We start from the raw sequence: 980,244 nt of genomic DNA on the forward strand, positions 1-980,244 counted from the left end.
AAACTCCATTGGAGGTTGCATTCAACTATCGTAACCTGCAGGTTGCTCATTTGATTGAGGACAACCGCAAATTGCAAGCAGAGAGTTATACGAGTCAAATTCTAGAGAACACCGAAGGTTCTGATTCACTGATCAATCGCTCAGACTAGCTATTGAACACTATCTCTCAGTATCTATGAAATGACGACTATGAATTTGTTAATGAGTTTTCTTATTATGTCTTAATATTTCACTTATTACATAATTTCATACAATCATTTTCATTTAGGGATATTTCGGTATTGCACAAAACAGGATCTCAACATAGTAAAATAAGGAATTATAGTTTGCAAAGTTTATTTGATGATCAACATACACAGAAGTTCATAATACTTTTCAAAAGTAACTACGAAGTATATTCCGAATCTATGTAATCAGATATTAAAGATATAATTATTCAAATACGTATAAACCTCGACAAAGTTCGAGGTGTTCAGAAAAATAAGAATGAAAATTACGAGTGAAAAGTTTAATTTTTTGAGAGCGTGTGCTGAAGCGACGCGTAAAATACTAAGCACTGAATTGTTATCCCAGGTGGAGTGACTGGTACATAGTCGTACACGATGTCAGCTGCCGCGTAAAGATCTTTGAGCATTGTAACCGCCATGTCCAATTCACTACAAGGTTTCTGCACAAGGTTATGCAGTAATTCAATCATTTTTATCACTTCGATGATAATGTTAGGAATGTTTTGAGTGATATCTTTTTGTAAGAAATCACTATGTGTCACAAGGTATTGTTGCAAAAAGGCATCAATTTTAGTTTTGGCCTCTTGAGTAACTGCTTTTTGCTGGAACGTAAACAAGACAAAGTAGTAATAAGCGAAAGTGTTCTATCAATAAACATGCAAATGAAAGATTCATGTTTTGGCACAGATTATACTTGTGAAAAAACTTTATTGTTTTTCAAGTATGGTTAAGTGAGGTCCATGGTTATTATACCTTTACATTATAATTACCTTGTAGCTACAATAAGTGACGAGCGTGGGCCAATCTTCTTTGCAAGGGATGCATTCACACATCAAGTTTCGATCCTGAAGACGTCCGCGTCTTGTGCTTTTTTCCATCACAATGTAACGGGGTACATAGCTTCTGAATATCTGGAATAAAAATTGAAGTAACTGTACATTTATGAGCCATGAAAGATGTTCTGAGAACTGCTACTTCTTGTTCAACTACATCGCCGACTTCAATCTCATATCGTGGAACCATTTCTTATTACCTGTTCGCCTTTCTCAATAGGATAGGCAGCATACAGAGCAAGGTGGTCTGTATACCATTGTTCTATTGTATTTGGATCACATGAATGATTCGCCAGACGACAAAGAGCCAAAAGTGCAAGTCCGTGATCATAAGAAGCTGAACGACAAGATGCACCGAACTGTCGAATCAAAATATCTCATTAAAGTACAAAGTAACTGATTGGATCTAAAAAAAAATGTCATATCAATGCAACAATTTGTGCACAAAGGAGTTAATTTATGAAATTCTATTTGACGCAATTCAATAGTAAATTGAAGCACTCGTACAACTGTAGCCTTCATTAAAGTAATATCCACGTTTCTCAGCATCAGCTCTCCAACAAATATTACATGTGGATTTTTTGTAAATGTATAATTTACTTCCATCTTCTTCCCGAACATCTCAGTCTCTCTTCCGATCATACATATTGATAAAGCACACCACAGAACACTAACTAGTTGCTTTAGCACAAAGGAAGAGCCAACATTATTTGGCAGGGTATAAATGTTACGGTACTGGTCATTGCAGAATTTTCCATCGTTGCTATTTTCCTTTGTATGTGGACCTGCAAACGTACCCAATGGAGTTAAAATTTATTCCATTAGCTGAATTTGCTGAAAAGAAGGTAGTAACCTCAATCACTTGCTAAACCAGGGGTTTTTCTTTGAATTTCAATGATTGGTTCTAATTTCTAATTTAAATTTAATCTTATTAAATAGCAGTATGACAAATGTATATTTACACCTTTGAATCGATCGACATGTGCAAGCTCTTCCTTCAATGTAGCCAATTTCATTCCTTTTTGTGAAATCATTATAGTGAGTCTTACACCAAGCCAATATTGTTCAGGGACAGAAAAACACAACAAGAATCCCATGATTGAGCATTCTATCTCATGGTATTCGTTCCAGGCTTTGTCTCTGCAAAGTTCTGAGTAGTATGCTGCATAAACACAATATTTACATGGGATCAGGGTCCAGGATATTTGCAAACAGTGTGAGCAGTAAGTATAAATACTCCGTTGGTCGAGAATTGAGCAATGTGGTTTTTCTAAAATCAGAATTTCGCCAGATTTAATTTTCCGGGTAGCAATAAGGTGCCGGACAAGTTTTGCCGAGTGCTCGACCGCAATCGCATCAGAGGCACAGGGAATTTTTACATTTGGTGCAGATATTTTTGGCATTGGATGTTGGGTCACATTTGCTTGAGACTCAGCAATAGCCGCTCGTGGTGTTGTAATCAATGCTTTTAGCTAATTTTCAATTTTGTTCTTCTTATCATTGCTTAGAGATGTCTTATCCAACCAAATTAAAGTTTCTTGAAAAGTTGAATCGACATCAGCACTTCCTAGTGCTGCCAAACATAGTCCTTTTCGCTTGTATAGCTTACTTTTTAATTTGTCTGGGTAATTCAGGTCCAGAGCTCTATTAATGTCACTTACACAGTCCTTGTATATTTTAGCTCAAATAGGGCTGCAGCCCTATTACCTATTGCCAGCGCTAGTTCTTCAGACGAATCTACAGCATATGCTATGCTTTTGGTATATTGTCTTATAGCCCGGTAGTACAGGCCAATCACAAAGCTTTTATTTCCTTTTATTTGAGACTCGAAGGTTTGCGCATCTGAGAAATTAACTTCAGTATTAATAATCTACATAGCTTGAATCAATCAGCAGAGTTTAGTCATAAGTATTAACGAACGATGCGGGATTCGTAAATTTGATCGTTTTTGCATAGTGCAACCATAAAATTAGTGATCCAATTAGGGCTAGCAATATCATATCGAATGAAGTAATTAAAAATAGTTTGTAAAAGTTCATGTGGATACGTTTAATTGTATCACATTTGCCTAAATAATCAAAGCTCACATCAATTGCACAATTCGTTCGTATTCGAAGGACGCCGGTTAAATCGGTATGGCGCAGTAGAGTGATAACTTGGGACGCGGTAGAACGCGGCAGCTAAGGTGGTGATTCCCGCGCTTTTAAGGATCTCTCAGAGCATATACCTAGAGATGCGCCTGCGAGTGAAAGTAGCGATCATTGGTGACGGCGACAATTCATTGCAGTAAAATGCATGGCGCTGATTGGCTCTCACCAAGAATTGGACGAACCCAGCGTTTCCGAATATCGCCGCGACGGCGCTAGTATAGCGGGCCGTAATTTTCTGGTCGTTGGACGTGAGAAGTCACCAGAACGTTCGTAAGCGCGCGCGAAACTGGACGCATTTTGTCGGCGGGCCTGATTTCTTACGATTCAATTGCTTTAATAATTCTTCCAATCGTATCAAGTTAAATCGGCGCAGCAGTTAAAGAGTGAGTTTGCTTATTAACTCGATATACCACATACTTTACGCAAAGTCCGACATAATTTTTACTTTGTTAAACAAATGAGTTTTGCTATTTCGTGCTCGTTGTGGTTTTTGTTTTTACTGATGTTTAATAACAGTTGACAAACATGTAATCAGTGCAGTGATCAGTGATACTATTTTAAATTATTATTAATGCCTATCCCGTTTACTTATTGTAAAGTTGTCTTTTAACATATTTTCCGTATTATGTTGTTATACGATCAGAATGTAAACGCCAAGTTAGATTCATCCGCGAATATTACAAATGTTAATACATTGTTCAGTTTTATTTCATTCCTTCTCTGTGTGCCTTCCCTTACAACACATTGTTTTGCGTGAAAAAGTAACTTTCAGTGAAATAGTGAAAGTGATAATGCTGACCGTTTTCGCGATGTATGCACGAGTACATGAACTTGTACTAGTTGAAAATCGGAGCTTGACAGGTCAACCTTGTGCTATCCTGCAGGAGCTGGTTGATGGGTAAGCCTAGCATGTACTCCATTTTTTTACGTTCATTTCTGCATTATATCCAGATTTACCCAACTCATGAAATTTTTGGATATTGGCAAACCAGTCATTTTAGTGTTGTTTTATAATCTTCAGCTTTTGTGGCCAGATTAGCAATGCAGGAAAAAATACCATCACGTGTATTACTTATTTTCGTGATAAGCAATAAATACATATGATGCACAAGTCATTTTCACCTATCATTATTTTTATAAAAGAATGAAAATACGTATATAGCCATCGTGGCTTCTCAATCGAAATTAACACTAAATTGTGACACTTAAAAGCTTTTCCTTTATTCGAATTGTTAAAAGCCCTTTGATCCTGTGTCCTTTTGGCGTGGATTCAATGCCGTGTGGTTCTGAGGACGGTGAATAACTTGAGCGATTAACTTTTCATAAACATTTTCGAATGCCCATTTCTCGAAGACGACGCAGGGCAAACAGTTGTGATCGCATATCACTTGTAACAAAGACGTGCTTCTCACAAATTGATGGAGTGAAGAAAAATGCATTGCGATTAGGGTTGAACTATAGATGGAGATTCAATTGATAGCACAAAATATATTTATTAAAACAATGAGTCGTGAAACAATAACTAAGATAGGAAAATGAAACAAAGAAAATATGTGTCGTTAACACGTGTAGATATTATGGAATTCTTTCCAGAACACTATAGGAAAGTACTATATCCACTCTGATGTGTAGTAGAAAGTCTGTTACAATATATGATCACACACCTATACATACGCACTATAGATATACATTACGGTGGTTCTTATTTGGGGGATGGAAAAATTTTCATTGGGACGCCTCCCAAATCTTTTCTAAATTATTCAAAAAAACAATGTGTGTAAAGTTTCAAGCCTCTAAGTCAACTGGAACACATATCAGTAAGCTCTGAAAGTTTTAAATGTAAAATACATGTAGTTTTTATGACCAGATATTTCGTCTTCATGAATTTGGTATAAATTGAGGGATCGATTTGAAAGTTGGCAGTTGTTGCTTACAATGATAGGAACAAACCCTGAAAATTGAAAAATTTTATTATTATTGTTCCCTTATATGTAAGCCTAATAAAAGATGCTATTAAGCCATACGTCAAAGTGAAGTAACTGCTTATAAAAACTACATTTAGTTTACATTTATAACTTAAACTCGGGGCTTACACCGATTTTTTTTGAATGAATGATCTGCAACAGGACGGGGGGGGGGGGGGGCGTCGCAATGAAAATTTGTACAACGCCCAAATACGGACCACCCTAATACACATACAAAGTAAAAAGAAAACTGACTCACAAAGATAGGTTGTATCATTTTATCTGTATAAGTTTTGAGAGAATAAATTGGCTGTTTGTAGTATGTCTATCTCGAGTTGATCTGCCGGTTCATAATCGAAAATGGTTTTGTCATACAGAGATTTGAGCATCATGACTATCATCATCAATTCTCTGCAAGGTTTCCGTACCAGTTTATGAACTGTTTCAACCATGTAGGTCAGTTTATTCAATGTTTTCAGTGAGTGGGTATCAGTCCTTATCTGTTCGCCAAAGTCGTGTGGTTTTAACCTGGCGAGTTAATGCTTGGTCCTGGAAGTCAAATCAATGAAGTTTTCACATGTACGCAATACCACAAGTAAAGAAATGTTTTGGAACAAGAATGATAGAATTAGCAGTATGTATTCTCATACAACATACTACATGGATTAGATAGGATTTGGTTAAGGGCTAACAGATGGGCATTCATATGGTTAATTGAAAGTCAATTGTTACCCTGAAGCTAGGTATGTGTTCAATCGTGGGCCAACTTTTTGCACAGCGTAGACATTCACAATTGAATTTCCACTCTTTGAAACGTTCTTGTCTCAGTTTTTTCGGAATTGCTGCGTAAGGTAACATAAAGTAGTTGTCAAATATCTGAAATGAAAGATTAGATGTCTATATTTTATATTTATTTGACTAATTTTCTGTCATGTATTATCAATAGCATCAGTCTATGCAAACTAAAATATGAGTCATCATATGGGTGTTGGAACCGCTAATAATACATCTATAGGCAATATCATTGGGGATAGATAGATATATAGCAAGCACTCCACATGGTATTGGTGGAAATCCAAAAGTGAAATACAAGATTTGTTATGGAATTTTTTATATGAAGGTACAGGTTAAAAAATAGAGCCTCGTTTAAAAACACAAATTTTCAATTATCCCCTATCTGAGATATTATTCAAGTGGCTATTTCCAAAGTACCCATTTTCTGGAATCTGATAAAATTTCAAATAAACTAGTAAAATATAATCAAATATTTGAGCCCTCGTTGCGTCCTCCAGACCTCAAATTCTTGTTCCATACTCTTAGAGCTACCATAAATCCTGCATTTTCTTCTTATCACCACCTCACTACCTTGTTTCCATACCAAGTTAGCAGAATGCTCCCTTTACTGCTGAACGGTAACTCTATCCGATCTCTTGCCTTTTTCCTCCGACGAAGAGTTCCTCTTCCACATCATCTTATTGTACTCTAGATCCTTCATAATAAATGCTAGATTGGGTGTGGAATAGGGGGATAGGTACTTGGATAAATATGTTTTACCTGAGTTTTGATCAATTGTCATCAATGCTTGTTTCAATAAATGTATCTTTTTGCCTTTTTGCGTGGCTATTATTGCCATTCTCATGGTTAGGAAAATATCTTCATTGAGTTCAAAACAAAGCAAGAATCTCATAACTGTGCATTCGACCTCATGGTAATTATCCCAGGCTTTGTCTTTACAAGTTTCTGAGCAGTATGCTACATTGACGCAGCTTTTGCATGGAATCATAGCATAGGATGGTTGCCAACAATTTGAACAGTGTGTATAGATGTTCTGGAACAGCAGTCTTTTGCAAAATGGTTTTTCTACCAGTAAAACTTCCCCAGGCTTAAGTTTTCGATTAGCAATCAGATGCCGGCCATACTTCTGTGAATATGCAATTTCAACTGCGTCAGAAGCACAGGGAATTTTCAGGTTTGGCACAAGTATCTTTGGAGATGGTAATAGTTCTGATTGCGCTTTAGGTTTAGCAACTGTGCAAGGGCTGGACATCAATTGTTTCAACTCAATTTTACTTCTATTGACTTCATTTCTACTCATATCGGTTTTATTAAGTCAAACCATAGCTTCCAAGAATGATAGATCTGCGCCAGGTCGACTCAAAGCCTTCAAACACATTGCCTGTCGTTTGTACAGCTTTGATTTCAGCCTGTCCCCTTATTATGTGGACTACTAAATGACAAACACGTGGATGAGACGTGTTCAGTAAGGGCTGGTAAAAAATAAAAACGAAAAACTTATAGTTTTTGTTCGATTTCGTGAATACACGAGCCACGCCATATTTCGTTAACAGAAATACCTGTTGATTGTTTTTAGTTCGAAAGTTATTTTTTTCGGCCACATTGATTTACCACTTTTTTTATAAAATGAATGATTTCGACTCAAAATTCAACTTCAATTAATACTGAACCTAAATGCGAAAAATAAAGCGTCACCAATAAAGAGTCGCTAATTGACCCCCTCAATCTGATCTCGTGATAACTTATTTTTCTCAGCGTAAACCACGCGCAAGTTGATTACAATAAAATATATATGCCTAGGGGAGGTTATAGATTTGCTAAAATATGCTGATAATATAAAACACAAAGTCTTACGTTTAGTATCTTCTGGATCTCGTTGAAATACTCTTTGAGATAACAGATTTACACGGATAAGTGCCTGGTGCGAACGAAAGACAAAATTGTCGGGTGATTCTAAATGCAGTATTCGCTGTTGGATTTGAGACGCGGCGTCGATTGGTTTCGACGTATGCATATCGGTAATTCCCGTCGATTTGAATTTTTCAATTAGACCAGTACAATGACGTTATCGTAGCTGTCTAATCTCTCGGCGCATTGGTAACTTTTTTTATTTATTTATTTATTTTTTTTTTTTTATTGAAACATCGCGGAAAAGGCCAATCTAATGTCAATCATGGTAAATAAATGAATCTTCAATATTTAGATTAGTCGCAAGCAAGTACTCGAAATTGGGCAAATTAAACGGCGTCACATTGTGTTCAAAATTAATAATGGGTGCTTTTCATTTACTGACTCAAATCGACTTGTGTCGCTATTTCTGGTGTAACCGGCCAATCTGGGCAAAGGAATACACCAGAAATAGCGACACAAGTCGACTTGAGTCAGTAAATGGAAAGCACTCCATGTAGTTATTGAAACAGTCAATCTGTCATATCCCACTCTGCAACGTACATTATCGTGCTTGCTTCCCATGAAAACGCTTTGACTTGTATCTCATAAATGGTCGTATCATTTTGATTCGGCTGTAACCGATAAAAAATGCTCATGATCATTTACACCCTTTTTTTGAAATATACATAGCTAATCAGAAACAACAAATTCTGTTGGGTTTTGCTGAATGATTTCAGCACAGATCTCGTCGAAATAAGCTACACACTTCTGTACCTTTTACAATTAGATGAGTGTGCTATGTAATTAGTTCAATGCAGCCATAATCAAATCTAATGTAACAGGGATTAATAGTAAAATTTAGTTTATTGTTAGTGTCAAACATCATTTATTGAAACAAAAGAAAAAATTTCATTTTCGTACTACTGCTATTAACATACTTATTTGTTTAAAGAATATACGCATAAAAGTAAATAATCAAACAAGTGAATTCTAAGCCACTTTTCATACACTTTACTTATATAGATACCCTGACAAGTTGAGTATTCAGTCGGAAAAAATAAATGCAGTGTACATAGTTAGAGATCGATAATAAGACAAACGTTGTTTTTCTGTTTAAAATTTATCGATTGGTTCGTAGTGAAATATTACATCACTCCACTCGTAGTATTCTTTCAACATCGATATTGCCATCATCAATTCGATACATGGTTTCTGTACATTTTCAAACAGTAGATTAATCATTTTCAGTAATTCGTTCAATATATTTGGCAAGTATCGTATGTTGTCATCGAACATCGCGTTGCATACTTTGTATTTATATATAATCTGGTCCAATTGCTTCTTACTATCTTCAGACATTTTTTGTTTCTGAAATACACATAATAGACAACTGAACGTTCTGGTTAGATCGAGGAAAAGAATCTGTTAGTAATAATCAAAGAGGCACGATATATTCTTACCCTGTAGCTGGGTAGACTGTGCATTGTGGGCCAATTATTTGCACAAGGCAAACAATCACAATTAAAGTGCCAACGATTTAAGTATCTCTGTCTGATTGATTTTTCCATCACATTGAAGCGTGGGCCATAGTTGTCAAATATCTGAAATTAAAACGAAAAACGGATCATTATTTAGGTTTGACAATTTATGATTCAGTAACAACTGTTGGCAAATTTCTGCTTTAACTTAAATTCTGTTTGTCTATGTACTATGTCCCTACTTGAGCAAGCATATAAATGAGTACGTAATTCTATTTATGTAAAATATAGTTAGTGGTAATAATGTGAAGATAGGAAGAACCTATGAGCTGTAAATAAGATGTAGGTATATCAAGTTTCAGTTTTGTGGTTGTGTGAGTACACATACTAGATACTATGCATTCGTTTCCTCAAACTTGTGTGTTTATTTTTGCTAATAACACCAAGAAAGATAGTGATATGTGTTAGGATTCAAGAAACATTGTCAACTTACCTGTTCGCCCTGCTCAATTGGATAGACAGCATATACAGCCATGCAGTCTGCATACCATTGCTTTATCGTGTTAGCATCACAGGAATGATTAATAAGATTAGAAACAGCCATAACTGCATCCCCAAGACTCTGATCCTCCGGATCATGCGATGGTCCAAACTAAAAAATTATCAGAAATTTATTGCACAGTTATGATAACAGTTCAAGTTAACACAATTTTACAGTAAAATTATTTCACAAGAAAACTTTGATCTTCAGTTGGCAAACTCAAACTGTACGCTTATTGACTTTCACATCACGGGTGACAGCCATCGTGCTTTTTTTTTATTCTTGAAATTATCATTATTTTGGTAAAAATATCAAGAATAAGTGGTCAAAAATTGGCACCATGGATATTGTACTATCCCCCTACTCTCGGCACAAGGCTAATCACTTATTCAAGGGGGAATTAGGTCTCTTAAATGCTGAACCTAAATATATACATATACTGAAATTTGAATTGTATTTGATTTAGTACATACGCTCTGTCTATTGCTGAATAAAGTATGTATATTCTTCAAAATCAGCTTTCCGACAAATATAACATCTTGATTTTTTGCCAATGTATGCAATGAAAGCTTTTTTCCAAACATTCGACTTTCAGTTGCAAGCGTGCAGACTGTTATCGCTGTCCACAAAGGTCTAACTATCAAATTTACCGCAGAGCATTTATCAATGTTATCTGTTAGACTGTAGATGCTGCGGTATTTGTCACTATAGAACTTCCCATCGTCCCCATATCCTTTAGTACATGGATCTGAAAAATTGAATAAGAATTTGCAGTTGTTGGAGACTTTATGATGACATATTATATTAATAAAAACTTTAAAATCAAATATAAATTTATAGCATACTTTTAGTAAAAGAAGTACGATTAAAATTTATATTGATATTGATAATTTTTCAAATTTGAGCGTTAGTCGTCATTTTAATAATACCTGTACTATCATCAATGGTTTTCAGTTCCTGTTTCAATGCATTGAGTTTAGTTCCCTTTTCTGTTGCTGTTATAGCCATCCTCAGGCTTAGCCAAAGTATGTTATTGAATCCGTGACCTAGCAACAGTCCCACAACGGAGCATTCCACCTCATGATAATCATCCCAAGCTTTATTTTTACATTTTTTTGAACAATATGCCACGTTGATGCAATATTGACACGGGATCATAGTCCATGAAACTTGCAAACAATATGAGCAGTGTGTATAAACATTTTTCAGATTTAGTCTGGAACAGTATGGTTTTTCGAGAATGAGTACCTCTCCCGGTTTAATTTTGCGTGTAGCAACGAGGTGTCTTCCGAATTTCTTTGAATACTTAATTGTTACTCCATCAGAGGCAGAAGGAATAGTTGGATTTGAGGCGAGTATTGTGGGTGGGAGATGTTGTAGTGCATATGCAGGTGATTTTGAAATCAATCGAACTGAGCTCAACTGCATCAGCTTGTTTTTAGGTTCATCTTTTTCATCTTTTGGCAGATCCATTTTTTCAATTGAGTAGACAGTCTCCTGAAATGATGTATCTCTGCCAGATCTACCCAGTGCCACTAAAGACAATTTCTTTCGTTTATATAATTTTATTTTCAATCTGTCTGGATATTTTAGGTTTAAGGCTCTGTCGATATCTTCTACACAATCAGTAAATTTTCCCAATCGGAACAAAGCTGCAGATCGATTAGCATATGCTATAGCTAATTCTTCAGAAGATTCCGGTGCGCAGACAATGCTTTCAGTGTATTGTTTCACAGCTGTATAATATTGACGACTTAAAAAGCTCTCGTTTCCATTGTTGCGTAATGTTATCGAGTGGTCCAAATTTTTTTGCTGACATGTAGTGTCTAAAACAGTGATGTGATGCTCGATCACTGTTTTCAAAGCAACTTCAAAACGCTCATTTTCAGTTTTGAGCATCCTAAACTTCGAAACCAAAGTGTCACGTATAAGTTCCCTGATAAAGTTGATCTTAGGGAAATCTAAATATTCGGTCATCTATAAAGAAAAGGTTCGATATAAATCAGCCCAGTAAATAAAATGAAAATGATTTGTTTTCCAAGCTTTCGAAACAAAATAACTTGATAATGAAGTATTTCAGGAAGTATTCATCTTCAATTCGCACGTTTCATAACATCTATGCTGAATAGTTGTATACATAAAAATTTCAACAGCTAAAAAAGAACCGATCGCAGACACGACAAACACGTGCTTCCTGAATCAAAAAATCTGTTTTACCTTGTAATTGCCTGCGAATTTACAGTTTCATCGAGTTAATGATATTGTAATAAGTTGTGCGTAATATTGTATTGAGACGCCCAATTTTTCAACGTTGTTTCGTCCAGAGGTCGAATCACGATGCAACTGTAAATTTAATCAGAAACAATGGCTTACTGACGGTGGTGTTGTGAAGCGTAGTTACGGTAAATTTTTCGGTTAGATGTGTGGATAACGCGGGGAATTACCAAATTGCGTCTGTCTTTATAGTCACGTAAAAACCTGCGTATGTCGCGTTCCGAAAGCTCTCTGCCGAAAGAAGCTGTACCGATGAATGGATCCTGTATCATAGACTACTTTTCACCGAGGTCACAAATCGCGTCAGATTCGGGCTGGCTCGTCTGTTTCCACCGGATTTACGGCTCGGATGAGGATAGAGCGAAGTTCGATCTCGTTGGCAGTGCCGAAGTAACCCACTCGACTCTTGTTCCCACTGATCGCGTTTTTGACTCTACCCAGCAATTATTCAAGGTAGAGTTTGGGTGAAAAGTTGGCGTTTCCACCTGGCAGCGCTCACCCCAGCCCTACTTGTGGCAACGTAGCCTGAGCGTTCGGTACTTATATCTGAATCGTCGATTACCTCGAAACGCGACGCACCTTCTAGTCTAGTCAAGATAGGTTTTCACTTTGCGTTAATTCCGTTTTCTTTTTTTTTTTTTGGTTCAATCGTAGGTAGGGTCACTCAATCCAAACGTCCTCAATCTCTCCTCAATCCAAAAGTCTGCCAAATCGGCCCCTTGCTATTGCCGCCATCTTGAATTTTATGAAAAATGGTTTTTCTTGAATAACTCGGCCATTTTCAATTTTAACGAAAAATGGCAAAGATAAAAGTTGTAGGAAATTCAATTTCCTACAACTTTGGTTCCTGCGTTTTTTTTCAAACAATGGATATTTTTCGAATTAAATCTGAGAATAGCGGTGAAGTAAAACTATTGTATTATCTTGTTTAAATTGAATTTCCTACAACTTTCGTCTTTACCATTTTTCGTTAAAATTGAAAATGGCTGAGATATTGAAGAAAATTTCATGAAATTCAAGATGGCGGCGATAGCAAGGGCCCGTTTGGTCGACTTTTGGTTTGAGGACTCCCAGTGACCCCCCCAATGATTGAACCAAAAAAAAACGAAAACGAAATTAATGCAAAGTGAGGTCGATTTTTTACCTATCTTGACTAGACTATTCTATCTCGTCGCAACACCTTTCTTGGCTCTCTTTTCTCTTCTCAGAGGCACTCAAGACAGAACTCTAGTCAAAGATTGTTGTAAGCACGGGCGGCTAAGTTCGGAATGCACCGGAAGTGTCGTTTGATGTTTGGTTTGGCAGCTTTAGTTAATTGAAGAATTGTTAGAATATTCTTTACCGAATGAATATAATGTCCTGGTTAATCGATTGGCATAAAATATAAGTTACTGAATTAAATGCTTCGTTCTGGCTGTATATTTTCTTTACTGGTCTGATATAGCCGGAAATTCATTATCGACTATGGTTTCTTGAATGGGAGAGTTGTAACGCAGTGGCCAGGGGGCAAAAATTCGTGCTCTAGCGTTTGCATCTTTCTCGGACAATTTCTTTCCATTCGTATTTCATATTACTTCATGATCATCACACATGATTTTCATACCATCCTTTAGGCATTTCAGATTATTTGAAACGAATATTATGACGAACTTGCGAGTCTTACCGTTAAAATGTTTTTGTGACTATCTTTTCGCTTTCCTTCCAACATATTTACGTTATTGATATTTCGAGCATTGGTGATTTTTCTTATGTGCACTGGTTGCACTCAACGTGTATTTTCTTCTTGTTTCACACAATGTTAGAAAATGTGAAAATTACACTCACTACTTTGTAATTCACATAAAGTTTAGAATTGGAAAATGGAAAGGTTGGAATGATGTACTTTATAATCGTTCAACTTTATTTTTTAAATTATTTGAAAATTAGTAACATATAATACTGTAATAACGTCATAAAGGTAAAACATATTTTTTTAGAAACAATATTCAATGGATATAACAATCAATTTAAATCTACACGCACAACATATTTGTTCAAGCACCCAGGACTGTTATACACAATATCCGACTTATATTTGTATAAAACAGAATAGAGATTCGTATAAAAACTATTTGATCTCGTCAGTTTTTTTTTCCACAATTACTGTTACAGCATTCTAATCTACTTAATGATTAATGCGTGAATAATTTAAGTACATACATTGTAAATTCGTTGTTCATTGTTCTGTACACGGTTGAATCAGTATCAGAAGCGTGCTGCTTGCTAGCAGTTGAGGTTTAGGTGTTGGATTATTTATCATAAAAAATATAAATGTAACATACATCATTGTTTGAAAAAGTGAACAATGCTGTACACTCCAATGCCAGTATTCAAATATTGAAGTACGCATTGTTTCATTCTTCAAACTGCAGGTTTTTTCACAGAAAACTGTCAGAGACCCTTATTTTTCTTCTAATAGTAGTCAGGCTTTCTTCTGTAAAACAATCGAAAATCACGTGTAAATTTTGAATTCAATTCAAACATCTGAAATGTTTGAATCGATGTTTGTATTACCGGGTATGGTTTGTCTGGTACATCGAATCTGTTTCCTTGCAAGGCATAAACACGTTTTACTGTCTCCACGACTTTATTAATTTCAATACACGGTTTTTCAACAAGGTCAAACAGTAATTCGATCATCTTTACCAAATTCTGCAGCATATTTGGATCGTTCTCAATTTTACCATCATATGCAAGCTCAATATATCTGTGGTGTTTTTGCAGGACCTTATTGAGCCGATTCTTGTTGTGTTGCGTCAAACTTTGTTTCTGAAATATTAATGAAATGTCACATAAAGCCAAGGTAACTTCCACAATAGGTAAAATTCAGATCAAAGTTAATGCTGAATTGTAGAAAGGGTGAACTTATTTGAAACCATATACAGTTCGCTCTGCCAATAGTGCCGCTTCCCCTATTATGTGCTTGAACGGTTCCCCCACCCATGGTCAAGTTCTATGGTTCTTTCAGTAGTGCCACGTGCTAGGTGCATTGTGTTATTGTTTTCGTCATCGAGTCGCGTCGAAAGTGGAGGTACTGCTTAGCTCGAAAAGTTATTCCCATAGACACCCATCCCCAGCACTATTGAAAGAGCGGACTGTATCCTGAATGTCGTAATTCATACGAATGCAAAATTCGAATTTACCTGGTAACTAGGTAATTGGTCATACAACGGCCATTCTTCTCTGCAAGGTCTGCATTCGCAATCAAAGTAAAATTGCTTCCGAAGTTTCTCCTGCCTCTCGTTCTTCACCGTCAAAGCATAGTGTAGCCCATAGTTGTCAAATATCTAGAACAGACATTCGGTGGTATCATAATTTCTAGCGTATTCTTACAAAATATCTATTTGTAACATGTATAATCCCATTAGAGACTAGGGTTAGTAAATTGATAATTATAATTGCGATTTGATTACCTGTTCACCTTCTGCAATGGGATACAGAGCATATAAAACAATATGCTTCGGGCGAGATTGTCTTGTAACATTTGGATCACAACTATGATTGATGAGACTATAAAACGGCATTGCTGCAGCGCCACGTTCATAGTTTTCTAGACCGCGAAGCTCTCCAAACTATGAGAAATTGATATAATTTTTACAGAAGCACTCCTAACAATTTCTACACGCATGACTTTTGAATGTAACGAGCAGAGATTAGTTGATATTACATATTATAGAAAGGATTGACATCAAGGTGATTTCAAATTTTAATATGCTAAAATGAAGGTAGAAAAATGATAACTTTGTCATCATTTGATATAATCATACCGAATGAATATTACTGGGGATTATTTGGAGATGTTTTAATATCAGCCCACCAATGAATCTGACTTTGGGATTTTCGGCCAGTGAATCGGTATCTAGCATCTTTGGCAGTTCCTTGCCAAATAGGTCGCTCTCGCGACTTAGTACGTATGTTATACATGCAGCATTAAATGCCCTGCCAAACAGATCTTGTACCGATCGTTTATCAGTATTTGTTACCAGACTGTAAAGGCTACTATACTGATCACTGTGAAACTTCCCATCCTCAGAATACCCTCTCGTACGTGGATCTGAAAATTCATATGATCATCAACATCTATTCAAGCTATCAAATGAATTAATCAGCATATTATTTTTTGTAAGTTTTTCCAACGTACCTTCGCTATGATCAATTTTGGCGAGTTTTATTTTTAATTCCTTCCAGTTCTTTGTTTTTTCTGTTGCCACGATAGCTAGTCGCATGCCGAACAAGCCCTGCATGTGTAATTGCAAATTTAGCAACGACCCTACAACTCCACATTCCACATCATGATATTCATTCCATGCTTGATCTTTACATGTTTCCGAACAATACATAGCATAGACACAATATTTGCATGGATGCATGGCCCACGATACTTGCAAGCAATTCGAGCAATGTGTGTAAACGTTTTCAGGCATGAGGATTGAACAGAATGGTTTTTCTACGGCTAGAATTTCGCCAGGTTTTATTTTACGAGTGGCAACAAGATGTCTACCAAGCTCTTTTGAATACTTTATCGCCAGCGCGTCTGACGCGCAAGGAACTTCTTTATTCAGACTTATTATTTCTGGCAATTGATATTCTATTGGTGTGGCTGGAAGCTCTACAAATGCACACGGGGCTGAAATAAAGGTTTTAAGCTGATTCTTCAATTTTTTAGTTTTTTCTTCGCTCAAAGACATTTTGTCAAGCCAATTTAGAGCTTCTTTGAATGACAATTCCGCGTCAGGCCTGCCCAATGCTGTTAAACATAAACCCTTCCGTTCAAATAGTTTAGTTTTCAACTTATCGGGATAGTTTAAACTCAGAGCTCGGTCAATGTCGCCTATGGATTCTTCATACTTTTCCATTCTGAACTGCGCTGCTGATCTATTGGCATATGCTAACGCTAGTTCCTCAGAAGATTCTATGGCATAGGCAATGCTTTCGCTATATTTTTCGACCGCTTTATAATCCCATCCTCCAATGAATACTCTGTTTCCTTGTTCTCGCAGTTTTGTCGATTCCTCAGAATTTTTATACTTTGATTCATAGTTGGGCAGAACGTCGTATTTGCTCAACACTTTTAGGGCGAATGTCATCCTTTCTTCGTCAGTTTCAAGTTTGGAAAATCTGTTGACAAGTTCATGATTCTCTTTGGTAGCCAGTATTCTTCGATTTAAGGTACTCAATAGCTCCTCCATCTGAAATATTGCAATTCGAGATCAATAATGATTAGTAAAAGGCTTCAGTATTGTATCTGTTTAATTTATAACGTGCAAATGCAATTTCTTAATACTGTCAAAATAAAATTGTGAAGAATGTGAAGCGTGAGAATATTTTTGTAAATTAAAGATTGAGAAATTAATGACGAATTAGTACTTTTTACCGTGTATCACTTGCGCGTTGGGTGTGATTGATGTTCTGTGTAATCTTACACTCAACGTTCTAATTTTTAAACAAAGGTTCTAGTTTGAAAAGAATAAGAAAGCAATGACAACTAAGTCAATTAATACGGTTGCATGAAGACTTACGACTGTCACAGTTTGGACGGTAATTAACTATCGTTTCAAACTTTCAAGCTTATCGTAAACTCATTAAAGTAAACGATAACACAGATTCGCCGAATTATGAAATATGTATATCCAAATACACTGGGTAACCTAATACGTGTTATTCTTTTTTTAATTCGGCGCCCATTATTCGGCGTTGAATGAAGCGGCAATATAAAGATATTTTAAGCACCGTGCCGACTTCTAGCGCTTTGATTTCAAAGTTATTTGGTTGTTCTACTCGTTCATTGTCCCGGTATTTTAACAATCAGTACCGGGAATTTCCTTTCACGCACATTTTCTGATAGAGATAAAGCAAAAACGATTTCATTTGTTACTTCCGTTGGATGAGCTGGATCTGATCAATCGTGCGCGTGTGTCAACAGAAAAGTATCCGTTGGTGTTAAGGTTGTGAGCCACGTGATATCGATGTTTGATGTCGATAGTAAGACGCGCGCAAATTTTGTAAATTTCGAATGAAAATGTGCGACCGTTCTAACTTTGAAATTCCAAAAATTATTTCGAAATGTCGCCGAGGTTTTCTTTTTTCTTTCATTATGCATATAAACGTAGAAATTATTGATTCATAAATATAATTCTATCCGCGAAGGTCTGTGATCTGATATATATGCATAGGTATAATACAAATCCCATTCTCCTTGATACAAGTGAAGTACATTTTTCATAATAGCTACGCGCAAACGCACGCGCTTGTGCAATGCCGATGGATGTAATCAATTTTTCACTCATCCGCCCAACTTTAAGAGAATAATTTGTCATCTGAAATTTATAGTCAGATTCTCTATTTCTTGCCAGTATAAATTGATTCAAAACGACAAAGATGTCGATGTACACAACTCCGATATTGTACCTGAATATGGGTGGAGAAATGCTGTACGTGTTACAGCAAAGATTAAATGCTCAAGGAATTGATTTCAACAAAAGCATACAAGGCCAGTCAGTCATCACAGTAAAGAATAATGCTGGCACGAGCACCTATACGTTATGCACATTCGACAAAATATACATTTGACCACACGTCCAATAGTGTTGCACATTTTATTTCACTCACGAGTTGTAATTACAAATGGGCTATTTGTTTATTGAAGAATTATATTTTATAGTCTTGGATGACGTAACAGCTGCATTATTAAATCCAAAAATATTAACAACTGTATTCAAGCCATCCGAGCCTACAAGTGTTTCTTGCATTCGCTCCACTTTGGAATGTGTAGCTTTGTCATCAATTATGAGACTCGACAAAGCAAGTATGGATAAATTGTTTGATCTAATGATTATGTTGACCAAGTATCAACTCACCATGAGCACAGGACCAAGAGAAGTGATTCTTCTGATACTCAATCACATTGATGCTATGCGAGAGATTGCGGTGGATAAGAATGCTCACGAATGCATAAATTTAGTGCATCATATGGTCGTTAATGTAAGAGGTTGAATGTTACAATTTCTTACGGGAATTTCAAAAACACTTACAAAAGTCGTAAATTCATCTTACAGTTATATGGTAACATGACCATGGGCCAAGTTTGGCAAACACGAAAAGACTGTTTGAAGGTCCTCGATGATTATCATGTCAGAGTTTCAGTTCTATTAAGATTGGGTCTTCAGAATAATGACGCAACCTTCAACAGAACTTCTGTACAGTACAACGAGAATTACATAAAGTATCAAGATATGCTTGAAGGCGTTAAGCTGAATGACACAGATTGCGAAAATTGTGCTATTGGCTCTTTTGCCTTGTTTGGAAATCGTGATACTATACTTGGAAAAAATGTGTACGTAAATTACGTTTGAGTTCATTTTTGATAGACGGTTGGATTCGTTGTTTCGCGCCACCAATTTTATGGCTGACAATGAATTAAGCATTTTAAGCATAACTGAAAACGTTCCCTGGTATTATAAAATTTTCAGATATTCTCCTTCATATGGGCAAACGCAATATGTTGCAAAGAATGAGCAACATTCACCTAAAAATCTAGGAATCAGAAGGGAATTAAAGATGCTCGAGGCCCAATTGGGGGTCAAGGAAGAAGAACCCGTGAAAACATTTCATCTAAACTTATTTACAGAGGATATTTCTAGCGACGATAATACTGAGAATACTGATAATATGCAGTCCGAAAATACAGATAAAGTTAGTAGCTTGGTTACAGAAGAGCTTAAATCAAATAAGGAATACAAAAACACATTAGAAAACATATACGCAGACTTTGATGTAAGTGAACAGCAAACCAGCATCAATTTACTAGAATTGCTCGATAAAGTTGAATCAAGTTCATCGATCCTAACGACGACTGTGACTTGAAATCAATAAATTTTCAATAATAACCTACAGGCAGTTTAAAATGCGAGCACTAAACTGTAAGTGTACACATATTTTTTTATAGAGTATAAGGCGTGCACGCTTCTTGAGTACCAACTTATTTCATGTTAATACTAATATACCAGCAAAGACTAGATTTCGGACACTAATTAGATCATAATATAAATTTAAAGGAAATGGTGATATTGAATGGCTGCATTAAAATTGAAATTAATAATTGTAGTCAAGAAATTTAATCCTTATCCTGTACAACGTTAGAAATCTATACTATGTCTTATTATTATATATATTTTTCTGTAGTACTTGATCTAGATTTATTTAAATTAAATAAAGATTGAAAAAATTTTATTTTCTAGGTGTAGTTTCACTATGGGCGGATGTATACAGGATCCGTTTACGATAGTTTCGTATAGAAATTATGAAGTGATATTCCTATTTTCAATCATTAGTTGAATCTTGGGGTACTTCACTACATTAATGATATATGTTTGGGCATTGACACGTACTCCCTTATCTTAGTTACTGGTAACCGATTTTATCTTACAGATCCAATGATTTATTCTATTCTTTGGTCATATCTAAGATATATTTCAATCCTGTTTTTCCGACAATGCTAAGGGTATTCATAACAGCTTCTTGATACTTGTTGAAAGGAACAATTTTTGCTGCCGGGGGTTTCAAATTCTTTGAAATAAGTAATTGTGCTAATTCATCGTACATTTCTCTGCGCTCTTTCGAATCAGTGTTGGAATTTGTCCATGCTGTTGCCCAGAACCCCTTCACAGTTATATTCTAGAAAATAAATGATTATGAATTATAGAATAACGAGCAGTCTAACACATTGTCTGCAAAATCTTCTGTAACTTTAAAAATCTGGAAGTCTGTTACCTTAAAAATTAGCGCAGAAGTGGGTACAGTAACTGGCTCTCTAGACATGCCACCGTAAGTAACGATAGTACCATTTTTGTCCAAATGCCTCAATAGTTCCAACGCGCTTTTTCCGCCTATACAATTGAGAGCTAATTTCGGTCTTGGTAATTCATTTTTGAATATCGAAGTTGTCCTTATTTCTTCTTCGGTCAGTACCTCTGTTGCCCCTAAATTTATCAGTTCATCCTGAAAAGTATGAGTAGTTTATTAATATTTAAAAATAATGAATCAATAAGTGGGAAAATAAGATGGTAATTTCTGTGATGAAGTAAGAGTATGTGCGTTCAACACATACTTTTAACTTTGATATCGTTGGCCTGTCGCGAACGACGCTGATGCACTTAAATCCCCAAACCTTGCAGAGCTGTATAACATTTTGTCCTACAGCCGAATTGCCACCGTTTTGAAGAACCGAATCACCCGGTTTCAGGCACTCAAAATCCTTGAGCATTCTATAGGCGGTACATGGGTTAACATTTAGCATACTTGCTTCCAGATTTCCCAATTCCTTCGGAATCTGTAAATAAACAAATCGTTGATTACTGCCGTAACAAAGTCCATGCGTTACCTTTGATCTGTGTAAGTCTGAGAAGACCTGCGTTCAATTTCTATTCGTATGTTAGATAACGAAATGCCTTTAATAATTCCTGCGCGTCATAGACGGCATGTGTTCTCCATGTGCCGATGTGTCCGCTGTTGGGTACAACTTTGTCTCCGAGTTGCAAGTTTTTCACCCCGGCTCCGACTTGTAATATTTCACCAACACCTTCGTTACCAGGTATCGCCGGTAATGGCGGTTTACTCGCATATTTGCCCTGGATCGTGTTTATATCAGCTGGATTGACAGGCGATAGAATCCACTTTACGGTGACCTGAAAAGACAATAATTTAGGCAATAGTTGTGAGTTATCATCTGTGAATCGATCACCGGTTTTTTACTTGCCTGATTGTCGTTTGGCTTGGCCAGTTTCTCCGTATTGATAGAAAGAACCTTGACGGGTTCTCCATACTCTTGATATCGCAAATATTTCGTTGATATTTCACTGGAACAAGCGCTCATTAAACGGGTCGTGACAAAATCCACATTCAACAGAGTTCGCGATGCTGTCGCGAAGTATTTCCTAACCTGTAACGAGGCCATGATGCGAATGCGGCTCTTCGAATATCGAGCAATGTACTATCAAATTATTATCGATCTCGTTGTCAGCGTGTTTTATCGAATTCTCAGTAACATTTTACTACGTACGCTATCAAATATTGCGCATGATTGAAAGAAAAATGTTATCACTATCGGGCCGCAATTTTATCGCGCAAATCACGGGGCCAAAATATGCGTAGACATTGAACAGCCTCGCAGATGTGAAGCGAAACGTCGACATGACGACTAATCGACTTCCGTCAAAAGTTTGCCAAAATTCGTTCGTTACCGCTTAAACTTTAAACTTTAAAGTACTTCAAGAGAGTCGTATCTGATTTTAAAGGCAATTTTTTAACATACTACATTCATTCGAAATTCGCATAATTTGCGACAATGTTCGGACGAGGCTGACGTTAGTAACGTTAACGTAACGCAACATCAATGACAAAATCATTATTGTGCAATTTCGTAATAAATCTCGACGGTATACGAGGGTTAATGCGGTTTAATAAATATACGGCCGGTGAATAATTACCTAACATTTATTATAACATTTTATTTGATTTTCATTATTGATTTTTTTCTTTTAATACAGGTTATTACATAATAACACATTGTATTTTCTAAATTCTTACGTTATATTAATTAAAATTAAACTACTAAAAATAGACTTGATAAAATCAACTGCTTAAAGTCATTTTAGTGACTGGGATCATTGACCAATTTGTTGGATTACTCTGTCGTACGATTTCCCAGCCCTAATTTTCTAACAAGCGCATTTTCAGAAATAAAAAGCTACGTATTCTAGCCGCTAACTTTATTACTACGATGTTATAGTTAGTTTTTATGCTTATATGTAATTATTTTCTACTTAACGTAATCCATCAATTGTGTTCGGAGCAAGGGAATACGGCTGTTCGATAATATAGCTGAATCTGGGAGGAGGGGTTTAGTCGCAAAAAAAAACATCGTTTTTTCCGCACAGTCTAGACATGAAGCGAGAATGGTGGATTAAAAAATAGGAACTGCAAAATGGTAATCCATCGTATTATCTGCACGTGTGGATTACTTTTATGTAGTAATTACCATTTGAGTGAGTAAAATTTGTTTTACCACCGAACTGGTTTTAACAGGAGTCGTAAACTACAGGAGTCATTTTAGAAAAAAATTGACATAAATATGGTTAATAATCGTGCGTACTTTTCAGCAAAACACTGTTAATTTTTTCTTTCTATTCGTTAGCCTTAATACACAGTAAAATTTTTATTTTTATCTTTTACCGTATGCTTTGTAAAGTCTTAATTACGCGATTGGATAGACAAGAGCCTGTGTGAATAATAAAGATGTATAAAAACGCAGAAGAAATAAGCGTTGAGTAAAAATCCTCTCTTCACATTTCTCAAATTGAATCGAGTTTGGCACAAAATCAAAAATTTGACGATAGTTCAGACGCAACTTACGCTGTAGAATAATTCAGCGTCTGTCAACTCTGTGGAATTGCAATGAGGAATATAATTACGAAGGAAAGCATAGATTTTTTTTAATTATTCTGTTATTTGCTATTGCGACGCGTGATGATGAGTGACGGTCTGATCTCTGCTCCGCATGTTGGATCCAATAACTTCTACATAGTATTGAACTTTAATTTTGAATACAGTGGATTTTTTTACCTAAACCCTAGGTCATTTTTAACATTCTCTATAAACAGACTACAAATTCTTATTCAATAATAATTGTATTTGATATAGGTAGTATAATATATTATGATTATATTATATTTATATAATATATGTTATTCATTCATATAATTGGAAATTATTGCCAACATTTTGTGTATGTACGTAACATACGTTGTACATTCCATCTACCCATAGCACAACTACAGGTTATTTCAACAGTCACCACTGGAATCCAAGAAAAGCCCGTGAAAATATTTAACCGTGAAAACAAAAAACGGCGTCAATGAAAGATTATTGTAAGAATTTACGAAAGTTTAATTCATAAAAATCAAAGAGAATTCTTCATTTCCAATTAATTTCTCGTCTCTTTCTGCGGTGACTTTTGAATTAGCCAACATAACGAGTAGTTGTTCAAAAATTGACGTTTTGGTGGCAGCTAATCTTTATTTTATACCGTTGTGTTATCTTAGCTCGAGCTCTCTTTCGAGATTTCGTACGAGAAAATTTCACAACCGGATTACTTCATTACGTGACTCTCTATTCTCACGGGGTAATAATGACGAGTGTAAGTTTCTTCAATGGTTAAAAACCACTTTTTTCGACCCAATCACTTTTTGCGTCCGCTATATACGAATATAGGCATGTTTGAACACTCAGAGGGCAAGTCTTTGCGCCAATTGATCTTGTAGTTCGGATATAATACCTGCGCCCCGAACGGATATTTAGGAAAGTGTTATAAATAATCCTTTGATATGTGCGACTTTACGTCGGGCGCCTTATCGAAATGTTTTTTTTTTTTTTTTTTTTTTTTTTTTTCATTTATTTTACATATTTTTTTAATTCTATTAATTTTCGGCGCAACGTGCCCAATATAATCAGCGTTAGCGAACGAACGCCTTGCTATGTGTGTAAGTACGAACAAAGTTCACACGTATTGATTTCTAAGAAAACGAAAAATAAGAAGATAAAGTTGAAGCAGCTTGTAGGTTTGTTGCATTTTTATGTATCGAAGGGTTATTTTTATTTCAAATTTTACTGGGTCCAAGGCTAATAATAATTACCACATTGATTAGTGTATGGCTCGAGATATTTAACAATGTGCATACGTATGCGGTGAAAAATTAGTAACAGACGAATGTTTCGTGAATGTGCGAATTCTGTTGAACACTGTCATTATTCCCGGTATCAAAAAAATGTTATTTTTTAGCAGTTCGATTATTAACAAACAGCATTTTCGCTGTACTTCCATACACGATGTAACGAACTAGAAAGTAAATTCATCTATAGCAGTAAAAAAAGGATACGGTAGTTTTTTTTTGTTTTTGTTTTATTTGATATAGAAAAATTGCCTACGTCCATGTAAATTTGCGCATTCATTTTTGATATCGTGATTAATAATAACTCGAGATCGGTTTGTATATTACATATAGCAGACTTATATATATATATATATGCATATGTGAGAAGAACCTAAAATAACAAATTGTTTTTTCTTTTGATTTTTGCTGATTATCGTGACATAACGTATATATTAGGTGTGTGGACTTGATGAATCAAGGATGATTAACATATATGTGTATCAGGTTGGCCACAAATTTTCAAGCTTTCCAGGATCCAAGACCCAGCTTTCCCTGACATTTTCCCCAGTTCTAGTAAGTTACTATAAAAACTTAAAATCGTTCAGCTTATTAACTGTATATTCGGTACAAATTCAATTCGAATTGAAAAAAAATTATCTAATTCTCGTGATAGGAAACTGATATTTTCAGTTTTTTCCACAAGCAAAATAAAAATTTCCTGAAAATTCCCGGTTTTCCGTGACAACTTAAAAATTTCCCGATACAGATTTTCCAAGTTTTCCAGATGTGTGGCCACCCTGGTATATGTACACCAATTAGTCGTAACTACATTATTTTCATACGATACATAATTCAAGTTAATTGTATTCGTTCAGATTTATTATTTTACAGAAATTTTCAAAAATTATAATTATAATTCATTTTTGCATGTAGAGTATATATGTATATCAACGTTTAATGTAATGACTCTGTTTACACATATATATGTATATATATTATTATTATTATTTTGATTTCATCAGTTTTTTCTCTTTACAATAATGAATTGTAAACTTGTCCGTGCGAATTTCGGAGTTTTTAATTATTTTTTTTTTTCTTTTTAAATTTCAATGCACAACGTTCAATCTATTTATATGCTCGTGTTCGCAGTGTTATAGGTATATTACAATACATACCGACGTTTGTCACGCTGAAGCAAACTAGACGTTTTTCAATTTTTATTTCGTTAGATATTTTTTCGATGATTTATTAGTAATAATTGATCTTTTAGGATGTAACTGATAGATTGTAAATTATTTAAACGAAACTCAATCTCGGGCATTTAGTGTATTTACATCTGGTGTGTAACGATCATTGTGCTGTTATAGCCTTATTTATTCCAAATCTTGGTTCTCATCCATGTTAAATGTAATGAATAATAAATTTTCTCGGGAACTTGGACAGAATTGATCAGATTCAATTTATCAAAATTTGCAACGTTTCGTTGGTTTTATTTATTTTCCAACTTCATCAGGCAAGCTGTAACAGATGTACATAAACTTTAAAATTAGGTTGCATAAAACAATAGACATGATACATGTAAGTTACAAATTCAGAAATAATAAACTAAACAAAATTGCAAAATATTTACTTTTGAGGTTAAATCGTCGTTAAAATCCTCTGGTCCATAACATCAAGTCAAAATTATGTTTAAATAAGACTAGACAGATATATACATTTTTGTTTTTTTAATAAAATTATAAACTCATTGTGCCAATAAATCAATTTAAATAAAATAAAATGGACAAATATAATGATGGACAAATACACATATTTTCCCGGCTAAAAGACAAAGTGAAGAAAGAAGATAGATCTGGCCTAGTATACAGGATTCCGTGCTCGTGTGGGAAATGGTACGTTGGACAGACCAGGCAAAAATTAAAAGCCAGAGTGAGACAACACAAACTTGACTGCAGACCTGAGAAGTCCATAAAAAACAACAAAACAGCATTAGCGGAACATCACTTTGTTGAAGATGGTCATAACTTTCAGTTCGATGATGTGGAGATTTTAGATCTGGAGAAAAATTACATGAAGAGAAACCTAAGTGAAATGATTTTTATTAAGGCGATGAATTGTGTCAATTTTAGATCCGACACGCAAAATCTTAGTACAATTTACAGCGACCTGATAAATGATGTTAAGGATTTAGTGAAGTCATAGTAATTATTTTTATTTTACTTAGAGGTTGAACTTTCGCGCACAATATAAACAGTACTAGTCATGGACAACAGAGTCATGTTGACAATACAGATAATGCGACCTCCACACGTACTATCACACTGTGTGAGAGTAGTACAGTCTGTGATTTAAGAGTCACTACGTTTGACATGTGTATTTGTCCATCATTATATTTGTCCATTTTATTTTATTTAAATTGATTTATTGGCACAATGAGTTTATAATTTTATTAAAAAAACAAAAATGTATATATCTGTCTAGTCTTATTTAAACATAATTTTGACTTGATGTTATGGACCAGAGGATTTTAACGACGATTTAACCTCAAAAGTAAATATTTTGCAATTTTGTTTAGTTTATTATTTCTGAATTTGTAACTTACATGTATCATGTCTATTGTTTTATGCAACCTAATTTTAAAGTTTATGTACATCTGTTACAGCTTGCCTGATGAAGTTGGAAAATAAATAAAACCAACGAAACGTTGCAAATTTTGATAAATTGAATCTGATCAATTCTGTCCAAGTTCCCGAGAAAATTTATTATTCATTCTTATTTATTCCGTTGCGATTTTTTTACAACTATAATATCCCACAAATTTTCCAATATTAACGTATACGTATTATATATCATGTAATATATTACCTACATGTGAATGTGTATGATTATATATTTAAGAACGAATCAACTCGGCAAGTTACTTTTCTGCTTGCTGTTTCTACACGAACATGCTATATACTTCAAATACTGTCAAGTATTACACGGAATTATATACGTAAATTGATTCGGCCCTGTAAAAGGGTGCGTATACGTATTACCGTGGATTATAGATTTTTCTATTCACTGCGTATCATGAAACTGTTTATCGGATAATTATCAAATGAATTTAACTTCAATATTTATTAATTTACAAACGCAGAAGGTTTTTTTCTTCCCTCAATCAGTGAATTTCATTTAATCAGGGTTACAAACATTTCGTAAACGTCTCGTTTTGCGAATCTCATAGCGAAAAGAAGGAAAATAATTGGTAATATGATAGTTTGAATAATTATTAAATTTAACAACACTGTCTGGCGATGAAATTACTGCAAGATGGAATTTTTTTTTCTGTACTCGTACCGCAGCAGGTGCGGAAGATGGGAAAATTGACACGTTTACACATCGGTTGTACATTATTACGAGTGAAGTTCGAGGGATACTCGTAGAAATTTGATTAAAAATTTTATTTACAACGAGACTCTTACACCGCACGATCGATCCACAACAAAAGCACGATATGTTCCATGTTTTGAAATTTACATAATTTTTTTTTTTTTTCACCCTTCGTAGAGTAGTAATTTACTATTTTTGTAATCGTGTGAATTTACCGATCAATTTCCGAACTCCCGAATTGCTGACGTTATTTCAAATACCGTTTGGTGAATTCCAATATTCGTACATGCGAAGTAAACAACACGATTACAACAGATCCGTACCGCGATTCGATTTTATCGCATCCGCTTGCACAACTCGTAAGTCGCAAGTAATCATTAACGTGTCGACAATTATCTATCACATGGATACGATTAGTTGATTCTAATACTCTACTATAATCTGTCTAACTAACGACGTAACTCAGATTCACTGTAACTCGACACACGACGGGTTTAACTGTTTTTGGCCGCTTCTATCAATTATTCATATACATACATAGATATGACTGTGTAATATCCATGTATGTATATTTATTCTTATTTTGATTCACTTATATATTACGTATAGCAAACCCGGTCGTTGATTACAATCTTTCATCGATCCCCCCTCTCGCGTTATGCATCGTTATCGAAATCGGTCCAACACACGGACAAGGCGACACAGTCAAGACGCAACGAATATTGGCAGTGATTTTCCGAAATACGTCACGGATTTTCTGCACTCGTTACATTACTCTACCTTTGTTACGGAGATTCTCGGTCTATCTCGCAAAAAACATCCCCAAATACCGACTGCGTTTCTCATTTTGTACATAGATGAATTGAAATGCACGCGAGATGGGAGAAATTCTTGATTTTTCATTCACCCGCGTGGTTTTAATTATAGTTACGTGCACATTCGTAGGTACTGTTATACTATCGTTTTTACCATAGCCCGTAGGCCATGATTCGCGAACTATACGTTTAATTTGTACCTGCAGGGGCGACGGCTACTTAATTTCTTCTCTGAGCAGAGCCTCCTCGGTCTCCTTCCGCCTAGCCTTGGCCTCTTTCTTCGCCCTCTTTTTCTCCTCCTTCGCAATTTTCTTCGCCTCTTTTTGCCGCGCCTTTTCCGCCTTCTCCTCCTCCTTCTGCCGGGCCTTTTCCGCCTTTTCTCGCTCCTTTTCCCGTTCCTTTTCCTTCTTGGTTTTTTGAACCTCCTGGGCAACGGTCATCGGCGTTTTTGGCATGGTCGGTGACTTCTTTACCGATTTTGTTGACGATCTTGTCGACCCCGATGGCGTCACTTCGCGTGGCGTTATCACCGGTGTTCCAACATTTGTCGCGTTTCGTGGCGACGGCGAAGCTTCCAGCTGCGTCACGATCTTCTGGGCGCACCTGAGATTCGCAATGAAAATATTGCAAGGAGTGATTCGTTTAGTTTGGAGGATCGACGAAACGAGGGTAAAGAACGGATTCGGATCAATCGAGTATGTTAGAATTTTTTTGTGTACAATACCAAGAACACAATGGCTCACCGTATTCTGGTGGACGCTTTTCCAGCACGATAGTCTCTCTGAAATTCCTTTATCGGGGGCAACCGGCGTTCTCGATTTTCCCTTATTATTTCCTCCTCCTCGGGGACCTGCTGTATAGGGTCTTGATATTCCTGTGCAAACGGAAATAACGAGGAACAAGGTTAAAGTCCCGTCTAATTACCGAGGGCAACGCGATGCCTTGTTTCTCCTATTACATACACTGCGGATATACAGTCTCTTTTTGTAAACTGCAAGTAATTATTATAAGCGATTTAATAATTATTATAACGATTAAAATTTGAAATTATGATAGATTTCGTTCAACGTTTCACGTGCAACGCGTTAACGACTCTTCGTCAACTTCTGTTGATGCAGTTTCGCAGAGTTGACTAATTGTAGAAGTTTTTCCTTTTCTTTTTTCTACTCATCGTAAATTTGGAATCACTCTCATCAATCTCTGTTACGTGCCTACTGCTGGAGTGGTATATGGGAAACTGGTATTTAATTGAAAACAAGCATCATGCTTCCTCAACCATATATGTGTACGAGCATAACTTTGTGCAATGTTCAGCGAGACGAAATGCCAGTTCGCGAAATAACTCGAGCTTTGGATGACTGCACAAACAACCCGGACACAGTTGTTTCGTTCCGTCTCTGTATCCGTCACGGCTGGAATCAATCGTCTTTGTCGTTTCTCTGAGATGAAGTAAAATCCCCTTTCCTAGGATGTCGGAAGCATGAAGCGAGTCGTGATCTTAAAAAATATAAAAAGCTTGGACGTGTGCAATTACTTCACAAAATAAGTTTCACCTGGATTCGAAGTTTCATCGATTGGGTCTGCGAGCGGCGAAGCGTTGCTCCCGTTGGCTGTCTAAGCCTGTTCGGTTTGCCGGTTGAAATCCCAGAACTACTGGTAGAAGCGGAAGTGGCTGAAGATACGGAAGACACCCCTGATGACGAGCAAGAAAAATTTGCTCATTGCCAGGCTTAAAGGGGTTTTGTGGCTTCGGCAACTCGTGTTCAAAGCACAAAGCTTCCCCGATCCTTCGATTACATGCTTAATCCAGTACGTTGGGCTTACTGTCTACTGGTGCAAATTTGTACCAGCCATATTCAGTTCGTTCGTACATCCAGTTAAAATTCACCATTTTCAATAATTGGTTATCAGTGTTGTTTAAAGTTTAGAACATCCCCAATCGAATAGTTCGAACGAGATTTAAAAACGATAGTCGAAAGCTCGATCATAACGACAATAATTGCTTCACGGTTTCAGCAGATGCAGACGAAATACAAAAAACTTTTGTATGTGTAATCGAAGGGTTAAATACGGAGTCTATGCACTCTGAGAGTGCTCTGAGGTAAATTTCATGCTCTGAATACTTGCCTGACAAAGAGGAAGAACCACTGCTCATCGAGTAGAGCGACGCCGACGGAGGCACGCTGCTAGGACCCCATCGGCCACCGGGTCCTGGAGCACCGCTTCCTGCCACGGAAGCCCCCATACTGTAAGCCGAGGCGCTTTGCGGCAGGACCCAGGATTTTCCAGACATCGAATACTGCGATTTACAAATTGCATCAGTGAAACTGCACTGAGAGAAATTTTTAGTTCCGGTTACCGCACAGTCCGTAACTATTTTCATTTTTTACCACAATCGAAAAATACAGTTCGAGGTAGAAAATGAAAATTAGTTTTCTAGCTGTTACCGGAAAGTCTAGTATCCGTTACTATTCTTTCTCATTACGATCACTGTTACTAGATTTTCTTGCAACTGTTGCGAAAATTTAATGCTTGTGCAACAATAAATTGGCGTTGAAGCCTTATTTAACTGAAAAAGTAGAGTAAACCGAACAAGCTGATTTTGCGTGGCAATTACTAAAAAAGGATCGACAATAGCGCAAAATGGTTACGCGCACCTCGTTTTTCGTAATCCCAATAACATTCAAACAGTTTTCTTAACGATACCTGTTTTACTGAATTTTTCTAGTTACTATAACAAATGAAATTTTTTCAGTGTGGAGAATTTTAGAATTCAGGTTTGATTTGGTCTGTCAGACTTGAGGGGAGGATTCAGAACAGCTTGGGAGTCTATGATAGGGATCTTTGTACTTTACTTGACGCCTTTCAAGATGGTCAAATAACGTTTCGTCATTCTGCGCTTTTCCGAAGGGAATTGATATTCCTTACCGTGAAAATCAACTGCTAGAGAATCGACGTTGAAATTATTTTTTGCAGGGTCGGTAGTTCGTACTTACGTCTCGAGGGATGAGGGTTTGTTTCAACCGGAGAATCTTTGCTCTGCATATCACACACCTCAGGGGTAACAGTCGTTGCGATACGGCCATCTGTATTGTCTTGACGAAACACCGTCTAAGAAATAAAATGGAAGTAAAATATAAGGTATTAATTTTTTTTTTTTCATTCTGCCTTCTTTAACGTATTTTCTTACGTTGTGGTACAGTTTGTTTACAGTTCATAGTTTTACCTGCAGACAACCCGGTGGCCACACGGCGCCGTCTGCATCGATGCTCTCGCATTCACACAAATGACGCACTGGAACAGACCAAGATGAAATGATTAAAAAAAAAAACTGTAAGCCGTAAAGTCATATTTTTTCAAGTACCACCCAGCCCACGGATGCATGAAATTCACTTCATCTGATCGAGTTTAGCTCACGCGTTTTACCGAGGCTATTCATCGATTGAGCGGGTTTTCATCCGGATAACGTGCACTTTAACCGGACGCGGTTTTCTATCGTTGTTTTGAATCGCGATATTGTGCACTATCCCCCCTCAAAATCCGTCTCTCTGTATATACGTTATACACCCCGAGGAAGAACGCCGCAATTACTTCTGACAGACGACTCGAACATCGCTAAAGTATTTTTCATCAATTTCATTCCGAACACTTGTCTCGGGGAAAGAATTTTACCACGGGGTTTGAATGGACCGACGAGTCCAACGCGCTATCATCCTGTCGGAATTACGTGGAGCGAGAACTCGATGGAATTTCTGGACTTCTGAACTTGCGATAACGGCCCGATCTTCCTCCATTTCTTACACGCCTTTCACACAATATAACCCGGCGACGATCGTACTTTGGATTATCGGGGGGGGAAAAATTCTGGCCAATAAATTTCTTCAACCTAAGTAATTAATTAGCAGCAGGGAGGAACGCCGGAGGATGAGAATGCGGGCACGGTAAGATTGACGCGTTTATCACTATAATAGGGCGTCGTAAGATAACTACCACAACTTAGTATCATAGAACGTAATCAAGTAATCGGATTTATTATACAAGCTACTGCGGTAATTTAATATCTTAAGATTATCACTGCTCTATTGTGTGATATTCTAATTGTGTACAATTAGCTATGCTCATTTCCTCTTGGCAATTAAACGCACTAGACAAATGTGTTACGTCTTGCACGTTGGAGTGTTAGACGTGTCTACTCGTGACCGCCAAATGTGCAATATCAGCTCGAATATTTGCCAACGCAATGAACGGGTAAAATAACGTATGCAGAAGAGTTTCGTGAGAAATGAAGGATTTTGTTTACACAGTTTATTTACGCTTTGTATAGTTAGGCATCGGTCATAATTAATTTATATTGAAGCATTCGATTCTTCTCGATTCTGGTACAGCTTGTTTAACCTCGATTCGTTACGGTGTGAAGTGCTGGTGTTCCTGAAATATTACAAGTGTTACGCAGTTTTGACTAAATTTATACAGCTATGAGTTTTCCCGAGTGCATAATTACAGACAATTGTTTGTCTGATAAATCGACAAAACAATTGTTCCGGTGTGTCTACGAGTACGATAAAATGAATAGTGATTTAAGGGTTCCTTGAAATGGTTTTGTAATTGATTTGAAAATCTTTTCTGGTAAATTGAGAAAAAAAAAAAACACCACTTCTTCGGGTAGATAAAATATTTTCTGCAATCGAAAAAATCTTGTATTTCGGTCATTCTCAGGGTGTTTACACGGCTGTCCACAAGTTTCCAATCAATCGTGCCCGAGGAACGTCACGGACACCTCCTACACCTCAGAGCTTTCAGGCTGGTAGAACTTTTGTGAAGAAACTTGTACGCCTCCCGCTTCTGCGTCTCATGCACCACAAATGCCAGGAGAATAGCGATGATTACGGTGAAGAGGAGGAGCTCTGCTTTATGTTTGCTGGCAAACTTGTCACCCGACATTGTGAGCACGGTCTGTTTCAACTTGTATTCACGTCATGATCATAAAAACAGGTGCACAATGTATGGTCCGTGATTTACTGGGTGTAAATTATAACCGGATGCAGGAGAACCTAAAGACACATTGTTAGGCACTGGACCGATTATTTTTTAATGTTTCATAACTGTATTGCATGGATATCAAATCTGCTATTATGGTATATAGCTAGTTTTTGCGTAAAGTATCTCGTGGATTTCATTCTGGAGCGGTAGATACAGATAGAAAAAAATAAGTGCATCGGATGTACCGAAAGATGAGCGAGTAAGATCGTGGTAAATAATCTGATGGCGGAGGAACGAGAGTTTCTTGGTTCCTTCATCCCCGAGAAATTACATATCCGGATGTAGGAAACTATTTTTTGCGTTATTCATTGTCATCGTGATATCGGACGATGTAGTTGGAGGAGAAATGAAACTTTTGCGAAAGAAATAAACGAGTGACAAGAAGATTTATCATTCACGTCTTGACAGATCTGAATTGAGAGTGAAGTATACAGGCGCGTGATGAATTTATTGAAATAAAAAAGAGTAGAAAAAAAATGGCCAACCCTGTTTTTGTCAACGTACTTGAAATGCGATCATATTTTATTGAGAATACATCGAAGCCGGTTGATTTAGATCAACGGAGTGGCGTGTGTGCAGGTTGTCACAATATTTGCATTTTCATTTATTACTTTCATTCGCGATTCCGGTCGAACCTCGCGGCTTTCAAACGGCAGCGTGCTCCAGGCATCTATAAAGGATTTTCCTTTGATATTTGTTTATTCGGAGACGGGTCAGGACTGAAGCGAAGCTTCGCAAACTTCATATTTTATGGATACGTCTCGAAGGGTGGACTGAGCAGACGTTTAACCCCAACAAGAACGCCGTTAGTCTCACGCTACTTTTTTCATCACTGGGTTTATACCCTTGGAGAGGAGAAAAAAACCCAAGAAGGAATACGTATATACGTATATACATATATACGTATACACGCATTATGACCTACCTGTCCGTTTCACTTCGATCTTGACCCACCAGCCGTTCCTCGTTCCTTGTCGGTCCTAATCTGCTGTTATATGGCTTATTGGATCGTCGATCAGCCTGGAAGGCCGAACATTTTCGGGCTGGTGCCGAAATTTCGCGAGACCTGATCGTCTGACAATAAGAGTAAGTAGTTCGAGAAGGAAGCTTCGGCGTTGTAGGAAGACTCGCGTGTCTCAAATTACGTCACAGTTTTGTTAGCACTGGGATTAGAAATGAGTGGCAGAAATTTTTCGTCAGATTACATGCACGGTAATCGATTTACCGGAAACTCCGAATCTTGTCGAACGATTCGACTTCGGATTGTTGGTAGCTCGTTGAGTCGAGTAGATGTCCGAATTCCAATCAAACGCGAATTGTCATTTCAATTTCATCCCATTTCGGAACGGAGGAAATTGGCTGAAATTGACAAAGCGTAACGTCGACGCAGTCAGAATCACTTTCGTTGTATGTACACCTTTATTTCCGGCAATATTCTCGCTACCCAACCAGTGTTATCGTTCTATCAATTATCAATGGAGGGTATAAGTAGGCACGACGTGCGTGGCCTCACGATGCAACGACAACACACACGTCTGTTTCCCAGGAGCTTTCGACCGCGTCAAGAGTGCATTGATTGTTAGAATTCCGTAGAGCAGAGGGATTTCGAATCTTGCTCAATACTCCCATACGCTGAAAGAAATTTTATTGGAATATTTGCTTTTCCCCATACACAAAAGTACAATAAAATATACCATTTTAGGGACAATCGCGGTATAATACAGTCGTGAAAAGTACAATAGTGAGTAACGAAATGCACAACATATATAAGAATGTTTCAAAGATCATATAGTAATTCTTGCTTGTCAACATAATATTAATATATGTATATAGAAATAGTATAACGTCTTATTATTCTAGGAATGTTTATGATTGTACCTCGTTTGTCCCTAAAACGCTATGCGGAAAACCAAACATTGCAATAAAATTTCATTCGGTGTACAGGAATCACGCGTAACGCGAATTAAGAAACGAATTCACTTCGATAAACGTGTTTTTATTTAACTCCTTTCCAATCAATCGTTTAACCGACAGTTTATCTACACAAAGCTACATGTATTATAAATTCCAACTGTAAATCCGTCAGCGTTGTCCGTCATATGCAATACAACCATTGAGCACAGGTCGAAGCAGAGCGGGAGTAAAACTCCAGGTACCGCTGTCCGTCTATCAGCGTCTCCAAAGTCTGCGACGAGGAGGTGGAGGACCCCAACCGCCACCGCCACCGCCACCGCCACCGCCCGGCCCCATTCCCATGCCCATGCCCATTCCACCCCCTGCAATTAATGACCCCCAATGGATATACCGAATTAAAAATCAGTCTAGTCTGGAGTGCGGCTTCGCAACTATCGTCCAGTTTCAATTAGATCAGAATTACCATTTTGCGAGGATGCAGTCGTGGTTGTCGTCGTTGTTGTTACCCCGGGCGTTGTGACTGCAGGTGTTGTGCTGGTCGCGTTGGGCGGCATCCCGCCACCGCCACTTGGGTTTCCTCCTCCTCCGTTGTTCCATCCCCCTGGACCACCCCCGCCACCCCCCTGTCCGCCCCAACCACCCCCCGGGCCACCCCCGCCACCGCCGCCGCCTCCCATCGGAGGTCCCTGGGGTGGGGGACCCCATCCGGCTATCTGGAGGAGGAAAACGCTTAGATATGAGAGTCTCGAGTGCTGCGATATAATTTTCCTGCGATAAATTCTAAGCCAGTAATAATTTGCCGAGTAACGCGGAACGAATGCAGCATTGGATAATGCAATTTTCCAACTTGTTTTCCCCGAGTGCCGTGAGTGTAACTTCAGCTAGACAGCTTTTGCACAGCACTGGCGAGCTCTTTCAATTGTTCGCGATATTTCACCCTCGTGGATTTTCAAGCACCCGACCGTTATACACTCGTTGTGTTCTTGTTGATGAAAATGGGATGCAACGTTGCAGGTTGTAAGACTCGCGGTATACTTAGTCGATATTAAACTTTTAATTACGGCTTTGGTGCGCATTAATTAATAAATCTATGTATAAGCGATTAAGCATCTAAGACTTGCTATACTGCAATGTCAGAAGTAGGTATTAAATTTATTTCACTGTGAAAAAAATCTTGTTTTTGAATCATGCAGAAACATCGAATCTAGACATCTTAATTCAAGATTTGCAGATTATAACCGTAGCGATAGAGGACTACGATATAACCTTGCTGAAATCTGAATGTATAACGAAACTATGAAAATTATACGGTAGCGGAAAAGCGGAAGAAAAGGTTCGTGATTGATCGTTCTACTTTTCTTCATTCATCCGTATTTCATTAGCATTTTTTTGCGTCTTTAGTCGGAAATTCTAACGCGAAAGCAATTTTATTAACTGGACTGCACTGCGATCAACTTTTGAAAATCCACGATATTTAGGTCGGATATTTCATATCTGAGGTGATTTGAAAAGTAATGAATTTCGAATATATATATATAACAGTCAAGTGTCGATGCCGACAGAGCTTCGAAGAGCCATGTTCAACTTCCTCTCCAAATTCAAAACCGATCTATTCTGATCACCAGCAGTAATTTCAAAATATCTCAGAACGAAATATCCAGGAGTAATTCTAGTCATGCAACCAAATACTTATTCCGTAACAAAAGCAGTATCGATACCGTGTAATATATAAAAGTGGTTTCATAATTACCGTAACGGCGAGGAGAGCCGTGATTACCGCAGCAAACAAGGTCGCTTTCATGACTCCAAGTCAATGTGGCAATCGCTAAATTTTTCCGTCACTTTTATACCTTCGTATTGTTGGAAAAATCGTAGCACCGTAGCACGACGTGTATTATAATTGAGGCTGATTACAAACCGAATGACATAATTTGAAACACATTTTTGCAAAAACCCAGGAAGAGTTTTAAGCGCTAAATAATAAACGCCCGCTATCGCACAAGAGTTTCAATTATTACATTGTTGCAGTGTCTCTGGGGTAATTTTCATCGTTGAGAAAAACTCCATTTCCGGTTGTGAATTCACAAATTCGCATCCATTCGCTCATTCGTCGTGTCGCACATGGTACATCGCGTCGGGCGGAAGTAGTAATACACATTTATACATTACGTATAACGTAACGCGTAACACGTTGTGTTTTTTTATCCCTCGATAACACCGGAGTTCATTTGCCTTTTCCGTTCGACAAGTTGTCGTTTTTCATTTCCCCATGCGTGACACCGCGAAACGACGGCTAGAGCGACGTAGTCAAACAGCGTTGAAAAATGTCGAACGTATAATAATTCTGCGATATCGGAATCGCGGAAAGATCGAGTGTTTTTCGAACAGGGGTTGGCGTGCCGATATGCACGAGTCGCTTCATCACAAATGTCAACTGCAACGGAGTACCCTCCAAAAGATTCAATTAGCTAATTGATTTCAGCTTTCTTCGAGCGCTATTGTCAAGTGTCATAGCGCATACAAGCCTCGCCATTGTTCCCGTAAAATACTGCAGGCTGGAAAATGTGGGAAACGTGAAGAAATCTCGCCAGACATTGTCTCGTCGTTTCTATAGACGCTTTGGCCACCCCTGCAGAACGGCGCGTGTGACGTCAGATTCTGCGGATACGACGCGCCACGTTAGCACCCACATCCACCTTGCAAGTACGACGCTGTAGCTTTTTTCGATGGATACGAATATCCGGTCTGAATAGAAGCCAGGAAAATAATTACTCCTGAATTGTTGATCGTCAAAATGATTGCAGGGTGTAATTTATACTCGAGCACAACGGATTCATTTTCGTACGAATCAGTGTAGGTACACGTCATTCGCATCTTTGATCGTGCGATAAGAGGAGAATCGAGGAACGTTTAAGCCTCGGGTACGTTCCTTGCCGGAGGTATCGCTTAAACGATAGACATATACAAATTTCTTAATCAGATTGCATTCCCCTTTTGTATCGTCGAAGAGGACACGTCGATATTTCCGATCACGTCTAAACGGCCCTGTATAATGAGCTTAGGAGTTACCAGAGACGGGCAGAGGCCTTGTCAGGATTACGGGCGAAGCGAGGGCGTGCCTAACGAATTAATTAACCGTTTCACTTTGTTAGAGCGTTCCCTTAAAAACTTGGTCTTACCTCGTCTTCTTGGGAGGAGGCCAACTCGGGCTCGTTTTCTTCCAGTTTCGTCAAGAGCTTGTCCTGGAAACAGGCAAAGAGAAATATTCGGTTTGTTAAACGTCACAAGGTTTTACCAGTCTTAATTAAAAACTTACGTGTAGGTACAGTAAGAACTAATTTTCACTAATCGCAATTTACTTTTTTCGGCAAGTTGATTTCATTAAAAATTATGGGCGTCTGCGCGTTGGGATGAAAAGAAATATTCTTTAATTAACAATTTCCCTCAGCCACCGATTATATCGTTTGTCACGTGTCGTCCTGAGCACACGACGATTATACCCTGTAATTTGGTCGTGGGCTGGTGTCAAGAGCGGTGCAGCGATATGATCAAAGCACAGGATTATGTACAGGTGACGTCGAGTACGCGGCGCATGGATTTTCTAGTCAATCTGCATGCTGCACCGGCAGCGTAATTTCGAGATCATCGATATTCGCTTGGAAGACCGAAGGAGTTTCGAAGTTCATATAACACATTGTGAAAGGTGAATAGAGAATTACCTGAAGAGTCGTCGAGTTTGCCTTCAATCTTTTACGAAACTTGGCGAAAAGGAATCGCGATTCGGCCGGTGAACAATATTACGTTTTTGTTTAATCAGCGCGTGGATCTCAAATAAAATGCCAATTGCATACAGCGATATTTTATCGATATCACGCCGGTCGGTGTTTGTTCGTTATCGTATTTGAATCCAGGACACGAGGCTGATATTTTAAATAGTTTGGCTAAGAATAGAAGTCTTTGTGGCTAGACCGATGCAAATCGATAGGTCGGCTATAACGGAGCCTCCCTATCAATGGGCCGTCTAATGACGAGCGCGTAAGAGGGTTGTGCAGAAAACTCCGCAACAATCATTCCCCGAGAGAAAATAACCCGCAGAAATCCTAGTTCAAAAATTTGCGAGCTAGAAGCTCGGCGTCATGGCAGCAGCGGAACCGAAGATCTTTGTACAAAACGTTGCACAGGCGGATCGATTAGAGCGTACTTGATAGGCCTAGGCAAGCTCTGTTCTACAAATCGCCTATTTTAGATTCCACATTACATACCGTGTGCCGCTTATTTATACGCTGGGTAAAACGCGAGAATATATTACGATTCTTCTTTTTTTTTTTTTTTTTTTCATTTTCCTGCTTTTTTATCAGACAATATCAAACCAGTTTGAGTTGCATGTGGGGTTCAAGGTTATTCATGCGCTTGCAAACAATTTATCGATTGTTTTTTTCTACTTGTTAAATATTTATCAAAGTCCTATAGATAATCCTTGCGCTACAATGCGGAGGCTTATTTTCTGTAACTCGAGTAGCGAACGTTCGTGTATTCGCGGTGATGCGATCGTTCGAGTTACGAGTGACTTGACATTCGACTATTTTCAACCCTGTTTAACTTGCCGATGACTTTGTGATCCTCGTTCGCTGAAGGCAGGAGTTTTAAACCTTATTCAAGGCTTGAATCGACGAAATTCTGCAGCGACGTTTATCGTACCGTATTATATGCATGGCGATAGAACGTATGCCACAAAAAATTTGCACGGGAATTTTAATTGCATTAGATATTCAAAAGAGTTCTATTCAATTCGCTCTCCCTACTAAGCCCGCCGTATAATCCCGCTGATATTCGCGACTGCTCCGTAATGGAATTCGCTCCGTTTATCAGGATCATGAGCCTACTCAACTTCATTCATATAATGGGAAATTGCTGAGACGCAACCATGCCAATTGATATTGACAGTCGACTGGCTGAATGCCAAAAGGGTCTGTCGGTGGAATCGAGGTATACCTTAGATGATCGTAACATGTTGAAGTCATTTTATTCACCTTGAAACCCTTGCAGAAACAAAATCTAACAAAGCTAAGAATGTACGCTACCGTAAATTCTCAGTAGGAATTTACGTCGTATTACCTCGTTTCCTCGTTTCCTCGTTTCGTGGAACTTGCGGTCCTGTTTCCTAAACAAAATACCGGAACGAGATCAAAAGGAATCGTGAATCCAATCCTTTTCTCGTCATAGGGTCGAATCTACAAAACTTTTCCCACATCGCAGGATTAATGAACGCGCTTTGAACTTTGTCTTTGACACTGCGAAGCGTTTACTTCTTTAATAAAATTTCGTTGCAGTTAATGTTGAGCAAGTAAATATACCTACTAATTATGGGGAAATGAGGCTGAGAAGATTAAATAAGTACTTGTATAAGATGCAGAAGTTTTACGCAATGAATGCTACATGCGTGAGTGTACTACAGGAATACGTATAGTTAGTCACGAGAAAGTAACGTGGAAGTTGTTGTGGTGATTTCCCCTCGGAGGTTTCTCAGGTTACAGTGCGTTCCAATATAATACGTGTACCGTGTTCGAAAAAATTAAAACAGTTATATTTTACGTCAAGGGGGGGGGAGAAAAAATTTACCAGACGCGTGAAAGTAAGAGTTGTGTATATCACCCGCTGCCTCGCATAGCGTAACGACTTTTGTATCGAACTGGATTGCGAAATATACTTTGTGCTGTAAGAGTTTAGTTCACAATAAGTCAAGGAGGCTAAAGTGGAGTTTGGTGTTCTTGCGAAGTTCAGCGATGGTATATCCCTTCTTACTCCTTTAACCCCAAGAACGGGGACTTTCGTGTCAGCGGAATATGAATTTAAGACTGGCTTCGTGTGTTACGCCAGATGTAACGACAAAGTGAGAATAACCGTAAGACCATCGACAACTGCAGCAATCCTCCGAGCATGGAGATTCCTCTTAAGCGTGCAACGATAGTTTCCGTGACCCGACGTGAGTCCTGACGTGCGTAAAAAGCGTAAAAAGCGTAAAAAGCGTTTAGTGTGGTTTCAGCGATTGAAAAACGTAACGGGTTGATGAATTTAAGTGGTTTTTGATACTGATACGTGGATTGTTTGTTAAAGAACATATTTTCGCGTGTCACGTGTGCAGATGGCGTGCGACACTGGAAGAGTGATCACCAATTGCGATTGTTTGTTCGAACGACTATTTTTCCAGTAGAGTTGCCACTTTGAGTACGACGCGTCGGTGCATTTAAAATAAAACTGCTGACAATCTGACGCCGACGAATTTGCCAGGTCATGAAACTTGGTAGATATTACCATCGCTCCTTTGGATCAGTTTTTAATTTACTGGAAGGTATTCCAGTCCAACGATATTCACCTCCCACGCTGCTTGGTAATTGGGCTTAAAGGCGGACGTTTTATCCGACAATCATGTTAAGGCGGAAACCTAACTCAGGAGGCCGAAAAGTAAGTGGTTTACTGAAATTTACTCGTCAGAGAAAAATTGAATGGATATTTTCTAAGCTTCGAGGAATTTTTATTACTCGTTTGAACTACATCTGGTAATTTTTATCAAGTCGTTTGGACCATAATTGATCGAGTTATTAAATACGTTCCACAACAGCTGTTCATTCTCGTTGGCAGGTTGCGTACATTGGAAGTCGCAACTTTGATCTGAAACCAACCAAATTGAAATTTGTTCCTTGTTCGGATTACTTTTAAGAACCTCCGTTGGTATAATTGCATTGTTTAAGATGCTCCATTTTGAGGCTGTGTAAAGACTGTGAAAAAATGGTGACAAATGAAACGTTCTTTTTAAAACTCGTGTAAAACATTAAATTTTTTACTCTAATGGGTAGATTTAGGTTCATGATCTTAGAAATAATTCAAACAACGACAAAATTTCAGTATCATTGGTTTTAGATTAAAATTGTGACCTTTAGCGTGTACACAATTTGCTAACGCGAATGAAGATTTGGTATGGGACTTGGTTGTAAACTCGATAAATTATGAAACAATTGATTCTAAAAATTTACCAGATGTAGGTGAAACTAGTAATAAGAGATCCTCAGAGTTTAAAGAATATTCACTCAATTCTTCTCGGTCGAAAAACTTTCCGAAAACCACTTACCTTTCGGCCTCCTCGGGTAGGTTTCCCTCTTAAAATGAATCTAATCTGCATACCTAAAATAGCATAAGTTTGCAAATAACATGAAATTCCGCTGGAGTGAGATTATCATCAATTATTCCAACTGTTTTACTTCAGAGCGAATCTGACGTTGCAAAGATTCAATTTTTTGTTCTCCTATACAGGAATTAACATCACGGGCTGTCGAAAATTAATTTACTGTTCAATCAAATCGTTCTGATGGATTTATCGTACGTTGTGTAAAGAGCAGCCATTCTCAAGTTCAAGAACAATATAAAATAATTGTCTGCAGGGACCGGTTGACACAAATACTGTAGAAATGATTCCAGATTTTCTACGCCCTATTCTCTGCATCACCATCACGTTTTTGTTAGGTGAGTTTAACAATTTTCTTCTTTTTAACAAAGGTGTAGAAGGTGTAACGGTAAATTCATTACCGGTAAACGATGAACGTTCAATCAACGAATCTCTCACTTTATAAAAATCACTCGAAATTTCGGAAAAAGCAGGTCCGTGAAATAACATCCCGATTCGCAAGGACCTTCTTCAAGTCACGTTTACGCGCGTGGCTGCCTTAATCAGCGTGCGCAATTATACCATATATTCATTACCAAAAGTAATTATAAGTACTGGTTAGTCTTTCTATCACACTTTTCGTTTTCAGTGTACATGAAATATTGAAGAGGTGTTTCGCTTTGAATGGAGCGCTGATTGGCCGCCATATAATCGATTTCATTATGGTCTTTTTCTCGATGCCCGAAATAAATGTCGCGGTTGTCGTCACGCCGTGCCGACTGCAATTACGTTATAGACCTGGGCAGCTGTTTAAAACTTGCCTCGTAACATCAGACTATCATTTCATGCTTGAGGTACTTGACGTTACACGAAATGATTATTTATTCGAGCCGGTTACTTTCTCAGTTCGCTTCAGATTATCGGTCTGCATTGATCTAAGGTTTCTAACTTCGGTCCCTACAACCTCGGTGAAAAATTGAAAATGCTGCCTTGGTTCTTCGCCTCGTATCTTTGCCGGTTATGGGTCGTGTCCAGAGGTCGGTTGACGCAAGAAAATAGCTTTCTATAACTGATTGCCTGTGTATAGTTTTATCATTCGTTGTTTTTATCTTGGTATTTGTCGGGCGTTTTTCTCTCGTGTTTCATAACTTCACACGGTCCAACAGCAATTTACAAATTGAAGTAAAATAATTTTACACATTGTTTGAGGAGTGGAGTCGGTGTAAAGTGTATTAAAACCTTCGAAGTTCGACTGTTAAGTAAACGAAAAGTAGTTCGATTGATCGGTGGGGATTACAACGTACCTACGGAATCACAGGATTAAATTTAGAGGTCAACGTTCAACTTTGAATCCTGTGTAATGGTAATGCGGTAATTGTTTCCGGTGAGAGCATACAAGTGATGAATCAATAAACCTGTCAGGATATACAACATCTATTCATGCTCTCGTTAAAATTGAATTCCGTTATTCGTTTCTGACAGTTTCAACGTGCTTAAAACGAACGTCCGAACGATAAGTGAGAATACGAGGAACGATATTTTCTTCTTCAACGGTGTGTACAAATTTATCCGGGATATCTCGTTAGCCATAATCATAATTGAAATCGTAACGATTATTACGGAAGTGAATATTCTTCATCATCGGGATTCATTACGCGTGAAAGTAACGTCGGATCTCGCGTTCGGACTGTTATTTCATTTATTGCTAACTCAATTATCGGTCTCGCTTTCGTATAACTTTCGTATAACTAACTGAGCAGCCTTAGTACTCAGAGCCACTTGCGGAACTTGGCCGTGGATCATAAAAAGGAGAGCGGAATGATTAGATAGGCCTTTGATGGTATTAGGAATGAATTACGTTCCGGTAGAGTGACTTGATAATATTAAATCGCAGAGATTTCTCGCAAGGTATAAGCTAAGTGGAGTTTATGTTTACAACAACACTAAGCCACCGATTAAAAACGAATTTAACGGTCTTTTCTCAACAAATTTTTCTCGACTTATCGATACGGCGTATAACGATCACCGTTGTCAGATTTTGTAATTTCATAAATCTCGTAACTGGATATTAAACTTATTATAGTAGCGAAGAGAAGGGTGAGGCGATTGGGATGAAAATAAAATGGCCTCAAGCTATTTCTCTTCGTCTATTGTTCAAGATTATTTCTATCGCAAACAATGCCGACACTATACAATGCTCTGAATTCCTCGATTTTACCGCAAACCAATGAAACCAGTCTCACGTAATGGTGGTGGCCCGGTTTACGGCGAAGCTTATATGGTACACCTCCACTTAAGACTGCGCGTTCTTTAAGGTACGCTGAAAGAGCTTTCGCAATTATCTTTTCAAATTGAATTCAAGGCATGTATTCATTACGCGGGTATATCGCTATTGTTATTTTATTTTCGTACTCGTTAAACGATCGTCTGTGCTGACAATATTTGCACAGCGAATGTTCCGATCATAGGTATGAAATCAAACAATATTATTTTCGAATCACGAAAAAATTATTCCCGGACACTTTTTTCATCGCCTCCCCAAGTCTATCGTAAGGTTCTATCGAGTCGAATTTCGGACTGACACAGTTTAGTTAATGTTGATAATCGTTTAGGGAGTTAAACGTTGACAAAACCTACGATCAAATAACAATTAGAAGCAATTAGCTAAGATTCCGGCGAAGCTCGTCACTTGGGTAAGTGAATAACAAGCTGATCGATAACTCAATCACCGGATAATTAAGGATACCTATTCGTTGTCTTATAACTGCGTACGTTTATAGATTCAAGCCAAATTTAATCGGCAATAGGCTTCAAGTGTATTGTCTAACCCGAGGAAATTTTCACGGGTCCAGGGTAACCAGGCTGATTGTCGCTTGATTAGAAGTGTGAAATAAAAGCGATTAAACCACACAAGAAAAATAAGAAAAGAGAAAAGAAAAGGTTACGCAAGGTGTGCGTACACGAGGAAATAATTGATGCTGTACAATATTTGCACGGCCCCTGTAATTTATTGGCTTGACAAACGACCGCGGGGTGAAAACTGATCGTGGATAAATTAAGAAAGTCGTTCCATATGCAAACAGCTGCCTTGAGACACAGGGGAACAACCTTGTGATGTTATTTTTCCAGTACCGACAATAGAAATCTTTGGCCTAGTTTTCACGAACTGCTATAGTGTACATATTTATACACTCGGTCATTCAAATATAACCGTGAAAGAAAACTAAACTCATAAGTGCGTGGGATTTTGTTTGTTTCAGGTAATAACCCAGCCCACTTTTCACCGTTCCCGACGGGCAATTGCACCCTCTGTTGTCCTATTCAGCCTGATCAAGATATCCAGTATCAGCTTTATACCAGGTAATTCCGTATCGTACGTATTATGCGCAACGAAATTAGGAGAGAAGAAGAGTTATGAGCTACGTATTAGCAATCTTTACATCGACAAACTCTCGCAGTGTCGATTCCAGCTGTATCGTCACCAGCCATCATCACTCGCGTGACTTTATAAAAGGGTTACCGAAGAATTTCTTCTCGATTAAATAATCGAGCTTCTCTGAATTTATTATTCTCTGAGCAATTCTCCAGTTGCTCCGATGGAAATTGAGTTTCTGCTAGTTAGCTTATATTGATTATAAGATAAGGCAATTAGTTAGCTTCAGGTGGTTTGGATAATCTTCCAACACACATCGAGTTGTCCTCGCAGGTTGTTCGTTTCAAAAAGTTAACTATCGTTGCATGATTCTACGACGGAATCAGACGCAATCCGACCATCCCAAACATCTTGGCAATCAATGATGCGACGACCTTGCAAAGGAGCAGCTTCAACAGAAGCAATCCAACCATATTTTACATCCATGGATACAGCGAACGGGCACCAGGGCTAAGTGCGGCGACGATACGCGATGGTCAGTAAATGGATTCCACGTATGTATTCAACTATTATACGCCAAAAAATAGGGTTGTCATTGCTATTGCGCTTTTCCCTTTGGCGATATCATTTGCGGCGTTGTTACAGGCGCGAACTTTCCGAACGGCTGGACCTTTCACTCCGCCTAGGCTTAGCGTTTGATATCACAGTTACTTCTACACCGGGTATATCGATTCGGTGGAACTTCGTACGCAGAGTATTGGACTCATGTCGGACAAACACGATAGCGCAGCATATGTAAAATCTGCAGTTTTTCCAAAGTTAGAAGTCAGTTCTAAGCGGTATATCGTCTTCAAACAGTGCCGTGGACTCTGGCACGTTCCCTAGCCAGTTTCAAGCTCTCACTCGTGTTTTGTGATATCAACGTTTTCAGATATCCTCGTACAGCGCCATCCGCAATTTCACCTCGCCATGTCGATACCAATCGTTTCCTCGTCGTTTTTTTACAGCGTATCTGAGGCGCGGTGAGTACAACGTCGTCCTCGTCGATTGGGGCAAATTGTCGGCACTTCCGTGGTACATTACGGCTGTAAGGAACACCAGGATCGTTGGACCCCACGTAGCTGGTATGGTCAGATGGCTGGAGGCTCAGGGCGCGGTTCCGGCTTCCCGTGTTCACGTGATAGGGTTCAGTCTGGGTGCCGAGGTGGCAGGTTTCATGGGAAAGTCTCTCATCCCGCAGCAGGTGAGACCAGGAACAGATTTAAAATATCGACCGAAAACGGTTAGCGGAGTGAAGAGGCTTGGTTCTCTGGTTCGGTAGACCTTGATGGTCAGAAATCGTCTCTCCGCGTTGCCGCAGAAACATTGATGTGTGATGTTGGAACGACTGTTTAGCAATGAGTTTAGAAGGTGAAACACCCGCCAAGAAAACATTGCAAATTAACTTTCACTTCCCAATTTGTACGTTGTAAAATGTTTTCTTATCGGCCGGCCAAGCGAGTATTGACCGTGACCAAAAACAGCAGATTTTGTCTAACCATGAACAAATTAGTCGAGCGTGTTGGCCAATTATCGCGGCCAAGATCGCTAGTGCGAGCGTGCGGATTGCGAAATTCTAGAAAAAAGTTTTCTCGCTTATAATCGTAATAGTAATAACAGCGATAATAGTAATCGTGGAAATAACGAGCAGGTGGGAAGAATAACCGGACTTGATGCTGCCTTTCCTTTGTACATGAATACGGGGACCGATGGACACTTGACCGCGACCGACGCAAGCTTCGTTGATGTTATTCACACCGATGGTGGCATATTTGGCTTCCCTTCGCCCCTTGGTCACGCCGACTTTTATCCAAACGGTGGAAGGCCTACCCAGCCAGGGTGTACCGCCGACAACATCATCTTCGATGGAATAACACGCGTCCTTAATCAGTACAGTGAGTACTCGATAACAGATTTAGAAGATCATTGAGGAATTTCATGATTTTTCGTAACTGTTCATTTGCAATTACAAGTTCTCTTTTAACATATCGAAAAGGGAAAATAGTAATTCAGCCGACGTCTTGCCGAGGAGATGGCTCGAACCGTGGAGAAGCAGAGTAGGGATGATTAAAGCTTTAAGGCACGCATATTTCCTCGCAGTTAAGTTCCTTGAAAGTGGGTATATAAGGATTCTTGAGATCATGGATTTCGAAAATGGGGTCAGTTCTGAGAAATTTTCAAAATTCAAAATAGCGTATGTAATACGGCGAACTGAAACCGTGAAAGTGATTCAAATGCTTCGGAAATGCACAGTCAAGGGTTGACTCCGATTACCGAGTTCCACATTTCTAGTTCCCATAACTTTCCCACAATTTAATTTATTTTATAAAAACAGGCATTTTCAACACTTTGTTTATTTATAGCGTTCACTAGATTCGCGGAATCGCAATAATCCCTCTTAAAACATCAAGATTGACATCTTAGAAGTTCGATTATGCAAAAAAAAAAAATGCCAGCGATATCTAGTTCGAAGATCGAGACCTTCACGATCTTGGATAGTATCGATTGAATCTATAACTTCTTAAAATTTCTTTGAAAGTTCAGATTCCGTTTCTCGCATCAACATACGCCGTTTTGTTTCCGTTATACAGTTGCTTGCGGACATAATCGTGCCTGGCAATTCTACGCGGAATCGGTGGGAGATCCGAACGGATTTCCCGCCAGCAGATGTTCCAGATGGAGGATAGAGATTCCCGGTAACTGCACGTGGACTCCGGACGCTCGGATGGGATTCGCCGCCGACAATAGGATCCGCGGTATGTTTTATCTCAGGACAAACGCTCAGCCTCCATTTGCCAGGAACACGACGGGTTACGGAATCAGGAGATGAGCTTGCATCGACAAAAAATAACAGCAAATACATGGATGAACCAACAAATATCTGATCGCCAATCGAGGTGCCCTTATTTCTGGTATTTTCAAGCCTCGCGAAACTCTCGCAGTTTTGAGTTTCGGATCATTGCAAGGAACGGACCAACCGCAAGCATATTTTTACGATTATTGTTGCATAGGTAATTTTTCGGTGGATAAATTTGCTCGGGAAATTTTATACCAGACATTGTGTACAACAAAACGTATAATACGTTTCGACGAATCATCGATTTTGTAATTAAACACCACCCTGTTAACGGGGGGGAAAAAAAAAACTAGGGGCTTTAATGTGAGATTATAACGACAGAGTGCATCTGATAATTTCTCGCCGGACGAGTATAACGTGAATATTAATTAAAGCAAACCTTGAATGTTTATAAGGGCCTAGACCAACCGTTCGTGTCTCACGCACCTTTCCGCACGCACAGTCCAGAAGGAAAAGAGACGACAAAAAGTACAAAATGTGAAACCAACTCCGTGATGTAGTATATTTCATTCTTTATCTCGTTCTCAGCGGCATACTTGAAGTAACGCGGTGTAAGGAAAAAGAAAAAAAAATCTCAATGCTTCCACCCTTGTTACTATCATGACTCCTCCCTCTGAGTTGAGCACCGTTCTGCAAACATATTATTCACCGTTCGATGGTGTACATCAATACGAGTAATGTTCAATTTACGATAAGAACCTAAGCTCCTCTTCCGTAACGTTACTCAGTATGACGTACACGTATACCGGAACGTCTTGTACCGAAATTACCCCGGTGATTGTCTATTGGCTAAAGTCAGATTCAAGGTCGTGCTTAAAGTTACATGTCAGATAGATGACATCCAAATTGCGAGTGATTTACCGACTGTTTGTTATTTTCGTACCTCAATTTAAACCACGTTCCGTTTTCTATCCGTATGTCGAGAATCGATAATAATATGAACGTAAAAGCATTGATCTCTATGAAATTGGAAAACTTCAATTTCTCCTCATTGTGCGGTTTCAAAGATCTGTTTACCTGGATGAATCGGACTTTTGTTTATTCAAATTTCGGTCGAATTTTAAACTCGGAATAATTCAAGTACCTTCCTTCAAAGGCAAAAGTATCGGGCATGCACCGAGTTAGTAAATTTTTAGGCATCTGGCGAGAGTTTAGAAAACTTAGCTGTCTAAGTCGTCCTCGTTACCGCATGTCTTTATACATAGACAGATGCAGTATAAGCAGCCACTGAAGGATATCATAGAAGTGACTCTTTATACGCGCAATCACGAATTTCCCGCTTTTGGTTCTCCACATTTCTCGGAGTTGAAAAATAAACCACACATTACAACTCCCCTTTACTCCGCCTCGTCGTCGAGTACGCTACTTGAGCCACTTCAGAGTGCTTTTTCATTCAAAAAAATGTTTCAATGAAAATTTCCGAGCCGTGTATAATAAAAAGTCGTCGGTTATTTTTAATATTCGTTTATTTTTGTTTCATTTCCTCTGCCCTTCGTGATATTTATCCGAACGACGCTGTTTCAGTTTACTCTCACGGTCATCTACGACGAGGCTTTAAAGAGTGTTTAATATACGCCGAATATTACAGGTGGCAGAGAAATTCTAACCTCATATTATTCGTTATTATGAACTTTGCGCCACTCGTATTACGATGCGATCCGCATATACGGTGATTTCAGAGTACGAAATAATCGAGTGAGTGAACTCGGGAGAATGTACATTTTATGTATGTATATATGTATACATCGATGCTAAGAAGTCGTACAATGTCAACGCACGTGTCTCTCGCTTAGTATACATAGGTTATAAATACACTGGATAGTGTCCCACGGATCTAGTAACAAAAAGGCTCCTCTTTTCTTTTGAAAGATAAACTTTCAATTTAGTTAATCGATCAGTGAATACGATCCGCTGTTGCAAACAGCATCGTCGTCCCTCCACCTGCGGCTTTCAATCGCACTAAAAGAAATATCCACACTCTGCGGTAAATTGTTTTCATTATTTGCGACATTACGGTGCGAGTTGCTGCAAAGGTATATCGGAGTTACAATCCGATCAATTTAATCGCGGCGCTGCTCTGTCGACAGAATAAACCGTATACATCGACCTGTACGCAGACACCTTACAACTGAGAAGGCCAACGACGCGGACGCTAACCCCTGACGATCATTGGCTTTACGCTTTCCCGGGGGTACGTAAAGGTACAAAGGTACGCGATGTGTGCACAATTGGCCAAGTGTTTCATCATCGAATCGGTACGTCGTCGTCGGCTTTTCGCTTCCAGCGCCTCGAATCACTCGCCCCAATCAAAGCCCAAAAAATTTGGCCGTTGGTCAATTAACATCGGTATATGCGAAGAGCAGCGAAACTGTAACACGTCTGACTGCAAACCTTGAAGGACCCGAACCGCGGAGACCTTTAGCCGAGAATAAACACGCGACCTTTCCATCCCTCCATTGATTCGCAAATTTCCCTCAACTATCCCAGGGGCGTTTATGACATTAATCGCCATGGCGCGATGACAACCAGCCTCTGGGACAGTGTTGACATCTACGATGTGTTACGCCATGGCTCAGGTGAACTGCAGGCGATATTTCTTTTCGAAGACGTACGTACAGGCATTTGATCACAACTCGCAAGCAAATGTGGCCTCGAATCGACTCGGCGGGGCTAGGGATGAATTAAGTGAAAGATATCGAGTACGTGCAGACGCGACGTGATGTCAGTCGGTACGCGTCAGACGGGTGAGTCAACGCCGTGGCGCCAGGATAACGTGTTGGCGGTTCGTACACACGTGTAACGTCGTACGTGGGTGAATCTAATCGTGTGATTCCAGACTGGTGAGTTACTTAGGCTGAATTTACACGCCGCAGGTAAAGCGGCGTAAAGGTGCACGTTTATTGCACGCGATTTTGCAAACAGTACAACAAGTATGCGTCTGCAAGCGTAAAAAAAAATTTCAAGCAACAATCATTTGAGATGCGAATATTCGCCTTTTTACCCTGACGGTTTTCTACGTGTAACTTTGATTCGATTCTGCTTTTAACAGATTTTTTACTCGACCTGAAGCCACCCCGTATACGCATCGCGATAACGTGATCTTAGTTTTTATAACAAAGCAGCTGCGTCTTCTTCCCTAATGACAACTACGACATATTGAGACAAAAACGTGGCTGGTGACGTCACGTTGTTATTTTTACTCTCATCGCTCTCGCCCCATGTGACTTCCGCGTTTCCCTCTTCGCCGGAGGCTCGCACATCTCATTAACACGTTCGTAAATGAGTACGCTGTCCTCCGTCACGTCTCTGAACCTTTTCCAAGCTCTTATCTGTCACAGCTTTAAAAATTAAAGGCATACTTGTCCATAATTTTCTCGTCGATAATTTATTGTACGCTAAATACTGTAGTTTTATTGTCTTACTATCGCACAGATTATACATCTTACTTGATTTAAAATCGATTCGATTTAATTTATAGTTATAGAACAATTTTGTACGATACGTTTAACCTGTAACTGTGACGAGTTATACTTTACGATCACCCGTGTATGCGTAATGGCTCAAATAATTTTTACGGGTCGACACAGCTGACGATTTGATTGCGTATAGCTGAGTATTTCGCGAAATTGGTTGCAGTCAACGAGCCACCTGCCGTAACATTGATCCAGCTTTTGACGTTTCGGTATGTCTGTCTACAATTAAGCGTATTATATACTTCGGGTTGAGGACACGGTTTTACGTTTCTACAGTTCACCTTTACGAACGTGGCATTAATAAAGTCCCGTCGATAAAATTCGATATGATAGCGGCGTGCGAGTCTGCTACTCGGCAATTGAGCTATTGTTTTACTCGTCCATTTTCTCTCTCTACCAGAGTGTAAATTTAACGCGATAATGAATTTCTTGCTGTAGACAATATTATTATCTTTTTTCTCAGAAGAGGTAAGGATTTTTATTTTTCGCACAAGATGGAAGCTCGCGTCGTATTCTGCATCTTTAACACGTGTGCACCATCTTCAATCGTGGTGATAGGTTGATCGAAGGCATCTCACGTCGTGTTCCGATAAAATAAAAGCAATACCGATGCGACATTTCACGTTACATTGGGTGAGATATTGTCCCGGAGATATTTTCAAACCATGTACGAACGTACGTACGTACATACATGCTGTATCGTATAGGGAATAGAACCTCAGATTGCAGGAGCTGTGTTACAGTCGAGGTATATCCGTAGCGGAATTACCTGCAATCATTCTGGTAAAGGTTAAACGGACAGAATCTTGCACTGCCACAACCACCGTGTTCGAAGCATGATATGAGAACTTCACAAAGCCGTGAATCAGGATCTGTGGTGTTAAGTCTATAATGGCAGCAGTTGTTATCTCGATCGTGATCAATAACGCGAATCGTAGATCGCGCGAGTCGAACTTACATGGAAAATTTTTAACGACGTTGGAAGAAGATCGTTGGCTGATTTAAACCTTTGAATTTTGACGTATGTATTGTAACGAGTAAAAGAGAATTGGTGTAATCAGGGGCAGGGGTTTTAAGAACCCTCCCAACATTTCGATCCCCGTTCCCTCCAGAAGCTCTTTAAAACTTACTGATTATTTGAGATTCCAGGATAGCTGTTTTTAAGCACCACCAACGCGGTTAGAGGGCAACTCGACTTTATTCTTCGACACACAGGTGCGGGCATGCGGGCATCTTATATAATATCCACGTTTAAAGATTTTGACAATAAAAGAGGGTGCTAAAAAAAAAAAAAAGAAAAAAAAAAGAAAAAGAAAACCCGAATGGGAGGATAATTTGAATTACAAAAGCATTAGGTATGAAAAACGTAAATCATAAACGTGCAGAGATGAATTTTTATCGGTATACTGGCGTCAGAGTTCGAAATAAATTATCAGAATATCTATCCGGAATAAGAAAAATAATAAATAAAAATTCAACAACTTTCTATTATCCTGTATGTATTTGGTCCGAAAATTTGTGAAGACTTTGTCTAATCACGATCTAAGTTTGGACGAAGTTTCGTTTTATTGCAGCGGAAAACGTGACTTTAATACTTCGTCGAGGTTGACGAGGTGGAAGGAATGACGAGAAGCTCAAATGACGTAGAGTTTGATAAGAGAACGGTGCCGCGGTATTTTATGCGGTAAGAAGGAGCTCGGAAAAAATTTGGACAGAACTCTTTGGGACTTCCTCGACGTCGTCCGGAGTTTTCTTTCATATACGTGCGTTTTTTATAATATTAGTGGAGAAAACTGGGAGGTAGAGGGCTGCCTCCGGGCGTCATTTCCTCCAGGGAGCGGCAAAAACGCCGGCTCGCAAGCTCGACGGCGTGATTTTTCACCTTCAGCCAAGAGACGGGGAGAGAAATACAGAACAGAGTGGAAAAGAGGGATGTCCTCCGTGTGACGTTCCGTAGAACGGGCTCGATTAATTCTGCTTCGCAAGGGCGCCGTTTGCCGGTACGAAATAAAAACTACAGCGGAGGTAAAAGCACAGGTTCTTGCAGTCTCGGTAAGAGATGAAAACGTACGTATAGCGCGGTATATGCATATACATAGGTACGTATAAGATGCAGAGCCGGCACTGCATAAAAAAAAACCATAAAAAAGAAATGGCGCAAGAACGTCGGAGAAGGGAACGAAGGTAGAAAACCTCGCCTTTCGCCGCGTGGGCGGTAGATAACAAAAGGGTTGGTCGCGTGAGAGATTTTTCCTAGATTGATAAAGAAACTTCCGGAATTCCCTGGGGACTCTGCATACCGCACTTGCAACTGTAAACCCTTATCTGTTTCATGTATGTACGAATGTACACGCCGAGAAAATGAAAGACAAGACAAGGTGACAAAGTCTAACGGCGAGTAAGAGCCACGATGCAGAGTTGGGTGGGAGCCTTACAGTTTTGGGTGAAAAATGTTGAGCCTTTTGTTCGGCGTCCAGGTCTATTCTGGGCGACCAGCTATGGGCTGCTGCTGGCTGTTCTAAAGGAGCTTGACAAATGTTTGAAGCCCGGAAAAAGGACCGACGTCTCTCCCTTCGGTAGATATAATACCGGCCCCTGAAGGAGGATTCGGACGGATTGCGGTTGGATTACAAAGGTGCTGTTTTGCTCTTCACAATGGCCTCGTTGCCTCGGACGTCTGTGTCTCCTAGATAACTACCTAATTCTGGCCGTGTCCGCAAATCACAAAAGATTCCCCCGAGACCAATACACTATCTAGGATTGGCTCTTTTCATCCTAACAGAGATACACACGTTCCGCAGAATTCGAATTGCGGATCGATCGATCGTTTCTTTTTATGGTTCATTACATGCGTAGAATTCCAGATTTCTACTGAACCGTGTACTTGAGGCAAGTGATAACCTAATCGGTGAAAGACTTAGCCAACCGACAGAAGGTTCATCTCCCACTCAGGATTATCTGAATTTCGAATTCCACACACAGGCAGACGGATATTCATACACGTGTATCGAATACTCGCAGCTCTGAGGACGAAATATCGATGAGACTGTCTCTTCTTTTAGGCTAATTCGATGCCGGCGGACCGAATTTTCCCCCGACTTTATGTTATACGAGGTTATTTAATTCCATTCACGTTTCGAGATAACGGTTTCGAGTCGTCGAGTCGATTTTTTATTTTCTCTGACAGTGAAAAACGTCTTTATATACGTGCACGAGTTACAGGTGAAGGAATTATTCGTTATTTCCCAACTGGCTCGGGTAATGATGAACGATTTTATTCGTGGCTCGCGACAGAGCAAAGAAATTATGCGCGATCGGAAAGAAGGGAAAAGCTTTCTGACGTAAATTGAGGGGATGGGCGGAATAGACGTTATAACTCGGAAAATATAGCTTCAAGGTAAATGAGAAAAACGTAGAAAACTAACTTGACTCTAACGACTCTTTACACAATTTAACCGTGGATTGTAGTATAAAATAATGCTTTGGATTATATAAATAAATCCATGAAATGGTTAAGCCTGCCATAATAAAGAAATAATTTAGTTTTCGAGTTATATCGTTTTTTCAGAGAACAATTCAGTTTTTTACTGTTTGGCATATTTTATTGAGACGAAAACTGTGACAATGAATCTGAGGCATGGAAAATAATACAGGGAATCGTTGGTACGCTGTTTCCACAAATTCTGGTCAACGTAGCAACAGTTTATTTTTGAACTTCGGCTCACACTTCTTTGAACATGTTTTGGTACCACAGTTGCGCTTCCTTTCATACAATCGAGTTACACCGTTTTTCCGTAAAATGTGGTTTGTTCAACCCCCAAATATTAAATAAATTTTACCTAAGTTTTTTGACTTTTCAATCACCAATTAATCGAGGCATAATGATTGAGTTGTTTATATCTGCGACAAGTGCAAAGATGATCTGCTAACTTCTCTAACCCATCAGTAGCACGCGATATTGTAAATGCGTTGAGCAAATTGTAATCAGATGGTAAACCCACTAAATTCATTCGAAATCCAGCCGCTTTGTGCCGTGCCTTTTAAATTATATGTATACCTCCGGAATATTTTGTGCCTCGTAGTGATAACCGCAATTCAACGGAAACTGAGGTCGATGACCAGACGACCGCAAATTCATTATTTATCATCGTTCGAGAGAACCTTTTTCCCTTTTCTCCGTAACGCCGATCGGTGAAGTTTGTTGAACTTTCGCTTCCCTGGCCTGACGCCGAATGTGTGATGAGTGTTGATCATTCAATACGTCAATAATTTCACACTTATTGATAAAAACGGTTCGATGTGTAATCACTGCCCTTCGGCTTTGCCGGGCGTATCGATTAACGCGCGGGTTGCGAAAATTATCTTCAAGGAAGATAGTTTGTTTCTTACAGGGAAATAATTGAACTTATAATAAACTTAGAAATCTCATTTTATACGTTGCAGAATATACGGTACAATATTTACTCCACACTGATGTGTGTTTTTCTTTTTCTTTGAAATGTACGTAACTGCGAAGTCCGAAGACTTTGATCTAAACGCTGATACCAAACATACCAGCACATTGTACTTGATGGCTCATTCAGATGTGTACATCAGAGATTATCAGATTCGCCCGATTCGCGAATGCGTAGCAAAGATTTTCCCCATCGTGTCGGTTTGCATTTACCTCGAAAAGAAAATGCCGTTGTTGGTCGTTTCACTTATCGGCAACCTTATAATGGTCCGAGAGCCATAAAGATCTCCAACTTTAGATAACTATGATGATTTTTTTCCCGCTCGCAGCCGATAAGGGCCGTGAACGAAAAAAAATATATATATATATATGCCGTCAAAATTAATCAGAGTCTCCGGGGTGCTCACGCGAAAGCTGAAGGGGTCAGAAGACCCTGAAGTGTTTTCACATTCTCGTCAACCCTTAGCCTTCGCTGCTGCAGAATCAACACCTTGACACTGCACGCAGCAGATACGATCGCCAAACGCGAACTTAGCGTGAGCTTTATCTCGAACTTCAGTCGCAGCCTTGCTCTTGTGTGCTTCTATCGGTGTGCGGTATTTCCATGCCCCCTGTGTTTGAGTATCCGAAGAGCCGGGGGCGAACGTCGAAGGCAATTATGGCTCGACGTTTAAGCCCAGCCATCCTGCCTCTCGCCTCTCAGCCTGAGTAGTTCTAGGTTATGCTCCGCAGGCCAGACAAGGTCCCGGCTGACCAAGGCCTGTTATTCCTCGTCGTTAATACGTTGCCAGTTGTAAATGTTGTACCTCGAGAATTGCTGACCTTTTCAATTTACAACATTGATAATGATTCTGCACGGGAAACTTTTATCTTGCTTCGTTAGTTGGGGCCTCTTACGCCCTTCTTCCGGATGTGTTTGCGTTATTGCGTATGCTTGTGTTGCATTTTAGATAGGTATATGAGCGGTAAAAAGATTAGAAAACGTTTGAGCAGCAAATCGCGCTCAAGTTTGCTTGACTGTGTAACACAGGTATAATTCTACGTCGTTAATTCGTACACCTGAACGCGGTATAACTCCGCGTAATACAAATGGGGGTTGTTATACTGTCCCAGATGGACGTTCATGCCGTTTCAGTTATTGAGAAAGTTCTTTTTTGCACGAGGAACATTCTGATAAGTGGAATCGAATACTCGCAATCAGTCGCGATGCGGAGATAAGATAGTGTCGGACATAAACAAAGTCATAACTACATTACTGGGCGCTACTTTGGTTCTTAGTTAATATTAGCTATTAATAGCATATTATGCATATACCCATGAGGATCTCTGGTGGTGCGTAATGGGGGAAGGAAAGAAGTTGATTAACCGAACCATTACGAGGAGAGTGAGGCAAAGTTGAGTGATCGTCAATCTACTTGGGAGGGTGTGGGGACGAAGGAAATAAATTTCAGTTTTTTCTGCAGTCGCAACGGTAATTCGGTGTAAAGAAATTGGGTCAGAAGAAATGAGATTGGCGAGAATAGATTCGTCGAAAATGACATTTCTCCCACCGGCTGGGCGAGAATCAGGCCTCAGAACTTAGCAAGTGATTGGAAATTATACCTACGTATAGACTTGGGATTCGATTTTCATCCTCACGCGCTGGCCTTCCGCATCTGTTATACAAAAATTTACCTCTCCGTCTGCCACCGTCAACCGTCCAAACGTGCAAATATGCGTACACAAAGCGATGCAAATCTCCGGAATACCTTCGTTAACACAACGCTTCCATCACCCTCCTCATCGCACCTCTTACGATCCCAATTTGCATGGGATATTCAGGTAAGCTCGAGGTCCGTTTGACTGGATTTAATCGGTCGGCTGGCCCGCGACGTGGATACAGACAATAGAGAAACAGATTGCGGGACAACGTGGCGACGAGTCTGGAGTGGCCAATGATGCCTCGGGATTCGCAAACAGAGGTTTGGGGAGGAGACTGGGTAAATCTGTACCTACACTTCACTCGGAGATTGAGGCTCCGAAACGAGAGAGAGCTGGTGGAGTTGGTCAAATCGATACATACACCTACTAGATATTCGAGGCAAACGTGGTCCCCCTGCAGCATTGCCTCTTGTACATTGTATAATGCTGCGGAAATATGCCGAGCGGCGAGCGTCCATTTTGTGCGGTTGGTTTTGTATTATACATGGTGGAAGAAGGCCGAGATGGTGCTTTCGAGGCGGTCTTTCATACATGTCATTTGAATATTTATGGAATGTTCTACGCCGAGGCGAACTACGAAAACAACGCAAGGCAACGCAGCTGGTGAAATCTGGTCGAGAGCGAGTCGCTTGAAAACCACCCTGTCGACGGTATATATGCATTTTCCACTTCTTCATCAAGAATCAAACGTCGAAGTGCTGACCGCAAATTGCACAGAACGCGCGATGACGCACGCTTCTAGTTTTCATCCCAGCTTTCAACCACCGTTCCGTTTGATCACAAGCCCTGGATCTGACGGTGATTGAGACTTGTTTGCGCCGGGAACTCCTCCTAGGGGGAGTTCAAAGCTACTGTCATCGTCAATTGATACCACAGGAAATGGACCGCACAGAATTCGCTCGATGCTTCTGAGATACAGAGGATGAAAAGTATAATTCTGATCGGAGAATTGTACAACTGCGCAAAAAACAACCCGGCGACCTGATCATTGAGGGATGCGTACCGCGGTATGAAACCTTCAAATATCCAAACTCCAACAAGTCAAGATTTTCAAATAGCACGAGGCATGAGTCCGAAGATATAAGGTAGAAAGACGATCCTGATTAGCTGTTGATTTTTCCTTTATGATCGACGAGTTTTCTGGCCTGTGTTCGACGACGAGAGATCGACGAACCTGAAATTTGCAATTGCAGTACTGACTCACTGTGACATCTGTTGTACGTATAGTTTCACTTTGCGGTTTTAAGATTTAATGAAAAATCCTGGCTTTCGACGCGTGTAACAAGCACGAAGTATCCCCTTAACCGTTTAACACGGTTCACCGTGACGCGTTACATGTGCTCCCTTGAGCGAGCTCGGGTGGCGACCGAAGCGAGCCCGGGAACGTCAAAGACGGGTAATTCCCGAGGGAGGATACAGAGATTGCCGGTGAACGGTGATCGCGTTATTCCCGGATAATTTACCGCTCCTTCCGCAAGCCGATGAATCTCTGGCGGCGATAAGGGCGGTTGCGTCGGCCTTTTTGCACAGACTTTCGCGCTCGCGATAAACGGGAAGAAAAAAACAAAGAAACAAAAAAATAAAAATGACCCGTACCACGGAAAATTTTCTAAAAACCTCGGGGCGTGAAACGGCAAACATGCGGGATAATTTCTGGTGCTTCAGGGTTAGGGGTTTAAATAATCAGGTAGTAAGCGGAAGTCCGACCTTCGTTTGGGCTGTGCGCTGTTGTTATACCTGTAGAGAATCACGGATTACGCAAACAGCCGGAGATAAATTTGACAAACCGTGCATATCCCGCGGCCTGCAGCACACTGCTGCTGCCGCAGCATTATACGCTGTTGGTAGAACGTGTGAAAAGTTTACCCGCGGCTCGCCCTCCTCGCTCACCGCTTTTTCCCCTTCCTGGTGTCGCGCCCTCGGGGGATTCACCCTTTTCAAGTATATACCTACGGCGGAGGGACGCTCAAATATTTCCCCCGGTCGGCGGCGTAATCTCGATTTTCGAATCCCGCTCACCGCGGGGAAGGCTGCTGGAGGAAAAACAAAATCCACCGCGGATTCACCCCCGGTCGATGATCGCGTAACGACAGCTGCTGCCAAATTTCCCATCGTACTCACGATTTTATGGTGGAGGTGCTGCAGCTCCCGCTCCGTCACCCGTCGTCTCGAAAGCTCGCGCTGCTCCCGCCTGTACTGGCTGTACTTGTAGAAGAGGTACATCCCTGGCAGAGCGAGGACCACCAACGGCTTCATGATGCCGGCACGCCCCCCCGTCCCACCGGCTGCCCCCGCCGCCCGGGCTCTCAGATCCTCCGGAGGTTCGTCCGAGTCATCGGGGTGTGCTACGGCACCCTCGGCCGGCACTTGGACGACGGCCCCCTCCGCCGGCATTTCGTCCTTCCCTAAAACACAGGGAGATAGATAGTAATAAAAGAGAGAGAAACAACATACAAGAAGCCTTCGGACAGACGCACTTGACGTTTTCACCCGATGATGAGGGCGGCTGGGACAATGGCCTTTGAAGACTGTCACGCCGCTGTAGGGCTTTTGTTACCGACGGTACGAGGTCGTGTACGTTTAGATAATCAACCATGTTTGATACCATTTTTCGACGGTGAACGTGGCGCGTGCGTTTTTTTTTTTTTTTTTTTTTTTTTTTTTTCAATTTTTTCAATCTATCGCCAAGCAAACGCTTATGTATGAGATTTACCTCGATGACTTTTGCGAGGTTGTTTGTGCGAGAGGGTTATTTTATAATGATAATATGGTATTATGACTGTCGTGGTTGGGTGTGGCGGGAGCGACACTTGGGGGAATCGGATTTGTTTCAAGTATCTGACGGTCATGCTTTGCCCGTGAATTCTGGAGGGTTCTGTTTGCACAAAGTGACGAGAGATTCCGGTATACAATACAGAGCGAGTATCGCCTTAATTTTATTTTTCGTCAACGTATATGATAGGCTCCTCGTGCGAAGGGTGTTGAAATTAATATTAATAACAAGTGTTTACCCGTAGTAAATTCATTACCTCACCCTTTCTAACTCCGTACCTTTGTTTGTCTTGCATAATTCGAGTGCGAACACGCGACGATCAGCAGTTGATTTGTTATAAAAAAAATTAGATAACGAGAATCCGTGACTTGAGGATGGCATACTACACAAGGATATCTTTGATCTGCGCATAATTTTTCCCTCCCAACTTCACGAGATTATATTTTTCGTCCAGGGGAATACTACAAGGGTATAACGAAGAAAGAAACGTAACCAGAAACAGTAACGGCGCACCAGACGTAGTCCTTTCAGCCTATTCTTCGTAGGCCAATGTAGCACCGAACATACCATTGAAGTATTGTACAATTAATTTCCGTCCAAAGTTATAATTAATTGTACGGTAATGACGTCGCGCGAAGCTTTTATCCGCGGTATCTCGCGTTGCGACGGTTGTTGAAACAGTAATAAGTTGGCAGCCCGGGTTTCATTGTGGAGATGAACAAGGTGTGAATGCGCATTGTTTCCATCAGACAGAGGCATAAATGAGTGAATGAAAATGCAAGTCTCCTATACGTATATAGGTGATGGTTCCGAACAGATACTCAGATATAGACAGATCTAAGATAATATACGCTTCAGTTAAGGCTGTAATTCTCATTCGATTCCACACCGTTAACGGGCCATCAACCTTTTTACTCAAGAAATAATACCCTTAAATCCCGGAGGACATATCGAGCGGCGCGTTTCCCATTTTCCGAACGTAATTCCGGGGGCTGTCAATTGTTCGTCTAAATTATATTCCGACCGATTTAGTATCGTTATAGGTGCACTCTCTATCCTACATATGTGGGAATGTGTATAACACATATTAAATATATAGGTGTAATAATGTAATTGCACGGGGCTGATAATTCCCGTCGAGTACCTTGCTTCAAAATTAAACCGTCAGTCCTGGTGGTGGCGACGCGGCGTATAACTCACCGTAAGTCTGGCATTCGGAATATTAGATTCCACCGAAGCTTCGAACCGGCTACAACAATGTCATCCCCTAAAATTTATACCCCTAGTAAACTTCGAGCCACGTAAAAGCGCAAGCCAGGCTGTATAACTTGCTGTCTTCTAATCGCAGCCTCTGAGACCAAATGGACCACCCGCAGGGATCAAAGATCGAAGGTTTTCTTGTTCCGCGAATCTGTGCAAGCTGTGCGGAGAAAGCGCAGCGCACGGCGCGCATTTTCGGCTTAATCCTTTAACCTTACTACTCTGATCAAGTTCCGAGAGGGAATTGGACTACGTTATTCTTATCCGTAGCTGGCTCGTTGTCTCCGCAAAACGGTCGCCCCGTCCGGAATTTATAGGTATACAGAGAGCTACCTTCGTTAATCACCGGCCCGTTCACAAGTCACGTCCGTCCGCCCCGTGCCACTTGCAGATCCGCTCATTCCTCAGAGCTTCGTCGTTTGCGCTGAGTAATGCTAATTGCCCCTACCCCCCAAACCGCGGACAAACCGTATTCTTATATTCCGGTCTGTGAATTTTTCACAAGGCATGCAGAGTTTCGAAAACCGAAGTGCGAATCTTTGCTCTGTGCAGCCGGTTTTTTTAGTCAAAATAATAACCCGCGGAACAAAGATATTGGTAAACCGGAGCTTTCACTACACGAAGTCTCTCCTGATATAAAAGAGGAGTATTTTATCTCGGGGAAAGAATAATATCCGCAGTATGCGCCATCTTGAGCCGCCTTTACCAACCTGTGTGTGTGCGTGTGTGTAAATACGTAGTATGTCCGCAAGTTTGGAAAAGCCTCTACGTGTTGTGACGATACGTGTATTGTCGAACCGTCGTATATTATACCTACGTGCGGCAGAAGTTGGGATTGTTGATTTAGGGTGTGCTGTACGAATTTCACCCTCCCTGCAAGGAGAGAGTTTTCTCCGTGACGGAGAGACGGTTGTACACTAATGAAGCCAATTCGTCACCCGGAAGACGAAAGCTCGTTTAGCACCGAGAGAAAACGTATCAATCCTACTTCGATGTAGATGCCTATTGATGGGTTTATCTTGAACTTATTTTAGTTTTTTCGTTTTGTCGATTGGCCAGCTGCATCGAAGAATGAAAACCGGTCGTGATGTCGAGCGAAACGCTTGAAACGTGTCAAGAGAATCGGTGCAGTATATCTTTGAGTTCGTTCACCACTGTATGTGAGCTGTTTAATTCATGGGTCTACTTGCGATCTATTATTAGACGGCTGCTCCAGAAATACCAAGCCCTGCGGCACAACTCGCGTGTATTGTACGGGAACCCGACCGTAGTATATATATTTCTAAGTAATTATGCCCGGTTATATCATGTATATATAATCTCTGATATAACGAGCGCCAAAATTATTACATTTGCCTAACCCAGATTTCTTCCCAACGTGACAATGCAACGAGAACGCTGGGCTCTGTACGCGAGCTGATTTGGAACCCTTTTATTTCAACTGCAGCACGATTTGGCGGTATGGGTCAAGGGTCCTTCAGGGAAATTTTATAATCAACTCTGATCAGTCGACCGAGTGATTGACGAGGCGATAAGCCGTTGATTAACCTGGGGTAATCGGGAAATTGTTCACCCTTTGAAGCATCGGCTTCCATTGGTGGTAAATTGTATAAATTTCGCAGATAAGACAAACGCACAAATTTGACAAGGCTCGTGAAGTTGTGAGATTGAAGATTTTCGACGATTGTAAATTGTTCGGGAGTAGTGAAAAACGGGCATGTGACTTGCGAAATGAGTTGACAGGCTGTAAGGATATCGAGGTGTCATTTCAGAGGCCTTCGTTATTGCGTGGTGACGGTGGTAACTAAAAGTTGGATGTCGAGGACTGGTTGTACTGGCCAGACTTCGAGGACACCGCAGGATAACATCAGCGAATCGCACTACCGAACGGTGACTATTTTCTATTTATAAGCCCACTCGGACCTGCACGTGTCCTACGTGTTTATACGTACAAAACGCGAGTCTGAATCACGGGTATGGATCGTTTAGGCGCGTAAATGGTTAGCTTCCGATGGTAGTTGATACGAACGGAATACGTTGGGGAAACTTGATACCCGCACGCGGCTTCCGTTTTTCACAGTCACGATGCGGCAAAGTGTCGAAGGCTGCGGTGAGTGGCGAATGCCCGAAAACGAGTCGAGAACACATTTATACCGCATTTGGGATTGATATTAATGTACTTTAAATGTCATAACGGGAAGGTCGCACGATTGATCTTTCACAGATATGCCTTCGTCCGATGGGTGAGTATATTTTAAATAATTCACATCGTGATTCCGCCTCGCCACGCTTCGCGGTTGGATATTTTCAATGCCATTGTTCACCTCGGGGGGGTGAAAAGACTTCACTGATTTCCATGCAGCGTCGGGCTTGCAGACCAGACATCGGTTGTATTCATTATGAGAACCGAACCGAACTTTTGGGAGAAGTAAAGAAACAAATAAAGAAAAAGGCGCGAGTCAAGCGTTCGCGCCAAATTAACGACCCCATTCGGTGAGCGTTTGATCGCTTTTAGAGGTTACGAATAGAGCTTTGATATCGAGAATCTCGGTCGTCTGTACGATGAAGGGAGAGGTTGCCAGGGTCGCATGTAAACTCGGACAACAATAGGTGGTGACCAGAGGTCAGTCAGGGGGCGGGGGGTTGAAACACCGAACTTACTTCTTCACTTCACTTTCTACAAGTTGTCAGACAAGAGGACGTGCACGTTGGTGTCGAAAGCTCGTCGGGGGCGAAGAACAGGAAGAAGTAGAAGAAGAAGAAGAAGAAGAAGAAGCAGGAGCTGACCGTCGGCAGGACATTTTACATTGTAGCGAAACGTCACTGGGACCGAGCTTTCGAATGTCCGCATCGGGGGCCGCCTCTTTCAGGGTAGCAAAGCTAGCACTGCTGCACACCGCACGAGCTTCGTGTGGATATTTTACTGCAGTCGCGTAATACGCGGTTAACTTGTGCCGGCGTGGTGGCCGGGCTGCCACTGAGGGGCCGACGTACGCGGGAGGAGGATGAGTGCGGAGGGACGTGGGGGCGGCGGAAGGATCGATAAAGGGAGTGAGACCGATGTAGCATTCGGCTAGGGGCAGGGAGGAAAGGGGCGGCGCAGGAGCAGTGCGGAAGAGGGACCAAAACCGAGGCGCCAAGACGAGAACCTCGCCGAGGACGAGGAGAAGAACGTCGAGACCGAGCGTTATTCTACCTTGTAGGTACCTCGTACGCGGCTCTCTTGACTCCGACGGCGAGTGTCCGTCGCCACTTCGCGTCGCACTGTCGTCGTACTTGTAACGCTTTCTCCTCTCACACCACCTTTCATAACATCCTCTATCCACGATCTTTTCTTTGCAGGACAGACGCGTCGTTCGTCGGTGACGGACGATCTTATTCCCAACTTCTTATACAACGTACACACGATGTATCCTATATGTACATTGCCCGAAAGATCGCTTGCACACTCTGCGGAGAGGTCACCTTGATTTTGTTTAAGCATCTTTTTTTTGTCGCTGCAATGGAGGGATGCGTGGAATCAATTGGACAGAAATATGCTACGGCAGAACTGTCTGGATTTCTTTTTTTTATTTTTCCTTTCTTTCTTACCGAGGACCAAATATCGCGTGAATTCACCATAAACGGATTAGCGTTTTTATGTTTCAATTACTATGCTTTTTACAATTATTAGAGAAACACTCGTAGTTACATACGCTACGCTGACACCGAAGGTATTCAATCTCATGCTAAACTTTCGACACAATTTTTTTTTACTATGGTTTGTAAATACCCTAGAGTATGCGTAGGTGAATGTTGTTGGTCTAAAGCTCTGTTACGAAAGTTCTCCGACTATTTCACGCTCCTTTCCGATGGCGAAGGGGGACTGTTTTATGGAGATCACTTTTATTTTTTTTTATACTACACTGCAGTATTACGGTAACGGCAAGGATGAAACGAGAAGTTACATTTACGACGTGACTTCATTTATAAAACCCCTTCCATTTCGACCCATATATGTTGGATTGGTTTTTAACAGCTACTTCGAGATATCAGATCTGAATGGCGAAAATTCAAAGAGTTAGCGGTAATGGCTGTGCGATTTTTTGAAGCCCAATAACTTGTTGTCTCAGAATCGGTTTCCAGGTACCTTTTCCCGTCAATCGGGACCTGAGGCACTCAAAAGTCAAAACCGGAACATCCTTGGAAAAACCACTGAGAAAATGTGACAAGAACCATTGATCGCAGCAACCTATAAAGCGAAAATGACATTGATGACGCAATTTATTCTAGCGCTTTTTAAAATCGGTCAGAGTGTTGAAACTTTATATGATATTTATCAAATTCAAAGGTAAACAAATTTTGTGCAGTTTAAACACAGAATTGATTCATGGCTTTCGAGATCAAGGGTCTAATCAATCACGAAGGTCGCGCGTTGCCTTCCATTTTAGACAAGTTCAAGTATATTGTAACGCGATTGGAGGTCTTCACCTTGAAACAGATTGTCAAGATAATGGTCTACGAATTCAACACCAATTCCTCAACCTGCGCTAATGAACTAAAATTTGAAGCCAAGACGGATCGTTTTATCGGGCTTTAAGAGTGAGTATGAACCGAGGTATAGGAAACGCATTGGACTTTGTAAACGATTGTACGAGAGAAGAAATACCTGTGGAACTCGATCGAATGGACCCAAACTCGGAGGAATGGTAAGCAGGTCTGGAAGCCCGTCTAATATCTGTTGCGAAGCCAAACCGAGCGTAACTTGATCGTCTAAAACTAACGAACCCACCCCCGACTTATCAGAGCGTGTTCGAAAATGAGTGGTGCTTTTAAAGGTCAATTTAGAGCACCTGACAAGTCACAAAAATTTACTAACCGACGGAAGGTGTCGTCAGTAAATTTTCCTCTTTGCTTTAATCCTCTTGATGTTCTTGTTCATGAACTTAGCCTTCGAGCATCCTCGCGATATCGAATGAACAGTGCCCTGGGGATACGCGTGTCATAAACCACCACGAGAAAGCCTCCGCGATACGGGTAGTATCGGGTTTCAACCACCGTTGTTACGAGGGATGCTGTTCCGAAAAAAAACTCACGGGTTTTCGTTAACGGAGAACGCGAACGTGAAGTATATTTATCGGAAAATCAGGCTCCCACGCTCAGTGGGCGGGTTGAAAATTCAAACGGCTTAAGAAGTCGTTGAGAAGTTCGTAAAAAGCTTTTTCCAAATACCTCGCCGTATCGTAATAAACAGCAGCGCGGAAATTTTGCTATGTAATATCGAAGACTGAGAGGGGTTGGGTACCCTTCTAATCTGCGAGCTTCAATACTGACCTTTAAGCCTTGTCGCCGAAGAGTGAAAGTACATGTGTAAGGGCAAGTATGTACCTACTTTGAAAGCGGAAGTTTACATCGAGGTTGGCAAATATTAAAGGATCCCGGAGTCGTCGAAAGCTCGGGTGGAGAGCTCTCCTCCTTGAGATAAACAATAATACCTATAATAGAAAAGCGCGATCGCGGCAAAATACAGCGATTGGAGTTGGCGGCGACTCTAGGGAGCTGAAGTAGCGGGCTGACGAAAGCTCCGGCCTGTCGGATACCGGAAAATCGGTAATAACGGAACAGACGGAGTGCTAATTGGTACAAGCCTCGCGATTTCGCCGAAATTTTCCGCGGCTTGCACGATGTTCGGAGATTTTGATCTACCGTAAAATCGTTACTGCTCGGTATCAACGAATGCGTTCGGTGGTCGTTTTATCTTTCGCAGTTCAGCTCATGCCATACGCTACTCACTCATAACTTAATAACGGGTTGCGATGTTCGCGTGTCAACTTTTACATAGAGGCGAGTCACACGGTCTTGTTAAATTTCTAACAAGAGCAATTCTCAAGTGTCGTTGCAAAGTGTAATGTCGATGTTTGTACGTTTATCTCGCGCTTTCCTAAGCAACGAAAAAACGGTCGGCGAGCTACGAGGCTGATTAGTATCGATTGAGCTACTTCTCTTATCTAACTATACGATGTACAATTCTGCTCACAATATTGTGCACCGTCTAGCGTGTGTCGTAATATGCCAAGCGATACCTACTCTTTTCGGTTAGCAAGCGAGTTCAACAATGCGACGGAACGTGAATTTTTTCTCTCATCTTTTCAGAAATCGCGTTTTTAATGCGACTCTCACGTTTCAAACTTCAATTTCCGAACCGTGACGATCGCGGAGAAAAACGCTGTGTACGCGTTCACCGCTTGCATTTCAAATTAATCTGTTTTACGACTATTCGGTAACCCGTTTGTTTTCTGCAATTACCGATTTCGTTGACGATAATGCTTGTACGAGCCTGATTTACATATTATAATTAGTTACACAGTTTTTGTCTCGTATGGTTTCGACTTTTACACGGATCAATATTTCCGCTTGCGGAAAAAATTAATTGAAACACAGATAAGATCGGAGTGAATTTTTGGCACGGCAATTGCCTCGACGAAACACGCACGAATATACAAACAAACGTAACGTCGAAAATGTAGCAAAAAATCGTCACACGAATCGTACACTCTTGACAATAAAAATCGCAACGCCGGGTACAGAGATTCTGTAATCAGCTGAGACTTCGTCGGCGATAAAATCGGGCGTAAAATTTCCGCTGCGTAGGATTAAAAATTTCTAAAGGGAACGAAACGACTATTGGTGAATAAAATTTTACGGTTGCGTTCATTTCGGGCCGGCTGCTTTTCTGTTTATTAAAACTCGGCACTCAATGCTCCCTCTCGCCTGTACATCGCAAAGACCGTCTTCTTCTCGCCAGATGCGAATGTACTCCAAGTCGTCTAGACTTTCTCCGAAATTTGTCCCAAGAACTCAAGGGGCTGCTTCCCGGGGATAAATACTCTTGTGAACGTGCCGTTATACCGAACTCTTCCGAGGGTCGCTTGACGCTCGGCAATCTAACCGAAGCCTCTTCCCTCCCGTCGCCCTTGCATCAACCGGTGAAGAGGAGCATCGTCGAGTGCCTGTGAGATAGGAGGACAAAAGCACGCCGAAGTGCGTATCTCAGATGTATTTCAGACGCGTAGTTTCGTAGATTTCCGAAGTAATCCCTCCAAGGTGGAACCTGATCTTAAAGCTATCGATATTTCTTCGCCACATCGGAACTTTGGCTGGAGACAAATAATCCGTGAAATTTCAATAAACATTCTTTTCAATTTATTACAACCCCGAGATCGTCAAGCGTCATCTAAACGGTTTAATCTATTGATATTGGCCTGCAATACGCGGATATAGTTCTTATAAAGAGAAAGTTTTTATAGCCTGTAGTAAAATAAATATTTATAGCTCGGTGATAAATTTATCCGCCGTGTCGGTGTGCCGAAACCTTAGACACGCCATGGGGGCATCTCCTTGACGTACGGTTCGTGCAACATTCGTGGAACATGTATCCTGTGGCTTTCGGCGAGACGTCTCTCCGAGTAAGAGTATCCGCACATCTTCCCACCCGCGTTCCGCGAAAGGGGTTCTAAATTGAGGCCGCCCATTTCGCAGCGTCTTAATTGAAAGCCGGGGAAATATCACTTTTGCCTCTCGAATTATCTCCGAATGGATGTGGCGACATCGAGCACCGCGCATATGAGTGTGAGAAATTTTTTAAACGTAAATTGCGCCTGCAGAAACGAGACAGACGAGCTTGGATCTTACGTTAAAGTTTTCGATTCGAAAACCTCGGTATAAACGTGCAGCCATCGTTAACGATCCTCCTTTGAAACTGTTTTATATGGGGGGTAAAAATTCTTCGGTATAAAATCTAGAATATTTTGCTTCAGGGTAAAAATCGTGCGTCACGCAACTGGCTTTGACCCTTTGTTTTCCACCGGTTATCTCCACGAGTTCTGACGTCGAGTGAACAAATATCACATCTTTCCACTTTAGCCATCGTCGTAGTCACATTGCAGCTTTTGATAAGCCTCGCTTGAATCGGGGACGAGTAACATTGCAGGGACGTGCTGAACTGAGACAATGCGAGGAATAGGTTACAGACCTGTGACGGAAAAACGGAGGAGAGAAAAGAACGAGGAGGAGGCGAGAAAAGTTTTCTTTCTTTCAACGCCCGGTGGTTGTTTCAATAAAAGTTCATAGCCTGTACGAGGACCGGGGTTGAGTATCGGTCGTTACGACCGAACGTTGTGCAGGGAAGATTTCGAAAATAAGACGGAAAAACGGGAAAAAGAGCAGGTCGAAATAGGATATAATAAAGAAGAAGGGGTGGAAAAGAGTACCAAGATTTAGGATAAAGCTAGAGACAGTTGGGAATGAATGTGCGGCAGTCGGTATCATCTTTCTTCGTGTACAAGCACGTGTAGAGTATGAAAAAAAAGGCATGCTTGCACCCGATGCGCGTGGCGTTGGGCCTGTGAATTTAATAAATGTTTCCTGAAACCCAAGGGAGACATTGGCGTGGTATTGAACAAGAGATTCAAAGTCCTCAAAGGAGCTATTGACGGAGAATTTGTGGCAGGCTCACGTGAGTCGAGAGAAAAGTCGACTGATTTATTGATCGAGAGAACGCGTGTGAATACGTTTGTGAGTTTGGCTTGTTACAGGCTCGGAGTAATTCTGTTTAACAGATTAATTATAGCTGCATTCATATAATAACGACGTAATTCCGTAAGATTCGATTTCTCCTCTCTATTCGGGCCTTCGAGGGTGCTACGTGAACCGATAACACCGCGTCTCAACTTTGGCTATGCGCCCGGGGACAAGATTTACTTAATGTCGCGTGAAACTATCGCATAATTTATCCCGTTCGAGCCACGATTTATTTTCTCGATTCAACGCGTGGGCTCCACAAAATAACAGGGTGTTACAGTGCGGAATTTTCATCCCCGGCAAACCGGAGACGCAACACCAAGTGCCGCTAATCAGGGATCGGAATGTTAAATTTCTTCATAGTGTGTTTACAAGTTGCATGGATTTCTCGATGATTTAACCCTTACTTGATACAAGTCGCCTAAAGTATCGTGAGGTGTCCGATTTTTTAGCTAGCGAAATTCTTCTGATACTTCGAAATCATTGCTCAAAGTATAATTTTATCGAGGTACGAGGCACGAAACGAAGGCCATTGTTTTCCCTGGCACTCCTGAGTTTCCTAGGTTTATTCAATTAGGAACGAGGACGAACGAATCGATTGCCTACCGATAAGTGAAAATCGCTTTACCGGAGACGGTAAATTTTTTTTTTTATTCATTTTCCAAATTTTGCACATTTTCATTTACGACTACAGATGTATATCTCAGATCGTAACTGACTTATTGCAGATATATAGATATATTTTAACTCGTTAGAAAAAACCGAGTACTCGATATAGATCGAATCTTAAATAAATCTTGTTTACAACGCAATTGATATCGGACAATGCGTGAACTGTGATATTAAATTTCACATACAGCCGGAAATTATTTTACTTGTCGAGTCAAGAAACACGCGACTCGGAGCTTTCGTAGCTGCAGGAAAGGTTTCCAAACGAAATTAATATAAACACCGACCAGTAAATTCTCCATTCGCGGATCCGGGAAAGGACCAATGGCCATACTAATTCCAAAACCTAGATCATTGTGATTCTTGGCAAATGGTATCAAAGGTCAGACGATCTGGCTTTGAACACCAGACCGCAGGAATTTGGTTTTAAAAGAGACATAGGCACATGCCTACCGCAGATCGTGGCGGCGAATTTGTCCGTGTAAAAAATGCGGTCGTCACGAAATTGGGCCAACCACCCGCTGTAAACACGCAACCGTAAAAGATCTTCCCTAATGTCAGCCCGTTTCTCCGCTCCTCGTTCCAGCCGCTCTCTCGACGACAAATCTTAGCCAGCGAACGACACAATCCTCGCAAATCCGTGCGCGTAGGATATGCTGAAATCGCCAGAGTTTCAGGGTGACCATAAATCAGTAATTGTCGGATATGGTCCACATCTCACAGCCCGCGGTCGGCACTCTTGTATTTATTACACACCTTTGGAAATACATCGTTCACATTTTTCTCGATCGTGACGAAAGTCCGTTGCCATTATTGTAACAGTATCGCGGAACTGTTTCACAAAGACGATTCAGCCGTGGCCCTTTTAGCGGATTGCCGAATGAAAAGAAAGAAATTGTTACGGGAAAAACAGAAAACTGTTCGAATCCGATGGAAGAAAGCTTCGAGATCCCAGACGGTGGATTTTCTCAAATATCAAACAAACCCTCGTTTCTTTCTGGTTTTCTTTTCTTCGTTACGAACCACTTGACCATTCGCGACGTAATCGTTTTTCTGGAATTTAATCGACGAGTAACTCGGACATTTGAGTTAATTTTAGAAAGATTTTAACCTCTTAAGAAACAGTCGTTTCTCTTCTCTCCATTAGAAGGACCGAGATGTCGAGGGATATTTCGGCGCTTGGTATGCGAAATTATTCAAAGTCTGAGTATTCTAATTCACTCCGAATACGAGGAACGGTATTTTCCTGGTTACGTCGAAGCAAACGGTTCAGTAATTTCGATGAATTTTCAACGCCCGCGTAACAAGCCAACGGTTGTGACCCTCAACCCCTCTAATTTCTTCGTCGTTAAAAGTTATTACCGTACACGTGTATCCGAAAACAGCTTACCACGGATAACGAGAAGACGCATCCCTACTTCTGCCGAGCGAATAACGCGGAAACAATATTGGTGAAACGAAAAAAAAAAAAGAAAAAAAACCAACAAAATATCACGAAAATGATTGGTTTTCAAAATCTCCCCTTCTTCATTAGCTGTCGCCCCTCAATAACACTCAAACCACATCACCGTCGTACCGTGAATCGGTCTTCCAGTTCAATGCGGCTCTTTTCGTAACTAGGTACATGCATACATGCATACGTTCAAACACACATCGGCATTCCCGCGCTGCTCGTCATTTGCAGCTGGTCATATCACCTTTTTCCCTCCTTCTCTATTTCTCTTCCACGTACGTACTCTGGTGTTTGACCCGATTCTTTTCCACGGCTGTGACGTCACACGCCTGCAGGAATGTCAGATCAATGGACCCGTGGTCGAGGAGAAACCCCTGGAAATTGCATCCATGCCCTGCATGCACGTGAGGATCCTGCCAATGCTCATCCTTTCCCGAGCACACGAGTTGATCCTTTCGACATTTCTTTCAGTGATCGCACGCATCGATTCAAGTACGCGGATAACTTTGCTTTTCTATCGGTGATACAGCGAGCCGATTTGAATAATTGTAAACGAAGAGCGACCGAAGTTTCGATTTCTGTTTCGGAAAAAAAAATGTTGGTTTCACCCAGAAATTGGCCGAGTAGTACTGTACTTACATTGCATCCCAAAAACAAGTGATCTCTTAATAAATCGAGGCTTTCAAAGCTATGGGAAAAACATTAAATTTCAAGGTATGAAGAAAATTTAACTAAATTCAACCTAACCGCACAAGCTTCGGTTTCGGTTACGGCTTCGGCCGAAATTGGAAGAGGAGCCGAATATTCGGTTTCAGTTTCGATTTCGGCTGACAATCGTGGTTCGGTGACACACCAATTATAAACAACTGAAGCCGGTCGAGGACGAAACGAAATGAGAAACAGATCGTCCGCGAATTTGCGAAATTTAATTGTAAATACCTGATATAGAATATCGTATATTCGACCATCTCGGCTTAGGTCGTCCTGTACGCACGGGGTGAAATCTCCCGCCTTATCATCGCCTATGTGTTTGTCTAGCGCGATACGCGGGCGTACGAAATGGGGATTCGCGTCATGCCCGCAAGGACGAGCCCTCGCCGAACGGGCGAAAAGGGTGAATCCTGCTCGGAGGAGAGGAGGAATTTCGCCAAAAATAGAAGCTTGACATACACGGGCACAGGCCACGCTCCTCGGAGATGTGTAGTTGTGTTCGAAAGCCGACTTCGTCATCCGGTGAATGTGTATCATGCCTTCGCGGATGCTCGAGGGCAATCAGTACCGGGTTTTCCTTTCTCTCTCTCTCTCTCTCTCTCTCTCCCTCTCTCTCTCCGTCGCAAGTCACTTAAAAATCATTTGACTCCTCCTTGGATTAATCTATTAAACTATCATAATTATTGTAGATTCAGCGGTAATTGTACCCTATTCTCTTACCCTTGCTCTATTGGATGTCTATTAAAATTCATGGTATTCCTCTCCGTATGATCGTATTGAACTAACACTAATTACTGTAGATCTAGAGGTAATTTTACTTTTATTACACCTATCCTCCCGCGACTGCGCGGTTATTATTATTTTTATTTTTACTTCTTGACTGCTACTGTTTAATACTGTACCGGCTTCAATATCTCTACTCAACTTTGTCTACCGCATGTTACAAAAATTACTGTTTTCTTGCGTTGTATTATCTATTAAACTAGTATTGATTAGTGTGGATCTAGTTGTAATTTTAATCATCTTTCAATTGTACTCGACGTATTTACTTGTTGCCAACCGCCTGCCATGGCGTAATGAATATATCAATCAATCAATGTCCTTCTCTCTTTCTCTCTTCACATTTTTATTCATTCTCCCGCAACGAACCGTTTTCAGGCCCGAAGAATAACTGTCGCGGCGTCGTGTTATAGGTATAATTTGAAAATTTCTCTATACAGTATTTACCAAATGAAAGTACTGCAGGCATCTGTGGCCTGTGTTTTTTCTTGCTTTTACTTTCGCGCGGGGCTTCGGGACACGAGGAGAAAGAACCGAACAGCCAGCTTTGACAGAGTTTCAGTAATAACGATGTGCGAGCCGTTCGTAGTTGAATTGAATTCTACCATGCTCTAGCCAGGAGAAACGTTCATCTGACGAAAAACGATTGAATTAAATTGGTGCAACAGAGTGTACTTAATTACAATTGAATACCGCGCCGAATTGCTCTGACATTACTGACGTGAATAATTGACGGGGGAAAACCACGGGGGAAAATCACATTAATTGACATTTCGCGACCCTTGATCATTGAATTTTACCGTATTTTTTCCCTCTTACAATTAGATCTATAAGAGAATCGTTCAATTGTTTAATCAAGAACTGAGCTTCAGCTTTCGCGCGATATACGGACAGCGACAAAGAACATAGATTCGTTGCGTGCGTGGAGACATTCAATTTTGTGATACTTGTTCGATGTTGCGTAGAGGAATAACGTGTTGCAGTATTCGCGGAATGAGAGCCCCGGTCATGACGTCACATAAGCCTTAGTGACGTCACAGGAGCGTTCGATACACGAGAGTTCAGTGGTGGGGATGTTTAACTGAGATAAACGGAGAGAGAGCGAGGCAGAGAAAGAGATAGATAGATGGATAGATAGAGAGAAAGAGAGAGAGCGGAATGCAGAAATTATCCTTATTCTAAATTGTTGAATCGAGAGGTTCGAATAAATTCTTCTTTCGCTGATCCAATCAGTCGTGTACCTAGAAGGCAATTTGCAGTTTTAACGAATTCATTAAGCTTGATTTAATTTTATAAACCCCTTCGTGCCACCCACGTGCGATTATAAGTCACGTGTTGTTCCCCCTGACTCGCACACAGAGAGATTTTCACTTAACATGTATGACTTCTTACGTACTTACTTTACTCTACTTTTTCGGTCTTTTCCACTTACACTTAGCTGATACCGTTAATTAAGATTATACAATTCCTGTAATTAATTAGTTTTCACTTACTTTTCGCTTCACTCAAACCTCTGATCTTTAAGAAGATCTTGTACTTACAATCGGATAGCGAAGATGGAGAAGGTGTGATTACCCCGGCGGCTGTCGAGATATTCTGTTGCGTGATTTACCTGTGCGTGAATCAAGATACGTCATAAAAACAAGGGGAAAAAGTAAAGTTCGTGAAAATTTCTCTCTTCCGTGTCGGTCGCGATTTTCAATATGACGTCACGATATTTTCACTCTTCCGTTATACTTGGAAACAAAAGGGATCCGATCACGCGACGAGTAGCCGGAATTACGTGTAACTCATAACTCTTACGCCTTCGAGCGACATCGGTTATTAAGATTTCTCGACGTTGCGTTTCTTTTACTAATGGCAAAAATTGTGGATCGAAATTATTCAAGGAAGAGAAAGCACTTATTGTGCGTTTAAAATTTATGGAATAGCTCGCGGCTGGTTTCACACCAGTTTGGGGTAAATAGTTGCTCAACCACTTTACAATTTGAAAAAAAAAAAAATATCTTTCGAGTGATTCTTTTTTCATAGCAATTATACGCGCTTTCGCTGAATTTGAGAGAGGCATTCAGCGAAGCGAGAGAATTCCAAAGATCGTATATGTGAGGTAATTGAACAGTGCAGGGTACTACTTCTCGACCATCACTTTAAACCTCGGAACACGCGCCATTACCGCTGTCTGAGAAATTCAAAAGCGCATCAAACGCGACGTGATCAATATTTAAACGCGTGGCGTGTTCGTGAAATTTAAAAACGATCAATTATTCATTTGAAAAAGCCATGTCTGCGTGACCCGGCTCTTACCGCACTTTGTATCCACTAAATAAATCCAAGGCTCCAGCTGCAGTGGCTGTTAAGCAGGTTCTTACATCGTAGGATACGTGCTACTAGTAAATTTCAGAGATTAAGATATGCTCTTCCTGAATGCACATCGCGAATAATAATAAAAAATGTTGCCGAGTTACCGCGTCGGCTTGCACGCCTCGGTTATTCTTTTTTCTTTTCCGTACCGCGGGAGTTGTGTTTTGCTGAGAAGAAAAATTTACTGCAATTTGTGACGCGTGGGAGTTGGGTAAAAACTTTATTTTCAAAATTTACTAATTACTCACAAGTTGAGAACTATTGCTGGCTATTTTCATACGCTAAATTACGTGTGCTCTGAATGTACTTACGTAACTGAAAAGAAAAAAGACACCTGACATTCCGCAAGTATCAACATATTTTAATATTTTACGTTTTCGTGTGTGTCTAGGCGATTAAAAGTAGAACTGTACAGTAGTTGCGGAAGATCTAATATACGTTGACTCTCGTGCGGAAGTGGTGTGATTTGAATAATCAATGCAAAAGCTGAATGCGATCTATACACTGTTTCAAAAAATTCACAACAACTCCACGAACATTCTAGACGAAGTAGTAAAGAACTTGAGGTACCTGACTCAAATCCCACAAGAAACCTGGCCGCTTGGTTGTCAATGCACTCATTAACTAAGCTCCAGAACTTAATCGACTACCATGTAATCCATCATTACATAGATGAGCTGTCCAATCTAGTGGGTGTAGAATGGTACTTGTAATCGAGCAATTGGCTTGCTCGTAAATTTGTTATCGTGAAAATTGTCCAAGTAACGAAGCTCGTTACGTGAAGCGTAATTACAATTTTTTAATCTTAATCCCGCAAGCAATACGAATATAATTATGACGCTTTTTAAAGATCCCGCGGAAATACGAGGGGGATATGGATTGGCTGGAAGACTTCTGACGTCACACGTGACAGCAGACGGCGCCATCTTTCAAATCTGGCGGGAAATGCGAAAAGTATAACAAGGAAAAGATTAATCTCTCCAGCTTCAGTTCGGTCAATCACTGCACGAGCAGTGAAATTTACTGCTCCGTCGAAGATGAGAGGAATCTTTGGACAAGAAAATATGTAGAAACAAGGAGTGCTCGGCAGTCGTCCGAACCGTCGCGTCGTTGCTGATGAGATATCGGATTGACGGCGACCGGGCGCCCCGCTGTTTGAGATGCGAGGCAGATCAGCCGCAGTGCGCCATCCTGGCCTCAACCCCTGCAGAAAAATACCGAGTGACGAGGATATGGTGCAGGGAGACGGAGCAAGTATCTGGCTAGCTCCGTCTTTTTCATTAATTTTGGAGCAACGCAGGTCAGGCTCATGAGGTGTAACGAACCCTTGCATGGCTAATTTACACTGGCAAACTTGTATAAATTCCGTCTGCAGCTTAATTACTTGTTTAATATTGAACGATAGAAATTAGAGGATTCATACTGACCGCGCGGATTTCTTACGTTCGCCGCGTTATAGACGGCTATCATATATTAGTGAATACACCGGAAGCGCAAAATATTGTCGGGTGTGTAAGTTGATTAAAATTCAACGCTACTGCGGCAGCGGCGTTAAACCCGAGTTTTGTGTATATCGAATGGATGTTTTCTGCACGTTGTGTGGATGTGAGTTTACGTGACTGCATTCATTCGGTTTGCGGTTAAGCGTGTTTGCCTCTGTCCGATTAAATGGAAACAAACAACCTCCACAAAACGTCACGTTGATTCAACGAAGGGACGTTTCGGTGCAAATCAGGTCGCAGATGTGAAACTTGTACGAAGTATTTGTATATATTGGCGGTGCCGAAATGTGGGCGAGTGGATCAATCCACCGGATGAAAAAGGCGCGCTGGCTATTTGCGGGAAAATTTTATTCGGATCGCATTTGCTTCGGAAACCGTTTAAGCTTGAAAAGCAAGAATTGTATATACGTAGCGGTGCGGTGTGTTTAAAATTCTTCTTCCGCAGCACCGTCTGCCAATATCGATTTTCCTTTGCTTCGCAAGAATTTAAACGCAAACGAGGCTTAACAATTTCGTACAGCGCGCTTCTTTATCGACGAGTATTGTCAACCAGTACTGCTCTCCGGATATTTCAAGCGACTGCTGAAACCAGGCCAAAACTGTCGTGTGTACTTATTCGAGGTACCGGTCGATGGATAAGTAACCGACTGCCAAGAAAATCATTTGATGATAAGTCCGTTGGTGTTATATTTAATATTTTTTTTTTGAAATTAATTACTGTCAACATTTTCATTTAAGGAACAATTTCAAGTCTTGCTTTATCAAAAACTGAAAACCCGGCGTTTTATGTACAATCGAAAAAAAATAAAAAATAACTTTCGAAAATAGAAATTAGTTTTCATCGATGTGTTGTGTGAAATATTGTAAAAACGTTTTTTGTTTTTTACTTTATATCCAATGTTGACAGCGGACGATAAGTTGCAAACATTCAAGAGACACTGATTCATCTGAAGTGAAAACAAAAAATGATGAAAAAAATTGCATTCCATGTTTTATATAACGATTAAAATCACATGTACGAGACAAACTGCGCGTTGTTGGTTACACGTGTAGTAATTATGAATTGACGCAGTGTGACGGAATTCGTTACTTTACATCTGCGATCGGAATTTGAATAATGACCCATCTGTGGGCTTTCATTTATTTACACCGTATACACAGTGTGTCGTTTGCTTTATCAAAAACCAGTGCCAGTTACCAATTAGAGCGATGCTGACGCCAGTATTTCATACATTTATTGCATATACGTATACAATGTCATTATAATGCAAACGATAAGGAGCGATGTCAAACCTCGTGTCTATATGCGTTTATACGTTAAGTACACGTGCTCGTGAAAGATTTCTTAAAAATTGCCAGACGCTATTCACGCCTGTCTATAATCAGCGCTATCGCTGCAAGTGCATAAGAAATCCTCGCCACCGCAGTTGCTTTTCATTTCATGTATCAATAAACGCGATTGTTCGCTGGACATTTATTCAACGTTGACTCGCGAACGAATGCAAGCTGTTTACGTCAGATTTTACGATCCCTTAATTCGAACCATCGGAACGAGCATAAAATGTTTCGTGATCGATTATTGCCATTGCACAAAGGTCGTCTATTGATCGAACGGATTTCGATCAAATGTTCAAGGGATATCACGTTACCTTCGATGAATCCGATATTCCCAGCTGCCCAGTTTTGTTTTGATGGTGAATTCGAGTCACTGAAAAGTGTATTAAAATATCTTTGAATCGGATCTTCTGAATTGATAACCTTTCCTGCACACCGTGGTCAAACGATGAATCGGCAGAATGAAGATGGGTAGCCTTAGCAGAGAATTAAATGGGATTACGTCATGTTTGGTCGAACAATAGTGCGGCTACACCCATCAAGCGATTTATCAATCACGCCGGAGTGAGCATAAATGAATGTGGGCTGACTAGATGCATATCTCGACTAGCTACGACATTAATGACTATCAACATCGGCTTGATGAGAATGCAACGAAGATTTGTTGCCGTCTGATTAATACATAATTACATGGGTTTAACGGCTGTTGAACTCCATTGTGTGCGACGAGCAATTAGTAACTGGAATATCGCATGTAAGCCGCAGAACGATTTTCTCCTCAGTGTCAGGCGGAGAGTTTATTAGTCCTCGCTTTGTCGACAGCGATATCGATTTGACGAACCTTATTGATTACACCTTCAATTTACACTCGGTGGTAAAACCTGCGCTTCGTAGACTCTTGCGACGTATGATTTGAACAAGTTTTACTCATTGTCAAATAGAAAACCACGGTAGTCTGCTAGGCACATGTGACTCCAACCGAGCGTTCGAAGCATGATAAAGTTGACAGTTTTATCTGCCGGAAAGATATTCAATATTTCATCGTCACTTAAGTCCGAGACTAACGAATTTTATTCTGATCAGATGATATTAAGACGGAACGAAGACGGATTAGGATTTTCCGACAGCGTGCTGCAGGAAATAATTAACACGACGAAGAGTCATTTGACAGAAGAAACGGAATTCCAATTGAGGGAAAAAAAAAATATGCAAAGATGAATTACCGTTGCGGAGAAGAAACGATCGCGCAACAACGATCTCTCTAAACATTATATACATGTATATGTATAATATAACACACAGGTATGTAAGAAAATAATGAAGCGGTGACGTGGGCTGCACACGATTCGTCGCCTGGACAGTGAAAGCGCGTAGATAATGACCGTGTAATGAAAATCTGTCGCTTTATTATATAGCTGTAACGATCGGTATTCTCATTATTCTTGTTATATCCTCACCCTAGACGCCTTACAGAGGCGTAATGATGTACGGACAATGAACGATTGGAGAAAAATACCGCACGTCTATGAAATATATAATAATACACTAATTGTAAGTGATAATCGTAACGATCCAAAGATTAAATCTCTCTCTCTCTCTCTCTCTCTCTTTCTCTCTTTCGTGATATATCCGCGCAGCTGCGCAAAGACGAGTGCACAGTAACAATTCGTGGATGGTACGTGAGTCATTAACGCACATAGAATCCGGCCGTTCTGCATGGCGGGTGCCACGCAAACAAAGTCGGCATCTCCCGCTGACCTAATTGGGAAATCCTGTGGACCGCTGTGCCGCAGATTTTAGATCGACTCAACGCCGAGTTTACCCAATTTGCAATTAATTTATCACGGGTTGCGGAAATCTGGGGTCAATCACCGATTGGGATGTTCATTCGTTTGTCAACCCTTCGATATTATTCATTATCGTACTCTCGTGATTTGAACAGGAACAGCAGTATTTTCGCTGCAACATCAGTCATGGAAGTCGAGAGAAATCAAATTCTCTCTATAGAGTGCCACGTTACTGAGGTTTATTTTGAGGCTCTGCTAACCGCCTTCAAAACTCTGAACAGTTTCGATTTCTTCCTTGACGGAAGTAGGGTCTGATCGTACATCTCGTCGTATTAATTATTTGTGACAAATGGAGGAAAATACGGCTTCGACCAGGTCGTAGGCATTCATTTTTATGGTAAAAAATTCAATTTGTCGAGCTAAAGAAAAATACTCGGGTCACGTATTACCCGCAGGGGTTCACAAAAATCATTTCACTTTATTGCTCGTCAGTAATACGTACATGGGTATATACGTATAGGTGTTATCGATGTACCGTTATTCACACAGAAACAGACTCTCTGATCGTTGTTCTAACCTTGTCATTCGTACTTAGATGACATTATTGAATTTCTCTAGTCACCTCGATTCCGGATATCGATATTTGTTTACCCAACGTTCAGAAACGCGCGACGCTATTCGTCTCGTTTTGCAGTAGAAACGCACATTGCGTGCATTATTATGCGTGCATCTCGTACCCCGGACAACTCTGGCTAAATTTGGATCACACACATGACCGGCGACTTGGTATATTCCAGCGGATAAACGGTTAGCAAATTTCAGTTTCCGTTCTTTCGCAGGAGAAGATAACAAGGCTCGGCGGATTTTTTATTGACCGTGATAAAAGACACTTGGCACTTGAAATTGACAACTTTTCGTTCGCGCCGTAGAAACGAGCGTAATTGTAATCAGTATTGCCCGATATATCATAACAACGCGGATGAATAGACACGAGACGACGGTCATGGATTGTGTGTATACAGATGGTGGTATTACTGCGGGTTATAATCGTAACCATCTATGGACGTTTCCCAGAAGAAAGGATCATACGCGTATAATGGCTGTTTTTATTTTCACTTGGAACGTGACAACTCTCGTCATCATTGTCTTCCTTGATTTACCGCGTAAACAGCAACGCTTGTATTCCCTTCGCGATTATTTCTCTTACCCGTAGCTATTATCGAGCTTATAGGTATTCAAGGCGGGTAGCTCGCTAATTTTTTCCCCCGTTAAACATTACCGCGTACTGCGGTAGCTGCAGGGAATTAAGCGTGTAAGTGCACGGATAGAACGTGTCGTGTATTACAGGCAGAGACCGGCAGCTTTCGTTTGCACCAAAGCTGAAAACTCTACGTTTCCAATGACAGGGAGCGTTGACGCCGCGCGCATACCTTTTACTTTCCATTTTCCAACGATTTATAATACCCGTAGAAAATTTATAAATAATGCATTCGCGTATTCAGAGGTACCTATGCATGTAGAATACATAGAGCGTACGTATGTAACGTATGTTACATCGTCACGGTGCGGCAGTTCTGCAAATCAATGATAAAACAGCAAATGATGTACATTTGCGAAACATATACCTTCGGGTTATTGCGATTTAACGACCGTCACTAACACCCGCGTACGATTCTAAATCGTTTTCGTACATCGAGTAGTCGATATATAATGCATCGTGTACACCGTGCGTTTGTGTATGTGACGTGTGTGTACGAGCGATTGCAAATAGGTTCGAGACAATTATTATATATAGGTACCGAGCGTTTATCGATATTGTGTTTCCGATCGAATGCCGCAAATGCCGCAGCTCGTCTCTATATCGAGATGAGCCCAAGGTACAAGCGTATATTTGGCACGTCTATTATATATTTTACTCTGCGAATATTGCACAAAGGCTTTTGTTTCGTAACGGCTTCGTTATATTTGAAATAGAAGAAGAGAAAAGAAGCGAATAAAAGTAAATAAAAAACTCATTGTCAGTCGGTTTTAACTCTCGGTCGTGTATTCACCGTTTTCCGATATTCCATGTATTCCCCATTGTCTCGACATTCAATCTCCGATGATAATTACGACGCGCATATATGCCGTAATACCTGTCGCGTTTAAAATAGAACATGATAATGGAACTGTTTTTCAAATTCGGGTGGGAAAAAAATATACGCATCTATTTTAATACGTTCGCTTTAAAATGAAAATGATTAGTTAAAATTCACCCGAAGTTCCAACTCTTTCATTGTAATTAGCTAATGACTAAAGCGCGTCTAGTCGATGCTCACGCCCGTACAATCTTTTATACATACGTTTGCAATGCACCCGGACTCGTATTTACATGTACGTGTATACATAAAAGAATCACACACGAGTTTGCGAGGCACTTCCTGACTCGTGTGAGTCAAGCGAGCTCCCCGTGACTTGAGAGCAGCGATATCGAGTTTACCAAAATTAACGAAAAAGAAAATCCTGCATCGGACTTGCCGAGCGTGCGCATTTCGCGTTTTTCTAGGCATTTTAAAATTTTTTTATAGGATTTGACAATTCTTCGAGTTGTAATGAGATGTGTAAAGAAAAAAGAAGGGTGCTTTCATTTTGTAGGATTCTGCGATCATGAAAGGTGGTCACCAACTTGGATCAGTTGAAAGAAATTATTGTTAGGTTTCTATCATCATTATTTCTTCATTAGGAACTGTCTGGTTTGTTGTATCTCGCATTGTAAAACGTAGATATAAGTTATTGTATTATTTTATGCAGCGTGTTGAACGAATCAATCTGTGTTTGATCTATTCGCGCGTGGTTTCGATATTACGTTACACACACCGTTGAAGAAATAAAGATTGTACATTCTTTCGGCAAAATCCATGATATTGGGGTGTGGCCGGCGATATTTCACTAAAACGGCCTGTTATACGTACAAGTAAATATCTCGCGGCTATTAACACCAACTGCTAAATCCCTATCGCATCTATTACAGTGCATCACTACAGCGGCGGTGAAGCCCAGCTGTATAATTTATTTTTAAACGTCTCCAATGAGTCACGTGTCCGCGGCTCAACGAACGTAGATATATATATAAAATGAGGATCGCAAGTCTGAATAAAACATATATATCGCACATCACCGACGAACGTCGAATGAGGGTGAAACCTTGATTTTAATTACCATTCAAAGCACTCTCGATTTAAGACCGCCGAACGAGTGATAACTTCGAATTCTCGTCAATATGTATAATAATTCGTAGCAATTAATTCCTGATATACGAATGGCAATCACACGGCGGGATAACAATTGTATTGTGTAGATTATTCCCGCCTTGACAATTTTTTGTTTAATTAACACACCGAACTAGGAGACAATACACGTCGAGAATGAGATCGAAGGACACTCTCGTCGTGTAATATTTCGCACCTACTATATACGCTGACAATAATTCACAGTTTGAATAATATTTCGCGACGTAAAGGCGAACAGGCAACATTTCGTTGAGTACGTATAACGTATTATTCTTATCATCATCATCGTCATCATCATCATTATTGTTGTTGTTGTTGTTGTTATTACTATTATTACACACGTTCTTCCTAAAAGCGCCGTTGACGCAGCGCTGGCGCCATCAGTGACACGTACACGGTTCATCGGAGCCCAAGAGGAAGAACTTTTACGAGGCTTGAGATCGGCGAACCGGACCGGATGACCTACGCGTTGCGTTGTTATATATAGAAAGCAGATGCGGATTTATGACCCCAACTAAGGCCATCGCGGTTTCTTGATAATCGATCTACGTATGTATTTAATTTATTACTCGCGACGGACTTTTATCTCTGCGATCAGCGACGAACCAACTAAGAACTAACCACGTTACCGAGAAAGTCTAGTGAAATGAGTATCGTTACAATAATGGTCTACATATCGTTGGACGTATAAGAAAATTGACACGGTTAATTATTCAGTGTAATTACCGTAGTTCGTAATACTTTATTTTCTGGTTATAGTATGATGGAATCCGTTTAATTAGTTAACTACGTTTTTCCGGTTGAGTGACTTTCTAACAACAATCTTGTTGCACCATCAAAATATCGCAATAGCTGTAGGAAAATATATTGCGAGTGACCACGATAAAAAAAGAATAGCAACGGTTCTGTATTTTTTTTGTTACTTCTTTCTTAGCATTTCGCTTCTCATCCATATTTTGGATATTTTGTGTACTCCAAAAAATCTGGAAAAATTCATGCATGTTCCTTAAGGCGTTTAGTTGCAGGTCCAATCGTTTGTTCTCTTGATTATTCATTTGGGAGAATCCTGCACGCGTTTTAGCATACAAAATATACACATAACAAGAAATCACGCGAGCACGAACGACTCCATGTGACAGGGTAAAGGTTAAACACCTTGCTAGATTCAGGAGATATAATAGATAAAACCTGGTGCTTCAAATTTGTTCTTTTTTCATGAAAAAGTACGCGGTATGCAGTCGGAAATTCGTAGTTTTAATTCATTGCCACGAAAAACAAATTCGACTGCAATAATAAATTTGATAACCGAACGATAAACAAGAGCTACGAGTTTGTCGGATCCAATTCCAGTTCCTGCCTCCCCTAATTCTAACATGGATAGAAAAAGCAAAGAAAGGTAAGGAAAGAGAGGGAAAAAATATGTTATATATATATAATCTCCGCAGAGTATTGTGCTAAAATCTCTATAAAATAGATTTTTTCTCCCTCCTTCTCCCTTCCTTTCTTTGCTTTTTCTTTTCCGTGCGCGTGTTTTTCTTTCGCTCTCGGTGTCCATTTCAACAATAAGAGGAATCCGCTAATACGTCGTCAGACGATACTCCGTTTGATATTCCCCTCGAATTCACTACACATACCTACATATACCTACTGCCCTGCAGTCTCCGCGTCGCCTTGCTGCAGGCTTTTGCACAACGGTGGCAGCAGTCGACGCGTGTTGGTTTAACGGCGACACTCTACAAAAAGCCTCCAATGGATCAGCTACTTTACTGCAGGGTGAGAGCTGACGATGTTTTCTCTAAGGGCCCCACCCGGCCTGCCTTTTCATTTGGGCCTCCACTTTGCTCCTTACGTCTGCCGCAGGAATGTTGCCCCGTATCGCGTTAAAGAAATCGGGCTGTACGAACCAGAGGTACTAGCCTATGTATGTAACATTTGGCAAAGTCCTATAATAAGCACTGTCCGTGGGCCCATTATTCTACATTCTATTGCTTATATAATTTGCGCGCACAACGCTATAATACGTCGTTTGACCCGCGTGCAAATATCCTACGGCTGTACGTTCCGCGATGCAGAGAAATATTTTCACCGAGGTCAAAAACTTCTCTTTACGTATCATAGATGTAGCTTATCGACATTATCCAAGGGGGTACGTGTATAATTGTTATAATTAATATTGATTACTTTCTAGAGCGTTCATAAACCTTCGACGATTTCGCACGTCGCACTACGCGGCCTTTTACTCGATGGTAATTATGTTAATAACCCCAGGTTGATCTCACTTTTACCTTAACGCGCAACGGACGACGTCGAGTGCGGGAGATTAAGCACACTGGTATGTGTAATGCATACATATACATACGTGTACAACCCATGGACAACGGGGATGTGCAATTTGCGAACACGAATCGCTGACCAAGCGAGAATCAAATGTGTCGACTTTTGCACATCACATACACACGACACTCGTCATTCTATTTACATCGTTCGGATTAATGGCCCGTAAGCTTTTACGAGAGACGTATTGCAGGTATGTAGAAAAAATTCGGTGCTCAACGATAGAGAAAGCAGGCTCGAACGTTATATCTACTCGAACGTTATATGAGGTACTTAAAATTTGAAAAAATTCTACAGTGAAAATTGACCAATGTTTGCACAATTGTGCTCGCGCGTTTGTGTGTGTCTGTGTTTTTATATGTAAGGAAAAAAGCAACGATATGTATTTATAATTTAGAAGAAAAAAAACACAGACATATATATATATATGTGTGTGTATAATACTTTCTCCGAGCATTTAGAAAAGTCGTGACCCACGATCATTCGTGTTAACCTAATTATGGATCGACTCCGTAGTTCCGATTTATGGGATGTAAAAAAAAAAAAGAAAAGAAAGCAAAAGTTTGAGAAAATTCATGACGAGGTTCAATCTCGATGAAATATGTACACCTACCAGGTAACGAAATTATAGTATCCCAACTTCGTGTAAATTACTACAGTTTTATTACACGTATACAGGTTTGTTCAACCGCCGATCAAGTGGTTTTATGTTACCCAAGTGCAGCGAGAAACGCGCGATAAACTATACCTATAAACGCGACGCAGCATGTTCAGCGATTCGCCAGTTTTTATTCACATACATACGCATACATGTATAATTTCTCGGTCACTGCCTTCGAGAGTGGTTGTCACTTGGCGAGCTTTCATATTATTATAATCACCATAGAACGACGTCTGATACTCTGTATCTCGATTCAAAATTTAGGTGTATACGTTAAATTATCTCGGCCCGAGGGCTGTAATACCTACATGCCTGTGTATTATATACGAACAAGTGGTTGTCGTATAACTTGAACAGATTCTTACGGAAATCAGAATACGTAGTTTTGTTTCATCGATCGAACTCGAGGATGTTAACTTTATTTTGTCGGTTGTATGATGATGATCGATAAACGAGTTAATGGAAACGAGCAAAATACAAACGAAGAGTGAGAATAAAGAATAAAGAATAATGAACGAAGAGTGAACTTTCAAATTTTACCGTTGGCAACAAAGCGGCTAATCAAGTTCAATTCAATCTCTGTGTCCAGACTTGAAGCGATCTATACTCACCAGGTTAATTGTAAACGTTAAATCTTTATTGTGCATTGGCGATCGCCTTCGGGTTAATTGCGAGCCAAACACTGATATTATACCGCGAGTCATAATTCTAACTAGAGTCGAATGCTGATTGTGCCGAATAGTATAAAGAACAGACGGACAGAAATAGCTGGCGATACGCGGTTCACACCTCAAGTTGAAATTTTTATCGCAGCTAGCCGATCCATATACGTATATATAACGTTGGTAAAAAAGTATGTTACACAAGTACAGGTAAAATTAAATGAAAACTTTGAATATGTAGGGCAGAAAATTGGGATAGTAACGAAAGAAAGAACACTTCAACGACCAAGTTTGTGAGAATTTTTTATGTGACAAGTACAATTAGCACATTAACAAGAAATTATTAATTACTAATAGACGGTGATAATATTATAAATTGTGCAGATGGTGGAATCGGTATTGCGAGTCTGCACTGTTATAATAATATCAACAAAAAAAAAAAATCATTCGTATCAAGAGCTAACCATACCCGTTTTTTTATACAACACACGTACCATACTTACAACTGATTTTCAAATGAAATTATACTCCAGCAGCTCTAGCTGTCATTTTGTTTGACGTAAAACACCATTCGACATCTAACAAGCTCCGCAAGCCGTCGTAGAACCAAAATAAAACGTCAAGTGTGTCAAAGAGCGGCCATTTTCATTTTGCGTCCAACAATTTTTTCGAATCCACCTGACGAATACATCGTATAAAAACGTTATTTTTCTCAATATCGCGAAACTAAAACAAAAAAACGTCGTAAACTATTCCAACGCCGAACATTTTTATCTAAGAAACAATATTCTCTCATCGAGTATTCCGTCAACACATTTTTACGTCCATAAACAAGTGACTCTCTTGATTCGCTTGCAGCAGCCGCAGCACCGAGATTCCGAGAGGGTAAGAATAAGAGGCATCGAACGTGGCTAGCAGTGGGGATAAAATCAGTTGCGGCGTGACGAAAGTCGCCGCGTCTGGTTAGTCGCTGGCAATACGCCCGCCATGGACGACGTCGAGGCGATCCGAGTTGGTCATAACTCGATCCCCGGTAAAACCGCGTGTTGCTCCTTACCGTTTCCCGATGGAGAGGATCGCGGCGGTGTGTGTAATTAAAAAAATAAATATTCTGTGCGAATTATCGTTATTTATTTACGTGGATAAACTCAGTGTCGTTGTCAATGACTGTAACAGTGTACCTCGAGTCTTTTGATTATATCGTGGATTCGCCCGTGTCGTGTAATCTCTGTGTCAATACGCGCCTCGCATTGTTCGGGTGACGGGTGTATCGATATGATTTGACTGTAAAGAATTAGGGGAAAAAACTGCGTTGCATCCGTTGTTTTAATACTGCACCGATAAGAGACCGTCCACTTCCCAGCGCGAGAGCTCATTCTCAGATATAAATCGCAGTAGGCGACCGAGTTTTCGTCCCAGTCCGGAAACCGGGTGAGAAAAGTGTTTAACGAGATAGCAAAATATACCGTATGCACACGGTTCAAGATTGTGCCTGCAGTTCGCGGAACGAACGTTAAGTTAAGGATTACGGTATAGAAAGTAGCGGGCTTGTGTCGTAACGCTGTTTAATAACAACGCGTACCTATTCAATTGTTGAATCATTCGGATAATTTGGACATGGCCAGGGAAGCTTTGGGGAATGATGAGATCGTCGTGAACGCTTCGTGTTTTCTCGTACAACTTTAGTAAGGAAGCGAGTAAAAGTTTGTACGTTACTCGGGTCGTGGAAGAATAATCAATGGTAAACCGATATCTCGCAACAAATAATCAACGGACGAACGAAGAAGAAGAAGAAGAAGATTACCGTCGGACGGTTGCGATCACGTACACAGAAAATTGAGAAGAAACGCGTCTTGTCCCACCTGGATCATTGGAACCTGTGTATTTTAATTGTGTCATCGTCGTGTCAGGGCGATCCAGTGAACGAGTTTAAACGATATGTATCGCTGAGCGAATCACTCGCGTAATTGTGAAAAAATAGTGAAGATTTTGACGAGAAAGGATTAATCGAGCATCGTTAGTCAGGATGATGATGGCTCCTCCACAAGTTGTCGGGGTGTTGTTGAAGAAGCCCGGACAACGCGAAGATTCTCTAATTCATCCCAGAGTGCCGCCGTTGGATCCACAGGAGATAAAAATTCGCGGTGAGTTATTATTTATTGTATCCATTCAACGATTCTGTTCGACTATAATTTTCACATCCGTGACGCTACCGAGGAATTGTTTCCATCCACGTGGATTGAATGTTTGACCGGAATCGAAACAGCCGTCGCAATCGGCAGATGCTCGAGGCAAAAGGCGATTAATCTCCAAGGGGAGGTTCTCGGCCCTTCTTACGATTCGTTGGTGGCCTTGCTTTGAATTTTCTTGGGTGTAACGTAAGTATGGATTTATGCAGAATTTGCGACGAACGAGAAGAAGAAGGAGAAAAGGGAGCAGAGAGAGAGGCGCCGTTGTTTCCTGTATTCTACTGTTATCGGTGATTTGTACAATCGTCTGTTAACGACTAAGCACCTGCTGGACTTGCAGAGGTCTCGATAAACTTTCGGGACTGATTTCCTGCCGATTGCAGCCAGTGATGTATACGTATATAATGCCGATAAGGCTGAATTACGTCATTTTCGATAAATTGTCTTACCTGCTTTAGATACGTGTTGAGATTGTGTGCGGTTTGAGTCGTTACTAAAGTGCGAAATCGCGATTTATGGCACTGTTCAAGTCAATATGTGTAAACAAAGCGAAACTTGGGTTATACGTTATTGCATACAAACCGAAGTTTCTGTATATACGTACTTGCTTACGATTTATCAGAGGTAACGAAATACGGACCTCCGACTTCGATGCTTCTCGGGTATCTCAATTTCAGGATATCCATAACGAAGCTGGATCGTGTGGATATCTTGTACTTTATAACGACGTGTTCAATTACTGTTTTCATGTATTAACTATCGATCAATAATATCTATATACCGCGATTCCGTTGAACAAATCAAAAGCATTCTCGTCGTCTCTTCACCCGCGAATAGCTAACAGCTGTTGGAATTTTTTTCCTCCTCGTTAACCTGCGGAAAAAGTGAATCGTTATTCGTCGATGCAACGAAAATTCGTCCGAGTTTCAGCGTCGGAACTTTCCGCTTAAGAAAATAGGTGAACGGTTATCTCGTATAAACTAATTTGCAAGAATAACGACTTCCGCGTATTTCGTTTACGCGAAAAAGGAAAAACTTGTTTTCGTACGCGCTTTGACACTAAAATGGTTTTAGTCGTCGTGTTTGACAATATCCAGGAAAGTAGCCGACTGCAGCTTTCGCCTGCAATCTCTGTACACGGTAGCAGCTCTGCGTAAGGTCACGGAAGTTTGAAAGAAAGGACCGTATGCTTCGGGTCACGAAATAGCAAACGCCCCCGATATTTCCTCTTCTCCTTTTCTCCTCGGTCCTCCTCCTTCTTCCGGTGGGATCCAGGACTCTGTTAAAATCTCCGAGATCCCCTTACGGCCTTGGTTGGTGGGTAGGCGCCTTATACGTATAGTAGGTTTTGCAAATACTAATGTGATTCCGGTATACAGCTGTGGCAGGGTCGGCTGAAACAACCCTGCGTGACATCGCATATCCAATCCAAACGAACTCCGACCGTGCGGTGCAGTTACTCACTTTCGTACGTGATTTACGAGAGTCCCTTTGCCAATCCGTGCAGGAACAATACAATGCGGATTGTGAGAGTGCCTACATTTTTAAAGTTGTGTTTGAAAAGGGTCGTGGTTGGCCAAAAATCTATGCTGTTCACCAACTTTATTGCGAGATAATATTGAGATTACACGTTACATTGAGTATTTGTCAAACTCTTTGGGAATGCGAAATAGTTAAACGAAACCATAAAATCAGATATGGATACTTTATTTCAAATTATTTAGACGACAATTATCTACTAATTTACTGAAACACTTTTTTTTTCTCATTTCAACATCGTTGTGTATTTAATTTTACAACATATTTTCAACAATATTGATTATGATCGATGAATGGCTATGTTGAATCGTTTACTGTATAAAAAAAAAAGAAAAGAAAAAGAAATTCAGTGACTTTGTAGAAAATGATAGAGTGAAATCGAACGAATCTACTAGATTTTTAACTGACTATCTTTTCTCTATCTATATCTATTAATACAAACTTTCCTAGTTTCATGCAAAAAGAAGGCCGGGAAATGTATTCCTTCCATAAATAAGGAATAAGTGATAATTCCATTACAGGTATTCGTTGTTTTTTTTGGCATCATCATTGCGTCAAACAAAACTTTTTGCTCGGTATCCGGTTTCGACATTGCATGTAGTAAAATTGCGCTGACTGCGGCATTTTATCGTCAGTTATGCGTATAGACTTCTAATAATAATAGTCAAAAATTTACATTCTACTCAGTCGGTAAAGACTGACTATAGCATTCTCAATGGTCAGTTAGCACGGTGAAAAGACACTGCGAGTGCAACATGTGCGCGTATAGCTGCTGTCAGGCCAATTTCGACCTCCGCGACCCTTCTTTTTTGTAACGGCGATGTAATAGCCGCATGTTGGGTTAGCTTTTACCAAACGCATCGGTGCGTTTGAGCGTGTCTTTTTTTTTTATTTTTTATTTATTTTACGAGGAGCATATTATGGAACTTGGGTAGGTCGCAGAAGAGCCCTTTTCTTGTACCCTTATCTGCAACGATCTTGGTTTCATTGCGATTAGCTCTCCGACAGCTGCATGCTGCCCTGCTCTAATGTTTCACAAGTCGAGTTTTGTTTAGCCTCCTGCGTTTTGAGCTACACGTATACGTATAAGCATGGAAAATCGTGTTTCCGACACGTACTGATATTTGTTTATTCATTTATCAGACTACTCGCTGCGGGTTTTGATAAATTTGTTATTTTCATTCGACGCTCTTCGATGAAAACATTTTATCCCCTCCTCTCCTTTCGACGTTTCTATGCCTTGGGTATGTATCCGGAAGTATTTTTTTTTGTTTTTCGTTGAGTATCACGTATTTAATGTTAAAATTTCCAGCGTAACGATTCGTCGTATAATAATAATAATGTTTCAGAGGTATATCAAGCGCAATGTTTGTCAAACAATTACCGAGATTATGCTAATGACCTACCCAAGTATCTCCTCGGCTTGAAATACTTATTCGTTGTGTGTGTTACGTCCAAATCCGTAAGTACGGTTGAAAAAATAAGAACAATTATCAAAACTGATATCGTTCATTGTAATCGTAGAAAACGCAGAGATTATCGTAGAAACAAATTCCTAAGAAAAATCGTCACGCGTTCAAACTCATGGCTTATAATAAAATGTGTTCGTCGTCAATTTTAGGAATTGATAATTCGAGGTTTTTGGTTCATAGAAATAGTCTCTTGGTATGTATGGTATTTAAGTGCAAACAATTCTTCCCAATTGCATGTGCAACGGAGAACCGGAAATGGTTACGGAAATTTTAAACTAACACAATCGGCCTACGGTACAGATTGTACTTCTTGTTACAACGTTGGTCGTTCTCGACGGGTGAATCAGAGATTAGAACGAAACGAAATTAGCCCGCAAGAAGAAAAGGATCATATATCCCCGAGGTTCGTATAAAATCGTCGTCGTCTGGGAATAACGTTGAACTGCAAAGAATCGTTGCACCCCGCTTGAATATTTATCGTGAGAAAACTCACCGAGCTGTAATCGTACGGAATGTTCAATCGCATTGCACCCATGGGGTTAGTAGAATAATTTTGAGTATTTTTTTTTTAACCACGTTCCAGGTTTAATCGGCATCTGAAAATCGTTGAAAATCGCTGCAGCCATTGAAACGTGAAGGAAAATTTTGTTTGTTTAATTGTGCAAAGCCTCACGTTTCGAACCCCTGAAAGATTCAATTGATTTTTACGACTTTTCCATTATTATCCTCGATTCTCCCCAAAGTGTTCGTCGTCTTCAGGTCGTCCCGCCAATGGTGGTTTACTTTTACGATTTCGTAGACCGTAGACTCGCGCACATTTGCGACGCACGCGATTATATTACCCATACGCATACTTCGGCATTTACAACGGCGTTCCCTCGCCGCGGGTCTTTTTTGAATCCTCAAATCCCCGGAGTTCCGTATCGACGGGGCGTATATGGGACTTTCAAACAGTGCCCGTCAGGCTCATATCGCCCATTCGATGCTTTCGCCGTTTTTCAAACATTCGCGAAATGTCACGGGGTCCCATAACGCCGGTGGTGGTCGGTATTGTTCGCGTGGGTCGGAGGGGCCGACTTCCTTTGACGATACATATATATATATATACATCTATATACATATATATATTCCTCTTCTTCCGCTGGACGATCGTGCTGATGAGGCAGAAATATGCTGGACACGTACGTTTAGTTTTCGCAATTGCACATTCCCTTGCTTTTCTCTATACGTAGGTATTCCTACATCCTGAATTACTATATATAGCTTCGGACTTTCCCCTTTGCCCGTGGACGATAACTTATATTATCTATTCTTTATACAACCGCAGAGATTATGTTATACGTACACTTGTCGCACAAATGTATACATGTAATAATACCTAAATGTCAAAGTATGCTGTATGCAATCGGATCATTTATTCTTGATAACATTCAATGCATAATGTGAGACAGAGTGATTTTCAACGGGGGTTTGCGAAATTCAATCGAGACAACGAGTTGGAGGTAAATTCTTAGGACGATCGGGAGATCTTGCTTGCACACCTGCCTTGCATAATAACCATCCAACGCTTTCTTTCCACGTCGCCGATTGGCGTGACATTCTGCCAATCGATAAATCCACCCACAGCCAACGAAACAATGTCGCCTTCTCCTCGCCTTTCGTGCGGCGAGTCGATATCAGACACTCGCTGGTCAATCTAGATAATTCCATGGGATCCGGTGATAGACGCGAACTGATACCTGCCTACGTAGATCCAACGTGAGCCAAGCTGGGAAAAGAAACAGAGCTCCGCCATGATCGGAAAATACTCATTGTCGTATCAGACGTTCGCCTCCGCGCTGATGTAGGGAAACGACGTCGCGCGACGACGAGGAAAAGTTTTCCATATTGGCGAACCCTCAATGTCGTCACCCTGACACTTGAGTTAATCTATTCGAGTGTGGGTATAGACGACGTCTTGGAAAATGTATGGCTGGGCGTATCTTTTTATACTTACGTAAAGGCTATACCGGTTAACCGGTGGTGTTTATCGATACGGAGGCTAGAGCCACGGGCCGTATGTTATTGCAATAACAGCTTCATCGCTCAGTAACTTTGCACTTTACTGTGTACATAAATCGCCGTATTTTAATATTCTGCGCAAACTCGACCGTCACAGTTTACGAAGGTACGCGTGAACCGAAGGGTATGATTCACTTGTCCTTGGATGTTCAGAAATCGGTTTCGCGCAGGGTTCAGGATTTTTGGGATTTAGAAAAAAAAAGAATCCTTCGATGTTTGGTGGATCGAGGATTCCAGTTGAACCTGACACTCATTCTTCCGTAAAAAATAATGCTCCTCTGGATCTTACATTATAGGAACACATTTTGCCATGGTAGGTACTGTGTACAAAAGCTGTCAGCGTTCGCCTGGGCTGGTGCGGACTCGGATCTTATACCTGCTTTAGATGCGACAGCGGACTTCTGTATGCTGGACATAAGTTCATACCTGTTACGTCGGAGACTGTAGATATGCGCGAAGGTGTGCGTGTGTGGGTATCCTAGTAACACTTGGCAATTCACGTTGTCTGCGAAACAAGCTACCGGCTAACTATAAAGTCTGCTTCAGCCTTCGCCTCGAAAACCAATCAACCGTGTTCACTCCAAGTCGTGTGCAGGTACTGGTAGACCTTCCATACCTTATACTCTTTTTGGCCTGCGATATGCCGTCTGAATCAGATCGCTGGACATTGCATGCCGGATAATCTATTCCCTCATCCGTGACGCGGTCAACTTTTAAACGAAAAGTAGATCCTCAAGTGCTTTCTGGCCCGATGTTGACCTCCGCGTGCTTGGATCCGCGTCAAAAAATCATTGCGCACTTTTATGAAGCTACGATGAATTTGAACGATTGTGGAAAAAGATTGTTGGATCATTTTCAAAAACGGTGAGAATCGTACGAAATAGTTCGACGTGTTCAAGCTCGAATCGGATCTTTTGGTGCTATTTTTAGAGCGCGAAGAGATTCCTATCGTAGTTATACGGTGGCTGGATGGTCGAGATGCGCGCTGCTTTCCGATGCGAGGCGGTGTCGTTTGACCTTTCAAAACGAACCCTAATTGCCAAATCAAATTCCATGCGCCCGGCGTATGTCTTTATTGACGCAAATCTTGGCGATATTTTTCATCCTCAACTGTCTCTGGAATGCGGTTTATATTATACGAATTGCTCGATACGGTGTCGATGTTCGAGGGTACGGGAATTCACGAATCAAAACTCGATGAATCGTTTTTATTTATTTCTTCTCGTCGTCCGGATTCCGGATCAACTTGTCGCTACTTTATATAATACATGTGTGTATGTGTGCATATGCATAACGTTAACGCCTAATGCTTCTTGACTGATATGTTTGCTTTTAGAAATGTTTTTTGTTCACCCAGATCGATTTTACGCCCGGGCGAATCGCGTGACTAAATTATTGTTAATACTAAAATTCATTGATGCAGCACGCGAGTTTCCATACAGGCACCTCGGCTCCCCATATTGGCTGCATGCATGGTAACGATGTGACTTTTACGTCGAAACGGTTCCGCCTAACTCGACGACTTCTGACACGCGATAATATATTATCGAGTCGAGTCTTTCTAATGCTTTCAGGTGAAAATAACATCAAAGAAAGCAGGTTCTATTCTCTATTTCTTTTCGTTTTCGTAACCTCCTTTTCTTGGCGTTGACTCACACCGACGTTTGAAAATTCAGGAAAATGAAAACTGTGACTATGACTTTTACAAATTTTTTCAACACGTCAGAGCCGCAGATCTGACCGAGTTGATGGATTTGATTAAAACCGTTGTAGGGAACAGCAATTTAATTACTCGGGGATTTCAGTCGTCTACACCCTGAATAATCTGTCTGTATCTCCTCTCTCCTGCAGGTATTGCAGTGCGCAATATTGATCGTTGTCAACCGAGTGCACGTAGATATATACGTTGAAGTGAAAATGCAAATGGCTGTGCACCTGCACATACATGAATCACAGTAATAATATGTTCGATTCGACGATGAGCGTGAAGTTTGCAAAAAAAAGATATAACAGCAGAGAAGTATTTTGTTTGAATCGCTTAGTCAAGCGGGTTGACATCTTTTATACGTCACGCTTCCATTGGCTAAAAATCATTGTCATTGTCCGATAGTGCACTCGATCGATCATTCAAAATCGTTGCACTGCACAGTAGCAGGATATTCGTAACTGTCACCTTCGTTTTTCACACATTATAACGATTCCAGTGATTTTCGATTGGTTTTCCCTTTGCCGTAGGCGTTTTTAAAACGTGATGTATTATTATCAAACGGAGAATGAGCGATCGGTTGTTTTCGAAAAAGAGTCAAAGCCGGTCAGTGACAGTCGCGTTAAAGCGCCAAATCGCAGCTACTGCTGCAGAAGAAGAAGAAGAAGGAGAAGGAGGAGGAGGAGGAGGCAAGGCAAGGCAAGGCAAGCACTCACTCGGTTTAAGGTATACGGGGATTCATCCACGTGTGAAGACCCAGTGAAAGGCGGCAGACGGAGACGCCTGTGACCGACATCTAAGAATCCTAACCTATCGCATTGATCGTTTCTGTGCTACAGTGCCTACCTACGGGCCCATGGCTGCAGTTACACTCCTCGCGAAAGAGAATCTCTGAAAGTCTCCGAGGCAGGCCCTCGAGCACTTGGACTATTCGGCAAGGCCCCTTCTGTATTTTCTCTCTTTCATGCCGACGAATACTCGGCAAGTTATTTCACAGACGGCGGTTTTTCTCGGGCAATACATATCTTTATATACAAGCTTGAAAATTGGCTGTACGAAAAAGCCAATTTATAAATCTGCTTCGAATTTCTCCGCACTTGCTGCGGGCGGCCAACGCGTAACACGAATTTCTGCGATATGGGAATCATTATACATTAGGGTGGTCCTTGTATGAGGTCGAAAAAAAATGTCAAATCGATTCCAAATGGTGAAAAATAAATTAATTCGTTTTATTTTTCAAGACGACGAATGATCAGACTAAGTTTAAAAAAAATAACCTCAATATTTGCACGTCATCGATTGTGATATTACGTAGCGTTGACTGAATGAATGCTAGTCTTTTGTTTCAAAATTTTTTCTCTCGGATTACGTATGATTGACAAAACGACTTTTTTCCCCACTGGAAAGAAGAATCTCACTGAATAGTCGAGATTATGGATTTTTTTTGCCTAGGAATAAGTTTGAAATAAAATTCAGTACAAAATATAGCGTATGAGCATATTTTTGAATAATTTGAAACTCTCCTCTTAAACAGGGTGACTAAGGGAATGAAATAAAAGTCTGAAAAAATTGAGGATTTTTTTTTACCTCATACAAGGACCACCCTGTTATACATATAACTTATTTGAAAATATATTACAAGTATCCACAAACGAACACATTTCGTCTGCCATTTGTTTGGTTTTAATGTAAGTTTGATTATAGACGTTCCTTGTTCGGCATTCGGTTCCGTACCTACTTAACTACGTAGATCTTTAATAATATGCAACGTTTATAATTTCACTCTGGAATTCACACACTTTATTCCATATTTCCGCAGTTTTTTTGTAAGCGCATGCTTATGTTGCGTAAGGTACGTTGGAGAGTTGGAAAGTTGAAGAAACAGTGGCATTCCGTGAATCGCTATCTCTGCACTCGAGTGTTAGAATCGAATTAAACTGTCAATTTTTTTTTTACCCAATGTGTGCAGTACGGTACGTTATACCTGATTTTATACAAGCCCCGAATTTAAACCGATCTAAATTTCTTCTCTGAAATTGCGATACGCCGTAAACAAAACTGTATGCATGATTACAAGTCCAACGGGTTACTTACGTCAAGGCTGTAAATTAACCTATGTCCATAAGTTCCCTGGCCCCGTTTCGAAGTATAAAGTAATTCCCGTTGCACCGTTCTTTCTAACTTGATGATTTCTATTAGCGTACACCGTGAATTCCGGAACTTGCAACGCGTCGGAGAAAAGTGGTTGTGAAAATTTTCCGCGAACCGGTATACAATACGACGTAGCGGTGTTAAATGGTGTTAAACGGTGTAAAACCGGACGTTCGAGGTGCGGTGACCCCCTGGAAAAATAAATCCTGAGAAAAAGAGTCACGAGGTAGTTTGACGAAAGGAAGCAATCTAGAAACGCAGAACATAGAACATAAAATCTAGGCGGGCACGTAGACCTAGAATTAGGCTACCCTGGCACACTGTTATACAGGTATGTATACGTATCGATTAACGTTTGTACCTGCTGCAACAGTTCTCCCGACTTTCTCTTGTTCTAGGTATGCATGTAACTTGTACCTAGTGTCCTGTTACTCGCTGTATACCTGCAACTGGAGTTTAAGGTACCTAAAACGTATCCGGTATTCGATTATAAACAACGTCACATTTTATCGCGGGCAAAATTTTATCTGCCCTTTGGCAGATCGTTTCTCTCGAAAAATGTACCAGCGTTAGCAAAGCTGACGAGCGCTAAGCACTTCAATCTTTTCTTTGTACTATTTAAAGCAGCCGCGGCTTACGCTAGATCTCGACCCTGTACACATAAGGTACATACGCTGTCGATATTACGAAACGCGTGCATGCGTGTATATCTTCATTTCGTTATCTTCGCGTTTGGTCGAGAGTGATGCGAACGACGGATTAACGGATAAATATAACTAATTATAGGTTCCCTAGAAGAGTGGAAATCAACCACGACTTTCCGATGTAAAGTTGTGAAATCTTCTTCGCCTCGTCGTAATTCCTACCCTCACGTTTAACTCCTCATTACGAACACCATATTCTCGAAGAGTTATCGCTTAATGTGCAGTAATACGTATACGAGCTTATTTAAGCACGTAGTTGTAGTACGACACAAATTTTTGGAAATCTTTAACCAATCTTATGGTTGTCGAAAGCCACATGCTATAATATACGGAATGCGTTTGCATAGTACAGGGTCTTTACGCGCACGCGAATTTCACGCCATTTCAAGAAGTCGTTGAATTTCATATCATCCTTGAAAATTTTCACATCATTATAATCAACGACCCATGCGTGGAAAATGTTTTTGCGTGCGATGATAGATCTCGTTGATTGGTTTTATTATTCAGCCTTGGACAAAGCTGCAGAGGCGGAGGCTGTAGTTAGTCCGTTTGCCAGTTAGGAGCATTGATGTTTTATCACGGTGAGTCGGTGGCAGGAACTTGATAGAGAGTGAGGAGATAAGTCTGTCAACGGTTGCGCTGCCTCCGCCGTTTCGGCGTGGGTGTTAATATACGTATGTGTAAGAAATATTTTCTTACTTCGTTTTTTTTTTTTTTTTTCTTCAACACGAGCGAGTGGATCGTAGACGTCTCGCCTGCATCAACGAGCTCATCGTCGGGGAACTTGTTTGTGAAGCTGTGACGAGCAACGATGGATCGGTGTAGATACCTACTTCGACTTGTGCGCGTCGCACGCGATGCAAAACTTCTCACTGTAAATCATTATTGCACAGTTGAGACTTGGCTAGTCACATTTAAGGGAAACGAGACGCAGCTTTAACGAATAGAAAAATATATATTTGGTGAATGTAGGTCAGTTTCTGAGGAATTTTATTTTTAGACACTGAGGAATCGGTGATACGGAATGACCGGGAAGCGAGAGGGAATTATCGTTTTTCGTAGAAAGACAACTTTGTCCTCATCGCGTTGTGTAAGCTGACGAATTGATCGTTGCGTCTGATTTCACTTCGGTCACGTTAGAGTCTTTCAACTCTTGAGGAATAAACACTATGTCAATATGTCAATATAAACGGAATAAATGTTTAAAATTTGAAAGCTCGAGACAGCCTGCAATTTTTATAATTACCATGACGTCTACTGTCACGCATAACGAATTAAATGTGCTAAAATGATTTTCAGAAAGTTTCAACTTTAATTTATTTCTTGTTCATAAACTTTTAATCGAGTCAGATTTTAAAATAAAATTTTCTAGCTTATTCGCTCGAGAAGGAGGATTTTTTGCCGCATGATCATCGCCGCGCTTTCCAGGATTAAAGGTCGTTAATTTTATTATACCTATCCTGAACTCTCACGTGCATGCGGCGAGACGCGTGATCCATCACGCATTTTTACCGCGACGAAAACTCGTCTTTACAGAAGACGATCGATCGAGATCGTAACCGAGGGTTCGAAGGTTGTTGGGTTGTTAATGTGTCGTTACCTCCGTAGGCTTGCTCTTGAACTCCGACCGACCACTAGGCCTACTCCGTCAAATTTTTTTATTATTTCATTTTCTCTAAACGATGCCATCTGTTGCCTCAATATGCACTAGAGAGTTGAGCGGTCGAACTTTCTGACTTCGAAAAATGTATTCCTGCGACTTTCACCTTTTGTTTTTGCCCGTATATATTGTAGCCTTTTTATTTCTCCAAACTAAGCCTCGAGCGTGATATAATGTCTATAATTTTCACCGCGGTAACTTTGAGATAAATTTTTGTAGGATATACCGTACCTATAGGTATGTACAGAAAAGAGAGAAAAATGTCGAGAAAATATTAGAATATCGAAAAATAAACGAGGCTGGTATTGGTAACTTTAATGCATCGAACACTGTCAGAAAATTCACGGTGTCGATAAAAGTCCACACCGATTACTGTATAATTAAAGGTCATCGGTGTAAATCCTTCGATTCTTGACACCAACTGGTCTTAGAATCAACACCCAAAATAGTGTGGACTTTTAACAGAATATTTTTGGTGTTACATTCAACACTGCATTTCTAACAGTGAAACGTTGAAACAGAAATGACTATTTTACACGCTTTAGAATACCTGGAGAAGATGAATTTACGAAATGTGAGTTTCTTAATGTATTATTAACAGTTTAATAAATTTCAAGTAATCCTAAAGCTAAAGAATAAGGATTTTTTTCTAGAAACGCTCCATACAAACTTCAACCTGATGAAAATAAAACGCACGAAATTTTACTCAATTCTCTTTTACGGAAATGCAGCGTGAACAGTATCCGATCAACGCCTGGCTTCTGCACAATCGACCGGCATGTTAACCCCGTTGATCTTCGACCCTGTTGTCACGAAAGTGTCGAGAGGGGAAAACGAAATAACTCGCGGAATCTCCGCGTCGTGCCACGCAAAATACCTACGACTCGAGGTTGCCAGGGTCGCCACGTGTTTCTGGGAGGAATTTCGTTTTCTCCGCTAACACGACCCTCGGGAGACCAAAAAGAGGATTCTGGATCGCGCGAGCGTGCATCAAGAACCTTGGTAGAATTAGGTGGGCAGGATGAATAGGTTCGCTTTTTCCGAAATCTGTCCTAACAACGCAGGATCAGAAATATTCCTTCGCTACGCAGTAAAGTTTATACGATTTCAGTGAACAGTAACGCGCCAATTTAAACCAACAATTTTCTTTTTACCTTTGCCTTTTTTTTTCCTCATCACCATTTTCACGCCGCTTTATTAAAATTATTGAAATTGGCTTACAGTACGTCGCAGCTTTAATATATTTCCCGCACGCTGTGCATTGCAATACGCGGATTAATTAAACTGCACTTTCTCTGTCTCTCTTTCTCTCTCTTTTTTTCTTTATCTTGCTCCCTTTTTCTCCCTCTCTCGCAAGATTGTAACGAGCACTCGGCGGCGAGCGAAATACATGCCGCTACGGCGTTGTCCGTATATAATAAGCCAAGTCACAAGTGGATATAATTAGACAGAGCTCTCTATCTCGCGTGTGGGGGATGAGAAGGAGAGACGATGGGCGATGAGAGTCCGACGAGAGAAAGAAAGAAAGAGAGAGAGGAGGTCAGGACGTTGCACCGTTGGCTCTGACCCAGTGTCTTCACAGCCTCCAGCGGTCCAGCGCTTCTCCGATTCGGCCCGAGGCTTGCCAGCTTCTCTAGCGAAAGAGAGAGAATTAGAGAGGAGAGACAGAGAGCAGACGTCAAAGTGTATCAAGGACTTTATACTAGTCGTTCCATTTGGCGATGCTCTTTGCGCGACTCTCCCGAGCTGTAACATTCGTCACCGGAATCGATTCGGTTTCGTTTTTAAAAATTCGCCCAATTACGATTTCATTCGCGTATTTTTATTTACTTGTTTTTGTCCTCGTATCTCTTTCTTCGCGTCTCCTTCCGTTCTTGTGCGAAAAGCAATAATCAGATACGGATATTAACAACGAGCTCCACTCACGATGACGGTCGTATTTTTTGCACGACGTTGCAGCGAACACGATACATCTCGAGAACCGCCTCGGCAGTCGGATTTCGCTCGTCGACGTCTTGTATAAAGCGGGTTTTATGGGCCTTGAATGAAATCGCCGCGCACCTTATCATCTCTTTGTATTGAACTGGATTTTTTTAACGCTGTCCTACTGACGGGTATTCGACAAACGGTACTTGCACCCTACCCTCTGCCTTTTCCTTTTTTCTTCTTTTCCTTCTTTTTCATCTTCTTCTTCTTCTTCTTCTTCTTTCCTTCGCTTTTATTTTCTCGGCTGACATTCGGCCCGTCGTCAAGGACTCCTTTTTGGCGAATAAATTATTATAATGTACCGATCGCGGCTTCGAATTGAAATCAACGATAATTTATCTCACGGTTTAATTCCGTTAAAAACCAGGTTCTAAAATGTGTTCTTTTTTTTCCATCTTAGGGCAAAGTTGAATGACCGCGGATTAAATGCTCCGAAAATTTCATCAATACAATTCAGTAATATGGTAATAATAATAATAATAATCAATCGAATCAAGGTGCCAGTTTGAATTATCCTGACGTTTCTTCAATGTCGAAATAAAATTGTACCGAGATTGTGAAGCAACTTTTTTCTTTTTTCATTTCTTCTCCAAGCAGGAACCCGTTTGAAACCTCCACTACTATCTAAAGTTATTTTGATATCGCCGTCACAATTGATGATAAATCTTGAGCCTTACTCCGTTACACCGCGTAATACAGTCCAGTTTATACGCTCATTTACGCACGATGAATTCATCCATTCGGCTCGACAATTAACGGATGACGTGATTGTCGAGATGCGATGGGTTTTGATAATTTTTCCTCTTCGCGACGACACAGAATTACGTCGTTTATTCTTCGGTCATTTTCTTAGACGAAAAATATACAGGAGGAAATGTGCGCATAGCGGAAATTTTCAATATCCGTTTACGTTGATTGGTATTACAGTTTATTTTATTTTTTATTCTACGAAAAAATAAACGTAGGGAAACATGGCTTAGATCAAGTTAAAACCAAGATGACGCTGAAAAGTTTGACGAATTGACAAACCGCCGCGGCTTCAGCGACTGCAGGCTCGGTTAATACAGTAATTTGCGCAACGTGCAGGATGTAGTTTTACTGCCTGAAGCGATAACCGCACACTACAATTGTCTCGGGTTACAAGAACGACGTCCAATTCGTCATTTCTGACCACAGAAAGCATTAAACAAGCTTTACATCAAAGGGTAACACATGAAGAAATAATTCCGTTCTATAATTGCTGCAGAATTCCTATGAACGTCAATTTTTCCAGGTTTTCATTCAGCGTTCTTATTTTTCCGCTGTTGTGTGATTACTGAATTATTACACACGAATTTACCTTACAGTTGACATCATGCACCTTTCTTTATCCCCACTTGACAAGTTGGTACATACTTACTCCAAAGACTAAGAAGATGCAGGTGTTTCCACCGCGAGTGATAAGTCCCGGATATCTTGGCTCCGTCAACGTATCGGTGTCGACGAAATCTCGAAACTTGATATATTTATACTCGTATACCCATATGCATATGCATTATACATGCATGACATGCGTCATATGCAGACGATAGCATAACCTTCTTGGAAGACCTTATATGTTTTCTAAGAACACTTCCATATCTTTATCCAAGTTCAGGTTATTATAGACGCAGGCTTTTCATTCACCATCGTCATGTGATCTTGGTGTTAAAAATAGAATCTATCGGGTTCAGCAGCGCGAGTGCATAAAAGCGATGACTCGTATGCTCCGTGCAGCCGTGTCCCAAAAACTGATGCGTTACGAAGCTTGAAGGTATGAAATTTTTGCGGTAATAATAATAACAATAGTAATAATAATAAGTAAGTAAGTAAACGCATCGCTGATATACGCTCACGTGTCCTGGTATATGGTTTGTAACAAAGTACAGACTACACATTAACCGCATTTTTTTACTCTCTGAATTTTGTCAAGCTCTTCGTGATTTTGCATACATTGATCCTCGGTAAAACCCTGAAAAATGAGGTAAAAGTGGTGGAATGAAAAAGGAGTAGGTATACCACGTCGAGAACAGCTTGTGTAACTTTTTGTCATTTCATTTCATGCACCTTATGGATCGATCGATCTATCCCTCGACATTTTCACGCGTTCTATACGTTGTGGTCAGACCGTTGTCCTTGGCCGATTCCAGCTTCCCTCGCAACGAATCTAAAGGACCTCGCATCACGACGCCACGGATGAAAGTCAACGAGCGTGCCAATCGCGTCCTTGACTTACCTATCAGGAAATACGCGCTAATTGTGCTCGAAATCGTTCAGCATCGCCGTGATACGACGATCGAAAAAGTCAAGTCGACGGCACGATTGGTTTAGAGACAGCTTTGGAATAGAAAGTGACGAATGTCCTCTCGCCGATTAAATGCCGTAGGTGTTAATAAAGTAACGGTTTCACCTTACGATTTTCAAGTCTGCGATATCGGAATAAAATGTGATACACAGTGTCGTTAATTTCAGTTTATTTTTAGATCTCGCGTGTTGCACTGCTCGACCTAACAGCACTGTGCGGTCTTGTAATTATTCTATGGCTCTTCGTTATGGACATTACAGATACATAAGGAAGCTAGACTATTGACTCTTACTAATAGCTAAAATCTCACGTTTGTTTTGCGATGAAATTCGATTCTTGAAATTAAACGGTGAACACAGGACGGCGGGGGAATATTTAACATCTTTCTCCTGATCAGCATAAATAAAAAATGAATCTAAAATAAATACTTTCACTAACTTATCGCCGATCGTGATGTTCGGTTTCTTTACTTACTTGCCAAATCGAGTCAACTCGGCTTTATCGTCGAATATATTACCTATTCTACGATACGGTGTTAACAGCGAATCGTATAATACCTACGGAATATATTATTAAACGGAGACACAGAGCCCGCAGCGTGAAAGTGAAGAGTCGAGTGAGCAGAGGCGGAAGGAACAAGAACACCAGTGTCTCTTACTGTTAATGTTTAGGTTGTTCGCACAGTGCGGAACGTGAAACCTCTTCTCTGCCGTTCCTTCTTGTCCAACGGGTATGTACCGCAACACAACGAGCTTGTCCGAGTCGTAAAAATCCGTGAACTGGGGTAACGTCGCTTACGTTGCTCCTGCAGCAACCGTTTGTCCGTTACAATATTTCGCGTTGCTTATATATAAACGCATCATCCAGCGGCGAGGCTGGACAGCGTCTTTAAAGGCGTCAAATCCCCCTCCTGGTTAGGTATTCAAATTTCGCTCGTAAAATGACGAAATTACGGCCATGCTCGGGAGAGACAAAAAATTCAGGATTTCGAAGGGTGGAAAGTCTCGACCGGGGGCGGATCCTGCCGTCGTAATTCGTTTCTTGGGGTGGGTTCAGCCGACATAGAAGAACCTCGGGAGAATATCACCCTGGCCGGTTATGGGTCTGTTGTAATACGCGAGAAATAGATGTGATTATTCAAAAATAGGGTTCTCGACGAGCAACGACGACGTCCCCCCTTTTTCTTCCGCTATATAGGACAGCTTAGGCGCTTTTGCAACGCTTCTGCAACACACGGTTCGTATAATATGTACATGTGTGAGTATATCTGCGCGAAATAAACGCCTGTGTAACGGAACTGCATCGGTGTTACGCATCACGCTAGTCTCTATGATGTAAAAATGTCGAATTTTGCCGCTGGCGATGCGTATACGTGATTAATAACCTTTTATACATTTTCTACATTTTCTACGACGAATAGAGTATCTTTGAAATGGCCTGCAATTGGCGCCGTCGATGTCGCGTGTGATTCTAAAACGGCGCAATTTACTGTTTCTTCGACATGTGGGAACGAAAGGAAGGACGAGTGAGACAAGGAACAAAGAATGCTAGTCGAGTGTCGATTTTGAAGATTTCCGCAGCATATGTACGTGCCTGAATCATTAACGCATACCTGCACGTATAAGAATGAGAATACACGCAATGCGAAGAGTGCGGAGAGGCATCGAAACTTGCCTGCGATCATTATCATATGCATGTGTATGTGTGTATATATATATATATGTATATATACGTATGTATTCGAATATCGTGAATATTCACAGCCAACGAAATTTATACCCTTAGGGCGCGTGACTAATTCACCTTGCAGGACTTGGTTCTGTTTAAGAAGGGACAACTGTCTATATAGACGAGTCTGCAGCTCGCCTCTAAGCAAATGGATGTCCTTTTGACAGCCAGCTGGCGGTGGCTAATACACGCTGAAAAATCATTTCCGAAAGCATACTCGTATCTAGATCCGAGCCGCACCGCAGGGGACCCAGATAGAGAAAATTGAGTCTTCAAAAACGGGTCCAGAGATTCGGGGCTCGGCAAAAGGAGAGGGGGGAGGAGGGCTTCCAACTCCGCGTGTCCGTCCCATCACCCAATACGACGTATCCTGTTTTTCCATGAGAAAAATCATACCCATGCATGCCTCTATGGGTATAGGTTGAGGAATCCTTCGCGCGGTGTTTTCTTATACAGTCTGTGCATAAATCTTGTTCTAGCTCTATGCAGAACAGGCTTACGAAAATATTCGTCACCGTGCCGACTCCGGACTTCGGCCAGCTTTTGGACCGGATACGTGCTGTTGGAATAAATTAGCCGTTACTCTGGTGTAGGTATTGTTTATAAATTCACCGTACACTTCTTTGTCGGCAAGTCGGGCTGCCTGGCCCACGCTGAAGAAAGTTTCGGTCTTTGAACTTGCAGACTGAACGCGCGGATAAATTAGCCTAGGTATCGGAAGGAACGAACGATTATCCTTGTACAGCTTACGGCTTGTGAAAGGTGTACGATACACGTGCGAAGTTTGATAAATTTTCAACAATTTTTGGAGAAAGTTTGCTGCATATTTATTATTCATAGATATGTATATAAATATTGTGCACGGGTGTGATCGTGAACATTTGTTTATTTCTCACGGTCATTACCATAAATGATTCTACAACGGCGTTGCCGCAACTTGTATAATTCATGTATAGGTCTGTGTGACGGCGATCGGTAACACCGCGGTGATAAACACGTGTCGAAGGATCCATGTGCAAGGAGAGGATTGAATTTAACCGAGGCAAAGTTGTTAATTGAAAGTTCTGCATCGGTGTTGATTAAATTCGAGAAAGCCGATTAAGAGAGAAAGAGATGATTTCGAATATCCACGAAAACTTGTATTTATCGTCGTGATATATATATATATATATATATATACTCGCTGCAGGCCGGTCGCCTCGGGGTTTTAGTGAAATCAAATGAAAAACGACTCCCAGTCGGGCATGGCCGTCCTCTAAACGCAGTTAAATATCGTACGACGCGGCGATGGTAGGATTCATCCTCTTATGTAGCGTCGTTGAAAAACCCGATCTTGCAGCGGGTACGAAATGATTAATCGAGGACTTCGCCAGAAGCTAGAGTAAAGAAAGGGTGAGTCGGTAATAAATGGCGAGTCATCGGTCTGCGCGCATCCGCCGTGTGTTATTTATTTTATTTCACATTGAGACGAGGATGAGAGAACGATGGAGCGCGAGGGTTGAAACGTCACAATATTCAAGAGTACGGGTACGGAATTTGCCGCTTATGGTGGTATTGAGGAGACAATGTAACGCTCCTGCTGGAGTTTTCGCCACTGCGAGATGACACCCGGCATGTATCGTGTACAAAGCCTGGACCTGGACTGGTCACATCCCGTTGTTCCTCTCATACCCCGAGGCTCTCTTGCTTCTTTCTCTCTGTCTACCGGCAAACATGTGAGTTCGACACCTCGCTCAACCCTTGCCGCTTCTTACACTCTCGGCTAAGGAGTGAGGCGACGGTGTCGCGTGAGAAAAGGGCTTTGCGAGGAAGCGCTTACCACTGTGCATAGCTTTGTACTTTTACTCCCAGAAACCACGCCCAATCTAGGGAAATCTAGTCCGGTCTAGTCGAGCCACCAGTGATACACGGTCTAGCAAAACGCCCGTCTTCGGTAAACGGTTTTGGGTCGTTTTTTTAATTTATTTATTTATTTATTTATTTATTTTTTTTTTTCGTTGGAACCATTACAGACGGTAAAATCTGTAAAATTTATTTACGCGTGTGTTTTGCACGACAAGGTACCTAAATCGTTTGAAAATTCTGCGCGTAATGATAGGATTGTCTGAGGGAACGGAGTGAAAACCACCGACGATACTGCACGTTGTGTTTCCACTTAGCTGTACGTTTACTTTACGAAGTAGCCAGATCTTTTAAGAGGAAATATTTGCTCTTGAAACGTTTTGCAAAAAATAACTTTGAATAGACTACCGTGCAGGGTACGCAATTGTCGTAGTTGACGTTTCGAATGAAAGCGTCCGTTAAAGATTTACGTGACTTTGAGTTTAAAGAGTTGACGGAAACTGTGCGTAAGCAGCCACTTCCGGTACCGTACGCGTAAGACGGGTTCGTGTACCCGGTCACATTCTTATTGTTTTCGCGACGAATCCTTGCGGATAAGTTGTCGCGTACAAGTGAAATACCATTTGTGCAATCACTAACCAGTCGAGTTCCAACCGAACCGGCACTGGACTTGTACCGGTGAACGATATTATACGTATATATGTACAGATTTACATATATATATGACGTATCAATACATGCACGTATCAATTGATTAGCGACTCGCTCCGCAGTCTCGTCACTTTCACTGTAAAATCTATATACCGTGTTTTTCTTCTTCTTCTTCTCTCTTCCTTTACCTAGGAGAAATCGAGAACCAGTTGGATCGTTAGATGCCAGTAGTAAAGCACCGGTGTATATTTTCTTGACCCATTACTCGCCGTGCTTAATCACTTTTTTTTATTTAGTTTAAATCCCGTCTATGGTCGTTGGACCGAACCAACTCCGCGTACACGAGTACATGCCCGTCTTACACGATCGACTGTAATTAAAACATCAGCTATAACAAGGAGACGAACCATATCCTGACGATGGTGCAGGGTGACGAAAAACCCTTCCTTCGTGCTCGATTCTACCGCACCCTGTAGCGTCAGTCTGTACATATGAATAACAAACTTAAGCACGGTTGGGCGTATAAATATAGCCATACGCACACGAGTACGTAACGATGTTAAATCGTCGGCACGTATCAATGGACGGCTAAGCTCGTACGAGAAATTCACATGTGCATACATCTAGGGTTATAATTCCGTAACAGTAGACCGTGCGACAATGACGACAATAACGACAATAACGTATCGTATATCTATGAATATATCGGGGTTAGAATTTCAACCCCTTTGTTGGCGTCTCGATGCGTTATGGTTTTACCGAAACTCTATGGTCTGCGGGAAATTGAAAATTTGATTCCCTTCCGACGGGGTCAATGTAATACGGTCAAAAGCCTGCAACGAAAATCGGCTGGTTATTATTATTTACCTGACGCGTTTCGAAAGTTACGTTACGGTGAATTTTAATTTTCTCTTTTTTTTCTTCTCAATTTTGTCAGCTCGCTCACTGTACGCGACAAACCGACCAGTTTCCCTGTTCCGGAATTCCTGTCAAACTCTCCTCGTGCATTGGTGACCGCAGAGTTTTGGCAGGTGGTCAACGGCAGCTGGATAAACTCTCGTGTTACAATACACACGGGGTATACATTGCCAATATTTTGGTCGAGCAGCGGAGAGCGAAGCGGCAGCTAAACCGGAGCAACGGACCTTGACGACATTTTTTTCACGGACCTGTTGCCCCGCCGCTTGGACACTCGTAATTTACACGATTACCATTTTACATATCCCGTACGACAAAACCACGTAACACCCTTTACCGGGAACGCCCTATTTTCGAAGGGTGCCAAGTGAAAATGGAGGGAAGGAAGGCCCCATTCTCGTAATCGCGTATGGAAATTTTCGATCCGGTAAGTACTCTTGTCGAACGCTCGAATGCCCATGAATCGTTTCGAGAGTCTTACGGGACCCCGTTGCATACACGCGCGCACGAGGTTGTGGATTCTCAAGTGCGATTTGAGCATACGTGATTTTGACAAGGGGTTTCAACGTCTCGAGACGAAGGAAGCGTACGGAAGTTGAAGTTAGGCCTGAAGAACCGCGCGATGCTTGTACGACGGTGGTTTTCAGTCAACGGCTTTTCAAACTACCGAACGATAAGATTATATATATATATGTGGTATGCCTGTAACGCTGAACAGTGTATGGACGTGACCGCGTCTGTTCCCCGCCATTCAAATGTCAGCTTCTATCAAGATCAAATTTTAAACGAAGGGTTGAGATAACGTCTGCGCTGTTGTACGTGGTTATTTTTCGTCATTACTACTTCCGTTGCTGTACGATCACACTTTGTCAATAACTAATTCTCACACACCACTCTGCGACTTATCGCGTGACGTGTTCTTACATTTATCGTTACCTTACGCGTTTCATATATCACGCCGATTTCTAGTTATTACTTTTTGACGTTTGCAAAATTATCGCGTGAGATCGCGTCGAGATGTTTTTATTCCAATCGCTCGTTCTCTCTTTTTCTTCTTTCTATTAATACGAATTTGGAGTGTTCTTGAACTACGGAGATAATAAATTCTAAAGAGGAGAGAAATCCCGACTTTCGCTTCTGCCGTATACACGCGTCGTTGCACGGATGAATTAGCTCTCCTCCATTATATATACTTGTAAACTCTCGTCGATGGTTCAAAGTATTCTATTATCCGTGCGCTCGATCGTTAACGAAGAAGTGCTCGATTGAATTTTTATTTATCTACGATGATTTTCAGTGTGAGAACTATCTTGATCTAGAGTGAAAATGATCACCTATCACCGGTTAGCTTAGCTCTAAACGCGTCGGTTATCTCTGCCACAGGAAGAATTCTCCATGCTTTCTCATTTCTCGGTCGATGGAACCAAACTACAGTTCAACGTGTACGGGGAGGGAGAATGAGAGTCGTGGCCAAATAAGGAGAGCCGAATCGAGATAGGGATACCCATGTTGACCCGCATGAAAATCGACACCCCCGTGCGGTTCAACCGGACCCTTCCATACCAAGGCGAACCATGGTCGAGGTCGAAGCGTCATGTTGCAGGACTTACTGACACATGTATAGGTCCCCAAAGCCTGGTGCAAATGCTGGCGTTGTACGTTTCTCGAAATGCATGGGAGAGTAATCCGTTTTAAACCATTTTTCAAAGTAGAATATTGTTCCACGTTATGCCGTGAGAGCAAAAGGACTTCGAATCAACTAAATGTACGGTCACGGGCGATGAAATGAGTATTCATTTGTGTCAAATTAAGATCTGTTGGTCCAACAAAATGTTTAGCTGATTTAAATAGTTGAAGGAGTCGGTTTTTTTAGACCAACAAGTCTTGAATCGATACAAATCAACGTTTATTTCGCCGTCCGCGATCGTACATTTAGTAGATTCAACGACTTTTTTCACTCGGTGTACGCATTTCGATTTCGAATGTTGTTGTACCAGTGCGATAATTAAGGAGACAGCATTGGGCGATCGATCAGGATTACGCAATAGCGCGTCGAATCTTACGAACAGCATTCCCATGATCCGAGGGTAGTTTTGGCTCGTGAAGTATGCGCGATGCAAGAAGTTTGTGACGAATCGTTTAGCCGGGATCATAATCCGGCGGGGTCAAAGTCTGGGGATCGAAATTCATCCTACTACGGCCCCTTCTGTATTCACATGCGAAAGGATCTACGGCGGAAAAAACTATGGGGAAAAAATACTGGTCTAAGCGTATACCGAACCCAACTTCGGTGCAGTCTCTGGAAAATTTTTAATGGACATCCAATCGTGTACATCTCTGTGCAACGACGCCTGTAGATGATCGGTGATTTCTGCCTTCCTGCAGGGTGGGGCTGAAATTTAAGAGGGGATTTCTTGCCCGACGCAGTTCGGTACTATTGCTGATAATTTCTAAGGTAAACAAATTCTTTGTGCCGCACATTGGGGCGGTATTGTTGTACTCTGCCATTCGCTCCTACGACGTATATAATATACGATTGACAAAGAATGTCCCTTTGTGATCAACCCTAGATCATAGATCATTTTTGACAAGCCCACGCGCGTTGCGTTTTATTAATGATTTCGCCTTTTCTCAACGCCTATCGTTTCATTTCGTATAGTGTACCCCTGTTCTTTTATTTCTCACAAATTTCCGTTGGGCGTATTGTGGGCTGACGGCACAAACACGGAGCAAATTTGCTTCGATTGGGATGAAATCAACTTAGGTATTTAGTTTCAAAAGAGTTGTATTTCAATTCAGTGAAAAAGTGAGTCAAGCAAGTTTGGTGCCGTATTTTGTATATTTGCGGATAAATTTCTCTTCCCAAACCCAGAATCATATTACATGTAAATCAATGTAAGACTTTATCAAATTCGTTTACTCTTAAATAGTTATTCATTCTCACGATTCGTCTGCGGTTTTTCACCGTAGCTTAATGAAATTTTGCGCTCAATTAGACGATCAGATCAAATGAAACGATATCCTCTTACATTTAATATGAGTATACAATCGCCGCATATAAGAAACGCATTCGAATGGAGGAACACATGTAGTTTATGAATCGTCTCTCTGTCCGTCAGACGATCAGCCGATAAAACAACCACTGTGATATTTCATTTGCGAGAATTGCCGTAACTCATCTCTCTCGCATCTATAATTGCGACGTGAAAACCCACAAGGAACTCGAAGATGCGCCGACTTGGCACTGAGGCTCGATTAACCGCAATGAGGAAGTAGTTTCTATAATTTGTGGGTTCCTTTTTCCGCTCGGTTTTTCTCAGTCATGCTTGAAGCTGTTTCGCCAGTTTGTATTCCGTTCTTATATGTTCTTGGTAGAAAATCATCAGTCAGTTACAGAAACGCGATGTCGAACAAGGAAACTGTGCTATTCCTAGCGTCCAGGTTCTCCGTCTACGCGACATACAGCGTGTGCTTCTTTATTGGCACCTAATCGACCAAAAGACGTGTGACAATACACGAAGGGGACTGCCGGTGTTCAAAATGGGAACCGATCCTGGCGCCTTACATCGGGTTCAACTGCTTTCGTTCTTCCTCAGTCTCTCCCCTCTTCATTCTATATTTTCTCTTTCCGAAAAAGTCAATGGTCCGGAAATATCAAGCGCGCTTTAACAGAGTTTGCTACTCAGTCAATGGCTACGCTTGGTATTCTTTAAATTCCTTCACGACGCAGAAGGCGCCGGATGAGAAGTGAGTTTCGGGTAACTTTTACGCCGCTATCCGTGCGGGATGATTTTGCGTAAAAACGACTATCGGCAACCCTTTCGTTCGACCGATAAATATTGCGGTCCGTTGCAGCTGCAACGGATGACACGAGCCATTTATTTCTTTGTGCGTAGGTACATATTTTTAAATCAATTTTCCCTTTCGCTTTTGCCGCGTGTTGTTGTCGGTATGATACAATCATCGGTCTGCACGCATCGGATGCTGTCTGAATATAATATTTGCCTTGTATATGAGACGGAAAAAGAAATGCATTTTTCAAACGTTGAAAACCTTACGATGGAATCGAAGAAACCGTTATTGAGATACGAGTACAACGTATGCCAGGAGTGATATGCAACTCTGGCATCATGCAGTAAAGCGGATGTAGACCGCGGTTTAGGGTGGGAAAAAAAAAAAAAACATTACGGCTGCTTAGAGTGAAAAACTCTTCACCAAGCGATAATACACAACGTTTACCCAACGCCTTATCTGCGCTGTGTAGATTTTATAATCTTACTGCATTAAATTTTCTTGACAACGGCATAAATAATACGTACTTGTCGAGTCTGTCTAGTGCAAAGAAAACTCTGAATTTTTTTTTTCTCCAAGTATTCTTCCCCTCTCTAAATCGGGAATCTATTTTTTCCATAATAGTTATAAATCTAATTTCCTGTTACAGAAGTATTCCTTATCCAGGTGATTTTTAGCTGATGTCTATTTTATTCGTAACGTTTCGAACAGTTTCTTCTAATTAGTTTTGAGTGTCTGCATCAGACTTGATTAACGAGAATTATACGACTACACCTGATAGTGACTCGGAATTAACTGAGATACATAGACGAGATTAACGATGCAAACGCTGCTGCCTTAGCGGTAAAATAATAAATTTTTACGGAATGCACGAATTTTTTTTCAGACCACAGCTGAAGATTCTAATCACTGCGTGGACACGACATTAACAATAAGTTTTTAAGTAATTCTAATTAACTTATGTAATTGAATGTGGATGTAAGCCAGGTATAGATGGATGTTTCGGACGTAACGTGTTCACTGAAATGTTATCGTCAGGTGCGTACCTATTGTATGTGATCCCTACCAGGCCAGAGTACCTATAATTTACGGTACTCTGTTGCAATACCCATATACGCCAATATGCACAACCCGTAGGGTAATTATGCATTCGCGATTCGCTGCCGATTGTCGTTACGATTATTTCAATTCCCGTACACACGAAAGCAGTCCGAACTTTCTCTTGCCAGCAATGCTACATTACACACGCGCATGCATTTACAATCGCAAATTTTCTTTGTGCCCTTCTGAATTTTTGTCAGTTCGTTATTTCGTTGCCCGGTTTGTCTTCATCTTCATGTGTGATTGAAAAATCAACAACGACTAAAACGCGTATGATTCCGCTAATATTGAAACCGTTAATCACTCCGGCTTTGTATCGCGGTTTTCTGCGTTTACGTCACTTCCTCCTTCTCGTGCGCATTATTAAATAACTTATCCTTCGTTGCCGCCACGGTTGTAATATGTCAGGAATATCGCGCTATGGGAATTGTATAATTAATTTTTTATACACGTGCGACATTATCGACAAATATAATTCAGCGGTATTTGATTTTCTCTGAAAGTACCAGCTACTGTGCTTTCCGGTTTTCGTTTCTTCGCTCAGTAAAAATTACAGATCATTAGTTCCTCCGGTTCCCAGTTTTTGCATCCACTCAACGACGACGACGACGCACGATATTTCTTTGTTTAACAATACCGATTTTTTTTTTTTCCTAGTGAGAATACGGAGAAAACAGCGAGTTTGTTTAGCATTTCAGTTTTCCTTGAATCATATTTCACAGCCTATTCGTCAAACGAACGCTCTCGCAAAGCACGAAAGCAATGAAAAACTTGCGAGCTTTATATTACTTCTTCGTCAATTGCGAGGGTGAACTTGATATAAAAATTGGACACGACATTTGAGCCCTCGCGCTTCCCGCGACCCGGTGCCTTCAAATACCGGAGCGCCGTCTTACCGCTTACCCTAAAAATAAAATCTCGTTTAAATTCTTCGACCACCATATATGTATACCGAGCCGTTTTCGGTGTCGGTGTCGCGACGCTTTGCTGGTGAAATATCGTTCCGACAATGCTCGTCTTCTCCACCCTGCGTCTACTTCCACTCTTTGTACGTACGTTTAACGTATGTTGGTAGGTATGTATATAGAAACGAGGGAGATTAGAGCCAGACAAGAAACGACATCGAAAACATCGGCTTGTCTTTATGACCGCCAAGTACTTTTTACTCGGGTCAAAAGACAGGACAGGCTCACACAGATCTCTGCGTCTTTCCGCGGGAACTTTTTCTCTTCTTCACGTCACGAAGTAGGTGGTACCAAACAGTGCGGATTTTTTAGTTTTCTTCTAAATCCTACCGAAGAGACTCTGGGTTGTTTAAGCTGTACAAAGATACTCCGATTCACTGTCAAATGAAATCAATTTTGAACGAAAGTTTGAAAAGAGTGAAAGTAGGTGCAAATGGTAACAAAAATTTCTTTTGTCGTTGGACTTTTTTCTTTGACACATTTTAGCATACTTGCTCGGATGCTTAGAACGCGTATCAATCAAATATGCCGAATGATTCGTGTTGCGGCGTGAGAAAAGTTGTAGAAAAGATATCGTAACGTGTACGTACGTACGTATACGTGTAAAGAGGTAAACTTGAGTGTGGAGTACATCGATGACGATGAATTGACGGTGTATGGGGCGGAAATGTGGGTCACTCGTGACATCGGGGCCCCAAAGTACACGTTTGATATTCATGAATAAATTATCCTTACGGCAAGGTGCGGGCAAAAAATCACTCCTCTACAGATGTGTTTGGCTAGGATAAGTCTGTCAGAGAATTGCGCGAATCAATCCGGGCGTATTATGGTGAAAGGGCGGACTCGGCCATGGTGAAAATCTATTCTGAATAGCGGGCTCGATCGCTATTGTAACGACTGGGGGGGGGGGGGGGGGGGGGGGGGGGGCAAAAGCCAAAGAAAAAAAGACGGATAAAAAGTTGTTCCATATTCGAGAATCAGGGTAGAGATAATCACACGAATTGGAAAATTTGTGGTTCCTTGGGATTCGTGAAAAATTACTGCTTTTTCGCTGTGTCCTAACTCGTGGCGGTTGCTTGGCTTGTCGGCACGGGTTAAACGAAGTATACCGTTGACGTTTCTCTTTAAATTTTTTAAACAGCCATAAAATCTTCCCGTAGGGCTTGGTTAGCTCTGGTAATTATAATAATTCATGTAAAACAGTGTTCTCTCGTAAACGAGGCGTGTAATTGTACGACGAGGAATTAATTAGAAAATCTTGAGGACTTCCTTCCGTAATTTCAAATTACAAGCGTGTACGCCTACTCGAATTGAATTTGAACATGTATATGTGCCTGCGTACGCCTACCTATACCAACGTTAAAAGTAGTACTAATTTCAAGTATGAACGCCGTGACTCGATTTTTCAACACAATCACGACCTAACCGTAACATGTTGATTAAAAATATGTAACTGTAAATTAAAAAAAAAAAAACTTTCAACTCTAGGCTGTTTACACGGTATGAAATATCATCACTAATTGCCGTGTATACACACAAACGTTACTCGGTTTAGATCTTAATTTCCTTTCGCGTTGTATTATACCAGCGATTCTCGCGGCAGCTCTCATCGTCATATATATCGTACCTTGCCGCCGATGCATGGAGGGTACCGTAAACTTTGCCAGCTTACTTAATAACTAATATCTCTACCTTCACTTTGTTCATTCTATAGATATATCAAGATAGCTTTCGATTGAGCGCGTGTTTAAAGCGCTCGTTTCCTGTCCCTCGTCTTTCTCTCTCCCTCTATCCTTTTTTTTTCTTACTCTTCCTTGTCCGTCGCATTGCGTTGTGGTTTTCGAGGTGCGGAGAAGGAACATCGAGTACAAGACACGCCCTGTACTCGTAAATGCACTCGAAGTTGAAAAAAAAAAGAAAAAATTGCACGCGCGATTCATCGACATAATAATTTCCCTTAATTCTCTTCCTATAACTAGAGTAATATCAACTATCGTCCGCGCAAAACTTCCTCCTCGGCAGACCATATTATATCCTATATACAGAGAAAGTGTAATATCGCGGTACATGCGCACTTTAATTGGCACACCGGCGAATCCGATTTTGCACGGTTATAACCAAAGCGCGTTCAAATTGCCCGCCAATGGGAAACGCCGGTTCAGACACTTAAAACCCCTTCGCCTATGTTTCCATCCTCCATTCTCGTCACACCGTTATCCCAGTCATCTGGGGAAGCAAACGGTTCCCTGGTATAATACGTGGGGGACAGACAGGCGCCGTTGCTTCGGTGCACAAAAGTTCCGGTTCGGCTCCTTGTTGTTGTGTGTATATTTCACCGAGTTTGTAAAGGTACCTACACAATTATCACTTCCGCGTTGCGCGTGCCTTTACCCGCCGGTCTGCAGGTTACGTTACACTTATTCGCGTGCAATTACACGACTGGCGTTAGAAAATTCTTTACAACAACGGAAACCTCTAGCCGTAACTTGATTTTTTTTTTGTTTTTTATTTTTACTTTTATTTTTATGTATATTTTTTTACCTGTAAAAAATATTTATCACTGTTATGTACAGAAAAAAAAATGCAATATCAGTTTATATCGCGTTATGCAGCTGACCTATTTTTCTTGTTTACCGTCGGTTCAAATTCCCCTACAGCCCCAAGGCTGACCTGATAACGAGAGTGGCGTGCAAACCCATGCCAAGATGACTTTTTGCGAGTTTTTTTTTTCCTAATTTATTCTTGTACAGACACCGAGTGTTTCCGGTGGAGTACGGTGTCCTCGCCGAAGGGTATCATAGGTAGACGATGGTTGACGGTGACGCGCCGCGGCGCTTGTAATGCCTGCTTGTGAAAGTTGGTCGGTTCCAAGCTCTCCACCACCTGCGTGTACGAGATTTCTTAATCTGTAACTGGTTCTTCTCTGTGGTTACGGAATAGATATAGGTAGGTATACAAGGTATATCCTCGGTTGACAGTCGGAAGCTGGAGGGGAGTCGGTGGCAGAAAATTGGAGAGTCGGAAGTCGGGTAAAGAGTGAAATTTGGATTTCAGCTACTATAGATGTTCGCCGTTTGAATCGCCTCTGCACCCCGATCCACGAGTGACAGATTTTGAAAGATGACTCTCACATCATGAACGTGTACGTTTGAGGATGCTTTAATTCCGGGATGATCAGCTCTAACACTCGAATTTTTCGGACCGTTGAGCGTGAAAGTTCCACCCGTAAATATTCCAACATCGAATATATCTTAATTTTTTCCCCTCCAGTATCATTTGACCAATTTCACACTTTGATTCGAAAAATCGATCGGGGACTTTGGGACATTTTCAAATATACAATATTCGCGCTGGACTGATTTCCATATACTTACGAATCTTCTTCGACGCAGATCTTGAATTTGTCTTTCACTCAACGTCCAGGGTCGTCTTTCCGATGAGAAATTTCGTGATTACATACGATTAGACTAAACCGTCACGATGTGAGGATGTTTCTTCTTGCTGTCGATAATTTTTTATCTTCAAGAAAATCAATCGACACTTATTCCCGTCACGTATCAGATGCGGATCCAGCATCATTGGCGGTATAACGGATATGCGGGCCTCGTACAATACACGGCCGGGTTCGAATCGAGTTCATGTGTCTGTGACGTAAAAGCGTGGGAGTTTTCTCCTTCAGAGAATATATATATACCAATTAGGAAAGGTGCCTACGAAATGAGTACAGAAATTCGTAACAGCGCTTTATGGTTTATGGCTATTATTAAAAGATCCGTGACGAAAAGATTTATACTTGTGCGTGTGTGCGGGCGTGCGTGTTTTCAAAAAAGGAACAATTCCTACAAGGCACGAGATGTTGGTGGGATTATACGCAGGGGGAAAGATTGAGTGTCATCCTGATGCAGCTGCATCGGCAAACTTCGCCGAAACGAGAAAATATTGTACACACGAATATATAGAATGGAGAGGGACGTGCAGACGGCAGCCGCCGAAACGCCTCACGAATCCCTAAACTGTGCTTGCGGACTTACACCTACACTCGACGACATTCGTTCCTGTCGCCCACAGTCTAGGTCGTATTCGAATTACTTTACCCAGGTAAAGACAAAATGTGGTGCAGATTAATTCACACATTCTCGTAATCACTCGGATATTAACAGCGTTGCCAACCGTGCTGCATATCTCTTAAGTTTTTATGCAGTGATGACAGAATTAGTCTGACCGAGTGTACGCTACACGCGCCTTCCAGTGTCTGCTCGTGTCTAAAGGCATGTCGTATATGTGCAGAAACGTAGAGTAATAAGTGTATGCATGCGCCGCCGCATCCCCGTCACGCGACTTACAAGGTAGTCATTAATTGGGACTTGGAGATTTTTTGCATATGCTTGAACGATACGCCCAGCCTTTAATGAATGTAGCTATTATGCATAGTATTCGTCACATCCCCTTGATGAGTAACGCTGCATCTATCAATTACCGTTCAGAATCGTATGAAATCGATTTTTAATGCTGCGATAGAAATTACATGTGAGTATAAAGCGTTGACAAGAAAATTAACGGATCATAATCACGGTGTTCGTTACATTACAGTGCACTAGACGCAAAGTTCGATGCCCTGGAAGATTCAAACGGACATTTTTCTTAATTGCGTCGCGACGAAGTCTTCTTCTGTTATATATTCCTCCGTTTCTTACATGCGTGATATATACATATATAAAAGAGACACGGGGTTATTGGAGTGCTGTTGCAGTGGTGCACGCATTTCAGAAGAGTCGGCGCACATGTTCTATCGCCCACGTTGGGCGGGGCGCGAAACTAACTGAGATGAGTGTGTACGCACACTGACACGTAACGCACACGCTGATATATGAGAGACACGACTCACGCACCAGCAGCACCCGATAAAGATAAAGGAGACTGCAGTCTCTCGCGGTGCATCTTCCGATGACGCAATGGCTCGCGGGTGTCGGGTATCTCGTTGAGGAGAACGAGGGAGGTGAAGAGAAGTCGAAGAGCAGAGGGAGAGGGGGGGGGGGGGGGAGACGAGAAAGAGGAGAGAAACGAAGCTGCAGGATGCGGACATCCGCCCTCCTCTGCCTTTCTTTATTTCTCCTCCACTCTTTATGTCCCTTTACCTCCATTGTACCCTGTACCGCTTACATTTTCCATGGCTTAGCTGCCAGTGTCGTCTGCCTTCTTCTATACCCACACATTGAAACAGAGCGTGTTGTATGCACCCAATGCTTTGGCCACGAAATGTCAGGGTCGAAAACGCATAACGTGGTGCAGGGAAGATGAGAGTGAGGGGCGAAAAAAAAAAATAAATAAAAAAGAAACGAGAAGACGCGGTGATCAACCGAGTGCGCACCGTCTGCATGCCGTATGGTGCTTGAACTTCTTTCAATTAACCGCCGACTTGTTGTATATATAATACGTAGAAAGCGAGAACTTCTGGAAGAATACTCCGCGTTTATTGCGATGACGATGGACTCGGTCTTGAGAATTATTCGAGTTCTTCGCTTACACAGCGATCACTTCGGACGTGGTACGCGTAATTCTAATAATCCACGTTAACGAGGAACAATTGCAATTCCCTCGGAGTCATCATCACTCCGCGGACATGCAGTGTTACATGTAACCGTATAACTCTGATCTGAGTTAAGACGACGATGATCTCGCTTGTTAATTCTTCCAGTTAAGCAACAAGTATTCTTGACCCTCACTCAACTTCGTCTGGCTGTGTAGTCACACGGTTCGCTGCTTCTGTTTTGTAAATAATTGCGTGAAATTGGACCGAGGAGACGCGAATCGAGATTAGAATTAATAAATATAACTGATTGAAGAACGAGGCTGAGGAAGATTGCAATACTCTGAGAACAGAACTGTGTCATCGAATAAACGTATATCCTACGCTACGACTATGCGCCGTTCTCGGATCAGTCATTTTGATTGTACTAGAGTTTCGCTGACTGTGGGAGTAACCCGTCAGATGTCCGATTATTCAATGCCTAGTTTGTCGTTTGCATAATATACGTGTGTAGTACATACTTAACCAGCGACCGCTTTCCATCCGAAAAGTTTTGCGCTCGTGTAAAACCTCTCGTATTGCGATCCTCGGCACAATTGAATTTGGAAAGGACTCGAGGCGTGTGTAACGTGACGTATGTTTCTCCGACGTAAATCCGCTTGTATAACCGCGATCGAACGCGTTGCTACATTACCGTAACGCACAAGGTCTTTGATCTTTGGCTTCGTGCTATCCACGATTGATCTTCTCTTAAGATAAATCCGAAATCAGTTTCTATAGAACAACACCTAAGTCTAAGTAAGCGAGTATGTGCTCAATCTCCTCGGACGTTTTTTTACCGTGAACTTTCGCAACGCCGTGTCGGATTGGTCGATTGATCGGAGGTCCGGCCAAAATTAATTTTCATCGCAAATTAAATAGCCGACCAGAACAACGGATCGTAAGGTCTACAGCTGCCGACGCGACGGCGGATCGCCCAACGGCCAGCATTTCCGGTTGGCCCACTATCTTGCCTGCTCATGTATAACCGTAAAAACTGTCAAGCTTCATTACCGGATGGCTTGCGAGAAGGTAATGCGACGAGACAGAGAAAGAGAGAGAGAGAGAGAAGGAGATCCGACTGATTGTGAGCAACGTCTCGTTTCGCTCCTCCGTTTAAATGAAAATCCGAAACGGTGAATCGCTCGTTATCTTAACACCTTGACGACGTCGCTTTGCTATACAAAGCAATTAGCCGGAGCCTTCAATTACGGTCGTTAACAGACTCGATATTTCGCGGTGGCCTTATAATGCCAATTTAAAAACAAAACCAACTCGTTAATAGCCCGCTCTGTTTCTTTCCCACGTGAAAACAACCCAATTACCACACCATATTCATATCTTCTATGGAATCCGTCTATGGCTAATACGGAAAGGGTTCAGCTGATTCGGGGACGAGGTTGAAGCTAGCGATCAAACGTCCTGATCTTCATTCGAATAAGGTAGTGAAGGACGAAAAGAAAATTTTTTGAAATACTTTGAGCCCTCCGATACTTTTATACAGTTGTGAGGATAAAACTGAGATTCATTTTTCCTGTTTCTGAAAAGTTTAAACACATTTGGCTGCTAACTCTTGCTGCTAGCTTCAGCTTCATGATTCGGGGAGTGCAGTGCAAATCAAGATAATGTCAATTAGTGCGACTAGATCGCTTGCTCAGTTCCGAATGTTTTACTACATCAATGGCAGCTAACGACAGGAACTTCGTAGTCAAACGATGCTTGTTTCTTTATCTTTTTCCTGCATTCACAAATACTTATCCTCACTTTCCTGAAGCACCCACCAAGTGACGAAGGTTAAAGAAATTGTGAACTTGGGTACTTATCTGTATGACGTAATCTCTATGAGTACAGCTTTAAGAATTTGGTTAGAACGTTTTCGTGACTCGTCTGTGTTTACTATCGGGGTTTCTTTCGAGTGAGAATGTGGATGGTGTATGTTCCAAAATATCAGGGGACTAGTTTGTATCTGTATATGTCATCGAATGCGCAAATTGGAAATAGACGCATGGGTCTACCGCAATTTCAGATGGGGACTTCATCCGTCACATATCAATATGAGAATAAATTCTCATTACATTTTTCTTACTAATTAAATACTAATACTATTAACAAGATACTTTACAGTTGCATAACTGTGTTAGCTACTTCTTTTTACATGGTATTTCTAAAATATTTATACAAAATTTTATCACGAAACCGTATGAGGTCACTTCCTACTTGAACTCAGCCGACCCGGAATGCTCGTTAAAATAGAATTCCCATTGATAAGTTAGGGGCTTTGATTATAGCCAGCACGGCTCTCTCAGCTTCTCTGTCTTTGTCTTCTTCTCTCTATCTCTATTTCTCTCTTTCTTTCCTCCATTCTTCTCCGACGGCTGGTCACTCAGATCTTAGTCGGTCGAACGTATCCATAATACCTACTCATGAGACAAGGTCGGACGGCCGCTCCTTCTCTCCCGCTTGCATTCCGATATTTCGCAATCCACATTCCAGGTAAACATGACAGATGTGGGGGGTCGCTATACTATCGTCATTTGTGGTATCCATTCGTTGTCGGTCAAATCGATTTTGGCAAGGATTTTTCCGCAAAGAATAAGAAGATGTCGGTGACCTGTTTCTCACTTGCACTGAATAAGGAGGAAAAAATGTGAACCGACAACTGGCAGCACTGGTCGCAATCATTTTCTTATCGTATGCGAGACAGGCTGTGATCCAAACACTATGATCTGTTGCAGCGCTCGTCACTCTAGCAATTTGCGATTCAACGATTGCATGGATATAGGTATAATTGCAAGTGCCGCCTGCGAGGGCTGAGGAGCTGTCATCTGTCACGTAATCGTAACCGCTTGAATATTCATGAAGAAGTAGATACTTGTTATACCTCCAAGACTTCTCTCTTTCGACTGCAGAGACTGAAGAGACAACTTGCAGGCTGAATCGCAATTGTCGAGACAGTACGCAATCCCGCCTTGTGCAGCATATAATGGGGGAAGAATAATTAACGTATCGTTAATGAACGTGGCGATCCTTTCGCTCAAAGTGGTTCTTCAACGCGAACGGAATTTCCAAATTTGTTTCATATGTGAACGTCGCGGCGTCGGCCGCGGTAAAAGGGTCGAAAGAAATTCATTAGATGAAATCTAGGTAACGGTGCCTGGTTCGTAACACGAAACGCTACCGAACATTCACAATTCTAACGATATATTCTCGCCGTAGAATGAATGAGCCGCGAGTTTTTCGTCGTCTTCAATCGACCCGTCGCTTATCGTCAGTCGACGTCGTTGACGGTGCTGACACTCGAGCTGATGTATACCCATTTTATCGTTCCAGGTGAACTGTACGTGGAAAACCTTGGAGAACAGAGGATGGTTACGATCAGGATGGGATGGCTTTGGGTCGAGGGAACCCCGATGAGGCTTCCTCTCAGAGCGCTGAACCTGCGCCAAGCAACTCCAAGTATATGCCAGCCCCACGACTCCGCTCTTGGTTTCACCTTGAGCAATACCCAGAATGGCACCCTGGCTACGTTTTGGGTGAGCTGACGAGTTTTAGGAATGAATGATCTCTGAATGTGACGTCGAGGTGCATGCCTCACGGCATTTCCATACAAGCATCGTGCATGGTTAGCGTAATCGCGTAATGCTCCAGTCACGTAACGGAATAATAATCAAGACATAATCACGCACCGCGAGAGTTTGCTCGGCGCGGTTTCTGACCTAGGGGAACGAGTTGAACTTCTTTGCTAAGATGCACCTGCAGAACGTGCCCGTGTCTTTTTTAGACATCGTGACTTGGCAGCAGTCCATGATACGTCTGATCGAGATGCTTGTACGGTCGTTTCTCGAGACGGAATACCAATAAATGATGATAATACAAAGTAAAAAATCGCACGACGCTACGCATTCCAAGTCAATCATGCGCACTCACTCACACTGGCAACAATACCATGCTATTCGTACATTTATAGACGGACTTGAATCCTGGTATGTACAACAGTTTTCTCGGTTTCGTTTTATACGCGTTTCGTGGGAAACGTTTTTACGTCCGGAATATCTCAAGCACCGTTGCAAAAAGGCTCGGAATGATATTTGCTGGACATCTGATCATCGCTAGTTTTTTTTCTAAGCTACTGATATAACAATTCGATGCAGTAATTCTGAAAATTAAACTTGAATCTTCTCTAAGGTTTATTTTTACCGATATTGAAGTACCCCCGTATGTAGGTACATACTAGGCCAAAAAATCATTTGCAAGTAAACATACAATCGAGGCATTAAACTGGTGATTGAACCCAAGGTATCTTGCGCGTGTAATGCCTTTGAATGATCCGATGCTTACGTAATATCAAGTTGTATATCTACGCCGAGCACATTGATAAGCGGGCACGTATGTAATTTTGCTGATATATAACTGATGAGTTAAAACTAATGGCTTTGTTGAGAAGTCAAGGTCGTCGCCGTCGTCCTCTCTTCCATAAGATCGTTAAGATACAAGCACGTCTATGGTTAGCGTGGGAGTCCGAGATCGCTCTCCCATGACCCATTGTTCAGGATCTTCTCTTAATGCGTATGCATGTATATTCACTCTACACACTTTTCTATCCAGCTGTACACGGCGAGACGTATCTCTGTTGGCCATGTGTGTTTCATTAAGTACAAAAAAAAGTTTGAACTCTCCGAGCCCGCGAGAATGAATCATTCCACTCGAAAGATAGCCTCTCTGTACAAATACGGATGTATCGTGCGAAGAGCGCAACGAGACTGCAAGATAAATTTGATGTTTTATAATTGGTAATTAATGAATCGACGATTTATGTTGGTTTAATCAATACTGGACGAAGCTCAGTAATTCTGTTCTGTATAATCTAATCGAGATCAACGACTTGTATCCACCAACGAGTCTTAGCAACACAATTGTTACCAAACATTTATATCGTTGAACAATATAGACTAGCGGGTCGGAGGTGCACGATTCCTGATCCGGACGCTTTGTAATTGGCGACCGCGACCTTGCAATTACCAAGCAGAAAGTCGCGGGTTCATCCAAGTTTCACATCCGCCGAAAGAACGTACGATGGCGTTGGCATCGGAAGTCGGTTGAATTCTACGCGTAACGTCGTCATGGTTCTCCTGCGATGAATTGTGCAACGTGAAACTTTCCATCGTTGTTGAAACAGTTTTGTTGGATTGAAAAATTTATCGTCGGAGTTAAAATTTTAAAAGCCAATGCTTGAGCGAAACAGTCAATCAAGACTTTTCTCTGCGATATCCGTTCTTTACCCAATGAATCAATCGAGCTTTTCTCTTTCCAGGCCGACACAGAACCCATCTACTGGTCCTGGGTGCGCGCTATCGCTGCTGAACTCGTTAGACAAACACCGTTCCGGGCTCAGCGCTGTTTGAACTTCCTTGAGATCCTGACCATCTGCCCTCGAGGTCCGGTGCCGCTACCGGACAGTCCCACCGAGTCCAGAAGGCGGTCTCGAAGCGAACTGCGCTCCTGGTTCCGTAACTCTTCGAAGGAGCGAGAGGTGAACAGTTCGATCACGTCAGAGGAACACCAGAGGAGAGCCAAGAGCGAGCTGCGAGGATGGTTTAGCAATTCGAGCGACGAAGACGTCCACGTGGAGTTTCGCAGTATTCCTCATATACTCCCGAAGGAACCTGCAGCCACGAGGCCTTGGGCCTTTAGCGAGAGCAGCGAGGGTAGCGACGACAGCTTGCCCTGGGGTGGCGGCCAGTCGAGCGTTGACTCCGTCGACTCCGTCAACGGTATCTGCAAAACAGTTCTTCCAGAGCCGGAGCTCAAGGAGCAGAGGATACAGAGGTACAAGGAGGCGAGGCGGAGGGAAAACGAGGCCCGGAGTCGCAGGGTCGTGGAGGAGGATGCCCGGCGCCGAAAGGCCCGGGCTGAGGAGAACAACAACATCGTGTCTCTCGCCAAGTTAACAAGGATTTGCCGCTCTGCCGAGAGTGAGAAAAACGTCGAGACCAACAACAATAATAACAGTAATAAAAATCACAACATAGTCCTGTTGACTTCGACGAACGGCGTGCGAGCTACGCGCAGGAACGTTTCGGTGTCGCGTGAGAAATTCGCGAAAGATGTCTCCTCGTGTGGTTTGACCACGGTGCGTCAGAGGTCACCGGAGTCGAGGACGACGGCGATGACGAACGGCTCGATTCTCGAGGGTGAAAAATTCGAGGCGATAAAGTCGTCGCTAGTCAAGGTGTCGGGAAACTTTGTGCGGTTCGAGGAGCAGGGGAACCTGGCCAAATCCGCGAACCTCATATCGAGCCAACCGAAAACTGATTCAGTTTCCTGCAGCGTCGGCGAACGCAGAAGCCGCGCCAGAGAACGACGCAGTGTCCGAGACAGGGGCATGACGACGTCGATTAATCACTCGTCGAACGTCGATACGCAGGTCGAAACTATCTGCGATCGCAACGAACGACTGGCACCAGTTTCGTCCAGGATTCCGATATACCAACAAGTACAAACTCCACCATTCGAAGTCTCCGCGGCCACTTTGACCTCCTTGCCCACCTTGTCCTCGACAAGATCCTCAGCACTTAAACACAGAGAAACGGCCCAGCCGAAATCCCCGACCTCCTTTTCCCTCGCCCCTGAACCATCCGAAGAGGCGATTGCCAGGCTCCTGAAGCGGTGTCAACGCGTCGATCACTATGTTCCGGTTCGCGACAAGCTCACGCTTTTCGAATCGTTGTCGAGACTCGGCGGCCGGCTCGCAAGAAGCACCGAGGACCTCGGCAGGGCCAAAGCAAATCCTAGTCCCAGAGGAAAGCAACGGGCGCGTTCTCTTCACGACTTGAACAGAGCCACCAAGTCCGTTCCGGTTAGAGAAATGTGCAGGTTTTTCGAAGGGGAGAAATCCACCGAGGAAACTAATGGCCATTTGCATATACAGAGGCCCAAATTCTGTAGCGACTCTTCTTTGACCAGCCGGAGTCGGACGTGGAGCGATGGCGGCGTTGTTGCTAATCTTAGTCTATCAGCCCCGAGTAGTACCACGAATAAGAAGTCTTCGACGAAATCGACCGGCAGGAGGAGGCAGTACGTTAAATGAACAATCCGATAAACGGAAAAATGTTTGAATTGTGTTTTGTTTCTTTTTGTATCTGTCGAAAAGGAATCCATTATTTGTTGCTATTGAATACACCTTTAAAGGGTGGATTTTTGCGGTAATGGAGTGTCTTGAAAGAATTACCAATGAGAAGTTAACATTATTACGGCAGCTGAGTAATCTTTACATGTATGATGATAATAAAATATCATCGATGTTCGATTGTTTAGCTTAGATTTTGTTCTGGTTTTAATTATATATTCTTGATGTCCCGAAAAGTCACTTCTGTAACATTTGGAAAATCACCAGTCGCGGGTGGTACTTTGTTAATGTTTATTTTTCACGCATCAATCACCAAAAAAGCTACCAGTGCTCATCCAGCGGTGCTTTTTTCCGAACAATTAACGATTTTTCGTTCACCACGGCGACTGCGTTTATTTTGACTGATGACAACTACCGGAGTACCAATCACAGCGTTATCACATGATTTTACTTTGGTGGATCAATCAAACGTTGTTATATTAAAATTTGGCTGTTGGATAATTCCTTCAAGGCACCCCAGTTCTTGAAAAGATACTATTTTGCACATATTGTGTCTTGTAGAACGTATCGCTTTAAATGAAAACTGATAGGTTTACAGGGAAATGAAAAGTACGCGTGTGTCCGAAACGACGTTGTCGTCGCAATTGTCAGATACTGTGCGTTATGTTATTATCGGCAATTATTTACCGCCATTTCGTGTTTCTAATTTTATAAAAATATTTTGTACAATAAATTTTTCTTCGTTAGATTGAAACTGCGAGGAATAGATAGAAGTAATCAGTTTCACAAAAGTTGTTGAATTTTCATGTGGACAATAATTTATAAAAAATTGAAAGAGACTGGTAATTTACGGGCACTATTTATTATACGCGACGTTATTACACGTAGCGTGACCTGGATTCGCTGGGTTTCTTTCCCGTTCAGTTATCTTTGTACATATTAAATTAAATATTTACTTGTATCAAGATTGAATACTTGTATAACTACTCGCAGGAATCGTAGACAAGTTACTTTTAAGAAGAATAAATTTCCAGTATTGACTTCATTCTGTATACATATGTACACATAACTTACAACCTGCCGAGATAGGCGAGAATTAGGCAACAACGCCTGCATATATAATTCGATAATTTGCTGTACTGTGAGCAAAATGTTTAAAGAAATTAATTTCTGTTAGCTAGTTGATAGGTCTACGTAGAAATATTATAATATCGCGGTAACGCTCTTGTAGCCATTTTCACTTTTTGCAGGAAACCACCTGTATATATATCGGAAGTGTGAGTCAGGACGAGTGTGTTTATACGTTCTACATATAATTAATAGAATACATACTACATGTTAATTTCTTATCCTATTTATTTATTGTATTGTACCGCGACCGGTTAAATTCGTTCAAGTATAAATTCTCGACTTACTGTCGAATATCAAAAATTTAATAAGCTCAGGCAAATGCTATTTTTTTTCCCACATGTTGGCACTGCTTTTTGAATCGGAAAATATTCTTTCTTCGAATACTCTACATTAAGGTATATAACGTTCGTTAAGTGTGGCTGATTGGTTGCGTAACACGTTTAATCCAAGGTACAACGGAATAGATGGAATTCAATTTCCGAATGCCCCACGATTAAGAAAGAACTAAAATAAATTGAGAAAAAAGAGAAGAAAAAAAAACAAGAATAAAAAAGTAAAATTAAAAATATTGTTAATTGAATAGATATTATACCTCAAAATTTATAAGACTGTGGCGCAAAATTAGAAAACTCTGAAAGGTCGTAGAGAATTTTTCGAATGAATGAATGTAGAAATGAAACAAATGACCAGGTTCTTTTTAAAACGAAAGTGTGGCTGCAGAGTATTTTTGTGCAACGGTTTATCATTGTTTGACAGTGAACTGTGTGTAGTGTAAGCGCTTGAATGTTATAAATTTCGTGTAAACATTTTTTTTATGTAAGTAAATGTCAATTGTTTGACCATTTAATCGTTATAATTTGTTTGTTTGACTTAAGTCGTGTTTTGTTGACAATAATTAGCCGACGATTTGCGGCAGCGGCCAATCGCCAAAGAGGCCCTCTAGTCCCTCCTCCACAATGTATTTATAATAAATAATAACAAATCCCCCGATCACTTGTCGATTTTGTTCATATATGACTAGTATCATTATCAATACCACTACTATTATTATTATTATTATTATTATTACTATGAATATAATATTATCATCAATAATTATTACTATGAACTATTATTTGTATTTACGTTTGTTGTAATAAAGGAACGAATAATGGCCGTTACATAAAGTGATTGTTGTTAGAAAGTCATCCGTAGCCTTGGTGCATTAAAGCGTACGCTATTTCGTTTATTACGACTATACATGCCGACATCAACCGATCCAACTGGTGAACATATCCGCAAGACGGTGGTATGTACGTACGTAAGTTCGAACGTAATATGTAGATATGTAGATATACGTATGCTGCATGAACTCGAGTTGCACATGCGAGTATATCGGAATCATGTAACCATTATTTCAGGCTAAGAGACTTTTCAAACAAGAAGCAATCGATAGTATTATTTGATTAAAATTAAACCTGTGTAGGTAATACATTATTGCAATCGACGCAACTCGCTTCAAAATTCACGACCAGTGACGTATAATTGTGCCGAACTTGAGATAATAAAATTAATCTGTTATATCGCCATAGGCTGACCAAATTGGAATTGTCGAGTTTTTGATTAACGTCAATGAATTGTTCCCGAATACAAGTGGTTCGGATATGACTTTTCTATTCGTCATCAACGTGTATATCTGATGATTAATTCGCGTAACCGAACGATGGTCGTAATGATTATTGTAAAAACGTGTGCAGGTTCGTATTTTACAGAAATCATAATTGAACTTCGTTCGAAACTATTTGGGATCACTCGGCCGGAGCAGATGAGTGGTTATAACCCAGGGATAACGGTACGGCTATTATATTTTCCAGTCGACAATGCACATATATTTACGCCTCAGTTATGCTTATGCGTTATTACGCACGTACACTTTCATGCAAGACTAGCTGTAGAGCTTAACGATTATTTCCTTTGCTTTACTTCAACTAAGTCCAAAGTATGTAGCTAATTAGCACTCGGAAACTGAAGGTTTTCTTTCGGATAGTTGTTAATTTCACGTGCTAATGTGAAATAACCGAATGAATGCTCACAATCCTTCCTTAAGTTGTTTGATCGTATACGCGTTTTATTAAACTTGCATCCTTGTCCTTGTTCGTTTCGTTCTTATATCTTCTCTCCTTAGCAATTTTTGCCACCCGACAATTCGATGCTCACTGTGTTTTTTTTTTCCAAAATTTCTAGTAGAAATGAAAAACATCAGGATTACAGTGTCGCCTTATTCGTATCGAGGAGCGTATAACAGTTACAACAGTTATTCGATAATTACCCACGATTTTCATTTCGAGTGCTACATACAATGAAGGTTTTTTTTCGTTTTTCATTCCCTAACTAATTGTAACACATTGTCAATGGATGTACCATGTTGGTTTCGTGTAATTGCTAAATTGTTATCCTCTGTCGAGTCACGTATCACGCTTCAAAGCGTCACGGCTGCAATTCCGTTACAGTCGTTATTTGACGCGCGATGTTTTATTTCTATAATATCCATTCTTGTTTTTACACCGATCGTCATAATGACATCCATGATGCATCGTTTTACAACTGTACAAGAGAACTTTTGCCAGGGATTACGCACCTAGATTTTTGCAAATTCATTGTAGAATAAAAATGTTCAATTAGTCCAGTACAGCTTGAAATTTCGCTCCTAAAAATTGATACGTAATTATTGTAAGATTGTAGTGATTTCTTCGGCTTTGTAAAATTCCTTCTCTGATTTCAGCGAATTTGATACCGTTTCCCGTTGAATACTTATCGTCTCTAGTCAGATTTAGTCGTAGGTACACGGAGAGAAAAATCTGAGAAAAATTAGCCTGCTGTTACTAATCGTGATGTAAAAGACACCTAATGCAGTTTTCATTGATGCATGTTACAAAAATTATGGGTTTTTATGAAAAAAATTACTACCTTGCTTAAAAACTATGTATTTCGGCAGCACAAAATTTAAAATGTGACGACGCATTTTTCTGATGCAGCACGGTAAAACTGCATTAGGTGTTTTTTACATCACGATTATAGTAACAGCAGGGTAATTTTTCTCAGATTTTTTTCTCCGTGAACGCTACTCATTGTCAGTTGGTGCTACAAGAAACTCGGATAATAGGATCACTGGCCTTGATATCGTATCGAGTCAGCACCACCAGCGACAGATTCGACTCAGGTGTGCGTGAATAAACATATGTGTAGAGAATAACTTTATATCCATATGCAATGCAGGTACATACATATGTATAGATATACGTAGAGAGGTGATTTCGGTTCCGGCCTATGCAGTGCAATCTAGATCGAACCTTTATGCATTCACGTTGGTACCTCTCTCCCCGTTACTTTTGTTTCATCGAGCTTCGAAGTTTGTCACACGCGATACTACAAGTATTACTGCGACACTGAGGTCACGAGGAAAGACGTTCTGGCTCACACGCACTGTACGATCTTACAGAATACAGAAACATCAATCGAGATTATTTTACCATGCACAGTCGCGGCAGACTTGTATGAAAAAATATTTTTCGCTTTTCGAATAAAAACTATCGATTACACAGACGCTACGCGAACGTGAGTTTTGAAAAAAATAAGTTAAGCATAGTCTGAAGGAACTGTGGTGAGCGAATCGAAAGTAATAGCCGCAAAACAGAAAATATGCTTCGTAATTGCCCAGCTACTTATCCTACGATGTTGTAGTAGTGTTTTTTGCGACCCTGAGAGATCGATTAATCGGAAAAAGAACCTACAAATCCAGTACTGGATTGAGGAAGAAGCTTTGAGAGGCTGAAGCCCCGGGTCCCGCCTTGATAGGGGCTCCGTCTTAGGACATAAAATTTTTTTTAGGAAACTGATGTGTGTTCTGGAACATCGTGCAATAAATCACCATGTTTGGGTGAACCTTATTTCTGTTATATTACAATACATTCTTATTCCATAAAAACCATCAAATTGAGCTCGATGACAATGAAACAATTTTCGATACCAAAAAATTCTCGATGTTGATACGAGACAAAAAACACAGGACTTTAGTGACCAATTGAGACTTGAGACCTAATACATAAGACTTGACACATGAAGAAAAGACATGACACGTGACACATTACAATTGACAAGAACAACAATAACAAACGCGAGAAAAACTGTAAACAGAAATTTATCTGCTGTTTGTTTGGTCCTAGGCTTTTTCCGATGTGATTTTTGCGTGATTGAAGGTTAAGTTGGTGCAGAAAGTATCATACAATTCAATTCTGAGACGGAAGAACTTTACTTAAAAAAGTAAGGTTTTCGGTTTTTGGTGATATTTTGATGTTTTTGCAAAATGCTGGAATCAATTCTTCGCTGTACTATATCGACGTGATTTTGCAATAGGAATGGATTGCGCGAAGTCCGAATACGCTAGGATAACAGATGCAAAGGTGCAGCCGAAAAACGAAGAAATTTCACAGTATTTCTTCAGCTGTTGGTCTTCTGCTGTCCTACGTGTCTATTTTGCACCTGTGGGGGGATCCGATTTCTCTTACGAAACTGCAGAATGAGCAATAATTATCCTATGAACGACAGATAATAAGTTACGGCCGAAAATCATGAAATTTGCGATGGGTTTTCAAAAAGGTAAGGATGGAAAATCAAAAATTGATGCATCAATGTTATGGTTGAATCAATGCGCCTGAATTACGGTACGAGTGTTCGAGTGTCAGTGTGTGTAGTAATTTAAGTATCTGAAAAATAGTATTGAAGTGAGAAACGAAGAGAATTCCACAAAAATTAAACATTACATGAAAAACCTAAGTATTGTACATATGCGGAAATGAGTGTGCAGTATGCATTGTATTCAGCAGAATATGCATGATCTATATCAGATAGTTATTATAAGTGAAACTTCAGTTTCGGTGTATAGGTGCAACATACCTCTGTAGAATACAATGTATGATCTATGATAAAGTACTGTCTGTATTTTATGTAACCTGTATTGAAATAAACAGAAAATTAATTTTAACCGTATTGTTTTGAATTTCCCCATCTGTTGGTTCTTTTGCTGTTCTTGATCTCTCGTTCACACTGCCACGGTTCCGATGAGTATGACAAGAATCATACCAATTCATTGCGAGACAAAAAATAATTGGGCCCCTTGCGATGTGATGTGAATTTGGTCGATTTTGAAAAATATTTAAATCAATTTTGCGATGCTTCACATGGAAAGCAATATTGCATGCGACTTCAGTTCTGCGCAGCCCGAGGACGTTGCGCGGAACGGAACGCAACTGACGTTCAAAAGACGAGTCTGCCTATTATTATTGCATTGCTGATAGTCGTATGCTTTTCATGTAACTTTGCTGAGCTCCTGCGGGTCCGATTGGTCAAAAAGGGTCATACGGATCGAATGGAAAACCTGTGATTTTTTGCTCGTAGATACAGTAGGGCTTAATTTCGCCCCATTGCATTTTTGGCGAAAACTTTCGCGATTTTGAAAAGTGCTGGAATAAATTCTATCATGCACTATTCCAACGTAATTTTGCGAGAGAAATCGATTGGGCGCAGTCCCAATACGCTGCGATCAACGGATCCAAAGTTACAACAAAAAACGAGATCCTGTGTTTTCGACGTTTTTCAGCAGGTGCTTTTTTGCTCGCCATTCCTCTCCTGTTGGTCCTACGCTCTTTTCGCTGCGATTTCTGAGTTCCTGAGAATCCAATTGGTCGAATAAGAGTCATTCAAATCGAATCTGAGACCAAAAGTTTTTTGCCCAAAAAAAAAGTAAGGCTAACCCCTTTGTGTTTTTGGTGAAAATTTTCGCGATTTTGAAAAGTGCTGGAATAACTTCTTTCATGCACTATTCCGACGTAATTTTGCGAGAGAAATCGATTGGGCGCAGTCCCAATACGCTGCAATCAACGGATCAAAAGTTACAGCAAAAAACGAGATCCTGTGTTTTCGACGTTTTTCAGCAGGTGCTTTTTTGCTCGCCATTCCTCTCCTGTTGGTCCTACGCTCTTTTCGCTGCGATTTCTGAGTTCCTGAGAATCCAATTGGTCGAATAAGAGTCATTCAAATCGAATCTGAGACCAGAAGTTTTTTGCCCACAAAAAAGTAAGGCTAACCCCTTTGTGTTTTTGGCGAAAATTTTCGCGATTTTGAAAAGTGCTGGAATCAATTCTTTCATGCACTATTCCGACGTAATTTTGCGAGAGAAATCGATTGGGCGCAGTCCCAATACGCTGCGATCAACGGATCAAAAGTTACAGCAAAAAACGAGATCCTGTGTTTTCGACGTTTTTCAACAGGTGCTTTTTTGCTCGCCATTTCTCTCCTGTTGGTCCTACGCTCTTTTCGCTGCGATTTCTGAGTTCCTGAGGGTCCAATTGGTCGGATGAGGGTCATTCAAATCGAATCTGAGACCAAAAGTTTTTTGCCCAAAAAAAAAGTAAGGCTAACCCCTTTGTGTTTTTGGTGACAATTTTCGCGATTTTGAAAAGTGCTGGAATAACTTCTTTCATGCACTATTCCGACGTAATTTTGCGAGAGAAATCGATTGGGCGCAGTCCCAATACGCTGCAATCAACGGATCAAAAGTTACAGCAAAAAACGAGATCCTGTGTTTTCGACGTTTTTCAGCAGGTGCTTTTTTGCTCGCCATTCCTCTCCTGTTGGTCCTACGCTCTTTTCGCTGCGATTTCTGAGTTCCTGAGGATCCAATTGGTCGGATAAGGGTCATTCAAATCGAATCTGAGACCAAAAGTTTTTTGCCCAAAAAAAAAGTAAGGCTAACCCCTTTGTGTTTTTGGCGAAAATTTTCGCGATTTTGAAAAGTGCTGGAATAACTTCTTTCATGCACTATTCCGACGTAATTTTGCGAGAGAAATCGATTGGGCGCAGTCCCAATACGCTGCAATCAACGGATCAAAAGTTACAGCAAAAAACGAGATCCTGTGTTTTCGACGTTTTTCAGCAGGTGCTTTTTTGCTCGCCATTCCTCTCCTGTTGGTCCTACGCTCTTTTCGCTGCGATTTCTGAGTTCCTGAGGATCCAATTGGTCGGATAAGGGTCATTCAAATCGAATCTGAGACCAAAAGTTTTTTGCCCAAAAAAAAAGTAAGGCTAACCCCTTTGTGTTTTTGGCGAAAATTTTCGCGATTTTGAAAAGTGCTGGAATAACTTCTTTCGTGCTCTATTCCGACGTAATTTTGCGAGAGAAATCGATTGGGCGCAGTCCCAATAGGCTGCGATCAACGGATCAAAAGTTACAGCAAAAAACGAGATCCTGTGTATTCGACGTTTTTCAGCAGGTGCTTTTTTGCTCGCCATTCCTCTCCTGTTGGTCCTACGCTCTTTTCGCTGCGATTTCTGAGTTCCTGAGGATCCAATTGGTCGGATAAGGGTCATTCAAATCGAATCTGAGACCAAAAGTTTTTTGCCCAAAAAAAAAGTAAGGCTAACCCCTTTGTGTTTTTGGCGAAAATTTTCGCGATTTTGAAAAGTGCTGGAATAACTTCTTTCGTGCTCTATTCCGACGTAATTTTGCGAGAGAAATCGATTGGGCGCAGTCCCAATAGGCTGCGATCAACGGATCAAAAGTTACAGCAAAAAACGAGATCCTGTGTATTCGACGTTTTTCAGCAGGTGCTTTTTTGCTCGCCATTCCTCTCCTGTTGGTCCTACGCTCTTTTCGCTGCGATTTCTGAGTTCCTGAGGATCCAATTGGTCGGATAAGGGTCATTCAAATCGAATCTGAGACCAAAAGTTTTTTGCCCAAAAAAAAAGTAAGGCTAACCCCTTTGTGTTTTTGGCGAAAATTTTCGCGATTTTGAAAAGTGCTGGAATAACTTCTTTCGTGCACTATTCCGACGTAATTTTGCGAGAGAAATCGATTGGGCGCAGTCCCAATAGGCTGCGATCAACGGATCAAAAGTTACAGCAAAAAACGAGATCCTGTGTATTCGACGTTTTTCAGCAGGTGCTTTTTTGCTCGCCATTCCTCTCCTGTTGGTCCTACGCTCTTTTCGCTGCGATTTCTGAGTTCCTGAGGATCCAATTGGTCGGATAAGGGTCATTCAAATCGAATCTGAGACCAAAAGTTTTTTGCCCAAAAAAAAAGTAAGGCTAACCCCTTTGTGTTTTTGGTGAAAATTTTCGCGATTTTGAAAAGTGCTGGAATAACTTCTTTCATGCACTATTCCGACGTAATTTTGCGAGAGAAATCGATTGGGCGCAGTCCCAATACGCTGCAATCAACGGATCAAAAGTTACAGCAAAAAACGAGATCCTGTGTTTTCGACGTTTTTCAGCAGGTGCTTTTTTGCTCGCCATTCCTCTCCTGTTGGTCCTACGCTCTTTTCGCTGCAATTTCTGAGTTCCTGAGGGTCCAATTTGTCGGATAAGGGTCATTCAAATCGAATCTGAGACCAAAAGTTTTTTGCCCAAAAAAAAAGTAAGGCTAACCCCTTTGTGTTTTTGGTGAAAATTTTCGCGATTTTGAAAAGTGCTGGAATAACTTCTTTCATGCACTATTCCGACGTAATTTTGCGAGAGAAATCGATTGGGCGCAGTCCCAATAGGCTGCGATCAACGGATCAAAAGTTACAGCAAAAAACGAGATCCTGTGTATTCGACGTTTTTCAGCAGGTGCTTTTTTGCTCGCCATTCCTCTCCTGTTGGTCCTACGCTCTTTTCGCTGCGATTTCTGAGTTCCTGAGGATCCAATTGGTCGGATAAGGGTCATTCAAATCGAATCTGAGACCAAAAGTTTTTTGCCCAAAAAAAAAGTAAGGCTAACCCCTTTGTGTTTTTGGCGAAAATTTTCGCGATTTTGAAAAGTGCTGGAATAACTTCTTTCGTGCTCTATTCCGACGTAATTTTGCGAGAGAAATCGATTGGGCGCAGTCCCAATAGGCTGCGATCAACGGATCAAAAGTTACAGCAAAAAACGAGATCCTGTGTATTCGACGTTTTTCAGCAGGTGCTTTTTTGCTCGCCATTCCTCTCCTGTTGGTCCTACGCTCTTTTCGCTGCGATTTCTGAGTTCCTGAGGATCCAATTGGTCGGATAAGGGTCATTCAAATCGAATCTGAGACCAAAAGTTTTTTGCCCAAAAAAAAAGTAAGGCTAACCCCTTTGTGTTTTTGGCGAAAATTTTCGCGATTTTGAAAAGTGCTGGAATAACTTCTTTCGTGCACTATTCCGACGTAATTTTGCGAGAGAAATCGATTGGGCGCAGTCCCAATAGGCTGCGATCAACGGATCAAAAGTTACAGCAAAAAACGAGATCCTGTGTATTCGACGTTTTTCAGCAGGTGCTTTTTTGCTCGCCATTCCTCTCCTGTTGGTCCTACGCTCTTTTCGCTGCGATTTCTGAGTTCCTGAGGATCCAATTGGTCGGATAAGGGTCATTCAAATCGAATCTGAGACCAAAAGTTTTTTGCCCAAAAAAAAAGTAAGGCTAACCCCTTTGTGTTTTTGGTGAAAATTTTCGCGATTTTGAAAAGTGCTGGAATAACTTCTTTCATGCACTATTCCGACGTAATTTTGCGAGAGAAATCGATTGGGCGCAGTCCCAATACGCTGCAATCAACGGATCAAAAGTTACAGCAAAAAACGAGATCCTGTGTTTTCGACGTTTTTCAGCAGGTGCTTTTTTGCTCGCCATTCCTCTCCTGTTGGTCCTACGCTCTTTTCGCTGCAATTTCTGAGTTCCTGAGGGTCCAATTTGTCGGATAAGGGTCATTCAAATCGAATCTGAGACCAAAAGTTTTTTGCCCAAAAAAAAAGTAAGGCTAACCCCTTTGTGTTTTTGGTGAAAATTTTCGCGATTTTGAAAAGTGCTGGAATAACTTCTTTCATGCACTATTCCGACGTAATTTTGCGAGAGAAATCGATTGGGCGCAGTCCCAATAGGCTGCGATCAACGGATCAAAAGTTACAGCAAAAAACGAGATCCTGTGTATTCGACGTTTTTCAGCAGGTGCTTTTTTGCTCGCCATTCCTCTCCTGTTGGTCCTACGCTCTTTTCGCTGCGATTTCTGAGTTCCTGAGGATCCAATTGGTCGGATAAGGGTCATTCAAATCGAATCTGAGACCAAAAGTTTTTTGCCCAAAAAAAAAGTAAGGCTAACCCCTTTGTGTTTTTGGCGAAAATTTTCGCGATTTTGAAAAGTGCTGGAATAACTTCTTTCATGCACTATTCCGACGTAATTTTGCGAGAGAAATCGATTGGGCGCAGTCCCAATACGCTGCAATCAACGGATCAAAAGTTACAGCAAAAAACGAGATCCTGTGTTTTCGACGTTTTTCAGCAGGTGCTTTTTTGCTCGCCATTCCTCTCCTGTTGGTCCTACGCTCTTTTCGCTGCGATTTCTGAGTTCCTGAGGATCCAATTGGTCGGATAAGGGTCATTCAAATCGAATCTGAGACCAAAAGTTTTTTGCCCAAAAAAAAAGTAAGGCTAAACCCTATGTGTTTTTGGCGAAAATTTTCGCGATTTTGAAAAGTGCTGGAATAACTTCTTTCGTGCTCTATTCCGACGTAATTTTGCGAGAGAAATCGATTGGGCGCAGTCCCAATAGGCTGCGATCAACGGATCAAAAGTTACAGCAAAAAACGAGATCCTGTGTATTCGACGTTTTTCAGCAGGTGCTTTTTTGCTCGCCATTCCTCTCCTGTTGGTCCTACGCTCTTTTCGCTGCGATTTCTGAGTTCCTGAGGATCCAATTGGTCGGATAAGGGTCATTCAAATCGAATCTGAGACCAAAAGTTTTTTACCCAAAAAAAAAGTAAGGCTAACCCCTATGTGTTTTTGGCGAAAATTTTCGCGATTTTGAAAAGTGCTGGAATAACTTCTTTCGTGCTCTATTCCGACGTAATTTTGCGAGAGAAATCGATTGGGCGCAGTCCCAATAGGCTGCGATCAACGGATCAAAAGTTACAGCAAAAAACGAGATCCTGTGTATTCGACGTTTTTCAGCAGGTGCTTTTTTGCTCGCCATTCCTCTCCTGTTGGTCCTACGCTCTTTTCGCTGCGATTTCTGAGTTCCTGAGGATCCAATTGGTCGGATAAGGGTCATTCAAATCGAATCTGAGACCAAAAGTTTTTTGCCCAAAAAAAAAGTAAGGCTAACCCCTTTGTGTTTTTGGCGAAAATTTTCGCGATTTTGAAAAGTGCTGGAATAACTTCTTTCGTGCTCTATTCCGACGTAATTTTGCGAGAGAAATCGATTGGGCGCAGTCCCAATAGGCTGCGATCAACGGATCAAAAGTTACAGCAAAAAACGAGATCCTGTGTATTCGACGTTTTTCAGCAGGTGCTTTTTTGCTCGCCATTCCTCTCCTGTTGGTCCTACGCTCTTTTCGCTGCGATTTCTGAGTTCCTGAGGATCCAATTGGTCGGATAAGGGTCATTCAAATCGAATCTGAGACCAAAAGTTTTTTGCCCAAAAAAAAAGTAAGGCTAACCCCTTTGTGTTTTTGGCGAAAATTTTCGCGATTTTGAAAAGTGCTGGAATAACTTCTTTCGTGCACTATTCCGACGTAATTTTGCGAGAGAAATCGATTGGGCGCAGTCCCAATAGGCTGCGATCAACGGATCAAAAGTTACAGCAAAAAACGAGATCCTGTGTATTCGACGTTTTTCAGCAGGTGCTTTTTTGCTCGCCATTCCTCTCCTGTTGGTCCTACGCTCTTTTCGCTGCGATTTCTGAGTTCCTGAGGATCCAATTGGTCGGATAAGGGTCATTCAAATCGAATCTGAGACCAAAAGTTTTTTGCCCAAAAAAAAAGTAAGGCTAACCCCTTTGTGTTTTTGGTGAAAATTTTCGCGATTTTGAAAAGTGCTGGAATAACTTCTTTCATGCACTATTCCGACGTAATTTTGCGAGAGAAATCGATTGGGCGCAGTCCCAATACGCTGCAATCAACGGATCAAAAGTTACAGCAAAAAACGAGATCCTGTGTTTTCGACGTTTTTCAGCAGGTGCTTTTTTGCTCGCCATTCCTCTCCTGTTGGTCCTACGCTCTTTTCGCTGCAATTTCTGAGTTCCTGAGGGTCCAATTTGTCGGATAAGGGTCATTCAAATCGAATCTGAGACCAAAAGTTTTTTGCCCAAAAAAAAAGTAAGGCTAACCCCTTTGTGTTTTTGGTGAAAATTTTCGCGATTTTGAAAAGTGCTGGAATAACTTCTTTCATGCACTATTCCGACGTAATTTTGCGAGAGAAATCGATTGGGCGCAGTCCCAATAGGCTGCGATCAACGGATCAAAAGTTACAGCAAAAAACGAGATCCTGTGTATTCGACGTTTTTCAGCAGGTGCTTTTTTGCTCGCCATTCCTCTCCTGTTGGTCCTACGCTCTTTTCGCTGCGATTTCTGAGTTCCTGAGGATCCAATTGGTCGGATAAGGGTCATTCAAATCGAATCTGAGACCAAAAGTTTTTTGCCCAAAAAAAAAGTAAGGCTAACCCCTTTGTGTTTTTGGCGAAAATTTTCGCGATTTTGAAAAGTGCTGGAATAACTTCTTTCATGCACTATTCCGACGTAATTTTGCGAGAGAAATCGATTGGGCGCAGTCCCAATACGCTGCAATCAACGGATCAAAAGTTACAGCAAAAAACGAGATCCTGTGTTTTCGACGTTTTTCAGCAGGTGCTTTTTTGCTCGCCATTCCTCTCCTGTTGGTCCTACGCTCTTTTCGCTGCGATTTCTGAGTTCCTGAGGATCCAATTGGTCGGATAAGGGTCATTCAAATCGAATCTGAGACCAAAAGTTTTTTGCCCAAAAAAAAAGTAAGGCTAAACCCTATGTGTTTTTGGCGAAAATTTTCGCGATTTTGAAAAGTGCTGGAATAACTTCTTTCGTGCTCTATTCCGACGTAATTTTGCGAGAGAAATCGATTGGGCGCAGTCCCAATAGGCTGCGATCAACGGATCAAAAGTTACAGCAAAAAACGAGATCCTGTGTTTTCGACGTTTTTCAGCAGGTGCTTTTTTGCTCGCCATTCCTCTCCTGTTGGTCCTACGCTCTTTTCGCTGCGATTTCTGAGTTCCTGAGGATCCAATTGGTCGGATAAGGGTCATTCAAATCGAATCTGAGACCAAAAGTTTTTTGCCCAAAAAAAAAGTAAGGCTAAACCCTATGTGTTTTTGGCGAAAATTTTCGCGATTTTGAAAAGTGCTGGAATAACTTCTTTCGTGCTCTATTCCGACGTAATTTTGCGAGAGAAATCGATTGGGCGCAGTCCCAATAGGCTGCGATCAACGGATCAAAAGTTACAGCAAAAAACGAGATCCTGTGTATTCGACGTTTTTCAGCAGGTGCTTTTTTGCTCGCCATTCCTCTCCTGTTGGTCCTACGCTCTTTTCGCTGCGATTTCTGAGTTCCTGAGGATCCAATTGGTCGGATAAGGGTCATTCAAATCGAATCTGAGACCAAAAGTTTTTTACCCAAAAAAAAAGTAAGGCTAACCCCTATGTGTTTTTGGCGAAAATTTTCGCGATTTTGAAAAGTGCTGGAATAACTTCTTTCGTGCTCTATTCCGACGTAATTTTGCGAGAGAAATCGATTGGGCGCAGTCCCAATAGGCTGCGATCAACGGATCAAAAGTTACAGCAAAAAACGAGATCCTGTGTATTCGACGTTTTTCAGCAGGTGCTTTTTTGCTCGCCATTCCTCTCCTGTTGGTCCTACGCTCTTTTCGCTGCGATTTCTGAGTTCCTGAGGATCCAATTGGTCGGATAAGGGTCATTCAAATCGAATCTGAGACCAAAAGTTTTTTACCCAAAAAAAAAGTAAGGCTAGCCCTTTGTGTTTTTGGCGAAAATTTTCGCGATTTTGAAAAGTGCTGGAATAACTTCTTTCATGCACTATTCCGACGTAATTTTGCGAGAGAAATCGATTGGGCGCAGTCCCAATACGCTGCAATCAACGGATCAAAAGTTACAGCAAAAAACGAGATCCTGTGTATTCGACGTTTTTCAGCAGGTGCTTTTTTGCTCGCCATTCCTCTCCTGTTGGTCCTACGCTCTTTTCGCTGCGATTTCTGAGTTCCTGAGGATCCAATTGGTCGGATAAGGGTCATTCAAATCGAATCTGAGACCAAAAGTTTTTTGCCCAAAAAAAAAGTAAGGCTAACCCCTTTGTGTTTTTGGCGAAAATTTTCGCGATTTTGAAAAGTGCTGGAATAACTTCTTTCGTGCACTATTCCGACGTAATTTTGCGAGAGAAATCGATTGGGCGCAGTCCCAATAGGCTGCGATCAACGGATCAAAAGTTACAGCAAAAAACGAGATCCTGTGTATTCGACGTTTTTCAGCAGGTGCTTTTTTGCTCGCCATTCCTCTCCTGTTGGTCCTACGCTCTTTTCGCTGCGATTTCTGAGTTCCTGAGGATCCAATTGGTCGGATAAGGGTCATTCAAATCGAATCTGAGACCAAAAGTTTTTTACCCAAAAAAAAAGTAAGGCTAACCCCTTTGTGTTTTTGGCGAAAATTTTCGCGATTTTGAAAAGTGCTGGAATAACTTCTTTCATGCACTATTCCGACGTAATTTTGCGAGAGAAATCGATTGGGCGCAGTCCCAATACGCTGCAATCAACGGATCAAAAGTTACAGCAAAAAACGAGATCCTGTGTTTTCGACGTTTTTCAGCAGGTGCTTTTTTGCTCGCCATTCCTCTCCTGTTGGTCCTACGCTCTTTTCGCTGCAATTTCTGAGTTCCTGAGGGTCCAATTGGTCGGATAAGGGTCATTCAAATCGAATCTGAGACCAAAAGTTTTTTGCCCAAAAAAAAAGTAAGGCTAACCCCTTTGTGTTTTTGGTGAAAATTTTCGCGATTTTGAAAAGTGCTGGAATAACTTCTTTCATGCACTATTCCGACGTAATTTTGCGAGAGAAATCGATTGGGCGCAGTCCCAATACGCTGCGATCAACGGATCAAAAGTTACAGCAAAAAACGAGATCCTGTGTTTTCGACGTTTTTCAGCAGGTGCTTTTTTGCTCGCCATTCCTCTCCTGTTGGTCCTACGCTCTTTTCGCTGCGATTTCTGAGTTCCTGAGGGTCCAATTGGTCGGATAAGGGTCATTCAAATCGAATCTGAGACCAAAAGTTTTTTGCCCAAAAAAAAAGTAAGGCTAACCCCTTTGTGTTTTTGGTGAAAATTTTCGCGATTTTGAAAAGTGCTGGAATAACTTCTTTCATGCACTATTCCGACGTAATTTTGCCAGAGAAATCGATTGGGCGCAGTCCCAATAGGCTGCGATCAACGGATCAAAAGTTACAGCAAAAAACGAGATCCTGTGTATTCGACGTTTTTCAGCAGGTGCTTCTTTGCTCGCCATTCCTCTCCTGTTGGTCCTACGCTCTTTTCGCTGCGATTTCTGAGTTCCTGAGGATCCAATTGGTCGGATAAGGGTCATTCAAATCGAATCTGAGACCAAAAGTTTTTTGCCCAAAAAAAAAGTAAGGCTAACCCCTTTGTGTTTTTGGCGAAAATTTTCGCGATTTTGAAAAGTGCTGGAATAACTTCTTTCGTGCACTATTCCGACGTAATTTTGCGAGAGAAATCGATTGGGCGCAGTCCCAATAGGCTGCGATCAACGGATCAAAAGTTACAGCAAAAAACGAGATCCTGTGTATTCGACGTTTTTCAGCAGGTGCTTTTTTGCTCGCCATTCCTCTCCTGTTGGTCCTACGCTCTTTTCGCTGCGATTTCTGAGTTCCTGAGGATCCAATAGGTCGGATAAGGGTCATTCAAATCGAATCTGAGACCAAAAGTTTTTTGCCCAAAAAAAAAGTAAGGCTAACCCCTTTGTGTTTTTGGTGAAAATTTTCGCGATTTTGAAAAGTGCTGGAATAACTTCTTTCATGCACTATTCCGACGTAATTTTGCGAGAGAAATCGATTGGGCGCAGTCCCAATAGGCTGCGATCAACGGATCAAAAGTTACAGCAAAAAACGAGATCCTGTGTATTCGACGTTTTTCAGCAGGTGCTTTTTTGCTCGCCATTCCTCTCCTGTTGGTCCTACGCTCTTTTCGCTGCGATTTCTGAGTTCCTGAGGATCCAATTGGTCGGATAAGGGTCATTCAAATCGAATCTGAGACCAAAAGTTTTTTACCCAAAAAAAAAGTAAGGCTAACCCCTTTGTGTTTTTGGCGAAAATTTTCGCGATTTTGAAAAGTGCTGGAATAACTTCTTTCATGCACTATTCCGACGTAATTTTGCGAGAGAAATCGATTGGGCGCAGTCCCAATACGCTGCAATCAACGGATCAAAAGTTACAGCAAAAAACGAGATCCTGTGTTTTCGACGTTTTTCAGCAGGTGCTTTTTTGCTCGCCATTCCTCTCCTGTTGGTCCTACGCTCTTTTCGCTGCGATTTCTGAGTTCCTGAGGATCCAATTGGTCGGATAAGGGTCATTCAAATCGAATCTGAGACCAAAAGTTTTTTGCCCAAAAAAAAAGTAAGGCTAACCCCTTTGTGTTTTTGGCGAAAATTTTCGCGATTTTGAAAAGTGCTGGAATAAATTCTTTCGTGCACTATTCCGACGTAATTTTGCGAGAGAAATCGATTGGGCGCAGTCCCAATAGGCTGCGATCAACGGATCAAAAGTTACAGCAAAAAACGAGATCCTGTGTTTTCGACGTTTTTCAGCAGGTGCTTTTTTGCTCGCCATTTCTCTCCAGTTGGTCCTACGCTCTTTTCGCTGCGATTTCTGAGTTCCTGAGGATCCAATTGGTCGGATAAGGGTCATTTCGATCGAATCTGAGACCAAGAATTTTCGGCTCAAAAAATGAAGACAAAGTAAGGCTAACCCCTTTGCATTTATGGCGAAAATTTTCGCGATTTTGAAAAGTGCTAGAATGAATTCTTTGGTGCACCATATGGACGTACCTTTGCGCGAAAAAACGATTGGGCGCAGTCTGAATACCCCACGATCAAATGCTCAAGAGTTACAGCTGAAAAACGAGATACTTTGTTCCTGAAAATCTTCCGCTGCTGATCTCTTCTTGGTAACTTCTTCGCCACGGGACCTACGCGTTTTTTTGCGTTTTCTGAGGTTCGGAGGTTTCAGTAACTCACGAAACGGTCGTATAAATCGATTTCCGGACTGAAGGTTACTGACTCAAAAATCGTGAATAGTGAGGCTCACCCCTCTGGATTCCTTCACTCCAAAATGGGATCATTTTGAAACACTTCAGATAAGATATCTCTCGTATATATTAACTAGTCAAATTTGCGAATGGATCTATAGATTTCAATGTTGTTTAAAATTCTTTCGTATGCTTTCGCGATAAATACTTCTTCCACGGAGATAATTTCTCCTTTTACAGTTAGAATATAATATGCAGCATTTTGGCTCCGAAGCTGTGCTATTGACGACCAATCGCCTGTAGCTTAGTTGACAATCCTTAAAGTCCCCACTTATCACACGTTCTACACCCCCGAAATCAGACGAAATGAGGTAATAACACTCCGATCCTTATTCAATAGATTGAGGGTTTCGATTGAATAATAACTTTCGAATATTTGTACAAAAGTAATTTTTATTGAAAACAATGATTAATGGTAAGATTCGTTAAAAATTTACAACAAATTGGTCTAGATGCACCGTTTTATCTTAGTAATGATCAAATTCTACAGTAAATTGGTATATATTCATGTACATGTATACGTAAAACCATTGCATGTGCCCAACAAAATTTTCTAGTAATAAAACATACGGTTCATGACAACAACGTCAAATATTGGGGACATGCAAACTGTGAAAAGTGTCAGGGATGATTTGGCTGTGACCCAGTTGCTGCTGGTTTTGTAATTTTTCATTCCTCATCAACTAATTCAATGTTTTAATGCTTAAATAAATAAAAAAATATCCTCTACCGATCTACACTTACATGTTATTCTATGCATGCGTTATAAGTTAGGGTTCTTAAAAATAGTGAACAGTTTTAAGCAACACTTCATGCGCATTGCAATCGAATTTGTTATACAGTAATAGTAAGTGGCATTTATAAAGTCCATATATTGTCTTGGTTCGCTTTAATGCTGAGCTTTCGCGATAGTTAACTTACTTAGTATCTCCCTCTAATCACGATATTTGTTTGACCATGTTCTGACAGATCAAAATCGATTAAACAAGCGTTACATCATTATTTTCATTTTGTTTCTCCGTTTTGTATATCCTAAACTTAATCAGTATCATATTGTATATTCAATCGAATCTGGCGCTAAGTTGGTCCGCTTTACCATCCGTGAGCAATCGAACCTCATTTGGCAAGAGATTCGAATAAACCAGATATACTTCGCCGCATTCATTCATCAGACCAGCGTTGTGTACGATCGTGCTATCTAAAAGAAAATTGATTAAGGGATGTTTGAGAAGAATCTGAATATCTTAAGAAGTTCATCTTAAAATTGAACAGCGTATTACATCAGACAATTGAGAAGAAAAATGCATGACGCCTAGCTGTCGCGATCAAGCGAATCCAAAGTGTCGTTGCTGGAGGAATGCGTCAGATCGCTGAGTTCATCCAAGTGTTTCTGTCGTTTCCTGACATTCCAATGTAAGCATTCCGCCAGAGAATCAAACCAGTCGGTGATTTGATCAGCTGCACAGATGCTGGGTACCGGATAAATTGAAGTTGTTACTCTCAAGCTGTTGGACAGCAAAATACCTTGGTAAGAATTCATATTGTTCATGTAATATTACAGTATTTAAAGTGTATTTTATGCTTGAGACAAAATAATCCTAAGCATATTTGACAATCCTTTCAGTTAATAGCACCATAATTCGATTTTTCATATTATGAATACACTTCAAAAATTTTGTAAAACTCTGAATTTCATTTCCCAATTTTAATCTATGACAACATTCATCTTCCTCCATATGTCTTCTCAAATCAAGCTAGTAGTCTTATTTAATAAATATATCACCATCACCATCCCATGGTTAACATTTCCCCTTCACCATAAAGTTACTCAGGGATAGTATATGGTACGCAATATTTTTTATTCCAGTGTATGAGATTAATAACTAAGGTCACCATCACCGGCACATCAACGTTGCACAGCAGTCTTGACAGCCCACGTCTCGTTGTAACATTAGTAACATACAATGAAAAAATATTCAACAAAGAGAAGAAAAAAATGGCATTTGTGTAGAGTGAACAGTGATAGATTTTATACAGTGAAAATGTCGAAAAAATCTTGATGAAAAACTTTGTCACGGATATATTACGAACGGATTTAGTAGTGTGACCACGGTATATTGGAAAAATTACATGACCACACCCATGAATCGAATATTTGGCTGAACAAATTGAGGATGGAAAAGTGATATGTGACAAGATATAAAAAAAAGTATATCTTTTGGGACAAACCTATCCCCAACGCGAAGCTCTTGCTGGTTACGTCCGTCGAAGGAGACGTAGGCTGTACTGCGAGCCTCGCTGTTGGCCATTATCTGAAAACGATAAATACTACCTGTTAAAATTTCGTCCTAATAATATATTCATTTACCTGTCTCCGTGGAAAAGCTCCTGACGATTTCTTCCATCAAACGATACCCAAGACGTATTTCTGCTGTCCGGTGACACGGATATCTATCATCATCATAGTTCACATCTATTAACCGCTTTCTTTGTCTATTCGTGTAAAGATAACTTTGACACAAAAATAATAAATTTCGACTCAACTAATCTTGATAAAAGGTGCGGAACAACTGATTTTCTTAGCTAATAGAAGCTAGACTTGTTCGACAACATCCAATTGTTAGATTATATCAGTGAACTCTTGATTTAGAATTAACAAATAAGCATAACAAAAAAAAAAAAAAAATATACAAAAATAAAAAGTACATCATATGTTCGTTAGCATGGAAATTTTTTTTTTTTTTTTTGTTACTTTATGTTAATTTGATAATCCTGCCCAGGAGAAGCAATTTATACACGACTATGCAATTTTGGCTATGCATGTACTGTATGCAACGTCAGTGTTTGAAAATTTTCTTTCTTACACCGGAAGGTTGCGAAGCATCTAACGAAGTGAAAAAAAATGTTGATATTACATGTTCCCTATGTTTACGAAAAAACTTGATATTCTATTCATGTATACTTTTGTGACGACTAAACCTCACCTCAAGCAGTAGTAAATAGGAATAAAATTGGAAAAACCAAGAAAATACTATCAATGTATCGAACCTCTATAATAAGAATATGCTATGACGATACTCCTGGGCAAGAAGACAAGAAATCGTTCTCCTCTCGTGCGGACTGAGATACCTTGAGTTCGACTCCAGCTGGAACAACGATTGGCCTGAAGGACAGAGAGTGCGGACAAATAGGGGTGACCATGATAGCCGGTACCGAGGGGTGAATCATGCTGGCCCCGGCAGCAACAGCGTACGCCGTTGACCCCGTGGGCGTGCTAACGATCAGACCATCTCCTTGGACGCTGGTAACGTGTTTGCCGTCGATGAACAAGTCGATATTCGAGAGGTAAGGCGAGGGACCTCGGTCGACTACCACCTCGTTCAGTACCAGAAGGTTCGTCGGTGGTTTTGCCGGTTGTCCCTCCTCGCCCTTGCGTATGATTATGCAACGAAGACGGCTCCTCAGAGTCAGCGCCGCATGACCTGATAAAAATTCAAACAGAGTTGAGTCAATTTATCGCAAATTTAGTTATACTGATATGGTTGAATCGACAGACAAATCATTTCTTAAAATGTAACACGGTTACAGCAATAATCTTTTCCAACAATATTTACTCGCCAATGCAGCCTGGCGCAAATTCTCATCCGCCGATGTTTGATCAAAGCAAATTGGTAACGTCAACGACGATCTTGGTAAGGGATATGTAATGAAACGATGAATAGTAGTACGTAACACGCAGTGATGGTGAATCTGTTTTTTCGCTTGTTATCATATTTTGTCAACACTAATTTAACCGGGAAGCCCGTATTATCGATCAGACTGCCGTATTACAGGTACATCAGAAATAACCGTACTACAATTCTCATTCGTTGCGCGATCAAGACGTGTCCGATAATTTTCATCGGAAACGAGTGACTTCTCTGATTGTGAGATCATATTCGTGACCCGATGATCGAAGTCTGACGTGTTTTCACCCAAGACGTTTACTCTCGTGAACTCATCAGGTACGTCAGATCGGCGATTCTTAATCTCAAACAACGAGTTGGATTCACTTCCGGCGATTTTATCGCTCTCTAAAAATTCACCCGTGGACTCTTCAATGTCGAAAGAAGTCAGCAGAGGTACGTTAAAGTGTCGCTGACACCTGTTGCCATCCCATGAACAGTAAATTTCTGATGTATCGATTTTCACCTCCGATTCACGCCGATTATTTATAACTTTGCACGAATCTTTCTGGGCAGCTTTCTCGGTTTGAATCTTGTACGAAGTGACGCAACTACGGCTTGAATATTGACGGGAATCGGGACGCTCTGCAGAAGAGTAGGATGCTGGGTAAGGAACGGGAATGAAAATAGACGTGAATAGGTATAATGCGGGCGAATATTCGTTGGCGAGTACTGACCTTCTAGGACGTTGGTGACTTGCTCCTGAAAGTTGTCGAACTCGAAAGGTGTAAGAAAACCCAAGGAACCCAAGTGAAAGGCCATCACAGGCGGTACGGACTGTTGAAATAGGAGGCTGGCGTAGAGGAGGGTCCCATCACCACCAAGGCAGACGATGAAGTCGATACGGTCCTGCAGAGAATCTCTTTAAAATCCGAGAAATATTGTAATTAACGTTTCATCGAGGTTACAGTGAACTACTCCAGGGCGAAACATGTGAAACGCCAAACGTTTGAGAGAATAAATGCTCAAAGAAAGATCCAGAAAAGACATACGAACGTATCGAATTAGGTTCACTTAAATATCAACTACACAGGCATCGGGATATCATCTCTCCTAGGATTATTACAACAAATTTAAGAACCTGAAGATCGTCTGTGCCGTCTCGGAAAGTTTGAAGTCTGTCTCGAACACCTTGGAACCTGGGGTCCCTCGCTAAGGCGGGATCCTCCAGGACGGATGCTTCGACGAAAACCACCATCCGTTTCTCCTAAAAGAATACAGAGTTTGCATTAATTGGCAGATAATTAATGTTTCGTGATTGGCAAATAAAATATTCAAATTCGTTATAGTTTTCAAACAACAGCACAGATTGACTTGAAAATTATAAATAATATATAAAAAATAAACTTATTCCCCTTATAGACTTGAAGTCTCATATCTTCATTCTTTTATTATATCCCAAACTTTAAGACTTGGCTAGATTAGACGCCGACAAGTAATGACTCCTTTTTTTCCACGCAGAGAGTAGGATAAATTTTGCAACGCTATCTTAACCACGGAAATGAGCACCATGAAACACATGGAACGGCAAAGGGGTAAAAATTCAAAGGGGAAGTATACACGAATAAATCTTTGGGCTCTGAAGCCAGATCTCGGATAAGCATCGACCGAACAAGTTAAGGAAGAAAAGAAAGAATTTCCGGCTTACCTCGATCAGCCATGTAACCAGTTGAACGAAAGGTGGCAAAACTGACGAGTCGCGGACCTTCTTGATGACGAGCACCGTTAACGGTGGCTTGTACCACGTCAGCCTCTGAGACGCGGGGTCCTGGATGGTCCTGAAAATCGTTCCGATTATTAGATCAATGAAATTACGAGGCAAGCGAATATAATTCCAGAAAGAATCCGATGTATGTTCAATCGGGTGTACGACGCTTGAAATTAATTCAGGTTTATTATAATGAAATGTGAACGCGATGAGTCTGCTATTACATAATATTGACTACCAATGTGCGTGACAAGTTGGATACTTATGGTCACGTGGCGGTTTCCGGTGAGGCAGCTAGCGGACAATAAGCGGAATAAATTTCCTCTTTTTTCTCGAATTTATTTCTCCCCTGCTTTTTTTGATACCAACGAACCGCTAGATTATGACAAGTGCGTTGTCACCGCGTGAACTTACGTCACCACATATATACTCGACTTCTAAGCGCACGTCAACGATTCTAAGGTATAATTCTACCATGTGACAAATACATAATTCATGGGCGCACGTAACGTTACATACGTAATATTGACCAGTGAAAACTCGAAGTACGTCAAAATAAAACAAAATCGAATCGAGTCGAATAGGAAACGAATTTCTTTTTGTATTTTCTGTATCAGTGTGCAGAAAATAAAGCTGCAGTGAGTATCGATATACTGTCTGAAATGAATGCATGAATGAATGAAACGGGTTTGTTTAATCTAGTTATTAATACAAATGCAAATTCACGCAGAATAATAAGTCAAAGAAAGAGACAAGAAGAAAATTTGTTACAAGTAACGTTTCGTTTCTTTCTTCTGTTGGAAGTGTTTCGCCTGTTACCAGTTGCATTGTCATTAACAGTCTTCAATTGACAGCGATGACATAATCTATGCTTCTTTTGGTATTGTTTAAAGCAAGTATAGAGCTGCTCACGATAAGTCAGTTGCTTATTACCGGGCTTATTGTGAAACGTTTCGTTGAGCGATTCAAGCGGCATTCTCGACCGTATAAAAAGATTATGAATATTTGGAATATTATCATAATGAACTACAAGATAATGACTGTAAAATATGTAGGCCGTTAGAAAGCTCGAGCTTTCAAAGCAAATTCACCACACGAGAAAACTTGGGAAGAACTATTCTGGAATATTCAAACAGGAAATAGTGACAATTTCTCAAATCGATTATGTACACGTGTTAGACTTGCTGGACAAGACTTAACACCCAATTACCGACGCATAATAATCTATTGCCCGATGATCTTGGGCAAGAAATTTTATTTTACGATACCACACTGCCAGATAGTCGTACAATAAATTTGCTCGTCGAATGAGAATTGGAAAAATCTGGCTGTGAAAAGGAAATTTCGCTACTATTTTTCGTTTCTTTTAAATTATGTTTAGCGGTATAGTATCTGTTAAGTTAATATTTTTTTGGTACGGTAAAGTAATGAAGTTAAATTTATAATTAATGAAACTTATGACGAAGGCGTTCGCCTTGAAAAACGTACATAATTGCAAATAATTAATAGAATTTGACAGGGTATCTTGGCTGATCAGAGCGTATCCTACTATAGAGCGTTTCTTACATGAATTACTGCCATTAATGAACCTCGCATTACATTAATGAGCACACAATTTGCCAGACGTCAATCAGCCGCACAATATCCTTGAAACCTAAGAGCGATTGATATTTGTTTGTCTCGCATGCGTTATGACTGTAATATTATAGATAAATTTAATTCATCGATAATTTCAGTAAATAATTCATTCAACCTTTGATGTATTCTCTTCGCAAATTGACAAAATTCTTCGTGATTAGTGTAAGAATCATTAAAATTAACGAAACATCATTCTCTTGCGAAACAATTTAGAAATTCTTCGCAGTGATCAATTATACTTATGTCAAACTGTCAACCACTGTTTTATTTTTTGGTTTTTTGAAAAAGTCAGATCTATTATTAATGTTTTCAATTGTAGGTTTCTACATTGGCCGGATTCACCTTGCTAATTACTAGTATTTTAATTTCGTATCATCGATTACAAAGCTACAGGGATCCGAACCCGTGAAAATCGTCAAATGACTCGACATTTCGAACGATTACACATTTTTCAAGCGAAGTATTATACGAATATTACAGGTACCTCGTTACGTTCGATGTCACAACACCGTTTCAGCCCTGAGCTTTCCCGCAGAAAAAGTACTCATGCGGCACACGATTATAACAGCACTTAACCATTACTCATCATTACTTTCACATAAATAACGTTGTTATAATCAATGATGGATAGATGCGGAGGCCTTCGAGCTTCGAAGGACACTTGCACTGCGGTAAAGAACGTGTCTAAACGATCGGTTGCGATTCCCCGGGACGGTTTTCGAATTTCAATAGGTACATACTTTGGCTGAAAACTTGTTTTTCGAGCGAATCAAAAAATTGATTTCTAGAAATATGGCAGTTCGGCAAGTTGACGCCGGTCGATTCGCGAACGAGCCTTGCAGATTCGCAACAGCCTTGCGTTTGTTACGATTACGCGCGGCAACTGTGAATCGATTTGACCACCATCGGTGTAATATTATCACACGAGTGATATTATTTCATTATTTATGGGTTTAGGATCGAACGGAAAACGCTTGACTCCGAATGAACGTACATAATACATAGAGTAAAGTTTGCGTATTGCTGCAGCGCGCAAGGCGGTGTAAAATATTTATTTGATATAAATATTTGCGATATAGCTTTAGGCAAATGTCGACACAAGGACGCCAGACACGGTACACATAAATTATGGAAGAATGCGAGTGAAATCGTGTTGAGAGTGTCGATCGGAGGTGTTCAATCACAAAAAAAGTGATTGGAGAAGACTTTCAAACATGTGTCTATATTGTACTCGCAGCCGAGAGTTCACAAGATTAAATAAAAATGTTCACGGAATTTGATAGTGAAGTAATGCTTCTTTTTTACCGTATATTCGCTGACCTCTAATCATTCAGCTATTTTCTATCACCCGTCCTACGGCAAGAAAAGCACGAAAAGAGGATGAAAACAACTGTGTTCGTAAACTCACGCCTGTTGACTGTGCATTTTGCGTGAATCCCATCGTCAGTTACGGAAATAAAGCGCAATAGCCGGTATAAAGAAATCACACAAGATATTAAAATTTGGTCAGTAGGCACAATCTTATCTGTTACATTATACAGGGCCACGAGCATCCGTCCGATGCATTATAATATTATAAAGTGGTCAGCGTTTTTTCTTTTTGATCATTACGTCTTTCGTCGTTCGTTTTATTTTATTTTTGTTTTATTTTCGTTCATGAATACCAACGTTGCATTAAATGCACTGAAATGAGCGAAACGAGGTGTTGTCGAGTCTCGTTCCGGTGCACCGTTGCAAAAGCTGTCCGTTTGACGTGCACGGTCAAAAGTCAGGATATCATGAATTGCCCACCTGACAGACGGCGTCCCCACCATGTCGTTCACCAACGAGAGTCGTGGCCCTACTGTCGCGTCCGATGAATTAAGTCACATTTTTTAATGTCAAACAACTCGGTATCGCGCATGCGCCTCCGTATACTCGTCGCAGGTCTTGAAGAAAACGCGGAATCGCTTCGCCTTGTTAATACTGCTACACATACACGCATCTAATATCGATGATAAGCCCGCGCGACAATATTATAAACGCACTCACTTGAAAATTGATATACTTGTACACGCATCGTCGAATACTGTGATTGCGATAAAATGTGTCGTGGAATTGCCAAGTTCTTTGCTTTTCTTCTCGCTTTGCGCTCATTGCGGTGAACCGTAGCGATACGCAAAATGTCTGTAACGACTTGACTCCGGATGGAGAATCGTCAAAAAAATTACATGGTTGCGCACAAATAAAAAAAAAAAAAAAAACAACTTATAAATTATTGGTACTTCAAAATTTCAAAGAACATTTGACAACGTAACTATTTCTCGTCGTGATTCCTGTAATTTTTACTTTTCAAAATTTCGAGTATTTTTTTAGTTTTTAGTTTTAATTTCACACTTCCTTGATTCAATTAAAGTTCATAAGTATTCTTGCAAAATTTGCACCATGATGCGTGAAGCTGTCGGAAATTTTCTTTTTTGGAATGAAATTCATGTGAATTTTGATGAGCTCCAGTAAAATTCGCACGAGCCCTTACAGATTTCAAACTACACAAAATCAAAAAGTTCTTACTGTATATAATTACTGTCCTGCGCGTAAATTCAACGGTTCTTTTTCCGCGTCTCGTTTTGCAGTTAACAGGAATAACCGATTGTTTTTCCATCTATGACGTGATTGTTTTCAGGCAAATTGAAACAATATAAAAATTTATGAATCCTGCAGCGTATTAAATAGAATTGTGGAACGACCGAGTTATCTTTATTCGATGGGTGTAAAATAGTTCGATATTGAAGCAATAGTGCCAACCGTATACAGCACAATTCGACGCATGGTTCTATACGAGTATTGACGAAAACTTGAAATTTACGAAATGCATATTACGGGTATACGTGTACTTACATGACCATAGCAGAGTTCTTCATTATTCGACCGCATGGCCCAAACTGTTGGATCGGACTCGGAGCATTCAGGCTTCTAGTTCTCCTGTAACAAGAGATAATAGAAAACGTCATTAGAAATGTTTACGCATGCCTAAACAATCGAACAGTGATAAAATTGGAAACAATCAAGATCAGATAGCTGTAGAGCTGTGACAAATTGTCTCGACACTCATCGTCAAAGCTAGACAAAGGTTATGTACATATTTATATAATAGGTGATTCAAAATATTATTATAGTCACACTCATCGTCAAAGCTAGACAAAGGTTATGTACATATATTATTGAATCTTGGTGAGCGGTCATAGAAATGTAAAACGTATTTTCGTTAACGTTTCGGCCCGGATATGGGCCCTCTTCAGAACGATTAATTTTTTTTTTTTTTACCTCAAGTTCTGAGGAGGGCCCATATCCGGGCCGAAACGTTGACGAAAATACGTTTTACATTTCTATGACCGCTCACCAAGATTCAATAATATATTATCTACGAGGTCGAGAATTCTCACCCTTCACTTTAAAATTGGGTTATGTACATATTTATATAATAGGTGATTAAAAATATTATTATAGTCATACATATATTACAGTGCACTGACGGGGTGTTGAAAATTATTTTACACAATACATTAACTACGTTAAATTGTATTCTGTTGTAGAAGTGTTGATATTGGTATAAGGTGACGATTGGCCCGCGATAGATTGGAAATTGTTGTAATTAATTTACACCGCATGGCATGTTATCTCACCTACCAAGCGTGTAAAATAAAATGTGATATTTTCGGTACGAGTACGATACCCAAGAGTATCAATCAAGTAACTGAAACATGTTTTTTAGCTTAAAAATCATAGGTACTATCTAGCTGTGTAGTTTTATCGATACAATTTATACAAATTGCTGTGTTACCCGCAATCTGTTCCAGAATGGTTGATAAATTATCTGTTATTCTTTTATTTGTGAGTCGATGAGCACGTGATAGCAGCGTGTACGAACGTATGCAGAGACCCATCGAATGATACCGCGCGTGTGGTGGAAGTCATTCGAAGCCAACAACCTATTGACCTCGGTGACACGGCCTATAAATGCACCAAATCTCTGCACTTACAAAGCGTGACTAAGATATTTTGCTTTGTCCCTTTACCAAGCTGCAAAAACCGTACGAACGATAAGCATTTAATTACATACTTACTTAACGTTTCGTCGTTGTTTGAATAATGGGTAAAATGCGTATTGAATTGAAAATGTGCTCCACGGGAATATTTTCTTTACATTTGTTTTTACATTTCTTTAGGACACTGTAATATATAACGTACTAGCAGCCCATCCCGGCTTCGCACGGGCATATAATAATATTAAGTAATAATATAAATGTTATTTTTCTAGAAACTCACTGTAAACATTGTGTATTTTCTTTTATTATATTATTATATGCCCGTGCGAAGCCGGGATGGGTTGCTAGTGTAGCTTATAGGTATGACACGTTCGTAGATTTACCATAGCAGCGCCATCTATTGATTACTTACTCAACCCAGTCGAAAGGTATCGACATCTGTTAGAATCATTTGGAGTTAACAGATAATTGTGACTGTCAAATAATAACAGACAATTAATTAGCAATAAAATAAAATTGCGACTATAATTTGAGATTTAAACTATCCTATCTCTCAAGTTGGATCGAACTGCACATGGTGTGCGTATTTTATTATAATCGGTTAAGTGGTTTAGGAGTCCATTGAGGACAAACATCGTGACACGAGATTTATATATATTAAGATGTGGAAATGAAAAATTTCTCCAATGCATTCTCTTCTGTTTACAACGTCTATTTTATAAATACTTGTCTATTAGTTTGTGTCACGCAATGAAACGGTGCTTTCTATCGGTTGATTTTCGAGCTCAATTACAACCGATCATCGCAACATCAAAAGCGATCAAAAGAGCTTCAGACGATTATCACAGATTATAAAGACAGTTATAAACTACAATTATTGGTGGGAATAAAATTGAGAAATATTGAGTGAAATTGTAATTGTGTGCTTTATCGCTGTAGCGAAAAAACGAGAAGGTCGAACCGTATCTAGTTATCAAGTTAGAATCGTTCTTATGTAAGGTCTCCAAAATTCAATATCATGATTCCGTTCCGTTCAGTCGAAGAAGCAGGAATGGGAACGTTACCTCAAAACTCCACCTTCGATCTTGGACTGCCCCTCAATCTTTGTCAGATTGATATACCTTACGATTCCCACCTAAACACCGGTCGCGTCTAACCACAAGACAACGTCCATGTCAGTGACTGTTACATACGAAAACAGCCTCATGATTTGAGTTTTCACCTTGGCGCAACCGTGCACTCATTATGCATATATTACCATGTGGAAAAATTTAAGGTCATAATATATGCTTGACAAAAGTGTTCGAAAACTGCGTGAGAGACGATTTTATCAATAAGGAACAAGGAGGTGTAGTACTAGGTGCAAATTCCACTTTATGCACGTAATGCGTAGAGCAACATGTCGAGTCGATGATCCATCATCCTTGTAAGGCCGCCGAGCCGCACATGGCGCTCCGTATGAGGAGAAATGAGATACGAATAAAAAAGAATTTTTTACCTTATTCCGGATCTCATTTCGAGATCTTTGACCGACACATCGCTTCTGTGATCGTGAGTAGAATACTTAATGAGAATTGTCGGCACTTGACGACGAAATTTGTGCTCGCAAAGAGGTCATTTTAACACGAGTAGTCTGCGGTAGTCAGTCTGCAGACGTCTGATTGATTAGAGTTAAATGTCACACATAGAAAAAGTGAAAAATTTATGAAGGAAAGTGAATTGCGCAGTCAGAATAGGTCGTTCATTAGACCGTACGTATTCAAAACGAACTGACAAGGGTATGGAAAACGTCTCGGTCGACGAGATGAGAAGAGATGTTTCAAACTACCTGAGAACCCTGTTCCGAGGACTTCCTAGCGGGAGTCTTGCCAGTCCATTCTCGAGCTGATCAATCTCGTAGGAGCTGTCCGCATGCCCGTTGCTTTCGACGACTCGGAGAGGAGGCACCTGGTCGGCCATCCTACGTTACAGTGTGTCGAACGCGTGTCCGAAGTCCCAAGCACGAAACTCACCTCAGTATCTATCCGTCACTATTCGATTAATCACTATATTCGACCGTCTTAATCACAATCATTCAGTATCGAGCGCGGAAGGAGAATGAAAATAAGAAGGAAAAAATTAGCAACCAATAACTCATAAAACAAACCGGAGGTCAAGGATAAGAATCTAGCCGCGAGGATCCGGTGTCGTAACGAGCTGCGGCGGAATCTTTTTAAACCGCGACGTTTAAAACTTTACGACACGGTACACTGGTTGGATTTTTTCGTTGTTTTGCTCATTCGTCTGGACTTTTTACATACATGTAGATTTTTCACTGGTGTATATTATAGCTGAACAAGAACATACTTAATGCATCGCTTCGAGCTGAGCTTTGAACGACAGTGGTAATCACGTGTGTGTGTGTGTGTGTGTCTCGGATAGCTACAATGAATACCGATGACAGAAGAACGCGTACGGCGAAGTCGTGAAAATTTCATTTGTAACAGAGTTTCGGGTAAATTTTGATTAACAATTACGTAGGTGCCTTCAGGAGTCGTGTAAATTTCACTGCGAATGGAGCAAAGCAACGATTAATTCAAACGATCGCATATGAGGGACGTGTGTTTTGCACGAAACACTATGCAAAAAAATTAAACTGGTAAATCATAATAATGGGAGGATGCGAGCAGGCGGTGGTAAGAAAATTCTCTTTGTAATAAATTTTCACGAAACACGGGATTAAACTGATCGCAAAACTACCGCATAAATGGGCGGATACCAGACAGTAACAAGGAAATGAATTTAAATCGTAACGATCGATATTCCGTCAGCTGTAGATCCGATCGTCAGCACTTCACAAACCGATTACGGCCGCGATGTACAGAGGTTTCGCAACTGCGTTGCACACCGGTTGTCGTCGTTGGCGTATAACGAAAACTCGCTGCGGAAACATCGTCAGTGCGATAAAATAGCGGAGGCACCTTCACAGATCTCGCCTGCTTCATTCCAGTCCGACGATGAACTGAGAAGCCCCCGGCGTCGTCGCCGATCTCGAGGACGTAGGCGTCGTCGCTGGTCGAGTCGTCCTTGAGAAGCCTTGGTGGGACAGGAGTTTCAGCGAAACACAACGCAATTTCACCTGATCTCCAGTCACTGTGCGAACCGCGACGCAAACTCGCGAAAAGCTTCGATAACCAGGAGCTAGAGCGAAGCGCGACAATCTCGAGCTCAGTACCGAGATTCCGATTTATCCTCCAAGTCGGCGGCACAAAGAAACGTCATTTTGCTGATTGCGTGTGCGACAAGGCTGATTGCGAGAGAGATAGAGAGATAGAGAGATAGAGAAAGAGAGAGAGAACTCACGCTGATCGAGACGGAACAACTCCTTTTCCTTAATGTGCTGCTCGACCACTGACCACTGACCGACTGACCGGCGACCAACACGCGTAATGGACGGAAACTTGCCGAGAAACGCGTTTCACTTGAGGCGAACCCGCCACTGGGACTCAGGGCCCCTGTTGCCGGTTAACTGAGAAACGATTTGCCCCAGGGCGGTGGGCAATTAAGGAATTCCTCGGAGATGGCCGAACGTCCCGCCGACCACGTGACGATAACGCGAGGCCTCGTGGTGACGGCTATAACCGACGGACACGGGCTTCAACGACGATGGGGAGATAGTGTCAGACCGGTGGCGGAATAAGCCATTCGTATGTGACGAAACTGTTGTTTACACGAGGCGTTTACGCCGTGGAAATCAGCCGCGGGGCATTCAGATCACAAATTATACTCGCCGCGAACGCGTCGGATCTGAAAGTATGTACTGTGGTGAAAACACATTTTCACACGACTTTTCGTCTCGTCGTAATTGGGTTGTTATACGCCCCTGATAACAGCTGGCGGTTATTACTTCGCCTTGAGATGTAATTAACTCGAGGATAATCATTACGACGTATATATGTGTGACATAACCTTCAGGGTTTTTGTATTTCATGCCGGAAATTTTAAACTCTCACCGTTCGCTGAACGTGATTCAACGCAATGATAAATCGTCTGCGAATTTGTTTGCCGTCAATCTTTTCCAACTATCACCTGATTCGATAACCAGTTTATTACCCCCAGGTGCATAGAGTTTAATGAGAATTCGGTTTCGTGTTTCCAAAATGTGTTTTAACACAGTGGCAGGTACTCGTCTGCACTGGCAACTCTTAAAGACGACGATGAAAATTTTAATAATGATATTTGCATTTTCCAGTTTGAAGAATTGGAAAAACTATGAGAATCTATCGACAGAACTAAGGATACAAAAATAGAATACTCGTACGAAAAATATAGAGTTGCGAATGACAAAAGGTTTACACGCACAATCGAGCTGAGAGTTTTGTAATATTATCTACAACTCGGAAGTTTTCAAGTTAAGCCCGTTTAGCACGATACACTCTTGTGAGATATTGTATGCCGATCACTCGAGTCAAGCGGAATCGAGTTCGGCTTTCTCCTGATCGGCGGAGAAATCTCTAGGAGAAAGAATGGCGGTAGGAACGTTGCTCGATATTATCTTATATCAGATATACCGCAAGCGTCGCGATGATTGCACCCAAAATGTTAACACAAAATGTTCACAACACATTACGAACAAGGAACTCATTATTCGCACCAAGGCGGCTGGTAGAATCGCGAAAAACTAGAGATCGCAAAATATATCAGCCGGCGTATCGACCGCAGGTGCGACGTAAAACGCATTGCGAAAAGTAATGAAGCATTTGACGCGTAGCTTGTATAATGAAGTAATCTTGTAAGCTACAAGAAACATCACGCTTATCACGCTGTTCGAGCTTCGGACGATGCGATATTAATTATCAGTAAGTTATGAGACGTTCTACAGCGTCAAACAGTCGCCGGTAATATCGAATGGATTATAAGATTCGGATTGAGATATTCGTCTGCAGTTCATATAATTACAACTCGTGGATCAGTTGCAGATCGATTTGGTGCCCGTGCATGACTAGGAAAAATATATAAGATGATTTATCATAAGAAAATATTCAATTTTTGCGCAACAATGTCCGTATTTACCTTTTATATGTATATACGTTGAGAATGACAATGTTCTTTGCGAAGTGGAACAATGTAGAAAAAATTTGCGCAGTGAGTCCAACTTCCGGAAAAACTGCTGCTTAAGACACGAGTTTTTATTTGAAGCTTTAATTGTGCAGTCTGGCAAATTTTTTAAACACGAGTAGCAACGATCATCTTGCAAAAACGTACAACAAATACGTTCTGCAATCCGAGTAACCCAACGGACGTGTAGACGTTAAAGATAACCGCGACCAACTGCGTGCTGCGTCAAATTCAATGGCACGCTGAAGATATCGTTCTATCGCTGAATAATATATGTATGTGCCAAGAGGGTAGAACACGAAACAAACAAAACTAACTGTCAGCATTTTCAATGAGTGAAATATTGTGCAGTTAAGAAAAAAACCACGACCTTTTAGTGCTTGATTATCACGAACTAATGACGTAGATATGATACTCGCCGACGTTGAAAACCACCAGTAAACATATGCGCTGTGTAAAAGTCGATGCAATAATAATCGTCGAATAAATTGGATAAAAGCGGAAGTCATATAACTAGGCAAGTGAGTATTTTTTATACTTGATCGAAATATCCCGACGTAAGCAAGTGGAAGTGAAGAAAGCAAGCAAGGAATTCACTCTCACTGTTTTACCACATTTTGCACTGAATCAATTCATTCTCTTGTTTGCCAATCGATCATCACCAATTATCCTTTGCCGAAAGCGAAGGGCTCTAGTTATCGTACTTTCTAATCACAGTAACGAGGAATTCGTACACATGTAACGCAGAGTGAGAAATCTAGCTCGCGTCATTAACCGCAGCATAGTTCAAAATAATGCTAGTGCTTCGGAATTTATCGCAACCCCTAAATTACATGGTTTCGTTTGTACCCAGATGCATTTAATCTCTACAACAATTAACTTTAATTGAGGCGATTGGTAGCTTCTTGCAATAGTTACTAAATGATTAATGTCCGATGTTTGACATACACCTTGAAAAACAGTTCACAAAAAGAATTCGAATAATTTTACACGAAGTGTAATCGATGATACTATTCGAACAGGTCTTTCAAGTTTATCTCTCAAGTCCGTGATTAAGTAATAATTCAAGTGAGTTGAAGTGGGGTCAAGTCACTCGAGACCGTATACGAAGTAATTTCGAGCCACTCAAATTGACGTCAAGTTACTCAGAGACGTCTGAAGTCACGAAGCTTGGAGAAAAATATTGCTGCAGTTGTGTAGTTAGTTGCAAGTGTTTGTTAACGAGTATAATATAAACTTATACCGTGGAAATTGGCGCAGGTATGTGGAAGCTGTAACGTACGCGCCTTCACCAGTCTTCGGTGTTTAAAGAGAGCGGCGTCCAATAAAAACAACGCACATGCCGGCGTGTAAATTGCCTCGAAATTTCGGGAATACCTTTCTCCTTAATGCAGGATCCAGGTGACCCGAAGTCTCGCTGTGTGGCTCGGTGGTTCTAACTACATGAGAGTTAAATTTTCCGAGCCTTCGTAATAACCTCTCAAGTAAGTCACTCGGTTTGGAGAAGTCGGGGAACTTGGCAGATCCAGTCAACTCGGCAGAGTTAAAAATAAATTTTCCCAACCTGTATCATCGTCCGAGAGATAGAGAGAGTTGGTCCTGTTCTTAGACAAAGTAGCCGGTCTAGTTGCGGGTCAGAGGGGCCAAATACCCAACGAAAAGGAGAGATTCAATTTTACTCACTGCCGGAGCAGACGACGCGACAGAGTTTGCAGGTTGTCTCCTACCTTAACTCCATCTCTGCGTCATCGACGAGACTGGTACACCTGGACAACGAATCCATTGATTACAGGCACGTCGTGCGCGCGACGAAACAGGTTGACTATCGGAACGGAGTACGACACTTGTAGCACCTCCCAAGTATCACACTACAGGTTCACCTGCACAATCAGCTCTGTACATCACTTTTCGACGACACCGTCGTTTCGCCGTTAGAGACGCGACGCTTCTGGCGCATCACGGATACTTCGAGGCGGTTTGCGTTCCGACGCACCGTAACGTCTGCGCATGTTCCTCAATTATCTTGGGATCAATTCAAGGGGCCGTTACAAGGAACGCGGGAGGAAGTTCCCTTATGGAAATTGATCAACCAACTACAATGGAGATAGAGAAACAAATGTGTAGATAATTTTTACACGACTTTTACAAACATTGTCGCTAAAGACTTGACATTTTATGATCGACAAGTGTTTACCGTTTGTAGGTAATTGCTGGGTGTTAAAATTGTAACTGAAGCGAAACAAAAATAGATCACCGTCTAAGGTTCGCACGGAACACATGTGTGAATTGGCAAGGGTTCTGCATGGTCAGAGAAAGAGTGGCATCGCGTTATACTTTGATTTCTCGGGTACTCGTTTTTGTCTAAATCGATGTGGAGCCAGAACAAAATCTTTGAGGTAAAAATAACGAGGGATCAAAATCGAGCAATAATTTTAATAATAAGTGCAAAGACAGAATTAAGAAAAAAAAATTTCCGGTACCGGGAATCGAACCCGAGCCTCCTGGGTGAGAGCCAGGTATCCTAGCCACTAGACCATACCGGACATTACGATGGATACGGGGCGTAATGTATACATTTTGAAAATTAACTAAACGAACAGCGTGACCTTCGACTTTGAATTTTTCAATTACACGAGAACGTGACCCGATGGTGTTTTCTCTTTTTTCTTTTTTTTTGTACATTTTGCGCTGGTAGTTACTCGTATCAACTAACAAAGAATTGAGAATCTACAGCGGTTGCATCATAAATATAAAAATTTCAAATTAGTTTGCAACAACAGCAACACCAACAACAAGAACAACCTCAAGACCGGCAATGTATTCGCGAGAGGCAGGCAGAAGAACGCGAAAATATCATCGCAGAAGCACGACAACGAGAAGGCGAACAGCGAGTAGAAGTGGCATCAACCCTGAGAGGTAAATATAACTCAATGTGTATGCGCGCATTGAAGTGTAAACAGAGAATTAAGAGAATCGCGAATTATATAAGGCCGGAACTGTCGAGGCAAGTAAATACCCTGCTACAAAGCAAGAACGAAGAGATCGAAAACTCGCGTGTGAGGCCGGAGAAGAAACATATATTTAGCAAGAACGCTATATACCTATACGGCCTGCAGGCTCTTGGCGCAAGAGACTGATAAGCGCACCGATACGAAGCCGTTCTATGTGTATACCCGGAAGAAAATCGATACCCTACAGAGGAAAATCGAACGTGCGAAACAGCTGCGCGAATACGGGACAAATAACACGCGCTTCACAAAAAAATTTAAAAAGACAAGCCCAGGAGATCAAGGGCTTAAAAATGACGCCGTCTCAGCTTATACGCGCTAGTGAAGAGAGACTAAAATCTCTTCGGTGTAAGGAGGAGGTGCAACTTGCGAAAGCCGAGGCACTTGGACTGAGGCGAGAGTTTGGAATAAACCGTCGAGTGAGACGATCTTTCGGAGCAAAGCGCGCCCTTTCTTCCCTGATGCGACGGTCACGGAAAACTACTTTAAGGGGGCGTATGCGCCACTTCGCGGAAACGAGATTTCACCGAATTTCAACGCGTGGCTAGAACGAATGCAGGAGCACACAGATGCGCATGATTATTCGCAACAACTGGAGCCCGCGGAAATCGAGAGAAAAAAAATCGTATGTGCGATTAAAAAGCTCAAAAAAAAAACGGGGGGAATGGGCCTGAGATCAATAAGAGACCAAACAGAAATTCAGTACGTGAGGAAGAACATCTACCTCCAGCATCACCCGGATATGGGTAACGTCAGAGAGCGATTCCAGAAACTCGCGAAGAAAGGGTGGAGAAGCCCGATCATTGACGGGGAGAGCGTACTGGAAAAATATAGGGTTGAAATACCAGTAAAAGAGGACGATGAGACGGTGAGCGCTTACGCAAAAAGATCGGTGAGAGAGGTGTAAAAAGCGCAGCAAGAGAAACTCATGCGTTCATGGACAGCTCGATGCACTACGCGAGAATAGTGGAGCGGGAGAGCGAAAAAAAAAAAATCAGTTTGCCGGCGCTCTCAGATATCAAGCTCGACGATTTACTATCAGAGCGGTGCTTTAGGCGACAGTGGCTCCGGAATGCAGTTAAAATTCGGTAAAGCGACGATCCTCGCAGAGTACAGCTGGAAAAATCGACGAGTGAAGATATCGGCGGGCGTAAAAGTGCAGACAGATCCGGAACTGTACCATAAGAGGCCGGACATCATCGTGATAGTGCTGACAAACCCGGACATCGTATATATATATATATACGAAATTGCAGTGTAGCGTATCCAGAACATCAGGACGCAGGAGGGGATAAAGAGAGTGCGATACCAGAAGAATTCCGCGGTTCATGTGACGTCGGCGAGGTCATCTACACTGATGAATTTGCCGAGTCCATGCGATGTCTGAGAAAGATGGGTTCGAGCGAGAGGCAAGTAAACGGCCTAATTGATCGATGCAGCACGGAAATCTGTATATGGACGGCGAAAATCCTACTCCGAAGAATAAATCGTCAGACAACGTGATCTCTATTCATTTCTTTGTATTGTTTTATCTTGTAAAGTAGCTTTTCATTTGACACATGTGTGTGTATGTAGTATCACAGAATCTTTTTCCATTGTTAGGCAATTTGCAGAGTCCAAAATGGATATAATTATTGTACATAAACAATGGAAATAAATATATATTTACTAGACCATACCGGATTCGTTGATACGAGTTTGAGAATTGTCGGTCACTAATGACAATTATGCTGTGTTTTAACAGTCTAATTAAGTTTAATCGTTGACTAAAAATTTTTTCAAATGTCTTGTCAACCAGTGAAAGAAAAACTTTCCGAGCAATAATTATTATATCGCTTGTCAACGAACTATTGGTTTACGTTTATCCATCAGCGTCATGCGACTATCGGTTTAACAATAAGCTGCAAACATAACTTCGCAGCTTTTTTCGATTATTTATTGCAACTGTAGCATGACAAGTGGTAGAGATTCTACGGTATTAACACGCGACTGAATCACCAGGCCTTCTACTTGACTGTATCTCCTCACGTTTGCGCGATGAAATTACGTAGGTGGTGAATATAAAATCTAATGCAAAGTAATCAAGACTGCAAAATCAGCCACGTGGATTCGCCACGTAAATCAGTTTTACAGCAAGTTACTATTTCGGCACAACCATCAACGAATCACTACACTTATACGCTACACAATATAATGACGGTAATATCGAATCACTAAGAAGTCACAGAGAGCTGGTCGGATTGTTGAAATTTCAGAGGTCCCATTTTCAATATTCGCCTGATTCCATTCGGACATTATGCGATGATTTATTGACCCGGTTTTCATAAGGTTCCGTTAAGGGGGGAAACCAGTTTAGACCGATCGAAAAATCTTCTTTTTTTATTGCATGAATCGTTAGTACAACTATTCAAGAATATGTGGTCAAAATTTCAAAGCAAAATTCCCATTAGTTCGAATGCAATGAGCACTTAAGTGACCGCCCGTCGGTTCTGTGAAGAAGCGCACGGTAATTATAACGGAGCGGTCGCCCAGACCCTTCTTTTCTAGCTACCTGCCTCAATACCGCTGTACTATTGAATAATAGAATGACGCATATGAGCAAGAAGAGGGATTGCTATATGGTGCTGGAATAGCTGATTAACCGGTGAGCATTTTTTATAATTAATTACTGCCTTGAATTTCTCCTTTTCGCTACATTTTATTTCAAACGCGTTTTTCTCGAAACGACTTTTTTTCGACCAGCGTACATTCTAGCTCAAAAAGTTATTGGTCAATCGTTCTGAAATTTGGTGTAGATATTCTTTATTCAATTCCACGTAACATGAACCAAATACGGGGATTATATTGTTATTAAAAATATATGTTTTTATGCAAGAAAGATGAAAAAATATAGTATAAAAACATGACATTGTGTTCAAACACCTCAAAAACATGCAATTTTCAATTTGTTTGATAAAAATTAGGTTCATATTCTTAGAAAATATGTTTTTAATGAAAAAAAAAAATCCTGATGATTACAGATAAAAACTGCGACGTCAGGGATGCACGCCAGCCAAATGCTCGGATGGCAATCGCCAATGGACTGCACGCGGTAACTCCACTATTTCCGGCGGAAATCGTTTGAAAAAATTTTAAAGTGTACTTGAAAACATAAATAAAATATCCTCCAAGTTTAAACAATTTGTGATTATTCCTTCCTGGTTAAAAAAAAATCATGAAAAACAGCAAAGTTTCGACCTCATAAACCGGTTTCCCCCCTAAAGTCAATAATCGGTTAGAGGTCAATAAAATTATTATAAAACCACAGGCAAAGATTGCAGCCAAAGGAATATAGATCAAAAACGTTTGCTCTATTCTTGATATCGAAGTAGAATCTGACCCCGTATGATTTACATAGTCTTCTCGTGTTTCAGTGCATCCATGCACAGTTCGTACGGCAAGTTACGCCTGGAATAGGTTACATTTAGCACGGAACCGAAGTAAAGAATAAGCCGCTCTGTTATAATCGTTGACCAATCATCAGGCGGACGGATATCCGCAATGGAAAGTACCTAAGGTCATTGTCAGGACAGGAGCATCGCGTGCCTTAATGGTATGGACTCGATATTTTGGAGCGGGAATATTCCACGCATTAATAAGCAACCAGCAGCGCGAGGAGATGTGAGCATGTATAATGTATTATATACATGTATATATGTATATGTAGAGTGGTTAACGCCTGCCTGGTATCATATTGTGTAGACGTCGAGCTTGCCATTCGTCAATTCAAATTCACCCGACAGGATAAATCAATTTGACAGTGATTTATCGCCAGGTCCAAAGTATGGGATCAAAAAAAAACAAAAAAAATTTCCAAACTAACGATCCACTACTCACAATCAGCAGAATCCAGAATCAAATGTTTGTAAAAAGGAATCGAATGTTTGCGAGTCGATAACTACAGGAGCACGAAATTAGTACAATCGTCATACAATAATTGCTGCAAACGTGCAATTTTGTGATATTATAAGATGCAGAAATGTTCCTAGTTTGAATTCTTTCAACGGAAATCCAAACAAGTTTCGAGATTTTATGAACTAATTTTGTGAGTATAGGCGAAATATAGTCAAAAGAGAGAGTCACGAGGTTGGCTCTCAGCGAGGGTTTATATTCGCCGCCGGAATTCGAGTCACAGAAGTGGAGTTGAGAGCTTTGGTAGCATGGAAGAGGTTTGAGGCATGCGCGTCCAGCCGCTGCTGCTTGACCCGCCATCTGCCGGATTTGCCGCGCAAATTACGAATGTTCCAGTTTATCGCGAACGCACTTCCATCGATCATTGTTTACGGTATATGAATTTCATATTAATTCGTACGAACAATTTGATATTAGTACAAAATTGTATTATTTAAATTATTCCAATTATCCATCAACAATTTTAGCGCCGGTAAAAAAAATCCTCAAGCCTTCTGGCTCACGGAGTATCGGCAGATAACTACGGATGCCGAAAAACGATAACGAGAATCGCGGTAGCCGTGCAAAACACCGCTACCGGAAACAGAATTAAGTAACCAGGCAATTTCACATGGAAAACACAGGCTGGTCCATTACAGCTATAATGCACTTCTCGGCAGCCAGCAAATGGCTTTCTATAATATACTCTTAACAGTGGTATAGAACTTTCATACATACGACGGCTCTGATAATTATCATTCGCAAATCTTGAGAGTACACTATAAGGCATCGACCATGGGAAGGAAATTTTATCTAAATTCTTACGACCTCGATAGCGATAAGAATGAATAACTCTTTCTTCGCGTTTCACGGTATTTCGCGCACAAATTTTAAATGGAACAACTTTTTGAAACTGCACACAGCAATGTTGTTCGAACAGTTTCACCTTTTTGTTAATATTTTCACAACGTTCTTTAGAGAATAATACATTTCTCGACCGAAACGAAACTGTTTTAGAACAAACTTTCGAACAGACTATATTTAGTACGTTACAGTCGTATGACCAAGTGAAATAGACCGGAGACGTCAAGCTGTCTTAATCTACAAATGAATTCAAGTACTGTACGGATTCTCCGCTCTTTGGTGTACTTCCAGGAAACACGGACTCAGCAGGGTTTCGTCTTACACCCACGATATTGTTCGTCTACAACGAGCTTCGAAACTTCGCTCCTATAATTGTTTTCTTCATCTTCCTTGTTCGCTTTTCATTGGATTCCTATACTCTGCAATACCGGTGAGATACTTTTTGGTGTGATGGATTTAGATGAAGAAAAAATAAATATCGAACAATGATTTTGCATGAGCGTATAAAACTCGAATAAAAACAAAACCTCGACTTTCTAATAATGACCTTCTTTACTACAATCAAGACCAAGTGAAAATTTCTCAATGTTCGAAGAAAGTCACGCAGGAGTAGGTGTATACCGTTAATTCAATCCTGACACTGAGTGGGAGATAAACCGATCCGAAAGAGTAAAAGGCTTGTCACGTCAGCAAATCGCAGTCCTTAAATTCTCCAACGCGTGAAGTAAGGTACAAGGATAATATACGGTTGTGAGACTCACGGCCATGTACCGGATCGCTTCCGGCGTCTGAAGTCACTTCCGTCAGGATCCTCGTCTTCGATAAGCTTAGCACTCCGGTCGAGTAGCTCGCTGACACTTCGGGTTCGCGGCCTCTCTCTCATCCTCTCCATAATCGACTATCACCTCGCACGCAACAGCATCGCTTTGCCGCCGTATCCGACGGAGAAGATCATCGTCATTGTCGTTTTTAATACCGCTGTAGAGAGATTCCCCGTTTCGTTTTACACTCTCTTCAGGCTGTCCGTGTCTGTGAGAGGCGGCGGGGAAAGAGGATAAGATCTTCGCTCTGTACGTTCACCGGATCAAAAGTGAAACTCCCCTCGTCGCCGAGGATCCGGATTGATCCGATCGCTTCGCTTGGTTAGCCGTCGGCAAATCCGATATGAAACTCTTCGTTTAACCGTCGTTGGAATGCCTCGAGTTTCCGCTCGCTATTCGAGAGTCGCTAATACTTATGACCGAACGGCGCACTTTCTTCGGGACCGGACGGTAGGAGGAATCTATTGCGTAAAGTAGGTACAGTTGCACAGTTGATGACCGATCCCGTTGCTCAGAATCGGAGGTGCTCGGTATCATCGGTCGATCAAGACCCGACAATATATGACGTAAAATTCGCGCTGACTTCGTCTATTTCCTCCTCTTGAAACTGTGTTGCCCAGCGATCGGCTGATAAGAATACACAACGAACGTTGGAATTCCACGCTCCACATCCGTGGCCTCTTGGCTTTTAAAACTTTCTTTTTTAGCAAGAATTCACTAATTTATTCACTCGTCAATCCCCGATAGAAACGAGCGACGAGAGCTTCGTCAATAGAGACATTCGCGCGTTGTTAACAACAGTCCGTAACTCGTCGTCACGTTAAAACGCACCGCTGTATTATTAATTATATGCTCAGCGACTGTCGATGGGTCTCAATTTATAAATATATACATACATGCATAAAAATGTACGTCTCGTATCAGGGTTACGGTACTTCGTAGAGTACAGTGAAACTGTCCGCTGTAGTTACAGACACAAATCCCCGCAATTCAAACCGCGCTGTTTCGCGCGTCAAACGCTATACACACATAACAATATGTGATCGCGATTCTATACCGCTCGTTTGTTGACCTCGCATACACGCATAGTTACAATATATATACAGCCCATTAGCACAAGATATCGCGATTTTCGACTAGATCCGTTTCACACGACACGGGCACAGCTGGCGGTTGTATGTAATACGTAAAACCGTTAGTTACAAGCTACGCGTTCCACAACGCGTCTCGTTTTCACTCGTCGACGAAACCTCCGACTACGACTTCAACGAGTTTACTGGCGATGATCGGAGCACCGACTGAGGTCGGGCAACCAGAAGTCGCCCAGTTGCCTTCCCCGGGGGCTCGCTATCCTCCCCCCTCCCCGCCAACCCGATCAGCCTTTCGACGACCGCGTGTCACCGGAGTAGGTATCCATCTCAACCCTTCTCCCATCCCCATCCCCATCCTCCCCCCTCTGCCCCGTACACAGCATCGTGCAGATACCGTCACGGATTTGTTCTTCTAATGAAATCGTTAACCGTGCTTCCGAATTTGTGCATTTATTATTTATTATATCTACTTCCGAGCTATGTGCAGAAAATTAGACAGATTCTGAAACGTTCGATATCCCTAGAAATTTTACGACCCACGGTGTTGGATGAGCACCGTTTTCACTACCGGCCAAGCGCTTAGGGCCGAGTAGAAAACAAAAAAGAGTCTGCGCCGGACGGCCGGCGATGCAAACGGTGCTCATCCAACACCGTGGGTTGTAAAATTCCTAGGGATATCGAACGTGTCAGAATCTAGGCGAGTTCTGTAAATATGTATGTATTGTACGTGAAATTCGCTGACATACGATATGTATACGGGTAAAAACATGGTACTAAACTTGCTGATCGGACAGAAAACTTGTTCGATAAGATCAAAAATCAGTTGATCCGAATGTTAATTTAGTCAATTTAAATGAGGTGTGGCTGAATAAATTAAATGCAGTTGATGTGAATTTTTTTCCTCGTTTTTGGTGGCACGTATACTTATAATAATATAATGAATCGCCGATTCGCACATTCAGGTATTCTATATATTTGCTGTATGTGGGTAGAATAACAATAATGATTATGTACTTCAATCCTACGATATAGCGAGCTGCACGCGTGCAATTGAGAAATAATTTAACGAATTTATAAGCTTCAACGTTTTCTTGTAGCTGGGCATTACAGAAAAAAGAATAATTTAGAGCTATTTCTGCATCAAGGGGTTATCGACGGCCGTAAGATCATTTGCAAAAACTGAAAGATCTAGAGAATTGATGCGTTACATAATTCTGAATCTTAAGAAAAATATCAGAGTTGAGAACGACTGTTTGCAATATTTCTTTTTTCATTGGGTAATATGACAGGACGTCACCGAAGGCTAGTCTTGCGTTTCGAAGGTATTAGACTTTCAAAATTTTTTCAAAGTACAACGAGCAGTTTATTATTATCATTGCAAACTTGGATGTAACGATTGATCGTATATAATTATACAAGCTATTCAGAAAAAGTTTTTACCTCTATACATTGAAATTCAGTCGAAGCAAAGTTGCTTTTATTAACAAACAAACAAAAAAAGTAGCACGAAAATCAATTTAAAATTTACACTTGAAAACCTAATCACGTATACGAGTAATACGGTGGTCATAACGAAAGCTGGATGAACATGGGGTTGGAAAATTTCCCTGAAAATAATCCGCGGGGAGTCTCTAATACTTTTTATTCTCGTTGTTTATACGCGACGGAAACGGAGCTCGAACTTTCGCCGAATGAATTATTGCATATCTGTAAAGAAGAAACGTGTACAAACAAGCCTGTGTGTGCGTTTCGGGATTGTGTTTACACGTGCGTGTTAGCAGCGTGTATTTACAAATGTGCCACGTAAGGTTCTCTATGATAAACGAAGGACACCGTGCGATAGACTTTCTCAATTCCATAATACACTGCAGGCTATGCGAGGCCGGCCACCAGGTCGCACACACATTGGCCGTAATAGCGGGAATAACATCCAAAGGCCACGGCGGCGTGACGCTTCTAAAAATTAGTCCGCCGACTGTGAAAATCGATGCTCCGGTTCTTCGGGTCAATTTCCGCTCGAAATCCACGCGCGCTAATGCTAATTAATATAATTAATATAACTATAAAAACTACGTGGCGCTAGATTAGCTGGCGTAAAAACCTTCCCTCGCGTCACAAGCTGCGATTGAAATATAGGCGAAAACATAAGGAATGTAATCATGCGTAATATATTTTGTTACACCTGTGAAATTTAGGTCGGATTTGAACGTCGACGCGCTTCGGGCCGGATGCCTCGACTGTGTTGAGCCCCGGCATGCACGGAATTGAGCACCGCTGTTACGTTATCTGGAACTTGAAAAGTTACACTCAACACTATGTTACTAACGAACTAGCTAACGATAAGCGTAGACTATTGCTAACAATAAGTGTAAGCCCTCGGCGCCTGCAGCGTGCAGGCTTACGCAATGCCTTAGATCGTGAATAACCTATATGTACACGTCACGCACGCATACTGACGATGAAAAGAAGTACGGAGTGCAACGTATATGCATACCGTCGCAAAATCGTGTTTGCGCATTCTAGGGACTCGGAAGAAAGGGTTTCCGGTGGGTTCGGGGGAAACCACAGATGCAATAATTCATTGTCCGCATCAACAATTGCTTCGATTTTTCATAGCCCGGTTGTGATGATACTTCTTCAATACCGATCAATATTTGTCATTCTTCTTCAAATTGCGTGAACACCGCTTTTTAGACTTACAGTGTAATAGAATAACGGAAATTAGTCTGAACGGTATTTTTAAGCCTGCGGACAAAGTTGTTAACGAAAAACTCATTAACTTCTTCTGTGTAGAAGTTATTTCGAAGTTTTAGGGAAGAAAATAGACATAAATTAGTTTCGTTGTTTGTTCCGATAAATTTACTTTAGCTTGTTGTTAAGGCGTTTGTAAAACGTAAGTGTAATAGACGCGCGAGAGAAACATGTAATTTCTCCGATTCCTCGATGATCAATACACGACTTTCTTGGACAAAAGTTTTGCGGGTGAAATCAGCTTGAAAATAACAGGTGAACTTAATAACATCTGCATCGATTAACAATTTTCCACAGTCGTGTCGACACATCTGGACTACTTTTATATCGTAATATACCTAAAAGCTGCGAGAATTGCGTACTAATTGCATTTTAATGACACAAAAAGTCGTGGAACATCGCAAGTCACAATCACTTGGTTCCATTCGGTAATCTAATTTTAATTCGTGACCCGGTTCTACGTACTTCTCTAGCTTCTGCCGAATTTCTATTTTCCAAAACTTGTCATTCTCAGGCACGTTTACTCGTGCTCGCAATTTTAATATAATATGTAATATGTATATAATATGTAATACATCTCACGAGAGAAATTTCCGGTATTTTCAAATTGCATATATTGTGCATTGAATGCGTTATATTACTATAGTTCTGCCACATAATAGAAACTTGAATACCCTTAAAATTCAAATAAATTCTTAACGCCACTCACATCAGCGAAGACAAAAGACCGTGAACGTTGATGACTCGTTATTATATACCTATCTTTATTACCAGAAGCTACCTACCTTCAAACAACTCCTACCTACTTTACATGAAAGCACCAAAAGAATAAACTACAATTCTCACCACGAACTTTAATTGCCACAACGAAGCTGTTCGGATGATTTCTAGAGTGAAAGAAACCGATTTTTTGATTATACGTTCGGAAGAATTATAGAGTTTTACTTAGTAGTTTTCATAAGTGAAATATTCCTGTGCGGATTCAGGGGATATTCGTAGTTTGAACACTTTCAATTAACTCAAACTGCAATACGTTCACTGGATTAGAGATAAGCCAGATTTAGTCACGTAATTTTCTCGAAATCTTTATTTCACGAAGGATTTTAAGCATACGACTTCGACAGATATTCATTGTTCAATTTAACATCCAACTCCCGTTTTTTCCCTCTGCAATCCTTAGAAAACTCGGGAACGACTGTCACTCCCGAAAAATTCCAAGTCCTGAACCTTTTTAGCAGGATTTGCCGAAAAGTGATTTGAGCCAGGTAAAACTGAATATAAAGTTGAGAATATACACGGTGATTCGCTGCAGCCGTGAACCGAGATGAACTCTCAACCTCATCTATATTCGTCTATGAGAGAATGAGGTAGTTCATTCTCCGGAGGTGTTGCAGTGCTTGATCATTGTTTTATTTTACTCTTCTACTGATTCTCTCCTTTTTCTCCTATACATAGATCTGAAGTGAGGAGGGCAAACTTTACGTAATGACGACTTGGTCGCTGGTTACTTATACGAAACTCTGCAATGTCATGTAGATAGGCTGAGGACTGGACGATGTGTATTTGAATATATCAATCATCGAAATGTTTTTACATGTTTTTTCATGTTTATTTGAATAATAAAACGTACTTTCATCTTTCAGACATGTGCGATGGTGGTGTAATGGTCAGCATAGTTGCCTTCCAAGCAGTTGATCCGGGTTCGATTCCCGGCCATCGCACTCAAATTTTTTACATCTCCGACCTAACTCTGGATACGTGCAAACTTGGAAGAAAATAATTTTTTCATTCGAAATGAAATAGATTATAAGCATTAGATAGAAATTTTATTTCAAAGTGAAATATAATTGTTTGATTCGTATATTTATACTTTATACGCGAATACCTCAGATGGTTTATAATGAATAAAATATTTGAACCAAGTGAAATATACGGTGCCAAATTTATACGGTGGAATAAAATTTTCAATGTATTCATGAGGAAATAAATTGAACGGTAAATTTCAATCTCATAGCTTTAAGCAGATATGAAGCTTTAATACAGTCAGCGTACCAAGAGCACTGCTGGTGTAGTGGTATCATGCAAGATTCCCATTCTTGCGACCCGGGTTCGATTCCCGGGCAGTGCAATTTTTTTTTCTCCTCTCCATAATTTTTCTTACTCAATGTCAGATTCAATGCAATTTTATGTTTTGTATAAAATAAAACGATCAGATGTGATCTCCGAATTGTGTGTCAGTTTCACTCACCACGTCCACTTATTATTAGACACTGAGGGAAAAAAAAGTAAGCAGATATATAAAAAGAAAAATATCTAGGGACGTTCAGGCAAACATATTTAAGCATTCGACGCTAGTTTTTGCTTCACGGCAAAAAGCTAACGGCTAGCCTTTGTCCGAGCCTACGTAAGTCGCCCGGCGTGACATTGGATCGATTTATAATTTAACGACGCCGGGACAAAAAAAGCGTAGGATCGAATATGAAACGATATGTCGTATGTGTCGGTGTGACAGTTATCGAACGATCGATAATCACGCGAGCCGCGTGAAATTTGACGGAATTTTTTCAAAAACCGAATGAAATCGAGCTGTGAACTTACAACGCGTACGCTACAGAAATCCACAGCCATATTTCAAGGCGCCGGGAAAAATGGTCGTTGTACACAACAATTATAATGCCAGTGTTACACGTCTATGATAGAACGTACACGTAACGCACTTGTGCATGATGAAATAATTTAACGGCTATTGTACCTGATTCCGTTGTTGATAAAGATGGTTCGCGTGCGAAGCACTGCCTTCAAGATGCCCTTCGTGCCCTTCATGACAAGCAACGTTCATTTCTATATACGTTGGTTAGTTAGTTCTTACAAAGCTGCGTCCACCATCGCGCGCAAATTATTTCATAGATAACGCGAACTTCTCGATAACCCTTTGATTTATACATACAATATCGACCGCCGTGACACACCTATACGTACAATGCGTCATTACACACATAAGCGTGTGTCATTGACCAGTCACGATGGATGCCCGAACGATTTTTCGCGAACACTCTCAATTTTCGGCTAATTTTTTAAATTTCTTCATCTACTCTTAACAGTTTCGACGATGCGACAATGTACTTAGTTTAGTTTGACTTTGCCTCTGATTACATTTTTAATCGCTTGACTCACGCGACAAACACAATTATATGCCTAACGACGCGCGTGTTTCTTGCTTATCACATCTACTCGTTGAAGGTACGTCAATATTTGTACCGTACGGCTAATCGAACGAAACTGCGCGATTCCGATAGGTCTATCCCAAATGGAGATACCCACAATGAGCCCGATGCCTGCTAGCACCGCAAAGAGACTTTGATCAGTAACTAGGAGAGCGCGGCTTATACTCTGTACAGATAACCAGAAAACAGACGCTGAACATTTATCAATCACAGTTACGTTTATACCACAAGTTAATATTAAAATCGGCACGGCACACCCTTGGGAATTAGCACCAAGTCCAAAATTACACATTCACAAACGACAAGAGTTCTATTAACGAGTAAGTAGTTTCCACTGAACTTCTGAGTCGTTCTTCCATGCTGTATCCTTGATGACAACAACAAGACTTCGACCCCTACAACCATTATTATACTTTCGCTGCAATCGTATACATGTAATATCCATATAGGTATCATCGGCAATCTGTACCAAGAAATAAACTGGTCGATCTAATCCGTGAACAACTCTAGACGTATGTGACTTTATCGTGGTTGATCGGATACATACATCCATTGTTTGTAATATGCATACTTGCACAATGCGTGTTCCAAGGTGCAGTAATGCTTATAATGTGACGTCACAGAGCGCCACAGAGCACCATGGGAATGTTTCGAGCGAACGATTTTAAACTGAAGTTACGTGTGGTCAGCAATAAAACGTAGACCTGAAAAATACAACGGCGAGCCGCACATTGAACTCTGTTGACCCACAGCCTTCTTTAGCTACTATATAATTCAACATTTTTACCTATTCGCTCCAGATTCGCTACCGTCCCTGCTTGTCTTTTTTTTATCGAATCGACCCAATTGACAATTTTATCAAGTTTCAGTAACCAATGACCACGGAAATCACTGTCACATTATGCAAAAAAGTACCCTCCGAGCGGACATGTACTTTTCGAATTTTTCGTCCGTTTTCATGGACTTTGATTCGGTTGATTACTTGTCTTCAAATCCAATTGTTCGACGACAAGCCGTGTAGTCAAAATCCAATAATTACCGACGGTATTCCGAATGGAAAGGAATGTACGGGAGTCACTCATATAGGGGGCCAAAACTTCACCAGAATTGCGCCCTGAATAATAGTTCTAGAACTGCTTCAAGACAGATGGTTCTTCCTCTTTATTCGTGATACGGATTTCACCGTTTTGCTGAACATATCGAGGTGGAACTACTTTTGTAGGTTCTGCAAGAGTATATCGAAGAAATTCGTGTTCTTAAGCTAACCTTCACACCTGGCAGTGAAAAAACTCCGCTTATTCTGCTAGCGCGATATTAATAGTTGCTACTGTATTGAGCTGATTGTTTTTCAAAAGCCCAAGCTGATCAGACGAGATAAATGAAGAAGGGATAGAGTACATAAATGCGAAAGATCAAAAAGCTGACGGGACGAAATGACGAAAGTCAAATTATGGACAGTTAGTAATGTAGAACGACGATAAATACAAAAATTGTCTTTTAGAAAAATGAAAATTAAAACCGCAACAATGTATAAATAAATTTATACCGACGTGTTTTTGTTTTTGAGAATGGGCACGAATACGAAGGGAAAAATATTGAATTGCGATAATACCGAACAGTCAAAATGCCGACTTTTCAAACGTCAGACTTGTGACAATATAGATTACAACATTTTTTCCCGTGAAATTGAACCTTTTTGCGTATCGTTCGCTGCTGATATTTCAAGTTTCTGGATCACGACGCCTCCGTGCAGTCCACCTCGCTACATTTTCTCCACCTCCACAAGATTAGTTGACGTACACCTCGATTCAAGCGGTTCGTCAAACCGACACAAGATTGTCAGAAATAACAATAACCGTAGACGCGTAACGCCCATTGGTGTGTTTTGCGGAGGAAAAAAAAACCAGTCAGCTGTACATCGACAAGTAGAAGGAAACTTGTAACTGTGTATAATTTATCAGAATACATCGTTGTGAACACACAATAAAAGCTTGTCAATCAGGCGGTCAGACTTTGAAGGTGCGGGTATCGTAATGTAACGGGAAAACATGACGAAAGGAAGCTGAATTCCGACAAGCTCATACATTCGGCAAAACGCCATTGGATCTGGTTTGCGTAGAAAACAGCATTCCAAACGCATGTTGCGATCGACGTCCGATTGCCGAATGTCGCACAGTCCGAAAGAACCTCGTCGATAGAGAGTCTTAACTGGTTTCGTGCTCACCATACGGAAAGGTCCTCCAACGAATGGAATCCACTGCTGCTTGACGGGGAGAGCGACATCCCGATGCCGAAGGTGCGAAGGTGAGAAGGTGCGAAGGTCTCGACCGCCGCGGAGACGAGGATGAGCGACGAGGAGTGTCCGGTCACCTCGACGTCACTCACTGGGCGAAGTTAGTCAGCTCGCGGAACGCAACTGTAATAAACCCCGAGAAAGTGTGTTGACGATTCGATCGTCCCACCCAGCACTTGCCGTATTGCTCGCCTCTCCTCGAGTCTTCGAGGCCGATCGCCGACGGCCACTTCCGCCTAGCTCTCGGAGTGAATTTCGCCTGTCCAGTTATATATCGCTGAGAGGAGAGCCAATTACAACCGGGTGTTATTACGTCACGTGACTCCGCGTCGCTCGTCCCGATTGCACTTCGCGACGATGCACTCTGCGAATTTCCTCGGACTCGCGCGCTGCATAAAAGCCGTCGACGGATACTCGAGGAATTGATTTGACCTGCCACCCTTCTGCGGTTCGATCGTGTCGCCTTTGACGCAAATTATTCACGACATCGTCGGTGACGGTGAAAGACGTGCTTCATATTTATGCGCCAGGCGACGCGGTCTCGACGGATGAGCGTCGCCGAGACCAAGCTTTGGAGTGAAATATTTCGAGTAGTCTGTCACGAAGATAGCTTGAGGTGGTTGGAAATCAGGCCGTGTGCTAGAATTACCTCATCGCCCCGATCCCGACAGTCTTATAGACGAAATGCAACTTTCTAGTTTTTGACCCGCGCACGAAGTTTAATGGTACTGGAGGTGTAAACCCACGCTCTGGTCGGATCCCCGAGTCTCCTCAGGCGTTCACGGTACCGCATTACGGACATTATTAATTGTCCGGAACTGTAGAAGCTTGGGTGGTTGTCGTTGTCTTGAACAAGCAAGCAATTATACAGCCGTTGCCATTGGCGCAAGTGTGTGCTCGATTGTTCCGAAGGCGGATGTTGGCCACGCGTATGCATGCAGCGGAAAAAGTAGTCGCAGGTAAACACTCGAATACCAGTTGCACGTGAAAGAAGAAATTTTTGTCAAATTATTCGTGCAAAGGTAATTCCACCGTGCCAATATATGATAACATACCTTCTAAGTGTTCAAATGATTGAAAGTAAAAGTTCACGGAACAAACCGTAACGACTATTGTATATGTTATAAAAAATTATTAAGCAATACGTAACAATGGAGCTAGTTAAAGTACTGGAATCGTGCAAATTAACGGGGATCGAAAAAATATCAACAATTTAGAGAATAAATATTTGACACACTTATATGTTGAATTGTAACGTGCAATTTGAAGAGGCGTAAAAAATGTCAATCGTACTAATTACCAGCGTTAATTAGGCATTCGCTCTACAGCTAATAAGTGATTTAGACAAATTATGAGTAGATCGAGAGCATCGATAATATAACAAAAATAAATGAAGAAAAAAAGGGAGAAGTAAAACTAGCTATAACATCAAAAACTGCTTGGGGTTAAAATAACATGCAGATGGAGCCAGCTACAAAGTGCAGTCAGAAACTCTTTTACCTTCGTGGCTCCGGCAGCTCGACCGATAAAGCAGTCTGCGATTCGCTTCATGAAAAACGAAAAAGTTCATTAGAAACAGGTTGCAAGTTGGCTGAGAAATTATGCTACTGCAGTAATCGATGTAATTTCCAAATTTCGGTATTCCTAAACAATCTTCGTGCAAAAATTCTCTCGGATTCACTCTCCGTTATGAAATAAATGTTCATGTCGTAAAAGATAAGAGAGTATCGAAAGAGAAGAAACGTGCATCGTGTAATCTACAGCGGAAGAACGTTTTCCTGTAAGTTCTAATAAATGCTGTAAAATGAGAGAATAAAACACTGGTACCATACGCGAATGTAACATTTATCTACATTTGTCGGGGACACTGACCTAGTAACGTTTGACTCTAGCAAGAATCTACATTGCCAAAAAAGAAACACCGCGAACAGACTTTTGGAGCTCCATTCACTTCGCATAACAAATAGGTATAAAAAATATTAGCAAGGTAACTGAGCGTTCGGTACTTGTAATTTTGTTGCACGAGATGGTAAACTTATTTCCGTTTATATCGTTGTACTGAATCCAGATAGTTTAATTACGGTTATAACGAAGCATAAAACGCGTTGTCTTCAAAGCGTTCAAAGTTTAAAACAATGTCGAGTTACTCGGATGAATGTTATCCGAAGCTGAAAAATTGCAATTCACGAATGGGTGTCAATGCATTTTGGATTCCGTATTCGGTATAATTCGAGAAAAACAACAGAAAATTGTAAAAGCTACGAATGAACGTTACACGCGACATACGTGTCATATAAATATGAATTGAGTAGATTATTTCTTTTCTTTCTTATTTCTCGTCTACAATTATTATAGATGTCAAGCGAAAAGATAAACCGCAAATCGGACATGTACCTTGGTGCAGTGATAAATTGCAACGTTAAACCGCGACAGGTACGATACGATAACTATAGAAGGGGATAAGTCAATTGAGACCGGAACCTTGACTTCGATTCGAGTTCTTCGAAGCTCTTGGGAAGCTGAGATGCAAGTAAGCATACCTGTCCGCGTATCTAGGAATAGATATATATTCCTGCAAGACGATTGTTCATAAACTAGATCGATATCGGCGCTTCTAGCTCGCCAAACACAATCGCGTCTTTGTATACATGTATAATGTACAGTTGCCAGTCAGTCGTACACTTTGCCATTCGAACAGTGCACGGTCCATACTCGTCTTTAAAAACGCAACTTATAGGTACAGAAAATGGCTTAATGTCACGTTCCGGCGATGCAGGCTTTGCATTTTATATTTGCACAAGTCTGCGTTGCGGTCATTGTTATGCGCAGTTATTGTTAAAATTTTCAGATCACGTCAGGATATAAAGACTTTATCGCAGGAATGATGCAAGCCGCGGCGTTGCAGGAAAAAAATATTCCATAATTACGATTTTATTGATAGTTTTATAATATGAAGCATAACGGTATCACATAATGTCTTTGGTTGAAAAATATTGTAAGTTGGACCGCAGTATAAACGCGTTACGCTTGGTTGTTAAAATACGATTTCGGGTGAGTGTAAGTCTGTGTTATAGCCGGGGGCTAATTGTAAGTCTTTCGGCAAAGTAGAGAATGTAGTTTTATATTGTTAGTGTTCTGCCTCGTGCAGTGACAACCGCATGGCCGCAGCATAATAGATTACAACTACGACATGACCGAAGTCACAAATCTGAAGTGTCGAACCGCCTAGATTGAATAAATTCTGCCCATTTTATCCTTGACACAGATTCCCAAAAATTATAATGTGCAGAACTTTCGAGCTATTACCAACATCAGCAGGTGACCGATTTCTGCTGGTCATGCGAATCACGCGAATGCCCTGCGACCCCTTTCCGAAAATTGGAATCGACCCGGCTGGAAATTTATTGAACGAATCGACAGACTCACGGGGTATATTTCTCGCGAGCCAATCACGATAACACGCCCCTCGTAAATCTTCAAGGAAAAAATGTTATGTAGATTTTACATCTGCTGTGGTGAATATATGTAGGTACGGCACTTTTTTGGAGTTAAATCTACATCAATTGCGATAGATCTACTTAAGCGTATTGTAACTCTTACTATTAGTAATAGTTTTCAAACACTTACTATCAGAATTATAAATCTTGCCACAATTTAACTCTAAAAAAGTGCTGGCCATGTATTCACCACAGGAGAGGTAAAATCTACATTATTCTTCTTTCCGTATTCAAACGGACTGTAATATTTCCTTCGTTTTATTTTGTACTCGGCTATTCGCTCTAATATGAAAATCTATATTCACTCAAAAAAGTGAAGAAATGTCAAAGCCTGAAAGACCATATGGTGGCCGTGAAATAAACAGAATAAAAAAAATTTCCGTGCGATGGCCGGGAATCGAACCCGGATCAACTGCTTGGAAGGCAACTATGCTGACCATTACACCACCATCGCACATGATCAATGGTGAATAAGCGTGGTATCGCAACAATAGAGAAGCGAACGATTATTAATGTATGAACGTTGTAAAATTGCTTGTGCGGTTTATTTTTGGGTTCAAAGGGACTTTATTATATTATTTTTCTGCTGTACCAATGCAGACTGTGCATTCGTTCCTCCGTGCAAAGAATGCAGGTAACATGTAGCGAGCGAATAGTTTCAAAAATATGATCATATGGACTGTATGGCGTCTAAGCATTTTTGGCTGTATCCATTTTTTTTTTTTTTTGACAATGACTGGGGAGGGGGGGGTGGTGGTATTTCATAAACAAGACAAAAAATTATCAAAAAATTTCCGGTACCGGGAATCGAACCCGAGCCTCCTGGGTGAGAGCCAGGTATCCTAGCCACTAGACCATACCGGACGTTACGATGGATACGGGACGTAATGTATACATTTTGAAAATTAACTAAACGAACAACGTGACCTTCGACTTTGAATTTTTCAATTACACGAGAACGTAACCCGATGGTGTTTTCTCTTTTTTCTTTTTGTATATTTTACGCTGGTAGTTATTCCTATCAACTAACAAAGAACTGAGAATCTACCGCGGTGGCATCATAAATATTAAAATTTCAAATTAGTTTGCACACGGTACTTACAATCTGCTGGCATATCCTGTTAGCAAATAGGTAGTTTTGATAAATTAAAACCAAGATCGTTCGAAGCGGCGGTATGATAACAATAATAATGACAGTAATAATAACACAACAGCAACATTTACAAGTCCGACGAAGTCGGTGGCACGAAGCCAATTATGTTGTTCCGACTTGATCGTTCATCAGTGTCGGATAACGTCGGTGCATATAATGTTAATCGGTAAATTAAGCATATAACGACGGTGCTGCGACGAAGGTGAATAAATCAAAAATCTAAGTTCGCAGGATAAAGGGGTGTAGAGAAAAAAGAAACGCGCAAGTATTGCCAAAAGCAAAACTCAGCACTTTCCTTCAGATTCGTCAGACATACCTGAACGTTTGTTGTTTGTCCTGCATTCGTGAAACGTTGGTTTTCTTGGGCCTCTTGCCGTCTATTTCCATGTCGACCATCGCCTGTGCGAGATGGAGATCCTTTTCGTTCATGTTGATAATGAAGTTATTCAGAAACACCGCGTCAGCCCGGGAGGTTTGAACAAACTCTCAGCCACTGACAATGAAGCTAGCCGCATACGCTGCGCCTGACGGATATAGGTAGACGCGAAGCGCAAAATTTTATAAAACCAATGCACCGATGCGCAAGCACACATGCGCCGTCGATCAGCGAGAGACGCGCTTCGACTTGCCCGCAGGTGCGAGATGCGAGAGCTAACTTCTAACCTAACTAACCGCGATGAAATCCGATTAGTTAAATATTCACAGGGAATTATTACCCGTCAATCGTTGTCTGTAATGCCGGTCGAGGAAGCGGCCGGCCGGTCGTTCGCGCTTTTCGCTTTTCTGCGATATGACGCGCGTCTCGTCTGAACGCGAGGCGAGTTTGAACACCGTTCGGAGTTCGCGCTACCCGTTAAATCGTCAATATGCTTGCGCCCACCTCGCCCACCGAGTGGCTCTGGCGGCGGGGGGGGGGGGAGGCATCAGCTGACTCTCTCGACCGAATCCGCTTTGCGTTGCGCGCCTTTTGCGCTGTCCGTGTCGATCGGGCCTTCTTGCCGCGCAAAATGGAGCGGCGGGGGGGTTAAGGTCTCGCCAATCCACGTATAACGTTATATTTTATGTACTCTAGGTACGAATGTGATTATATTATGCCATTCTGACCTGTGTATTCTCCGTTTCATCGGAGCGTCGTTTTCACGTTTTACATGCACGCCGGGTGTATTACGTTATATATTATGTATATGTAAGGTCTGAACTATGAATTATTTTTAAATCTCTTACTATAGACGCTGCACCGGCGGACTAACAATACCTATGTACGTGGAGCTCGACACGATTATGTTTGTTCATTCATATGACATTCTTTTGTTACTTTTTATTGATGGACGTATTTTACTTGTAAAGCTGTAAATAAGAAAAATTTTATATACAGAAAAAATAAAATACAAATAAAAAAATTCTTCGAGCCGAGTACGTGCCTTAAAATAAATATGAATACAGTTTTTTTTTTTTTTGTTCATTACATCTTTGACCTGCCTCACTTTGCCTCAGTTTCTCCCATAGTTGGCGATGTATAAATTTAGCAAAATAGGGACTTGGTGACCACTTCAGCTTGAATGGGAAGCTCTTGAAACTGGACGACATTTTCATAAATTATTTACTTAAGCACACTTTTCTTTCACTCTGTTTCTACTTCACTCTCTTCTGACCCTTGTTCAATCCCCTTTTTTAAGCTGTTGTCGATTTTTCTTCTTTACACAGTTACCGGTTTTTTCACAGTCTTTTCTGGCACGTGAAATATAAGCATTATTATACAATAGACAATGTCGTGATTGTTATTATTGAATAGAAGAATTAAACAAATGTCTCTTCTCAATACGCGATGCAAATTTTGTCACGCGAGTGTCCGGAAAAGAATCATCTAACAATAAGAATATTTCCGCGTACAAGACGATAAAGTTCTATGGTAATTGTCATCGTGTACGTACATATGTATAACACGACAGTTCGCAGTAAGAACATTTTGCCATAGAAGCTTAGTTCAGGCTACACTAATGATTTTAAAGCAACATATTTTTTTTACACCGATATTGGTTAATCGATTCTTATTCTACAATTGGAATTCTTCTTCTCATTCTTCCTAATGCGTCTACATTCTCACATATCTGAAACTATAGTTTATTTCTTTTAGCCGATAAAATAGTTATACAAGATAATACGTAACGTACTTTGTCGTCATTTCGTATCCCCTGACCCCTTCAAGAATATTGTTTGCTTTAATTTTTCCTGTATATTCGTATTATTTATTATTCAGACAACTTCGCATGAACAGTGTGACCGTCAACTTCTCTAAATAATTCGACGCTCGTGACGGAAGGTCATTTAACTTTCATTAACTCATACCTGTACGAACGAATTTGCGTGATGGAATTAATTTTCATATTTTTTTTAGTCCAGCAGGATCTAACTTCCAACGTAATCACTATTTAAGAATACTCTTCCCAAAATTTTCGTACGTAATGCAGGATTTCGCTTACGACAATCTACTTATTACGTTTTATTCGAATATAGCTTTTGCATGAATCTTAAATTTGAATATCTCACCTCTTTTTGCGCAATAACGCAAGATGGTTATTTACGATACATAACTTTATACATTAGGTATATCATTCGTTCACATCAACAAAATTGCTAAACAAACAAATTATGTCGGTTAAAAATTGAGTTGCGGCTTCAGCTAGTTCAGCAAAAAATTTCTGAAAATATGTCACGACGTCACAGTTGAACTCTGAATATCAGTATCCGCATTCAACTGGTGTTGGGAATTGTATGTAATACCTGTACATGGGGTGGTCTCCGCCAACGCAGCTACTTTTTCTTTAATTCTCTCGGATCTGTTCCATAATTGATTATGGGCTAAGATTGTACGCGACAATGACAATATTATGCTTCCGTGAAGTTCAATGTACGGGATGTCGTTAAGAAAGATCATCGTACAGCTAGGCTGTAAGAAACCACATGACGATTACATGCTTTCGTTTGCCTATAACTAACACTTGGAGAGAACGCAAAATGGAAAACGACGAAGAAATCATCATCAGCTTATCTGTTTTTCGATCTCGGTGCTACTAACGATGGAACACATGACAATTAGATTTTGGTAACAATACAAAACACAGGAATGATAATGACTTCGTTATGACGACTGTTTGCGACAATTCAAAAACAATTATTATACTTTCATTCGGGTATTTCGGAAACGTGAGATAAATCGATGTTTGTCAATTATACAGACGTAGTTTGAATGTTGTAACTTTATAATTACCAAGATACCAACGTTTCAATGACTTTTCATCACTGGAACGTCAACTGGTAGGCTGTACCAATCATTTGTCTTCGTGTAGCAAGAGGTCTTCATGCATGTGTTAACACGAACCCTCGAGTTTGCTATGCAAAAAAATTAAATGCGGTTAATGTCATCGTAAAAAAAGAAAATCTTTATTGTTATCATATTTATCATAAAATGTACTACATTGAAATGATAAAAATAGTTATGGCAATAACAAAATCCCAAAGTTATGGGGGCTATACGTGTAAAATATATAATACAGTATAACGCATGCATCACGGATATTTTATAGGTTACTTATTAATAATTGGCGTTCATTAGTCACGACTGATGAAGAAATGACTTTCCCTTACAACCCCAAGACAAATCTGTATATTGATAACTTTTTACAATAAAATACATTCAACAGTTCATTTCAACAAGAAAACCTACTCACGAATCCTCTACAAAACGTTCAGAAAATTTTTAATTCTAAACATAACTTGCGAGTTTTCTAAACCTTTAAAACTTAACTAACAATTTCACCTCAGCTATTTTTTACGTTATATCGTTTCTTCTGATCATTCCTGAATGTATGTTATTTTACAAGAGGAATCTATTTACTATCAAATTCGCATTGTTATGCATTCTCGTAACATGCGGCTTTTTGTGAAATAAATTCATTATTCTTAAAGTACAAATCTAGCTTCTACGCGAGGGGGGTAGGGTGGGGGGGGGACATCACTCTGCAGCAAAATGCAACGTTGACTTTTAAATAGGAATAACACATCGATCATGTATATGTATGTATTGTGTCATACTATCCAAAAATATGGACTTTGATTTAAATAAATATATCGTGTCCACACTATGTGCCTCGGCGCGCGTATTCGCGCCCCGCAAAATATACGCTATTCTAATATGCAATTTTGTTTACAGGCTGTTTTAACTGCGCGGGACTCGTATATAGCATCCCCGTTCTTAATAAGCTGTGTAAATTTTATAGAGATTTAAATGTGTCCTCAAATACCGTATATGTATTCATAATCTACGCGATATTTGCTTCAATAAAATCAGTTTTTTCATATTTTCCTTGTCAGTGGTTTTTTTTTTCTTCTGTTTTTGTAATATTAAAATACACTCTATAACGTAATGTATAAATTAAAAATAAACTACTCTAAGTACCATATACTAAAAAATGAAGAAGGCTCAGGCAGTGGGCACCGAAATACTGCCGTTCGATACTTTACCATTTTACCTTTCAACTAGATGAATCCCAACACCAACCATTCCACTTGGCAACCAGCATCATCGGTCTTCGTTTCTACAATAGTCACTAATAGCTATTTTAATCTAATTGTTTACTTTCTACTCTCCACTGCATAAATTGAAAAACATTTGTAGAATTTTACTGATTTTTTGGTTACACCATACACAGGTATGTAGTACTTATTGTTCAATTACGGGAAGTGTATATTACAGGATTTTCCAAATAATGGTATTGTATTTGGCCTCAAATATTACCAGATTTTATAATTTACCTTTTAATTTCAATGGACCGAGGGTGAAAAGAATCAATTTGACTCTTTCTCAAAATTTCCAATATTCTTCGGCCGTCGGTCTATATCCGTGTACTACGGATTTCTATCAGATGAAAATCCAACTCAACCCCTAACTTCATCACCGTGGTTTTCCTACCAAGTCTACATAAGTGGCGATTGGTTGAATTGTCGAATTAGTTGAGCAGTCAACCCGATCAGAAATTAAATCGTTACTCAAATTTGGTTTCCAAATTTTCAATACCGATGCTCGGATTAACAATAAACCCGTACAGAACTCCTCAATATTATATCGTACGCGATAATCCGATTATTCCGAATCCTCTAACAGATGATAAGAAAAGCTCAGATTCGATATTCGGTATAGTCATTTACCGAAATACATCTAAATATAATACTTTATCTCCGATCCAACGGGACCGCGAAGTCGCTCTTCGAAGAGCACTTGTCGCTCGAGGACTTCGATGAGCCTTGCTTAGGGTCGGTACAACCCTTTTCGGAGACTTTGTCCTGCCCTCAGTGTTGTTGGACGAGGGTCGGACCACTGGCTGGATTCCTCCAAGGATCGGGTATGTCGAAGTGAGCCGGCACCGTCAGCAAAGCATCGTCGGCAGTCCTGTTAACGCTGCAATTCTTCGGCTTAACTCTGGTGGTGTTTACGCACTCGATCGGCAGCTTGAAGAACTCGAGTTCGTAGTTAAACCCGCGGCTAGTGATCTTGATTATCGTATGCAGTGGGACCTCCATGTAGGGCAACTCCTCGGGTTTTTTGTCCATGAAAAAACCGATTATGCAGCGTAAAACCGCCTGGTGAGATATCACCAGCATGTTCGTGGCCTGTTGAAGGTCAGCCAAAACTGGTTCCACCCGCTGCATTATATCCACGTAGCTCTCGCCCCAGGGGTACCTATACCTTAGCTTGTCCTGGTCACGCCAGGCGAACTCCTGCAATCATTCAGACAAAGATCTCGTTATTTATTGGCCGTTTGTCTTCAATCGCTTACACCTAGTCGACGATACCACGGCTTTCGTTGCGCAGACTCCGCTGATTATTCGGGCACGGCTCGTTCATTGTCAGTATCTTACGTCTACTTGTATATATATGTATATGTATACATGGAACTAGAAAACTAGGTCACAGATTCTCATCATCATGACCTACTACAGACACGACGTATTCGTCACGGCCTACCCCTGTGGGGCATATTTATGTACAGAACGCTAAGTAATTGCGGTCTCACACCTTGCGTGGTTGGAAAAATATCCTAGTTATTAGTACCAGTGCAACACGTGGAGTAACGTGATAGTCGAGTTTGCGCCAAGTCGATTATTGTGGGGGTAAGACATTCGGGGCGAGGATTTTCAAGTCAGAATCCGTGTACAAGAATGCTTTACGTGCATGCATATAGTGAAAAACGTTTACATAAATATGTGACGGTGAGTAGACGACGAAAAATTGCCAAAGGCTTTTGCAGAACAGCCATGGCATATTGGATAGGGTACTAAGCTGTCGTTCCGAAAATAGTATGGGTATTTTTCTTCGAAAAACGTGGAACTCGATACTCTGCAATGATGGAAATTTTAATTTAACGTGGTTTGAATCCTGTAGTTGTTCGTCCTGCTCGACGTTAATCGAAAGAGAATAACACCAAGGTCTGTGTTATTCTACATTACTACTTTAGTTGTTATTGTGGAAAAGAGTTATTTTTCCATCTGAAATGAACTCCAAGCAGTGATATAGTTGACATTACCAAGTATAGGCTGACATAGAAGTACACAAAGCAGTGATAAATTAGCAGAAACACTTTACCACATTGTGGGCGAAAACTGGATGTTAACAAAAGCTGACTGTCATCGCCTTTGACAAATTTACAGTCTTCCACAAACTTGACTCACGCCGTAATTTCATCTTGCTCTAAAGCCTGAATAACGTCAGTTTTATTAATAGAAATATTAACTTTACCCCAAAAAGTTAAGACGCACTGAAACACGTCGGAAGAAAAGAATTAAGAAGAGGGGGGAAAAAAAGATGAGAATCGTGCATCGACGGGAAATATCGTGTGCTTGAGAACGCAAAGTCGTGAAAGCACTTTTAGCAGCAAACAACGGTTATGCGTTTGAAACTTAAAGATTATTCACGTCACCGAACCTGTGGCGCCTTTAAAAACCGTTCGGAGCTTCGCGGTTCTCTTATACATAAATTTGCTAGAAGGTATACACATTACGCCGATGGTGTCAGAAGTTCGGAAAATTACCTGCGGGTATTGTTCCTGCATTTCTTCGTAGGAAAGTCCCTCGCAAACTCCGGCATCGAGCTCGTTCAGCTCAGAAATGTGCTCTTGGGCGGCTTCAACGCCTCGAGCAGTCGCGATGGTCCTCCGAAGTCGGCTAGTAAGGACTCGTAATTCCGGTACGTGCAAGCCGTTGATGTGGGCAGCCAAAGCTTGCGCGTAGCGCTCTCCACGAGCACTCAAAACAGCATCCCCGCCAATTTTTCCGAGGACATTGTACTCGCTCTCCCCATGCTAAAAACCAGACGTGAAAAGATGTTTGACTTTGAGAATTTCGAACAAACCCTGGCAACTGCTCGCAGCACGCATTCACGGCATCGTTACACTTACCCTTGAGAAGTAGAGGGTATGAGGCTGGATCCTGACGCTGCCAAGGTATCCCAAGATCTTGGTCTCGACGTGACCGCTAACTTTGTGCGCTGTGATATCCATGTTGCCAGTGTCAACGGTGATCCTGGGCCAAGTCTTTTCGTCCATGGGTTCGTAGGCTTGGGCGTAATGGGCGACCTTCAAACGCAAGTCCTCGGCCGCTCTGGCCTTGTCCATATTCTTGTAGTCGGCACTGTACGTTAGGATCCCTTGGTAATTTTGTTCCAACGACGCAGGATCGGAACACACGCACTCGATGAAGATGACGCGGTAGCCAAGTTGGCCGGAAAAGTAGTCGAAGACCTCCGCTCGCTGTTCGTGGGTCACCAGAGTGCCGTCTAGGATCTTAAAAATTGTTGGAAATCAATGAATAACGGAATTTTTTGGGTGGAATGTCACACAAAATCACAGCCAACTATCGTAAATGTACGAGGCTGTCGAACGTACGAATATAGTACAACGAAATTGATCTATCTGTAGTTGAAGAAATCGCAATGCCAAACATCGCGGTGAAAGCTGATAAGTTATCTGTTGTTTAAACACAACGCGATAGCTGGAAAGACCCTGCTTTCATCAAATGATATACATGCTGTATAAAACTAACATCTTCTACGTCAGACTATTTTTTTCCTTTTACTGCTAAGTTGGCCAATTGATCTTGAACTCTACAATCAATTTTTATTGTCATGTTATGTGCTATAAGAGACTCACCACGGAATTGAAAAACAACTATTTATAATCCTGGTAGTAGTGATTAAATGTCGTTAAATAAGGTCATACGAATGAAGCAAATTACAGGCTTACAAAACGTAGGATATACCCAAGCTGCTCCGTCTTAACCGCCGTTTCAGATTAATTTCTTAGAATTCAACTTCTTTACTTTTATTAGTTGGTTTATTTATTCATTATTCTTATTTTCGTTATTACTTTTTCCTTCATCGTGCATTTATTCAAACTTAACAAATTATACTCTACTGCGAAAAGGTCAGACGGGGTGTTCACAATCTCTCTGCAATTTTTGTATAATAAGAACTTTTTTGGATCACAGATATTTGCGCAATAATTTTATCAGTCATTTCAGATTTATACACGTGTGCATAATTAATCTGATATATTTAGGTCATCGATGGAGAATTTCGCCCCAAGATCTCCTCCAATTCAAATTACGAATTGTAAGAGGAATTTTCTGACCCGGTATGGGCTGACACCAGTTTCGTTGCTCTTATTTAGGATCGATGAATACTTACAGCAAGACTATTCCCAGCGGCCAACCAAGACGCACAGTCCCGCATGGCGTCCTTCTGAGCAAGGGACCTGATCGCCACATTGGTGGCATGATCTGGCCTGAAGAGTTCATGAGAGGCGTACATGTCCAGTCGTTTCTGGCGGTACACGCTGACACGCATAACTGTAAACGTATTTTCATCGTAAATTTTTCAAATGAAGGATATCGTATGTAACGATCTACACGCGTCTGGAATATTTCATTCACGGAACATCACGATTCCATAATCTGTATACAACGAACACACTATAACGCAACTAACGGTGAGAGGAATGGTCATCTAGGGTCGCTTTCTTTTACTAACCGAAAGACTGACGTTTGTATCAACTTGGCTTATATTGATCAAAGAGCAAACAATCCCGAGTGACGTTAAACGGATTCGAAACGAATTTCGTAGAGTATAATATGACGTTGCTGCTGCACTCAACGATCGATTACCAACATAATGTGCTGTGCCTACACTCGATTAGTAAAATTACAAATGAGATACCGCATGTGCGGTACTCGGGAATTTCACCTTGACTAGCATACACTCGCTATACCCTGCAGCAAAACGCGTTCTCCAATAAGGAAAAGGCTTTCTGGTTGAATGGCTTGTCGACTCTTTATGTACACGAAGCGAGCCTCATACCTGTACTATAACAATATCGACGCGAGTGGGATTGGGTATCTTACACTAATTTCAAATCACCTTTAGCAGACTCGCCGTTCCAGTTCAACCTCCGAGCAAGACAATGTGCGACCTGAGTTTTACCCCTGGCCGGCAAACCTGCCATGGCGACGACAACCCCAGCAAACCTGCGTGGAGGCTTAGCCTTGTTGCCGCTTCTCGCTGGCATTTCCTGGCCGGTTTCTGCAATGAAAAAAATAGGAAAAAAAGGTTTAGCTCGTTATAAAAAACGATGTCGTAATTTTTTTCGTAGTTGGATTGCTACATGCCTATTCCACAACTTGTATTTCATGGCGACGACGGATGTCGTATAAATAAAATCCATGTTTGCATAATTAAGTTGTGTACATATTATAAGGACCGATTCAAGTTCCTACAACTAATATATTAACTTTTAAAGTTCGACTAGTTTGAACGCGTCGAAATAATTTGCTACTGTCGACATTTCCTTACATTAGAGTTGATGGTTCGTCACATTTGAATTCTCCAATCTCTTCTGTTACTTCCTGTTCGCAGCCATTCATTTGTACACATATACAGAGAGATAATTACATACTAAGTGGTATGATTTTTTTCTGAAGATAACATCTGTTCCATAATTGTTCGTCATTTCGTAGAAAACACCGTATGCAATAAGTCACTGTGACGCGGTGTTAATAATACATAGAATCTCGGAGCCTGGTACGTTGTTTCAAATCGCTAAACGTTTGGTATTATTTCATTATTCCACCGTGTCATCGAGAAGTAGCAATAACTTTAACGGATCGTCAATTCTGACGTACTGTGAAGCAAATAAATTACGATGCGTTCGCGGCTGTGTTTGCACTCCGATCGATAGTCGAGACTCATGATTGGCGCTTGTTAACGAACCGAAGTCTATTATTGTCCGAACTCTGTTGCATCAATAAGGTGTTTCGATTTTTTTTTGTTAATCATCGACACAGTCGGATACCGAAAGACAGTTGCGTCGTATCGTGAAGCTACTTTGAACCCATGGTTACTCTTGGTGTAAAGATATATTGTAATACGGTTCAGCTTGGATGGACTCGTGCCAAAGATAGTTCACGATCGACAATTGTAGATCATATAATATATCAACATACAATATATCAAGTGCTTGCAAAACAGCCGAGCACAAAGTATGTGAGAGATAAATCGAGGTGTGAGGCCGCTAGGCTGAAACAAGAATGAGTTCTACTTTTTCCGTTTAAAAGCGAGAGCGCAATTTTCCCAGCAGCTGCCTCGTTGCGTCGATACTTGTCCGTTATTAACACAAAACCGAGCGTAATTGCTACTTGCGGAGCATGGGCACATTGGCTTCGTATTTTTTTTACCTGCCGCACACTCCAAACTAAACTTGCACAAAGCGTTCCTCATTTGGGACCCTCGTTATCTCAAAATAACATACTAAATACTTCGACCGAAAACGCCACGTTAATTCCCAGAGACTTCTCGGAATTTACCGAATATACGTCTTCCCAGCCTTCGTTACAGCTAGAGACTAATCAGTTAATGATAGTTTAAAGACTCGACGGGGATCATCAATATGTATCGTACCGGATACAGTGGATTACGTGGTATGGTGAAATTAGACCGATTTCATTGGAACTACCGACGTCTCAATGTTCTTGGTTTAAACAGGTACGGCATTCGCGTCACTGCCCTCCTAACAATCGTTGTTGACAATTCGCTACAGTATTTTTTTGCATACCGGCGATTGGGAGAAGTCTCTCGAATGTATACTATTTGAACCTGGAGGGGGACGACGAACACGGCAAGAAAACGCTAGCTCCTAAAAATAGGTAAAACAAAAATCGGACCCAGTGTCACGGGATGAATGGGATTAATTGCAGGCCTGTCGGGTGGGTGATTGATTTTGTTTACAGTCACTGTTAAGCGCCTGATAAAATTAAGTGTCATCATCATCGTCGTGGTTATCGGGAGTGCGCTGCGTAACTAAATCATTTAGCGGTATCAATTGATCGTGGCTAAATTTAAGTTAAAAATAAACGTTCCAGGACGATTGATAAGTTTCAGATAGTTGCCATTAAGACCTACACTTACCGCTGCGACACATGTTGAAGATCGGTTACGTAACGCAATTAATCCCTCGGTGTATTATAGACCTTTTAAAAATCTTTTCTTGATATCAACGATCACGCCCGAATGTTTAGAAGTGATTCCTTCGAGTGATCCTTGCGAACTGACTTCTGCGCCGGTTTCTTTGCCAACGTTTTAAAATTAGACAAACTCGTAGGCGATCTCCTGGGGGATGTATAACGTGCAGATGTATCTCTGGATGTATTTTATATACATGTGCTAGCCGTCGCCAAACTCTGACGTAATTGAGGGCGCAATTTTGCGTCGGTATATAACAGGCCAAAGACCAAAATTCATCACCTATGCGCGTACAAAGAGTGAGCACCGATATATGCCGTATACGCGGGGTTTATCAAGCGTTCAAACAGTGAACATTTTCCAAGGTTACACCGCTGGTACAACGATTATAGGTACGTGTAGGTATACTATCGCTTGTAAGTGATCGCTGCTTTTACGTAACTTTCAACTGCGGAGCAGTTTGTTCTGGTCAGAGTGGGAATCGGCAACTGACTGACTCTAGAACTCTAAGACAACATTTGTCGCATCACCAGCCCTTATCTTGGAGCAGGCTTATCACCAGCTATTAAGCTCCCCTGTGTATACATGTTGTTGAAAACCGGCATTTAACGGGACCCACAGTTCTGTAAGGCTCGGAGGACCTTCGAAGGCAATTTGCTGCGGTCTCGCTCGAGTGACAAAGAAAGCGGTTCAGGAATATCAAGGCCTCGTGGCGCGAAATATTTTTGCGAAAAGACGCAGCTTTGCTGTTATCTTGCGCGAAAATCACTCTTGAATCAAGAGATCCGAAATGAGGCGCTGGGCGAATCTTAAGGTCTTTTGCCGGCTGTGATATAAGTTAATGACGTTAATTATGAAAGACGTTTATCAACAAAAACAGGATAACTGTATTCAAGTATTGTCTGGGTTTATATAGATGAAGTGCTCGAAGCGAATGTACCTCTCTCACGTTGTTTTGATAAAAAAATTTATTTTTGATTTCTGCGGTCTGGTATTTATGATAATTGTTCCTTAAGTGCAATAGCTACGAAAAAAAAAAAAAATCCGTCGATTCTAAAAATCTAGGCTGAACGAATGAATTATTCAATTTCCGAACTCTAGTCGTAACTAAGAATCGATCACAACACCCATTGTTCACAGTTGACTTGAAATAACATTCTATTCTTCACTCGGACAGATGATCGTTCAACGGTTAAAAGTTCACTTCACATAGTTGAATTCCTCACGACTAAAGAGGTTTTGTTATACTTAGAAGATTGTTTAGATCTACGGCGTGAGTTGAATCTCGAAAGTTGCGAAAACCGCTTATTACCGTTTGCAATGTGCTTTATACATCATAATTGCCGCCTTACTCTTCTGCGGGATGCAATCCCTCCTCTGCAATTCCAAAGTAACAAGTTACGACAGACGATGCTTGTATTGAGTCGGTACTATAGCCACTACAATTCACGCGTAGAATAAGCATTTACGAAGCGGAAATGCCGTGTCGTGTGAACAAAGTTTAAGATATCGGTATCAGTGGGGCGATAAATTGACTCAAAATATATTTCCGTACCGCATACGTATATTAGAGGTCGACCATGTCGAGTGATGCAGAATGGATTACAGTTCGTAAGACAGTAAAGTTTTTCTTTGCAACCGAGATTGCATAAGCGGGTTTGCGACTTATTTCGACACTTGTTATCGCCGCCTCGAAAGTTATATCATTGAGTTAGCCTATACGCTTGTCGTATTATTTCGTAACCCAGAATGTTGGGTGTAAACTAATGTACGAACACGGTTCGTACAACCTTCGAAGCTACACTCCAGCGGCGCTCCAGGCATTGCATAGCCAGAGACTGAATAAAAGCGCTCGAAAACGAAAACAACAACCAGAAACAAGTAGTAAATTGAATAGAGCTAACGAGCAATGAATACGGTATCGAGAGAAAGCTTTTAATCGAGTCAAAGTATAACAACGAAAACATGTGTCTTGTATTCCATCGTCAGGCCTCAACGAACAGCGGGGATTTACTTGACAAATTCGATCGAAAGTTTTCTCCAATGATTTCCGTCTCCAGACAAAGATTCACGATCCACAGGGTAATAATTTTATTTCAACGTTTCATCGTCAGCTTGCAGTTATAAGCCTGAACTTTAGTGATCCTCTTTACACAAGAGCAGCTATCTGTGTTGTGCACGGTGGACAGTTTCTGGTTTCAGATTGCTATAAACAGACCTACCGAGCGCGTGTCAGTGTGTATACACGAGACGCTGGGGGTCGTTCTCTGATTGGTCGACGAGGCGGGCGCGGCCTTTACCACACCAGCTACAAGTTCTTTAAACACATGTAGATCTGGCGGAGCGGAGTTGCTTTTCAACGGAGAGGGGAAAGCGACGTGGAAGAGAAAGAGAGAGAAAGAGAGATAGAAAGAGAAATACAAGAGGTCGAGGCGCAAATGGTCAGCTCGTTATAATATCGCTGAAGGATAATTAAATGCGGGAGGTCCTGAAAAGCTGGTTAAAATATGTAAACAAACACGTTCGAACCGAGCCACAGAAACGATAATGATGAAATTTAAAAAATTATAATAAAAATAAAAGAATCAAAAAAAAAAAACAATGCCAACAGGCGTCCGTCGGAGTAAAACCGAGATAATTTAGTGAAAGAGAGAGCAAGAGTGTCGCTGTGGTACCTGGGACGACGACACGTTGGCTTGTTTACGAACGGTCACAGCATCGGCGGCCAAGCCTCCGCGGTAGCGGTATTGACGTATTTTCTTGATTGCGTGTATAATTAAAAAGTCAAGTGGGACGCGGTACTGAAATCCACCAGCTTCGTTGCTTTGGACAAATGGTCCAGAAAATAATCGCGACGTGCAGGCGTTTTTTGGCGATTATGGTATACGGAACTCGATCGCGTTCGCGAATCAGCAACTGCACCAGGCGTGCAGAAGTTGTTTTGATCAAAGTAGGGAAACGCGAAACCCCGTTAGCGAATGGAGACGAGTTAACTCTCGTCGTCTAACTCGATGTCAAAGACCCTACTTAAACGCGGTCAATTTAATTCTCATGATTGATATGCATACTGCCGCGTTGGATCATTTTAGCTTACGCTGCGCTATCGCGAGTTATTTTGGGGTAATGTAAAGGTGCGCTACGCTCAGCAACACGCTGCAGACTTCGAGTGCTCGGTTAAGCTGAAACGATACGTCTTGAATAGCACATGTGTGCACTTCCATTGACTCCGTACGCTAGCGGTAATAATATTTTTTAGCGATACAGCCGCGGTGTTGTTTAACCAATTGTTGGTGGCGCGTCTGCGCGTCTGGGTGGAAAAAACATTAACTTAAAAATACCGGGCCTCATTACCAGGAGGCACGTCCCTGAGCATATCACACGTTTGCAGGAGGCACATGTCGGTGGCTGGGCCACCGCATATTTTCTCCTCTTGCTTCTCAGCCTTCTTGAAATTCTCGGCTCAAACAGATGGACCTTCCGTCCTTGTCTATTACAGTCCCTCTCTCGCTTTCCCCTCTCTCTCTCTCTCCCTCTATGCCTCTCCCACCAATCTCCCTCGCAGCATCAACTTGTTTACTAAAAGACTGAGCCCAGTGTCTCCGGTTCCAGTTTCCAGCTGAGAAATTCGAAGCCCAAACGGACGAAGGCTCGAGAGTTGCATTTGTTATTCAGAAGGGAATGTTGCAGTTTACAGTTCAGAATTTCATAGGAAAGACGAGAAGAAGAGCGTGAATTACGGATTCGAAAATAGACAGTATAGGTAAGTCAGTCAGCGCTGAGGGTAGGAGAAAGCGAGGGCGCCATTGATTTTCTGCAAGCAGTTACCGGAGAGCTAACGTCGCAGTATACGTTAGGGAAACATTTGCTTAGTCTCATTTGTTTTTCTGCGATATGCAGCACGGAGACCGCAGATGAGAGCCAAGATTACTCCTAACGAAGCACAGGCTTCCATCTGCTCCTTTGGTATTTACGGTCGAGGAAACAAGAGCAAAAAAAAAAAAAAAACATTGCGAACCGCAGTGGCATCGGGGTACCTACGATACGGCAACGATGGTTATAGGTCAAGCCCAACGCCATGAATAAACCAGGAGGACAAGGCAAGGTGGAAAATCGTTAGGCCACTTTTACGGCTTACCTTTGTGCACCTCTTCGGCACAGCTCTTCGCCTCGACACTCGGTGCCATAGTTTTGGTAGTTATTCCAACCGAAGAGTTCGCGACTACCCCAGCCTCGTGGAGAATCCCAACGTGGAGAGCTAGCTTCCTGACGGCAAGGCAATAGCCAAACAGCGGTCCGGCCAGCAGATCGAGACAGGCGGCTACCCAGGGCATAACAAGGTCGCGTTTTCGCTTCTGGTTCGCAGGATACAATTGGCGAACCGATGCTTTCTCGGATCTCTGCTCCTTCCAAGGGCTGACGACGGGCGGTCCGTTTTCAAAGTAGGATCGGTAACGAACCAAGGAACTATTCTGTCCGTTTTGCGGGAGTCCGGTGGTCGAGGACAATCTCTTGGGTCTCGGAATGGATCGGTTATTTATCACAGAGTAGCGACAGGTACCTAGATAAAACTCGAGGGGTTGCGGGCCTGGGGTTGCCGCTAAAGTTCTTCAGAAAAATGGTCGCTACTTGTGTGACGAATTATCGAGAGCAGATCCTCCCTCATACCAATTTGCTTTATCGTTACTTCCGGAGCCAGTTTGCGAGCTTCTGGTTCAGGCTTTGAGTGAACTTCTTCAATGATACCGGGCTGTTCCGTTTTTCCCCCGGCTTACATAGTCACTGGTTCCCCCCAGTGACGCGAGTTTGGTGTAACGAAGATCACTGACAATGAAACCCCTGAACGGCGGGATTCGCTGAATTGGTCACTCCGAAGACGCGATCTCTGCAGGTACCGTTTGCCCCGTTGATGCACTCAACTATTAATATACACACTTCGACCTTCGTTATTTATCCCCAGTTCTCTTCAGCTTCTTACTAGTGTTCTACACCTACGGGACACCGTCGCTGGTATCGTCTGACTCTTTCCAGTGATTTAACCGGAGAAGAGCAACTACGAAATGAGTCAATATTCGAGAGGAAATAGTCGGAAGCTGTTCTTGTTTACTTGGCTCGCTTATTTCACTGATATCGTCTTATCGACCGTCCACCGCAGCTGTGTATTCTCCGTCGAGCTCTAACCCTGGACTGTTCCGCGCGTCGCCCGTTTCTCCTTTTAGCATCGACCCGGTCGAAAGCCACTCCTCCTCCACCCCTCCTGCCTTGCGTTCCATTATTGGTTGAGTCGTCTGCGCAACTGGCGACGCGGCATCCATGAAAACTTGAACGGTTTATCTCTCGGCTTAGATTACGACTGAATACGGATAACCGCAAACGGGAAGACGGAACGCCGACGGTAGTTGGCTAAATTTTGGCCTTGGTGCGAAACGCGAATATTGGAATCGAGGTTCATCGGAAGGAACGTCGAGGAGTCATGGTTGCAATAAATTATTAGCTCGTCCGGATTTGCGAAAGCTGATTTCCACCGATGAGACAGCTTCCAAGTACGTCGGGAAGTTTATGTTTTGAAAGAGGATTCACTCGTTTGTCACGCAGCTTCAACCTCTTTCCTACCCCAAAGAAATGGTATAAGGGCGTGACAGATCTGGTGCAACCGAAATTGCTCAAAAAAATTGTTTAATTTGATTGCCGCGATCGGGCATCGAAAAAATGTATTACAATATTGGATTCTGGTCATGTCATCGGCGGCAGACCGCCATATGCTTTTATCGTGGCGGTTTGTTTGTTGGCGCCACCAGCTCAACAACCTTTGTCCGGCTGTTTTGTCCCGAGATCGAACGAAGGTCCGCCACCATTCGAAATTCATGCCTCGCTGCCTGGTCAAGGTATAAAAGAAAACGTGTACAGTACACGTGACTTGGTAATTACGTATGCGACGAAAGCTTAAGCACATTCACCGGTCGGCCGGCAGGATGGTTCGTTGAATCACCTGTCGTCGGACATACTGCAACGTTGTTGTACTCCAGGAATACTTTCACGAAAGTACCTATAGGTTCACTAGATGGTTGGTGAATTGAATTTTCAAATTATCAAGTCTCCGTATTGACGAAATCCACACGCGGTATAACCACACGATTTCCAGAGTTGTTTGCCAACGTGGTTATAATGTTTGAACATTTATTCACGCCAATGCGGTATCGAAGCCACCTATTCAACAAACGTGGTTTATTTCAATAATATGGTTTTGATTATTCACATTTCCCGCAAGTAAACATTATCACGGTTTATTTCGAAGGCAAATTTATCACAGCGTTATTTGACTTCTTATTCAAATCTATTAATCGCAGCTCGTTTTCATTACACAGGCAATACATTTTCAGTCTCCTAAACTCATGTTTAGAGACCTTCCAAAAATTGGCTAGTGCTGTAATACACAAATTAATTTATCTTCACTTTCGAACCCAAGTAACTATAACGGAGAGGTATAATTTCCGAGAGAATGATGTGGCGTGCAACTCCTCTGCGATGGATTGATCGGTAGTTACGCCGGTTAACAATCCATGCATCGCGTCGGAATTTCGTTGCGAAATTAATAACATTCAGGTGCATGTGTGACGGGGATATATATGTGTAAATGCGTTAAGAAAATTTGCGCTGTCTCTATTACTAATGGAATACGGCAACCTTGTATAATCCTGCCAGTTTAAGTCATCATTCTTGCACCGAGCTCTGCATCCAACTCAAGTATCATCCATAACTACCGATTCCTCTTCCAAGTGTCACATGGATCACGTGAACCGATATACAGATGAAGAGTAACGGGTCAATGGTATAAGTAACCCCTTTTTCAAGAGGTCTACCGAATCGTAATACTTTTTTTCATCAGCAGCCTTAATCACACTGTATCCACTGGTAGCGATAACTCCTATACCGATAAGGCGAAAGGATAACAGAGGCTATCGAGTGGCTGGTTACGAAAATTTAAAAATTTTATTCGCAGAACGTAAATCTTGCGTTTTGGAGCAGCACCTTTTTCAAGCACTGATATAACGGGTGCACTCCTTTTATACCTGACAAAAGAAAAATACCAATTGACGCAGATACTGGATGCAGTCTAGGTTGAAGATTCATCCTGTATCACGTGACTCGTTGATAGTGTTGTTTACGCATCTACGCGTGGCTGGCATAATCAACTGCGCGTAGCGCGACGGCGCACGTTTGGAAGAGAACCATTGCGGTTAGTAGACGTATGCCGTCGACGGTAGGACGTGTTGGTTTATAAATAGACGTAGCGTCCAAACGAATGTTGCATGTGACCGATGGTGGGACGTCTGAAGCACTTCGCGATTGAGAGTAGCTCTTTAATCTATATCCGAGAAAGGATAAGCCTCACGTAAGCAATGGGGAGCGTGAAAAAAACCAGTTTATCTGGTTTGCAGGATTGCAGGCAACGTCGGAATTACAGGGCAGAATACCGAGAGAGGGGAGAATAGAACTTCATCTTCCAACGGTTTCTACAGGCATTCGTTGCCGCTGGCTTCAGTACGGTGAGGATCGCGCGGTCGTGTGGCTATAGTGGGGCGTTAAGTCCCACAATAGTGTTACGTAAGTTACTCCGACAGTTGTTATTTTTAGACATTGGATTGATAAATCGACGGTGGGCATTCAGAGCTTTCGAAATGATTGGTGTTCTTGGAGCGGTGGAGATGCTCTGCGCTCTCGCAGCCATCCTAACCGGTATCTGGTACTACCTCGTGGGAAACTACGGCTTCTGGAAGGAGCGTGGAGTCCCAGGACCAGAACCCAGGCTACTTTTTGGAAACATAAAGGACATCATGCTCGTAAGAGATTCCTTCGGGGAGTCGTTGAAGAAAATGTGCGATCAATTCCCTGGTGCACCTTTGGTGGGTATATACGCCCGTCGCACGCCCGTGCTGCTCGTGCGTGACCCTGAACTCGTCAAGGACGTGATGATCAAAGACTTTTCGACGTTCTCGGAGAGGGGCAATCCTATGCACGAGAAAATAGAACCGCTCGCTGCGCATCTTTTCAATCTAGAAACTAAAAGATGGAGATCCCTTCGTCCCAAATTGTCGCCATTATTTACCACGGGTAAAATGAAGCATATGTTTGCCCTGATATTGGAGTGTGCGGACTATTTTGAGAAGTATATCCATATCCTCGCCGAGAAGGGTGAGCCCATTGATTGCCGCGAAATCACTGCCAAGTTCACCACGGACGTGATCGGCAGCTGTGCTTTCGGCCTGCAGATGAATGCCATCGGCGACGAAGACAGCGAGTTTAGGAAAATGGGAAGAAAAGTATTTGAGGTTAGCTTGAAAGCAAGGATCTTGCAGATAATGCGCATGGCAGCACCTTGGCTCTATGAATTAATAGGAATATCAGCACTGCCTCTTGATGTGCAGCAGTTCTTCATGTCGTCAATGAAGGAAACGATAGATTATCGAATGAAAAATGACTTTCGCAGAGGAGACCTAGTTGACATGCTAATAGAGATAAAAAACAATCCGGAAAAATTAGATTTCGGTGAGCATATTAAGCGCAATCTGAATCATCGTTATATTAACGTCACACATAGAAATGAAATGGAATCGGAATATCAAGCGGACAATATAGCACCTTATTCTCGACCAATTATTATCGTTCATTTATAATCGCTGTCCTGCTATCACGGTTTTCAAAACTATCTGTACACCTATAATTCCCGATATGTTGACAAAGAATCACCCGATTGCCACTTGTTATCATACGCAGTATTTCTGTATTGTTGACACTTCTATCTGATACCTATTAATCTCATTGTACAAAGTACTTATGAACTCGATAAGTTTACGGACAATTTCTTTCCAACATGTTTTGATCGCTAACCGACCGTACGAGGCGATTGAAAAAGTCGATTACTCAAAGATATTATTCTGTAAAAACAATTCTAGGTCTACGAATTAAAACACTGCCTCAGGAAAACCGCAAGAGTAATAATTATGACGTCATCATCGGGCATTTGATGCCAGGGTAAAAGAAATATCGATTTTATTACAGAGCTCACTGATGCGCTAATTACTGCTCAGGCCTTCGTGTTTTTTCTTGCCGGCTTCGAGACTTCGTCAACGACGATCAGCCATGCTTTACTAGAACTCGCCCAATACCAAGATATACAGGACAGACTACGCAAAGAAATAAAAGAATCACTCAAGGCAAACAATCACAGTGTTACATACGACAGTGTGAAGGAAATGAAGTACTTGGACATGGTATTCCAAGGTACTGCTTATATTAAATTTTCGCAGATGAGAGTGACGACAGTGGATTGACTGTAAGGATGAAAAACGTGATTGATGTTTTGTTTCAGAAACGCTTAGGCTCAGACCGCCGGTTGTGTTTCACATGCGAAAAGCAGTGACCGACTATACGTTTAGAGGCACGAACGTAACGATTCCAAAAGGACAGAGGGTCTGGATTCCAGTATGGGATATCCATCAGAACCCAGAGTACTACCCAAAACCAGAAGTCTTTGACCCGGAACGCTTTACTGATGACATGCGTCAGGCCAGACACCCAATGACGTATCTACCTTTTGGCGACGGACCAAGGAACTGCATCGGTATCAATTTTTGTTCGACATTTAAATGATGATCACTGGTCTCGAGCTTCTTCTCACAAAAATTTACCGTCATAATACTTAACGCTTATTACAGGTGCGCGCTTCGCTGTCTATCAAACGAAATTGGGCTTGATCAAGGTATTGTCAAACTTCAAAGTCGACGTCTGCGATAAAACTTATATTCCATACAAACCTGACCCTAAATCGTTCCTGTTGGCACCCATTGGAGGTGTATACCTTCAATTCTCCAAGGTTAATTAGATTGACCGAACAGTGTCGAGGATCCTTTTTTTAACGAAAATTTTCTAGCTGCTATTTAACTGGTTTATTATTATCAAATTTTGTTAATACGTGATTCTGATGTGATTAATATTGATTGTTTCAATAAAAATTGATCATTTTACTTGTATGTTTGATTCGTGATACTCGTGATACCTATGACCTTGCAATCCTATAGCATACTACTGTGAAATATTTCCAACCAACGTAAATGAACTTTTATGCAGGGTAAGGTGCGGCGTTGAGCAGTTGGCATTTCCATAGTCACGCAGACTCTCATGGCGCATCAGTGATATGTATTTTGGAACCAAAGACTTTTCTCACACAGCTGCGATTCAGGCACTGTTTCCAAGCAGTGAAGAATTTAAATTCTACTGTTGCTAGTACCATAAAAAACAGTTATAGAAACGCGTTTACTTCGTTCTTCTTTCCGTATTTGTCAAGTACAGTCAGTTAGTATGTTTCAGTAATAGCTTATGACTCTTTGATTGCGCAGAAAGATTTTACCTTGTTATCTGAGGATCCTGCATTTTCTTCTATCATGACAACTCTATTTGATCAGCGCAATAATTATAAGAATAACATTTTCTCGGTGTGTGCTTTTGTTATTTCGTTTGAACGGGGAGATATGCAAATAATTAAACCTTCAGCAGCAGACTATCACCAATCTATGTGTCTGATTACTGACGCGAAAGATGATTCAAGTCAGTCGTAATTTGATTGAATAAAGATTACGCGTAGTATTCATGATTATTTATATTACAACCCGTCTTGAGTTTGTATCAAGTTTATCAATGCAATTGAATTAATTATTCCCTACACAAATCAGGTATAGACAAAATTTGGATTGTACTATCGGAAATGTATGAGTCTCACAATGAAATATAATAACTTCAGCAGTGGAATAAATTGCAATGTGTGATAAGTTGACGACGAATCATTTATTTCCCATTCGATGTTATCATACGTAGTATTACTGCGTTATTTACACTTCCATCTATTCTCTGATCAGATCACAATGTTGCCGCAATATCATCCTTCGAACACCTAGTAAACATCTTCCAAGACTTCCACTACTTCCAGTCATTGATAAATAAACTAAAACATGTCATCAAAACGCTGTGAGGATAAAAGTTATAACCTCATTATCGCGTGTCCGATGTGAGTATAACAGGAGTATCGATTCAATCATAGAGCTGACCGACGTCTTAATTGCTGCTCAAGCCTTTGTATTTTTCATTACTGGCTTTAACAATTCTTCAGCTACAATCAGACACTCTTTATTGGAACTCGCGCAGTGCCAGGATGTGAAAGATAGACTAGAGATAGATAAGAAATAGAAGAATCCCCTGAGGCAAATAATGGCATCGTGACTTACGACAGTGTGACTGAAATGAAGTAACTTTGGACATGGTGTTTCGAGGTACTGCTTAAGGCTCCTCGACAACAGTGCATGGACTGTAAAAGTGAACGATACGATTGTCGACTCGATTCAGAAATACTTAGGCCGAGTCTACCGAATGTTTTCTTATTCGACGAGCATCTGCGGACTATACTTTTACAAGCATCACGATTCCGAAAGGATAGCGGGTGTGGATCCCAGTCTGGGATATTTACCAGAACACAAAATATTATCCAAAACCAACAGTCTTCGATCCCGAACGGTTCACGAATGAGATGCTCAAAGCCAGGCACCCAATGACATATCTACCATTTGGCGATGGACCGAGTAATTGCATCGGTAACATCTATAGTTCTACATTCGTTGTTAGATGGCGGTTCGTGTTATATAACTTTCTATTCACGATTGAAATAATCAATATGCTGCTTGATGCTTGTTACAGGTGCACGCTTTGGCATCGTTCAAACAAAATTGGGACTGATAAAGATATTACGAAAGTATAAAGTTGAGGTATGCAGTAAAACTTGCGTTCCCTACAAGCCTGATCCTGGCTCTCTGCTACTCTCACCTGTTGGAGGAGTACACCTTAAATTCTCCAAAATCGTTTAAATCGAATAAAAATTATTTTGATTGTCGTCACTTATCTGCACAAGATGACGTTAATTATCGTGTGATTTGATAGATTATAACTATAGCGTTATTTTTAGTCTTTTACTATGTTATTCTCCATGTGTAGATCGCATTTATCATTAGATTATTAGTTTTAACAAGTTGAATTACATTAATTTTGCGCTACATGTTTTTCTTACGTGATGCGTGCAAAAGTAGCAACTCCATTTTTTTTCTAATAAATATTAATGACTCCTCAATTCACTACAAGATTGGGATGGCAAGCTAGTTCTACCTGGTTACCGTACTGATCAAACAAACGGTAGCAGTAGTTATTGATCTCATCTATAATGCAGTCGGTCTTGTAGTGCATATTTTGCAGAGAATTCAACATCTATGCTTACAAACATTGATAGATTAACTACATGTTACTATGTAAATCAGGGAGTAGCTGTTTGAAAAGAAAATTCGAAAGTTTATAGTTCTTTCGAGAACGAAGCACATGATATTAAGGAACGCTACAGCTCCGAACAATATATTTCCACAACAATTGCAATTCATGCTACATTTTCTGTATCGACAGATCAATTTTGAGGAAATTTGGAGCATAATACGATCGATACAGTATAATAAAGATGCGTGTCTCAATGCTGCGAAGACGCCATTGTATTACGATGCACTGAAATTGGTACAATGGTAATATGTACCATCGTGTAGGTACAGAACGACAACCGTCCTCCTCGGTTGACGGACCTAGGAATTGCGTCGATAATCACTTTTCGTAATTAATTTTAGGATTGGAGACTGTCATCAAGTCTTTCGGTTTGAAAATTGACTGTCGTAATACCTAACGCCTCTTACAGCTACGCGCTACGCCACTACGGCTACCTATCGGGACTGGGCTTAATTAAGATAATGTTCAAGCTCCGAAGTTGACATTTGGCGATGAGACTTATATTCGATACAAGCCCGAACGCCAGTCATTTTTATTGACGTCCCTCGGAGAAATACATCTTTAATTTCTCCGCAATATCACCAAGATTATACTGTCAGTGACGTGGCAGTAATATACAGCTTTACTCTGAAGTTTTCCCAGATGAAGTGCAATCAATTTATTATTACCCAGATTGTTCACTATTGAGTTAATTGCATTCGACCACCATGATTGTATTTCACACCATGTACTCGAGTATTTCATGAAATTATCATTTCATTTAAACGGCAGCTCAATTTACACAAAGTTATTTATAATCGCGTGCACAATGAATGATTTTAATGGACAGATTAAAGACGTCAAACATTGTTTCCAAACAATGAGTACCTCGCTGTCACTTTTAACATACATACGTCCTAGGTAGGTTCGCAAGAACGGCGCAATTGTTATTGGTCGATTTAGAATGGGTGGGGGCATCATTTTTAAGTTATCTAGGGATTACTAATCTTTGAAATATCTTACAGGTAGGTATATATTGCCGCACACTATGCAGTCTGGTTCAATTAAATACCTCTGTGGTCTAGTACGTGTCGTACTGCCGTATGGACTGTAGAACGTTGATTCACGAGTACTATTCAACAAGTTGAGTGTTAAGAATTCCTGCTTGGAATAATTTCGGTAACAAGGACGCGTATTCGTAACACCTCAAAATGGTTGGTGCAATTGGATTGGTGGAGGTACTGTGCGCTGTGGCAGTAATCTTAACAGGTGTCTGGTACTACCTCGTATCAAATTACAACTTCTGGAAGGAGCGCGGGGTTCCAGGTCCGGAGCCCGAGATAATTTTTGGAAATATAAAGGATATCGCGCTCGGAAAGGAATTCTTTGGATTGTCCTTAAAGAAAATGTGCGATCCATTTCCCGATGCTCCTTTGGTAGGCATATACGCACGTAGCCAGCCTGTACTTTTGGTGCGCGATCCTGATCTGGTCAAGGACGTGATGATTAAGGATTTTTCTAACTTTTCGGACAGAGGCATTGAGATACACGAAAAATTTGAACCGTTCGACCTGAATCTGTTCAATTTAGAACCGACGAGGTGGCGACCTCTTCGTTCCAAATTATCACCAGCGTTCACTTCGGGTAAAATGAAGCACATGTTCACTCTGATGACTGAGTGCGCGGAGCACTTTGAAATGTACGTAGATACCCTCGTCGAGAAGGGAAAACCGATAGACTGCCGTGAAATTACTGCCAAGTTCACCACGGACGTGATCGGGAGCTGCGCTTTCGGCCTGCAGATGAACGCCATAGCCGATGATGACAGCGAGTTTAGGAAAATGGGAAGAAAAATTTTTCAGGCGAACCTGAGGAACCGAATTCTCGGTGCATTGCGGATAGCAGCACCGTGGCTCTTTAAATTACTGGGAATTCCTAAACTTTCGAATGATATTACGGGATTCTTCACTACGTCGTTGAAGCAAACTATGGATCACCGAATGAAGAATAATATTCCAAGAGGAGACCTCGTTGACATTCTCATAGACATAAAGAAGAACACGGGAAAGTCTGATTTCGGTGGGATATTCACGCTCAATTTGTATTCGTATTGTAACTCATTCGTAACTTTGTTGAAAAAAGAAAAAATACACTATTCATCGAGCAGACAACAACGAGTAATCTATTTTCGAATGCTCCTACGTCATGCTAATTCTTTCTTCATTCGAGTACTACGGTATTCAAAAGTAACCACATAGCGGTGTCCCGTAATTCCCGCATCGTAAGTTGAATTTATATGTATGAATGATATGTAATCAGCGTCCTCAAAATACAGCGGTTATAACCAAGTTTTAATAAAATCAAATAATTTTTTGCATTTCGAATAGCCATATTGGTTTGAATTTCCGAATTTTTAGGTTCGATTCGTAATCAGAGATATCAAGAACTCCCATTTTTTGAATTTTTAATCAATAAGAGGTAAGGAAATATGTATATTTCAAATGGGTGAATAACTTGCTCACTGTTGCATCATGCGTAGCTTCGTCAATATGCGCGATAGAGAAAGATGGCTTATCTCTGACTATCCTCATGCTTCATGCACAACAGCACTACGGGCTTACAACGCTCGAATTACGGGACATCTTGTACGGTATTTACGTATATAGAGACCGTATTTTGAGTAGTTTTACCTGAGAATCTGAGAGCTATTCGTATCATTCGTACATACTTACAACAAGGTGACACTGATTTATTTATTCGTTACCTGTTCGGTATATCCCAGTCACACTCGATGATTCTGCATTTTTCTCACTTAGGTTCATGTATCTAATCTTTACAGAGCTCTTTGACAATGTTTAATGCTCAAATTAGATACGTTATTCTTTGAACTGAAGAAAAAATGTGGGGTATTATCACGTTATCACTACGTGTTCGCGGCATGATAAAAATTACTTTCATACGATTGCAGAGCTGTCTGATGCGCTAATAACCGCTCAGGCCTTTGTGTTTTTCGTTGCTGGTTTTGAGACTTCGTCAACGACCATCAGCCATGCTTTACTGGAGCTTGCCCAAAACCACGACATACAGGAAAGACTACGACGAGAAATAAAACAAACACTTGACGAGAATAATGGAAGCATCACGTACGATAGTGTCAAACAAATGAAGTATCTAGACATGGTGTTCCAAGGTACTACCCACAGTCCTTACGATCGGATAAAAATTGTAACGAATGATTGATTGTAGGGAAAAGACGGGACCCTCGTGTTATGATTGATATTTTTTCAGAAACACTCAGGCTGAGACCGCCGGTTACTTTTCATTTGCGAAAAGCAATGTCCGATTACACTTTCAGGGGCACAAAAGTCACGATTCCGAAAGGGCAGCGGGTGTGGATCCCGGTCTGGGATATTCAGCAGAACCCAGAATATTATCCAAATCCGGAAGTCTTCGATCCCGAACGGTTCACGGATGAGATGGTCAAAGCCAGACATCCGATGACGTATATACCTTTTGGCGACGGACCCAGAAATTGCATCGGTAGGTCACTCTTTATTCTTTCACATTCAAATGGCAGTCCGTGTTATACGACGCCGATTTGTTTGCTCATGAATTATTTTCCATAATTGCCGGATACTTATGCTTGTTACAGGTGCTCGCTTCGGTATTTATCAAACGAAATTGGGATTGGTCAAGATATTACGTAAGTTCAAAGTTGAGGTATGCGATGAAACTCGGATTCCGTACAAGCCCGATCCTAAATCGCTCCTGCTCACCCCCCTCGGAGGAACATTCCTTAAATTCTCCAAAATTATCTAACTTAAAACAATAGTAATTTACCTACTTACAATTGGTAGTACATGATTACGTTAATTCTTGTATTGCTCGTCAGGCTCTTCATTTTAATTGTGCGTGATAAGCTTAATTCGTGATTTTTATCACATCTACCTGCAACGGTAGAATTATTGGATTTTACTACGTGAAGTACGAAGTAGCATTGTGGACAAATAGAATTTTATTATTTTTTATTTTTGTTGTATATTTGCAGTTTTCACGACAAAATAACGAAGTTATATTCTTTCTTTTTCCAATTGGACAAAAATTATTGCTCATACGACGGATTGATAAGAGCAGAGTTGTGACGTCACCTTGGCTGATTGTAAAACATGTTTATACATAAAACACTGAAATTCAATTGCCTATAAAATTGTTAATTCTTGCTTTTAAGAAAATAGAATAAAAACGCCATAAACATTTCAAGTCACTGTACCAAATGTACCTACTTACGAACATTCGAAATGAAAATGTGGGAAAAAAGTTGGATCGAATGCTATTAAGCACTTTCAAGAACGAAGTAGGTATTGTAACGAATTTCTTAGAACTATATTAGTTTCTATAAAAATAATAATATTTGCAATTGCAAACGGGATAATTGTCGGATAAAAAAAATTTTGTTAAACGTTGAATTTGTAATGAAAATTCAATATTTTGAACGATTAATAATAAATAAATGTAATGTTTATCTTTAGAAGCGTCGTATGCTGAAGATATGTTTTAATTATGATTATGTTGAACCGTCAGTATTCCTCTTATATTGTCAGTTTTCAAAATTTATAATTGCGAATTTATAAATTTCCCAACAGGGTTCGAAGGAATAAGAAGAACAAACGCCGTGATAAAATAATTTATAATATAATACTTTCTAATTTTAAGGTAAGTGTACCGCTTATTGACCTTTTTCGGTTGTATCTGTTTGAACCTTAGTTTTGAAATTACCAAAAAATAAATTTGTAGTATCCAACCCTCTAGCAATTGGTTCTAGTCATCAAGAAATTCACAATTTGTACCGTCAATTTATTATTTTGGAAAATAAAAGCGTCAATAATTGGGTCTAAACGTGTCAATCACCGTTACACTTATCTCAAATCGTCACTCGCTAATTTATGTGTTTACTCTTCGACAGATACCTCTCGACGCCCTGCTCGGCACGATGTAGCGTAACTTCATTCATCGCATTACGCTTGAGCGCTGTATGTATGTATGTGACTACCGCGTTCAAATTCTTACAGTACCGACACTTAGATTCTGACAAGTTCGATATCCCTAGAAATTTTACTATCAACGGTGTTGGATGAGCACCGGTTGGACTGCCTACCACGGGCCTCAGGCTCACCACACTATAATTCATAGTTCAGTGCTCAGGCCGAGCAGCAAATAAAAAAGAAGTTCATACGGTGCTTGTCCAGCACCGTGGGTCGTAAATTTTCTAGGGATATAGAACGTGTCAGAATCAATCTAAGTATCTGTAAATGAAACGAAAAAGGCTGAACCCTTCGGGAAATGAGATTAGTTTCGAACGAATCTGTCCCAGTTCTCGAAATGTAAAAAAAAAACGAAGAAATTGGAAGAAAAAAAACCAGTTATCTTTCAGAAATAGCTTGCTCAGCGTTACGATGCGGTATTTCTGAGAGTGAGACTTCATTTCCACGGTCATGCTGCAATATCTTGATTACTCATGTCTGGTAAAAGTACATAACAAGGCTCGTTTCAGTTCAGTAAGCGGTACACTGGCACGGTAATAGCATATCATTTAACCACGCGTAGAACAACTAGGTTACTTGCACCAACAATTGTTATTCTTATTCATTCACGAATTGGTGTCGTTCGTCGAAATCATTAAAAATGATCGGTGCCCTTGGGCCTGCGGAGTCGCTGTGCGCTGTCGCGATTATCTTGACTGGTATCTGGTACTACCTTGTGGCAAACTACAGTTTTTGGAAGGAGCGTGGAATTTTAGGACCAGAACCTGGGCTGATATTTGGAAACATGAAGGACGTCTTGCTCGTAAGAGAGAACTTTGGAGTGCAGTTGAAGAAGATATGCGATCAGTTCCCTGGTGCTCCTTTGATAGGCGTATACGATCGTCGCACGCCCGTGCTGATCGTGCGTGACCCTGAACTCATCAAGGACGTGATGATCAAAGACTTTTCGACGTTCTCGGAGAGAGGTTTGCCTGTTCACGACAAGGTCGAACCACTAAGTACGCATCTATTCAATTTGGAAACAACGAGGTGGCGACCACTTCGTTCTAAGCTATCGCCGGCGTTCACCTCGGGGAAAATGAAGAATATGTTCTACCTGATATTGGAATGTGCCGATTACTTTGAAGAGTACTTAAACAATATCGTGGAAAAGGGTGAGCCCATCGACTGCCGCGAAATAACTGCCAAGTACACCACCGACGTGATCGGTAGCTGCGCTTTTGGCCTGCAGATGAACGCGCTCGCTGACGAAGACAGTGAATTCAGAAAAATGGGGAGAAAATTTTTCAAGATGGATCGGAAAAGAAGAGTTCTCGGCTTGTTGCGATCGTCGTCCCCTTGGCTTTACGAGTTACTCGGAATATCGGCTATGGGAGATGATATTACGAATTTTTTTTTGTCGTCGGTGAAGGAAACGATCGATCACCGAATGAAAAATAACGTTCGTAGAGCCGATCTTATTGAGATGCTGATGGAAATAAAAAATCATCCGGAAAAATCAGATTTCGGTAAGAGTATATGAATCTTACGTTGGCGATTATCAATACTTTTCGAGTAGAGATTCTGGTACATACGTCACGTTTCGGTACTCTGTTCTTGTATGATAATATTTAAAGTCACGTTGACAAAGATTGTGCCCGTACCGTGTTTGTACGGCTTTGCCAAAGCTTTCATTGCATGCAACTTACTAATCGTGAAACACTTTGCATCATTCTTTAATACTCACGATGAGTCGACACGTTCACGGAGAAAAATTACTGCTGGGTTTACTACCTTGCCGGAAAAATGAGGGAATGGCGCAGTTTTCTGTCGAAATTATTGCAAAAATTGTCCAAGTTACGAGTCCAATTTATCACGGAGAAAAGTTGTAGTTACAAGAATTGTAGTGAAGTCGACAACAAAAGTGCGCCAGTCTTCAATGTAGTAAATGCTACGATAATTTTTTTCCATGCATTCTTTCGTTGGCAATCTTATATGCTAGAACAATATGACGCCTTCCCTGCGCGACGGACAATTCTTGATCCTGCTGATATTAGCGTACGATACACTTCGGCGTTTGCTGATTGCCGAGTGTTCCGCGATATCTATAAGCTCTTGACGAGATATCGGTGGTACTGAAAAGATATAAGTCTAGACAGAGCCGCTAATAGACGATATGCAGATAAAAATTTAAACCCTACCGATTTGATTGCAGAACTGACGGATGCTATAATCGCTGCTCAGGCCTTTGTATTTTTCATTGCTGGCTTCGAGACTTCGTCAACTACCATCAGCCACGCTTTAATGGAGCTCGCCCAAAACCACGACTTGCAGGAAAGACTGCGACGAGAGATAATCGAATCACTTGAAGCTAATAATGGGGATATTACCTACGATGGTGTGAAGAAGCTAAAGTATTTGGACATGGTTTTCCAAGGTGATGCTCAGAAGCCGTACAGATGCGAATTGCGAATACTGAATCAACTTCGAGGATGGATGAGATGTAATTTTCTTTCTACTGGTTTCAGAAACCCTGAGGCTCAGGCCACCGGTTCTCTTGCACATGCGAAAGGCAATGGCCGAGTATACTTTTAGAGGCACAAACCTCACGATTCCAAAAGGTCAAATGATATGGATCCCGACCTGGGAAATTCAACAGAATCCCGAATACTACCCAAAACCAACAGTATTCGATCCCGAACGGTTCACGGATGAGATGGTCAAAGCCAGGCACCCAATGACGTATCTACCTTTTGGCGACGGACCCAGAAACTGCATCGGTAACGTTTGTCGTTCCGAATTGAAATAACACTTGTTGCAATCGTCTTTGTTTTCGCGTTAGTATTTTAATATAATATTCAATGCTTGTTACAGGTGCACGATTCGGTACCTACCAAACGAAATTGGGCTTGATCAAAATATTATCAAACTTCAAAGTTGACATGTCCGATAAAACCAATATTCCATACGTGCCTAACCCAGCAGCTTTCCTGTTGGAACCCGTTGGCGGAGTTCACCTTAAATTCTCGAAAATTAAGTAATGGTCATAAAAATTACCCCCCGACCTAACCTTACAATATCAGTATTTATTCTAGTTTAGTTTTCTAAATCGATGCGATTACGTGAATATCTTTAGCAACTAGTAAGCTTTTTAATAAATTGTCGTAATTATATTTCTAAAGTTAGAATTCTTTTTCATCTACACGAACTATCTTTATCTACTGCAAGTAGTATATTCGGTAAGTAGGTGGAATTTTGTACCTCAGGCTTTCACGACGCATGGGTTACGCCTCAAAGACGAAGAAACGTCCGCACCGATATCGGTTCGTTGTCTGAAAAAGTTTTAGAGTATTTCCTAGGCTCGTCCAAGTAGCGATCACATATTCCTAACTTTATTTCCGTTTCTGGCATTGTATTGCATATTTACATACATACACCTAGGTGTGAGAAATTGTTCTACATAATGCCCGATATTCTTTCGTCGTAACATCGACTTAGCAGTTCATGAATAATGACCCAGAAGGCACCAGAGTCAAACCGTCAAAACGATGGTTAATTAAAAGGGGTCTCGTAACCCGTTTATTGACTTCCAAAAGATGTTTTTCACGACTCGTCGACGTTAAAAAACGGGTCATGAGACATTCAATGAACGTACATTTGCCTATTCTAAGTTTTGCGCAGGCAGGAAGTTTCTTTGATCACGACACACGATGAATGATTTGTTCTGATCTTTCATTGTTCTAGTGTGGAACACGCGCAGTAAACTCAATCCAGCCAGCGTCATGTACAATTGAACATTTAGGATCAGACTATGCGAAGCCCTCGTGTCCGATTTTAAGCTTGCAAAATGTTTCAAATCTATTTCTTGCACTTGGCTGGCATCCAATTCGCAGCAAAGATGATGTTCGTCTTGGAATAGTTTATACGCGCAGCGTTTTCAGACCGGGTTCATAGCAAGAACATTATTTTTTTGGGTCAATGAGATTTCGTATTATGCTTCGTAGTGCCGCTCGAACTCGAATTGGGGAAAAAATATTCTGGCTAACGATAAGCCGAGTAATCCAAAAGAATCGCACAGGCTGATATCACTACGGTTTCAAAAAGTATACACCGTCATGACGGCGAAAAATATACGTTGTTCCAACAACGGTGAATTTGCATTCATCGGATCCTGACGTTATCTTGAAACACCGCTATCATTGTGCAATGAATCGAATCTTTCTTTTCATTTTAATATAATTTTATTTTTTGTGCTTAGTTCCGAAAACATTTGCGAAGATATCGGTATAAATAAATTTGCCTGAAAAAACAACTCGCCAAGTGAGTGTACCTACTTATAAATTAAGTTCAACTGAATAAGAGACTAAATTAAGCACAAACGAAATTCTTTTTCTGTGATGTACGTCAGAACAAATTTACTTGCAAGAAAAATGATCCACAGATTGTCGTCAAACTTTCTTATAATAATAATGATATATAAATAAAAGTGAAAACATGTTCTTTCCCGTAGAGTTCAATCTTGCTTGTTGATACCCACATTATTTTTAAACTAAATAAAATATTTCCTACTTCTTATATAAATAAAACTGAGTATCGACGATCCAACAGTTCCGAGAAATGAAAATTCGGTGCCAAATTTTTTCTGCGCTTTCTAGCTGTAGAAATTAAGAAATAAGACGGCTAATTGGATCATCGTTTACACAGAGTTCATTTAAAGCGAGATTGTGGAAGTTTTATGAACGACATTAGAACCATTCGTTCAAGGCAACTAATATTTTTACCTGTGGGGTGCAAATTTCGAACGCTCCCTTGACCTCTATCTAATTCCCAAACAGTTTCGTGGAAGCTGCTGAATCCTTTAAATAAAAGTTGATTCGCCCTGTATAGGTATATATAGTATTCGCGGTATAGATCTCGGCGTAATTTGATTTTTTTTACTATTTACCACGCCACGTTCAGATTCGGTTTTTGAACTGCATCTATTTTCACTCGGATGTGCTTTTCTTGAAGCTGGTTCAAACAGCGAGTAACAATAATAATTTTCCGTGTTATTCGGAGAAGCTGTATAATCTTTTTTTACGCAACTTTGCGTGAAACAGACGCCTGAGGCAACCAAGTAAAATCTTTCTACATCGGGTTCCAGGTCTTTATGTGCATACTGATATTTGCAAACTTTCAACAAAGCACATTTTGGAAGCCAACAGAATCTCGGGCTGAAAGATCAATATTTAATTTCGTCGTACCAACCGTGAAACGTACGTAAAATTTCAAAAATTATTCATAGCTGCTGTTGCCAGACTCGAGCAAACCGAGGTCAGGCATTCCGTTGTATCATTGAGAGATATTTCTAGATTTTCGTTTCAACAACAGGTTATTTTTTATAGGAAACAGGGTTGTTAAAATATTTTCTGCCCGTTGATTGTGCGAACCGATCATATTCAGATGGTTGAAAAACGGAGAATCTATGAAACACAAGCAGCCGGTAACTCGAGTAATCTACAGTATTTGTGTGTTCGAATGACGGAGGTTTACCTGGTAAAAGAAATCAAGGAGATTTTGGGGAGGCAGATAAACACGAACTTAGAGTCAACCGAGGTTTATAAAACGCAAAAACTATTTATAAACGTGAATTGATTGTCAGACTTGAAAGAATAATAAGAGAGGTGTGAGCTTCAGATTAGCAAAACCTTGAAACAAATATCTACGCGTCTAGAAGCTCAGGAATTATAGAACACTACTAATTAAAAGTGGTGAACAAAAACATTCGCAAAACAATTAGACCAATTCGTACTACGTGTCGATCGAACAGGCAATATTTACCGAATTATCAGTGAGATGATTATCACTCCTCTCACGTACGTATGTCCGGTGAATACTAAGAACGGCTGGTCAAGGTAATCACTCCTAATAACGAAGATTCGCCGATAATTTGAAGAAAACATTGTACCTGATGGTCCGACACGTACGCAGGTTGTATTACGCGAGTTCGAAAAATTTCAAATGCAAATATTTAATCGCAGTAAGTCTACGCCAGTGAAATAAGAGTGATAACAGGCGTGAGTACCGATTTGCACAAGTGCCATGGTTATACAGCAGCGCATAACATGAGATAACGCGTATTAATATTACATTATACAAATCGTTGATATTAATGTGTTCAGCGATTATTTTAATTATATTTTGTATTTCGATCTATATTCTTATTGTCTTTTTTTTTAAACGCACCATATTTTTTATCCGTGACAACAGGGCCGATAGAATAATTCGCTGCTCGGTAGGAAATTTCCTGTATATGTATATACCGTTGATTCTGAAATTGCGAAAGAAATCGACCCTGCGAAAAGATTAGACAAACTGTTAGCTCTTCCACGGGAACTAGAACACGTGCGCTCGTAATAATACGAGGCGATGATTGATTCTAGAGCAATATCTTATCTTCGTTACAGAATGCTGACAGATGAGGTATTACAGGGAGCAGAGAAGGTACAAATATTCGACTTCAATGTGTATATGATTTATCACGTGACCTGCGCAGGTGGACAAAAATAATTGCAGACACGTGCGTTAACAATGTTACTCCGTGATAATTATCCCTTAGACCTTACGACTCATTAAACGTAATTAATCTGATTTCCAAAAGTTTCGTTAGCAATATAACTCTCTACCCAGGTGTTTGCGTAGTGTGATCAAGAGTAAATTTGAAGAACAGGCGCAAGTAATTTATTGTTTATAAGTGTTTGTGTTACGAATTTTTTTTCACTCATTTTACTTATGTTACGCCTGTTTTTACACTGGTAAAACAATAAATTTATTACACAATACAGTAAATTCAAATTACTTTTTCGCTTTAGTCTTATAAATTTTAGTAGAATCAAAAATTTTTATTGTAAGTTTAAATCAAATACATAGTAATTTGTAAACTTGCAACTATCTTTCAGTAAATATACAATCATTTTTAACGGTGTACTTATTCGAAATTGCTCACACAAGTACGCCTTTATTAATTCAAAATTGAAATAATAAAAAAAGCCTGATTCCGATAGCGCGTAAAACGTTTTGCAATGCCAGTGTTAAAATCAATTGCAAAACATCGTTCCAACGTGTTGTTTGGCTGTAATGGCATCTCGCTATTTATCGCATGAACGCTTTAATTTTTGAATACGTGTTACTTAATTGACCCGATTCTCGCGCAAATGCCACCGAACGTTTTTACTTCCACGGGAAGTCGCGTAAACGCGTCGTCAGTCGCAAACAACAACCGCGTCCATCGTCATTTGAGTTTGAATTGCAATGATATGACCGTAGAGAAAAAATAAAAAAAAAAAAAAATTATAAGACAAGAATAATCAACGCGCCCATCAAACGTCGACGTAACGTGACTGTTACGTTCCCCGATCGTTTTTCTAAAAGTGAGAAACGAGCCTCACATCCTCGACAGAAGCCTGGATCCCCCGCGATCCAGCAATCATCGAATCCTACGAAATATGCTACCTGCACATCAGCATTTGCCAAGCCGAAGGCTTTTGGCATACCAGCTGGATACCGGTATTTAAATAAACTGAGGTACACGCACCTGCGAAGAGCATTGCTAATGGGGTCGGATCCTTGGCCTGACTTTCGTCCTGTAACAAGTATCAAATTTATTCGTTGAGAATACTTTGTTATCGATAATTACGAATAAGAGCTGATCGCATTGCGAAGTTCGTTATACATAGAGCCCAGTCACGTACCATAACCGCGATGTCTCAGCTATTGGTACGTTGATTGATAAAGTCCTGAAATGGATTCAGGAAGCTGATATGAATGAATTGGAAGCTTGAAATTTCGATATGGGAGAGAGGACCGAACTCAGCCGCTGATCACTCCGTACTACAACTTTCTCGACGGTATATTCGCGGGTGGTTGCGATACGCAGCGCGGCGATAAGACAAAAACGTGTTTCTGAGGCGTGTCTATTTCGGCGTCCAATGAGTTCGCAGCGTTTTCAAATTATCACAACTAGAATGTACGTATATGAGAGATGATATGGTAATAAACTTCCTGCCAGTTCTCTTCGTTCGACCACATAGGTATAATTAGGAAATCGATTATCGCATTCGTTATCCTCATTTAATCCTGATCCATCCAAGGCGACTTCGTGTTTTCCTCTATCGTCATTTATCGCGGTAATTACAATGTTTTTTTTTTTTTTTTTTACCACACAATTGATCTAGTGCTATAAATACAATCTGCTTAATCTGTAGCAGCGGTTTGGAAAAGTTGCGAGAAATATAAAAATTTACGTTGATGGAAGTAACGTGAAAGCTGAGGCGTCTGAAGTCGTCCTTTGATCCGTTCGAGCGTTTGTCTCGCGTATCGACACCGCTTTTGATATGTCATCGAAATAACAGACACGGGATGTTTTTGAATTGAGAAAGCGCGAAATATCCGATACACAATCTCGATTCGCGTTTTAATCTTATAAATCGTGAGAGCTCCTTCATGGACAAACCAAGATTCATTTCCTCTGGCACAGTATTCCGATTTCCGAGAAGAGAGTGAGTGACATGACACGAGGAAGACATGAGGAAAAGTGGACTGCTTACGCATATCCACGAATAACGCCCAGAAAGCGTGCGATGCTTGCTAACATCTGGTAACTTGTCATCGCGTGACGGAAACGTCGACAAAGACAATACAGCAACTGTTCGATGGTTACACACTGTTCTCGTATAACTTTTCAATTCGTTTGAATTTCCGACAGGTCGACATACATGCGTATTCGCATTATGCAATTTTCCAAATCGTCATAATTCGGTCAACGCCTAAGAGACTCGTGCCATTATATTTTTTCGAGTCAACGAAGCTTGCGTAGAGTTCGAGATCTAGAAGTTGTCAAAAAAAAAAAAACAAAAAAAAAAAAACCTAGTCAGCAAGATTCGCACACGAAGGTATAACCGAGGCCACGGTCGTTGCGACAACTTATTGCCAGAATGCAGTAGGATGGTTAACGTGTACCATTGTGCAACGTGACGTCACGTTGACCTACCGATTACGAAATGAAATAATTTGTACCTTAAACTTGTCTGGAAAAATGTGATAATTTCGATAAGCGAATCGAAACAAGTATTACGCGGATGTCACGGAAAGGTCATCGCATTATCTATCGTGCAATTGGTTCGACGAGCGTTTCGTTAACAGAATATGTATGTATGTATGTACGTACATAGAGATGGAAGTACGTAAATACGTGGGGGTAACATGTAATGTACTGTATGCGTATAATGCATGAAAGTGTGTTAGATACAAATGAAGAAACAAAATAATTGCCTCAACATTTCGACGTTCAAATAACACGTTATATTCCGTTGAGTGTTCCAACGCAGCTGTAAATGCAATTAAATTATCGCCAAAGGTTATCGAACCGGGGACAAGTATCTACCGCTTGTGTTTCAGTCATATAATCTGTCACTTCCCATTTCATTGTGCATCTTGTGGTCGACGCACCTGACTGCAAGTCATTAGGATAAATTGTGTGCGCGAAATCAGAGAAAATGGTATAAGTGGTTTGGTCCAAATTGTGTTATCAACTTTCAGAAGTATTTCTAGAGGCTGGCTTGTTTATATTCTCGGGAAGAAGTTTCGTGGAAATGGCTTGATGGCTTCGCGGGTTGGGGAACTTTATATCCACGTGTATCAAGTGGGAAGGCAAGTCATCGAGTTCTTAGTACCATGCCTAATATACATGGTTGGCAGGTCCTTCGGCGAGTGTAATTTCGTGGCAAAATAAAACTACAAGTTAATCGTAAGACTGGCCATTATCACAAATACAAAAAACAAAAAAAATTAATAAAGGGTCAAAAAATGAACAGTTGATCAGGGATTGCCCGAAATTTAAATTCATTACGTGCAGTTCGAGAATTGAACGAACCTTAAGAAGACGCGTTGTGGTCGTGACGTTATTATCTAGGCGTAAACAAGGTTGAATTGAAATCAACGACATGTGAAACGTGTCGCAAATCGATCAGCTTAATCAGTGGATGACGGTGAAGAAAAAATGGTACGGAGTCCATTTCTCGTCATCGGTCATATACTTTTTTTTTCTTTTCTACGATTGCAGTCTTATCTATTTAACTACATGAGCTGCCTTGAATTGTTATTTACAGTTACAATTGCGGTAACTCTCAGCCTTCAAATATAAAACACGGCACGCACAGGTGTAGTGAATTTTATTTATCTCACGACCTAAAAACGGTTCACTGATCTTATTAAGCGTAGGAAAGTGGTCGATATATGTTGGGATATGTTTACCCCTCGGTTCCTAATGTGTGTAAAGTTAACCCATCGAAATTTAAATATTGCTGTTGTTAACAATAGAAGAAAAATAATTGTTAGTCCATTTTCATTTTTAGATAATAATTTCTAGGAAAAAGGGGTGTGCTTTGCATAAATATTGGTAGAAGGAATCTTCGGTGCGAAATTTGAAAAGTTGGAATATCGCTCTAAATCTTTGATTGCGCATATCGACGGGAAACGACGGATAAGATATGCCTTTTACATTAGGTCTTTACCTAGGATGGATGAACATTATCTTATTCGTGAAAGGCTAATTGCGTACAAAGATCACACTTATACTTTGTGTTCATCGTAATAAGGAGAAAAGTGACTTACGAAAATATGCGGCCGCGTTGCCACGTGAACACCGACACAGATGTGACACGTGGCACAGTTTTCGATGACGATAGATCGATTACTTTTGTACAATAAAATACAACGATATCTTTATCCGAAAAACTTGATGCAAATTGATAGTCATTTTCAAGTTTGTCGCAGTTTACAAGTCAATTAAGGTATGCGAAAATAATTTATAAATATGCCTATACGCAAAAGTTTTGTTCCGATTCAATCAATCGAAAATTTGCACATCTGTATCAGACCTAAAGATAGATCCCCGAAGAACATGTTTTTTATTTCTATATTTTTGTTCAAATAACGCGGTGGATACATCGAATGAAGTACAAGTATTATTTCAGCTGTAGAAATTTGCGTGTTTGGAAATTCTTGTTGTGAAACGAGTTATGCGCAGCGAAATATTCTGCGAATCGTAAGGCTGATATAATTATTATACATATGTACGGCACAAACAGCTCACAATCAGCACCGCAGGTGAGGAGCCCGGCGTATGATCCGACGATAAAATACACAATATCTCATGTATAACTCAGTTTATCATAGGTAGAAACGTCCATATCTGCATCAATATGTGTCTGTTTGACGAAAGAAAATAAAAGAAATCGTGCAAATATAAACATCGGTGAGTACAAGAGGATGCTTTCGGAACACGCGATGATAAAATTCTACAACTATCCATATTTCTTTGCAGATAGTCCTAGCTCTTCTTATATACCTGATAAAACAAAGTACGTATGTGCTGATTGTATCGACGATTTACAACTCTGCTAGTTGTGACGTGACAAAAATAAACATTTAACGTGTCAGTTGTGATCCCGAATGATGTTTGAGAACGCTTTGTCATACTAATGAAATTTGGTTTTATAGTGCTGTTTTGATATGGAAGGTGTTAAATTACCGACGTTGTGCCTAATTTGTTCCACCCCCCGCGATCACTCATCGCATGATAAAGTTATGACTGAATATTTACTTGTAATCCGTGTAGCTTCGTGCAGAACACACTGATAAAAGCGCAAACAGGAAGCCGCAGTTCATTCTGGTTAATTACATACTCTGCACCTGATGTTTACGAGAGTTAAATTATAGTGAAAATTCAGTCATTCTTGATATCCCGCGTTATTCGTCAGTCTCGGTTGCAAAAATACTGCCTAGTCTGTACTAACTGAGCGGACAGCACTTTGGTCACCTTGCGTATTATGTGCCACAGACTCTCTATTCGCACGCAACATTTAATTAACAACGAACATTGAGGAAGAGACGAACGCGATGTGACTTCAATTTCTTATCCGGAAACCATTTATTCACGAGTTTGGACGAACGACATTAATTCAGAGGGTACTTTCAGGATGAAAAAAATGAAACACTTGGGCTTGAATAACAGTGCTCGATGAACTGGGAATTCGATCTGGATCGGTTTGTTGTTATTGTACAATGATCTAGTGATCGTTGAAATGCTACTTGCAAGAACATCCAAGGTAGTTGCATAAACACGAGCCTGTAAGGCTAGCCCAATTTTTTACAGGCATGCACTTATAGACTGTGCCTGATACCATAATTCTAAGAATTTTTAAGTTGGTAAACAAGATTTTGTGAAAAAGCAATAATTTCGGCACAAGGTTAATGGCGTAAGGCTTATAATTGTACCAAATTATTTATTCCTTGATCCGTAATGTATAAATAACTCGTCCTTACCTCGACGACCATTACTCAGCTAAATTGAATATTTCAACCCATGGTCAGCCTCGAATTAGTTTCAAATCATAGGAAGTATGACCTCTTACCACTTAACACTGGTCTGTTGTAATTCGCAGGGGGTTCCTCGTGGAGGGTCAAGGCGAATCTTTTGTCGTGAGAATTCATTCTACAATTAAATATAAGAGACGCATTGTACGAATTTAAAGCAACGTGACCCATTTACGGATAAGACAATAATGACATCGGAGCATTTTATGACACCAAGACTTGCCGCCCAATCCAGCCGCTTTTCAGGGACGAATCGTGGGCCAGGGGCCCCGATACCAAAGATTTTGTATTTCAGATGAGGAGATCGTACAGTTAAAATTATTGTGAAACATTACGGCTTTACTTATTAAGGACATGAGATTCGATATCGTTTTTCTTCTATTTCAATTCGCTTGAAAACGGTGAGAAATTTAATAAACTTGTTCAATTTCTCAGGCCACGATAACTCATTTTTTCTGTAGATAACCTGCTAAATATTCACCATATCTTATATTTTCTTCTCTCTCAATAATCAATTCAGTATAACAATACTGAATTTCTTGATCAAAATCAATATCAGAATAGTTTTGAAAAATGATTTGAAGATAGTGATGTGTTGAAAAAATGTAATTGTGGGATTGTAGAGAATCATCTTCCGAATAAATTCGTAATCTCTTGTAATGAAATTATCCAAAAATACTGCTGGTTTTCAACAGCAAAGTCTCCTTTACTGACATCTTAAGGCTAATGAAAACGTGAAAAAATCATGGCGTAAACAGTGTACAAGTGAAAAAATTGAATTTTCATGTTCGTGTGGAAGAGATGCAGCTTGTTCGAAATGTATTAAACGTACGTGAGTGGATTACTTGCATGGAGAAACGTTGATTTGAAGCTTCGTTTCTTTGCCAGAAAAACAATTTTTTTTTGTTTGCTTTGAAACGCACATTTTGCTTCCATATTTAAATACTTGTATACTGTTTCTACATAAAGTCCCTTACGTTTACACTTACTCCGCATCGTCAGTGAAACGAAACAGTAAAATTTCTGTCCTGGGGCCTCGGGCTTGGATTCGGCCCTGACAGTTGGCGGCTCGGGTTGCCAGCTTCACAATCAACGTCACTACCTATTTTTCTTCTTCACATACATAGTATACACTTTCTCTCTAACATATGGCTTATATGTAAACTGACCTCAATGAATATTATTGATCGCATGTGACTAGCAAAGTGCAAATGTGTGTCTTTAAAAAATATTTACTCGAGACATCTCTCTCTCTTTGTTGTGGTAAAACGGCCGGTCTAAGGTAAACGAAATAGTCACGTGAACGATCAGGAAATTAAACATGCATTAGTAACGAAAGTTGTTTGATACATGTGATACCTGCATAGTATAAAATAGCTGTTTTATATTGTACTCTATTTATCAGGCATTCCCAAAGAAATACAAGTTCTTTTTCTCCCCGCCTTGTGCGTCGATGTATAATCAATACGCCGTTTCTTTGTTACGCCTATGTTGATCAGGAGTCATAAGAAAACCTTCGGATATTGAAGAAATGAGTTTATACATGCGTGAGTTGAAAGCAAGAAAAACGCTACAAAGAATTCTTCAGAGCTGACCAAAGAGGATATAAAATATCTTGTATACTGACGTCGAATATATCGATATCAGGATAAAACAAACATTCTACTCATTGAACAACTGGAGTTTGAAAAAACAGAGAAACTATAACAAACTGACTGATAAGCTGTGTACATCGAATAACGCTTAGTCGAATAGATAATACTTTATAATTGTGATGATTAGTATAAAATTTTAATTTCAGTTATGCATTGAATAGCAAGCAGCAGCGAAATAACGAAAGAGGATTGCCGAAGCAGGTGTGCCTAACTATATGCAGCTTACAATACGTATCAGCTAGTGGAGTAGCGGTTGATTCCATCGATATAACATTTCGTTATTCCCGTGAAGCCAAGATTCAGTGTTTTATTATATAAATTTGAATACGATTAAATTTGGGTTTTAAAAACATGCGAAATTGAAAATGAAACCTACAGGCCCAACTTTCAGCTTAAGACTCAGGTTTTTGTAATATCCATAATTTCGTATTCATGTATTTTTTCAACTCTTGGCCACGGCATCAATTGTTTAATATTTTTAATTTTAGTGCGCGAAGTGTACGACATACGTATATTAGTTACGCAATGCTAGGTATACGAAAGCGTGAATATACATAATCATGATAGAATTTCATATGTAGCATAATGCGCGTTGGTTAAAATTTCAGATATTGTCGTGAGAATAATAACAATTGTGTGTGTTAAAAAGGAAAATAATATATAAAAATTGTTAAGCTGGCAGCTGAACAAATCACGCATATAATAAAGTATGCACAGGTGAGGCGAGTTCAAGTAAATTATAGGTTAACGGTGAATACATAGTTAAAAATAGTGAGTATTGAAAATGCGAATAGAAATAGACGAGTTATATAAGTAGAGATAAATATTGTTATACGAAGCGTTAACGACGATGTAGACCTGTGTGTTAGTATTTAGCCTACAGCCTAAGCAACACGCGAAGACGGATTGCAAGCCATCAATATTGCAGACGACAGAAAGAGAAAAAGATAAAGCCTGGTGCGGTTAATCAAATAATACATGTATAATATGTATAATAAACATGTCTATGCGGATATTGATTAATGGACTATCTTTTCCTTTGTCTTTTGTATGCATATCAAACGCGTTATCGGACAGTATCGTTTTGGCTCGGATGCTGGATTGGCAGTTTGAAATCCTTTTGTTTGCCAACAAAAGAAAATTCGCAAAATTCTGTGAACGTTGCGTGCTCGGTGGCGTGTGTGATAAGGGAAATAATAACGCTAATTCACATCTGCAGGGAACTGCTGTGTAAGCCATTAGTAGCAATGGGGGAAGGGAACAAAGACTCGAATAAATACTAAACTCGATTTCGACAATCACGATAGACGTCAGGAGAGAGAGAAAAACTTAGACGACGAGTAGATGGAATCGCGTGAGGTCAGCTTCGCAACGATCGCGCGGCTGCGGCTGACATTTGCGTCACAAACCTGCTACAAGGAACACCTGCGAGTAGCAGTCAGTGACATTATTCCGGTCCTTGAACCAGGTGGTTTTATCGTTTGTAATTAAGTGAGAGTTTTCGGTATGCAGAACATCGACGATGCTCCGCCCGAAGAGACCGCGATTTACAAAAATCTCGAATTCTGGATGTCCGATCTCCCGCCACAGTTGAAAACATTACCCATAAATCATCTGGCCATACCCGGTACGTTTGGCTTATCAACTATTATGGCCGTGTTCGTAAATTGACTGCCAATACTAGAAATTCGCTAGAACAGAGACAGAGCTGTCCATGAACTCGGCAGCGCAAAAGAGAAAAACGATTGCTGACAGTACTGTCAGTCAATTTTCGAACACGGCCTATATTTCCTATCCGGAGGCGTTACCGCAGAGGCTGCTGACCCGGATTTAAACACTAATTAGGTTATGTCTTCTACGCACATACATAACGACGAAAACAACGAAAACTTATTACTCGACGTAAATTTTTAATATTTCAAATCTTATTTACCTTTCTCATGACGTAGATGACAACGCTCGTTGTAGAGTCCAATTTCTCTTTCTTCTATTCTCCGCCAACTTTTAAGATAATATATTTTGAACACAGCTTTTGTCACTTTGCCACTGTTGCTTGAAGTTGTCACTTAGTAGTTCGTTCACATATTTTTTGCACTGTTTTTGCCCGTCACTCGAGTTACAGTAAAACTATGGACTTCAGGTACAACTTTCATTTGTTTTATGATTGATGCGAAGTCAGGTCATGGTGTAAAAATGTCTTCAATAAAAATCGATGCTGTAAATCAGAAAATTTCAATTACCTGATGGTAGTATATATTTGAATACACATGAACAGGTTCACATGATACAATGACCTACACAATTTCGCGGAAAGGTGAGATTGGACCCGATGGACCAAAATTCTTGAGGCACTTGGGCTGCTTCAAGATGCTAGCGAAGCCAGTCATATTCAATTGGTCGATAACGCAACATGACGACATCAAAGCCCAACTCAACGGAGGAATTCGTTACCTCGACCTGCGAGTGGCAAGAAAAGATGGTGTAAATGAAATATGTTTTTTACACGGATTGTATGGAGCTGCGGTTGAGGAACCACTTGAAGATATTGCTGATTGGCTTACGTCGCATCCTGGCGAAGTTGTGATTCTTGATTTCCAACATTTTTACCAATTCAACGATTCTCTCCACAATATGCTAATAAATATTATTGAAAGAACATTCAAAGGAAAACTGTGTCCAATCTTTCCAAGCTTTACTCACATTTCTCTGCAGTGGCTTGCCTTAGAAAAGTACCAAGTATTCGTAATATATAGAAATGTGGCTGTGATGAATCACACTAATTTTTGGTTCAGTAGTTTATGGGTGACTCCATGGCCAAATACGGTCAACCCGGTACACCTTATTAAATTTTTGGACGAATCACTAGAATCTAGAAATCCAAGAACTGGTTTTGTTTCCCAATGTTTACTTACACCAGATACTTTCTATGTTGTGAAGCATGTTTTTGGAAACTTAGAAAGAGATTTAGTCGATGTTTGTAGAAATAATACTTTACCATGGATACGCAATAAGAAACCGGGCAGCGACGGATTGAACATAGTGATATCCGATTTTGTGTCGTACAATGATTTTTTATTTGCAAAAACTGTAATTCAGCGTAATGTTGAAATGTTAAAAGTATCTAGCAAACAAATCTCTGGAAAATACATAGAGGTTCAATCTAAATCATAGATTCAATCATGTTGGTTTGAAAAATTGGCTACTGTTGATAATAATCCCTGTTGTACAAGGATAGTTTAGTTTAATTTAGTATTTTAGCTGAAGAATTTTTAGCTTCTTTACTTTCTCACTTCATTAGTCGCTACCGGATACCTTATGCTAACAAGCAAAAAATATGTGATACTTTTCTCAAATAAATTTTCTACACCATATTATTTTTTACCAACAAATGATTGGTAAAATACTGATTTTGAGGAGTTTTAAACTTATACTACTAAAAATATTTGACATACCCATGAATTCCTTAGGAGCTAGAGTATAAATGGCATCATACGTTAAGCACTGGTGTTAATCCAGTAAGGTGAACGTTCAATACGTGACAAATTACTTTCTGCGTGCCGCCACAGAGGCTGAAAATAAAATTGAGTATCTATGCAACTAATAATCATGGTTAAAATATTACCCATTGCACAGATTCCAATCATTATACATACTGTTAAGTAAATGATATTGCTGGAATATAATTCTTTGAGATCGCTACAGAACGATCAGGAATATATTACTATAAAGAGCAAGAGACCTGAGCATTATGTTTTGTATTGTTACCATATTTATAGTTAGAAAATTTAATCTTAGTCAATGACAAAAATATTACGCAATTTCAATCACTCGCCCAATAAATACTAAATAAGCTAATTTACCTGTATAGATACGTGCATATATGAAATAAACATTGATTCACCTCTAACTTCAAAGTATTCATGAATATTGGGCATGAATGTTGCATGTGGTGCACAAGTATGTAAGGTATGTTTTGATTGCAAGTATGAGACAAGTATTTCATAAATCAATACCATCATCAAAAAGTCAGTCCACATAACGTTGTCTTCCTGATTTGGGAGACTTGTCAAGTGTTTGTAAAAAATAATTAGATGGTCCTAAATTACTTTTCCTATAAATACACCTATTTAGTGGATGTATATTAATAATTAAATAACCAAAGAGTCCTCATTTATACTTATTATAATAAGTCGATTCTTTTATTCCATGAATTGATACATAGTTAAGGCATATACATAAATACATTCACAAGCACATGTATGTATGTATGCATGTATGTATGTATATTTTTTCGGTTCGTGAACGAAGTGCATTCTTGGAAAATGACACCTAACGTAAGACACGTTACTTCATGAGAGAAATTAATTCAATAATCTCGTAGGGGGGTTGCTCAGGCAGTGAAATTGTATACGTTAACTGTGGTTGTTGAATGCAACTATCTGAACCTCGTTTACAATTGATATTTTGTTTAAAACCGTTTCGCTTGCAAAGTAATACTTTCTAGAAAATTGACGGAATACCGATCAATAACCGACCGCAGAAATTAACGAATATTATGTGGATGTGCCGACGTAATTGGCGTTTTTTTGAAGGTAAATTTTCTTACACTCTGAAAACGATTTAGTTAAAGTACCCGTATTGATTAAACAGCACGATGCTATAAAATAAAAAGGAGAGCGCTGATTTCTTATAGTGGAAACCATTGGTATTAATTTCCCCACATAATTGATTACAAGTAGGGGAGCAGTTCATTTCCCACTCGATTCAATTAATTAACTAACGTGAAATGCACAACGTACTTTGTTTTTAATGTAAATCTCACTTGTATTGCTTTTATTTTGTGAGATTTCAATGAGTGAAAATTTTTTTAGACTAAAACCATTTACTTATCAATATGAAAATACGATAATCGTTCAAGGTATGAAACAGTTTGTGACTAAAGAAATTTTGCAACCTTACGCACCAAATATTTGAAACCATGTCACAATGCCTTAACTTTAAGTTGTTTCATTCTCGGTGCACGTTTTTTAGCGAGCCTCCGCTGCTCTTTTTCCTCCCACTTTCTTTGCTTGTCAGGATCTTCTTCCTGTAGAATTCTTTCTTTTTCTGCTCTTCTGCGATCTTCACGACGTTGCGCGGCCGCTTCAGCTCGGGCCGCATGTGTTGTCTTTAGAAAAGCTTCCTCCACTCGCAAACGATTTTTGTCAGCCTTATTTTTTCCCTGAAATTATTGGTAACTTTAAATAATCCGCCACATTTTATTTATATGACAACAAAGAGTGTTTCGACAGACTTTGAAAAGTTGTTAAAAAATGTTTAGGGTACCGGAATTTTTAAGTTTCATAATTCGCATAAACCTATATTGAATTACAGTTGGTAAAAAAAATTTGTCCTCGGGTGTTAAAAATCTAGTAAGTTATGTAATCAGTACTGCAACTTTGAAAGTACGATTTACCTCTTTGGATAATTTAAATCGACGTAATTTATCCAACAGATAAAATGTCAGCTGCAGCAATGGTCGCATTTGCTCCTGTGCTTCGGGAGTAGATGTTCGACCTTTGATGTTGATATTAAGTCCAACTAGAAGAACCCTCTTTACTTCAGGCATGTTAAGTTGCGACGCATCTCTGTAAATAAAGAAAATAGCCAAATGATTTTCATTCGTTTATGTGTCTGCAGCAGACAATATTTGACCCAGTTTATGAATTAATTTCTGCTTATCTACAACTGAATCTTATCAAGAACTCAGATAGTACGTAAGTGAATTGTAGGATACGAAAAAATATGTTATACATACTCCTGTTGTTTGGGTCCACTGAATTGGTCGCTAATATGAATATAATCGATATATGGAGCATATTTTGTAAATGCTTGTAATACTCTGGTATCCAAGATAGCAGATGCTGCCTCAGCAATTTCTGACATAACATAGAATCCAACTGGAAGACCAAACTTTTCTCCAGGCCGCTTCTCAGGGCAATAAACGCATACATCTGCCATATCTCTTACTAAATGCGTGGCTGTTCTCTTTGCCGCAATGGCTAAGACAAAAGTGTCTACATCATCTTTTGGCAATTCAATATTAAAGTGTACCTGATCGTTTTGTGGTCTTACTAGTTGTGCCAGTACTGCAACCAGATCTTGCCTCTTGATCAACTTCAATTCTATCAACATTGATTCACATCCTACTCTACCAGAGCAGTATAAACTATACTGAGATTCGCTTTCTTTGAGTAATCCGTTTTCAGAGACTTCATCATTCAGTTTGCCAGTGTCACCCACCAATGAAAAATTGTCTAGGAGCAACTGTTTATGGTCATTCAACCATGTTTCGGCAATCCTACAATTTTTAGATCTACCAGCTATGTAATTTATGAAATAAACAAGTAGCCCAGCAACCATAAGAATCTCTAAATAGAAACTATCCCATCTTGCGCGCAGGTGAAGCGGAACTTTTGTGATCGTTAACGTAGATGGCTCGTCTGATTTAGGGCCAGCGTTGATTCCGGTTGCATCTAATCCTTCAAATTCTTCCTCATCTTGGAAATGATCAAACTCGCTATCTCCGTCTTCGACTAGTACGTCGTCTTCTTCGAATCCATCAGTTAATTCAGCCTCACTAAATTGTTCGACTAAATCATCAGGCACGCCAAGGTTTGGTTTTTCTTCCTCAAAATCCTCAAATTCTGCAAATTCATTGTCTTCGGGTAGCTCCTCTTGGAAGTGTGCTGTCACCCATAAATTTGTACCAACAAGCGCTATATGTAGCGCTACCAACCACAGCCTCATTATTTACTGGAACACAAATTACAACCAAATTGAGATTATAATTGTGAAATAATTTTATTGTTCATTAGAAAAAAATTAAGTATAACTGATGCAATGCCCATTTCTCCACATATGCATATAATTGATAGATTGAAAAAAAAATTTGAAAAAGGCTCGCAGGGAAAATAACTACCATTTATAAGACAGCGCAAAAATAGTCAGATGTTATTTCTGAGATATTAAGCTCAGAATGGATTACTCAGATAAGAGCTGTATTTTTTTATCAACACTTCTATTGCAGCAAACGTTGACATCAATTTAGCTAACCCGAATCAAAATATTATGGGAATATCAGTGACAAATAAATGAATATTATGTTGTGACTCGTATCTCCAGCACACACATTTGCTGTTCTTATACTTAGAGGCGCGGTATTGCTGTTGTATGGTTGAAAATAGGTCAAAGTCAAACATTTCTTTTTAGCAACAGCGACAACAGTTGTGATTTGATTATTGAAACACGCCCAGTTTCACTTTAGAAACAATATTAGAAAAAAATCGCTAAATGGTAAGCTGCCGAGATTATTTAGGAACAAAGTAACATGATAAAAGTTTCTCTCCGTATCTTGCATGGATGTAATAAGTACATACCTATATACGTGACTTGTAAGCTTGAAAGTTTCGTGGGAAATATTTTATTGTGAAAATCGAAATTATATGTGTCGTTTTACGTGAGGCACGTCTGTATATGTCATGCAAAAAGTTCACATGTAAACTTGCATAATTTTAATAGTCAGAAATATATCAGCAGCACAGGTAATTAGCTCGATTAACACAAAATACAGTGATCGATAGGGACGATGCAGTCTAAAAGTGATGTGCAATGGTGTAAACATAACCCTAATATGAACTGAATTGATGGGCTAGCCATGTATAATTAGACTGTATTCTTACCTTTATAGATCTAAGTTGGAACGCTAAGTACTCGGTGAATAATTGGGCTAAATTTACGAATTATTATCTACGTGAAAACTATTACATATATATACTACTTAGCAGATTAGCAGAACGGTAAAGTCGTGCCAAACGCCTTGAAAGTGTCTACGAAACGACGTCCTTCACGTAACGTCATGTTCTACGAGAAATTCGATATTTAACACACGCATGTCGCGCACGCTCGTGTACAAATACAAATCGAGACATCGATCTAGTTGATTTGACGGCTCCCTTCACCGCGCAGGGTCGGCAGCGACAGTGTTTGCCAGTCTGCTGGCTGTCTTCGGGTTCTGTCAAAATACGCGCAATGCGACGGGCGCAGTTCGGTGTCGTTAAGCGTTGACGAAAACTATGCTTTGCAGTGAAATACGTGGGATTCAGAGCCCCGATGTATACTCTACCCTACGCAATTAGTGATAAACAAGTCGAGCACATAACCACGCAATGCGTAATGGGTAGATGTTGACAGTGAAAGAGAGTCGTCCTAGAACCAAACAATGGATCAATATCTCGAGGAGGAGGGCAAAACGGCAACGAATTACCCTTCTTCGTGCGTGACGTGTCTTGAGAAGGAGAAAACAGAGCGACGATAAACACGCTCCCGGATCTATCGAAGTAAGCTTAATACTCAGCTAAAAAGACAAAAAAAAATTCAAAGAAAAATAAGTATATATTACGTATCCTGAAACTCACATCAGGCACACCCCATTAAATTAATATTAAACCCGACCGATATTCGATCTGCTTATAATACTCGTGAAATTACTCAATCAGCGTTTAACTGTAATTCGCAACCATCGACATGGAGAAGTCAGACAAAACCCTGAAAAAACGCAGCGCCAGATCCCTTGCGATGGATGGTGGGACACAGTGTGTTCAAGTCGTCGTACGATGCAGACCAATGGACGAAAAGGAGACAGCCAGAGGACACACCAGAGTTGTAGACGTCGTTCCATCCCGAGGAGTAGTGGAGATCCGAAATCCCCGCGAAGATCCGTCCAAGGATAACGTCAAAGTGTTTACATTTGATGCCGTTTACGACTGGCACTCAAGACAGCAGGACTTGTACGAGGAAACTGTTCGGCCCTTGGTTTCTTCCGTATTGGACGGTTTCAACGGGACAATATTTGCCTACGGGCAAACTGGAACAGGGAAAACTTTTACAATGGAAGGCATTAGGGCGGATCCTGAACGGCGAGGAATCATCCCAAGGTCATTCGATCACATTTTCAGCCACATTAGTAGAACAGAAAATATGCAGTATCTGGTTCGTGCGAGCTACCTGGAAATTTATCAAGAAGAAATAAGGGACCTCTTGCATCGTGATCAAAGCCTGAGGTTCGAACTAAAGGAAAAACCAGACACCGGAGTTTTTGTAAAGGATCTATCAACTTCTGTGTGCAAAAGTGCAGCTGAAATTCAACAACTGATGAACATGGGGAATCAGAATAGAACAATCGGAGCTACCAACATGAATGAGCATAGCTCCAGGTCTCATGCAATTTTTTTAATAACCATAGAAATGGGGACCATCGGAGACAGCGCTGGGATCAGGGTTGGCAGACTAAATTTAGTCGATTTAGCAGGCAGCGAAAGACAAAGTAAGACTGGCGCGAGTGGCGAGAGATTAAAGGAAGCTAGTAAAATTAATTTAAGTCTATCCGCGCTCGGTAATGTGATCTCTGCGTTGGTTGATGGTAAAACGACGCATATTCCGTATCGGGACTCAAAACTCACGAGACTTTTGCAAGATTCACTTGGGGGAAATTCTAAGACTATTATGGTAGCTAATATAGGACCGGCAAGCTATAACTATGATGAGAGTCTTACGACTTTACGATACGCAAATCGAGCAAAGAATATTAAAAATAAACCGAGAATCAACGAGGATCCTAAAGATGCTTTGTTGAGGCAATATCAAGAGGAAATAAATCGGCTTAAAGAAAAACTTGCACTGAAAGAAACAGTACAGCGTAAGAAGAGGAAATCAAAGAAGAAGAAAGAAGATGGAAGTCCGGATTCAGATTCTGAAACAGAAGACAGCAGAGATGATAATAAAGTTACTGAAGCTGACAAGAAACTGATTGCAGAACTTTTGAAAACTGAAAAACAGGAGACTGAATTTTTAGTCCTCAGAATAAAAGATCTGGAAAGTAAAATGCTTTGCGGTGGTAAAAATATTATTGATCACACAAACGAGCAGCAAAAAGCTCTCGAACAAAGAGCTATAGAAATTGCAGAGCGTAAAAAACGAGAAGTGGAAATGCAGCAAAAGTTAGAAGAGGAGGAGGTCACTACCTCTGGCGTCAGAGAAACATATACAACTCTGCAGCAAGAAGTGGATGTGAAATCTAGAAAATTGAGAAAATGTTTTGCCAAGCTTCAAGCGCTGAAACAGGAACTGCACGACGTCACCGGAGAATTCAACAGAGATCGAAGGGATCTAGAGGAAACGCAAAATGAATTAATTAAGGAGTTGAAGCTAAAGTACCTCATTATCGATAATTTTATTCCAGTTGAAGAGAAGCACAAAATTCTCTCCAGAGTACGATTTGACGAGGATGAAGATTGTTGGGTTGTAAAAGAGCCCGAACCTTCAAGCGTTGATCTTATAAAACGGCCCACATCCGTCCCTGGTGCTCGCAGACCGATATCGGAATATGCAAAAATTGCCCTTGCTATGGGGAAAGGTCATCGTTATGCCGGAGAAAATATCTTGAACTTGGAATTGGATATGCCGCCTAGAACAACGCTGGATTATCAGGGCCCGGTGATAGCTCCAACGATTCAAGCTGTTCTTGAAGAAGCGTTGCGTGACGAAGGTGACATTGACGTAGATGCTTCCGATGCAAGACTCAGATCTAAGCCACGCCTACAATCGGCAAAAGTTCGTCCTAGAAGCGTTGTTAATAAGGTTCAGCAGATACCAACGCCAGTTTACCCTAAAACTAGAGGACTAGTACCCAAGTAGTTAATGTGTCTTGACTTAAGTTGAAAATTGATATTTTTTATTTTCTGTAAATATGTACTATCACGTTGTATGCTTGTTTAATTTATTTCATTGTTTGTGATATGGCCGTGGGTCTCCATTCAAGGGAGAGACGGAAGAATAACTTAGACTGAATCCTTGTAACTCTCTAGTCAATGTGCAATGTCAGCCGCTTGCTATAAATAATGATTACCCAAACTGCTAAAATAAATCGCTATAATACCACATGTTACTATATCTAATTATTCACTTCTTTCATTCATATACCTAAAAAAAAAAAAACGCATTCTCTTCAGTACATGTTTTGTAACATTTTGTTGAACCACGCCAAACTTTGTAATTATTTAAAGGAATTTCGGAAAGAATAGACTTTCACTTGTGGTTTTCTATGATTACTTCAGACAAAAACATTTATATTGTATTATTGATTCACTAATGACTAGCTTCGTTTTCAACGAAAAATTTTTTTACTATCTATGATTATTATCCTCAGTAATATTAATATCGAACGTAGTAAAATAAAGTCTGTACAGAGAAAAATTAGACATTCTTGATGTACCAAATTTTTATTTAATTTAAATTGCAGATTTAATCTTCACTTGTTTCAAGTGAACATACTTGTGGTTGTAAGATCTGTCAGAGACGAGATGTGTTTTACACCAATGTGTACTTTCAATGTCAACCTAAGGTAACTTGTATTCAAACTGGTAAAATTGAATTCAGAATCGTTAGTATATCGAAAAATAAAGAATAATCATATTCTTATTTTTGAGTATCTAGACTTTTGTGGCCACTGTTATTTACAAAAAGTATTATTCCTATGAATCCTGGATACCTATACTACGTACATACATGATTTAAATACACCCTGTGAATAAAAAACAGTACATTCTTTTTGTAATGTGTAATTATTTTATAACAACTTTATAGAACTTTTGTTAATCATGAAATTAGAAGGCATAAATTCAAATGGACAAACGTGACTAAATAAGGCAGAGAAAGAGTAAGGTTTCGAGCTTATTTCCGTCACTAACAGTAATTAAACTTTGAAACAAGCTACATTGTTCACTTGTACTAAAAATTGTTGAATAAATTGACGTCGAAAGAAGAAAGTATAATTTCCTTACCGATCTACATATACCAAATAAATCAGCGATTGTTTAATATTCTATTTGAAATGTTTACAGCTTACCCAAGAAATAAAATTCAGATACTAGTATTATTTTTCGAATATTCCAATATCGAATTATTTAATGGAATTATGAACTGAAACTGATGATTTATGTACAATGAAGATTTTGACTTATAATTTTTATGATGTACATTAATATGATTTTTATACATGTAAGACGATACCGATACCAAATATTATCATGTTTATTAGGTACTGCCTGCGTGTAGACAATTTTCATCATTTGCAGTAATAATTAAACCTCATTAACCTACATCGAGATTAAAATCAAACATAATAATAACTCATGACAATAATTACATGCATATATACGAAATTCAATGAGAAATATCTGTCGTGCATAAAATGACACCAAAGTGAAGAAATCATTTGAATTTCCTTTAGTATGCCAACAATTGAGCTTTTCATTATGTATAATTCTTCAGTATCCTATTGTATCCATGCTCATGGTATCGATGAATGTGAAAGAAGAAACATTGCCGAGAATCATATCAGTAAAATCGATGTCTATTAAAACAACGAATACGTCAGTTGCATTTCTCGTCATAACTCTATTACACCAGGTAATCACAACATTTTTTTGGCTATCAGTGTAGAATATGGACACTGCAACTTAGAAAAAATAGTATTGAGTTACGAAAACACGGCTTGATGTGATTCTGCACCAAAGGGATAGTTTGGAAGTAATTGGTGCAAGTTATATTATCATCATATGACCGTCCGTCTTCACTAGTAAAAACGTTGCTGTGGCGGATAATTCCCATATTGTTGTTGCTGCTGCTGTTGTGGAGGATAACTAGACAATGGCGGTGGTCCGCCGTAAGCAGGGTATCCCTGTTGAGGGATTTGAGGGTATTGATTTTGTGCAATCTGGGGTGTACCATAAGCATTTTGATTTCCTATATTTCCATATCCTGGATTATAGTTATACCCATTGTTCATATTATAACCAGGATTGTTGTTGTAGGTCTGTTGTGGAGGGTAGGTTTGGAATTGGTTTTGCATATTAGAATATGATTGTGGGGCTTGAGTTTCCTGCAAAGAACGTTGATTAGGTTGATTAGGATTACAAATTTGTTCGTAAGGATTTGAAAGAGTCATAGAACTGGTGCCAGGGGGCCCTAATTCCATGGTTGACTTTAGATCTCTTGACAATGTTTCACGATCTTCTTTAGCGGAAATAGGAGATTGCAAGTGAGACTTTGGCACATATTTATTCGGGAGTTCACCCATAATATTGGCAATAAGTCTCTTTGTCTCATTGAGAATAGCATTGGGATCATTGCTTTTTGGAACCTCTACAGGTTTCGTTCGTGGCGATCGTGAACGCGATCTGGACCATGATCCAGGCGAATTTGAGCGCGATCTCGAATAGGAACGTGATTTTTTCTTAGCTTTTTCATTCTCATTAACATTTTTGTCAGCTGCTTTGTAAATATCTTCAAACGTGTAGTCGTCATCGTCATCGGACAAATCCAACTTTTCCTTAGTCTTTTCTGCTACCTTTTTCTTTTCCATTTCTTCATCATCTTCAGCAAACATATCTAATTTAGGTTTCCACTTGTCCTCGTCATCTGTCGGATTTTGAATTCCTTTTCGTGTTGAGAATGGAGAGCTACTTTTACTAGGTCTTGTTATCGGCGGCTCTGCTTCCGGGGTAGGTGACTTTACAGGCTTTTTTATTGGTGATGGAGCTGCAGGAGTACCCAGATTTACAAATCCTCTTAACTTTTCAACCCGTGCAGGATCGGTTGCTTCAAGTTTCTTAAGGAAATTTATAAGTCCATGTTGCTCGTCTGTACTCAGGTCCTTAAAGTTCTGAAGTAGAGTTTTGAGATCAGAATCTGATAAAGATTCCATTCTAGCAGCTTGAGCTTCCGGACCAGCTGGTTTTGGCGGATCGCTTTGTTGCGCCAAGCTTTTGACAAAATCAGCTGCTGTAACTGGCTTATTGCACTGTTTTGATGCTTCAGCCATTCCAACCACTGCATTTATTAAAGTTTCCAATTCATCGTGAGACACATTCGTTCTTCCCTGAGCTATTAGAGCAGCAGCAATTTGCTGCGCAATGGCAACTTTATCAACCGAACCCACGCCGGGCACACTAACTGGCTCGGATTTAATTGGCGTTACCTCAACAGATCGCGGCAAGATAGTTCTACTAACATAAGTGGGTGGTTTAGGTTCTAATAGTTCTAGTATTTTTCTCTTCTTCGCTTCTTCATCACGCTTTCGCTTGGTTTCAGCAGCCTTGTGCAACAACTGGGCAATGTTTTGTATTGCTGATTTAGTTGCTGAAATGGCCATTTTTTCAATCATTCCAGCAAACAGTTGGCCTTTCAATTTTTCTTTCACTGTTTCAAATAATACGTTGACATCTTCGTCAAACAAGAGTTCCTCCGCAGAATTTGGCTGTGCTTTTTCAGCCGCCAAAGCTTTGGATAACAAGGAAACTACCTTGGGACCGAGCGAGCCGAGCTGTCCTTCTAAAGCTGTCAGTAAACGTAGAAGCCCAACAATTTCCAGATCTTCACTGAGTGGCTCTTCCTTGGCTATTGGACTTGGCGATTTATCTTTAACAGGGTACGGTGTAGCATAGTATCGAGGCCTTGTAGCTACTCTGGGATAATAGCCTCTATAAGATCCTCTTCCCCGAGGATAGGCATACGTATATTCTCTATCCCGTGAATCATGGCGGTCATGATATTCAGTTTTCAGTGTTCTTGTACCAACATATTCTACATCGTCATCGCTATCGACGCGATGTCTACGTTTTATTACTGGTGAACGCTCTCGTTTCGTAGATGATGTCCATTTTTCTGGAGGTTTATCTTCGGGCAATTCTAATCTTTTTCGAATTTCTTCCTTTCTCTGTTTCAGTTGATCATTATGCATTTCGCGCATCCTTTTATTCCAGAATTCGATCCACTCAGGCTTGAAATCATGCTTACTTGGATCTTTTCCTTCTGCCTGTAGCTCTTTGTACCTTCTATTCCAAAACTTTTTCCATTCGTCTGGATATGCAGGATGTTTCTCTGGATTTTTCTCATGAAATTTGAGCGCTCTGTCCAATGCCTCTTCGGCACGTCTAATTTGATCTCTATACTTATCCCACTTGTCCCTTTCTTTAGTGGGTTCTAGTGAATGAGAACGCGATCTGTCCCTGGAATGTTTTCTGTACCGATAACGATTACTCTTGTCGAATGAACTAAGTTTCCTACCTCTGGGTGGAGTGCGAGATCGAGAACGCGAAGGCGATGGACTACTAGATATGCTAGATACCGAGGAGAGGGATTTTGTATCGTCCGATGGTCTAACTGCAGGAGTTTTTTTGGACTCATCCTCATTCTTTTCAACGTTCCGCAAGCTCATTTTGTCCTTCGCAACAATACGAATCTTGAATCCTCTGTAAGACATATGCACTTCATTTCACTTAACAATCAGTGGACATTATTTAGATATTATTCGATTCCAACGCTGAACAAATTATTATAAAATATTTCCAGGTACCCGTACACACTGAGGATTTTTTAAATTAAAAACTATATGAATTTCATTGGTGTGTCAAAATAAAAAAAAATTTCACACACAGTGAATTATTTTTATATCGACAGACTTGTTTGTGAGAAATTGAATATTGTTGAAATACACTAAAAGAATAAAAATCTATGACTTGGAATATTCATTAATGTGTGTAATACGTGATATATTCAACTTACGACTTGGTGGTATCTGTTTTTGATTCTACTTTTTTGGGCGATGATTTATCAGTTTTATTTTCATCTTTCTTGTGTTTGTCTTCTACCTTTTCTTCTGGAACTGAAGATTCTTCATATGAAACATTTCGAAGATAAACGTCAATTGTTAGAGTAGGTAAATATTAATTTTCGAATTAAAAATAAATTATCATACTCACCTTTCTTAGATCCACCACCAATTTCAGCCATCTTTTCATCGAAGTTCGTTACCCACCGCACATCGTAAACTTCCATAAATGTTAATTCGGGCGTTTCCCTGCACGTAGGAAACAGCCACATTGATTTATTGCGCTCGTATTATTACAAATTAAAACTGTCAACATTGCTTATAATCTGAATTCCGTAGGTAGAAATTTGCGCATCGGTACTTTAGTATCTACGGTATTCTAATGCGGTAAAGATTGGTCAGACCTACCTAAAGTGATAGTCTTGGTAGACTCTTTTGATGTACTGCATCTTGTTCTTCTCAAACTGATTTTTATCCACCAACTGGGGCTGAAGCCTGCCAAAACGTTCTTCAATCTTCTTTGCGACTAGCACAGAAATTTCATTTGCTCCACGTTTATAATTAGGGGTACGCGGTAGTTCTGTGATTGCACGAGATATTGTGGGAAAGTGCCGATTCAAGTATGTAATGCGATGATTGTAACTCGTAATATGAGCCATTACAGTCCGAGGATCGCCTCTTTTGTCACAGAGAACACAAGTATAACTTGGCTCGCACGAGTCATTATCAATCAATTCCAAAAGGTATTCCAAGCCCACAAGAGGAGAACTACGATGTCTATCCAGGCTGACTTGTATTGTAGTGGTTCTGGTCATTTGGTCCTCCATACCTGGTGGTACCGGTTCTCCAGGCGCTAATGCATCACCGATAGCTTCGGTTGGAGCAGGTGCTGACTTTTTCACTATGTCTGATCTTTTGGACCACAGTAGAACGGGATATGGCCATTCGTCTAATTTTATCTTGTGTCGATTGCAAGAGTTGTGGCTAATGAGCTTGTGTGCTCCAAACAATGCAATATTGCAAATGTGACACCAAATATCACCGTCATCGGTGTGCGAGTAAACAGGTCTGCGAGTTCCATCCTCAGCGGTAACACTGCTACGCATCAACCTTTTATGGTCAAGTTCCTCCTGCGGGGCACATATACAATTAATTGATATAAGAATGCAACAGATGTTACTTTACTCCCTACAACAGGATAAAATGTGCAACTACACACGCTAAAAGTATAATTGAAATATATAATAACGCAGCACAAAAATCTGAAGCATTTTCGAAACAATTTTTTTTTCAGAAATGAATGAGATTTCATCCCTGTATTGTTTTTCCAAGTTTAGCACTCTTCTATTATGTACAGATTGGATCTTTCAGTCAATTTAACATTAAACAGGAACAATGTGATCCACTTCTCTTCACATGTACACCTCCTTCGTCAGCGTCAACACTTAATGACGTATAATTGGTGCACTGCACTGATTTGAACCAAGGTAACTATTTATATCACGTTTTAGATGTGCTGGTAGCAACCAATGATCTTCCATTGTAGATATAGCGTTTTAGTCACTAAAATGACAACTGTATTACATATTTTCTGTTCAATACATGTATATTATCAATTGCCACATACAATGATATTTAAGGTATATGCATAATTGAGCGATACTTTTTTACATTCATATTTATTGTTCAAACGCCAGGCATATCGTAGCTGTTACCTTTTCTCTATCTGCTTCAGACAAGCGGGAGGGATTCCGTCCCTCAATATCAAGATCATCGAAGTTTGGCATTGTACTTCCAAACGCAGAATATCCTTCCATAACACGCTCTGAAACCACCAATATGCAATCAGATACAAAATTCACTGAATGAATCTCAGATAAGCTTCTTCTTTCCACCAAAAACTTTTATCAAACTTGTGCTTTTCTTATGCAGTTAAACCACAGTCTACTTACCATCGATACTTATACTTATAAAGATCAGTCTTATACAAATTCTTTATTCGGCTTAATTCCTTCTAATCATTCACACAATGATAAAGACAACAAACGTTTCTGTCATTTTACAAAATGTGAGGTACGCAAAAGATAATACACTATTACGATCAAGCTGGCATACAGAAGTTACTGTTTAGACTCAGAAGAATTCATTTAGAATAGGGTGACTCATCCTAATTGTAGTTGTGAGTTTATTATTGCACTGCACCCCAGTAATTTTTTTGAAATACAATCAAAGTAACACATTCCTTATGCATTCTATCAGACATTTTCATGATTACTTAACCGAAGAGCCTTGCAGAAATAAAACGATGACATAGAAAGTCACAGTTTTTGATGATTAATTAGCCGATTAAAATTATCTCAGTTAATTACCTATTTTAGGGATTCTCAGATTTATTATTATTTATACTTGCTGGAACAATTAGATCCTGTTCCAGCTACTTACCGAGCGATTTAAAACTTTGCTTTTTACAACTTATTTATGATAATCTTTTTTTCATGTAGTTCAATTTTGTCTTTGAAAACACTATTTGCACAGTAACTCAAAATATTGATTTCCGATGATAAACCGTGTAACATGCAAAGAATTAACCAACGTTAACTCTGCACAGAAGTCTCCATTTACCCCGGGGCAAAGGCACTGTTACATTTTTTGACGATTCTAATATTTTATGTATAATGTATTTTGAAAAATTAATAAAAATGGTCCTAGAGTTGTGTTTTATAAGTCCAAAAAAGGTCAACAACTCTTGCTCATTGGAAGACCAGTTGACCATACGATTTTTGCTTCTTTTTTCTCTGAACAATCTCAATGGTTCACACGTATTGGAAAGAAATTGTCTGGGTATATTTCGGAGATATAATTAAGTACAATGAGACATATAAATGCGTTTACTGATTTTTGCACAGTTATTTAGGAAAGCTTAAACATATGCTGGTAAAAATCACACAAATGCGTCAGCAGATGTTTTATCAAAAAAGAGCAGGGCTCATTTGGCGCGTAACTGACACGGCATAGAATCGTACCGACCGCAAACACAGTACTGCATAATTATTCTTATACTAGACGTGATATTATTAATGCAACTGAAAATTTATATCTACGTTTTAGATTACTTACGACTAATAGGTACCTATGTTGACTAGTTTATCAGATTATTTTATTAGCTAATATTACTGCTCAGCTATCTACATACCACTGTCGGTAACAAAAAGAAAGCTGTAATCAAATAGTATTTATACACGCAAAGTAATTGTAAATATATTACTTATATTGGTTTCTATTTTATACTTCTTTATGCTTATAGCCACATTGGAAAACTTGTATGCAGAGAAATTCGGTCTGCAATCACCTTCCTCAAAACTTAAGTCACAGAGGGCTACCAGACGAAAAATTGTATAACAAACGTGGTAGCAAGTGAATGTAAGCGTGTGAGCATTTTTATCTTCCTATAGAATATCGAAAACCAAACATAAATATATACATTCACCACTGTACCACAATACGAGTATGTTTACGTGGAGTGGTAAATTCGTAAAGTGAGTCTACATACATACATTACAGAAAGCATAAGTATGGGTTTTACCATTTTCAAATCGCATAATAACGTGGAGGTGGTAAACTGAAGAGTGAGAGGAAGATGAGGAATGTAGATGTTTTATATATACAATTAAGACATAAAATATTTAGCAAACATAACTGAACTATCAGGTAGAGGATAAAGAAAGGTGTGTAAGTATTCAATATACAGCTCTAACTGGGGAAGCTGTTAATATTTTCGGTGACGTCCGCTGAGTCTGCTGCATTTCTTAGGGAATTATTCATACCAGATTTTTTAAGCGTAATGTAAGCTAGACAATTTGTTCAAGACTCACCAAATTATCAGTGAAAATAGTCAGTAATTATTTTACTGACAATACGATACAACTTTTCTTCCGAATGACTCCATCTTGAACGTACCAACAGGAACTGCGATTCCCAAACCCAAGTACACAAAACTTAGAATCGGAATAGACTGAATACGGAAATGAGCCTTTGACCGACGTCGATGCTCTTGAAGCTGAGCTACTGTACCGACTTCAGTGCGCAGTTAGTAAAGTGGAGCCTCGAGACTTCACTGATTTTCGAGATGCCTACCAAGGGTGTGACTGGCATGTAGCACTGATCTCTCATACACACAGTGGTATGCAGTATGAAGGTATCGGCAGCGCTCTCTGGTGGCGATAAGCTGAAACTTTGAAAAAGGCTAAAACTTCGATTCAAATTCGGTTGAAACTTAAAATAAATACTTTACGAACGTTAGCTGTTAGCAGATATCGTTGACTGAAGTTATATACAGTTTCAGCCCTTTTCAAAGTTTTGGCTCACGGCCACCGGTGAGACGCTGCGGACAATTAGGTTCCCTATAAAACGCTTTACGGACACCTAACACGACGAATGTAGCATCACGTAAACAGTGGATAATGCAGAGCGTATTTATCAAAGTGCTCGACAATTAGTTCCGCAAATCTACCTCGGGCTAGAGGGCGTTGGAAAATGAGAACGGCCGACTGGGACATCAGAGATAAGGAACCACAAAGTAGTAATAACTTCGTGCAAGGAACACGTAAAACGGGAATCAGAGTCGCTGTTGGCTGAGAGATTTCACACTTGTCAAACTATTGAAAAAGTTTTAGAATCAAGTTTATTCTGATAGAAACAATGGCAGACGAAGCTGGTACGAGTTCGCAATCGTTTGCCGATAAACAGGCCGAGCGTATGAAGCGGCTGAGAGAACTGCACTCAAAAAGGGTATTCTATTTGTAAATTAATGTCGTATTCTAACCTAGTTTGTAAACATACTGATGATGTATAGTATACATTTGCGTGGTAAACAGTGTTTGTCGTATCTTAATTTTTATACAGCCTTACTAATTTTGGAAAGTTTCTTAAAGGTTTAGACTGTTAAATTTGCAAAACAGTTAGCGCCGATTTACGCAGGTTCACTTCGTCATATAATGTAATCGTTCTTATAGAATGAAGCCCGGCAACAAAATCATAAAGAAGTTATCGAAGAAGACAAAAGAAATAAGTTACCGTCTAATTGGGAAGCTCGTAAGCGTCAGGCAGACTGGATCATGAAAGATGAAGAAGCTAGAAAGGAAGCACGGGCCAACGTAAGGGGAAATAACTTGCCTCTATCTGCCACCTGATATTATATGTTTCATCAGCAATGATTTCCTGTAAGATTATTGTCTAAAATAATTGTCGACTGTGCTTTCAGGGAGAAGACTACGATAGAGTGAAGCTATTGCAAATAGACGCAACAGAGGCTGAGCGCCTGGCTCGTAAACGGAAAAAGAAAAATCCAGATCCTGGATTTGCAGACTTTGAACAGGCAACTATCAGACAATATAATCGATTGGTCAAAGGTATTAAACCAAATATGGAAAACTATGAAGCGGCCAAGGAAAAGCTTGGCGCTGCATTTTATGGTGATAGGAATACAATTCTACAAGGACTCCACGAAGACAAGAAGGATGCCGTTGATAGATTGGTCGAAGATGTGGAAAAACAGTTAGTCAATTTTTTAATCAATGCTTCTATTTTTGCTGCGAATATATGATCAAAAGATTGTGAATATTAATATTGATTATTTGGTAGAAGTTATGAAATATATTTTCATGGGACTGGCTACTTTAATTGCATTTTATTGTTTCAGAATTGCTAAACGTGAGAAATACAGTCGTCGTAGAATGCACAACGACGATGCGGATATCGACTATATCAACGAAAGGAATGCCAAATTCAATCAAAAATTGGAACGGTTTTATGGAGAACACACTCGTGAAACTAAACTCAACTTGGAACGTGGTACCGCTATTTAACGAATTATCATTTCGTTCATGCGAATGTTTAAGTCACCTCTATTGGTGATCATTTCGATTCTATGCCGTGTCTTAATTAGTCACGGCAAGCATTACTCGTATCTTGTAGAGAATTTTTTTAAAAATCCGTAGAAATTTTGTAAAATAATAGAGACATGGATAACATACTAATTAGTAGACGTTACTAATTGTATAGGATGGACCCATCTCTAAATTTATTTTATATTAATTTTCGCTGGTCTTGATTTCTTTCCGTAATCAGCTTTCGCGATACCTCATGACTCATTTATTATTCAGCCACGCGATAATTTGTACGGTTTTACCATTTTGTGCACTTTGGCACGGCTGCACGGAGTTCTGGCGCAGTACAGTTTTTCAATTGAATAACATTATATACACAATCTGTTGGGAACTTAATAAAAAAAAAATCGTACGAAGATCGTTGGTATTCTTGTTTCGGTAGGAAGGAAAACTTATAACAAGTTGCAACTGGCCCAGATTTTGACAAAATTAAATTAAGTCAGAAGATCCCAAACTGCGTACAATCTAGCGTGTGGCGATTCATGCAATATTTATTGTTATTTTACAATAAAAAAGATTAAACTGGACTTAGAATCGGTAGTATTGGTTTGAAGATAACAATAATAATGGTTGAACAGTTGAATGTAAAATACGTATTTCTCATTTTGAATAAAAAATTAAATTAATTTACATTATTACAATATTCACATTTTTATTTCAGTCACTTAAATTCCTATAATTATTTTTATCATTACTATATTATGTATTTAGTTTCTTTTAAATATAAATAAATAAATTATTTATTCGGATATATATGTATACATGCCAGGGTATGTATACAAATATACTTGCATATATGTATACAGTTTTCAGTTCTCTAATTCGGTTTACATCATACCACCCAGTTGTGCACTGTTCCTAGAGAAGAAAAAATGTTCCGTATTTCAAATATTACATTTTCAAAATACAACATGTACTAGTAATGAAAATTGCTATTTTAATCGTTCAGTCATAGACAGATGACGTGTAGTTTGCAACAGGCGAAAGTGAAAATACGATTCTATCTACAATTCTTGCGTTCACAAATGTGAAACATTTGGCAAATGATTTCTGCAGCTCATTGTCGCTTGAATGTTGAAACTAATTTTCTATCATTGTTTAAAATACTCACGCCTTGGTGAAAAATTGTGGTGATGTGTCACTCGTATGTGAATATCTTGCGTTTCACCTATACATGAAAAGTCAACTTTCATTACGATATTCCAAATGCAGTATAGCCCGACGACATTACATCTGAATTTTAATTTATTTAAATTGCAATCTTTTTCTCCTCCGATATCAAGTTTTAATTTTTGCGTTCTAAGCAGATTGATACATGTTTTTCCATTATCCAAAAACGAAATGTTGAGATATAACTGGACAAAAAGAAAGTTTTTCAATATGTAATGGGAATCAGAATATACAAATGTCTTTACTCCGATCCACATTCTTGTGGAGTAACAAAGACACTTACCTCGATCCGCTTGCAAGAATAATAATGCGCAGGTATGATCAAACATCTTGCTGTTAGTTTTATTACTTTCAAACAATTTGTAAAATGAAGCCAATAATACATGGTAATTAGTCTCTTTATTTGCATGGAATGCAAGACACACATAAAATTCTGATAAAACCTTCAGAGTACAATTATTAGGAAAAACATATGCATGGTAGTTAACATTACGACATCAGGTCACATCATACGCAAGTATTCAATAAGGAATTATTTTGTGTGAAGATGAGCCTGCCTCTGCGTATACCTCTAAAAACAAAAGTCTATACATTTGATCAGGTTCTCATGGAGCTTTAATGATAATTGCATGAAAAAATATTTGTACATGAAGCTTATTAAAATTTTCTTTCTTTGTTATGGGGAAAGAAATAAAACTAAAACATTTAAAAAAATAAAAAATTTAGTTAAGTATTCAAACCGATAGAATTGCTGGACGGGGGTTTCCGTTATTATTACTATACACCAAAGAGGCCGGAAACGGGCTAGCGATAAATCATATTAACTATTTACTATATTGGAGTTTATTTTCTACAACGATCTTGTTAACCTTTCAACACACTTTATAAAATATAACAGTGTAACTGTAGAAATACACGTCGCGTGTATAACGTTATACACGCGAATTGCAAAGTAAATGTGGGGGACTGAATTACGGAATGCGTGTACATACATCTGATAACTAATTGGATCGTTCAAGTTAAATCCTTTATATTTACATGACGTTTAGAAATTATCTTCAACATGAAGCGATTGTGTATTCAATTTTAATGAAACGTGATTGACTTATTTATTTATACGTTATGCTTTTAAAATAGGCCTCATTTATTGTGGGATGTATTGCACTTTTCACGTGATGTGTTATATATGTACTTAACGTTTATACATGAGCAATTGTTAATCTATCAAACTGCATTCAACACTTGACACTTTACTTGTAACAGTATTTTTGGTTTTGGGTTCATGCAGCAAAGTTTCAGCTCCGGTGACCCACGACTGATACGTGATTTTTCTCAAAAGTAAAATACAAAAATCATTGGGACGCAGAATTGCAAAACCCCACCGACTTTGGGGCTAGTGAGATGAAAGTGAATTGTCAAATTATAACGGAAAAAAAATTCCCACACTTTTGTATTACATTCATCGTCGTCTAAGAAACTTCTATCGCGTTTCATACAGTTTAGTCATCTCGGTCTCGCAAAAAATTGTTGAGAATTAATATCGAACGAAAAGTTCAAACGCGTTGCTACTGTAAGTCTACGGTCGGCTTGTGACAAGTATCTGTCACTGTTCAAAAACACTGTGTGAGTGGATCTCCCTTTCACATCAAAGCGCGAAACGAAAAAATCTCCAGTGGAAAAACCGAGCTGTGAACGAATGGTTGAAAAATACCGTAAACATCCAATCAAACCCAAAAGGGTAAAGATCAACTGCGGTTCGATCTGCACCAGTGATTCACCGTTCCTGAGTCAGCGGGGCTGTCTTCGAGGCCTGGTCATCACGTTTTTGGGTGGTACCAGAGTTGAAAAGTGGCCTCAAGCTCTCAACGGGCACCAAACACTTTAGACTAGCCGTACCTGAACTGTGGCTGGGCAAACGCGGCATATCGCACTGTTCGCACTTGTCCATAAGCGGATGGTTGTCGAAGGTACACATCCCGCAGACCCACGAGGGTCCGTCGCGTTCTTCCCGGTCCCCGGACGGAATCCAGGCTGGAGGTCGAGAGGGCAGAGGCGGTGGCCTCGGGTTCGTTCCAGCGAAGGGCACGAACGGCTGCCCTGTGTAGATGCTTTGATAGAACTCTTCGTTTGTCTCTCCCAGAGGCACTGCGAGTAACGTGGCCAAAACGTAATTCGAGCTTTTTTTTCTTTACGTTTTTTTTTAATGCGATTCCGTCGTACTTCGTAAGCAACAAATCTTTTACAAGGAAGATATCTCCCAGATCGATCTCGCCGATTTGATTTCTTTCGCGATATGTTGTAGTGGACTAAGAACTAAGCGACACGTGTTTTTTTTTTATCTGTCATTAAACACTTTGAGGGGTGAAACCACCCTCCAAAGTAAGGCATGTCAAACGGTGATTTGACAGTTTTCCCCACAAGAACATAATATTTTTTAACCAATCCAGCTGGAAAAGTTTTCTTGTAACGAGAAATGGAAAATATTAGTTTCTCAATTGAAAAAAAATTAAATAAAAAAAACCGCCAAATCGCCCCTTTACACGCCTTACCTTAGAGGTTGGTTTCACCCCCTTAAAGTGTTTAATGGCATTTACAAAAAAAATAAAAAATCCATGTCGCTTAATTTTTAGTCTACTATAACATGTTACAAAGAAATAAAATCGGAGAAATCTACCTGGGATACCTTCCTTGATAGAATTATTTCGCTGCTTACCTGCCGGGTCTGACGATTGGTCGACTTCGCTAGCCATCCTGTCGCATTCAACCTGGAGTTGGTAAATTTCGCTTCGAAGTTTGCTCTCCAGCTCCTGCGAATTGACGAACAATGAATTTGGTGCGAAGCTGGACATTCAACGGTTACCGAAATGAGAAGAGGGTTGAACAATTTTGCAATCAACCGTATCGCTTGAATCGTGATCGATTAATTTATACCTGCGGGGGCGTAGCGGCGTTGAACGGTCTTGCCAAACATTTCAGTTCCCGTTTCATGGCGTCCAGTTTTCCTTTTTCCGCTCGCAATTCCTTAGCGAGACGATTTCTTCTCACCATCTGCTCAGCGACCAGCTGCTTTTGATGATCCGCCACTGTAACACGAATACGAAAGATAATGCTTTAGCTGTATTAATTATTCATCAACTTTACGAGTAATAATTTCGCGCGTGGAACAAAAGCAGGCGAACTTCACGTCATGTTTAAAAAATCAACTTTCCACATCTGCGCGAGAAATCGATATAAAATTTACATAGCCGAATCGAAAATATGATAGAAATTCTTTAAGAGGATATGCCTCACGTCTTTCGAATTGGTCTTCCATCACGGAGGAGTTGAAAAGTGAACTCGGAAGATGAAGACGAACAATAACGCCCACTACCGTGTTTCGACCGGACGCTACATGACAAACTTCGTCCAATGTTTTTCCACATTGGATTCGCATAGGTACTGATTACGAAACTGTCACGTGATTATTCGGCCTTATCTGTCGGCTGATAAGCCATAACGGGAGTCGGAAGGCTCGACCTCGCATTTCAATGACGAAAAGTCAATTTGGACTTTGCATTGAAAGAATCTAGGGACTTTTGTAATTTTTTATACAAATTTGTTTTCCGTATCTCAGCCGAAAGTCGATATTCCATAAATGCAGACCTCGACATTCGCAGAAACAATCACGTACCTCGTACAGATCTTTTTACTTTCTCTTTTATTCTTCAACACTTCGAAACGGAAATATTTCACCCTAACTTATCTCTTCTGTGTATATTTCCTGATGTTTTCGAATGTGAAGTACAATATTGTTCGACACTCAACGTCCGATAGCTGTAAATATTTGCGAGTCAGCCGATGACGAAAGTCGTGAATTGAACTTTGTCCAATGATCGATTGGCCGTTGGGACAAACATGCAGAAGTGAAAATGTGCTAAATATACCATTCAGGTAAAACGAACAGCTTTCGCGTACGGCGCAGAAACGACAAGTATAATAATACGTACATGCATGCTCTTGTACAATTTATGTACGCACATACGTAGGCAGAAAAGAGAGTAGAAATCCACGGTGCTGCGACCACTTACGATTTCCGTCCGGATTATCCGCGGGTGTATAATAACTCGTGGGAAAAACGCCAACAAGGAAAATCTATTTTAGCTATTGAACGGATAAACGCACGCCTAAACCGAATAGTAAACACAAGCCAATAAATTGGCGCGGAAATAGTAGGAACAGATTCCAACCGGATAGGTCGTAGGTGGAGGAGGAAGAGGGAGCGATGAGGAGGGGCTAATTATACACATTTATAATCACCCGCCCCGACGGCTTCGCACCCCGCCTCCATTTGATTGTCAACGCTCTGCGGACGCACGAAATTAACCCAGACAGAGATTTTTCGAAAAAGGTTTTACCTCCGTACGCCGCGACGGCCTCAACGATGGAAAACGGGACCAAGTTACGCACTCGTTATGCATTCGCAGAAATACGTTGGAGCTGTTCGGAGATTGGATTGGGAAGAATGTGTGAAGACTTGAATGGAGAGAAAGAATTAGGTATGCGGTTAGTTTATCTGACGTTTCTGCGTTATAGTTTTATCGCACTATTTTTCTTCTTTTTTATTGAAATTCAGAACGGATGCACAGACTCGATCTGTTTAATTGGAATCAAATCTGCAGGGAATTTAATTTCTTCACTGTACATAGTGCACATTGTACCTAGTTTCTTTTTTCGGATGCCTGCAGGTAGAAATGTTTTTTCGAATAGATATTTATACCGGTGTGTTTTGTTACGTGACTGACAGTGAGTTATGTCTAGGACTGAATAGTGACGGAGATTAAAATAAAATCATTATATATACAGATCACTGTTCTCTGCGTTGGCGGTTCCGGAAATTCTCGAATAGAGTGTAAATTTACATCGTCGAAACATTTCAAGGATAACAATAAACCGCGGGGATGATCTCTCTCTTTCCCTTTCCCGTTCTCTCTCTCTCTCTCTCTCTCTCTCTCTCTCTCTCTCTCTCTCTCTCTCTCTCTCTCTCTCTCTCTCTCTCTCTCTCTCTCTCTCTCTCTCTCTCTCTCTCTCTCTCTCTCTCTCTCTCTCTCTCTCTCTCTCTCTCTCTCTCTCTCTCTCTCTCTCTCTCTCTCTCTCTCTCTCTCTCTCTCTCTCGCTCTCTCGCTCTCTCACTTTAGACGTCTGCACAGTGAAGCAATCGAAAAAGCAAATCTATTACAAGATTAACGACGACGAAGTTCTCCGTGTTTTCTTGCAAAGCAAATACCTTATTGTTTGTTTGTCAGCGTATCGTACTAGGTACTGTACTGTTTTCTCTGTTTCAGAAGGAATGTTCGCCAATGTAAAAAATGCGGGAATCGTTTCGCCCAAAAATTATGAAGAGAATAAAAAATTTAACAAACGGTACAAGATAAACGAGAACGATCTTCCGTTTCAATCAACAATGCGGAAAAAGTGACGTGTTTCAGCCTTAGATTTTGCAATTAATCAAAGCTCGCGTATAGATATAGCTAATGCCAGACCTCGAGATCGAGTTTAGAAGAAACTTGTACTAAATTGCATCGACGAAGGATATACAAGCGGCTGCAGACGCATAGATCTAGAGAAATCCGTATCACGTTCCGAAGAGCGTCCCGCAAATTCGTTCTCTCTGGTGAACGTTACTTGAAAAAGAGAGGAACTGAAATAGCCGAAAAAGGATAGCCTACAAGTACACGCGCAAGAAGAGCCATCGAGAAGCCTGTACAAGGCCGCAAATTATTCCGTCGACGGGGTTCGCGGGGTCGACGAATTCGTCGAGTCGTTGATAACCGGAAGGCGATGTGCGTCGGATGAACGAACGGCGAAATCGCGTTTTCCCCGCTTCTGAATTCCTCCATGTTCGAGACGGTTTTAGCCCTAACATAACGGGGGCCACCGGGTTGGATCCCAGAGTGCCAGACGGTCAGGTGGCCGACGACGGGGGCGACTCTGACGCTTTTCGAGCGCCCACCAGCCATCGTCATGCGGTATGCGTCGCTCCCACACTCCGGCTATCTATAGTCTCGCTCTCGGCCAGGAATTCATAAATATCACCGACACCGGCCCGTCGACCATAGTTGATCCCGATACCTCGCCGCCGACGCTATCATTCGCCTTGTTCCACACCCGCCCTTGGGCGAGCACCTTCAGTGATACGGGAAGGCGGGTGTCGCGCGAATCGATGAGAATGAGAAACAATTATTTCGAGGCTTTAGGTCATCCAAAAAATTGGCGAGAGATTAGGGTCGAAATAAATTGGTGAAATTTGCCTCGTCGGAGCTTTTTCAAATTCGTAGTTTTACGGAAATTCTTCTCCAAAGGCACGCAGCTTTGATACTCACCTGAAACGGAAAAAAGAAAAAGAAGGGAAGCGCGCGACGGTTTCCATCTCACCTTTGTTTACCGGCGATTGTAAGAAGTCGGCAACGGTCGTGTTCGTCAAGATGGGAGGTGGAGGGTTGGCGTTCGGTGCGAAAGTAGAGGGCGAGGGTGAGGCGGGTGTCGTTGGAAGGCTCGTCGAGGGCGGGAGGCCCGACGTCGTCGGAACGGAAGGCGTCGTCGGCGCGCTCACCGTTGTCGTGGGACGAGGCAGCTGGCTCGGTGGTCCGGCCGGAAGCCCTGTCGAACAATTAGCCATTATACAGTTTGTCGTTGACGATTCGCGAAACGAAACCAGGAACAGCTGGTCAACCCTTGGAGAACACACAGGGTCTGTCTTTCTTCGTCAAAATGAACATTTTTTTTCGATGATTCAACATTTCTGAAGAGGCATTTGAACTACGGTGATTGATTTGACAATATTTGAGGAATATGTAGGAACGTTCTTTCAAATCGACGGAACGAGTAGTTCTGAAAAAAGCACAGGGTGATGGAAAAAATAGGCGTGTACTCCGAAGGTTAACGTCGCTACGAACTTGAAACCCGTGTCAAGTAAAACGTACAAATTTTTGTTAAACTTTGTTGTCTAAAGAAATTTATACCCGGGGGTCGGTGGGGCGTCGAAGCCGGGGGAAGCAGCGTCGTGGGCCTGGTCGGACCCATCGGGGGCCTTATCCTGGCGGCGGCCACGCTGCCAATGGCGCCGGGCCCGATGCTGATTTGAAGGCGACTCTGGAAGCCCCTCGGATCGACGGATGAGGTCGAGTAGGTGAGGCTGGAGCCGTGAGATCTGATGTTGATCGGAGGCTGGGGCTCGGAGGTCGGGGGCCTCAGGGTAAGGCTGACGGAGGTGTAGCTCCGGGAGGTGTCGGCGAGGCCGTTCGTCAGTCCCCCGTTGTGATCGGGTACGTGCCCGACGTAGTGAGGTCGGGGCTCTACCAGCAGGGCGCTTCGTTTACAGGTACCGCCGACTACTGGTATCGTTCGGAAATCTGCACGACCCGGTGGAAGAAAAGAATCGATTTAATCGACGGACCCGATCGTTTGAAAGTCGACTGGCTCAAGGATGAAAAGTTAAGAAAAGATACGAAAAGACCTTGGAAACATCCTCAAGCAATCTTATTTGCGCCAGTGATAGTCTCTGTGCGAGAAAAACGAATCTAAACAAATTCAAATTCGAATGAGACAAAGCTGATATACTAATCTATTCGGTAAAAGGTTCGAAGATTAAAATGCTCAAAATGACGATGAAACTCTGGCGTATCCGATCCGATCCTAATGCTTTTGGGCTTGTTGCACATAAGCACGGGGATGTTGTTTCATTCGTTGTTATTATCGTTAGCGCGAATAACACGGCTTGAGATTTTCCAAGTATTTTTATTTGATTCTCCAATTTATGATTCAGATCGCGGGTCTCGTTCATCCTTAAGTTGGGTCTTAAGAATGTATCGCGTCTAGGTACAGACCAGCCGTCAAAGTGTCGGAGCGCAAGAACCAAGAAACAGTGATTTAGAATCAATATCTGACGATATATCGAATCGTCACAAGTTACGTCGTAAAACGATTCCCACGGTATATCTACAGACGCTTGTTCAGGCATTGTTTCGTAATTCTTTCCTTTGGACGTTGTTTCGACTGGGCTTCTGTAGGTACCTACACGTGATTCATCCTTAGCAAAATTCCAAAGCAAAATTAACCTACACCTTCACCGTCGTTAGCGCAGTTGGAAAATGATCAATATTCTTAAATCGGGTCGTGAAACCTGGAGGAGGTGAGATGAAATCGCGTTTAAGATGAATGAGAACTCTGTGTTTATGATAGAGATGAATGTATGTACCCAATATCCGTTGTTTCTTCGACAGGTTAAATCGGTGTTACTCTCATGATTTTTAACAGCTGTAGTTTACGCTGGCAGTAAAAATTGTAGATTATGTTTTCTAGTTAATATATTTTGAATTTAGATTCTCTGAATCGTGAAAAATAACGCATTTCCATAAATACATACGTATATGTTACATGGGTGGGCGGTGTTCACCTTACTCAACAGAAATATGGTTTTAAAAAATGATTGAAACGTAATACGTATGTACGCCCCGAGGTTGCTACCGTTTGTTCGTTCTCCGTCAATATTATTCCAGCCTGGTGTGCAGAAGAGAAATGATAAAATTCCCGAATTGAATACGAATCCCTTCTCCGCCCACGCGCGACCGATAGAAATAAGTTACCACGCTTTTTTCTACCTCCCCAAACAAAATATATACAATCGTAATTCTCCCTGGGAAGAGAAAAAAAAAAAAAAAGAAAACCAAATCGGCAAGGTAAATCCTGCATATTATTTCGCGCGTTTGCTGTCAAAGGCGGCTTCCTTTCAACGGTGGTTGCGTAACTTATTCATCTCTTTTTCTTAACGCAATTTAGAGGTTCGTACCGCGATTGCCAGCTGCAGGACTGCAGGCTACGTTGACGCTGAGTTCGAAGCCAGCGTTGTTGGGATTCGTCAGGTCGTCGAAGAAGCCCCGTGACGGGCACGCGGCCGGTGCGGATGCGGGGGCGCCGTTTTGGGTGCGAGGACAGGTGTGGGCGACACCGATGTCCAGGGAGGCTGGCCGGTGGGGACGAGGTGCGGCCTGATGATTCGTGGTCATCGCGTTGATCGAGGTCAGGGTGTCGGGGGGCGGTGGGGGCGGAAAGGCGCCCGAAGGCGGCCGCGACTCCTGCGTCGCGCGAAGGCTTCGCGCGCATGTCTCCTTGTCGTGGCTGTTCTGCAAAATACGCCCTCCGATTTTACTCGTCCGTTATCAACTTGCCTCAGCTCCGTAATCCCAACACACCGACAACCGATCGGAGAGTCGACGGCCTTACGCATGCTGAGTTAACGGACCGACTGCGGATCGTAAAGTTGAGACACCCGGCATGCGAGCTCCGCTCGGCCTTTCGCCGACAAATCGTGAAAACATCAATTTCCGGCTCTTCGGTGGTTACACTTTTGCATCGCGACACCTCCTTCGGACCTCCGACTCTTCCATTACCGCAGATCAAGCCTTTAATGATCTTCAACTTGAGATTTTCACGCATCGGAGCTCGCATGTGTCGAATGTACGTACGTCCGAGACCTCGAAAGTAAGGCGTTTGAAGAGCTGGCTGAAGGGTGGGCGAAGGGGAATTTGTCGAGAAGGCATTTTCATTACGGCAATTGATCGCGGACTCTTCACGTGTGATTGTGCCAAGCTTGGGAAATCATATTGAAAACTGTGTACGAAGAGAAAAATATTACAGGTTCGTACGTGAATTTCAAAAATTCTGCACAACGTGAGATGACGGAATCAATTATTGCAGTAACGGAACTGCGCTCGTTGAAAAATTCCACCGTCGTCTCTTCTCTGAAGCTCGCTTTCGAGGTTGGAAAGTCTTCTTTCAGAATATCTTTTCAACACGTGGGACAGAGGAATTATTCACGCCAGCTGACATGCATGTGTAAGTCACGCAAGACTGTCGCTAAGTGTATACATGTGTGTATATGTATATATACAGGTAGCACGACGTTCAGTCTGTTTAAAAATCACATTGCGGTAGGTTCGTAAAAACAATCGTGTTACAACTATATTAAAAAGAGCGTGGATGATTATATGTGGAGCAGAGTTATTGTCATTCGTATAATCAAAGTGTAATTACGTATTGCTACGCACAGCAGGTAAACGAACAACGGCAGCAACTCAACACTGTTACGGTACATACATGTAGAATTAGCAAAAAGAGCAACAACGGGCTTGCGGCGAATGAACAAAAATCACAATCAACGCCAACGACACACAGCATGCAACAACGAAATTTGTGGTCCGGTCACGGTGACGACGAGAATGACGAAGGGTGTGAAAACATGGGTATCGGTATCTCGTGGAGGGATGGTGAACGTGGCTGGCTCGCCTTGGGTACCTGGGCAATGCACTGTGACACGACGTGGTCCGGGAGTGCGGGAAACTGCTGCTTCAGCTCATGGAATAGCTGCATTATCGCGATGTTAGAGCAGTGACAGTCCCCCATCGCAGGCCCCCATCCTCGTGGAAAGGCCTACCTAAGAAGACATCGGATCAGTCACAATTCAGGCATTAACGATAAAACCGGATAAAACGAACGGAACGGGCGATATTGCGTAGGTGTAACGGTCGTTCCTCATATATATTCCCGTACAGGCTACTCTACGGTCCGTGGTCGAATGATCGCCGACGATTGAGAACTCGATTATTTTCATAGAGATAGACGTTGGTGGCGGCGATGGTGGTGGTGGTGGTGGTGGTGGTGGTGGAAGAGGAGGCGGACCGAGAATTGGCGAGGCAGGCGTTTCTCGACTGCGATTCATTCCTCCGATCGCTCGCAGGATGAATCCAAACCACCGCAGACCACTTTTGACTATTTATAATCAGGATTGACCCATTTTTCAAGACCAAGGTATAGTTCATTGCGCCACTGTTGGGTCGCGGTGAGGGCAACGGGCACCTCTGCACACAGACCAAGAGAGTTGGCAGCCGCCTCTCGAGGTGGACACCTGTGCCGCGTGCCAAAGGTGTTCTGCCTGCACGCAATTAACCACCGCCATCATCTCCGGTAGGTATATTTTGTCCTCTGGTGTATTTTACTCATCCGTGAGTCGGATGCCATAGCCTGCGCGAGCCCAACTACGTACCATCGCATCAGCGGTGGTTGGATAAAGAGCGGCGATACCGCCTCATTGTTGGGAACAAACTTCGAGCTATAGACGAAAATGTCTGCAGCTGCGATCCTACGCGTCAAACAAATTATTTTCAATTTTTTTATTTATAATGCGTCGAGTTTCTCTCGTATCTCATCTCTCCGCTGCTGCTTCAGGTACCAAAAGCATCGCGCCGCGGCGGCGGTGATTTTCAAAGAGGACAAATCGTGAATGCAGCTACGGTGCGCAACATCCTTGCGTACCTCGGTCACTCAATTAAAACGATATTTCCGGTTGCAGCAGACTTTGTGGTACATAGACCGGTCCTTAGACCCGCGATAAATTACCGACGTGTTTTTGCTTCATGCGGGGGAGAGTCGCACGCGGATTTTATGCGAGGCATGCAACTCGTCAAGGAACAAAGGGCTTCCTTGTTCAAAAGGCTTCGTAACGCTCGGATTGCGGCGTCGTCGTGCGGTTGGAAAAGCGTTGCTGCTGCTGCTGTTGCAAGTTCTGGCTGAGCAGCGCGTCTGTGGCAAAATATCAGGCGTTGCATCGGAGTAATAAGTATAATGTATATACCCAGGCATGTGATCTACGACCCACGGAAATTCTTGATCATCTTAGCGGGTTTCGCAAGAGTTGCCAGATTACTCGAGTTGCCCAAAGTATATACGCGCGATATGTAAATTGGTTCAACTTATAGCACGACGATGCAGTTCGCGGCTAGAGATCGGTTCGGCTCGTTTACTGCAGGAAATATTACTCGTTCCTTGTCAAAATTAGTGAAAATATATTGATAAACGATCCTGGATACGCGAAGTCTTCCATTTGTCATAACGCATAATTCATAATTATATCCTACTATGAAAATAGAACGCGAAAGTTATCGGCGTTATTTTTCTCATCCAATTATTATTGCGCCAAATTATTTCCAACAACTTGTACGTACAGTACCTGTACTATTCTTAAGTTGTCATGTAAAAAACTTGTGGCACGCTTTTTGCGCGTTGTGAATTATCCAGAGAAGTGTGATCACTTTCCGGATTGTTAGACATAATCGCGTGATGGGGATTCAACGACGAGGAAATTTTTGCGCTACTTATTGTTAGTCACCTGCGTAAAAGCAATGACAATCAGCACTGTTGTTTTCATAGATACATATACTCATCTGCTTTAAATGCTGTGTATACGATATTGTATAATATTTATATAACGTGAGGAAAACTGCGATAAACAGAGAGAAATTACTTTATGCTCGGTGATATGCTTTCGCTCACTCGTCGACGAGCGAAAGCGATGATAGATAAAATCGATATCGATGACGAGTGTATGGCGAAAAAATGTTTTGGCATGCCCGAAACGTTTCTGTGATTCATCTGAACTCGATTTGTTTATCCGTGTGACGTATGTGTAACTTATATAAACAAAACTCGCACGTCAATCGTTGAGAAAATTTGATACAAGATTAAAGAAAAGTGTAAAATAAACGAAACGGTACAATTGTACTAATAATAAGAACGTGAAACCCGGCAAAGTCCAGTAGTCGTGTGATTTGGGTTTTATCCTTGAATGAAGTTGATTTCATGCGTTCTTTTCGGCGTTGCGAAATAGTCGATGAAACACGTCGCTAGCAGACGGATATTTGGAGGGCCCATTTATATATTTTCGCAAAAAATTTATTTAAAAAGTTTGCTAACAATAAGATCTCTGTTTAAAATTTCAGTTAAAAGTTTGATATCGATGAGTGTATTAATAATCTCAAGTGTAGTAGACACGTATGAGAAAGAGGAAGAATTTCATTCATACAAATTCTGTGAAAGATCGAAGTGAAAATAAGTATGTACGGTCCAAGACGTTATATAATAAATTTGAGCACGAAGCGATACGTTTCATAAACGAAATTCCGTCTTGTCGTATTAATCGCGAAAATTTGTTTACTCTGCAATAAATTAAGACAGAATGATGCGCCGCGGTGTAATTTAACGTAGATTAGGATACGGGGATACAGAGAGACGGAGAAAGTAAGAGAAAGAGGCATGGATATGAAGCAAACGAGAGCAAAACCGGCAAATATTTGTAGAGAAAATGAAAAAGGTAAAAGAAAAACGGAATTCTGGCTTGCCGGGAAGATATTTGTGTCACGAAATACCAGCTACGACGGAGGACGTACCTAAGTTCCTACCGACTGCGCTTCGTCGGCGTCTGCAGCCCTCCTCCTCCTCCTCCTTCCTTCTCCTCCTTCTCCTTCCCCCTAAGCTAGAAGACACGCAGGTTGTCGCGCTGCCGCCGCATTCGGAGGCTCGACTCGCTTAATTAACGACCAAAAATTAATTACCATTTTTTCAAACATATTATACGTCGATCGAATTTTGAACAGAAATTTGGTCGTAGAAGGAACGTCGGATGAATTGCGTCGATTTTCCCTTTTCGCGAACAAGAAACAAATTTCAGGGTTAAACGGTTTTTAGATTGACCCGATACCGACGGTTCATTTCTCAAGCAACGATTCGAGATTATACGATACACCGAAACGAATTGTTAGACCCCTTTTGAACTATACATGTATAATAAGAATGTATGTATGAAAAATAAAAATCTGTTGAAAAAATAGAATCCTCGATATGTATTATCCTACGTGGTGAATATTTTTCCAGAGGCCTCGAGGATGGGAATAAAAAGAAATTGGAAACGAATCGAGTATCTCTTCGGTCTGATACTTGGCAAGGAATTAGGGAAAATCCAGGGAACGAAATGTTGGCCGGACGAATTTCTCAGCGCATGGGAATAATAATTAGGATAATTAGCGTCGAGGCGAGCCGATGGCAGGTGGCTGGTTATATTTTGAAGAAAAAGACGTCGTTATTAATTGCCGAACGCGTACGCAATTCGGTCCTGTCTGTAAATGACAGCCGTAACCGCGTGCGAGTAATTGGATAAGTTAGGAGCGAGTCGCTCGCCGCTGCCTTCCTGAGGGATGCTTTTTTTAAACCAGCTCTCGAGGTCTCTCGTCCACCGTCTGAATCGTCCGAACTACACCCCGAATCCCCATCGGACATCCTACTTTGCGAAACATGTCACATTTCATAACCCTGCGAGACACGTACGAACGTAAATCAGTCACTTCCCAACCGCTTATCGTTACTGCGATTTTAATCAAAACGCACGTGTGCCTAATTCTGGATCACCGAGACTTGACGCCCGCTCAATATAATTAACCCTTACGCTGCACTCGTCCTGTGTTTAACGCCGGTGTCGCTGGAGACCCCGCCTCGAAAATCATTGCGTAAAGTTGAAAAAATTCTGGGATACACTTTAGATATGATATTTCAATGCAGATTAGTTATCTTTAGCAAAATGAAACGTTGAATATTGAAGAAAAATTCATAGGACAATAAAAAACTGGAAAATCGATCACTCTAATAAATGTATCGTAACTCATTGAATTTTCAATATTTTCAGCTGAAAGTTAACTGAGTAACTTTCAAGACACAGATATTTAAGAAGAAAAAGTATGGAAAAAAAGTATTCGGTTGAGTGAGTGAGGTTGAATTTTTTGCAATACAACGAATTAACGATTTTTACGATGTTTTATTGTTTATCTTCGATTAAATTAGATTATTTTGGAGGTTTTTCGTATGGAATTTATGGCAAATATGCCCTGGGGTCATTTTGACCATATTGTGCAGCGCAAGGGTTAAATATAATGTATATTTAATTATATGTCTCACGCAGGATTTTTGCCATTTTTATGACCCGATTCGAAAGAATTTTCTACCGCTTCTTTGAGGAATAATTAAATAATCGATGCTGTGGAAATTATGGGTAAGTTGTTTTACTTCGTATTGTTAGGGTGAGCTTATCAAATCACATACTCTACATGGAATGAATTTTGCCTGTCGGTTACTATTACTCAATTACTATTAGAAATTACACTCTCTTCTACCAGTTGAATCAGGGTCTAATTAAATTGATTCGATTCAAATTTTAATGAGGCTGAAATTAGTAACGCTAACGTAATGAAACCTCAGTAAAAATTATTATTGCGCAATTTTGGAATGACTTTCAAGGATTTGCCTTTGCAAAATATGAGTATACGTTATTTATCACGGTTTACAAAATTTCAGACATTCCCAAAGGTGTGAAGTAACAATTTTTCCTCAACATGCATATCTACCGTAGCGTTACAAACTTCATTCTCATAAATTGTAAACTTTGTTCCTGTTAGATCGAAAAAAAAAAGTTAAAAAAATATACAATATCTGACAAATTTTTCGTCACGCGTGCAGTCTACTCGTCAACACGTCTGGATAATTTAATTCCTGTTGGGTAGACCTTGTGAAACATATCTGTGAAATCTCGTCCAACGGTAAAATGAACAGAGAAAATGGTTGTGACCTATATTATGTGTAAAGTCGTTGAAAAAATAGTCAGGGAGAAAGGGGTTAGGAATTTTTTAAATAAACAGAACTCAGATGTTACGCTACTTCTTGTCGTATATCGGTGAAAATTAAACACATCCGCGAGTCCATAACGGCACGTCGCCGATTGAAATTTATCGAGGGTAATTTGTCACACAGAGTTGCACAGGTATCCGTCCGTCCGGTGTTGGGTGATATACCGCGTCAACAAAGTGTGTGATAGTTTTCGACAAGCGTATAGTCAGGTGAAAAATGTTTGTTAAAGACGAAAAAAAAAAATAAATAAAAAATAAAAAATGTCGAAGCGAAGGATTCGCGGATAAATTCCGAGGATGATATTGTGCCGCAGCGGTGTAGGAAAGCGGCGATAGATAAAAAATTGAACAAAGTAAAATATATTTTCTGCCCGACAATCGCAACGGGATATAATTCAACCGCGGTGAATATTTGCCAATGAAGAATTGAGGAGGCGGACAGATTTCTCGTGATAATATTAATATCTTTGCTCATTCCTATGCAGATAAACTACACTACAAAACGAATCGGCGAATGTTTATAAAAAGTCGGCGACAAGGCGGAGAGAAAAATGCGAAATTCGGCGACACCTGTTCGACGCGATGAAGGTTCGTCGTCGCCGTCGGCGTTGCGGTTTTATTACGTCAGAGATCGGGGTTGACGTATGCTTGCTTGTGCCTCCTCGCAACGTAGCTACATAAGTCCATCCGAAAGTATATATATATACACATGATATATACATAATTACATATATACATACATGTGTGTAACGTATACCAACGACACAAATTGTAGCTTTTTTACTATCGTGTGCAAACTTTTAAAAATAAATACAAGCTTTATATACTCCGAGGAGGTTCAAGAGCGCGCTCTCGGTTATTATAATATGTTGTGGCAAATTCTGTCGATCTACTGCTTATACGCGTTATAGATATGTATGATAGACACATGTCGACCTTATAGGGGAAATTTGATGACGAAAAAGTGGCATTTTCACTACAAACTTCACACGCACAGATGCAGATGGGAGAGTTGAATTTTATTCAAAAAAAAAAAATTGCGATGTGCCATGTGCAAAAGACTGTTGATCGGAAGTACGGCAATGAGGACAAGAAGAATTGTGTATTAAAACGATATAAAATTATAGTTGATTTCGATTGGCTCCGTATCGTTTCATCGAATTCCTTCAGAGTGGCACATCATCGTTTATATCACACTGAGAATAAGCCAAAGTAAAAACTACGATCAAGATTCTACAAAGTTAAGCTTGCACGAGTAATCCAGAGGCGACGAAATCGTTATTACCGACAATTTCACGCTCTCGGCGCAACGAATCGATGATTCGTACAATTGTCCGCAAATCTGGTACGAGATTGGCATGAAGTATCGTAGATAGGATACGATTATAGATTTATACTCCGAGTGGAAATATCTGGTGTATTTTATTGATTTTCGTTACTCAAGCGTTCCAGAATTACGATGAATAAATGTATCAACAACCGAGCGACTTTATCTCGTTAAATTTTACGCGTAACAGGACAGGATATACGAAGTGAGATTATTGTGTGGACTGTGGCCAGTATAACGATTTAATTGATGCAATTAGCGTGTATAATGTCGGTATTGCATAATCACAAATATGCATATGTAGTATACATATAGTATATATGTAACAAGACACGTAACGGATATATACACGAATATGTAATTTAATCTGAAGCCAAAGTCTATTTCTGTTCGTCATACAGCCGTGCATAAAATACCGAATAACGTGTGTAAGACGTATAATACGAGAAGAGGGCATATCATAGAAGCAGTAGATCATAGAATGGGGCGAGTCACGTGCGAGGTATTTTTTGAATTATAATATTGACGTGACGAAGTTTCTTCATGTTTTTTTTTTCTTCTTCTTATTATATTACATATATTCGCGGGGCAAAAAAAAACTGCGAGTCTTTTAACGGCGTGCCAAGGTTTCGGGTTTAGAAGTTGTGATCAGAAAAATTAGGAAAGCAAAAAAAGAAACTTGAAAAAGATGCTTGTTCGAATTTAGTTTGTTCTCGCGTGAATTTGAAATTCAAATTTTGTAACGTATAATACGATGAGTCAAGTTATCTCGTGAATTGATAAAGAATTATGCAAGTTGTGTGCGGTGTGATGTTTTTCATCTTTTTCTCTCTCTCTATCTTTATCTCCCTCAGACAAACGTCATCGCTAGCAAATTAATTGTACCGGCGCCGCCGGCGAGTTATATTAATTTTGTTAAATTTCAAAGCTATCCAAGATGACAGGTGACAAATTCGATCAGCTCTTTGATCAACTTCAACTCGTCCGTGATATTGTTTCAAGGTATAGACAAATTTATTGTTTGCTATGTTCGCTGTCAGCGTCAGCTGACCGGTTCTTCTTCCTGTACACGCACAGGCATTGACGATCACACGTGTCTCGCTCTCTTTCTCTCTCTCTCTCTCTCTCCCTCTCTTTCGACTTACACATCGTTGATACAGGCATATCCACGCGTATGTACACACTTAAGATGAGAGCGAGATTCCGCGATCTTGGCCTTGGCAGTGTTTGTGGAATAAAATGACCATAGATTTAAGATGAAAATCATACCTCGTGCGCAAACAATAATTATCACATACCTACGCGCATACTTAACACTACATTCAATCCATGAATCGCGCTACGACGCGTGTTTACGATGCTGGGAATACCGGAATTATGAGTTCAGAATACAACACAATCAAGATCGCAAAGCTTCTCTGTCGGGTAATACAAATTGTCCAGTTACGAGAAATTAAATTACCAATTAAGAAAGTTTCGTATAGGTACATGGTATATGTAAAAGAAAAAAGAAACTCGTCTCTTCCCCTCAACCAGCTGAATAGTACTTAATCACGTGTCGTAAACAACATCGGTTGCAGTCACATGTGGGAAATGTACGCGTGTGGGTTTTTCGGGAGAATTACACGCATGCGAAACAGATCATCGGGTACATTGCGTCTATGACATCAGCCGTCGGCGAGTCAAATCAAACCGGTTCCTAATATCTATCTATCTATCTATCTCTATCTCTCTCTCTCGCTCGTTCTCTCCTATTCGATCACCTCCGCTCTTAGCGTCGGCGAGCGATTTCGTCGGTGAAAATCGAGGCGGTCGATTTGTTTGCCTTCGAATCGATCGTGAACGTGTGCTCCCGTGTATGTTGCTACACTTACTACGTACGTACGGTGCGACACGCAAGCCAGTTAGTTTTAACCTATGGAATAGAGAGGGTTCTAAATCCTCGGGATTGGTCGATCGAGAGCGAAAGCGGAGAGTTAAGAGGTGAAGTAAGAATATTAAATCGCACGAGTACCGCGATCGCTTCGCGCGTATAACAACGTATATGTAGGATGTATGTACGAGTGATACATCGCTCTACCTACCGAATGGCAACCATTGAAACGTCCATAGTTTACAAGGAACGGTCACACTCACTCGGGTTCTACGCACACCGGTATTAATTAGACAAAAAGGCACTTAGGAGGACTGGTAGGTTCGACACCGGGTTGACAACATGTCGCGAATTATTTAGTCCGGGTCCCGGTTCCGAGCCGTGTTTTGTAACACTCTCCGTCTTGCCTCGGGTTTTAAAAATTGTTACGAGCGAGCGGCGACCGTCCGTCGAGACCACTGATCAGCTGTGCACTGCGTTTTGTTACTCGATGTTCAGATGGTCAACTCTGTCGAGTCGCGTCTCGCCGAAAGACTGTCGAATCGCAGCGTTAATTGATTAAATCGAAAATTGCCGGTTATGCGCCCCGTTTTGAGGCCCTAGCGTCGCTTTTACTTCTCTACCGATTTTCATGTTAGCCTTGCGTCAACTAGCGTAGTCAAAATGGCGTCGCTCAGCCACAAGTGACTCGGTTTATGAATGGGCCGGGATAGCAGGTGCCGACCGCAGGCAGTGGCGGGCGATTCAAAAACTTACTTGACGTAAAATATGACGAGAAAGACCAAAACCACGAAAAAAAAAGGAAAACAGCAATTTAAATACTCAACGGTACTATTATCAACTTTGCGGTAGATGCGAGTATAAGAAAGGGATAAAAATTGAACTGAGTGGTAGAATCATAGCGCCAGATTTATTTATTTGAAAGATGTGTATCGGAAAACGCGTAACGATTTGTAGTTTTCAAGTTTATCGTTGTATAAAAATCTGTTCATTACGTGCTTCTTCAGCATCGTTACAAATTTGTTCGTCGATTTAAAATAATTCTGAACATGTACGTACAATGTTCTTATACCGTTTGAACGGGTAAGAAACGTATGTGAAAAATAATTGAGAGATGTGTGTACAATTGCGTATTACGCGAAATGATAAATACGGACATCTACTATAAAATTGACTGTAAACACTGGTATATTGATTCCTAAAAACGTAATAGTATTCGTGATAATATAATCATAATGATAATGATAATAATAATAATAATAATAGTTTCTATTGTACAGTTTCATAATATTTCATTTATTCATAATTTATAGTTATAATCTGGTTTACAGATAATGGAAATTTAATGAGGGTTTTGGATAGAAATACTTTTCTTAACAGTCATGCGTTGTCATGATTCGGTGTATGTAAAAATAACGATCGATATTGAAAATAGAATGATTCATCAAAACATAATACCACTGAATGTCAATGCGATCAACAGGTATGATATACCTACAATGTGTGAGCCCGCGAAATTAATCTTACAGATAAAATAGTACGTTAGCCACAAATTCATGTGCTGCGAAAAAAAAAAAACAGAAATACTTGGGACAAATCCGCGTATGATTCCGTAAGTAAAGATACGTCTATAGTGTATATAATATAGATTAGCGATATCAAGCCGTTTGGGCGAAAGCCGCTAAAAACTAAAGGCGCAAAAAAGTTCCTACTATAATACGATCATTGTTAATTTCTTTTTTTTTCAAATCATTTTTCATTCCTCTCTTTAATACTTAACATTTTATCATAAGATGATAATATATAATGTTAATTATGCTGATATAACAATAACGAAGCATATAGTGCTTTATGTACAGCCTTGTTTCCATTACCGAAATTTTAATGTAACGGTAAGTAAAAATGACAAAGTATAAGTCGTTAATCTAACAACTAGTAAGTAACTTCAAAGCCAGAGAGTGATACAAAAGAAAAACAAAATTACGTTCAATTTTATTTTTCATCATTTGCCATTAATATCTCCGATAGAAACCAGTATCCCGTAGATGGCAGGTGTTGGTTTATTTATTTATTTTACTAAAATGTGAAATGAAAGTCAATATCCGTCAACACGTATCAGGTTGAACGAATATAGCTTCTTTGATTGTATCAGAACGGTGGAAACAGAGATAAATTCTTTACAGCGAAATGAACGGTGTTTAAAAAATCTACGTAGATTTGAGTTTGAAAGTAGAGAAGAAAAGAAACAAATGGGTGATTTTACCACTTTTAATAATTTTGATGCAATCTACAAATCGTTATACGATTCGTATACAAGAAAAAACACAACTCTCGATTCTCAAACTCGGAAAACAGGGTGTTGCCGTTACAGGTTATAATTTAATACCTCGTCGAGTCAAATTTGGAGCGAAAATTTTTTCATACATCTTTACAATAATGATGACAATAATAATAATAATAATATTAATAATCGATACTTAGCATTACGTATCGGCTCTAGTAATGGCGTCGACTGTTTAATATAATTTTTTTTCTTTACACACTTTAGGAAACTGCAAAATCTACCGACAAGTATTACAAAATACGGTATATTGTATCAAAATAATTCTCTGTAGGTAGGGAAATGTCTATAAAAAAATTTAGGCGCAGGCGAGCAAATCGCGTGATAGTATGAAGAAATTTAGGAAATTACGCCGAAAGCGATTGCTGCGCTTTACCGCTTAGCTTAGTTAAGCTATTATTACAGGAGATCGAGAACTTCCGTGTGTATATTAAACTCGTTACACGTAACTTTATCCGCCAAGGAAGTTATTCTCGATCCGACGTCGACGCCGATTATGAATAAATTGGGATGATGAGGTTCTTGATTTCAGTTCTGATAAATCCAGCCCTCTAATCGTCGTTAACCTCGATCGGGATGCTCGTTGTAAACGTCGGAGTCTCCAGCTCTTCGTGTTTCTTCATTTTCATGCTCTGCGAAGCGAACATCGGAATAGATTAAAGATAATTACACGATTAGGATCAAACTCTCGATTTCAAGATTCCCCAACTTTCACGAGTGTGTTTTCGGCTGTTTATCAACCTGGATCAATCTCTCTTCCCAACAGGTAGAAATTTTCCTGCAGATACGCTCTCGATAAATTGCAATAAAATAAAGTCTCGTAAGAATATCGAATGAAACGACGAATTAAAACGTTCAGACAAATCACCTGCTGGAGCTTATAGTGGTTGATGATGTCCTGATCCGCAGGACAGCTTTGCAGGAAGGCGTCGAGCCTGTACATGTGATGCATGTATCTCCATAGGTGTACGAGGGTTTCGGGTATCTCAAAGTCGGCGAAATACTTCCCGGCGACCCTGATGTGCTGCAAACGTGGCATCAATTCGCAATCGAAACAGCACATCGTATCGCCGGTTAGGAAACGCGTTCCCTTGCGCCCGAGATGCTCGTCGATTTTACGCAAATGCGACATTAGCGACGAGTACTTCGGGTCCTTGTCCTTGTCCTTGGCGTTGAGCAGCATCAGCTTCAGTTTCTGTACGAATAATCGAAGAATTAATTACTATCGGGATTTAGATTAAATTAAAGAAAACTCTTCGTTTTCATTTCCGAATCAATCGTGTATTGTGTATAGCTTTACTCACGCTGAAGAGGTTTTCGACCAGCGTGGCGACTTCCTTGTCCTGTACGAAAAGGTTGTGACCACCCGGTACGTTCTTCATGATGTGTCGTTCGATCTTTTCATTTTCCAAAATCGCATCCCCGTTGTCGATCAGGATCGGTGGCGGCGTGGCTTGGAAATTTGTGCGGAAGTCCGGTGGAGGTTTTTGCATATCGACGGTTGTCACTTTCAGGGATATTGTCTTGAGCTCCGCCAGCAGGTACAAATCCATAAAGTACTCTTGGCAAAAGAGGCACGCGCCTTTTCTGCGGCCATCGATAGTCGAGGCCTGAAAACATATTGCGAAAATATACATCCAGAGAGCCTGACAATTACGTTGACTCTTATCTTCGGCTTTTTGGTTCAAGCCCATGCACGTTTGAGAGTCGAAAGGTTCGGTGTCAAGTAGCTTTAAAGCTCTTTTAAGGCTTTGGGCTGCTGCAGGAAACAAACGTATAGGAAATTGGATATCGGATGTCGCGGCAACGAGACACGAAAAAAAGAAGACACTATTCTCTCAGGGTACGTGTGTGCCTCTCTCTCTCTCTCTTTTTCTCTCTCTTGGAATAAGAATTCAAGCGCATGGTAGTTTCTAAAAATAACCCGCGTATTGCTGCCCGTACTTTCTGTATATAATAAGTTTATTTTTGTGTGCCCGATGCTGCATCTCTCGAGGGAAGAAGCTTATGTACATATCATATGGTTATATGTACATACATGTGTACATTCACACACGTTATTATAGGTGCCTCTCTGCATATTATGGCGTTGCCGCATCGCGAGGTATGTCGGTACAGTTATCCTGGCAGATGGCTGCTACAATCTCAAACGGTCTTTTTTTTCACGCTTTTTGTCCTCTTCTTGCTTACCGTGCAAACAACTTGCAGTACCCCCCCCCCCCCCCCCCTCCCCCCGCCGCATCGCGTACCCAATTTTGCAGGGAACGTGTTACTACAGACTCTGTAATTACGTTAATTCAAGCACAATCAATGTTACGAGGTATTACTCTGTTATGTTTTTGAATTTGATTCGTATGAAGAAAATTTTAGAGATTCAATTGCACGAGGAATAAATGCGATTTATGTGTCAACCAATTGCCATTTTGAGAATAATTGTGTGTAGCGGAGTAACAGCATGTAGGAAATTTCGTTCATTTGCTGGTTCAAAAATTAATAACCATGGGAGAAAACTGTTTGTACAATAAATCACATAGACGGCGTATTGTTGTATTCCGAGTGATTTAAGCAATGACAACGGAAAAAGAGCGAAGGGGTTAAAAAAAAAAAAAAAACTAAAACCTTATTTCGAGTACCGAGTTCGGGATGAAAAATTGCGTCGTTATATAATAATGTAAGCATGAAAACGCGATTATGGCACCAAAGAATTTTCAGTTCATCCAACTAATTGTAAATAAAAGATGAATAATCGTTATATTACAGCGACGATAATTAAATTAATGATTCCAACGCGCGTGGAGAATAATTCGGTAGGTTGTGACGTCACTTAATGCAAACACCAAATCACGCATTGTTTGTTATATGTTCCGTAAAAGGTGCGAGCGTGGCGGTAAAGAAAAAAGACGACACAAAAAAAAAAAAAAAATAGTATGAGTAAGAAAAGAAAGAAAAACGGTAGAAACAAGGAAAGAAATATCAAGAAAATGATTCACCGTAACAAAGGATATTATATATATATATACACATATAGGAGTCACATGGGAATATGAAGTCACGGCTTGTTCGTTTCTTTACGGCGACAAGGAGGCGACACGCACGCAACGTGTGTGAAAATATTTGTCGCCTCTTGTGAAAAGCGGTGATAAATTGTAAGGTTCACTATCCTAGGCGAGCGCATTTACACGTGTGTGCATAATTTTTGTTTCGCATTCTTGTTTTTATCTGCAGCTTGAGAGAAACGCATCAGCCGCTTCCTGCCGTGCGCGCGTTTAACTTATAATGCGATAAATTCTAGTCCCAAAATTAACGTAATGGGATGATATTTTCGGTCCACTTTTGTACACCCGGCTTTCCTTGTTCCAGTAATTGTCTGGATAAATTTATTCCCCACTCTCCCACGCAGTACACTTATAGATATTCATGTGTCTGTCCACGATTGCTGAAGCTGATATGGCGATAGTTTAACAACGATTCTGCATTTGCAGAAATTGCGTAGTTTGACCCTGGATAAATCGCGTGTACGTAAATTTTGCAAGTATGCACTAGAAGACTTTTAACTTCGACTTGTCATGGTGTTAGATCGGTTGGATGGATTTAAAAAAATTACAAACTATTTTAAAGGTATTTTTAATTAGGTAGCTGCAGGTGTCATATTGTGTGACCAAACAACCTTGATCATTATACCTTTAATGGGTGATACAACTGCTGTGTCGATAAAAAGATGCCCGCATTCTTGAAGCCCAAATCCATACGGAGCGCGGTGTATTTTCTTTTTTTAATTTTCATCAAGTAATTTTATGCCTGATTATATATTATGATGGTATTAAAAAAGAAACTAAGAAGAATTAAATTAGCCAGTCTGACAGATGACGTGTGACGGGTAAAATAGTTTTTTCTTATTCTATTCGTCACGTAGAAATTAAGCTGTAATTTTCCATCATCGCGTAGCCGTTCGGCTGCTGCGCCGTTGTGAATTTATAGAACCGATGGAACGGTAATCGATCAATTCCCGATGAATCAATCGTAAGTAAGCATCGTAAAGTGGCGGTGGTGAGAAGTATAAATCTTTGATTACTTCGACTATAAACGTTGGCAAAAAAAAAAAAAACAAAAATGATCAATAAGAACAGAAAGATGTGCTGAATTACGTGATAAATCGTTTGTCAAATTTTACTGCAAAAAGAAAATATAACAAATAATTAAAGAGAAATGAAAAATGAAAACAGAAACAGTAACGGCAGAAGCATATGTAATTATACAAAGATGGTACACCTAAATCTTATATTATTTCCACCCGTTGTTCACCTTCGGGGAAAATCATCGTGCGTTTGTAATATTTATTCGTCAATTATAAACGTGAACGTTTGCGGAGATGACTGGCGATTGTCGCAGAGTAAGACGCGCGTTTTCCGGTTGGCAGACAAATCTAACATTAAACCTCCGCACCTCCTAATCGCAAGGGAGATAAAACGTTACAGCTGAATATAAGGCATGGGTTTCAGGTCTAACGGATTCACCGCGAGACTCGTGGTGTATATTTTCTCCGAACGACTGTAATCCTGACGTTGGAATAATTTTCAATTTACACTATGCACGATACGATACGAAGTACGAGGAAGGGAGGAGATTTTAACGAGCGATATTTCTTCAAGTACAAGGTTGTGATACGGACGAAAGCTCGTTGCGTGGGCAATTCGATGACTCTGATACGTGACTCACATGCACGCGAGCAGCCTAACCGCGAATGATTTGATCTCGTACTTTATCGCCAGGAAATTTCCAACATATCGTTTACAGTAATTCGAAAATCTCATTTGCACATTTGAATAACTCCGCAGCCGACGTCGGTCGATGATTACAAAATTGTAGTGTAATCATTCGGTAATTTTTCTTGAATTACATTGGAATTTTGACAGTGAGGTTGAAAAGCGAAGAAAACAAAACCAATTTTACTTATGAATCGTATTTTAAAGCGTCTGCTGCGCTGAAGCTCCGACGGCGACAACAAGAATAACAAATAAACAAAGTAAAACGTCGTGTAATAAATGATAATAATCAAGTATAACTTTTTACCGTATGACGCATAGTTCTCCGCGTTTGGTCTTCGCCGCATTACGTAATTTGAAAGTTAAAAGATCAAGTGTTGACGCTTATTACGCTCTGTAAGAGCGACCTTATTTTTCGGACAATATTTTTCCCGTCGTCATACGTATTCTGGGTCAGCTGGTCGCACGCCGCAGCGACGCTGATAAAAGGTTTAAAAAAGTCAAAAATTGTACACAGCATCGAGCTCGGCACACGCGGTTTTCCAACGAAAAGCATGAAAATTGAACGTAATTCGTATGTTCGTAAAATGTTGAATGATTCTATCGAATCTCGTGAAGTTTCCAAATATTAATTTCAATATTTTCCCTCCTAGTATAGGTAATTATATTATTCAACACATGGTGCGTTACAGGCGCTTGTGTAAATGGTTTAAATATAGCTTTCGCGACTTGTAATTTGTTTTTGAACACTTGCGCGGTCACCTGATTGTCAGGCAGCCGAGCATATGTACGTAGCTTTCTGGTTTTACCAATCTAGTGACGTTTTTAACGCCTCTTCCTTATTTTTCAGACCGCGCTGCCAAGAGCAGATTACATTTCAATACTAAGAATAGAATATATCACTGGTAAAACAATCTTCTTGACAGCTAAGATACATACGTATGGATGCGTTAATATATAATAACTACAGATACATTGATTTATAATTTCGTATGACCTCCAACGATTGGATTATCGGTCAGACATTACAAGGTTTTGGACTATGAAAATGGGCTTTTCATCACCTCAGAATTTAGATCGCGATATTCGAAATAAATGAATGAATGAATGAATGAATGAATGAACGAACGAATGAAACTGTGTAACGATAGCGCCGAATTACAATCGGTTGAATCATACATGTATAATTATACAAATTCACACTCAATATTCTGAGAAAAGATAACGATTTTTATGCGTAGAAAAGTGCAAGCCTTGATTGTTCGCACAGAGCTCGTCGTGATTCAGATTTTCTTTGACTCAATGTTCGTTTGTTCATTTTTACACGTAGGTATATATTTATAATAATACTCGCATAGCGAGCTATTGCAGAGCTGCGTCACCGTCAAGAGAACGTATATATCATACAAGTTTGGTAAGAATCAAATGTCAGATGTAGCGAACCTGCATCTTCGGTTTCCTTTCCTTTCTCCGCACGGCGAAGAAACCATTTGTGAACTTGAATTGCATTACCGCCATTTTTGTTGCTATACAGAAATCACAAAGTTGTGCACTCTCAAATTTCTATGACCATTAATTTTCGTGTATAACACATCGCGAATCATACATTCTGTGTTGCAATGAGAAAGTGGGAACGCAGATTTAAGAACTTTCTTCGACTATCCGTTCGAGATGATTTGGAAATTTTGCACCGTTATGTATTACGCATATTTGAGGCCGCACGTAATGGCTTGGGCAACATCCGAAAACTGGTTATGTAAAATGGAGGAAGAAGAAGAATAAGAAAAAGAAGAAGAAAAAAATGGAAGAAGAGTGACAAAAATTGGTAGAAAAAGCCCGTCTAGATGCTTTTGCGGTATCTGGGTGACGTATTCGAAATTAAAAGGCGGTCAATCGCTTCTCGAGACCGACACTTAATTTTTCGGCCCAATTTAAATCGAGTCGTGCATACCGTGTGTACTATAACTATTCGACTGGATAATTTATACCGTGGTAATTTATCTCCGGTACGTTTCAACGCCGTCTTAATTAACACAGTTTTCCGATCCGATAACACGCAATTCGCCAATTGGAATAGAGGAAGTTTATTTTTTTTCATATAATTATGTAATTTGTTTATCAGCTAAGGTTACACGAGTTAGTAGTCAGTGTGAAATTGAAACGAATAAAAAACAAAATTCCTTAAACTAGGTTTGTATAACAAAAATGAAACGAGGAAAATCACAGATTGAAAGGGGGAAAAAGTCAATGAAAAAATGGAATGAAAAAATAAATTTGCACAGAGCTGTAAGGTGTAAATAAAATGTAATCCAAGATCCAGCGATCGCTCCGATTCTCAAACGAATGGAGGAATTATTTGATCGACGAGGCTTTCAGGAGTTTAGATAGTAGACACATGGACGCGTTTATAGTTTAAAAATGGTACAATTGGATGATCCCGTGCGTACCTAGAGATGAAGATGATTAATGCCTGCAGCATCCCGAGGGAATTAAATTCTGTAACTGTGATAGTTTTGTTACGAGTCGAAGCGAAAGGTTGATCAGCAGTAAGTATAAGGTATACGATATAGGAACAGGTATGCATAACGAGTATCGTATCCTTGCGATCCTATAGTTCGACGATACAAGCGAAGGTTGAATTCCTTTCGCAATCTCTGACGATTCGCTCAAAAATCGCGGCTGTATCGTGCATAAATTGCAGTGCGACATAGGTATATATATATAATATATATATAAAAATAAAAATAAAGGAGTCGGTGTAAAAAATAAAAATTAACGGGGCCGGACGCAATCCGCGATTTATTGTAACACTGAATCGGCAAGTCTGCCGAAGAGAGAAGCCTTCTTGGATTTCGCACTGATGGTGAATTCGGTGAAACGACACGTGGACGCAGGCTAGACGCTTAGGCGTCGTTTTACGCGAATTCTCGCGTTGCACTCACACCGTAACAATTCGATGGTAAGTAGAATCGCGACGAGGTAACTGATACCAAAATTTGAGCATCCGTCGAAAACTGATCCCGCGGAGGACAAGTTTTTCACTAGTTATTTCACGATAGCTGTAACAAGTTTTTATCTCGAATCTTATATTTTTTTGCATAACGAAGATTTCATCGAATTCAGGGTCGACTAATCTCGAAGTAAACAGATGCCATCTATGCCGATGTGTATAATTGGCGTACAAATTTTCTGCACTTTGAATCAATTTAAATTTTTCACGCACCGTAGGTATTTGCACTCGAAATTTTTTTTATTACGATTATATTCTTCAACAGAGAAATTTAGAAACGAAATATTCCGGTTTAAACGACGGATTTTTCCTAAGTAGAACTAAATTATATGCTATAATTAACTCATGGTCAGTTTTTCTAACGTGGCTCTGCTAATTATATCGCGAACGTCGCTTATAAACAGACCCACGCAGTCACTGAGAAGAAACGTAAATAACCGTGTAAAAGTTATTTGCTCTCTGACGGAATAGCAACAAGAGTTTATAGATTAAAAAATTCATTTCAGTCCGAGATTAACAACGGTGACGTACGTCGAATGCAAATCCAGCTAAGCTGAAAGTCTGGAAACTTGGACTAAACCGCACGAGTCGCGTCGCAGCGATCAAATAATTGACTTCGTACGTGTGTACGAAGAAATAGAAAAAAAAAAAAAATCAAAAACAGTGGAAAAACGTCGTCATCGTTACCGTCTGTTATAAAAATAGAAAAAACAATTCAGTTGCATCTCCGTCTCGCATGCAACGCGAATAATAATTCAACAACTAATTCGTCCCATCGTTCATCCATTCATTCGCTTATCAAGAAACATTATTCAATCAAATAATAAGCATTAAAATGCAAAATAATAACCGGATACTAAGAGACGCCGCCACTGTAAAGACCGTTGCTAAAAGGATCGAGGATGAGATCAGCTTACTTCAAGTGTACGGGTAGGCACACGTGTGTTGTGTAGGTACGAAGGTATTTGCATGCATTATACACGCAACTACTACAAGTCCCCGAAACCGAGGGCAATGGTAGAACAGCGAATGCTTACGCACGGCGTGCATATAAACGGCGGTGACGCGTTTCTGTACTTTCCGAAGAGTTCAGACGTGCACCGACGATAGACTCGCAATCAATCTCGTTACGTGCCTCACAAGTCGGGAATACGCCTTTTTTACAACCCCTTTGCCTCACTCGAACCACGAACGATTTCTTACAAATCTGACCGGCCATTATTCGGTAAATTTTCTTAAAGAATTAATGATGATTAAGAAAGTGGCGATGGTGGGAGTAGTGAAAAGAACGATAATCGCTGGGATTCCCGATTACGGCGTTGTCAAGAATTTCGCGCTTCATTTTCAACAAATTTTCGACAAATTTAATGCACATCAGACTCGGTGAAAATTATCATTTTCATAAAATGAATTCAGAACTGTGTAACATTTTTTAAACAAGTTAATTCGCCACAAATCGATGCTTTCTGTTAGTTTCATTCAGAGGTTTGTAGTCAGAGATCGAAGATTTATCAAATTGTTGTATTCGCGTTGAGCAGCGCCGATCTCTTCAACAATTGAAAAATAGAAAGTACTGGAATTACAAATGAAAACGTTTTAAATGTCGATGTTTCGGTTTGAATCGATTCAAATCGATTAAAAATCCAGTAGATCCCTCTGATTTCACTCCGAGATGAGTCGTTTTAGAATACGACTATATTATCTATACAAAATCAGTAACAATAAAACAAATCTATTTTTCAACATGTTACCATCGTTAGATATTTCATTTTACGTAATATTGCACCGATTTTAATTACGACGAAGAAATGGCTACAGTATTAAATCGACAGACGAAGAAAAGAAGAAAAAACTAGTCCTCTGAATAAAATGAGTGAAATCGAAGAAAATCTGCTAGATCTACTTCATTAATTTTGAAGCAATTCAAAAGTATGCGCGGATATCTAGACCATCGATGTCGATGTCGCTATTTCTTATTTTTGTATTTAGAAAAAAAGAAAAAGAAATGTTCGAAGCTACGAACGCAATATTTTGCCAAATACTCGACTTCCTGTTATTGCGAGATAAAATTGAGGAAAAGTACCGATTTTCAGGCAGCTTGTCAAGCCTCCGCAACGAGTCGGCGTAAACGGCTTCATATATTACAGATAAAACAGCATTAAAATATCAACTCGTCGACGTGCACCCAAAAGTGTTCACTTCCGTGTTTCCATTTTTTTATTTTTTTTATTAATTTTTTTTTTTTTTTTCAAAGATGGGGCGAAAGAAACGGCGCGGAGATATTTCGCGGGGTGCATAAAACGAGGTAACGGTACGGCATTATACACCAAAAGGTGTGTGTGAAGGTATAAACCAAGCGGCATAAAGTCGGTGCGGAAAATAAGTCGTCACGAGCAGCATTCGCAGGCCGCTTTCACAACGAACCGCGGTTCAGCATTTGGCACACTTTTTAACCACGAGGACTTCCACCTCCTGCCCTATTGCAAGGTCGGTGAGTCTCCTCGGCCGCAAACTCGTTCGTTATCTCGAATGTATGTACAGTATAATAGTTAGTAACAGGAAAGCGGCTTCCTTGTACGTAGGTGTTCGTGTTGTGTAGTGATGGATACGGACTGCACGTGAGAAAATAAGGCGAGAGACGCCTCGAAGACTTGTACTTTCGTTAATTCAACACTCGAGCCATGCCGAATTCGAATTTTATTAAATTCGGTGGAAAAAGCTGAGAAATTTTTAAGAAAAATTGTGAAAACCGAAAAAGATTGTTTTCAGATCTACGCGATAGTGAGACTTTCACGGAAAATACGTTTCGCGAATTTGTAAAGGCGTTTCTAATCCAACTGACCTCCACGTGACGATATTACTTCAGCCAACGAATGTTAGATCCTGTACGAATTGTGCAAATTGAGGGTATTATTTTTATTAAAGTGTACGGACGACAAAAGAAATGTAATTACAAAATCTAATATACAATATAGCCGCACTTATACGACAAGTATACTGACTATACTTTAAAACAGCATTAGAAAATCAAATTGTAATCCGAAGCTGAGCGCATCTCGGTATAATTTGTACAATAATAAAAAAGCCTCCATCCATTGTAAGCAGATAATCAATTCTTCCCTCGATCATCGCGAGAATATCGAATACGGTTTATGGATTTTTATCGTTTCATTTTCTTTCTTTTAATACAGTTTTATCGTAGAGCTGTGATCAGGCGACGTACTATAAAACGACTCGGGCGGTTTTACAACGATGACTGACGAAAAAGAAGCTGCTTTACAGTTTTACGACGCGGAACCAGTTTGCTATAATTATTTGAAACTAGTGCAGCGTCTGTCACCGGTTTGCTGATAAGAGTAAAAAAAAAAAAAAAAAACTGAATAGTCAACGTAAAGAGAGACAACCTATACTGCACATACCTATATAATATATATTTTTTTTAAATAACATCAATCGTAGTATCAATTTAAGTTACAAAGACGACCCACACTCGTGATATTAAGACTCCGGTTGATGTTTGAAAAGTGTATCTGACAATTTTTCCATTATTAATACAATGTCATAAAATAGTTGTAACTTAATATGAACTCTCATTTTAGGAGAATAAGATTTCCGGCTGATAAATGGCTGTTGTTGTGGATCGCCATTTTAGGGTTGAATATAAATGTCAGGAAAGAAATAATAATTAAAGTGATGAAACGTGTTTTTTTATGAGTTCAAAAAAAAATGCGAAAAAAGAGAAAAGTCAAACGAGCGCGATCTTCCACGTAACCTACAACGTTCATTTTTAAACGGAATCTTTTTTTAAATCTAAAAAAACTACTTTTCAGTTGGTGCCACCTTGGAAAATCGTAAATTATTCGTTTCTGAAAGACCCTACTAAATATAACATACGACGATTAACGCGGGTACAGAGATCATGGACTGACAACGAATCGGTTTTCAGCCGACCGTCGTTACGAGTATGAATATTTATCGTATAACAATATCGTACAGCGACACCTTGAACCCGACGACTTGCCGCGTTGTTGAATAGCGCTTCTCATTCTTCTTATTCAACAATTTTTACCCAATCGCATAACGCTGCACGCATATAAGCCGTTTTGCGTTATGTTATAATAACGTATAAAGAGTCAATTAGCGAAGCGTTCCCACATCGATGCTGTATACCTGTTAGATTAATACGCGTTTAAAGCGTATGCAGCCACTGTTGAACCGGCAGCGGCATTCAGGTGTACGCGTAACTTTGCGATTATATAATCTCTCAAGTACATGTTCGTACGGTATATTACATACTGCTCTTCTCTGCACGGACACCTCGTAAGAAGGTTTAACAAGCTGTTCAAACAAAACGATCGAGAAGCCTGCGCTAAAACTCGCGGGTTCCTCCTCGTTTTGCCAGGTCTGCTATATTCCTGCAATTGGTGTAACTTTCTTGCATACAAACGGAACGAATTGAAATTCACGATATTGCGAATATGCAGTGCAAATTGACAATTCGAAAATACGTCAAATTTTTTTTTGAAATACAGTTATTTAAAGAAATTCGGAAAAACACTGACAATAATCTGTTTTCTTTTTTTCTGTTTCTTAATTGTTTTCTAGACGTTGATAGATGTTACATTTCGTAAGCAGAATTTTTATGCGTTGCAATACAATTAAAAGTGTTCACCGACGATGATGATGACCATGAGAAATATCTAATACTGACATTTTAATGCCACGCGTTTCAGAGTTGTATTATACATATATATATGCATTGGGCAATTCGTTTCAGTCTCATGAACTATCATAACTTAATGTTATTTCTGGCACAAGTGACGCTCGTGTGTACTATTATATTAATAATTATGAAATAAAGATTCATACCGCATGAGAGTTCGTAAGACGCTGAAGCTCGCGGCTCGAAAATTTTGTTACTTTCTTTTTTTCTACAAGTTAATCCTATTCTACATGCGTTGCAAACGATAATTGCAAAAATTAATTTCAATTATACTTTACTATTTTGTACATAATATTGCAATGGGCAGGTATATTTTGACACAGATGACGTCACGTCCTAATTTTTCTCAACACGTTGGAATTAATTGCATCAACTGTGTCTCGAATGAAGAAAGAAGATGAACGACCAAATTATTATTCCCTATAAGACTGATAAAAGTAAAATTTGAAATACGGAGAAAAGGAAAAATAAAAAATTCTACGATCAGCGCTCATTGTCGCACAGTTTATTAATATTCGTTTACAATGTTTCACGTGCGAGGATTACAATTGTTCTATTAACAACGTTATACATTCGTACATTGATTTCACAATCACCGCGGATTATCTTATCGCGTCTAAGCGGTTCTGCAGATAAAAAAACCACGACGAAAAATAACGATTATATTGTACGATCATACATGTCACACGAGCCATTGAATACGATGATATATAAAACTCAGTTGGCAGTCGTAAGTAAATGCGAGGTGAGAGTTGTCACGTTTCGCTGGTACCTTAATAATAATACCGAGTAAACTAATTAATTAACACGTGAATGAATTTTAAATAAGGCGAAGGCCGCCTCGGCTAAATGTTTTGTAACGATTGTTTTTGTAGAAAAAAGAAAAAAGAGAAGGTAAAAAAAAAAAAAAAAAAAAAAAAGAATGTTTCAACTTGGTTTTAATTTTCTTTCGCGCGTTTTAATTTATAGTGGCATAAATCGACTTTATACACGTTTATGCGCGACAGCAACGGTTTTACTATGAATAAAAATCTACCGTGTCACGTTTCTTATCTGAGATTGCGTTACAGATATTTTGACATCAATTATCTTGACAAATGATAAATAAGATAATCTGGATACATTTCGATATATCCTAATAAAATACCGGGGTATTACGTCCGATGCTTTGCAAATACCCGACTTCCCGTATATATTATAGTTTAAAACGAGTTTATTTTTTTAACGCCAACGGCTCGCTCGCTCGTCACGTTCAATTCATCGCAGACCTTTTTGCTCGTTGCGTCGACTCGCAAATGGAACGTGTTCAGGTCGGTCGCCCGTTCGTCGTTCCTCCCAGGGAATTTAACGTGTCCGCAGCTAGTGTGATGTGTCACTGTTGTTCGACTAGACGTTGTTTTCGTGACCAAGAGCCGTCTAATTGCTGGTAATCAGCGGAATAGTTTAAACGGTTAAAGCTCGTTCGAGACCAGTTAATGATCTACTTCGCTACGGGATGTGAATTAGAAATCTGTCCCATTATCATCAGCCGTTGTATTTAGTGGTGCACTGAGTAATCTACCGTAATGCGAACATCACGGAAACACGCCCGGTTCGCAATCACCGAATTTCTGTCGCAATTTCACGCCGTACGTTTAAGGACGATAATCCTTAAAAGAATATAAATTGCGAAAAGTGAAACGAAAAAACGGTTTGAAATATTACTTGCGCCTATGATGGTGAAGACGAATGAAGAAACGAACGTTTGAACGAATTCGGATAACAGAAACAATTACATATCAACAATTCGAGAGAAGGTTTTACTATTCGAACGTTGGAAATGATTAAGTTCGAGTGTTTTTAATCCGATTGCAATGTTTATGGTCACTTTTTTTTTTTTTTTATAACAACTCTACGAATCAGCTTTATTTAACGTCTTTGAAAATTCGATATTTTGTCCCTTCTGTCAATCGGTTGTTCTAGTTTTTCACCCCCACCCCCGCTGTTAGAATTGCAGAGCTTAGACCATCGTCCTCATTTGCATCTCGACGTCACGCGCGGTTTTTGCGGTGCACGATCGATTCCAAGACGTTTTTCCATCCGTCGATCAACCGGCAAGACGACGATCGGTCACGTTCGCTGATGCCTGATGGAAAATCGTGCCTTCCGACGCAGCGATCTAGGATTCCAGGCGTTGAGTCTTTATTCAAGGGAAAACGAGGTCGCTTTGTGCGATAAAAATTGGATACCCTAATTGTTTGTTCAGATTTTTGTGCACCAATCACACGGTGCGGTAGTTTCACATGTTCCTAATCTTTGTTGAAACGATTTTTAATTCAGCAAAAATTTGTAATTTTATAAGCTTGAATATTTTAAGACGAAATATTAACAGTCGTGTATACAAAACGTTTATTGATAAGTAAAGAGGAGGGGGAAAAACCCGAGTTTATTCGCGTTGAAATATGCGCATAAATCGTGTTTACAGTTATTTGCATGTTCTTGGTTGATAGAGAAGAGCCAATGAAAGCCTGTGATTTTTATAATCGGTAAAATTCACGCTAAAAGAGACAGCAACTACTATTTGTTTTCCGAATCAGAGTAAGTCACGTCACACCGTCGCAGTCAACTAATTCTTTGCTTCGTTATTTCGTTCAGAATTCCGAACCGCAATGCTAATACATTCTTTATAGGCACACGCGGCCGTTTCGCAGGTTGTTAACTCCCGGCAAAAGAGATCATCCAATTAGATGTTCTAAGAGAAGCGTGAAAGGCGCATGATATAATTTTGAAAATTAATTTAGAGCTGGATTGAAACGACCAGCGGTCAACTAACTAAACGAATCTCGTTCGCAACCAAGATAATGGTGAAAAATGAAGAGTAAAAAGAAGAAACACTGCAGGCAAAAAGAAGTCTTCGGAGCAAGGATCAACACGGAGAGTCGTCCTGCTGTCTTTCGGATATAAATAACTTTACGATAATGGTACAGTTAAGGCCTTGGGTGTTCGGTAAATGGTCGTGGACTCGGCTCGACTCGCCAACTCGTACAAACAACGGTAAATTCTGACACTGCAGGTGAGCAGGTGAGCAGGTGAGCACATCTTTTTCCTCTCATGCTTCCTGCTCATCCGCGTCGTCGTCATCCTCTCTCGTTCCCGGTCGATTAATCGATCCGAAATTATTTACCGATCGGCGAACGCACGTTCCAAAACATTTTTTCACTCAACGAACACACCGTTCATTTTCATCAAACGATCGAACTTCGTGGAGGAACAAATGTGACTTTATTTTTTTTGCAATATCGGTATCGTTGTGAAAACATATGATGTTAACGTTCGTTTTATTTAAGATTCAGGTCCATCGAAAAAATTAGAAACTTTCGAATGACCGAATACGTACGTCGATTAATCGTCATTTTCTCTTGTATAAAATACATCGGCACGACCAGAGTGACGCCATATATCTATATCTGGTAGATATTGTGAATTTACAATTAGTCGAGAGGTTTACAGGTACGATAAGCATGCATAGCCTTGAGTGAAGGTGTGTGTGTGTGTGTGTGCTTGTAATATAATATATCAGAGAAATCTTGAAATCTGAAAATCCATCCTGTAACGACACATTCTTAGAATTGATATAATACCAGCTTCAAGTCGAGCTTCAAGTCTGAGTTTACGATCAATTTGTATTACGGTGCGTGCAACGTGCTAATACATCATTTTGTACTAAACTACGCGTTCGACTGAATTGCTCGGTCAGCCGTACCGATTATACTCACTTTGCGGAGGTTGTTGCTACATATAATATAACTACACCTATACTTTTCCCTCTTTGTGAACGGGACGAATAACTATAACGCATGACGCGGAAATTTTGTCACAAGCTTTCATCCGTTGTATTTAAATCGAATTAAAGAGAGAAAAAAATAAAGAAATAACGTTTATCGCGTTCAATTATCTAAGTAAAATTTGACCATTGTTATAAATTTTCTACCTCTTCACCCACTCAAAATATGAAGAATAAATAAATTTGACACACGCGGCTTGGTATTTTAACAGATCGCGATCAGCGAGTATATATATATATATATATATTACACATAGAATGCGTAATCGTCGGAGAAAAATTATCGATGAAGAACAAGTAAATCAAATTTCGAAACTGTTCAACGATGACCACAAATTCTGTGTATTAAATAGTGAAGAAATTTTTTTGTGGTGTAAAAATCTTTGGATACCAATGTTATACGATCGGTCAAAGCTGCAGATGCGTTTATATTAATTAGAAACTTAAAAATATTCAAATACCGCGGAGTAAACAAACTCGATTCGTGATGCGAATGAATGATCGGGGATCCAATACGCGAGCAAGTAGGAAGTTACGCAGCTGACTTGGCGTATATTTCCGCAACAAAAATACGGATCGAGGCGAAGTTGCTTACGCTGTTGAATCGTTGAAACTTGAAATAGCAATTACGCGCAAATAGTGCAGATATTATTATTAAAAATTCTGTCGGACGGATATTATAACACGGTGATAAATGAGGGGGCTGAAGTTAGTAACGTTAACGTAACGAAACGTGGGGGGAAAAACCAGTTTCGCTATTTTAAGGTAACTAAGGTAGTCGAGTTTTCAAAATATGAATATATTTTTCAGTATTATAACTCGGTATAACAATTTTTTCCCGAACGTGGATCGTCACAATAACGTTACCAACTTCATCTTCAAGATAAATGAAGTCAAGATACCTGCCGCGATGATACAATTCGTCTATTAGGTATATACTCGTATACTATCAGGCTGAAGTTTTTAACCTTACTGTAATGATGCATCTTTAGAAAAAGTCGTTATTCTACAATTTTATGATCAGGTATACCTGAAATTCAGCAAACCGTTAACACAGCATCAACAAACTCAGATTTTGTAAACTCTGTTCGATACGTAAGCGTTGCCAACTTCAGCCTCGTCTATTACTTGGATCGAGAATCAATCCGTGGGACATTAAACCGGATCTCTAACCGATCGTTGAATTCCTAATCATCAGGTTCGCCGTTTTCATCAACAGGCGTAATGCATCATCGGCATTCTTTTACCTATCCGGTGCCGACAGAACGCCGAAGAATCATATCGGAGAGCGAGGGAGGATATATCGCGCGAATCAAACTTGCCAAGGGGTGAATTTCCGTGGCGGTAATGAACTAGGAAGAGCTTCACGTATACGGTCTAGCGTCCTTCTGTTTCCGGTTTAACCGAAATTACGATCATTATTCAGACATTTCTTGCTGCTCGGCAGCTGGCAATGGACATCCGTCGTCCTCGACTCGAGTCTTCTCTCTCCCTCTCTCTCGTCAGCAGCTTTACAGACGCCTGCTTATGTGGGACGAGGCTATAAGTTATACGCGGATGTACGTATGTATGTACCATATGCGGTTATAAGCACGGCGCTCATTTGCCCGCAACGGGACTCGATGCGAACTTTGCGGTAAAGCTTGAGAATAAAAATGAATTAAATAAAAATGTCCGTTTTTTTTTTTAAACTCTAAATTTTAGGTGCAGGCGAGGATGTCCATCACGTTATCTATGGCGTTTATTACTAACGTTATTATACGTTAAAGTTTGAGGAATAAGGCAGACTTGTTTAACGAGGTTCCCAAGGCGCGTGTATAAACGAGCGTCGCCGTATTGCAGTTTACCGCTGCGGAATTTATTGCGATTACTCGACGTTCACGTTTGTACAACGCTCGTTATTAGTGCCTTTTGCGTAATTCAACCCCGCGGAAATTGGCGATACGCTGTATAATCTAGGAATAACAGATGTAGGAATTGAATCGTTCGAAATACGGAGTGGAGGAAAGCGATAAGAAATATAACAACTTTTTTTCATCGGACAAAAATTCGTTGCAGTTTACTTTTTCTGCGTCAAATCGACCGACTCTTTCTCTCTCTCTCGACGGAGAGAGGAAAGGAACTTTTACCCGGTAAGAGAATGCCGTTCGTTGGTTCGTTTCAAGCGACAACCGCATTACATTGCCATCATTGTCGACGACTATCAAGTTTCCTTCCTCTCCTATACGACCATTGCCGCGTGTAGGTATAGACGACTATTAAGGAAACTTACGGTAAAACGGGAACAAGAATTAAACAGGCCTCGCGACACGACGGTACGATAATAATATAAACGCTTTCCTAGGAGAACGAAAGGATCAGGTTCGGTCGGAGACAGAGAAAGTTCATTCCGAACTACATCATAATGCTCCTTCCTCGCTTATACATATACAGTATATTCTTTTCTATTTTCGCTCCGAGGTAAAGACCGTAACTGAACCGCAAAAGTTTTTTACCGTTCCTCCGTCTCTTGGTGTTCACGCGTTATTTTCTTCCTTTGAGAGATAGATGCGAAAGAAATTTGCGCGAAGAACCGGGTTATTAAATTTGCAATTATCGACACCAGTTTTAGAACCACCATTTCTCTCTCCAAGTTTTTCCGCCACGAATCAAAATTATTCCAACATCCTTTATTGCGAGTTCACCAACTTTCTTGACCGTTTTGTCAGATAATGTCCACCGTCGTTACATTCACGCTGCAGGCCTGTTTTAACATCGATGATCGGTATCGATGCTTGGAATCATAACGAAATCGATTTATCACATACGTAACGTATGTAAGAAGTTGTATCGTTAAGGCAGCCGACTTGATCGTTGTAATCAGTCAACAATAGTTAGAGTTACGTAGATATGTACTTCGCAAGCCGTTAATCGACAATTCAAAAATTCCTAAACCGCAGCAAAGAAAAGATGAAGAAGAAAAGAATTTTGAAGGAGAAAAAAAATCAACTTCAATGTACAGTCTGAGGTATCTCGAGGTTTTGTCCGTACGTCTGCGACAGATGAGCAGTTGTGGTCTACCTGCATGGACGAAGACTCTATTTAAATAATTGCGTCACCGCTTATGCATACATATTAGCAGCACATGTACAGTTCCCGCTCCTGTTTGTACATCGTGCGTCACTTTATTACCGTCGCGTGTACGTAACGCGTATAATATGATAGCCTGTATGCGTTTGGTCTACATACACGCGTGCATGTGTACAATTGCGTGTAAACCGACTGCTTGAAAGTAACGAAATCAAAGAGGAGAGAAATTTCGCGTAGGATCGTCTCGTCTCCCACGTAATTTGAATTGAAATTTGGAAACAAGGAGTAGATAAACGAACGAGCGTCCAAACGACAACCGAATCGCCTTCCGTTCGTCAAAAGCGAATGAGGGAAATCGTGGAAATATTTATAGCACGTAAAGGTCGAATAAACGATCGTCAAGAGACAGCTGACAAAGACGACCGGTGACAGCGAAGGGAGGAGAGGGGGAGATGAAATTAAAGAGGTGAGACGACAATTCCAAACGCAAGCGCCGTTTTCGCGTACCTACGATGTGCGTGCACCTGCGATAGTATAGGTTGTTGGTCGTGACTCGTTGAAATGGCCGAAGCCTGGTGAGCCGGCGTATCTCTCTGGCCGATTGAAACTGGCGTTTAGATCGCTGCGCGGAGGAATCGGGCCGGAATTGAATATCGCAGGGGAAAATATGTCCGGACGGCTTGGCGGGCGGCGTTGCGTTAGTCGGTTAGTTCCACGCCCATCTCACGGGGCACCGAATCGCGACGGTCTTTCCTACTCACCTTTATGATCAATTCTATCTCCGGGACGTCACCGTTCGCCGTTCCGTTCTCGTGACCGTCGTCCGCCATTATTCCGCTTTGGTATTTATCGGGATATGCTCGCAAAACTGGGATAGAACCGCAGAGGTAAGGAAGGCACTGGGCTCGGCGTCTCACGGCTCTCTGGGGTTAACCGAACGTGTCAAATCGACCAGAGCGCAATGGAGGCTCGCAGAAAACTAACGACCCCGAAACGCTGCGAGCCACAGCCGCGACACTGCGAATGTCGCGACGCCACCTTTCCCGTCAACTCCGATTGTTACCTCATATACCGGTGGTTGGGAGGAGAAAAGAGCCGGTCGACGATCGGTAGTGCGGGATCTGACTTACCGACTGACAGTAAGGCGCGCTTACCCCTTGCCGCGAAGCATCATAGATACGACGTGTCGTGTGGGTACACGAAAATTCGGTATCTGCGACGTGGCGCCAGGTACCGTTGCATGTGGAATTGAATATGACCGAGGTATTTTTTGGTAAATATTTTATGCTTGTTTTATCTCTCGTTCATTCTATATGCGTGTCTGGTCGTTTGTGTTTGAAATGACATATTGTGTATGTGGTACGTGTTATTTGGAAGAAACCTTACAGCAGGATTTTTCTAACAAGTTCTCGAAAGGTCTACGTAGAGTAGTATTTTATGCAGATTGAAAGGAAGGGAAACTTACCTCAAATGGATGTAAGCATTTTATTCTGAAAAAAATGGGAAAAATACGGACTGTGTGATTGCCTCAGAATAGAACTTAACAAGAAAGGTATGAATTTCAATTTACCTCAGCCACAAGACGCAGGGCTTCAACATCAAGTGGAGAATATTGAGTTTGAAATTCCGTAGTGACAAAATTTTCAAATTATGTTCATTAACGATTTTCGCCATTCTACAGATATTAGCGTAAACTGGAATACAGCGATGGATTTTAGAAAGCTGTTGAAAAATACGTAAATGTTTTTAATCTCGAAACGAGGTCTTGGGCTCGGTTTCTGTTATTCCGTTTTTCATGGTGGAATATTCCGCTTCGGGGTGTCGTTCGACTGCTACTTGAATGTAATATTAAATTCTCAGGAGCGAGTTGACTTCATCAGGCGACATTTACGCCTTCAGCAACGGCGCTTTCCTACTTCTTGCTTACCTTACCTATTTGCCGATCGTGCGAGCTATTTACAGTGTTGATTTTTCGTGGCAGGGGAACGTCCTCGACGATAAAGAGAAAACGCGGAGATTTGCCGTTACGTTATGCGAACGCTCGTAAGTACACACGCAAGAAGATTTATCCATATCCAAAAAATGATCGCCGCGTAACTTTTGTATACTATTTTACCGGATGGAGTATCGGTTCGTGTAAATACAATCCGTAATACGAATAACAAATCGAATGAAATTCACCTCTTCTCTCTGACGAGCGACCCCGAGAGCGGTCGAAAATTGGCAAAAACATCGCGACGAGCCCCATTTTCGAAAATTTCGAGACCCAAGACGGGGCAACAAATTGCGGGAGTATAAAATTCCAAGAAAAATTCTGAAATCTCGGAGTGACACGTCAGCATAGGTACGGAGGCAACCGGCGTCCCCGGGGACGTTAAATGATTCACCACAGCAGCAGGGACGGCTCGGGGGTGGCTGAGGGGCGGCTACGACGGTGGCCGGGAGTCTGGGAGACGGAGACCGTTGGATGGGCCAGAGGCAGGTGGCGTTGAAGGACCGATCAAATATTAACACGCCCCTCACATCGCGAATAGAGCGAAGCCGGAAACAGGTTGGCTAAAAATATGCACGACTAATGATGCTTTCCCCGAGAATGTGATTCTAGCGCCGAGATTCGCTCGGCTATTCGAGAGAGATTCGCTTCCGGTTCCAGTTCCAGTTACACCCATTTAGGTACCCTGCGCGTAAACCTGGTATCGGTACGACGTTCGAGTCGATACGTGATTCAATTCGTTGAGCGAGAATCCGAAATTGGTTCTTCATGCTCCAAGTCAAGACGACTGCTGTTATCCTGCAAGAATTTGTAAAGATTCGCACCGGGATGCAGGACGCGGTTCCGCAAGCCGATCGTGTATTCATCGTGCGATATTGTAGAGCTTATTTGGGGGCTAGGCGAATAATCACGATAAAACCTAACTTTTTTTTTTACGACTGGTACATATCTCCGAGAAACGGCACCCCCAGGAACATTTCTATAGCCAATCCGGTGACCCATTCTTCGAAGGACATAAAAATATGCCACCCGGGTCCTATACAATTTTTTTTTTCCTCCTACTTTTCCCTCCGTCCGTTTTTTCACCCTGGAATTTATCAATATCATCAAACTTTTTTCGATATATCGGAGTATTTCTTCGCGTACCTCTTATAGATTTATGCGCTAATGAATATCAATATCAATCGAAACTCTGTGTTCGGAATAACGCCAATTGCATCCCGAGAAATTACCGATTATACCTATATTCAAGTTTGCACAAATTTTTGGGATTTTTTTTTTTTTTACCGAACCCAAGTGTTTAACACGAAACGTTGTTTTCAATTTACAGATCAATCTGTTGGTGTCACTAGAATGGCTGCAGGTGGGAGAATAAAGCGGATAAAGTACAGCCAGGTGGTTTAAAACGAACGTAAGTAAAGGAGTCATAATTTTCGTAAGTTCAACGCAAATGATCGCAATTTGTTCGAATAATAATATGTACCGAACTCCGTATATTATATGGCAAAAAAACAAAAAAATACCAGTCGTGCAGAAATAAAATTCTCTCCAACCAAAACCGAAGCGCACAGGCACTTTTTCGAAGTGATATTTCGCACCCTCGACGTGTTTACTCTCGCGATGTTTGAATACAGCGATTATCTGAGACGGTTTGATTACCTTTATAAATGTCAGCCTATATACGGGAACAGCGTAGATATGACACACAAGCAGCGTCACGCGGACGTAGTTTAACCGTTTCAACGTTAGTTTGCCTCAACTTTCTCAGCCATACCTATCTGTGTGGGGATGTGAGAAGGCGAGAAGAAAAAAACGAAAAGTCGAGAAAGCCTTTGTCTGAATACAAATCGATACCCTCTACCCGCGTGGTGTGTGTAATACGTAGGTGGAAGAAAACAAGAAGGTGGGTGAAAATTGGCCAACGAGGCGTGCTGCTCTCCTAATCATCATTCTAATTATCTTGGTAACCCAATCCTTGGCGCTCCTTGGCTTCCTTCGTTCGCGCGTCGATTCCCTTCCCTCAAACTACGACCATCCTTGTTCCCCGATTCCCTTTCCCTCTCTCTTCCCATCTCTGGCTACCGTGTGCAGCCAAGTTTAGGTCTCGACCCGACGACCGCTCATCTAAGTTTAACAATTAACACTGACAACGAGGAAAAATAAATTAATTCCAGAGTTGCGGCGTGTCAAGTACACTCGTATTGCTTACAGCCGTGCTGCAGCTTCTTCAAAGATTCGCGTCTAGAGGTGGCCTTTGTTTCTCAGATTCGGATCTGTCCCCTCTTTTTGTGACAAACTGAAAAAAAACCAAAACGCTAGAAAAGAAAAAAAAACAAAAAAAAAAACAATGTATTTATATTCACCGATACGTTCGAAATTCACGATCATCCGTCATAAGTCGAAAATCGCGAATTTCCGCAAGTGTCGCGACCGATTGATTTTGGGGAACAGATTGATCATTCTTAGGAGTGACGTCGGGGCGGGGATGCAGGAATTTCTGCGGTGTGGAGGATGACGCGTCGTCTCGATCGTCCTTCTATCTTTTTTGGCAAAAGCCCGAGCGAATCGGGGGAGTCGAGAGGAGACGACACAGGTTATTTGTCGTGTGTCGATAGGCGTCAGAGCTGACATAGTCAGTGGGCGTGAAGCGGAAGTGGAACGAGCACCGAAGGGCGGTAGGTATAAATATTTGAGGAATTTATTCTTCGAGGAGGGTGCACGAGAGCGGTGTATGTCAGTTGTTTGTCGAAACGATAAAGTGATTTTGTCAAATTTGCCTACCGTATATGCATAAACATGTGTACAATATACGTAGGTATATGTATACACATGTACACCCGTGCAGTTATAAGGTACCACCTAGCCGTTTGATTTTCAAATTTCCAACGAAACACGACGAGCCGTATTTTCGATTCGAACATCACCGCGCTGCAGACGAATCTTTTTGCAAAACAACGAAACCCCGGAGCTTGGAATTCGGATAATAAAATCGGGACGCCGGGACGCGAGGCGGCAAGAAAACAAGGAAACCTACTCACTCGTTAACTAGCCCGGCGACGATCGTATGAATAAGATAAAGGTGAGCTGAGTGCGCTTATACGCGAGATACGATGCAAAATTCACTCGTAAGGACGAATCGCGACGTGTGATCGCGTGTGTGGGAAAAAGGGTCGAAAGGGTAAGGCGTTCGGCGAAAGCTTTGCAGTTGGGAAAAGGTCCGATTTCAATTTCGACCAGGTCAGGTGATCAGACGCTCCTTCAATTAGCGCCGAAAACAAGGTTCAAATTTGAGAGAGTGAAAAGAGAAGCGGCGGCGATTCGGTAATTTCCGAAGGACAAGTTTCCGGGATCCCTTCACCCCGGTAGCCGGGGGTTCGGGGTTCACGCATGTCAGCGGTAACTAAACCGAACACACGTCGGCTATCGATCCCAAGATTGATATGAGCGGTGTGTAGTCAGAGCTGGAGGCGGTCGGTCCCCTAGACCCGAGTAGCGCGTATGGGGGATGAATTTTAAAACTACCCCCGAGAGAGCCGGCTCTCTTAAAATCAGGCTAAGTGTGGGAGAATAGTGCGGGCGGCTCGGGTTCCCGTTTCCCCGTTCAGCGGACCGATGTGAAACAGGACGACACGTCCCCGGGGATCCTGCGCGTCGGTTCCAATTTTGGGGATCACCTTCGATCGGGGCTTTGGATTAAGGACATCGCCGGAACTGCGGGAGCGATTAATCAATCGTTCAGAGTCATTCGAGTCAAGCGCCTCTCGGACTTCCGAGATTTTGACGGGGGCTCACTCTGTACGCCGGATGTGCGTCCATCCGCAACGTAATAACCCTTTCTCAAGGGACAGAGCGTCTTCTCGGCGCTGGTTGGCTCCTGCTGCGGGACCATTTCGACTCCAACTTCACGCTCCTCGCTCTGCGATCTTCCAGGTCAGCCTGGCCGACCTACGGTTTGATAAACTGTCCTGACTAACCTCCCGTCTTCTCTGTGTACCGGCGAGGACGAGACGAGAAGGTTAAGTCGTTGTTAAAGTACTCGAAGAGACACGATCTTGTGGTAGATGGATTTTATACCATCGGTAACATTTAACCAGACATTTTTTTCAACGAACAATCATGAAAAATTGTGGAAGATACTGTAAAGCACGAGCTTTGAATCAGTGATCTTAATTCATGCTCTAACGCTGTTGAACGAAATAAGCATAGCTGGTACGAAATTAGCGGCAAAAAACGCATGAACTTGATTGTTCTGAAAGAGCTTCGTTTGAAACGTTTCGATAGTTTTTTTTTCACCAAAATTGGTCTCCGGGGGCTTTAAAAAGAAGCTTTTCAAAACGGTGATCCCATATACCTAAGGAGTCAAGTTATCCAGAGTGAAAGTCACGTGACAAAACCTTTGCATATGTATATCACGTAGCGAATCTTAATCGGGGTAAAATTAAGTAATGACAAATCACTGGTTTTAAACGAGACTTGATATGCGGCTGTTTTTCATTTATGAACCGTCAGGTCGTAGACCATTTACCGTTAACGTTCCGGCGTCCACTGTAGTATCTGTATTAATATAATAAAATCTTCACTAGAATTTTGGAACGAGTGACTCGAAAAAACGCCTGGCCATCAAGCTGCGTTTAAATCCAGCGATTGATTGATTTTACTCTGCTCAAAGGCAGCTGTATTGAATTCAAGATTATGAAAATTACTTTATGGGCATCAAATTGAAATCGGGGTACTTGTAAAGCCGCCGCAGAGCGAGTTCCATAAAACCCTATTAAAAACTTGAGAGAAAAAAACCAGAACAATTTCGTAACACGTTAATTTTCATGAAAAATTATTATAAATGCTCATCTTTTCGAAATCGCTAAAACATGAAGGAGCTGCAAGGACTCATAGCTGGCTATACAACAATTTTTCTACGATTCACTGCAAAAACAATATCTCGTCAAATTTCATATACTTTTAGAGTCGTGTACTTTCATCTGTTCGAAACGATACAATCACTCTCATATGCGATGGAAATGATTCAATGAATTCACGGTCCACTCAGTCAGTTCTTGCGAATCCTTATTAGCGGCAAACGACGCGTTTTACATGTCGTAGGGGAAAACTGAATTTGAATATATATAATACATACATATATATATAATACATATATATATATATAATACATCATGCACTGCTCCGGAGGAATGAAGCGGTTTGGTTCGACGCACCCGGTTCTATTTCCATGCAAATCCGGGGAGCATAATTTGCGCTCATAAAATCTCGAAAAAATTACAGCATTAGTAGTCAGTTCCGCGTGAAATGGCACCGTTTCACGATGACGTGCACGAGCCTCGGGGACGTGGCGAGACGTTGAAAAATTCAAGGGGCCAACTTTATTCCTATAGTCGCGTTACGCGTCTTTGCTCGCAACGTCTTCCCAACCGCTGTATCGCATTGCGGATGTAAATGTCGGTTTTCTAGCACCGTAGCATTAGTAATTCCGAATCATCCCCCAGTCGCATATACGGCGAAAGCAAAGCTGCACGATTCAAAGCGATAACTCGAGTAGTTACCGTACACAAGTGGCATCAGAGACGTCGAAGAGAATACGTCTTACACGGAACGATCGATTAGGCAGAGGAAGTATCGGAACCCGCATCGGTCGCGATTCCCTCGGGAAACCGCGGTGTGTAGTTCTGGCCAAGGGATGATTTGAATCGAGTAGTGACCAGCTGCGCTTCCCTCACCCTTGAGGGTCCTTCCCTAGGGAAATGAGGTCCCTCTCTACGGGTTCAGAATGTAGATAACGTCCGGAGACGGCGTCGTTCGCCTTTTTCCATCGTACTTCTTCTCGCGTCTCGTTTCTGCATGATATTGTAATGCCACGTGAGTATCGCGGCTTCTTCCGAGGCGTCGTTGTCTTTGAAAAAACGTCCAGACGAACGGAGTTCCCCGCGAGATGAAACACGAGTCGTACCCCCTGCAGTAGGTACTCCGTGCTCCCTTTCTTCGCGGGAGAAGAATATCTTTAAACGTATTCAGCCTCGAGCCGAGCCGAGGCGAGGATGGAAAGACGGCGATAGTGTGAACATGTGTCGCGGATGCGGAACTCCGGGGGTGGGAATCGGGTGAGGGCGGTTGCCGGGAGACTGGGAAGAAGTTGTGACGAGGGTGCTCGATGCCCGACCCCCGCTGCTCCAGGGGGTGGACGAAGAAGTAGCGAGGGGCGAGGGGCGAGGGGCGAAGGGCGAGGGTGGCTCATATTTCATAACGCCAACCCTTACCTTTCCAACCTTTCGCTCCTCCGAGCAGCGCGTGTCTATTCTCATCTGTGTGTCGGTAACGGTCCTCGGAATCTTGAGAGTGCAGGACTCTTTTTTCCGGGCATCGCGTGTAAAACGAGGCTGCCTCGATTTTTTAGATGTGGGTACTTTCGGTCGTCGTACGGATACCCCAGAGCCTTTAATCGCAGTACCGTGAACGACTTCCTGGGACGAAATCTTTTAATTATCTTAAGTGTCGTCTTGAGGGTTAGGCGGCAACTGACAAGGACGGTCATAATATTTAATCGCTATTCATTTATTTCACTGAAAGCCGTCTTAGTGTCTCGTTTCGGGGTGTCGATGATCGTAAAACTGTTGTCCGTTTGCCTCCTGTACTTTTCACCCTTTCCTCGGACGGTTTCTGTAATTTACGCTTCGACCTGATACCCTCGATGATGCTGAGAACGGTTTTCAAACGTGCCGGTCTTTGCCCCAGAGCTGCTATCGCTCGGAATACAGAGTTTCCTGGAACCGCGTGATTCGAACTAGGGACAAAACATGATCTTCTAACGAAAATTCACCTCGCCTTAACCCTTCCAATCTTAAAGATTATGGAACAAACGAGAGGCAAGGAGGTGCATAAATAGGGTGCGAACTTTAGGGTGGCTGGCAACCCCTTGAAACTGTCTACTCTACAATGGGGCCTGGTAGTCCCATGACGGCATAGTTTTCTATTCCTCAATAGGATATATGAGCGCGGTGAACGGCTGGAAGCCGTGAATCGTGTTAATTAATTACACGGTTCGCCTTTGCGGGTTGAATAAGTAGAAATGTCACACGGTTAGACTTATATATTTGAAGCAAATTTTTTTTGTCGTATTTCTGATATTATTTCGCATGCGAGATAAAATCGAGATAAAGGTAAATTCGGAGGAAGCGAAAACCACATATCGATGAATTAAAAAGTTTTCAATATTTTCCAATAACTACAGCCCAATGCACGTGCTGTAAACTTACGACACTTATATAAAAGCTTGCGAAACGGTAGAGAAACTGTTTTTATGGAAAACTTTATGCACCGAGGAGGATAAAAGAAGAACGGTTAACTATATACATCGACACGCTTAACTAGGCCGGTATCGGCTGCATCCGTATGATCGTAACACCTCCATAATTCTCGTTCAACTTTTTTTGGGGCAAAGAGTACAAAGTAACATACCTCGCGACGAAGTAACGCGGATGTGGACGTTATACCTCTGCCTTCGATCCGCGTGATAAGAAATTGTGATTTCCGTATTTCCGCTTTCACGCGATCCTCCGTTTCGACGGGGAAAAAAAAAGAGAGGAGCCGCGACGCCGGCTGAGCGAAAGGTCGAGGAATGGCGGGTTCGTACTCTGCAGCGAGTTTCATTAAAAAATCCCTGTGACGTTACAGAGAATCTCCCCGAAAGAAAACAATCCAACTTTTATCTCCGAGAAATGAACGCGCCGCTTCGCCCTCACCCCCCCGCGCCACATCCACTTCCTTCGGAAAGGCCAACGATCCCCTGACGCAACCTCATCCCTCCCCCCTCCCCCCATCGTTCCCATGTTTTCCTCGTAGAGTGCGGAGGTCGAGGGGGAGGCGAGGGTGGCGTTTCATTTTTTGACACCCGGTGTATTTGATTCCGCCCTTGTAATAAACCCTGGGGGGCGAGTGCCCCGCTTTCCCTAGACGTCGGCTGGTAGTCCCTACATGTCATATCGACACCTCGCCCCAAGGGGTAAGTCGGTGGGTGGCTGCCGGCCGGGTAATTTGCTTCCTTATTCTACTCCGTCAACTTCGCGAACCCCACCAGGTCCCGAGTTCTCGGTAGGTGGTCGCATTTGCTCGAGAATCGTTTCCACGATCCTCGGAACGGCTTCGTGCCGATTTTTGGAACAAGTATTTTCCGCCTGCGAACACCGATAACGAACATGGTGGAAAGAACCGAGCTAAGCCTCGATTATTTTGCGCTCGCCCGCCTTCCAACGCCCGGCCGAGCTAATGTGGCTGACTGTAATACAGCTAACCTGATGAAGCCCCGACGTGTCTTCCTTGTATAATCTTATTTGGCCGACTAGCAGCTTGACTGATACCAGGACTGACAGCGCTAAGAATCTACTCCTTTGGTTTCTTCGAGGGGAAAGACCGTCGGAATCATGGCTGCAGTTTCGGTGACGAATCAATCGGTCTTCGGCTTTTATGCATTTTTCTACCGACCTTCGTCTTGGACTCGCCCGCAATATGGCGCGTTGTGACTTTTTGATTCCATAAAAACAAAGTACTTCAATGTCCGTTCGTGAATTTTTGAACGGAGCTGAATAACCACCCGCAATCTTGAGGCTGTTCTTTGGTATTCGAAAATTTTATTCAGACAACTTGGTTTTTTCGAGTCCGGTTTAGATTCATAGTACTGCGCAGCTTGCGGAGTAAAATCAAGAAATCATTGTCACGTTTTTGATTGATTTGTACAGGCAAAAGAAACGGTACATTTGTTACTCGTAAGTCGAGTACTAGTAGGAAACGGGAATCTTGAAAGATTTGACGATACTCACCTTCTTAATTAAAAGAAAGAAGGAAATAAAATGCTCCTGGCCAAAGTAAGGATTGACACATTCTGCTCAAATATCATTTGAACATTTTTTTTTATGAGATGAAAGTTCGGTTATAGCCACTTTCTGTAAGATTTTTGATTCGAGTTATGCTAAAAATTCCTGATCTCCAATCGATGATATGAAAAGAAAGAAAGCTATAAAATCACTCGAATTATATTAGTGGATAGCTTTCCTGACGATTTTAATGTTTAAACTTCATAACTTTATAACTTTTTTTCATGAATATTGTTGCTATCACTGGTCTTTGATTGCAATTTGTAAGCAAAAATAGCGTTTCATTAAAAATAAAAAAAAAAGAAAACGCCACATCGAAAAGTATACGTGGTACATATTTTTTATTATAGTTACACATAGTAATAAGAAAGAGAAGAAAGTTTTTTGTTTTGGAGACCAGTGTAATTACATTGTTGAATGAAAAATTCCACAAAATTCCATTAGTCCGTCCGGCAAATAGAATGACAAAAAATTCAACGTTTATTAGCATAGAATATAGCCAGTTGAATTTGCGTGACGTCATGACGTTCACATTGCAGTATAACTATATCTATGCGCATTGTAACGTAACGCGTCAATTTCAAATTGCTATAAACATTGAATTGAAAAAAGAAATAATAGGCGTCGATTATTAGTCGACTTTTCATCCGACGGACCTAATGAAATTTTTGATTCAACGATCTAATTGTCACCAACTCGTCGACGAAGGTCCGAATGACGAATAAAACTACGATTGCGAACGATTGAAATACGGATGCAGGAATCCAAGGGGAACTAAAAACATAATTTAATCTGAAGCCAACGTTTCGTGAAAAATTTTCGAATCCCCTTATCTTCCGGTTCTCGTGTAAAGGCGAAGCCTTTCCGACACGAAGAGTAACACGTCGAGGCCAACCCGCAAGCACCGCATCCTAGACGATCCGAAAACCCGATCCTCCCCGTGTCGTAGCGTGTTTCCCCGGTTCCCCTACCGCCGGGGCACCCGCCGCGACTTTCTTGCGCTGCGGGAGGACAAAATTCAACCTAAGAAGCCTTTAAGAACCGAGCCAAGGTGGTGGCGGCGTTGGTGGGGTTTAAAAAGGCTCGCATGCGCACCCCGGGAAAAACTCCGATCCGCCCCCAGAACCGCCTCCGCCGTCTCTCGTCGTCTCTCCTCTTCGTCCTCCTCGTTTGAACCTCCGCAAGTTCACCCCCCCCCCCCTTCATCCCCCTGCCCTCACCGCCCCATCCACCCACCTCCGAGTCCGACACCCCCAAGACGTCGCAACGACTTGTGAGTTTTTCGAGAATTGTCCGCTATACCATGTGCAAACTGTGAGTTCCAATATTAAGCCTTTCGGTTTCATTCGAATTTCGTGAAAAACTCTAAAACTTCACCCTCAGAGTGGTTAGAGAATTATTGAGGGATACCGAACTGATTGGTTTATTTTTATCGTCGTGTGTGAAAGTTTGTTGGAAATGTTGCATAAAACTGACGAAGGCCTCGTGATTTGACGTGTCAATCATCGATTAAAATTCTGACCGATTCGTTTAATTTTATTCAATTAATTTCAAGCAGGTATCTGGTGATTCGTTTGAACCGTTTTCGTGCCTCCTAATACGGCACATCCGCGTTAACCGTTGATTGTTCGCGATGTGCTAATTGAATGTGTGTCAAGAGGCTCATTAACGATACCGTTGGTTTTTTTTTTTTTCGAAAACAGTTTCAAACGCGACTGCGGATCAAACGGTTTTGAAACCGAACATCAATTATCCCGATTTCGAAAAGCCAAAGCTTTGGACCAGAAGTGATATAACCGGAATAATTAAACATTGTTCGTTGCGTGGTAAAATTGTACGATTAAAATTATACAGAGACAGACACAACAAGTGGGATGAAAAATTGATCAGTAACGTTTACCAGCAGGATTCCTTTCGCTGTTAAACCCCCCGTCGATGTGCTGTTTCTACTTTAGTTCTTTCGCCATTTTTTATCATCCCCATCTCTATATTCTCTACTCGAGTTCATTAAATCAAATTATTTGTTACTGCGGGTGAACAGTCGCAGTAGCGAGTGGCAAGTAAACCGGTTGATCTAATTGGTCGCCAGCGCAGGTAATTGCTCGGTCCCCATAATTGGTCCAATTAATTTAAGCAAAAAAAACCTGTTGGCAATCGAACGTCGCCTTCCCTCTCACCGCCGCAACATAGCAGAGAGGCTACGCGCATCGGAGAAAAGGCCTCGCGAGGTTCTACGACGTAAACGCGATTTGAAATGACGAGCAGACGCGGTGTAAGGATTTTTAAAAACAGACCCAACGTACGAGCCGTGCCGAAAATATGATCGCGCATAGATAACAAGCGGCTCGTGGATTATTAAATTGAATGGACGGATAACGCGTCGTTACGGATTTGTCACGTGCAGCGAACGCCGATGGGGACTCGGGCTTGCAATCAAGGCTCTTTGCCCGGTTACTGGCCCGTTGGATAGCCGCTCTTTTCAATCCCGTATGGAACTTCGGGCACGGTAGAGCTGAGATTCGACGGCTGCAGGGGCGAGGCGAATCTATGCGCTTCGTCCTGGTGTTACTACTTTTTTGGCTCTGGCCCGGGGGCGCGATGCAGGGGGGCTTGCATTGTTACATGTAGGGGTGGATTACGGGGGGTTCTCATTTAGGGTCCTGCCACTTCGGCAGAGATCCCATGATCAATAGTAGTGCCGCGCTGGCCGTCGAGCGAGCGGAATTGCGGAGAGCTCTCCGACCGAACATGTTTCGTAACTTTGATAACTTTGATAACTTCGATAACCAAAACTCGTTCGATCAGCGCCAACGCCGTCCCTTCGTTTCTCGCGTATTCTTATGTTTCGCTATTAATTCGCCGCTGCGGGATCGATTTTCGTCAAATTACAGTGACGCAAATGCAGTGATGTAAAAGTGGGAAAAGCTTGTCGTCGGTTGAATAACGAGTTTGCGAGGAATCGCGGTAAAACCTTCACCGTACATTCTCGCTGACGGAAAGTCTTGTCGTCATTGGGATTGAAATTTCCTACAGAATTTTAACAGTTCAACGATCTCGACGTTTTAACGCTGTTACACGATCCTTTCGACTCTGATTACGTTCAAAACAACGAGTATCATGGGAGATTTGCTGCAATTTTGAGAAATGAGAATCGGTATCGATCCCGTTCAGCGTCAACGCCAGCTAATATTCTCTGCCGGTAATTACATCATCGGTCGCGTTTCCCTGAATTCTGGAAACCCAATCCGATCCAATAGTTTGACGAAATCGCGTAACATTAAGGTCGTGTCAATGCCTGTGCGGACGAAAGCAACTAGCTCTAGTTACCGTTACTCAACTGTGTAGGTTCGAAATCAACCCCCACCCTCGAACCCCCCAGCCTCTCATCCCCTTGACGGTCCGACCCCCGGCCCCCCCGTCCGCCGACGCGCACCCCTATTTCTCAACGCTAAACGCAACTAGGGTTTCAACTGTCCTTGTTTTCCTTTCTTCGCAGTGTTGTTCCAAGTGGGACGTGAAACAGTTGTCGAACATAAAACGGTACCGAGGGATCAGTGTTAAACGCGTGTAAAAACGAATGCGATAGAAATATTTACTGAAGAAAAACGAGAGTGCAAAAAATTGTCAAAAAGCTCAGATGCGAAGGAAGAGAAAATTCGGTTCCTGACTTGCAAACAAGAGTGCTTCACCCTTCAATTTTTTTATATATATATATATATATATTATATATATATATTTCGTTTTTTTTGTGTCTGAAGTACGAGCATAAACATTATCGCAAAAGAATATCGATCCTTTTGCCAATGAGGATAAAAAATACTGAGTGAAAAAATGACGAGTGTCTGAAAAAACTTCGCTGATTAGGTGCAGTCGTGTACGATCGGTTCATTTCCAGCGCTGTCGGCAAGTTACATGTGAGGAGTGACGAAGAGAGTTCGAAACGTAAATTGTGTCAGTGAAGGATATTTGAGTAAAAAAAAAAAGAACCGATGAAAATCAACGAAACTTTTGCAAAACCAAAGCAAAAACGTGACCGCATAAGTCGTAAAAGTGACGCATCAATGATTTGTCGGAAAAATGCGTCCGAAGCCAGGAATGATCGGACTACCGTAAAAGAGGCAGGAGGCGTGATTCCTTCGAAGTGAGGCATCGTCGTCACCGTCATTATCATCGCCGTGATCGACTGCGTCCGCTAGTTTTGATCGCGGCGACAAGGCGAGCACCACGTGAGGGTGATTTTCCCCGCCCGCGGTATTTTTCCCCTCTGCGTGAAAAAGCAGCCCCGCCAGCGTCGCGGCGCCTATGGTGGTGGCGGTGGTGGGGGTCGGAGGTCGGGGGCCGGGGGCTGGGGGCGGCGGCCTCAAAAATACACCGCAACCACACCGCGCACCTCTACCGCAGAAGCCGCCACTTTCTACCGCCAAACCCAAACGCAACCACCGGCCGCAAGACTTACCCTTATTCTCGTGCTCCGGTTAACTTGGACCCGTGACAACTTCTCAACTCCGGTCACACCGCCGAGGAATTTTGACATTCGCTGAGCAGCCTGGGTGCGTGTAAATTACCTCGAGAGTTTGTGATTTTTTTGATTTTTTTTTCTTTTTTTTTTCATCAATTTCGGTCCCAAATTTTTCACCGCACTTTTACCGATTTTTCATTTTTCCAAACATCGAACCTCCTCAATCACCGGACGACTGGCTCAAACTGTGACAGAGAAAATAGTTGTGGTGATCAGTTTTTTTGCGAGAATACAACACGTTCGATTTGTGGTGCTGCGGCGCGATTTGAGATAGTGTGGATATCGGAAGTTGACTTTTCGCTGTGAACAGAACTCGACGAGACTCGTTACCTCGAAGAGTGCTTTGTGACGTATCGATGCGTAGTTCTGTGACGTAGCCTTAGTTATTAGTTGAGGAAACTGAAAAGTTTCTGCGTCGAATGGGAAGAACGGATCTGGTCGAAGCGGAAGCAGCTCGAGTATAATAAACGAGAGTGCAGAGAGACAAGTGAAGAAGGGGAAAATTCAGCGAAGTAAAAATCGTAAAAAGGGAGATCGGGAAACCTCCTCGATTCCAATAAAACGAATTTTCTCCGCGACTTGGCAGTCAAGTTTTGAAGAATTTGCAAACGGCCGCTCAACTCTGTCTAAGGATAATGAAATAAGGATCAAAGGCTGCCGGAGGAGGAGCAACAGCATCGGTGGCGGCCCCCCGATTCCGCCGTTTCGTTGTACGTACTCTCCGACCCGGGAACAAATCTAATTCCCGAGGGAAGCGATTGATATATTGGTGTTCCGGGACCGATTGAAGGAATCGGCATTTCTCAGGCGCGAATAATCGCCGCCTGGATCCTCGGAGCGATTCAACTGGTTCCGGAATCTTTTTATTACTCTGGTAAGATCGCGTAGTCGGGATTCGTCAAAGCTGCACCGTCGCGTCGTCGGGGAAACGGAATTGAGAAGAACCGTTGAGCCGTAGGTTCGATCCGGGACCGCCGTTCGGACATGAATTAATTTCCGCATCGGGTAATGCACCGCGGTCCGGTCTCATGACGAATCCTTCGCGTGCGGCCGTCCGTTCGGAGGATCGCCCTCTTCGCTTGGAATACAGAGACTCCACAGTGGCTTGCGCGAGCAACAGGGGTCGTCGGCTTCGGGGCTACTCCAGGAAAAGGATGCACCTGGCGAACGACGTCCCTGCCCAGGGGAACCAGGGCGCGAATCACCTCCCGGACTATCCGCCGAGCGCGGATCTCCTCGTCGAGCGGACCCTCGACGGACTGCTCGCCGAGCATCCCGGGGAGTTGATAAGGACCGGTGAGTTTCCCTTCAATAATTATTCTCAAACTCTTGGCAGATTTTTAGCATTAGGGAGGATGCCGGGAGGGCGGGGGCGGGGGAACGAATGAAATTATCTCGAATGCCGTGTGCCCTATGAAAAGGATGTCCCCACGTCGTCTGCACGGTTCTTCCTGGGCACTGGAGGTCCAACAAGACGCTGCCGGTCGCTTTCAAGGTCGTCGCCCTGGGCGAGGTCAACGACGGTACCCTGGTCACCGTCCGGGCCGGAAACGACGAGAACTGCTGCGCCGAGCTGAGGAACTCTACCGCCCTGATGAAGAACCAGGTGGCCAAGTTTAACGACCTAAGGTTCGTCGGGAGGAGCGGAAGAGGTGAGTGCGTGCTGCGATTTGCGATTTGCGATTTGCGATTTGCGATTTGCGGTGAGGAAATTTGGAGGGACGGCCGCGTTTAACGGATGATTCTTTGAAAATCGGCGAGGTGGATCCCGGCCGCGTCTACCGGGGATGAATGATTCAGCGGGTACATTAGGGGGGATCCCAGATGGCCTCATTTCTCTATCGCCCAGTCCTTATTCGGGCTCATTTTTAATTCACTCAACAAATACCGGAGCCCGACCCCCTCCATCCATCCGTCTGTCGGCGGACACAGGATTTTTAATTCCAGACCTTCGTTAATAATTCACGGGCTCCTTTGCTGAAGCGGCGGTGGTTCCGTCCCTCAAGGAAAAAGAAGCCTCTGGGTTAGCGCGTTGCACCTGAATAATACATCGTAATAATCGCCCCCATTACCAGTAGTTAATGCCTAAGGAAAGAAAACTCCTCGGGGCTGAATATCGCCCGCGTTACTTTTCTTTCAGCCAACTCGACACCCCGACGTTTCACTTCAAGGGGCTGCAGACGACCTCCTAATGTCATTTATACCCTCGCGCCGATGGGAAAGCAAACGTTCTCTCGCAATCAGAAGCCAGACACCTTAAATTCGGTTTTTCGGTTCAACTCGGGCAAAAAATGCTAACGTACTGGGGAAAAAGTGCGCAAGTTTGGAAAACCGTTTTCCAGTCAGCAGGTGGAAATTCTTGGCCTAGAATTGTGGAACTGCCGATTGTTATCGTCGAACGATCCATCCGCAAAAAGTTCCGGCGATTTTATAATATTTCCAACAGATTTTCCCATCTTACACTTCGAATTGGTCATTGGCTCGCTTTTCTCCGCGGGAAAATTGAGTGAAATTTCTGACGAGGGTCCCTGCAGAAGCCGCGGATAAATGCTCAGCCAGAGACGGTGGCATTGCTTAACGACGAGGCTGTCGGCTTGTTTATGGTAAATTGGAAAGGGAAATTGCAGTTAGATCGAGGGACGCGATGAACGACGAAAGCCACCCTCTTCGCGGGATTTTGGAGGGGGTGGGTTTTTCAGATTTTTTAACTGTCAACGGTAATGGTTCACGTCTCAGGGACATTTTCCGACCTCTTAGCCCCGGATTGCCAGAATTGCTCGCGTCAAAAGACAAACCCTCTTATATATACAGCTGCTCGGAATCTCACCTCTAAATCGTTCCCAATTCTTATCGCTGACGCTCTCGCCGACGGGTTTCACGCGCCTTTATCCCTCAGTTCGATCCGACTGAAATTTTTCGAGGCTTTTACAAGTTCGACCAGATCCGAGTACGTGTTTTTCTAATTTCACCTATAATTGCGAAATTCAAGCTCTGGCTGCGACGGATCGCTGAATCGCGATTAGATGAGAGCAATAATTTGCTAAATCGCAGTCGAGTTTTTGGACAAACGTAATATTCGAGGATCAAGCTGAAGGGGTAATCTTGAATTTACTATAGTATAAAAAACACATTACTAACTGCCGTATGTGTAACGTATGAAATGTAACTCGTGCAAAGCATCGAAGCGATGGTTGCTATTCAGCTAAATTAACGTGTAAATAGAGTGACAATTTATCGTTGTTTCGAATTTTAAGAGGATAAATTACAGAAATATACCAGGATGCGGAACGATCTCCAGAGATTAGGGTAAGCACACTATATGTACGTATCGGGGGCGATGCTACCGTTTCGGAATTTTTCGCTGCGGGGAATCGAGTATTTGAAATAGGGATTGTTCCGGCGAGTGGCTGAGTCTAAGCGGCTTTGGTTTCCATGGCAATAAGCTCTCATTACTGCATTACTGCCATCTCCTAACTATCAAACAGAGATTGACGGTGTACCGGCTCAAGGCTATAGCCAGACGCGTAAAGTAAGCCGAAATTCGTATACCCGATATCGATCGTGCGTGCGAACTGGATACACTAGGTTTACATTCGTGATTTGTTGATAAAGGGCTTCCGTGCAATAATCACCTCATTACACGTGACACGAAATTATTCGTCCGATCGATAGATTGCGCTTAATAAATTCAGAAAACTGGCTAGATTTATATAATTGAGAATTTCTTTTTCCGAAAGCTCTACCTTATTTCCGGTTCTTTCGTCTTTCCGAAACTGGTCCCGAAGCGCGTCGATTTTTCGCGAAATTGTGAAGGTGCGGGGAGGAGGGGGGCAAAAGGACAAGACAAACAACATAAATTTAAGATTTATTTCACGAATCTGTTTACTTGCAATACGGGAAAAGCTGCTGAGCCTCGGTGAAGTCGGGCTATTTTTCAGACACCTGATCCGTCCATCGTTGTTCACCAAAAATTGTTTACCGTTATTACCCTAATTTTTCGTGGCATTTTTCAGGCGCGTCATGTGATTGTATTTCACTCCTTCGCGAAATTATTACAGCGCGTTTTGGTCATCTGTGATAATAATCCCGGTTTTTATTGAGTGTAATCAACGCGATGGAGAACGATTTGCAAAACTGATACCTGCGCCTGCGTTGCCAATTATCATTCGCTCGCAATATATACATATATTTGTATGTATAAATGAAGTAGCCTTGAAAGCAATAACGAGTGTATCCACAAATGCGAAAAATTCTGCAGCTTTCGTATGTACGTGTACAGATCATATGCCATTTGACCAATCAACTCGCAAACTATTTTAATTGAATCACGAATGGCCCAACGAGCAGAACGTATTATGGGGGAAAAAAAACTGTTCATAAATCCGTGTAACGACAGAAATAACGAAAAAGGGGTGCGGTGATAAAATTTTTGGCATAAAATTTGGAGATAAAAATTTTTTCCAGCAGCACGTTCGATGGAAATGTAAGTTTGCGAGCGCGGAGCCAAAAGTTTGGTCACTCTACGGTAAAAGAAACGACAATGAGCGAAAAAATGTGAAAAAAGTGAGAGAGAGGCGGAGAGGGAGAAACAGATTGTTGTTAATCTGGGGAGTTCCGGGCGCTCTAGAAACGGGAAATATTATCGTAGCAACGCAGGGCGTTATACATCATGCGGCTCTCTCTGCTTTGCGATTCTGCCTCGAACCGTCGAGGATTAGCGTCAACCTCCGACGACTAGGAGGCTGGAGTCGACTCGGTACGTACGTGAGTGAATCCGTGTGCTTCGGCGTTGCGACGTAGTCCAAAACGACGAACGAGTCGCATAAATACAGGAATTACTGATGTTTTATGACGGTTCGCGATTTTCTCTGTTTGTGCGGGCAGCTATGAAAGAGCGCCCATTCGGGAGATTTCACCGACTCCATACACACATACACACACATATATATATATTCATATATATATATATATATATATAGAGGTACACACACGATACCAGTATCGACAATCCCACAGTGTGCACAGAGGTAAACGTACCGGATCGCCAATAATAATAATAACAACAACAATAATAATAGTAATAATAATAATACCGTTCGCCGAAACGCGGAGAAAGAAATCAGGCATGATTCCAGCGGGAAATTAGCGCTGATACGAGTTCGAACTGTATAATACGAGATGAAGGAGTTAAATTTGCGTAAAATTCGTCAAATTTGTAAGAGCATATGTATAATAATGAAAAATAAAACGTTCACCCGCGAATGGGCCTGAATGATTTAATAACTCGAAAGAACTGTCCGCGTTGAGAAGGGTTGACGTACAATCTGTCGCCTTTAAAAAAAACCAGCCCTTTTTATTTTTCCCAACCTCCCGATCTGTCGGTCCGCCGAAACTCTGATACTGTTACCGGGTTCTTGGTGTAGGCGAGCGCTCGAGTGTTGGTAGCAGGTACGATTGGACGTGTGAATTTGCGGGCCAACCTGTGGCTCTGGATGGTAAAGAGAAGGAGAAAAGACGTACAAAAAAAAAAAAATAATTAAAAAATAAACAACACGAAACACCAAAAAAAAAATATGGCAACGACTAACGAGGCGGTCGTTGGGCGGTAAAGCAAATCTGTGCGACGACTCAGCTCCGGTTTTTGTCCCTCCCGTATCTCCTTGGATCAAAGAATACCGGACGTACCGAGAGCAAGGTCTTAATTAAAGTTTCAGGTGACCGGCGCGAGTCGCACGGACTTCGTTAGGTTTGGAAAATTCCCCCCTCTCGTTGCCGTTTGACACCAATTTTGAAGATCAGCGGACGGATCTCACCGTCAAGATAACGACTTGTCGAACCTGAGAGTCTGATTTATCCCGGAGAGGAGGAGGTTCGCCTGCGCTTTTTTCCCCAATTAAAAATTAAAAATATACCGTCCCCTCGGTAAGTCTCTCACGAGGCTGGCACACCTATTTCAGGTAGAATCACGCACAGTTGACTAACTGCGCCGTCGATCTGCCTTGTCGCACGGATTATACATATTTTATTTCTCTTCCATCCGTCCGGCGGCGGCCGTCTTCCGCACCAGAGATTTCGTCTCTGTACTGCATCGGAGGGGCCTCGCCGTGTTGCGAATCCAGGCATTCGCCTCGCGATTTCTCATATTTAACCGACGATAATTTTCGTAATGAATACACTACCGTCTGAACGGATATACGCGTATATTTAGCACAAACGCGCCCCGGTGATTCTACGTTTGATGACCGATCTCGTCCATTTCCTGATTGTCCGAGTGACGTACGTACGTCAATTGGCTCCAATTTCAACGCAGTGGACGACTTACCGCATCGTTGTAAATTTATGTCGGTCCTTTATCCGTGATTACCGTGGCAAGTTAACTATTTAGACAGGTGTAGCCGATTTCGCGTGAGGCAAATTCGGACTGGCGGCTGATCCGATCGCTACGTTGTAGAAATAGCATTACGCAGCTGATGTGGAAAATTCATTTATCGGATCGATTCAACGACGGTTGACGACAAAGTTGAAGACAAAAGTGTGGTATTTCCAATTCGTGTAGAGTAATGTGAAAAGTGTTTGCAGGAAAGTTTCAAAATATTCAATAACCAGACGTACAAGTTCGATTTTTCTACAGTACGAAAATCTTGATTCGAAATGAGAAATAAATAATAACAACGACACGGCTGAATGTTGATAAGCCATCCCCGTTTGTCAAAGTTGCCTCGTGCGGGTCACCCTTAAGCCCTGAAAGAAGAGCCTCGCCGAGTCCACCGCTGATATTTTACTCCCCGCACGGTAAATCTTTTTGAAATATTCCCGCACGCAATCCGGTGTACCTGTCCCTCAACAGCGATTCGGGTAGTCAAAACGTCAGAATCTTAAAACACTGCAAACACCCTGAAATAACACTGGAGTGGCAAACAGAGGTTGAACCCCGCCATTCCGCGCCTCCTTTTGCTCGGGTGGCAAACAGGGGAGTTTTTAACACTGTATGATCCCTGAGTAAACTTGGGGTGAATATGAAATCGTTAAAAACCTGAATGCCGATGTTTTTGTGAACCGTCCTCGCCCGAGGCGCGTGTAAGATGCCCGCAGTAATTATTCAAATTTTGATCCTCGAATTTGGCGATGAGGAATAAAATGTCACTCGGTCGACGCCGCAAAGCTGCTGTCGAAACGCGATTCACTTTCCAACCTCGTGATGAAAGTGTCGAGGATACGATCGGTGCGGAGAAATAGAAAAATAATAAAACAAAAGGAAGACAAGAAGAAGAGTCTAGACAGTGGAGGGATGATACAACTACCGAATTGGTATAAGCAGACAGAATCGATGCGGTCTTCTCGAGGGGCACTGTATTCGCCACATAGTAAACGAGCTTTCTTGGAATCCCTCCAGAATGAGAGAAACTCTCGTGTTCTTTTCTTTATCTCTTTTATGGCGACGTCAACAACTTTACGATTCCGTTAACGTCTGCTCGCATAATTTTTTTTCACTACAGGCATACCGAATCTACCTATGTATCCAAATTTCAGCCATTCTCTCGACGAATTCTCCGGCTTCCCCGGCGTTTAGGCCTGTCGCGAAATCCTAACAAGGCGAAAGTTTATTGCTGTGGTCCCGTAGGTGAGGGATGAGAAGCGGTTTCGAGGGTTGCCAAACGTCGAGGGGGCGTAGGTGAAGGGTAAGGGCGGAGGGCGGAGGGCGGAGAGGCGGCATTTTGGGGTGTTTATGAGGCATTATGTGTAACACGCTGGAAGAACGACTCCCCCGCAATTTTGGTGCTTGTGATACAGTTAGCGAAGGCGCGCGCGTGTAAGCCTGAACCGTCGGTGGTGTTAAATCGGAAGAAAAAAAATATTAATTAACGTCTACGAAACAGCAGATTCCTCGCTGGTGGAATTTCAGTTGGTGTAAATTCTCGTTCAGCGCGTAGATAATGCATTCGGGCATATTTGTCTATCGGTAATTGCATCTTCGGTAATCTGTGTATGTAACACACGCAAATCTGTTATACTCGCCTTTCACATTCCGCGAGCCGGTCTTAAAAATTTTTATAACACGTAGTACTCGTTCAAGGTAGAATCTTCGTGTGAAAATTCCGTTTGAAAAATTACACGGGTGTTTTTGCGAAAGATTCGTAATTAGGAATTTAGGCGATCCGTTGGTCGTTGGAATTGTTCAAAGGAATTTTCAGATACCCGATCGAAGAAAAGCTCCGATCGCAATCATCCGCGCAGCGATGCGAATGATCTTTCAGCGATACTCGGCAGCTCGACTCTCGACTGCTTACCGAAAAATGTTCTTACGGAAGAAGTTCTTTCGCAGGAAGTGTGAGAAAAATATGAGCTGTGGCGGGGGGTGACAAAAGTAGTGACAAAGCGGTCGCTGACGTAACCTACTCGTCGCCTGCGATCCTCCCGCTTCCGTTATCTCTTATCTCGTTTTTCTATCCCTCAGTCATTCCGCCCTAGGCGGTGTTTTGTTTTCGCTGCTCACTGCGTGAGGAAATTCGCGAGTTCCCCGTTTCGCTGGATATTTTCCGTGGCTCGACGGAGCGGCGACAAAGCTGTTAAATGTCGTGGTTCACCGTGAAAATTCTCCGCCACCCTGGCATTCGCCGTAAAATAAAACTGCTCAGTTTCTCTCCGCGAGCTAACCGACGCCGTTGTGCGACGTTGATGCCCGCAAGATAGTCCGTAAGTTGGGCTGAAGCTAAGAAATTTTAAAGGCCCGAATTCGACGAGGCGTTGAGGTCAGTCGACCAATTAGAATTGAATAATTCGCGAAGAGTGCGATTATATGCAGCTATCCGGGATGAAGAACGGAGGGAGAGGGATACGAAGGTGAATTCCAAACGGAGTCGTAACTCAACCGCGGAAAGAATTAAAAAGCATAAAAATGCGGCGAACGCAAAAGTTCGGTTTCTCGGATAGCCCGCAAGCCGGGGGTGCAAGTTCGCGGTGGGTCGCGTTATTCTGCCGTGTTCCACGTGCCTGTTTCTCTCTATTATTCAAATCCAATCCACGTGGCCGCAAAGTGCTTATTCCCATTTCCCCCAGCCCCAGCCTCACTTTCCAATCTTTTTATCACCAGAAAGTGATGAATTTTAGATCCTAACCGTCACTCGCCGCTAACCGCGGTCGCTTCAAACTCAAATAAGACTCTGATTGTCCGCATGCAGTTGCAGCAGTGGTTATGAATTCCAAAGAACTTATAGTGACCCGCGAGAAAAGAAGAAGAGGTAAATAAAAAATAATAGCAACAACGAGGAATTCAAAATGTACATTATATTTTTACTTCAATCTTAAAAAATTTCCACTTAATTCCTCAACACGATTATGGGTAATCTGAGTGTGGGATAAAGACCATGACGAAATGTATAACAGCTCGTGGTGAATTTGGTGGATCGGTTCTGTCACCGCTTCGAACGGTTACAGGATGTGCAGAGGCAGTAACGCGCTGCACTGTGCCACGTTTACTGGAAACAAAACATAAATGTGCCGGAAGTAAGGGGTAGTCGGATGGCGCCGCAGTGTCGGGAGGGGCGTGCGGGGAAAACCGACGGGAATATGCTAATGCCGTAAACATACGTACTTATGGACCGGGTTTGGCGTGTCCGGCACCCCAGCACCCGGTTCTGGACGACATCGACCACCTCTGGTCCTCCGCGAGGTGTTGAAAGGCGTAATTTTTCACGTTTCAGGAAAGAGTTTTACTCTGACGATAATGCTGCAGACGTCGCCGCCGCAGGTGGCAACCTTGTCGAAGGCCATAAAGGTCACAGTCGACGGTCCCAGGGAGCCCAGGTCGAAAACAAGTGAGTACCTACGAAATTTATCTTGGATTCGTGTTGTTCGAGTCGACGAACACGGACGAACGGACGGTGCCGTCTTCATAAACGAGGAATTCACGCAGTGTCCTGTTTCAGGACATCAAGCTTTTCATCCTTATCACTTTGGGCCGCGTACCTTCACTTTCGCACATCCTCAGGATCATCTGGGATTCAAATTGACCGGTGAGTCGTCAGCGTTCCGTTTCTTTTTTTCTTGTTCTTTTTTTTTCTTTATCGATACTTCAACCCCCGTGTATTGACACGTCACGCGAAATCCCCTCGTGGAAATGATCGAGTCCGTAAAATACCGAATGCAGGAAAGTTATACCATCCCGAGCGAGTGACTGGTAAACGAGTTCTTGCAAGGCTGCATGGGATTCGTTGATAACTAAGTTTACAGCCCTTGCGAGAGCGACGCTCCGGTAGTCTTCGTCGCGAGAAGGGTGTCAAAATTGAGCGGCACCGGTTGCTGCGAAGTCAAAATTGAGTTTTGACTTCGAGTCTAAGTAGAGGAGAGTCTGATTAAGTCGGGCTCTTTGCCGTTCGGGGGTTAGGGTGGGAGGGGTTCTTCTCTAACTGGAGAACTTTGTCTTTTCAATTCCTGTCTGCAGAGCAGCTGTATATTATAAGCTCGGTGCGACTTTCCTCGGTACCTTCGATTATAATTTGCCAACAGTTTTGCCTTCGCATAGTCTCGCGGAAAGGCTCCCGTCTGTTCATCAAACAAATTATGAAATTCACTTGAGCAGCGACGTGAAATTTTTTGCCTCCATGCCAGAAATTAATTTTCCCGCATCGCATTTCGTCTGAAAAAACAAAGACAAACGAGTTTCGTTCAGCCATACCGCGTTTACCGATTCTAGAGCGGTATTTCGTTCTTCGTTGAAATTCGGCCAGAACTCGAAATTTTGACGAAACCGGCCTCGGTGAGTGGAAGTGATATTGGTGCACCGACAGTGTATTGTTTCGGCATGATAAGCGGCTTAACACACCCTCTGTTCAGCGACCCAGCTTCCCGCGCCCACCACACCACCCCAGTACCACCACCACCACTACGAATTCAGTCCCGCGGACGAGCCCGCAGTCGCGATCAAAATCGTAACGACAATGAAAGCTGGCCGAGCTCGCTGGGTCGTGGAGCCAAATTTTTGCCGGATTTTATGGCGCTGTTATATAAGCCGTAACGGTGCGTCCAAAAATCAATTTTCATAAGGGGGATGTAAACTCGAGAGCAGAAGAAACGCTTGATAAGATCGTCGCAAATTTGTCATTCGTTGAAGCGATATCTGCGCACTCTTTGTCCACAACTTGGCGACGGCTGATACGAGTCCGCGAATCATGATGTGCAAATTTTTCTCTCAGTGCAGGTGTAACGTGACGATGCCTCCAAGAGTGAGTCGGAGTCTGTGTAAGAGGAGACGTTGGAAGAGAGGCGGTGTAGGGTTTCGAAATTCAAACTTTCCGCGTTACCCGACGAACCCCTTCGGTCATTTAGTTCGGCGGATAAAACACAGGTTGCGCCGCCGTCCGCTCCTCTTCCGAGCGGTCAGCACCCACTCCGTCCACCCCGTCCAGCCCAACCCCCGACCCCCAACCCCCAACCCCCGGGGCGAACCACCCGCCTCGCGATCCGAAGCCCGAGCCATCCTCGCGTGCGATCCCAAGAGGGTATCATCGGTGTAGTAAGGGTGTGTTTCAAGGGGTGGTTTATTAGATCCCGGCGCCAAGGGTTGATAAAGGAGACCCAAGCAGGGGTTGTTAAGGTGTCCATTGAGGTGTAACTAGGGGCTTGTTATTAAATTTCGTTCGGCCCACCTCAGCGCCAGAAGGGACGAGTTTCACGGGTTTTCATAAATGCTAAGAATATGGCTGATCGCTACCTTAGCGTCGGTCGTGCATAGCCTCGCGCGAGTTCGTTTATTCATTCGTTGCCCCCCTGTTACTTCGAAGCGATGCCCGATCGATGTGCGCTCTGAGAAAAGAAGAATTTTTTAGCATCTTTCATTCGCACAGTTTCTTGTCAAAGTAATTTTCTTCTCTCAGAATGGTTAAGCTCCTTCTTTCATGTTTGTGAATTTTTTTCCCTCTTCTTCACTTCGCGCAGAGTCGGTATATTCATTTCTCGAGTGCTCCCGTATACTATTTTTTTTCTTTATTTTTTAATGTTCATAATTCATCCCGCTTGGGTTTACTTCGTAAAGAGAAATTCCGGTTGTTATTCTTGAATGTAAAAATTTTCCCAAATTAGCAGGCGCTCTTGGAGTCATGTAAAGCCTTTCCTACGTGCCTTCCTCTCTCTCTCTCTCTACCCGTACGTTTAGTCGCCAATTTAAAATCCAGGAGTAAAAACGCCCCAATCAAGGTCTCTCGGCGTCTTGCTAAGGGGATGAAAAATCCGGAAGAGAGGTTTAAGTTAACAAGAGTCCCCGTTGGCCGCCGCCCTTCGCTGCCCTCCGTCACCCTCAGCCTCCCGTGTCAATTAACCGCCTCCAGGGGCGGAAAAATCGCAACCCCTGTTTCAATAAGGTGGCCTTTACCTCATTTGGGGGAGATTGTTAGGAGCGCGTTTAAAACTGTCGACTCCGGGCTGGCTCGGATCGCTTTGCAATAAATTTACGCTCTTAAAGCCGAACCTTTCATGTTTTTATTTCCTCCTCTTGAGATTGGTACCGTAGTGCGGACTTGGTTTCCGAGCAGCTTGACGATTCTTGAGAAATAAACACCCGTCATGCGCTGCAGCCGCACAATTGCAGGCATCGGGCACACAACCCAAACCTGGACTATTCCTTCCGCTGTAAAGTAGATTTAATTAAAAGTCCTCCGCGTCTTGTTTCCGTACGAAAATCCCCTTTGAAAATAAACACTTTCTAAGGATCCGGGGATTCTTAGCGCGTATCCGTGGAAGAACTCGGGGCTGATCTCGGCAGGGAAGCGTCGCGCCGTATCAAGGGTTGTCCACTTCTCGTTCGGCGGCAACCTTTGCGTAGAAACTCTGTCTCGAATTTCGGAAAGGAGAGACACAGGGGTTGCCTATATCTACGCCCTTTCGTTTCATTCTTTACATTTCGTTTCCTCGGTTTAATCAGGTCTGCGTGGCATCTCCGAGCGAGGGTTGTTTACTCCCGCGGTAACAATCACGGGTATCCTTTATATCCCGAGATCGGACGGATTCCCCCGCACGCCTCTCTTCTAGGCGCAATCGTTACAACACTCATCGATCCGCGCAACGGATCCACAATTACTCTCGTTCCGTTTCAGCGATATACACTTTCTTCCGCGAAGACGGGCGTCTACCGTAAAAGGGTTGAAAGAAAACCGCGAGCCACGTGACCCGAGGCGAGTCACGTACTATTCCATTTCCTGAAATTTCTACTGGTGACACTTACTGGTGCAGGAGGAGGGACCTTTTGGGGTGGCATTTTAGGGGTTGCTACGCTGCGATAATGAGAACAGGAGCAGCCGGGTGAGTCAGGTTGGGCTTGGTTCGAGTAAAGACTCCCTTCGCACACCCTCGCACACCCCGTTCACCAACCTCGACACCACACCCCCATAACTAGCGGAAGAACGCGCGAGTACCGAGCCGAGGAAAGAGCAAGGCTCCTCTCGTTGCGCAAGGGTTAGCACCTTGAGAAGGGCGTTTTAGGCGCCTGTTTTGCATAGATTTAAATAGATAAGAAGAGAGGAGGGGTAGAAGAGAGTGCGAGATAGACGGAGAGAAAGAGAGAGAGGGACCGAGTGGCGAGGAAAATACGAGAATTAATTTATTATGTGTTTTAGGATTCGGGACTTTAAGAGATCCCTGGATTTACAGTTCAGTTTGGGTTTAGGTTTTCGTGGGGTCCGCCCGTCGGAGTTTCACTTAATACCTCTTTAAGGCCATCCGAGTAAAGCACGGGAAGTCTTAGGCTCGGATCTTGTTTACTCAGCGAGGATTTTCGATAATTCATTATGGTTTCAAGGAGTTTAATTAAAAAAGCCTTCCACCTTCTGCAAACACGCGGTTCCTTTGTTTTCCTCGATCAGGCTATCCCTTGAACACTCACTCGACGAGAGTCGAGTTTAAATCTCAAACGATAATAAGACTTTCCACATGTTGCATCGAATTCATTCATATTTTTGGTATTTTCGAAAAGAATTATACAGCAATTCGATCAGTCTTGAAAGGTATTTTTATGAATCAGTAATTTATACACGCGAAATTTAAGTACAGCTTCATATCAGAAATCATACTTGAATACAGTTCGATTGTTTGAGAATAGTAACGAAGTCATCGAAATTAATTTCTACAGATGTTTCTAAGATTAGACTTTCCTTACAATCATACGATCGGTGTGATTTCGAATGCCGATTCCTCAACTCTTTCGCAGATATTCAAGCTGAACGCATTTGATCTAGGCTGAGAGTAGGTTGAGAGCTCTTCTGACCACCGGCTGATTAGCTCAAGATGAATTTGGTAGCACGTATAAGGGTTGCTCCATGCACGTTCGAAGGATGATAGTTTATAATACGTCATCCCTTAAAAGGGACGTCATCCCTTGCTAGAATAGCTTAGAGTATAGCTACCGAAGGAAACTACCCATGGGGTCGTAACGCTTAAGCTTAGCATTTCTCACCCTTTAAAGGGTAGCGCGTCGGCTCTGCTGCTTCGTCTCCGTCTTCGTCGCCGTTCTCTCCTTGCGCGAACCCTTTTCCCCACACCCCTCATTAGTCTTCATTTGTTTTCGGAATTATCGCCCCCGCCCCTGTTCACCCGGTTCAAGGCGAAAGGGTGGGCTTTCAAGTTTATTAAATTGAAAATATGTTACGGGTAGTTTGGGTTAGCTGGTGTGGCACGAGCCGCGCAGGGGTGAAACTTCCGAGGGTGCAAATTTGAAGTTCAAGTGCCGGTTTGCCGTAGGAATTTTGCGCTTCGGTTTCAATGTACAGCGGAATTGTAAATCCAGGAATACTCAAAATTTTCCCCGCACGATCCCAACCCCGAGAAACTCCGATAACACCTCTCGGCGGACCGGTATATTTGAAACGTTTTTCATCTCAGAATTAAATTTCACCGAAAGACTTGATCGCTCACCACTGCCCGACCATATCACCGGTCGCTCTACTTGGAGGCGTTCGTTAACCGGATATTCCGTTTCACTCGACGCGGTAAACAAAGCGTGCAGCAGAGCAGCTCGTGAATTTTCCAGTAGATCAAACAGCGCGGGCAGCGCAACCGAGATAGATTACAAAATCAGACAAAATAATCGAACGAGAATTAATTAATTCACTACTTTCCGACCGCACGCGAATTTCCATTAATCCGCTGGTCGCTTACACTCACAGTCCGTGCGTATGTACCGCGTTTCTCACACCGTCGAGTCAGACACTCGATCGTATACGTGTAACACATCTACACGCGAGTAAAGGAGGGAACGGGGACTCGCTGCTGGATGGGCGCATGCATGGCACAACGAGCGAAGGCTCTTTGCTTTGTAAGCTCCAGTCCGAAGCTTTTCAAGTCGCAGGCTCTTATCGTTTTCTTAATCCTCTCATAAAGTCCCGGGTAGGTATTGTATAGCTGTACACAGGTACGAACATCGCACCGGTGGTAGTACGCTAGATAACAGTGTCCTCTCTGTTTTCCGAGCTTAAAGAGAGCTTAAAAAGTTCCCCTCCGTCTCCCCCTCCTCCCTACTCATCGCTCCCGCCAGAGCTTTTTCCCCCCACTCGAGGGGCGCGCATTTGCGGGCAACCAATCCGGCCAGCCGCAAGCGCCACAGGTCACGCCCAGGAGCCAGTAGCTCGGTATGTATCCCTACCACCGACTTCCCCTCCGTTTCCCGCTCCCGTTTAACTTCAAGAGTAGAGATGCTTGCAGCTAGCTTTGAGGGGAACATTTTTTTTAAATCCTTCTGCTGCGCACAGATGACGGAGTAATCTAAGAAGATTTTTTGAAATGAACTCCGTGTCGATATCCCGCTTCTCGCGATGACGAATGCTCAAATTGGAGCGATAGCAGCGGATAAAAAATAATGGCAATCCATCAAAAGTTTGTTTTGTGAAATCTTAGCTGACGCCAGGTGTAAAGGAGAAACGGGAAAAGAGTCTTCTTCACTTTATGGAATTCAATTACCATTTGGCAGATTTTTTCGCGAATAATCTACCCGAGCTTGCGGCTTTAACTAATCAGTAGGTATATATATCTAGAACCAGGAACCGGTATAGTTGAATTCTACAGAAAACATTCCCTTCGATAGTTTTTCTCTAGTAGATAATTGAGCACTTTAGATAACAACGATTGAGGAACTAAATGCGGTGATGCATAAACGACACACTGTTGGATCGGTCATTATTTGAAAAATACCTTTATGCATCTTCGGTTAGGACTTTTCTCGAAACTTAATGCCGTGGGGAAAGGGATGCTAGTTGCAGTTGATATCGAACGCCGCGACGAATACCCGAAGCTTTCAACGTGGGCGGACATTACGCTAAGTAACCTGGTATTTTATTTGATCTCTCAGGACTGCCACACCTGGGCCTGGAGGGAGTCGGAGCTGGGGGCGGATGGGGAGGTTTGCCCCGCGGCGGTCTCCCCCCGCACTGTCTTCCGCCGCCGCCGCCGGGCCACCACTCGCATTCCCACCCCCCGCCAGGAGGTGCCTCAGCGTTCAACCCGTTCCAGCACGCTATTGAGCAGCGCTCGCCAAGAGTGCCCGCTACCACCGGTAAGGAACTTCCCGGTAACAGGAAGCTCGACGCATCTTACAATTAGCCCAAGTTCCGACTTGGCCTGAGATCAAAGACCAGGGAAATGGTTTTCGCTGAACCGCGTTCAATGCACCTGCTCATCTTCCCTTTCCTTTTTCAACGGGCTTCTTCTCAATGTCGAGCGAGGTAGCCGCTGCCGCCGCCGCCGCTGCTGCTGCTGCTGCCTAACGAGCCTTACCGCCCCGACGTCATGTGCCGACTGTTTACTTTGCAGAATCTTCGCGTGGAGATCTTGGTCCCATAACCGTTTCTGTGAGGGATGTTAGCCCCACAGCATCCCCTGGAAACGGGCCAGGACTGCTAACCACCGCTGCTGTCGCCGCTCCAACCCCGCCAGCTGAGCCAACAAATGCTACGTCAAGCCCGTCGACCCACCACCCGCCTCATCATCATTTCCAAGGTATTATCCCCCTCGAGTTATCAGGCGCACGTCACCTGGTCCGCGGTTAACGCGTCTTCTTCGACTACGCACCAGATCGATTGATCCCAATTTCCACGGTTCCAGGCCTTCATCCGGCGCTTCTTGGTCCACACAACCCGCTCTTTAGCTCGATATTCGCACCTCTGGTCCCGCATCAGTCGCATTGGCTGTTTAACCAGTTGTATCAGTCGCAGCCGGAGTGGCACGCGCTGGCTTTGCACATGGCGCATCAGCGCCTTCAGATGCCGGACATCCGGCCTGGCCAGCTGCGGAAACGCCGTGGATCCAGCGGCAGCCCCGACGGAAGTTCGAAGGACGATCCTCAGCGGGAGGAGGAGGTTCTGGAGGACAGGGACGGGGACGTCGAGGAGAGGGAGAGGTCTCGGGACACCGACAGTCCCGAGGGTAGCATCGAGGTGGACGACGAGTCCGACCGCAGGCTAGAAGGGGCGAGCAGGATCCCCATCGGACGGAAGCGGGACCGCACGAGAAGCGAGGACTCCTCGGAAGAGTTGACCATCTGCATCCAGACGAACGTCAACAATTTCAAGGAGGATTTGAGCGTCGCCAGCGACCTGGACAACAGGACAGATCTGACGATAAAAATACGACTCGAGGAAACCGTCGACTTGAGCACCAAGAGCAATCACGACAAGGAGAACAGGGAGGAAGACTTGAGCAAGGGTCAGGATCTGACCACACGGAGAAAGGAGGAGGACGTGGCCACTAGGGAGCCAAAGAGATCCAGGCGGGAGAACACGCCACCCAGGCAAGTCTGGAGGCCCTACTAGGCCATGACTGACAAAACGGAAACGGAATCTTAGCGTAAGAAGTTAAGAACCGTCGGTGGACACCGTTCGCGACGAAAACCACGGGTTTTCAAAATCAGCCATCCGAGGTTAGACCTCGACGTAGGCTCGTGGCGCGCAGTGATGTTTACATCTCAGTGGGCAGTTGAGTTTCCCCGCAACTAGTCGGCGACTGAGGTGACCCGGGGTGGCCGTCGTGGTCGACGTGGTCGAAGCGGCCGAGACGCAGGGGCGGAGGGCGGATCAGCCTCGAGTACCGTTGGGATCCAGGAGAACGTTTTCGCGACAACGAAGATGCCAAGCGATGCTCCCGGTGTGTTTCCGATTCTCGGTCGCTTCGATGCGTCCGCAAGTCAGCAAGTCTTTGTGGAACAGTCAGAAGATCGAGATGGTTACTCGTTGATGGTTCGTTGTTTTTATTTTTTTGTTTTCTTGATGCTTGGAGACCGTGGTGGAAATATTATCATGAAAGAATTCTTAACGATTCATGGACTAACCAGGGTTAACGTCTGTTCAACTTGTATATATAATAATGACGTCCTAAATTGAGTATAAGAAAATTATAAGCAACATTGTCGTTCTCGTTGAACGAGTCCTGGCGGTCCTGCTCTCGTGATTATCACCGTTTCAATGAGAATTCGTGCGGTGATTCATGAGGAGACTTTACGTCAGTGGTAAATTTTTGACGATGGCATATGTATCCGTAATGTGATCGTGTGTACTGCATCGTTGGGAGATTACAATATCTCTGGTGATGGTGAAAATTCAAATTCCTTCCAAATCTTGTTTTCTAGTTGTTATTTATTGACGATTAAAGCTCTAACATTATGAAAGATTCTTCGACTTGAATCGGATTTGACAAGGTTGCGGATTATTAAACATGCCGTTGCTACGAGCTCTCTTTAACTGCTGTAACTCGAAAATCAAGGTATAATGTTTACTTGAAATCATGTTGATAGGAAATAAACATGTAACCAGTTTAGAATGAACCCGAATAATCACTCAGGCAATAACGTTCATCATACGAACAATTGAATACAACAAAATTCGAATTGGACATCGAGCCCGTTCAAAATGTATGATTGTTTCTTGTGGTTTCATTCTGACGACGTTTCCAAAATAAAATTCGTCCATGATAAGCGATATTTCATAAAATCGTTTCGTGTCTATCGAAAAGTACAACTTGTCTAACGAGCAAATGACAGCTAGAAATTCAAGATTACAGTTCTCATTTGAAAATCATCTAACAAATAAAATGCATCGTCGAAGGTACTGAATCTCCGTTACTCGCAGATGTGTCTGGGCAAGTCGTTGCGACGGGTAATTCATTATTAAACATAGGTAAATAATGTTGTAACTTTCGCCAACTTGTGTCACGGTCGCGGTTGCCGAGAGACGACGGATTACAGAAGAAAGAAAGGAAGACATTGGTCGGCGTGCAATTGGTTGATAATTAACCTGCCCACTTAATTGTCTGTATCGATTTTCATTAGTGACGATGAATCTAGTGCAATACCATCTAATTTGTTCACGTTAATTGAAAAATTTCACGACCCTGTAAATCAGCCAGACATACCATATAGCAAAGTCTTAAACCATGGACGTAATCATCGTTCACTCATACGTGCATCGGTTGCAGACGAAGATAATACGACTCAGATGGTTCTCGATTTATGACAGGATCCAGTCACCCGATTTCAAATTCCTGTCTCACAGATCATGAAATCATTTTCTGCCTATTGTCTGTCCCGTCAATCGATCGACAGTATCTGCATGTTTGGTTTATTGAGACAGCAGCCCCCATGGAAAAAGGATGCCAAAAACGCGAAGCATCAGAGCAACGAATTAAGAAAACGCGAAACTTTCACTTCAGTTACTAACTGCGGAAAGTGCGATGGGTGCGTAGCTCAAAGCTGTAATCGATGACAGATCTATAAAGACGACAATCCGGGCGAATAAATTGCTGCAGGGCTGCAACAAAGGGCTTTTTGAGGATCACGCGTCACTGATTAACATCGAAGGTTTTATTGAAGATATCTCGAATGAGGTTTAATTTTAATCCCGCTATTTAATATCGATGTAAATATCTTAGCCTTATCCCTTACACCTGCTAAAATTCGAAAATGAATATATGATACGACGTATGTAATGTATAGCTTAGGTATGTAAAATGTAAGAGAATGTAATTAAGAGAAAAATATCTCGGGACAAATCTTGAGATCGGACAATTTGCCAATATATTATTTTTAACCGTTCGTTTAGCCGATGATCCGAGTGGATGGCGTGTCGAATTCGTTCTAACAAACGTCCAGGCAGTTTTAATTTCGACATTTTCGTTGGAATATTCAAAGATCGTCTCGTCAGGCGATTCGACTTCACACGAAAAAGAACCTCATCTTTAATTTAATATCGAAATTCAGTAAGTATTTCGCTATTTGTCCTCATATCTGTTACTTCTTCCCTTCACGCCTTCCTTTCGTCCCCTCACCTCGCGTATATATATATATATACATATATATATAAGATTGAAATCATCAACCGTTCGGAATGTGTTATGAAATAAATATCATTTGTTCTATTAAACTAAAGTCGTATTATCTCCTGGTCATTAATTGCATGCGGACTAATCAGAAGTTCCACTATGGTAAGTAGGTGTATTTTATTCTGATTGTTGTTTATTGTGAAGATGGAAATTTTATATTGTGACGAGATTTGTTTATTGGATCTTATTGTTAGACAAATCCCGTTCAAGTACATGAAAACAGAGTATTGATGAAGTAGTGGCGGAATGAAGAAGCCGAGGTTCCAATACAATCACTTCATTGTGATACAACACGATCAAGAATGTATTTATTAATATTCGGTATCAGATACCGCAGATAGTGCAATGAATATACATACCTATGTACCATATGGATGAAAAATGGAATAGTGGATTTTTCCGTTAAACGCGATCGCCGCTCGATTCGAGAATACAGCGTTTTGACGAATCGAAACAAAATCATTGGAGCTGTAAGCGCGTGATATGATAGAGGAAATGCCATGACTTGAAGAGTCCTAATTGCGTGACTAAAACGCATTAAATTCGCAGTGACGTATTCGGAAAACTAGCCTGGGAGCCGGGTATTGGCCTCTGGTCGGCGTATCACAACAAACTACCCCAATGACGAGATGATTAAAATTTCACGGGAAGCTGCTCCGGCCGTTCGCTGCACCGAAAACCCCCTACGATTCCGCGTTAGTGACGAGGTTCGTGGCTCGTGTGAGAGCCAAAAGGGAGAATGATTGGTACGCGACCACAACCACCCCCGTTTTTAATACACCCGCACCTGCATAGGTATACATTATAGTTGGTCCAACCTCCCCCCCTCTCCCCTCCTTGATTTCAATGGTTCAGCCCTGGGTCGCCGGTGTTCCCCGACAGTATCTATCGGTTGTCCATCGAACCGTGGAACTATGGATCCGCGCGCCATCCGATCTCGTCAATGTCACGACGAGCAGATTGATTCATCGATTGAATATCAACTCGGCGAGAGCTGCTAAAATAGACGGTAAAAAGTAGGCGCCGGACGAAGCTGACCGATCGTTCATTCGCTGTGCCGCACAGGCACGGGCCGGAAATGCGGTGCGCGGTGATTCCCAGAGAAATTGATGTTCGGGAAAATTATTTCGGCGTAATTCGAAAACGGCAAAATCGATTTACGTATGTTTTTCACATCTTTTTTTTATCCCTCCTGACTAAGTGGTTTCAAATTACTAGGCTATAGTGTGCAGAGAGCAGAGAGAAATGATGAAATTCAAACTGTTTCAACTGTTTATTGATATGCGTGAAAAATCTTTTCACCACACTGGAACTACGTAGTTAGAAGTCTGTTCAATTATCATACTAATTGTCAAACTTTCAACGAATTTCTATATTCGATATTTTACGTTGGGTTTGAAGGACTGGACAAATCCAAAAATATTTGAAACCATTCAAATAATTTTAATACGGAACGCAGGTCTCGATGATATTTTTCATGTGTTTATTACAAAGTAATAGTATGTATTTTTTATATTAACAGTTTCGAGCAATATTATTAGAATGAATTTTCGATATTTTCGTGACAGTAATTGAAACACAGAAAACCTAGTGGTTTTAAATATTTATTCCAATTTGATACATCGGCAGCAGAACTTCATTTGTAAAATGGATACTGCTCATAACACGCATGATAAATCAATATCTGATTGTACGAGGCGGCCAAGCCTAGGGAAGCTCACAAACGAAGCTGGACAAGTCAAAATTGCAATTCTGGTTGTTGAGTTTACCGTCTGAAATGTGGATCGATCCACAATGTTCATGTCCGTGGTCCCGGTAGCTAGGTTCACCCTCCTGCCACTCGCTGAATCCTGCCCCAAACAATGATTGACCATCAATTGTCACCCATTGGCCGTACGCGTACAAATCATGAAATCCAACGTGGGCATGGTTGGGGGAATTCCCACCCCTTGTAGGACCCGCTTTTCTTAGGAGTGATACGATTAGTTCCGATTCGGCACGAGAGTTGACGACAGCGAGGTGGGCCCTTTCGTCTCGGCACTTCCTCCAAGCAGTTGACCACGAAGACGCTTCGGTGTGAACCTTATGAGCACCGATTCCCGGCGTGTAGCTACGGATAATTGGAATCAGTCATGGTGAGTGACACGTCGAAAAAGGAATAATTGAGTTCCGAAGCGGTGTCTTTACTTGACTAAGGGTACGTGCCGTTGGAATTCCAAAACTTTGGGTCGATATGTAATTGCAATTATCAATAGTTTCACGCGGCAAGTATGTATCTGCCGTAGTTTGTGGATCGATTGTATTCGTTTGCCTCCTAGATATTACAGGTTCAAATAAAGACGGAAGTTGGTGTTCTTCAAATGGCATTTTCCTAGCGTCACACTTTTTCTCAAGAAAATTCGAAATAATTACACAACTATCCCGATAGAATGGAGAACAAACGATTTATCATCGAACTAGGTAATTTGAAACAATAAAAAAAATTGGAATTCAGAAATAACTTTGAGACTTAGTCTTGACATATTTATTGCATTTCTTCTTCATTACAATAGCTTAATTAATTTAATAGTTTATAATGATCGGATTGTAAACGGGACAGTGATTTTTGGTTCCTCATTACATGCTACCAGGATCTAGCTAAGTGAATGATTCAAATTTTCAATAAATAATTGTGACATACGGAGGATTTTGAAGAACACTCATTTCTGATATGATTCGAGCTGATTACAATCAATCGAAATGATTGGAAAATTTCGGTAATTACAAGTTGAAATTTTTACATTAATCGAAATGACGTGGAGTCTTACTGACGTGTTCCCTTACGGAATAAACTTTCTTACGTGTAGTCGTTCCGTTTGGTGAGGGAAATGTTTGGAATGTAGGTGAAATTAGGTAGAGCTGGTAGAGCTGGTAGAGCGTCGGACCGTAATCCCGAGCTGAAGATTGGGCTGAAACAAAGAAAGTTAACGAGATGACGAGAGGGTGGCTTAAGCCCGAGAATACATAATAAGATCAATGTGAATTGACACTGCAACTCTAGTAATATATTGCGAAGTTAGTGTCTGGACGGAATCGCAACACACTTAGCTAGTAAGATAAATACAATTGTCCTCTTCGTAATTATATTTCACAATGTTAGTGTGTCTTATCTTGTAGGTTTTCCAGCAAAAATATCACCTACGATGAAATCCTTGATCGTGAATATAAAGAAAGATGTTACATTGAAAATTCTTGCACAGTAGTGTAAGCATGTATAGTAAAAAAATGTCTAGCTTTTATTTTAGTATAACGCTGTGTGTTTCGAGCATTGCAAACCAATCGGGTCAATCAATTGATGAAACACTGAAACTGATAGTCACTCACGTGTTATAGCTGCGTTTCGCATCCTTCTCCGATGGTATCTCTTCGATTCTCGGATCTATTTTTGGAATCAACATTGTATTTGTATTCCCCTGCGATGGTTTTTGCTCATTCAACGTACGGTCGATGGCTGGGATTGCTGTTGAGTAATCAGATTCAATAACGATTGGTCGAATATTTGACGCGGGGCCGAGGATATATACTTGTCCGAAAACGATTAACGATAACACCGCAGACATGGTGACCCTGGATTCAGCTCAGTAGAGATCCAACTGTCCGTGGTGGCGGCAGTCGTGCAAATTTATACTCACGAAGTTAGGTTGGGTTCATACATATGTATATATGTCATGAGGAAATAAGCCATTAATAAATGATGTCATTTTTGAATAAGCAGCGGTATGTTAGGAAGTCACGAATGAAATGGTAACTGGTTTGGGAACCACAAGAGCTACCTTGATAGCCTTGGCCGTTGTACTGTTTTTTCTTTGTGAAGAGTCATCTTTGATTTTGCACATGCGAGATTCAACTCCTCGCTGGTTTGTTAATTTTTTTCATTATTTCATTCATTTCTCAAACAGGTCAACGAATGTTGACAAGTTGAATACGAAAATATGAGAAAACGTGTCCAAAATTAACACATTTCCAAAAACTCGTCGGTTTATTTCTGTCATACGTCGTTTTAGAGCTCTTCTCATTTCTCCCAAAAACTTTTACTCACTTGGGCGAGGGGTTATTCACTTTCGAATGACTTGAGTGATCATTTCATGAATTATTTCAACCATTGGTATTGTTTGATAGTCGGAAAATAAATTTCTTACCATGCTGCATGATTTTCCAGTAGTAGTTATTCCACGTTAGTCCTTCCTTGCATTGTTAGATAAAGTTTTCCTGTTTGTGGCTGATGTAATTAACTTCGAACCCAGCGATAATTTTAGACATTCACAATGTGCTTACCACTTTTGCGCATGTACACATTGTACACGTTGCTCTGGGCACACGGAATGAGATGAGTTCGAATTCGCGAGTTAAGGAAAGAGAACGAGAACGATTTTAGGATATTTATTTTAAACCTCTCGGGGCTTTGTTCCGAAGTAGAAGAAGCGCCGAGAAGGTTGACGGGCGGGCATTACTTGCTTTTTCGTTTTCTGTTTTTTTACACGCTCGCGCTTTTTCTCGTCACTTTTTTCTTCAATTTTTTTCACTCTCCTTCCAGGCGAGCACTTTAGATAATAACGCCGGGACGCTTAACCCGACGAAAGGGTAAATTGGGTATTCATCTGGGAAATGATCATTTGAATTTTCACAATTTTCACCTCGCGCAATTTTACTTTCAAGTCAAATATATTCTGAAATCTTTTCCTGAGTCCAAAAGCATGTTAAATTATACTATCGTCTCTTTTCGTCTATGCGTACCTAGATTATATCTGTGAAAGTGGAATGAAGATGAGTCGAAATCAATGCAAGATATCCATCATTTAATTCTCACATCGATTATCGCGTCAGACGGAATTACATGCACTCGGTGATTATACTTCTGAATGTAGATACAACATGTCTGTGAATGTCTGCAGCGAGATTGATAAACTGACCGATGCAGTAAAGGTACCTCGCGGATAATAGTTCACCATTTTCATGATTTCATCTCAGAGACCGAGTTGATCGATGTTTGTCACTCATTTTCATTTTTCTGAATCCATGCTCGACCGTGCCGACCAATGGTTCGATCTCGCAGCGATGGCCGACGGGAGTGACGCGTATTTCACGAGTCAATCTGCGAGGCGGCGTCGTTTCGCCCGTAATGGAATCTCAGGTAGCGGAAACGGGCGGCGATAAAGAGGCGCGGGTCAGACCGCGACTGGAGGAAGAGGCTGAGACGAAGGAAGGTGTGACGTCAGACGTTGGCGTCGCAGCGGCCATCTTGCGTGATAACAACTAGACCAAGCCCGCCACCCATTACGCACCACCACCATCACCGCGGGCAGAAAGACCGACCGCCACCGGCGGCGACGGGAAATCTCTTTGTGCTTATAGCGCTTAATTTAGAAGCGCCTCCTACCGCGATTTCCCTTGAAATTTGATAAACAGACGGAGACGATGCGGGGTCGAGTTGGCCGTTCGCCTTGAATCGCCGCCGTCTTCGCTCCGCCAAAGAGATGACTTTTGGTGAAAAATTTTCATTTGGGATGCGAACGAGGAAAAAAAAGATGCGGAGATCGGACCGACGCCTGCATCATCGACTGGGAAAATCCCCGCCTATGGGCATCACAAAAGCATTACTCCCGGAAAGCAACTAATAATAACAAACGACGCTCGACCCGAGAGGACGGTAATTCGTATAAATGATTCCGCTCCTATCGTTACAAGGGTAAGACAGAGCCCGGCCCCAGCCCCTGGCTCTCGGAACACCCGGAACACCCCTGAAAATACCCCTGAAATTAGATCCAACCCTCCGAGCCATGGTCCGAGTTGGACAAATTCTGTTAGACGAGTGAAAAATGAAGTCCCGTCGAAAGAATCAAGGCGACGGCTGCTACGCGGTGCTTTCAAGGAGCCGAGGTCGACGTCAATTCAAAAAAGGTTCATCCCCTCTGTCCAGCAAGAAATCGTCTGCAAAAATTTCTCTCAAACAGCTAACGTCCCGTTGTAGATAAAAAAAATGTGCAAATTGTATTCCCAATTTTCATTTAGATCCAGTTCAAACGGGGGGAAACAGTGAAAGTAGCTTGCAAGCTCGTCGACTTGTTCACGTTACTACGAAATTGTTGGCGCGTATGGCGATACATGAACAGGGGTGTATTTAGTTACGATACAAACATGCAGCGGATACACGCGCCTCGTACGTAGTCTCATTGCACGTTGTACGCAGGAGATTGTACGCGGCGCAAGAAGACCGCGAGAGTTTGAGCTGCGGGGAATGAGAGATAGAGAGAGAGAGCGAGAGAGGAATAAAGGGGGTAGTTTCATCCCCCTCTTCCACCGCGCACCGTTACCCAGGGGCGGTCGTCATATTGTGTTTGCTCACGCTGTTTACAACCGCTCCCACCCTCCACCCCCCATCCCGATACGAGGGGAGCGAGGGGGGTTCGATCGTAAGACGCTCAATTGACAAATTCGTTTCCCTATAAATTGTTATTTGCAGACGCTAAGCTTGTTCCGGCGTAAAATTCCCGCTAAGCGGGTTTTGTGGTGGGCGTTGAATTGCCGGCAGCCGTTGCCGATCTCCGACCTTTCACGAGATACGTGGAGACGGCATTTGGGTCACATCGTTTGGCTGACTCCGATACCTGGAAGAAGTAACTGATCCTGCATCACCCTGCAGTTCGTTGGGACGCGATGTAATAAAGAGCCTTTTGAAACTTGCCGCGGGAATTATTTTCGATATAAATCCTCTGGCTAAAAATTCTAGTTACCTCAACGAAGGGAAACTCCAGCTTGCACAGAGCCGGCAGCATCCTTGCCAAAGACTATACTATAAAAGAGGTGAGGGCAGAGGTGGATTGGAAGTCGTAAATATCATCTGCTAAATAAAGCTTTATCCTCTCGAGTGTGGCGGGCGGCGAACCCCTTGCAGTTCGGGCATTTCCCGCGGAAAGGGAAATCAGAGACAAAGACTCGTGACGCAAGCTGGCGTTAAGATCAGGGCAACGCATCGGGATCGAGCTTTGTACGTTTCGTTTTCATCCTCAAACTGCTACGTCGAGGATAATCCGACGATATCGAACGCGCAGCGTGACGTTGGCAGACCTTCTTCGGTCACCATGGTCGAAAGCTCGGACTAGAATCTGGAACTTTGCCGGTGTCCCAAAAGCAGAGACGCGGCCCGAGATGAAAGAGCAGCGAGCAAAGCGCCACCCTTTCCGGTGGCATTCAAATGTGGCCTTTCTAGCCTTACCCAACCTTAACCGACTAACCCTGCAGAATTTAGGAGGTATACGTAGGTATACATCCCTGCATCCTGGCCCCCTCTCGCCGCCCTTGTCCCTATTCCGCCTCCCTTTCCCTTTTCGCCTGTTCCGCCTCGCGACTCAACCCCTGCCAAACAAATGACGCTTGAAACAAACGAAAGACGCGACGGCGTTTGTCTTTTGTCCGCTATGTGCGTGCAGGCATGCACGGAATGCCGTGGAGAGAGAGAGGGAGAGAGAAAAGAATACATCCACCGGATTTTTGCCTCGGTTAGCCAAACGTTTTTGCTTAATGGTTCGGGAGAGGTGCGTTAGATTTCCGCAGGAGAAGAATTCTCCGTCCCTCTTCCGAAAAAAGAACTCCCTCAAAAGACAAAAGAATGCAGCCTACTCGTTCCTCTGCGGTGAAATGGAAAAATTGCAAAACGTGTGAATGGAAGAAATATTCACTCCGAAGAAGTGTCGACCGGGATTTAAACGCCGAGTGTTTTTCTTACACCCCTTGCTTCGTCTCATCTCGTCTTCCGGATAATTCAAACAGTGCCAGAAGAATGAAGCGGAACAAGAACAGAAAGGAAACTATAAGTTCGCTTGAGGTGATTAAAGCTCGCAACATCGAACGAGCTTGCGAAAGAGAATTCTGTCGGTAATCCCTGATAGTTTTCCTCGCGACTTTGGAACAGCAAGCGACGGAAGGAAGGAAGGAAGGGACGTGCTGCTGCACTGCCGTGTTACGGAAGAAGAAGATAACGATAAAAAATCAATCGACCCCGAGAAGGTTCTTTCATGAGAAAATAATTAAGGTTTTCTATGGAGATGATGGATTCGGGGCGACTCGAGACCGGCAAGCGCTCTGTCAACGTCGAAGGTTGACAATGGGCTCAATGGATGGAGTTTCTCCTTTATTTAAAGTAGCTTTGTGTCCTCTTCGATCCTGATCCCATTCTGTTCGGGCCCCGAATGCCCCCGGGATGCAAGAAGCTAATGAAAAAAATAGTGCTCAGTCATCAAAGGAGCGTGATCCGTTTGACTGAGAATCTGAGCTCTGCTCAGCCTCCGAGAGAAAAAAAGATTAATTATTGTAACTCCTGTAAGGATTCAAGGCCGTCGTGATTTCACGTGTGATTTTACGAAAACAAAACGGCGAGAATTGCTTGAAAGCAGAGTAATTTTTTATTGGATAATTTCGGGTGAAGTATGAAGTATAGTCAGGTTACCAGGCATCTTTTTCTGGTATTATACATTACGAATTTGCATATTTGCGAAAAATAAATGCAATCAAATGGATTTTCCTCCCGCAAATAACGTGAGACTGCTTGCGGCGAAATACCGAGCAAATATCACCCGAGGCTAAATATGGAGGGTGGTGCTAATTATATCATGGAAATTGATTTTCCGGCCTTCCTAACTTCCAAACAAATACCCCGTACGACACAAGGAATGATGAGCTACAACATTGTCGGTGCTTATGGTTACACGTGGTATACTTGCAACTTTCTATGGCATCACGTTAAATTACTTCGCTACCTCGGCGAAGTTGTAGACTTGCAAAAACTTGACGCTCTTCTGAAAAGTAATCAGATACACGAAGTGACAAGCTTTGATGGTATAAAATACTTTTCAAAAGCGAGCAGACTTATGTATCTGATCAAGACGCTGCGTTATTAAAAGTGAAACAAAACGTATCGGTTCAGACGATAGAATAACAAGAGACACGCTCATTTCTCGGGAAAAATATTCAATGAATAATAAATGGCTTCTTTTGTTCGTATTTGAAAAACAGAGTGAAAATATATTCACGAACGGTTCTTTATTCTTTAGTTTGCAGTTTATTATCTCGAGTAAGTATAAAGTGAAAATAAATCATTGTACGAAGTGAACTGAAATATTGTGAATATGGCGAGGGAAAAATCACCGTTTTTTTAGTTGAAAAAAAATTGTTTTCTCTCCGACATAATATTGCTGAAGAATATCATATTATTCTACTTTTGAAACAACGTTCTACGTTAGATGTTTTATTTCAAGAAGCGGTCAAGAACACGCCATTTGCGAAAGACGGTGACGAAGACGAAGAAAACGCGTTGATCGTTCGTCCGAATCAGCCCTCGTCAAAGCCCCGGTACATGAAACAAAGACACCATTTAACGGCATTGTTTTGCCCCTCTGTCGCGATAGAAGGTGTTACCGGCCCCTTAACCACCCCTTTACCCCCGTGCCGCCTGCCCGTTTGTGGGTGGAGGCAGGGTGGTATTATTCCGAGCCATTTGTCACTCGCCCGCTCCCCAACTCGCCCCCACCCTCACCTCTGCCGCCCGCCTCCAGCCAACCAACAACCCCTTCAACTCCTTCGTTCGCACCCCGTTTTTATAGCCGTGAATTCGTGGCAATATGCCGACAAGGGGTTTACACCCTGCGGAGGAACGACGGAGCCGTGGAACGGGCCGGAAAGAAACCGGAGAGGAACAACGAGAGAGGAGCCCGAGAAAAGATTAAGAGGGTGCGAGGAGATTTTTCTCCCCTGGACCGGATTAAACGTTCTTAATCCAGATTACGATCTTCCGTTCGAGAAACGCTACCGAAGACGGGGCTGAACAAACGTGTCTTGGAGAATTGACGGATTATCAGGGTAGATTTAAAACCAGTCCCGTAGGGTGGATCTGGACTTGACGTAACCATGTCGCGATGTGTCTTGATGCGACTAATTTGCCAAGGAGGAGAGTTTTAGACGTCGCCGAAAATTGGACGAATATTGCGTTCGGAGTCTGGGCCGTCGCTTGCAAGTAGACATTTGTAAATCTGAAACGAGCGGAGGGAGTCGGTATTCGCATTGCGAAGCGGTACTAAAAAGCGAGTTTTCAGCTGTGGAAACCGAAGATGTAATCTGCTAAAAGTCTGCTTAATTATGAGCAGTAGCTCGAGCAATGGGAGTAGGACTTTTCTCTGTTTTTGGACTTTTCCATTAGCTGGATGAATCGTTAGTCTTTTGTTGACTTTTATTGGGGGATGCTCCGGTAGCGGCGATGCTGCCAGTGGCGTTGGAACGCAGCCTGACTCGGGAAGGGGGATCCCCGGTTCGCTGTGCGCTTGGCCGAGTCGGCGGGCCTGATTAATAAACTAAGGCTCCCGGGTCTTGTTTCGCTAGGCGGACAATATGTTACGCAATCGAGATTGCCAGAATTATATCTACCGTGATTGATGGCCTTTGGAACGCTACCAGCGTCCCAACCTCCGAGTCTCGTTTCATGCCTTCTTAGCAACGGTAAAACAGTCACTCAATAATTAAAGATGGGACTGTACAACTTTACTATCGGTCGACGTCTACAAACCAACGCTCCTGCAGTTATTTGTCACTGTGAAACATCTTCACTTTTCACGATGCTTCTAGTTCGCGATCGTCGCACTCTAAGATCTCTCCTGAATGCACCGCAGGCTGTACCGCAAGCCAGTGCTTGATGACAGCTTAAATGGTTGAGGGAATCACCTGCACCTCAACGGCTATATCTCAAGGTTTGCCGAAGTGGGTTGCTCGGTCGTAATTCAGCGGTCGTTGCGTTCAGTAGGTTGGTAAATCCAGTGGAAGGAACGACGGATGAGCCTGGAGAAGTACGGATAGCGAAGAAGAAATAAAGCAGGGACTGTGGAGGTATTTGGATTGGCACAACCCTATTCTATCGAATCTACTTGAGGGTTAATTTTCTGGTCAGTTGGTCGCTTCTGGCTCTTCGGGGTTATAGCCGCGATCTCGAGACCGTAACAGCCCCTACTTCGCCCATACGAGAAGAGCCCTACATAAATATCCGGAATTAGCCATTTCTCGTGTTCTCTTGACCGAGCCTGCTCTTGTGGGTGAAGGATGCCTGCGGGAGGAGCTCGGGATGTTGGGGAGGGGCTCTTCGATCACTTGACCGATTAAGGACCAAGGGATTCCCTTCCAGCAATCGCCTCACCCGATCTCAAACTCACAAGGGGGTATCCGAGCAATCCTGGATTAGTCTTCATACAAATTTCACGACCTTCTTAACAAATAACATTATTTTCAAGAATGTGATCAACCAGAAATCACATTGAAGAAAACCAACGATACTGTTTCATGAGAGAAAGGTGGATGACGCCTAGTTTTTGCCGTGTTAAAATCCTAGGCTGGTGGACTTACTGATTCGTTTTTTGGAGAGGTTATCACGGACACTAGGTGAGATTTCGGAGTTACCACGCGTACTATTCATCGCCGCAAAGAGCTGGACCTGATTTCGCATCCCTTGCTCAGCCCTTCTGTTTCTCTCAGCTAGTTTTTGTTCCGTCAGGATTAAATGGAAGCCAAAGCTCCTTAAACTGCGGTCTCACAAAGCTGGATACATGTGACTGTCCGGTGCTGGGTCGGACCTTTGTCTAGCTGGGTGAATATATCCCTTCCTTCCACCCTTGATTTGCTCTTCAGTGTTCAGTTCTATACGAATTAATTTAACACGTTGACCAATCCCACTTGGAAGTCTAATTTACATTCATTCGTTCTCTCGTACCCAAATCTTGGATGATATTCTTTAACAGACCGCGCGACAATTACTCAGTCATCTAATTTTAACAGAATAAACAGTGACTTTGCCCACGTTTTGGATCTCGAATCAAAAAGCCAGCAGCGAAGTTCGGAGGGGATGGAATACAATACGTTCAGGTTGGAAAGTAAACCCGGAAAAACAGTGTAACTCTGTTTATAGTTGCCCAGTGCCTACGCAAAACGAACTTTTCCCGCCGGGCTTGTTTGAGCTAAGCCAATGAGAAAATCGCGTTAGAAATAACGCGCTCTCGCAGCACAGTCACGGGAGAAAATGAATAAAGGCTGTAATAGTGGGGGGGATGTTTTTATCACGACCATTCGATATTGTATTCATAGTCGGTACTAAGAGATAAGAGATATCGGCGTGATTCATGGCCAAGGAGTCGGCGGAATATGCATTAAGGGAAAAATCCGAAGGTAATATTCCGTCGTGATTTGGCCCAGCCACCGTTCGGATGTCCCAAAAATTCTCTCCATTTCACCCGATCGATGGAATTTCGTCTGTGAAAATTATGTTCGCGAATTATGAGTGCGTGGCTCTTGTCAACGCGTAGGTGCAAGTTTTTCCCAAAATCCGACGGTTCTGCGAACCCGGAATACCACGGGGGACCGAAAGAGCGGGACGCCTTTGTCGTCGCCGTAGAGGGAGAAGCCGGGAGGAAAGTTCGTACAGGGACGTGAACCTGGACCGGGATCAGGACACTCTCTGGGACACCGAGTCGAAGGATCCCAGAACTGATCCTGTATTTGAATACGGGACTCAAGGGACGACATGCATTTTAACTACCGGACAGCTGGTTGCGCTCCCACGTCCGCCAGCGTCGTCGTCTCTGAGGCCAAGTTTCCAAACTGTATTGTTACTTTGACGACGACGACAGCGATGACGAAGACGGCCTGGACTCCGACCGTTGCTGGTTCGTCGAAGTAACTTGAGAAACACGAAGTGTGTAATCCCCTTTTCGGCAAGACAACGGCCACCTTCGGACCACTCAAAACCTGGAAGATGTACTAGATCACTTTGTGCAAATCATTTATTCAAACGTTGAGACTTCTCGATGAACCCGTTCTTTCCGTGCCCAGAATCTTCCACAACCGTAAATTCAACGACGTACCGTAGATCCGTTAGCAGTCCACGAAATATGATGATTCTAAAAAACGAGAAGAAGCAATGAAACGTTAGCACTTGGTAAGCTCGAGTTATCTTACGTATCAAATGTACGCAGCATGAACATGCAGATGCATCGACATGTTCCTGATCTTTCTTAAATGCATTCGTAAGGATTGCTTGAAAATTTAGACGTATATTAAATGTGCTGGCCGCTTGTGTTTATCCCCAAAGTTATTCTTTGCAAAATGACGCCAGTCCATACGGATGATCCACAGACACCTTGACCTATGCACCGATGGATGCTCCGCTCTCTGAAGCGATGCATGCCAAAGCGGATAGAGAGCGAGAAGTGGAGATAGAGGTGGAAGAAGACGGACAGTCGGAGACTGGAGAAGCGTGGTGGAGAGGGCGGAAGGGTGGGAGGGGGGGAGGCGAGTTGTACGGGTTCTTATCTGGCGTTGCGAGAGAGCCGTGGGAGATGAGGGGGTGGCGGTGGAGGCGAGTGGGTACCCAGAGGTGGGTCTGGTTGGCCGCGGCGGTAGCAACGGCGGCGGCGGCTGTCTTGGACAAAATCAATACTGCGGCCACCCATCCTAGCCACCCCAGCCACCCCTGGCCACCCCTAAGGTCGCAGCGTGGCAAGGAGTGAGGCGGCTGGGGGCGGGGGCGACTGCAGATGCCGCGTAATTACCACCCTCAAGACACGTGTGGCGTCGCAACACCCTCGACCTCCTCCGCAGCGAACCGGTGGTGCCGTGGCTACCCTCCTCGCTTTATTAAAAGTATAACTCCCGATCTTCTCTCGATCATCGTTAGGTGTTGTTGCAGCTTCGACCTCCCGTAGCCAAGTCCGCGGGGATTCCTGCAGAACAAAAGAGAATAGCTGTTCGAGTTTTTTTTTTTACCCCTCACCGATCGGCGAGGTATATATGTACGTATACGTATCGATACCGAAGCTCACTCAGTTCGATGCCTTCCCCCCTCGGAACGACTGGAGTGCGTCCAAGCACTTATCTCTGGTCAGAAATTCCCAGAGCATACATCTGCGCGCACCCCTGGATAACATCAGTATCGATACTGTTTCTATAATGTGAATCGCTGGGGTGAAAGCACTTTGGTATATTGTAACTCGCCACGGGATTCATGAACGTTTGTTTCTCAGTTCAAAACATTTTCTCCCAGCCTTAGGCCTTAGGATCTAGACGGTATAATGGTTGATTTGTCGATCTCATTACCACCGATAGTTAACGGATGATCTAGATGATCACCATTTACCAAGATACGTTTCGCAAACCTCGCCATAAGTGACCATGGATCGATTTCATCGAGGATAAAAGGCGATGTCTTTCCGTACAATAATTATGACCTTCGACTAGAGCACCCAACTAAATTCGGAGCGACTGTATGAATCTTGCTTAATTCTGACACAAGTGGATTGCTGGACCTGCCAGTGACTCGAATGTGTGACGTGGCCGATTCGAATGCCGTGCCGAGTCTGGAACCTTGGTTCTCCTCCGTGACTTCGGAGCAAGCGACGGACCACTGGAGACCACCCTGGCCGCCCGTCTGCGCGCTCACTCGCATACTTCTTGCGACCCCTAATAAATTAACATTCTCAAGCTAACAAGGTCCAGCCTTCACCCCTTCGGGGCAGCGTCGGTATAGCAGCGGCCCTTACCGGACATAGCGAGCATAGCTCTTCCCGGACCCACTCCGGCTCCTCTTCTCTCCCTCAACCCTGCATTTCGCCGTGTGCCAGCCGTCGCTCGCCACCCGGAGCGGAAACTACCCTTATTAATAAAATAAGACAAACTAGGAGCGCCGGCGCTAGCTTGTGTGCATATCGGAATATTTACATACCAGTCACCGCTCTAGGCCTCGGATATTTGCAGGTGCGGAAGGAATATTTTTGAATTGTTAGATTGATAGCGACGTTACGAAGTGAGAGGTACAATCGACGCAGCCAAGATAAAAGGTGGGCTTGCAGGATGTGACTGGAAGTCGAACGATAGAGAATTTTCCTCGTGGATAAAAGTGCCGAATTTTTACGACCGAGACTGACCAACCCCTGGAAATATACATATAGAGATTTTTTAACGTTCGAACACCTAATGGCAGATGTCACGTGGTGTAAAGGGAAGAAAGGGTTGTTCGCGATAACATAGAACGCACTCTTCAACCCCTAAATCAAGCACATACCCCCAAAACACGGAATCCCCGAGCAGTGACCGGATGGCCGGGTCTTTTGCGGTCTTTTGAAATGGCCAGGGCTTTTCTCCCGCCGATTTTTCGCTCGTTTTGACCGAATCACGTTATCTGTCGCATAATCCTTGCTGTGTTACGTCATTTTTTCGTATGTAAAATAACCAAGTACGCTGTTTACGATTATATTGCCTCAGCATTATTTCGTAGGAGAATACGTTTTAATTAGCATGCGAATGATTTTTTCCTTTAATTAACATTCGTTGAATAACAAGCGAAAAGATCTGAACAAATATTTCGTAAACATCCGAATACAATGATTGTATTTACCGTAAGAGTATCAAAAAGCTATCAATTGATTTCACGGATTTTGTAAAATATATATTTTTAAAATTTCACGTTGCATCCGACGATGATTATGTACCGAAACTACGTAAACGGTAAGTATGGTCGAAGCGATGAAGCTTACATGTGAATCGAGTAACGTAGCTGCTGTTAAATGGTTAAATTAATTGAAGTGGATGTAACAGGTCTGGAGGGCTAGCAGAGTTTGAGGGTAATAGGAATGACGGGCATTTTGATAAAACACGAGCCGAGGCGGCGAGGCAGAGGGGCGCCGGATCACGTATTCAACTAATCATACCGCTATTTCCTTTAATATCCTCCACGATCCCTTCTCCAATCCGCCGGCACTCTTACGAGTCTTAGAAACTTCCGGTGAGGTATCCTCCCGCGGGGGACCTGACTTCCGGCCTCTGAATGTTTCAGTGTGCCCGGATCGGGGAGAAAAGAGGCTTATGTATATCAACTGGCCTTATTTCGCCGAAGGTACGGAGTTCCAAAGTCTTTCGAACTAAGCAGCTTAGCTCCGCGCGAGTATCGCTCCGCTCCTTATTCCTCAATATCGAGGTCCCCTTCATCCGACAATTTCGTAAACATCTCCATCCTATCGTCCCAGCCACCCCCGGCAAACAATAAAATGAAAACGTTGCCAGGAGGCGAAGTCACCGCCGGATCATTTCATTCGGTTCGCGTTAAAAATAGCCCTACGTCCCGGTATCACGCTCAATGTCGTGTGTCCAGTGTATCGATAGTGCAGGCTCCCTGTAACGACGTGCGTGTGCTAACGGAGATTTAGCCAATGTAGACATTTGCCGGCGAAAGGGTACGCGGACCCGCGGGCAAAATCAGAAATGAAAATGGGTTTTGCGAGGAGGGTGAACCACGCCGATGGAGTGTCTCCGATGGCGCCAACTGCCCGTGCTAATTGAGCCATCGAACCGGATGCTCGTGGGATCCAGAAGCCTGGAGGTCACGGGTTATGAGGATCTCGACGGGCTCTTCGCGAACTGCCTCATGGACGGATGGATTTTAGCACCCAAGTTTTCGTCCCTTGAAGTGAAAAAGTTAAGCGGAATTATGTTCAACTTTAACCTGGTTTGGAAGTAATAGTGTTTTTTTTTTTTCAAGTTAATCGCAATTTCGTCTTGCGAAGAATTACTATGAGCTGAAAGATTGTGGAGCAAGTGATAGAGAATTTATGCAAGATATATGTCGTAGTTGTAGATGAGTTGTTTCTGATTATTGTGAGTGTGAAAACTTAAATTTCTGATTATCAAATAACGTGACACGATTTAATCGGCGCATTCCTTTTTTCTCCATCAAAGGAAAAGGCACCTCGCATTAGTCTCCTTAACATCCGATGTCCTCTCTTTCCAATGGTATGATCCTCCGAGGAACAGCTACTTATTCGATAAGTCAGGGCTGGCTACCCCCTTAAATAATGTTGGAAAAGAGTAGCAATTCCAAGAGATAGCCGGGGTGTTTTTATCCAAGCCGGACCCGGGACGGCGATCCGTTCTGCGGGAGTCCTGCAGGACGGCAAGACTCCGGAACTCCAGGACGCCCCATCCACGGAACCCCAAGCAAGCGTTTACCAATCTAACGACCGAATCTACACGCCTAAACGGCCCTATAAAACCGAAACAAATCTTCCCAAAATCCTCTCTGATCCTGCGATTAGAGACGTATAGAGGCGGCTCCGCTCCGCGGATGGGGGCAGCGGCGGGGGGCGTCGGGGTTGGACGGGGGCGAATGGCTCGGTTCGAGGTCTTCGGGGGTGCAGTCGTACGTATATAGTCCCACTCGGAGCTTGAAAATGTGACAACGCTCTCCCGCCGAGATATTAAACTATAAATCCTTATTCCGCTCTGCGGATGCCCTCGTGAACCTCGCGTATCCAAGTTGGATTGGCATGGACGGGCTATTTCTAATACGCGCTCCCACGGTGCAGCGCGCGAGGAAAAGGTCTTGACGTCTATTGGCCTCGACTTTAGGTGATTCCCGGTTTTATCACCGAAGAACCGAGCGAAGCGTTTCTCCCTTTAACTCCCCGGAGACGCGCGCTGGATTGTCGCGGGAATTCTCTGACCTCAACCAATTTATGGAAAATATTTTACTCCGTACTTCGTTTCAAGATTGTGGATAACGAGCGATCGCCGATTGCCAATTTCGAAATGACGCGAAAGCTGTACCGAAGAGTCGCGTTCTTTCATTGCCCTTTTCCGCCCAGTTCGTGATGGCGAAACGTGTTCATGAGCTTGTTATTGACTGTGCTACACTTGCAGATGTAATTCAACGTCCCGTGAATTTCGACGGTATTTTGCGTGAAATTTTGCGTGCCTAACGAGCTGCTTTACGTGCCGGCTTGGCAATCGGGCAATCGATAGGCCCACCCCGTAGTTCACGCTTCGTTCTACCGGAACGACAAACCGGAACGGAAGCGGTGTCCACTCTGCTTCTGTTTTGCCGGGGTGATACAAAAAATACCGAACGAGCGAAACCGACGAATTTCGAAAACTTGGTGCGTTTCGAAACTGGTTCCCGACCAACTTACAACGTAAATTTCTTAATTAGCAGTGTTCTTCTTCACCTGTGAATCTTTCGACTCCCATCGCGTGGCTTATTTTCGCCATCGTGTCAACGCTGTAGGAATGGAATTTAGCGTTTGTACACGGCACACGCCAACGTGAGCTTCCACAATCTATCGTTAAGTACGCAGACACACGAGCTAACCCGACGACGACCTTAGAGGGTAACCCTGGGTATAACCGGTCCTCCCCCGTCGCCCGCCTCGCCGGGTTGCCCGTCCTTCTACAACACGTATGATCCGTACGGAAGCTTTCAGCCTTAGTAGAGCCACCCTCCTGCAATTATTAATTAACGCTCCCCTCTCAAGGTATTAACACGGCTAAGAGCCCCCCTCCCCGCCCCCCCCCCTTCTCTTTCTCCCCGTTTCCTCGCCCCCTGCCGCGCCGCCTCTTCCACATTTCAGCAACCGCCACCCTCGTCCTTCCACACTTCGTGCGCTCAAAGCGGTACAAAGTAACGGTACACCTTGGCAAGGAGTTTGCGAGACGGGAAAGGCGAGCTACTGGGGTCTGACTTAACGTGCAGAGAGAGAGAGAGAGAGAGAGATAGAGAGAGAGGGAGTGAGAGAGGGTGAGGTCAGAGGTGACTGCGAGCACACACGCCCACGACGCTGTCACCCCTGAAATGTGCATTTGAGAGACCTTAGGATTCGAGGCTGACGATTCACAATGGACGAAAACTTATGTTCCATGCAAGAATCTCCGAGCCTAATTCGAAAATTGATTCAGACGGTGATTATATCATTTTTTAACATGCGGGAGAAAAAACATAGGGCACCGTTGGGCGTTCTCATCGATGCCTGATTCGAAAATGGAACTCTCTTACACAACGACGGCCTGAGGATTTCGCACTCGAACCCGCCGAGGTACCTAGAACCGTCTCGTGGAGTCCGAGGGTCCGTCGGAGGCTGCCGGAGGGACGAGGACCTCGGGGGCAGGGGATTCGCTGTCAGGGAGATAAATCGGCGCCAGCTTAATTAAATCTTCTTCCATGCATCCCCATCCCCCCCCCCCCCCTCCCTGCCGCCCTCCTGTTCTCCATCCCCGAGGTCCGCGTTGCCGGACACCGTCCTCCAAGGGTCGAATTGTTTCTCTGAAATCAGCCCTGATTTAGGGTTTCACCCGGGAGCGTCCCTTCTGCTACCTGACGCCACCCGCCACCGCGTTGCAGTTACCGCGCGTTTACGGCCCGGTGCGAAATTGGTTTTTCGATTTCCTCTTAGCCGGCGCAGCGGCTGGTCTCATTATCGTCCCTCAGACGGTAAAGCTTCGCGGCTGAAAGTCGGAGGGCATGAGAAAAAAGGCCGGCACCCCGTCAGCCAGTCGGGGAGACGTCTCAATAACGGAGGCGCGAAACCTTCCGCGGCGTCTTTTGAACTGTATCTTCGGTATCTCGGGGATCGCGATTTACCACGAGGGTGGTGCGGAGGTGTAGGTCGGAGGTGGTCGGGGTCGCTCGGCGGCGCTCGGGCTGGAAGGGGTAAGTCGGGGGTGGCTGAACGTCGATAGAGCGGCGCGCCGCGGAGCCCAAGATACGACACCGCTGCCACCGCCACCAGACCCGTAAAGGGGCGCTCGGGAGGGTGGCGACGCGCCCGAGGTCGAGACCGAGACCAAGATGGGGGTGGGAATGTGACGGTGACGGGTGCGGGGGAGCGGGGACGGCGGGCCGAGGAGAGGACACGCCGAAGAGTGGAGGCATCCACCCCCCTGCCCCGTCAGCACCGAGGAAGACGAAACGCAGACGCAATCCTATGCCGACCGTTCCGATAGTCTCGATCATCCCGAGCTGGATTTAGATGATGCACAGTCTTCTACGGTGGGTCATTGGATGGTCGAAGGAAGCTGCATTCGGAATTAAGCGTTGCAGCTTGCACTTTTCGATTATTAATCCTTGATTAAATGCTCAGGAATTGTGGTGGAAAGTACGACGAATAGCTCACGTAGTATGTTTCAGCAATCAGTGCTGTGTCATTGGGTGTATATTCGGATCCCAGTGCCAGAGAAAGATCGTTTTATATTCTTAATAAAGTAAATTTTCAGACACACTCTTTCAAAAACGTTATCCAGGTGACACGATATTTCATTGCGATGGCGAGAAACGATCGATGGATTGGTTTGGATATGTAAACAGATGAATGGAGTAAAATACACGTTTTTTTTCTTAGAAACTTTTGAGGGGTGAATGTTTTTTAGTCCTCATTGACTAATTGAACTCTAAAACGAAATCGGAAAATCGTAGCATCGATTATCACTGAAAAGAATATCTCTACAGTTTTCGGAAGTATCATTTAAAATACTTACCATTCAAGACTCGAGATTTTGAATAAGCCTACTATTAACAATTGCACATTCCCTTATCGTTGTTCGGTGTACTATTTAATTAATTTAGCGCCAACTACATTCAAATAATAATCCTCTGATCCGATTATTAAAAACTCATCTTGTAATCTTTGGAAAATTATTCTACCGAGTAGATCAGATATCGCAATCGCAAAAGAATCTGAGACTGTGGTGTAAAACATTTACGTGCAAAGCATTGAACTATTTTTGTTTGATGTGTAAAATAATTGGATTTATTTGTTGGTTACATCGACGCTTTTTGCGGCAAGTTGTACATACATGTTAAGCCATAAGTATTTTTCTGAATTCAGTCAGTGAAACCGAAATGCGAATTGATGAAAAGTGACGCTACTGATCAGACGGGGAACTGACATGATAATTTTACACACATTCTACGGAGAAATTTTACCATCTTATTGTCAGTGTGAGTAAAGTTTTCGCTGATGCAAATTCGGAGTATAAAGTTTCAAATAGTCGTTCCGTAACATTGAAACACTTTCTGTATCGAATTTGAAAATCACTTCGACAAACTTTAAAAAAGATTTCATATCTTGAAAACTGAATTTCAAATACACCGTACATTGCAGCCTTTAAAAATTCACCCAAAATTCGTAAGAAATATCAGTTCTAACACACGTGTCACGATAAGCTCGAATTCCATTAAGCAATATATATTAAATCAACCCGCGTGTATCGGTCGCGTGTTCGGTGAGTGAAAATCGCGTACCTCGTTGATTCGTGGGTGATTAAATCGCCGTCGAAAATAAAAAAAGCGTCGTTAGATAAATTTAATAATTAAATGGCAGCGCATTGCACACGGCGGTGTCCAAGGAATGCCGCCTCCTTCACGTCCGCAGGTGCAGCGCCCATCCTCGTGTCGCATTGTCCCTGGGCGGCGGCGGCGAGGGGCGGAGTATTATCGGTATTTGGTTAATTATGATCCCCGCTTCCTCCTCCACGGCTCCGACACCCTCCGGTGGTGTGAATTCTTGACACCGGTGGGTGTCGTCGCCCTCCTGCCTCGCGCGTCTCTCGTATCACCCACGGCAATACACAGTGCAAAACTTACCGTGTGGATCGTACCTGCATTCGGGGGTGGGGTTGAATTCCGAAGCAGTCAGGCGGGCGAAGCTAGGCGAAATCTGGGGGAAAAAATCTGGGCATGCATATCGCGATTACTGCGTTTTGGCTATTTGCACGCAGACGCGTGCAATCGAAGCAAAACTGCACGGCATTCTTTTAACGGGAACATAATTCGGCCCGGGGCTTGAAAATTTTCGGTTCAGATGACGCAGGTGAGTGGCCTCGGTACCCTGGAGAGGAGTCAAATTGTATTCCTTATTACGAAACTCGCGTTTTTCTCCCCCCAGCTGCCTTACGCTGTACGCGCTCTTTGTCCCTTCGTGCCTTTTGCCGTTTCCTCCTCAATCTCCAATTTAAAAACAAAGCTTGACTAAATATGAAGACTGGAGGGTCGAGGGCGGAGAAAAGTAACGCGGGAAGAAAAATAGGATGAGAAAACGAGAAGGAGAGTTAACGTGATGTTTCATTTCGTTTCGTTTCGTTTTTTCTTCATCTCCGTCTCCTAATTTTTTTCTCGTACCTATCAACGCTCGCTTCACGGCACGAGATCGAATGCGTCACTTTTAACATCGGGTAAATTAGCTGTTTGTTTTCTCTTTTCATATTCACGATTGACGAGCTTTATTACACTCCCCGAAGCTGATGTAACACGGTACACCCGAACGGTATTGGCGTAGCTTCTGTTATCTGACTTTTTCAGAAGCAGCGAAGCGGCCAAGATGCGATAAATTGCTACGTAGTTCAATCTTTGGCTCGGTACGCCGTTCGGAATTTATACGCCAGGAATCCATATAATAAAGCTGGTTAAATTATGGCCATAAACAGGCTATATCTAAACTTGTCGAGGGCGGTTTAGTGAAAAATATGGTTCACTTTGCTGTTACAGGGAAGCGGAGGGGGCGACATAAGTGGAGGGAGGCACTGGTTGTATTTAATTAAACCCCTGGGGGATGGCTGATCGAGCATCAATACGGAGTGGCTCTCAACCACTCTACCTGCTGAGGTCAGAGGAATAAAATTTCAGTCTGCGAGTGGAAATGAAGAAAGGCGATACTCGTTGATCCAATTTAAAAATTGTCATTTATCCACAGGGCCCCAAATGCTTGCCCCTCAAATTTCAATATATTAGAACAGTTTTTCCTCAAGTGAATATAAATTCTTTTCACACTCCGAAAATCGAACCGATTCTCATAATTTTAGTTTCGTGGTCCGAGATGACAATGAATCATGAAAAAATTATTTGATTCCCTTCTGACTGGTGTACGTATAAACGCCGAAGCTGCATCGAGGCTTCAAGCAGCGAAGGGCGATTGAGAAAGATGAAAAAAGCCCGTTGAGCACGAATTAAGAACATCATAGTATAACGGGAGGGTGAGCCGGTGGATTTGGAGAGCCTTATCAGTGATTTAGGGGAGTCAGAATCGGCGGTGGGTCAGGCGGTTGAATCGTTTGTTGTATCAGCCCCTGCAAGAGAAGCGAAAGCTGCGAATCCGGGAATTAAAAATCGCTAAATTCGTTTATACCCCAAGCCGGCGTCTTTCTTTCGCCCCTCCGCCGCCTCCGTTGCCCGCCAATCAACTTGCCAAGCTTTTGATTGAATTAAAAACCGAGGCTCGATCCGCCCGAGGGCCAAAAGATCAATTATTTCACGCCAGGGGTTCCGCCGCTCAAGATTTCCTGTCGATAAATTTCCCCCTCCCGCTCTGAGCGGAGTGTAGGCGCCGTCTTACGCGTCAGAAATTTGATACACGGTGGCAGCTCGTACGTACAGTGTGGATAAAAAAAAAAAAAAAAACTTGTCGGAAAGCTTCGCGGCTCGTTTCTCAAACGATTGACAAGAATCTTCTCGTTAATTTTGTCAGCGTTTCCCGCCGTTCTTTCCGTTCCTCTCTCACTTTCTCTCTCTTTTCGTCATCCTCTCGGTTCTCTTATTCCCCGAGAAGCTATAAGATACTCCGATATACTTGGAATCAGAGGCTTCTTGTTTACAGGATGGAATTTTTCTTGAGGGGTGCCAGAGGCCCGGTTTCAGGGGCTGATGCTTTGCATAGGGATGGTTTATTGTGAGTCAAATTAAGGAAATTGATAGGGGATGAAGCTGGTTGAGACGAGGGTGTGTATACGAGTTTTATTTTACATCGGTGGCCCGTGCCTTCTTGCTCCCGGTCTACTAAAATATCCTGCAGTGCCAGTTTTATGCGCGCCAAGAGTCAAGCGGGCGAAGAAGGTCGCTTGCTCAAATTTAGGATCCATGCATTTAAATTGTCATTACGTAGATTAGCCATATTTCGGGTCACGTGTCGTTGCAGTTCTTCCGTCGTTTTTTTTTCTTTCTTCTACTGCTTACGCGTGACAATCTCACGACACAAAATGTGTTTGTAAAATTTTTCTCCACCGTAGAAGAAGCGAAAAAAAAACAGCTATATTACACGTAAAATTTACTTTCCACAACAAAAACACTTGTCGACTCTAGCTTGAAATTCTACTCAATCTTCCCCGAGTAAGTCGCAGTATAACGGATAGAATTGGCTGCGGCTTTTCATCTCTCCGCTAAACGCGGTAACTACGGATGAGTTCTCAGCGACGATAGCGGGTCGAGTAGCTCGTCGATAACAGTGCTTACAGGTTAACATGCGCGAACAGGTTACAATACTAACTGTGCGTAGATCGTGTGCTGAACTATAATTTCGAAGGGCATAATCGGAGCCCAACCCAAGCCGCGGATCTCGGAACTGTTTGCAATTATTATCAAGGGCACTTTCGGTGAGATTCTTGTCTGATAGTAGTTTATACCCCAAACTCGAAGTACTACACACAAGGACTCGAGGCGGAAGGAGGAAGTAATCTCGTCCCGCCTCTGGCACGTATTCATATCAACACGCACTTATAAGGCTCGCAGTTCCTTGTCACGTGTCGACTCGAGCTCGCGAAGACAGCGTTCAACCAGCTAGCTCGAAAATCTCCCAGCTTGGAGAGCTCGGGGATATTAGTCACGTCGCGACTGAGCGTAAGATGCTTGCATAATCTTGCGGCTTAGAACTTGGCTTAAACCCTCACGTCTCTCCGTGAAGCGGATTATCGCGGCGAGTTTCACGAGTGGTTATTATAAAAACTTTTCCGACATTATTAACACCGAATATTTCCTATTGCTTAGGCCGCTGCACCGCAGCATCCGCAGAGCTGATCGTTGCCTGGATACGCTTGATTGAGGGCGCTGTTGGTTAGTCTCGTTAACCAAACGGTGGGTTATATCATGCGCGTACCAGCTCATTGTCAGCTTATGCCCAGACTAGATCTAAGGCTCCAAGTGCGGCATGGCAGTCCGAGCGTTTAAAGAAAACGTCGAGGCAACCCTCGGGACTGCAACTTGGCGACAAATCATGGGGCAACAACTTGGGGTGATTGGTTTGCGCCGCGGCTGCGGGCGGCCGATTGGTCTGGTGCACCAGGCGAGAATCCCCCGCGTGGATGGCCACAAATCTTCGAAACGCTAACCTCAGACGGATCGGAAGATGTACAACGAAAACAGAGAGACCCGTTCGTCTAGTCGACACCCTCGCGTCTGACTCTGAGCGTAACTCATCCAGGCCAAACCGGAAAGTGATGTACGACGGTCGGGGGACATTGCCGTGAACGAAATGAGAGCAAGGGGATGGAATCGACCCTTGATTAGCTGGAGTGCGAGTGTTTCGTGAGGAAAGAATTCGACTCGTATCGGGTGTCCGTGGTTAAGGCGTCCAGGTTTGTACTTCCGGTTGGGAAGATTTTTTTGTTTTTTTTATCGATTGCAATGCTTTCATCGCCCTGAGTAAAGCTGCGGTGGGATTTTTCGAAAAAAGGAAGTTTGGCGCGGATCGACCCATCATTGGTACCCTGACAGGGAAATAATATTTCTTTTTATCGGAGGCGCGCTGCTCGAAGGTCGAAACTTGCAAATGGTTTTCTCATTCTCATCGGATTGCGGAGCGTAAAGTCTATAAAGAATGGCGACACTCAATCACGCCGGGAAGACAAGCAAGGACCGAGAGGCGGCGGCGAGGTGGTCGCGGAAGAGGGGTGCGTGGGGGGAGGTGGAGGGATGTGGGGGCGGAGGCGCCGCCGTCCGAAACAATACGAAACAAACGGCCCCCAGGGACGGATATTAGTTTTTCGATCTCTTTCACCCTCAGTCTCACGGTTCCACGTCGCCACCGCCCTTGTGTATTTTTCTCAGCTATATATTTCGCCCGAGCATTTATCATTTTTAAACGACTGGAGGAATCGAGTAAGCACCCGGATTTGATTCACGACTTTACTACGCGCAAAAAGCCTTCCAGATATAGAAATATGAATACTCAGTTTTTTCCCTTCCCAACCCCGCATCCCCTAAATATACATATATATATATATATGTATGTATATACATACATATCGGAGGGTCGAATAATCCTCGGTCTCTGCGAATCTCGCCGCTTGTCCACGACGCGATGCTTGATCGCGCTTCCGCCATCGGGTCTTTCATAGAACGGAAATACGATTTTTCGACAAAAAGAAACAGAAGTATATGTACGAGCCGACTAGGTATCTGGTTTAATTTTTTTCCACCTCTCAATTCTCGCCAAATACGCGTACCTACCCCCGTTGGTTCGTCGACGCTTATTATTTCGGGATACCGAATCTTGCTGGAATTGAAACGTATTTTGGTATCGAGGCGTGGAATTCGGCGCTTCTAGTACAACCGACAATATCCCCTGGCAGCTTATTCTCCTGGATTAATAATCAGCAGGCTTGATCCGCGACGCAAGAACAACGGTGAAAACGTGGTGAGTCCGAATCTCAGGGTCGGCTAGAGGGCACGCATATTTGTAAAGGACGGTCACTTATTAATGCGGGCACAGGACCAAGCTAATACCTCCGTAGGCCGAGGCTTAAGACGGACTTAGGCGATGTTTAGATGCCAACTAATACCGGTGCTTAACTCGTGTTTATATTAGTCGAGTAGCAAGTTAGTCGGCCAAATTACTACGCATATATTTAGAATCAATTAATGGGATTCGCCGACGGATGCCGGAGTGCTTGCGCGGATATAGCCGTTCGTGTTTCTAGCCGAAAGTTCGAAAAGTTCGATCTATCGGAAATTGTTGAAATTTCTTCGAACCCGGGTAAAGAATATCGGAAGAAAAATACTTCCTCCCGTATTTTGAGACCGGATTTTTCCTTTTTCTTCATTCATCCGACCCCGAAGGGCAGCGTCGTCTTTAAACGAATTAACAAGGAGCCAATTAAAACAATTCAAACTTCCGGCCACCCTCGACGCCCGTCTTTCGCCATAATCACCAATAACAACTCGCCGCTTATAAAAACTTTCCCCGAGCCCTTAAACTCACGGCAGGAGTCCCTATCCACCACCCACTCGCGCCCTCCGCCGACTCAGAAGTTGGTTTACCGCCCCCGGGGATGGTTAGCGGGTCTAGTTACGGGGCGTCTTAATTACCCACCGTAATGAACACCTTGTCGTAAAAACTTGCACCCGAGCGAGGTGGTTTAATTATTTCCACCGCCCTCCGTTCGCCGCGCGGAGTCTACGAGGAACTAAGAGGACCTCGCCTGCAGCCTTTATCTCAAAGGACAAACTGATCCTCTTTCTCGCTCCAACACCCCCAGCCACTCACCCCTTCTCTCACCGTCCGATTTAATATTCAATCAATTATTTTCATCGCGCCGTTGTGACCGTCGATAAGGATCTCATCGTCATCGTCATCGAGCAGCATCCTGTTCCTGCATCCCCATTTGTAGCGGAAAATTGTGACGAAAACACGTCGCAGCCCAGATCTCTTGTGAATAAATTTTACACTTACGAGCCAGCGAATATTATATTATCAGTTTTCCCGTACTCGCGCGATAAAATTTGTTACAGCTGGACAAACACTCCGGACTTTTCCAAGCCCGTGAAGTCAGGGGTTGCAATTCTGGCCGCATTAACCGCCGGCCTATAAATTCGCCGAATTAAACTAAAGAATGCGGTCTGCGAGGCCCTTAACCCTGGAGACCAGGCTGTTCCGCACCTCGGTCGTCCCGTGTGTTATTCGCGTCGTACTCTTTGCACGGGGGTTTTTGGGGTTGTTGGATTTTTAATTAAGGGCGCAATGACTCCCGGCAAGAATTCCGGGCATTGCCAGAGCTGCTGCGAAACTTCTCTGTCGCGTCTCTTCCTCTCCTCCCCGTTAGCGCGATGCTCTCGCCGCCATTTCCCTCCTCGATCAGCTCGCGCCTTTATCTCAATGTAACTTATTTTCCTCTGTACTTTTTTTCATCCATTTCACATTGAGGAGAGATGGAAGTGAGCGAACGTTTTTTACTCTGCGTTAGCTCGATATGTTCGTTGTATTCGACGAAAAATCAACGACCAAATGGCGAAGCTTATTCTAAAGATGCAATTTCACGGGGGTTGTGGTCGCAATGCAGGTAGGAGTAAAAACCAAGGTTGTAAGACTTGCACTGCAATGATATCACAACATTTTTAGTGAGAAGGCTGTGGCTGTTGAATTTTTAATAAATTGTCGAATCGTTGTTATATTGTTTAGACGTAAATAATGAAGTCATTTTCTAATTGAAGCCTATTTCGCTTCTTAATTTTTATGTTTACCATTGAAAATTTAACACGTCGCTTTTAAAATCACCGACACAGTTTTATTACGAACCTGGGGGGTCACCACATTTTTTTACTTCTAAAGGGGTAGCGATTCGAGGAGGTTAAAAAACACTGACCTAATATATCGGACGAGAAGCGTAGCAGATTTGCTGAGCACAGGCCGGCGTCGTGACAGGACGAAATATAAACGTAGGTACCAAAGACGGTGGGATGTGGAAATCAATTTTTAAAAGAGGGTAAGAGATGTCGAGCGGATGCTGCAGACACTTGAGGGTGCTGCGGGGTGCGGCATAACGCAGGGCCGTACCGAGGGGTCCTTTTGATTTATAGCAGCCGGCCGCCAGATTTACGAATATCAAATGCGCGTTTAGGAGAGAAGGGCGCTCGCTTCATACGTGTAGATTTCCCTTGAATTTACCGTACCAGAGGGAGTCTAAGCACCCGTCTAACTTCCAAGGTCTGGGAGGTCTCGTTACTCGAGTCCCGTTTCGTCCTGCCTTCGCCAGGACGAGGGCACGCTGATCCTCCGCAAGACGATCATTCGCTAGTAGAAGTAAGATGCAAGGATTGTCCCGCAGTATTTAACTTTGAAACCGATCCTCGCGTGTTTTCATCCTGCACCCGGACGGATGATGAAAAAGGAGAGAAAACACGAGGGAACCGGACGGAAGTCGATATTTTACGCGCTCGGAGACCAGCGTCAACTAATCCAGTATTCCAATTTTCAATCCGAGCGTTACGTACACGTATTACATACGTACAGACGTTGGTAATTTCTGCAGGGAGTACAAGCCACTCGATAAAGCAGGCAGATAACAAACGCAAATGAATGATTCAAGAAGCCAAGCCTGTATCCCGGGAAGGCGGAGATCCCTGTATATTTATGATCAAGAATCGACATATTTCATATGGGCTTTTAAATATTAAACGAGAGGGTGGAAACTGCCCTTATACTCTACTACGCTCGACCCCACATAAAACATCTTAATATTTACAACGTTCCGATTTTGGGGTGCATATCCCTGACGTGTGATCTTCCCTTGTTACATCCCTTCCCCCCGCTCACTCTCACTCGAGTATCTCTTTATTCGACGCTTTTGACGCCTCTCCGTCACTTCCGCATCCACGTCGATCCGCGATCGCATACCGGGGTTGTAAACCTCTGTCGGAGCAGGAAAATGGATGTTCGTATTTTCGGGAGTATAGCCATGCGGAGAGCAGTGTTCGATCCGCAGTGCCAGGCGAGATGAACGTTGCGTGGATAAAGAAATCAGAGCCAAGGAAGCCGAGCGATCTCGTCATCGCGAATAATTCTCGGCTCTCTTCAGATGTTCACTTCAATTTCTTGGCGAATATTTGAAGAGGCCGGATCAAAGACTGTCTGGTCAATTTCATCAGCATTTGAATACAAGCAGCTCCCGTCACCCACCCTCCGGGTTTCGCTCATCCGGGATCAGCGGCAAGGCGAGGGCGGGCCGCTTGTCCGCCGGCGGAAAGAGCATACGTAAAAGGAGAGAAAAAGTTGAAAAAGTTTTGAAATAACAAAAGTGGTTCGGCTCATGAACATGGACGTCGCGATGTTTGCGGACTTTGTTGCCTTGGCCGGGCTCCTGAGCGAAAACTGCGAGCCAAGACGCCGCGATGCGCGGAAATTTACTCGCTCGCGAACACATTTCTGCAGCGAACCGATTTCGCCAATTGGTTCCGGACTGATGTTACGATCCGCCCGCTCCAAGATTCCGCTTTACGTTCATCACGCTGATGAAATTCATCCAGGGGTCTTCGCTCCCGGATACTCGATCCGTTGCGCAACCCTCACCGCGAGCTTATAAGCGTAATGCCAATTACGCAGATTATAGGAAAAGATAAAAATTATGAAAATTATTGCTCTAATGAAAGGGGCTCGGAAGAGCGAAGCGGGCACAGGGTGAAAACTGGTCGGGGACGCGTAATTAAACGATGGCTGGCAGGCGCTGCTGTATTCCCTTGTAGATGTACGCGGGGAGGTGCGGAAAATTCGCTTTTGAGAGAGCGAATGCCGCACGAGAACGCTGCTGTATGAAATATGGCGCAGTTGCGGAAGATTGCTGTTTAACTTTGATATGTTGGTACAGTCTTCTTAATTGAAGTATGCGCGCCACCGGGCCGCGACAACTTCCTCTTTCCTCGGCTACGACCAGTTCCCGAGTTACCAACTTCTTGTGTTGTGTATCTCTACCGGCAAATAATTATCTCGAAGCCGAGAAAGGTTTTCAGATCTTACCGCTCGTTTTCCGGTTCACGGTAAAGATAATTATCCGATGTAACGGTGATCGAAATGCTACGAAACAATGAAACCAAGAGATATTCTACAGAAGTCGACACCGCATTTTTCTTTACAGTGTATCACAGTCCGACTGACTGACAATGAGTGACTGAAAGACGAATTACGGGGCAACGAGTGCGAATCAGTATCGGCATGAAATATTCGCGAGTGACGGTGAGCACCTTCGCGGGTTAACTTGGCACGTGAGACCGGTTGATTTCGAATCGACGCCTCGTAAGAAACGGGGATCGATCCAGCGGGTGATTTTGATGAATAAACCAGAGGCGTGCAACATAGACAGCGACACGTGGTTAAGCATGCAGGGAGGAGGAATGCCGCTCGCGTAGAGTCGGCGCCCCTTCCATCGGACCTTGTAGATCCGGCAGATCAACCCGCAAACCGCAAGGTGCCACCACACCCCCGCGCCAATGATCGGGCAGGCCGCCCCGAACCACCCTGGAGGCACCCTAGGCACCCTCAGTCACCCCGACCACCCCCAGACCGCAAACCAACCACAAGACGATGCGCGCCACGCACCGAGTCACGCACTCCATGGCGCATCCTGACCGCAAAACAAAATGGAGGAGACCGCCAAGTGATTTTCGCGGGTCCCCGCGTCGTTTGCACCGCCAGACCGCCGTCGTTTGGTTATAACTGATTTCCAGGCTCCCCGACGTTTTCGATTGGGACAAAGTTCATTCGCGTCCGAGATTCGAGGGCCGAGGATTCACCGCGTGCCGATGCTGCGGAAATCTTCGTCAATTAACAGATTATACGCTATGGCTAATTAGAATCCGTCTTCGACCTTGAATCTCGTGTCCCTGCGTATGAAACTGGAAGAATACCATTGGAAAGAATTTCTAGAATGGAAGTAAAAAAAAGGGTACACCTAATACTTGACAGCGAAGACTTGGTATTATCAGGCGAGGGTTGATCTTTTGTAATTTTCACTTCGGTTTTGATCGAACAAGGTTGATTGGAGTTCAAACTCACGTCAATGCGATTTGCAATGCAATAACAGGTCTGAGGAGAACACGCTTGCACTGTTGGAAAATTCAGGGTGTCAATAAAAGTCTACACCGATTAGTATAAAATTAAACATCGTTGGTGTAAATCGTTCGCTTCTTAACATCGAGTGGTCTTGAAATCAACACCAAAATAGCGGGGACTTTTACAGACCATTTTCGGTGTTACATTCAACACCGCGTTTCTAATAGTGCGTGATTTATGATGGCAAGATGGTATGCATTACAGTTGCAAGCACTGCAATTCACGCTACCTGATTTCGTAAGGAACTGTTGCATGTACAAGAAAAGTTGTTTACTAGGAGTAATTTTAGTTTCCAGGAATCTAAATTCAATTAGTAAAGAGCTGAGAAAAACCGAATTACATGAAATTCAACCCTAGTTAAAGCGATCGGTGAGAAATCTCGAAAATATTTGCAACGGTACCTTCGACAGCATGTTTGATATATTTTTGAAAACTCTTTTTTGCGTCGGAAAAGCTTCTTCTAAAGAATTTCAAGTTCTACACGTCAATTCTTATAAAAGAAACTAGCATCAGAGCTCTATACCCGCTCTTTGAACGAGAATTCTTCCAAGTATAATGCACACGATCTTTTCTACACCGGATGAACTTGTCCAGGCGCATGAAGAAGATCAGATATTCTCGGACAATGCGGCGCAAGCGTTCCCTGAAAATTGTTGCGAGTACGGCATACGATTCTAAGATGCAACGCGGGGATGAGAAGCAATGGCGAAAAACAGGCACAGGTATATATATAACTGCCGGAGTGATCCGGCCCGCGAAGAAAGTCGAAGAATCCGTTTCTCCCTTACCGAGAATTCGTTCCTCGTTTCGAGAATCCGTTCACGCGGAGGTTCCACGCGAGCTTCTTGGCTCCGCTCTCCCGCCCCCTGGCCTGGCACGTTCTCCACCCCCGACGACGTGGCCGCTGCGGCGCGCCCGGGTCGCCGCGCGTCCGCGGTGACGGCGGCGAGGCCGAAGACGGGGGCGGAGGGGGCGAGGAAAAGTGGCGAGGAGGGGTGAGGGGTGCATTTCGAAAGAGCCTCGTCGCCGAGGTGAGGAGGAAAGGTGAAGGCTGCCCGTGGGGGGCAGAGGTTGCCTAGCTACGCCCGAGGCCCGGCCACCGCCGCTGAGATACCGTCGTACCGTTTTTGTCGCACGAGGGCATTTTCCACGCTCGGGTAGACACGGTTCCCTAATTGTTCCGACTTTCGAAATTTCACAGAATCCCCACGGTTTTTTTCGCACCGCTCGAGAGAGAGAGAGAGAGAGAGAGTGATGCACTCGTCTCAAAATCGGACTCGACCCTCTCGTACGGCGATACCTTGTAAGGATTGGTTCTCCCTTTGGTTTGGGAAGATCTGAAAAGTCGGGGACGAGCCGGATAATAAGCGGCTCGGAATAGATGTTTGAGGAAAATAGTGGATTATTGAAACTTTAATTGAACCTACGCGGTACTCTAGAGCTTTCTTCTTCTTCTTTTTCTTCTTCTTCTTCTTCTTCTTCGTCTCTTCTGAAAGAAGATACTATAACCTGCAGCCAAACGCCGCGCGTTGTAGGTTCAGTCCAACGAATCATGAATATGCATATTATTTTTTTTCTTCCTTCTTTCTTTTTACCTTCCTACTGGAAAGTTGCTCGATTTTAGCTCCAAGATGGATCGCGGATGGAAGATGTTTTCTCTTTTTTCCTCATTTGCATGCATAATGATCGTGAAAAATTGACGATGCTCTCTCCCTGAGAGTACTCTCTGCCCCAGGAAGCGGTGGGACTGGATAAAAGTGGATTCTACCAGCGCGGAATTCGGAATAATGATTTTGAAACTGATCTTAAACAGAGCGACTTTCTTTCTCCTCTAATTCATCGTTCGAAAATATTACTCGCTAGTTAGTTATTTCCACGAGCTTTATGAGAATTCAAAATTTAATTAGAACCGATCAATTCACGATCAATCATAATACTAACAATAGATTTGAAAAACTTTTTAAATGGTGCCTGAAATTATTCAACCAAATGACAGCTCCAAGACGAGTTTAAATATGCAAATAAGAATTATAGATTCAACTTAACGCTGTTTCAGTTCACTATTTTTTCACCTCAGCACGGTACGGGTGTCGCCCTCTGTCGGAGAAGTCAGCAAAGATCTTTAAGAAAATCCTCACCCTACTTTCTTGCACCCTCTTTCATCCCCAAGAAAACCACCCCTCGTGGTAAGGCAGCGCGCGTAACTGCCGCCGGCGCGTAAACGTCGGTATAAATAGTCTGCAGGCAAAAAAAAAAAAAGATATTGTTGATAAAGAAATATTCTTGTAAAAAATTTTTGCACACAACCATGACTCCAAGTTATTTTATCCCTGAAATTATTTTTCACTTTCAAACGGTGGAATTTTTCCTTGGCGTTTGCCGGTCTGTCACATAATCGCAAAACACTGTCTTTTTTTATTTCAACAGCAAAGTATGACCATGATTTTTACTGTATTTGAAAAACGGTAAATTGTTGTTCCAATTGTGCGAGAATGGATCTCCACTCGGCAGGTAGTTTTACGTGCACGTCACAAACGCGTCGCATCTGAGGATACCCGCGGTTTTTCAAAGCTTTGACGTCGAGCCGGTTCAGCGTCGGTAAGAAAGGCGCCAGAAAAGAAAGTAAGGAAAGTTTCTTGGAGAAGGGGCGCGGCGTCGTTACTCCGACGTCTGGCAAGAACGTTTTAAGAAATGTTTAGTTCACCGCGCTGCTACCGTAAGAAAGGGTGGCGCTCGGCTGCCATCTTCGAAGGGTCGCAAGCTCCGGCGACGCGCCGTGCAAAAGCAAAAACCTGGAGTCTTCGGGTAAGGTGGGTAAAAAGTTGTCGATGAACGGAGGAATTAGCCGAGTCTGAGGAAAGTAATGTCGCTGCGAATCGACGATTCGACGAGAATGTCGCATCCCCATTTTGAACGCTTTTGAAAAGCTTAGACATTGCAGCGCAGCGTGGGAATCGGATTTTGGATAACGAGTTGCGGTGAATACGAAACGTCGAAAAACATCCCTATGTTTTCTATATCTATACATATAACGAAAGAGTAAAGAGAAACAATGGTGGAAACAAAGGCGAGACTCTTGGAACACCGAGCCTGGCTCACTCGGCCGATTAATTTAATCTAAGCAAACATCATACGGGGGCAAAGGAATGAGAATGGAAGGTGGAAGGGAAAGAGGAAGGGTGGGAGGGAGGGTGGAGTTCGCAGATCTAGATACATACGTAAGTACAAGAGTGTTCAAAGGAGGGGCGAAAGGGAGGCGAAGTGCTCCGAGCGGTGTTTAGCATGTAGATGAAGATCTTGGTAATCAAGGGTAGCAGCCCCGCGGGCACACTTCGTCAAGTCTTACTTATTCCCGTATAACCTGGAACGCTCCTGCTCCTACGCAGTGAGACTGACTTCACTTCGGATTCCCTGGCTACCGAATAAACCGGTGGAGAGGCATCCGACGCTACCATTTTCGCTCTGTCGAATATACATAGCTGTGCCTGGGGTAATAATATTCCCGGCACCACCGGGTACCGGAAAACGGAACACTGGTTCGATCTGATGCTCGCGTAAAGCTGACTGGAACAAGAGATGCCTGCGTACGTCATTGTTCTTTTTGTTAAATCGACAAAGTCATTGCCAAATTGTAGTGGTAAGTTTCACAGAAAACCCCCGGCATATATGAATAACAGCAGAATAGCAAACCACAAAAATCTCATACTTTCCAGATCTTCGTTTGCGTGGTTTTCTGACTTTTCGTCCACCGAGGCGTTAAACTATAACTTCTTCATCTCGTATCAATAATTCACGAAGTCATAAAAAAATCCGGCGATGAACGCGTGTGAAACTTTCTTGAAACGTAGGTACTTCATAAAAAACGAACGACACGTGCGTGCATTACACACACACATGCGAATAATGAGACCATCTCTTTTATCCGATGAAATTCGCCCCGAAATCGATCGGCAAAAACTAATTTCCCATTGAACGGGACAAAGGGTGATTTTCCACGGGGGAGTTGTTCGTTTGGCCGACGGACCGGCTGACGGAGAAACAGACATAGGCACAGGCACGTTGCGGGAACGTCAACCCCATCCCACCCCTGTAAAGGATGGGGCGAGTCCGAGGCGGCGGCGACACTGGCCAGTGTCCGATGCGTATTACGGCGCCCCCGCGATCCGGTCTCACTCCAACCCTCCGAAAGCTCGCCCCAATTCAAAGAGCCACCGAGCCACGTGTGCTCAATGCGTACGACAAGATACATCGAGCACGTGGCGCGACCTGAAACCCCACGAACCCTGCACCTTTCGCTATGAATCTCGATACGAGTAGATGAGCTCGACGGATTATTATTGAGCAAAAGAATGAACGTTCGGGTGAACGCGGAAAAGCTTCGTTGACCTTCACCGAGATCGAGGCGTGATACACGCGGGATAGACGCTTGATTAACTTATTTTTTCAAAGGATAGCAAAAATCTGTCTGGTTTCTTTCGGCTGTCCTCCTCCCCGCCCGCGGTATATGCGCCGGGATATAATTATTAACCCGACCCTTGCCTCCGTTAATTACAAGCGAGGCCACGCGCCGCGGTGCCCAGCTGTTTTATATGTCCCCCTAAAACGCAGGCTCTGTTTCAAATTGGTTTCTTCGCTTGACCCCGAACTCGATTTTCAACGGTTGGATAAAATCTGGCGGCACACCGTTATCTACATCCGCGCCCGCGTTGTTAATAACTTTTCAACTAATTTACCGGACCCCTTCAGGAATTTTTTCATAAAAATATATCACACGCGTGCAGGATTATTATATTTATCATGCAATGATATCAATGATAATCATGCTTGACCAAATGCTAGTACGGAGAGAAAAATTCCCGAGTCCTCTGTTGAATTAGAATTAACATAGCAATGTATACTCGTGAAAGTTATTATCTAGATTAGGGATATTTTTATGCCTGAAGCCCGGGTTCGTGAATCAGCCATATTATGATTCAGTTTGATAGATCTCTCGTCCAGCATCCCTTAATCAAGCGTAACACTAATTTAGCTATAATTGCATTTTTGTTAATTGGATGATTCTAAAAAAAGAACGACTTAAACTGCAGACGAGATTCCGGTTACAATGACAATTGATCATTGGCAAATATCCGTTTTGTCAGCAACATGAGAATATTTCATTCGTGAAACAATCGTAATTTTTCAAGGGAAACTAGTATCATGTAGTCAAAGTACATTTCAAGTGCAAAGGTTATCGTGAATTGGTAATATCATGCACGACTCAGGCGTTCTTTTTCCTGGCTGTATTCCATTTTGTTTCACTCATGGAAAAAGATCATCCTCCAGTGTAAGCTCATTGTTAAATGCAGGTGACAAAAAAATGTCGAATACATTCGAACTTGTTTATATCCTGGCCATGAAACTGAGATCGAAAATCTTTGAAGTTTGGATGGGAGTAAAATGGATAAAAATGGAGAAAAATTGAAAATAAAAAAAGTAAATTTCACCGCCGGTTTCAGCGCGGCTTTCGCTGCACATACAAGCGGCGGGAGGCTGCGGCAGGGCCGGTAAATCAGCGGCGGTGTAGAGTCAACGAGCTGTGTCCCCGGCCACAGTGGCCAACGCTAGCCAACAACTGTTCTCCACAACATTTGGCGGTGTGGATCCGCCACCCCCGAGTTCCATAATATACCCCGCAGTGCATACGTCGCGTATTTATACACAGGTGAGTATAAACAGGGGCTCACCGCTGCGTCTATCAGCGCCGGCAGTGTTCCGGCAATCGCGGTGCTTGCGGAGCTTGCGCCTTTACGCGGAGCTTCGTCCGACGCGACTCGGAGTCAGCGGCGAGATTAATCAGAGGCCTCGTCGGCCGCGGTAAAGTGCGCTCGTCTACGTATATTGTATACGGATGATTATATGCTCGAGGAGGAAACGTGTATGCCGAATGCTAATGGGGCCAACCACCGGCTGCGGGAGGAAGGAGGGGGGAGGGGAGGAGGATCCTGTCGAAATTTAATTAAATCTTTCCTGAATTTCCATAAACTTACACCCTCCATCCACCCTTTGTCGAGATTCACCTTGTTTCCGCTCGTACTTCGCCGCACACAAAGCCAGTAACTGTGCCATTGCTTATACCCCGTTGCTTCCGACGGTTAGCCAGTCGATCGTCAGTTCGTACGGTTCTTGCAGAATTTTGGTTTTGCTCGTACATACGTGCCTGCCGACGGAAATTTTAGGCAGCTAGTATTCTCGCGCCAAGTCGAGTGAAAGGCCAAACGTAATTTCGAACACTGAGGCACCCTCGAAGGGGCAACGAGGCTTGAATACCCAAGCTGTATCGTTGCGTGATGTTTATTTATGGATAATTTTCGACGTACCTGTACCCGCGAAGACGGCAGTCACTCCTCAAAATTTCCCAAGAATAGCTTCTCGGTTCCTGTTTTCGGTGTCGATCACGAAATTGAGTTCCGAAAGTCTTACGATGTTCGAAGATTGCGGGCGATCCATTTTTCTCTTCGTTTCCTTTTCGATTTCTATTGCATTTTGTCGTGTAGGTTGCACAGCGAATGATGAGGAGGTGGAGGAGGAGGATTGAATTCGGCGTAAGTGTAATTATTTTCAAATACATTTTATTTGACTTGGTCAAAAACTACAATAACAATAATAGTCGGTAGATATGTGTAAGAAATAATAATATAACCATCGTATATCATGAGGTGATGAAACAACGCCGTTTAGGGCAATACATATCGGTGTTAGTAACGAATGCGGGTGAGAAATTATTTTCGACGCGAAATAACATCGATCACCGATCGAGTGGCTTCAACGTAATGTATCAGATTTTAGTGAAAATCACTAGAGACAAACGAGGGGTTAATATTACATAGCTATAAATAACAGCGATATATTCGTGACTAGATCAACAAGGGAAGAACAACGTTAAACAGAGAAAAATAATATCAACTAATTATTGTAAGCAGGCCGTTTGTTGCACATTCCGCTGCAAGCAATTGACGATTCGAACCGAGAACAGTAACCGATGCCCGATGGTACATTGCTTCGCTTGCCAAACGTCGTCTATTCAGACAACTCGTAACTCTTGGTTTTTCAATCCGGAAGGCACAGCGGAACAATATTGCACGTGCTCCCTATCATTCGATATACGGGCCCGATATATTTTAAATATATAACACAGAAAACGTAATTATGCAACGAAAAGAAGATTCCTCTTTTGACAATTAGTTATCGCAGTACATAATAACATATCACGGATGAATGAAATCCAATCGACGACGCATTATCAGACAATGATATTATCATGTAATCATATATTTACATTTATTTACATTTTCGTCACTATAATATGTATGTATAATATGCATTTAACTGTCTTTATCTGTCATTTCATTCTCTCTCGCTAAATTATAATAGTAATAATAGTATGCAGGTAAAATTGTTGCCGTTGTTGTTGTTGTTATTATTATTAATCAAATATTTCCGAACTAATATTCGTTGAGGTACCACATCCGTCATGAAATTTGGCACAAAACGGAGAATCGATCACTTTCATTTTACGTCTTTTAATCTTCGCCTCCACTGTCGCTTTAACGTATAATTTTCACTTTTTAATTCAATACCTATGTTTAAACTTTCATTCGGCATACCAGCGATCATACCGTTCGTTAATTTTTATTTATAATGCCCACAGTTTGTCACACACAAGAAATTGCATCGTTTATTGCTCCGCTCACTAATTCTCGTACACCGACGGAGTATGAACAGTTCGATTTGTCTCTTCTGCGTTTGGGAACGCCGTTAAAAACCTCTTTCGAACGAATCATATTTTACATTAAAAAAACCACTTCTCTTATCGTTCGCTCGACGATTCAACCAAACGTCATCCGCTGTAAATTTGGTCGGTCAAAGACGATCGATACTCCTCGGCTTGTAGAAGTTTCGGCTAGTAGGGCCTCCAGACGTTGTTGTCAGGGCGAACCTCCTCCTGCCTGACGCTGCAGCTCTCGGTGACGACCCGCTGCTCCGTGTTCTCCGAGTTTTGAAACTGGTTCGTATACAGCTGGGAGTAGAGGATGCTCGGCAGGACTCCGGGCGTGGGAAAGTAGTTGCCGTAGTTTTGCCCGAAGCCTTCCTCGTGGACGGGACTCTCGGTGGTGCTCGAGTCCGTCGACAAGGACCTCGGCGACACGTAGTCCTGGTACCTCTGCGCCGAGCCCGACATCAGGGTGTTCAGTGGGTCCAGGGGGTCCGGCTGGCTCGGCGTCGTCGTGTCTGGAACCACTGCGAGATTCCAGCGTTATTGTCATGCGGCATGTTTGAGGGCGGGAAGTCGAGGGGTGATCGACCTTTTCATCTTCGAGACAGCTTTGAATAAGCCGAAAGGTTATTTATCGTTTCATCTTTGTTTGAAAGCTTTGAAATTTGAAAATTGTTCTACAGAAAGTGTTGAGATGCACTTTCATGGAATTTTATTTATACATTTTATTTTGATAAGTAGTTTTCACGGGAAGTAGAATGATTGATTTCCGAACCGGACTCTGTGAGTTGTATATTATATACACGGTATTGAAATTCAATAAAATTGCGGAAGATGTAGTGAAAAAAGATAATATCTTGACGAAATTAAAGTTTTTATACTTCCGACGGCAACTATACGATAGTTTTTTGAACCTGAAAACATCTCTCAATTATTTTCCTCGCGCATGATACTAACAGTATCGTAACAACCTGCCATAAACCGTTTTTCAAATTTTATAGTTTGAAGTAAAGATGAAACTAGCGTCTTTGAGCCGTATAAGTTGGTTATTCGTGAAATCTCGTGTCAGTAAAGTTGACTTTTAAATCAAGTGAGGAAAGGTAAACCACCCCCCGCAAATAGCGTGGATAAGCGGAGGTTGGGGAAGTGCTCTGGAACAGATTGAAGCGAAAATTTGCAATGCTTGACAGATTTTTAAACACTCACGAGACGAGACGGTGGAGAAAGCGTCTTGCTGAGGCGTCGTGCTGGTCGCGCCAGCCACGACCGTTGATCCTGCGGTCGAATCGGGAGCCGTTGGGGTCGTCATCGACGCCGTCCCTGTGAACGAGGTGAGCGACGGCGGAGGCGGCGGCGGAGGAAACGGGGCCTGAGCTGCGCAAGAGGACAAAGGGCCCGGAAGGTAACCGGCGTAACCTGCGGCGCTGCCGTAGCCCCAGGAATTCGTTGCCGTCAACCCGAACTGGGACATGTCTGAGCGCACGTGTGGTATTTTTTATTTTTACTTTGGAGTGACTGGCGTTCTTCATTTTTTTTTAAGTATGTCTTTCTTGAAAGATGTAAAAACTAGATTATTAAACTGCTCGACTATCGTGGGGAAATTTTTATTTTTTGCTCACACCTGATCTGGAAGCGGTAAAACGGTGGTTAAATTGAAAAAAAAAAGAGTTTAAATGACGGCGGAACGAGAGAGGAGGAGGAGAAAGATAGGGTTAATTCGGTGCCGGTGCTGCTGCTCATCCGCTCACTTTTATCACCGGCCACGATCTACTCGTTACGTGAAAAGAGCGCGGAACCAGCTGACAAAAAACGGTGTAAAAATAAAAGTCAGCCTGAGCGAGCGACCGGGGGGGTATTAAATGGAGAAAGAAGCGCGACGCGGGGAGGAGGAGCGATTAAGCTAAACGACCGTTGATTAACGGGTCGGACATTAAAAATACATCAGGTTACACAAAGATAGCAGAGAGAGAGAGAGAGAGAGAGACACTGCGGGGAAAATAATCGAAATCAAACCAATCGTAAATTTATACAATCCGCTTCTATTAATTCCTCCACTTTTTTTTGTCTTATCCAATTTTAGAACTCTGCTGTCGATTTTTTGTTGAACTGAGATACAATGCCCGATAATGAGTTGCAAGGAATAAAAATAGCGGATGTTAATTCACACCGTTTTGATTGCGAGTGGAAGGAGTTGCGAAATTTATTTGCGATTAAAAAATGACAGGACATTATAAGACTTCGTACCCTGACAACTACGGCGTGAAAAAAACTGCTGAATTTCGAGAATGGAACGAGCAGTGCCTGATCAAGTATTCGAGTTTGGTTTTCCTTCGGCCTGCGACACCCTGACGGGAGTTTTGCGTTTGATGGACGGCTGTTGGAGTTAATGCATCGCGGGTGTCCCTCCGGAAAACCTCTACCGAGTATCCAGCTTGTGTATAACGAGGAATTTCTGTTCTCTCATGACGGTCAGCTCGTTCTTGTCACGCGTTAATTAATTATGGTGCCCGTGCCGAAAGCTCGACTAAACGTTTCGCGCGGTCAAAGAGTAGCCGGTACTTGAAAATCGACCGTTTGAAATCTCGTCGTCGATTCGCCCGGACGCGAAAGAATCCGCGAAACGCGTCGCGAGAATCGAACAGATCCGGAATCCGTGATTGAGGATAATTTTTTTACAGTTATTACGCTGTCTTTGACGACCGTCCTGGAAGCCACGCGTGCAGGGTGCATCGGGCATTCGAAAACGGGGCGAGGGGGAGAGAGAGGGGAAGTTTCGTTCGACGGTAGGTTATTTAATTTAAATACCGAATCGCGTGGATTGAAATGATTCGCCCGCGGTGATCTGCGTATGCCTTGACTCTCGATACCGCCGTCTGGACCAGCCCGTTTTCCTGTCTATATTTCCACGGAGTGGCCCCACCACTGATAGATTTTCCAACGAGTCAGCGAAGGCAGCAAAGGAGGAACGGGGATGGGCAGCCCTCGAGGGTGGGCACCGAGATCAAAGGGTTGGTCAACCCGGCGGGTCGAGTCAAGTCAAATAAACGACCTCGTACCTTCACCTTCGCCCACGCTCCGAAACTGAGCCTAAATACCGTCTAGCTTTCGCCCCTCGCTCAGTTTTGCGGATTTTCAACGCGTACTAGCTTCGGGTAAATCGAACAAAGAAAGGTTCTCGAACTATCGCGACTTTTGTACCACGATTAAAAGATGCGTGAATAATTTTGCGAAGTAATTATACGTGAAGGACAAGAAGCAATTCCTCTCAGATTCGCGTTACCGTTATTATTATACGTTGCATCTGCGTAGAGGTACTCGAACAAATTAATGTGTATAATATAGATTATATATGCGATACGCGTGTCTAAAACATTCCGCAGAATTCTCTGTAGTCCGTAGGTGAAAAATTAATAAGCGAAATATTCCTCTTGGTTTTTGCTGTTTTTTTTTATCCTCCTTTCTCCCTCCCCCTCTTTTTCTCTTTCTTCTTTTTTTTTTTTTTCTTATTTGCATTTTAATTTTTACATTATCGGACTTTCGGCACTGATACTGTGCAGATGTTATCGGCGATCTCGCGTATCTGAGAAAATTAATAACCCGCTCTCGAAGCCAAGACCGTTCGGTATTTCACCCAGGCAAAAATATGTGTAGAGTATTACATACAGGTAGGTATGTTGCATATATACCGTTCGATATATTTCTATCCTTACTCCCTGGTTAGAAACCACAGCCTTTTATCTCCCAGAGCTTCGTCGACCCGCCAGTGCGAAGGAGAAGAAACGTAGCGGGTCATTTAAAAGTAGATGAAAATGAAAAATCATTGGCAAATATGTACAAACCTCGAAGAATTTTTAATATTTTTCACACCCTTCCAGCACATCGTTTCGAAATTACAATGCAAAAAATTGCAAGCTCGCGTAGCTGCATCGACCGATGAAACGAGTACGCTTTCGACGAGAAATGTCAGCACGGCCAGTTATTCGTATAACGGTAAAGCTAACGATGCCCCGAAATAAGGGACGATAACGATACGGGACTCGGGGGCGCAGCACCGAAAGGTGCCTTTATCACCGCGATAAAGCGGGACGCGGTGTAGGTTATAAAGCCTTCAGAATTAGCCTAAGTTCGTAGTCAGGCTTGTATAATAGGGTGTAATGTACAAACAAGCGGGGCTTCAGTCAGTGCCGGGACCTTCGTCGCCCCTTTCCCGCCTCTCCGCCTGGAGCCACTGCTCCCACTCACCCCCCCCCCCCCCCCCCTCCCCCCATCCGCCACCCCACACGCCCAGGATGCCCTTGGCGAACCCCTTTAATATAATATTTAATCTGGCTTTGAACAGGCTTGTGGTTTCTGCTCCTGCGGAGAAGTATACGTATAGGAGCTAGGTCTCGAGGCTATCCTCGCCTAACCTAGACGGGAGAATTGAACCTAACCCGACCCTGATGATCCTCTGTGCTATGGGAATATACTCCCACTGAAATATGGCCGGTGGTATTTTCGCATTCGTTGTACAAAAGCAGATTTTCGAAGGGGCTTAGAACCGCGCCCTGCAGGCTTCTCCTACCTTTCACTCTAGTCTCTACCTCGACTCGAGCATATTTCCACATGTCTGTGTACAGAGATTGCGAACTCAGATTCCGTGGGCGGGTAGAATATTTACTAAAAATTTAGTGAATAGTTGTTTATGAGCTCGGTCGACAGGGTGGATTGGTACCACTGCGCACATGAGTGATTCCGATTGACGTCTGGTGAACAAGAATTGGCAATCGATCAGAAAAGTGAAACTTCGATGGGAGTTTCTAATGGGAACAGCACACTTCAACTATATATAAAATATATGAAAATATAAGGAAAGACACGTGAACCGAGATAAGGTGTAAAAGAGCAGATATACTCACTCTGGCAGTTGGCTGGCATCGCGTGCCTGAAGGACGACAGCGGGTCTCTCGGCTGCAGAGGATTCGACAAGGGCTGCAGGGGGTTGGGTAACGTCTGCAAGGTATCAACTAACGGAGATGCGAAGAACGGTCCTCCGCGTTGAGAGGCGAAGGCAAAGGCGTGAAACTGCTGCTGCTGCCCTAGAAGTGACAGCACTGGGATCAACCGTGCGCCTGTCCATTGGACCGAGGGTCGTTCAAGTAAGTTAAAAAGGAACGAAGTTCCTGCAGTTCGCTTGGCTCAAATAATTATACAATAAAAACGTAATTCGTCGTACGGTGACGTGAAGAACAAGTGCGTTCGGTGAATGTCACACGCGAAACGTGAACATCGTCGCTTTGCTGAACGCAGATGAAACGGAAAGCGGAGAACGTGACAATGAGGATCTGTAATGCGCCACTCTTGATCACGTCGAATTACACGACGCGTCGTGTGCTCTGAATAGACGGAACAATTTCGAAGCATAGGTGCGTACTTTCAATTACCAATTTGACAAACACAGATCCTCCATTAGTGAATGTCTCCAGTTTGAGGAGACAGTCTGCAGCCGCGCGGCTGGACGTCCGGTGGACGAGAGAATCGTGGGATGGGGTAAAAGATTCGATATACTTTATTTCTCGCCGACAGCGTCGCCAACCCAATTAAAGACGTGCCATCCGAGCGGCTGACTATCCCCTGCAGGGCCGAAACCACCCCTTCGCACTTGCCACTTCTGTGCCCGAACCCAGCCTGGTACGAAAGCTCCTCCACGCCGTTGGTATCTACACGTGTATACGAGCGATACAAGATGTGTGAGGAGCACTGGGCGAGCCGCGGAGGCGTGTGGGTAGACACCGGGAAACTAACACAGGCTGATGACGGAAAGGCAGGGGGTCGGAGGAAGGGAGAGCCTGCCGTCCTGATAATCCAATTCAAGCCCTAATTCTAACTCGCTGCGCGAAATTCACCGTAGTTTGCTGAATAGAGGAGGATGGCCAATGGGAGACACAATGGCCTGTCAGAATACCGATAGAAGGGTAAATGATCGAGTTAAACGGTAGCCGTTCAATTATTTCAACACTCGGAACGACGATTCAAGACGGCCCTCGATGCACCTGCCGATCACCTGAACGAAGCCGCTCACGCGAGGATCCGGGTTGGTGCATTTCATAAATTAACCCATTCGTTTGGGAAATTTATCACCAAACCCTCGCCGCGTGCTCCTACAGCGTGTTGTATTTCACTAGGTGTCGCTGTTCGGAAGCCCTCCTCAAGCCGCCGTGAACGATCCTTTTCGAACAACACCCTCGCACCTCCGTTTGGCGGAATCTGCGTATCGTTAGGCGTGGTGAAAAAAGCTCAACCATTGCGAGTTTCGACGGATTGCGGGAATTGTCAGCGCGTGGAAAATGGCGGATTCATTGTCAACCTCGATGCCGAAACGACAGCCGACGGAGACGAGGACCGGGGCAGAACTGCTAATACAGACTTGGCTTCGGTATTAATAGCGCAATTACCGAAGAGAAGGGCTGGACCCTCTTTACCGCGGACGAATCAGTCGACGTGACAACTCGTGCTGCCCTCGGCCTTCTGGGGCTTCGTGTGGCAAAACTGGAGTCTACGAAAATCGATTTCTAGAAGATTTAGGAGAAATAATTGAGATCGTTCTCATCAGTGTACAATAGAAACAGGTTAAATCGAAAAGGGAAGATACGCTGTAAGAAGAGTACGGTATCGATCCTATCCAAACTGCAATTTGTCGTCAATCAAACTCTATCTTACGTGGAATTTTCGAATCGATCAATGGCAGTGCACTCGATATTTAACAGTGTGTGTTCAGTCTTTCGAAAACCTATCAACAAAATGAGCGACGACGAATTATTGTTCTTCGAGTGCACAGATTCGGCAACGGGTATTCGAAGATCGGGTAAGTCGAGGAAGGAGGTTACTGACCGCGGAGTTTGGCCAAGAGCGTCCTAGTAACCCTTCTCAATCAATTTCCTTGCCCCCCTCCCCCTCCCAGCGAACCGATGGGCGGAGGGTCGAGGGTTGAATGTTTAATGAATTGCTTGTTTAATTAATTACAACCCTTGCGCCGACCCTGAGGCGCGGCCAAGACGCATTCGTCGTGCTGTCAAACCGCCTCGACCTCAGCGGCTCAACCGGGGGCCAAGAAAAATCAGTGATTTAGAACCGATTCACGGGGGCCGCAGGGCCTCCGTATCAACCTATTCTCCCACTAAACAATTGATACGTGTATTGTCGGATACAGATCCTGGTTTCCTCGTCGGCAGAGCACTACGTTATAACGATTTACGACAGTCATTTGGAAGGCGTTTCGTGTACATCGTCTCACGGGCCACACGGTGCACGAACATCGAACCCCGCAGTCTTTCGCTACCCAACTAGGTGCCTAATAAATAAATGATAACGCCACGTGTCATTCTTGCTTTTCAAAGAACGGCAGTCTGAGTTCATTTTAACAAACGTGCATGTGATAATGCAGCCTCGGTTGCCGTGGAATTAGTTTTCAAAAAATACACTTTTCGATCAATCAGCGCTGAGGAGTCAAAATCTAGACCTCTGAAATTCTTTTCAGTTTGTTCATCACCGACAATCGATGATTAATGAAACGAATGAATGAAAATTCACCCGCACACTGAATTGATCAATTTTACTGCGAGTTTCCAAGTTGCTCGTGTTGGTTTGAGTCTAATATAACAATAAGAAGAAAACTGTTCATCACGCATTTTCATCGAAGTCACTCGTGAACAGTTCTATATTTTAAACGCTGACAGAATGTTTTATTCAAAAGTTAGAAAAGAAATTAAAAAAAAAAAATTTTCTTCCAGTCACAGTGGTAATTTGTTTACTGCTCTATTTCGAGTTCCATCAACTGGTAATTAATCAATGTCACAAAATCCTTTTCCAGAAAATCCAGGTCTTTACTTACGCATGTAATTTTTTCTTCGACGGCGTGAAAATTCAAGTTTTCCACATAGCAATTATACCGCGCAACTGCATAAGTAGATTAGACTTTCCCCCATCCGTCGAACTTAACCGATACCGGTCCCCTTAATTTACCCAAGTTACGGCGAGCTACTCGGTTATACTTACGTGGGGTCATAAGGCGGTTCAATTTTTTGTCAAAGGCGCCCGAAGGCCACCCAAGGGCCGGACGGCTTTCATCTCGCCTCGCACCCTCCTCTAACTCTGACTATCGGGTTTTTTCCCCATCTGACGGTTTTTTCATTTCTTGTCTCCCTGTATTCCCTTTCTCTCGACTGTTTTACTCCTCACGAAGCGTATGCTTAGAGTTTAGCCATTTTAGGACTTGGTTTGTTTTAACTTAAGATGCAACGTGCCGACGATATCTCGCCGTTAACGAACGTTTATTTTTAACCCCTTTTAGCCACCGACAGACTAGGCAAAACAAGATCCTGCATCGTAACGGACGTGACAAATAGACTGCTTAAACCGTTCGCTCGAAACGACTGTTCGATTTTTCCGGAAATCTGGAGGACATTTACCTAGAGTACGATTTGAGAAAAATTAGCTACAGCGGAACGGGATCAATTTTTCACGCTTCACTTACACGTGCTTAACTTCCCTTCTCTCGCGGTCGGAGTTCTCGACATTTTCGACACGCGGGATTAAAAATCGTTTCGGCATTGGTACCGTTTTGACGCGATGGTGTCATAATGGAGAATTACGGTTGCTGGGTGGTCCACAGATGCGGCCAACGCGGCGGATGTGGTCACGCTGTAGGCGAAGCAAGACCAGCGTCGTAGTCGTGCAGTTATTTTTGGTAGGTACACCGAAGGCGGTTATATACGGGATAGTAAAAGAAACCAGCACTCACCGAAAAACAACACGAATCTCTGCCAAATGGATTTTTATTGAAAAACTAACCGGGGAATTTCGAGCGAAGCCTCGGAAAACACCTGCGATGCCCCCGACGTTTAGTACATAAAAAAACGATTGCTAAAAGGCGAGGCAATGGCTGCTTGAATATTACATGCACGTAATAATTTCAGAGAGTCCGCGACGTCTTGGACAAAAACGTTTCGACGTCCAAGATGAAGTGTCGGTTAGCACGATGGCCGTGGAGGTGTAAACTGCGACCAACTGCGGTACAAACCGTATATAGAGAATTGAACATCTTTCCACCCTGCCAGGTCCGCAATGCACGTGCAAACTTCAACGGCAATACGAATACCTTGTTTACGGCGTAATTGTACATCTTGGAAGAGTTAGGGAGCTGCAATTGTGCGGCCCAAAGTTCGTACAGGTTGGTGCACTATCTCTGCAGAATACCGCAGTCCTATATCAATGTTATGCTCTCGCCGCCCTTATAAATAATAGCAATTGCGCCGGAAATTGCTTAGCCGGACCGCAGCTCCTTACAGAATTCCAACTTCCATCTCGTGATAAATATCCGGCCGAAATGAGTTTCGGTATTCCCTGATCTTACACTTCGCAATAACGTGTAAACGGTCTCGAGGGGAGAGGGTTTAATCTCCTGCAACTACAACGCCTCGAAAGAAGGTATTTTAATGGCTTATTGGCAGTTTCCCTTGTCGATCAAGATTTATTGTCTGTGGGGTAGAATCGAGACACATGGAGAATATTCTGAAACGAACCAGTGCTTTAAAATGTCATCTTTCTAGCGCTGATCAGAAAGCTGCAAAGGTAATCTAACCTGCGCGTGACGTCATCCAGGAAATCGTCAATCGACGACAGTCGAACGTCGGTCAAAGGAAAGAGAATCGTTAGTGAATGGGGAACATGGAATTGTCAAGTGCAATTGCAATACTCGAGGGGGTGGTTCTCGACTGTATAAGTGGAGCTGATCCGAGTTTAGCAAGCGAGAGTGGCAAGGTGAAAAATGGAAACGACCGATCCGTGATCCAAAGTGCACACAACGAGTCTTCCCGCGTTCGTGCCGCAGTGTCAATAATACATTGGCCTCAATTATTACACATCGAAGCAAAAGCTGTTCCGACGGTAGACGGATTAATTTTGACCGATATTGAAGGGCATCGGAAAGTCGATAGAGAACCGTCAGAAACGAAGACAGACTCGCCATTTCCCGTCGGACGACGTCACGCGCAAGAACGTTTTTTTTATTATAACCAGCGAAATAGGCGCACCAAATGTTTGGCAGACGTAACGTTGGTTTTGTTTACATATAAATGGCGAAGGCGAGGAAAAAGTGGTAATCTCAATATTTACGGCGTTAGAAAATTTGCCGCGCATAGGCTTTCAGTCATTGCAATATTTCGTTATTCTCGCATCCGACAATCTGCTAGCAACAAATTTGTCGTAACAGTCCGAGCAGTTGAAACACAGCTACAAGAAACCGAAAATATTCTTCCTACGTATCGGAGCTACGATTCAAACCAAACATAGCTGGTGTTGACATTTCTTCGGTTCTGTTTTGATCAGGTATGGCAAATGGCCGTTGTATCAGTCTGGCTTCAGCTACGAAACGCGTCGGTCGATCGGAATATAACCGTACAAAGTATTGCTAACAGCTATACTTTTACTTTTGATATTTACAATGCAACGAATATCGTGTTATCAAGGTGCTGAGACGCCGGCATACTCGTACATGCATCAAATATTTTCGTAACTCTCGTGTCTGACCGTTGTGAAAATTGATCGCGTTATTTGCCAGAGTGGTAGTTTTCAGTTATGGTGAAAGACTTTTGGCCTTTAATAAATTACAAATTAAGCAACAATTTAGTTTATAGAATATAAAAAACAGCATAAAGCGGATTTGTAAGCCGTTACGAGCGATGACGACCAAGCAGTGAATATTTCAAACTTGTCTTTGTTTAAATACCGTTTCAAGTGCTACGCAGTTTCTTAAAATATAAGGGCGGTTGTGGCTTTAAGTGCTTCTTTCTTTGTCTGACGCCAATGTCTACCAAACATTTGTTGCACCTGACGAGTCTATTACTATGGTAACGAAGTAAGTGAACATGAAAATGCTTACAGTGATACTCACTGGTCTTGGATCTCGGCTCTCGCGGACCATCGACGGTCACCTTGATGGCTTTCGTGTAGGTTGCGACCTGCGGAGGTGACGTGGACACCGTTATCGTCAAGGTGAAACTTTTCCCTGCACAAAAATACACATTTCATTATTGTTATTTGAGGAAAAAAATATGTCCAACTTTTGGACGATTTGTGCATAATATGTGTTCAGTGCTTCAACGCGTGTAAAGTTTGACTTTTATCGTATCACGCGAGGACTAAACGCGGAATACACGAGGAAGCTAGAAGGCCTGCAAAGGGAAATTGCCGACCGTTTTAGAAGACGAATGGGTCGGGAGGGGAAGAAGAATCGTGAAACGCGAAATGAAGTCGTGGTAAAAAGGCATAAAAAATAGTAAAATACGTTCCCGCACGCACGATGCAAAACTCAGTAGGTACACGCAGAGGTTCACCGCAACGTACTACCCTGACCCAACATTCCACCACCGAGTTCCGCAGCACGCGAACTGCTTCTGCACGTTCGACGACGCAAAAAAGTCTAACAACAATTGTGTTTACACGATAGCGTGTTGTGCGGGTGCTGCTGATATGAACAGCTTCTTGGATCGCCTTGCAAGCTCGGGACACACACTCCAAGGAAAGGTGATTGAAGCTTAAAATTGGACAGCCAAATCTTCGAGTGGAATCAAAGCGGTGAGTCGTAATTTTGTCTTTTCGTCTTCAATGCCTGTTTTGGAATGCTCGTTAGAAATAAATAAATAAATAAATAAAGTACCACAAAATCATTTCAAAGTCAGAGTGAAAACTCGAACTGCAGTCGCCTGTCTAATTTTTATTTATGGTTTCCAATTAAGCATAAGCGCAACGACAAGTTTTTTTTTTTATCAGAAAAAAACATTTTCACTTTGCGAACCGTTCTTGTTATCTTCGTGAAATTTTCAAAACGCACGGATCCTGTAATTTCACGTAGAATTTCGCTGCAGCCTGCAGGTATCATTTTAAAACGAAGTACGGATGTTCGAACGATTTCAAATTCCGTTTCCGTTAGTAACCGCTAATCCAAATTGGAAAGGTGAGATCCAGAAATTCTTGTATTCAATTTTGTTGAGTTAAAATTGTAGATTATCAAGTAGGAAAAAACTTCTAAAAGTTTATGAATATTTCTGCGAATAGTCAACACATCTTACTCGAGTCTTGCTTAATATACATACGGTAAAAAATCGTTTGATATTTACTCACGTTAAATTTATTCCGCCAAAAATAAGCAAGAAACGGATTTTCCAGCCCTGAATTTCTTTTCTAGGCGACGATTTTCTACTACCTGATTCGCAATTTATCTACTTTCCTCCATACCCCCGTCTCCTCTCGGGTCGCCCTATGCTCACTTTACAATGACATTTTCCTGATGGGTAAATGACTGTAATCAACTCGCGAAAGGTATCGGGTGACGACTACGTCTTGGCACGGAAGCGCCAGCGAAGCCTCGCCAAAGTAGCGAAATAATGGCAAGTGTTGGGTGTCTGAGATGTTAGGTGGAAGGCGTCGAGGAAAGGGGAATTGAAGTTCGTGGCCACACGGCGGTTCGCCACGCAAGGAGAGCCTTTCCCGGTCCCCTTGGAACCTCACGCTTCCCGGTTTCTCTTTTCTCCTCGTTTCTCCCTTCAACCGAGGTAGTCCTGGCGTCAGGACATTCGCGAGGAAGGCGGGATCCCCTTTTGTGAGTTCCGGGAGTCCTGGATTAACGAAGCACCTGCAGTGCCTGCCGTCGAATCCCGCGTTCAACTCGAGGTTTAACCATGGATTATAATCGTCGCGGTAAACTATCATTAACTGTACCAACGCGTTGGCATGCCGGGGTATCACTGGCGGTGCCAGTCACCGACAAACTACCGAAACTACCGAAATGGGCGAGCCAGCAGCCTGCTACCAGCCGTAATAACGCGCATCTGCGATTATGCGGACCGTATAGACTTTTTCCCTAAATTATGGAAAATAATTTACATCCGTGGTTTCGATGAGTTCGGTTGTGTGTAATTTGTATTTATAAAAGATGCGTCCTCTCGATGATTCCGGGACAACTAGGGAAATTCCGCGTCCCATAAATCGAGTTTTGGGAATGATACATCATCGTTCGAATTTTGAGGATAACTTGAGGCCATCAATCAGGCGACGCGTAGCCTTACCCAATGCAGAAGGAGTCAAACAGATAAATCTCCGAAGCCCGATCGTTACAGTGACGACCGAGACAAAGTGAAGGCAAGAGTCGTGCCAGGAGTCTAAACAATTTTTAGTAAAAATAGACTCGTGCCTCGTTCATTCGTAAGTTGAAACACCAGATTGTATCGGCGCTCTCGAGTTTTCACCAACTGCAAGAAGAATCGCGCGTCAACGTCCGTCAGGTTCTGTATTCGGTTATCATTTGTGCCCGATTTTTTCCGCCACATTAAAACACAATTATAAATATCACCGAAGCGAATGGAGGAAGCGCGTTCAATATATCTCCGTCATTATTTCGCAGGCACGTTACCCAGCGTGCATCGAATAATCATGCATTATTCATTTGATGTATCAAAACGAGGTCCGGCTATCCGCCCGACTCTGATCGTCTATTGATCATATTTTTATTGCATGAATAATAACACAAGCAATCGCTGAGTCTGTTCGGCTGTTGAATTTAATTAATTTTCATTTTTCGTTTATTCGCAAAGAATTGACAGTTTAGAACGGGAATAAAAAAAAAAAAGAAAACATTGGCACCGTTGCATTTGAATTTTGATTTCTTACTTTTTTCTGCGAACAACTGTAAAAATCATTGTCAACCGAATTCTTTCACGCAGTGAGCAGAAAGTTGAAAGCCTTTTTTTTCCACCAATCACGAGTGGGACAAGTAGCGCGGCAGGTGTTCTACTCGTTATCTATCCCCTTAAAGGGATTAAACTGGAACGTGAGGTAGGTAGCAGGTAGTGGTTTACACGGTATACCTACGTAGGTATACCGACATATCAATGCGGCCCTCTTCCGCCCCCGCCTCTTTCGCCACTATCCCAACGCACCGTTCCCCACCCCCTTGCCGGTTACTCAAAGTAGGCTTTATACCATGATAGAACAGCGTTACAGCCAGCCTTACGTGGGAGGGTTAAGCTCGCCGTCGATAATGCAAACTTCTCGGGCGGGGTTTTGATCCTCCGGCAGGTTGAGTCAATGGCTACACACACGCCCTCGCGTAGCAACGACGCAGAATCTGTATGCAGGTTTTGCAGACTCCCTCGATTCCGTCTCTCGATCAATTCGAGGTCGCTGTTTTATTTAATTTTACTCTCCACTTTGTTCAGGGGGTGTCACATTGCGTCGTATTTCAAGAATATTCCCAGAAATTTCGGATTATTTCCGATAAGAGAAATAGCTACTACGACCCTGGGAGGATTGGCGGAAAATTGACTCAAACTTCCGACATCACCCTAAGAAACGCGTCAGTCATTTGTCACGGATTAGCTCTCAATTGTTTTCCTCAAGGGAGGAATTAACATAAGCTAGGATGAAGGATGTTCGCGAAGGAACGCGGGCACTAAGTCCCGGGCGAGCCGAGGAAGCTCTTACCTACGTCTTCGTATTTCGATTATACTCGGGCCTCCCGGGTGTCTTAGGAATTGTTAATTACTTTTCTGCACTCGGAATGAGAATTGCTTATACACTTATATAAGAGAGCGTGGCGAGATCGAGAACGGTCTGAGGACTCGAGGACTAGGAAACGAACGCTTTGCATCAGAGCCCCGATTCCCGCACACCGAAACTCCTCGAGAAAACGTGAGATCCACTCGCACTTCTAATCCCAACTTCGTCCATGCAACGACTGCATCTGGCTTATACATACATTTTATTTGTACAAGTTTATCCGACGTAGAATCAGCGCAACGGAGTCTTTCCCACGCGAATTAAACTCATCCGGTTTTCATCTCCGATCGTGGATCGTGCCATCCCTTAACGGCAGTTGATATTTGACCAGGCGCTCGGCATTCAACGGACCAAATGTGAGCGAGCGACGCGACGCGACGGCAGGGGCGGAAATACCGACGCTAATAACGTTGATTAAAACCTAACTAAAACCTCAATTAATATCGCCCCCTCTGCCTCGGCTCGTCTCAGCCTCTCCTCCCCCTCCGCCTTCCTCGAAACCGAACCACTTTCCTCGGAGATACGATACCGGGGTGGTTGAAGGCGACGACGCGACGTTGCGATGCCGACAAATAAAACCCATTACCCACCCCATTCGAGAGGCTGCGAGCCGTTTCACCCGGAAGGAGAAGTATCTGGGAAAAATAGGGGTGGCTTCTTGAGACAACCACGACCTGCCTCACGAAACTCCGTAGGTCCGGATCCGGCATTCTTTAAGGGTGCGAGCTTCTTTCCACCAGTCGCCTTGCTCCGGGGGTTCCTCCCTCCGAACTTTCGAATTTTATGAATGAAAGAGAAACCCGAGGAGTCCCTCTTCCGGCGCTAGGCTTAGCTGCCACCCTCCCTCCCTCCTACCCCTCCGCCGTTTATCTAAGGACTTTGTTAATCGCTCCTTAAGCAGATCGCGGTTCTTCGCGTAACGTTAACGACGCGTTAACTGAGTCGTGCAATTAATCCCGTCGTTATATACCCTCTCATTTATTACCCACAATTTGCCCCGCGGCTAGGGGGGGATTTCTTTGAGAAACTTGGATACTCCAACGGTATTCACGCTTTGTACCACTCGGTTACATTTCGTCTATTGTCTGTTGCTGCTTCTCTTGGCAAAATTATTTAGTTTGCATTATATATATATATATATATATATATATATATATATATATATATATATATATATATATATACTAATATATATATACTAATATATATATACTGTGTCAGACGCTGAAACCTTGAAACTTGCAAGTTTCGATCACTTGTACTTTCGTATATTTGCTATAAATGGTTGACGAATCAAGAGTTTCTACATTCGTACATATTATTACAGGCTTGTATTATCCAAAAAATATTAACGAAAAGGTAGAAAATTTCGGACAATTATTCGAATGTTAGCAATGCTTGATAAAATTTCGTTACTGAACTATACTTTCGGGATAATTTGTCGTACTCAATATTCTTCATTCTGCGCCAATAATTTATATTATTTGTATAATATATATTCAATTTCACAAACGCGAACAATATTATATACATTTTATACGTACATATTATTTCGCAAATGCATATTTATATCATATTTATTCATCCATTTGTCGGATTTCCTTGTTTGCACGTTTTCGATGCGACGTATATCGGCTGACTAATTTTTCATCGTCATATCAAAAGCAGTTCCAGATCCAAGGACAAATACAACAAATCCGACGAATATTATTCATGTTCGTAACTCACCCCTTCCGCTTCTACCAACGAATCTAAGATCGTTGAACTTGGCAACTTGGTTCTTCATCAGAGCCGTCGAATTCCGAAGATCCGCACAGCAGTTTTCGTCGTTCCCAGCGCGGACCGTAACCAGGGTGCCGTCGCCGACCTCGCCAAGCGCCACCACCTTGAAGGCTACCGGCAGCGTCTTATTCGACCTCCAATGAACCGGCAGAACGGTACACACGAAGTGCGGAGAACCTGCCAACACAGAAGCGATGGATAGATTCGCAGTGATTGAACGATTTCCGGTAACACCGTAATCCTCTTCTATAATTCGATCGAGACAAAGCTCACTCTTTGACCATTTCCTGATGTGCAGAAACTGATTTTTAGGTACTTGAATTTTTACAACAACCTTCACTTTTGTTCCTGATTCAAACCGTCAAGTTTCGCTCTAAGCAACATTCGTTTTCATCGAATTCGAATCCCTGCATGAATTTTCCTTCCCGGTTCAACTCCATTTTTTCGAGCCTCCCCGTCCTAGCGACAATTCCAACGTAAATCCAGGATCGACTCACCCGTCCTGACCAACTCCCCGGGATGTTCGCTGACAAAATCGCCGAGGGTTCGTTCCGCGAGTATGTCGCTGGTCATCTTGGTGTAGGCGTCGGCAAGCGGCGACACCCCGGACTCCGGGGAAGCCGCCGCCCCCGGGGCTGAAGCCCCCGTCAGCTGCATTCCTCCGCCGTTTCCGGTTCCGCCAACTGACCCCAGTCCTGCACCGACTCGGCCTTCTCCTCGGCCTCCGCCTCCGCCACAGCCACCACCGACTCCAGCACCGACACCGACGTTATTGCAACGACCGAATATATCCATAGGCAGTCAGAACATCGGGTGAAACATCCTTCCGCCCTTTCCGTCGCCTCTTCCGGGGATTATCCGAGTCTCGATGAACAGTCAGAATTCCCGCTCTATCATCTTCCCCAAGTTTTTACTGCTTCGTTTTTTTTTCTTTTTCTTCTTTTTGTTTCGATTTTCTTGATTCTTGTTCACAGAAAAAACAGTCGTTCAAATTGACGGCTGAGATTTCACAGGTTTTGACTTGGTCGTCACGTCGCATCTGACCCGGATGATTGTCGACGGACTTATTGAACGATTCACGAGAAGTTTGGACATCTTTTTTTACCGAGCTACGAAGCACTGAAGAACTCGCGTTTTGGACTGAACCTGTTTCCTCGCATAAACGGTTATTCTGCACACTGTCTCAATTTATGCCTACTTTTTCAGATATTGGTTTATAGTCCAGGAGACTCACTGATTCGAGACACTGTACGATCACATTGTGGTACTTGCAACCACGTGAGAAGCCTAGAAAACCAACACTTCTGACGATGCTGTGCAGATCCACGTCGAGGCAGGCACAGTCACTTGCTCTTCGAACCGGTCCAGATGTCCTGAAAATGCAGAGAAACGATTTGATCAGTCATGGTCGGTTATCGTATTCTTGAAAATTGATGTCTAAGCTCGGAGGACCAGCGACAAGCTTTACAAACGAGGTAACAAATCTTGTGCTTATAATCTATGTCCCACGATGCGAGAGACAACGAAACAGAGGATGTTCTTTCGGCCGTCGGCAACGGAAACGGAACTGTGCGGGGTTTCCTGTGTCTTACAATCTCGATCGTTTCAATCGCACCGCTTTTAAGGGTGAAATCCCACCCTCAAGATTCTTTGTCCTTTAATTATATCCCCTTGATAATCTCAGCACGACGTTAAGACGAAGGTGGAGACGGGGGAGACGGAATGCCTGGTTAACGTCGTCGTCGTCGTCGTCGTCGGTGTTGGGGTGGAGGCGTCGTCCCCGCACCACCGTCGCGTCACACTTTTCACGCGGCGTTCGTGACGTCACAGTTCATTCAGTAATTTTTGCGCGCGTCAGCCGCGTGACAGGATCTGTGGTGTGGGTGGTGCGGAGCTCCGGAGGGGGCGGCTCGAGGATGGTGGGGATGAAAAAATAGGGGAAAAAAGAACGCGGGAAAGTATCACCCCACCCGGCCGACCCGTTACGCACTGACACCACCGCGTGTCAGACTACACGTGGCATTTTTATCCACGTTGCCACTTGACCTTGCCTCCCCCACGATTTCGACATTCTTTCAAACCCGTTTCTCCTTTGTCGTTTAACTGTTTCCTGAAAATTGAGCGTCGACTCATTATTTTATTATTTTTTTTTTATTTCGGCTTCGAACTCGATGTTGTTTGATTATTGAACCCGATTCTGGCGATATAATTAAACTGTCGTCAATATTGCGTAGTCAGAAAAATTCTACACGTCGAGCAGTCCGAAAAAAATACATGGTTCGATTCGAAAAATTAAGTCTGATTTGTTTTTGGCGGAAAAAAGACATTTATTTGTTGCGAAGAAATTTTCTTTCGTACATGGTCGAATACTTTTTTGTCTCGTATTTTCGATGATTTTTCACGGATATGCAAAGTGTGCGTACGGCTGTCGTCCGACGGCGACGATACGACGGTAAACATTAAAATTATTATATAAGTCCGCAAGTTTGGATTTGAACACGACGCGAGAAAAGCGTCACGTACATCGGCCGCAAATTGTGCATTGAACAAACGTGACACACATATAATAGGCGAGTATGTTTATTTTAAATGGAAACATGGAATTCTATAGGAATACGTTCGTCTATTTTTCTCGTTTATTTTCCGATCCGATTTATATCTTCTCGCTTCTGCGATCCGTCCAGCGTTATGATCCGCGCCCGCGCTCTTGGCACTTTAGTATTATCGCGGAAGAAAAGGTGGCCGTGTAACTTTCAGGAGGGGAGAAAGATTCTCGCTTTTCTTCGCATTCAAATCTCTTGCGACGGCCATGTGCCGTTTCCTCGGATGTAATAAGTGTCGTTGTGTGGATAAAATTGCAAGTTTCCTACTATATTCAACCGTCTTTCAACCCCTTCGACGCTACTGGCTGATCTTGGTTCGAACCCCTGTATCAACGACACACTCCTTGTCGTACAATCATCTCGCGATAATATTGGCCCTAAATATGATGATTTCGTGGATAAAACAGCGTCCCGTAATGTCGAGAATTTAATTAGCGAATAGTCGAGTTACGAGTAGTAGTACAGCTGTGAAGATGCGTGAAGAAATTTCACGGTATAAATGCCGTGCAATTATCTGTGACGGGGGTGTTATACGCGATTCCGTCATATTTTACAACCATGAAGCGTCGTTCCTAACTATGTGGGTTATAGTGATAGTTATAACTAGCGGTAATGAATTTGTTCCTCGAAAAAAGAGACAAACATTTTTTAACAACACGTGACTGTGACGACATTTTCAGAAGTGGCTAATTTTTATTATCTTCGAGAAACTGATCGATGAGAACGATCGCGATGGATGAATTTTTTAAACGTTCTCACGTGTCAGTCACTGCACAATTAATTTCATGTATTATGAATGAAAAATCAGGTATACATGGTAATAAAGTGCGAAGTGTAATAAAATCGTGAGATTGGTGTAGGAAAAAAATTGCGCGACATCAGCACAACGTCTCTGCGACTGTTTCGGACGAATTAGGATACCGAGGATGCAAAAAATACGGGGTTTCACAAAATTATAGGAAAAACGCACGATTCGATGAGACAAACCGCCGGCGGAGCTTTCCTGCCCAGATCCAGAAAGCGGTTAATGCCGGGACACGAGTTGAAATGGGTTCAAACGTAGCGCCTGCCGCCCGGGCGACTAACAATAATTTGGCCGTACGTGTTAGGCAACCGTCGTTGACGCACTGGTCCATGCCAACACACGCAGCAATCCTTTCCCCCTCCACCCTCCACCCTCCACCATACTCCCTCTACACCCGCCCCCACTAGCGATTCTCCTGCACGTATACGTATACCGACACCCGTGTATATGTACGCGCTTTCGTTCCCTCCCTCTTCCGTTCCTCTTTCTCCCGCTCTCCCTCGGCTCTCTCTTTCCCTCTCGCTCTTTGCCGCTCTTTCCAACAGACCAGAGACACTCGGGTCGTATCCTCGCGTCTCTCTTTCTCCCCCGCTTTATCCCCCGACCATCCCCTGGCCTACCTTCAACCCTTTTGCCTCGTACAACCCGGGCGGCGGCGAGGGCGGGGGTGACGTTGTGCCGGACATTCGACGCGGGGGGAAACGACGCCCGATCGTGCACTCGAAACTAGACACTCGGGTAAACGTGGAGCACCGCGCGATATGTGCACCGCATCGGTTCGCCGGGGAAGAAATCACACGGGGGATGCAATCTTCCACTTCTTTCGAAGCTTGCAACGATTTTCATTCAGCTATCTCGGTGTCGTTTCATTCACGGGCATGCCGCCGTTACGACGCGTTATCGCCCTGAAGGTTCGAGGCTGGGGAATGCATCTAATTCGAACTACTGATTGTGAGCCGCAGCTAACCGGCTCCCGGACGGGTTTAAACCGGAGAAGTGTGAGGCTCTGGGAATGGTAGACAGTTACGATTGAGGGGGGTCAGTAATCCCGGGAAGGAAAGGGATTAATCGGTACCGGAAACGGGGCGGGCTGATGAATCGAGTTAACAACTGGTAATACTACGAAATTCGAAACTCCTCCGCGAAATGCATGAAGTTATAACTTACTCGAGGCAATGTTCACACTCCCAACGTTACGAATTCAGAATCGCCCGATTGATTCCAGTCGATTTTTTTTTTTTTTACCTTTGATTATTAAGTGTCAATCATACTTGGAACGATTTCTTAGAAAGTAAAATGTTATTTTCGTTACGTAGGAAATGAATCTTGTGAGCTCATAATTGCCTGAAATTTGAATGCAAATTTTTCAATTTATAATTCAATGAAGAATTTTACCCGAACAAAAATCATGGACCTTGTGCAACTTCGCATAATTACGTTAAACGTCATGTATCAACTCGATTCTCAGTATCACGTCCTGGGTTAGATTTTCCATTAAAAAAGTGTGGATTTTTATTTTGTACTTTTCGAAATTTTTCTAACGAGATTCGTTTGCACTTTAAAAATTAATACATGGGGGTGCAAGTGAAGGAAAACGTGCGGGGCTCCGACAACGTTAAATTTTCATCAAAGTTTTTTTTATTCCATTTCGTCATTCCATCCGGTTCAGCCAGCAATCAACTGCCCTTCGAAAACAGATGCAAGCGAACGACAGCCTCGGGACGTTAAAATCATGCTAGAAATCACTTTACATTGGTAAACTATAAGCTATGACGCTTTACTCGGTCTGTCAATGTCTGCTTGATGAGATTCGAATGGTCTGTGGGAAATTAGGTTTATTATCGATGAATTCAATCAACCTCACAGTTCCATATAGGAAGTAAATAATTCAGGTATTCCGAACATTGGAATTTTTATATATCCTTATTTGCCCGGGTATTTTTAGTTGAAAAAAAAATTATTTCACTTGAATCAACTTTTAAATATTCACTACCTTAAATAAATCACAAAGAGCTTTATCAATGATGCAGCAATACAGCGCAGCCTCACTTTTGTTCAATTAATCATCTGCTATTGGGTACAAAAAGATTAGCAGCGAGTTATTTTATGATTTTTTTTTTTCAAGCAAAATAATATACGTACGTAAGGTGAAGCTAATGAATAAACTATTAACTGTATGTAATAAACTGGTGAACCGCTGCAGGACAGTGATTAGTTATTCGATGAATTTGTAAGCTTGCGAAGTATAAGAATTCGACAAAACGCAATGGCTCGTATTGATCCATGATATTTGGGATATCATCGTCTACTATACTTTTAGCACGCATTCATATGTACGTGCACGGTAAATTCTTGGAAAGATATAGCCATGAATAATGTTACTCATGGGAATGTACGCAGTGCCATGATAACCCGGAGCATCTATATGAACGATGATACCCAATTACAATCACCAAATTATCCGCGATCCGCGAGTCGTGTAAGCTAATTCTGTGCAGGTAATAACGGGGTTTCACTAAATATTCGTCGAAATCACACCGTAATCAAATTAACAAGGATCATTAATTACTTTTCCAGGATCGAGGGTTTCAGCGAAATTAGTTCAATTATCGTCCTACCGTTAAATGCTCGTCGTGACGAACGAAGTCATCGATCACGCGTGATCCGTTTCCCGGCACTGAATTTTTCGCTCATTTTTACCACCCCGAGCCAAAAACGTCCCTTACGTGCACGCGATACAATTATACAACACATTGTTCCATGTATACTCTCGGCAATATTCTTCGCCGCCCGCCTCACGATTATCCGCGCACACTTTTACCGCTGCACTGACTCGAGTTTTTCCATCAGCGCCGCTGCCGCCGCCGCCGCCGCCGCCGCTGCCGCTGCCGCAGCACACGTGCCGCTCTAATGAAGGGATCCGGTCGAGCTCGGAGGTACACGCGATTGGACAACAATACTGAAAGCAGAAACGGCCGCGAGTATCGCGCGGCTCCTCCACTCTCCACCCCCGCCTTCCGGTTCTGGCCATCCTGGCTGCGGCTGCCGCCCCTCCGTCGAAATTTCTACAAGGCTCCCCTCTCCGCAACGCGGGAACCAGATACTCCCCACCACCGAGTGCGGTTTCTAGTTTCAGGGAGGGCTGCTAAAGGGGGTGAAGGGTTAACTCGAGCGGGGAAGCGAGAGAGGGATCGAGGGGTAAGGGGTAGGGACGGCGGGGGGGGGGGGGGGGAGAACATGTGTAACATGCAGCCTTGATTACACGCGGGTGTGTAAAAATTATTATATTACGGCCACGTTTCAACCTCTCTCACTCTCACGGCTTTGCTCGATCTGTTACCGTTGATCGAAAAGAATCTGCGGCGTATTGTTTATATTTTTTATCCGCTGTACACGTGTTACTTGATTATTCCACTCGCCAAAAGTACGCGTCAAATTATTTTTTCGAAAGCGTAATACGTACGATCAATATTAGGTGTAGTTTATTTTATTTGATTTTATTTTTTTGTGTTTTGTCTGCTTGTTGTATATTTTTTATATTATACACAAAATGCAATTGGACAGGTGCAGGTATTCATAGAAGTTTTAAACACGGCTTAATTTTTTATTGAAAGAGGTCTTTGATAAATGTGCAAAGAATGAATAAAAAAACCATGCAGGTTATTGAATAAAAGTGAAAATTCAGTAATGTTACAACTTCGGAGAGATAATGTTGCTGAAAATTTTTTTTTTTTTTTATTGGTTTGAAAAATCAATATTACAGATGAAATTCATATTTCGTATCACTAGCGTAACGTCAATGACCAACAATAATTTCACATGAAAAAAACTTGATGCAACAAATTTCTGTATTCAGAAAATACAATTATATTTCAAATTTCTGCAGTCTTCGAAACTGGTATCTCAATTTATCATTGGTGGAACATTTTTTCGATCGGATCGAACTCAACTTAGTTCTGTAATAACATCATTCAAGTCCTTGTTTTGTGGTTATCAATTATTTCTGTTTCCTTGACTGCACAGTTTTTAACTAACGATAAACTATCAGCGCTATACACCCTTGATTGATTTTCGACCACCGATCGCAGCAATTAGTGGTATTAAATACTGAGGTCAGGCAGTGGAAACTCTGCGGTTCGGTCAGACTACGATGCAGTAGATGCAGCTGTTCGTGGTCAGCTGAATGATAAGTGATGACGGTGCGTACAAGTAAAACGTCGCTTGCCCTGCGCTTGCCGTTTCTTACGGGACATTTTCACGTTCTTCCACGACACAGGTTTCAGTGGAAAATTACACATAGTTTGAAGTGGGTTTTTGTATTTCATTACAACTTCGATATTTTAGAAATATCCAACCGTTTGACAATTTATGTAGTAATGAAAATGTATAATCAGTCTTAGGTTTGAAACGTCTGTGATTAGTCAATTCCGGTAAAAGTTCGTACGTTTTAATAAAAATTAAAAATTATAGTACCTGCGAATAATGCAGGTGAAAATAATAAAATGAAATTGATACATATTTGATTTATTATTTCGGTATAACAATGATAATCTTGCTCGCGATTTACATAGCTGAAAGATCAATTCTAGGGATTTGTACAACTTGCAGAAATTATCCAAACTGCAAACAAACCGTTGCGGTACACATTTTTTTCTCAACCAAATCGCCTGAAACATGTTTTTTTTTCAAAATCTGGAGTGTGAAAAAATCACGAAGGTTACTTGATTGGAAACTTTAGACGAATGAAAATTGTTGGTCAATTCCGAGGTTACCGGTGCAAAATATTTCTTTGAACCGTCGGACTTTAAGCAGGGTAGAAATTGAGATAAAATTTATAGAGACTAACCGAGAAGAAAATTAGGTGTTCCTCGATTACCCGATTCGCCCGTGTCTCCTTTGATGGGACATATTTGGGAAATCGAGACCGGCGCGTATGCGGGTCAGAATTTTGGTCTTCGTTAATCGGAGATCGACACTCGGATATCGGAGAACGGGAAGTCAAGTATGGCTAACCACAGGCGCGGAGAAAGCAAGATGGTAAGATTGGTGCCTGTCCGGAGACGCAGGGGGCGGCGCCGCGTTTCGGCCGACCCACAACGGCCGTCCTCTACTTCGCCTCAGATCCCGTCAGGTGCTGCCGCGCAAACGTAAGACGATCCCGTTGACTCTCGGCGTAATTTTGCGTATCGCGATTCTTATTCGTCCCTTTCCGCTCGCAAGCTCTTTGCCATTATTCCCTTTCCTGAGTGGCCTACGGATAAATTAGCAGCTAATTAAACGTGCCTATGTTCGAGCGGCTCATTTTTTGCCCTGGATTTTTGCAATTCATTTAGAATCAGGATCAGGTCTAACTTATAGATCAATTTTAATTAATTGCGGAATGAAACGCCCACGATGATAGATGAAATTGGAGGATGAAAATCATCGCGTTTAAAGTGAGGATAGATATTTTTCGGACGGTCAGTAGCGGCTGCTTGCGGTTTTCAAGGGTTGGCTTTGAACTACGGTCGAATAAGTGAGACGGTCGTATTTACGAACACGTGGGATGCGGAGGGACGGAAAAAGAGACGGAGGCAGCTTATGTCTGCAGCTAAAAGTAGACGCGACGAGGTCGGGCGAGGAAGAGAGATCGACTGTATCGACGTTTCCCGTGTTGGAAGGAGATGTTGGGCGCGGAAACGGGTCTAGATACATGCGTGCACATCGAACTAGGACAACGATATTTACACTGTGTTTTCGATATTTGTAAAGCAAAAATTTAGTGCCGCGCTGAGCGTTGGAATCGATTAAATTATTCGACCAAAAGTTGTCAAACTTGTGTCGAAATTTCGAGTTCAAGTTGCCCGCATAGTTCGTGAATAATGGGAGGTACATTGCTATATTTGTAAATCCCAAAACATGTATCATAGAACATGTGGCTGACGTTGAAATCAGCGATTTCGCTTTGATTCAATTAACGTGGCATTACACTCATTCAACGACGATTCGGCACTGCTATTTCTCGTTTAATTACTATTATTCTCTAAATCATAACAACCCTTGTTCAATAAAAAAAAATCCCTGGCCATAGAATCGGATCGTAAGATACGCGTATAATCATTGTTGTTGAGAGTGTGTAAAAATAGAACACTGATACCGCGATCTAACGCTTGACAAGGCAAAACTTATTTCAGTACCTAGTTAAGTAGAGTCAGATTCTATTTTAGACATTTTAGACAGTCTCCGAACAGTACGTGACCAGCAATCCGGAATGTCGAGAGGGTTCAGGTCTTTCAGGGGTTGACACAGGGTTGCTATTCGTTCGATTTGGTTCTCACCGATTGTTTTCGTTTTTGTTTGTAGACTTTTCAGTCGGTTTTCAACAAGGTATTGCATCTTGCGATCTATGATTCTCTGCGAGGAACGATTTGCTGAAATCGCGTTGCGCCTATTCAACTGCCTGCAAATCCTGCGCTAAAATATTCAGATAAATTCATTTCTTAGTAATCAAGTAGCCCACAATTTAATCACAAAGAGAAATATGGCCGGGGATTATAATGGACTTGTTTTGCAATCACAATTTGCAAATAGAACTGGACGTATATAAAAAATTGGAAGCATTGTTTAAAGATTTTCGTTTTTTCTTTTTCACTCTTTGGTCATTTCAAAGCCAGTTTTCAATATAAAAAAGTAGATTGATCGTTTTCGAACCAACAGAAACTAGGTGGACGAAATTGCTGAGCGTGAGTGCCAGAAAGAGAAGGGGTACAATAGAACGAGAGGGTTGCGCTTCGGTTCAAGGCCTTGCTCAGAGAGGGCGACACCATTTCATATTCGGCTCGGAGCGAACTGTGCAATCCTCTAGCTGGATTCTCTGAGATTTAAACTGCACTTCACGATTCTTGCTTCGTTTAGTAAACGTGAGTTTTTACAGACAACCACACGCATCGCGACCGAACGCGTCAATCAACTATCAATAACTAATGTGTAACTAATCGGACACGATCCTGACATTAATTCTTACGCAAAACCTCACTCGAGGCATGTATAAGTTACGGTATCGTTGAAATGCGGTCAAAAATTGATGCGCCAAACGGCGATCCTCACCCCAATCAATCCGACTATCTGGAAGCAGGACAAGTATATTCAGTGAATAATAAAAAGCTTCGAGCGAGGTTCGTATATCGTATAATTCTGCAGGTCATTGATGGTGTGATTAAATAATTACCAGCGTGACTACAAACCGCAGTAATCAGTGCCACGTACTGCGTTCGCGGCGTCGTTTATCGATCGGTAAAGAACACGGACACCGTTATATTGCCGAAAGCGATAAGCCCCGATCTCTTGCCGCGTACATACTCGTGTAGACAGCCTGGCAAAGTTACTCGTGTAAATTCCCTTTGTGTTCTACCGAACGAAACTCTACGGCGCGCCGCATCGTTGCACCTGCATTAGGTACCTACATGACGTTACGGTGTGCGAGCCAACGATGAACTCGGATTTTCCGCAAATGTTACACGCACGTCTAGGTATAAGCGTTAAGCTATACGCTTATATATGTATGCATATACTAGATGTAACGAAGAGCTTGCGCAGTGATGATCACGGCCTCTGTTTTCCAAACGCTCACTCGATGCGGCCGATCCTTGTCCGGCAGGTCGGACTGGGTACAGTTTAGTTGGTTCAGAGGCAGTTCGTCAGCATCAGCCACTGCCTCCGCACACCCGCCAACACCCCCTCACACCCCCACTGACCATCTCTTTGCACACCGACACAGAGACGCTGTTTTGTTCGCGCGCGCGGCGAACGCGTTGCCATGGAGATCGGCGGTTGTTTATTATTGCGTCGAGGGGTCGTCGAGGGTGTTGGGGGGTTGAAAAGGGTTCGGATCACGTTGGGGGTGGAGGTGGGGGCGGCCACCGGCCGACCACACGAGCCCGAAAAACACGTTTGCTCGTACCACGGCGGGTAATGAGAGCTCGATAAAGCGCCGTTACGATTTTGACGTGAGTTGATTTTTTGGTTTATCGCTGGCTTTTGTTCCTCCGCTTGTATGTATAAACCCGCTGTGCCCGCCTGCCCGTCACTAGAGTAAAAAGGATGTGCTTTCGATATCGTTCAACGTCCGGTTCTTCCACCGGTTTTATTTACGTACGTATATGTGTATATTATATGCGAATATTAGTAGATACGTAGTCGGGCGATTTGGGCAAATAGGTTGTTCAGTGGATGAAGAGCCCTGATCGCGCCATTCGTTAGATTGCGTGTCTTGTTTCATTTAAAAACAGCCCACCAGTTTTTTCCATTTTGTTTCGTTCTTTCACCCGTCACAATTGATCAGTTACGAATGGTTTCATCTGGTCTACCGATAAAAATATTTGAAATCAGCTTCAACATTTGCACTTGGCATAATTTTTAAATATGTTTACGTTATCTAGGTTAATAAAACCATTCATAGGCAGCTGTCGCAACCTTTACGGTCAATTGGAAAGCATTTATTATTCCAATCCCATGAAGAAGCCAAAGAAGGATCGAAAGTAAAAAAGTCAGCTTAGCTCTCATGCGTAATGTCTCTCTTCATCCCTGGCCCAAAGACACGCTGTGTAATTTATGTACCTACGTCAACGTGTTATATAAATTGTGAACGACCTGTTTTCATTTCTTTTCCATTGCTTAATTGCAATACAAACAAATTAGACATGCACCGCAGTATAACATCAGGTGAGTGTATCTTCGATCCAACGAGCCGACTATCATGTCGGAAGAAGAATTCGTGCGATCGTAATTCACTGGAGAACAAAGGAAACGGTTCGCGGTGGACTCGAGGAGTCGTAATTAAAAATGCATGTTAATAGCCTCGGTCGACGCTGAAGCCACTCTGCAGAGACTCGTGCGGAGCACTGACCACCTGCAACCGCCTGGACTGCGGAAAGGAAAGGTTCCGGCTCTACATGCTGACCAATTAAGACCCTGATCCTCGTGCCGCACGGCACAGATGGTCGTCTTAACGTATTCGAAGAGGAGGACGGCATAAGGCGGACTCGTCCCAGGGTGATGGGGTTGAGAATTAAGTGATAGATGGAGCTTTTTTTAATCCCACTAACTTGGATCATCCTCCGCGCGATCAAAATCCACACCATCCACCCCCCCCCCCCCCCCCAGAAACTAATTTGGCGCACGGATCACCGGAAGCGATTCTCGGGTCAGCGCTAGACGGTCGTTCCTCTCAAACTCTTATCGGCACACGAAGATCTGCCCCGTCAGCGAAGAACCCCCGCGTGTCGGGGGTGGAGAGAAAAAAGTGAGCGCTGCTGGTGAGAAGAGTTAGACATACATTATATGCGTTTCCGTGCGATCTACACCCTGTGTTCGAGTCTCTGCTATGCGAGAGAAGGAGTTGTGTATGTAATTATATACGCAGATCGAGGCGTGCGGCAAGCATCAATCAGCAGTACCCTTATGGTTTTGACTCGGTCGAAGTAACGCTGACATTCTCGGATGACGCCTTACATATCTTATGCAACTTCCGGCCAATTCTATCTGCTTCAAGTTTACGTGAGAATGTGTAGGTATATATATACATATATGTATATATGTATGTATACATAAAATCGACGCTATCTACGGGCCAGTCAAGCCGTATAAAGGCATCTATTCTCACACGCAATTGAGTTTGATGGCGATTTAGTTTCGGGATAAGGGGTTCGTTGAGACAAGAGGGATGTTTTCTGAGATTACTGATTTATCGATGGTTTGAAAAAGAAAAGTTGAGGAAAAGAACGGAGATATACATATTGTTACAACGGGGGGGAATTACGAAAGATCTAAGAGAATCAAAGAGTTCTCTGTGCGATTTAAGCGAACGCCGAGCCAAAGAAGTCTCACGAACAAGGAATATTAAGAAAGAAAATAGATGTATTTGGACACAAGCTCTCTTTTTAAAGTCTAGAGACTGACTGTTTTTACAATAATATCGGTTGACGCAGCAACCTTATTCTTTTTAAAGACATAAGAGGTTTATAAACGTCTTTTATCTATGATGACTACTAGATCATTTAAAAGGGGACAAAACGGGTGATTTCACCCTTTGTAACACTACTCCCCCTCGAGGAAAAGAGTCGACCCGACTCGGAAAAGATAAACAATTACAAAAGAATGTGATCTAGCAGTCAGTGCTCGAAGGTGAGTTGGAGCTGTGGCTCTAAAAATTTAAGAACTCCTTTTTTTACTATCTGGCATTTGCCCACAGTCTCAAGGTAAACCACAGAAAACCTTGAGCAGATAGTTGAGCATTAAATAATCTCAAAAATGTATGTGCCATGTTTTATAAAGGTCAGTGTCAATGAGTGTTATGTGGCTTCATGAATTCAAAGTTATCCGAAACGGTCCAGATCGATGTCGAAAAGAAATCCAATCCTCTTCATGAAGGATTGTCCGAACGAAACAGGCTCGGGTGGAAACATCGAGGCGGGAACCGAAAATTCCAGGACCAAACAGAATAAAAGCAGATTCCTTTTTGGAAATTCACACAGGAAACAGGGAAATACATGGGTGACTGATCCAGGACTTCTTTAGAAATAGTTCACCCTAGAGTTTTGGAAGGACAAATGTGAGTGATGGTATAACCATTCAAATTCACCGAGTGAATTTGGGAGAATACACGAATAAAATAAATTAAATATGTAGTCAAAAGAAAAGGAACGATCTTATCTGAATATCCGGAGAACCCAGGCTAAGACCGGACAAACAGTACAGCTGGAGTTAACATCGGGAACAGCCAAAGACGGCAGATTCGTCGGGAAAAATCTCATTCAAGCGCAGAACCGAAACACTCTTCAAGCCAAAGAAATCGATGTATCAAAATTTCTCGAATCGACGGAAGTCGAAGATCCCGACCTGTCAACATCATAGCTGGAGAAAAACCGGTAGTATCATGAATTGCAGAGCGATACGATAAAAGAAATAAGGGAATCCACTCATCCCAATCTTTCAAAACGTTTCGAGGTTGATTTTACGGTAACCAGAACAAAGAGTCGAATCGCCGGTAGAAATGACGCAGTTGTGAGCGGAAAGAAAATCTACGCCTAAAATGCCTTCATCTTCTATATCAGCTACTAGAACTTCATGTGGGGATTGAACACAATCCGCTACTGTTACCTGTACGACCATCTTACCTACGACAGGAGTAATTGCTCCGGTAGCAGTGCGAATAGACGCAGAAGGATTAATTGAAGCAAGAGACGAAATCATATCAGGACGAACAACGGAAATTTCGGCTCCAGTATCTATCACCCACAAACAACTTAGTCCGTTAACGGAACCTTTAGCATATAGGCCGGTACGACGCAGGCCTCTAACCACGAACTGTGAAGCAATAGGGCTAAGGAACTTGGAAGAAACCGATGATATCCGCCCTTTCGAAACATCGGTAGCTAGTTTCCCGAATTCTGAGGAACAGAAGGTTGTGCTGACCAAACTGGATTAGAGGTAGCCCTCTTGGAAGCATTTTTGCGCCACGAATCTTCCGCAGTCTTCAACTGACGGTCGAGTTTAAAACAATTCTTCGCGATATGTCCTCTTACGCCGCAAAACTGGCACTCTGAGACAGGCCGATTGGAGTTTGATCTATTGTAACGAGAGAAACCACTATTTTTCCTTCCTGGAAGAGAATCTGAGCTAGGCTGATTGACTGAAGGACGGGACGAAGAATTTTCTGAAGGTTCAGCTTGGCTCAATCGATGAAGTTGACGCGAACCTAAATCCGCCTCGTTTATGGCTTCTAATTCTAAGCCCTTAATAATTGCTTCATGTAGAGAAGTTGGAGCTGCGAGCCTCAAATGATACCGAAGCTCCGGATTCCGAATTGCATTAATGAATTTCGCCCGAGCTATCTGATCTCTAGCCTTTTCTGTACAATCAGTAAGGGAATGTCGAGCGAGACGTTCGATGTCGTTTCCGAGAGAGGCTAAATCTTCCCTGGGCCCTTGACGTCTATTTTCAAACTGAGTAAAATAAAGTTTGGAAAGATGTTCTTCGCCAAACCGGAGTTTAAGAGCCGCACAAATGCTGTCGAAATTTTCAGAATCCGAATCTGAAAGCGAACCAAGAACTACCAAAGCCGGACCAGACAAAGACGCTGTCAAATTAGCTGCTTTCTGGGACGGATTCCAACCATTAACCTTACTAATCATGTTAAACTGACGTTCGTATAGACTCCAAGCAGACGAACCGTCATACGAACCGGGCTTCAAATTCGATTGTTTCGAGGGCAACTCTACAATACTCGCGGAAGGTACAGAGACCTGATTGAGTCCGAACGAGCTCTGAGTTTGCGGAGGGAGAACATTGACAGTTCCGCGTGATTTTAAAAAGGCCAGAAACTCTGACTGAATATCTACGCTAGGATGAGACGACGCGACAGGAGGCTCAACTACTTCCGAAATATCACGTGACGGAACATCGTGGCATCGCGGAAAAGAGCTAACCTGAGCTTGTCGCGAGACATGAACAGGTGGAAAATTTTTAGCAACAGGGGGAATTTCGCCTCCCCCATAAATAGCGTCAGACCTTGATTGATCCGGAATTGAATGAATGGAGGTCCTCCTTGCCGGGACCGGGACTGAAGGAAGTGAAGTCCTTCTACCTGGGGATGGAACTGGGCGTATCGGGAATTCCTGCGGCCGCTCCTGAAGCTTCTGCACACCTTGCAGGATCCCGATCAACGCCTGAGACACGATTTCTTGTTGTTGACGCTGTTGCGAGAGGAGTTCGTGCAGAAGATTCTGCTGTTCTTGTTGCTGCTGTTGTAGCAGTTGTTGATGTTGTTGTTGCTGTTGTTGATGTTGTTCTTGCTGCTGAATCTGACGCATCAGCAAATCTTGGTTTCCCTGGATGAGCTCTGCCAAGAGAGCTAATTGGGGCTGGGGCTGAACCTCAGCTTCCGAACGACGAGAAATGGAAGGAAACGCTGGTTCAGGAGAACGCTGGCACGACGAAACGCGTCCGGCAGCTCGTCGCTCCGCGCGTGATGCTCTCGACGTAGGAGTTCGTTGCATTATTGTTTTGTATACTTCTTTACACTCAAAATCCACTCAAATGGCACAGAAGAGATCCCGCTTCTGACACCAATGTTACAACGGGGGGGAATTACGAAAGATCTAAGAGAATCAAAGAGTTCTCTGTGCGATTTAAGCGAACGCCGAGCCAAAGAAGTCTCACGAACAAGGAATATTAAGAAAGAAAATAGATGTATTTGGACACAAGCTCTCTTTTTAAAGTCTAGAGACTGACTGTTTTTACAATAATATCGGTTGACGCAGCAACCTTATTCTTTTTAAAGACATAAGAGGTTTATAAACGTCTTTTATCTATGATGACTACTAGATCATTTAAAAGGGGACAAAACGGGTGATTTCACCCTTTGTAACAATATATATATATATACATACAACGAACCAAAAATCCATTAACCTAACAGCCACCGATGCGATCGAGTATAAATTATACGCAGCTCGCATCATTGCATCATTTTCGCAAACTGTGCTCCGTAAGTAAAGGATTTCTCGTAGTATGTTAATTCGTCTCTTCGTTTATCCGTATTTCGATACTATTACAATATGTTCGTACCGATACTTGTACAGATTGGTGAATCAGCAGTGATGAGCCTTTGTTACGCGTTCGGTGCTTCCGGTCGAGTAAATTCTCAAATTGGCAAAGTTATGTCTCTACAGTTCGGTTAAAAGGATCGATGAGATACAGAGAGACAATCTTCTCGGCTCCCACTGAGACTGCCGGCCTCCGCGTTATACGCTCCTCGAAACTGTGCGGCTCGATCCTTGCATAATAAGATCATCTCTCGATTAGATCTTTTTATCCGAGATCCGAGATAGCATTGCCAGGAAAGAATACCATTGACATCGGGCGAACCGAAAGGCTCCGAATAATGGAGATCGCGGTGTATCGTAATTACAGTCTTAGGTTACCAATAACCGCGGCATCCCTTATCTTCGAATAATGCTCACTCCATCTCGCCATTCGAAAATACGGACGCACCGGGCTCTGAACGCAATCTTAGTAAGCATTCTTTTCGCGGGGCGAATGCTTGAAAGATTTTCCGCCGAAGAACGGTTCTAGTAGTTCTTAAGAAAAATCTTATATCCTACTGCAATACAAACTGCACGTGTAAGTTTTACGTACAATCGGTGAACGTTTTGGCGAATGACTTGAAAAATAATCGAATCTAGAAAACTTCAATTCATAATTCATGATAAATTGATGAAAGATTTTCATCAAATGCATCGATATTTTCAATCGATTCAAATCCAGTTTTTCTGGTTAATCGATTATCTCGTAGATCAATGGATAATCAATTTAGTCAACACGCTGCCAATCCATCACGACTGGTTTTCAATACCTCGTGGAAAATGTTTTTCTCAATTGCTGGAGATTGACAATCGGTATCAAAAACTCGAGCCTTTGAAGTTTCCAACAGTTTATTTGTTGATGGTTGAAGGGCTATTTCGATTACCTTTCAAATATTTCCCTAACTTTTTCATGCCCCGCATTCCGCCTGCCTGCATCTCTGCAATTCGTTTTCATCAAGTACTTGCAGCGATGTAACGAGGGCTAGTAATTGTTCGTTCCTGAAAATATATACTGATGAAAGGTTCTGGCGCCAATGAAAAACGTGATAGGCAAACACGCAATGGCTTTCGAAAATTGTCAGAATTAGCTCGTACAAGCGGAACTAGTTTATTGATACTACTTTTTAACGATTCAGGTGAATGCTGGAGCGAAAAAAATTCGCAACCCTGTAGTATTTTTATGCGAAAAATGGCTGACGTTGCGATATGAAAAAGGGATCCACCGCTGAAGGGACCGTTTGGAACTACGAATGCTTCCACCGAAATGACAGGGGCCTTGTTTCGCCCATAATTAGAGACTTGACCACACGCACCATGCGTATCGTAAACGGTCAGATCCTGCCGCGCCTCCTACGCATCCGCTCACCTGCCCGCCGCTCGACGTTTTATAATTTACTTTTTCGGTTTCGGTAATTTACATTTACAACCGAGATCGGCTAATTGCCGGTTAACCGGTTGGCTGGCTCCGCACTCCGAATATACCGCGTCGCAACTGTTACCCGTGAGAATAAGAGCGGATCGTAAACTTGCGCTTCGCCTCTTGTTTTCCCCTCGTTCGGATCCTCTCCGTAAACAATTGCGACAGAGACTTATTGTTCAAAGATTGTACGTGTTAACTTTGACGCACTTGTATAGAATTAACTTCTTATTGCACGAATTACGAATGACATGGAATAAAAATTTTACGTTTACTCAAATAGTTTGACAATTTCCACTTACGCGACAATAGAAAAAACGTTCCGTTACGCAAAGAAATTCACAATTAGTATTCAAAGTTGGTTGTGATGGTAAAAAATCTTTTAACATGCTGCCAAAAAAATTACAAACCTCAGCAGCCAAACGGCCAAATCTAGCTTTGTATGCGGTAAGAGGTTAACACATTTGCTCAGATTACACTTGAACTGAGGCTTTTTCCAGCCGGTTAGCAACCCTTGACAATTATTGGAATGAAACATACCGCGCCTCAGCTCGACCATTCTTCCAATCACTCGCTAGTTTTGTTTATGGCGAAGTTTTTTCTGCCCCATGATCGAAAAATTATACAGCAATGTGGTACGCGAGAGAAAGTGTACCTAGCGGTTGGACAGTCACCGATCCCGCTGGTAATCGGAGTGGAAACGCTGACTGGAAAATCTCAATATTGTCATCCCTGAGGGCTTTGGGCTCGGTGCTTCGGGTACACAGAGCCGACGATCCATCAGGGTGTGTTTGGGAGCGGTTTTGGGGACGTGGGATAAAATATGGCGGCGTCAGCGTCATCAGCGGCTGGCCAATATCGCGCTTGTATCAACTCTACCTGCCTCTACAAAGTGTCCTAAAATGTATTCGCCCAGTTAACGGGAAACCTGGCTAACGCACCGACGGACGGATCGACGGATCGACGGATCACCACGTCGCTATAACCACTAAGCGAGCTGTAGAGGCTGACCTTTTGACATCCTCTACAGCCACACGCTGTGCTGTGCCTTAATTCTATACTCGCGCGTGTTTGTTTCGTACATACTGACGTCGAGAAATCAAATTTGATTACAGGTATGTCCGAGTGTGAGTTGGTGTTGGGTATTTTGATCAATTGTTGGGGCTTCGGAATTCCGGAAGAGACGAGGATACCCTTAAAATTCCACCGCGTGCATTCTTCTCTCTTCCACGATTGATTAAACCAAAAATGGACTATTTGTAGGTGAGATATTTCGAGTGACTTTTCTCGTGACATTTTTCTGTCTCAAAATCTACACCTATAACATTACGGATGTCAATATAAATATTTTATCGACATTTTTTATTTATATTCCGTAGATTTACCGCGGTCGGTTCTTGTCGGAGTGTGATTTTGTTTCTGGAAGTATTTTCTACGCGGAAGAAAATCAATTCGAGCAGTGGTAGTCGGAGATACGTTACATGCTGAGACGCTGCAGGGGTGGGCTACAAACGGCGGTGTAGGATCGACCAAATAACAAGCAAAGTACGAGTTATAAATAAACCGGAGTCTCGCGTCGTTTGGATCAGTCTAAATGTGTGAAGACTATGAAAGCTGGCTGGGGATTGTAGGCTGTACCAAAATGAATGGTTAGAAATTGGGTAAACGCTGCAGAAAGAGGTACGCCAAGAATTGAGGAAGAAACTGTAAACGATGTTACGCGTAAACCTTGGGTGTATTGTTTTTGGTATTGGAGTGGACTGAAAATGGATCCAAGGAATCAGTGTTGATTGTACAGATAAAAACAAGAGGGGAGGACGCGTTTCAATCGTGCGAATAACTACCACGCTTTTAGAAAATACCGAAACAACGCTGCCTCGGTATTTTTCGTTACATGAACCGTGAAATTATCGCGATGAAATATTCAGTCATTGATTCACATGGAGAGTATACCGCGGATTGTCCGTTGCTGATGAAAAAGCAATCACCAGCAGCGGTAATCCCTGATGTTCTCGGAAAAGCTTCGTCAAGCTCAATGATTATTATACAACACGCCGAAATAACCGTTCATCAAGTGCCGAGAAAAAATGACCAAAAATAATCGATTATTTTTTCACTTTAAGCCGAGTATAAACGATTAATTATCAAGCTCGATCATTTTTCCTCACAATCGATTTTCGTTTTTTACCCTCATGAAGAATGCAATGCAATATCAATTTATGTGATCAGAGTATCAATTACTATCATTGCTTTACTTACCAATTACCCATTTCGTATAACAAGTGAAAGATAAATGAATATTTCCACCTAAAATTGAAAAATATTTTTAACGAAGCTTTAAATTATCGAAAAACTTTTCCGCTATTAAGACTACATAGTGAAATTTACGAAATTTTACTTTCAGTCGCACCGTTTAAAAAAAATACGAAACGATTAATTTTTACCGATTCAATCGAGTTGCGTTCGACTATTTTTAGCTCAGTCGGCATCGCTATGTCTGCACGTTGTCAAAAGCGGATTACCACTTCGCAGGGTGGGGGGGTAAAAACCATCCTAGAGAAAACGGAGCGCAGAATCGCAATTAGAAAAAACTCCAGGAACAACGCGCGTCGATGTGAAACTAAACTCGGCAGTGAATTTTGTCCCGAAGTAAAACCGCGAATCACGGTATATCGCGCACGGTATCGCTCTTCCATGCAGGTGGAACCGGAACCCTTCCAGCAAGAACGACGGGACGTGCGGCGTATTCGCGTATATATATATATACACATATACAGAGCTGTGCGGTACGCGGTGCAGGAAAACACAAGGCTTTACTGCATGGAATACGCAGCGAAACACGGCGGGCAAAGGTTACGCCGAGAGTTTCGCCGAGTATATGTACTCCCGATACGACCGGCTCTCTTTATCAATGTGCATTCACCCCCTCCGCGTGCGTGAGGGGCTCGTCGCTCGGCGTGTGCGTGGTGTCGGGGGTGGTTCACCAGAGAGTACCACCACGGCTCGGTGAGGTCGCGGGGTATTTGTTGGCGCGAGTGGCTAGCCAGTCGGATTACCGAGGGGGTGGAATCGGGCGATTCCCGGCCGTTGGGCTGCCGGCACAGTGCCACTCAACGAAAAATTTTACCGGAGGCACCGCCCGACCGACCGCTGATGCAAAATTTACACGTATCCAGCTCAAAGTTGAATGCCAAGGGTTAAAAGAGCATCGCTAATGCCCGGGCTGCGGGGCTTTTGGTTATTTTGTGGATTTTTCCGCACGAGTATACCCCCTGTATCTCTCTTCTACCACCGTGCATCCCCGGATTTGCGCGCGTGTCACGCGGGTTTTACTCATCGTCTCTGTAGGTATGGACATATTTGCACCTTCGACTGGCCAATAGACCTGTACAGACGTGCGTTCTTCCGAAAACGTACGTGTGATTAAATCCGTCATGTTTCGTTGTCTTTGTTTTTTTTGTTTTTTTTTTTTTTTATCGATCAATATATAACGCATGCATGTCGAAGGTTTCTCAGGAAACTTACCGCAGGCCTCCGACATCAGAGTTAGATATCCGTTATTTCTTAGGAAAATAAAAAATTTTCAGATAACTTTTTTTCCCATTCAAATAGCACGGCCCTATCTGACGACTCAAGATAATCGAGCGACCGTAAGTTTTTGGTCGACGTCGTTTGACTGTAAAATTTGATTTTCGAACGTTTGAGTATTGACAGGTTTCTCTATACACACTTTTTGCAATTAGGAATAAACTTTCGTATAATTACATCAATAATTGAATGAACCAATAGCATCGGAGACAAGTGAAATATTTGAAAAATGTGTGTCAAAAGATGCTGCAGCGGTCACAAACTGTGCCTTCATCCTATTCCTCGAAGTCATGTTACAAGTCGCGGATGACTGACGAACGGAATATCGCAAATCCAGCAATGGAATCCGATCCGAATCGCGTAGATACGCTTACGGTTCGGGCTTCGTAGAGACGACGTGATTCGACAGGGTGAACCTTCGCCTAGGTCAGCGTGACCCAAAGCTATCGATGTGTTCGGCAACGTAGCCAAGGACGGATCAGTCATACCTTCTGTATCAGCTATCCGAAACGGTGCTTCCCAAAACGCGGATCATGCAGCTGGTCTCACGCGTTGCGCGTCCGACGGACCGCCGGACGTGCGAGCGGATGGACGGATGGACGGATGGAAGGATGAAAGGATGGACGGAAGCCCGAGGTCCGAGGAAAACGGGGCAGAGGATGGAACGACGCGGCTGCTCGCCACTCCGCAAAATTTCAACCCCTATTCGGGGGGTAGTTTTTGCCACGTCCACTGCCAGATCAATGAGGTTGCTAACACGAGTACCTATATGTGCCTCCCACTCCAACCTCGGCCACCGCTACACCTCGACCCCCCTCGCGACCCCCTCGCGATCCCCTCCCCACTCCGCAACCCTCGCACTTTGACCTCGTATTCCGACCCATGCCGCGGTTATATAGGCGAACATGTACAGGGTGATTATAAGGTAGGTTACGCTGCGCGTTTATACCTCTGGGCACCGTTTTTTCGACTCTTTTAAACCTTGCGCCGCACACCTCTTGTCTATAACACTGATGTCACGCCTGGGTCGCTGGAGACCCCGCGTGAAAAATCGTTGCGTAGAAATTGAGATGTAGATTTAAATAACTTGAAGTAATTTTGGGATACTCCTCAACTGTTATATTTCAAGGAAAATTAGGTGATAAAAACGAAATTTTGAATGTGACAAAAAAAAAAATGCATAAAACAACGAAATACTGGAAAATGGAGCATTCTAATCAACAAATCATAACTCACTGAATTTTTAATGTTTCAAGCTTAAAATTGACCGAGTTACTCTCAAGACACAGATATATGAGAAAAAAAAAATCATGGAGATATTGCGCGATGAAAAAAAGTATCTGGTCGAGTGAATGAATTTGAATTTTACGAAGAAGAATAAATTAACGATTCCTACAATACTTCATAATTTATTTTCGATTAAACCAGATTATTTTGCATATATTTCGTAAGGAATTTACGGTGAAGATGCCGTGGGGTCGTTTTGACCCCGGTGTACAGCATAACGGATTGATTCTTAACGAGATATGATACGATTATTCCGGAACGTATGCATTGCCGAATTTTTAACCATTCCTTTACCCCGCATGAACTTTGATCTTGTTATTTAAATGAGACCAGAAGTTATAGCAATTGCACTTTCGAATTTCTTGTGTTTGCTACTCTTATTATCTAGTCATAATTCAAATTAGACAAAATTGATTAGTAAAGACCTGTATTATCGTATGCAAGTTAATTTATCTCTGACATTGCATTTAACATCCCTCATTTCGTGAGAATATACCTTTTCATGCTCTCTTCGTTTCATTTTACATTCGTTCTTTTTTCGTTACCCGCGCTCTTTTGACCGGTGAGGTTAGCCTGTGGAATATTTCACGTTTAACCGTTATTCGGTTCATTTTAAGTTGTTTTTTTTCTTTTTTCGTTTTTTTTTTCAAATATTATTGGAAACGAGAAAAACTGTAACGCGTATGCATGAACCCTACATAACCACTAACTCGTATTTACTTGCACGCCCACGCGTTGCCGTTTTTCAAAAAGTTTTAATCAACTTTCTCTCCTTTTTTTTTCTCTACGTTCAAGAGAAATTCATTTTCTCTTTATTTCCCGCTGTCACGCCATTGTGTTCTGTTTTTCTCAATTTGCTAATGCACACATATGCCTTGTGCTCAACATAATACACGTATAAAATAATTCAATACGGGATTCAGCTCTCAACCGTTATCGGTAATTCCGTACCGGACGAATAATTGAATATCTGGATTCTATAGTCGTTATAATAATAAGATGGTCGCCCAGTCGATGAATTTTTTAAAACGTAACTATGCGGTATGAACGTAACGGGGAATTTGTTCGAAAAGCAATCAACACCATGCACGCTGTCCCGGCTACCTGTATACGGTATGAAATCAGCATCCAATTATCCTGCATTCGGGGTTCATCGAATCGTAAAACAATACGGCTGATTACCAATGCCCATACAATAGCAGGATAGGTATTTCATTTCGTACTGAATTAACTCTTGATACCTGCTCCCTCGTCTGCAAATAAATATTACACAGAGCTGCAGGCACATGCAGCATGCTCAGCTTGTAAGTCCGGCGGCGTTTAAAATGTCTTGAAAAAATCATGAGGGGGGGAACGAAATCCATACCTGTAAGAACCCTGACTCGAAAATTACACGGTGGTGACATGATTTTTCCCCCCATCCTCCACTCTCCGCAACCCTGCGAATTCGGTTCCTCGGCTGGCTGGAGTGAAATGATTTCCTCAAATCCCCATCTCCTCTCTAACATTAATTGACAGATTTTGGCCACCACTCGGTTAGCCATAAGTAGTACGTAGGCATGCGTCGGAAACTCGCGGAATCACGAGTGAAAATCATAATCCGACAGCCGTTTCTAAATGCGATGAATGCCGGGCCATTCATTGCTCGAAAGTTCAAAGTATCCGATCGTAAATCCGGCCAGGCCGGGGGCAGTTTCGTTGAGCTTATAGCTGGTCGGCGACGGCGGCGTGGCGGCAGTAGGGAAATGAAAATAGTGGAAACGCGGTAACATCTGTCGAGTATCACTCCCTTTCGAGCCAGTGTGCGAGTTAAATCAGGTGAACAAACCCGACAAAGCAGTGCTCAATTTTTGCTCGCCGGTTGGCAACAATGGATTAAGTTACCCGTGTGGATAAGGAGAGAGGAAGACCGTAGATGGTCGGATCTGTCGGTTGGTTCTCTTGCCAATCCTGCATATGCCTCTTTTTTGCCTTTTTTTTCTGCCCCGTGCCGCGCCTTCCGCTCAGGTTGACGTATTTTTCTCCTCCTCCTCCTTCTTCTTCTTCTTCCTCTGTATTTGCAGGGAAATCCTCGTTCAGCGACTGTTTGCCTACTTGAGGACGGTAAGCAGCTCTCCCATTGTGGTCTCGCCAAAAATGTAGTGTCTGTGTGCACGTATGTGCGTTAATTCTTATTCGGCGGTAAAAGACTTCCAGATACACTAACAATGTATAGCCGAAAACTCGTTCCTCGTTAGAGTTATCGAGCAAAGTATGTTACAACTGTAAACTACCAATGATTCGATTCCGTTTATTCCCTAGTCGTGAAAAGTGTTAAAAATTACTGTCAATTTACGAAATGAAGTTGCAAACTCACCAAACTCACAAATTCGGTGTAACGACGTAAATTACTATGTATTTGTCTTAAATTTACAATGAAAAACTTGTGATTTTACTAAAATTTATAGGAAAAAGACAAGAAAGTGATTTTTAAATCTAACAAACAGTAAATTTATGGTGAATTCATTGTTCCGTATGCGAATAAAACTTCCAATACAATGAAGGAAGTTTCATACAGAAGCTTTTAACAGTGCGGTTCTAAACCGTTTGTGACGATTTTGATACCGCACTGACTGTGAATACCTACCGGGTAACCAATGACAACCCCGAGTCACGATGAAACGACGAAAGTATTGCCGAATTTGAAACGCCGCATGCACTGACCGAGAGGGCTTTCTGCAGGCTAATCCTGCGACCCTAATACCGCGAGGCTTACGAAGGGTCGCGGTAATTGTCGGGGCTAGTTGAACGTCGCAACGAGAGATGGCCCGGCGTGGCTAGATTCCGGTTTCTAGCCTCCGGGGTTCCATCATCGTCGCCCCAAAAAATTTCGCCCTTGCCTCCGTGCACGCTGTTGCCGAATAGAACCCGTTTAGACGAATCGGGTTCGAGAGCTTTCGTGTGGCGACGGGGATGTCGAATGCATGCCTTTGTGTAAAAGATTACCAAACGGAATAACAGAGTCCTTAGGTTTGGCCAAAGTATCAGTTTCTGCGCCACTCGAAATCGGATTCCGCCGCGGAGCGAGTCCTAAGAAAACAGAGCTTACACCGCATCTCGGGGACCAAACGGAACCCCTTTTCACCTTTCAACTCCGGCAAGTATTATTACCCCGATCACAAACATTCGAAAAGGCATATGTTTACACCGCTGTTTGACTGCGACTGCTGCCGCCTTCGGAAACTCGAAACTTTAAACTGTTTGGAAAAACGACTAGACGCTCAAAGCTCGCCATTCAATATACTTCGTAGGAGAGAGGATGACGGTGAATGGACATGTATCCGTTTGTTGAGACCTGAAAACAGATTTCTGAACAGAACTAAGACGCGGAGGAAATATTTGCAAACTCCGACTCTTCTTTCCGCGTCGTCACGTCGGATTAAAAAAACTGCCGGTACGGTATCTGGCTAAACCTTAAACAGACGCTGGGGAAGAAAAAGTGTAATGTGTATCAATTGAGCCTGGCTAAAAAATTCTGCCATGCTTAACGCGGTCGTAGAAATCAGGCTGAGAAGCTGGAAGGTCGTTTAGGTCTAGGATCTGGACGATTCGGTTGGTCTCCGCTCGCATCTGTTCTGTTTTTGCGAATTTATCCCGACTGGATACCCCGAACGCGACCCATACGATTAACACGTCAAAATTACAAAGTGTTCGCTGAGCCGTGGCAAGACCCATGGGAATCATTTTTTATTTCATTCTCTTCTCCTCTGCTTTTTTACTTCTTCCTTTTTTTTTTTTTTTTCTTTTTTGGTCTCTCGTTGCGTTACGTCGGGAACCCCTCGGCCAGGAAACCCCCTCTGGTTATGTTTACACACACAAGCGTTTATCTACGGGACACCATAAAATAAAAGTAAATTGGTACGCTTTCGCGGTCTGGTTCTGGGCTCAGGTTTCCATTACAATGTGATGCGATTAGATGAGTCTGGTCTGAAAGTGAGGATTATGACACTTATCTCTCTCTATATATATACATACCTAGGTGTATATATAATATACACACATATATAATTCGACAAGCATTAAACACATTGGGAGTCATAATATCTTAGACTAGTTTCCGGCGAAATCTGCAGGTTCATTAAAGTTTGTGCCTTAGACCGGGGCGTGCAATCAATAGTTTGAGAAGCGTTGAATTATATAACGGACAAGTACCTACCCCGTAGGACTTGGCTGCTATCCCGGCTACTTCTGGCACACCGGGGACATCAAATATGCAGCAGTCTTAGGGGTAGTTCCGATCTAGGGGTTAAAATGGAATTAACACCCCACACCGCCCCCGCGCTTTCCCACTTTGAAAGCGCCCTTACACCTCGTGTGATCATCATTGGACCGGATCTATCCAGCCAGGCCACCACACAGCCCACCGCCTCGACTACAACACATATGCACGCACGCGTGCGTCTGTCCGCCTGTCACGCCACGCGTTCGCCGTCATCTTCCTATACGGAGAACAACATTTCCCCGTAATCTAGGGTGTAGTCGGAGTACGGCCTGAAAGCATTCGCGAATTATGATCATCCCTTTCTCTCGTCGGAAACGCGGAGCGAGACGTCGCTCGTCTGCTCGACGTAGACGCGGTGGACTCGAGAACCCCGTTTCCAACTTTGGGCGTCCTAATATCTCGTTTGAATATCTCCCTTAAGGTCAATTATTCCTCTATACGAATTCACGCCACTGGTAGGAAATACATCCGAGATGGCCAAGATGGCTACCGGAAATTGCTGGGTGACCTTACTTGGGCGAAGCGTATACCGGGTGCAGGTACTTTGTCCGCGGGGACGGCGTCCTCTTCCTCCTCCTCCTCCTCCTCCTCCTCGTCGTCGTCGTCTCGTCTCGCCCACCTCGGGACGACGGGGGCATTAATGAGGTAATAGTCCAGGACCTATCTTGGTTTGATGAGCCGTTCCGAATTACATTGTCTTGCTGATGACTCGGCTCTGTAAGGGGGTTAGAGAGGAGGCCGTTCGAGCCGGTGGATAACGCCGAAATACCATTTCGTCGTAAATCCGAGTGCTCGATACGAGGGACTGGCTGGCTCTTCGACTTCCGCAGCCGTCCAGGACCGAATCAAATCCTCGAGCAAGGCTGAATAAAGTTCTCAAAAACAACGAGGCGATTGTTTCTCCGCGACTCGCTCGTCGCGACGCGTGTTTTATTAGCGCGAAAGAAGCTTGGACCTGGAGACTCGAAGAAAAAAGTTGCGCTATCGCTGTAGGACTAATTTTTCAACAGACTCGCCGCTTTTCCTTCCACCCAATGGTTCCAAAGATACTTTTTAATATCCCTAGTGCTTCCGACAAAGACACCGTGCACGCGTGGTGCTTTTACCCGGCACCTCACCCTGCAGACGGTGGAGTCGAGCTTGATGGTGCAGCGGTGACGCTGTTTGCACGCGACGTTTCACTGAGGAGGAGGAGGACGATCGCCCAGCTGTCGTCGAATATGTGCTCGAAAGTACAGAAGCGCGATTCAGGAGCGAAACGAAAAGAGAAGACGCGTCGCACAGAGGTGAACACAGCGGGCGCATTGTGTGCGGTGAGCGAACCGGAAGCTACGCCATATTCCGTAGGCAGTCCCCGCTTCGCTTTTGTTTCCGCTTTCCTCTAACCCCCTCCCCCTCCTTTCACACCCCCGACTTCTTTGTCTCGTCTCGCGCGGTTCCCTATCCGCACGCAACCCCCGCATACCGACCTAGGTGAGAGGGACCTGTTAGCGCTGATGAGTTCCAACTTCCTGCGCCGGTCGGCACCGACGACCGCCGAGACCTCAGGTATAATTACACGGATACCCGACTTGATAAACGGAAGTAAGCGTTTCTAGAGCTCAGGCTTCGATCGTTTCACACCCGTTTACCTCATGTTATACATTAAACATTACATGGTGTTGCGACTCAATGTCGTCAGTGGTAAGACTTTGGTCGCCGCGTATATTTTGCTTAGCAATTTTGAAATTATTCGTTCAAAATTCAAATCTTCGCATAACATATGCCCTAAATTATATATAGACAATTGTTCGAACAATGAGAAACCTCTGAAACGTGGACCGTTTTTGTACATGAATTATACAAACACTACGTTGATGTAAAACGATACAAACGAAAAAGAAAGAAAAAGCTTAAATTACCGCCGTTACAATTCTCTCGCGTGGATCAATTAGCATTGAGCCAAAACGTGCGTAGAAGCCATTTGACGGAGACGAGCGTCGGGGGTTCGGTTGACACGGGCGTCGACGTCGTCGTCGTTCTCAGACCTAAAAACTGTGTCGTCGCTAACGATGCCCCGAGGTCCCCGTGGCTCTGGAGGTCTGCAGAGGGCGAGGGGGGGAGGGGGGGGCTTGGCAGCTCGGTGCTTGCGACATTCGTGCGGCTAAAATGTTCAATTAAGATTCGTCACGAAGGGTCGATTTTCCACACATGCCGGGGGGTGGAGGCAGGGGGGCACGATTTCGATCGCAACAACGCTGCAGTCGGCCAGCCTTGCGGAGTACGTGGACATTGCAGCCACCGAGGGGGGGGGCGGCGGTTCCTAACGCCTAGCTGACAATGCTAAGGGGCTGCAAGTATAATAATGCCTCGAGGCATCGATCATGCAGCCGCTACGTTCCTACCCGGTATATACCGAGGTACAGTGCCGTTCGAAAGTGCGACGCGTAGCGATTCCGACGCGAATCCAAAAAAGGGCCCGTTTTCACGGGATCTTTTAAGCCTACAGCGACGTTAGCCACGCCGGCACGAGATATTGATGCGAAAAATTCGTCCAGCCGAGCTGGAATATTTTCCTATATTGCTAGCGAGCTGCGGGGGGGGGGGGGGGGGGGGGGGTGAGATTTTCGAGCGATACTGTACGCCCGTTCGAAGAGGGGGGTTCGGGGTGGGGGGGAATATACGCGAGTAGGGTGCGTCGAGCACATGTGACGCCTGATTCATATACAGACTGCTACGAAATCAATTTGTAATCTTGACTCGGATTAAGGACACGCGGGACGTGGTTATTGGGAAAACAGAATGAAGGCTGCAGGCTCGTCTAGAGCTAGGCTAGGGTGGATCTCCCCCCCCCCCCCCCCCCCCCCCCCCCCCGTCCTTCCACCCGCGGCGACGTAGCGCAGCTCATACGGGGGATGATTTTGTTTTTCTTTCCTATTTTATTTATTTTTTTTTTTGTTTTGTTTTTTTATTCTCCACAATGATCAGCCTAGGAAATTTATCCGAAATATTCGCCTCGTCACACCCCCGCATCGCATACCTCGTGTCATGTTCGACGAGGGGCGGCCCCGCTGTCGAGGATCCTGTCAACCGAGTTTGGGGCTTAAAGTTCCTGAGGGAGTGAAAGGGGAGAGATAAAGGGTGCGAAAATATTAACATCGGTACAACAGCACGCGTCGACGACAATAATATAGAACCGGCGTTAATTGCCGAATCTATTCCGACCCCTCCTTCGCATACGTCGTCGACCTGTGTAAACAGCGTCAATAGATCATTCCAGACACTCTACCCCTGTATCTTCGAGCGTTCCCGTACAATGACGGGAGTGGTTCACAGTATTACACAAATTAGAATAAAGGTTGAAGGATTGAACAGTCCAAATCGAGAGAAACCTGGATCACTGCTTTCTTCAATCTTATATTCGATTTGATTTCTACTCAACTTTCTTTCTCGATGGCTGTAGATGCACGATTTCTTATGGGCGCAAGGAGGGGACGAGACGAAGACGCAGAGGGTGAGAAAAAGAAACAGGGTTAATCCAGCGTTAATCCCCAAAAGTTGTGAAAACATCCTTCAGGGTTGGCTAAGTGCGTGAAAGTAAGGAAATTATGGACACCACAGTAGTCCTGCAATTTTTCCGACCTTGGGGTCGCGTGGTCAGCTGATCCTAGTAAGTATATACTTCCCTCGGGAGGTATGAGTCAAGGCACAATGGGACGTTGTAATAGTGAAATTTTTCAGGCCCTACCTAGCCTCTAGACCATACCGGACAACTTTCTAAGAAATAAACCCGTGCGGTCTTTACAGTGTCCCGCACCAGGCAGGTCAGCAAAAGGTGGACCTGGAATCGGCAGGGGCAGCCTGTGACCTACATTCTCGGCCTCGGAGAATCTCCGTGACACAATTATACCGTTTATGCCCACGCAAAGAGCTTCGGCAAACACGCGTGAAGGCTACTGGAATGAATTATATTACAGTTGCAGGCGGGTAGGAATTTCATGCAGGCAAATCGGGAGACGAAGGAAGCGAAGAGACGGCGAGTTTCACTTTTCTTTCTTGCAATTTTGCCGATCAAAGAACGGGGGTGTTGGAATCGACGCAAGAGAGAATGATAAAACTCATTTTGTCCATGCAGGGAGAGGATGAATAAGGCTTCCACAGTTCGTACGGTTTTCACCCGTTAAAGGCAACCGATTTGTGGAATTTGACCATAAATTAGTCTCACTGTGCAAACGCGACACGGTGACCTACAAAGGGTTGAGAGACGGACGAACCGATGGACAGGCTGAAAAGCGGTGGGTTGGTCGGCTTGCACCAGATCCCAATATCGATTCAAATTTATTGACTGTCCTCTCTGCCCAACGTACAATACCGACTTCGGGTCGAAGTGTCGGGCAGAAATCTCCCTTTGCAATTTCAGCGCCAAAGGGTTGAATTATGGTGAATCGGAGCGATTCTTCTACGCGAAAATCGGCAAAACCGGACCACTGGCAGTCCGATAAATCACCGTTCACCCGTGGAACACATCGGTGCTCAAGTCTTCGCCGAGGCAACATGTGCATACGTGTGATGTATAATATGGTTTACAGGTACCGGTTGCAGCCCCTGCCGACTATCCCTCTGACTGCCTGTCCGAATGTTTTGCCAACTCGCGGATATCTCCCCGTATATACGTGTTTCCGTGTAAATATCAGATTATTATTTCCGCTCGTACGATTTCCTGCGTACCGCGTGAGAGGGGTTGAAAAAGAATTTCAGATTTTTTTAAGTTCCGGTAGCAGCTGCAGCAGCTCGAAGATTCGCGAGGAGAGGGGAAATCGGAAACGAATGAAACGTTTTTAATTACCGGTTCGATCGAATGTCTGCAATCGCGATTCGCTATTTTTAAAACCGGTTCGCATTGCTGGCTCATACTCCGAATCTTGGAATAATGATCAAGCAGCTCTGAGAATAACTCGAAGCGATGAACGGCGAGAAGCAATCGAGACATATATCCTTGGCATCCGAATTGCATTTGATAGCAAACAAAACACAGCTGTTGCCGCGTCCGTAAGACGAGGTAGTAAAACTTTGACGTACGAGACGTTGTCCGTGTAGGTGCAACCAACACCCGGATCACCCGAGGCTTTATATTTCGTTCAAGAATCCATCAACAGTCCCACGAATTAATGGGCGGTATACGACGGTAAAAGACACCGAGATGTAAACCCGACGTCTGTGGTGCCGCCTCTTGTGTACCCGCGGAGAGAGTGAGGAAACGCATCGATTCAACCAAATATATACCCTGCTTGAAAAACGCTAATGAAAGCAAGCGTGGGACTCGTGACAGACCGATTAAAAATTGAACGTAACTCGAAATTCCCTCCGCCGTAGCCGCGCGATGAAACAACAAGGGCTGTGCAAATGATCAATCGTCAAACTGGCACCAAAATTGCAAACGCTTAGCTTTCAATGCTGGGATACTTTTTCGCTCATTCGTATTTACGTATATTTGTTGTATACGTTAGGGTGGTTCAACATGAAAAATTTTTTTTTTTTTTTTGTCTTTCGTTCTTATCCCATCAAATTTTAGTGATTGATGGTAAAAAGTTGCTCCGAAAACATGAGCACTCTTGCTCAAGTCTAACAGATTGCCGTTTAATTTTTATTTCCCATTCGTTTGGCATGGGAAAATTTCCCTTTTCGTTAAAACTTGAAATACTTATGAGCTGTTTAATATTCATTAAATTCGTGTACAGATTCTTGAAGTTAATTCTTCAAGCTTTCCAAACCTCTGTAATGAAGCATAGTTATCTGTTGAATTGTGAGGTGGATAAGTCACTTCTTGGATCCGATATAGCTAATAATAAGAAAGCATTTATTGTATACTGGTTTCTACATAACTATCATTGTAACACACCGTGGTCTTTCGTTCCCAACACCGCGGCGAGGAGAAAAAGAAAAAAAAGTCGTGTGCGATGACACCTCGTGTGCCATCTAACGAGTTCTCTTCCGAAAGACAAATGTGAGCATACACACACTCATCATTATCATCATTAGAAAACACCTTACAGTCATCTGAAAAGTACCAAATTTTACCGATAAAAAAAATCGGTTCGAATAATGATAACTATGCTTATTCGTAGAGGTTTGAAAAGTCGAAGAATCAGCTTCAAAGATTTATATACGAATTTAAATAATATGGAATAGTGTACTAATATTTTAACTATTAACGAAAACGATCTTTTTTTCTATCGATGACTAACATTTGAGGAGGTTGGAGGGAAAAAAAAAATTTTTTTACCACCCTAATATACATACATACACTAATTCGCACATCGTCGATTTATCGATTCTGCATCACTCTACTGGTAAGCTAGCTTCGTTTGATTGACGTACACATGTATTTGCGTATTTTAGGGTGAGTTATTTAGGGCTTCGTATTTGTTTACAAACCTGGTAAATATTATTCTTATCATCAGAAAAATTTTACGCTTCACTTCATCCGGTAGTACAATGAATTTGTATTCCCTTTCGAAGGTTGGTTGAAAAAATGAAAAAAAAAAAAAAAAAAGTATCAGCCTTCGATCTCACTTTGGATGTGAAATATTTACAAGTGGTTTGGTGATTGGTTTGAAATATTGAGAAAATAGGTGGAATTCATTGTTTGATATATCGGTTTGGTGAAATGTTATTGCACAATTGATCGCAGGATATGTGATTTTGGAAACCGATTTACACAGAGTTCTGGAGCAAAATGAAGCAAAGAAAAATGACAACCAGTAAATTGCGCATATTTACACGATTTTAAGGTGTGAAAAGAATTTGCTCGTCTCCATACAGATGAAAATACTTTTGATTCTGGTTTCGAATACTAAAAACGAAAAGATCGAGTTGCTATCCGATGTAGGATTGACTGTACGATAACCATAAGCTTGGATGCGAAAAAAAATGCAGCGAAACAGAATCTTGGGTAATTCGAGAAACTAGACAAATTTGTAAACGTGGTTTTTAAAAAATTTTATTGTTCGATCTCAAAAACGACACTGGATCGGCGTAAATCGCAGACCGCAGAAATCCACCAGTAAAAAATTGCGAAGACTCGACTCGTGCCGATCGAGCGGTACGTGACTAAGTTAAATCCGATTGAAACTAGACGAAGAAAATCGGTGAAAACGTGGTCGGTTCCGAAGGCCTCGGAACAGCGGCTCGTACGCGTATTCCGAGCGTCGGTGTATCAGTCACGAGGTATTTACACGCACGGGCACACATCCAGGGACGGATAAACGTCGGTGCCCTTAACGAGTAAACATTATACCTGGCCGGGTGTCGCGTGGATGGACTGACGGATGGGTGGGTGGACGCGGGCGTGTGTGGGTGTCGAGGCGATACCTCCTCGAGGGTGGCGGGATCGCGGCTTCCGTGTGGGTGTCGCGGTCGAGTGTTGGTGCGCGAGCGTTGAGGCTAGAATAAGGTAGGCTCGGGTGTAAGGAGCGCCGCGTTCGTGTCGACGGCGCCCCCGAGCAGGCAGGCAGGCAGGCAGCAACCCCTAAGCCTGGTTAGGGGCGAAGGCGGCGAGCCGCGGCCGCCACAACACGACCGCCGTCCTCATTGGTCGACGCGCGCGTCTGGGAGGGGCTCGGGAAAAATTGGAGGGGAGAAAAATCCCCTCTAAATAGCTCTCCGTCAAGCGGTGAAAAACTAGAATCCGCTGAACCGGCATCGAGAACGCGTCGCCGACGTCTTCGCACCGTCCCGATCCATCCGCGTTACGCTTGAGGAGAATTATTTGCGATTCGATTCGTGTGTCGTCGTAGAAGTTTCGAGTACGTCAGTGAACGGTTTTGCAATCCGGGAAGTGTGACCGTTGTTTGTGAAGTGCTCGGCGCTAAACGCTGGTTAAAAACGCACGGAGATATTGGAGTACACGTAACGACAAGAGGAACGAGACAAGGCTTCGGACTGTCGCGTTACTCGGATAACGCCTGAAATTTTTCAAGGAAAATGCATCTGCCGGACGGTCCCATCGGGATGGATAACTTCGGCGCTATTCACGACACCCTCAGGGCCTGTCACGGGGACCTGGTGCAGACCGGAAGTCCGGCGATTCTCTGCAGCGCCCTGCCGACTCACTGGAGGTCGAACAAGTCTCTTCCAGTCGCGTTCAAGGTGGTCGCTCTCGACGACGTGGTCGACGGTACGATGGTCACAATCCGTGCCGGAAACGACGAGTACTGTACCGGTGAAATGAGGAACTACACGGCGGAGATGAAGAACCAAGTTGCCAAGTTCAACGACCTCAGATTCGTCGGTCGCAGCGGAAGAGGTGCGCTGCTCGTCCCTTCCTCGGATTCTTTGTTTTCGTTTCTCCGTTTCTCCGCCTCGATTATTTCAATGCGGCTAACGGAAACCGCCCTCCTTTTTATGCTTTCAGGAAAGTTGTTCTCCCTAACGATCCAGATCAACACGGTACCCCTCCAAGTCGCTACGTACACCAAGGCGATCAAGGTCACCGTCGACGGACCCCGGGAACCTAGATCAAAGTCGAGTGAGTACGAGGTACAAATTGGGCAATAATCGTGTCGTCCGGTTCCTCGAGGCGATCGCTAAAGCTCCGGAGGACCGGGAGTCGCTCTACGCGGTTCTTCCCGGCTTCTCGAGACCTCAAAACCGCGCCGTGGTCGCCGCGGTGGCCCGAGCCGAGTTGGCAGCCGTTCAACTTTCGCCGTCGAGGCGACGCGGCTGTTTTTTCAAGCCGGATAACGGGATTGGCCGGGGCCAACTAATCCCGCGTGTTTATTGGTCGCCCAGGGACGCGGGGGCGCCGGAAAACGAAGCGGCGTCAAAGAGGCCGCCGCGTTTCACCGTCGGAGTTGTTTGTTTATTCGGCTGCATATGGTTCATCCCCGCGGCACATATGCGTCGCTTCCTCGACGATACTACTCGCGTAAACATTTCCAAGCAGAAGCGCTGCGCCGTGTCGAATCGAGTCGAGACGAGTCGGGCGATAATGACGATCCTCCCGCCGAGACCGAGACTTATTATTCCATTAATCGCGTTTATCGCGATGCGGCCTGTGTTCCCCACGCGGTTCACGAATTTTTATTCGATTCGTGGCTTCTACCGATACCGGACCGATAACACGCACCGCGTCTTCTTTGAATCCGCTGCTGTTCGCGTTGATCGCTTCTCTAGCTCATCCGAATTCACCCTATTTATAAACTCCGATCTTCTTCTACGTCGACCAAAGATTACGCAACGCGTGCCTAAACAATCGATAAATTTAATTTAAAAAACTGACCCAGAAATCCTCCTTTTGTGCTTATAGATTACCAGTACGGACCCGGATTCTCGGGACTTGGACTCCTGAATCCTTGGCTGGACGCCGCTTATCTAGGACACGCTTGGCACATGCCGCATCCGGCGCTCGTCAAAGGTGAGAAAAGTTGCTTTTTTTTTCTTCTTTTTTTTTTTTTTTTTTTTTTTTATCCCACCACGTAACGCGCAGCGAAATCCGCGATTCCTCTTAGCTCTGGCTGTTGCGGCAGACGAGAAGAACGGTCGTCGCATTGTTTCGATATATCGATCGTGTTACGTCACAGGATGATTCATTCCCCGGTGTACATGCCAGGCACAGGACCTAGGGGGAGTCTGCGTGCAACCCTCTAGTTTCCCACCCCCTCTCAGCCCTCGGAATAATAATGCAAGTTGGTCCCCTCGCATCGTCTTCGCTGCACTTTCTCTCTGCTCGTCGAGGATCAAAATTCGTCACCGTGTGAACGATTCTCGGGATCTTCACATCAACAGCGGTTGCCTAATTACGCACCGACACGCAGGATTTCATCCCAAGATTTTTTACCTTTCAGGATCTCTGCCGCTGCCAACTCCGAACATGTTCTTTCCGACCTTCACGCCCTCCGTGCCAACGTCCGCTTATCCATTTCCGGAACCGATGAAGTACCCGGAATACGCGACGCTCCCGAAGATCAAGGCGTCCTCGACACCGCCGAGGAGTCCCAGCGACAGCGGCAGCGAAGCGGAGGAAGTTAGAAGCGCCTTCGTACCGATTCGTCTCAGCACCCTGAACCAGTCGCCGCCGGTCGTTCCTGCAACGACGCCTGCAGTGCCGAAGAAACCAACGGAGGGAGTCAGGAACGAATTGAAGGCCCCGAAGACCCTGATATCCCAGAGATCGCCGAAGAGTCCTTCCCAGACGAAAATCACCTCGCCGGCACCGGCGAAACCAGTCTGGAGGCCGTATTAAAAGCCGGATCATTATCGCCGAGATAGGATTACCTGGATCAGAAGAAGATGAACTTCGAGAGTAAAAGATTGAATTTAACCTGAGCTGGAAGCTCGCGGAATCGGATTCGAGGATCGTCGCGTAGTTCGCCTGCTTCCCGGTCATTGGATTATAAAATACTCGAAACCGAGGCAAATCGCTCGGTCAAACAATAATCCGTCGTAAAAGTTATGAAGGGCAAAAAACTTTGGCCATAGGATCAACGGATTTTACAAAGTTGCACGTGAAATTTCTTGTAAATTAACCTACCTTAAACGCCTAATTATACAAATATATATATATATACACACGATTGTAAATAGTATTGAAAGAATCAAGAGACCGGTTGGTAAAAGACGAAGAAGAAAGAGTATGAAAAAGAAGGTAGTGTGCAAAGATTGCACGTGTAAAAAACAAAAAAAACAAAATTTCGACACACTGTTAACATTGTCCTTCGGCGAAATGGGGAAAAAATCGATCTACGCGTAAAATAATTCTATCACGAACAGGATATACATAATGCGCGATAATATAGAGCTAGTGTAAATAAGAGCTGTATATAATTGGACAATAACAGGATTACGTATTGCGAAGAAAAAAAAGAGAATGAGGTAGAAAAGTTTAAAAAAAAAAAAAACAAATAGACAAATACACAAACAGAGATGAACATATTTATAACAAGCAAATTTTAATTTTTGCGATGTATTCGTGACCAGGGAAGTAGATTGAATCATGTTTAGTCGAATTCCGGGCAATATTGTAATTAATTTATTTGGGTAGGAAACCACATATTTTCGACGTTTCGGCCGGGCCCCGCCGACCATATTCAGGAAAATTGACAACCAGTGCCTGCTTAGGTGCTATCGGTGCGGCATTTTATTTTTTGGACTTCCGTCCAAAATGCGGACCGGAATTGATCGGAATTCGACTAAACATGATTCAATATATATTTAATGTAAATAGTAGGTATAAAATTATATATAGTGACGGAGTTCGTGAAATGAGAGATAAAAGTTGAAAATTAAATATGAAACAACAATTCTTTAAAAAAAACAATGAATCACCCGTGTTATATTTTGCCATTCGTTCATTGAAATCCGTAATTCCCCGACCCCGATCCGATATTTTATAAAAAGTAAGCAGTTTATTCCACGTTTTTCGGAAAATCTTCGTCATCCGCAGATTTAATTCGATCGGCGGAGTTTTCGCGTTGCCGTTATTCCGTGGCACCGCGTTGGGCTGCTGGATCGGCCGTGAAAGATCACGCAGAGAAGGACCATTCGTCATAGGACAAGCTGCAGGGGGATTTTTACTAACCCATACATATTCGCGCGTGTGTATGTACATTGTATGCGTAAATATTTTTTCCTTTTCGCTCTCTCTCTCTATCTCCGTCGTTGTGATTTAAATCTGAATGGGTGTACGGTAGGTACGGTATGGTAGGTTCGAGACCGGCGTATGGGTTCCCATAAAGGAAGGGCTTGATCTGGCATGGGGCAATAAGGGGAGTGCGTGAGATCTATATTAGTATATACGCCGCGCGGCACGCAGCCCGAGGGTTCTCAAATACGAAATTCTACTTCACTCGGAACAGTTGGCCGTAGGAATATTCCTCGATTCGTCGGACGCGTGACGGCTCGGCTGTCTATCCGTCGACTCTAACTCGACTTGAGACAAATTTTTTACGCACGGATCAAACTTGAGACCCGATTCTATGGTCTGGATTTTTCACCTATCGCCTTCGAACTGAAACCGAATGCGAAAGCTGGAAATTAAATCGCAATCAAAATTTTGGTCGATTTTTATCTCGTCGTTGGATTTTCTTTGATTTCCAGTGCACCGGTTGATTCTCGATGGTTTTCTAACATTATTGGCGATATTTAGCCGTTTGCGGATTGTCTGGAATCATTCGAAATGAATTTGGTATAAATCACTTGATGAAGTGGAAATCAATGAGAGCCCATGATAAGACGGAAGTCGGTAGACTGGCAATGAATTTAAACCACTCGGCGTTTACCTCAGAACTTACAAACGTGATTTCCGTTATTTCCAACCCGTCATCTATAATATTTGCAATGATTTTCATTGAATTCAGTTATCTCGATCGATCCTTCCTTGTTTCAAAGAACATTTCAGTCGTTCAAGTTCTTTTGGTCTGAAATTTCATTTCCAAGAGTTAAATTTATGACTTCCTTGAGCGAACGGCCCCTCGAAAAGTATCGAGAAGACGCTGATTTCGGTTCGGAACGAATTCCTTTCCTCTTAATGTAAAAAAAAATTGAACAATCGTTACAACACTTGCGACTCGAGGGAACAATATCAATTGTCAAGAAAAGAAACAATTATTCCTCTCGATCCGCGAAACTGAGTCAAAGCAGAGGAAGGGAGGAACTTTATGCAGAGGGAATTCCAATCGAGTGGGTACAATTTCTGACAATCTTACCGAGACGCCCGCTTTCGAGGGAGGAAAGCTATAGATCTGAGTACCGGCTTGAGCGAGATCCTCTCAAATTATGAGAATACCTAAGTGCACTCTACACTGCAGGATTATATTCGGATAAATATATAATAACCCACGTCAATTTGATTCGTTGACGATTTCAGTTGTACAATACATTACATATATTTTATACAATGAATTTTTCTATTCTTTCATCGAAAATTGAAAGTAAATCAGCTCTTCAGTCAGTCCGGTCTTAATTGAACAAAGCTTTGACCATTAGACGGGCAGTTGTCGAAGCGTCCTCTCAACTCCCGGCAATTTGACCAAAATGTTCTCAAATTACGTCAAAGAGATATTTAATTTCAACTTGTTAACCAGCTAACGTATTCTATACCTATATACGCATCATTGCTGCAGAAAATGATGCAATTTTCTGTTTTCCCTTATAACGACCAGGTAGAAGATTTTCTTGAAATGATTTATTCGAGAATAATTTGACGCTCCTTTTGTTTTCACGCGAGTGTTCGAAGGAATTTACGGCTGATAAAGATAACGGCATATTTGCGTGCAAATATAAACGGAACTGTACATAAATAACACCTCTGTTGTAAAAACGGCGGCGCACGAACCGCGTTCCATCGCCTTCTGCTGACGTTGAATAGACAACGGAATCAAGCAGCCGTGAACCGGAATCGCGGGATGCCTGGCCGTCGATGGGACGTGTGCAAGGAAGGGAAAATCCCGAAATTTCCACAGCGTGCGCGTGCATATAGGGCATAGAATGCGCGAGCACATACGGACGTGTTATATACTATAAATTCGAGCGTACGAGGTCCGTTCGACTGTGAACTACCCTGCTAACTAATGTTTGCTCAAAAAATCAACCCATAACTTTGTTACCAGGACTCGTGAAATGTTGTCGCGTTATATGTGTTTCGCATGCCTGTTTCACTGCGCCCCGTAACAATGCGCGACGCGAGAACCGAACGAAACGACGTATTATGCAGCCATAGGTACACTATATCTGCCAGCGCGCGGATAATTTTACCAATTTATCGTCACAATGGGAAATAAAAAATGCCTCGAAGCACTTTTTTTTCATTATTGGTCCCGGAAAACGAATCATGGAGAATCAAATGTCTCTGCGTTGTGGAGAATATTTTAAGCTGATTCAAATGTCTCTAATTTTAATTTTCAAACCTCATGATCCGGTTAACTTGCTTGGAAAAAACAAAACTTAATGACGTCACCTGCCTCGACAACCTTTTCCTTTAAAATTTTTTTAGAAAAATTGTAACTGGACGATCAGTCATGGTAAGACGCATGCATCAAGTGTCCCTGGGGTAGAAAAAAAGGCGTGATTTTTAACACGGGTATCGATTTCACAATATCGACGAGACGTTGAAATTAGTGCGACGAATCAGTTACGGGTGCAGGGAGTTAGGAGAATCGTCGAGTCAGGGGCGTGCACCTGTGTGCCCTGGTCTTAATTTGGATGTGGCATGACGCACGGAGTTACGTACGGGGCCCGAGGATGCAAACAATTCTCCATAGGTGTGCGGACACACACCAATGCTCGCGATATACGCGCAGATTCGTAGGTACAGGGGACCGCGTAGCTCGGCAGTACAACGCGAAGGGTAAAAGGGCGGAGGGGGAGGGAGTCGGCGGTAGCTGGAGGGTCCTAGAGTTAGGCAATCAGCGTTGATGAGGGGTGAACGGGGTGGGGAACCGGTGCTCGGACAATTAGTAAGCGGCCCTGAGCCGTCGGACGTAGAGGAGGAAGGCTGCGTCGGGGGGATGAGGACGGGAACCGTGTGTCCGTATGCCTACACCTACTCGTATTTAACAAACGCTAGAGGCACTTCGTCGGCGAAGTGTGTTGCCGCGGAGGGCCAACTTCTGATTGGGCTCGGGACGAAGCTTTATCGCGAGAGGCCGGCGAGCAACGGCCCCAATAAGAAGCCGAGGGCCGCGAGATCGTCTCCGAGGAGGCGAGAGCAGAGCCAGCCCCTTTCCTCTTTCCGCAACCCGGAGCTCGGTAATCGCTCGAGTCGTAGCCGAGCAAAGTCGAGATACATTTAAATAAATACACTGAGAATCGATGAATGGTAACGAGCCGGCTGAATGCCTCGCATTGGGATGCAAAGATGCTCGTTAAGTCTGTTCGGTCGGCTGGATGCTGCCGCGCTGCTTTCGACGCGAATCTCAAGGACGCGGGCCGGACTTGCCGTTATTGCGTTACGTCTCGTGCAGTAAGCTCTCGCCTTTCTACGGGAAAATTTCAACCCTCCGTTCGCGCGAGAGCTTGTTATTACGCTTAAGCTTTCCGCGGCATTTCTGTATGAACATTTTTTCAATGTAATTATTCCGAAAGCCGCCGTCGACGCCAATTTCAACCAGATGCGGACTTCGTTTCTACGCGCCAGCTTCCGAGCCCTTGTATAAGAGCGTTAATTTGACTGGAATTATTATTCCCGTCTCGAGTTTCGCGGTGGCCGCAAATCATCGAGCTACTCACCGCTACGCGTTACATCTTTCTCGTTTCTGCGTTAGAACGAAAATTGCAGGCGCGTTACAGAGTGTAGAATTCTCGATCGACTGCAGCCGCATTCGGAACGTATACCTTGTACCTACGTTCGGCTGAAACGAGAATAACCGTGAGTTTCAATTTTATCCAACGCCGTAAAAGCTAATAAACCGCAAAAATCCTGCACCATGTTTGTAAAACCACACAGCAGTAGGTATGCGGCGTTTGTCGTTCGTACAGCTAAACAGATATGGCTGGTGGAAGTTGGGCTGTACAGTTTCGCAGTAAGCAGATATGGTTATGGGGTCGGCGAGGCGGTATGGCACCTAGAACAGACCGGGCCTCCGCTTTACGAGAACAATTTGATTTCAGGCATTGATTTTACGATAGGGTTTCGCATCCCTTGCGAAAGCCACTCGGCCATTCTTCGTCCGGTTTTATTTGAGGTAAAAGTTGTGGTTGTTGCATGGAAAGTGAAATAAAATTTTAGCAGTCTACAATCCCGGGAACCGAATGTTTTAGGCCCGAACTTCTACTCGCCAGGTATAGAGGTACCAATTTCAATTTTCCCCGCACTTTGACCGGGCGAGGAGAGTCCAAAGTCTCGTGCAAAACTGGATTCCGGGTCGAAACGGGAACTGAGATTACCCAGTCCAGTTTTGATTCTGCGGCCTAGCTCGCGGTCGCGATCTGCGGGTTCTTAGCGGTCAACCGGCCGACTCGACCGGTCCGGTTCACCACCCGGAAGTTCCGGCTCTCGAAACCCGTCCTCTCGATTAACGCTCACTTTTACCCGCCATCTTTCCCCTGAATTCAATCGAGGGAGCGACCATTGATTTTTTTATACGCAAAGAACGATGTGATAAATGCGCAAAAATGAAGGAATTTTCCACGGTAAAATTGCACACTTTTCATGAAATAGGAAACATGTCATAATCATTTAACTTATTCACGATACGTACGAATATGCGAAAATTACGAGAGCAGTGTGCTTCGCCGTGCGATGCATGCTCGTGTTTTCTTTCACCCTGTCCCTACTATTCCTCGTTCTATATTGCTTCGATTGGCTAATAGCGGCCGAGCGATCCGACCGAGGGCAGTGCTGCAGAACTCATCACCCAAGAGGAAGTGGACAAGTCGGAATAATTTCCTTACACCGTCACCGTCGTCTGTCCTGGGTAACGGCTGGCCAATGCAGCCCAATATCGAAATGCGAACTGCTCTGCCCCCTCAGCGATTGACCAATTTATCCAATCGATCGATCGGCTTTGAAGCGAAGATGTGATTTCGCCTGCTGGGAAAATGGAAACGAGGAATTGTAAGTTACGGTTTTTGATTGGTCGGCAGCGAGGTTTATTTTTCACTCTTTTTTTGCCAGTGTTGATTGCTCTGACGAACGTACGGAAGTTTTCATTGAATTTTGAGCTGGAATGTGAGCAGCGTTTAAGGCCTGAGAACGGTAAATCACTCATTTTGTTCGATCTTGGCCGCAGAGGTATTAAATTCTTTGGAGAAAAAATAGGAAAGCAAAAACGTGAACCGTTGTAACTGTTTTTAGTACAAAAAAAAAGGGCTGGATGCAAAGTGGACAGAAATACACGGGCTGTGCCGTTTTTCCACCGAATAAAAAATATTACAGGAACAAACCAGCGAAAAGCTGTATATAATAGAAATATATGCATAGATACTGGTATGCAATAACCACAGAACGGAGTCTAGATCACCGTAAGGGGCCCGGGGTAGTAGGAATGTGGAAAACCGAAACCAAGGATTCAAGGATAGGTCGTAAAAGTAAAAGGGATTTTCTTTTGGTCCGACGTTCGTAAGGAAGCAAATGAATCAGGCAAACAGAGCCCAGCTAAATTTGCGAACAGTAAAACATTTTCTAAGAAAGCTGCGAAGCCTGCGGTTGTAATGAAGCCAATAAAACCGTGCCAACCGGGAATGCACTACCTCATTTCACCGATTCTCAAGCACGTTTCCCAGGAGACTTTTTCCTTCTTCCCCAGGCTACGAATTTCCGACTTTTCCGAAGAGTTTACAGCGGCAAAACGCCGTAAAATTCATGCAAGGATCGAATCTCGGTACGCAGCTCGGTCAAGGCTCTCTAGAGAAATTTAAGAGAAAATAATGTGCAACAATTTCACGATCTACGTGATTATAATGTATAATCAATGTACACGCGTATCTCAATGTACCCAAACTGAAAATTCGTCACAGGGTTCAGTTTAGCTGTTGTCACACAGTGCGCAGCTATTTTCGGTCTTTTTTTCTCTCCTTTTCGCAGATTTCATAAAGACACGCGTGTGTGAAACGTGCGGATATCCACATGTATGGTGTACGAAAATCGATATAATCTTACACAATAGATGTTGCAAAAATTATGGATAGGCGATAGGTCCTGCACGGCACTCCGGGAGAATGTCTCATCCATTTAGGTCCGTCACACGTGACTGGGTGGGGTGAGTCTGATCTAAGGGTTCTACATGGGAACAGAGGTTCTCATGTAGATCACGGCAGAGATTGCTCCTTCCTTGCGCACCCTTCGCTACCCAAACACCCTGCGGACTTTACGATCGCGAAGCTGAGCTCGCGCCTCGATCTTCCAAAAGTAAACAAAATGCTTCGCTTTGGCAAAGGCGTTTAAGGTATCGGGTCGTTGGCAGAGTCAGGTGGTGTCAATGTGGTGAGATTATTCCCACTAATTTGTTATTCCTGTTTGTTTGAGGATTGAACGAAGCTTTGCGAAGGACGTCGAGGATGACTTTAACCCTATGAACAAGGAAAAAGAATGTCGCATCGATACGGAAGATGAGAAAACGCCTCGAAATCTAATCAAACTTCGAGGATAAAAATACGAACGGTACGGTAGACGGTGTTCGTTTTATTTATTTATTCATTCGGCGTTGTACAAGAGTGACGGTCTATTGGCCCAATAAACGAAATGTGATACAGTTCTCATCGTATTATCGATTATTCGCACGTAGTGTTCGGTGCAGCGTGCGGCAAGCAGCGGTCCAGGTCCCCTCGTTCCCTCGTCCCCACGGCTTGTGCACCTTTACATACGCGCACGGACAAAAGTGGCGCAGTGTTCGATGCCCCTCGCCATTTGGGGGTAACCACCCCGGCCTCCACATCCTCCAGATTCTCCGGTCCCGCAAGGGGTACGCCACGACAACCCCCTGGGTAACCCCGACCGACCCCTCAAAATCAACCGCCCCTTCCCTTATGCTATTCTGTATGCGGTATTAGCATGGGGTGCCTTCAGCCCAAAGAGTTTCCTGCTCTGAGTCACGATGCCCGATCAACTATTGTCCAATCTCGCCGAGGCCCGCTCTGCTCTTGTACAACGCGTTAGCTTGCCGCTCACCCCGACATCCCGAGTCTCCGAGGGACTCCTCTACCTGTCAGCGCCTTTCGACCTATCCCCTGTGCGTCTTTCGACCACGTCAAATGCTTCGTGCTCTCTTCGTTCGCGCCACGGGGCTTCGGGGTTAAGGGTTCTATCATTTAGCAGCACGTGAGCATACCTCGAACACTTTATCGGGGCACAGTTTGGACAGTCTCACTCGATGTCAATATCGGCGATTACTATGGGTCGTTTTATTTGCGAAGACTTATTGTACCTTCAGATTATTCACTCTCCAAATTGCGCCAACTATCGAGTACAGAGTCTCTTTCAAAGATGACGAAACAATTTTTCTCCTCAATTGCTTCGATTTCGGCTGCACGTTTACTAAAAATCGTATAATTCAAGCACGGCCTGACTTTGTGCAAAAAAAAAATAAAAAATTGTCCAAGAGTCAACGCGTTGACCATAAAAAAATCATTGTGGAGCACCGATTCAGAATACAACATTGAAACGTATAGATATCCGGTGAAGTGAGAAAGGGTATAATATGTAGATCGGTTCAAAAATCGTTTGACGCGTTATTTATTCTGTCTCGCTTTACAACAAGCCAAATATTGACCTAACAATCCTTCCTGGATGTGACGTGACGTGACATCCTTCTTCACCTCGTGACATAAAGTAGTGGGGTTCGAATGGTTGATGCGATGGGGAACGGCGAGGGGGTGCGCAAGGGAAGGGGGAGGAGGAGGCTAAGCATTTAACAGGAGCGCATACAAACGTATCAAAAGCCCTAAGCCCCACCCTCTCCGCTTTGCTTGTGCTTACTAAAGTTTGAAACACAATCATGTCCATACCAGGTCGAATATATGGGGACGCCTCTGTCCGCGATCTACGCGACATAATGTATGCGACACGCATGTGTGCGACATGGGGTTCTTTGTCCGGGGGGCGGGCTAACACCATTATCTAATACTCCACGGTCTCCATATGCGGTGCCCCAGCTATAGCCCACTGAAGAAGGGGGCCTCGCGCTTCTGTGCGAACTCGAGGCAGAACAAGTATTGTCCATTTGCTCCCGAGCCCCGGGAGTAGGACTCGAAGAGTTGGGACGATCGTCGAAAGTGAGCTGCAAGTTTTCCCGTGCCAAGTGAAACCTGAAAATTCCCCGGTATCCAAGGGCCGCGACTTATCATCGCAGTAAGCGTTTCGTCAACCTTCATAAATGAGTTGGGGGGAAATTCCCACGGGATGTAATAACGAAGCCCATTTGTAGCGGGTCGCAGTGGTTTGAGAACAATGTGAACTACAAATAGGTATAATATCCAAGCCGGTTGAACGGTTAACGACAAATTAATCCTCGGGCAGTCACTCCCTAGAAATATGAATGATGACCGTAAACCAAAATTCTCTGGAAATACCCTTGCGCTTTGAAATGCTGGGGGGAGAACAAAAGACTTGGGTGAACCACATGCTGGTAAGCCTCGGTTAAGAAGCTGGTAATTGTCCACATCGGACATCAATATACCGCAAAATTAATCCGCCGAAGTGTCTAAATATTTAGACAAGTACGACGTCACCGAGGCAATCCCTTTGACCGCCGACTATAATAGGTTCTCTTTGAATCTGAAATGAATTATAGACCCCGACCAATCACCAATACGTACAGGTGGTCTCATGGTGCGATGACTATTGTTTATTGTTAATTCGATTATCAGTTCGGGTATCGGTGCTGACGTTATCGCCCCTGACTCTGGAACAGCTAGAAAAGAAAGAGGGACGTTAACCGTTTGATTCGACCCGCACGGAAGGAGTTCAAACTAAAATTCTACCATTTTTAGGAATTATTGCTACCTTGGACGGGGAAAGAAATGCGCCGAGATTGATATGAATATTTGTCCAGAGGAGTGGAGCAATGAAGAAAGAAAGAGATACGCGCCACAGTATGGCGGTGCCAGTATTACCTTAACGGCAGAAATGTTGTGTCTTTGTAAGCGGATTGCACTTTGAGCCATAAAATGGGCGAACCCTTTGTCAGGTATACCAAATAAGTATACCTACCCTAATTAATTAGCCGCGTTTCAAACTTTTGTGCTAACTATACCAAAGGTGGTTGAGCACACCAAAATGAATATGACATGCATACGGTGTTCGGAGTGAAGTTTTCACGCGTGACCAGAAGACTTCGAGGGTGGTAGGTTCGATAAAAGTATTTGGAAAGTTTGTCAAAAGTAGGCTCCTCGTCGTAAAGCGAGTCGACCAAAACACGCGGTGCACGTTTAAAAGACCGGAGTTAAGGTGATGGGCGAAAAATAAGGCCCGTAACCAATCGTGGCTGGACCCCGTGACACGTTTCGTTGACCTAAAATTAGCCGTTGTTCACGCCGTTGCACCGGCGGCTCGTCAGCTCGGCGGAAGGCTGGAAAGCTCGCCAAAGACCAAATCGAATCGGGGTGAAATATTTTTCGCGTGTGGCGAATGCCTTACCTGCCCGGGGTCCGATTGAATCGTCACTTTTGTTGCCCTCCGTACAACCCAGACTTATGGGTACACACATTGGAATGGTTGGGTATACAGACACCCGATGAGGGTGAACGATTCGCCTGTCAGCGAACGAGACGCGGCTAAGTGCAGAGAAATAAGACGTCTTTCTTTCCTGATCGTGGCGTACGACCTAACTTTGAGCCGGTACGTTTCTTCATGGCGGAAAAACTGGAGATTAGAAATTCGAAAGCTACTGCAGGGAAAGGGTTGTATCACTTCGACAATGGACCGGCAAACGGGACGTTCTGCATTCATTATCTCAAAGGGAAGGGGTTGGTTGACCTTGAGTCTGAAAGGGAAAGGAATTTCCAATGCTGCACTGCTCACCTAACTCATAGTCAGTTGTAGACCTTATTTTAACGGACTTTGACAGTGCCCTGAAAAGATCCGGTGACTCTAATGAATTACTTTTAAATTTCAGAACGACCTTGCAGAATGAGATAAACTTCGTAAGTGTTACTCGGCTTCGGCGTTCTTCAAAATAAAAAATCAGATTTTACAGCGACGGAAAGTAGGTATCAAGTTCACTGGAAAGCCGTTAGATAATTTATCCAAAATCCTTGCGAAATGGTTCACATTCAGGTAGCATGGAAGGGACTTATACTCTTTCTCCTTCACCCGAGTAATATACTGTTTCGAGGATTCAAATTCAGTGGCGTTTTTCACACACTTTACAATCGGTGGTTGCCAAAATTTCAGCCGACGTCGGGTTTTCGGGTTTTAGGTCAGTGGGGTGAATTAGCAGAGGTCAGGCAGTGGGTACCCAACATTTCCTAGGTACGAGGATCGGGTACAGACGACAAGGAAAAGTAAGAAATTTATGCCCAACTTGGATGCGTTATTTCACCGGGTAATTTTAAGATTTTATATCAGGTCTTATAAAACTCGGTTATCCCGAGCCGCCGCTTTCCCGCCCATAAAGGAGAAACTAGAAATTGAGGGAAAAATTTTTCCAAAACTTTACAACCGCTCTCCGGACTGAATTTATGAGCAGTCGTACGCCAGAGCGTTGCAGTTGCAGTTGCACCGAACGAATCCCGGCCAGTGGGTCTCTGTAAACTTTATTGGCTTGACTGACCCTCTAACAGGCTTTATTTCCGTTTCGAAAAATTCTACGGCGCGTGGCTGCTTGTTTCTTCAGCTTGGGTGGGGGCAGCCTCGTCTTTTTAACACGGTCTCTCGATTATATCGTACTTAGGAAAATATCGAAAGCGTGCTTCAAGCTTTGTACGAGGGACGTCTGCCAATTTGCACAATATTAAAAATCGTCAGTGCGTCTCGCAATGCGACTGAAAATGCAAGAAAATTTGCTAGTAAATGAAGATCAACATTCGGCGAGCAGTTGCAGGCGTAATTCAAGTGTTAGAGTCCAACATATCCAATTGTCTAGCCTTCGGACGGAAATAGCATTTTCTAGGTAGATTCTATGGACAATATACTTACGATAGTTTGAGTTGAAATTTCGGCAACAGAAAATCCTTCTCTTTCAAAACCGCTTATGCAGACGAAAGGAAGGTAAGAAAATGTAGGAAACTATCTCGAGGCCAGATGCATTTTAGCCCGTCAATTACTCCTCCAAAAGCGTGAATTTGCCAGTACCATAGAATGGTAAGTTCAAGTGAAATGCTCCGGTCTCGACCTTTCTCAAGTGCATGGTCGTGCGTCTGTTTCTGAGACCTCGAACGGTGGTTGGCTGTACGAGAAGTGAGAGGACAGGACAGGACGGACGTCGCCAATTATACGCGTGTTTAAGAATTTTGGCAACAATTTCGAAATACCATAAAAGGGAAAGTTTGAGCTGCATTTATGACGAGACCAGAGCACGAGACGAATTTAACGTCACCATGCTGCTCGACGGAGCCTTTCTAGCTACAGCGTAACCAATTTTACGACATTTTGGAGTTATGGTGGCGGGAGCACGCCCAAGCGTGCCAGCTTTCCGCGCGTTATTTCCCCGTTCGCTGGATTACACCAGCTTTATTTTTTCCCCCGAAGAGACAGCCAGAGGTCCCTTCAGAGGTCCGCGTCCCGTATGAAGGGCGAAAAAATTAGTCCAAGTTTTCCCAGGGCCCTCCTGTGTAATTGAGACGTCTTTGCTGCAACGCAGGCATCCATTACCCCCACATGTTGCACAATCCAGAGCCTGACGGTCAGATCTCGACAATGTCGAGGACAATGAGATCCTGAAAAGAAAATCTCCGGACGTCTTGGACGCGACCTTCGCGGGAAAGAGGCGAGAAGAGGAACAGCGGCAGGCCCTTCGGATCCTGGGGACGTCTTTCACCGCTCGTAAGTGTGAACTTCTGGATCCCACGGGATGTCTAGACTTTTCTCTATCAAACGACGCAGCGGGGCGCGAGCGATCGAGACATTTGTTCACCTGTGACCCGCGAAGAAACGTCCGTGAATGAGACCTTGCGGCTTTATTTCGCAAGAGATTTCGTACGAAGTACGGCGAAAGCCGGAAACAGAAAGACGTTATTTTTCCGGCTTTCGGAGGGCATTGGCATTGATTAGTGGCGGCGCACGTGTCGCACGGTATTCCGTCTGTGATAAATATCGAGATGAAAGAATTATCGCACAGGCCGCACGATGCAGGGTGTAATCAGTCGGATTATCCCGGTATAATCATGGAAGGTGGTTATTGTGAACGGTACGCGATATTCTCGGAGTTTTCTCTTCTCCCTATGCTTCTTTTTTACTTTTCTCTTTTTCTTCTTTGCCAAGATTTTTCCCAGCCTCAGACATGAATGAAACGAGGGGGCCTACAAACCGCGTTCGTGAATGGATTCTAGCCAAAGGCATCCAGCTCGCTGTAGTATTTGGTGACTTGACATAAATCACGTGGAAGCAGCGGCATAGAGACGGCAAACAGTGGCTGAACCGCCTCCCGCCGTCCAACCTCTCTGGACCCTGATACAGCAGCATCCCGAAAAACTACAATGTAAACTGCCACGCCACACGAATAATATCCGTAAACTCGTCGTATGAAAATGTTGACCCAAATGGGGGGGGGGGGGGGGGGGGGGGGAGAAAGAAAAGAAAGTAAGAAATCCGTAAACGGATTAATTCGCGATACGTTTTGACTCGATGCTCGTTTACAATGGAGGAAAAAATCTCCGTGTGTGCAAATAATAGAGACAAAGGTGAAATAGGAAAAACGGAAATGCATTGAAGCTCCCTTGCATCGTGTGCATTGTGCTCTCGTGTGGGTGTTACACGCATTAACGGACGGAAAAATAAACAGGTTTTTCACAATGAAGAGAAATTTGAACAAGTTTGGGATTCTGCCGAGTGTCCACAAACCGGGGAACGCCTTCGGCTGTGTCAATCTGTAACCAAATGCAGTGCAAATACCGGGGTGAAATTATTCAAACCCTTCTGAAAGCGACGACGGTTAAGTGAAAGGGCGGCGCCGGTGATGACGCGATTGAAAAGAGCTGTATGTTTGTCAAGTAATTGTTGCAGATTTTTTTACGAAAAGCGAAGTTATATAATCGACGGAATTCTGTGATAAATGCCAGTAGTCGAGGACGGGATTCTTTGGAATTTGGACTTTTGATCGGATCATCTCCGAACAATTTTGTATGTTGTAGGTTGCGTATGTCAGACTCAAGGTATTAAAGTTTAATATGATATATCGTACAAACATTGCGGTTCAATGAAGTGTGCGGGCGAATTACAGGCCCCACGAAATCGTTGAATCAGCCTTAATTCAGACGAATGATTTTATGGACTTTCCAAGAATCCCGAGTGCCCGCCTATCGGTGTTTCCGCCAATGGAACGAGGATCGTAAAATTTTGAATCTCGGTCGAAGATGACCACTGTCTACCGTACGAGTCTGATCCGAAAAAATGGGGAATCAACGACGATAGCGTATTCAGAAAACTCCGTCATGGGAAAGGAAATCCCATGAAAGAAGGTGGGCAGGCACAGCTTCATCCAGCAGCCAGGGCATTCAGTACCAAAAGCTATTTTCGTAGCCTGCCACCAAGTTCCAAAATATTGTAAGGCGCGGGGCGGAGTCGGCAGCGTCTGAAGGATCGAGCTTTCTATGCTTTTCGAAAATCCCGAACAAATTACTCCGAGATTTTATTCAATGCTCTCTGACTGCAGCGGAGGCCTGGCTACTGCACCCCATTGTCCGATAAATTATTACCAACTTTGAATACGCCCGAATCACTCGAAACATGGACCCATGGGCGGAACCGACCTGTCCTTGATATCTTCATTTCGAAATTCACCTCTCATGGCTACGAACTTGACCTGAAATCCATGCCTCCGATCGCTCCTCCAATTTTTAACCGGGGTTCGAAAGTGCCACCTAATAACCGACCGTATAGAGTTAAGCGTAAGCTTTGGGCACCGAAATATCATTGCAACCAGGAGTATTATTTTTGAAATTCGGAATTTCGTTTTATAAGATGCGCTGCAGGAAACGCTGGTGTCATTCGGTCTGCGTCCCTGCTTCCTCCTGCACGCTGGCCTTATCATTTATTTTTATCTTGTCTTGGCGGTGTATTTTCGTTTTTAACTTTTCCCACCAGAATCCCACACCCGGGCCACAATTCTAGCTATTTTAGTTTTACGTATTTTTAGCGGTAGTCGCTCCCTGCGGTAGGTGGGTAGGGTGTAGGTATATACATGTGGTAGTAACGAAGCGACAACCGCATTGGCGACAATCGTCACGTAACGCCTCACCGAATACATGCGGAGGGGAGACTTTTTTTCAAAGCGATAATTACCGGCTCCGTAGACCTGCAGCTCATCTTTCGTCACCCACTGAAAAAAACCGAGTCTCTTTCAACAGCCCTCGCATCGATTCTGTATTAGGCAAATCTCCCCTGCCGAATTACACAACGATCAAAAAATAAGGGTCGTCTACATAGAAAAAAAAAAGAAATAGAATTATAACTGACTGAGTAAGGAATCGCAAATTACTCGCAAATCGTTTGCGAGGTCAGTTTTTAATCAAAATGAACAGCCGTGTATAACGCGTCATTTCCCTTTTCCTCATTCACCGATCACGCGAATCCATGTCATGTGCAAATTCTCGTTCTAATTGGCTTCTTGCAATTAACGGTTTGCAAATTTGCAGCTCTTTAGGCGAACCCTGGTGTCGTTGCGGCCAGCAAAAGCCACACGCCAACTCCACAGCGGTCGCAGCGGTTCTTATAGACTAGACCAGTCTCCCCATGAATCAGGCTTTGTCTCCGTTTTCTATCCTGCAGCCAGAACTGGAGAAGAAAAAAGAAGCAGATGCAAGAGGGAAAGAAGGAGAGAAGAGCACAAGGCGAAGAAGCCGAAATATTCGTCTTCGACGAGACGGGGATTCTTGACAAATGTTGGCTCATTATGGGTGCCAACCCCCTGCAGGCTGACCTCGAAGATCGCGGGGAGCCCCGTTAGCGTCCCATGGAATCTGCAGAAGCGCCTCGCAGGTCTCCGTAGTTCCGGTAAGTGCTCGAAACTCTCCCATTATTGACCGCCTTTGTTTCCCCAAAGAATTCTTCGAGGATCGTACATCCACCGCCATGTGTTTCCTACCCCATCGTAATCTGAGAAATCGTGTGAATATTGGAAAATCAGGCGAAAAAATGTTCCCCGTTACCGACGCCTGCAAGATATTTATACCTACCTGCACGCAGCCTGACGTTTCATGAAGTCGAAGACCGTCAAACAGAAGCAGCTCGCATTTTTGGCCCACCAGATGAAATCTGGGGGACGAACTGAGGGCGCAAAGTGAGAAATGTAGTCGCCTTTTTTTCGCCTGCTTTCGCAGTCATCGACATTTTTTTTTTTTTTTAGGAAGATGCACCGTCGGCCGCGAATCATTCCCCAAGACTCCGGGAAGATTTATAGTACCAGAAATACTGTCGGCGCCGGGAAGACGTGCGGATTAACATATTACCGAAGGGTCAGGAACGGGCCGAAAGATCACCCGAGATGTCTGGACCATCGCTCATCCCGCTCGACTTCTGTTGCCATCGACAAGAGGTTCCCGAAGGTGGCCGTAGAGGTTGGGTTTGCGGGTGTTTATGAAGCCAACAGTACGCCCATACCCTGCCCTTCCGCTCCAAGACCGAGAGCCAGGATATTCACGGACGTTTCATGAAACACCCGCCTTTCGGGGATGCGTCGAAATAACCGAGAGATCAGGTATGTCCCCGGCAGAACCATTCTCGTCTTCGCCAAGTTTTTGCTTTTTCTTTTCTTTTTTTTTTTTGTTTTTTTTTCACTTTACCAACAATCGCACAGAGACCTGAAAATTCTTCGGTTATTTCTTCTCACCTGGACAGCCTTGACACTGACGATCAGTCTCGGCAGTTACTGTGTTTCAAGCCGGTGCATTGACAATGAAACAAACGCTGCGAGTACTTTTTGTATCATCATGATTCCAGGAACACGGTCACACGTTAGCGATGATAGGGTGAGATCTGTTGGAATAACCAATTTTTTCACAAGTGTTGGAAGAACTCTTTTACGATCGGATGAAATCGAGCATTGGTTTGGTTCTCTTCTATATTTGCAGTAATGTTTCATTTCATTCGCACACTTTTCACGGATCGACGAGAAAATTATAAAAGCACCAACTGTGAATTTTTTCGTTAAAGAAGAGTATAAGAAACTCTTATTGCTAGATGGTATGAAAGAAGAAGTCTGAAAATTATGAATTCGACTAAACTCTGATAATTGCCCTAATCACTGTTTCGAAATACGTCGATGATCAAGTTCCGGGTGTGTTCGTTTATGATCGATAGGAAAGATTTGAAATTTGAGGAAGTGCTAATGAAGGGTGGCTACAGCCCTGTACAAATCACCTGTCTAAAATGCCATAATAAGAGGCAACTGGGAGAGAACGAGGATGAAAAAAAAATAAAGAAAAAGAAGAAGCCCCCCCGCGTGGCGGTCTGCTCCCCATATATCTGGGCCTCATTCTCCTTCTCGGTACTTCGTATTTCGGGTATTTATCTGTCGCCTCCTTCCGACGTTGTACAACCTCGGTGCTTGTAAAGGATGAAGCGCGCGCGAACGTTCAAGTTTCGCTTATTTCGTTCAGAGGACGATTCGTTCCGGCAGTAATGCGTTTATGGCCGCCGCGTTCCGCACCCTGAATCACCCGGTTTCGGTTCAGGTCGGTCGGGTCGACTCCTCGACGGTGGGGTCAGTCACGCTTCATTTTCCATATTCTCTCACTCTCTTTTTTCCCTCCCTCTCTCTCTCTCTCTCTCCCTCATTCTCTCTCTCTCCACGCTCGGCCTCGCTAAAGAGTCTGTTTTGTCCAGTGGACTGACTCTCCCTCTCTCACGTTCCTTCCTCACTTTCTCCCTAGAAAAGAAACGCCGCTATTGCGAGAGATGAGGTCACTTGTTGACGAAGATCTTGGCTTGTGTTTGAGGACACGTGGCCACAGCCACCGCTGAACCCGCAGCGCGTCTTTACGGGACTCCCTTCGCCGCGCTTTTGCAGTCTACCAGGAAAAGCTTCCTGAATTTGGAGGGGGCGAGAAGGTAATATTGATTGCCGATCAAATGTCGGAATTTTTTCGATAGTTTCTCAGCAGCTTCGGGAGAAGACGCGAGTGTAAAAGTAAAAGTAAAAAGAAAGGGCTGCCTCTCGTACTTCCTCACATGGTCTCGAGAACAGTGAAGTTCTTAAGTTCTGCTTCTGAAATTTCGATTCATAATAACCGTAGCTGCGGATATACGCTGGTCACGAAGGGTTTAAAGAGCAGCGAGGGCGTGACGAGGGTGAAACTGAACGTAGAAATGAGCTGAGGTGTGCGTGTGTGTTTGTGTGCGTGTATCAGCAGGCGAGACGAAAGTACAAACGAAACCAAAACTCCGATTGAATGGAGGCAATTCTGAATTCCCGATTCCCGATCTGAGATCCCAAGAGTCCCGGGCGAGCTTCTGGGTTCGAGCTTCGAGCCGGCGAGGCGATGGCGTCGCGCAGTGGCGTATAACCACGGATTGGCGGAGTTCTTTATGGGCAATCTATGGTGATGGAGATGATAGGCAACGAGATATACATAAAGTTGATTCTGGCTCGGCGAGAGAACCTCACTCCCACCGCGTCAAGGGTGCCGGTACCAGTTACTGGATCTCCCTCGATTCCCCAATAGTTTAACTTACGACCGGATTTACTGCACCAGATAGGCGGCCACCCGCGCCTCTTCTTCGCTGATAGAACCGCGAACCCCAGAACCTCCGGGAACCTCCTCTGGTCCTACGGGCTCCGCGTGTCCCAGCGGTCCTCAAATCTGAACGTGCCGATCCTCGGCCCAGTTCACGATTTACTTTTGGCCCTCCGAAAGTTAATTATTCCGTCGCCAAAAATCAACGTTTGGAATCAACTCGTGACCGATGAGTTGATCACTGTTGTAAATTCTGGTCTACACATGTTGCTGTAATCTCGTGTATTCTTTGTAATCTTGCGTATTCTCTGCTATCTTTTTGCAATATCTATACAAAGCTCGCAATATTTGCAATCGTTTGCAATTCTTGTGATCTTTGTAACGATAACGGTTTTACACCATTTTTGCACAGTGACTAACCCCTCGTTATTAACGTAAATACGAAAGTTAGTTTTTAGTTGCTGGTTTCAAATTTGAACAGAAACATTTCCATGCCCAGAAAGTTTTCACCCGCGTATTTACCCCGGCATTATTTTCTCTCTCCGCGTCGTTCTTGCCGTTTACTTTTCGGAGAATAGAAAAAAGCGCGGTTACTTTACACGCGTAGGTGGAGAGCTCGGGACCGAAAGGGAAGAACCCCTGTTACAGAGACACCGCGTAGCGCAGCGGAGGGTTGGTCTCATCTTGCTTCCACAAAGCGGCGCCGCATCAGATAGCATTTGTTTTAAATATATGGAGCAGCGAGGGTTGAGAGGACACAATACACGGGGCAGGAAGAAGGGCCTCGCCGCGCTGGAAAGGATACAACTCGTTCCGACCGAATCTCGGCGTCCCGACGCCCTCGCTTTTCCCCCCGCGTACTCGTCCTCCATCCCTGGAGCCAATACACCGTCTCATCCCGATTCTCCCCGTCGCACCCCAAGCCTCAACTGTGGCCAGATATCGGCTTCCCAGAAACCAAATCGAGTACGTGTACCTGCCAAGTTGAGGGGTTGCCGATGTGTGCTGCTTCGCGAACGCCAAATCCCATCTCCTTTCGATCTTTTCTTTTTTCTACTTCAATCATCAGGTTTAATTTCTTTTTCTTTTCCTTCGAATCCTCTATCCTTCGGTCAAAGGTTAATTTTTCAAGGCGGTGAACAATCTTCCGGCTCTTTCGGCTTCGAGTCAAACTCCGAGGAGCAAGAATGAAAATATGCTGTCCGGGTACCTTTGCATATATTTTGACGAACACATGTTCGAGAGGTGAGCTAACAGTCCGCAAAACCATTCCGGAACCATGCACTTATTCACCGTACAATGTAAATTTGTCTTCGTCCTTGCCTGACCTCCGAACGTTAAGATGACCGTGCAATTTTTCTTGCAACAGGACGATGAAAAAGTCGGAGGACTCGAGAACTCGGCACTGCTACTTATGGAGCATAATGGGCCGAACAAAGGTCCCATTTTACGCGGGGATCCGGCACCCTCCCGCGCAGCACGGGGGGCTTCCGGCTCCATAAACACATTATGGAGCCCACGAGCCAGCCGGCGGGCCAATGGCAAAACAGGTTTGCAAGGATCAGCCAACGGTGGCAAAGAATCCAACGGAAAGGAGACGGTTGTTTCTCTCTACCTATGTCGCTAATAAATATACGGATCGTGGCCCGTTCGTTTTTGGGGTGAGAAAATATGCCGGATAATAAAACGATAAATCGCAAAGGGAAATCGCAATAAATATGTATGACTTGTTTGCTAGCGTCAAGGATGGATGTCCGTCTACCGAAACTACGACCTGCGTATATTGTTACAAGTATACCTCGAAGTTCTGGACAATTTGTCGCGTCTCCACCCCGATCCCTGTTTTCGCGATATCTTGATTCGTCTATTTCGTCTCGTTCTTCGATCACTGATCGATCGTGATCGCCAGGTTAATGATGAGTCAACTATTCACTGTGTCCACACTCTCGATTTATTCTGAAGGTGAAAATCTCCGGAGTGTACGGTTGTAGCACAATTAAAGTGGTGCGAAGTAACCAGTTGCGAAACGCTGATCGGATGGGCTGATAAAAATTGCTCTTAATAGACGGTTTAGCAAAGACAAAGGGGGAATAGGTCCTGCAAAGGTCGGGCGGAGTTAATAGCGAATAAAACTGAAGCAGCAGCTCTTCCTGCCGCACTTCATTCCTCTCCGTCCTTTTCTCCCTCTGCATTCACCCCTTGTCATTATCTGAAACTCTCACCCATTTCCTCCTCCCACCCCTCTCTCTCTCTCTCTCTCTCTCTCACCCACCCACCCTCTCGCTCTCTCGTTCTTCCTGCATTTTTTCTCGGCTATGTCCGGCGCGCGGCGGTTCCTCCTCCCTTTTGACAAACGAGAGTGCGACGCGAGGTTGACACTCGGGCTCGAATTTCACAGGGAATTAACATCCAGCCCGCTGCAGGGAGGCCGCGAGACGTTTATTGCCGCTACCGAACCGGCCGAATGCCGTTCCCCGCATTATACATCTCTACCTAACTTCTCTTTACAAGCGGATCGCTTTGATCGTTAATGATAATTACCTTGAGTGCGGCGAGGAGTATCGTACGCGTTGCGAAGTCCTCGTCACGATCGTCGTGATAAGCGGAAAGTAAAGAGAAACACGTCGAATATCCCGATCCCTTATATACCTAGAGATAATTCAGCGGTCATTCCCGACGGTGGATTGGCATTCGGTTCAAATCGCCACCGAGATCCGGAGGTCAGCGAAGGGTCGAAGGCTGAGAAGGCCGGAATTGTCAAGATTACCTTCGGTTGAATCGGTCAGTTAGTTCGAGGCGCCCGCGGGAATAGCAATGCGAGCTCTTTAGCGGCAGTCGCGAGGTTCTCTCCCAGCTCTCACATACTGGAAATGTTAAAGCAAATAGATCGCATAGCGCGCCTCCGCCTTGTTGGCATGCGTCGAACACATACCGCGTCACATGCGACGTCGCCGATTCCGAGTTGATTAAATTTGCCGTCGAGATTACTTTCAGCTCGATGTATATACCCGTGTATTCTCTACCATGCTACGCAATGTTCCGGTTATACGATCGGTGCTGGTCGAAGTATCGCGAAGAATCCAAGCTTCCGATTCTACGCCGTGACTGTAAGGAGACGATCGGATTTAAGGATGGAAAACAAGTCGTACAAATTGTGTTTTCGTGGTACGTTTTATTGCCTTGCAAGTCTGATCGATTACTGAAAGTACGATCGAGAAGCCTCGTCGCTTCATACGATGATATTTCTATTCGTCGGCTTAACGCGGTGAAACGCTGTGCGTTTCAGATTTTAATCGATCCTTTTCTGGGTTACATGGTAAAAAGGTAATAATTTCGAAATTCATCGTTGAAATGGTGACGATAACGTTATTCTACGATTGTGAGAAATTTATGTTACTTGCACCTTATCTATTTCCAATTCGCGCAGAGAGAAAAAAGAGAGCAGATTTCACTAAATTCTGGAGGAAAAGAAGGACAAGTCGCGGTTTTTGGTAAAAAATACCTATGTCAGCTATATTTTTCACAACAAATGTAGCAGATTTTGTTCCGCACACATTGGTTGTCCCTGTTTTTGGAGTAAATTCTACATTTCACGAATTATATTTCACCGAAAAACCTGAATGTCCATCTTTTCCTGTAGCTTCGAGTAAGATCTGCTCTGTTATTTTCTCCGTGTACTTGAAAAAATAAGAAAAAATTCGTTCTCAATCGAGGCTAACGATTTGGTCTTTGATTATTCCACCGCAGGTGATGAAAAGTAAAAAAGACAGTTTACACCGATCAACAATGCGAAATCCGTGTCGAACGGTGAATTACCGCATGGCATGTAAATCAAGGGCGAACAACCTCTCCGACAATTCAGCGTTCGGAATTGTAACGGGGCTAAAGTCGTAATTTAGAGTAGTTTTCCAGCAGGCGAGGTAGCAAAGGAGTATTGAGACGACAAAACCGCTTTTCGAGCGTTTGGAGAAGACCGTGAACCACGTATATAGTAGTGCTCGTGGTCAACGGTGTAAGAAGGACCTTCATAAATATTCGTGGTAGTAAAACTGTAACAACTCTATAATATCGCAATACTAGGCAAGGATTGGGTAAGTTTTCGGGGTAAATGGACGAAAGGCTTCCGGCTCGTGAAGAAGATTCAACAGAACGGATGTGTTAAAGGTCAATTGTGCAAAATCGGAGTATTGTATTTGGGCCGCCGGAAAACTGACCTAACCGAGCAAATTCACTCCAGGTCCAACCCTTGCCTACATGAATATGGTACAAAGCAAACCTCGACTCCGCAGTGGCCTGCACTCTTACCTGCAGTAAATTGTAAATCACCGAGGCAACGAGCATCGAACTGTGCGAGTTGCGTGCTCGAGATTAGGAGTCAACCCGTTGCAAGTTGTTCGAATTGTATGTCCGGCCGAAGTTAAACGGGTTGCGCGCAAGAAGTAACGGCTGTGCATTGTTGAAATTTTACAATTTTCCGTGGTTTGCGTCGGCGCGTATTTACCCATAGGTAGGTACGCTGCAATTTCCCGCCCTTGGAAGTAACGTTTTTTGGTCACTGGGTGAGCCTGCGGTACGCGGCCCTGAGTGCACGGAAGGGTTTTTAAAGGGGTTATATTTTAATATTTTTACCGTTTTTCTCGTACCGTTTAACCCCCCAAAACTCCCACCCCTTTTTACAACCAATTCCATGCAGCGCAGTTTTCTTACCGGTGGAGGGTTTATGAATTTATGTTGGCAGCGGCTACCCGTGGTCGAGCGGATAACCCGTTACGCCTGCCGGCATAGGGTTGACTTTTAAGGGTTATTTTTAACCGGACAGCGTTATTTTGCGCTTCCAATTTTATGACTCCGAACACTTTTTCGACTCGCCCGAGCCTACAGGGGTGCACGAGGTTCGAGCCCGACGGATTAGCTTTACTGCGCGAAAGGATTAGCGGTATAAAGTCAACTCTTGCAATATTTCACCAAGTTTTTAGGTCAAGAAGAAGTCACTGTTTTACTACACCGTACGACTTTGCGATTTTTACGATTTTTCAGAAATACGGTGCTGCGCTTTACCGTTTTTTTCCTTCATCCTTTTCATTTTACATTTTTTTTTTTTTTTTCTTTTTCTTTTTTCTATTCTTCTCTCAATGTGGGTCGACGGGTTACTCAACGTGCTGCACGTACGCAGCTAAGTTTTTCGCCGGGCCCAAGAAACGGTCGCAACGGCAAAGCAACTGTATGTATAGACTACCTTTATAACGGTACGAAAAAACTTCCCACCCCTCGCCCCCTCGGCCCCTGTCAAATTGACTTGATAATTTTCAGCGGTAAAACGAGGCCAATAAAAGTCCCATTGTCCCGTCAAAAATTTAATAATGTGTGAAAAATGTAGGTCCGTTAAGCTCGTAATTTTGGCCCGATTGTTCGTACCTGTGTACCGTAAAAATTGGTTCCTCGAGGGTGTTGACCCAGTTTGAAATAGCGGTACCCGAAACGAGGGCGTCTGCACATTGGATTTTTACTAATTTTTATATCCTCGCGATATGCGAGACCGACCTGCCGCAATAAACTGCGGAAAAAATCACGAGAAACGGGACTAAAGTTACGGAACCCGGTTGTTACGAATATCTCCACCTAACGGTCGGACTATTTTAAATAACGGTGTTGTATATTTTTATTGAATTTTTCGCCACGGAGACAAAAAGAAGTTCCACGAAACGAGCCTGCAAACTTGCAGTACCCGAGTTTCGGCAGCGCGGCGCGGCGTTTAAAGTTTACAAGCCCGTCCCAGCAGCCAACGCTTGCAGAGGACGGACTAATTTTTACCAAAATAGGCTATTTTTTACCACCGGGGTCGTATTGCACGTTTTAAAACTAAATTTTTTTCCCTCGCTTCTTTCCTACACCCTAAAGAAATACAAATTGGGTAAAAATTCTAAGCCCGGCGTTTTTACGCTTCGAGAGACATTTTGATTTACCGAGCCGCTCGTCTTTTCCGGCTAAAATTATTGTTTACTCCTACTCGTTTTCAGCTGCACACAACCCGGCACTCGTCGACAACGCCGCAATTATGCGACCTGCGAACCGTGAAAACGGGGGAACAAACATCCGTTATAATCCGCGCAACATGCGAGCCCCGAACTTCCGCACACCCTCGCAAACCGATAGCCACAAGGGAACGGGTTTTAATTTCTTCGGCCACGTGAAACCAGGGCGAGAGGGCAAAACGAGAAAAAATAAAAAAAATAAAACAACACGAAGAAGAGGAAAAATCGCGTCGAACCCCGGCGAAAAGCGCGAGACAGCGTTTCGGCGCCACGCAGCGCTTATTGTGGCCTATGTGGGGCACCATCGCCGTCGGCAGCGGCTCCCGCTGGGCCTTTGAAAAGCGGGAAATCTCTAATAAGATCAGGTCGCACTCCGAAATAGCGCTGCCTGCCCGCCTAATACCGCCGCCAATTATTCGAGGCCTCGGTCTTTTCGCCCATGCCGCTTTTCACAGCGGGCCTAAATCCGTACGGCCATTCGGCTTCAAAGCCGCCCGATTTATTCCCCCCCGGGTCCGCGATCAGCACCGCGAGATTAATTCGTCGTGTCACATGCGTATGCAGTTGAAATCGGTAGGTAATATCGGTGCCGGTGGAGGCCGGCTCTTGGTTTCGCTTTCGCCGTGAGCCAACTCGCTGCCTAAAAATCAACACAACACCAGACCCTGAGAATCTGGAAAAATAAACATGAACCTCAATAAACGAGCGACAGACGCCGCTCCTGTACTCGAATACGACGCGTCGCCCTCCATGATCGTTATACCATAACACGCTGCTGAGAGAATAACTCTTTTTCTTTTTCCATCACTTTTATGTTTAATTCCATATATATCGTATACACGAGAAGAAAACGCGCTGTCGAAGCTTTTTGTAATACACGATACGTCGTTTAGATCTATCGTAAGCTACTTGCGTTTGCCGACTTCCACGACGGCGTGCATACCTAGCGAAGATTTAATATCCGATGAAACGTGTGTTAACAAATTGTTGAAACCTCACGATCCCTGGCGATATTTAATATTTGTGCAAATGGCATATTCGGTCCCCAAATGATACATGTACCTGCATATACGAGAAAAATTTTCGGCATTGCGAATAAAACAGGAAAGAATGGCGCGAAAATGCCTGAAATTATTTACGAATTTTTTATCCCTCATCCGTATCTATCGGGACGAATTCTCCGTACAATAATCGTGTTGTAAAAAAGTGAGAAAATTTTCTACACTGCGAACGGATTAAATTGGAAAGCTCGCCACATGAATATTACAATCGAACGCCAGGTGAGAATAAATGAAATATCCCGAACGAGGATTAAGCGGCATCGGTCATCAACAAATCATTCCTAATACAGATTTTAGATTCCGTGCCGGGTCCTCCGTAGCAGCACGAGCGTCGGAATTAAGCGAGGCTGCGCGATGTCCTGCGGCGTATAATGCATGCACCTTCCGATTCGCCTTGCAGGCGTCGTCCGGGGGGATGTGCGAAGCGCACGTACACACGCGATAGATCTCCGGCACGTAGATCCGCCGTAGATCGGACGGACGCGGGCGTGTAGCCACATTTAATACACGCAGACCGAAGAGCGGCGTCGCCGACGAGTAACAACGGCGCGATACGAGTCGTGCGTGAAAGGACTGCACGCAAAGAGGGCGACGTGTGAGCGGCATCGGGGAACTCTGTGTGTGCGTGACTTAATTCGGTGTGAATATATGCAATCCCCTACCGCCGGCCGCGCTAGCCTCGTTCCACCCTTTGGCCGTGCGGCTAATTTCAATACCCCCGGCAAGCTTCGTGCTCGCGTGTGCGAGATGCGTGTTAGTGAGAGCGGAGGACAGTCCTCGGCAAAAAATCAGCGGCGCTCTCCGATCCCAGCATCCGGCCGAACGCCTCGAGTCTCACGATCGATGCGATGCGGGGATGCGTCTCTCGATCATCCCGCGAGATCGTCATCTTTATTCATTTTCAAGCGTACTCCGGACGCTTCGCGGTATACGACACGTGCAGTTGCCCGTTTGCCCAGGGTATCAACGTCGCGCCGGTGGTGAAAAAATCGCCTCGAACAGCGGTTGAAAAAGTTTAACTGAACGGACTGTCCACTCCCGTCCGGCTCTGCCGTACAAGAGGGAGCTAATTTTGATTCACGTACCCCCCCATCCGACGCACACCCTCCCGTTAATCCTCCCACACACGGGAACTCTGGTCCAGCTCCTGTGCTCTCTGCAGCCTACCGGGTGTTTCGTGTTTTCACCAACGTCAAGGGGGTGTCCTGGTTGATTTCGACGTTGACGTACATGTATACCTCCGAGTATATAAATCCACGTATCGCAAACGAGGCCATGTCGTTTCTTCATCTCTGTGTCATATTAAAATCGATCGAAGTGTCGATGTTCGGGATTGCGTACAAAATCGCGCTGTCCTTTTTAACGTTGGCGATACGTGGACTTGCATGTTTCGAAACGCGTACCTACGTCAACGTCTGAATCTACCAGGGCACCCCCTTAAATCCAGGCGACGATTACGGGAGGCGGAGAAGCGAAGCGACTGACGAAACCCATGATACCGGGTTCAAGAAATCGAAGCGATCCTTTCGTCGAGGCTTCGCGATCGTTCCGCTTAATGACCGATCATTCGCGTGACCCGTATGTATGCATATGAGGAAACCTACGGAAACGAGCTTTCGCGGCTCTTGTGCGGAACTACGGGTATTACGAATCGTGTCTTCGAGGCGGATCGCCGACATGATACCCGGTAGGCGGCGAGCCTGAATCTGCACACATGCGGAGGCAACGGTTTAACGAAGCGCACTGGCCGAAGCTACCGCGACGTTCGGGCTACCCCTGGGAGGTAGAAGAGGCCTAAGCCAGTTAACCGGGCCTTTGTCTAGCTCCGGGTACGGAGGATCATCTAATAAGTTCCCGCTCTGCAGATTCGCCGCTCTGATCTGCGATGGATTTCACCGGATTACGGAGACGAATCTCACTTGCCTCGACTAATTGCTAAAAGTCCGTTATTCCCGCACTGAACGAAACAAACGGGTGGTTTTTCTTTTTTATTTGTACACTTTTTTGTTTTTTGCACGAGTGTTTTCCGACTCGGTTATTTTCCCCCATTCAATTCGTTGTGTTAAAAAAAAAAAAAAAAAAAAAATGTCGTTCCGTTTGGTTATCAACACGTTTCAAAATCGTTAATCCTGCCAAAACAGGAATTAGTCTGCGGATGATTACTTACGATCGATTACGACGATCGTTGGTATATGGTTGTAGTTTTATGTTTTTCCACAGGCGATGAATGGTTCATTTCTCAATTTCAATATAGTTAACGAAGTTTAAATTGTTTCGTGAACAAGATCGAGAGAGATGTAACGAAATCGTGATGTGTAATTAGCCCGTTACATTCTACAAGTGATGTCTATAAATTATGATACATATACACAGTTAGTGTCGAGCAATGAGTAGGAAAAGTGAGGAAGATTAAATCTACCGTGTTGGCGATCAACTAATAATACGATCGATGTGATCCAAACGGTCAATTGGACGAGTGTTCGGAAATGAAAAAAAGTGTCTTATTTTACAACGAGATAATCGAATAAAAATATTACAGAAGTGAGCATAGCTAAGTAAATCCCTGAACCGTTGCGATTGAATCTATTCCGAATAAATGACCTCGCCGCGATTCGAGTACCCGACGGAAAGTCGACCAGCCTCGACTTCAGAGGCGGCTGGTTTGCCGGGGCAATCACACACAATCACTCCGCATTATAAAACTACCCCTTCGGGAGCCTTATTCGCGTGGGATGAGGAAAGGGGCAGCAGAGGGATCTGTGGGCGGGTGGGTACCTCCGCGTTTACGTAACCGTATGGGGAAGGTAGAAAAGCACAAGCACAGCGGCAAAGTGGACGGGCCGCGTATCTTTACGAGCCATAAAGGCAGCCCCTTGTTACGGGACGCCCGCACCCGTGGCCACCAAGGCACCGCGACGCCGTCGAGGCCTGCCTTAAACCGGCAATGACCACCCCAGCCTGGAGAACTGGGGAATTCTGATTTTCCAACGATTACACTTACGCCGGATCGCCCCTTTCCCCTTTTTTCTTTCCCACTTTCCCGAAATTGAACAACCCCCGAGATCGTCCGGGGAAATTTAAGGCTCGATACGAGGAGATGACCTCCTTACCGCCGAGTTGAAACTCAATTTATGGATATGCACGACGTGTTTTGTAGATAACCGGCACTGTTTCTCGATTTTTATTTTTAATCTTTAAACACCGACTCGTCTGGTATATCGTGAAAGTTGTAAATTTAAGACATGGATTATCGAAGCTTTCAGTTATTCTAAAAAGTTGACGACGTTCTTCTGCGAGTTGCATTCGGAAGTCAGGAAGTATAGAAATCGCGTTATCCTAAAATCGATAACATCGAGTGGAGGGCGGAAATGTAAAATGATCAGAGAATAAAAGGATCAAGGTATCGAATTTTTGAAGTTGTGAAAATCTATCACATAGAATTTCAAAGTGTAGAAAGGTTGGAAGAATAGAAAGCTAAAATTACAGAATTGCAATTGCAGGGTTTCTATAATTCGACTATCTACATTTTTGAATTCTACGATATGGATTTTCAAGTTCTTGAAAAATTCGTTTCTGTGCGCCCTCGCACATTCTAATCTATTTACATTATTACGCACGATTTAACCGAATATATATTTGCCGAGCAATAATAACAATTGCACTAGCTGCCTTGAAGTTCGTGAAAATAGCCGGTGCATCACCCCAATCAGCCTAAAAAAATCTGCATATCACAAACCACTTGCGTACACTGTTGACGCCAATAAAGCCAATGCTCCTTTTGTACGAGCATAAGTGAGACGAAGGTGGTAACCGTGAGTATAAATCTAAGGATCGCTGACAGACATACATAACGGTAGTAGATTCCCTGGTCCATGTACTTCCACAGACACACAGACGCGTGGAACGAGAGGTAGCTGGTAGCTGGTGCAGGTCGGTCGGGGCCCAGTGGCCACAGCGGGGCCCACTGTAGGGGCCTTAGGGACCGCGCAAAGAAGGGAGCGCTGTCTGCAGGCTGGGCGAAGATGTCTCGCAGCCTGCGCTGCACCCTTGCGGTCCGTTGTAGGCCCACGGTGGGGGCCCGACGCCCGCAACGTAATGAAGCCGTCGCGACGCTGGAGCCCATTATACGGCCTGAGCCGAGTTCTGAGCGCTCCGAGTCCCCGGGGTTTGTGGTCCCCTCGTGGGGGGCAGATAAATGGTGTCAAGGCGCGCATTGTCCCCGCGATAGAATGACGGAAGAATGCTCGGCAGCCGTATACAGGAAGTGTGCAACCATGGATATTCCGCATTGAGTTATATTATTGCCTGTTTCGGCAGTGTCACTTCGCACATACGCACCTTTCTGTCGGCAGATATAATCGTAATTGGGCTCAACGGGAACGATTTTGTGCAACCCAGCGTCGTTGTTGGGCTTCAACTTTAGATTCTGGCCAATTATGTTGATGCCGATCGTTCTGGTGACCCTTATTCCGGCGGCGATATCTGAAAAATCACTTACAGGTGTGCAGGTTTTGCGAATTGTACGTGACTGCACAGTCAATTTTGCCGATTTTTATATAATTAATAGAAGCATTCAACTTGTACGATTAAATTGAAATGTGAAGCCCTACGCAAATTGATCGAGAATTGCGTTCTTCAAAGGCCTTGGATGCTGGTTTTGGGCGGTATCTGTCGAGTTACGAAAAAACACCTCAACAAGATCCAGTGATTCCGATGGCGTCGAGAAATGCATCGATCAGGAGCACTCGAAGGTTGAAATATGCTTGTGAAGATTCACGCAGAGTAGAAAGAGCACAACAAGTGTTTGTGTAGGTATCTACATATTGAGAATTTTGAGAAATTCGTTTACGGGGGCCCCAGATAGCATTTTGTTCGCAGGAATGTATCGGGACCATTGAAAATGAGAAGAGATTGAAGAATTCAAAGCGCATCCCCCCCGTAGCCGTAGTGAGTGCCAAAATATTGTGCCCATTCTCCTATTCTCCGGCGCATGGTAACCTCATTTTTCATTCTGGTAATAAAAATTGTTCTTTCACTTGCGCTCTCTCTCTCTCTCTCTCTCTCTCTCTCTTTTCCTCTCATCCACGCAGTAGAAGACAAGCTCTTTGAGCACCCGGAGGCTCGACGACTCGTAGAATCGAGACAACTGCAATAGCAAGCAGAGGGTGAGAGGGGTCAATTCTCGAACGAGAGCTCTTTCACATGTCCGCTCCTCGACTCCCGACCTCGAAGAAGAGACTTTTGGTACCCAGAGAAGCGTGACATCATATTTATGTGCCGTCGACGCGAGCCCCGCCCGGTTGGGGGCTCGACTCAGATATCCGACATCAAAGGACGTATCCTTCGTCGAAACATCGCTGCACTACACGCGGTGGAATTGCAACGCCAGGTTATGTCGCCAAAGGATCATCACTCCAATTCCAACCTGCATTCGTCCATACTGTCACACACCTGGATGATCGACACCCTGCAACCCGGAATCCTGAAAACTGGAGAAGGCAGGTAGTGACGAAAGTAATCTCACTGGAGTCATTCCTCGCAATAGATTCCGGTTCAATCAAAATCTTGCGAGAGAATTTTCTGAAGGTCTGAAGGAGGATCCTGACCCCGGTCAATTCGGTAAAAAATAACACGGTGTTGTTGCCGGTAGAATGAGACTAAAAATAAAGTCCGGGGTCTGGGTGATGAATGGGATCGGAGAACGTGACTCGCTGGTTCATCGTCTGGAGTAAGCTGGAGTTCTAGAAGCGCGTGCCGTTGTTGTTGCAACTGCCGACGACAGTTGTGCCGTCTGCGAGGATTTCAGCCTCGCCCGGGAAGATCCCCAGAGATTACCGGCCACTAATTGAATGATCTCAATGGCTTCCGGAAGTCGGTAGCCTCTTTGCCGCTTGAGAGGGTAAACGGTCGCCACAAGGTCCTCGCGAATCCTGACCTAGATGGACTGCAGGATGTAATTCTGGCGTTCGATCCTGCAGGAACATTGGTTTCACTTATTTCGCACGTGCACTTTGATTCGACGAGGTTTTTCGCACACCGTTGCTTGCCAGCAGCGGCGGTATCAACGACAGGAAAAGCACCACCTACCCCGGGATTCGCTTCCGCCGTATCCTGCGACTTGGTCCTAACCCCGTGCGCTTGCTTGTATCTGGCAAACGTGACCGGGGCGGCAGACGGCAGTTTAGGAGCTCGTTTAGGCTAACGAGAGCAAAGCGAGCAGCTGCCTTACGTGAGTTAAGTCGCACTTAGGACTATGCGACGGTTATTCAAAGCCGGGAGTGACTCCTTCGAAGGCTGCAATTTCGGAGCTATTTTTGAACGGGACGAAGCGCGAGTAGTGAAAGACGGCTTCCGGTCCTAACCGCGACCTAACACGCACTACTGTGAACCGGCACGTGCTGTTGTTCGTACTTAACGCTGAACTGTACTGTCGGGAATTTATGACGCCGCATAGACGCCAAAGAGTAGACCAATGGACCACGCTTCAGGACCATCTGTTCTCGAAATTAAGACGTTAGCTTGCGATTGGGTCGAGATTGGGTGGCGGGGGTACACGGATTGAATCTTCGGGGCAGTCGAGGTGCGGCCACTTTTTCACTCTCGTTTCGACGAATGCTTGGAGGCAGAGAAGGGTCGAGGAACTACGAGTTTCGAGTCTTTTGAGACTCCTTCGCGAACGAGATTTCCAGATTATAACCCTTTGTCAAATGTAGCTGTATATTATAAGTAAATCTGGGCTTGATACACGTGCCTGCAGCTATCCGTTCTAAAGAGTTAATGTTGCAGGGATCTCCTGGTCCACCTTCCTATGTATACGGTAGAAAAAAAATTACACAATTGGGTATCATCAGCCGTTTAGGTCGTGTGTCACGTGGGATAATCCGCAAAAAACAGCTCGACCCCTCGGGAAATGGAGTTTTAAAATTGAACTAAACGCAAACTTTATGTCTAAACTCTTTTAAATTATATCAGTACTTCGATTGGGTCAGTATCAAATTATGAAACCTTCTAATTATAATTACTCTAGATTATATCTTAGAAAGTTTTCTTATAGGAAGCAATATGCGCAAAAACCAGTAATTCACAGAACGCCAAAGCGGTGAATTTGTAACTTTATTGGGTAACTGTTTAAAAAGATTATACGGAACTACTGTCGGTTCTGATACAGAACAAAGAATCCTTTCATCTCCGAGATAAAATGCAGGTAAAATGTTTTTTGGCACAGAGCTCCTCTTAGACGAAGGATGTTCTTCGGTTGACCTGAACCCCGTAGAGGATGCTTTGCAAAAAATGAATGTTGAAAAAAAACAAGGTACAGTAAGTTCTACTAGTTCAGGTGAGAATCTTTGCACGCGGAGAGAATCACGAGAAAAACCTTTGTTCCAGGTCTTCCCGAACGAGGTGACGCGGGTTTTGCAGTAGAGCGGAATCCGAACTTGAGAGGAACAGAAAGGACGCAACGGTCCACGCCAAGCCACAAAGGGCTCTTTAGGGAAGCAAGACAAATATGATACGGCACTTCTGAGAGGTGTAAGCCTTGGACTGTAGTGAAGAAGGGGAAAAAATTTGACGAAAAAATAGCTAAGCCGTATCCTCGCAAAAACGCCAAGCAACCAGGGTATACTTCGATTTAGTATTTTTTGGGTTTTTCAATATTTTGCTATACAGGATTAGAACGCCGAGCTAAGGTGGCGGTCTACATCAAGATATCGAATTACTTATCCAGGTGAAGTGAGCACAGATGTTTTGAAGCAGCTTTCAAAAGCTGGACCATTTCAACGAGCCTTTCTAGCTTCCAGTTTTGATTTGAACTTCGACAAAAGAAAAAAAAAATGGGTGAGCAAAACTGATAATAATCCTTACAATTGGATTATCACTTTAAATATAAAGTGTGATTCAACCATACAACCCAGTTCCGAATTCTGTTTTCTTTTCTTCTTCCATCATTCTATCACCGACGAAAGATTTAGCTGACTTTGGCACCAGCCAACACGTAAAATACCTAATAATAAGGTCTGCGGTCGTGCCTTGCAGGAATTTGGTTTGGGAATCCCATTGCCTATTGCAAATGAAAATATGACCCGCAGTGCGATGAGCGAAGGTATGGTAGGTAAATTAGTCGGTTATTACAAGTCGTTATCTGATATTTGCGAGGAAAATTTTTTCGATAACTTTTTCTCAAATTTTTTCGATGATTTTTTCGATCGGTCAACGCGTGGCCCGGGTATTTAGACAGCAGAGGCTTGTGACCGCCGGCACGAAACCAATACCACCGACATCGGGACATTAGGATAGACACCAGAAGGGTCGACAGTGGCTAGAAAAGTTTATGGCGAGTATAAACAACCCAAAGGCTCTGCCCAAACCCTCGCGGATACCTTTTTAACCCCAAAAACCATAAAAATTAAAACCTTCGCAAGACTGGACGGCGCGTCGCTATTGTATTCGGCGTTTTTTTTGATAGGGAAAAAAATCAAACCTCAACAATAAAGGTAAAAATATATAAATCCTTGTCATACCTCGTCGCTCAGAGGAGGCAAAAAAAAAAAACTAAAAGGCGCAAAAAAGAGTGTCCTTACTTGTCCGCGGATGTAGGAAAAGAAAGAAATTTTTTTTCTGCCACGCGAAATCTATATGGCTTTTTCGACCCCAGAAAAACCATATCAATCGTATTTTTCGAGGTACAGGATTACGCTTGTAAACTACCGGTAACCATATATCATTCAGAAATATTCCCACCCCCGAAACTGCGACGACGTCGAGGCGCTTATGTATAATACACTTTGTAAAAAAAACGCAAAAATCTCCAGATCTTTCCCCATATAAGCCACGTTCTACCCGAAAATCGGAGCACATCCTGTTCGTATAATGTCCCTACCATCCGGGGCACAATGGGGCAGGTTTTTCCCATTATACTTTTAGGATCGCATTACCATCAGATGTTATCGAGCTTTCAACAGTTTCGAGATCTTATCGTACACGTGAATGGGGCCTGCCACGGGCAGTATGTAATTTCGGGCGTATGTCGCCTGTAATGGGAGATATTACCTAATTTTCGAGTGGCGAGCCTCGCTAAGCTTCGACGTTCCGGTCCAGCGGAATAAAAATAATCCACGGCCGTCCCTCTCCTCGAAATACTAAATAACGTGCAAAACACGAACGCCTACATCCGGTTTTACTAGCGTACTTTTATACCGGGTCTCAAACTCGACAGATGGACTAAAAGCACTCGTCAATTCATTTCCTGATTCATGATTGTCAGTGGAAAGTGATTTCTGAGCTGAAGATCTTCCATGATGTTGTATAGAAAGATATCGGGATTTAGGTATAAGTTTTCTCTACCAAACTGATACCAATTACCAATTCTGTTCGATTCACCGCAGGAAACACACCGTGAGCGATTTGCTCACGCGATTTACCGACGCGTTAATCTCGTCGCTTTACACAAACGTGACAGAAGCTACGGGTACAAAGCAAGACAAACTGTACATGCGCGATAGTTACGCGCCAGGCAGAAGCGGAGTGTATTCGACTAATTGCTACATCAGATTGAGGTTCGGATCATTATCGACACTTTGGGACCGGCCTTTTATTTTTTTCCCTAATCAATCTGTGACATTTTCAGGGCGTGAATCGAATGCGCATCCATTGTTCAGAGGTGAGAAAAAAGAGAACGATAAAGACTAACAATAAAAGGTATCTATCATTTTTCGCCCCCTGTTAAAGATTACTTGAACCATGTGCGAGATTTTCGCCTTCAGAATCACCGGCTGTAAAGAGTGAAAGTGAACGGAGGGTAGCTCGATCGTTCCGATCCAGGGTGAAACGTTTCCGTTGGGGGTAAGTTGTCACTGCAGTTGATAAGATAGAAATCACGTCGTTCTACCACCGAATGTTCGGGTTCGATACAGTAAATTCCATACTTACCGTTGATTGGCTAGAGTACCTCTAGCAAGTAACTTACCGCTCGGTCGGTAAAAACAAAGGCGCGGGACTGTATTTTCGTCCGCGGTACGGTTGAGTCGAAAGACTTTGAGACAGTATTGTACGTGCTTGAGTGCAATCCGTCGTTTTCGGGACCAAGGATTGCCAGGCCGTGATGTATCGATTCGTTCGAAAAGGTTTATTCATCATCCAAGTTGACACTAATTAACGACGCATAAACTCGAAGTTTACTTTATCAATTTATCAATGGTACTGGAAAACGAGCTACCAAGAACTACCGCACGCTGTGGTCAGATTATAGTATCCGTTTAGTCCCTAAATAGGAGCATGTATATATTACGCCGTAAGCGTAAATTACGCGAAACGTTTAAATCAGGCGCAGGTCTCAAATGGAACGTATAAAAGTTTTGATAACATTAAAGCCAAAGGTTGTGTACAGGTGACCTAGACCCACTTGAACTTGAAAAATTGAAAAATTTAAAAGCTGCGCAGTTACGTAGTGAATTAATAAGACCTAGATATTCTATCTCTCAGTCACTTTGTAACTCGTTCTTTGTATTTTCATATTAGTCGTTCTAACAAGAGTATACTAATTGCATCGTATTAGTAAGGTTAATACCGAAGACCGCAGTAACGTGATAGAGAATTTCTGTCTGCGAGGGAAACACGGAAAAATAAATTAGAGGGTTGATTATTCGTGGAAAGTTCCAAACTAATTCGTTGAAAATAATTGTGTGCATCTAACGAATGTAACGTAACGGCTTTTGTTCATACAGCGTATATTACATTCCAACTTTGTAAAATACCACCGGACATCAAACATGATTAGCGTTCACATTCTCTAGCTTGCCACTATTATTGGCACAGAGTTGATTTTGAAAATATTAAAGCCCAACAGGCAGTACTTGATTCTGATGAATTATACCTAATATTTTACAAACGGTACATAGTATATAATTTCACAGTGCACGAAAAACACGCTGGACAAAGGGCAGAGAATCGAGGAATGGGAAAGCAAGCGACGGCTTATATACATTCGTAGATTGTAATCCTGTTGATGTACCTCGAAAAGCTGGACCTTCTCACTCCGAGCTTACCATCCCTCGCTTTGGTAAGCGGCACAGGGAGGCAGTAGCGGTAACAAACATTCGCTGGAAACTAAATCCGATCCCACATCGTCATCGTTCCCAAACCAAGACGTAGGTACGAATTGAATAACACATTTTCATCTCGATGAAGAAGCGTGTGCGTGCCGAGGACCATCGATCACAGGTATTTCAAGTGATGATACAAATTTGACAAGAATTTTATCCGTAGCGTTGTGCGTTAATTACAAATAATTCGAACTGTTTTTGAAGCTTGAAGCTTTACGAAATACGTGAAATAAAAAAAGTTGAACACCAGATGAGGAAATATTTTACGACACGCGGTGAAAGGAGCCCATCCCTGTAGGTATCTCTCGAGTCACAACGAAGGTCGGGGTGGACGGCAGAGCGGGGTAGTTGCACAAAGGGTTTATTAAGCTTATTAACAGGCAGTATATACGCGTCACGGGTATCCGAGTCTGTGTGCGTCGCGGCATGTTGTACATGCAGACATGTTACTTATATTTCGGAACATTGCCCATCCCATACCGACTTACCGCCGTCGAGGTACGGCGAGGCAGGATCACCTGAGTATAAGGTATCCCGAATATAGCTGGGGGAAATTTAGCGAGAGTCCTAAAGTGGAGCAACCTACCAGATAATCAGACGGAGCCAACCGACCACTCCGCAGGATCTTAGACCCTTGCGGAGGACGTTCCACGGGATTGTAAGGACCTACTGGTACACGCCCAGCTGTGGTGCGAAATTAGATTAGAATTTCGAATTATTAGATAAACTGGACGAAAATTACCGCCTGACAGGGAAATGCGTTGGTCGTTTCAAAGCGTGCAGCTGGATCCGGTGTCGTTTCGTAACGCATGTGACTTTCTTATCTCATCCGTGTGAGGTAAAAAAAAAAAAAAATAAACTTTTTCCCTTGAATACAAATTAATCGCGTGTGTCATGTTTCAGAGTAAATTAATTTCTGAGGATTGGTATAATGTAAGTATAACGCGGATCTCAGACTTTTTCCAGCGTTACGTATATGTTAATTATTAATAATTGTTTTTTAAACAATGAAAATTATATTCCATCGCAGTTTCGTTGGAAATACTTGATTACGAAACAGTAAAACCTGAAAGTTTGAAATTGAAGAAACGTGTTTATAATTCGATTACGAAACAGCAGTTTCATCTTATTATTCTAACACAAATCCACGATTTACAATTGAAATCAACGTTTCAGATTCCGCGAACACCGTAAAAATATTACAGTATACGACCACATTCGAGTATTTGGCAATTAATTCCGTTGTCCAGGAAGCCTTCAGTAACTATGTATAATTGCAAAGGAAAACATGAAATTTGAGACAAAAAGTGCAACAGGTATTACATCGTATTCAGGTAAGGTCCTCGACCCTTATTGCAATAATTCCCGCATATATCCTGCACGTCGGGCGAGAGGCTCTCGTATCCGTGAATCCCGATTATCAAATTGAGCGGGTAAGAAAAAAACCTTGCGGCCTGATCCGCGAAGGGTCAGTAACTGAAAATCTGGCTGCAGCGTCACGGACGCGCGCAGGAGACGCTCGGCCTAGTGTTTAAGTATAAGCAAGGGTCAAAAGGTTAAAGGGCCCGCGTAAGGGTTGAGATTTGAGCTTAGTCCGGCGAGGGTGGCCGTCTAATCGGGGTCTAGTCCTGATTTAGGAAGGGATTTTAATTACAAGGGTCAGCGCAAAGTGTGGCTCGCGCTCACAGACGCGTGGATCGGTCTGGCCGGCGTATATGTCCCTTATTTATGGCTCATTAGTCGAGCCTTACTCAGACGGTGGATTTGCCCGGCGCCCGAAGGAAGCGCGAGCCCCGCGAGACCGTTCTTAGCGACGGAATGGACATCACCGACCAATTATCTCGCGACGAGCTCGCTTCTACCGCGTATTAGACTGACCCCTGACCACCACCGAATCTGCGAAACTTCGGCCCAATCCTAATCCTCGGCCGAAACGAATCTCGAAGATATCGACGCTGCCGGCAATTAACTCGACGGCCGGATACGCGCTGATTGCGAGATTCGAATCGACCCAGGAGTTGACGATAAAAATTTTCATCGAGCTATTTATGCTACACCGCATTTTTTATACGTTAGATAAGAATTTTCGTAAAGGAAACGTCGTGTACCCGGAAAAAACGGTAAAAAAAAAAAGTCTTAGCAATTCATTACGATGTCGTTCAAGCTTTTTACTTGTCACTCAAACTGATTGCGAGTCACGCACGGAAGCTGCAACATCTTACTTGTGAGACTCGAAACTTCGTAATTGTACAGTTAAAGAATCGGAACGGAGATGCAAAATCGTAGGAGTATTGCAACGAGTTGTACAATCGTGCTGAGATAATTGTTTCTTATTTTCTTTAAACATTGTTACTTTATACGAGATCCTTGTCAGATTTCTCGAGATATTTATTGCTTAAAGTATGCGAATTCGGGAAAATTTACGGAAAACTTGCCTCGGAATTTTTTATACAATCGCTGCTATACCTTATATAGTACACCTACATTTCCTCGTGCAAGAAATTCATGCAGTGCATGAGTTCAACGACTGAAAAGTCGGATCGAATACTCGCGAAGTCATGTTAGGCCATGCAGGGGCCCTTGGGCGCACAGAGTTTGGGGCCCTTTTAGAAAATCAACACAAGAAACGAACGAATTGAATGATAACATCGGTATGTATTTTTATTCGATAACTTTATTGGTTGTTGTGCTTAGCTTTGTACAAATCAAATATAATTGGAGTTGATGACGATGGTTTCTTGCGGGATTTCTTCCGGGAAAATTGTATCTCAGATTTTTGTAAACATTAGTAACGAAAATAAAAATTCATATTCATAGGTAACTGATTACAACAATCGAGAAATTGGTACAATATTTTTTTGTAAATTTTATAAATAACAATAATCATCTATAAAACAGATCAATCGAAACTTTTCGAGTATGCAGAGATAGGATATTATCTTACAGATTCAAGCCCAGTTCGACGCTGTGATATTTGAGAATAGGTATGCGATTGAGTTTTGAAAATACCAATAGAGGTCTCGCTGGTATCTTGAATGAATTTAATCCTAAAATTCACTGCCATCAAGTTCCGGCTATAATCAGTTTCCACAAGCGTCAGATGAAGTAATTACCACCGGAAGTATAAGCGGAGTAAAAACCCAGCAAGATATCCACACCTTCCTGGAAATACCACGGAATGAAAGATACCGCAATAAAATGGTCTGAGGTTATACGTTCTATAATTTTCCTTATATCCACCATATTTCAACGATTCTAGAATCGATATCGTCTATCCGGAAACATTTCCGGAGGCGAGGGACCGGAAGTTTTCATAATTACTCGTTACGATAATATCCATGCATATCACAGCAGGACACGTCGTCTTTTCTCCGCAGACCGCGTAACATCGACCGATGCAACCGAAACCAAAGCTGTTTACCGGTATACGACACTTTCGAAAAGTCCGTGGCAACCCTAACAACAACAAAAACTCCGTGGCCCTATCGATAGAAAATGACTGATGGCTTTTCAAGCGAGATTACGGGCCGCAGGTATCAGCTGCGGCGAGTCGAGGGGCGGCCGAGAAGTCCTTACACGGGATTTCGGTGCACGGCTTATCGAAGTCGCAACGAAACAATCTCCGGAGCTGGTCGTGCCATTCCATCGTCCATCGACCATTATTCATTCATTCGCACAATCGGCAGTTTCTTCCGCCGCACGATCCGCGGCACAGAAGCGCGCGACTTCGACGACGTCTGCGATTATATGTGGCCGGACTAAAAGCCGCGAGGTTTCCCTGCGCCCGTGCACTCCGTCTCAACCACAGTGCAATAAACGGTAGCAACCTCAGAGCAGACCTCAAAATGCGGGGCGTTATAGCAGGCGTCGTTGGTCAAGTCGAGTACCTCGACGGCGGTACGCCTCGATCGACCGAAACGGCACTCGACAAGCTTCCTTACCGCAGCTGGAGACCGGCGCGGCAGCGGCACCCTGCCGCGGATGCGAGTCCTCCTCGACGCCCGACCCAAACCTCAAAAACGTTGCACCTCCGACTCTGCAGGCCAAACCTCAGAACGCGACCGAGATCCCCGATCCCCGATTCCTCCCCCTCAGTCAAACGTCCCGACCTCGGGGAATTCTTTCCGCTTACCTCGTGTTCTATACTTAACACGTTACACCTACTTGCGTGCATCTTCGCGACCCGATCGCGGAAGCTTCGGGTCACCTCAATTCTTAACCGGCTTCCCTCGGGGCTCGGTTTACTCCCAGGAAAAGAGCAGCTAACCCTGCAGCCCGACGATTCGATGCTACACGGAAGGCATGTATCGCTTACCGGGAAAACTGGACGTCAGCACCTGATCGAGTAGACTTGAAATTCTGATTTCTCACTCGACGGTTATAAATTAATTATTATTTATGTATTATAAATTTGTTGGACAGATATTGCATGTAGCACGACTTTAATATTCGGTATTTGGTTTTCCATCGCAGGTGAGTCAGTCCTACGTTGGATGGCTGACGACGAAGATGCACGGTGCAGGTACAACGACTTCAACGAACGAAACGTGTACCTTGAATCAGCAGCATGGTCGACGGAGGCTGCGGAACACTTGGAATCTGCTACGGAAGAAAGTCCCACCTAGGTACCCATAATCAATTCGAAAGAAACTTGCAGTACAGCAAAATACGTGCAGAGGTAATTTCATTCTTGTTGATCTCGATGACACGTTGTACCTATATACGTAAGACCGAAGTAACGTTAGAATTTCACTGTCAAATGTTCCGACAATGAGCGAGACGGTGGCTCGAGGATTGAATTTGATACCCGTTGGAATCAGATCACGTCATACACCTTGGTTCTCGATCGAATATATACGATACGAAAAGAAACCCAGCTGATCGCACCGTCAAGGTTTGTACCTTGTTACAGACCTGTCCGCGATACTCGAGGGTACCGACGACTTTGCTATCCAACGTACCGAATCTACGCCGGTATATTCCTCTACCCGTTTCGCCACTACTCGTGCTCATGCTGCATGCGCCTTTCGAGGCAACGTTTATATCTTATCGTTTGCTAATTGCACGCCCAGCGGAAGGCGCCGCTAATTCTGTTTCCTTGGGCGAGTACTTATTTGCGGAAAAGGAGAAGCTCCGACGGGGAGCTTTTCATGCCTCGCTCGACCAGGGTAGCTCACTCACCAGCTTCGAACGTACTCCCGAAGCTTGCGGGGTAAGGCTGTTACCCGTTTAAGCGGAAGAACAGGCGCGCGGTCGACGATGCAAAAGGCTTGCCGACGTAAGTCGGCCCGCAACAGCGAAACCCAGCGGCTCTGCGCGCTGGCCGCGTCTTTCAAGCGTCGTCGAAGTAGGTAGCGGTGAGTTTTTTTCACAAGACTAAAGGAGGCGAGCGCTGAAATTGTCGGGGGTGGGGCGAGGCGGTCATCAGCGTCGAGAGCCCTCCCCCGACGGAGGCCCCGCCTCCGGTAAGCAGGAGTCTCTGACGTCATCGGACACTTGTTACGCGTTGCCCTGAGCTTGCGGAGCGAGAGGACCTTTCGCTCTCACTCTCTCTCTCTCTCTCTCTCTCTCTCTCTCTCTCTCTCCCTCCCTCCCTCCCTCCCTCCCTCTCCCCCTTCCCCTCTCCCTCGCGCTCTTTCATCGCCGCGCTATCGCTCTATTCTCGGTTGTTTCTCTGTCTTAGATCGTGCCGCCGAATTCCGAGAGTCCTTCGCCCACGAGGAAGTACGTTTACACACCTAAAGCACGACGTTCTCTGATTGTGAGTGCAATGAAGGTTGAAACTTTTTTTTGTTCCCATCCCCTATTATCTTTGACACGTTTTGTTGTTACGCTTTGTTGTTTTTCCTTTCTTCCAGCTAGGCTCTCTGCGTAGTCTTCGCTGCAAGCTCGCCTACAATTATAACCTCTGGTTTTTCTCCGTTCGACTGAACGAAGATAGGAACGATTCGAGATATCGCGCGCCGTACGAGGAATCAACAGCGATTGTCACCGTGGGAACGACTGTGATAACGGGTGGAATTTTTTTTAACTGTTACAAAGACCTACCGATGCCGCTTCGAGGGCTGCGGGGTAAAATGATCAGCTACCGGTTTTGGCTGGATGGAGCTTTTACTCCAGCCATTTCGTCATACGCCTCATCCATTCGTGACTGCACCTTCCGCTTGGATCATCGACGTGTGATTGGTACTTGTTAACTCGTAGGTACAGCTGGAGAGGGGTAGATCAACTACAAGCGGTAGTCGCTGAATTACTTACAATTAGTCTGACCATTGCGATCGGTCTCTTACAGATTCCGATTGAGCGTAACCACAATTTGAGGAGCGAGCTATGCACATGGCTCTGTAATCGCGATGCTTGTAACGAACCAATCGATGAGCCGAATGTTCCGATTGCTTTACACGATTCTCTCGCGACTCGTACGGCGGTATTATTATCGATAATTTATCCCCTGGAGTAACGTTGAATCAACCGCCAAACCGATCCCATTCACAGGTACGAGAAATCCTGGCAAACCGAATTGTGACGTATACGATAATATCGTAACGACGATGAACATCTCGTACGTACAAGCAAGGCATAAATGCAAATACTTGTCTTACATGCGTACTCTCAACGAAATATCGATGCAGTAGTATTTGAGATTGAAGAAATCCGCCAAACCTTCGTTAGTCAACAGAACCAACGTCGAATCGAAACCGAAGATTCGACGGTATGAAAATAATTCGCCCAGGCCTACATACCTAAATTGAAAGCATGAAATGACAGATCAACGTGCGTATGGTGGTATACAATTCGTGGCAACGGAAGCGGAGGAAGTAAGGAAAGGAAACGAATGAAGGGAAAGGTGAGGTGAGGCGAGCAGAGGAAAGGACGGAAGAAGGAAGAAGCGGTAAAAAAATGGCCAATCATCCCCAAGGACTCGGCGGCGGTGAGTGAGAGGCATAAGAGGCACTCCGGGAATTTCGATCGTGGAACGAGCCAACCAACGGGCCGCGCGCCGGGCGTTACACGAGTGTCGGCAAAGTATCAACGCCTGGGTAGGTAGAGGGAGAGGCTGTGCAGAGGGCAGGGGCCGGGGGTTGGGGGAGGGACCGACCGACCCGGGGCACGAGACGAGATCGCGACACAACGTCGCGCACCGCCGACCGCGACTGACTCGACCGCCGGTCTTAACGCAGTCCAGCCGCCTGCGAACGGCAGCCACGCGTGTCAACCGCGTTTGACGTTTCGCCGCCCGGGAGTCGGGATTCGGATCTCGGACGCAGTGGTCGTCTTCACGGGGAACGGATTCGCGAATTTCTGTAAACGAGTGACGAGTGTTCGGTTCGGAGCTTGTTGCTGATTTCTTCGCCGTGATAGTCGCGAGATATTACCTGCATGTCGTATTCAATTGTAACATGTAGGATAATAAGTATCATATGCGGAATAATTTTCAACGTATTTCATCGTCTGTTGGGAATGTTACATGCTGATAATTTCGTTCTTTAATCGGACAGCGACGTCTGTGGAGAACCGTTGTTTTCACTGATGATGGTTTTTTTTTTTTTTTTTGATGTACTTTGTTTAGTTTGGAGCGAACGATTGCTTTTTTATGCGCCGCAATACCTTCTCGCTCGTATATAAATGCTGATTATTCGAATATCAAGAGGTGATAATATGGTAACTTCAAGGGCATTTATACACGCCAACGTTTCAACTTGATAAAGTAATATTTGAATTGAAATACACGTGCGGCTCCCCTACATGGGTGTATTTTAATTACTAGGCGTAAATTATACTTGTACGTTGTATACGCTTTATCTCAGTTTAACTTCAAGACTGCAAGAAAATTGTTCGTACAACTCAACTGTGGAACACCGTGAAACAGTGATTGTTTTACAATCAGGGTTTATCTAACTTTCTATCGAACCGTTGATTTCTTATCGTCGCGATATCCGAGTGTTGCGAGTTTTAAATATCCCGGAGAGTATGCAACAGTTACGATCAATCGTTGGAAGCCTAGTCGGTCCAAAGCCTTGACCGGGAGTTGAAACTTTAAACTTTCTACAAAAATAAAACACGCTGCAAAGTATCTCATCGTAAGTGCGGTAAATTTCAGCAACAACTCTTATATTACGTGAAAAAAATTTAAACGACTTTTCTGAATTACACGTAAAGGATAAATAACGATAAATAACACGTCAATCAACGATCGTTTGTAACAAGTATAATAAAAAACACATTCCGTCGGGAGAGTGCAAAAGGCAACAGACGGTGTCGATTAGGGAAACGTGCATTTACGTACCTGCGTAGTAAAAAGAAGAAAACTCCCCTTCGGACCTCCGAGTAAAAAGTCACCGAAACTGGTGATTCCGCGGTGCAGTGCAAGTGGGATGCATCTCCCGGTGGGATCCGTAAGCTGCGGGGAGAATTTCACTGGGACACGAGAGGGTGGCGGTGGTGCTGGGAGTGTCGGGTCGGGAGGAGACGGTGAATTAACGGGATCTTCGCTGTCGCCCCTCCAAGGGGGCGGCTTAGGGTACCAAGGAGGCGGCGGCGGCGGCGAGATGAGCGAAACCGCAGCCGTTGGTGAACTCTGGTGGACGGAGAGGCTCGTCGACGAGGCGCAGGCCAAACACCCCGGGGAACTCGTCAGGACGGGTGAGGAATCCTCAAATTTCTTACATCAATTTACGCTTGGAACGAACTTGGAACGAGGTCCGGTTCCCGAATTATGCAATCTTCCCACCGCGTTCAGCCGATGCGAATCATCATTTCCGACAGTTGTAAGGTGGCTTTCGGGCCCCGTTAATTGCTGCAATTAGCGATTGGACATCGCGGATCAATTCATCGAATCACTGTAACCGTTTAATTCTCCGCACTCACCTGCAACTGTTTCATCATTTAATTCGAGTCGTTCGGACCTGCGAGATTTCATCGAAAAGATTCGTCAATTGGGAAAGTTTGGGAGCCTCGGAGGAGGATGCGTGCATGAGTAAACAAAATTCGCGTCTTTACGTTATAGCCCAGGTTTTGCAATACCTTTTGACGATTGCGCACATCCTGTTGAAAATCCTTCCGCTCGCTCTCTGCAGGCACTTCGAAACGATCGTGAATCACGTATCACATCGGCTCGATCGTAACGTAACCGGGGTCACTTTCTTGCCCGCGGTAGCTTAGCGCCGGCTAATAACTCTTACCAGTCGTAAACGAGTTCTCGAAGTTGGGGAGCCAAGCCCTGGTATGAAATTCGCGAGCACTTTCCGCGACTTGTTGGGAATGAGCCCCGATCATTCTTTTATTCTTCTCCTCCCGGCTTCCAGGGTCACCTTTCTTCCTCTGCAGTCAGCTACCGACGCATTGGAGGTCGAACAAGGCGCTACCGGGTGGATTCGAGGTGGTTGCACTCGGCGAGGTTAGCGACGGCACCCTCGTCACAGTCCGCGCTGGTAACGAAGAAAAATGCTGCGCCGAGATCAGGAATTCGACGGCCCTCATGAAGAACCAGATCGCCAAATTCAACGATCTGAGGTTCGTCGGCAGAAGTGGGAGAGGTGAGAATTCGCACGTCACATGTTATGGCTAGTTTGGAAGGGATAAATAATTTTTGATTTATATATACCGGACCTTATGTACGTACGCATATGGTACGTATACGTGTAATTTTCACGAAACATATCGCAGCTGTGGTTCTGCGGGTGAAACTGGCGAAAAATCTATACCTGTGATCCATGAATATGTATTTGGACGAATAATAATCGTGATAGTAGTGGTAATAATAACGGTGAAAGATCCGCATGGAGACTGACGTGCAAATGTATTTCCATCAGAAATATTATTGTTCCTCAAAAAAAAAAAAAAAAAATACAGAGATGGAAAAAAAGAGTTGCTAAAAAATGAATCGTGCCTATGTATACATATGCGTATGTATGTATGCAACGCTTTACGACACAGACCCATTTTCAATTATCCGATGTCACTGTTCATCAAACAACTTCATGCACACCCTCGGGAGAAGGATCAAAATTCAAACTCTTCGATAATTCGTACAAATTTAAATGACGAAATCGCGGGTATGATTTTTTCAATGAAATTTGCTTTTACACGCGTTTGCGCAGTCGGAAAATTTATTTACCGCTGGTGTTACACTTACAAACTTATAATTGTATCACGCCAACACTTGAAACACGGGAAAATCCGATCATTGAATTCGATGGAGTTTTTGACGGGGTAATTTTGATTAAATTATGCGTAGGTATCATAATTATCGCGTTCACTTGTTTACTCATAACTAGAGCGCTAATCGAAAGCCGATACTTGGTAAAAAAAATTTATCAACATCATTCGCAAAGCAAGTTATTTCTGTTAATGAAATATTGAGGAATTAGAGTAGGACTACTCCAGCGAATATTACCAGTTCCAGGAACTTTAATGCCTTTGGCGATAGTATGTGGAGTTTATAATCGTCTTCCGAAATAATTCACTGCGCGAAATTGATACGTGCCGAATATGGTACGATAAGGTGTCTTTGCGGAATGTTCCTGAATTCCTAGTACAGGCCGTGAATTTTTTTCATACCTGCACACCATCTTTTTTATTCCACGAATTATCTGATTCACACAAATCGACGCCTAGTTAATTCGAACCTTTACTTCTTTCCCGGATCGTCACAGATTTTCGCAGAAATGTTTTATTCAATTTTTGCATCCGGGAACGAAACACTGTGTTAGTGTATGATACGCGTACACACATACGTACATCATTCGACTGTGTAATCTGCAATGATATCCACTAAAAACGAATAGGTACCGCAAATCAACCGGTAAAATTAATTACAACTCGTTCGTTGCGAAATTAAGTTACGTAAAACCGGGAGTATAATTAAAAAGCGGTCCCTTTTCGTTGCTACGCGTCCGCTCTCTTCGTCCTTATTAGGTACACGCGGAATCGCGAGGCGTCGATGATTTCCAGATAAATCAAATGAAATGTAAATTAATTGCGCGACTTTTCGATCCGACAAGTGGTTGACCGCGTTAAAAGGCGAGCGATCGGAGATTTTATTCTTCCGGATCCTGCAGCCGAGAGCCTGGAGCCACCGGCACTCTGTTAATAAATGCGATCACTCAATTCGCGCACAAAGCGATATAATGGAGGCCGTGGTGTAGGCCCCCGCCCCCCGCCCCCCGCCCTCCGTCCTTCGTCCTCCCGTCGAAATCACAGTTATTGTAATCATCGTCAGGCTGGAGGCTAGCCTAGCCCTCCACCCCGTCGTTCATCCGCTCGGGCTGCAACCCCCAGAGTCATTACTCGACGTCCGCTGCAATCCCACACCACCAAAAACAACTGGCTGTTAACCCGAAATCATCTCGCGATGGTATCAATCGATCCAAACTGCAATTACCAAGAATGACGTCCCCAGTTTATCATTGGCGTCTGCATTCCCGCCCCGATATTTCGCGCTTCGTACCGCGGACGGATCGTAGAAAAGCTTCTTCCGGCGTGGATCGTCGTCGAAACGGGGATCGAGCGAAGGTAGAAACGTACGAACGTGCGCCGGTTAGAAGTTCGATCGACGCGATCGAGCGATCGGTCTCAAGATCGGCGAATTATTTTCACCTCGACGCGGTCACCGTCGACATACACGAATTAGTTTTCGGCCATTCAGGATTACGGGGTTTCATGGTTAACAGATTGATCCAGGGTGCGGTGCATCGGCTCGCGGATACGATTCGTTACCCTTTTGTCACACGTTTTATCATCATCTCCTGCAGCCCCCGCGGTTCAATAGACCTGGTCCTGCACTGCAGTTTCATCCGTAAATTCGTACCCTATTTATATGAACGCGCATGCCTGTGTAGACCTGTATAAACATACAACCATGTGGATATTTGTTATACTAAAAAATGATATCGGTCGTTATGCACGTGTATCTACCAATAACAATCCGCGGTCAAGTGGCCAATTCGATTTACAAATTAATCTGCGGTTCTTATTGCATCGATACGGTGGTTGTTTTATTAACGAAATCATTTGTCATATATAATATAGGAAAAAATAGAAAGCACGGTTCATTTTTGCTAATGAAAACAGCTCATATTCGCTGGCATCACGGATAATACCTACACTCGTGTACAGTGACACATCAGTAAAGTACGTATTGTACGTGCGACGGCGTGTGACAGAGGACAGAGAGAAAGCTCGTTTCAGCGCATCGGATATAATCTACAATAATATAAATTGTATCGCGCGTGTCTGTGTGACTACCCGCCTTCCGTCCTATGCCCACATTCGACTGCACAAACCCCGAGGCTTCTTTCCCTCGACGAATCTATTCACGCGACAACGGACTGGTGTCACGTACAAGTCTTTTTTTTTTTTTTGTAAATATATTAATTTGAGTGCAGGAATATCCGGGGTGGGCTGTTCAGCGGCGGAAAGCTCGCAGAGCAAACCGCAAATAGCGTTGCATTTTCATTGGAAATTTTCCTTCATTTTGTAGATATTATAACTGCATTTGCTCGATTGCATCGATCACTGAAAAAAATAATATATAATAGTTTTATCCACGATAATATTTATCTCAATAATCCTTAGCAGATAATTTATTCACTCAACGAAATATTTGACTGTCTTCTTACTAAAATATTTGAAGTTTTCTTACTACGTGCAAATCACCATGTGATATTATTAAATTTCTGCCGAGGAGCTACTATTCGAATAAACATTCTCTTGGATTCAAATATGTTTGTTTTCTCAGTCTTAATACCGATTTTTATTTTCGTGTTTCCTGCTTCTGTGTAAACACACGTTCTTTATACATACATTGTGGATATTCCGACCAGCGCAGTATTTCAGAGTGAATTTAGGATCGTGGATTTTTTTAAGTTAGAAATCGTCGACATTAAATTATACACGTTATTATACAATTAATCCTTGTTTGACACACTTATGTATAACCACATACTTGACACACCGGGGTCGCTTGTACCCCAGCGACAAAAACTGTCATGAAAAATAAACTATTCAATATTTTCACTTGAAAATTATTATTAGAAATTCTTAACAGGACACCTTTTGAAACTATATATAAATAACAAAATACCAAATGGCGCCCGCAGACCCAATTTTTTTAAATTACATACTTTAAATTAACGAAGAAAAGGCGTAGGTCGTTTGTACCTCAGGGTGTCAAACAAGACTTAATATTCGAATATCCTGTGAATCACAAATTACCGATCACCGTGCTAAATAATCGCTCCGTTATTATAACGTCGGCGAATTCGTGAATTACGATATAAAATAAGAGGGATCATATCGAATCCTCGAAACCAATGACGATCGTACGCATCGCGAGAAGTTTCTGCCGCTGATCTATAGGTCATATACAGGCAATATCCGTGTATGCGTTGGTATATGTACAGCATATTTATATGCACATGCACAGGGTCGAAATTACCACCGATAGTAATTATTTGACAATCCACCCCCGACACCCCGCAACCCCCCGTGCGAACTCGCGTACCGACGCACCCTACCTTTTTCGCCAGCTTCGCTCAGCGCGATGCGACGTAACGCGACGTAACGCAACGTGCGGTGCGCCGTATATCCTATCCTATCCTATGCCCTGGACGGTATGCCCCCGTTTTGTCCCGTTGGTGTTGAGCTAGACTCTGCCGGACCGGCTGGCTGTCTCTGCAGATGACTGTTCCCATCATCGAGTATTAACCGCAGCTCCGGCACGGGGGCGGCTGCATTATTAGCCCCAAATGCGATAGACCTGTGCCACCTACCCCCGAACCACCCCGTGCTCCTCGACCGCCTACCCGGTACCAGGACACCGGCCTGGACCTAAGCCGACGAACATTTCCTGAAGGAATTCCACGTTTTTTGCCTCCGGCTAGGACACGGCTTCCAATGCCGAATTATAAGATCTTGCAATCTGGCGAGGTCCTACTCCGTGGATCTTGACGGGGAATCCTGTCTTTTACAGGGAATATGGATCGCCCGATGAACGACAATCTTTTTAATACGATATTTCTCGTAAATCGTGCTTTATGTTCTGTGTGTCTTAAACGATCGAATTTTTCGCCTTTTTCAATTATTCTTGCATACAATATTATGCTTATAATTTAATTGCTTCGTTTGGGACCGTGTGAAATTGTTTTTTTTTTTAATTATTATTATTATTCAGAAGAAGAAGAAGGTTGCGAACTGTTACTCGAAGAATTTGAATTATACAAGAAAACTTATTTATTAGAGAATAATGTGTTTTGTTACGTACAGAATATCGGTTACAAATTATGTTATTGGATTGAAGGTACTCGATGATCGACGTTGTTTGGACAGTTTTCACCAACTTGCGAAAACTGCTTTTACTCAATGACCGGATCTAATCATAAAAATCGTCGTTTCACAGATCCTGACTAGAATTGTACGGTTTAAATTTCTGGTAGAATGGTCAATCGAATTTAGGGAAAGAAATTCCCAACAAAACGACACTAGTTCTCGAAAACGGTTATTCTTCGAAATCTAAGCCCTTCGATGGTTCGTTTCCGTCACTCTGCAAGATAAATAAGCGCGATAAGGTACGGAATTCACCTCGATCGAATTCGAGGAATCAAAAAATCGATTCAACTCGTGGTATAATTGTTTCGTTGGATAAAATCCGCGTGGTAATCCGGCCAGTCGAATAGCCGTGCAAAGCATTCGCACATAGCACAGGTACATAGATGAGATTCGCTCCGCGCGTGAACAATGACGATAACAATGATACAATGACGGGTATAAAGGGATGACACAGGGAGCCGACGGGACGCTCGGAACGATATGTGACGATGCAGTCAGTTGCAGTCGCAGTTGTCCCGTCGGCGAGAAAGGGGCTGCGATGGGAGAGTGGGAGGGGGGGGGGGGTGGGGGTGTTTCATGCCTGTTATCATGCCGACGGACACCCGACAAAGGTGCGTGCGTACGTAGGATTATAGGTATACGGGTGAAATGTACCTGTACTCGAATATAGGACGTCAAAAGATTTGGCGAAGAAACGTCGAACCGGTTTCAAGTCTGCCGTTGACAAAAAGGCGCCGATTTCCACCGGGATAATTGCACAAATCGGATAATTGAATGACTTTTTATCCGTGGCCTGCACAGATTATATCGAGCGAAACGCGAAATCATTCGCCACAGCTGCGGTGCACCGCTCGAGAGGTAAAAAAAAATATTCCCAAATTATGTAAACGACGTATACATAATGAATCGGTTTCTATCACTTTGATGGGTTTTTTTTTTTTTTTTTTTATCTCGTTTTTGTTTGTCTTTTCTTTTTCTCCATGCATTCAACACGTCCAAATAATAGTTTCTACGATTTCGGTGAATATAAATGTGTATACGCGTGTTACGCGAAATGGAAAGTACGATTATGTACAGACATCTAGGTACATAGACATATAACGCGATTCGCAACGGAAGGAAACAACGCAGCGCGAGTCTGATTCAGTAATTAATAACAGTATATACATGTGTATTACTTTATAATAATTTTCTCTCTTAAACTTGGTATATTGACTAAAGAAAAAAAAAAAAAAATAGAGCAGAGCAAGAACAATTTTCTTCACGCTCGAGGGGAGCGTCTGATTCGATTTTTAATAAGTGGACTTCGGAACGGGGATAGTGACAAGAAATTAGGATGAAAAAAGGGACTCGCAAGTAGAGATTATTACACCGGCGTCTATTTAAAACCTCAAAGAGTCAGTCCGTGGCGTTGTAGAGAAAGAGTCGCTTGTGCAGGAGCGGAGACAGGCGGTGAATTCCGGAACGACTCTCGGCTGGTCATAAAAAATGAAACGTTTCAACTTTTAATAACGCACCCAAACACTTTGTACGAATCGTTAAGACAGCTCCGAGTTCGGTACAGTCTTGGCGAAAATTTTTCACCCCGTTCCCCTCTAGCTTCAAGGGGTTAATCGTTCAGCTGCAACGTTAATGGCTGGAAGGATGCACCCGAATCCTTCGACCGGAATTGCGCCGATTTAAGCGCGGCCCTTAATTCATACCTTCAATAAAAACGCTACCTGATAATTACACGCGTTTAAATTAAAACGACTATTATTCAAGGCCTAACCGCCGCCATGGTGCGTTCAATAACCCCCATGGTCCACCGACCCATAACAGAGCTCCGATGATAATTGCGAGGCATTTTTTGGTGAACCGCAGCGAGTCTACGGCTGTGTGTGTATAACTGATCCACGATCGTGAACCCCGAGGAGTTGGCCTCCTCAAATCGGCTTTAAAATCGGACGGAGTGTCGGAGAGGCCGCAATTAAGCACCTTGTTAGATCATCCCTCTCCCGGGGGATTAATCCGGGTAGCGAAATTCTTCATTCTATCGTCCGCAGCCGCGTCTTTTTCCGCTCGGACTGTATACGATACGCCTAGCTGTTTTCGCACCGATCTTTGGTCCGCAAAACAGCTCGCCAATGACACAGGATAATACAATGAAGCGAGGAGGCGTTTAAAGCCGAAGAAGCTGCGGCAATGAATTACCAAATGCATATTAGCGACTAGGCGGTTAAAACCGAGTAGTCAATCTCTTACAACGACGTTTATGGAGAGAGAATTAATATACCGGGCCTCCAACCTCCGGCTCTGCAGCGCAGTCGTATATCGCGCCTACAGCCACGTGTGTATGCCTCTCTATACGGGCATACGTACGACACACACGTCGCGTTTCGCTCTTTCGCTGATACTTTTCTCAATACCCGCGAACCCTCGAGCAGCAGCCGAGCGAAGCGACTCTCGGAGGGCTAATAGAGAAGTAATTAATAGCCATTTTATTTCGCCACTAAGATTATATATGCGCATAATTACCCAAGGCATGAATATACGAGCGAGAGTGGATCTTGTACCGAGATTTGTTTAAAAATTCTGTCGGAAGGAAGGTTGTTTTTTCATTTGAAAAGGGGATTCGTACTGCAGATTAGTACAATTTCTCAACGATAAGATGTTATCGCACCGCTTTTACCGTCAGTTGGGAAAGATAAGCGAATATCCGACCTCGTTAAAAGTGTCCTTAACCAACGAAGCGGATATTGTGTTAAAACTGAGGAAAACAAACCTAGAATTAGACGATTGGATCGTACAGCTGTGACGACAAACGTAGCGATTGGTTGCAAATTTTGTTTAAGTCGATTAACTAGTATCTCTGTTTCTTTTTTTCTTTCTTTTTTTTTGTCTCATTCTAGGAAAAAGTTTCAGCATAACGATAACGGTATCGACGAGTCCGCCTCAAGTTGCGACCTACAGCAGGGCTATCAAGGTGACGGTTGATGGACCAAGAGAACCGAGATCAAAGACCAGTGAGTACCTACCACAAAATGAGTCGAGAGTCATTTAAAATTTTTACATTTTTACCATTTGTCCGGGTGATGCAGCTCGTGTCGTGATGTGTTTTTTTTTTTTTTGTTCATTGTTTTCTACTTTCCTTCTTCTCTTTCCATTTAACTTTTCCCCAATGGGTCTACAATGTGACCGCCATTGTGCATCGTTGGATCAATGTAGCTTCAATTTGCACGCAACGCACCAGCAACCGTCACGAATTCGGCTTGCATGCTGCTCGCTTAAAGTTTCCTGCCAAACGAGAATCGGCACGGCATAGCATGTGGTTCGCGACGTCACTTTGCACGCCTGCAGCTTCGACCCCCTTTTTTTTTCTCTTTATCCCACATCCTTATTATTTACATATTATTCAATCGAACCACTCCGCGAGAAGTTTGCTTACAGTCAGATTTCATGCAACGAGGACGAGTCGCTGCAACTTATCAATCAATGTTTCCCGTAAGAAGAATTCATTGAAATATTGTTGTTGTTGTTGCTGTTGCTGCTGTCGCGCCGACGATTGATCAGGTACTGTACTGCACGGCTCTGCTACAGTGCAGTAAATTGAACCGCAAATCTGTACTGTTTGCGGGCATTTCGCATTTTGAGGAATCAAGTATTGATGAGATGAGTCGCAAGCTTTCAAACGTATGGTTCCAGAGTGGCCGGCCGCCCCCTTTAAATTCAACGACACCTATTCAGCCTAATCCAATGGCCCAATATCGAATACCTCTTTATCATGGAACACTTCTCCCACGGCTGTAAACGATCTTTCCAAAAACGTTCTCCAGTAAAGGCGCAGGAGATTACAAACCTCTGAAATATCGAATCAAAAATTCCCACGATCACATCATCCAAGAGCTTTCCGTGTGTGACGACGCGTTGGTAACTCTGGAATACCGAGAATAAAAAATTAATATTATTAATGTTGTGGAATAGCATGGCGTTTGAAAATGGTCTGTTCCTCGATAAGCTGACAATCGCTTTTTAACGTTTGACGTCTCCCTGAGCTCCCGTGGGATCGTTGGGTTTTGGGCCATGGCAGCAACACGTACCCTAATAGGTTCTTGTCCGGGAGGCCAGAAATTCGACGGGGGTTTCGGGGCCGGCAAGAGGCGGACAACATATTGCATATACGACTAGAGGGTCGCGTGCGTGCGCGGCTCCGTAGGCAAGGCGTATCGCTGCTTTACCGAAGCAAGCCACGGCGCGTTACAGCGGCGGCATTGTCTTCTAACAATGGCACACGACACCCCAGAAACACCTGCCACCCCTTATTATATCAATATAATCGTCAGCGAGCTTTTTGTTATTGAAATTGTTTCTACTTTTTCACATAATTTCATGTAATTGAGCTATTTTTTCGTAATTTTCGAAACCTGTTCCTCGATTCTTGTATACAAGCCTCGCCCCGCGGAGACATAAGGCGCCCCCTTCTCAACGTCCGCTTTGCATGCGAACGCTTACTTCCGATGCCATCGTCTTTTTTCACGCGCGTATGTCAAGGTAATTGTAACTCGATATTTCGGTGGACATCCGGAGATTAATGGTGAATGATGTATATTACAAGTTTTATTATGAGGGCAAAACTTGATACCACCACAACGGACCAAAGAAACGACGCCTATCCGAATTGTATATATGTATACATATATAGCTTGCGCCGCTCAAAGCCGGAAGAAATTTTTCCCACTGATTGACGAATGGTCGATTTTCGAATTTTGGTAATCGATGCACGATTCGATTTTCATTGCTTCATCTTGCTACTTTCGAACGTATACTTACGACCCCCATCACCCCCTGCTGGGGGTTGGAGACACGGTTACGACCATGGTGTCAAACTGCATCTGCAGCATGAATCATGGAGTTGTTTGAATTTCACTCGACGTTAAGAAGGGCCTAACAATAAGACGCTAGGGAGTGGTCCCACGAAGCCTGCCGGCTACATCCGCTGCTATATGTGATTAGATAAATGAGTCCACGCCGTTATATTATAACCCATGCGCGCACACACACACACACACACACATTAACGCGCCTCGGCTATACGTATACCGTGTACATATTAAATCTCGGCTGAGACTCGAGCTCCAACACCAGTAACAATGCACACGCATTTTGATACACGTACGTTCGCACACTGTTTCTGGAAATCTTAACTTATATAATCACGGAGAGACATTTAATTGAAATGTAACACGATTCAAGTGACTAATTTCAAACTTTCACATTTTTTATTCATATTCAATAAAACTCACACGGTATCTCGAAACTGTGAAACTCAACTCGCGTACAAAATTTGGTAAAATTTCGTCGAACCGTCGCAGAGATATTTCACCTTTTTTACTCAAATAAGTACAATTCGGCAGGAAACTGCAGCGCGAGAATATATCAGCTGTGTATGTTTCTGGGGAAAAATATTAACGGGCGGTTATTCTACAACCAATTTTACTTGCTGCAGATTCATCTCGGGCCAGGTTCATGCCCCCGCCCCTTCGCCCCCCCCCCCCCCCCCCTAACCTAACCTCCCCTCTTCGAGACATTCGGTACGGGCAGAGATGAACACGAGTCAAAAAAGGCCTGTTGGTGTAGAACAACGATAGGTTTGGGCCTTACAGCGCCTCACGTCCGGTACGTGAGAAGTCAATCGTGGGATCTTCGGAGCGATCCGATGTATATAGCCACGGCTCTCGATCTGAGAGCCCGAGAGCCGATCGGGAACAGTAGCCACTAGCCACCGGTGAACGATACAATCTCACTTGTATAATACTTGGTATCGACGCCCCGCACAGATATGCCCTGATCGTGGGTACAATTTCGCGCAGTTTGCGGTCGAATATTATTTGTCGCTCTTCTTGCGGCGGATCAGAGCTATTATTTCGTGGGAGTAGTAGGCTGGGATTCGATACAATTATTTTACAGTAATCCTCGATCCCAGCATTCGTGCGCAACCCGATTATTGCGAGTGTTCTATAGCCGTTTCTTCTTCTTCTCAATCTTCGTCTTGAGTGAAACGTGAATACCCACTTTCTGGAAAAATCTACTACACGCGTTGGAATTGTGTCAAAGTAAATACGGATGCCTGCAGGAATTCGTCTGCAATTCCATGCAGGGATCCAACGATCGGGGAGATTTCAAGGCGTTACGGAATCATCGTGAAAATATTTTGTCAGCCTCGGTGCGCCGAAGTCGAGGTTTCGCCGATACGAGTGGGTTCTGGATATCGTTTGTACAATTAGGCGGATATTAGGATGATTAAGAGGCTCGACCACGCTGGAATCTCGGCTCAATAGCATGCCGTGCGTGCCATCGACTCGTGTCTTTCATAATTATGGTCTCTGCAGAGGCATTCACTTCGACCCGATATTATACCTACCTAGTTATGAGTGTAACTATGCTTTTGACGTACGGGCTGATTCAAAATCTATCCAGTTGATCCGCACCCACGACTGGATGATTTCACTTTTCTCCAAAGTGGAGAAGAATCGAGATCCGTTTCAACATCTTCGTGTATTTGCGGAGAATAACCTTGGCCGCATCAGCAGCTGTTCGCGGGTTGATTGATCTAGGCAGAATCTTAACTCCTTAACGTCTTTACAACGCGCGGAGCTGTCCGCCAATTATCGGCACACGATCGGCCTGCCGCCTTACAAAACTCCATTTCCCTCCCATTTTCGACACAGTTCGTTGTACCCGTTTAGCGGTCCATACAAACCTGAAATACCCTTGGGGCCCAACGTTCTCCGACTTCTTTTTCACTGGCATAATCGGTACGAGCTTCCTTGGGTTCCTGCACTAGCCGCGACCTTTCTAATCAAACCCTTCCCGTCTTATCGAGTCCCACAAAAATTCGATAAACGCTTTTAAATTAGAAGTAATGCACATTCGTCTTGCCTTCATGAATATAAAGCTATTGCGTCCAGGGACTACATGGAAATAATATTCTAGAGACATTTGCTGCAGACTGTTTATTGAGGGTGTCAGACAAATTATATACACGAAATTAAACTTCTTTCTTCCACTTCTCATTTATCGATTTTTTTCCCCGAGTACTCAAATTTTCAGAGCCTCTTCGAAACAGAAAATCAAGATAAGTGTAAATTTGAACGCTTTAAAAATCTGATCTTGAATTAACTCGATCCAAAGTTCCAAATTTATTACAGTTCGATATTTTTATATACATGTAAAATCCAACTATCCGCATATAAAGCTGACTCTACGAGAACCTATCCCTAAAAATTTTTACTCCAAAAAAACTTCGTTACTCGCGAACTTTAATGAGGATAATTCAAGCTGTAGTGAAAATGGAATTGGCAGAAAAGCGTGACACCTTCAGCACTGGAGAAAATTCTCAATGCCCACAGATATCTTTCTGCCGCTTGACTCCTTCTCTCTCTCTCTCTCTCTCTCTCTCTCTCTCTCTCTCTCTCTCTCTCTCTCTCTCTCTCTCTCTCTCTCTCTCTCTCTCTCTCTCTCTCTCTCTCTCTCTCTCTCTCTCTCTCTTGTTCACTGTTGCGGGGCTGCCCTTCGTTGACTGCGAGCATCCTCGCGAACTCGTGGAATCCGTCCTCACGGCAATTCGGGCCGATCTTGAACCATCCAGCGTACTTGACGCTTTTCGTCTGGGAGTCTCGAGTCCACAAAACCCAGCGAAAATCTTAGTAAAATTTTCGAGCGTCCACGCATGTGACAGACTGGTAACCCTCGCACGGCAAATGAAACCCGCACTCGTGGCCAAGGACATACACCCTTCCCTCGGAGATTCGAAGATACTCGTAAATCGAAATCTACCAACTACTCTCTATGTTCTCCAAAAGGCGGCTCGGGCTTGGGCTCAGAAATGGCTCCGTTCATCTGTGCGGGAAAGGAAATGCGGAACACGCGGTACTGCGAAGCATGGTCGATCTCGAAAAACTCCGCTCAAACGCAATCGGCCAAAGCACGTCTGATAGCTGACTCCCAACCACCCCCGCCACACTCGCACTCTCGTTCGCTTGATCTACATGTGGAAACTCGCTTCGAATTGCCCACGTATATGCCCAATCGCTGATACGCACTGCTCCATCGGTGCAGGTATTCAAGGCCCGCCTCTACGCGCATCAGATGCACCGTTAATATTCCCGCACCGCTCTAATATCAAAACTTGAACCTATTATTGTATAAGGCCGCATGCACTCACGAATTTCTCTGCTCAATTAGTTTTAATATTATACATTATAATTGTGTTTATTATTTCAATACTGTGTCGGGGTCTTATGGGTTAACCCCCAGAGCCTAAATAAAACCGATCAATCAATCTTGTATTCTTTGTAACTTTAGTTTTAACTTTTGTTGTTGGTTTTGTTCTATTTCATTCCTGTTCACATTCGGTTCAATCATTTTCCTCTGTCCGAACTGATCTTATTGTTACTTTTATCTATTCTCTTTCTATGTTTACTGGTATTCGACTATTTATTTATTTATCTTCTAGCTTCTTTTATTTTCTTACTTACATTTTTTATCTCTATTTATTGTTAATTTTATCTATTTTGATCACCTTTTCGCTATTCTTTCGCAACTTTAGTTTTAATCTTGTTGGTTTTATTGCATTTTATACACCTATTCCACATACTGCCTGAGGGGAATCGTCCCAGGGCGAATAAAGCTTCTCTCGAACAAAGCTTCTCTCTCTCTCTCTCTTTCCTGTATTCTAATTGAAATATATTTTGCCCCACAATTGACTTAGGGCAGCAGCAGCAATTCCGGGCAATCGGACTGGGCCAGAGGCCGTACATAGATTCGGGCCCACCCTTCGGCAGTCACTTGAGAGACTCGCTCGACCATCAGTACCGTAAGAGCAAGTACCATCACCATCATCACCACCACCATCACCAGAGTGTAAGTGCGACCTCCCCGACGTCCGTCGTTCCCGGGCAGCTGACGGGATCCGCGGGTTCGTCGGGCGGACAGCCGACGACGGCACAGCAGGAGTGTTACAAGCAGAGCCCGCCCCACGGTGGTAAGTTTACTCACGTTTATCCCCACGCCGTTTCATATTTATTTCCGATTCCAGAATCGCACAGAATTTTAATCCGTATCGCGTAAGAATAATTAAGAGACCGGAAACCGTCGCCGTTTCAAGGGTGTTTCCTGCCACGGACAGCTCGTGTCTTAAGGTTTACACAGGCGGAAAGAAAATTACTGTCGTATTTCTATGTCGCTTAACTTTGGGGAATGGCGCGTTTCTCTTGTAAACCTTACTGTAACAAAGCTTATTATACCCAACCGCAATTTTTATCACTGGTTAAATATATTACACACTCGATCTAGTAACTCACAAGCGTTACCTTACTGCAGTATTATAATCGACAATTTCCTCGGGGTCCGAGATTAGTTTTTGCGATTTAAAATTAATCCTCCGAGTTGCCTACTTGAAAATAAATAAATAAATAAATAAATAAATAAATAAACGGAGACACAGAGCACAGTGAAATTAGGAGTGTCGAGGATAAAAACAACGTCATTGAACCCAAGATCCGTGAATTTTGCCGTCGTACGTTTCGCTCCGAATCATTATTTTTCGGATACGAAATTGCGCACGTAATATAACCTCTGTATCTCCATGAAGGAAATCATTACTAACTATATTCTCGATTAATGAAATTGTCTGAAAAAATATAAAAAATATCGGGAGTTTCTTTCGAAAGATTTTCATAGTGTCCAGTTGTGACGCACGGTCTTCGGTCCGATATCCGGGAACGGTGAACAGCTGTTGAGAAAGCGCGGGAGTCACGGAGAACCGTAGAAACAACAGCGTCTGACACGCGACGCAGTCTTTCGTATTATAACGTGCACCGTGACGCCGTAGGATCGATAATTAGCGTAACATTCCCCAGCAGTCCTGGAACCGATTGCGGAATGACGCACGGTTCGATTGAAACCGCTGGAATTTTTTTGTCCCTCCCAAAGTGCAAGTCGACGTTTTACCTGTGCGACAGAATTATCAGCTGCGGGATAAAAATCGAGCTCTGCCCGCTGATCGTACGATATATAATTAATCCGGTCACGGAGCATCCTGGTGAAATCGTGTAATGAATCACCGCCGATCGTGGTGCAACGTTACGGCGGCCGAGCTGCAGAAATCCGTCCGTGCAAGCCGAGGCGATTTGATATAACTGAGAACAAAGGTGTGCGTCCGACAGCTTTTTTGTTCGTGCGTCGAGAATTACCGAGGCGTAATCGCGATCGCGATCGAAATCGGAATCGAACCAATCGGTCAAATGATTCTCTAACGAGAAACGAAGCCACGTGTTGCGTTAGAAACCGATCCGCACCTCGCGGGTCCACAAAGGCCCGAAGGCCCAATAAGGCCCGAACGCGGGCCCGGGGAGCCTCGGAGGCGTGGGGCACGTACGCGGGCCCATTTACCATTACCTCAACCCTGCGCGGAGCTGTGAGGCCGAAACTACCTTTGCAGGTACCTCCGCCGGACCCTAATCAACTGTATAAATAATATAAACGCTCACAGCTCGGCCGAGAGCGCTACTCGGTAGATAGAGAGATACGGAGAGGATTCTTCCGCCGCCCAGACATCAACGCCGCGATTCCGTTGAAATCGGGCTTGTACAGCGTTAGAAGATTCTTTCGTTCCGAATTCGGGCCCACTTTACGGGTGTGTGTGTATCGCAGGTTAGCGGATCCAGAAACATAATTTATTCCCGAACGATATTAACCCAGGAAAATAAACTTGTTACGAGAGGACAATATTGTTACGGCCTTGACGAAAAAATGTAATTGAACGATGAATTTTTGTAGCGATTCGAGTAACAATTTCTTTTGAATTTGGCAATTTTCTGATCAATTCTGATCGCCCGATCGATGAAAAACTTTGAAACCCTGGGTGGCGGAGGTGTATAAATATTTGGAAAAATAAGAATGTAGAAAGTTCACAGTATACACTTTTTAAACACTCCCAAATCTACTCCATAAGATTTCAAAAGTATAAAGTTCCAAGTATAGAAATTCAAGATACAAAACCATCAGCTGAACGAATGCAATAATTCAGAGCAATTGGAATTCATACGATTCTACATTTTAACCGTATACACTTCAACCTTTCTAAATTTAAAATCTTTGCAACGTAGTAAATTTTCGCGTCTTTTTCCTCAAGCGCTCATTTCACTCTTCGATCCTCGTCCACCCTTCGGAGATGTTTAAAACCAAAATCACGCAGGTTCCCGAAAGAAGCAAAAATGGCACCGAAATCCAGACGCTGTCGGATCGTCGCGAGTCCCCGCAAGTCGAGAATGAAACAGGCGTAGGTATACGCGCATCACGTACAAGGTGCGCCTTGCTACCCGTTTAGCCGTGTATAAGGTTTATGTGTACCAAGCAGCGGTTTGAGTCTGATCAAAGTCGGTTAAGTAGACGGCAGGTAGTCCCGCTGGCAAGACCTCTTTGAAGCTATACGCTGCGGTTTTGTGTAGCTACTACCCCCGTTCCCCAAGCTCAATCCCGTCACCCTTAACCTCCGTCTTCACCTTGCCAGCTCCGTATAGCCTCGGCTGGCAGAGCAACACCTCGACTCGTCGCGACGCCGCGGCAAGGTTCGCCCGTTCGTACGAACACTCGGCAAATTTAATTTCCTGCCGGGTCAATTATCCACATATGCGATCACGGGAGACATTGCAAGATCCTCGATTATACCCTCTTTTTGCCCCTCGAGGATGCAGCAGCGTCGATCGATCGGAAGATATTTACTCTCACGGAGAACGGGTAAACCTGCAGCTCCGATCTACCGATCGGAGGATCCAGCCACTTTTTACACCGATTCTTCTCTGCCGCTGGCTTTTTTTCCCAGTCCATCTTTTCCTTCTATTTTTCGATTCCCCCTCTCGCCTCGCCGACAACGCGCCGCATTGTCTTCAGAATAATCATCTCTCTTCTTCTTCTTCTTCTTCTTCTTCTTCTTCTTCTTCTTCTCCTCGGCGGCTGCACGGCTCCTCGTGTCGTTGCTAATTTTGCATCCACGTAAGATCGCTGCGTCTTTGCCTTATATGCAGAATCGCAAGGTTGCAATCTCGATTTGTCCCCTGACTTCGGCCCCCCATGCAGCCGAGTGCATCCTAACTGTTCACTCGGTAATTCGTAGGTGCTCTGCGGCACATTGATGCATCATGCGCGTACGTGCCCAGCACGTACAGGGTTCTCGGTCTACGAGCTAGCTAATGACGATCTCCTAGCTGACAGTTGAACTAGTCCGAGGAAAATAACGGCCGTGTAGAAAGTTCCGCAACTGACCTGCGGCCATGTAAAAATAGCGGAATGCTGCACATGTCGCGACGCACGTCCGGCTTTATTTACAACTTTGCGTAAAATTTTTTCGCGACGAAATTTCACCGAGCAGCGGCCGCGCAGAGACTTTATCAAAGAGTGTGCGAGATAAGAATGGAGGAGTAATAGGAAACTGGAAACTGGGAAAAGGAAGAAGAGGGCGGCAAGGAGGGAAAAAAGGAAGTGAGTGTTATTTGTGTCTCTTATAATATAACTTGAATCGTCTCTGGTCTCCCGAGGAGTCGTTCATCTTGGGTCGTGATCAGGGTAATGAGACCTGCCGGAGAAGAGAAGAGAAGAGAAGGGACGAGAGAGAGAGAGAGAGAGAGAGAGAGAGAGAGAGAGAGAGAGAGCGAGCCGGCCGACGGATGCGGAACTGGAGGGGGTAAGGACGCTGATGATGGGGTGTGAAACAATCACACTGATTGTATATGCCGACTCCTTCTGGCTGTGTAAGTAACAAACCTATACTTTGCTTCGGATCCTTTTCTTCGCTAGCGTCGCGGACCGACGAGCGAATGAGAAGGAACGAAGAAGCCGAGGAACGACTCGACGACGCGGACTGAACATGCCTCGTCGATTCGGTCCACGGACGTTATTTCACTGGCAAACTTGACGGTGATCATCGTCCTTCCCTCCCTCGGACCGTTTAACTATTCGAGGAAGCTCCGCACTCCGCGAGTCTCTCGATCTCGATCTCGATCTCGATCTTGACTGCGTCGGCAGTCCGTGACGGTAAAATCGTTCCCCGATCCGTTATAACTTCGCCGCCACCTTTGCCACTTTTTTATACATTTATCAGCGGCGTCTTTTTTTTTTCCCGATTCATACTTTCCCGAATAAAATTCCGAGCAACTCGTGCGGAAAAATTTTATTAAGAAAAATTAGAACAGGGAGTTGAAAAAATATCGCTCAGGTATATATTTGTCCCGGAATTGTAAGGATTTAATTAAATTCTGGTTTAATTTGTTATGTTACGCGACGTTTCCTGTACAGGTTTTGAATATAATACGAGTCTAAAAAACATATAATGGACGTAAGATATAACTTTGAACGTCAGATATCGCGAAGCGTTAGCCTCGAGTGACGAACATCTTAATCTTAATATATATAAATCTCGTGTCACGATGTTTGTCCTCAATGGACTCCTAAACCACTTAACCGATTATAATAAAATACGCACACCATGTGCAGTTCGATCCAACTTGAGAGATAGGATAGTTTAAATCTCAAATTATAGTCGCAATTTTAATTTATTGCTAATTATTTGTCTGTTATTATTTGATTATAGTATATAAAGGACCGTGCGTGTATGAAAAAAGCGTCGACATACTTGACGCGATACCGGAAAGAAACAATTTATTCTTGACAAAGAATCAAAATATTATAACGGGTGTGAGACATACGTGTGCCTGTATAATACGACGTATCGCAAGATATCTGATAAATATACGCATATTCTCGCGGTATTCGTCGTGACGAACAGCAGCTTGCCGCCGGTCAAAGTATTTATTCATTTAGTTATACAGGATAAAAAGCGCTCAAAGCTTCGCTGCATTGTGCGAACGATTATTGCTACACTTCCGTACATGCGCATTCTGTACATATATATATATATATATATATATCATACACGCATACAGAGGCCTAATGGAACGTGCATATATGCCCTCGAGCAAAGTTGTACTGCGGCGAAGCGGTTTACCTATTTACCGAGATGCGGCTACTTACCGCGCTAAAAAGCCTCGTGTGCGGAAGGGGCGAAGGGGCCAAGGGGGAGGAAAATTTCGCGATTCCCACGTGCCACAGCCTACTTTACCGCTGCAGTCGGTATTACTCCTCCTTGCTTCTTGCAGTCGGTATATACCGTATATATACATGTACATGTATACATGTATATATATATATATATATATATATACATGTATATAATAAATACACCTCTGTGTAAACACATACACATAAATATTGTATGTATGTATTTATATACGGTATATCTCAATTCTCCCAGCCGCTGTTGTCTCGCTGCACTCGCTCCTGCTGCACTGCAGGAATGCACTTTGCTGATTTAACTGCATTTTTACAAAAATAATTCAAATTATTCTCTCCCCCTGCAGGATGTTTTCTTACTTTCCTCCCTCGTTGTTAACTCTCGCTTGAAACAAAGGCCTGCAGTGTGTACTTTTGCAACTGTATAATATAACCTATAGATGCAATCAGCGCAAGTATGGAGATAAAATTTATACCTTTCGTTGCTGGAATCGTGCTCGAGGCTAATTATCCTATCGGTTAAGCGCAACAGAGGCCGAAGGAAAGAAAATAAAAATAAGGTTGCGGAAAATATAACGCGATAAGTTCGGGAAACCGGCGGCCCAATGAATACATCGCCTTTGTAAGGTAAACCGGAGTTGTAAGGGCTAAGCGATAGGAGTGTATGTGACACTTCCCTAATTACCTCACAAACGCCCCCTAAGAAACCGGCGCCCGGAAGGCAGGGGCTTTGAACTCGATACTGTCCAGCGATAAGCTCACGGCTTCGATGTTTGAAATCCGATAACCGTTTCTGTCCACCCGCGCAGCCTGATTTCGTTTTTATTTCCAGTTTTTTTCTTTCAATATTATCCTACGGATTTCCCTGACAATTGAAAACCTGCGGGTGGAGTGGGCAGAATTTACGCGATTACGGCGAGGCAGAGCCGCGATCGTATATACCGCATTTCTTCTTGCAGAAAACGCGTTCGCATTGAGTTCCGTGCGAGCGGAAGTTAACAAGCTGAAAAGTTTTACCCTAACTTGCATGAAACAATAGCTCTATACGCCAGATAAAATGACAAACGTTGTAACCGCGAAAGTTAATTAAACGCATAAATCCATTAGCCTTATACCGTTGAGTTCTGTACCCACTTTTGTCTTTCATTTAGAATATATTATATACGCGATATGTACAAGAACGGTATAAGCTTGAGTGGAATAGGGCTGAAATTATATTAACGTAATTCCCAGGGTTATTTTTATCAGAACAGTGCGTTTCAAACTTGTCGTCAATTTTTTTCTCACGTCGAGACGCGTTCTACGTATGCACGTATACGTATATTTGTATGGTTATCGTTTTGTGAACAAGCGAAATTTTCCAACTCTCACGTGAATCAAAAAAAAAAAAAAAAAGAAAATAAAAAATGCATCGCTACTGAAATGCGAGTTGATTTTTTTGTGAATCTTTAAAATGGCGCAACTCTATACATTTTATCCACGTGCATATGTATAAAAGAATCCAGAGGGATATATTATATGTATATGGATTTTGAAAGGAAAGTTTTGAAATCTGCACTAAGACAGGTTTATCGCCTCGTTCTTATCTTCTGTCGAGGTCTACATCCTTCGGATTCAACCACTCGGGTATATTCTTGAAAACGGACTTAAGGAAACTTGCGTGTAACCGCTAAGACACACCGCGATAAACACTTTCCGTAAACTTGCGTAATAATTTCGAATTGTTATTATTTTCTTCACTTTTCTTCGTCGACGTCTTTTTTTTCCTTCTTTTCTTCTTTATTTCTCATAAACACGATATTATCATTCAATTTTTTATACATGTATATTTCTCTTTCCTCGACACTTTATGTCTATATTTTAAAATCAACGTACGCGGAGTCAGGAAACCTCAGAAAATAACACACATGTAAAAGTATGATTTCCGTGTAAATATAAATCTTATTAAAAGTGGTACACCTTATATATATATATGTAAGCTCTACAATAATTAAGTAGTTAGTTACGCGTTGCGTTGAGCGATAGATTTAAGAATCGATTTCGGGAAATTAAGGGTATCGAATTGAGGAGGGCATCGAATTTTTATCATCGTTGTATAATAATAGTAATAACGACTGCTCGGCAGAACTTGATGACGGAACAGGGAGTGACAAAAACCGAGATCATCGTCCCTGACGGAGGCTTTTCCTCCGTCCTCTGTTTTCTGCCTGACAGCTCTCCTCTTTCTTCCGTTTCTATCCAAGTCCTGCAATCATCGTCCGAGAATTAAGACTCGAGGAATTGATTCGAGTCGTGTCGACTTGAGGCGAGTTTGATTTAGTTTTTAGTTTTTCCCACGGTATAGGTTCCAGACGATTGCGCGAGGATCGTTACCCGCCGTTTCTTATGCCTTACCTCTATTTTTCTCTGCCTAATTTAATTTTCGTTACATGATAACAAGCGATCGAGCCGAGATATAAAGCCATCATCCTTCAAATCCGTCTGCCGTAGTACGTGCTATTTTTTTCACTCTTTCTCTCTCTCTCTCTCTCTCTCTCTCGCTTCAAGGAACCACAGAAAATAAATAATCGTCAGCCAGATTCAAGGTGTAATTTCTTTTCTCGTCATACAGTATATAATATATATATATATATATATACATATATATACACGTTACGATCGTATGGGAATGCGATTCGCAAAAGAATTACTACCGTCGAAGCATTCAGTCACTTCCGGTCCCTGATCGTAACCGGCAGCGATCATTTTAGCCCTCGGTACAATTTTTTTACATCCGTTTCTTCGTTGGTTAAATATTTTTATTTACTTTTTTTTTTTTTTTTGCCATCCTTACCGAAATACGAAAAGTACCGCGAATCGCGTATCTATGTGCGATTTTTTGCGACGAGGAAAGTAAGGAATTAAAAAAAAAAAGAAAAAGATCTCGTGGAATCGTTGTACAAACGAAAAATAAATGAGTACCCGTTGCGCATGTATAAGTCACGTTACCCGAATGCTTATAATGCATCGTATATAGACGATACTCGAATATATATATTATAATCGGGTAATATACCGTGCCTGAGATACAGAACCTACATCATCGACTCGCGCTGCAGGTAATTCCTTTAAGTTGAGAATAATCTGCCGTGTGATCAATTTTTCAATATAATTTTTTATCGGCAAATTCCAAGCTCGATATGTCGAACACGATACGCGTTCGATCTGGCGCACCTGGTCGTAATAGTCGGGGTTGGAGAGGAGATGGGGATGAGGATGAGGATGAGGATGAGGATGAAGATGGAATGAGGGGGGATCCCACCTGGACGCGAGTGTCTGGGTTTATCGCCGACTCGGCGTCTATGCGCCAACACCTTCGCCCAGGTTACATCGGGATGCCTCGGGGCGCGTGAGTAAGGAACGAGAAGACAACAGGTTGCCTATCGAGCAATCGCTACGAGCGGCTTCCTGCTCTTCTTGCGTTGCATACGATATACGCACGAATTAAATTCGCCCCTCCTCCATTCGCCTCTTTATCAATCTTGTTTCTTTTTTTTTTTTTTTTCTTTTTTTTTTCATTATTATTCTCCTTCACGAACTTCTTGCGGTCCAGCGATCCGCGGTTTTTATTCAATCTTTAAGCCCGCGTTTGCGGATATTTGACCAAAGTCAATGACTTGGATTATACGGGGATGAAAATCGCAAGTCCGAGATTAATTCTGAGTCTTAGGTAACGTCGGCTGGGCGAGTAAAATCTGCAAATGAAATTAACCGAGGTCGGTGAAATGAGTCTGGGAATCGTCGTAAAATTATACTTGAAACGTAACGTGAAATAATTGTGCTGCAGCCTCTCACTCTAGTCCGTTTACCTCATTACTCTGTTCAATTACTTTTGGATCCTTAAAAAGGATGTAATAACTTTTACCTCAATTACACCCGCGATTCACTGGTTCGTAGTGGTACAATACCTTTGACCGACTATATATATATATATATATATCGTTTCGTACAACCGATTCGAAAATTTTTATTCATCAAGAACCACCGTGGCGTGAAGATAATTAAAATCTCGCGATCAGTTCTTTCGTGATTCTGTATATATTTATACATGTATATATATATATATACAATATATTTACATCACGAAACACATTTTTGAAACGTTCTCTCCAATCCTAAGATTGGGTATCCATTCCGGAATGGTGGGTAAAATACTCGTCAGATTTATTTACCGCGCTTTGGAAAAGGCGAAGACAATGTAATATGAGGATCATCTCGGATCGGAGAGGAAAGGAGAGGGGGGGGGGGAGAGAGAGATAGAGAGAGAGATGAGACCGCTGCAGCGGAATCTGAGTCCCAATGGTCGGTCACGCGTCGGCGAATACGTGTTCGGGAAAAATAAGCTAATAAAAGTAAATAAACCACGAAGTTAAAGGCAGCGGGAGAAGCAGCTTCACTTTGCTTCTGTCTTGAACGTTCCACGTTGCGAGCCGTGAGATATCGAAGCGAGAAATTAAGACGAGTTTCCGCTTATGTATTATAGGTATACACCCACGGCTCGACGTCTGTGCGAAGTAAAAAGCATCGTGTATCGACGAGGAATGTGAATATTTTTGCGATGGATAAATGTACGCGATGAAAATCAGATGCGGCAAGAGTCAGCTCCGTAAATATAAAGCGGAGCGGCTGTATCGCAGAGCAATTCTTCGTCCGAATGGACAACGATATTGGGATAGATAATTGAACGTTGTATTGATTTACTCCGGTTTAAGAAATCGTGCAAGATGTGATGAAAACTTGCGAGAAAGTGGTCGACCTGCTGCCGCAGCAGCGCGATGCAACAAGGCAGATCCTAAGAATGACTGTAACCTACCGAAACACTGGACCGGAACAAAAAGTGTACGAGATCTGTGACCGGAGGGTAAAAAATTAAATAGATTGTAAAAAAAAAGCGAAGAAAAGAAAAGAAAAATTTCGAAAAAATACCAAGCAGAAGAAGAAAGAAAAAAATGATTACAGGACTTTGTTAATCGACGAAAGATTGATTCACTCTTGGTGTGTGGTATAGGTTGTACCGGCGCGTAAGATACTTTTTTTCCCCCCTTACCTTTCCTTTTTCTCGACGCAAACGAAAAATCTCGTGCCGGACTGCCCTCCTCGTTTCAATTCCGATGATTCGGCAGTTCTCTCATTTCTCTCTTTTTATTTCCTCATTTATTTGTTTTGTCTTTTCATCCGTCTTTTCAGTTATCACCCGGGTTTCAATGACGTCTCTATGCTGCAAACGCGATTGCAATAAAATTTAATTATCACGCTTTCGCACAGTAGTTACTTAGTAGTATACTCTTAATTTGTGATTATAACCGCGTAATCAGCTTGCAGATAAATTCTCGCATGTTCTCATCTTAGTTTTGAATTTGAAGTCATATTATTTTTTTTTTTCCCTACCGTTTACTCAAGCGCGTGAATATAAATCTGTAGCGATACTTGTCTACGGCATAATTGCATACAGAGTTGCCTCCGAATGAAGAAATGAAGAATGAAAAGAAGTTTGAATATTTTTTTTTCGAAAAATTGAAAATTTAACAAAACGATAAGGAGGGTCTCAGACCTCAAAGTAGATACTCAGCGGCGCACGCGTATATGGGCAAGCATTAAAGTGTGTAAGTCTATACCGACGTTAATAGGTTGAGGCTTAACGTCCCGCGGCTTCTTTAGCTCAATCTACTTACGTACGTCCGGTACGATACGCGTTAAATAAAATTCTCGACAATTTGCATACCTACTCACAAGAGCAAACGCGCGTCACCGCAGAAATGGAAAATAAATATTTATAATTATGCGGTCTATGCAAACCATCGTTAATTAACATTAAACCCGAGGTTCGGAATTGAAAGATTGTATAAATTATGTCATATTATATGGGGATATACACACGGTGCGTATGCACATACAATAAAGGCTAATTGACAAATTGTGAAAGGCAATTTCCCATTACATCTGCTTGAATTTCTACACTAATTTGAAAGTTTACCGAATTTCCTCGCCTCGCCTCGAGCCGCGCTTTACAATTTCCCCGTAAATGCGGATCACCGTGTGCATTACGTTACACTTATGCGATATGTAATTCGTGTACACGCTTTCAGGCAGCGTACAAACACAAAACCGAAGAAGAACAAACCGTGACGTTTTCTCAGTAACGGTCGCTAGACGGCCCCACACGCGTTCGCAGGCCGGTTTTATTACTGACTCATCTCATTTTTCATTCATCTCACGTAGCATGCGCGTAGGATCGACCTTATGGGTCTGCAGTTACGAATTAACGCGTATCATCGCAGCCATTGCGACGTTGCGAATTGTCACGTGGCCAGATCCCCGAGAAATTGAACTCTGCGACGATATCGATAACGACAAAAGAGATCAATGATATTTGTAATTACCGACTTAGGCGATTATCCTTGTCTCGCGAGAGAGCGAAACTCTTCGGCGCGCCTGGCGGACTTTCTCGAAACTAGCGGTTTCAGGCTTACGTTTACTACCAGTATACGATGTAGAGTTGACTTTACCGTACGGCGATTAAGACGGTTAATCACACTAAGGAATTATGCTGCGATTCAACGTGAGTCAGCTGCCGACGGTGCCCAATTAATTTTACACCTCGAGGAGCAATTGTTCCGGCCGAAACTTGTGATGTTGGTCATACTGCATCGGCACGGTGTCAATATAGCCTGTAAACTTCAATCGTGATGTAACTTTCCCTATATACATACATATTAATATAACTTTTTCCGCGATCACTCGTTTGTAATATATTAAAATTGATGTACGTATGTTAACAGTGCTCTTGACCCACGGGCTCCGAAATATTCCGAGCAGGAGGCAAGATACATCAATTTCAGAACATCGCCCACGCGAGGTGTGATCGGCGCATCGAGAGGCGAATTCGGTTATTCCAAAAACCTGACTATCCAGTTTACTTATCACGTAACAATACTTGTACAGACAAGCAGTCGCCTCTGCTTAACAATCGTTAATAGTATCGAATTTGGGCGTAGGCCATAACGGTTATAAATGCGGCTGCTGCTCCTTTTTTGCTCGTTTTATCTTCGTTTCGTCTTGTTTGCGTTGCCCTATTGACAAATATATGGATCGTACCGGGAATGCCTGGCATTCTGATGGCGTCACACTTCCCGGTAATTCCTCTCGACATCTTTGTCGTGAAAAAACCTGTTATACCTACTCTCACTGTTGCGCGGATGATCTTCTCACTCACGAGATCTTCATTATCCTAAATCCCTGTATCCAGCTGTGCTGCAGCCTTCACACTTGTCGTTATTCGTGTCTGATTATACCTCTTGATATGACTCTTCCAATCGCCTATCGAGACAGGTGACTGGAGCAAACTTTCCGATTGCTCCTGTGCTAATCAATAAATCGATTACTTTCAATCGTGGTGGTTACCCAGCGTCTGTTCAGCTTGGTTCGCTTCCAGTCTTAATTGAATATTTTTTCCTCCTTTTTTTCCTCCGTTTGCCGAGCGTTAAGTGATGATATTATCGACAGGGAATGTCGGGCAATTGTCGATTGATATGATTAGAGTAATTTTTAGATTTTCAGAATTGGTTAGGTCAAATTTCAAGCAATCTTTTTATACCTGCTTTTGGATTCTCGATTACATCGTTCGGGGTGTGGAACTTGACTGTGTTAATGGGAACTCCTAGTGAGTGAGAAGGAAATTACCTTATAAATGTTATTCATTTCTGATAAAAACCGTTATGCTTAATGAAAAAATCATTTTTTAGAAGAGCTGGAAGAGTATATTAAAATAGACATAGACGAAGAAGAAATTCCTGTTGTAGCAAAAATTTTTCCAAAGAGTAACACAGCAGGTAAAACGAGTTTTCTATAAATCAACGTATGCTCAAACTTATACTTGCAAATTTTTACTCTCAAAATAAACTTTACCTTTCTTTCCTTGTTGCGTTTTTCTCCGGCGATTATCATACCCGCACACATCTATAATTAGTACAAGGAAACAAATCAACTTCTGCACCACTGGCATCCTTAGGTGACGATGACGTTGGTAAATTAGCGTGAAAAACACGGAAAAAATATCGAAACCCCGAAGGAAATAACCGTGTCCAAAAATATTCCAAGAGGTAAATAGTCCATCATGCAAATGTAGTTGCGAAATTCCCAAAAACTCCCTGACGATGCACAATAATTATTAAAACCCGGCAAAGAAATCTCCGTGCGGTTTGTGGCTAGTGATCAAAGTGTTGTTGTTGTTGTCGTCGTCGTTCTCGACCTTATTTCAATGGTATCTCTGTGGTAGAAATAGCCATGGAAGACCATTCAGCTGTTGACGTGTATCGCAATTGGAACGTGTATAAATTTGATACAATTGAAACGTGTGTTCGAGACCAGTGTTATACAGTGTATTGCAAGCTGCCGCAATTCCAGGCTTAAAGACCAGGCTAGCCAGTCATGAGTGAATGAAGCATTTCCCAGAAGCTAAGAACAGTTCACTTCCTCAATCAATGGACCGAATTCTCTCTCTCTCTCTCTCTCTCTCTCTCTCTCTCTCTCTCTCTCTCTCTTATACCACTTGAAATAACCAAGGGATCGTAAGATCAACGAGAGCCACTGTTCTGCGCCCTCAACCGTGGACCACGTACCTTTTCCTCCGATCTGCACCGGGAGACTCGGACTCCATTGAACGTCCTGAAGATTCGACGCGCCGTTACTGTCTGTATATAGTAGTCAGTAGAAGATTGGTAGAGAAACATGACCCCGCTGACTTTTTCGATGATTCACATAGGTCTGAAGATGTCTCATAGGGAAAAGAGGATAGGAAATTTGTATCAGAGTTCCGAATATGGAAGTAGAAATGATATGTTCCTTCGTACATTTTTATCTCATTCGTATAAGAATCCACGACTGTATGATAATTGATGACCTGATTAACGATTGGAAAGTAACAGGGTTACAACGACGCGAAAGCAAGTGTGACGTATTGGAGGTACTGAAATGCACTGCATAGAGCAGATTGGAAGAAAAGCCTGCAAGTATTTCCATTGGTTCATGGATCATCGTCGGATCACTAGATCGTATAGAAAATGATCACGATCAAGTGCTACAGAACAGGGCCATCCGTTTACGAAAGTGCTTGTTCCTCCCTTTTATTCCCACTGAACCGCAGCTACGCTGGAAACCTAGAGCTAATGGAAAACCAGTTTGCAAGAAAAAAAAAAAGAAAAACAATGCACCACGAATTGCATCAACTGCCAAAGAACGAAGTTCTGAGTGCTCTAAGCAGATGTCTGTAACTTATAGATTGTACCTTAGGTACGTATACTACGCTTACAGAATTAGCGACAAGAAACGCATTCGAGACATAAGAACAAATGAAACAGATGAAAAGTGCCGCACAGGACGGGATAAAACGCGAGGAAGAAACGATCACTTTTATACAAATTTGACTCGAGGCTAAACCGGTCTGTAGGGATTAACGCGAAATTAATGAGCCGTTTATGACTCGTAGATTCTTCTCTCTTTTTTCTCCACTACCGTCGATTCGTTCCGTAGCCTCTTCTCCATCGGATCGCCCGTTTGGACACCAGTTTTTTGCCTCGCTGCCAGAGTGTACCCACTCAAACGTTTTCTTAGACGACCGACTTAATCGAGTTTCATAGTCCATGTTCAACGGGTGGACCGTCCGTGGAACGGTTATAAATTATCACTTCTTGCCGGCCGGTTGTCAAATACCAAGAATTAGACAGATATCAACACGACCGGCTCGTGTGAAGGACGAATGAAAAACCGCGATGCCACGGACAGGCGGCTTGTTTGCCGAACTAATTGGATCTAGAAATTGGGACCCACTCGAGGAGCGCCGGTTCCGGGACCAGCAGGTATACCTGAGGCCCACCTAGGCGACAGCGGGTCCGCTAATAAGAGGGCGCACCCTCCGCGGGACCAGGGTTTTCTGTCAAATTACCGGAGGACTCCTCGTCGTCTATTCTAGGACTCGTTCCTTCGCCCCCGAATACCCCGAAGCCTGGAAAAGAGTGCGCCGGGGTCGTTCGTGGGTGGGGATCGGTAACGCGTCTGCACGGGATATCGCTGATTAGTGGGCATCGCTAACTTTTACGACGGAACATCTGTCACGCCCTACAACTCTCCCGCGTATTATAATAGCACCCACCTACGGCCACGAATCACAAGGGCGAAAAGCCCTGAACAGCTACGACTGGACCAATTTATAAGAGGTTTTAATTAACAACCATGGAGCAATAATCTCCACGCGGGATGTCTTTGAAACTCTAGAATCGACGAGACGTCGTTGGAAACTTGGACCAGGTTGGCCAGCTGATGCTGCATATGACGAACCAACGAGTGTTGAAAGCCAATGATCGGTGACGGAGCGAGATACCCGGAAAAATCCGGGGATTCATCCAGAGCTAAGGTTTTTCCGAAATTTCATCGTTGAATCGAGCGTCATTTTCATTAATTGCCTAATTCTAGTTGACGCTACACGAAACGCTTTCGTAGACCGTCTTCGAAAAGATTTCGAGTTCCAGGTAGGTATGTCATTTATTCAAAGTTCGTGAACCAGCTTATACCACATTTCTAGTCTTTGAATCTTTTGCACGAATACGGTTTGCGAACAGGTATGTTCCAAGAACCTGTTGAAAAATTGCACAAAATTCATCGTCTCAAGGATACCAAACTTCTGTTTACGAAAACAATCGAATACCCCGAATGAAACGTATACCGGCTGTTGGGATCAGGCAATCGACTGAAAAACAAAATGCCCGAGTAACTTGTAGCTGAAGGGGATCTTCTAATTCATCTCACTCGCCTCACGGCAAGTGTACATGCAGCCCTGTCCAACAGCTTCCGGGCTCTTGTCGCACGCTCTTTCATTCATGCCGGTAACTTCATTCATGCTCTGAAATACTGGAGAAAAAGAGAGAGGAAGAGATAGAGATAGTGAGAGGGAAGGAAAAAGAATCGAAAAACGGGCAATCGGGTACAGAATAAGATGAAGAAAAATGGAGGAAGAAAGGAAGGAGAAGAGTCAAACAGTCGTTTCTTTCGGTTCCCTGGTGCAACGACGGATACCGAATCCATTGTCACGAAGGCAATTACGGGACGTGCGTGCAAGTCGCGGACCTTTGTCCCAATAGTAGAAAAGTTTCTTTGCTCATTTTTATTCCCTTCTCCTTCGTTACCTGATGCGGTTTATTGCTATACTATACTTTCGAATATCGGCATTTATTCAATACACGAGTTTGCAGCACCGACCCACAGGACGGAGGGTGCAAGGACCCTTTGCGTCTTTGCAGGGCAGGCATGGCGAGTGACGAGAACGAATTCGGAAAATAGGGCGCAAATTTAAATCAGTGAAACAAAAACCCAAGCGCAACATCCGACTGCACGAACAGGATGCTCCAAATTACCGGCAATCTTCTTCGCATTTGGCATATTGACAGGTTTTCTCGGGTTTACTGATCGTGTAATAATAATAACTCGCGATTTTCAGAGAAATGCATTACGTCGACGAATCGATGCAAGTGTACAACGTTGGCATTCATGTTATATTAGACCGGTTGAAAAAATTGACTGTTTTTTTTTCAATCTCACATGTTTAATAGTTGTGGGAAGAGGGAATAAGACGTCTGTTGTAACGTGAGCCCTTAATATTCATATTTGGTGATTTCTCACCGAAATTGTCAATTTTCCATTTCATTAACATGAAAAATTAATTTTAGTTATTTCTGAATGTTGTAGCTCACAATCAGTAACGAGGTAACGTACATAAATGACCGATACTTGTTTTTCTAGGGAATTTAATGCTGTACAAAAAAAGGTCTCGTATAGTTTTTCGACAACTAAACTCTTTCAAAAGTTATTCAAGGTTGAAGTTGAAATGATGATAAACTTCGCTCTTTTTCGAGATTAACAGCGAAAATACTGGACGTATCACAAAATATTGCGGTTTTTCATTTTTTTTTCTTGTTAAACTCACAAATTTCGCAATCATTGATAACACATCCAAGAGGTTCAGGATCAAACCCTAACCGAATTGTCCTGGAATGCCCGGTACGCAGGTACGATTTTTCGCCACGCGTTTCCGCCGCTTCGGTACTTCCAAATGTGATCCCGAAAGCACCAATCGCGGCGACAACGCGTCATTCAATGCGTGTGTACAAGACGTGAATACCTACGTATATTCCTGAAGATCGCATACAGGGAGTGAAAAAAATTGTTACAACTTTTGAGATCGGTTGGCTCGATACGGCTTCGGTTCCCACCGCGACTCGAGGGACGCACGGCAACGTCTTGTATAACGTAAGTTGATATTGCGTCCCGTACGCATGCGGAGCGAAGTCTTACGCAGACACTGACGCAGGAAACTGGCAACCTCTCGAGCCTCTCCTCTCCCAAGCTCGTCTCTCCCTCGTTCGACTTCTTCTCGCGCCTCGATCGCTGCTCGCGCGTATCGCTTACACTGATTCTTTTTCATTTTCTTTTTTCCTTTTCGATTTGCCTTTTTTTCTCGTTTTTTGTTTCTGTTTTTTTTTTTTTTTTTTTTTTTTTTTACCTCTCTTCATTTTATTCTCATCGAGTATCCTGCCAAGGATAATGTGTCTATCGAGAAAACGAGCCGGGCACACCTTGGCACGAAGAAAACGAGAGGAGGTTCTTAACAGTGAATAATATCATGCAAGATGTAAAAAAATCGATCACTTTAACTTCACCGATCTTGCATATTGTACTCAATTTTCACGCAGTTTCTTATATTTGTAACTCGATGGTTTACAGCGTAGAGCTGTCCAAAAAACTGTACATGTTTTTAAAGCATTAAACTTGTATGATAATCGTGTTCTGTGAAAGAGATTTGAAATGACTATTTTTTTTTTTTTTGAAACTAAATCGAATAATGCCGATTTGTTCCAACGAATCTTTGCCATTTTCTTCTGTTCTATTTTGTTAATCGTGTCCATGATTCTGTCCGCGTTCTCCGAGCCGTAATTAGACGTGTAAATAACAGTAGATCAACAAGGTAACGGGTGTTTACTTAAATTCGAAAACCGCAACCCCGTCATCCCGTACCGCATAAGAAAAATATCCCGTAGGCGTTGAAAACCACAAAAGATTCCAGGACCGTTCGAATGAATTCCGCAAAGTGTGATTCTTGAGTGAAAATAAACGCACGGTCCAGGATACACAGACGAGTGGAGAAATTTAACGCGTGCGATTACGAAAAAACGGCAAATGATAAAATTGTTACGATTACTCTGAGGTTGCCGGTCTTAAGGAAGAAATGCTCACCCGGTTACCGTCTTATATCCTCGGTCAGCTAAGTAGATGACTGCTCGGAACCTAAGCACCAAAACCTCAGTGTGGTTTCACACCCACAACGGTAGTAAACACCTTGAAAACCGCGCATAACGAGAGGCGGAGAGAGGAAAAAAAAATGAGAGAATACAAAAACTATTCTTTCTCTTTCTGGCCGGCAAAACGGTCCCAATGAAGCAGTTACGTTTGTAATACATCTGAAAGGTCTAGGAAACTCGGTCGCGGGCTGTATCTCGATGAAAATTCATTTGCGGTTGATCGAACAGTAGCCTGCTTGTATATTTCGCACCGTTGCGGTATCATTTTTCGCGTTTTTTTTTTTTTTTTTTTCACCGTCCCCTTTTTTCAACTCGATCTTACTTTTCTTCATTCGGACTGCACGTATTGAAACAAAGTTCTGGTCAACTTTTTCAAATATCAACAATCGCAAGTGATTTAGAAACGAAAGTGAAGATTGCTAATTCGTAAAACAAGAAAAATAAATAAAAAACACCCGGCGTCAGGAATATTGATCAGAATCGTTTCACGTGAATTGCGGTTTCCGGGGAAGCACGTGGAACATACACACCTTTGAGTAATTTCGATCCTGGATTCCCGCAATTACGCTTAAAGCCTTGAGAGAACGGGGTCCGCCAACTTCTTCGTCAGTTATTGCTGTTATAATACAGCGTCGTCATTGAGAATCGGAAACTTTCCTAAACCCAGAACCGAACCTTCAGCCCCTGTCTTCTCGTGTAACAAGGTTTCGAGGAATTGTAACCATCGGTACGTCACTGCCGGTGTGTATTATACTCACAGCTCCGAAGGTGGATGCTGGGCCCTACCTACCGCCGTATAGCAATCTTCAGTCCGTCATTAGAATCGTTTAGGACCCTTCGCATGCCTTCGAAGTATAGTCGAACTTTGGACTTGGCCGGACTCATGGACTATCATCTAACAGATGGCCCGCTCTCCCTTCACCCTTAATTTTATTCGAATTTTTTTCCTTTCTTTTCTCTCTCTTTCTTCCTTTTGTTATATTGCTGTCGTTATTATTATTATCGTTATTGTTGTTATTATTATAATAATAATGATTATTGTTTCCTTTCCGATAATTGTGGCAATATGGACCTGTTTAGATTCGAAAAAAGGGAGATACCTTTTATCGAGATATTGAGGATATAATTTGATCCTTTGAAAAATTTCTGTAATGTGACAATTAGCGGGAAATAAAGGAAAAGCTTTACCAGCTGTTCCTATCTTTGGAATCTCCTTCTGTTGTCATAATACAGCTGTGCTGCAAGTATGTTAATTCAGATGCAGTGTTTTTTGGTAACCTTCGCTCGTGCAAAAGTGAATTGACGTCTTTTTCTCGTTTATATTGACACTGCAGTGCTAATTCCATGTCGAATGAATCATATTGACCTATAAATTTTCTCGGGGAATCGGTACGAGCTGACTAACAATCGTTAAAAGGAACCCGCACTGGTTTTGTACTGAATAAAAAAACGGGATGTTATTACGATTTTCACGGCACGATTCCGACTTCCGGGTCGTTAAACGCGCGAATTTCCTGTAATCGCGATAGGCTTGATACAAGCAAATTGTTCCGTCGTTGCTTTGACCGTCGCGTAAAATTGACGATGATGAAAATGATTAAACCGTATCACTTTTTAAAACTGTCAATGTTACCCTGTAACACAATTCAAGTGCGTATCAGACAATGTTTATGAATTGTAAATTATTTTTGCCGCGAAATCGTCCATCCGGTAAGCGGATTTCGACTAATTGATAAAGTTACACAGCTCCCAAGTACCACGCTTATGCTTCAATTCCGTCGTTTAAGACCGTTCGCCGCAGGCGTCAGTATAAACATGGGTTTCCCGCTTTGATATCCAGTTTATGCAAGGTTGGCTTTATTTACGAATTATATTCAACCAGAGGTGACCGTATGACTGCGTATTTCCAGATAGAATAAAGTGCGCGATAAAATCATTCCAGCACTAGTAGAAACTTGTTTCTCACCCGGTTTTTTGTGCGGAATTGTTCGACTAGTTTCCCCCAGGCGATGGCCGGCGATGCGTCAGTCACGTAGTTAAGCAATTGTCGAATATCGGCTCCTAGGCCAATTCCAGTCGACGCTTCGGTTCGGATCTTACGGGAAACCCGGACGCTTCAGGCGACGCAGGAAACCCACGCGGTGATTCGTCGACGAAGAGGAGGACTCGCCGAGGCGGGAACCCGTTGAAACATTGAAAGGACGAAATCGATCTAGCCAGCTAAGTCGGGAGTCAAATCGTGAAGTATTTCCTTTTCCACGCGGCGAGATCTGGGCTATCGACCTTGTCTAGACGATAATTTCGTGTTACGAAATAGTGAAAGTGCAGGTCATTTGGCGAGAGGGATAGAGAGAGAAGCTTACATACTCGACTAGCCGTCGGGTGAAGGCATACGTGACTATTTGTTGGGGTTTCCCCGCTTTGACCCATTCATGATTCAAATATCAATAGCATGCGCAGGCGGCGAAGCATCGGTACGATCGATTTGCGTTCGACGAGGTGGGAATATTTAATGTCTTATATTTTACATCAGCTGTATTAATTAAACACCTTGGGGCCCCCGATTCCACGGAGACGACAATACCGCAGAGCGTAGAAGCCGTGACAACGATAAAAGAAAAAAAAGTAAAAAGTTAAAGCACGTTCAAAACATTGACAAACAGTTTTTGCCTACGCTTCTCTCTCGGTGAAAGAAAACTTAGTGTGTGCAGGTAGTAACGACTCAAGATCAGATGCCTGTTTCCGTGTAATTTTTGACAGGTACGCTTAATGATCATTAGTGATCGATGGATTTCCAAAATCGATTCGTCAGCGCTGTGTAATTGACCTTAAAGTTGTCTAAAAAAATGTCCGACATTGATTTGGCACTTATCGCGATTGGACATCGCGAGCTTTGGTATATCTCGTCGCCTCGAAACTCTTTTCATTCTGTTAACGAAAACTACGCTTAAGCAGTGACGCATTCAAATCGTGCGATGAACAATGAAGGTGTACGTAGGCATACGCGGGCAGCTACTCCGAAGAACTTCGATATTTATATTCACTCGTGCGACGACAGTGGATCAAGCATTTCGGACAAAGATGCTTCGAGGAGGCGAGGAAGGAAAGGAGAAGTGTGATTTGATTCATGTCCTTGTTCAGCCTGCTGCAACCTGTTTGATTAAAATAATATTTTTGTGCCTCGGAGCGTAGCCAAGGACAAACTAGCGAGAGTATATCTTCGACGTTTTCTTTACACGAATCGTAATTTTCAATTTTGCTTTCGCGTGTGCGTATTTACTTCCATTTTGCACGGTGTGATGTCATTGCTCGTAACACACACGCACCGCGTAAGGTATACAGACCTATATGACGTCTTCGCATTTCCAGTTCCATAATACGCATAGTTTAGTCTCGGTCCATATATCGCCCCGCGTGAATCACCGAGTTTAAGCTAATTAATATGTCGGCGTTACTCGTTAAAGACATAAATTAGGGACAGGAGGAGGAGGAGGGTAGACGCGTTAGTAAAAATGCTGCCTATTAGCCAGACATGCACTCGTCGACGATTCGTATACGAATTCCATGGACCAGAGATTGTCGCACAGAGCCTAATGGGAAATAACGGAAACTCACGTTAGCCACAAATCGAGACACGTTAATTGACGATTTGGAAATTTGTACGATAAAAAAAAGTATCAAATCATCTACACAAGTATACCTACCTTTACGTGGTGTATTGATGAAGCAAAGATGCAGGTGGAAATAACCACGAATATTATATTATAACAAAAGTTCCCGTTTAAGCAGTAAAAGTGACGTGCTTAACTGGGCCTCGGGCCTCGGGCCGGACGTGAAGTGGCGTGATGCGAAGTGGGGGAAAACGCTAAGGTTTCTCGGTGAAACGTCTGAGTACCTCGGGCACAACGTCGCGATGCCACGGTGATCGTTGTGTGCGTCTGACTATACGCGTAAGCAGCGTGAGTAAGAAATCGTCGGAAATCCATGAATTGGTTTAGGCCTACCAGCTGCCCATCATCGCATCCGTACCGACTTGCGAGACTTCGAGAATCCCGCTATATCGTTACGCAATTTGGTTACATCCGACTCGGGGCAAATGACTCGATGATGAAGAGAACGGAGAAATTCAATCTCGGGTACACAGGTACACAACCGCTCGAAGTAGGCGTTCCGGATGCGCCCGACGCGATGACAAATCTCTTGTCGTTGAACACGGTAACGCTGATTATCCATACATTTATTCCCCTTCGTCTAATCATCTCGAGTTTGTAGTTCTCGAAAGCTTGAACCGAGGGCTAGATTCGATGAAATTAATCGATGCCGTAAAATTGCGGAATTTAGCGAGTAGTATCATAGTCGTGAATCACGGAATTGGGCCTTTTTCGTACTTCGAAGAAGGTCGCACGATCTGGCGGTGCCAACAGCCACAGTTCGCTCAACCGTTGGGAGTAAAAGTTCCTTTTTTCGTTTTTTCGTTTCAGATACCGGCGCCGGGACCACGGACTGGTATCCTCCATCGAATTCGTCTTATACCGGGGCTGGTAGCGGGCCCTATTCTCCACTACCAGCAGCCTTCTCCTACCCAGGTGAATCGCTATCGCACCACCCAACGACGGAGCCCGTGTCTTTACCATCCGGTAAGTCGAATAGACTGGAGCTTTAACCTTGCGATAATGTTGAATCCAAGGTTCTTAGATCGCTGGGTGTACGATACGTTACGAACAGTTGGCACGAAGTTGAACTGAATTTTCCACGAGTCGTTTCGTCTCGTAGAGGTCCATCTCGTAGTAAGTGTGACGATTGAATTGCAGTTATGGGCGATACTCCGCAAGACACGTACACGCCTAGTTACGTGTCGACGCAGTATCCTCACGGGCCGACGGCGACGCTGCCGCTGGTACCAGCGAAATCGTCCGAGCTTGAGATTTTGGGGAATAACGGAAGTGGGGAAGGTAGCGGAAGTCCAGGGTATCACTACGGCTCGTGGGCAGCGAGCCCAGCGGCCCCGGTCCTGCCCCACAACTACAACCCCAATCATCAGGGGTACTACAATCCACCGCAAAATTATATCAATCCTCCACCGATGGTTTTGTACCCTCAACTCTACAGCACTGTCAACCAAAATCAAATACACGTTCATTTACACGGTGATTTAAGCGAGGAACAAGTCACCATAGCTAGCGGGTTGAGCATTAGTAGTAACAGACTGGAAATTGGTGTTTTAGGAGAGGAAAGCGAACAGAGAAATGATGTCTGGAGACCTTATTAAAATTGTTTGAAGCACCATCACACCCTCCGTCTTCCCCCCTCCTCGAACAAACACTGACAGGCTCGTCGATACAGGCACTCGAGTTTAATTCGTACGGAGAACTTGATGATCGATTTGGATACGCTTCGTGTCGATGGGACTTTGGAAGATTATAGAAAGTAAGGAAATTATTTTTTAGGAAAATTTAATAGAGCCGGAGGGAGGTACAGTTCTCCAACGAATAGATCGCCCGAAATCAATCGGAGGAACAAGGAACCTTCCGCAAAGAGTCATTAACAATTCGGACGAATATTTCCTTAGACTATTCTAATCACTGATTCATTATAATTAATTACGTGACGACTGGAAGATTTTCCTCTTCGGGCTGTTAGAAATACGGGTTTTCTCGTAGAGAATGAAAATTTAATACTATCCTTTGTTTGCTCAAAAATTTCTTCTCGGAATTTGTTTAATAATTTACGTTAACTTAAATGCATTAAATATCTAAAATTATGGTCAATTTCGAATAATTTTTAACGCCAGCGAATTTCTCATCTCGATTTAATTACCTGACCGCGCGGTATTCTACAGGACTTGACGTAGCTTCGATAAGACTCGTGTTATCATCGGCTTCTCTCGCGTAGCTACTATCAATGTCATAAACTCCTGCGGATCGCGAGCATTATTCATAGCTGTACATATTTTTGTAAAATCGTGTCTGACTTTACAAGGGTCCGGGGTAACCTGTTATACCTGCCCGGAAATACGGTCACGGACTGCATAAGATCTCATTATACCTACTTATTATTTACAATTAGATGCAAAAGACAAATCATAGAATCGGTATGCGTAATATCGGTAAATATTATCATGTTTTCAACGGTATAAGAAGAATAATAATTAAAAATTAATGGAAATGTTAGATGTTACATTTTAAACAAACATCATTGGTTGTACAACAGAGTTGTGAACTCATGTAATAGTGATCTAAACTTCTTCATAATTATAAGCAAATGTAATGTATAACTGTAAATCTTATATATATAAATATATAAATAGTGAATACCAATTGTATGATGCTACACACATCAGGACATGATTAATTTTAGTATTATATAAATGCATAGTTTATAAATACTAATAAAAATAATAGTAACATTAACTTTTTATGTAAATATACAATAATGCAATATTTTTCATGAATAAAATCTTGCCGGATTTGTTCCTATCGCTCTCTTTCACTTCAGCTCACACTGCGTACATCCTGTGTTAACTTCTGCCGGCAATGACGAGTCGTGGTGTCTCGGGACCATCCAAACCGCACGTGCAGACGTCTCTTAGGTAGGTTGTGCGCATGCTCCTTCAAGTTGAGACGATAGTATAATTGAATTTTCATTACTGAATCTTTTTTGCGCTGTTGCAGATTCAGGCCAATGTATCAACCCATACACCTAGCAAATAAACCCGACAGTAGCCATGCCATATGTTCATTTGTGGTTAGCTGTTCTACCGCTCTGCCATGCCACCACTGTGTATGGCCACACTGCTCAACGCTACTGTTTCAATATCAGTTTTTGTTGTTTTCCTTGTAATTTTCTTGAACATCGTCCGCATCATCTATAAACTCAACGATAAGCTCACGTCCAAAATACTTATACAGTTGCTCTGAAAATGTGTGGCCTAGCATAGTTGGCCATTTACCTCGAACCAAGTATCTGAATATTGTTGTCACTTGAACAAAATTCCACCTCTCGATGTACGGTTTAACCCTAATTATCGCGAATGCAGGCTCAAATAAGCAGAAGGTGTCTGCTGTGATTCCAAGGAATAACGTACTGCGTATAAGATATGCTGACCGAATTGTGCGCCTTGATGCAACGAAATAACAAGACCAGTTCGGCTTCACCTCAAATAAAGTCAGAGATGATGATGAAAGTGGGATTTTTGGCGCAAGCTCTTCGGGAAGAAACGTGACTCGATTGTTGCGTATTCGTATTCAAAGTCAAGAATTGCGGGGCGGCTCGCGTGTTAAAGGTGGAAAAGAATAGTTCGCTAATATGAGTTAGGTTCGCCATGCAAGACGGCGAGGTATGGATCGTAAGCTCAGCTTTTTACGATGAGCAGTGACACTCGCGGGCGACCGCAGACGCGCCGACAAATCCACCGGCTCAACTATCTGCACTACAGAGGTTTACGCTCTCCGAAGACGACGTCTCCCGGCCACGTTATACGTGGAAGACAACGACGGCGAAGACTTCGGAATTGCCTAGCAATAATAGTGCGGTAATTATTCCAACTGCAACGGGCCATTTCGAGGAGACGAGCTCGACGACCCCTCACCGAGGCCCGAAATTAGATTACAGTTCTGCGCAACTGATACAGGAAAATTCTGACGTTTTTCATAATTATTTTCAACGGAGCAGTGAGGAAAGTAAATAAAAAATAAGAGAAAAAAGAAATGAGAAACGAAGGTGAAAATAAGAAATGGGAAAGACGGCTACGGTGTTCTAGCCGGTAGTCGGTGGTTGATGATTGGGTGGTTCAATGCTCGTATCGGATTCCTTCGCGCTGCTTGAAACTTACACACAACGAAAATACAACCGATCAAATGTCCCTCAAGATTTTTTTTTTTTCATAGCCTAGCAACATACCTCTTCGTCGCCCTGCCGATATCGCTGTCCAGGAAGCGGTTGACAAAGTTACGACTTGCTGTAGCTAAGCTCAGAACTTGCGGCGAAGAAACCACAGACTACAGTTAAACGCAAAAAGCATAAATAAATATTACGAATAGAAGGAGGAGGGACACGGCTTGGGCTTGGGTTGAGAGTCGGGAGTCAGAATCTATGGAGCAGGTACTCGGAGAGCAAGGCACACTTTGTGACCACCGTTTTGTACGGTACGTTATAGAAAATACTTGCGCGCATCAAATATTACAACAACATCATACATAGTATTAAGGTTCGAAACCAAAGTTTGGATATTCAGAGAGTGACGTCACCCAAAATTTTTTTTCTCTTGACGTCATCGATCTGAAATCAGCTAGCGGAATTCCTCAGTCTGGAAACAACCGCGCAGTAGAGCGGACGTGTGAAAATCGCGCTCCGCAGATTTCGAGTACCGGGTTCGGTACCTCCTGGATCCTGCGCTTCATGCCCGCTACCTGGCGGAACTCGACTTCCAGGACAAGCACCTCGTGGTTCCTGCGCTCCAGTTCTGCTACCTGGTGAAACTCGACTTCCAGGACACGCGCTCCGTAGTTCTGGCTGGCCAGATCCTTGACCTGGTTACTTTTGACCTTCGATACTAATTTTCCGTGTTTTGGCTGTCCAGGTCCTCCACCTGGTGGATCTTGACATCCAGGAAAAGCGTTCCGTAGTTCTGGCTGTCCGGGTTCTTGACCTGGTGACTTTTGACCAAGCGCTGCGTAGTTTCCGCGCTCCAGGTCCGCTCCCTGGTGAAACTCGACTTCCAGAACAAGCGCTTCGTAGTTCTGGCTGTCCAGATCCTTGACCTGGTGACTTTCGACCTTCAGGATTAATTTTCCGTAAATTTGGCTGTCCAAGACCTCCACCTGGTGGATCTCGACCCCCAGGTCAAGCGCTCCGTGGTTTTGGCTGTCCAGGTCCTTGACCTGGTGACTTTTGACTTTCAGAACTAATTTTCAAGTTTACATGCTTGATTATTGAAAACGTCATGTTTTCTACTATCAAACGAATATGCATGCTTCAGATAAAGTTTTGAATCCCACAACTATGTCATATGGTAAAACACTGACAACTTAGTAAACGAGCGCACGAGCACAAAAACCAGTTACACTAGGCATCCGACGTTAATCCGGTTTTAAAGCTAGTTTATATTGAACATTGACAGAGGACGATGATGAGCAGTAAAACAAGCCAAAGCCTTTTTTTTTGTTGCATTTATTGTACAGTATATTTTATATTGTCTTGAGAGTACAATACTGGTAATATGCTCCGAAAAATAACATGTAAGTACATCTATTATATCCGAGGATTATTTTAGTACGTATATAGAGCGTTTTTTCTTTTAGATAGTATATACCTAATAATTGGCTTATCAACTCGGTATCCTCACTATGTCGTATTTATAATCATATTGCACATACGATACACGAAATCTGTTTTTTTAGTATGCATTGTTCTTATTTTATATTAAGATCTCTTTTCCCTTGTTTTGCGGTTAGAGGATACAAGTGTCAGAAAATACAACGGCAAAATACAATTTTAATTTGTGATCTTTTTTATTTGTAATAATATTTAAAAGTTCAACTGTAGACTTTGTGACATTGTATTATTGATAAAACTTTTCATTCAACTGATTAGCAACGACTCTAATATGGTATTGAAAATGGGATGGCCAATTTCTCAGAGGTCGGACTTGATCGGATTCGGAATTTAATGAAAAGTAAATGTATTGAGAAAAAAAAAACATCACTACTCGTACAAAAATAGGTAAACGAATCAAACTGAAAAAAAAATCATTCAACTGTGCTCAAATTAGAATCTCCACAACCGGGCAGAACGTGATATTAAAGTTCTCCCTAATTATACAAAATATACAAATCAGTTTAATCATAAATTGAAAAAATGACATAGCTATAGGAAACATGTAATACTGCGAGATCTACTGTCACAATTAAATTATAACAAATGATACGGAAACGACTAAACTATAATTATACACTTGTAAACAAAAACTATTACAATCTAGATTTGATAAAATTTCACCAATTGTATAAATGTCCCCATAAAACACAAGGGGTTTCAGGTACCTCATCCTGCAGCTCACCCATTCCTCATAACAACGCTAGCACTTATCTTTAAAAGTATAGACAGAAGATATAGATAGAAGGCAGCTAGAATCAAGTGATTGATGTCCCCACCATCCTAAGGAACATAACAAGCGTCAAGTATTACACCACTTTCGCTATAGAACCTGCGACCTAGATTTGAAAGAAAAAATAAAAATATGGCAATTGAAATGACAAGAATAATTTTGAAATTTATGCGTCTATGACCCGTTTCTTCCCTGTATAGAAAGCCTTGAACGGTAAGTTTTAAAGATTTAAAAAATCGCTGGTCTGCCTCTAGCGAGAGCGTCGTACATTAAAATTGATTGGATATCTGTTTTTAATTTGTTGAGAAGCCGTACAAGACCGCAATGCGATGAAATAATACCGCAAGATGCTGTTTGAGCGGAGGATCTGCAGCGTGTCGTGTTAAAATTTGGACGCCACCCACAAGGACCGGTAGCAAAGGTGCCAATTTCTCGTCCTGCGTTGGAAAGATAAATAATCCGTACACCATTACTTTGAGATGGACGATAGACTGGTCGAAAGTATCGTTCGATACTTCGTCCGGTTAAAACTGTTCTACCGAGGTAGAGAAAAATGAAAACTCACCGGTAACATGGAGGCCCACTGCAAGGCAGCGCTCAGAATCTCGGCCCAGGCTCTGCAGTGCGCTTCGCGATCCTTGAAGATGCTCTTCTTCCTCTGCAGCTCGACTTCGGGAGGAACGGGTGGCTGCTTCGCCTTTGTCTCCTCGGCAGTTTTATCGACGAGGAAAGGATTTGTGCGAAGTCCAAGCTTGCTACGCTTGTAAGCGTCGAGCAAAGCGGTCACTTTATCCTCTTCGACGGTCTTCACAGGCGAGCCGACACTCGATGTCTCGTCCTCCTCGAGACACGCGACTTTCGAGGTGTAAAGCTGCTGGGAACGATTGCTGGCCTTGGAAGACGACCGCGACTTCGGAGACTCCGAAACGGACTGCGAAGGTCTGACCCTGAGGGAATTCCCGGTTCTCCGATTGGCAGCCGAGGTCTTCCGGAGTTCCATGACCGACTGGGATCGCAGGGGTGGTGGCGAGCCTCGGATCCGCTCTTCGTCGCCGTCCCCAAATACGAACTTGAGGGAATTCTGCCTGGACAATGGCGTCGCTGCTGTTCCCATGAGACGAGAGACTGCCCGATCCTTGGAGCATTTACTCCCGCGGCTTTCGACCCCCCGAAAATCAAGGTGGTCCAATCTCGAGGGCGCAACCGAATTCGCCCGGTTCATAACATCGTCGTCATCCAATGTGTCGACGTAACCCTCCCGAGAACTTTCGCGGGATTGATCCAAGTAGAGAATTCGATCGTTGATCGACCCCAGCCGGGAAGCGGGTCGCGAATTCTCGTCATACGATTCCGGCTCCGATTCCGGTCCGGAATCCGTGGAGTACTCGACCGCCAAATCGGAGAGCCTGAAGGGCCTCGATTCGTTCTCGGCGAGTCCCAGCTCCTCCAGTCCGCTCTCGTCGTCGAGGTTTGGATTGTATATCTCGACCTCGTCGTCGGAAGAAGACGACGAACCCGTGTCTGCGTTTTCATGGATTCGGGGTACCGGCTCCACCGACAACTCGCTGCTTTCAGGCGCCGTGATCGAAGCCTCAACGATTCCGGATGCGCCTTGGAGTTTTTCCCCGCTGTTCCTGCGCTCCGACGTCTCCTTTCCCTTTATTTCTGGATAGTCGTCTGGCTGAGCGACCAAGAAGAAGACCGACTGACTGGCGAACTGATCAACTCGCGAGTGCTCTCCGTCCTTGTCGACGACAACCTCGACGTACATTTCGCACAAGTTGTCGAACGTCGTCTGCAGCTCTTTCAGGTACTTCGAAAGACTGGCGAACTTCTCCAGACTTTTTACGGTCTCATCCTCTGCAGTCGGTTCCACGGTTTCGCTGTCTTCCGAATTTCCTCTAAGAATCAGTTTCACTTTGTCAACGTCTGCTCCTGTTCTGGAAATCTCGTCCAGGCACAATTCGAACAGAGTTACAACTTTAATCGTCCAAGCAACACCGGCTTGCTGATACAAATTCGCTGCTTGATCGAGATTCGCCACCTTTTGTACCAGGAACTTGAGGCCGGGTCGGGAATCAAACTTCATCGCTGCCGCCTGTGACAAATCTAGAGCGGCCAGGAATGTGTCGATATGTGATGAATTCATGTATGGCAAGTATCCGGGTAAGGATTTTTCTGGGGTATCTGTTACCGACGATGCCGCCGGTTCTAAAATCACTTGCACCAGGCTAGAATCCAAACAAGACGTTACATTGGTTACCGTTCTTGTCCTTAAGTTTAGACTTATATTAGTAAACCGTCAGGGTGACGACAATTTTGCTCAAATAAAATTCATTCACTTTTCCCGTCAAAAAATTCAGAACTCCTTGTTATTTTTCTACGAAGCTTAGATAATTTTCGGTCTCTTTTATGACTAAAAGCTCCAGAAATTGTGCACCTTCAATACATGAATGTGAATTCAAAAACACCTAGTACTGCTTCCTTTTACGCAAATAATTATAAATTAAACAATACTATTCCTGAAAGTTAGGTTGGCTAAATTTACAAAGCACAGTTGAATTTTAAAAACAATTTATAAAGAAGTACGTTTTTTCATGTGATCTATCATAATTCCCTGACTTTTCCCGGTTTTCCCAAACTGTCGCCACCCTGAACATTAACAGCCTTATAATTACTTAACGATATCTTTTATTTTGATAATACAAACTAAGAGTATACCACTTTTTTCGAGGGTGTAATCGAGAAAAATTGGCCGATAAGAATATGGGACACCGCAATGAAGCAAACTCCGAATCGCCATAATTATTTTGACAACTGGTTAACGTCACAACGTTCTGAATCCCATTCTATTTGGCGAAAGTTTGAAATTCATACAAGAGCTCCAACCTCAAGGCAGTCTCCCATTTCTTTGACAGTCGCGGATCATCCCTCACCTAGGAATAAGCTGCCTAGTCCCATGGAGAAGAACGCTAGCTATGCAACGAAGCAGCATCTGATGGACCAAGAGGCCAACTACCAGGGCTTTTAGCTGGACCCTGACTATGTAAAGATCAGGATTGAGAGTAGTCGTAATCGACGGTGGATAAAGTAGAAAAACAAAGGACCTCTCGTCAGCCGTTGACGGAATTTCTTCGGACCGTTGTTCATCAAGCAGAAATACCTGAAATGGGAACCAAGGTTTTCTTTTGTGTAAAATCGTACCGCAAGAAAACGCTGCAATGATGGTGATGAAGGCGCGCACGCGCGTTCAAACAGTTCTATTGTAAAAACTGCTGTGTGTGATTAATATACGTACAAAGTAATTGTATCGTTACAACTATTAGGTAACGATATAGTAACTGTATTATACATAGGAAAAACACGTGCGATCTACGTAGCAGAAGCAATCCTAAGTGTAACATGTGAGAAATACTGTTAAATAGCCATGGTCTCAAGCCATGGATTTCAGCGGTGACGTACTATATAAAACAAATTGTGCAACTTGATGGTTGGGTCTATAAGGTAAATGGGTCCTTCGCTATATGTATAATGTAACGTATTCTAGACTGACATGCAAAATTTTCTGTGAGGCCATTCAACGTGACTGATGGAAGGCGAGAAAGCAGCACGAACGCTGAAAAAACTGGCCGATTTCGCATATCTGATTCAACAAAGAATCGTGATTATGGACAAAAATCATGATCCCAGAAACACTGGGATAGAAGTAACAAATGAACACTCGTGTGCGATGATTTCCTGGCGGTCAATCCAAACAGGCAGCTAATCGGCACTTCGGTTTTGGCAACTATAATCTCAAGTGTAAAATCACTATCTACCGTCAGCAAGAATGATGCCACTCCTTTTTTTATTCCTTTATATATTATATTATATAAAAACACGCCAACACTGCAAATCACAGTTAGTTCACGTGCCCACAGACAACTTTTGTTTGCCTCAACAGGTTCGCCTAGTCTGAAAACGGGCACTCCGCTACAAGGAAAATAGTAGAAAGTCTTATCTGCAATTAAAAAGAACGGCAAAGACTGCGCACAGATTAAAAAATTGCCAGTGAGCACGAAACTTCACAAACAAGATTTTCAAAATGGAAGATCGAAAAGATTGCAGATATGAAAGTAACACAAATGTGACAGTGGAATATAAAAAGGATATCAAACCAATGAACGAATAAGAGCAGTGACGATGAAGTGCCTTCTCAGCAAGCAATAAAAACGGGCAGCCATTCACCTCTGTATTTTTTCCTTTAACCATCAAAATCGAATGAAAAATTCACCAAGCGTAAGTTGAAATAAATGTATTCTATGTTTAACCACGGTACGTTTGATCCGAATTCACAATGTTAATGAAAATGATTTCAGAGTCAACTTTTGTCAGCATGGTAATACACGAGTATACAAGGACTTATATCAGTCTAGTTTTGCTAATTTTATCATTTCGAGAAACAAAAGGAGGTTCAGTCAACGTTTGTAAAATTGAATCCCTTGCGCAAAGACGTGTATCAAACGAAGGACCGAAAGACCAAACCGACCAGACTAATTTCATTCTGATTACTCAATACGTTCATTGTGAGAAAGAGTTGCTTTGGTAGCTGATTGAACGGGTAAAAGAACTAAAATCCATGACGTGAGTTACCGTAAATGGCTAGAGCCAGTGCGGCCCCATGTTCGTCGAAGTGTTAGTGTAATCTGGGGGTGTCGTGTGCTGTCTACAACCGGAGGCAGTTGTGTGGTTCAGTTGATTCGCTTGGTTCAGGTGGTTCAGGTGATTCAGTTGGTTCAGGTGGTTCAACAGTGTCGGCTCTATTCTGGTGTCATCGAAAGGCCCTGGTGGCAGAATCGCTGCGCTTTGCTTCCTGATGGCAGCCAGAGCCTCGCGCAGCTGGCTCACCTGAGCAGTCACATTAGACGGTCCACTCAAAATTATTCGTAAAAAAATTTTCACCAACGCGTGGCATACGAAAAAACAAATCGATGTCGATAAATTGCATCAAGAAATATGGGTGGAATAGCTACGGCATTGGACTGAAATCAAATTGAAATTGTGAAAAATTATACGCAAACTTTGAATGGACTTCTACGCTACAACGTCGTGGGATGACAAAATAATTCGGCCTCCCAAGCTTCAGATATACATACATTATAGGAGTATGTATATGTCTGGCAGGTATGTAATTACGTGTGTACAATATACCGCATGCCCTTATCACGATTCCGAGAGCATAATTTTTTCATTGGATCGAAACATTAAATGGCTGGCCGAATTGATTTGATGATTTAGTTTATATCCAGAATTTCGATTGGATGCTAGAAATTTGATCTGAAAATTGGACTTTCCGAATTAGATCATTTTACACTATCAGTATACTAACGGAAATCACCTGCGTAACATCTAAAAAACACAAGATAAAGTAAAAAAAAGTTTCACCACGCACAGACTTTTCGCAGTATTATAAAAAGTATATTTTAATTCTCGAATCGATTTACGGAGTATTTAGAATTCCTCGCAAGCGTATGAAAGTCTTGGCTTATCGGACGATTAGCCCAAGGCAATTGTTACGTGTGGATAGTACACTACACCGACTACATCTAAAGTAACACCGAGCCACAATCAAATCTCCGATTAAATTGACCCTTCACAAAAGTTCTGAATATGCGTTGATGCACAAATAATGTCATTAGCCTCAAGTTAGAGAAAATAAGGCTGCAAGAGTAGTAATTACGCGAGTAACAAATATAAAAAAATCCTGCACCACCGGAGGCGTACATGCCGGACTACCGGGGCAATAGGTAGATTACCAGCTCCTTATCACGCGAGTTTACACCGAGCTGTGGTCACCCTGGCGTATTCATATTCCTTGAATAAAAACAAAAAATAATTAGGTGTGATATGTGAGTGGCCATTAAATTACCCGCATCGACTTTCGTTGTAGACCCAAATATTCATAATCGGTCGAAAATGGAGTCAGTGATTAATTGCAAGTAGTAATTTCTCATCACGTGTCTTGAAGTGCTAAAGTGGAAAAGAATTCAAATTCAGTACATCCGATGTCGGTTAACGAACCTCCGTGGAACGGGAATACATCATCGGCGCAGAGAATACACGACAATAAATTCCTGCAATTCTAAAAATTGTTTAGTAAACTGGTGACTGGCGAGATTGATCAGCAGGTTCCCGAATTTGGCTGCCGGAAGACTATGGAATATTGAATGCAAAGTGATAAGGAATACTCTAAATCTAGCATTTCACAAAACACTCCTCACAATTAGCTAGATTTTTCTCTTAAAAGTTTCTTTCAAGCAAACAGACCTGGGCGGCAAGCTGACGAAGACGCTCCGATTCTTCCGGGGTGGCGTCGCGACGCGCGGCGACCTTGACCTGGGCCACATCCCCGTAGAAAGATTCGGAACGGGCGGAAAATGCCATGGTGAGCTGGTGGAGCTCCTGGAGGGAATTTGAGCACGCCCGGTAGCAGGCAACTCCGCATACCTCCCACTGTTCGGGTGTCAGCATCGGACCTCCGCTGACGAGCACGTGCCTGTGAAAATTCAAAGTAAAGATCTTCGAATGCGACGAATGATTGATTCAGACTCGTATGAGCGAAATACGTGAATTATATCGGTGAATTATTAGTCATCCTGAGATGCCGACGTCCGAAACGTTGCTACGCGCTTTAATTGATCATTAAGAGATATGTGCAGGCTCGGGTCGGTTTTCGACTCTTGCTTAATATACGTCACGACGTAACCAAAGTGCGCAAATCAGTATGGAAAACAACACAGTTAATGGTTCCGCGAAGACGGATTGACCCGCTTCAATGTCAGTCGTGTCGTTGACTGTGGGGAATTTCAAAGATCGAATAAAAACACCTGGAAAATTGATTTCTTTCGCGTTGTCAGTCTCGCGGATAGTGATATAAGGAAAAGAAACGTATTGAAATAAATTTGCAAATATGCAAAAGAACGCAAAGCTGTGCGCGCATAAGCTTCAACGCGATCGCGCGAAAAGAAACGGAAAGAACGAAAAGAGGAAAAAATTATAACGAACCGTATCCATTTACACGTATGAAGGAACCAAAGTGCAGAATATGCAAACTGCAGAACTTGAAATGATTTCAAGTTATTAAAAGGTCGTCGCAGGCGATTCGAATCTTTTATTGTTTATATTCTTTAAAAAAAGAGTGAAGACAAATACTGATATTTTGAATCGAAATGCTATTTTCATTGACCCCTTGTAATTAGGAGACGACCTAAATCACTTCTGGCCTGATTAACGAAAGAGTTCCGTGGCGGAGCTGAAACTGTTACACGCGATCAATGAAAACTGCGGTTTTTTTAATCCGTAGCTTACGAGTAGCATAATTACATTTTTTAGCCAGAGGAAGATCGTTAATCGATTAAGGACTTATACCTAGAGACCGAGATTTTTTCGTCCGCGTATAACCTGTGGCAGTTTTTAAATTCATATACCTACGCGTAAGGTTACACCGATACCCCGAGAAGGGATAGAATTACTACTGGATGTGTGGGGCGTTATAATATGGGGTAAATGTGTCCGGAGTTGAATGACTGTATGTGCGTACGTATCATATAGGCAGACACTTGGCTGCATGCGGCGTGCGATCGGCGCACATCTCGTCACGCGTGTTTAGATGAATACGTGTATATGTTGTGTATACACACATTTATTGCGTACAAAATCGGCTTGGTAAAGATTTGCCTGTGTGCAACGATCAGCCGCGGGGTATTGAGTTCCCCGGCTGCCTTATTCTATCCGACAGCCTGTCAAGCTTCGTTATTATCTTACACACTTCGTTGCAGAAATGAGATTTTATAATTATTTACCCGCTTTGCCCTGCAGTGACACACGGCGTCGTTACGCGCCCCGATACGTGGAAACTTCCGTGCAGCCCAACAATCGGAAAAGAATAGAAACGGAACGATTAGCAGAATTATGAATCCCATTTCTTTAAGTTTCCGAATTAAGCATGAGTTATTCCAATGAGACACTATTATCGAATACGCTTTAATCTGTTTATTCGTTTCTATTCGATTTTATCTGTTCTTTCCTATCTCGTCATATTCGCGACAATGCCACCTCCAATAGGTTGTTCGTTTCAATTATTTATTTAGAATCAGGGATGGCAATTATCAATCCGATTCAATTTTTTCTATCCGAATTAATTCTTTTCAAAGAATACGAAACATCCGTTTGGATAAAGAAATCGGAATACATCGTATTGAAATTCTCGATCCGTTTCTATTCTTTTCCGATTGTTGGGAGTCCTCAGCCAAAGGTGCAAAACGTGTTATTCTACTTTCAAAATACCCACTCAATTTCAGAGTATTGAACTGACATGTTTGTTTCTTTTTTTCTTACTGTTATTTTTCATCTCTTCTCTCGCGATGCTCGGACGCGTTTTATCTAATATCTGCACGTTCAACGTTTACTCAGAACATGGATATTAGGAAAAATTGTACAAACAATGATCTGATCAATGCTCTTCGGTGTAAATACGAATGCGCGCATTCTCTGTGTTTTTTAGAAATTCGCAAATAAAAGCCGTGAAGATGTATTGGCAAGGAAGCATTAACAGGTTCAAAATTTATCCTTCAGAATGCTTGTCTAAACGTAAACTCCGGAATATGTAACAATATTGTATATGATTGAACATTGTACACGGGTAAAATATCAATTCGCCGATTTCTAAGCTATGAAAAATCATGAAGTACTCACCTGATGCAAGCGCATCCCAATCTCGCTATACTCTCTGTGGGCTGCACCACACACTCTGCCATCACGAGCAGAAGTTGTTTCAGCATCAATGTGGTAGCTGGTAAAAACGTTTCGTTCCGAACGACTTCAGGTCCTAAAATTTTATACATTCAGTTATCCATTAAAAGAATCGGATCACATTTAACTGAATATAGTCTACTTGATTAGAACTTTTTCTGAACAGAATTGCATTGAACCGATGAAAATAAAATGCCTAAACAAAAATTAAAAAAATACGCAAAACGTTTAAAATGAATAAGCTTAAATGCTAACCGCTATCACGGATCAAATATAGTTTGGGATACAAGTAATAAAATTTTTTATTTCCAACCTAATGCTCAGATGACTGAAGCGTAAACAAATACCTTGCAAATGAGTGAGATAATCCACAACCAAGTCAGTTGTTAATCCACAACACTGTTTGAAATTAGGTGCAAAATTGTCCCAGCCACGAAAAATCTTCGATGTTTTTCTCAGCCAATTCTGAACCATTGGTAGTAGCAGATGATTGACGCAGTATAATCCGAAATCAGGTCCTGGGATATTTAGTATGTCTCGCAACAAGTGGAATAACGTTTCCAACGTATGCGGCTGGTACTTGCGTGGACAGATCATGGTAGCACTAGCGAGCCCTTCAATGAGCAAATACCAAACCCTTAGTATTCCGCTTGGTTTATCCAAGTTTTGTAACGTAGTAAGAACACCGTCCGTAGTTGATAAAACTTTGTAAGACATTTCTTGGATAGTTTCGTGAGGAGGGTCACCGTTTTGAGCAAAGGTCGTTAGTTCCAGATTCGGAATGACCGCATCAACATATTGTGGTATTGTTGAAACTTGGATTCTTTGTGCTGAATGGAATATCGGGCATGCAGGCATACAGTACATTGATGCTAAAATGTCGCTGCAGCTTAAAAGGTACTTCAAGCTTTCGACGCAGAGTTGCATTTTCTTTGATTCTGTTTCTTCCTCAATTCCGTTATCACTAGGACCTCTGACATGTCGCAGTAAGCATAATATGCAGTCTAGAGCCGCATTCGCAAACACCAGAGTATTGTCAGTTGACAGAAATACTCTAAACACTTCAAGGAGGGGCTCTGATTCTATAGACTCTGAATTCCCAACTGAAGCGACCCTCAAAGCTCCAAACAGAGGACGCCACCCTGAGCGAATTTCTGTTCGATTCGTTTCGACGAACTCACAAATGCAGCTCACAATCTGTGATACATATTGATTAATTGCCGTTATTTGATCATAATCTCAGTACGTAGGTACCATAAATAAATGACTTGGTACTGAAGTTCTCAACCCACCTGATCTTGTACATCGCCGTCACATAATTCTAAGCAAAGTAAATTTTCAAAGGGCTTGAAGAGAGCCTCATTAAAATGAAAGTGTGGTAGTTCGATCTGTTCATTCAATAACGCGGCGACCGAGTCGTGTATGCATTGTACAGCTTTTTTAGAAATTGCGCGATCCTTGTGGCAAGCAGCTTCCATAAAATGAGGCCCCAGGATGCTCCATACCTAAAAAAAGATAGATAAGTACATAGATAGATAGTATTTATCTATACAAACTTGCACTTGTAAAGATTCATCATTTTTCTACACCTCAACTTGGAAATTTTAGACAGACAAAAACCATGCTTACCCTCATGATATGGATTAATGGTCGGCCACTCCTGACGCACTTTAACATCACTGCTCCTAGTCTTGTCAAAAGTAGCACATTCAAATCATTTTCTCTTGGTTTAGTTCGCCGCCACCAGAGCCGTTTATTCTCTTTCGATCCATTTGTCGTCTTAAACAATTGCGCTTGACTCGCTTTACATAGAGCATTCAAAAATGAGCACAGTGCTCTCAAATTCAACTTTAATGCAGCATCTTCGAAAAGTCTATCAACTAACTGTGATAACACGCAAATTATTTTAGCTGCATAATCAGCAGGCAGAATGCCATTGAAATGGTTATCGGCATTAGATTCCTGTATAATTTCAGGGATGGAATCTGTTGTCACGTTCTGATTGTATGGAGTTGAAAGGAAACTGTATACGTCAACACTGAAAAAATTACAGCATTAAAATTTACACATTTTGTACAGTTGACTTTTAATCAAATGTTCATAATAATTGTAGTATTGTAACGCACCAAGTTTCATCTTCATCTGTTAGATTAAAACTAAGATTAAGTCTTTCTTGGGTTGTTTTATTTTCTCCTATATTAGTATCTTTCTTCTGCAATGCCTTTGGTAAACTGTGATTTTGAGTTTTGCTAAAGAATCCGTGCTCCAATTTGCATACGTACAAACAACATCTGAAACGGAAGAAACCACTCCATAAAACCAACTCATTCTCACATGTCATATGTAACGAATTATTGCGTACTATATTTTGTGCCCTCCGAAAATATTAACATTCAAATCAAAATTTTTAGATTCCATGATAATTAAAAATAATTGAAGCACTTACATAAAAACATGTGGCCAACAATCACTACTATGACTTCCTAACTCAAGACCTCTGGCTAGGAGAACTTCCATACTCAGTGCATGGGACGTATGTAAGTTAGCTCCTCTATTTTGTAACTTAAGTCTAAGAACATCTTTTGTCCGTCTTAATTTTGATGTAGACTGTTCGCTACAGGATGCCTTAGCAAGGAGAGAGAAAATGGAACCACAACGATTCTGGAGGCCTGGAAAAATATGAAGAATCCTGTATGACTGATCAATCGCAATCAGGTATGGAAGCAGCAGAGCTGCAAATTTGCATACAATCTATACCTAAAATATTACTCAACGTTGCAGCTTTATGCAATCCCTCAAGTGCCATCACAACTGTATCTTTCACTCCTCTTCTTCCACCTTCTCTATTAAGAATCCCTTTGGAATTTTCTTCATTCGATGGATTAAGACCTGCCGTTAAAACAGTCATCATGCTCCCCCAGCAGCAAGTAAGTACTCGGCGTGATAGTTTGGCTCCTGCCTCTGCTTCTGGTGAAGGTTCGATGTGTGATGGTTGAGCTCTTTCTAGTCGGCGGTAGTCTGACAAAAGTTGACCGCTCTGAAGAGTACTGCCCAGGCCGTCGATATCTGAAAAATATTTGATCAAGCACAATAGTTATTTTATGTCTAGAAAAAGCTCTTCGTTCCCCTCTTTTACATATTTCGCAAAGTCTTACCGGTTAGTACATTCACAAGCGCATTATTCTCTTTTGTATTTGGATTATATCCGCATTTTTCTAGAAGATTACATGCCAAAACTTGTTGATACAGTTCAGATAGCCATGTGGCTGAAAGATATACCAGTACACCAGAGCCATGAACTTCCTCGACAAATTGCTCCTTTAAATTCATTGAGTTTTATTATTTTTGGTGATTTACAAAAAATGGTCTCAATGTTAAGAGACATACCTCACTGATCGGTACTTGTCGAGTATCGTCGTTGTAATAATTTATTTTGATCAACTTCAAGTTCAACAGCAGTGCGGCATAAGTTGCCAAATAAATTCCATCAGCGTTCATTATAGTTATCAGGGCACATGTATCTACGCTGGTGTCTCCCTGAGCTTGTAATTTTTGTTGCTCTGCAAAAACCCCTGCGTAAAAAATGAATGAGAGGTATGTATCCTATGCAACAACTGTCAAATGTTGAAGTTTTAGAACTAGAGTGTATGTTACAGAAAATTTCACCTTGGCAGTATTCAGAAGCAAAAGATTGAAAGGCTTCGTCAACCTGAATATTACTCCTCAGAGTTGATACCATTGGAATCAAATCTGATATAATAGTCTTTGCAAACAATCTCGCATTATGCCTTTCAACATCGACATTGCACTCTTCGGCAATCTGTCTTCCGACATGCAGGCACTTTGGCAACTTTTCTAATCTCAATCTTTGCTTCTCATTTTCTAACGAATAATCATTCTCATCTAAACTGTTCTCTTCATTTATGTCTGATTCGTTTTGTGGACCTTCTGTGTCTGACGAATCACCGTTCTCAGAGAGCCCATGACCAGACGAATCTGACTCAGAGTTATTAGCTTTTTTCATAAGCTCTAGTTGTTCGCTATATAATGAAAATATATTCCACATTATATTCGGAAGTGTATAAGTAACTAATTGATTAATGGTTATTAACGAATGATCATCGAAGAATAAATTGATCTCCATTTAGTGCCCGTGAATTCCCTTACCGATAAGTTTTTGGCAGCCTAGCCATACTCTGGTAAGTTAACGGACCTTGATAGTTACAGCTATCAAGATCTTCGTAAAGACTATTGATTGTACAAGTGTAATCATGACTGATAGCTTTTCCTTCACAAAGCTCCTGCAATGCAGATAGCATAGCAGCAACACAGGAAACAGAGGCATGAAGTACCAACGGCCCAGCTGTTGTGGATTCTTCTATTGAATCCATAACTCTGGAAGATGAATAATGATATAAAATAAATGTAACTAATCTTTGGCCGAATTGAAGATCGTCGGTTAAAAGTTGAAAACCTACAGTCGCATTAATGCCATGTCGCTTTGTTGACTTCCTTTTTCATCTTCAACCAGCAAAGGTCCTGCAAAATCTACCATTCTACTCGGACTACGCAACAACTCCCGAAGTGCTTTTAAAGGTTCTATTCTGTGTTGTGGTGGTGGGTATAGTAACATTCTGTGAAATACTGATTCCAGTACCGGGCGAAGCGACCCAACACAACCAACCAAACGGACCAATTCTGTTCCGATACTGAAATTTGTAAATTAAATTATTACACTAAATTTTCATAGGTATATTCCAAATATGTTATATAAAACGCCATAAAGTATATCTAATCAGTGCGGAATTACTTTTTTCGACACACTTTGAGCCAAGTTTGTTTGCCACTGTAATATCATACCTATAAACAGTTTTAGCCTGATGGCTGTCAAAACTCAAAGCTGTTGCTAAGTAGCCTGACCCTCTACCAACTTCCGTATCTTTTCCTTCCCTGGATATAAATGTTTTGTCAACTCTTGGAGTACCCAGAAAAGCTATGAGCGCAGGGCAAAACTTTTGCCACAAGAATGTCGTGAAGTGCGCATTAGTATGGATTTTCTGCGGAAGAGATGATATCAATGTGTGCAAGCATTCTAGAAGAAACACAACTGTTGTTCCATTACGGCCGTTTCTGGAATAATGATTGAAAAATATTAGATTAAACTTGACTTTGCAGTAATAAGTGCGCATTTTAATACTGCGGTGACGTTGTTCGAAGAATATTAAAATGAATTTTTTTTTTTCTACAGAAGTTCAACTGTAAATGTTTCGTTTGATTTCTTTCAGCAATACGTACGTTTGAGCTTCATCTAATTTGCTACAGATATATTGTAGTATAGGTATCGCCTCATTAAAACAAGATACCCCTCTTTCATGAATATTCTTATTCTTCTTGGCATTCTCGTCCATTTCTTGACATTCTTCATCTGTAATAAAAATATTTAGTAGTCAAAATTTGTGGTATATACTAAACTACATCCTAAGCAATTAAATATCTGTTCATATTGCCTAGAAATAAGCAGAAGGATCGAAGAGTTTGGCTGGTAGCTGCCTGTGCCGCAGTTCTAACTGCTTGGTTTCCATTTTCAAAGGCCTCGCTACAAGTTGTTAGTACAGCAATAATGAGACGACCATTCATTGTCCAATATGAAGAACATGCAACTTGCAGTAGCACCTAGGAAAAATTTTACGAATAACATCAATAATAATATTAATGACTTGATTGGTTTAAAATGAATCACAGGTAAAAACAGCCTAGACTGTATTTGCTCTTCATTTCTGTTTTCAATTTTACAACTAACTTACTTTTAGCATGTCTGTCTGTGCATCGTCTGACTGGGATAATATGGAACTCATAGTATGGAGCATTTGAGCTGGAAGCCACAAAGAATCATCCTCCGGCTCATAAGGAGACTGAAATCTATCGTCCCTCAGCATTTTCTGCCATAAGACATAAATGAACATTAATTGCATATAACCACTTATATCTATAAGAAATTATTCTATTCAATTTCAATGAGAAACAAAAAGTCTGTTTGAATAATCCTGAAAAAATAACTCATTGAAGCGAATAAGTATAAATTATCTTAGAAACATTTAATGTCAAATTTAACACTATATATTAGTCGATTAAAAAAACGACATGAGCAAATAAGTGAAACATAAGCAGAGTGCTTAATATGTCAGTAAAAATATGTTATATATTGTGTAATCAGTGTCGAAACCGTTACCAAAAAACTTAGAGCTTCTCCCATTGCAATAAAAATCATTTGGCATGAGCTTCAAATTTGCAGTATATATTCAAAACGCTGTCATAACAGGAGAAAGAGACTGAAATCAAAAAAATAGTTTCCTATTTCTTATTGATCAACTTTCACTGTATAACAGGTCTGAAATTGCAAGGAGACATGTAAAAACAATCAATTGGTATGCAAAAACTACTGTCTGAATATCGATTGGTAACTTGCTAAATAACACAGCTCTGAATGAGTTTCTAAATCTAGTCAAGCTGCTCAAAGTATTTTACAAAAAATCATGAATTCTGAAAACAAAAATTTGTGGCACAATGATCTAATTTTAACGTTAATTATATTCTTGGAACAATTTTTTTCAGTTAAAGTATAGTTTCACTTCGACATATAATTTAAATATTTTTATACAGTTATCGTCAAAACAGTAATTAGTAGAAAAAATTAGTCAGCGTCAGAAATGCGAATGAGTGCAAGCTGTGTAGCATAGTGAGTATCATATGGTGAAAGCACTATCAGTAATTGTACCACCCAGGATGTGGTTATTGCAAATACGAGGGTGTTACACAGTGAGAGTGAGGCAATGTACGAGCGATAAGGAAAGCTGGCGAAATAAAGCGAACAGCTGTGAATATCGGGATCATTAGAATGCATTACATGTAGGCCAGCAAGACCAAAGGCGACAAATTTGCTTCTCCTTGTTTCGAGAGCGAGCTGACAGGTGTGGAGGCATTTCGCCCGCAGTTCGTGCGGGGGATCCCGCAATAGACCTTGCTGCTTGTCTAGGAAATCTGTGGGAGAAAATAAGTGAGTGAAGAATCAAAAAATGGATAAGATAAGATGTTCAATGTTTAGCTCACCATGTGCCTCTTGCGCCGATTTACGTATGTTTGGTAATTTCGCGTGCGAAGCCTCCTTGACGATCTGCAGCAGGAGGTCCTCCATGACAGAACCATGCAACAAATCGATAAAGCGAGTACAGAACCCGGAGACGAGATAAAAATGTCCTACGAGTCCAGAATAAACTCGGAACAACGCGGCGTAGTCATTTCGATATGAGAATTATATTATTTACTTAAAATCTTGTCTAATAATGGATTATATTCGAGAACTATCGCGAGTGTTCTGCTTTTGATATTTCTCAAATTTTCCGCTGCACGCTCGTCCACTCAGCAGCGCCGCTGTGATCGCCATTGCAGGTTTGATATCTTTGACCAATTGTATTACAGAACGCCCACTTCGTCTCAAAACAACGCAAACACGTCGGTAGAAAGACGAAAAATGGCAAATGGCGAAACAATTTGAATGCCAGTTCAAATAAATATTTGTGAAAAATTTGCGTTAGCTGGGTAAATGCGGCCTGAAAATAATGTGATGCGGACGGTATGTGATGGCGAGCAAGGAAGGAACTGGCCATCAGCAACAGTTTGTTGAAGAAATTAACTACAATGAAATTGAAACACAGGAGGTAATCTTGTGATATCTGTGTAAGAAAATCGCACATTTTCATTATGTTTACCCTCACCAAATTGTCATTTTGTAGCAAATAACTTACCCTTAAATAAATAGCACTCGTAAAATTCCATATCGTATCAATGAACCTCGTATAAAAATCTATTGCGAAAACATAACCTCACAACATCTTCGTCTCCAAAACATTTCGGTCTCTATAAACATACATGAATATTTTTTTCACTCAATTATTTATCTCGATCAATCAACTGAGTCCTGACTGTTAATATGTCCATCCACTTTCGGGCTGTTGCTCACCGTTATTCATCAGTAAACATTATTATCGACGTGCATAGAACTCGCGTTTGTAAAAGAGAGTGAATTGATTTATACAATATCAACGAACAAGCTTTATAGATCAGCTAACGTTAGTTAAAATTAAAACATTTATTTACAAAGAGATATCAGCCATTGCTGTGTAATCAAATTCATCTAATCAGCTTTGATACGCGCCTCATGATTTGTTTAGACATTATATGTCAGCGATCCAACTTCCTTTAACTAATACAGTAAAGTAAAAAAGTAATTGTTTCTGATAACAGATTGTTGGGAAAGGCTCCTTTGGAGTTGTCTGGAAAGGACGATGGAGAGGTCAGTATGTGGCGGTGAAACACATAAACTCTGAGGGAGAGAGGAAGGCATTCACCGTCGAAGTGCGCCAGCTATCCAGAGTAGCACATCCTAATATTGTTAAACTTTATGGTGCATGTACAAAAAATCCAGTTTGTTTAGTTATGGAGTATGCTGAGGGTGGCTCTTTATATAATGGCAAGTAATTGAATATTTATAGTACACTAGTGTTAATTCAAACTAACATCCAGCTAATGATTTGTGAAATATACACATATCCAAAAAAAGACCATGCATCCTAAAAAATGATTTATTTTGTAAATGATAAGTATTATTTCACAAGTATCACATCATGGTATTTTTTTATTTAATCAATTGCGAATAGAGTTGCTTGAAATAATTTTGGTTGTTGACTACAACCCAGTATGTTTAAACAAATGTAGTGGTTTTACTTGATACCTTATCTATGAAATAGGAGTAATGCAGTGCCTGAATATAAAACACCAATGATCTGCAAAATACAGCATACATTACTGAGTTTTCAAATTTCACTTTAAGGCTGCTCTGTCCCATCATTCTAATAATTATACATGAATGATACTTTCTCCGCTTTATTCTTCCATTTACATTCGAGCTGTGTACGTATCTTTTGAGAATTGATACTTTTTCTGCTTTTTTAAAAAAAATTTCTTTACAATACACACATATTTTATAACTATAATGTGTTAATGTTACAGTGTTGCATTGTAATCCACAACCTTACTACACAGCAGGCCATGCAATGAGTTGGGCACTCCAGTGTGCTCGTGGGGTTGCTTATCTTCACAACATGAAGCCAAAACCATTAATTCACAGGTTGGTCAAATATTTAATCATTACATAGCTATGCACATGTTGTTGTGTTTCTAAGAGCCACTCACTTTCAAACATGGACATAATTGAAATTCTATCAGACACTATAACCTTGACTATTGGAAACTTTACAGAGATTTGAAGCCTCCTAATCTTCTTCTCATCCTGGGTGGTCAGACTCTGAAAATCTGTGATTTTGGAACAGCCTGCGATCTGAATACTTACATGACCAATAACAAAGGCTCTGCTGCTTGGATGGCGCCTGAAGTCTTTGAAGGATCGCGGTATACAGAAAAATGTGACGTGTTTAGCTGGGGCGTTATTTTGTGGGAGATTTTATCCCGTAGAAAACCATTCGACGACATTGGTGGTTCTGCATACAGAATTATGTGGGCTGTGCATATTGGGCAGAGGCCTCCGTTGATGGATGGTTGTCCTAAACCGATAGAAGACCTTATGACCCGGTGAGTAAATATTAATTTGTTACAGCATCTTCCTATTTACACTAAGAAAAAATCTTTGAACACAGTTCAATATCTTATGGTACCTTGTGGTACTGTCCAGTCATAAATCCACTTGACATGAACGTGTGTGTTTCATGTAGAGTTCGACTGTTACTCATTATGCCAAAATTTAATCTGTAATTCCTATTTTTCTCTATATTAACTTTCTCTCATTTTTATTTGTTGCTTTTAGGTGTTGGAAAAAAGTTCCAGAAGAGAGACCGTCAATGGATGAAGTTGTTCAAATTATGACCACTCTTTCAGAGTTCTTCAACGGTCAATTGGATCCTGTTGAATATTCTTTAAGTATGTTATAAACCTCCATAGACACTTCTTAAACTAAGATTATCAAAAACGAAAAAAGATGATAAGAACGCACTATGAAAAAATTACGTCTTATGAGGGTTTTTTAGTAGAGAAAACAAATCATTATTATAGTAAATGCTATTTCATACAAAATACAAAATCCAAGTAACCTGTACAGTAAAGAATTTTGCATTTTCATGGTAATTTTCAGGCAGTGAAATGGATGAGGAAGATGGTGCTGATGATACATTAGATATGCCGAGTACCTTAAACTCACAAATCAATGGTTCTGTAAGCAATGGTACAAATCAGACACCAACGCCAACAGACAATCAAGTTATGTCTGACATTCAATTTACACAACCAGAAACCAGCTCGTCACAGTCTCAGGTACCGCAGACTGAATGTAACACAGGGTACCTCACACCTAGGCTGAACCAAGCTGGAACACAGTTCCTTGGACTTCAGAATAATTCTAAGCCCAACTCACAAACTGGCGGTAAAACAGATCTCACGCCACAAAGACCTCCTAGAGGTATACCTGTGACTCAACGAACCAGACTATCACCATCAGTTTTAAACGACTATACTTCGCCGATACAGATAGAGTGTAATCCAGTAAGTAGTCGCGATATGTGGGTTTACTTGTCAAATTTGTTGATTCTTATTTATTTTATGATGCCTATTTTCAGAATTCTTGGGATTTAACCACCTCCGATGACTCTTCATGGGAGATACGTAACATGGCGGGATTGGACAAAATGGTTCCAAAGACACATAAAACTCCTCAAGGTAAGAAGTTCAGAATTTTTTTACTATTCTACATTTATTCCATTTGAAATCATATGAGTTTGGCAAATATCGTATTTCATATTTACTAGAGTGAGCTTCTGAACTTGACCCACTTTGTTTTATCCACTGAATTTTCATCAAATGCCTAAGTTAAATCATTTAGCAGCAAAAGATACCTTATTATTCTGAAGATACATGGATCGTTTTGATTTCGATGTAACAACAAAAACTCATGTACGATTTATACAAAGGTATACATTCAAAGGTATACTTGGAAAATAATATAGTAGAATAAGAAATTAGCTCATATTCAAAGTTAGAGTGATATCACAGAGCTGGTAGTCAGTCACTTTTTTTAAAGGAGTCAAGTTTTTCCAGAAATGGTCTCTTAAGTCACTTTTTCGGTCGTAATTAAGTTTCGTGCATGAACAATTTCGTTCCAACATTTTGATCTCACGCAATATCCACTAGATAAGCCGAATTATTATGAACAATTGCCCGAAACAATAATAATTATTTATTAGCTACTGATTCCATGCCATATATTCCATCTACACATTAATTATAAAGCACTAAAAAATAATTGTTTATTGAATAATGAGAAAATTCGATACAAAAGTGTATATCGATTAAATTATAGAGTGAAGAATCTTTTCCTAAATCACCTAAAGTTAGATTTCTCACATTGACATTAAGATAAACTGAATTTGCGTCATTTAAAATGTACCTTAAATACCAAACGACAAAATCCTAGAATACCCAGATACCATAATATATTGTGAATCATAAACAGTTTTATTAAATCCAATAACTGCACAAATTTTTTATCTTTGATCTCTTTATGGCGGGATCTTTTCACAGTACAATCTGGAACAGATGTATTTACACAATCAACTATTTATTTAAAAACTTTTTCTGATTCACTCCATTCTACAGCTATATAGAAAATTTTGGCTCCACTCGAAAGTATAATAAAAATCAGAGAATTTTGACCGTGACAAAAGGACTCTTTCTATCGTAGAGTCTGAAAGTCCATGAAGATTTTTAAACTATCCGGTCTCTGGACACTTTGGTCATTAGTGTGAGAAATTGGTATGTGGTTTGAAAAAATAATTCGGTTACATATCCCTGACATAAAAGCCCATGGCGTGACTCAACGCAAAGATACAAACATAAATAGCCAGAATACAGGGCAAGCATTAAGTAAGGATAAAACAGAAGCTGGTCCCCAGATGTCTGGCCTCTAAGACACCCCGTGTACGTGTGCTGAGACTGCATCTGTGCGCGTGTGAAAGCCTAACAGATGTGTCATAGAGCCTGAAAGCTTGGTAGCTTAGTCTACTGCGCAGATACTTAGATCTTGGAATACGAATTAAGTTCGTACTCTACTTTTCATTCTAAAAGAACTCTTAACTATCAACTGCAATTAGTGCATAGTAAGACCGAGAGATAATTTTTGCTAGTGCATTGTTAATATTTATTTTACTACACTTTATCCTTACAAAAACATTTTTAAATTTACATTATCTTAGGCAAGCAGAATAAGTTAAAAGACATCCGTCAGTAATTATTTGTAATCACATTATAATAACAAGGAACTCAAACTTAAAACAAGCCTAGTCAAGATTGACACTGACTATTTTTTACTTGATTAGCTTACTCTAAATGGCTATTCAAAATAATGTTATTGCTGAGAATATCAGTTGCGAGTCATACTCTTCATACTTGCACTTGTAGCCTGTACAACGTCAGGGGTATATAGTGGGGAGATGAGGGGTGAACGACACCGAGACAATGCCGCAACAAGTAACTGAAATAAACTGACCATGTACTTCGTTGTCATCGGCTCTATAAACTAATAAACTATGAAGTACACAAAGCTACACGATGTAGAGATAATCGGAATGACGCGAATTTATGCATAACTCTGCAACTCATTTGAACAACAAGATATCGTTATGTGGTATTACTCAGGAAAAAAGTTTGAATTTTATAAACAGAAAATTGAATACTCCAAATTTTAATTCAGTTTCCCATTAATGAAAATGATGTATCTGTTCGTTTATTCTACCATGCTGTACATACTGGTGACACCAAACTGTCTGCCAACACAAGCCCCCTAATAAGAGTACGTCCCGCACTATTCATAGCTGCAATCAGATCACCGGTCCCCGTCAGGTTTTTTCAATTAAATTCACCTTCGTTCGATGAAAATTTATTTTGTTGAATGTCTCCTTTCATAATTATGCTAATGTCAAATTCTATCAGATTCCACCTGTATGTTGTAGTGTACTTTCAGATTGTTTGACATTTTCAAAGCCTAGAACAAGCTGATGTAGTAATTAAGAGAAAAAAAAAATTCACCCTAATGTAATGACAAATGTGATTGACAAAGGAAATCTTAAGTAATATAGGTCTCCCGCCACGTGTGTAACCACATACAAGCAAGTGTGTGAGCATGAAGTATATTTTAGGCTCAGAATACCAAGGCATGTTGACTCATCTAAAATACACTCTTGCTGAGTCTCATGTATATAGTACAGATGCATATATATATATATATATATATATATATATATATGAGTGTGGGTGTTTATGTGTGTATATGTGTATATATAGACGATACACGCTGTCAAGTGTCAACTAAATGACTTCCCTGTTCTGCAAGATAAATCCCGTGGGATGAATTCATGCCACATTGTAATTTTCTGAATTTTTTTATGTTCTTGTTGCTCACAAAGCTTAGATTAACGTTGAAAGTACTGCAGCACATTTGCCTTAGTAATATTTCTACATGCCATAACAAAATGCACTGAATTCATTTTATCTGACGATCAATAGCCACCACTTTTCGCAAAATTGTAAGACTTTCTTATACATATAGCGATTCAAGAGTTATGTAAAATAAAAGTAGAAGATGCTAACCCTTGTTGCTGAAACATACTTTTATTTTTATAGCCCAACGCCTTCATGACTATTTTTTCCGAATCTTCAAGCAGCTGTTGTACATAATCAATTGCGATACATCAGAAGAAGACCTATCTTTATACCTTTTTGCAAAAAATTCGGTAATAAGTTTTTTACAATCCGCTATCATTATTCCAGTATTTATCAATAAAGAATCATCTTGATTTCTTAACGACTTCTATAAATTTTGTGCTTGCTTGATTTGAATTTAATGCAGCTGTTTTTTAGTTAGTAAAACTACACAGTAGTAGATTCGTGCTTCACAGGAATACACTTCTGAGACGAACGCAACGCATTACCTAATTTTGCAGTATTATTGGAAAATCCGACGCATTAAATCTGCATAAAAGTCAGGGATTCAGAGGACTTTATAATGCTGACCGCCAGTTGACTCCTTGCCAATATTACTTACATGAGATTAATATGGACGTCTCAATAAACACTGCTCATTGAAATTAATCAGATTGGTTTTTTCTTTTCTGTATTTTTTTAACTGTTCAATGGGTTCATTTTATAAATTACGAAAATTATTTTCCGATTCCTTTCTATGCTCGATATATATACTAATAAAAGTTGAAATAATTAATATCCTTGTATCAAAGTGTCACAACAATCAAGTCAATCAAGTCACGCTTGAGTATAATAGGAAAATAAAAAATATGCCAATTATTGCGCACTAGAATTCTAAAAAAACAATGAAGTTTTGGAAAAGATTCACATTCGCATAGTAAATTAAGTAACAAACTAATAAAAAAGAATTCATTTTACCGCAAGTAGCGAGAAAAGTAACAAAAATGACCAAAGAGATCAGAAATTCTTGGGGATGAATCAAAGCACGAATGTTTTGTTCTTGGCTCATGCTTCACCAACCCTACTCCTAAGAAGAAGGCCAGAGGGGGGCAGCATTTAGCAGGTGTGGCTGAGTCAGCCTCCCCGATATAGCTACTCATTTGTTTAGTAGCGACCGAACTGCCTGCGGAGGAACACCTCCCAAGGATAATCTTAGAGCACAGTCTCTGTAAACATGTGGCTTTCCTAACGTTTTCATGAAGTATATTCATTTGAAAAGATATGGAAGTTATAATCCTCGTATGAGCATATTTTAAATTCTTTTTTATCCTAATGTGAATTCAAAACTTATTTGCAAAAATTAAGAAAAAATTGATCTTGAGCACACGTTCTTAAGGAAGATGCAATTCTGAATTTCAATCTTTAATTGTGATATTGGATTATGCTGCAACGAAAAGCAGTGTTAACGCGAAATTATTAATTTACGAAATCGAGCACTGATTATTGTGCACTGCTCAATATGTGTGATGAATTACCCAATATCGTTAGCACAGAGACCCTCAAGTGTTGCTGGGTACTATTACGTTAGTATTCAAATGTTATTAATAAATATTGTTTAGAAGTTGAACTAACTATTAGCGAATGACGACTACATGGATTCTGGATTATTGAAAGCATAATTGAAGCTTAATTACCATAGTAGATGATGCATCTTGTTAGAGTTGGGACTATGATCTTTTTTAAACCACTCATCGTTAGTTGATACGTTCACAGAAGATTTCCATGAAAACGGCATGTTGTCACTGAATTCCGTTGGACGAAATTACCTTAAGATGAAACGTAATTGAGGATTATTACATTTTAGGAAGCAGCACAACGAGTGAAGATTTGGAAAACGTCTATCGGCTGCTGGATGCAGAATTGAGGCCACTCACTCCGGATTATACGTGTCAACAATCTCGGGAGATCTTTGAGGAACATAAGCAACTTGCTCAAGAGTATCTCAAGGTGCAAACAGAAATTGCGCTTTTAGGTCAGCACAAAAATGAGATGCTTAAAAACCTCAGCGTTGATAGTCTACGACAACAACAAGAACTCCGTAAGCTGGAAGATGAGAAAGTGAGTACTTCTTAATTTTATTTAATATATTGATTTTACTACCATTATATTCATTGCTGCCATTATATTTTTAATTTTTATTCGTTTTATAATTTCTAACGAGATTTATTTATGCAGCTGTTCTTGACCAATACTAATATATTTGTAAAATTTTGCTTCGTAATAGGAATCCTTGGTAAAACTATACTGGAATTTGAAGAGACAGTTAGAAATCATGAAAGGCCAACGAGGTGGCGGCTCAGGAGGTGCGCCTGTAGCCATGGGGTCTACAGTATCTGGAGAAGATGGTTGGGTAGTCGTTCCATGCCAAGACCCCTCCAGGCTCTCTTGAATGTGCATTCTTGGAAAGGTGCACCAAGGTCTTCGTATTGATGAAATATGTTATTAAATACATAGTTTTATCGTTATTTAAGATCACTCAGAATAATCCTTCAATGTATATCGGAGTTAAAGAAACGACGACTGAATTAGGCAAGGGGCTGAACGATGATCTCTCGTTTCTTCAAACATGTGTTATTCAGTATGCTTATAATAATAGAAACCAGGAATGGTTGTTTTGTACAGAAGACTAGTACAGCGTTGCTAAACTTCGAAAGACATTCAACATGGGGTACAGAGCGCCCACATAAGTCCAGCGAATGAGTTAATGTTCAGAGATATCGGAAAATCAAATAAATATTTTCTAGTAGTAATTTATCAAGTGTTACAATGAGCAGATATACATCGAAAACGATCTGCAACGTAACTTGTCCGAATTGAAAATAAATTTTTATTCATTTACCCAAATGGTATCAGGTGTATCAAACTTCGAATTATATTTTCACCACCTCTTTCAATATCTTACATATGTTTTGTATAGGAGGTACACAAATTTGTCCTGATAAGATTGACAGCAATATTTATCAAGTAATATCCTTAAGATATAAAAAATCATACACATCTCAGTTGAAAAGATCACATTTAGAACCAAAGTTGGTGAAAAAATATAATGTAAGGAAAAAATGTATCATACAAAATAGAAATTCCTAAGCGTCGTATGGAAAACAACTTATGAGTAGTGATGAACGTTTATTAGTAGTGATACATTCTTCATATTATGTCTTCTAGTTATATATTTATACAAATTTGATACACTGATTTGAACATAATTATTAATGATTTTAACCAGCGCTTAAGAATTGAATCAAATAGAATTTAAATTGTCATAGTTAATATACATACCTACGCGCGCGTACATACACACGCACACACAAAATCATATGTTTTCAAGATGAAATTTCGGATACGTTGTAAAAATTTCATTTGAAATATACAGTTGACAAAAATACTTAGACTGTGTTTGGAATGAGGTATAGAAGAGGCGTTGACGAGGTTACTGAACTGTACTTACTACGCCATTGAATCACTTCCACGACATTTTGCTGCGAGTTTGGACTACTTTTAAACTCTGAAATTAATACTATTCAGCTGTAACATGAACAAATCTGTTCTCAAATCGAATAAATTTATGTTAATAGTATCTCCTATAAATCATGGAACTTATCAAAATTATTGTTAATCATAGGTAGCGAATGTTTTGAGATTGTGATTCAAGTTTGTCCATCGATATTTCTTATCTGCGCAAATTGCAAACATTTCATGCACAGCCAGTATATTTAAGTTTTAAGAAAAAATAAATAACAGGATACTTTAAACCGTTCTGTGCTTTAGTATTGTTAAATTTTTAAACTGAAGTAACATACATATAATATTCTAGTCGAATGTTGTAAATAATCGAAGATATTGTTCTATCATATTCCCATACTTTTTAGATATTATAAAGTACCTAAAGTGCTGGGCGGTGAACGTGTGTTAGTGTAAAAGACTGTAAATCACGTGTACATACTCGGTAGTCCCTCTTCTTATTAACTTGATACAAGTAAATCTGATAACTTATGCCGATAGTCAAAATATTTTATCGCATATGTGATATATGTTATACCTTAAACTGAACACATTTCCGTATGTTATGTAACTTATTGATAAATAGTAATCAATACGCTTCACAGGGCTGTGTATCAAAACTTGATGTAAAGGAAGAGCTATAAAGTTTAAGACTTTTCCCCTTGCTTTCATTTTTACAACAGCATCAGCTTTAGTATCTTTTGTCTCTACAAGTTGCAGACTGTTTTGGAAATTTTCGAATGCTCTACAAACGGCGAATTGACAATAAATGCATATTTTTTTGTACGCCCAATCATCACTAGAACTTAACGAATCATAGGAAAGTGAGAAGAGTGGCTACATCATTTTTTGCGTACTAGAACTGAATCTGCACATTAGATCAGATAATTGGTAATGCTGAAACCGACAGTGCTTTCATATTGATCCATACTCAGCTAATTGTTTGCATACATTTATGAGATTGAGTGTGATAGAATGACGTGCAGATATCTGTCAACCTTTTACTTTTGCAATAGATAAATCGGTAGAAAATATCAAAACGATTTGAATAACTATGAAAGGTAAACATTACCGTTGAGCAGCTAATCGCAGGGTGTGATACCGAAGATTACAGCCTAGAAGCAAAGCTTGTAGACATATTCTAGCAATTGACGAAACTACTTACCGCATAAGATATGGCGCATTGTTAGAAGAGTACCTAATTATGGGTATTTGAGTATACTATTTTTGTTGCTAAATTAAAACATTTCCCCTCCACATTGCGAGGAGCAAAAAAATTGAAATACTTGTAACTACCTATTTATAATCAGTTATTTTCTTAGTAGAAAAGATGCATTTCATGTACTATTGTGATGTATAATTTATAAAAACACAGTTTACATATCGATGTTCACTCGATACAACTCCCCCATTCCCTATTGCTTTGAATAATCTGACACCAAAACGACCAGAAAATATCACGGTGGCATCAGACTGGAAAACACGAGAATTATCACGCAATTTCGTCAATCAGGAAAAATCATAAAATTACGTTGTGCCGCTAGGAAAAATATATTTTATTCCCGACTCAACTGTGATGCTGAAAAATGAACCAAAGGTAGCATACGAAGAGGACAATCCCGCTTATAATTATTTCCCGCAAGTTACGTGGTTGCCACTTTTCGAGTTAATAATGTGGATATAATTAAGTCGGGAATAAAGTCCTTTATGTAACGCGGAAAGAAAGCCGACAGCATTCTATTCGGATTGCGTGCATTCGATTCCTCTCGCAAAATTACGTCAGTATAGTGTCATCATCCAAAATCATCAAAACTTTCACCAGGCAAGGGCTAAATGATGATATCTCGATTCTTCAAATATGTGTTATTTGTTATGTTGATAATAATAGAAGCCAGGAATGGGTTTTTGTACACAAGTGTAGTAATGTACGTTGGCTAAACTTCAGAATACATTCAACATGGGGTGCAGTGTGCTCAAATAAGTCCAGGTAATAAGTTAGTGTACAAAGATTGCGTTCCTGAGGGTCCAATTAGTCTAGAAAGGGTCATAAAAATCAATTTTGAGACTAAAAATTGCTCGGTCAAAAAAGTAAGGCCAATGGGATAAAAAGCAGAAAAATGACGAAAGAGGTCTTTCGTTTTTCGGCCGCAACTTATTCGGACTGCGCGCAATCAATTCCGCTCCGAAAATGACGTCATATGGTGCATCAAACAATTGATTCCAGTATCATCCAGCATGGTCAAATTTTCAGTAAATATTCAATGGAGCTATCATTGCTTTTTACGTGATTTTCGAAGCAAGAAGTATTTATTTCAGAATACATTCGAACAACTTTTCTGAGACTAATTCGACCTCACGGATTCTAAAAACGGCGTTTGAATCATCGTGGGACCAATAACTGAGACAATACGATATAATTTCGAAAAATTCGTTTATTTATTTCTTTTAAACCAGGTTACATAAAATAGTAAAAATACAATCTCACACATAATTTGAAATATACTTACTTACTACGACAATGACTATCTGACGTAATATTATTCATATTCTGCTTAAGATAAAATGCGATGCACTGCTATTTTTTGTTATAATCAGAATTATAATGTAAAGCTTATTCATAAACTTCTTCCTCTCGTTGAATCTTTACTTTCGTACTATCCGGCATCTTGTTGAGTTACCACACAGTGACACCCGGTCACTTGTACTAGCATTAGGGCACGTTGAATCAACAGCTGACACTTGGTTGCTGTGAATTTGTGACTTTTTTCCTCACCTACTTGAAAACTGCGTTCAAGTTTCATGTGTTTGGACTGTACCTCTTAATCTGTTGCTAGCAGCGTACTGGGACTGCGCCCAATCGACTTTTCTCGCGATATTACGTCGGAATAGTGCACGAAAGAAATTATTCCAGCACTTTTCAAAACCGCGAAAATTTTCGCCAAAAACACAAAGGTTTACCTTTTTTTCGGCCGAGAAATTTTAGGTCTCAGATTCGATTTGAATGACACTTTCCTGACTAATTGGACCCCAAGAAACTCAGAAAACGCAGCAGAAGCAACGTAGGACCAACAGCAGAGACATGACGACGAAAAGAGCACCAATCAAAAAATGTTGAAACCACAGGTTCTTGTTTTTTGGCTTTATCTTTTGATCCGTTGCTCGCAGCGTATTGGGACTGCGCCCAATCGACTTCGCTCGCAAAATTACGTCGGAAAAGAGCACGAAAGAATTTATTCCAGCACTTCTCGAAACCGACAAAATTTTCGCTAAAAATACAAAGGGGTTAGCCTTACCGTTTTTCCGGCCGAAAAATTTTAGGTCTCAGATTCGATTTGAATGACACTTTCCTGACTAATTGGACCCCAAGAAACTCAGGAAACGCTGCAAAAGCGACGTAGGACCAACAGCAGAGACATGACGACGAAAAGAGCACCAGTCAAAAAATGTTGAAACCACAGGTTCTTGTTTTTTGGCTTTATCTTTTGATCCGTTGATCGCAGCGTATTGGGACTGCACCCAATCGATTTCTCTCGCGAAATTACGTCGGAATAGTGCTACAATTAATCAATTCCAGCACTTTTGAGAATCGCGAAAATTTTCGCCAAAAATGGAAAGGGCAAAAAACTTTTGGTCTCAGATTCGATTTGAATGATCCTGATCTGACCAATTGGACCCTCGGGAACTCAGAAATCGCAGCGAAAAGAGCGTAGGACCAACAGGAGAGAAATGGCGAGCGAAAAAGCACCTGCTGAAAAATGTCGAAAATTCGGGTTCTAGTTTTTTAGCCGTAACTTTTGATGCGTTGATCGCAGCGTATTGGGACTGCGCCCTATCGATTTCTCTCGCAAAATTACGTCGGAATAGTGCCACAATTAATCAATTCCAGCACTTTCGGAAATCGCGAAAATTTTCGCTGAAAATGGAAAGGGGTTAGCCTTACTTTTTTTTTGGGCAAAAAACTTTTGGTGTCAGATTCGATTTGAATGTAGCTTATCTGACTAATTGGACCCTCAGGAACTCAGAAATCGCAGCGAAAAGAGCGTAGGACCAACAGGAGAGAAATGGCGCGCGAAAAAGCACCTGCTGAGAAATGTCGAAAATTCGGGTTCTAGTTTTTTGGCCGTAACTTTTGATGCGTTGATCGCAGCGTATTGGGACTGCGCCCAATCGATTTCTCTCGCAAAATTACGTCGAAATAGTGCCACATTTAATCAATTCCAGCACTTTCGGAAATCGCGAAAATTTTCGCTAAAAATGGAAAGGGGTTAGCCTTACTTTTTTTTTGGGCAAAAAACTTTTGGTCTCAGATTCGATTTGAATGACCCTTATCTGACCAATTGGACCCTCAGGAACTCAGAAATCGCAGCGAAAGGAGCGTAGGACCAACAGGAGAGAAATGGCGAGCGAAAAAGCACCTGCTGAAAAATGTCGAAAATTCGGGTTCTAGTTTTTTGGCCGTAACTTTTGATGCGTTGATCGCAGAGTATTGGGACTGCGCCCAATCGATTTCTCTCGCAAAATTACGTCGGAATAGTGCCACAATTAATCAATTCCAGCACTTTTGAGAATCGCGAAAATTTTCGCTAAAAATGGAAAGGGGTTAGCCTTACTTTTTTTTTGGGCAAAAAACTTTTGGTCTCAGATTCGATTTGAATGACCCTTATCTGACCAATTGGACCCTTAGGAACTCAGAAATCGCAGCGAAAAGAGCGTAGGACCAACAGGAAAGAAATGGCGAGCGAAAAAGCACCCGCTGAAAAATGTCGAAAATTTGGGTTCTAGTTTTTTGGCCGTAACTTTTGATGCGTTGATCGCAGCGTATTGGGACTGCGCCCAATCGATTTCTCTCGCAAAATTACGTCGGAATAGTGCCACAATTAATCAATTCCAGCACTTTCGAAAATCGCGAAAATTTTCGTCAAAAATGGAAAGGGGTTAGCCTTACTTTTTTTTTGGGCAAAAAACTTCCGGTCTCAGATTCGATCTGAATGACCCTCACCTGACTAATTGGACCCTCAGGAACTCAGAAAACGCAGCAAACAGAGCGTTGGACCAACAGCAGAGAAATGGCGAGCGAAAAAGCACCTGCTGAAAAATGTCGAAAATTCGGGTTCTAGTTTTTTGGCCGTAACTTTTGATGCGTTGATCGCAGCGTATTGGGACTGCGCCCAATCGATTTCCCTCGCAAAATTACGTCGGAATAGTGCCACAATTAATCAATTCCAGCACTTTTGAGAATCGCGAAAATTTTCGCCAAAAATGGAAAGGGGTTAGCCTTACTTTTTTTTTGGGCAAAAAACTTTTGGTGTCAGATTCGATTTGAATGTAGCTTATCTGACTAATTGGACCCTCAGGAACTCAGAAATCGCAGCGAAAAGAGCGTAGGACCAACAGGAGAGAAATGGCGCGCGAAAAAGCACCTGCTGAGAAATGTCGAAAATTCGGGTTCTAGTTTTTTGGCCGTAACTTTTGATGCGTTGATCGCAGCGTATTGGGACTGCGCCCAATCGATTTCTCTCGCAAAATTACGTCGAAATAGTGCCACATTTAATCAATTCCAGCACTTTCGGAAATCGCGAAAATTTTCGCTAAAAATGGAAAGGGGTTAGCCTTACTTTTTTTTTGGGCAAAAAACTTTTGGTCTCAGATTCGATTTGAATGACCCTTATCTGACCAATTGGACCCTCAGGAACTCAGAAATCGCAGCGAAAGGAGCGTAGGACCAACAGGAGAGAAATGGCGAGCGAAAAAGCACCTGCTGAAAAATGTCGAAAATTCGGGTTCTAGTTTTTTGGCCGTAACTTTTGATGCGTTGATCGCAGAGTATTGGGACTGCGCCCAATCGATTTCTCTCGCAAAATTACGTCGGAATAGTGCCACAATTAATCAATTCCAGCACTTTCGGAAATCGCGAAAATTTTCGCTAAAAATGGAAAGGGGTTAGCCTTACTTTTTTTTTGGGCAAAAAACTTTTGGTCTCAGATTCGATTTGAATGACCCTTATCTGACCAATTGGACCCTCAGGAACTCAGAAATCGCAGCGAAAAGAGCGTAGGACCAACAGGGGAGAAATGGCGAGCGAAAAAGCAGCTGCTGAAAAATGTCGAAAATTCGGGTTCTAGTTTTTTGGCCGTAACTTTTGATGCGTTGATCGCAGCGTATTGGGACTGTGCCCAATCGATTTCTCTCGCAAAATTACGTCGGAATAGTGCCACAATTAATCTATTACAGCACTTTTGAAAATCGCGAAAATTTTCGTCAAAAATGGAAAGGGGTTAGCCTTACTTTTTTTTGGGGCAAAAAACTTCCGGTCTCAGATTCGATTTGAATGACCCTCGCCTGACTAATTGGACCCTCAGGAACTCAGAAATCGCAGCGAAAAGAGCGTAGGACCAACAGGAGAGAAATGGCGAGCGAAAAAGCACCTGCTGAAAAATGTCGAAAATTCGGGTTCTAGTTTTTTGGCCGTAACTTTTGATGCGTTGATCGCAGCGTATTGGGACTGCGCCCAATCGATTTCTCTCGCAAAATTACGTCGAAATAGTGCCACAATTAATCAATTCCAGCACTTTCGGAAATCGCGAAAATTTTCGCTAAAAATGGAAAGGGGTTAGCCTTACTTTTTTTTTTGGCAAAAAACTTTTGGTCTCAGATTCGATTTGAATGACCCTTATCTGACCAATTGGACCCTCAGGAACTCAGAAATCGCAGCGAAAAGAGCGTAGGACCAACAGGAGAGAAATGGCGAGCGAAAAAGCAGCTGCTGAAAAATGTCGAAAATTCGGGTTCTAGTTTTTTGGCCGTAACTTTTGATGCGTTGATCGCAGCGTATTGGGACTGTGCCCAATCGATTTCTCTCGCTAAATTACGTCGGAATAGTGCCACAATTAATCTATTACAGCACTTTTGAAAATCGCGAAAATTTTCGTCAAAAATGGAAAGGGGTTAGCCTTACTTTTTTTTTGGGCAAAAAACTTCCGGTCTCAGATTCGATTTGAATGACCCTCGCCTGACTAATTGGACCCTCAGGAACTCAGAAAACGCAGCAAACAGAGCGTTGGACCAACAGCAGAGAAATGGCGCGCGAAAAAGCACCTGCTGAGAAATGTCGAAAATTCGGGTTCTAGTTTTTTGGCCGTAACTTTTGATGCGTTGATCGCAGCGTATTGTGACTGCGCCCATTCGATTACTCTCGCAAAATTACGTCGGAATAATGCCACAATTAATCTATCACAGCACTTTTGAAAATCGCGAAAATTTTCGTCAAAAATGGAAAGGGGTTAGCCTTACTTTTTTTTTGGGCAAAAAACTTCCGGTCTCAGATTCGATCTGAATGACCCTCACCTGACTAATTGGACCCTCAGGAACTCAGAAAACGCAGCAAACAGAGCGTTGGACCAACAGCAGAGAAATGGCGAGCGAAAAAGCACCTGCTGAAAAATGTCGAAAATTCGGGTTCTAGTTTTTTGGCCGTAACTTTTGATGCGTTGATCGCAGCGTATTGGGACTGCGCCCAATCGATTTCCCTCGCAAAATCACTTTGGAATAGTGCCACAATTAATCAATTCCAGCACTTTCGGAAATCGCGAAAATTTTCGCTGAAAATGGAAAGGGGTTAGCCTTACTTTTTTTTTGGGCAAAAAACTTTTGGTCTCAGATTCGATTTGAATGACCCTTATCTGACCAATTGGACCCTCAGGAACTCAGAAATCGCAGCGAAAAGAGCGTAGGACCAACAGGAGAGAAATGGCGAGCGAAAAAGCACCTGCTGAAAAATGTCGAAAATTCGGGTTCTAGTTTTTTGGCCGTAACTTTTGATGCGTTGATCGCAGCGTATTGGGACTGCGCCCTATCGATTTCTCTCGCAAAATTACGTCGGAATAGTGCCACAATTAATCAATTCCAGCACTTTTGAGAATCGCGAAAATTTTCGCTAAAAATGGAAAGGGGTTAGCCTTACTTTTTTTTTGGGCAAAAAACTTTTGGTCTCAGATTCGATTTGAATGTAGCTTATCTGACTAATTGGACCCTCAGGAACTCAGAAATCGCAGCGAAAGGAGCGTAGGACCAACAGGAGAGAAATGGCGAGCCAAAAAGCACCTGCTGAAAAATGTCGAAAATTCGGGTTCTAGTTTTTTGGCCGTAACTTTTGATGCGTTGATCGCAGAGTATTGGGACTGCGCCCAATCGATTTCTCTCGCAAAATTACGTCGGAATAGTGCCACAATTAATCAATTCCAGCACTTTTGAGAATCGCGAAAATTTTCGCTAAAAATGGAAAGGGGTTAGCCTTACTTTTTTTTTGGGCAAAAAACTTTTGGTCTCAGATTCGATTTGAATGACCCTTATCTGACCAATTGGACCCTTAGGAACTCAGAAATCGCAGCGAAAAGAGCGTAGGACCAACAGGAAAGAAATGGCGAGCGAAAAAGCACCCGCTGAAAAATGTCGAAAATTTGGGTTCCAGTTTTTTGGCCGTAACTTTTGATGCGTTGATCGCAGCGTATTGGGACTGCGCCCAATCGATTTCTCTCGCAAAATTACGTCGGAATAGTGCCACAATTAATCAATTCCAGCACTTTTGAGAATCGCGAAAATTTTCGCCAAAAATGGAAAGGGGTTAGCCCTACTTTTTTTTTGGGCAAAAAACTTTTGGTCTCAGATTTGATTTGAATGTAGCTTATCTGACTAATTGGACCCTCAGGAACTCAGAAATCGCAGCGAAAAGAGCGTAGGACCAACAGGAGAGAAATGGCGAGCGAAAAAGCACCTGCTGAAAAATGTCGAAAATTCGGGTTCTAGTTTTTTGGCCGTAACTTTTGATGCGTTGATCGCAGCGTATTGGGACTGCGCCCAATCGATTTCACTCGCAAAATCACTTTGGAATAGTGCCACAATTAATCAATTCCAGCACTTTCGGAAATCGCGAAAATTTTCGCTGAAAATGGAAAGGGGTTAGCCTTACTTTTTTTTTTGGCAAAAAACTTTTGGTCTCAGATTCGATTTGAATGTAGCTTATCTGACTAATTGGACCCTCAGGAACTCAGAAATCGCAGCGAAAGGAGCGTAGGACCAACAGGAGAGAAATGGCGAGCGAAAAAGCACCTGCTGAAAAATGTCGAAAATTCGGGTTCTAGTTTTTTGGCCGTAACTTTTGATGCGTTGATCGCAGAGTATTGGGACTGCGCCCAATCGATTTCTCTCGCAAAATTACGTCGGAATAGTGCCACAATTAATCAATTCCAGCACTTTTGAGAATCGCGAAAATTTTCGCCAAAAATGGAAAGGGGTTAGCCCTACTTTTTTTTTGGGCAAAAAACTTTTGGTCTCAGATTTGATTTGAATGTAGCTTATCTGACTAATTGGACCCTCAGGAACTCAGAAATCGCAGCGAAAAGAGCGTAGGACCAACAGGAGAGAAATGGCGAGCGAAAAAGCACCTGCTGAAAAATGTCGAAAATTCGGGTTCTAGTTTTTTGGCCGTAACTTTTGATGCGTTGATCGCAGCGTATTGGGACTGCGCCCAATCGATTTCACTCGCAAAATCACTTTGGAATAGTGCCACAATTAATCAATTCCAGCACTTTCGGAAATCGCGAAAATTTTCGCTGAAAATGGAAAGGGGTTAGCCTTACTTTTTTTTTGGGCAAAAAACTTTTGGTCTCAGATTCGATTTGAATGACCCTTATCTGACCAATTGGACCCTCAGGAACTCAGAAATCGCAGCGAAAAGAGCGTAGGACCAACAGGAGAGAAATGGCGAGCGAAAAAGCACCTGCTGAAAAATGTCGAAAATTCGGGTTCTAGTTTTTTGGCCGTAACTTTTGATGCGTTGATCGCAGCGTATTGGGACTGCGCCCTATCGATTTCTCTCGCAAAATTACGTCGGAATAGTGCCACAATTAATCAATTCCAGCACTTTTGAGAATCGCGAAAATTTTCGCTAAAAATGGAAAGGGGTTAGCCTTACTTTTTTTTTGGGCAAAAAACTTTTGGTCTCAGATTCGATTTGAATGTAGCTTATCTGACTAATAGGACCCTCAGGAACTCAGAAATCGCAGCGAAAGGAGCGTAGGACCAACAGGAGAGAAATGGCGAGCGAAAAAGCACCTGCTGAAAAATGTCGAAAATTCGGGTTCTAGTTTTTTGGCCGTAACTTTTGATGCGTTGATCGCAGAGTATTGGGACTGCGCCCAATCGATTTCTCTCGCAAAATTACGTCGGAATAGTGCCACAATTAATCAATTCCAGCACTTTTGAGAATCGCGAAAATTTTCGCTAAAAATGGAAAGGGGTTAGCCTTACTTTTTTTTTGGGCAAAAAACTTTTGGTCTCAGATTCGATTTGAATGACCCTTATCTGACCGATTGGACCCTTAGGAACTCAGAAATCGCAGCGAAAAGAGCGTAGGACCAACAGGAAAGAAATGGCGAGCGAAAAAGCACCCGCTGAAAAATGTCGAAAATTTGGGTTCTAGTTTTTTGGCCGTAACTTTTGATGCGTTGATCGCAGCGTATTGGGACTGCGCCCAATCGATTTCTCTCGCAAAATTACGTCGGAATAGTGCCACAATTAATCAATTCCAGCACTTTCGAAAATCGCGAAAATTTTCGTCAAAAATGGAAAGGGGTTAGCCTTACTTTTTTTTTGGGCAAAAAACTTCCGGTCTCTGATTCGATCTGAATGACCCTCACCTGACTAATTGGACCCTCAGGAACTCAGAAAACGCAGCAAACAGAGCGTTGGACCAACAGCAGAGAAATGGCGAGCGAAAAAGCACCTGCTGAAAAATGTCGAAAATTCGGGTTCTAGTTTTTTGGCCGTAACTTTTGATGCGTTGATCGCAGCGTATTGGGACTGCGCCCAATCGATTTCCCTCGCAAAATTACGTCGGAATAGTGCCACAATTAATCAATTCCAGCACTTTTGAGAATCGCGAAAATTTTCGCCAAAAATGGAAAGGGGTTAGCCTTACTTTTTTTTTGGGCAAAAAACTTTTGGTCTCAGATTTGATTTGAATGTAGCTTATCTGACTAATTGGACCCTCAGGAACTCAGAAATCGCAGCGAAAAGAGCGTAGGACCAACAGGAGAGAAATGGCGAGCGAAAAAGCACCTGCTGAAAAATGTCGAAAATTCGGGTTCTAGTTTTTTGGCCGTAACTTTTGATGCGTTGATCGCAGAGTATTGGGACTGCGCCCAATCGATTTCTCTCGCAAAATTACGTCGGAATAGTGCCACAATTAATCAATTCCAGCACTTTTGAGAATCGCGAAAATTTTCGCTAAAAGTGGAAAGGGGTTAGCCTTACTTTTTTTTTGGGCAAAAAACTTTTGGTCTCAGATTCGATTTGAATGACCCTTATCTGACCAATTGGACCCTTAGGAACTCAGAAATCGCAGCGAAAAGAGCGTAGGACCAACAGGAAAGAAATGGCGAGCGAAAAAGCACCTGCTGAAAAATGTCGAAAATTTGGGTTCCAGTTTTTTGGCCGTAACTTTTGATGCGTTGATCGCAGCGTATTGGGACTGCGCCCAATCGATTTCTCTCGCAAAATTACGTCGGAATAGTGCCACAATTAATCAATCCCAGCACTTTTGAGAATCGCGAAAATTTTCGCCAAAAATGGAAAGGGGTTAGCCCTACTTTTTTTTTGGGCAAAAAACTTTTGGTCTCAGATTTGATTTGAATGTAGCTTATCTGACTAATTGGACCCTCAGGAACTCAGAAATCGCAGCGAAAAGAGCGTAGGACCAACAGGAGAGAAATGGCGAGCGAAAAAGCACCTGCTGAAAAATGTCGAAAATTCGGGTTCTAGTTTTTTGGCCGTAACTTTTGATGCGTTGATCGCAGCGTATTGGGACTGCGCCCTATCGATTTCTCTCGCAAAATTACGTCGGAATAGTGCCACAATTAATCAATTCCAGCACTTTAGAGAATCGCGAAAATTTTCGCTAAAAATGGGAAGGGGTTAGCCTTACTTTTTTTTTGGGCAAAAAACTTTTGGGCTCAGATTCGATTTGAATGTAGCTCATCTGACTAATTGGACCCTCAGGAACTCAGAAATCGCAGCGAAAAGAGCGTAGGACCAACAGGAGAGAAATGGCGAGCGAAAAAGCACCTGCTGAAAAATGTCGAAAATTCGGGTTCTAGTTTTTTGGCCGTAACTTTTGATGCGTTGATCGCAGAGTATTGGGACTGCGCCCAATCGATTTCTCTCGCAAAATTACGTCGGAATAGTGCCACAATTAATCAATTCCAGCACTTTTGAGAATCGCGAAAATTTTCGCCAAAAATGGAAAGGGGTTAGCCCTACTTTTTTTTTGGGCAAAAAACTTTTGGTCTCAGATTTGATTTGAATGTAGCTTATCTGACTAATTGGACCCTCAGGAACTCAGAAATCGCAGCGAAAAGAGCGTAGGACCAACAGGAGAGAAATGGCGAGCGAAAAAGCACCCGCTGAAAAATGTCGAAAATTCGGGTTCTAGTTTTTTGGCCGTAACTTTTGATGCGTTGATCGCAGCGTATTGGGACTGCGCCCAATCGATTACACTCGCAAAATCACTTTGGAATAGTGCCACAATTAATCAATTCCAGCACTTTTGAGAATCGCGAAAATTTTCGCCAAAAATGGAAAGGGGTTAGCCTTACTTTTTTTTCGGGCAAAAAACTTTTGGTCTCAGATTTGATTTGAATGTAGCTTATCTGACTAATTGGACCCTCAGGAACTCAGAAATCGCAGCGAAAAGAGCGTAGGACCAACAGGAGAGAAATGGCGAGCGAAAAAGCACCCGCTGAAAAATGTCGAAAATTCGGGTTCTAGTTTTTTGGCCGTAACTTTTGATGCGTTGATCGCAGCGTATTGGGACTGCGCCCAATCGATTACACTCGCAAAATTACGTCGGAATAGTGCTTGAAAGAATATATTCCAGCACTTTGCGAAATCGCGAAAATTTTACCCAAAAATGCAAAGGGATTTTTGTAGTTGTAAATTTGTGAATTTTTTCCCTTAACTTCCTGAAAACTGCGATTAAGTTTCATGTGTTTTGACTGCAACTCTTGATCCTTTGCCGAACTTCAACTCGTTCCTGAAGTCGAGTTTCACCAGGTACCGGACGTAGAGCGCAGAAACTACGGAGCGCTTGTCCTGGAAGTAGATGTTCACCAGGTAGCGGACCCGGAGCGCAGAAACCACGGAGCGCTTGTCCTGGAAGTCAAGTTGCATCAGGAAGTTGATCCGGAGCGCAGGATCCAGGAGGTAGAGAACCTGGTACTTGAAATCTGCGGAGCGCGATTCTCATACGTCAGCTCTACTGCGCGGTTGTTTCCAGACTGAGGAGGCTAGCCGATTTTAGATCGATAACGTCAAGAGAAAAAAAATTTTGGGTGACATCACTTTCTGAACATCCGAACTTTGTTTCGAACTTTAATACTATGTATGATTCTGTATGATGGTATGATATGATTATAGTGATTTCAGTTTTCACATTTCAGACAAGAAATACGCACTTCATCTTTCCTGCCGATTCCATACTGAAACTGCTAGGTTCTTCGATGGTCAGCCTTTGACTGAAGATGTATTCTTCAGTTAACGGGTCAGCTAATAACGCTGCCGTTCTGCGACAGTTGGGTGATAAAAATTTTTGCTCGTACCTTTCAAATGTGTGTTAAAATACACTCGAGGTTTTAAGAAGCTTCGTTCTTTCTTTCCCTATCAAAAAAAAAAGTCGCCTACAATCACCTCTTTATGTCTGTAAATCAGGACACTGCATGAAATACTGTCTCAAATACGGAGCTTCCATTTCATCTCGATCTAAATTAGCGCATCCGTGACGTATTACAGTTACTCTGAATTTTTTTAGATACGAACACTTTTCGAAAAACAATTCTGCTTCTCTACAAGATCGAGAGAGCAAATGAAAAGTTGTTTGAATAATTATGAATATTAATGTTATAGAAATACATGGTGGAGCAGGGTCCGAAGAGGAGGATGGTCGGAGGTAGTCAGAGGTGGTCGGAGGTGGTTGGAGGTGTTTGGAAATGGTAGGAGGTGTTTGGAGGTGTTTGGAGGAGGTAGAAAGTGTTTGGCGGCGATGGGAAGTGATTCTCGGAGGTCGAGGAGGACGAGGACGACGAGGGGCAGGAAGGAGGAGGAGGAGGAGGAGGACGGGGACGTGGTGGACGAGGAGGACGAAGGTAGTCGGAGGTGGTAGGAGGTGGTTGACGGCGGTTGGTGGTGCTCGGAGATTGTTGCGGTGGTTGGTGGTGGACGCGGTTACGCGTCTTCTCACGGGGATGATCGAGCTGACCGACTTTTTTAAATCGCAGCCGATAAATAGTCTTACGTACTCACTTTGTACTGACTCAATCTCAAGCTTCCATACGGACACCACTTTGCCTGCTACGAATGTCGGCGCGACCCGTTAGGTAGAGTCGATAGAGCAGAACCCTCCTACGCTCCCAGGCCCACCTAGGCCCACTTGCGCGCCGAAAACTTGTCACAAAAATTTACCCAGGGGCATCCGTCATTACATTCTTCAGTCAATGTACAGAACAACACTGCGGGCAAATTAGGAACCGACCTACTGGACAACTGTGGGTAATCCAGCTCTCACGATTTTTCTGTAAGGTGATGCGATTAAACAACGACCTTAAAGCATCATAAACATTTATTTTAATATCCTCACAATAATTATAACTAGAATCAATATTATAGTCAGGCATAGCAGTAAGTAGACTCTCGTCCGGAAGTAACGCAAAGTGTAGACGTGGCATATTCTTACTCCTGGTGGTTTAATATAAGTGCAACAGAGAGAAAGCTCTTCAATACTGCCAGATATCTGTATTAAATAATTCACTACAGCCTGTTACTACCGCAATATGAATATATCTTTGCAATCTAACTATTGTGTAGATTTGTTCTTTAATATTATGTCGTATATTGGAGATTTCTGAATTTGTAATATCTTGTGATTTCTAGAGATATTTCAATATTGATATAATGATTTTTATTATTCGGCACTTGACAATTATGAATATTCGCTTAGCAGCGCAATCGCAATTCCCAGTCAACTTCGCGGGTGCGTTCCGAAATCAGCTACCAGCGCTAAACACTCCCTAGGACAGAGGCACAACTATCTGCAAACTCGGCAGCACAAAAGAAATACAAGATTATTATAAGAAGCATTCGGAGCTAATTTCGGAACGCACCCGCGACGTTGAATGGGAATTGCGATTGCGCATCATAAGTCAGCTGTACGGCGTGTGTAGTAAGTGTACTAAGTGGCATAAAATAGAGTACAATTGAGATTGCGTTTCTGCGGCAAAAGTGATACAAAGCGCCAATCAAATCGAACCCGATTGAACCCAAGGATTTGTAACTAAACAAATTTTTCAAACTATTTGAACCCCGATTGCTAAGCGTCAATCAGATTGTTTCCCTTATTGCTTATGACCGCCATTCTGATCACTTGTGGAACTATTATTTGTCGCGTTTTGGTGGACACTTATCTAGTTGAAAACCCACATAAGATACTTCTCCCTACCCCATACCTCTACCCTCCATGGTTAGCTGTAAGCAGATGTTGATTGCGTTTTGGCGGGAAACTACAACAAAAAGCAGTAAAATACCATGAGAACGCCATGAGTGCACAATATTTGGATTTCATAACCGACTAAAGGGCCACACACTCTCGAAATAATCGCTCGATCACTGAATTGAATGATTCACAATGCACTCAGAAGCCGATTCAACCATCGAAGTGAAAATGGAAATTCAGAACGAACTGATTAAGATCAACTCCGTTGTTTCAAAAATGTAAGATCTTCCCCTTTCTGTATGTCAAGTTCAGTTGTATTCATTAACCTTCTCAATTCTAATGGGTACTCAAATTGGTAGGATTAACATGTATTCGTAATTTTCAGAAAACAGGAGCTCCACGAGATTAATGATATTGTGCAAAGCAATGGATTATTGGATACAGCCCTCAAGAATGCTGTCAGCTCTTTGACGGTTTTGGCACAAGAAGCAGGTGTTAATATAGAAGAAGCAACGAATACAGGGGAGCAAAATCCACTTACAAATGTACTCTCTAGAATCTCAACAGGGTATATAACCGAAAAACTTAAGTCATTATCCCATTAACAATTTTGGTCACGTTCTATAAAAGACAGGGTAAGTCATACAGTGCAGTCAATTATTCTGTCAATAAATAGCTAATGGGATCACCAATCGATCGCATCTAGAATATACTTTTCTCATTCCAGCTAAGATTTAGATTACAGATAATCATTGATGTACCTACTAATTGTCCTTGAAATATCCTTGTGAAATCACTAAGGATCTTATGAAAAGTTAACTCTTGTTATCAACATTCGTCCCAAAATGTTATTTATGTATTGTTGCCAAACAAGGACTAGGATAGTCTTATGTGTATCTCGTCTTTAGCGACGACTAAACAATACGATCCTGAATTGTGAATCGTTAAACCACGATTTCTTAAAGCTTGCATTGTTAAATATTGTAAAGTTTTTTTTATCCCTGGTCGTGTGGCTTCTATACTACATTATTATAAGAATCCATAGTACCCAAATTAACACTTACAAAAGTATTGTTGCTGCTCTACACTATTAATTCATCCTTGTGTACAAGTTGAAGTCATAACCATTCATGGTCGAGATAATATTACAGTGGGGCAAAAGCATTTGCGATTATAAATGCTTTAGTTAATCACATTGGGTAGCAAATAAGACATCAGAACAAACTTTTTCTCTGATTCTTATTACCTCTCTACCCGTGTTGTACATTTTTGCTAATGATTATAGTATAACTTATCTTTATTCCATAAAAAACCTTGTATAAAATTCTTAATTTAATATTTATAATTTTGACTCTGTTAGCCAATTGAAGCTTTGTGTTTTACGATCAGCTAAAGGGTCGATCATAGTGTTGATTATACTTGGTGAATCAGTTTCCTAAAAAAATAAATCAGTTTACATACATGTACTGCTGAATTCAATTTCTATTGTAGTATTACTTCATGTATTTAATTATTCGTTACGTGAAATAAATATTTTCTCATTTGAAGTATATCACCTTCAAAGCACTTTTCACAGCTTTTTCTAATTCAGGTATCGTTGAACAAAAATGACCCTTCTTTCCAAACATTTCCATTATTTTTTCATAGTGTGTCTCAACAGTCAGTGAACGGGTTGGTGTTCTGTGTGCAAAAAATTATAGGTGAATTCAAAATTTCATTATTTTGCAAAACATTGAAGAGCTCATCCAAACGTTACCGAAGAGATAAGATGTATCAACATGCATTTTAAAAGCTATTTGAATTATCTTTTAAAAATGTCGGTATTCTTACACTTGTGTCGCTTCACCAGCATCCTGTATTTGCCTCATCGTCTCTTTATCTAACCCACTATAAATTCCGTTGTTGTTTATTATTATAATAATTATGGGTAATTTGTATCTGGAATTTGAGTAATATGAAGTGTTAGGCATGAATTTTTGAAGTACTGATACCACACTCCAATTGGAAATAATATCCGACGAGGAGATAAATTACAGAACCTTCGATAATGTCTTACCTAAACATTGTTTCAACTTCCATACCGGAAAACCCGAATGCACTGTCCCCTTCGACGCAAATTACTCTTTTCTTGGGGTAGTTATCTTTACAGTAAAGAGCAGCTGCTATTGCAAAACCTGGGCCTACACCCATTGTACCAAAAGTCCCTGCATCCAACCTGTGTCGTGGTAATCTATTGAAGAGCATAGTACGTCCAATATCCATTGTATTGGCACCCTCAGAACAGATAATAGAATCTGAACAATAAAATTATGAGTGATGAATATCTCAATAACGCATGAGAATAAAGTGGTTTGTTGCCCCTGAAATATGTTTTTCTGAAAATTGTTGCACCAGAGAGATCATTATGTGGGATAGCTTACCGTTTGGAATTAGATCTTCAATACTTTTAAAGACTGTGTAATAGTTCAGTGGGAGTGATGTGACTTGTGCCATAGCCTGAAATAATCACACTCTTGCAAACTTGTTTTACTTGACTGGTAATTAACATGTGGGAAGAGCAATTGAGAAATTTTATTTTCTATCGTTATGAATATATTGATATTTTGTATTAAGAATGTATGAATGTGACCATACTGTCTAAATCAAAAGTTAGGAAAATAAAAGAAACTGTCAAGAAAAATCTCCAGTAATGTTGTTCAGGCCAATAATACCAAACACGAATAAAACAACATTCCTAATATATGCATAATAGAAATGAACGTGAGAAAATTGAAACAGCAGAAGCTAAGACATCAATAATTTAAGAAAATGTTTTATAATTGGAACGATCGATATGATAACACTGGTTTTTTCGATCTGATTCTCATATTCTTTGGTTTATTTCAGTGGCCAGACAAATCTCAGCCTGTAAAAATTTTTACCAACAGTCATCTTCAGACTGGATAAATATAGATTTTTGTTGCAACAGATATTCGTCAGCGATGACATGTATGCATTATATACCTACACTAGCCCAAACATATTCGAATCTTATTGAAAACAAAAGAGTTTAATAGTTTTCAACGATCTAATTACAAAAGCTTTTCTTAAAGTATTGATATTTTACAATTTGTGTTATTCGAATTAGTTCAGATTCGTTTTTAGTACAAAACAATGCTGTTGTTTAATTATCACTGGCACAAATAACACTGATGTAGGCTTTTCAAACGATTCCTCCCTTTTATTAATTGTGAATCAGACAGTATAGTCCACAGAAGCGTACATCCTTAAGAAAGTTTATAAATAAGTCGTCAGTTGTATGCATTTCACTTGAAAACAATCATGAAAGATATAACAAGGTTTGCATGTATATGCATCACTTAGAAGTTACCTGAGAGCTCATACTTACACCAACAGCCTGCTTATTTTTTTCAGCCTTTGCACGCAATTCTTTCCACCATGAACTAGTTTGACTGAAATTAAATTTCCGGTTTTTAAATGCTTGCGACATCTGATGTACCACTGGTCCTATGTCAGCCTGTATGGCTACAGCAGCTTGCAACGAATTGTGCATTTCTTCAGCGCACAAATCCACCTAACAATAATATTGATATCACAGTTGGCCTTAACTTTTGGATTTCCTATACTTGCACAAATTTTCTCATATCTGGTAAGTATATAAAATCAATATCATGTTCGGTCTGTACCTGGATCACTTTCACATTTTTCTGGTACCGAGGCGGCTGTCCAAAGTGCAACATCCAGTTTAATCTGGCTCCCAAAAGTAATACCACATCACTCTGTTGCAAAGCTAATGTTCTTGCACTGGATACACAATGTTCATCTGTATCTGGTACCACACCTTTGCCCATTGGAGTTGGCAAGAAAGGTAAGTTTGTGGAATACACAAGGTCTTGAACTCCTTTTTCGGCACGTGCATAAGCGGCTCCTGTGAACAAAGGTATTTAATTATCTTCCTGACGTTTATGTAAATAATAAATCACATGGCGATATAGATTTCATGTTCAATTTAGCCAACCCCGTGTAAATAATGTTTTTGCAATGCTCAACTCACTGAACAATGATATAGGATTTTTTTTTTATTTATTGGTGAACATGAAAGGAAAAGATGAACATTATTTTCGAAAAGCTATATCGATATTGTTTGCATGCTATATGCGGAACTTAAAACTTGATAATGCATACTGATGATTTACGCCATCAATATTCTGCAATTGAAATACTTGAAAAAACTAAAACAGCCTTCTCTAAATAACGCAAATATAGCTTGAAGATGCCAACTGAGCAAAAAGGGTGTTATCAGTTATCATCATACTAGTTACCTTTTCCAACAATAATCAAAGGCTTCTTAGCGTTAGCCAATATGTTCACTGCTTGTTCTATGAGCTGTGGCTGAGGATATATTAAGGGTGGTGGTGGACATCGCAGGATCTTTGCAACTTTCTTTCCAGCAACTCTTTGAGTCAGAATTGTGGCCGGCATGTCTAAATAAGCAGCGCCTGGAATAAATAAGTTTTGTCACAAGACTCTTGAAAAATTCTAAAGCCATTCAAAGTTCTATGGCCGCTATATGTAATGCTTTATATCAAAGCTGAGAATAAATTGTGTTTTTAGATTAATATTGTGCACCAGCTGTTTCATATCTCTCTAAAAACAATGGTACTCCATTGACGCAACCGCATCTACAAAATATCCAATTAATTACCAGGTCTGCCATATGTGGCTAGTCTCACAGCTTTTTCAACATGAACAGGAATAAGTGCAGCTGAAGGTGGTCTCGCAGCATATTTGCAGTACGGGCGACTGCTTTCTACTTGCGGCCATTCTTGAAAGCCCCCAATTCCTTCATGATCTTGCGGACATGATCCTCCAATTACTAACACTGGCCTACAACAAAATGCGCATGCAGTGTGAACAACACTTTCAGATCTTTTTACATTTTTTCTCATGTACTTGACTGTATAATAATGTATATAATAATAATATAATGTATGTAATAATAGCCCAATTATTTTAAAATCAGATTAATATTTTTGATTATCCACAAACACTTAACTAAAGGTATGTACTAACAATTTAAGAGGGTCACGCATAAAGGCTTTGATATATTTCGTATGGTTGAGGTCAGAAAAATATTTGAATTGTAGTGATTTTACGTGAGGACAATCGTGTATGCAAATTTTGCATCAATTATATTATTGATTTTGTCATACACACCAACAGTTGACTTGTGCATTTGCCATACCGCCGACAACATGTAGTAATCCTGGCCCTGAGACACAAAGAACTACGCCTGGCTTTCCTAGTCAACAAAAAGCTTTGTTAAACACTATACAATTGATTACTTTAACAGGCCTTGGCATCTTTAAATATGTGTAAGAATAAACGCTGTACAGCGTCTGTTGAAAACAATAAGATAGCTGGCAAGAAGGGAATTTAAAAAAGTATCTGATTAGAATATTTCGGACGAATCGAAAGGTATGAGATTATAATTTGCCCGAGCCTAAAATGTGATATAAAAGTTTAAATTTTACATGTAACTGAACGATTACAAGTGAACATAATTGTGAATATACCCACTGGTAAGGTAACCATAAGCTTGGGCAGCGTAGCATGCTGCTTGTTCATTTCTGAATCCCAAATACTGAAGACCTGCAGTTTGCATTTCCATAGCTAACTCTATAACTGGATGTCCTGTAATCCCAAAAACATACTCCAGCCCCTGTAACAGATAAATTACAGATTGCATTGAAAGAAATATTAGTTTTTACTCATAAATCAAAGTTTTCATACACACGTACTGAATGAAACTTGACACAAAACTCATCAGATCAAAGATTATGATTAGTTATGTTTAGAGACATTCGAATTTTGGTAATACTAAAAGAAACCAGTGTTGAATGTTTGTGAAACTATAATTCATGTTATTTACCAATTCTATGACGAATACTGCAAACGCTTCTAATTGTTTTGAATCGCGCGTCGCGCGCGCGAATCATTTTATAGATATTACGTAGAATGACTGTGCATGGGTAAATATTCGGCTGTAAATTTAATCACTTTGAGCGAAGGGACGGGAACCAGCCGCGTTGAAATGAGGATTGAAGTGTACGGCGAGGATGAGAAAAGCTTTCGAATGATTGGCGTAAATCCTTGTTGTCCGGGTGTTTTCGAGGCGAGGTATTTACTGCAGTTTGTGAGTATGTTTTATATATTCTATGTACAAGCGCAGTTTCCAGGTAAAAACCCGCGTAAGCTTGCGTACAGCATAGGTACAATATGGGTACAACGTTCTTCCTTGGCCGGATGGATGGTGAAGACGTCGCGTGCCACAGGGGATGATGGCCTCTTTGCCAGGGGTGAAATAACTAATGGGCTGAGTAGGCTGTAGCATAGGGTGGCAGAAATCAGAGGGTGGCAAAACTTGGATGCGATATTTTTTTTCAAGTAACAAGTAAATTTTGTTCAGGGAAATAGCTGAGCGTCACACGAATGGAAATGGATTCAACAGAGTTGTTTGAAAAATGAGAGAAATGTTGAAGACAATGTCATAAAAATATTCCTAAATAATAATTAATCGATTGAACACATTCGTGCGCGCATTATTCATATTCACTATAAGGTAACTATACCAGTTACTGACACTTTTAGACCCAATTATTGACCCTTTTATGTTCGAAAATTTTCAAATTGACGGCACGTATTGTGAATTTTTCGGTGACTAAATCCAATTGCTAGAGGGTTAAACACAACAAATTTATTTTTTGGTAATTTTACAACTAAAGATTAAAGAGAAACGGATACGATCAAAAAAGGTCAATAATTGGGACAGGGTTAATAACTGGTATACTTACTTTATTTTAGATAAAGTAAACGATAAAATTATTAAAACAGCGTAATGACACGATAAATCATTAGAGTAGGTTAATATGTATTTTTGAATTCTATTTTCCACAGTTTCTTTTAATTTCACCGGGTAACCGAAAGTATTGTTCTAAATTATGGTAAAAAAAACTCAAAAGAAAGCAATTAGAAGCGGAAGGCGATCGACTAAATTAGCTAACATCAACATTATAAATAATATTTTTCTGCAGGACTTCGACCAAGTTTAGAATAATTTTTATTCTATCTTTCTTTCGATTCATTGATTGGACATTAGTTATAGAATATGTGACATGTGAGCAATTTTTACGTAATTTGTTTACGTAAGAATGAACTGTAATCTGATGAGTGTGGATCACCGAAGTATACGGTAGGTCGGTCACAGTCATGGAGCACGGCAATATTGTCCGTGATAATACGATTGCTGCGCACGTAATGTGAATTAGTGAGGACAACTTCGATCAGCTCGAGAGCAGAAAAAATAAACCAGTATTACTCGCTGTATCGTCGTCATCGCGTAGTAATTCGCGCCGATTGTGCGTACGGAAGTAATCGAAAAATCAATTTCTGCCGTATCCACCGGAAACGGAAACAAAACGTTTGATAAATATTTTACACACATTCTCTGGCATTCTATTACTTGTAGTAATATCCTTAAGGGGGTATTCTGGTCGATTTCGACGTTGTCGTATGTATCTCCAAACGTCGAAGTCCACGTATCTCAAACGCGAACAAGGGCTTAACAGCCCCATTCTATATACAATTCTGAACAAAAACCGTGCAACATTTTTTCGTTCGATGCAGATATAATGAAATGGTAAGGATTCTACGAAAATACAACAGTAAATTCGTGGGATTCATGACATTTCTTCATTTTTGCATTGAATGAAAATGTATTAGAGTGGGATTAAGAGGGCACGATACCTGAGGCTGCTCTACAAAAAAAAAAGGCCGAATGTCGGTCCTGCAAGATGGCCCAATTGGTTAAATTTAAATAGTGGCGACATAAAATTAAATCGACTAAGGTTAAGAAAAACAAAGTGAAATTTGTTTAACTTCCTGACCTTCATATCCAAGTATTACCCTTCTATCATTTTATATTACGATATTGAGTAATTATATTAAATATTTTTTCCGCGCCTTAACGGTGGTAAACTCGTCTTTTACATTTTTAAAATCTAAATCACGAGCGATTTCATTCTCTATTCTCAACAGAGACTATCATTAAGACATTCCTTTGATACTAGAGGAAAAATTAGCGCTTTACGATATTTGGTACACGTGTGTACAAAGTTCTCGAACTTAATGCAGGAAATTCTTCGGAATCGGATTGCAGTGAGAAATTGATATTCATGCGATCTTTTATTGGTAAAGATTAAAAGTTGAAATGCTCGATTTTTTGAAAATCTGGGTACTATTTTGAAAAATTTGATGTTGAGAATTGAAGGGTCGAAAATTTCGACAGCCTCAGGCTATAGCCTTTTTAGTCTTATGAGTAATCCGACCCTGTATACGAAAACGTCGAAAATGACTAGCACATCTGCTTAAATTACATGGAATGGCAAGGAGTACTGTGAAGATTTTCCGAAACGTACTTGTGACAAATTCCCCGTCACAAAAGTGTCAGGATATGGTAGGTCAAAGGTATTACCTCCCCTTCGAGAATGTTATTTGCTTTTATTATTCATTTCTTCTTCGATGCTTTTGTGCAAGAGCTGCTACCTTGGCAACATGATATCGATGGTTCATCACTGACCATTGTCAGGATAATTACCAAGAATTGCGCGACACCTATATGTATAGTACTCCAGCCGAGATTGCAACGCGTAATTAAACATTGCGGAAACTGTTTTAAAACGCATATCGCACACGATACTTAAGATCTATTACCGTGAACGAGGTATACGTTCGTGTTTAAAAGCTTCGTCATAGATATAATCATTGATATGAATTATTATTGCAATTTCCGATGGTAAAATATGATGCGGTGAGTTTCAGGTGAATCAATGATACTTATGCGGCTAAGTTTGTTCTTGCAACAATTTATTGCGATCATCAATTAACCTCTCGACCACCGTCGAAGAGGCTCGGGTGCCACCAGTTACATAGGAAAATCCCCGAACAGCATCTGTAAAGATTAAAATATACCCGCAACTGAAAAGAAACGATTACGAATGATAGCTGATTTGGTTTGAAAAAAAAAATAAATAAATAAATCCCACGAATTAATAAGTACAAAGATACAGTATTCAAGATGGCATCGTTTCCGATTTCAAAGGTTGAAGGAGACGGCCGTTTCTCCTGAAATCGTTTCTACAGAATTCGTATCTAGTGAAAAATTCAGTTAAGTGATTTATGCCTTGTGTTACCTTAAACATAGAATAAATTAGGTCACAACCATTAATTCAGAACCACACCCACGCGATCCCCTGATAAGAACGCAGAAGGTGACTGAGTCACCTTGCAGCTAGATTCAGTTAGGATTTACTTTCCGTAGAAACGAATTCTATAGAAAATATCTCTGTAGAAACGATTTCAGTAGAAAAGGTGCAATCTCGGTTTGAATATAAACCGCTCTTGCCCAGGAGTTTCGCGCTGACATGCGCAGTAGATTTCCGTGTCTGTTGTTCGTGCCACCCGTTATACTGTAGGAACTCTATGTTACTTATACTATACTGGAAATTGATTGCGATATGGAGTTTTGGTATGGTTTTCACCATACCCGTAATATTAGGCAAGTTCAATGTTAACGGTTCACGATTTTAAAGCCGTTGTCAATTTCGTTAGGCATCAGTCCCAACAATGAATGGAACACTGACCATGACTGGTGGAATAGAATACGTATAAACATAACCTGAACGTTAATGATAACAGGGGATTCAACTGGAAAACCAAAAGACAATTTTTAAATTCAGAGCAGTTACCTGAGTTTTAAGGGCTTCGGCAAGTATTTGATTACCGTCCATCTCGTCAGTTTCACTCGTCATTGGAAAAAATGCTCTGCTACCGTACGATTGAATGGGACGAGCAGAAACTGCTTCTCATTGAATTGCGAGGTGACTGGAAGTGACAACTGATTGTGAATCGTAACGCAAATGACGCACATTGGCAGCGCGATTGGTAAATTGCTGTTTACCTGAAGTTTGGATCGCGGTGATCATCGGGAGTTTCTTTGTTATTCGATAATGTAACAATTTTCTTCGATTTTCAAAATTTCACCGAAGTCAGTAGAATGGAACTCTCGATCTGAGTAATCCGTTGAGCCATAATACTTTTTGTTTTCAATCGGCATGACTACTTACGCCTATGAATTTTACATTGTTACTTTGACCTATATATTTAACGACTGTTTTTTCAACAAGCATTAAAATATCGTTACGCGTACAATTTATGCCACGATTTTGAAGATTATAATTATAGGTTATGGATACACATCACTATTATGTAAAATTATAAGGAATGCGGAAAAAATTCTTTACGTGATTATCCGGGTTTTTCAAACTATGCAAATGTAAACTATATTTAAAATTAACACAGTATTTTTACAGTATATTGTATTTTCGGTCGGAGGCGCAACACTTTGCGCACCGAAAGTGCGCGTGTGGTATATTTATTTTTTGCACCCTCTTTGAAGCTAAACAAAATATTATAGGTAAAATCCGTTACTAATGAGCTGAGGAATTCGACGAGCACAGATTTCAACGCTGATTTTCATAGTTTGTAAAGAGGTATCCGTGAACGGAAGTTTCATGTTCTTGAATTATTTTTAATAGCGGAAATGTATTTTGTATTTTATCAGTACAGATATCGAAGGCAGATACATAGAATTGCTGAGTATGATGAACAAGGCAAAACTTCGAAGTCGCAATTATTTACTGGAAAATAATTTAAAAATTATAGTGTCCACACGTTTGCGTATTAACATAAAAAAAGTCGAAAGGTTTAAGTAAAAGATTTGTTACTTAAGATTAAACTATTTTTTGCTCGATTAGTAATAATGATATTCCATTCTCTGTATATATTTACTTCTGAACATGTTAATCAATTATAAATAAATCAGTTGCGTGAAAACAAATCAAAAGATAGGTGCATTTTCATACAATATTATTTTGTTCTCCACATACCTCCACATATTTTTACACGCAGTTCTGGGCTTTTTTACATATTCAAACAATTCTTACATTCGCAAGATTTTGCAGAAACGTCAGCACAATTAACACAGTTGCTTCTTCTTTTTCCTCTTTTCAAAGCACTTTTTTTATTCAACAAAAAAAAGCTTATGTCCTTCGCAAAGTATATAATAATATTGCTATTTCAGAAAGTTGTAGTATAATACTAATCATTTCTTTCATCCTGTTCTTGCAGTGAATTGATGCTTAGACATTTAATCTAGCAATTAGGCTCAATTTATACGTTATGCATACATTGAAAATATACTGAAGTTACGTTGCTGCGAAATTATAGTCGTTTCTGAGTCACTGTCGAAAAGTTTCAGACAGCTCGCAATCACAAACTAAAATCACAAATCCATTGTTTATACGTGATAAATTGAGTTACATTAAAAATTTCAAACCGGTAATATAATAGGACGTATTCCAAGGAGTACGAAAAAACTTACGTGTCTCTCATATTATTGTGTATACGCATGTCTGGAATGATAAAGAAATTAAATAAAACGATTGTCTTACGGAATACTAATTGTTAGGCTTTGCACATACCATGTATTCAGCCCTTGTTAAGTGATGCATAATAGCGATCATCTGTAACAAAGTTTCCAGACACGTTACATAATTTGCGAATGTTTCGAAAAGTCCGAGTCTCGAAAATTTCAAGAAGACGTTTATCACGCAATCTCTCTACGCATGACTGAAAGGGCAATTAATTCAAGGGCGAAAAGTAGGCAGTTGTGAAAATTTGTGAGCAGCGTGACTTTTCCCTGTCGCAAAACTCAGTACAACTCGTAAACCATTGTTACAAAAAATAAGGAACATCTTGTCAGTTGAACTGAGAATTAATTTTCTGGCCGAATATTTTCCTATCGTTATTGGCATAGAACTCGCAATTGCGAAGAATCAGGAAGAAAATTACAACAGTCGTGATGTTTTCTCCCTGAATCTGTATAACGACGTAAAATACAGGTTTGAAGTATGACAGTCTACTCGAGCGCTTGTTTTTCCACTCGCACTTTCTGTTCAGAAATAAGTAAAGTTTTCTGCACAGACGTATATAGCAATGCGATTGCAATTCATCTAATTCATTGGAAGATTAAAATATGTAATTCCATAGGCACTGGTCTTAAACGGGCAAGTATTTCATTTCATTAAATCCTTTTTGTCTTACTATATTTTTCTGACGATTACCTAACAGACATAATAAGGTTTTCATTGAAGATCTCTGATTATTTTACTTTGAACGTCAGTTGGTCAAGGTATCTGGTAAAATATTGGAAGTATAAAAACTGTGATGATTTATCCTAAGGAGTCAGACAATAAAGCCGATTCCGTAGTGCCAGATTAAAAGATTAAACTTTTATTACATATTCAAAAGTTCAAAAAAATGTTCATTTTCTTGAGTTGCAGCCTGCTGCTAATTCATAGTTCATAAGTAAGTGCTGATTACTTGTCACAACCACAACATATTCGAATTCAACGAAAACATGTTTTTATACATAAACTTGACTATATCATTTTTGTAGCGAACGAATATCATAATTCGCTTCATCTGTGCAACCGACTAATCGAGCATAATACGTGCAGCACTTGGTAACTCATGCGGAACGAAGAGAAATTGTTACAAATTCCGAACGTAATTAAGAGCAAAAATTTCAGAAAATTTTAAACTCAAGTGCTGCTTCTATTGAAAATGAATTCAGCGTCTAGTCTAACTCGATTTAGTTTGATAAACACTCAAATGACTTACAGTGAATCCCCATTACACAAACGGGGACACACAACATTTCGAGGAAGCATTATGTAAATACATATATACGTATAATTGATATGAACGCAATTTTATGTTCCAAGTATTTTTGTAATCTCCACTGCTTGACACGAGAAGCTTCCGTTGTGAAATTAAAGCAATCAAGGTATTACCTTTCTTCAGTAATCTTCTTGCTTGATTTGATTTTTCTGCACTGACTAGATACTTTTACTTCAAGCGTGGCAACGTGATATTACGCTCATACCAAGTAGGGTGATTTCAATCTGTACGATGAATGGGTACAAAAGGTGTATCTCATAGTGAAATTCCGCATATAACATCGGAACGCTAATGACGGCGAAGCCGGATTTGCAATATACTATACATTCTGGAAAGATTCAAGTTCGCTATTAACGGTAAAAGCTATTGGAAAGGATCAGCGAAATCTCGTGGGTTCCTATCACTCTGCTTCCTTGGTCAAGGTAGTTGTAAGTATGAATTGCTAATCACCCGGCACATGTTGAAACACCTCTACCACTCCGACGTCGCTAAATTGGAATGTAATCGACGCGATGTGTGTGATCGAGTTGCCGTTACTGAGCGCCAACGCACGGTATACCTTTGCTTTGTACAACATACATACACACCCACGTACCTCCCTATCTCGGATTTCAATTCCGTTTAAAACACACGACATAAACGTACTTACAGGCAAACCTCGATCGACTACGTAAATTAGTCGTTCCCATCTAATAAGTATACGTTTCATCAAGCTGCCGGAACCGACAAGTGGCTGCATGTTCTAAACCCATGAAATCGAAAGGAAAGGCGCGTGCATTTGTTGCAACTTGTCTAGCTACCGCCGATCCTTCCAGACGAGCGTTTACTCAGCTTTGATTCAACTGAAAAAAGTTGTTCGCGACGAGATATCAGTGTTGCAGCTGGTGAAATAGATTTTTTTTTTTTAATTACTCGCCCGAAAAATATTTCCCAAAATAATCCAGTACCACCCTTAATAAATAGCTGAATGAGAACTGCTTGTACAAGGATAAATTCGGAGGGAAATTTTCTCGGAGAGAGTTAGTAAGCGGAGGGTTTTCTACCTGGCCCAATCCTATACCTTATAAGTCCGGAACGCACCGAGAATTGGTCATGTTCTTGTGTAAATACGCCTGCATATTTGGTAAACCCTCGGTAAAATTTTGTATATTTACGGCAGAAGCATTTTGCCTGCCTACGCTAACGCGTCGAAAAATGAGTGAAATAGTTAAGCTGTAAATAGTGAAAATACCGTTGAACTCTCTCGCCGGGACCCAACCGAGTCTTCCAAGGCTTTTCTTACTACGCGGAATAACGGTTGTTGCTTTGTATTAAAGCCAGGTATAAATAGTTGCGACAATAGCACAAAACATTTGAATAAAAATGATTTTAAAAATTCTCAGAACGAGCATCGGCAAATCGGTATTACTTTCGGTAAATTTACGGCCGCACCATCAAACATAACGAGGGTCGGCTCAGACCTTCGAAGTATGCGGTAGGGAGAAACCCGCGATTTCTGTACTACAGTGGCGGGTTCAAGTCGGTTTTACTTTTCGTGGAAAATGAGACGTCGGCATGTAATTACGGGAAATTAAATTTTCAGGTATCGAGGATGATATTGGTGCACTCAATGCTCTGACTATAATAGTCCACATTGCAGGGCTTCGTATTTAATTTAAATTTACGAAATTATTTGCAGTAAAATTTGTTCATAATTTGACAAAATATTGAACGAAATTAAAATAGTTCAACAGATAGCACATATTATTTTTTTCAACTATAAGTCACATATTTGGTAAATCGTCTTGGTGTTGACGTGTACTTTTGCTCGGAGAACAGTTACGCGAGCGAGTCATATAACGATCCAAAGTTAACAATAAAACGTTATGCACATTGAAATTGTACATCAGTCAGTCACGTAACATTTGTTGAAGTATTTTCAAGAGGTAAACCACAACATATTAGCTAAGAAGTTAAAACTCTTGCGGAAAAACGCTGAGGTATTATAATTCAGCTTTGAACATACCGCAAAATGAAGAGCCGCTATATTTCTTCAATTAGCATTCGCATCATTTTAATATTGAGAATCGATTACAACACTGGGGCACATGATAACGTTACGAAACAATTTAAGGCTCATATTATCAAACATACTGGAGTATATGGACAGAAAAAAAAAATTGCAATAAGCTAAACGTACGAAATTTCGCATATCTATCTTTTAGAGCACAGAGCTCAAACGAAATATCGGTGAGAACTAGGTCAAGAAGAGGAACGTTGGCAAAATTAATTTCCATAAATATCATTCGGTCAAAAACCTGTACAGTGATCCTACGAGACTGCGCGGATGTTTATAACTTTCTAATGAAATAACTCTGAACAAATGATCGTGTTGATACTAATTCGAAGCAGGCTGTTCGTAATTAGAACGTTCGAGAACTAGAATGCGTTTTGTCAGGATTTTGATACGCGTGGACAATACTATAAGCTGCTCACTGGAAATAGAAATCATGATGATAATAATAACAGCGTTCATTTAGCTTATCATTGGCAGACAATTATATATATACAAGCCGAAAGTAAGCCCTCGATAGTTGAATTTAGGACCAAGTTCAAATTAAAAACTTTAGAACTTAGGTCCATTGCTAATGACGCTTTAAACGGGTTATAATTTTTTTTCGTAATAGTTTAACATCCGAATAAAGTAAATGCGAAACAATCGCAACCTCTGTACTGCATGTGGATATGTACAGCGACGTCAATTTCATACACTACATGCATTACTAGTTAAAATCAAGCAAGAAGTATTCGAGTCTAATATAATTGGCAAACACTTCACGCAGCAATATATTTCCATAGACATTCAAGGTCATTGACGTTTTCCTTTTTTGGTGGATTAATTTTTTTTCTGCGAAAATAAAATGAAGATAACCAATTTTAGAAATTTAACGTTTGCTAGCCAAATTAGAATCACAACGATAAGTAAATGGGAATAATACAGTTCGTCAAGCTTATGCGAGTTGAAATAGTAAAGAATACACGTATATTAATTCTCGCGTGACGGTCGGCGGTCATCTGCAAACCTGAAAGTATCGCGGATTTTATTACATAACTTTGTGCCTTTCTTGACTGATGGAGAAACTGTAAATACAACATGTTAATATAGTCCTGTCGAGCTGTATCAACTAAGATTTATATAGATAGCGATGCTTTTATAAAAAGATTTATAAATATTTCGCGTGATGTAAAGTGAATTTCCTCCAAAAAAATCATGATGAATTACGTGATTTCGACTTACCACGGATAAAGTATATAACGTGCTCATTGAACTTTACAAATGCATTCTTTTTGCATTACAATCGTGCAGTTCACTCGTTATGCGTCCTTTTTTTCTATCACGAGGCGATAAAAATTTACATATTCGTAAACAACGGCGTCTCGGAGTTTATGAATCGTAAAATTCGTAGGTGCACAATGTCATATTATGCGATAAGACTTGTACGAAACGTGGTTTATGTTTTTGTACACTTTGCGACCGGTTGAAAAAAAAAACAAAAATTACATGCGAAAAAATTGGTGAGATGTCTATGGTGAATTTGTAGAAGTCTATTTTTAGGTGAACTCAATTTCAAGAAAAAGAATCGGAACATTTTCTCATTGCTCTATGAACTGCGGACGAGAGAGGTGGAGTTTTTCGTCAAAAAAATTGATTCCGAAACACATGGATAATTTGGCATTTAATACTGCTTCAATCAATTTCCACCGCTCTTCGTTTTCATTTGGATTACTTGGAATTTAAATTACGATTCAGATTAAATTAAAGCAATTTTCTACGTATCCACATGTAATATGAATTAGCTAAATATATTATTACAATATGCTGCAAAAATTCTTGTTCACACAATTCTGATACCAAAGTAATTTGCTACAAGGGCTGCACGCTCGAAAAACGAACCACTACCTGCCCTCTCCTTTCCATTTCCTTCTTTCTCGTATTTCTATCTATCCTACGCGATTTCCCTTCGAATAGAAATCCGCCATGAAGGGCGGGGAGGGAGAGGATTGCGGAGGGCATCAATGGTACAAAAGGTAAGTACCAAGGGTATTCCTTGGTATTAGGGTGGTAATTTTCTCCCCACCATTGGGGCGAAGTCTATAAATACCAGAGGACGGATTACCTGGCCGACACTTGCCTGCGAAAGTCTCGGAGAAGAGAAGTAAGTCCACGGTTCTGACACAACACTTGGTGAAATTACATACATTAAGATTCCAGTGGGTGAAAAAGGTAACAGTTTGTGCGAAAATGTCGCGGAAAATTTAGAAGTGTTTTTAGATATTTTCAAAATTTTCAAGTGAGCGGGAGTAAATATTAACGAGCTTCAACATTCTATTGCAACTACTTGCTCTGGCCGCAATGAAGACGTACGACAAATTGTACCAGCGCTACTTTCCACGTAAGTTTCAGTCGCTAGACTCGTAATTCTGCAACTTTCTTCCAACTTAACTATATTGCAACTATTGGTATACTGCTTTGAAACTTTTGCACGAAGCGTACATATTGATAAAGGTTCAAATTGTATTCGTGTTAGATGTTTCTTTAAAAATTATATGTCTCTTATACCTTGTCCAGTACATTTGTGATTACTTGAATTATTCTTATTCTTGTATACAAACTGAGATTCATATGTTCAGTATGATTTAGTAGCAACAGGTCACTTTCAGCATGCCAATATAAGTGAAAAAAAGCATTTCATTTCAAATTTTCCACGGTATATATATTTGTTTGATACTTGAAGTATACTGAGGGAATGGTGAGTGAAATTGTCCCCATTTCATCTCAACAATAGTATTCATTTGTTCTCAATGTCTACTATCTCGTATGATGAACACATTTTCAATTCGGTTTATTTATTTTTTTTATTTTCGAGTCTTACGCCGCTTTTCATATGAAATTTAATAATGCCACTATGTTGGACATTGATTCGTAAGTCTACTAAATAATTTTCTGAATATATTCATGTTTCAAACATAGAGTAATGATGGGAGAAATATGTCTTCATAGTAATGTGACAGTTTTCATCTGACTTCACGTGGTTTCAAAGATTAGGGTACAAGCAGCAGAATGTTAATGTTACCCCTGATGATGATTTCTTAGGAATTAGTAGCTACAATGGTTTTTTAAATTGTGATAAACATTATTCTGTACTTAGTAAGTACTATAGATACTTTTCTTGTTTCTAAATGCTGTTCTCAACCCATCTAAACAATATGTTTGAGTTCTTCTTTATTGTTGAATCACTTACCTTTGCTGTAATAATGTTGTAGGCAAATATTTGAAAATTTGTATAAAATCGTAGATGTACTGTTTCACAGAATTTATCCCAGTGAGGTTTATGATTTGTGTCATGATGTTTACCGCATGCTGGACATCCTACATGGCTCGTCTCCAAATGCCAATTCTTGTCGTTCCAATGACTGCATCAAAAAATGGTTCGTCTAGAAGTGGTTACTGCGACAAGGAGGCCAGCGAAACATCTCGTGAAAGAAGAGCAATCTGGTATGACCCTGAAAACATTTATAGCCCCTGGATTTATGAAAACGAGGTCCAAGATGACAGCCCAGACGCTGCAACTCACAAACAGAATATTAATGAACACAATATAAGTGAAGCGTTGTTGGGACACAAACTTCGCCGCAGGCGAGATTTAGAATTACTTGGTCAGGAGAGAGTCGGCAACGATGGATTCACCTTGTTCTCCAAAAGAGTGTTTGAGTGGGACGCCCAAACTCAAGCTCAGCTTCTATCCTCTTATGGATACGGAAATGCTCCAGGAAATTTTGTGGGTGGAATTGTGGCTATCAAATGGGGACCAAAGAGATCTATTTTTTGGACTACCCTGATAGCGGCGATATTATCTTTGATTAGCCCAATTCTAGCTCAGATCCATTGGGGTGTTCTTTGTGTTTCAAGAGTAATAATTGGATTTGCCGGTGGAATTACATTTCCTGCTTGTCATTCAATGGTAGCGAAATGGGCACCTCCAGATGAGAAAAGTAGATTCGTATGGTCTCTCCTGGGAGGAAGCTTTGGCACAATAATAACGTATCCAATGGTTGCTGCCATAGCAGATTCAATTAATTGGCAAACAGCGTGGTATCTTCCATCTTTAATGATGATAGTCTGGGTGATACTTTGGGCACTGATAGCATATGATTCCCCTGAGGAGCATCCTGGTATTACAGACGAAGAAAAAGAATACATTGCACGGTATGTGAATTGATTGAAAGAAGAAACTCTCAGTTTCTGATATCTAACTATTACTTTTTCACTGTATAGATCACAAGCGGGTATAGTAGGCAAAGAAAAACCAACCTTACGTCAAACTCCAGTGAAGAAAATATTGACTTCGGTGCCTTTCATCAGTTTGGTTTGCTGCCACTTCGGGAACATGTTCTTACTGTTCTTTTATCAAAATTCCATGACGCAGTATCTCACAAAAAGTTTAGGATTCAAATTAACGAAAGGAGGAGCACTTGCTTCGCTCCCATGGGCTGGCCGAATGGTTTTTGGATTTTTCTTCAGTTGGGTTGGTGACTCGATCAAGAGACGGAAATACATAAGTATTACATGGCTGAGGAAACTTGCAACAATATTTTGTAGGATTTTTTTCCTTTTTCTCTTGGAAAAGCAGACACCTATGCATCATAATATTTGTAACACATTTATGTATACTTCAGCTCACTTAATTCCTGGATTATTCTTGATCGGCGTAAGTTACGCAGGCTGTAATTTCGTACTGGCTAACTTGTTTCTCGTTCTGAGCTTGGGATTCAATGGCTGTGCCGTTATTGCCAATCTATCAAATAATCAAGATTTGTCACCTAACTTTGCTGGATTTTTATACGGCATCATGAATACTATTGGATGTACTTCAGGATTCATCGGACCTCCAATTGTAGCCACAATCATTGGTGATGAGGTATGTAGATTTTCTTTAAAACAGTTCTGCTTCATTCTGTATTATCTATATTAAAATAGCTTGCTAATCGCAACCTGCACTAACTGTATTTCAATGTGGTTTCACAAATCCCATGTACATGCTGTTACTACCATATCTTTTGTATTACGCGTAGTACGTAGATTCGTATTACGGAGTTAAAGCAGGGCTTGAAGTTTCTGTTATTTTATTCGCATTTGTTAACTGCACAACATCTGGAGGCTTGGCAAGACCCACGACTGCAAAATTTTCTTGTGACAGACTAACAACAGCCAGAATGGACCCCCAGTAATTCTTGTACCTATGATGCTATTACTCATAGTACGATTATAACTGGTGATCTTGAAATGGTGTCTTACATCAACCTAAATATTTTTACACACGATTCACCATTTTTTATTTTAAATTAGACTAGATTTTTAAGGATTCCACCCAAGCTGTAAACTTGTGTTGCTAACACCTTCATCGACATCTGCTGTTCTAACTTGTACTTTTAATAAATACACATGATCAATATTTGCGGAACTGTGTTTTAATTTACTCCTAGAACAGTCAGTACTGTCACCGAGACTGTTGAGGCCTGACTGTTTTCTGTTTCTACATTATGATCTATCCGTAGTACTGAAAGTATTCAGGTAATGATCAACCCAGTTTTCTGCAATCTTATATCTCTACAATTGTTTGTGCCATATATTCAAAAATATGTACATGTTCTTTCAGGTACATGGATAGCTAACATTCTGATGCTTTGCATTTGTCACACATATTTATTTTTTTAATATAATTGATAATGTATCATTGAACAGAACATAACAGTTCAAATGAAACTTGACATTTAAATAACTCATACCTGAATATACGTTACAGGATTCGATTGAAAACTGGCAGATCGTTTTTTGGGTTGGCGCAGCGGTGTGCATATTCAGCATGATAATTTTTTTCATCGGGGGAAGCGGAGAAGTTCAACCATGGAATGATGTTACAACACCAGCTGATGCTCCTGCAACATCCGTACCTGTTCCAACTGCACAAAGAGCATAAATTTTGTGAAATAATATATTAATTCAATGTGGAGTTTACTTTTACCGTAGAAACTTGGCTTTGTCTTCATCAAAGTCATAATGTGATTAATGTGGGATTTCAACTGTATATGGTGAACAGATAATTTCTTTGCCAACCTAACACATTTCAAATGAATCAAAGGTAATATCATACGGTAAAAAAATGTACGATCAGACACTAATATAGTGTATTATTGATCACTGTTTTATATATGATTATATAGTGTACATTTAAGATGAAAAATATTTTAATGAATTTTCAAACCATTCATTTGGCATTTGAAAAGTTACAAACTATTGCGCCCATTATAATGACTGTAAGAATTGTTGCACTGTATTACAGCAAATCGATGCACGGATTCAATTAAGAGATAATAATAAATTCTTATAGCGTTTAAGAAGTTAAGTAATATTACACAATTATATTATCTAGGCACAAAGATTTTGTCTGTGATTTTGAATATTTTTACAGAGTAGGTCGTCAGATAGAACAGGGATTCATATTTTATGTCAACAAATCATGGTAGATATGAATTTCGTGGTTTTTTAAATGAATTTGTATGAAGTAATAAAAAATCTCATTAAAAGTATACAGATGGTGAGGAAACTCAGTTGAAAACTGATGGAACAAAGTGACTCTGTAGATAAATGAGTTGCTTAGAAGCAATTGTTTTATGTAAAATCAATACTTCTTCAGTTATTTGTAATATACGCTTTGAGAAAGTTGTGTTAATAAAATCTTATTTAATTCCTTTATAACTGTGAGTTATTTTAATCACTATAAATTGATTAGCTTCAATTGAAAACGTTTCAAAATCAAATAACTGCACTGAAATACAGGTATAATTTGTAGAAAATTGGCTTGACGTTAATAAATATCTTGAAAATTAGTTAATGACTTAAATAATTATTCTCATGGCTTCGACACTTCATTACAAAACAACCGACTGCTTAATAAGACATCAAGTCTCGTTGATTTTACTCTTCTTTAGTCACATTTCATTGAAATAATAAAAAGTAATGTTCACAGTTAATGCTAAATGTCAAGTATCGAAAAAATTGAGAAAATATTCCCACTCAGAATGTTAGAATTGGATTTCTGAATGAAATAATCCAATTCTATATAATAATAATCCAAAACTAATACAATATTCAATTTATTTATGAGGTATAGCATTAATATGTTTTAGTTACAGAAAAAAAATTATGTTCATTGGTGACATGAAATGGCGATTCGATACGCAATTGCAATAATGATCCTTTTGGCAAAATGTAGCATTTACATGTTAAGGGCTCAGATGAGCTTTGCTATTTTGACGATGGTCCCGAGAAATAGAGTACTCATTCAAACCGACAACGAATGCGTTCAAAATGCAACATCATTGAAGATGTCTGAAAATTACCGTAATCGTCATTCGGTATAGTGGAAACAAATTTCCTGTTTCAGTTCATAAATGTTGCAGTAGATTCATACTATTTTGCCTACGAGAAAAACAAAATGTTCATCGGTAATAGTGAATATTTAGTTCATATATTTCTGCTATATGCACACACCATTGAATAATATGTTCTATATTACAGCCAATACATAATTGGTCTGAACTTAGCATGTGTGGAGTTGTAGCTGCTCACTACGCTGGTTTCTACAGCACTGAACTTTTTGGATCGTACGTTGCCACTTTTAGTCCAAAAAGCGTAATTTCTTGGTTTATTTTGTTACCCAGTACTGCGAATACACTGATCCCGCTTTTTCTTCGACTTGGAGAATGGACAATATTTCTCATGAAAGTTTTCATCGGCATTTGCACAGTAAGCAATGTGATTTTTGGAAAAGTGAAATTAATGCCGGCATTTCTCTTACAATCACAAACTTTTATACTGATTATAATTAATTCAAGGGACTCAATCAGGAGTCATTTGCAATATTGACACTGAAATGGGCTCCGCCGAATGATAGAATATTATTTTCGGGAAGTTTATATGGTGAGTACAAGATAAATTATGTGACAAAGGATATTGGACACTGTGTTGAATTTTTTGTGCAACTTAAAGCAGTCAACAACCAGTGAAGTAAAACTGTAAATTCAATTGGGAATAAATATATATATCATATATTTTCAATGCTGGTAACTAAATGATATGTACTATCTTACATTTCAATGTTTAAATCTTTTCTGCTACTCTTTTTAACCACTTAACTGCCAAGGCATTGTAGCGGCATAATCGGATCCCTTGACCTCAAAAATACTGAAAACACGTGCTTTCAAAAGTAAATATTCACCAGAGATACTAAAAAATATTGAATTACTTTATGACGCCATTTCGCGATTTCTGGCAGTTACGACACGGGCACGTTTGACACCGCTATGATGCCTTAGCAGTTACATGGTTAATCCTTAGTTCTGTTATAGAGAAAGAAAATATATTTTATAAATCAGGATATTGTGGAGGGGTTATTTACTGCATAATAGGATCCAATTGGGAACTACAGGAGGAATACTTGGGACAATCTGCGGTTGGATAGGAACAGCTTATCTGGGTGAAGAGCTAGGGTGGGATATTCCATTTTACGCAATCGGTGCAGTTGGAATCATATTAACACCATTTTGGTGTTTGTTAGTCACAGATTCACCAGCTAAAAATTATTTTGTCTCTGCACAAGAAAGAATCTACTTAGAAGAAACTATTCCTGTAGGAACATATTTGGAACTAAGAAATGTGAGATAATTAAAAGGTAGAATTATAATTCTACAAGCTAACAATTATCTGATTTTAAATGTTAAACTTATTGAAACTTTGAAGATTGTTTCAATCCCATGGTGGAGGATACTAAAGAATAAACCAATTTGGGTGTTGTGCATATTTATGTACGGTGATCTCTGGAATTTTTATTTCTGGCTGCTTTTTGGACCTAAATATCTTGTTGAAGTATCCGGCTTTACGATAAAAGAGGTAAAGAACCTAGACCTGTTAAAAAAAACCTATAAAAATATCTCTTGCTTTACATTTTCCAGGCATCTTTATACATTCTGGTTCCGTATCTTACCCGACTGTTTTTTAGTGGTCTGATTACATATATGTGGAAGATGTTTGTTAAATATAATCAGCATTTATCCGTTGAAAATTTCACGACAGTGAGGCGCATATTCACAATTTTCTGTAAGTATTTTTCGTGTCTGCAGATGCTGTAGCACTAGTTTTATAATTTTTTAATTGAATAATAATGGATATTCTCCAATATTCCGATTTAACATATTAATATTATGCTATATGAGCATAAATATTCATTTGATTATCGCAATTTTCTCTCTCTGTTTCAGCACATATCATACCAGGGATATTATCACTATGCTTAGGAGGGCTCAACTTGCACTGTAACTATTGGTATGCCTATATTACGATCACAGTAATGATGACATTTAATGGTGCTTCATCTGAAAGCAGTGCTGCAATTCCTCAAGATCTTTCACCGGTTTATGGCAGTAATATAATAAGTCTAATATCTACTTTTGGAACAACTTCCGCAGTAATATCTGCCTTGACGCTCGGAGGGCTACTGCATGCAAATGTAAGATTTAACACAAAAAGTTTTCCTAGTTCTTCTACAACTGCCTTGAGATTCTATAACAACTACTTTGTTTTAGTATGCTATACGGAGCTGGAGGATAATGTTTTTTGTGAATGCAGCAATGTATTTAGGACCAGGACTGCTGTTCATTCTATTTGGAAACAGTCGTTTACAATATTTTCACCAAGGCCTGCCCCACGTACCCGACATTAGTTCCGAAAATTTTGGAGAGAACATGCAGCCAATGGCAGAAACAAATGGTACTGTGAATTCATAAAAAAGATTGATCGTGTTTTCACAAAATGCACAAAGTAGCACTGATCTGTAAATACACTAGCAAACATTTTTCATGGCGCTTCATGTCTAAGGTTTACAGAAAAATTTTTGAACCAATTTTAGAGAACTTGGTTTAAAATGTGAACCTTATTTGTCTGATAAATATGAATAGATAATAATTATTATTTGGTTGTTTTGTGTACATCAAATTACTTAATGATATGATTCAAAGGAATGACCAACCTGTTAAATATCCTTTGCTATATTATGTGGCAATTTGATCATCTGCGATAAAGGGCCAAGTTTCGTGCACACCTTGTTCCTACAAGGTGACTGTATTCCCTGATTTCATCTTCATCAGCTGACGAATGTGCTTGTTTTTTGTAAATATGGTAGGGTATGATCTTTCTGTTGTAACAAACTGATACCTGTAATGAATATTGCTCTGTAGTGAAAAGGGCTTGCATACATCCAATATAAAATTGACTTTTACAAATCGTAAACGGGATATCTAGTCTAATACGTAATGAATTGCGGTATTTACTTGTGTGATATCATTGCTCAAGTTTTGATCAATAGCATCTAGATCTTCATTCAGTCTGCTGTATTTTTCTTTGTCCAACTTTGGCAGGCAGTTTTCAATGTCACACCATACATATGTCTCTGGGCATAATAGTTTTGATGGACGTAGTCCAGCCTTATATCGCATTTTTGGGCATGTATGAATATAGAAACCCATGTAATAATATTTCAGATTTGGAACTAATTTATTCAACTGCCTTGTTAACATCACTTCTCGAAGAGAACTGCAAATGATAACTTTGTTATAAAGTAATACGTTGTAACTCGTTTACATTTGGAAATTGTTTCTGTCGTTATAAATCAACAACTTTAAGTCGAAAAACTGAATTTACCTCTGTATCTTTATAACTGTACTAAATTGATTGTACTGACCCATATGTTCCTAGAGAGATGTGTGAGTAAATTGGATCGTAAAAGAAGTACACACTGGAAATGCATGATGGTAAGATATCTATTACACCAACAGCAATTAGTTGATTGTTAAGCCAGTATTGCTGATGAAAAGATCCATATCCTTGTGGTGGGCCATCAGCTGGGACCCATTCCTTGAAAATGTGTATAGATGGATCAATAATTTGATTAAAGTTTATAGTAGGACATCAAGCATATTTGACCAAAGTGTACCTGCAACGGACTTTTGCAGAGAAACTCTGTAAACGAATCTTTGTCACATTCTTCAGGCAATTCTTTATGAACTGCCATTTGATACTTTTTATAAAGATTTACACTTAATTCAAAAGTATCCAGAAACTCTTCAGATGAAATGCTTACCAATTTAATCTAGAGAAATTCAAACATGACTTTAATTAATATGCTTTTGCCAAAGGAACTGAAGTATAACGGTTTTTTTTTTACTGTATGCAAGGATCCAAAATGTTCAAGTGGAATTATCAATGTTAATGACAACAAAGAATTTGATTATCTTAGCATCCAACTAAATGAATAATTCGCTTCTGAGACATATTAATTAATATTTTTTTACGGGAGGTACATGGATCATTAGCCTCTTATCATGGTACACTTTGCTCCAATCTTGCATGTATTGCTTAAATTGCAACATTTGCCTTATACGATCGAACTTTTGAGTATTCTAAGAATTTATGATCATTGAAATCTATCGTTAATCTTGGTACTTTAATACTCTGATGTTGTCGTTCATTAGTTTGGTGAAATTTGGAGTTACCTGTAAAGGTGATTCTACAAGGAACCTTGTATATTGTTGTTGCGTAACCTGCTCAGCTCGGTCCTTATGTATTGCCATTTGATATTTTTTGTACAATTCGTAACTTTGCTGCGAAGTGCTGATATACTCACTGCTCATTGGTGAGGTTCTAACAAGCCGCAACTTATAAGGAAAGGAAAATTTTAAGTTTGAAAAATTACAGAAACTTATTTTACAAATTGCAGTTTGTAACATTAACGATTAACCTTTAGATCACCGGTGATTTTAATGTATATTGAAATAGCCCACATTTATATTGCTTGACTATAGCTTGGCGGCGGCCTAAAGGTTAAAGGATTCCAATTAGATCAGAAGCTATTATAACCAATAATATGAACAAACCCAGGCATTTTATACTGTGAAATATTTTCAGTGCTCGAATATCAGAGCTAAAAAGAAAATTCACTAACGATAGTCAAGCTATGCTCAACTTTTGTCTAACAAAATATATTTTTCAATATTGCATAGTGAACAAAATTGGAGCAAATGTGTTATGGTATTAATTATCACAGACATATAAATTATTGAACATATTTAATTTAGCACCTCTAGTTTCTTCTGTCCCACATTTTCTTCATGAAATAATTCCTCCAACGTTTTGCCAACAGCTATTGATTTTCCCTGGTTTAATATTTCATTAATTTCTGTTGTTGATTTTCCCATTGACAATAATTTATTCTGTTTACGCTCCAGTCGTATAATTTTTGCCTTCTTAGGTGGTGGCTTACTTTGGTCAACACCCATTCCTGACTTATAATCTTTACTAGTAGAGGACATCGGGGTAAGATTTGTATCATGTTTTACCTTAGCAGCAGAATAACTGCTTTCAGTTATACTCTGACTATTGGTGGAATTCGTCGGGGAAGGTAATCTTAGATCAAGTGTATCAGCAATTAGAGACACGTCAATATTGGTAGCATTATTACGTGCTCTTTCAACTTGTTCAGCACAATTCTGAACTTCCATAAGACGGGAATCTGAAAAAAATGGATTCTTCTTTTTTCAATGTTCGATATTACATAAATGAATTATTCATAAAAATTAAACTGATCAACATTTACCTGAGTCGTCTTGAACAAATTCATCACAAAGTGCTGTATCATTCTTTTTCAATTCACCTTTCAAGAACTTGGACATTCTTTTCATTAGCTTCTTTTGCGACTTAGATATTTTGAATTCCAATGCTTCACATCTAAGAATCAACAGTTTTGAGATTGGACAATTTAAAAATTAGATCCCTACAGTGCATTCAAACGAAAATACTACAGGGAAGCTTCTCTCAACGGACACCTCTTAACAGCAGACACGTCTTCATAATAGACAAGTTAGAAATCCTCGGCATAATGGAAATATACCCTTTAATAACGGATACTTTATAGCGGACAAGATTTTCAGTCCCGAAGGTGTCTGCTATTGCGAAGTTTCAGTATATGAATAAAGCTGATGTTGCCAAAATATTGAAAGTCACGATTATTTCATTGCTGACAATGCAAAAAAGTTATTTGGCGCTTACTTGATAGTATACATGGGACAACAAGTCTGGTCCATTATAGGTTTGTAACAATAATTGCCACTGCGCCTCCAGCCTCTATCGATAAGGTCCTGATAGTCTTGAACTTTTAAGGTATATGCCCACATGCCTGTAAAAATATATCTTAATTCGTGCTTGAAATAGTGGTTGTTAACCTAAATTAAATGATAACCTTACTTCTCTTACCACGTATCTATCCGTATACATACATACTTTTACTACTCACCATGGCTACAGTTTGTATCAGGACTCTTGCAGTAGCCGCATTTGTGTTTTTCACGCTCTGCGAAATATTCGACAAGACTTGGGGACTTTCTCGACATTTTTTAAATCTCTACTATCGTATTTCGGATTCTGTCACATCAAATGTACTGCGTGTCCACCGCTCTCAATCCGAATCAATACTATGATACCACTAGAATGCCACACAAGCGACAAACGGCCAGAGCACTGAGACCGGCTGTAAAAAGCGAGCAGACGCCAGAATGTCGGCAAGCCTAATTCCTTCAATTTTGTGTACACGAATGGTGCGATCAAAAATCCAAAAGTATACACGATGTTGGAGAAAGCAAAGAGCTCCGAAAATCTCTCGAAGGAAGAATACCTGATAAGGAGAGCCAAAGAAGAACTGCCAAGGAATATTTATGCCGCCAAGTCGTGGTTGATTACAGCGAAATCATTATTTCCCCACAGTGCCAAAGTACAGGTTAGAACGAGATGTAAACAACATAGTTGATACATAGATCACTTGGTTTCATGTACCATTAAAATCGGTACCTTTGACATGATTTTACCACTGATGATCGAATTTTCTTTCATTTCAGTTTGAGGCGTATCGTATCGAGAAGTTATCAAAAAATGTCAAGGAAGCTGCAAAATGCTTCAGTGAAATGTAAGATCCTTTATTAACATGACTCAAAATTGTTTCATACCTCTTTCATTTCTTTGATAGATTTCAGAATTTTCCGGATGATCGTGATATATGGAAAGAGATTGAAACAGTAACGGCGTGCTTAAGATCAGAGCAATGCGATCCAGAAGCAGATCTGTTGTGCCAAATGTTTCAGCACATTCCCCAAGATTTGCAACATCGGCTTCTTGTCATGACTGCTGATCACAGTGAGGATACAATGGAACACTGCAAACTATTGCTCCTTCTGCTGGGACGATTTCCACAGACTATCGCTACTCACGGAGTAAATATTAATATCACAATTTTCATTTTCCATAGACTGATTAACATTTACTTAGTTGATTACCTCAATTATTATTTGCTTTTACAGCCCCGTTTGGTAGAGACCCTGCTAACAGCAGAGAAGCACAGCCATCCTGGTCGAGCGGTGAATGGATTTCGACGTTTATTGGCTTGTGACGCACTTCCGCTTCTTGGTTCTGCTCCTGTTGAGCTTAATCCTCGTCTGAGTTTGCGTTTACTTTGCAAAGCAGTTGAATTTTATTTGGCATACATACAACATCCTCAAGATGCTCAAATTCTGCAGCCCTGGGACAGATTATTTCAGGTGGTTGAACTTATTGGGGGCAAATTGACGTGGGAGTTGAGCTCCCTCTTTGCAATGCCTTGGAGTCGTGAAACTTACAGTGAAAGACTACAGCTTTATGCGTCGACTCATAGCGGATCTTTGTGTGAAGAACTTGTAGCCCGACAACTTCTCGTTTGTTCTATTGTGGTACTAATGAGGGTATTGCATGAACACGCAGCGCTCATTAATTCGGCAGAAACAACATACTGCCTTGTAGAGGCATTTGGAGAAATGAGCTATCCGTCTGCTGCTGGTAAGCCCTAAAAAAATATAAAAAAATTTGAGTCGCACGATAATTCATTTTGTTTACAACATAGATCCAAAATTAAAAAGGCGGAAGAGAGAAGATTCTTTAGCACTAATGGTGACGAGTGATGGGGAATATAATGGAAATGGACTAGGAATAGCTGTAAGGTTATGGGACATATTACACAGCAGCGACTATCTTCAAAGAGAAGTGGGAAAATTAAGTCAGCAATTACGACTAGACACATGGTTGAGCTTATTTCTAACCGACCTAGCAATGTATAAGGGACTACATCGTGATACTTTGTCCAGGCTGTCGCAAGAAAGCTGCAATCTATCTACTGAACTTCGATTAGCCAGCTCTTGCTATTTTTTGAAAGACTACAAGGTAAATTAGCAATCACATTTTTCAACCCTGAACTCGTATCAAAATTATTACTGCCTTTAGCCTAAAGTTTGATGAATCCAGAACTTCTTTTACTAAGGTATGTTACAGACATTAATGGTCACGTACCTGATTTCATTCCAGAGCATGCTTGAACACATTGTCTTGATTACCAGTATGCTTCCAGTAGCACGTGGTAAGATTTCTATGAACCTAACTGTCCCAGCTGTACGTCATCTGCATTATCTGACACTTGCACGTAATCCTGTTCTCCAATACTGCTCCAGGTTACTTTTAGCGTCAATTAAAGTGAGTACTGAAATTGTAAAATAAATGATCAGTTAGCTCAGTTCAATAAATCAAAATGAGGACCAACTAATCTTTTTAGGAAAATTTCACAATACCTGGAGGTGTTGGTGACTTGGCATTGGGGCATTCTATGGTACTAATGCAAATGGATTGGCCCCAAGAAGCTGGTACGTTGGGTATTATTACTGAACGAATTCTTAATCGTGGCTCATTTGGGTACCCATTATTTCAAGCATACATTATATGCGTTGATATATTGGAGGAGCTCACATATTTGTGGACCGAGCATGGCGGTGGAGTATCTTTGGACATAGCCAGTGGATCAGGAATTTTACAGAGTAAGCAAATATAACTGTAATGAGACGAATGTTTCAGTTAAGATGGTCAGATTCTCAAATTTTTATACATACTAACATTTTTGCAATTGTACTAGGTCGGCGTATAACAACACGTGGGGCAGATAAAGGAGTGCGAGAAGAAGTGAAACAAGCTATGAGACGACAAGCTGCACGGGATGGAATTGAACCTATGGATGACCTTATACAGAGATTTATTGTCAATGAAAAAAATGCTATTCTGCATAGTTTAATGGGACAATAATTGATTCATGCTGGTAATGTTGTGAAAATTATTTGTGAAGTACTTTTTTCGTGCTCATTCTAGTGCAAAAAATTCAGGAGGCTTGAATTGTGCTGCTCAAAATTTTCTCAGCTTCGCTTGTGCATAAAAGTAATTTGTAGTGTATTTACTTGTATTGTGGTCTGGGTAATACTACGTGTGAATAGCTTTATGCATAAGTCTATAACGTGTGTATTAATTGATAAGTTTATAGCTGAATACTGTATAGAATTATTAAAAATTAGCTTATAGCATAATTCTTGGATTATTTATTTATAATTGTTTTTCAGGTCTTTCACAATTCGCTTCTTACAAAATAAGATTACTATCAACAATTCATATTTTTTTATTTAATATATAAATGTATAGGTTGAATATTTTTGTTATATAAAAAGTTTATATACTATAACGCTATTGTATTAACAATTATCTTCATTGAGTTAAGCGGGGTTTTCATTATATTAATTTTTCGTGCCTAGAATTTCTTCATTATTGTTATAAATTTAAATTGAAATTAAATGACAGAATTTAAATGGCAATGCGACACAGGGACATAGTACTAGTGTGAAAATGCTAGATACCGTTTTGAAAGTAGGTGGATTTGAAAAAATACTAGTGCATATAAACTTAGAAAGTAGTGCTTAACGATAAAATTCATTTGTCAATTTCCAAGTTTTTTATACAAAGTGAGGTTTATGTGGTGGATTCACTACGATATCAGTATTACGACTATATCGTAATCATTTAATTCCATAATATGTTTACTTGCAAGTACTATTGTTGTAATATTAAAAAAAAGTTGTGCTAACTTCCAGACACCCTTAAACTTTTGGCTCAAAAAATCCGAATTGGTGTGATAAGACACCAGAAACTTAACTTTTGTAACTTCGAAACAGCTTATTATTTTACTGGCTTGTAGTTACGGAAAATAAATTACTATTCAAAGTGTGATGGTTGATGTTAATACTCTGGAGGTTAATACTTCCCATGTTCAAGTTATTACAAATTGACGAGAAGATAATTCGGGACTGAAGTAGCAGTCTTACAATCAATGAGACCTACATTTTATTTCAGATCGTTTTAGATTTAAATGTAGCGTTCACTAAAGATTATAATTAACAGAGTGATAAAGAATTATTCCAACACTCAGTTGATCCCTTCTAAACCCATTGGTTCAAATTGTTTGTTTGAAATTCTGATAATTTTGACGCCGTTATCTTTACTAGATTGGTACTATACGGTACTTATATTTTAGAAATCAATTGTATGTACATATACAGCAAATTTCAAATGAACTAAATGTTTGTCAAAGTCTGGTAAATAGATTTGTTTGATTTGTTTGATTTTTTGCAGATAAAAATGTGATGAGAGTATTGTAAATTACTGGTGATTCCTCAAGTGGTATTGAATATTATACTTTCAAATGTCTAATATCCATAAAATTATGCGCAAGATTACTTACAAAATGAAGCCATAAAATCAATTTCTGTGATTCAGTTTGAACTCTTCAATATCGTTATAAAATCAGTCTGATGTCTTAAGAATTATGTTGATAATGCCTTCGCGTACTAGAACTAGGGATGTTCTGAAAAAATGTTTTTATGTATTTACGTTCTTGACCCTGGGTGCCATTTTTTTTTACAAATTAAAACCGTAACGAATGCATAAATTTATTATTTGAACTATAGATATCTATAGTTCTAATACAAACTATCTGATGTATACACCAAGTTGCAAAGCACTTTGCAACAGAACTTTGAGCCCAGGCATAAATGAGGCTATCTGACTAAAATCTGGCCCGGAAACAAGTTGCGTGTGAAGTCCCAATCCACCGGTATAATTCCCGCTCTGTATCATTTCAGACATTTGATGAAGAGAAGACAGAGTACTTGGGGACAACTGAAAAAACAACAGTCAGTTGGCAGTCACTTCTATGTTCATACTTGTCTTACAAACTCTGGCAATATCTAATTGTCTCACCTTATTTTCTCGTAGGCAATCATACAAAACTTCCAGTTTTCTTGATACTTCTTCTATCTTTCGTTTGATTTGCTGAAATAATAAAGTAAGTATGAACGGAATTTGTGAACATGGCTTTTGAAAATATTATTTGTTTGTGGCATAAATGAATAAGAAGCACAGCATTACTCATCCAATAACTTTTCAATGAACGTTATCAACTAATGAAGTTTACCGGATTCTTGGCATTGTTGTAACACTGAGTTCTGACTTCATCTAATACAGTTTTTAAATGTACATGTTCCTCTGGTATCGGTGGTTTTGGTTTCTCAGGTTCAGCAATTCTTGCTGACTGCACAGGTTGTAATGATTCAACAGGTGGGTTGAACTGCGATGGAATATGTTGAGGTGGACCATATTGTTGTTGCTGCCCATAAGGTAAGTGGGAATTAGAGTAAGCACTTTCTTGTGCAATTGGCTGAAAAGCGATTAAACAGAATTACAATTTGTTGCCAACATTGAAATATCGACGATTCAGTAAGGATTGAGTTGCAACATTAAAAATTTGCATATTCAGTATTTAGTCTTACGTTAGGAACTGGTTCCTGTTGCGGAGTACTGCCGAAAATTGGATGTAAGATTGGAGTTTGTGGCTGAAAGGAGTCCGCTCTTGCCTAAATAATAACACAATTACTTAAACATAATCTGAAAATAATGAATAAATTTCACCTATAAGATAATAAGACCAAAATGTTCAATTGCATTATTCAAAACAACTAAGTTCTTGTAGTTTTTAGGAAATATTCCACAGAAAAATTAAGTTAGTACTTGGATTTAGCATGGAAGCAGTCCAAATGTAATACATTGTGAAACACTGAAAATCCTTTCGAATTATGTATCGTATTCAGCCAGGATGAATTTTAGGTATTACAAAAATCCCTGAAATTTTTTTGGGTATTATGGTAACAAACATAGGAACTGAATGTTCCAATTATATACGGGGAATGTAGGGAACAAGTCCCAAAATTATGAATGGCCATAATGCAAAACAGGTGACGAACACATTAATTCAGTAGGTAACAACGTATTAAAGAACTTCGGTAACATTATTTCAAAAGTCACGCAAAATGCCCAGAAGATTTGCTACCTTTGGAGTACCAGAATTCAGGTGTTTTTCTTTCCATTTCCTGCTACCTGCATGCTCCGCGGACATTATATTATTGTTGTTGACTGTCAACAATGGCTAGGCCATTTTAGAAAGATAAACACCGATTTATCACTTTTGTCAATGCCAGAACTAACGAATATTTTGTACCATTTACTTATTTTAGTCTATGTTCTGTAGTTTAAATTGATATTAAAAACGATCTAAATTGAATCCGATACGGAACAGGAAAATTTTGAGTATTGAAAATAAACTATTGAACGGAATTGTTCAATTACCTTTCCATACGCCCACATTGGCTTAGATATTTCTTCATTTTTAGTGCTACAAGGTAGCAGACTCACCTGTACTCGACTGGTATTTGCATTTGGAGGGTCGTTCCAGCCAGACTGTTGTGAATTGTGTTGATAACTGATTTCGTTACTGTATGTTTGAGCTGGTGGTGGTTGTGGTTGTGCACTAACAGGGTTGTACATAGACGACTGAGCAGTATTTTGCATAGGATTCATTATATTAGGTTGTGAAGGCTTGGTCAGGCTGGTTGCTGGTTGATTAAGCACTAGATTTTGCAGCTGTGGTTGTTGATTGGAATAGAAATTTGGTGACACGGTAGGTTGTGTCGGGAAAGAGTTTTGCTGGGGAAAACCTTGTATAGGTGGAACTTGAGATTGTGGCTGATTGTTATACGTCTGAAGCGTAGGTGCAAAAGAGTTTTGATTGCCATATGGACTTCCAAAAGAACTTGTTTTTACAGATGGGTCAAGAATGTACTTTGAACGAGCTTGTGGACCGACACTTGAAGGTCTAGACCCAGTGGGATTTAAACCTATTGAGGGTGGTGGTGGCGGAGGTTGAACCGGCGGTACAACTGGTAACTGCCCGTAAGTTTGTGGTGCATATTGATCAGCAAATGTTGATTGAATAGATTGATTTGGTATCGTTCCAAATTGGCCTTGTTGTGGACCCCCAAACTGATTGGTGCCAGGTCCATATGTTTGTTTAGTAGGTGTTGTGTTCCAATTATTTTGTGGTATTGCTGCACGTGAAGGATCGTATGCTGTTTTTGAAGGATCGTATGCTGGTTGTGGAGGAATCATAGGTTGAGTCGATCTTCTGGATTGGCTGTAGTAAGTCTGTTGACCTGGTATCGATGCTCTGGGTTGTGCTTGCTGGGCAGTTGGTTGAATGTATCCCAAGGCCTTACAGAGGCGATCTCTCAATGCTGCGATTTTTGCTTCCTGACTGTTACCGAGATAAATTAAAGCAGCTTCTAGATTTCCTTCCGCAGCTAACATTTCAGCATATTGAGATAGTAGGACAGCCGCATTTCCCTCTATTTTAACATCTATGTTTCCTTGAGCTTCTAAAACCTTCTGCATGATAGTTACTAACTCCACAACTTCTTGAACCTCTTCTTCTGATGCTTCGATCATTTTATTTAAGTTTCCAGAACAAATGTAACAAAACTGGGACTCTCGTTTGAAGATTGGATCACCACTAGATACCAATCGATCACCGAGCACATCTGAAAGAACAATGTTCAGTATTTCAATTATACCATGTGACAAATTATTTCAGTTAAATTACCAACAATCAGTGCCCATTTATTTTACAATCGGTTATATTCATTGAGCATAGTGGCGTTGCACTATTGTTCAAGACTATAGAATGAGAGGACTTGAGTTACATTCCCCAGCTTGTCGAAGAAGACCTGAATGGCAAGTCGTAAAAATTGTAAGACAGGTCACATCGTTCAAGTGCCGAACCATGAAACTGAGGTTTGAACTGGGTCCAGCTACACCTGGGCAAGGTATTTTTCAGTTTTCCTTGCCCCCTGTGTAATCATGAGTAGGTATTTCTCCCGAAAAGCTTAACACAGCTGCAGACGTATAATGATGGTTATGAACCCATCTTTCCCTCACCTTGCACAGGCTAATCATTTATGGGGACATACCCGAAAGATTATGACGAGAGAGGAGTGATTATTTTTATTATTATTATATACACTTACCACAAAGGGCTGAACGCTCTTCGGGGTTGGAATGTGTGAAAACTCCCACCAATGCTTCTTTCCAACACTTGATATCACAATTTCTGACAATATCACCCCAGTCTTCACTAACCAGGGAATTTATAAGAGAATTAAGAGCACTTGAATGCTCCGAAAAATATCTGTATTGCGTTTTAGCAAGTAAGTCAGGTCCTCCAGCCATTGATAGAATAACTGCATCTGCATATCTCTTATTCGTAAAGCAAAGAGAAACGGCTGCTTCAATATTCCCAAGTAGAATTGCCTGAGTGATGAGACCTTCTTCATCTGAAATACCAAGTAATTAGTAAACTACCTTAGACCTGTGAGCTGGTAATTAGATACACATGTAGAAAGTATTACCATCTCCAGTATTGAGTTTGAAATTGGTTTCAATAGGCTTGACCGAAGCTGGAGATTGTCTTGTCTGCTCCTGTTGAGCAATCGCATCAAATGCTGCACTTCCGTCAGTTACATTGCCATTAGAAACCTATTACAACGAGTAATTGTAACTTTCATCTGTTTATGGAAATATTTTATTCATTCAGCACTACGAACATTTTTCAGTTTGTGTCAAGATGGAAAAATACCTACATTATTTAATTTATTTAGTTCAGTGCTTGTTTCAGTTTGTTCTTCAGGTACAAACTTGCTGAGCTTTGTGTTAATCGATTGCGAATCATATCCTAATAATTCTAATATATCTCCAGTGATATTATCTCCAAAATGTGCACCCAAACAACTCCATACTTTACGATTATGATCACTAGTTGCAGTATCAGCTTTTCCTTTGCAGAAATCGCCAAACTGTCCGTTTTGGAGTGCAGCTTCTAAGTGATTTGATCGGTGAATTAATTCTGGATCAGTTATTACTTGTGATATAATGATTCGACCATTCGAATTAGGTGGGTCATTTTCGAATAATGTCAGTTTTCCACCAAACTGAAATTAAACAAATGTCTGTATAATTGTCAAATTAAACATGGATATTAAAATTTAACACCCTACTGACTACATTTCATATCATCAAAAAGAGTTAAAATGTAAATTGTAAATCGGTAAAACTGAGTATAAGTTAGTTCAACGTACAGATTACACAATTATGTAAAGTACACAGATTACTCACACCAAACGAAGCTCCAGCAGGCCTTTTTAGCCATTTAGGAGCTTTTTTCAGATCTACTGTTGATTCATTTTGCAGCAATGGCGGTGCTTGAGCAAAGGCATCCATTCCAGGAAACGAATCAGCAATCTTGTTCGAAGTTTCACTTGAAACTTGTTGCTGACCACCCAAGAGTGAGTAAACAACTGCATGGCCATCAAAACTACTGCCAGCTACTAATCCAGGATTGCGTGGACACCAAGAGACATCAAAGTTCCACTGATTTGTTTGTGCCAACTCACAAAGTACTTCTCCATTCTATGATTGAATGAACACTCATGACTAAATTCAATCAAAGTGTCAAAATATGGCATGCAAAGTTGTAGATAAACTTACAGTCGCCGTTGAGTTTGGGTTCCAACAAAGTATTCTATTGTCTTTGGCACAACTGACCAGAAGATCAGGGTCGTGTAGATTCCAAGCAATTGAAAGAACGCCTCGCTGATGAGCCGCTAAAGTTTTTAGGGGTGATGTGGCAAATCTGAGATCCCAAAGCTGAATTATCGGGCTCTGATCATCCTCTGATGCAAGGCATAACTGTGTTGCAACATCTGGATGCCACTGTACCACTTTCCACCGAACCTGAAGTTAAGATGAGTAGTTGGTTGATAGTGTATGACAATTTGATTAACTTGAAAAAAACTAAACCTACCCTTGAGTTTGCATCATTTAGCTTGATTATTGGCTCATTTTTCCGTAGGTCCCAAATCACACATCTTTGAGAGAAAGTGGAAGCGAGAATGTGTTGCACTGAAATAGTAACACTCGATCTTATAATTATCATACTGTTTTCTACAAACAATTTTGAAGTTAAATCAACGGTTTCAAATCTGCAAATTACCAGTTTTGGAATTTGAATTGGCTGAGTCGAGTTTGGAAAGGGATTCGATTAATTATAGGTAAGTGAAAATTTACACCTGAGTTTATGATAATATAATTTATACCCTATACCTTGCTTGTTCCATGCAATATACTGGACATCTTCCAGAGGTTGACTTCGAGTTCCCGGAGTCATTGGAGTGTTGGTATTAACGAGATCCCATATGTAAATTTCACTTTCTGTGGCTCCTGTGGCCAATAAATTTGATTGGAAAGGATTAAAATCCATGGCTCGCACAGGACCAGTATGCTTGTCAGGGCTACTGAGGATGCAATCACTTTCATTGGCTAACATCTTAGCCGCTGAATAAATTTTTATAGTTCCATAATCACAACCGCCTACTATTATACCAGCAGGATTATTGCCGAAAGATCCCCATATGATCTTGTGATACCTTGAAAACAAGAAACACTTTTAAATATCAGTAAGTATCTAAAAATTGAAACATAAGGGAAGATAAGGATAGCATAAATTTATATGGATTTTCAACAATAAGAATATGAAAGGAAGAAAATGATACAACGGTAACCTGTGATCACTAGATATCGAAGCTTTAAGATCCATGTCATAGCCGGGTTCTTGTAGATTAAGAGCATATAAATCCAAGCTGGCTGATGTGCTGAAGCTAGCATCTAACTGTTGTGCAGCGGTTCCTGCCGCTAGCAATATCGGGTGTTGAGCAGGTGGAGACCACGCCACATTTACAGTGCGTAACAGTTCCTTCACTTTCATCTTGTATACTGATCACCGTAACGAATAAAAATATTAATTGTTTTAAATTAATGACTTTTAAAAAGTTACATAAGCAAATATATGTGTTATACTTCTGGAGATATAAGTGCACAAATAATTATCAATAATACAACCAAACGGGTCATGATAGTCTGACTTGTACAACAGCAGACAGTGGTATCAAGTTTTTAATTACTCGGAGTACGAGTAATGAATTCTTAACAATAATTCAAAAATGAAAGATGCAATATTGCTACGCAAGAGATCTGATCAGCTACAGCATTGATGATAGAGCCGTACAGCAATGAATACTGGATGCATCGTTGCAAGATGAGATCACAAACCGTAAATATTTTCCTAATATAAAGTAATACACCTTATGAAAGGTCCAGTTGTCTGGTGGAGGACAGGATTTGATAGTCGACTGAAATGTCATACGGATTAATAAGAACTACCTGACATATGCAGTTAAGAACACAATCTGGGCATAAAATTGAAACGAATAATGATGTAAACAATCCTGTGGCTAACCTTGCTTTCGTTCCGCTCAGTATAAATAATCCTTATAAATATAATTTCGGTAACGTCAGGTAAATTTGATTCACCACCGTCAACACTTCCAACGTGGCGACTGCCGGACTGCCTGTAGTTCGTAGCGCGGCGTAGCAAAATTCGGCGGAAGGCTCCGGCTCCACAACCAGCCACGAAGTGTAGCCGGCTACGACTGGTCGCTACCGTTCGGTGGTAACTTGTGATTGCGCGGCTTCAAATTTAGTTCCTAAAAGCGACACCAGGTGGATCAGTCATATGTTTGTAAACTTTTGTAAACTTGCTCTGACTGTAAATGTCAGGCAGGCACTGAACTATGATACAATCTTACAATTAGAGCGTATAACAGTACAATCTACTGATTCGTATGAATATATTTTTTCAAAATATATCTTTACATTCGTGTGTGTATGATTTGAAGATGATGAAGTCTGATCTGCACAGCATTGAGTAATTAGCACGGGAAACAAACGAGCTCAATTTGATGGTGCAATTTTACTGAGTACACTGAGGTCAGTACAGTTTCCTCTGCAATTATCGTGTATAATTCTATTTTTAGATTACGGCAAATATTGAGTCTAAATTGCCGTATTCTACATTTTCTGAAATTAAACGATTATTTTACAATTAACACCGTTATTAAAATAATTTCTGCTATCCCCCAGGTGATCTCGTTGCTGTAAACAATTATTGTTTCTAACCCTAAAATTTCAATAATGGTTGAGGAGAGCATGAATTCTTATAACAAACCGAAAGTAAGAGTTACGTTGCATCCTTGGAATTACAAGTTATAATATTTTATTAAGTGTGAGAATGTTTTCACATGCCTTAAGTATTTTCTCTGTGATTCAGAATAAAACTGCGCGGCCCCGTCCAGTTTACTTGTGGAATGTCTTAGATGTACAGAAGTGGTTGCGGAGACACTGTAGCGATTACTATCAATTGTATCATGAAAAGTTTTTGTATGTAAGTGAGAGAATATGATAGCACGTAACGTCCGACTTATTGTATTATGTATGTAATTTTGACTTTAGGGAATAATTCATTGATTTCAAGCATATTATATTTGAATATAACAGATGAGGACCTAATTCCTGTATTGTTTTCTCTTTATACAGCATGATATAACTGGCAGAGCGCTTCTGAGGGTCAATGAGAACATTTTACTGCGATTGGGAATCGTGAATGAGGAACACAGATCGGATATATGGAGAGAAATTATGAAATTGCGATTAAAAACGGACATATTGGAGATTAGAGATATTGAACGTAGAAATAATACTAATTATGATTGATATTGAGATTTTGCCGACAATTACTATCATTAGAATTAATGTTCTTATCAGTCACTTTGTACCTTTCATTGAATATTCCCTCTTTCACTGATATTGTACATCTAGGGAATGAGCAAAGCGATCAATATTTCGATGGATGAAAAATCGTTTCACACTTTGAATACCGATTTCACCGATTTTCATGTACAAACTAACATATTAATTAGTAAAACATATTTTTGTACCTAGTTGTTTGATAAAAAGTTATTTTATTACTACTACCATTGATGAGTATTTTAACTAAAAATATTACCAGGGGATCGAAATGTAATTGAAACCACAAAAACTTACTGTTTTAGACATGTTCTTTAGAAAATTCTAAATCAAAACTGCGGCGCAAACAGCCTTCCTAAATAGGAAGTTACATATGCTTTATAAATGTACCAATCATTATTCATATAATATGAAAGCTGTATTGATCATAGGCTGATTTTCAGATACTTGTTTGCCGATATTTTTAATAAATCAAAAATTGATGATCAATGAGACTAAAAGTTTGTTATCCCTGTCCAGCAACGTAACACTAAGTGCAATTAAATGATCAGTAAATTATTTAGGCCAGAACAAAATATAGGCCAAGACAGCAGCACAAGTTAAAACGAAATCTTCGGAGTCGCTTCATTAGTTGCAAAGGCTTGATCCATTCTTGCTCGAACCATTCTGCTTGACTATAAATAGTCAGCAAGGTATTGCACAGTAACAGACCGTAAGAATCTATGTAGTCCACGTCTCTACTAGCGCGGCTCGCACGCGTTAATACTCGTGAGTGAAAACGGAATTATTGTGTTTTATTTGTTCCAACAATAGAACTTCGGACAGATTAAAGTTGGGCAAGTTGGTTCCACGCTACCAGCGATAAGTACGTTCCAGTTTTAATTTTAAAAACAGCTACGATTCTTCCAAGCTACAATAGGATCGTCGACCTACCAATCTATTGTTATACAATACCTATAGGTATGTATTTGCGGCGAACGCGCGTGGTCTTATATTTACGTATCTGAAAGCACGATGCTGGTTTTGCAATTTTCCAGCTTGTCGATGACTACTCCAAAAAAGGAAATGTTTAAAGAATTAAAGACAATTGATTGATTTTTTATTTCAACCTCAGATCATGAGTGCTGAATCGCAGGAGCTGTGCACTGTATGCGGAATGGCAGCAGAGCACAAGTGCAGCGCTTGCAAGAGCGTTTTTTACTGCAGCAGAGAGCACCAAAAGTCCCATTGGAAGGTTCACGGGAAGAAGTGTATTCCTTATAAGGTATGTAACACCGAACCGACGAATGTCCAAACGGACCAAATTCCGTATTTTTAACATTCTTATCTCTTATTAGTCATCACAGGTATCGATTCCGTATTTATTCGGATTTCGCCCGAAAAACTAAATGATTGTACGAGCTCGAGTCTGCTCAATTCGTAAATGGATTAGCTTATAGCTGGCTGAATTACAATTTTTCGAATAATCTATAAATAAGCAAGGAGCAACACGTTTGTTCGTTTATTACCCACGATTAAATCACTTGTATTTACTGGGCATGTATACCTAACTTAGATTTTACACCGGACAAATTATGAAGTAATTGTGAATATGTATATGTAATTTCTTAGTGTAATTTAAAAAAACTTTAAATGGCATATTTTCTATTTAAATGTATTGACGAATGAAGATTTATGTCGTGAAAATTAGATCGCGACTAACGAAGTTCTCGGACGACACTACGTGGCCATAAGAAACATCAATGTTGGCGAGGTGGTCTTCCAGGAGAAGAAGGCCCTCGTCGAAGGACCCCCGCTGGAAACGGGGCCAGTCTGCTTAGGATGCTACGCAGTTCTTACTCCAAAATCTGCGGTACCATGCGTCAAGTGTGGCTGGCCGTTATGCGGACTGTGTAGAGATCACGGGCCAGAATGCGAATTCACGGTCAAGTATAAAGACGAAAAGGTACGCAAAGCTCGCCACGTGTGCGTAAGCGGGTTTATTAATAAATAATAAAATAAACCCGACCTATGAGGGATCTGCGAATTGTCGAGGTATTGTTCCAAAAACAAAAAGCATTTCGGGACCTGCCTTTTGGCTACAAGATTTACCAAGATTTTGATAAGAGTAGTAGGTAACACGATGAAGCATTAATTGCACCGTACGTTTGTATGGGAAAATTCGTCCCCCTCGTTAACGTTCGATTGGGATACAGGTATCAATTACGGATTTTGTTTTTCCGCACCCCACCTATCGCTGTATCACAACGATAAGAGCCTTGCACTTGCGCGAAGCAGATCCGGGTCTATATGAGAAATTTTTAAATCTTGAAGACCACGCCGAGGAACAGGAGCGCACCTCTTTATTCACGCCTCGTTTCGTCGCGCAATTCATTAAAAGGTTCTTCAAGATTGACGTTACGGAACAAGAAGTTGCAAAAGTCGTCGGCATTCTGCAGGTAAATCACTGGCGGTAAACAATCACATATGCTCCCGTTTACGGATTTGTGGTATATTTTCAAATGTCTTTCAGGTGAATGGTCATGAAGTGCCATTAACCGAGCCTGCTTATATCGCGGTTTACGATATTTCGTCCATTGTTGAGCACAGCTGCAGAGCAAATTGCTCCAAGAGCTTCACCAGTAACGGTGGCATTGTTGCTCGAGCTGCAATACCCATAAAAAAAGGTGCTTCGTTCCGTTCCATGACTTAGTATCACTTTAAAAAAAAATTTTTTTTCATCATATATTCTCACATTTTTAATCGCTCACATATCCGTCACCTAGGCTTACGTTAAACGTTCACTTTTCATATAATCCATCTTACAGGCGATCATATAACGATATGTTACACCGATCCTCTCTGGGGCGTTGAGAATAGGAGACATCATTTGGCACAGACGAAATTTTTCCAGTGCATGTGCGAACGATGCATCGATCCTACAGAATTTGAAACTATGTACAATGCTATCAAATGCTGGAATGCGTGAGTTCGTACATTATTTTTGAAAAGTTGTTACTTCAATTAGTCGAGTGATCATGGCACTTTTGCTATCTTGAAAGTAATTTTTTTTTTTTTTTAACGCACCGTATGAATTTACTTATGCGGCCTATTCGACGTATGGTCGATTTTTACTTTTTTCGAATTAGAACATTTATATCAGAGGCGCGTAAGCAATGAAGAATTATATGGTAAACAGTTGTTTAATGTGAAATTTTTTTCATAAAGTGATTGCAACGGACACGCCCTTCCGAAAACCTTCATTACATCTGGAAATGAAAGGCCAGATTACACATGCAACGCATGTTCAAGTACTAAGAGTTTTGACGCGGTCGAAGGAATGATGGAGCAAATCGGAATACATTTGTCACAGATGAAGAAAAACGACATGGAACAATGTAGAAAATTTATTCAAGAATACGGCAAATTTCTCCACGAAAATCATTATTATATTACGGACGTTAAATTGGCTTTGGCTCAATTAATTGGCCAGGAAAATCCTGGTTTACCTGGAATCAGTGACGATTTATTGCAAGAAAAAATATCGCTGTGCAAGCACGTCAGTCAGCTTTTAAAAAAGCTTGTTCCCGGTGAGTAACTGGACAATTGTTGCAAGGTATATATGTCCTTCGAATTGAAGAAGATTTGACGCTGACTCTATTTACATAACGCTGGGCTCTTGATTGTACAAACAACTGTTTCAAGCAGCTCATTTACATCGCGTTTCAAATATACGTATCTTCGGTCCCATGGCCTTGTTATAGTAGGAAAATAGTAATGAAATGTTTTTAATGACTGTATAATTCAAGATGCAAAAACAATCGGCATTAATAATCATCTATTGGTTGGTTTCAACAGCGGAGAATAGAGTTCTTGGATTAGTCCTCTTTGAACTACACGCTGCAATTGCTGAGTGTGGGCGCAGACTGGACCCTGGAGAGCTACGAGAGGCTCTACTGGTAATACAAATTTTTAAATATACATATCCGTATGAAGCAGTATACAGTACCGATTGTTCATCAATTTGGAAAAATGAAATCGAATACCTTGTACGAAGTAAGGCGATCTGCTGACTTCGCTCTTTTTGCACCATGTTCCTCGGCCACATACATATTTTGAAAATTAATTCATATGCTTGTATTTGTATATTTCTTATAATTATTACCAACCTCGTAATGATCGCTGCAGGAATCAAAGCGAATATTAGCCGAATCGTACGAGTTACTAAAGTATGAACCAGAGGCACTTCCAGAGGGGAAAATAGCAGTACAAGCTCATAAGAATCTTCAGGATATAGAAACAATTCTGAAAGTAATGCATCAGAACATCAGTATGCCTCCAATGTAAAAATGATATTCTGCAATTGTTAAGTGAATTTGTAATCTTCCTAATTGATTGTCTTGTAACCATGATTGTTTGTACATATCAAAAACTCACGTACCAATACAATTACCTGAGAACATATTTTTCGTCTCGTGAGAAACCTGACTCTTCCATTCTTCTCAAAATCAGTTGTAGTAGTCATAGATCGGCGAGCATCAGGATGTTAATCGGGGTAGGCAGCGATACATTTGTCCATTAATTGTGATAAATCCTCAAGCTTGGGGCTAGACTTCAATACATGTACGTTTTACTTTATTCGTGTGCAATATTACATAGTACTATATTATAGTTATAGTAAACTAAATTACATATTCAGTGAAGGCACATGTCGTCCCGTACTTGCGGGCTACAATCGTTTTAATTAAAGTTTTCAATGCCATGTCCGATTATTCTGCACGTAGAAAAGCAATGTTTTCATACTAATCACAAATTCACGTGTCGCAACAACATTATTCGAGGAGTTCGTCAGTTATAAAACAACAATCTTAGATTTTCTTTTGCAATTCGACAGGCCGAAAATCGTTCGCGATAGATCCTCACTTGTTTTAACATCAGTTAATTCTTTGTTGTAACTGAAATGTATGTTAAGTAGAGTTCATTACAAACATCCAACATAACACAGGATATATCACCTTCACATCGAAGATTGTCATCTTATTACATAAACACATTACAAACCCAGTCACTATTTCCATCGGAATTAATCGAAGTAGTAGCATATTATCTGGCGAAGAATGCATACTTATATTCTTCTCAGCACCCAGCTATTAATACAGAACTGTCTGATAACCATTTCTCCATTTACACTAAAATCTTCGTATACAGTGCGCACACGATGACGGCAATAAGTTAATCAGAAATTTGGAAACTGGATTTTGGAACTGATTGGGTGGAATAGTGTGGGTTGGAAATGATTTATGTGACACACAGAATAGATAAGCAAGGTCGCACATACTCAAATTAGTTGACCGTGTTCACTAAATGAACAGTCAAATACTGATTCCGGATGGTATAAGCAAGCATCCCTTTAATCTCCGCAAACTACGTTGTTGGTTCTTAATTCTGTTTCATTTTATTTACAAATATAGTAGGTCTAAACTTTTTTTTCGCCATACTTTATACACCTAGCGTGGAACATCTTTTGGTCACTCCAAGTTCATTAGTGCACACGTTTAATCACGTTTTCAATAATTATACAGTAATAGTTAGGACTGCGGCTCATGTTCGCCCGTCCGTTTTTTCTGTATGGCGATGGATAAGATTTAAAATTTTCACATGAATTAACAGAGTGACATAGACGAGGGTTTCTAAGTTAAAACATTAAACGATATAACATACTAACATTAACTACTAGCGTTAAAATGCACATCTTATTTTACATTATATTTTTTTTATCTTTACGCTAATGCAGTGACCAGGATTTTTGTTTTACACAGTTTAATGCAGATAGAACCTTTCAATATTATACTGTAAGTGAAAACAGAGATGAGAAAATTACACCTCAATCCGAATGAGTGTAATATACAATAGATATTAAACATAGATAGCTATGGTTAAAACGTTGCAGCTAATAAAGAATACTCCAGCAATTAATTTATTATTTAACCTGATAACTGCATTCACTTATAGTTTGCAAGGTTTAAACTTTTAATATGTATTTTTTACTTTTTTTTCGTTTATTTTTATTCTTCACTTCGAAGTCTCGGTTAATGTATTGATAAGCATATTCAAGTCTGTATCATGATTAAAAATATACATATTATTTTATGTAAGTCAGGGAAAAAAGAACCGCCAACAAATTAAAATCAAATCGACCGTCGACGACGTGTAAACTTGAGCGTATCTGATATTCAATGCATAATATAATTTCTTTTCCCCTTTTTTTTTTTGTTTTGTTCTATTCACTCTAACAGATTTACTTTTAACAGATTTTTTGTTAAAAACGACTCGGAAACCAACAATACATGAATCACGAACCCTCGCATTATTCTTCTTTATATTTCAGTGTTCTTGTTGGAAGGTTTCCGTAACGTTTCATTGTTCCATGTATATTTTTTTTATTTTTCATTTTATTCATTAATTTTATTTCTTTTTTTTTTTTTTTGGTTTCATCGTTTCGACAACCTGTATATTAAATTTCGATGCATTAGTGAGTAATCCAATAGTTTTACATTACTGGTACCATACGTTATACTATTGCAATTAGGGGGTTCAATATGCTACAGTTATACAATAATTTCAGTGAGCTATATAAGTTTCAGGACGGGTATTATTTAATATAAACAATATGGTGCCGTCCGGATTGTCTCCGTTTACTCCATTTTGTCTAAATTTTAACTCCACTCGCATTCGTAATATATTTTTACATTACATACTATGCAAATTCTATCAATAGACAAGATGTGAAACATAGTAGCTATTCCTATAATGCTTCCCGTATCGTAACGCTGTGAATTTACTATATACGTAATAATAAACATTTTCCAGGTATTCCTTCTATAAGTAGATGCATAAAAATATTATACACCGCAATATATTATTTGATTGCTAATGATCATAGCACCACTTCTAATTTTAATGCGACCCGCTATACATTCATTCATGGTATGTGATATTCATTTTTATTTACTTATTTTTGCACGTACTGTGACATTACGCGGATACGCAACATAAAGACCCGTAATTATAGGCAACTGGGGGTACAATTCCACTACTAAAAATCGGAAACTCTATGTGTACCTTGAATTGCCTATAATTGGGAATCTTTATGGTGCGCATCTACGATATCTCATCGTATATTGTTGTTTGTCATCTTTGGAATCGTATTAATTAAAAATTCGAGTAAAACATACCAAATACGCACAAAATTATTATCATAATATGATTGATCATTGAAGGCCTGAGAACTGGACAAAGTGGAACCTACAGTCAAGTATTCTTTGAGCAATCACTTGATCACATTACATACCTATGTAATTTACATTGCCCGTGTTTCAAGACCATATACATGCTTCTAGATGGTAGGTGATTACATGTTTACGTATTAATAGAGATTGCAGTATTACACAAAACTATGACGAAACAAATTAAAGTTGATAGTAAGAGCTATTAATTACCGATTTGCATAGTGACTTTGTAGTTGTCTCGATTTAGAAAATATGCCACGTGAAAATCAGTGAGGCCAGCTCATTAAAATGATTTGTTTCTCATCTTTATAGCTCGATGTATCAAACATCACAGCTAACGTTAAATTTTTACACTTGCACATACTATACCATATTTTAGACAGAGTCAATCAATTTTGTTTTTCTCTTCTCTCTATGCAACCACAAGAGAACTGCGGAACAAATAAAATGCCGATTCCTCGAACAGTTACGACAAATATTATAATATAATTCGAATGTGTATCATATTTGCATTGATAGGTGTGTATATACAAACTACGTTAATTATGCGCAGTCTCTTACGCAAACAGTACGCGAATGGTTTGGCATAAACTTTATTCTGCATGTATATCGCCAATGGTCATTTAAGTGTTCGAGATAAGAATTTGACAAATACGATCTATAAGTGCATATGATCATCAGAGGGTCGGCCAGGGGAGGGGGGGGGGGGGGGGGGGATAAGCCCTGAAAACAACTAAAAAATTACAAAAATACCATCAAGTCTTAGATTCAGATCCCACGAAGGCCATCGCGTTGTACCCAGTAACATGATATTAATCTCTCAGCTATTGTATCTACTGTACATATACTTTACTTTGGACTCGAAAATGTTTAAGTGTCATTTTCAAAAAGTTGACTCACGTGCTAAGCGTATGGGCATAAGGTTTGCGTGATCCTGGTAATGGCTGATGAAGACTGTGTGCTACGGGCAAAGTTTTTTGAATCCAGCGCCGTCTTGTCCAAGCTTCAGTTCTTCGTAGGGTGTATTTGTCTCGTGGCTCGCCATTGAACCCATTTGACCAGATGGTACGTTCAACGTTTCTTGTTTCCAGCCAGTACCTCCAGACGTTACCTAATTATGAAAACTAAATGGTGATATAAATTCTATTATAGAACTCGAAAACACAAATGGTATCAAATATGTGTAACTATCCGTTTATCCACAAGTTAAGGCGTCGCTGAAGTGTACAAAAAGATGTCATGGGAAGCACCAACACGGGAATTTATATTCCAAAAATTCTCTTATCTACAATTAAATGAACACAAACGGGTTAAGAATTACCGAAGTCGCGATGCCGTTGACCTGTGATTGATCTTGGATATGATCCATGTTCACTTCTCTGAGGTAACTCGGGTTTTCAAATGCGACACCACCTTGCCCTTTAGCATTCAGTCGTTTCGTTCTAACAAACCAAACACCAGCGACGACAATACAAGCCACGAAAACAACAGCCAATATAATTCCGATGACTGTTCCCACGTGAGATCCAGAATCTGCAAGGATGAATTGAAAAGTTAAAACTTCGACGTAGTACGTTATGCAAAAGTCGAAAAATATCTATGCATCCCACCTCCGAGTGCGGACGTTACGTATTTGTCCCCAGTGATGAACTCCACCTGTTCAGAAAGGGTACTCGTACCCAAGTGATTACCAGCTTTAACCACGCATTCGTATATTACACCTTCTTTTAATCCTGAGATCACTAAGTTCGTCGTTTTCGTATCATTCTTAGTGGTGTTACCCTTTGTTGCTCCCTTGGGGCGCCAAAATACTCTACAATCAAACATGTGTTTCATGTTTCATGTTGTTCTACAATCATGCATGTGTTTCAGCCCAAAACTTTTTACTTTCTCGTCTCTGTTTGATGTACATTACACTGCATATGCTACTTATATACCCATTGTAAACATCTCGTTCTACCTGTACACTTCCACCGTATGTGGATTTTTGACGGGCGGTGTCCAATGAACATTTACGGTATGAGGATCTAGAACGTCTACACTGATTGCTTGTGGTGGACCCGGTAAACGGTCTCGCCCTTCTTGGAAACAGCTCATTATAGGTCTTGTGTAGGACAAAACGCAGAATTTGTTGTTGAGTAGCGGCTCTCCGCGGCACCAGTCCAGGCAGCGTCGAGGCACATCCCACTTTGCACAGCAGGATCTGTGATCGGATCCGTCTGAAGAGAATGCAGCCGTTAACAAACACTTATCTCCCATTTGCAATTGTTATGTTAAAAAGGTTCCGCCAGCTTTCGAATGCTCATTTTTCTCACACTGTTGGAGCGGTTACTCACCGGCGGCGCATTTCATGAGCTTGTCAAAGTCGTTGATACACTGCGGCTTGTCGATGACCGCGTCTATGTCTAAATAAAAGCTGCACGCTTCCATGCAACCACTGGTTACGTTCTGTTCGATACAACACTGCGTAACGTTATTAGTCGCGGCAACGTTCCTGATCCGGACACTCACGGGCTGCGTGCCACTTCCGAACGCATTTTCCGCGTGGCAAAAGTAATCGCCCTCGTCCATTTCGGATATCTTATTGATGGTTAATTGCATCACGTACTCAGTCTCCGTCTAAAGATAAGGTAATAATGGTTTATGCAGGTCGATTTGAGGAGAAATAATTGCACCCCAGTCGTTACTGTAGCCGCGACTCATTTTCTCCGGGCAAGACGCGTTCGGTAAAAATCATTGATACTCACATCTTTACTTGGCTGAACGTGGATGTTGTACTTCCCACCTTGAATGACGGGAATGCGACCACTCTTATCTCGCCAGAATAGCATCTTGGGTTCTGGATATGCTTCGACTTTGCATTCCAATACCACGGAATCACCCAAAGCGGCCACTGTTATGACGGATGCAGTTACGTGCGGTACATCTGTCAGAAAAATCCGCGTGGTAAGAAATGAGTTTACGGACAGTATTCCTCTATCTTACTTGTTCTTCCCATGCATACTTAGTAGCACTTACGACTGATTGAAATTTTTCTGCTAGCCTGCATGGGTGTACCGTAACCGTTGTCTGCATAACAACTAATTTGATCCATATCTCGTGTTACGTTGTTCACAACAGTAACCATATGCCTCGTCGTTTCTTGATAGACAAGTCGCCCGCTAATGTATAAGCTGATTGTCGGCATTGGCGTACCCATCGCAATGCACAAAATGGTCATGCTGCTGCCTTCTACAACGAGGTTGATCGGATGAACAGTCGGTGGCTACATACAGGAATACGAATGTCAATGTTGGTTGCGGCTAGCGAGTGTAACAAAATATCCTTAGAAATTGAATTTTCGTGGGATGTGGTGACGACCTGAATGCGGGAGCATTAGTGGTAAATGATCTCACCTCGACATACGCGGGATATGCAGGATCTGTCCATGCAATGAGCGTCTCGCTAGGTAGGCTGGTACCCTTCTTACCATGTGCGGTTACGAAGACAATGTATTGTGTATTCGGTATCAGATTCTGAATTCTGTGTGATGTGATGGATGTTTGAATGTGCTGGAACTGTTGATCGGCTGTACTTTTGTACAATAACTCGTACGTCAGATTTTCCGAAGGATGTGAGAACTCTGGCGGCTGCCAAGAAATTGTTACCCAGGTTGCACTGTGCCCCGAAACGGCGAGAGAATGCGGCGGTGACGTAACAGCGTGAACACCTTTGTCGTCAATTTCTGCCAAAGATCGGAAAATTATTCACAAGTGAAGGATCACTCAATGAATACTGCACAGCTTGTTCAATGAAGTACACGCTGGGAATGCACTACATGACTGCATTCCTCTGCGTCTCGCAGTGTGGGGGATAAGAGTTAAATACAAATGTCGATTTCCTCACCGATACTCGTTACGTTGATCATTAAAATAGAAGTCGGCAAGGAAGTCCCGTGTTTGTTACGAGACACAACAAACATTTGGTATAACTTATGATTTTCTAAGCCGATAATGGCGGCGGATGTTTCGGTAACGTTTATTTGCTGAAATAAATAAATTGTTATTTTCTAATATCAAGTAAAGTACTAAACTTCTTTGACGTTACACTAATTAATCTTTAAAGATTACAACTTACATGATCGAGCTTGCTGACCGTCTCGTGCATCGAGGTATTGTCAACTTTTTGATAGTATACTATGTAATCGGTAACGTTTGATCCGTCGGTTGGCGGTTCCCAATCCAACTTTACTGAACTGTCTGTGATTTCAGTAGCATGCAGCTCAGAAATGGGACCCGGTAACGTATCGACGCCTGAAATTACACGGAAGTCATGCTTGATTCGAAGTTTATAATTCCGTGTTCCAAATGACGATTGACATTTTTTCATCTATTCACCTTCCTCAAGACACTGAACAATGTTGCCAATAAATGGAATACAACTTGTAGCAGTACTGATGAGGCTATCGACAATGACTCCGCTGCAAAGAGTCATGCATCCCGCAGGGACTCCGCGACGACTGCAACAATCGTTGTGATTTCTACCTCCAGCTGCACATTTCAGTATTTTATGGAAATCGGAATCGCACACAGACGCCAGTGCTCGAATATCGGACATGGAAGCATCGTAGGTGCACAAAGGCATACAAATACTGTTCAAGTTCGTCTCCACGCAACATGATGTGATGTTGTAATAAGAAGCCTCTTCTTCCTTATCGACAAGGACCTACGCGACAGTTGAGAGAGGTCGGATTATTGTCAACGCAAAATAATATAGTTATACAATGATTACCTTGCTCTGAGTTCTGAAGATTATTCTCGCTGACGGGTCGCCGACTCCATGTGTATTTCGTGCCTCTACGTAAACTTCGTAGTCAGTGTCATGGGTTAAATTGGTTAATATTGTAGGACTGTATACATCCAAGTGTTCTTCGTATATAGCTGTAGAATAGTCGTCAGTTAGCTCCCTGTAGTATACGTTGTAGCCTTTGACCGTATCACCGAGCGTTTTCGGAGGTGACCACTGCAGGATTGCAAAGTCTGTGTCGATGTTGGAGATCTGAATACTGGTGGGGGCGGACGGAAGGACACCGTAACCATCCAACAAGCAGTTCTTGTATACCATCATGTAACTCAAGCATCTGAACAATGGTAAATATCGAATAAATCAATCGCACCGGATATTTATCCGTGTATCAATATCCGATGTAAATAAATGTGTTCAACGCACCTGAAGTGATTGAAATTAATTACAGTCACGTTGCCGCTGCAGAATGGTTGGCAGATGTCCGGTAATCCACGAGCTTTACAACACGGCGTATGATCGATTCCGTCACTCAGACAAGCAAAAGTATCGGGAGCCCACGGAGCACAGATCATTAAGTTATGAATTTCTGCATGGTCGATCGAGGACGGATCGCAGAGCTTCTCGACGCAGCTAAACATCGAAGAGTTTAAATTATTTCAAATCACTATCACTGCGCTCTTGATATTGCTACACTAAAAAAGAAGGTTCGTTCGAGACCGAAACGACGTTCTGAAATCGATAACCATCCCCGCAATTTGGAAGTTCGCTTCTGAGTCTTTCACCATCAAAGGAAAGAAGGCTAGAGGGTGGTACAAGTGCGGAACAATAAAATCTCGAAGTATTCAAAGAATGTGGCGAGTATTGTTGAGATACAAACCCAGGATCAGTGACCCCCCTGCTGACGCAGCAGCCACGGGTATCCGGGAGACGTGGAGTGTCGACAACGGTGGTAGGCTTCATTCGTCCAGGAGAAAAGGTGAGCGTTCTGACCGCGTAGCTGGGAAGACTGCTTCCGTGAATATTTAGGGAGACGACGCGAACCTCATACATGGTAAATGGTTTCAGGTCAGTAACCACAGTCGACAGTACGTTTCCACGGACCTTGACCAGCATCGTCACGTTTTCTAAAATGCATGACCTCACTTTATCAGTTCAAAGTTGAAGGGAGGCCGAAGAGAATATTTTCAAAGTTATAACGTGAAGAGAGCGATACGCTCAAAGAATAAGGATTCGAATTACATCGGCACTCAGCTATGTCTCCCTCGTAACGAGAAAGCGTATAATAAACATTATATTATTCGCGGTAGAGATATTACACTGTATTATCAGCTCTATAGAAAACGACAGGTCATTGGCGTGACCTAGGTAAGCCGGTATAAAAGCTTGGGTGCGGAATATCGAGTGAAAAAACTGGCTGACAAAGAGATTGCTTTCATTGGTTTTGTCATCTCCGTAGATTCAACGGCGCTGAAGAATTCTCAGGACAGGACTCAGATCTTCGACGTTAGGAGTTGCGATTATTATTTGCGCCAGATAAAAGAAGGAAAAAAATTCTTTCAAAGCAAGCCGGAGTTATTGATTGGCCTCTTCTTTGTCCCCGTGGATCGTGTGTCCGTTACGAAATATCTCATAAACAGGAAATTGAACGTTTTCAATCGCGGCTTCTTTATCCTCGACTCGCGAAGGTGCAGGCAATTGCCTCGGTTCCGCGTTAATTGCGACAAGTAATTTAACCCTGAAGCATTCAAAAGCTCGATTTATTCCCCACTCAGGGATTGCCGTTTTCGTATACTGGCTGATGATTGCTCGGTGAGTAAAAGTTTGCGAAAGAAACATACCCGTCGGCAGAGTTCCGGTCGAATCGATGTCACTGGGATGTTCGTCAAAGTGTCGAAGAGCCGTGACGTTGACGAGATATTCGGTGACCGATTCCCTGTTGGCATCCGGCGGTGACCAAGTTACCCGCAATGACTTGTCAGTGAGCGATTCCACGTTAAGAAGCGTCGGTGGAGACGGTAGTAATTCTGCAAAGTGAAATACGACCATGCAAACAATGTTCTACCGGGATTCCACATCCGTCTTGGAACCTGTAACGGCGTTGCTTCTATTAAACACTTCAGCTGGTGGCTTACTTATTCCTTCAACGATGCAGGCGAGTGTTTTTTCGGTGTAGGCTGAACAGGAGAAGTGCGTTTTAACATTTTCCGTGATGACCGTGTAGTCGCCACGACAGACGTCCTGGCAGATGTCGGGCACCGATTCCTGGATGCAGCATGGCACGTGGTTGCGTCCGTCTGAAGGTATAAAATACCGTATTATTTTTATCGAAACGTATACATACATGCATTTGTACGACGTACCTACCGACAATGAATTTTGAAAAAGGATTGTACGACCGTATAAGGAAAAGTGAAGCGAAAGGAAAACGCAAATGACTCCAAAGGTGAAAGAAATACCTATCTACGAAACATGTATCGGACTAAAAGAGGATCGGCTGAGTATTTTATGAGTTGAAGCATCTAGCTTGGCGTCGATTTTCATACAGAAAGTAACGCGAGCATAAAAGAGGGCTGTGAAAGTGCGATAGGGGAGATGGGATGCGGTGTCTACGTGAATTCGACGCGCCGCATCGTCAATCTGACAGAAAGCGATACGTATGTACGATCCTTTGGGTTCACGATCAGTGACGATGTAGGTACCGACCAAGCAGTCACAGTTTTTTTCCTGTAAACCTGACATGGGTATGCGTATACCCATCCAGTTCACTTGTATTCTTGATTTTACATGGGGTATCTTTCGAAGAAACGAAACGACTCGTCCGATTCATTACTCAGCTAGCTTCAAAAAAGGAGCACCATGCCATCGCACGAGGCCGGAATAGAGAGGCTCCGAGGCTTAGAAGAAGTACCTTATTGTAAGTACGAATCAGTCTGTAGGTACCTACTGGAAAATAGGTCAGAGGTCAACGTGAAAGAGCGAATCCTGGTGGACTTACCTGCCATGCATTTTACGATGGATGGAAAGTCGGCCTCGCAATTTTCCGGGTCTTGGCCGGTGTTGCCTTCCAGGATACTCTGAATACTGCAAAAGCCAAGACAACTAGCGTTGACGTTTTCGCTCTGACAGCATGTCGTGTAGTTGTGACTTTTTGCGTAAACCTCCTTCTGCGTCGAGTACAGGGTCACATCCGTTGCGTTTTCCGGTGGTAAAAGCGCCCTGGAGAGCACTAAGAAAGGAAAAAGAACTTTTTTGTCAGGGGGCTCCGTGATTCGGCAAACGATTACACTCGTCTCTTAGCTGGCTAACCACGGCTTGGATTCTCGACTGGACGTCTTTTTTGGGGAAATGTTATACACCACTCCACGACCACGCACTTCGGTAAACTCTAATGACTTTTTTTGGTTTATGGCAGAACGAAAGTTCTTCCAGGCCTGGAACACAATGAGCAAACAGCAACCAGCAGTCGCTCCGGGAACTTGGATACATACCTATATATGTATATATATTACTTTAATAGTTCTTGGACAGTTGGACAGCGAAAGAAACGAAAAAGCAAAGAAAGTCGTCTTTGTCAAGAAACGGATGAAAGAAATGTTTCTTTCTTGGTAATCAAATAAACCCTGTGGCAAAGTAATCTCGCGATAAATTTTTTTATTTTATTTTTTTTTTTTTTTAGAAAAAATTGCAGCTAAAATCTCATAACTGGTTTCTCATCAGATATGCAATTGGAATTTAAGTCCACTGTAATTTTATGAAACATTCTGTTTCAAATTTGCATCAAACTCTTTTTCAACCGTTCTGCTCGAGGTTGTGAAAAATTCTGTGGGCTGCTTTCACCGAGTGTACATAATCTATGTATGAAAACGTAACCGCCTTCTAGCTTCAATCATCCCATGAGAGGAGCTACCCACTTACCGCTCAGTTTATGGAAGGAGCGCAATACGGGATCCGAGTTGACCTCGCAAACATAGAGACCAGAGTCAGCAGGCCTGGCGTTCTTGATAGCTAGCACCCACACATCACCTCCTGGAAAATTAATAGTTACAAATCATGAAACTCTGAGTCTATTAATGAATTTCCCAACTTACTGAGCCCTTTGAGGTGGTAACGTTCTAGTTTCTGTCGAACGGTTAAGCGTACGTAATAATCACAACTGCGCGTGCAAAGGGTTTTCATTCTAAAGTTACCGAGAGGATTAATATGTCAGGTCTCTCCAGGAAGTCAGAAACGCACGGAAGGAAAGCTGGTAAAAGAAATGCTACTTCCATCCACTTGGAAATAAATTGCACTTCTTGATAGCTCCCCCCCGCCCCGTATAATAGAAAAGAAAACATTAAACACTACGATTGTTATGAGCTTTCAAATAGCGCAATCCAGGAATTCAACGCTCCATTTCTTCTTCGAGAGGTTGAGTTTATATGACAAGCTGTATCCCAACTGCCCGCCACCTTGCACTTAATTTTTAAAATATCAAAAAATTTATACGTTTACTTCTGAGGAATGAATTATGCGTTCCCAGATTTCGGTGCAACCAATCCTTGCAGCAACTCCCATCCAGTACTTCCAGCATAACCAAAATTCACGCTTGTTTATTTATTTTTTTTAACGTTTATGTTGGGGGTCAGTTATCCAGACATCTAAATTACGGCAATGGTAGGGCGTTGGATTTGGGGGCGACGACGATTTGACAAGCGGCATTGTGTAACGCGAATTAAAAAAGAAGAACCAGCGTGTTTAGCAGAAGTGGTCTAGAGTTTAGCCAAGTTACACCCAACTTGAGATTAAACTGTTGGCGAGGGTGTCGTCATGCTATAGAGTACATACTTACACCTCCGTTCCCTGGTCATTGTTTGGGTGAAATGCTTTAACGACACTTTAATTCATCATCGTGCAAGTAATTAATTCGTTCGGGAAACTTTCGCGGAGTAGTCCACCACCTGTTAGTATCAACAAAACTTTCGACCAAAACCCTAAAGTTAGACTTTCCTGGTATATAAATGCTACAAGGGGGTGAACAGGCGAACTGAACGGGTGTAGCTTTTGTTTTGCTCTTTAAAACTTTGATCCTTTTTTCCACTCTCCGTCTCTCTCTCTTTCGCTTTCGACGTTAATACCCGAGAGCTTTAGTTTAAACCGCAGTATCGATCGATCTTCCCTGTTCTTCTTATATGGGCTTCTGAACGTTGAGCGCAGATGTTGAACGAAAGAAAATCCCACGTACTGCTGATTTATTGAATTTATTTACCAAACTTTAAGCCGCTTCTGAGCTTCATTATGCAGAACAATAAAAAAAAAAAAAACTCTATAAGACAAGTCAGCGGTACAGACATCGATACTCGGGTATTCGGGTATATCGGCTTTTGTTCACGAGTCAGCCTTCGTTAGCAACGACTTAGCGTTGCTCTGAACAGCTCCTGGACCATCTCAGGGTGAATCCCGTGGCAGGAGATGAAAATTCCTCGAATCGAGAAACTTGATTTCTTTCTTTTGTCGATCGGCGGTAGCGTAGAAACGGCAATCGCAGACTTTGAAGTCAGACATACAAGTCTACGGAATTTACAGGCAATCGGACGATTCGCATTACATGAAAGAAAATTAGTTCTATGGATGATACGGGTAAGCTGAGGAGGAGAGAAACATTTTTTGAAAAATTCGTTCGTACATACAAACGTCAACGGTTCTGGAAAGGTTGATGGATGGGAGTTGCAAGGACGTGACGTTGCGCCACCCAGACGAGAAAAGCTTGCTAATCAAATTTTACCATGATCCAGGGGGAACCGGTAGACGCTTCGCTGATTGGATCTACGCTTGTATGGCAGGGGCGTGCTGATCGACAATTTTAACATAGTCTAGTTTAACCTGGCACAAGCCCGACCCAAATTATCCCAGCAGTATCGACCCTGATTGAATCGCGATGCAAAGATAGATGTTTGCTGACTGGTTCGACGTTTCGTTCTATGCGAGTCCCAGAAGAATACGTCAAAGGTTGTTGATAATTCAGAAGCTCGGTCTGAGTGGAAAACGTGAATACCAGAAATTTCCTATCGCGACATGACTTTCAAATGTAATATGCAGAACACTTTGTGAGCTGTCGATTGCTAGCAGAGTTTGCTGGAACTGACCAAACAATATTCATACTAACGTCCCGATCTGTTTGTGCGGGCATACAATGCCTAAACTTCCATTATTGTTCGTACGTTGGATCAGTAGCTTGCTGAAACGGAGGTAGGTATAGCTGAACGGACGCCAGTTCAAGGCATTAATGTGACGGCAAATAAACAGTCTCGCAGTATTGCAAGGATTGCTTTGTCAGCCTCAGTTATTCACGAGCGATCGATGGCATACATTACGTGCAGGTACCGTAGCACTGAGAAGCTCTGGACGATACGAGAGGAAAATCTGCAGTTTACGTCGTCGATTCAGTCTGATATCGTGAATCTGTCCAGTTGTTATGAAACCACGCTGAGCAACGGTACGTGACAAATTTGTTCGTTGAACCAAGCCAATGGAAACTCAAGCGCCAGGTGTAAGTTTTGACGCGGTTTTGTTTTTCTAGAACGGAGGAGCTGGTGTTCGAGAAAGGCACTCAAGGACTCAGAAATATCGAGGTCGCCCTCTGAGTCTCGCACATATACGAAGGACCGATAAAAGTTGAAGGCACAACAGTTGTCGATAAACTTTGCAACAAAATTTTCGTAACAAGTGTCTTCTTCCCAAAGAACAACGTTATAGATCTTGAATTTCAAGAAACAGATTTTTATAAAATTATCGATCAATAAACTCGAAGCTCATTACTGTTCAGCCAGCTTCAACAACTGACGCAGAGCCTCAGGTGTTTCCAGATACTACTGAGCCACTTATAAACAGCTTTCGAGTTAAGTACTGGACAGCTTTATTCTCGAGCTATAAAACTGAACCGACCATTACAGAATAGGTACGCTAACAGCAGCGAGAAGGGACGGTTGATATATATATACATATATATAACATGCGTGTAACCTCGACAGGCTGATTTATCAGTTCGTTGTAGAAAGAAGAGAAAATTCTGGCTCTGTTATAACGAATCGAATTGAAGTACCGACCTCGTCCACGATACAATATATTTGAAATAATTATCGATTGCCAATCCTGTCCAATTGCCCGTCTCTTGTTGAGTAAACTAGGGTGAAATACCGCAGCTGCATAATCCATGCATGCACGCGTATTCGGTCGTCTACATGCGCGTCTATATAACCTTGTACAAAGGATAGGGTGCAGCCAGTCTTTTGAATAGACACCATTAGCCATGCAGCGTGTAGTTTTCAATTTCCTCCCTACTGACAACGAGTATAGAATGTGACGCGAAGTGTCGCGTATGCATGCCATCAAATTCCGTATCAGATGTTACTCGCTTTGAAAGCGATAGTTACACGGGTATAAAAAGATAGATAGATAGATAGATAGAGAGAGCGGGAAACTATAGTGGGTACAAATAACGATTCGCAGACGGCGGAATTCGTATTCGCGACAAGGAGGGTTGTAAATTATTGTAACGCTAGAAAGATCCTGCCGCGAGGGAGGAGTAGAAAATTCCAACACCTATAGAGCAGAGGACTGTAGGGCTTCAAAGGGTTAGTGGTTAGCAATTTTTCAAATTCCCCACGGACCCGAGGACGGTGAACTGACTAATTAATGCACGTTCGAGCGACGGTTAAAGTAGACCGAAAAGGAGATTTAAAAGTACTTACCGGTTGGGATTTCGGTCTCGCCTGAAGTAGCTGAAACAAAAACAGGTCGTTAGAATTGACCCGTGAGAAATTCTCCGCCCAACTAATGAATGAATGCCTTTTGGACTGCCCGTTTCTCGCACCGAGGCTTCTGGTTCGAATGACTTTAGTCTACCGTTCGTAATTGTGAAGAACTTTTCCATGATTAATCGCACAGTTTCAATGCCCCCGCATACCTAAAACTCTGGCGCGAATTAAACGGTGCTATGATTTTTGCGCAATACGTTATCCTGCAAGAATTTCAGACCTGAAATTCGGAATTCCCGAGTTTTCCCGACATCCCGCATTCTAACAAGAAAACGACTACTTTATCCTTTAGTTTCTTACTTCTATCCAGCGATTTACGAATTGTCAATTGACTTGACAAATCTTTAGGTCAACTACCTACATAAGTTTTAAATCAATCGCCTGATGACTGGTAGATCACGACTCAAGCTACGGTATATCTTGAAAAAATGTTGGTGCACAATGGATGCAATCGGGATACGTATGACAAATTGCGACGAATGTTGGGAAAATAATTTAAAACCATGGTAAAAGTTATGTACTACATCTGACGAGCAGTTTTCATGCTTTCGGGCAGTTGGTTGAATTGACGTGAAATACGTGAAGCGCAGTAGTTCCGATAGTTCGAAAGTATCCTTGAGGTACATCTTGTTTGTCGAATTCCCATGAGAGCTCCGTGAGTATAAGAGGAATAGAAAGGCGAAGGAATGATGAAGCGAAATATTGCATAGCAGGAAGGAATACGGAAGAGATATTTACGAATTTCAAATTGCGGGACGCTGCCAAGTTATTTCGCGGTTCGATTATCGGTCAAGAATTTGAAATTTTCTCTCGATCATGCAGGCCGGATCAGCGAGCCTTTCCCGACTCGGGAGCTTGGGATTTGAATTCTTACGATTCAAGGGAATAGTAGGACAATGGAGAAGGGAGAAGCAGAAAAATGAATGAATAAATAAGCGTTGGGGGCATTACAGAATCTATGAAATATGACAACACGGTGCGTGAGGAGAACGCGAAAAGACATCGCTGTGGGTCGTTATACGTTAACAACAAGTCGAACTAAGCCATCCGGAAAATTGCAGCGACTTTGCTGGAGTCGTTATGAGTGACTGACAGCCGCTGATCCGACTGGCATAAAGCACCTAGGATACGAAGGTGGAAAGTCAGCGGAAATCACCGAGGAAAGTGGCGGGAGCAACGAGATGCGGAAAGCAACACTCTTATACGGTATTCCACACCTCCACCCGCAGATATCGAGGCTTTTGCGGTCAGATTAACTCGGATTTTTCCCCCAAGAAGTTCTCCGTCGACGTAGCGGCGTGACCTTACCGACAAATCCTTGCGGATTCTGGAATAGAATTTTCCCCGCATCACTGTCGCATGCGTACCATGCAGAGACGTTTCTGCTACTCGCTGCATAAAATTTCTCCTCGTTATCCTGCATAGTGGAAAAACTTAAATTCCGAACCTCAGCATATCGACCTACCGAAAAGAAAACTGTATCCGTAATTTATCAGGTACATGGAAACTTTATTTTCTATTACGAGAATTGCCGCGATTCCTTTCTACGAGGCTGCGACCATCGAAGCTCGGGATTTTCCGCTTCCTGCTACTCCGGAGAGCTGCAACCGTTGGAGCGCTCACCCACGCGAGTGGTAATAGAGGTGAAATCGGCATTGAATCTCTCCAATGACCAGGAGTTTCCATTACGGACCTTGCTGCACAATTCCCGTCAGATCTAGCCTGTGTCTCTTTATATATACATGCGTGTGTGTGTGTATACGACCTCCGTTCGAAGGAGATTTATTATTAATTTGACGTCCGAGATACCAAAGTGCCTCGACGGCCACCCTCGTCCACGAGCGTGCAATCAATCGAAACGGCGTTTCGCGGGATTGCGCTATCGAAAAATTAAAATTTCAATCGCTTATTAAACACCGCGCCTTAACGACCATCGACGCGACTGCGACAGCTTGCACCCGCGATTTCACGAACTGAAACATTACTGAGCTTTGTTTCTGTGTGGTATATAGGTACTATATCCAATTACGTATATCCGAAACGTTTCGCAATCTATTGCCGACCTCTGCCTCTTATATTCGAAAGAAGCCTCGTTTCATGGAGGAGAAAAAGCCGAGTAGGTAGTCACTCGAGAACCTCCAGTTGCGAATTGAATCTTGACGAAATTTCGTGACACGTGCAGAAGGACTTCACTGTTACATACAAAAGCTGTACGACTTACTGTTACATAACTATACGCCTGCGGTTTTCAAAGATAGGTACGTATAATAGCTCGCGCGTCATCGATTCAGGAAAAACCAATCGAAAAGTTTCGACGGATCGAAGGGGTGCAGAAATATAGGCATATCTACGTATAGGTTGTACATGAAGGAAAAAGCGGGTATTGAATGTTGCATGGAAATTGAAGGATTAAAAATATTTACGAGAATTACACAAGAGGGGTTTCCATTCCTCGTTTTATTCAAGGGGTAAGCGACGGGAGTACCGCCGGGGATTCCCACTAATGCCACCATTCAAGTGAAAGGGGCAACTCGAGCTATATTACGAGAGGGCTTTGCGCTTCCGTTTATGGCTCCACCCGGACGACCGCCGCGCTGGCCGCACTCTTCCGCGGCGAATATTTACCCGATTTAAGAGTAATATTTTCAACAATTTCATCCCTTTGTCTGTATACAGAGCTGCACGCCTGTGAGAATATGATGAGGTAAACAAAAGGGCAGGCACCCTTTCGACTTTCGAGTCAATGTTGTAACCGCCAAAGAGCCGTTGGCTCTCCTCTCGACGAGTCGATCCATTATTCTTCCGTTGTTTATTTCACCGCACGGTTTTTATTACAAGCTTTTGATAAAAGTTGAAACAAACGGAAAACATTTTCCCAACAACGATACGGTTGGACATTTTTTTGCCCCTTTACTTTCTGTGTGAGACTGAACTCTCGTTTTGCCCCGCTAAAAGCTGCGCGACAAAAAGTTCACCGTCGCTACATCAAAGCTAAAAGTTTCAGTAAATCGGGGGTACATAATATTACAAACTGGTCTTTCAATCTCTTCTTCTTTGTTTCTCGGTAAATTATTGAATACGACATACATCAGGGATCACACCCTACATTAATTGGATAGTTTTTCATCGTTGAATGCAAAGTCTACCGCGACTATGATAAATCATCCTCCGGAGGTGAGACGCACAAAAAAGAACATGTGATTAATTAAGTGAGTCAAGGTTTGAGCTGTTGTAACAACGCAGTCTCGTATAACATCGTTAACTTTCGACGTTTTTCTTTTTCTGCAAAACAGCTGCCAGAAATTTGTGCCGAAATAATAGACTCTTTCGCTGTACCTATACCTGCAAGCCTAGATCCGAGGTTTTTTCCGACGCGAAATCGAGGCTGACGCACTCTCTTAAATTGCTTCGACATTCTTTATGCTTCTTTTAACTCAGCCCCATATCGTTGAGGCTTCTCTTCAACGATAGCCTCCCGTACCGCAGCGGTGGCTGGCTGATATCCTCTTGCGGCTGACGGACCAGAAACAAGAGGGCAGCCGACGGGTTCGAGGCTGGAGATTACGTTTAACGAATTCAATATACCGAGCTGATCCTCTTCACGAGAGCATCCATCGCTTATATATTAAACATTTGCGTACACGGATGACTATGCATTTCCGCCGTTATACGGACACGGTAGGTATTCGAGGACGTAAATCGGAGGCCAAGATTTACGTAACTACCTCGGGTTGATTGGGGATTGTCAGCGATTCAACCTCAACTTGACCTCACCGGTGTAACTCAACTTGCCAAACATTTGCATACTCCAATTGCACGGAATGTTGCCCTCGAGGATTCGAACGTACACTTACTGTGATTTCGCTGTTTGAAAGTAAAATTCCTCTTTCGCACCTGTCAAACTTATCACGGCTAATTGAACAAGGATTCCACTCAGGCACGCGTTGAATAGTAACTCTTCAAACTGAGGTCAAATTTAAGGACTTTACTATGCGTATATATATTTATATAGTATATAAGTGAACGGTTTCATCGGGAAATGTTTCGTGACTATGTATGCAATGAATTGAGAAGTACTAGACATTGATGTAGGATATTTAATTTAATTGGTTTCGAACAAATTCAATTGCTGCTCATCATTAATAAAAACCGACAAAAAAATAGTAACTCTGTACTATGCTAGTGTTTAGTTCCAAATAACACCTGTTTGAGTATACAGAATCTTAAGTTTGAATTTTACGAAAAGAGGAAAATTTTCTAAAATAGAATTAATCTTTTTACCGAAATAAATAGCGGGTAAACTGAGTCTCTCAAGTGTTACGAACCTCAGCTGAATTTCCGTACAAGGCCTACGTGAAGTGGATGTAGTAAAAAGTATGATCATTTCCTTTTGGGGCTGGCTATCTCACTCAGGCCTGTCCCATGGGGCAGAACGTCTCTTTTTTTTTACGCCGAAGAATCGCCATAATCCAAACTTTCCAAACAACTTGAATCACGCCAGCCACAGACGCCTTCCAGCCTCCTAACTTAATAAACGGGGAGCCCGGAAACATTCGCTCTTCTTTTCCAACATTTGTAACACTCCGCGCTTTGATACTGCTGTTCCGAAACTTCTTGCTTCGCAAATTAACTTTCATTTCTATGTGCTCGGAGGCGGCTAGGTACATAGGCATAAAGAGGCACGTATACACCAGCCACACAACCGCTACCCGCACGCACCTACGACACACATCCGCTTCTCGTAAAAGGCTACATATTTCTCACGAGAAATTTGACGCCCTTCAAAGACGTTCAGCCGCGGGGGCGTTTTCGTAAAGCTGGCTGAAGTTCTTCTCTTCCACCCGTCGTCATCAAAGAGAGCTTCCTTTTCTCCCGTCCTCGATTGCGCGTTTTGAATCGAACGAATCGAGCAACGCGTTCCGCTGCCATTTTCCACGCTCAATCTCGTTATACAGGGCTTGGAAGTTTCCCGGCAACAAAGCGAGCACGATGCATTTATTTCGGTGCATACAAGCGTCTTACACGACGCAGTTGACGATGATCCGAAGGATACGTTTCAAACCGCCTGGCCCTTGGCTATCCTTCGTACGTCTAGAGCGTAATCCGGCTGGTTTTGCACGACGACGAAATGCAAAATAAAACCTTGTAAACAATTCGTCAAAGCGCATTTGCTCATATTAAACGTAACAAAGCAGCTCAACTACGCGTCACCTCTTTACCCTGCATCACAATGGTCGAGGCTATGATGGCGCGACGTTGGTCCTGAAATCTCGGTCACAAAGAGGGTGAAATCCGGGATGCGGAGTACTAATCATCCCCCAAACGACGGATTAACAATTAAACATCAGGGCGGGTCCGGAGAATCCACGGTATTCACAACAAAGTGTGTATCGCAAGCCCTTTCGGCGGTTTAAGAGAGAGACAGAGAGAGATTCTCATGGGTGTTGCCTCGACGACGGAGGGTAGAATTTCTTTTCGTCAAGGGCGTTTCAGACTACAATTCGAGTGAAGCCAAAGGTTGAAATTCGTGAGCTCGGGTGCGTGGAAAGATTCTGAGAGCTTGAAGATCAGGGTGAAATAACATCAATCGCAGAGCCACCCGATCCGAATGACGACGCTCCGAATCTGCTCGTGCGAGAAAGTCTTTCGACTCGCGCCCGTCTTGGATGGCAGGGCGCCGTTTTCCTCCCCCGTTTTTATATTGCTTTTTTTTGTCTCATCTTTGTACGGTTTGCATCAACTGCTTCTCGGTGAAGTACGACGAGAGAACTTCGACGTCAATGCTGTTCATTTAGCCATGATATTACTCCAATAAATCGACACCGACGACGACTACCAGGTGAATCGATGGAACGAGGTGCGATTACGCGAAACGATACCATCCCTGCGATGCGTGGCTCCCTCGGGGCCCAGGAAACGTCGCAAAAAAAACCATGGCAATGTCGTAAGGAGACCTGAGACTTTGGTTCTGTAGTAGTTTTCAATCGGTACAAGTTTGTCGGCGTAGGTGGATAAGGTTAGGGTACGTTACACCAGACGGAAACTTCTATCGATTCGAAGAAAGTGTAATATGTGACGTGAACGTCACGCATTGCTTAAAAATTCGAAAATATTCCAGGACATTTTACATATTTGGTAGCTTTAACTAGGCAGGCGTTTCGCTATCCTCTCAATGCATCGAACGGTGTTCAGAGTGATCAAAAGATGATAAAATTAGCGTACCGTGAATTAAATGAACGTGTAACTTTGGCTGACAATGAGCAGTGCTCGCAGTATTTGAAATTTCAATTTTGACGTAGTTAATGTTTGCGGGCACCTTGTTGTACGCCGTAATTAGATAATTTATGCAAAAACAGATACGTCATAAACGCATATTCACGGTGATATGCCAGTGATGGAATTTTCATTAGCCTGCGATTAAATTCTTGATAATCAAATAAATGAATGAGTTAATATTTCTATCCGCGGGATTTTTTCCTCTCATTTAAGGTAGACTTTATATTATCTGCACCGTGACTTGCAGTCATGAAAGGCTGTAGACTTCACTGTGCTGTGGGATTAAAGAGTGATTTTACGAACGGTAGCCGCGATAGTGTCGCCGCGCGTTAGTATGAACATAATTTATATCCGTAAACGTCGGTAAGCCGAGAACCGCCGACGCGCAAATGGCTACCGCTCAGATTAATTGCCTGGCTTCGAAGGGTAGAGCGCGTAAGATTACCAACTCGGGTAGACGGAAAAACGTCGCGCGGTCGAAACTTTGGGAGCGTGTGATGAAGTAAATTCGTGATATCGATGGAGCACGCATAATTTCCAAATCCGCAGATTTTCAACGGGTGGACCGTAAGTGTCGTTAAGGATGTACTGGCTGTACATTCGCAACAAAAAGTGAGTCTCGTCGACAATATCGAATACTTTGCGATGAGATAAAAAACGAAAAAAATCAACCGCAATAAAGGCGATGAGAAAATTACATTTGGATAATAATGATGTCCAAGAGTTATCGATGAATTGTTTAAACAGAACACAGCTTAACAAATTTTTAGGGAATATTTTTTTTTTTTGTCATGCGAAATGAATTCGTTGATTTTTCTGAATGCACGTGAGTTTTTAAAGAATTTTCTCCGCATTTTGAAATGTCTGTTTTCGAAATGTTGTAAAGCCTGTATTTACGATACTATTCGTTCAATGCTTCGGAAACTTCCTAACTCTAATATACAACGTTTTTACGAAAATGTATCCAAATTTCACGATTCTTCCTTCATTTTTCCAAATTTAAGCAACGGAAATTTCAAAATAATGAGAAAATTCTTTAAAAACTCACGTGTATTCAGAAAAATCAACTAACTCATTTCACATGACAAAAGAAAGAAAAATATTCCTTGAAAATTTGTTAAACTATGTTTCGTTTAAACCGTTTATTGATAACTTTTGGCATTTTTATTATTGAAAATCAATTTTCTTACCGTCTTTATTGTGGTTGATTTTTCTCCAATTTTTACCTCATCATAAGGCTTTTAATATTGTCGGCGAGACTCACTTTTGATTGAGACTGTATAGCCGGTACATCCTTAACGCGGCTACACGCATGAAAGGGACGACTGTCCAAACTACTCACCAGAATCGTGGATGACGGAAACCCTCCGATCGCCAGTGACCCGGGAATCGCCGGCTGTCAGAATTCGGCGACTGTGCTTCGGCCTGTCTTCCTTCTTCCACATGACGACGTTGTCACCGATATTTCTCACCACGCAGGTGATCAAGGCGTCGTCACCCTCGTAGACGTGAACCGGATGTGTTATGCTGTCCCGTATGCTCGGCATGCCTGAAACATTCGTAAAAACGACGAGGAGTGTGATTATCGTCGTCAACTACGAGCAAAAAAACCAATAGGACGACGCGTGGCAATTGAACATGGAGCGATATAATTTTGCACGCAAGTTAGAAGTTTCGCTCGGCTAATTCAAGCTTCGATGCGATACTAGGAAAGATACGTTCTTCGAGTTGTTATTAGATCAGCCGGCTTCTTACCCGTCTCAGAATCGGCATTACTAATTTAAGGGAACGTAATTAGCCACGATGAAATGGAATTTCACCGTACAAAATTATAGCACCCTTTGTGCCAAATTTTCAGAAGCACTTTGCGCATCCACCCCTCTTTATCGCAGACATGAAAATACTAAACATACTATATTCACTTCGTTCGACTTTCGAGATTTATTCAGACTTGTTATAAATCTCGTCCTCGTGCACGCTTAACTCGAAGAATAATCATGTGATATTTGTTGTATCTCACCACCACACGACGAATAATACATACCGCACTAAATGCGCTTGGTCATTTAACCTGGCCAGCGACACTTTACTCCGGCTGATCGATTAACAAATCGTCATAATCATCACACGGTATAAATGGTAAGACAGGCATAAGTCTCAGATTTTTTTCCGCGAAAGATCGTCTGTACAAGGCTATATAATATAGCATATCGAAGATGGACCGGAGACTGGTAATTAATCGATTAGCTCATATCTGCGGGAAAAAAATGTACGAAAAAAAACGTTTCGACCAAACGCGGCGACGCGTTCAACTTGCGCACACGCATCAGGTGGGTTATAATAACGTATCCTGGTGATCTTGGCGATGGGAAAACAAAGAAATCTTCGAGCTGATCAGCGTGGTCCATTAGATGCTGATCGATTCGCATTAGTCATTGTTTAGCTCAGGGCAGGACGGTCCGCCGATTTCTTTGGATTTATGACAGAGGTGAAATGAGACGTTGAATTCAGCCAGAGGTGGTCAACTTGCGTTCGTTAGGCGTAAAATATTCCTTACCGAGATATTGAAGGGATTACACGAGGCGTGTATAATACCTTGGCGATTGAAAATTAGGAACAGTCGCGGGCTGGCGCAATGTTCCGATTCAACGCCGTGCCGTGTAACCGTCGCGGTTCTCCCGGTAACCGCTCCTTAACCACCGAAGAAAACCATGAATACCAATTTGAACGCGAGTTTAACGCTCGGTTTAACGAGTTGCCCACGCCTGTCGCGCGCTAAATTTATCCGAGAACAAGAAGGATTGAGGAAGATGAAAGAAAGAAAGAAAAGAATTGTTTTTAAAGCGGCAATTGCAAGCATCGCGCTATAAAATTGACGCTGAGAAGTGCATGGAAAGCTTGCGATCAGCCTTCCTCGAGTATCACGATAGCTGGCTTAGCGATGAAGCGTATAAGTTGAAAACTAAAAAGTAAAACGCGTGAAACGAGTGTGAAAAAAAAATTACTACAGAATTATACTACGGTACGGAAAAAAGTCGCATAGGTCGATAGGAGTATACGTATATATACATATCTATCACTATTTCTCACGACGCAAAGTAAGCGGATTCAATTTCTCGGGCTTATCCCTACCGATTCCCAGACCTTATCAAAACAGATGCGATGGGAAAGAATAAGCCCTCGGATGAAAGGGAGAAAAAAAAAAAAGTGTCCGAGAATTCGCCCACGATTAAGTAATGCTGATTCACGAGCTATCCTGCCGAGAATACGGGAATTATGGGTTCAACTAGTCGTTATAACGTATCGGTCTGCCGAGTTTATTACACTCGGTCCACACTTTTTCCTTCCACTTTTCTTCGTCCACGGATTACCTCCAGAAATCTTTTATACCTATTAGAAATGAGGTCGGAGACGCGGGTAATTCGGAGAAAACCTTGATTAAGGAGAGGTCGAATTGATCCCTTAATACCGTCGTATCGACAGGTGGCAAAAGTCGGAATGGTCTAAGGTTACGCTCAGTGGGTATACATGTACGAACGGCTATTACACAGATAACATACTCATGAAGGAAAATTTCTGCCTTGAAACTTTTTCGCTTGCTTTCCTTTTTCTTTCTCGTTTCCTGTCCTTTTTTTTCCATCCACTATTGCGTAATTAGCTTTTCTTGTAATTAGTTGAATTTAAGGCGATCTTAAGCGGGGCACTCTGTGCGAACGGAAGAACCAGATCTGCATGCAAACGTCCTTATAAACCAACTGTGGGAGATTTGCAAAAGTAGTTTAATCCCTTGTGTACAATGATGCGTACACCTTCCGCTACCTTTGTCTAAAACGGTAATCCCTTCACTGTGGCATTTAAAATCTTTCTCAGCTGTTTTCAACCGATGCTCGACTTGGCCGTGATACAGATCGTGCGATCAATGTTTCCACCGTTGATATCACTGCACCATATTATAAATTTGAAACTTACACCGTAACGTACGCAATGTAATAAGCAAATACAGAATTAAACTCATGTTGGATTCGTGTTTACTCGTAATTACATGCAGACAACTCGCTTTCTTCCGTCCTTCCTTCCTTCCTTAAACGTTCTCACATGTGCAATGGGGTTAGCAAGTTCTTGTGCAAGGCAATTAGGGGCGTGCTCTCTGAGCCGAGTTTCGCAAGACTACATCCGCGTGGTAGTTTACAGAGGCCTGGGGTTTCCCCTCAACCCACAGGCTGCATAATAATTAGAGATCTTGTCTCTTTGGTAAAATGTCGAAACAACTGTGCTACAGCCGGCCAAAGCGATCACCGTATAGGCAGTCTGTTCTTCCAATTATTTGCCAATTACCCAGAGACTATCGGTAGCTGAATTTGATACTGATAATTAAGCTTACAAAATATTCGAGCCGGGGTGATAGTGTTACGCCATTTACCGATTGCACTGCCGAGTTTGATTACCAACCGGGCGCAGATCGTCTCCGCCATGTACCTAATTCGAGCTCTAGGAACGCGTTCAAGCTGATAGCGAGCCGGCCTAGGTATCAAAACGCATGCCTGACCACTGCATGAGCAAACTGATGATTTGTGCTCGCTGAGGGAAGATACTCGGAGGGTTGATAGGGCCTGGATTCAACAGAGGAATGAATGCTCTGTTTATACCAGCGAGTGATCACTGGTCGAACGAGAAATCCTTTTTTATTGCGATATTTTTATTACGAACGACGGACAGAACTCTCCGTGTAAATATGGGGGGTGAACGAGTAAATTTCGGCGAGGCAAAGGCAACTTTTTTTTACCTCTGGGTCGTGACAATGTTGACTGACTAGGTATACCGTGAATGAGGTTTCGCAGTCAGCGACAAATCAAAGCAGATTTGAAAATACTGCGAGCTCTTTGCATCTCCACATATACGCAAATTTATGCACGTACACCGTTACAGGTGTATTTTCGAATATAGAGTGCACGATGGAGAGTTCAAAGTGCAACTACTGGTAGGCAGACGGTATAACGGTAGTCAAAATAAATATGTTATTCGGCGTACGATGTCGTCATGCTGCAATGAAAAGAGTAAAAATAACGTTTGTCCGCATTGAGATGAAACGTGCAGTTTCGAAGGAAAAGCACGAAAAAAACAAAAAGCTTGAAAAACTGCAGCTAACCAAAGATAATCGAATTATTTCTAATTGAAGGAAAGGTTCCTTTGATCCATAGTTAAAATTGTAAACACCAATCAATTTCCTCTATAACGAGGTTATTTTTAGCGAGATGTAATTACCAAATTAGCCTCGGTGATACTCTTCGAACCCTCGTCCCATCTCGTTTTAGTTTCGACGCTTCCGTCGCTCGGTCGTAACCCCGTATAGGTATACATACCGGCGCGTCGTCGAAAGACGAGCTCAACTTTCGACTCGCGTCTGACCGCGTATCGTCGATCCTGGCACTGCGCGTGCCGCGTCAAGCGTTGACTCCGACTACTGCGGTCGGTTTCATCCAGGTTTCATCCACCTACCCAGGTACAAGCGTAGAAGTTGACTGCCGTGAACGGTGGCGCAAACCGGTATAAATTTGCATGCAAATATACAGAAGCCGTCGAGCTCCCCGGTTAATCGGGTATCCCATTGATTCGGACGAGGCTGGAAGTCCCGGTTTCGCAATTCAAGTGGCCGGAAGACCCCGATACGGCTCGATGTTTCCGTCGAGGGTCCCGTAAGTGCCATGCCGAGATAACCGCAGCACACGCCGCATAACTACGGACCATGAATCACCGGCGAGCTGTCTCCTTACCTAATAAACGTAATGGTCAACACCCCGAGACGCGGGGCGAAGCGACGTCCATCCGTCATCGATTCCGTTCGACCCGAGAGGGCTTCGGACTGGTCGCGTTGTTACACGGCTTTTAGCTCGCCCTCGTTATTTTCCTCGCTTTGTACGCAAAATATTATACATACACCGTAGCCGCGCGTTGTTAAATTAAATTTTCAATTTCATCAGATTATTATACTTATCAAAGAAAATTAAATTTCAACTCCGGTGCGTATTCGATATAGGCGTGCATGTTTTCACTGGACGAATGCGTGTCCCTAGGCTCTGCAGTGCCTGCATAGCACGTGCATGCTGCACGAGCACCTACCGAATACACTATTTTTCGTGAAACATACAGCGCAGAGAAAAAGTGTGTGTATTGTTGAAAGCCCAGCCGCTAACTAGCGGTTTTGTTACTCGTGTTTGATTATCCGAATGCCTGCTTTCACATGTAACATGTATACCATCGTTTCTTTCGTATCTTATTTTCCCTCAGTTGTTTCGCGAGTTTGGTATACGCGTATATATTTGTTTCTGCATTTTTTGTCGTCTCTTCCCTTTTCGTTTTCGCCTACGGTCCGACGATACATAGAAAATACCTTTTCTAAGCCGAGCAAGGAAGTTTCATTCCGCTCGGTTAAATCGTAGGAGTGCAGACGAAATTGGGTAGTATGGTGGATGTTCCTTTTCTTTTTTTTTTTTTTTTTATGTTCTTCTTATTGCCTTCTCTTTACCGTTTTTCGGCGTTTCTTCTTTACTTTTAACCAGAGCATACTTGCACCACTAGATCCCTCTGACGTGAATCAAATTGAAGGTTTCATTACTTTCGTCCGAACCGAGAAACCTTCCAATGAACATTATTTCATCTGGAATGAGTTATTCGAAAGGTCACCAACGACGACGTGAAGTAGCTGTATATATATATACACATAAGTACATACATACATATATATTATACATAGGTATACGGCGTCCAAATTCATCAGAAACGCTTGGAGGATTCTTTTCACCGGAGATAAGCGGAGATTAGACGATATTTGTAAGGTTTCAAGTATCAGTGAATATAAGGCCAACTTTTTCGTATCACCCAACTTTCGCATCGTGAAAAGTAAGCTTCGTCTCTGGAGCACGGGTGACGTCCACGAATTCCTGCTACTATCACGATAATTATCACACCATTGAATTTTTACCCCGCATCGGCGATTAACGCCGGGACCCATTAATTAAATCTTTGTAACAGGTAGAAATTATATACCCAACAGTAATTATTCATTGTCAGCAAGTTCTCCTGCTCGTGGCAAACTTTTCTATTTGCAACAGAATCCGCCGCTCATCCAGGGTAGTTAAACAATTTAACTCATTCAGCATGCCTTCCGGGGTTAGACATGCTGATATACTATATACCGAGTGTTCAAACAGTGCGAAAACGGTACCATCTCTGACAACTTGTTTCCATTATGTTATAAATTAACTCGCGTTTTACGGTTTCGTAAATGAGACAATAAAAAGAAAAAAAAATGTGTCGTAATAAACCCGGAATGAAATTCGAATAGGACAGAATTCTCGTACGAAAACTCCGCAAAATTGTTTGCCTTGTTGAAAATAAAACGTCAAAATATTGTCACGGTTACAGGCTTATAATATAAACGTACGTTTTAGGAAATTTCAATTTCATTGTACGTCACAGTAATTTTTTCCCTAGCGACAAAGTCTATAACGTTCGTGTGCTTTGCTACATTGGTGAAACGTGAAGTGTTTTCGTTAGCAAGAAAACGAGCTCATGGGCATGTCAGCTCGGTATTACGTCAATAACGGATTAATGCTCGGCTTAATTAAGAAAGTTTGCTAGCGGCATACGTGTGCTTCGCCGCGCAGAACTGTGCAACAGTATGTATAAACCGGTATTATGTATACCAACGTGGTGTACGTGCACACTGGATTCACCGTCACGCTATAAATTGCGCCAAATTCGCAATAAACTAACGAATAATGTATTTACTCGCAATGTGCACCCGGCACTGATTCCAATTATTGTTCAACGGAATTTGCTTGTTGTGAATAACGACGCGTGCAAGGCGAGTTTCAGGCCATGGACGTTTCGATGCGATTATGAGTCACGGCTTTATAGGTATGTACCTACCTACCTACCTACCAACCTTACTTGTTCGCGCAGCAGGTACTCGGTTTATAAACTGCGGCTCGTCAACCCTTGAGAGAGTCCACCGCTTGCGGTGAGAGTGTAACTCGCCCGTTAATAAAGTGCCTATTACACGTTGCACGTAATAGGAGAGCACCTATATCCAGGCAATGTGATTAAATTTTTTTCTTTTTCCTCTAAGCTTTTCACAGTTTAGTCGTAAACGAGGTTAACCAATCTTGTCCGCTGTTAACGTCGTAAAATATAACATCTATACGCTGTGCGGGAAATCGTTATTACACCTTGTTGAACACACGCGTCTATCTTCAAACCGAACGGGAATAACAGCGGAACCGTTTGCCTCGCGCTACTGTGAACGTAAGGGGAAGTTTTTCTTCTTTTTTTTTTTTTTTCTTCGTTGAAGAATATCCGGTCCTTATACCGGCATACCGCTCTCGAATGCGAGAGTCGGGTTTTCGGTGACTCGGCGGCGAGTTGTCTCTTTTATTTGATCCAGCCCGCTGGGACGTCCCTCGACAATGCGGATAACTCGTCGACGCGGGTTGGCTCTTCTTACCTCTCGGCTAAAACGGCGAGCTCCTCTTCGAATCCATTCCCTCTGATTTGGCTGGTTTCACAGAGGGTTGCAGTGCACTCCGCCCTCGAATCCCGCGGCACGTTCCTCACGGCGAAGCCGACGTTTCGGCGTGATCCTTGTTGATGACTCCGCCATAATCCTCGCGGCTGCTACTGTCCTGGCAATAGTCCAGGCCGCGACCCGGTCTTCCAATCACTCGGCTTCGGACAGGGCAGCTTGCGCTGGAAGGAAGGACCCTCTCCTTCTTCCTTCGCTCTTGTTTCTTTGTCATCGTCCTCCACCTTGTCGCCGTTCCTCAAGTTCGATTCCCATCGTCCCCGACCCTCGTCGCCACCCTTCGCTTCGGCCTATCTTCTCCTCAGCCGCGCCCAATCCACTCCGTTTCTTTCCCTTTATACAGATCCCGCCACGTCGCGCTGCACCTCGCATCGGCTTGATCTTCGACCTTAATCCCTCGGTTCTCGAGGCTGTCTCGATCCAGGTTTCAATCGATTTGATTTTCGATCCTTCCTCTTCATCCGAAGCAAATCCTCACATTTGACCCCGGATTTTCGTGGCTCGCTAAGCGATATCGCGACCCTGAGGCACCGACGTATATGCATGCCCGTGAATAAATCTCCGTCTAATTAGCTTCGAGATTACACTGTTAGTTTTAATTCTGCCGAGCATCATGTTCTGCTGGTTTAAACCTCGGCGAGGTTCTTGATTTTTCATCCAATTGCGAGGAGCTCGATTATATGCTACGCCTATTGCGCCGAGTGTACAATATTCGAGGTAGATGATACACGGAGAGAAGAAAAAGAGTAGATTTAATTCAAAACCGGAAGAAAGCAGGACATGTCACGGTTTTTGATAAAAAATACCCATTTCAAATATATTTTTTTACTGTATTTTTCTTCACTGTTTATCAAGTCAATTCTGCATTTTACGAAGTACATTTTATCAAAAAAACCTAACGTATTCCTCTATTCCTGCAGTTTTAAGTAAAATCTGCTATTCTATTCTCTTCTTGTATGGTTCGACAAACGGATCGATAAATATTTACCAAGATTCGAGATGTTCGTGGGATTGTTACAGGCAACTCCGGCACTGCTCAAACGTATAAAAAGGCGGGGGGGGGGGGGGGGGGTCATGAATGGCAGGCTTTTACCTAAGTGCTGCTTTCTTCACACTACATACGCTTCTTCTTCCTGCGATTTCTTAGAATTAACCTTTCAAACATTCGATGGTCGATTTATCGAAAAATTTCCGTTTCCGTCCTCATTCGCGCATTTGACTCTCTACCGTATTTTTTTCTCATCTTCTGTTCCCTTTTCTCTGCTTCAGCGTGAAACGTACGGATCCGAATGAGTAGACTCCGGGCAATTTTAGGAAAGAGAGGATGCTATAAAAGAGAAGAACGTAGCGGCAGAAGAAGAGTAAGAAAATAAATAAGAAGTAAGGGTTACACCTTCACACCGTGTTGGGAAAAAGTGTTTAATTGCAAATTCGCAACTTCAAGGCGGGTCCGCTTTCATTCTGAACTTGTACATTATATCTGTATACCTGTATATAAGTATAATAGATATCTCTCCTTGGTCTCTCCGGCGGGCGGCGGTAGAGAGTTTTGCCGTAATATGCTACGGAGATAATTTATATTCTACACGATTAAATTTACGAGAGAATTATGCAGTGCTGGGAATTTCAAGTTTGAGATGGTCCACCCTGAACTTTCTTGTCTTCTATTTCCGACGTTATTTCCTGGTTAATTCCAGACACGATAAGAACCCCGCCTACACTTTGCAGCGCGCTCACTGATTATTCAGCCGGTATTATTACATGCATATGAAAACACTCAAAGATCCCGAAATTTACGGTCACCACGGTACAATCGGACGCGTATTAAGGATTTCCGACATTTTTGGAAACTCGTATTTATCAGGCATGCAGCGTCACATTTCACGATGATATAGTCATCAACCCACCAATATGCACCAATTTTTCCAAGTTTCAAGAAGAGGCAGACAAAGCAGCTTCGTAGAAGCAGACAACTTCTGTCAGCACGTTCCTTCTACAGGTACCTTATACACACAGCCTCCGGCGAATGGTCGCGGTGTAATATGAATACGCGCGTGCAGGTTTTATTCACAGAGGAAAATGGCTAGACGTCGCGGTGATATTATATCCTGGTGGCAAAAGAGCCCCGGGGAAACCGGAGGATCCAGATTCCAAGATAAGATCAAACGCGTGCGAGAACAAATATATATATATATATACACGAGCTGGGAAAACGTTGAAGGTAAAAAAATTAAATATCCACGGTGCAGAGTCCGGGGAGCGATTCTGGTTTTCACCCTTGGATTTATGTGCACCGGGGAATATTTACAGACTCAAGTATCTGCGCGGAAGCGGGTTGTCTAGTGTGGCTGCAGGTTAACGCTTATACCTGCAGCAATTTTCAAGTTTGAATGAGCAAGCTGGAGGGGAAAAAGAGTAGGAAACACCGGCCGAAGACTAGATAAGTTTTCAACCCTGACGGTGTGCTCACTGTGCGGTATATTTATAACCTAACGTCAAGACCGAGCTGGGTGGATGCGGTTGACTCGAGACTCGGGGAAAACTTCTGATTAAGATATCCTCACCGGTGCAGGTGGGATTAACGCGTTCCGTTCTGAGGCCGGATTAAGACCCGGTCGCCTCAGAAATCACCTAACATTTTGTCAGTTGGACAGTTTGACAGACTAACCAAGTAAATAGACTCGATGAACTGCAGAAATACTAAAGCAAGATTAACGACGTCTGTGACCCGCGTTGTCGTGACTCATTCTCGCACCCCGAAGGATCCTGCGTTTCGTCGTCGTTGTCGTTGCCGTCGGGGGCGAGAGAGGCCAAATCTCTCCGACGGGTTTAGACGTTGACGAAGGAAAGGCGATGCCGTCGCTCCGACGGCTTAATTTATCAAAAAAAATAAAAGAATGCAATCAGACGTTTGATGGCGCTCATCCGATTGGCACCTTTAATTGGAAGGGATTTACGCTGGCGGGGATTTTCTTTATATCGCACAGGTCGGCTGGCGAGGGATCCTGCTGGCGTGCTGGAAGGGGTTGCTCGGATAACTCTAGGTCTATACGTGTGTAAGGGGAGTCGTAAAAAGTGATTCTCTTTGTTACCCCGTCCGTATACTTCGTCCTATTCTCTTTATCGCTTCGTTCTGTTCGGTACCCACGCGAAATGGTAATGACAAAACGGTGGAGTAGAGGAGGAGGAAGAGAAGGTGGAGGAAAGGAAAGTGTTCTTCGAAAACCCACAACACTTGGGCATCGACCGCAACTCCGATGCAATGCAATCGATGCGAGTGCTTTCTTATTCGAACAGTGACGGGTACAAACAGGGGCTATTTCACGCTTGTTTGTCAGCAATAATTCTACTCATACCGCGCTTACCGCTTTATGAATCTAGAAGCGCGCTGCTTGCTATGTTTTCGTATCGGGTTGGCAACTTGTTACCTGAACGACTTCCCGTAGCTGCACGATAGTCGCCGCTGTCAGCTTCCGCGGCCGGATTTGGCGATCGAAGAACTTTGGAAATATATTAATCGACTTTCACACCCACCCAGGTGATGTATGCTCTATTCTCAACTTACCAGTTGAATTAAAGGGCACACAACTGGTGCTCGATTTTGTCTCGAATGCATCGATGTGTCGTTTCAGATACTTATCAGCGTCGCCAACGTTCTTTACTCTGCGTGTACAGATTTTTATTAAAATAGTCCTGCGGATAGGGCAGATCCCTTTCTTCGTTCCCGCTGTCTTGTTTGCACAAAATTTTCGCAGAGTGAACGACTGTATTTTCCGGTGACAGCCTCAACTGGTAGTCGATGACTGTGATATGCGAGTAAATGTGCTTGAAACAAGAGCGCCCCAATTTTCGAAGTTAGTGAGTTATTTGGAAATCCATTTTTAAGCTTGATAGCCAAGAAAAAAAAGGGCTGCCTTATCGAATTCAATGAAAATACGAATCCGATTACTCTGGCATTTCACCGTTCACACTTCGCTCGTACCATCGGCGTCTATGATGCGAATAACAGTTGAAAACGCGCGCACGTGAAAGCGAAATACGTGATTACGAGAATGTGTATATAGTCGAGTTACCGCGTCTGATCCCTTAAACCTGCGAATTCACGAGAGCACAAGACGGTAAAAGAGAAAAAGAGGATGACATAAGAAAGAGAAAAAAAAGGCGTATGTTTTATGTTTGCGGTACGCAGGGAATATCAACGTTTTATGGCCAGTCTGCCAAAGCCTGCATGTGAGGTCAGGAGAAGTTAGAGTATAGCTTATGGACGATCTCGTTTCACGGATCGTATGTTATTTTATCAGGTAAATTCACCTGTCCTCTTATGTACGTAAAAACACGTTGTATACAGGTAAGACCGGATATCGTGAAATAAAACGAGTCCACGTACATACCTGAGCATAAACACATCTGCAGAAGGAAAAAGTGGAGATAGAGGTAGAAGAAAGAAACCCGTGTACGGAGATAAAAAAAAAAGACACGCTCATACCTCGGGCGATTAAAATTTCCAGCACACATAACCACACTGTTGGAATATTTTTATTTTTTTTCAACATCCGCGTAATCACGGTCATCACCACCTTGCACTCGACGCAGTCACGGCACGTTGTTTAGCACGTGGTAGGGCATGCAGCGTGTATGCACAACAATATCGCGCGCCATGTATTATACAAGGTATAACGCGGCAAGAACAAAGGAACCAGAGAATAGTTTATGGCCGGGACATAGGCAACGTCGGGTTCGCGTGTATTCGAGTAGATACCTACACCTGTACGTAGGTACAAGAGTGGTAAACACTCTCAGGTGGTCCAGGGGCGTGTGCCGTCTCTCTCCTATCCCATCCTCTCCGTAGTCTAGGGGAAGAGGATGCCGAGGTTTCACCAGTGTGCACGGTGTTGCAAGGGAGATTTATGCGCGTAATCTCTTCAAGTCAACGTCCATTACGTGTCACCTGTTCGCTCTGCCCAAAGTACGTACCCTGGGAGGATACTGTTATGGGCACTGCGTCTGCATTCCCATCAGGTGTCGGGGGTGCGGAGTGGAGAATGGTCATTAATTAACGGGATGACGGCGGACCGAGTTTCAATGGTGGAAGGAAACACGACCCAGAGCAGTAAGAGATAATATGTTGATGAATTTTTGCAAAAAAAGAATAATTCTCTCTTCCCTACGGAGTGCAAAGTCAATATTTTCACGAACTTTCGCTTCTCGTCTCATTATCGGACAAAGTACCGCGGAAAAGTTAAAATCGAAGGTAAATTTTGATGTACAAATTAAATTAAAACTAGTTTCATCATACTTATCGATTGAAGAATCATGTACGCGAATATAAATTTTCCACAGTATGCAATTAAGCGAGGGAGATTGATTTTCTAATTAACGGTAATTACGATTTGCTCGTTCGTTTGCGATTGTTTCTTTTGCCTACCGCTGGGAAGGAGAAGAAGAATAATAAAAAGAAGAAGAACCTTGGGCAACCCTTGCCGCATATCGTAACCCTCTTTTTGCTCGGCAGCCCAGAGTAGCAGAGTATTAAATCCCTTCGATTTAAATTAAATTTCAGAACCTTTGCCCCTTGGGGAGCCGGCGCCAAATTGTTGCCCGGACTAGATGTATCAAAAGTACCTACTCGAGGCGGAACGCGCCGGCTAAAATTCTTCCCCGGGTCTTATTTGACGGTAAAACTGATCTATGGTAATGGTAATTCCCCTTAATTATTTCTAAGTCAGCGTCTTGGAATTTTTATAGGCTACTATTTACGGGAACCGACTGCCCGCCTTAAAAGCTTGCACTAACAACCTGGAAAACGGAACTTGCCTATTCCCCGTAGTATGGTTGAATCGAACGAGCTTCAAATAAACGCTCCTGATTTATGAACTGTTTGACGTTACGCGGGGCGGGGTAAAAAAGTTTTGCATCAAATTCCACTCAATCATCTCGATATTAGTCGAATAGTTGAACAAGGAACTGGAAAACTTCTGGCTTCCTCTTTCACCGCACTCGCACTCGACGGACGTTGATTACTTCCAACACAATGCTACTCTGTTCGGCCCGAGCGGATAAAGCGCGATGCTAGCCATTTAGCGATATTAGGTATACGTATACCGGCGTACATCATAAATATAATTTCGAAGCCCGAAGGCGTTTATCCAACGAATGGCAGTGAGGCGGTATTTACTTTATTCGGTCGCTCAAGATTTAATTATCTCGCGAGATATTCGGTTCTTTGATCCTCTGTTTACCTCCAGAATTCCCGAGAGAGACTTGGAACTCAAGCTTCGGGTGAAACGTAGTGAAAATAAAATGTAGCAACAAAGGCATAAAGCGAGGAAAGCGCCTTTAATGCCGAAGCTTTATGAGGCATCCGAAACTCCCTCCCACTCGGGACTCAAGCCTGTGCAAAAGGTGGTAACTGCCGGTATACAACGCGTACTTCGTATGGACGGTAACCACATTCATCCACGAAATATTACCTAAGTACCAACGCGATATACGTCAGCGGTGAGCGGAAGGCCGCGAGGTTGTCTGGATGGGTTTGTGGGTGTGTACGTGCATGCATCCACGTATACGGTACGTAATAAAGGTGCCAGTCGAGCGAACCTCTGCAAAGTTATATCCGGCTTTACCTCGCCTTTCATGGTCAGTTAAACTAGGATCACAGAGAAGTTTTAGGTCCCACATACGGCGGCGGAAGCGGCGTCCAATCTGTTTGAAATTGGATTCCGAAGGCCGGATTGATAATTTGTCCCGAGTGTCACGTCGGCGAGGATCCTTTTCCGGCAGTTGAACGCCATTTGACACCGATATCTTCCCCGTCGCCTCTTCCTCTCCTCTCCTGAGGATGTAATTGCGTCTCGGCCGCCTCGGCTGTAGGTGTGTGCCTACCGTTTTAAAATGGCCCGGTAATTAAATTCCAAGGCTCTATCATCTTAGCGTCAAGCGCTTAACGTTCGGTTGTTCAATGTTTGTCGCAATTAGGAGAGCCTCGGAGCGAATGGAAGATTAACGAAAACGGGCGGCGAAGCATGCACGAGGAGAAAAAGTTGCAGTTGAACGCTGCAAGACAAAGAAGAAGAAGAAGAAGAAGAAAGAAGAACGCACGGAAGAAAAACTAAAAGTATAGCGAACCAAGTTAACCGGAAACGTAGTTCGCTGCTCGTAACGAATAGCTGAAATAAGACCATAACTTTGGCAATCTTTACTACCCGGACGAGGAAAAGCTGCACACGGAGGAAGCGGATGAGAACCAATGAGAGCGACGTTTCTTATCGTCTTTGTTTCAGTTCACGAGCTTCACCGACAGTACAATCAAGTCCTATACTTATGTGCGGAAAACTGTTAACGCAGCATCCTGCAATTCCGATATCGTGTTTTATACCTACATTTGTGGCGCAATGTATCCACGTGTACGTACCAACGATTAGAATCACGTCTCAAGGTTTGTTGTATTAAAAGTCGAAAAAAGAAATGGTCTAAAGGGGCTTCGCCTCGTATAACTTTTTCAGAATACATTTGCTGTTTTAAAATGTATAATCGAGCCAGATTAATGACATTTTGTATCCAAGCGGAGTGGGCCGATGTTTTTTTCACCCACCTGTAGACCTGTTAACGGATGATTTTCAGCCAGAATTTGGCATGTTCTCACACGAACGGCGAGATGGCGCGAAAATTTTTGACAAATTGTAGAAAAGTGACGATGGAGGTGGTCGGAGAGGCGTCAGTTCAGGAAACGCTGTTTGTTTCATAGGTTTTATCCTTCGGACGATAAAACGGCAGGCAGCAGAGATACGTATCTTAGTTGAATTTTCGCTTATCTCGGTTCCTGTTTAGTCGCGGTTAACAAGCTTCGCCGTACCGGGGTTGGTTTTTTAAATCAGACTTATCTCGGCCATGAAAGAAAGTGTAGGCGGAGTTCTCGAGGGGCGACATCAATGTACAACAAGATCGAGCAGTGATAATACTTGGAGGAGGAAGGAGGAGGAGAAGGCCGAAACTTTGTTGGGAAATTTTCAGGATTGGAGGGAGGGAGGTAGACGCCGGGCGAGTAAAGCGGGCGGAATGCCTGGAAAATTAACGTTTGCTTTGGTAACTGCATTATTACGACTTTGTTAAATGGAGAATTCTGCTAAAGAAATAGCGGTAATTCGGACACCTGGGGAACGGAGAGAAGGGCGCCGGAAGCCCTCGGGCCTTCTTTTTCCGGCGAGGCCTTTGTTGCCAGAATAAGCAACGTCCGAGGCTCTCAATTCTTTTTCCGACGTTTATACTTTCTTTCTTTTCCACGTCATCCGGCGCTCCGTTCTCTTTGTCTTTCCCCCATCCCCCCACAATTTTTCTCTCTTCACCTTTAACACCAGCTCGTTTCACTCTTCGCTTTTCGCCCTCTATTTTCCACCAGCCACTTTCAACTCACCATTTTTATCTCTGCAACTTTTGCTGCTTCCTGGTTACTCCGTACGAGTTTCAGTCATGATTCTCCTTCTTGTTCGTCGATTCCCGTTCATTTCTTCTTTTATATTCGGTTTTTCAATTTTTATCAATTTAGACCGTCGATATTATCCTCGAACTCGGGGATGTGCAGCTTCTATACAGCTCTCCATATCCATTTCATTTTCTTGTGATATTAAATTACAGTAACAGATTCTGCACACCCCACTTTCAGTCAGCTAAGACACTTTTACATAAATTCAACCATGACACCAATTTGACATTTCATTTTTCCGAGGATTGCAAATTACGCGAGTTTCTCCAACATTTCTACAGAACACAGTGCGAAGAACGAACTTTCTGGATCAATTGTCTCAAACTCAAACTAAAACCGAAACCAATACGTGCCACATCGCGTAAGGAAAATTAATACGGCGCTCTGGAGTTGAAAATAAAAAATCTTGAAAACTTTTCACATTGACGCGCGGAATGCAGTGTCATTTCACACCGCCGTGGGCTACTACAAGAAATCTTACTCACTGACAGGAAAGCAGAATGGTTCGAGGAACGGCGACGTAGTCCTACAACTACCCCAGCTCAGGGTTGTACACACATTTGCCATTAATACCGAGGACATCACAATGCCCCGAAGGGTCGGAGGGATCTGGTCTATCCAGGCATTAGGCCCTCCGGGATTTGACCCACAGGTTTGGAGAATCACCAGTCACGGGCCGCCAACCACTAACTGGTTAGCAGTGGCCGGTAACAAGTATCCAGTAACCAATACCCGGTAAGCAATGAACGGTTAGTTACCTCTGTCAAGAGGCAGCGATAAGCTAATCCAGCCGTGACCTCGTTCCGAGCATTTAAACCAGCGATCCCTCATCGTCGGTAATTACATCGACGAATGTGAGACGATGTGCGAGGAGGAGAAATGAGCGCTAATGTACGTACCGGTGGAGGCGAGTGTCGACGCAACGGTGACCAGAACGATCAGGAGGACGTTGATAGGATTGGTGTTCCCCTGCAACATGGTTATTGTCCGGTCTGCTCTCTCTCGTGTTCGAATCGAACTTTGCGGTCACCTGTAATCACCAAAACAGAAGACTTTCATCGTTACTGAAATCGTTATTGTTATCATTTGGTAGCTCGACCCTCTTTTGCAAATGGGATTACACACCACCTCCGCTGTTTACCGAGCAAAAAGCACTATAGTGGAGTGTACGCGAAATCAAACGATTTCATTGGCTGGGCGCACCCGGCCATCGAAAGAGAAGAGAAAAGATAAACAAAATCCAATTCCTCTGTTTGGTCAAACCATTATTTCGTTATTTCTTATTCGCGAGGGCCGATAGCAAATAACAAATAAATGCTCTTGTGTACATTCACTCGCAAACTGCTGCCTCTGCGCAGGTTTGCATGCGTAAAAAAAAAAAATAGGATTCTTCTCGTTTACCACCCCAATTGATCACGGACATTGGTCGACCGCAATAAAACACCCCCCCATTGGTACGGGAATTGGTGACTCTCCATTAAATTTTTGCCGATTCCATTTACGATATTTCTGTTACTCGGATAATCCAAATTAATGCTCTTGGGTTTGGTATTACTTTTGTCGAACGGTATTATCTCGTTTAATCGACTACATGGCTTCGGGGTGATTGGAAAATTGGAACCCGAACGTAGCACTCTTGGCGATTTGCTATATCGCCGTCTCGCAACTTTAACTTTCAAGTGAAGTTTAAAGAAATAACCTGATAGGTACGCCCGATAAATTACAAGCTCTTATACATCTACATCCGCACAGAGCTGCGGAGGTAGGAAAATGGAGAGGGAAGTTGAGAAATTTTCTTGACCCAAGTCTGAAAGATGTAGGTGGAAAACTTTCTCATCAACGGAAGTTGGTGTATACCTGTATCCTTGCTCCGTGGATCTTTAATACAATCCCCAATAAATATGTATAATATCGATGAAGATATGTATCAAATTCTTGCTCACATCGTAACGCGGCGCGATATCTTACACTCGTCATACACCCACGTATTACAATTTGTCCAAAATTCGACGGGATAAAGAATCAAGATATTAAGGCGTCTCGGAGAAAGAAGAAGGTCGTACCAGCGCTGCTGTAGGCAACCGCCTGCAGGGGGCGAGCTGGTTCTTGCTAACATTCGCGTGTCCCTGGGTTATTTAGAATTGATGAAGTGGTTTTACTTTGCGGCAGACTCATTACCTAGGCCGGCCAAGTAGAGCCTCGACGCCGTCTCCGCCCTCTTCGCCGTTTCTCCTTGTCGAGGCGGAGTGGAGCAGAACTCCGTTGGGACGAGGGGGGCTGCTAGAGTAGCTCTTTCGTGGCTTGGGTGGTGTGTGAGCTCCTCCATGGCTCGTGACCTTCCTCTAATTAAAAATACTCGGCAAGGAGAGGTGGTGCTCGCACGCGACTCTACTTTGCGAGAAAGACGCCAAGCCGGGTAATTGACGCTTGCAATATATATTTATCGCGAAAATAGAGCGAATACACGCTGGCGGGTACAAACCGAGGCTCCGAGGCTCGTTTCGCCATCTCGTCGTCGCTCAATGTTCGTCCCCTTAATTCGAACCGTCGTCTTTCGAGAGGGTGAACCTTAGAGCCCATTCACTCGAAAGGATATCAACCGGTCGAATTATACGATCAATTGACGAAAACACGGCAGCGTTTCTGTATTAGCCGATAAATTCAATCAGCGTTTAAGTTACAAGTAGTGTATAAGGTATGTTCATTGATCATTGATCAACGATTCATTCAACGCGCCTCTTACTGTCGCTTTAACGAATCCTCTCGCTTCAGACGCCTCAAACAAATTAAGCCGACGAATATTGATCCGCTTCCATCGACAAACATCGGACGTTCTCCTCAATCGTGCCTGTAAGGTATATATTTTACCTTCTCGCTTCATAGGGATTCTTCGTTTGATTCTGTTTCGAACAGTATGAGGCAAACGAGATGCGGAGTAGGTACTGCTCGGCGAAATTGACTTAAAGCCTGGAGGAAAGAAAAACAGAGTTCCGAAGATCGAGCTGCTTGATACATCACACATGTACCTTCTTTAGAACAGTGTAACTTTTGTCTGATACATGTTTCGCCGGCTCGTGCGTTTTCAATGATTCAGAAGATATTACGATGTACGTTCGTTCCTTCGGCCCTCTTATTATTATACTTATATATACACGGCTACCGAGAGTTCGGAGACTATAAGCAGAAGCTTCTTTCCCAGGCTTAGTTGTCTCAAACTCGAGGACATGGTGAAGTATCGGGAAGTTTAGCGGGGTTGGCAACAAGAGTTGAGTAAGTAACGGTACGGAGATTAGACTTGAAATTACAATTTGTTAACTTAAATTTGCCGATTCGGAAATAAACCAAGGAGAAATGGAAAGAAGTATCAGCTGTAGGCAACTCCTTCTTTTCCACTGGCGGTGGAAAGAAAGTGCCAACCCAACCGAAGGTCTAATTTAATACCATACCCGCGTACCGAACGGCCACAGCCGCCGAAGTCCCAGGACTTGCAGGACATTACGGATGCTCAGAATGTCCCCTGGACTCTTTTCCACAACGGTTATTGTCTTAGGGACGAGGGTTATAAAAATGAGAGAGTAAAAGTATCATCCAAAAGGGCATCAAATAGTCATTCCTGAGACCGTCAGCTCCCCGTTTTCCCGTAAAGCAAGCACTAACAAGGGCGTCACCGTCAGAAAATGACCCAACGTTACATCCTGGGATCGTCGGAACTCGGCGAAACGAATGGCGAGTAACTGATCGATGAGGCGAGCGATTACAAAAATCTTCTGGGAATTTAATTTAACTTTTTTTTTTTTTCAACGTATCTTCAACGTCGCTTGGTCACAACGTGATTTCAAAATGATCGATTGTCTGAGAGAGGTGGCGTATATATTTTCATAATTCTTAACGGATCCCGCGGCTCCACCTTTTCCCGATCCATTCGAAGCCCTCTCGAAATTCCTCCCACGAGCGATTCGACCTTTCGTTCTAACTTTTCTCCCTCTCTCTCCCCCTTCTTTCTCCTCAGATTCTTCGTCCCTCCGTAGTTTCCTCCTCTCGCTCGGTATTAAACTCTATTCAAGTAGTCTTCGTCTCAGCTTCATTGAGCTCTTGTCCTCTAAACCCTGTCGAATTTACTCGATTCAGTCCGTATCCTCGCCTGCAGGTCGATTGACTTCTAATTGATCGACTTACGAAATTCTCTCAATTCACGTCTCTGCTTCGAGAATACGTACGAGGCGGAATCAAATTACTTGCCAGAGAATTCTTCTTTCTCACTACACGTGGTACAGCAGCTGCTGTCGGTGAACATATTTCGGTGGTAATTCTCATCGGGAACTTTCGACGCTTTTTCCACCAACACGCGCGCGATTCATACATTGCAGCACAACGTAGACGCAGGCAGGTCTATCAGCGTATGCGTATAAAAATGGGCTACCAAGACAAATCACGGCACTCGCCCCTTGGCAGGAAAACTCGGCCAGCTATCGCCGCTCCGCGTCAAGAGTTGGCAGGCATACGAAGTTCGTTTCATAATTTATCGCAGTCACTACACGTAGGTATATCGATCACTTAGCGTACCTACCCAACGAAATTGCATTGCTGGAATACCTGCCGTTTCAGAGGATACGGAGCCGTTCTTTTTCCTCCTGAAATTCAAATTCGTCCTACTGCGAAAATGCAGGAAAAAGATTACGGAAAAACTCGTCCACATTTCTTTTCCAGTCGAAGTTTAGCGTGAATAATGTCTGCAAAAAGCTCTGTCAAAGGAAATCGCAGTATCTGTTCTCGCAAACCGTTGTGTCCGAGTGTGTTTGTGCGTTTGTGTGTAAGGTTTGAGAAAAGGATGAAGGAACGACCGTGTCAAAGTTTTGTTGTTGTCCCCAGGCGTGCGTTGCGTACGTCGCCTTAAGTGCATCCCCATTCTTCTCTTCCCTCGCTCAACCAGGATATGCGAGTTTTTTAGCCGGCTTGAACTACGCAGGAAATATGTGGGTAATAAACATACATATTCGGGCTTATGAGGCGTCGCGACGCGAGAACATTTTAGGAAAGTAGAGTAGCATCATCGCGGGGACTAACCCAAAGTGTTTCTCAAAGCTAAATGCGATCCATGTTGCACGGCTCGCTTGATGTCTGTCGTTTTAAAAGCCGCGCACCCGCAGATTTTGAGCTGCTGGTTCGGCACAAGACGTCCGACCGACGATAAGTACCTACTGGCGGGTGATAATTTGAAGGCGCGGCAAGTTTTCCGCCAAAGTTTAAAGCCTTGGGGACCCTGGGAGCCCTTCTCTTCTAATCGGATCGTTGACTAATTGTACCTCCACGGAAGAAGGGCGCAGGGCCCGAGTATTTTGCCTCACTGTTGCCCAATTTTCCCACTAAATGAACTATAAGGGTACCTATCTCACCTTGTCATCTTTGCGAAACGCGTCAAAAGCACTTACGAATTTTCGAAACTGAAGTTCAACCAAGAACACAGACGCGGGGATCCGAGCAGCCACTCATTTGCCTTCGGAATACCTTCGTCGTCCTTCCTCTGCACGACTGACGTATTACCTAATTTTGTAATAACTCATGCGAAAGGGTTTCGGAAAGGGTTTACGCTTCGCGTTCTGAATCGGGGACACAGGATAGGCTCAGTCCTTTTCTTATCTTCCGCTTCAATGAATCTGCCACCTTGTACCTGACCCACCCCGCTGATTATTTTCGAAATAATTTCCACGTCTAGTCGAGGATTATACAAATTCATCCCGTCCAAGGTTCATGGAACAGAAATTTTGTATTCAATGTTCTTTGAAGCACGAGTTTAATGAAAAGAAGAACAAAAAGAAAACAACGAAAAAACGATAAGCGAAGCAGAGTACAGAAACAGATTTTCTCATTCGAATGAACCTGACTGTTTCCTCTTTTCTTATTTGCGATTCAATTGAGCGTTATATTGCCATGAGAACTGGAATAAACGTGAATTTCATCCATAATTTGATGCGTGTTCAGCGTAAAAGTGATTTGCAAGGGCAAAGGCGGAAAGAGGGAATGAAATACAGTTTTTAATAAACACATCGAAGTTTCCCGTCATGGAAAATCGTGGCAGCCGCCACCGTTCGACTGCTGTAAATTCTATTCCACGGTCCTTGCTATTTTTTCACCCCCGAAACGTTGCCTTAGAATTAACATACAACAGTCGTACGATGTAGAAGTGGATTGAAACAATCACTTTGGAACAATAATAGAAATAAAGGTATAAATCGATTTAGGTCGTTGTTCCAGCCGCCCCTTCAATTAGCTTCCGTTCCTCGGTCTCTCGGTTTGTTTTCCCATTGTTTGCGTCGTTGTTTTTGGCTACCTCCACGCCTGTACCGCGCAGACATAACGGGGGAGTGACGGTGATGACTTGCAAATAAAAGCCTGGAGAGAGAGAGAGAGGAAGAGGGAGAATGGTTTGCGCGAATCCTTTTTGTCGAACAGAAGAGCGCCGGTGGTCCTCGCTTGGCTCGCTAGTCTATCCGCAAGAGGGTAGCTAGGCGCAATCTATGAAATACCCCGGGGATTTTTCCTCCGACCCTAAAGCATGTTTGCACATTGACGAGACGCGTCTACGACCAGCCATCCGTAATATCGGGACGTTTATTCACAGGGCGAATACTAGAGCGGCGGAAAAGGGTATGAAAAACAAAAGTTCCCCAAAGACTTCGATGACGAGATTAAAGGACCGAGGGATGAGGCTGCTGGAGGATAAAGGTGAATGTAGGTTAGACGGCACACGGGTAGGGTCGGGTGGATTGGGCTGCAAATAGGTAGTTGATTTAGCAAACATTTGCCAAGTGCTCGAACAATCAACTTTTTCCACTCAAACTTACCAGTCAAGAAAGTAGACAGTGGAAACGGGAGTTTGAGACGCCCGTTTCAACGAGAAAGTAGAGAACTAGAAGGAGGAGGAGGAGAAGGAGAGGGTTTATAAAGGAGAATGGGAATATTCATCTTAATCTCGAAGGCGGACTTAGTTTTAAAGTTTGTTGTCGCTTCGTCATTCTCGTTACTGTATACGTATAGGTACGCGCAGGACTAGAACGAGGCACGTTAAAATTTATAGAAATTCACGCCCAACTTTATATGTGATATACGTATCTGTGGAATCTCCGTACGATTAAAGTTTGAACCGTCGGAAGCGAGGGGAAATTTTTCGACTCATAAACGAACGAAAAACTATGCCGGTACGACGAATGATACGCGATGTTGATAACACTCTATTCGAACGGTGCCCGTTCATATTAATGAACGACGTAAGTTGCTCGTAATTTCATAAAAATACTCGTCCCGAGAGAATTCCCATCGAGATTTCCCCATCAAATCACACGCTGTCAACTTCTATTGACGTTAACTTCCGGTAATCTTCGACTCGCACCGTACAAGAAGTTGCGCGAGAAGAAAAGAAAAACCAAACCCCCCGAGAGAGACAAGTACATAAAAAATATCCCGTTCCGAGGCATCCGCATACTAAACTTCACCATGAAATCCCCGTGGTTGCCGCGTGAATTCCGAGGTGCAAAGACATGTCCCTTGAACGTCAGTGCCCCGAGTGCCTGTTTCGCTGTATACCGCGAGGACTCGAAGAGTTCCGGGGAAGTGAACATGCAAGTTCCCCGGGGTCCAAACTCGAGGGCGATCACCCGGTGTGCAGCTGGTGGATAGATACATTTGTCGGGTAATATCTGTAAGAAGACTACCGCGGGGTAGAGATACCGGGGACTTTCCGGGATGTTTGAGAGTTGATATCAAGATTATACCACTCCATAAACTCCGACCCAAACTCGAGGGGAGGGTAAGGGGGGTAAGGGCGTTATCTCTAATTGCCTAAATTATAACTCGGCAGCCTGTCAACGCCCTATATATCCCTCTCTATATTCCCACTATTCGCGAATCATGAGATAAGAAGATCGCGGAACTCATTCGGTATTCAGCGCCGTTGTTTCGACCAGGAAAATGAAATCGTTGCTAAACGAAGAACTCGTGGTGCGTACCTACCTGCATGATACGGCAACCCCGGAGGTAGGCCTGGAAGGCACTCTTCGCTTAACGAGTGATATTCTCACCTCGGTGAGTTTAGCTTCTGCAGGGTTTATTACGATGTATAGTTTTAGTAGTAAAAAATAGGAGAATCACCGTGTCTGTTATCCGAGATCAGATTACATCCCTTAAACTCGGACAATTTATATTCCTTTCAGAATCCCTCTCTAAATTACATCCCCCATGCATGCGGACTATCAGATCAAATCCCCTTTCCTTCGCTAACATCTCATGCCCTTATCTCGCACCCGGGATTTCTATTTTGCAAACACGCTTATCGCCGATATACCAACGAGTGAGTAGGTATACATATGTAACCTTCCCCGGATCCCGGAAATGATCAACTCCCTGGTATATTCGATAAAGTGAGGAAAAAACAACGGTTATTCAACCACCCAGCGACGAAAGAAGTCCCCGTTAATGACGGCCTGGGTTGTTTACAGCTCTCGCGTTATCGCATCGACGTCACGATAGCTCACGTTTGCCAAATATTTGACGATACCCGGGCGTCGTTGAACGAACGATGAACACGGGGGGAGGGGGGTGAGAGGGGTTCGAGACAGACGGAAGCTGCACGGGGTGAAATCGGAATGATGGAGTCTAGGCGAAGAAGAAATCGCGAAGGGTGAGAAACGTTGATATAGATGTGTATACATATATACCTTTATATATATATATATTATAGCTGAAAGGGGAGAAAACTTCCAAGCCAAACTCGAAGCCAAATCCAATATCAAAACTCTTCGGGGAATGTTGACGTCGATCTGAGCTGAAAACCCTCGTCCAACTATCCCCGACTCTCCTGCGTAGTCTCTCCTCTCCCTAATCCTCGCCTCTGTGAGCGGGAATTTTCTTCCCGTCGACCGTCCGCCGTCTGACAACACCGTTTCAGGTACAATATCGGCCGCGCATCGAGCTTTTCGCAGCATGGGCGAGCAATAACAGACGAGCTTGCAGAGCTGCCACGGTCGACCTTTGGTGTTGGGTGTTGATAATAGCCCCGTGCGATCCCGCGGCGGTGATCCCCGGAGGAAAACGCGCCCCGAATACAGACCGGAGAATAAGATGAGGGGACCGAGTTAAACCCAGAGGCACGCCGCGACGTGTCAAAGTTCGGCTTTCGAAATCGATATACCTGCCATGGTCGGGCTTTCGGAATAGGGGACACGGTGATTCGTTGCGGACCGTAAGGCTGACTTGCATCCGGTTACAACTCCGACGACGTCTCGACACGTCGGCTCTTCGCAAAAGAATTCCCCATCGTTCTGCGAACCTGCACACGCGGCATCGGGGCGTCGGAATGCGTCGCGACGCCCTCGCCAGACGAATCGAAGCCTCCTCGCGACCTTCAGATCTCTACTCACTACTTTCCCGCATTCTTTTACGATCGAATCGACGGCGTTAAGAACAGATATTCCCTGCATGTCACAGAGTTTATTTCGGAATTTCAAACGGTATAAGATAGAGCCGAAAGTTTCCATGATTTTTCACCCAGTCTACGAAAGTCGACGGTGCTTTAAATCCGAGATATAGTCATTATGATTGAAATTTTGCCTCCTCACCGCGGCTGAACCGTTTCGTGTAATCTAGCTTCGACACTATGTATCTCAATTATATCACGAATTTCGCGTAATCCCCGCGTATGAATGACCGTAGGTATATGACACACGTTCAAACACGTAAACGATGATATTGATCGGTAGCGTGTATTTTCTTTTTTCGTTTTATTTTATTTTTATTTTTTACATAGCTTATGTGTATATATATATATATATCGACCATCCGCGTAAAATGGTATTATTATTCAAATTCTCGTCACTTCCGGATTGTCAATTTTCGCTAATAGGATCCAACAAGGCTTGCCCCTCATGAATACGCGACAGTGCATGTAGTTTGGAATAAATTCTTGACGCGACTCGATCCCGTTCACTTATACATGGCAGAAAAACCCGTCGGTTTTTTCTCATATCCATCTATAGGGATATTTGAATTGCTTTTCGGAGCTACGCATAGCGCAGAGTTAAAAAAAAAGACCGACTGCTAATTTCCGCCGCTTTCCATAAGCCATTGAGCTGGGTATATTACAGCGTATATAAAGATGAACGAATATGATGACGGGGATGAAAAAAGGGCTAAAATTACCAGAAAAATGCTTACAGAACGGGACTTCAAAGCTGATGGAAAAATATCGGTAAAAGTAAAGATAGAAAAAAAAAAATGTCTGTTGTAGAAAATGGAATCAAGGTGCTCGTAAGAAAAACAGAGAAAAAAGTGAAATGAACTTTCCAAGGTAAATTGAAGGAAACAGCGGAAAATGCAAAGTGGCATTTATTTTTAAACTGCGGCCGATCTCGAATCGCCTCCTTGCACTGCGAGAAACGTTGAATTCATTTGCCCTAGAACTTAATGAGGGAAACAGTGTAGAGAGTGAACAAGTCTTGAGCGGCATGCAGAAAGCAGAAGCAGCAGCGGCAGCAGCAGAGGAAGAGAACGGAGAAGCCAAGAGGGGCAGTCTTCAAATTCACGGGACTGGTAAATTCAAGTTAAACACTCAACTCTTAAGTTAAAGTCAAATATTCCAATTCCAAGAGAGAGGTTGACTGCACGGCTACCAAGCCACGTAATCCATACAATTATCTAACTGGTACAAGTTACATAATGGCGGAAGTTTACACCAACGACGCTTTACATTTTGGTATAGCCGCCGCCGCCGCCGCTGCCAGCCCCCTTCTAATTTACTCCTTATTATTACTAATTAAATAAGTTACTCGTCTAGTTTACTGCAAAGAAGGAGTGCCACCCCGGACGAAGGTCTTGCCCGAAGAGAGACGAAGAGAAAGGGAAGCAGGTACGTTTCGCTCCTTTCATTTGTCACGGGATATTAAGTTCCTCCGAGTAGCTTTGAGCGGGAAAATTCTTCGAGGCGTCTTTTCCCTCGATAACTTAGAGTGTCTCGTGTCCACCGCGGTAACGAGAGACAGAAAATAGTCTCCCGCGAAAACGCGAGAAGGGGAATAAAGCGGAAGAAAAATAAGAAGAAAAGGAAACAAACCTGCGTGGAATCGGAAGTGAGAGCTTGTTGCCCGCGACGCGGCCTCGGGATTAGGGAGAAGGATTTTACCGAATCGAAAGCTGACGGCACAAGGGAGAAGAGCCGAGGGTGATTCTCAAGCATCTCCAAGTCCCGGTGAATCCCCGAACGATAGCAATCGAGTTCATCCGATCAACGGTTGATTAATTGGGGACGATGTTGGACGAGTAAATACGGAGTTGTTAAAATTAGCCAAACGGAAATCGGACGCGTGTATAAAGCAAAGGATTTTTCAACTCGGAAGAGGATGTGCTCCTCTCTTTTTTCCTTCGACCCCGTCGCGATATAAATCCCGTCCATATAGCCGTGCAGTTGAATCTATAACCGCAGCAGTGCACCGCGACCGGTATAACTTCTTATCTTCGCGTACGTTCGCAGAACTGTTTTCAACGGAATATAACCTGCACCCAAAACTTTCGAGTATCTCCGAAGAACTGTTTTCAGTTTTACGTATTCCGCTGAAGGTACGTACCTACGTGCCTCTATCCTCGCGAATTAACGTCGAGTTTCACCCCCCAAGCGCCAATATACTCCAGGGATTTATGGGGGTCATTACGCGTCGCGTCCTGCAGCGGTCATACGTCGTTTGTACGTGAAGGGGGGAGGAGGCGAATATATACATATGTATATATATAAATAACGCGTTTCGCTTGAACGGAGCTGAAAATAAGATCTCGCTCTTTCTTTCTCCGCCTACGACTACTCCGAATGAAAATGAGGCGACGAAAGAAATGGCTAATAATTCAATAGAATATTTTCGGCTCCTTCGCGTGACGTTATATTCTCAACGGAACACTTCGGCGTATACTTACATATGATTTATAAAAGGCACGTGCATAAACGGATGTGAAATTGTATCAATTTATACTACGAGCATGAAGTATGGTATAGAAACCGCGCAAATAATTGCAAGCTTATTGCCGTTTGTTCATTTGACAGCGAGAGGCAGGGATTAGCTGTAAAGATACGATAAATTTGACTAAAAGTAAGTGCTGACGAGAACTTTCTTTCAATTATATCTATATTCACCAACAATGTACACATAAAGACACGGAGAAGCTTAGAGTTGATTTATACAGTCATTTTAAATATTTACTTGATATGTAATAGTCGCATCTTTTGTATGTTTGTTGATACAGAGATGAATAATAAGTAGAAATATAAAGCTGAGAGCAAACAACGAGAAAACAGGAAAACCAATAAGCTAGGGAATTTTATCAAGTCGCGAATAAAGGCGGATGCCTTGCTTTTTTCTGTTAAAATGCTTGGCTTTGCTTCGATTAAATAAACTTTGAGACGAGTGTACGGCCATCGATATATAAAGGTATATAGTATTAAGTGAATACATATTTTGTAAAATAAATTTCTCTAGCGATGAATCTGCGTGCGCGAAGGTAGATATATGCAACCTCCGGACTCGGACTTACGGAAGATTTGCAAGAGCACGGCAGCGAATAACTTACGGCGGTCTCCAATTTCGGTAGACAAACACGTTTCGACCCCTCTTTTATTCCTGGCTATCTCGAAAAAGGATTCGCGTCATATTTTACTTTTTACTGCCAACCTATAATCGTGCCACCGTTAAAAAGGGATGAGAAAATTTTGAACATTATATTAAATCGTTCGTACGTCGGAGTTTGAATAAAATACAAAGTTGAAGAAAAAAAAAAAAAAAAAAAACACGGATAAATCATGCATCAGAGCAGTTTTTGCTTGTTAACTTGACGCTGATCGGCAATCAATTTATCAGCCCGCACCGTTGATTGATTCGACGCATTTTTTCAACGGACTTCCCAAGGTACGTACAGCTATTCGAGCGAACTACATGTTGGATTATTTTAGAGAACAATTTATGGCTGGAATTTACGTTTACTTCAAGAGAAAAAAAAAACAAAAACAACCTGAGTTGCGAAGTTTATACAGCGGGTAAAATATTGAATGAGGATAAAAAAAATTTCCTAACACGTTTATAACATTTCCCTGAAACTTCTTTGAAAGGATCAGTTCAAGACTTTGCTCTTTTCTAATCGTTTTAATCGGTAATCGTTTTAACTGAAGTTTGAATAAAGACGGTGGAAGGAGTTCTGACTTGATAATCAATTATCCACAATTCGGAAACACCCTCTAACGCAGCCTGTCTAAGCTTTGTTCAGTGAAAGAAGAGAGGAGCTGATTGGCTCTGTTTTACCAACACGACAAAAAAATCACTTACTTTCAGCCATCGGTACAGCAAGCAAGTGATGTACTGTTCAATACCATTTTACGAATTCATTACCGCTGTATTAATGACCTATCTGGAACAGCGATATTGAAATATGATGCTACCATTAAAAATAGGAACTTTTCTATTTGTTTTTCAACCAACAAACTTGACGAAGCTTGTGTAACTAACACATACACTTTACGGTACATCAGTTTCATTTAGAATCAAAAATTATCCGGTCAACGATACGGGATGGAAGAATTTTCCCTCCTTCGACGAGGTAAAATAAAATAAAATGCGAACTAACTGAATTTTAATAGGGTAAAATAATCTCTACGAGTCAAGGCGAGAGAAAATCAATGAAAATCCTCAGGCATCGTAGCCCCAGGAACATATAAAGTAGGACAGCCGGGCCAGGGGCGAAAAACATTGGCGGAGTGGTTAAGCAAAACAGAAGCGAGTTTGTGGCAACCACTTTGATCTTACGTTATCCCGAAGCGTGGCTATGGACGTATAAGAACCCTTGCCGAGTGGTACGGGATAAGTACCATCTGGTCAGAGCCCGGTGCTCGGCAACATCGCGAGCCATTTTCAGGGGAGGAAAGACAAACGCTCCTCCCGACTAGACTTAATTAAAGAATTACTTTTCTTAATAACGAAACGTTCCTTTTCCGCGCTGCAGCGATGTGTACGTAAGTTTATACACACGTAACCTGACCAGCTGTGTGTGTGTGTGTGTGTGCGCCGGCAACTCGGGAGGCTACGAGGCATGCCAATAAACCAGAATTAGCTAGACGTCGTCTGCAGGTTGCGGAGAACTTTGGAACGAAACCTGCCGGTGCTTCGCGAGCTACTGTCGATCATCGCCAGCGCCTAAGCTAATTTCTCGATAACGTAGTTCCACGAATTTCAACCCTTCGTCATTTTCGTTGTGTTGAAATTTGGAAATTTTCATTGAATTCAATGAATTTATATAATATATCTAACGGATCGTCGTCTGAGGAAGAGCGGATGACCAGATTTGGGACGAGCAAATATAACAGAAAGCGCGATTATTCCACAGGGCGTACCTATGATTATTATATTCCTCGGAGGAATAACGTGGCAAAATATCCGAGTAAGCACGGAGACGAGGACACCCGTTAGATCATCAAACACCGGCGAATCAGACGTCGAAATTAAGACAAACAACGCTGTATTCCAGCGGAAATGAGGGCACAGGCACGTGATTGCTCCGTACTTAATCGATCATCGCCGCGGCCGACCGTTTTAATGAATTAATACGAAATATATAACGAAATTACGACTCCGGGATGAGCAGGGTGGGCAGGATCGTTCGGATGATGCATTATCATCCACACCGATACGTTTGTTTCCCCGTCTCTACGGAACGGACGAAAGGCTTTCGATCGATGGCGATCGTTTGTTCCTTCCGTAATTCCTGGGTAGCAAAAATACGACCGTTTACACCCATCGATGAATCGGCCCTCCTCCTCCTCCTCCGCCGAAACGAAGAGGTCCCCGTTGGACGATGTAATCGAAATGCGAGGATTGTAGGTATACGACGTTACGGGTACACACATACGCGATTTTCCCGCGGGATCCCCAGGGAGAGAATGACGAGGTGCGTGCCCTTTATGAGGGGGAGAGAGAGAGAGAGAAGGGTGGAAAAATCGGGCCGGATTTCAGAGCAGTTGTGTTTAATGCCCTCGTTTGACCCCGGTCAGTTTACAACTGAATAAACTTTACGTTTCACGATGAGTCAAAGCGATGCTATAAGTTTAATATGTATACCCATGGGAATTTCCACATGAAATCGGACAAGATTTTCACGTCGAATATTTCGTTAACGTAATTTTTTTACATTAATTATTCCAATCTGCCTATGGAAAGGAAGATGTCTGATTTTTTTCATTGAAATCTTTACTTCCATTTGTACTCCAGTTATAAATGCTGAAAAAAAAAATCCTGTTTCACCTATTTAAATGGATATAACTTGAGAATGAAAACAGATATTGACATATTTAAACACATTTTTTTTTTTTGTCTTGATTTATAGATTCATAAAACTAAAATTGAAGAGATCATGTCTCTTTAAAATCAAACAATTTATTTGAATAATGAAAAAAAAATTGCTACTCACGCGATGGTCAGGTTTTAATTTGTAGCAAAAAACATCCCGCAACGTGTTCTCTTTACATTCGTTCTCGAGTTACATCCATGTGAAAAGTTGAAAAGGTAAATGTTTCGAAATTTTTTAACCGAAGAGGAAATTTGTATAAAGCTTTTGAAAAAATCAGGAATGTTCCTGGCAGTAGGCGTATTGAAATTTAGAAAAAAAAATCAAACATTGGAATTTCAAATCTTTTCCGGTCTTACATGGAAAGATCCATATGTTGTGGGTATTATGGATTTTTATTTCGAACGTTAAATTTATACGCGATATCCGATCTGTACGACGAAAAATTGAATGCTCTTTTATCTGTTCAGGGGCTGCGCGTAATATTATAGTCATGTCGGTCGAAACTACACCCAGATGAGTGATAAAGTCACGCCGATGCGTCGATCCGTGATTTTTCCGTACACCAATACACACACACATATATATATATATAGCTACTTGCTGTCCCAGAGAAAATTTATTTCTTTTTCCGCCACGCCACGTACAGAAGGGAAGGAAACTTTTTTCTTTACCGCACTTACATAGATATAATACACAATATATCTTGTGGTGAGAATTTTTTTATAATTTTCCCGCAAAATAAGGTGTAGCGTAGTTGAGGTTTTTTCTTCTTCTCTCTCCATCTTCTTTCTTCTTTCATGGTACGATTTCTATACTACAGGGTATAAGTAGTCCTATATATTATACCGAAAGAAGAAGCAACAATTCCGGCAAGTGTAATAAATAATGGATTAAGTTTTCGTTCGAAAACCGAAAACAATAATTTTAAAAGTTGTATAACCTGTGAGCAACGAGCGAGCGGATTTCTGATCAGGAATAAATCTTTGTTATTTATTTCCTTTCGTTCCCTTCCCTCCGCGGGCATTGGCAGAAGTATTATACCTGCGCCTTTCCGTATCTACACAATTCCCCTGTCACACACGCATGTAAACATGTATACGTGTGTAAACGCGTTGCCGTGTACGTATATATACAAGCAGATATTATTACATATACTCGTGTGTACATGGAGTCGTTTTCCGATAACTCGAGCCTGGATTTATTCCCGTGCTCTTTGATTATCGGATAGTTTGATTTATCGTGTCTCTGCCTTATAGACGATATGCAGAAGTGCAAGATATCGGAAAATCGTTACACTCGCACGGGGAATCTGACCTTTCTCGTACCGAATGCGAACGCGATATTACCGAAGCAAACTTTGCGCCTTCTGGCCGTTTTCGATAACATAATACGTATAAAATTGTGCAACGACGGAAGAATTTATGAATTTTTTAATTAACGCAATACAATTACGAAGAGTCAAGTACCAAGTCCCGAATCAAAATGCTGCACGGGGAGTCAACTTATTCGTATCGCGTCGTCCGATGATAACCGGGTGAATTAACTGACCTCTCATATTCCCGATATTTTCCACCTGAACAAACGAGGCATAAATAATTCAACGTATCGATTCTGCAACGGCGAACACTCGCGCGGAAGTTTTCAGGAAAACCTTATTGTTCAAATATCGTCAGAATGTAATCGTTTCGCATTGTCATGTTTGTACATACATCAATGTTTGCATGAAACCTCGTCCTGCTATCGACTGGTTAAAACAAAAGTTTTAACGAGCAGGCATCACCCTCTCGGTTAAAAGTTTTTCACCACCACCTCCGCATTGACGAACGGATGTATATTCGACGTCGAAGGGCTTGTTCGATAATCCCTCTTGAATTATATCGTCTACGAAAAACAGTCTTCATCCACACGCCACCGCGTAATCATTTGCCGCGTCAATATTCAGCAGGATTTCGAACGGTCCATATTCACCCCCAACATAATTCGTGTGTCACTCAAAGCTCCGCGCAATCCGGTACAACCTGCCACCTATAATACGAAAACCAAATTTTTTGACGGTGAGTCGAAGCAGCGTTCACTCGATCGAACTGTCATTCGACCAAAAAATAAATAAAAAAATACCGTTCACTGACGACTCGAACGCCTCGAGTATACGATAACAAAAATAGAGTATTTTTTTTTTTTTCTCTTCGTACAGAGACGAAGAAAAATATAAAGCAGCTGTTTTGAACAAAATTCTGTTTCCAAATCTCTAACAACCGCGATAATCCTCAATCACGTTTGAATTTGATAGTGCACTTTAAATATCGTTTAGAGCTATAAAAATTCTCTCATATTCAAGGAACGACAGGATACAGTTGTGGTTCACTTTCAGTTTGAAAATCGAAATACTGATCAGTAGTACTACAGGACCGTTTCCGCGTCCAGATTCCTACTACCGACAATTATCGACATCTTACCGAGACTCAAACCCTTCTTCGCGGTGACGTCATCTGCATGAGATGTCGGTAAGTGTCGGTAGTAGGAAACTGGACCCAGAATCCGGTATTGTATTGCTACTCTGGTTCGCGATAGTGAAGAACCTGAGAAAATCACTAATTCGCAACGCGATATTACGTTTGTTAGTTGTACCCGTGAGAACGTGGTCGGTTAGCCAGATATCAAATGTCGCTGACGTTTCAAATCGGTCTCGCAGGGTGGTAGATACGCGTTATTCGCCGGGTTGAACTGACTAAGGAACGGCCGTTTACAAGGTAAGTATCACGGTGTCCAGTTATATCCTCCGCGCTAGGGGTCGTAATTCATTTCGCATTCTTCCGACCCCCTCACCGTAGCTCGGGGTCGTTATCCCGCGGTATCGAAACCTGAGGGAACCGAATCTCGAGAGAGTGGAGGAGAGGAGAGGAGAGGACAAGAGAGGCGCGACAGTCGGTCCGCCATCCGGCACAGTGGGACTCTCGAGTCAGACAGAAATTTCGTTTTGCCGAAATGGCCCTTCAACGGACGATTCCTCCCCCCTTCCCTCCCTCCCCCTTTCATCCTCGATATTTGAATGAAATCATAATAACAATAAAACTCCCTGGCGCCCCAAAGTCCATTCTTCCCCCTTGTCTTCACCGCTTAAACGCTGATCACTCCACTAGATCGAAACACGAGTTTGTCAATTTTGTGGTAACTTTAGTCATACCTGTCCCTGTATTATAACAACTTCACAATTTGCCGATACAGACGAGGGAGAATAATCGTAATTTGTCTCTATAAATACGTATCGCATACGTTCAAGTGATTCGAGACATTTAATGAATATATCGATGTCGCTACCCTCGAATGCGAAATGCAAAGCAGCTTTCGACGATTGGTTAAAGAGCACTTATGGGATTCACGTCCGAAGGGTTGAATAAATCGTTATGGGGTCGATGGTCGAATGGATTGCCGCCGTTTCGAATTTTGTAAAAGCAATAAAGAAATAATAATATTCATACGAATGCATTGTAGGTTATACCTACATCGTAATATATACGTCAAAGTGTGCAAGAATGCATGCTTTTCCAGCTATGAAATTTGATCACATATTCGTCTACATTTCCCCGTTTGGTGTCAAAACTCTCATATGAAAAAACAAGTGTACGAGTCAGACAGGCTTGGACTAATCGGACACGCGCCACTTGACTTTCAATACTCTGCAACCTTCATCGCGAAACTTCGAAAATGTATCATAAAAATATCCCAGATCTCTTATTTCTTCGTGACCAAACGAAACCATCTTCGACGTTACAGTCAATCGTTATAAATATAACTTTGGATGCCTTTTCACATGAATTCCGTCCTGCACATGTATACCTGTGTATAAGGATATCCGAAACTGATAATAGTTGATTATCAATCGAGTGTAAAATATTTTGGCCGGAGTTTGAACCGCGCCATGAAATCACACGATTCATATGCTCATCGATCGGCGATTCAAGGTAATTGTGTTCCAACCGATGTGTAAAATTCGCTTTATACGTTATCTATATATGAGCTACACGGGACTTTGACGATTGCCTTCACAAAATTGAAAAGGAAAGTTTTCCTTTCTCTTCTTTTTATGTTTTAATTTTCTTCCTTCGTAAAGCATGACCTGTGCCGGTGTGCGGTTATTCGCCGTTTTAATTGCGAAGTGATAGATCGATCGTCGCCACGCCGTTCTGACGCTCGCTGGGCCGCAATTACTCATCTCAGAAGGATTGTGGAAGCCGCATTATGAAGTTGGGACACGCGGACAATCGAGCAAGCCCAGCCTCGTTCACGCTACGAAGAACCTCGGACAATCGCTGGCTCAAAATTTGCGTTTCAAGCTTCTCGGTTGGTTCGGCAGTCTACTTTCGGCATTCAACCCAGCGCCGGTAAACCGTCCATTACTTATCTCAAGCTCCGGCGAACGAGACTTATACTCGACGAGCTGCGTGCGACCAGCGACGCGTTCTAAAGAGATCGAGTTAACGACACCACGGGGCTTTCAACTTTATTAATTTCTACCTAATCTTTCACGGGGCATGAACGCGAGGAGCCGGAAGAAAGGGGAAAAACTATTGAGTGCAGACGAAACCGGTGTTGAGGAGGGAAAATCGAGGGGATGAAATTAATCCGCTGGTATTGCCTGGCCGAGAGTCGAAGGGTGAATAATAAACGAAACGAATCGATAACCAATTCGGTCCCCAAAATCGCAACGATATATATTTTCGGGCAAAAGGGCGAGTATCGCAACCACCGCGAAATTCCTTTAGCTTTGCAGAATATGACTGTGACTCTGTTTTTGGGATGAAAATCGACAGTCTTGGGTGTCCGTAATCGGGATTGACGAAAATTTTCAGAACCGATAGAATTTAAGCGGTGCGATAAAAGTTTGACCGCTCTAGGTATAAGGTACATGTATTAAATTACGGAATGGTGGACCGGAAGCTAATGTATATATATATAAGAAAATTAAGGTACATTTTATACATAGGTTACGGCGTGTATGAAATATTTTATAATCCCGCGTCCAATTTTCCGACACTTCATTCTCTTCGCCCTTACTCGTACCTATATATATTGAAAATTTTTGAAACACCCCTGGGACGAGGAGAAATACCTGAAGGTCCGATCCAACGCGATTAAATTTTTTTAATTTTCACAAAATCAGTATTCACTTTGTTCCCAAATTTCTACCTCCACCGCACCTCTGGCTGATCAATTGTTGGCTTTGATATGCGATGAAGAAAAAAGAAAAAAAGGAAAAACAGACACGTGTGTGAAAAATTCATCGCGTGCGATGGGTAAGAATAAAATCCTACAGACGAAAGTAAGCCGGAAAATAATCTTGTTTTTGCGAAAATCTGAAACTGAATTCTATAAGTCTATGAGATATACGCGTATATTTACGCTCAAATCTGATGAAGTGTGGACCATTTTCCGGCGACGTACTTGACCGCAATAATAATCAATGCCGCATGAGCAGCAAAAGCAGAGAAACGAGTAACACATGATGACTTTACCGCACGCGCTTGACGAGCTTTCACGAATTAATTAACTCCTAATTATTATACAAACTGTGGTAATTAGCAGATCGAAAAAGCGAGAGAAAAAATGCATATATTTACAAAAAGAATGAAGAATAAGAAATGTATTAAAAAAATCAGCGAATACCTTCGGAATACGTATAAAAGCAGGTGAAGTTGAATATATTCTGAGCAAACGAACCGAGCCGCGATATTTGTATGTGCTTGAAGAGTTTCCTCTTCAAAAGGACATTTGATATTCCGTAATATTTTGATATTCTTTTTTCTCTCCGACGTGTCACATCCAACGCTTTTCAAATATACAACTTTCGCAATCTTGCTCGGAGGCACGCGAAACATCCGAAATCTGTGATTGCGAGTCTACAATGATTTGAAACTCGGTTGGAATCCGAGAACAAAAAAAAAAAAGAGAGAAATAAATTTTTTCTTAAAATGAAAAGGAAATATTTCCAAGAGTTTGCGTCGCACACCTTAGCGCCAGCAATTTGTACGTCTTACATTCAAGGTATTTTACACGTTATGCAGCCAGATACCGTTGACACGACGTTTCGCATCCCGCGAACAATGCATGTTTCACAGTTGAAAGCATGAGCGCGTCGCGTATGAGGAATAAAACGGAAAATGACAAAAACGGAAAATGCATATCTCCTCGACACGGCTCAGCCGTAGTTTTCACGAAATATAATATTTCTCGCGAAATGCAACGTTAACGCTTTCCTCTCAAGATTACGACGCGTTCATCTCGCACAACGATGAAAGCATCAACGATAGGTTTTTCAACTTTTTTCTCTCTCTTAAGTCCACGGAGCTTTCTCGACATCTGCCTCTGGGTCTGTAGGGGATGCGTGCAAACGATACTAAAGACAAGAACGATCCCTAAATCCATAAAAGCTCCGTCTGCTTGTTTAAAGCTTCGAGCACTCCGCTGTATCGACTTCCACTTATTTACTCAGCACTGGCGTATACTCGGTCAGCTGTGATTCGATCTTAGAAATATACGAGAAAGTCGGTCGTAGCTTGTGTAACATCGGAATAAACTATTTTACTCGAATAAATTATAACACGCAACGAATTGTTCGCGAGTTTCGAGAGCAATTGTTGCAACATCAGACGAATGGGCGCATCTGCATATTTCAATTGTTAAGATCTCAATCCCTGCATGCCAAAAAAGTTTTATAACAGTAAACACTCGACTTTAGCACACCAAATTTTATTAGTATAAATTCCTGCCTTTTTTAGACCAACTATTTAACGAATTGGTAATGAAATCAGATTCTACGATGTCGATGCAGTGGTCAAAAACCCCAAGTTAAAATTCAATCGTCAATGAACATTACGCCACGCCTTGACAAACTAATTTCAAGAAAAATATAGTGTAAAAGGTGAAACACTTTGTTGCGTTGCGCGCAAAAGCTTGAGCTTAATTTAAATGTGAACAAAATTATACTTTGACTGAAACAGAATATCTCAACAGCGACGGACTACACAAAGACTGCAGAAAGTAAAGCAAAGAGAATGAAATCATAACAATTTTACCGGCGAGTTTTGTTTATGTCGTTATTAATTTCTGATAAATTTCACCGAATTAAATTTTAATTTCGCATGATCGATCGGCAGCTGAATTTAAATACATTATGCAAATGAAGCAATTATTCTGAACGCGAAAGTACCTACGGAGTTTCTTAATCATATCTACCCACCTTTGAAAAATTTAGCAGCGCAGACGGTTTACCTACAAAGGTGCAAGAAAAGTCCGAAATCAATGAAAGAAGCATAAAGGAAAGGAATATTTGCTCGCGTTACGAGTGTTAACGATTCGTGGAGAGGAGAGGAGAGGAGAGGAGTGGAAAGGTATTATATTATACCCCGCGTCTTACACCCGGAAGGAATGATGAAGATTTTTTTTTATGGTACGATCTTCGGGATCGACGCGTAAAATGAATGGGAATAAAAATGAATGAGCCCGCGTTTAACGCGTTATTCGCACACTGTGCTCTCGGCGAGTGTCTTCGAGTTTCGAAGAGTCGGCCGCCTGGCTGCCAGCAGCAGCAGATTCGATCGGTGGAAGCGTTATGGGTGAAGAGCTCCCATTCGACAAACTCTTAACACGTTCCTTGTGGCTTTCGCTTCTCAACCTCCCATTCGTTAAAAAAGTTACCACGTACCGATTGGCTGCGGAATATTGAGAGCCGGGAGGAAAGGAGCCTTGGAAGTTGGAAAAATGAGAAACTAAACCTTTGCCGGGGCATCCGAGGCATCGCATGAAAGCAGCCGAAGAAATGGAAGTGAAAACTTTGTAAATTCTGCTTTATGTGAAGTTTGAATTTGTCACCGTTCTTTCCCAACTCTTCTCTCGCATCAGTCCCAACGCAGACATCAAGACCCTCGATCTACCCAACCGCTAAGATACACCCGTCCACGATGTTTCTTATCCTTGTTCCCTTACTTTTTCTTTTACTTTTTCAAACTTTTTTTTACCGCCCCAGCTAAGCTCGTATCGTCCGTCATATTCGATTACTCGCAGACACAAATCCGCTCCGCCATTTTTCAACCCCGTCGATCTTCCTTACGTTCGCAAGTTGGTCCGTTCGCAACTTCAGACCTCTATACCTGTATCTAAATACTTTCCGTACGTTGGTTGGCAATCGCCATTCACCCTTCGTGTTAAATATTGAAAGTAAACGTTCTCGTGAAAAACAATCACCACGTTAACGCCTCAATCACTCCCGTTTCGGGGTGTAATCCCACCTCAGTGTTTTAACTATTTGTACATTGAACATGACTGTCATAGGTATTAATGAAATCTGGCAAGTCGGTTAAGAGTAACAAATTCAATCGCGTAATTATTTCACAAGGAACTCTGTCGTATTTATACCGTTAAAAAAATTCAGGCTTTATGTGAACCTCATTTTACTTTAATAACAATTATTACTCTTACAGGTACTCCAACGCGCAGAAAAGTACAATCAACTTTTTCATTCTAATGAAATATTTTTCGACAAAGATATTTCAATTTTAGCGAGGCAAAGATATTAAAATGTTGAATAAATTCTTCACTTCACAGAAATAACCTTAGCGAAAAATTTGACTAAAGTTCCCGCCGTTCGCAAGGTGGATATTATTTTTCGGAATATTGTACGGACCGTTCTAATAATTAAGCTCAGACACGAGCGACAAACTTGTTGTTGCAATATTAGAACGCGACAACACAGTAATTTTATTAACCTAATGGTAATTTATTCATTTCTGTACACAACGATTATCGATTGCCGACGTTCAATGAACCGAAGTAACTTTCATAGTAAATCTGTGCACGTTTGATCAGTGAAATTATTGACATTTCTCATTGTTCCGAACAAGTCGAGTTTTTCGCGAAATAATTGGGACACGCGACCGACGACGAGTCTGAATTTCGCCAGCATATCAAAGTTGGCTCATTATCCAGGCTCCCTCAATCACGTTTCCGTAGTCGCGGAATACAATGCGGCAATAATTACGCTGGAAGCAATTCTGCCTACGTTACTGTCTCTGCATCTTGACTGCTTGACACGTCGTAAGTACAATTCGAGTCGCCGATGTTTGACTGACCTGGATTCATACCTCATCCTTAGCGAGTTAGCAGGTACAAACGCCTTCAATGTTGTCTTTCGCCTGCAGACTGAAGGCACGATAATTGTCTCTAGGCTGTCTAGTGCCGAATGCTTATTTAATCGTTTCGAGCACTGCTGCACGACGACTATTCAGTATAAACGGCTTAACCCGGCTCCAAGAGAACAAAGCACAACTGTTCCCTGCAGTTTGTTGCCTGCACTTGGAATTTCCACGAAATTTAGCTAAACTTTTTCACCCCAAAGTTACTTCGTTCCGGTAACGCGCGAAAAATGAAAAATAAAATAAAAACCCGCTAAATTTATTGTACCGGTACTGCAAGTTTGAAGTCTGCACTTGCGACGTGAACGGAAACACGAACGAGAGGGCTAAAATTTGAACGTCACGCGGTGAGAGTTTTCCGTTTTTTCACGCGATTCGGGCTAACCGGTCAAGCAAATTTATTTAACCATCGACGAGTGACGGTTGACAGGTATTTTACTATAGTCGAGTACTTCTACGCGTGAGCTATAAGGGGGCTTGAAGGCGAGATGTAGGAATTCGAAATTTTCAATTTGCGTACGTTCGGCGTTACGGCCGGGTGTAATATATACAAGGAATTCGTTACGAGGGGGGAGATTTTCTCGCGTTTAACATTCTTTCAAAGTTACACCGCACAGCTCGCACTAATAATAATACATAGAAAATATACGTGCGAGGTAAAATACGAAGGTTACACATCCCTGCAGTCTTACACCAACCGCGATCAATACCCGGTGATCCCTTTGTACTTGCGGCGTGTTCACCTTTGTTATAAATTCCCCAACGACGGCATGCGTGAGGCGTACAAGCTATCATATTGTGTATTAACTCGGCGAACACCGCGAACAAGAATTAAATTCAATTCATATTTCGCCTCGTTATTTCAACAGACTTCCTACGGCTTCTGCTAATGACGAAACATCAGCGAAACGTAGGAATGTACGTACGTACGTTTATATACCGCAAATCCGACCTGTCTGCCTGTGTACTGATTGAATTAAACAACAAGCAAAACGAATAACAAATGAAGGGAAAGAAAAAAGTTTACAATAAAAAGAAACAGAACTGTGTGCAGAGTTGAAGTGAGTTTTCGGCCAACAAACTGAAACGCGGGGTAAAAGAAAATTAAATCCCCGCGGGTAGAACTGTCCAAGGATGTACAATATTTTATAATTATATGCCAATTCAGGTAGGAGGGTATCAAGGTATATATGTATAACAACAATCCTGCACTGCAGGAGCTTTCCGTCTGCTTGTAAACTTTGCGAAACGGCGGCGAGGCTCCGATCAGATCTTCAACGTATCGTATGCGAGAAAAACTAATTAATCGCTCACCCGGGTCAGGGTACAACTGTCGATGACAGGGAAGGGTTCGTTCCTTGTTTTTTTTTTTTTTTTTGCGCGCGACGCGTCCGTCGGCCTGCAGTTCGATAATTGATCTTTTTGCCGGTGATATCGACCCGACAAGCGACTGTTCTTCGTTAATGCAGCGGACAGACGGGTTATACGGTGAAATTAGATTCCGGGCTAATTACACCAGCTACGTCACATCCGTTCTCCACCTGTCACAACGGGCATTCCGACGAGGACCCTCTCTCTCTCCCTTTCTCTCTCTTTCTCTCTCTCTCTCTCTCTCTCTCTCTCTCAGCTTTCGCGACAGAGATATTCTCTTACCGAACGCTAGACGGCCAACAATTTTTGCATACAAAGTGTCTCTCGACTCCTCCTGCATATTCATACCGGTTCGTTCTCGACGCGTAGGTATATAACCATCCAGAGCAGAGCAAGGACACTCAGGAACGTTTACATTCGAGGACGATTAGTTAATTGTTCCATTCGAATGATTCCCAACGCCCGACGATGATTCCTCGTCGTTTTAACACGGCGTAGGCACGAGCGTATGCCGCATTGCACCTTATACTACGTAAATAAGTCCCGAGAGAAAAGGATATCCGACATCCGTTCCAGGATTTTTACGCGTCTCAAATTAGTCGAAAAGGAGAAAAAAAAAGCCGACGATTACTCACAATCAGCTGTGGGATACGCGAAAGGCGCATTACACGCACAAATATATATTTATATATTATATATAAGTCGTAGCGTTTTAAAGAACGACGCGTGCGGAACGATTCGTAAATGTTTTTTTTTTTTTTTCCTCTCCTTTTTCAAAAGACGCCCACCTCGACGTCGTCTGTCGGTGACTTTTCGACCGAGATAAAAGGAGTAAAAGCTCGTAGGTGCCCGGGCAGAATGTAAGTAGTACGCGATTTTCTCGCGTGACGGGCATTCTCATTCCCGGGTCGACTTTGAGGTCTCCGAAAACTCGCGGTTTACGCCTTATACTTGTAGATCAAGGAGTTTCCGGCCGGATTCTTGGCACCGATTCGCACGCAAGAATTTAATTGAAACCCACGACGACGCGAATGAGATGATCGTCTACATACGGCGCGATACTAATCGACGATCAGCAGTTGGAGGTGGCGATACGGCGAGGGGACAATTTTAATTAGACGCAACCAGTTAAGTATCTTCGTTTGATCCCGTTTCACCGCGGCTTTCTCGCTCTCGCAAACGCGTTGCTGAACAATAACGGTCTGGCGAAACTGCCCGTACAATAATAAAGTAATGACTGCGCCATGGATATTATCGATTCGCGGATATTGTGTACCTTCGTGCACGTGTCGACAGCCGTATTTCGGATAATGCCTAACGTATTGCAAGGTTGTATTAACTTATCTAAATAGTAACGTTTCGCTTAATTTACCTATGCACATTATACAGTTTCTATCAATTTTTCCAGGGTTCTTGTACAAAACTGAACTTCTAACCTTTTTTTTGGTGTATTTCATCCCAATCGAACGATTCGAATTTGCTCGGAATCATGTCACAATTATGGATGGAAATAAAATATTGTCAAAGATTTTTTAAACGGTCTTTATCTTTCTTCGTAACTCTTGATTATAGCGGTTTCCCAATTCTGCAGCTTTTACGATCGCCACCTGGATACGGGTACATTGATGATACAATATAAAAGTAGCGAAAGGTGAATAATAAGATGAGCGCGTCTTAAGCCTAAGCGCCGAAATAACTTAAATTGCCATTCAAGCAATATCTCGCTTCAAGTTTAGCGGACGTGACGCGAGGGAGGAAACGCGTGGCGTGTAAACCGCAGCTGATACACGTGTAAAACTCACGTACAAGGGGCTCTTGAATTTCAGATATACCTTTAGTTGGTCTTGTACGCAGACCGGAGAGCGGGCGGAGAAGGAGGAAGTGAGGAGAGAGAAAAAGAGCGAAAAGCAGCCCCTGCAGGTCTCCGCGATGCTTTTAAAACAACGCGCACAGTGGCCGTGTGAAAAAAGATACCGACTTTAATTTCAACTCTTAATTGGCAATTTGAGTAGCGATGAGACGTACATTTTAATTATTTCATTTCTTTTCGGGCCGCTCATTTGCCCGCTGGATTATAAACCATTATATACCTTGTACCCTATCCTATCATACCCTTACTGTAAATGCCCGGTAGCTTTGCTGTACGGAAGCCTTCGATTGAAGTTAAAATTAAAAGTCCGTAAATCTGTCTCGCGGATTACAAATTACCGTATTAAAGTTGCCGGAAAAGTTTCCATTTTTGCTTCCCCGCCTTCGATCTCTTTCTTCATTACATTCGATATCGGAAAAGATACTTTCTTTCAAATTACCTGCACCGCAGCACATTTGCGAATTCGATCAACCAATAATTACTTCTCAAGCATCAATCATTTGCGAGGCTATTTCCGCTGTATTTTAGTTCTGTGAAAATTACAGTCTCCGAGGCTGTACCAATTCGATTTTTTTAAACCGCAGTATAAATACGGCTGAAAATAACAGTTTTCTTGTTTTTTTTTTTTTGTTTTAGAAAATGTTTACGCTACATTTTTGAGCGATCATTGCGAACGAAATAAATCATTAATAATTCAGAGTACAGCTTGCATGTAGTCTGCGCGCGTGCGAGAAAATCAAAACTTTTTCGATTTTCATAATAAATCAAGTCAGAAGAGACGTGTCAGATTTCGGCCTACGGGAAAAGAAAAATACGACTTGCGAAGCATCGCCCACACGGCAAGTAAAGAAGGTCGGATCTCGATAGGTAGGTACATACATTATATAGGGGAGTGGGTGAAAGAGACGACGATGGGCAAGACCGTGTCGATCCTATCTTAAGCTTTGCGGTAACGTGTGACCACGAATATATTATCGATAAGGGCTTAAAAGGCTTTACAGGGTATTGTGGGGGTCCGAGGAGCGAGATAAATCATTTTCGAAAGTAACGAACACCCGCCTTGGAAGTTGATAACGCCCACCTCCTATTATAATGACGAATAGCAGCACGAACGGCGCGGCGGCGGTAAATCAAAGGTAGGAGAGAAAAGAAAAAAAAATTTGGGGGTGAAAAAAATTTCCCTAGTAACGTCGCTAATAAGTAACGCTAATATCTTCGGAGTGTGACAGACGCGTCGCTTTCGCACCGTGATGAAAAATAACAAGTATAACAACGATAACGACGAGATTGACGCAAAGGGAAAAATAAGCACAAAAAGAAAACAAACATCAGGACCCGATGGCAATGAATTCAAAAAGTTTCAATCGCGCAAGGTGAACAGCTCCTTCTCGAAAGAAGGAAATTGCAATTTTCTAAAGAAGAACACCCTTGTTACATACCTTGTACATATGTACCTGTGTCTGGGTATATACCTGCCGCAAATATTACCGGCTATTATGTTTGGAAGAGTCGAATATTAAAAAAGGGCGATGAAGAGGAGGAGAAGCCGGCTCCTTATACTGTAGTAGGCATAGGGATACGAATGATAAAAATATTTCAAAGAAGACGACGATGAAAACGAGGGAAAATTTTTATATTTCCTGTTCGCGTCGTAACAAAAAATAATACACGTAACAAGGCCCTAATTTGTCAAGGAAATATTTTCATATCGCCGAAAATTTGCCACGTCAAAGAAAATAAAACTCATTCTTACACGTCACTCGACTTGAATTTATGCGCGATTCGTTTTCAACTCGCGTAGAACAAGAAGGTTTCCACTACGGAAAAAGTACGATTTGTCTCAATGTTGATAAACTTCATAGGTAATAAGGTGCAACCTTTTTAGGTTAATGGTATCGAACTAGATCGAAAAAATTCAAGTCACCCTACAATTTTCCTAAATGGTGGTCCACGGTGTACAAAAAAATGTAGTTTGAGCTTCGGTAAGAATAAATTTCGAACGCCGCAGTGTTGTAACACAAAGTTTCGAATATTCAAAGTTCCGCACGTGCGATTTCGGCTGGCAGTTGAAATATCATCGTACGGAATGAAAAAATGCCGATTACTAATCAGCGGTAAATTATCCACGTTTTCGAACAGTTACATACGTGAATCGGTGTGCACGCGAGGTTGTGAGATGAGAATTTGCTTGCTAAATAAGAAAAATTGATGAGAAGGTATTAAGCTCTTATCTCGACGACGTAATGCTTTTAGCCGCAATTTTTACGTACCTAAATATCCTACCCACCGCCCGAGGGTTGGAAAATCACCGCGAAGGCAGTCGGGAAAAATCTTATATTATAGAGGGAAAATTTTTACCCTCGAATGACTGTGCGGTGATTGGTCATCCGAGAAAAGATCTCGAGTTAAGCGTATACCATCTCGGTTTCAAGTATCGGCGCGGATTACGCAATCTAAGAATTCCAACCGGCGGTTGGAAAAATGAGAGCTCGAGAAGGAGGAGCACCGCAAGCCGAGGTAATATCAAATGTAATTGAATCTCGCAAGTTTAGATTAAAGGAAATCGTAAGATCCTCTATCATAAGGATGAGAATACCTAGGTATGTACTTTTATGCAAACTGCGACTATAAGGTGGGTAGATAAAGGGGGGTGGGGGGGGGACAAAAAATAGGACCGAGCTTAACCTGCGAGACTGTTTCATTTAAACGTTATTACCTACATACATCAGTTCAGCTCGCGTTTAACCGCCCAAAGCTGGGGGAAAAAAGCTTTAAAAAAAAAAAAAAAATTGATCCGAGACTCTCGAATTCCCCGGAGGAAGGAAATTCTATATACCTGGCTAAGACGAAATACGCGCTCGCGTAATATAACGGCAAGACGCCGCAGTCTCCTTGACTTCTACATTACGCTCTGTAACCTGCACTCGAGTAACAAAGACATTAGCTATCCGATAAGGTAGTCGGCTCGAGGCGTAGAGGCAGCATTTCTACTCCATGTGGGTGCTTAGTCCGCTAACCCGACTTGCCAAAGATTCACGAATGCCTTTCTCCCTTCGCGTCTTCGACTTTTTACACTCGATATGGAGAAGAAAATTGGTTTTCAAGAACAGAACGAAGATAGCGACGGATACATCGAGGGGAAATCAATTTGTAAATAGATTTCGCGTCGTTATCGTCCGTACCTATATCCTGGTATACATGCAGGCTGCATTATAGACAGGTGATAAAAACTTGTAAACGACGGTCTTTCGGATCGTTTCACTGAGCAATTTTTCTTCCAATGTATTATTCCTGCACCACTCGGAGTAATGGAATAGCCGACAATAAGGAGAAGATCGGATTGACCTATAAAAGAACGACGTTCCTTCCTCCTAGTCGTGGGTATATCCCTCTACTGCGGAATGATTGATTCGCCCTTGGTCAATTCGGAATTAGCCTCGATTCATCAAAATCACGAACAGAATAACACACCGGCCGTGGTTATACCGTGCGCATAAAACAGATCCAATTTGGGAAAAGTTCGTTAAATAAAATTGGGGGTAAATTATTCCCCCGTATTCAGAGTGGAACGAAATACGATCCAGCAGAACGAGTATTTGAGACACACGTGCGTATTCCTCAATCATCAACGTCCGTGTTTCCATAAAACGTATCCATGTGCGGCAGTTACGCTTATACCTAACGGACGGTGAGGTATAAGATAGCAGTTCGAAACGAGAGCAATTGCAATGCCAGGAGTTAACTCGTAGTAACCCGTAGTAACTCGGAGTAAATTCATTTATCCTGGGTGTTCCGACGGTACTTTATGCTTCGCTAGACTCGTAAAGAAACATGCGTATATCGTGCGAATATTCGAATAAAAAGATTCGTGGAGAGCTGGATAAGGAGCTTTCGAGCTACGATTTGATAACAACACGATCTTTTTCGTCGTCCGGAATTAACGAAAGAATTTCATCGAGTGTAAGTCGGATTCCGTCCGCAAGTTCCGACTTGACGAATGGTGAATTCCGAATTAATTTTCACCGCTGTAAAAGCTGTTACGCTTCTAAACAATTCCCTTTCCTGCACGGAGTGTGAATTAATTACCACCGCTTATGCCAACCTTTGCGTGCATATATATATATATTATATATGTGTATGCGCTTAATGAACGACCCGAGCACATCGAGGCATCCAACACCATGCATCTGTACATGGATTTTCTATTAGCGACAGGAGTAGCTAATTACCGAGAGCTCGGAGTTAAACCGAGACGTTGTGAACGGATGTTTTCGCGTTGCTGAGCGGATGATGCGCGCCCCTGGATTTATTTACAAGGGAAAATTCTCCGAATAGAATTTCAAGATGTATCAAGTGACTCGCGAGAGCAAGGAATAACACAAGGCTCAATTTCTTCCAGAAGATCGTGTCAACGTGCTTGAATAACGTTCGAACAAAGCTGCGCAATTAGCCGTTTTCCGAAGACTACAACAAGGAACGTCTCAGTTCAAACAGCAAATAGCGACAACGCCGACAAGATATAACAGGTTTCACTGAAGCGCATAATTGGCTGAAAATCGTTTACACAAAAACATCACGTAGGCACGAAGCCACTTTCCCAACGTGATAAACTCAACGAGTCGTAGCTGAGGCAAAAATCGGAGTGTGACGGAGCGTGGCGAAATAATTTTTACCAGGTCGGATTCGACTCAGTTTCGAAGAATTCCCGACCTCCTCAATTCGATACCTACACATACGTCCCGCGGGTATAATTGTAGGGTGAAAATTACCACTGAAGTCTGAATCAGGCTATAATTGGTGCCACGCGAAAAGGGGCAGATCCTTTCATCGCCTGATCAAAAGAACATGCCAATTGTCAAGTTTAGCCAACGTCGAATGTTGGTAGAACGGAATGCATTCGGTGAATTGATTTATATGTATAGAACCAGGCTATTGCGCGATTGCCTGTTAACGGGTAGAAGAGGGTTTCTCCATCCAGCCAATTCCGAGTTTAATGATCTTCCGTCTGAGTTCCCAGCTGTGTTTGAACAAAATCATTGACGCGTCATAGACGTACTGCCATCAAAGTAAGATCGAATCCTATGCCAACATAGGTAGGCAAAACTTGATTGATATAAATGCACTACACAGAGAGGACGTGGCGAATATTGTCCCTTGTTGTATTTTGCCCCTTGCTTCGCCTTTCCCGGTGATATAAGGTATAAGGTATAAGGATATAGTACTAAATAGATGATACCTTGACACGTTGGTACAATCTATTATACCGCGTGTCAGAACCACGAGATTGGCGAAGGTTTTGCTATTTTTATCTCTGCCTTTTTCACACCACCGAACACGGGACCCCGGAGAAAGGAGCAGGGACGAGTCACGCCGCTCGTCTTATTCATCCTGCGGGTTGTGAGAAACGGGGTGAATCTCTCGATTCCTGCAGGGATCCCTGTCGCTAAACCAAGGACGGCGACCCAATTATAATCCGCGACGACAAATATACGCCCCGCGGTGAAAAATGTATGCAAAACTATTCATCCCGCTGCTGCTGCTGCTGCATTTCCCGTCGAATGGGAAAAGAACTAATGGCCATCGGGAAAATCGATTTCTCGACGTTTTATCCATCGACGTCCTTAATACGTAACCCGAGAAATCTCTCAAGAAGTTTATTCATGCCCCCGGTGAATGACCAACAATAGTAGGTATGATGCAGTCCTCTTATACGTATAATCACCATGTCCGGACGATCAATGATGGCGTATCCATCTCGTAATACGACAATAAATGAGACGTCTCACCGGAGACACGGGGCCGAACTACCGGAGAGGAATATAAAACCGACCGACGTTTGAGGATCATGAGCTTGTGTGTGCTGGATTGAGCACATTTTGATAAATGTCCCGCTAAAGTGTAAACGATTGCTACCAGGGACACGGAGACCAAAATCCCGCGTGGAATTTTGAGCAGAAGGAGAGAAAAATTCCTCCCCACTCGGTAGATTATTATTAATATATATATATGTATGTATGTATGTATGTATGTTTCTGATTCATGAAATCGAGTCAACGATCACGAGGATGTTATTTTCGAGGGTAATAATTCGGTTTACGTTCATATCTTATTCAGTCAAAGTATATTTTTTAGATCTCCACTTTCTTTCATTCAAACTACGCAAATAAACTTGTTGACCATTTTCTGGTTTCCAAAACACGTACGAATTTCACCCAGACCCGCAAGCTTGTATCAGAAAAATATGTGTGCTTATTTTGGGCTGACTTAAATAGCACTCAAGCATGCAGGAATAATCGAACACCTTGTACATCGTCTGACTAGCGAATCTATGCAAATACGACCTAAACTGCTATGGAACACGGACGTTGGTGATCCGCAGATTCAGAAACTTCTGCTTGCAGTTTATCGGTCAAGTTTGAAAAGTAAATACCTCGTGTATAAACTCGAGTGGCGATGTTTTGACGAGCCACTTCAGTTTTGTCGGGTAGTTTTCAAACCTGACCCGGCAACAGCGCAGAAATACAGGGTGGTTGAACAGAGTCGGGAAAATCTGGAACGGATGGCTGGACAAAACAAAAATACGAGTTTAAAAAAGAAAAGAAGAAAAAAGACGGTAATGAACCACAGATAGAAAGCAAAAATATTCGCAAAGATTCAGGCAGTCGGAAAAGAAAAGAACGACTCTTCCTTGCATATGGACACACCTAAATTGCAAGAAAATCCACGCTCGGATAAATATTCGACATTTGAAAATACGAGAGCTGCAGTTTTAGTTTCTCATGTTTTCAGTCCGTGTCTACACAAGCGAGGAAAACATCAATCTGTACTATCGGTACACATCGGTCAAGCGGGAAATCCCGAAGGAACAGTTCTATAGTTTCTGATTTTGCAGATCCAGATTCAGACACCGTCCCCATACTCTCGTCAGTTTCATATAGCGAAAGTACTGCGTGTAGTACATGAAGATGTGAAATGAGAAATAGTTCAAACAAGAACGCCGAGAGTACCTGGATGCAGTGAAATTCGCCTTTTCCAGCGTTTCCGTTAAGCACGAGGCGGTGCTTTTCCTCTCCTTCTCTCTCTCTCTCTCTCACTCGGTTCACTCGTCAAGGCTCCGAGTTGCACGTCCTTGTCTACAGTCCCTTTCTACCACGGACAGTTTCCGTTTCTCCGCCATCCATTAGTAGATTGAAAAGTTTACGTACGTAGATAGTTCAGATTCGCCTATTTGTACTCATCTAACCGCTCCATAACTCCGTGATCTCGTGCGGCTCGCGATTCAGCGGTTTCAGCGGGTTAAAGCGGGGGTTACATCATCATCTCTGATAGGCCAGCTTTGCTTCCCGATCCAGATTTTGATCTATTTTTTTTTTTTTCCTTTATGCCGAACCCGCCGGTGAAACCGAACCGTGAAACTCAGCCGTGCCTACGGGCCATGCTTGCACAGAGATATAACCATCGAACGGCGAGCCTAGAGCTCTCAGAAAAAACGCTACTCATGCACCACCAGTTTACTCTTCATTCTTCGCCCACTTTATTCTTCCGTTACCAATTATCGCTGTGCAAACTCTTCGGCAATGCTTACTAAAATACTCTCCAACGGCGGTCCGCTGCTTTCCGCCCCCGAATCCCAGCCCGCGAAGCGAGGGATGAAAGTTGTAAAAATTGACCTCGTTCGTAACAACGATGGTTAACCTCCTACGGGTAACGGATATATCTTTGATGTCGCAGGGACTTTCATGAGTAATCACAGGCACGTGCGAGTTGTTTACTCTGAAAGAGGGGATCTAGTTTCTAGCTGAGAAAAAGAGGTAGGTACAATAAAAACGAGAAGAACATCAGCGAGTAGACCGAGAGAAATAGTTGTTCTTGGTACGTACGGTGAGAGGCTGGGCACCTTGTTCCGCGCGTCGACCGTTTTCAAGGGTATATACGTGTCCACCCTAATCTCCTTCCAGGGAGATGTAATTAGTAATTAGCCTAGGAAGGGACGAAGCGGGCGGACAGTTTTGGTCAGTTCTTCTGCGATCAGGATGAACGTAAACGTGACGCATTCACGTCGCGTCCTTTTGTACCTTTGTGTATACATGTGTATACACGTATACGTATATTAGTGAGTTTATACACGCAGTTACGAAAATTAGTCGAGTTTCCCGAACAATTATCCGACCCGTTGCCACTCAAACTTTTCAGCACATGAAACGCGTTAATTCGCGAGTGTCCAGCAGACAAGCGATTGCAACATTTTCCGTCGAAATCAATGTTGGAAATGTTCCACCTGAATGTTTCAATCCTCTTTTCACTTTCGTCCCATTCAGTCTGTTATATTTCCATAGATTTGAATAATGCTCTTCGTGCAGAAATGTACGATTGAGTATTGTCACATCGCATCTGGCAGGCGCGGTTATATGAACCTGTTTCATACGGGCATCGAGGTTTTTTGATTGATCCTCTGAAACGTGGTAGCGGGAAAATCGAACGAGGCGTGATCAACGCTGTCGGAAACGAGTCGTATCGATTCTCCGTGAGTACAAAGACGAATTCATTCATTGGTCTGTTAACAAAGTTTGCGATTCCGTTGTTCGAGAAGCGAACGCTTCTGTGTTTCTTGTTACACTATTTCCCGTATCCTCGATTAATCCTTCTCTCCACTCTCGCACAACTTGACGTACTTTGAATGACACGAATTTTGAAACGAAATTCTGCCAATTGCTCAATTTCAACCTCCACGGGTTAACGTTCCTCAATCACGAGACGCGTTTCACTAATTGGACGAGCATGTCTCTCGCCTCTTGATCGTTATAACTTGCACACAATGGGATAATTGATGCGTACAGGGCAACGATCAAAGGTCAAGACATCTTCTTCGGTCCTTCGAAGCTGAAAGCGATAGGCGAGAGTGTACTACGTACATTTTACATACGTATGGATATATTGGATATGTACGGTGTACATAAGTATAACCGAGGATACAATACATTCTCGTATAAAGTTCAATAATGCTGAGTACCTGTCGCTTTCGCTGCGGTACAAACGCAATATACATAGTATCCTATCGCCTTGAAACCGGCGTGGGTGAACGCGTCTTCATTTTTCACATTCTCGAGGGGCGTTAATTATCGTTGAAAATGAAACTTTTTAGCGCCAAGAAAACAGAGAGGTCCAGCTTAACCCGAGATCGACCGCGCGGATTGCCTGATGAATTTTCGGTTCGTTTGATATCATCAAAGGTGTATAACGTAATTGAATCAGCTTATCAACGATCGCTGTTTCCGAAATGGCGCCTAGAGGTTATGGTTATGTGGCGTATGGATATAACATTGTACAAACCGATACGGAGGTTCGACGTATACGGTTTGGAAAGTGAGTGTGCGAGAAGAGGGATCGTATAAAGATGCAGATATGAAGGTAGAAGAAGATGAAACACTCGGAATCACTAGTTTATCTCGGTTTGACGTGAGCCTGTAACTCCTGGGAGATATTGCATTGCAGCTATATTCGCCTAGGTACTCGCGTGTAAAACTTCAAATTTCTAATATTCTCGTGACTCGGGTGCTAAGTCGGCTTCTAGAGCCGTGACACATATTACGAGTATCTGCCTTGAACGCTCAAGGTTCCTCGGTAGCCGGTATTGCAGTCGCTGAACTGCTGCTGCTCCTGATGTCGGTGACTTTTCGAGTAATATGCTACAAGTTACATTGCTTTCTTCGAGTATCGCATGCATCCAATTCGTTCGCGTTGAAAATCAGGCTACGCGGCACTTGACTGGTTACAATTTAATTCAATTCCCACCTCTGGGTTGAGTTTGCTCTTTATAGATACACGCGAATTATGGATTATCACTCAAAATCCGGCCTTCGATATCGGATATCGGATATCGGATACCTATAATATCTAGCAACTAGTTTAATGATTATTCATGGGGTAAAGAAAATGTGAGATTTCTCAGTTGTTCGGAAAGTCATATTTGTGATGCTTTTGTGAAGATAGAAAGTCGTAATGTCTATTCTTTTCGGTTATTTGTGAGTATTTTAGTACACAAATTACTTGGGTAGTAATTAAGGCAGAGTAGAAAGAAGAGGTTCACAGCTTTAAATCAGCGTCGTTAGGCCGGATTAATTCCGAGAAGATTGAAAACTTCAAAATCTCAGAAGTTGCTCGGCTTCTCACGTTTCGACAATTGTACATTTGAATTCTTCTCAGTAAATTCGTTACGTTCGGTTCTTATAAGTGGATTGAAAGTGTTTGAAATGAACCACACTTTGTTCAACGTGATTATGATATGCAGATAAGCTTACACGTGTACTCGTGTGAAAGCCGCAACGTTCGTGAATCAATTTCGTTGTACATTGAAATTAATACATCCAATACGAGGTTGAATTCGACGAATTTACAATAACTACGGTTATACATACAAGGGATGATGAAATAGGTCGGGTGATTTAGACGAAACGACACGTGATGCACAGTGTGGGAAAGTAAATATTGGTAATTTCCACTGAAATTGTCACTATCAATCAGAATTTCCGCGTATCCAATGAAACAGGTAATATCAATGTAACACTGCAGCAATTGCAATAGCTGGCAAATAATGCTAAGTACGCAATCAATATTCGCGAGCACATGTGCATGGAAAATTTCGAATCATTTCGATATGTACAAATGAGCGTTACGATACTTGAGAACATAGTATTAAATGATGTTGCAGCTTGAATCGTACCGCAAAAAGATTGAAACAATCTTTATTTTGGCTCGTGGCCACCAAAGCGAGCAAAGAATCAAGAACTGTGCAAAAGAATAAAATTTAAAAAAAATAAGCGCGACGTTCATCCACGCGCAGAAAAGATTCAAGTGGAATGAAAGAGATAAGAATAGCTGAGCAGACAGTGAATTCTATTTTCTTTTTTTTTTTAATCTCCATTTTTTAAACTGTCCCAAAGTACAAGACCGTGACTTTGCATTCATTTAGCTGCAGACCAAAGAAGAAACGATATTCGAGGAGAGTGGAGGAAAAACCATAGAATAAACTTGTATTTATCGAACCTACGGTATCGGTTGAAGTCCCACCTGAGAACTCAACTTGTGAATTTTAACTGTTAATAACAAATGTACAGAATCTTGACTTACGCAAAGCAGCTGTTCAGCGGTGGCGAGGCAACGTCGAAGATGAATGCCGCAGTTGCGTAAAACCGGTTCTCTTTGATGCCACAAACACTCGTAGGTCTGTAATACAAGTACATATATGTTATTCTGCAAGCGCGATATTTCGTATTTAAAAAATACATATACATGAATATCATAATACAAATGATAATGATGACGATGATAATAATGGTAAAATAAAAAACTGTTCAAGACCACGCAGTAAATCATGAACGTCTCAAAGAGCTCGAAGGACGATTGTTATAGCCTGCAGGAGAGACCATTTCCATCCATTTATAATACGAGAGTTTCGTTAAGGACTTGACAGATGAATTTTTAAATAGAAAAAGAACCGTCTCGTAGGTACGTGAATGAATCGCAAAGAGGCGAGAAAAGTCTCGGAACCACGGTCTGTTGTCAGAATCAGTGCTAGACTTGGACTCGGAGCTCCAAGTGCCAGAAGCAGGTAATTTATGTCGAGCAGGGTTGCGACGGGTACGTTAAACGGCAAAGCGAACCGACTTTTCAGCTTAAATGGAACAGGGTTGGTTTGCACAACCATTTCAGCAATAAGCTCTGGTAACTTCACCAGACAGACAGACAGACAGTCAGTCAGTCGTCGATGAAGCTACAAGGGGGTGACGTCAAACGAAGCTGGTCTCATTGTAAGGGTGTAGATACTGATGCGATATCGCGATATCATGGCTAAAAACCATGTATGATTTTCGTTGATCGCCGACGTGTACGTCAGCGGGAGCTTAGCGTTAACTCCTTTGCTCTACGGAGGGAGCGTAAAACACGGTAGTCAAAGACCAAACAGGCGCCTATCCGGAGTAAATGGAAAATGTAGAAGGCACGTAGCGGGTGAGATGAGTACCGTCGCACAAATTCCGTAGAACGTGTGAACCGATACACACACGTAATAATTAATACCCTCGTACACGTCTTCGATTCGTTCGACATTGTGAGCCTGTAATTTTCCTTTGATGCGGAGCAGACTAATTTACCAGACGATGTGAAACCGACGTATGGCTTCCAATATTCGATTACAAGTCGAAGTTACAACGGCCATGAACCCAATCCCCCTACCCCCGATATAAGGAGAGCCGAAGAACGGAGGATTTCCTAATCACGATAATCCTCAGCACCGACCCGCGTGACCTCGGACAAAATTGAAACGGAAGACAAGAGATATCCCTCTTTTGTCCGACTGACAATGAGACTTCTCCTCTCGTTCGTAAAGAACATGTCCGAGATCCTCGGTAGAATCTAATAGAGCGTCGCGGCGCGGCGAGTCGACGGGGCGTCTTTTGACCCGGAAGAGTCATTGCGTAATACGTTGCGCACACGTAATTCTGCAGATTGTCCTCTGCACACACAGCCAGGCCCTCCTTTGTTCGAGGTTTCCAACGACGCGCGATTCGCTATTACGTGCATCGTACTATCGGAGAAGTGACGGAAAGCCTGCAAGCCGATCCGCTACAAGTTCCAACGAATAATTCATCGCCCCGTCGCGTCGTCTTTACAGAATGGGAAAAGAAACCCCGATAAAAACGAAGTACTGTATACGTGAACTTTGTTTCAAATGCAGCTTGCGTAACTTGTTACAAAGCGCTATAACGAGGTACTTTTTTTGGTTTCATGCAGCATTTCTTCGAGCGTACGGTTCGTGTATCTACTACGCGCGGCATGAGTATGTACACCTTTCCAACACCAATCAAGGCTCAGGGTCTGGAGTAATAACCGAAGGATAACCTTGAGGGAAAATATTTCGATGCTAGAAGCAAGGGCCAAGATTTATTAACGTCACGATGATAACGAAGTGAGGCGAATTGATCGATATTGTCGGTTTATCATCGTTCCGAGCTCGGACATTTCTGTTACCAAAGATGCACCACTGCCTGAATCATTACGCGGTGCCGAGATTGAAAATTATACACCGACAGCCACTTCGGTTAAAGTTTCTCTGTAACCTGGGTGATCAAGTACCACGATTCGTGAGAAATCGTTGGCGCGGAGAAGACGGTTTATTACACGAGATGCTTTTAATAAAGTTCAAGCGAGGCTGAGGTTGTACCTCGTACTTTGTACCGCATGGTGAAGATCGAGAATCAAGTCTGGGAATAGGATGTGAGAAAGACGGCGTGCGTGTTGCTAATTTTATCGATACAGAGAGAGGAGACCTCGGGGCATTCAGAGCCATAAATTTTTGATTCTGTTTAAAGTCAACGACCCTGGCGGCATGCCGCCGACAATCTCCGTACCGATCATAAGGCGAGAGTGATGACCTTGGCCGGTTGCAAACAAGGTATAATAGTATCGAATCCGGTCGTGTTGATTAAAATCCAAGATTTTTACATGGTATATACACAAGAACTGGTCTCGTGTAGATACAAGCGACAAAGGAGACAGTGACCTCGACAGATGAAAAAAAAGACCCGTTAGGACATTAAGATGATAAACCAGCAGAATATAATCACCGTCATTTTCCTAAACGCGTTACTCGGCAGCTTTTAGTCAACCTTTATATTCCGCATTGAATTCGCCAAAAAAAAAGAAAAAAAAAAAAAAGTCGTTCAAATTATACCCAGTAACTCTTTTGTAATTAGTCCCAAGAAAACTTGAATGAGACGTTTGCACGCGGGACCGGGATAGAAATGAAACTTAAGGAAAGTCACGTTTTTTTACATAGACGTTACCGTCGGTGTGGCCCATATAGGATCATTATCCGTACACGTATTGCAGAGATTCAGCGACTGCAAATTACGCGTATAATACATTGCAACCCCTTGGTAAAATCGTGGGTCTCATTGTTCTCGGGGATCTCGGAGAACCGCAAGCGGTAAGAATCTTCGGTCCATCCTTTCATGACTCCTGGCTCCGGCAAAGATATTATCCTTCCGTATAGACTCGGAGAAAAAGTCACCTTTCTTCGTTGAAGTTAACGGAGCAGGCAGTCCGTACTACCTTACCTCGAATTCCAGACAGCCTTCCTCACTCGCCTACCCAGATAAGACACAAAAGTATTCGTTGTAAAGATCACGCGCGTCATACCGTGTAACGTATCAAATGTAAAATAGAAGAAGAAAACGTTTCTTCTAGAACCGTAAGTAAAAATCGTAGCCTTTTTCTTTAATTTCATTTAATTTCTTTTTCCTTTTCAAGTTACACGCCGTTCCACTTTTTTCCTGCTTTCTTTTTCTTCACACTTGTTTCGCCGCTCTATTCTCTCACGTCTTATTCACAGAGCCCATCTTAATTAAGCCTAGCCGAGAACCGGAGTCGGCATGGGACGTGACATAAGAGCCTGTATATCTAACTCACCAACGAACAAATTAGAATTATCTGAATTATGCCTGACAGCCAGGCAAAAATCTTAAATCCACTAATGAGAAAGATCAACGATGATGACGATGGTTATCATAAATGATAAATTGGTTCCCGGCGAAAACGACGATTTGAAAGATGAAAAATCCAGACTCTCGTTATTTCTCCGCATCGAAAACTGCAAAGAAAATCGAAGTAAAAATTAAGGAAAAGAGTAAGGAATAACATACTTTGGGCTCAAGTGGAGCCGTCGCTGTGCCAACTTCTATTCATGCATCATGCAGAGTTTTCTTGAGTGAAGTTGAAGATAACGAGTCGCACTTGTAGCTTCGATCGTTAACCTCTTACCCAATTGCCCATTCACCCGATATTCAAGCTGGTATTTCAGTTATAGGTATAAAACGTTTTCCAAAGTTTTGATTATTTCAATTTCGATACAAGCCAAAATCTAGCGTCGAGAACGCGTACAAAAGAGAGGAAAACAAATGTTCGCGAATCCCGCTCGTTCGTTAAAACGTGTAATTTTCGTCTGAATTTTTGCAGCTCTACGATATGCTGGTAATACAGCAGGAATAAAAAACGAGGAAATCGAATGAACTTTCGATGTTGAAAAAAGCGAGCTACGTGACCGGAGGGTGTGAGAACGATAACAGATAAGGCATAAAATCAAATGGTTTTTCCGGGACAAAAGTTTTTAAATAATTAATTGCGTATAAATTAAACGCGCGTGCATGGCGCCGTGGCTGTTGTAAATTTAAAACTTTTTCTTTTTTCAACAACCAAAGTTCCAGACCAATAATTTGCGGTTAAACAATTACAGAGACTAATTGAAGTGGCGGTAAATGATCGACGCGATTCAGAATTACTTTTTACGGATAAATGCCGGTCGAGGCTAAACGCGCAGCTCTGGTCTCCTCTGCGCAATCTCCCGATGATTTGCAACCAATTTGATTCGTACCAGCGGATTGATAACGTCACTTCCGTATGATGAATCGAACGATTTGCGGTACGAGCACCTGTACTGTTGACATTTAAAAAATTGCCATCTCCTGACTGATTTATTCGTTAATGAACGAATGAATTACATCGAGTGGGTTTTATCCGTATAATTGTAGGATAGAATCACATTCACTTTGCCTCGTGGAATTTGTTCATTTATTTATTTACTTATTTATTACCGTTTGCTAACTCTTCGTATTGATTGAAAAAATTCCGAGGGTATAATTACCTCGATGGTAAATATTCCTGTATTTGTACAAATGAAAAAAAATGTCATGAATAAAAGGCAAACTGACATCGATCATTTTCACTTGAAACTTGAAATTTCTACGTATAATATGCTGGAGGCGATACCGCGATCTATAAAAAAGTAAACTACTTTATTCCGCCACACATACAGAGGTTGAATTATCTTCATTCAAGTATTTTTCGCATAGCTGCCAATCACTGTCACTGAAAACTCAGTGAGTTCGCCCGAATAACCGGCTGTCATAATATCATGCTGTCATTTCAACTATTCTCGACATTCATTCGGATCTGTTATCACTCAGGAGTTCGTATAATCATATGCAACGCATACATCCAACGGTTCATAATCCATGCTCAGAGGTCGGTGTAACGGATATACGTGTAACACAGTCTCTCGGCATCAGGGATTATTTGTAAAAAGTTCTACCTAGAGATTGAAATAAGCTCCCATCACTGTGCACATACAGTAAAAAGCAAACGAATCACAGCTTCGATAAAATATCAGTTAAATCTTCATTGCAGTACGCAGTGACGCTCGTATCTACGATATTTTCACACGTGTATGAAATTTTTTATTTATTCGCTTGTTATTCGAATACGATTTTTTCTTCTATCTTCAGCAAATCCATTAACGTTTCGCAGAGAGGCCTGAAACGGAAGCCGGGGGAACAATTGCCGGGACGTTGAGACGTATAGATGGATGGATACATGATGCGGGAGGAGGGATCGCCAATTCCGTCCATTTATTCAATTCGCTATTTACCGGTCGAGTTGCTCCTTTGAATCACCCGTTACATAATGAAGAGGATAGGGCGTGCTGATTATCGCGTCTGGCGTCTAGACTAGAAACGCCGACCACAGAAATGCGCCACACGCAGCTACGTAGCAACAAATCACGCGTACATCTGTTCAAGAACCAAAGTGCTCGTTTTGATGTAACCAACGAAAAAATTCATTCCCTGACCTTTGGAAGCGTGGAATATCACATGCGTCGGATCGCACTCGACAACCATAAACCATTCGCTCACGTCTGCGAGGGTATTCAACTCTCATTTAATCCTACCCAAAATATCTACCTCTCGTTTGTCTGATTTTTCTTTTTTTAATTTCAACTTTTTTTTTTACATTTTTTCAATTTTTTATCATCACATCGTCAGCTGCTGACTTTTATTTCAACGAAATTGTCTAAATTTATGTATCGAACAACACCCGAAACCTTGTTGATCATGATTTAAATCCGGTTTTTTGACCTATACGCAGCTGGTGTGGAATAAATTTTGTCGGTAATATTTAACCGCATATATAAATATTATACATACATAATATCGCATATTCTGCTTCAGATCTTTGTTAAGCCTTTCCAACGCAATTGTTTGACGGAAAAACTTAATTTAAAACAAAATTCGTACGAGTACCAAGGTAATTACAGGGAATTCAGTTTGATGGTACCAAATTTCTCAATAAATGAATCGTGACTCTTCATACCTCTTGATTGACATTCTGTAAATGAGAATTCCGAAGTTATGCTTCAAGATGTACGATTCATGTGATTTTGCAACGCGAGAATCTTCACACTACAGTTACTAGATCGTTTAGTAATGTGGATAAAAAAGAAAGGACCTGTATTATAAGTACGTAATAACACAAATTCTTGAACATCGATATCGTTTTCTCTCGATTATATGAAAAATTCATCAACTCCAGTTGATACTTCGTCACAAGTGAAATAAATACACGTATATATACGCGGGAAAGTCTATCGTATCTAAAAGCCCTGCACGGGCAGACGGATTTGGTAGATTATTTCTATCATTTGGGACAAAAGATCGCTTCGGTTTGCCTTGAATGCAGATGCCGGCATTATCCCAGCCGTGCAGTGCTGATAGCCACCTTTCCCCCCGTCGTAGCACCGCCGCCGCGAGCTGGCAGGACGTGAATTGCATTCGTAACACGGGAACAACCTTATTAAGATAACAACCTTGACGAAGATGTGCGCAAACTGCAAAGTTTGTAGGTATGTGTCGTAGCAGATACACCTGCAGCAATCATTTTTACAACCGTCTTCTTTATTCCGCAACTTTTTCTCTTTCGAAATATTTCCCCATCTGCATAGCTGCGTGTGTGTGCACAAAGACTAAAGGTTGCTGCTTGAAACGACTCACCGCGATGCCTGTAGAATGGCGTGTTTGTCATCGGTGTAAAATAACAAGTACAAGATTTTCAGAGGATCGGTATAATTGCAGCGGACGAATCGATTCGGCAGATCCTGCAAGAAACTTAGCGAACCGCGAACAATATCCATCGGATTCGCGAGAAAGGGGATCCTGGCGACATTACAGTGATCCCGATCCACTTCGGGTAAAATCGAATGATTTACACGCGGCTGATTGGAGACCGGTGTTATTATACCTTCGTATACAGTGAGCAAACGAATAACGCAAACGCGAATCCAAATATCTCGTGGGAATCGAATTGTGCAACGGATTGGTTGGCATGATCCGCGTAATAGCAATAATTTATCGCGATAACGATACCTCATATATATCGCACAGTATACGTATACGTGTAGTATACGTATATGAACGCACGTGCGTGTGTAGTACGTATGTATACCTAATACACGATAGGCAAATGGCGTTACGATACCAAGCTAAAACCTGCGTAACTCAGTCGGACGGCAATTTAGTACACAAAGGTATATAAATCAACGGTATGATACGGACTGATGTATTATAGGACCGGTTTCGAGAATTCCGCTCCAACACACAGATTCGACGTGATGTGCTCGTACGCATTAGTATTGTTCTCCAATAATTAAACCGTATACCTAAATCCGAACGTTTCAATAGTCACGCTCTGCAATCAAATACGATTCACATCAGGATCTAGATCAACGCAGCCATTATCACGTAGTGGCATGCGTGTTACGTTCACGCAATAAGACTTACGTAATAACACGACTTATATGCTGTTAAAAACATCTGGTACCGTTTTGTCAAACACATTTATGGCCGAAAAAAAGTTTACGACCGAAACTTGGGGCAAGAAAATTTTCACCCCTAGCTGTGGCTTGGGTGTAATAATAAAGAGAGAATCGAATCGGCGATATGCATTCGATGAAAGAAGCACATTCCCTGTTAATGGAGGGGGAATACTCGCTGATAAACCACCGTGATCGATACTTATGTAGAATTTTTTTCACAAACCAAAATCGGACGGCTCCAACAGGCATTTCGTAAATCTCTTACATCTTACCTGATTATTTGAAAACAGAAGATTGCAAAAGAGCAAAACGCTTATTGATCAGAAATATCGAACCGTAATTTCGAGAGGGAAAAAACACGATCTCTCGGCAACGAGCATCCCTCACCCTTCATACCTATAAACGGGATCGACGATGGAAACTGGATTGAAATTTTACACGGAGCAACGGTTAGCAATTTTATTAACGCCTGAGGCGACCGACCGGAAAGGTCAAAACTGTATAAAAGGACGTTGAAAGATTGTATTTTAATTTTTATACTTTCGTATTCTTTCTTTTTTTTTTTTTTTTCAACGAAGGGGAACAAAGAGGAAAAAGTTGATATCCGCCCTTCGGAAGAATGTAGAGAAGAAGTTTAACAATGGCGTGACAACGGTCCGCTTCTGAAGGTAGTACAGCAGCAGCAAGGGGTGAGTTCTCTACTTATTTTTCGGACGGCATACCCGGTTCGAAGTTTGGCCGCTTTACGTTTCGATACTTTTTTTTTTCTATTCTGTTATAAAGCCACACTGGCAGGTCCCGCAAAATTCTCAACGCGCGTGGATCGTAATCGTTTAACTTTCCCACGTTTCTCAAGTATTTCCATTAAAAGACGGGGAAAGGGCATGGCAGCAATTTTATTCCATGGAGGTTCTTAAGCCTCGCGCATTCGAAAACTCTGCGTTAAAGAAATCGACGTTTCAAGAAAAACTGTCAATTCTCTGAGACAGCACTTACTTCGAGGAATCAACGTTAGCTGTCATTACCCGGGAAGACTGAATAAATTTCAATAAATTTCAACCTTGATATAGAATTTCGTTACGCCCTCCTCTCTCTTTCTCTCTCTAGCTATTTATCTCTATGTTCTGAAAAATAACCGAACCTTCCCTCTGGGCGTAGCGTAGGTGGAATTAAGTGCCAGATTGTATACTCATACGTATTGTGTTTCTTTTTTTTTTTTTTTGTCGTCATTTTCCTTCCCCCGCCTGCAACCCGTCAAAATTAACGCCTTCGCGGAATCATCTTCGATTAATTATCGTTCCGCCCTAGATTTGAAAAACGTAAAGAAGCGAAAAAAAAAGCAATAACGATAATCAGTAAAAATTCGACGAAATTTCCTTTATATATATTATAACTTCAACGTTCCTGAGTATACAAATATCCAGTCTTGATTAGACACGGGGACTTTTACCTTGTATTTTTCCTTCGCTTAATTTAATTTATACCTCGCGATCAAATTGATCAGCTTAACGACAGGCATGACAAACTTCTTAACGCGTAATTAAGCTGACATCTCTTGAGCGCGAGAAGCGTGTACAAATATATTACAAACATATAGTTAGGTATCGTACAAATATATATATATAATAAATAAGTCGAAAGTTGCGATTCCCTCGCCCTTCCGGTGTGGTTCCTTCTCGAGTTCCTCTTCTTCGAAGAACCGCTCCTCGAATCAATCCATTAACCCTGTTACACGCAGCTTATTATTCATGCCCGCATGTTTCGGCAGTTTATTATATATTGTAGACGTTACACGCACACAAAGCTAGGCGAATCTCCGCGAACGAAGTGAATTTAATTTGTCATAAATGGTGCAGGGCGAGGGTGCGGATACCTCGCTATAAGTCTCGAATACCGTCGCGAATACTCGACTGATGAGAAAACGGAGGGATTAAAAATATGAGACCCTAGGCCTGCAGGCAACGACACGTGAGGCTCGCTATCGGCTAGCCGGCTGGCCGGGGATCATGCTGAATTGAAAGCCAATCTTCTCGTCAGCTATTACGAAGCACAGGAATTGAGTTACGGCGACGAGGAATAGGGCCGGAAATCCAATTGCAATGCAATTTTCCAAGGGAAATTTGACGTAATTGTTTCTAGCGGAGGAAACTTTACCCGCAAAGCTCAACCCAACTTCTCTGTGTATTACACTATGGCAGACAAAGGTTCTACTAGTTCCAATACAAGAGGGCTTTTTCCACTTTTTCAAACAATTTTAATTATTTTGTTCATTTATTTTATTTCACCTTTCAATCTTACCGTCATTATTATTATTAATCATTATATTATTACTCATTATCGTTTTATACGCTAAACAAATTAGAGTAAATATTGAATTTGAACCGACCACCCGGACAACATTATCGGGTGTGAAATGTTGGCACGGGTGAAATAAGGTGGTAATTAGCCATAGAATGTCGTTTCATTATTAACGCAATAAGGATACGAAACTTGCGTTATGAATTTTCATCAGCGCGATCTAAATATTCACGTTAAACTGACCTTCCCTGATCGAGCGATATACAAATTCCGAGTCAACGCGGTGAATGAGTAACGAAAACCGGTAGCCAGCTGTAAGCAGAAACTTCACGTTCTAAGTTGAACGAAAAATAAATCACAATTTTCCATAGACAAAGGGCTTTCTCTAATTGTAACAAACTATGCTACGGTATATACGAATAACGACCCGTACATAAGCTACGTGATTCCGAGGCTATTAAATAAACTGGAATTCGCGAGACACTGACAAACTTCCAAGATCTGCCTCCTGGATCCGTTCGGATGCAAGGATCCCAAGGTGACACGCAAAGCCAGGGTTCAATTCGTGATGAAAATAAATTGATACTTCGGTGAAGTGGGGGGGGGGACACGCGATGAAAGTGAAACAGTCGCTAAAACCAAAGATTCGGTGCTTGAACACTAATATGTGAAAAAACGAAACAACACTGCGATTTGTAATCTATCATATCAAAATCAGGTCGACATGATAAATGTCGTTTTAAATCGATATTCGGAACCGATTATTGAAGCATTTAATGCAAAGGACTTGCGGCTTGTTTCGTCTTTTCATTGCCGTTGTGCGCAAAATATTCCGTTCGTGCTAAAGTCATTCCTCTGACGTGGGAACCTGCGAAGGGATCGATATTGGCGATTGAAAATAATATTTATATAGGAGCTCTAATTGGATCTGTCGAGAGAGTGACGGGTCGTTTCAACGTTAGGTGAATTTGTGAATCAAATTTTTTCTCACTGGATAATAATTTTTTATTCCTCCGAATTTCCGATATCCGTCCGATTCTGTCATCCTAGCGAAGCTTTGTCGTTCTCCTGCAATCGTCGGATATAAAAGGTACTTAGGTACTGTACCAATACCAAGTGAAGTACTTAGAGCCGAAAAAACCGAATTATAATACGTATATCACGTCGTATTGCCAAGCGCTGCGAGAACGTCGAAAATCCTGACGGAGAATCTAAATTCGATAAATCGTAGAGCGAAATAACACAAAAAATAAAAAAACTCACAGTACAAGGAAAAGCCGCCCAGCGTTTCTTCTCCTTATTCAAGAAGTTAAATTGTATCGGTAATAAGGCAATGCGGAGTATGTAAGTAGGTACGTACACATATGGATGTTATAACGCTCGGCCGCTCTACGCAATACCATCCCTAAAATTGCCCCTGGAAATTTGTCCGTGAAGTGGACGAAGGTATTCCTCAGTATCCCGGTATATTCCGATAGTCCCAAAGGAGCAAAGTTTGTTCTGTTGCGCGCCAGCGAATTCCAGGTGATTGCATTCTTTGTCCGGTACGTGGACAGAACGGTTAACAACCACCGACCCTGCACCGCGTTACCTACCTACCTACCTACCTACCTACCAACCCTATCCGACCCTACCCTAACCCACCTCTACCGTTATCCGTATCATGAATAGTAACAAGGATAGTACGAATATGAAATGCAGTAATTCACTGCGAGACATTCAAGTTTGTCGAGTTACCAGGAAAGTACATTAAAATGATTATCGTTTGTACAGTAGTGTTTAAATAGTGTTGCAATTGGAGCAAAAAAAAGTGTACTACGAATAACTATTTAATACCTGTGATAGTCAATACTACATACATTGTGTTGCAGTTGAATAATGTCTTAATATCGCTTTCTTCTTGCGCTAAAATTAAATTATTACAACAGTAAATGTAAAATATATTATGAATAATTGTGTCGAAATAGAACAGTAATATTTTACTGGTACCAGATTTTTTCGGTACAGGTAGAGAAACTCATTTTCATTTTATATCCGCACCACATTTCTCGATTCTATATTGCGACCATATCGTTGTGGTTAATTAGAGATTTTTCATGGTTTAGGGACGATGCATACGTTAACATGGTAACAACGATAATTGCCATAAACTAATCGCAGAATATTCTTTGAAATCTATTAAATACAAACTTTATCGTAACAGCACGAATGGCGACAAATTTTTGATCATTCTATAGAAACATTATATTTTACAGTTGGGTCCGATCAAAAAAGTACGTCGAGGTATAAATGAAATGAAAGAAGTAATATCGGAATCGATCAAGGGGTATTTTACTGGAGCAAAAATTTATACCGTTATTGCGTATTTCGCGATTACTTACATTTTACAGAGTGATTACGAGATTGTGATTACTTGACAAATAAATTTTATTCTGATTACGTGATTTCCTTACGATTTCTAAAATTTCATACAATTTCTAAGAGATTCCTATAAACCTGAATGATTACCACGATTATCACCTGCGTAGAATTTTATTTTAATACTATAATTTCGGACATTACGAAATGATTTCAAATGATTACGAATTTCAATCACGAAAACAATTAAAACAAACGAAAACATACACGCATACAAACAAATAATAGCAAAAATGCGAGAGGATATGAATGAAGTGCAAACTATACTTCAGCATTCGTATATAAATATATTGTCAGCGTACACAAGAGGTGAGATCAAAGGTTCATGTGTCTCTCGAACGAGCAAAAGCTAGCCTGGTACTATACTATAACTCTGCAGGTACGTATAATACTCGTACTCGCAGCAGCTGCGTTACGGTCGCCTCGTTCGCACAGAAATGTCAAGTCTGCACGGCAGAAGGACGATACTAGGAGAGCATGTTTGCACACCCCTGGTGTGCATTTTCACGTTAGTTATAGATGGCGTTCGAATAACCTTACGCGCAGCCACGTAAGTAACTATGCAAGTACGAATAAACACACACGAGAGCCCAGCGCCTAGAACGCGAGTCTTGGCATAGGTGCACATGCATATTGCAGGGACGGCAACGCGGTGCGATGGATCCGTGTACATGTGCACGGGGTGTAACCGATCCAGGATGAGCCGCACACGCGTACGTCATTACACGGCAAAGAGAACCGGTCGGACGCCATGCCGCATGGCGTCTTCGAGATAAGTTGAAACAGACTGCACTGTCGCAACACGACGACGAGGAAGTCGCGATGTCAACGGCGGAGTGGAGGGTGTGCGGAGAAGGTGCTGGAAACATGCTCCCGAGTTCTCTATCTCTGGCGACTATGGGTCGACTCCCTTCTACACGTGGGGATGAACGACGCGTGACTCGGACTCGTGAGGTTTGCCTCTATTCCGCACTGTCCTCAAACGACTCGCATTCAAGGATCGATGAATGCTTCCCCTCACGGCCTCCCCAGTGCTTGACGAATAACGATTCGACCCCCTCCCCCTCCTCACGTCGTCCTCAATTCGACACTGAGCGGAACTGCACGAAATCTGGAAAAAAATATCTCACCCCCGTAGGTAAGGATAAGAGCGGGATGAATTCACCTCGGGATCCGATTCCGAGCTTTGGGGTAAAATTTTTTTGTTGAGCATGAATGGCGCGACGATCGTTAGGACTGAGATCGCTGTCTTATTAATTCGCAGCGTTCGATACTTTTCAAGCATGCATATGCGGTCTGCAGCGACGCCGCGTCGGACGGAGCGAATGGCGTTGATGAAGCGAAGGGTTTAAAGTGCTGCCGGTGCGTGAATTCGGAGGGCAATTGAGGGAGAGAGGGAAAAAGAGGGGGAGAAGAGAGAGAAATCGAAGTGGATTCAACCCCTGAGAATCGGCTCCTATCTGTCTATGCGATCGTAGATAATTTGGTAGATAATCGCGGAGTTGCGTATACATACTTTCCACCACAACTACTACTACTAGTAGTATAAGGTTACCGTGTACTACTGTAGTTTGGTATCGTCGATCGCGGCGAATTGGACAAGTAGATAGAAATTCAATGGCTTATCTCGGAAGCCTAGTAGGTTGTATCTGCGCTGAGAAATCTTCGGAAATACAGAATCGTACGTGTATGTATCACGTTTTATACTTTGTACGACATTTTGACTTGCCGTAAAGCTATCTTAATGTACCATTCAAATATAAACCGTCGTGCGGCAGTCGATTTGATCGTAAATAAACCATCTATATATTTGTATACGGGTCGCAGGTTTCATTGGGCAAAAAAACGAATAATAAATTTTATAGAAATGCGGTAGAAATTACGCACACTGGTTGAAGTATAGCAATTCGTGCGATGACGTGCGTAGATACAAATTGTAGTGGAAAATTTCGTGTTCCAATCAATGGGAGAGCCGCGACTAATTGAAACGTGATACATTTGTTACGTGCCTGTGGATTTCAAATCATGTGGGTCCGTCAGTGTAACGATTCAATTTTATTGTACCTGTCGGCAGGTTTTCACTAACCTTTGCGCAACTTTTCCTACCCTATATGTACGTCTACAACAATTGGAATTTTATATACGGCGGCTAAAGTATAAAGAAGTGCAGTCTATTACACGGCTAGCGATTACAGCCGAAAAACGAATAATTTTTGTTATACTTTATCAAAACTAATCCCGTAGCGATGTTTTGATTGGATTTTTTGAATTATTGAGCTGCCGATAGTGGGAGTGAACAAAAGCTACTAAAAATACTAGAAAATTATTTGGTATTGCAAAAGTCGCCAAAAAAATCTAAGAGTAGCTTATAGCTCCTTTGATCTGTGACAAAATTTTGTGTGACCAGAATCAATTGTTTTGCTTATTATATCGGCGTATTTTTTCGAAAGAAAACAATTCTGCATAATCTCAAGATCCTCTGATCAATGGCTGGGATGCGAATGGTACGTTGTAACTGACGGACAGATATTTATTTATTTTATTTTCGTAAATTTATTTCCTTCATTTTTCAGGAATAATACGTCAAATTGGGGTCACCGGGATCTATGAGAAACGGTAGGCGCATTTGGAGAAGTTATTTTTGATTAGAGAAAGTTATTTTAATAAATGCCAGATCGAATTAGGGTTATTACTGTTACCGTTGCCGGACAAAATTCCACAGAGCGTTTCATGGGCAGATATTGCCTCATTCCCATTATTGACAGTAATATCAAACTTCGGCACATAGCAGTTCGAACCGTAATTAAATTTCGAATTCCCTGTAGGAGCCAGAGAATGAATATCACAATTAACAAAAATAATTGAAAAATATTGAGTCAAATATACTCCGCAAGCAAGCTTGATATTCGTCGCATTATTTTTAGCACGGTTTAAACGAACTGCTGAATGATTAGATATGTATCCAAATTGGCCGGTTGAACCGCTTGTAACTATTAAGCTGAAAGTTCAATTTTCAAGTTATATTTTAATCAGAAATAACTCTGGTGGAAATTTCTGCATTTGAAAGTTATTTAACAGCTTTCCTTCCGCTCCGAGAAAGGCGCGGAACATTTTCGTTGGAGTATATCCAATTAGACGTAGAATCTACACATATATTTACACACGTACCTGAGCTTCCTCTAGCATTTCTTCACTCCGAGGGCAATGAGAAAAAAAATGCATCGAGCAAATTCTCTGCCATTGCGGGGGCGGAAAACCTCCCGGAGTGAATCAATTGGCAAATGCAACCTCTCTCTTTCCTCTCTGACTCTCTTCCCCTCTTTACCCCTCGCCACCGGCGGAACACGTAAGACTCTCAGCAAATATAAGTGACAGGCTGACAGGTGACGGGCGAGAGCCGGAGCTTAAAACCATCATGCGGGACAGCAAGTAAACGGCAGAAATCAAACTGCGAGGAGGAAGAAAATAGAAAAAGTTGCTTATTGTTGGCGCAGAAGCGAGTGTCAGTAATGCCTGACACTCCGTTAAGGTATGCAAGACTTTCGACCCGAAGTAAGGACGTAGATTCGGTAATCTTGTTTTCTAAAAAAGCTGAGAAATAAAAGCGATAGGCATATTAAATCGCGTCGTTTGCATGTGACCTTAAAAAGCGATATTGCGTGCAGATAAAAATGAGTGGAACAATAAGAAGAAGAAGAAGAAAAAACCTCGTAGTACGAAGGACTAAAGACAGATTCTAGGTTTTGGCAATTTTGTGAACGTCCTGCATAGTGACGGCGGTAAAATATCATTATAAAAGATATGAGAGCGAACGGCAAGAGGGTATAGAACGAGTGAATAAATGAATGAATAATAAGCATTCGATATCGGGTATTCCATTTTCGTTTTTTAAATCCCAAAGTGAGGGAGAAATTGATCTTGGGTAAGCTTTCAGCAAAGCCTACTGCCACCCACCAATCAGCATTGCAGACTGTGACTTCTTCTTCGTCTTCGAGAATCGAGAGCGCGGTTTCCTGCAGTATTAGGGACAATTGAGAGGAACGAATTGAAAATGTGCTTCGTAAAATGGACGATCGGATAAAATTTAGCATACATATTACATAGTGTATCTAAATTATACACTCGTCTGACCGTTAAATAAAAAATGCTACTGCAATTGCGTAAATTTTACAATCCTTTTCCTTTCTTTCTGCACTCTCCTGCATTAACATTGAATCCACTTTACTTATTCTCTCAGGCAGCGCGCAGCTCCAATCTCGCAGACTTTGTACAAACATAAAAACCATATGACCTATCACCACGCAGTTTTAAACCACTTTTTATGTCACCGTAGGAACGGCATGTACACGTAATGAAGGCTTCCACCTCAGACGGGTGAATTTTTTCAATCTTCCAGACTTTCAACTTTCATGAAACTCGAACAACACGTTATCGCGTTGTTAAAATAAACGTTCGTGGCGCTATTTTTTTTCTCACAAGTCGATATCTAGCCTAAAGTGACCGAAAATCAACTGTTAAAAAAATGTTTTTAAAATCAATATATTTTATCTTTTTTCCATACATAACCCACCCATAAATATTAAAAAACTTATACATTCCTCATCCCCCAAAAAAATCCAGAGATCATTAAAGTGTTTTTAATTCCCTATGCAAGTTTCATTCCGCTGCAATTGTATGTAGGAATATAAAAGAATCGACGCACGTGACAATCAGTCGTCCTCGTTTAACCGACGATAAAAGGTGAGTGAATAACATACAATATGTACTCTATACGAATGTTTTTAAAAGTTCAAATCTGGACGAGCGAATCGGGGCTTGAAGATTTCAGGAATACGTTGGGGATCCGGGTCATTCGCAAAGCCATCCGTTTCGCTGTGTGTACCTACGTCTTGCAGCCACGCCCCAACCGGGAAACCGCGGTGTTTGGACAATGGGGCAGAAGGGTGGATAAAGGGCGGCAGCGTAAGGGAGGAATCGGGCTAATTTAAAGCAGGGAGGCAAGAGAGGACAAAAAAACAATTCCGTTACATTACTCCGTCTACATGCATTCCTATACACGAAGTACTCTACAGGTATAGAAGAATTACAAGAGGTCGTTGTTACCTCCGAGGTTGCAACTGCAAGCAGCAGCGACTCGTTTGCGAAACTTGGTCTCTCGGCGTGATCCGCATCGAAAACAATAACACCCACGTACAGAGACGGAAAAATCACGATCTGTGAAGCTTTAGGATAAGCCACTGGCACCCTGAAAAATTGAACTTAATTTCACCGTCAGTCGAGAGTAAAAGAAATGAAGATGGATTTCAGGAAATGGAATTGAACCTCGGCGTGCCAAATTTTATGAAGAAATCTGTTGAGCAGAATCACCGTAATTTCGTTCGACTCTGCTATCAACCCCCTGCGCTTTCGCTCGGTTTTTTCCAAACAAATTCAGTGGCCTCGGGCGCGGGACGAATGGACCCTCGATAAACTCAAACCAATTGTTGAAGATAGCTGTGTACGTATGCGTATAATTCGTATGTAAATGTACATATGTACAACAGCACGCGTCCCACGACCATACATATCCATACTTGCGAGTTCTAATACCAGCAGCAGCAGCAGCAGCAGCAGCCTAGTCAAAAAATTTTTTTTATCATTAACTGGCATCGCGCGATACTTTATATGTATAATAAATTCCTAGGGAAGAAACGAGGCGAACAAAGCAAAGTTGGTAAGGAATGTTCTTTAAAAATCGAAGAAGCGAGCGGTATGTAGCGTGCCAAAGAAAAGCCCACGTGTGTTAGTGGACTTGCACCACACCTGCTACCCTCGGCACGTACACGATGCAGCATGTACGAAACATAAGGTTATTCCAATGTAAATTCTGGCCTCTCTTACATCAGAGGAAACATGAACCAGAGACGGAGCGAGAGTGAAGGGAGGCAAGAACTGGAGTAAAAAAATTTTAAAACAAAAAACACTGAAATTATCTGCGGCATAAATTTGCCAACTAGTCTAAGCGGCGTGCTTTTTTGGAATTTCACGGTATTACCGAGCACATATACGTAATATACATATAGGTATATGCATGAACACCTTGCGATACTGTAATAGTTATAATAAATGCGAAGTTATACCGGAATTCGTTGCTAAATTAATACTCGATGGATACTTTATCGTTGTTAATTACATATTTCGGGTCGTTTAATTGCCGCGTTTTCGACGCCGCGTGGTGTCCTTAAGTAATTAATTTCACGGTATAACTCGATCCGCATACCGCGTCCTAACGCGGTTTAATAACGTCAGCGTTTTATTTCATGGAAAAGGTGTAATATCAACTATCCGCAAAACTATTCTAACCTTGTTCACAGGTACAAATTTTCAAGATACATGAGAATCGCCCGGAATTCGGTAATACACGACGATGAGCTGTATCCAGTCGGATAGCAGCAAGGCGAAGTTCATTTCTGTGTATATATTGGCACGTGTCTCATTGTCGGTGTCGCCCGGGTTGTGTTATCTCACCCGAATCCGGTCGAGTCCGTCATTGTCGAGGTAACACCGTCTACCGTCCACGGGGGTATCTCATGGGCATAGCCGTGAGCCGTAAGGCGAATAAGGAGAAGAATAAGAAGGAGATGAAAGAAGAAAACGAAAAAAACGAAAAAAGAAACACGGGAAAGAAAGAAAGAAAGAGAAGAAAAAGACGGGGAAAAGGTTCGCCGTCGACGATTACAGCCGACGAGACGGGTTACCCCGGAGTTTACGAGAGTCCCGGACGCCGCTTCACGGGCGAATGATGACACCTTCCACATTTAGGTAAAGTCTATCAACGGGCACACCTCCTGGTTTTCGGTAACGGATCCGCAGGGTGAGTTGATTCGAAGCGCGTGACGCGCTTTCCGGATTCCTCGAAGCCGGTCGTCCCGGTATGCGCAGCCAGGAGGAGAGCAAGAATACGCTTTGCAGCAAAGCTCTGCCACTTTCAAGGGTGACAGGATGACGGCAGCTGGGCCGCTTGATCCGATAGAATTGATGGACTGCCGGTGGTCGATGTCGCGGTTTCAAGGGACTCTCTGGACTTTGATTATCCGTAAACTTTTGGGAGCTCGTACCGTGATATTCGGCCAGGGATTGGCTCGTCAGGGTTTTGCGGGCACGCGAGAACCGAAATTCGCCTTCGGCTGCTCGATGTTGACAAATTCAACTTCTTCTTCCCTTTGACAGCCTACGTTGAAACTAATTAATTGCCCCTAGTAGGAAGTTTCGGAACGATTTCGTGCTCGGTAAGGTTTTCACTCACAAGTTGTCCGATGTACTTGAAATTAAAACGCGCGCCCTGTTGAATTGGGACAAACGTGAACCAAACAAATATCCCGGTTCGAATCGTATTTATGATTTCAATAAAATATGAAACCGAATCGAATGGAATTGCGATATACATTAAACCCCCCCCTGACCATCACCCCGCCCCGCTCCGTTATTTAATCGTAACGAAACTCCAGAGCTGTACGTGTATACGGATTAATTTCAAAAATGTTTACCGACCATAAAATCAAAACGACTTAAACGTGCAATTAATTCTAAAAAAACTGCACTGCGGCGCTTTGTAATAACGTTGAACCGCGTAGTTTGAAGGAACATAAATATGGAAAAGAGATGACAAAAAATACGAAAAAAACATGAAAAAAATTCACCCCAACACCACAAACAGGATATTAATAATTCTTTTTGCCCGTCGTACCGGGTATATAAATGAGCGGGAGAAAGAAAAAGAAATCAAGCAGTTTGTGTCCAACTCGTTAGTGTTTTTAGTCGTATAACATCCCTTGCTATTACCTACCGTCACGGTTATCGTTCCACCTATAACCTTTATAGATCATAATACATTGTTGTACAGAAGTTGGTTTCGTCCTACCAGCGATTTGCATAAACGTACCGCGATTGCTGGAAAATCGGGTGATCGTCGAAACTATACACATGGATTTTAACGGTATGTACGTGAAGACAAAAGGCAAATCGCTAATAAATTGTAAGATGGGGAGAATAAAATCCGTACGCAGTTCCGTAATCGGATTACGACCGGCATCCGATGAAAAGGGAGGCGTAGAACCGTGGAAAATCAACAAGTGATAATTAAGTTTCGCATTGGCTTATACATACCTATGTTCCCCGCGCCGTTTACAACAAGCCCCTCGTTAGTATTAATCACTCTTTCAGCAAACCCGCAGAGAGCTGATCGTTGCGTATCAGACTTTCCGAGGTCAAATTAATGGTGTAAAGGATAAATGGTACGGGATAAGACAAACGTGACCGTATATATGTAAATGATAATAAGGTTAACGGTGCTGCAAATGGAATTTAGGAAACGGGTAAGCAAGGGATAAGCAACGGTGGTAAATACGCCTAATCTTTCAAACAATGAAAATTAAAGGACGACTGGTCGGAAGGCGAAATCTTTCGAGGGTGGAGATTATTTCTGTGAGAGAAGATCGAAAGGACCAAGGCTGCAAGTTCACCCCCGAAACCATTCGATATACCTGTGTGAGCCAGTTTTACCCCCATCGCTCGGTGGAGTTTCCTCTCTGCGATCGACGTCTAGCCGTCGTTGACTACCGGGTCGCACTACGGGGAACAATTTGAAAGCCCAATAGCATTGTTAAACCCCAGTGCTCTGCCTGATTCATGGGACATGCGGTACATTTATTCACCTATCGGTACCATGCCGTCAGGATTTATCGGCAACGCCGTTTCTCCAAGGCTGTGGCGCTACCCCTTTTCAGTGACGATTAAAGATGCTGTATCCGACTATAGGGTTGCAATTAGAAGATGGCCGTCGACATTGACTGAATAGAAGTTGGAAATCCCGGGGAATAAAGTTCCCGAGGATTTCGAAAGTATCTTATTGGTCAGGGATGAATTCCCACGGGGATCAACGGCCCCGTCTATAATCAGAACTGGTACAACGTACACCACCGCAAAGTGTGGAAACTTTTATTTGATCGATTGTCTCTCGGTCGGAAAAGTTAGAAAAATTCCCGTGTGAGCAGGAACATATTTTTTAAATTAAAAAAAATTTCTTTCTCGCTGCGAACGAAAACCAAAAACAGTACTATCAACAATTTCACGTCAACTTTGTAATTTGTCCAGTTCGTTACTGGCAATTTACAACTTTATATTATACCGATGACAATTTGAGAACAGCCATGATATATTAGTCATACCTCTGGTACTGAATTTATATTGCATTTATATGCACAGAAGTAATTTGTATACAAAGCTGAAACCTATGAAATCTGATTAACTAAAGTTGTGCACGAGTTGAGAATTCCATGGGAGCGATATAACGTACGATGATTATTCGAGTGTGGTTTCAGGTTACGAAACACATTCTATGAGTAATTATATTACGTCAATTGTACGATAGGTAGCGATAAACGAAGTACACCTTCTGAAAAAACGAGGATCAACGCACCGCACTGCTGTAGCAGCAGGAGCAGCAGCAGAAGCAGCGAGTAAAAATTATGGATCGTGAAATTTCCCAAGTACAACATACCTGGTAAAGTTGATTAAAATCACACCGTGTTCGAAAGTTCGATAATTCATTTAGCCCGTCTGCCAAGCATCGGCATGGACCGGCTGTTCCCGCATAGAACATAACTACAGCGCGGGCGTAGGAAAGCTAACATCGTTTCCTGCTCCAACCGCAAGATAATGTCGCTATTGATAAGTGGGTTATAAAACTAATTGCGAACAAGGTGTGGTGCTCTGCTGCCGTTCCTTGTCATATCCTCGTGTTTCCGCACTGTCTGTGAACAGCTTGAGCATTCGGAATAAATGGCGTTCCTGTGTTATGAGGGGGGGGGTAGAAATGTATGAATATTTATTCCGCGATGAGACAAACATGGTACTCGTCGCGTATAAGGTAGGTATAATACGCGTAACGCTACAGGCAAAGAATTACCTTAATGAAGGAAACTTAGTTGAAAAGCGAAATTTAGTTGGCAAACAGAAGGGCACGCCAGACGAACAAGCCTTGCCCATTTATTCCACGGATCCTCTCGTCGTCCTCGTCCTCGTCCTCGTCCTCGTCGTGCCTTTGCTAAGATATTCTTCAAAAGTAATTCCAATTTCTTTCACCGTACCCCGCGTAACTCGAGACGGATCAGCAGACCCAGGGTAATAAATCTTTTCGCGCTCTGGCTTCTTCTGGAAATTTTTAACAAGCAAATAACGTGACAGGGAAAACCCCTCGCCCACTTTTTGCTGCAACTTGCCTCGTCCTCTGTTCGTGAATTATATTATTCCCAGTGAAATAGGGTACGTGTCTCGATCCGATAACAGAGACACCGACATTCTCTGGATATATGTACGTGGGTATAAGATTCGCGTACCTGATATGAGAAGGCATAAAAAAAGAGAGAACACTATTTCGCCAAGCATAAATTAACACTCCAATTTCTTATTCCGTGGAATATGGATCTCGATAATTCCAGCAGCTTTTTTGCAACTCGGCGTGATTTTAACGTGACGAATTTTCAGATTAGAGCTTAATCAGCGAGAGATAAAAATGGAATTAGAAATTACAGCAGTATCAAAGAGGAAATAATGCGTTTAAGATTATCGAGGCATGTTAATTCGAGTAGAAATTGCACCGACCATCGGCACAATATAGAAATGCGATAAAGTGAAAATTACCGAGCAGTGTAATTGAATTAGGTTGCACCGCTGGATGAGCGCCAATATTCCCGACCACAATTACAATCGTTCCCTGCAGCTACCTAGTCTAGGCCACCATAGAGAGCCGGTAACTGACTTGTGTTCTCCGCCCTATAACCATTCGGAGAATATCTCTCGCTATCTCGCCCCGAGTATGAAATCCTCTGGCCAACTATGCCCGTCCCCACATCGCCCTGCAGGCTAAGCTCACGTGTAATGAATAACATGATTTCAGAAGGGCGTGAATTTCCACGAGGATCATAACGCAACGCGACGTGACGTGCATCGCCCTGCAATATTGCTGCGCGATCAGTGATCGTTCGAGTGTCGCAGAGGAACAAACGCTCGGTCGTGCAGGGGATGTCAAAGGAGCAAATCGAATCGATAGCGAAGATACTTGGTCTGCAGGAGGAGAAAAGGAAAAGAAAGGAAGAAGGAACTCCTGTGTTCCTATCTGGTGAAAGTTATCAGCTGATTTCTCGGAGGGAAGGAAGGAAGGAAAAAGACAAAGATATCCAACGAGATGATCGTGGCAGCGTTTTCTCGACGGTATAAGGTACCTTACACCGCATCTGCCAGCTGCGGTAGATACAATATAAAAGACAATCGAAGAACCGACATTCGTGTGAAACCATCCACCTCCAAGAGCGTGAAAGATACAGAATTAATTTTCGCCAAAGTAACACCTCGCGTATAAAGTTTCAGAAAATAAACTTGCGGGGTTTTACTATACCTATGTTACGCCTGTGTCGAGGTTATGAACAACACTGACAACGGTGTGCGTGTGTGTGTGTGAGTGGAAAGTACGCGTGTACGGATGGTAGGTGGAAATTTGCGGTGCACCGTGTTTACGGGCACTTCAGACTGTACGGTAACATGTAAATTAAACACAATTACACGCAATACATGTGAAATGAAATTCCCAACAATTTAACGCTCGGGTGAACATGAGAAGATGAGCTTACGCTGAAACCGGCTGTGCTCGCAAGATGTCGACGTGTGCACGGGGAATGCAAAAAATTTGTGGAAATCCCCATGTCTCATATAATTCAGAATATAAAATCAAGTCTCGGAAGCGAGCATTCGCGGTTGATCCTTCACGCTTCGAGAACTTTTCTCATGCTATGTAATATGATCTTCGTGGAATTTCGCCAAAAAAATGGCGAGTTTTGTTATTAAAGAATATAGAATTTAAGAAAAAATAAACAAAAAAAAAACGAAACTGACCCGGAATCCCATCAGAATCGAGGCTGGCTCTCAGGAATATGTTCGGCGTCTAGAAACCGCAGAGCCGTGACACCATCGATTTCAGTGACACGACAAACACAGCTATTAATCGGAGAGGTCGATTGCAGTCCCAAGAGGTACATTAAACGAGATTGAAATCGATCAACTGCCAACGGGGAAATCTCGTCCGAACCCGAGCGATCGTATACAGGAACCGGGAAACAATGAGGAAAGAGCGGAACTAGCTTGAAAAAAAAAATCCAAAAAATAGAACCGAACAAGTTTTAATTCGAAATTTTGAATAACGTCAAGTCTCAAGTCACTCGTTACTGTCGCACCTCTTCAGATTCACGTAATCAAAAATTCAAGCCCATTACGAGGCTGTTGCAGATGCTTACCCAAGTGTATATTTTGCCCACTGATCCGATTATCCATCTAGCCTGCCTGATTCTGGACGAAACCCTTTTCTTCTCACCTACCCTTTGCCCAACCGAGTTAATCCATCTCAACTTATACCAGAACCAGGCCAGGATTCATCCACCGTTATACTTTCGTTCGCTATCAGTCAGCGTAAAATATATGAGCCAGGGTGATTAAGGACTGGCGGTGAAGCTGATAAGGTCAGAAGCTTATTAGTAAGCACCGGGTAATCTCCGTCGCCTTTACCGACACGGGAACGTCGTGGAAAGTCGGAGGTGGTGGAGTGAGGTTGGCGGAAAGTTGAGTGTTGGGAGCGATGTGCGTGCCCGGAGGAGAAAAGGCGGGCGGACGGGGTTTAAGAAGGTGGAGGGTAACAAAGGGAAAAGGAAGAATACAAAATTATGAGAAAGAGGTGACAGGATAAGCCGGCGAGCGGTTTTCTCGTCAAACTTTTTGGTAAGGGGGTAAAATTCAGCTTGATAGCCTGATTCCGCATATATTAGTCAAAGTTCACGGCCTTCTCCCGTCGACCTGCAACGAAGTGAGTTACGTTTAGTTCGAGGAGAAGGATTAACGCCAACCAGGTTCGACGCCGACCTTCGCGAATTATTAATGTAGTAAACTGAGGACAAGGGAACTTCGGCGGGTGGGAAAGGACCGGGAAAATAGGCTGAAATGGGGACGACGATGATTACGCGGATCGGGGTGTCTTTTCGGAGCCAAAAGGCGTCACCCCATAACATCACGCTCCCCTTATTAAAACTAACAACGAGTCGCCTCCGAGGCTTTGGCGGCGAGAAAGATTCACCTCCGCCCGTCCTCCTCCCTTGCGGTCCGTGAAACCCACCTCATTCTCTGTCCCTTTCCCTCTCTCTCTCTCTCTCACTCCATCCTTCTCGCACTTTTACCCGGCACTGTGGGCATAGTGACCCGATTTCCTCCACGGGAAATCGGTAATAATTAGGCCGGAAATACACCCGGTTCTATTAAACTCTGAAAAAATTGTTGATTAAACGTAAAACGAGGTAAGTTTCGCTTCATCTTTTCAAGTTCCGATCTCCTCGCAACCTTGCAACTGTTCATCTTCATCCAAAGTTCGCTCTCTGAAGCCTGAGGACTGGTAGGCCGTAGTACACGATGTTGAAAACGAGCCTATAGAGTGAGATGTCGATGCATCCCATCAGTCCAAGTGTACGAAGTAAGAAAGAACCTGAATACACCTCACTTCAAAGGAACTTCTTCTGTATTGAAAATTTTACAGGTATTCTACCGAAACGTCACATCTTTCCAGCTGCACCGACTTGAGAAGAAAAAAAGAACGTTCCAATTTTAATGGAGTTGAAAATATTGGAGATAGTTTCCTGGCACCCGAAGTATAAGTATTCTTCGACTTGCCAAAAGAGCTGCGGATTTTATTGGTGTTTCAAACAGGCGAGATGCCGTGCGACGATCTGAAGAGACGCGCCTGTCTCCGAAGTTGAAAAGTGCCACAGCAAAACGTCAATTTGACCGTCAAGGTAAGAGAAGCAGTTGTACACTTGTCAGCACTGTCGTGTTCGAAACAACAAAAAGTAATTTAATATAAAACCGTACGTAGTCGCTGAAAGTACCTTGACTAGTACACCCAATACATAGCACGTACGTATTCACCATGCACCCTCACAAACGTCGAACGACAGGTGCAGCAGCGAAGTAATAAAAAAGTGTCAGTATTTTTACCGGCAATTTGTCGTCAACTTCAATCACCGTGTGTGCTGAAATGCAATATCGCGTCAGGACAACATCTCGCTCGTTTGTAGAAATTTCAGGTACATACATACACGTACATACACACGTAGGTTCAGGGGATGAAATATGAACAGGACTTAACAGCCTGGTGTACCAACTTGCACCACCGCGTTTCCGGGACACGAAAAGTAGTCAGTCGGCAAGGAGTCGGTATAGGTACAATCCCAGGAAGAGTTGGTAACGTGGAAACCCGAAGGAGGAGGTATCCTTTGGTTGAAAAGTCCGATTTATTTCCCTCAGCCTGCTTACTCTTCACCCTTCACCCCTCTCCCGTCGCGGTTTAATATAGGTGAGCAACTATTTACCCCCACGCTGGTGCCCTCAACAAAGCATTCAACTTATACGTATCAACAGCAACAGAGACGTACCAAGGCACGTACAAAGCACGCATATACGTATAGGTAGACACGTACGTACCTACCTGCTGTGCGAGTTCGTGCATTCATACACAGGGTGTCCGACGCAACGGAGCGTGTTTTATCGCATGAAAATTGTGTAAAAATTCCAAAATCTTCCTCGCCGTCTTAATGCATGGCTAGACTAGTTTTTTTACACGTCGCGCGTGTCAACTTGGTTTTTTGTCAATTAAACTCGACAGACCCCGTCAAGTGGCCCGCATAACTCACCGAAGTTAGACATATTATACGCGTGTATGTGTATGGGCTGAATAATGCCGAAGAGAGTTATTCGTAGGACGGCCGAAAAAGCACCGAACCGAAATGTCAGTAACACAATTCGGAAACAACTGTTTCACAGTGAAACGTACAATTACTCTCTACGGGAAAATTCCAATTTGACACTTGATATTTGAACGGACACACGACACCCTGTACAACACAGGACGTACAAAACAATATCATGCGCTGCGTAGGTAGAAAAGGGTATAGCATGTACCGTTCTAGCACACACGATAGAGTAGGTATACATTAGTACACCTGTACGGATCTATGTAGGAACATTCTCGCGCACATACGTGGGTGGGCTGAAGGTGGTCTCGAGGAGGCGGTGAATGGTCCCATTAATTCATCCCGTCACCCCTGCCCGGCGCGTAAACCTTGGCGTCGGGCACAGTAGGAACGTACTTACGTCGTGCTGTACTTGCGGAGAAAGAAGGAGAGAGGGAGGGAAAGAGAGAGAGAGAGAGAGAGAGCGACGTACACACACACGCCACGCCATGCCGCGGATATGTGTAGGTACGAATCGTGTAGTGAGACCTCGGGGTGAACTGAACTGGCGCGAGTAGGTATGCCAGAAATCTTCGAAAGTTCGGTTATACTCGTACGTATAAGGTGCATGGAGGAGGAAGTTTTAGTTGTGCATAGCGAAATGCCACCGCCCGCTGCATTGGCTCGGTGAACTTTCAAAAGAGTAAGAACTTAAGCGAGTATAAACGGGATGCGGTTAAATTGATTCAGGATGTATCTAGTTTTGTACAATACTATTATATGTACATATTGTGTATGATATACTTTCATCCTGGTAGAGAGAAACTTATTGTATATGCGCGATGTAAAATAACGGATGAAAATCCCCTGCATCCCCGGAGATAAAGAGAAAAAAAAACGACAAAGAAGAAAAATAAGAAAAAGAAAAAAGAAAAAGTAGAAGAAGAAGAAGATCAAGAACAAAAAACAACAAGTACAAAAAGGGACGTGTTATTTTTAGCAATGGCCGACTTTCGTCTTTCAGAAACCGTAAATTTGTATTCCGCAATGGAAGAAGAGGTCGTGCCTAGAGAAGCCAAGGGTTCTATCTTCCTAGTTTATTTGCAGCGAGGAACACTGGGTGGGTATATCGCTGGTATACACAAGGGTCGCTTTATGGTGAAGCTCAACGTAACTCAGTGAACCTTACGAGTCGGGTCGAAGGTAACCGCATTTTCGAAATCCTTGCATGCAGTTGACGCGAACCGCAGTAAATCCGAACGGTGCCAAAAATTTCGTTCAAGTTATTTGCCAGAGCGGTTGAAATCACAGAAAAGTCATCGAATCGTTCAGAAACAAGTACGTCGTAAAACGAAAAAACTCCTCTAGGGAGTCCGAAGCGGATGGAACGTTAATACCCAAATTTGTATGATCAGAACCAAAAAGCTCCCAACGGGGATCCCAGAGAGGAATACAACACTCGAATTTACTGAAATTCTGGGATTATAAACTGCAAGGATCCGGTTTAATTAGCGATGAGTCGAAAATCATAGAGCCGTACTCGATGCGTCGCAGGAGCGTGAAATCGTCCCAACGACATTCGGGCATTAAAGAATCCTCGCCAATGATATCCAATGCCGGTGAGTTCGCGCGACGATGCATGAATACCGGCTGCATAGAACCCATGATCGTGTTATGGTTGATTAAATATTCCATTTGATTGTACAACTGATGCTGAAGCATCGTTCTGCCGTGATCAATTTCCATTTAGCTTTGATAATTCAAGGCTGACACTGGATTAATCAGTAGCAGCGGTGAAACTTTAAACCGTGAAACGGAAGCCACAGCGTGAACAGCGTGACGCAGAAATTGGATCGATGAAAAATAGCCATGCAGCCTCGCGATCGAAAGAAGAGAATGAGACAAAGAGAGAAAGAAAGCCGGAGTATCTGCTTCTGACTCGTCCGAGAAGAGTAAAAGAACTGATCAGAGATATTTGCGGTTCACCGAGCGAGAGAAAGGGGCGGAAATAGGCATTCGGGAAAACGTGAAAGAGGCGTTGGTTTCTATAAATGCAACGAAAGAAAGATAAGCCATGAAGTCACGTTTATACAACGACCGTTGGGTTGGCGTAAGACCTGATAAAATTCCACTTTGTTCGAACACTTGAAGAAGAATTTGTCGTAAAAACATCCCCTCCGACTGACTTTCCGCAATCCCTGCCAAGTATTCGACCACCTCCCACTTCGCGTAGTGCGTCCACCGGAGTCAAGCGTCGCAGTGAGGCAGACGGAAAGAGCCTTACCCTCTTGAGGATGAAGTCACAATCAGCATATTCTGCGAGACACAATAGGTTCGGAGTTCACCTCGCTCTCCTCGTGCGGGTGGTTAGGTTAGGCATACGTATTACCCACCCCGCAAACCTCGGGAATGAAATAAAAACTCTCCCCATCTCTTTTGTAGTCTTTTGGCTATACTGTACCGCGACTTTATTCATCCCCGGTTTCCCACGGGTAACCATCCGTTTGAGGAAAATAGGGATGAATTTCTTTTGTATTCAGAGTATCGGGCTTTTCCCGTTCAATCTCTCTATACATGTGTACTCATAAACATAAGTATGTAGTACATAGATACGTACATGTACGCGCCCTAACGATGTCCAATGGAACACCAACGGGGTGAAGCCTCTTTGGTAAAGTGAAGAGGATCGTCGCCCTACGCCTCGCCCACCCTTAGCACAACGCGTCCCAATCCTCTCTCGAACAATCGTATACGTACTATGTAAAATCCAAATTTCATCCTCTCTTCTTTTTCTGCAACTTCAAGCACTCTGCCAGAGCCAGCAAATATAGAGAATGGAAATTCCATCCTTTGCCTCGTCGTACACTCCGTGATATTCTATCGCCGCGCCATTCTTGTCACCGTGTTTATCTACGCATCAACAAAGTTTTTTATCTTTTTCTTTTTTTTTTTGGCTTCAGAAAGAAAATTGATCAGTGGTGACGTATCTTCAACCAAGCGGGTATTCCCGTCGTGCCAAATTTCTGTCACTCGACAAACTCGTTCTGCAAATGGGATCTGACACACCGACCCACGACAAAATGAAAGTCAACTTTGTTGTACGTACGAGCGCGAATTAACAATCTTATTGGATAATAATTAATATACCAAGGTGATCTGTGATAATTAATTGGCACGCAACATGTAATGATTTGCATACTGCATCTATCACACACAAGCACGATGCTTGCCGTTCTTACTCGGTATGATTAAACATTGAACAGTCAACGTATATTCAATACGCAACATCTTGTTCCAGTAGTATGAAAAATTTTACGACAAAGGAAAAGTTGTAAAATGGACTATCGTTGCGCTCGCCCTACATAATAATTACAGTGTGTGAAATGTTTATTTCCAATTTGGATTAACGTTCATCTGACCATGATTTGAAATCGTGTAACCGTTTCCGACATCTAAACAATTGCACCTTTCTGTTCTACTGATCTTAATCCTAGATAGCGTCGGCCCTCTTTTAGCGACAACAACGCCTCGCGTAACGTAAAACCAAGTTGCCGACATAAGTATGTACATTGTAAATGACACATACCGCGATATGCGTAAATGGAATCCTCCTCATCTAAAACTCTACCGTGATCGAACTTCTGGACAGAGACACGTAATATACCCGCAGGATCGGTGAACGGTTTTCTGTTCGTGATCACCGGCCGTGAGAAGGAGGCTTTAGAGTGTAGGATAAAGAGAAGGGAGGGGGAGTAAAGGGGGGGAAAGAAGAAGAGAAATGGAGTGAGGAACAGAGAAGAGGAGAGGAAAAGAAGAGAGAGAGAGAGAGAGAGAGAGTGGAACCCGACTCGGAAATGGATCTGCACGGTGAGTGACTGAGTGACGTAGGTCTGATACCAACGCGATCAAGTGCCGGGAGGCTTTGAGGGCCGAAATAGAACCTCGCCTCGTAACTCATAGCCTGCCAATTCCCATCAGCACCAGCGAAGGCGAAGAAGAGGGAGATGTAAGAGGAGGCGACGGGACAAAGTGAGCTTTCGCCGCCCTTCGCTCCTTTGTACTTGTAAGATGAAGGCATCACGCGTTATATACGTGCTAAAAGCTAGTGTAGTGGATACTTCGTTCCGGTTATTAGAGACATTTACTCCCCCGATCCCGTTACTACATACATATTTTCGCACTCCCCGAAAAATCAGGTTATACGGCGTGAAACCTGGTCGAGTATATCATACAGGAAGTCAATTTCGCTTTCAGACTTTCAAGTACAATGAGAAATTCCTCGTCTACACGTATAAACTACGCAAGTACAACTTCAGCGTTTCAAAATTGCTGCTCAAAAGAATCAATCGCCATCAAAATCAAATTGGGTATTTGATCAGGATGTTGAGCCGATTAACTACCGTGTTTACATTTTATCCTGCAAGTTTTTTTCGTCGGATTACACGACTGGCCACTTAGCCACCCGCCGCGCATGGTCCATGCAGTGCACTAATAGATTAACCATAACTCATCGGCGTTGGTTCTCGTGCGGATGTGTACCCACGCTGAAGAGGTAACGTAACACCCAATCGGATTTACCTATTTGCACCTCGCATTAGTATATTCGCACAATTTTCAGAGTACCTAACTATAATGCCCGTACCAAGTTTGTACCAATATTGAAAATCGTTTGATCAGGCTGTTATTAGATGTGCCGAGGTTGAAAAATCGGACAAACGAGAGGTCAACTTATTGGTGGTATAATTTCTGCCCTAAAAGTGCAGTTTCAGCATACGAATCGGTGTACATGTTCAAACTTTGAGGTCTTGGCCAATCTAATCCAGCCAAACCGACTACAAAGGCTAGGAAAAATTAGAGGTCATCATAATCTCATGAATAACAACACGATTATGGAATCAAGAGCAAGCGTAGAAATTAGGCGAGGAATTTAGTTTCATTACCCAATTTCGTGCGTCGCGGCAGCTAAGCTTCTTTTAGTAAACCCATTTTTCAAACTTTTTTTATATAAGTCATTCATGTTCTTGAATCCCCGTCGGAAAAATATGTTCTCCGAACTCCGTAAGGCAAAGAAGATCAGATTTTATTTTCATGGAAGAATTGTACGGTTTTCAGTTAATTTGTTTTATCTCGACCTGGGGCATTATTCATGCAGCACTCGGCAGGATCGTGTTTTATTTATTTAATTACGTTCTACTGACGTGACGGCGTCGTTGAAAATGAAAAGAGGACCGGAAAGAAAACTTCCTTTAAATTTGCGCGTGACTTTCACCAGAACCAAACCGTGTCACCCGAAGCTTTGTGAAGACTAAAGAGGTAGTTGATAAAATGTTGGTTAACAAACGACAACGCGTATATAATTACCTAGATACATAATGACTTACCAAAAGTCGTCGTTAACAATAACCGACGATGACAGTCGAAGCAAACAACGCAAAACCATGCAACTGCAATCCGGCCGTAGGTGGTAAGGACAATGAATTCTGGCACAAAACTGAATTTCACTTTGCCAAAAGGAGCCGCAAGGCACGTGTATTTGGCATAATGGGCGATACACAATACACAATACTGCTGGGTATACGTCGCACAAAGCCAGCACATAATACGCCAAGAGAACCGGAGAGTCCCACGTTGCTTCTGTTCACACATTTCAGTCGTAATTAGCCTGGAATTCCCGACCATTGTCGCCTCGCACGATCGCGACGTAAAACAATTATAATTCGAAACGGGTGAATGAAATTTTTCATTAGGTAGGTAGGTAAGGGTTTCGAAGGTAATGACGAAGGGTGCAGGCGATAACTGAGGAATGGACTGGATCCAAAGGTCTGTTTATACACGAGTAGATGGGAATCTTTTAGAGAAAGAGAGAGAAAGAGAGACACACACACACATATGTATATACATAGAGCATTGAGTTGGCGGCTGGCAATTTCCCTCGGAGAGTACATCTTCTAGTCAATTACCAAGCGACAGAGGAATTTCAGTTTATCGATGCTCAGGGTGAGAGTGAAAGTTGGTGAAGGCACGCGTGGTCTGAAGGTTAGCGGATGCCGAAAACATCCCAGCCCCCTCGGCAATTTATCGGAATTGGTTAGTACCGCAAATTTTCAACCCTTTTCCCTTGCCTCGTCTGCCTAAATCATTATTTCTTCAATATATATACTTCTGGTTAAGCGTTCGCTCAGCTAGTTGTAATGGCTTCGAAGCCCCCGGCGCGGCGATGCTGCTTGTGCAGACAAGCCATGTCCGTTGATCCGGTTCCCCATTTTGTTTCTGCCTCGACCGTATCGCGAGGAGAAGAGGTCACATTGGACAAACGGAGAGAATCCCCGGCACTCGAAGTGTATTTCCTAAAATCTCCGTCCAAGGTGTAAATCTGGACTACCGTGGTTGGCTACTCCGTCAATCCTAGAGCTTCGGCAACCCCGCGATATTGAAACGCGGAAGTAACGTCTGCGTGTTCCGTAGGAACCCCTCGACGAGCTGATTTATGTAGGTACGTACGTACCTACGCGGCATCAGTATGGGTATATACCTGGACGTGTAATTGTCGCCTTCGCGAATGTATACACCTTATACAGATGAAACAGCGAGGAGGACCGTGAAGCGGTTGTGTGTAATCGAGCGAATTGCGCCGCGACGTCGTCCGCCTGGATCCTGAAATGAGCTCATTGCTCTCCGTCTATATACGTGCGTTTGAGTTAATGCACGAAGCCGAGTAAGCCAGAGGATATTACGGGTGGAGGTGGGTAAGAGTGATGGGATAAAATTGATCAACAAAGTGATTAAGATTGAACAATTGCGATTTACATTGTAAATTAGTCGCCCGCGCGTATACTAAGATAAATTGTTTAATTTATGTCGAGGAGGTTTCGCAGGCATGTTGAATTTCACAGCATTTCAAGAATAGATGCATCGCCTTGTGATGAAAAGTAACAGAGTCCGGCGCTTCTTTTACGGAAAATAAAACTCACCTCGTACATTTTCATCGCACCCGCAAAGGCCCTGTGAGGATGGCTGGAGTGTGAAGGAACGTTTAAGGGGTCGCGCATGTTATTCGAGCTATCTTGGACGCGTGGTCGTAATTGCTAACCACTCGGAAGACGAGCTATTAGTGCAGATGGCCACACCTGTCCTACTCCTCTCCCGCAAAGTTATATCACCTGACCCATTGACCCGGCTGATTATTCTCTGCCGTTAACAAAAGCAGCAGCCGAGAGAGTATGGATGAGAGTAATCATCCGTCATCGTTCAAGTTGATTAGCCAAATTATATCTAATTCCGGGTAGTTAACCTAGTTATACAGAGATTAATTTTGAGGGATGATGAAGGTTAATACTCACACTTCGTTGACGAGTGTAGCTCGGATGGATGGTACTCGGTAAATCTGTAACAGAATAGAAATCAGATTTTTAGCATACGGTTTCACCTCTTTGATCGATCCCCGTCGAAATTTTATTACAGTATTTAAAGTCCTCGCCTGCAAACAGTTCGCTTGAAATTTTCATGTTCAAAAGCAGCCCCGAAAACTCCATTCAGAATTGAATAAACCCAATTCCGTATCTCTCACTTTGCCATGTTCCCCCGGATACAGTTTGCGGCAACGAAAAGTGACTAGATGGATAGCATAAACGTGTCTCGACTTCAAAGTGCGTTAGAATCGTGGAGTAAAGAGCAGATGGAAGTAATCGAGCTAAAGAAAGTCTCTACCCCGGGACGTGAAATGAGGTAAACGAATCTCACACTCTCTGAAGCAGGAATATAGGGTGGTAGGTTGATAACCAAGAAAGGAACTCTCCTTCATTTCAACACTTTCCCCGGAACTCCTTTGTCCAGTATACCCTTTCCACAAAATAAAAAGCAAGACCCCGACTTTATTCTCGCAACCGAGAACATCTCCACCGCCTTGTTACAACGCGGTAAGAATATTCCTCCTGTACACGTATAGTCGAGGTGTGATATAGAGCTATACACGTTCGGAGGTACCTGCCTTACAAGGTAGATGTAAAGCCACACACACACACACGCACACCGTACACGGCAGGCTTCAAATATACACGTACAACACCGCGCGAAGCTCTCGAGCGATCGAGCGGGCGAATGGTACAGTTCCAACGAGAACGATAGGGTTTGAAGAGCTTTATTGCCTATACCGTGTGACCTATTGTTTCGAGTATAAGTGGCGGAAGGGCGTGATCGAGTGCCGAGCGACGTCGCGGCCGACGGCGGTTCAAATTTTCCTACACTTACACGACGCGTCCATTTTACATCTGCGTATAATCTATAACAAGAAGCTTGCAAGCGCTGTCGCGATTATAAGTTTCGTGCGAAATATTGCGAGCTAATTAGGAAAGCGTCTCTACCTAACAGCGTCGATGAACGAGGGGCGTCGCATCCTTACGCCACACTGGCTCGGTTTTGTCAAAGTTGAGCCGTGCGTAGATGAGGGTGAAGTTAATTACAGTCGGACTAACTAGGCGGGGGCGAAAACTCAGACGTATTTTTATTCTGTAGGTGTTTTTTCTTTTTATTGTTTGTTTTTGCACCGTCCGTCGGATTAAATATCCCCGTTTGGTAGTCAATGATAATTTATGGAAAAATTATGTTTATTCACCTTCTACCGACGCTGATTTATAATTCGAACGAAGCAAAAACCTGGGTTTTTCTCTGATGGTATGGGCGTGGAAAGAGAATCAAATAATCTTCAACTTTGGTTTTGTTGAAAATTTAATAAAGAGGTAAATGCCGCAATAAGCTGGACGAGAGTGAGGGTAAAAAACGTATTAAACTCGGGAATCCTCTTTAACTCGTCTCTCTGCTTTCACGTGCAATCAAATTTTCATGCCTTTCATTAATCCGTTTTATATTTCCAGTGAAAGAGCTTAATTTATGCCTTAAATCAAAAACAAACAGATCGCAGGAATCTTTCAGCGCAGGAATTTACAGTCAGAGGCAAACAGAGTGTAGCAACCAGAGGCGTAAATCGTCAAGAATACCGTTGGCTTGGTTTACCGAGAATCAGGTATACATGACAATTCGATCAGAGTTTAATGGATAGGAAATCTACTTTGGCGACCAAGTTTCGCACGCAGATGATCACAGATACTGGTAAATCTACCAGGCTAGAACGGCGTCAACTACGGATATCCACAACAATGTTACGCCTCGACGATTTGGCTCCGGCGGCAACTGGATAGAGTCTTGCACCTACACCTAACCCAACCTAATTAGCGCGAGGGTTGCGACGAGAGCCGGAAAATATTATCGTGGTAAATTCTGACGTGTGAAATGGCGAGTTCAGTTAATTGGATATAAAACGCACGTACGTGCCGCCAACGAAAATATTCAGAACGAGGTACGGGATGATTGATCGATGAGGAGTGCATTTTATTTGCCGATCTGCTGAACTACGACTGGTATGGAAAAATGTACGAGCCACAATTTCCACATATATGTCATAGTTTACACTACGCATAAGGGTATATATTATGTAATGCACGTGAACCATTTTTTCAATTCTCGACTGAACCCAGGCTCGAAGAACCGTCGGAATTATCAATTATCAATTCAAATACGAGAATCAATATGTATAAGCGTTAGCTCTGGATCGGTGGGAGGGTAAAAATTAGTCATAATATCGAATCCCTGAGTCGACGAGAAGGAGAAAGAACTGAAAACTTTTCACAATGAATTACAGACGAATCAATATCAGACGGTTTCAGGATATAAGGCGGTCCCGTGATTTCTTTGACCAATCAGTCACCGAAAGAAAAGAAAAGAATTTCACAACGATCAATGAGTTTGTAATGTGTAGGTACAAAGGAGGGCGATGAATGCAAGCACGCGCGTGCAATTATTCCGGATGATATGTCACTGGGCACCATGATGTCTAATTGACGATTTTCGATAAGATGTCAGCTGTAAATTACATCCATACGCGAATTTCAGTCTGCTTCGTCATACCCGTGATGTAAACATAGGATGAAAGAGAAAGGAAGAAAGAAAGAATGAAGAAAAAAAAATGAAGGGTAAAAATTTGCTGACAATGTAAGCTCGCAATCGGTTACGAAAATCCTATATAAAGCCCTGCAGGATTTAGAAAATGATTTATAAACAGAGCAACGTCCTCTACCTCCGAGACCCTGCATCGCCCCTATGACCCCTACGGCGTTCCTCCACCTCCTCCAGACCCACATTTCATCATCCCGCACGACCTCTTAAGACGAAGGTGTATCAATCATCCGGTGCTTCATCCTCCGAGACGGCAATATTTCCCAAATGCATCGAATGCGCGGAGAGCTTTCACCGAAGAGAACGGAACGTGATCTTCTTTCTCCCCGACTAGACCCCCGAATATACTGCCGGGTACGGCAACGCGAAAAGGAACGAAGCACACAGTGTATTTTTACCTTTATCAACGCCAGGTCCGCGAACACTCCGATTGATGCTGAGCGTCGATCGTCGGTGAGAGAACTGACTGCACAAATGCATCCACGCGCATTGTATATATGACAGTGTTTGGAGTGTATCGTTTATGTAATTCACGAGAAAATATCTCGTCGACGGATGTTTCGATTCCTCGCAAGCACACAAGAGCCATGCAGCCGACTAGCCCGACGTCGAATCCAATTGAAAAGAAATCTGAAAGCTGGATCCCGTTCTACGACCCTTTTGTACCGGGAAAGTAATATACATACCTATAGAACATACATGCCGTGTAACTGTTTTATACAAGAAGAATTCCATGCGAACCCGACCAACGTCTGACCCTCATCGTTTCTGATTTTGTTTAAAATTCTTTCTGCAGTTGTTCCAACTCTGAAACAATACCCGGAGTTTTTTCAGATTTTTCATTCCACCGCTCAATCATCTATAAATATTTGGAGTAATTTTAAAAAGGACCTCTTGGAAAATTCTCAAAAAATTCTCAGAAACTGTATTTTCTATTCCAAAGATTTCAAGACCGGCCCCATGATGGACCGAATCTTCTTACAATTGTTTGCAACACATTCAATTTTTTGCTCAACTACAACATTATTTAAACGATCTGAAAATTCCCGAAAAATTCTCAAAACTTCTATTTTTCGCATAAAAGATTTTTTGGTCGATTCTAATATGGAGCGTCTTTTGTCAATTTTCTTGGCGCCGAAATTTTTTTTCGTCAACTTAATAATGAAAACGGTCTAGAAATGTTCTAAGTGAAATATGAAAGTTTTCAGGATTTTTTGGGAATTTTCATACCGTCAATTAAGTTGATTGTAATAATATTTATAAATAATTAACTAAATTAATTAACCAGTCGAACAAAAGACCTGAAACAATTCAGGCTGCCGTTTCAGAGTTGGGAAAATTGCAGAACCAATTTTGAAAAAAAAATCAAAAATGGTGAGAATCGGACGTTGGTTGAGTTCGCATGGAATTCCCCATATATTTCCGTGGAAAACGGTATCGCAGCCTCCACCCGCCATTGTGGTTATCTCTTCTTCAAACATTCGTCCCCTCTCCCCCTCCATTACGTATCCATATAACGTCTTTCGGATACTTCGTTCCCCGCAATCTGTAATCCGTACAGCTCGCCTTCAGCCGACTCAAGCGCACACCATTCAAATTTATATCAAATGACTGGACGCGCGGGGGTGCGGGGAGGCGGAAGGAAGAAAGGGGAGGAAAAAAAGCGAAAGGGGAAGAAAGGTTAGATCAGACGTGTATGGGTGTGTCCGCGGCGAGCCGGGCGGATGGCTCATGGCTGACTCGACGGTGTCTCTACTACTGCCGACGACGCAGGCTACACACGGCTCCGTTTCACCCTCTCCGGGTTCCGATGCCGCGAGGGCGGCCAAAGCGACGGGGCAGCATCCAACCCTCGGCAGACCCGCGAGGAGACAAATGCGAAAATTATACCACGCAATTTGCATCCTGCAGAATTTATGCATTTCAGACTTCTTATTGAGCTGGGATTCCGTGCACTTAGTATTATACGCGGGAAATGCTCCAGGAAATGTAACAAATCATACCGAGAGTTGACTGCAGACTCCGCGACCCGCCGCACCTTCCTTAAATTCAAACCTTCGAGCGATTGTTACAGAGATTCCGCGGCGGTCTTCCGTTCGTTGCTGTTTTATAGTTCGTTTAGAAAAAGTAACCGATTATCACAGTTGCACGGTTAGGAACGTCGGTAGTATTGTTTATAAAGAAGAAAATAGTTTCAGAATTCCTACGGCATTGTGAACAAATGAATAAAGAAAAGCGGAAGTATCTCCACCCTGATGATTTTTACAAACTCGCGGAAACTTGTGCGGTAAATAACCGAGGTAGAATATCGTGCGATCGATCGACATCAACCTTCCGTCAAAGTTCTAAATACCTGCAACCGTTTCAAAAGCTTTGTATAAATTCCGGGTAAAATGTACAACGTATTGCAAATTATTGGATATTAAATTCTTCGCAACTCGCTAGAGAAGTTCCATCAAACTGAACGTCAAAATCACGGATAGTTCGAAGAGTTTTCATACGACCGCAAGTCCCGTTCGATATTAGAGATATAAGCTCTGATGAACGTACAACGGCGCTAAAAAATCGTGTAAATAAGTGATAAGCGCCGGTTAATTTTCGAAACATCCACTCCGGAGGATAATGCTTTATACTTGCATTGTTTCGTGCATAATACACCGGTAAAGGGTGCATATTGTCGCCGAGCGTCAGCTGCGGTGTGTCTCAAAGGACTTTACAATAGCAAAGTTTCACTGGAACAGTTCGGCACTCTTTTAAAGAATAATTAGGTGACACCGAAGCTCCGGAACACCTCAGTCCTACAATTACGTACATAGATGCAGTTAGAGAAAAATCGGTTGCTGCTCTCCGATTTCTAGGTACTTAAAATTTAGTGAGAACAGCATCGCGAGAGAACATCCGGTTGCGTAAATACAGAAAATACCGCATACAGAGGCAACGTCGCGTCGTCCCCAAATGAGCGAAATCGATCACATTCATCACATTTTTGGCTTCGCTCCAAACGGTGGTGAGTATTGTGTGTAATTCCCCTCGCGTTAACGACTTTTATTCTGACTGCATTTAAGTATATGAGATATGAAGTTTCGGAGACACTGATTAGGCTGATGAGGCTGATTAGGGCTCGAAGGACTCCGGACGACTGGCGTAAAAAAAACTACGGTATTGAAAGACTCCGTTGTAAGAGAAAAGCTTTCTGAAAATGGCTTCTCTCGAGGTGAATCTGTAAGTACGTCTGATGCCCGTCTCCTTAACGAGAAATCGACGAGCACTTTTTCTACTGCCTACTGGAACTGCAAACGACAGGAAAGTTAGGTTAGGTATACCTACAATACAGTTGTAAGGTGAGGGAAGAAATCTTATAGTCTCTGGTTATCTGACCCACACTCGAGCTAACTGACGTTCAAGTTGGGAATACTTCTGAGCTCAGTAAATATCTAGCGGAGCTCTGCTAATCCTTGGAATTGTTTCGGTGGGTTGGAATATATTCCTCGTAGAGCGGCAAACTCGGTTGAAATGGGGCTACGCGGTGTTGCCGGGGTGATGAAGTTTCCCCGAAATTAAAGCTGGTGACGATGACTTCAAGTACCGTCGGCCCCGAGTGTGCAGCAAAACCGGGTTATTAGCAGAACCCCCAGACACTGGTAGGAAGATTGAAAATTCAATAAGCTGTTAAAATTGTTTGCCTCCTTTGTCCTGTAACAGGTATAATACCCGGAGATAAACAGCGGAGGGGGGTGTAAGCTGAAAAATAAATTTAACAGCCACTTTCGATGTCGGATATTTGTGAGAAAGCCTGCCTCGTCGTCGGCGGCGTTTGACGTGATGGAAAGCTGATGTACAATCTTCTTTTAAAATTAGGAACAGAAAACGACGACGAAGAAACTAGGCATTACACCCTTCGAATCACCAGGCGAGATATATTTCTGCATAAATATCCATCGAGTTTCTTTGATGTTCACGTCATCAGCCGGTTGTAAGAAGAATTATTCATCGTTTCCTTCTTCTTTGGTACATCCTAGTTGTTGGGACGTGGATTCTCCCCGCCCAACGTGATGCACATGAATAATATATAAAATGATGTGAAAATATACGAGAAACTGGTTTCTCGTTGCAGGCTCGCAGGCTCGCCGTAAACTCCGCAAAGTTGGCGGCCACGTCCCATCGGTCCTTTTCAAGCTCCCTCCTCTCGCCTCGCACACCTTGTTTGTTCATTCATTGTTGCTGGTTCAAGTTTCGCAAGAATATGGGCCGCGCGAAGAGCGTCGAGAGCGGGCGGCTAAGGGGCGAGTATCACGGACCGGAGGTACACTTATAGATGCACTCGAGTCGCCGTGTGTGCTACGCTATTCACACATGAGAACCTGAATGCCAGGTAAGATCCCCCGCGAGGCTGAACCACCGGAAAAAGTCTGCAGAACGAGGAAATTGCTGTAGTGACTTCAGGCATGAGTCCGCTGCCCGGCCTCTATTATACCTTCTTCGGCAACTTCGTATTTATTTTTATTTTTTCTTCACCCACACACAGATTGTATTCACTCAATTTCCGGGAGTATAAAGATATGTAATAATATTAATGAAATAAGTTGTCGTACACGCTAATGATCTGTAACTCTGGATATTAGTCGACTAGAAGATTCTCATTACAGGGAACTTTTGCTTTGATATCATTAATTGAAACAGTGTTTTTAGGGATGCAGAACATCATAACTGTAACTTCATAGTCAGCGGTTATCTGAGTTAAGTCAGGCAGTGCGTATACGCGAATGTATGAAGGACACGAGTAGAAATAGTACAACACTGTACCGACGTACCCATTTCATAAAAAACAAAAAAAATACTGTCTGGCTAGGGAGGGGGGGGAGTGGCGTTGAAGAATGGCGGCGAGAGCTTGGATATGCGTGGTGACGGGACAATTTGCCAATCGGATATCCATGAGTTTTAATAAAATCCTTGCGACGAACGAATTTGAAACGGCAACGTTGTTAATCGAATTCCGAGTTTTGTAACACAATTTAACAGACGCAGGGGATGAGGGAGACTCTTTCTGTGGGAACCAAAATTCTGGGCACTGACTCCGAGTGACTCGTCTGCACGAGATTTTTTCCGTACTACGGAGACAATAATCTGGACGTTCGCCAAGATCTTTGATCCCGATTCAGCTCAATCCACGCATACACGAACTCGGTCAAGCTCTCGAGCAGAACGGAGGTCGACCGCAGACGTACCCGCTCTAGCACGTATGCACCCTTACCGGATATTATTTATACGTACATGTGTGTGTAACGCGGATGCACGAGCAAGCACAGCGCGGAGTTGATAAATTCAAGATGGATGGCCGGCGGACCGGAGCCTCACTCCGAACCGATAAATATTCAAGTCACTCACTTAACGGATTTCTCGCGGTAGCTACCAGCGGTTAAGTTGGTTAAGTCGTAGACCGGGAACGAAACACGGTATGGCAAAGGGGCGGGAGGGGGTGGGGGGAGGGTGGGGTGGGGGGTGGAGGAGAGGAGCTTTGCAACCTTAATGACTCGAGAGCAAAGTCGGTGAATAATAAATCGGCGAACATTGCCGCGGTGTGTTGTTCTTGCGTAAACCTAACGCCGCCGTGTCCCGGAGAACTTCATCGCATCATGCCAAATTACGCTCGGTTTCGACCGGAGACATATAGCGTATATTTCGCGTGACATACGCGGCGAGGACCGGGTGATAATACACGGGCGTGCATATTACATAGCTAAGTAAACAGGAGCGCGGGACCCGTAGTCAAACAAACAAATATAGATATACCAGGTGAGCGTTTAATTTCGGTACGGTCCGGATGTACGCGAGTAGTCAGGTGGAAGCGAGGCGGTTTCCACAAGCCGTACAAAGGTGTTTGTGATGCAAATTTCACCGCGGATTTCACCCTACGACGGACATCTTCCCCCCGGGGTGACGCCTGCCGTGCAACTCTATACGTGGATAACCCGCAGGGTATGAATCGGGGTGGAATTTCACCGGATGGTCTGAGAGTCACCGCGGGGTGAATTGGATTCGTGAAAATATTGACGAATTCGCGAAACTAGAAATGCATTTTCAGTCAGCTACCAGGTAGTACAACTTCGGAAGGAAGTAGGATCGTCGCCTGTAGAAATGGAACGGAATATTGCCAATCGGCCCCGAGGCTACGAGAGAGAAATGACATTTCGTCTTTAATTCGACTCTGCCGCGTCGGGATTATTACGTCAGACGTATTACGGCTTGTATATCTATGGAGACCGCGGCCGGGAAGATATACACGCAAATTTGAATAAGTTACATCAACGGCACATTCCCTTCGTTTCATATTCGTCCGCGCCATGCTTTCGGATTTAATCTCACCGGAATTCGAATCTTGCCATTTCAGAGGCACTCAACGTTAATATCGTACCTACCTACACAACACAAGGCGTGGGAGAAAGTCAATTCCGATGCGTCTAATTACAACTAAAGTGATTTTATCCGCTGACGAAATATAAGCAAATTGAAGTCGACTACTTTCTGGAAGGAACAGGAATGCCTGAACTTGCACAGAATCCCGGAAACTTTGATTACGCTTGAAGCGAGATATTCTCTTTCAGACCGAGACGAATGTGACTGACGTGACAAAGATGGTAAATATAACGAGGCAATATGCTGCCAGAGGGCTCAGCTGTAACAAGCCCCGAGACAATTGCAGGTATTCATCGACGGCCTACTTCGAAGCATTTTTCTCTTTTCCCAGGTGTGACATTCGATATGAAATACGGCGCGGGTTAAAGCGCGAACGAAACTAATTTACGGAACGTTGTAATATCCACTGAGCAATGCGATTCTGAATCATCTACGTCAGCGTGCCGATATAAATGAAAGATTCGCAAGTACTTGACGGATCTGCTTTACTGAATTTCTTTTTACGCGTTCAACGGAACGACGATATAAAGTCCGAGAATAATCCGCGAGTGCACTTGATCAGAGTAGATGCTGCGTGTACGGATATATATATATATACACATATAAAATATAGATGTATATACAGGCGACGTAAGAATTATAAATGAGAGAGAAAATTGGTTTGATACTAAATGTTATATCCTCCGATCCGTGACGGGGGAGCCCGGTCATGTGAAAAAATAATGACCTATGTAAGAAATAGAAAACTCCTATTTCCGGATAATACCGGAAATTGAAACTTACCGAAGAGTAGGAAAAAGGGTCTTATTGTTCTCCGATATCAACAAAACTGTACGCTTGCGAGGAAAAATACAGAGAGAGATAAAGCGTAAAATAACGAGAGAAAAACGAATCTCCGTTATGATATCTTGCGATATTACACTCTACGCAGCTGTCAACGATTTACGGTGTCTTGATTATCAGTACGAGGAAAAGTACTACTAGCGGAGAGGACTTGTATTGGCAATTCTAATAAAGAATGAATTTGTTAATTTCCATTGTAAAGAAAAGGAAAAAAAAAGAAAGAAAACCCGAAATACAAATTAAGCGTGAAAAGCCGCTAGGCGAAAAACCCGGGTTACGGGGTTTCCTTGACTATACCCATATATGTATAATACATATATACGAGAAGAAGTCGAGGAGACAAACAAAAAATAAACCAGCAAATATCCGTCGCCTCCGCAGACTTTGAAGAAGCTGTGAATTCGCGCGTTACCTCAATAGGAACCACTTTGAATTTCTGTCGGCAGTAATATCCTGCAATTTTGTGTGCTTTTCAAAGACACTCACACAATTGCCTCTCGCTTGCTACCCGAAGCTAAAAGCTTATACGACGGTGCTTCTTCTCTTTCAGCGAGGCGGAGTTTTGTGTTCAGGTCGTAGCAAACGACGTATCTTCTACCCTGAATGTGAGTAATCAAATTCCTTCCTCTTTCCTCTCATTACTCAAGCTACACGCACGAACACATTTCATATGTAATTTATATAACGCGTGGATTTACTTCGTTCGCATTTTTATTCAAATGCTGTTTCCCACTTGGCACTTTGCACATTCCGATACAAGATCTCTGAATGATTAGCTTTCTCAGTATTCTGGATTTCATGTCCGACTTCGAAGCAAAATTTCTGAATTAAATACCCGGAGACTCTTCGAAAATTACATCCCATGCATTCCGATGTAACATCATCTTCTTGTATTCCAAAAGTGATAATGTAAAAAATAAGTCGAGTATAGGCATGCACGACTGCAAGGGACCTAATTCCCTTTGAATTGGAAATATTATTCATTTGGTACCTTTTCTTGATTTTATAAATTAATAATGCAGCCTGAACATTCTCCCTTCTGCAAGATCCATGTCACGACAGTAAAAAATATTTTCAGAATTAATAGTGCGTTCTAATTATCACAACGTCAAATTTTCATCACACTTCGCAGTACACTTATTGTTAGACGCTGCTGCACGCTAAGGCGTTACTGCGCGTTTGTTCAAAGCAAAACAAAGTCTGCAGCGTAGTTCAAACGTGTCCAAGTACAAGGGTAGGTACCTTGTGCACCAGTAATAACGAACAACACTTTGGCAGGATGAAAAATGCAAAGTCGTCAAAGAAAAAATAAAAAAAAAAAAGGACAAGAAAAAGAGAGCTGAACGCGGTAAAGAAGAAGTCTCCAGTCGTAGAAATATTGGAACATCGTTCATCTAAGAGAGTTCGAGAATGTGAAAGGAAATTTATGTTGTTTCAACTACATACTTTTCTTTTCATTTTTACTCCTCGAATACGCGTTCAATTCGTAAATACGAAATTATCCGAGAAAATGGAGTAGGCTTGTCTCAACGCGAGCAACAAATTCGAGATTGAATCTACTCAGAAGCCCAGTTCACTTAGGGGGTCCTATACGCAGTCCTGCGTGACTGTAGATAAAACGATTACGTTTCGTTGAGATGTAAGGAACATAACTCACTGTCCCGTTGACAAAAAGCGGAGTATTTCGGGCCTATACATTCGAGTGTATGGCGAGGCTACATTATGGTGTATTACCTTGTACTGTCATACGACGAATACAAGGGTGCGCCTTGAGAGGGACCATTTTAGTTCAAGAATAATTGTCCGCGTACTCAGCGACGATAATATAACATGCGTACAATATCTGTTCCGTGCAGACGAAGCATCCGGCAGTCCTGTGAAGGAATCTTCGAAACGGGACTAAAATCGTTGAAATCATTCCAATCCCCCCCATGAATATTATTCGCATACCGCGTGAGCAGCCTCACCGAAGCAATGTCAAGTTCGACGACACTGCTTCATTTTTAAACCTACACAAGAAACAGTCATTGTTTCGGCTGATAAATCGGCAAGCAAATTACGTGATCGCGTTGCTAGAAATTGCATCGTGTGTCGATCTGGCTGCTACCGTAAAATTCTGATTAATAACTTTGTCAGCTTTCTCGGGCCTTTAGTTAACGTGATCTTTTTGACTGGGATTAAGGAGAATGAGCTTGATGTCAAAAGATGTCTTCATGGGATCAAATACTTATGTAAAACTGATGTGGTCTTTGGAATATGGAGGCGTATATCCAGCGTGTCTTAACCCGAACAGTAAGACCAATCATCCGTTGAACTGATGTGACGACCTTTGCCCGTGTTTACCTCGTTTTTGATTAAAATGGTTAAATGGGTAAGATAATTTTATGGTCGAAGGTTCAAACGAGAAATGAAATTCAATGAAACAGGTAACATATCAAAACATAGTAAAATTATGATGTGTCTACTTTTGTTTGTCTGCATTGTCTAATATTGTTATAGATATAAATATACTACATCTATCTATCTATCTATCTATCTATATCTATTTCTATCTATTCTCGGACTTTCCACGGTAAGCTGATGCGATCATTGCTTGGCCACCAGAGTGTGGTCCCGCAATGCACGTGTGAATTAACCCCGTGTGCATCTTCCACTGATTTTGGTTCGATGGAAACGGTATAATGCTAAACATTTCATAAGTCGTGTGTAAACTGAGCTATGTTATTGCAAATGCCACGGTGGTCCTCAACGCAACGAGTCTGCCCGCAGATATGAATCGTGCTGCTTAGAGAATCGGCAAACACGTTTATACCCTTATCAAAAGCCTGAGCTGTAATTTTGAGAGTGTGACAACAGTTCTGATACCGCTGTTCACCAAGGTTGTTTCATTAAGCGAGAGCGACGTTCACTCGGGCACGCGTGCTGATCGTACTTCCGGCGTTATTCACAGATATTTCGGTGGCTTGGTCTTGCAGATACAGTGTTGATAACAATGATGCATAAACTATTTTTACATTTAATCGTGCCGTTTTTCGACAAACATTTCTAGTAATATATCATTTGTATAATAAATATGAATGATTTTTTTCAACTTTCCAACGATGAGGGGTTATTGTAAAAGTATCTACAAGGATGTAGGCCCATGTATTGAGGACGTTGTAACAATCGTTGTAAAGTCACCGTCAAAAAACTACGTCCTACTTCATCTCGGTGACAATATTTCTCGTCAAAATACGTATAAAGTATATACACGGTAACTTGATCCAGGTTCTCTAGACGATATTTATACGGGGCAAGCTATCGAGATGCCAATATCTCGCATACGCCGACATGCGTCATATTAATCACGTACCAAACGAACTCTCAAATAGCGGTACGTCGCGCTGATTGCAGATACTCCGGAAGAAACTTCGGTCTGAAGAAAGGGACAAAACACGAGGGGTTGAGAAGAAGAAGAAGAAGAAGAAGAAGAAATCCGACATTCGCAAATTACGATCCCACGCTTAGCGAGGCGGAACCACTATACGAGGATATTTCGGATCACGTGTTGAGAAGATTTTAAAAGCAAAGCTTAGAATGCGAAAGAAAATTCCAGTCATAATTGCACACGCGATCTAACCTTTCAACGGTCGACGATGAGCCCGGTAACCAGGTGTATAATTGTGGGCTGGGATCAGGGTCAAGGGCAAAACGTGTCTGCACAAGAGATCTTGCGATTCGCGTGTGGAGAACGGAAAAGGGTACGAATGATCCCTTGGTATAAAATAATTCAAAGGCAAAGAATAAAATTTTCATAAATGTACATACATTATCCTCAGGTTTTCGCGGGGAAAGGTTTCATTAAAGAGCGACCAACTTATGTATAAGAGAAGAGGATCCGGTTTTAGTTTAGGTACCGCAACGATTCTCGCTCCTGTAGTGGAGAAATTAAAGTAAAAAAATTTAACAATTCCCGGGAATCAGTAATCACGTTTTAAACATAAAACTTCTCTCTTTCTTTGTGTTTCAACGCTGCGCAAAGGAGAAAGGAGCTTTGATTACACACATAATTGAGCTTGCAAAGGATTTACCCGCTTTTCAATCCCAGCAGATGACGTCAACGTCGGACTACTGCATACAAATACCTACATCGTATGAATCCCTTTGTACGTTTGTGCAAAAAGACTCAAACTACGCTTCAAAGACGTGCATAAAGGTGATTTTTTTTCTCCCCAAATGAATTCCGAGAATAATTTTCCCCTGCATGTGAAATTTTACCGTGCAAATGAATTCCCAGTCACGGTTCTCTTTTTCATGCATCTTCTAACGGCGCTCCTGATCTCCAAAATTCTCGACGCTCCCCTCCCCTCTCCCAAACACGGCCGAACGCGAAACGAGACGATGCGGAAAGACAATGCAAAATTAACGGCAAAATTCAAATACTGAAAATAGTAAGTATTGGGCGACAGGTACAAAGTACCACGATAAGTAACGGAACGGGAAGGAAAAAAGAAAAGGTAACTCGGTGGCTGAGTATTTGGCGGAGGGAAACGTAGGTCGAGAGGAAAATATTCAACCACACTTTTATAATTGTCAAATTATAAGGAAATAAATAATAAAAGCTTTATTTAGAAGTAATAGAACCGGATCTCAAAATTTATCGGCTCGTAACAGAATACAAACGGTAAGAACGCAACGCGAAGATGTTTTAGACAACAGATTTAACGTGCGCAGATTCGGTATAAACAAAAAGCTTAACCATAGCCCTAAGTGTATAGCTCAAAACGGAATAACACTTCGAATTATTACAGAAATAACGCAACAAATTATTACCAGGACGCGACATGACTACGGAGGAGTTTCATGCGATAACAAATACAGCGTACATGCCGAATAGAGGAAAAAGCTCAAGGATAACGTACGCGATTTACTGACGCGAATATGGCACGGGAGAGAAATAATCGACGAGAATACAGAACACTGTGTACAATGGGCGTCGCGACGCTAGTTGGAAATATTTCTGAAATTCGGTAACAAAGCGCTTAATCGCTAAAAAGCAAGTCGAATTTACAAAAGGGGCATACTCGTGAGATAACCAATAAATAGAACAGATGATCAAGAGGAATAATCGTACAAAAAACATGACGGAATAAACCAGCGGTCTAGTAAATACCGACGCAATACACAAGAAAATACAGAAAGACTTGGGAAAAGGTTATTAAGTAAGCGGAATAATTACCCCGTTAATAGAGAGGTTACACAATAAATCAGCTTAAGTAGTTGAACATTAATCAAGAGACAGAAGGAACAGTGAAAAGCGAAAATTAAATTCGAGAACAAGTATGAAACAGTTGCGGAAATTAATTGAGCGTAAATACAGGCTGGGATAGACTATAACATGGCTCAACGATATTGTCAATTAAAAGAAATTAAGATAAAGAAATCCAGGCGAAACCCCGAGATAGGATCGTCAACGATCAGAGTGATCGGCAGAGAGACGATAAGCTACAAAAAGGAACTCGGGTGTTCGCAGGGTAACAGAAACTCACGTGAATAAACCAGAAGAGAAGAGATAACTCGGGTAACGAAAGAGGAAGGAAACAGACTCGAAACAAGACAAGATACTCGGATAGAAAGGAAAAGCGGAACGCGATGTAAGGAAACTGAGAAGGCAGTAGTAGTTGACAGCCAGCAGCCCGGGAGGGACGTCCTTCTCCGCCGAAGATAGGATCAGAAGTGAAGAAGCGCAGCGGTTCTGGACCAAGTACGATCGTTCTCACCGTGGTGTAACCAACCAATAGAAAATTACCGCCAGTTGACGTCACAACGGGCGGTAAATTCAAAACTGTTACGATTCCGAGGTAGATTAGAACGTTACACGTGAAACGTTGCCTGACTTCTCGGGGCAAGAGCGTAGGATGTCCTTTTTTCAAAAGAGACAGTCTGATTTCCTCGACTCCGTTCTCGGGGCGGGATGATCAGCCGTATGTAGTCGTCCTTACTTGCCGAGGACTTTAGGCTTGTCGGCATTGCCGATACTCAGGCACTAGCGGCGAGACGTTGAGATGCCTGCACAGCATTTTCTGCGATGTCTCTGCGAGGCTTTGCCTTCCTTTTTCACTTCAGCAAGGTCCGTTTCGGGTCTTCTCCGGTGCACAAGCTCCAGGGAGGCGAGAAACGGGTTAGAGGAAGACAAAAAGATACGCAAAAGAAATTAGAACTAAACTTAATATCGCTAATGACCATATCGAGAGTTATTATATCCTTCGCTGCTGGCGTACTAAACTCTGGAATCGAGCAGGATTCAGCTGTCAACTCGACATGGTGTGAAACGGCGTGTTGCAGTACGTAGAACCAAAGCCATGTACGCGACGCGGGACGGAAGGAAGAAGCCTTGGCGCGAAATGAAAACGTGCCAATAATTCGAACGGCGGGAATTTGATGGCATGGCTAGCGGCGTTCGAATAAGTCTCAACGAGAGACACACGTTCGATCCTACGATGGTATATAGCACGTCGTTTTGCGAACAAATATTCATTGAAATCGGAAAACCCGAAAGTGAAACGGGTCGACGTACCCCTATAAAATCCGAAAGCTATAGGTATGTAGGAAATTGGGATGAAATAAAACGCGAGGAATTCTATCGTTCAGTGCACATCTGCGCGCCTGCATAATCACCTTTTCCATTTTTTATATCAACATACGATATCTTGTGTATAACATTTTTTCCGTCAAAATGATGTATATCGCGATAAATCGGCACAGTCGAAAAAGTATCAGTATGCAACGTCACGCAACGCCAAAGTTCATTCGATTCATCGCCACAATTGCCAAGGGCAAAGACAATAAGTAATATCCGTACATATGAAACCCTAATTCGCGTTATCTCTACACTTGGCAAACACGAATTAATATCCCACCTTGCAGTCTGTACCGATAGAGACAAATTGCGAATAACGCTATACATGCACAGTCTCTTGTAACACTGCGACACGATGCCAATGTTCGACAGTTATGCAACGGTAATCCGAAACATATAAAACTAACCACTAACTTGTAAAATTTATAACTATCACATCTAACAACAAGTCCTTTTTCTCACATGCGCAGCGAATACAAGTTTTGAGCGATTTTTATAACATGTTCTTTAAATTGTTCAAACTATCTAATTATTTATTGGCAACGATAACTTCAAGATGTCCTGTCTATAGAGAATTCTATATACCGCGTCATGCATATGATATACACCTGGATACAGGTCTGGAGAATAATCAGTCCGGCGACTGCATCCACGGATGAGAGAAAAAAAAAAAGAAAGAAAGAAAAAAAATGATCCAAGGTTCGACGGTTGGGTTTCCCTTCTATACATCTTTCCCGCCATACTGACTGGGCTCCAGAGTTACCTTCGCACTCTCCGGGTTCACGTATGTATAATACATACACGTATAGAGACCAATAAATATGCCAGTATGTGTGCGGTCAGATATCCTCGTCGTCGCAGTAAATCGCCAGGCGCCTTCAAAGGATCGAAAATTTATACGCTTCGGGGCTCATTTTATGTCAGTCACGAACGCGCGTAGTAAGTCACGCGGCGTGGTCCAGTAACTCGGGTGCAAGGTAGCCGTAACGATATAGGTATACGTCTTACGTCTACAGGTGTATATAGATATAGATAAATAAGTAAATCACAGACGCGGTCATGCAGCGTGTCGTAAAAGAAGCGATAAATGTGACGCCATTAATTATACGCTGGTATGCCCTTGAACCTCTTTATTTCTGGGGTGATTAGCGATAGATGATACGGTTTGCTCGAGTCGAAGGTAACTAACAATAAAGTGCGGCTTGTGAGCGAACTGTCCGACATTGCGTTGGGTTTCGTTAAGAGCGAGGAGACGAAGCTAAAACTGCGAGAGGATTCATTCAGTCATTGGAGATATTCTGCGGGTTGTACGGAGGTAGGAACAAACGGATTTATATAACGTATGACTTTTATCGCTGCCACTTCCTGACACTGAAGGATGGTTGGTGTTTTCCCCTTTTTTTCTTTCCATCCGGAGACGGGAAACGGGCGTGAAAAAGGTGAGTACCCGCGCTCTAGGTATCGCAGAAAACAGTACAAGGTAAATAAGAAGCCCGGAAATATACGGAGCAACTTTTTTGCCAAGGCTTCGTTCGCAATTGTACCATTGCAAAACCGCGTACGTCGTGGTTGAAAGGCGCGCATTGAACACTTGGGAAAAGCTCAGAGAGTGGAGTACCTTCGACACCACGTGTGGTACCACATATGTATGTACGAGTCTGGAAGAAGTTCCTATTCCGATCCACGCTACGGACTCCACTGGAATTCGATACAAGTTTCAATATCCTCGTCTGCATGCGGATAAATATTTTAAAACCCATAAGTCGCACCCACGAATCGTATCGAAGATAAGATTTACTGCTAGTTTGGAAGATTAGATAAATAAATGTAAAACAAAAAAAAAAAAAAAAAGAAAAGAAACAGGGTTACGTGCGATATAAATAAGGGAACAAGTGGATGGCGCGACGAGAAGAGAACGCGAGGAGCGAGTGAGAAAGATTGGCGGAGTGAAAAGGAGCGAAAGGGAAATGGAAGTGGCGAAAGATAATCTGCTCCCTTTCGCTCGTTCGTCTTTGTTTTTCCACTGGGCTTATTTTATTTCAGCCGCGCTACTGGTGTTTGCCATCGTTGGTGCTTATACTTCTGGCAAATCCGCGGCCGACTTTCCGTCACGATTTTCTGTTTCTTATGCAAAATTTACACTTCTCCCTCGCGCCCGAGTTCTCCCTCCCATCTATCCAGATACCAGCTGGTTCCATCCCCATCCCTTATCCCGTAGCTTTCCTCGTTTCCTCGACAACGTCCGTTTATTTCTTTGTTTGCTTCTTCTTTCCCTGGCATTGAACGGACGCGTTTCCGAGTGGCGAGATCGATTAACTTTACGATATTCCGGTATCCTGTGTGTGTATGTATATATAATACGTATATACATATTTACGCGTATAGGAAGAAAGGCCTTCTTTGACATTCCGACAACGGTGACGGAATTCGCGAACCACCCACTCGCTTCGCTAGCCTTGAATCACATTTGCTTCCTACTTATGCAACACACTCGTGTGATTCAAGACCAGTTTTCCCCGTAACCTGCCGCCAAGAATTATAGACAACAACTGACTAACAATCAATACTTCTGCTCATGTTTGCTGTTGCAGTGTAGCATTTAGCAATAAAAGGATACCAACCGCCTCGTCACTAATTGTACCGATTAACGTAGTCCAAGGAAATTATTGAAATTTAAACGGAACAGACGTATAATTTACGATTTTCAAACATCCAGTAACCAACTATCATGCCTCGTGTGCAGAGACATAATTGTAAGGCCTTGTCGCGAGGCAATAGGACGCGCATCGATAAATGATAATTTTGTTATTATTGTTATTTTTATTACTATTGCAGAATCAACTCGAACTGTTTAATAAAACGTTGAAGATAAATTGCATCATCGTTATTATAAAATAGTGGAAATCAAGGTTTTCTTCATTACAACTCGCTGCGGTAATCCTGGGACTGTAGCTTGGGATTATATAAGGGATCTTTGAACCACGTGTTGCCAGCTGTATCTCTATGCTCGGACAATCGCGAACAAATGTTGCACAATTAAATCTCTGAGCGTCGGATATAAAAGCTGGTGAGATCGCCTTTGCACACTCCCGAAACAGACTCAACTACGTATAATTACAATATTCGGTTATCAGCGTTTTTTTGCAGAAAAAACAAAAATATCACCAAATTAAGTTTCATCGTTGAACATCATTAGGAGGAAAAAAAAATTTCTCCCCGCATAATCGCAAATCCGGGATTATTCGAAAAGAATATTTACACGCTCGCAAATTTGTATTTCACATTCGCGTTTGAGTCTATTTATCTAAACAAATAGGTTACCAGTTGGCATATTTTTTTTCTCGCACTAAACCCTCCAAAATACAGTTTCATCGTAAATTTATTCAGATGAATTTTGAATTCGATTGTATCAACATAACAATGTGCAATACGGGTATATAAATCGCGTTGCAATCACGACCGTTTCATTTTTCCAACGTAAGCGTTCCCACAGGAGATGCGGTGCATGCGGCGTAGAGCTGTATACATACATCGCATCGAAACGAACGCAGTAACGTTTGGATATATCCACTAATTGCAGAATTCCTAAACTAAAAATATACCCCCAAACGTGTACAATAAAGAGCAAGCGTTTTGTCATTCGAAGGGAAATCAAAGCGGCAATAAGCGGTTGACTTTGAACACACGCAGCAATTTCGAATCACCCGGGAGGGTTCACTGAGTCCAAGTATACATAGGTATAAGGTGTGGGTTGTGGATGTGGCTTATGAATTATGAATAACATCGCCACGTCACGTCGCGGCTACGATGCGGCGATGCTGTTATCAAAAAAATCCGAAAGAACGAAACCTATCAGCCGCAGGTATATCCGTCGTACTATAAAACAAGGCAAAATCCACGGTGTGAAATTGGTAAATGCTGAAAATACGAGTAGCACTTCTTCTGGTAATAGGGTGAAATGGAAGGTGTGGAGGGATGAGAAGATCTGTCGAGAATGATCGAGGAAGAATACGAGGAAGAGACCACGCCCAACTATGAGGGTCGTTCTTCCGGATGGAAAAGAAACCCAAATTTTATCAACCGATCAGTCGAAAAAGGTACTACCAACTATACCCTTGAATTCTAAATCAGTATTCCTCCGATATTTGCGAGTGATCGCGCATCCAGATACCTGCAGATTCGCGGTAAGGGGGGAGGACCATCAAAACCGAATTGCGCCGTTTGCAGTAAAATTCGCATTAGCAAATTTTAGTCTCCCGAGTTACCCACATAGCTGTGCGGCGGACTGACATGAACAGTCCCTCTCGGCATGTGAGCATGAGGGGGAGGGGCACCCCATCTGATAGATACCTACCCCATAAACGCATTAGAGGCAAAGTTATTTGGCACGTTACTGACACGCATGTATCATGTATATAAATTGCTCTACATACGTACACGCATGTCCATAGGTAGACTTAAAGTCTGAGACGGTAAATTTATTGTCGGACTCCTAAACATTGGTTAAACCCAAACGGTTGAAACAAGTTGCCGCTACTTTGGTTCGGCAACGTTGGCTACAGAAGAAGAGTCTTATGGGAGTCAGCACTAGACAGAATCGTTTTGCTTCTACTGGCAATAAAAGTATGAAAGTGTAGACCCTGGACAGCGACTATTTATTACAGAGGTATACATGTACATATACACCTATACATAAATACAGTCAGCATCTAGGATCGTATACACCTATACGAGGGTAAAAATATCGTTTTCTTTTTTCTCCGCTTTCCTTTCTTATTTAATACCGCGCGGTGGCGAGTCTGGTGTTTTCAAGTAGGTACATATTTCCGGAAGCAGCGTAGATACCTATACATAATACCTATAACAGCCGTGCGCTGAGACCCGTTAAACTTATTGCACGATCGTTAAGTTCCACTTTTTATCACTTTTCTCATTTTGTCGTCACACGGTCAAACTGTTTTCGCAGTAAGCGAAGCGAGACGCGGGCGACACGGCGGTAGCCAAAAGCTTGCAATGTGGTCAAACTGCCAAGATCATTAATTATTTAAGAGCTGGCCAGACTCATCTGAAATTCAATGGACCAAAGCATGAGACACCGAACGGGAATTTGAAACGCGCCGCGTTGAATTCTACATGTTTCCACCCAAGTCGAGCTCGGTTTGATCAGGACCTCCCTTGCAGCCCCAGGGTGCGTACACAACCAGACCAACCCCTCGCACCGTCCTACATCAACAATCGCTATCTTTGCCGACTCGGCATTTTCAATTCTCACTCCGCAACATCCGCGAAACAAGGTTTGAAACAGTACCAAAAGACGACAAGTGTTCCGCGAATCCTTAAATAATATAAGGTACATTTCCACCCCTCTCTTTGCCGTATATATTTTTATCCCGCAAAACACCTACGGGTGGATTTTCTTTATAATTTTTTACTGCAAATGACGAACGACCTCCTGCCGGATACGCTAAATCCAATTTTCCTACCTCTAGCTGATTCTTGTGACAAATATGCTAACTATAGGTGTATGCGAGAGGGAAATGTGTAGGCAGGAGAAAAGTAAATTTTCCATCCTGTTCGAGGCGTCCGCGGTTCCCTCAAAGACGAAAACGATAAACTCGTTTACTAGTTGAGAGAACTGCGTTATCAGTTTATGATGAGTATGTGTTATCAGTTTATATCCCACGTTTGCTGGGACTTTGCCGGAGAGTAAAGTTCAAGAGCAAAGTGTGGATGCCGAAATTCATCTAATATACACCTACTCACGTTGCCAAGTTATTACATATACATATATATATATATGTGTGTATTGCGCTGTATCCCATGTACGTACCTGTTCGTAGACAAGGGCGCGTCTCTTTCAGACCGCGGTGAAACTATTTACGGAACTTGGTCTGGTGTAATGATCACTTGACGTGTGGTTTACGATCCTCGGAATTAACTCGCAAGTTGCAAGTCAAACAAACGGGTTCATGCTACTGCAGTGGCACAGAGTCTGTATAAAGCTGACGCGGTCCCGACGGCAGGAAGCGGGCATAAAGTTAACATTACGGTTTTACCCCCTCGTTGTACCGTGGAAAATTATTTTACTAATTATCGTATCATAGACGGATAAAGAGCCAGAGAGAGAGCGAGAGAGAGAGAGCGAGCGAGAGAACACGAACGAGAAGAGATGCCAGAGTTCAGTTTCACCTGGGACCCGTTTCCCGCAGCATGAGCTTAGGTATCTTTTGTGTTGGTACGTATAAACAACCTTTAAAATCTGAAACAAAGACGATTTGAATTTTTCATACAGATACGACCGGTTCGCCCTTAGAAGTAATACCGCAGCTCTTTCCTCACATACTTTGACTTTACAATTCTCTTCTATACCTCGCTTCTTTGTTATTCACTTACTTTTATTTATATTCTTTTCTTCTTATCTCAGAAAAAAATGGGATCGTTGCGACGAAATAACAGAGCTGCAAGCTCCCCGGCTCAATATACATATCGCAACTGATAGCAAAACTGAAAATATATAATAAGCAAAAATATACACATACATATGAAGTAGATGCATGGGTGAACGTTTTACGTTGGAATTGAACCGACACATCGACTGTGTGTCCGGTATAATCTGGATCGCGTAGATTTACGTGTATAATATATGACCCGTGTCACATGCAAAGAGGGCTCGCAAAGCAGTGCGCATCGGTACGGTGAGGATGTCAACGGATGAAGTGGATACTGTCGGTGACATTTCCCGGGATTTCTCAATATCTGTCCGTGATACAGAGTCAAGATTATACCTTAAACGTCCGCATTGAATTTTTCCATCAGTCGCTTCCCGATGTCCACGGCATTTCAAGTGACGTCCCGGCGCTGTGGAAAATTCACGCGAAATCCAAGAGTACAAAATGCGCCAGTATTTATTACATCATCCCCTCTTACCATCCCCGAACGAACGAAATCTCGTAGCGGCAGCACCAATGGCGTGGAAGAAAAGTAAGCCGAGCGTGAGTTCGATCAGCTGTGCATGTATTGCCTTAATAGACTGCATCGATACGGAATCAACAATCGTCGTTGATTATACGGATTAGCGAGGTTTACTTGTAACAAAAGACATTAAGCGAACGTGTAGCCATGTATCAAGACCCACCGCATTGTTTATATGGAGTGTAAAAGTATATTTCAGAGCGTGAGACAGAGATACAAATTGCACGATACGTATTATTGATCCTTCCAAGAGATTGTCAATGTATTCCTACTCTTCTGCCTTTTTATTTCATCCTTTACAGCCTATCAAGATTAATGGGCGGAACAAACGACGAATGATAATAGATAACTATACACTTTGGAAATAACATTTCATCTTCATCCAAATCCGTACCGTCAATATTATTCCAGAGTGATAAAATTCTATGCCTTGCATTCCAGAGAAAAACAGAGTGAAAGAGCTCGCAAGTCTGAAACGATTTATGAAAAAATATTACGTATACATTTTTTACACCCAAAAATATATCCAACGCAGATCACAGTAGAGATTCCACGTAATGAACTGCGAACGTTTTTAATTTAAAAAATGGTTTTTTTCCAACACTTTTCACAGCGTGATTGCATAAATACACAGGATTAAAGTAAACATGAATTTCCATTGCGAAATAAAGCGATTTCACAGTATAGCGGTGACGGGAGAAGGGATGAAAGGCTCTCGATATATTAATGGGCTTGGTGATACGATGGCATATCTGTAAATCATATGTGAAAATGGTTGCATTCTAATGATGAGGAAAATAATAACTTGGCGGTCAAGTTTTAAGATCTTGTACTTATTTATTGGCATATACCTATAAACTCTCAAGTACGCGACAAACGACCCCGCATTTATTCGCATGAACAGTTCCAAAGTCTCATCCGAGCAGATAAAATGCTGAGTGGTTTTCCGTGCTGAGACGAAATCCACAGAGCGAGAGCCCCACGCTCATCAGCGAGTAAGTAATTTTGAATAAATAAGTATTTGAACTTTATTCATCAATACTGAATCCCAAGTTCGACTCGCGTCCCCGCCCTCGTTCTTGTCGAATTTCCTGACTTTTCATTTATCCTGTCGCATTCGAAAGACCCAAGCCCATAATAATAACCCATCCCGATTTCCGCGAATCGTATCTTCGTATACATATTATCGCAAGATCGAATCGTCGTGATACGATTTATATAGAAAATGGAAAAAATATTTAAATTTCCACCCGATCAACCCTCAATGACGTCTCCCAAGAAAGTATGGCTACTTCAAAGAGACCACGGCACCAAGCTTTACTTTCACCGTACACGAGACAGGAAGCCAATCAAAGTTGGATGAATCGGAGCGGTCGATTTTTTCGCAATTCACTTACCGCTGCTGCTGTCTACCTATCGGTTTGAGTACCTACCCGTGTAATAGACGCAAGTCCCAGCGCTCGTAATTCATCAGAATGTCGGGTTGGACAATAGCCAGTGGACGGGTACATACACGTCGCCTAAAGTATCACGATGATATCGAGGTATACGCTCGTATAAAATCACCCGTCTGGAGATGAACGATCGATAAATACCACACATCCTTTCCCATCCCCCGAATGGATTGACTTTTATTGGACACATGCATGCAGCCCCCGTCATGCTCCTGATAGATACTGTACAAAGAAGTACAAAACCCCGGAGAAGTATGTATTTGAGGTCAGCCCTCGGCACATTTTATCAACGTCCGATCAAATCTCGATCGTCTGACTGACACTTTGTCGAGAACCTCGTCGTTTTCTATTGTGTGCAAACGTCGGCGGTCCAATTTTACTACTCTATTTTCACGAATGATATATTCGACAAATGTTATCGACACAAAAATTCACTTCTATTATTCGAGAAACAGTTCAATTCAATTGAAACACGCGACCAAGGTAATTATTGTAAGCTCAATAACCAACCATTCGGTATACTCGTATATGGACAAGTTCGTCACGGAGTATTAAAGGCTTGTTTCATACGCCAAATCGTGTACAGTCGTATAACCGAATAAATCAATCATTATCAGTGTACGGGTAACGCGTGGTGTGAAATTCGCAAAATTGATTATCGATCTTCCAATCAGCCAATGTTCCGTCACCCTGAACCTCAAAAATCTATCACACGACCTCGTGAGTCTTTTTACCCAGTTTATACCATGTAAATAATATTATTTGCGAGGGCACTTGTCGTTAGCGTTATACTGACCCAGTTGGAAAAAAGTGTACCACGAAGGAAGAACCACGAGAGAAAATTATCGTTCACGAATGATTAACCGCGATTAACTCAAGTCCAAGAAAAGAGTCAGAAAAGCTCAAGCGTGATTCCAGTCAGATACGTGCAAACAGTCCCCCCTTTCGTGAAACATTAAATGTTCCATTCTTCCTACCTCAATGTCTATTCCCCCTTTTGACGCGGCCTGTTAATCTGTACCTAACATTGTGACGTACGGTGTACCAAATACCGATACATTTACGCATACGTGTGCTCGAACAGAGGCGGCCACGGTGACCTGGGAAAATATTTATACAGCAGAGCCTGCGGGCCGCGTTGTACCGAGGCTTGTATTCACAGATGAAGATATACGCACGTCACCCGTTCGTACCGATTACAGTGTGGGTTCTCACGTGCGTGCGCGTGCAAACGTATGGCGTGTATTAACACGCATAGGGCGATATTAATCGACATAGAACGAAACGGACTCTATAACGAGTACGCGTGATGTGGCGAGAGAACGTGCAACCCGTTGTCGAACCGTACCAAGTTTGCGCTCAATCGAGCGGAGGCAAGGACAACCGGACTGTTGCATTTGCATCCACGTAGTTGACAAACAGACGGTGATAATCATGTCCCAGCTATTTGTGTTATTGCCTGATTTACGCGTAAATTTACCGACACTCGTCCGCATTCGGAATTCGAATGAGGTTAACCCTTACGCTGCACACCTCCTGTGTTGACCCCACGTCAAAAATCATTGCGTAGAAAAGGAGATGTCGAGGCAAATGACTTGAAAAAATTTCGGACTAGTCTTTAAGTACTATGTTTCTAGGAAAATTAGTTATCTTTAGGAAAATAAAATCATGAATGTGAAAAGGAAAATCATAACGCAAAAAAATACCGGAAAACGGATGGTTCCACTCAAAAGATCGTGAGTCGATGAATTTTCAATACTTTGAGATGAAAATTGACTGAGCAACTCTCGAAACACGAATTTCTGGGAAAAAAAAACGTGGATGTACGACGCGACGAAGAAAAAGCATTTATTTGAGTGAGGGAGGCTAATTTTTTGGAAAAAGAATGAATTAACGATTTTTACGATACTTCGTTACTTATCTTGGATAAAATTAGATTATTCTGCACGTTTTTCATATGAAATTTACCGCGAAGACGCCGCGGGGTCATTTAGACGCCGGTGTGCGGGTTAAGGGTTAACATAATTCGCAAGTACTTGCAGATATTAATGTTTTCGAAAAGAAAAAATCAAAGGCCTTCTCTGAATTTCTACAGTTGTCTTCGCATTCGGCCGATCGAACGATCCCGTAGCATGCGCATCATTGACGTCAAAGCGATCAGAGAATGCGACAGTGCCGCTTGTTCCCTAGAGATCCATTATTACCACTGCAGGAACGTGACTACCATACCTATTTAGCACTGGTTGAAACCGCTCAACTCTCGATATTTTTATCAACAATTCATTCCGGCAACCTAACCCGATAAAAGGACTAACTGACGAAAAAGTCATTCTCGTATGTATGTATGCGTATCAAATGATCCAACCCCACTGTTGATTCTGATCCTGTTTTTAAATATTTGACAGTAAGATTGACAGCGTAAAATTTTGCCGAATTGCTCGATCGACGGATTTCAATTCTGTAGATCATTAATCCGTTAAACCCAGGCGCGGTGTCGAGTGTGCATGTACATTCTGCGCATACGCCACAGACAATTGTCCATAACTGTTCGTTGTACTTTAGAGCAGGTAGCCGCAATACATGCGGCGGCAGCAGCAGCAGCAGCGGTCCATTTACATCGCGCTAGATTAGCTCGTGTCCCCTGTGAATCTGCGGCAACGCCGGACGTGAAACGCGAAGTTCTCGACTTGCATCAGGAACATGATCAAGGAACGTATCCGCAGGACATCGAAGGAACGTGAATGACTGCATAGGATCGCAAGGACGTGAAGATGAAAGGTATAGGGACATTTACGGACAGCTAGTTATACAGTTCCTATCGGCCACGTGATCAGACCCAAGGATATAGTAAAGTAAAGAGGATTCGGAAGGTTAGGCGGAAAACTCAATTTCTAGGCTAATGGCAAGTACCGAAGCGTTTCGGTTCCCGTCCTTTTATCGCGGTTCGCCAGTCAAGGGATTCAAAAATACCGCATGAAAAAAACATATACACTCGCCCCAATTTTCCCGATGGAACATTTACAGCGAATGTCGTTATTATTTCACTTTCTTTCTCGGAGCTTGATCCTCAAATAAGCATTGTTCATGCCTGCACGACGACCCGGAGGTGGTATAAAAGTCTTTTGTTCAGACAAATGAATATTCGCTCTTCCGTCAAATGTTTTCCGGCTGTAACGAGCTTTTATTAAGAAGCGCATCGTTACTTTCCTCTTAACTAATTACGCCCCGAAGTTTGTCATGTGTACCTGACACGCCGAACTGGAGTTTAAGCAAACTACGTCAGGGGCTTCGTAACGACATTGAATGCGAGGGGATACCTAATTTGTCCAATTCCAATACTAATTTCATATTTCTCTACCTAATGATTACTCGACCCATCAAAGATCAATATTAAACATCAAACTCCAAGAATCGCGCTGACCTGTATTGAAATAAACTTTTTTCGAGATGGGTAGTATTCGAGCCAAATCCTCTTGTAGTTTCATCTTTCCAAGCCCTCAAGAAATCGTGCCGCTTTATCACACTGTCAGGATGGGTTACATCGTATACCTTAGTTGAAGCGAAAAGTGTAGTAAGAGAAAATGGTTCTCGGCAAAGGAACGTCTGGACACAGGGTGAACTGCACACGACATGGGGGGGGGTTAAAGTCCCTCCCTCTGCAGGCAAGTAATCCAGGCCACACAACAAGTATCTCGTGCTAGCTAAGCCGGGCAGGCAATGCGCTTTTTGAATGTCACGCGACAGTACCAAGCTCGTCAGCGCGGCTTGAAGAAGTACTTGAATTCATTCCATTCATAGTTTATATGAATGCACGCCACTGTTCCGGCCAAGCCATACGTACGTATGTATGTGGAAGCGTGCACACGCGCACACGTTCGTTCCCATAGTGCGGGATAAAGAGAGACTCCCATACGAATCCAGTGCATGTCCAAGTGTGGACCGACTCTACGAGCTACTCGCAACAGCCACACAGCAGGGCTGCTGTTTGTTCTTCCTTTCGGTCGAAGGAGGTCGCGATAGAAGAACGCCATGCCGCAGTAGGCTTGGCTCATTCAGCGCGGCTCGTCGTCATACGCGGCGTATAATACGAGCCTGGAACTTCAGCGACTGTAAAACACTCGTAACGCATGTGGTATCTAACCCGCAACCGTTAAACATGGGCGGTATACGTTGCATTTGCACCGGGTATAACCGACAGAGAAGGAGTACGCGGAGTAGGTGCCCTGAGCTCATTTCTTACAGTTATGGCCGAGCGCAACGGCGAGTAGCAGTAGAGCAGCCTGCGGTGCAGGCAGGAGGCTGGCTGACTGACCATCGAGTTATTGGGCCGAGGTTGAACGCGCGTGCAATTACTGGATTAGTCCGTCGCTAAACGACGACTACTACTGCGGGACTCGCAGTCAGAGAACTCGATGTTAAGCGTACCGTGATATTAAGTAATAACAAACAGCTGACCGCATGAATAATCGAAATGGATTCAACTCGCGTGTTTATGTATGCGAACATCGATACGAACGTGTCGTAACCATTTGCATTTGATAAGCATCGATCTGTATCGGCCTGACTTTTTGTTCAGCGTATCAATTTTTTATTTTTTTTTTTTACTTTTCTTTACTTTTTATTTCCGAAGGTACTAAGACACGTTTTTCTTCCGATATCGCGCTATGTAACGGATAGGTTTTTTTTCTAACCATTATCTCAGTTTTTAGGTGATACGATTTATCGAATCATATTCATAACAATCTGGTAGGCCTCCAGTCTACTTCCCGTTCGAAATATAATAATCTAAAGTTGGGAGAATTCATTAACTCGTCGAGAACTGCTCTTGGAATACCTTCGCAAGAAGATGAACGCTAGAAATTGCGTACCTAGGGTATATACAGAGGGTGGTGTAGGTATATCGGCCGCGTCGCGCTGCTAATGGAGACGTGATGATATCGAGGGAATCTCCGGTATTTCGAGGAGGGCATCTCCTCCACGAAACTCCTGGAAATAAGAAAATCCTGGAAGGCGCAACCCGCCGTAATACGCCGTTCGAGCACATTACAAGTAGATGGGTATCCACAGATCGAAAACGATGATTTAAAGATGCAATCAACGTACGTGCAGTTCGGATGCGGATGCTGGAAGGAATGGAGCAGAGAGAAGAGAAGCAGAGAAGAGGAGGGATTGAGGGGGGATGAGAAGCAGAGAGTCGAGGGTTTCAGCTTCGAGGGGAGTTTTGATGGGCCCTGTGCCAAGGAACTAATAAAGATATCGATTTTCAAATTTGCATACCGCAATTTTGGAACACGTGCGATATAGATGAAGCCTGTTACAGGCCAATACGATCTTGACTCGAGTCAAGCCGATCGACCGGAAGCCGGGAAGACTGGTTATTCGACCGTGGTATAAAAGAAGGGCCAAGGTGGAGACCGACAAGGCGGTAGAAGAAAGAAAAGAGACAGCAAGCGCTTTGATCCCGATACGTATCTTGTAATATTTCATACGTTATAAACGTATTATGCTGTATACGCAAATGAGTACGAGGGCGGAGTATGTATATTCATTTTTGCTGCTGGCTGTATGAATATTATAAATTATTATTATTATACTTGTACCTCGAAATAACACCGAGCGAACAGAAGGGGGGACACAGATATGTGTGAACTCATTTTTGTACCACACATTCGAACATCTAACAATAAGAGGAATTTCTTTGCATACCGAACGTCCGTTTTTTCGCCCCTTCATGATCTTTTATCACATATATTCAGAGCAAAAATGAATCGCTATTTATATATCTATGACTAGCTGACCCGTTCCGACTTTTCCACGGATAGACAAATCTAAGTTCTACTAATAACTAATATTTGGGTAGTTCATTATTTTCACGTAGGTATATCCAACCGTTTGGTTAGCGCAAGCCGATAAAGCAGTCAAACAGGGCTTTTTTCTTTCGACTTAATTTACAAACATTGAGAATTCAAACTAAATACTTATTTTTACCAAACTGAATGATAGTTTATTTCACTTACGGATAGTTCACCTTTTTATTAGTCAAAGAATCTGAAAAGTCGCTTCGGTAGTTCACAGAGATTACCCTCTAAATACGCACAAACAATTTCACCTCTTAATAATATTACAGTATAGATATACGTATATATTTTGTATACAAACATCGGGCTAAATTGCAAATCTTTTCAGGCAAACGAAACGCGTGTCTATACCCCTTAAAACATGTTACACATGTACATACAAGGACGTGTGTTCTCAGTTAGTAAAATTGTTGCCTGGACTGAAAATGAAAAGTATCAAAACGCGAGGAAAGTTCTTTTTACTTTTACGAGATCCAAACCAGACAGGCAGCCGGGTGAGTGTAAAACACACATACGTAAGGGGAAGCCGTGGAAATAAACGTTCGAGGTAGAGATTCCGGGCAATCACGAATAGACGTCGAAGCAAAGAAATACGGTCTTCGCGCAGGGTGTTGCGAATAAAACCTACCCAAGATCCCGCCGGCGAGCGAGAGTTGCGAACGGGAATCCCTGCAACGTGTAACTTGCATAATTGTACCATCCTACCTGTGTAACGGGATTTTTCGTTCAATTAGTACGCGTATATACGACACGGAGTGTCTGCGTCAAAGGAGCTGCAGATGTGGGAGAAGGGTGACGCGAGGTTTCGCAGGGGGTTAACTAAGGAATAACTAGGGCTAATGAATACAGATTAACTCTAGGAAAATTAGCATTTTAATCGTGTACATATAGCTTCGCACGCACGGTCTTCCACCCGTAATGGTTTCGGTATCACGCCGGGTTTAGCAAACTGATTGTGAGTCAAATTTCGCGGAGCGTGTTCCTTCTTGAAAATTTTAAATAAACCTATAAATATGTGGCTACGTGACACGCAATATGAATATAAAGTTTACGACCAAACCAAACGACGTTCAACGAATATGTGTAACGTTTGCTTGGATTTGTCGCAAATTAACGCCACCAATCCACCGTGCGCGTAATAATTGACCATCACATCAACGCTTACAGCGCAGACTTTTCAAATATTACGTATATTTATTTGTTTTAATTAGATATTTTTACAGCTATAGGCCAGACAACCGTTTGCCAACCATTAACTTCCAACGAATTAGTTTTTTATTATACTTTTACGACGCTACCTAACCATCATCGACCTCTTTATCCTTATTTGGTTTCGGTAATAAACTTGACACAGCTGCATTTGATTGTATACCACGAAACACTTGCAATTAATGGTTTAAACAAAAAATACGCGCGCATACCCAATTTTCTCGTTAAATATTCTTCCGAATCGAGTCGTTACACCTAACGAAACGTCTTATCGACAGAGGTTCGTTACGTATAAACGTAATATAATCGCTTTGGAAGATGATGGTGTTGATCCCATAACTCCGGGATTTGCATAGTATATAACCGTGACTTGATAAAGGTGAGATGCTGCGATATCATCGGCACAGAAAGAAGAGGTCCGATGAGCGAGCAAGAGAGCTAACGTTCATTGTCGTAAATCCAATTCGCACGCGTTAGAAAATTGAATGGCAAATTAAACTTCCCTTTTCGCCGACAAGGGATGACCGCGTTTAGCAATACCGTCATACCTTATCCGTATTACGAGGCTTTTGACCGGTCCGAGTATTTACAAAACATACTCGACTTCGTTTCACTGGCTCCTATCCCAGCTATGTATGTGTATATATACATACACCGTCAATAGATCCACAAGGCATACATGGACCAAAAATGGAAGCTGTAAGTAAGTAGGTAAGATAAGGTAAGGATCCTCGTCCAATCTTCTTGAGCACCGTCAAACCTAATGACAAGGAATAAGGACAGTATACAAGCTAGGTATCAGCCTTCTGGCAATCCAAGAAAACTTTCCTGAGGTAGGATCTATTTATTTATACTCTGATATAAAACAGAAATTTTTCAGCGCTACGCCGCGGCTTCCAGGATGAACGTCACGATCGGTGATCGGAAACGTTGTGTTGAAATACACCAAGTGTAGGATTAAGGCCGTGAGAGATTTAAGACAAATTGGTCGAATGGTCACCACCGGCTCCTGTTGCAATCGGGAAACGCATTCCTTGCACTCTATCGGTCAACGCTGAGTTCCACTTCCTGTAGAAGCTCTGAACCACTATCGCATACATGCGATTGAGACAGTGTTCCGTTTCGGTATCGACCGCACGTATCTTGCATGCCCACTTCCAATTGAACAGATGTTCAAACGTGTCCTTACGATACAAGTACAAACTACAAGGTACAAAGGTGTGTTCACTGAATGTAAAAGGTCATTACTATAGGCGTCGAATAAATTGCTAAAGCTCTTTAGTACGCACTTTTACTAACGCGTGACGTAAGCGCGTGAATTTTGATTTCGAGTATATTGATTAGAAGAAAGAAATACAGGTCGTTTTTGTTTCAATATTCGAAAGTGCTCGGGATGTGAAAAGCAAATTGGTGTATTGAAACGCGTAAGTCAAGGCCTTATCCTGACCGATTTTCGAGATTATCCGGAAATAAAATTTACATCCCGGTATAATATGGGTTCGGAGGTGAAATATACGGCGGCGATGCATCACTATTCGTTTGGCGTTATTTCATTTTCGCGTTTACAGGCGGAATGTGTATTTCCCCCAGATATATACGTAAATTCCGTAGTGCGCCGCGAAGCGGATTGGGTAGAAGAATTACTGGGATGTGTGGTTGGTATTTTGGGGTAAAAAAAAATATTTTACCATCGCCACGAGTTGAACGTTAAAATTTATTTTTCTATACAGTTCAAACTGCATTGTTCGCACATTCAACCGCGGATATTCGTGGATCACTCTGGGTAAAAAATTACAAGCGCAGGTTAAAATTCCTACGGACCACATTTTTGCCCTGAATTTTCTCGATTATATTTGTAAAGTATTACGCGATGAATATCTGAGAAATGACAATCGTCTGCAGGTTTGGAGAAAGCGTTGTCGGATTTCAAAGAAAAAACAAATTAGTCAAGAAAGCTTCAGGGTTGCGAAATCCAAACTCCTCGTACGAGAAACTGGATCCTGGCTCCCAGCGAAACCATTTCGAGAATGAGTACAAGTTATAAAGGTGGTGTAATAAATCAATGAAAACGGCAAATGTATACGGGAGAACTAAAAGAAAGTTTAATAATCAACAAAGAGGGTAAGATTATATATTTCGGGTATACAAAAGGCACGGTGTTAACCATAAAGGATTTTACTCTCAGTTTAAACATTAGCGGAAATTGGTGGTGTAAAATTGCTACCTCGAACAGTAAAAAGTTTCCTGCGCCTACTCAAGAGTGTGACAACAAGGTACCAAGGTTTTAACACCGACTAATTACGCAGAGTAAAGGTTTTGTCGTTCCCTTCCGTTTTTTTTTTTGTTTCATTTCCTCTCTTTGTTGTTTCTTTTTTTGCAAATCACCCGCGAGAGAGTAGAAAGCGCTTCAGCAACGTAAAAGTATTGTACATTCTAGCATTTTATTTTCTCCACGTTTATGTACGTACATTTTTTCCCCTTCGTCGGTTTCCTCTTCTATACTATACATATACGCGTGTGTGTATGCACGCTGCTTCTTGTTATTCCCGAAACTGACTTAAGGCCGGTTTACCCGTTTAAAAATAAACCAATACGATTACAAAATCCATCTCATAGCTTCTCCGGAGTTAAGTGTTTCCCATTAAAATTATACACGCTTGAATTTTAAACGATGGCATTGTTATTTGCTAAAACGTTCCGCAAGCGGTGGAAAAACATCCGTGACATAGATATACCTAAGCATTGCTGAAACCTACTCCCACACCTCTAACCAACCATTAACCAATCCAGGTACGTATAACACACAGAGGTAGGGGTACACGCATCGCTTTCTCTCCAACGCCGCTTCGTCGACGGGTGCGAAAAAACGGCGTGATCACAATCAGCGTATCGCCTGACGAGCATAGGTCATTCATGCGTGATTAGATGCACCGCAAGCACGCCGCGGAATACCTATACACGCTTGTATAATGGATCGTGGAGAGACGTGTGGAGGCAGAAGGATCCGCAAAGGGCGGAGGTATACATATATATATATGTATAAGCAAATAGCAGCCACGGAGGGAGGTGAGGGGAGGGGATGTGCGTAGGTGTACAATCCTCTACCCATACATACGCGATACATCCAATTTAACATCTGCCTGGGAAGTAGGTGGTAGGAAGATATCTGGGAATCGATTTTACCCCACGTGCATGCTGCGCTACACGCATGGGTAGTTTATACGTACATCTATGTACGTATGTATGTATGTATACATGTATGTATAGGATTGAAACATTGGATGCAAATGCGAGAGGAATTCGAGGATTCGCGCAGTTTCTCAGAGGGCAATGATTTCTGAAACGCAGAGGCGATTCGCCCGCTCGCCCGGCAATCTTTCTTTCAATTTTATTACACCGACGTCACGCAAAAATACGCTGCGTCCGAAGCCCTATGTAAGATCTGCTTGCATACTCGTATGTATCCAAGCGTATGTACGCCTGAACGTATATGCATACCGGTGATATGGAGCTGTTGGGCAAGCAGCGAGGATCAACCGTCCAACTTTGCAGGCGCCTTATTGGCCAATAGATCTCCCACGGTGATAACAGCTCCCTAAGGTTAAGTGTTTGGGATTAGCAGGCTTTGCGTCTTGATTGATAAATCACCTACTAACCGTCCCGGACACCCGGAGGATAAGGGAGAGAAAGAGGACGACCCGCAAGCTCTTCCAGGGTGTCTCAACGACTCGTTCGTTCTTCTCCTTTCAGGATGTGCGCTGCGGGGCGTTTCGTCAAAACATATTATAAGACCCTGTAGAAGTAATTAAAAAAGAAGAAAGGACGGGGCGAAGAGAGAGGCAAGACGCGCGACGAGTTCTTTTTCCATTTTCTTCTTCCTCTCCCTTTTCTCTCCTTGTCTGTCTCCCTCTCTCTCTCTCACACACACTCTTCTCACCCGGCCTTTATCTTCATCCTTTTTAATTCCAAGCTGGTCAAGTTATACGAGCCTGGAATAACTCCGGAATATTCCTTATTTTCACCATCGCTCCTGCAGGCCAATCCCCAACGCGTTTTTATATACTATATTGTGTGAAAGAGTACAATAGAAAGCTGGGATGAAGGTGTTTTTTTTTCTCTCCTTTTCTTCTTTCTTATCGTCAAAGAATCCGCGGTATAAATACAGAACATAATGAAATACATTAATGGCATAAAGCTCTGTAGAAGACGCGACTCAGTCGGGACGTATTGAAGTAAAGTTGATTTTAATTGGAGTTATATACTTATAATAACTCCAGAAGGGATTGCGTATTTTCGCAACAGTAAAGAAATTTCACTTTCAAATCAGCCAGCCCCCGACATCTGCGGTAAAAAATTGCTTACTTCGTGGTGATTTTTAACCCTCGCGTTTATTGTTATTCAGAGAAAAAAAAAATCCCATAATAAGTAAAGTGTACTGTAAAAAATTTGACAAACTCCCTTCGACGTGCCCACGCAATTTACACCCTAGGCGATAACCTTTACCGACGGTAAACACCGTGAGAATTTGTAGAATCCATTCGAAGGTGTAAGTATATAAGAAACAGGGAATTCTACTCCGGGCATAATATTCACGGTGGAAAAAAGCAAAGAGAAAGAGAGAGAGAGTAAAACGTAAAAACACACAGGCGTCTCGTCTCGCTCACCCGCGGACTACCTTTGAAAAAGTATCGAAATCGTAAAAATAGTAGGTCCTCCTCGTCCTGCAGAAGAGCGTCACTTATTCACCCTCGTTTTTCCTCCCTTTTCCCAGTTCCGGCCCTTGCACGTATGTATGCATGCAAAAAGAGAACGGGTAAATTATCATACCAATTGCATGTATATGTATGCGAAATATGCCCCCACGCGTATCTTTAGCAAAATTTGTCCAAATGCTAAATCTCAGAGCCATCGGGAGGGCGAAGCCGTTTCCTGCTTACATTACGTCTTGATTTAATATCGCCGACTCTACAGCCAATTGTAAATAACTTTTCGCTACACGCGAATAAATAATTTTAATTTCGTTTCGTCTCTCCAGTTCTACTCGAAGCGTGACGGATTTTCACAAACGTACGTATAAGTACATCGACGTTTTCGAAACGCGAAATGGACACGGTGTGCATTTTGAGGAAGGTAGAAGTAGAATCACTGTGTAAAACTGATGGCAGTAAAGTTCCCCATAAAACGGAGCGTCCCGGTGAATGAATGAAAAGAAATTTCTAGACTGACGTTTACGGTAGTGGTATCAAGTATAAAACACCTAGAAACGCCGATAGCCTTTCATTATTACTTGATCGTAACGCCTCGCGCGAGTTTGTTTCACGTACACGTAATATGTATATTATGAATGTTACACGTACCTACATGATGTCGTAAAAGCTACCGTTGCATGCACGAAAACAGCTTCTTAATTCTGAGTTATCGGAACTGCAGATATAAAAAGTTAGAAGCGCTTCTTTGCATCCGCGAGAAGGAACATTTCGAGCGATACGAACTTCACACATAGCACACATTACGATCATGTAGATTAATATTCCGTGCTGATAGATACATTCAGTGGTACTTTATACCACGCCAGCTGTACCAACATTAATTACGATAGTCTGCACGATAGCATAATTATCACGTAATGTTAACAGAGAAAATTTCATCGGAGAGTATATCATGTATCCAATTGGCATCGATTATTACCCCCCCCCCCCTCCTCACCCTTCATCATGCGGCCGTTGAAACCCCCGCGGACAACCGTCAAATCTTCCTGCACTCTGTGTGAAATTGTTTCCCCATCGATAATTGCTTTATTAACTGAAACATCGGGTATAGAAAAAAAAACACGTCACTAATTATCCGTAATATTCATGAGAATATACGTGATCTGGTAGGTAACTAACCAACAACATCGACTCTTTCGAGGTCACAGAGAAAACTGTGACTTCCGAATGGCTTCAGCCATATCGTTAGCGGCTAATCGACGACAGCTTGTTCATTTTAGAAATGTAAGAGTCACGCCCCCACCGCAAGAAGAGAACAACCTAGTGCAGGAAAAAAAGCTCACAATGTTGACGTATGAAATTCTCCTTTGGTCCGTCCGCGGAGTATTTTCGCAGCTGGCAAATTCAGGCTGAGAGCCTAATTTGTCATTAGTCATACTACTCGGCCCACTCAGCCTCTCAGCTCAATATAGCCCACACGGAGAAACCCAGCGCCACACGTTCGCCATGGTGTTCCACAGGACCAACACAACGTGTTATCATTTGTCTGGCCGTGTGAAAGGGAGAAAATTTCCCTTTTTTCTCCTCGACGAGTGTGACCGATCCTTTATGGACGCGAATGACAGGCAGTGCAGCACATCATCTATGCAAGTACACGCCGAGAGGTCCGGAGATGATTTTCAAAGTTGATTGATGAAGCGTCTGCGCGCAGCGAAGCAATGCCGGTGTGTTATTTGCTCGACATGAGAGCGCGCTCGTAGCCAATTTCAAATTGATCCGTATCAACACCGGTGTAGGACAAAGAAGCGTGGCGCTCGCCCTCGCGCAATCAATTCCAAAGAATCTACTTACGCACTGAAAGGTAATTCCAGGGACCTCGTTCCTTTTAGCTAACCTTCAGCGCTTAACCAGGATTAATGACCAAGCCGATTGCGTATAGTTGCAATAGCGGTAGCACTGTACGGAACACGAAACGAATCTACAAACAATATCAAGTCGTCTTCTTCCATTGGACTTTTACCGATCCATTGCTTGTAAGCTACAGCTGCCGATATCATGGAGAGAGTAACTCACTATTCGATAATTGGGCAAAGTGCCCCCACTCGAAATGCATTCTGCAAGTAACCCGTAATTGTAATCTTGTTGGCAAGTGACTGACTCATACCAAATTTTGAACTTGTAACTCCATTTTGCTCCGAGTTATAGCGAAAAGGAAGTGCAAGTCTGCTATAATCACTTCAAAAATTATGAAAAAAATTGCAGATCCAGTAGACAACTAAGCACGTATGAAAGATCCGCAGGAAATCAGCAACCCGAATGTTCAATAATGTTCACAAGGTAGAGTTTACTACCGTAAGATCTAAAAAAAAATCCTCGACATGTGCCCGGATGTCTACTGGATCTGCAATATTTTTCGCAATTTTCGTCCTGAAAATAGCAGAGCTATCGGAAAAAATATCGAAAATCGCGTTTCCTTGCGATAACCCCGAGCAAAATGGAGTTTGGAAGTCTAAAATTTGGTACAAGTCAGTCATCGACCAACAGAATACGGTAGGTTACTTGGCATGCTGACCCAGCTTGTAGCCTTTCAAACAGGATATAAAGCATGAGAATAATTTTTTTTTTTTTTTGCTAAAATACATGCAAACGGGGTCAACATCACTTGAAAAATCAACTTATTATACCGCACGGCATAATGACGGTATAAGTTTGTTGTTTCAGTAATTAATTCGGTAACAGATACCGCTCGGAAATTCGAAACTTGACGAACATCCGGCCGACGGGCCATCCACGTCGCCTCTCTTCGTTATCTCTTGGGTTTTCTAATACTACAAGGAACCCTGCGTGCCGCGTTTAGTCCTCCGAAGGTCCTCCCTAACCGTCGTCCTTTGGCCCGATGCTCGCAGCCGGTGCTTACGCGGCGATTGGTCCTATCTGCGGATAGTTACACGCGTAAATGGTATCCTAGGTCCCGTGCACATCCTCCACCCCCGGATATCGCGTCATCTATCAAGGGATCAATCTCTCCCCCGTGTTCAATTGCGCTCGCTGATAACCAATTCGCGATAAATTCATGTTCTTTGCAACGATGCGTCGGTAACCTGGAGACGAAAGTTGCAGAAAAGACAAGTCTTTCTTATTCACATGCGAATCTATAAGAATATTCACGCTTAGGTGCACAGCTTATCTACTGATCATCGCGTTAAATATTCTTTTGTCAACTTGTCGAGAAATATTGCGCATGACTTGTTCCGTCTTCTTTTATATCGTCGTACCCGTGAGTAAAAAATAAAAATAGTGAAAGAAATAAATTGTTGCATTATATTTTTCCACCAAATTGTAGAAAGGCTCTCAATGATCGAAGACGATCTCTATCCCCATTGTCCTGAATTATCTACAAGCTTATTTTTTAAGCTGCATCTGAATATAAAAAGGCATGGACATCTTACAGCGGGACTTGAACTTTATCTACGATTACACTGCTTTGGAAGAGTAATAAATTGATGCAATAAAATTGCGTTATGAAAAATTCTCCCCGAGGTGAACCGGCCTTAAAAATCTTCCGCACCCTTCTGCGGGGCTACATAATCGCTGTAATTAAAAACGGCGACTACGGGGACTATAGGGACTAATGACTTCAGATCGGGATTCATTATGGTCCGTGCCTTTCTTCCTTATTCCCAGAACCGGGTTAAGGCTAAGTGCTGTATAATTATCAATCATTCGACAGGTCCAGAATAAAAAAAATCACCGTACTAATCTGTATATAATATACCGTGCGATGAGTATGCAAAAATTAGCATCCATTTTCAAGTAATCCGTCGACAAAAATTGCAACTATTCACACATCAAGCCAGATTTCGTGGGATGTTACTGTAGAATCGGGTAGTGCAGAGACCTCGGCAAATTGAAGGTGCGGCAAAATCGGGATCGATATTGGAAAAGGAAAATTGGGATGGAGTCCTGTATGTGACAGGTCACACCTTCGCCAAGAAGTATTCTAAGATCGTGTAGGCGATTTGAAGGAAGAAAACGCAGTTTCAACACCTGTTCTCAAAGATGGTACTACGAATAAGCCGATGAATATATGGATATTCCGATGGTTCTCCTATGTGGCGTATGTATGATACGTCATGTATAGGTATACCATGTATAATATAATCTCACTTCGGTGTGAGGAGACAGGTCTGCGCATTGTCACCTTATGTTCATAGTTACAGTCTCCGACACACGAAAAGGATCAAAGTTTTACATTCAAAAAATACAATTTTGCCACTTTCATTGCTCAATCATTTGCATGCGTTATACATATACGCGATGTGGCACAAGTTTTTTGCATCTATAACTGCGTGCGTGAATATCGTATGTGTAATTTCATCCTGAGTGTTCATCATTCGATCGATGGACGGAAATTAGTGTCCAAAGAAAAATGTGTCTCTACGATCCTTTATTGAGAAAACTTAATCCCGACGAAACTTATAACGCATACATACAGCTGGATATAGTTTTAGAAAACCTGTTTCAATTGGTTTTGGAAACTTTCTCGGTCCTTTAATAACCACGAGGTTGAAGTTAGTAACATTAGCGTAACGAAGCATCAGGGAGAAAATCGTTATTGCTCAATTTTAGCATGACCTTCAAGTAGTTGGCTTTTCGAAATGAAGAGTCAGTTTTGTTTATCATGGTTTACTGAATTTCGGACATTGATAAAGGTGCGAAGTAACGATTTTTCTCAAACATGCATCGTTGAAGCAACGTTACATAGTTCATCATCATTAACAATCGACGATGAAGGACAATTATCCTGCATGAGAAACGGCTGCATATTACCTCGAAATTCGTTAATCCGTGGGTTTTACCTTGAGACCTTGCCATCTGCGATTTAGCGTGATACACGAGACAATATCCGAAAGCGAGTAGACATCGTCATCGATGTCGAGGCGATCAACCAAGATTAAAAAGTGGGTGGGCGGCAAGATCGCTCCTGTGCTATATGTGTACGAAGTACAGAGGAGTTTTAAATTTCTAATCAGTTTGTTAGCTCCGCGATCATTATTGTTCAGGTATGCAGTAGTCAGGTGGGTCTGATCGTAGCTCGGAGCTTTATGTATTCGCCCTTGGCCAAAGTCGTACATATATCGCGAATAATTCCCGGTGTTTACAAACATCGACATACGCATGGTTTATACATATATACACCTATACGAAGTGCGCCGCGGTGATTCTTGGTCAATGTCAAACTCTCCATCCGCTGCAGGCGAATGCTGGCTTATACGTTCACCTCTCGCGAGTTTCTCGTCAACGATTAGGATGGAAAAACATGTTGCATTTGCAAACGAGACGACTTCAACGTCGCATAAACCGTTTTTTTTTTTTTTTTTTTTTTTTTGCATACTTACACACGCGAATAAAATCGGCGTTCCGCGCGTCATTCCCGCTAAAAGCTCGTTTATTAAGTCAACAACTGAATGTCAATTACGATCAAAGCGTATGAAGTACATGATGTTAGTAGAGGTGAAATTCAATGTTAAATAATAATGAGATTAATATTTATTGAACATCGATGATGCTACTTCAAACCGTCTACCGGAGTAATGCTGGGGGGAAAAAAACTAGTTTGAAGTTAGTAACGTTATCGTAACGAAACGTTAAGGGGAAAGATCACTATTTTCTGAATATTATACAAAATGATTTCTAAGTAACTAAGATTTCGAAATATGAGTGTATTTTGTTTTATTGCGGTTTACTGAAATTCAGACAATTCCAAAATCGCGAAATAACAGTTTTTCCTCAGCGTGAACCGTTACGATAACGTTACCAACTTGAATATGACAGAAAGAAAGGTTTACAGACGATATGTACAGTCAACGCAGAAACGAAACTGTAACAATCGCGCGACGAATTTCTTTCATTTTACATCCTTTCCTTGATTTCTTCGTTAGTTTTTCTACTTTTCTCGTTTTATTCACCTTGTCCATTTCACGCACTGGCCAAATCAAGCCGCATGTAAACGACAGGTTGTAGATTGATATCGCCGGGAGGGTTTGGAATAACGTCGAAGGTGGGAAACTCTGAAAGAGGGTAGGCACACGTTGTTGTATTGGTTTTGTGAAAAGTTTCTACCGTTAGGCAACGAACGAAGCCAACAAAAGTAACAAAGCCGGCTTATCGTTAGCCAGACCGCGAAACACGCGGCTCGCAACGTGCGATGGACGAACTGTTTAACGTTCCATGTTCCGTGTACACGCGGTAACCATTTAAGCGTCATGGCTAACTGACCATTTCCGGAGCAGCTACATACCTACGTATACAACTCCGAGAGAGGACTGCGGACAATTTGACCGAATGAAGGTGCCATTTGAGGGTCTAATTACGCGCTTAGTTAGCCCGCTAGTACCAGTCGAAACTTCGGACATGACACGTATCTCAATCATGCAGCACAAGACGCGACACCTTGACACGCGTGCCCGGTTGTACGATATGCACATCATCGACGATGTACGGTCACGTGTACAACATCGTAGGTACGGATGATTTGTGTTCGAATGAAGATTGAAGAAATCGGTCAAGTTATGAGGGTGGTATTACAGGCACAAGCTTGGAGGGATTCCGCACGTAGTTTACGACCAAGTGAATTAATATCTCGTTAAAAAGACCCAAAGTTTGACTCGTAAAAGTCAACTTTCTACATCGCTCTCGTTTCTTTCCTTCTTTTCTTTTTTTATTATTCTCTCTCTCTCTCTCTCTCTCTCTCTGGTTCGCTCCCCACCCTTTCTATTACTCTTTCCCGCTATTTTCCTCTTCCTCCGTATCTTGTCCACTTTTTTTTTTATTACCACGCTGAGAAGGCAGATATGTAATAGCTATAATGTGCCTGCTACGCAGAGCTTCTCCTTCGTTTCGTGCCCGGTGCCCGTGATTTTCACGATGTATCTGTATTTCGAAAAGATGAAAATGCAAAATTCTACCATCGCGGATAAAACGGATTACCCTCCGGCGTATTTACATACTTTTCCCGTGATGCTTGTCAACGATTCTCGTACATCAATGTCGCACAGTCCGTTGCACTTTTCTTTATGAAACGACTTTCGTCGAATACTAGTTATTCCCCCGATTGAATTCGAACACCCAAGCTATGCTACATACACACCCTTTGCACGTGGATATGCGCTTATAACCGGCAAGCCAGCAGGTTACATTTATACTCGTAGTAGGTGCAACGATGAGTACCTACGCGGAAAGCACGTGATGCAGGAAGCGTTTAAATACTAACCCAAGTTCGCAGCATCCTCAGCCACACTCGACTAACCACCGATGCCTAGTCGTTGTCTCTTTGCAAGGAAACAATGAAACGTCCTGAGCTATGCCGCATTCGCTTGGTATATACACTACCTACTACGTATGTACACTACCTACATAGACGCCGACATGAGCTAGGTGTTTAAAACGCATTTCGCCCCGAGAAATATATGCCGCAAGCCTCGGAACCCGCGATTCAAGATTTTGGCACGGTATTCCGGATCGCTATATAATACACAATGCCAATAACAATGACGAGGGTGATAATTAGGTAGCAGAGACCCAGGACCCAGGCAAAGTTCAGGATCGACTTGTATGTTCAGCTCCCGGCCGCCAATTAGTGTCCGCACTTACGTCGAAAGTCATCGTAAGGGATGAGGTTCCGACTTCTGTTTACCAGAGAGTTGAAGGCAAGCGTAAATCTTGCCTCCCATAACTCGACGTACGCCACTTATCGCATATTTCGTTGCGTTGTAGAGACGCAGCCGGCATGCAGCAGCGGAGTACAGTACTACGGTAATTAGTCGAGTTACCGATGATTTTCAAGCGTGGAATATCAAGCGGCGGCGCTGCGCCGCGGAGCAAACTTGAAATGCGAATTTTTTCCTGAATATAAAATTATCGCGTAGACGCGAAACCGCGAAACGATTATTGCTTTATAGCTGGCTGGGTACGAGCCGATGTATAAGCAGTTGCGATAACGCGCGGGTAAGTAATAAAAGAAAAAGAAAAGGAAAATAAAAACGTTGAGAAATGTATCGCGGTGTGTAATGACGTTAAGAAATTCCATACAAGAAATCAAGGGAACAACGCGCCGCGGAGAACGAAACCGATCGATCACAAATATGACGAATGTAACTATGTATACGAGCGATCAATAATACTGCCGTTATTGGGTAATATTTATAAAGCGACAGGTATACAAGAGGCATTTTTCATCACTCTCGGAAAATGTGCTGTAAAAGAAAAAAAAAAAAAATGTCCATTTTCCATTTCGAAACATAGAAGAGACAAAAATCCGAATCCTCTTCGTCATGTTTGCAATTTTTTGTGAATTTAACCAGCTTTCAAATCACGTTCTGTAAGGATAATGAAAAGCGAAAAATTAACTTTGAAGACGTGTCAAGGTCGTAATGAAAATTTCACATTATCCACCCACAAAATTATTTCCATCAGCGTACGTACAATAACGTTGATACTCGGTTGTGTCGCGTACCGTTATATTCGTTGATAATGAAATGCGAGAAATGTTTCCAACTTTCGCGGGCACGCGTATTAATTCAAAGGGTACAACGTGGTGATTGTACGATGTACACATTAGGGTGTTTCAAAAAAAGACGAATTTTTTTTTTTTTTCTTATGGTGTCCAAAAATTTATATTATACCCAATAACGAAAATGATGTATATGTCACGCTGTCGAACGATGGAATGACCTCCATTCCGTCACCGACATCAAACAAATCGAAGAATAGAACGATAGTAACCCACGACTTCCGCTGCATATAGACTCTCTATCGAGAGATTGCTCTCTCTGTCTTTATGGAAAGAAAGTCTTTCTCTGTCGTCGGGTTATACTTCTGGGTTTCTCATCCTAAACCTACAAGAGAATTCCGCCACTACTCCACTCTTAAGACAACACGTCGGAAGCACCTTTTCGTTTCCGAATCTTCGCGGAACTGACTTAATTTTTATTGGTTTGCGTGATAAGTTTTCTTTGACCTATATTAAGTGATTTTTTCCCGTCCATCTACTTGCCTTTTCTGTTTTTGTTTTTTTGATACATCCTGTATTATTTTTCAGACACTACGTACTCGGCCAACATCGCTATGGACGTAATAAACCTCCGTCTATCTATCTTTTTCTTGTTCTCACTCGCTCGTGCACACGTTTGTACGTATACATATATAGGTACGGAGCATTCATTCAAAAGAGTCTTTTCTCGTAGCCTCCGCTATCTGCTCCTGATCAATTTAATCAAAAGTCTGGAATTGGTTCAAAGCAACATAAAATACCATAGAGTCAAGAAGACGTACGGGACGAAATCCGATAAAGGAATCTAATTGAATAGTTCACAATTCTCATTGTCTTTACGACTGTACTATACTGCATATAGATCGAGTGTCTATCCGGCCGACCGTATACCTGAGAAAAATAATTAAATCGAAGTTGAAAGAAAGAATGAGAATCCGCATTCCCGTTTTTATAAACCGTGAAGTCGAATGATGATTTTGAAATCGCGTGAAGAATCCTTTCCGAAACACCAACTTCCCTGGCGTTGCATCGCTGCAAAGTACATAATACAGTGTATCTTCCACCTTATTCTGTTACATTGCAGATTCTCTTGCAGTATCGCTGCAAATGCGGTCAGGTATTTAACATTTAGTGATCGTGAGAGACGGCGCGCCTACCGAAGGCGAGCGGTGGCGAATGGATTACAAACACGCGCCGTTTCAGCAGCAGCCAGCAATCAAACACGCAGGCACGTAAGCAAGCGGCTCTGACACAGAACTGTGGCCGTAGTCAGTAATGCATGTGTCTTCCTTCGCAGCTCGCAGCTATGAGTCTTGTATTATATTTACGCGTATCTGTGATGCACGGACGGAGTTTGGAGGTGATAATTTTTTCCTGCATCGCGATGTGCACATGTATGCACTGGGTATGAAAAGGACGCGTTTACACGCTGCACACTTGACCCTTTGACTAAACTCGAGTGCGAAAATTCAAAATCGCGAAAAACGAATCCTTTGACGTCGAGGAAAGATCTTATTTCAGCGAGTCGTTAACATCTTTAATTACAGCTTGAAAGAGCGGAGTAATGTGAATTAAATTTAGTATAAGAAGAGCGTATAATCACCGTTTTTAACTGAACTTTTAAATGCAATTAATATGTGCATAAATTAGTAGCGTTTCTTTCGAAAATCGAGAGAATACGATAGCTGGGGTCGGGCTAAAAGTGTAGAAAGATTATAGCAAGCGGAAACGTCACGGTAGCAATTTTTCAAAAACGCGGTAATCCATTTCACAGAATATTTTAAATGCAGAATGTGAGAATATAGAAAAGACAAAATATAGAAAGGTCAAGCTAATGGAAACAGAAAAAAGAATCATCAAAATTCTTCTGTATTCTAAATCATTCTGACGTTTCTATATCACGGCATACTTCTGCACCTTTCTTGACCTTTCTACATTTTGACTTTCCTATACTTCTACTTTCCGCATTAAAAAATATCCGTAAAACAAATCTGCGCCTTCTTGAAAATATCGCGGCGTGCGCCTTCTATTTTCTTAACTTTCCACATCGTCATTACTCCACCCTTACAGTTAGCATATCCTTTTAAAATTTGTGAGGATAAAGAACAGGAATAGGATAAGATAACTCACCGGCTAGTTCTCGATACACGGAAAGCGTCGAACCGCAGCACCTTCAGAACCTTGATAAAAACTCCACACTCACAATATATATCTAAATTGTTCTCCGCGTACTCCAAGATTTATCTCCGACTTTCCGGCGCAGCGAAGCACGCGCGTGTCTCCTTATCGTTAACAACAACAAACAACAAGTGTCTCTGAGGTTAAATCTCTGCGAGACTCGCTAGCTATTAAGGACGAGCCGGAGAGGGAAAAAAGGGTCTCTGTTCCTCCGCCGAGGAGCGGCCGACGATGAGAAGCCTCGTATCGTCCTGATCAGCAGGAGCACGCTGCGATTTCTCGCGATGTGGCCGAACCTTCGCCACCTGGTACACTCGCAATCAGCGCACCGCGGCTGCTGGGAGAGGACTGCTGATCGCGCGCCTCTTTGACAGCGACAAAACAACCATCGGGGATTCGCAGCCGCAGCGGCGAGAGGCGAGGAGACGAAGGCGCAAGTGCGAAGAACCTCGGTGTCTAGGGCTGTCGCTATAGTCGGCCACGAGCCGCGAACCGAGGACTACGCGAGCGGAAAGAGAGGAGATTACACACCTACCACCGATTATGCCGAAATCCAGAAATTCGATCCTCCGAGTCAAACTCTCGCAGAGAATATTCCCTTCGTTTCTCATTCCGCAGAGCGTAAATACTGACCATACCGGCCCAGTCCCTACATGTACAAGAAAGAAGCCCTGATACACCAATTTTTCCTAAGGACTATTTTTTTTTTCAGTCGTTCGGGAGCTCATTGGTAGTTTAAATCCAGAATTTCTACCATTTCTACGGTAGCTAACGGCTGTCGTCTTAAATTCATCGTAAAAGCTTCTCTGTTACCGTTCTTAGTCCATAGTCGAAAATTAGCAAATAGTTGTTTGACAATTAAGCGAATTTCTCTGTAAATTCAAGATGGCGGCCGAAGATATTCTAGAATGTGATAAAATCGTGCATTTGTATTATCAATAAACCTCCCCCCTCCACCCTTATAAAAGGATAACAGTGATATCGAAAGATTAAGAAGAAACCTCAGATTCTGCGTCAAGAAATCGTCAAGAATGTTCTCTTCTTATCATGTTTTAAAGAATGAAAATTCCAATCAAATTCTACGTACAGAAAACACTGTACATGAAATACCAACTGAAAATTATCTTTTTTATTGCAAAAAAAAAAGTATTCCACACATGCCGGAATTTCATGGAAGACCGTCGTTTTTTAGCGCCAGCTGCCCGATCCTGTACAGAAATCTGCAATTCGACGGAATATTCGATGACTAATCATCCTACTTTCGTGAAAAAATCGGTATACGAGATAAGACCGCCCTAACAAAATATTTTTTTAAATACTGATTAATATCTGATCATTTCTAAATTTGTGATTTCCGTTACGGAACTGTACTGCCATATTCTGTAAAACTATAGGATCGTTTAGAAACTTTTCCTTGCAGAATATTTTCGATCGGACTATTTCGCTGCGCGGTAGAGAGCTTGAAGAGATGACGGCGGACGCAGCGGCTGCGTTTTTTTCCAAGCTTTCTTTTTGTACAGGCTGAACTACGTCGCACGCCTCATCTCGCTATGGATTCGATGCTTATTTTTCCTTTCAGGTAGATGAGAACGACGCATTACATATGTTGCGCGTCTTGTTGACGAAACGTGTGCCGCAGCGGTCACCGAAGTAATTAACTCTCTGATTATGATGTCAGCATCGATCGATCGACAGAACTGAGCATCATTTTTATAATTCTTCCATTTATGTGTAGGGGAACGCAAAACTGATTGAAAATTGATTTTTTATGACACGGAATAGTGTATTCGTGACCTACTAGCTAGCCTGTGATCGAATTTTATAATTTCATAACAACGCATTGCCGTTAATTGTATAGGTATTTTGTGCAACCTAGATTTCAAGACGGAAATATCGTTCGGAATGGCGATGAAAAAAGGTGCCGCGGTTTCTGCTTTTAATATTAATATTTAGAGCTGCCTCGTCGCGATTTCCTATCTTCCATTTAAATAACATGGGAAAAATGGTCGATTTTTTTATACAGTCTAGTACAGTCTTATAAAACTAGTTGAAAAATTTACGCATCACCGCAGGTTATACACGTGGCAAGCATGATATCAGGCAAGCTGTTGTTTTGGCCTAGAACTTTTGGTCAGCAGACTTCCAAAATAACTATTAAAACTACATCAGGTATTTTTCTTCTTGGCGAATTATACCGCGTTAACGTCCCAATTCCGTGGTCCAGTCACGACTGGGTTCAACAATATACAATACCTACAATATTATACACACGTATAATATGATAAGAAACGCATGTGATGATGGGGGGAAAATTTCACGCTATCATTAAAGCGCAATCCCTTCGGTACGCGTTCGTGAAACATTATACGTCGAGACAATAAACGTTTGGATTCAGGGATTATTGATCCGTATGAAAGCGAAGCGGACGGTATAATCGCTGCAGAAATTGTAATGATCGTAAATATGCCAGAGGTTATCCGGTATCTATTCACTCTGACAGCGACTTGCCGTTGTACAAGGGAAACGTCAACCCAGCTTGGTGCCTGCGGTACTTTCCATCTCTAAAACTTTTAATTAAAACTCAATAATTATGAGATACGGAAATCAGTTCCGCAGTCCCGAGATCGGCGGCTTAACTATAATATGCGCGAAAATAAATAAGTTTCGCGCACTCTCCACAAGTTTACTAATTAGTTGGTTAATTAGTGCAGTCGCAACGCTGGGTTCCTGTTCCTACGTTGTTTACCGTCTTAACACGGTTAAGTGATTCCGATTTTCCGCAAATCAACATCACTTTTCTGCCTAAATGTATATACAGTTTTACTTATACGCAATCGGTAGGTACGCGTTGAAGAAATTCTTCCTCTTATTTTTTTTAACGTTCTTCAAATAGCGAAGAAATTAGCTTAACCATATCGCGCGTTATTCGCGCAATTTTCATAACTCACGGAGCATCAGGTGAGGAGAACAACAGCTAATTCGCATTATAGGGATTTCAAAAACAAAATGCAACAAATAAACGGTTTACCGCCAAGATTTTGAAGCGAAATATAAAATTCTATCCCACCGCTGTTCAGGTTCGCTAAGTTGTTATACAAGTTACTTTGCTTGTCTGCATTTACGGAAAAAATCGGGTTACGTATACCTGCTTTTTGCAACCTGAGGAAAAGATCGCGTGCAGTGTAATAATATCCAGCTTGTAATGACGTATAAATTGCCACGAGTTTCAGACGCCTGTTAATGCGAAGGTTACTTTTTCGTACTATTTTGTAATACGAACAAAATACGCAAGGTTCGAAGTATCGTAGGATCGATTTTTATTCAAATGCCACCTCGCGAAATTCTACAAATACATATATACAGCACCGCAAGCGTATTTGCAATTTATTTTCCCAACTCTCGATCGTGGAAAATTGTAATTGAAAGTTTTTAGCCTCGAAACTCCGTGCAAGCCTCAACAAAAGATCTTTAATATTTATGAAAATTGGCAGAATCGCTGGCCAACCGAACTGTTATATCCGACCGCCGTTTTCCGACCGCAACTGCCTGCACAATGGGATGCCGGGTCAGAATCACTTTGAATCACGATCCCGGCGCGTAGCCATTCAGCGTCCATTTATTATTCGCCGCGCCGTGTAAAAAAATAATTCAAACTCTCAATAGGGCCTCGGCCAAAGCACGTGGCGCACGAGGTAAAACGTAACGAAGGTACCAAGGCATCAGAGGCATCGCATCGGCCCGCGGAGACATTACGAAATAATAAACGAGTTTTATACCGTTAGCCGTAAATGTATAATAATAACCAGGCAACGAAATTCTTTCACTCTCGGTTCATAACACAAAAATCCCCGCAATGTCATCGAACTTGATCTTCGTACGATGGGCTGTATAAATTTCGCATGGTAATTATCTGATTATCTATTCGATTCGCGCGTTATGTAATAATTCTTACTTCGCAATAGAAAATAAAAAAAAACTACCGGGAACACAGGTCCTAGATCGAAGGATTTTTTTGCAAATTTACGATAGGTTGTTATACTGTTGCGACAAATCGATAAACGTCGGTGTCGATATCACTAATTTAGCAATCGCGTATTATGGTGAATACGTATATTGCCGAAATCTTTCTTTGTTAAATCGACTATTTCAATTTTATGGAACTAATTTGCACTTTATATACCGTAGTTAAGATGAGATATCGTAATTGTTCATTAGCCTGGATCGCAATCTTAATTAAAATACGAACACGACTTCTGCCCGATCTGCGAAATCCCGTAGGGTTATCTTCACTTTTCATTTATTTTACTACAACGCGTTATACCACAATTATAACGCAACGCTGACCAGGCTACTCCGATTCTTTGGTGTAATGCCTCCATGCAATTATAATCCGTAATTGCTGTTCGTAGTAGGCCTGCAATTGTCGTGATTCTAACTACTTTCATTCTCCTGCAATATGGAAAATGTACGATGCAATGCGAGAGAATTTGAAAAATTAAACTACATACATTTTTCGCGTAAGAAATCTGTGTTTCCTAAAGAATTCGAATCTGCGTAATCAGATGCTAAACAGATGCGTATATATACGTGTAATGTCATCCGGAAGGCAATTTTATATTCCCCGTTACAATAAATAAAAAGACGGCGTCTATTTGTATATTCTGAATTGGAATTAGACGAAACTGTAAATTGAATACGTGATTGGAAGGAAGAAATGTTGCGAGTCTACAGATATCGATATTCAAAAATTGAATTTGCAGCCGCGAATGAGATTTCCATTCGCTTCAATTCCCTCCGGTTTTCTCGCCAGTGTAAATTATCCCGTTCGTCACTGGCGTGCCTTTATTTTACCGAAGTTACGTCGAAATCTCTCGGTGTTATAACAAACGTTTCTTGTTCTCTTGACAAAAAATAAGAAAAAGATCCCTGCAGCGGCGTCCAAGCCAACACACACCAGCAACGAACCAGGATCCGTGAGTCAAGTCCGAGGCCTGAGGCCGTATTAACTAATGTTCCAATGTCAATAGCGGACTTGTAAGACAGAGTTGCGTAATTGATTACCGAATGCCATTCACCCGTTTGGCGGTGTGTGTCTACCTGAGTATCGGTTCTTCCAGGGACGTGCAAATCGGTACAAGAAAGCATCTACGAAACACGTTCGAAATCACGACTCCGAGGGCTGAGCTGTTATATTTGATGAGTTCGGAGGTCAGAAATTCACCGGCAACATTTCGAGTCGCGGGCGTTGCCTGTTGGCGAAATCTTCCACGGAAGACCATTCAAAGGAAAGCGTCGCGTTCGACGCCTACAAAGTGGGCTACTTACACCATTTTCGGAGAAGAAAGAAAGAAAAACAATACTTCTCCTCCTAATGGTAACGGAGATGCTTTCCGCTGAACGGTTACCGTCTAAATTTTACGGATCGGATCACGGTACGGGTTCGTGTTACATAAATATTAGCTCACTGTATACGCGAACGAAAATTGCTGTCGAAGTAAAAAATTACAAGGCGGTGTACGTTTCGCTCTAACGAATACGTTACAAACGTAACGTTGGATTTCACCGATGAAAACAAATCATTTATTCATTATAATACAAGGATCGTGCGTTGTAGATTCGTTTAGTGTACGTATAATATGTGATATAATTAGATTACAACGACACGATTCTCACTTTGATTTACAATATATTCCGCGGTACCGAGGTTTTTGCACGAGAGAGATTTTATCTGTGCAGATATACTTACGGTACCTTGAATCGGCATCGTTGTAAACTCATATATAATAGAAATTATAAGCTACGTGTTAACATCGAAGTAAAATAAGATAATTCCAAGGTTCTCCCGACGTTGTGTATCAACTCTCTATGAATATAGAAAATTAGTACAGTATATATGGTAAAAAAAAATCCTTACGCCTCGCACGTATAAAGTGCGGGCCAATTACGAATGCGCGAATCCGCAATAGCACGAGCTACGGATTTTTTTTTATACCTATGTAGGTAGAGGTACACAACGAAGCGCGAAGCATGCCAGACAAACGGGTTGCAACTTCTCTGCATCATTGCATAAAACGGGTGGAATTCTTACAGTAAACAGCATCGATTTGCATGTACATACATTGGGAACGTAAATTTATCCGAAGCAGAAACACAAGATTTCTATACTCCCTAAATTTGAATTAGTGAAATTTCAATGATTCCCAGTTATGAGTAGACCACTACAAAATACCAGTGCATGTACCAACACGGACGATCCGGTCACTTTTAACTTATTTCCAGTATATATATATATATATATATATACAATGATTTTCTCCAGTGGTATACTTATAACCGATTCACATTTAGAGAGTAGACAATCCGATCAAGTATTTCCCTGCATTTGAGGCGAAAGCGATTTTCATCGGTGGAGGAAAAATGAAATATTGGTAACTTTATCCGCTCGCAATAACATTATCCATATAGAAATACGAGATACATGAATACGTAGACACATACATATCGGTAACGTAGGTATCTACTGTACATGTAATACACGGTAAGTATATGTATCCAGCCTCCCACGTTACGTAATATTATACGTATGCACATACATGTACGGAATATGGCCCATAGTGCAGCGCTCGCTAACACTATAAGCGTTTAGCAATAGATCCCCCCATTTAGTTATGGCAGTCATACAGTAGATTAACATAATTGGAGGTCGTAACTACGGCACGGAGAATTTGCCGCGTCGCGTTGCGCCGCCGTTTCAAGATTGAATTATTGGCCTGGTGTGCTGCTGGCGTGCGTGCACGTCGGAGAAAAAGGTAAAGTGAAACCTCTTGCAAACGCAGTGAGTGATTAAAAGAAATTGTTTACGGAATTTTCAGGTAAACTGCGGTCTGCTCCATTACACAAGGTGAAGTTTATCCGTTCACCGAGTGTCGTATACCGACTTGTTGTTGGATGCAACGCGGAGTCCGAGTTGATGACAATCCGTGTAATGGAGTGGATATCCTTGTCCTTTAAAAGCCGAGTCCTTGACGGCGGTGGTCTCGATCGTGTGATAGGTTTCATCCGTTCCCATTCAGCACTGCTATACACCCGTGTGATTATATTATAAAAGCGATGAGATGGAGACGGGCGAGAGAAACAAGACGGGATTCTTTGTTGTTCCGATCATCGTTAAATCGCTCTGGTATTATCCGCGCTCACTCGGTCAGACATAATACCTTATACGAGCTGCAGGAGACGGGAGTACCTGAAATGCTAATTTGTCGTCCTGGTGTGTGATGAATGTGTGCCGCGTGAATGTGCGAGCACGATTCACGGGACTTACATAAAGCCCTGCTGGGGTAACCGATAGTAAAATTATCATGTACTGTTGAGACGCTTTGTCTGCGAGATTCCGACTCCCGGCAACTCCGTCGAGAAACCCCTGCACAGCTCTGCCTGTTTCAAGATGACGATGATGGTATGAAATTGACATATCATAAAGTTAAGAAATTAGTTTGCCTTGAACTTTGAATTGCAAATATTACATGAGAACTTCGTTAGTTACGATGCAAATGTGTTTGTAACTCGGATTTTCTCGACGTCAGACATGCGGAACGCGAACGGGACGAGGGAAATTCTGATGCTGGATAAATGAATATTATTATTTATTCACACCTTTCGTTAATTGCTGCCGAAACTACGCGGGTCGACGATCGATTTAAATTTCGCTCAAGTTCTCTGGCATAAGTAAGCACGCACCAGTTATCTTCGAACCCCTCATTCTTCGCTCTTGATTAATGAGAATTTTTCAACGAACTTTCACTCTATTATAGATACTACGATGAGATAAGTTCGCGGTGATACTAGAAGACTCAAACGTCTCTTGCATCTTTCTTAGCGAACCCCATTCGGGATGGAAATCGATTTCACGTAACTGCATGTGTCGACACGGGCACACAGGGCGATTCGTTTTAACAAAGAAAGAAATCCGTCTGTTTTTTTCTTGTCATACTTTTTCGCATTTAATCACCTCAAATTCTATAGTAAATACGAGAATTTGAACTCAACGCGCGTTCTGACGTATGAATAACACAGAGAACAGATGTGGCGACATCTGTCTTCGAGTTGGTCAGGCTTAGTGCGTCTCTCGTTTGGTAGCGGCTCCTAACACGAAACGAGTTTTTTAAACTAATATCTGAGATAAGTCTGGTGGTAAATACAAGTGAGTTATCTACCCGTGGTACATATTTGATTGTCGAGGATACGCTACATATAACATTGTTAAATCGACTGGGGCTAGTCTAGGGGGGTGGACAAGAGAATTCGGGACATGAAGCGCCAGATTGCTCGGTATATCATTAATTGAAAGAACTGTAAAGTTTGGAGTAAATACTTTCATACGCGATTATACATTACATTATTTGTACGGGTTGGAGTATCTATATCATATTTGCAATACGAAATTCTGGTATTAGTGTTTGTTACACCTCGCGACACGAAGATATGAACCTAGCCCCAAACCAACGATTTGACGTACATAAAATCGCAAAAACCGACTGTAATACCGACGACACCTTCTCTAGATGGAATTTATCCGGAACATCTCACTAGTAGATTGTGCACCAAAGAGGCAAAATGATCGTCTAACGCTGTGGATTACAAAAGTTAGTCAAATCACGGTACATCACGACCTTCCTTGTCGTAGCCTAAGTGTGAACGGAACCACCCAACGGAAATATCGAAAAGAGAGATTGATACGATATACTTGGATTAGATTTCATGTCTTTATAAACTACCTGTCTCGGAATAAATTTTTTGTACATATTTCGGTCGTTTCTAATATTTTTATAAATAAACGGCAAAAATCATAATAAAAGGCTAATAAATAAACACAAGCAATAAGCAAAATCAGTGAGCAGCTCAAATCATTTACGATAAAAAGCGATATTACAAACAAAAATCATATCGATTACGAACCTTCCAGTTTTATTCACTGTAGTGGTTAGTTTGGTTTTCACTTTTTTCTCGCGATGATAGATCGGTTGCTCGGGATTGCTCCGTTCATGTAACTGCTAAATACTGACAATAATGCTGCAATGTAGCCTGTTCCTGTAATCAGACAAGAGATAGACTAATTTTATTAGTATCTTGTTTTCCAAATCAATATACGCATCATTGAAAATTTACGATCATTTTATAAAATATAATCAAGGACTAAATACTAATAAATTTCGACTGGAACACAAATTTGTCCAAGTTAAAGTAGCGTGACAATGTCATAAAGAATGATTTCAAATGTATACCTGTTTTCTATTCTTCCACAACATTGTAATCTGTTCAGCTTTTGCATTTTGATTTTCAAGTTTCATTGACAAGATCTTGTAATCCAAATAATCAGCAACTCCAAGCAACGTTGTTCCAGTTTCTTGCTGTAATCAGGTGAAATTTCACAATATCTTGTTAGTTAATATGACTTTGAAATTCATACATACAGCATCGAATATTTAGTACAATTTTTTTTAAAAAGTAATACAAGAAATGAATAACCAATAAATATTTACAGACGCTGGCATTTTACGATCGCTTGGTAATTACGAGATGCATAGTAAAATTTAAAAATGAGATACAAGCCACTGGAAAGTTCAAGACACTCGAAATTTCAGAGTAAGCAACGCCGTAATACACAGATGACGTCTCTGCATCTACCTGTACTTAATATGTTTCCGGATTGACCTTTTTTTCGCTTGCTTTTTGTCGTGTTCCTGCCCCCGTTCGATGTATAATAGCGGTTTCTACTTTTATGTACATACAATTTTCCGCCATGATACTGTTTTCAACGTGTACGGATCTAAGTTACGAGTTCGTTTGTTTTTTGTTTCATTTTTCTTTGGTAAATTTATATTCGCTCGGTATTTCTGTATATTAACACGCTACTCAATCCTTCGTTGTAAATAAATGTTTCAGCTCAGAGGAGACTGAATTGTTAATTCATAATACCTTTATTTATTTGATCGTTGGCATCGAGAACGTTCTACATATTTATAACACGGTCAAGAAACCCCGTTCGAAAAAAACAAAACACATGTGATACATTAACTCTTGATACAGTAACGAAATGAAGGATTAGAATACCGATCCCCAAACAGAAAATCGACCGAAGCGAGCTCTTTTTTCAGCTAACTTCCCGATAAATTTATTTCAATACGTAAGGAATACGTTTAGCGAACCATTTGATAATACGTGCCTTTCAGTTGCATTTTATAAACGGGTATTCAAGAGATGCTTTCTGCGACGTATTGTAATGTACTCTTCACAGCTCTTCAAACTCACAAAACAATAGAATAACGCGGGTCAACAATACGCATTTCAGCACTTACCGAAATTTAGCAATCAAAAAGGCACTGCTATTTGAATTCTGGATTAATATGGCATGCGTGGTTCTTCTCTGTCCACTCCGAAGGAACTGAAGCGACTGACGTCGCGCGTCGAGCTGCTCGCTACAGAAACGTCTGTGTTTACTAAATCGACGTTACACGCGGCGTCAAGCGTAAATTTGAATTTACTGACGACGCTCGATCGAATAGAACATGTGTAAAAATGAATCGAAAATGAGAGAAAATCGCAAACCTTGTCCTTTTTCAGAGAACGAACCATCAGTGGTCCGTAAAATAAACTTTTTTGACCGAGCTGGCCCCTAAATCCGTTCCAAATAAATAGATGGAAGTCTCTTTTATAAAACACTATTCCCTATCTCATCTCTCAACCAGTTATTTCGAGGGTCCTAAGGGTCCTCTGTGTGGATCAACGGTGACTGAAGATTGCGGAAGACAGCCAGCTAAATGAGGGTTTTTGAAGTTTCGTCAGGGATGGAGCGGGGAGCTTCGATACGGAAATTTCCCACTGTTACCTGGAGTCTCATGCAGTCCGCTGAAAGACTCGGAAAATACACGGTGTACATACATTATGAGTTGTCTAAGGGCAAATGTAGGGCACTCGACCTATAGACATGTAATATGTACACAGATCCGCACGCTCTGATTGGAAATAATATTATTTTCTAGTATCGCCATCTGTGGACACAATCTGCTCACTCGTAGCGGTGGGTCGAGAACGAACAAAGTACGCCCATAATTTTGCACACAATACGCAGCGTATCATGACGTAGTGTGAGCAACTTCAGGCTAAACCTCATTCACACACTGATGCCAATAGAAAAAAACCGTATACTGCATAGCAGGATGAAACTAATTACGTAATTAGTGCATAATTTAGTCGACAAAGCGTTAATAGAACGTAAAATAAATGTTGAGAGGTGAAATATATTTGGTTCCGAATGAATTTTCATACTTTCCTCAATTGCGGTGATAAAAAAAAATCGGCGAATATTCAGTTATAAGGTTTCCATATTGCCACTTTGACAAATCAAAACACAATAGATATAATAGCTTAGTGAACAGTGAAACGTATTTGGCAAATTTTTGCGACGTTGAAATAAGATGATAGAAATGTTATATTTTCATCGTTAAAAAAATGGTGAGTACATCTTTTTGAAAACCGATACAGTTGTAAAAAAAAAATTATCAAATATGGTAGGGTAGTTCAGGTGTCGGAATAAGAAAATGGCGTTTTAGAATCTGCAATCGTGGGATCTAGGAAACTGCATCGGAAAATAATCCCGAATATTACAAGCGAAGTAAAGAGAGGGAGAAAGAGGAGAAAGAGGGCAAAATATATATGAGTAATTTCTAATCGGTTGGGCACTGGCAGGATGTGAATCATTGTCGTCATAGTGGCTTATCACGGGATTATTTCCAGGTGTAACCACGGACGAGCAGATTTGAGCGACTTTAACGAGGACCAGGTAGCCGTCCAGGCTGCCCACCAATTGACAAACTACACCCAAAGTCACAACTCGACATTATTTCACCTAGTTTCGTGCTCACGCAAGTTTCTCCAAGTTTTTAAAATTTCCAGTTTTCTCACCTCAACTATCAAACGACAACTTAATGTATTAGATTAACAAAGAGAGACTAGCAAATCGGAGCACCACCTTAATTGCTCAAAAACGGAAAACAATCAATGTAAACGGTGTCTCTGAATTTCAATGCTGTGTCAACATTGGCCATCTGATTGAATCTTCTACGGTATTGGAACGTGTCAAGTGATCTGTGGCAAGAAATGGCGCAGAACCACGGAACGGGCAATATTGCATATCCGTGTGAAATGTAATAGCTGTGAACAGGAGGTGTACAAAAATTACTCCAAAAAGTAACAAGCCTAAAGTCAGTGTCGATATTTGTTTCTCCTTTGAAAATTGGGCAACATGTCTCAGGAGCATAAGTGGCGGCCCTGGATGCCGGCAGGTGCTGAAGAAGCTGCTGGCGGTGAAGGGTCTATGGAAATTTATATCGAAACATTGATGGGCCTTGCATTCGAAATGACTGTGTCGCCCAATGATACCATCGGATTTATAAAACAAAAAATTCAACGTGTCGAAGGTGAGTAGGTAGCTTGTATTAGATATTCGTATCTGAGACGGGATGTGATCTGCTGTTTGTAAAATTAATATGTCTTGCATTTTGACCCGCCCAAGTTTAAAGTTTGTCTTTCTTTCGTAGAACCAAAATTTATTATACTGTTTAATTAACATTGGTTCCATTGGTCTGTCTATCACAGAATACTAATACAATTGTCAGACTGTGTAGTTTGACAATGAACCCGCCATACAAGTATAACGCTTATTTCAGAATTCCAATATTTTAATATACAGTAACTTGATAAATCTATGATTCATATTCAAGTTCAAACATAATATAGAGCTTCAAAATGATGAATACTGTATCATTTTGTATACATATAGTTAAATGCACATGTATTGTAAACTGTGGGATTGTGATCTGGTTAAACAATAATAATGTAGCTTCGAAGATCTTGGCAGCTTGAAACATACATTTTACCACTGATACTAATTCTGACAAATATTCATTTTACAATTTCCTCACGCTAGCTAACATAATTGTAGTACAGTTGTAAGAACTCACATCTGTCAATATCTTCTAATAGAGATTTATTTCGCTTTAATGAAGTGGATAAAATCATTTAGAAACAAAACTCGGACGACAGAAAATTCATAAAATGCTTATCTCTTTCATCTTCATTTATTACGTTTCGTCGAAATGGTCTGTGGAATATACTTGTACCGAACTATCTCAGTCAGTGCACACTATATAGTGACAAAATATTGTCTCATTATCTAATGACTGGTAATTGTATGTTAGGTGAAAATGAAGTTGTATTAGTATTGCAAAGAACAACTCATGCATTACATTAATGTCTGTTCCACCTCTTCGCAAGCCTTAAAATATTAAAAACATGATACTTAATATGAAATAGGTTTATGCAACTGTGAATTTATTTTCACTACTAATAAGTTAATAAGAGGTTGAACTTTAGAAAAATATTGATTACAGTATCCCTGCAGCAAATCTTTGATGGACATATAAATTTATTTTATCATCTTAATGGAAATTGTGTTTCTGTTTCCATTACAGGTATTCCAGTATCTCAGCAGAACATAGTATATAATTTATGCGAACTCTCCGATTCAAGTACACTTTTGGACCATAACATACGGGAAGGTGCTACCTTGAAGCTGGTCTTGTCAATGCGAGGTGGACCTATTAGCACGCGTCGTTTACCCCAAGTGGATGATTATTCCATTAGAGAACTTCGCGAATTTGTTGAAAATAACAAGTTAGTAAACTGTAGAATTGTATATGATAAGTTTAGTTTTGATATCTTCCAATTCAGACACATTTTTCACTTCCACAAGCACTATCAACTTCTAATAACTAGTTTTTTCTGTTTCATGTACTATTACGGGATAAACATATTAATATATAAGTATTATACTACATGTACTGAAAATTCCCTTCCGCAGAGAAAATATGATGGATCAGCTGCCACCAGGGTGTCGAGTGACAGTTCTTGTATTTAGAGAGGGCGATTCTGTCAGTTTGTTTAAAGTGATTGAGAATGACGATGGCACCTACTCTCCCATCGCTGATTCGTGGAGTGGATCATCGATAAGGTATACTTGGATATGCAACAACTGAGATTAGCCCTTTTCGTGAAAAAACCTTATCAAACGTTACATTCTGCCTACAGAAACATTTTCTCGGACTCTGATTGCGAAGAGGTAGCTGAGAGACTGCAAGAAAATTCTACAACTATGGAAAAGATGCATGCTCTGAGACAACAAATGGAGAAGCTCTCGATTCAGAAGGTTTTTATTTTAACTTGATCTGTGTGATTTATTTGGAGAACAGAGGCTGCCTCCTGCAGACAAAAAATTACGGAACATAATTGATTTATGTGTTTTAGTCAAAGAAATCGAAGAAAAAAGATGAAGATGAAAAAACCAGTGGTGTGGATTCTTTGGTAAGCTCAAACGTGGTATGCAGGGAGGACGAAAATTTTAGAAATACCACTCTTTTACCTCCAATTGCAGCTCCTAAACTCCCTGACCCTAATACTGCGAGTTTTAATTTGAGTAGTATGCCAAAAAAATATTTAAACCGTAGACCCAGAGAACTGAAATCTCTGCCACCAGAATACTATAACGCTTTACGAATGCCTTCAAATAAGGAATACGACGATATCGTCACGCATAAATTTGTGCCTAATAAGTTGGACCCCATGAATCAGGAGTTGCAATTAAATCAGAGAGGATTTGGCTCAATAGGAAGCGAAATGGCATCTCAAACAAAAAATTTTGGTCACATTGGGAGCGAAATGATGGCTCGGAAGAAGCGCGAACAAGAATTGGCCAACAGCAAATCAAAACCGTTCTCAACCGACCCATGCAATAATATGTATCTCAATGCAAACTTCGAAAGATACGACCCAACAAACTGGCAAAGAAATGAAAACACAGATAAAGACATTACACTACCGGACCTGCGCAAAAAGAGCTTTGACAATTTTAGCGACCCCAACGTGTACAGATCACACCGACATTCTCCTACTTTATCAAATCATGAGAATATGCCAATGGAATGCTCTTCTTCAAGTATAGCGATAGTCGAGGAAGAGAATCCCCTGGATACAAACTTTTCACAAAGCCCAATCACAGTAACATCGACTGAATCCACGACAGTTGCCATATCACAATTACCTTCCGAAAGACTCTCCAAATCTAAGAGTACATCTAAAGGTAGATTTAGATTAAGAAGATACGGATTGGTATTTACAGATCACGAACGTCCAAAAACCTGTCCAGACCTAAAGATCTGTCAAAAATCTTACACTGATCTGATGTCTGAAAAAACGTATAGCTATGAAGAATCTGACACAGATTCGAAATGCGAATACGACGAAGTTTTTCCCAAACAAAAAAGCTGTGATGTTAGCCAGGAGAATATTGCTGGAAAACATATAATTGAGAATCCGAAATTCGAAAATGGGTTTGCTGATCACAGTATCTGTATGGAAAATGTAAATGATTTGTTAGCTCAACGTATGTCTGACACCTCAGCATACGATTATGAATCTGAGAAAGATTTCACTAATTTCAACGCATCTGATAAAACTCGATTATTTCATCAATCTCTGTATAACAGAATAACAACAGGGCGTAATTACATTACTCACAAACTCGGCGAGTCTAGTTTTGAAGGGGGAGATAATAGCTTTCCTAAATACGACAATACAGAAGGTAGATTACATCATTCTGGAAATGATTCCAATGTTCACTTCTTAGGTAGAGTAAAGAGTCCGGTACTCAATGCTAAGGATATATTCGAATCAAGTTATGAAAATAAAGAAAGTTTGTTTGGTTTGGGAAACGATGGAGCAAGAATTACGGATGCATCTGGTTACGACAGTAGTGAATCAAGCTATCTTCAGCTTGATACTGCTGAATTACAGACAGTTAGTGGAGCAGAACCACAGTTACAGGTTCTTGGGCGTGTTCGTAGTCCGATTCTTAGTACGAAAGATATTTTTCATGTAGATAACCAGGAATCTACCGGATTTAAGCCCTCATCTTCGAGCAGACTAGAAGAACTTGGTATCGAGCAAAAAATTAAAATACTTGGGCGTGTTAAGAGCCCTGTTTTAGCCACAGATAATTATAATTTCGAAAAAGAGCATGCATTGTATAATCCAACTCCTTCTGACGCTGCCTTCTTTGAGAAACAAATAAAAATCTTAGGCAGAGTTACAAGTCCGATTCTTTCATCGGAAGAATACAGCTATGACAAGGAAGATATATTGTACCGTCCAAATTTCCCCGTTAACGATACTCGTTTGGATAAGCATATTCAAATTTTAGGTAAGGTACAAAAAAGTGCACCAAAAGATAAAAAGAATGTACAGCCCATCATTTCTAATCCCCCTAAAAAAACGACAGTAAAAACACGTTGCTTCCACTGCCATAAGCGCCTAAATATTACTAACATCTACAATTGCCGTTGCGGAAATCTATTTTGCTCGGCCCACAGGTACTCCGAAGTTCACGGCTGCAATTATGACTATAAAACAGCAGGTAGAAAATTTCTTGAGCAAAACAACCCGTTAGTTACAGCCCCCAAATTGCCTAAGATATAAATGCACTTTCTTTTCTGCACAATTATGAAATTAATTCGTTATTTGTTCTTTTTTTTCTTTTTAACCCCATCTGCGATTGGTATGTTACATTATACGCGAGAGTTATGTTTGGTGAAGCATTATTAAATGTACCACGGGTGATATGTGTTGATAATGTATGTAACTATAAAAAAAAAAAAAAAAAAAAAAAAACAGAAAAATGGAATTAAAAAAAAAGTAATACCTAGTGCTAGGTTTCGTATTCGTCCTATTGTGCGGAATAGTTACTAAAACATTCTATTAGTGTCATCTATGCATTAGCTGATAATTTTGACAAAATGGATTCGCTAAATTGACTAAAAAGTTCATTTCTTGGCTAGCATAATTAGAAACAAAGTTTCGTTAAAACTGCACCTTAGAATTATTTTCAATAAATGCCTTGTATATTATAATAAAGAATACTAAAAATTATCAAACAACAATCAATAGATTATATGTAACAATATTAAATGCACGAAGGTTTCGATGATCAATATCTACGTTTATTCGAGTTTGATTGACAAGCGTTACCGCATGGCTCATCCAATTTACTCGTGCATTCGAAAATTCCTATGACCTGTTATAATGGCATTTGTATTAATTCTGCGGAATTGTAAAAAAAAAAAAAAAAAAAAAAAAAAACAACAACATTAATAAATGAGAAAAAATTTCGTTTAAGAGTGATTATGATGCTTAAACGCACCTTTTGTAATAACTTGCTTAGAATCCCATATATGTATCTATATACCATACATATATAAACGTATATATTTTTATTAATTCAAGTCGCAACGTATTCAGCTAACTTATTTTCCTTATATAATATAACGTTGCACGATTTATTTAGGAACAAATTTTCACCTGTTACTGTTACGAAAATTTGACTAATACAAAATATTAAGATTACAGCAGTCATTTTACGCCTTTTTCTTATAAATTTGCCCGAAAAAAATCATGTTTACAATTTTACAACAATGATCTGACATTTTTCTCCGATTCTCGATTTCTTAATTAATACCTTTTTACTTCAACTATGAATAACAAACATGATAAGTATCTAATATTTATATATTAGATATATTTGCTAGATAACAAACGTAAACAAAATATATAGTGATGTACTTCATTTGTATGTTTCAGTTAAATAAATGATAAACTTGGTAACATCATTTTAATGGGCTGTCATAAGACTTCCTATTTGCTTTGTCATTTTCAAATTTGTACTTCGTCTCGTAAAGTATTCTTACTTTATAAATCTGGAAAAATATTATAAAAATGCGAAATAATGCAAGCAACACGTGTCGGAATCCTGCACGCATTACACCCAGCACGGGCGATTTATTTATTGATTGTATGAATAAAATTTGAACATTTGATAGTTTGCCATTTAAAAAAAAAACATTTCAATAGTTCAAAGTAGGAACGCAAGTTGTGCGTGAATTTGAGAATTACTGTTCACAAGAATAACGTTGCTTTGAGAAAATCGAGCAGGACTTGAGAATCAATGGTTCCAATATTAGTGGATTAATTTGGAATCGGACATAAATTCATTCTTATACTTCAACGTTTATTATTAATTTCATGGTTTTTTTTGTTTATGCCAACTTAGAGATTACCGATTTTTCAGAAGTTGTAAAGCAAGCTCTTCATCTTCGAGTAGACTAAGACCAACATTCTTATCGCACAATTTAGCCTTTTTTCTATTTTTCTTTCCGTTTATTTCTTCATTATCTAACAACTTTCTTTTGGGTATTCTGCGAAAAAAAATGTATCATCAAGAACGAGACATTGTGAATGCAATTTTAAAATCTAATTATCATTCATTACCTGTCAATTTCGTCAGTATCTTCACTGGCATTATCGAATTGAATAGCATCGGTATCCTCGCGTTTGCCATAAATTTTATCTGGATCTGGCAACCAGGACAGGTCTGGCTCGTTCTCATCGCTACTACCATCACTATCTCCTTCATCCTCTGCATCCTCTCCTTCTTGTTCTACCTCCTCATGAACCTTCTTTCTGCTAGCTTTCAATTTCTGTTTCTCTTCCCGATGTTTTGCTCTTATTCTTTCTTTGAATCGTTCTTTATCAAAACGATCCTCCTCACGTAGTATCGCCTTTGCTTTTTCAATATCAATCCCAGAGCTCTCTTCATTTTCGTATTCACGTGCTCTCTCAGACATTTTAGATTTTGTAGGGTTTACAATCACCTATAAATATGTATTCATTATCGTTACCAGCAAATTTATTGCTACAATCTTCAAATTACGCCTCTCGCAAGATATTGAATTTAAATTAAGGTATTATAAAAATCGAAAATGTGTTTAACACATGTGTCATTTCATAAACTCAGAATAAAAATTGAATGTAAAAATGTATAATGTAAATAATATACATATATGAAATACAAATACCTGGCCCTCATCATCAAAAGTAGTTTTTTTATTCGCAACTATTTTCTTCTTCAGAATTTTTTTAGCTAATGCAGCTTTTGTGACAGCTTTCTTCTTTGCTGTATTTGTATTGTCTATGTTTTCAGTATATTCATCTTCCGTATGATCGTTCAGAGAATCGTTGTCGTCTTGGATGTCTATGTCTCGCCGTTTTACAGTTAGAATATTTTCGTCACTGTCACTATCCTCTATAAATGGCACACAAAATAGAACCGTACATATGGAGGAAGGTTTTTTCATATAGAATCATATATTCCATTATTCATCCAACAAAATATCTTCAAAAACTGACTCATCTGTACCCCTCTAAATGCAAAATCTAAAAATACTTTCCACAAATACTCAGATGTATTCTGAAAATTTCGAACAGCTTATACCTATAAATTTTTTTTTCTTAAACTCACCATTGCCAAAAAATGTGTCTCTTCGATCCCGCGAATCAACAGCATGATATTCATTGTCACTATTCTCACGTGGCTCATTGCCACTCGCGCTATTTCCAGATCCTTTATCGGAATCACTATCTGATTCGATGTTATAATTACTTAGTTTTTGTGATATTTCGGAATTTGTAGAATCGGTTAATTTACTGAGTTTTTTCGCACGTACATTTTCCTTCGCTTTATTGATTTTTTGAAGAAATCGTATCCTGGGTGGTATTGCCAATCCCAATGATCTGTTAAGTGTATGCGTCATGTAATGAATGAATAATTCTTGGAATGTCACTGGGAACGCACAGATTGATCACATTTATATTCACAGAAAACTTTGGGCAAGATAATGGGTAGGACCCCATCATATCATACAAAACTTACTTGGCATAGGCATCCGTATTTAGCTGATGCACGTCGAATATACTCTTGTCTTTCATAAGAAAGACGGATTTTACATAAGCAACAAAGGCTCTCTGAGCCGTCTCTTTCAGCGCCACATCTCTAGCAAGTAATGCTTCCATCTTTCTGTGAGGGGACTGCAGTTTATTCGGATTGATTCTGAGAAATATATTCACATATTATACCTTTACCAATTTCTTGTCTGCCAATGTTCTTAACAATAAATACAAGTAATAATCTAAATAATGATTGCCATTTATAGAAAAGAACATGAGTACATATTACAATGTTGAGAAGCCACTTCGTTTCAGAAATTGTGTAAGTGTAAATTCACTTACTTGATAACATTAATAGGAACTTTATGTTCCTGCAGTTGCTCAATCATATTGATCTCACTTGGCAGTAAAACAAGTAAGGATTCTCCACCTCTTTGGAATCTGGCAGTTCTACCTGCTCGATGTATATAAGCATTGACATCTTCTGGACAATCCATTTGCACTACCCAATTCACCGCCGGGAAATCTAAGTTCGTAATAATTTTCATTATGAAATTCTTGTGACTGATTAAAAAAAAAGTGATAATCATGTATACAACGAATGGTACTTTCTATATACTTGAAGAAGTGAGTAAATATGACTCTTGACTTCCCAGATACATTATCACAATTTATCTAATTAATTGACAATTCATCAAACAAATTACCTAATCCTCTGGCGGCAATATCAGTAGCAAAAAGTACAGCATGCTGTTTTTTGCAAAATGCTTCATAAATAGCCATTCGTTTCAACTGGTGAAGTGTACCATACAATGCAAGCAAACTTACTCCTGGTTTTAAACGGCAAAACATATCATTCACGTATTTGACCTAGAAACCATTCAAATGTTGTACTTGTACTCAATAACCGTAAGTGATGAATCTATCACTTAGAAACAAATACCTGTTTGCAGCTGGAGAAAAATACAAGTATTTTTTGCCGCAAATGATTCCTAACAAAAGACCACAACATTGACATTTTATCCTCCAAATTACAGACAACATAACTCTGTTGTAAACGCTCTGGTGTCTTATGTGTGGCATGTTCATGAACAGATACATACATTGGATCATGTAAACTCAATCTGGCCAAATCCTTGACTGACCTATTGTGAGTTTCGGATGGTTAGGGTATGTAATCTAAAAAAACTTTTGGTAGGTAGCAATGTAATATCTGTTTAGTTGCAATATGATATACATACTTAGTTTGCGTTGCTGAAAATAAAAGTGTTTGCCGTTGAGATGGCAAATTCTCAATAATGCTATTCATCGTTTGCTCGAATCCCATATCTAAACATCGATCAGCTTCATCAAGAACTAATACCTAAACCAAACAGGGTTCAAAAATAATTGGGTAGGGCAATTCCATATTGTAAACCTAACACAGTTGTTCAATTTTTAATTATCTAATTTCTCAGATAAGCAGCAAAGGTAATAATGAGGTAACTGAAAAATACACAGGGAAAACACATTTTGAATAATCCAAGATGTCTTTTTCCAAGCCCAAACGGTTTCAAATTCCAAAACAATAGTACTCTTTAAATTCAAATACATGCCATTATATTTTGATATTTTTCTTATGGTTCACGATTCAAACTCTTATTCAGAATAAGAAAGACAAAAACAAAACAAGTGGAAATGCCTCATTATTGAATTCCGCCACCAAGTATATAGAAAATACAACACACACACACACACACACACACACACACACACACACACACACACACACACACACACACAAAATTTGATTATACATCTGAGTAAACTCTACATTGATCCTTTGAATGTACCTGCATATTCACACAGTCAAATAATGGATTCTCATCCATATGTTGCAACAATCTACCAGGCGTACAGATGACAATGTTGCACTGATGCATCCGTTTTTTTTCAAAATGCAGATCTTTACCGCCGATAATAAGACCAGCCGAAAAATCATGGTAACAGCCAACTTTTCTTAAGGTTTCGTATATTTGATAAGCCAACTCCCTGGTTGGCGTGATAACCAGGGCTCCAACAGCATCCAATCGTGTCCATTGTTTACAGTATAAAATCTCTAAAATCTATTGGCAACAAAATTCATAGTCCGATAAAGTCATCTGTATTCAATTATATTATAACGGTGAAATATAAATAGAACTAGGCAGTGATTCAGATCTCCTACCAATGTTCGGAGTTAATTCATGACCATCCAAAATTGTCATGTATATATATTTACCGGTATTAAAAAGGCTAAAGTTTTTCCGCTGCCTGTTTTTGCTGCTCCCAAAATATCAAGGCCACGCAATGCTAAAGCGATGCTTTGTCGTTGAATTTCCGTCGGCTCGAGGAACTCGTTTACTTTCAAACCTCTTAGAGTTCGCTGCGACAGTGGGAGGTCGGAAAAAGTCTTGACTTTAGAAATATCGACCTAAATGGGCAGACAATTACAATTTTATAACTCTACTAGCAATCTTCAGCGCCTTCTGACGCTGACAGGTGCCAATGCACTCGGCATGCTACTCTTTAACATCATGCTACAATAGGTTAGGATATAAACAACAATACTGTAGTATGCTTGAAACTGACCGTTTTATAGGCAGCTTGAAGTTTTTCAATGATCTTCTCTTCAGGTTCATATTTTTTCTTATGGTATATCTTGACTTTTTTTTTCGTCCCTTTATTCGACATGGCAAATAATTAACCAAAATTCACACCTCAAACACGATCGTACCCTCAACAATCAGATCACATGGGATTCGATCACTGATACACAATCATCAAGAGCCAAAAGTAGTGTGAAGAAGAGAAAGTAATTTCAATCGTTCCGATACACTTTGTTGCACACATTTTTCACGGCGTGACCGCGTCTCCTGTACTACATACTCGATGCTCCAATCTTGCCACAAAATTCGCGTAAATATTTGAGAGGTTATGTATTGAATCACGTAACAAACATGAAATAAGCATTATCAGTTTTAATGTCACCTAAAGAGATATGGTTTTCGACAAGCCCTGTAGAACTTGTACAGATTTTAAAACATGGGCAAAATTACAGAAGGAAACATTCGATTCAGAACAAGTAAGATAGTTTTTTTTCTAGTCTACTTAATCCACATACGGCAATCTTGAATGTTCCATCATGTCGCTTGGAACAGGCGGTTTAGTAGTTAATATTTCAATTCAATGCATAATTCTTATTACTGCGAAAGTGGACATTTTTTTCTTATTATTTCAAACAATCAACCATCAACGAAGTATCTATTCGCACTAGAAAGTGAACCTTAACTGAATACTCCGGACTCTCCAGCCAGGCCAAATGTTTAATTGTCTCGAATTTTACACTAAAAATTGGAGTGTCCGAACGATTATTCAAGTCACGCTCAAATTGCGTAACAAAGGTTAGATTAAATTCGGTCTCTATTATACCTACGTTACAGTTTAAATAACTGTATTTTACTATAATCCAAAACCACAGCAAACTGAAGATACGAACGACGCTGTGAGTGTATGTCACTCTTCAGAGAATGAGTTGGAGAAAAATTTTGTTTCCATAAACTTGACGTGGCTTGCAAACTTATTCAAACACTCTAATATCTTCTCAACATTCATAACACACGCATATTATATATATTTAGAGTGCTCCATATAGGTTCACTCTGTAGTGTGAATGGACATAACAAACAATTAAACGTTTTACTTAGTAGACTAGATGTGTAAATTAAGGATTAAGTCAACCCACATGAAAGAAAGTATATTCACAAATCTTCATTCTGCTGCACAGATTTTTGGTTAAGTTAATATTCACAATTAACAAGCTATTATGGTAAACACAAAATTTCCGCTGATTCAAGTTCTAATTGTTATTCTCGGTTCTTCCTTAATTGCATAGAAAACAGAACAAAAGGTGAAAGAGGCTCAGGGCTCTGCGCACCAGGTAGAGTCTACAGGAGCAACAAATAGGCGCAATGATTGTCCTCTTGATAAAGATGAGCTAGGTTCTAAAACGTGGGCTTTTCTGCATACGATGGCTGCCTACTATCCTGATAAACCAACAAGCGAGCAAAAGACGGACATGAAGAACTTCTTCACTATATTTTCCAAGTTTTATCCATGTAATACATGCGCAGAGGATTTGCAGGTGCAACTGAAAAAGTCACCACCACAAACTGAGTCCCAGCATCAACTGAGCCAATGGCTTTGTAATATACACAATCAAGTCAATGAAAAATTAGCAAAGCCTTCCTTCGATTGTAATTTAGTTAATCAAAGATGGCGAGATGGATGGCTGGATGGTTCTTGTGACTGAGCAAATTACACATTGCAATTTACAGTCTTGTGAACTAGGTGCATAATGTTACTAACATTAAAACAATATTGAAATAGCCTTGAGAAAAAACTTCAAGTTAATTAATAACAGAAATTCAGAATTTTTACTCTTTCGTCATTGGTACAATTCATCGGAATTTCATGACTGCAAGTACGTATTGAGAAATGTGACAAGGTACAGGAAAATTTTTTATTTAAAATCTTAGCATTTCTAGTAAGTTATATTCATTTGGCTATGGATTAAGCTCCTTGTTAGTGCTCCCTTAGTGTGTACTCATTCAAACAGAGCAATATAGGCTGATAAGGTAAATAATCAAACCATGATTCCCGTTATAAATCATGGAATTTGCATTTAGAAAATTTTGTGTCTTTTATGTGTCTAGTTGTGAAATTATTAATATGATATTAAATGTTCAAGTACCATGATAGTATTGATCACATATTCCACGTATTTTACTTCAAACAAGTTGAGCTGATTACTCTGGATTTTTGTTATTTCACTTGTCTACAATTTATCTACAAAGGTTTCAACCTTCGTGTATTTTTACCTCGTTAGATATGTTATCCTAACTGGATTTGGCATTACTTTCCTGAATGTTCTGTGCTCATTTCATTAAGAATTCTCAATTTCGTTTCTGAAGAAACAACAGAATTTTATTGCGACGCAATGATTATGAATAAAAATGATAAAATAACAAGCCATCAGGAATCATCGAGGCATTTTTAGAGGAATCTGTAAAGGAATTTAGTCGTGAAAATTGATGCAAACAATTATGGAATCGAAACACTACAGACACCTGAGTCCTCTGGTATAATTCAAATTTGGTGAGTTTCAATTGTAGTATGCTATTTATAGAAGACGTTTTTTACGTAATTAGTATCATGGATGAGATGAAAGCTTAATTACAGCCACTACACTGTACACTATACATATACATGTAATAATGTTAATACATGTACGTTGTTCTTATTAATTGTGTATATAGTGAAATATGCGTAGCATCTGACGTTCTAGTTTGCAATAAAACTGAACAAAGCAATTAAAAAAGGCAGATTAATTCTTCCTTGTAGTAATTTTTGCCTTCAGAGAGTAAATGCCAAAATTCTAAAAATAGCAGAAATTGACGCAATAAAGTAAAAGTTAGAGACAAACATGAGGACAATGTGTCTAGAGAAGTCAAAGTAAATCCCATCAGTGAACGTCGAACGTGATTCAACCGTCGCATTTGCGACGAGAATAGCGTCCTACGATTGGCTCTAGATTTCTGGCTTGGTGGGGGCGTATCCAACGCAGCCAATCGCGGGATGCTATTTTTGTCGCAAACGCGATTGCCGTTACAATGTAATAATTGGAAGCGTACCCTAAGGCGTTGGATACCTTACATGCGGTCAACGTGCTTACCGTGCTTAGGTTATAAATCTTAACAAATTTGTGATTCGTACAAACGCGTGTCAAGTTTGTTTTTTTTTCGACATTTCTTTGCAAATCCGGACTACAATGACAGTGAACAAGCAAATGACTAACGGATATAAAGGTATTGCAAACGCAAAATGCATATATAACAGTCGCATAATAATTCCTGTTATTTAAATGTAAAATATTTTTAATACTCCAGTGTTGTGGATTCGATACGGAGAGCCGAACTCAGAGCGGCATCAGATATTCATAAAAGAGCACTCCTTAAGGAAACAGGAGCCTCAATACCCAAAGGGACGCACGCTGTTTGTACTAAACATCTCACCCTACATCAGCGCTGATAGTATTACGAATGCATTTGCAGAGAGATGCGGCCCTGTCAAATCTGTGACATTTGCACCAAGGCATGAAGAATCTCAAAACGGATTCAAAGTCTGCTATATTGTCTTTGAAAAAGAATCTGGCTTAGACAAAGCTTTATTATTGCCTGAAAATTATGTCTTATTGCTGAAATCTACAGAAGATTCTACTACCGGTATTATAAGTAAGTGGAATATTTCTTATAAGCATGAACTATATTGCCAATCCTGTAATTATATTTTCATTGACTAGAATGTCCATAGTACACAATGAATCTCATTGACCTTGATTTCCCATCATACAGAATGGTGCAAGCAGTATAACAACTCTGTATGTGATGAGGAAAAGACTCAAAAAGAAATCGAGGAATATATGCATGGCTACGACCAGCGTGTAGCTAATAGATTAATGGAAGCGAGCGCAAAAGCAGAGAATAGAGGGAATCCAGATGGGTGGACTGTTGTCACTGGTACAAAAAAGCGAGGTCAACGCGCATTGTTACGAAAAGAATCAGCCATCGGAAAGGTTCGACAAAAACAGGCAAAGAGCAATGAAAAGAAGCAGTTACTTAACTTCTACACCTTCCAAATTCGTGAATCGAAAAAACAAAGTAAGTTGCATTCACTTGACAAAGTGCATATTTGGTGTTGGTATGTTGATTAAGTTCTGTTAAACATAAATAAATTGTATCATTTTGTTATTATTACAGATTTAGCAGAGCTGCGCAAAAAATTCGAGCAAGATAAAGAGAAGTTGCAACAGCTCAAAATTAAGAGAACTTTTAAACCGTTTTAAGTGAATTTTCGGCACTGAGTGCTATACAAATTGTGAATAAATTTATGCTACAAATTAATGTGGTGTCTTGCCTATTCTATACTCAAGTTCCAAAATGATTTGATAATGAATTCAATGCTAGCTTCACATAATCTTCACATAAATTCTTCCGCAAAGCATATACATGAGTTCAAACTCAGCATTTTATGCGGTCAGTCTCAGCACTTGCCGGGTAAGATGCATTTTATTTATCTGCCCGCTTTCTGTTCTAGGGAAGAGTTTTTATAAGATGTGATGACATATAAAGTTTAAAAAGTGATTGAGTAAAACGACTAAAAATTTTTGTTATAAAATACGTAATATATACATACATCTTACAATTATAAACTGTACAATATTCAAATTACATTTCCATTTCTTGAAGTCATGCCATCTTTGATGTGTTCGTTTTTAACGTCCACTCTATAAGAAAATGTTGGTACGACAACGGTTGCAGCAGAGCAAGTAATTCCTCTGAAATCATAAATGTTAGAACTTCTAATTGTGTCTTTTACTGCTACAAGAGAAAAAATCTGCACTTACGTCTTCTGGAATCATCTAACTGTAATTTACAATGATAAATTACTTACGTTTGTTTCCATATATACAATTTGCAGACATTGCCGCACTAACAGCTTGCGCAAGCCGCTCCAGTGCAAGGTCACGGGATGCGGATTGCAACTGTATGTGTGGAATGTTTGTTAATACACGAGCAGTAGCAGCTAGATGTTGTGCCGAAATAGCATGCCTATTGCTGCCGCTATTTTTCAGTCGTAGCACAGAATCCATAAGAAGCTGTTGTATCTTTGAGTAAAATTTTTGCTGTCCATCTTCTGTAGTCGTAGTTGCAGGATCATGTCGTAATGGACTAAGTACACACCACCTGAAGTTTGAAATGGAAAAACTGAAGAAAAACAATTCTAGATCTTTGGGAAAATGATGTAGCAACTCAAAATCAAAAAATAAGATTCACCTAAAAAGGCCAGCTATAGGAGTGATTGGAGTCATCGGAATGCCTCCAGTTGGTAGAGCAGGATTATCCATTAAAGATGTCAATAATAGACTGGGATTTTCATCTATCCAATCACCAATGAGTTTCAACAATTCTGTAGGTGGGTTTCTGTCTTTGTAAACTTCACCTATTGCAGTGAGAAGATTTGCCGTAAAATGAGGCGCTAAGAGTGGCAACTGCTTGAGTTTGTCGACAGTATTGGGGGTTAGTACAAAATAGTCCTGTAAGATATGACGAGCCAAACCAACGCTCTGAACTGAGGTCGAGCCCAGCTGCTGCATCCATATTCCAGTTGCATTCAACACTGGTTTATTATGCGTGGTAATGGCTAGCGATACTAAATTCCCTAAGATTGTGTATCTGGAACTTTCAGCAGGGAATAACGATAAAAAAACAGCATTGCGAACTGCGGGACTGCCACCAGGACTTTGAAAGAAATCACTTAGAACTTCGACCAGTTGTAACTCCTGTATAGCTGATGGTGTCATGCGTTTCTTACGCCTTTCAATTTCTCCAAATACAAATTCCGATATCAGGTCCATTTGCAGATCCATCTGCTTCCCAGGTCTAGCGCACAACATCTCTGAAGAAAAACTTTGCAATAAATCAATGGTGAATGTAAAAATATGATGTAACTGAGGTCTCGTGCATCTTAATCATAGTTAAATAAGTTGATTATGCGACAATTTTCCCAGAGCGATTTCCAAGCTGTGAGAAGTATAATTGGATAAAACTTGGAACATGTGAAACTTAGTGCTCAATTCTAACCTATCAAACACCGAGAGTTGTTAAAATGTTGAATGTACTTACCAATTCTGCACAAGGCTTCTCGTGCGCAGAAAGGAAAATCTAGCTTTCTCAAAGCTTGAATAAAATCATTTGTCGACATTTACCTAGCTTCTTTGAAAATTTGTCACTGTCGCAAATATGGCTTTTGGTAAAATTACGATCGTTTGATAGTATGAGAAATGTCGACGGTAATTCAATGGGATAACAGTTTCAGTTGTAATCATTAAAACCGAATGAAAATTATAATTTGTTTACATAAACATCGCTGTCCCATTGCAAACATAAAGAGCGGCGTGAAATAGCGACATTTTATTAGACCTAGGCATTGGACATCGAGTAACTTCAAACCAGGAAGTTTTAAATCAACATGCATCATGCATCGGTCAATATGTATTTTGCAATACCGGCATGGTTAACTTACATCTCATTTTCAATCACACGCCTTTCTATGGCTTATAACTTAGGTCCACAACACGCGTGAATCCGGTACTGGCTTAAATACTGATAAAACTGATAAAAATTTCATTTTCACAGAAAGGGATACCTTTCCATAAATATTTACCTCAAGGCACAATTGAACAACCTCAAAAGCTTAAAGTCAGAGATGAACAGTTACAAAGTCATATCTGACTCACTCATGCTACACCGTAACAATTATCTCAGCCTCGACATCCATCGTAAATCTACTTTGGAATCACCTATAAACTTTTATATTTCTGCCTCAGACTTATTAATCCTTCGGGGTCACTGTTATTTTTCATCCCATGAGAAATACATTAATTTCCGGGGTCGTATCGCCCGAAGGTGACCGCGGAGGGTTAAAAAAAATTTACCTTCCCGTGGAAGATACTAAATAACACAATATCAGAGCGTTCTTAGAAGTCGATTGAATTAAGATAATTCGAAAAATCAATCAGCGTGCAAATGAGTTGCATTATAAATTAAGTGTTTCTGCAAATCATTTTTTATAGGTATCACACTTATAATTCGCACACCAGTTCTTTATCTCTCTTTTCTTAAACGTTTTAACACCCCTTACCCGCAAAAGAATGACGATTCTTCAAGTTTTCGGGCTTAATCTTTTGAATGCGTTCTCTGTATAAAATTTCATATAGACTCGGACAGAAAATGTAGAAAACCTTGTTGAAACGTAAAAATTTTTATTCAAATTGTGTACACTCGTTATAAATCTTTTTAGTATGGTTTCCTGTTATTGCGCTGTAAAAAATTAGCGGTGTTAGAAGTGACCAAAAGTGGCCGGTGTAGACTACTATAGGACAATTTTAGTAGTTTATTCTGAACGTGAACGTCAGGTGGTGTTAGATTGATGACAGATTATAGTATTACATCGACATCAAGTAGTGCTAGATTGAAACCAAGAAATATTCTATAGAAGTCCACATCGCATGTTTTTTACAGTGTGCTATCCGAATTTATACGTAATTTTAACAAGGGTTGATCTGATCGATTTGGAAAAGGCTGCAATCATTTTTATCGGAAAAATACATCAAATTAGTATATAAACCATTTAGTAAAAAGCCTTTTTCGAAATCCGTAAAAATTTTTGTGAAAATCAAAAGTGAGCCAGTATGACAGCTGTGCATACGAATAAGTTTCTTCTTTTCTAAATAAAAAATCAGTCTGCAAATATTCAATTTGGTACGTAACTAGTACCCAAGAATACTTGATTTATCCCTTAGTCGATCCCCCAAATACCTGTTATTGAATGAAAACATATGCCTGCATGAATTGTAAGTATCAGGATGCCAAAGTGCGTACGATATGAAGCAGTGCCATTAAACACAGAATAAAAAATTGGGCTGCCCTTAGAGCCACACAGTATCAACTCCACGCGCATAAAACACAAATAAATTGAAAGTAAGAAGCCTGCAGGAGGTTATTCTGTCACTTCTTCACCCTAGTTTGAAAAAGTCAGAAATAACATTTGGACCAATCAGGAAGCCGCTTAAAGCGTTTATCACTTTTGCCATTTTATCCTTTGATCATAGGCATTAGGCATATTGCGATTATATTGCATATTGCATTCACCTCACAAGGACGCAAAAATTGATGCTTTATGCGAGCTGCACTAAATTCCAAATTATTCGAAGCTGAGAGAAGACGAGTACACAAGTCGTAGAGCCGCGATTTTTATATATATGTAACGGGTATAACATAAATATCTATAAACGAAACTTACTGCAAATTCTCCAGCATTGAAGCACTACGACGACAAGCTCAACATCTGTCATAATTTTCAAATAACTTCATTCCATTGGAATTATAACCGCTTTAGATTTCTTCGTTTTTCACTAATTTTCACTACGTGTAAATTTCGCACCTTTCAACTACACCCAATCACTTCAAATGAAAATATGATCACCGAGAAAGAACGAAAGTGTTGGCGACACATTTTTAGTCTCCATGCATGAACAAGCTACGATTACCGCACTCAGGGCATTTGTGACAGCACGGAGAGAGCTTTAAACGAAAAATACATTTACACTAGTGATCAGTTTTATGTACTGATCATGCATTACATTGGTCAATTGTTTCAAACATAGACGAAAAAAATGCGCACCGATTCACACTCGCGATGTTTATTTGCTTAACGTTGAAAAAACTTATACATAACACCTTGAACTGGATTTCATTTACTGTATACAATCAGCTGATTCATCGATTATTATGACTATTGACAACTTCGACAGTTGATCAAAATTTAATTTAAAAACTGACTGTCAAGATAACAAAAGCTCGTCCCTTTCACAAATGTACCGGTACCCGAACCGTGTCGAAGAAACGCTTGTTCCGATTTGCGCGTATCTCTCGATTTTCTACTGCATATACTGTTACAGATGGCGCAAATGCTAGTATTTAAATGGTACTAAAACCGTTGACTGAAGATTGTTGCTAAACACATTCAGACTCGGGTATTCTTCTAAATAAAGCATAAGGGTCGACTTTATGCATTTACAGTCAACGCATTACGGCACGACGGGACGGGGATAACTACTTAACGTTATTGATAGTTCTCGATAATGAGTTGCAGAATCCGGATACAGGCCTGTGTATTACCTACTCACTATTGGTCACGAAAATTTACCCAGAAGTAACTATCTTTAAATTCTTCCGCTAAGTCAGACCTTGGTTTATCGGTAATGTAGTACACGTAGTTAATAATTATTTAGTAACTAGTTCTCACATATGTCACATGTAGTTTGTTTGCAGATAAAAGCAATAAATAAAAGATAAAAATATATGTTATGTTGTATTTCGTTGATGTATATTTGCAATTTTTACATTTATTGTAAGCGCAAACATGCGTACAGACTAAGTCCGCGGTACAGACGTCCGTGAAGAGCAGTGAAAAGTAAACATCGATTAGATAGGTGTATACATGTAAATATGTGCGTACATATGTGTTAATCAATCTAAATTTATTCAATGCGATTCTATTTTTCCAAGAACGACATTCTACGTAAAGGCGTGATGGAATTCTCAGCCGTCAGTATATTTGTAGTGAACTACATAGCGACATGTGGGTTGTGCCAGTATAGTTATCAGTTGGGATAGAGGGGGGATATTTGGCTGTTGATTATGATAACTGAATTTGCTGTGGATGTAACATGACGTGGTAAGTAACCAAACATTACAATTATTCATTTTCACTTTTGACCTCAGTATTTAAGCTCAAATATGTCACCTTTGGAACAGGAATCCGTTGAAGAGGAACCACTTGACGCAAAGGCCATCCCCAGCGCCGCCCTTGCTCTCGCATGCAGAAGATAGGGATTTGGATGTCACTGTCCAGAAGCTCATACAGTAAATAACTTTATTTTCTATCGACTGATAGACCATTAATTATTCATGCACATACAGGATATTTATCATAAAGTATTGACCAGCTTCCTTTTCTTTTGATCAATGAAAAATAAAAAACCTTCACCTTAAATTACTGACTTGCACAGTGCCGAGGATACTATTAGGAAGCTGACCAAGGAAATGAAAAAGTATTTAGAGGCGGTTGCTAATCTAGACCGAGCTGATCAGCGACTAAGCATGAACCTGAGTACAAGTGGATTAGCTCACCTCAGTGATGAGTTTCGGAGAATAGTTGAAGACTATCATTCCGTTACTACTCAAGTATGTGATTAAATCATCAAGTTCTTATACCTAATGAAAAACGAGTGAAATATTCACTTTAACCGGAAGATATTAATGATACTAACTTTTATCACTATTAATTTTTCAGGTAGGCAAAACGGTCCAAGAAATGATTCACCTTTGCCAAAAAACTTTTATAGAGCCACTAAAAAAACTGCGAGACGAATTTGCTCTGATTGCTGCAGCTATTACCAAACGTGAGGAACTTGTCAATAACTGGAAGTACTTGCATAATCGAGTCAGAAAACTACAGGAAAAAAAGGATAGAGCAGCTAGCCATATTGCTAAATTAGAAAGGGAACGTCGGGCAGAAGAGGTGGCTGGAAAAGAATTGAGAACTGTTCATGCTCAGTTACTGGTTGAATTGCCCGCATTTTTAGATAAGAGATTGGAATATATTAAGCCAAGCATTCATGCCCTGATAATGATTCAATTAGACTATTATGGCAACACGACAAGATTGTTTACACATCTGATGCCTGTTCAAAATTCATCCGATTCTCCTGGGAGCGCTATGATGTCAGAGACAGATTATCAACACTTGATCGCTGGGTACATGAATGAAATACGAGCTCTTACTATTGTCAAAGATAACTGATTGTGTAAGTATATAATCACTTTTTCACTGAGAATTGTTTAAAATGCTTGACAACCGATTACAGTCATGTACTACAATTTCTCAAAGTACAGATGTATCCGTGAAAAAAATTCTTAGTTTCTTGTCTTAAAGCTTTATATAGACTATATTCAAATAAATAATTTTCTGGTCAGTTAAATAATTATATAACGTAATAATAGAATATTTATTTGCACACTTCTAAAGAAAAATACCGAAAGTATCTCATTGCACTGAAAGCCCTGTGTTCAAGATCCTGAAATCCGATGGTACTGTTGATGGAGTTGATGATTATGTGGTCTGTAAACAGGCATTATATGTTACGATCTCAAATCGAAATGATCGAAACATATTCAACACCCGTGTATTCAGATAACTTTTAATTAAAGTAACTGAGCTCATGTGTGCAAGGAATTTTATTTTTTTGCAAGATTCATTAGTCAACTTTAAGTGCATATCACGAGATATATGATGTACGATACATATGCATGTGCTTTCTTGTGAGCATCTACGTTCCAGTCGTCAATACTTTTGTTAATAGATACAAAACATGTCTGCATATTGTTGAATTTATACTTTTCATTCCCACCTCTAAATAGGATAGACGAATCCATTGACGTGTGCCGAAATTATGTCTCCCTGTAATGATTGATCGCCACCTGCCTCAAAACCATTATTTTATTTTGACAAACTATTCTTATATAACAGCAACAGGTGTATCTATACTACCATTATTATCCATTTCAATGAATAGCTGCTACTTTGCACTGTCAGTATTATTATTTGTACAATTCATCAAGTAATATCATCTTGATTATTTTGAGAAAATCGAAAGTGAACTTTTGCATTTTCTATTTTGTAATAACTTTATCCAACAGGCCAGTATGAAGTATTTCATCAATTCTGGTGTGTTGCTTAAAAACTCTGCCAAATAAATCATTGGTCTTGTACACAGCTATAATGTATCGTACTCGGTAGATTCTTGATCAAGTAGATTATTGACAGTAATTTTTTTTCGAAAGTAACCAATTGTCGAGATCACATATGTATAACAAAAGTTATGTCTAGAACATACATGCGAGTGGATAATAACTTTTCACCCATCAACCTAAGAGGGAACCATCCCTTGATTTCTTTTCCACTGAGCACCCGTACGACGATTATGATTAGCTCTTGATGATTTGTGCGTATTTTTATTTTCCCTGTTTATGACTACTTTTTTGTCTTGACCTTGGCCCTTTGGCTTGCCTGAAAATTGAAGAAACATGAGTTTTAAAGATCTATTTCTATACCACAAAAATTAGCTTTGGTACAAACATAGCATCATCTCAAACGTTCTATGATACTAGAAATTTTTGAATGCTATTGTGTGAAATATTTAATATTATTTACTGGATTGGAGAAAATTCTTAAGTTTATAATCGATTCAAAGATATTCTTATTATGAGTGGCTCACCAACTACATCCTTTTCTTGTGCCCTAGTAGGTTTCCGGATATGGTCTCCACGTTTAGAGAGCCTTCGTTCTTCTGCTTTAGCACGTAAAACAGCTGGATCTTGCACAAACTGAGTTCTGTCACTATTTGTGCTGGTTTTTGCATTTTGATCCTGCTCATCTTCGTCATCATCTGAAGGACCTTCATATTTACTTCGTGTTTGAAGCACCTGTAACAAATATATCAACATATCTAAATAATTTTTTTGTTTCCGATTCAACTCACTACTAAATTGCAATTATAATTATCATCAGCAAGGTCTGATATCAAATCATAGAAAGCAACCATGAATCATTTTTCTGTCTGTTTCAATCATTCAATTTGTATCAATACTTGTTTGCATATGGCTGAATTTGGTTCGGAAATGGAAAAAAAAATTCTACATTGTTACTTGATGTCGAAACTAACCCTTGGAACTGTAAATGGTCGGGCATCCATTTCAGTTGCTTCATCACGAGCACTTAAGCCAACGTCTTGACTTTCATACGTGTCGTCGTACTCATCTTCATAATCGTCTGTGATCAAGCTATATTTTGAGTACACACTGTGCAGTTCTTCCTTATAAGATTTGTCATTAAGCAGCTCATTTAGATTCTTGTGCTTGTCTTTTCTGTAAGTACATGTAAAAAATATATATAAACAAGTGTTGATATTTCCTGATTTTCTTTCATATCAATCGTGAAATGAATTCTATTATTATTTACTTTGAATACCTGATATATATTTTTTGAATGAGATTTAAATATTTTGTTAGTTGTATTTCCAATTATAAACAGATGTTATATTTTTCATTCCATTTATATTACTATATTTTATGTTAGAAAAGCATATAATGCCTAGAGTTTTGTTTATTATATATTTTTTTCCAGATTATGTTCACATTCAAACTAAATCTATTTCAGAATTTTTATTTTAAATCCGATAATCATGTAATGACTTGAAAGATGTAGTGTAGGTTTTGATGGCTCTGACATATACCTTTGTGTCTGATGCCAAGGCCATCATTCAGCTTTAAATTCAAATTCATATTTTAGAAGATATTTAATCTTCGACCAATATTGCTGAATATTATATTTATTGTATATAAACTGTAGTACTGAAAACGTACTATTTATTCTTGTAGATATGTATGTTAATATTATGCATTGATACCTTGCGATTTGTAAATATATTAAATTTGCATTTCTATGAAACGTTTTCAATTTCATTTCTATATATCCCAAAAAAACAACAAAGTAATGAAACTGGCTTATACAGCAGATGCTAAAAAATACTTTGGCCAGATGTTATATAAATCAATCAAAATGCCTCACCTTTTGCCTTTGTGTACTTTCGATGCATCAATGTGGTCCCTTGTCATGACATCAAATTCGTCATTGTCAAATACGTTTAATCTCTCCATACCTGTGGCCAGATCGACTGCAACTGATGCCTCCTGTATTGAGGATAAGACATACCAAATTTAAAATTAACGGAAATGTTAAGTACCAACAAAATCTTTAAAGATCTTATTCAAGTATCAAATACCATAGGATCAGGCGGGATGTACGGTAGCGTTGGATCCAATTCCTTGATATCAGATGGTAGGGAGTCCTCTAAGACAGCGTTTACCACAGATTCACTATCATTATTATAGTGCCTCAAACATTTCTGCAAGTGCATAACGTGATTATTATTCGCATCTCAATGTTACAGTTTCAGTGACTGTACATTTTCAATAAAAAATATTTACCTCAATATAACCTTCGCCCAAGTGGGGTAGAATGTCTTTCACTTTGGTAATAAGAGAGGCTAGCTCCACAGTGGTTTTATTAGTATTTAATGTTTCCTCAGGCTGACTTTGACTTGTTGAAGGCATATTGTTGAAGGCATTTTCCTGTACAGAAAGTTCCATGACTAACAACTGAAAACTAGTAAGCATTTTCCTACTTACAAAATTATTTTCCAGACGAACACTCGGTTTCGATTTCGATTTATCAGCGATCCGTGTTATTTGACTTGTATCACTTAGCGATGCATACAAAGACTGCAGGATAAAATCACACTTCATCGCATCACTGATGGTACATAACTAAATAGTTAAGGAATTTATAGTACAAAATTATTTCACGATTAAAATACTAATCTTTTCAAATTGTTAGTAATCAAAGGGATACACTTCAGGGCAAATATGTGCCAAGACGTCTAGATCCACGTCAATTGGATACATCTGGTGGTAATCGTTTATGAATTCTTTCTCTGCTAATGCATCTAGTAAAACACCAAGATATCTATCCACATGTTCCTTTATCTCTACTTCAGTCAATTCATTCCTGTAATATATCAACGATTTTAACAACCAATTATCATAGTATTAAATATGTGTTAATTGCATTGCATTCCTAAATATTATTGCTGGATCACTTACGTTTTCTCCAGTATATCATTTATTGAGATAAATATTATAGATCTATATAGTTTTAGCATTTCCACCCTTGTAACATCTAATCGATGTTCAATTTCAAAGTATTTTTCCATGGTTTCTTCACTATATGCTAACTGTTCAAGCCTTTTATACATTTCTGGCACAATATTTTCATAGACCATGATTATCCTGAAAAATTAATTAATCAGTGATCATGTTTTCCCTGTAGCACAAACATTTTCGAAAAAATGAATTATGATTGAAAACTTAAACTGTTGATGATTTTCTACCTGTTCATAAAGTCTCTTTTATGAAAAATTCTAGCGCCAGCTGGGTAGATTTCTAGAACAATAGCAAGACTTGACGACACATCTAAGAGGTGTATAACATGGTCTTCTAGGATGCTTAATGTAATATCTCCACTAGCACCACCCCTTTCGCACAATGAGACAACTTCTCCAGAGAAGGGAACAGGACAGTCTTCAAACCTTTGCTCTATTCCTCGAAAAACCTGTTCAAAAACGTGATGTTTACATGCAACTGACTAGTGAACATGTATTGTGACTATTTTTGTATATGCACTGTATATATTATAGATGCAGAAAAGTTGAGAAATACCATCAAATTTCTAGCGGTAAAAGAAATTATTTGGTTTTTGCTGTTGAATACATCATTGTGTTTAATACCTGGATCAGAAATGGAATAGATTTTTCCAAATCATCTTCGTAGAGTGGTTGAATTTTGAACAGTGTATGTATAACATGTTCGATAGTCTTCCTGTTTTCTCTTCCATAGAGTTGACAGAGATCCCATATTATAGCGATGGTAAATATGTAGTTGTCATAAAGCAATTTACCCTGAACAACTGGATCCATGTAGTTCTCAGAGTTTTCTCGGTTTGTTACTAGCCGAACAAATGTTAATAATACCAACTGCTGTAGTAGATTTACAGCATCCTTCATTTCAGGGACATCGGGAAAGTTTTCAAGAGCATAAAACGGCGGACTCTCTTGAAGAACAGATACTAAAATGTTCGTTATAAATGGCTCATAAATAATATGAGACCAAAACCTAAAGGGCAAATGAAATTGCTTTGTGATAATATCTAACAATAATTACGCAAACATGTGTGACATTACAAACACATTTATCAAACACATCGAATATTATGCACATACAGTAGGGTGCATGAAATACTTACTTATGGTGGGGAAGACACAAGAGCCATTTCAAATCTTGTATTATATGATTGACAAGCTCTAGCCATTCTTCTTTTGCTCCCATAATTTCAATTCCATCGCCTGTGTAAATTTCTGGCATTACATAATAAAGGTAGTAACGTTTTTCCACCCAGTTTTCGCTCTGTAAAATTTAAAATAGAATAGATATGGTTAACTGTTTATTGTGTCTCAAAATGATGATCTTGAAACATAGTGGTAGCAGGTAAAATATTATGAATACAGTAATGATAAAAAAAATTTTGGATAAACCCAAAAATTAATTAAATCGTATGTACTTAGATAATTTCCAATGAGTTGCAATTATTATTGAGTAACGATATTTTTGAATTTTCGACTTAATGCACTATAACATTTTCACGTCCAACATGCGGTGAATGAGCAAGTGAGTAAATAATTAATGAAAAATCAATCACACAAAATGAATCCCTTCAATCCCAAGGTTCACAATATGTTACTATAAAAAAAAATAGAAATCACTTCACTTTAGAGAAAGTAAAAGTTAACAAGGACTTATGAGAAATGGAAGATTAAACAGAACCACATTGTGACAATGTTTCAATTTGTAAAATTGTAGAAGAATTAGAATGAGTGTAAAAAAATATTGCGCAACGAATTGTAATTCATAAACCCTAATGAATTTGAATAGAGAATATGGTAAAGACCCATCGGTTAGTGACGCATATCAGAGATTAAATATTGTCTGGCACAAAGCAAATGAAAGAAAACTTACCAGAGCTGCTACCTCCCGAGTGATTCCATCGTTGGTTATCTTGAATTTTAATTCTTCTAAGGGCTTCAACTCGGGATTCTATGAGAAGAACAGGCATTCTATGACAACTTGAATCGTAGTCTAACCTCTAACATAATATACACGCATTTTGATAGGTAAATAGTCGTTATAAACGGCATTTGCTTACCTGAAAGCAATCCATGGCTTTACTTGCAACATTATCCGACATAAATACTGATATGCTATTGCTAACTTTAATGTTCGCATACATAAACCCACTCAGCTACTTAATTTACGAATTCCCCTCAAGCCCGCAGGATTCATTGATGCATTCACGTGTAGTTGTTCCCCCAAGTTGCGAATTTCTACCGCAAGGCTGCGTCGCACCAGCTGATTTTTGACAGATGCTTATGTAGCTTCTGTAACAAGGTTATGAACTTGTATACATTTTTTGTGAGCGTCAGAATAGACCGTTTATTTTAAATCATCAGTTTATCTTTTGCATAACATAATTAGGTGTGAAATAGTTTTATCGATTAAATATGTCTCATGGGCAAAAATTGATGGAAAGGCCGAAAGTTCGATTTTGTCAAACTTCAGTGAATTCGTCTTCAAATTCTGAAATATGTACAGAAAATCCCGATCAAGCAATTCCACAATCACAGCCTGGTAAACCTCAAGTGAAAAGCGTCATCAGCTTGAAAGACCCTTTCAAAGTAACATATAAGAATGGAAATATTTCATGCTTGTCAAAGGGAAATATTGAAAATGTGAGTGTAGAACATTCATCTAAATCAACCTGCAACCCTCAGTCATCAACGGATACCGAAACTCAAAGATCATACTCGGGTGGCTCGTGCAATACTAAATTAACAACCTTGAGCAAGCCAGACTCATTTGATATTCAAGGTTTGGCCAAGAGCCAACAATCAATGTCTTGCACAAATAATCTTGAAAAAGGATATTCGAATACAGTTTCAATCAGTACAGAAGGCTGTGCCACGAATATGCCATTACCTTCTACAAGCATGTTAAAAGACATTACATCAAGTAAAAAAGTAAATATTCATCAAAGTAAATCAGCAAGTTGCTTGATTCCTGAACCCTCTGTTCCCAGCACAGAACTGAAAAATACATCGAAAATAAAGACTGGAACAATTGCAAAGCCATTGGTCTGCACATCTAGATCTGAGTCTAAATTCGTGACTGCTAAAACTGTGCCTTGTACTGGAAAGAAGGTGGTAAAGAAATCTGGTCCCATATCTGATGAAAATGTAAAGTCGAATAAGAATGTAACTTGCAAAAGTAATGCATCAAAAGTAACTCGTCAAAAAGAAAAAACTCCTAGCAAGGTTGTGCCTTGTTCAAGTCGTACCGTAAACATGAAAAAGAGTACCTCCTGTGGATTAAAAATTTCCAAACCTGGTACTAAGATATGGAAAGCTCACTCAAGGAGTAGCCCAGTTAAAAAAACAATACTGCGTGACGTCACTGGGCGAACAACAAATGTTTGTGTTGGTCCAGGTGTCGTTAGGTACTACCCACAACCATTCAAGCCTAACATGGAGAATGAAGTGCCACATATTAGGACAGATATTGTGTCTGGAGAACAATTAGGCAGACCAGAGTATAATTCAATTATGTGTACAATTGAGGAGCTAAAAAAAGCTCAGGCAGAAAAATTTGTCACTGATGTTGACCACTTGCCACTAGTGTACCGGAACTTAGTAAACCAGAAGGTACCTACTTTCCATTTTGCCATGTTTACAGTGTGTATTTGCTAAGAAATGGAATCGTTTAAAGAAATAATGTTTTTGTAACTCATTTTTAAGTTTCTTTTTTCATTTGTTCTTTACTTTAGGTTTCGGCAGCTTTAGATTTTCCTATAGATGAGGCAATTTACAAGAATCTTGTCGACCTTTCTGTCAATGAGAATCAATTGCCATCGAGACTAATTCGCAGCAAAGATCCAGAACCTCGGCATAGAGATATAGTTCCTAAACTATCAGATTTTTTTAAACCAAGCTATTCAGAGGAATACTGCATTGCTGTTCAGATAAGACCCAGCAGCCCAGAGATTTCACGTAATTGGAGTGCATTCACAATAAGTGATAAAATATTTGGATGGAAGCATGACATGGACCAGCACTATTAACAAAATATGGCAATAGATTTATTTTTATTAAACAAGGATTTGCATTTAATTTTCACTGATCTGCTAATATACTTTGGACATACATATAAATCACAGAATATTTACGACATATGTATATTGAATTGAATTAATTTTAGATATTGCTATTACTGTTACGGTAGAATAACGAAGGATAAGCGACAAATCCTGATTTCTCATTTTCAATCAGTATATACAATATCTGATTGAATATAAGGATTTTTAAAAATAATTTGTATAATGTTGTATCAAAGCGTATTAATATTAGCATCCTTGTGTATGTCTTGCAATATTTTCTGGAGAACAATATAATCGCGATTTAAAATACCAAAACTAGATGTTTCCTTGAAAGTATTAATCGAGAAATCATGTTCAACAGTATGATTAGAATTAAAATAGCCTTCAAGCTTTGGTATGTTCAAATCCAACCTACAGAAAGCCTTGTTTATGTGTGGTTTTGAATTTAGATCATTACGCTGATTTTTCTGGGAAGAAGATATAGAATAAAAAAACGCCAAAGTTTGGTACAAATTACAGTTTTTAAAATATCCTGTAGTTATTATGCAATAACGTTGTAACAACGCTCTAACCTAACATAGTTAGTAATCATACATAAATCTGAACATTGAACTAGCTTCCTAGCATCAATGTCCACTGGCTATAAAGGAGACAGTCAAGAGTCGCGATACTAAAAAAATTACAGACATATCTTATCTCTATCAAACTGAAATCATTGTGTTGATCATCGAAAATTAGTTTCTAGCTTGCAAATGGATTGAGATTTTTATCATAATCATCATCTTCTTGAAATGGATCGTCTTCTGCTGTATTATTATCTTCAGCGAAAGGATTTTTTGATTCGTCATAACCATCTCCTGTAAAAGGATTCAATGGAACAATGGGCGTTTTCGGTGGAATAAAGGTTTTTTGAGCTGGTGACATTTTGGGGGATGAGATATTTAGAATCCGCGCTTCTCTAATTGGGATCGGTGAACCTTTTCGGGAAGATCGAGGCGTTGACGTTCCACTAGTTGGTCCTGACAAACTTGTGTCAAAAGATGACGAGTAGATGTCAGGTTTAGCAAGAACTCTTAATCTTCCTTCAGGTATTGGTATCACAACGTTTGATGGTGTATCACTGCCGACATATCTTGGTTCTAACGTAACTGTAATGGCATCTCAGTCATTAAGCTATATAGATCGCTAATAATTTATATCTTTTTACACTAGATTCAACATAATTACCAAGTTAAAAGTGAATCGCAAGCAGCGAAGTAGACTGAACTTACCAAGATTTTTATTTCTTCCTTCTCCCAGTCTGAGCTTTGCTTCAGCTCCTGCACCATATGCATAATAGTTTGGTTTAGGCTCCTGAAACTTAGGCTTTGGTTCTTGAAACTTTGATGATGGTAATGCCTGTGGTTTATCAGCGTCAGTGATGACTGTTAATTTTTTAAATACGCCCCGACCAAAATAATCAGCAACAAGAGAAAATGGATCTTCAGCTCGATCCAATAGACTATGAAATGTTTCATGAAGGTCTCTTGATTGTTCTTGCGCTTTGATGATATCTAATAACTTCTTATTGTTCGGGAGGCAAGCTGGACATTCATTTTCGTTTTCAGAAAAGCTTTGAAAGCAACTGAAAAACAAGGAAACGCAGTATATTTGATAAACTCCTTTAGTAGAGTAAACACATAAACATTATATATTGGACACCAATATTTATCAAGTATATAGTGACACTAAATTTGATTTCTAGAGTGCATCAAATTTCCCATATATTTCAAGGACTTAATCAAAATTTTCTTGAAATATTTCAAATCATGTATGAGTCGAAAACTGAAAAAATAAAGTTGATTTACTGTTGGTGGTAGGAATGTTGACACATAAAGTGAACCGAAGGAAGTTCTAGCTGGTCATGACACGCACTGCAGCGTGACCCTTGAAAAATGATTGTGTTATTTTTGATAGATTCTATTTGCTCTCTTAATTTCTGTGTATCTGCTTGATATTTTTTCGTTAGGTCTGTGTCGGCCTGCGTCTGTTCATTTTCAGTGCGCAGTACATTATTCAAATAATTTCGTACATCACCCAGTGTACAGGACATTGATGTTGATAACGCATCCACCACCATCAATGGTGACAAAAGTTTTTCTTTTGCTACAAAAATATATTTAAAATCTTAGAACATGCCTTCACGGATACTATATGAATTCTTAAAAATTGGTAATTATGCTTTACCAATATATGTTAGAATGTCAGCTAAAAGTTTCGATGATGCGTTTTTGTTCCTAGCTACACTCCACAAAGCCTGAACCCACAAATTAGGATCTTGATGGCCAAATCGTTTACAGGTTGCCAAAATTTGTTCATTATCGCCTTCACGTAAATGGTACTGCAGAATCTCTTGGTACCTGTCATTTGAAAATTGAAAGTAAAAAATAATACAGGTGGTTTCGCCGTGGGAAAATGTATTCAGAGAAAAGAAAAAAACAAATCCATTGAAGTAATTGTGTGACTTACAATTTTCTTTCTTCATACAGAAAGAGTATACCTCGTCGAAAGTTGTGCTGTTGGCAGAGTATTAATATCTGATCTTTATCATAACTAGCTTCCGAACTTTGTAACAATCTGACAACTTTTTGTTCATACTGGAGTTTTGCTACCTCACTACCTAAGGCTGACCACACGTGTAGATAATGTTCTACTAAGGTATTATACACTAACGTGCTCCATCTGCAATATAACAAAAAATCATGCTTTTCACATTACGTGCTATATGTAATTGCATATATTCGATTTATGAGAAAATATTCAAAATCAATATGACATGATTATATTAAAATTTTATACCTACTTGCTTTCACATTTTACTAGATGCTCTAAAAATTCAACCAGACGTTCAGAATTGCCAAGGAACAAATGTATGAATTCTTCTGGATTAGCTTTTTCGATGCTCTGTTCGACAGATCCATCCAACGTGGCCTAAACAAACGATTCTTCATAAAAAATAATCCGACCTCTTGTCAAACAGTAAAATCAAACTCATACCTGGTCAACAAGAGGTTTATTTGCAGGTCTATAATTAGTACACAATCTTTTTAAAAATTGTGTCGCCTCATTTGGTACATGTTCAATTAATACGCTTCCGTATTTTTTCATATTTGACTCAGCCTGAAATTATAATGCAAAATTGAGTATGGCAAGAACCAGTGTATATTAGGTAATTGATGAGAATGCTAAGCATTCACCTCTTCGAAATCTAAAGTTGCAATGTATTCCAGAGCCCCTTTATATTCAGCTTTATCTTCTATTTGAATTCGCAAATACCATTCGTGTTTGCCATGTTTTGTAGCCAAGAGTAATGCATCTTCTGATGATGCCTGGCGACACACTTTTATGGCTATTTCGACATCGAAATCCACTTCGCGGTCCTTGGTCTAAAATGTTTTGAACAATGTAAGTTATCAATTTAAAAGGTATTTGTGAGAGAATTATAACTTATATACCAAGATCACGAATTCATTGATTTCTTACGTACCATGATAAATTCTTTTAATTTCTCAGTATGGTTCAATTTTGTATAACAGTTTAACAATAAAGTAGTGTGGTCCCCAGTAGCTTGACCTTGTTTATGCAGTGCTTGAAGGTACGTCGTTAAATTGTCAATGTGTTGCGAATCCAAGAATTTTCGTATCACATAAGACGGTTCAAGCTTTCCGATCGTTTTTATATATTGTTCTATAGCCCCGTTATGATCACCTTTCGAATACAGATGATCTCCATACTGGCGGAATATATCTACAAGTCCCTCCGCATCATATTGTTGACTTTTTGCTATTCTATAAAGTAACGTACGTGGCGTGATGCAAGATTTTTTGAAATTGAAGAAATCATTACTGAAAATATTATTAGTGCTGAAAAAAAAAACAATACCTTACCGTATTGAAACATCGTAAAGATTTTTTTTGAATAACAATGTCAGCTTTGATTGTAAATCCTTTTCATCTAAGTGATACAGCTTACTATTGCCGCTCAAAATGAAGAAGCCACCCCACTCTGATAAGACAGCTTGGACTGACAACATTGGTGCAGAAAATACAATAACTTTGTTCTGAATATCAAGAACCGTGATCGTGTGCTTATCTGCACCTGGAGGTATAGGTTCTATAGTACTGAAAATATTGGCAAGAGCAATTATTTTTCATCGTGGCGAAGAAAACGCGTGGTTCTACGAAGTATCAACAAATTGTTGATCATACTTAGGTTTTGCACAAATAGTTGTTGTTCTGGGAACATTGGCAGCCTCCTTGGCTATTATCACTAGATAACTTCGAAACCATTCCAGCATGATTTTTTGTCCATCCACTGCATAACATGGACCTCTTCCATCTGGTGTATAACAGTACACAGCCTGAATCAAAGTAATTCAAGATCCTTACTAGGTATGATATCCAAAATCATTTTTACTTTTTAATTTCACTTTCATGTCCGTAAAGATGACCAGGATTTTAAGAAATGGTTTGCAATTTTTAAGCTAATGAATTTGAAACAATAAAAGCCGAAGTAAAGCAAAACATATATTTATAACAGTAATCTAGTAATGTCGAAATACTCATGCAGTTACTACAGCTAAAGAGGATTGTTGTCTTAATACTTATGACTACACAGCAAAATGATGTAGATTTTTATAGAGATCTTACATCATTGCGCCCGATCATGAAGTGACTGCCTTGGGTTGAGTCAGCCAAAACGCTGCACTTCCTTGAGCACCCCATATTATCTAAACTAGTTTTATACTCTTTATCCTTGACAGTGATATTATACAGGAATACACTAGTGGTTGTTGCAACAAACATATGAGTTTGCTTGCCTGTCGATCGTATTGCAAGTCCAGTTACAGGTGTATTACTGTCCTTCAGTATTCGTATTTTATTTTTTCTTTCCCGTGTCAGATCACCTCTATAAATTGAATATTATGACTGTGAGACAATCAGTTTTAATTAACCAGAGGTTGTTCTAGAGATTAAAATCTAAAATTAATGTGACCTGTAGAGCATAATTGATCCATCGCCGAAACCAACAGCCATCAAAGTAAGCCCGCTATGAACACATAATGCACTAGCTGGAACTGCACGGTACCCAGGAACGGCTCTGCTGATTCTAACACAAGTTGGATTACCGTGTTTGTCCAGCTTGGCTAGATTCCAAACTTTTATTGTCGGGTTACAACCAGGCTCATCTTCCTAAACAAAAAAATTTACATTTCCTTAGGTCATATTTTGAGGGAAAGAGATAAGTACGTGTATAGCAATGATGCATTATCCTGACTAAAAAGCATTTAATTACTGTAAATGACACTTACACCAATTGTAAATAAGAAGGTAGAATGTTGTACTTGTTGGGCTAAGGTCAACGTTATTTCATAGGCACGAAATGTTGTGATCACATATTTTCTGTTCACCAAGTGCACGTTACCTGTGTTATCACCAAAGACAAGGTCTCCATTTCCACTGGTTGCTGCTGTGACTTGAGCTTCCTGGAGAACAGAAAGTATATAAACTGTTTCATTTATAACCATATATCACGTGCAGGTTAAAAGAGGTTCTTGTGAAACAAACTTATTACAGAGAGACAAATAGAAACGTCGCATCATCAACATTTTACCATTTATCTCATGTCACTGCAGACATAATTTTTCAAGAGACAAAAAATAAGTTTACCCCAAGAGCTTCACATATTTTGCCACTGTCCACTTCCTTCTTCAAATCAAAGAAGTTGAACCGCCTCCACTAAAAACATATTCTGATTAAATAAAGAATCAAATGTGAGGTTAGAATCATTATCAAAGGATTAAATATTTTGGGTACTAAAATTAAAAGAAATATCACCTCCAGGAACGCCATCATAAATATAATAATTATTACGCTGACATTGACACTTTCACGCCTGTTAAAATTTCATAAGAATCAACATTTTTTCCAATATTTGACAGCTCGCTGACACAGTGTTCCAAAGCAACCCACCCCCATGATCTAACTAACACTAACACCCAGACTCAAGGTCTAGCAGCTTAGCACATGCGCGATATATACGTTATATGTACACATATTTATATATGATGCAATTCAAAAATTACAATACAAAAATCTACAGCCACAGATCATCTGACCGAATATAAATAATAGTGTAGTATCTTGAATGAAAACATTATTAGTAATTTTTTGCTATTCCTTTTATGGCTTATGTTATGTAGTCTCTTTGCATCTTTCCTAATGAAATCATATATCATAAATTGTACATATACCTATACATATTTGCAATTAGGGACTGAATTTTACATTAACAGTGTAAATGTTAGGCATATATAAGCTTTTATTGAATCATTTATTACATGGTTCCATTTTACAGTAGCCCAATTGGTATATAAATAATAATATTACTGGGAGTAATATAATAATATGTAACAAATAATATTAAGATTCATTGATCATTATGATAATGATAATAGTAAATACACGTTACAGCATAAATGTATGCTCAATGTTAATTATGGTGACAGAACAATTTTTGCATAACGTTATAAATTAATACATAAACTTATACTTATTATACATGGGCATTGATTGGGAAAATTCCGCCAATTATATTTATATATTATAATTAAATTTATTTATATACATACATATGTATATATAAATATATATACACACACACATACACACACATATATATATATAAAATATATGTGTAATATATGTGTGCGTGTGCGTATACATATATGTATGTATGTATGTATGTATACATATACTATATTTATTTATATAAGTAATTGTAATATATTTACTCTTTTTACTGTTCTGTAATAATCATGTGTCCCGCGTATAATCATTCTTCAATCTTATTTTTTTCTATCATTACGTAATTTTTTTTCATTATCATAGAGATCTTAAATAGTAATAAACCTTAAATACCATAATGATTATATTATATCAATAACAAAATAAAACTATTAGACACTACAACAGTCAGCAAGCGAAAATAATAACGTGAACTCTGTTAACACTAGTCTTTATCCTAGTTTACTACACTCACGTTATAATAAGACGTTCAGCAAAACTTGATTCTGGTTGCACTTAACTCGTTGCACAATTTCACAGTTGCCAGTGAGACAAAACTGTACATTAAAAGGTCCAGTTGAGAAATGTTGTTACCAAGGTATTATCATATTGCAATACAAATACAATGGTCGTGTTCTTTCAAATGGAAACTCAACAATGCAAAATATCTAACATGGATCCTATATAAAGACTAGTGTTATATGAGCTATTGTTAAAAATGATAATCATCGTCAACTGAACGTTACTAAATTTCCTTGAAATTTAGAATTATAACAAATAATGCAAAAATGCATGTAAAGGTACATCATTGACTAGAATGCAATCAATGCATTATTAAATCTATTACGTTGAGATTTATTAATAATAATCATGATAATCTACGTTATAATGTACAAAGTGAGCTGTGCATGTACTCACTCAAGTACTAGACATGACGGTACATTTCTATTGTATAAAATAGAAATATTTTTTCATTCAACTGACGCCATACTCAATTTTTAAAATATTTTTATTAAATTAAATCATTATTGGAATACCTACGGTTCCTATCAAAGCATATATTATATAATGTACATAGAGGTTTATAAGGAGCTGAGACTTCGGAAATATTTATTGTTTTGAATTTTATATTGTACGTTTGTAGTATGAATAGATCATAGATCGGACAGTAGTTTGTCAAAATTCCTGTCTTGTTTTTCTTATTTCAATATTAGCCAGCTTGTAATCAATCACTTACTGAATATCGTTCTACCGTACATGATTCACGCACATTCGTACGTGCTTGTTATTTTCGTAGTACACATTACTCATTGTTTTGCATAAAAAGATGCGATCTTTTTGAATTATACTTCAGAATCTTTCTTTACGACTTTCTCATTTATTGTTTCATCTTTCAATTCCTATTTTCCATATGCTACTCCAACTAACTTATCATAAATAAATTACCATAACAAAATAAAATTCAAAACTTAACAGACACTCCTACAAAATCCAAAAATCTAGGAAAACGTTTAAATTATAATAACAGTTGACGGCAATATAAGTTTGTTGAACATTGAGTACACCCGTATGATGATCATCACTTGCTATTCAAAAATTAAATAAATAGTAATAGATTTTCAAAACAACGGTGTACTGTCGTATAGAATTTACAGAAATTAGTTTGAGTTGCTGCAAATTATTATTCTAAACATGAAACAGCCATCTCTGAGTCTAGAGTACCTTTCGTCATTTGCAATAATAAATAATTGCAATATTAATTTGCCGCTAAATATAGATCACATTCTCACACACTTTCACTCTTCATATATACATCTTTTTATAGAAATCAAGTTGAGTTTGAAATATAAAGAAAATTAAAGTTTTCACAGCAAGAAGATTAGAGTGTGAATATTCATCTTGATCCTCATAATAATATTACTAAAAGGCCGTTTTAACGAATAAATCGTGATTTTTTCATAAACCCAACGTTGTCAATTCTATATGTTTTGATGACAATCAATAGGTATAATAGTTATAATACAGTCAAGTTTACAATAAAATCCGTTTTGAATTTGGCTTCATGTATCTAATCAAGACTTTTATGCAGACAGAATGAGTTATACCCGATTCCAGTTCATTCTCAACGACTTTTACTTTGCACAATTTATCAACGTCGAACTCTGAATATAAACAATCAACTACAAATGTACTTACATCTAAGTAACAAATAATCGGAAACAATTGATCTTTCACGTTATCATTGACATAACGTGATCATGTTAAACATAGCCAAGATAGTACATATCACAAATATTTATTGCTTGTGTAATGTAATGGCAATTAAGTTTGGTGTTGGACCAAGTTTATTTATTACTCTCGTTTCGTGATCAGACACATTTATTTCAAGGGTAGCGACAGGACCTGTTTTGTTATATGCCCACCTAAAACACTGATTCACACTAGTTCTTGTCATATTCACTGTAACACTTGAGTAAGAACGACATTCCCAAGTTTTTCCTGATTACTAGGAGATTTTGGAAAAAATTTGTGACTTGCATTTATGATCTGCATTAAAGTCTTGTTTGGATATCAAATGTTGATATAAATTTTGCCAATTTTGTCCATAAGATAACTTACATTTGTATTGCGTATATTTAATTTGCTTATACATTATTTTCGTTTTTAGAGTGAAATATTCTTCATACAATAAAATAGAACTCAGATTCATCTTGACACGCCACATGATGTTATAGTTAGTCTCTGATGCCTATAATATATGTATGTCACTGACCAATCGATATTACAGAATATTTGTAAATGTTGAAAGTTATTACATTCAAAAAATATTTTGTATTGTCCAAGTTCTAGGAAACTATATTTCAGATGGTTATCCAATTGTTTCACATGTTGAAATGAATACCAATCAAACGCAGAGATAGATCTGGAAATACTCTTCACATTTGTTATGAATTTTTGCAAAGAAGTGGCTAACATATGTTACCTCACACCACTCAATTTTTTCCTTTTTTATAATCGCTGGTCAATTTCCTTCCTGGTTTAGCATTTCAATGAATAGAAAATTACCAATATGAAGGGCAAAGAAAGTATATACAGTCAGCTACTAGTATTCAGACTTATTGATATCAGATGCAAAGTCTGATCGCTTCTGGAAATAATGCTTGACATCGCGTTTAAATGGTACATTAGTCATACCGATCACTGTGTTTTACTGTCTTATATGCATTATTCTCAATTTGATCTATTACATGTATTTGTATGCTATTGAGTATACATACATATACATGGTCCACTCGCGTCTACCACACAACGTTAAATCACTTCTATCAACTTTGCAATCCATGTCCAACATCTTATGCGATGTCATATTCAATGGTAAATTTTCAAGCTACGTCTCAACTGTACAGTATTTAGCGAGAAATACTCAGAGAGATGTACACAGTCAAATTTAAACACGTATTCACTGTAACATTGAATGAATTGTTTATTCGCGTTCACCACTTCAATAACACTGAAAAAATAATTCCAGCATGTAAAGATGTATAGAATATCTCTGTTCAACACCAGTCTGTGAAAGCTACCAAGTTTACTGTAAATACAGTTCTTTGCATCGATTTTTGAATGACATTCAAAGTAATTCCATACTGTAGGTCAGTCTTTTTTTACAAATAAACGCTAATTAGTGATAGCGTGTGTGATTATATATTTTTCCCAACTATCACAAAATGCAGAAGCTGTACACGGAAATTGGATGATAAACAAGCAGCTGACTTGAATTTGAGTTTACTAAACGATAACTGGAAACTAAATATTACAGCCATCTGGTTATCTTAGGACATTAGAGGTCTGATGCAGTATCTGTACGGAATCTTATTTTCAACGTCCATTACCTTAGCTAGTGTTTTTTATAATTCACTTAGCTTGCGTCTGAGATTCTGGAGGTGGGGCTAGCGTAATAGGAGCGATATTGGAACCAGGACCTTTGCGTGCCAGTTTTGACCTATGATATGTACAAATAAGTTTATTGTAGTATACGATCTTCGCAATTCGAATATTCAAACTTATAGTAAAGAGCGCGTCTTACCTAATTTGTCCAGCAAGTAAAGGATTGATAGCATAAAGCCAATCATAGACTTCTTTATCACCAAGTGTTTGGAGAAGGTAACCTCGGTGTTTAGTTACCACACTAAACAAAACATCAATAGTTAAATATTTTTGTAAATTAAACATGTTTTATGTGGCAGATAACTGGATAAAAAATAAGTTTCACGATTCTGGAAGTTATCAAAAAATTAAACCGTAGTCAAGTACCTGAATGTGTTGGGTACTTTGACCATTGCTAATTGGTCCTCAGAATATTCGACTTGTGCAGTAGCAAGATTGATTAATGCTCTTTCAACCGGATCTTTTTCCTCTCTGAAGATAAAAACATAAGGCCTACGGACAGCCTGTAAAGTGAAAAAATGTAAATCATCAAATACACTTCAAGTAACCAATATGACTTTTTCAGGGGTGGAAGCACGAACTTGTGTACATACCACCCATCGTTTCTTCCAGCCATTAGTTTTATGTTCCAAGATATTCAAATATCCTTTTCTTGCAATAACAGGGCTGATGCGAATTTCTTCGACCTCTGGTACATATAGAACTAAACTTTCTTTCAATGGTGACGAAGAACCAAGGGGTGCTGGAGCCATACTGTTTACTTGACTAGCAGATTCCCCAGCCATCATACTATCCTGGAGTTCCTGGAGCCGAGCACGCTCAGGAGAAGTCAACCTAAAGATGCACGACTTAGATCGGGTCCGGACTATTATTCCTGTTGGCTGCAAGTAACACTCCTGTATCTCTTATGCGTTCCCTACTTTGCTAGTGGTTGTTTTTTTTTTTTTTCAAGCAATTACACAATAGTCAGTGAGAATATGCATAACAGGTTTGGAAGAAGAATATTTTAAATTATAATCACGAAAATTACTCAGTTGTAAAAGTAAAGAAAAGGGGAATAATCTTACGTTTGCATTTTCATGTTATGGTTACACATGAGTCAACGTAATTTAATTATTTGATGATGTTATTTTTCAAGCCACATGTTGCAGTGCATCACTAATAAAAATATATATGTTCACAGAACAATGAAATAAAACAAAAAATTTGAACAGGACCCTGATCCACTTATAATATATAATATTTTGTATAGTCAAGGTATGTCACATAATGAGAGAACGAGCACATATATAAAAATTGATCACTATTCGATGATTTGTTGCTGCATGCAACTTATAGTGGCGGAAATTAGCACGCTGCACATTTAGCAGCAAATAATATAATAAGAACAACCACAAGCGATGATTGAGACATACAGTGAGCGTTACCTGTTTAAAACCGTCACATTTGTGTTGATATACTGACTCTTGTGATGATGTAGACATGACCGATGAAATCATGGATGTAGACATCTCAGTTATGGCATCCTCGCCAGGTGAAACATCTGACAAAACGATTGGCTCTTTGCTGGGAATTCTTCCCTGTATTAACTTTACACATTTAGTAGCAAGTTCTCGCTCTCGGTCTGTCATTTCCCAAGGCTCATAGACATCCTTGCTTGCAGATTTTTTGAGTTTTATTGGGCTAGCATGTGGTTCATTAGTGGCTTTTGCCACCATATTGCAGACCTCCTGGAAATTATGTCATTAAATTGTTTGATTGCCACTTGAACAGCTACACAAAAATCTCAGAAACTACACGAAATTGCAATGGTTTGGAGATTTTCAACATTAATTCTTGCAAACTTACTTTTTCACTTTTGGTAAAATCATGTGCCGTTTTATTGCAAAATGGAACTTTATCAATTCCAAGTCTTTCTCTGAGTAAAAGTGTGTGCCGAACTCGTTCTACTTCTTCAAGTCTAGTAAGCTTTTCCAGTTCCCATTGATGATCAAAAATCAAGCTATCACCACGTGGTCTCCATCCATGGAGGTTTTCTTCACCCCTAACGTAAGTAGAACTTGTATCTAGTACTCTACGTTGTCGTCTTTGTACTCCTGTAGCATAAAATAGTTAAATCATGGTTGCATTATAAAATTAGTACTTTGTCAAGATTTTGCCAAGCAAATATGGTGGGACACTATACTCGTGCATAATGTTGATGGAAATTCGCTAGTTCAGAATTCAACTAATAACAAGTATGAAATTTTTATCTCCATCAACAGTGGGAAATGGATAGGTGTCTACACTAAGGGCAGAACAGACAAACCTGGGCTACCTGCTTCAGATGCACGTCGTAAAACCAACTCGTAGACACCACTGAGCCTGTTAGCTTCTTGATTTCGATAGTGACCACTAAACAAATGCTTCAGAGATCGTGGGCCGACTCTTGCATCCCGTCCGTAGATGATCATACTGAGATCCTTCGTTATAATAGCTGGTCTGCCACAGTTTTCAAGCTAGTGCAACATTGAAAATATATTTAAATATGGATATGGCAGTAGTACTTTGAACTTTACTAATAGTAGAAGATAAATAGTTCAGACTTGTGTAGATCAAAAATAAAAAATTAAACTTACTTCTAAGTAAGCCGAAATGGTCATAAAGATTTGTTCTCCGTAGGATGTTACTCTGTTTAATAATGCTGAATTGTGCAAAGAGCTGTCCCAGGCAGCCTCAAATCTAAACATGCATCTATCATCTCCCGGAATTTCCAAATATTCTCCAGGGAAGAGACCAAGAGATAATACTGAAGAATCATTATCCTCTTCTTCGGGTTCAGGTGTGTTGCGAATACGTCCTACGACAAGTTCTCTCACATCTTTCCATCGAAGTTCAGATGCATGTTCGTGAACAATCGTAATACGAATACGACGTTGGATTCCTTGATGAAGTAAAAATAATCCGCGGCAAGGTAAATCATCGCTATGGTCAACTACTGAGGGTACGTATTCTCCATTAGGGGCAAGTTCACAAATTTCGAACCACACTAGAACATCATATTTGGCATGAACATGCGATGTGCTAGGTGACGGTAATACGCTGCCAAACTTTGGCGAACGAACTGGTTGACTGATGGGAATAGATGGTGGGAGCATCCTTTTTGGTGGCTGCCTAGCACTGCTGCAAAAATAAGACATGTAAAATGACGAGTATCATTCATTGTGTAAATTTTAAGTAGCAAACAACTTACTATTCCAATTTGGCATCTTTGTGTAATGGATGCTGTTGATAATGACCAAATACTTCGAATACAATAGGTTGAGTTTTCAGATATTCCAAGAAAGATTTGGTGACCGTCACTGTTATCTGTTGAATTGAAAATATATAAAATTTGGATTTGTACAACACAAAACGGGATTCATCATGGCACTACACTTCCGTTCCCTCATTCAAAATTCATTTTGTAATTCATTTAGTCCCAATGTTGCCATTTTGGAAGACAGAGATACTTACGTTCTGTACATGATAGAATCCCAACGGTGGATTTCCTTTACCAGCATTTTTAACAGGTTCTGTTGAGAAAGCTTCGTCATGTCTATGCAAAAAGCTGAAAATTGAATGTGATATGAATGTAGATTATCCTAATTGTAAGTAGTCAAATTCAAAATGTTGTTATAAATTTGTGCATTTGTCACTTGCTTAAATTTTTCGAACTATAATTAGGATAAAATTTGAATCAACCCTGGTATGGCGCGTTGCAAAACTCACTTGAATTGACAGAAAATGTCTGCATATTCTGTAGAAATTCCCATTGCTTGGAGTACCGTCACTCTAAAGGTAAATTCAACTCCAGCTTGGAGATGGTCCGGCAATTCTTCCTCTTTCATATCGCTAGATACGGAACTATCACCTCTTCCACTATCAGCATCGCCGACTTCTTCGTCATCCTTACCCTCCTTAGAATCTTTCACATCGGTTGATCCTTCGACCACACGTTCTTCTTGTAAAAGGTTTTGCTGATTCTTTTCAAGAGTTTGTGTGAGAAGGGTATTTCGTTTGTTATATCTGTGGTTACCAAAGAGATCATCTTCAAATGATATACGAGCAGACTGTCTGACACCACTTGAATATTCGCTGTTTTCCTCTTCTAGAAAAAGGATCCATTAGAAACACACTGTTATATGTGAACGGAAAAAAACTAATTACATATCCAGATTTCCAAATATACTATGTATTTAAAATTGTATTCAGATAAAGAAAGCCAATAATATATTTTATATGGACACTTCTTGCATATCCATCAATAGAGTAAAGTTTTACGTACCGATAACAGCTTGAACAGCAACTCTTAAGTATCCCTTTACATCTCCTTTTTCATTTACAATAGCAACTTTGTGAATAAGTGGTACAGGGTACATAAGATTGCTCAAGTATATGAAGGATCTAAATTGATAAGAAGTATTGTAGTTATAAAATTTTATCAAGATTTCTATCCATCTGGTACAATGACTGGGTATGTATGGCGTTACCTTCCAACCATCCGGAACCATGGGAATCTATCATAGAAGGGATCACCACCGGTAATGGTTTCAATGTTATAGTCTGGCGAAGTTGGCGACAACTCAGCTTCGTTGTGATACATTTCTCGCATTAATTCCAGCCTTTGCCTATTGAAGAGATACGCGTTTACTTAGATATGTCAAATACAAGTTACACCACAAGCCATGCACTATAATGCTTGTACACTAAGGAAAGCTTGTGGTCTAAAACAAATGACAATGTTTTCCCTTCATTATGCAAGCTCCACCTTAAGTAGAAATGCAAGAAAACTCTGACTGTACATGACAGCAGAGTTTGCTGCAAAATAGAATAAATTTGAAAGGATGGTACGGGAATTTCCAATCAAAAATCAGAGAATAATAGAACATGTTACATCAGCTTATGTTCATTCTTATGTTGCAAGATTACTTGAAGAAGTTATAGGAAAATTCAATACCATACTGTGTGGTCAAAATATGCGTTTCAAAAGGAAAGTCTCATACACAATGAATATTGATCCAATATGAATGAAACGTTTTGAATTCCTGAAATGAATGGAGATATCGTCAAAGTTTTGTTGAATTTGAAAAAATTAGTATTGTAATTGTATACTGGGGATACATGTACTATATTTAAAGAATTTCAGCCAATTGATATCTCACAAGTATGCTGTTAAAAACAAAAAAAAATTGAATAAATAATAAAATCTGTGGCCCCCGAAAGTCAAGGTAATGCGACGTAGTCAATACATGTTATATCTCATATTTACTCGTCTTTAATATGTTGATTGAATAGAAATGATGGAGCAGTACCATTGGTTATGCAAAAATATTGAATATATAGGTACATTTGATGTGATTGAAATTCTCTGAAGTTTTACCACAGTATGACTAATTACCACTTTGACTTTCAAAAGCGTTTGCACGTATACTGGCCATGCTGCACTCGAACTAAGCTAAAGATGATTCAAGCTATCATACATTGATAGAATGAATTTAATGTGTAAAATGTAATAATGCAGCAGGATTTACTCTTTTATGCGTAGAGAATGAAACGATGGAAAGAGTGTCGCGTGACTGAGCACCAACCTCGAAGGCAAAAGATTTGCGAGCGAGAACTTCTGATTAGAGCAGACTGTAAGGCATGGGAAAAAATCCTCTTTGGCCTCCGGAGTGCTGGGACTCAAGTCTTCATTGTATATGTGTCGCATCAACTCCAAGCGCTGTCTACAAGTCAACATTTATACCCCTGTTAGTGGCTGTTCATAGTCATGCGTTATAATCAATCAATCGCTGTCATTTGATGTAATTTTACTTAAATGAATAAAAAACTACGATTAGACCTCTATGAAAAACTAATTGAAACTTCAGTGTCACGATTTCCTAAAATTTTTTACTTCCATGTGTAGCTCAAAGTTTCTTAGGTACAATTTAACAGTCAATCTGTTAACATAGGAAATATTATGATAGTTCAATGCTTTGTAATTGTCATGTGTCACTGTAGAAATAATTTCAGAAAAAACAAGAACGTTTCAGTGTTTTATCTGCAATAACGGGAATGCCACTGAATATGAACTGCCACCTCGCCTACAATTTTCGGCAAAGCCTCTATCCTAATGATGAACTGTATGTTCAACGTTTATCCTCTCTTACAGCGCTACTATATCCAGTACCACATTGAAGGGTAAGCTACACTATACACATTAGTAATGACTCAGGCAATTTCAGATAATGCAAAAATCAAACTATGACTTGGAAATGTATTTGCAATATTAAATCTAAATTGTTTTAACAGACAAAAATCTGCACCAAAGTTTTCTTTAGCAATATAGAATATACATTCCAAAATTTACAATGAATATAGTATGAATCATAGTACAGTAGAATTTAAAACTTCGAAGACATTTTCGACGTTTATCTAACTACTAAAATACGGATATTCATTATAAGTAGTAAATTATGCATAAGTTAATTATGTTTCCTTCAATAATTTGCATCAAACGTATTGTTCATCGTACGAAACGTATCCTATTTATCTTTTGCCTTTGAGCTGATGGGCTTACAACTACAAAAACTTTCTACATAAGGATTTAAATGTTCATGACAATAGTCACAAACTCTAATTTAAAAAATTGAAGTTTCTTTTCACTAACCTTAGCTTATCAAGAGTCCAGTAATGTGTAGCACCATTTTTCGTGTCTTGGACCTCAACAGCCACGATAGTACGAGGAAAAGGCCTCTCATCATCATCTTCATCCTCTATAGCTGGTAACAAGTCAACTGGTAATGGTGAATATAATGTGTCTGTCAGAAGTGTGAACTGAAACTGAACCTGGAGGGTAAAACAAGTAGGATTACTAAATAATTTTATATGGTGATGTAGAAAATAAAGCACGTCATTGTTATTTATTGGAAATTAATTAATTTACATGATGAAAATCTAATTTATGTACTGACCTTTTTCTTAAGTTCTACGGAAATGGCGTTAGCTTCCTTGAGGAAAATTGCGTTACCCCACAAGTCATCTCGAAGACTGGTAAACTGATGATATTTCCATTTGCGAAATGCCCATGCTGCTAGCTGGAATTCGCGCTCACTCCAGTTGCTCTCTGCGTCAAATAAGGGGTTGACTGAAATGCAAGCCATCACCAGGCAACACAGTCAGAAAAGCCAAGCGTTAGGTATTTCCCAAAGACATTTTTAAAGGAGTAAGCAACACTTTGATGCAATTTAGTAAATTTAGTTCAATGGCTATTTCTTTGATTAGTAAGATAATCTATTTCAAATTCAAGATCATTATATTTAATAATTCATGACATAGATTGAACCAAATGCTATGAAACGTGTGAATTGTCATTTAACAAATGTGCTGCAAGCGCCTTTAAGAAATCAGTTCCACTACGTGTCACTACTTATTAATAATCAAGTGTGTTGTATTCGCAAATCCTGATGTATATACCTATAAACATATATATTCATACATTCAATCTAATTCCGTAAATTATCTGACAAATAATCGATGTGATTTGATTTCATCAATCACTAAGCTAAGCGTAGTTAAGAAAAGCGTGTAAATAGGTCATGTACATACATTATACATGATTAAATTTTTTCCTGAGACACACTTGAATATTTTGGTTATAGTATCATATTAGTATCAATTTGTGGAAGAGTAAAAATTATCAATGAGTTTTGCATGCAGCATAAATTGATGTGAGAGTGAAAACATAGCTTTATACCTCATTTCATATAGTGCTCTCAAATGTAGTGATTGATGGTGATAAAATGAATGCAAGGCATGATTAAAAGATATGTTAAAATTCTGAACATGACTCACGTGAACTAAGTTTATGAAATGAATATGTGGATAAAATTGAATGGAATTGAAATTTCAAACTGAATACAAATAATGCAATTTCACAATCAGATCTTTGGGCTTTACCTATCAGGGTATGATATATGCAAGGAACTAAGTCATGCTTCATACGTATAGGGTTTTTAATTTTTGTTACATATTTTTAATAAAGAGAATTTGCTAGGATTCAACTACACATTACTGGTAATCATGCAATTTAAAAGATTATTCCAATAAAGAAAGTTTGCGAGCACGTTTCAAGAAATAAATTATTAAGAATATTTAGAAATAGGGCAACTAATCTGTGAATCTTGTAAATTCTTCAGCACTTAAACTCTATGATTATCCCGTGTAAAATGTCGTACATAGTAACCTAAATTTCGGTGATCGTAAGCAAAATAAATTTCAGCGGTCTTTTTTTTTTACTTAATCTTTGATTTCACTCATCAACTCATTATTAATTGATTATCGTGATTAAAATTTTGATAATAATGTTATACTCACCAAAGATATCTTCTTCAATGTTATTGAAATCTTCTGGTGTGTAACTACTGTACATAGACATTGTCATGCTCTGCTCTTCAACCTGCTTTTGTAGAGCATCAATTCGAGCCTCGTAATTCTGTCGATTGGTTGGAAAAAAATAGGTATCGTCAGTTAATTTTTTGTTACTTCATGAAATATATTCAAGTCTAACTTTGTAGATTATTCTGTAAAACACACCTTCCTTTGTTCCTCAAAGAGCTGATCTGCTTCTTCTTTCTCCTTGCGGAATTGTTCCTCAAGGACTAATAGTCTCTTTTCCATCTCAGCTTTCAAGTCAATACCTTGTTTCTCAAGCAGTTCAATCTGTGCGAAATTCCAATCCACAGTTTCACCATTGCCGGGAGTTTCAGCTGGTGAACTTTTCTCACGCCGCTCCCGCACTTTGAACGAACGCACTTTGATGAATTCGTGAATATTGTATTGAAAAGAATCAAGCAGAAATAAATTGAAATTATCATCGACATCATAAAAAAAAAAAACAATACCTTGATCAGGGTGGTTGAATCTAAACACGTGATTCTTGCCCAAGATTACTCGAGATCCAGTTTTGAGAACGATTGGCTCTGTGATCTCGCGGCCATTGACGTATATTAGTGCTCCTTTCTTTGGCATCAATGTGATAATACCCTCGTGATTCTCAAATACACAATGTTCACTCAAAATATGTGGTCCACAAAGTTGTATATCCTGTGGGATATTTGCTTCGGCAGAACCAATTCTTGTGAAGCCATCTTTAATGTAGTAAATGAGACACTCGGACATGAATGGATCTTCATTGAGATTTACTAAATGCGGTGTCTTTTTTGGTGAAAATACACCAACGGTCATGCCATCTTCTTTTACGGCTACACCCATTTCAGCAAACACAGCTTCTCTTTGTAGACGTATTGATTCTGTTCTTTTCAATTTATCCTCCCAAGTCTCGTTCAATTCTGATTTTATAAAACAAAAATTAAAACAATATTGACATCAACTTCTCATCATATTACCTATATAATATATTCAGATAAGTGTAAATTCAGAACTTATAGAAGTATATAACTTACCAGCTATAAGTTTCTCACTAGCTTGTAGCTGGTCAACAGCCTCTTCGGCAATGGCAGATGCGGGATGTGATGGCACTCGTTGTCTTGTTTCTTTAATATCGTCCTCCCTTTTAGAAGTTTTCATCGTTTGTGGTTCATCTCCTAAGCACAGAAACGATTTTACAGAAATGACAATATTCCTAACAATAAAGTACGGTTTATATCATTAGTAAGTAATACACTGGTATCAACTTCTCAGAGGTTTTGAACATCAACATCAATTGTTATTGATATAACTACACAAACTATTCACAACTCATCATTAATACTGGATTCTCCGCTTATGTGTATTCCACATCTGAATGCTGAAATGCTTCAAGTTTACATATGTAATCTTTGGATATCTCCGGTTCGCAATCAATGAATTATGAATGTTTAAAAAGTTTCATTCAAGGTGAAATATTCTGTGTATGTATTACAATGTCTGAAATCTGTGTGTTTCACTGTAAAAGCAACGAAGATGCAGTCATTTTAAATTTAATTAGTTATCTAGACTTGGAGTTGATACCACTGATTACAAAACACTGAAAGCCTATAAGGGCAATTTCAAACCGAGAACTGTATATACAAATAATCCTGTCACATCATTTTTTATCAATCCTATGAATCTACAGATAACATGATAGTGCCCGGTGTGAAACATCCACAACACTAACCAATTTGATTGGCATAGTGCATTAAAAATCTGCCATGCAATGTTTTAGTGGGAGTAAAGCAATTTGATCTCAATTTTTTATAAAGGGACAAAAGGCAGACACTTAACATGAGACAGAAGTTGGGTTAAGCTAAAGCATATGCAAAATCGCTATGAGTTCTAAATGAAATGTTCTTTTTACAGTTTTTTTCCGATTACCATCAATCACTAGTAATCGACATTACCAGTATTCGTGGGAGGTAATCATGATGTTCCAACGTCTCTAAGAGGTGCCCAAAGAAATAGTCTAATTTCATTTCAAAATGTAAGTAAACAAGATGATATGTAAGATAGACATACAGAATGAAAAAATTAGTATGATAATAGAAAAATAAACTTTCTGTATATTCTGAGGGCAAGGAATTGATGTTACCTGTAAAGAATACCTACTGTCAAACCATATGATTTCATTACAACTATCAAGGCTTTTCAAATTTTTCCTTGATTCTTCAACACGTTTTAAATTTATGTGCAATGCAAATCATAATTACAAGGTGATTACTTATGAGCGGAAGATTTCCTATATTACTAAATAGTTGGAATACTTGATTTGAACTTTTCTATACGGGCAGTAAAGGGCGTTCGTCCCAACAGCTTTTAGCTATGGATTGTTTACAATCTGGATTTTACGATATTGGAATGAAATAAAAGTTTGTTTTACAAACAAATGTAAGATGCAGCCGAAGCAGTCAGAACACGAGAATGTAGCTTGGCTGTGAAAGCTGACTCAGGCGGAAGGTGATCGGATGTGGTTATTGGGTTACTTACTAGGTTCTTTCTTTTCATAAGTGACTTTACCATCTGGCCCTACGTCGAGCACAAAAGGGACAAACAAAATAACACTATGTTATGGCGTGCCTACCTCTTGGAGGGATTATTTGAAAGTCTGATCTTAATTATGATACAGAAATTTTAGGAGTTCAACTGGAAGCAAATGTATCGAACGAAAATGCATTGAAATATGTTAAATATAAATTATGTGCCACTTATCAAGAAGAGTGCTGACTATTAGATACAACAGGAAAAATTTTTTAGAAGATTGCATCAATCCATTGTTTTATTTTTCATACGTAACTTCGGATGTCGTGTGAAATTTGAGTTCTTATTATGTCCAATAATTATAGATTTAGTAATGAAATAAAAAGTCAATCAATGTTACTGGATTGAAGGGAAAGCGGTACTTCATATATATATATATATATGTTCAAGGAGAAGAATAGCAATGCTGTAAAGTAAATGAATGAATTTCGTCAATACTTTTCTTTTACCATTTCTTTACTTCCAATTGAAGAATCTTGTTAGTAGAGCAGTATGTACACTAGAGGATTCATGAATCTATCAGAGAAAATTATTAATCAATTTACCTTCTTGTACGTCGATGCCCTCCTGTTTCAGAAGCTCTCGCAGCTTCTGAATTTCTTCTTTCAATTCTCTAATAAGCTTAGCATTAGCATCCTCATTGACAACAGCTTTGCAGACAATCTGTTTTGCTCTGTCTGCATATCTACAAAAAATAATGCGAATTATACATTTAACTTGCTATCACAGAATAATTATAGTCTTTTGAAAATTCTTGTTAAAGGTACTAGAATCCAGTAATCATTACCTCAATGTGGAAAGAGTTTCATCGTAATTAATGTCGGCTGGGCTAACAGCTGCAATCATAGCGGTCTTAGAATTTCCACCAAGATTTTCACGGAGTAACCATGTCAAAACCGAATCTCTGTATGGAATAAAGTCTGCTTTCTTCTTCTTCTTCGTTGCCTAAAATTTAATTTCCAATTAATACGTATTAGGCTTGATAGTAAAAGATTACTCAATTAAAGAATACTGATTGTATGATGAAATTTCATTTCGCAGACTTACCGCCTGAAAATCCAATGTGATAAGATTGTAAAATAAGTCAAATCGTTAATGCTGCATGTCACTTATGCAATGAAAAATATTTTTTTCCTAATCTAGAAGTACAGACCCCTTTTTGAAGAGGTAAAGAGATAACAAAAACAAACCTTTCCGAAAAAAATCTTGGATTCACTCTTAGTTATTGGATCGAAAAATCTAGTACAGATTTTCGGAAACTTTGGAGTAAACTAAGTTTTGTACACTATAGTATTAGACATACATGTAACAGATTAAATGGCAAGTACTCACAATTTCAGCTAATGCACTGATAACTTTTCCCAGAGTAGTCAAACTTTTATTGATATTGGCACCTTCTTTGAGCCTTGTGCCTTTTGCACCGGTAGAATCTGCTCTTTCAGAGCCAGCCAAGTCAACCAGTGAAATTTTGCTGACTTTCTCTGTGATTAAATCTGTTGTACTATCGTGTCTTTGTTGTGTAAAAAATATTGTGAACACTGCGTGGGATCTGCTGGATGTTTCGTTCATGTTTGTTGCCGCAACGGTTCTGTAGAACGGCAGAATACAAAAAATTTCGTAAACATGATCTACTTGAAATTTGAGAGAGTAAAAATTACTATGTGCAGACAAAAAAAAAAGATTTTCTGTAATAACAATCAATAACAAACCTGGCTTTATTGCCTTCGTCAATAAGGTCATGAATATCTTGATAAGACATCACTGCTAACTTAGATAAATCTTCAACATAAGGACCCAAGAGTGGATGTTCTCTGACACGTAAATTTCCTTTGTTTTTAGGATTAAGCAAGTCACGCACTCGTTCGCAATATATTTCCATGTAGCTCACTTCAACGGAGTATTTGAGGTGATCACTTGAATTTCTGCTGATTTTTCTGAACAGATCGTCACATATTTGTGGAATAATTCCTTCCTGGCCCTCTTCTTGCTTCCCCATCATCGTGTAGGATTTTCCCGCGCCAGTTTGACCATAAGCAAAGATACACACGTTGTATCCTAGAAGGGCAAATGGAAATATTATACATCCACATCCCTGGTACTTAATTATTCTCATATTCAATATTCAAATTATAACAGTAATTCGTATGCGAGAAAACGTGGTTCTCACCCTCGAATGCATGCTGCAACATCTCCTCTCCAATATCCTTATATACCATTATTTGTGACGAGTAGTTTTCATCGTTCGGCTGTAATTCCAAAAGAAGAAAACAATCTATCGTATATTTCTACAATTAAAATAATACGATACTCATACAAATATTGTATCGATATTTGCTTTATTACGAGAAAAAATCTGACATGACTTTTAAGGAATAAACCAAAAACGTTAAAAAAGGAGCATCAATAAACTATCGGAAAATTGTTGGGGTACAGTTTCGCTGCTGGAATTTAAAATATTATATATAAATATTTGGTGTGTAATTATTACTCACGTCCATAGAAAAATAGGAGTAATCGTAATTGAAGCTTTTGATAGCATCTTTGGTACCGGGTGGTGCCTTCGGATTTATAATGGCTGTAGAGAAAAAGAAATGAAGAAAATTAAAATCAAGTGAATATTTACATATATACATGATTTTTGTCAAATGAAAACTTGACAGTCCGACATGAAAGTTTCAATATACATGACATTGCAGTATTTATTACTTCATTCGGATTACCAAATTTAAGGGCGACCGTTACGCGACGTATACAGAAACAAAATTACGTTACGTTTAAGCTAATTTACAGAGCGCGTACCTTTGTAAATATCAATTATGCTAAAATAATTCGTGCGCTCTTTATATTTAGTAAGCGTAAAAACCCGTTGTATACTTAGTATCTGCATAGAAAGCAGCGGAGTTGGGCTAACGGATCGATGAGGTTCTTAATCCCATATGACGGTATGTATACGTATAACACAGGTGTGTACAAAACAATGCTTTGATGTTTTCATGCGAATGAAAACGATGCGATATACTTTGGTCTTCTACAGAAAGACAAACGTAGTTAACAAAGAAGTTTCTTCGCTTCTTCCATTCATTGAAAAGATAAAAAAAATAAAAAAAAAAAACAAAGAATCGATCGAGCTAATCGCAGCATCGTATTACATGGAGCAATAAATCCTCGTCAAGATGAGTAGTGAGAAAAGTATGGGTCTGACACAAGTTCTTAGTGATAAAGCCGCGCTCGATCAGACGAGTAGTAAGTGGTAGAGTAATCGTGGTCAGCCGCAGCCTAGTAGTAGAGCCGCGTTACGATCAGACGGACTTGAAGTAGCGAGCGTTGTGAACGGTCAGACGCGGGATCACTCTAACAATAAGCTGAGATGCGAATGGGCTTCGCAAAATACCGACAAGCTTGGGGGGGTAGGGGGTTAAAAAGCAGTATGGCGGACGGGGCGGATCGCCAAGCAGTAATGGTACACAAAACTCCTTTATTTACACTCGCTTGGCAGTTATTTCGTTATAGCTTTCAGTCTTATTGTACAAAGAAGCGTTGTGCAAGAGAATCCAAGGTTTGAACGACGCATAATGAAATCTCGAACAATAACATCGATGTTTCAGTCTCATTCAGCGATGCACAAAGGACGACGATGCCGTTGGAAACGTTAGGATGATGAAAATATTTAAATGCAAGATTTCCGCATATAAAAAGTATGAAAAGATCCTTAAGATTGAATTAACAAACGTGATCAATTACATTACATATTTGAAACGGTGGAAGAATAACCGCAGACTCCTAACAAGAACCAAGATTATTCTTACGCTGTGATTTACTTATAGAAATTCTATGTAATTTCGGTTTTTCACGTCCCGTTAATCAGTAGATCTGCAGACGGTAAATTTTTTTTTGCTTCTTGATTACTGTTATCAGCGGGATTCCGTGTATCAGTGAGATATCGTGCTCAAAGCATCGAGGAGAAGCAGAGTTAGTTACAGAATCGGACAGGTCAAACGAAATTAGCGCCATTGAGTTAGTAGTTAGAAGGCTGCAATAAAAACCTTCGAAAAATTTCAGTTATGTGATACGTAGCCTGGATGCAATATATCACGTGATTGAGGCTTCAATCAGCGTATTCGATTAGTAAAATTGGTAGCGACGACGTATAGACTTCATTTATGCCATTTGATTTCCGTTAATTCTCTTTATTGATTATCATTATCATTATTCATATACATTTTACTGTAAATTTTTTCATCTATCATCCTGACGACAGTAAATAAGTAATAAAAATTTAACAGCCACACGATGAAATGTTCGAATGCGATCACGTCCAGTGTTTAAATCGACTGAAAATTTAATTTCAATAAATCAATTGTGGTTTGCCGAATAATTGGAATCCGCTCGTAGTTGTTTACGGATTTATCTGTCTGGCAATTAATTCTTTTATACGAATCCCGAAAAACCCGATACGCATTCCGTATTGGAAATTGAAAATTTGGTTAGATCCAATCAACAACTCGGTATTGGAAAATTAAACGGATCAGGTATCAAAAATTCTGCAACAAGTCCACAGCACGTTTCATCGGCCGAACAAAAATCACATGCTATATAATTTGATTCTGTAGAACATTGCGTGTTTCCCGATCTCGTGGAATTGTCGAATTGAAAAATCCGATGGCTGTTTCCTGCACGGAGACTCGATTCCCGTCAAAGGAAATCATCTGTCTGTTCTATATATTCGTAGCACAGCGAAAATATTCATCATCCACACAATTCTAGAGGGACATTAGTTGGTTATACGAGTCGAGATTTCTAATCAGCTTGCAATTTCCTCGGGGTTGATCGACGCAATTGTGGCGCAGGCACGTCATTCCGGAAATTGGGGGAACCTGTCCTGGCCGGAAATCGAGTGCAATATCGAAAATCAAACGTGCGGATCTTCCAGCTCGCGTTACGCAGCCAGACAACAATTACCGATTTTTGAGAGGCGGAATAACAGCATTCCAATAATGTTTACTGAAATCGCTGACTGAAGGGAATTTAAAATTGTGCAGCACTCCGCGCTTCAAAATGAATATTCATCCAGGAAAGAGGTCGCTTCGAATTTTACATCCGCCATACGATTTGCAAGGCGAGCGGAAATACGCGGCAGTGAAAAAGAGGAAATGAACGGGTTGAGCTGCATTGTTATAATGGCTTGCAGAAGGACAATAATCCGTCAGTTTTCGCTTGTCAGCATAGCCAAGCCAGCCGAGCACGGAGATGGAAATTCAGATCGTGAATTCACTGCGACTAACTATGGACGGATCAATGAACGCACCGCATTGTTTCCTACATGACAATCATCGTCACATGGGCGAAGTAAACGAAATATAACATTCTTCTGACAATCGCGATATATTTCATTTCAATGCCCACTGACAAGCGAATATTGACTTTATGTCGTAATAAATATGTCGCAATATAGTAAAGTTTAATTGAAATCACTGCGTGTACGTTTATAGGCGATGAAAGAAAGTATCAGTTTCATTATTTGCTTGAGATGTAAGATTGTAGGATTTCGAAGCGGTGATTAATTATTCAAAGAATTTTTATGAGACGTGAATTATAAAATTATCACGGCATAACTTTGCTTGTCAAGAAACTGAATGCAATGATCAATATCGTACACGTATAAGAGGAGGAAACCATGAGCAACGAAGGAAGTATTGATCGTGGTGGTTTTATAGATACGTGGAATAATAGTTGCCTAGTTTTGTGAACGGCAAAAATTACAGTTTTCCCTCGAGTGACGTTGCAAGTACAATTCAACGTGTGTGTACGAAATATGCAATTTCAGGAATAAAAACTGCACCGTATACTGCTGCAGGTTTCCTGGTAAACTCAGTTGGGGAATAATACGGGAAATTACCCCGACACTAACAATATGCGAAAACGCAACGTAGATACAAATCAGACAAATGCTAGGTCATGGAAAAATAACGTAGACAAGCAACGACGAAGATGAATCGAAAGGCGAAACACTCCAACAATCAGCGGCTGACTGGCATGGCCTAGCACGTATTGATCCTGTAGCTCCAGAAGCTGTCCGTCTTTATGTTTTTCCGTCTCTCCGTGTTTCGTGGCACTACCCTCCCACAATAAAGTAACACTTGCGAAGAAGAAAACGCGTTTCGCATAAGTGGAGAAAATAGCTGACCTCGCTTCGCCCCCTCGCCGCAACGTTACAAGCTTTTTTCTAATATACAGATAATATCTAGCCGCGATGCGGCGCGTCAAGAAATTTATGAATTGGAAAAACGCTTCGACGATAATGATAAGGAAAACGACAAGAAACGAATAGGACTTGAGATCTACAGGAATTAGAGTTTATCGACGAGCTGAATATATTACTACACAGGTATGTATATCACGCGGAGCTTTCAATAAGAAAGCTCCTTTTTTTCTACAGTTTATCATTAACCCTTTCAGTCGCAATAGGATGCTCAGCGTCCCACCTAAAAAATTTCCATGTCCTAGCCTTGTCACAGTTCATTTAAAACTTTAAATGATCTCTGTTACTTCGTATAGCCCCAAAACCCCCCGAGTAACAAGATTCAGTCAGAATCATCGAATTTTGATGCTTTTTTCTATTTTACATCCGCCATATCGGATCTGCCATCTTCGACTTAGACATGATCAAATTCCGACTTCAGATTCGCGATCAGCTACCCCAAAACCCTCGAGTAAGAAAATTCAGGCCAACATATTGAGTTGAAAAATGTGTGACTGAAAGCGTTAACACAATACGTGGTGAGAAAATCCTAGAATATATGGAAGAATTATTAAAATTGCCAAAGTATTGCAGTGTCCCATTCAAATGATAAATATGAAGGAATGGTCGAATAGCCGGAAGCGATGACATTACGTCAGAACGGAAAGGTATTATCGACAACGACGCACGATTATTGCGAATCCCAGGGCTCCGATAAATAGCGGCGTTCACGAGAATCGGGATTTCCAGACATTTCTAGCGACATCTCTAATCTCCACCGATTTCTCTTCTCTATGAATATCAAGTTTTTGCAGAGACGCAGGTATGTATTGACAGATCAAGCGATGATAGAATAAATGTAATAACACTTACACGTCGTATTGCCGACCATATCGATGATGCATTGAGCTTCTCGGGATAATTCACGGTTATTGAAGGGCCGCACCCGCACCGCCACCTTCACCGACGACATTTTCCGCCTCTTGTTCAGTTACCTTCTATGCAGTGATCGTGAAACGGATCTCTGAAACACAATGAAACATTTTTATGAATTTGTGAATAATCTGCAACTTCGGATGCGAGTTATGCTTGATCGTGAAGATCATCGACAAACTACGATGGATTCGTTTATGACATGCACAAGTAAATATCTGCAAGATTATTTCAGGATGAGCCATTAACGATTCAAGCGCTCTGTTATATTTTATCCGAATAAAGTCTGACCGGAGGAAATTAAACTACATCATGTTCGACGATGATTCGATTCTAGGTGACAGTGAAACGAAGCTCTATAGTATTATTAGCAGGATTACCGATAAATTTTGAATTATTAAAGTTTATACTGAGTTATGAATTCAGACTCTATTTGGGACTTGCTCCCTCGAGAGACGTAACGCGACATCTGGTGCCATTATGCTATCAAAGTCACGTAGCCAACAGTTGTTACAAAATCATCCCCTCTGGTGAACGTTTAGCCGCATAATTGCCTGCGTAAAATTAAACTGGACACGGGAGATGAGCGGCTCTTTTGGATAATTATAACTAGAACCGAATTGTGATTTGGGATTGCTTATCGCGGGAACGTGTTGAATTTTATGCAAATTATATACCATATAAACGATAATTAAGAGTCATGCTGGCATTCGTTCTGAACAAATTGAGAAAATGATCTCAGCGAAGGAAATATCTTGATAAAAGATTTCGTAAACATAGGTACGTCTTAATCGGAGCCTCGATTCAACTTAAGAATCTCAGCAAGGTTTGCAGGCCATTACAAATGATATAAATTTTCTTATTTTTTCAAGCGTAATACTTATATTCTTTGAGATATACCGTTCGAAGAAACGAGATAATAATGATTCCAAGATAGTAAAGATTAATCAGAATCACCAATTTTTATACAATTTCTTGATTAGTAACCAATTTAACTGCACGTCAGTTATATCCACGGCGTCAAGAGTTTATGATTTTTATTTGATAATGAAGAACATTATCCACGACATGTAATATTTCGTAAAAATATCATACATTTTACGAGTATATATACAGACATTCGAAGAAGAGTTATCAAAAAGTGATTAACTTGATGGATGCGATCGTCCCTCTTGTCGCCCTAAATTCCTAATAATATACAGAGTATAAAAGTTTGCGATAAAACATGTTTCATGGATGTTCTGGACGACGTTGAACATCCAAATAACCATCGACTCTCAAATTCGCAAATATACAAACTATCAAGCTGGATTATATTGCCGTAGAAAAAAAAAAAGGAAAAGAATGAAAAAATACGAATCAACATCTGCATCTGCATTGGTTCACTCTTCTCTTCGATAATGGGTTAATTTAAAATTCGAATTCACCGCAAAACACCGCGCTTGCATTCCCCATCGGACCAAGACCTGTATACAGAGATATGTTGGTAGATTCAGACTGGCGTGCAGCCAAAATTGGAAAGCTCCAGGAAACGGCGTCTCTACGGGGATTCCCCTGTGTCTTGCTTACACAATCCACGGGGAAGCCCGTTCCCGCGTGGAATTCGCATTTAAAGCCGATACGGATAATCTGCGGCTATTTTTCGTTCACTTATTTCCCTTCATTTCGTAAAAGCTGGTACACTCTTTCACCCGCTAAACGATACAATTCGATTGGTCGCGTATCGGGTACATATATATACGTAGTAAGCACACACGCGGCGTTTGAGCTCTCAGTTCTTAAGCACTAGAGGAATCTTCTGGAGGAAATGGAAAACTTGGCTTGGTAACTAGATACTCCGAGGTCGGCGATGAGTCATCTTACCCTCCCGTCCTCGCCAAGAGATATTGACAACAAGATCAGAGTCGCTGAATTTTGTACATTCGCTATTTCTTCATATGCTATAGCTGATTTTTCCGTTTCCGACCTAAATATAAAAAGATTTTACGCGTTATGGGTAGAAGGCCGACGATCACGCATAACGGTGGATTTTTACTGCATTCTACACTCGCCTCGTAGAATTCAATTTTCCGTGAAGACCAAAGTCGACGAAATAGACCGGCGGGTTAATGCTGTGGATACATCAAGTTCGTGTAGAATAAGACAGCGAGCGTATTATCGAGCTTGCGTCAGTGCGAAGATTGAAATGGTTGCGTGCGAATTTGGTAGCCAAATGTAACTGATTAAAGCTAACTCACATTACGGCGCAGGATGTACGGTCGATTTCTCGGATTGATCTACGCTAATGGTGAAATTGCTGGTAATTTTCGCGTGGGCAAGCGAAGGAAACTCGACTATGGGTGTGTCGTGTTGGACTGAACCGAAGAGTGTAAGGATAGTTTGACGTTGTTAATAGCGGTTGGTTTACCCCACGGCAAGTCTCAGACGTGAGCCAATCAAGCGGAATAATTAAAGCACTACGGCACTCCGTCATTCGTTATACTTTCGGCAGAAAGGAGTGAATGTCAGTTAATTCGATGACTGCGATTGATTTACTGAACCTCGGGCGAACTCTGAAAGTATTTATGTATGCCCCGTTTATGTGGGCGAAATGAATTAGGGTTGAACCAGCAAACCATGGAGTTGTTTCGGCTGATGGGTGGGGGGTGCACACGGCCGTCTGCTACGACAGTGACGTCATCTCAAGGATAAACAATTACATGGGCTTGTCGTGAGTACGGTGACGCAAATTTTTCGCGGTGTCAACCGAAGAAATTATCGATTTCTGCGAATTTCAAATATTCGGTTCCTCGAGTCTGTTTGCCGAGGGGTGAAGAAGGTAAATGAAAATAAAAAATAAGATCTCAAATTGGAATTAGAACATAGTGACTAGAGTCGAGTTACCACTAACAATGAGACGTAACAATCCCAATTTTGATTATTTGGGAAATTATTTAGGAAGATTCGAAACGGCCCAAACTTCTCGTTCAATGTCTTAGAGAAGTGTCGATTCGTGACTTCAAGATACAACGAAGTATGAAAAAGTTATAAACTCAGCCAGAGTTTTTCCTCCCTTTGTTGATTCGATTTGGAATTTGCCACGATGAATTATTTTCGATCAAATTATCTTCTTTGGGAGGACACAAGTATTTGCTTGCTGCACGTCCGATGTCTCAACTGTTCGTCGAGCAGCGACGAAAAGTACCTGCGATATCATCGGTATGTGACCACGGAATGGTGACAGGGATGAATATTAGTCTAAAGCTTACTTGATTAGAACGGGGTAAAAAAAAGTTCAAAGACAAACGGTTGATCCGCTGCAGAAGAGAGCTCGGAACAATGTTTGTAAAAGTTGCGATAGTCGGTCTCGATCGATCTAAAGATTTAGAAGCGAAGACTTGACTTGACGAACTCAAGGGCACTCACCGATGTGAATTTCGAGAGGTTGTTAAAATCCTAGGAAAACAACGCGTGATAATTTCCCTGCGAGCACACTGTATATACGAAAATCACAAATAGCACGATATATTAAACGCTTCGTCGACTGAACAGGACGAAGCCACAATCGCAGACATTATTGTATGTCCACACTATACAACGGTGTCCCGGCGACAGGATGCGAGCTTTCGAGTGACTGCTACGCCACCATCAGCGAGCTTTCGACTTAGAAATGGGAATATGGCCGCGGCGCATGCACGCCCTCGACGAACCGTCACGTGACTGGTCTAGTGGGTCATTTTTCCGGGACGGGTGTCCAATGGGAGGGTTGTTCCCGACGAAAATCAATAGCGAGGGAGGTATACCCGTGACGTCACACGGCAGACGATCGACCAATGCGGCGCGGGCGGCGCCGGCCAATTCCTTTAAGCAATCAATAAAGAAGCCAGTGCCACCGTGGGGTGCGGGGGCGTAGAACGGGCTGGATGAGTAAAAGGTATAGAAATCGCGTCACATGTCGCGCAGGGGGCCTCACGGGCTCTCTCGTGTGTCGCCCTTGCGAGTTCCAGTCTCCCGGGGCACACCGACCCGTTCCCCATTCCTCATCGCCCGTTGCCCGTTACATCGAAATTCACCCGGCAGGCTCGAGCTGGCCTTGCATGGTTCATTAGCACCTAATAGCCGTATGAATTATAGATGATCATTGCGCGCACAGCGTGCAGGTTTTATACCTACAACACAACGAGTCGCATTGCACCGAAAGCTGCGGGTACATCAGATCTTTTTTGCCATACTCCCTCTCTTTCTCTCTTACCGTCTTGAACAGCCCTCGACGAATGGGGAGATTTAAACGCATTCGGCAGAGTGAAGTTCAGTTTTTTGAAAGAAAGGACGATATCAGATTGTCCTTGACACGGGGTGAAAATCTAAGTAGCTGTTGCTCCGAGAGCCGATATACACATTAGTACTCCACTTTGTCTCAACGACTATCTTCATTGGAGTGGGTCTATCTTACTCTTTTTTAATACAATGGACAGATTGGGGCCCGGGACTATCGAGGCATGCGACCCGCGTTGGCGATGATTTTTCGACACCGTCATTCAGCGAGGGTCGGTTACACAGGTTTCCTGAAAGCGTTACTCGCGGAAATACATCTGCAGATCTTACTCGGGAATGTCGTCAATTAAACGGAATGAGATTTTATTTCACCGAATACTCGAGCTGCCAGGCGCCTCAGCTAAGTGCGGGTGACCATGGCACAGTTTTCGTGTTAAATTTCCGAGCTGAAATCTACGTATCTTGGCATACAGAATCTGGTTCGTAAAGGGGAAAATTTCAGAAATTTAGTCAAAGCATTCGGAATCTTTTACGGTAGTCCATAAACCATTTTCAACATTCGCGTGAAGCCTAAATTATCCGAGATGATCGATGCTCGTTACATTTGATAGCTGAAAATACGTAGGTAGGTTACCTACGTCTGATTCAGAATCTTGTTTCAAACTTGTCGTAATAAACAGGATATATGTACAATAAGCTCTTAAAAAGCGCCTACCGAAGGAGTATAATAAAATACGAAACGATTACGCGAAAGACTGATGCACCTGCGACTAGCGAGAAAGCTCTTGGACTTTTTGAACGAAAAACTTTCATTCGATATCGTTGCTCTTTAAAGTTATCACGAATGCCATTTTAAGATATATTACATTTTTATTTGTGATAGTTGTTAACTGAAAGCTGTTACTTTATGGTTAAGCTAAATAAAACGACCAAAAGTGTTTATCTCACCTCTGTGCAGAACACCGTAAAATATCGGTACTGAATTATAACGCAGAGCGAAGAAAAAACCTTGGGATTCAACAAGATTTTTTATTGACTGAACATAGAGTTTAATAATTCAAAGTTTCGCCATTGAGTAATGGTCTTTACTCTTCTGCACGGGCTCAGCCACTGCGTGTTGAATATTATAAATCGTTTTTAAACTCAACTTATATTCAACTCTATTCGCTATCCCGTTACCTATACATACGGTTATGCGTAGTAAATGCGCAAGGAAAAAGCTCGCTTTCGGCTGCTTCGCTGCAATTTCTTCAATCTTAAAAAGTGGTCGGCGACTGCTAATGTGTGTTGTGAGATTGTTCGCGAAACGTGAAAGCCCGACTCGTCGAAAGCTTTTTCGCCGTCCATTGTTGATTCCTAGGCCAGGTTTCTTCAATAATTTCCCATTATCCAAGAATAACGATAGCTTACAGAAGTCGAGTTGTTGCCAAATTTTTTGTCAGGTGTGGCGGAAGGTGTTCGGCGTGTGTGGTAAACCTAATTCCAATTGTTTCTCTTCACTTACGTCCTTCGGTTGGCCGAGAAAGAATGGATTTTCAATTTGCCGAGAGAAAGAAAACGCGAGCAATGGCTCGAACGAATGGCCGTCCATTTCCATCCCTCTCATATACATGATACGGATGGGTAAATTTTACAAGCGGTGATTGTCCGGGATGGGTGTCGTAAAAATGAAGAAATTTGACGGTCCTGCAACATATTCTCGTTTCAACCGAAGAGCGATGTCGATACGATATTCGCTTACCAATATTTGAAAATAACACCAAATTAGCTGTTTCGTAAAGCTCTGTATACGTGGTTGACAAATATCCATTGTTAGTGGCTACGAGCATGGAATATAAAAAATAAGGGTGTCATTAAGGAACGGTACACGCTGTATAAACAATGAAGTGAAATGATTAGATACCGATGAAAAATAGGCGAAAATAAAGTTCTATACTTTCTAAATTCGAGGTTCAAGGAAGAAATAATATCGACCTTTTATACATGTCAGGGAATCGACTTCCTTGAAATACGTCGTCAGACACTGCGTATAATTCCTTCCAATTATCACTTCATGAATTTTAACAAATTTACGGAGACGAACTTGTTTAATCAGAGGATTTTACGCGGCAGGAAGATTAGTATTAGGGTCACAGAGGGATGTTGGTTGTGACATGAACCGTGAACGCGAAAGACAATCCTGAAACCCTTGACCGAGGATCTCACGCCTAGTGAACATCGAACGGTCATGTCTAGTAGGAGGGAATGCAGATGGAAACGAGCAAGCGAGTCCCATCGAATTGGCAGGAAATGGGACGAAACTTGAATCGAAGGCTCGAGCCTCGGGTTAGCGAACCGAGACCAGAAACTTATCACGCATCGGTATGATCCGAGTGAGTTTAATTTAAACCGTGAAATACTGTCTGTTACCGAAGCTTTCTGGCGCCAGGAATCTTGCCACGCGACGTCACTGGCTCTATCAAATCGCGAGCAAGCATGCAACGATGTCGATCCGCAAACGTACAGAGAGACCGTCGTCGAGCCAAGCAAACCTGTAATCACTTTCGAAAACGTACCAATGTCCGGATTGCCCATTTACAGTAGCTAATCATGCAGGCGTGGATAAAACCGCTTCAGCTTCTGAAGGCTAAGTTTGGGAAACTTGGTCGTGACCCTGGGTTAAATAACAAGGGGTGAATAAAGCTGATCCGTGAAGTTCAGAGGTGAAAGAGAAGGCGAGTCTCGGTATTTTGGGAAGCAGAAGTAAGCGTAAGTTACGAACAATGGTTACGGCGCGGATATTAATTAAGGCAACGTGTAGCCGGCGGTAGTTAAGGACGACAAAGCCTGGAGAAAGGTTACACCAAATTTATCTGCCAAGGCGGATTGGGCTTGCCTCGATGCGCCTGCACAAAGCTCTCATTAAATACATAGGTGTGCGAGAATTTCTGCTCATTCGAACTCTTCCCCGTCTCATATTCGTTGAAAACAATTCCAAGCGCCGTAGGCGCCAGATCGTATGAATTGGGTATATCGAACCATATACATTCAGGATTAATTCGCCCGTCTATACAACGTTTGTTAGAGAATTTCGATTTAATTAAATTGAACATAGATTTCTGCTGATTTTAACGACCTCCTACCTTTCATCAAGAAATCTTTCGCAGTTAACCAGCAAGGGAAAAGTATTTCAATGCATTTGATCGAAGTTCATTGACAGACCGACATCAATGACGATGCCTAGTCGTAATGAACCGTGAATTGCGTGTAACAAGTGAATTTGGTGCTCAGAATGTAAAACTCGGAATGTTGAATAAGAAAACTGGTTGGAGCGTTGCCGACAAAGTTTGTTATACTTTTTTCCCTCTACTTATGCGGACACAAAGTACTGGTCGATTTCGTCTGGCGGTGGCCGAGTGAGTACCAAGTTAATGGAGGTGAGTATTCGGATATTTGAGAGAAAGGATTAAGCTCGACGAAGCAACAACGAAGCTCGGAGATTCTTCGTCATTTTTACAGTCTATAAACGAGGTCTTTGGGCGTTCGGTAGTTTGAAGGCTTGTTTGACTGGGTTGTTTGTTAGCCGGTTGAAAGCAACGCCCACTCCAAGTTGCTTTGTCGTCTCAACACTTCTGTTTTCATCCGCACCCGGATACGGCCAAACTCCAACGACAATGATACAGAAAAAATTGTCTCTGCTGGAAAACTTAAGGAAGCCAAAAAATGTCAACCGAGTAATTTGCAACTGCCATATTTACTGCACAAGATCTTGTCACGGAAGGAGATAAAAAAAAAAAATGGTGATGCAATCGGGTAGTAATAAAAACCGTACAACGGAAGAGATTTTCTGATAATCACACCGAACAGATTTACGGGTAAAATTTTTCCTCGAATACGTAAATGTATAAATACCCGAGGTATGCAGAGAATAATACATGAGATCATGCGTATAGCATGGCACAGGCGTGTGGGCGGTTGTACGCGTAGTTCTAATTCATTTGCAGGGTTGAAAGGCTAGGGGAAGGGGAGAGAAGCATGCAGAAGTGACACGCCTGGAAAAACGTTTTATATGTATAAGATGGACGATATCCAATTTTGGAGCTTTCAAAATAGTCCAAAAACTTTTCTCTGCCTCTGTGTAATATATTTCATTTTGTATTCAGTTTGGGATTATAAAGTGAAATTTCGATTCAAAATTTAGCAAAAGTTGTTGAATCTAAAGCAAAAAAAAATGACCATCCACCTGAATTGGAATTCAAATAACAAAGAAGAAAACCTGAGGATGAAGTTTAGTGACGTTACTGTAACGACGCGTGTTGAGGAAAAATCGTTACTTCGCACCTTTAGGAATGTCCGAAATTTAGTAAACCATGATAAATAAGATATACTCATATTTTACAAAAGCCAACTTAACGTTACTAACTTCACGATATCTGTGATCCTGGAATCGTATCACTGACTGCAACAACTGCTGGACCCCTTGATTCTCTGCATCCAGTTACTTAAATGTACGATGCAATGGTCAGACGTGACATCAGCATTCGTGCGTCAAAGCGATTTTTGTTACAAGGATACACGTGTCGCCGTACAATCCGCAAGCTTTCCGTTCTCTTTGATCTGCACGAGCCGTTTTCTCGCGTGATACGAGTTCTCTCTTTCAGTCTCTGCAGCTCGAATAGGGCAGACTCTAAATGCGAGCGCTAAACGAAGCCTTCGACGTTTTGTGTTCGAGGTTGCCACCGGAGACAAGGTCACGTAGGAAGACGCGAGTGTATGCATATTCTACACACATACGCTACCCGTTTGGGTCTAGGATCGATATATTGAATGAGCAAGTGAATTGAGAATCACGAGTTAAGCGAGGGTCAAAAACTGCGGGGGGTGAAAACTTCCACGGCTTTTGTATAACGCAATTCCAGCCTTTTTTTATCCGATTAATATTCATAAGCTTTATTGCGAAGAATACTCGCGCCGCTGCGCGCAGAACAACCCCGAAGCCATTAAATGTTTCGCGTTAATCGACGAGTCAAAATCCGCCTCCACAGTTTCTGGATGGCTGCACAGGAACAACTCGCTCTTATTATGCAGACAATACTCGCACCGCGTGGACAGTTTTCTACGCAGAATCCCCTTGTGGATCCCACTGCGGCCATGATGGCATGATTCGCAACACCCTGACCTCGCTCAATCCACGAACCATGAAAAGGATAATGGCTCTTTGACCTCAAACCGCCGTCGTCACGTGTATCCAAAGCTAATTTAGCACGCGAAAAAGAGGTTCTAGGACTTGGTAGCCCTTTGCGCATCGGGAAAAAATATATGCTACTCTTTTTCACAAAACGATCGATACATTTGCACGCATGTATATACCTGTACAAAGACGACTGAACAATTTCTCTGAATATACCAGGACGACAGGATATACTGCCATTAAGATGGACAGCGACGACGTCAAGAATGTCCTTGTAAATGGGCGTGAATATTTCCAAGGTAAAAAATAGTTCGTGTATACTTTGGCGCATCAGGAACAGGATGAATTTTTAAAAAACTGGGGCAACTGGAAGTTGGGACTGCCAAACGACGCACGGTGTAGGACAATTCATAAAATATTGAAAACGTAACGTAGCCAACATTCTGGCGAATAGGTCGATACATGTATGAATGGATGACACCCAAACTCTGCACATCGTGCCGATTAAAGCTACATACATGTTCTCGGTTTATGAACTCCACGTATTCAATTAACCTCCAGAAGTGAAAAAAATTATACGCATTAAAATGATTGAGATACCTATTCGGTGAGATTGGAATACTTCTGCTACATACATTGAAAGCATGTAAGAAAAGTAGGAACGCGTAAGTACCTAAAACGAATTTGTTTATAACAATTTTGAAACAGGTGAGATAGATTTTACTTTCGTAAGGTTTATTCACTCATCAAATACCTGTTATGACAGGATTCCTGCAAAGTTTGTCCAGTGGTTGAGAGCATTATCGTGTTGACGATAGACCTCTTTCACGGATGACTAAGTATATAACCTAACCGTGGACGAAACTTTCCATACAGTCTAAACCGTTCGCCGGAAGGACTGTAAGGATCTCAGTCTCAGAGGCGCCATGGCAGGATGGTACAATTGCAAATGGACAGAGAATGATAAGAGTGAAAATTGAACGATTCGTTTGTACTAGAGTATTTTTATCACTAGAAGAAAGGTAGGTTGGAGTGCAGTTACGTTATGCGAATATTTTATACATTGGTCACAGACATATTATCGTCGAGTCTTAAAGTCAGCGAGCTCGTTAAATTTGTCGGCTCTTTATAACAACTGCAGTTATTGTACCTACCTACCATTTCCTACGCTCTACGTTAATGTGCAACTCCACCAACAAGAGTAGCGAGTATAACGAGCTCGCATCATTCATAGACCTACACATAGCCGTAATTTCACGGACAGTATAACGCGGGGGGAGGAAAATATAATTTATTACGAATAGACAAGTGCGGTAAGATAAGTCGATCGTTGTGGCCATTATTCCTGCTCTTGTAAATTACTATGCACATACCTTTTCCACCGATTTGTATCGGTAATTGATAAGAAACGCAGCAGCCATTTATGCGCACGATTCATAGAGCACGGGTACGTTATCAGCGAGAACAATTGAACAGACTGAATTAAGTGTAAGTGATCAATTAGTCGGTTCAGGTATATAATTATCGATAAATATTTCTAGGTAAATATCGGTTATATCCACACTATCGAGGAATTTTCAGTGCCCGTATTAACCTTTGCGTTAAGTTTAAGAAAAAAGATGTCGATGCAGAAAATGCTTTTTTATTGAAATTTGTAATGCGATTGATCTTATATTTTTATTCTTATCGCTAATGTATAGCCTGTTGCGAGGAAGAAAAAAATTCTAATGACTTTCTTTCACCTGTAATCACTTTTGATTTTGTAAAATCTTCAGGGGTGTATAAAAAAAAAAAAATATGTCTAACTACAGAAAAATCAACGTGGCATAGGGCATCGGCCATGTAATGGAATGAAACACTTTTTTTCGAAAGTCTCGGCACGAAATCGCATTAGACCGACCATTTGCGTCACTCCGTGTATACATACGCCTTTCCCAAATCGTATTAGTGATAACAGTGTATTGACGCAATGTTTGGTCTAATGCGAATTCGTGCTGAGACTTGAGAAAATAAATTTTTAACTTCATCGAACAGCCGATCCCAACTCTGCCGATTATTCTGTGGGGTGATTACATATCTCTGCAGATTACACCTGTAATATCCAAATGTGATATGGAAGGAGTGACGAAAATTCATTTCAATTTTTGTTTATGCTTAGAACAACGTTTGCTCTGAAAATCTTGTCGTATTACAAAGTTCAGTAAGAAACAAAACATTTCTGTGCAAGCAACTGTTTTGCCAGACTTTCCCGATCCAAATCGTATTAATCGGAAAAAAGTTCACCTCCAAAATGATCGAATCGAAAATCTGACCGAAATCACAGATACTGTGAATGTAAAAACTTCCAGGTTATTAATTGTAAGCTACAAATTGCTACAAAGAATTTCTTTTCACATCACAATAATGTACAGAACATAAAATATTTGAATAGACTGTAGATTTTTTTCACCATTTTTGCAAAGTCCGGGACACGAGAAAAGGAAGTTCAGCAAAAAATTGCTTCCGAACAGTTCGTTCGAATGAGATTGAATTTTTCTGACAAGGGTAACAGAAAAAAAGGTAATCCGTGGTTACTTTCTCCACATATAGCCATGCAGAGCTATATTCTATCTATATTTACACCGCGCGTGGATTACGGTTTCAGCCGTGCAGGCTTCGTTGGATTTAGCAATATCATGCTTTTCGTGTTTACGAAGAAAATGAAATCACGTATAATCGGATGAGTGCGTGTACCGGGACCGCAATGGAGTATCATGATATTGTAACAAAAAACTAAAGTAGAAAAAAAAGTAAATACGAAGAAAAAGAAGAAGGAGAATGAAGCTGAAGCTAGCAGCCATAGTGAATATAAAAATGAAAAAATGAGAAATAGAAAAATTCAGTTGTGCTTTATCCTTACAATTGTACAAAAGTATCGCGGGGCCAAGGTATTTTACAAAATTTTGATTCTCCGACTTCGTTACCTTATTCGAATGAATGTTAGAAGGTTTGGCTGCTAATTTTATCTGTTAGCTTCAGCCTCGTAGAAGGAGACTGCAAACGAGCCGATGGAGACTATTTTGCAGCTCCTGCGCAGTTACGCGACCGACACATGGCCTCCAATTTCTTTTGCATGGTCCAATTAGAAGCTCTCCAAGCCCAACTCGTTGGACCCAGGACAGTTTTTTTCCGGTAATTAAGACGCGCAGACGAAGAAACGAGTTTGCTCAAGAAGTATACACAGTTACACCATGAAAACCGTTCCATGGATTGCTATTCAGTGGGACCGCGAAATGCTCGGTTACAAGTAGTTGAGTATATAATTTATGCAGACTTTGAAAGTCTTTCTTTTTCCTCACCTTACTCGGTCGGTATGGCAGCGTGTGGCGAACATGTTATTTCGCATTACAGCGCATTACATGCATACACTATTTTCACGCGCATTACGTTGGTAATAAAATCGCGTAATTCACGACCTAGCTCAACGTTTCTTCGGCTTTCGATTATCCCCTATCCGTCAATTTCACGGAAGGCAACTTTTTATCACGAAATGTTGCCGTGAAGCGCTGATGCGGAACAACGCGCGATCGTACGCCGAATGCAGTAACGAGGTTCTTGAGACCGCTGCAGCTATACGTGCACTGCATTTTCCCTAAGAATTTGCATCTGCTAAGTTGTCTCTGAGACTGGATTCAGACTACGGCGTACGGATATACTTAGGCAGCACAGCCTCGAGACTCCGGAGTAGGTGTCTCTAAGGCGACAGCGATACCTTATATCGATTATTGGATTCGGTATGCGCAGGTATTGTACTCTACTATCGACGTATAAATTGAAAATAATTAACGCGGCGGTATTTCGATTCGAGGAGATTATTTTCATCGAGTGAAAAGTTGTTCCTGGCTGCGATCGGGTTAAATCAATTATTTCATATATTGAAGATTCAACGAAAAAATATACGATTTGAAGGCAATTAAGGTTTGTTGGTAAATACGAACCGTTGAGATGGGTACGGTTCTGTTATATGGATGCGCCTGTAATTAGCGGAATCGCGAACGAGACATCTTGAGAATAAAGGTAGAAAATAAAACGAATCCTGTATTCACGCGTAATTAAAAGCTCGACGAGTCAATTAAAAGAATCTTGTATGGTAATATTTCTAAATGAAATGGAGAAAGAGGTCCATTCAATCCGGTTGACAATGAGCAGCAGGGTGAAAAGAAATAAGTATACGATACATAATCTATATACAGGGTCGGATCGTGCGGCTCCTGTAACGGGGTCATGGGAAGTACTTTATTAAAGCCGTCAACGCGGTAGATATCATCCCCGTTTTTTCTCCCGTGAACAGTAGAAGCGAGCGAAAGACGAAAGGGAGTAAACAAGAGAGATAGGAAGCCGCTGAGCCTTGGGAATCTGATCCAATTCGGTGCCACCTTGATCCTCCAATGCCGGTCATTTCATATTCCGCAATCGAACAGGCCATTTGGTATGTTATATCGATCTCGCTTTATTATAGGGGCCGAAACCATGGAATTCGTTCAAATATCTTTACCGGCGTTGAACGCTGGATTGAAATTCTAAAAGCACCTCCTGTTTTTCACGCGAAGAAATCACGTCCCTGATTAATCGAAGATTGATCAAGCATAGGACGAACGTAAGGTTTTCAGGAATATATAACGCGGCATGCCTGCACCTGAGTTCAAACTTCTCGCCGAGATTTCATCCCGAAACTATCACCCTGCACGAAGTGAACCTATAATTGCTAATTAGCTTGTTATGGCGTCTGTTGACGACAGCTACAACTCGACAAAGTTCTATCATGCAAGTTTACCAACTATCGTTAAGATCCGCTCTAGTGATCTGACCGAATACTTCGGGTGAGATTTTCGTGAATTTGCATGATGATAAACAACATTATGTAGGTAAAACAAACTTGACTTTACTTTTAAAAGTTTGGCAAACGACATGCGTTCATTTTCTGTCGCATATTATGCATCTCTTTCATTTTATTTCTATAGTTGTAATTCATTGTTGGTTCGTTATTTCCTTATTTCCCTTAGGAAAGTTAAAATTTTATAAATTTCCAGTCTTGTATACACATACTGGTACAAAAGAAACAAAGCTCTGCAGCATCGCGTTATACGATCTCGTTATACATGTATATCAACTTTGGCGAATAGCCAGAAGGGTGAAAAAAATGTAAGGCTGTGTGATCGGCGAGAGAAAAAATATGCAGTTTACGGAGTAATTTCAGAAGACATCGATTCCGGGAGTGAGAAGGCGAGTCCGCTCTATTTGAAAGAAGATGAAGAAGAAAAAGAAGACACGTGTGGGTCGACCTGCAAGGGCGTATCGGATCCGGGTTAATTGTATAAGCGAACTAAGAAGTTCGGAAGAAACAACGGGAGAAGAAGAGAAAAGGAAAGAGTTTGATTCGAGTGAGATAAAAATTAAGGGAGGAGGAAATACAGCGGCAGCGAAACGGGAGAAAGGAAGGATGGAAGGAAGGCGAAAGGGCCGGGTATTAATTAATCCGTTTATCTTGATGGGGGTTCAGCTGGTAAATATTAACATTGCGTTCCGTAGCTCGAACTGATCATCAGAAATTGAAAATACTGCTCAATTTTTAGTGGGTACAAGCAAAGTCCGTAGACCGTTGTTATAGTCTGATGTGAAGAAATGTGTACGCGCTGTGTTGAGATTTAGAACGATAAGATTGGATAAAATATGACAAACGTAAGATTGTACTTGTATTCGTTTTTGAAACTCGATTCATGCGCGCTGTTGCTTCTCGAGAAAACCGGCGGAGGATATTTTTCTAAAAACACATTTGTCTTTAGAAATACTGTGCGAATAATGTCGGAATTACACATTTATCCATTCATCACTCTCGTAATCATGAAAGAAAGGCAAATCTTTTCGTTCGTTGTCGTTCCCATTCTGCAGCACGGTAGCTTTATCTTCAGGACGACGGAGCTTCTGCATAAAAATAAATAAACCGAACCAAATCTCCCGAGGGAAACGATGTCAAAGAAAAATATAACGGCGATGGTTCGACCCCGACACGGCAAGAGAATTTTCCGATCTCGATGTAAAATGGAGTGGAAAAATGATGAGAAAATATAGCCGATGGAAAAAAAAGGCATCTACGCACGAATACACGCGCTCGGGTCAGGAGATTAACGAGTGCATAAAAATCGTTAGTTTTTGAAATGTTCTAGTAGTGCTTCAGGCGGAACAAGAAACGGACGCGAATGTATCCCCAAATATTTTTCTGCGCGTTATTTATACGACCCGCAGCGTGTGTAGATAATAATATAGCGAGAAGGGACTAATGCTTTCGTACAAGCATAATTCCTCTACAAGTATATGCGTGCAACATAACACCGAAAACATGAATAACCCCGAGTATGTACGTGCACACATTATGCTGGTGCAATATTTATACACCGTGTTATACGCGTGCAAAAGACCTCGCGGATTCAAATATAAACCGTTGTTGGAAAAATCGCACGAGGATGTAGGGGCACAAGGTCCTGCTGAAGGGTCATTAATTCGTGTGCTTTGTGTGCTACGTGGGCCAGTTCAGTCAGGGCTATATAGGAATACCGCGTACATGTATATATAGGAATCGATTTGGAGGGCGATAGTCGATCAAGTGGATGGGTGGCGCAGGTGGAATACTTACGGACATGCGAGCCAGAGAAGCTCAAATATGTCGGTATGCAGAAACGGGGATTCTTGCGTATGAATAAAGAATGTGTGCGCGTAATGTGTTCCTCGTATGAAATGCTTCGTTCCGACTGATTAAACTCGTCCAAAGTTACGATGGAAGAAACGATATATGTGTAGGTATACGTGGCACGATACACCGAATGTACGTACCTATTCATGTAGAAAACGCGAGAGGGAGTAAAGAGTATGAGAAAGAAGATTCAAGGATATTCTTGAAAATCAGCATTTCCTTTTCACGTAAAACGCGTGATATTTGTAGGCACGCGCAATGTTTTGTTGGAAAGTACCCCTTAAGGATGCCGACTACGAACCAATTGGGTACGCGATTAGTTTTTTCTTTTTTATTTACTCCTTCTGATTGCCAAGCCACTGGAATAATTCACGGCCGAAAATTGGCTTCCGCACAGCCGAGATGAGTCCATCGGAAAGTAAACCTTCCTGACGGCAGAGAATATCAAAGTTCTTTTTACGGTTAATCACCGCGGTTGCCGGAAGAAATTTTGGGTTTCTAAACCCAATTTGTCCACCCTGCCGCCTTAAAGTGCAAAACGTGCCGGGTTTGAAGTTGGAAACGAAATATTCAACTGTATAAGAGACAAAGAAATCAACGACGAATTGTAATAATTTTCTGTAAATTAGCGCATAAACTAAGATCTTTACGAATGAAATTTTGGCCGAAGTAGCAGGCAAGTTTTTCGCTGAAAGCCAGCAGGAGGCAGCTTTTCTCAAAGGACATTTTTTCAAGTACAGAGAGCACTATCCGTGCCTGCATATGTACAATTATATATACGTACATATGTGAGCCTGAAAAATGTAGAAACCTCTTGCTCGCCGAAAGAAAGCTTCTGTAACGCGAGTTAGAGTCTGAAATATACCCAACGACGACAACTCGCTTGCTCCTTGAGATCAAAGAGCAAGCCCGTGTTAGACTCCAAGTTTTCCAACTCGGCTCTTGCTCCGTATAAATAAAAAAAAAAAAATACACCGTAAATATGAAAAAGTTAGAAGCAAGGAAAACGAAATACAAATACGAGTTCAGTATCATCCGTATGTTATGGGTGGGTAGGTATAACTTTGTTCGCACTCCAGAAATTCTGCTGTGTCGCGATGTGTATTATACGCTGAGAGAGATTTTTAGTTCCGGTTACCGCTCAGTCCTTAACTATTTTCATTTCTTACCACAATCGAAAAATATAGTTCTAGGTAGAAAATGAAAATTAGTTTTCTAGCTGTTACCGGAAAGTCTAGTATCCGTTGCTATTCTTTCCCATTACGATCACGGTTACTATATTTTCTTGTAACTGTTGCGAAAATTTAATACTTGTGCAACGATAAATTGACGTTAAAGCCTTATTTAACTAAAAAAGTAGAGTAAACCGAACAAACTGATTTTGCGTTGCAATAACCAAAAAAGGATCGACAATAGCGCAAAATGGTTACGCGTCCCTCGTTTTTCGTAATTCCAACAATATTCAAACAGTTGTTTAACGATATCTGTTTTACTGAATTTTTCTAGTTACTATAACAAATAAAATTTTTTTCAGTGTGCACATACGTAAACGCATAGGTAAATATACAGATATATATAATCGAAGAAACGGTGACTACGGAGAATTGAAAAACAGGTTCTGAACATTCGGGCACTTTTCTCCAACCCCGCAATTTTTGCTCGTTCATTTACCACCGCGACTTCGATTTAGTTCCATAGCGGCGTAGAGCATGTTTTTCTGCTGGTCGTAACCCCGTTGTTGGAGTAAACAGAGGTACACGTATATATGGGGTTTCTTGATCTCCCATAGGTACGATTGAAACGGAGCACAGTATACGTCATTCCGAGCGTCCCGTCTATTTAAGTATGTACATGTCTTCGCTATTCCCCGGTCTAGGATGGGTAAATGGAGTTGGAAAGATACGCAGAAACACCGGCGAGACGGAAAGAAAAATTGCCCCCAGGACGAAAGAGCAACGAGTGCGCAAGGCGTCGCGGAAATAGTGAAAGAGTTCGTTAAATTAAAGGACCGAGTTCAACGAAAGGAAGAAACTCTTTCGCGTCGTGCATAACGACTTGAAAATTGCAAGAAGTAAGGAAATGGAAAACCACGAACACGCTCAATTCTCCACTCTTACTCGATCCCGATGTTCTTTACCGTCCTCTTCCATGCCGCGAGGAAAATCACAGGCTCCAGGATGATACGGAGCATTCTTATGCAAGACCTGCAAGTCTCTTATTGAGGCAAACTTTCGAGTTACACATCGTAAAGCGTCGAATAATTGACTACCCTCGGGATGGAAAAAAGGTAGGTAACGAACAAAGGGTCCATGTTCCGTGAACCGTTATATTTCTTACCCGTACCTATGTTGTAAATTATAAATTCTGAACGCATGGTTTTTCACGGGTTCTGCCGCTGGGCTCTACCGACGTAAAGTCAGACGACGCGGTACTTCGGCAAGATTTCAAAGCCAAAGGTATATTTCAGTACATAAGGTTTGCCTGGAGCGTATGTATGTAATACCTACATGTATACGTATACTATTGCGTACGCGAATACATACGTAGAAAAAATCTGTGGTAGAGAACTGAAAAGAAGAGACTGCGGGGGGGATTCCAACCCCGCATATGAAATTTCGCGTTAAATAAATTCAAACTTGAATGATATTTTGGAGCCCCTAACTTGTTGACCTTTTCGATTAGAGGTCAAGGGAATAGTTTGGGCGAAAACCGCTGAGCGTTGAAAATGTGTCGTGTTTCCAGTACGCGGATATCGGCTACCGGATATCGCGAGCGGATGAATGAATCAGCGAGATGAAACGAGTTTCGGAGTTACGAGGGGTCGACCAAACTGCAATTCGTGCACCAACGCAAAGGGTGTGGGACACGTAAATGCGGAGGATGCAAGGCAGGTTCGACTCTGAATAGAGTGCGAAGCACCGTAGATCGATGGTGTCTGGTGCACGGCACCCCTCGCCTGCCTCTCCGAGGCTTCGACCGCCTCCTCGCCACCCTCACCGTCGTATCCGTGTAGGCATCACCGCCGCCCCGGCAACGGAAAACGTGAGTCACCGGGACCCCGCCGCAACCCGCAACCCATATCCCGCAGGGCCTCTCAACCCTCGACCCTCGACCCTCAACCCTTGGCTCCGGCTTGGCTCGACTAGAACCCGACTCACCTCCTACCGCAGACACTGACGGACTGAAAACAAAGTACCTTTTTACCTAAGGAGGCTTCCAGTGGGCCTAGCGACCCGTTCACCGTGCACCCTGTACAACTGCTGCGGGTACTCTGATCCTGGCATCGGTTTTTACTCTCGTCATTTCGCACATTTCGCGATGGGTGGATTCTACTCAAACGGATCCATACTCGGCGACACGACCGATATTGAAATTAGTCATTCATTTGGGGTGATGTACACTTCGAAACTGACGCTTGCCGATAACTATGAATTAAGCCTAACAGCCCAACAAGTATTTATATACCCAGAGAGGACAACAGTTGGAAACACGATTTAAGATCAATTTTTAAACGTAACTAGCAATCGGTTACCGATAAAAAATTATGGACGTTGTAATAAACGTAGAAGAGTATTTTGCTTGAATCCAAAAAGTGAAGAAAGGGACCTGCATCTATAGTTAACCTCATTTTCACTTGAAATATTGCAAAACATGGTATAAGTTTTATTCTTTCAGACACATTTCAATCTCCGACATTGTCAATCTGTGGGGTGTGGAGAGCTTTTTTCCCTCACTACCCCAGCTCTCTCCATGGGATTTATTTTCATGCACGATTGCGTAGCAAAGTGCTATACAGATTTTTCCATCGTGCAAAAAAAGTTTTGTATCCACTTTAGCGCACTCGCTCAGGTATACGGCTTATACGTCTAGTATGTGTGAATATAGAAAGTGTTCTTCCTCTTCGAGCACACTTGTAAGAATGTCTGTAAGTGTGTTTACATTTTGGAATCTTACGCTTCTAGTATGCCTGCGTATAAGCACGCGTATTTTAATTTCGGGTCTTAAAATGGAACAAACAACCGTACAGGTAAAGAATTTTCAGGAATACTATGCGAGGACGCAATTTATGAACGGTAATCCCGATAAACTGCATATTGCTTAGGTACACCAGCTGCGGTTAATCTCGAAACTCATTAAAACGAGCACATACAGCGAATGGGTAAAAAGAAATCAAAGAGCGAGCTGAATGTGAGATGCATTCTAAAAAAGAAAAATGAAAAAATCACTCATACCGCACGAGACAAAGGGATCGAAAAGCGAGACATCTCTCCTGGCATTGAAGTATTTATATGTATAACATGCAAGCCCGTGAGCTTTTGCGAATAAAAGTACAGAATTCTGGAGGGCCTTGACGGACGTGAAATTCTCGTATGAAATTCCCACTCGATGTAGAGCTGGTGGCCTTTGATAAATTAATAACTTCATCAGCCTCTGCATACAAGCCAAGTTTTCTCTCCGCAGCTTAGCTAATACGATTCCCGCGCTCACCTCGGAAGCTCAGCTCAGGTGTGCGTAGCGTCGGAAATATATGTCGCGTAGTTTTAAAACGCGGGTGGATGCTGAAGAGATTTACGGTAAAAGTGGACGGTCGAATGTGACTCGTTTTGCCAGAAGCTCGTTAGTAAGACCGAACGTAGCTATGTACAATCCTTCTCCGTATATTTCTCCCTCTCATTTTGCATTGCAGTGTGACATACGTTGAAAAACAACTGTTTCAACTGCGTTACGAGTTTCAGTTTTCGCACTTTGACTCAATAATCGATGTCATCTGCCTGCCTAATAACATTCCGTGAAATTGAACATTGGAAAACCTGACAATCGCTCTTCAAGTATAGCTACTTTATTCTTCACGTTTCGTGACGGGGAAAATTAAAAAAATTTCAAGTGATTGACTGCCTTTTAATTAAATTCACCGAGGGTGAGAACTTGCAAGCAGCCCTCAGGAATTCGGAGGATCTGCAGTCTCGGCCGTATTCGAATTTCCCGTTTAAATACGATCGGGTAAAACTGGGAGGCAGAAAAGTTTCATTGCATGCAGGGAGATCGCAGCGACTGTTGATGATCGGAGAATTATCGAGTGACGCGCAGCGATAACGAACCAAACCAGATCTATTGCATGTGCAATTGAAAGGGTGGATATCGAAGAGCTAACAGGCTCGTGTTTTGCGGGGCGTCGCGACGCTGCAGGTCGCACGGCGCCATCCAACCCAGGAATCAATGATTGTTATCCGGTGATAACTTTGTCACACATATCGAAACCAGCAACTTTTTGTTGTACCACAAATTGGGAGAGGATCTATCCGCGACGAGATGAAATAACCCCTGTCGCATTTTGCGGGGGATATATTTTCAGCTCGTGTGTTTTACGTCGATGGATTTTTCACTTTTCTGTTAATTTGAAGAAAAGAATAAGTGAACACAGAATTCCATATGTAAATGGAAGACGATGTGGTTTCGCATATTTACAGACATGAATAAACTTTCGGAGGTGAATTGTAAGGTTCGATTAATTCGTTCGACGTACGCTTTAAATAAGCTCATCAGTTACTGCGACAAAGCCTCTAAGCTGCAAATTCGCGGAGGTGTTGCGTCCTGATCGTATTGTATTGTAGCGGCGGTACAAAATTGTGAACAAAATTTCACCGAGCTATTAATGAGATCAATTCAAGACTCCCATTGTTCTGGCTAAGATTCAAAAGTACAATTACGCATGAATCGATGCATGACATGAACCGTACAAAGAAATAAAGAAGTCGCGTAAATACTGTCTGAAATACGAAGTTAGAATTTGCGAAGATGAATAACGAATCGGCAATATAAAAACAACGCGCATCGCGTCTTGCCCTGTGAGTATAAGTGGGTGTAAATAAATAAACTGTCAAAGTGTTGACAGTACTTTGTATGCAAACTTCGCATGCATAGTTATTGATATGAAGTTGATTGATGCAGCGTGAGGAGCTGTGCAGCTGATAAAACGACACCGAAGAAATGACGATTGTGTTGGAAAACTTTGAATAATATGGAAATTATCATTATGCGAAAGTAACCTCTTGACTTACCAGATAGGCCGAAGAAGATCCGAAAACAGCTGAGGTCGAGCAGCCATACTATCAAGTGGTTTGAATTCCGGCGTTCCTTCGTTTCTGCGCGCGCGATCGATATCTATGAAGCGCCGATACGTTTTTGTCACGCGACATAATTTTGTTCAAATATTGAGAAATACAGGAGTAATATTTACCAAACTAATTTGTCAAAAAAGTATATCATGTTGGTAACATCTATAATCAGCCAACGGTTCGATTCTTGTACATTTTATACTAAAAGATGAGAATATCAAGTCATCTAACGTTGTAGGACAGGTGGAAGTTTTTTACGCAGAATTAATTTTTGAATAGAATATAATTTTATGTATAAAGTAATTTACACTGAATAAAATATCCGGAGTATTTCGATTGTGTAATAAAGTGAGATAATGATATTTAATTTCAAAGACAGTACTCAATCGTCTTGAGTCTCTAGTGACTTTCTAGAAACTATAAATGCTTGGGGCAGTACGTCTAACATCCAGCTGCTTTCTTGAAGCGGTCATTGATATCATTCCAATTTGCAATGTCCCATATCGCCTTGACATACTCTGGTCTGACATTCTTGTACTGGAGATAATATGCGTGTTCCCAAACATCGATACCAAACAGTGGCACAAGTCCTGTTGTGGCATGCAGAGGATCTTGATTAGCGCAGGCTGCAATCTGCAACCTTTTATCTTTAGCGTTGTACCCAAGCCAGCCCCAGCCAGAACCTTGAACGGCGACAGTGGCCTCCGAAAGTCGTTTCTTCAGTTCTTCCAGACTGGAGAAATCCTTTTCAATTTGCTTGAGGAGAGCACCTGAACAAAATGCATCAAGAAAATATACCTGGCATTGATTAGCACCCTCAGGAAAAAATTGGAATACCCATAATTGATAATCAACCATTTTTCTCGTCATACTTGAGAAAAATCAATAAAACATCGAGTCATAAATCCAACTGAGAATTTCAAATATAACTAACCATCTGGTTTCCCACCATTGGGCGACAAATTGTTCCAAAAGATGGAATGATTCAAATGTCCACCGCCATTGAACTTAATCGCAGGTGCCAATGCAATCTCGGTATTGACGTCACCCTTACTCACAGCTTCCTTCAATTTTTCCTCAGCAATGTTCAAATTGTTTACATACGTTGCATGATGTTTACTGTGATGAAGCTCCATAATTTCTGCACAGATGACTGGTTCCAGTGCCCTGTAGTCGTAGGGCAACTCAGGCAGAGTGTGCTTTTGCCTGGCTACATTCTTGGCGCTCCTTAAAAATTTTTAGAAATAGATATCATGTAACCGTAAAGAATCGTTTATTTAGCAATGTAGATCAAAGTCGCTCCGATGAAATTCTCTATCGAGGATTATCTAACTGGTCTAGATACATGTCATTGTGAAAATTAACCAATAATCTTAGGTTAACAATTACATAATACGCAATTTAAACAATCAAAACCTATAAATGTGATTCAATACTTACAGAGCCCCTGTTACGAAGGCACGTCTTGCAGCAAACATAGTCCAATAATGAATAATAAATTACTGCTTATCACAATAGAACCGGCAATTACTTATGTCGCAACAATCCGGTGATAGGCCGGTGAGCCGGGCTGCGTAGTACGTTACGTTGGTCTAGGCCTCGGGATGAACTTCAGACTAATTCATAAACACGGAACGATGGAACAATTTTACGCGCCAGTATTTGAACACGATAATTTTAACCCGATCTTTTTATTATTTACTTATCGTTAATTTTACTGAAATAAATACAGGTACTTCCGCATAAAATATTTCTTCAAACGTGTGTTTGTATAAGCAAATTAAACTTGAGAAATTTTTATGAGAATAATGTAGAAATACATCAATCACGTAATACAATTGCGAAATGGTTAGTTTAGTCGGAAATAAATACAGAATTTTACCACTTCTGATGATAAATCGATCTATTCCTTTTATTGTATTAAATATACAACATAAATATTCGCTGAACCATATTGCTATTGGATAAGCTGTGGGCCTATACGGTATGGCGGTGAAAAAACGTAAACACTGATATTGAAATGACTGTTAGGAGTACCTAATTCGCACGAACGACCTCCAGTACTAGTGATACAATGGACAAGAGCGGAGCTGTTTCTATTTCAAACCGTAATTCGGCTCAACGAAAATTTTTCCAATGGGTAGGGCAGTGGTTTTATACTGGACAAGCGGAAGATGTAAGGACTGCATAATATTTATGCAGCATTCTTTGTTATCAAATCACTATTGTTTTCACACTTTAGCTACATAATGTGGTGTGATCATTTTCAGATCTGTATCAAACCTGATGCCCCTGAACTGGCATGCTTCCTTCAGGCAATTGGCTTTCGGTTGCGAGAATTTGAAAGGCAGGAGGATAATAATGGCAATAATGGAACTAAAAATGATACCCTGAAAATAATTATAGAATGCGGCTCTTCAAAAATGAGAGCCGTGATGGAGCTAGAAGATGTTCGTTGTCAGTGCCCAAACCAGGATGATGCGAAAGACGCTTCGTTCTGGAGCGTGAGTGGCACTGCCCCTTTGGGGAGCATGGTAATATGAAAGATAAATCTGATTGAAGTTTCGAAAGAAGCAGACATCCTTGAAAATGATTTATGTATGTTTTTCTTTCATCAGGAGAACATGAGCAAAGTTTTAGAAACTGGTAGCAACCTTTTACCACCAATTAATAAAGGTGTCACAAATGTCATTCGGGATGTTACGCACCACCTTTTCAAGCTGATAAAAAATATTCCAGACCCCAATCAGAATGCAGATTCAAATGCATCGGCTAGAGAATGCTCGTTAAAACCTCCATCTAATGCAGCGGGCATTCCATTTATGCGTCGACATACTGAGTCCGATTTTAATTCAGCAAGATGTCGATCCTTAGATACACTCACTAAAAGCAATGAAGCGGAGAATGACGAGGTTTCGAAAGCCTCTTTGCTTTCTCCTAGAAACCGTTCTTGCAGTGTTTCACTGCATAAGCCACAAGTAAGGAGATGCAAGAAGCGTAACAATTGACATGTTAATCCTCATTTTGAATGACATATTTTGTTCATAGCTCAACTTCTAGGCATTTTTCAAATAAATTTTGTATATTTCAGGAAACTTCAAATAATAAGCTGATTCTAAAGGAAGATATAGGTAACATTAATTTGGTTATCTCGACTGCTGCGGTTTCCCCGCCATGTATCGCTCCTCTTCAACGCCAGAAGACTTTTGATATGGACATTGAGTGCTCAAGCATAGAGGGCGAGCCTCGTCCATCTCCACCAAAAATTTCAAGCTCTCCAGTTCCGATGCCTCAGCTTTGTATGTCACTGGGACAAATATCACTGCAGAGTGAGGGTAGAGATCTGCCTTTTATAGACTTTTTATTTAAAGCCAAAGCTAATCTGGAACATGCTTTGCTGATGCTGAGTAATAGTCCGCATGGCTCAAATGCAAACTTGGATGGTAATTGACTAAATGAATGTTCTTTAAATTTCCACTTAATGGAGTATAGTCATGGAGCCTTATTTTCCATTATTATGGACTCATTCGCTGTATGCTTTCTTTCAAGATATTTTCCTGAAACCGGATCCACCTAAGAACTCCCTCAAAATTAGTCCTGGAAATAATTCACGACCTGGATCTAGCTGCTCTCTGCCCATTCAGCCTGCATCTAGGAATGTAGATCCACACAGATCATCCGTACGAAGAAATGTTGCAACATCTTTCCGAAAAAGTTTTGACGGAACAAAATTACCAACTGATAACAAATCTACTCCAACTAGTCGAACTTTGCTGCAAAGAAGGAGTTTCGGGGGGCGACTTCCCTCACCCAAACCAGTTAAGGAAAAAGTCGATACTCCAAGACCTGGAACCAGCGGGATAAAGTCTGATCCTTTAAGATCTAGAACGATTGTAACAGTAAAGCGAAGAGTTTCACCCATTCCAAAAACCAGCTCCTCTGAATTTTCAAGGCACAATGCTTCTCTGAATACATCGGGTCTAAAAACTTTGGCAGTTACTAATAAGCTAGAATCGAACATTGCTTCGCCAAAAACTTTGCCTGGAAGTACTGCAAACAAATTCGGATTCATCAAGAAGAAAGCTTAATGCTTTGGGTACAAAATATTGAAGCATATGTGTGTATTTTAAATTATTTAATATTAAACTGTGGTAGAAATTTGCTTTGCTACCTACATGTCTCCTCCTTAAATTTTATAAGTGTTTGGTGATTCTTTTAATAGTTTAGACACGTCTAACTCAATGTTTACACATGATTGTACATATTTTTGAAAGTGTTATTATTCGTACTTTTTATTTTCCATATTATTTGATACGTATTCTACACGCATGAAGACTGAACTTGGATTATATAAATTATATCTCTACTGATAAACGTATTTTTCGAAAATCACTTGCATGTGATAAATTCCGTATAAATAAGCTTGTGACTAAAATCTCACATTTTTCTTGTATCTTTCAGCAATTAACCCGATTCCTGACTAATTTAGTATTGAAATTGGTAAGAATATTTTATCGCAAATAGTTAATTGATTGTTGCATAAGCTTTCATCATTTATCACAAACAGATTCATTGTAAAATTGTTGTATACAAGTTAAGTAGGATTTGGAATAAAGAGGATGGTCAAACTCACCTAACCTCACTTGAACCTAATTATGGTTTTTCACAATAACTGTATTGATGAAAACACAATGAGACAATAAATTATGAGTGACTTTATCATTATACGTACTTTCGTCCTAATATTCCCGAGTAACATTTACATTTAAACTATGTATCACGCATTAATCTACAAGCATGTAAGGTTGATCATTCCTCGAAAATGGCGGAACCAATCACAGTCCGGGACGACTTTACCGGATCCTGAGTGGAGGGCTTTTGATTACCACGAGCCTTCGGTCGGCTACTTGAATGGCCATTCTCACTCACTGGCGTATCGAGCGGTCGCCTCAGTTAACTGCAGTTTAGTGATGGCGCGGTGTTCCGCACGCAGAACGTAGTTCACAAGGTCGGCAAACGATAAATACCGTGAAATCATGTCAGTTTTGTGCGGATAATAGTTGAAGCGGCCGGCGTTTTTCTTTTGTGTTGAATATAAGAGCTAAGTTACTGGCGTTAAGGTACGTTCGATTCTTCCGTCAATTCTAATTTTCCCCACAATCAATCCAAAGAGGTTGTGAAAAATTAGAGCAGGGGAGAGCGTATAGCTAGCGAACGACAATAAAAAATTATCAATACCTTTCCGCGTTATCTATCTTCGAGAACTCGATACTCGCTGGCCAATTTATCTCGCCTGCCACTCAGCGATAATGTAATTTACTTTGAAACAACTTGTATTTATGGATAGTAGAATAACAGTCTTTAAATGACGCCCCGTTTTACGCTCCGACATATTGCAGTAATGGCGTCTATCCTACTTGTCTATTCGATCTTTTTTTCAGCCTCTTGGGATTTTTATCATCTACATTCACTGTAGAATTTATTTTTACAAAATTTTTTCTCACACATTCATGTAGATTAATGAACTTCATCGCGTATGTTCAGCTTACTGACGTTTCGAAAGTAATCTATCACACTTCTGTCCCTCGTCATGTGATTTCTGTTTACAAGAAACTGATCTTCAGAAGATTGTATCCCTACAGATCACAGGTTCTTGTTTCTACTGGTTATCAATTATTACCTTTGTCGAAAGTAAAATACCGAAAAAGGTAGTCAAGATTTACTCCAAATGATGCTTGAGTTATATTTTAATTGTGGTAAGGTAATTTTGCCACCACTATCTCATATTTTGAATCACTATCCTTTTATTCTAATACGATTAGTTTCATTTCACAATCCATTTTCTGATTATGTTTCACTTTGGGATTGTTAGTTGCACACTCAATATAGTCTGAATACTTGTCAGGCACAGTGTAAAATATTGACAAGTATCTATATGTCTCAGTCAGATGTCTGCCGTCGGAGGAATTTGCGACTCCCAGTAAACTGAGAACATCTTTGCCACGTAGATCGATGTTAAAGTCTTCTAACAAGCTCGAGAACAAGCATAACTGTATTATCAAAATGGCTGAGGAAAGCATGGAAGTAAAATCAGCAGGGCCGTCTTCACCTCGTAGTCCTCAAAGCAACGGAGGTGGCAAGCCGAACAGTCCACCTTCTCCTTTGGGGGTTCGTCAACCACGCAGGATTAAATTAACAGAGCAACAATTGGACAGCTTGACAAGGGACGAGTTGGCGTTGAAGTGGCGCGAACAGGACTTGTATGTGGAATATCTAGAGGCACAAGCTACAGCCCAGGAAGGTACTGAGATCACATGAGTGAGCCCACCTCACTCGCCAAAATTTCTACTTAACTGAATTTTCAAAAGCGAAATTGAAATGTCTTCATGAACAGAGAAAGAAAGACAAGACTTTTTTAGAGACACTAAGCGGAGAAGGAGAATCTCCATTCCCTGCCAGTGTCTAGTCTACTAAGATAGTTAAGTTCATAGTATTTAAGATACTGACCTACTTTAGTTATACTTAGATTAGTTTAGAATTAAGTAGATTTGCCACAATAATGTTGCTATGAAGCAATGATTACAAAAATGCTGGTAAATGTTAGATGAAACAACTCGTTCTATGTTACTGAAACGGCGTGCGATATCATTAACGTTCCTGAAATACGTAGTGTTTGAAGGAAGCAATTTTGAGTGGGGAAAAAAAGATGAGTTGAGTGGATAACTGTGCCTCTTGTGTTTAATTTGTCAAGCGTCATTTGGCGTGGTGATTTTTTTTCTTATCTGCCAGAAATAATGTGCAATGAAAAAAAAGTAGGCAAATTTGTCCAGTCCTTCCATTGTTCCTTCAACTGTGTTAAATTTCATAAATGAACAGTGAATTGTGTCGGATAATTCCAATGAGAATGCTGGAGCTTTGTGATTAAATTTTTCGTGAATTGAATGAAATTGATCTAAAAAGAGCTAAATTTTTCCATGTCACAATTACAAGTGCCAGTGCGGTGTTATATTTTGTTGCATACTTTTGTTGATCACAATAGAAAAATGAATGTGCAACAATGTAAAAGATAGTGCTAGTGATAATAGAAATTCCTGACTTGACCATATCTCATGGCTTTCACGACTACCGAGAAGCTAGCCAGCCCACAAGATTCTTGAAGAAGCATCGGCCACTTCGCTGGGCCTGAGAAATATAAATCCACGTCAGCAGCTCACCATTCCAGTTAGATGTCTTCAAACAATCAAACAAGAAAGTTACATTGATATTCCCCTGCCCAAAATCAATCCAAACTTGTAACTAGCATCCAGTATTATACTGATTAATGCCACTGATCCAACTAATCCTTCTCTGAATATATTCCCATCAAACCATCCTTGACCTGGAAAATTCTTTCTGGATGTGGAAAAATGTTGATCACATCATTTGGCACAAGTTGGCTGGACGGTGAACCAAATTCCTCGTACCACGGGACAAAGATAGCATCAGAAAAGAACATCGTCTCAGCAGAAGCACAGAATTCGTCATTGGCAACGCTCGACAACTCCATGATCAAAGTATGCGTCAATTAAGGATGTCAGTTGTCAGGCAGTAAATGTCACTATCAATGAACGTCCTCTATGTCTGCACATAAGGCATTATCGTAGATTCAATATGTCTAAACCATCATCCCCCAACATGATGATTTATCAAATTCGATGACTTATACTCGCAGTGTCTCCTTCGTCACTGTAGCATCCAAGCGAACCAAAATATAGCACTTCTTATGTTTTAATATTCATTTCTTTGTCAGATGCTGTAAACCCTCTGTGTGACTCAGAAGTTTTATTAAGCAATAAAATGTCAAGAAGTTACAATTGTAATTGATTGAAGGCAAAGTTGAAGGAAATTAAAAAAAATGTATGCCAATCGATAAATAGATCAGAATAACTAGCCATCGCCCCACAGTACAGTTATTTTTAAATAATATTTCAAACAGGCATTCTCACTCAGAATACACATTAAGATTATTTATCCCCCTCTTGGACATCTTACAAAAGATAGTTTCAAAAATATGTGTTTTACTTAATATTTCTATTTAGTCGTTGTTTGATGTATTAGTAAACGTTTAGTACTGGCATTGTTGACCATTTTTTTTCTGTTCCTTTACTACGAAAATACGAAAACAACACCACACAATATACATGTAATGTAAAACTTGAGAGGCACAGAGCAGGGGTCCAGTTTTATAATCGAGCGTAGAAGACTTACTAATTGCCCTGTTATAGGTGAACTAGCTTCACTGAGAGATTCAGAAGACAAGTACAGGCAACAGTACGCTGAAGCATCGCACAGAGAGAAGATTTTAGTGAGGAGGCTTGCCTCCAAAGAACAGGAATTGCAAGAATATGTTGTACGTAATGTATTTTGTCTTGCAGAATTGATTTTCACATGCTTGTAAAACGTGGCATAGTAACCTCAAATTAATCCGCTTGGTAAAAGCTTCTTTCGAAAAAAAAAATCACTTGACAGCTAGAGCACAATTCAATGCTTAAGTACTCGCTTACTTCAATAAATGAGTGCCCAGTATCAAGTGATACAAAACATTTCGAAGCCAAATATCTAGCAATATACATATCGATAACTGTAATTCGGTTTTGTGTTTCGTATTAAAATTCTTCGAATGAACTTGATATTTTTCGTTTGATCAAACATTTCATGTAAGTTCTTTCTTCGCTCCTTAAACTTTGATGACCCTTTACCGAGGTCCAGCTTCTGATTAGTAAAATTAATTTTTTGTGTGAAATAAGTTGAACATCATAATTCAATTTCCATATTTACCATAGAATCAAATATCGGAAATGAAAGCTGCTCAGGCACCATCTGCAGCAGCACTAAAATCTGCTTTGTTGGACCCTGCAGTAAACATACTCATTCAGCGACTGCGACAAGAGCTCATTACAACAAAAGCAAAGTTAGAAGATACACAAAATGAGCTTAGTGCTTGGAAATTTACACCGGACAGGTAACTTAATCAATTGTCAACCGAAAGTAGTTTCCGAGAATTATGAACTCTTCTTGTATATGAATTCTCTGCATTTTACACAAGTTATAGTTCACGAGCTGATGTATAGGTACTACAGACCGTAAAATTTCTTTTCAATATGGAAATAGGAATAATATACTCCAATATTGATTAGCTTCTGACTTTAAAGATGGTTCTCAGTTCATTTCTATCATTATTGGGTAATTCTGAGTAAACGATTTCTTACGTTAATTGGATACAAACCTGTTTTCACAGCAATACGGGAAAGCGGTTAATGGCCAAGTGTAGGCTGTTGTATCAAGAAAACGAAGAATTGGGGCGGATGATTGCAAGCGGCCGAATCGCCAAGCTGGAAGGTGAACTTGCATTGCAGAAAAGCTTCAGTGAAGAAGTAAAGAAATCTCAATCTGGTAACTATACTTTTTTTTACATTGCAGTCTTAAATAGAAATAGTTTGCTTAAGAAAAATGAAAAATACAATGTTACAGAGCTGGATGAATTTCTACAAGACCTGGACGAAGATGTTGAAGGTATGCAGAGTACTATTTACTTTCTGCAGCAAGAACTCCGCAAAGCACGTGAATCTGTGACATTACTCCAGCAAGAAAATATTTCACTGAAATCCAGTTCGGGTGAGAGCAACCTGACTAATGGCATGTCCCCCCATACTCCACCAATAAAGAAAGAAGAAGTAGAAGAAAGTACTACGGCTCTTGAAGTAAAACCCGTGAAACCAGAAGAGAGTGACGTGTGCAAAGGTGCTAGGACTCCGCCATTACCACCCGAGGCTTCGCCTCGGAGTGACAGAGGAAGTGTTGAAAAGTCTGAAAAGACAGAACGTATGCCTAGTCAAACTGATCTACAAATTGACGAGAGTTCCAGTGATTCGGCAGCCCTCATCATAAAAGTCGAAAACGAGGAATTAAGTGACAGGGACGAAGAGGAACAGGATAATCGAAATAGCAAAAGGACTTTGAGGACTAAAAGTAATAACAAAGGTAGCGGTAAGTCAAATGGGGAAGAGGTGACGACAAGGACAACCAGGGGTAGGGATAGAGCTAAAAGGGAAAAAAGTGCGGCAGGCAGTGATGACGAGAGGACACATAAGAAAAAACGAAGAGAAAGTGTTCTTTCTCTTGATTATAATGAAGCTGACGATGACGCGTTGGTGCTAACTAATGGTGAGACGCTTCAGAGTGATCCTGAATGAACAATCTATTGTTGGTGGAAATTTCAAATGCAAAGTCATAAAATTTAGGTAGCCAACGATTCTTGCAACATATTGATTTCTGGTTGATTGGTGCTGATTTGTTTTTATTTATCTTTCCCCTAATTTAAACAAACGACGATTTTTTTATTCCTTGGCGTGATGAAATTTTGAAGTGAGAATCGTATGCTGTCTTTACTGTGCGCAGACTACTAAAATAGGTGGCATTAATTTTGTAAAAAGCAATACATGCATGTTCCTCACAATCGACACAGTGGTTCTGCACGTTACACAATGTAAAGTATGCCTTGTAGCATTCCGATCTCTTCTTTTTACTGCATAAACCAGCTACTTTGTTGGAACTGAAATATGTTGATCAAATTTTTGTTCTTCGTTTTTGTAGCTATTGTTTTCGAATTTATATCCATGTATTTACTTCAGCACATGATGTCATCTATTTATAGTGACTGCAAAGAAATAGCTTTCGGATAATTTCTCATGAGCACCTTCAACACATGTATAATATATAAATACAGTAATTATATATATGCGAAGTTATATTAAATAACGAATCACGAAATATACTCTTGGTTATCATGTATTATAAGATTGGGATTCATAATTAGTTTGGAGTACAGGCATATAACTGACATAATAAGTCCCATAAAGAACGACTAATCAAGGTGTGAAACTTGTTTTTAAATATAGTTGCACGATGCAAATCGTAATTTTCAAATTTGTAATATTTTTTCGACTAAAACGGCTGTACAGAGTTTTTTCATTGCTATTTTATAATATTATTACCTGCATATTAAGCATTTGTTTTACATTATCCTACCCTGCCTCTGGCCCAGAAGTATTTACTTTTAACATAGTAGTTTTGCCTATCGTGAAATATATATTTTCAAAAATGTTTACGTCTTGTTATTCACATTTCTTTGAAAAATAATTGTAATTAAGTTTGGTATACGGGTACACGTGACATGTTGGATTCTGACAGATGCAAAGCCACTCTGTTGCCATCCATTCAACCTGCGTTGCAAATGACACATGACGCCCTGGTCAAAATTAAACGTTATGTGCATCTGTACCCAAATGTATGCACACACAAAATAAGTGGTGTTACTCAGTGACTGCCAAAACTACCACAGCTACTTCTGGACATCACGGTTCCTATCAGAATGTATTGTACATACCTACTTGACGCGTAGGGTACAGCGTGGTACCAACACGCTGGTAGCAACACCTACATATGCATACGAGAGGAATTGTAAAGTAGCAGAGGCTGAGCGGCGGAAATCTATCGGTCCCCAATTTCGAGGTTAAGTTGTTGCGATGACTCTACAAGTCATTCGGCATCGGTCAATTGATGATAAAAGTTTTCTCGCATCACTACATCTATTATTTAAGACCTGCTTAAAATGACAAAATTCATATCACCTACATAACCTCCATATATACCGGCTTGCTTGATTGAAGACGACAAAACTCGCGCATGCGCAGTCGGTCGCTCAGCTTGCTAAACTTCACCAGTTCTTCTGTATTTGACAAATGAATATAAGTCAAGATAAACTGATATTGGTAAAAGTGTAAAGAATTTTTTCTCAAGGTAGAGCAATGACTTTTGAATTATATTACAGTTAACGTTATTGGATAACGTCGCTCAACAGGTATCAGTTTGAAATTAAACATGTCTGCAGGTTGCGCCAGTCCCGCCAGGCTTTGACCGGGTCTCTATGGAAAGAAAACTATAATTTAACCTTTAAAAGTAGTAGGTACTAGTTTTTGCACTCACTTTCAAGCTACCAAACGTAATCGCACAAGAAAATATCATAGCTATTTACGATATACGGTCACCAAACACGTTCAAGTAAGTTCAGTTTACACTTTGCGATATGAAACGAATTCTCATAATTCAAATGTCTAATGTTTTGTTTTGACGGTAAAAATATAATGATCATAATACATCACACGATTAGTGTAGCGTGTGTAACCCTGGTAAGGGCAGATAACCGCGAACTTACTTGACAATGAGTTTGATCACGCTTATCAGAGTAAACAAGTTACAAAATCTTATTCGGTTAAGAAGACAAATTGGTAGATGCGAATTGCAACAAATTTTTTCTTCTCATGGTAGCACTGTCAACGCGAAATGTAAAAATATATCGTCTCCTAATAATGTTATGTTTATTACAGTCAAACTGAAAATTAAAATGTAACTTAAAATCTAGGAATTTGGCAGGTTATCTAAAATAGCATACAAGCACAGGGTTAATTTTTTATATAGACACAATAGAGTTTGAGTATTGCATGTTTATTTTTGATTACAAAAAAGGTATTCACACATTGATTGTAGGCTTAAGCAACTAACATGGTTTATCAATATATTTGTGTTGAATTTTCTGGTAATCAGTACAGAATAGTATTCTATGCCGTCCATTTCAAACATCTGGTATCTAAATGAGTTCCCAAACATTTAATACAACAGTATCTGGCGCCGCATGGAATGCAAGTGTAATTGCTAGGAAATCCACAAACTGTACAAAAGTGTCTATCTGGAAATTGGGAAGGTTGAGATTGGGCTGACATATAATTAGGTGGAGTTGGATTGTAGTTGTGATCTTCTTCCACCAATTGAGAGAATGTTTTGCGAAATCTTTGCTTGTAATATTCTGCAGATTTGGTCTTTTTTTTCCGCCCGACTCCCCGGCTATCAAGTGTTTCTTGAAATTTTGGTACTTTCTTGCTCATTACTGGAATCAAATAACAAACAAGGACTACTGTAACATATTCGCTTAACTTTTTTATCTTGTTCACATTATTACGTTGTTCGTTCTGATTAAACTCGTTTGAAATAATGCCTAAGTATAGTACTTTATATGGGAACTATAAAATGAATTCATTTTGGGTAATACAGGGTTGAAAACATTTCAAAAAAATCGTTCTCAACTAATGACAATGTAATACCCAAATCTGCATGCGGATCATCATGAAAGTTGTCCTCCTCAAGAGCCTCGAGAGCTTTCCTTTGTCTTCGTTTCCTTGCTGCATCATCCAAAACTCTCTTCTGGTTTGCATCTTTTATTCTGCCTGATTCGCGGGCTGCCATTTTGGTCGGTCGAATTTCACTCTTTATGTAAAGTATATCCGTGTAGCAGTTTGTTTAACAAGTTTATCTTACAATCCCTTATCTGCTAGAGGGAATGAAATCTGATCCATAAGGTCGTCAACTTTTGTTTGTAATGTTTCCAAAATATCTGCAGATATGAACAAGTGACGCTCATCAAGATCTTGAATGATGAATTTCTTTCCTAGGGCGAATGTTTCATCCAGATGCAGTAAAAACTGTTTCATAGCAGCATCGCTTTTACAGTGAAGAAAAAGGAAGAGTATTAAACAAAACTCAATACATACCGGTCTTTTATTTTTTCACATAAGAAACGAAATGTCCAAACGAAAAGGAGTGTCGGCAGATGAAAAGCGTGTTAGAATGCTTCAGCTATTTTATGAGAAAAAGGAATTCTTCCAACTCAAGGATTTGGAGAAAATTGCTCCCAAAGAGAAAGGTATCGTAGCTCAATCTGTTCAAGATGTGGTACAGGCTTTGGTTGATGACGGACTGATTGATACTGACAAAATTGGAACCTCGATCTATTTTTGGGCATTTCCCGGGTAAAGTATCACAAAATATATCCAATCATGCAAAATATTCGATTTTATTTCATATTGCAAGCAAACAACATTTTGAATCTATTGATAAATTGTCTTCACACATTGTAGAAAAAATATTAAATTGACTGAAAAGAAAATTGAAGAAGCAAATCAAAAAATCTTTGAGGCTGAATTGAAGATTGCTAAAATCAGTGAAGAAATTCTCAGAGAAAAAGTAAATTATTTCGATTGATAGCAAAAATAATACGTGGTAAATGTGGATTTATGAAAACACGTTATAGTTGATATTGTTTTATACCAAGGTTGGAAAAGAAGACTCGATAGAAAGACAAAAAGTAATGCAAGAGGTGACAAAGTTGCAACGAAGAGAAACCGTACTGCAAAAAGAACTTGCAAAGCACAGGGCAAATGACCCTCAAGAAATTACAGAGCTGACTAAAAAAGCAGAGGTAAATGTATTTAAAATAATGGATCCATTCTATTGAACCTATCTCTGTTACTATGAGTATTAAAATAATACTCTAATAAACGATCGCTGCTAATAGTTTCAATTATGACAATGTTTAAACATTCCAACTACATTTTACAGAAATATAAAGATGGAATAAATGCATGGACGGATAACATATTTGCCATACAGAGCTGGTGCAAGAAGAAATTTGATATATCTGAGACGGAACTAAACAAACAATTTAATATCGCCGAAGATTTGGATTACGTAGAATAAGGTTATGTCGATTATATTTCTGAGAATCCTTCAAATGCGTACTTCTGAAAGTTTGGTGGGATTAATGTATACTCATTACGTACCATTCAACTAAAATTCCTTTCATAACATTCACCATTGTGGTTTTTGTTTATTTCTTACGCTCATTCAACATTACACAGCTTTACCAGCGAAGTGTTTCAAGTCAAAGAATGCTATTGTGGACGGCGAGAAGGCCGTGAACTAGTGCAATTCCAGCATTGATACATAAATTATATACTGTGGAGCTCATAGTCGCTTTTTCGTATCTCTGATTTTAGTACCACTGTCGTACACGAAATTCGTTACTTAGGTGTTGACTGAGGATACATACTTCGCCTAACGTTACATGTTACGGCAATCCTCTAAACATTTGCTGTCGTTGCACGTAGGTTACGAAGTGTTTTCCAGGAAGGAAGAGGGAGTGTTTTCACTCGGCCGTTAAGACCATGGAGATATACAAAATAGAGCGTAGCAATGGCGTAAGCGTCTCGTGAACGGATTTAAATCGGTTCTCTACAAAACAGAAGACGATAATGCTCCCGCCCTCTCTGTCGCTCTACCCATGGAGAGGGAGCCACGAGAGTAGGACACGTGCAGCTATATACCCCGCTCCATGGAAAGAGCGACAGAGAGGGCGGGAGAATTGTCGTGAATTGTTATGTTCCGTCCTTCAGAGAGCTTATTTAAATCTCTTCCGAGCTCTGTGCGGCGTCAGTTGTTTCCGAGAAATTGGAGTGAAATTATATGATCTCAGAACAGTTCAACATTCAGACTGCGTAGTTCAGGTTGTGTTACACTCTTCGATCAGTGTATTTCCACCACTCATCTGTGAATAATACACGAGGAGAAACGTGTAGCCTAAAGAAAAACCGAGTTACTGAAATAAAAATACCTTGCGAACGTTCTAGGTGAATTTCGTGTTCCGAGTTTCCACTGTTTTATGTGACTTCAGATTTCAGTGATATATATTTTTGTCTCTGTGCGTTGAGTGTCCGTTTTTCTTTTTTTTTTTGCTGATTTTCGGCAAATGCGCAGTTGCATTGATAGCAAGTTTATTTAGTCGGTTCAAACAGACAGCTACAGCACAGAAAGTGAGTGTAGAATCGAGTTATTGCAGTGCGGATTTTTGGATTATAAGAGATTAGTGAAGATCTAAATTATGTGAAAAGTGCGTCGCTTCACCCATAAACCTGAGATGCTAAGAGAACTACTACATGTAAAAGTGTGGAGCTGCCCAGAGTCAAGGTAACAATTAACAATACGTATTTTATCTAATGATTGATAATTGAAGGTGGTACATTTGAAGCCGGATTTTTTTTTGCATGACATGCAATGCATAAATACGAAGCTAGGCAATAGTACTAATTAATTTAAAAACCGAAAAGCCAGTTTGCTAAATTAATAAGTGTTCTGTTTTTCTGTTTTGTTTTTCACAGATTTAAGCAGAGACTTCCGAGTAACTTTTCCATTTCTCGGCAACGTTGGTGAGTTTGCACGTGTTAGGTTATGGGTATTTCCCCGGGATTCCTCTGTCACGTGGCGTGGCGGTAACAATTGTTACACACATCTTCGATTTCTTAGCTGCATGGATAGACTCATTCGCGATCGCAACGTGCTTGACTCTCAGTCGAATCATTTCTTTTTTCGCAATTTAATTTACCGTAGCTTACTCAAAGTTAGACATTTTACACGTTGCTAAAAGTGGAATGAGTATCGCGACAGGTAACCATCGCTTACTCGGCACTCGCGAGATCAAATTGTGTTTCATAACTGATGTAATAATCTACGTTTGAATTTACCGATGATGTCGTGTAAGTGATGGGTTCACTTGAGGTTTGAACGTATTCAATTATTCACAATAATGTTGAATCGATAAAATTCCAAAGTCTGGCATAACGTAACGTAATCAAATTGCATCTTATATTATATATCATTTTCAATCTTTTAACGTCCAACAAGTATTGATCAACTGCAGACTTAGCTCGCTTAGAAAAATGCTAATTGGCATACAGGATGTTTTTAATCAATTTTACAAAATGTTAATGTACCGATAGTCTGCCAACATTTACTAAAGTAATACATACAACATTAGGGTTGGCGGAATACAACCATGATACTGTATTCTGAGTAGGCAGACTACGATACACAAACGTTTTGCTTTCTACAGGTAACCAACAAAAATGTAAGTCAGTGACCACGGCGCAAATGAAGAAGAATGATGTGTGTTGGAAAAAATGGAGAATCGTTTAGATCGAATATAGGTAACCGGGTAGGTAGGTGGACGTTTTGGGATCCGTCGCGGGATTTATGCATGTGTGTGTGAGTCTCTCTTTTCCGCTGGGTGGTTTCGTTGGGAAATAGGCAAGGGTAGGAAGGTCGCGATCTACCGTGATGTTAATAACTTTTGTAATCCACAGCGTCAAACGATCACAGAAATTTTTTTTCCTAAAGACTCCATATTCGAGTCACTCGACCATTTGCATGTAAGCATTTGAATATTAACGAGATTGAATTTTCCATTTCTTGTCACTCTGTAACCATTTTTCAATCGTTATTGAATTCAATTAGTTAGACACTACCGATCATTATTCCGTTCAACTGATCTCTGTGATCGTCTGAATGGGCAAAACGCAACTCTGGACCATCTATCGCGTTCCGTGGTACACTAGATGGGGAGAGATGCTGAGCTCGAAGACTTCGCGTCGAAGAGGACCGCCGACCGTCACGCCACACAATAATGCATGCCCTCCTCCAACCTCCCTCCCAATTTCGATTTGTAATCTGAGAAGAACAATCCGCATAGCAATGTATCTAATTCAAAAAGATGCAGATGTGGATTGGGTTTCTACAGAATTTTTTGGACGAGTCCCAGATAATACAAATATTTTGACAGTTTAATCTTTCGCGCCTTAGTGCGCGTAGATTAATCACGAGAATTGGACGCAGCATTTTGCGCGTAAATTAATAACGGGAATCGGACACTGTTTTTACGCGGCGATTTTGTAAACAGTATATAAAAGAGTTACGCACTCTCGATTTGTTGATCTTTCAGCACTTCGGTCAATTTTTTGACGAATAATAAAGTTTTCAAATTCCATGCCGCCTTTTGCGCGTGGACTTGATACCTTTCAGTTATGAAAGAAGAGTGGCATTTGAAAACCGCTACTGAATGCGCAGGAACAAAAATCTTTGTCACGAAATTGATAATGTTTTTTATTCATCAATACAATTAATAATCGAAGTAACGAATATTAAGGCGAATATCATGTTGGATCCGACCTATTTATTCTCAGTTTGTGGACTTATTTGATTGTGCTAAACATACCTTCGTCTGTTTCAGCTAATAAAACATTTGTCTGTTTCAGTTAATCAAACCTTTTGTCTGTTTCAGCTGATAAAACATTTGTCTGTTTCAGCTGATAAAACATTTGTCTGTTTCAGCTAACCAAACATTTTATCTGTTTCAGCTAATCAAACTTTATGTCTGCTTCAGTTAATCAAACCTTTTGTCTGTTTCAGCTAATTAAACTCTCTGTCTATTTCAGCTGAACACACTTTTCTCCGTTTCAGCTAATCAAACTTTCTCTCTCTTTCAGTTAATCTAACGTTTTGTTTGTTTCAGCTAATCAAACTTTCTCTCTTTTTCAGTTAATCTAACGTTTTGTTTGTTTCAGCTAATCAAACGCTTTGTCTGTTTCAGGTCATCAGACGTTCTGTCTATTTCAGCTAATCAAACCTTTTGTATGTTTCAGCTAATCAAACTTTGTCTCTTTCAGCTAATCAAACGTTCTGTCTGTTACAGCCAATTAAACCTTTTGCCTGTTTCAGCTAATCAAATCTTCTGTCTCTTTGAACTAATTAAATTGTCTTTTGTCGTTTATTATATTTTTTACTCGTCTAAGCTAAGTATATTTTTGTCTGTATCGACATATGTCACTAATTACATTTTCGTCTGTTCCAGGTAACTGAGATTTGTTGACTATACTGAAGAATGAACGTTTCATTTTTCAGGTTTGGGTTTGGTTTAGATCTGGTTGAGGGTCAGTCATCTTGTTTTCACCGATACATATATTTAGTGGTGTAGTTCAGAATCATCATGATCACAAAGTGTGGTAAAATTTATTCATTTATAGTTTTTTTGTAAATGGTTTTCCAGTATTTTATTGCGATCCTTTCAGTGTCAGAGTTTTTTTTCTCTCGAGTCGGTCATAGTTCATGTTCAGTTTGTATTTCGCTGTAGAATTATACAGCTCTGTCGTATTTTGGTGGTTGTGCTTATTGTACTCCGATTTGTTTCTATTTCTTCAAAGATTTCTGCATCGTCATCCGATAGGTAAATACCAACGTCTTACAGTGATTCGAGTTTTCGATCTTGGTTTAGTTGTTGATTGTTTTGCGTATTCACCAGGTTCTCCATTTTAGTGACTACCTCGTACCTCATAAGAAAAAAAACCGTGCGCGAACATCCAAAGTCAATCGCCGTTCGCATATAAGATCAAAACAGTCACCCTTTATCCATAATTAAAACTGTCATCTTTCATCCATAATTAAAACTGTCATCTTCCATCCATAATTAAAACAGTCATGTTTCATCAATAATAAATAGTCAGCGGGTTACATGAACTGAAAAATGTCTAACAAACTGCGAATATACGCGAGAAGAAATTGATTGGGAAAAACAATTTACCATAATTAACATGTGAAAAAAAGACATTTGCAATTTTTCTAAGAACGTAAGATCGATCTTGCAAGTATTCTCCGTGGAGTGGGCCTACTGAGGATACCACGTAAAAAAAAACGCGCCAGGTGCTCTACCGCTTGCAGTGGTGTGGAAACGAGCATATGTGAATTTATTTTCACTAGTAAAATACTAACATATTGTAGTTTTCTAAATGGCAGTTTCATTCTTGCGTAAATTTAACTCATTTTCAATTAAACTCATTCTTCGATAATGTATAATGCAGGTGGAATCGTGATACCTTCGGATTTCTTTAGTTTAGTCAGAGTGATTTCTTCAGTTTAGTCAGAATGAATTCCACGTAAATACAACATTTTTCTTTTTGATAAATTTCGATTCTGAATTAAAGTCAACAAGGTGCACATATCTTTGGCAATTTAGAGTTTGGCAATTCAACATCTTTCTCTCCGGCTTGACTTTTCGCAACCGATACAGTAAAATCATTGAATTGTAAAATTCGGAAATTTTACTCGTTACTCATTGAACAACTTGATGTTTCGGAGAAATTAGTACAATTTCATTTACCTATCCGGCATAGCATTCTCAGTATTTCTTTTTATAATCTTTTCAATTACAAGAATTCGTAAATTCATATTATTTTGACAGAGATATCGTAAATAATTGATGAGAATTTCATTATAAAGAATCCGGAAAATCCATTTTTCGGTCATATCAGTCGTCAGTTTCTGAGATCCTATATATAGTATTATTACAAAATTATATTATCTGGGTAATATTATTGTTAGGTGTTACCGGAAAAGTGCTGCAATTCCGGATAAAATAGTACGACTTTGTCGGGAATACATATTCTCACACACAAAATTCTTAACAATTAACACGCGCACTGCCATAAATGTATAATAAAGTGGACAGATATGAGTAATTATAATCTGGGCCACTTGATAATAAATTTCTGAACAGTCTTGTGTTTGGGGGTTAGAGGAAAGAGTTGCAATTCAACCAGGTAATATGAGTAGAAGTTGAAAAAAAAACCTTCATCATTTTTATATTTTTTCTCAATTACTTTTGTGATAATGATTGCCTGAGGTTCATCGGGGCTTGTTACAGCATGGACTCAAACATTAGTAACAATCGGGTATTACCTAATTTCCAAGAAATATTTACAAGTAGAATTTTTGTGTAGAACGGTCTAGCTTTTCCGCTGCAAATAAGCTTCACTTTTTAAAAACCACGGAAATCTAACGTCAGTGAAGAAATTATTTTTATATGTCGGCTGCATCTTCTTTCGGAATGAAGATATGAGCGTTGACTGACGATACATATTATTATCTTCAGTTAACGGTACGAGTTAAGTATTAAGCATAGGTATGTACAGAAATTACATAAGGTACATATAGGCACATCTATATATCTCCATCCCTTGATTAACTTCTTCGACTATGTCTCCCATCCTTGGCACGAAAAAAAAGTTTCAAACTCTGTTAACAGTAAACCGGTGGAGTTAGATTGCCATTTCCAAATTTGGCTCAAATGAATTTGCGTAATTGAAAACTACGGCGTCGTCATTCCATAGGCATAATAATATTCGACTCTTCGTTATCTGGATACACGCGGTGAGCGATGATAAAATCAGTTAGTGTCGCATCTACTTGCCGACTGCTTACCAGATTGAGTTGCGCGTGTAGGGGAGGACGCAGAGGACGCTGCTTGACGGATCAGCATTCTTTACGTATTTTCGGTAAACTTCGTAGTTTACCCAATTGTAAAACTGAGCTTACAAATAATAGTTGGTCAAATTTCAATCAGAGATTCAATATGACGAATAGGTTTTTGGAACTAATTTTCGAACTGTCTGTAGACGGAAAGTGCATGTCGGTAACCAATTGGTACTCTACCGGATTTAACATCACTAAAGCAGTGGGTAATGCAGAGCATATTTGCTTACGGAAAGTTGCCGTTACTCCCATGTTCCACCTAGCTTTCTCCTAATGCCTGGACTATTTTCGATTTCGCCACAAATAACGAATCACAGCGTAGATTAAGCAGCTGATGATCAATCACGTCCACATCTGTTTTGAAGCATGTTTCTGGCTGTACTTGAACGACGCAAAGTGGAATGCTAGTTAGATTTCCACGTCGATAAGTTTACAAGAGGTATAAAAAGAGAGGTTTATCTTGAATTCCAATTAGCAATTAACGAGAATTGATAGTTGGGCGATAGCGTAGCCGTACCTCTACTCAAATTCCTTAGGTAAAACAGCTATTTTCGTTACGTCGAGAAATTTACCTTCGACGGTTCACTTTTTCACACGTTACAAGTGTGTGATAATAGATAAGTAGCAGTCCAAGAGGCAAACAAGATCGTCAGATAGCCACAATTGAATGACCAAAGTCCAAAGTATAATCGCATAGAATACAAGTGGGGCACCACCGAACGCCGGTACTTGTCTTGCGTTCTCATTAACGTAACCACCTGGTCTTCTCATTCTCGTGGTATTCCTGTAATTATTAGCGTTGAATTTAATATCTTGGTAATTTCTCACTTTCTTTAATCATGATTTTACCATTCGCAATTATAAGAAGAGGTATGGCGACATCTAGCTCTCTCAATGCAATTAAGCATATTACTGTCGTTGGAGGTGGGCTCATGGGCTCAGGGATTGCTCAGGTATGATATGAAGGCGAAACGAATGTTGATATCTACTTAGTTGAATTCAAATTGAAATTTCCAAAGTTAATTTGACCTCTTACATTACTAAAGTACGACATGCATTAAATTAATTTCTGGATTCTCACAGTGCAAATATGTTATTCCACTTCAGCCTTTAAATTTCTGTTCCAATTTTCTTGTCAGAAAGCCATTCTGTTGTCGAGAGAAAATAATAGGAAATGATTTCAATCCCTGGCTAAACTGCGTGCAATAAGTTCACTCTCAGATTTCATACCTTCACAATTGCTCCTATTTACACCAGCAAATAGAATGTCTAATTTTTGTTCAAAATGATATTGTTGAATTATGCAGGTTGCAGCTCAATCAGGCCACCGAGTAACTTTGGTGGATATCAGTCCTGATGTGTTGAAGAAATCTCAAGATAGTATTCAGAAGAGCTTAGGTCGCGTAGCCAAGAAATTATATAAAGTAAGTGTATAAGAAGCCATGTGAAATAATAATAATAAAATACTAATTACCAATTACAATTACACATTCTGTAAAAATGAATCAAAAATATATTTCCATAGGACAATCCTACTGAGGGTGAAAAATTGGTAAAGAGTGCATTGGCCAGTATAGAAGTTAGCACGGATCTTCAAGCAGCTGTGAAGACTACAGATCTTGTCATAGAAGCAATTGTGGAAAATCTGGAAGCTAAGCACAAACTTTTCGCTAGCATAGATGATGTGAGTTTGAATATCATTAAAAGTGAGCGAGTGTAAATCTTTTAATCCTTAATATCCAATCAGTGGGCATATCACCTACTTCTTGTAATTATCTGATATTTCAAGGTTGCTGATATCCAAGTGTAGATTCAGTGGCATTTATAAAAACTTAGAACCTATGTTTCATGTCAGATTCAAAATTTACTGATCATATCATTTACTGTTTTGTCTTACTGATTCTGAATCATCTTATTCTGTAATAAAAGAGGCGAATATGTAGTAGTCTTTGTTAAAATAGTTAGCATTATATTTATTTAGCAAGTTTATTATTTACATAGATCTTTTTCATGATATCAATAATTATAGGTTGCTCCTGCATCTACGATTTTCGCAAGCAATACGTCTTCTTTGTCGATTGGAGAAATTGCTTCAGTTACCAAGCGAAAGGACAGATTTGGCGGTCTTCATTTCTTCAATCCTGTACCTGTTATGAAATTGCTTGAGGTATGAGCATCACTTCTTCTTTTATCTGTAATGATCAGTAACTCCAATGATACCACTAGGTTATCTGGAAATCTGTTTTCGAATAACATAATTTTTTCTTGCAAAATCATGGTTAGCAAAAACAATCTTTTCACCTAGCTCATGAAACGCTCATGTGTTTGATTGAATTAATATGACTTTATATAATTAGTTTCTATTCAGATTGAAAAACGGTAAAAAAATACCATGTTAAAACTAACCGAAATTGAAAATATTACAAATTTTTGTGTAAATTATAGGTCATTCGGATTCCGGAAACTTCAGATGAAACATATAACACTCTAATGGAATGGGGTAAGGCTATTGGTAAAACTTGTATCACTTGCAAAGATACTCCCGGATTTGTGGTCAACAGACTTCTGGTTCCTTATATGAGTGAAGCTATACGCCTCTTGGAACGTGGTGAGTTTTTAAATTTATGAAAAATACTAAGTACACGTTTTAGACTTGCAAGAAAGTGTCTCGATACATTAGTAGTGATGAGAATCAATCGATAGTTTCAGTGATTCAAAAATTTGAGGTTAATATCCCCAATAGAATGGAATGAAGTTTATGATTGACTCTGTAAAACGTCTAGAGTTTACTAAAATGAGCCAACAACTGACATTCAATTTTGTTGTTACATGCATTGAAAAATAATGTCTTGCTATTAACGAGTAACAGTACGTAGACACAACAGAAATTCTGGAAATATGAAATAAATTCTGAATAATTTCTCATACAGGAGATGCTTCTGCACGAGACATTGATATTGCAATGAAGCTGGGAGCCGGATATCCTATGGGTCCAATAGAACTTGCGGACTATGTTGGTCATGACACTACCAAGTCTATTCTTGATGGTTAGTTATTACCGTAAATACCTAATATAACTAAACTTCACCTTTACTGTGGTAAATCATTCAACCGCTAGTTGTTATAGGTATATCGAAATACTGATTAATACATACACTGTAACTTTAAGAAATTTGTTATTCTTTCAGGTTGGCATAAGAAATTTCCAGATAATCCAGTATTCAAACCTACTGAAACCCTAAACAAGCTTGTAAAAGAAGGAAAATTGGGTGTTAAAACAGGAGAAGGATTCTATAAGTATAACAAGTAGTTAATTATAATCAAAGTGTTTCCAGATATCGATTATATACTCATTTAGCTGTCACGAGTATCACCTTACTGGAATGAAATCGACGTTGCGAACGGGCCAATAATTTTGTAAACATACATATACGATATAGGTAAATCAACTTTATACGAGTTTTGAAATCAGCGTAACGTAAAATTAATATTTTTTTATTGCTATTATCTGAGAATTTATACATAAATCCGTTGAAAACATCATTGTATAGTACAATAAATCATCTGTAATTGTTGAAAACAGCAAATGTTTTGAAAAAATGCTGACAATGCTCCAAACTGGGTGAACGCAAAGTCTCTGTTGACCATCACATCACATGCATTTTTCAATCACGACAAATTTCATAGCAGCCTGTTTTCACTTGAACCTACGACAGTCTAAACCAACCGCAATGTGGTCAAAGACAATTAGGCCTGCTTGTGACTTAGGTGAATTTGATGTGTCTTTTATCCGTGAAATGGTCTGTGAATTGTAAGACACCAAGTAATCTAAAATTTATTGAATATATCGAAGATGCGAGTATTTGCTGACGTTAAATTTATCATAATACTAGAGGCATAGATGCAATAAGTTATGATTAATAATGTCGATTTAATTAGAATTCAATTAAGATACATGGTAAAAATTCTTATCAAATCTACGACTCTGGTAATATTGGGTAACAAATTCCGTCTTATTGAGGGCCTGCAATGATTTATTGCTAATTGATAGATCAAAGTTGATTAGGACGTAATTATAGTAGCTTTAAGAAGTGTTTCTTATCAAACGCAAAAACGTCCGATGAATGAGACACTTGGCTGATTTTTTCGATTAAAAACAAAAGTTTCCCTACTACATCGCAACGAGTTATTCAGAGTTCCGGGGAGATTCGTGGTTTCAATTTTAACGGCTGTATAACTGTGATACTTTCCAGCGTTTGGACGTGCCAATGAGGCTCCTGCCTGACGTTAAAACAAATCAAAATTCACCAGGAAACATTACTCGACCAAATGGTAAATATAAAAATGATCGGTCTTTACTTAAACCTGCCGCGTATTTATGTACAGGGAATGTGATAGTTCTGCGAACGCGAACGATGTCGTAAATCGGGAGGATCATTGCCAGGAAGGTCGTGATTCGCAACTTCTAAAGTTGTAGCAGTGTTCAACCGTCGCTCACTGATGTTTCAAAAAAAGTTCGTGACGAAGGCACGACTTTACGAGTAGAGCACAGGCTATGATACAGATGGGAGGGGAGTGGATTCATTCCATGTTTGTTTGTCCGAGGGAGAGGGAAACCCGACGAGAGGGACTCGGTCTGCGAGTCGCAGAGTCTTAAAACATAATCTGTATTCCAAACAACGAGAAACAAGATTCACAACAATTCGCAATCACTTATCGCCTCTACATGCCGTAACATGAGAACAGCCATTTTTTTGTGTAAGTAGCTAAATTTTCGTAGTTCCCTAATACGTTATTCTCTAACTCGTGATCATCGATCGATATCACATAAATATGATTTCTTGTGCCTTTGTACTTGCGTTCTACGCCAACGTCTTCGTACAAGCAATTTATAATTGCGCCGGTTTTGCCTGTTTTCGCGCTCTTTGCTGAATCCGACTCATTCGCGCGTTTTATCACAAATTTCGCATTTACGTGTTGTGCTTTTACCTAAGCTATAGGTGACAGCTTTAGACTTATTAAAACGTAATACTGTAATCATCTTACATCCTCGTTATTTATTTGAATAATATTTCACTATGGTCGTTGTGTTCAATGCGATACTGCAGGGTTGATTATTTGAACATCGTTTGCTGTCTAAAATCACTCTGTATATAGATTATATGTTTCAATGTGAGTTCGGGCAACCCGCGGTCTGTTTCAACCAAATACATTAGTCACGTCTTAAACATAGCCGTATCTATTTGAGTTTTGGATTATCCCTGCGTTAGAGGTATGACCTATTTCACAATCATTACAGTAAATAAATTTCTCCGCAAGGATACCTAGCAGTTAGTGAAAATATGCTATTACGGCAGACACGTTTAGAATCGCGGCAAGGCTTGATCACTCCTACGTGCGTTAATTATATCTATAAACATACGCTACTGTAAATTATAAATCGTTTCTCCGACGGATAGACAACAAATTAAAGTATCGTTACTACGTCTCAATTATCTTAACCTGATCCCACAATCTTGATGAATCTGTTAATTATTTCGATTATTATAATCCTTTTTCGTGCTGCTATCTATAGCAAATTCATTCATTATTATGATTCGTCCGTCAAGCCCGTTTAAAAATTGATACATGTACGTACGTGTGTGCAGTAAAAATCCGCGTTTATATTACTTCGTTCAATCAGTGTCGGATCTATATCCGAGTGTATATCAATCGGAGATCTTCAAGAATCCAGTCTAAGAATGGCTGCTTGAACACCGCGGCTAAAGAAATCACGGAAGGATATAATTATTATGCAGTTCAGTTAATGTCGATGAGCTTCGTCTAAGACCTGTCGTCGTCATATCGAAATAAAAATCCCACTGAGAGAATTTTATTTCGGTAGCAAGTCCACGGTTCTTTTTATCAACAATCTATTTATATAAATAATCTCACGGCATAATTGAACTGTACCAGTCGAATCCAATTGGTTGTTCAAGTTTACGATTTCGAGGTATGTACTATGTTAATAATCATCAAAAAACCGAATTTCACAGCAATCAGAGATCATATGACGAGAAACTTGACAATTATATAATTTATAATAGAATATAATGTACACGTAGACACATTATGTTCTTACAAAAAATTTTCGTAATTCAAAACTTCTACTGAAGATGTCGAATCGCATAGAGCGATGGAGTCCGGCATACACAATAGTATAATTATTGTTATTTTAATTAAAAATAATACTCACGTAGGTATGAATATTGAATGACGTGTTTTTGTACGCGTTGCAAAGCTTATTACATGGATATTTTGAGATCTAGAAATGCGATTAGAACGAAAGAGCGCAGCTAATTAATGACATGATGAATCAGTTTTGAATAATTCATGATTAGCTGTGCACAAATGTAGGATAACACTGTAGATTGTTATTAAGTTTATAATCTTATATGTGATGCATACACGGGAATCTGATGGGAATAGGTAATATTAATATGTCTTTATTGATATTTGTCCGCGTAGATATTGCAGTCGCTGCACATTATGATAATATAATAATTTGCAGCGTACATTTGAAAATCCATAGCATACAAGTATGAGGCAATTATGGAACATTCGTGTACGCCTGATCGTCGTTATAATTACCCATTAGTATGTACGCGAGTGTCAGCCAGATATTTCGTAACGCGTCAGCCGTGTCTGCGGGCAAGATAAATAAAATGTTGTAGACGTAGCATTATCGTTTCCTAGAAGAAAATGTATTTCAATTTGTTGGAAGTGGCGCAGAGACATTGCACTCACGGATCTTCATGTAGCCATTACCACAGCCACATCCACATTGATAATTAGGAAGAAATTTATGTGTTGCAAAAGTACTTTCGTAATGAAAAATACTGCAGGAAACGACTGCAGTCGTGTAATAAACGAGTCGCTAAGGTACTATAATAATGCTTGATTTCGTTACTTTTTGTAGTATATAACAAGGTAGCTGGAAGGTCGCGTAAAATGTGACAAGGTGTATTGGCCTATACGTATATTGTATAACAGCGTTCTTAAATTTGAGTCATTTTGTAAAACATGCATGTGGGTCAATTTTATTCAAAGTATTGCGTGTCTGGGTAAAGTAATATCAGTAATATCATGGCGAATTACCTCCTGCCAGGGCCGTGACGAATAATACGTGCCACATTACCGACTGCCTACTTCTTTTGAACTTACCACATTATACCTTTTTCAATTCATTGTAATTACGTTCAATCTACATTGAACGTATATATTTCCTGATTTTGTGGAACTTTGCCTATAAGAAATTGTATGATATGCCCATGTTTAGTAGCGTAATTAAAGATTATAATCGCAACATATTTATACCAATAATAATAATGAAATATACTGCATCGGACGCGGATAGTGAGAATCAAGTTCTTGTCGATAATATTTGGATCACGATCAACTGGAATTTACTCAACGCTCCGCTATCAGGGACCCTGAAAGAAAATCGTGTCTCGAAAATGAATGAAAAGTCTAATTATTTTTTTGTAATTTCTCATAAGAATTTGATCACTTTCAAATAGTAATAGTTACAAAAGTTTGAGAAAAAGTAAACTATGCTAGCAATTGTAATATAAGGCATCTCCAAACATCGTCGTGTCAAACGATCACGATTTGTGGCATTTGGTGATTAGACAAATTTGAAAATTCCACGATGACTGCGCTCTCGTCATTACGCACGCGCCGCGCCCACATATGGATTTATATCGAGTATTCCTGGATATCATCCGCGTCTACGTCACGTTCGGTAGACGACAAGGACAAAAAGAGGCACCGCAGTTTGATATAACGATCTCCGTAGAAATTATTTCTTTTATCTCTGATATTATGATCATGAATTTGAAATATGTGTATATCTTACAGTCATGTGGGAGATACAATATCGTGTTGTCAAAGTTATGCAACCACGTTATACCGATCCTAACGCTTCTGCTCACAATCAGATACTATACTGTTTTACAAAGATGCTGCACACGTGCTCTAAGCACGTGCTGATTAGCGTCATATGCTCGGTTACAAAGATGGCGATGAAAGCGTTGCCGAATAGCGCATGCATAGAACGTTGAGTAAGTAGCCGGAGTAAAACGTAAACAACCGATGTTCAAGTTTATTACCGTTCCGTGACTGCTCAAAGAGCACGTCAAGAGTTATGGCGAAGCTCAAAAGAAGGAAGACAAAAAAATGATGTAACCGCTGCATATGTACAGCTGATTCGATGCGATAATGTTCGGATGACAGCTGAAAAACAATATAACTTTGGATATTTATAACATTACCAATATTTGTCACATTTTTTATGGGACAGGTGTTTGTTGCATTATTACCTTGATAAGGTGAAAATATAGCCTGACAAAGTTATATATTTATGATTAAACTTAATCGAAATATCACTGTAGTACCTGCAGACAAGATGCCACAAAATTTTTGTTAAATAAAGTGATTGCTGTTTGCTCTGTGTAATTCTAGTTGCCGCTCTAGTAGCTCATAGTCAGTATGGAAACTTTACGCAGTGAACTTTACACACACATATTAACAAGTGCCGAACTTTTATTTCTTTCAGATAGAATTGTTTTCCTGCTTAATAACTTTAGCCAGTATGGCTGTTCCGCAATCACCGTCAATGTCTGAACGGACACCATTTTCTCCTGGGAGATCTCGCCGGCGTAACAGACCGACAAAGTTTGAGTTTAAGTTAAATTGTCCTACATTGGAATATGACCTACCTATTGGAATGATTCCCTTTGAATCTCAGGTTGGAGGTCATGCGTTTGGAGATAAAAATGATACCATCGGTAATTAATTATTACTTATTATTTATTGATCATGCCTGAATATACTAGTGTCACTTATGAAGATTGTAAGTAAGGCACGATCATACTTTATTAATTCTGTACACTATCAGGCATGCTGAAGAGTGGAGATGGTCTCATCTATAAACCGATTGAAAAGCCTCTACTTGGTGAACGAGAAATTATGTTTTATGAAAAGCTGCAAGACACTACAGATCCCTTAATGCTTGAGCTCCGTCAATTCACCCCACAGTATTATGGAACAAAAGAACTAAAGCTTGGTGACAAATGTGAGATAATACTCGTAGCCTTGAATAGTAATTTATAGATAAGATATTGATGAAAGTGAGCCGCAATATCAGAGAATTTTAGAAAACTAGTATCGCCTTTGTGATAATAAAACATTATTCTATTAGATAACTTTATACTTTGTTTTGTAGATATCAAATTTCTGATACTAAAAGATTTGACCGAGGGAATGTCTGAACCATGCGTAATGGACGTAAAGATTGGTCGACGAACTTGGGATCCATTGGCCGGGCCGGCTAAAAGAGCTGGAGAGGAAAACAAATATGCCGAATCCAAGAATGAATACGGTTTTTGTATACCAGGATTCCAAGTGTGTAGACTCTCTACTGGTTTTATAAAAAAATATGACAGAGACTATGGCAAAAAACTAGATAAGCAAATGGTTGTCGAAGGTAATAGTTTCAAGATTTATTGTATAGATATACCTTGGTTATCACATGAGTTTAATTACGATTAACTTTTTGTTCGAAAAACATACCATTTTTTTATTTTTTATTTATTTTCAGCAATGGAATTATTCCTCAACGCCAAGCCAGGACAGCCACCGTGCCGCAATTTAATTATAAAATTACTATCTACACTGTGGAAAATTTTGGCCTTTTTTAGATTGCAAACTAAATTTAGGTTCTATTCAAGTTCCATATTACTTGCATATGATGCAAAACGTTTACGGCAACAATCTAGTCCTGTTAATGCTAAAACATCCAATAATAATGGTTCGCCAAATGCTAATAGTTACTTCAATTTATCTCCAATTGCGAGATCGCCGTCCTTGAAATTGAATGTTCGACCAGTGCTCTCTTTGGGCGATGCAGGATTTTCTGGCCAACTGACAGAGAGTGGGCCTGTTTTCGAGAAAACACTCAACAGTCACTCTCCAATCGCTACTCCAACGATGTCGCCAATTTTTATGAGAAGAAACAAAAGTAAATCAGTGAAACGATCCCACAGCCTCAAGAGAAGTGATAGTCTAAAAAGATCTGAATCCTTTCATCATCCTCCGAGTCCAAACAATTCACGAGAGCCTAGTTTAGTGAGAAATGACTCAAGCGGAAGGAGCATGAATATTGTCGTTGAAAAATTATGCCGTACACATTCTTACATAAACAATTTCGACAAAGATATTATTAAAATGAAAGAAGATTATGCGAATTTGCTCGATGAGCTCACTACAACCCCTGAAGAGAAGCAAAACTGGGTTCGAGTAAACATGATCGATTTTGCTCACGTTTTTCCTGCAGAGAACGATGGTTTGGATACTAATTATCTGGAGGGAATACAGAACCTAATTAAATTGTTGGAGAGTTTTTTGACACCAGAATGAGGTGTGCATATTACTATCACTATTTATTATTACACCCTGGTAATATGCATGTTCCGGATAAGCTAGCTTTATTCTCATTCTCCAATGCATGAAAAGTTAGTGTGATACGATCATAAGCTTATAAGTAACCTAAAAGGACCATTCATAACTCAAGTACTGTTATTAGTGTAAATTATATACACAGACTTTAGGGAATATATGAAATAAAATATTTTAATTTATTTACTTGGCTTATATGCTTCGCTGTAATGTTTCGTCATATGCTGATAAGCAGTGTACCCAGCATCAAGGAAATTCTGAAAAATCGAATAATGTCGGGAATTTTGATGCAGTTGGAAGAAATTTGGGAAGTGGTAGGAAATTTGGGTAGAGTTCTTGGAATTTTTGTGATTTCTTCCCTCAATATTGCTCTAAGGCAAATGTTCTATTGGTACGTAGTACATACATCTATAGACAGCAACTGCGTGCAATATAGTGCGTACTTTGAAAAATGTAAAAGTTCTCCAACAACAGAGCACATGAAATTTGAGAGAGAATGACTATTTTAATTTACTACTAAAAATATTATCCGTAAAATTCAATGACCTTGCATGAGTAAAGTGAGTTCATTAGGTAATAGTGGTTGGAATGTCTCCTGAAAAAGATCAGTATTTTTATCAGGAACAGGGTAAAATATTAGGAACTTTGACATGCCATTAACGCGTCACCCTAAATAAGTAATTTGAGTTTCTTCAAACTCCAATTCTTGCGATTCTGTGAGCGAAATAATGAAATTCGCAAATTGACCACACGTATTCACAAAATTACAATACATCAATTTAAAAAATTTTAATTATAACTCTTGATGTGGGTCATAATGCATAAAGTTTTGTTATACTCTTGTATTTGCAGATAAGTTTTTTAATTCGCATTTAAGCGAAAATTTTTAATTCTTAACTGCGTAAGTCAAAGTAAGTAATAAAAGGTTTATCTGTAAATATTTCTTCAGCTGTTTCTAGTCAACTTGATGTTACAAGGAGATTTTATATAGAAATAATGCTTCACGATCACAAATATCTAATTTGTAACAGCAAATACTTGGCGCAAATATAAGCACGTCTTTGACCTGAGATGCGCCCTCTCTAGACATAACCAAAAAATGCAGTCAGTGTGTCGGGTTCGAATGGCTTTGTTGTAAACTGTACTGACATCAACGATGGCACTGAATGAAATGAAAAACTGTCAGAAAAGTATGATGCCACTAAGGGAACCCAGAAGAAAGCGAAGGGTTCGACTTCGGCCACGTAAGCCATTCCCAATTAATATAGGTTCTGATAATGAATGGATCGTTTATACCGGCCACCTCGCCAACCTGGGAGTCTGTGTCACAGAACTGTACGATATCGAAGCTCTACATTCCATGGTAATAGTAACTGTCATAACAAGTAATAACCATCTTGAAATTGCTTTGAGATATAGAATACTCATTATTTATGTGTATTTGAATAATTTTTTTGCTCAATTCAGTTAACAGGCTTACTTTTAAATTCAGATAAAATAAAGTAGTGATTGAGCTATGATATATCTGAAACATTTGTGGTGCAGTAACAACTAATTTTTCATCAATTTTTACTATGTATAGGGTTTTTTTGGGAAGGGATCTCTATCGCGAAGTTATCCAAACTTTGAGAGGACTAGACGGCCAGTTGTGAGACACAGACAATGGGCTAGACGACAAGAATGGCTTGAACAAGCAAAACATCTAGCGGCTGAAGCTCTGGCAAAATCTATGGAAGAGGAAAAGTGGAAAAATACTGCAGATATCGACTCATCAAAAGAAATGGATGGCAAAAAAAAAACTTCTGGTAAGTAAAAACCTTGTCGAAACGGTATTCACGTATTGCTAACCCAAATATTAATCAAAAATAAATTATAAACTCCAAGTCATTTACATTTGAAAACGGGCATTTTACTTTAGAAATTTTGTTATGCATTATGTGCTGCAATTTTATCTGATGTCAATGTTTCAGACAACAGTCATGCTTTTTCTTCATAGGTAAACATTGATATCCGATTTTTAAATGACCTTATCTTGTTACGTAATAGAAAGAAAAAAAGACGAAAAAATAGTAGCACGAACAATTTGAACCAACGTCGACCTTACAAATCTTAATTTCAAATCGCTCAATCACAGGGATGACAGCAGCATTTGATGACAAATATCTAGAGTGCTTGCATCAGAATTATTTGCAAACAGAATATGAGGAGTTTACTGCCAATCTGGGATTTTCCAGGTGCTACCCTTTCAATAACATTTATTATAATCAACAGTGTCAGAAGTTCAGGAGGCAAGTGCAGATGGACGTGCATCTGAAAATGAGAAGAATATTGTAAAAGATGATAGTGTACATGATTCAGGCGAGAAGACAGAACCTGCAGAAAAAAAACTTAGACTTGCAACTCAAGAAGTAGCCAGATCTTCTGAAAAAAGTGGAGATTGCTCAAATGAAGAAATGGATGACAAATGTGAGCAAAATCAAGTTGATAAAACAGTGTCAGTCACACAAATTCAGAATAACGATTCAAGTCCTATTCTATTTAAGAATATTGAAACACAAGACTCCCATAAAACTGCTGACAAATTGACATCTGTACCTGCAAAAGTAGATGAAGTTGTTCTTGACACCAGTGAAGAGGAAGATGAAGTATGTGAAATTTCACATGTTGAGACTACAGAATCCATGACACAAAATGTCTGTGGTGATGCAGATATTATGGTATTAAATGATGAGAAAATGTCAACAAGTTTAGATGAAAAAAACTGTTGTGAAATTGAAAATGAGACGAATGTGGAAGATGACCACGAAATGTTGGAGAGAGAATTGTTAGTTTTACCTGACAGTGACTCTGACACCGAAAATTATTTGAATAACGTGAAACCAACAGTTGAGAAGGAAGGTTTTCCTGTTAGAGAAGTAATGTATCTCACATTTGAAGAGACATTCTTTCTGATGTTTGGATTGGGCTGCCTACAAGTTATCGACTTTGATGGTAATTCGTTGAGTATTTTGGATGCGTGGAATCACTTCTGCCATGTGCAAAGTGACTTTGTACAAAAATATGTTGTATATCATTACTTTCGGAGTAAGGGCTGGGTGGTTAAGTCTGGCTTAAAGTATGGCGGCGATTTCTGTAAGTAGCATTTATAAATTATGCATGTAATAAATAAATTTTTTTTTAAATTTATGTTCATATGAAAATAAATCATAGTAGCCGGGAATTTTTATTTTAGTTAGAATTTTTCTGTTTCTTAATCTTGATGTTATTGAAGTAAGAACTTGGGTCAAGATCGTGGACGATGAAAAATATTTTAAAATCAATACAATTGATCCTATTGCAGTGCTGTACAAACAAGGGCCTCCATTTTATCATGCATCGTATATCGTGATTGTGGAAGTGTTAGATGCAGATACCTTGATCACAGATGACAAGAAAACAACACGCAAAATGACTTGGAAAAAATTATATGGCCTTGATAGATTATCCGAAACTGCTGCTAAGGTAGTGGGGTGTGTTCATATCAATATTAGTTTTGCATGTCAGTGCAAACTTATTGCTCATTTTGTATATAATTCCAACATCAGTAAAATATTGAAGATTATTTTGTATTCTATTCTGATCCAATATCAAGAGATAAAATAGTGTCGTCTCCTTACGTGAGTTCATTACTTTGCAGGAAATATTATTTGCCAAAGTCCTTTGGCCATCAAAAATTCCAAGAAGTGAAATCCCTTCCACCCCGGAACTCTTGTGCGAATTTATGGTGCAAGAGTTACTTTATAGGAGATGGATTCCGAAACAAAATAGAGAGGAAATTGATTTAGAGGATGAAAATGATGATTTAGAGTAATGAGAATAATTTTTACATACAATCTTTAAATTTCACGATTTATTGCTAATTATTCCTAACGAGCCACGCATAGTCCATAGTTGACTTGAGATCACTTCGTAGTTTTCTTGTTTTTATACATACATAAACAACGCGATTTGAGAATATGAAAGATGTTTTGTTCAAAGTTACAAAGTAATTACAAATTCTGTCGGCAAATTATACTGATAACAATACAATTATTTACATATTAGACCCTATTCTGTTGGTACCCACTGGTGCTCTGGAACCTTTGCCAATACCTGTTCTTCTGTATTCACTTCTTTCAGCCAGATACTCTTGTTTACATTCTTCGACAAACTCTGGATTATTGAACCATTTTGTCAAACATTCTTTCATTTCACTATTTTCGTTCCGGCACTTCGTTACCATTAAGAAACCAGTACTAGAACAGCATTTGCTGAAAGCTGAAAAAAGATAAATTATTACAAAATAATCAATCAAAGTAAATGCGATATAACTGTGTAAAAAATTGCTGAGCTTTTTTAAAAAAAATTAACTTATGTATAGCGTGTTATGTGTGACGAACCTACCTTCAACTTCTTTGACGCACTTTTCCTTCCTCGATCGTTCACGTACTCTTTTGGGTATAAGAACTTGTAATTCTAGTTTTCTCAAAGACAAGTCATCAGGATTACCTGTAAGAAAATGCATATCTCGTTCCGCAAACCATTACAAACTGAACTAACCTCAACACTTTAACTGATTCGTAAAATTTATGTACAAAGTATGCTTTGAAGTAAATTGATAACCATTTATTTACAAGTATGATAATAATCGCTACGTTAATTATATGTTGCGGCGATAATTACCCACTCCGTGAGGTCCACCTGTGTAATTTTTTGAAGGTACGTGTTTCTCTGCCATTTCTTCTCCCTTTCCTTTCGATCGTACTGATCACAGCAATCATAGCTTTTGATTTCCTCCGATAGGCACTGCATAGTGCACTGAACTGCTTTGATTGGTTGATCCCCGTAGCCGGTCGGTACCCACCATGCATTTCGGTGATTCTGCATATTTTCCAACATTTTCAGATTGTCATTCTTCCAGAATTGAAAGGATTGTTTATTTCAGTCGCTCGAAAATTAAGTAGTTAACTACGGACGGGATTTGAATCTAGAATTAACCTTCTTAAGTAGGTAAGTATGCTCTAGTTGTATAATAACATTTGCATTTAACAAACGCCTTAAACATGACCGGATTTTGACAATCGGGCAACTAACCTCAATTCTCCGTTTACAGAACACCATTGTTCATTCATACAATTTGATTCTGTTTTTTCCCGAAAAATGAATCTAATCTGGCCGAGTCGATTCGTTACAATACTTATTCCTATCATTGCGTTTAATTTTTAGAGGAAATGGACCGTCTGTTACGGTTAGGAGGCGGTATGCCAGGTCTGAATCAAGGACCCCCACCATCGGATGCTCCTGTAGTAGATACTGCTGAGCAGGTAAATAACATTTCCATCTAAGCAATGTCATAACAAAATATTTTTGTTATGAATGTAAAAGATTTATGACTTAATTGTACTCAGTTATATTCCATTATGGTGAGATTACATGTTCTGAATCATAACTCAGATAGTTTCAAACTAATTACTTTATCCCAGGTATACATATCTTCACTGGCTTTACTCAAAATGTTGAAACATGGACGCGCAGGTGTACCCATGGAAGTTATGGGATTAATGTTGGGTGAATTTGTAGACGACTATACAGTCCGAGTCATTGACGTGTTTGCCATGCCGCAAACAGGAACTGTAAGATGTTTATTATATTAAAAATGTTCATCACGTAAGATGAGTCTGTAAACAAAGGTTACAGTGGGTCTGTTCTAGACTCACTTTGTAATAATTAAGTTGTTGATTATTGCTATGAATAAAATTATTTGATAATAAGTAGAAACTATTTTAATACATAGGGCAACGTTTTTGATGATATCCTAAATATATGTCTTTTTTGATAAGGGCGTTAGCGTTGAGGCTGTTGATCCAGTATTCCAAGCCAAGATGTTGGATATGTTGAAACAGACTGGACGACCTGAGATGGTAGTTGGATGGTACCATTCGCACCCTGGTTTTGGCTGTTGGCTTTCAGGAGTTGATATTAATACTCAGCAGTCATTTGAAGCACTTAGTGAACGTGCTGTGGCTGTTGTCATCGATCCTATTCAATCTGTGAAAGGCAAGGTCGTTATTGATGCTTTTCGATTAATTAATCCCAATATGATGGTAAGTTTATTTGCAACAAAATATGATATAATTGTGCAATAAAAAATGAGCCATTATCTGTATAACAGACACTTATTAATAGCGGACAAGATATCCAGTCCCAAGGGTATCCGCTATTGGGAAGTTTCACTGTAATTACGAAAGTTGAATTATAATCCATATACTAATTAATTTTATAACAATTTGAAAACATACTAATATCTGATGCGAAAAATGTTGACCAAGTGTATGGCAGATTTGATTTTGCAATGTCAATTCTATATTATTTACGTTTAGGTCTTGGGGCAAGAACCTCGCCAGACTACATCCAATTTGGGTCATCTGCAAAAGCCATCAGTGCAAGCGTTAATTCACGGATTAAATCGTCACTACTATAGCATTAGTATAAACTATCGTAAAAATGAACTGGAGCAGAAGATGCTCCTCAATTTGCATAAAAAATCATGGATGGATGGTCTCACGCTTGCTGAATACTCAGAACATGGAAAACTTAATGAAGGAATTGTTTCCGACATGTTGGAGTTAGCCAAAAATTATAATAAGGTACACATTCTCTCTTTATTGCATCTAAAGCATTTGATCTGCAATGAAACATCTTGTGAAATGTTAGCCGAATGATCTCGAATTTAGCTATGATTGACTGAATTTATTACTTCTTAGGCATTAGAAGACGAAGAAAAGATGACACCAGAGCAACTGGCAATAAAAAATGTTGGAAAACAAGATCCAAAACGGCATCTTGAAGAAAAAGTCGATACACTAATGACTACAAATATTGTGCAATGCCTCGGTGCTATGCTTGATACTGTGGTGTTCAAGTGATGTTTTCTCATTATATAATTTACCTACGAAAATTGAACATAAAACCGTCTTTTTAAAATAAAATGAAAACAGTAAAATTGGTCTTATATTTTGTCGTATATCCAAAGTTTCTTTTTTCAATAAATGTCGGAAACAAATTTTCCATAACATCTCACCTTGTAATCACCATGTACTGTGTCTAACGACAAGTATTCAATCCTAATACCACATTTTGTGTTTGCATAAAAAAATGGATTTTATTTTAGGAAAAGGGCGTATGATCAAGCAACATTACTGTACAATTGTTTATATTGTAATTTATTTGAATTCCCTGCAAATTGGCCAGCCTTAGAATGAAATTATGTACAGTATCTTGCGGTTAATTATATATTCGTTTATAAAAACAAATACCGTAAAATGAGCAGAAAAATAATGGTGCATAGATTACAAGCACGACAAACCTATGGTTTGAAGGTCCGAGAATATACAATTTGTACCGTTAAGATGTGGGAATATTTCTTCACTTAGCCACTCAGTGTAACAGGTCACGAATTTTATTCAATCGGATATTCCCCAATCGTAAAATTAATTTTATACCAAATACCGAAAGCTGTAGATGATTATAAAACTAAACTTTTCAAACTCAATATACACATAATGTACATCATGCTCAGTATATCAGGTGAATATCAAGAAACAAAACCATGTAGGTATTGTTTTCACATTTGTTCTGTATTAAAATGATGCGTGTAATTCGAGATGTGTCTTCAACGATCCTACAAATATAAGGGCGAACGATTGATATATCAATTTTTCACAATTGTTTGGCATGTTTAGCGCAAATTAATATTTGAAACGAGCTTTTGCTATACTATAAAAATATCTGATTTTAAGCATAATAGACGTTCTGCTAACCTATCACTTCATTATTTTCATTAGTAAAATAGTTGAGATTGATTTCGGTAAGTGTATCATAGTATCAAGAACGGAATCAATTCATTTCTCAGGTAATAATTGCATCTCCGTTTAGTTGACGTAAGTGGAACTTTTCAGGCCCCTTTAGGATGTAAATAAAAATATATAACTTTGTTTCGTATCGTATGAAATATTTTTCATTTTACACCAAATAACTTCAGGATGACTGATAAGTATAACTTTAGCATGCCTGTTATATGGTATGTTTACGAATTTCATTATTCGCTGGCTGGCGCTTCTTGGTCTTTATCCTTCTTCTTTTTCTTCTTCTTTTCTTTCTTCACATGTGTTTCCTTCAATAGAAAAAGAAAGTAATCACTATTAAAAAAAATTGAAAACATTTCGTACTTTACAATCAATGGTTTTATGGTCGATTGCAGCAATTTATTCAAAACTCGCAAAGATTTTTACATGGGTATTTGTCATGTTGCGTCAAATAATTACTTATTATTTTGCCGCACGTATTTTTAATAAACCAGATTTGGATTGTGAAATATATGGATATACTAACTTCAGTAGCTGCGTTTGCTGGAGTTTCAGTTTCAGTAGCATCTGTTTCTTCCGTTACTTTCTTCTTTTTCTTATCTTTTTTATGCTTCTTTTTTTCTTTTGGTGACGCAGTTTCTTCATCCTTGGTTTCTTCAGCAACCGATGCATCAATTGAACTTGTTGAAGGATCCAGTTTTCGTTTTCGATTAGTGGCATCTTCGACTCCGTTGGCATCAGTCTGATACAAGTAAGCAATAACAGAATCATGTTTAATCACGTCATATTCTCCATTTTACTGAGTGAAATTCATGTTTAGCATTTTCTGAGAACTTTTAATAATATTTAAATATTTTAATAGTTGAAAAATACTTTAAGTCAAAAAAGAGGCAAGTGACACTTCATTATAAGAGCCAGTAGAACACAGAACACTTCGATACTGTAAGAGCACATATAATATGCATAGAAATGACTCAGATATTTAGAACAAGTTATGACACTACCACAAAAAGTAAAATTAATATGGTACCTTGGAATAATCCACGTAACTTGTGAGCCAGTCAGACGGTGTTTGTTCATTTGGTTTTCCATGCTTATCCAATTTGCCTTCCTTTATCATCCGTTTTTTTATTGAGGCCTTAGGACCCAGTCCCCACTTCCTGGGATAGGCATCCCTTTCCATAATCACGCGTTTTATCTTAGCAGCTACACCATGATCACAAGCGGTCATAGTAGGTGACGTCATAAGTGCAATAGCTATTTGCGGAATAAAACGAATGGAGTCAGTAAGTACAGAAAATTCAATCCCGCAGTCATGAATATTTTTTGATAATGTGAGTACAAATAGAATTTCATTCAAAATAGTCCATCAGAAATTTGACCCTCTGAATTTTGTTACTATCAGAAACTTATTTAATTTCAGACAGTGATAACATGTCATTAGTCGTACCAAGAGCAATAGCTTCTCCTTTGCTGGTGACAATTACAATTTCTTCATTAAGCTCGATTCCATCATCGTATAATAGAACACCAGGTACCATTATTTTTGCTCCATAGCATATAGCATTTACCTGCAAAGAAAACAACAGTGAAACATTGCATGATTCTTTGTACTACTTCAAATAATGTTGAGTGTCTATCAATTCAAACTCAAAACAATATAATACAGGAAATATACCAGAACAATTTTGTAATAATAAAACGAATACATACTGCACTATCCTTCAAAATAATTCTTTTGTGCTTCACGAGAAGAGCTTCTAAAGGTTTAATTACTCTGCGTAAATAAGTCTCATCACCGTGGTTCTCGTATAACCATTGAGCATCAAGAATATCATGCATTGTCACCATCCCGTCTTGTTCGGATTGTACACCGGACCTCGATCGACGAAGCTCTTCCATTTGACATCCAGTAGTTAGAAAGAGACCTAAGTGAACGCACATTGTTCTGATGTAAGAACCTGCTTCACAATCAACTTTAAATACTCCCATGTTTCGATCCTCGTCATAGTCAAGTAGAACACTATCATACACTGTCCTGACTCGCAACTGACGCTTAACTGCTGATATTAACGGAGGTCTTTGGAACAGTGCTCCACGCAATTTTTCTAAGCCTTGTTTCACCTAACATAAAATACAGATTGTTACTTGAAGATCGTAATTCTTCGAAAATATTTTTTTTTTTCAATTTGTGCATTTCAGTTTCATATTATCATATGTTTTCATTTAAAAAAATGTGCATTCATTGCTCACCTTGAGAACATTCTCAACAGCAGAATGTAATTTGAATACTGCAATATACTGTTTTCCTGCAGATTGTTGCGACTTTACTAAACGAGTCGCTCTGTCTATACATACGATCAAACATCCTGTTACTTTAGGATCTAAGGTACCAGAGTGACCAGTTTTTTCAACTTTCAAAATTCGCTTGATCCAAGCAACAACTTCATGTGAAGACGGATTTGACGGTTTATCCAAATTGATGCAACCTGATTTAATGTATTCAGAGAGATTACGATGGAGAGGTGTTGAGCCGCACGTTAATGGTGTAAAACATTTTGTACGGGTCAATAATTTGTCGAAGTTCTGAAATGAAAGTAAAATCATTGAATTCGATAAACAATGTATTTGTAAATAATTATAACATATTTTAATTGAACCAACAAGGAACGTACTTTGAACAACAATGGCCAGTTGCCGTACTCCAATTTAACTGCTGCCTTGGAGGGTTCGACTTGGCATTTCATAGCCACTTGCAGTTCTCCGAGTGACTTTTTTTTATCTTTACGTTTTTCATTTTCTGTGAGGAACAAAAATCGTAAAACATAACCTCGCTAGCTAATAATTAATTACATGCGATACGAGCTAAATTGAAGTAAACTAAAACGCAAATGAGGGTTTATGAAGGGACATAGCATAAATGCGACGCGTAAGCTGTACAACACGCGTATTTCAAGCATAAATAATGGATGAAATATATGCGATAACACGTGTTTACCGCAAGATGTCTACTCGTTGATAATAACAGAAAACAGAAGATTTACGTTAAAATAAACATCCCGGCAGGCGTGGAAGGCGAGTACAAGTTACTAGAGTGATAAATAGCTTGTGTCGCATATTTATGATGAATAATATTTACCTGTTTCTGCCATTTTAAAATCACTGACAACACGTGCACTAAATATTTTAGTGCATTCGGCAAGCGAAGCTACGAATCTAGCTTCGAAAGAAAAGCGCTGGTTACACGCTGGCCATGAGAGGGACACGCTTCAATGCGAGATCGTGACAAGAGAACGTGGCTTAACACACTTCCATTTTTCAACACCGTCCGATAATGTCCAAACATTTTTGTCCAGAAATGTTGACCCACGAAGACGATGCCCAGGGCAATAGAAAAATGATGATATTTCTCTGATCAATCGATTCCATTTTTTACTTAGAAAAATTAATACCTCATTTGAAAACAACAGTAATATCACAGTATCACATAAGTATGCAAGGAAATTGGACAGGGAATTCCCCAAACTTGTTACAACGCTTACATCGATCGTTATTTTGGTTAAGAATGCTTCGCTGGTGATTTCATAAATTTCTTACGCATCATTCATAGTGTTCGGGGAACACCCCGCGTTCATTCGCGTTCATCTCAAGCTCCATTTCGGTGGCTTGCGTCTTTCCGTGAGAGTATCACCACGTTGACGTTCGGCCGTTTTTTTGAACAATTATCTACGGTAAGTACAGTCATTATTTGCCTTCATATCGTCGGATTGCTTGTTTAATAGTCTGCTTGATAAAATTCACCTCTATCGTTCCCTGCTGTTCCTCAAAGGTTTACATGATTTTAGGTTATAGTTCAATCGCACGATGGATTACCGAGAAAGAGGTTCGAAAAATTTGCCATTTAAGCCGAGAGGTGCAGGTAAACCAAAAAATTGTATGAGACGCAAATATTATGATCAAAAAAATGAGCAAAGTCCAGCAAGTGAGGGTTCATCTTCTTCAAATCATGAAGCTACACCTTGCACACAACCACCAGATGTTGATTATAGATCAACGAAATCTGGTCGTGACAGCTACTTGAGTAGAGGAGTCAGATCCGGCTCCTCCTATGGCCCACGAAATTTCATTAAGGGAAATCAGCGTGGATCGCAGATGTTTTCTATGCAAAATCGCTCTTCTGATGGAAAATATTCAGATCATCCAACGGCAGTCAGTACTGTCAAATCATCACTTAGCGCCCAGTCTGCTGAATTTACCCCAAGAGCGACTACTTGCAATTTACAGGAATCATCTGATCCTTCTCTTGCATCACAACAAAATTTACTTGAAACGGGATCAGGAACTTGGATTCGCACTGATATTTCTTCTGATTCTGAAGTTTCGCGTCAGGTGAGTTTAGTTACCGTTAGTGATGTTGTCTTGTACATCTCTCATTAGTTGCAAAAAAATTTTACCTTGGACTTTGGTATTTATATATATCCTAATGACAATGTAAGCAGCCTCTTAATTTTTGTCTCAGAATTTGAACGACTATTATATTCACTAAACGTCCAAAGAATTCGCTAGCAAAAATAAAATTAATCACCGATCAGCTGTAATATTTATAAAGCTAAGTTATTTCATATTCTGTGATATACATATATTATTATTAAGATATATTTTTACCACACAGAATGATCGAGGAACAACAAAATTCGTTGATGAAACGGGAAAAAAATCCTGTATCACAGAGGTCGAAGATGATTTGTTCAATGCCCCTGCTAATGTTTCATTAGTCCACTGTGTTGGAGCAGATTTTAGAATGGGTTCAGGGATTGCCGTACAATTCCGTGAGAAATTTAATTCGACTGGTAAATTATTCGATCAAAGAGTAAAACCAGGTGGCGTAGCCCACCTTACTGATAATGAACGATATGTGTTTTACTTAGTAACAAAACAAAAAAGTACAGGTAAGCATGTATGTTTTATGCTCAATGTAACATTATATTCATCATTTTTTAGTATACACAATTGATTGTTATTAAGTACTCTGACTATGTAGACCAATACTAAATATCTTTGTACACTTTCATTAAAGTGTTTACATACATTTCGATTTGTCGTCATTGATTTAATGCAATTCCAGATAAACCTACAATGGACACAATGAAACAGAGTCTATATGCGCTGCGTGAAAGATGTATAAAACTCAAAGTCACGGAAATTGCAATGCCACGAATTGGATGTGGGTTGGATGAGCTTCTGTGGAAGGACGTAAAATCTATTGTGGAAGAAATTTTTGGAAATGTCTTTGTTATAACTGTTTATCATTTAGAGAAGGTAAGTTCGTATTGAGGCAGTACATTTCATTGCTAAGTTATAATTTACTTGCTCAAAACTAACATAATTGCACAAGTGAAATACTGTCCCTTCTTTTTAATTATGCAAATTGGAGAAAATTACATGGTCCTAACAAAATTGATGGGTGACACGCATATTCAAATTTTTGATTCGATCACTAGAATATGCTTAAAGGTTGTTTAAGTGCAGTTTTCAATAGATTGGATTTTGAAATTACTAATCTTCTGGATTTAGGAAATACTGCAAACTCTATTCCATGATAATGGAACCCTGTAACTGTCTGTAAATACATTTTCTTAGATTAAATCATGATTTTTGAGTTTCTCAATATGCACAAAAACAAATACAATTAGTTGATCACTAAAATATTACTTTCTTTTACGTCATAGGATGATAGTAACATAGCTAAATCTGGTTCTAAGTCAAAAGTAAAAAATGAAGCCTTACAGTTAAAAGACATAGAGCCAGGAACAGGGCTTCTTTACATTGGTTATAAACGGCCATACGTATCTAAGGAAATGCGGTCCTTAAATGAGAAATATCCCTTCCTCGATCATTTAAAACGAACTTCATATAAGCTTGGAAGCGCATTTCGTACTCCACTTCAGTCAAAAGATGTAGTTTATGGTTTGATTTGTAAGGAGTCTGAAAACAGTCCTGTAAGTTTTACACATCTGGAATTAGCTATTCAGCGTCTGAAAGAGTACAATATCAAGGATGAGTACGAATATTTTGGGTTGCAAGCTTTTGAAGATTGTGATGACCCTTACATTATGGCAAAAATAGAGACCATGTTTAGAAATTCGTCAATAAAGGCAGAATTCTGGATTTGCTGGCCACCTTCATTGGTATGTATGCGTCCATCCAAATCGATCCGATATTTCACGTAAAACACTTTTTTACCATGATTTAAGATGATCCAATTGGTACAGATTGCAAATATTAGAATGATTAATTCTTTTTTTATATACCAGCGAAAAAAAGATGAGAATATGCAAGTTGAAAGCCGACTTGATTCTACTGAAGTACAAGAATCATCTTCTCCCCCTCTATTAAACATTGATAAGACAACCAAGGGAACAAAAAATAAAAATACATCGCCAAGAGTTGAAGAAAACTGGTGTGGTAAAGAAAAAAATTCTAAAGCAGAAGATCAAGATATGAGTACAGTTCAAGAAAAGATCACTGCACAATCGTTGAGTGATGAAACCAATTCAGAAAAGTCAAAGCTTGATTTCACTCCTTGCAATGCGTTAAACGAAACTCAAAACACTGATGACTATGATTGGGGGTCTATGCAACCCCAATCCGCGAAATTGTCTGAATTGACTGATACTTCGCATAATGACAATCACAGTGACTGGTGGGACCCAGAGGTTCGTTAAAACATTTTCTGATTGTCAAACCTCATTTGTCTTCAGCAGTTGTGTTGTTTTTGCTAATGGATAGCATCTTAGACCGAAAATCTATACATTTGATCTATAAACTTACTTTATATGCCTTTGTTATAAATTCTTTGTTAAAGATTACATGCATTCTTCTATGAAGGGTAGAAATACACATTACGTATATGGGCAAGTAATGTGCGACATAAAGTAGCTATCTCAAAGGAGTGCCATAAAAGTTGTTACATTAGCCGAACAATTAACTTCATACTAATATATTTTATAAATTATGCATTCCACTAGTAGTTCATACACCTCTGATGTTTTAACTGTAACATGGTTCTGCTTTAACAGAGTAGTCCGAATAAAGTCGATGATGACGATTCATATGCTGAAGCTGAAAGAAGAAAAAGTAAAGAGAAGGAAGAGATGAACCACCGTATTAGACAAAGAGAAAAGTTACAAAGAAAAAACGAGAAACCGAAATCATGTGTCACTGAATGTAAAGGTGATTTATTTGATGCCGAGGAAACTGTGAGTCTGGCTCATTGCGTTGGAGCTGATTTCCGAATGGGTTCAGGGATTGCTGTACTTTTTAGGCAAAAATTCCAGTCCGTATCAGAACTTCTCGATCAAAGAGCAAGCCAGGGCGAAGTAGCTTACATTCAAAAAGACGGAAGATATATATTTTATTTGGTCACCAAGACTGAAAGTACTGGTAAGCGTTTTATAGTAAACAATAGATTTTATAACTAAAAAAATATGTTTTTGTTATCCTGATGCATTTTTTAGAATGGATAAAATTACGAAACTAGTTGGTTGTAAAAGCTGACTTTCCAAACAGATTGCAACTTTTAAGAAGGTTTGACAGTTGTGTAAAGGCAGAAAACCGTTAGAAGCCTTTGGCTATAGTTAGGGAATTATTTCTAAAACGTATATAATAACAATGGTAGTCAATTAGTTTATGTGAAAATTCATAAGTTAGTATGACCACCTTGCTAATACACCAATTCAGTTTTTTTTTTAATATGTAACAACATACCCTTCCAAGTGTGACAACATGTGACCTGGGCACTAAAAAGTGATCAATTTACAAATGATGATCTCTATCTTTAGATATACTTCAATATAATGTGATTGTAAAATAACTGTCCATCTTCAGATCTTACCAAAGTTTAATATATGTTTTGATGAAAGTACTTTCCTTTTCTCAATTTGTCACGCTTTTTTTTTTAACGTCCCACTCTTCTTCTTCCGAAGATATTCACCCCGAAAATGAAAAGTTGTGTTCTCACCTGATGTTACCGTTTTAATGTCTAGAGAATGACTTTCGACCATTTTCGGATGGACGTCTGGTGGGTGGGTACATGGGTGTGGGTGTTAAGAAATTTTGGTCAAACGATATTTTGAAAACTAATAACTGCCTTTCAATGATCTTGGTCTGAATCAACGGGGCTTTACTTCACTGAGAAATCATTAGATTTTGGGTCGGATCGGTACAGTCGTTTTTAAGCTATTAGAATAAATGCATGCAAAAATAAATAAAAATGATAGTACTTTGGAGATGGTTTGACGTATTTTGATGATCTTGGTCTTAATTGACATGGCTCTTCTTAGTCTAGAACTAAGTAAATTTTGGATGTCATTGGTCACGTAGTTCTCAAGTTATTTAACTAATAACATCAAAAAAGATACACTAATTACAATATCTCGATCATCGCGGCTTTTCTTAGTTTTAGGCTTTTAGACCGGCTGAATTTTGGATTTCATTGGTCCGACAGTGTTGAAGTTATTTGATTAACAAATTTGAAGAAATCACTAATCGATTTGTTGATGTTTTATGAGCTAAATGTATTTAAGCAGGAAGTATTACGTACCAGCGATAGCAAAATCACCCAACTGTTTCTATTTTGTAATTCTAGGAAAGCCAACATATAGCACGCTCAAAAAAAGTTTACTGGCCCTACGTGCAAAATGCAAAGAATTAAATGTGTCTGAAATTGCTATGCCACGAATTGGTTGTGGACTGGATCGACTCGATTGGGATAAAGTAAAAGATATGCTAGAGGAAATCTTTGCCGATGGTTTTTCGATAAAAATTTACAATTTACAAAAGGTGAGTTTAAATTTTCATACTAATATCGAATGTATATTGCTTCATTTTATTACATTTCACCAGCCGCACTGTCACAATCACCATTTTGCTTATTCTTCTCTATTTAGTTATATTTAGTTGTAACCAACGTGCCAGCACAAGACTTTTGAATGTTGATAACTATGCTTCGTTATAGATGTTTGAAAAGCTTGAAAAATCAACTTTAATGATCTGTGCATGAATTTTAAAAATATAAACATTTTACGAGTATTTTAACTTTTAACGAGAACTGAATTTTGCCCGCCTTAAATGAATTGGAAATAAAAGTTAGAAGAGCGTCCCGTTAGACTTGAGCTAGAGAGCTCATCCTTTGGGAGGATCTTTTTTCTATCAAACCCTAAAATTTGAAGGGGCAAGAACGAAAAAAAACCTTATTTTTAACTGTCCTAATCCGGAGTAACATAGAGTTCACGTGATTATTATAACAGATTTCGGTAATTGTAATTTGCCATGCTATGTGTGTGTGCAATTTTTGTTGGTGGTTTGATTGAGTGGCTTCGCAAGGATACTAGAAAAATTTCTGGTATTGTGCATTGTTGGATGTGTTTCTATTAATCAAAAAATAGCAAAGCGAACCTAACAATTGAACATTTTCTGAATGCACCAGTATGAGTGTGAATTACCGCGTTCAAAGAAAAATCGGCATCACTTGTATTGATCCATGCATCGACTGTATATGTAACTTTTATGCTCTAATAAATCTGCATGACTGATACTGTTTTTACTGGAACAACCTAACTTGGAATGTTACAGTTAAGAGCTTATATACTACTTTTTGTATTTTCTTTCCTCACGGTTCTTACTTTTTCCTGCACAGCTTGCTACATTTTTCGATTTTTGGTGTAATCATAACTGATATGAATTTCTTGGGTGTAAAATTATGTGGTTGCGAGCAGAGTGCAATTTACAATAATTTCAGTACTGGACGATTCGGCTATCACCGGAACCAGAGTGTAAAAAGATTGAGTCTAATAAGAAAAAAGGAAAACCTAGCAAACAATCCAAGCAAAGTATTAAGCATACTAAAAAGGCAAAATCGAAAAAACGGAAATGAGTGTTGCAATATGAATTTATATTTTAGTCCGTCTAAAATGTAATAAGGACTCTAGATGAATCAATTTCGCATGTCTAGGTATTGAAGACTTATTCTGTTCGATATGTAGTTTTTTAATTTAATCACTTCTTTATATCGAACTTGTGTAAAACAATATTTGCCATGTGTAGCATGCAGGGACAAGTGCTTAATTGATACATCTGGATTATACACATTACACGTTTTCATGCGGAACATAGAACAGAAGAGACACGAGATACCAAACTAAGATATTTCGTAATATAATAGAGATAAGTAATCTGGTTTATATCGGTTATGCAGTTAATTTATAAAACTATTGTATGGGTTCATTAAAATCCTTTCAGGTAGAAAATTGTCTCTTTTCCAAATATGACTTTGTGAGGTATTCTCTATTTCAGGATTATCAGGAGACGCCAAAATCTAGACCAAAAACAACAATCAGACTCGAAGTGTTATGTCTTAAGGATATTCAATCGCAAACAGGATTGTTATATATTGGCTCTTCAGATGGACATATTTCTGATGAGATGAAATCATTGGATGAAAAGTACCCCTTCTTAGCGCGATTAAGTAAAGAAAAACCAAGCTTGGGTACTGTTGTTTGCACAGATGTGTCATATCCCAGAGAAAAAGTATACGGCTTGATTTGCAAACAATCGAAAAATGATTGTGTCAATTATAAATACTTGCACCTCGCAATCAAGCAATTGAAAAAACTTAACAACAAAGATCGATATTCGTATTTTGGCATACAAGCGTTTGTAGAAAAACACGACAAGTTAGTGATGGCAAAGATTGAAACTATGTTCAGGTATTCGTACATAGAATCAGAACTGTGGATTTGTTTTCCACCTGACTTAAAACACTTGATGCCCCTGCCTAGTTCAGGAAGACCTTCAATGTAAAATAAATCAATATTTTAAATTAAATGTATGTACATCAATTAATTGGGCCTGATCTTCTACATATATAACTGCGTGAAGTCCGGATCACAACTGTTTCAGACCGTATTGACATCAAATTGTAAATATAGGACAAAATTAATCATTTTTACAGGAGATAAATGTAGCGAACATTCAAGTATTGCCATATATTTCCTTGCTACTGCACATTTTGCTGTACGAACTTGTGAAGCCTGAGAGCTCGTACACTTACAGATAGTGATGCGAAAAATGACGACATTTTATGATTTGCTCGTTGTCTGTGCTATTTGATGTTTTATTCAAAAACATGCATATATTCTAATCTTAAAGGTGAAGTGTTCGTCTTATTCTCTATCTCCGACGCTCTATTTATATCCGGCGATGACGACATATCAACTCTATATTAATTTCATAGACCAGCTTTTCGATATTCCATTTTATATTGTACACATGCTTGATAAATATATCGCTCTACATTGATAATTGAAATGGCTCAAGGGGTATATACAAATAGACGGCTAAAAACACGGGTGAATTTAGAGAATTTATGTATGGACAGAAAATTATTCAATTTTATTGGAATTTGCTTTGTTCTAAAATAGGTAGTTCAAGCTTTATTGGTATATTTTTGTTATTATATTCATTTAATAGGAAGCAGTGCTATCGACAATACCGTCAACTCTCTCGCTCGGCGATTTATATTGCGGTGCCCACAATATTTTAAAAATAGCTCAACCGATTTACTTGAAATTTAGATCCAGTGTTATTGGATAGTTTATCCTTTTCGCCACGTTCCGAAATTTCTTGTCCCCAGTAAAATTGTGTCTATTGCAGTTCAATTTTATTTCATGTCCAAAATTTACGAATTTTTTCATCAACGAGCGAAACGGTTGACGTTATTTTCAATAACAGTGTCTCTTATTTGATTCCGGTGACAAAAAGACGTAAAGGAAGCTCGATTTACATACTTTGAAACAAAACAAACCCCAATTGAGTTGAATAATTGGTTGTTAAGATATAATTTCTCAAACTTGATCCACTTTTCAGACTTCTAATTGTATATACTCCGCTATGAAAATGTGGATGAGACACGTGAACTATTCGCTGTAAGCAGGCCTCTCAGACTTTGTCAACCAAAATAAGTCGAGATTTGTCTGTCATAATTTTTCATAAAATGAATAGGGGATGCAAGTTAATGTTTTTTCTTCTAAAGTTGAACTGTGCTTAGTTTGACGTAAGATGCAGAATTACTGTCTTCAAACGTGTCTTTATATACTTCTTTATAAAATTTATCACATTGAGAAAATAATATTGCAAGCTAGTAGTTTTATCATGCAAGTTGATATTAGGCTACAGCATACGCAAGTACTGTTGCAACTTGTGGCGCATAATGTCGTATAACACACACACACAACACAGCTATATATAGTCGAATTTAGTTTAGATTCCTTCCCGCAGCTATATAATAGTCGAATTTAGTTTAGATTCATTCCCGCAGGGTTTGAGTTGTATGGTTTTTGTTTATCAATGCTTGCGCATCAATGACGCATACATTAAGTAATCATGTATCTCTAATATGTCTAATAATAATATAAGCATGAATAAAGAGATGTTAAACCTTTAAAACAGTCTACTCATATTTTTGCACGTGTTTCATTGTACGAAAATACGGGGATAACAAATATTTAATCTAATTGATTATATAGGATTACAAATAATTCAGTAATTCATGGTTGTGAAATATCGACTATTAGTTAGTATCTAGAAATAGAAAATGCTTGCGTAAGACGTCTATGGGAGAAATAGGATGTCTTCAATGAACAATGACAAATATAAAACAATAGCACTTGTTTCCTATACTTAATTTACCATATTATTTTCATCAGTGTGATACTTATTTACAATCAACTTTCAGCCAAGTCACAAGAGCGCTAACACTTCATATGGCAGCAGAGCTTCGTGGGGTGAAACGGATAATCAACGATCGCTCGGTACGTCCAACGAAATCCAACGAATGCTGGCATCCGTGGAACAAAAAATATGCGATCAGACTTCAGCACACCGTGAATTGAGGGAAGATTTCCAAAAAATTTCAACCACAGTCGATGCTGTCTGCTTGGAGAATAAGTCCCTTCGCGAATATTGTGAAAAACTTGAAGGAAGACTGGCAGCACTGGAGTCCAAGTGCCTCCATGAACATTATCAAAAACATGAAGGAAGACTGGCGGATCTGGAGACTAGAAGTCCCGATCACGAAGCGGATCTCGCAGCAGCAATGATTCTCCGCAACCCTATCTGCAATATGCGATCTGATTCTACGGATCCTATTTACAAGGAAAACGGTCGTCATTTACGTTCACATCATCAGAACGGGCCTCCTCCACTCGTACCGAATATAATTTCACCGCAGGTCTTTCCCAGTCCCCTTCATTACTACTCCCACGCAGGAATGCACCTGGTTCCGATGGAAAATGATATGTCCGCGAATTACGATTGCGTAAACGGTCAAATGATATCTACACCGAAGATATACAACGCTAACAGTCTACCAGACGAAAGACTGGCACTTTTGCATCGTGCACAAGATATTGCGCGTAGACTAAGATATGCATTTGTAACTGAGGATTCTAATGGTATTATTTACCTACAAAAGGATAAGCATTCGGAACCCCTGCCAATCTACGGACATGGAGATTTAAATAATCTCGAGAATCCGCAAGTTTAACGTTTGCTTTTGGGTAATTGATTCTGTGAAAAGATACGCCGTCGTATTAATTGTCGTTCCACGTACTAATACATTAACATATACTTGTTACCTTATTCAATTAGTCAGAAGGACGTGAAACGTAACAAGTCTTGTTATCATTAAACACCTATCTTTATCTATGAGCAGTATCAAAAGCTTGAAAAATAAGTTTATTCCTCTTTTTTGTTCTCCATTTTTTTTGTCTAATTTTTTATTTTCATATATTTTGTACGTTTGTGTCATATGTTCATTCAATAAAACTCTGAGAGATTTTCATATTCCATCCAACAATACGCGTATACTTTTAACGATCTTCCATACTTCACGAATTCCTCAGGAAAAATTCTTATTCATTGAGCTAATAGAAATCTTTGTCAAACTGTTAGAGAGTAGGTTGTTTAGCGTTAATCAATTATTCACTGTCACAATCGGAATAATGGATCGTGATGCTTCTTATAATTAGAACAATGCAGGATAGTTGCGAATAGTAAGTTCTACAGTGTTGATGCTGCTGAAGGTGTGAATTTTGTTCGTCATGTACAGTAAAGTGTTGTTGATTGCAAGATAAAGTTGATATTCATAATTTTCTCCCAATTTATAGCTGCAAGAATTGTATTTTTATGACACCCGTATTTACTTTTACCTAAGCTATATAGATATGTGAGATAATTATAACAACATTATGACCAACTTGTGATCGGCTTATTCTCCGCATCTGATAACCCGGTAGTCTAGTGAATTTTACGAAATTTTACGCTGAGAAAGATCGATCAGGTACAATAATACGATATTATACGTTGCTCGGGGTCGCACAATATCCTCTATTACCAGAAGCGATTTGTAAAGATCCCGAGCACTCAATAGCGTTAATATCCTCCCGGTGACAAATGAGTGTACGACGCCGCAGGACGTCCGGCGTCCCGATGCCACGCGCTTCTTCTTGTCCCAAGAGAAGTATCTGAAAAAAATCAACGTCTAAATGCTGCCGCGTTTTAACACTAGCGAAGTTTTCCTTCCGTTCATCAAATATCATCTAGAATAAAAACCGTTGAAAGCTATACAGGTAATGTACTTTGAAAAAGGATATACCGCGTATTACCTTGAACGCGGATTTAAGTGGTAAAGGATACATTTTTTGGAAAAAGTGACTATTTTTAGAGTGCCGAAAAATAAAAGCTACATCTATGCACAACTCACACCTCAGGATGTAGAGAATACTTTATCCTTTTGAGTACTACGGGAAATAATTGTTTAGTCATTCCTAGGAGGGTGTGAGCACGATGTGCCAGATAATTAACCCGGCACAAAGGCCACAGTTATAACTATATATATACTCTGTCCTCCAGTGGTATAGCGAACGATATTGGAGTTATTCGAACTGTTTTCATCTATGATGCCAACCGACATGTTATAGGCGAGTGACTTTGCTTTATAACAATACCTCTACCCCTATGCTGTACGTGTGCCCGTACAAACGCGGGGTGACCGATTGTAAAGTTACTGGCACCGTCTGGTACACCGATCAACAGTACGCGTTCTATCTGTACAGCACGGATATGATCGTTTTACCTTCAAACTGAACCTTTTGTTGGTTTCTTCAGCACGCGTGATCTTTGACAAGAGTCTAAGATTGCCTCACCTCTTGTGCATATTCTATAGTATTGTCCTCCCCGTGTCGCGAAAGAAAATTAATAGGAGAATGCTCGTATTTATGGTATGATTGTTACCAATGTTAAATACTTGTATTTGAAAATAGTAATTAAGCTCTGACGTAATTCTCGATGAAATTTGTGCTTTGCGAATATTGAATAGTTATTAAGGGGGTGCCCTGGTCGATTTTGACGTTTACGTATATATCTCCAAATGTCGAAGTCCACGTATATCAAACGCGAAAGAGGGCTTGACAGCCCCATTCTACACGCAATTCTCAACAAAAACACTCCGAAGCATTTTCATTTGACGCAGAAATAAAGAAATGGCATGAATTCTATGAATTTACGATTACGATTTCGTGGAATCCGTGCCATTTCTTGATTTCTGCGTCAAATGAAATTCTATTGGAGTGATTTTGATCATAATTCCGTAAAGAATTCGCGTTAAGACTTTTTAGCGATTCTAATACGTGGACTTCGATCATTGGACATATGCACGTCAACGTCGAAACTGACTAGGTCACTCCCTTACAATTAGCGCATGGCAGGAATATAATTCACGATGAAAACATTTCATACCGAATCTCCAAAAATATATTCTGATAGAAAGAATTTTATTTTTGTCCGACCTCCCATGAAGAAACGCCTTTTCGCGCGTGTGAAATTTTCGTTCGCAAACACACATTTGCCAGCGGGTGGACATTTGCGAAAGGTGAATTTTCGAAAGTATTAGGACAGCGAAAAATCGTGTACATAACTGGCGGAAGGCGATTTCATTCGTGCGATCACCATCCTCCTGAAATCGCCTTCTTCCCGCGCTTGGTAAACAACGCACTATTATGTAGTATTGAAGAATATTGTATGCAAAATAACGTCAGATCTATTTTCATTCGAATTTTGTGTTGTAGTCGCGGATGAGATATTTGTCACGAGGGCGAAACGCACGCTTTCAAGTGCTAACGCGGATACGATGATACGCAATTCTCTGTCATTCGTCAAATATGAGTCAATAACTCACTGATAAAAACGCAGGCGTATACTTTCAAATATTTTCAGGTGTTGTGCACCATTGCAAAGCATTAAAAATCCGTGAATACTCCGCCCACGCGAAGAAGACACCGCCCCCGTTGACATGCGCCCTGGCACCCCTATCTTGCTCTTTTCATTTTACTTCTCACCTGGACAATTTATTGCTATCACAACGGTTGTGGGATTTGGTAAACTTTTTAGTACACTTGTTGTCGAAGTTTCAGATATATATTTTCACTGTGGAATTTTCAAGCATAACCGAGAAAAGTAGAATTAGAAAGTGGGCTCTCGTTTTATTTGACGGCTAACAAGCGCGCGACAATTTTTAAAATGTCAGGTGAGCTCAGTGTCGGCGTGAAATATTGGTTTACTTACTTTTATGACAACTATGAATTTAATTTTCAGTAGCGTTTCCCATTTACGGGTTTGCAATTTTTTCGAAATAATCATATTCCGAGTATCGTAGTTTTAATGAGTAGGTAAAAAAAATTTGCCTGAGCTAGTTTTATCTAACCGCCAAAAGAAATTGACTGCCACGGGATTTTAAGAAATAATTTTTTAAATTAAAATAGATCAGGAAACTCCCCTTGATCTAAGTTGCAACGGGACGTCGAGATCAAGTATTCGCGGACTAATAAGATGTCCGCGAAAACTACCCTGTCCAACTTGCGGTAAACATTTTGATCGTCCATCGCTTTTGAAACGACATCTTCGCACGCATACGGGTAAGTTGAATTCAACATTGTGCTTACTAAACGCGTTAACGGGCAATTTTCGTGATGGTTTTCTGTCATTTCGTGTAGTAAATTTGACTCCGATCATTATTTGGGTGAGCCTCGATCGACAGTGTTACTGGAAAGGGTTGAACAAATCACCTGCAAAATTCAGGCAAAGGAATTATACTGTCTATTCAGGCTGACAATAATTAAGGAGGTGATACATTATAAATTTTGATTACCAATAACTTTTTTGTAACGTACGTTTTAGGGGAAAAGCCGCACGGCTGTTTAGTGTGCGGAAAAAAATTTAGCACCAGCAGTTCGTTAAATACGCATGCTAGGATTCACACCGGAGAAAGACCGCACGAGTGTCCAATCTGTGGAAAAAGATTTACCGCTTCCTCGAATTTGTACTATCATCGAATGACTCACTACAAGGTTATTATTGCATGACATGTTTGAAATGTAGATCGATAGACACATCATGATTGAATTTGAATTTTGGTCCCCTGAGAATCCAATTTTTGTGCTTTTTTCGCTTGAAATTCTCCGGTCTTTTCCGCTTTTTGTCTCCGGATTACAAGGCATCAAAAATAGTCAAAAATATTCGCCCAAGTTACATACTTTCGTTTTCAAATCAATCTGTTCTCTTGAAAACGGACCAGTTACTAACTAAACCGTTGTTTAATCGTTACAGGAAAAACCTCACAAATGCAACGAATGTGGCCGCTCGTTTCCAACGCCCGGAGATTTGAGAGCTCACGGATATTCGCACACCGGCGATTGGCCGCTAAGGTGTCCAATTTGCGCTAGAGGATTTTGTAAGCCTGCGGCACTACATCATCACGTGCAGCTTCATAGCGGTACGGATGTATAAATTATATTCTCAAATATGTACCTGTTACTGTAACATTTTTCGTTATTCGCGAAAGTAGATCGGTGATGTTTTATTTGTTTGGAATTGTCACATTTTTGTTTATGCGGCGTATCATTAGATTTATATTTTTATTTCAGGAGATCGACCTCACTATTGCAAGTTATGCAACAAAAAATTCTCAGTTACAAGCAACTTGCGAGCTCACGAGCGAACCCACTACTCAGAAACTGTGACCATAATTTCTTCCACTCGAGATAATATACGCAACGACAACGTCACGTTGATCAATAACTTAAACGACGGATCGAAAGGTGAAACAACGATACAAATTCCTACTCCAATTTTTCCGTGGAATCCTTGGCTTCCGTTACAATATTCGAAGTAAAATCTTCTACAAATAGAACAATGTTGTATTACATTTAATTAAACCATGCCGTCGTATACAATATTTAGTCCGGTTTTTCTACGTAAATGATGACGGGGTAGGTGGAAAAGGTCTCTTTATCTAAATATATATTGCAATTGTTTATTTAACTTTATTTGCTTATGGCTTAGTTATAACAGTATCGATATCGATGTTGACCGTATTTTCAATGCAATCGGTTTCCATGGTCAATGTCTTCGTATCTTTATCATCATCGTTTTCCTTGTCGTCAGCAACGTCCATCTTTTCTTCTTTCGGTTCAGTGTCCATCACCACTTCCATTTTCGTTCCGTTATCCTCGTCAATGGCTTCCTTGTCTTCTTTCACTTCAACGTCGGGAGATTTCTGTTCATCTTCGTTGGTTGATTCTTTTTTCTCTCTTTCGTCTTCCTCTGCTTTGTTTGCGGCGGATTGGGCGGCCTGCGTTTGCGACGATGTATCGCATTTCAAAATCTCACGCAATGCCATCGTCGCGTACGTGCTCGGCCTGAGAGACATCTCAACGATTAATGCCTTGTACCTGCCCTCTGGAACATATTGAAAAAACCATTAGCACAATTAACTTTCAAGCGACATAATAGTTTTTGTTGTGATATGTAAAGGTAAAACATGTGTAGAAATAAATCCTGTCACGTACCTGGGTTTTCCTTTGGTGCTGGTAGGCCTCGCATTTCGTCGATATCGCACAGAATCAGATCGTCGTATCTTTCTTGATACCGCATGATTCGCCAAGAGATATCAGATGGAATTTCCAACATCTTTCTGTATGCCCCACCCAATGTATATTTTCTGAAAAAAAAAATTAATTTTAATGATAATAAGTATATGTATATGCTGTCTTGTACCGACTATAAGTTCATGTTTTATGTGGTGAATGTGATGCATAATACTTGTATACGCGGGATCAATTGATATCCGTGTAAATTTGTAAAATGTACCTTATAACAAACTCACTGAGCTATTTTATTCCACTGTATAACCATAAGTGTTTACTACTGAAATCTATTTCGTGAATCGAAACAAGATTGAATCAGTGACGAAAAATGTGAAAAAAATGTATTACTTTGCAGCTTAAGATTAACCTCAAAGTAGTGATAAGTTGGTCAAACATTGGTATGTTTGCCTTTATTACGGTTTACTGAATTTCAGACGATTCTAAAGTTGCATAATAACGGTTTTCTTGTAAATGTAGCGTTACATTAACATTACAAGTTTCAATATCATGATTTAAAAATGAGAAATTTTAATCCGAGCAAATTAATCTTTAATGTTAATGAAGTTACCTGTTTTTTTGTCTGAGATCTGTAGTTAAACCATCCTTAGCAAGGATTTCATCAAACCATGGTTTGGCATATGTTGGGTAAGTCACTCTCCATCCAGGTTGAGGCATAACAATATCAGCCAGTGTGTAATCAGATAAATCTTCCTCAGTCAAAATTTTAACAGCTGGGAGACTACGCAGATCTTCTTTGTCTACTTCAGCTGTGTTTTTATCTTGGTTCAAGTCATTCTTGACTTCCTCCACCTTCTCTGTGTCTTTTGCAACACCCAAGTTATTCTCATTGTCAACAGCTGGAACAATTTCCATATTTACTTCATCTACTTCAATTTTCGTTGAATCCTTTGCCTCAATTTCTGGATCCTCGACTTTATTTTCCTCTTTATTTTCGACTGCTTCCCTCTTCCTCTCTCTTTCCTGCCCATTTTCTGTATCTTTTGCAGCATCCGCGTTATTCTCATTATCAATAGCTGGAGCTAATTCCATATTTACTTCATCTATTTCAATTTTCATTGCATCCTTTCCCTCAATTTGAGTATCCTCAACCTTATGTCCCTCTTTATTTTCGGCTGCTTCTTCTGGTTTGCCTACTTCGGTCAAATCGCTTTTATTAGCTCTATTTTTGTCCGTGGCAGGATTTTGCTTCTTATCATTTTCACTCTCGTCTTCGTTATGGTGATGACTAAAGTCTAATCTATCAGTCTCTTCATTAAAGTTACGATTTTCGTACACCAAATCCCCAACCACAGGTTTTGGTCCCAACTCTTTTATCCTCCTAGACACCATTAGGTTCCAGATAAAACTCTGATAGGCATGAATGTACATTAAACTTGTGTTCCTGGGAATCCAGTCTAACGCTCCTTGAGGATTTTTGTCGCCACAGACGTGAAGACCCCACAAGAGTTTGGCTTCTATTTTATCAGGCCTGCTAATTCGTTTGAATGCTGCATGAGCATCCTTAGATTTTTGATATATCTCTCTAGCTTCGACAAGATCCCTTTGCAGTTCACCAGCTCGCGGTTTTAATATGAGTTCAATTGCTTCATGCCATTTGCCTTGCAATAACGCTTTTCCAATTTCATGTGTTGGAATTGCAGCTACTGTTCCGAACCTCTGAAGACCGTAATAATTAATGAACCCATTGTCACGCAACGAAGTCATAGCTTTGTCAATTTCCTCATCAGATCCAGTAACACTTCTCAATGCAATGCTGAACCGGTTTCCACTCAACATTCCGAGTTTGAGGGGCTCGTCACAAAATTTGAAGTTACCAACGTAAGCACCTCGGACTGATTTCGCTGCTGCCAAAATGTCGAGTGGATTTATTTTTTTCAAACTAACCCATTGGGTCGTTCGGGCTCTACGATCCTTTGTTCCGGCATAGTTAAACATGTTGGATTTCAGTCTTAAATACATTCCCATTTGGTTTAACGCGTCCATTGTGTCAATGTTCACTTTGTGGAGAAGAAATTGACAATAATTTCCACCACGGCGAGCCCAATCCACGCGTTGATCTCGGCGGAACATGCGCCCTGAAAGTTATATCAAAATACTAGAATAATATTCAAATTTTTCAAAAACTATCCCAGTACACGATTTGCACAAGGAAAAGTGAATTTATTGTGAAAATACTATAAAAATTTAGACTCTTCGTAACCCACCACTTTGTTTCTGCTTGTTAACCTTGGCGACAACGATGAATTTTGTTTCCCCTTTTTCCATGGTTTGGCTAATGGTATTTGGTATTTTCTTTGCAATTGCATGAATAGCACGGCGCTCGTCTTTGTTCATAGTAGTGACGTTGATTTCCACAGACAAAACCACACTGTCAGCTTCTATCAGTGTTTCCAATTGTTTCCAAACTTCTGGAGGAATTTCCTTTTTCAGATCTTCCATATTCTCCAGTTGATCTGGTTCTGGAGGTATGGTCTGGTTTGTGAGTTTGGCTATTTCACCGTTCAAAGTTATTTCGTGTACATGGAAGTCTCCGTATCTCTCCTTTACAACACCTGAGAATCCGTTATGATTTCCGACGAATTCAGTGACGCCAATGTCCACTTCTTTCAATCGATTTCCTACCTCCATTTTCAGTCTTTTGCCATCGATGTCGAGATTTCCCTGGTTTCTTTTGTTCCCTCTTCTGTTTTGGTTGCCGCCTCGGTAGCCTATGAAAGAATAAAAATAAAATAAACTGAACGATTCAATGAAAATCCCATCTATTACCAGGTGTCACATGGATAGGGTAATAAACTAGGATGTTGCAACCTTGCTAAATTTTGTTCCTTTAAAAACTTTGACCTGATAGTGATACTTGGCGCTTTCACACCTTTGACGAAAATATGGAATTTACCTCTACCTCTACCGCGATAGCCACGGTATCCACCGCCTCCGCGATGACCCCAACCATCGCCGCCGCCGCCGTAATAACCTCCCCTGGAAAACGATCGTCCACCCCCATGGAAAAACCGATCAGTATGACCGCGATGACCGGTTTGTCCCCTGCCGTCAGAGCTGCCGGTACCGGCTTGTTTACCGTCACCGCTTCTCTGCATTCTTTTATGTACTTAATAATACTCAACTTAAACTATAGCCGCTTTAAGTATCGCTATGAGATCACATTGATATGTGAAGTAGACTGGTTTAATTTTCAAATTAGAAGAGAAAATTTTTGATAGCTGTTCGTGAACCACGTTGGCAGACTACCCTACTCTACACAAGAATCACGAGGCAGATTAACCGAATGAAATTTAGGTTATGTCCTTTCGCGCGGTCTCACGGTCGTTAAAAGAGTTGGCCTCGGCCCGTCGGACAGGCACGAATCGAAGAAACACCGGATCCGAGACAACGATTTAATTTGAATTAATGCCGCGCCTTATCTCGAAATCCCTTCAGTTAACACCTTCAGGCACCTTCACAATTGTTGGAGGTCTTTGAAGTACATATCAACATGAAGACCCACGTAATACTTGCACGTTACAAATATAATAAATTTGAATACAATTCACTGCCATACAATGTCATAATTTTAACGAAATCTTCATTATTCAAATCACTCAGTAATTCGAATACAAGGCAAAAGCAATAATCGAATAGCTGTCGCATAAGCATGACTGCAATCATTTCATATACCTTTGGATGCCTGAGGAAATTTCAATTTTGGGAATGATTAATGGTTACTCTTAAATGTTTTTTTTTCATTGCGATATATTTGTTGTTGCATGCACGGTGATGTGGTCTCGTTTTCGTAATATGTTCGTAAGTAAATTCCGCGTTCCATCCTTATCAACAAAATACGTGTACACTAGGTTGCCTTCAGCAGGGCGCATGGCAGCAATGAAGATTTTTGTTTCCACATCCACGTCAGCAATTCATGAATCTCGTGGAGTGGCTAGTAATTTAATCCAATAGATCACTTAGGACAATTAGACGCATTTACATAGGCTAATTGGTGATTGCAGAAGGACTATAACGCTCTATCTACCGCTGCTTAGAATGAGAATATTGGCGTTTGCCTTAACGTCGATAAAGTATATTTCTGAGCTTATTAATATGTCCGAATTATTTGAAAAAGCTCTGCATGTATTCTGAAAACATCAAGTTTTGCAACGTTTTTTCCAAGTAGTCTGCAAATGTGATCCTCCAGTTTTTTCAAACACGTGTTCCAAAAAATGCACAAGCGCCAAATACATTTCAGAGTTTGTTAAGAAAAATTGCACTGGTATTGAGTTTACGCGATGTAAACGCAGCATGTACCCTGTACGAAGACCATATAGTAAACTCTAAAGTCAAGTACCAAAACAAATTACAAGTAGGGAGCATCACTCGGGTGCTCTTGGTAAGTGGGAGGAGGTAACATCATCTGAGGTGCTACATATTCAGCAGTCAGTTCGCTAACCGCAGGTTTCCGAGCAACGTAAATTTCGGAAGTAGCTGAAGCATTAGAAAAGCACTTCCGAGGAATACTGAAAAATTCTATTTCCATTTGTTGTTGTTTAATGCGAGAAAATTGTATTGAACAAGAGGTCCAGATGCAAATATTGCGTTACATCGACTAAATAATATACGGAATATTTGTGAGGTATAAAGTAAATATTGTAATAAAAGACATATCAGTGATGACATGAAGTGGACATTACATATCGAAATACTTTTCCTGTACGTTGTAACTTGCCAAGAGTATGGAATTCAGGTATGTATACAATTTCATAGAGTGTATCATAAATAAGCTTTGGTACGTATATATCGGATCCGATGTACACTTTCCGAACGATATCGTTTCAACGGCATAATCACTGCATAATGAACCGAGCATCTAATATTCGTAGGTTCTTTGAACTTTCGTAGTTATGCCGCAAGAAGTGTCAAAATTCTTCACCGGTTCCCGTTTTTTCGGTCTCGGGTGCATTTCAATGACTTGTAAAGAATTAGATAACTCAAAAGAGGTCATTGATCATCATCTAACGTAATGACGCAAATGTGGTCTACTATACAGAACTTTAAGTATATAAATATGAGACATCTCTTGCGCCAGTGAAATCAAGTGGTTTCGCTTACGCGGGTGATTTCGGCGAATAAAGCGCGTTGGTTCATACGTAGATCTGAACTACGGTATATATTAGGCATCAGCAAAAGCATCATAAAATTTTCCTACCCTTCGAATTGTACCAGAATCATCGTTTTCAATGACAAAAATGACTTATATGCAATGGCGGCAAAGCACGGGGAGGGGCGAGGATTGGGTCAAGTTAAGCAACAAGGAGGCTTCGGTCCGATACAGGTATAACTTACGAATCAGATATAATCTTGTGAACATTATTTCCAATTATGACGATAGATATAGGTATATAATATAAGTAGAGGAAGTTTGGCAATAGGTGTCGATAACATCGCGTAACAATAAATATCCGGAGCGTATGTATGCTTTATGCATACGTATAGCTGCAACTGTCCGGAAACGAAGAATCGGTTCTTTTTTTTTAAAAGGAATCGGTGTAACATGTACTGCGTAGAAAATATTATATTTACAGATTGATGCAATTTTGTGAGCACATAGGATATGGGTTGCATAAAACTGACTGGCCAAGTTACGCGATAGATATTCACTGTCAATGGCGTGCTCCGGTGTGTGACACAGTTTCATTGCACATAACCGAAGCCGAAACACGTGCTTATAGCCTTGAGGTTTCACACGAATGGTGTGAAGAAAGTATCGACTAAAGCCAACGCTACGAATAAGCTTAATAGTACAAATGATAGTGCTTACAGTCAACTGCACAATAATAAATAAAATATATTGTATGGCTCAATTACCCTGTGTATTTAATTCGAGTGTTTACTGTGTGTGTGGCCTTTACACAGCGGATGTTATATACAAGTAAAATTCATTGCCCGGATTTCGCTTTCAGGTATAATAGCCGCGTTCCGAAAGATAGGTGATATTGTTATTCAGGACTCTCCACTAAAAATGGATTAAAGCAGGGTGAACGAGTTTCTTGCATCTTGTCGTCTACGTTTATCAAAGCCAAGACATCCTGGTCGTTGGCATTTCTTTTTGCATTTTCATTTGACACGTGGCATCGGGAAAAGAAAAGGTCGAACAACGAATAAGAGAAAATGAAGGAACGACGGACCATTTCTTGCGACCCGTGTCACTCCACGTTCTAGTAAGCACGTCTCAAGCAGAAGCTAGGCAACATGTAGCCACGTATCATCTCGGTATAACACAATGTATCCACCGTCTCGCACATCATCTGCGCTAAAAAATTGGAATCGAAGCGAAGGTCACAGAGTTCGTCGGCTCTACTTCTATTATTTTCCTCTAATATGTATGCTGGTGACAAAAAGCAAAAGTTACTCGCGTAGCGAACTCGACACAGAAGTTGTTAAAAATAGTGGAAATGGTTCGTTGAATAGGCGAACGAGCGGGCGAGCAAACCTGTCTCTCTGTCCTCTCGAAATCATTAAATCGTATCTCCTATCACAACTTCTATTGTACGGCTTGATGTTTTCATTGTTAAAATGACCTTTGCACAAAAGTGTGTTTGGGTAGAAGACCGATTTACATATTCGGCAATTTCAACAAGGGTTTAATCTGTGTGGACGGGCACAGGTACGTGTGTATGTAACGATTGATGTCATAGAATCACTATTCGTTTTGTACTGCGTCGACTATAATCTTACTTTCATTCGCAAGACAATCGCGAAGCCCGTCAACCCTTTTTTCGCGTTTAGGCAATTCAAATTGGTTTTCAGATTCATTACAAATCCAAAAATTATCCACTTCCGGCACGATGCTAATAGTCACGGTTGAGTTCTCACCGGCCGCACCTCGATTAAACGTAAACAGATACTTTCCCTTGTTCGAAAAATTTCATTCTCTCTCTTCGTGCACGAGATAGAGACTAGAGAACTACAATGCATTACCTGGGTGATAGTGTAATAGACAACAAATAATAATAATAACAATAATAATAATAATAACAATAATAATAATATTCCCAAGGTATATGCTCTGTACGTATTTGTCAGAAAATTTTACCGACGTGAAAGACTCGCAGATTGCCGGAAGTGGATTGACGATCACTGTCGTGTATTCACTACGTCTTGCTAGACTCCTTCCGGTTGTTTTCAACGCCACGGATTTCTGCAGGTAATCAACGAAATCAATGGCCGCGGTTCGCAAAGTCTCGAGGCCGAGGACGTCTATCTTCTGCCCGTAACGAAACGATTTTATCACAACACCTTGACACTCCAACTCTTGTCGAAGCATCCGTTTGTGATCGTTGAAACAGAGTATAATATCCCAAGAAATCGGTTTTCCTTACTTGCTACCAATACAATGTTGTCAATTTAATTCTAGATTGTGAACGTGTTGCAGCGAAGAAATTCAGTGATTTTTCTATTGGATGGGACATGATGTGAATTGATAACGTAGAGAGGATAGATATTTCGTTAACACATATAAGGTTCTCATACGCATATTCTCCTGGCAATTTCGATAATTTTTATCCTACCAATGCGTGAAGAGTTGAGTCAGAGTGCAATTGAATAACATAATTCTGGCATCAAGTCATAGAATCATACCTTGAACCTCCCATAGACTAATTGTGAAAGTTATGAACACAGACAATACGGTATGTTCATTACGAAGATTCGTTTGCATAATATAGTAAATTCATCGAGCATCATCATGCAGAAGTTAATTAACTTGAAGCAGTAATTGGAGGAGAAAAAAAAGAAATTGAATAAAATCGAAACTGTACTGAAATACCCACGTAACACTGGAATTTAAATAAGAATTTGAAAGCAGCTTTGTATAACAACGGGAAGATGCGGAGAGGTGTATTATAGTTTGTAATATATTCGCTTTTGCGTATTGTTGGACCTTCCGACAACTAGACCAGATGATTAACAGATTGAAGAAAGATTGCCTGCTCCGATTACCAGCTATCTTACATCTGCAGAATCACTGGAACCTACCAGAAGCCTGCACGTCCCAACGCCATCCGGATGCAAAACAGTGTTCATCCACCGTGTCGAGATTACGATGTCTTCTGCCGGCCTGTCAAGAATGGAAGATTCATGTTTTTACGTTTCGAATACCCGTTGCCTCAGTTTTTTCACGATGAAATGCCCAAACCAAGTTATACTGCTCGCGTGAACCGTTTGTAGATACGTTTTTCCTAGACAAAATGCGGTCATTTCTTGTCGCCTTCATTTTAAATTTTGGTTGTTCATCGGTTCCAAGCCGTGGCAAGTCAACAATCCGAGACTGACAAAATCAGTTGTCAATAATTATATGTATTCTGGCTGAAACAATGCGCTCGGGAATCGTACACAGGTCTGTTGAATTCGGTGCTGAAACGAAAACAAAGTCGTCCTACTTTTTTTGAGAAGTAATACATGCTACTTTGGCCGATAAGTAGAGCGATAAAACGAGACGTCGGCATAACCCTGAGGTGTTATTTTTCCATTTTCCTTTTGCACCACATGTCATTTTCCGTTGTTCTTTCGGCTCCATGAATGCACCTAAGCGCATAGACCGTGAAATGGTGTTTTAATCGAGGTGCAATGCCCCTTCGAATACCGTAAAATGCCGTTACGCTATAAGAATGCACCTTATACTTTGCGGAACCAAACGGAGCGTCGCGTGTCGCCGTGGCACTGCAACAGACACATATAACTAATTCTGAGTATATTGTATAAATATTATGCTCTTCTTCACATAAGACCTGTCCCTGCAGGCTTACACTCTCACAAAACTTAAACTTTACGGAGAAAATGAAAGACAGATTTCATTCAAAACTGCAGGAAAAGAGGGACGCGTTACATTGGCAGAAAAAAATATAGTTAATATGGGTATTTTTTACCAAAAACTTCGACGTATCCCTCTTTTCCTGCATTTTGAGTACAATCTGCTCTTTCTCTTCTCTCCGTGAATTCCAAAACGAGCGACATGTTGATGTCTATGTAGGCATCTGCATTTGGCAATAAATCGGTGTTTTTTACCGTCAGGACTAAATTTTCGTTAATGATTATTTTGATTCTTACAGGTGACGAATAATAATATCAAGCAATTTCTATCTCGCACGGAATGGGAGTTACTCGTTGGACCTGGCTCAGGTAAATAGTAAAGATATAATATTATATGAGCGATATTATGCTGCAGTCGATCATTATGGTTCAATTGATTGTTGCCGGTTAATCGATAAATATTTACCTGTTATGCTTATTTCATCTACAGTAGCACATGACTTAATTTTTTTTTTTTTAATCTATTTGCAGACGCAGTTTGTTCAGTTAGAACAATTCATTCAATTCAAAAAAATCATTTACCAATATTTACAGAACGATTTCACTGTGTAGATCTGATTTCGGAACCGCAATAGAATCTATGGCATTGCAGTGTCAAACCTTTTCTTATAGACATTACTAAAATATTTTTTTTTCTGTGCATTATAGAACCAACTAAATTTTTCTGTTGTCCGAAAGTAACGTTTGATCGGACGTATAATAACCATAAAACTTCGTTGCCAGGACCAAATTTTTGTTATTTACAACAAAAAATTGTTCTCGGTGATAAAGGACAGTGAATTTCGCTACGTAATTCTGGTCTCTCAAAGTTACGTGCGAATCTCATTATAATTTTGTGTAGTTTTGGTTAGAAATAAAGCATTGTCACATGTTATTTGTCAAGATAAAGCATCTCTTGCCAAAGATGCAACACGTTGATTGTGATATCGTTATAACACGAACAAAGATGCATTCTTTTCTCAGGCATCGTTAACGAGTAAAATCCATCATACGTGTACGGATAAACATCGCGGCAACAATTGTTGCGAATTACCATATCCCATTTCATATTTTCATGCGGTGTAGCAGAAATAATGAAACATCGTACACGCAGCACACGTGTACATAGAAGTATGTAGTATAAAAATATGCGTCTCGTAATAACGAACTTTCGTTATGCGCTAGATTAAGATCTCTTTCGTGGACTCCACGCTGTTTTCTCTGGATGCAATTTCTATGCACATTATACTTATTATCGTCATAATGTTATGCACTTTGCACTCAGTCGTCTCCGAATTGCCTGTTGATGTTTCACACGGATTAAGCAATTTCTGATTGCCTAGATGTGGAATGATGAAACTGATTTATACATAATCTCTTCCAAGTTTCTGCTCAGTTCAAATTATGCCTGAACATACACGGATGAGTGTAATATCTTGCCACACGTTTTTCAGAAGCTGACTTCGAGATAATTCATCCAGTTCTGTATAAACCAGCATCGTCATCCAAATATGAACATACCATATCGATTAATGCTCTTGGACAAAGCTGGCTTTCTGAACTAATTCCCAGCAATTCCATCATTGCGACGGAGTTCGCGTTGCTGAGGAGAAGCGAAAACGGAACGGAAGATGTCACCGACGAGCACAGAGACGAATTTGACTGCCTTTATTACGGAAATGAGATCGCCGTATCAACTTGTGACGGCATTGTACGATAAAATAATTACCCATACATACGAATTCAGTATTATTTATACGGTTTGTGAGATATCCATAAGTGAAAGTATTGCAGATTGTGATTCTATCTGTCAGAAACTAATACCTCTACTTGAATGACTTGCAATGATGACGACTCCCTTTCATTGGTTAGAACGAATGACGTAATAATAATTACTTATTTTCAGAGGGGTGTCATATCAGGAAACGGGTCGGAGTATTTCACAATACATCCATTACCGAAGAGATTGCAAAATCACAGTTCAGACACCCAAGCGCATATGATATCAAGACGAGTACTTATGAATTACGACAGATTAGGCACTGGATGGGATGAAATGAAAACGGAAATGATTTCTGATCTAGCGCCGAATAGAAACAGCGTTGAGACTTCAGCGGAAGTTGGTACAAAATATCGAGAGGAATATTTAATCAATGACGATTCGAACGACGGTATCGAAGCATCGGGTAAATTCCAGGAGATAATGGTCCAGCGGGATCCCTGGAATGAAAAATCTGTTCTACGCTCCAAGAGGGGCATTTCCGAACTCCGGCGAACGGACAGAGGAACCGGAAGCAGTCCGGTATTTGTTGAAACTGCTGTATTTGTCGACAGAGATTTATATCACCACATGGCTAGGAATTACCCTCAAAACACGGAGCGGGAGCTCGTCAGATTTGTACTGGCAATGATAAATGCTGTGAGTAAAAGCATTGGACTTGGACTCACTCCATTCATCGAGCTATGTCGGCATGCTTAAAACACTTTTCTTTGCAATTTCAGGTGCAGCTTCTATATCACGATCCATCCTTGGGACAAATTGTGAATTTTGTTTTGAAGCGATTAGAAATATTACATGTTGAGCCGGCAGGACTCAACAGGCCTCACGATATCGATAAGTACTTGAGTAGCTTTTGCCAGTGGCAAGGACGAGAGAATCCCGGGACTGATCAGGATACCAGGCATTGGGACCACGCTTTGATGTTGACTGGCCTTGATTTGTACGTCGTTAATAAACGTGGGAAAGTTAGTTCTCAAGTCGTTGGTAAGTGACTGTACCTCGCGAAAAATGATTAAACCCGTGATTTCATAACAAACGGTTAAAGTTATATGCATTAAATGCAAATTATGTTTGCCTTACTGTACATTTTACCAGGTTTAGCCCCAGTTGCTGGAATGTGCACAAAGACTAGTAGCTGCACTGTAAACGAAGGAAGACATTTCGAAAGCGTGTACGTGGTCGCTCATGAAATAGGGCACAAGTAAGATAAGACACATTGGAAATACGCAAACAATCTTAGTTACACAGAAATGTATAAAATAAGTCTCGAGTGAAAATTTTATAGCCTGGGAATGAGACACGACGGTTCTACATCCGACAATCAATGTGATCCGACTAGCTATATAATGAGCCCCACGCTAGGCTCTGGTAAAATTACTTGGTCTCCTTGTAGCCGAAGTTATCTCCAGCGGTTTCTACAGTAAGCTTTTTCAAACTTACCGGTGTAACATACGTGCAGAACTGATCACATTTTAGAGCAATATTACGATTTAATTTCATCCAGGACGAGCCAATCCAGATGTCTATTAGACCATGGTAGTAGTGGAGGTCAATTGGATCACAGCGCTGAGGGTGCTTTGCCTGGAGAAAGGTTTGATTCGAATCAACAATGTATTTTGAAATATGGATTTGGCAGTAGACATTCGACTCAGCAATCCCTCGACGATATATGCAGGGACATGCATTGCGAACGTGATCGATACACCTGGACATCGCATCCTGCTTTGGAAGGAACCTTCTGTGGTAACAACAAGGTATAATCGTATAGGCTGCAACACTCGCACAACAACATGCTTTTCCCAGTATCCATGCAAGACATTCGATGAATAATTCAGAAGCAATGATAACATATTGTTTTAGTGGTGCCGCGGTGGTCGGTGCATTGATAAGAACGGACTGTCTACGTATGGAAGTAGCACCGAAAAAATATCTGACCTCTGGAGTGCATGGCACGTATCGGAATGTGCTTCAGGATGTCTTTATGATGAACACGGTAACTTAGACGGTGGAAGTATTGGCATCAGAGTGATAACGCGTAGTTGTAACACTCTAAGGTATTCCGCGAAGTGTATATACAGTAGTTATAGAGAGACGTTATTTTATAGTTGTCATAAAATTTTTTGCTTATTTTTAAAAACAGCTACTCTACTTTACGGTGGTTGATATCTTACAGTTCACTTGGTGAAGAAAACAAATGTGTTGGTCCTCGGAAACGTTACGTGGCTTGTAGAGCTGGTCAATGCTTGAAAGTTCCATCTACAACCATTAACGAATTTGCGGATCAAATTTGCACGCGAGCCAGAGAAGTGGATATGGATTTGTTGGGTACTGGGCTCCAAAGGATATCGTCAAATGGCAAGTTTTATGTTCATTTCCACGAATTGTACGAAGCGATTATTGACTATTCCAAGAAATATTTGAGCACACGATTAACGTCTTGAAAATAATCATACTTTTCATAATAGCAGGATATAAATAGTGTTCGTTCCCTTTTACAGTCGAAGAAGCTTGCACTGTGTGGTGTCCGACAAATAAAGGGGGATTTAAAACACGGGGATGGACGTTTCCCGACGGGACGACATGTCAAACGAGGAAGTACCAATTCCATAAAACATCCTATTGCATTACTGGCCGGTGCGAGGTACTTGATAATAATTAATCAAGTATTGCAAAACTTTATGCGGATCAATTATTTTAAACACCTATATTGCTGCGTTTCAGGAATTTCTGTGCTCTGGTTCTGAAAATTATCAATTTTTGGATTTACCAGAAAGATGCCACTCCTTGAATACGAATCACATTGACAGAAACGACGATGTAGATCTACTATCTAAAAACTTGAATATTGATAGATCCGATAATTGGATGAGCGCAAGTGGATGTCACTTCAATTGTGTTGCACCAGGAATTGGTATAAGATTGGTGAATAGATTGAGAAGGAAAACCAATGAAACAAGTATTCAGCTATGTGATCCTGACTCGAATGTAAGTTATTCCTTCTAGCTGTACTTGTTCTAACGTACGTGTTTTTAATTTTACTTCTGTGCTAATTAACACGAACATCTACCGTTCAGAGCTGTGGGCGCCTTAGAAGTCCTTATCAGTTCGCAACGTCGATATGTAGCAAGTACAAGGAAAGAGTCAGACGATTGTCTGGATTAGGGATGCAGATTTCACCGTCGATTGGTAAATTTTCAATTAAATCCAAATCGCATATAGCGCATGCTGTAAAGACCACATGGATAATTAAATTTCACGAAGATCTCTGAAATATAACATTATGGAACTAACGATAGGACTCATCGAAGGAAATATTGATTTACAGAAGATCCGGATCGGCCGTGCCGCGTCGCTTGCCAAGATGATACCGTTTCGCACAGATTTTACTTAGTGAATGGAGAAAATGGTTGGTTCCCGTTCGGAACCGCTTGTAGTAAAGGAAATGGAAAATCGTTTTGTGTAACAGGAAAGTGCTTAGAATTTGGTAAAGACGATACTCCACTATATGAAAGTATACTTTCGTTACCTTTATTGTCACGCTACAAACGTATGACTAATCGAAGATTGAGTTTAGGACCGGGTCAAAACGATTACACACTTAGCTGGAATAAATCCGTGAAAGGAGCGTCGAGAGGCAGATACCGGCGGAACTTAAAGTACGACAAAACCGTGATAATATCGAAATTGAAACAAAAAGATATAGACAGTATTGTTTTGCAATTAAATTTCTCAGGTCAATTCGACTATCAACAATATCGTCCGCCGTTTCAAATAGACCTCAACAATCCTATACACATTCCGATGGATCAATTTGATTACAGGATGCATAACTCAGCCTGATTGTGAAAAGTTGTGCAAAAATATTGTATTATTTATTTGAATAAACTAACTTAGAGTTTCACGTAAATTCCTTGACCCTTATTTTATTAAAGTATCGAATCACGCGTATTAGCCGATTTGTTACGGGCAGTTTAAGTTAATGGATTTTTATTGACGATAGATTGCTTAGACCAGGGGTAAAATTGTTAATAATATGGTAGTGATTTCTAGCTTATCTATTTATTATTATATTGAACTCTGTTATATTTGAATCATGTCTATAATCCTGATTGCGAAATACGTTTAGATGTTATGTGGTTGCATAAATGTCACACACCTAAGATACATAATTTGGTAGTTAACCTTCGTATCTTACTCAATAATGGATAATAATTGCGCTTATATACATGTCGATTTCGTCAATGCGGCCATGACCGGTTTTGGTTCCTGAAAAATACAAAATCTGTTTTTTGCCAGGTGACATTACATGACATCAGATTTGCACTGGACTCAATTTAATTAATTCATTCATTACCATTCGGCGCCAATCGAGTAACTAAATTGATTCGCAATATGACGAGTTAATTGACCCGTTCAAACACCGCTATACTAATACCATTGAATAAAGTTACTTAATCCTAATACTTAGAACATCGGTATTGTAGCATTCAGAACTATTTGAAATCACCGGATTTATGGAGATCTTACAAGAATTAACTGTCTTTTCAATATTCAATATTCAGTACACACACTGAAAAATTTGAAACGTGTCAATGATACCAGTGCAATGAAAGTGCCCATATATCGTTTAATTATCGTTTAATACATCATCCGAGAATCAAAAACAGAGGTAATTGAAACCTTGTGTTTAGAAGGCCGCACACCCGTCTTCGTGACGTGAAAGTTCCCAAAGTACCTTATCAGAAGCTATGCAACTAATTAATGGCCACTTCATTACGCAAATGCATTCCGTTGGGAGGGTTTGTTTTCTTTCCAGGCGAGATGCACTTTTCAAATTTCCATTTTTACAGTTTGATTAATCTTGTTGGAGTCTTTCACTACAGCTCCATTTGGGAGAGTATAAAATTTTTCGCAATTCATATTGAAATCGTTATTGTATATCAATTATTATGAATCTCTTTGTTTAATCTACATCGATTTTTAGTCAGCTGCTTAACCAAATATTATTAAAAATACCTACACTGAGAGAAATTTTTAGTTCCAGTTACCGCTCAGTCGTTAACTATTTTCATTTTTTACCAAAGTCGAAAAATATAGTTCTAAACACAAAGTGAAAATTAGATTTATAGCTGTTACCGGAAAGTCTAGTATCTGTTACTATTCTTTCTCATTACGATCACTGTTACTATACTTTCCTCTAACTGTCGCGAAAATTTAATGCTTGTGCAATAATAAATTGACGTTAGAGCCTTATTTAACTAAAAAAGTAGAGTAAACCGAACAAACCGATTTTGCGTTGCAATAACCAAAAAAGGATCGACAGTAGCGCAAAATGGTTACGTGTACCTAGTTTTTCGTAATTCCAAAAATATTCAAACAGTTTTTTTAACAATGCCTGTTTTACTGAATTTTTCTAGTTACTATAACAAACGAGATTTTTCTCAGTGTAGTATCTGCACTGACAATAACAAAATATAAAGACAAGATTTCCCCCGCCAACGGACCTTTGTATTTATATCAGCTTGCGTGAATTAGCCACAGTCTCCCTTCCACATGTAAAATCAAGACATACAATTTGTTTTAATAAAAAAGATAAATTCACATAGTGCATACTCAATTGTATAATTTACAATGGATTCACCTATAAATAGTAAATAAGGAATACGATTGATTCGGGATTGCAGAAATGGTTCTTACTGCTGGTTTCAGTGTCATAGAGTAGAATCTTTTTTCACACAGGCTTTCGTTACTTCTCACCATTCACTGATAATAAATTTAGTTAGTTAATATTGTTCGGAATGTAATTAATTTCAAGCGAGAGAAAATAATTTCGTCGATTTGACTGCAACTGTATAAAATATGCGTAAATATTGTAAATTAGTATAGTATCTATTGGTAATATGTTTACGCGATGGCCGAAAAACGGAATGAAATGAACTCGCAAGGTCACAACGTTTCGAGATTTCTATTCGGTACTGCGGATTTTTGACTAGATCCGCAATCTTTGCCAAGCGTAGGTTTTATGGTGAAAGAAGACTATAGTTTGTCCGTAGTCACACGGACGATTTCAAAATTTTGTAGAGTGGGGGCCCAAGTTTCGGACTATAAATTTTACAACTCCACGACACCATCTTAGCAGTGAATGATATAAAAGCATACACGCTTCTTTGACTTAGAACAGTCACCACTGTGACAGTCCAAGATTCAGTTATCAGCTAACTGTTACTAAAACAACATTGCCATGGAAGGTTTTATGGTAAGCGTGTTAACAATACTTACTATTCAGTGTTTGAATCCGTGACGTGCGGATTATTCGGAAAAATTACAATTTATTTCAATTTCACTGTTAAATAATCAAATCTACTGTAATTGTGTGCTTCTTCAATTAAATTTGGAAACTCGGGATTTACTTTCGATCGTATGCAATAAGTTATCCGCTAATTACATCAATGAACTGCGTTAGAGTCGCGAATGAAATAAAAAAAAAAAAAATAGTAATTTTTTAAGTTGAGGACAAATTTTAACGCCGTATTAATTATTTTCATTATTTATTTACATTTTCAGCGTGCCTTGTTCATGCTGATATTGGTTGCGGTAGCAATCGCAACTCCAATCGATGACACGGACGTTTCAAACCCAGGATACCTCGATGATAGTCCAGCGCAGAATAAGCAAGCGCTCCTGAAACTGCTTTTGCTGAAAAAACTGCTGCTGGGTTGATTAAGTGAAACATTATATCCTAATATTGTAAATAATATGTATAATATTAAGTTAAATTATCATTACAGCCAAAGTATCACCTCATATAGGACGTATATATATACTTACATAAAAGACATTCGAGTATGAAATAACAAATTCAAAATCTGAAAACCGATTGGATTTAAAATGGATTGACACGCGCTGAAATAGGCTTGAGGACAATTAATTATGCAGAAATATGCGTGTCTTTTAATCCAGAATTTACCAATAATGAATTTGATCAATTCATATTTCTTTAATGGTAAGCTAATTGAGAGGAATAATACAGAGAATAAATATTCCGTCTAGCCATATCTACTGCCATAACAGAAAGATAGATAATTTTGCAATAAAAGATTTATAGCTGCCAAAAATCAAAGAAAATCACATGCTACACAATTATTTGTAATATTATTACTACTTCGGAAAATGATGAAATAAATAAAGATCATAGCAATTAATTCTGCTTTGTTACAAAACTCTGTCCACGAATACTGCGAATATTGGTTTCGTCATTCTGATTTTTTGACAAAAGAAAAAACGACGGTGTCAGTCTTGCTTTCTTTTTTAGGTGTTTTAGACCTTGAATACATCCAGGTCAATGTCCTGAATAACATGGAATCAAATAGCGAAGACATAGTTAATATTACGCAACAAGCAAATGGGCAGGGTTCAGCACGAAATTTGATGAAATTGGAATTTATTTCTATCGATATTTAGGACAGCGCGGAGTGTAGCACTGTACACACTTGTTCGTAACGGAACGACCAGACAGTGAGTCAGAAAATGAATTTGATCGGTAAAAATACGATTGGGATAAGCGTGCTCGGGTAATATATACGCATGATGTGAATAAAGTTTTCCTGTTTATTTTCCCCGAGTATAAAATGGAATAGTAAATTTTAAGAATCCTATTTATAGGTTGTATAACTTAGCTATTATTCGAAATAAGTTGAAGGCATTTCGAGCAACTGTATAATAGGTATTTTTATTACATTATTTATAGTTATAAATTTGTGTAATCGGAATACACATATAAATCCAACATAAGGATATTGGGGACCTTTTACAATTTTCACTTACGAGATTAGCTAGTTTAATTAACAAAAGGTGTTACATTCTTAGATTTCGATCATCTATATCTATGGTTTTTTGAGACTTTTTTCAAAACCGCGATACATCGCATCAGAAAAACAGATGTATACTATTTAAGTGGAATTCCTTTTTAATCTAAAAGTAAATTAAATCTACAAAATACTTAGTTGAATTCTGTGTTATTCAAAAATAGACACACTCTATCGGTTCTAAAGTGTATAAAAAAAATTATTGTGTGTAACAGAGTAATTTTTTCTTCAAAAAAGATCGACCAATAAAAAAAAAATGTAATACGTATCTATCGATCAAACATAAAGACTGTTAGATTGAAATTAAAAATGTAACATCCAATAAATATTTTTATTCGCGTTGATCAATTACTTATATGCAATAATATTTACAGTGGTAATATATTATTTTTTCGTAGCTTTAGTTGCATCTATAGAATGTACATCCTGTTACAATATAACATAAGCACCTTAAATGAAATAGAATAATTAAAATTTGTTAAAATATCATCTGATTTTATGATGATATGACGTATTCATGTATAATGAATAAAAAACTTTTTTTTTGTCATATATTCTATAAATCAGATACTTGAGCTTTCTCGGTTAATTAATAATCCTGGAGAACAGCTTACCTACTTATTGTTAACTCTGTAGTCTACAATATGTTTGTATGCTATAGTATAATACCATAAAGTTGTATCATGTTTCATCAATGCTTCTTAAAAAAAACAATTACACGATGAAATCAGATACAAAATCTCAACAATGGTGAATGAATAGTTTTAATTCTTTCATTGTCCAACTCTATAATAAGATGCATCTGGTCTAATAGAGCGTATATTGACAATTTATTTACCCTTAACCCTCAACACAGAATGGTGCGCACATTGTGCAAATATAAAAAATTTCTGATCAATTGTGAAATTAATCAATCAACTTCACTGGGTTATCAATCGCGGGTAATAGTATTTCCATATTGATAGAGCGGGTCAATTGTACGTGCTATTCCGTTATGCAAAACATTTTTTAACCAGGTATTATGACGAAATTAACAACGAATTTCATGTATGAACAGCAGCATATCTAATGACCCTGCCAGGACGCACAAAGAAGTTCTAGGAGAAGTAGTCACCATTACGCGCGTGTGCGAATAGGAAATATAACAATTTATAGTTTTGTGTTTAAGCAAAGCAAATTTTCGTATATTATCAGAATTTCATGGATTTCAATAATATACTAATTACAGTTACAATTTCATATCTGGTGGATACCTGTACTCAATTGGTTGACAGTTGAGTGTTAGAGGGGATGGAATGGCTAAGCTAGTAAATCAAAACTCGGCCTGAAGCGTCTGGTTTAATTCTAGGTTTGTTTGATTACAAATAAATATTGCTAAGTTTGAACTGATTATTATTAAATGGAAACAATTTTTGAATTTGATGACATTTGTTTTACAAACTATCGTCACTGACAATACATACACTTTCTAGTCTCCATTTCTGTGGAATAAATTCACTACTACTTACAACTTTTACAGATACCTCGATTCTTGATGCCAAATCATAGGTCCCAGGGGATGTTATTAATGCCTGAAGCGTAACTGAGTGACAGCCATGTGGTTCTAACTGACAATTGACAGCTGTATGAGATATATATCTAAAAGAAGTCGACCCCTGCGGCGAGTACAGTTGGGACTTTATACTAGGTAATTGAGATTGGCTGTAAATATAAGTATAAAATTAGTATGCATTGGTCAAGCTATTATTGCTACTAACATTTGGCTACAACAAGTGAGGGAGTAATTTCAAATGGTTAATTACTGTGATGTGAAAACTTTACCTGCTTGTTCCAACTGTCGTGATTTTAACGTCAACTGCAGTTCCCGAATTGTTTTGCAAACGGAGCTGTACTGGTACAACACATAATCTACTTAGTTTGAAGTTATGTGCAGCTTGCCGAACGTGATGCAGTGCGAAAATTACTAAGCTTTGCTGTAACTCCAGCTCAGTGAAATCATCTTTCCTTGTAACAGTCGTCGAATCAGGCACATTTCTGTCTGGTCCAAAAATTCTGAGGTGACCACCATATTCGTCTTGTGCTGCTTTCGGTTCATCCGGATGCTTATAGGTTTTATTTAAAACATCTAGGTCCATATGATGCTGACCAATTACATGTCTAGTTAAAGCTCCTCTTTCCTTTATACTTGCACTCCATCGTAAGATAATTGTCGAATCCACCGTCATACAATCAGAAAAAGGGGATTTTTCAGGTATCTGAACTTGTTGCTGGTGCTGTGTTTCATTTTGTGTTTCACTCCAATTCAATGGTCTAATATTTCTTCGTTGAATAAAATCTATGTATGGCGAATCCGTAATTGACTCAGAGGATTTTTCAGTTATTAATGAGACGTCAGAGAATTCAGACGTGTCTTCTTTTCTTTTACATAATTTCAAGAAAAAATGTGACATTTCTTGAGGCTGTATTTTCATGTTCATTGGTAAGACTGTTGACTCTGCTAGCGTCCATAAATTACTTTTGAAAGATACTTTACTAAGGGCTATCTCATTCATAAACGGATCATGAACTTGATTTGTATTTTTGACTTGTACAATTAAATTCAACGTAGGAAGTGTTTCTTTGCTAACTACTGCACTTCGACGAACAGTTGCAGATATTTGGAGTGAATTTAAAACTGTTAGATGCCATGTATGACGAGTTAGTCTATACTTTGGAGTGGTTTTAGGCATTGAATTCTCATAATAGAATAACAAATCCAGCCGGTGACTTCCCTTCTCGGATGGAGCTCGTACCCATAACGGCATCATGTACGTTTCGCCGACATTCAAAACTCCATTTGTTGATGGTGGCAGATGTATTTTTGTTATGAGACTCGCTTTCACTGTAGGATTTTAAAAATTGCTGTCAGCTAATTAATTAACTAAAGTATGATTATACATCTTGATAATAATTTGAGTTTAGTACTGAAGGTATTAAAAATAAGAACATACAAAAATGAATCAAATGTGCACAATTATTACCATTATTAGAGGCAGTTGGATGGTTCTCCAAAGAAAATAGTTTGGGATTTGTAGAACCGATATGAATGTTCGTCAGAGGTGAATTGCCAATATTTTTTAGAGTAACTTCAACCCTTTGCATTTCACCACATAACATCTCAGGTGATAACTTACTGAATGATAACTGAAAAAGGTAATGAATACATTATAGATTGCATAATGTGATGATATCTAAAGTTTCAACAAATCTCTACAGCAATTAAACAATCAATAAAAATGACTACATGTATACAGATATATTGGACTAGTGAAAAAAACTTCTTACTTGTGCAAATGGAGCGCTGTGAACAACATTCATTGCCAATCTGTAGTCTTCTCCGTACAATTTTGCTCCTGTTTTTTCCTTAACATTTTTTAACTTTGGCCCTTGTAGTTCGAACAGCCTTTTACCAGCTATACTAATACATGGGTTGACGATGGGTTGATCAGCGACGGCTTGATTAGGATTAGATAAATTGTAGCTCACTCCCAATACTTTGATTTCTCCAATTTTTCTCGGAGTTATAGACAGGACGATCCTTTGTTTACAATTTGGCTGCAACGTAATTGCTTCGATAGTCTGACTTTCTACCGGAGCTGATTGTGTTTCAAATTCTTTATTACTATATTGTAGATCTGAATTTGATTTAGCACTTGCTTCATCAAAGTCTTGTTCACATTTATTAAAAGACCACAGTAACTTTACGTTAGATAATGGTAGTGGTATATGTAATGGATTATGTAGCTCTATGGAGTAGTGTACAGGTTCGTTCAGAACCGCATTTGGCTTTGTAGAATTGTTGCTTTTGTCGGAATACAAAACAACAGTTGGTTTGAATATCATTGGCACAGACCCTAGAACTTCTGTTATCAACATTTCTTCCAGTTTCGACCATCGAACGTCCTCTACATCTTGACTATCGAAGGAAACATGGCTTGCCGGAATGTTGTCTTTCTCACATTTTGACAATGGGCCAAATAATACCTTAATTTCATTTGAATTAATCAGTGGTAAGGGTAGAATCGGTAAAACCATCGATTCCCCGATTTCTTCCTTGAATAGTAGCTAGAAAAAAAATATTGTTCAAGCTATGCCTTTTGTTATAATTATAAAAACTAATTCCGAAACAATTTTATTCTGTACAAAAGGAAGTTTTATTGGGACATACGTTGTGAATATGAAGAAATTCTCTGAGAAAAGCTGCCTGTTGAGGAGCTGGCTGTTTGCTAGAAGCATTAAGTAACTTTTCAAAAGCTTTGGCAGCATCTTTGACTAGCTTCAATGATGCAGCTTGCCTACCAATTGTAAAATGTATATGATCCTCTGCCAATGACCAGCCCCGGTTATTGTACACCTGGAACAGAAAGCAGATAATACTACTTGAATAAGCTGTTGAGATATTAAAGCAGCTACTGTTTTCGCTGTCAGCATTTTATTCCAAACACAACTAATATATCTACATCTACCTGGTAGGCCTGCTGATAACATCTTAAAGAATGTTTCCTTTGTCCAGCTTTAGAATACCGGTGTCCAGCCAATACAATATGGAATGCATATTTGCGCATCATTTTTGACCCAATAAAACAGTACGCAGCCTGTTCTAAAAGAACAGCTGATCTCAAGTCTGAGTCTTCACTAGTCATTCGGATCAATTGTTTCGCAGCTTCACCATACAAGCCACGACCTTTAAGGCATTCAGCACTCAACAAAGTAGCTCTAGTCGCAAATTGTGGCACTTTACAACTGTTCAAGTATGTTGAAATTGCATCATCCATATACTCAATTGATTTCCTGGTCATTTCACCTTGCATAAAAGCGCTTAATGCAGCCATTTCTAAAGCACCTGCATAATACAGCCATGCTTGGTCAGCTGCAAAGTCGCGTTTTGCGCTGTGATAAGCTTGGTAGGCAAGAGAGTAGTGGCCAAACATGAAGCAAAGGTCTCCTAATCTCCGAAGTTGAAGCTCAGGGGACTCAGCAGTGTAGCTAAAAATATATAACAATATTAAACAGTAAATACAATTGAACTACATCGTTAGAAATAGTAAGACCATAAGTCATAGGGTTGACATTGAATATGTCTTCACATCGTACGTACTTACATCACTGCATTTGCTGGGGCAGATCCAGGTGCCCCAGGCTTGTTAGTAACAAACCAACGTTTTGTAGCACTAAATAAGGATCTACTAACACCTTTCTTATTGGAAATAACATCATTGAGCAGTCCAATTTGTTTTTCAACATATGGTAGTAAACTTTTCAAACAAAATTCTGTAATCAATGTTCGCAACCTCTCCAAATCCTGAGAGGACAATCTTATACCATGTTGAATGGTTGGCTGACTAGGTGAATCTGCCCAAACGTTATCGTTAATTGGAGTATTATTTTCCATTTGATTTTTCAGGGTTACTGACGGTATAAAATTGCATGAGGATTTCTCATTCTCTGGACTCAATGGATGAGTCGTAACGGGAACTGCTTCCTGTCCAACTTCAAGTGAACCAATCGATGATTCCGCTGCATCCGATGAAAGGCTTATTGTATCACATATATCTGGAGAACCCAACATTGGATTACGTGGCGCTATTGGGGTACCAGCCAGACTTGTTCTAAAAATCAATAGCAATTGTAAACAATAATAAAATAGCTATTGAACCTAGTCAATAAGAAAAATTATAAAATACAGTAGGAGAAAAAAAGAAAGACAATCTGTTCAGGGAAAGGAGAAGCTGTTGCAGATTTTATCCCGCTACTGGCATCAGTAAAATTTCGGATACATAGTTGTTATAATAGTACTGAAAAAGGACACAGTTGGGTTTATACATAAATTTAACAGTACTGATAAGGTATGTGACATTAAACTTTTGAAGATATTATTTTCTTGGAATGTTTATAGTGAGGGATAAGTTGATAGTCGATACTAAGCAAGAAAAAATGGTTTTATCTTGCTGTAGAGTGATTTGTTTACAGCAGAGCATGAAGCACCAGTCTTTGCAATGACTAAAACCATAGTAACGCTACAATTTGTTTTTGTTGGATTTGTGGTAATGAAACCAGTAAAATAGACAAGATATTTACCTGTCTGGTTCAGTCGTAACCTGACTAGGCATTGCAGATACTCCACTAGTATCTGCTGGTGTTCTGGGAGAGCTACTTTGTTCACTGCTTTCTGATAAGTCTGAATGTTTACTTAAAAATTGACACCAAGGATCTGGTAAATGTGTGGTGTCGTCCAATGGACCTGGTGGTCTCGAGTTCATTTGTAATAAGAAACAATTGTTGGATCCATAAATATTCTTCATATCTGTGTACACTGTTTCTGCCCTGAAAGAAAGATTATTTCAAAGGTGAGGTTTTTTGGTTCCATGCAAATATTACATAGGAATGAAGTGATTTTTAAACAAAAGTGTATCAAATGACGCTGCTCACTTATTTTTATCATCTTGAAAAGTATCATGAATCAATATATAATATCTCAAGGCATTATTGTTGAACCATTTTGGCAGTTTTCCAGGTATACTTTGATTCAGCTGGGCACCCATATGCTGAATCTTTTCTAATGGATTATCATCCCCGGTTGAAACAATGATCATGCATGCCAGAAAATGTTTAGTAAATTCATGATCGGATGGAAACTGTACAGCCAAAAGCATCTCTCTCCATGACTCAAACCATGGGACGGACATGGGAATCTCCAAGTTCGTTGTCCCAATTTGCACAATAGTTGTTCGTTCACACGGTGAAGAGCTAACGGACTCATTAAGCATTTTTCGAGCTAAAGTAGGCTGTGGTGGACGTACGTTTACATCTTGGACTGATAAACGAAGGTTGCGAACTGTGACAGCTGCCCCTTGTGGATCTTTGATGTGCCCTATAAATTGATAATATTGACAGTAATGAATGAACAATGTAGTTGAAAATTTTATAAAGATAATGCTGCTGTAATGTGAGGTATCAATTTCTACAGAATATGAAAATAACAATCTGGAATTAAGCTAATTTACAAAAGATAATACTAATACAGTGTAGGCAAGAAAACATGAAACTTATTTGGAATCCTATTCACACAAAATTAGGGGCAAAAAGAAACATGGTATGAGAAACATACATGATACAGATGATTATGTGAATTTAAACAAACATGTAGATCACTCGATTTTGTGGACTATTTTGTTTATTTGACATAACATCTGAGTTACCTAAATAATCTCTCAGTTGCATTCATTGAACAAGTACAGGATTCTGTGCTCAGTGGAAAGCTATGTGAACCGCCTTGGTTTCAAGTTACACGAGAACTGATAAGGTAGTGAAATACGTTGAACTCTTAAAACTACAGTTAATATGAAATGCAAATGAAAATTTTACCTTCAGCATTGAGTTTACAAAACGGTTGTAGCAGTTCTATAAATGTCAAATTATTTTTTTGACAAGTATTTTCTGCAGCAGTTGAGCAAACGGCAGCAATCTGAGGTGAAAAACAGTTACTGATAAACTCTTGTGGGGTTAACTTGCACTGGGCCATGATTATTCCTTTTATAAATATGAAATTATTCCAATTTATAAATTCACATAGAGGTTTGGAATTCTATTTTTGCATTTTAGATGTGCAATCACTCATCTTCTCTAATTAATTGACTTAATTCTAGGTAAATTACAACTTTTGACAGTATGTAGCCATCGTCATATCTGTAGGGGCGACCATGATGAACATGTCCACGGACAGCTGTTTATTCTTGGTTTATTCCCTAAAAATTCGTTATCCAATGTTGGCATGTGCGACGAATATTTCATGCTGATGCGTATTCAAATGGTGGCGTTCGAAACGCCGCCGAGTTCAGACCGTCGGCCATCTTGCATGCTGTTAGCAGTTCGCAGTAGTTTCTGGAACGCCGACGAATCTGGACATGTTCGTTCGGTATACGCGCTCGTTGATTTTCTAATTGCTAATATACTTTATTATTTCCGAACCTCACTTTGTTCACGCTGGTACAGTGAAGCAAACTTTCAAGAACGTGATAACCAATTGTCTTGTGATAATAAATCGAAAGTTGCTTTTCACTTATAACTCGCGAACGGATAGAATTGATGTCAGAAAGTATAACTGTCGATGAGGTTTTTTAAAAATTCGTGATATTACAAATCGTGCAAATAATAATATTGAAAACTTGACAACAGGTCTCCTACAGTGAGTGTAAACTAACCTACTATGTGACAATTATAATATAAAAGTTCTGTCGAATTCAGAGTTTTGTATACTTATGTTACTGACGTGTTTCTTTATTCCTCGCCAGAAATTTCATTTTAACGTATCTCTTCAATGATGCAGAATTTTTTACGCATTGCATTGCTGCTTGGTGAATTTTCTGCGTGATTCTGTGGTTCCTAAAATAGTTTTGTGGTGCATTCATGATCAGTGATACAGTGTACACGGTGCATAGATAGTGAAGTGAAGATCGAAAATTAGCTGTCAAGATCACCTTTGAATCTTCAGAGACAACCTAAAGTACAACGGGACAATCTGTAGCCTGCAGACGTTACGTGTTTGGTAAGCTGTGCATCTTTTGTTCCGATGTTTTGCTATCTAGTATCTGGTTAAAAACATGCGTTGACAAAATTCTTAAATCTCCGTTGAAATGCAATACTCGCAAGTGAAATCCAATTTCTGCCAGGGTTCTTCTGTGTCAATCTTCTATAAGATTTTTACGAATTCATATATTTTGTTCACATATTTGTAATTTAAATTTATGATATTCGTCTTCGAAGATTCACTGCGCCCTTGGCGCTGCCTTCAGCGCGTGAGCTTGATATTCTGTCGTTCGGAGAACAATGCACGGAAGTGAAAATGGTCACTTCTGCATTTTCGTTAACTTGAGCCAGCTAAAGCCACTGGTTTCGAGTTTTCAACTACGTGCAGCTTCCGTGTAGCGAGTATTTGAGAGAAGCGCTTTATGAGTCATTTCTAGGCAACAGCCAATCAGATGATACTTGCTGCTTTTTCGAATGTAACCAATGCAGCTGCGTAACGTAAAATTAATTTTTGCAACACCTGCATGGAAAGTCCATTTTTATGCACCATTTACAAGCACCGAAAGTAGTCTTTTATACACATGTGCGGGAAAAACTTTCGCGCATTTCTAGCGGTGTGAGAAAAAAAACTTCGCACATTGCCGGCGGTATAAGATAAACCTTCGCACATTGCTAACGGTATAAGATAAACCTTCGCACATTGCTAGCGGTGTGCGAAAAAGACGGTCGCGCTTTTATCCACAGTTGCGCATTTCGCAAACAGCTGCACTAGCGTCACCGATGGAATAGTTTGTCACTCTTTGCCGTGCTGGACATCGTCACTGAACAGACATCGGGCCGTGATTTCGTGTAAATATAATCGTGTATGTCGGACTTTCCATTACAGGTGTAGCAAAAAATAGAGTTCGATACACGCGCGAAAGTTGGCAATGCCTATCTCGCGTGAATACGCCACACTCGCCCTTCAACTCGTCTCCGGGCTCGTGCTGCGCCTTCACGCTTATGCGAGCTTCGCGCACTAGTATCGAAAAACACTATTCTGTGATTCTTCGTTTCGGGATGGAGCCAAGTCGGTGAACGATTTTTTGGAGACTTTTTATTGCAGCTTACAATACTTCTTGAAGAATAGAAACCGACGGCGAAAGTCTCAAAGATCTCACGAAATCAATTGTTTTTATGCATATAGTAAGATTGACGGTCATTATGAAGTTGATATAAGTATTGAATGCTTGCATATCTCACTCGAAAGAGCGCCTTATAGGGATCCGCAAAATTGAGTAGCGAGTACATTTTTATAAGATCATCGGATTAGTATGTATTCAACAGTTCTAGCAAGGTCAACGATTTTTGTGACAGAATATAGGCTTAAAAAATAATCTCCCTGGATATGCGTTGGCATATTTTCATTTCTTACTTATCCCGGTTTGGATGCGCATAATTTCAGTATGGCTAAATTGATATTCAAGGGTTTGTATAACGTGCGAAAAAAACCTATTTCAACTAAATTTATTTATTCACATATAAGTTCAAAATTCCGATAACGTAGAAAAAATATAAGATCTGTTTGACGTAAACAGCGATAAGACTGCAGCAGCGATCAGGAGTTCTCTGTTCCTATTGTTCCGAAACCACTGCTAGCGGATGCTGATATTTCGTAACTGTAGCTCGATTAAATTCAAGCAAAAACCATGTTGTAATTACTTTTTCATGATCTGATATTGAATAGATGCTAGTATAACTAACCTGCAGAGCAATTTATCTACCATTAGAAAAATAATTGTGAGTGAGAATATTTGCTATTCGATGCATGTGTGATGTATGCATTTTACAATACGAGCTTGATTAGGTAACATACCGATAAAAGTGTATATATCTAAAAAGCCTTAAAAACATTTTTTTGTACAACTAGGGGCTTCGCCCCTGTGCGCTACGCGCCTCACTATTTCCTTACGCATTGTCTAGTAGACAGGCGAATTCCTTCATGTTGATTTGATGACAGGTCTGCACTTGCTGTCCACTTTAATTCCTTCTGTGCTTACTTTTCTTTTTTTCATCAATCTAAGCTTCCATTCGTTGGTTAAAAATTGGTGTTCCTTCTGTTATTCTCCAAAATCACCTTCTTTATATTATTTTTTTCTCTATATTTGCGTTGCTGTTCATTCCGCAAAACACCTCTTTCTCTTGTGGTCAACATCGATCCTGGTCGTCCTCTTACCTGGTTATACGAATACTTGATGGATATTATTCCATAGCTTATTTGGTTCTTCGCACTTACAATTTTATTTTCCTCTTTCTTTTGTGATACTTCCGACCATCCACCATCTTCATCGCCTTGTCTGCTGCTCGAAACTCCTCCTTTCTCCATTGTCATCGTAAATCCTGACTGTCCTTTTGACTGTTTGGTAATATATTTGGATTTACTATTATTTGATTGTTACTTTTCATACTTATTACTCACTATCTGAATTTTATTTTGGTTCTGCAAGACATCAAAGTGTCCACTGTCTCCATCGCCGCTGAAGAGTAGCGAGAATTGTGTTTCATTTTGTGATCCGATCCGGTGTGGATGAATTTGTTCTTCGCGATACACGATTAAAGATATCTTAAAAATGTCCGCAGCTGCAGCTAATTCTGCTTCTCCCCCGTATATTCCATTTTTATTCATATGTGATTTGTAATCACCAGGTGACCTAATCACAGCACCGTTTGACTCATTACCTGTAATAAAACCCGCAAATGTAGACCAATTATCCGCTATATTTGAAACGATACTCAGTCTCACCTCTGCGTGTCGATCTTGAGTGCCGTATACACGATACGCCAACGCGCGAAAAAGACAATTCCCGTCGGGAATCATCTTGATAATTTTCGTTTGCATGTTCATTTTTTGCGCGTCAGAAACAGATACCTATAAAGATATTTGTCAAAGACTGTCATAAACAGCCGACGACAGCTGTCAAAGGAAGTTTCGTTTGCTAGATGCCTTTTGTTTTGTTTTCGAGATCTCACCCCACCGCCAACTTCATACGTATACTATTGTTATTATAATCGTTTTTATACTATTGTTATTATAGTCTTTTTTTTACTATTGTTATTATAATCTTTTTCTACCTGTTCATTTGTTTGAAACTTTTTTATTAGATAGAGATATTCCGCACAAAAAATTACGGAAGTTTTTCAAACCTGGAATAATGTTTCAGTACTGTTGTAAACTAAAGTGTACATTTACAACGAATTTCGACGTACAGGAATTTTTTAATCATAGCTATTTTCATATAGGAATTTTTCGTCATAACTCGCAGAATTTAACATCATTACGTAGCCTGCCAAAGTTTATTCACCATAATCGTGAACACAGTAGTAGTTCTGTACCATACCTATTACGGTATGAAAATTTCAGACCAAATAATTTTCGATGAGCGGGGGAAATGTGCTCGAATGTAGAGTGCTCCAGACAGAACTTGACATCATTCGTAATTTGCTTCTGGGTATGTACATACATACATACATACACTCCGTATTGTTTGTTTAAGCAATGTAGTACTCCTACCTTTACCGATAAAGCAAATTCACGCTTATTTTCGCTTTATTAAGTGAACAAATGAACGAGAACGGTGCATCATTCTTTCATAGTAAAATTTAAGAAAGTTATCGATATACTGAAAATCATCTAAAAATGTAAGGTTTTCTGATACATTTTACGTTTCTCGCATATCTATCCCGCATTTCTGAGGCCATAATCTTTGCTGGCGGGTGACCACGAAGTAATACTATTCGTGCGAGTGACTTTTTTCGTTCTGGAAAAAATGAAAAGTAGAACGAGCCATTCAAGGATCAGTAACCTCGGTCGGTAAGGGTAGGAGTACTATATGGTTATCGGCTGTTTCACATTGGTGCGGAGCGCGATCAAGCGGTAGCAAATGCAATGTAATAAATATAATGTTCACTAGATTGCATGCATTTTGATTGGTTACCGCTCAACCCCGCCTATGTGAACTCACCCTTAACATCAGCTGGAATCAATAGTTCACAAACGCACGTAGAATCGCCTGAACGCCGTCTGAAAGGGTACTGCAATTACTGTTGAATGTTGAGTCAAACGGATGTAGTAGCTGCTGGTTGTACGACATGGAAGATGATTGTTTCAACTAATTGTTAAATCTGATAGATTGAAAAACTTTACGTTTAATAATAATGCGTAATGTAGGTAAGTTTAAATAAAAGGTTATAAAATGTGATGTAAACAAAATATCTATTTTAAATTAATTATTTGCGAAATCAGCATGCGACCTGTCAAAATTTCGACGGTAGAAAGAGATGTAAGGTTCCCCCACCATCTATTGCAGAATATTTACGCGGGAATGTTTACGCTTCTACCGCCCTTTTAGTCAGGTAATTCGGTGTCAGTGCCCCTGATTTTGTCCTCTGTCTGTCCTGTTAGTAGAATTAGCCCGAAGAAAAATTAGTTTACTATAAATAATTCCGTAAGTACCGTAATTAAAATTTTATTCGAGCCTGACAATAGATTCATTCCTACAATCACAGAGTGATGAAAATATCCATGTGATTTTCACGCATGGTGAAATCATTGAATATGTACAATGTGAATAAATAATTGATATCGTCTTCAATATCTCAATAATATTGTGTATTGTTCTACTTTTAATTTGATTCCGGTAATCTTTCATTCGATTCAAATCGAATTTGTCATATTTTCGTTTTCATTTCCATTTTCATTTCACGTTTATTGTGACACATAACAAGTAGAGGCAACATAAACCGTTATGAGCAATAAATAACTTATATATCCCTAGGAGTAGGTTACCTTTTGTTGTGTGCTATCAGAAGCCGACTATACAAAAGTTAAAGTACATCCGTTGAGTTGACTTCCTTGTATTCCTTGTTGAAATAGCATACTTGCAGGGAAACTTTTTGCAAGAATGAGTGCTTCACCCAATAAAAACTGCAAGCGGCTTTTCACGGTGTGTATAGAAGGCAATATCGGTAGTGGAAAAACCACATTTTTGAATAATTTTAAAGCAAATGATAATATGCTGGTTCTTCAAGAACCAGTGGAACTTTGGCGCGACGTTGGTGGAACTAATTTGTTGGTAAGAATGCAAACAATCATAATCACAGTAACAGTAAAGTAGAAATCTAAAGTTTTTTTCTTACGTATTCCGTTGCAGGAAAAAATGTATAAGGATCCTGTTAGGTACGGTTGCCTATTCCAATCTTACGTTCAACTGACAATGCTTCAACTGCATACTCAGAAAACTAATCTACCTTTTAAAGTTATGGAAAGATCTGTATATAGCGCTCGCTGCTTCATTGAGAATATGAAACGTACCAAAATGTTGGAAAAGGTGGAAATAGATATTCTGGAACAGTGGCACGAATGGTGTATCCAGTGTGCTGACATTCAAACAGACTTGATAGGTAACTAGTGCACTCCGATATTCCCCACTCATAACATTATGAAGAAAAAGGAACTTACACTTACGTTTTTTTTTTGTTTTTTTCTTTTTTTGTAGCTAAATGTTGCAACCACTATATTGAATTCTTTCACACATCTGTTTATATATATTTCAAATTTACAACAGTGTACTTACGAACATCTCCAGAAGTAGTTTATGAGCGGATGCGAACTCGGGCTCGTAAAGAAGAAGATTGCGTGTCATTAGAGTATTTAAGACAAGTTCATGATGTACACGACGACTGGCTTTATAATCGGTCTCTATTTTCCGTACCTGCCCCAGTGATGGTTCTGGATGCGAACAAAAGTGTAAGTGAGATGATGGCAGAATTTGAAAAATGCAGACGCAGTATATTTGAAAACAGAGACAAATTAATCATGGAAAACAAAAATATGCAAAAGAGAAGAAACGTCGAACCTATGTCGCCATTGTCACCTACAAAAATTTCAGTTGGTAGCGTCTAGTGATGAAAAAATCGCATAGGTAAAGAAAGAATTAATATTTTAATGTAATGTGATTACAACATATATAATATTTTTATTAATTATATTGATTATTTTATCGTCCCAAGATTGGAGTTGACTTTTCACGTTGTATTTGTTCACAAATAACATACTGTACTATTATGAAGAAAAAGGCAAAATTTACTGTACTATACTACTGAAGGCATGAGTTGAATCTTACACATCGGATTTTTAGCTATATATTACATGCATTTTTTACAGTTATTTCAACTTCCGGGATGAATTTATATCTGCTTATTTACCCAGCTCTAGCTCGTTACAAACATTCGATCATTTGTTGACAAAACTGTTTGTAAACTCATTTTATTGTTATGTCACATTGTGGCTAAAATAATAGGTGTACTTGCAAGTCTTCTCTTCCGTGGCATCCGTACCATATTGCATTTGCAATCTACTTATGTAGTAGTAAATTGTGGTGAATTAAATTTAGTGAGGAATAGTTTAGGAATTGTGAACAACTCAGACATTTTATTTTTTGTTTTTTGTTATTTTATCATGCTGTAACTCATAAAATATGTAATTAACTGTATATATGGACGCACGCATATCCAACTGTCCTTATTCAATCTTTTGCCTTGAGATGTAGAGTTATGAAAAATTGAACAAACTTATAAAATTTAAGATTTAGGTAGAAGGGGAGAGTTGGAGCGGTTGATAAAAGATACGATAGTGAGATCCAAACCAACTATTTTTTTTTTATTGCATACATGTATGCCTTATATATACATTTTTCAAATTTCAAGACAACAATAAAGAATGTATGTAAACATATACCTGTAAACGTAACACTCTATAGTATACATGGCTGGAATGCTTGAATGGCGCACAATGTAACTGCAATAATTAGGAATCAGTTTTCCTTCAATTCCAAAATTTAAGTATCGCACGATTGCTCTACACTATTCGTTATACACGGATATCATTTTCACGAAAAATTCGTCAAACAAATTATTGCTCAAAATTACAATATTTACACCCAACTGGGACTTTAACATTGACGCATATTGCACCAGAAACATTAGTTATGTTTATATGTAATTAGTATAAAAGTTGAACATATGTTATAAAATAATTTGCCATATGTTTGATAAAAAACGCATACCAATAGCATTTATCGGGCTTGTATAAAAATCATTCATTCGACATACAGCTCAATTAATAGGCTATGTATAACAGAAATGAGGAATTATTTTTATCATAAAAGATTCAGTCGGTTAAGCAGGTTTGTTGTAGGAATCTGCTAATTGTTCAGCACAATCGTACTCTCGACATGACCAAATTATAGAAATCAACTGACCCAACTGAGCGTCTTCTGCCTTAGCTTGTTTCCAGTCGAGAAGTAGTTTATAGACGACCTGCAACAAAGAACAGTCTGAAAATGCTGTAACTACAGATTTTGTAGGTACTCTTGTTGAATAAGTCATCCGAATTACCTCGGCAATGCCGTTGTCTTTATAATTTTCTTCAAATTGTTCAACTTGCCCCTCTGAATAGCCTAATTTTCTTGCTACGTCACGCCACCCGTATCCAATATGTGATTTTATTACAAGCATATCATCTCTGCTAATTTCTTTTTTACTCTTACTAATTTCCATGACATCATGCGGCATTGGTTTAAACTTTGGTTTTTGAGGAAACCCTTCAGAATTTGTTTTCCTATTTTCCCCATACTGATGAGTCACCTTCGAAACATAAGTCACCTTTGGACCAATGTTGATTCCAGTTCCATTAATTATATTATAATTCACAATATTTGCTTTGGGTGCTGTAAGAAAAAAATTAAAAACAATGTGATTAATATTTATCTTAATTATTTTAATGTGTCCACGGAAAATTTTCATTGTATAACCAACATTCAACTTACATGTTTTGCGTTTCGATTTGGCATAGCCTCGAGGACTCCTAGATCTTGTTTCCGATTTGAAACTTCGAGCAGAACCAGAGTTTTCTGGATTTAGAAGCTCAGGTTGAGGTATCGATGTATTCGATTCAGATGTTTGTCTTTTAACTTCTGGCGTACTGTTTCTTGTATCATCGGGTTCAGGAGTTGCTGGTACTGATTTTTGTTTAATCTCTGTAGGTGGCACATTTAAATTTTCTTCTGCAATAATTCTCGGTGGATCCGGTCTTGCATCTGTAGTCAGACATTGTAGCCGGCGCGCCAGAGCTGTGATTCCGGACATTTTTGCTTGATCTTTTTTTTTAATTCATGCAAGATATCGCCACCCAAAATTTTTAAATACCTCTTGACCTTGTTACGACTCTACTCGTAGATGTCACTCCTGCAACATTTTTATCTCGTAACAACAAATTGTATTTCAGGTTTAATACCGCGATTCTTGCAGTAGAACTATTCAAACTAGTAGCATATGACAATACGAATTACTATTTGGTAGCAATCTGGAATTCGATTGATATAAGCTGAACATAGCGATAACGCCGCTCTTTAAAAATAGATTACCCACACATTATGGAAGAGGCGTGAAATTGAAAACTATTTCTGGGTGCTTGAAGAAAGTGTCAAACTTGAGATACGAATTTTGCACAATTTGTATCTGTTGGTTGGTTTCATAATTTTCAAAAGAGCAAATTAATGTGAAAATAATACTTGGTACAGAACGAAATCTTTCAACTGCTTGAGAAAGCTTTCCCAATTTTTTATCAACAATAAGAGTATTTCTTTTTCCAAATTGTAATAAGTTTTTCCACCTCAATAGACAATACAATTTATATGCACAATGATAAAGGAAAATAATAGTCTTGTTTTCTGGAGCTCCTGTGCACATGAGAATAGCGAACACCGATAAACATGGTATTTTCTATACAAAATGTAATGGTAAATAAGATTTTCCTTAATGTGTGCTTTTTCTCATCCACACTTATGCCATAAATGGGCGAATATGCATCAGAAAACAAGCCAAAGAAAAACAAGTAAAATAGTGCAGGCGCATTCAAGTATGATGTTGAAAATTTTTACGCCAATCCTTTGTTGAACAATTGCACAAAAGTAAAACAACAATATTTTTCAAGATAATCGTTTACAACTGTACCTGAATATTTCTATTGACTATTGCGATTTGGTAGAAAACATGTTATTTCTTTATTTTTGCGTTAATTGGAAATGTATTGGGGTTATTTTGTTCAGAAATGTATGTAGAATGGGGCTATTATGCCCCTTATTTCGTTTGAGGTGCGTGGATTTGGATAACTCGACGTTAAATCGACCCTCTTAAATATATAATCTTTGAAATTTTAATTTCCCCACATGTTTACAAGCATACACATATTAAATTCTTCAACGAGATAACGACTGTATATTTTCCTGGAAAATCAAGCATGCTATTGTGCGGTTTCGAACAATGCAATGTTTCGATATCTACACATTTATTTATCATCAGAAATACACCTTTTGTCACGCGCTTTGAAACGTACAATAAACGGTTAAATATTGCCGATAAATCCAACTGATCGAGATCATGTATTCACATCATAAATTGATCAACTTACGCGTATGTTTTGTGTCGAGCGAGTGTTTTTTGAAATATGGAAGATATAATCGGCACGTGAATTATTTTAAGCAAATTTTTCGTGTAACTGCTGCCTCGTCCACAACTGCGGTTCACTTCGGATCAGAACAAGATATGACACTTGTTGCGCTCACTGGCCGCGAGCAAATGGTGCCCGCGCTTGTCGGGTGACAATTTCTTCAATTATCAGAGGAGTAATAAAGCACATGTATAAATAAACCTGGACGTAATCCGACAAATAGTTTGTCCTAGACTGTAGTGCAATTACCAGACCAATTTACATGGAATAAAGTTACAAGGATTCAGTCGCTCGATCATTAATTTTGAAAAGAAATATCTAAAATTACGATCTGAGAGAAGGGGACTTTCACAGCAGACGACGTATCGTAAAAGTGATTAATTATGCAATAATACTCGGTCAATTATTTTTGCAAAATTCTAATCTCATGACGAGTGAAATGGACGAGAAGAATTGCTTTGTAAAGTATTCTTTATCCGCTTCTTCTATGGATAGGTTAAATCCTATCAGAGATCAGTCGATGCATCAAACTTCCGAAATGAAAAACGCATGGCGCATCATAAGTTGGGTGGTGAGTAATAAGAATTCCCGTGTTTTAATCAACACCTAACACCATGTAAGTTGTTTATGTGTGAACATGTTTTTCTCCGCTTATGCTTACGTGCGTGAGCGTAAATCCCGCATGATTGGTATTCCACGTATGGCACACACTTAATTTGACAGAAACCTTTATTGGCTCGTCCATCTTTGTAAATACTTCGACTATCCAATGACTGATGCAGCAGATCGTAAAGCGGGAATTAGAAACTTTATAATTTTTATAATACGTGGAGTTATGGAGTACCGAAAATTATGATTGACTAATGAGATTACTGAAGTTCTACTGTATCTGCAGAATCGTAGTTCTAGTTGATAATTGATTCCAGGAACCTGAACAAATAACTGTGGAGGAAGATGACAAAGATAATGTACAGGCAACAGTAAACCGGGCAATATCAAGCCAGGATGGCATTTCAGAATCAATACAAGCCACGCAATATGGTTTTACGCAAGTCGAAAGATCAGGCTCGACGTTCGGATCAATTTGCTCAATTGAAAATCTTGCAGATTATTTATACGAATCACTAGAATGTGCTAATGGGAAACTTGAGGTTGATCATATACACAATATCACAGATTCTGAATTATCAAGTATTGTTAATGATCTAAGTAAAAAATTAAGTTACAAAGGAATTTATAATTTATGCCACTCGGTATGTGGTATGGACATGAAACTCAGCGAACGATTAATCAGCCTTTTGTGCAAGAATATCTTATTAACAGCAGTGAGTGGCCTTACTTGTTTAATTGATAAAAAAAAACATTGGCGAAAACTTTGCTGATATTACAATTTCATAAATTATTTTTTAGATAATTTCTATCGAAGAGCCATCGAGATTACTGAATGCAGCGATTACAGAATGCGTGGGAAAATTTCCAGAAGATGTGGAAAATCTGGTTTTTATACCTTTGCTGAATTCGGACCTAAAAGAAATAACAACGATACTCAGTATTACAAGTAGTTTGGACAATCAACAAAAACGTGCTTACATTTCGTGCGTACTTTATATAAAAAATTCATACTTACAGTCTTATGCCAAAGTATGTTTTTATTAACTTGACTGTAATTCTTGTTTTATTTAGTGACTTATCGACTAAAGTAAAGGATCTTAAGCAATGGCACATTTTGGTCCTACAAGATTTGGTGGTAGCGAACATAGATGACAATATTAAAGAAAAAGTGCTGGGTTTATTGTGGAAAAAATCCTACGACTTTTCCAGAGATAAAAATTACGGAAAATTGATACTGAGTATTTTGAAGACAAACCCACCGACTACAGTACAACAACAACATTTCTATGAAGAAATAGTTGCTGACCATAACACGTTGTTCAAAAAACTGATGGCCAAAATGTTAGAAAGTAATTCAGTTGTTTGACTTCTGATGTGTATCACATCTATTTAAAATTTAAAAGCATTTCTCTGATCTGAAAATATGCTAGGTTTATTTAGACATAATGAACACATGTTCGAAATCATCACCTTAAAAATAATCAGAATCAAACCGCGACAAGAAATAAAAACAAACTGCACTGAATGATGTACTTGACACTCCTATTTTCTTCATTTTTCGCCATAGCAAATCAATCTCCACTTTTTGATGATGAACATATAGGTGTTTATGATACGCAATTAACTGCTGATGATGAAATACTTGATGTCACGACTCACTACTCCTTAAATGCTGTTACAAATCGGTTAGAAATTAATTGATTGTGCCCGTATTTACGTTTAACCACCGCATACCGTGGTACCGAGATACCGACGTGGAACCGCGAATCTAGAACGCGACGTCAACATGTCAGAGGAGCCGTCAGGTGTGACTGTCGTAATATTTATTGGATTTGGCGTATTAACCTTCGTATTACTCTTTATTTTTGCAAAAAGGCAAATCATGCGATTTGCTTTGAGGTCGAGGAGAGGGCCGCATGTACCAATTGGACATGATGCGAAAAAAGTGAGTTTTCCGTGTACGTTATTTTTGTAGGTTATGAAACAAGGTATGTAATCACGAAATATGATTTATAACTGACGATTTCTACTAAGAACAAACAGCTTAGTTTCAGTAACAACGAAACGGTACACTTTAATTTATTTTATTTAAAACGAACTATGCTTTTTCACATTATAGTCCCTGAAACGAGAAGTGGAAAGGAGAATCGAAGTTATACCTAGAATATGTCACGAACCGCAGCTGATAAGTGATCCTAGATACATAGTCGCACCAGGTGGTCAGGTTCCACCACATTACTATAGACTAAAAGCTGTCGATGATGTAAAAAATTTAGGTATTGTATGAGTAGATTTACGCAGGCAGTTATCGTAGAGAAATATGTGGCATTATATTTTATTTTTGTACCATTTTCTTTCAGAGGCAGAAATCACTAAGTACGACAACTGCATGAAACGTCATCCAACTGAAAATTTGAGAGCATATCTTTTGAGAACTTTAGCTGCACCGTTAAATGGCAGTGGGCAGAGACTCATTCATCAATTTTGCGATCTGTACGAACATGCACGGCATGACCCAACTGAATTTAGCGACGAAGAGTATCAAGTTTATTCCAGGCTTGTTATGAAACTTATGGATGCGTTAGTTATTTTATAATGGATATAATTAATACTTTGTGATTTTTCATCAGACCAAATCCCTTCTGAATTTTTCTCTCACTCAGAATATTATTAACATGAATTAGAACAAGTCATTAACTGATTATTTCCTTGATATATTCCAATGCCAGATAATCAAAAGTTAAAACACGAACATCTCATGTCTGGTGAAAAGTATATCAGTTGGCATTAGATAAAAAATTTGCTAATTTTTTCACTTCTTTCTCAACAGAGCTCGCTTGTTGAAGTCTTATCCAAACAGTAGGAAATCCAGCCCCAGTCGCACACCAATAAAGAAGAATGTTGATACAAAAAGAAATATTTTAGAACCAAGAATGCGTCCGTCCGAAGATCAGATTTTGTGTGGGTCCAGGCCACACACTTTGACAGTAATGGCATTAGACAATAGTGAAACATCCGTGTAGCATTATGGTTATCGTCACATACAACATATGTGACGAGCTTATACCATGGACTGCTTGAACAGCGGCTGTACTTGAAGTATACAGATTTTGATGTACTTCTTGAGCTGCAGTTTTGTATTTCAACTTATATTTATTTTTTTATACACAACTATCCAGTACTTCTTCATGCGGAATTAGTACCCACTGCTCTTTAAAACAAGGTGTATTTTATTTGTTATCGGTAAGAAAAATATCTCTTTATTTTATCGGGATCATTGAGATCATTGTAAATAACATATGGATGCAAATGGTGATCAAATCTATCGGTTTCTTCAGTTGAGTATTGAATTCATTTATTCATTTTAATCGACGCACTGGTGTTCAAACTGAAAATAATGTAAATAATAATGTAAGAAAAGCATGATTATTGTAAGTATAAATGATAGTCTCGACTTTACGGATTTGTCATTGCCATCGTCGAAGTAAAATTTTGTAAATTCTGTTGTCAGAATGATTTGGAATTATAATAATCAATAGGTGTACACGTGGTATGGTAAATGATTGTAAACGAATAGTTGTCAAATTCTTCTATCGACATGACTCGTGAAGTGTGTAAATTCATATCACATTAGAATTGATGTCGATCTGTATATTTCGACAGGTAAACTTAATCTTTTGCTATTGCACTTCCAAGTGACTAAATATACTCGTAGCATCTTTGTTTGACCGTATTTTCTCATTCTACATTCGAACAAATCACATGTCATTGATGTCATAAATTAAGGCTGAACAATTAGTCGTATGGATGTAATAATGTACCAAATTAAAACCTATTTAATATTATGTTGGGTCTTGAACACTTATCTTACTTCTACATCCGTAAAGTCATAACGGTAAGTGCATTCGTGGTTTATGCGATAAATATTTAGTCCAGGCGTCGTTGAAGTATCGTTCGTGTTTGAGAGAGACCAAGGCATTGTGATATGCAATTGTGTATAATTCGGGTAATATACTCGATCGCATATGGTGCAGCCATTCCATAATCTGTAATGAAAATACCATTCATCTTTCGCAGTGACAAAATGAAGAATATAGTCAGATATGAAATTAACAATCACCTGAGTAACAAAACGACGCCAGTGTTCATTTTGAACCAAGTCTGCAATGGCTTGGGAGAACATACTGACCCGAAGGCCTCTAGACAGAACAATCGATTCACTGTTTGTCAACAGGCAATCATTGCCAGAGAGGCAAATGCAAGAAATGAACAATACATCGGAGAGAAATATAGCTCTTTGATCATTATCTTCCAGCGATAAGTCAGCTAATATGGCTTGAATACGTCCCATCAGTTCTAACACCCATTTTGAAGTAGAGGATTCAGATCGCATTTTTGATTGAACGTATAACATGGTTCTCAGAACAAATACCTGCTCCCTATACGTGAAAAAATGTTATGTTATTATGAAGCATTTAATAACAGAATGAACCTCTTTCTAATTTAATCGCTTCAATAACGTCTATATTGTACCAGAGTTTACATGAAACGTAAATATTACCCAGGCATGGTAATGGCAGTGTCAATGACTTCATTCATCCAGGCGAGTGGTAATTCTACATCCTTTTTCAACGTCAATTCTGCTCTAATTGAAATCGCTTTTTTCAGACGCTGACCTGTAACTTCCCACCAGACACTCGGTGATGTCATTCTTTCGATATGCTTTGATGACAATTCAACAACTGTATCGACATAAAATTCGAACAGTTTGCTATCACCCTCTATTCTATCCAAAAGCCCTTCCAATATAATGGAAAGTAAGGTTCTATTTGCATCATGAATTGTTTCATCTTTTAAAGTATGTTTGTAGCATACCATGATTTCTTTGTACATATCTACCGATTCGTCATTACCCATAAGAGCTTTTTCCAAAGTGTAATTCAACGTTTTTTCTAGAACTGGTCTTAAAATATTGGGTGGTACTCCTTTACACAGATCCTGCAAGTTTGCATATATTAACACATATTCTTGGAATTGTGTGACTGCTTCGAATGTGGTAAGGTAGTTTTCAATAAATCGTTTAGCGGATGGTGATATTGTCATTTGGTGGCAAGCCAAAGCTATGACATATTTTTTAGCCTCATCATTTAATTGCAAGAGTCCTTGTAAAAACACCCAGTTTATAGGAGGTAGGGGTTTTGGGTATTTTTGTGACAGTATTCTCAAACATTCGACAATTATTGGCTCTCTGTGATCTTTAGGAGATACGCTAGAAAGTCTTATGTAATCGCCCATAGCTTTTATAACACTTTTATCTGGTAGGTAACGAAAGTTATTTGGTTCTCCCTGAGGTGGAGAATATATATTCCCTCGAAAACTGTTGACTTCGGATTTGATAAAAGATATTAACAAATCCCCAGCTGCTCGCAAGGCTGACGAATTAATATTTTCCAACATTTGTATCCAGCACGTGCCAGGGATATACGGTAAAACTAATTCAGGCTTCCTGGCCGCATCCGCTGGCGTTTGACAGTAGATATCTGGCAGTTTTAAATCTTTCCGGAAATTTTCTGGCAATGATTTCAATGGTATTAGCTCTAAATTGTATGCAGATAAGGCACGCAAAGCAGATGTAACTACTTCTGTGGTTTCAGAAGCGGCAACGTAACTCCATAACTTAGTTATTACTTCAATAACAAGTTTGTCAAAATTTTCACTTGGCTGACGCGGATATGATGGTATATCCCCAAGTAACTCGCAAAGGCTTTGTAAGACGATGCTTCTCTTATCCTTATTCAGTTTCGGAGATAAAATCTTCCATGTTGAACATATGTCAATAACTCCAGATTCACACAGTGCCGATATACCTTTCAAAGCCAAAGCACTCGGGGCACTACCCTTGAGATCGTTACACCTGTTTAATATTTGTGACAGCAACGGAACTAATTCAGCTCCATGCTCTGGTCGAGTTTCACAAATGTATTTCATAGCCCTTGCACAAGTTATACTTGTCTCCCAAGAATGATCATTTTTGCTTGCATCCACTAGGGCAGCTTGGAGATATCGATGAGATCGTGGCTCATTTTTCCACGTTTTTAAGTAAAGCTCTATTGCCAATTGTTTCAATGGTTTCCCATATCCCAGTAAAGTTTCCAAATTGTGAATTATCAATGGTACATTCTCTTTGGCTATTGCTAGTTCAGGTAAAGAAAAAAGCAACGCTTTAGTCTCATTGTAATTTTGTGAATTAGTTAGCTTATATAAAACCAAGGAAAGTAAGTGAGATGCGAAAGAATTATTTTCTTTCACAATACCCAAGAGAATCTGGCATACTTTTATTGCTACTTTGCTACTTTCTGTTTGTAAGAATATACCGCTAAGAAACAATTTTAATTTGTATTTGAAGTCTTGAGGAGCTTTCGAAATATTCTCCAGCCATAAGATCATGTTCTCATTGCATAGAGTTTCTACGCAACAGCATGTTTCCACATAGAACGGTACATTGGAATCGAAATACTTCAGTGTACTAAATGTTTTGTTTGCATAAAGTCTTTTGGTGTGTGAAGACCATGTTTTCCTAGTTTTAATTGAATTTATCACATCTTTAGCAGTTTCCAGACCATCGCATGATAATAATGAAGGATACGCCATCCATTGTAACAAAGATGCTAACAGCATATGCATACTTGTAATACTGCAAGACGTATCTATTATAGTTGTACCTACAAAAACATATACTTTTATTAGAAACATTAATATAAAGAAAGTTGAACTTCAGCATTTTGTTTAAGGCTTAGATGTACTCACACAACCGAATAACGTTATTCAAGTAAACGGCAGGACATATTAAAATCAATTCAGCCAATAAAGCTATAGTAACACTGCTGGCTTCATTGTCATTATCTTTGAAAATCTCTGAAAGTATTTCCAAATTGGCTCTCGGATCACAGCCATGTTTGACTAATTCAAGAGCAAGAGATGATATCAGCAAAGTCAGAGCAACGTACAATTTTTTATCCTTATTAAGTAAAGCAAGTTCAGTCAGTTCAAGAAGTCTATAGTTCGTATTGATACAAGAATTTGCATTGCTGGTTTGCAGCCAGAGTAATGCTTCGATTTGCAGATAAACTGCATGATTCGTCTTTATCAAGAGATGCCAAGTTTGCTGTTTACAGCTTTCGGAGAGTGTTGATGTTGGGTTACATAAAATGAAGAGAAATACTGGACGTAAGAGTTCTATGCTGTTTTGTGCAATCCTGAAACAAGAAAAAATTTTGGGTGATGCACTTCTATTGCGGAGTGGCTTTTAAAAGTAACTACGTTGCGGAAACTCACTCTTTTTCATAATGGTTTACCATAAACTGCATTTGATTCAAAATGTCCCTCCAGATATCTTTATTCAGATTCAAAACAGTAATTAATGGATGTTGTGGCGTTTTAAGTGTGAAGGGGCACATATAAGGATTTTTGTCATCGTAAATTTTTAATGCAAGTAACAGAAGGTTACTTATTGCCGCCGTTACAGCCGTGTAATTCCTACAATAATATTTTATGAAAAGTGATAAATTTTTCTGTAATATATGTTTCCTGCTAATGGAAACGACTCATTTCATATTGTGTTCTCAGCTATGGTTGTTACTCACTTGGTTGATCCTAACAAAGCTATGAATCTGGACAATGTGGTACCGATACTAAGTACGCCATTCTCCACAAGAGTCGTGAGTGCATGGCATGCCGTGACGCTAATCAGGGCATTACTGCTCTCGCATTTGGAAATCAACGTTGCCAATTCTGGTACCTGTGAATTCATATTATTTTTTTTCACTCACCCCTTCAATCTATTTCCCCTGAACATTTTTGCTAAGGTCTACATTTGAAATATTGAAAGGTATTAATAAATAACACAGCTTTTTTAAAGAAAAGGAATCCCCTTATATTCGATGAATCGTCCAATTACGACACATTGTACTATGTTCGAACAAAGTGGGTGTGATGAATTATTTTAAAATTATTCACCCCAGACACATCCCCACCGTTCAGTTCATCGCTGCGGTCTTTTATTAGTCCAACAATCTTCGAAATTGCCTAAAAAGTGAAGAAATTCTTTTAAATAATTTCCAACGTAGACTGATGTGGGAACTTTATCAACAAGCTGGCATAATTTGAAATGTTGTTGTTACTGTGGGACTTACGAATGTAAATATATTTTTTCTGTAAATTATCTCATAATGATGCTAAATGAGTTTGATAAAAAAATATGGAATGCCCGTAAAATACAACCGGTGCAAAATGCAACGGTAGTTTTATATACTCACATGTGAAATTAATATGGCATTATTAGTTGCCAATTTACATTCAACTTCATCCATGTTTCTTCTTTTATTCAGCACAAATCTCGTACGCAAATATTATTAATACCATTTGCATTCTCATGAAAGTACTTTTTATGCGGACATTTAGAGGTTAGATGTGCATTCGCGGAACTTCATCTGTAACTACTTTTGTTCGAAAATTCTTCATCTATCGTATCTACTTTCGTCAAAATTTGAGAAAATAATATGATTTTTTTTACATATTCATGTAAATTCATCCATTACGTCGTGTAGGTATGTAAAATCTGAAAATTGTCTCGCCTTCCCGATTGGTGGCCGCGGCCTACACGTGGCTACATCGACACCACATGTGCGATCGGGAAACGTCACGATTCAGAGACGTTTGACTGCATTTGATGAAGGAATATATTTTTATTATTCTAGTCATAACTTACCCACTGAACTCTATAAACTTACCTACCATTGTTGTCCTAGTAAATAAAAGCAGAATCACTAAGGAAACTGTCGGTTAATGCAAACGAAATAAAAATTTGAACAATATGAGTATGAAAAGAGTGTGACTGAAAATCATTTTGTTTGGAAAAAAGTGATATTTAATACTCATTAAAAATATAAATTTCATTATTTGCAATCAAATGACCGTTAATTTTAGTCATATTTATAATAAAATAGGTAAGTCTAGTTATTGTTGGAAAAAATACAGTGCGGCTGGAGTGTATGTACGCACACTTGTTTTACACAACTCTTACCTATGATATTACTAATAAGACTGAACAATTTTTGTACATAATATAATTTATTACAATTGATCTTCAAAAAGAAGAACTAGGATAATATTCATTATTCAACAATAGCACCCCTTAATGCATAGGGAGCTCTATGTAGATTACAACACCCAAATTTCATGCAAATGATCAATTGTCCAGGCAAATTGTAAAAGCTATAATATTACAGCGATATGATGATATCATAGACTCAAAATACTGAAAGAGGTAATAATGTACATACATTGCATGTGACTATACACACAAAACAGTTTAATTTTCTCGGTATTGAAGTAATTGCATATTTTGTTTCATATTAGCGCGCTGATTAGCGTGTTTATTCATTGTTAATGATAAAATGGATTTAAAGAAGTGGTAAAACGTGTTTATAACTTTGTTAAAAAGTTATCGGTGGTTTTATGTTGCATTAATTTTCGGAGTATTGTTTATTTTACATGGGTATTAGGGAAGTGTACGATCCTGGTGGTGGCGTATGTTAAAGTAAAGATTGATAATTCGAATTCACTTTAGTAACATGTTTCATACGCTGGTTTATCAATAATAAATTTATTTCGCCATATTCTGAGATAGTTCTAGGCTAATGATCATTTGCCTCGAATCTTTTGATAAGACAATAACAATGTTCGTGTCACACGTTTTATAATTTAAATGTTACTTTCTTTGTAGAATTTACAAATTTAAATAATTTTATACTGCATCATGCGACATAGTAACTAGGTACTATGTCTGAGTAAATTATATGTAAAACTGTCAAGATCCTGCAACGATTTAAATTTCTCTGATAAAATAATATTAATATATCAAATAAAGAATCCTAAGTAATTAACAATAAACTATTCAGCTTGAGTTATCAAGGACCAAAGCCAGCATTGTTTCTTATTTTGTACAAACTGAAATGGCCGAAAGAAAGGTAGATATTCATGTGATCAAAGTTCTAGCACCAGTCATAATGACTTTTGCATTCAGTGTTTACGTTATTAAAAAAGTTCGCTTTTAACTTTGCTTTAATCATAAACAATGCACGATGAAAGTTAATTTACAGGAACGGCACCAATTCAATTTCAAATTTATACATTTCTTTAATATTTAGTAGACTATTATTTACAATAACTTGCTACAATATATCAATTCCTCCGTAAATTTATAATAGAAGTTTGCATTTATATATTGAATGGATAACGAAAATTTAATGATGCTGGATTTGATTGAAAACTCTTTGATGGAGCTCGATAATATCAAGAAATGAAAACACGCTAATAACACTTGATAACGCTGTAATCAATTCCAAATCTAAGTGGCCCGTTTATTCTTCACTTTAACAAATCCTAAAATTACGAGATGTGTTAAATTTATGAACGCGTTTACTTTGTTTCAAATTTTAACACATGTCAACTTAAAGAAATCATAACATTGTCATATCTATAACTAGTCGTAATTATTCGCTCATTAACCATACCGAATCACACGCATCCATTCGTCGTCAAATATCTATAATTTTCAGTACGATCAGTCTTAAGGCTGCAGTCTGTCATCGATTCTATTTACACCAGGGCATATTTACAAGGGTTTTTGAACTAGGGGAAAAACAACAGTTTTGATGTAACGTTTCTTCAAACACTACACTATTTTTATGGCATTATCGATGTGTAGCTTTGATATCGACTTTTTCACTCGAAGTGCTGTTAGTCGAACTGCAGGATTTCGATGCCAGCATTCCGTCATGACTTTACTCAGCGCAAATAGAACCTAAAAATTAGCAAATTGATTATACATAAAATGTTCTGCCAATTTTTTAAACTGGATAAATTCAGTTATTTCATCGAATCAATTTTATTTCCTTTGCGAATCATTTCAATTAGACTCGAATACTTACAGAATCATTTTCCCATCTCGTAGGTATAACTGGACGCCTCTTTTTGACAGACACAGCTAATCTCATATCTTCAAAGTCTGGATCGCTAGGCACAGCGTCATGATAAGGCAAAGCATATGGCTCGGCCGTAGACACCTTGCCGCCAGTAGCGCACCTCCTGCATACTTCCCATAAAACAAGTCCAACTGAATACATATCAGCCATTTTGAAGGAATCGAACGAGGAGGTGTTCAAAGTCTCGTCCAAGACCTCAGGAGCCATATATCGACGTGTTCCCACACGTGTGTTAGGTGCTATGTCGATCTCTCCGCTTTCGCTATAAAAACCAATAGATTCAATGTAGTAAAGCATAAAAGTTGCCAAGGACTTAAAAGGAATGTTTGTAGCCATGGTTTGAAACATTACTACAAGGTTCTTAGAAGTAACTGGTTGTTGCGCAATATTACCTTATAAATCTCACAGCAAGACCAAAGTCTGCGATTGCGCATTCCCCGTTTCTTTTAACTAGAATATTTCTACTCTTTATATCTCTGTGTGCTATTGCTGGCTTTCCTCTAGTGCCAAATATCTCTGTATGCAAATGTGCGACGCCTGAAGCAATTGACAAACAAATTGCCAATAAGGAAGGATGATCTAGAACTGTAGTTTGCAAATAATCATGCAGCGAGCCCCTCTCGTGATAATCTGTGATTAATAACATCTGAGTCCAAGATCCGGTTCCTTTGATATCGGCAGCAATGAAACCCAAAATGTTATCGTGTCTCATTAGAACGGTTTGATAAATTTCTGTTTCTCTAAACCATGATGCTTCTTCCAGCGTGAAGAATACTTTGACCGCAACTTTCTCCCCTCTCCATCTTGCAAGCCACACTTCGCCGTATCTTCCTCTTCCGACGCACTGGGAGAGTGCCAACTGCTTGGCGATTGTTCTTTGCACTAAAAGCGGTAAGCCTGATCCTGAACCACTACTCTGATCGATTAGATCCTTGAGCATTCCCTGCGAAGGGACCAGGCATGGCCCGCGCTCTTTCCGCCTGTACCGACGGTACATTATGAGAACAGCGATTAAAAGTATCATCAAGCAAACCGACAACGAGATGGCCAAGACAATCAGTGTCGTACTTGATGTTACGGCCATTGGATTTGGCGGTACAGTGGGCCGAGTTGTGTATGTTGGAAAAACACCTTGATTGCATAACGAGGTGTTGTTGCAGCATATTATGTTTTTTCCATTCCAATGTGGGACCAGCGAACCCTTACATTGCATGAAACCTTGTTCTCCAGGAGGTAAGCAGCCAAAAGAATACTCGGAAACGTATTCTTTGATCTCATTGTCCCATACTTCTTCGACGACACTAAAACAGTGTCCGCCAGGTTTTCCCTCACAAGTACCATTTGGCTGGTTATCCGGGCAGTGACCTTCGCAATAACATGTGATCCCAAGAACTGAAATCAGATTAGAACACTAGTTAAAACATGCGACGCTGAAATCACCAGCAGCAACGTTAAGGTAACGAAGCATTGGAGAAAAATCATTATTGTACAATTTATCATGTCTTGCAAGGAGTTGGCTCTTTATTTAGTTTACTTAGACAATCGAATTAACGTTTTTTCGTAAGCATTCATCGTTACAGTAACGTTACGTACTAAATTCTATCTCATTGAAAAATACGGGATACAAATTCAATCGTATTAAAAAAAGATTCAAATCTTATACTATAAAGTAGAATTAATATTCACCTTCTAGTATAATTGAATATTTGGTGTTTGACGTGCTAAGAAGGTAAAAAAAAAAAAAGAAAAAGATTGCGCATTAAATCTATAACATCAATCAATATTTAATTTCTTGAAACATTTCGCGTATCGAACGAAGTGGAAAAAATTAATTCCGCGTCAATTCTTACACTGATCAGTATCCGAAATATTTGGAAAAAAATGGAACGGACCAATTCGTTTAAGCGCAATGATCTATTTAATACAATAAGGGATCATTTCAGTATGAAAAAAATATTTCGAGCTATAGTCAGTGGTGAATATTTACACTTTGTGTTTGAGAACGCATTGTTAGGACTAAATGCAATCCCGTTTGCATTATCCATACAACAACCGTTACTTATTATGAAAATCCGTTTCACCGGAGCAAAGAGAATTTCCTTAGTGTCGCATCGACGACCGATCCCGGCGGTTGCAACAAGTTATAACTGTTATAAGTTGTGAACGAAGCGTCGCGATCCCATTACATCGGTTCGTCGCCCCTTCTGGAGCAACATATTGGCGCCAAAGGCGCCAAGCCATACAATAAGTTACTTGTACAAGCCGAGGAATGAGGATAGCCAACGTAAACTCTTCGACTCTTCGCGTTACGTGTTTCGTGCGAGTGTTACAAGCGTTGAATCTCAAGTGGTCCATGAGGGTATACGACGTTGAAAAATCCCCAACAACAACCGTGTCACGGATTTTCGTTCGTATAATGTAGAGCCGATTAAGGTTCCAGGTTATATTGTACGTTGTATGTATGTAGATATTATACATTATACGGTAAGAACGTAGGACTCGGTCGGGTTTAAAGTTTTTAAATGGAGTCGGAGAGAAGGAGAGAAATGCCACGATCGGAGATATACAGGACTAAGTGGTGGGAGAGGGAAATAGAACGGGTCGAACCGAGATAAATATAATTAAATGATAATTGATCATGGGAGAGTTGAGGTTGCTTGACAAGTTTCGCGTGGGCGTGTGCCGGGCGCGTTCTACACGAGAGAGGCGATCATCTCACGTTATCAGAGTCGAAAGGTGGGAGAGAGCATCTCGAAATCTCGAATACCAAAAATGGTATAACCGGCGGCACAGGATTACCGGTAGGATTACCATATACGTCGAATAATACCTTATACTACCCAGCTTTTCCATTATGTACCACCATCTTTCTCTTATTAGTTTTTTTTTCCCCTGCTCGAATTGCATTCCTCCGTCGACCTGAAGATTGGTCTTGGTAATTCTTGTCAATGCAGACCTTTATTCGACTCTTCTAATTTTTACTACTATAACGAATCTCCGGTTAACGATGAGATACGAACCGATGCCATCGTGAACGCTTTCACGTAGTGGAAGTTATTTTAAAATTCAGGTGCCCGGTACCCTGCGATCGCGGTTCGACTTTTGTCAATATTTTAAGCGCCAGTTCAGAATTATCCGTACGTGCTTTTTCACATTTTCTCAGGGTATTGTCAAGCAATGGATTCGCGGTGCTCGAACTACACGAGCATTATTATTCTCAGAGAACGGAAGACTGAGAAAGGAGCATGAATATATACAAATGACTACATTCGTGCGTATTATCTCTGCGTCGACTGACTGCTGACAGAATTTACTCCGTTGTGTCTATTTATATAACATCGAAATATCTGAATGATGGATCGTCCCCTCTATTCATTCACGTAAAGTTCTTCCAGGTATACATATATATATATACACACACACATATTTTCTTGAAAGCTCTATTATTATGCAGATTACAAACGACGCTCAAACGTAAAAAATAGTTTATTTTTTATTATTTCGCTTTGTCTAACAGTCAAGATGATACCTACGACTCGAACATATTGCATACGTTGTATATAATTCGTAGATCGCACTATTGCTCGAATCACTCTCGTAGTCCACGATCACGTGTGTGTACGTACATACACAGCTATGATACATGTCCGACGATACTTGATTCTTTTTTCGAATTTATGAAGTAAACATCGCACAAACAGATGTACATCAAAAAAGCTAAAATGTTTCCGGTTATTTTTAAAGAATATGGCTCAGCGTATACGTTTCTTTGCTATAAACATTATAGGCATAACGCGCAACGCGTTCCAATACGTAGAGAGCGAAAACGAGGGGAAAAACAACAAAATAACGAGTAAATAAATCTGATCGCTCTTATATCTGGAACACGTTTCATTTAAAGAATTTCGCTGAAATCCAATACAACATGATAAAGAAAAATCAATTAAAAAAGAGCACGTATACGTATTGCACAGATTAGATCACTAATGCAAACATTTTGTTTTCCCCCCCAACAATTTTATCTCGAAATGGTACACGTACAACATGCGCATACATCCATACGAATCAACTTTCGCTATGATCGTTTTGAAGAACGAGGCAAAACAAGTTCACACGATTTACGAAACAATTTGTAGGTAAGGTAAACTTCCTTTGATTCAATAATTGTCAAATTAACGGTAAGTCGAAATGAAAATATATGTAAATTAAAAAACATGTACGATGGTGATTTAAAACTAGACTGTATGGTAATGATAATAATGAGGTTTCCATGCATGTTAAACGGCGTGTATCGTACAGTAAATTTCCGAAACGTGACTTGTCGAAAAGTGAAAAAGTCGTGCCGCCGTTCACTTTCTTAGAATTGCGCGGTTAAAAGCCAACAAGGCACATGTGGTGCGGCTTGAGTTTCATCGTCAGTGTGAACTTAGAGCTCGATACGAGAACGCGGGCGGTAGGCAGCAGGCAGCGAGTCTAGCAATTTGCACACTTCCCAGGCTCGTATTGCGCCTTCAGGATCGTACCTAGACGGTAGGGATTTGTGCATTTTTCTTTTTTTACGATTTACTTTCCTCAGGCATCTGCGACAGACAAATTATTCGCAATATTGCGTGACGCGCAAGTGCCGAGAAACGACATATCGTCGTACGACAACTGTAATTATATCCCCTGCGACAAACTTGTCGCGTTTCACGCTGCGTGCAGACGATGATCCACGCACACCTCTTCTTGCTACGCGGCTGCATCGCACAGCATCCTCGGTGCCAAAAGAGGAGTGAAAGAAAACATCGCACGTACACCTTTCCCTGTGAGATCTCGCCGAACGTTTCGTTCTGTAACAACGCGAATTAACCTAGTCACGACGGGCTAATTGTAAGAATGGTCGCAATTGGTGTTTCGCCACTTTTCTTTCTTTTTTTTTTTTGCCAGTTTGATATTCGAGAGCGCGGTTCGTCGTCACGGATTTGAGGCGGGTTTTGACGAAATACGGAAAATCGGAGAAGAGGATAAGGGAGAAAATCTATCTCGAGGGGTATTCTCCGCATCTCTGAATCGAACGTGCGCGTGTGACTCGATGTTGCTGTTGTCCGACGATGGAGCGGAGATGGCAATTGAAGCAGTAATTACGCCTCGATAGATTCCAAGATCACGGTCCGACGGACGAATTTCGGACGAAGTCTAATAAGTCGGGTGCTTCCACCGCTGTTCAACTATTCGAGATGAAATCAAGCTCCGTGTCTTTCTCTCCGTCTCTCGGTATCAACCGTAAGAACGGCAACGACGCGGAACATCTGTCTTCCGACGGTATTCGAACGAAACTTTAACCACCTATAATACCGCATTCACCACCGAACAACGCGATTTCGATGGCGGTCTACTCACCTCCCGTTGTCCTCGCGATAAGAACACCGAGTCCGATCCACAGGCCGTATTTACACCGCCGCCGACCTGAGGTACCAGCGGGCAACGCAGCCATTTTCTACAATCCGGAGCACATACTTCACCGTCCGTGACGAACCTCTACCGCTTGCTCACTAACGTTCAACGTCGAGGCGAACGAGCCGCGAGGCGCAGGCCAGCCAGGCTAGTTCTGTCGCTCTCTAGTCTCTCGACTCCGTTCGGCAACACCGTCGTGGTGGGGATCCGGGAGCGTACGGCGGGCCGAGGAACGACGACGTCGGCTCGGGGCGGTGGGGAGATTCTTCCTCGGACGGTTTCTCGGCGAGGGGCGAGGGGGCCGGGATGGGGCCCCGACTCCTCGGGGGCGTCAAGCGACGGCGGGAGAGTGCGGCGGCGCCCGCTGGGCGCCACTGTGCCGCGACGCCGCAGAAACTGGAACCCGGAGGGCCGAGATCACCGTTGCCGATGTTCCAGGAGATTTCAGGCGATTCGTTCGGGTGCCGGAGGAGCCTCGGGATGACCGGGCCCCGCCTCGCTGTTATTTACCATGATTTTTAAAACTCGACGTTTACGAGCTGGATGAATGGCAAGATTTTCTTTTTCTTCTTCTTCGATTTATAATATCTTTAATTCTGCGTAGGTAGGATGCCACTGCCTACTGCCATCGCATGCCGCGCTTACCGGTCAAGGAATTTGAATTAGTTGACCCTGGATATGTTGATTGGATTATACGCGCAGCATCCGATATCTTCCTACCGCCCGATCTATCGCATACCTATACTTACGTTTCAAACAGTGGTGTAGGCTTTTTCAGCATGTATGCTAATGTATACGTATGTAGGTATAGAGGTATACCGTACAACGCGCGTGCCGAAATCGTGGTGGGAAAATCTTACAGTACACGCGATGCATTTCACCTACTTACACTCGTTTGCAACGGAATAATTGGTTTTTGTTTCAATTATTTATTAATAACTTGCTCCTTCCTTCCTTGTTCTTCTCTCTTGGCATTTTACGCATCCTCGTATATACATGGCAATAATGCGAACGGAAACGACAACTGTATTCCGCACTTAGGATGTATACGCGCATAATAATATACCGTGTTCACGTATAAGTATTATACTCTGAGCACTCTCGACCGAGAGCAACTAATATTTATTTGTGAAAAAAAATTTAAAAAAAAAATCAACTGCCGCAGTCCCGCGTCGCGGGATATATGTAGTATATAAGGTATACGCGCGGCGAGGGAATTCTACCGGCGCCTCATTCACTGTGGCATGGTACACATATGACCACGTGTACGTACGCCTGTGTGTGGTGGTTATAACATGGCACGCATACGTGCAAAAGATTCTTCGGAGTTGGGAATGATTTGAATGTTTGAAAGTTTAATATATCCGCGACGGCATAATACAGTGGACTTGAGTAATTAGCATGACGACGAAATGCTCGTTAAAAACGGTACTCTAGACATCATATTATAGGATTACGTCAGGTTTGAGAAAATTACAATAATTCACCCTGTTGTGCTCGATGGTGTTGCATGTGTAACTGTAGGCGATAGAAGCGAGCTGAACGGGTATTGAAAGTACAACGCTTTGCTTGCCTGCTCGTCTGTGGGATATAATTCGGTTTTCCGATCATCTTTTCTCAAACGGACGATCAACGCGGAGTCGACCGAATGTTGATTCACGTCACGGTTCGATAGCAAAATAGGATGGATGATGCGCGCGAAGAAATCACTTGGGGAAAATAAATATACCATTATATCATTAACTATAAATATAACATTTCCAACGAATTGTATACTTTTGAAATCGTGGCACCCGAGGCTCATCCGGGTTTGTGTAATGTTATCGATACGTATATTATACCTTATATCAGAAAGGTTTCTTTAGTCACGAAGAAAGAAACAGCCAAAAACACCTTCATTATTTAAACGGCCGAGATCTCTGACGAGCCTATAAAGCGATTCGTAAGATTTCTAACGCGGAGTCACGGAGTGGATGATATATAGGAATTATAAATCCAAGGATAAATTCGGGGTAAAGTCACTTGTCACGTCGAAGTGAGATAAACAGAAAAGTTTTGCTACCAATATCAGCGTTTTTATTTCGTTCTGTTGCTCAACTTTGCACGAGCTGTTGCGTAGAACCCACGTGGTACAGGGGCAAAGTGAAACTGATTCGCCAAATTTTCCTGTAGTAAATGACGTTAACTAAAGAATAAATTATAATCGGGTATAAAGTCTTGTGTCATTTTAAAAAAATTTTTTTCCTTACGATACTTACGAGCGGAGCTCAGGGTTCACGTGAAAACATGCAGCATCATATGCACGTTGCACATCCTAATTGCAGCCAATTTGGAGTTTCCGCTCAACAGTTACTGTATCTTCATCGAATATTTCTGTAAAAATTTATCGTTATACTGGTAGGCGCAGCGGGTTTCGTAAATTCAACGACCTTATATTTTGCTGTGCGGGTCCTTAATTCGGGCGTGCATCTCTAGCATATTGATCATAGAGATACGTTAATCCGTCAATATCTTCCCCACTCATACGTGTAGTCCCAACACGGGTTCTGACACAGTCTCGCACTCGTTTATGTACGTGTACGAAATAAACTGCACCGATACACAAACGAGAAACAAATTACTTGTACACGTAGAAAGTAAGGCGCGCACGATGAGAGCCATGAATAGTATAGCGGGGTTTCAATTATATGCCGATAAGAATGTACGAATAAAAGATAATATAATTGCTACACGGCCGCCGAAAGGACGAACAATTAATTTCTGTGTATTCATGATGAAATTAACATTCACGTCTACATTCTACTTACATAACAATACATTTATTCACATAAATACGCCTTCTTCGTGTAGCGTATAATCAGTGTGCAACGTATAACTGCTATATACGCAGATAATCGTTAAAGACGAGGAAATATTAAATGCAGATAAATATCGTTCGACCGTTTTGCGGCTGTGCGATGTCGGTAGTATTTTCATCTCTCTCGCAAATTGCGCGTGTTTGTATAATTCTGAAATAAAAATGATTGCCGCGTTACAGTCGATTAAATCTCATTTTATATTTTCGTTTTTGCTTCCGCGGTACGTTTCGATCGTGCGAATCTTCGTTAACAAAATTCGAATTCATTTCAGTGTTATAACTGTACACGTTATGCCCGCGTACAGCGAAACGTGAACGTATAAGTGGGTACTGTTTGAAATTGAAATACCAATACTTGCGCTACCGCAACAAATACTGTAACGATGCTAATGACGGAAGCAAACAACCATCAATCACGCGAAGAAACAAGACGCCGAAGCTCTAAATCTACAGATAATGTGATTATAAAAGCAGAATAATTTACAGTAGTACCGACGTGTACTATATAAATACTTATGTCTTGTACACATAGGTATAACAAACATTATTATACTCGGCACGATCGGAGGATTTGCTCGATCACAACATCCTAATCTGTGACGATAGAATCGGAATTACGTATTGTAATCCATCCCGTGAAATCGTCTATCAGTCGTCGTGAGTGCTATCGCCTCGTGACAACTCCAATTTCGTACGATATTATAGCCGGACCGGAAGTATCAGCTTGAGCGAATTCTGCCCACTGCTGCAATACGTATAACTGTTAACGTTTTTACGACCCGAGTGTTGGCCAGGACGAAAAGTTTGCCTGAAATAAGGAGAGTGGAAAAAACGTCGAGGAAAAAGTTATAAATAAATAACGGTAGGACATAACGCAGTTGAAACACGACACCGAAATGCCTTCAAACAAACGCGCGTTTAAACGACAATACCTAGACTGCTGCAGGTATAGCAGCAGGTTAATATTAACAGTCCCGCCCAAAGCCCGATATGCAGTCTACCTGTCAAACTATTTTTATGCCATCCTACACCCTGCACGCTAATTCGGTTCACTAATTTCACAAAAGAATCAGGCTGCACGAGACTGAGGAGAGGAACCGTAAATACATATACATATAAATATATACATAGCCGCTAGTCGTCTAAACTACGAGGCTTACGATTAGCGTGAATCTGTAAGCTTGGCCGCTGCAGCTGCTGCGTGTGTAAAATAAAGGATCGGATTACCAAAGGGGAGAAAATCATACCCATAGGATTGTTAGGAAATTGTATTTTAAATGATTTGAAAACGTAAAAATTACACGTATATTTTTCGCATACATAATAATGTATAACTTCAGTCACAATATTATGTTGTATTATTATTTTATCGGGTTACAAACTCGCACGATAAAAACTCTTCAAGTTCTATAAATAGTATCCCGCTTCTCGTAGTAAGCTATTATAGGATAAGATTGTACAACGGGGCGGTATAATTATGATATTGGAAAACGACATCGCGCGATAACCGCGTTCGATCAGCGTGCAAACACGATTCTCGTAATGTACAGAACTGTACGCATCAATGGCAGATTGAGGAAGGGAGTTATCTGTAAAACAGAAAATAACGAGTGATATAGAAAAGGGGGTGACAACAATCATACATATTAATTAATGCAGACGAAAGCGTAATTTATGCAACAATTTGGGTGCAGTAAGCGGTTCCATTCGGTGTGAACGGGCTCGTAATTATCTACATGCAACTAGGCCTGCATTTAATTGTCATTAGAATGGTACGGTTATTCATTCGTTCGATGCAACATTAAGTTCGATTCACTTTATTAACGATTTTGTAAGGTTTCAACCGTGCAGATACGCCCAATCAACGTGTTGGGCTCAGGAATTACCGTTCTTCTGAAATTCAATTATAACAATTTCGGTCTTACCTAGAGTTCGCATGGTAGGGGAGGACCGGGAGAAACGGGCCTCTTAACGAGAACATGATTTTTAAGAAATTTCAAGATAGCAATTTGTTTTGTTTTGGCCTAAAAATAATTTTCAACCCTCGGGCATCGACCCGTTTTCCCGATCGGGCCCATTTTACCCGACTGTGCCCTGTATGTCTGCATATATCTGTATGAATTTTTGTGCCCAATCCATGAAACTGAATTCCGAAAATTTCGCGTGTATCGTAGTAAAATTGGATACGGGTGGACGAGGGTTTGAAAATTCGCAAATCTACGAGGCGCCGGATATCTATGATCCCTTATACTATTCGTGGACCACCCGTTGAGCTTGGCCGTCCTTCGAGGAGTACAATACCCGGGTGTTTTAGTTATGTCTTTCTCTTTTTCCCCTTTCTCTCCTATATTAGATTTTTCCAAGCAGTATATTGTATATTCATACGGAGCTATAATTTGAGTCGGTATCCTCGCGTCGGACATAATTCTAATTTACGCGTCGCGCTGACTTCGATGAATAATATTACTTTTTTCCCCGTGCGGTTGGGCAGGATAAACCAAGCTTGAAAATAATAGAAAAAGTCGATGTTAGAAAACAGATTAACTCGACTCAAATCACTTCGTGCCATACATACAGGCACTAAACGGTCAGCCGCGATTCCTGACCGGCGGTAGCCAGGTATAAGTACCCACGCTATCAATTGATTAAAGTGTAAAACCAGCCTGTAATGTTAAACGGAGTCTTCTGGTCCGAACGCGTCCGCACCCGACGTTGGGCCCTGCAATAGTGTCGAGGCGCCGCGATCCGGGGCCCGAGGCCCGGGGTTTTTGGGGGGACAATAAAGCGCCGCGTCAGCTTTGTTTTGTTGAAATAATCGCCTATTTTTAAGAGACCGCCAATTAGTGGGAACAGCGCCGAAGTAACATAGTAGCAGATGGACTCGCGGCCTGTCGTTTATACCGGGGCGGGGTACAGATACATCGGTGCAGTGCAGCCCTGCGGTAAGATTCTCGACAAGTTATTTCAACACCGTAAAGTGCATACGTGCAATGACACGAACGCATTCATGATTCTCCGTACCGGACGGATGCTGTGTCATAATGTATACCTACGTATGTACATGCACCGTGTAACTTCAGCCGATCGGATATCGTGTATCTTGGTGCAAGGGGCTGTAGGGCGAGATGGATATCACCTTTGTTGTATAGTTAGCTGTTGAAACGCGAAACAAAAGACGACGAAGTAAAGATACGATGTTGCAGTGCAGGATAGATGCGCAGATACGATATTGTTGCTGCAGGGATTTGCTGCTGCAGCTGCCGAGAATTTCATCCAGAGTGTTTTACAATGCGGAATTCATTACAGGGGGGAGGGGAAAAACGGATGGTGTTGGCGCGGAATTTCAAGGACACGAGTGCATAATGGGTGTACTGCATGTTTCCGCATTAATTAATCAAATGTGATACTTTTTACGTCGTTTTTACTCGCTGGTACGTTCGGACAAAATCCGTGTTTCTTGCCTGTAATCTCAGCAGCCTCGTGCAGGTGACTCAAATTGGCACCTTATTATGCTCGTGAGATCGAGATAAGTGTGGAAGAAGGAGAGAGGAGAAGAAATGGTTTCACAATGCGCCTCGTTGTCCGAAAAAATGAGAGTAACACGAATAGTGGTGTTCCTTTGATTCGCATAGCCGGCATGCGCAGGGAACGAACCGAAGAAAAAGTCTCGAAGTACAGATCGAAACAGGAATCGTCGGTTTTTGAGTGTTCGGGCGCGAATTTACGATCACTCCTCGGTAAGGTAACAACGACAAAGGCTCGAATTGCTTCGTTTTTTTCTTATTATTTTTTTTTTTTTTATCCTTTTCTTTGCCATAAAAAGGTGAACAACAATGGGAGGGAGTTTCGGAGCCTGCCGCAGGCGGCATCAAGAAATTTCATCTATTCAAACTCTGAAATATAAATTCAAAGGGGCTAAAGAAAGCAAAGAAACGAACTGAGACGAGGGTCTCATCCGAAGATCCGAAGATCCGATGAAGAGGGCGAGGGTGAGGGCGAGGGCAAGGGCGAGGTGGTGCGGCATCGCCACCGCAGGCATCCTCGGCCTGCACAAAACCACAAAAGCTGCAGCCACCGCCAGAATGATCCCTCGGGTGGACCCCGATCCCGGTTCCTGGCGGTTGCCGTCGCTCCGAACGAAGGCCGAGTCCTAACTCGGCGTAGCCTCACGTATCCCAATCCCCATTCCGTTTATTCCTTGGGTCAGCCGGCCGCCTCGCCCTCGGCTTGTACGATGGTTGCTGTTCAGACGCATGATGAGAATATAGGGCCGACTTCACGCCCGAGGGTGCCCGAGGCTTGCCGCCACTTCCCTTGAGCCATGCCGCATTATCATATGGATTATAATGGATTAACGCCTCGGCGATTCCCGGCTCGATATCACGGCGACGAATACGCGATGTACAGAGCTTGTCGTGATCAGGCTGAAGTTAGCGACGTTGACGCAACGAAAACATTTGGGGCAAAAATTACCATTTTCCAAGTGTATAGTGACTTTTAAGTAGTTGAGTTTTCAAAATGTGAACGCGTTTTGTCTTGTTGTGATTTATTGAATCTTACACATTCCTGCCAACTGTGAAATGACAATTTTCCGAAACCTTACTAACTTCACCCTCATTTGACGGGACTAATTTTTGAGCTTGCGCGTGTGCCCCATTACACGTCACAAATTCTCATCACGGACGTGACGATAGAATGTCAAGTATGTTACGTTATGGGTATGAACGTACAGCGCTGCCGGAAGGATGAATATGAGCGAATGTGGTTGCATTTACGCAATTTACTTCTCGATGACTCTGCGGTATTCCAGTCATTCGACTTCATGGTTATGTCAAATCTCGATTAAGTCCGGAACCGCGTTTCCTGCATGGAGTAACCGCAGTACGTCGCATTGATGTTAAGGCTGTGACTGTCATCGCGCGTCACTGGACTCCATGGTCTTTATGATACCACTCGTGCAGAATTTGATCCGCGGGTATCGCGCATACGACACGTCGAAAGGGGTCAATTTGAGGGATTATATCCTACAGTTAAAGGAGCAGTCAAAGTAAAAGCGGTTGTCGTATGCTCGGTTACAGAAGTTGCGTCGTTTATCGAAAACGTTTGAAACCCGATAAGCTACTACCTTGGAATGGTATGTACCTGCAGGTTTTCAGACAAAACCGCAAGAACGTCACGACGATTTGATTAAGGTATTTTACCGGACTGCAGGGTATTACCTCCACCACCACTTTCGAGTTTCCATCTAACGATTCGACCGTTTTCCTTTCAAGACAAACCCTCTATTTTCGAGTCCTCTGACTTCATTCAAGTGTTTCACTTTAGTCATCAGAGGCGACATTTCACAGACTACGCTGACTTTCACCCCAGCTCCTTCGTCGATTGGTTAAATTTTGTGAAACTCCGCTGTGGTAAACATTTCCTTTGTAGTCCAGGAAACGGATAGAATAAAGGGCAGTCTCATGTCACGGCGTGCAGAAAGGATGAGACCTGCGGATTCTGGTAACGATTATAGCCCACATGAACGCCTACTACTTTCCAACCAAAGATTTGACTTTCTAAATTTTTTACACGCGTTTAAAGTTTTGAAAAACACGTTTTCTACTAGGATCTCCTAAACTATTAATTGTACAGAAAAAAAGTTGAATAACTTTTTGTAGGTCTTAGAAGGACGAACAATTTCGTTTTTAGAAAATTAAAATCGGTCAATTAGTTCTCTTGTAAAAAAATAAAAACCGGCTGAAATGGCCATTTCTTAATTAACTAATTACGAGTCCAATAATGCATGTATGGCTTTAAGAATCTCGGAAAATATGTCTCTTAGGTCACTCAAGAAGCTCGCAAAACCGGGGCTCGATCGGATAAACAGTTTGTGAGAAAAGCTATTTGTTATGAAAAAACCGACTTTTTTTGCAAGGAATTTGCAGAGCCGTAGAGCGTCGTACAGCAATTTAATTAGCGGATTTTTAATCGAGAAGGATCCTATTATCATGTACACTGAAGGGCGAAATGATTTTTTACTATTAAGTTGGTGAAAAATGGCTCCAAAAGACAGTATGTTTTTCAGCCATAAACAAATGGAATTTCATTGTCAATTTTTACGTTACAGGGCTATCGATCAGCCTCACTCGAAAGCTGTTATTTTTTGACGAATTTACAAAAAAAAACAATTTGCCAACAGTCAATTAGGAAGGGAGATAATTTTTTTTTTTCTCACTAATTATTGCACCGCCGGTTTTAAACATACAGGGCTAAAAATTGGACACGATACAGGAAAGGCTTCATACTAACCGACAATAAATTCTGGTAGCAGTTGCTCATGAATTTGTTCATCCGCTTTGCGGTCAACTCAGTGATAAAATACAGCACCGCGTATGGCGGTGGAGTGGGGGAAGCCATCTCGGCCGGTTCTTTCTTTTTTTAAACCCGACTAACTTTTTCCACTGATCAAGAATTTGTTATAAAAAATATTTTAAAAAATGATCTTCCGATCGAAATTTGTTTATGTAAATTGTTTTTCTTCCTTTTTTTACCGTTAGGTTATTTATTTTTTTATTTCATCTGAATTAAATTATATTGACGTCATATGCTTTGATTACAGAACTCACAAAAAAAAAGATCTGCTAAAAATACATTGTTACTGCAGTACGCGTCTCTTCGTTTTGGAAAAAAATCGACAAAATAAGGGACATAATATAAAATAAGGACAAAATAAGGTCTGAAATAATTATGAAACGTTTTTATAAGTTAGAATGGCCTATTTATTATGAGAATACGTTACAAATAATATCAGAATAAAACATAAAAAACGTTGGAAAAAAATCAAACACATTCAGACACGTTTTTTTCTTCATTTCACGAATGTTACAATATTTTTATATTTAATGTACTAAATAATAGCTACAGACATTTTTACTTAAATATTAACAATGTTTTCTTAAAGATACAATTCTTTACAATCAATATTTACAAGTCTACGTATTCTACGCTGTTCGCTCGAGTTCTTTTTATCGGCACCTCTGGTTCATCATCGCTCTCGTCACTTAAATCAACTTTGATCTCGTCCTTAAATTCTATTTGACTATCATTGCTGCTGTCGTCAGATGGATGAACCAGATATTTTTTTTTTTTTTTTATTTGCAAAAAAAGTCGGTTTTTTCATAACAAATAGCTTTTCTCACAAACTATTTATCCGACCGAGCCCCGGTTTTGCGAGCTTCTTGAGTGCCCAAAGAGACATATTTTCCGAGATTCCTAAAGCCGTACATGCATTATTGGACTCGTAATTAGTTAATTAAGAAATGGCCATTTCAGCCGGTTTTTATTTTTTTACAAGAGAACTAATTGACCGATTTTAATTTTCCAAAAACGAAATTGTTCGTCCTTCTAAGACCTACAAAAAGTTATACAACTTTTTTTCTGTACAATTAATAGTTTAGGAGATCCCAGTAGAAAACCTGTTTTTCAAAACTTTAAACGCGTGTAAAAAATTTAGAAACTCAAATCTTTGGTTGGAAAGTAGTAGGTGTTCATGTGGGCTATAATCGTTACCAGAATCCGCAGGTCTCATCCTTTCTGCACGCCGTGACATGAAAAAATAAAAAATTGGAAGACAAAGCCGTTATTTGAAGATGTATCTGAGTAGAGTTATCTCCCTCCTTTCCCAGAATTACCCAAATGATTGGTTATTAGAAGAGACTAGCCATTCGTTCCACTGTGTACCGTGATTCAGCTGATTGCGTATCGAACGGCAAACGTAAATATTGAATAATACATTATATTACACACTGAAGTTGGTGTATATAACATAGAGAATGCTGGGATTGCAGGCGGCTTATCGCTTTCCTGCCTTTGAATAAAACCGAGCCCACCGACTAGCGTGGAAGGAAATCGGTAACTCAGATTTCGGTTTAAACACTTTCATATCGGAAACTAGTTAAGATAAGACATTATACTCGTAGCAATCGCTGTGTACTTATGTATCAGGATTTCACGTTGATTTTGCTGTGTACACCGACAATATCGTTTGTGTTACAGTTAAGTACACATAAAAAATGGTGAATTCCTCAGCTGTTTGCAGATGCGGGAATGAAATTTCTGAAAATCGTTCCGCTTTGTATTACTCCACGGGTTACTTCGCCGCAGCCGCCGAACCGAGGCGGTAAAATTTCTTTTCGGGGTTCTATAAAAAGTTTGTTCGCCCCTGCAGTCAGGCGAGGCATGAGACGGGAGAGAGCCCGTATAACAAAGATCCATCGACACCGGTTTCGTGTTCTCTGCCCTTTTTTCCTTCAGCCGAGAAGCCCCGCCGCGCGTCGGGTGTGAAAACCGGCACCCACCCACTTGTTATTTTGTCAAACACAAGCTCTCAAAATTATAGGAATCATGCCGTTCTGCCCGTACGGCAAATTACGCTCGATTGCACGCTGTTAGAACTCTTTATAACTATAAATTAAACTGCGACACGAAGGAAACGGCATAAATATGCTACCGCATTAATATTGCGCGCGGTATTATACGATATGATACAAAATAATACGTATCATGGAAAGAAAGAATTTAACGCCGTATGTAATTTCCTCGTGCATACGTGTATAATGTATATATACATATACCCGTTGCTTATATTATATTGTATACAGTTTCATCCCGCTTACATACGGTATATATTACGCTACTCTATGGCATAAGCTTATATACATAACGTTATAGTTAGACACTCGTATGCAGGATGGGTATGCACGTGTGTACGTACACCATCCCTGTCATCGCTGTACGAGCTTGTAACAGGGAATTAACTTCACATGAAATTATATTCAGTTCGAATTACATGAATTCGAATCGCTCGTTTGCGAACGACTCGCGAGTTCGACAGTGACCTTTGTACTTGCGGATTATTTTAACTGGCGTGCCAACTTGTCATACTAATGTTTAGACTTACACATCGTTTACACAGTGCAGTGTGAAAAAAAAAAACATCGTGGAAAAATACGTGACCGATTATTGACACGAATTACATGGTACAATTATACTTGTGTCGACTTTGAGAATAAAACCGTGCTACAAGAACATGCCAATTTGTTCAACTTATCTCTGATGCGATTTGAATCTAGATATTTATCACATCTACGACTTATACATCTTGTAATAATGCGTATGAATTTTTTTATGCTACAGGTAAACGTCTTCCAGAGGAAGTTAACGATTCCGCACTGGGCCGGACAATTTTCATCGGAAACAAAGAAAAGCTCATCAACGCGGATGAAACTTCGTTTATGCAAGTAACTGTAAGTGTTTTCTTTTCTTCTTTTTACTCACTTGTAGCGACAAGAACTCGTTTTACTCCACCAATATTTTTGTTCAGAATTGTACGGTGTAAAACAATAATATTTCTCCTCGTATTCGCGTATACCGGCTTACAGCACATTATAAATCGACGCTGTAACTCACTGCATGTATACATTACGTGACCATATATTCAAGGTATAAGGTACGTAAGTTACAACCATCAGCTGCGGGTCTTACGTAGTCTAGGCGAGGGTGTTAACTGGGCGCACGATTGGAACGAGCATTAACTAATTGAAAGATTAGCGAGATCAATTGTAAATTATTACCAACTTAAGTAGGCATAAATGGAACTGGCAGAGACAGCTCTGACAGTATAGCCGCAAGACATGTGAGGACATGTACATCATATAGATTGAACATTACAAGTCCAACGATGAGAATTGCGCGTGACCGTTTATAGACAAAGTTGAATCATACGCTACGCGTGATATACGTGTGTCCAATTGTACGTAGAGGAAATAGAATTAACAAAATTCTTTCCTATTCTTTCGTCGACGTAGTAGATGTCTGATTTTAAAAGTTATACTTTTTTTTGGAAATTCAGCTGCCATTTTTATCGTTCTCGGCTCTTTCGTCTCTTTCGTCTCCTTGTTCTTGCGATCTCTGATTGTGAGTCTAACGATAGATGAAATTGGAGGAGTATCATCGAAGACGAGGCTTCAGGGACTATAAGTTAGGGGCTAAGTAACGATTATATTTATAAACATCACAAGCAAAATAACTCGACGACGCGCGGTGGTGGTTTATGTTATACCATTACAACTCTCTTAATTGCGGACTGTGAAAAATTCGCGCTGATGATCATTCGTTCGGGTGTCAATTTCTGCAACCGTTCGATACGTAACGTCGTCTCGGACGTGGGACGTTTATCGTGTTGATATAGTGTGCAGTAACTGAGATTTCATTCCTTAACTATATTTCTCATTAATGAGGTAAAATGCACTGTAACTTGCGCCGAGGTTATCATACTCTAAACATGTTTGCGACGTGGGTACAACTTCCTCGTCGCGGTACGTCTTTTCGTTATAAATACCTAGAGACGTATCGCGACACTGTGACTACATCTGTACCCACACTAAGTGCATACACCTATCTTCAGACAGTGGGTTTTGCAGCCGCGCAAGGCGAGGATATATTTGCAATTGCTATCTGTCGGCGAGCCTGAACAAACATTTTCAGGTTTCTCAATTTCCGTTGTAAATGGTCTGCGCTATCCACTAGTCATGGAGATTTACTTTGGTGACTTAACGAAATGCATATTATGTGTAGATTTTTTGTCGACTAAGTTTTTTCTGCTTTTCTTTTAAACCCCCCTCCCGCCCTGCTTTTTTGGTTGCTGTTGTTGTTACATTTTTTGTATTCGTTTTTTGGTTTCATCCAGCGACGGCGTGCCACGTGTTTCCTAAAGATAGATACAGACATATGCTATACATATGCGTAGGCGGGTGTTATGTGTAGGGATATTATGCGAGGACCTATAACGATAAACCGCAAGATCTTCACTCAACCGTGTTAGTAACGCGTGTCAATTATAATGTATGCGGCGGGTAATGAGCGCGGAGTGTTTGAGAATTAGAGTAAAGGAAGTGGAAATTTTATTGCAAGAAAACGTGGATATGAATATTTTTGGAGGGATTGGTCGAGGAACGTTTTTAAAAATTGAAGTAAAAGAAAAAAGTGAAAGATAAAAAAATGTTAAAAAAAAATAAAATTAGCGTCATTATTTTATGCGCGGCTGTAATGATAACGGAATCTTGATGAAACCTTTAAGGTGTGGGTCGTAGACGGTGATTTTATAATGTGTATACTGTTTACATATTATATCTATATATGTCACAAAATTAACATGTGTTAACTATTAACGCTGCCCACGCCGTAAGTTTGATTCTTGGAATTTCCGGCAAACCAGGATTTCGTATATATTACACATGTCTATATGTATAGGTACGTGCATACTCTCTCAGGTGTACAAATCATGTACGCGGTGATTATAAATGACTTTTAGAAACTTATGTTTACGAAAGTTGACTCATTATAAGCACACGATTCTGTAAGATAACAGCGGCGTGCCGAAGTTGTTGTTTTGCATGCGAGGCCCGCAGATTCGATTTTTAAAAATGAACGTGTAGAAAATTATACCGTGTATCAACAACCGGACCGAACAAGTGTGGATGGCAAAAAATAACTCAACGAAAATCGTGGATGAAAGAGCATGCGTCAAAAGATTTTAAATATAACAGAAAAACGACAATATACCAGCGTCTAGGCAAACCGACGCAAGGAAAAGATGTCACAACGGTGATCCCAGACAGTGGCGTTCTTATTTTCAAACAGTCGTAAAGTTCTCAATTTTCAACCTATTTTTCTTATTTTTGTTGAGTCTGGTCTTGTTCTTTTTATATATTTACTGCTTTAAATTAGAAACGTCCATTTGCACATTCTTAAAACCGAGATACACGGGCATACTGCGAGCCCAATTGCTTTTATGATCCTCTATATTATACGTGTTTACAATTAATTACAAAATTTGGAAAGGCCTAGAATGAGGATTGACTGGTTATACGAATTCAAAATCACAGCGCGGGTTGTATTTTAATATTTTTTTGAGAGGTGTATCGCATGACATATCTCGTCTCATAAATATCCGATAAAAATTCCGAATGAAATTCTTCCCACGTGCATGTACTCGTATGTATGTACGTATTATATTATACCTATATTATATTATAAACAGCATAAACGCGTCAGGCGTAACTCCGGCATTGCCCGTTCTGGCTGATTTGACTACGCACACTGATCAACAAAGGGCTAATTATTCGACTGAGGAATAAATTACTATACGCCCCCTGCAAGCTTCGATAACGCAGTTTTACAGGCCAGACGAACTTGAAGTGTGGCTGTTATAATTGCGTTGAGAAATATACTGTCAACTTTTCGACACTCGAGTCAAGAAGGCGGGTTTTAGACTAGCCACATCTTTTCCGACAACTTTCCCGCTATAAAATATTTCATTTTTCAATTTCACTTATCATACAAACTACGGGAAAAGTTGCATCACGGAGTTAGATCGATTCAGGTTTTTGACGAGAGTTTTACGAAAGTCACCGGTGAATGTACAGGATATTTCGTTGCATCCGAAGTTGGTACAGTATAAGAATGTTGACCTAAGATGTTGTTACAGGTGCGCATGTGTGGATGTTGTATGTATGTACATACTGAATTTGGAAATGTAACAAGACGTCTGGTATAAAATTGTCGTACAAATAAGAAACAGGCTGGTTAAATTCCAGTTGTAGTTATAGGTATATAGTCGTTTATACACACTCCGGAACGGGTTGAACACTTGTTGCCCATAATTGGAGTACAATGATCTCAGAGTACAACTATATACGGAATCAAGGATAAAATTTACGAGTAAGGGATTGGCGAACCTTTGCCAGTCGCTGCGAATAACTCCCGCGGTAGCTGTAAGAAATTTCAATTGTTACCTCGAAAATTGTTGTACGTTTGTGCGAATTATTTAAAAATATTCTATCGCTCTGTACGATGAAGCTATTAGCAAAAATTTGCATCGCTTGAATGGTAATAAGTGAAAATCCCGCTAACGAAATCGCTCTACGAGTGTGGGGTTTCTTTGATTCTGTTGCAAAACCTCCTTGGTCTTGATTCAAACTTGGTATCAATTCCTTTTTCGGCCAGATGCTGCGTGCGGCACGCACACAGCGAGTTCTGAGGGCAGAAGTACACAGAGTCTAAGATTTCTAATATGGAGTTGGAATGAATCGTATCAAGTTTTTATAATTTTTTTACGCCTCACCAGCTGTCTCTTGGTCGAGATTGCATTGGTCAGAGGCTGGGATACACTTTGTATGCAATTGTACGGCGTATGTGCAAAAGAGCAGAACTAGGTGCATATAATAATACATCGATAATTATGCAATATCTTGGAGTAAACGAACTGATTATGAACATTTAAATTACAAACAGTAATTTGAGGGCTTGAGATTAAGTTGTCTCGCGATAGAATTAAAGTAATTCTCATTCAGACCGGCAATCTTAAATAGAAATCTAAAATTAGAGCAAAACGGCTGCGCCGAAGGTTTACGACATTGAACTCATTGGATTATCTATTCCCTGAAACACGTATCACATCGCGGTTCACATGTATATAAGTTTGAAATTAGTGACTGAATGAATAACAATAGGTTGAAGTAGGAAGCACAAATCTATCGTGACGTGTGACAATTCGTTGTGCGCGTTACAATACTGCGAAGATAATACTAATTGATAGATACATCGTGCCGATTATACACGGGCGAGTTGGACCTGCTATTGTTATACACCTCACTAATTCAAAGAACTAATCGTGACATACAGCAAATTTTTCTATCAAGAAGTTACCTCAGACTTACAATAAGCGTTGTGAATTGCAATTTCCTCCACGTGCTTTTGCGCAGAACGCGTTTGCTGATCATTAATTCATTAATTCGTCATTGTACACTGGATTACGTGACATCGTGGAAACATGCTCAATTAAATCACCAGCGACTTCAAAAAATCGTATATATATACTTACAGTGAATA

The 980,244-nt window shown here is 41.0% G+C and overlaps 68 protein-coding genes, 3 long non-coding RNA genes and 5 other non-coding genes across 203 annotated transcripts; 40 read left to right on the forward strand and 36 right to left on the reverse strand.

Annotated features, from left to right (window-relative positions):
• Window positions 1-415: 415 nt before the first annotated feature.
• LOC124306820 (SET and MYND domain-containing protein 4-like) lies at window positions 416-8,489 on the reverse strand. Of its 2 annotated transcripts, XM_046767878.1 has the most exons (11): window positions 8,221-8,489; window positions 7,824-8,130; window positions 7,529-7,582; window positions 6,729-7,441; window positions 5,907-6,050; window positions 5,434-5,723; window positions 2,025-2,222; window positions 1,568-1,845; window positions 1,261-1,419; window positions 998-1,138; window positions 416-829 (listed from the first exon to the last, which is right to left on the reverse strand). In XM_046767878.1, the coding sequence occupies exons 7-11, from the start codon at window positions 2,155-2,157 to the stop codon at window positions 509-511; spliced, it is 1,032 nt and encodes a 343-aa protein (XP_046623834.1). In that variant the 5' UTR covers window positions 2,158-2,222; window positions 5,434-5,723; window positions 5,907-6,050; window positions 6,729-7,441; window positions 7,529-7,582; window positions 7,824-8,130; window positions 8,221-8,489; the 3' UTR covers window positions 416-508. The 2 variants fall into 2 exon arrangements, with proteins under 2 accessions (XP_046623834.1, XP_046623824.1); XM_046767868.1 differs by lacking the exons at window positions 5,434-5,723; window positions 5,907-6,050; window positions 6,729-7,441; ... (1 more) ...; window positions 7,824-8,130; window positions 8,221-8,489 and having other exon boundaries at window positions 2,025-2,534.
• On the forward strand, window positions 3,977-51,016 carry LOC124306858 (inactive pancreatic lipase-related protein 1). Of its 6 annotated transcripts, XM_046767973.1 has the most exons (7): window positions 42,316-42,427; window positions 43,348-43,557; window positions 46,459-46,558; window positions 46,958-47,106; window positions 47,579-47,814; window positions 48,259-48,505; window positions 49,202-51,015. In XM_046767973.1, the coding sequence occupies exons 2-7, from the start codon at window positions 43,503-43,505 to the stop codon at window positions 49,438-49,440; spliced, it is 1,026 nt and encodes a 341-aa protein (XP_046623929.1). In that variant the 5' UTR covers window positions 42,316-42,427; window positions 43,348-43,502; the 3' UTR covers window positions 49,441-51,015. The 6 variants fall into 6 exon arrangements, with proteins under 6 accessions (XP_046623955.1, XP_046623912.1, XP_046623920.1 ...); XM_046767999.1 differs by lacking the exons at window positions 42,316-42,427; window positions 43,348-43,557 and adding an exon at window positions 3,977-4,108; XM_046767956.1 differs by lacking the exon at window positions 43,348-43,557 and having other exon boundaries at window positions 41,734-42,427; window positions 49,202-51,016.
• LOC124306801 (SET and MYND domain-containing protein 4-like) lies at window positions 8,655-12,875 on the reverse strand. 2 transcript variants are annotated; one of them, XM_046767844.1, is made up of 7 exons: window positions 12,357-12,875; window positions 12,096-12,221; window positions 10,808-11,855; window positions 10,352-10,626; window positions 9,831-9,989; window positions 9,320-9,460; window positions 8,655-9,227 (listed from the first exon to the last, which is right to left on the reverse strand). In XM_046767844.1, exons 3-7 carry the CDS (start codon window positions 11,853-11,855, stop codon window positions 8,973-8,975), a joined length of 1,878 nt encoding a protein of 625 aa, XP_046623800.1. In that variant the 5' UTR covers window positions 12,096-12,221; window positions 12,357-12,875; the 3' UTR covers window positions 8,655-8,972. The 2 variants fall into 2 exon arrangements, with proteins under 2 accessions (XP_046623800.1, XP_046623793.1); XM_046767837.1 differs by having other exon boundaries at window positions 12,323-12,875.
• On the reverse strand, window positions 14,049-18,077 carry LOC124306789 (SET and MYND domain-containing protein 4-like). 3 transcript variants are annotated; one of them, XM_046767805.1, is made up of 7 exons: window positions 17,711-18,077; window positions 16,333-17,380; window positions 15,959-16,245; window positions 15,605-15,763; window positions 15,335-15,478; window positions 14,706-14,960; window positions 14,049-14,625 (listed from the first exon to the last, which is right to left on the reverse strand). In XM_046767805.1, the coding sequence occupies exons 2-7, from the start codon at window positions 17,378-17,380 to the stop codon at window positions 14,614-14,616; spliced, it is 1,905 nt and encodes a 634-aa protein (XP_046623761.1). In that variant the 5' UTR covers window positions 17,711-18,077; the 3' UTR covers window positions 14,049-14,613. The 3 variants fall into 3 exon arrangements, with proteins under 3 accessions (XP_046623761.1, XP_046623770.1, XP_046623780.1); XM_046767814.1 differs by lacking the exon at window positions 17,711-18,077 and adding an exon at window positions 17,559-17,643; XM_046767824.1 differs by lacking the exons at window positions 14,049-14,625; window positions 14,706-14,960 and adding an exon at window positions 15,060-15,270.
• On the forward strand, window positions 18,485-20,294 carry LOC124306849 (protein OSCP1-like). The gene is made up of 4 exons (XM_046767946.1): window positions 18,485-18,681; window positions 18,853-19,172; window positions 19,247-19,524; window positions 19,661-20,294. The coding sequence occupies exons 1-4, from the start codon at window positions 18,570-18,572 to the stop codon at window positions 20,052-20,054; spliced, it is 1,104 nt and encodes a 367-aa protein (XP_046623902.1). The 5' UTR covers window positions 18,485-18,569; the 3' UTR covers window positions 20,055-20,294.
• LOC124306840 (enoyl-[acyl-carrier-protein] reductase, mitochondrial) lies at window positions 20,134-22,366 on the reverse strand. Its single transcript, XM_046767935.1, has 5 exons — window positions 21,946-22,366; window positions 21,638-21,874; window positions 21,298-21,519; window positions 20,961-21,188; window positions 20,134-20,864 (listed from the first exon to the last, which is right to left on the reverse strand). The coding sequence occupies exons 1-5, from the start codon at window positions 22,141-22,143 to the stop codon at window positions 20,634-20,636; spliced, it is 1,116 nt and encodes a 371-aa protein (XP_046623891.1). The 5' UTR covers window positions 22,144-22,366; the 3' UTR covers window positions 20,134-20,633.
• LOC124306816 (genetic suppressor element 1) lies at window positions 27,676-66,092 on the reverse strand. The gene is made up of 9 exons (XM_046767854.1): window positions 65,789-66,092; window positions 61,216-61,499; window positions 39,219-39,281; window positions 32,312-32,379; window positions 32,082-32,196; window positions 31,213-31,384; window positions 30,639-30,778; window positions 29,829-29,959; window positions 27,676-29,688 (listed from the first exon to the last, which is right to left on the reverse strand). The coding sequence occupies exons 2-9, from the start codon at window positions 61,486-61,488 to the stop codon at window positions 29,301-29,303; spliced, it is 1,350 nt and encodes a 449-aa protein (XP_046623810.1). The 5' UTR covers window positions 61,489-61,499; window positions 65,789-66,092; the 3' UTR covers window positions 27,676-29,300.
• LOC124306908 (uncharacterized) lies at window positions 36,106-36,653 on the reverse strand. The gene is made up of 2 exons (XR_006908712.1): window positions 36,503-36,653; window positions 36,106-36,401 (listed from the first exon to the last, which is right to left on the reverse strand). It is a non-coding gene; the product is annotated as an uncharacterized LOC124306908 (long non-coding RNA).
• Window positions 66,093-90,170: 24,078 nt separating the features above from the next.
• On the forward strand, window positions 90,171-132,420 carry LOC124301506 (uncharacterized). Its single transcript, XM_046756650.1, has 3 exons — window positions 90,171-91,354; window positions 126,894-127,096; window positions 128,875-132,420. Exons 1-3 carry the CDS (start codon window positions 91,237-91,239, stop codon window positions 130,648-130,650), a joined length of 2,097 nt encoding a protein of 698 aa, XP_046612606.1. The 5' UTR covers window positions 90,171-91,236; the 3' UTR covers window positions 130,651-132,420.
• A 16,928-nt stretch (window positions 132,421-149,348) lies between these two features.
• LOC124296701 (NAD kinase-like) lies at window positions 149,349-188,622 on the reverse strand. 18 transcript variants are annotated; one of them, XM_046746972.1, is made up of 10 exons: window positions 163,414-163,806; window positions 161,900-162,091; window positions 158,924-159,007; window positions 154,349-154,478; window positions 153,782-153,907; window positions 153,378-153,549; window positions 152,105-152,457; window positions 151,344-151,426; window positions 150,256-150,480; window positions 149,349-150,173 (listed from the first exon to the last, which is right to left on the reverse strand). In XM_046746972.1, exons 2-9 carry the CDS (start codon window positions 162,028-162,030, stop codon window positions 150,288-150,290), a joined length of 1,272 nt encoding a protein of 423 aa, XP_046602928.1. In that variant the 5' UTR covers window positions 162,031-162,091; window positions 163,414-163,806; the 3' UTR covers window positions 149,349-150,173; window positions 150,256-150,287. The 18 variants fall into 18 exon arrangements, with proteins under 18 accessions (XP_046602928.1, XP_046602927.1, XP_046602926.1 ...); XM_046746971.1 differs by having other exon boundaries at window positions 161,900-162,116; XM_046746970.1 differs by lacking the exon at window positions 163,414-163,806 and adding an exon at window positions 163,032-163,164 and having other exon boundaries at window positions 161,900-162,130.
• On the reverse strand, window positions 167,640-167,711 carry Trnae-cuc (transfer RNA glutamic acid (anticodon CUC)). Its single transcript has one exon. It is a non-coding gene; the product is annotated as a tRNA-Glu (tRNA).
• On the forward strand, window positions 179,283-179,354 carry Trnag-ucc (transfer RNA glycine (anticodon UCC)). The gene has a single exon. It is a non-coding gene; the product is annotated as a tRNA-Gly (tRNA).
• On the forward strand, window positions 179,691-179,761 carry Trnag-ccc (transfer RNA glycine (anticodon CCC)). The gene has a single exon. It is a non-coding gene; the product is annotated as a tRNA-Gly (tRNA).
• On the forward strand, window positions 187,004-202,008 carry LOC124296707 (uncharacterized). Its single transcript, XR_006906442.1, has 3 exons — window positions 187,004-187,113; window positions 193,927-193,930; window positions 201,998-202,008. It is a non-coding gene; the product is annotated as an uncharacterized LOC124296707 (long non-coding RNA).
• On the reverse strand, window positions 187,030-187,101 carry Trnag-ucc (transfer RNA glycine (anticodon UCC)). The gene has a single exon. It is a non-coding gene; the product is annotated as a tRNA-Gly (tRNA).
• On the reverse strand, window positions 187,440-187,511 carry Trnae-cuc (transfer RNA glutamic acid (anticodon CUC)). Its single transcript has one exon. It is a non-coding gene; the product is annotated as a tRNA-Glu (tRNA).
• LOC124296696 (6-phosphofructo-2-kinase/fructose-2,6-bisphosphatase-like) lies at window positions 191,220-232,752 on the reverse strand. 4 transcript variants are annotated; one of them, XM_046746956.1, is made up of 7 exons: window positions 232,729-232,752; window positions 224,300-224,348; window positions 197,267-197,428; window positions 196,538-196,698; window positions 195,252-195,635; window positions 194,886-195,155; window positions 191,220-193,575 (listed from the first exon to the last, which is right to left on the reverse strand). In XM_046746956.1, exons 1-7 carry the CDS (start codon window positions 232,735-232,737, stop codon window positions 193,147-193,149), a joined length of 1,464 nt encoding a protein of 487 aa, XP_046602912.1. In that variant the 5' UTR covers window positions 232,738-232,752; the 3' UTR covers window positions 191,220-193,146. The 4 variants fall into 4 exon arrangements, with proteins under 4 accessions (XP_046602912.1, XP_046602913.1, XP_046602911.1 ...); XM_046746957.1 differs by lacking the exon at window positions 232,729-232,752 and adding an exon at window positions 224,457-224,567; XM_046746955.1 differs by lacking the exons at window positions 224,300-224,348; window positions 232,729-232,752 and adding an exon at window positions 203,499-204,555.
• LOC124296699 (cytochrome P450 6A1-like) lies at window positions 206,625-209,385 on the forward strand. 2 transcript variants are annotated; one of them, XM_046746960.1, is made up of 5 exons: window positions 206,632-206,907; window positions 206,996-207,907; window positions 208,421-208,642; window positions 208,731-208,982; window positions 209,077-209,385. In XM_046746960.1, the coding sequence occupies exons 2-5, from the start codon at window positions 207,040-207,042 to the stop codon at window positions 209,241-209,243; spliced, it is 1,509 nt and encodes a 502-aa protein (XP_046602916.1). In that variant the 5' UTR covers window positions 206,632-206,907; window positions 206,996-207,039; the 3' UTR covers window positions 209,244-209,385. The 2 variants fall into 2 exon arrangements, with proteins under 2 accessions (XP_046602917.1, XP_046602916.1); XM_046746961.1 differs by lacking the exon at window positions 208,421-208,642 and having other exon boundaries at window positions 206,625-207,907.
• LOC124296700 (cytochrome P450 6a2-like) lies at window positions 212,776-215,962 on the forward strand. The gene is made up of 4 exons (XM_046746962.1): window positions 212,776-213,784; window positions 214,674-214,895; window positions 214,994-215,245; window positions 215,358-215,962. Exons 1-4 carry the CDS (start codon window positions 212,917-212,919, stop codon window positions 215,522-215,524), a joined length of 1,509 nt encoding a protein of 502 aa, XP_046602918.1. The 5' UTR covers window positions 212,776-212,916; the 3' UTR covers window positions 215,525-215,962.
• LOC124296697 (cytochrome P450 6A1-like) lies at window positions 217,258-219,899 on the forward strand. The gene is made up of 4 exons (XM_046746959.1): window positions 217,258-218,255; window positions 218,942-219,163; window positions 219,255-219,506; window positions 219,601-219,899. Exons 1-4 carry the CDS (start codon window positions 217,388-217,390, stop codon window positions 219,765-219,767), a joined length of 1,509 nt encoding a protein of 502 aa, XP_046602915.1. The 5' UTR covers window positions 217,258-217,387; the 3' UTR covers window positions 219,768-219,899.
• On the forward strand, window positions 228,100-234,117 carry LOC124296703 (PI-PLC X domain-containing protein 3). Of its 5 annotated transcripts, XM_046746983.1 has the most exons (4): window positions 228,110-228,125; window positions 228,743-228,872; window positions 229,209-232,422; window positions 233,071-234,117. In XM_046746983.1, the coding sequence occupies exons 3-4, from the start codon at window positions 232,302-232,304 to the stop codon at window positions 233,964-233,966; spliced, it is 1,017 nt and encodes a 338-aa protein (XP_046602939.1). In that variant the 5' UTR covers window positions 228,110-228,125; window positions 228,743-228,872; window positions 229,209-232,301; the 3' UTR covers window positions 233,967-234,117. The 5 variants fall into 5 exon arrangements, with proteins under 5 accessions (XP_046602938.1, XP_046602939.1, XP_046602940.1 ...); XM_046746982.1 differs by having other exon boundaries at window positions 228,100-228,872; XM_046746984.1 differs by lacking the exon at window positions 228,743-228,872 and having other exon boundaries at window positions 228,111-228,125.
• Window positions 234,118-234,965: 848 nt separating this feature from the next.
• LOC124296692 (PAT complex subunit CCDC47-like) lies at window positions 234,966-250,661 on the reverse strand. 6 transcript variants are annotated; one of them, XM_046746939.1, is made up of 6 exons: window positions 250,377-250,661; window positions 248,220-248,329; window positions 246,913-247,634; window positions 246,656-246,753; window positions 246,459-246,558; window positions 242,437-246,145 (listed from the first exon to the last, which is right to left on the reverse strand). In XM_046746939.1, the coding sequence occupies exons 2-6, from the start codon at window positions 248,319-248,321 to the stop codon at window positions 243,469-243,471; spliced, it is 3,699 nt and encodes a 1,232-aa protein (XP_046602895.1). In that variant the 5' UTR covers window positions 248,322-248,329; window positions 250,377-250,661; the 3' UTR covers window positions 242,437-243,468. The 6 variants fall into 6 exon arrangements, with proteins under 6 accessions (XP_046602899.1, XP_046602898.1, XP_046602897.1 ...); XM_046746938.1 differs by having other exon boundaries at window positions 246,459-246,567; XM_046746940.1 differs by lacking the exon at window positions 248,220-248,329 and having other exon boundaries at window positions 246,459-246,567.
• LOC124296693 (kinesin-like protein KIF3B) lies at window positions 238,813-242,655 on the forward strand. The gene is made up of 2 exons (XM_046746944.1): window positions 238,813-239,173; window positions 239,333-242,655. The coding sequence occupies exon 2, from the start codon at window positions 239,361-239,363 to the stop codon at window positions 241,527-241,529; it is 2,169 nt and encodes a 722-aa protein (XP_046602900.1). The 5' UTR covers window positions 238,813-239,173; window positions 239,333-239,360; the 3' UTR covers window positions 241,530-242,655.
• Window positions 250,662-251,101: 440 nt separating the features above from the next.
• On the forward strand, window positions 251,102-253,090 carry LOC124296706 (pre-mRNA-splicing factor syf2). The gene is made up of 4 exons (XM_046746988.1): window positions 251,102-251,292; window positions 251,517-251,657; window positions 251,765-252,057; window positions 252,203-253,090. Exons 1-4 carry the CDS (start codon window positions 251,203-251,205, stop codon window positions 252,366-252,368), a joined length of 690 nt encoding a protein of 229 aa, XP_046602944.1. The 5' UTR covers window positions 251,102-251,202; the 3' UTR covers window positions 252,369-253,090.
• LOC124296695 (proteoglycan 4-like) lies at window positions 252,491-272,850 on the reverse strand. Of its 6 annotated transcripts, XM_046746951.1 has the most exons (10): window positions 272,570-272,848; window positions 263,949-264,087; window positions 262,444-262,777; window positions 260,618-261,007; window positions 260,031-260,255; window positions 256,551-256,702; window positions 256,333-256,426; window positions 255,516-255,764; window positions 253,561-253,617; window positions 252,491-253,307 (listed from the first exon to the last, which is right to left on the reverse strand). In XM_046746951.1, exons 2-10 carry the CDS (start codon window positions 264,054-264,056, stop codon window positions 253,282-253,284), a joined length of 1,635 nt encoding a protein of 544 aa, XP_046602907.1. In that variant the 5' UTR covers window positions 264,057-264,087; window positions 272,570-272,848; the 3' UTR covers window positions 252,491-253,281. The 6 variants fall into 6 exon arrangements, with proteins under 6 accessions (XP_046602907.1, XP_046602908.1, XP_046602905.1 ...); XM_046746952.1 differs by lacking the exons at window positions 252,491-253,307; window positions 253,561-253,617 and having other exon boundaries at window positions 254,000-255,716; window positions 272,570-272,850; XM_046746949.1 differs by lacking the exons at window positions 252,491-253,307; window positions 253,561-253,617 and having other exon boundaries at window positions 254,000-255,764; window positions 263,949-264,083; window positions 272,570-272,849.
• Window positions 272,851-273,633: 783 nt separating this feature from the next.
• On the reverse strand, window positions 273,634-295,077 carry LOC124296705 (chloride intracellular channel exc-4). The gene is made up of 4 exons (XM_046746987.1): window positions 294,849-295,077; window positions 276,004-276,309; window positions 275,568-275,894; window positions 273,634-275,331 (listed from the first exon to the last, which is right to left on the reverse strand). Exons 1-4 carry the CDS (start codon window positions 294,915-294,917, stop codon window positions 275,251-275,253), a joined length of 783 nt encoding a protein of 260 aa, XP_046602943.1. The 5' UTR covers window positions 294,918-295,077; the 3' UTR covers window positions 273,634-275,250.
• Window positions 295,078-309,339: 14,262 nt separating this feature from the next.
• Window positions 309,340-329,977, forward strand: LOC124296694 (uncharacterized). Of its 3 annotated transcripts, XM_046746946.1 has the most exons (8): window positions 310,179-310,188; window positions 310,269-310,774; window positions 310,900-311,130; window positions 319,180-319,293; window positions 319,405-319,491; window positions 325,809-326,012; window positions 326,270-326,455; window positions 326,561-329,977. In XM_046746946.1, exons 2-8 carry the CDS (start codon window positions 310,507-310,509, stop codon window positions 327,265-327,267), a joined length of 1,797 nt encoding a protein of 598 aa, XP_046602902.1. In that variant the 5' UTR covers window positions 310,179-310,188; window positions 310,269-310,506; the 3' UTR covers window positions 327,268-329,977. The 3 variants fall into 3 exon arrangements, with proteins under 3 accessions (XP_046602901.1, XP_046602903.1, XP_046602902.1); XM_046746945.1 differs by having other exon boundaries at window positions 309,340-310,774; XM_046746947.1 differs by having other exon boundaries at window positions 309,340-310,774; window positions 319,414-319,491.
• Window positions 329,978-331,415: 1,438 nt separating this feature from the next.
• On the reverse strand, window positions 331,416-333,435 carry LOC124300499 (hemolymph lipopolysaccharide-binding protein-like). Its single transcript, XM_046754724.1, has 4 exons — window positions 333,391-333,435; window positions 333,191-333,326; window positions 332,668-332,775; window positions 331,416-331,937 (listed from the first exon to the last, which is right to left on the reverse strand). Exons 2-4 carry the CDS (start codon window positions 333,262-333,264, stop codon window positions 331,535-331,537), a joined length of 585 nt encoding a protein of 194 aa, XP_046610680.1. The 5' UTR covers window positions 333,265-333,326; window positions 333,391-333,435; the 3' UTR covers window positions 331,416-331,534.
• A 34,515-nt stretch (window positions 333,436-367,950) lies between these two features.
• LOC124303921 (runt-related transcription factor 1-like) lies at window positions 367,951-386,640 on the reverse strand. Of its 4 annotated transcripts, none has more exons than XM_046761794.1 (6): window positions 385,924-386,640; window positions 385,373-385,603; window positions 379,983-380,096; window positions 373,951-374,130; window positions 370,259-370,525; window positions 367,951-369,576 (listed from the first exon to the last, which is right to left on the reverse strand). In XM_046761794.1, the coding sequence occupies exons 1-6, from the start codon at window positions 386,219-386,221 to the stop codon at window positions 369,239-369,241; spliced, it is 1,428 nt and encodes a 475-aa protein (XP_046617750.1). In that variant the 5' UTR covers window positions 386,222-386,640; the 3' UTR covers window positions 367,951-369,238. The 4 variants fall into 4 exon arrangements, with proteins under 4 accessions (XP_046617750.1, XP_046617731.1, XP_046617740.1 ...); XM_046761775.1 differs by having other exon boundaries at window positions 373,951-374,145; XM_046761784.1 differs by having other exon boundaries at window positions 379,971-380,096.
• A 33,911-nt stretch (window positions 386,641-420,551) lies between these two features.
• LOC124304742 (segmentation protein Runt-like) lies at window positions 420,552-423,732 on the forward strand. The gene is made up of 4 exons (XM_046763359.1): window positions 420,552-421,293; window positions 421,402-421,515; window positions 422,296-422,403; window positions 422,834-423,732. Exons 1-4 carry the CDS (start codon window positions 420,972-420,974, stop codon window positions 423,229-423,231), a joined length of 942 nt encoding a protein of 313 aa, XP_046619315.1. The 5' UTR covers window positions 420,552-420,971; the 3' UTR covers window positions 423,232-423,732.
• A 43,860-nt stretch (window positions 423,733-467,592) lies between these two features.
• LOC124303541 (protein lozenge-like) lies at window positions 467,593-508,746 on the forward strand. Of its 4 annotated transcripts, none has more exons than XM_046760890.1 (7): window positions 467,593-469,088; window positions 469,751-469,981; window positions 477,665-477,778; window positions 483,517-483,795; window positions 506,746-506,901; window positions 507,076-507,307; window positions 507,490-508,746. In XM_046760890.1, the coding sequence occupies exons 1-7, from the start codon at window positions 468,821-468,823 to the stop codon at window positions 507,512-507,514; spliced, it is 1,305 nt and encodes a 434-aa protein (XP_046616846.1). In that variant the 5' UTR covers window positions 467,593-468,820; the 3' UTR covers window positions 507,515-508,746. The 4 variants fall into 4 exon arrangements, with proteins under 4 accessions (XP_046616846.1, XP_046616837.1, XP_046616819.1 ...); XM_046760881.1 differs by having other exon boundaries at window positions 507,076-507,411; window positions 507,490-508,744; XM_046760863.1 differs by having other exon boundaries at window positions 507,076-508,745.
• Window positions 508,747-511,420: 2,674 nt separating this feature from the next.
• On the reverse strand, window positions 511,421-528,586 carry LOC124297182 (brefeldin A-inhibited guanine nucleotide-exchange protein 3). 2 transcript variants are annotated; one of them, XM_046747933.1, is made up of 23 exons: window positions 528,267-528,586; window positions 528,064-528,197; window positions 526,964-527,098; window positions 526,667-526,832; window positions 526,455-526,584; window positions 526,020-526,289; window positions 525,638-525,868; window positions 525,327-525,554; window positions 524,826-525,199; window positions 524,547-524,731; window positions 524,315-524,477; window positions 523,917-524,225; window positions 523,606-523,828; window positions 523,286-523,450; window positions 522,789-523,197; window positions 522,452-522,664; window positions 521,507-522,356; window positions 521,103-521,235; window positions 518,676-518,904; window positions 515,306-515,532; window positions 512,935-514,600; window positions 512,711-512,806; window positions 511,421-512,475 (listed from the first exon to the last, which is right to left on the reverse strand). In XM_046747933.1, exons 1-23 carry the CDS (start codon window positions 528,349-528,351, stop codon window positions 512,446-512,448), a joined length of 6,651 nt encoding a protein of 2,216 aa, XP_046603889.1. In that variant the 5' UTR covers window positions 528,352-528,586; the 3' UTR covers window positions 511,421-512,445. The 2 variants fall into 2 exon arrangements, with proteins under 2 accessions (XP_046603889.1, XP_046603881.1); XM_046747925.1 differs by having other exon boundaries at window positions 511,421-512,806.
• A 69-nt stretch (window positions 528,587-528,655) lies between these two features.
• LOC124297193 (mitogen-activated protein kinase kinase kinase 7) lies at window positions 528,656-539,642 on the forward strand. 3 transcript variants are annotated; one of them, XM_046747957.1, is made up of 9 exons: window positions 528,656-528,874; window positions 529,461-529,686; window positions 530,226-530,343; window positions 530,475-530,804; window positions 531,037-531,149; window positions 531,361-531,767; window positions 531,842-531,941; window positions 534,900-535,009; window positions 535,175-535,336. In XM_046747957.1, exons 1-9 carry the CDS (start codon window positions 528,797-528,799, stop codon window positions 535,253-535,255), a joined length of 1,563 nt encoding a protein of 520 aa, XP_046603913.1. In that variant the 5' UTR covers window positions 528,656-528,796; the 3' UTR covers window positions 535,256-535,336. The 3 variants fall into 3 exon arrangements, with proteins under 3 accessions (XP_046603913.1, XP_046603903.1, XP_046603924.1); XM_046747947.1 differs by lacking the exons at window positions 534,900-535,009; window positions 535,175-535,336 and adding exons at window positions 536,563-536,816; window positions 536,983-539,642 and having other exon boundaries at window positions 528,659-528,874; XM_046747968.1 differs by lacking the exons at window positions 534,900-535,009; window positions 535,175-535,336 and adding exons at window positions 536,563-536,816; window positions 536,983-539,642 and having other exon boundaries at window positions 528,791-528,893.
• A 13,718-nt stretch (window positions 539,643-553,360) lies between these two features.
• Window positions 553,361-555,344, forward strand: LOC124300439 (uncharacterized). Its single transcript, XR_006907214.1, has 2 exons — window positions 553,361-554,075; window positions 554,183-555,344. It is a non-coding gene; the product is annotated as an uncharacterized LOC124300439 (long non-coding RNA).
• Window positions 555,077-567,250, reverse strand: LOC124300342 (2-hydroxyacyl-CoA lyase 1). Of its 6 annotated transcripts, none has more exons than XM_046754318.1 (13): window positions 567,109-567,250; window positions 559,730-559,758; window positions 559,378-559,519; window positions 559,015-559,099; window positions 558,503-558,684; window positions 558,120-558,296; window positions 557,484-557,725; window positions 557,186-557,371; window positions 556,218-556,293; window positions 555,854-556,091; window positions 555,628-555,735; window positions 555,354-555,477; window positions 555,077-555,232 (listed from the first exon to the last, which is right to left on the reverse strand). In XM_046754318.1, the coding sequence occupies exons 1-13, from the start codon at window positions 567,233-567,235 to the stop codon at window positions 555,137-555,139; spliced, it is 1,812 nt and encodes a 603-aa protein (XP_046610274.1). In that variant the 5' UTR covers window positions 567,236-567,250; the 3' UTR covers window positions 555,077-555,136. The 6 variants fall into 6 exon arrangements, with proteins under 6 accessions (XP_046610274.1, XP_046610282.1, XP_046610291.1 ...); XM_046754326.1 differs by lacking the exons at window positions 559,730-559,758; window positions 567,109-567,250 and adding exons at window positions 563,604-563,739; window positions 563,816-564,641; XM_046754335.1 differs by lacking the exons at window positions 559,730-559,758; window positions 567,109-567,250 and adding exons at window positions 563,604-563,752; window positions 563,816-564,641.
• Window positions 567,251-570,461: 3,211 nt separating this feature from the next.
• On the forward strand, window positions 570,462-575,455 carry LOC124300358 (sialin). 2 transcript variants are annotated; one of them, XM_046754392.1, is made up of 6 exons: window positions 570,714-570,922; window positions 570,991-571,091; window positions 572,011-572,905; window positions 572,975-573,294; window positions 573,376-573,617; window positions 574,503-575,455. In XM_046754392.1, exons 2-6 carry the CDS (start codon window positions 571,052-571,054, stop codon window positions 574,674-574,676), a joined length of 1,671 nt encoding a protein of 556 aa, XP_046610348.1. In that variant the 5' UTR covers window positions 570,714-570,922; window positions 570,991-571,051; the 3' UTR covers window positions 574,677-575,455. The 2 variants fall into 2 exon arrangements, with proteins under 2 accessions (XP_046610338.1, XP_046610348.1); XM_046754382.1 differs by having other exon boundaries at window positions 570,462-571,091.
• Window positions 574,586-582,243, reverse strand: LOC124300371 (arginyl-tRNA--protein transferase 1). 7 transcript variants are annotated; one of them, XM_046754453.1, is made up of 9 exons: window positions 582,102-582,243; window positions 581,858-581,984; window positions 581,406-581,536; window positions 581,149-581,321; window positions 580,306-580,467; window positions 579,495-579,667; window positions 579,085-579,346; window positions 578,784-578,968; window positions 574,586-574,659 (listed from the first exon to the last, which is right to left on the reverse strand). In XM_046754453.1, exons 1-8 carry the CDS (start codon window positions 582,196-582,198, stop codon window positions 578,822-578,824), a joined length of 1,272 nt encoding a protein of 423 aa, XP_046610409.1. In that variant the 5' UTR covers window positions 582,199-582,243; the 3' UTR covers window positions 574,586-574,659; window positions 578,784-578,821. The 7 variants fall into 7 exon arrangements, with proteins under 7 accessions (XP_046610409.1, XP_046610384.1, XP_046610375.1 ...); XM_046754428.1 differs by lacking the exon at window positions 580,306-580,467 and adding an exon at window positions 579,747-579,902 and having other exon boundaries at window positions 580,891-581,321; XM_046754419.1 differs by having other exon boundaries at window positions 580,891-581,321.
• LOC124300419 (uncharacterized) lies at window positions 575,588-576,925 on the forward strand. Its single transcript, XM_046754515.1, has 3 exons — window positions 575,588-576,114; window positions 576,278-576,505; window positions 576,595-576,925. The coding sequence occupies exons 1-3, from the start codon at window positions 575,923-575,925 to the stop codon at window positions 576,763-576,765; spliced, it is 591 nt and encodes a 196-aa protein (XP_046610471.1). The 5' UTR covers window positions 575,588-575,922; the 3' UTR covers window positions 576,766-576,925.
• An 86-nt stretch (window positions 582,244-582,329) lies between the features above and the next one.
• On the forward strand, window positions 582,330-585,568 carry LOC124300326 (integrator complex subunit 10). Of its 3 annotated transcripts, XM_046754291.1 has the most exons (8): window positions 582,330-582,581; window positions 582,700-582,767; window positions 582,828-583,071; window positions 583,159-583,669; window positions 583,734-584,050; window positions 584,192-584,356; window positions 584,436-584,694; window positions 584,790-585,568. In XM_046754291.1, the coding sequence occupies exons 1-8, from the start codon at window positions 582,432-582,434 to the stop codon at window positions 584,954-584,956; spliced, it is 1,881 nt and encodes a 626-aa protein (XP_046610247.1). In that variant the 5' UTR covers window positions 582,330-582,431; the 3' UTR covers window positions 584,957-585,568. The 3 variants fall into 3 exon arrangements, with proteins under 3 accessions (XP_046610247.1, XP_046610260.1, XP_046610254.1); XM_046754304.1 differs by lacking the exon at window positions 584,790-585,568 and having other exon boundaries at window positions 582,341-582,581; window positions 584,417-584,598; XM_046754298.1 differs by lacking the exon at window positions 582,330-582,581 and having other exon boundaries at window positions 582,717-582,767; window positions 582,835-583,071.
• LOC124300288 (protein transport protein Sec31A) lies at window positions 585,221-593,649 on the reverse strand. Of its 2 annotated transcripts, none has more exons than XM_046754218.1 (14): window positions 593,433-593,649; window positions 592,699-592,909; window positions 592,241-592,563; window positions 591,942-592,039; window positions 591,626-591,871; window positions 591,254-591,547; window positions 590,722-591,069; window positions 590,491-590,617; window positions 590,110-590,415; window positions 588,443-589,623; window positions 587,524-587,607; window positions 587,169-587,411; window positions 586,955-587,026; window positions 585,221-586,873 (listed from the first exon to the last, which is right to left on the reverse strand). In XM_046754218.1, the coding sequence occupies exons 2-14, from the start codon at window positions 592,899-592,901 to the stop codon at window positions 586,685-586,687; spliced, it is 3,714 nt and encodes a 1,237-aa protein (XP_046610174.1). In that variant the 5' UTR covers window positions 592,902-592,909; window positions 593,433-593,649; the 3' UTR covers window positions 585,221-586,684. The 2 variants fall into 2 exon arrangements, with proteins under 2 accessions (XP_046610174.1, XP_046610184.1); XM_046754228.1 differs by lacking the exon at window positions 593,433-593,649 and adding an exon at window positions 593,278-593,298.
• A 78-nt stretch (window positions 593,650-593,727) lies between these two features.
• Window positions 593,728-595,267, forward strand: LOC124300435 (protein aveugle). The gene is made up of 4 exons (XM_046754541.1): window positions 593,728-593,962; window positions 594,116-594,205; window positions 594,303-594,416; window positions 594,569-595,267. The coding sequence occupies exons 2-4, from the start codon at window positions 594,167-594,169 to the stop codon at window positions 594,743-594,745; spliced, it is 330 nt and encodes a 109-aa protein (XP_046610497.1). The 5' UTR covers window positions 593,728-593,962; window positions 594,116-594,166; the 3' UTR covers window positions 594,746-595,267.
• A 200-nt stretch (window positions 595,268-595,467) lies between these two features.
• LOC124300367 (SET domain-containing protein SmydA-8-like) lies at window positions 595,468-601,058 on the forward strand. The gene is made up of 9 exons (XM_046754404.1): window positions 595,468-595,738; window positions 595,893-596,042; window positions 596,469-596,723; window positions 596,974-597,216; window positions 597,291-597,444; window positions 597,586-597,742; window positions 597,986-598,347; window positions 598,616-598,716; window positions 598,946-601,058. Exons 2-9 carry the CDS (start codon window positions 595,896-595,898, stop codon window positions 599,102-599,104), a joined length of 1,578 nt encoding a protein of 525 aa, XP_046610360.1. The 5' UTR covers window positions 595,468-595,738; window positions 595,893-595,895; the 3' UTR covers window positions 599,105-601,058.
• Window positions 601,059-601,166: 108 nt separating this feature from the next.
• Window positions 601,167-769,252, reverse strand: LOC124300266 (Ig-like and fibronectin type-III domain-containing protein 1). Of its 6 annotated transcripts, XM_046754169.1 has the most exons (26): window positions 769,143-769,252; window positions 768,069-768,194; window positions 767,743-767,874; window positions 711,313-711,356; window positions 676,883-676,978; window positions 638,860-638,990; window positions 622,243-622,449; window positions 614,559-614,588; window positions 610,747-610,857; window positions 609,827-610,057; window positions 608,964-609,125; window positions 608,670-608,855; window positions 607,709-607,955; window positions 607,255-607,461; window positions 606,817-607,165; window positions 606,423-606,750; window positions 606,163-606,338; window positions 605,932-606,070; window positions 605,442-605,770; window positions 605,065-605,311; window positions 604,794-604,972; window positions 604,383-604,665; window positions 604,007-604,265; window positions 603,657-603,859; window positions 603,368-603,579; window positions 601,167-603,157 (listed from the first exon to the last, which is right to left on the reverse strand). In XM_046754169.1, exons 6-26 carry the CDS (start codon window positions 638,936-638,938, stop codon window positions 603,008-603,010), a joined length of 4,314 nt encoding a protein of 1,437 aa, XP_046610125.1. In that variant the 5' UTR covers window positions 638,939-638,990; window positions 676,883-676,978; window positions 711,313-711,356; window positions 767,743-767,874; window positions 768,069-768,194; window positions 769,143-769,252; the 3' UTR covers window positions 601,167-603,007. The 6 variants fall into 6 exon arrangements, with proteins under 6 accessions (XP_046610125.1, XP_046610114.1, XP_046610134.1 ...); XM_046754158.1 differs by lacking the exons at window positions 767,743-767,874; window positions 768,069-768,194; window positions 769,143-769,252 and adding an exon at window positions 758,740-759,145; XM_046754178.1 differs by lacking the exons at window positions 767,743-767,874; window positions 768,069-768,194; window positions 769,143-769,252 and adding an exon at window positions 714,667-714,765.
• A 667-nt stretch (window positions 769,253-769,919) lies between these two features.
• On the forward strand, window positions 769,920-776,072 carry LOC124300295 (uncharacterized). Of its 4 annotated transcripts, none has more exons than XM_046754250.1 (7): window positions 769,920-770,298; window positions 770,397-770,503; window positions 770,581-771,263; window positions 772,317-772,518; window positions 772,706-772,855; window positions 772,933-773,050; window positions 773,149-776,072. In XM_046754250.1, exons 3-7 carry the CDS (start codon window positions 771,089-771,091, stop codon window positions 775,372-775,374), a joined length of 2,871 nt encoding a protein of 956 aa, XP_046610206.1. In that variant the 5' UTR covers window positions 769,920-770,298; window positions 770,397-770,503; window positions 770,581-771,088; the 3' UTR covers window positions 775,375-776,072. The 4 variants fall into 4 exon arrangements, with proteins under 4 accessions (XP_046610206.1, XP_046610221.1, XP_046610198.1 ...); XM_046754265.1 differs by lacking the exon at window positions 770,397-770,503 and having other exon boundaries at window positions 770,581-770,990; window positions 771,098-771,263; XM_046754242.1 differs by lacking the exon at window positions 770,397-770,503.
• A 434-nt stretch (window positions 776,073-776,506) lies between these two features.
• On the reverse strand, window positions 776,507-781,587 carry LOC124300317 (probable ATP-dependent RNA helicase DDX10). Its single transcript, XM_046754278.1, has 13 exons — window positions 781,285-781,587; window positions 780,935-781,126; window positions 780,507-780,779; window positions 779,916-780,037; window positions 779,618-779,819; window positions 779,382-779,544; window positions 779,017-779,200; window positions 778,661-778,837; window positions 778,250-778,521; window positions 777,807-778,033; window positions 777,220-777,602; window positions 777,009-777,146; window positions 776,507-776,648 (listed from the first exon to the last, which is right to left on the reverse strand). The coding sequence occupies exons 1-13, from the start codon at window positions 781,384-781,386 to the stop codon at window positions 776,636-776,638; spliced, it is 2,448 nt and encodes an 815-aa protein (XP_046610234.1). The 5' UTR covers window positions 781,387-781,587; the 3' UTR covers window positions 776,507-776,635.
• Window positions 781,586-784,178, forward strand: LOC124300428 (FAD-linked sulfhydryl oxidase ALR). Its single transcript, XM_046754528.1, has 2 exons — window positions 781,586-781,777; window positions 782,588-784,178. Exons 1-2 carry the CDS (start codon window positions 781,694-781,696, stop codon window positions 783,002-783,004), a joined length of 501 nt encoding a protein of 166 aa, XP_046610484.1. The 5' UTR covers window positions 781,586-781,693; the 3' UTR covers window positions 783,005-784,178.
• Window positions 784,179-784,322: 144 nt separating this feature from the next.
• LOC124300413 (ribosomal RNA-processing protein 7 homolog A) lies at window positions 784,323-785,654 on the forward strand. Its single transcript, XM_046754502.1, has 4 exons — window positions 784,323-784,559; window positions 784,641-784,985; window positions 785,106-785,411; window positions 785,511-785,654. Exons 1-4 carry the CDS (start codon window positions 784,523-784,525, stop codon window positions 785,594-785,596), a joined length of 774 nt encoding a protein of 257 aa, XP_046610458.1. The 5' UTR covers window positions 784,323-784,522; the 3' UTR covers window positions 785,597-785,654.
• LOC124300401 (uncharacterized protein C7orf26 homolog) lies at window positions 785,645-787,740 on the reverse strand. 2 transcript variants are annotated; one of them, XM_046754491.1, is made up of 5 exons: window positions 787,437-787,740; window positions 786,588-787,209; window positions 786,205-786,497; window positions 785,983-786,088; window positions 785,645-785,843 (listed from the first exon to the last, which is right to left on the reverse strand). In XM_046754491.1, exons 1-4 carry the CDS (start codon window positions 787,513-787,515, stop codon window positions 786,000-786,002), a joined length of 1,083 nt encoding a protein of 360 aa, XP_046610447.1. In that variant the 5' UTR covers window positions 787,516-787,740; the 3' UTR covers window positions 785,645-785,843; window positions 785,983-785,999. The 2 variants fall into 2 exon arrangements, with proteins under 2 accessions (XP_046610447.1, XP_046610438.1); XM_046754482.1 differs by lacking the exon at window positions 785,645-785,843 and having other exon boundaries at window positions 785,915-786,088.
• Window positions 787,741-790,511: 2,771 nt separating this feature from the next.
• On the forward strand, window positions 790,512-794,872 carry LOC124310104 (bridging integrator 3-like). Of its 5 annotated transcripts, none has more exons than XM_046773738.1 (6): window positions 790,512-790,527; window positions 790,884-791,052; window positions 791,133-791,240; window positions 791,387-791,561; window positions 791,671-792,184; window positions 793,685-794,872. In XM_046773738.1, exons 2-5 carry the CDS (start codon window positions 791,045-791,047, stop codon window positions 792,178-792,180), a joined length of 801 nt encoding a protein of 266 aa, XP_046629694.1. In that variant the 5' UTR covers window positions 790,512-790,527; window positions 790,884-791,044; the 3' UTR covers window positions 792,181-792,184; window positions 793,685-794,872. The 5 variants fall into 5 exon arrangements, with proteins under 5 accessions (XP_046629694.1, XP_046629704.1, XP_046629684.1 ...); XM_046773728.1 differs by lacking the exon at window positions 790,512-790,527 and adding an exon at window positions 790,593-790,788; XM_046773748.1 differs by lacking the exon at window positions 790,512-790,527 and having other exon boundaries at window positions 790,592-791,052; window positions 793,682-794,872.
• LOC124310084 (activating signal cointegrator 1 complex subunit 2) lies at window positions 792,597-798,437 on the reverse strand. Of its 2 annotated transcripts, XM_046773684.1 has the most exons (15): window positions 798,256-798,437; window positions 798,069-798,146; window positions 797,299-797,459; window positions 796,784-797,168; window positions 796,388-796,608; window positions 796,101-796,286; window positions 795,850-796,005; window positions 795,627-795,750; window positions 795,426-795,569; window positions 795,221-795,343; window positions 795,007-795,128; window positions 794,102-794,303; window positions 793,655-793,862; window positions 793,274-793,446; window positions 792,597-792,857 (listed from the first exon to the last, which is right to left on the reverse strand). In XM_046773684.1, exons 1-14 carry the CDS (start codon window positions 798,337-798,339, stop codon window positions 793,307-793,309), a joined length of 2,334 nt encoding a protein of 777 aa, XP_046629640.1. In that variant the 5' UTR covers window positions 798,340-798,437; the 3' UTR covers window positions 792,597-792,857; window positions 793,274-793,306. The 2 variants fall into 2 exon arrangements, with proteins under 2 accessions (XP_046629640.1, XP_046629632.1); XM_046773676.1 differs by having other exon boundaries at window positions 792,597-793,446.
• A 39-nt stretch (window positions 798,438-798,476) lies between these two features.
• LOC124310094 (uncharacterized) lies at window positions 798,477-800,922 on the forward strand. 2 transcript variants are annotated; one of them, XM_046773707.1, is made up of 3 exons: window positions 798,655-798,838; window positions 799,186-799,807; window positions 799,930-800,922. In XM_046773707.1, the coding sequence occupies exons 1-3, from the start codon at window positions 798,798-798,800 to the stop codon at window positions 800,221-800,223; spliced, it is 957 nt and encodes a 318-aa protein (XP_046629663.1). In that variant the 5' UTR covers window positions 798,655-798,797; the 3' UTR covers window positions 800,224-800,922. The 2 variants fall into 2 exon arrangements, with proteins under 2 accessions (XP_046629655.1, XP_046629663.1); XM_046773699.1 differs by having other exon boundaries at window positions 798,477-799,807.
• On the reverse strand, window positions 800,360-806,296 carry LOC124310075 (vacuolar protein sorting-associated protein 11 homolog). Of its 2 annotated transcripts, XM_046773653.1 has the most exons (16): window positions 806,136-806,296; window positions 805,968-806,036; window positions 805,610-805,783; window positions 805,294-805,490; window positions 804,948-805,206; window positions 804,507-804,658; window positions 804,186-804,419; window positions 803,786-804,086; window positions 803,496-803,684; window positions 803,296-803,418; window positions 803,102-803,229; window positions 802,768-802,980; window positions 802,486-802,658; window positions 802,107-802,404; window positions 801,531-801,883; window positions 800,360-801,407 (listed from the first exon to the last, which is right to left on the reverse strand). In XM_046773653.1, exons 1-16 carry the CDS (start codon window positions 806,151-806,153, stop codon window positions 801,001-801,003), a joined length of 3,288 nt encoding a protein of 1,095 aa, XP_046629609.1. In that variant the 5' UTR covers window positions 806,154-806,296; the 3' UTR covers window positions 800,360-801,000. The 2 variants fall into 2 exon arrangements, with proteins under 2 accessions (XP_046629609.1, XP_046629618.1); XM_046773662.1 differs by lacking the exons at window positions 802,107-802,404; window positions 802,486-802,658; window positions 802,768-802,980.
• A 305-nt stretch (window positions 806,297-806,601) lies between these two features.
• On the reverse strand, window positions 806,602-851,280 carry LOC124310448 (kinesin-like protein unc-104). 20 transcript variants are annotated; one of them, XM_046774411.1, is made up of 30 exons: window positions 851,210-851,280; window positions 828,940-829,090; window positions 824,321-824,403; window positions 823,996-824,074; window positions 823,538-823,883; window positions 823,161-823,416; window positions 822,876-822,878; window positions 822,616-822,773; window positions 822,374-822,513; window positions 821,778-821,816; window positions 820,277-820,417; window positions 819,716-820,162; window positions 819,408-819,625; window positions 819,189-819,306; window positions 817,787-817,959; window positions 817,483-817,661; window positions 816,419-816,556; window positions 815,321-815,458; window positions 815,116-815,234; window positions 814,560-814,938; window positions 814,305-814,398; window positions 814,042-814,157; window positions 813,428-813,971; window positions 813,118-813,307; window positions 812,658-812,905; window positions 812,237-812,539; window positions 811,403-811,690; window positions 811,176-811,312; window positions 810,949-811,050; window positions 806,602-810,864 (listed from the first exon to the last, which is right to left on the reverse strand). In XM_046774411.1, exons 2-30 carry the CDS (start codon window positions 829,037-829,039, stop codon window positions 810,777-810,779), a joined length of 5,364 nt encoding a protein of 1,787 aa, XP_046630367.1. In that variant the 5' UTR covers window positions 829,040-829,090; window positions 851,210-851,280; the 3' UTR covers window positions 806,602-810,776. The 20 variants fall into 20 exon arrangements, with proteins under 20 accessions (XP_046630367.1, XP_046630370.1, XP_046630375.1 ...); XM_046774414.1 differs by lacking the exon at window positions 851,210-851,280 and adding an exon at window positions 832,405-832,612 and having other exon boundaries at window positions 813,428-813,968; XM_046774419.1 differs by lacking the exon at window positions 851,210-851,280 and adding an exon at window positions 832,405-832,611 and having other exon boundaries at window positions 813,428-813,968; window positions 819,408-819,610.
• Window positions 851,281-851,530: 250 nt separating this feature from the next.
• LOC124310453 (superoxide dismutase [Mn], mitochondrial) lies at window positions 851,531-852,876 on the reverse strand. The gene is made up of 3 exons (XM_046774437.1): window positions 852,707-852,876; window positions 852,201-852,493; window positions 851,531-852,036 (listed from the first exon to the last, which is right to left on the reverse strand). The coding sequence occupies exons 1-3, from the start codon at window positions 852,742-852,744 to the stop codon at window positions 851,708-851,710; spliced, it is 660 nt and encodes a 219-aa protein (XP_046630393.1). The 5' UTR covers window positions 852,745-852,876; the 3' UTR covers window positions 851,531-851,707.
• A 424-nt stretch (window positions 852,877-853,300) lies between these two features.
• LOC124310451 (uncharacterized) lies at window positions 853,301-855,999 on the forward strand. Of its 2 annotated transcripts, none has more exons than XM_046774431.1 (5): window positions 853,301-853,442; window positions 853,537-853,800; window positions 853,885-854,244; window positions 854,358-854,709; window positions 854,816-855,997. In XM_046774431.1, the coding sequence occupies exons 1-5, from the start codon at window positions 853,341-853,343 to the stop codon at window positions 855,352-855,354; spliced, it is 1,617 nt and encodes a 538-aa protein (XP_046630387.1). In that variant the 5' UTR covers window positions 853,301-853,340; the 3' UTR covers window positions 855,355-855,997. The 2 variants fall into 2 exon arrangements, with proteins under 2 accessions (XP_046630387.1, XP_046630389.1); XM_046774433.1 differs by having other exon boundaries at window positions 853,317-853,406; window positions 854,816-855,999.
• A 189-nt stretch (window positions 856,000-856,188) lies between these two features.
• On the forward strand, window positions 856,189-862,408 carry LOC124310452 (pre-mRNA-splicing regulator WTAP). 3 transcript variants are annotated; one of them, XM_046774436.1, is made up of 7 exons: window positions 856,189-856,386; window positions 856,783-856,915; window positions 857,211-857,567; window positions 859,531-859,655; window positions 860,089-860,267; window positions 860,544-860,698; window positions 860,777-862,408. In XM_046774436.1, exons 3-7 carry the CDS (start codon window positions 857,279-857,281, stop codon window positions 861,496-861,498), a joined length of 1,470 nt encoding a protein of 489 aa, XP_046630392.1. In that variant the 5' UTR covers window positions 856,189-856,386; window positions 856,783-856,915; window positions 857,211-857,278; the 3' UTR covers window positions 861,499-862,408. The 3 variants fall into 3 exon arrangements, with proteins under 3 accessions (XP_046630392.1, XP_046630390.1, XP_046630391.1); XM_046774434.1 differs by lacking the exon at window positions 856,783-856,915; XM_046774435.1 differs by lacking the exon at window positions 856,783-856,915 and having other exon boundaries at window positions 857,215-857,567.
• A 1,385-nt stretch (window positions 862,409-863,793) lies between these two features.
• LOC124310455 (zinc finger HIT domain-containing protein 1) lies at window positions 863,794-864,604 on the reverse strand. The gene is made up of 2 exons (XM_046774439.1): window positions 864,463-864,604; window positions 863,794-864,248 (listed from the first exon to the last, which is right to left on the reverse strand). Exons 1-2 carry the CDS (start codon window positions 864,602-864,604, stop codon window positions 863,923-863,925), a joined length of 468 nt encoding a protein of 155 aa, XP_046630395.1. The 3' UTR covers window positions 863,794-863,922.
• Window positions 864,605-864,672: 68 nt separating this feature from the next.
• Window positions 864,673-866,114, reverse strand: LOC124310456 (general transcription factor IIH subunit 5). The gene is made up of 2 exons (XM_046774440.1): window positions 865,978-866,114; window positions 864,673-864,859 (listed from the first exon to the last, which is right to left on the reverse strand). The coding sequence occupies exons 1-2, from the start codon at window positions 866,010-866,012 to the stop codon at window positions 864,673-864,675; spliced, it is 222 nt and encodes a 73-aa protein (XP_046630396.1). The 5' UTR covers window positions 866,013-866,114.
• Window positions 864,941-866,008, forward strand: LOC124310454 (meiotic nuclear division protein 1 homolog). Its single transcript, XM_046774438.1, has 4 exons — window positions 864,941-865,167; window positions 865,276-865,381; window positions 865,470-865,616; window positions 865,757-866,008. Exons 1-4 carry the CDS (start codon window positions 864,941-864,943, stop codon window positions 865,892-865,894), a joined length of 618 nt encoding a protein of 205 aa, XP_046630394.1. The 3' UTR covers window positions 865,895-866,008.
• Window positions 866,115-872,885: 6,771 nt separating the features above from the next.
• Window positions 872,886-875,916, forward strand: LOC124310521 (hydroxyacyl-coenzyme A dehydrogenase, mitochondrial-like). 2 transcript variants are annotated; one of them, XM_046774563.1, is made up of 8 exons: window positions 872,886-873,115; window positions 873,195-873,282; window positions 873,637-873,753; window positions 873,855-874,013; window positions 874,359-874,496; window positions 874,775-874,937; window positions 875,260-875,376; window positions 875,518-875,916. In XM_046774563.1, exons 2-8 carry the CDS (start codon window positions 873,202-873,204, stop codon window positions 875,637-875,639), a joined length of 897 nt encoding a protein of 298 aa, XP_046630519.1. In that variant the 5' UTR covers window positions 872,886-873,115; window positions 873,195-873,201; the 3' UTR covers window positions 875,640-875,916. The 2 variants fall into 2 exon arrangements, with proteins under 2 accessions (XP_046630519.1, XP_046630518.1); XM_046774562.1 differs by having other exon boundaries at window positions 872,886-873,282.
• Window positions 875,917-876,816: 900 nt separating this feature from the next.
• On the forward strand, window positions 876,817-883,005 carry LOC124310519 (inositol polyphosphate multikinase). 4 transcript variants are annotated; one of them, XM_046774556.1, is made up of 5 exons: window positions 876,817-877,087; window positions 880,926-881,157; window positions 881,268-881,444; window positions 881,595-881,855; window positions 881,970-883,005. In XM_046774556.1, exons 2-5 carry the CDS (start codon window positions 880,962-880,964, stop codon window positions 882,785-882,787), a joined length of 1,452 nt encoding a protein of 483 aa, XP_046630512.1. In that variant the 5' UTR covers window positions 876,817-877,087; window positions 880,926-880,961; the 3' UTR covers window positions 882,788-883,005. The 4 variants fall into 4 exon arrangements, with proteins under 4 accessions (XP_046630512.1, XP_046630514.1, XP_046630515.1 ...); XM_046774558.1 differs by lacking the exon at window positions 876,817-877,087 and adding an exon at window positions 877,685-878,321; XM_046774559.1 differs by lacking the exon at window positions 876,817-877,087 and adding an exon at window positions 879,232-879,250.
• A 453-nt stretch (window positions 883,006-883,458) lies between these two features.
• LOC124310517 (tRNA-splicing endonuclease subunit Sen2) lies at window positions 883,459-887,473 on the forward strand. 2 transcript variants are annotated; one of them, XM_046774553.1, is made up of 5 exons: window positions 883,459-884,189; window positions 884,409-884,631; window positions 885,098-885,958; window positions 886,167-886,335; window positions 886,503-887,473. In XM_046774553.1, exons 1-5 carry the CDS (start codon window positions 883,983-883,985, stop codon window positions 886,648-886,650), a joined length of 1,608 nt encoding a protein of 535 aa, XP_046630509.1. In that variant the 5' UTR covers window positions 883,459-883,982; the 3' UTR covers window positions 886,651-887,473. The 2 variants fall into 2 exon arrangements, with proteins under 2 accessions (XP_046630509.1, XP_046630508.1); XM_046774552.1 differs by having other exon boundaries at window positions 886,167-886,327.
• On the reverse strand, window positions 886,694-887,991 carry LOC124310522 (COX assembly mitochondrial protein homolog). 3 transcript variants are annotated; one of them, XM_046774564.1, is made up of 4 exons: window positions 887,939-887,991; window positions 887,532-887,725; window positions 887,249-887,353; window positions 886,694-887,122 (listed from the first exon to the last, which is right to left on the reverse strand). In XM_046774564.1, the coding sequence occupies exons 1-4, from the start codon at window positions 887,974-887,976 to the stop codon at window positions 886,899-886,901; spliced, it is 561 nt and encodes a 186-aa protein (XP_046630520.1). In that variant the 5' UTR covers window positions 887,977-887,991; the 3' UTR covers window positions 886,694-886,898. The 3 variants fall into 3 exon arrangements, with proteins under 3 accessions (XP_046630520.1, XP_046630522.1, XP_046630523.1); XM_046774566.1 differs by lacking the exon at window positions 887,939-887,991 and having other exon boundaries at window positions 887,528-887,676; XM_046774567.1 differs by lacking the exon at window positions 887,939-887,991 and having other exon boundaries at window positions 887,546-887,658.
• On the forward strand, window positions 887,701-889,847 carry LOC124310520 (26S proteasome non-ATPase regulatory subunit 14). Of its 2 annotated transcripts, none has more exons than XM_046774560.1 (6): window positions 887,701-887,854; window positions 888,071-888,168; window positions 888,328-888,477; window positions 888,685-888,948; window positions 889,225-889,491; window positions 889,609-889,847. In XM_046774560.1, exons 2-6 carry the CDS (start codon window positions 888,076-888,078, stop codon window positions 889,768-889,770), a joined length of 936 nt encoding a protein of 311 aa, XP_046630516.1. In that variant the 5' UTR covers window positions 887,701-887,854; window positions 888,071-888,075; the 3' UTR covers window positions 889,771-889,847. The 2 variants fall into 2 exon arrangements, with proteins under 2 accessions (XP_046630516.1, XP_046630517.1); XM_046774561.1 differs by having other exon boundaries at window positions 887,716-887,850.
• A 199-nt stretch (window positions 889,848-890,046) lies between these two features.
• On the reverse strand, window positions 890,047-893,979 carry LOC124310518 (H/ACA ribonucleoprotein complex subunit 4). Its single transcript, XM_046774554.1, has 8 exons — window positions 893,849-893,979; window positions 893,385-893,509; window positions 892,963-893,295; window positions 892,423-892,833; window positions 892,160-892,280; window positions 891,740-891,966; window positions 891,236-891,451; window positions 890,047-891,017 (listed from the first exon to the last, which is right to left on the reverse strand). Exons 1-8 carry the CDS (start codon window positions 893,859-893,861, stop codon window positions 890,943-890,945), a joined length of 1,521 nt encoding a protein of 506 aa, XP_046630510.1. The 5' UTR covers window positions 893,862-893,979; the 3' UTR covers window positions 890,047-890,942.
• Window positions 893,980-894,271: 292 nt separating this feature from the next.
• LOC124310516 (uncharacterized) lies at window positions 894,272-904,595 on the forward strand. Of its 3 annotated transcripts, none has more exons than XM_046774549.1 (9): window positions 894,272-894,440; window positions 894,555-895,098; window positions 895,382-895,658; window positions 895,835-896,028; window positions 896,439-896,897; window positions 897,024-897,425; window positions 897,789-898,152; window positions 899,357-899,550; window positions 903,503-904,595. In XM_046774549.1, exons 2-9 carry the CDS (start codon window positions 894,574-894,576, stop codon window positions 904,310-904,312), a joined length of 3,225 nt encoding a protein of 1,074 aa, XP_046630505.1. In that variant the 5' UTR covers window positions 894,272-894,440; window positions 894,555-894,573; the 3' UTR covers window positions 904,313-904,595. The 3 variants fall into 3 exon arrangements, with proteins under 3 accessions (XP_046630505.1, XP_046630507.1, XP_046630506.1); XM_046774551.1 differs by lacking the exon at window positions 903,503-904,595 and adding an exon at window positions 900,509-901,020 and having other exon boundaries at window positions 894,287-894,440; XM_046774550.1 differs by lacking the exon at window positions 903,503-904,595 and adding an exon at window positions 901,063-903,043 and having other exon boundaries at window positions 894,294-894,440.
• Window positions 904,596-907,258: 2,663 nt separating this feature from the next.
• On the forward strand, window positions 907,259-908,995 carry LOC124310273 (zinc finger protein 239-like). The gene is made up of 5 exons (XM_046774085.1): window positions 907,259-907,351; window positions 907,587-907,739; window positions 908,002-908,171; window positions 908,431-908,596; window positions 908,748-908,995. The coding sequence occupies exons 1-5, from the start codon at window positions 907,345-907,347 to the stop codon at window positions 908,993-908,995; spliced, it is 744 nt and encodes a 247-aa protein (XP_046630041.1). The 5' UTR covers window positions 907,259-907,344.
• A 127-nt stretch (window positions 908,996-909,122) lies between these two features.
• On the reverse strand, window positions 909,123-913,263 carry LOC124300495 (pseudouridylate synthase 7 homolog). Its single transcript, XM_046754680.1, has 5 exons — window positions 912,664-913,263; window positions 911,975-912,478; window positions 910,318-911,845; window positions 909,672-909,823; window positions 909,123-909,561 (listed from the first exon to the last, which is right to left on the reverse strand). Exons 1-5 carry the CDS (start codon window positions 912,863-912,865, stop codon window positions 909,155-909,157), a joined length of 2,793 nt encoding a protein of 930 aa, XP_046610636.1. The 5' UTR covers window positions 912,866-913,263; the 3' UTR covers window positions 909,123-909,154.
• Window positions 913,264-914,134: 871 nt separating this feature from the next.
• Window positions 914,135-927,505, forward strand: LOC124300480 (A disintegrin and metalloproteinase with thrombospondin motifs adt-1-like). Of its 4 annotated transcripts, none has more exons than XM_046754666.1 (15): window positions 914,135-914,502; window positions 918,866-918,935; window positions 920,060-920,316; window positions 920,512-921,024; window positions 921,108-921,369; window positions 921,481-921,586; window positions 921,671-921,805; window positions 921,890-922,139; window positions 922,246-922,439; window positions 922,559-922,740; window positions 922,884-923,026; window positions 923,107-923,370; window positions 923,460-923,571; window positions 923,711-923,791; window positions 926,950-927,505. In XM_046754666.1, the coding sequence occupies exons 1-15, from the start codon at window positions 914,434-914,436 to the stop codon at window positions 927,003-927,005; spliced, it is 2,694 nt and encodes an 897-aa protein (XP_046610622.1). In that variant the 5' UTR covers window positions 914,135-914,433; the 3' UTR covers window positions 927,006-927,505. The 4 variants fall into 4 exon arrangements, with proteins under 4 accessions (XP_046610622.1, XP_046610613.1, XP_046610595.1 ...); XM_046754657.1 differs by lacking the exon at window positions 926,950-927,505 and having other exon boundaries at window positions 914,137-914,502; window positions 920,512-920,724; window positions 920,803-921,024; window positions 923,711-925,481; XM_046754639.1 differs by lacking the exon at window positions 926,950-927,505 and having other exon boundaries at window positions 914,137-914,502; window positions 923,711-925,481.
• A 1,907-nt stretch (window positions 927,506-929,412) lies between these two features.
• On the reverse strand, window positions 929,413-935,993 carry LOC124300463 (trafficking protein particle complex subunit 8). Of its 2 annotated transcripts, XM_046754605.1 has the most exons (10): window positions 935,655-935,993; window positions 934,719-935,160; window positions 934,368-934,613; window positions 933,392-933,898; window positions 932,756-933,275; window positions 932,458-932,643; window positions 931,575-932,354; window positions 931,271-931,433; window positions 930,072-931,131; window positions 929,413-929,951 (listed from the first exon to the last, which is right to left on the reverse strand). In XM_046754605.1, exons 1-10 carry the CDS (start codon window positions 935,809-935,811, stop codon window positions 929,684-929,686), a joined length of 4,329 nt encoding a protein of 1,442 aa, XP_046610561.1. In that variant the 5' UTR covers window positions 935,812-935,993; the 3' UTR covers window positions 929,413-929,683. The 2 variants fall into 2 exon arrangements, with proteins under 2 accessions (XP_046610561.1, XP_046610570.1); XM_046754614.1 differs by lacking the exon at window positions 935,655-935,993 and having other exon boundaries at window positions 935,090-935,160.
• Window positions 935,994-940,868: 4,875 nt separating this feature from the next.
• LOC124300585 (deoxynucleoside kinase) lies at window positions 940,869-942,839 on the forward strand. 6 transcript variants are annotated; one of them, XM_046754836.1, is made up of 5 exons: window positions 940,869-941,018; window positions 941,098-941,207; window positions 941,728-941,926; window positions 942,005-942,254; window positions 942,419-942,839. In XM_046754836.1, exons 1-5 carry the CDS (start codon window positions 941,010-941,012, stop codon window positions 942,754-942,756), a joined length of 906 nt encoding a protein of 301 aa, XP_046610792.1. In that variant the 5' UTR covers window positions 940,869-941,009; the 3' UTR covers window positions 942,757-942,839. The 6 variants fall into 6 exon arrangements, with proteins under 6 accessions (XP_046610792.1, XP_046610802.1, XP_046610812.1 ...); XM_046754856.1 differs by having other exon boundaries at window positions 940,875-941,022; window positions 941,098-941,299; window positions 941,739-941,926; XM_046754864.1 differs by having other exon boundaries at window positions 940,875-941,022; window positions 941,739-941,926.
• Window positions 942,840-943,491: 652 nt separating this feature from the next.
• Window positions 943,492-946,460, reverse strand: LOC124300609 (receptor-interacting serine/threonine-protein kinase 1). The gene is made up of 4 exons (XM_046754893.1): window positions 946,324-946,460; window positions 944,681-945,098; window positions 944,250-944,581; window positions 943,492-944,171 (listed from the first exon to the last, which is right to left on the reverse strand). The coding sequence occupies exons 2-4, from the start codon at window positions 944,997-944,999 to the stop codon at window positions 944,031-944,033; spliced, it is 792 nt and encodes a 263-aa protein (XP_046610849.1). The 5' UTR covers window positions 945,000-945,098; window positions 946,324-946,460; the 3' UTR covers window positions 943,492-944,030.
• Window positions 946,461-946,789: 329 nt separating this feature from the next.
• LOC124300580 (uncharacterized) lies at window positions 946,790-948,340 on the forward strand. Its single transcript, XM_046754822.1, has 4 exons — window positions 946,790-946,933; window positions 947,289-947,687; window positions 947,773-947,957; window positions 948,046-948,340. Exons 1-4 carry the CDS (start codon window positions 946,790-946,792, stop codon window positions 948,338-948,340), a joined length of 1,023 nt encoding a protein of 340 aa, XP_046610778.1.
• A 410-nt stretch (window positions 948,341-948,750) lies between these two features.
• On the forward strand, window positions 948,751-950,819 carry LOC124300618 (protein C1orf43 homolog). The gene is made up of 4 exons (XM_046754906.1): window positions 948,751-948,919; window positions 949,094-949,250; window positions 949,335-949,554; window positions 949,805-950,819. The coding sequence occupies exons 1-4, from the start codon at window positions 948,761-948,763 to the stop codon at window positions 949,995-949,997; spliced, it is 729 nt and encodes a 242-aa protein (XP_046610862.1). The 5' UTR covers window positions 948,751-948,760; the 3' UTR covers window positions 949,998-950,819.
• A 42-nt stretch (window positions 950,820-950,861) lies between these two features.
• On the reverse strand, window positions 950,862-955,783 carry LOC124300472 (uncharacterized). Its single transcript, XM_046754627.1, has 9 exons — window positions 955,290-955,783; window positions 954,991-955,059; window positions 954,618-954,772; window positions 954,310-954,510; window positions 953,782-954,230; window positions 953,349-953,696; window positions 951,536-953,168; window positions 951,095-951,413; window positions 950,862-951,020 (listed from the first exon to the last, which is right to left on the reverse strand). Exons 1-9 carry the CDS (start codon window positions 955,341-955,343, stop codon window positions 950,862-950,864), a joined length of 3,387 nt encoding a protein of 1,128 aa, XP_046610583.1. The 5' UTR covers window positions 955,344-955,783.
• A 724-nt stretch (window positions 955,784-956,507) lies between these two features.
• LOC124300539 (bone morphogenetic protein receptor type-1B) lies at window positions 956,508-963,654 on the reverse strand. Its single transcript, XM_046754762.1, has 4 exons — window positions 963,402-963,654; window positions 958,412-959,411; window positions 957,966-958,281; window positions 956,508-957,838 (listed from the first exon to the last, which is right to left on the reverse strand). The coding sequence occupies exons 1-4, from the start codon at window positions 963,493-963,495 to the stop codon at window positions 957,710-957,712; spliced, it is 1,539 nt and encodes a 512-aa protein (XP_046610718.1). The 5' UTR covers window positions 963,496-963,654; the 3' UTR covers window positions 956,508-957,709.
• Between the last annotated feature and the right edge of the window lie 16,590 nt (window positions 963,655-980,244).

The sequence above is a fragment of the Neodiprion virginianus genome, chromosome 1, assembly GCF_021901495.1.
Source record: "Neodiprion virginianus isolate iyNeoVirg1 chromosome 1, iyNeoVirg1.1, whole genome shotgun sequence".
NCBI classification, from domain to species: Eukaryota; Metazoa; Arthropoda; class Insecta; order Hymenoptera; family Diprionidae; genus Neodiprion; species Neodiprion virginianus.

Excerpts from the sequence above, each read along its gene's own strand:
- LOC124306820 (XM_046767868.1), bottom strand. The coding sequence starts at position 2,463 with ATGCCAAAAATATCTGCACCAAATGTAAAAATTCCCTGTGCCTCTGAT. Across the intron at positions 1,846-2,024 it reads ACATGTCGATCGATTCAAAG|GTCCACATACAAAGGAAAAT; the intron begins GTGTAAATATAC and ends GTACGTTTGCAG. Across the intron at positions 1,420-1,567 it reads CTTTAATGAAGGCTACAGTT|TTCGGTGCATCTTGTCGTTC; the intron begins GTACGAGTGCTT and ends TTGATTCGACAG.
- LOC124306801 (XM_046767844.1), bottom strand. The coding sequence starts at position 11,855 with ATGACCGAATATTTAGATTTCCCTAAGATCAACTTTATCAGGGAACTT. Across the intron at positions 10,627-10,807 it reads AACCATTGATGATAGTACAG|ATCCATGTACTAAAGGATAT; the intron begins GTATTATTAAAA and ends TCAATTTTTCAG. Across the intron at positions 9,990-10,351 it reads TATTCAGCAATAGACAGAGC|TTTGGACCATCGCATGATCC; the intron begins GTATGTACTAAA and ends ATAATTTTTTAG.
- LOC124306789 (XM_046767805.1), bottom strand. The coding sequence starts at position 17,380 with ATGGAGGAGCTATTGAGTACCTTAAATCGAAGAATACTGGCTACCAAA. Across the intron at positions 16,246-16,332 it reads CAAAATTGATCATAGCGAAG|ATCCACGTACGAGAGGGTAT; the intron begins GTACGTTGGAAA and ends ATGAATTTTCAG. Across the intron at positions 14,961-15,334 it reads ACCAATTACCTAGTTACCAG|AAACAAAGTTTGACGCAACA; the intron begins GTAAATTCGAAT and ends TTAATATTTCAG.
- LOC124306849 (XM_046767946.1), top strand. The coding sequence starts at position 18,570 with ATGTCGATGTACACAACTCCGATATTGTACCTGAATATGGGTGGAGAA. Across the intron at positions 18,682-18,852 it reads TTTCAACAAAAGCATACAAG|TCTTGGATGACGTAACAGCT; the intron begins GCCAGTCAGTCA and ends TATATTTTATAG. Across the intron at positions 19,525-19,660 it reads ACTATACTTGGAAAAAATGT|ATATTCTCCTTCATATGGGC; the intron begins GTACGTAAATTA and ends TAAAATTTTCAG.
- LOC124306840 (XM_046767935.1), bottom strand. The coding sequence starts at position 22,143 with ATGGCCTCGTTACAGGTTAGGAAATACTTCGCGACAGCATCGCGAACT. Across the intron at positions 21,875-21,945 it reads CCAAGCCAAACGACAATCAG|GTCACCGTAAAGTGGATTCT; the intron begins GCAAGTAAAAAA and ends TTGTCTTTTCAG. Across the intron at positions 20,865-20,960 it reads CTTCTGCGCTAATTTTTAAG|AATATAACTGTGAAGGGGTT; the intron begins GTAACAGACTTC and ends TTTATTTTCTAG.
- LOC124306858 (XM_046767956.1), top strand. The coding sequence starts at position 42,331 with ATGAAACTTGGTAGATATTACCATCGCTCCTTTGGATCAGTTTTTAAT. Across the intron at positions 42,428-46,458 it reads TTCACCTCCCACGCTGCTTG|GTAATAACCCAGCCCACTTT; the intron begins GTAATTGGGCTT and ends TGTTTGTTTCAG. Across the intron at positions 47,815-48,258 it reads AGTCTCTCATCCCGCAGCAG|CAGGTGGGAAGAATAACCGG; the intron begins GTGAGACCAGGA and ends GGAAATAACGAG.
- LOC124306816 (XM_046767854.1), bottom strand. The coding sequence starts at position 61,488 with ATGCCGGCGGAGGGGGCCGTCGTCCAAGTGCCGGCCGAGGGTGCCGTA. Across the intron at positions 29,960-30,638 it reads CGATGAAACTTCGAATCCAG|GAATATCAAGACCCTATACA; the intron begins GTGAAACTTATT and ends CCGTTTGCACAG. Across the intron at positions 29,689-29,828 it reads AAAGCGTCCACCAGAATACG|GTGCGCCCAGAAGATCGTGA; the intron begins GTGAGCCATTGT and ends TGCGAATCTCAG.
- LOC124301506 (XM_046756650.1), top strand. The coding sequence starts at position 91,237 with ATGATGATGGCTCCTCCACAAGTTGTCGGGGTGTTGTTGAAGAAGCCC. Across the intron at positions 91,355-126,893 it reads ACAGGAGATAAAAATTCGCG|GTGAACTGTACGTGGAAAAC; the intron begins GTGAGTTATTAT and ends TTATCGTTCCAG. Across the intron at positions 127,097-128,874 it reads GCACCCTGGCTACGTTTTGG|GCCGACACAGAACCCATCTA; the intron begins GTGAGCTGACGA and ends TTCTCTTTCCAG.
- LOC124296701 (XM_046746966.1), bottom strand. The coding sequence starts at position 173,862 with ATGGAGAGGATGAGAGAGAGGCCGCGAACCCGAAGTGTCAGCGAGCTA. Across the intron at positions 159,008-173,731 it reads AAGCGATCCGGTACATGGCC|GAGAACTAGAAGCCTGAATG; the intron begins GTGAGTCTCACA and ends CTCTTGTTACAG. Across the intron at positions 152,458-153,377 it reads AGTCACCAACGTCCTAGAAG|GTCATGCGGCGCTGACTCTG; the intron begins GTCAGTACTCGC and ends AATTTTTATCAG.
- LOC124296696 (XM_046746955.1), bottom strand. The coding sequence starts at position 203,694 with ATGCCCTGGGTAGCCGCCTGTCTCGATCTGCTGGCCGGACCGCTGTTT. Across the intron at positions 197,429-203,498 it reads TGCCGAAGAGGTGCACAAAG|AAACCGGCCAGGAAATGCCA; the intron begins GTAAGCCGTAAA and ends TTTTCATTGCAG. Across the intron at positions 195,156-195,251 it reads ATACCCTCTACTTCTCAAGG|CATGGGGAGAGCGAGTACAA; the intron begins GTAAGTGTAACG and ends TCTGGTTTTTAG.
- LOC124296699 (XM_046746960.1), top strand. The coding sequence starts at position 207,040 with ATGATTGGTGTTCTTGGAGCGGTGGAGATGCTCTGCGCTCTCGCAGCC. Across the intron at positions 207,908-208,420 it reads TCCGGAAAAATTAGATTTCG|AGCTCACTGATGCGCTAATT; the intron begins GTGAGCATATTA and ends ATTTTATTACAG. Across the intron at positions 208,983-209,076 it reads CGGACCAAGGAACTGCATCG|GTGCGCGCTTCGCTGTCTAT; the intron begins GTATCAATTTTT and ends CGCTTATTACAG.
- LOC124296700 (XM_046746962.1), top strand. The coding sequence starts at position 212,917 with ATGGTTGGTGCAATTGGATTGGTGGAGGTACTGTGCGCTGTGGCAGTA. Across the intron at positions 213,785-214,673 it reads CACGGGAAAGTCTGATTTCG|AGCTGTCTGATGCGCTAATA; the intron begins GTGGGATATTCA and ends ATACGATTGCAG. Across the intron at positions 215,246-215,357 it reads CGGACCCAGAAATTGCATCG|GTGCTCGCTTCGGTATTTAT; the intron begins GTAGGTCACTCT and ends TGCTTGTTACAG.
- LOC124296697 (XM_046746959.1), top strand. The coding sequence starts at position 217,388 with ATGATCGGTGCCCTTGGGCCTGCGGAGTCGCTGTGCGCTGTCGCGATT. Across the intron at positions 218,256-218,941 it reads TCCGGAAAAATCAGATTTCG|AACTGACGGATGCTATAATC; the intron begins GTAAGAGTATAT and ends ATTTGATTGCAG. Across the intron at positions 219,164-219,254 it reads TTTGGACATGGTTTTCCAAG|AAACCCTGAGGCTCAGGCCA; the intron begins GTGATGCTCAGA and ends TACTGGTTTCAG.
- LOC124296703 (XM_046746982.1), top strand. The coding sequence starts at position 232,302 with ATGCAGAACATCGACGATGCTCCGCCCGAAGAGACCGCGATTTACAAA. Across the intron at positions 232,423-233,070 it reads AAATCATCTGGCCATACCCG|GTTCACATGATACAATGACC; the intron begins GTACGTTTGGCT and ends ACACATGAACAG.
- LOC124296693 (XM_046746944.1), top strand. The coding sequence starts at position 239,361 with ATGGAGAAGTCAGACAAAACCCTGAAAAAACGCAGCGCCAGATCCCTT.
- LOC124296692 (XM_046746938.1), bottom strand. The coding sequence starts at position 248,321 with ATGGAAGGATATTCTGCGTTTGGAAGTACAATGCCAAACTTCGATGAT. Across the intron at positions 246,754-246,912 it reads TACCAAGACTATCACTTTAG|GGAAACGCCCGAATTAACAT; the intron begins GTAGGTCTGACC and ends TCCTACGTGCAG. Across the intron at positions 246,146-246,458 it reads AAAACAGATACCACCAAGTC|AGGATTCAAGATTCGTATTG; the intron begins GTAAGTTGAATA and ends TATGTCTTACAG.
- LOC124296706 (XM_046746988.1), top strand. The coding sequence starts at position 251,203 with ATGGCAGACGAAGCTGGTACGAGTTCGCAATCGTTTGCCGATAAACAG. Across the intron at positions 251,658-251,764 it reads GAAAGGAAGCACGGGCCAAC|GGAGAAGACTACGATAGAGT; the intron begins GTAAGGGGAAAT and ends CTGTGCTTTCAG. Across the intron at positions 252,058-252,202 it reads GTCGAAGATGTGGAAAAACA|AATTGCTAAACGTGAGAAAT; the intron begins GTTAGTCAATTT and ends TTATTGTTTCAG.
- LOC124296695 (XM_046746949.1), bottom strand. The coding sequence starts at position 264,056 with ATGGGGGACTGTCACTGCTCTAACATCGCGATAATGCAGCTATTCCAT. Across the intron at positions 261,008-262,443 it reads TCCTGCAGCTGGCAATCGCG|ATTTCCGAACGATACCAGTA; the intron begins GTACGAACCTCT and ends CGGGTCGTGCAG. Across the intron at positions 256,703-260,030 it reads ACAATCGCCGGTAAACAAAG|TGGCGGATCATCAAAAGCAG; the intron begins GTGAGATGGAAA and ends TTCGTGTTACAG.
- LOC124296705 (XM_046746987.1), bottom strand. The coding sequence starts at position 294,917 with ATGGCGGACGACGGTCACGAGAACGGAACGGCGAACGGTGACGTCCCG. Across the intron at positions 275,895-276,003 it reads TGGTCGAAAACCTCTTCAGC|AAACTGAAGCTGATGCTGCT; the intron begins GTGAGTAAAGCT and ends TTATTCGTACAG. Across the intron at positions 275,332-275,567 it reads ACCACTATAAGCTCCAGCAG|AGCATGAAAATGAAGAAACA; the intron begins GTGATTTGTCTG and ends TTCGCTTCGCAG.
- LOC124296694 (XM_046746945.1), top strand. The coding sequence starts at position 310,507 with ATGACGAATCCTTCGCGTGCGGCCGTCCGTTCGGAGGATCGCCCTCTT. Across the intron at positions 310,775-310,899 it reads CGGGGAGTTGATAAGGACCG|GATGTCCCCACGTCGTCTGC; the intron begins GTGAGTTTCCCT and ends CCCTATGAAAAG. Across the intron at positions 326,456-326,560 it reads GCCTCATCATCATTTCCAAG|GCCTTCATCCGGCGCTTCTT; the intron begins GTATTATCCCCC and ends CCACGGTTCCAG.
- LOC124300499 (XM_046754724.1), bottom strand. The coding sequence starts at position 333,264 with ATGTTGATTCCAAAAATAGATCCGAGAATCGAAGAGATACCATCGGAG. Across the intron at positions 332,776-333,190 it reads GCGAAACGCAGCTATAACAC|CCCAATCTTCAGCTCGGGAT; the intron begins GTGAGTGACTAT and ends TCTTTGTTTCAG. Across the intron at positions 331,938-332,667 it reads ACCAAACGGAACGACTACAC|CTACACGCCGGGAATCGGTG; the intron begins GTAAGAAAGTTT and ends AATTATCCGTAG.
- LOC124303921 (XM_046761767.1), bottom strand. The coding sequence starts at position 386,221 with ATGGATATATTCGGTCGTTGCAATAACGTCGGTGTCGGTGCTGGAGTC. Across the intron at positions 380,097-385,372 it reads CGTTGGTAGAAGCGGAAGGG|GGAAAAGTTTCACCTTGACG; the intron begins GTGAGTTACGAA and ends ATTTTTGTGCAG. Across the intron at positions 370,526-373,950 it reads GATGCCAGCCAACTGCCAGA|ACATGTCCCAGTTCGGGTTG; the intron begins GTGAGTATATCT and ends ACGTGCGCTCAG.
- LOC124304742 (XM_046763359.1), top strand. The coding sequence starts at position 420,972 with ATGCATCTGCCGGACGGTCCCATCGGGATGGATAACTTCGGCGCTATT. Across the intron at positions 421,516-422,295 it reads GGAACCTAGATCAAAGTCGA|ATTACCAGTACGGACCCGGA; the intron begins GTGAGTACGAGG and ends TTGTGCTTATAG. Across the intron at positions 422,404-422,833 it reads GCATCCGGCGCTCGTCAAAG|GATCTCTGCCGCTGCCAACT; the intron begins GTGAGAAAAGTT and ends TTTACCTTTCAG.
- LOC124303541 (XM_046760863.1), top strand. The coding sequence starts at position 468,821 with ATGCATCTCCCGGTGGGATCCGTAAGCTGCGGGGAGAATTTCACTGGG. Across the intron at positions 477,779-483,516 it reads AGAACCGAGATCAAAGACCA|ACTTAGGGCAGCAGCAGCAA; the intron begins GTGAGTACCTAC and ends GCCCCACAATTG. Across the intron at positions 483,796-506,745 it reads GCAGAGCCCGCCCCACGGTG|ATACCGGCGCCGGGACCACG; the intron begins GTAAGTTTACTC and ends TTTTCGTTTCAG.
- LOC124297182 (XM_046747925.1), bottom strand. The coding sequence starts at position 528,351 with ATGGAGGACCTCCTGCTGCAGATCGTCAAGGAGGCTTCGCACGCGAAA. Across the intron at positions 525,869-526,019 it reads CAGGCTAAAACTGTTTATAG|TATCGGAACAGAATTGGTCC; the intron begins GTATGATATTAC and ends TACAAATTTCAG. Across the intron at positions 514,601-515,305 it reads ACTAGGCAGCTTATTCCTAG|CCTGGTGCAAGTGATTTTAG; the intron begins GTGAGGGATGAT and ends TTTGGATTCTAG.
- LOC124297193 (XM_046747947.1), top strand. The coding sequence starts at position 528,797 with ATGGCGAGCAAGGAAGGAACTGGCCATCAGCAACAGTTTGTTGAAGAA. Across the intron at positions 528,875-529,460 it reads ATGAAATTGAAACACAGGAG|ATTGTTGGGAAAGGCTCCTT; the intron begins GTAATCTTGTGA and ends TTCTGATAACAG. Across the intron at positions 531,768-531,841 it reads TACAGATAGAGTGTAATCCA|AATTCTTGGGATTTAACCAC; the intron begins GTAAGTAGTCGC and ends GCCTATTTTCAG.
- LOC124300342 (XM_046754318.1), bottom strand. The coding sequence starts at position 567,235 with ATGTTGTACAAAGCAAAGGTATACCGTGCGTTGGCGCTCAGTAACGGC. Across the intron at positions 558,297-558,502 it reads AGCCACATATGGCAGACCTG|GCGCTGCTTATTTAGACATG; the intron begins GTAATTAATTGG and ends TATTTATTCCAG. Across the intron at positions 557,726-558,119 it reads TTTGATTATTGTTGGAAAAG|GAGCCGCTTATGCACGTGCC; the intron begins GTAACTAGTATG and ends CTTTGTTCACAG.
- LOC124300358 (XM_046754382.1), top strand. The coding sequence starts at position 571,052 with ATGAAGACGTACGACAAATTGTACCAGCGCTACTTTCCAC. Across the intron at positions 573,295-573,375 it reads GAAACTTGCAACAATATTTT|CTCACTTAATTCCTGGATTA; the intron begins GTAGGATTTTTT and ends TGTATACTTCAG. Across the intron at positions 573,618-574,502 it reads CCACAATCATTGGTGATGAG|GATTCGATTGAAAACTGGCA; the intron begins GTATGTAGATTT and ends TATACGTTACAG.
- LOC124300419 (XM_046754515.1), top strand. The coding sequence starts at position 575,923 with ATGGCGATTCGATACGCAATTGCAATAATGATCCTTTTGGCAAAATGT. Across the intron at positions 576,115-576,277 it reads ATTACCGTAATCGTCATTCG|CCAATACATAATTGGTCTGA; the intron begins GTATAGTGGAAA and ends TCTATATTACAG. Across the intron at positions 576,506-576,594 it reads TTTTCATCGGCATTTGCACA|GGACTCAATCAGGAGTCATT; the intron begins GTAAGCAATGTG and ends AATTAATTCAAG.
- LOC124300371 (XM_046754419.1), bottom strand. The coding sequence starts at position 582,198 with ATGTCGAGAAAGTCCCCAAGTCTTGTCGAATATTTCGCAGAGCGTGAA. Across the intron at positions 581,985-582,101 it reads TGATACAAACTGTAGCCATG|GCATGTGGGCATATACCTTA; the intron begins GTGAGTAGTAAA and ends ATATTTTTACAG. Across the intron at positions 580,468-580,890 it reads TGGGACAGAAGAAACTAGAG|TTGCGGCTTGTTAGAACCTC; the intron begins GTGCTAAATTAA and ends TTTCCTTATAAG.
- LOC124300326 (XM_046754291.1), top strand. The coding sequence starts at position 582,432 with ATGTTGGAGAAAGCAAAGAGCTCCGAAAATCTCTCGAAGGAAGAATAC. Across the intron at positions 582,768-582,827 it reads GCAAAATGCTTCAGTGAAAT|ATTTCAGAATTTTCCGGATG; the intron begins GTAAGATCCTTT and ends TTTCTTTGATAG. Across the intron at positions 583,670-583,733 it reads GAGCTATCCGTCTGCTGCTG|ATCCAAAATTAAAAAGGCGG; the intron begins GTAAGCCCTAAA and ends TTTACAACATAG.
- LOC124300288 (XM_046754218.1), bottom strand. The coding sequence starts at position 592,901 with ATGAAAGTGAAGGAACTGTTACGCACTGTAAATGTGGCGTGGTCTCCA. Across the intron at positions 592,040-592,240 it reads TATTGCATGGAACAAGCAAG|TGCAACACATTCTCGCTTCC; the intron begins GTATAGGGTATA and ends TTACTATTTCAG. Across the intron at positions 591,872-591,941 it reads TAAATGATGCAAACTCAAGG|GTTCGGTGGAAAGTGGTACA; the intron begins GTAGGTTTAGTT and ends TCTTAACTTCAG.
- LOC124300435 (XM_046754541.1), top strand. The coding sequence starts at position 594,167 with ATGGTTGAGGAGAGCATGAATTCTTATAACAAACCGAAA. Across the intron at positions 594,206-594,302 it reads ATTCTTATAACAAACCGAAA|AATAAAACTGCGCGGCCCCG; the intron begins GTAAGAGTTACG and ends TCTGTGATTCAG. Across the intron at positions 594,417-594,568 it reads ATCATGAAAAGTTTTTGTAT|CATGATATAACTGGCAGAGC; the intron begins GTAAGTGAGAGA and ends CTCTTTATACAG.
- LOC124300367 (XM_046754404.1), top strand. The coding sequence starts at position 595,896 with ATGAGTGCTGAATCGCAGGAGCTGTGCACTGTATGCGGAATGGCAGCA. Across the intron at positions 596,043-596,468 it reads AGAAGTGTATTCCTTATAAG|ATCGCGACTAACGAAGTTCT; the intron begins GTATGTAACACC and ends CGTGAAAATTAG. Across the intron at positions 596,724-596,973 it reads TCAAGTATAAAGACGAAAAG|GTATCAATTACGGATTTTGT; the intron begins GTACGCAAAGCT and ends ATTGGGATACAG.
- LOC124300266 (XM_046754169.1), bottom strand. The coding sequence starts at position 638,938 with ATGTTGCAGGGGAACACCAATCCTATCAACGTCCTCCTGATCGTTCTG. Across the intron at positions 609,126-609,826 it reads CATCGTAAAATGCATGGCAG|ACGGACGCAACCACGTGCCA; the intron begins GTAAGTCCACCA and ends TTATACCTTCAG. Across the intron at positions 604,666-604,793 it reads ACGTTCAGCCAAGTAAAGAT|ACGGAGACTGAGTACGTGAT; the intron begins GTGAGTATCAAT and ends CCTTATCTTTAG.
- LOC124300295 (XM_046754250.1), top strand. The coding sequence starts at position 771,089 with ATGTCTCAGGAGCATAAGTGGCGGCCCTGGATGCCGGCAGGTGCTGAA. Across the intron at positions 772,519-772,705 it reads GAATTTGTTGAAAATAACAA|AGAAAATATGATGGATCAGC; the intron begins GTTAGTAAACTG and ends TCCCTTCCGCAG. Across the intron at positions 773,051-773,148 it reads AGAAGCTCTCGATTCAGAAG|TCAAAGAAATCGAAGAAAAA; the intron begins GTTTTTATTTTA and ends TATGTGTTTTAG.
- LOC124300317 (XM_046754278.1), bottom strand. The coding sequence starts at position 781,386 with ATGTCGAATAAAGGGACGAAAAAAAAAGTCAAGATATACCATAAGAAA. Across the intron at positions 780,780-780,934 it reads CTTTAGCCTTTTTAATACCG|ATTTTAGAGATTTTATACTG; the intron begins GTAAATATATAT and ends TGTTGCCAATAG. Across the intron at positions 779,201-779,381 it reads TATTGCCGCCAGAGGATTAG|ATTTCCCGGCGGTGAATTGG; the intron begins GTAATTTGTTTG and ends TTACGAACTTAG.
- LOC124300428 (XM_046754528.1), top strand. The coding sequence starts at position 781,694 with ATGGTTTTCGACAAGCCCTGTAGAACTTGTACAGATTTTAAAACATGG. Across the intron at positions 781,778-782,587 it reads AAACATTCGATTCAGAACAA|AAAACAGAACAAAAGGTGAA; the intron begins GTAAGATAGTTT and ends TTAATTGCATAG.
- LOC124300413 (XM_046754502.1), top strand. The coding sequence starts at position 784,523 with ATGACAGTGAACAAGCAAATGACTAACGGATATAAAG. Across the intron at positions 784,560-784,640 it reads AATGACTAACGGATATAAAG|TGTTGTGGATTCGATACGGA; the intron begins GTATTGCAAACG and ends TTAATACTCCAG. Across the intron at positions 785,412-785,510 it reads TCGTGAATCGAAAAAACAAA|ATTTAGCAGAGCTGCGCAAA; the intron begins GTAAGTTGCATT and ends TTATTATTACAG.
- LOC124300401 (XM_046754491.1), bottom strand. The coding sequence starts at position 787,515 with ATGTCGACAAATGATTTTATTCAAGCTTTGAGAAAGCTAGATTTTCCT. Across the intron at positions 786,498-786,587 it reads CCTATAGCTGGCCTTTTTAG|GTGGTGTGTACTTAGTCCAT; the intron begins GTGAATCTTATT and ends TTCAAACTTCAG. Across the intron at positions 786,089-786,204 it reads TTGTATATATGGAAACAAAC|AGGAATTACTTGCTCTGCTG; the intron begins GTAAGTAATTTA and ends TTATGATTTCAG.
- LOC124310104 (XM_046773738.1), top strand. Across the intron at positions 791,241-791,386 it reads ACTGTCCAGAAGCTCATACA|TGCCGAGGATACTATTAGGA; the intron begins GTAAATAACTTT and ends TGACTTGCACAG. Across the intron at positions 791,562-791,670 it reads ATCATTCCGTTACTACTCAA|GTAGGCAAAACGGTCCAAGA; the intron begins GTATGTGATTAA and ends TTAATTTTTCAG.
- LOC124310084 (XM_046773684.1), bottom strand. The coding sequence starts at position 798,339 with ATGTATGCGAACATTAAAGTTAGCAATAGCATATCAGTATTTATGTCG. Across the intron at positions 796,006-796,100 it reads AATGATATACTGGAGAAAAC|GAATGAATTGACTGAAGTAG; the intron begins GTAAGTGATCCA and ends GATATATTACAG. Across the intron at positions 795,570-795,626 it reads TTCGTCTGGAAAATAATTTT|GAAAATGCCTTCAACAATAT; the intron begins GTAAGTAGGAAA and ends CTTTCTGTACAG.
- LOC124310094 (XM_046773699.1), top strand. The coding sequence starts at position 798,611 with ATGTCTCATGGGCAAAAATTGATGGAAAGGCCGAAAGTTCGATTTTGT. Across the intron at positions 799,808-799,929 it reads GGAACTTAGTAAACCAGAAG|GTTTCGGCAGCTTTAGATTT; the intron begins GTACCTACTTTC and ends TCTTTACTTTAG.
- LOC124310075 (XM_046773653.1), bottom strand. Across the intron at positions 805,207-805,293 it reads GGATCAATTATGCTCTACAG|AGGTGATCTGACACGGGAAA; the intron begins GTCACATTAATT and ends TTCAATTTATAG. Across the intron at positions 804,420-804,506 it reads ACTATTTGTGCAAAACCTAA|TACTATAGAACCTATACCTC; the intron begins GTATGATCAACA and ends CAATATTTTCAG.
- LOC124310448 (XM_046774411.1), bottom strand. The coding sequence starts at position 829,039 with ATGTCGTCGGTGAAGGTGGCGGTGCGGGTGCGGCCCTTCAATAACCGT. Across the intron at positions 824,075-824,320 it reads ACTCCTATTTTTCTATGGAC|CCGAACGATGAAAACTACTC; the intron begins GTGAGTAATAAT and ends TTGGAATTACAG. Across the intron at positions 811,691-812,236 it reads AATGTGACGGTTTTAAACAG|CCAACAGGAATAATAGTCCG; the intron begins GTAACGCTCACT and ends TGTTACTTGCAG.
- LOC124310453 (XM_046774437.1), bottom strand. The coding sequence starts at position 852,744 with ATGTTTGCTGCAAGACGTGCCTTCGTAACAGGGGCTCT. Across the intron at positions 852,494-852,706 it reads GCCTTCGTAACAGGGGCTCT|GAGCGCCAAGAATGTAGCCA; the intron begins GTAAGTATTGAA and ends AAAATTTTTAAG. Across the intron at positions 852,037-852,200 it reads CAATGGTGGGAAACCAGATG|GTGCTCTCCTCAAGCAAATT; the intron begins GTTAGTTATATT and ends CATTTTGTTCAG.
- LOC124310451 (XM_046774431.1), top strand. The coding sequence starts at position 853,341 with ATGGACAAGAGCGGAGCTGTTTCTATTTCAAACCGTAATTCGGCTCAA. Across the intron at positions 854,245-854,357 it reads TTTCACTGCATAAGCCACAA|GAAACTTCAAATAATAAGCT; the intron begins GTAAGGAGATGC and ends TGTATATTTCAG. Across the intron at positions 854,710-854,815 it reads CTCAAATGCAAACTTGGATG|ATATTTTCCTGAAACCGGAT; the intron begins GTAATTGACTAA and ends CTTTCTTTCAAG.
- LOC124310452 (XM_046774436.1), top strand. The coding sequence starts at position 857,279 with ATGTTAAAGTCTTCTAACAAGCTCGAGAACAAGCATAACTGTATTATC. Across the intron at positions 857,568-859,530 it reads ACAAGCTACAGCCCAGGAAG|GTGAACTAGCTTCACTGAGA; the intron begins GTACTGAGATCA and ends GCCCTGTTATAG. Across the intron at positions 859,656-860,088 it reads AGGAATTGCAAGAATATGTT|AATCAAATATCGGAAATGAA; the intron begins GTACGTAATGTA and ends TATTTACCATAG.
- LOC124310455 (XM_046774439.1), bottom strand. The coding sequence starts at position 864,604 with ATGGCAGCCCGCGAATCAGGCAGAATAAAAGATGCAAACCAGAAGAGA. Across the intron at positions 864,249-864,462 it reads TGATCCGCATGCAGATTTGG|TAATGAGCAAGAAAGTACCA; the intron begins GTATTACATTGT and ends ATTTGATTCCAG.
- LOC124310454 (XM_046774438.1), top strand. The coding sequence starts at position 864,941 with ATGTCCAAACGAAAAGGAGTGTCGGCAGATGAAAAGCGTGTTAGAATG. Across the intron at positions 865,168-865,275 it reads TATTTTTGGGCATTTCCCGG|AAAAAATATTAAATTGACTG; the intron begins GTAAAGTATCAC and ends CACACATTGTAG. Across the intron at positions 865,382-865,469 it reads AAGAAATTCTCAGAGAAAAA|GTTGGAAAAGAAGACTCGAT; the intron begins GTAAATTATTTC and ends TTTTATACCAAG.
- LOC124310456 (XM_046774440.1), bottom strand. The coding sequence starts at position 866,012 with ATGGTGAATGTTATGAAAGGAATTTTAGTTGAATG. Across the intron at positions 864,860-865,977 it reads AAAGGAATTTTAGTTGAATG|CGATGCTGCTATGAAACAGT; the intron begins GTACGTAATGAG and ends TCACTGTAAAAG.
- LOC124310521 (XM_046774562.1), top strand. The coding sequence starts at position 873,169 with ATGATTTTACCATTCGCAATTATAAGAAGAGGTATGGCGACATCTAGC. Across the intron at positions 873,754-873,854 it reads TAGCCAAGAAATTATATAAA|GACAATCCTACTGAGGGTGA; the intron begins GTAAGTGTATAA and ends ATATTTCCATAG. Across the intron at positions 874,938-875,259 it reads TATACGCCTCTTGGAACGTG|GAGATGCTTCTGCACGAGAC; the intron begins GTGAGTTTTTAA and ends TTTCTCATACAG.
- LOC124310519 (XM_046774556.1), top strand. The coding sequence starts at position 880,962 with ATGGCTGTTCCGCAATCACCGTCAATGTCTGAACGGACACCATTTTCT. Across the intron at positions 881,158-881,267 it reads AGATAAAAATGATACCATCG|GCATGCTGAAGAGTGGAGAT; the intron begins GTAATTAATTAT and ends GTACACTATCAG. Across the intron at positions 881,856-881,969 it reads TAAGCAAATGGTTGTCGAAG|CAATGGAATTATTCCTCAAC; the intron begins GTAATAGTTTCA and ends ATTTATTTTCAG.
- LOC124310517 (XM_046774552.1), top strand. The coding sequence starts at position 883,983 with ATGGCACTGAATGAAATGAAAAACTGTCAGAAAAGTATGATGCCACTA. Across the intron at positions 884,190-884,408 it reads TCGAAGCTCTACATTCCATG|GGTTTTTTTGGGAAGGGATC; the intron begins GTAATAGTAACT and ends TACTATGTATAG. Across the intron at positions 886,328-886,502 it reads TATCCGAAACTGCTGCTAAG|GAAATATTATTTGCCAAAGT; the intron begins GTAGTGGGGTGT and ends ATTACTTTGCAG.
- LOC124310522 (XM_046774564.1), bottom strand. The coding sequence starts at position 887,976 with ATGAATGAACAATGGTGTTCTGTAAACGGAGAATTGAG. Across the intron at positions 887,354-887,531 it reads ACACAGGTGGACCTCACGGA|GTAATCCTGATGACTTGTCT; the intron begins GTGGGTAATTAT and ends ATTTTCTTACAG. Across the intron at positions 887,123-887,248 it reads GTGCGTCAAAGAAGTTGAAG|CTTTCAGCAAATGCTGTTCT; the intron begins GTAGGTTCGTCA and ends ATCTTTTTTCAG.
- LOC124310520 (XM_046774560.1), top strand. The coding sequence starts at position 888,076 with ATGGACCGTCTGTTACGGTTAGGAGGCGGTATGCCAGGTCTGAATCAA. Across the intron at positions 888,169-888,327 it reads TAGTAGATACTGCTGAGCAG|GTATACATATCTTCACTGGC; the intron begins GTAAATAACATT and ends ACTTTATCCCAG. Across the intron at positions 888,949-889,224 it reads TAATTAATCCCAATATGATG|GTCTTGGGGCAAGAACCTCG; the intron begins GTAAGTTTATTT and ends ATTTACGTTTAG.
- LOC124310518 (XM_046774554.1), bottom strand. Across the intron at positions 891,967-892,159 it reads AGGAGAAGCTATTGCTCTTG|CTATTGCACTTATGACGTCA; the intron begins GTACGACTAATG and ends TTCCGCAAATAG. Across the intron at positions 891,018-891,235 it reads CAGCAAACGCAGCTACTGAA|GAAACACATGTGAAGAAAGA; the intron begins GTTAGTATATCC and ends TTTCTATTGAAG.
- LOC124310516 (XM_046774549.1), top strand. The coding sequence starts at position 894,574 with ATGGATTACCGAGAAAGAGGTTCGAAAAATTTGCCATTTAAGCCGAGA. Across the intron at positions 895,099-895,381 it reads ATTCTGAAGTTTCGCGTCAG|AATGATCGAGGAACAACAAA; the intron begins GTGAGTTTAGTT and ends TTTACCACACAG. Across the intron at positions 895,659-895,834 it reads AACAAAACAAAAAAGTACAG|ATAAACCTACAATGGACACA; the intron begins GTAAGCATGTAT and ends ATGCAATTCCAG.
- LOC124310273 (XM_046774085.1), top strand. Across the intron at positions 907,740-908,001 it reads ACATCTTCGCACGCATACGG|GGGAAAAGCCGCACGGCTGT; the intron begins GTAAGTTGAATT and ends CGTACGTTTTAG. Across the intron at positions 908,597-908,747 it reads TCACGTGCAGCTTCATAGCG|GAGATCGACCTCACTATTGC; the intron begins GTACGGATGTAT and ends TTTTTATTTCAG.
- LOC124300495 (XM_046754680.1), bottom strand. The coding sequence starts at position 912,865 with ATGCAGAGAAGCGGTGACGGTAAACAAGCCGGTACCGGCAGCTCTGAC. Across the intron at positions 912,479-912,663 it reads CTATCGCGGTAGAGGTAGAG|GCTACCGAGGCGGCAACCAA; the intron begins GTAAATTCCATA and ends ATTCTTTCATAG. Across the intron at positions 911,846-911,974 it reads TAACAAGCAGAAACAAAGTG|GGCGCATGTTCCGCCGAGAT; the intron begins GTGGGTTACGAA and ends TATAACTTTCAG.
- LOC124300480 (XM_046754639.1), top strand. The coding sequence starts at position 914,434 with ATGAAGTGGACATTACATATCGAAATACTTTTCCTGTACGTTGTAACT. Across the intron at positions 922,440-922,558 it reads CGTAGTTGTAACACTCTAAG|TTCACTTGGTGAAGAAAACA; the intron begins GTATTCCGCGAA and ends GATATCTTACAG. Across the intron at positions 923,371-923,459 it reads TATGTGATCCTGACTCGAAT|AGCTGTGGGCGCCTTAGAAG; the intron begins GTAAGTTATTCC and ends TCTACCGTTCAG.
- LOC124300463 (XM_046754605.1), bottom strand. The coding sequence starts at position 935,811 with ATGGCCCAGTGCAAGTTAACCCCACAAGAGTTTATCAGTAACTGTTTT. Across the intron at positions 932,644-932,755 it reads GTTATCAGCAGGCCTACCAG|GTGTACAATAACCGGGGCTG; the intron begins GTAGATGTAGAT and ends TTTCTGTTCCAG. Across the intron at positions 931,434-931,574 it reads ACAGCGCTCCATTTGCACAA|TTATCATTCAGTAAGTTATC; the intron begins GTAAGAAGTTTT and ends TACCTTTTTCAG.
- LOC124300585 (XM_046754836.1), top strand. Across the intron at positions 941,208-941,727 it reads TCTACCGCCCTTTTAGTCAG|CATACTTGCAGGGAAACTTT; the intron begins GTAATTCGGTGT and ends TTGTTGAAATAG. Across the intron at positions 942,255-942,418 it reads CATTCAAACAGACTTGATAG|TGTACTTACGAACATCTCCA; the intron begins GTAACTAGTGCA and ends AATTTACAACAG.
- LOC124300609 (XM_046754893.1), bottom strand. The coding sequence starts at position 944,999 with ATGTCCGGAATCACAGCTCTGGCGCGCCGGCTACAATGTCTGACTACA. Across the intron at positions 944,582-944,680 it reads CAAATCGAAACGCAAAACAT|CACCCAAAGCAAATATTGTG; the intron begins GTAAGTTGAATG and ends TTTTTCTTACAG. Across the intron at positions 944,172-944,249 it reads AAGACAACGGCATTGCCGAG|GTCGTCTATAAACTACTTCT; the intron begins GTAATTCGGATG and ends TCTTTGTTGCAG.
- LOC124300580 (XM_046754822.1), top strand. The coding sequence starts at position 946,790 with ATGACGAGTGAAATGGACGAGAAGAATTGCTTTGTAAAGTATTCTTTA. Across the intron at positions 947,688-947,772 it reads AGAATATCTTATTAACAGCA|ATAATTTCTATCGAAGAGCC; the intron begins GTGAGTGGCCTT and ends ATTATTTTTTAG. Across the intron at positions 947,958-948,045 it reads CAAAAACGTGCTTACATTTC|TGACTTATCGACTAAAGTAA; the intron begins GTGCGTACTTTA and ends TGTTTTATTTAG.
- LOC124300618 (XM_046754906.1), top strand. The coding sequence starts at position 948,761 with ATGTCAGAGGAGCCGTCAGGTGTGACTGTCGTAATATTTATTGGATTT. Across the intron at positions 948,920-949,093 it reads TTGGACATGATGCGAAAAAA|TCCCTGAAACGAGAAGTGGA; the intron begins GTGAGTTTTCCG and ends TTCACATTATAG. Across the intron at positions 949,251-949,334 it reads CGATGATGTAAAAAATTTAG|AGGCAGAAATCACTAAGTAC; the intron begins GTATTGTATGAG and ends ATTTTCTTTCAG.
- LOC124300472 (XM_046754627.1), bottom strand. The coding sequence starts at position 955,343 with ATGGATGAAGTTGAATGTAAATTGGCAACTAATAATGCCATATTAATT. Across the intron at positions 951,414-951,535 it reads ACTGCCATTACCATGCCTGG|GGAGCAGGTATTTGTTCTGA; the intron begins GTAATATTTACG and ends TTTCACGTATAG. Across the intron at positions 951,021-951,094 it reads GGCGTCGTTTTGTTACTCAG|ATTATGGAATGGCTGCACCA; the intron begins GTGATTGTTAAT and ends TTTTCATTACAG.
- LOC124300539 (XM_046754762.1), bottom strand. The coding sequence starts at position 963,495 with ATGGCTGCGTTGCCCGCTGGTACCTCAGGTCGGCGGCGGTGTAAATAC. Across the intron at positions 959,412-963,401 it reads TATCGCGAGGACAACGGGAG|TTCTTGGGATCACATGTTAT; the intron begins GTGAGTAGACCG and ends ATCTGATTTCAG. Across the intron at positions 958,282-958,411 it reads CTTGCTGTGAGATTTATAAG|CGAAAGCGGAGAGATCGACA; the intron begins GTAATATTGCGC and ends TGGTTTTTATAG.